Here is a 1,140,912-nt window from a genome sequence, read left to right on the forward strand (position 1 = left end):
CATCCCCTATGCAGAGTGAAGAAGGTGCATGGGGTAGATAAAGAGTACTGGCTCTGGAGCCTGATGGCATGGATTTGAATACGTTTTTTTCATCCTTTCAAGCTATTGGATCTTGGACAGCTATTTTAAAATCTCTCTGAATCCACAGACATACTTCACAACCTGCTCTGACTCTGCCAAGCTCAGAGGACCTACAGGTTTCTAGGGACCTGCAGGTTTCCTGGTGACCTAACCTTCAGCTCAAGCCACCTCTAGAGAGGAAGGTGTGCAAACTGCCAGGGCCCTTCTTGGGGCTAAGGAAATGCATGTGCAGCACCAGTGATTGGAGGGGGAACTCCTAATGCCCAGGAAGAGTCTTGCTGAAGGGATCATCTTTTACCCTCTCATCCTCCTTTCCTAGAGTGCTGCTGCAAAGGCACTGAAACACAAAAGAGGCACACATTTGAGTAACAGCCTATCTGTCAGCCCTCACTCTTAAGCACTATCTACTGGATTGCAGCCTAAATTATACTACCAAACAAAGATAAATTTCTTCACCAAGCAACACCAGTAAAACCCAATGCAGGTAAATAACCAAAACTAAGGAAACCAAACAGAGCCTTGGCCCTCTAAAAGCAGCCAGAAATGAAGCAAATCAACTATACACAATATATACTACAGTCAAACCCCAAGAGTGAAAAAGAACACAGAAACAAAAAGCCCCATCCAAATAACAGCAAATTCAAAAAGATAAAGAAACACCAGCCCCCTAAGATGAGAAGGAATTAGCATGAGAAAAGCCAGAGTGTTTTCTTATCTCTAAAGGTTCCACACTAGCTCCCTAGCAAAGGATCCTAACTAGATTAAAATGTCTGAGATGATGGATATAGAATGACAAGAAAGCTGAATGAGATTCAAGAGGTGTTGGGTGCAGTGGCTCATACCCGTAATCCTAGAACTTTGGGAGGCCAAGGCAGGCAGATTGTTCAGCCGGGGAGAGGCTACAGTGAGCCATGATCATGCCATTGTGTTCCAGCCTGGGTGACAAAGCAACACCCTGTCTCAAAAAAAACAAAAAGAGAGAGAGAAAGAGAGAGAGACTTAAGAGAAAGTAGCAATTCAACCCAAGGAAGTCAGTAAAGCAATTCAAGAGTTGAAAGACAACATAGCCATTTTAAGAAGGAACTAAATTATTCTGGAATTGAAAAATTTACTACAGGAATTTCAAAATATAGTTGAAAGCCTTAATAACAAACTAGACCAAGCTAAAAAAATAATTTCAGAGCTTGAAGACCAGTCCTTCAAATCAACCCAGTCCAACAAAAATAAAAGAATTTAAAAACTGAACAAAGCTTTTGGGAAATATGGGAAATATGGGCTTATGTAAAGAGACCAAACCTACAACTCGTTGGCATTCTTGAGAGAGAAGGAGAGAGAGTAAGTAACTTGGAAAACACATTTGAGGACAGAGTCAATGAAAATTTCCTCAATCTCACTGGAGAAGTCTATGTGCAAGTGCAAGAAATTCAGAGAACCCCTGCAAGATACTGTACAAGACACACAGTCATCAAACTTTCCAAGGTCAATGAGAAAGAGAAAATCTTAAAGGCAGCTAGAGAAGAGTGAGATCACTTACAAAGGGGAAACCCCATCAGGCTAAACAGTAGTCTTCTCACCACAAACCTTACAAGCCAGAAGAGATTAGTGGCCTATTTTCAGCATTTTTAAAGAAAAGAAATTCCAACCAAGATTTTCATATTCCTCGAAACTAAGTTTCATAAGCAATGGAGAAATAAAATATTATCCAGAAAAGCAAGCACTAAGGGAATCTGTTACCACTAGACCAGCCTTATAAGAGATCCTTAAGTGAGTTCTAAACATGGAAATGAGAGAATGATACCAGCTACCACAAAAACAACTTCACTACATCTCCCACAGACACTATAAAACAACTACAGAATCAAGGCTACAAAGTAATCAGCTCACAACATCACAACAGGATCAAAATCTCACCTATCCATATTAACTTTGAATGTGAACAGTCTAAACACCTCGCTGAAAAGGAACAAAGTGGGAAGTTGGATAAAAAATTAAGACTTAAACATCACTGTTTTCAAGAGACCCATTTCACATGTAAGGACACCCATAGGTTCAAAATAAAGAGATGGAGAAAGCTCTATCTCACAAACAGAAAACATAAAAGAGCAAGGATCACTATTCTAATATCAGATAAAACAGACTTAAAACCAACAGCAGTAAAAAAAGGGCAAAGAGGAGAATTGCATAATGATAAAGGGTTCAATTCGAAAAGAAGACTTACTATCCTAAATACATTCACACCCAATATTGGAACACCTGGATTCATAAAACAAGTACTTCCAGAGCTATGAAAACACTTAGCCACACAGTAATAGTGGGAGACTTTAATACCCCACTCAGTGTAAGACAGATCATCAAGGGAGAAGACTAACAAATTCTGGACTTAAATTTGACCCCTGACCAATTGGACCTTATATACATCTACAGAATAATCCACCAAACAACCACAGAATACACAGTCTTCTCATCTGCACATGGCACATACTCTGAGATCAACCACATGCTTGGCCATAAAGCAAGTCTCAATACACTTTAAAAAACAGAAATTATACCAAGCATACTCTTGGGCCACAGTGGAATAAAAATAGAAATCAATACCAAGAAGATATCTCAAAATCACACAATTACATGGAAACTAAGCAACTTGCTCCTAAATGACTTTTGGGTAATATATTAGCCCTTTCTTGCATTTCTATAAAGAAATACCTGAGACTGGGTAATTTATAAGAAAAAAGGTTTTATTGGCTTATGGTTCTTCAGGCTGTACATTGCTTCTCAGGAGGCCTCAGGGAACTTTTACTCATGGCAGAAGACAAAGCTGGAGCAGGCAGGTCACATGGCAAGAGCATGAGCTTGGTGCTGGGAGCAGGGGGAGGTGCCACACACTTTTAAATGACCAGATCTTGCGAGAACTAACTCACTATTGCAAGAATAGTACCAAGAGGATGGTACTAAACCATTCATAAGAAATTTACCCCCATGATTTAATCACCCCCACTAGGCCCCACATTCAACACTGGGGGGGATGACGATTGAACATGAGATTTAAGTGGGGACACAAATCCAAACCATATCAGGTAAACAACAAAATTAAGGCAGAAATCCAAAGATTCTTTGAAATAAATGAAAACAGTGACACAACATACCAACATCTCTGGGGTGCAGCAAAAGCAGTGTTAAGAGGAAAGCTTATAGCACTAAATGCCTACACCAAGAAGATAGAAAGATCTCAAATTAACACTCTAACATTGCACCTAGAGGAACTAGAGAAACAGAAACTAACTCCAAGGCTAGCAGAAGAAAAGAAATAACTAAAATCAGAGCAGAACTAAATGATATTGAGACCACAAAAATCCATACAATGGATCAATGAAACCAAAAGTTGATTTTTTGAAAGGATAAACAAGATTGATAGACCACTAGCAAGATTAATAACGAAAAAGACAGAAGATCCAAATAAGCACAATCAGAAATGATAAAGGTGACATTACAACCAATCCCACAGAAATACATATGATCCTCAGAGACTATTATGAACACCTCTATGTACACAAACTAGAAAATCTAGAGGAAATTAATAAATTCCTAGAAACAAAACACCATCCAAGATTTATTCAGAAGGAAATCGAGACTCTGAACAGACCAATAATGAGTTTCAAAATTGAATCAGCAGTTTAGAAAAACCTACCAACCAACAAAGTGGTTGATTTTATTTTACCCTGGACCAGATAGATTTACAGCCAAATTCTATTAGATGTATAAAGAATAGCTGGTACCAATCCTACTGAAACTATTCCAAAAAATTGATGAGAGACTCCTCCCTAACTCATTCTATATAGCCAGTATCATCCTGATGCTAAAAGCTGACAAAGACACAATGAAAAAAGAAAACTACAGGCCAATATCCCTGATGAACATAGACACAAAAATCCTCAATAAAATACTAGCAAACCAAATACAGCACACATCAATGATTAATTCACCAGGATCAAGTAGACTCTATTTCTGGGATGCAAGGTTGGTTCAACTCACACCAACCAATAAATGTCATTCACCAAATAAATAGAATAGAATTAAACATAAAAACCATATGATCATCTCGATTGATGCAGAAAAGCTTTTGATAAAATCCAACATTGCTTCATAATTAAAAACTTTCAGTAAACTAGGCATCGAAGGAATATGTCTCAAAATAATAAAGCCATCTATGATAAACCCACAGCTGACATCATCCTGAATGGGCAAAAGCTGAAAGCATTTTCCTTAAGAACTGGAACAAGACTAGTATGCCCACTGTCACCACTCCTATTTAACATAGTATTGAAGTCCTAGCCAGAGCAATCAGACAAGAGAAAGAAATAAAAGGCATCCAAATAGAAAAAGAAGTCAAATTATTTCTCTTTGCCAACAATATGATTCTACACATAGAAAATCCTAAAGACTGCCAAAAGGCTCTTAGAAGATTTCAAAATACAAAATCAATGTACAAAAATAAGTTGCATTTCCATACACTGATAATGTTTAAGCTGATAACCAAATCAAGAACACAATTCCATTTACAATAGCCACAAAAAGAATCAAATACCTAGGAATAGATCTAACCAGGGAGGTGAATGGTTTCCACAAGGAGAACTACAAAGAACTAGAGAAGAATGAGATCATTTACAAAGGGGAAACCCCATCAGGCTAACAGTAGTCTTCTCAGCAGAAACCTTACAAGCCAGAAAAGATTAGCAGCCTTTTTTCAGCATTTTTAAAGAAAAGAAATTCCAACCAAGAATTTCTTATTCCGCCAAACTAAGTTTCATAAGCAAAGGAGAAATAAAATATTTTCCAGAAAAGCAAGCACTAAAGGAATTTGTTACCACTAGATCAGAAGAGATCCTTAAGGGAGTTCTTAAAGGAGATTTAAGTGGGGACACAAATCCAAACCATATTAGGTAAACAACAAAATTAAGGCAGAAATCAAAAGATTCTTTGAAATAAATGAAAACAGTGACACAACATACCAACATCTCTGGGGTGCAGCAACTCCTTAAGGGAGTTCTTAAGGAAGTTGATTACAGAATCAATATAATTAAAATGGCCATACTGCCAAAAGCAATATACAGATTCAATGCTATTCCTATAAACTACAAATGTCATTTTTCACAGAATTAGATAAATCTATTCTAAAATTCTTCTGGAACCAAAAAAGAGCCCAAGTAGCCAAAGCAATCCTGAGCAAAAAGAAAAAAGGTGGAGGTATCACATTACCTGACTTCAAACTACACTACAAGGTTACAGTAACAAAAACAGCATGGTATTGGTATAAAAACAGACACATAGATCGATGAAACAGAATAGAAAACCCAGAAATAAAACCCCACATCTACAACCAACAGATCTTTGACAAAGTTGACAAAATTAAGGAATGGGGAAAGGGCTCCCTATTCAATAAATAAATGGTGCTGGGATAACTGGCTAGCCATATGCAGAAGAATAAATCTGGACTCCATACCTACCACTATATACAAAAATTAACTCTAGATGGATTAAAGCTTTAAATGTAAGACCTGAAACTATAAAAATCATAGAAGAAAACCTAGGAAATACCATTCCAGGCATTGGCCTTGACAAATAATTTATGACTAAGCCCTCAAAAGCAATTACGACAAAAACAAAAATTGACAAGTGATACGTAATTAAACTAAAGAGCTTCTGCACAGCCAAATTAACTGTCAACAGGATAAACAAACAACCTACAGAACGGGAGAAAATATTCACAAACAATGCATCCAACAAAGATCTAATATCCATAATGTGTAAGGAACTTGAACAATTCAACAAGCAAAAGAACCAAATAACCCCATTAAAAAGTAGGTAAAAGACACGAACAGACACTTCTCAAAAGAAGACATACAAGTGGCCACCAAACATGAAAAAATGCTCAACATCACTAATCAGAGAAATGTGAATCAAAACCACAAAGAGTTACCATCTCACATGAGTCAGAACGACTATTACAAAAAAGTAAAAAACCAAAACAAAACAAAACAAAACAAAAACAGATATTGGCAAGGCTGTGGAGAAAGGGGGATACTTATATACTGTTGGTAGAAATGTAAATTAGTTCAGTCACTGTGGAAAGCGGTTTGTAGATTACTCAAAAAATTAAAAATAGAACAACCATTCGAGTCAGCAATCTCACTACTGGGTATATACCAGAGGAAAATAAATCATTCTACCAAAAAGATACATGCATGCACATGGTCATCACAGCACTGTTCACAATAGCAAAGACATGAAATCAACCTAGATGTCCATCAATTGTGAATTGGATTTTAAAAAAGTGGTACATATACTCCATGGAATGTTATGCAGTCATAAACAGAATGAAATCATATCCTTGGCAGCAACATGGATGCAGCTGTGGCCATTATACTAAGCAAATGAATGCAAAAACTGAAAACCAAATACTGCATATTCTCACTGATAAGTGGGAGCTAAACACTGGGTACTCACGGACATAAAGATGGAAACAGTAGACACTGGGGACTACTAGACAGGGGAGGAAGGGGAGCAAGGGTTGAAAAACCATCTATTGGGTACTGTGATCATTACCTGGGTTGTGGGATCGCTCATACCCTAAACCTCAGCATCATATAATATACCCATGTAACAAACTTGCACATATACCCCCAAATTTAAAAGTTGTAAATTAAATAAATAAACAAGAACCTCTTTGAGCCTCATTCTCATCTGTAAAATGGGGATTATAATACCTAGGAAGCATGGATGTTGTAACAACTCAAAGAAATAAGGAAGGCAAAATGATTAGCACATTGCCAGGCACAAAGTAAACAATGATTATTATTATTTTGCTTCACGATCCGTTACTATGTGTACGCAAAATATGCTAATATGCTAGAGAAAATATCTGATAGAAAGCTGTGGAATGTTGGGCAAATCTTCTCCTTTCAGTGGGTCTCATTTTATTCATCTGTAAAATGAGAGAACTGAAAATCTCTGTATGACAATCCCTACCAACAAGTCACCCTATTGACACACTATTATTTTCACGTTAAAAATCACTATTTAATTGGGTATGGCCTCATCAGCATATTTGGGTGCTACAGCTATTTTAATCCAGCATGAGAAAAATTACTAAAAGTCAGCACTAAAAGGAGTCTAGCAGTAGTTTTCAAATATTTCTTATCCTCTGAACCTTTCGAATGAAATCACAAAAAGAACAAAGTATTTAAAATAAATCTGGGTTATTCTCACATAGCTCAGAAAAGATACACACATCCCTCAAACATACATGTATGGGGATATAAATATATATGTACATTACGGTGGCTCACGGCTATAATCCCAGCACTTTGAGAGGCCAAGGTGAGCAGATCACCTGAGGTCAGGAGTTCGAGACCAGCCTGAACAACATGGTGAAACCCTGTCTCTACTAAAAATACAAAAATTAGCCAGGTGTGGTGGTACACATCTGTAATCCTATCTACTTAGGAGGCTGAGGCAGGAGAATCGTTTGAACCTGGGAGACAGAGGTTGCAGTGAGCCAAAATCGTACCACTGTACTTCAGCCTGGGTGATAGAGTATGACTGTCGCAAACAAAAACAAAAACAAAAAAAATACATATATATATATTTACACACACACACATATATATACACATTAAAATACACATATGCAGAGCAAGAAGGAGAATATGATAAAGCAAATGTGCTAATCTTTGGGGAACTGGCAAAAAGTATATGGGAATTCTTCATACTACTCTTCCAACATTTCTGTAAGTCTGAAATATTCCAAAATCAGGTGATCATAATTTTATCCTTATTTTGAAGTGGTGCCCACATCCGTGCACAGATAATGAAACCAAGGGCGAGAAGTGACATGGCTGTCCGAGAGCATAAGTTAAATTCCAAAGCCAGGGCTTGCACCCTCACCCACCAGCTCCCAGACCAATTCATTCCCCACTCAAATTCTTCTCTGGTCTTCCCCTGTTGCTCTTTTTAAACAGTTTTCCTTTTAGTTCTCCTTTGACAAGACTGAGTTATTGGGAGCTGATGCTCGCATATTACAGAATCACAGATCATGAACAGCTGGGGCTGGAATAAAGGATGAGCAATTGGAGCTTTTTCTAGACAACTAACTCAAACCACAAATAAGGAAACAGGTTTCTTCAGTCCCGGTTGCAGTACAATATCTACTCCTTTTCCATCCTTTGGTCAGGAGCTGCTATATATTCTGATATATATGATACTTTCTTCTTAACACCCCAAGCAAAAGGAATCCAAAATTTTATTTCAGCCCACACACCTGCGTTACTGCGGGTCACCTTACACCCGAAATGGGGATGGTGCTCCTCCTGGTGGACTGAGCGTACAAACTGAACTCCTGCAAAGACACCAGCTTGTACATTCTAATTGCCATTTTCTGTGACAAAAATTATAATAATGATGGTAGTCCTCAGCCGTGGGACATGAAGCTACTCGGAGGCAGAGGTATAGGGTGATTCCTGTTAACTCAGGGGCAATGGTTGCTGGGTCAGTTAATCCAATGACTGCCCATATATAATTTTTTCTTTTGAGACAGGGTCTCACTCTGTCACCCAGGCTGAAGTGCAGTGGTGCGACTTTGGCTTACTACAGCCTCAACCTCCTGGGCTCAAGCTATCCTCCCACCTCAGCCTCCTGAGTAGCTGGGACTACAGGCACATGCCACCACACCTGGCTAATTCTTGTAATATTTTGTAGGGATGGGGTTTTGCCACATTGCCCAGGCTGTTCTCAAACTCCTGGACTCAAGCAATCCTTCTACCTCGGCCTTCCAAAGCACAGCGATTACAGACATGAGCCACTGTGCCCAGCCACATGTAATAATTTTAGTGAAATCTGGAGGCCACAGTCATTTGACTTGTTTTGTTTTGTTTTGTTTTCTGAGTTGGAGTTTTGCTCTTGTTGCCCAGGCTGGAGTGATCTCAATTCACTGCAACCCCTGCCTCCCAGGTTCAGGCGATTCTCCTGCCTCAGCCTCCCAAGTACCTGGGACTACAGGCATGCACCACCATGCTCGGCTAATTTGGTATTTTTAGTAGAGACGAGGTTTCACCATGTTGGCCCTGGTTTCTAACACCCGCCTTGGCCTCCCAAAATGCTGGGATTACAGGCATGAGCCACTGCGTCCTACCCATTTGATATTCTTTTTTTTTTTTTTTTTTTTTTTTTTTTTTTGAGACAGAGTCTTGCTCTGTCACCCAGGCTGGGGTGCAGTGGCCGGATCTCAGCTCACTGCAAGCTCCGCCTCCCGGGTTTAGACCATTCTCCTGCCTCAGCCTCCCGAGTAGCTGGGACTACAGGCGCCCGCCACCTCGCCCGGCTAGTTTTTTTTTTTTGTATTTTTTAGTAGAGACGGGGTTTCACCGTGTTAGCCAGGATGGTCTCGATCTCCTGACCTCGTGATCCGCCCGTCTCGGCCTCCCAAAGTGCTGGGATTACAGGCTTGAGCCACCGCGCCCGGCCCCATTTGATATTCTTACCACTTCTCAGTAAGTCAGGCAAGATGTGGGAATCATTGAAAAGGGCGGTGAGTGGGATATCACTATAGAGTGGCTAGCAGCTTCTTCTGCCTTTTGCTCACCATCTTGACTTTCCAGAAGCACTCAGGTTCTCAGGCACACAAACCCTTTTCGTTTCGCTCCCCACTTTGTGCTCTTATGTTAACATCCTCACTGGGAATGGGCTCTGTGGGTATGTGTGGGGTGAATACAACAGACAGTGTTTGGACCTTAAAGGCACAGGTGGGAAGTTTTAAATGTGAGCTTCAGCTGAGCTGTTGACGTGGAGCCAGGAGCTGGTATAACGATCATGTGCAGTATCGGGAATGAAAGTGCTTTATAAACTCCACAAATGAGATTGGGTGGTAATTGCTATTAATTTTACCAGGCCCACAGAGAACTCCATGTGGACTCACACTGCTCTGTCCAGAGTGCTTATGGTCCATAAGCACACAATTCGCATCACTAACATCCCAGGGATGGTGGGTCACAGAGAACTCAGATGAAAGGAGAGGTGGCCTAGCTGAGCCCTTACAGAATGCTTAAGAGTGTGACTTCTGAAGTCAGTGAGACTTGGGTCCAAGTTCATGTTCCTCATTTGCTAGCTTCATGAACTTGGGAATATTGCTTAACCTGTCAAAGCCTCAGCTTCCTTATCTGTAAAATGGGATAACAGTGCCTGTTTCATAGGGTTGTAGTCAAACAATATAAATCCAAGTAAAGAGCTTAGCACAGTGCCTGCCACATAGAAGTGAGTCACTAAGTTTCTACCTTCCCCCTGGAAATGCAATCCCATTCATGTCATTCCTCTTTCTTTAAATAAAAAATCTAAACCAACATACTTCTTTTTTCTTGTGTGTGACCCCTAACTAATTATTGGCTACTGTAAGTCAATGGCCCCAAAGAACAGAAATCTACATTCTTGATCTAATTAATAAGGAATAAAGACTTAGAAAAATATAATGAGATAACTTGGATTTTGCTTTCTAGGTAGTTCATACCCATCATTAATAATAATAAGAGGAGGCCGGGCATGGTGGCTCACGCCTGTAATCCCAGCACTTTGGGAGGCCAAGTGGGCGGATCACCTGAGATCAGGAGTTTGAAACCAGCCTGGCCAACATGGTGAAACCCTGTCTTTACTAAAAATACAAAAATTAGCCAGGCATAGTGGCAGGTGCCTGTAATCCCAGCTACTCAGGAGGCTGAGGCAGGAGAATCGCTTGAACCCAGGAGGCAGAGGTTGCAGTGAGCTGAGATCATGCCATTGCACTCCAGCCTGGGGGACAAGAGTGAGACTTTGTCTCAAAAAAGAAGAAGAAGAAGAGTCTGGGCTCAGTGGCTCACGCCTGTAATCCCAGCACTTTGGGAGGCCGAGGCGGGTGGATCACAAGGTCAGGAGTTTGAGACCAGCCTGGCCAATATGATGAAACCCCATCTTTACTAAGGTATGGTGGTGCACGCATGCAGTCCTAGCTACTCGGGAGGCTGAGGCAGAAGAATCACTTGAACCTGGGAGGCGGAGATCACAGTGAGCCAAGATTGTGCCACTGCACTCCAGACTTGGTGACAGAGTGAGACTCTATCTCAAAAAGCATATATATGTATGATAATAGGCCGGGCGCGGTGGCTCAAGCCTGTAATCCCAGCACTTTGGGAGGCCGAGACGGGCGGATCACGAGGCCAGGAGATCGAGAGACGATCCCGGCTAACACGGTGAAACCCCGTCTCTACTAAAAAATACAAAAAAACTAGCCGGGCGAGGTGGCGGGCGCCTGTAGTCCCAGCTACTCGGGAGGCTGAGGCAGGAGAACGGCGTAAACCCGGGAGGCGGAGCTTGCAGTGAGCTGAGATCCGGCCACTGCACTCCAGCCTGGGTGACAGAGCAAGACTCCGTCTCAAAAAAAAAAAGACATGATAACAATGCTGAATCAGTAGTGTTTGGAGTGATACATTTGCCCATCTTTGGCCAGTCCTAGAGTAGTACTCATCACAAGCCGTATGACAAATGTGAACTAATGAGGCTAAAATACTGAAGACCAAATAGAACCATTCTAAAGTCAGTTTCACAATGAAATACTCCACCCCCGGCCTGGAAATAGTGATCTGCTGCAGTTGCTATCCTACTGTGGCACCTATCCCTGCTGCAGTGCTTATTACCAGATCAGGTGTCCTCCAGCCAGCCAGCCTCCAGGACAAGTGGTGCCCAGTGAGTCACAACCCAAGGAGGAACAGCTGCAGGTTATCGATTTGCATTCCTGTACATACTTGACTTGGGTGGCAAGGATTTTCTCATTTAGCTTGAATATATTTACTTCTAAAAAGACTGTAGGTCGGGTGCGCTGGCTCACCCCTGTAATCCCAGCACGTTGGGAGGCCGAGGTGGGCAGATCACGAGGTCAGGAGATCAAGACCATCCAGGCTAACATGGTGAAACCCCGTCTCTGCTAAAAATACAAAAAATTAGCCAGGCGTGGTGGCATATGCCTGTAGTCCCAGCTACTCAGGAGGCTGAGGCAAGAGAATTGCTTGAACCCAAGAGGTGGAGGTTGCAGTGAGCTGAGATTGCGCCACTGCACTCCAGCCTGGGTGACAGAGACAGACTTCATCTCAAAAAATTAAAATTAAAATTAAAAAAATTAAAAGACCGTGTCTGTCTTATTGGGAGGAGAGCAGAGCAATCTTTACTTGCTAGAGAACAGAATACCAAATATCAGCTCTCTGTCCTCATAAACAGAAAGCCCATTGTCTGTGCCATGAGAAGAGAACCACCTTGTCAGGAAGATGTCACTCCTTACCTCTCCAAGAAAAAGGGCCCATATTAAAATCAACCTGTGGCTACCTCCCTTAGAAATGTTGTTTTCAGATATTCCCATTCCTAGTTTGAGAGGCAGCCATGGAATATATAGTCTCCTCTGGCCTTGGGGTCAGGAAGAAAGGGAAATCTATTCATAAAAGGAATTTAGATTCTGGTCTTGGCCTCTCAAACACACTTCAAGTGAACAAAGATGGCTCAACCAACAGGTTCCTCCAAGCAAAATTATTCTGGGACCAATGACTCACTCATGTTGTCACTCACGGCCATAAAAAGAATGGTTAAAGCAACCCAGGTTTTCTAAGAATCAGATTTGGTGCAATGAGTTGGGGTACTATGTGCCACAATTGATTCCTTTAATGCAGGCTCAAGCACATGTGCCCATATGTACACTGTGGCTACACACCAGGGCAGAACCTTCTCAACAAGGGGGTCTCCAGCACATCTTTCCAAGATGCTAAGTTGGTGGAGAAAACACACTTTGCACTCATTTGGCAGATGACCTAAGCAGCGTCTGGGAAAAATGCCTTTAACCCCACCTTTGATTCCTTGCTTCTATGCTAGAAGACTAATACATCTATCCCTACTGAGCCAGGAGCTTGCCTGGGGTCAGGGCATTCTCATCAAAAGGCATCTTTGGTATTTTTGAGCTGGCTTGTGGCCAGATCTACAGGGAGGCTGAACTTGAGGCTGCTGAGGTAACTGTGCAGGTTGAGGGCACTCTCAAAGCCTGTGTGTGCTCCATAGCTCCCAGGCTGGTAGTGAGGCTCAATGAGTGACCCGGATTTGCAGATGAGGTTCACCTAGGACATCAGAGGCCACTCATTCAGTGCCATGCACACCAAGGCCTTCAATTCTCAGTCTGCACTGTGCTTACAAGGGTCGTGCTCTGTCAGCACCATATGGATGACGGTCAGTAGGCTCTCTTTGGGGGTCACAACAGTGCCTCCTGTAACAGAAAGGGCAAAGACTGGGAGAGCTCCTGGTCTGGGCATAAGCACCGCCATTTTTAGCATAGTAGTACTGTAACTCCCCAAGGGATTCACCTTGCTGGCTGCCTACACAGAGCAGATTCATCAAGACAGAATTGCAATAGAGAATGAGTAATTCACACAAAGTCGGCTATGCAGGAGACCGGAGTTTTACTATTACTCAAATCAGTCTCCCCAAGCATTAGGGGAGCAGAGTTTTTAAGGATAACATGGTGGGTGGGGGTAAGCCAGTGAGCCAGGAGTGCCAATTGGTCAGGGATGAAATCATAGGGAGTCAAAGCTGTCTTCTTGCGCTGAGTCAGTTCCTGGGTGGGGGCCACAAGATCAGACGAGCCAGTTTATCAATCTGGGTGGTGCCAGCTGATCCATCAAGTGTGGAGTCTGCAAAATATCTCAAGCACTGATCTTAGGAGCAGTTTCAGGAGGGTCAGAATCTTGCAGCCTCCAGCTGCATGACTCCTAAACCATAATTTCTAATCCTGTGGCTAATGTTAGTCTAGTCCCCAGGTAAGAAGGAAGTCTGCTTTGGGAAAGGGCTGTTACCATCTTTGTTTAAACTATAAACTACAAACTAAGTTTCTCCCGTAGTTAGTTCAGCTTGTGCCCAGGAATGAACAAAGACAGCTCTCAAGTTAGAAGCAAGATGGAGTGAGTTAAGTTAGATCTCTTTCACTGTCTCAGTCATAATTTTGCAAAGGTGGTTTCAGTACTTTACAAAGGGCTCCCAGGGGTGCAAGGGCTCAGGGGCTGGGGAGAAGGTTGGCAGCAAACAAGCAGTAGGAGCCATGACGAGGCTCATTCCTGAGGAGGAGACATATAGTCCACGGGCTAGCAGGTCCCTCACAGCCACCATCAGCCCCTTCCACACAGCCACGTGGCCAGTTCATCCTTGCCTGCCAGAGAGAGGTCCTGGAGGATGGCAGAGGTGGTGACATGGTCGTGTGACTGGTGCCTTAAGGCTAGCTGCTTACTCTGTCCACTGACACCTCCAGCCTCTTCAGCAAGGGAGCCTAATCTGTCAGCCTGGCTCCTCTGTTACAGGGTTGGAGGGATCTGCACTGTGGCACAACCAAATTAGCTAACAGCAAAATCTGGAGCATTGCCAGCACTTGCAGTACCAGGTGCAGCCCTATCTCCTGGACTTTCTTCACCTCCCCTGCCTTTGTTTCGCTGTGTCCTGGAGGCAGTGGGTCTGCTGCTGCCATTTCTGGTGGAGCCATTTCCTGTCTTCCCAAAGGTCTTGCACTCACAGTGTCCACCACCTGTCTTCAAGGGCCTTCCCACTTCATCTTGGATGAGGTTGATGAACATGTAGAAGTCTCCGATCTGAGTTTCCAGTTGCTCAACCAACCAATCTTTGAGTAGGGCTGGGTTGACGATGTGAGCCACTACTGCATCTACACACTGACCAAGCTCTTCCGTGGACAGGGAACGGAACTGATGTCCTCATTCAGATTCATGTCCGGTTTCTTTATTAACTCGTCTAGGATCACCCACTGTCTTTCCAACACCACGAACTGCAGCAGGGCATCATAACTGCTTTTGGATAGGCAAATGTTTCCAGGTCATCTAGCTGGGTCTTGAGCTGCAGTATCCGTTCTTTCTGCTTCTGCCTTTGGGTTTCCAGACACTCTTGTTTGTCCTGCTTATTCTGGTCCTCGCCCCACAACTGTGGCAGCTAATTTGTATATTTTTGGTAGAGAGGGGGTTTCACCATGTTGGCCAGGCTGGTCTCAAACTCCGGACCTCAGGTGATCCACCCGCCTCAGCCTCCCACCTAGGGTTCTTTTTAATATTTCCTTATTATCCTTTTAATGTCAATAGAATCTAGAGTGATGTCCTATTTTTCATTTCTGATATTGGTATTCTGTGTCTTCCGTCTTTTTTTTCTTGAACTGTCTGGTAGATTTTATTGATTTTTTCAAACAAATAACTTTCTGGTTTATTAATTTTCCTCTATTGTTTTTACACCGTTTTCACTTTTGTGCATTTTTCTTCCTTTTCTCCCCTTCACCTTGCTTTGAGTTAATTTTTTTCCTAGTTGCTTGACATCAGAGTTTAGATTATCGATTAGAGACCTATTTTCTTTCTTATATAAGCATTTTATGCTATAATATTTCTTGTATGCCTGCATTAATATAGTAGTTGCTAGCCACATTGAGCACGTGAAATGTGACTAATCTGAATTGAGACGTACCATAGTATAAAATAAATATTAGATTTTAAAACTGTAATACAAAAAATTTAAAATATTTTAATAGTTTTTATATTGTTACACATTGAAATAGTTAATATTTGGGGTATATTGTGTTAAGTTAAATATAATGTTAAAATTAACTTTACCCCAGAGAGGGCAAGCTGGTCCCTGTGGCCACAATTAAAGTGAAGAGAGCCGGGCACGGTGGCTCACGCCTGTAATCCTAGCACTTTGGGAGGCCAAGGTGGGCAGATCACTGAGGTCAGGAGTTCAAGACCAGCTTTACGAACATGGCAAAACCCCATCTCTACTAAAAATACAAAATTAGCTGGGTGTGGTGGCGCATGTCTGTAATCCCACCTACTTGGGAGGCTGAGGCAGGAGAATCGCTTGTACCCGGGAGGTAGAGGTTGCAGCGAGCCGAGATCGTGCCATCGTACTCCAGCCTGGGCAACAAGAGCGAAACTCTGTCTCAAATAAATAACCAAATAAGAAAACCTAAGAAATTCAATTAAAATGGGGGAAAACCATTGCCTGCTGGGCTCATAAAATGGGGGAGACTATGGCATCCAGGCAGTGAGGCAGCAGGAGGGCCAATGTTAGTCTGGCTCATCAAGAGACAATACAAAGATGGAGCCAGAGAATGGTCCGAGTCTGAAAATTCTGCCACCACTGAGGGGACTCTAGGCGTAAGGACATTACCACTGCCAGGCTGGGGGCCTGGGCTTCTCTCCCCATTCTCAGCTTTCCTGCCCCTGTGCAAGCACCTCCCCACCTGGAAGAACCCTCCAGGGCTTGGGCTTTGCCAGCTCTGACCCTATTTTAATTATTTATTGTGTAATTTATTATTGTTCCTGTGAAAAGGCCACACATCTCCTCTGTCCTTCTGAGAGAGACAGCTGTCCGTCCATAGGTTCCACAGTCCAGCCTGCTGGGTGAGTACAGCATTGCCCCCCTCCTCTGGCCCTCAGGCCCAGGTGGCTGTGTGCCAGCCAAGTGGCAGTGGATGCTCATGGCAGTGGCAGGGGGTGAGTAGAAGTGGCAGGTGGCCCAGCAACCTCCTTTTCCTCAACTCCTCCAACCACCACCCATCTCTCACCCTCCCCGGTGTCCAGTGTTTCTATCTGTGGTTGGCGGTGGCAGTAATGGCAGATGGTGGCTGTGGTGCTGGTGGCAGCTGCTACGAGAGATGATGAATTCCTCCTTTATGATAAACCAGGCCAGCCTGCAAGATGGTCACCATGACCTCTTCTGCCTGGCTGACTTGACAGGGATTAAATGGAAAAGATATGTATGGCAAGGCCCAACTTCTGCCCCTAATATGTTTCCCGCGGCTCAAGGTGACCCTAATTTGAACAGCTCTAATTGCTGCCTTAAGACAGATACAGTTGGTGTTTGGTAGCAAGATCAAACACCTAGAAGAAGAGAATTGTCAATATTTTGGTGGGGCAAAGACCCCAATTTTGCTGACCTTGAAAATGGAGTGTGGGAGAAAAGACTTTACTATGAATGCCATACTCTGCTTTTCAAAGCAGTTCACAGTCTGCTGGGATGGTGTTTAATGAACCAGAACTTTGTATATATTGGCAAGTGGTTTGTATAGTCTCACGAAAAAGATAAAAAACCTGTAAATAAAAGTGAATGACTGTCCTGCTCTTTCACCTTTTTCTTGCATGGAGACATCAATGTTTGTACCAGTGTGGAAATTAGCCAGCATCAACCTATATACCTTCTTAGTGAAGATCACATCACCCTTGCTCAACAGCTTCATAGCCCATTTCAAGTTATCTTAAGCCAAGTTGGACTAAATAAAGACCCCAATTAAAAGACATACATTACAGGATTGAGCTTTAAAATGAACCAACTATATGCTACTTAGAAAAACTCACTTTACTGGTAAAGACAATTAGAGACTGAAGATTAAAAGATGGAAAAAGATATTCTACACGAACAGAAACCAAAAGCGAGCAGGAGTAGCTATGCTTGTATCAGATAAAATAGATATTAAATCAAAAATAGTTTAAAAAGAAGAAAATAATTATATAATGGTAAAGAGATCAATTCAAGAAGAGTATATAGCAATTCTAAATATATATGCATCAAATACTGGAGCATCCAGATTTATAAAACAAGTATTACTAGACCTAAAGAAAGAGACAGCAATATAATAATAATGGGGGACTTCACTACCCCACTCATAGCATTAGACAGATCACTGAAACAGAAAATCAACAAAGAAACACTAGACTCAAATTGGACTCTAGGCCAAATGGACCAAATCATATTTACAGAACATTCTAACCAACAATCGCAGAGTATACATTCTACTTATCAGCACATAGAATATTCTCTAAGACATATTGTATGCTAGTCCACAAATCAGTCTCAATAAATTTTTAAAAACTGAAACCATATCAAGTGTCTTCTCAGACTACAGGGAAACAAAACTGGAAATCAATACCATGAGGAACTTTCAAAACTATACAAATACATGAAAATTAAACAATATGTCCCTTAAGGATCTTTGGGTCCATGATGAAATTAAGATGGAAATTTAAAATTTTTTTGGCCGGGTGCAGTGGCTCATGCCTGTAATCCCAACACTTTGGGAAGCCGAGGTGGGTGGATCATCTGAGGTCAGGAGTTCGAGACCAGCCTGACCAATATGATGAAAACCCATCCTTACTAAAATACAAAAATTTGCCGGGTATGGTGGCATGCACCTACAATCCCAGCTACTCAGGAGGCTGAGACCGGAGAATCACATGAACCTGGGAAGCAGAGGTTGCAGTGAGCCAAGATCACACCATTGCACTCCAGCCTGGGCAACAAGACTGAAACTCCATCTCAAAAAAAAAAAAAAAAAAAAATTGAAATGAATGAAAATGGATATATAACATAATTCTGGGATATATAAAAAACAATTAGTGCTAAGAGGGATGCTTACAGAGTTAAGTGCCTACATCAAAACAAAATAGAAAGATCACGAATTAACAACTTACTATCACACCTCCAGGAACTAGAAAAACAAGAACAAACCCAACCCAAAGCTAGCAAATGAAAAGAAATAATAAAGATCAGAGCAGAACTAAATGAAATTGAAAACAAAAAAAATTATAAAAAGGATCAACAAAAGTTGGTACTTTGAAAAGATAAGCAAAATTGACAAACTTCTCCCTAGACTATTTATTGATTTATCTAATCAATAACTGTGATTTATCACATAATTAAGGACAAAAACAATATGATTATCTTAATAGATGAAGAAAAATAATTTTATAAAATCCAGCATTCCCTCATGATAAAAACCCTCAACAGAATAGGCAAAGAAGGAACATACCTCAAAATAACAAGGGCCATATACAGCAAACCCATGGCCAATATCATACTGAAGAGGGAAAAGTTTAAAGCAATCTCCCTAAGACCTGGAATAAGACAAGAATGCCCACTCTCACCACTCCTATTCTACATAGTACTGGAAGTCCTTGTCAGAGCAATCAGGCAAGAAAAAGAAATAAAGGCATACAATTGGAAAAGGGAAGTTAAAGTACCTCTGTTTGATGATGATGTGATCTTATGTCTAGAAAAACCTAAAAATTCCTCCAAAAACAAAAAACTCTCAGGTTTGATGAATGAATTCAGCAAAGTTTTAGGATACAAAATCAATATACAAGAAAGCAATCCCAGACGGGCGGATCACGAGGTCAGGAGTTCGAGACCATCCTGGCTAACACGGTGAAACCCCGTCTCTACTAAAAAATACAAAAAACTAGCCGGGCGAGGTGGCGGGCGCCTATAGTCCCAGCTACTCGGGAGGCTGAGGCAGGAGAATGGCATAAACCCGGGAGGCGGAGCTTGCAGTGAGCTGAGATCCGGCCACCGCACTCCAGCCTGGGCGACACAGCGAGACTCCGTCTCAAAAAAAAAAAAAAAAAAAAAAAAAGAAAGCAATCCCATTTACAGTAGCTACAAAAAATAAAATATCTAGGAATATATTTAACCAAGGAGGTGAAAGATCTCTACAAGGAAAACTAGAAAACACTGATGAAAAGAATGACACAAATGAATGGAAAAACACTACACGCTCATGGATTGAAAGAATTAATATCGTTAAAATGACTATACAGCCCAAAGTGATCTACAGATTCAATGCAATCCCTATTAAAATTCCATGTTCATTCTTCACAGAATCAGAAAAAAAACCTTAAAATTTATATGGAACCCCTCCCCCAAAAGCCCAAATAGCCAAAGCAATCCAAAGCAAAAAGAATAGAGCTGAAGGCACCACATTATCTGACCTCAAATTATATCACAAGGCTATAGTAACCAAAACAGCATGACATTGGTATAGAAATAGACACAAAGATCAATGGAACAGAATAAAGAACCCAGAAACAAAGCCACATGCCTATAGCCAAATGATTTTTGACAAAGTTAACAAAAACATACACTGGAAAAAGGATACCCTTTTCAATACATGATGCTGATAAAATTGGATTGCCATATTCAGAAGAATAAAACTGGACCCCCTATCTCTCACCATATACAAAAATCAGCTCAAGTTGGATTAGAGACTTAAACATAAGACCTGAAAGTATTAAAATGCTAGAAGAAAACCCAGGGAAAACACTTCTGGACATTAGACTAGGTGAAGAATTCATGACTAAGACCTCAAAAGTACAGGCAACAAAAACAAAAATAGGCAAATGGGACTTAAGTAAGCTAAAAAACTGCTGCACAGCAAAATAATAATTAACAAAGTGAACAGACAATCTGCAAAATAGGAGAAAATATTTGCAAACTATGCATCCAACAGGGGACTGATACCTAGAATTTACAAGGAATTCAAACAACTCAAAAAGAAAAAAAAAAACAGTATTAATAACTCCATTAGAAAGTTGCCAAATGACATATGTAGACATTTTTTAATATGAAAAAATGTTCAACATCACTAATCATCAGAGAAATGCAAATTAAAACCACAATGAAATATCATGTTACACCAGTCAGAATGGCTATTATTAAGAAGTCAAAATATAACAGATGTTGGCAAAGAGCAGAACAAAAGGAATGCTAATACGTTGTTGTATTTGCGTTAGAGAATGTAAATTACTATAGCCTCTATGAAAAAGTATGGAGATTTCTCAAAAAAACTAAAAATAGAATAATCATTTGATCTATCCACCACCGGCTATCTACCCAGAAGAAAAGAAATTATTTTATGAAAAATATACTTGCACTAGTATGTTTACTGCAGTGCTATTCACAATAGCAAGTATTCGGAATCAACCTAAGTATCTGTCAATGGATGAATGGATAAACAATATTATACACACACACACATATACACATACACATAGAAAGTTTCTTGTATCGGTTCGAACTCCAAGAGCGCTCCAACAGACAGCACCAGGTGGTATGGAGCAACATGTTTTTGTTTTTTTGTTGTTGTTTTTTTTTTTGAGACGGAGTCTCGCTCTGTCGCCCAGGCTGGAGTGCAGTGGCGTGATCTCCACTCACTGCAAGCTCCGTCTCCCAGGTTCACGCCGTTCTCCTGCTTCAGCCTCCCGTGTAGCTGGGACTGCAGGCACCTGCCACCGCGCCCGGCTAATTTTTGTATTTTTAGTAGAGACGGGGTTTCACCGTGTTAGCCAGGATGGTTTGGATCTCCTGACCTCGTGATCCACCCGTCTCAGCCTCCCAAAGTGCTGGGATTACAGGCGTGAGAACATGCTATTTTAATGAGCTCCTGGGTGCAGGCGGGCTGAGACCTAAAATGGCGTCAACCCCAAGTGAGGACGGGACAGGGGTTCATAGCTCTCTGTAAACAGGAAGTGTCCCAGTCTGACATGACTGCTACATAGTACCTGGAAGCCTCTTTCTAGATCTGGGGGTACACGTCTTCCCGCCAGGGTAGGTGTCTTCCAGCCGGCTCTCTTCCTGCTTCTGCTCTCTTGCTGGCGCACGCTGCTAGCGAAAGTAGCCTCGCGCCTTGGACTGGGCCTGAGAACTGAGGAGTTAGTCATCCCTTAAAGCTTTCAGGCCCCAGGGAGAATCTTTCACACATACATACACACCAGCCCATAGGCCATAGTTTGCTTGTCTCTGCTTTAATCAAATCTCTTTCAGAGCAATTTAAAATAAAGAAGAACAGGCTGAGCACAGTGGCTCATACCTGTAATCCCCGTGCTTTGAGAGGCCCAGGGAGGAGAATTGCTTGAACCCAGGAGTTTGAGGTTGCAGTGAGCTATGACCGTGCCACTACACTCCAGCCTGAGCAACAGAGCAAGACCCTGTCTGTAAAACAGTTTTTTAAAAAATTAAAAATAAGAAAAAACTATCTTTTATACTTTAACCATCTCCAAAGATTGTCATTTCTTTTTATAGATCTAAGTTTCTGTCTGGAATAATATTTCTTCTTCCTGAAGAATTTAACTTTTATAGAACAGATCTGCCGGTAATTAATTACCTTAGTTTTCACTTGTCTAAAAGAAAAACGGCTTTATTTCTCCTTCATTTTTGCAAGATATTTTCTCTGGGTTGACAATGTTTTTGTGTAAACACTGGCAAGCTATCACTTCAATGTCTTCTGATTTGCATAATTTCTAATAAGGGCACTTTAATTCTTATATCTGTTTCTCTGTATCTAAATGTCTTTTTTCCCTGGCTGCTTTCAAGGTTTTCTCTAGTTTTTCTTTACATCAGTTTGAATATGATGTGTCTGGGGGGGGCTGTGTGTGTGTGTTGTGTTGGTCCTTATCCTCTTTATCCTCTTTATTTTGGTATTTTTCTCTGCACTTTTTTTTTTTTTTAGATGAGGTCTCATGATGTTGCCTGTGCTGGCCTCAAACTCCTGAACTCAAACCATCCTCTTGCTTTAGCCACCAAAGTAGCTGGGACTATAGGCACACACCGCTGCACTCAGCCCTGAACTTTTTGATCTATAGTTTTATGTCTTTTACTATTTTTTGAAAATTTTTGGCCATTATTTATTTATTTCTTCAAATATTTATTTTATGTTTTTTAATAGAGATGGGGGTCTCACTATGTTGCCCAGGCTGGTCTTGAACTTCTGAGCTCAAGTGACCCTCTCACCTTGTCCTCTCAAAGTCGAATATTTCTTTTGCCACATTATGTCTTCTTCATCTGGGATTCTAATTAGTCATATGCTAAGCTGTTTGACATTGTCTCACAGCGCTTGGATGTTCTCGTTTTTTTCACTTATTTTTTTCTCTTTATATTTCGGTTAGGATAATTTTTATTGACCTATCACCAGGTTCACAGGTTATTTCCTTGTCTTTATTGAGTCCACTGATAATTTCGTCAAAATAATTCTTAGGCTGGGTGTGGTGGCTCATGCCTGTAATCTCAGCACTTTGGAAGACCAAGGTAGAAGGATTGCTTAAGCCAGGCGTTCAAGATAAGCCTGGGCAACACAGCAAAACCCCATCTCTAAAAACAATAATATAAAAATAGCTGGGTGTGTTGGCATGCACCTGTAGTCCTGGCTACTTAGGAGGCTAAGGCAGTAGGATCAATTGAGTCCAGGAGTTCCAGGATGTGAGTGCACTGTAATTGTGCCACTGTACTCCAGCCTGGGGAACAAAGTGAGACCCTGTTTCTAAAAATATATATATATATTTTTTTTTTTAAAGAAATTATTTTTCTCTGTTACTATTTTTTTTATTAATCACATTTCAATTTGACTCTTGTATAATTTCTCTCTGATGAATTTTCCATTTGTTCACACATGTTGTCCAAATTAATTTCAGACTTGCCATGAAGTATCAAAAATAGTCATGTCCCTGAATTCCCAGCCTACTGGGAAGGTGGGAAGCATTCCTGGGGTTGGTTCTGTCTGTGAGTATAGCCTTTTGTAGAGAAAGACCAGGACAACTGAGAGACTCTGTGCTAGAGTCCCAGAATCTCAGAATTCTAGAAGCTTATAGTTTTGGAATCATGGAAACTAGGGTTCCAAAAAATATTTCTTAAGATTTTACAGTTGAATTTTAGAGGTTGAACATTGCCAAAGATGGGAGTTCACCAAACTCGTAAGGCAGCTAAGGCCAAAGGGAAGCTGCCTTCCTTCGGGTAGAATAATGTTGTTATTGTACTATTAAAAGGAGGCCAGTTCCCACCCAGAGTGTCACAGTCAGAACAAAAGCAGGATCTCCCTCCCCTTTCCCTGTCTCCCACTCCCGTATACATCAGAGTGAGATAGCCCCAAATCTGAAGAATAAAAACCAAGGAAGATCAGTACACATTTATCCTCTTTAACATGTTTGTAATGCTATTAGGTAGAAAGTTTTAGTTTCTTCCAAAACTAAAAAGGTAAATTTTTTTTTTTTAAACTAAAAACTAAAAGAAGAGACATCCCAGCACTTTGGGAGGCCAAGGCAGGCAGATCACAAGGTCAGGAGATCGAGACCATCCTAGCCAATACAGTGAAACCCCGTCTCTACTAAAAATACAAAATATTAGCCGGGCGTGGTGGTGCGCGCCTGTAGTCCCAGCTACTCGGGAGGCTGAGGCAGGAGAATGGCGTGAACCTGGGAGGCAGAGCTTGCAGTGAGCCAAGATCGTGCCACTGCACTCCAGCCTGGGTGACAAAGTGAGACTCTGTCTCAAAAATAAAAAACAAACAAAAAAAAACACAATCCTATTCACTAGCCTTGTTGCACATCCTTTTTCTAAAATTTGCTTTTCCAAATCTCTATTGATAGTGGGAGTTGATAACAGGACAGAATATTAGAAATTCTTTTAACTTCACTAAGCCTCAATGATCTCATCTCTAAAGTAGAATAAATTTCTGTTCTGTTTCCCTATTAAGCTTTAATATATTATAATGTGACATCAAAAAGAGCTAATGATATATCCTTAAGTGAGAAAGGTAGGTAGTAGGACAATATTATAGTGCAAGGTTGTTTGTAAAAATGAATATGTGTGTGTCTAGGGCTAGGGGGATAATAGTTGATCTCTGGCTGTTGGAATTATATATATGTTTGTTTTTCATTTGCTTATGTACATTTTCTCATTTTTTACAATGAATATAGTTTATAGAAAATTAAAGTATATAAGAACTCCAAAGTTCAATACAAATACAAGAAATGATTGTCATTGGTCCATGCAAGGTCTCTAAGTGAATTTATTTATTTATCTTCCCCTTGTGTTTATACTGGTGGTTCTCAGTGTCCTGCATCCACCCTTGGAGGACATTTTTCAATGTCTGGAGACACTTTTTGATTGTTACATAAGGGAGGTGTGCTACTGACATCTAGCAGGTAGAGGCCAGGGATGCTGCTAAATGTTCCACAATGCACAGAATGATAACTCCACTTAGAAGCTATTATTATTATTATTATTATTATTATTTTATTATTTTGAGACAGAGTCTCTGATGCCCAATCTGGAGTGTAGTGCTGCGATCTTGGCTCACTGCAACCTCCATCTCCCAGGTTCAAGTGATTCTCCTGCCTCAGCCTCCCAAGCAGCTGGGATTACAGGTGCCTGCCATCACGCCCAGCTAATTTTTGTATTTTTAGTAGAGATGCGGTTTCACCATGTTGGCCAGGCTGGTCTCAAACTCCTGATCTGAAGTGATCCACCTGCCTCAGCTTCCCAAAGTGCTGGGATTACAGTCGTGAGCCAAAGCGCCCAGCCTAGAAGCAATTTAAATCAGATATTGGTCACAAGCAAGTTGATATTGAGTAAGAAAGTACAGATTTGATATTACAATTTAATGAACAAACCTTGTAAAATACTGAATTTGTTTCCAATATTCTGCTGTTACAAACAATGCTGCAAAGAATATTATTATATACACATTCTTAGGAAATGTGGGAAGGTTTCTTCAAGGTGGATATGAGGAAGTGGAGTATCTGGGCCAAAGGGCATTTCCATCCTTAGTTTTAGTAGTGACTAGAAACCTAGCAACATGAATGGAGTCTAGCAGAAAAAAAAAAAAAGGAAGAAACAAAGTGAAATTCTAATGTGGTATCATTTACATTCGTTAGGCACATACAACAACAGCACAATACTATACAGTGTTACACAAGTACATACAAGACAATATACACTAAATACATCAGAATTGTTATCTGTGGTGGGATGATCACATACTGGCTTGGCCCAGACTCTTGGGGAAAAGCTGTCTGCCTCAGATATAGTCTGCTTCCAATACAGAATGGTTTTTATTTTTAGTTAACTTCAGTTTTAAATTTCCAGTGAGTTCAGAGAACATTTAGGAACAAAGGCCTTTTTAAAATGAGAAATAAGGCCAGGCACAGTGGCTCATGCCTGTAATCCCAACACTGGGAGGCCTAGGTGGTCAGATCACTTGAGGTCAGGAGTTCGAGACCAGCCTGGCCAACATGGCAAAACCCCAACCCCATCTCTACTAAAAATACAAAAAGTAGCTGGGCGCAGTGGTACATGCCTGCAGTCCCTACTACTCCAGAGGCTGAGGCATGAGAATGGCTTGAATCTGGGAGGTGGAGGTTGCAGTGAGCTAAGATCGCACCACTGCACTCCAGCCTGGGTGACAGAGGGAGACTGTGTCTCAAAAAATAAAATAAAATAAAATAAAAATAAAAATGAGAAATACGCCAGGCACAGTGCCTTACGTCTGTAATCCCAACACTTTGGTAGACTGAGGTGAGAGGATGGCTTGAGGCCAGGAGTTCCAGACCAACCTGGGCAATATAGAGAGACCCTATATCTACAAAAATATTTACAAATTAGCCAGGCATAGTGGTGTGTCCCTGCCTGTAGGTCCAGCTATTCAAGAGGCTGAAACAGGAGGATCACTTGAGCCCAAGAGTTTGAAGTTGCAGTGAGCTGTGAATGTACCACTGTGCTCCAGCCTGAGGGAGTTCAGTCTGGGGTGGGAACAGGTTTAATTTTTAATTGTTGCATTTGACAATTCATTACTTGAGCAGCTTGAATTTGAAGATCTAATGCACGAGTTGCTTTCTTCCCAGCTGCCCTTTCAGGGGTGTGTTAGAGAGATTTTTGGACACATTAAGCAAGTCAGAGGTTTTCATAGTAGCCCAATTGAGTTGATTTCACTTTACTATCATGTTCTTCTTCCACTCCACTGATAACAGTTGAATTACAAAAGAAGGTTGTGTAATTTATTTTGCCAAAGCCAGAGTATTGCCTTAAAACTTTCTGTAGTCTATAATGAATTTGTAGACTAGGTCATCTGGTTCTTAGGTGCATTGTTGGATTTTGTTTTTCCAGTCAACAGTTTTTTAGAAAACTTCAGGGATTTGTTTATGAGATCTTTTGCCAATTTTTGAACATCGGTAAGATCAGTCACTCTTCTCTTAGAGAAATCATCTAATGGGTTTTACTAGTCAGCCTTTTCCGTACACGTGTTAGCACGTCCTTCACGAGTAAGCATGTGTATCAGCTGGTAAAGGTTGGAATAGCCAGGCTGGTACATTTTAGTAACCAAGTTGAATTCTTTAGCAAAGGCAGTTAGATTTTCTAAGGAGTCAGGAAAGTCCTTTGTTCTAGCCCTGAGTTCTGCCTTTGTTCAAGGGGACTAAGTTACTGAAGACGTCCTTCAGTCTCCTTCATTACATTTAACCTTAAATGGGGCATGGATGAGGGGGGCAGAGAAATCAGAAATAGGGCCAAGGGGTTCATTAAAGAAGGGGAGTTCAGATAAGTTTGGGTAAATAAGTGAAGAGCAAGGAGGAGGTAGAGGAATGAGGGGACTTGAACTTGGGGGAGGGCAAGGCAGAGGGCAGATATACTAGGGAGCAGTTAGTTCAGTGGTGGTTTCAATTTTACAGGTGTCAGAAGATTTTTCTAATTTAGAAAGTTTATGATCTAGCTTCTTTTAGAGGCAATTTTAGATTCCTGAATTTTTTTAGATGCCTCAAGGTACTGGTTAAAAAAATGAGTCCCACTTAGGCTGAGAAGTTTTTGAGCACAATCCTTCCCATTGTCCCCAGAGAAAAGCCATTTCAGGAAGAACAAAGGAATCTTAAAGAGGGCATTGCAATTCAAGATCATTTTTAGTAAAGTTGGTCCATCAATTCAAAAATTTACAAGACAAAGGATCATAATTTTTATGTATGTAACCAGTAGAAATGCCAGACAGGGACAACTCGTTATTCACACTCTTTGGATGGGAACTCCCCATGATTGCTCGCTCACCAAAACAAAGATTCTTTGCAACCAAGGTCACCGGAACAAAGGAGAAATCCATTGCAAAAACTGGCAACAGAGGACAACCAAAAAAAAGCCTGAACCTCAGCTAGGGTAAGAGGGACACAAGAAAACTCATCAAGTGAAGTTTGGGGTCATTGGGAGTCAATTAAATGCAAGGAGTTCCTGCAGATACTTTTGCTAGGGTCTGTGGTGGCACAGGAAATCAGGAGAGAGTCACTTTGCATCCCACTTCTGACACCATGTGATGTCAACTAGTAAGAAATAAAACCAACACCACAGAATGGTAAACAAAAGAAAACACATTATAATTAGGGTCTTAGGAATTGCAATTCAAGAGACACAGATCTAGCAAAGCAGCTAAATTATGTTCCATCTAGGCAAGGTCAAGCAGGGGCTTATAAGGGCCACAGTAAGTGGAAGGTTTTAGCATAGTTTATGATTGATGATGGCAGGTTAGCAGCTTAGGATGTCTCTAGTCAATGATCAATCCAGTTCAGTGTAGCTGAACTCTCCAGGAGGTTGGTGATCAGGCTCAATATAAATAGTTCAAATCAAATGCAGCTGGTTGTACAATTTGGCCTAGTTGAACAGGTTGAATTCCATCTGGATGTATACATAACTGGGGTCCAACTCCTCCTACCCTACTGGCTCCTTTTTAGAAAGGACACCTTCCTGATATAATCATCTTCATATTGGATTTTTCTTTTAACATCCTGCCAAAATGTTCTGTCCCCATATATTAGCAAGACAAGGAGATCACTTCAGTGCTTCTATGAAATATTTGCAAATGTTCTGCCATGCTAGGATTTTAATTAAGTGTGTTACCCTCTGAGGCAAGTGGAAACCAGGTTATCTTCTTCCCCTGCACGTTCCTTGGCCATCCTCATCCCCTACCTGGACCTGGTCCTTACCCAGATGAGCTTGGTGAGCAGCAGCACCCTGCCCCTCATCATCCTGCACCTCCTGGAGATGACCACATACTACTCAGAGAGCATGAGCTCCCTCATCATCACCAAGGATTCTCTGATCAGCATCCTGGGCTTTGTGGGATTTTTGGTGAGGACCTACCAGGCCCTCGATGAGCTGATTCAGCCTCAAGACCTCTCCTCTTTCCCAGCTCCACTGGCACCTTGAAACAGTGACCAGCTTTCAACTCAACACTTCCCCCTTCACTTCCTAAACTGGCATTCTAGCCTTGTTTGAACAAAGATCCTTCTTTAATTGCTAATGTGTATATTTATATGAGGCCACCATGGTGTTGGATGGAGACCACTGGAATGGGGTCAGAGGATCTGAGTTCTATTCCTGAGCTCTATCATTTATCCCCATCAGATCTGAGTGGGCCACTTCCCCTTGAGAGCCTCAACTTCACAAATCCAGTTAAGTTCTGCCTCACAAATCTCAGAATGTTGTCAGGAATGTGTTAAGAGTATGTGAGCAAACACATGTTTAAAAGATAAGGTGCTCTTCAAATGTCGGTGATTTTCATTATTTTACTATTTTATCCTATGCTGGCCGGAAGAGGCATGAACAGGACCCCCTTTTCTCCAAGCCAGGCTGAACTACCTCTTGTCCCAACGTCTTGGGAGCTGAGAGAATATTGATGTGTGATCCAGGAGACCTGGTTACAATAATAAGAACAGGTACCACCAATGGAAGCACATCATGGGCCAGGCAATGTACAAAATGCATCCCATACGTTATGCCACTAAATCATCTGCAGAACCCTATAAGGTAGATGGTGTTTTCTCCATTTCACAGAAAAGGATACCTAGGTTCCAAGAAGTTAGGGAACTAGTGCTAACTCATACAGTTAGTAAGTGGTGGAGCCAGATTTAAACACTGGCCTATTTAGTACTGAAACTCTTGTTCATAACCACTAAACCCTGTCCCTATCTCAGCTGCCCAATTATAGACAAGTGACTTTTCCTCTCTGAGCCTCCATTTCCCTAGCTGTAAAATGAAAGGGTCGACTAGTGACCTCTGAGGACACTTTCTAAACCATCTTTGCTCTCCCCACTTCAGAAGCTTCTTAGAAAGAGTTTGGTCTCCCTGCTGATTGGTGGGGCCAGTTGTGACTTTGTCTCTAGCCTTCTGTTGCCTCCTGAACTGGCCACTTTCCCTGATCCTGTCAAATAGAACAGGAATGTTGATGTGTTTGCAATTACTGGGCACCTTAATCAGGTGAAGATGCTGTGCGAGTATTAACATTGCATCTATATGACACAGGCAACATCTTGATTCAGTAGGAACAGCACTGAGCAGAGGTTTATACAAAACTAGATTTTAGTTCCAGGACTACTCCTAGCAAGCTGGAGAGAGTGGACCTCCAGTGATGTCCCATCATTGCCTTCTCATCATCTTTCCCTTTCTTCTGGAAATAGTGCCCTGTTTTTGCCTTGGGGAACCACTCACTCCCTAAGTGATTTTAGAGGAGCAGACTCTACCCCAACTCCAGGAAGCAAGCACACGACCTGGGTTTGGCAAATAAGAACATTCAATCCTCCTGTCCATGGTACTTTGTTCTGAGATGGCCATATAATCAAGTGTTCATGAGCCCTTGGACTTTTATCAATGATATCAGGAAGAGGGTAATCTTTTTTTTTTATACTTTAAGTTCTAGGGTACATGTGCACAACATGCAGGTTTGTTACATATGTATACCTGTGCCATGTTGGTGTGCTGCATGCATTAACTCATCATTTACATTAGGTATATTTCCTAATGCTATCCCTCCCCACCCCACAATAGGACCCGGTGTGTGATGTTCCCCTTCCTGTGTCCAAGTGATCTCATTGTTCAATTCCCACCTATGAGTGAGAACATGCGGTATTTGGTTTTCTGTTCTTGCGATAGTTTCCTGAGAATGATGGTTTCCAGCTGCATCCATGTCCCTACAAAGGACACAAACTCATCCTTTTTGATGGCTGCATAGTATTCCATGGTGTATATGTGCCACATTTTCCTAATCCGGTCTGTCACTGATGGACATTTGGGTTGATTCCAAGTCTTTGCTATTGTGAATAGTGCCACAATAAACATACGTGTGCATGTGTCTTTATAGCAGCATGATTTATAATCCTTTGGGTATATACCCAGTAATGGGATGGCTGGGTCAAATGGTATTTCTAGTTCTAGATCCTTGAGGAATCACCACACTGTTTTCCACAATGGTTGAACTAGTTTACAGTCCCACCAACAGTGTAAAAGTATTCCTATTTCTCCACATGCTCTCCAGCACCTGTTGTTTCCTGATTTTTTAATGATTGCCATTCTAACTGGTGTGAGATATCTAATTGTGGTTTTGATTTGCATTTCTCTGATGGCGAGTGATGATGAGCATTTTTTCATGTGTCTGTTGGCTGTATGAATGTCTTCTTTTGAGAAGTGTCTGTTCATATCCTTTGCCCACTTTTTGATGGGGTTGTTTTTTTCTTGTAAATTTGGTTGAGTTCTTTAGAGGTTCTGGATATTAGCCCTCTGTCGGATGAGTAGATTGCAAAACTTTTCTCCCATTTTTAGGTTGCCCGTTCACTCTGATGGTAGGTTCTTTTGCTGTACGGAAGCTCTTTAGTTTAATTAGATCCCATTTGTCAATTTTGGCTTTTGTTGCCGTTGCTTTTGGTGTTTTAGACATGAAGTCCTTGCCCATGCCTATATCCTGAATGGTATTACCTAGGTTTTCTTCTAGGGTTTTTATGGTTTTAGGTCTAACATTTAAGTCTCTAATCCATGTTGAATTAATTTTTGTATAAGGAGTAAGGAAAGGATCCAGTTTCAGCTTTCTACTTATGGCTAGCCAATTTACCCAGCACCATTTATTAAATAGGGAATCCTTTCCCCATTTCTTGTTTTTGTCAGGTTTGTCAAAGATCAGATGACTGTAGATGTGTGGTATTATTTCTCAGGGCTCTGTTCTGTTCCACTGGTCTATATCTCTATTTTGGTACCAGTACTATGCTCTTTTGGTTACTGTAGCCTTGTAGTATAGTTTGAAGTCAGGTAGTGTGATGCCTCCAGCTTTGTTCTTTTGGCTTAGGATTGTCTTGGCAATGCGGAATCTTTTTTGGTTCCATATGAACTTTAAAGCTGTTTTTTCCAATCTGTGAAGAAAGTCATTGGTAGCTTAATGGGGATGGCACTGAATCTATAAATTACCTTGGGCAATATGGCCATTTTCACAATATTGATTCTTCCTATCCATGAGCATGGTATGTTCTTCCATTTGTTTGTGTCCTCTTTGATTTCACTGAGCAGTGGTTTGTAGTTCTCCTTGAAGAGGTCCTTTACATCCCTTGTCAGTTGGATTCCTAGGTATTTTATTCTCTTTGAAGCTATTGTGAATGGGAGTTCATTCATGATTTGGCTCTGTTTATCTGTTATTGGTGTATAAGAATGCTTGTGATTTTTCCACATTGATTTTGTATCCTAAGACTTTGCTGAAGTTGCTTATCAGCTTAAGGAGATTTTGGGCTGAGACAACAGGGTTTTCTAAATATAAAATCATGTCATCTGCAAACAAGGACAATTTGACTTCTTCTTTTCCTAACTGAGTACCCTTGATTTCTTTCTCTTGCCTGATTGCCCTAGCCAGAACTTCCAACACTATGTTGAATAGGAGTGGTGAGAGAGGGCATCCCTGTCTTGTGCCAGTTTTCAAAGGGAATGCTTCCAGTTTCTGCCCATTCAGTATGATATTGGCTGTGGGTTTGTCATGAATAGCTCTTATTATTTTGAGATATGTTCCATCAATGCCAAATTTATTGAGAGTTTTTAGCATGAAGGGCTGTTGAATTTTGTCACAGGCCTTTTCTGCATCTATTGAGATAATCATGTGGTTTTTGTCTTTGGTTCTGTTTGTATGGTGGATTGTATTTATTGATTTGCATATGTTGAACCAGCCTTGCATCCCAGGGATGAAGCCCACTTGATCATGGTGGATAAGCTTTTTGACATGCTGCTGGATTCAGTTTGCCAGTATTTTATTGAGTATTTTTACATCGATGTTCATGAGGGATATTGGTCTAAAATTCTCTTTTTTTGTTGTATCTCTGTCAGGCTTTGGTATCAGGATGATGTTGGCCTCGTAAAATGAGTTAGAGAGGATTCCCTCTTTTTCTATTGATTGGAATAGTTTCAGAAAGAATGGTACCAACTCCTCCTTGTACCTCTGGTAGAATTCGGCTGTGAATCTGTCTGGTCCTAGACCTTTTTTGGTTGGTAGGCTGTTAATTATTGCCTCAATTTCAGAGCCTCCTATGGATCTATTCAAGGATTCAACTTCTTCCTGGTTTAGTCTTGGGAGAGTGTAAGTGTCCAGGAAATTATCCATTCTTCTATGTTTTCTAGTTTATTTGCGTAGAGGTGTTTATAGTATTCTCTGATGGTAGTTTGTATTTCTGTGGGGTCGGTGGTGATATCCCCTTTATCATTTTTTATTGCATCTATTTGATTCTTGTCTCTTTTCTTCTTTATTAGTCTTGCTAGTGGTCTAACAATTTTGTTGATCTTTTCAAAAAACCAGCTCCTGGATTCATTAATTTTTTTGGAGGGCTTTTTGTGTCTCTATCTCCTTCAGTTCTGCTCTGATCATAGTTATTTCTTGCCTTCTGCTAGCTTTTGAATGTGTTTGCTCTTGCTTCTCTAGTTCTTTTAATTGTGATGTTAGGGTGTCAATTTTTAGATCTTTCCTGCTTTCTCTTGTGGGCATTTAGTGCTATAAATTTCCCTCTACACACTGCTTTAAATGTGTCCCAGAGATTCTGGTATGTTGTATCTTTGTTCTCATTGATTTCAAAGAACATCTTTATTTCTGCCTTCATTTCGTTATGTACCCAGTAGTCATTCAGGAGCAGGTTGTTCAGTTTCCATGTAGTTGAGTGGTTTTGAGTGAGTTTCTTAGTCCTGAGTTCTGGTTTGATTGCACTGTGGTCTGAGAGACAGTTTGTTGTAATTTCTGTTCTTTTACATTTCCTGAGGAGTGCTTTACTTCCAATTATGTGGTCAATTTGGAATAAGTGTGATGTGTGGTGCTGAGAAGAATGTATATTCTGTTGATTTGGGGTGGAGAGTTCTGTAGATGTCTATTAGGTCTGCTTGGTGCAGAGTTGAGTTCAATTCCTGGATATTCTTGTTAACTTTCTGTCTTGTTGATCTGTCTAATGTTGACAGTGGGGTGTTAAAGTCTCCCATTATTATTGTATGGGAGTCTAAGTCTCTTTGTAAGTCTCTAAGGACTTGCTTTATGAATCTGGGTGCTCCTGTATAGGGTGCATATATATTTAGGATAGTTAGCTCTTCTTGATGAATTGATCCCTTTACCATTATGTAATGGCCATCTTTGTGTCTTTTGATCTTTGATGGTTTAAAGCCTGTTTTATCAGAGACTAGGATTGCAACTCCTGCTTTTTTGTTTTGTTTTGTTTTCCATTTGCTTGGTAGATCTTCCTCCATCCCTTTATTTTGAGCCTATGTGTGTCTCTGCATGTGAGATGGGTCTCCTGAATACAGCAAACTGATGGGTCTTGACTCTTTATCCAATTTGCCAGTCTGTGTCTTTTAACTGGACCATTTAATCCATTTACATTTAAGATTAATATTATTATGTGTGAACTTGATCCTGTCATTATGATATTAGCTGGTTATTTTGCTCGTTAGTTGATGCAGTTTCTTCCTAGCATCGATGGACTTTACATTTTGACATGTTTTTGCAATGGCTGGTACCTGTTGTTCCTTTCCATGTTTAGTGCTTCCTTCAGGAGCTCTTTTAGGGCAGGCCTGGTGGTGACAAAATCTCTAAGCATTTGCTTGTCTGTAAAGGATTTTATTTCTCCTTCACTTATGAAACTTAGTTTGGCTGGATATGAAATTCTGGGTTGCAAATTCTTTTCTTTAAGAATGTTGAATATTGGCCCCTACTCTCTTCTGGCTTGTAGAGTTTGTGCCAAGAGATCTGCTGTTAGTCTGATGGGCTTCCCTTTGTGGGTAACCCGACCTTTCTCTATGGCTGCCCTTAACATTTTTTCCTTCATTTCCACTTTGGCGAATCTGACAATTATGTGTCTTGGAGTTGCTCTTCTCAAGGAGTATCTTTGTGGTGTTCTCTGTATTCCCTGAATTTGAATGTTGGCCTCCCTTACTAGGTTGGGGAAGTTCTCCTGGATGATATCCTGCAGAGTGTTTTCCAACTTGTTTCCATTTTCCCCATCACTTTCAGGCACACCAATCAGACATAGATTTGGTCTTTTCACATAATCCCATGTTTCTTGGAGGCTTTATTCATTTCTTTTTACTCTTTTTTCTCTGCACTTCTCTTCTTGCTTCATTTCATTCATTTGATCTTCAATCGCTGATACTCTTTCTTTCAGTTGATTGAGTCGGTTACTGAAGCTTGTGCATTTGTCATGTAGTTCTTGTGTTATGGTTTTCATCTCTATCAGTTCTTTTAAGGACTTCTCTACATTGGTTATTCTAGTTAGCCATTCGTCAAATCCTTTTTCAAGGTTTTTAATTTCTTTGCGCTGGTTACGTAGTTCCTCCTTTAGCTCTGAGAAGTTTGATCAACTGAAGCCTTCTTCTCTCAACTCATCAAAGTCATTCTCTGTCCAGCTTTGTTCCATTGCTGGTGATGAGCTGCATTCCCTTGGAGGGGAAGATGCACTCTGATTTTTTGAATTTCCAGCTTTTCTGCACTGCTTTTCCCCATCTTTGTGGTTTTATCTGCCTTTGGTCTTTGATGATGGTGACATACTGATGGGGTTTTGGTGTGGGTATCCTTTCTGTTTGTTAGTTTTCCTTCTAACAGTCAGGACCCTCAGCTGCAGGTCTGTTGGAGTTTGCTTGAGGTCCACTCCAGACCCTGTTTGCCTGGGTGTCAGCAGTGAAGGCTGCAGAAGATAGAATATTGCTGAACAGTGAGTGTTGCTGTCTGATTCTTGCTCTGGAAGCTTCGTGTCAGGGGTGTATGCAGCCATGTGAGGTGTGATGTGTCGGTCTGCACCTAGTGGTGGATGTCTCCCAGTTAGGCTACTCAGGGGTCAGGGACCCACTTGAGCAGGCAGTCTGTCTGTTCTCAGATCTCAACCTCCATGCTGGGAGATCCACTGCTCTCTTCAAAGCTGTCAGATAGGGACATTTACCTCTGCCGAGGTTTCTGTTGCTTTTTGTTTAGCTATGCCCTGTCCCCAGAGGTGCAGTCTACAGAGGCAGGCAGGCCTCCTGGAGCTGTGGTGCGCTCCACCCAATTCAAGCTTCCTGGTGGCTTTGTTTACCTACTTAAGCCTCAGCAATGGCAGGCGCCCATCCCCCAGCCTCACTGCCACCTTGCAGTTAGATCTCAGACTGCTGTGCTAGCAATGAGGGCATGGGACCCTCTGGGCCAGGTGTGGGATATAATCTTCTGGTGTGCCATTTGCTAAGACCCTTAGTAAAGCACAGTATTAGAGTGGGAATTACCCGATTTTCCAGGTGCTGTGTGTCTCAATTTCCTTTGGCTAGGAAAACGAATTCCCTTCCCCCTTGCACTTCCCAGGTGAGGTGATGCCTCACCCTGCTTCAGCTCTCGCTGGTCAGGCTGCACCCACAGACAAGCACCAACTGTCCAACACGCCCCAGTGAGATGAATCTGGTACCTCAGCTGAAAATGCAGAAATCACCTGTCTTCTGTGTCGCTCATGCTGGGAGCTGGAGATTGGAGCTCTTCCTATTTGGCCATCTTGGGCGCGCCCCATACAGGAAAAGGGTAATCTTAATGCTAGTTTGTTAAACGCAGATGAACTAACCTGGAACTGAAGTAAACCTGTTCCCAGACTGCACAGCAGAAGCATATATCAAGCAGGAGAAAATTATACCAAGAGATGGAAGAAAAGCCTGTTGGTGTCCTTGGAGCTCCTGCTTCCACTGGTGCCTGATGCAGGTTTCACCTTGTGCTTTCCAGTTACATGGGTCAGTTTCTTTTTGCTGAAGCCATATTCAGCTGGGTTTCCAACATTTGCAACTGAAAGAACTCTGACTAAATCTCTCAGTGACCTTGAGCAAGTTCCTTTACTCCTTTAGGATTAGTTGCCTAATCTGAAATGAGAGTGTTGAAACTCTAAAATCCATTCCAAGAAAAAGTTGTATTGTTCAATATATACTATAGATTAAGGTCTTCAGCTCTGCTTGCCTGTTATTTCAAGATAAATAAATCCAGTGTAAGGACTATTGTAAAAAAAGAAAATGATAAGCCCTGGGGATGATCTGATTCCAAAATGGTGGTGTTGAAGCAAGCTGGCTTCAGTTTCCCCTACAGAAAACCAAAAACAAATGTAGAGCACCAAGAATATCACCAGCAATATCCCAGAACTCAAATATGAGGATTTAACAACTCCCAGGGCCACAGAGAAGTGAAAAACCATCAAGCAGAGAGTAAGAGAATCAGACTTCCATATTCATGGCAACCCTCCTTCCAATCTGCCCAGAACCAAGTATTTGAAAACTCAGACAAAGATATCAAATCAGAGTGGTTGTTCAGCAGCACCACGCTGTAGGACATACATTCCACAATTCCCCTGGGCATGAACTCCTAGTCAACCTTCCCACACTGCTTGGCTACCCCCTTTGGGACCTCTACTATCTGGGACAGGCAGCCAAGGCAAACCTGGGCTTCATGTGCCATCCACTGCCAAAACACAGGTAGTGACCTAGTAGGAAAAAAATCCAAAGGTAAATAACAAAGAATCTCTAAGCAAACATAACCCATAAAAACCAAAACAAAGACAGAGAATACTGAAATAAATAATCCTTCCATACAAAGACATAGGTGTACATCCACAAGAAATAAACAGTACACAGGGAACCATGATTTCCCCAAACAGACAAAGCAAGGAACCAGTGACTGATCCTAGCAAGAGAGTGACATGTGAACTCTCTGATAAAACATTCAAAAGAGGACTTTTAAGGAAACTCAGTGATCTCCAAAATAATGCAGAAAAGCAATTCAGGAATTTATCAGAGAAATTTAGCAAAGAGATTGAGATATTTAGAAAAAAAGAAAACAACAAATCTTTTAACTGAGAAATACATTTGCAGAACTGAAAAACTCATCAGAGTCTCAACAGCAGAATCAATCAAGCAGGGGCTGGGCTCTGCGGCTCACGCCTGTAATCCCAGCACTTTGGGAGGCTGAGGCAGGGAGATCACCTGAGGTCAGGAATTTGAGACCAGCATGGCCAACATGGTGACACCTCATCTCTACTAAAAATACAAAAATTAGCTGGGCCTGGTGACAGGCACCTATAGTCCCAGCTACTCGGGAGGCTGAGGCGGGAGAATTGCTTGAACTTGGGAGGTGGAGGTTGCAGTGAGCTGAGATTTCCAGCCTGGGAGACAGAGTGAGACTCCATCTTAAAAAAAAAAAAAAAAGTCAGTCAAGCAAAGGAAGAATCAGTAAGCTTGAAGACAAACTAAAGCAAATGATAGAAGAAGTATCAATACTATACAGAAACAGTGAGCTTGAAGACAGGCTATTTGAAAACACACAGAGGGGAAAAAAAGAAAACAGAATGTCTACAAGATATTAAAAAATTATCTCAAAAGACCAAATCTAAGAAGTAATGGTGTTCAAGAGGTAGTTGAGCAAGAGCAAGGGGTAGAAAGTTTATTTTTAAAAAATAACAGAAAACTTTCCCAAAGTTGAAAAAGACAAATATTCACGTATAAGAAGGTCAGAGAACACAAACAGATTCAACCCAAATAAGGCTACCCAGGCTTGTAATAATCAAACTCTCAAAAGTCAAGGACAGAGAGGATTCTAAAAGCAGCAAGAGAAAAGCAAACAATGTATAAAGGAGCTTCCGTTCATCTGGCAACAGACTTCTCAGTGGAAACCATACAGGCCAGGAGGGAATGGGATGACATTTTCAAAGTGCTGAAAGAAAAAAAACTGTCATCCAAGAATACTACTTCCAGCAATGCTATTTTTCAAGTATGAAGGAGAGAAGTCTTTCCCAGATAAGCAGAAGTTGATAGAATTTACTACCACCAGACCCATCTTATAAGAAATACTAAAGAGAGTTCTTCAGCATGAAAGAAAAAAACACTAATATGCAAAAAGAAAACGTTTGAAGCTATAAAACCTACTGATAAAAGTAAGTACCCAGACAAACCCAAAATATTTAAATACTGTAATTGTGGTATGCAATCCACTCGTAACTCTAGTATGAAATTTTAAAGACACCATCTGAAAGCAGAAGGTTTTGTGTTTATCGAGTACTTATGTTAACTATTTGGGCAGTTGCAGAACATGATTACTTCAATTTCTCTCACTATTTTTGACTCTAAAATATCTTATATCTGTGCACTAAAATGTTCTTCTTTAGTAAATATTGGCATAATATAAGAAATATATTATTTTTAAAACAATATAAAATGTTTCAAGTTGTTTGTTCAGCTCAATAAAGAATAGAATGTTGCTAATAAGTTAAATACTAATTACAGTTAGTAACTTTCATCATATTGTCTAATTATATCATTGTGAAAATGAATTCAGCCTCTAGGCCAGGGGTCTCAAGGAACTTTAAGGCTCACTACACATAGTACTCTATGGAAAGTATTGTCAGCACTATGGAAGAGAGTCCTGAGAGAATATCATCAAAGTGTGAAAAGATTACACCATTAAAGATGCCATTGTGGTTATAGAAAAACCCGTAAGAGCCTGAAACAATAAATTTCTGCAGAAGAAAACTGTGCCTAGATGTTGTACATGACATTACTTTAATGGCCAAAACCATGATTACTTTTGCACCAACCTAATATAACAGAGCCAATCAAGGAAATAAAAAAGAGATTGCGGATGTGACAAAAAAGATGGGGAGTGAAGGGTTTCAAGATATGGATCTTGGAGAAATTCAAGAGCAAATAGACACCACGCCAGAGGAATTAACAAAAGATGACTGGATGGAGATGAGTGCTTCTGAACCAGTGTCAGCTGAGGAGGAAGAAGAAGAAGAAGAAGCAGTGCCAGAAAACTAATTGGCATTAAACAATCTGACAGAAGGGTTTTGATGATTGAAGACTGCTTTTGACTTCTGTAATGAAATGAACCTTTCTATGATACATGCACTGAAACTAAAGCAAAAGACAGAAGAAGGAGCAATACTATATAGAAACATTTTAGAGAAATGAAAAAGCAGAAAAAGTCAGACAGAAGTTACAGTGTATTTCTGTAAAGTTACACTGAATGTGTCTGCCAGTCCTGCCTCCCCTTCCACCTTTTTCCGCCCTTGTCACCCCGAGACAGCACCATTAACCCTCCTTTTCCTCATCCTCCTCAGCCTACTCAATATGAAGACAATGAAGATGAAGATTAAATGATGATCCAATTCCATTTACTGAATAGTAAATATATTTTCTCTTCCTTGTGATTTTCTTTGTGTCATTTTCTTTTTTCTAGCTTACTTTATTATAAGAATACAGCATATGTAATACATACAACATACAAAGTATGTGTTAATCGACTGTGTATGTCATTGGTAAGGTTTCCAGTTAATAGTAAACCATTAGTAATTAAGTTTTGGAGAAGTGAAAAGCTATACATGGATTTTCAACTATCCAAGGAGTCTGTGCTCCTAATCCCTGCATTATCTAAGAATTAACTGTTGAGGATCCACCACTTTAAGCAAAAAATTTTTTAAAATCTTTAATAAAAATAAAATAGGGGGCGGAGCAAGATGGCCGAATAGGAACAGCTCCAGTCTCCAACTCCCAGCGCGAGCGACACAGAAGACCGGTGATTTCTGCATTTTCAACTGAGGTACTGGGTTCATCTCACTGGGGAGTGCCGGACGATCAGTGCTGGTCAGCTGCTGCAGCCCGACCAGCGAGAGCTGAAGCAGGGCAAGGCATCGCCTCACCTGGGAAGCGCAAGGGGGAAGGGAATCCCTTTTCCTAGCCAGGGGAACTGAGACACACAACACCTGGAAAATTGGGTAACTCCCACCCCAATACTGCGCTTTAAGCAAACAGGCACACCAGGAGATCATATCCCACACCTGGCCGGGAGGGTCCCACACCCACGGAGCCTCCCTCATTGCTAGCACAGCAGTCTGTGATCTACCGGCAAGGCAGCAGCGAGGCTGGGGGAGGGGCGCCCGCCATTGCTGAGGCTTAAGTAGGTAAACAAAGCTGCTGGGAAGCTGGAACTGGGTGGAGCTCACAGCAGCTCAAGGAAACCTGCCTGTCTCTGTAGACTCCACCTCTGGGGACAGGGCAATAACAAACACAGCCAAAACCTCTGCAGACGCAAAGGACTCTGTCTGACAGCTTTGAAGAGAGCAGTAGATCTCCCAACACGGAGGTTGAGATCTGAGAAGGGACAGACTCCCTGCTCAAGTGGGTCCCTGACCCCTGAGTAGCCTAACTGGGAGACATCCCCCACTAGGGGGAGTCTGACACCCCACACCTCACAGGGTGGAGTACACCCCTGAGAGGAAGCTTCCAAAGCAAGAATCAGACAGGTACACTCGCTGTTCAGCAATATTCTATCTTCTGCAGCCTCTGCTGCTGATACCCAGGCAAACAGGGTCTGGAGTGGACCTCAAGCAAGCTCCAACAGACCTACAGCTGAGGGTCCTGACTGTTAGAAGGAAAACTATCAAACAGGAAGGACACCTACACCAAAACCCCATCAGTACATCACCATCATCAAAGACCAGAGGCAGATAAAACCACAAAGGTGGGGAAAAAGTAGGGCAGAAAAGCTGGAAATTCAAAAAATAAGAGCGCATCTCCCCCGGCAAAGGAGCGCAGCTCATCGCCAGCAACGGATCAAAGCTGGACGGAGAATGACTTTGACGAGATGAGAGAAGAAGGCTTCAGTCCATCAAATTTCTCAGAGCTAAAGGAGGAATTACATACCCAGTGCAAAGAAACTAAAAATCTTGAAAAAAAAGTGGAAGAATTGATGGCTAGAGTAATTAATGCAGAGAAGGTCATAAACGAAATGAAAGAGATGAAAACCATGACACGAGAAATACGTGACACATGCACAAGCTTCAGTAACCGACTCGATCAACTGGAAGAAAGAGTATCAGCGATTGAGGATCAAATGAATGAAATGAAGCGAGAAGAGAAACCAAAAGAAAAAAGAAGAAAAAGAAATGAACAAAGCCTGCAAGAAGTATGGGATTATGTAAAAAGACCAAATCTACGTCTGATTGGGGTGCCTGAAAGTGAGGGGGAAAATGGAACCAAGTTGGAAAACACTCTCTTCAGGATATCATCCAGGAGAACTTCCCCAACCTAGTAGGGCAGGCCAACATTCAAATCCAGAAAATACAGAGAACGCCACAAAGATACTCCTCGAGAAGAGCAACTCCAAGACACATAATTGCCAGATTCACCAAAGTTGAAATCAAGGAAAAAATCTTAAGGGCAGCCAGAGAGAAAGGTCGGGTTACCCACAAAGGGAAGCCCATCAGACTAACAGCAGATCTCTCGGCAGAAACTCTCCAAGCCAGAAGAGAGTGGGGGCCAATATTCAACATTCTTAAAGAAAAGAATTTTAAACCCAGAATTTCATATCCAGCCAAACTAAGTTTCATAAGTGAAGGAGAAATAAAATCCTTTACAGATAAGCAAATGCTTAGAGATTTTGTCACCACTAGGCCTGCCTTACAAGAGACCCTGAAGGAAGCACTAAACATGGAAAGGAACAAACGGTACCAGCCATTGCAAAAACATGCCAAAATGTAAAGACCATTGAGGCTAGGAAGAAACTGCATCAACTAACGAGCAAAATAACCAGTTAATATCATAATGGCAGGATCAAGTTCACACATAACAATCTTAACCTTAAATGTAAATGGACTAAATGCTCCAATTAAAAGACACAGACTGGCAAACTGGATAAAGAGTCAAGACCCATCAGTCTGCTGTATTCAGGAGACCCATCTCACACGCAGAGACATACATAGGCTCAAAATAAAGGGATGGAGGAAGATTTACCAAGCAAATGGAGAACAAAAAAAAGCGGGGGTGGCAATACTAGTCTCTGATAAAACAGACTTTAAACCATCAAAGATCAAAAGAGACAAAGAAGGCCATTACATAATGGTAAAGGGATCAATTCAACAGGAAGAGCTAACTATCCTAAATATATATGCACCCAATACAGGAGCACCCAGATTCATAAAGCAAGTCCTTAGAGACTTACAAAGAGACTTAGACTCCCATACAATAATAATGGGAGACTTCAACACTCCACTGTCAACATTAGACAGATCAATGAGACAGAAAGTTAACAAGGATATCCAGGAATTGAACTCATCTCTGCAGCAAGCAGACCTAATAGACATCTATAGAACTCTCCACCCCGAATCAACAGAATATACATTCTTCTCAGCACCACATCGTACTTACTCCAAAATCGACCACGTAATTGGAAGTAAAGCACTCCTCAGCAAATGTACAAGAACAGAAATTATAACAAACTGTCTCTCAGACCACAGTGCAATCAAACTAGAACTCAGGACTAAGAAACTCAATCAAAACCGCTCAACTACATGGAAACTGAACAACCTGCTCCTGAATGACTACTGGGTACATAACGAAATGAAGGCAGAAATAAAGATGTTCTTTGAAACCAATGAGAACAAAGATACAACATACCAGAATCTCTGGGACACATTTAAAGCAGTGTGTAGAGGGAAATTTATAGCACTAAATGCCCACAAGAGAAAGCAGGAAAGATCTAAAATTGACACTCTAACATCGCAATTAAAAGAACTAGAGAAGCAAGAGCAAACACATTCAAAAGCTAGCAGAAGGCAAGAAATAACTATGATCAGAGCAGAACTGAAGGAGATAGAGACACAAAAAACTCTCCAAAAAATCAATGAATCCAGGAGTTGGTTTTTTGAAAAGATCAACAAAATTGACAGACCACTAGCAAGACTAATAAAGAAGAAAAGAGAGAAGAATCAAATCGACGCAATAAAAAATGATAAAAGGGATATCACCACCGACCCCACAGAAATACAAACTACCATCAGAGAATACTATAAACACCTCTACGCAAATAAACTGGAAAATCTAGAAGAAATGGATAATTTCCTGGACACTTACACTTTTCCAAGACTAAACCAGGAAGAAGTTGAATCCCTGAATAGACCAATAGCAGGCTCTGACATTGAGGCAATAATTAATAGCCTACCAACCAAAAAAAGTCCAGGACCAGATGGATTCACAGCTGAATTCTACCAGAGGTACAAGGAGGAGTTGGTACCATTCCTTCTGAAACTATTCCAATCAATAGAAAAAGAGGGAATCCTCCCTAACTCATTTTATGAGGCCAACATCATCCTGATACCAAAGCCTGGCAGAGACACAACAAAAAAAGAGAATTTTAGACCAATATCCCTGATGAACATCGATGCAAAAATCCTCAATAAAATACTGGCAAACCGGATTCAGCAACACATCAAAAAGCTTATCCACCATGATCAAGTGGGCTTCATCCCTGGGATGCAAGGCTGGTTCAACATTCACAAATCAATAAACATAATCCAGCATATAAACAGAACCAAAGACAAGAACCACATGATTATCTCAATAGATGCAGAAAAGGCTTTTGACAAAATTCAACAGCCCTTCATGCTAAAAACGCTCAATAAATTCAGTATTGATGGAACGTACCTCAAAATAATAAGAGCTATCTATGACAAACCCACAGCCAATATCATACTGAATGGGCAAAAACTGGAAAAATTCCTTTGAAAACTGGCACAAGACAGGGATGCCCTCTCTCACCACTCCTATTCAACATAGTATTGGAAGTTCTGGCTAGGGCAATCAGGCAAGAGAAAGAAATCAAGGGTATTCAGTTAGGAAAAGAAGAAGTCAAATTGTCCCTCTTTGCAGATGACATGATTGTATATTTAGAAAACCCCATTGTCTCAGCCCAAAATCTCCTTAAGCTGATAAGCAACTTCTGCAAAGTCTCAGGATACAAAATTAATGTGCAAAAATCACAAGCATTCTTATACACCAGTAACAGACAAACAGAGAGCCAAATCATGAATGAACTTCCATTCACAGTTGCTTCAAAGAGAATAAAATACCTAGGAATCCAACTGACAAGGGATGTAAAGGACCTCTTCAAGGAGAACTACAAACCACTGCTCAGTGAAATTAAAGAGGACACAAACAAATGGAAGAACATACCATGCTCATGGATAGGAAGAATCAATATCATGAAAATGGCCATACTGCCCAAGGTAATTTATAGATTCAATGCCATCCCCATCAAGCTACCAATGAGTTTCTTCACAGAATTGGAAAAAACAGCTTTAAAGTTCATATGGAACCAAAAAAGAGCCCGCATCTCCAAGACAATCCTAAGTCAAAAGAACAAAGCTGGAGGCATCATGCTACCTGACTTCAAACTATACTACAAGGCTACAGTAACCAAAACAGCATGGTACTGGTACCAAAACAGATATAGACCAATGGAACAGAACAGAGTCCTCAGAAATAATACCACACATCTACAGCCATCTGATCTTTGACAAACCTGAGAGAAACAAGAAATGGGGAAAGGATTCCCTATTTAATAAATGGTGTTGGGAAAATTGGCTAGCCATAAGTAGAAAGCTGAAACTGGATCCTTTCCTTACTCCTTATACGAAAATTAATTCAAGATGGATTAGAGACTTAAATGTTAGACCTAAAACCATAAAAATCCTAGAGGAAAACCTAGGTAGTACCATTCAGGACATAGGCATGGGCAAAGACTTCATGTCTAAAACACCAAAAGCAACGGCAGCAAAAGCCAAAATTGACAAATGGGATCTCATTAAACTAAAGAGCTTCTGCACAGCAAAAGAAACTACCATCAGAGTGAACAGGCAACCTACAGAATGGGAGAAAATTTTTGCAATCTACTCATCTGACAAAGGGCTAATATCCAGAACCTACAAAGAACTCAAACAAATTTACAAGAAAAAAACAAACAACCCCATCAAAAAGTGGGCAAAGGATATGAACAGACATTTCTCAAAAGAAGACATTCATACAGCCAACAGACACATGAAAAAATGCTCATCATCACTGGCCATCAGAGAAATGCAAATCAAAAGCACAATGAGATACCATCTCACACCAGTTAGAATGGCGATCATTAAAAAGTCAGGAAACAACAGGTGCTGGAGAGGATGTGGAGAAATAGGAACACTTTTACACTGTTGGTGGGATTGTAAACTAGTTCAACCATTATGGAAAACAGTATGGCGATTCCTCAAGGATCTAGAACTAGATGTACCATATGACCCAGCCATCCCATTACTGGGTATATACCCAAAGGATTATAAATTATGCTGCTATAAAGACACATGCACTCGTATGTTTATTGCAGCACTATTCACAATAGCAAAGACTTGGAATCAACCCAAATGTCCATCAGTGGCAGATTGGATTAAGAAAATGTGGCACATATACACCATGGAATACTATGCAGCCATAAAAAAGGATGAGTTTGTGTCCTTTGTAGGGTCATGGATGCAGCTGGAAACCATCATTCTTAGCAATCTATCACAAGAACAGAAAACCAAACACCACATGTTCTCACTCATAGGTGGGAACTGAACAATGAGATCACTTGGACTCAGGAAGGGGAACATCACACACAGGGGCCTGTCATGGGGAAGGGGGAGGGGGGAGGGATTGCATTGGGAGTTATACCTGATGTAAATGACAAGTTGATGGGTGCAGCACACCAACATGGCACAAGTATACATATGTAACAAACCTGCACGTTATGCACATGTACCCTACAACTTAAAGTATAATAATAATAAATAAATTTTTTTAAAAAAAGAAAAATAAAAAAATGAAAAAAAATAAAATAAAATAAATTTTAAGAAGAATCGAGTATTTGACATACAACTGAACAATTCTACTTATAGGTATTTATACAAGGCAAATGAGAGCATGAAACATACATCCACAAAAATATGTATGCAAATATTTATGACAACATGGCTCATAATAGGCCAAAACTAAAAACAGTCCAGAGATCCATCAACTGGTAAATGGATAAACAAAATGTAGCATACCCATACAACGGAATATCAATCAGCAATTAAAAGAAACAAACTATTGGTTTGTTTCTACAGCATGGATGAACCTCAAAACATTCTACAGCATGGATGAACCTCAACAACGTTATGCTAAGTGAAAGAAGCCAAATGCAAACAACCACATGTTGTGTGAATCCATTTAGATGACATGTCTAAAAAAGGCAAATTTGTAGATACAAAGAGCACATCAGTTGCTCCCTAGGGCTGGTAGGGTGGCATGACTGGGGATAGCAAATGGGCAGGAAGAGACTATTAGGTGTGATTGAAATTTTCAAAACTGGCTTGTGGTGGTGATTGCGCAATTATGAATTTACGCAAGTCATTTAATTGCACACTTGCAATGGGTGAATTTTATGGCATGTAAATTATAATAATAAGGCTACTTAAATAATGGAATATCCCCTCTTAGCCTCTTATTTGCTAGCTGAAAGCCTTTTAGGAGAATTAGACTAGAAGAGAAAGAGAGAAGAAAAAATATGCCTCCTCCAGAAATTGTTCTGAAAAGTTTCTAACTATAAGCTTATGTTTTTCTTGCAATTCTATATTCTATCAGGAGAGATTCATCAGAGATGAATGGGAGTTGACTGGGGATAGCCAGGAGATTTCTAAAACACTTGTGGATGTTGTGTGAAGGTTAGCTGACTCTGGAAGACATGGATGTATTGGGAGCCAAGGAAATGATGGTTGAAACAGTTTGCTATTTCTCTGTGTAGAAAGATCATTGGGCCAACATGTCTGTTTTATAGCTTTAGGACTCAGTAATTCACCATACATGATCTCTTACATGACATCATTCGAATCACTGAGGCACTTATAAAAATGCAGGTTCCTAAATCAACACTCTGGGGTAGGGATTGAGAATCAACACTTTAACCAACTTCCCAGGTGGTTGTCGTGCCCACTGAAGTTTGAGAACCACTTCTCCAGTCAGTAATGTCAAGTAATTGGTAGAAAAATTTATCAGGAAACATGTACAACAAGCACCAGATGAGAAGTGTTAAATTAAACTAAACTTGTAATTCTAGCATTTGGAAGGCTGAGGTAGGAGGAGGCCAGGAGTTCAAGACCAGCCTGAGCAACATAGCAAGATCCCATCTCTACAAAAATTAGCTGACCACAGTAGTGCATACCTGTAGTTTCAGATACTTGGGATGCTGAAGGAGGGGGATTTCTTGAGCCCAGGAGTTCAAGGCTACAGTGAGTGAGGATCACCACTGCACTACAACCTGGGTGACAGAATAGGACCCTGTCTCAAAAAAAAAAAAAAAAGAAAAGAAAAGAAAAGAAAAAAAAAGTTAAACTAAATCTGGCCTGAGGCTCTCTCCCTACTTGGGTCTTTGCATAAGACACTGCAACCTAACTTAGTATGCAAACTAACTGAAAACCTAATTTAAGTGTATACTTTTTTGTAACAAATAGCTGAGTCTCAGCCAATCACAGTTGCCTAGTCAGTCAATCGCAGGCAGCCAAGTGAGCAGACCATGCTCAGATAGGGCAAATGTTGAGCCTTAACAAATCAAGTTCTCTCTGTCCTTCACTTCTGTTTTGTGTCCATAAAAGTTATCTGACCACAGTGCAGCCTGGAGCTCTCTAAACCTATTCTGGTCTTGGGGCTGCCTAATTCATGAATCATTCTTTGCTCAATTAAACACTCTTAAATCTTATCTGTCTGTAGGTTTTCTTTTAACAGATACCACAAGATTTAGGTTTTAATCTTGTAGAATACCAGTGGATTTCTGGAAGTAAAAGAGCAAGAAGGCACAGAGTTCATGCTCAGAAAAGATATGTTAACTTAAGTCAGAGGTTGGCAAGCTTTTTCTATACAGAGCCAGATAGCAAATATTTTAACCTTTGTGGTCTATATGGTTTCTGTCACAACTACTCAACTTCGCCAATGTAGCATGAAGGCAGACTTAATACGTAAATGAATGGACATCCTGAGTTCCAATAAAACCTTTCTTCTAAAAACAGGTGTCAGGATAGATTTAGCCAATAGGCCATAGTTTACTAACCCCTGCTTTAGGTTATTTCAAAAGAAGAGATAAACCAGATAAGATTTGTATTAATATTTGGCCCAAAAGGCCTATCATTCATCTTGTAAGGAAGTAAAAGTCCACAAAATCTCCCACTCTCCAAAACCAGCAATGGAAGCTCCATCTCTCCCTTGACAGAAAAGCCACCCAAGCTGGCTAGTGCTCCATTTAGTGCCAGGAACAGTGATGAGTTTTGTCGTGCTGATACTGGCAGCCAACCACCTTTCTCTCACTACCTACCTCCTATTATCACACAACCACCGCTGAAGTCCTTAGCTATGTGGGCCTGTGGCTTAAGTGAGGTTCAGGCTGTGATCCAGGGAAAGGGCTTTTGTGGCTTTGTGAATGGGGGTCAGAAATCTAGGAAATGAAGATTTTCCAGTTGTCTACCACTACACATGGGCATCACTAAACCTATGGACTTCGAGTTCCTCAAGGTCCTCATCTGTAACTTGGAGACTATAATTCCTACCCTTCTTCCTCCTAGATTTGCTAACATCAGTGAGATTCTGGATGGGTCAAGTGCTTGGGGACCTGCATAGTCCACTACCCATGGGAGCACCCTGCCTGTATGAATATTATCATCAGCTGCCTGGCTTCATTCCCTCGCCCCCACGTAGCTTCCTATTTCCTTTTTTCTTCCTTATTGATCCATACTTTTGAACAGGGAATCATGAGCAGGTTGAAGGAAAATCTTAGATCTGAAGTTAAATTTGAGAGAGAAAAATGCCCCCAGTTGTGCAGCATGTTCTTCACTGAATTTATGACAGAGAACTATGGCCTAGAAGAGGGGCTGACCACAACTGAATGCCCAGCGGTAAACTTTAATGTGGAGGGATTTTTTTTTTGAACTGCTTCTTTCTTTGTCTTTGAGTAAGTGGATGAGAAGGGGTTACTTGAAACTGGACTTCAATGTCGAATTTCTTCTTGCAAAAATTCAGGAGGAAAGCCAGTGCCTGAGGGGAATTTCAGGGAGAAGATTCAGCACACCAAAGACACCTACTATATGCCCAACACACATAGTTCCTAAGAATGAAAGGGAACACAAAGATGACAGCCCCTCTCCTCCTAGAGTTTATTGGCTCCAGCTCGGGGGATGTGTGAGTAACAGATATACGCCTCATCTCTCTCTTCTATCTCTTCTCTTTTAGCACTCTATCAGGTCTTCATGTGTTCTTCTTTCTTTTTTTTGAGATAGAGCCTTGCTCTGTTGCCCAGGCTGGAGTGCAGTGGCGTGATCTCACCTCACTACAACCTCTACCTCCCATGTTCAAGCGATTCTCCTGCCTCAGCCTCCCAAGTAGCTGGGATTACAGGTGTAAGCTACCACGCCCAGCTAGTTTTTGTATTTTTAGTGGACATGGGGTTTCTCCATGTTGGCCAGACTTGTCTTGAACACCTGACCTCAAGTGATCCACCCACCCCAGCCTCCCAAAGTTCTGGGATCCTCCAGTATTCTTAACATATCCTTTGTAAAATTTTAATTTTGTTACAAAATAGCACATTCATATTAATTTTTAAGTATGCCTTTAAAATAAAAAAAAAAACATTGGAATTAAAATATGAAATTCCCATGTCTGCTTCACCCCTAAGTGTCCACTTATATTCTCACACTGCAGAAGGAATTACTGTGAATCCTTCCAGATCTTTCTCAAGCATATACAACCATGTGTATAAAAGATGTGTATGGGCCGGGCACAGTGGCTCACACCTGTAATCCCAGCACTTTGGGAAGCTAAGGCGGGCGGATCACGAGGTCAGGAGATCAAGACCATCCTGGCTAACACGGTGAAACCCTGTCTCTACTAAAAATACAAATTAGTTGGGCGTGGTGGCGAGCGCCTGTAGTCCCAGCTATTCAGGAGGCTGAGGCAGGAGAATGGCATGAACCCGGGAGGCGGAGCTTGCAGTAAGCCGAGATGGCACCACTGCACTCCAGCCTGGGTGACAGAGCGAGACTCCATTTTGAAAAAAAAAAAAAAAAAAAGATGTGTACACATGTGTATTTTGTATGTTTGGGTTCTTGCAGTTGGAGATGTATGCAGTTTTATGCTTTTCTCAAAAATAAATTGAATCCATTTGTTTTTTGAAAAATGGGTTCATATTGTACTTAGTGTGATGAACATTTCATATTTCACAGTAATAGATCCTAAATCTCCTTCCACGTCAGTATATACAGATGTGCTTGAGTCTTTTTAACAGCCATGGCAATATTTCACTCAATAGAATTAGAATAATTTATAAACAATTATCCTCCTGTGGTACATGCAGGTTGTCTCCATTTTTTGCTATTACAGATAGTGCTGCAGTAAACACCCTGGGGTATATGTGTGTGAGCATTTCTAGGAGAGATTATTAGAAATGAAATTGCAGAATTCTAAAAGGAATGTACTTTTTCAAATTTTTATAGATATTACTAAATTCATTTCCAGTAGTATGTTGTATTGTGGTATTGTAACCGAATAGCCTGGCGTCAACCCTCCATTTAAAGGTATTTTTTCTTCCCCCTTTCCTCTTTTCGCCTGCAGCTTCAAGCAGCCTCAGAATGCTTTCTTTCCTCCATTCTTTTTCTTTTCCCATTCTATGCTCCCCACGCCTTATGCCATTCCAACCCCTCTCTTTAAAAACTCCTGTGGTCCCTCCACAAATTGAAGAATAAACAATTTTGGAAAGAATTCCACCCACTTGCCCCTTGCTCTCATGGATAATAAAATCTCACTTTCTTTTTATCACACCTCACTCATGTTTCTTTCTACAAGCAGCGAGCAGCCAGACCTTTTGCTGGTTACAGTACATTGTTGTCATTTTATTGTGTTTTTCCTTGGTCAGCAGGGAGGACTTACCATGGTCTTCCTTGCGTTATAGCTGCTAATGTTCAAGTTGTACTTCCCCTTTATGGTGAACATCTGCTCTGCTACCCAGCATCTAGCCTCCTTTTTTTCTGGTGATTACTCTCTGATTTTCGTTTGGAAAACCACTTCTGCCACTCCCCATATATATAGTTCTGGTGAGGCTGACTCTGTCTCCAATCGAGGGGTGAACCAGTGACCTAATCCTGACCACTAGGGTCACAACGATTGGTTCAGGTATGTGCATGTGCACGGGTCCCAATCTAGACAACAGGAGTTAGTGCTAAGACTATTCCTGGAGCTACCAGGCAAAAGGGAGAGTGGGCATGAAACTGTCTGTCCTTTCTGTCCCCCTACCAAAGCAGAATCCAATCCAAATGATCCCTAACCCCAGTGAGGGACAGGGCCCCAGGGACAGGGCAGGGTCAAATCTCTGTGTGCTTCAGTTTCTGCATCTGTAAAATGAGGTTGGACTCTGTGACCTCTAAAACCAATTTAGCTCATATGATTGTGCATGCATGAAACCCACAGAATGCACATGATCAAGAATGAACCCCAAAGTAAGCTCTGAGTGATAATGATGTGTCAGTGTAGGTTCACCGATATAAAAAATGTCCCACTCTTTTGCTGGATGTCAATAGTAGGGGATGCTGTAAATGCATAGGGCTGGGGGTATATGGAAACTCTCTGCTCCTTCGGCTCAATTTTGCTGTGAACCTAAGACTGCTCTAAAAGAATAGTCTATCATTTATTTTTAAAAACAACATTAGGTTTTGGTAGACAGTCTCTAAAATAGGAACATTATTTTAGATGCTATGCCTGGTTCTGTCCTAAACATAATGTCTTTGTGTGTGCTCACTTCTCCTCTCTGGGCCTCAGTTTCACAATGCATAGAATGAAGGGACTGTTATGCCTCTAAGTACTATGAGTCTGTGATATCTATATCTATTATATATATATACATATGCACACACACGTACATACATATGTTTTCATTCATGGTTTTCAACACATACGTTTTCATCCATGGTTCCTGGCTCATAATTCCCATAGCCCTTGTAAGAGTAAAGAGAATCTGTTTATCTCTAGCTTTCTCCTGCCCTCCTTTCACCTGCCCACAGCAGGACTCTAACTTGATTGTAGGTCATAAGACCCTTATTCCAGAGGGGGTCTAGCTCCATCCCCTCGAGTAAGGAATGCTGCATAGAGAGGCCAAGAAGAATCTGGACAGGACTTGCTGGGTTTAAATCATACCGTTTTTGTCCAATCACATTCCAGCATGGCTATCCATGCTTCAATCATGCCTGTCCAACGAAGTCTCCATAAAAAACCTAAAGGGATGAGGTTGAAGGAGCTTCTGGATAACCGAACACAAATGGGTTGATAGAAAGATGAACAAAAATTTATCTATGTACCAAGAGGATGGCACATCCCAATTCCCCAGGAACAGAATCTCTTGTGCTCAGGACCCTTCCAGACCTCACCCTATGTATCCCTTCATCTGGCTGTTTATTTGTATCCTTTAAAATGGTCTTTGTAATAAACCAGGAAGCATGAGTGTTTTCCTGAGTTCTGTGGGCCACTCTAGCAAATTAATCAAACCCGAAGAGGGTGTTGTGGGAACTCCACCTTGAAGCTCATGGAGGCCTGAACTTGCAACTGGTGGGAAAGAGGGGGTGGTCTTGTGGGACTGAACCCTCAACCTGTGGTTTCTGAGGCCGTCTCCAGGTAGACAGAGTCAGAATTACGTTGAATTGGAGGACATCCAGCTGGTGTCCACTGCAGAATTCATTGCTTCTTGACGTGTGGGGAGAAACCCACACATTTGGTCACCAAAGTGTTGGTTGTTGTTGAGTGAGAGAAGAGAAAAAAGCATAGTTTGAATTTGTGTTTTTTTCCAGGAAGGAAGGAAGGAAGGAAGGAAGGAAGGAAGGAAGGAAGGAAGGAAGGAAGGAAGGAAGGAAGGAAGGAAGGGAGAGAAGGAAGGAAAAGAAAATCACAAAACCATTAAGTGGTAGCTAAGGGAATTAGAGAAGAAGTCAGACTGAGCCAAAGCCATCAATGGTGTCCTCTTTGGGACAGAACAGTATGCTCTTTGGGAGAAGGAAATGGGTTGGCCCAGGAGCCACATCTTGGTCTTCAGTTCAGATTCAATGAGAAAAGCTCAATGCCCCAAAAAAGAATGTTACATTTATGTGATGAGTACTAAGTGAGCACTAATTGTGTGCACAGACTTATGGAAGGTGCTGTAACCCAACCAGGAAAGTGCATGCGTTTAAATACTACAGCCTAATGGTCAATGGTTTGCTTCTGAAGTCAAATGGGTCTGGGTTTGAATATTGGCTGTATAACTGTGATAGGCTGAGTGATAGCCCCCAAAGATATCCATGTTTTAATGCTCAGAAATTACAAATATTACCTTATATGGGATTTTGTAGATATGAGCAAATTAAGGATCTTGAAATGAGAGGATTATCCAAGTGGACCCTAAATGTAATTCCAAGTATCTTTATAAGAGAGAGGCAGAAGGAGATTTGACTGCCAACAAAAGAGAAGAACACCATGTGATAGAAACAGAGTCAAAGAGAGAAGATACTACGTGAAGGTCAAGGAAGGGTTCATGAGTCAAGGAGTGCAATGAATGTAGTTTGAGAAGCTGGAAAAGAGAAGAAAATAGATTCTCCCCTAGAGTTTCTAGAAGGAGCATGGCTCTGCCAAAACCTTGACTTTAGCCCATTAAAACTAATTTCAGATTTCTGGACTCCAGAACCATAAGAGAAAAAATTTGTGTTGTTTTAAGGCACTGAGTTTGTAGCAATTTGTTACAGCAGCCATGGGAAACTAATACAGATTTTTGCACTGAAAGTGTAGTTCTGCTGTAAGAAATATCTAAAAATGTGGAAGTGGCTTTGGAATTGAGTGACAGGCAGAGGCTGCAAGAACTTTGAGGCATATGATATAAAAAGCCTAGAGTTTTTTGAATAGACGGTTGGTAGACTTACGGGTGTTAAAAACTCAGGCAGTGAGGACTCAGGAGAAGTGAAGAGAATGGTAGAGAAAGAGTATATTAGCTTAGAGAATTCCTATATTGTCATAAGCATATTGTTGGTAGACATATGAACACTAAAGGTGCTGCTTTTGACAGCTAAGAAACAAATAATGAATATGTTTTTAGGAACAGATGGAAAGGGGATCGCTGTGAACTGAAGTGTGTATTCCCAAAATTCATATATTGACTTTAAATCCCAATGAGACTACATTTGAAGATAGGGTTTGGGGGAGGTAATTAAGGTTAAAGGAGGTCATAAGGGTAGGATCCTCATCTGGCAGGATTGGTGACCTTAAGAGAGAAGGTGAAGAGAGAGAGCTCTCTTTCTGTTTTCACATGCACACAACAGGGAAAAGACCATGTGAAGACACAGCAAGGAGGCAGCTGTCTACAAGCCAGGAAGAGAGCTCTGACCAGGAACCAAATCAGCCAACACTCAGATCTTGGATTTCCCAGCCTCTATAACTGTGAGTTAGCAAATATATGTTGTTTAAGCCACCCAGTCTAGGTACTTTCTTCAGTCCAGGCTGACGAAGACAGGAATTCTTACATAGTGACAAAAAGCTTAGCTAAATTGTGTCCTGTAGTTCTGTAGAAAGCAGAACTTGTAAGTGATGAGCTTGGATATTTAAATGAAGTGATTTCTAAGCAAAATGTTAAAGTTGTAGCCTGGTTTCTTCTTGTTGCCTATAGTAAAATGTGAGAGGAAGGAGATAAACTAAGAGTCCTTTTAAAAAGAAACCAGGGCTTGATGATATGGGAAATTCTCAGCCTATCCATATTGCCAAAGACACTAAAATCATGAGGTTTATTGTCAGGAAAGTGTGCTCTGGAGAGAAAGCCAAGGTTGTAGCTGAATTATCTTTTGCTAGTGTGTTGGAAGAAGCAAAAGACCAAACTGTTCACGCAGAGGGCTCTTTGAAGAGATCCAGTATGTGACTCATGGATCCCCTCAACCATCTCAGCAGAATCCAGAAGCAGAGATGGAATTTTCCAGGAAGCATCTGTGTGGGACCCTCTTATCTAATGAAGTGAACCACGTGCTATACATGAGAGGCCCACAGGGTTTTGAGAAATGTTTTACCAGCAGAAACACTTTCGGTTTGGACTGAAAGTGACAGAGAGAGAACAAAATGAATGAAGGTTGTTGGATTCCCCAAAATTCTACAAACACAAACAGGTGGATAAAGCTACTCAGCTCCAAATATGTACTATCCTTCAAGGAAAAAGGAAGATGAATACAAAAGTAGAACCTTGAGCCCAGAGGAAGCCCCAAGACACAAAGGATTATTCCCAGGCCTGGAAACTTAATGAGGTTGCCTGGTTGGGTTTTTAAATTGCTTGAGGCTGATGAATCCTTTCTTCTATTTTTCTCCCTTTTGGAATGAGAACATTTGTAACTATTATCCTATGCCTATGCCTCTATTGTATTTTAGAAACAGATGACTTGTTTTCAAGTTTACAGATCAACAGATGAAGTAGAATTTTTTCTCAAATGAATTGTATTTCTGGTTTCATCCCTACCTGATTTAGGTAATTTAGATGATGCGATCTGGGACTTTTTAGCTGATAGTATTTAGATAAGATTTGGGACTTGAATTGATGATATAATGGATTGAGGCTTTTGGAGATGTTATTATAGCATGAGGTCAATATATTTCACATGTGGGATGGATGAGAATCACTGGGGGTCAGAGAGAAGACTATGAAAGATGAATAATGATTCCCAAAGACATCCACATCTTAATCCCCAGAAACTGCAAATATTACCTTATATGGAACTTTGCAGATGTGATTGAGTTAGGGATCCTGAGACGGGAGCTTTATCCTGGATTATCCTTATGTTTAATCTCAAGTAGCCTTATAGGAGAAAAACAAAGGAAGATTTAACTACAGACAAGAGATAAGAAGACCATGGGATAGAAGCAGAGTCAGAGAGAGAAGACACTATGGGAATATCAGGGAAGGAGACACGAGCCAAGGGATGTACAGAATGCTCTAGAACCTAGGAAGAACAACAACAACAACAAAGAAAACAGATTCTCCTTCACAGCCTTTGGAGGAAGCATAACCCTGCTGGCATCTTTACTTTGGCTCATTGAAACTGATTTAGGGCTTCTGGTCTTCAGAACTATGAGAACAAACTTGTGTGTTGTTTTATGGCACTAAGTTTGTGGCAATTTGTTAGAGCAGCCATAGGAAACCAATACAGGCAAAGGAAAGGACCTCTGAGGCTTACTCCACATCTGTCAAATGGAAGCAATAACACATTCATTCATTGAATATTTTTTGAGAGCCTACCATGAGCCAAGCCTGAGAACTGGGAAGGTGACCAAGTACTTCCCACTTTCATGGAGCTTAAATTCTAGTGGGAGGAGATAAACAACAATGGGGATACACACACATAATCAAGATAATTACAAATTGTGAGAAGCAACATGAAAAAAAGCAGGGGTAAGACTGAGAGTAACTAGTCAAGCAGAGGGGCCTCCTTTAGATAGGGTTGTCAAGGGAAGTCATTGGAGCAGAAAAGTCTTGACCTAAGACCAGCATAACAAAAAGCAGAGGATAAAAAGTGCAGGCACAGAGAGCAGCAAATGCAGTATCCAAGGAGGGAAAGGATAAAGTCTATTGCAGGAAAAAAGGTCCATGTGACTGGAGCATACTGTTTTAGGGAGAAACATGAACAAGGTGAGTTGAAAGACGGATAGCAGCTGGATCCTGCAGAACCGTGTGGGTTGTGGTGAAGAATCCTGATATGTTCTCAGGTCAATTTGGAGTGGGAGGAGGTTTCAGTAAGGGGAGTTGCATCATCATTTGCTATTGTGAGGAAATAGGTTTTAAACAGGGAAGTGGAGAGGCCAGGAAACTAGTTAGGAAGCCAGTTTTCCAAGCAAGGGATGATGCTGGATTGGATGAGAATGGAGGTGGTGAGGATGAAAGATTGCTGTGAATATTGTTTAACATAAAATGCTTAATAAATGTCAACTCTCATTATGGTATGATGATCATGATGATAACTGTCATTATCATTATTAGCTTTTGCTGAAAAAAAAAAGCAGATAAATGAAACTCAGTTGGGTCATAAGAGCAGAGTTAACACCTGCGACAAGTGAGAGACCCCATTCCCGTTCACCAGAAGAAGCCACTTGCTGATGCCACTTACCACTCCTCATCCCCAATTCACTCTCTGCAACAAGTTCAGAAACTTAGAAATGTGTCAGAGTCTATACCTACACACATGAATATGTGATTAGACCACTGAGGGGTTCTGAGGAATAGCTTTTCTTTTTTATTTTTAAGACAGAGTTTCACTCTTTTTGCCCAGGCTGGAGTGCAGTGGCATGATCTCGGCTCACTGTAACAGAGCTTGGAAATCAAAAGATCTGGGCTGGGTTAAAGTCCCTATCTCACCACTGAATCCCTATTCACTCACTGTGTTCCTTCTCCTATCTGGGGCTCAGTTCCCCAATTGGTGAGACAGTATGAGTCAACAAAATGACCTTTCAAGTTCCCTCCAGCAATAAAATGATATAATAAAAATGGCTCTCCTGTCTGGGCACTGACTGTGACTCAGGCACTGTACTTGTTTATTTTCTCATGTCACACCTACCTAAAGACACCCTCATTAGTATTTTACAGTTGAGAAACACCAAAGCACAGTGTGGTGGCCATCAGAAAGGGAGCAACACTGTTAGCATTAAAAACATTGTCCTGTAATCCCAGCACTTTGGGAGGCCGAGGCAGACTCAGGAATTCAAGACCAGCCTGCAAAACCCCATCACTACAAAAACACAAAAATTAGGCATGGTGTCATGCACCTGTAGTCCCGGCTACTTGGGAGGCTGAGTGTTGGGGTCCACGTGTTTCCTAAACAAAGGAATGAACACACAAGACAACACAAGACAAGACAAACATGGCGGCCGCCTCAAATGGCACACTCTGCTTTATTTTATACAGTTGTTTGTGGAATGCTGCCAAGTCACAAGACACATTGTTGTTTTTCTGACCTTTCCCTGACTTTCTGGATTTTCAAGATGTTTACACATAAACAAGCCCCCAGGGTCTGCTGTTAGCACCTGGCTCCTTTGTCCTCCCTGTAAATAGGGAAGGAACGCCCTGCTTCGTTTGCAAGAGCAGGACTTATGGGGAACACCCTGCGTTGTTTGCGAGAGCAGGACTTATCAGGAACACCCTGTTTGTGAGCACATAGTCCTCTACATTTCCCCTTTCCTTATTTACAAGTTTGAATTTCTTTTAAAACCATCATTACATGTTGGGCTCGCTGGGATTCGGTGTTTGCCCTTTGGCACCATCTCCAGCAGACTGTGAAAATGACAAAGGCAAGAACAACAATCAATACATTACTAGAAACAGAAGTCAGCAAAGTTTTTACAGGACTCATAGGGTTCAAAGACGTCAAACGTTGTGCAATACCAGTCATCAAATCTGCACCAGTCAGCAATGGTAACTGATTGCGAAATGTTTCAGAAATGTTCTGTGTTAATTCTTGTATTTCTAGGGAAAGATTATTATGACCAATTAAAAGTCTCTTTATCTCAGTCCAGTTATGTACAGTGCTGTTAAAAGGAACAGGAGTAATACAAAATTGGGTAGTGTTCCAATCACATTTCAACAAAGCTTGGGTATTCAACACTATTAGCTGATCTCCCAACCAAGAAACTACTTGCTCCAGATTATCCACTCGTTCAGTCAAATGAGGATCTAAGTCTCATTGCTGCTGCCACAACAAATGTGATTGTTCATGCCATTGTTGCACAAATTCTGCATTTTGTATACTCTGGTGTAGAGCTAATCCAGCAACAGCGGCGGTGGAAGCAATTGCTACAAGTCCTATCACCACGGTCACGATGATTCCAACCATCCTCTGACTGTGGTGGACAAGATCTTGCATAACCTTGTAAATTTGAGTAACCCCAGCAGATTCACTCCAAGTACGTGTTAAGTTTACAGGTAGCCAGGTTTCTTTTCTGGCTCTTAGTATATATAAATCGGAATGAGACTCATTCCAATTATTATTCCACCAAGTAGTATTTATACAACTTAAGAACGTACAATTGTTTGTACAGTTAACTACCCCTGTATTATTATCCCATTTAAAAATTCCTGTCAACAACAAGTAAGGCTTTCTTACACATGCAATAACATATCTAGAACTATTTCGATGCAAGGATATATGGAAAGGGTTAGCAATATTAGTAAGATTCAAGGACATGTTTCCCATGAAAGTGAACATTGGTTTACCAGCAGCTAGCAACTTCCAAATATGACCTTGTATTTGTGAGGTATTAGCCAAATGTGGCATAGGGGTTGATAGACCACCATCATGCCAAATAATAGTTTCATTGTCATCTGCAGAAATGCTGTGATTACCTTTATGCCAATGCAGGTTGACATGGCTGAATTTAGTCTGAAAATCTCCATGTACACTCCAATCTGTAACAAGGTATTTACAACTCTTCCCTTTTACTTCTAACAACAATCGTGGCCCACTACTTCTACATCTAGTCCACTCTAGTTGGGAAACACCTCCAGACACATCAGGGATAGGGCATAAAGATAATGTACTTGGCAGAGTTTCATTAAGTACTGCAGTATGATTATACTTAAAACTTTGAGCCACAATAATCATAGTAAAGGCAGAGATATGACTATGGTTATAGCAAACAACCCAAGTCTCATGAGAAAGATGCAGACAATGTGGACTACCGCCAAGACATATAGGTAACCCTTCAACCCCAAATTGATATGAACTATTTACTGTGCCAGTGTTTAATTCAGGATCCTGGTTTTTAAAAGGCGATAGCATCCAAGCAGTATCATTAGTAAATACTGGGACTTCTCTGTCTCCCCAGGCCACACCTTGATATAAGGGTGGAAAAGGAATATAAGCCCAGTATGTAAATTCTCCAGCTGTTACCTGACAATTTACTACGGCCAGCATAGCCAGGAATAAAGTCAGTGGGGTTTTGGGCTGCCCAGCTTGTTGAACAACCCCTTCAGCTTCTTAACTGTTTCAGTTGTCCCCATGTCGGGGGCTCCGCACATCGAGTTCTGAAGGTGAATGGTCTCTGAGCACTCAGATTTAGCTCCTGGAATTCCTTCAGGAACTCTTTGGATCGGCTCCTCTTCGCCATGGCACTGTTTCAACCGTCGAGATGGAAACCACTCATCTCTGGCACCTGTACGGACAAGAGCATAGCCTCGGCCCCATTGTAAAACTTTTCCTTTTAAATATTTCCCTTGTAATGAAGGATAATACACCCACAGATTACTGTTTTGTGGCTTTTCTAAAGGCTGTTGAAAATGTTTCACCACTGCAGACTGCTGTGATTGGCGCCAATGGTTGAGAAAATTTAAAGTAAAAAGGGCTTTCAGAATTTGATGTTTTGGGGAATCTCGCCCATCTCCCCCTTTTAGTTTTAAAAGTTGTAATTTTAGGGTAGCATTGGCTCTTTCAATAATTGCTTGACCTTGACTGTTAAATGGAATACCAGTGGAATGATGAATATGGTATAAAGAGAGGAAGGCAGCCAATTTGCGAGAGCAATAAGCAGGGACATTATCAGTTTTTAATTCAGCGGGGACTCCCATAACTGCAAAGCAAGTAAGTAAATGAGTAATAACAGAGTCAGCCTTTTCAGAGGGTAATGGTGTAGCCCACTGGAAATGTGATCACATATCAATAGTATGATGAACATATTTTAAACGACCAAAGGAAGGAACATAGTTACATCCATTTGCCAAATGTGATTTTGTTGAATGCCTTGAGGATTAATACCTGGAGTTTAAAAAGGTGCAATAACAGGAGCACAAGGTGGGCAGGCTCTGACAATAGCTCGGGCTTGACGGCGTGTTATAGAAAATCGCCATTGTAATCCTAAACTATAAGTATGATGTAGTTGGTGCTCATCCTGAGCCCGTTGGACACTGCCAATAAGTAAAGAATCACTACCTATATTACAAGGGGTTTGAGGCCAGTCTTGTAGAACCATAAGATTGGCAAAAAGTTCCCTAGTCCCAGCTACTTGTCCGCCACTGCACTCCAGCCTGGGCGACAGAGCGAGACTCCGTCTCCAAAAAAAAAAAAAAAAAAAAAAAAAAAAAAAAAGATTGGCAAAAAGTTCCCCTTGTTGTACTGATTTAAATGGATAGTGAGAAATTTTTGAATTGTCTGAAGTCCAGTATCCAGCCTTTCCATTGCTTGAAGCAACAGTAAAAAAGGTGGGACTTTTAACTGGAGTGTAAGAGATAGGATTATATGGCAGTAAAGAATATTGTTGCAGAAAAGCAAATAATTTATTACTAGGATAATGCTGAGAAAAAGAACCAGTATACTCAGCGCAAGCCACTTGTCAACCCTTATGAATTTCCAACAGAGATTCAATGTATTGATTAGATAATCGGGTAATAATTTGTATTGGGTCAGCACCAAGCAACTGACGAGCTCGATGTCGTCCTTTAATAATTAATTCAGCCAATTTATCAATATATGGGTGAATTTTCTTAATGGCTTTATTAGCCAAAAAAAAGCCACTCCAGAATATTATTATCTTGGTGTAAAACGGCTGTTGGTGAATGGGGAGTATGAAAAAGACACAACGAAAGTGGAAGATTGGGTGCAATATAATCAAGGTGAGCCACCCCTTTCCAAAAGGCCTGAAGATAACTCAGAGTTCTTCTCACCACCTGGAGAAGAAGGCTAGATCGAAACATAGCAAGCTCCTCAACAATCTTATTTACTGACCTTGCTCGAGCAGGAACACAGAGCTGCACCTGCAACCTTAAATCTGAGATTACAAATTTAAATAGTGGAATCTCAGGCTGTAAATGAGCAGGTCACAGGATGCAGCCTGCTACTTTAAAGACCAGCCATACTGCCATGTAACGGTGCCAGACAAGGGAATAGCGCTTCTCAAATCACAGCAAGTGTTTCAGTTGATTCAAGACAAGAAACTTGCAGGGTGGGGCCAGCATTAAAACAAAGGAGACAGTGCTGTGGTCAAAGCTGCAGGCTTCAGACAAAAAACAAACAAAAACAAAACAAAACAAACAAACAACAACAACAACAACAACGAAAAAAAAATCTGGCTAGCGGGGAGTTCAGATTTACCAAATTCCAGCTGTGACCTCCAGCAAGTTATTCTTTACCTCTCTGAGCCTCAATTTCCACATCTGTAAAAACAAACTAACAAAGCTACACAGAGAAGTAGTCAGGCTTTGTGGAGCTTGAAGCTTATCCCATGGAGAAGGGGAAAGTAGTGGTAAGGAAGACCTCTTTAAGAAAAAAGCAATACAAAATTGTCCATTCAAAATTGCATACAGGACCTTGGAAAGAGCCCCATGTAAGGGAGGGGCCTGACAAATCTGTCTTGGATGCTACCAGTTAGCGGTGACATTAGCTAAGCAAAGCTCGTGGCATGTAATAAGCCCTTAAGAGATGTTAGTTTTGGGGATGAGATGATGGAGGAGAGAGTGGTATGGCTTGAGTCAAAAGTTGTAATTTTGAGGGAGGAGGAAATTTTGGCCCATTCATCTGCACTGAAGCAGAGATAATGACAGAGAGTGGGATACTAGAGAAACGCCCAAGACCGTCTTTAGCTGCAGAGTTCTATCCTGGATGTCATGTGTGACCTTGGACAAATCTCACCACCTCCTGGCGCCAGTGTCTTTCCCAGCAAAATGTGGCCGGGAGTCATACAATCTCAGCCTGTTCCTCGTTTCCAAAAGAACACCCTTTACTCACTCCATGGAGCCTCACAAAAGAATTAATTAGAGATAAGTGAGTGACTGTCCCTTTTTTGTTCCAATTTAGGAATGGGGTGCTCCCAGAAGGCATGTCTTACAGCAGATTGTGGAGCCAGTGAGATAGGGAAACCTCTACCCTGAGATGAATACAAGGAGAGGGATTTGTAGGTATTTTCTTGCAGGCAGAAATAGGTTACTGGTTGAAAACCTTGACAAATTGGGCTAGGTTCCAACTCTGTCACTTTCTGGCTGGCTGACCTCGGGCAGTTTCCTTTACTTCAAGAAACCTCAGTTTTCTCCTTATTTAATTGATAGGGTTAAATGAGAAATTGTAGATAAAACACTTAGAGGATTGCTTATTCCTTAGTAAAGGTCTTAATAGATATTCGTTATTAAAATTATCAGTTCAATAGTTATCATTATGATGATTATTACGTAATACCAATAAGAATGGGTGATGCCTTTTCCAAATCCCTCCTTCCTCTCCTCCTCCTCCCAGCAGTCCTCTTCCACTGGCTTCTCCAGGCAGGAAGAGGTGCCCTCCAGGGAGGTAGGCGGGGCCTCATTCCAGCTTGGCCAGAGCCAGGCCGGGCACACATCACTGTGCTAGGGTGTACATCTATACTAGACACCTTCCTGCTTCTCTCCTTCTAGAGCAGACCTCTTAGTCACCCTGAGCTCCTCATTTCTTCAGCAGTCATGTCTGTGACAAAAAGTACCGAGGGAGCCATTGCTGTCAAACTGGACCTTATGTCGCCTCCTGAAAGTGCCAAGAAGTTGGAGAACAAGGACTCTACATTCTTGGATGAAAGTCCTTCAGAGTCACCAGGCTTGAAGAAGACCAAGGGCATAACGTGAGTGCTGTTTTCTGCCATCCCTATTTCCGCTTTCTAGCCTGAAGCTTGCACTGGCAAAAACCCTGAGGTGGGTGTGTCTGACCCTCAACCCACTGTACAGATGAAAGACCAAGGTTGCAAAAGGTGCAGTCATGGGCTGAGTCAAGCTGAGAGATTAAAGGGGCAGAAGTAAAGGCTGTCAGAAAAGCCCTTAGGGACATAGTGATCCAGCCCCCAACAGGTACAGGTGGGAAAACTGAGGCTCAGTTACCCTGGACCATACACTGAGTCATTGTTAGGATAGAGGCTAGAATTCAGTGCTGGCCCTAAAGCCATATTTTTGTTCCTGGCCAGCGATGTTAATGTTGGGGATAGAGGTAGAATCCCTAACTTCTTGGAGGAGAAGGTGAGTCCTGAGCTTAAAATCACAGTGGCCTCACTGACCACTAAGTGTTGCCTCCTCCCTGCCTCCTTCCTGCAGTAAGGCTGGCCTCTACTCCAACTGAGAAGCACAGATGACACTCAAAAACACACTTTGTGGAAGGTTCTAGTTTTTTCCACTTTCCGGGGGAGGGGAGTGGGGGTTTTTCACTAGACTTTCAAAACACAAAAAAAGAGGGAAGCTGAGTTACAGGGCTGCAGCTCGCTTCCCCACACCTGACCCCACCACCCAAGCACACTTGCTAGTTTACTTAGGAAAAAAAGGTGTGGGGTGTGGTAGTGAAGAGGTTCTGCTGCTTTAAGAAGAAAGTTTTCGCGCCACTAGCATAGTAGAAAGAGCACTGGACAGAGAATCAGAAGGCCTGAGTTCAAGTAGTGACTGCTCCTTCTCTAAGCCCCAGTTTTTTGATATGCAAAACAGGTGGCAGTGTGAACTAAAGGAGAGTGCATGGAAACAAAATCGAAGGATGTGTTTTTTGGGGGTGCACTGCAGGGAGGGACTGTAAGGGGCAAGCAAAGCCCCTCCCCACAACCATCCAGCAGGACAATTTAGGGATGGACACAATGACTGGCCCTGCTCCCGGTGCTGTTGCCCCAGGGCTAGTCCTGCGAGTTGCTAAGTATTAGTGACCCTTAGAGTGAGCTGTCTATAAGTTGGGGCCAGCCACTGCTAAGTAGAGGCATTTCTCAGTCAGAGGCCTTGAGGGAACCACCTATCTCTTGTGTCCTGAACTGATACAAGGTTTGGTGGCAATTTCAGCAACTTAAGGATCAAAGGAATAAAGCAAGTGAGAACTAAAGGGAGACTTGTGGCTTGGGGAGAAGCCAAATACGGGCTGGGTAAGCATGGCAACGATGGGGTTGGCTCACCCGGGCTCGAATTCCCACTTAGCTGCTTACCAGCTAGAGCAAATGCTGGAACTTCTCTGTGCCCAGTTTCTCCTCTGTCAATGATAGTTCTCTCCTCCTGGGAGATTTGAGCATAAATCCCCCAGACTCAGTGTCTGTAAGCGCTGGCTGCTGTGAATAAGGACAGTCCAAGGTGACCGAAGAAAGGAGTTAGAGTTGGAACCCACGTCTCCCAACTCCCAGTTTGGTGCTTTGCATGACTTACCGTGCTATATTTTCAAGTTGATTGAGTGGCCCATAGTTAAATTCTGATTTCCCTAAGTCCCTTAGTTAGAAATTTCCCAAGTAACCCGCTGACCCTTTCCTAGTTGCAAAACAAGCCCATTGCTGGCCTGGCGAGTAGGGTGTAGTGCTCAGTCAGCGATGTGGACACCCACAGGGAGAAAGGCATGCAGGAACTCTCCACCCCCTTTCTCCCTCGATTGTTCTCTTTAACCCTTGATTAATCTATGTACAGAGACTCAGGAAGCTAGAGGGTTTAGAGCTTCAATATGAAGCTTCCTGAGCCTCTGCCCATAGATTCTTTTAAAATAGCATCTTTTAAAAATAGCATCACTCCTGACATTTACAGAGGGTCAACAAAGTTGAACACGTTGCCCAAGATGACACAGCTAGTTAAGTCGTGGCCTTGAGGTTTAATCTCTGGTTTGTCAAATCCCAGAGATCGGGCTCCTTCCAAAGTACCTCTGTGGTTTTACAAAGAATAAGTCTCCTAACCAGAAGGCTCTCATGGGGAATTTCCAAAGTTTCTAAAGTTGCACATGTAAGTCCCATGCTCACCTTGACTTAACCTGGTCCAGGTACAAAAATGTGTAGAAATAGGTTGTTTTGTAATTCCACTAATAGAGAGGGTACCTCCCTGAAACGTTTTTTTCTCCTGATGGTTTAGACATTGTCCTCTGGGCAAACCTTCATATCTGTCTTAAAGGGTCTGAGTTTTTGTCTGGGGGAGGGGAGGCGTGCATTCTCCAGCCCTGATACCCTGGGCTGAGAAAAGAAACCCCTCTGGAGCTCAATCCCTGAATGATTATGTCCCGCCAGATCCCACCTGGGGACCCAGTCATTTGACCTGTTTATTCAGAAGTCGTAATGATTTCTTCTTCTGCCTGCCCTTTCCCCTTTTCTCTGAGTTCAAGCCTGTCTCTACTACTAGTTTTATGACATTGAGCTAGTTTCTGCTCCGCTCTGAGACTCCATTTCCTCAGTTATGAAATGGGGTTGTTTCTTTACTTACGCTGTCTGAGTTTATCTCTGGGAGGCAGCTCAGCAGAAGTAGGGGTGAAGAACAGGGACTCTGAAGCAGGCCTGCATTAAATCTTGGCTCCCCAATATATCGTGGATAAGTCATTAACAAATCTCTGTGCCTCCGTTTCTTCACCTGCAAGATGATAATCGTATCTTTGTCAGAGCCTGGGCAAGAAGATTAAATGAGATAATACTCATTCAAAGCACCTAGCACAGTGTCTCATATAGCAAGTGTTGCAGCATATGTTGAGTGTTAGCTGCTAAAACCAGGACAGTTCTGGGCAAACTGGGATGGTTGGTAACCTTACAGGAGACCCAGATGTGCCAGGCAAGGACACACGGACTGAGAGATGGCTAGGAGCCCGCCTATCAGGTGCTGGCATGCTGCGAGGGAATGACTGCTGGATCTTCTCACCTCCACACACCCATACTTCACATCTCCTTCTTCTCCTTTAGAGTGATCCAGGCCTTGATTCACCTGGTGAAAGGCAACATGGGCACAGGGATCCTGGGACTATCCCTCGCTGTGAAGAATGCGGGCATCCTGGTAAGAGAGGCGCCATATGTGGGGGCTTTATGGTCAGTTGCGGAAGGGAAGTAACGGGAGAGGCTCTAGCGGTTTAGCAACCTGTGGTGAGCAGTCTTTCTGGGAGGCAGCTTGGTGCGGGGTTAGGGTCTAGACATCTAGCCTGGGTTTGAGTTCTGGCTCTGCCACAGACTTTAGCACCCTTGGTAAGTCATTTGCCTGCTCTGCGGGCCTTAGTTTCCTCCCCTGCAGAATGCAAGGATTGGACTATGCCCAGTTTTCCAAGTATGCTCTATAGAGGACGAGGTCTCCTCGGGGATGTTTCAGGGGCCACAAAGTGCACACATGGTCAGGATTCTGTGTCCCCCTACTCCCATCAGTATACCCCATTGTAATTGCTTTATGTGCTTTATTGGAATATTACTTGAGGTCATATTTGAAAGAATAGCTGTTGCTGCTACAAAAGGGCTTTAAACCCAGTTTGCTAGAGAGTTCTTTGAGTCCTGCATGATATCTACGCTACCAATCCCAGCTTGCAGTATTCTTCATAAATGCATTCTCTTCTCTCCTCCCTCACCCCTTGCCTCCCCTTCCTCCAGATGGGCCCACTCAGTCTGCTGGTGATGGGCTTAATCGCCTGCCACTGTATGCACATCCTGGTCAGGTGTGCCCAGCGCTTCTGTAAGAGGTGAGGAAAACAGCCTCCTTGTGTCAATTCCTTTGGTACATGGTTCTCAGGGACAGCCCAGAAACATCCTATGCATAATAGAAGTTTACTTCTTAGTTTTCTCCAATAAGGCCAAGAAAGAGAGAAGAGCATTCAGGAGCAGGGAGCTCAGGTGAGGCTCTTCTGCATGGCTCCTTAGGAGATCTCAGTCAGGCCATTGTGCTTATCTGGTTGGCTCCTCTGGAAACTGGGCACAAACTGTGCAGAGAATGGTCATGAGGAGTCAATGGGATCATGGATATGAAAACTACCATCCCCATGCAAGGTGTGCATTAGATTCTTGCTGTGTAGTCCCCGCCTCATTTAACAGGTAAGGAAAACAAGCCACCGAGGAATAACTGCTGAGTGTCAAAGCCTGAGGTCTCTGCGCCTGTGTTCTTTCTGCTCTTTAGCTGTGTCTTTCCTTGTTCTGTGTCTCCTGACTTTTGACCATGTGATTTTAGGCTAAACTATCTCTTGGAAATTGTCTATGCACTCTCTTCTGCAGGCTTAACAAGCCCTTTATGGACTATGGAGACACGGTGATGCATGGACTAGAAGCCAGCCCCAGCGCCTGGCTCCAGAACCACGCTCACTGGGGAAGGTAACCTGTTCTTGCTGTGCCTGCAGTGGGGTAGGACGCAGGAGGAGAAAATGCTGCTATCAGGGATGACTTCTTCCCTGGAAAGGTGGTTTGTTTGGCACTTCTGTGTTAGATGTTGTCCACAGAAGGGATTCATTGGCAACATCCCTGATCCACCCCCACTTCTTGTATATCTCCAGTGACAGGGTGCTCATTCCTTTGCTATGCAGCTTTAATATTATTTACTCTTTTATTAAACCACATTTATCCAGTTACTCCTATGGCCCTGAAAATGCCATGGGGACCAAGAAAACCAAGGCTTTGCCCTCATCGAACCCATAGTCTAGTGAGAAAGGCAGATATTAAACAGCCTAGAATAGAGTTATTTAATAACCTCCTGGATATGTACGATGAAGGAAAGAAGGACTGGTTGCCACCAGGCAGGTTAAGAGATGTGTGTTGGCTTGGGGGAGAGGAGGGCTTTCTAGGGTGGAACAGGTAAGATGAGTTCTGCAGGAAGGAGTCCAGAAGAATGAGGAATCACCTCAAGGAAGGTGGACAGGGGCCTGGAGGGTGGGGCTGGAAGAAGGAAGAGAGGGTGTGAAGGCCCCTGAAGCAAGAAGGTATAGGTGACAGATTCAAGGTACAACAAGACCACGTAGCTTGAGGGCAGAGAGTCAGGGAGGTGGAACTGAAGAAGGAGCCAGGCGCCCAATCAAGTGGTACATTTTAGACCCTCTGAAACAAAGACTCTATTTGTTCTTTTCTTAAAAGCAACCAGGAAGCCATTGGAGGGTTTTAATCAGGGGTATCATCATATTTGTATTGTTTAAAGATCTGTCTGGCTTCTGTGAGGAGAATAGATTGTAAGGGAGCAAGAGCAGATTTAGGCAGATCCATGAGGGGGCCATTGACAAGTGTCCAGCCAGGTCACAGTGGTGGCCTGGACCAAGCTGGTGGCAGTGGGATGAAGAAAAGTTGACTTGATCATGAACTGGATCCTGGGATTGGCAGACAAGGAAGAGTCAAAGTTGACTCACATTTCTGATGACTTCTATTTTGGACAAGTTGAGTTTGGGGTGCCTGAGAAACATTCAAGTGGAGATGTCTAGTAGGAATGTATGGGTTTAAGCCTATTTTCATGCACCAATCCAGAATTGAAGTCATCAGCCATGAAGCCAGGGACAGAGAGGTCTCTTAGGGAGAGGTTATATAGGGAGAAGAAAAGAGAGGAAAATACCAAGACTTTAAGAACCATTTGTTGAGCTGAACAAAGTCTTCCTCCCTGAAAAATCCCACCTTTTAGCTCTCAGGGGTGACAGAGAACAGGTCAACACCCTTTGTCCTTTGGTACTTGGGACTAAATCTACTCCTTTGTTCTTGTTTCAGACCTGTCCCCACCTGCTTGTCTCCTCTTGTTGAGCACCATCTAGACTGTCAAAGTCTCTTTTGAACTGTGCTTCCCTAAACTGCTGCAGTACTCGCGGTGTGCCCCTGCCTGTGGCAGGTAGTCTGTATGGTATCATGGGCCTGGCACCACCCTTTGCTCAAAGCCCATACTCACAAGAGTAATCCACAAATTCAGTCTGTGGGACAGACAAGGAAGACTACTGGATAATGACCAGAATTTTCCCAATTGTGTGACCCAGGAGGAGACTTGCCTGTCACAGACCCTCAAAGCCTTCTACTTGTTGTTGGGCATATAAAGAAGATTTCCCTGCTCCATTTAGGGATCTTCTTTCATGAATTACTGCCTCTCCTATAACTGGAATTCCTTTAGCATGGGCTCTTCCTCTCAGCATTTAATGTGTTCCTGTGTCTCCAGCAAACCACCATGGCACACGTATAGCTATGTAACAAAAGTGCACGTTCTGCACATGTACCCCAGAATTTAAGATGTAATAATAATAATAATAATAATAAACCAAGTAAATAAAACTTCCTGGACCTTACCATCGTAGCCACCATCCTATCTTACATTCAATATATGTTATTCAACAAATGTCTACTGTGTGTCAGTACCTACAATGTGTCATAAAGTGCTTTAGACAGTGGGTCTACAGTAATGAGCAAATGGGCACCATCAACACTGGACCACCCTCTGACTTTACTGCCTTACATCCCATCCACACCTCTTTCACAGGCCACCTGGCTTTGCTGTCCTTATAATTCTGCTGAAGGTCTTTCAAGCAATGTCCTAAAAGACCTTCTTGTTGCATCTTCCTTGCCCTAGAGAACCTTTTAGCAGTAATGGGTATAATTGACCATTCTCTTCTTTCAACATTCTCTCCCCACTTGGCTACTATTAAACCTCTTTCCCCCTAGTTTTCCTACCTTTCTAGCCACTCCTTTGCATTTGTTGTAGGCTTTTTTGTTTCTATTAAATGTTGATGTTCTCCAGGGTTGAACACTGCCTTCTACTCTCCTCATTCTGCACACTTTCTAACACTGCTCTGCCTTTGCAAGGCTTTATCCACTACTACAACTCAACAGTTCCAGACCCTAATATCTAGTTGTCCTGAATGTCTCCTATAGGAACCTCAAGCTCAAAGATTCAGATTCTGAATGTGTCATTTCTTCCCCTTCTTCTAAAATTGTTCTCGTCCTCCTCCTCCCCCTTCTTGTCCTCTTCTTCTCCTTCTCTTTCTCCTTCTCCTTCTCCTTCTTCTTCCTCTTCTTCTTCCTCTTCCTCTTCTTTCTTAGTTCTTCTTCCTCCCCCTCCTCCTCTCCTCCTCCCCCTCTCCTCCTCCCTTCCTCCCCTCCTCCTCCCCTTCTCCTCCTCCTCTCTTCTCTCCTGCTCCTCCCCTCCTCCTCCTCTCCTCCTCTCCTCCTCTCCTCCTCCTCTCCTCCTCCTCTCTTCCTCTCCTCGTCCTCTTCCTCTCCTCCTCCTCTCTTCCTCTCCTCGTCCTCCTCCTCTCCTCCTCTTCTCTTCCTCTCCTCCTCCTCCTGTCCTCCTCTCCTCCTCCTCTATTTATCCTCTCCTCATCCTTTCCTCCGCCTCCTCTCCTCCTCTCCACCTCCCCCTTCTCCTCCTCCCACTTCTCCTCCTCCCCCTTCTCCTCCTCCCACTTCTCCTCCTCCCCCTTCTCCTCCTCCTCCTCCTTCTTCTTCTTCTTCCTCTTCCTCCTCCATCTCCTCCTCTTCTTTCTCTCCTTCTCCTTCTTCTTCCTCACTCTCTCTTCCTCCCCCCAACTCTCTTTCTTCCCTTTCCCGAGGGGCTGTCTCTTAGGTATTGGGTTTTCTAACAAGGCTAACAAGGCTTTCTGTCTGCTCATAATTTGATAAAATGCCTTTTTCACCATGGCCCTTAATGATATGTCATAAGAATTTTTGTCCGCCTAACCCATTAGTCTATAAACCACAAGAGGAAGGGACTGTATGTTATTTGTCTGTGTATTCTCAGTGCCCAACATAGTTCTGGCACACGGCAGAACAAATTTCAAATGTGAATGGTAGCTAATAAAAACATTGTGCCTGCTGCCCTACATTAATTAGTATCAATGATGAGGAATGCCACCAAGCCAGGTATGGGGGGAGGCTCATGACCAGAAGAATTTTACCACTTGCTGAGCTGAGAGTGTGAGGGTGGTTAAAAATCATCTTTTAAAAAGAACTATTGTTGGCCAGGCATGGTGGCTCATGCTTGTAATCCCAGCACTTTGGGAGGCCAGGGTGGGTGGATCACCTGAAGTCGGGAGTTCGAGACCAGCCTGACCAACATGGAGAAACCCCGTCTCTACTAAAAATACAAAATTAGCCAGGTGTGGTGGCACATGCCTGTAATCCCAGCTACTAGGGAGGCTGAGGCAGGAGAATTGCTTGAACCTGGAAGGTGGAGGTTGCGGTGAGCCGAGATCGCGCCATTGCACTCCAACCTGGGCAACAAAGCAAAACTCCGTCTCAAAAAAAAAAAAAAAAAGAACTGTTGTTACCTCACTTCTTTGCCCCATTATTGATTGTGGTGGAAGGACCAAGTGTGCTGGTGCAGGGCCACCAATCCCTGGGGACAGAAGGCAGAATGGCAAGAAATGGAACTGACAAGTTGACTCATTTTATAACAAGTTTTCTTTTTCCCTCTCTTCTCCCTTCTAGGCATATCGTGAGCTTCTTCCTTATTGTCACCCAACTTGGCTTCTGCTGTGTGTACATTGTGTTTTTGGCTGATAATTTAAAACAGGTAGAGGCTTCTAGAGAAAACGGGAGGGGAAAAGATGGACAAGGACACACCACTGCTAATTGTTTAACAAACTGCTTCTTCTCTTTGGGTCCTCATCAATACAACAAAGGAAGTTAAACTAGGTGTTGTCAAACTTGCCTCCCCTAGTTCACATATCTGCAGATTTCTGTGTGGTTACTTTTGCCACAATACCGTTTGTCCAGTATCTTAGACCTGTCCTCAAAGTTGATCTCTACTGAACTGGAAAGACCCTTGGATTTTGTCAATCTTCCTGCCTTGAAGCTTAATTATACTTAATGCTTCTAAAATCGATATGGGTCTTCTTTTGATGATTCCTAATCTTCTTTGGGTCATTTTTCTTTCTTTCTTTCTTTCTTTTTTTTTTTTTTTTTTTTTTTTTTTTTTGAGATAGGATATTGCTCTGTCACCCAGGCTGGAGGGCAGTGGTGAGATCACAGCTCACTGCAGCCTCAAACTCCCAGGCTCAAGTGATTCTCCTACCTCAGCCACCCAAGTAGATGATGGGACCACGAGTGTGTGCTACCACGTCTGGCTAATTTTTTTATTATTGTTTGTAAAGCCGAGGCCTTGCAATGTTGCTCAGGCTGGCCTCAAACCCCAGGGCTCAAGTGATCCGCCCACCATCTCCCAAAGTGCTGGGATTATAGTTGTGAGCCACCACATCTAGCCTTGGTACTTAATCTATGGCTTAATAGTTGTTTTCCCTAGGAATTGTTTCTGATTTAACCTACAAGTTATCTTACACCAATTTGAGCAAATAATATGGGTAATAGCAGAGGCCATCCTTAATCAGTAAGTTTAAAAAGAAAACTATTCTTTAGAGCTCTTTATCTGCTTATAGTAGTAATACCAGAAATTCAAAAATGTAAACTAGCTAGAAGAAAAATATAGTAAGCTTTCAGAGTTAGCTTCTATTATGTCAGGTACAGTGCTGAGCATTTTACATGCTTTCCTTCATTTAATTATCTCCATGACCTTATTAGAGCAGGTACTGTGGTTATTCCCATTTTGCCGATGAGAAGACTGAGATTATAAACTCTACAATGTAAGGTAGCAGAGCCAGAGTTAAAAACCCAGGCCTTCTGACAACAGTGCTCAAGTTCTTAAACCTATGCTGTATTTCTTCTGTACAGAAAACAAAATAAAATAAAATTACTCTTAATCCAATTATTCATGGTTATAATTTAACGTAACCTTAACTGGTCAGCATTTTGCAATATCATTACATTTTGTCATGTAATTTTTAATAGTTTCATAATATTCCATCACACAGATTGATCATAACCTAATCAATCTTGTGTTGCTGGACATTTCCCTTATTTCCCTTTGTTTCTCTACTATAATCTGTAGGCTGGCACAAAGGTCTTTGTGCACTTCTTTATTTCCTTAATGTTTCTTAAAGTAAAATTACCGAGTCAAAGAGTTTGATTGTTTTGAAGGCTCTTAAAACATTGCCAGATTGCTCTTTAGAAAGCAATCTGACATGTACAGACCTATACTCACCATCTGCAATTACTATTATCTGCATTTATTTATCATCTGCATTTATTATCAAGGCAAACACTGTATCAAGGAGTTTACAGGCCAAGTTGAGTGTGTTCTAAAACCTCATAAGTTAAATATCAATATGATATTTTGGTGCCAGGCCAGGATGCCACTAACAACAACAACATGAGGTCAGGGTGCAAACTACATTGCAGAGATCACTGGAGCAGGGAAAGCGTCCTCCAGGGGGGTGGTGCATCTGAGCTGCGTACTGACAGGTTGGAGAAAAAAAGTGGTGGCAGCCAAGGTGGGAGAAGGAATCAGTGAAAACCAGGAGGCAGAACTTATGAGATTGCCCAGGAGAAGCAAAACAATTGGTTACAGTAGGAAGAGTAGGTCATGGGAGAGGAAGAAACTTTGAAGGTTTGATAGGGACCATTTATGGAGGGCCTTGAGTACCTAGCTAATGTTCCAGTTATTTTTCTGATTGTAGTGAGGAATCAGAAAAAATCAATACCTAAATGATTCATTTATGTATCCACGGTGTATTGTTAAGTGCAAGGGACATTTCAAAAAAAAAAGTGAATGCTATGATTGAAGTCTTGTAAAATAAAAAGAATGTGTATAATATATGTAATTTGTGATATTGTGTAGAAAATATATAGATGAGTATCTTCCAAGATGTTAGCATCTTGGTACTGAGATTATCAATGCATTTACATTTTCCTCCTGCTAAACTCTAGTTCCTAATTGTTCTGCAGTGATTTGTATTGCTTGTCCAATAAGACGGTATCAGTTAGGTCATGCTGACTTTAAATGGAGGGTGGTAGCATCCACCTACCCCTGACTTTACAAGGGGGTGTTTATATTGTGTGGGGGAGTGGGGGATGGCTTCTTGTTTATCACAGTAATTGGGGATGCTCATGGCATTCATTGGGTGGGGTCCAGGGCTACTAAATGTTCTGCAACGAATGGTCCAGTCCACACAAGAAAGAGTTTTTTATTTAAAATGCCAGTATTGTACCAATTAGGAATCAGTAAGTGTATGTGTTAATTAGGAAACAGTAAATGATGGAGCTTTTGGGTTATACGCCAAAAAAAAAAAAAAAAAAAAAAACGATTCTGAGGGAATTTAAGCAGAAAATAAGTTCCATGGAAGGATATTACTTTCCACTAAATTAAAAAGCAGGTCTGAGGGAAGAACAGGAGCCAGGGTAGCGAGGAAGATGTAGATGGTAGAACTAATGAGCAGCCTCCTCAGGAATCCACTATCGGAATTCATCTTTACCCTTTTCTAGTCCGTCCTTAGGTCCCTATGCTTTAGGTTTACATTCAGACTCCTGGAAGAGGGTCTGAATGCCCCAGCTTGAGCCAAAGGCTAATCAATCCCCTAGCTCTGCCACATGACTGTGATTTACAGTCCTCCAACGCTGCATTCAGTGACAAGAGAGAACTCACCAAAATCAAATTGGTATCAGGAGAAATGGACACTAGTTGCTAAAAGCTGACAAATAGCCACTGTGAATCCAGTTATTTATTTGGTATCACACTTATTTTTTAACTATTTGTACAACCTCTTTTTTTTTTTTTTTTTTTTTTGATAAAGGGCCTTACTCTGTTGCCCAGGCTGAAGTGTGGTGGCGCGATCTTGGCTCACTGCAACCTCTGCCTCCCAGGTTCAAGCGATTCTTGTGCCTCAGCCTCCCAAGTAGCTGAGATTACAGGCGTGTGCCACCACACATGGCTAATTTTTGTATTTTAGTAGAGATGGGGTTTTACCATATTGGCCAGGCTGGTCTCGAACTTCTGACCTCAAGTGATCCACCTGCCTCAGCCTCCCAAAGTACTGGGATTACAGGCGTGAGCCACTGCGACCAGCCTGTTCAGCCTCTTCTGAGGTAGTATGGTGCAGAGGGTTCAGAAGAAGTTCTAAATGCACCCTAACTCACTGTGAGATTTGGCACTGTGGGGCGCTCCCATTCATTGTGAGGGAATTTGATTAGGGGCAAGGCACTGAGTCAACCATGAGGTTGGAAGAGTCATCATCTCCCCTTTTTGCTTCTCCCATTCCTTCCTCAGGTAGTGGAAGCTGTTAATAGCACAACCAACAACTGCCATTCCAATGAGACGGTGATGCTGACCCCCACCATGGACTCGCGACTCTACATGCTCTCCTTCCTGCCCTTCCTGGTGCTGCTGGTCCTCATCCGGAACCTCAGGATCTTGACCATCTTCTCCATGCTGGCCAACATCAGCATGCTGGTCAGCTTGGTCATCATCACCCAGTACATTGCCCAGGTGAGTGCACACCTCACACCTACCCACTCCACTGGGCAGGGTTTTTGTGTCAAGGATAGACTGAGCTTTAGATACCTGGAGGCAACCCTGTAGGTGGGTAAGAGTGTTCTGAGGGACATGCACCTCCCTGTAGCATTTCTTCTACAAGGATGTCTCCGTGCAATCCCATTCTTCTGATTGTCTCCTTCTTCATGTTCTTTCTCCAAATACCTATTTTTATGTCAAATTCTGGCTTTTTTAAAAAAAAATGTCCTTGCAAGGAAAATATCTTGGTTGGTGAACTGTAGACCATTCCTATAATGGTTGGCTGACAGCAAAAGGCAGGTGAAAACAGGTTCTTGTACTACAGCTAAAAGTTATTGAGTTATCCATAGGGTACAATTTCAGGTACCCAATATTACCCCTAAGGAAGGCAAGAGAAAAAAAATCTAATATTTAGTCACAGAGGAATACATAGAGAGTCTCAAAAACCATAAGTTTTCAATAAGTGTCTTGTTACTAATTAAAAAAAAAAAAACCTATAAGCAAATCTATTATAATGTTAGTTATGATGTCTTTGATGTTGAATTATGGACATTGATTTTCTCTCAGTTTCCTGATTTGCTATCCTTTCTAGTTTTTCTTTTATTCATTTACTTATTTATTTTATTTATTTGAGACAGAGTCTCGATCTTTCACCCAGGCTGGAGTGCAGTGGTACAATCTCGGCTCATTGCAGCCTCTGCCTCCCAGGTTCAAGTGATTCTCCTGCCTCAGCCTCCCGAATAGCTGGGACTACAGGCACGAGCCACCACTCCCGGCTAATTTTTGTATTTTTAGTACAGATGGGGTTTCACGATGTTGGCCAGGCTGGTCTCGAACTCCTGACCTCAAGTGATCTCCCCGCCTTGGCCCCCCAAAGTGCTGGGATTACAGGCATGAGCCACCATGCCCAGCCTAATTCTTCTTTTGTAATGGACAACACTACATAGAAAGTTAAGTCTCAGAAGCCCCTTGGCATATTTAATAAATTCCAGTTGTTCTTTCCTTTTAAGAAACCACAAGAAAAAAAAAGCTATATTGTCTGTGAAATTAAGTAAAAATAAGTCAACCTTTTTAGAATAACTGCAGATCAGTCTTATATTCCTTAGAAGATACTGAAGAATTCTATAAAATTGAATTTCCTAAAGAGATAGCTACCTTTAATACATTTTTGGACAATTCCAAAGGTTGCCCAGTTAGAAAAATGGCTCTGTCATCATTTTCACATTCTGGGTCACACAATACATAGAATATTTATTTTACACAGTCTTCTCCCCTTCAATTTACAGCTCATTAAAGAAGAAAATGGATCTTTCATATTTCATACTTTGGGCTCCTCAGATTATTGCTATGACTGCAGTCACAGGAATTTCCAGCACCCATGACCACTGTCCATTCAAAGGTGTTCGTGGGCGCGTTCGGTGCTAATCTGTGGTGTGGAAGGTTTTCTTTTGGAGGATTTTTTTGTTTTGTTGTTTTGTTTTTGAGATGGAGTTTTGCTCTTTCGCCCAGGCTAGAGTGCAATAGTGTAATCTCAGCTCACTGCAAGCTCCGCCTCCCAGGTTCACACCATTCTCCTGCCTCAGCCTGCCGAATAGCTGGGACTACAGGCGCCCACCACCATGCCCGGCTAATTTTTGTATTTTTAGTAGAGACGGGGTTTCACCATGTTGGCCAGGCTGGTCTTGAACTCCTGACCTAGTGATCTGCCTGCCTCAGCCTCCCAAAGTGCTGGGATTACAGGTGTGAACCACCGCACCCAGCCTTTTTGGAGGTTTTTGATAAACCAAACTTCCCTCTATGAGATACTATTCCTTCAGTACTTTGACAATACCGTCCTCTGGCTCTTTGGTATTGTGCAGTGTTGAAATCAACTTTGATCGTGGCCTACATCTGTTTGAAGTTCTCTAAACTTCTTGACATTCAATTAAAAAAAATCAGGTCTCATTTCCGATTACCCTTCTCTTAAAGGAGCTCAAATGTGCTTTAAGAGTGACTACCTCATAGCGTTTCTCTCTCCTTTAGGAAATCCCAGACCCCAGCCGGTTGCCACTGGTAGCAAGCTGGAAGACCTACCCTCTCTTCTTCGGAACAGCCATTTTTTCTTTTGAAAGCATTGGTGTGGTAAGGTTTGAATTGAGGTGGCCTTATCCCTAGTGCTTGTGAGTGACCTTCTGGAAAGGAGCTGGGAGCTCTGGGTTTCTGTGTCCCGCTGGCCATTGTTTTGGGCCTGCTAGAAAATGCCCATGGGAGAAAGTAACCTCTGACCTCACTTGGGACAGTTGTCACCAGCAAGAGAAAAGTTGATTACAACAGAGAGTCAGGAGACAGTTTTATTTTTGTCCCCACATGCCTATTAAACATCTATCGACATGAGTTTCCTAATCTTTTAAAATCAAGATGAACCATGGTGTCCAATTTAAAAGATTTGATTAAACATAATGGAGTTTTAACCTGGAAAGTTCTGTGTATTTACAGTCTATAGTCTCTACTTCCACACTTGTGGAAAGTTAGTGTTGTTTATATATTTTTAAAAATACTTTTAGTGTACATACAGTAACATTCACTTTTTTGGTGTACATTCCTGTAAGTTTAGAGAAGCACGTAGAGGAATAAATGCACCAAAATCAGGATACAGAACAATTATCCTTCTGTTCTCTGCCTGTACTGTCTTCTCTTTTCCAAAGTGTCACATATATGAGATCATACAGTATGTATGAGATTGAGACTGGCTTCTTTCACTTAGCCTAATGCATTTTAAATTCATCCATGCTGTTGCACACATCAATAACACCTTGCTTTCTATTGCAGAGCGTCCACTGTCTGGGCAGTACCACAGCTTATCAACGCACCTGTCAAAGAACATTTGGGTTGTTTCTAGTTTTTGACAATCATGAATGATACTGCTGTAAGCATTTGTGTACAAGTTTTTGACATTGAACATCTTTTCATTTGCTTGTTGGCAATTTGTACATCTTCTTTGGAGAAACGTCAAGTCCTTTGCTTATTTTTAATTAGGTTTTTGTTGTTGAATTTTAAGAGTTCTTTGTTTATTCTAGATACTAAATCCTTATCAGAAAAATGATTTGCAAATATTTTTTCTTATTCTTGTCTTCTCCCTTCTTTTTTCGTTTTAAATTTTTTCCTCTTAAAAATGAGATGGGGCCGGGTGCAGTGGTTCACGTCTGTAATCCCAGCACTTTGGGAGGCCGAGGCAGGCGGATCACTTGAGGTCAGGAGGTCGAGACCAGTCTGGCTAACATAGTAAAATCTCATCTCTACTAAAAATACAAAAATTAGCTGGGCATGGTAGCATGCACCTGTAATCCCAGCTACTCAGGAGGCTAAGGCAGGAGAATCGCTTGAACCCAGCAGGTGGAAGTTGCAGTGAGCTAAGATCGCGCCACTGCACTCCAGCCTGGGCAACAGAGCAAGACTCTGTCCCATTTAAAAAAAAAAAAAAAGAGAGAGAGAGAGAGATGGGATCTTGCTATGTTGCTCAAGCTGGTTTTTAATCCCTGGACTCAAGTGATCCACCTGCCTCAGCCTCCCAGGTAATGGGGATTATAGTTGCATGACCATAGTCCATCACACCTGGCTTCTCCCTTTCTTGATAGTGAACTGTGATGCACAAAAGTTTTTAATTTTTATAAAGTCCAATTCATCCTCTTTCTTTCTGGTTGTACTTTGTGTGTTATGTCTAAGAATCTATTGCAAAATCTAAGTTCATGGCTAGATGTAGTGGCTCACACCTTTAATCCAGTACTTTAGGAAGCCGAGGCAGAAGGATCACTTGAGGGCAGGAGTTTGAGACCAGCCTGGGCAACATACAGAGACCCTGTCTCTGCAAAAACAATTTAAGAATTAGCTGGGTGTAATGGCACACACCTGTAGTCCCAGCTACTCAAGAAACCGAGTGGGAGAATCACTTGAGCCCAGGAGTTCAAGGCTGCCGTGAGCTATGATTGCACCACTGCATTCTAGCTGGGGTGACAGAGCAAGACCCTGTCTTTAAAAAAGAAAGAAGGAAAGAACGAAATCATAGGTCATGGAGATTTACCTCAGAGTTTTCTTCTAAGAGTTTTATGGTTTTAGCTCTTACATGTAGGTCTTTGATCCATTTTGAGTTAATTTTGGTATGTGGTATGAGGTAAGGGTCAAACTTCATGTTTTCATATGAAGTTATCCGGTTGTCCCAGCACAATTTGTTGAAAAGACTATTTATTCTTTCCGTGTTGTATAGTTTTGACACCCTTGTCAAAAATCAATTGACCGTCGATGTATAGGTTTATTTCTGTACTCTCAATTCTATTCCATTGGTCTATAAGATCATAAGTCTACCATTATGCCAGAACCACACAGTTTTGATTACTATAATTCTATAGTATTCCACTTTAATTGGCCTATTGACTTTTTGACTATATCTTTTTCTATAGTACTTTTAGTAGTTTATCTAGGTACTATAATATATGTTTTCACAGTTTACTTTGAGATAATTAATATTTTATCACTGCTAGTAAACTGTCAACATTTTACAATCGTATAGGGCACTTTCCCCTTTATGTTGTATTGCCATATGTATCTAAACACACTGAAACACCAACAATGTTATCATTTTTGCTTTCAATAGTCATACATAGTCCTTGTAATAAACTTACTAGGAAAAAATAGGCTATTATATCTACGCAGATATTTACCGTTTCTATTGCTCTTTCTTTATTCTTGAAATCGTATTTCCTTCTGGCATCATTTGCCTTCAGCATGAAGAACCTTCATTAACATTTCTTTTAAAGCAGGTCTGCTAGTGACAAATTATCTTCATTTTCTTGATCTGAGATTGTCTTTATTTTGCCTTTATTCCTAGAGGATATTTTTTCACGATATGGAATTCTAGGTGGACAATTTTTTTCCATCATTTTGAAAATATGATTTCCTTTCTTTTTGCCCTCAGTGGTTTCTGATGAGAAATCTGCAATTGTTTGAATCATTGTTCTCCTATGTGTTTTTCTCTTGCTTTTATAATTTTTAAAAGTCTTTTTTAATCAGCCGTTATACTGTATTATATTTATATTTAATATAGTTTCTTTGAGTTTGCCCTGTACAGGATTTCTTGAATCTGTAAAAGTTTGTCTTTTACCTAATTTACCTAATTTCAGCCATTATTTTTTTCAGATTTTTTTTTTCTTCACCAATCTCTTTTTCTTCTCCATCGGAGATCCCAATAACCTGAATGTTAGACTTTTTGATGTATAGTCATCCCTTAGTATATACAGGAGATAGGTTACAGGGCCCTGCTCCCCCCTCCCCTAAACACACACACCTGGTGTATAACCAATCTGCACCTACTCAAGTCCTGCAGGTGGCCCTGCAGAGCCTGAGTATATGAAAAGTCAGCCCTCCATACATACAGGTTTTGCAGCCCATGAATACTGTAGTTTTAATATGCATTTGGTTGAAAATATCCACTTATTTGAGGACCTGCACAGTTCAAACCCATGTTGTTCAAGAGTCAACTGCATATCCCACAGGTTTCTGAGGCTCTGTTCATTTTTTAAAAAAATCTTTCTGCTCTTTGTTGTTCAGATTCTGTCATTCCTGTTTATCCTCAAATTTACCGACTCTGTTTTCTGTTATCTACATTCTGCTATCAGGCCCCTACGGTGAGGTATTTAAATTTTTATTATTTTATTTTCCAGTTATAATATCTCCATTTGTTTCTTTTACATTGCTTCTACTTTGCTAAGAACTTGTATCTGTGCATTTATTTTAATAGCATTCTCCCTTACTTTTTGAAGTATGGTTATATTACCTGCTTTAAAGTCTTTGCCTAATATTCCCAACGTTTGAGTCATCTTAAGGTTGGCATCTGTTGTCTTTTCTCTTGAAAGTTGGTGAGATTTTTCTTGTTCTTTGTAGGTTGAATAATTTGAAACTGTATCCTATGCATTGTGAATATTATTTTAGGAGACTCAGGATCCTGTTAAAATCCTCTTCAGAATGTTGATTTTTGGTTTTAGCAAACCACCTACCTAGTTAGATTCAGATCATAAGTCCTTGCTCACCTTCTGTGGGCCATGGTTCCAATATCCAATTAGTTTTCAAAGCCCGTAAAGTGATATTTGGCTCTACCCTGCTCATGTGCCACCTAGTGCCAATCGGCAGACAGGACTCTACACAGTAGTTCAGTTCTCAAAGCCTTTGCTTTGATGCCTTCATCAGTTCCACACATGTACAGCTCAGGGCTGGGCCCAGAATATTATTCACAGATTTTAGGAGATTGCTTTTTCCAGTTTTCTCTCCTCTGTGTTTTCCTGAACACTCGCCAGCTCGCAGTGGCTTCTTGTTCCCATCCTCTGGCTAGAAAGCCAGGATTTTAGCCTCCTACACTGTCATGTACTTCCTGTGACCAGGTCTGCCTCTGGGGATGAGCAATGAGTGAAAAGAGAAAGAAAAAGCGTAACAGTGATTCTTTCCAGAGTCAGTTTCATGAGCAGGTGAATCATGCAGCCACATAAGGTCCAACTTTCAGAAGGATCTCGCACTTAGTTTAACGCTCTGCTGGAACCATCTTTCACCAAGGAGCCCTGCATTTTCATTTTGTACTGGGGCCCATAAATTATGTAGCCAGTCCTGATTTCCCACACTCTTCAGACTCTTAAAGCCCATTTTCCTAGTACTACTGTGTAGAGAGGATTTTTATCTCAGATTTTTGGGTGCCTGTGTGACCACTACAGCCACTGATATACCAGAATGCTGCTTAGTGACTGGGACTTGCCTTGAGGTCTCGGCCTGGAGATAAAACAAAGAAACAGAAAAATAGAGTTTCTCTCCATGCTCTTCATCCCACAGGGGACCCTATTCTAAGTCATCTGGCCAAAAAGAAGTTTCTCTTGGCGTTATTTTCTGTCTGTATGCACCACATAGTTCTAAGATTTGGGAGTCCCTTGAGGTTAAACTGGGACATATGGGAAGAAAAAAAATCAGGAAACTCACCACCACGACGGTTGTTTTTTCTTTTTGATTTCCCTCCCCATTCTGCCTTCTACTATTTACTCTTCAGAACCTGTGCACAATTGATTTCGTCCAGGATTTTTAGCCATAATTAGTGAAAGAGATATTGTGAAGTGTGCTTACTTCATCTAGATGGAACTGGAAGCACTTTGTTTTTAGAATTTGGAGTAGTCATGGACAGAAGCAGAGTGCAGTGGTTGAGCAAGTGACTTTGGAGGCAGAATGTGCTGGAATCTTGGTTTAGCCGGGGCTACTCTCTGAACTCTAACACTCCAACTATAAAATGATGACAATGTTTGTTCAGTAAGTATTTCTTGAATAACTACTATGTGCTGGTGATTCTTAGTATTAGTTGAAATTATCTTAAGAAGAACTCTTCTGGCCCAGTCTCCAATTTTACAGAAGAGGGACAGCCCCAGAGAGAGAAAGGGACTTCAGTTAGGTCACCAGCTAGGAACTGTGCAGATGTGATTAAAGCCTAGTACATCTGACTCTCAGTCCAGGGACCTTCCCACTCACTGTCAACAGCCATTTATCTCTTTGATTGATTGATTGTGGAGAGAGAGAGAGAGAGACAGTGAGACAGAGAGAGAGAGAGAGAGAGAGGAAGCCAGCTACCCAGTCTGAGCAGGCCTTGTGGAAAGATCATTTTTGGCCTTGAGAATATATGCAACGAAATTGTGTTGCAGGGTGCAAGAGCTCAGGTTGGATTGTCTGCTCTCCACACAATTATTGTATAATCGTCAAACATCCTCCTGAGCACCTGCTGCAACTAGACCTAATCCAGAAGAAAGTGGAAAGGCACAGGGATGACCCAGCCTGACACTGCCCTCAAGCATCTTCCAAATGCCTGGAATAGAGGGAAGGTTAGGGAGTGTCAGGGCTGGAAGTCTGCATGTACAACAGAAAAGAATTCAACCGTATAAGGGAAAAGATGCTAAATTCCTTAGTAACAAATATACCCATTGCTATAGGAGTAGAAGCAGGTACTTGGACTTTGGATAACAGCGCTGGTCTACAACCTGAATCTGACACTTTCTGGTTCTGCAACTTGGGATAAGTTATCTCACTTTCAGAGCCTTGTTTTCCTCATCTGTAAAACAAGAATTATGGAGGTACCAACTTCATAGAGTTATGGTCTTTACAGTATTAAAAAATAACCACCGCCAATATTTACTAAGCCTTTGACATGCCATTATGGTGCTTGTGTAATTCTCCACAAAATTTGCAAAATTCGGCCAGGTGTGATGTCTCTCGCCTGTAATCCCAGCACTTTGGGAGGCCGATGTGGGAGGATCGCTTGAGCCCAAGAGTTCAAGACCAGTGTGGGCAACATGCAAAAGCCCGTCTCTACAAAAAGATACAAAAATTAGCCAGGCATGGCAGCGTGTGCCTGTAGTTCCAGCTACTCAGGAGGCTGAGATGAGAGGGATCTCTTGAGCTCGGGACGCAGAGGTTGCAGTGAACTGTGATTGTACTACTGCACTCCAGCCTGGGCAACAGAGAGAGACTCTCCAAAAAAGAAAAACAAAACAAAACAAAACAAAACAAAATTCATTGGAACCCGTTTTCAGATAAGAAAACAGATTAGCTAAATAGTGCATGTAGAGAGTGCTTAGCACACAGCCTAAACAAGGAGTAGGAGAAGGTAGCAGTGGTCTCTTGGACAGTAAGAGTCTGAGGAGGAAATTATGGGATGAGAGACAGGAAGATTGGTTTCAAAGACAGAAGAGATCTTCAAATGCCCAACTGGCAAGAGGCAGACTGGCCTCAACTTGGATTCTCTTAGAACCAGGTATGCATTTAGGGGAAGAAGGATTCTGAGAACAGAAAAGTGAGAACCTGGGGTGTGGGGAAATGCATTGCTGGCAGAACCAGGAAGCACTGTCTGGTCCCAGCTGCCACCAGCGCCCTTTGTTCCTGGAGTCTCAGACTCCCCACTGTACAGTGATGGGGTTGGGTGGGGGGAGTCTGCACTGGAATTAGGAGTTTCCAACACAAATGCCTTTGGAAAGCAGGTATAATTCACTGGTGGGTGAGGGTGAGGGGAGGAGGGCCTGGTGAATGGGAAAAGAACATTGTGCCTAAAGGCATTCATATTCAATTATGAAAGACTGTGCTGTCAAAACAAAATGCATCTGCTGGCCAGATCTAGCTGACCCAGTGTTGAGATCTTTGGTCTGGATAAAATCTCAGGGCCCTTCCAGCTCTTAAGGGTCTGGGGCTCATCAGGTGACTCCAGGCCTTTCTTTTTATCGCCTTCCTCCTCCTTACCCTCATCTTCCTACCTTTTTTCCTCCTCTTTTATTTCCTTTTTTTCTTTAACTGTGGTCAAACACACCTAACATAACATTTACTCATCTTAATCATTTTCAAGTATACGTATATGTTAAGTAAATTCAGATTATTGCACAACCATCACTGCCTTTCATCTGCAGAACTCTTCAGCTTGCAAAACTGAAACTCTGTACCCATTAAACAATAACTCCCCATACCCTCCTCACGCCAGTCCTTCCCAACTAGCATTCTGCCTCTTTGGACCTACCTACTCCAGGTACCTCATATAAGTGGAATCAGGCAGTCCTTGTCTTTTTGTGACTGGCTTATTTCACTCAGCATAATGTCCTCAAGATCCATCCGTGGGGTAGCATGAGACAAAACTTCCTTCTTTTTCAGGGCTACATAACATTCCATTGCATTGATACACCACGTTTTGTGTATCCATTTTCTGTTGCTAGACCCTTGGAGTTGCTTCCACCTTTTGGCTATTGTGAATAATGCTACTATGCACATAAATATACAAATATCTCTTTGAGGCCCTGCTTTCAGTTCTTTGGGGTAGACATCCAGAAGTAGGATGCCATTTTTCTTTATGTTCTTATTTCTCTTTTTCCGTCTTTCTCCTTCTTACATTGTGATGTTTCTGTAGGTTCTGCCTCTGGAAAACAAGATGAAAAATGCCCGCCACTTCCCAGCCATCCTGTCTTTGGGAATGTCCATCGTCACTTCCCTGTACATCAGCATCGGGACTCTGGGCTACCTGCGGTTTGGAGATGACATTAAGGCCAGCATAAGCCTTAACCTGCCTAACTGCTGGTATCTTCATGGGCTGTCAGGTGGCGGGGACTCAGGGATGAGTGGAAACTTGTAGGTCACTTCCTCCTCCCTTCCACAGCTGGGAAACCGAGGTCTAGAGAGCCTCCCACAGAAGAGGCAGAATTGTCATTGGAACCATGGTCTCCAGATTCTCTGTCCTGGGAGTTCCTCCTTCAACAACAGTCTCCCAAATTGAGTTAAGCCTTGACATCTTAGTTTGAAGGAGGACGTGACTTAAGAAGAGAGGACAAAAGTGAGAGGCCTTGGTCTCCTAAGGAGAGAAGGGAGGGGCACTGGGAGATGGAAAGAGACAGAGAGAGGAGTCGGGGGTGGCCACACTTCCCATAGTCTTGTTTGCCACAGCCAATGGTTCACATTCCCCAAGTCAGAGTAACCAGATAAAAAAATGGAAAACAAAAACCAACTGGGCCAGCCTGGGCAACATGGTAAGACCCCACTTCTACAAAAAAATTACCATAACTTAGCTGAGCGTGATATCTCATACCTGTAGTCGCAGCTATTTGGGATGCTGAGTTAGGAAGATCACTTGAGCCCAGGAGTTTGAAGTTACAGAAGGCTGTCATCGCACCACTGCACTCCACTCCAGCCTGAGTGACACAGTGAGACCCTATCTCTTAAAAACAAACAGGCCAGGCGTGGTGGCTCACGCCTGTAATCCCAGCATTTTGGGAGGCAGGGTGGGTGGATCACCTGAGGTCAGGAGTTCAACAACTGAGGTCAGGAGTTCAAGACCAGCCTGGTCAACATGGCAAAACCTCATCTCTACTAAAAATACAAAAGTAGCCAGGCATGGTGGTGGGCACCTGTAATCCCAGCTACTCAGGAGGCTGAGCAGGAGAATCGCTTAAACCTGGGAGGCAGAGGTTGCAGTGAACCGAGATGGTGCCATTGAATTCCAGCCTGGGCAACAAGAGCGAAACTCCATCTCAAAAAAAGAAATGAATAAATAAATTAGCTAGACATGGTGGCACACACCTACAGTCCCAGCTACTCAGGAGGCGGAGGCAGGAGAATCACTTGAACCTGGGAGGTGGAGGTTGCAGTGAGCCAAGATGGCACCACAGCACTCCAGCCTGGGTGGCAGAGACTCTGTCTCAAAAAAAACAAGCAAAACAATTTGGGAAGACCACTGGAATCTGTAAAAGTTTTGTGTTCTAACATACCCAATTCATGCAATAGCTAGCAGCCCCACAGACTTCAACAGTGCCATATTGAACAGACACGTGAACCCACATCCCACCGTGCAAGATTTTCTCCCACACCAGGTAATGTCATTAATTAAAGGACATTTGGGTCTTCTCAAGCAGAGTCACAGTCACTTGGAGCCCTAATTTGCCTCAATGGGGCTCCTTTCCCAAGATGATAAAGTCACTCATCAAGCATTTATTGCATGCCAATTATAAGCAGATGCCAAGCGGCACTGCTGTGAGTAGACTATGACCTTGGAGCTTCCCTGTCTTCATCGGCTCCTGATTCGGTGGTAATGGTGGAGGGACAGATAATAGTGTATGCACACAAACTATGACATAGAAAAAGAAGCTCTCCAGAGTAGCAAACAGGCCTTGGGGATTTCCAAGGAAAGAAAACACATTGGAAGGAGACAACAGGGAAACTCATTGTCCAGCAGGTCAACTCTCTCCAAACATGGGCCATTCTGGTACACCTGAGTCCAAGTTCCAGTTGCACCGCCTACTAGCTTGTGGTAGTGGATGATTTACTTCACCTCTCTGAACCTCAGTTGCCTCATTTATAAACCGGAGTTGTCATGAGGATTAAGTTGGGCTGTGTCTAAAAGCATCTGGCTGTGGTACCTGCTCAGAAGAGGGGAATTTCAAAAACTTGGACGGGTTTGAACAGATGGAAATGAAGTAAAGAGGGTGCCCAGGCAGCAGGACTAGCGTGAGCAAGAAACACAGCAATGTGGAAGTTAGCCTTTTTAAGGAATGGGCTAAACACACAAGCACACTTATTTATTTATTTATTTATTTATTTATTTATTTATTTATTTTTGAGACAGAGTCTCACTCTGTCACCCAGGCTGGAGTGCAGTGGCGCAATCTCAGCTCACTGCAACCGCTACCTCCCAGGTTCAAGAGATTCTCCTGCCTCAGCCTCCCGAATAACTGGGATCACAGTTGTGCACCACCACACCTGGGTAATTTTTGTATTTTTGGTAGTGGCAGGGTTTTGCCATGTTGGTCAGACTGGTCTCAAACTCCTGACCTCAGGAGATCCACCCCTCTCGGCCTCCCAAAATGCTGGGATTACAGGCGTGATCCACTATGCCCAGTGTCACACACACATTTATTAAACATGGAAATGCATCTACATTAGTGGACTGAAGGAAAATAGTCACATCTCAATAGATCAAAAAGAAAAAAACTGAGATAGAACTCAGTATCCCTGAAGCCTCACACACTCTCTGCCCCTAGCTTGAGGCCAGCAAGTAAGCCTGTTTCTCCTTGTATTCCACCCTGACTCCCCCTAATTTCCACATAGCCCTATTTATACACTGTCTCTTCCTCCAAGGATTTGGGATTCTGCAGTTCTCTCAACCAACTAGAGACAACTGTTATGTGCCAAGAGCTTTGGGGAATCCAGAGAATTCCTAAGGACTGATAGATCACAAAGGACTAGAGTGTTTTAGATCCAGGGCTTTTGGTCTTAGCCACTTATCCTCTGTGTCTCCCTGGGCAAAGTATCTGGCCTGAGCCTCTCTTTTCTAAAACGTAAGATTGAGCATCAGATGGTAGTGATTTGCGAAGATGCAATATATACTCAAGCTCAAGATGATTTTTATTTCATTTAGAAATGACCCTTTCAATTGTTTCCATGGAATCAGGAAAGCTTCCCTCTATTTTCACTGCATGCCCTGCTGTGACTCCCTCCTGACTCTTAGAAAGTCCCTCTCAGTCATTTTCAGAAAGGAAAACAAAAGCCCAAGTCATTGTCGCAAGGTCAGAGGTTAATGTTCCAAGGAGGCCAGTGTCAGAACACAGTGGCCGTGGAGAGCAGCGCTGTGGTTTGTCTTGCAGGCTGTACCAGTCTGTCAAGCTTCTCTACATTGCCGGCATCCTGTGCACCTATGCCCTGCAGTTCTACGTCCCTGCGGAAATCATCATCCCCTTTGCCATCTCCCGGGTGTCAACACGCTGGGCACTGCCTCTGGATCTGTCCATTCGCCTCGCCATGGTCTGCCTGACATGTGAGTAGAAAGGAGAGTGCAGTGTTCCTGCTCATCTTTTCTGAGGCTATCAAGAATCAGCCAGAATGGGCCGGATGCACTGGCTCACACCTGTAATCCTGGCACTTTGGGAGGCCGAGGCGGGTGGATCACCTGAGGTCAGGAGTTCCAGACCAGCCTGGCCAAAATGGGGAAACCCTGTCTCTACTAAAAATACAACAATTAGCCAGACGTGGTGGCATGTGCCTGTAATCCCAGCTATTCGGGAGACCAAGACAGGAGAATCACTTGAACATGGAGGGGGCAGAGGTTGCAGTGAGCCGAGATCATGCCACTCCAGCCTGGGCAACGAGCAAGATTCATCTTAAAAAAAAAAAAAAGAATTAGCCAGATGGTAGAGGGCAGTCATGACAATCAGCATTTACTGAACACTTACTGTATTCCAGGGACCATTCTAAAGCTTTACAACTATTCACTCATCTAAGCCTCAAGGACAACCCCATTCTTACATGTACCTAATTAGACAGATTTGCTGGTGTTCAGCCGAAGGGATTGACACAGCTTATCAAACAATAATTGTAAGAACTTGCTGTGCACTCTGGCACATGCCTGTGATCCCAGCACTTCGAGAGGCCAAGGCAGGCAGATTGCTTGAGTTCAGGAATTTTGAGACCAGCCTGGGCAACATGGTGAAACCCCATCTCTACAAAAAAAAAAAAAAAGAAAAAAAGAAGCCAGGCATGGTGGCCCATGTCTATAGTCCCAGCTACTTGGGAGGCTGGGGTGGGAGGATTGCTTGAGCCCAGGAGGTCGAGGCTGCAGTGAACTGAGATTGAACTACTGCACTCCAGCCTGGACAACAGAGTCAGAGCCTGTCTCAAATAAATACATTAATCAATAAATCGTAAGAACTGACATGTATTGAACACTTACTGTGTGCCAGGCACTGTGTTCAGCTCTTTCTAGTCTAAATTTCATAATATTTTATTCAGTCCTCACAACAATTCTCATGAGGTAGAACTATGATAAACCCTACTTTATGAAAGAGGAAACTGAGGCAGTGAGTGATTAATAATTGGCCAGAAAGTGTCAGAAGTAGGATTTGAATTCAAGTCATATAAGTCTAGAACCAGTGCCCTTTACCTCCAGGGCAGACATTGAAAATGGGACTCTAATTTGGCAACAGGTGTTGTTTGAACCTCACAATGTTGTATAAATGTGGGCCAACATTTAAAATGTGGGCAATCTTCCATACAAATGCAGATTTTTAAAATTTTTTGGTGGGGCTACTATAAAATGTTTGGGCAAGCCTGGGATCACATTCCCCATCGGCAACAATCAGCTGGGGCTCCTTGGCCCCTGGACGGTCCTGTGCTTGCCTGTTGGCTGAGGTCATTCCCACTCACTGGCTCACAGCAGCCCCCATGACCCGGAGTACCCCAATCTGCAAGTATTCCACCAGAGGCCAAAGGAGATGGCTAGAGATTCCTGTACAGAGTAGAGGTGGCCCAGCTGTCCCTAAGATGCCTTTTGATTGTAATTGCAAAAGTGTGTTCTTTTTTAAGGCCGAATTGTATTCCACTGTATGTACAAACCACATTTTCTGTATCCATTCATCTGTCCATGGACATTTAGGAAATTCTTTTCTTTTTTTTTTTTTTTTTTTTTTTTTTTTTGCATGACAAAGTGTTACTTTTAGATGATTATCAGTACACCGAGTAATAACATGTAACAAGTTCTTGAATTCTACCATCTAATAATTTTAATTAAGAGAAACTAAAAGCAGCCCAAACAGTTATACTAGTATTCATTATTCTAACCATTAGCAGGAATGGACTAATTTAAGGGTAGCTGCTGCTTCACACAGATTACAAATAACTATTTACTACTTTTTCATAGTTAGAATCCTGACATTCAAGAAAACGCTACAGGGAAAAAAATGATTAATCTCTTTCTTTCTTCAAATAACTTTTTTTTACTAGATAAAAGAAAGAAAAAGTCAACATTGATACATTGATATATTTGTTACGCGAGCTAAAAGGCATGGGAAAACAGATGACATATACCCATTAAATTTCTAGGAAATACGATGTAAAAAGAAAATCTATAGATAAGTTCTAAGTCTGTACAAAGAAGCTAGATTTTATATTCTCTGAGAAGTGAAGGGACTTGCTACATAATATGCAGAAATCATGTAATACATTTTCATAAGAATATAACTCGAGCTTCATATTCTTCAAGGGCATCTAAAATGCCAATCCATGGTACAGGCGCTTCTTTCTCCCACTCTTCTTCATTTATGCAGTAGTTTTCATGGATTTCTGTCCAAGTGTCACAGACAAAAGCCAAGAGGCTAGCCAAGGCTTCACCCTCGTTCTGCTGGAAGTAGTTCTGGAGGCTGGTCCTCTTCTTCTGAGCCTCTTGTGCCACTTGAGTGCCACGGCCACTGTGAGATTCCAGGGCTGCAGCTTCCTTGGTCTTGAACTCTTTCTCTCTCTTCAGGCGGTGCTGTTCAGTTTCAGCCTCAGCTGCCCCCTTGGCCTGCTTCAGCCTCTATGTCTTTTGTTCAGACTTGGACACCTTCTCAGTGGCTGTGTCTTGGCCTGCAGCAGCTGCTGGATCCCCTGAGACTGACTGGCTGAGGTGGCTCTTGATTCTTGCTTTTCTAGGCCAGCCCACAGCATTTATTCGACACTGATTTTCTTCTTTTGAAGTGATTCATTCTTAGTTTGACCTTGAAGGCAGGAACCATCCAGTATCTTAGAGATTCCAGATAGATCAAGGAATTTGTCCCACAGTATAAAGATAACAATCCCTTAAGCCTACACTACACTTCATGCATTATCAATTAGCATGTATGAGTAAATAACTTGAAGTAATAGCAAAGATAACTTTTCTGAATGCTTTACATGAAAAATCTCATTGAAGACTTTTATGTCCTATGCAGAATGAATCACAATACCTAAAAGGATAGTAGCCTTCATCTCCATTTTGCAGCTGAGGAAACAAGCTGAGGAAGGGGTGGGACTTAGGCAAGGCCATACAAGAAAGAATCAGACTCCTGCCTTCCAGACCTGTTCTGTTCTACCACAGTCCTCCTCCAAAGGAGGCCTGCTCATGGCTCCTGGGACTTCTTTATGACCAGGAACATTTTTCATCAAATATAATAAAAAATGTAAAAAAAAAAAAAAAAAAAAAAAAAAATCCTGCTAAAAAAACACAATTTCAAAATTTTTAGCTTTTCATGTTTCTTTGTTAGGTGTTTATCTGACATGTGTGCAAAACCTGGAGAAGACACTTCTTTAAAGACACCTTGTGGATTTTCTTCCAACTGAAGATCTCTTTGTACATAAATGATTTCATATTCTAATTGTTTGCAAGTAAGAGGTTTTCATACTCATATTAATTATTAAAATGCTCGGCATTTTAAAAATTATTTATTTATTTATTTTATTTATTTATATTATTTTTTATTCATTAAAATGCTAGGCATTTAAAAAAAGACAAGACTTCTAAAAAAATTTGTACATTGATACAAATTTTCATAGTACAAACCTTGATAGTTTGTACATTGATATATTCCAAACAGTTTGAACGGTTCCCAGCACTGTTATTTAGTGTTATTTATTAAATAAGAGCTTAAGTTTTATTGGATATGTAAGATCCAAAATGCACCTCGGTAGCATAAAGATTATTTTAAGCTAAAAACATCTGAACAAAAAGAAGCTGCAGAAAGAAACTTTATCTAATCTTCTTTCGCTGATGTAAGCAGGACCTCCTGAAAAATACAGCTGCCATAAATCCCTTCTTTGGGAAGTTTAGAGCCAGAAAAGAAACTTAGCATTATCATTGGAATTACTAACTGTTTAACACATTTTATCTGAAACTGTCGTATCTTCCATTTGTTCTTCCATAAAAGCCCCTCCTCCTCCCTCCTTTTCCCCATATTAAGGGGGTATCTTTGGCTGTTCTGGAAGCCAATTCATCTCAAGGCTCTGGAGCTTATAAACACACTTTGTCTTTTCTCTCGTTAATCTTACCTACTGTCAGTTACATTCACAGGCCCCCAACCACTGACTCTATGTTGATAGGGGAAAAGTTTTTGAATGAGTACATTTCCTCCCAACAATATGAATGAAGAATATGAATGAATACAATTAGAGACACTCCAAATTTTGTTGTGGTGGTTGTTATTTTGAGATGGGGTCTCACTATGTTACCAAGTCTGTCCTTGAACTTTCGGATCCTCTTGCCTCAGCCTCTCAAATAGCTGGGGCTATAGGAATGTGCCACTCTGCCTGGCTGAATTTTTAATGCGTAACTTCTAGGGAATATAATTAGGGATATTGGAGGACTTTCAACTTTTCTTTCTGTAATCGAATTTCTGCAAAACAACTGGTTTATTTTTTAAGAAGAGGATTTTTTTTCTTTTTTTTTTCTTCAATGAGACAGAACCTCACTTTGTCACCCAGGCTGGAGCGCAGTGGTGCAATCTTGGCTCACGGCAACCTCTACCTCCCAGGTTCAAGCGATTCTCCTGCCTCAGCCTCCTGAGTAGCTAAGATTATAGGCTCCTACTACCACACCCGGCTAATTTTTATATTTTTAGTAGAGACAGGATTTCAGTATGTGCGACAGACTGGTCTTGAACTCCCAGCCTTCAATGATTGACCCATCTCGGCCTCCCAAAGTGCTGGGATTACAGGTGTGAGCCACTGTGCCCGGCCAAGAAGAGGACTTTAAGAACAAACTTTCAAAGCTTGGCTAAGCCTGGAATTCTCTATCTGTCCCCTATCCCCTCCCTGCAGGCCTCCTGGCTGTCCTCATCCCCCGCCTGGACCTGGTCATCTCCCTGGTGGGCTCCGTGAGCAGCAGCGCCCTGGCCCTCATCATCCCACCACTCCTGGAGGTCAGCACCTTCTACTCAGAGGGCATGAGCCCCCTCACCATCTTCAAGGACGCCCTGATCAGCATCCTGGGCTTCGTGGGCTTTGTGGTGGGGACCTACCAGGCCCTGGACGAGCTGCTCAAGTCAGGAGACTCTCCCCTGTTTTCCAACTCCACCACTTTTCTTCGGTGAGCCTGGCAGTGCTCCTTGCCCACCAGCACCCAATTTTTAGTGATATGGATCTCTGTTTTTTTGTTTTGTTTTGTTTTTTTGAGATGGAGTTTCACTCTTGTTGCCCAGGCTGGAGTGCAATGGCACAATCTCAGCTCACCGCAACTTCCACCTCCTGGGTTCAAGCAATTCTCCTGCCTCAGCCTCCCGAGTAGCTGGGATTACAGGCATGGGCCAGCACGCCTGGCTAATTTTGTATTTTTAGTAGAGATGGGGTTTCTCCATATTGGTCAGGCTGGTCTCGAACTCTTGACCTCAGGTGATCCACCTGCCTTGGCCTCCAAAAATGCTGGAATTACAAGCGTGAGCCTCCTCGCCCAGCCGGATCTCTTTTATATGCATTATCTTTATGTCACTGCTTTGCCTTTTCTCTGGGCAAAGTCATGGTGAAACAAGAAAGCTACAAGCTCTAAATGGTGTTGGTATTTTTTAATTTTGTTTTGTTTATTACTTCTTCTTTTCATATCTCTGGCATTCCACCACATTGTGAGCTTTACCTTGGAAGGCTCTGGACTCTAGCCAAGCTTATGACAATTCGGACAGTGAATTTCATACCTAACCTGGAGCTATGCAAGAAGAAGCCACCAGAGGGCCCCAAGTGGCAGCAACTGGCCGAAGGAGGTGCGGCCAGCTGATACTGTCCACGCTTTGGCAGACAACCAGTGTTCCCTTTTCTGGGTCTGTTCAAAAAGCAAACACTAAGGGTGGGTACATAATCCACAAGTCAGAAAGTTGTGCACGGCTCCAGTGTTGAGATGGGTAGGGCCAAGATGACCAGTGTGAAACTCTCAGATAGAAAGGACCCATGCGTATTAAATCAGGGGCAACAAACATTTCAAACCATTAGATAGCATTTCCTCCCAACTCAAAGATCCCAACAATGAATAGGAGGCATGGAAGTAGATGTGCCAATGGGGAGGGATGAGGGGTGAACATGAAAATTATTTGAATAGACTTTACCTCCTAATTCTTGCAACATGCATTCTTGATTACCTACTGTGTGCCAAACAAGATTTTGTAGAATATTGTAAAAATGACCATAAATTCCTGTTGATAATGTGACTCTGCAGCTGCTCCTATGAAAAGATGAAGTCTATATCTGTATCCCTTAAATTTTTTTGTTTGTTTATCTGTGGGGTTTTTTTGTTTTGTTTTGTTTTTGTTTGTTTGTTTTTCTGAGATGGAGTCTCGCTCTGTTGCCCAGGCTGGAGTGCAGTGGCACAATCTCGGCTCACTGCAGTCTCCATCTCCTGGGTTCAAGCAATTCTTCTGCCTCAGCCTCCCGAGTAGCTGGGATTAAAGGCACCTGCCACTATACCCGGCTAATTTTTGTATTTTTCACAGAGGTGGGGTTTTACCATGTTGGCCAGGCTGGTCTCAAACTCCTGACCTCAGGTGATCCACCCGCCTCAGCCTCCCAAAGTGCTGAGATAACAAGTGTGAGCCACCGTGCCTGGCCTCTCCCCTTTAAATTTGATCTTGGCCTTGTAACTTGCTTTGACCAATAGAACATTAGTAAATGTGATGCAGTCAGAGGTTTGTTAATAACCTATGCATCAGAACTTACATGCATGCTCTGTAGAGTTGAGACCACCAAGTAAAGCATCCTGGGCTAGCCTACCGGAGGATCAGAGACCACGTGGAACATAAATGAATCATCCCAGTTGAGCCCTGTTCGCAGATCAACCAGCCTGCCAACTTCCAGACACATGAGTAAAGCCATCCTAGACTATATCCAACCCCAGTCAGGCTGACACAGACCATAAGAATTGTACAGATAATCCACAGAACTGTGATAAATAATAAAGATGTTTGTAATTTTAATACATAAAGAGTGGGAAGTTTTATGCAGCAAAAGATATCTGATACATCATTCTAAAAAGGATACACTGATTAATGAGAAAAGAATCCCCGCTGTCAAGCAGCCAGTCTACTGTCCATTGGGAAAGAGTAACAGGTAATCAACTAAGTCAATACCATCATACGTCCATCTAAGGGCAAAGGACACTACCTGCTCTGGAGCACAAAGGAAGACTTTCCACAGGTGGTATCACTTGATTGGGCTTTGAGTAGAACTTGAAAGACTGAGTCTGAATCTCCTTCCATTCTGTCCTGCTGCCTGGACATGACAGCACTGATGCTCGTGTCTGACCTTGGCCGGCAGCCAGGGGCAAGCCAACCTGAGACATCGCCTCTATCTTTCTGGTGGTGACTGCTCTCTCCCCTCCCCGCAGAATTACTAACATTGAGAAAATGCACCTAGATAACTAAATAGATGTTGAAGATCTATAGTCCCAAAAGGTGGGGAGAGGAGAGTTTCTCATGAAACTCTCTGTGGTTTATGGGAATGATCTATGCCTGTTTCAGCCTCGGTGTTAAGAGAATATTTGAAAAAGCCCTGTCCTGCTTATTTTCATCCTTCATCTTCCCTGTGCCCCCCAATTCTCAAGTCCTGGTCTGCTCTTTCTGTATGTTACTTTCTATCTGCTGGACTTCCAGAAGATACTTCATGAACACAAGTCCACTCAGATGTAGGAAAGGCTGGTGGTCCACACCCAGATCCCATAGCCTACAGAGTCCCTGTTGGGCAATAGGACACTCATAGCCTGTGCAGGGGTCCACAGTCTACTTTGCCAGAGGATGGGTTGTCATTTCCACCCTGAGCTCTCTGTTTCATCAGCAAGCCAAAGGACTTCCACTGATCCGTTCGAGTGTTGGCAATGTGATCATCCTCTCTGGAAACACTTCTCTCCCACCCTGCTCCGCTATCAATCACCCCATCCATCCTTGAAGTTTAAGGTTATCTTCTCTGTTATTAAGAAAAGTTTACACTCATTCTCTAAAGATAAGCCCCTACTGTGTAAGATGATAGGGTTAATTTTATTACTTAGATCAATCTGGCTAAAGTTAAATCTTGGAAAGAAAAACTAAATTTAGCAACATTGATGTAACCAACAAAACCAAGCTAGGGAGACTCATTAGTAATTATTGGCAACACTAACGACTACTACATGTTAGTTTTAAGTCTGAGTGGTGGTGATATTAAAAAATTTTTAAGTGGTTTGGAACTGATTATTTAATACACACATATGCACACACACACAACTTTCTTCCCCCCATTTAACTGACTGTTTATTTAACTTCTGGGGCTTGCTAATGAGTCAAGGAACATAGAAAATCCTTCCTCCTTTCCTTCATTGAGTGCTTACTAAGGATTTTACATGAGATTATCTCATTTAATCCTTACAATGACCTTGTGATGTTTACACTGTCATTGTCTCCATTTTCAGATAAGGAAACAGGCTCAGAGACATTAAATAACTTGTTAAAGATCAAACGCATAGTAAAGGATGGATCCAGGATGCAAACATTTGCGCATCAAAGCTCTTCACTGCATTGTAGGGCTCAAGAGAGGCTATTGAATGGTGGTTATCAAAATGTAAAATAGGGAGAAGGTAGAGCAAGATGGTAGAAAGCTCCACTGATCTGTCCTGTCCCCTAACCGCCACTCCAAGGACACCAAATTAACAATTATGTACAGAAAAAAAAGCACCTTCATAAGAACCAAAAAACGTGGGCGCTCACAGTACCTGATTTTAACTTCGTATGGCTGAAAGAGGCACCAAAGAAGTAAAAGAAAAAACAGTCTTGAATCACCCACGCCACCCCTCCCTCACCCCCAGCAGGGGCCCATGGTGCCCAGAGTATCTCTGGGCTCTGGGGAAGGGAGAACCCAGTAATTGTGAGGCATTGACTAAGTGCTGCCTTTGTTATAGCAGAAAGGAAAACCAGATCAAACTAAGTTGAAACCTGACCACAGAGGGAGGATTTAAACCAGCCCTAGCCAGAGGGGAATCACGGATCCCAGGGGTCAGAACTCTAGTTCCCACAAGCCTTGCCACCATGGGCTAAAGTGCTCTGGGGCTTTAAATAAACTTGAAAGGCAGTCTAGGCCACAAGGGCTACAACTCCTAGGAGACTCCTAGTACTGAATTGGACCCAGAGACAGTGGACTGGGGGAGCAGGAGACATACTGAGACACCAGGTGGGGTGGCTAAGGCAGTACTTGGCATCACCCCTCTCCTAACCCCAAGATACACAGCTTGTGGCTCCAGAGAGATCCCTTCCTTTTGCTTGAGGTGGGGAGAGGGAATAGTGGGGAGGACTTTGTCTTACATCTTAGATGCCAACTCAGCCACAGAACAGGGCATGAGTCAGAGTTATGATGCTGCCTTTCCAGGCCCTAGCTCCTGGGCATTTCTAGACATACCCTGGGCCAGAAGGGAAACCACTGCCTTGAAGGAAAGGACCCAGTCCTGGCAGCATTCATCACCTGCTCACTGAAGAGCCCTTGGGTCCTGAATAAACACCAGTGATACCCAGATGCTACATCAAGGGCCTTGGGTGAGACTCTGAGACCTGCTGACTTTAGTTACCAGCTCAGCCACAAGGGTAGAGCACCAAGAGCACTCTTGGGGTCCCTGATCCCAGGACTTGGCTCTTGGATGGCATTTCTGGACCTGTCCTGGGCCAAAGGGTAGCCCACTGCCCTGAAGGGTGAGTCCCAAGCCAGGCGGCATGCACCACAAGCTGACTGAAGAGCCCTCAGGACTTAAGGGAACATCGGCAGTAATCTGGCATTACTCCGTGCGGGCCTGAGGTGGCAGTGGCCATAGCGTGAGGCTCCTCTGCCTTTGGAAAGGGGAAGGAAGAGTGAAAAGGACTATGTCTTGTGGTTCGAGTGCCAGCTCAGCTACAGTACAATAGAACACCAGATAGACCTCTTAGGTTTTTTACTCTAGTCCCTGGCTCTCAGACAGATGGCACCTCTGGACCCGCACAGGGCCTGGGGGATCTCTCCACATTAAAGGGAAAAATGTAGACCTGAATGGCTTTGCCACCTGCTGATTACAGAGCCCCAGGGCCTTGAGGGAACACAGGCAGTAGCCAGGGAGTGGTTACAGGAGGCCTCCAGCAAGACCCAGTGCTATGCTGGCTTCAAGTCTGACCCAGTGCAGTCATAGTGATGGTGGCCACAAGCGTGCTTGTATCACTCCACCCCCAGTTTCATGTGGCTCAGAACAGACAAAGAGAGAGACTCTGTTTGGGAGAAAGTAAGGGAAGAGAACAAGAGTCTCTATCTGGTAATCCAGAGAGAATTCTCCCAGATCAATTGTCTCCAAGACAATCAAGGTGGTACCTCTGTCAGTCTGCACCAACCACAGTGTTGCTGGGCTTGGGTTGTGCCCTAAAGCAGATACAGCTTAGATCATAACACCCAAGCCCTTTCAAATATCTGGAAAGCCTTCCCAAGAAGGATGGGTACAAACAAGCCCAGACAGTGAAGACTACAATAAATACCTAACTCTTCAATGCCCAGAAACTGAAGAGCATTTACTAGCATCAACACCATCCGTGAAAACATGGCCTCACCAAATGAACTAAATAAGGCACAGGGACCAATCCTGGAGATACAGAGATATGTGATCTTTCAGTCAGAGAATTGAAAATAGTTGTTTTGAGGAAACTCATAGAAATTCAAGATAACAGAGAGAAGGAATTCATCAGATAAATTTAACAAAGATATTGAAATCATGAAAAAGAATCAGTCAGAAATTCTGGAGCTGAAAAATGCAATTGCCATACTGAAGAATGCATCAGAGTCTTTTAATAATAGAATTGATCAACCAGAAGAAAGAATTAGTGAGCTTAAAGACAGGCTGTTTGAAAATATACAGTCAGAGGAGACTAAAAAAAAAGGAATAAAAAATAATGAAGCACACCTACACGATCTAGAAAATAACCTCAAAAAGGCAAATCTAAGTTATTGATCTTAAAGAGGAAGTAGAGAAAGAGATAGGGGTAGAAAGTTTATTCAAAAGGATAATAGAGAACTTCCTAAACCTAGAGAAAGTTATCAATATCCAAGTACAAGAAGTTTATAGAACACTAAGCAGATTTAACCTAAACAAGACTACCTTAAGGCATTTAATAATCAAACTCCCAAAGATCTAGCATAAAGGATCCTAAAAGCAACAAGAGAGAAAGAAAAAAAAAAAAAAAAAAGCATGATGGAGCTCCAACATGTCAGGCAGCAGACTTTTCAGTGGAAACCTTAAAGGCAAGGAGAGAGTGGCATGAAATATTTAAAGTGCTGAAGGAAAAAAAAAAAAAAACAACTTTTACCCTAGAATAGTATATCTGGTGAAAATATACTTCAAACATGAATGAGAAATAAAGACTTTCCCAGACAAACAAAAGTTGAAGGATTTTATCAACACCAGCATTTCTGTCCTACCAGAATTGCTAAAGGGAGTACTTCAATCAGAAAGAAAAGAACATTAATGAGCAATACATAATCACCAGAAGGTACAAAACTGACTGGTAATAGTAAATACACAGAAAAACACAGACTATTATAACTCTGTAACTGTGGTGTGTGACCTATTTTATCATAAGTAGAAAGACTAAACAATGAACCAATCAAAAATAATAACAACTTTTCAAGACTTAGTACAATAAAATACAAACAGAAACAACAAAAAATTAAAAAGCAGGGGGATGAAGTTAAGGCATAGAGTTTTTATTAGTTTTCTTTCTTTCTTTTTGTTCATTTATTTGTTGATGCAGTGTTAATGTGTTATCAGGTTAAAATAATGGGTTATAAGATAGTATTTGCAAACCTCATGGTAACCTAAAACCAAAAACCATATGATGGATACAAACACACACAAAAGCAAGAAACTAAAGCATATCAAAAGATAAAAATCACTTTCACTAAAGGAAGACAAGAAAAAAAGAAGTAAGAGAAAACCACAACAACCATCAAACAAGTAACAAAATGGCAAGAGTAAATCCTTGCTTATCAATAATAACGTTGAATGTAAATGGTCTAAACTCTTCAATCAAAAGACATAAACTGGCTGAATGAATAAAAAAAGATCCATTGATCTGTTGCCTACAAGAAACCCACTTTACCTATAAAGGCATACATAGGCTGAAAATAAAGGCGTTGCCGGGTGCGGTGGCTCAAGCCTGTAATCCCAGCACTTTGGGAGGCCGAGACGGGTGGATCACGAGGTCAGGAGATCGAGACCATCCTGGCTAACACGGTGAAACCCCGTCTCTACTAAAAAGATACAAAAAATTAGCCGGGCGAGGTGGCGGGCGCCTGTAGTCCCAGCTACTCGGGAGGCTGAGGCAGAAGAATGGCATGAACCCAGGAGGCGGAGCTTGCAGTGAGCTGAGATCCGGCCACTGCACTCCAGCCTGGGTGACAGAGCCAGACCCCGTCTCAAAAAAAAAAAAAAAAAAAAAAAAAAGAAAAAAGAAAATAAAGGCGTGAAAAAATATATTCCATGCCAACGGAAATCAAAAAAGAGCAGGAGTGGCTATACTTATATCAGACAAAATAGATTTTAAGACAAAAACTATAAGAAGAGACAAAGAAGATCACTATATAATGATCAAAAGGTCAATTCAGGATATAAGAGGATATAACAATTGTAATTATATATGCTGCAAACACTGGAGCACCCAGATAAATAAAGCCAATATTATTAGAGCTAAAGAGAGAGAGAGACACCAATAGTTAGAGACTTCAATACCCAACTTTCTGCATTGGACAGATCTTCCAGACAGAAAATTAACAAAGAAACATAGGACTTAATCTGCACTATAGACCAAGTAGATCTAACAGATATTTATGGAATATTTCATCCAATGGCTAAAGAATGCACATCCCTTTTCTCAGCACACAGATCACAGATCATTTTCAAGGATAGACCATATGTTAGGTCACAAAACAAGTCTTAAAACTTCCAAAAAACTGAAATAATACCAAGCATCTTCTCTGACCACAATGGAATGAAACTTGTAATCAGCAAGAAGAAGAAGTTTGGAAACTATACAAACACATGGAAATTAAACAGTATGCTCCTTAATGACCAGTGGGTCGGTGAAGAAATTAAGAAGAAAATTTGAAAATCCTTGAAACAAATGATAATGGAAACACAACATACCACAACCTATGGGATACAGCAAAAGCAGTACTAAAAGGGAAGTTTATAGCTATAAGAGCCTACATCAAAAATAGGGAAACTTCAAATAAACAATCTAATGATGCATCCAGTCATGAATGGTGGTTCATGCCTGTAATTCTAGAACTTTGGGAGGCCAAGGTGGGCGGATCACTTGAGGTCAGAAGTACAAAACCAGCCTGGCCAACATGGTGAAACCCCGTCTCTAGTAAAAGTACAAAAAAAAATTAGCTGAGTGTAGTGGTGGGTGCCTATAATCCCAGCTACTCAGGAGGCTGAGGCACGAGATCACTTGAACTCAAGAGGCAAAGGTTACAGTGAGCCAAGATCATGCCACTGCACTCCAGCTGGGGCAACAAAGCGAGGCTCCATTTCAAAAAACAAACAAACAAAATGTATATTAAAGAACTAGAAAAGCAAGAGCAAACCAAACCCAAAATTAGTAGAAGAAAAGAAATAATAAAGATCAGAGCAGAAATAAATGAAACTGAAATGAAGAAAACAATATAAAAGATCAATAATAAAATGTTGGTTTTTCTGAAAAGTTAAACAAAATTGACAAACCATTAGCCAGACTAACTAAGAAAAAAAGAGAGAAGATCCAAGTAAATAAAATAAGAAATGAAAAAAGAGACATTACAACTGATACTGCAGAAATACAAAAGATCATTAATACCTACAGCCATATGCCACCATGCCCAGCTAATTTTTGTATTTTTTGTAGAGATGGGGTTTTGTGGCCAGGCGTGGTAGCTCACACCTGCAATTCCAGCACTTTGGGAGGCCAAGGCAGGAGGATCGTCTGAGGTCAGGAGATACATATCAGCCTGGCCAACATGGTGAAACTCCATCTCTACTAAAAATACAAAAAATTAGCCGGGCATGGTGGCATGTGCCTCTAATCCCAGCTACTCAGGAGGCTGAGGCAGGAGAATCACTTGAACCCAGGAGGCCGAGGTTGCAGTGAGCCGAGGTCACGCCATTGCACTCCAGCCTGGGTGACAGAGCAAGACTCTGTCTGGAGAAAAAAATAAAAATAAATAAAAATAAAAAGAGATGAGGTTTTGCCATGTCATTTATTCATTGTTTCAATACTTACCTAAAGCATGCCTATTCTATATAACGTGCTGCAAATTTAACAATGTTCCATTTTCAAGGAGTCTGCACTTTAGTAGGAAGACAGATAGTAAACAAGTAAACAAGACAGTGATCGATTATAATAAATGCTATGCTTGTTTTAAAACAAGGCAAAGCGGGGAGGAGGAGCAAGATGGCCGAATAGGAACAGCTCCAGTCTCCAACTCCCAGCACGAGCCACACAGAAGACCGGTGATTTCTGCATTTTCAACTGAGGTACTGGGTTCATCTCACTAGGGAGTGCCGGACAATCGGTGCTAGTCAGCTGCTGCAGCCCGACCTGCGAGAGCTGAAGCAGGGCGAGGCATCGCCTCACCTGGGAAGCGCAAGGGGGAAGGGAATCCCTTTTCCTAGCCAGGGGAACTGAGACACACAACACCTGGAAAATTGGGTAACTCCCACCCCAATACTGCGCTTTAAGCTAACGGGCACACCAGGAGATTATATCCCACACCTGGCCGGGAGGGTCCCACGACCATGGAGCCTCCCTCATTGCTAGCACAGCAGTCTGTGATCTACCGGCAAGGCAGCAGCGAGGCTGGGGGAGGGGCACCCGCCATTGCTGAGGCTTAAGTAGGTAAACAAAGCCGCTGGGAAGCTCGAACTGGGTGAAGTTCACAGCAGCTCAAGGAAACCTGCCTGTCTCTGTAGACTCCACCTCTGGGGACAGGGCACAGTAAACAATAACAAACCCAGCAGAAACCTCTGCAGACGCAAACGACTCTGTCTGACAGCTTTGAAGAGAGCAGTGGATCTCCCAAACGGAGGTTGAGAGCTGAGAAGGGACAGACTGCCTGCTCAAGTGGGTCCCTGACCCCTGAGTAGCCTAACTGGGAGACATCCCCCACTAGGGGCAGTCTGACACCCCACACCTCACAGGGTGGAGTACCCCCCTGAGAGGAAGCTTCCAAAGCAAGAATCAGACAGGTACACTCGCTGTTCAGCAATATTCTATCTTCTGCAGCCTCTGCTGCTGATACCCAGGCAAACAGGGTCTGGAGTGGACCTCAAGCAATCTCCAACAGACCTACAGCTGAGGGTCCTGACTGTTAGAAGGAAAACTATCAAACAGGAAGGACACCTACACCAAATCCCCATCAGTACATCACCATCATCAAAGACCAGAGGCAGATAAAACCACAAAGATGGGGAAAAAGCAGGGCAGAAAAGCTGGAAATTCAAAAAATAAGAGCACATCTCCCCCGGCAAAGGAGCGCAGCTCATTGCCAGCAATGGATCAAAGCTCGACAGAGAATGACTTTGACGAGATGAGAGAAGAAGGGTTCAGTCCATCAAACTTCTCAGAGCTAAAGGAGGAATTACGTACCCAGCGCAAAGAAACTAAAAATCTTGAAAAAAAAGTGGAAGAATTGATGGCTAGAGTAATTAATGCAGAGAAGGTCATAAACGAAATGAAAGAGATGAAAACCATGACACGAGAAATACGTGACACATGCACAAGCTTCAGTAACCGACTCGATCAACTGGAAGAAAGAGTATCAGCGATTGAGGATCAAATGAATGAAATGAAGCGAGAAGAGAAACCAAAAGAAAAAAGAAGAAAAAGAAATGAACAAAGCCTGCAAGAAGTATGGGATTATGTAAAAAGACCAAATCTACGTCTGATTGGGGTGCCTGAAAGTGAGAGGGAAAATGGAACCAAGTTGGAAAACACTCTTCAGGATATCATCCAGGAGAACTTCCCCAACCTAGTAGGGCAGGCCAACATTCAAATCAGGAAATACAGAGAACGCCACAAAGATACTCCTCGAGAAGAGCAACTCCAAGACACATAATTGCCAGATTCACCAAAGTTGAAATGAAGGAAAAAATCTTAAGGGCAGCCAGAGAGAAAGGTTGGGTCACCCACAAAGGGAAGCCCATCAGACTAACAGCAGATCTCTCAGCAGAAACTCTACAAGCCAGAAGAGAGTGGGGGCCAATATTCAACATTCTTAAAGAAAAGAATTTGCAACCCAGAATTTCATATCCAGCCAAACTAAGTTTCATAAGTGAAGGAGAAATAAAATCCTTTACAGATAAGCAAATGCTTAGAGATTTTGTCACCACTAGGCCTGCCTTACAAGAGACCCTGAAGGAAGCACTCAACATGGAAAGGAACAACCGGTACCAGCCATTGCAAAAACATGCCAAAATGTAAAGACCATCGAGGCTAGGAAGAAACTGCATCAACTAACGAGCAAAATAACCAGTTAATATCATAATGGCAGGATCAAGTTCACACATAACAATATTAACCTTAAATGTAAATGGACTAAATGCTCCAACTAAAAGACACAGACTGGCAAACTGGATAAAGAGTCAAGACCCATCAGTCTGCTGTATTCAGGAGACCCATCTCGCATGCAGAGACATACATAGGCTCAAAATAAAGGGATGGAGGAAGATTTACCAAGCAAATGGAGAACAAAAAAAAGCAGGGGTTGCAATACTAGTCTCTGATAAAACAGACTTTAAACCATCAAAGATCAAAAGAGACAAAGAAGGCCATTACATAATGGTAAAGGGATCAATTCAACAGGAAGAGCTAACTATCCTAAATATATATGCACCCAATACAGGAGCACCCAGATTCATCAAGCAAGTCCTTAGAGACTTACAAAGAGACTTAGACTCCCATACAATAATAATGGGAGACTTCAACACTCCACTGTCAACATTAGACAGATCAACGAGACAGAAAGTTAACAAGGATATCCAGGAATTGAACTCATCTCTGCAGCAAGCAGACCTAATAGACATCTATAGAACTCTCCACTCCAAATCAACAGAATATACATTCTTCGCAGCACCACATCGCACTTACTCAAAACTTGACCACATAGTTGGAAGTAAAGCACTCCTCAGCAAATGTACAAGAACAGAAATTTTAACAAACTGTCTCTTAGACCACAGTGCAATCAAACTAGAACTCAGGACTAAGAAACTCAATCAAAACTGCTCAACTACATGGAAACTGAACAACCTGCTCCTGAATGACTACTGGGTACATAACGAAATGAAGGCAGAAATAAAGAAGTTCTTTGAAACCAATGAGAACAAAGATACAACATACCAGAATCTCTGGGACACATTTAAAGCAGTGTGTAGAGGGAAATTTATAGCACTAAATGCCCACAAGAGAAAGCTGGAAAGATCTAAAATTGACACTCTAACATCACAATTAAAAGAACTAGAGAAGCAAGAGCAAACACATTCAAAAGCTAGCAGAAGGCAAGAAATAACTAAGATCAGAGCAGAACTGAAGGAGATAGAGACACAAAAAACTCTCCAAAAAATCAATGAATCCAGGAGTTGGTTTTTTGAAGATCAACAAAATTGACAGACCACTAGCAAGACTAATAAAGAAGAAAAGAGAGAAGAATCAAATCGACGCAATTAAAAATGATAAAGGGGATATCACCACTGACCCCACAGAAATACAAACTACCATCAGAGAATACTATAAACACCTCTATGCAAATAAACTGGAAAATCTAGAAGAAATGGATAATTTCCTGGACACTTACACTCTTCCAAGACTAAACCAGGAAGAAGTTGAATCCCTGAATAGACCAATAGCAGGCTCTGAAATTGAGGCAATAATTAATAGCCTACCAACCAAAAAAAGTCCAGGACCAGATTGATTCACAGTTGAATTCTACCAGAGGTACAAGGAGGAGCTGGTACCATTCCTTCTGAAACTATTCCAATCAATAGAAAAAGAGGGAATCCTCCCTAACTCATTTTAGGAGGCCAACATCATCCTGATACCAAAGCCTGGCAGAGACACAACAAAAAAAGAGAATTTTAGACCAATATCCCTGATGAACATCGATGCAAAAATCCTCAATAAAATACTGGCAAACCGGATTTAGCAACACATCAAAAAGCTTATCCACCATGATCAAGTGGGCTTCATCCCTGGGATGCAAGGCTGGTTCAACATTCGCAAATCAATAAACATAATCCAGCATATAAACAGAACCAAAGACAAGAACCACATGATTATCTCAATAGATGCAGACAAGGCTTTTGACAAAATTCAACAGCCCTTCATGCTAAAACCTCTCAATAAATTCGGTATTGATGGAACATACCTCAAAATAATAAGAGCTATCTATGACAAACCCACAGCCAATATCATACTGAATGGGCAAAAACTGGAAAAATTCCCTTTGAAAACTGGCACAAGACAGGTATGCCCTCTCTCACCACTCCTATTCAACATAGTGTTGGAAGTTCTGGCTAGGGCAATCAGGCAAGAGAAAGAAATCAAGGGTATTCAGTTAGGAAAAGAAGAAGTCAAATTGTCCCTCTTTGCAGATGACATGATTGTATATTTAGAAAACCCCATTGTCTCAGCCCAAAATCTCCTTAAGCTGATAAGCAACTTCAGCAAAGTCTCAGGATACAAAATTAATGTGCAAAAATCACAAGCATTCTTATACACCAGTAACAGACAAACAGAGAGCCAAATCAGGAATGAACTTCCATTCACAATTGCTTCAAAGAGAATAAAATACCTAGGAATCCAACTGACAAGGGATGTAAAGGACCTCTTCAAGGAGAACTACAAACCACTGCTCAGTGAAATAAAAGAGGACACAAACAAATGGAAGAACATACCATGCTCATGGATAGGAAGAATCAATATCGTGAAAATGGCCATACTGCCCAAGGTAATTTATAGATTCAATGCCATCCCCATCAAGCTACCAATGAGTTTCTTCACAGAATTGGAAAAAACTGCTTTAAAGTTCATATGGAACCAAAAAAGAGCCCGCATCTCCAAGACAATCCTAAGTCAAAAGAACAAAGCTGGAGGCATCACGCTACCTGACTTCAAACTATACTACAAGGCTACAGTAACCAAAACAGCATGGTACTGGTACCAAAGCAGAGATATAGACCAATGGAACAGAACAGAGTCCTCAGAAATAATACCACACATCTACAGCCATCTGATCTTTGACAAACCCGAGAGAAACAAGAAATGGGGAAAAGATTCCCTATTTAATAAATGGTGTTGGGAAAATTGGCTAGCCATAAGTAGAAAGCTGAAACTGGATCCTTTCCTTACTCCTTATACGAAAATTAATTCAAGATGGATTAGAGACTTAAATGTTAGACCTAATACCATAAAAATCCTAGAGGAAAACCTAGGTAGTACCATTCAGGACATAGGCATGGGCAAAGACTTCATGTCTAAAACACCAAAAGCAACGGCAGCAAAAGCCAAAATTGACAAATGGGATCTCATTAAACTAAAGAGCTTCTGCACAGCAAAAGAAACTACCATCAGAGTGAACAGGCAACCTACAGAATGGGAGAAAATTTTTGCAATCTACTCATCTGACAAAGGGCTAATATCCAGAACCTACAAAGAACTCAAACAAATTTACGAGAAAAAAACAAACAACCCCATCAGAAAGTGGGCAAAGGATATGAACAGACATTTCTCAAAAGAAGACATTCATACAGCCAACAGGCACATGAAAAAATGCTCATCATCACTGGCCATCAGAGAAATGCAAATCAAAACCACAATGAGATACCATCTCACACCAGTTAGAATGGCGATCATTAAAAAGTCAGGAAACAACAGGTGCTGGAGAGGATGTGGAGAAATAGGAACACTTTTACACTGTTGGTGGGATTGTAAACTAGTTCAACCATTATGGAAAACAGTATGGCGATTCCTCAAGGATCTAGAACTAGATGTACCATATGACCCAGCCATCCCATTACTGGGTATATACCCAAAGGATTATAAATCATGCTGCTATAAAGACACATGCACACGTATGTTTATTGCAGCACTATTCACAATAGCAAAGACTTGGAATCAACCCAAATGTCCATCAGTGACAGACTGGATTAAGAAAATGTGGCACATATACACCATGGAATACTATGCAGCCATAAAAAAGGATGAGTTTGTGTCCTTTGTAGGGACATGGATGCAGCTGGAAACCATCATTCTTAGCAAACTATCACAAGAACACAAAACCAAACACTGCATGTTCTCACTCATAGGTGGGAACTGAACAATGAGATCACTTGGACTCGGGAAGGGGAACATCACACACCGGGGCCTATCATGGGGAGGCGGGAGGGGGGAGGGCTTGCATTGGGAGTTATACCTGATGTAAATGACGAGTTGATGGGTGCTGACGAGTTGATGGTTGCAGCACACCAACATGGCACAAGTATACATATGTAACAAACCTGCACGTTATGCACATGTACCCTAGAACTCAAAGTATAATAATAAAAAAATAAAAAATAAAAAAAATAAATAAATAAAACAAGGCAAAGCAAAACTCACAACTATAAAGCAGAGACTGTGGAAATCACCACCACCCAGAGCAAGCATACAAAAGGATGTTGGCCTGTAGTTTCCTTTTCTTTTCTTTTCTTTTTTTTTTTTTTTTAATGTATCTTTGTCTTGTTTTGGTATCGGAGTAATACTGAACTTCTATAATATTCAATGAATTTGGAAGCATTCCCTCTTCTTCTATGTTTTGAAATAGTTTGAGTTCTTATTAGTTCTTCTTTAAATGTTTAGTAGAAGTCAGCAGTTAAGCCAGAGGGTCCAAGGCTTTCCTTTACCTGGAGACTTTTTATTATGGCTTTGATCTCATTACTTGTTATTGGTCTCTTCAGGTTTTGGATTTCTTTCTGGTTCTATCTTGGTAGATTGTATGTGTCTAGGAATTTGTCCATTTCTTGTAGATTTTCCAATTTATTGGCATATAGTTGCTTACTCGGGAGGCTGAGGTGGGAGGATAGCTTGAGCCCGGGAGGAGGAGGTTTCAGTGAGCTGTGATTGTGCCACTGCACTTCAGCCTGGGCGACAGTGAGACCCTGTCTCAAAAAATAAAAATAAAATAAAATAATAAATGAGTAAGTGCAACAGGGGAGGGGAAGTTATTTTCAACTTGAGAAAAATATTTGGACATCAGAGGAGAGAGGTATTTCATTTGATATTCAGACGAAGAGAGAAGCTCCCAGTGCTGATTTTGCAGCAGCACTAAGAGGTGGTATGGGGAGTACCTTGGCCCCCATGAGCTTCATAAGCAACCTGTGCAGTCGTCCCAAACAAACACGCAATCAAAGTTCAGTGCTGGTGCGTGCTCTGCAAAAGCAGCTTCCGGACACGATTTTGTTAATGCCGGTCCCATTCTGTTACTCACGTCAAAAATATTGGAGTCTTCCTTGATTCCTCTCTCTTTTACACCCCACCTCAAGTTCATCAGCACATCCTCTTGGCTTTATCTTTAAAAGTATCCAGGATTCAGTCACTTCTCACCATCTCTTTCACTACCTCCCTGTTAAGCCATCACAGACTGACATTTGGGTCATTGCAACACCCTCCTGGATTATTGTAATAGCCTCCTGATTGATACCCCCTTGCACCCCTTCAATCTGCTCACAAAAAAAAAAAAAAGGCCAGAGACATCCTGTCAAAACGTTTAAGTAATGTCACTTCTCTGCTCAGAACCCTCCATGATTTCTCATCTCTCCTCTTTAGCTACATCTCTGGTGTGACTATGTAATTTATCATCCAAACCAGGTTATCTCTTTTTATTTTATTTTATTTATTATTTTTTTTTTTGAGATGGAATTTTATTCTTGTCACCCAGGCTGGAGTGCAATGGTGCGATCTCTGCTCACTGCAACCACCGCCTCCCAGGTTCAAGCGATTCTCCTGCCTCAGCCTCCCAAGTAGCTGGGACTATAGGTATATGCCACCAAGCTCAGCTAATTTTTGTATTTTTACTAGAGATAGGATTTCACCATGTTGGCCAGGTTGGTCTCTAACTCCCAACCTCAGGTGATCTGCCCACCTCGGCCTCCCAAAGTGCTGGGATTCCAGGTGTGAGCCACTGCGCCTGGCCTATTTTATTTTATTTTTAGGGTCATTTCCCAGGCTGGCCTCAATCGATTTTCCCATTTCAGCCTCTTGAGTAGTTGGGTCTACAAGTGTGCACCACCTCGCTCAGCTGCAGGATACTTTTAATAAGGAAGGGAGACACCATTAGTAATTATGCCAGGGCAATAGGCACAAACCAGGAGAATCCCTTCTCCTCTGTGCACTCCTAGACAGCCATAAGACCTCACTGTCATTCCTAAAACACCCCAGGCACTCTCCTACCTTAGGACCTTTGCACTTCTTGTCTCTCTGCTCAGAGTTTCTTACCCAAGACCTACATGAGTTGTGCTCCCTCACCTTGTTCAGCCCTTTGCCCAAATGTCACTTTCTAGGTGAGGCCCTCTCTGATCACCCAGTCTAAAATTGCAAACTTCCCCCTAGCTGACACTCTCCATTACCCTTGTCTGGACTTTCTCTATACCACTTTTTACTAACAGATACTTGATATATTTGTTTTGTTTACTGTCTGTCTTCCCCAGCCCCTCCAGATCATAAATTCCATGAGAAGAGAGATTGTAGTAAGTTTTCTACCCTAATATATTCCTAGCATGGAGAACAGTTTCTAGCATATATTAGGTGCTTAATAAATATTTTCTGAACAAATGATTTTTTAAAACATGACCTGCACTCCCTTCCAAATCACTGGCAGGCCGTACATGCCTCCTGTATAGAAATTCTGAGCAGGTGGCATTTGAACTGGGCCTTACAAGCCACTCTTCACCCCACCCAGGGAATATGGTAGCTGGATTATGCTCTGTTGGGCCTCACCTGCATCCCAGGATTCTGCAGCAGCTCATTGGCTGGGCAGCCTCCATTGTGAGGTAGCTCTGGTTTCTTCCTTGCCAAAGACAGACAAGCACTGAGCCTGGCCCCACGTCCAGGCACCAGGACCTCCAATTCAATGGTGCCTTCTTCCTCCCAGTCACACTGTTCACTTTGCCCTACAGCAGCAAGGGCTAAACTAGGAGAGGCCAAAAGCCCAGGCAAGTCCTGGTTGGGCAAGCAATTTCGAGGGGAACTGAGGACCACCCTGACTGAGATGGGTCTTTCATAAGTCCCCCAAGAGCCAGGTGAGGCATCATCAACATCACCTCTCCTGCCACCACCGCCTCCCTGATTCATGCACGTCAGGCTTCAGCCAGCAGCACGCATCCTTGGGGTTAGGAGCCAGCATCTCAGGTCGGCAGCCATGGTTTCTCTGGCGACAGACCCATCAGAGGCTCATTCAGAGCCTTAACCCTGAGCCTCCACCACCTACCCACCGTGTTGAAGATGTCATTGCTTGGAAGGGACTACAACAGTGAGCTGAACTCCTTGGACAATAGATCTCAGTCCCCCTCGGAGAGCAGCAGTAGCATTACTTCAGAGAATGTCCATCCTGCTGGGGAAGCTGGACTATCGTAAGTGGCTGCACCGCCCTTCCAGGCCTGATGTCAAACACTGCTGTTTTTGCAGCTCTGGACTTTGTCTTCCTTCGTCTGTCTCCTTAACACGCTTATTCCATTAACAGGAGATGCGTGGATAAAAAATGAATCAGAATCTAAGGAGGTCAATCACTGTGGCTCTGGCTACTAGCCCTGTTTCCCAGTTTTTACGAAGAACCCAGCTAGAGCAGCCACGTTCAACATGAGCAGCTAGTCTCCAGGAATAGTTTCCTATCTCAGGCTGCCTGCCCTTTCCTTCCTCTCTTTCTTCCACAGTCTCTGGCTGCCTTCTTCTCCTCACACATCTGCCATTATTCTCTCTCCCTCTTCTCCCCAACCCCCCATGCCATCCATCCAGAAAACAAAAGGTGCTAACTCCAGGTCTCCACCTTTACTGCCCCAAACTCAGACACATGGAACTCTTCTCTCTGTTTTTTAAAATTTAATTTAATTTAATTTAATTTTAAGCTTCAGGATACATGTACAGGACGTGCAGGTTTGTTACATAGGTAAACGTGTGCCATGGTGGTTTGCTGCATCTATTAATCCATCACCTAGGTATTAAGCCCCACATGCATTAGCTATTTATCCTGATGCTCTCCCTTCCCCTGGCCCCCATCCCCAACCAGCCCCAGTGTGTGTCTTGTTCTCCTCCCTGTGTCCATGTGTTCTCATTGTTCAGCTCCCACTTACAAGTGAGAACATGCAGTGTTTGATTTTCTGTTCCTTTGTTAGTTTGCGGAGTATACTGGCTTCCAGCTCCATCTATGTCCCTGCAAAGGACATGATCTCGACAGAACTCTTCTTCTAGGACTTACTGTCAATCAGACTGCTATCTGGTAACCATCAGATTGGTAATAACTGTGGACACAGAGAGATTATCAATGACAATCCCCAGTGTTGATAAGGATATCAGGAAATGCCCTCTCTCATCTTTTTGGGAGGAATTAAATTGGTATCTTTCTAGATGGCAATGTTGCATGTCAAATCCTAAAATGTCATTTGTATAAAACATACAAATATTTATTTGGCAAATACTGTCCGAAAGTCCACAACTCGTGCACGCACACAGAAAACTTACAGCAGTGGTTGCCTCTGGGGAAGAGAATTTGGAGGCTGAGAGAAAAGAGATTTATATTCACTTCATAAGGATTTGGATTATTGTGTTTCACCTTTCGAATTTTGTACTGTCTCACAATCTAGGTTTTTAAAGTATAATGAAATATAAATAAATATACCCTTTGATTAATAATACCCCTTCTAGGAATTTTTTCTAATGAAATAATAGCATAAGTGACTGGGCACGGTGGCTCACGCCTGTAATCTCAACACTTTGGGAGGCTGAGGCGGGCAGATCACGAGGTCAGGAAATCGAGACCATCCTGGCTAACACGGTGAAACTCCATCTGTACTAAAAATACAAAAAAATTAGCCGGGCGTGGTGGTGGGCGCCTGTAGTCCCAGCTACTCAGGAGACTGAGGCAGGAGAATGGTGTGAACCCGGGAGGCGGAGCTTGCAGTGAGCCGAGATCGCACCACTGCACTCCAGCCTGGGCCACAGAGTGAGACTCTGTCTCAAAAAAAAAAAGAAAGAAAAAAAGAAATAATAGCACAAGTGTGCATAATTTTTATCAAAGTACTTGTTATAATGTAACCATCCAATGGGTTCACCTCCCCCGCTGCCTAGACAGAGATGATTTATCAAGACAGGAATTGCAGTGGAGAAAGAGTAATTCACACAGAGCCTGCTGTGCAGGAGACAGGAGTTTTATTATCACTCAAATCGGTCTCCCAGAGCATTCGGGGATTAGAGTTTTTAAAGATAATTTGGTGGGTAGGAGCTTGGAAAGTGGGGAGTGCTGATTGATCAGGTTGGAGATAGGGGCTCGAAGTGAGTTTTTCTTGTTGTTTTCTGTTCTTGGGTGGGATGGCAGAACTGGTTGAGCCAGATTACTGGTCTGAGTGGTTTCAGATGATGCATCAGAGTGCAGGGTCTGCAAAATAACTCAAGCACCGATGTTAGGTTTGACAATAGTGATGTTATCCCCAGCAGCAATTTGGGGAGGTTCAGACTCTTGAAGCCAGAGGCTGCATGACCCCTAAACTGTACTTTCCAGTCTTATAGCTAATTTGTTAGTCCTGTAGAGGCAGAATGGCCCCCAGGCAAGACGGGGGTCTTTTTGGGAAAGGGTTGTTATCAAGAGTCAAATAATGAAGTGAATTCCTTCCCAAAGTTAGTTCAGCCTATGTCCAGGAATAAACAAGGACTTCTTAAAGGTTAGAAGCAAGATGGAGTTGGTTAAGTCTGATTTCTTTCGCTGTCATAATTTCCTCAGCTATAATTTTGCAAAGGCAGTTTCAATAATATTGAAAACTTGGAAACGTTAAGAGAAAGGTTAACACATGGAACAAACATACGGTAGAATATGATACAGTCATTACAAGTGATGGAGGAAATCTACTGGACATGAAAATGTGTAGCACATTTATTCATACAGAAAATTAGTTGAGGATCCAGCATGTGTAGTGGTTCTCCTCATGTAAAATTCTGTGCATTTAGCGCAAATAAAGATGCCCAGAGGAATGCTAATTATAGTGTGTGGTTATTTTCAATTGGTGGGATTTTGGAATTTCCTTTTATAATAGCAATTGTGTAGTTTTCAAGAAAAAATATAAACCCAATTTTTTAAGTCCCAGGGGATCTCGCAACATCTATTTATGCTTCAAGGTCCAGATGAGTAATGCTGTCAGCTAAGGCGCAGTGGTTCCTCCAAAACCTTGTCTCACCTTTCCCACAAGATCGGATTCAAGTAGGGGCAAGACATTGGTGCTACCATGCAAAAGAAGTGAGAGATAAAGGAAAAAAGAGCAGAGGGTGGGAAATTGGACCACATCTTTTGGAGAAATTACTACTAAAGAATTGACAAATTACAGTTATCAAGAAATAAAAATTATCTCTCGGAAGTAAAGGGACAATGGGTGCCCCCCCCCCCCATCCTTAGGTGAGTAGACTGCCTTAACAGAACTTAGGTCAATAGACTTCACTCAATAGATTGAAGTCACAGAAGTCCCCAACAGTCTGCCTGTCCTCTCAATCCAACCCTCTCTCAGGTCAGCCTTGAAGTGCAAAGACCTGGTACAGCTTCTTGCAAGCCCCTTGCCATGACTCCCTAAGGGATAAGGCAAAGAGACGTGAGCACTGTCTGTGCTGGACTCACTTGGGCGTTGGTTTTGGCTGTCCTGGCCACCTGCAGACAATTTAAGTGTGGCACAAAGGCATCTCTGTCTTAGCCTGAGACTTCGTCTGTATCTCCCAATGGCATCTTCAAGGTACCCTTTTGTTCTGGATGGAGGGGGCACTTCTACTTGCTTAAGCCAGCCCATGCTTGCCTTTTCCCTATCATCCCAATTCTTCTTCTTCTTGAAGGAGGCCCTTTCTAACAAGTGAGCACCATGAAGGTCAAACCAAAGGTGGCAGTGATGATGAGGATGATGATGATGAGACAATGATATGATGGTGATGCTCATATCTGTGAAGCACTTCATGATTCCAGGATTCATCATGTTGTCACCTCTTTTGAGTCTTACAGCTTCCCTGGGACATAGGCAAGACCAGAATTGTTCTTCCTTTTTTGGCAGTGAAACAGGATCTAAGTAGCTAAGGGCTTCCCAAAGTAGTAACCAAACACAGTAGGTTAGTGGCAGAGCTAGACCTCAGAATTAAGTGCTCCTACCTCTGGGTTCAATGCTTGTGCATGTACTTTTTATTTAAGTTCCTTTTTGATTCTGTTCTCATGATCCTGCTCCCACTTTTCCTACCCAATCCACGTCAGGATTGGAGCTGCCTGGGCAGGAGCTGCCAGCACAGGCGTGAAGAATATTTAGAACCCTAGGCCCTAGCACCCTGCTGGGACCATCATAAGTACTCTATATGCACAGTAACAATTGTTATTAAATTATTAAATTGTACCCAGTGCATAATGTGAATATATTATATAGCAATTCATGGATATATATACACACACACACATATATATATAGAGAGAGAGAGAGACAGAGAGAGAGAGCGCGTACAAGCAGTTCATATTCACAATGAATATTGGTTGAACAAATGGATGAAAGAATAAACTAAAACCAGTAAATATTCCATATATGATAGATTTTTGTTTCTAGTGAGTTAATAAATAACCTGATGCCTCACTGTAGATTGAAGCAACTATTACTAATTTTTTCCATTGTCTATCTAACTGATAGACACGTATTAGGTTGCGATAGATGTTATTTGAGAGAATAACTCATGAAAGAAATCACTGGATGGATTAATGAACCAACCAGTACTAGAGCGTTATCCAGAGTGGTAGCAATTTTTATTTCCTTTAGAGCCTAGTGTGTATTAAATATTCGTTGAGTCACTTGAACTAGCACCATCCCCAGATCAGATGTTCCAGGACAGACCCCTAGAACTGAAAGTTGTCTCCAAGTCCACCTCTTCAGGTTTTGTCCCTCTCCCTATCAGGTGCTCTGGAGATGCCAGAAGGAGGCTGAGCTTCTGGCCATGCTTCCCTTCCACTAACAGTACCCTCTGTCTCCCTACTCTCCCCACCACAGGATGATGCAAACTTTGATCCACTTGTTGAAATGCAACATTGGCACAGGGCTCCTGGGGCTTCCCCTGGCCATAAAGAATGCCGGCTTATTGGTAAGAGGCATCTGTGGGATGGGAACTAGGTTTGCTCATTTGCAGAAGGGGGGTGATAGGTCCTGAAGGCCTTCAAACTGTTATCAATGGGCAATTTGGGGGTATCCTCTGCAATAGAAAATGTGCCTGTTGACATCAATCCCCTGGAGCCAACCTGGGTCCAACCTGAGCATCCCTGGAGGGGGCACACCATTACTTTTAAAGACTCACCATGCTCATCTGACTCTACTTTGCCACAATTCTCCCAACAGTCCTCCCCACTCCCTAGGATCACATGCAGCTCATTTCATCATTTGCATTAACAGCCCAATCCCTGCAGGCATTTGAGTGTGTGACTCTTGTTCCAAACTAAATGATGGCACATGAGAAAGTATCTTGGACACAAGGATAGACGCCTCCAACAATCCCAACAATCCACTCTCCCCACGCCAGCCTACCTCTGTCTCTTTTCCCGTGCTGTTCCTGCCCCCTCGTTTCTGTCTTTTAAATTGCCTGCTCTCTAAAACTACTCTTTCCTACAATCATTAATGCCATCCTCACTTTGTGTTTTTCTACCATTTATATCTACCTTACCTGGGATTCTTAAAGCACGTATGAAGATAAGACATTTATTTATTTGTTTGTTTGTTTGTTTATTTAGACAGAGTCTTGCTCTGTCACCCAGGCTGGAGTGCAATGGCAAGATCTTGGCTCACTGCAACCTCCGCCTCCCAGGTTCAAGTGATTTTTCTGCCTCAGCCTCCCAAGTAGCTGGGATTACAGGTGTGGGCCACCACGCCCAGCTAATTTTTGTATTATTTGTAGAGACAGGTTTTCAACATGTTGGCCAGGCAGGTCTCAAACTCCTGACCTCAGGTGACCCACGCATCTCGGCCTCGCAAGGTGCTGGGATGACAGGTGTGAGCCACCTCGCCCAGCCGACATGTTTATTTTTAATAGGCCCACCTTCCTCATTTAATTGAAAGCTCTGTGGGCAAAAACTGTCTAATTTCCCTTTGCACCTCCCCACAGTAGCCTCTGTAGGGACTGGCACACAGCAAGTTTCCATTAACATCTATTGAATGGAATTGATACCAAATATATAATTTCCATTTCATTGCAGTGAATCTTTTCTTATCTCCAGGCCTGGTAAGTGGCTCCCATGTCTAAAGAAGGCAAGACCCTTGCTTCCTCTGTCATGACTTCTGATCTTCAGTGGTTCCAACCCAGAGATGGGACTGTCCACTTTGGGATCCTCTGGGTTCTAGAGCTTCTGCAAAAACACATGGTCTTCAGCCAAACTATCTTTGCCAGGGTGGTATTTGCTTTTTAAGACAATGCTTTCATTCTTTGATGTTTGCTTCCTCAGAGTCATTAGATGATTTCTTTACCTTTCGTCTCCCACCAGAACCTCTGGCCATGATTCGTCTGAGAAATATTTATTGAGTACCTACCTACCCTGTGCATTTGTAGCCCCTGGGAATATAGAAGCAAACAAGATATGAGAGTCTCTGCTGCGTGAAGCCTGCATTCCAGTGGAGTCGAGTGGTGCTCTTGATCCCTCATTTGTGTCTTTGTGATAGGTCACATCTGTAAAGACACAAGTGTTCAGAACAAAGGATGTGAGAGGGTCCCTCTTTATGCCCTTCTGATCACATCTGGAAGATATGATTAGTAATCAGCTCCACTTTTTAAAAGGAATTTGACAGATTAGACACACTACAGATAACAAATAATTGTCTGCCCCAAAATGTCAATAGGGCATCTGTTAATAAACTCTGCACTAGAGGAAGAGAACTGAGTCATAAGATACCTTGGTCCTCAATTATCTTGGAGAAAGGGAGGGCCAGGGTATCGTATGAAATAAATTTACCACGAGGGACTCTAAACTGGTAGAACTCAAGGAAAATGAGAAAATGCATGGGCTATGTGGGAAGGTAATGAGCTCTCTGTCACTGGAAGGATCCTAGCAGAAGCTGGGCAGCCACTCTACAGGGATGCTAAGAAGAGCATTCAAACTCTAGCATCTGGGAGCATGAGGACATTCAGGCTGGGTCTGTCACCCCAAAGACAGTTTTATTATGCAAGAGGCCCCAGCACCCAGACAGTGAGAGGGCCAGGGAATGGGAGTGATCATTTCTGGCTCACTTCCCCCTCTCTCCTCTCCCCTCCAGGTCGGTCCTGTCAGCCTTCTGGCCATTGGGGTCCTCACCGTGCACTGCATGGTCATCCTGTTGAACTGTGCTCAACACCTCAGTCAGAGGTCAGAGGCCTGCTTCTCTCCCATCCCAGCACTGGGGCCCCTCTGCGGGTGTGTTACACTTCTTTTGAACACTGACCCAATTAATTCGGCCACTGCTCCAGGTCACCTTGCTACCACTCTGGATTCTATGAAGGCAAGGAGAGCGTGACAAAGAGTCCCAATTAGAGACTCTAGGCACAGGTCCGACGCTGCTGCTAACAAGCTGGATGACTATCAAATTCCTGTATCCCTCTGAGCCCAAATCTCCTTACCTGAAAGCATTGAAAGTGATAAAAGATGCAAAAGCACTATATAAATTGCTCTATTTATTTGAGACATAGACTTTCTTCTCTTCCTTTTAGACTCGCCACCCCCAACCTTCTCCCACTCCAATACCCACACCTTGTCAGGGTAATTTGTTTCATGCAATCTCCTTTCAGAACAAGTTAGTAACAGTAAAAAGCATACTTACTAAAAAGAAGCATTCACAATGATTTCAGTCATTATCAAAGCATACATATAATAATCAATGTTTACGTATTTGAAACTTTAATGCAAAAACAATTTCAGACAGAAAAGAGAAATGCAGTAAAAACAAAGAATGCAGAGATCCACAGCGCTCAGCTACTCCCAAGGCATGCAAAACTAAATAGGTCCTCGTAAATGTGAAGAAAGGCCTCAAAAGTCAAAGTAGGGACAGTAAATAAAACTCTCCATAAAGCCTAATTATCATAACCCACAGAGGTGTACCTGGAGTACATATCAGTCACACCTAACTCTCAGAGCACTTTCCTGCTCACAAAACGCTTTTAAGAGCATTTACTCATTCCGCAGTTAAATGTACTGTGCAATTACACTGTGGTTACCATGGCAAGAGCCTTGCAAGCCTTGTTTACTCCTCACAGTAAGCCTCTATGGTAGGCACTATTTTTATTCCCATTTTACAGATGAGTAAACTGAGGTTTAAATGCCTTGCCCAGGGTCATATCGCTGGGAAGTGGCAGAGCCGGTATTCAAAGACCTACTGTGACTCCACTGTTAATCATTTTGCAAATCTTCCCTTCCCTCAAGCCTTCTGGGATCATTATATCACCAGATAAGCTTCTGACATCAGGCCATTTCTGAAAGCCTTTCTCTGATTTTTTTTTTTCTCTGATGACTTGTCTTTTATTTTTTCTAATATAGAGGTTGCAGAGTGATGCCCTAAGAGTTGGCTATGGCCTTCAGTTATGTTTTGGGGGATCTCCACAGTTTTATTCTTTAGTCAACCTTTAAACCCTGGAGATTTTGGCCAGGCATGGTGGCTCACACCTGTAATCCCAGCACTTTGGGAGGCCGAGGCAGGCAGACCACCTGAGGGCGGGAGTTTGAGACCAGCCTGACCAACATGGAGAAACCCCATCTCTACTAAAAATACAAAATTAGCCAGGCGTGGTGGCACATGCCTGTAATCCCAGCTACTTGGAAGGCTGAAGCAGTAGAATCACTTGAACCCGGGAGGCGGAGGTTTTGGTGAGCTGAGATCGCGCCATTGCACTCCAGCCTGGACGACAAGAGTGAAACTCCATTTCAAAAAAAAAAACCTGGAGATTTCACATTCACAAAACAAAAAAAACTCTGCCTTCTTAATCAGTTAGACAACCGACTACCTCTGAGCCTTCATTTTTTAGATGTGCTTCTAGAGGCAAGTCCTGAGCAATCCCTTTTACAATGGGACATGTATTCTGGTTTGCCACAGTCTCCACTGCTCCCTACTGTCTCATACTCAGCCCTGTCACCCACCAAATCACCAATACCTGTCTGATCCCATAGCTTTTGAATTTACAACCCTCAGATTTATATCCTTGCCAGTTCTATGCAAGGTGACCTCATTTGTATTGAAAATGCCTATCACAGTGAGCAGTAGTAAAAATGCCATGTTCCAGCACATCTCCATATCCATCTCTCAGTCTCCTCCCCCAAAATCCAGACTGCACGTGAAGAAAACTGAGGCCCAGAGATCTCAAGAGACTGGCTCTACATGTCTGGCTACCTGAGGGTCGTGTTGGGATTTAAACTCTGGCTTCTGAAGAAGGCTGGAGCCCTTCCTCTCCTCCACCTGTTCCCCTCAGTCCTGCAGTTTATGTCGTGCTTCCAGGATCCGGGCAACCTGCTGCTGTTTCCAATTGCTCCAGCCAAAGCTGTTTCTGCAGCAGGGCTTTCTCCACCCCTAAAAGGGTTGAGGAAGAGGGATGTGGGAAGAGGAATAGGCTGGAACTTAGGCATCACATCCTACAGGGGTGCTGGGCAGGATCCCGAGTATCACCTTTGTGAGGGGTCTGGCCCAGGCCAGGATCTCAAATGTTCTGATACCCTCAGCAATGGGAAGGAGGGAATCACTGGCCTGGACACACCCACACCACCTCTTCCCTCCCTTTCCTGCTTTGCAGACCCACGTCAATGCACAGCTACCGTTTATTCAAGAAGACTAAATCCAATGACAATCAGTTAAACATTTGTATTTAAAGGGATAACTGCAAAAAAAAAAAAAAAAGAAAAAAAAGGCGAACTCCTGAAAGTTGTTAAAGTACATCACTGTGAAAAAATCGATAGAACGCTTCATGCTCACACACAAATACAGAACAATCACTCACTTTGGGAGAAAACGGTACCTTTAACAAAAATGTTTTAAACTATGCATTGTTTGTTCTTTCCCCCTAGACTGCAAAAGACTTTTGTGAACTATGGAGAGGCCACGATGTACAGCCTTGAAACCTGCCCGAACACCTGGCTGAGGACCCATGCAGTGTGGGGAAGGTAGGAGTCACAGATGTCCTAGTAGTAATAACAATCATCATCGTCACCACTTTTCTTTATTTCTACTTATACAGGTTTTAAATGAATATGCTGTTATTGTAAACAATCAAACAATATAGAGAATCACCCCAATAACCCCATCCCCCATCTCACTCTGTACCCATAAGGTAATCGTTGAAATCTAGTTAGTAAATATTCCTTTAGACTTTTTTCTCTACCTGGACATCATTATATGTGTGTGAATGGAAGTACATAATTTACTTTCTATTTTCTTATACATTACTTAGGATAATTTTTGAAAATTTGATTTTTCATCTAACAATATGTCCCTATTTTTTCACGTTGGAACATATAAATGGACCTTATCTTTTGGTGGGGGGTTTGGGGACAGAGTTTCGCTCTTGTTGCCCAGGCTGGAGTGCAGTGGTGCGATCTCAGCTCATGGCAACCTCCCTCTCCTGGGTTCAAGCAATTCTCCTTCCTCAGCCTCCTGCGTAGCTGGGATTACAGGCGCCTGCCACCACATCTGGCTAATTTTTGTATTTTTAGTAGAGACAGAGTTTTCACCATTTTGGCCACGCTGGTCTCAAAGTCCTGACCTCAGATGATCCGCCTGTCTCAGCCTCCCAAAGTGCTGGGATTACAGGTGTGAACCACTGCACCCAGCCAACCTCATTATTTTTTAAGGCTCACAATGTTCCCTAGTGTGGACGTATATCTGCTTCATTTGCTTATTCCCCTAAGGTGAACATTCAGGTTGTTCCCTGCCTTGATAAAAGTTAACGGTGTACAAAATAGTTTTCTACGTCTTAGCTACTCTGTTCATCTCAACAGCCTTGCGAGGTAGGCAGCGTGGGTTTTTATTGTCCTGGAAATATGAGACTTATAAAGATAAAATAACAGGCCGGGCGTAGAGGCTCAAGCCTATAGTCCCAGCACTTTAGGAGGCCGAGACGGGCGGATCACGAGGTCAGGAGAGCGAGACCATCCTGGCTAACACAGTGAAACCCCGTCTCTACTAAAAAATACAAAAAACTAGCCGGGCGAGGTGGCAGGCGCCTGTAGTCCCAGCTACTCGGGAGGCTGAGGCAGGAGAATGGCATAAACCCGGAAGGCGGAGCTTGCAGTGAGCTGAATCCGGCCACTGCACTCCAGCCTGGGCAACAGAGCAAGACTCTGTCTCAAAAAAAAAAAAAAAAGATAAAATAACATATCCAAAGACGTGGACATTGATATGGGTGGAGCAGAGATTTGACCAAGAACCTAACACTGGAACCTTCCCCAGCAAAGTCCCTCAGGAGGTAGTGAATCACACTGTGGCTGCTAAGATTCCTTTGCAGCTCCTCTCTTGAGATTCTCAGTAGGTCATTGATCTCCTGATCAGGAGCCACTCTAATGATTAGATGACGTCATGATTAGGTGAGGTCATGAGAAAGAGTTGGAAACATTTAAAAAATATTTAAAGTAATAATTTGTCATCTTTAATTTACTAAGAGATACGTTAGAAGCTTGATTAAAAACTGCCCATTCTTTGGCCGGGTGTGGTGGCTCACGCCTCTAATCCCAGCACTTTGGGAGGCTGAGGCAGGTGGATCACCTGAGGTCAGGAATTTGAGACCAGCCTGACCAACATGGCGAAACCCCATCTCTACTAAAAATAGGAAAATTAGCCAGGCATGGTGGTGGGTGCCTGTAATCCTAGCTACTCAGGAGGCTGAGGGAGCAGAATCGCTTGAACTCAGGAGGCAGAGTTTGCAGTGAGCCGAGACCACACCATTGCACTCCAGCCTAGGTAACAGAGCGAGACTATGTCTCAAAACAAACAAACAAACAAACAAAAAACTGCCCATTCCATGGAGGTAATGGTCATAAATGGATGCTCAAGCTGTTACAGGAATGGTCACTGGGAAACTTTATAAAGGGAGAATGCACTGATGCCACCTGACCCCATGCACTCATCTTAGCATCTCATATTTATATACATGACAGCTAGATATGGTGTGTCTCATAATAGCACACAGTAGGGAGTACAGAGTAGTACCACCTCTGAGATATTTCAAAAATAAATTTGAAACCTCCATTTAATCAAATTCATTAGATCTAATATCCATTTATAGGAAGCACAGGGGATAGAGGAACAAGATAAATAACATCATGAGGAAGTCACCAACCAAATAGAAAAAATAGGATATACTACAGGACAAATGATCTGGTATCTTCAGCAGCAAACAAAAAATTAAAAGTTGCGAGGAAAAAATAAAAAGGGCAAGGGGAATATAGCAATTTAAAAAACTTAAGAGACTTAACAAAATACAATGTGTAGACTTGTTTGGAAACTAACTGTAAGATAGATATTTTTGAGACAACTGGAGAAATCTGAATATGGACTGATTATTAGATGATATAAAGAAATTATTGGCTGGGCACAATGGCTCACGCCTGTTATCCCAACACTTTGAGAGGTCAAGGTGGGAGGATCTCTTGAGACTAGGAGTCAAGACAGCCCAGGAGGTTGAGGCTGCAGTGAGCTATGATTGCACCACTACACTCTAGCCTGGGAAACAGAGTGAGATTCTGTCTCAAGAAAAAAAAAAAAAAAAAAGAAATTATTGTTAATTTTGTAAGAGATGATGATGGTATAATGATTATACTTTTTAAAGTTATTGTCTATTAGAGCTGCATACTGAATTATTTACAGGTGAAATAATTTGGGATCTCTGATTTGCTCCAAATACACCGACAAATTAAGTATGTGTGTGATGGGGCTGAAGAGATAGGGAACAAGTGGCAAAAAGTTCATTGTTGAAGCTGGGATAAGCACATGCGAATTCATTAAATTATTCTCGTTAAATTATCGTCATATTCATTAAATTATTCATTGCTTTTGTATATGTTTGAAAATCTTCATAAGATAGACAGAAAAAGATATTATTCTGAAGTCACATGTGACACCACCAAGATTCTGACACAATAGGCTGATATGAGAACCAGGAGTCCGTATTTTTAACATATGCCTCAACCAACAAATTGGTTGATACTACAAACCAATTTTGAAAAGCCCTTATCTAAATATTATAATCTAAGTAAAGGAAAATATTTTTGTTCTTTTGAAAAAATGCATCTCCAAATTTGGAATAATTTAAGAACCCAAAAGAGTAATGACAATAACCAAGTACAAGATATTAAATTTAGAAATAATTAATGTGAATTTGTTGTGATGCCAAAAAAAGAGGAGAAAATAATATATCTCTCTGAAAAAACAGCTAATAAATTTAGAAGAAATGATAAATAGAATTAGAAAACCACCACCTTGCAACTACCAATCACATAATTGATTCAAGCAAGGAACATCAGTGAATGGTAAAACCATTGATTTGAGGAACAGGATAATCACTCCATCTGAAAGTTTTACCCCACAGATTACAAAGGGAAAATGTACATTTCCAATGGAAGATCTGGCAGTCACCAACAAAGCAGAACAACAGGATACCATGTGCCTCCCAATATGATGAAATAGAGATACAAAACTATCACCTCTGTAGAATTCTTGCTAAAAGTGCTCACCTGAATTTAATCATGAGGAAGCAACCGTACAAGCCCACAATGTGGGGCATTCTATAAGACAATTGGCCTATACTCTCCAAACAAAGCCAATGTGATGAAAACACAAAAAGGTGAATGTCTATGGAACTGTTCTACATGAAAAAAAAAAGACTAGAGACATAGCCAAATGTAATATACAAACCTTCATTAGATCCCGAATTAAAAAATAAAATGGCCACAAAAGATACTTTAGAGAGAATTGGGGTAATACTAAGTCATTTTTATATAAGAGACTTGAGCATCTGCAGATTTTGAATTCGTTGGGGCTGCTGGATACCAATGAATGACTGTATTTAAAATAGAAACTGTATATATGAAGATATTGAAGTTGATTTTCTGGCTATTACAGTCTTAAGAGAGATACGTTGAAGTATTTAGGGTTTAAGTGTTAGGATACCTGCAATTGACATTTTTCTTTTTCTTTTCTTTTTTAATTTTTTTTTTTTTTTTTTTTTTTTTTTTTTTTGAGATGGAGTTCAGCTGTGTCGCACAGGCTGGAGTGCAGTGGCAAGATCTCAGCTCACTGCAACCCCCACCTTCAGGGTTCAAGCGATTCTCCCGCCCAAGCCTCCTGAGTAGCTGAGATTTACAGGTGCCTGCCACCACACCCAGCTAATTTTTGTATTTTTGGTAGAGACGGGGTTTCACCATGTTGGTCAGGTTGGTCTCGAACTCCTGACCTCAATGATCCACCTGCCTTGGCCTCCCAAAGTGACCTGCAATTGACTTTCAAATGATTCTGAAAAAAATTGCTTGTGTGTGTGTGTGTGTGTGTGTGTGCGCGTGTGGGGGGTGTGTGTGTGTATAGATGAATGAATGCATATATACATATATATATGTAATGCAATTTGGGGCCAAAAATTAACAACTGCTATAATTTAGTTAAAGGGCACATGAATGTTAATTATACTATTCTTTCAACTTTTTGGCTTAAAAATTTTTCAAACTAAAAAAAAGTAGGGAAAATTTTTAAAATATTAAAAATAATTGTTTCAAATAATAAACTATTAAGAAATGATTGTTTGTTTCCTCCCTCTATCGGCCTCTTCCTTTCCTTCCCAGGTACACTGTCAGCTTCTTATTAATCATCACCCAGCTGGGCTTCTGCAGTGTTTATTTTATGTTTATGGCAGACAATTTACAACAGGTAAAGAGGCCTCTTCTGGGCAGAGTGGGAGAAAAGCAGACCTCCTGCTGCTGAGGTTACATTAGCAAACGTATTGTGTTAGGGTCATGGGAGGAGAGAGCTTCATTTTTACTCCTAGATCAGACCACACTTGGGAGCTCTCTCAGTCCTGGGAACCACGTTTTGAAAGGATAGAGGAGCCAAAGTAACTTCTGAAGAGTGTAACCAGGGTAGAAAGAGAGGCCTGCAATCATGTCCAATCAGAAATCAATGATAATTGTTAGCCTGAAAAACACTGGTGACATTTACTTTGAGTATCTCAAGGTTGTCATGTAGAAGATGTCTAAATATACAAGGCCAACAAGCTGCCACCTTCCCCTCATTGCATTCCTATCAGACATTACAAATCAACCACAGCCTTCTTTCTTGGCTTTGCAGATTAGAGGGAGCATCCTTGGTTTTGTGCACCCAAACAACCAGAAATAACTGTGACAAGTATTGTAGATGGAATATTCAAGTAGATAGATACTGACCAATATTTAGAGCTTCCCAGATTTTAGGGCTATCTAAATTTGAAGATGATATTCTTGTGTAATGAATTCCCTTTCTCTGGATGTATGAAAGAAACACATTTTGTAGATAAGAAAAGGTTTGGGTAGATAACAACCTCAAAGCCTTGAGATTTTATGATTCTAAGAGTTTCTGGTGGTCACAATCATGGGCACGACAGTTAGGGTTGCCCAATTTGGCAAATAATAATATATGACACCCAGTTACAATGGAATTTCAGATAAGTAGTGATTTTTTTTTACTATGAGCATGTCTTATGCAATATTTGGGACATATTTATACTAAGTTATGTTAATTACCTGAAATCGACTTGTAATTGGTGTCCTATGTTTTATGTAGCAACCACACTGCCTGTCATTGTGTGCTTTATGTCAGATGGTGGAAGAAGCCCACGTGACCTCTAACATCTGCCAGCCCAGGGAGATTCTGGCGCTGACCCCCATCTTGGACATTCGTTTCTACATGCTGACTATCCTGCCCTTCCTGATCCTGTTGGTGTTTATCCAGAACCTCAAGGTGCTGTCCGTCTTCTCGACATTGGCCAACATCACCACCGTGGGGAGCATGGCTCTGATCTTTGAGTATATCATGCAGGTCTGTGCCACAGGGAAGAAGGGATCAGGGTCCAGGCTCTATGAAGCACTTGGGGAGTAGGGTTTGTTATCATGAAGCTGAGGAAGGTGATCCTCTGCTCTGAGCAGTCCCTGCCAACATGACATCTAGGAACACTTCTGTCCCACAAGTTGTAAAAGCTAATTATTATCATCATCATTGTCATCAACATCCTCATCATCATCATCGTTGTCGCATTGGATAACAATGAGTCATTCAACAAATAATTACTGAATACCTTCTGCAATCCAGGCATTGTGCAAGGGGCCAGGGACTCAGTGGTAAGTAAAAATAAATAGGGTGCCTGGTCTCATGGAGGCTGCATTTACTTGGAGAGATAAACATCAATCAAATAACCAAAAAAAATTGTAAAAGTGGTAGGTGGACAAAGGAAATACAGATGATAAAGGAATTTTATTTACTTGGTGCCAAATTATTTACATACATTAACTTATTGAACCTTCACAATACTATTTTGGAAGTAAAGCCGGCGCTCTGTATCCATGATTTCCACATCCATGGATCTGAACAATCACAAATGGAAATTATTGGGAGAAAAAAACACTAAAAATATACAACAATAAAACATCATACAAATTAAGAAACAATTAGGTCTAACAACTATTGGCCAGGAACAGTGGCTCACACCTGTAATCCCAGTATTTTAGGAGGCTGAGGTGGGAGGATCGCTTGAGTCCAGGAGTTCAAGACCAACTGGACAACATGGCAAAATCCCTTCTCTACAAAAAATTAAAAAATTAGTGGGGCATGATGGCTTGCACCTGTAGTCCTAGTTACTTGGGAAGCTGAGGTGGATGGATCACCTGAGCTCATGAGGTCAAGGCTACAGTAAGCTATGATCACACCACTGCATTCCAGCCTGGGTGACAGAGCAAGACCGTCTCAAAAAAAAAAAAAAAAACACATAGGTTATATGCAAATACTACACCATACACCACTTTATATCAGGGACTTGAGCATCTGCAGATTTTGGTATCCACGGGAGGTCCTGGAACTAATGCCCCATGGAGACCAAGGAGCAACTATACTATCTTTATCCACAGTTTACAGACAAGGAAGTTGATAAAGTAATTTTTTCATGACTTTCAGACTGCCTGCCATGTCCATGCTCCATTATCACAGACCATAAAATCCCGGTATTATACTTTCATTTTCTTGAGTGAAAGTCTCTGGTGTTGTATTCATTTCCTATTGCTGTTGTGACAAATTACCACAAATCTAGTGGCTTGAAACAACACAAATTTATTTTCCAGTGCTTGAGTCTCGCTGGATTGAAATGAAGGTGCAGCAGAGCGGTATTCCTTTCTGGAGGATCCAGGGAAGAATCTGTTCTATTGTCTTCTCCAGCTTCGTAGAGGCTGCCTGTGTGCCTTAGTTTGGGCCCCCTTCCATCTTCAAAGCTGGCAGCCTCAAGCCAAGTCTTTCTCATGCTGCCTTCCCTCTGGTCTTCCCCTTCTGACTCCCTCTTCCACTTTTAAGGATGCTTGTCCCACCCAAATAATCCAGGATCATCTCCTTGTTTTAGGGTCAGCTGATTTGAAACCTTAATCCAATCTAAAAACTTAATTCTCCCTTGCCGTGTAACAAAACATATTCACAAGTTTTGGGGCTTAGGATGTGTACATAGAAATCTATTAACATAATCATTCCCTCTAGATTCATGAGAGCTGCTATACTAACTAGTAGGCTGCACAGCCCTGAAAGAAGTGTGAGAGAGACACGTTAGAGGAACAGGAAACAGGAGACCTGAATTCTTATCTGGGCTGTACCACTAACTTGCAGAGTGGCCTTGGGCAATTCCCCTCTCCTCCATGTTCAGCTTTCTCCACATGTAGAGATGAGCGGGCTACCAGTAGCCAAAGGGTGGGACCACCCAAGTATCCAAGTAAGTGATGAAAGGATGAACACAATTTGGTGTCTATACATACAGCGGAATATTATTCAGCCTTACAAAGTGAGGAGACACTGACACATACCACAATGTGGATGAACCTTGAGGACACTAAAGCTAAGTGAAATAAGCCAGGCACAGAAATGATAACTATTATAGGATTCCAGTTACATGAGGTACCTAGAATAGTCCAATTCATAGAGACAGAGAGTAGAGTAGGGGTTGCCAGGAGGCTGGGTAGTGGGGCATTATTACTTGATAGATAAAGAGTTTCAGTTTGGGGTGATGAAAATGTTCTGGAGATGGATGGGGTGACAGATACACAACAATGTGAACGTTCTTCATGTTACTGAACTGTGCACTTAAAATAGTTAAAACGGTAAATGTTATGTGTATTTTAACACAATATAAATAAATAAATAATCATATTTAAAAGATTAGAAGGCTGACTGAGGTCTAAGTATCTTCTGATTTTCTCTGTTGAGATCAGGTGTGACCCAGCTTTCCACCAGGGTCAGGATGACTCTGACACTGTAACAACACCAATGTGCTTCTCCCACTTTCTTTCAGGGGATTCCATATCCCAGCAACCTACCCTTGATGGCAAACTGGAAGACCTTCTTGCTGTTCTTTGGTACAGCCATCTTCACGTTTGAAGGCGTCGGCATGGTAAGATTGATGGGGTTCACACGAATGGTCCCTAGTGCTCTTTACAGTGGCCAACTGTAGTTCCAGATGTCTAAATAAATAGTAGTTATGGAAAGTGCAGACTCTGATCTTCTCCTGATGAAAGGAAAGTCTGTACCCACATACAGGGTCCCTACTGCTCTAACACACCATGCTAAGACTTGAAGACTGATAATTTACTAATCAACCAAGACTAAGTAGGACATTCCTGCCAATAGAAAGCGTGAGAGAAAACGAAAGGGGTGTGGCCATGTGGAGAGGCCCCTTTCTGATTCTGGGCCCACCTGGGGAAGGACATCTGCACTTGTATGGAAACCGTCTCCTTCACAATGGGCCACATCTCTTTCTACTTTTTCTTTCCCAACTTTTTTTTTTTTCCTCCAGGTTCTGCCTCTCAAAAACCAGATGAAGCATCCACAGCAGTTTTCTTTTGTTCTGTACTTGGGTATGTCCATTGTCATCATCCTCTATATCTTCCTGGGGACACTGGGCTACATGAAGTTTGGGTCAGACACCCAGGCTAGCATCACCCTCAACTTGCCCAATTGCTGGTATGTACTGCCCACCTCAGGTGAGATAGGGAGAGACACGGGATCTGTTCTGGTTGTCATAGCAGAGAGCACAGCGAATCATGCCCTGAGCCATGAAGCTGGTAACGCATCGCTGGAAGTGATATATGTCTCTCCTGCTCACACTGTATCAGTCAACGCAAGCCACATGGCCGCACCTCACTCCAAAGGGGCAGGGAAGTGCAATTCTGCCATGTGCCTGGCAGTATTTGGTGGACAGCACATATAACTGCTGTGCCACCTGATGCAGTGACAGTGGGGATTAATTGGATGAATACACAAATAATGCTTAGAAAAGTGCTTAGCACATGGTAAGCATTCATGAGTGTTAGCTATTATCATTGTTATGCATCCCTATAGCCTTCATTCTTCCAAGGTGAGTAGGATGATGGTGCATTTATTTCCCACAAACCTGGAGCTGTAGAACGAGAAAAATGTAACCATCCCCACCCACCTTGCTGTGTTATGGTGATGACTAGATGAGACACCAAATGTGGAATTTCTTTGAAGTTGTGCCTTATTTTATGCAAGCCATCATCCTAATATGCTGTTCTTGTTCTAGGCAATTTGGGCTGCCACTAGCTACCTTGGACAGGGCACTTTCCTTCCTGGGACCTCAGCTAGAAAATGTGGGCATTGAACTCCATCAGGACTTCACACCTGCTGGTGTGAACCTCACTAGTCATCAGGTTCTCCAGGAAAGCCTTAAACAAATATACCTTCCCAATAAGAAAAAGACCAACAACCCAATGAGAAATGGGCAAAGGGCAGAACAGGTATTTCACAGGCAAATAAAAAAAAAAGGCCAGATGGCCAGATAAAGAGATGCTCAGAAAGATAATAGAAGGCCAGGTGCAGTGGCTCACACCTGTAACCCCAGCACTTTGGGAGGCTGAGGCGGGTGGATCACTTGAGGTCAGGAGTTCGAGACCAGCCTGGCCAACATGGTGAAACTCCATCTCTACTAAAAATATCAAAATTAGCTGGGCATGGTGGCATGAGCCTATAATCCCAGCTACTCAGGAGGCTGAGGCAGGAGAATTGCTTGAGCCTGTGAGGCGGAGGTTACAGTGAGCTGAGATCGTGCCATTGCACTCCAGCCTGGGTGACAAAAGCGAGAATCCATCTTAAAAAAAAAAAAGGAAAGAAGAAAGAAAGAAAGGAAAGAAAGAAAGAAAGAAAGAAAGAAAGAAAGAAAGAAAGAAAAAGAAAGAAAGAAAGAAAGAAAGAAAGAGAGAGAAAGGCAAGTTAAAAAAATAAATACAAGGGCAAAGATGCATGCATCAACACAGTTCAGACAAGGACGTGGGAAAGCAGGTCTTTTAATTCACTAGGATAGCAAATGGGCAATATGTCAATAGCTATCAAAATTTTAAATCACGTAGGCTTTTACCCAGCATTTTGACTTCTAAGCTTGTATATTATATATGCATTAATATATGTACAAGGATAGTCTGTGCAGCATAGTTTACTTGGGAAAAGTCTAAGCACAATCTAAATATTCATTAATTGGTGACTGATTTTTAAAATTATTGCATATCCATGCAATTGGCCTACCAACCAGCTATTAAATAGAAGAGCCAGATCTATGTGTACTGGCAGGGAACAATCTTCAAGACATACTAGATGAGACGGCCAAGAGTGGTGGCTCACGCCTATAATCCTGGCACTTTGGGAGGCTGAGGAGGGTGGATCACCTGAGGTTGGGAGTTCACAATTAGCCAGACCAACATAGAGAAACCCCGTCTCTACTAAAAATATAAAATTAGCTGGGCGTGGTGGTACACACCTGTAGTCCCAGCTTCTCAGGAGGCTGAGGCAGGAGGATTGCTTGAATCCAGGAGGCAGAGATTGTGGTGAGCTGAGATCACACCATTGCATCGATCCTCGGCCTTTTGGCTAAGATCAAGTGAGATCATTCCATTGCACTCCAGCCTGGGCAATAACAGCAAAACTCCATCTCAAAAAAAAAAAAAAAAGAAAAGAAATATTGGGTGAATAAACGAAGAGTCTACATGTGTATATGCATATGTGTGTGCATGTCTGTGTGCATGGATGTGCATGTATGTTCCTACATTCTGTATGAGCATGTACAAACACCAATCATTTCTAGAAGGGCCACAAGAAAACTCTGAGTGGTTGCCTATGGAAAGGGAAACTAGAAGCTAGGAATGCTTTTCACTGTATGACTCTTGTACCATGAGTTTTACTCTATGCATATATTGTCTTGTTTGTTTGTTTGTCTGTTTGAAACAAACTCTGTTGCCCAGGCTGGAGTGAGTGCAGTGGTGCGATTTCAGCTCACTGCAACCTCTGCCTCCTGGGTTCAAGCAATTCTCCTGTCTCAGTCTCCTGAGTAGCTGGGACTACAGGTGCACGCCACCACGCCCAGCTAATTTTTGTATTTTTAGTAGAGATGAGATTTCATCATATTGATCAGCCTGATCTTGAACTCCTGACCTCAGGTGATCCACCTGCCTCAGCCTCTCAAAGTGCTGGGATTACAGGAGTGAGCCCCCACGCCCACCTATTGTCTTTTAAAAAATTAAAAAAGAAGAGGCATAGATTCCTGAGCTGCAAGCCTACTGACTCAGAATCTTCAGCAATATGCATTTTTAACAAGCTTCCCGGATGGCCCTGATGTCCAATCTGGCCTGAGTCATCCAACATTAGTCAGTTCTATAACTCAGTGACAAGTACAGATTGAGTAACCCTTATCCAAAATGCTTGGGACCAGAAGTGTTTTGGATATTGAAGCATTTCAGATTTTGGATTTTTGGATTAGCGATACTCAACCCATACCACCTTCTGAGCAGTAAGTGAGTCCTCAATGGCCCTTCCGGGGAGCCGTGTCACATTCCACATCCTATTCATGTGTCTGCAGGTTGTACCAGTCGGTCAAGCTGATGTACTCTATCGGCATCTTCTTCACCTATGCCCTCCAGTTCCACGTCCCAGCTGAGATCATCATCCCATTTGCCGTTTCCCAAGTGTCAGAGAGCTGGGCACTGTTTGTAGACCTGTCTGTCCGCTCAGGCTTGGTCTGTCTAACCTGTGAGTAGCATAAAAGGGCACTCTTTACCCAAAGCTATGACAGAGAGCCACACTGGTTCCCACCCCACCATCATTGGATCTGCCACTTGCCTTCTTTGTGACCTAGGGCAAGATATTTCACCTCCCTGGACCTCAATTTTTCCATTGAAAAAATAAATGGGCTTAACACAATTACCACACAGTAAATGTTACAGTCATGTCTACTGCCTACACATAGAAAATAGATGCTGGCTGGTTTGCAGAAGAAGTATCATTCATTCAATCCTATATGTCAGGCACCGTACTGACATTATCTAATACTGATGATAATGTAACAATATATTACCATTAGGGGGAACTGTGGCCCAGATAAATTAAGTAACATGCCCAAGTCATTCACACTAAGTGACAAAGCTGGGATTTGAACACAGATTGTGCAGCACCAATGCATCTGTTTTTCATGGTGCCATATTTCTTCTTATCATAAATTATGAACAAGTCCCATATCATAAAGTAGGTTTAACTGAAGGGAAAAATCCCAATGGGACTAATTTTTCAGAGTCTTGGAGATTATTTATTTGTTTATTTATCTGAGACAGAGTCTCGCTCTGTTGCCCAGGCTGGAGTGCAGTGGTGCTATCTCGGCTCACTGCAACCTCTGCCTCCCGGGTTCAAGCAATTCTCCTGCCTCAGCCTCTTGAGTAGCTGAGATTACAGGCACCTGCCAACATGCATGGCTAATTTTTGTATTTTTAGTAGAGATGGGGTTTCATCATGTTTGCCAGGTTGGTCTCGAAATCCTAACCTCAAGTGATCTGCCTACCTCAGCCTCCCAAAGTGCTAGGATTACAGATGTGAACCACCGCACCCGGCCAGAGATCATTTTTGGGGTGTACTCTTCTCTCCTCCCTCCCTTCCTTTCTTCATGTTCCTTTCCATTCATTCATTCACTCATTCATGAGCACTGTTGTAGTGTTTGGGAACCTCATGAAAAGGGCTGGGGAACTCTTTCTTTGGAACATGTCTAGACAGAGGATCACAAATGATGACCCATGAGGAATGAGCAAAACAAAAAGGGATGTTTTGCCTGGAGAAGCAGAGGCTCAGAAAATTTCCACATTTCTCCTTAAACACCTGTGGGATTATTGTAAAAGTGAAGGAAGAAATTTAGTCTTCGAGGCTCCAGGAGTCAGAATTTAAAGTCGTTGAAGGAATCAAGTCTCAGTACGGGGTCAGGAGAAACTATGCAACGCTTGGAGCTGTCTAGAAGAACATACTATCAGATAACAAGCTTTAAATGACTGGCGTTTTATGAGCAGAAACAGCAAAAACCTACTTGGTTTGAGGTGTTAGAGTTCACAATCTGTGCCAAGACATCAAGAGGCTGTAAATAATATTGCTTGCAATCATTCCTACTGGGAAGGGTGTACGTTGACAAGAAAGTCTGAGGAGCCTCTGAGTATCAGGGAATGCATGACTAGAGACAACTGACCTTATAAGGACATGCCCTGCTTTTGATATATGCTGAATGTCCCATTCTTCCTCCATTATTCATCCATCAATTCTATTATCCTTTATTCATTCAACAATCATTTGTTGAGCACCTACTACATGCCTGGCATTGTGCTAGACACAAGGGATACAATGATGAATAAAGAAGAAGATGTAGCTTCTGCCTTCACAGGACCTACAGTTGAGTGGCAAATATATGCAAGGAAATAATTACAGCACATTGCAATGATTGTTAAGATGGGACATCATGATGCTCTATATGATGGTTAAGATCGAAAGTAGAAGACACTCTCTACATGTAAGAGGGTCTTATAACTAAGCCTGGTTGGGTCAGGGAGTCCTCTCCAGTGGAGTGACACTTCAGTGAAGACCTAAATGATAAGTAGGAAATAGATGGAGGAGTGAAGAATGTACCACGGGAAGGGAACAGACTGTGCACAGACCTGAGGCAAGTATTGCCTATGGCCCCTTTGGAGAAGTGGAGAGTGCTGAGAGATGAGGTCAGAGCTTCGTCAGGGCCAAGTCCTAAGGGTCATTGTGTTGAGGAGTTTGGGCCATGGGGAGCCATGGAAAGGCACTGAGCAGAGGATTGACATGACCAGAATGGAGTGTAAGACCTTCCTCCAGTCCACCTTGCATTATAGCTTTTCTTGCATATATCTTCTCTACCCCCTGGTAGTGAACTTTCCTGGAAGACTGATGCTGAGTTTTCTCTGTAAGCAGCTTATTAAGCATCGGATGAAGGAAAGCTGTGGACAGGGACTTTCCATCAGAAGGGTAATGCACTCCTAGCCGTGAGAGTCTGTGAGTCTCTCTCATGCTCAGATTGGATGTGTCAGAGCAATTTCAGAAAGAGGTGATTTTTTTAAAGATCCAGCAAGCTCGTATGGATGCTTTCCAGAACAGGCTTTCTCTATTTTGTTCACAGGAAAATCATATGATTGGAATATTTAACGTAATGGATATCCCAACTACACTGATTTGATCTTTACTAATTATATAAATATATTGAATTATCACACGTACCCCAAAACTATGTACATATATTATACATCAATGTAATAATTGTTTTAAAATAATAAATTTGCATAAAATTAAATCATATAAATTATATATTTACTCATTCAAACATTATTGAAATTGGACTCCCTTGGAAAATCTGTGATACTATATGTTCACCATGTGTATAAGAGATGGAAATTTAGGAGTGTGAAGAGAAGAGAGGGATAGGGGTTGGATAGCTAATGCTCTCTTCGTGTTTTATGGCGTGCTTCATTACTATGATCCTATTAAGAACAGAAAAATAAGTGGTTGAGGTTGGGCGCGGTGGCTCACGCCTGTAATCCCAGCACTTTGGGAGGCCGAGGTGGGTGGATCACGAGGTCAGGTGATGGAGACCATCCTGGCCAACACAGTGAAACCCTGTCTCTACTAAAAATACAAAATAATTAATTGGGCGCCATGGAGGGCGCCGGTAGTCCCAGCTACTCCGGAGGCTGAGGCAGGAGAACGACTTGAGCCCGGGAGGTGGAGCTTGCAGCGAGCCGAGATCGCGCCACTGCACTCCAGCCTGGGCGTCAGAATGAGACTCCATCTCAACAAAAAAAAAAAAAAAGAGAGAGAGAGAAAAAGAAAAAGAAGTGGTTGATATTCGGACAGCAGCAGAAGCATCTCTCATTTTTTTAATCCATCCTTGCTTCTAGACAAAAGCTGTATTACATAGATACTACAAACATTGGTTCTGAGCCTGGGCAAGAGTCAAGCACTTATTGAGCACCTACTGTGTACCAAGTTATTTCTTACACATGAGAGACAGCATAGTAGAGTGAAAAGGACCTTAGATTGGGCATCCCAGTGGATTCTCATCTCAGCTCTGTGTGACCTTGAATAAGTCCTGTTCCTTTTAGAGCTCCAGATTTCCCCATCTCTACAGTAAAGAGGTTATAACAGATGAGTGGTAGAGGAGCCCTTCCAGTAAAGATTATAGGTTAAAAAAAAAAAAATCCAATAGATAAAATATAAAAGGAGAGCATCTGTATTTGTAGTTAAGACAGGGGTGGGAGTTGCCTGACCTTCCAAAACCTGCAGTAGGCTCCCTCTCACCTCTCCAAAGCGGTCGCTTAGGTATCTGTGAAATTCTAGGACTCCAAAGCAATGGCTTGTTTCTGAGCTGCCTTTTTGCAGGCACATTCAGTGATTCTAAATTTCTCCTTTCGTTGCAGGTGTCTCAGCCATCCTCATCCCCCGCCTCGACCTGGTCATCTCCTTGGTGGGCTCCGTGAGCAGCAGCGCCCTGGCCCTCATCATCCCAGCCCTCCTGGAGATCGTCATCTTTTACTCTGAGGACATGAGCTGTGTCACCCTTGCCAAGGACATCATGATTAGCATCCTGGGCCTTTTAGGGTGTATATTTGGGACATACCAAGCCCTCTATGAGTTGACCCAACCCATCAACCATTCCATGGCCAACTCCACAGGTGTCTATGCATAATTATCTGTTTTTAGTCTAATAGCTCTCCCTTCTTCCCATCCCCAGTTTGACTTCCATGTGGATGTTATATACCTTCATCAAATCCCAACATCTCTATATTAATTAGTGTCTTCTTTATCTTTCCAAGAGAAATGCAGATGAGAAAAGTTAGCATTGATGTCTCTCAGGTTACACCTTTTTTGGTTTTATATTTTTTGGATGGCCTTTTGTACCTCTGAACCAAAATTAGATTCAACTATTCGTATTATCAGCCTCATTTTATGGAAAAGGGATGCCACTTACCCCAAGAGCCCTTGAAACAGAGACCAAGCATAAATACAAAAGTAATGTTTTCTCCACACTGCAGTAGCTGCCCTTAAAGCATCAGATTTAGAAAAGTGTGGCTGGGCACCGTGGCTCACGCCTGTAATCCCAACACTTTGGGAGGCTGACGTGGGCGGATCACAATGTCAGGAGATCGAGACCATCCTGGCCAACATGGTGAAACCCCGTCTGTATTAAAAATACAAAAATTGGTTGGGCGTGGTGGCAGGTGCCTGTAATCCCAGCTACTCAGGAGGCTGAGGCAGGAGAAATCATTTGAACCAGGAAGTCGGAGGTTTCCATGAGCCGAGATCGCACCACTGCACTACAGTCTGGTGACAGAGCGAGACTCTGTCTCAAAAAAAAAAAAAAAAGAAAAGTGCATGTTGGGCAAGGGGAATTTTCTATTTACATATTCTAAGTAGAAGAGTCACAGAGAGAACACAAACAGAACTCAGCAGTAATTTTGTCCAACCACTGTCTCCACCACTGATTTCCTACTGGCCCTCAGGCAAGTTCCTCCCCATCTCTCAGTCTATGAAGTGAAGGGTGGACTAATGGATTATTAAGGACTCTATCAAGTCTGATATTCTGAAAATGAATAAAAGAAATTAACTTATCCACCAACCACAAAAAACTGGCCGTGCTAGTGTTGGTGAGCAGGTGGAGTAACTGAAATTCCACACCCTGCTATGTGGATAGAAAGTACTACAATCAGTTTGATAAACATCTTGTAGTCTTTTTAAAACGTAAACATATACCTACCACATGATCCAACTATTCCACTCCAGAAAAAAGAAATATATATCCATAAAAAGACTGGTACAAAAATATTCATGGTAACTTTACTTATAAAAGCAAAGAAGTTGGAAATACTCTAAATGTCTACAAACAGGAGAATGGATAAACAAATTGTGATGTATCCATACAATGGAATATCCCTCAGCAAGGAACAGAAACAAACTGTTGAAATACACAATAAAATGTATGAATCTTAAAATAAGTATGCTGAATGACAAAATCCATACCAAAAAAAGAATACGAACTGGATGATTCTATTCATATAAAAGCCTGGAAAATGAAAACTAATCTGTAGTAACAGAGAGCAGCTCAGTGGTCAGTGGAAGATGAGATGGGTGAGAGGGAGGGATGGATAACATGTTCACTGTCTCGATTTTGAAGATGGTTTCACAGGAGGGTACACGTGTCAAAACTTATCAGTTGGATACTTCAAATATGTGGCATTTATTATATGTCAATTATACCTCAATAAAGCTGTTAAAAATAGAATATGAAACATGATTCCATTTTTTTAAATCAGTTACATGCATACAGTCAAATAATTTTGAATACTCAGCACATTGTCATAGGAATTTTCACCAAGTGGGTTGAATTATGAGTAAAATTTTACACTTTTTCTTTTATGTATTTATATATTTTTAAAAAATAGAGACAGGGTCTCACTATGCTGCCCAGGCTAATCTCAAGCCCCTGGGCTCAAGCGATCCACCTGCCTCAGCCTCCCAAAGTGCTGGGATTACAGGCGTGAGCCACCGTGCCCAGTCAAATTTTTATATTTTTCTTTTGCTTGCCTGTGTTGTTGCATTTTTTAAACAAATAATGTATTGATTTCAGAACTAAAGAAAATTTATTTGAAGGGGGAAAGTATTAATGACGATTTGTTTCACTCTAGTAGAAATGCCACCTTCTAAAAGCTTTTCATTGTAAACTGTAACACCAATGAAAGTATAACTCTACAGTATAATGAATATTTGTAGAGTATCAATTTTCAACTTCACCTTCTATTAGATGATTGATATTATGACCTGCCTAACAGGCATTTCAGCTGGAATTAGCAGCATTCCCCCTTTGTAACATATCGTCCATTCACCAATGGTCAGAGGCCAAACAACAGCCTCTCAGAGGAGATGTGAGGTAGCTGTGTTATCATGAAGGAGAGGCAGCGAAGAATATCCTACCACTAGATAGAAAGCTATCAGCCAAGATAAAGTCTGTGCTCTTTTGGGATCCAGACCATGAACTTGGAGAAGGAAAGGCTTTGAGGAACATATGGAAACCTTACTATAGAATATGGAGCAATTATCCTCCTCATTTTCCAGATCTCAGCTAGCACTTCCTCAGGAAAACCCTTTCTGACCTCAGCCACTAACCCAGATTCTGCATAAATGTTCACCCCCTTCTCCTGTACTGCAGTTACATGACAGCAGGTTTGTGATGGTTAATACTGAGTGTCAACTTGATTGGATACAAAGTATTGATCCTGGGTGTGTCTGTGAGGGGGTTGCCGAAGGAGATTAACGTTTGAGTCAGTGGGCTGGGGAAAGGCAGACCCACTCTCAATCCGGGCAGGCACAATCTAATCAGCTGCCAGTGTGGCCAGAATATAAAGCAGGCAGAAAAATGTGAAAAGAGAGACTGGCCTAGCCTCCCGGTCTACGTCTTTCTCCCGTGCTGAATGCTTCCTGCCCTCAAACGTCAAACTCCAAGCTCTTCAGTTTTAGAACTCGGGCAGGTTCTCCTTGCTCTTCAGCCTGCGGATGGGCTATTGTGGGACCTTGTGATCAAGTGAGTTAATAAACTCCCCTTTATATTTTTGTTAGTTCCACTAGTTCTGTCCCTCTACAGAACCCTGACTAATACAAGGTTCATATCTTCTTTTTCTCAAAATGAAAACTTCAGCAATATATCTTTAAAACTTTTATTTTGAAAAACGTTAGACTTTCAAAGAGTGGCAAAAATAATAGTTTCCATGTATCCTTCACCCAGCTCTTCCTAATGTTAACATCTTACATAACCACAGTACAATGATCAAAACCAAATAACTGACATTGATGAAATCCTATTTCTGGTCCTTTTTCTAATCCAGCATCCAAATCGGGAATCTCACAATGCGTTTAGTTATATTTCTTTATTCTCTTCCAGTTCATGACTGTTCCTCAGTCTTTCCTTATTGTTCACGGCCTTGGCACTTTCAAAACGTACTGGCCAATTATTTGGTAGAGTGTCTCTCAGTTTGGGCTTGTCTGATCTTTTCTCATGATTGCACTGAGACTGCACATTTCTGACAATTCCGCAGAAGTGACATTGCGCCCTTCTCAGTGCATCATACTGGAAGGTACGTGGTATCAGTATGCCTGGAAGGTACGTGGAAGGTACGTGGTATCACCATTAGTGGTGATGTTAACTTGATCACTTGGTTAAGGTGGTTTTCTGTCAGGTTTCTTCACTATAGTGACTGTTTTTCCCTTTGTAATTAGTATCTTGTGAAGAGATCTTAAAATCATGCAAAATCCTGTTTTCCATCATACTTCTATTCACTAATTTGGCATTCATAGGTGTTTGTCTGCAACAACTATTCCTAGGGTGTTTGCCTAATGGTGTTTTTTTTGTTTGTTTTTGAGATGGAGTCTCACTCTGTCGCCCAGGCTAGAGGTCAGCGGCACGGTCTCGGCTCACTGCAACCTCCACCTCCCGAGTTCAAGTGATTCTCCTTCCTCCGGAGTAGCTGGGATTACAGACACGCACCACCACACCTGGCTAATTTTGTGTATTTTTAGTAGAGACAGGGGTTTCGTCATGTTGGCCAGGCTGGTCTTGAACTCTTGACCCCAGACGATCCACCTGGCTTGGCCTCCCAAAGTGCTGGGATTACAGGTGTGAGCCACCGCACCCAGCCATTTCTTCTATTTCTATCGTTCCTTCTACATTTGTGATTCCATTGTGTATGGGATTCTATAGTGTATTTTTAGTCAGTGGACTATAACCCATTATTGTCATTATTTTATTGCTCAAATTGCCCAAGATTTGGCCACTGAGGGAGGTTCAATTTGGTTCCTGTGTCCTTTCAATATGTCCCCCATGTTGTCGTTACCTACCATATATTTATTTTCCCAATTCTAATATACACGTAAAGGACTTCCTGAGTTGCTAATTTTTGCTTCTGTGAAAAATTTGCTAACTAGACGCTGGTATTTGTGTACTGTTTCTTTTCTCTTTCAAGTATCCCATCAAAATGCTATAACTTCTTATTTTCCTTGCCCACCTCCTTCAATGTGGTTGTATTCTGCATTTGAAATACAGTTAAGTTCATCTGTTACTGTTTGTATTTCATTTTGAACTCTCCTCATATCCTGGTTGACTTTAATTACTTTTGGGGGCATGAGAAACATTACTATGGCTCTAAGAGTCACAGTTGAACAAAATATACTCAGATACACTCGGCAGTGTTCCATCCCTACCTCCTTTATACCATTATGATTTCTCCTTTCTTTCTACTCTACACCCACCTACCATCCATAGAGCTCATTACTTTCTGGCCAATCTTTCCTTATTTACTTTGCATAAACAAGCAGATACATGTTCTTACATCTCCTTCTTTCTTACATAAAAAGTACCACATTCTATTTTTTGTACTTTGCTTTTTGCATTTAATGTATCTTGAAAATAACTCTATACCGATTCATAAAGATCTTCATTTTTTTTTTACAGCTCAGTAATATTCCATGTGAGTATGCCATGGTGCCATGGTTTACTCAGCCTTTCTCGTGTATATGAACATGACTTTGCTTCCAATATTTGCAGTCAGAGTGCTGCAATGAGTAATCTTGTGCATCCGTATGTTTGTACTGTTGGAGGTGCATCTTCAAGGGAAATTCCCACAGTGGAAATGGTTGTGTCAAAGGATAAATGCTTCTGCAATTTATTAAGCACTGACAAATTCCCCTCCAGAAAAGTCATACTAGTTTGCATTCCCACCAACAGTGATGACAGTGTGTTTCCCTATAGCCTTGCCTAACAGAATGTGTTGTTCTTTCTTTCATCAGTCTGAGAGATGATAAATGGTATCTCAGTATTATCTCAATTTACATTTCTCTAATGAGTTAGTTCGAATATTTCATTTTAAAGAGCCATTTTATATCTTTACATGAGTATGTGTGTTCATGTCTTTTCCCAGTTTTTCTATCAAGTTTTTGGTCCTTTGTCCCTTAATTTTTAATTCCTTATATAGTAAGAATACTAACTATTCATCTATGATATAGGCTGGATAAATTTAGTCATTTGATTTTATTGTGTTTTTACCAAGCATTTTTTTTCTCTTTATGTAGTCAAATGTGTCAACATTTTGTTGCCACTGGATATTTCCACCACGTTTCCTTCTGTATTTATATGGCTTCATTTTCTTTCATTTGGATCCTGGACCCACTTGGAGTTCATTCTTGCATATGGTGTGAAGTATAGGTCTAACCTCAGCTTTCTCCAAGTGGCTTTCCAGTTGGCTCAGCACCATTTATTAAAAAGTCTGCTTTGACCTGCGCTTGAAGATGCCACCTTTAACTCCTCATACCCCAACCCTAAGAAACCTCAAGGAACATATGACTCAAGAGCAGAGCAGACATAAAAAGATTAACTGAGCTACTGAGATTCGGTGAAGAATGTGAACTAAAAAGCAACTGTTGAGAATAAGGCTGGAAGATCCAACAGAGAGAAACAGCTGTGAAGGTCATTGCCAGGCGAAGTGTCAGAGCCCCAGCATTGAGAAGTGGTCAACTCGTGGGTGGGTAAAAATAATTCACCAACAACAGTATAGGTTTGAAAAAGGAAAGGTATTAGAAAGGAAGAATGCTGCAGAAGACTGCAGTGGGGCGCCCTGGTGAGATGACTGAGCATACCACGGTGGATTTTTCCTTAGGGATATTTATGGACCTTAAAGCAGGACCTTGGGGTTGCACCGTCAGTTTCAGCATCGCATTCCGGAGATGTACAGAAATTTTAGTTACTTTTTTTTTTTTTTTTTTGAGACAGAGTCTCCGTCACCCAGGCTGGAATGCAGTGGCGCGATCTCGGCTCACTGCAAGCTCCACCTCCCAGGTTCACGCCATTCTCCTGCCTCAGCCTCCAGAGTAGCTGGGACTACAGGCACCTGCCACCATGCCCAGCTAATTTTTTTTTTTTTTTTGTATTTTTAGTAGAGACGGGGTTTCACCGTGTTAGCCAGGATGGTCTCGATCTCCCTGACCTCATGATCCACTCGCCTCGGCCTCCCAAAGTGTTGGGATTACAGGCATGAGCCACGGCACCCGGCCAGAAATTTTAGTTACTTGTAAGGTTTTTTTCGGGGAAAAGAAATCTGGAACCAGATGCCTGCTTTAGATAATAGGAAAGTCTAATTACTTCTTATTTTCCCCAGATAAGGAGTTTTGCCTCTGCATGGCCTGTTTGATAGTCACCAGGTGGTCTTTGCTCCCTTTTAAATTCCTCAGATAAAAAGATTTTGTCTCTGGGGCCTGTTCAATGGTCACCAGGTGATTTTCACTCTCCGCAGTCATGATGTGATGGAAAGCAAAATAGCAAACGAGGGAACTGGATGGCGATGAAGCAGAGACAACAAGCAAGCTCCTGCGACATAAGTAGAAGGGTCCGTCCCTGGAATCGCCTCGGCTCACCTGTACCGTTCCAACAAACCCTTCCAACCAAAAGAGCCCCACCCCAAAAACACTTTTGAAATGTGATCAGTGAAATCTGGAACCAAAGCAAGGGAGAAACTGTCAGCAAGTTAAAAAGATTTATTGCTATTCCAGGCTTCAGATGAGCCCAGAACTCAGGGCTGGTGTGTGGTTCAGAAGTTGTTATGGTGTAACAGGGTGGTAGAAAAATCCAGGCAGTTTGATGTCGAGGCCACCCTCTCTTCCTTGGACCCCTGCTCCAAAAGCAGCTGCTGGTGAAGCTAACTCTTGCCCATCTGCCTCATTCACCCGACAGGACTCTGAGACTGAGGCAGCCACAGCTCACAGGTGAGAGGCTGTCCATACCTCTCCTAGCACTGGAAGTGCCTTCTCCTTGGGACCGGACTCTATGGCTTTGGCCCTGTGGAGGGAGAACTGGTGCCACAGGAGTTGTCTTAAGAAGACAAAGCATGCACGGTCTGAGATCAGAGGTTGTGAAGTGGCCACCCATGAGCCAGTCCGTTTGGGATACATCACACCGCACAGCTTTTTAAAAAAATCATTAGCTGCCAATCTTTTAAAATGGTAAGATTTCATATACAAATCTGGATTTTTGGCTTCTCTAGGAGTAAACAATGAAACTTTTTTTTTGAGACAAGAGTCTCACTCTGTCACCAGGCTGGAATATTGCCAGTATCTGGCAATACTGGGCCCACACCATTCTTATGTGGCACTGACTGGTCATAGCTAGGTAGCAGTTGTCTTCACAGACTCGCTATGCACTCTCCAACTTACTCCAGTCCTTGTCACCCTTAATTATATTTCCAACTGGAGACCAGGCCTCAGAGGCCTTGTATCAATGGGCACATGTGCTGTGACTTTCTGTATAAGAAATATTTACATTGTAATAGTATCTTTACTCAAAAAGGAAAAATCAGCTGGGTGTAGTGGCTCACAACTGTAATTCAGCACTTTCCAAGGCCAAGTGAGCAGACCACGAGGTCAAGAGATCGAGACCATCCTGACCAACACGGTGACACCCCATCTCTACTAAAAATACAAAAATTAGCCAGGCGTGATGGTGGGCGCCTGTAGTCCAAGCTACTTGGGAGGCTGAGGCAGGAGAATCGCTTGAACCCAGGAGGCGGAGGTTGCAGTGAGCCGAGATTACACCACTGCACTCCAGCCTGGTGACAAAGTGAGATTCTGTCTCCAAAAAAAAAGGGAAAAGTCGAAATCAAGCCTGGAAGCAACTTGTTTCTCATGGTTCTTGTCACTCATTTAAGTCTCTTGCTAAGCCCTGCGGGAACCTGAGTTTGTAAACAACGGAGCACCCCTAATATCTCCCCCAAGGGATTCCTCCCCCCGACCCTACCTCTCCAGGATACACTGCACCCTAGTATTAATTGGGCAAATCTAGAAAGGAAATTAAAATTAGTCACAGAAGTTAAGGGAGGAATAAACTAAGAGCAAATACTTTCGCCCCTTCATTGTAACAGGGGGTTGGAGGAGAACAAAAACGTTAATACTCTCACTTTGCTTTTAACTTAGTGACAAAAAAAAAAAGAGTGAGAGAGAGAAAGTCATAAAGATTCTTCAGGTCCTAAAACACTCTGGTTCCCATTCCTTAACTGCTTTGGAAATGAACGAGGCTCTTTAGAGAGAAAGAGCGAATGTTAACCGGGATGAGTAACATGGTCAGCCCAGCAGATGCCCCGGGCTATCAAGAACTGCCCAACTCATCCTCCCTTAGGTCAGGGCTGCTTGTCCCAGCCTAAAATGTAAGTGGCACAAAATGATTTTCAGTGAGCGTAGCGGACTCATTGTAGAAAGAGGATTAAAGGGGGGCAGAGAGGGGGAGTTTGGCCTTGGCAAACACAAAACAGAGGAAAAGTGACCTTCCTCACACTGCTCCATTCTGCTGTGGCAGATGCCACGTTATACGCCCTTTAGAGAGGCAGCGATCTTGATGCAGCCCAGACGCTTCCCACGGTTGCTCAGGATGCTCTCTATGCGGTAGTTCCCAGTGGTGAGCCAACTGGGCAGCTCCAGGTGAGGCACAACGAATTCGCTCTTGGGCAGTGAGTAGGTTCCCTGTGGGAAAGCCAGTGGACAGCCAGTCAGTGGGAGCCTACTGATGGGGTCTTTCTCCTAGAGCCACTGCTAGGATTGTAGCCATGAACTACCACCCCTCTTCCCATTCTCGAAACCACCACACAAGATTAGAGACTGCCATAGCACTGTACAGCATGGATTATTATGGGAAAAGGGCCCTGAAGATCATGTCTAAGTTCAAGTCTCCCATTTCATAGATGGATAACTGAGGCTCCCGAAAGATAAGTGATTCCTGATAGGTCACACTGGCTTACAAATCCAGAGACATGCAGATCTGAAGGAGGGGAATGCAAAGACCCTTCTCTCCAAACCCCATCTCTTTAGCCACAGGGGTAACGCTCTCTCCTCCCTAAGTACTTACTTCTTTGAAGGGACAGTGGCAAGGAAGCCCATAGGTACGCAGGGGCTCTGGGCAGGGCTCCCCAGTAGGAATTAACATGTCAAGTACATCACAGAAGTCTTCAAAGGTACAGCTGCCAATGTAGTCTGTGCATGGGATCTTGATCCAGAGGCCAGCCACTTCCTTCTCCAGAACTAACTCCACCTGGTAAAAAAAAAAAAAAAAAAAAAAAAAAAGGTTTGAAAAAGGTTATAAGTATAAATTCCAGGGCAAACATACCAGCTCTTCTGTCTCTTCAAAAAAGCAGCAATATAGTTTAATCAAAGAATTTTTAACTGGATGAGATCTTAGAGACAGTCTGTTCCAGGAATGGCAACACTGTGGCCCATGTGTGAGTATAGTGTATTATTGTGCCCATGGCAGACATTAATAATCAAATGGGAATTTTCCCCCTACACTGAACTATACATAGACTTAGAATTCTTTTTTTTTTTGTATCATGGCTCACTGCACTCACTGCAGCCTCAACCTCCTAGGCTCAGCTGATCCTCCTGCCTCAGCCTCCCATGTAGTTGGGAAACACAGGCAGGCACATGCCACCATACCCAGCTCACTCTGTATTTTTTGTAGAGATGGGGTCTCCCTTTGTTGCCCAGGCTGGTCTGGAACTCCTGGCCTCAAGCAATCCTTCCACCTCGCCTCCCAAAGTGCTGGGATTTAGTCTTAGAATTATTTAGGTGGTCACTACCCATTGATTGACTCTAACACTTGCATTGAAATGCACTTGTCATCTAACTGCTAATTGGTTAACTGTGGCATTGTTTCCTGGGCTTTCCTTCTGAGCCCAGTCTCCGCCCCAGAATCCTTTTCTGCATAGGACTTCAGGTAGTTACTACCAACTGATGAGCTGGTTACCAAAATGAACCCAACTGGCTGCTCCTGGGTCACATTTTCTCTCTACAGCCACAGAAGACAGAATGAAGAACAACAGGAATGTATAGAAAGATCACCTTGGGACTGGTATAAAATCATAGCTAGGTTACAACAGATGGAGCTACCGCAAGGAGTAGGGGGGTCCCTGACTCAGCTGGGAAAGCTACAAAAGACTCTTGTGCCTGGAGTCGAGCTGGGTGAGAAGCTCTAGAGCACACTTCACACCTCCATGCTGTCGTGACTTTGCTCCCGTTTTGGAGGTTGAAGCTGACCAGGAGGAAGTGACCAGAATTTCATGGCGAATGTCCCAGTTGTGCCGGGCACGTGCTGAACAGTCACCATGTATTAGTTGCCTCTAGTGTCAAATGAGTTGTCCTTTAGAACCATGTCCATCACCCACCAAAGGTATCAAGGTAAAATTCTAAGGAAAGAGTACTAGGAAATTAGCTTTCTCAAATATCTGATTCCTTATCGGCGTTATGGCAAGAAATCACATTTTTAGGATCCCTTTCAGCTCTGACATTCTAATATTCTAGGAATCCCAGCCTCTAGGCTCACTTTATTTGGGGCTCTGTTTCTAAGAGATAAATCCTGGATGGGCACTTATATCCTCAGAGGCTGCTGGGCTCAGGCTAGTTCCCAGGCCACAGACTCAAGTCTTCCAGATGCCCCAGATGTCAAGATACTAGCTGCCTTCCTGCCTTCCTCCAGGCCCAGAAAGAACAAAGAAGTCAGCACATCCTGTGTTCTGAGTGGACAAATTCAAATTGCTCCTCTCACTGGCCTCATCTGCTGCTAAGACATACCCATTATCTCCACCACTGGCCACACAGCACCCTCTCAGCCCTCCTCTCTCTCATCAAACCTGCTTCTACCCCGCTGCCTAGGAAAAGTCAGAGGGCCTAGGTTGGAATGCTAGTTCTGCCACTTCCTAGTTTTATTGTCCCCTTGGGTGAGTTGCTTAATCTCTCTCAGTGGCCATCCCCTTACCTTTTTTTTTTTTTTTTGAGACAGAGTTTCACTCTGTCACCCAGGCTGGAGTATAGTGGCACGATTTTGGCTCACTCTAAACTCTGCTTCCTGGGTTCAAGTGATTCTCCTGTCTTAGCCTCCTGAGTAGCTGAGATTACAGGCATGAGCTACCACGCCTAGTTAATGTTTTTGTATTTTTAGTAGAGATGGGGTTTCAACATGTTGGTCAGGCTGGTTGCAAACTCCTGACTTCAAATGATCCACCTGCCTCGGCCTCCCAAGGTGCTGGGATTATAGGCGTGAACCTCAGCCTCACCTCATCTTCAAAAATGGGATATTTTAGAGTGCCCACCTCTCTCACAGGTCCCATTGAGAGGGAAATACAAGCACTTCGCACAGTGCCTGAAATCAAAAGCTTCCTCCTCCGTGATTTCTGCCCTGCCTTTTTCCTTAGCCAATACTCTCTCCTTGTGTCGCCAATACCGTAATGAGAATGTTTGAACCAGTTATGCCCTGAGCGAGAGCATGCAGCAGAGGAGGACAAGTCCTGCCAGCGATCCTCCCACCAGGCTGGAACCTGTAGGGCTGCATCTACCAGAAGGGGTAGTGCCTCCCTCATCTCTACTTCTACCCCCAGCACAGGACCAGCACGACACAAGAAGTGTACTGAACTGAAGTCAACAGAGGGTTCTAAGGCAGCAGCCACGCCTACCATTCGGAAATTACAAATGATGGCTCATTTCTGATTCTCAATCTATTTGCTACTATGACTCAGAAAAGGAAGCGAGGCGGAGTAACGAGCCCAGGCATGTATATGACTTTGGGTGCTGGGGGAGCCAAGTTATCAGGCCTGAAAGGCTGGAATAAGACAAATACAGTGACAATTTACAATTCTCAAGGATGGGAAAACCAGGGTCCCACAGGCTGGAACTTGAGGGAGGGCTGGGCAGTGGCTATGCCGGATCCCATGGAGCAAGTCAAAAGAGAAAAGGGAGCTCCTGAGCAGGCTCCAGTCTTACCCATGGCCATGGAATCTGGGATATCTAACTTTTAAAAATTGCGGCTGGGGTCAAATCCACCCAGGTCGCAGATTTGACTTTTGATTAAAGAAATTTCACTACAGCAAGATCAGAGGAAGAGAGGATGGCAGCTGCTTTCTTGGGTTTGGGCAGTCACTCTCCTCTGGGCCTCAGTGTAACAAGGGGTCGAAGCCCCACGGACCCCAAGAGTGCTCCAGGCTCATCTAGAGCTTAGTTCTGGGCAGCTCTCATAAGCGGGTCTGCTGGGCAAGGGGAGAGTTCTGGAACTGAATCTGCAGCACTCCTCTCCCCTCCCCTGCAAATACACCAAGCACTACATCTACCTCCCTGCCAGTAAAAGCTCAGGAACCAAACCCCAAGATAAACACACCAGCTTTGTCCATGCTAACAACTAGCTTTGTGACCTGGGGCAAGTTGCAACCTTTCCTGAGACCCTTTGTGCCTCATCGTCTCTTCTCCCCAGCAAGTGGTCAGAAGAGCTTTCATCTAATAGTTGATATGCACATATCTGAAAAAAGAACTGAACCATATATATATATATATATATATAGAAGAGAAATATTGGGGGCTGGGCGTGGTGGCTCACTCCTGTAATCCCAGCACTTTGGGACGCCAAGGCAGGCGGATCACCTGAGGTCAGAAGTTCGAGACCAGCCTGGCCAATGTGATGAAACCCCATCTCTACTAAAAATACAAAAATTAGCCAGGCGTGGTAGCGCACACCTATAATCCCAGTTACTCTGGAGGCTGACGCAGGAGAATCCCTTGAACCCAGGAGGTGGAGGTTGCAATGAGCCAAGATTGTGCCACTACACGCCAGTCTAGGCAACAGAGTGAAACTCCATCTCAAATAAAATAAAATAAAATAAATAAAATAAAATAAAATAAATAAATAAATAAATAAATAAATTGGGGAAAGAGAAGGAGCAGAGGGGATCTGAGGCCAATTTTTACTAAGCACAAGTGACAGTAAAGACAGAGGAGGTTATGTAGGCCCAAATTTATGACAGGTAATGAGGCAATGGAAAAGAAGAGTAGCGAGTAAAACCCAGCTTAATGATTTGTGAAGAAGCCAGGAAAAGCAGGCTGAGGGCAGAAGAGGGGGTTTGCCAGCTGCTTGTTTCCAAGTCAGTTGCATAGCCCTGTCCCTGGAAACGCCATTAGTGGTTGCATGGTGATGGCAGCAGAGGGAGCATGGCGGATGGCCTACCAGGAGAGCCCACACTCTAGATTCAGTAGAGGGAGCACACAAATAAATGTGTGTGACCCTGGCAGAGAAATAGTCCAGTGTCCATACATAGGGAATGATTCCATCCTTTGGCCCAGATCCAAGGGTACAGGGCTTGACCCCCTATCGCTTGAGGAACCATAATGGAAATACAATGACTCTGCTAGGAAAAGACTTGGTAGGAGGTGCAGGGGAGCTGAAAGCCGCCACATATCCGGGACTTGTGTCTGGGTCAAGAGGCTGCAGGATAAGACAGATACTAATCGAAATGTTCACAAGATCTAACATGTACTGAGCACGTCCTGGGTGCCAGGCCCTGTGCAAAGCACTCTCTACATTATTTTCTAACTCAGGTATTGCTCAAGGAAAGCCCATAAGGTAGGAGCTGTGATTAAGACAGGTCTAAGGGTAATGACAGAAACACAGATTCCAAATCAGGAATCTTCTAAATAATTAAGACAAAACTGGTACCAGAATAGATCTGGATCAGGAACAGACTGAAGGGCATAGAGGAACAGCATATAAAGGTAGCAATTTTAGCTAGAGAGGAAAGGACCATAATAAATGGTGTTGCAATGGATATATGAAAAGTCTTCATTGTTTTCTAAGAAAATATAAAAACATACACCCCTAAAATAGTCAATGGATGGAAACAAACAGGTTATTCCCAAAGTAAATACAAAAGGCAAATAAACTTATGAATAGACATCTGCGCTCACTAGGAATGATGCAAGTTGGTTCAAACATTGGGAGGCACTTTGGCAATAAGTATCAAAAGACCTAAAAACTGTGTATCTAGATAATCAGAAAATTATAAAAAGATGTACTGTAAGAATAATTTCTACAAAGGTGGTTATTATAGCAAAACAAAAAACAAACAAAAAATACTCTGGCCAGGTACAGTGGCTCAAGCCTATAATCCTAGCACTTTGGGAGGCCGAGGCACGCAGATTGCCTGAGATCAGGAGTTCAAGACCAGCCTAGCCAACATGGTGAAACCCCATCTCTACTAAAAATACAAAATTAGTGGGATGCAATGGCAGGTGCCTGTAATCCTAGCACTTTGGGAGGCTGAGGCAGGAGAATCGCTTGAACCCGGGAAGCAGAGATTGCAGGGAGCTGAGATCGCACTACTACACTCCAGCCTAGGCGACAGAGTAAGACCCTGTCTCAAAACAAACAAAGAAAGAAACAAAACTTACCCTGGAAACAAACTAAATGTTCAACAATAGACTTGTTATACAAATTATGAAAGATCCACATCAGAATATTTCTGCCATTAAAAATGATTGGGTGGACTGAGCGAGGTGGCTCACGCCTATAATCCCAACATTTTGAGAGTCTGAGGCAGAAGGATTGCTTGAGTCCAGGAGTTTGAGACCAGCCTGGGCAACACAGGGAGGCTCTGTCTCCATATAAAAAATTAAAAAATTAGGTAAGCATGGTGACATGCGCCTGTGGTCCCAGCTACTCAGGAGGCTGAGGTGGGAGGATCCCTTAAGCCCAAGGCTGCAGTAAGCCATGATCACACTACTGCACTCCAGCCTGAGCAACAGAGTGAGACATTGTTCTAAAATTACAATAAATTAAAATAATTAAATAATGATTGGGTTATATATAACTCAAAAAATTGACTAAGTAGAGTTACCTAATCCTTGGAAACAGATATGGAACATATAGTATGATGCAAAAAAAAAAAAAAAAAAAAAAGCAAGTATAATAGCACATCTCATATAATCCCATGAGTATAAGTGTATATATATTTACAAACACATAAAAATTCTGACTGGATATTTAAAGAGCAAACACTGACTATCTCTAGGATTTAGATTACTGGAGGACATTTACAATGAGCACCGCCTATTATACACATCCATTAAAAATAAATATGTATGTCATATATGTAATTGTATGGGGGAAAGTTGCAAAGAATATCCTGTAAGATGTTAAAAGTGCTTACCCCTTATCACTAGGTAGTGAGATTTCAAGTGATATTTATTTATTTATTTAGAGACAGAATTTCACTCTGTCACCCAAGTTGGAGTGCAGTGGTGCGATCTTGGCTTACTGCAACCTCTGCCTCTTGGGTTCAAGCAATTCTCCTACCTCAACTTCCTGAGTAGTTGGGATTACAGGCACATGCCACCACGCCCAGCTAATTTTTATATTTTTAGTAGAGATGGGGTTTCACCATGTTGGCCAGGCTGATCTCAAACTCCTGACCTCAAAAGATCCGCCCACCTCAGCCTCCCAAAGTGTTGGGATTACAGGCGTGAGCCACCACACCTGGCCTATTTTATTTTATTTTTTGATGACTTCTGTTTTCTAAAGTGACTACATATTACTGGCTAATTGGTATATCGATTTTATAATTAACAACAAAACCGAATTGGCCAACCAGAGTAGTCAGACAATAACGAGCCATTGGCCATCAGGCCCAGAGAAGGCCAGGACGCTCCTGCCAGGCGCAAGGTATCCATCACTCCTGCCCTCACCAGGAAGTTGCTGGCGCTGACATCAGAGATTCCTTTCAATCCCATGATCCTGAGATTCCATGAACCTGTGAAAGAGTGTCTGAATCTACATGTCCTGTACTATTCTCTGGGAATCCAGGATTCTGAAATTCTTCACCGTTCCCCAAGCATACATGCCACAGTGCCCCTGCTGGCCAGACCTGCACCTCCCCTTCCCTACCCACCCCCAGGCTCACCTTCAGAGGAGAACTCAGAGGAACACTGGTGCTGCCCACGACACTGACAGTCACGTTCCCAGGAATGAGGATGGGGTCAGGCTCCAGAGTCAGGCTTCTGATCACCGCAGGGTCCTTTCCTTCATCACAGTTATCCCAGGAGAAGCTACCAAGCTGGGATGGCCGGGGACAATCAGGCAGCAAGGAAGGAGGAGAAGAAAAAGGTTGAAAAGAAACTATCACAGATCACAGGAAAAACGAGCTCCTGGCAGCGTGACCTTGGGTGAGGCACCCCCGTCCCTGAGCCTCCTCTATGAGGTTCCATACCTATGAACCTGGGATAACACTTGTCCTACTCATTTCATAGGCAGGACTAAACTAAAAGACTTAAAAGACATAATCTCCCAAAAGTATACTGTAAATTATAAGGCAGGATATGACAGACCTGGAACTTCAAAACCGGAGACTGACCTAATCGTCCTTTGGTGGGCACCTTCTCTGACTTCCCTCCTCCCTGCTGCCGGCTCCTCTCCAGCCAGCCTTGGGATCCCAGCAGAGGGCAAGCTCCTGGAGGATTCAGCTCTGCAGCCCACACCCAGGACCTTGTTCATGTCACACCCCACGCCCAACCCAGAGCCAGGAACAATGGGAAACACAAAACACAATGGGAAATCTAACGGCATCTGAAATCCCACTCTCAAGGGGCAGGTGATTAACTCAGGAAGGAATAGGACACTCATGAAAACATCCCCAGTGGATCACTTGCTGATGAATAATCCCCAGTGAATGGACTTCCCCAGTCCTAACCAGTGTCTTCTTCCCATCCCACTTCTCAGGTCATGTGCCCACTAGGGTCACCCGCCACCCCTCTGCTGAGCTGCTCCTCCTGTTCCTCCTCCACATCCCCCAGGTCTCCTGATTCCACCACCACTACATCTGCATGTGACTGCATGTGACCACCACTCTGCACTCCAACAGGACCCTGTGTGATTTTTTTTTTTTTTTTTTTTTGAGACAGAGTCTCACTCTGTCACCCAGGCTGGAGTGCAGTGGTGTGATCTCAGCTCACTGCAACCTCTGCCTCCCGGGTTCACGCCATTCTCCTGCCTCAGCCTCCCAGTAGCTGGGACTACAGGCGCCCACCACCATGCCCGACTATTTTTTTGTATTTTGTTTAGTAGAGACTGAGTTTCACTGTGTTAGCCAGGCCTGTCTCGAACTCCTGACCTCATGATCCCCCCGCCTCGGCCTCCCAAAGTGCTGGGATTACAGGCGTGAGCCACCGCTCCCGGCCTGTCTGATGATCTTGAACACCTCCCACACCGTGAAGACTCTCTGCCCACCCACTCGCACCTCTCCCAGCCCCCTGGAGGCCACCTATGAGAGACTGTTGGCGTTCCCTCCATCCACACCCTGTCTCAGAGAGAAAACCTGCCAGTCCCACACCCCCAAGTTGATGCCCACCTTCAATACTCCCATCACTGACTGGATCAAGATGGATCACTTAACCCCAGCTAGGCTGACAGATTCTCTCTGCCCAATTTTGGAATTAAGGCATAAAAGGCTGGGGATACAGGGTTTTTGTGCTGTCACTGGATCCTAACTTTTGTTTTTTTTTTTTTTTTTTTTTTTTTTTTTTTTTTGAGGCGGAGTCTCGCTCTGTCGCCCAGGCTGGAGTGCAGTGGCGCGATCTCGGCTCACTGCAAGCTCCGCCTCCCGGGTTCCCACCATTCTCCTGCCTCAGCCTCCCGAGTAGCTGGGACTACAGGCACCGCCACCACGCCCGGCTAATTTTTTTGTATTTTTTTAGTGGAGACGGGGTTTCATTGTGTTAGCCAGGATGGTCTCGATCTCCTGACCTCGTGATCCGCCCGTCTCGGCCTCCCAAAGTGCTGGGATTACAGGCTTGAGCCACCGCGCCCGGCCTGGATCCTAACTTTTGGATTGAGGCCAGACCATCTAGATCTGTGATCCATGACCAAGCAGAAGTTAATGAAGGGATAAGAGCTACAGGCTCTGTTGGTCTGTGGAAAACGGAACAGATGAAGTCCCACTTCCCTATCTATAAAAGCAGTATGGAGTAGCAGTGAAGGGCACAGCTTTGGAGAGACATGGGTGAATGACAACTTTAGCCAAACAGCCCGGGGTGGAAATCATATTTCTGCCACACTTACCATGTGATTTTATAGGCCAATTTCACCTTTGGAGTCTAAATTTCCACATCTTTTAACTGGAGGCATTTCTACCTTCCTCTCCAGGATGTTGCAAGGGCTAGAGTATGTATGTAAAGCTCATAACCCAATGCCAGGCACAACGCACACGAGCCGGCTCACTAAATGGGAGCCATTAGCATCCTAGCCTCCGCTTCCTGCCGGCAGCTCCATGAGATGTCTTGTAGCTCTGTAATAAACTTCCCCTTTAGCTGAGCTTTTAGGAATGGGTTCCTACCCCTTGGAATGAAAGGTCATGTCATGACTAAGAAAGGCAGGACAGGATAGTTGCCAATAAATGTTTCCTTCAACAATCATTTCACAAATATTTATGGAGCAATGATGATAGGCCCTGGGCTAAGTACTGTGGCAAGAGTGGTAAACAATCACACCTGGCTCCTGCCCTGCCTTGAGGAGCTTACCGTCTAATGTAAATAAATATCACCCACTGTGATTTGTGAGTGCCACAAAGGAAAAGAGCAGAAGGTAATGCTGACAGCAACAAAGGACTCACTTAGATAGGGTGGTGGGGAAGTGATACTTAAGCTGGACGCTTGGGGGATGAGGAGTCAGACATGTAAGTGCAGGCCAGGCTGAGGGAACTCAGGCAAAGGCCCCGAGGCACAAAGAAGCTTGACTGCTCTAGGAACTGGGAGAAGGCCATGGGCTAAATGTAGTGGATGAGGGACCCAGATGAGGTTGGAGGGGTGGCAGGGTCATTTAATGCAGGACCCCACAAGCCATAATCGGGAGGTTGCTTTTACTATAGGTGCGTGGAACCCCACTGAAGGCCAGTGCTACACTGTGATTTGTGGTTGTGAACAGACTGAAAGTGGTCAAGGGAAAGAATGCCTGGAATTAAGAGTCAGGCTGGAGGGCAACATGGGAGCAGGACTAGTTTTCTGGGTGGGGCTGCTTCACAGATTCTAAGGCAGTCTGATCCACACAGAGGATTGATTCCGGGCTGGGGGTGGGGGTAGGGTATCCAGAGTCCAGAGTACCTATTGGAGAAGAATCCCTTCCCCTCTCCTAAGCTCTCCTTTCCCCAGGTCCTGGGGGAGACGTAACAAGATGGCTTCCTAAGGGTAGTGCCCGGCTAGCTGTCTCTGTAGTGACAAATTCTGCTGCTGAGTCCAGGCTCATAGGGAAAGGGAGGTGTCATGGATTAGCAGTGCCCACCAAGGCCAGGCTGGTCACCAGATATCTGTCATCCCAGCCTAGGCCAACAAGTGGGAAGGGGTGGCACAAGACGGAGGGGAAAGGCACAGCTCTGGAGGCAGAGATATGGGTACTACAGGTATGAGTTAAAACCCAGCTCAGCCAGTCTCACTAGCTGAGACCATGGCTAAGTTAACCCCTTAGAGGTTCAAAATTTCCTCATTTATTACGTGGACATAATGGTATCTTCTCACGGGACTATTGTGAGGGCAAGATGTTTGTATACAGAAAGCACAGGGCACAACTCCTCAAGACTGTCAGGCTCATGAATAAACAAGGAAAGACTAAGAAGCTGTCATAGGCCAGAGAAGAGTGGGGACTACAATGATATGTGTCATGAAATGGCAATGCAGTACCCTGGATTGGATCCTGGCTCAGAAAGAGGGCATTAATGGGAAAACTGGTGAAATCCAAACAAAGTCTAGAATTCAGTTAACAGTAATGTACTAACGTTGGTTTCTTAGTTTTGGAGATATGTACATGTAAGATGCTAACAGGAGAAACTGAGTCAGGATTATATAGAAATTCTATATTATCTCTGTAACTTTTCTTTCTCTCTTTCTTTTTTTCTTGAGACAGGGTCTCACTCTGTTACCCAGGCTAGAGAGCAGCAGCCACAATCTCAGATCACTGCAACCTCTGCCTCCTAGGTTCAAGTGATTCTCCTGCATCAGCCTCCCAAGTAGCTGGGACTACAGGTGTATGCCTGGCTAATTTTTGTATTTTTAGTAGAGACAGGGTTTCACCATGTTGGCCAGGTTGAGGATGGTCTCGATCTCCTGGCCTCAAGTGATTTGCCTGCCTCGGTCTCCCACAGTGCTGGATTATAGAGGTGAACCACCACGCACCGCTGCAACTTTTCCATAAACCTAAAATTATTCCAAATCTTTTTTTTTTAGGAAAAAAGCACATAGCTCAATACATAGCACATAGTATGTGTACAACAAATGACAGCCACTATATAGCACTATAGTCTATTAAGCATCTACTATATGACTAGCATGGGGCTAGATATCCTCCCCTGTTATCTAACACTCATCACAGCCCGTAGTCACAAGATCAGTTATGCTAGAAGAGGAACTGAAATTCAGGTTTCCTGATGTTCACTCACTGTCACCCCCCGCTCCCCCAGTTTTTATCTGGCCCAGGGACTCAAGGTCAGGCCTCTGAATCACATGAGCCCTGAGATGTAGGTGCTGTGTGATTTTGAGTGACCTTTATAATGTCTCAGAGCCTCTTCAAAACTGCCAATCTAAGACCTAGTCTGAGATGGCATCCATACCCACAGCATAAATGAGAACAAGTTTGTAGGGTAAGCTAGCAGCCTCTAGCCAGACTCCACCTCATAGCGGCCAGCCCTGGAGCCAAGAGAAACATTCCCAGCCAATATTCAGGAACAAGGTATAAATTCTCCAGGCAAATGAAAGGAATCAAAAGTTCCACATTCCTTCATTCAACAAGCAAAACAGACTTTCTGCCTCGGGGGCACAGTGAGGCCAAGCCCACAGATTTATATGGCTTTATTTGTTTCTGATTTTAGAACTTTTCCATCAATGAATGCATTTCCCTTCACTGACGAGATTCAGGTTAGCACCATCTCACCCATCGTACAAGATGAGGAGACCAAGACTCAGGGAATCCAGGGATTGAGACAGGGGAGGGATCAGAAGCCAAGCCTCCCTGCTTTCAGTACCACACACTTTCCCCTACACAGCACTGTTCCTCACTCTCAAACACTTCCAAGATGGTAGGAGGGAGGGGATCAGGGGTGGACCTATCCCTTTGCTACCAGAAATGTTTGATGTCTTGGCTAGCAGCCAAGAGGCAATGGAATTGGTTTTTTGTTTTTGGGGTTTTTTTGTGAGATAAGGTCTCACTCTGTCACCCAGGACGGAATGCAGTGGTACAATCTCAGCTGCGGCCACGACCTCCCAGGCTCAGGCGATCCTCTTACCTTAGTCTCCCGAGTAGCTGGGACTACTGGTGCACACCACCACGCCTAGCTAATTTTTGTATGTTTTGCAGAGATGGGGCTTTGCCATGTTGCCCAGGCTGGTCTTGAACTCCTGAGCTCAAGCAATCTGCCCACCTCAGCCTCCCAAAATGCTGGGATTACAGGTGTGCACCACTGCACCTGGTCTTGGGTTTTTTTTTTTTAATTGACAAACCACAGTTGTATACATTTACGGGGTACAATGTGAAATGTATTCTCTTGGTTGTTTTGAAATGCACACAGTTCCTGACTTACTGTGGTTTGACATACCATTTTTCCACTTTACAATCGTGCCTAAGTGACAAATATTCAGCGGAAACTGTACTTTAAGTATCCATACTGTTTTTCACTTTCAGTACAGTCTTCAATAAATCACATGAGACACATTCAACACTTTATTATGAAACGGGCTTTGTGTTAGATGATGTTGCCCAACTGTAGGCTAATGTAAATGTTCTGAGCATGTTTAAGGTAGGCTAGGCTAAGCTATGATGCTCAGGTTAGTTGTATTAAATCCATTTTCAACTTAATGGTATTTTCAACTTACGATGGGTTTATCAGAACGTAACCCCATGGAAAGTTAAGGAGCTTCTGTATGTAATACATTACTAACTATAGTCACCCTGGTGTGCAATAAATCTCAAAGCCTACTGCTTAGCAGAACTCAGTGGCCCCACACCTGTAGTCCCAGCTACTCAGGAGGCTGAGGTGGGAGGACTGTTTGAGCCCAGGAGTTCAAGGCTGCAGTGAGCTATAATCGCCCCACTGCACTCCAGCCTGGGTGACAGAGTGAGACCCCATCTCTACTCTCAACTTCTGTAAGTTCAACTTGGTTAGAATCCGCATATAAGTGAGATAATAAAACAAAACTACCATATGAACCATTATCCCACTTCTGGGCATATACCCAAAGGAACTGAAATTTCTGGGTATGTATCCAAACGAACTGAAATTTCGAAGGGCTATCTGCACTCCCATATTCACTGCAGCATTACTCACAATAGCTAAGATATGGAAATAACCTAAGTGTCCATCAACAGACACTTGATGGATAAAGAAATTATCCATCAAATTGAATGCATAAAGAAAATGTGGCATATATGCACAACAGAATACTATTCAGCCTTTAAAAGGGGGAACATCTTGTCATTTGCAACAACATAGACTGAATCTATGAAGCTAGTTGCAATAAGCCAGGAACTAGGCTTTTTCAGGTCAAGGGATTACAGAACTTCCCTTTCCCAGGGATCTGCAGCACGGTGTGAATGAGAAGTGAAGGAGGAAGCTTGGAGGGTAGGGGGACTGTTGTCTCAGTGGCTCACAACCAAGGGCAGCGGGGTCACAGGCCTGGTCATTTGTCACCAGATGGGCAAATCTGGATCCTCTGGCCTGGAGAAGCTCTCAAGTCCTCCTACGTCTAAGGAAGAGCTCAGGGCATTCGAGCAGGGGAAGAGATGAGGCAACAGGCCTTATCATGGGGACATAAGGAGTGGCAGTCAGGAGTAAGGTGCAGGGTAACAGGACTGAATCTCTGGGGGCAATGCCTTAGTTTTAAGGCTCTCTGCATTTTCACTCCGGCGCTTGGAGAGAGGGCAGCAGAGTGCAGACGTGAGATGAATCTCTCCAAAAAGGGCCTGGAGCACAACAAGTCTTTACAGGCCACCCTCATTGTACAGACCAGAATCCCATAATTAGTTACTTTGGAAGGCTCTAGTGCAGAGAGCCAACTCTAGATAACGCAGTGGCCACCCCCATATCTCAGCCAGACCCGCATACCCGTAGCTGGGCCAGGAGGCTGCAAACAGCCTCTTAAAGGAGGGTGCACTCACCTTTTTCAGGTGGGCTTGCGCAGGGGCCGCGAAAAGCAAGCCCAGGGCGATCAGGACGGGAGCCTGCATCAGGGACTGCATTGAGAAGCGTGGGTCAGGGCGGAGTTAACTGCAAGGTCTGTGGCGGCAGAGGCGCCTTTAAATGCCTTCCTGTATTGGTTACGCAAAGCTGAGTCCAGTCACTGGCAGGTTCGCCCTGCCCCGCCCCGGCCAGAGTTTTCCCGGCCGAGAGTTGGACCGATTCCTCCCGGCTCCGCCCCCTCGCTCTTTTCATTGGAGTCTATGTCTCTAGCGTAGGTGTTAAGGCCTTCCCTCTGTGGGGCGTAGGCGGAGTTGGAGGAGAAAGGGGCGGAGCTGACTGCAAAGGAATGAATGCTTCTGAAACTGAAGGGAGCTTAGCACAAGGTTGGGACGGGATCCCGAGGGCGGGGCGAAGCTGCGCGCACGGGAGGGGCGGGGCCATGGCGCGAGAAGGGGCCGAGCGGAGTCGGGGGCGGGGCGGAGCCGAGCTTCTGGGAAGAGCGGCGCCGGGCCGGGGATGGAGCGGACCTGCGGTTTGTGCACTCGTGCCGGGACCATCACCTCCTTCCTAAAGGAAGGACCTTTGGGAAACCGCGGATTCAGTGTTTTCATCCCCAAATCTTTCTTGACAAAAATGTCAGGCTCTCTGCAGTGTTACGCTTCCCCATATCCGTGTTTTTTTTTTTTTTTTTCTTGCTTTGACACGGAGTCTCGCTCTGTTGCCCGAGCTGGAGTGCAGTAGCGCGATCTCGGCTCACTGCAACCTCCGCCTCCCGGATTCAAACGATTCTTCCGCCTCAGCGCCCCGAGTAGCTGGGACTACAGGCACGCGCCACCACGCCCAGCTAATTTTTCTGTTTTTAGTAGACACAGGGTTTCACCATGTTGTCCAGGATGGTCTTGATCTCTTGACTTCATGAATCCGTGTTTTTTTAATAATTATAGCTGTTTTGCAAACTAACATTTAGTAACTGCTTGAAAGCATGCCAAGGACTCACGAGGGAATGCTTTTTTTCTTCCCCAATTTTAGGACTGAGGAAACTGATACACAGTGAGGTTAGCTCGCCAAGGTCACACAGCTAGGAAGGGATAGAGCAAGACTTCTTTTTAGACACCCCAACAGCCAAGATTTCGTCAGGTTAATACACGAGTTGGAGATTTGCTTTTAGATAAAACAGGGTTACTGGTACCACCAACTTACCACAAGATTGTGAACTCCACACGGGGTGGCATCATGACTGAGGCACTCATACCCAGTGCCTGATGCATAATAGACAATTTGTTGAGTACATGAATGCATGTGTAGAATTTAAAACTCACCTGATCATCTTTTTTAAAGTAAACTTTTTATTTTGGAATTAATTTTAGGTTTACAGAAAAGTTGCAAAAATAGTACAAAGTTCTCTTCGTTTCTTCTGTTGTTGAGTATGACTCCTGTGGCCTGGCCGGGGGTTCAGGCTGCAGACCCAGAGCTTCTGCTTGTGCATAACTGGGACCCCCAGGCGTGGGGGTCCTTTCAACTGCCAGCGACAAGGAGGTGGCAAAAGAATAAAAAATTAAATTTTTTTTAAAAAATCTGAGAGCATGACATTGGTACACTATTATTAACTAAGCTCCACACTTTACCTAATGATCCTCCCATTCTGATCAACTCTTCCCTTTCATCTAGCCCAACTGAGGTAGGAGAATAGAGTCTGGAGGCAGGGAACCTAAGACCATTTCACGCTGACTTCCTAGAACTAAATTGAAAGGAAAACCCTAACTTTCCACAGCTAAGTAACAAGAGGACCAGAGGCTACTCTCTCTTTGCAAACCCCCACCTTTTCTGTGCAGCAGCTGGGAAATTGAAAGCACATTTCAATTGCTATGCTACATTTCAATTTCTATGTTAAAATTGCATAGAAGTGCAACTTTGTAACTTCACTTCAGCCTGATTGGTTGCTTTCCACAACCAATCAGATGTTTGCACAGGAGTGTGACCTTTGTAACTTCACTTCGTCCTCTAGTTAACCAATCAGACTGATTGTGGGCCACCATGTCATTTACATGAGGTGAACACCAAGTGGCCAATGGGAAACCTCTAGGGCGTATTTGGACCCAAGAAGATTCCGTATCTGGGCCCTTGAGCTGCTGCTTGGCCCGCCCCGACACTGTGGAGTGTACTTTCATTTTTAATAAACCCTTGCTTTTGTTCTTTCATCGCTCCATTTTTTCCTTGCTTTTCTGTGTGTTTTCTCCAACTCTTTGTTCAAAAACCCCAAGAACCTAGACAACTTTCAGTCAAAACCCTCTACAGGAAACATATTTTGGCAAGCCAGCCAGGAGAGAAGGTAGGCCCAAAGCTTGGAATTGATTTTTCTCCTTTTCCCTTTTAATGCAGGGGAATCTTTCTCTCCCTCTCTCTCTTCCTTTCCAACTCGGAACCCTCAGTGGGCGGCGCCTAAGCACAGAGGAAATTGCAAGTTTCTGGCCAGGGCCACTGTCTGGTGAAACTGAAAGGCTTCCATGTCGAAGCACTTGACCACCACTGCCTGTTTAGGGTGAGGAGTCTTTTTCCTTGTTTTCATTTGTCTGAGTCCTATTCCTTTTCTTTCTTTTTTCTTTCTTTCTTTCTTTTTTCTTTCTTTCTTTCTTTCTTTCTTTCTTTCTTTCTTTTCGGAGTTCTTTTCCTTTTTTGCTTTTTCAGTCTTTCACTGGTTGTTTCCTAGTAACTCCTTGGTAATTGAGGGGAACTGGTCAGGGCCACTCTCCAGTGTTCTCTGAAGGCCAACGAGGGTACAGGGATGGCTGCCCTGCCCAGAAGGGTGAAAGACTCTTTTCTATCCTTTCTGATTATAGTCCCTGATCCCTACCTGTGTCTCGGTTGGCAGCAGCAGCTCATTCAGGGCAAACTCACACATGTTTCAGGTGACTTAAACTTTCTTATGCTAAATTCTTCCCTTCCCTTCCCTTCCCCTACTCGACTGGCTAAGGACAGAAAACCCACCCAGCTATGCAAAAAGGTTATATGAGTCAGAGGGGCCAGGTATATCATAGGTGGTCTGTGTGGTGCATGGGGAGTGGGGGTAATTCATGAAAGGGAATCTATTGTTGCCTAAATTGAAAGAGTTAAAGGGTTGGTTTAAGTGGCATGGGAAAACCTTAAGGAAAGTTCATAGTAGGAATGTCCCAGGTAAAATTTGGGTCACCTGGTGAGCCTTCCACTTTTCAAAGTCCTCTTCTCTTTTCCAGACCACTATGGGCAATTCTCCACCTATTCCACCTGATTGCCCGCTTGGCTACATCCTCCACCATTGGAATCAATTTGACCCTGACAATCTAAAGAGAAAGCATATAATTTTTTTCTGCAGTACTGTCTGGCTCCATTATGAGCTGCCCAGCCTGGAAAAAATGGGTAGTCAATGGTAGCCTTAATTATGACATCATCCTGCAATTAGACCTATTTTGCAAGAGGCAGGGCAAATGGCCAGAAATCTTGTATGTACAGACTTTCATGACCCTATACCAAAACCTAAGAATCTGTGAAACTCCCAGAACCCACCCCACAAAGGAAAGTTCTAAGGGAGAACTACATATTATAGATGACCCCCGCTTACAAGGGCCACCTGTCTCTCAGAGTGAACAGTGACCACTCCCATACAGCCCAGGAGCAAACACCAGAGACCCTACTAAGTCCCCCTCACATTCGGAGGGGAACCCTGTATTCAACTCTCCTTCCAGCCCTGCTACACCTTAGGGAAGTAGCAGGAGTTGAGGGGCCAGTCCTAGTGCAGGCCCCCTTCTCTACAACTAATATACAACAATGTAAGGAAAGGCTAGGAAGCTGTTCTGAGAATCCTAGGAAATTTGCAGATGGGTTCCAAACTTTGACCTTAGCCTTTCATCTCTCATGGAGAGATAGTCAATTCATCCTAGCAATGAATTGACCTGTTGACACTCCCTCAGAAAAGGAACACATCTTTGAGGCTGCCAGCAAGGAAGTGGATGAATTATCCGCCTGAAACCCTCAGGGCAATTACCGAGGCCCAGACACAGTTCCCACTACTGATCCTAATTGAGACTATAACACCCCCATGGGAATGAACCACTGGGCTAAATTTCTTGAGACTGTCCTTGGAAGAATGAGAAAGGGATTAACTAAGGGAGTAAATTATGATAAAGTATGGGAGGTTACACAAGGCAAGAAGGAAAATCCAGCCATGTTTTATGGTAGGCTGGAGGAAGCCTTTAAATATATACTAATCTGGACCCTTCCTCTCCCAAAGGCAAAATATTAATGGCACAGCATTTCATTAGCCAGTCTGCCCCAGACATTGACGTGAACTCCAAAAGCTACAGATGGGGCCACAAACTAATCAAAATCAACTTCTTGATACTGCCTTTATGGTGTATAACAATCATGACCTGGAGGAAGAAAAAAGAGAACAGAGTAAAGAAAGATGCAAGCCAAAATTATGGCAGCCATCATTGGTGATGCCCTGAACGCCCAAAGAGTGTCTAAGGGAAACCCGGAGGACCGTAAAGATAATGCCAGCAAAGGCAAGTCTTCCTTCAAATGCAAGAAAAGCAGGCATTGGGCAAAGGAATGTACTAAGTACCCCCCCTCCCCGCCCAAGGCCCCTGCTGTCAGTGCAAAGGCACCAGTCATGAACCCTAGCACTGGAGAATTGACTGCCTTTTCTCCCACGGAGGGGCTGGGTTAGGCAAAACTCTAGCAGTGCGAAAGGAGGAATCAGGTGAAGACTGAAGGGGCCCGGGATCTTCCTCACTGCCCCTGTCCAGGAACATTACAATTACCTCTGGGGAGCCCCGAGTAACTCTGGATGTCGTGGGCACCCAAATTCAGTTTCATTTTGATGCAGGGGCAAATTACTCTGTCCTTACTGCTTATGCAGGGAAACTTTCCTCCTGGTCCATGAGTGTTACAGGAATGGAAGGGAAACCACAAACCAGATTTTTTACTCATCCTTTGATTTGTCAATTTAAGAAACAAATCTTCCAACAGGAATGCCTAGTAGTATCAAGCTACCCAACCCCCTGCTGGGAAGAGAGATTATGGTTAAAATAAGGGCACTACTACAATTTAAACATCATCCAGTGAAATTGCTAATAGCCAAAAATACAGACAATGTCCAAGACCACATTAATAAACAGGTTAACCTGCTGGCATTGTATACTAGAAAACCGGGGAAGGCTAAAACAGCAGTGCCAGTCAAAATACAGCTTGAAGACCCCAGCTATTTTCCTAATCAAAAATAATACCCGATTAAGCAGGAAGTGAGAAATGACCCAGCACCCATAGTTGAGGTATTACTTACCCATGGGCTCTTAAAACCCTGTTTAATTCTCCCTGCAATATCCCCATCTTACCTATTCTAAAGCCTTTAGGGGAATACTGGTTAGTAAGAACAGTTAATAAAGAAACAAGGGGAACAAAAAGAAGGATCCTGGTGGTATATGGGGTCAAAAATATATCTCCCTCAGACAGCCCAGTAGAAAGTTATAAAAGCCCTGCATGACTCTTTCCATATTGGGAGGGATGCAACTCTGATTATGGTAAACAAGCTCTTTACTGGGTCTAACTTCAGTGGCTAGGCAGGTCTGCGAAGCCTGCTCACTCTGTGCACTTAACAACCCGGGAAACAAAATGCGCCCTCTAATAGAACCAATCCAGAGGAGAGGAAAGTTTCCAGGGGGAGACTGGCAATTAGACTTCACCTATATGCCAGCTTGCAGAGGATACAAGTTTTTGTTAGTACTAGTAGATACCTTTACTGGTTGGGTTGAAGTTTATCCTACCAGAACACAGAAGGCTAATGAGATTATAAAGGTTGTCTTAAAAGAAATAATCCCCTAGTTTGGGTTACCTCAGAGCCTCCAAAGTGATAATGTCCTGTCCTTTATCTCCAAATAACTTGAGCGGTTGCTAAGGCTCTTGGAATCAAATACCATTTATATTCAGCATGGAGGCCTCAATCCTCCAGGAAAGTAGAAACGGGTAACCAAACTCTAAAACAGGTGTTAGCTAAGCTATGTCAGGAAACATCAGAAACTCGGGTCAGCTTACTGTCCATCGCCCTCTTAAGGATCCATAATACCTCTAGAGCAAAAATTAATATAAGCGAATATAATGAAATGTTATACAGAAGGCCATTCTTAACTAATAATTACTGATCTAGAAATAGCCAGTTTAAAATACCTAGTCAACCTAGGACAATTTCAGCAGGCTTTAGAAAAGTGTGGAATTCAAAGGCTCCCCTTACTGGGAACTAACCAGCAACCCCAAATCAGGCCAGGAGATAAGGTACTTGTTAAAACACAGAAGGAGGGATCAACTGTTCAACAATTACAACCCAAATGGAAGGGACCATGTTCAGTAATACTGGCTATGCCTTCTGCCATCAAAGTACAAGGATTAGATGCAAGGATTAGATTGGGTACACCTTTCAAGGATCAAACCAGCAATACCAGAAGCTCCGGACCAGGAACCTGAAGCTTCCATCAGCCACTACACCTGTGAACTTGTGGAAGCCCTGAAGTACCTGTTTAGAAGACAGCCAAAAGATGAGTAAATGCCTACCAATTTTCCTTGGTGTCTTTGTTGCATAATTGCTGTAGGCTGGATAATAGTAGTCATTGATTTTATTTTTGCAGTTTAATTGCCTTCTTCCAAATGGATGGAATCATTTCCTTTGTAGTAATTAAGCTGAATGTTTTAATTCATTTTTATAACAAACATTCCTGACAGCATAGGTATCCACACCCAAAGTTCCCATTAAGTCTTTTAACTGAATTCATTTTCTCTTGCATAGAGACTATCAAGCCTCAGATGATCACGTAACAAGGTTTCCAGCCAGTTCCAAGTTAAGACACCACCCCTGGCCGTCAAGAAGCCACCCTGTCTCCACCAGACAGAGTAGGGAGAGAGTTCTGTGATCTCCAACAGATAGGGACTACGCCCAAGTCAGCATGAAGCAGTTACAGAAGAAAGTCCATTAGTCCCTCTGCCTTCCATAAAGATTTATGGGGATCACGTCTCTCAGGGATGAGATGAGGCAGCAGAACAGGGTCTGGAGGCAGGGAACCTAAGGTTGTTTCACACTGACTTCCTAGAACTAAATTGAAATGAAAACCCTAACTTTCCACAGTTAAGTAACAAAAGGACCAGAGGCTACTCCCTTTGCAAACCTCACCTTGTCTGTACAGCAGATGGGAAATTGAAAGTACCTCTGATTGGTTGCCTTTTTTTTTTTTTTTTTTTTTTTTTTTTTTTTTCTGAGATGGAGTCTTGCTCTGTTACCTAAGCTGGAGTGCAATGGCACGATCTCAGCTCACTATAGCCTCTGCCTCCCGGTTTCAAGCAATTCTCCTGCCTCAGCCTCCCGAGTGGCTGGAATCACAGGTGCCTGCCACCACACTTGGCTAATTTTAAAAGTATTTTCAGTAGAGAAATGGCCAGGCTGGTCTCGAACTCCTGGCCTCTGGTGATCTGCCTGTCTCCAGCCTCCCAAAGTGCGTTAGTCACTGTGTCCTGCTTTATGCAACCAATCAGATGTTTGCACAGGAGGGCGACCTTTGACATTTCAGCCTCCTATTGGTTGCTTCAGCAACCAATCAGACTGATTGTGGGCCAACACTTTATTTACATGAAGGGAGCACCAAGTAGCCAATGGGAGACCTCTAGAGGGTGTCTGGACCCCAGAAGATTCTGTATTGGGGGGCCCTTGAGCTGCTGCTCAGGCTGCTCCCATACTGTGGAGTGTACTTTCATTTTCAATAAATCCCCACTTTCATGCTTTTTTTTTTTGTGAGATGGAGTCTCTCTCTGTTGCCCAGGCTGGAGTGCAGTGGCGCCATCTCTGCTCACTGCAACCTCCACTTCCTGGGTTCAAGTGATTCTCCTGCCTCAGCTTCCCGAGTCGCTGGGATTATAGGCACTCACCACCACGCCCCACTAATTTTTTGTAAATTTTTTGTAGAGACGGGGTTTCGCCAAGTTGGCCAGGCTGGTCTTGAGTCTTGAACTCATGACTTCAGGTGATCCACCCGCCTCAGCCTCCCAAAGTGCTGGGATTACAGACTTGAGCCACTGCACCCAGCTGCATTCTTTCATTGCTTCTTTCTTTCCTCGCTTTGCTGTGCGTTTTGTTCATTTCTTTGTTCAAAATGCCAAGAATCTGGACAAGTTGCAGTCAAGACCCTCTACCGGTAACACAACCTCTTCATGAGATCCATGAGAAAGAGGACTTGCCCAGTGGTACATAGAAGAAGTGAAACTAGACATCACTTCTCCTAAGGCTGAACCTACAGATTATATGAGAGATGGCCATGTGGCTCTGCTCCAGGTGGATATGGGTGACAGACGCCGCTGTGGCTCTGCTCCTTGGTGGATGTGGGTGAGAGATGCCCATGTAGCTCTGCTCCTTGGTATATGTGTAGATGAGAGATTCCCACGTGGCTCTGGTCCTTGGTGGGCGTGTAGGTGATGGATGCCCCTGTAGCTCCGCTCCTTGGTACATGCGGGTGAGAGACACCCCTGTGGTTCTGCTTCTTGGTGGAGGTTTGGGTGGTTGCTCAGGGTAACCACAATGCCAGCACGGTATGCCCTGCAGAGTCACTGGGAAATAGGAAGGGGCTGCACAGACCCTTCCAGCATCATTCCTTGTCTGTCAAGTCCCCTCAACCCAGTTACCCGCTTCCTCTCAACTCCTAAATACAGACACACTCCACTATCATACAAGAGGTCAACACCCTCAGGCAGTGGAAGGTTAACTCTCCCAGCCACCTCGGTGGCATATTCCTTTCAGATGAGAGTACCTGGCATCTCCACATAAAGGAATTTGGATGAAATTTTGGAAGGTCACAGACACAGTGACTGGAAACCAAGCCATAAACAAGATGGAGGAAGGGAAGGGACATGTTCCCAGTCAGGTAGACCCCAGGTTGCACCCTGGCCCTGCCACCTCCTGCTGAGAGAACTTGGGCAGGGTCTTAACCTCTCCGACCTCAGTTTTCTCATTTGTAAAATGAAGATTCAAGATGATAATAATGAAACTACCTCTCAGTGATAAACTATTCACTCACTGACTCATCGATTCAACTACTGAACAAGATAAAGGCCCTGCCCCTACCCCCACAGGCACACCCCATCCCCCTACGATTAGAATCTTAGTAAAGCGCAATCAGCAAAGAAAGAAAAACAAGATGATAGCATCAAGTAATAATACTAGATAACAAAAAAAATCAGATTAAAGTAACACAAATTGGGGTGGGTTGCCTTTTGGGGTCTGATAAGAGCTCTCCGAGGAGGTGGGCTTTGACTGTCCCTGGGAGAAATGAGAAACACTTGGGAAAAGAGCCAATGGAAAAATTAAACATGGTCAAGACCATCAGGCCATGCTTCCCAGCCAGAGCCTCACATTGCAGTCCTCTGGGAGCTTTTAAAAATTCCAACCCCCAGGCCACACTCTAGACATCTAAATCTCTCGAGATGGCACCTAACCATTGATACTTTAAAAAAAAACAAAAAACAGGTGACTACAATGTGCAGCCAAGGTTGACATACAGTGATGTAAAGTATCTGACATACATATAATAAGTGCACACATACATAGAAGCGGCAATTATTAAAAGCAAGGCCTCTGTCCCTGAAGAACTCACCTTCTAAGAGTGATTGATTAGGAAACTGGAAATTAGGCTGGGTGCAGTGGCTCATGCCTGTGATCCCAGCACTTTAGGAGGCAGAGGTGGGTGCTTGTGTACTTGAGCCCAGGAGTTTGAGACCAGCCTGGGCAACACGGTGAGACCCTGTCTCTACAAAAAATACAAAAAATTATCCGCGCACATCTGTAGTTCAAGTTACTCAGGAGGCTGAGATGAGAGGATTGCCATAGCCCAGGAGGTGGAGGTTGCAGTGAGCTGCGATCGCGCCACTGCACTTCACCCTGGGCAACAGAGCGAGACCCTGTCTCAAAAAAAAAAACATAACATAAAAACTGGAAATTATTGCCAGCTTACTATTCATGGCAAGGATCTGGGCCTTGAAATAATATGGCCCAGTGTACAACCTACAAGCCATGCTTGTGTATGGTGGGTATGGGTGTTGTTGGGGACCAGCCAATATCTAAAGGCTGGGGTGTGTGTGTGTGTGTGTGTGTGTGTGTGTGTGTGCCCTGAGTGCTAAAAGTGCATAGGAGGCAGGAGAAAAGCGCCCCGAGGCAGTGAACCTAAAGACTTCCTAGAACTAAATCAAACTGAAACACTTTAGCTATGACAAGAAATATCCTATTTACATGGAAAATGACTTTGTAACTTTACTTCATCCTCTTCATTTACATAGGGTGTATACCAAGTAAATAACTTTATAACTTCAGTTTAGCCTCTTCATTCTAGCCATACACCACATAACCAATGGAAACCTCTAGAAGGCATTTAAACCCCAGAAAATTCTGTAACCGGGCCCTTGAGCCACTTGCTTGGGCCCCCTCCCACCCTGTGGAGTGTGCTTTCATTTTCAATAAATCTCTGCTTTTGTTGCTTCATTCTTTCCATGCTTTGTTTGTGCATTTTGTCCAATTCTTTGTTCAAAACGCCAAAAACCTGGACACCCTCAATCAGTAACACTTACACCTCAACTATGTGTGTGGCAGTCATGTGGGTCAGATGTAGAGGTCACAGATAGGTGATGCCAGCCTCAAACATGATTTGTTTGTCTGCATGGTGTTTCTTAGAAAATATCACTTAATTGCTAATGTACAATTTTAAAAGATTATTTCGGCTGGCGTGGTGGTTCACGCCTATAATCCCAGCACTTTGGGAGGCCAAGGAGGGTGAATCAGGAGGTCAGGAGTTCGAGACCAGCCTCGCTAATACGGTAAAATCCCGTCTCTACTAAAACATACAAAAATTAGTTGGGCATGGTGGCAGGAACCTGTAATCCCAGCTACTCGGGAGGCTGAAGCAGGAGAATCGTTTGAATCAGGGAGGTGGAGGTTGCGGTGAGCCAAGATTGCACCAGTGCATTCCAGTCCGGGAGACAGAGTGAGACTCCATCTCAAAAAAAAAAAAAAATGATTTCTCATTAAACCGTAGATTTCCAGCTTTTTCTGAAAAATCAGACAATTTAGAAACACCAGCTTTTTTCCCCAGGGCAACGGTTCATTGAAGCTGTGCTGCCACCACCCTCTAGGTGGGGCCAGGCCCTGCAGCCTCCACAGCCCCTACAGCATATGCAGCTCCCATTTTTGGTATCACCTGGTCTCTGTGAGGGTTCGACCCCAAATTTAGTCAGGACATCTTGTTTTAAATCTTGCCTATTCTTGTTATTAAAAGATAATTTTCAAAAAGAAGATATCATAACTCTCACACACATATAAAATGAACAGGTGTTAAAGATTGTATTTAACTCACTAAGGGAGGGAACCTGTAAGACGTTATAAACAGTTCAAGGAAAATCCAAACAACATTCGTTTATAGATCAGGAATAGTGGAATAAATGTGCAAATTGGAGGGAAAATTGGCCTCTGCGAGTCAAACTGGGAACTGCTTAGGGCCAACCTGCCTCCCATTCTATTCAAAGTCACCCTCCGCTCACTGAGATAAATGCATATCTGACTGCCTCCTTTGGAAACTCAGAAGAATGCAACCATTTGTCTGTCACCTGCCTGTGACCTGGAAGTTCCCTCCCCACTTCAGATTGTCCCCACCTTTCTGGATGGAACTAATGTACTTCTTAAATACTTTGATTGATGTCTCATGTCTCCCTAAAATGTATAAAACCAAACTATGCTCTGACCACCTTGGGCAAATGTTGTCAGGACTTCCTGAGGCTATATCATGGGCACTCGTCCACAACCTTGGCAAAATAAACTTTCTAAATTAACTGAGACCTCAGATTTTCAGGGTTCACAGGAATGTAGAAGGGTATGTTCTAGACAATGAATAATTTTTCATTGGTCAAAATTTCTCTCTAAATGGTGATGTTGTTTCTGACTATAGGCAGTCTTTAATCTTATTGTGCCTCAGTTTCCCCATTTGTAAGAAGGTAAGTTCAAACTAGAAAATCCCATTCAACTTTGAGAGTCTCTGTACATATATGTGTATACAAATGAAAGGAACACTAGATGTTATTTTAGTGGAAAAGAAACTGAAGCTTAGTGAGAGACAGAAATTACCTTTGCCCAAGACCACACAGCAGAGCTAGGGTAAGTATTCAGGTTTCCAGTCTCCTAGCTCAGGGCCACACCTCTGGGCAAGAGCTGATAAGAGAACCACCCCCTTCTCACCTCACCAGTCTGAATCTGGAGAGCACTTAGAGGCTGGACAATGGGGAACAGGGATGTCAAGCAGGCTGGGCAGGGCTATGGAAGGCAGGCTTGGGAGCAGCATCCTCACCAGCCTCAATCTGAGGGCCCAAGATGGGTGGCTTTTGTGTAGGCAGGCATCGTTTTGATTCCCAAAGATTTTCATCTCATTAGAGCTTTTTTCTAGAGCTGTGATGATCAATGCTGGCTACACATTGGGGTCATCAAGGTGCTTGAAACCCTCCCCAGGCCTAGGTTGCACACCAGGTTGGGACCTATGTACTAACATTTTTTAAAGTCCCCCAGAGGATTCCAATATGCTGCTGATATTGAGAACCACTGTTCTAAAGGCCTCCCTAACAGTAACATGCATGCAAAATACCTGAGATCTCACTAAAACGCAGATTATGATTCAGCAAGTCTGGAGTGGAGTCTGAGAATTTGCATTTCTAACTAGCTCCCCATGACACCAAAGCAGCTGGTCTGAGTCCCAGGGTTTGAATAGCTAGGGTCTAGATTAGACTGGCTTTCTCCACCATTGGGTGGTAGGAGTGGGATACAAATAGAGTCAACTATTTATCCCTAAGGAAGGTGCCTGGAGAACTTTCCCCGCCCCTTCTCCTGACTGAAACAGGACAGGAAGGACAGAGCCTCTGTTCTTCCTAGATTCTCTTCCCTATGCCCTATCACTCAACACTGTATGTTGAAATCAGTTGATTCTGTGATGTCTGAGGACCAGTCCAAATTCAGTACTCTTTTTTTTTTTGTTGGTTTGAGACAGAGTTTTGCTCTTTTGCCCAGGCTGGAGTGAAGTGGCGTGATCTCAGCTCACTGCAACCTCTGCCCTCGTGCCCCCTCCCCCCATTCAAGTGATTCTCCTGCCTCAGCCTCCCTGGTAGCTGGGATTACAGGTGCCCACCACCATGCCCAGATAATTTTTGTATTTTTAGTGGAGAAGGGAATAACAAGCGTGAGCCACAGTACCCCACCCAAATTCAGTACTCTTTAATTCAGTGAAGTGTTTATCTCAGATGAGTTGCCCAAGAGAAGGTGGGTGAATCCAAGCAGGCTGACCAGAAATCTGTTCTTTAAACAGTTCTGCTCTACTATTCCTACCTCTCCTCCTACCCTCTTCCTTTTGTCCCTCCAAAGTGGCTGTCAAGGATTATTTGAGTTTAGCAGACCCTGGCTGTTTGTGCCAGCAGTTTTCCAATGAAGGATAATCCCACCGATGTCTTGGAAGGCCCAGGCAGTACCCAAAAGAGTCTTAATTGTCTAATGCCTCCCAAGGAGGGATGGGGTTGGGTTTGGGGTGAGGTATGAGGACCTTTTCCCTTAGGGCTTGGGACCTAGATTCCAGTACAGGGAATAGCAGTGCTCCAGCACCAAATCAGGCAGGGGGCACCATCATCATGGGTCCTTTACAGTTTCCAAAGCATTCCATTAGCTGGCTAATTCAGCAAACATTTGCCAGGCAGAGCAATACCAGTGTCCCGGGCTCTGGGATGCAAACAGAATCTGCCTGAACTCAGGATACTCACTGCAATCACTCCCGACGCCTCACACACCATTGACTGCAGGGCTGGAAGAAACGTTAAGAATGCCTCCAGCCACCTGTAGTACATCCATGTCGCCAAGAGGGGGCGGCCGCTATCCAACTCAGGCTCGTTGTTGGTCACACGCTGGCCAAATGTGGCCAGATTTTTCAAGACAAGCTGGAAATCCACTTTCATGTGAACTCTCCAAATATTTAATAGAGGGCAGATAATTCCGATATTTATGAAAACAAAAACAAACAAACAAAAAACTCTGCTTGGAGCTGGGTGTGGTGGCTCACACCTGTAATCCAGCACTTTGGGAGGCCGAGGCGGGTGGATCACTTGAGGTCAGGAGTTTGAGAACAGCCTGGCCAAAATGGCGAAACCCCGTCTCTACCAAAAAGTATAAAAAATCAGCTGGGCGTGGTGGCGGGCACCTGTAGTCCCAGATACTCGGGAGGCTGAAGCAGGAGAATTGCTTGAACCTGGGAGGTGGAGGTTGCAGTGCGCCGAGATCGTGCCACTGCACTCCAGCCTGGGCGACAGAGAGAGACTCCGTCTAAAACAAAAACAAAAACAAAAAACCTCTGCATGGATCTGCCGAACCGACAAAACTCCTGTGGGCAAACTCTGGTGAAATGTGACCCCAGAGTGTGGCATCTTGGCTTCATTCAAAAATGCTAGAGCTTTACGTCACTATTCTAATGCCTTCATTTTACGTGTGGGGAGACTGAGGTCCAGAGAAGAAAAGAGATTTGCCCAGGTTTGTCAATGCAGAGCCAAGTGAGACCCACGCCCCCCGCCTTCTGGTCCAGATGTTCTTGCAGTCGGGGTTCTGGGGAGATGATTCTATAGCTCGGGCGAGGGCTTGCCTCGGGGCCAAGGGGGAGCCGGTCGGGCCCAGGGAGAGCCCCGATTGGGCTGGGGAGGTCGCCAGAGCCCAAGGGCAGGAGGGGAAGCAGAAGTTTATTTTTAGCTGCTGGGAGTGTGCCTCTGCGCCTTATTTAGACATCAGGCGACAGGGTGAGCTGGAGGCAGCAGGGCCCGTGGGAGGAGATTGCACCCTCCCGCTCCCTGGCTCCTCTTACAACGGCTCTTCCCAGTCCGCCCCCTTATCATCCTCTCTGGGGGCTCTGGGGCTACTGTAAATAGCAGCCCTTACTGGCTCGGGCTCTGCCCTCCTGTGCTCCTGCTTACTTGCTTTCTCCTCCATTCCCGACCCTTCCCCCAAAGTCTGTCGGATGATTAGATTCTAGGGCAGTAGGGCATTTTCTCTTCACCCTTCTGGGGTCACAGATCTCTTTGAGAAGCTGAAGTAATTTACCACTGGGCTTTAGAGCTCCGGTGTGGAGTCTGGTAGACCTACGTTCGAATCCCAGAGTAGGACCCTAAGCAAGAGACTTGCCCTCCCCAAACCTGAGCTTCCTCATTAATACAGTGGAAGTGGTAGCCCATCTGGTCTCCCTTCTGGGTTCTGATGATTAAAAGTGATAAGTATATGAAGCCCTTAGCATATCATAGTAATTTCTCAATAAATAATGGTGATGGCAATTCAAGATATAGACATTTACCCCCCCCCAAAAAAAACCAAAATTACTCATACATGCACAATTGTGAATGTAAACTTCATACTCAGTCCAACTAATTCACTCATTCACCCATTTGTTCAACAATTCTTTGCAGTGCTTACTGGAAGCCAGGAATTGAGCAAAGAGTGGGGTGGGGAATGTGAATGGATGTGAATTATTCAGAGTAACAGTGCAAGTCAATAGCAAACCAAGCATCAGAATGGAAGTCTCTGTTTTTTTAAAAAACAGCTTTATTGAGGTATAATCAAAACACAAAAACACTGCACATAGTTAATATGAACAATTTGATGAGTTTGGACATATGCATACACCCATGAAACCATCACCACAATGAAGGTAATAGACATATCCATCACTTCCAAAAGTTTCCTGTGCCCCTTTGTTTTTTTGTTTGTTTTCATTTTGTTTTTTATGGTAAGAACACTTAACATGAGATCTACCATCTTAAATTCTTAAGTGTGTAATAAAGTATTATTAACCACAGGCACTCTCTTGTACAGCAGATGTCTAGCACTTATTCATCTTGCATAACAGAAACTTTATACCCACTGAGCAACAACTCCCCAGTACCCTCCCCAATCAGCTCCTGACAACCACCACCACCATCCGATTCTCTGCTTCTATGAGTTTGATGATTTCAGATATTTCTTATAAATGGCATCATGACTGGCTCATTTCACTTAGCATAATGTCCTCCAGGTTCATCCGTGTTGTCACAAAAGGCAGGATTTCCTTCTTTTTAAGGCTGAATACTCTTTCTTTTTTTTTTAATCTTTTCTTTTTTTCTCTCTCTCTCTCTTTTTTTTTTTTTTTTTTTTGAGACAGAGTCTTGCTCTGTCACCCAGGCTCGAGTGCAGTGGTGTAATCTCAGCTCACTACAGCCTCCACCTCCCAGTTTCCAGCAATTCTCCTGCCTCAGCCTCCTAGGTAGCTGGGATTACAGGCCCATGCCACCACACCCGGTTAATTTTTGTATTTTTAGTAGAGATGAGGTTTCACCATGTTGACCAGGCTGGTCTCAAACTGTTGACCTCAGGTAATCCACCTGCCTCGGCCTCCCAAAATGCTGGAATTACAGGTATGAGCCACTGCGCCTGGCTTGAGGGTATTATATGTGTACACCATATTCTCTTTACCCATTCTTCTGTTGACGGGCATTGTTTCCATATTTTGGCTTTAGTGAATAATGCTGTAATTAACACAGGAGAGCAGACCTCTTTTCATGGGATAACTGGATCATACGGCAATTCTGTTTTTAATTTTTTCAGAAATCTCCATACTGTTTTCCACAGTGGCTGCACCATTTACATTCTCACCAACACTGCACAAGAGTGAAAGTCTCTTGAATCCCTACCTAATCTTGACTCCTTTAAAGAATAACTTTTGGTCAGACACAGTGGCTCACGCCTATAATCCTAGCACTTTGGGAGGCTGAGGCGGGAGGATCATGAGGTCAGGAGATTGAGACCATCCTGGCCAACATGGTGAAACCCTGTTTCTACTAAAAATATAAAAATTAGCCTGGTATGGTGGTGCCCACCTATAGTTCCAGCTACTGGGGAGGCTGAGGCTGGAGAATCGCTTGAACCCAGGGGGCAGAGGCTGCAGTAAGCCGAGATCACACTACTGCACTCCAGCCTGGCAACAGAGCAAGACTCCATCTCAAAAAAAAAAAAGAAAGAAAGAAAGAAAAAGAAAGAAAAGAATAACTTTTGCCTCTGAAAAGGGACTACAACGAAGATCTCTTCCAGTCTCAATCAAATCTGACTCTATTCCCTCCAGACCCCTCCTCCAGCAGACCCTTGTATGCTTTCTCCAACACACTTGACCAATGTTAGCTTCTGCTTGAATACCTCCCGCAATGGGGCACTCACTCCTTGTCAAGCCAGACTCCTGAATCTTTGACCAGTTGAAAGGCCTTCCCTCCCTTCCTTCCCTCCTTCCTTCTTCCTTCTTTCTTTCCTTCCTTCCTTCCTTCCTTCCTTCCTTCCTTCCTTCCTTCCTTCCTTCCTTCCCTCCCTCCCTCCTTCCTTCCTTCCCTTCCTTCCTTCTTTCCTTCCTTCCTTCCTTCTTTTCTTTTCTTTTTCAGACAGAGTCTTGCTCTGTCACGCAGACTAGAGTACAGTGGCACGATCTCAGCTCACTGCAACCTCTGCCACCCAGGTTCAAGCAATTCTCCTGCCTCAACCTCCTGAGTAGCCAGGATTACAGGCGCCTGCCACCGCACCCAGCTAATTTTTGTAGTTTTAGTAGAGACGGGGTTTCACCATCTTGGCTAGGCTGGTCCTGAACTCCTGACATCGTGATCCACCTGCCTCAGCCTCCCAAAGTGCTGGGATTACAGGTGTGAGCCACCACACCCGGCCTGGTCTTCCTTTCTTTCGAGGAGCTGGACTCTATATTCCTGGAAAGCTACCACTCATAGCTTTCCAAGACAGCTTGGAAGACTGTTCATCTTCTCCAAGTGCTCCTGACCCAAAAGCGACTTGAGGAAGAAAGAGGAGGCATGGGGTGAACTGGAGGCTGCGTCCAGCCTTGCCCAGCTTCCAAGCCCTGCCTGAACTTGGGCTCCCCCAGAAATCCAGGTTCCCAAGGTTCCCTCCCTCTCTCTGCAGCTGCTTCTTTAAGAAGCACCATGGGGGCTGGTCCTTGCTACTGTCCTTGGATCCTGTCCAGGGCTCTGATTTAAAAGGTATCACAACGTTTTTAAAAAACAAACATGTGTTGTAACCCAAGGCCCTGGTAACCACAACACTGCCGGCTGACGCTAGCTGCCGCCTCCCAGGCTAAGACTAAAGGAAACTGCTCTCTGCCTACCCAAAGGCGCCCCACACTACTGTGCACCGTAGTTACCTTATTATATCAGTCCGGGAGCTCTGTGAGAACAGGGCCCAAGCTGGACCTCAAGGCTGCAATCATTTTGCACCAAAGTGCCTTTGGGATCCTTACCCACACTTTCATGAACCATTCCAGTAGATGCTCGACTGCTCCAGGACAGCGTTTCCTCTCCATTCTCCACGTGAGCCGCAGAGTGACCTTGGATACCACCAATCTGACCACACCACTCCCACTCCTACAGGATAAAGGAAAAATGTCTTGGCCAGGCCTTCAAGGCCTCTGCCTATCTGTATCTTCCTCACTCCCTGCATTCCCCCAGCATTCCAGCTGCACTGAGCCTCTGAGGCCCCCCCTGAGAGTGCCATACTGGGCATAAAATGTTCTTCCCACTTTGTGGACAAGCAGAACCCCTGCTTAATCTACACAGCTCAGCTCAGACATCACATCCTTGGAGAAGCCTGCCCCGACCTTCACTTTCCCAGACAGAGTTAATCACTGCTTTTGCTTCCATGGTATTTTTCCATAACCCTTGTTGCATTATTTGTCTACCTGGAATACAGGCAATGTAACCTCCTGCAAATATTTTGTTTAGCTTGCATGGTGATTTGTGTGCATGTGTTTGTGTAAAAGAGAAAGACAGATTTTACATTAAAAAGGGGCGCGGTGCTGGACACAGTAGCTCACACGTGTAATTCCAGCACTTTAGGAGGCTAAGACAGGAGGATCGTTTGAGCCCAGGAGTTCGAGACCAGCCTGGCCAACATGGCGAAACCATATCTCTACAAAAAATACAAAAATTATCTGGGCGTGGTAGCATGCACCTGTAGTTCCAGCTACTCAGGAAGCTGAGATGAGAGGATCGCTTGAGCCTAGCAGGTTGAGATTGCAGTGAGCCATGATTGTGCCACTGCACTCCAGCTTGGGCAACAAAGCGAGACCTTGCCAAAAATAAAAATAAAAAGATTGAGCCGGGCATGGTGGTATGTAGTTAGAGTCCCAGCTACTTGAGAGGCTGAGGCAGAAGATCACTTGAGCCCTGGAGTTTGAGGCTGCAGTACACCAAGATCGTGCCTGTGAATAACCACTGCACTCTAGCCTGGGCAACACATCAAAACCCTATCTCTTAAAAAAAAAGAAAAGATTTTCAGTTTCACTTAGAAAATTAGAAGGTCAGGCCAATCAGGGCCTCCATTTCCTTCTAACACCAATCCACTGCAGTGCAGCCCCCTGTGCTCCTTTTGGATGGGTATATGGCCCCCAGTTTGCACCTGTCCCCAACTTATACTAGCCTTTTCTAACTTAGGTACCTACCTAGCCCTATAGACATTTGGGTTTTAACCTGCAGACCTAGGTACATCTCCCATATGTTCTGGGCCACTCCCATTTATAAATATTATTCTATCTCCTTATCCCTCTAAATGTCCCAGAAATTCCAATATTTTGGCAAACAGTAATGCATGAATAGAATCGGATCAATAAAAATATACGTAAGTCACAAAATTTCTTTGCTAACTCAAGTGGTCCAGTTTTCAGTTTGGAAAGCCCAGTTGCTGACCTCACCATCCTCCAACTCTCATTCCCATTGTTTTATGTGGGTAAGACCCTCCCACTAGGGTAGGACAAGGAAGATGCATCAGGACCCAGGACCAGTAAATGCCAGGTTTTCCAGAAGGAGGGGTCAAGGCATAGTTGTCTGTTGGAAAAGGGTTGCTTAAGTTATGATTAAATAGCAGGTTATATAGGTTGAAAAATATTCACTTTTCAAATCAAAGAATGAAGTGGGCTGCTGGAAATGAGGATCCACTGAACAAGCCTATACAGTTAATGTGTTTGCAATTGGATAGAATTGAGAGCATGACGTCAGTGGGAATATGCAGAAGGTGCAGACAGTCCCCTGATGAGATGTATATCGGGGGAGGCAAGGTAGAGGGGTAGGGAGTTTACTGACTGTGCAGCCAGACAAGTGAATACCCAGCTCTGCTATGAGCCTGGAAAGACCCAAGCTAATGTTGGAGTCTTGCTCACTCAATTACATGTAAATCAACATGCTGCTCATCAGAAGACTGTATCTAAAAGGGAGCCTCAGAATCTCCAAAGCAAGGAAGGATTCTCCTATGGTCTCTAGATGTGGGGTGGTTCAGGGCCTGGCTCATGAAACAGTCCACCATGTTTCATACGAAGGATGCAGGTAGGGGTGGTCTAGACACTAGATACCCAGTGTTGCCAAGGATGTCTCAACCCTAGAAAATAGTGCTTACCCCTCAACTCACTGAGCCCTGGACCCTACTTTGCCCCTCATCCCTGTGTGCGTTTTCTTTAAGTCTATCAGACATCTATCAGACATGAGGAGGACATGAAGGTCTAAAGCAGTGGTTCTCAAACATAAGCACACATCACAATTATGGGGAGAAGATGTTAAAACACAGATTGCTGAGGCTCACACCCAGGGTGTCTGATGCTTTTGTAACAATTTCCCGAGAGATGCTGATGCTGTTAAACCCTGGTCCACATTTTGAGAGTCACTGATGTAATGAAATCTTCACTCCTGTTCATTCCTAGTGGCCTCCAGACCCTACAGCTCACTTAAGGAGGGCATGTGCAGTTTCCCCTAGAGAATATTCCCAGGCAGCTGGACATGGTGGCTCACACCTGTAATCCTAGCACTTTGGGAGGCCAAGACGAGAGGATCACTTGAGCCCAGGAATTTGGGACAATCCTGGGCAACATGGCAAAACCCTGTCTCTACAAAAATATACAAAAATTAGCCAAGCATGGTGGCACATGCCCACAGTCCCAGCTACTCAGGAGGCTGAGGTGGGAGGATCACCTGAGCCCCGGAGGTCCAGGCTGCAGTGAACCACGATTGCACCACTGCACTCCAGCCTGGGCAACAGGGCGAGACTTTGTCTCAAAAAAAAAAAAAAAAAAAAAAGAGAGAGAGAGAGAGTATTTCTAGGTAATGTTCTGTGCTCCTCCTACTCTTACCATCCAAGCTCCTTAAGGACCTTTATCTGAACTTCACTGAACAGAGAAAGCACTGGCCGACCATGATTTACATGAATTGACTCTTGGTAAAGAAAGTGGTAAAGTGAATCTTTTGATGCCTCTCCCAAGGCAGCCCAAATCCCAAACCACAGCTCTCCTGGGAAAATAGGCAGGGATGGCTTCTTGCTAAATAGTGTTACTCAGATTCAGTTCTCCTTTCAAAGGACTTGCCCTTTTATTTAATTCAACACAATCCAATCCAATCAATGTAGCAATTCAGTTCCCTGGCAAGGAGACCCACACCAGCACTGGGGCAGTAAAGCTCAACCTTGAGTGTGAAGATTCCTCTGACTCTGTCCTCAGTCCTGATTCAGTGGATGGGGAAGAGAGAGAGAATTCCAGAGAAACTGCACTTTAACCAATCCCTGATGCTTCTGAAGCAAATGAGCTCGCCCATACCTTGAGAAATACTCCAATAGAACTCTAAGGACTCAACAATTTTAGGTGTTCTCATTCTTCAAGTATATTCCAAGAGGAGCCTGCCAAAATCAACCTTTCTTTTTAGGCTGGGGTGCAGTAGTACAATCTTAGTCCCTGCAACCTCCGCCTCCTGGGTTCAAGAGATTCTCATGCCTCAGCCTCCCGAGTAGCTGGGATTACAGGCGCCCGCCACCACGCCCGGCTAATTTTTGTATTTTTGGTAGAGACAGGGTTTTGCCAGGTTGGCCAGGCTGGTCTTGAACTCCTAACCTCTAGTGATCCACTTGCCTCAGCCTCCCAAAGGGCTGGGATTACAAGCATGAGCCACCGTGCCTGGCCAAAACCAACCTTTCTATCCAGAGTCCAGAAAACCCAGGAAACCTTAATCAACACAGCTTTATTTCCCATCTCCAGAACTGAAGCTGGGGCTTTACAGAGTGTCCCAAAGAGTAAATTATTCTAATTAAATTTAATATAACCAACCTTAATTAGTGACCTATGTATTGGTTAAAAATTGCACTCTGCTGCAAGTAACAAAATCTCAACAGCACTGGCTAAAACAAATTTCAAAACATTTTTGTAAGTTGATATATAATAGTTGTACATATCCGGGGTATACATGTGATACATGTGCTATTTCATACATGTACACAATGTGCAGTGATCAAATCAGGGTAAGTGGGATATTCATCCCCTCAAACATCTATCTTTTCTTTGTGTTGGGAACATTACAATTCTCTTCCAGCTATTTTGAAAAATATAATTAATTATTGTTAACTATAATTTCCCTACTGGCTTAAACTAATTTGTTGTTTATTATGTGAAAAGGTTTGGAAGTAGTTGATCAAGGCTGGTATTGGGGCACCATAAGTTAATCAGAGATCAAGACTCCTTCCTTATTTTGGCACTGGGTAATAAGATGGCTGCCAGGATTCAGCCATCCGGTCTGTATTCCAGGCAGGAAAAGGGGGAGCACAAAACAGGGGAGCCCTGCTTCCAGCTGAGTCATCCTCCCATTAAAAGTTTTCCTGGAAGCCTCAACCCATAATTTCCCCTTCCATATCCCCGGCCACCCCTAGATGCAAGGAAAGCTGCGTAAGTAGCCTGTTAGCCCAGTACTTTGCCGGCCCAAAGAATGATCAGGATTCTGTAATTACGGAAGAGAGAAGAATGGAAGTTGAGTAAGGCAACTGGCAATCTCTCAGTGGGATGGGATGGGGTGAGGATGGAGGAGACAGAGCTGTATAGCCCTTCATTCATTAGGGAGTAAACCCAGAGCACAGAAACAAGTACAACTCAGAGGAAAACTGCCACGTGTGCTCATAGAGTCACAGAACAAGTGCTGCCAGGCTCTTGGAAGGAGAGAGCATTGGAGCCACTCCTCGATGTATGGATAGAACTATAACCCACAGAGGTGGATTGTGAAGAAAGTCACTCTGGGCAGAGGATATGTGCTTGGGGAATATTTGGGCCCAATCAGAAGAACCTACACAGAAAAAGCTTTAGAGCTAGAAAGACCTTTAATAATTGTGCATATTTTGGGCATACATGTGATATATCATACATGTACACAATGTGTAATGATCAAATCAGGGTAATTGGGACCACCGAGCCGACCACTCAGTGACCACTGAGCCGAGAGGTTCTTCACCTGGGATCCAAGCACAGCCCCACTGCATGGGCTGCGTGGGTTCCCTGAACTGCCTGAAATTCTATGCAAAATTTTTTACATATGGGTATATTATATTTTTCTCATGAAAGATGCTGAGAATAATCCTCATATTATTTCCAATATGCCCCCCCAAGAGCCCACACCACCAACTTTTTTTCTTTTATACACAACATGAATCCCTCATTGCCTAACTCACCAGCCTCCGTGCCCTAACCCAACTTGACTCATGCTGTTCTTCCCTCTTATAATCACTCCTCCTTCCTTCTCCCCTCCCCCAAGATATGAAAAGATGGGTAGTGATTTCCCCATCACTGAAAGTATTAAGCATAGGCTGCATAAGCACCTAGAAAGGAAATTATAACAAGAGATTTATATTAGTCAGTGTTCTTAATTGCAAGCAGTAGAAGCCAAGCATCAAATTCCAATCCAACCTGATATTCTAGAATTCCTTTTGGTATGAATATCCTTTGGCTGTAGTATTCCCCCATGAAGTCCTCCTTGACTATCCCCACCCACCTTGGTATCTTGTCTCCCTTTAATGCCAATACCTCCTGCACACGACTTGGTATTAGCTTTATAAAACCTATTTCGTATTGTTTCCCATTTTTTCTTATGTATAGATCAAATGTCAAACGAAAGCACCCCAGATTATAACTCATTCAAGAACAAGAACTGAGTCTTCTCTTGCACCTTGACTATGCCTTGGCCATAGGGTGACCAACCATCCCAACATGCCTGGGACTGAAGAGTCTCTGAAGACATGGGACTTCCCGGGCTAAGAGTAGGAAAATCCTAGGCAAATCAGAATGAGTCACCCAACTTGCCCAAGAAGTAGTAACTGCTTGTTAATTGCTAACTATGGTAGACATTATGCTATTTGCCAATATTTCTGATTCTCCTCTCCTTCTGCACACACATTGCACTTTCCCATCCTCTTAAAGTTGGGCATGATTGTGTGACTTGCTTTGGCCAATGAAATGTGAGTGGACCTAATGTGTGTCCCCTCCAAGTGGAAGCAGTTAAGGCCCTATGCACTATTCTCTGTACACTCCCTTTTCTTTGCGCAGCATATCCTAAAGCCATCATGTTGAGAAGACTGTGTTGTACGATGATGTGGAACTTCTCTATGAAGCAGAGCCCTCTGCCTGCCCATTCTGGGCATGTAGTGTGAGCAAAAACTTAGCTTCTCTTGTGCTAAGTCACTGAGATTTTTGACTGGTATGCCAACCATCAAAAATCTCATTGGCAACTTTGTCAGACTCATGCTACTCAAGTTTCTCAGGCATGAACTTCAAAACACATAACCAAAAATCCAGCAGTGGGAAAATGTGAAATCTGAACCTGCTCTCCCAGGAGGCTTAAAGAGGCTGGAGGCAAGACGTCTTGAGAGCAGAGGCTCCAGGGAAAGGACTTGCCTCCTAGTTCCCACCCACCACTCCAAGCTCTTCATTTTATTTTCTTCTACTTTATTTATTTTTAGAGACAGTGTCTTGCTCTGTCACCCAGGCTGGAGTGCAGTGGCATGATCGTAGCTCACTGTAATGACAAACTCCTGGGCTCAAACAATCCTTCTGCCTCTGCCTCCTGAGTAGCTGGGACAACAGGCTCGCGCTACCATGCCCAGCTAATTAAAAAAAAAATTTCTTTTTTACAAGGTCTCATTGTGTTGTCCAGGCTGGTCTCAAACTCCTTGCCTCAAATGTTCCGCCTGCCTAGGCCTCTCAAAATGCTGGGATTACAAGTGTGAGCCACCACGCCTGGCCCCAGGTTACTAATTTCAATTGTTGACATTAAAATTTGGGGTCAATTTTGGAGAGTTCGACTCTTCAACATATGGACGAGAAACTCTCAGAAAGGAAAAATGACTGGTTCAGGATCACTTTACAGGTTTGGATCTCATGCTCACAGTTCAGCCATCTTTGCCCTTTATGTTGCTTTCCTACCCAATTAATCACAGTCATTGTCCATTTCTTTAGGATTTCACGGAACTGCCCATGGCTTGATGATGAAAAACTAATGATAGTTTCATGCATGGGTTTAAAAACATATTAAAAGTGAAGTTTTTCATATTAAAATAGTATTTTTTATTATAACAGTAATAAGTGCATACTCTTTTTTTTTTTTTTTTTTTTTTTTTTGTGAGATGCTCTGTTGCCCAGGCTGGAGTGCAGTGGCGCTATCTTGGCACTGCAAGCTCCGCCTCCCAGGTTCATGCCATTTTCCTGCCTCAGCCTCCCGAGTAGCTGGGACTGCAAGCACTCGGCCACCATGCCCAGGCAAATTTTCTGTATTTTTAGTAGGAAAGGGGTTTCACCGTGTTAACCAGGATGGTCTCCATCTCCTGACCTCATGATCCACCTGCCTCGACCTCCCAAAGTGCTGGGTTTACAGGCGTCCTGAGCCGCTGCGCCTGGCCCTCATTTTTTAATACAAGGAAATGAAGCCAGTCTCAATGGTTCATGCATGTAATCCCAGCACTTTGGGAGGCTGAGGTGGGAGAATTGCTTGAGGCTAGGAGTTCAAGACCAGCCTGGGCAATATAGTGATACCCTCTATAAATTTTGTTTGTTTGTTTGTTTGTTTGTTTGAGACGGAATCTCCCTCTGTTGCCCAGGCTGGAGTACAGTGGCACGATCACAGCTCACTGCAACCTCTGCCTCCCGGGTTCAAGTGATTCTCTTGCCTCAGCCTCCCTAGTAGCTGGGATCCCAGGCATGTACCACCAGGCTTGGCTAATTTTTGTATTTTTAGTAGAGACAGCGTTTCACCATGTTGGCCAGGCTAGTCTTGAACTTCTGACCTCAGGTGATCCACCTGCCTCAGCCTCCCAAGGTGCTGGGATTACAGGCATGAGCCACTGAGCCTGGCCTACAAAAACGTTTTTGGTTTTTTTTGTTTTGTTTTTTTGAGAGGGAGTCTCGTTCTGTTGCCCAGGCTAGAGTGCAATGGCACAATCTAGGCTCACTGCAACCTCCGCCTCCCAGGTTCAAGCAATTATCCTGTCTCAGCCTCCCGAGTAGCTGAAACTACAGGTGCCTGCCACCACACCCGGCTAATTTTTGTATTTTTAGTAGAGACAGGGTTTCACCAGATTGGTCAGGCTGGTCTCGAACTCCTGACCTCAGGTGATCCATCCACCTCGGCCTCCCAAGGTACTGGGATTACAGGCATGAGCCACTGTGCCTGGCCTACACATTTTGTTTTTTTTTTAATTAGCCGGGCTTGGTGGCATGCACTTGTGGTCCCAGCTACTCGGGAGGCTGAGGTGGGATGATCACTTAAGCCTGGAAGATTGAGGCTGCAGTGAGCCATGATCACTCCACTGTGCTCCAGCCTGGGTGATATTGCAAGATTCTGTCTCAAAAAACAAACAAACAAACAAAAAACAGTTTTAAAATTTCAAAATCTCACCAATACAGTGGTAGTCACTCAATACTTCTTTTTAATGAAAATGAATTTGTTACGTTTTGTAACACAAAAAAATTCATCTTCGGTATTTTTGCTGGTTATGTGGCATCCTATTTTTATGGATATAGCATAAGATATTTAACCAAGCTTCTTTTCTTGGCTGTTTAGGTTGTTTTGTGTTCTTTGTTTTTAATCACAAGCACTGCTCCAATAAACATTGTGAATTTAGGTATAATTTAAGTATACCCTGTTTCTTCAGGACCTGTGGAGCACGTCTTATGGCAGGGGTTCTCAAATGTAGCCCGGGCCAGACATGCCTGGAGTGCTCATGAAGCTATAGATTCCTAAGCCCCATCCCCAGACTTTAGGCCAGGGGTGGGGCCTGAGAATTTGCATTTCCAACAAAGGCAGCTGGTAGTGCTGACACTGCTGATTTGGGAATCACACTTTGTGAGCCGCCATTCTCTATTATACCTGCTTTTGAGAACCTAATATCACATTTCCTTAGTTTCCTTTCTCACACACTTTTGCAATTGGTTTTGTACTCTATGGAGGGAGCAATTTTTTTGAGGTCTCATATTCTTTCCCCATTCATGAGTCTAAGCACTTTTCGCAGCACACCTTTCCAAGAGTTTTGGCCCTGACTCTAATATTCCAATATACACACAAATAGGCATACACACTGGTTTTCAAAATTAGTTATCTTTTTCCTGCATTGCCCTTCCAGAAACCTCAGCTAATAACAAAGTGAAGATAAACAAAAGCTCCTTTTCCTAGACACTGACATTTTATGTCTCATAGTCTCACCATACCTGGCCTGCCTCAAGAGGTTGTTGTGATGAATAACATCCATCCAAGATGCATATTACAGATGCTTGTGAGGTGGAAAAAAACTATCAGCCCAGAAGTAAGGAGGCATTAAAATTAAACTTAGTATTATTGGCCTGGCATGGGATCCTAGGACTTTGGGAGGCCAAAGCGGGCGGATTACCTGAGGTCAGGAGTTTGAGATCAGCCTGGTCAAAATGGTGAAACCCTGTCTCTACTAAAAATACAAAAATTAGTTGGGTGTTGTGGTGTTTGCCTGTAATTCCAGCTACTTGGGAGGCTGAGGCAGGAGAATCACTTGAACCTGTGAGGCAGAGGTTGCAGTGAGCCAAGATTGTGTCACTGCACTCTAGCCTGGGCAACAGAGCGAGACTCTGTCTCAAAAAAATAAATAAATAAATAAATAAATAAATAAATAAACTTATTATTATTTATTTGTAGGCCATTGAGTCAAAGCTTAGGTTCTGGAGTTAGAACTGTATTCTGTGCAGTGGCTCAAGCCTGTAATCCCGACGCTTTGGGAGGCCAGGGTGGGAGGATCGCTTGAGGGCAGTCGTTCAAAATCAGACTGGAAAAAAGAAAAGAAATTAGTTGGGTATGATGGTGTGCCTCTGTAGTCCCAGCTACTCAGGAGGCTTAGCTGGGAGGCTCGCTTGAGCCCAGGAGTTTGAGGCTGCGGTGAGCTATGATAGCGCCAGAAAAAAAAAAAAAAAAAAGGAACTGGATTCTCTCTGGGCTGTGGTAACTTACTAGCCATGTGACCTTAGGCAAATCATTTTGCATCTCTGAACACCATTTTCCTCACCTGTAAAATGGAGGAAGTAATACCTTTGTTGCACGGATATGGCAAGAAATATAAATAAAATGTATAAAACAACTGGGACAAAAACAGCCCTCAATAAATGATAGCTGTTAGTTTATCAAATAATTGTTTCAATTATTTTTTCCCATGGCCCTTTCTTAGCTGAGGGTTTGGAAAAGCATCTGTTGCTCCTCAAGGTTTTTGTTTCTGCCCTGACCAGAGCTTCCTATTATTTAGAAAGATTCTGGTCACCTGCCTCTAGGGTGGCCGCGCCGCTGGCCCTGCAGGCTACGCGGAGGCCCCGCTCTTCGGGTATTTACGGCGCGCGGCCGCCCCAGCTCAGGCTCAATACAGCGCTTCCAGGTTCAGTTTCAGGGTCTCGCCGGCAGCCGCAGCCGGCGGGCGCGGAGCGGGCAGCGGGGCCCGGACCGCAGGCTCCTCTGGGGGCCCCGGAGTTGGGAAGCGGCGTCCGGGAGCCCCCGGAGGAGGATGGGCTGCAGACATAGCAGGCTGAGCAGCTGCAAACCCCCGAAAAAGGTAAAGGGCGCCGGCGGAGAAGTTTGCTTTCCGAGGAGAGGGGAGTGCGGAATCGCTCTGCCTAGGGGACTCGGCGCCCGGGGTTCTCTCTGGTCGGCCCGGGGTACCGGACTGAGAACCTGGAGAGGCCGGCTCAGAGACGAGGGAGGCTCTGCTGGGAGGCGCCCTTTACCCCGACCGGAGCCGCACCAAGCAGCCGAGTTTACAAACACGGCACCCGGGCCAGGCAACGGCAGCTGATTCCCGCTGCCTCGGGTGGGGAGATGTCGTGTGTCTGTGGCAGGTGCCCTCTGCTTTCGGTCTGGGGCTGTTCGCTGTGTGGCCATGGACAAGTGACTTGACCTCTCTGGGCCTTCGGCTTCCTTCCCGCGGGGTTAGAGGCTGATAATCTCAGGGCTGCTCGAAGAGTGTGCCACAGACTCGCAGTATCGGCATCACTTGGGACCTGTTACAAATGCAGAATCTCAGGCTCTGGCCCAGTCTTGCCAGGAGAGAAGCTGCGTTTTAACAATATGCCCAGGTGATGACGCTTTAAAGTTTGAGGCGCTGGTCTTAGGACTCTTGCAGGCCCCGGAGCTGGTGAGTGTGGGCTGCCCTTGGGGTAACTGGGAGGGGCCAAAGAGGGAGGAGATCTACTGCCTTCTGTGGCCCTCTCCTCCCTTCCTGTCCTTCCCCCAAGGGGCCTTGGAGCTGGGTTAGGGCCCAGGGGACAATTCTCAGGTTTCTTGTAGTGAGACCAGCTGCCCCTTGGGGTCTGCCGAGCCCAGAAGGTCGGAACCTGGAGCTAGAAGGATAGCCTCCTGGGGGGACACTGTGAAGCAGAGGGGAAGGAGGACCCTCAAATTCTGGCCCCTTTTCCTACCACTGCCTGCCCCCTAGCCGGGTGGGATTAGATAATCCCATAAGCATTATTATCATTCCCCCTTGAGACCCAGAGAGGTCCCAAACTGTGACAATATTTAATAGTTTTGCAGTGAACTTTAGTCCTCCCTCTGCTCCTGCTTTGCTTGTGCCCTGAGTACAGGTTTTTCTGCCTAACAGTACTGTCCTAGCCTGGAGGATTCTACTCCCTGCTCTGTCTGATACCTCCTGGCTTTCCTTGCTCTCCCTTTATTACCAGATCGAAAATCCTCACCAACCCCCGACCTAGAAACCCTCATGTCTTTCCTCACTCCAACAGGGAAACTGAGGCTTGGCTCTATCAGTAGAAGGAAGGGGCTGGCTGACAGGGATAACAGGGTGGAGAGACCTGAGCCTCAGCTGAGACTTGTAACTGAGCAAGTGGTAGGCAGACGTTAGTCCTGGGTGTAAGTCCTAGTGGTGCCACAAACATACTGGGTGACCCCAAGCAAGCCCTTGTGGCTCCCTGGGTCTCAGTTTCTCCTTGTATGGGAAGTGATGAGCAGGATGATCCCTAAGCATCTGAGAGTCTGTGTTCTCTGCACCTGTGTCAACCTTGTACCTTGCAAAGTGGACCAAGGGTGAATTCCGTCTACCCAGAGGTAGAGGAAGCAGGGAAGAGCTTGACCCTTCCACAAGCTGGAAGAGGAGGTCACAGTAAGCACAGCTTCTTTGGCTCCTGCTTCTTCTGAGAGACTTACCAGCTGTTCCTGCCTGTCCCTGGCACAGCCAAAGCTCTGAAGGGCAAGTAAAGCTGGCACAGCCTGTCTGAGTTTGAAAGGGCCTTTAGGTACCACCTGGGCTGATGCATCCGCTATACAGATAGGAGGTTAAGGCCTAGAAAAGGGAAGGGACATGACTGAGGTCACAGAGCAACGCAGAGCAGAACGCAGGTATCTAGTCCCCTGACCCCGTGTTCTTTGTCTCCACCTCATCCCGCTGTGCTTCCAGTGGCTTCTTGATGACTTTAGCATCAAATCTTTTACTTTTGTTGCTTCAGAACAGCCTTGCATGCATTCTTGGCCCCAGCCATGCCAGGCCCCTGCCCCTATATGGCAAGATTTATGGGCTGGTTTTGTTTAAAGTTGCCATCCCTGTAGGCTGTGCTCCTGCCCAGTTTCTCACCCAGGTGCTAACCCCTTGGAAGGCATGAGCTCCCAAGTTCATCCCCAACAGGCTGTCAGGCCCCTGGGAGAGAGGGGGACTCCAGGGATGGGATGGACGAAAATGAGCTCAGGCTACAGAGGAGTTAGGTTCTGATAATCATGACTCACCCTGCATGTTTGCAGAATGCTTTCACATCCTGCCCAGTCTCACAGAAGCCCTGAAAGCTAGGCTGAGCTGCAGAATCTTTCCCACTTTACCGAGGAAACTGAGGCTCAGTGAGGAATGATGGGTCCAAAGTCACACAGCCAGTTGGTGGCAAAGCTGTGCAGTTGAGCCTGGCTTTCTGCACTCCCCATCTGGTGCTCATTGCCTTATGCAGACCGCGGAACAGGTGCTAAGTAGATATTTGAGTGAATGAGGGACAAATAAGAGCCATGCTAGGGGTTGGCCCAGGGAGCAGCAGGAGCATCACATTCAGCCTTGAGAGATGCAGGAAGGGTTCCTGGCTAGGGACAGGAGCTTGACTGTGATGCCTTCTCATGTCCCTCCAGGTTCAAGGATCTGGGGGTCTGCTGAGTTCTGTGGTCTATGGTGCCTGTTGGGCTTGGCTGACTAGATGTTCTAGACCACCCTGAGAGGCCTGGCCTGGGACTAGGTCACTGCCTTATTGGGACAAGTTGAAATGCTGGGAATGAATAAATGGGGTTCCCAGCAGACTGGGAGTGGGTGCTGAGGAACCATCTGGATCATGTGGTCCTGCCTAAACCCTTCTTCTTGGCAAAGACCATGGCTAATGTGGTCACATGCCCCAGGAGGACTCAGGAGAAGGCCAGGCAGAATGGGTAGCGGTCAAGGAAACAAGCCTTCTGGGGGCTCACCGGCCATGGTGGTAAGGAGAGGCCTTCCTATCCCCAACAGGGTACCAGCCTCCCTTGGGCAATAGGGTAGAACGGGGGCGGGGAGGGGCCAGGGGAGCGGTTCAGGAGGCACCTCGCGGCTGACTCCCTTTGTGTGACTCTGCAGAGTACCAGGAATGATGTTTGAACTCTCCAGTCCCAAAGGCTGTGGCTACGGCTCCATAGTTCCAAGCAGGGCCTCTGAGAAGAGGCTCAGCACAGCTGCCAAAGCTGGGCCTCAGGTGACAGGTACTCGGTGGATCAGTCATTCAGCAGCCCTTCATGAGCACGTCCATGTAGCAAGCCAGGTGACAGAAGTGAATGATATGGAAGAGGCTGGTGCAGGCATGGGTAATTCTGAAATCAACCAGTAGACACCAAGGGCCTGGCCTTTAAAATTGAGTTCACCTATTCGTTTACTAACTTGGCAAACATTTGTGGGTCGACCACACTGGGCTCTGGGTTGGATGCTGGTTCAATCGTGACTACATGCATGGAAGATCCATTAAGTGAATTAAGAGTGGCCTGGCTTCTCCATGCCTCAGTTTCCTCATCTGTAAGACAGGCGTGGTATTAGCTCCTGTGCCATAGGGTTGTTCTAAAGGTTAGATGAAAGACTGTATGTGACAGAGTCCCTAATACCCTGACTAGCAGGAAGGATGCCTCTGAAAGAGATAAGGAGGCATAGGCTTAATGTTATGTTTTAAGGACATCACTGCCTAGAGTGTACCCAAGGCAAGTACCTTGGGACGTGGGAGGTAAAGGATATCAGTGTCCTTGGAAGGCTGATGTGGGCAGGGTGGGAGGATGCAGCCTAACGTCTGGCCTCTGCCTTCAAATCTCTGAAGTCTTATCAAGGGGCATGGAAAGCAGCTTTGTTCTTGTTGTTCCAGAAGGCAGCCCTGTGGCCAGTGGGTGAGGCTAAAGCCAGCAGGTTTCTACTCATGAGGAAGAAGTGGCCAAAAAAAGGCCTCAAAGGGTAGTGAGTTCCCATCACTGGAGGGTTCGAGCAGGGGTCAGGTGGCATTTTGGCAAGAATATTAGAGGGGATGCAAGCTTACAACTAGCAAATATTTACGATTCCATTAAAAAATGGAATTGTTCTGATTATTAGGTTTTGAGTCAAAATTTCAAAATTTGGGCAAGTATAAGAAATTTAAAAATCTTTTAATCTCACCATTAAGAGAGAGCCACTGTGTACATTTCAGTGTCATTCTTTGTACTATTTTTTCCTATGTATATTATAGATGTGAGTATGACTATCTGTATAAAGCTAAGAATATGTTTTATATGGTTATATTCCAGTTACTTAATATTCTTCCGGGGGCATTTTCCCATGTTAAGTAGTCCATGGAAACACGGACTTTTTAATGGCTACCTAATGTCCTGTGGCTGTTCCGCGGCTTATTTAACCAGTTTGGACACGTGGTCTGCTCTCCTACCCTGGTAATCGATGAACATCCCTTGTGTTTTCCTCCTACCTGGGGCCAGTGTGGCTTTGGACTCAGAGGGGGTCAAGGAAGGCCCGTTAGAGAGACGGCATCTTGGCTGAGTTTTGAAGATGGGCGGGGGTTAGGCAGTTGTGGGGCAGGTGGGTTATACAGGAAGGCATCCTAGGCAGAAGGAATTTGGGAGCAGCCCTTGACCCCTGGTCAGGAGGAGTGGGCAGATCTGATCTTCTAGCTCGGTTGGTAAGGGCGGGACAGTCGAGGAATGTGCAGGAAGGCTGCCTGTGCAGCACTCAGCGCCCTGCCCCAATCATCATGGAGATATTGGCATGTACATGGCCCCCAAGCCGGTGATTTTGCCCAACCTAGAAACGAACGCCCACCAATCTTCCTAGCTAAAGCCAGTACAGGCCTCCATGCACAAGGCACTCTGGAAGACCTGTGAGATTAAATACCAGATTTTTGTGTTTGGCAACCTAAAACACATTAGAATAATTCCCAATACTCTCTGCCTTTTGAGATACGACCTTTGATGATATATTTTCTGCACATGTACATGTTTTTCATTCTTTTCCTCTATTGAATTCACGGGTGGCTAATATAGGTCCCCTGAGAGCCTGACGAGTTCCTAGACCCCTAAGGACTCCCATTTTTGCTTCAGTTGGCTGTTAGGCTTGGGACCTATGCTTCATGTCAGCACTGTGTTTCTTTTTGTCGTAAAAAGGGCATAAAAGATGAAGTTTTAAATTAATTGCACAGAAGCAGGCTACTATATAAATCAAGACAGGGAAACTCTGGGTAGGAGGGGCTGCCCCTGACATCTCAGGGTGCATGGATCAGCCAGTGAACAAGAGTCTGAGACCTGCCCGGAAAAGCAGCTCTAAGGGGTCTCAGTATGAAATTCATGAATGTTCATATTCAAAAAATAAACGTGAAGAGTGTAAGGACCCTCCCAGTGAAAGGAAGAGCCTCTCAGATGACCCTAGTTCTGGCTCTGACACCTCAGGGTGTGCTTGGGCTTCATCTGCACGGCTGGCACTCTGTTCCCTGCATCCTCCACCCTCAGCAGTGTGAGCTGTCCCCAGTGACCAGGGGAGAGGGCCAGACTGGGAGCCCCACTGCAGCAGGACTGGCAGCGGGGAGGGAGCTCCTGCCACCCCACCTTGGCAGAGAGAAGGAGCAAGAGAAGATCCATCCATCTTCAGCAGATCTAAACCCATCCATTACCTGAAGACAGGCCATCCTATTTGTCTTGCCAGGTGAATCTTAATCCCTAAAAATAGTTTATCTTGTGTCACTTTATTTTCAAATCTGAACCTTCCAGAACATCTAGGCCAAACACTGTACTATACCTAAAACAGCCATCCACGTCCATGCATCCCCCCCAAGACAAGTTACATGCAGTCTGACCTACTTCCAGATTTCCTCCTCTCTCTGCAATGGAGTTTTTTTTCACTGAGTGTACAATGACCTTTGTGGCCTTCATCGCCATTTTCTACTGCTCCATGTGACCCTGCCCCTGTCCCTTCCTAGTGGCCTGGACATCAGAAAAGCTGTTACCTTTACTGGATTCAGCAGTGTCCCCTCCTACTTTTATGTTCACCCAGAACCTGTAAATGTGACATTATTTGAAATAAGGTGTTTGCAGAGGCAATCAAGTTAAAATGAAGTCACACTGGACGGGCCCTAATCCAGTGACTAGTGTCCCAACAGGAAGAGGGAAATTTGGACACAGACACACAGGGAGAAGAGCAGGGAGTGGGGTGACGCATCTTCCAAGCCGGAGAACTGAGGATTGCCAGCACCCACCAGGAGCTGCGAGAGAGGGAGGGAACAGATCCTCCCTCAGAGCCTCCAGAAGAGACAGCTCGGCTGACACCTTGAATTTGGACTTCTAACTTCCAGAACTGTGAGAGAATACATTTCTGTTGTTTTCAGCCACCAAGTGTGTGGTAATTTGTTACAGCAGCTTTAAGAAACTTTCATATCACAAGGTTAACTGCTCCTTACCCACCCTCTCACCCCCTATCCCCATCTTGCCAGCAATCAAAAACGACAGCAAAAACCCAGTGCCTCCCCTTTGGAACCCAGCTTGGCAGCAGAAGAGGCAGCACTGTAAACAAGGAGGTGCTTGGACAGGGCCCATTGCTTTTGGACACCAGCAGCTGCTTCTGTAGAGGAAAGAGCACTGGACTGGGAGTCAAGAATGGGGCCTGCTTCTTTATATTTTTTATTGATATATAGTATTTTACATACTGACAGGTACAAATGATATTTTGTTAGGTGTATAGACTGTGTAAGGATTAAGTCAGGGTGTTTGGAGTTTCATCACCTTGAGTATTTATCATTTCTATGTGTTGGGAACGTTTCAAGTCCTCTCTTCTAGCTATTTTGAAGTATACAGTTCATAGTTGCTATGGAACATTAGAATGTAGTCATTCTTCTGGCTGTATGTTTGTACCCTTTGACCAGCCTTTCTTTATTCCCCGCACCCCACACGCGTCCTTCCCAACCTCTGGTATTCGTCATTCTAAGAATGGGTCCACTTCTGCCTCTTTTGCTAACTGTTCTCTTCCCCAGCCTTGATTTCCCTGTCTGTACCATGACTCTGTTGGAGGCTTTCAGGTTCCAAGAGAGGTATCTTTTTCTTGTTGTTGTTAATTTCTTTGTATACAAGTAATTCTTGAATGCATTATTGCTTTAAAAATCCTAAGAATTGGCCAGGCGTGGTGGCTCACACCTATAATCCCTGCACTTGGGGAGGCTGAGGCGGGCAGATCACCTGAGGTCAGGAGTTCAAGACCAGCCTGGTCAACATGGTAATACCCTGTCTCTACTGAAAATACAAAAATTAGCTGGGCATGGTGGCACGTGCCTATAGTCCCAGTTACTGGGGAGGCTGAGGCAGGAGAATTGCTTGAACCTGGGAGGTGGAGGTTGCAGTGAGCCAAGAATACGCCACTGCACTCCAGCCTGGGTGACAGAAAAGAAATAGTTTAATTTGGATATTAGTATTCTACCAAATGCCTTTCTGTGTTTGTATGTAAAGGTCTACTTCACTCTCTCAAACATATGAATGAAATGACAGAGTATTATGTCCCTGAGTGTATCCAGCCAGTCCCCAGTTTACAGCGTTTCCCTACTGCAAACAGTCCTGCCCTGAGCATCCTGTGCATCCTCTTCGTCCTCACTAATGGGTACTTATTTCTGCTGACAGTGACACTGTAGGCTTGGGAGCATGCTGCATGCAACTTGGGAGGTGGCTGAGCTCTGTCATTCTCTGCTTTCAGGCAATCCTGCCCTCTCTTTTGCAACCACCCTTACACTGGCTGCTGAAGAACAGGGGATGGTGTGGAGGGCTGAGGGCTCCAGGTTCTCACCCAGGCCTCCTGAGCAAGGGCCCCTCCTTTCCTGCTCTCCAGAGAAGCCCCCTCCATGACCAGAGCTAACAGCTGAGTGTGTCAAACTGCCCCTGCCCTGCCCAGAGCAAACAAGCAGGACAGGATCGACAGAAGATGAGATAGCAAGATGGCCTCACTATGCCCCTTCTTCCCCATCCACAGCATGTCGAAACCAGAAGGGCTCTTACATATCCCATTGCACAATTCCATGCCATGCAGGGAAGGGAACAGAAGCACAGAAAAGGAAGGGTGCCCACCTGAGGTCGCACAGCAAGCAGATGGCAAGCTAGGACCTTGGCTCTGGACTCCCAATTTGCCATCGGACTGGGAGACAGGTATCTGGGCCCTTAGCCTGTCTCTTCCCCCACCCCCATCCAGCTACTGACACCATTTTCTGTCCAGCTCCTTCAGGGTCCTGCCTGCCAGGCTGACCCAAATGCTAGAAATAATGTCTAGTGTTTTTGCCAGCTCCAGGCCCTCTGAGGCAACCAGAACTAGCAGACACTCTGGGAAGCTGATACGGAACAAGAAAATGGGAGCTCTAGGGAGGAAGAAAATAAATGAGAGGTGTATTAGAAAGGCTTTCTCTAGGCCTCAGTGTCACTGTCTGCGAAGTGAGGCCTTGCACTCAAGGCCTTTCTGACGCTTGTCTGCTGTGGTCTGGCTCAGCAGGTGCAGGGGTGTTTAAGAAGGAAGTGGTCCTTTCCTCCCCTGAGACACCACATCAATCGGTCAGACAGCAGCAGTGGAGACCACATCCGCCCCTGACTTGTGTGCTCTGGGGGTCCTGCGGGCGTTCAGAGCGTAGACTGTGTCCCTGGTGCAGCTGAGTAGTGCAGCCTGGCACTTCTAACCTTAAGTTGGTTGTACAGTCACATTGGACTGTCCTCCAGCCAGTGAGGAAATGTTGACCACACACTGTATGATATGAAGGGGATGAATTAAATCTTTAATGTCCCTGCCAGTGTTTGATTTTCAATGAAATCAAATTCAGGCATTACTTTGGCAGAATATCTCTGCCCATCTTAGAGATGGGGAGGCTGAGGCCTGTATTTATGGTGTTCTTCCTTCTGAGAGCTTCTGTAATTCGCGTGTGAACACTAACATTTCTCAACAGCCCTGAACATTTAGGCCCCGCCCTTCCTCCCCGAAGGCCCTGGAGTGGGGCCCCTTGGGCCTCCACCCCCACCTCCTTCCTGCCTTTACCCTTGGCCAATGGGCTCTGACTGTGGTTACTTAGATCCCAAAACTAGTGGTACTGGGTCAGATACCGGAAAGGCAGCTCTGATACTGAGGAGGGTGTGACCAGAGCCCCTTAAGACTCAGAATCACCTCTCTCCTACAGGCTTAGCTACTCAGATAAAGCTGGCCCTGGCATCAGGGGGCTGGAAAGGACTCCAGCCTCAGCTGTGAGTCTGGATTCTCCCCAGGGCTCTGCTTCCCTGCTTTGCAGCTTCCGACAAGGCATCTGCCCACTCTCCGCTGGGCCTCAGCTTTTCCATCTGGTAAATGGAGGTGGGGATTGGAGTCAGCTGCCCCCTGGGGCCCTTCCAATCCTGCTCTGGGTCCAAGTAAACCTTCCTCAGCCAGGATAGGTGTGATAGAACTACACGCCAGAGGAAGCCAGGCCTGTGATGTATGGGACAAGGAGGAGCTGGGTGAACGGGTCTTCTTTAATTACTAAATTCTCTAAGTTAAGCAGGAACAATGAGGACACAAAGCACTTAATCCGAAATACACAAGCCTTGAAGGCTGACAAACAGAATGGAGTGATGGTTCCCAAAGAGGGCTAGCTCAAGTGTCTGCAGGACAGGCTGAACCTCCCTTGGGGCTACTCTTGCCTTCTATCCTACTAGGATTCCCAAGGTAGGGAATAGCTGGGCGGCTTCTATCCAAGTTGCTTCTGCCTAATTCACTCTTGCCTGACGAGGCTCAGGATTTGAAGGAAGTTTAGGAGTCTATTCCAAAGGCTTGAGTATGTGACTACAGCCATTTACCCCAAAATACTGCTTCCTGAATAGCATTCAACAGAGCTCCCTGAGGTGCCATTAATGCTGGTGGTCTTTACATACCACCTGTAGTAGATAAATTCTTTATGCTTACCAGAGGCCTTCACCTGCCGAACATCAGTGATGCTTTTTAGAATTACAGACTGTTAGAGTTCAGGGTTCTCAAAGATCACTTAGTCCAATCTCCAGCATGAAGTTGGACTCTCCAACCTCTTCTTGCCTGCTTCTAGTGATGGAGTGCTCACTTCCGCCACCATGCCCCATCCTCTAGTGAGGCAGCCTACCTGTTTGTGATGGTTCTGAAATTTTTCTTCATACTGAACTGAAACTTCTGGAACCTCCTCGTGCCTAACCACAATTCTGTCCTCCAAGGCTGTAGATGACACACCAGCAGTTTCTACCCGTGACAGTCCTGCTGAGATTTGAAGACAGTAGTCAGGTCTTCCTGCCTGTTCTCAAGGCTGACCAACCCTTGTTCTGTTAACAGCCCCTCCAATAATTTGGTTTTGAGTCACCTCCTACATCCTGTCGGTTTCTTTGGGACATCTTCCAATGTATCAGTTTACCCTCTAAAAGGAGAGCATACTCTAGAGCATCTCACGAGTCCCAATCTCAGCTCGTGTGACTCTCCACGGCTCTGGACCCCTGTCTTCTCATTCTACCTTGACTGTGTCTGCTTTGACAGCTGTGTCCTACTATCTCAGGTTTGCTTCAGGTTGAATCTACGGCAGGGCTCTGGTCTGCTTGACAGCAAGGATCTGGGCCCCAGAGTTGTGAGTGTCACCTGGGTATAGGGGCTCTATTTCCAGACTTCTTAGGAGAAGGGCTGCCCTGGAGCTCAGGAGGACTGAAGAGAGCATCTGTTCCAGCCCTGACCCTTCACAGACGGGGCAACTGAGAAGGAACATGACTTACCTAAACTCACACAGTAAAGCTGGAATTGCGTCTCCTGGCCTCAACCCCAGGCCTGGGTTCTCCCTGCATCCTGTACTGCCGGCAGCCTCCGCTGCAGCTTTCTTGCTCCCAAGTTTCCATTGACTCAGGAAGCTGTCATCCCTCTTGCAGAGTATAGTCCGGATACCCCACCCCAGCCCTATGCTCCCCACCCCTCTTTTGGAAGGGAAAATTCTTATGTCCCCCTCCTAACTCCCCCCACAACCACCACCCACGCACACACACTGCAGGTGCCCTTTGCTCCATGACCTCTGAGGAGGAAGTGGTCAGGGCCGCAACCTGGGGATTTTCCACTCAGTAATTGCTTGTTGAGACCTACCCAGCTCAGGGTCACGTGTCCTCAGGCTTCTGTGGGCATTAGGATCACCTGGCTAGAATGCCAAAGATGGAGATTCTGGCCAGGTGCGGTGGCTCATGCCTGTAATCTCAGCACTTTGGAAGGCTGAAGTGGGTGGATCAGTTGAAGTCAGGAGTTTGAGACCTGCCTGGCCAACATGGTGAAACCCCATCTCTACTAAAAATACAAAAATTAGCCTGATGTGGTGGCATGCGCCTGTAATCTCAGCTACTCTGGAGGCTGAGGCAGAAGAATTGCTTGAGCCCCGGAGGCAGAGGTTGCAACTGAGCTAAGATCGTGCCACTGCACTCCAGCCTGGGCAACAGAGCCAGACTCCATCTCAAACAAACGAATGAACAAAAAGATGTAAATTCCCAGCACACATACTGTAGGTCTAGAATGCAGCCTGGACATTTGTGTTAAGCGGGCTTTCCAGGTGATTCTAGTACAGGAGGTCCATAGACCACATGCCTAAGAAATACTGTTCCGGGCATCATAACATACTGGGGCAAGTCCAATATAGATTTCAAAATCCTGTCCTCAAGGAGCCCCCTGGGCTAACAGGAGAGACAGATAGCCAGCCAGATGTGGATACTCTCAGGGGTGCCTGGAACATGGAGGAGACAGGAACTAACTCCGTCCCGGGGCAGGCCAGGAGAGAAGCAGAGAAATGGTGAGTGCACTGAGCCCGGGGGCCCGAGGTAGACCTGACCATGTGTCACAGTAGGATGGTCTTGAGCAGTGCAGGATGTCTCGAACACACAGATGTCTGTGTTGGGGGCAGGCATGTAATAGGTAGCACTAGGTTATTTTGGTTTGGTTTTGACCTAGCAAATTTGCCAACGTTTTTTTAAAAAGTGATAATATTCCACGTTGGCAAGGTTGCAGTGAAACTGGGCTTTCTTCTTCTTCTTCTTCTTGAGACAGAGTCTTGCTCTGTTGCCCAGGCTGGAGTGCAGTGGCCCAATCTCGGTTCACTGTAATCTCCACCTCCCAGGTTCAAACAATTCTCATGCCTCAGCCTCTCAAGTAGCTGGGATTACAGGCATGCGCCACTACACCTGGCTAATTTTGTATTTTTAGTAGAGATGGGGTTTTGCCACATTGGCCAGGCTGGTCTCGAACTCCTGGCTTCAAGTGATCCTCCCGCCTCAGCCTCCTAAAGTGCTGGGATTACAGGTGTGAGCTACCACACCCTGCTGAAACTGGTCTTCTTGTGTGCCATTTGAAGGTGAGTTAATTGGTCGAAACTTCCAATATTAGACATGTGATATTAGATGTATATAAAATTTTATAAAACAATATGTTTATTTTTTAATTTAAATTTAAATTTTTTATTTTTTGAGACAGGGTCTCACTCTGTCGCCCAGACTGGAGTGCAGTGGTGCGATCTTGGCTCACTGCAACCTCTGCCTCCTGGGTTCAAACGATTCTCCTGCCTTAGCTTCCCAAGTAGCTGGGATTACCGGTGCATGCCATTACCACCTGGTTAATTTTTGTATTTTTAGTAGAGACGGGGTTTCAGCAGGTTGGCCAGGCTAGTCTTGAACTCCTGATCTCAAATAATCCACCCACCTCTGCCTCCCAAAGTGCTAGGATTATAGGCGTGAGCCACCACCGCACCTGGCCTAAATTAATATGTTTATTAAAGCATAATCTGCAAATTAAAAAGTGGAAACAATTTAAACACTCAACAGTGAATGACTAAATTCATCCATAGGGATGTTCTGCTCATCATTACAATTAACACATTTGCAGAATAGTTAATGCTGTGTAGTAAATTCTCATAATGTATTTGAAAAAGTAAGATATGAGGCAGTATATGTAATATCATTGAATATGTGTATGTAGATGAACAATATATGCCACCAGGTTATGGGGTTCTCTCTGGGTCGTGAGATTTTCCTTCTGTATATTCATGTATTTTCTGTATTTTCTACAACAAATGCCTACTACTGGTGTAACTGGAAGAAGATGTTTATAAATATTTAAGTATTAAGAAATTGGGGCTGGGTGTCATGGCTCACGCCTGTAATCCCAGTACTTTGGAAGGCTGGCAGACAAATCACTTGAGCCTTGGAGTTCGAGACCATCCTGAGTAGCATGGCAAAATTCCGTCTCTACCAACAATACAAAAATTAGCCAGGTGTGGTAGCACATGCCTGTAGTCCCAGCTACTTGGGAGGCTAAGGCAGGAGAATTGCTTGAGCTTGGGAGGCGGGAGTTGCAGTGAGCCCTGATGACACCACTGCACTCCAGCCTGGGCAACAGAGCAAGACTCCATCTCAAAAAAAAAAAAAAAAAAAGCCAGAAAAAAAAAAAAAAAGAAATTGGAGTGGAGGTAGACTGGGGACAGATGGTGATAGCCTTGACTGCCATTCTGAAGGAGTTATCTTGTTTTGTCAAGAGCTGGGGACTCAAGTACAAGGCCACGTGCTGCCTGTGGTCTGAAAGCTGTTTGTGGAGAAGAGTTCTCCACCATTCTCTGGTGGTGGTTATCTGAAAGAAGGCAGCATTTCATGAGCTTATGACCTTATTTCAGATGATAAAACCTGAGACCCAGGGGCCGCCCAAGAGGTCTGCCAAAGCAGATCATGTGGGATCTTTGTTCTTGCCATGTCTCTGAAACGTGACAATCATCTTATGCAATATTTGAGCTCTTAATATGTGCCAGACACTGCAATTGCGTTATTTCATCTCATCCTAAAAGAGCCTCATGAGAAATCCGAGGCATGGAGAGGTCAAACAGTCACACGGTGTTGGATTTAGTATTTGAACCCAGACCTATGTGATTCTAGAATTCTAGAGTTCTTAACCACTCTGCTCTGCAGTCTCTAATATTCTGACACCTAGTTCTAATGCTGATTTGAACATTAAGGCACAGTGTGACAGTGTCTTAAACCTGCTTGAGCCTCAGTTTCCTCGCCTGCAGTGACCTTTGCCTCACAGTGCTGTTGAGAGGAGCTGAGATGAGAGCTTAGAGTTTGAACACCATGGGATCCTCATCCCCACCTCACAGAGGAGGAAGCAGAAGACAGAGCATGAAGGGATTTGCCCAAGTTTGTAACAGAGCTGGAACTAGAATCTAGGCCTTCTGGCTCCCATATAAACATTGTCTGAGTTCAGCTAATCAGTGGTGGCATCAAGGAAGAGACAACCATTTGTGTTTATCTCCCTCCTTCCCCCAGCCCAGGGTGGGGAGGCTGGCTGCTATCACTTCCCCAGATTCTGGCATTGACAGCTTCTCTGAGTCGTGCCTGGACCAGGCTTCCTCCTCTCCCCTGAAAGGGAGGATTGAGTCTTCACCAGGGTGGTGGGGGAGCTAAATTGTCAGGTCCGCCCAGTTACTCACAGATTTGGGGCACGAGGACCTGGGGGAGGCCCCATGCCTCACTCAGTCTTCCAGGGGCTTACATATGCCAGGCTCTGTGCCCAGCACCATGGGGGAGAAGCAGACTATTCTACAAGACTTCCCTTGATACCCACCCCAGTGAGAAGCATGCTTTCTAGAAGTATTTCAGTGGTTCTTCAGTTTAGGACATTTAAAATAATTTTTGTCGAACATTTTCATAGCATCTTCATAGTTTGACTTGTGTTTTTGTTTGTTTGTTTTTTGAGACAGAGTCTCACTCTATTGCCCAGGCTGGAGTGCGAGATCTCGGCTCACTGCAACCTCCACCTCCTGGGTTCAAGCAATTCTCATGCCTCAGACTCCCAAGTAGTTTGGATTACAAGTGTGCGCCACCACACCCGCCTGATTTTTGTATTTTTATTAGAGAGGAGTTTTTGCCTTGTTGGTGAGGTTGATCTCGAACTACTGACTGCAAATGATCTGCCCACCTCGGCCTCCCAGAGTGCCAAGATTACAGTCATGAGCCACTGCGCCCAGGCCTGACTTGTTTTTCGAAAGTGTTTCTTAAAATTGAGTCTAGAACATCTTCCTTCCTTCCTTTTTTCCTTCCTTTCTGTCCTTTCCCTTCCTTCGTCCCTCTCTCTTTCTTTCTCTTCTTTGTGAGAGCATCTTGAAAAGCATACAAAAGGGCTTACATTTTTTTTACCCAAATCCTGGTCCAGTGACCACCGCCAGACTTCAACCAACTTTTTACCTCTCCAGCATGAAATGAGAAAATGATGGTGTGAGCGAGTGTGTAATGTTCAGTAAGCATGTCAGTTCTCCTTTCCTGGAAGACTGTTCTTAAGCTTTTCCTTACTATATTTTGGAAGATTAAAATGTCCTTTATTTTATAAAATGATGGTAATAATCTACAAATAATCTACAAATCTAAAAAAAATAGATTTTAGATGGTAAAAATCTAAAATGGTAATAATCTACAAATAATCTACAAATACAAAGTTAGGCCAGGTGCAGTGGCTCACACCCGTAATCCCAGCACTTTGGGAGGCCGAGGCAGGCGGATCACGAGGTCAGGAGATCGAGACCATCCTGGCTAACATGGTGAAACCCCGTCTGTACTAAAAATACAAAAAATTAGCTAGGCGTGGTGGCAGGTGCCTGTAGTCCCAGCTACTCAAGAGGCTGAGACCGGAGAATGGTGTAAACCCGGGAGGTGGAGCTTGCAGTGAGCTGAGATCAAGCCACAGCACTCCAGCCTGGGCGACAGAGTGAGACTCTGCCTAAAAATAATAATAATCTACAAATAGGTTTTTTCAGCATCCTCGTTTATCAGCCCATATCAACTCTCCCATTAAAAAATATTACTCATTTGGCCAGGCACAGTGGCTCATGCCTGTAATCCCAGCACTTTGGGATGCTTAGGTGGGCAGACCAGTTGAGGCCAGGATTTCAAGACCAGCCTGGCCAACATGGCGAAACCCCGTCTCTACTAAAAATACAAAACTTAGCCAGGTGTGGTGGCACATGCCTGTAGTCTCAGTCACTCTGGAGGCTGAGGATCACTTGAACCCAGGAGGCGGAGGTTTCAGTGAGCCGAAATCATGCAATTGCACTCCAACTGGGCAACAGAGCAAGACTCTCTCAAAAACAAACAAAAAAAAAGGTTGGGCGCAGTGGTTCACGGCTGTAATCCCAGCACTTTGGGAGGCTGAGGTGGGCAGATCAAAAGGTCAGGAGATCGAGACCATCCTGGCTAACACAGTAAAACCCCATCTCTACTAAAAATACAAGAAATTAGCCAGGCAAGGTGGCAGGTGCCTGTAGTCCCAGCTACTTGGGAGGCTGAGGCAAGAGAATCACTTGAACCCAGGAGATGGAGGTTGCAGTGAGCTGAGATTGCACATCTGCACTCCAGCCTGGGCGACAGAGCAAGACTCAGTCTCAAAATTAATTAATTAATTAATTAAATTTTTTAAAAAATTACTCATTTATGAAATCTGGGAGCCACTGACACTGCTTTGTGATGCAGAAAGCCCTTTTGTATTAGTTATTCCTCTTAGAGGTTTGGGACTTTCAGCCCCACCCGACAACCTCTGGGGAGGGGAGAGGGACTAGAATGTCAAGTTGATCACCAATGGCCAATGGTTCAATCAATCATGCCTACGTAATGAAGCCTCCATGAAAAACGCAAGAGGATTGGGTTTGGAGAGCTTCCGCATAGCTGAACACGTGGAGGTTCCTGGATGGTGGCCCCCAAGGAGGGCATGGAAGCTCCCGCCCTTTCTCCCATACCTTGTCCTATGCATCTCATCATCTGCATCCTTTGTACTATCCTTTATAATAAACCAGTCACTGTAAGTGTCTTCCCAAGTTCTGTGAGCCACTCCAGCAAATTAATCAAACCCAAAGAGGAGGTCAAGGAAACCTCAACTTGAAGCCCATCTGTCAAAAGTTCTGGAGGCCCAGACTTGTGACACTGTCTCTGGGTAGGTAGTGTCAGAACTGATGTCCGCTGCAGAGCTGATTGTTTGTTTGGCGGTGGTGAGAGCCCCTCCCACACACACGGAAGTCTTGCATGTGGATGCTTATTGTGGTGTGAGAGCAGAAGAAAAATGGTGTGAGTTTTCTCCAAACAAAACTCATCTCTGAATTGAGGGTCGGGAGGTTTTTAGGGCACCTCAAGTGCATAGCTGGAATGAGAATAATAGCAGGTCTGGCCAGATCCTGGGAGAAGAAAGAGGTGGTCTGGGAGGCCCCCAGGGATGGCAACAGGAGCCAGACTGCAAGGATCTAGGGACAGGTCAAGCAGTGTCAAACTCCCCCTTGGGTTTCCCTGACAGGGATGAGAAGTCCTGTTCTAGGGCCCCTCCCCTGGTAGAGGGTCTGCTGCCTGGGGCTGCAAGGCAGCCCTAATGCACAGGGCATGGGGCAGGGTCTAGTGTAACTGAAGGTCCTGCCTTGCCTTTGGAAGAATCGCATTGTAGCAGCCCATCCTCGCATTGACCTCCCACCCTCTACCCACACCTCACTGTTATCTCATTTCTTCCAGAAGCGCCAAGAACCAGAACCAGACCAGCCACCCAGACCAGAGCCCCAGGAATTAGGTCCCCTCAATGGGGACACAGGTGAGTAGCCAGCCCCACAAAGGCCCGAAGCGCCATCTATGAGGTTTCCTACCTTATAATCAACACAGATGATATAGCTACTGAAATATCTCATGAGATCTTAGATAGGTTACCTTAATAGGAGTATTGTGTCTAAAATCAGGGAGGTAATAGTCCTGACCTGTGCTTCCCTATTCTGGGCTGTTGATACCACACCTAGAGTGCTATATATGTTTCTAGAAAGTACATTTTTAAAGGGATCTAGAAAAAAATTGGAGGGAGTGCAATGGAGCAAGATCAGACTGGTGAAGAATCTGGAAAACATGTCCTATAAGGAACAGTTAAAGGAACAGAGAATGTTCATCTGGAAAGAAGATGTGGCCATAGGGAAGGAGGGATGGGAACAAGGGTTGAAAAACTGTTGGGTACTATTCTTAGTACCTGGTGACAGGATCATTTGTATCCCAAAACTCAGCATCACCCAATATACCCAGGTAATGAATCTGCATGCGTACCCCTAAATCTAAACAAAAGTTGAAAAAGAAAAAAATATATGTATAAAATAAGTTAAAATCAATTTTAATTTGTAATGGATTGTCTGGGAACCTTCTAATTTAAATATGTAATTTTCTTTTTCAAATGAATACAGCTAAATACAATGAAATAGTATTTATTTTGTTTTGTTTTCTTTTCTTTGAAATTTGCGTGGTGTGAAAATAAAAATTACTACATCCAGAAAAACATATATGTTGCCATAAAACAACAGTTTTCTCCACGTGTCTGAAGTGCCCTAATGGAGAAGAAAGATGAGCCTTGTTTAGTGTGATACAGAGGTCAGTATTAAGGCCTCAGGGTAGCAGCAACATGCAGGCAGAATTCAGCTCATTCTCAAAGAATGTTTTGTGTGGTTGCTGATTTAAAACCGTCAGAACTACCTGGTAATAGGAGGAGCTCCCTATCTCTGAAGGTGTTTAGTTACAGCCTAGAGGCTTTTGGGAATATTGTAGGTGAAGTTCAAGTACCGCGTAAGTAATTGAACCACAAAATCCAATCTGATTGTATATAAGAATTATCCAGGCCAGGTGCAGTGGCTCTTGCCTAAAATCCCAGCACTTTGAGAGGCCAAGGTGGATGGAATGCTTGAGCCCAAGAGTTCAAGACCAGCCTGAGCAACATGGTGAAACCCTGTCTCTACCAAAAATACACACACAAAAAATTAGCTGGGCATGGTGGCGTGCCTGTAGTCCCAGCTACTTGAGAAACTGAGGTGGGAGGATCATCTGAGCCAGGGAGGTTGAGACTGCAGTGAGCTGTGATTGCACCACTGCACTCCAACCTGGACAACAGAGCAAGACCCTGTCTCAAAAAAAGAAAAATTACCTGGAGAACTTCAAAGATGCAGATTCTAGGGACCTACCACAGACCAAATAAATAAAAATCTCAGTGGGGCTGAAGAAGCTGCATTTTTAATAAAATATATATATATGCTATACATATATTCATTTTTAATCTTTATTTTTATATTTTTGAGACAGAGTTTCGCTCTTGTTACTAGGCTGGAGTGCAGTGGCAGGATCTCAGCTCACTGCAACCTCCAACTCCCAGGTTCAAGCAATTCTCCTTCCTCAGCCTCCCAAGTAGCTGGGATTACAGGCACCTGCCACCACGCCCAGTTAAATTTTTTGTATTTTTGGTAGAGATGGGGCTTCACCATGGCCAGTCTAGTCTCGAACTCCTGACCTCAAGTGATTCACTCACCTCGGCTTCCCAAAGAGTTGGGATTACAGGTGTGAGCCACTGCACAAGGCAAAGAAAGAAAGAAAGAAAGATAGATAGATAGATAGATAGATAGATAGATAGATAGATAGATAGATAGATAGATTGATTTCTAATAAGCTTCTCTTCAGTTGGGGTCAATCTGGTACTAATCTTGTGGACCAAAATTTGAGCCAAATGAATTGTGAGAATTCAGGGCTCTCTGATCTTAACTGTTGCCATCACCTGACCTCTGTCTATCTGCTCATGGCCTCTGGGACTCAGTGGCACCAGCTCACTCCTCCTGTCCTGACAGGATTGACCAGCATTGGGGTCGTCCTCATCCTCACATTTCTTCCATATCCATTGCCAGACCTTGCTTATGGAATTTTCTAATAATAATCCTAACATTAATAATAATGCCAACAACACTAGTATTAGGCTCTAATGCTTGTCGTGAGCACTGATAAATATTTAGAGAACATTTCCTGAATAATAAGGAACATTTATTGAGTACTTCCAAAGTGCCTGGGCAACCACCATGTTGCCCAGGCCGGTCTCAAACTCCTAGGCTCAAGCAATGCAGACTCGTTGGCTTCCCAAAGTGCTAGGATTACAGGCGTGAGCCACTGCAACCCGCCTGCACCAAGTATTTTTGTTTTTTGAAACGGAGTCTCTGTGGCCCAGGCTGGAGTGCAGTGGTGCCATCTTGGCTCACTGCAACCTCTGCCTCCCGGGTTCAAGTGATTCTCCTGCCTCGGCCTTCCGAGTAGCTGGGATTTTTTTGTATTTTTAGTAGAGACAGGGTTTCACTATGCTGTCCAGGCTGGTCTTGAACTCCTGGGCTCAAGTGATCCACTCACCTCGGCCTTCCAAAGTGCTGGGATTACAAGTGTGAGCCACTGTGGCTGGCCTACATTTCGTTTTGTGCACAAGCAAGCAGGATAAGGTGGTAGTTAGGAGTATTTGCTGTGGAAACAGATTGTGTAGGTTCATATCCCTGCTTCCTTAATTTTGAACTGGGTGACCTTGAACAAGTAGCATGACTCCTCTGAGCCTCAGCTTCCTCGTCTGTAGGTTGGGGGTAATAACATTACTCACGACTATTGGGTAGCTGTGAGGAGCAGGTGAGTCAGTCATCCCTCTGAGGTACTTGGAACAGTGCTGGCCATGTTGCAGGCATGGTAAGTTCTCAGTCCTCCTACCCTGCTTTTGTTATTTTTATTGCCATTGTTTCCTGATTTAATCATCTCAGCCTCACTCATGTGGTAGGTGCCATAATTATCCTGATCCCATGTATTAGGTAACTGAGGCACAGAGAGGATGGCCACTGCCTTAGGTCCTACCTAGCATCTGATAGACTCGGTGGTGTGGCATTGGCGGAGCCTGTTTTGGAGTTTCCTTAAGCAGGGACTAGACTTCCTGGTTGTGTTTGCTTCCTGCTCTCAAGTAGCACCCTCTACTACCAGCTGAGGAGATGATAAAGGTGAGGGGCCACACGCTCAGATGCTCATGGGCCCCAGCAGGTAAAGCAAATGACACATGGCCCTTTGTATACATTTTTAATAATAGCAGGAGGTGAAGACTGTAGCCAACTGCAGAGCCACATCTTGGCCAGCCAAAGAGGAGGCAGCTGCTTCTGGGTCCAGCCCATGGTTGACATGAAGGCATACATTGCCAGTTCTTCTTTGGATTCTTCAAGAAAAATTGGAAATCAGAATTCTTAAGTAAAAACTCCCCAGTTGTTAATCATCAACAACCAATTTTTAAATTATTATTATTATTTTAGAGAGAGGGTCTTGCTCTGTTGCCCAGACTGGAGTGCAGTGGTGTAGTGATAACTTACTGCAGCCTCGAACTCCTGTGCTCAAGCCATCCTCCTGCTTTTGTCTCCCTAGTAGCTGGGACTGCAGGTGCATGACATCATGCCCAGCGTTTTTTTTTTTGTTTGTTTGTTTGTTTTTTTAAGAGATAGGGTCTCACTATGTTGCCCAGTCTAGTCTCCAACTCTTGGTCTCAAGTGATCCTCCCACCTCAGCCTCCCAAAGTGCTGGGACTACAGATGTGAGCCACCATATCTGGCCAGCAACTGATTTTTTTAAAAATGGGATAGAACATGGAGACCCGGGACAAAATGAGACCATTGGCTTATTCCTTGAAAGAGGATCTCCAAATCCAAAGAGACTTGAGGGGCTGTTTCTGGAGACTGGTCCCACCTGAGATCATTCTTGAGGCAGAGACCAGAGTTCTCATTCCTTAGCCCCATTTCCCACACGCTCTCTGCCAGCTCTGACTGTACTTCCACTCTGTGAGATTTTTTTTTGCTTTTTCATCTCTAGCTGTAACTGTCCAGCTCTGTGCATCAGAGGAGGCTGAGCGGCACCAGAAGGATGTAACCAGAATTCTCCAGCAACATGAGGAGGAAAAGAAGAAATGGGCACAACAGGTAAGTCCAGGTGCCCCCACCCCCTGTCTTTCTCCTGCTCAGCTAACTTTGGTGAATCCCAGAGTGAGTGCCTACCTTAGGTTTTTGTTGCTGTTCTAAGAGTCCCTTACTCATTTTGCCAAGAATGGAGTCCTTTATCTGTTGAACACATACTTTTATCAGGGCACTGTGTGCTGGGCACATTAGTTAAAACAAGCAGAGCTGGCAGCTGCTTTCATGAAGCCAAGAGTTTATTTGGGAAGAGTAAAAGCTGTTGATGCTGCTAGATTAATTGCCTTTCTGGGCCCACCTCATGGTTGGGCAGGACCACGGAACTCATTCTGGCTGATGCGTTGTAGAAAGAATAACCAGTGTCACTTCTAGGGCAAGCATTTAGTTGCCAGTTCAAGACCCTCAAGGTCTTTCCATCTAGCTAAGTGACAGGACTGTTAGAATGGCCGTTCCATCAGCCTCATCTCTGGATGATTATCCCTGGATAATTCCTGGGCAGCAGAGCTCCCTGCCACACAAAATGGGTAGGTAGTGAGGGCAGAATAAACCTTTTGTCTTAAGCCACTGAGACTTTGCCATTGTTTGTTATGGCCGCATGATTTAGCCTATCCTGACTGAGATAGGACATCAGACGCTAAACACAATTACACAGAACTACTTATTGCAATGATAAGTGCTATGAAAAGTTTACAGTGCCATGAAAGGACACAATAGAACCAAGGCTGTGGGATCAGAGAAGCCTTGACCTTAGCCAAGGCTGTGGGATCAGAGAAGGCTTCTCTAAAGGGATGATACTGAGGCTTTAAAATTACTCAGAAATGAAAATTGAGGGACATTCTATAGAATTTCCCGCCTATATTAGTCAAATGTCAAGGCCATGAGACATGAGGAAAGACAGGGGAACAATTCTAGATTGAAGGACACTAAGCGATGGGATGACTGAATGTAACCTGCAGTCCGGGATTTCCTTTTCCTCATTCTAACTTGGTCACTCACCCTTCACCTCTCTTTGCCTCCATTTCTTCCTTTACCAGAGGGAGTGGGTAGAGCAGCAGGAAAGATTTGGTGGTGTACACAAGTTTTCTCTAAATTTTCTTTTTTTTTTTTTTTTTTTTTTTTTTTTTTTTGAGACAGAGTCTCGCTTAGTCGCCCAGGCTGGAGTGCAATGGCGCGATCTCGGCTCACTGCAAGCTCCGCCTCCCAGGTTCACGCCATTCTCCTGCCTCAGCCTCCCAAGTAGCTGGGACTACAGGCGCCCGCCGCCTCGCCCGGCTAATTTTTTGCATTTTTAGTAGAGACGGGGTTTCACCGTGTTAGCCAGGATGGTCTCGATCTCCTGACCTCGTGATCCGCCCGCCTCGGCCTCCCAAAGGGCTGGGATTACAGGCGTGAGCCACCGTGCCCGGCCTAAATTTTCTTTAGTTTAAATTATAAATATGAAATATGTTCAGGTAAATATTCAAAATTCTGAAATTTAAAGTCACTTCTTTCAAATGGATCTGGGCCAGGCACGCCTATAATCCCAGCACTTTGGGAGGCCGAGGCAGGCAGATCACCTGAGGTCAGGAGTTCGAGACCAGCCTGGGCAACATGGTGAGACCGTCTCCACAAAAATACAAACATTAGCCAGGCGTGGTAGCGCGTGCCTGTAATCCCAGCTACTTGGGAGCCTGAGGCAGGAGAATCACTTGAACCCGGGAGGCAGAGGTTGCAGTGAGCTGAGATCACACTACTGCATTCTAGCCTGGGTGGCAGAGCAAGAATCTATCTCAAAAAAAAAAAAAAAAAAAGGCTCTGTAGTTATAAACTAATTGCTCTATTAAATTGCATGGTTATTTATTACTAAAAGATTTTCTGCTAGATTTTATTCACTCAGTCGACTTGCTGGGGGAGATTACTGTGTGCAGGGAGGCTGCGGCCTCGGCACTGCCAGGGGTACAGGGAGAAATCGGGTCCAGACCCTGCCCTCAGGTGTTCGCTGGGTGGAAGACTGCAGGGGGTGCCCCCACACACATTAAAATGGTCTTAGCTTAGACGCGTTTTTCAGAAACACACCTTTTATGAAAGATAGGTTAACTGTATGCATCTGCCAGTCTTTAGTTTGTTTTGGTAGAGTTACCATGGTGATGTCATTTGGCCCTGACCATTACCTGTGGAATCCTTAACCTTGAGACTTGAAGGGCCCTAGGAATTGTCAAGTTGAGTCCCTTCATTATATAGGGGAGGGAGCTCATTACACAGGAACTTAGTGGTATGCCAGGGCTAGAACCCCTTTAAGTCATGCCTTGCCTCTGGACATGCCCCATCAGCTGGACCTTCCAGGTGGCAAAGGGACTGGAAAACATCTCAAGTGCAGGACAGTGAGAATGGCTGGCAGGGTTCAGCCTGGAGAATAGAAACATTGGGAACACGGGCCACTGTGCTCAGATCTCTGAGGGGCTGCCTGGGTTGAGGGAACAGTCTGGCTCTGTGTGACCCCCAGAGGGAAGATCTGGGACCTGATGGTAGAAGTTGGAGGTCACTTGCAACAGTAAGCCTTATGCGAGCAGAGAAACACCATAGAAGGCTTCCTGCCTTGAGTAAGCATCAGGATTAGAATACTCCCAAATCCGGCCGGGCGCAGTGGCTCACACCTGTAATCCCAGCACTCTGGGAGGCCGAGGCGGGTGGACCACGAGGTCAGGAGATCGAGACCATCCTGGTTAACACGGTGAAACCCTGTCTCTACTAAAAATACAAAAAATTAGCCGGGCGTGGTGGCGGGTGCCTGTAGTCCCAGCTACTCGAGAGGCTGAGGCAGGAGAATGGCATGAACCCGGGAGGCGGAGCTTGCAGTGAGCCGAGATCGCGCCACTGCACTCCAGTCTGGGCGACAGAGTGAGACTCCATCTCAAAAAAAAAAAAAAAAAAAAAAAGAATACTCCTAAATCGTTTTCCATGTAGATAATTCTGTGGGAACCCCTTGCTAAACCCTAAAGAAGGCAAATTCTGCCATGCCTGCTGTGTCTTGGAAGTCTCGTGTCCTCTCTGGGCATGGCATTTCCATCCCTCAGAGGAAGGGTTAAGACTCCAGTCACCAAGTTCCACACAGGCCCAGGTGAGTAGATAAGAGATGCTGTGCTGATCCTGCTCAACTTCAGTCCTGCCCGGGACTCTCTGCCCCCAGGTGGAGAAGGAAAGGGAGCTAGAACTTCGAGACAGACTGGATGAGCAGCAAAGGGTCCTGGAAGGAAAGAATGAAGAGTCCCTGCAAGGTAAGGGTAGAGATGTTCCACTGGCCAAGGGGTGGGAGGCGCTTCCTTCTGGCCCCACTTGACGAGTTCACCTGGGCACTCCCACTGGTCCCTCCCTCTCTGTCTGGTCCACAAGCAATTGACTCAAATCAACAGGATCCTTGGCCCGAGAGGGATGATAGACTTTTCCTTTGGGGCATGGCTTTAAGAGGCTGGCATCAAGCTTTCTTTTTCCTTATTTGAGAGGTGTTTTTTCTTTCCATTTAAAAAGCAATGCATATTTATTAAGGGAAATTTGGAAAACTCAGACAAATAGAAGAATTTTTAAATACACATATTCCATCCTCACAATGATGGTAGCTCTATTTATTGTTAGATTGATTATTTTGAAAAATAACTTTCTTTCCTCTTATATCACCAAATGTGATCATTATAGAAAATTTGGAAACTCTAGATTAGACAAAAAGATCTTACAGCACAGTGGTTAAGATCTCATTCTTGGCTGGACATGGTGGCTCACGCCTGTATTCCCAGCACTTTGAGAGTCCAAGGTGGATAGATTGCTTGAGCCCAGGAGTTCAAGGCCAACCTGGGCAACATAGCTGGATAGCAACATGCTGTCACTATGAAAAATAAATAGATGATTGATTGATTGATTGATTGATTGATAGATCTCATTCTCTAGAACTCCAGTCCCTGGGTCTAAACTTCAGCTCCACTGCTAACCAGCTCTGTAAACTTGAAGAAGTTACTTTACCACCCCAATAGGTTCTTTGTAAGAATTAAACAATTTAATGATAGATAGACAGAGATAGAATTTAGAACAGTGCGAGATACTTAGCAATAACTTTTAGCACTGATTTTATTATTGAGAAAATTTAAATCATAATTCCACCCAGAGTTAACCACTGTTATCCCTTTGCTATAGATTCTTTCCGTTTCTTTTTCTGTGTATATACATAGAATATACATCTATACACACACACTTTGGGGAGGGGAGGTAAATTATTTTTTTCACTTTGTGTTGCATTAGCATCTTCTCATTAAGCTCTTCTATACCAAGAGTTTTAGTAACTACATAGCATTCCAATGTGCACCCTTGTTCATTTAACTGAGTCCCTTTGTTAGGCATTTAGGTAATTACAAGATTTTTGTCATTGTTTATAACAGTAATGATACTTACATAATGAACCCCGCTTTGTAAAATCTTTGTCACATTCATTATTTCAGCTTTAGAATAACATCCTAGTAGAATTGGTGTGGCAAAGTTTATGTGTATATATATATTTTTATTTTGGTAAAGTAGGCATAAGATTTACCATTAGTGACATTTAGTACATTCACAGTGCCATCACTCCAAAAGGAAACTCCCACCCACCAAGCAGTCACTTTTTTTTTTTTTTTTTGAGACAGGGTCTCACTCTGTTGTCCAGGCTGGAGTACAGTGGCGCAATCCGACTCACTTCAACCTCCACCTCTTGGGCTCAAGCAATCCTCCCACCTCAGCCTTCTGAGTAGCTACAGGTGCATGCCACTATGCCTGGCTAATTTTTATATCTTTTTGTAGAGATGGGGTTTGCCATGTTTCCCAGGCTGGTCTCAAACTCCTGGGCTTAAATGATCCACCACTTCAGCCTCCCAAAGTGCTGGGATTACAGGCATGAGCCGCAGTGTCTGGCCTAAGCTGTCACTTACCTTACCACTAGCCCCTGGCAACCACCAATTCACTGTATTTCTCTATGGCCTTGTCCATTCTGGACACTCATATAAATGGGATTGTATAAACCATATGATCACCCACATGTGACTTCTTTCACCTTGGAATGTTTCCAAGACTTATCTGTGTTGCAGCATGCATCTATACTTTGTTTCTTTTTATGGCTGGGTAATTTGCTGTTGCACAGACACACCACACTCTACCCATTCATCATTAGTTGATGGACACCTAGGCTGTCTCCACCATTTAGCCACTGTGAATAGTGCCACTGGTACAAGCACCTGCTTGAACAGCTGTTTTCAGTTCCCCCTGGGTGTACAGCCAGGAGAATTGCTGGGTCATACGATCATTCTGTGCTTAACTTTTTGAGCAACTGCCAAACTGTTTTCCACAAGAGCTGTACCACTTGTGTTCCCATCAGCAACCCACAAGAGTTCCAATGGTGGCACATCCTTGTCAACACTTGTTATTTTCTGCAACACTTGTTGCTATCCTAGTGCAAGTAAAGTGGTATGGCATTGTGGTTGTGATTTGCGTTTCCCTAATGCCTAATTCTGTTGAACATCTTTTCATGTGCTTCTTGGTGACTTGTGTATCTTCTTTGGAGAAGGTCATGTATGTTACTGATGTTATTGAAATTGACCTTGAAAATGCTCTACTGATTTTTCCTTTCATCATCAGTATTCGCATGACCTTTCCTCAGAATAATTTATCTACTTAAAACATGGCTGTGGCTGGGTGCAGTGGCTCATGCCTGTAGTGTCAGCACTTTGGGAGGCCGAGGCGGGCGGATCACAAGGTCATGAGTTCGAGATCAGCCTGGCCAACATGATGAAACCCTGTCTCTACTAAAAATAAAAAAAAAATTTAGCCTGGTGTGGTGGTGTGCACCTGTAATCCCAGCTACTCGGGATACTGAGGAGGCTGAGGCAGAATTGCTTGAACCTGGGAGGCAGAGGTTGCAGTGAGCCAAGATCTCACCACTGTACTCCAGCCTGGGGGACAGAGCAAGACTCCATCTAAAAAACAAAACAAAACAAAACAAAACAAAACATGGTTGTGATTATTTTATACATCAAAGTTTATATCCTATTCTTTTCATTTAACATTGTATCAAATATGTTTCCAAGTAATTATGCTACTAAAATTTTTATAAAGGCAAGACCATAAAGTACATGGCTTTCCTTATTTCTTGTGTCTAGACCTCTAGATCTCAAAACAGCTTTTGCATAATGTTGCCCATATTTCACATTGTGTCCTTTGATTTATCCAAATGGAATAACTAGAACAGAGGTCTGAATGATTTTAAGAATCTTGAAACATATTGCAACATTAGCGCACATTATTGCAAACATTGCGAAATGGAATTCAAGTCCTTGCCTGGAAATTGAAGAATTGTGGTTCTGTGTGTGTGTGTGTGTGTGTGTGTGTGTGTGTGTTTGCTTTTGTTGTTTTTGTTTTTGTTTTGAGATGGAGTCTCGCTCTGTCGCCCAGGCTGGAGTGCAGTGGTGTCATCTCGGTTCACAGCAATCTCCGCCTCCCGGATTCAAGTGATTCTTCTGCCTCAGCCTCCCGAGTAGCTGGGATTACAGGCGCCCGCAACCACGCCTGGCTAATTTTTGTATTTTTAGTTGAGACAGGGTTTCACCATGTTGGCCAGGCTGGTCCCGAACTCCTGACCTCATAATCCGCCTGCCTCGGCCTCCTAAAGTGCTGGGATTACAGGGTGAGCCACCTCGCCCAGCCAAAGAATTGTGTTTTAATAATACCATACCCTGTTGAACTGGGGCTATCACTCAACCTCCTTGAATCTCAGTGCAGTTTCTCTCTCTCTAAAATCTACCTTCCGTACCTCACAAGACTTTATGGGAAAACAACTTTATTATCCAAGCATTGCTTTGATATTATTTTTAGTGTTATAAGAAGAATTTCCTACTGTAAAACCCAGGGGAGAAGAGATTGCCTGTCTTGAATTCTTCCCATCTGTCATAATTCTTCTATAGTTATTTTTAAATTGCTTGGCACATATTAAGTGCTACATAAGTCTATAATGAATGAATGAAAGCATAGCATGGTGGAAATATATGAGATTTTATACGTATGGGGAGAGGTACACAGATAAGAGACTAGTGGTGGTTTTCCACATTCGATGACCCTTTGTTGTCTTTTTAAAATTATCACATAGTAAAATTGACTGTTTTTGAGGGGGTGTGCATTTTCATAAATTCTAATGCATGTATCAATTCTTTTTTTTTTTTTTTTTTTTTGAGACAGAGGCTCGCTCTGTCGCCCAGGCTGGAGTGCAGTAGCGCGATCTCGGCTCGCTGCAACCTCTGCCTCTTGGGTTCAAGCAATTCTTTGCCTGAGCCTTCCAAGTAGCTGGGATTACAGGCACGTGCCACTATGCCCGGCTAATTTTTGTATTTTTAGTAGAGACAGTGTTTCACCATCTTGGCCAGGCTGGTCTTCAACTCCTGACCTCGTGATCCACCCACCTCGGCCTCCCAAAGTGCTGGGATTACAGGCGTGAGCCATTGCGCCCAGCCACATGTATAGATTCTTGTAACCATCGCCACAATCAGGATACAAAACAGTTTTATCACCCCCAAAAAGCTATCTCAAACTACCCTTGCATTCACATCCTCCTCCCACCCTAAACCCTGGCAATTATTGATCTGTTCTCCATCTCTGTAGCTTTGTCTTTTCTAGGCTATTACATAAATGAAATAATACGATACGATTTTTTTATATTGGCTTCCTTCACTCGTCACGATGCCTTTGACATTCATTCCAATTGTTGCATATCTCAGTAATTCATACTTTTTCATTGTGGAGTTATATTCCATTGTTTACTCATTCACTGTTCCAGGACATTTGAGGCAATTATGAATGCAGCTGTTGTAACATTCTTGTGCAGGCTTTGTGTGGACATAGGTTTTCATTTATCTTGGGTGAATACACAGGAGTGGGATAGGTCATATGATGAATGTATGTTTAGCTTTATGAGAAACAGCTAAACTGTCTTCCAGAGTGACCACTATTTTGTATTACCATCTGTGATGTATGAGTTATACTGTTCCTACTCCATGCCAATACTTGTTGTCACTGGTTTTTTATTTTAGCTGTTCTAATAAGTGTGCAGTAATCTTCATGATAGGTTTAATTTACATTTCAGTAACGATTCATGTGCTTATTTGCTGTCTACATATCCTCTTTGATCAAATGTGTGTCCAGGTGTCTTTCCCATTTAAATTAACTTGCTTGTCCTTACTGTAGAGTTTTGAGAGATCTTTATATATTTTGGACAAGAGTTCTTTGTATTTGCAAATACTTTCTCTTAGCCAGTGGGGTTATTTTTTCATTCTCTTAATAATGTCTTTCACAAAGCCAAGCTTTTAATTTTGATAAAGTCCAATTTTTTTTTCTTTGATTATACTTCTTATGTCATGTCTATGAACTCTTTGCTAAACCCCAGGTAACAAAGATTTTCTTCAATGTTTTCTTCCAAAGACTTATGGTTTTATATTTAGATCTAAGACGCATATAATCATGTGGTCTTTCTTTCTTTCTTTCTTTCTCTCTTTCTTCTTTCTTCCTCTTTCTTTCCCTCTCCTCTCCTGTCTTCTTTTTTTTTTTTCTTTTCTTTTCTTTCTGATGCCCAGGCTAGAGTGCAGTGGTGCTATCTTGGTTCACTGCAGCCTTGACCTCCGGGGCTCAGGTGATCCTCCCACCACAGCCTCCCAAGTAGTTGGGACTATAGTGCACATCACCATGCCTAGCTAATTTTTTTTTTTTTTTTGTAGAAATGGATTTTTGCCATGTTGCCCAGCCTGGTCTCTAACTCCTGAGCTCAAATGAACCACTGGACTTACCCTCCCAAAGTACTGGGATTGCAGGTGTGAGCCACCACACCTGGCCTGGTTTTTCTTTAAATAGTTAATATAGTGGATCACATTGGTTTGAGTTTTCAAATATAGTTATCCCTAGGTATCCATGGGGAATTGATTCTAGGACCCACTTTGGATACCAAAATCTGCAAATGCTCCAGTCCCTTATATAAAATGGTGTATTATTTGCATATAACCTGTGTACATCCTTCCATACATTTTAAATCATCTCTAGATTCCTTATAATGCCTAATACAATGTAAAAGTAAAGTGAATAGTTGTTAGACTGTTTATTTGTATTTTCTTTTGTTGTTATTTGGCATTTTTTATTTTTATTTTTTCAAATATTTTTTTATCCACGCTTGGTTGAATCTAAGGATGAGAAACCTGCAAATACAGAAGGCTGCCTGCATTGAACTAGCCTTGCATTCCTGGCATAAGCTCCACTTGGTTGTGTTATATTACTCTTTTTATGTATTGATGAATTTGATTTGCTAATGTTTTACTGAGGATGTTTGTGTCTATGTTCATGAGGAATGTTGGCCTGTAGTTTTCTTACACTATCTGGTTTTAGTATCACGATAAAGCTTGTGCCATGTAATAATGTCCTCTCATCTTCTCTTTCTGGGAGAGATTATATAGAATGGGTGTTCTGTCATTTTTAAATGTTTAATAGAATTTTTCAATGAAATAATCTGTGCTTGGGCATATCTTTCAAAGTGTTTAACTACAAATTCAATTTCTTTTTAATAGTTATAGGAATTTCAGGTTATGTACTTCACTTTGGGTGAGTTTTGGTCATTTTTTTTTTTTTTTGAAGAATTGGTACATTCATCTAAGTTGTTGAATCTAGGTGCATAGGATTGTTCAGCATATTTCCTTAATATCATTTCATATATCTGCTGTGTCTGTAGTGATATTTCATTTCTGATATTGGTCATGTGTGTATTCTCCTTTTTCTTTGTCAGTCTTGCTTGAGGTTATCCATTTTATTAATTATTTCAAAGAATGAGCTTTTTGGTTTCATTGATTTCCCCACCCCACCCACCTTATTTTATCATTTTCCATCTCACTGGTTTCTGTTATTTTTATTTCCTTCCTTCTGTGTGCTTGCTTTATGTTTGGTTAGCTCTTCTTTTTTTTCTTTCTTTCTTTTCATTCTTCTTCTTTTTTTTTTTTTTTTTTCCCCCTGAGACAGGGTTTTGCTCTCTCCCAGGCTGGAGTACAGTGTCATGATCATTGCTCAGTGCAGCCTCAAACTCCTCGACTCAAGCAATCTTCCTGCCTCAGCCTCCTGAGTGGTTGAGACTATAGATACCCCACCACACCTAGCCAGCTAATTTTTAAATTTTCAGTAGAGGCAGGTCTCTCTATGTTAACCAGACTGGTCTCAAATTCCCGGCTTTAGCAGTCCTCCTGACTCAGCCTCTCAAAGTGATGGGATTACAGGTGTGAGTCACTGGGCCTGATCCTTTTTCCTGATTTCTTCAGCTTAGAATATTGATTTGAGACCTTTCTCCTTTTCTAATATAAACAGTTAAAACTATAAATTTTTGCCTAAACTCTGCTTTACCTGAATCCCACAAATTGATGTTTTTATTTTCATTTCTTTGAGTTCAAAATATTTTCAATCTTATTTTCCTTGAGACTTCCTCTCTGGCATTGAATATGTAGAAGTGTATTCCTAAGTGTTGGGAGATTTTCTGGTTCTCTTTCTATTATTTGATTTCCAGTTTGATTGCATTACAGTCAGAGAACATAGTTTGTATTTTGCTGCTTTTATAGTTTGTTAAGGTTTGTTTTATGACTCAGGGTATGGTCTATCTTGTTTCATGTATACTTGAAAGGAATGTGTTTTCTGCTATTGTTGGGTTGAGTATTTTAAAAATAAATCAATTAGATAAAGTTTGGTTGATGGTAGTATTGAGTTCTGTATTCTTGCTGATTTTCTCACTGTTTTATGTGGAATGCTGAGGAGTGTTGAAGTCTCTAATTATAATGCATATTTGTCTATTTCTCCTTTCAGTTCTTTATCTGAAAATAATATAGCTACTATGACTTTCTTTTGATTAGTGTTTCTTTTTCCACCCTTTTACTTATGACCTACCTATAGCATATATTTAAACTGAGTTTCTTGTAAATAGCACATAGTTGGTGGGTGTTTTTTTGTTTTTTTTTTTTTAATTTTGACTTTAATTTTAGATTCAGGGCACACATGCAGGTTTGTTACATGGGTATAGTACATGATGCTGAGGTTTGGGGTATGAATGATACCATTAGGTGGGTTTTTAAAAACCCATTCTAACATCCTCTTTTATTTGGTATGTTTAAGCCATTTAATTTACTGTTGTTATTGATAATGCTGATGTTCATAATGCTGGGTTGAGGTCTACCATTTTAGGATGTGTTTTCTGTTTGTTCTCACTGATCTTTATCCTGTTTTCCCTTTCCTGCTTTCTTTCAGAGTATTTAAACATTTTTCAGTATTCCATTTTAACTTATTTATTGTCTTACTGTATCTCTGTATTTTTTTTTAGTGGTTACTCTAAGAATTACGATATACTTAACAATCTACTTAGAGTTGCTTTTTTTTTTTTTTTTTTTTTTTTGAGACAGAGTTTCGCTCAGTCACCCAGGCTGGAGTGCAATGGCATGAGCTGGGCTCATTGCAAACTCCGCCTCCTGGGTTCAAGTGATTCTCCTGCCTCAGCCACCCAAGTAACTAGGATTGCAGCCACCCACCACCAGGCCCAGCTAATTTTTGTATTTTTAGTAGAGACCATGTTTCACCATGTTGGCCATGAACTCCTGACCTCAGATGATCCACCCATCTCGGCCTCCCAGAGTGCTGGGATTACAGGTGTGAGCCACTATGCCCAGCCTAGAATTGCTATTTTATCACATCTAATGGAATGTAGAAAGCTTACCGTCATGTAGGTTCCTCTGTTCTCTCCCGTTTTTGTTACATTTTTCTTATGTATTACATCTACATACATCTAATGCCCCATCAGACAAGGTTATAATTTTTGCATTTAATCATCAATCATATTTTAAAGAGCTCAAGAGAAGAGGAATAGTCTTTTGTATTTACTTAGTTCTTTACCAGTTCTGTTACTCTTCCTACATTCTTGAAGTTTCAAGTTTCCCTCTGGTTTCACTTGAAGAATTTCCTGTAGCAATTCTTTTAGAGCAGGTTTGCTGGTGATGAATTCTAAATTTCCTTCATCTGAGGATATCTCAATTTAATCTTCTTTCCTGAAGGATATTTTCACTGCATATGGGATTCTGGGCTTATTGTTTTGGTTTTGTACTCCAGAAGAAAGCAGGAAAGGGAAAATAGAGGATAAAGGTCAGCAAGAACAAACAGAAAACACATCCTAAAATGGTAGACCTCAACCCAACATTATGAACATCAACATTTTCCAGCAATTTTTAAATTTTTTTCTTCTGGCCTCTAAGGTTTCTGATGAGAAACATACAGTTATTCAAGCTGTTGTTCCCTATATGTAGTGTACCATTTTTGTCTGGTTCCATTCCACACCTTTTCTGTGTCATTCGCTTTTGGAAAAGATGTGTCTGGGTGCGGATTTCTTTGGGCTTACTTTGATGTTCAGTGATCTTTAATTTGTAGGTTTATGTTTTCGAAAATTTGTGGAATATTCAATCATTCTTTCTTCAATTTTTTATTTTTTTGGACTGCACCCTTTTTCCTCCGATTCTTTGACTGTGATGATAGAAATGTTAGATATTTGGGCATTATCTTACAGGTCTCTGAAGCTCTGTTCATTTTTTTTTTCTAATCTTTGTTTCCTCTCTACTGTCCATATTGGATAATTTCTATTGATCTATTTTGAAGTTCACTGGCTCTTTCTTATCTCATCTCCATTCTGCCATTGATTCCACCAAGTGAGTTTTTATTTCACTTATTGTACTTTTTAGTTCTAAAATTTCCTTTTGGTTCTTCTTAATAACTCTATTTATTTCCTAAGACTTTCTATTTTTCTATAATTTCTAAAAGTATGTTCACTCTTACTTTCCTTTTCTCTTTTTCCTTCTTGCCATCAGTGGCAGGACACCCATACTTCTTGGAGTCTTTTTCTACTGGTTACCGTAAAAATTCTGTTAATAATTCCTACCTTATAGGATCTCAGTGTAGGCATCTGTTGAATATCTTTTCTCAAGGGAGTTTTTTCCTGCTTCTTTTTAGGCTGAGTAATTTTTTGTATTGTATGCTGAGAAATTTGGGGTTGTATCCTAGACATTTTAAATGTTTAAATACATGAGATTCTGGGTTTGTTTAAATCTGTCAGGTCAGTGGTATTTCAAATTCTGGTCTTCTTGCTCAGTCTGCTGCTACCATTTACTTTTCAGTCTGCAAATAACTGCAGAATTCATTCTGTCCAGGTTTTGTAGCTAATTCGGTAGGAAAAACTGGATGAAGTGTGCTTCCTTCATCTTACCTAAAACCAGAACCTGTCTTGATAGGCAAATTAACAAATTAGGCCAATGTTTTTTAAAAGTTAAGGCTATAATTTTTATATGACTATTCTTATCAATTTTTTACTACTCTATCACCATTATATTACTGAACATTATTTTTTTCTTTTTTTTCTTTCTTTTTTTTTTTGGAGACAGAGTCTCTGTTGCCCAGGCTGGAGTGCAGTGGTATGATCTCAGCTTGCTGCAACTTCTGCCTCCCAAGTTTAAGCCATTCTCCTGCCTCAGCCTCCTGAGTAGCTGGACTTGTGCCACCACGCCTGGCTAATTTTTGTGTTTTTAGTAGAGACAGAGGTTCGCCATGTCGGCCAGGCTGGTCTCAAACTCCTGACCTCAAGTAATCCTTCCACCTCAGCCTCCCAAAGTGCTGGGATAATAGGCATGAGCCACTGCTCCCGGCCTTGAACATTATTTTTTTCATCACTGCCATACACCTGGCTCTTTGGCTGTATTAAACTTTCCTGTCTCCTCTGTTCTATTTCCCATTCTGCCCATTGATTGCCATTTGCCTATTGTCTTTTTTCAGTTGAGACAAGGTTGGAATTTTCCAAAAGGAACTTTATGAAGGAGGTGGGATGATACATACAACTGTATTGATTTGGGGAATGACGATAATTTCAGCTGTGTACAGCACCGCCCTGTCTGTAAAGCCCTTGCACGTCCTTCTCATGTTATCCTCAAATGACCCCTTTGAGACAGTCCAACCCAGTTTATTGATCCCATTTCACAGTTGAGATAACAGGACTTTTAGATGTCTGATGTGATCTTCTCAAGGTCTCTCAGTTTTGGAAAGGCAGAGCCAGGACCAAGTGGATTTCCTAGCCACAAATCTAATGTACCTACCGCAGTTTTGTGCTTTAGTTTGACAACTAAGGATTTAATGATTTTGTGATTTGGCTAGTCCAGTTTACAAAGCATTGTCCTCTGCATTTTCCATGGCCTGAGGTGGTCTTAGATGAACATGCTTGCTGCAAGATCTTTGGATTTTAGCCTTAGTGAGGTGTGGATGGCACCCGCAATCTGGTAGGCTTCCTCCCAGTCTATAGTTTATTTCAATTTCCATGAGGTTTTATTAAATACCTAGTACATTTCTGGCACAGCCCCCAAGCAAGCCTAGGAGATAGAAGGATAAATAAGACCATTCCCAAACTCCTGGCCTCTATGGGCCCCAGGTAATCATCTGGACCTTTCTGACCATCAAGGGGCCTGCCAGAAGGCTTTGGGGAGAAGTGTCTGAGCTTCTGGAGTTCTCCTTTCCCTACAGTCCTCCGGGCCTCATATGAACAGGAGAAAGAAGCGCTTACCCACTCTTTCCAGGAGGCCAGTGCTGCCCAGCAGGTGAGAGGGGCTGGGTCATGTCAGTCTCGGGTGAGGGTGGGGGAGAACCAGTGGGAAAGCAGCATGGAGCCCCAAGGCAGCCAAAACTGATTATGTATGCCTAGGAGGGAGGGGCTGAGGTGATTGTCTTCTGTGTATCCAGGCCCCTACATGTGGTAACCAGGCTATTAGCTCAAGAAGGCTGGGTTTGAAATTGAGTTGGGCCTATTTTTCCAGGGACTATCAGGAAGATCTTGGAGAGGCATGGGCCAGGTGCCACAGTGTGATAGATTCATGGGTGGATGCACATAGACCTGTGGAAGGATGCAGGGAAGCATCTGACTCAATGTGGCTGTGCAGGAAAGATTTTCTAGAGGGAGTGAGATCTAAGCTGGAGTCTGAAGGATGGGTTGGAATTCTTTGGTAAAGAAGGATAGGAAGGGTGCCCCAGGCAGAAAAAAAGCAATGTGTTCAAAGACATGGAGGAAAAAGGGAAAATGTGGGATACCTGAGGAACTGAAAGATGTCCAGGATGCCTGGGGTATGAGTTTCAGTGGCAGAGGGGACTAAGGCTAAGGAAGTGAGCAAGGGTCAGAGTGGGAGCTGGCTAGCCATCTTAAGGAGTTGTGCTCTATCCTAATGGTAATGGTCACAGTTGGTTCAAGTAGAGGAAGTTCTTGGCAGTGAAACAGTTTGGAGATAAGAATGTACCCTGAAGCTGGGGGAGTATTGTGATGTTTGGCTGCAGTAGAGGATGTATAGGAGGAGCAGTAAGAGGTGAGCCTGGAAAAATTCATTGAGCCTCATTTGGATGGGTTTTGAATGCCAGGCTAACAATGATCTTTTATACCAGGACATTGTGCCCTACAGTATGGGGAGCCATTAAAGGCATTAAAGCAAGAGATGGGGTTGGTGTGTTCCTTTCGTCTCCTCTCCTTCTCCCTCTCCCTCCCCCTCCCTTTATGCATCCCCCTCCCCCTTCCCCTCCCCTCTCCCTCCCTCTCCTTCTCCTCTTCCCCCCCTTCTCCCCTTCCCTCTCCCTCTCCCTCCCCTTCCCTCCCCCACCCCTCCCTTCCCCTCTTCTTTTCTTTCCTCTTTTCTTTTCTCTTCTTTCTTTCTCTTTCCAGCATGCAATTCTGCACTGTAAGGGCTGATAGATCTCAAGCAGTGGTCAAAGTATGTTGATCTTGCATTGTCTTGTAGGGTAGACCAAAGACAGATAGAAGAACCCAAAACTGTTCTCCCTCTGGGATGTGGCGAAGTTCACCTATAGCCTTTATGAGGCAGGCTTTGATTGTCTCCATCCCACTCCCTGCTCCAGGAGACCATAGACAGACTGACCTCACAGCTGGAGGCTTTCCAGGCCAAAATGAAGAGGGTGGAGGAGTCCATTATGAGCCGAAACTATAAGAAGCATATCCAGGTAGGTGGCAGCACCCTGGGGGCTTTTCCTCCTTGAACCTCCAGGGAGGTCAGGGCCAGGCAACAGGAAACACCAGCCCCTCTTCAAGGACAAGATTCAGACCTGACACTCTTACCTACACAAGGGCCTGGAAATAAAAGAGTTCCCATTTCACTGATGGGAAAATTAAGGCCCAGAGAGCAGCGTCTGGAATAGTCAAGTGCTCACGTTCTGGATTCAGAGAGAACTAGGTGCACATAGCAAACCTTCCACTTAGCACAAGTGACTCAACCTATCCAAACCACAGTCTCCTCATCTGTGGGGCTAGTACATGTCTCAAAAGGTGTTATTCGGATCCAGAGAGATAAAGCATATTAAGCACTTAACATAGGCTGAGAGAAGAAGGTGGGTGACTTGTGAAAGTCCAGCTGAGTTGGCCGGGAGCGGTGGCTCAAGCCTGTAATCCCAGCACTTTGGGAGGCCGAGGCGGGTGGATCACGAGGTCAGGAGATCGAGACTATCCTGGCTAACATGGTGAAACCCCGTCTCTACTAAAAATACAAAAAACTAGCCGGGCATGGTGGCGGGCGCCTGTAGTCTCAGCTACTTGGGAGGCTGAGGCAGGAGAATGGCGTGAACCCGGGAGGCAGAGCTTGCAGTGAGCCGAGATCACGCCACTGCACTCCAGCCCGGGAGACACAGCGAGACTCCGTCTCAAAAAAAAAAAAAAAAAAAAAAAAAGAAAGAAAGTCCAGCTGAGTTTCTGGCAGAATGGGGAGGAGGGAGGTAGCCTACTGGCCTAATGAGGTCACTCTCTCCCTGTCTAGGATTATGGGAGCCCCAGCCAGTTCTGGGAGCAGGAGCTGGAGAGCTTACACTTTGTCATTGAGATGAAGAATGAGCGTATTCATGAGCTGGACAAGCGGCTGATCCTCATGGAAACAGTGGTCTGTGGCTGGGAGCGGCTGGGGGATGCAGCCTCAGGCTCCCGCCTTCTGGGTGTTTCCTTTGTAAAGCATGCAGAGGGGCGGTGGTTTAAGGAGGTCCCAGCCTGGTTCACTCCAGCTTTGACCTGCCACCTGTGCTGACCACTGAGCATGGTCTGTGGCCAGGCTGGGTCAAGCAGTGGCTTCTTATCATCTGAGTCCTGTGCCTTTCAAGGCTACTGATGTTGCTGTAGCTTGGGTGACACTAGGGCAGGTGGCATTGAGAACACAGGAGGACAGAAGCCTCAGAAACCCTAGGGTTGAATCTAAGCGGAGATGATATTGCTCTGGAAGAGTCTCCCTGGCCTCCTGTGTGCCATACAACTTATAATTAAAAAAATAAAACTAAGCAATTAACAGAAAGCTGCTGGCTTTTAATTTTGCCACAGAAGAATGTTAAAAAAAAAAAAAAATCTTCCAGGCACTACCATCTCATATCACCATCAGTTCTTTTCTCAGGAAGGAAACAGGGTGGGAGTGAGATGAGCCAGGGTGCGTGCCCAGTGAGCCCTGGGGGCTTGAGTCACATGACATGGAATCACCCACAGGGCTTTATTTTAATCAGATCGTCTCAAACATTCCCTATAGATTTTGTTCATCCATTTTTGTGGAAACACATAACAGACAAACTTAATTTTATTTATATAGATCATATCCTTCTGACTTTTGGAGAATAAAAACTATTCTTTCTTCCATGAACTCATGGTGATATGAGATGGTAGGGCCTGTAATTTTTTTTAACATTCTCCTGTGGCAAAAAGTCAGCAGCCCTTTGTTAACTTTTTAGTTTTATTTTTTTCTAAGTTACCTTATTGCTCCATGAAATGTAACATATAGTCTAGAAGGAATCAGCGCTTTCAGTGACCACAGATAAGAGGGAGGTGTCAGCACACATCGTGCAGCGTGAGTTTGGCAGCTTTCTGAGCTCATTCTGATGTGTTACAGAAAGAGAAAAATCTGATATTGGAGGAAAAAATCACGACCCTGCAGCAGGAGAATGAGGACCTCCACGTCCGAAGCCGCAACCAGGTGGTCCTGTCAAGGTAGCTGTCTTCCTGCCTCCTTTCCTCCCGTCCCCACCCTTTGTGCCAAAATTTCCAGTTGGGAGAGTCTTAGAGGGACCTGAGGAATGGACTGACAGGTGGGCCCAGGGCCTCTTTAGGGAATGTGGCTCCTCTTTCCCTGGGAGTCAGGAAACCCAAGGGGGCAGCTTTGCCCGGAAACCAAAGTTCCAGTGCCTTGATGAGTATCTGTGGGTCTCCGTCCTGGCTGAGTGTACTCCATGGGAAAGCCCGATATAGGGAAGAGGAAACAGGAAATTGATAGTGCACCAGGCCTAAGTGGAATGAATCAGTTCTTAGGACTTAGTAAATAAGAGCTAGTATCATGTGTCAGACATAATTTATTGAATACTGTACATATTTTCTCATCTAATCCTCATAATTACTCTAAAAGCTGGGTCCTATTCTTCTTCTTCTTCCCGTTTTACAAATGAGGAGCCTGAAATTGAAGAAGAATGAATAACTTGTTTAAGATTATATAGCTAAGTGGTGGAGCAGAGATTTGGAGCAGCTCAGAACTGCCTGCCTGTCTGTGAGGCCCACGCTCCTTGGTCAAGAGATTGAATTGCCTCTTGTATACAGGCCAACAAGGAGGGCGGTGGAGACCCTGCAGCAGGCTGCTGGTCCATCTGAGGAAGGCTCCCTGGGGGAATGGGTCGGTCTCTGTGGTACCCGCTCCCAGTAGGCAACCCTGGGCTCTGTGTGCATCCACAGGCAGCTCTCAGAAGACCTGCTTCTCACGCGTGAGGCCCTGGAGAAGGAGGTGCAGCTGCGGCGACAGCTCCAGCAGGAGAAGGAGGAGCTGTTGTACCGGGTCCTCGGGGCCAATGCCTCGCCCGCCTTCCCCCTGGCCCCTGTCACTCCCACTGAGGTCTCCTTCCTCGCCACATAGGGTGCAAGGCCTGGGCCTACCACGACGCCTGAAGTCACAGCTCCTTCCAAGGTTTTTCTGGAGAAGACAGCAGGAGCCTCTCAGTTCTTTTCCAGGAAGGAACGAGGGTGGGAGCGAGATGGGGAGCCAGGGTGTGTGCCCAGTGAGCCCTGGGTTCTTGGGCTACATGGAATCACCCACAGGGCTTTGGAGGCCCCGAGAAGCGTCTTCCCTTGAGTTAGCCTAGGGAATAAGCAAGAGGAGACATTTCCTCCCTCCCCCAGCACTCTGTCCCAATCCGAGAAGTTCCGAGGCTTTCCCAGGGGCAGCCTGTGTCACGTTGGCCATCTGACATAAAGGAGACAGCCCCGGGTCCCAGCTTGTCAGCTCTGCTGCCAACTTGCTGACTTGTCAACTTCCTCTAGGTGTTCCCACTCCACCCTGGCCTGCTCACAGCCTCAGTTTATCCCCTGCACTAAAATGGTGGGGGGACTACTCAAATGACTCTTCTGTCACTGCAGTGTCCCATTCTAGGATTGTCTGAAGGCCAGAGTAGGGGTTGGGGAGGAGTGTGGACAAACACTGCAAATCAGAGTGGGAAAGGTGAGTGGCAGGGTGGGGGTCTCTGAAGGCCCTTGGGGCTGACAGGGCCAGGCAGCCTCCCCAGCTGAGGCTCCGTTCCTGGGCCAGAGTTGGGTCTACTAAGGGACAGTAGCCAGAGCTCCTCTTTCTTTACCAGGCAAGGCACATCCCTTCAGCGCTCCTGGCCCTTCAGTCTTGGTGCCACCTGGCCACAGCGGCCAGCTTGGTGGTTCTGAGTCCATTGATCTGTCAGAGCTGGAACCTCATCCCTGCACAGATGAGGAAACCGAGGCATGGAGCAGTTCCCAGAGTCAAATCTAGATCTCATCTGTCATCCAGGTCTTATCCTTTGCTCTGTTTTTCTGTTCAGGCTTTGGAAGATCAGATCTGTAACTTAATCTTCCTGACTTAATCTTCCTCTCCCTGACCCTCACCCACTTCGTTTCTTTTTCACTCCTGCTCTCTGCCTTAACTCTTCCTCCCACTGCCCCTGATCCCAGGCCCAGGCTTTTACAACCTGGCGCTCAGCTTCCCCATCAGTGACAAGGGGTGGCTAGAGTAACTAACCTCAGCAGGCCGACCAGTCCTGATAGTCTGTGGATTTCAGATCCTTCTCAGGAAGCTTCAGGTCTACTGGAGACTATAATTATAACTCCTGTTCTGCATAGAGCATTTGCATCAAATACTTTCCATACGCCTCCCTCCCCTGGTCCTCATAAGATCCTTGAAGCAGGTTCCTGTTTCTCATTGGCAACAGGGCAAGCAGATCACAGGAGTCAAAGGGTCTTGCTCAAGGTCCCCAGCTTCAGCCCCAGGCCCTAAGCCAGCATCAGAACAGTCAATCTGCATTTTTCATCAGTCATTCTGTAGTGACATTATCCCAGACTGCCTTCTGTATTCCCCTGTGTACAGTCTCCTTCTGTTTCTAGGTTTAGAAGTTCAGAGGTGACTGTGTTTCTCCATTTCCCCAGCCAAATGGGGGAAGAGGTGAGGCTAGGGGAGTGCTGTGCCCATTTTCCAGCCTTGGTCAGACAGGTCACCCGGGAGCCTCGAGGAAAGCTCTGGAGGGAATCACGTGTACTTTTTCATGAAGCTTTTCGCAAAGTACATCTAAGATACACTAGTTTATTGGACTAATGTCCAGGAGTAGACACGATTGGTGGCCAAGTTATCTGGGGACACCTAAACAGGTCGCCGACCTACATGACTTCTCAGAACCTTTAATATGCCAATGTGTGTGACAGACTTACAAGAAGGGAGCTGAGTATCCAAACCTCTTTGAGCAGAGCTTCTGTCCCTCCCACACCTCTCACCTCACAGGCACATCAGGCCGCAGAATGCGCTTTAGAAAGCATTGTTGTAATTGAGAGGGGCAGGGCTGGAGAAGGAGCAGGTAGTGGGGAGCCAGGCTTCCCTCATGCAGCCTGTGGTGGATGTGGGAAGGAGATCAACTTCTCCTCACTCTGGGACAGACAATGTATGGAAACTAAAAAGAACATGCAGCACCTTATTCACGTGGCTTCTGTGTTTTTCTGGGAGAGTGGGGAGGTCGGTCTTCGCTGAGGACTTCTGCCAGGGGCAGGGATCTCTGAAGAAGAAATCCTGGGGCCTGGGTAGCCCACTCATGGTTCTGGGCACCCTCCTCAAGTACCAAAGCCCCACTGGCCCTTGCTTTGCCCTAACTGTGGATCTGGGGCTAGGGTGAAGCCTGGATTAAAGGATGACCTTCAAAATAGACCAAGGCTTGGAGTGAGGCTGAGGTTGAAGTGAGCAGTGAAAACAGAGTGATGGGGTGGGAGAGTGTGAGGAATGAATGAGAAGCCACTTTCTGCACTGCGGGGCCCCTCTTTGGCATCAGAAACACTGAGGTTCCCACAGGTACCTACCCTGATTCTGCCTATTGCTCCACATCCAGATGCCTGTGGCCAGGGAGGGAGCTAGGAAGGGGTAGAGGAGACACCAGGACCTCGAGTCATGTGGATATGGGTGGTGGCCAAACCAGTGCCCTGAAGGTTGGTGGCCCAGCAGGTTTAGACGTCAGCATCCCTGGCCCAGGTCTCCTCCACATACAGGGTGCCCTCTGCCTCCTGCTGCCTCCTGCTGTACCTGGCCCTCCCAGTGTACCACGTGAGCCTGTTCATTGATGTAGAGTGGTCAGCCTGATGGTAGGGGATAAAAATGGACGCACATTAGCTGTCCCTGGTGCATCTCTGACTCACACACCAGTCAGGTAAGAGGCACTATCCCTCTGGGGAAAGGAGAAGTGACTTGCCCAAGGTCACACTTCGGCTTGGTGTCAGAGCATCTTAAAGGCCAGGTTCTTTGTGAAAAACGTTAAGCTTCTCAAGTCTGCAGAGAGAAGCTGGGGTTCCCTCCCCTACTCAAAGAATGTCCAGAGGTAACTGAGTCCAGGGAAGCACTTCCCAATGTGGGTTTTGTGGCCCTCTGCTTCTGTAGGGATGCTACCTCCTCAAAGGGGAGGAAGGGGAAGAATTTTGTTAACACAAGTGTTTGAGAAACATTAAGAAAAGCAAAGTGAAATTGGGTAGACTCCAACCACTGAGTCTGTTACATGTACACATGTATTTTGAATCTCCAAGACAGGTAATCGTTATAAAAGGAAGTGGGGTAGGGTGGGAGGGAACTTTCTGGTATTCCACCCTTCTAAAGAACATGTTGGGGAAATCCTGGTGGAGGCAAGCCAGTGTCTCCCGACCATCTGTGTGCTCCTTTCCCCTTCTTGGGTCTCAGTTTCCTCTTCTGACAAGTAGGAGAATGATCCCTTACCCTTTCCAACTCCTAAGCCTTCTGTGGAGTTCACCTTTGTCACATCTTTGCAGCCACTGCAGGGAATGGAGAGATGAACTCGAGAAGTAGCCATGTGCTAGCTCAGGCTACACAAATGACTGGAGCGAGGTGGAGCCAGAGCATTTTAAGTTCAGGGGGAACAGGGTACCCTCACTGGGTTCTACTGGCCTCCTTTTCAGGGCTGCTGAAAGTGGTGATCCTATCAAGTCACAGCTTGCAGAGCACCTTGTTTCTCTATCCTATACTTTTCTTAAATGGCCTCCAGCTAGGTGATAGCCCCTCATGGGTCTTTCTGACCACTCTTTCCCTGGGACCCATACAAGATCAGCTCACTGCTTAGGCGTCATTGATGGCTCCCGGGAGTCTCAAGAATGATGCTTGAGTTCCTGGGCCCACATGCTCCCTGCATTCTCCACAGGTGGCAGTGGTGGGACAGATGAGTCTCTGGGTCTCACGTGGGTGTGACCTGTTTGCCCTTATTCTTTCTCCTGGTATCACAGGTCTGGATCTTCCCCCTCTGCCTCCACAAGGCTCCTATCAAATTCCAGCGCTTCCGGGAAGTCCTTTTACAAATTCCTCAGGTCCTGGATGTTGGTAACATACCTTTTAGCACAGCTGTTCTCCAGATGTTTGAATTTCATGGGAGTAAGTTCTTTGAGAAGAAAGAACCACTACCTCTCCAAAACCACTTGGGAAGGTCTGATCTCACAGCAGATGCCAAGGAAACAGTTGCTAACGTTCATCTCCTGGTACACGTACACACCCAGCCACAGAACCTGAGCATTTGCTCCAGCCCCATGTTGGTGTGACTGAGGCCAGTCTGGTCTCGGCTTGAATGTCACCTCGGAGATGACTCCCTAACCACCATATCTTAGGTAGACCCTAACACATTGCCCTGTTTTATGCTCATTGTAGCATTTGGCATTGTCTACATGGTCACTTTTGTCCATATTTCACTTCCTCCTTCCTGCTTAGATGATAAGCTTGCAGATAGCAGAAGCCATCTCTTTTAGACTCATCCTCGTAACCTTAGTATCTAATCCAGTGTCTGGCATGTGGCAAGTGCTCATCTTTGGTTAAATTAAGAAAGGAACAAATTGCCGGGCGCGGTGGCTCAAGCCTGTAATCCCAGCACTTTGGGAGGCCGAGATGGGCGGATCACAAGGTCAGGAGATCGAGAGACGATCCCGGCTAACACGGTGAAACCCCGTCTCTACTAAAAAAATACAAAAAACTAGCCAGGCAAGGTGGCGGGCGCCTGTAGTCCCAGCTACTCAGGAGGCTGAGGCAGGAGAATGGCGTGAACCCGGGAGGCGGAGCTTGCAGTGAGCTGAGATCATGCCACTGCACTCCAGCCTGGGCGACAGAGCGAGACTACGTCTCAAAAAAAAAAAAAAAAAAAAAAAAAAAGAAAGGAACAAATTATGCATTCTTACACAGTAACCTGAGAAGTTACTACTTGACAGATGAGGAAACTGGGGCCCAGAGAAGGGAAATGATTTACCCCAGGTCACTCAGAGAAGCAGCATCAGAGCTGGGACCAGAATCCAGGTTCATCAGATTCCCAGTCAAGCAGTAGCTCCATCCCACCATGATTGCTCTTGGTCCTAACTAATCCTTCACTCATACCTCCCTGCCCCAACACTCCGCCACCATGTACACACATACACATAGCCTCCATTACCCGCTGCTTACCTTCTGCCCTGGATATCACCAGCTAAAGTTCACAGCAATTTCTGGCTCGCTTAGAACCATGCAGGTCACACTGAAGTTTTCTCCTAATTATACTGATGTTGCTGAAGTTTGGATGGTGGGTTTGAGGGAGGAGGATGTGTCTGCCACGGTTAAGAGGGTAGAGAAGTTAGAGACAAACATGTTGACTTGATTGTTAAAATTGTTGAACTGATGGTTCCCTTAGTATTTATTGATAATTATCTTTATCATCTTAAAGATAAGGGAGTGGCTGGACAATAGGATCATTGTAGGGAGGAAATCAGCAGTAAGACATATGAACAAAAATCTCTGTGACACGAATAAGTTTAAAGGAAAATGCTGTGCCTTGAGATGCATATGCAAACATCTCCATAAACCTTTTAGCAGCATTGTTTCAGCCTATCACATGGGGAGAAACCTTGGACAATACCTAGCTTTCCTAGGCAGAGGTCCCTGCGACCTTTGGCCGTGTACCTGTCCCTGGGTAGTTGAAATTAAGAGAATGGTGATGACTTTTAACCAGCAAGCTGCCTTCAGGCACTTGTTTAACAAAGACACATCCTGCACAGCCCAAAATCCATTAAACCTTGAGTCACCACAGCACATGTCTCTTGCAAGAACAAGGTTGGGGGTAGGGTCACAGATTAACAGCATCTCAAATACAGAACAAAATGGAGTCTCATGTCTACTTCTTTCTATATAGACACAGTAACAGGCTGATCTCTTTCTTTTCCCCACAGATGGTAGATAGGGGGATGGAGAGACGGATGAATAGAATGAATGGGCAGAATGGCTAAATGGGTAGAGGGTGAATGATGGAGGTGGTTGAATTGATAGAGGGTGTGTAGATGTATGAATGGGTAAAATGAATTAAGGGAGTATGGGTAGGTGATGGAATGATTGAGTGACGGAGGATTCATGCATGGAACAGTTTGACTTGATAGTGAATAGGTCAATGGATAGAAAGGCTGAGCTGATACCAGCTGGTTCCATGGCTGACCAGCTGGCTGGACAAAATGACTGACTACATGGAGCATTATTGAAAGCTGATGTTATTTAGGGCTCCATGATCCACAGAGCCGACATCAGAGGTTCCTGAAGAAGGTATATCTCCCCATATCCTCCCCTTCCCTGCCCACCCAGAGCCCCAGACCCATGTGCAATTGATACAGACCAGCATGTACTTGGTAGAGATTTGTCTCATGCCGCCTAGGCTGGCCAAGCCGAAGAGGGAGCCAGCCAAGGAAGCCTGGGCCTGGTGGATAGTGAAGCCCTTCTTCACATCAAAGGAGATGCCTGTCCCCCACTGGGACCTCCTGGGGGGAACTCCCTGTATAGTGTCATCTGGGCCAGGGGATTTTTAACTTGGAAGGGAAGCAGGGCTGGATGATGCGTGCGCAGCTGTACCACCTCATAGTAGTTATCTGTAGGGACAAAGAGCTCCCCAGGGTCTGGGAATGTGGGGGAAAGATGTGTTGCTTCCCAGTGACTCTACCACCACCCAGGAACATGAGGTCTTTCTTGGGGACCTGAAACCTCCCTTTCTCTTCCCATCCCCATTCTCTGTGCTCTTTTCTATCTCATAAGGAAGGGGTCCTGGACTGAGGATGCTGAAGACAAGCCTCCTAGTTCTAGCTCTGTCATTAGTTTGCTGTGTGTATTAAAGAAATCTTTCCCTCTCTGCACATGCAATCATGCACAATTCAAGGATTCAGACTGCTTGATCTTTAAGGGCCCTGCAATGTAAAAAATGCAAAATGATTATAGGACGGTCGGGCACAGTGGCTCATGCCTGTAATCCTAGCACTTTCGGAGGCCGAAGCAGGCGGATCACAAGGTCAGGAGTTCAAGACTAGCCTGGACAACATAGTGAAACCCTGTTCCTACTAAAAATACAAAAATTTTCCAGGCATGGTGGCGTGCGCCTGTAGTCCCAGCTACTTGGGAGGCTGAAGCAGGAGAATCGCTTGAACCCAGGAGGCAGAAGTTGTGGTGAACTGAGATCACGCCACTGCACTCCAGTCTGGGCAACAGAGTGAGACTCCATCTGAAAAAAAACGATTCCAGGAAATACTGAACTTCTTGAAGTCAAGGTTTGATTCCCAATCCTACCACTTGCTAGCTGTAGGACCTTGGTTCTCAATGTCAGTTGGGAGCAAGAATCCCATCCCAGCCTACTTTGTAGAACTGATAAGAAGCAAATGAGATACTGGCTATGAGCATGAGGTCCATGGGACAAAAACATTCATTAAACTCTATCAAGAGACTTTTTATTTTATTTTTTTGAGAAAGAGTCTCACTCTGTCACACAGGCTGGAATGCAGTGGTGCCATCTCGGCTCACTGCAACCTCTGCCTCCCAGGTTCAAGTGATTCTTGTGCTTCAGCCACCCGAGCAGATGGGATTATAGGCGAAAGCCACCACGCCTAGCTACTTTTGTATTTTTGGTAGAGATGGGGCTTCACCATGTTGGACAGCCTGGTCTCGAACTCTTGACCTCAGGTGGTCCGCCCACCTTGGCCTCCCAGAGTGCTGGGATTACAGGCATAAGCCACCACACCCGGCCTTCAAGGTACTTTTTAACAACACAATCTCAGGTCAGATTCTTGGGTACACTATGATATAATGAGCAGGATTGGTCTGGGGACCAGCTTTTTAGAGTGGAGCTATCCAATGGAACTTTTTGTGTTGATGAAAATGTCCTGTATTTATGTTGCCCAATATGTAACTACTCAGCATATGTGGCTCCTGGGCACTTGACATACAGTTAGTGCAGCTGGGGAACTGAACAATTAATTTTCTTTAACTCTAATTAACTTAAATAGCCACATCTGTTTAGTGGCTTCTGTATTGTGTGAAGTTGGAATCACCTGACGTGCTTTTAAAATGACCAGTTTGTGACCCCCAGACCAAGTGAATTAGAACTTGCCTTGGAGGAAAGGGGATTGGTGTCTGTGCTTTTAAAGTTCTACACATGACCCTAATGTGCAGCCAGCGTTGAGAAGCACTGACCACGGGTTCCCACAGCTGTCTGAAGATTAGAATCACCTGTAGGGTTTTTTTGACATGACAGGTGCCCAGACTCCACACAGTCTTAATGGGAGTGAGGTCCAGGAATCTGTGTTTTCAACAGGCTCCCAGGTGATGCTTGGTCGTAGGGGATCATGAACCTCTAGATAGGGCCAGGCACAGTGGCTCATGCCTGTAATCCTAGCACTTTGGGAGGCCAAGGCAGGAAGACAGCTTGAGCCCAGGAGTTCAAGACAAACCTGGGCAACATAGTGAAATGCCATCTCTACAAAAAATACAAAAATTAACTAGGTATAGTGGTATATACCTGTAGTCCCACTTACTTGGGAGGCTGAAGTGGGAGAATTACCTGTTCTCAGGAGGTCAAGGCTGCAGTGAGCTGTGATCATGCCACTGCACTCCAGCCTGGGCAGCAGAGTAAGACCCAGTCTCAAAAAAAAAACAAAAGCAACAGCATCTAGATTGGATAATTATTACCGTTTTGGTTGCATTTGAGTAAGAGACATTGCTGACTGTGAAAAGTGCTGTGTTTTCTCTGTTGGACAAAGCTGGACTCTGTGACTACTCGGTTCTCCATGGAACTAGCCATAGAATCTTAGAATGTCCACGAAGGATCTTGGAGGACTACTACACTCCCCTCATTTTACAGGTGAGTCTAAAGAGAAAGCCTGAAGAAGGTTATGTTTGGAGGACTTTCCTGGACGCAGGTTCTTGGAGACCCTGACTCCAGGGCACCTGTAAAGAAGATGAAGGTCTTTCCCTGGTGGGCCTGGCACTCAGCACATGCGCCATCCTGGCAGTGCGGAGTCCAGCAGCTGTATTCCCCAGTGTCCACGCCAGTGGAGTTCACCAGCAGCAGCTGGCTGCACTGGCTGAAGTGCTTGATTCTGAAGACAGATGGTAGGGGCGGGCTGGGCAGGCGATGGGGATGGCCCGAGACTCCTAGTGGGCAGCATTTGGTCTACTGATAGTCCTCCCTCCCATCACTGACTCTCATCACCCACCCACCCAATCTTTCCCCCTTTCTCAATGGATCTGTTAGGATTTGCATTGGCTCCACCCCTAGTTTCTGGTTGGCTCACCTAACCTGCTGGCCTCATGCACAACTTTTAATTGGTCCACCTACTCCTTCCCTTTGACTTTGCACTTCCCGAATGGAATGCCACAAGCGCCATTGTGCTCCTCGGCACCTTCCTTATGTCTCTTAGTGCAAGCCAGCAAATGCTTTCCATGCACCTCCACCCACAAAGGAGGCAGAGTTCCAGGAGATCCCATCTTAAGAGGCTGGAGTGAGAGAAGATAGGCGAATATTTGGAACCCAGTTTTCTACCCCAGCCTCTGCCTGGTTTCCTTCTGGATTGGCAGAGGGAAATGCTGGTGGGGTCAACTTTGCTTTCATTTTTGGCCCCCCTGTTATGGTGTCCTTGGCAGAAGAGTGGTATCCAACCTGCCATCTACCACAGATACGTCAGATAGACAGGCAACCTCTTGCCTTTCCATTGGCACCTCTCTGCCTAGGGGCACTATTTGTGGCCCACCCCCTACCCCAATTTAAGTAGCCCAGGATTGTGGGAAGGTTGCTTGTTTCCTACTCTGTTCAATCACTATGCATCTGATGGGGCTCGCGGGCCCATCTTACTGTTTCTTTTAGGTGCCTAGGGTTGTACATAACAGGATGGCCAGCGTGGGTCCTGAGCCATCTTAATCCCTGTAAACTGTTGTCACTGTGCTTGTGAACTGCTGCCCAGCATTCTCTGACACACTTCTGGACCCATTAAAATTTTGCCAGAGTTCTTCCACCCCATACCTCAGGCGTCCCTCACCCTCCTCCTCCAGATACACAGGCACCCTCCAGCAGACCACCTTCCCCCTGCAGTGCAGTTCCAGGGGCTCGCAGGCCCGCAGGCTCACAGAGTCCCCCATCTTTGGGAAAGGGCCCTTCCCTAACACCTGGGTCAGGATGGAGGGGCGTTGGGGGCTTGGGATTGCAGAGGCCATAGCCTCCATGGGGGTCTTCATCTGCATGGACTTCTGGCTCCCGTCTGCTTTGTGTTTTCTCTGGCGGGTGGCTCCTGAAAGCTTCACCTCACTGGGGCCAGCTGCTTTGGAGCCCCTCATTTTCTGAGCCTTTGGAGTTCTGCCATGCTCCGGGATTTCACCTGCAGAGAAGACAGGGTGGGTCTGGGATCACCAGCCTTCACTTACCTCAGTGGAACCTCGGAGTTCTGTCATCTTTTACATTTATTACTACCACAAATAATTCTTACTCAGAGAAAAAATTATACAGTCAACCGGCGCGGTGGCTCACGCCTGTATCCCAGCACTTTGGGAAGCCGAGGCGGATGGATCATGAGGTCAGGAGTTCGAGACCAGCCTGGCCAACATGGTGAAACCCCGTTTCTACTAAAAATACAAAAATTAACCGGGTGTGTTGGCTCATGCCTGTAATCCCAGCTACTCGGGAGGCTGAGGCAGTTGAATCACTTGAACCCAGGAGGCAGAGGTTGCAGTGAGCTGAGATCGTGCCACTGCATGATCTAGCCTGACAGAGAAAGACTCCATCTCAGAAAAAATAATAAATAAATAAATAACAAATTATACAGCCAAACCAAGACAAAGGATTAAATTTCCTCGGAAGCTTACCATCTAGAGATAACCACTGTTAATATTTTGAAGCATATTTTTCCAAGGCTTTCAAATGCAAATATTTTAAATATTTGCCCCACCCCTAGTTTCTGATTGGCTCACCTAACCTGCTGGCCTCATGCACAACTTTTAATTGGTCCACCTACTCCTTTGACTTTGCACTTCCTGAGTGGAATGCCACAAGCGCCTTTTGACCTAAACAAAAAATATTTTGTTAAAAAATAAAATGGAAAAATGTAAGACATATTGTTAATCTGCATTTTCACTTAGGAATATGTTATGATTGTCATTCTATGTCAGGAAATACACGTGCACCAAATTTTTATTTTATTTTATTTATTTTATTTTTTGAGACAGAATCTCACTCTGTTGCCTAGGCTGGAGTGCAGTGGCACTATCTCGGCTCACTGCAACCTCTGCCTCATGGGTTCAAGTGAGTCTCATGCCTCAGCCTCCCAAGCAGCTGGAATTACAGGCTCATGCCACCACACCCTGCTAATTTTTGTATTTTTTATAGAGATGGGATTTCACCAGGCTGGTCTCGAACTCCTGACCTTAAGTGATCCGCCCACCTCAGCCTTCGAAAGTGCTGGGATTACAGGTGTGAGCCACCGCACCCTGCCTACACCAACTTTTTTTTTTTTTTTTTTTTTTTTTTTTTTTGAGACAGAGTTTCACTCTGTCACCCAGGTTGGAGTGCAGTGGTACGATCTTGGCTCACTGCAACCCCTGCCCTTCAGGTTCAAACAATTTTCATGCCTCAACCTCCCAAGTAGCTGGGACTACGGGTGTGCACCACCACGCCCAGCTAATTTTTGTATTTTTAGTAGAAACGGGGTTTTGCCATGTTGGTCAGGCTGGTCTCAAACTCCTGACCTCAGGTGATCCGCCCACCTCAGCCTCCCAAAGTGCTGGGATTACAGGCATGAGCCACCACGCCTGGCCCTGCACCAACATTTTAAATGACCTGCATGGTATTTTATGGTAGGGATGTATCATGTTTTATTTCTTCATTGTTGAGTATTTAGGTTATTTCATATTCTAACTGAAATAAACAATTATGGAATAAACATCTTGTGCATGCACCTTTGAACAGATCAATTCCTTAGAATGAATTCCTTAGAAGGAGAACTACTGGTGGGTCCTGGAAGGGATTTTACACATTGTTTTTTCCAAGTTTCTACCAAGATTTCAAAACCTTCTAGAACATGCTACAAAAGAGGTCATTCAACATGAGGTTAAATATGTCTAATGATAGGGAACTCAGCACTTAACAATATCAAGACCTATCACTGGCAAAGCCTACAGTATTTCTGGAACAGTACTAGCCCCTTTTTTTTTTTTTTTGAGATGGAGTCTCACGCTGTTGCCCAGGCTGGAGTGCAGTGGCGCGATCTCGGCTCACTGCAAGCTCCGCCTCCCGGGTTCCCGCCATTCTCCTGCCTCAGCCTCCTGAGTAGCTGGGACTACAGGCGCCCGCCACCGCGCCCGGCTAATTTTTTTTTGTATTTTTAGTAGAGACGGGGTTTCACTGTGGTCTCGATCTCCTGACCTTGTGATCCGCCCGCCTCGGCCTCCCAAAGTGCTGGGATTACAGGCTTGAGCCACCGCGCCCAGCCTACTAGCCCCTTAAAATACATTTTCTTATTCCACTCTCTTAATGACTGCAAAGAAGGTATTATTCTGATTTTACAGGTGAGGCACCTGAGGCTTGTAGAGACTAACTTTTCCAGAGTCTCTTGTACTGTGCCAAGAAGGAGACCCAGAACTCAAACCCAGGCCAGCCTAACTCCAGAGCCCATGGCAGTCCCATCTGTGGCCTTAGTGCAGAATGGGTCCAACTGCTGGGAAGCCCTTTTAGATATTGACCTAGTGATCTCATTTTTCTTCCTTGTGGAAGAGGAAGAAAAATTGTCCTTAACTTTTACCCACTGATCTCATTTTTCTTCCTCATGGAGGAGGAAGCAATACTGTTCCATATGCCTCTCTGCCACCCCAGCCCCAAATCATCTCTGCATGCAGAAAAGGTTGCACAATTTGTGCCAAGTCCTGAGGCTCTTTCTTGTCCTTCCTAATAGTTCACAGAGGCATCCTTTTCTCTCCATCATTACTGCTAACACCATCTGTGCAAGCCCTGGTCAGATTGCATCTGGACTATTACATTAGCCCCCTATTTGTCACCTGGCCTCTAATCTGCCTTACACACAATATCACATACATCTTCTTCTTTTTTTTTTGTTTTTGAGACGGGGTTTCACTCTTGTCGCCCAGGCTGGAGTGCAATGGTACGATCTCAGCTCACTGCAACCTCCCCATCCCTGGTTCAAGCATTTCTCCTGCCTCAGCCTCCTGAGTACCTGGGGTTACAGGCACCCGCCATCTTGCCTGGCTAATTCTTGTATTTTTAGTAGAGACAGGGTTTCACCACATTGGCCAGGCTGGTCTCAAACTCCTGACCTCAGACGATCCGCCGGTCTTGGCCTCCCGAAATGTGTTGGGATTACAGGTGTGAGCTACTGTGCCCAGCGTTTTTTTTGTTTGTTTGTTTGTTTGTTTTAAATAGAGACAGGGCCCTGCTCTTTTGTCTAGGCTGGTCTCAACCTCCTGGCCTCAAATGATCCTCCCGCCTTGGCCTCCCAAAGCACTAGGATTACAGGCATGAGCCACCATACCCAGCCCTCATCTTTGAAAAAAAGAGATGAACAAACCAGTCAAGAGGTTGATTATAGATAGCAGAACAATTCCTTGAAATAGTGAATGGTCAATGTTAAAAGAGAAATAATAGGGTTATTCTGATTGGAGAGGGTGGGAGCTGGCGACCTACCCATCAGCTTCTCGGTCACCACCCACCCTTACCCTAAGGCAGGCAGTAGGGCAGCCGAATTCCTCAGAACATAGTTTTAAATCCTTGGACTACATGAACTCTCAGGGCTCCTTCTCACTACTCATGACCTATCTGTCTAAGATCACCTCACTCCCAGCACCCCCATTCTCCAGTTCCTTCTCCTTCCAACAAACCCACCAACCCCAACCATCAGCCCTTTGCTAAACTACTTTCTTACCATGAAGGTGCCTGCCCCTTTCCTTCCGTATGAGGCTCCCTGAGGAGCATCTGACAGCCAGGCAATATCTGGAAGAGGAAATCTGGGATGACGACATCTCTCTAACTCCTGTTCTGAGCACAGCCACGCTTTTGCAGAGATTGGTGTGGCCCCAACCTCTTCCTAGAGTGTCTGGAAACTGAGAGACAGAGGTGATAGCTCTCTGGGGCCTCAGCCTCTCGTGGAGATCTATCTGCTATCAAGTTCTGGGCTACAGATTCTTCAGGCCCTGCCCCTGATAAAGCCCTACAACTGTTGATTTTTGTGAACAAAATTATAGATGCTTAGATTCAAAGAAGCTAGGAGTAAACACTTAGGATCGTAAGATTATATAATCTCAGTATGATGAACTCAGGGTGTTTTTTGTTTTTTGTTTCACTTGTTTGCTTGTTTTGTTTTGTTTTTTTAGCGACAGGGTCTCTCTCTGTCACCCAAGCTGGAGTGCAGTAGCACAACCATAGCTCACTGCAGCCTCGAACCTCTGGGCTCAAGTGATCTTCCTGCCTCAACCTCCTGAGTAGCTAGGACCGCAGGTGCATAGCACTGTGCCTGGCTAGACTCAGGGTATTTAAAATTAAAATAATATTGCTATTATTTATTGAGTGTTTATGTACTAGGCTGTAGGCTAAGCATTTATATACACCATTTAAAACCACCCTATAATTTTGAGGTTGTTGTTATTCCCATTATATTCCTAAGTAAACTGAGTCTTAAGACTTGGTCTCATTAAATCTTGCCAGTTAGTGGAGGAGCCAGAATTAGTTCCATCAGATTCCAGAGTTCCATGCTCTCCAAACCATGACATGAGTCCCAGATTGCTAGACTAAAAATGATCTTTCAGATCAGAGGGGACATTTAGGTCTGGAAAAGATCTGCAAGAGCACCCAGTGCAACCTTGTCATTGCACAGATGAAGAAGCTGAGCTCAGAGAGGTGATTTGGCCAAAGCAGCACAATGAGCAAAGAGGTGAGCTGGGAACTCAGCCTCCTGACACCAGCTTCCAGTGCTCATCGCCCTTCTGCTCCTGCAGGGAAACGTGATCACACCAGGAGTGCTCCTGGGAAATGAAGAGATGGGGGCCTTGGGACACTGCAGGGGAGTAAAAAGATTTGCTGAGATGGAAGATGTCCATACCTGAAATGGCACAGATGAGCAGGCAATAGGCCAAGAAGCAAAGAACTCTGGGGTCCTTGGCGGAGCAACCAGGAGCCAAGACACAGATGTTGGTAGCAGGGAATGTAGGAGAGAGACTATTGGGGCGTGGGCAGGGAAGTGGGCAGGGACCCTTGCACATGGGAGGGGAGGGGACCTGATTTCAAAAGCAAATCAAAGTCCTGAGTCCTGGTTTCTCCAGGACTCCAAACAAAATTCCTTTCTCTGGATTCCCCCTGCCAAGGCAAATGGAGCTATTATGAGTCCTGCTCATGAAAAAACAGTCCTGCAGCCAGGAGAAGAGGGTCCCCAAGGGCAGACAGACAGGGCTGGGCAGCAGCTGGAGGGGCCACTGAAGGTCATAGGAAGGTCATGGGGGTGCTGTAGGACAGGAAGATCAGAGGACAAAATAGGTCAGTGGGGCTAGGAAGGTGGTGAGGCTTAAACTGGCCTTGAAGCCGTGGGCCAAATCTGGCTGGTGGTCTGCTTTTGCATAGCCTGTGAGCTAAGAATGGTTTTAACATTTTTAAATGGTTGAAAAAAAAATTTAGTAACAAGTGAAAATTGTAAGAAATTCAGATTTCAATGTGTGTCAATAAAGTTTTATTGGAACACAGCCACACTCATTCCTGCACATCCTGTCTATGGCTGCTTTTGCACTACAACAGCAGAATGGAAGAGTTGGGACAGAGACTCTGTGGCCCACCAAGTCTAATTTATTGTCTACATTTTTACAGAAAATGTTTGTTGACACTTGTGCAGACGTATGGTATTTCTAGAAAACAATTTCATTTAAATAACAGAAACAAAATTCACTCTAAAAAAAAATAAAATACAGATAAAGCTTAAGTTCCAATTGACCAACCCATCAGCCCCCTCCCAACACACATGGCCATCCCCACCTTTCCTCAGAGGTTAGCACCTTGGTGTGTTTCCTTTCAGACCTTTTTTCTGCATTTATATACGTATGCGTGTATCTACAGAAAAATACAGTATTTTCTTTTCTTTTTTTTTTTTTTTTTGAGACGGAGTCTTGCTCTGTCGCCCAGGCTGGAGTGCAGTGGCCGGATCTCAGCTCACTGCAAGCTCCGCCTCCCGGGTTCACGCCATTCTCCTGCCTCAGCCTCCCGAGGAGCTGGGACTACAGGCGCCCGCCACCTCGCCCGGCTAGTTTTTTGTACTTTTTTTAGTAGAGACGGGGTTTCACCATGTTAGCCAGGATGGTCTCGATCTCCTGACCTCGTGATCCGCCCGTCTTGGCCTCCCAAAGTGCTGGGATTACAGGCTTGAGCCACCACGCCTGGCCAAAATACAGTATTTTCATGAGTTCTTTTTTCTGTAAATGGTTTTACACTGTATATGTTTTTTTTAAAATTTGCATTTTTTTTACTCAACAATGTGCTTTAGTTCCCTATACAGACCTACCTTTGTTCCCCCCCATCCCCTGCCTTTTTTTTTTTTTTGGAACAGGGTACCACCATGCTACCCAGGCTGGAGTGCAGTGGTGTGATCACAGCTCACTGCAGCCTCAATCTCCTGAGCTCAAGCAATCCTCCCACTTCAGCCTCCTGAGTATTGGGACCATAAGTGCACACCACCAGGCCTGGCTTTTTATTTTTTTGTAGCAACTGAGTCTCACTATGTTGCTCAGGCTGTTGCCCAGGCTGGTTTCAAACTCCTGGTCTCAACTTTCATTATTTTTTAAATGCTGCGTTATACTCTGAGGCTGGGCTTTACCACAGTTTATCCATTCCTTTGCGAAAGGAAATTTATATTGTTTCAGTTTTTTGCTACTGGAAACAACACTGCAAAATGCAAGAACTAGCATTTCAAGGCTCAAATAGCTACATTTTCCTTGAAGAAAATGTTTATTAAATGAAAGAATGCTATTCAACCCAAACATGTCACCTGATGTATTTTCCCTCATGTGTGTTTGTGTCCTAAGTAACCACTAGAGGGCAAACCCCTCCAAATGTAGCTGTAAGATTCTTGCCCTCCTGCTGCAGAATGTTTATGTCCTAACTATTGCTTGTAGCCAGTGGAAAACCTTCCAGGTTCTGGTCGAAACGGTATTCCCTCTATAAAATCAATGACCATTCTTGGAACAAGGGAGGTAGGGTAGAAAGCAGCAGATAATGGGGCGCTGGGGAGCTTGTGTTCTCGTTATCGCTTTGCCCTTTGCTGTGTGACCTTGCACAGCCTCTTCTCATTAGGCCCCAGTTTCCTGGCCTGTTCAAGGAGAGTGTCAGACAACTAGAGTTCTGGCCTTCCAGGGCTTTACCATTCTCTTTTCAGTGACCAAGTCCACTGAAAAGGAGGGGAAGGGATTTGAGAGGTGATTGCTTAGCTTCCAGCCTCACAGGATTACAAATCTCAAGGACAGTGCTGGGAGCGTGGCAGGCCACCACCTTGAACCCAAGTTCTAGCTGATGGTTTCCCAGGGCAGAGATTCCACAAGAAAAGTATCCACGTGTCTCAGATAATGCTCATGTAGGACCCGCCCAAGGCCCCGTTGTGCCCTTGAGCCCAAGGTCCTGGATCTAGACTGTGAACTGTTGTATGCTCTCAGAGCAGCCTGTTCCTCTCCATCCCACAGCACTTACCATGGTTTGTAATTTTATGAGAATTCGTGAGATTGAGTCATGAATGTCTGCCTCTGGGCTTCTAGGCTCTGAGCTCTCCAGAAGCTGGGACTGGGTCTGCTTTGCTCATGCTTTGTCCCCAGTACCTTAGCACAGTGCCTGGCACTTTGTGGGCACTAGACAAATATATGCTGTGAATGAATAGCTGCTGCAGGCTGGTTTCAATAGCAGAGACATGGCTCAGCCTTCTCTTCTAATCCAAGGCATCCCAAAGAGGCCAATAACGGAGGGGTGGGAAACCAGGCGGGCAGGGCACACATGGTCCAGGCAACATTATGAAACTGGAAAGGTCACTCCCTTCCCAGGTGTCAACCTTGAGGTGGGGCAGGTGGTGTGGAGTGTTTGAAATGGAAGACCGTGGCAATAAACACTCATGGAATCTTTGAATTGAAGAATTCATTCATATTCATTTTCATTCAGCTAATAGTTATTATCTACTTTACCTAGTAATGGAAACATAAAGAAGACAGGCATTAACCAAAATCACATAAATAAAAATATAATTACCAATTAAGATCTGTACGATCACGGAAAAAAACAGAATTTTACTAGAGACGATGGGAAGGGGTGCGTAAAGGACCATTGAGAGGCCGAGCGCAGTGGCTCACACCTGTAATCCTAACACTTTAGGAGGACGAGGCAGGCAGGTGGCTTGAGCTCAGGAGTTCAAGACCAGCCTGGGCAACATGGCAAAACCCCATCTCTACCAATAAATAAATAAACAGAAATTAAATAAATAAAAAAGGACAGTGGAGGGCTGGGCACAGTGGCTTATACCTATAATCCCAGCACTTTGCGAGGCCGAGGCAGGCAGATTATTTGAGCCCCTGAGGTCAAGACCATCCTGGGCAACATGGCAAAACCTCATCTCTACAAAAAATACAAAAATTAGTTGGGTGTGGTGGCACATGCCTATAGTCCCAGCTCCTCAGGAGGCTGAGGTAGGAGGATCGTTTGAGCCCAGGTGATGGAGGTTGATCATGCCACTGCTCTCCAGACTGGGCAACAGGATGAGACTCTGTCTCATAAAAAATGAAACAGAATAAAATAAAAATAAAAGACATTGGAGGATGAATTAGGAAGGAATTTCTGAGAAGGGCTGTTTAAGGCAAAATGTGCAGTAAGAGCTAGTGAGGCAAGCTCTTCCAGGCTTGGAAGAACTTTCATTCCATGCAGAGGGAATACCTTGTGCAAATGGAACCTTTCAGTAGAATTTTGAGTGAGTTATAGAACCCTGGAATTCCAGAAAGAGGATCTCAGAGTCATAGAGTCTTGAAACAGGCTCTTCAACCAGGAAATGGACCCTTAGATGGTTAGAGACTCAGAATCATCATGTCTGAACACAAAAAGAATCTTAAGACATAATTCATTCTCATTCCCCTCTCTGTACATATAGAAACAAAACTCAAGAGCAAGGTAATAGAATCCAGTTAGAACTAGCTCTCACCTCTTATGATGAATAGGCCAGGACTTCATCCATTAAATTAATAGTAATAGTAACGCTTATATTTATTCTCATTATTATGTGCTAGTTGCTGCTAAATGATTTGTTGTCATATCAGTGCATTCCATAACAATCTTACAAGGTGGATACTTTTATAGTACTCATTATTATAACTGAGCTAACAGAAACTCAGACAAAAAAAAAAAAAATGGTTCACAGTCACTGAGCTAGGACGTCGTGGAAACAGAAGCCCAGGGCTTTTTCGTTCATTTTCTTTTAAATGTAAAGGCTGTACTGTAAAGCATTGTACTACCCTGCTTTTTCTAACTACAGCTGTTTTCAGGCCTATCCTTCTCCCAGGGGCTCCTGCCATCCTACAGCTTGGCCTCCTGTTGCTGAGACCTCATAGTAGAAAATAATGTTTCATGCCAAGTGGTTAGAAACTTCTTATTTCCTCTCTTATAAAAACAAACAATCCTCAACCCTTATGGAGGAATTCCAGACACCGAGAAGGTCTTAAGGGGACTTTTTGTGGAGGAAGTGGGTGTTCCAGGTCATCATTTGAGCAGTATCCCCTGGGGCCCCTTCCTCTAGTGAGCTTCAAGTGAGACCCATCTCTGGGAACATACGTCTTCTGACGGAAGTCAGGCCGAGCTGGAACTTGCCAGCAGGTGGCAATATTTGATCATTTCCAGCTTCCTCAGTGGGCAACTGGGAGATCTTGAACTTTCTTGTCCTATAATCAGAGAAACTATAGCCCTGACGAGGGAAGTGAGAAAATCTGGAATCTCAGTCCATTGTTCCAGCCCAAATCACAGCATCATGCCATCTCCCTTACAGACACCTGTAGACGGGCCACTCCACAGAGGAAGGGGCCTGGGAAGTGCCAAAAAGATGATGTCATCTTCACGTGTTTCCAATCCACATATGCTTCCTTCCAGGGTTTGTTTCCAGCTGGAAGCAAGGCTGCGTGACCCCGGCTTGTTGCAATTCCACAGCTCCTGGATGTGTAGGCTGTTTCCTTTTTGCACTTCAAAAATATAGTGTTGCTGCCGGTGAGGGAAGGTAAACTAGTACAACCACTATGGAAAACAGTATGGAGATGCCTTAAAGAACTGAAAATAGAACTACCATTTGATCCAGCAATCCCACTACGAGTATCTACTTAGAGAAAAACAAGTCATTATATGTAAAAGACACTTGCACACACATTTATAGCAGCACAATTTACGATTGCAAAAATATGGAACCAGCCTAAATGTTCATCGACCAATGAGTAAATAAAGAAAATGTGGGCTGAGCGCGGTGGCTCACGCCTGTAATCCCAGCACTTTGGGAGGCCGAGGTGGGCGGAACACCTGAGGTCAGGAGTTCGAGAACAGACTGGCCAACAAGGTGAAACCCCGCCTCTAATAAAAAAAAAAAAATACAAAAATTAGCTGGGAGTGGTGGCAGGTGCCTGTAATCCCAGCTACTCAGGAGGCTGAGGCAGGAGAATCACTTGAACCCGGGAGGCAGAGGTTGCAGTGAGCCAAGATTGCACCACTGCACTCCAGCCTGGGCGACAGAGCAAGACTCCATCTTAAAAAACAAACAAAAAAAGAATATGTAGTATATATACACCATGGAGTACTACTCAGCCATAAAAAATGAACAAAATAATGGCATTCATGACAACCTGCATTGGAGTTGGAGGCAATTATTCTAAGTGAAGCAACTCAGGAATGGAAAACCAAATATCATGTGTCTCACTTACAAGTGGGAGATAAGCTATAAGGACACAAATACATAAGAATGATATATAATGGACTTTGGGGACTCTGGGGTGACGGGGGAGAAATAAAAAACTACACATTAGGTACAGTGTACACTGCTTGGGTGACAGGTACACTAATGTCTCAGAAATTACCACTAAAGAACTTATCCATGTAACAAAAAACTACCTGTTCCCCAAAAACTATTGAAATAAAAACCAATTTTAAAAATACAGTGTTGGATAGTGAAACCTCATCTCTACAAAAAAAATGAAAAAAATTAGCTGGGTGTGGTGGTGCACACCTGTAGTTCCAGCTACTCCATAGGCTGAAGTGGCAGGATAGCTTGAGCCCAGGACGTTGAGGCTGAAGTGAGCCGAGATCATGCTACTGCTCCAGCCTGGGGGACAGAAGGAGACCCTGTTTCAGAAAAAAAAAAAAAAAAAAAGTTGGGCATGGTGGCTCACATTATACCAATGCTGGTGTAATCCCAGTATTTTGGGAGGCTGAGGCAGGAGGACGGCTTGAGCACAGGAGACCAGCCTAGGCAAGACGGTGACACACCATCTCTACAAAAAATATAAAAATTAGCCTGGCATGGTGGCACACACCTGTAGTCTCAGCTACTTGGGAGGCTGAGGTGAGGGGATCACCTGAGCCTGGGGAGGTAGGCCAAGGCTGCAGTTGAGCCATGATCACACCACTGCAGTCCAGCCTGAGTGACAGAGCGAGACCCCGTCTCCAAAAACAACAATAAAACGGTGTTGGGCCTACAGCTTCCTCTGTATTTTAGGTTATTCTCTTAGGATTGATTCTAGTAAGTGATGATTAGCTCAAAGAGAATGAGCAGTATATTAGCATTTAGTCCTAACTGCTGCTGCAGCTCAGGAAGTAAGGCCCTGGGCTCTGCAGTCAAGGGAATCTGGCTTTCAATCCTGCCTCAGTCACGTGGGCTGAATTTGGGCAAAGACCAAAAATTTCAGTTACTTTTATTGCAAATTAAGAATAGCCCTAACTTTGCACACTACAGCCCATTCTGTCTCCAAACATTGCTGCAGGAATTCTCCCTTCTCTCTCCTCCATCGATTTTTTTTACTTTCTATCGGATAATTCCCACCAGCATACAAATATGCTGTTATGTCTTCAGTCTTTAAAAAAATCAAATAAAAGCCCTTCTCTTGACACCAATTCCCTTGCCAGACACTGCCTCATTCCCTTGCTGGCCTTCACAGCAAAACTCCTGGAATAAGTAGTTTATGCTTATTATCTTACACCAGTTCCTATCAGGCCTTTACCCCCAACATTCTGCAATTCACAGCAAGAGATATGTTGGCTTTCACACTGTTACAAATGATAGATTTGTAGACCTTGTCCTACTTTACCTAAAAGCAGCATTTGACACACCTGATCACTCCTTTATTTTTCACTTTGCTACCACATTCTCCTGGAGTAGTTTCCTCCCATCTTACTACAATCGCCTTCCCAGTCACCTTTGCTGAATTCTTTTCTTCTCCCCAACTCTTTTTTTTTTTTTTAACTTATTTTATTTTATTTTATTTGAGAGTCTCACTCTGTCCCTCAGGCTGGAGTGCAATGGTGCCATCTCAGCTCACTGCAATCTTCACCTCCTGGGAGTGATTCTCCTGCCTCAGCCTCCCAAGTAGCTGGGATTACAGCATGCGCCACCACACCCAGCTAATTTTTTGTATTTTTAGTAGAGATGGGGTTTAGCTATGTTGGTCAGGCTGGTCTCGAACTCCTGGCCTCAAGTGATCCACCCACCTCAGCCTCCCAAAGCGCTGGAATTTCAGGCATGAGTCACCAGGCCCAGCCTCTCCCCAACTGGTAACATGAGCGTGTCTCAGACTTGGTCTTTGGTGTCACAGGTGATCAGCAACCACTTGGGGCTGGTGGTACAGGCAGGTACCAAGGCAGTTGTAGGTAAAGAAAGGCAGATTTATTAGAGAAGGTATGAAAATATGTTGGTGCCAGGCATGGTGGCTTATGCCTATAATCCCACCACTTTGGGAGGCCGAGGTGGATCACGAGGTCAGGAGTTTGAGACCAGCCTGACCAACATGGTGAAACCCCATCTCTACTAAAAACACAACAATTAGCCAGGTGTGGTGGCACGCACCTGTAATCCCATCTACTCAGGAGGCTAAGGCAGAAGAATCGCTTGAATCCGGGAGGCGGAAGTTGTGGTGAGCTGAGATTGCGCCACTGCACTACAGCCTGGGTGACAGAGTGAGACTTCATCTTAAAAAAAATAAATAAAGAAAAGAAAAGAAAATACGTTGCAAGGGTGCAATGGGCAAGTTAGCAAAACAGAAGCTAACCGCAAGAAAACAAAGTCTGGTTAAGGATTTTATAGGATGGTGCTTGTGCTGTGTGCTGGAGGGCTTTGTGCAGTACCGATAACATCAAGGGTGCAGGGAGCTTGCGTGCATTTTTCTATCAGCTGAGGGTCTGGTGATAGCTGGGCGTAGATAAGATTGTGAGTTATTGGCACAGGAGGGCTATGCATCCTGGTCCATGAAGAAAGGCAGACTTACAGCTTATCTGCTTTCTCTTTTTGCTTTCCCTTGGTCCCACCAGCCTGATTGCTTTTCCCAAATTAGGACTCCATTTTTAGTTCTCTTCTGCCTTAAGGATCTCATCTCTTGAACTCCAGACTTGACTAGCCAGCTGCCTACTTGACATCTCCTGTCAGTATCTAATAGAAATGTTCTAACAGAAATGTCTAATAGAAATGTTCTAATAGAAATGTTGTCTAATAGAAATGTTCAACAAACTGGTCAAAAACCAAACTCCTGATCTTTTCCCCACTTCTAACTCCCAAAATTGCTTTCCCTGCAGCCTTGCTCATTTCAGTTGATAACAACTCCATCCTTCCAGTGGCTCAGGCCAGGATCCCTGAAGCCATTCTTGACTCTTTCTCCCCTCCCAACCGATCCTTCGGAAATCATGTTCAACCTTCAAATACATCCCATCTCCAACCACTTCCCCCACCTGCCTTTATACCAGGCTGGCTGAGCCACCATCATCTCTTGCCTGGATTACTGCAAAATCTCCTAGCAGATCCCTTCTTCTACTCTTCCCCCTAAGAGTATTCGGTATTCTCAACACAGGAGACTTCAGTGACGCTTTAAAAAATACGTCTTGGCCAGCGCGGTGGCTCACACCTGTAATCCCAGCACTTTGGGAGACCAAGGTGGGTGGATCACCTGAGGTCAGGAGTTCAAGACCAACCTGGCCAATATGGTGAAACCCCGTCTCTACTAAAAAAAAATACAAAAATTAACTGGGCATGGTGGCTGGTGCCTGTAATCCCAGCTATTTGGGAGGCTGAGGCAGAAATAATTGCTTGAACCCATGAAGCGAAGGTTGCAGTGAGCCGACGTGGCACCACTGCACTCCAGCCTGGGCAACAGAACGAGACTCTGTCTCAAACAAACAAAAAAACGCCAAAGTCTTATCCAGAATATATAAAAAACTCATATAACTTAACAACAAAAAAGACAAACAACCCAATTTAAAAATGAGCAAAAGGCATGAATAGATATTTTTCCAAAGAAGATGTACAAATAGCGGCCAATGAGCACACAAAAAAGATGCTCCATATCATTAGTCAGAAGGGAAATGAAAATCAAAAACGCAATTATAGGTGCCATTTCAAAATGACTAGAGCACAAGTTTTTTGTATTTTTGTTTTTTTGAGACACAGTCTCACTCTGTCACCCAGGCTGGAGTGTAGTGGTGCGATCATGGCTCACTGCAGCCTCTACCTCCCAGCTTCAAGGGATCCTCCCACCTCAGCCTCTCCAGTAGCTGGGATTGCAGGCGTGCGCCACTACACCTGGCTAATTTTTTGTAGAGATGAAGTTTCGCTACTTTATCCAAGCTAGTCTCAAACTCCTGGGCTCAAGCAATTCACCCACCTCGGCCCTCCCGAAGTACTGGCATTACAGGCATGAGCCACTGTGCCTGGCCGGATACAAATTTTTAAAAAATAAAATATAAGTGTTGGCAAGGACATGGAGAAATTAAAAGCCTCATACATGACATGGCTGATTGGAATATAAAATGTTGCAGCCACTCTGAAAAAAATGTTTGGCAGTTCCTCAAAAAGTTAAATGTAGAATTACTATATGACCCAGCAATTTCATTCCTAGGTAAATACACAAAGACAACTGAAAACAGGTACTCAAATAAGTATTTGTATACAAATGTTCATTAGCAGCACTATTCACAATGAGCAAAAGGGGGAAACAATGCACTATCCATCAACAGATGGATGGATAAACAAACTACGGTGTACTTATACAATGGAAAAATATTCAGCCATTAAAAGGAATGGAGTGCTGGGCCTGGCGCCTGTAATCCCAACACTTTGGGAGGCAAAGGCAGGTAGATCACCTGAGGTCAGGAGTTCGAGACCAGCCTAACTAACATGGCGAAACCCCATCTCTACTAAATACAAAAATAAACTAGCTACGCGCGGTGGCGCATGCCTGTAATTGCAGCTACTCCGGAGGCTGAGGCAGGAGAATTCCTTGAATCGGAGAGCGCAGGTTGTAGTGAGCCGAGATCACGCCACTGCACTCCAGCCTTGGCAACGAGAGCGAAACTCCAACTGAAAAAAAAAAAGTAATGGAGTGCTGATACATGCTACAGTGTGGATGAACTTCAAAAACATGCCACATGAGGCCAGGCGCGCCTGTAATCCCAGCACTTTGGGAGGCCGAGGCAGGTGGATCACCTGAGGTCGGGAGTTCAAGACTAGCCTGACCAATATGGAGAAATCCCATCTCTACTAAAAATATAAAATTAGCTGGGTGCGGTGGCGCATGCCTGTAATCCCACCTACTCGGGAGGCTGAGGCAGGAGAATCGCTTGAACCCAGGAGGCGGAGGTTGTGGTGAGCCGAGATCACACCACTGCACTCCAGTCTGGGCGACAAGAGTGAAATTCTGTCTCAAAACAACAACAAAAACAAACAAAAAACAAAACAAATAAATGCCACATGAAAGAAGTCAGACAAGAAAGGTTGCATATCACGTGATTCCATTTGTATGAAATATCCAGAAGAGGCACATCCATAGCAGAAAGCAAATTGGTGGCTGCCAGAGACTAGGGGTAAGGGGAAGTCAGGAGTGGCTGCTTAATGGGTATAGGGTTTTCTTTTTCCGTGATGAGAATGTTTTGGAACTAGATAGAAGTGGTGGGTGCACAACATTGTGTCTGTGCAAAATGCCACTGAATTACTGACTTTAAAATGGTTAATTTTATGTTATGTGGATTTCATCTACCCAAAAATAACGGGTAGGTGGATTTCATCTGCCCAAAAATAATGTCCTTCCTTTGCTAACCTGCAATGGCTCCCCAGTTGACTCAAAGTAAAAGACAGAGTGCCTTCAAGGGCCCGGGAGGTCCCACCTGATTGGGTCCCTCTTATCTCTCCTCTCCCTCCCACTCACTCCATTCCAGCCACACTGGCCCCCTGCTGATCCTCGGAGGCGCCAGGTCGCCCCCTGCTAGGAGCATTTGCTCCAGCAGTTTCCTCTGCCTGGAACACTCTTTCCACAGGTATCTGTCCAATTCTTCTAACTCCCTCATCGCCTTGCCAATACCCTGGGGACAATAATTCTGTTTCCTCTGTATTCTATTTATCAATTTTTCCTGTTCTAGCGCTGAATTACAACTGCTGGTCTCCCTGCCTGCCTTCCCCTGCTTCCCAGAGCACGAAGGAGCGTGCCTCCGCAACTCACTATTTGTGTGACCTTGGTCCAGGAACTGGACTGGGCTCTCCTCCTGAAAGTGGGTAAATAATGCCACCGACCTGATAAAGCTGTTGAGGCAGGGAATCTGATCTGGCAGATAAAGTGCCCCTGGGAAACCTCAATTTTCTGTTTCTCAACAAAGCTTTGGCGAGTTGTAAGGATTTGCGGGGAAGTGTCCAGAATCGGGAGTCAGGAGCCCTGACTTCTTAGCCCTGAAGGGCCGCGTGACCTTGGCCGAAGCCCCTACTCCTTCTCGGTCTCAGGTCCGGGGGCCGGGAACTGAGGAGGTTCTCCCGGCGAGCCCCTCGGGTTAGTGACATTCTAAGATTCCAAGAGCAAAGGAGCTGGAGGGGTGGGGTGGAGGAGGGAGGCGGGCGCTCTGGATTGGCCTCTGCGCGCCACGTGTCCGGCTCGGAGCCCACGGCTGTCCTCCCGGCCCGCCCCGCGCTGCGGCTGCTGCTGGGCTAACGGGCTCCCATCCAGCGAGCGCTGCGTCCTCGAGTCCCTGCGCCCGTGCGTCCGTCCGCGACCCGAGGCCTCCGCTGCGCGGTGAGTGAGCTGAGGCTGTAGAGGGGAGTCGCTCTGGGAACCCCTTCCCGAGGGCTGCAGGGACACAAGCAATAAGCGCCCAGTCATCGGCTGATCCGTGCCCCGCGCCTGGAGCGGGGACGGGAGGGCGCGGTAACCTGAGAGTGTCGCGGACTGGGTGTGTCTGGGGGCCTCAGCGAAGCAAATCTGGGGCCGGGGCGGAGAGGCGTGGGCGGAGGGCGCCCTGGCTAGGGGAGGGGAGGGGAGGGGAAGGGAGGGAGTCCTGGCGCCGCAGAGGGTCTGGTTGAGGGTGGGGGCGCCGGGGCTAAGCCAGGGGCTGGTCCTGCCGGCCTTAACTTGGGGGGCTCAAGGGACTTTGAAGGTCCGGGGTTGGGTCAGCTGGACGCCAGTCAAAGGACCCGCAGAGAAGGGTGTGGCTGAGGCCCAAGGCTGAGAGCTGGAGCGTTGGACCCTCCAGCTGCTTATGAAATGGCTTGTGTGTGGTGTCGGGGGAGGGCTGTCTGCGTGCAGACAGCTGAACGTCTGGCCGTACATACCTCAAGGCCTCATGGACCCCATCCCCTTTGGGCCACTGCTCGTCTATGAATGCAGTCCCCCAGCGGGGCTCCGAGGCTTCCTATGGTGAGGCAGGGGCATTACCCTTCTTTCTGCTTCCCCTGAGAGGTGTAGGCCTTCCCAGAGTTTGGGGGCTTCAGATGATTCCCCATATACCAGCATGGGAGCGAAATACTCTGAATCGGAATCCCAGCCCCTCTTGCAGTGTGACCTTGGGCGGTGGCTTTCCCTCTCTGAGCCTGGATTTCCTTATCCAAGTCCATAGTTGAGAAACCTAGTCTCTTTCAAAGGAAACAATGGCTTTGCAAATTGATTTGTTTGTCAGCTGTATGGAATGATTGCAGGTTTGGGAGTCTTGATTATAGGTTTGGGAAGCCTGGCACAACCCTTGTAGGCCCTACAAGGGGAAGGGGCAGGAGGTCCTTTGGGACAATTAATCTGGCCATGGCTTCCTGCCTCCTCCTTCTTTTCCCTAGATTCTAGTGGGTCTTCTCTGACAATTCCAAATTTGGACATATGGCTCCCGGGTTTGTGAAAGGACTCTGGTTTCCCCCCAAGAGTCCGCCCTTTTCTCTCCATCATTCCTTCCCCTTGCCCAAAACATGCTTGGAATTGCTCCCACTGACCCAGACAGGATATCCTGACCTGCTTAACCCTTCATTGTGAAGTGAACAGCTGCCCCAGTTTCAGCCCCTGTGGACCCTGACCTTCTAGCAGCAGGCCCTGAGCCATGCAGAGGGCACTGGCCTGGGGTCAGAGGAAAGCCGGGTTACAGTCCAGGTGTGCTGGGGATTCTTGAGCAAGCCCTTTCTCTAAGCCTTTGTGCCCCATCTGGAGCAAAGTCTGCTGAACTGCCTGCTACTTCCAGTGCAGACATTCTAGGATTCAACTGCTTGAATTTAGGATTCTGGGAGTTGGGTGGAGCCGGGGAGGGCAGGAGGCAGAGGCTTTCATCCCCCTCTGCAGCTGTGACAATCATTCATCCATCCTTCTTTGCCTTATCTACCCTTTGTTCCTAAGGCGGCATCTGCTGAGATACAGAAAATATTTGCAGTTTCTGGATAAGGGCCCCAGCTGTTGCTGGGGCAAAATGTAGACGTGAGTGTGCAGAGGAGGGGCCAGGGAAGCCCAAGGCCTGGCCTCTTGAGACTGACTCCTGGGATGAGGCGGGGGAGACTGCAGTGTTGGGTAGCTGCCAGTGACTGGCAAATCTGCACTGCAGCACCCAGAGGGAGCCCTGGGCCGCCAGGATCCAGCCTCAGACCCAGCCCCTGCCCTGCCACTAACCAGCTAGGCGCCCTGGGCACACCTACTACCCCTCTGGGGCTTAGCCCCTTCCTCTGTACAGGGATAGGACATATACGCAGGACACCTCACTGGTATTAATAAAATGGGTTGGGTCTGAATGGTTCTTGCTCTACCATTCTAGGATTTTCTGGGGAGGCCCAGTGGAGTCACCAGCCTCACCCCACCCAGCCCCTCCGACATACTTCCTGGGTGGCGACAAAGCACAGGATGTGGTCTCTACCATGATTCCTGAGCTTGCATGTCCCCCTTCTCCTGCCAGTAGAGGAGAGGAAGTCGGAGGGGTGTCTTGATGCCTATAAACTTGCCTTGGAATCCAGCCTCATTCCCTTTTCTCCTGGAGCTGAGAAGCCCCCACAGAGACTGGCTATGGAGGAGTGACTGTCCATAGGTTCCTTGGACGTCCCGCCTATCTGCAAAATGAGAATGAGATTGATACCTTCAGGAGGCTGTAAGATGGCAGATATGAAAGTGCTGTGTTATCTCAAAAGGGTGTGATGCTTGAGAAGGCAGGTGACCTGATCGGGTTCCTCTTCTGAAAAACCCATGTCCTGGAGGTCCTTAAATAATAGCAATAAAATGGTAACCACTGGGGAACATCACACACTGGGGTCTGTCGTGGGTTGGGGGGAGAGGGGAGGGATAGCATTAGGAGATATACCTAATGTAAATGATAAGTTAATGGGTGCAGCACACCAACATGGCACATGTGTACATATGTAACAATCTTGCACGTTGTGCACATGTACCCTAGAACTTAAAGTATAATAAAAAAAAAAGAGAAAAAAATATAAACAGAGAGGAATGAGATATAAAGGTGCAATTTTCTTGAACTGTATTAAATACCTGTTAATTAACAAGAACAAAAAAATGCTAACCACTATTATCTCTCAAACCCTTAAACTTGCCAGGCCCCGGCTGAAGCCTTGATATGTTAGATGCTGTTATTAATGCCCATTTTGCAGACGTGGAAACTCCAGCCCTTAAAAGTTTAAGGAAGAAATAATAATGACAAATGCTTATAAAATATAGTGCTTCCTGTGTGCCAGGTCCTCTTCTAAGCTCTAGACTTGTCTTAATTTTTTTATCCTCATCATAACTCCTATGAGGGAGGTGCTATTTTTATCCCATCATTTTTTTTTTTTTAAGTGTGAAACAGGCACAGAGAGGCTCAATACTTGCACAAGACTACACAGCTACTAAATATCGCCCTCAGGCTTCAGTCTCAGGCAGTCTGGCTCCAGCCTCTACACTGTGAGACACTACTTTGCTGCCTCTCACAAAAGTGACCTGAGCTGGAGTTCAAACCTAGGCTAGACTAGTTCCAATCCTGAAGCAGACAGATGATCTCCTAAGGCCTTGTCCAGCCCTAGGATCAATGGTTCTGGGTCAGGAGAGGAAAAGACATTGCTCTCTAAGAAAGCCGAGTGCGTCAAGCTGGGGGGTGTGCGCATGCACAGAGCCGGGGGATGGCATTTACCCCAGCTTCATCAGAATCAAGGCTCCTGGAGGGTTATGGAGCGGGTCCTGAGTGTCTTCCTGCAGACTGGGGGAGAAGCCAGCAAGAAGGGGGAAAGAGGGAAGGATCTAGATTTTATAGGCCAGGGGCCTTCTAAGTGGGATGGATATACCCCAGGAGTCACTGAAGATGATCTTTTGGGGGTACAGGAAGAAACTATTGGACTCTTTATTAAATGTACTTTCAATGTCATATTTTAAAAGTATATTTCTGTTTATCATGGTACATACTCAATTTTTCCTTGGTTATGGGTTGTGTATAGGATCTATATATATATACTGCAAACTGCTGTATAACATCACCACGTCACCAGCTTTGTGGGGCCAGGAGCCTTGTCTGTCTCATTTTCTGTTCAACCCCCAACTGCTACCAGTGGGCCTAGTCTGCAGGAGGTGCTCAAATAAATGTTTATGGAAAAACATGCCCCCGCTTAGTGACTGATTTTCTTCTGATGTTGGGTAAGTGACTTAACCGCTCTAGTTTATCTCCTGGCTATAGAAAGAGGAGTAAAGCACAGTTCGAAAACCAATAGTAGATGGTTCCATTTGCTGAGGTCACTAAAGAAAGCATGAAAGTCATTTAGTGCATTTTACCCCCAACCATCCTAGGAGCCACGCCCTGTGGGAGGGGGTGCAGGAAAGAGGCATATGCAGTAATTTTCTAAAAACGGTAAAATTATGACTCATACAGATACAAAAATGATCATGTGCTGTTCTACTTATTAATCAATGACCGCACCAGGCAGATGTTATAACCAACTCAAAAGACACCTTTGTATTGAAAGCAATGTACAATTAGAGACAAAACTGGTTTTTCTACCTGAGGGGGTGGGAAATCAATTGGACCTTTACCAGAGAGGGCAAGGAGTATATATTAGAATTACTTTGTGTTACCATCAATTATCTGCAACTTACTGACCTGTAAAATAGCTCAAAAACAATGAAAGTCTAGAGTCAGACAACCTGGAGGGTTTTCCTTTGAAGTACAGATTTTTTCCCATGATACCTTGGAGGCTAGCAGCCCTTATCTAATGGAGAAATGATAAATCCACAGTGGTTGACCAAAGCCAGTCAAATCAAGGTGGTTTCAGAGCACCCAAGGAGGAATACCTTCTGGCTTGTTAGAAAAGGTAGTATTTGAATCCAACAGATAACAGTGGTTCTCAGGCTCCTTGGTTGCCATGAAAATCACCTAGGAAAGTTTTTAGAAATTACCAAAGCCCAGACCTCACCCCAGCAGTTGAGTCAGAATCTCTAAGGTCTGACCTTAAATCTTTGGTAATTTTGAAAAATTCCCCAGGTTCTATTAGTGAAGCTAGAATTGAGAAGCACTGGTATAGATTCTGGAAAGCTGGATTAAAAATGTTGGTGGAAGGCGTTCCTGGTTTAGCAGGGGAGAGAGGGCGAAGAGGAAGGTGGTGATGCCAAAGAAGTCAGGAAGGAGAACCAAGGGCCTTGACTGCTGAGCTTAGAAGCCCAATGTTAAGGGGCACCATTGGAGACTTGTGAGCAGAGGAGTACTGTGGCTCAGGCTGTAGCCCCTCAGGCACTCCCCTGAGGCAGAGGTCTGGGTGGGTTTTTTGTTTGTTTGTTTGCATGATTTTCCATACTATTTCTTTTTTCTTAAATCACCCTCCTACCACACCTGATTTCACCCCCTTACGCTCAACATCTCCTTTCCCTCAAAAGTGCACTCTGTTCCTCCACAGCCCAAGCTACCTTTCAAGGACAGAAATGCTTTTTCTTAGCCTGGTGTTACTATTCTTCCTGGCATGCCCCACCCCAATTCCATTGAATCCAAATTTTGACTGTGCACCTCTATCAGCCTGCACCCCTAATATTTTCTTTAACTTTATACATGTATAACAAATGAAAATGGAACATAAAAGGGCAAGATTAAAACATTTGGAAAGTGGTGATATTCTTGTTCTGCACCCCAGTGGATTGTCATACCCATTACCCCACTTTGGAGACTGCTGCTGTAATAATGATGATTGTGACAACGGAAGTCACCGTTTATTAAACACTTAATCTGTACCTGGCTATGCTTAGTATTTCACCTGCCTTATTTCATTGAATCTTCGCAGAAACCTTAACGAAAGTGTCATTTCAGAGATGAAGAAACTGAGGCAGAGAAATTCCATAACTTGCCCAAGTTACTGAGCTCGGAATTTGCATGGTCAGGATTTGAACTTGGGCATTGACCACAAAGCCTGCATTGATTCTAATGCCACATTGCCTCCATTGTAAATGTTTGGGCTTATCATAATAAAAGCCACCGTTTCTTGAGCCTTTACTGTGTGCCAGGCGCTGTGCTACGTGTTTTCCATGTGTTATTTCATTTATTTCTCAGTATCTGTGGGTATTTCTGTCTGCATTTTGCAGGCATGGAAATTGAGATTCAGTTTAAGTAACTTACTTAAATAAAAAACTGCTTTGCAACATCTGTGCCTCAAAGCCCATGCCTTCACATGACTTGGACAAAACCCTTCCCCTATCCACATCTCTGTGGTTGAGCCTTTCCTTCTAGAGTCAGCCTGGAGCTCTCAAAGGGGAAGGAAGAAACATGATTGATTGCAGGCAAAAGGATGAGGCAAGGGGTGGCCAGAGCAGCACAAAGCCACCCAGACCATTCTTTCTGCTCTTGTGTGGGTTTCAGGAATGATCAGTCATGATAAGTCGTCACAATGAATCTCATCTAGATCTGAGAGAATCAGGGTTCCTGGGAGGAAAGAGGCACAGGTCTGGAATAACCCTGTTTACTAGTCTTGAACAGCTCTTTCAACCAAGATGATGAACGTTGCATATTGGCAGGTGGAGATGGGGAGCAATCCTGTGGCCTGGGAGATAACCCTCCTAGGACTGATATTCTGCTGTGAAAATCCTGGGTTGAAATCTCTAAAAGCCTCTAACTATAGATCCTACCAGAGAGGGAGTGATGTATTGTTCCCACTTTAGAGATAAGAAACTAAGGTTCAGAGAGGGATCTGGCTTGCCTGAAGTTACATGGGGCAGACTGGGAACCAGAACCGGGGTCTTGTTCTTTGGACTCTTCCTGGTGTCCCATTGCAGCCAAGACCCACAGTTGTGTGGCGGCTTGTTATGATCCAGGGCTGCTAGGCAGAGATGTTGGCTGCTTCCTGGGCCCTGGCAAGTCACTTTCCCTTTCTGAGATGCCTTTACCCCGTCTAGAAAATGAGGGACTTGGAGTCGTGGATTTTTTTTTTTTTTTTTTTTTTTGAGACGGAGTCTCGCTCTGTCGCCTGGGCTGGAGTGCAGTGGCCGGATCTCAGCTCACTGCAAGCTCCGCCTCCCGGGTTCACGCCATTCTCCGGCCTCAGCCTCCCGAGTAGCTGGGACTACAGGCGCCCGCCACCTCGCCCGGCCAGTTTTTTGTAGTTTTTAGTAGAGACGGGGTTTCACCGGATTAGCCAGGATGGTCTCGATCTCCTGACCTCGTGATCCGCCCGCCTCGGCCTCCCAAAGTGCCGGGATAACAGGCGTGAGCCACTGCGCCCGGCCTAGGAGTCGTGGATTATTAAGGGCCTTTCTGGGATTCTGAAATGCTGGATGTAAAATATTCAGCCAATTTGAGCAGTATGGTCTGGGTTGCTCTGGAAGGGATCAGAAGCCATCTTAAAGCCAGAGTAAATGGTGTATTTATGATTAGCTCAGGAGCTTCCCAGAGCCCTCAGAGGAGGGGCTGTGGAATCAGCAGGGGAACTGGCTCTCAGAACTGCAGTCTGAACATCTAGTTCTGAAAGGAGCTTGCTTTTTACATATGAACCGTGCACTCACACAAGGCACATAGAAACTGCTCTCAGAGCTGAGAATATCTTCCCAAGAAGTAGGAAGCACCTCCTTGGAGCCATCTCTCCTTGGAAAGGGGTGTTCCTCTAGATGGGCCTGGGCTGCAGCCAGCAGCTGAAATTTCCAGCAACAAGCCCAGAGGAAAGTGCTTCAAGGCTGGAGGTGCAGGTGACAGGCCTCAGGCCTCCCTCTGCCTGTGTCAACTAACTTCCTGGGTCTCATTCAGTCCCTGGTTCTCTGCTAGCCTTGGGCTTCCTTCACTGTCTCTCCCTACCATCCCCCAGGTCAGAGGAAACCCAGAGCTGGCCTCCAGCCATATCCTGGGGTAGATGTGGGCCCCCTCCTCCCCCCAACACACACTGGAAAGGGGGTACAGTTTCCATTTCCTGGTGAGAGCTGCACAGTTGTACCAACGGGCCGCCGGTTGCCAGGGAAACCGCAGGGTTTCCTCAAGCTGAGCTGAGCTGAGCTGCATTTATTTGCAGGCAGATCCGTCCTCTGCCTTTCACTTCCAACCCCATCTGATGACTGTCCTCTACTGACTGCAGCTTGGGGGACTCATAATCAGCCAGTGGGGACGCAGAGGCAACACAACAGAGCCCCTGTCCTCAACTTCCCACCAGCACAGTGAATATCACCATTTACTAAGAGGGGGTCTCGCGCCTGGGCCTCTTATGTGCTGCCTTTGACATAACTTAGGTCTTATCCTCCAACAACCCTACAAAGCAGGAAAGAGAAAGCTTCAGTTTTGTGCTTGAGATCACCTTGAACTCAAAAATGAGCAATAAGCCCATGGTCACATGGCTAAGATTTTCCCTAAGTCTTGGGGGAACAGGGACTATGTGGAGAACTGGAAGGCATTGAGCTGAAATGTCTCCATGATTTCTACTCTCCTAGTTCTGTTCCTTTTAGGTCTTACTGGGTAAATCTGATTGACTTTGTTATGTTTACCTTTTTTTCTTTTTCTTTTTTTTTTTTATTTTTGAGAGGGAGTCTGGCTCTGTCGCCCAGGCTGGAGTGCAGTGGCCGGATCTCAGCTCACTGCAAGCTCCGCCTCCCGGGTTTACGCCATTCTCCTGCCTCAGCCTCCCGAGTAGCTGGGACTATAGGCGCCCGCCACCTCGCCCGGCTAGTTTTTTTTGTATTTTTTAGTAGAGATGGGGTTTCACCGTGTTAGCCAGGATGGTCTTGATCTCCTGACCTCGTGATCCGCCCGTCTCGGCCTCCCTTCTTTTTCTTTTTTTGAGTCAGAGTCTCACTCAGTCGCCTAGCCTGGAGTGCAGTGGTGCCATCTCTGCTCACTGCAACCTCTGCCTCCCCAGCTCAAGCGATTCACCTGCCTCAGCCTCCTGACTAGCTTGACTACAGGCACACACCATCACACCTGGCTAATTTTTGTATATTTTAATAGAAACGGGGTTTCGCATGTTGGCCAGGCTGGTCTCAAACTTCTGGTCCCAGGTGGTCCTCCCTGCTTGGCCTCCCAAAGCGCTGGGATTACAGGCACAAGCCACTGCTTGTGGACTCTGTTATGTTTACTTTTAAAAAGCAATGCATAGGCATTGTTAAAAGAGAACAGGCTGAGCTTGGTGGCTCACACCTATAATCCCAGCACTTGGGAGGCTGAGACAGGCAGATCACAAGGTCAGGAGTTCGAGACCAGCCTGGCCAACATGGTGAAAACCGTCTCTACTAAAAATACAAAAATTAGCCAGGCATGGTGCCATACGCCTGTAATCCCAGCTACTCAGAAGGCTGAGGCAGGAGAATTGCTTGAACCTGGGAGGTGGAGGTTACAGGGAGCTGAGATTGCGCCACTGCACTCCAGCCTGGGTAACAGAGCGAGACTCCATCTCAAAAAAGGAAGAGATCAAATTGCCCAGAACTGCTTAAAGTGGAAAGTAGTGGTCCTTTGTTTCTCTTCTCCTTGTCTTAAGACGATTGTTAAACTTTCATCTGTTGCCCTCCTGAGTGCTCATTAGCCAGCTCCCCACCCCCTTCTCTTCTTCCCAAATCAGTTACATCTCTTTTTGCATTTATTTTTACATATCATATCTTTGTTCCTTCACTGTAGACCCCGTCTCCTGATACCTCCACCCCCATTCCTTATCCATTTTCAATGAGATATGTGTCCTGTTTTCCTGTGTGTTCCAGTCTTTTTTTTTTGAGACAGGGTCTTGCCCTGTTGCTCAGGCTGGAGTGCAGTGGTGCAATCTTGGCTCACTGCAGCCTCCACCTCCTGAGTTCAAGCAATTCTCCCGCCTCAGCCTCCCAAGTAGCTGGGACTATAGGAATGTGTCACCACGTCCAGCTATTTAAAAAAAAAATTTTTTAATAGAGATCAGGTCTCAGTATGTTACCTAGGCTGGTCTCGAACTCCTGGGCTCAAATTATTCTCCCACCTCAGCTTCCCAAAGAGCCAGGATTACAGGCATGGGCTACCATGACCAGCCTGAAAAATCCAGTCTTTACGGTGGCCGCAGGCACTGGTCCCAGACTCTACATCCTACCACACCACTCCCTGCTACCACATCAGCCACACTGAGCTCCTGGTGGTTCCTCACTTGCACTGCCCCCTGGTGTGCCCCTAGTTGCATTCGTGAGATCCTCTGACCCCCTCCACCTGGGACTACACCCCTTGTCACTCTCCTCACCAACTCTTGTCTTTTCTCTGTAGTTCTTATCTCAGCCTGATGAGTGCATTTGTTATTCATTCCCATTACAGCATAAGCTCCAGAGAAACCGAGTTTAAAAAATCTCTCATAATTTCTGTATGCACAGTGCCCAGAGCAATGCCTGACTCGGAGTAGGTGCTAAATGAGTGCATATCGACTTGTTCAGGAATGACAGTCCTTCAGATACTGCAGCAGGTGGTTGGAAGCCCTTTGAGTCCTATCTGCAGGCAGTCAAGCTCTGGGTTCTGAAGCCATCCTTGTTGACTTGAAAAGAGGGCATGCATGGTGCAGATAGTATAGACTCTGGGATCTAGAAATTGTTGAATTCAGTTCTAAGCTGTGTGATCTTGGCTCATTTATTGTGATGCTCCAGCCTCAGTTTCCTCTCTATAAAAAAGGAGAATCTGATGTGTGGAAGGATTTCTGTGAGTGTTAACTGAGACGGTGGTGAGACAGGTACCCTGCCTAGTCTGGAGGAGTCAAGGGGTCAGTGGTGGGTCAGTGCCATGCCCGCCCTCCCTCGGGGATGCACGTCCCTTTCCCATACTGCTATGAATGTCTGGACACCATCTAGTCTGTCCATTGTCTTCTGAAAAAAATGCGATCGGTCCTGAGCTGGGTCATTGGGTCTGATTTAACCTGAAGGGCTGGGGGCAGCTGGAAAACAGCAGAGGGAGGAAATGTAAGGGAAAGAAAGGGGCTGATTAGATCTGGGGGGAGTCTCATACGCTCTCTTTCTTTTCCACAGTGGATTCTGCTGCAGAACCGGAGACCATGGCCAAACCAGCACAGGTGAGGGGCCTCTCTTTCCTGAAGGTGATACTCTGCTTTCTCTGGGCCTGGGATCCTCCTGGAGTCACTAGGCCTGCTGCAGAGACCCCTGGTACCTTCAGCTTGAAAGAAGGAGGAAAGGTTCTTAGGCTTTGCTTGCTCCTGTTACAAGTCTCGGCTCTTCAGATGCAGCTCACCATAATGCAATATCACCCACAATATCCTAAGCAGAAAAGGATGTATATTGGCTTACCTGACAGAGAGGCCCAGGGCTTCAGGTCTGGTTGAATCCAGGGGTTCAAATGATAGTGTCAAGATTCTGCCTGTGTGAGCTGGGCTTCTTCTCGTGGCTTCATTCTTGGGTAGGTTCTTCCTCGCATTGACGTGGTAGTCATCAGCAGCTCCAGGCTTCCACTCTGCTGTCTTGGCAGCCCAGGGAGAAAACAACGTAACTCACGCCCAGTGATTCCAGGGGAAGGCCCAGGCCTGGTTCTCATTGGCTGGGCCTGGGTAACCTGTTCTTTCTTGGAGCGAGGAAGTGGAGTTGGTCCCACCTGAACTATTTGGCCTGAGGAAGGGAAATAGAAACTTGACAGGCAAAAAGGCAATAGAGGGGTTTCTCTCCTCTGGATATGCAAATGTTCTCTGTCACACCCATTTGGGATTGAATTTCCTTGGCTTGGGAGACTCTAACCTCAGTCTTTCATGTCTGACCACTCTGCCGGGCAATAGAATTGGAGGCACATGAGAACTTTTACTCCCATGTGGCTGAGACTGGGTTCCGGCCATGGTCAGAGGTAGGACTCTGACCTCGACTCTACTCTGTTGAGGCTGGGCACGGTGTCTCTCACCTATAATCCCAGCACTTTGGGAAGCTGAAGTGGGCAGATCACTTGAGCTCAGGATTTCGACACCAGCCTGGACAATATGGCGGAACCCCATCTCTAGAAAAAATACGAAGGTGGCATGTACTTGTAGTCCTAGCTGCTTAGGAGGCTAAGGTGGGAAAATCACCTGAGCCCAGGAGATTGAGGCTGTGATGAGCCGAGATCATGCCACTGCACTCCAGCCTGGGTTACAGAGCAAGTCTCAAAAAACAAAAAACCCCGCTGCCCTCTGTTGGGGTTTGCCTGAGGGTGCTGTCTGTTGGCTGGCCTTGGAGAAAGTGACGCAGTCAGTGTGATGATGGGATTGGCAGGGAGAAAAAACTCAGGGATCTTGAAGAAAATCATGGGACTTGGCCCCGTTGTCCCTTACTCCAACCAACCCAGAACTACTGGCCACAGAATGCACAGACAGAAGCTGTCTGTGAGGTCCCTGGGCCTCATGTTCCCCTTATGGAATGGTTGAATTCAGTAATACCAAAACTCCATCCATCCTTGACATCATGACTGCCCCCAGTGAACCTGGGCTTATAGGATATTCACAGTTTCTGAAGAGCACAGGATGTTACAGGATCAGTACCTTCAGAGAAGTCCTAGCTGTGGCCTTCATCTCAGCCACTGAGGAGTGCACTGTGTGTACAAGTGGCCTCTCTGCCTAGAGGGAAAGACTGTTACTGATTATGGGCAAAAATCCAAGGTGAAACTTTCACTGTTCCCCATTTCCTATGTGGAGTCATACTAGAGCTACTTCCTGAAGGGCATTTGAACTGCAGGATTCTAGATGATCGAAGTGGACAGGACAGGCCCTGGGAGATCAGAGAGGCCACGACCTAGGGTGCAGATCTTTGGACCTTGGTCCGGTGCTCTTGGGCCATGCATTCTGCCCGGCTGATCTATGGTTTCTTGTTGCCATGGACCGGGGGCCAGCAGACCTCCTGCAAGCAAGTCCCAGGGTGGCAGGGCCTTAGGGAACCCTCCTCCTTTGGGGTGAGTTGGCACCCTCCATGTACAGTGTTCTGGTGGAGCAGTAAAGGAGCTCTGGGGCACGCAGGAGGGCACCCCACCTAGGTTGAGGAGAGAGGGGAAGTTGCCTAGGGAGAGCTACTCAGGGGAAGAACAAGGGGGCTGAGAGTGGTCTAGGTAGGGACAACTGGGACAGGCTAGAGGGAGAGCAAATGCAGCATGCTCAGGGGAGTAAAAGTAATTTGGTGTGCTTGGGGTGCAGTGGTTTGGGGGAGAGGAGGGTTGCAGAAGACAATAACAGAGAAATGTGAGAAAAGCCTCCCTGCCGTTGAGCTGAAGTTGTTGCTTCCAGTTTTTAGCTGGGTTTGTAATTATTAGCTTGAATCTGGTGTCTTCCAAAACCCCAACACACGCACACATGCATGCATGCATGCATACACACATGTGCATGCACACAGCAAACTGCTCCCTCTTCTCTGGCCTAGTCACACCCCCCAGTTCCTTCCACTGTGGTTATTGTGCTGTTCTCCCTATCTCTCTTTTCGGAAGAGGAGAACTTGAGGCCCGAAGACATGAAGAAATAGGGTGGTGTCATGGAAGACCCAGGAGGCATGGCGCTGGGGCCTCCATTTCACAGGGACGTTCTGGGTTTGAATGCAATAATGAACGTAAAAACACCTTGAGGACAGGGCAGGATAGGCAGGTGCTTGTGCCTGGGACTTCTGGGCTGTGGAGGTGAGGCCTGGGTCAGGACCGGCCAAGGCAGCTCTCAGCTGGAGTCCTGGCCATGTACCTGTCTCTCTGGGGACATTGCCTCTGCTCCCAAGAGGCCACCAAGACTCCTGCTCCAGCAGCAGCCTGGGTAGGGCCCAGCCCCGCAGAGCCCCAGGGCCCGGCTGCTCACCATCTGGCACCAGGACCTGCTGAATATTTCAGGGTGGAAAGTCCCTTCTCTGCTGTCCCCTGCCTTGATCATGGGTTCCTGCGCCAGGTGCGACAGGCAGTCGGGGTGGGGTGGGTGAGAAGCCTGTGCAGCTGCGCAGGTGGCGCTTAGAGATGAAGAATTCACGAAGCTGGTGTGAGAATGACACGGTGGGAAGCCTGGGCCTGGATGATTTGAGGGGCTGTCTCTGTGTCTCCAAATGTGACCAGTGCTAAGCCCCCTACCTTTGCTTCTAGTGGCTATGATCCTGGGGGGTCCCAGGACGACTAATCTAGTAGGTCCTCACTTGGAAGATCTTACTAGTCCTGTGCAAAGAACTCTGCAGGAGCCCAAGCTTGCTTCTTGAGAAGCTTGTCTCTAAGTGAGCGTTTTGATCAAGGCTTGTATAGGTCATTAGGCGCCCTTCCCTCAGCGTAGCACTTCAGCCCCTTCCCCAGACACTGCTGTGACCACCCACATTGTATGAGGGGGAGAACAGTGGAGGGGGAGGAGCGGCAATAGGAAAGGGGGTCTGCGTGCTGCCTCATCCCCTGCCCTTCCTCCTGGGGACATGCTTCCCTCTTCTCCTTATCCCTTCCCGGCAGCTTACAATCCCATGACCTTAGCGACTCTGGGCATCTGGCTGTGAGCTCTGAAGAATCTGGACTCACACTCTATCTTGGTGCTGGTCACCACCAACACACCTCCACCCCAGCAGACAGGTTAAAATAGTTTCTAGATGCTACATATCAACCAGACAGGTATTGATTTGAACCATTTGAAATCTGCTGCTATTTGACTGTTTTTAATCTACCTACAAGGCAAGTTACATGGCTCAACCTAGTAAAGAATGCCAAATACTAGGGACAGGGTTTTGAGTGGCCAGCTTTGTGTAATACATAAGGAAAACAATGCCAGGGTGCCAGAGCCTTGCCTTACCCAGATCCTGGCTTAGGTGTTGCGCCCAGGCTAGCCCAGCAGGGCTAGAGCTGCCCTTGCCAGCATTACAAGAGTCTGAATTGTTTATCCCCATCATCTTCTCCAGCCTCATCCCTTTGCCTTCCCCACTTCTAGTGGATGATCTTAGTGACACCCAGCGTCTGCTCTGAGCACTGGAGACTCTGGGCTGGCTTTCCCAAGTGCCTCTTGCTTCCCTCCAGGCCTTTGCCATGTGTCTCCTCTGTGTGATACCTTCTTCCTCTTCACCTTTCCCCTCCCTCCTCTACTCCTTGGGGCTAGCCTGTTGCTCATCCCTCAGGACTCAGCTTAGACATCACCTCCAGAAAACCTTCTCTGATCTGCTTGCAATATATGCACAGTCATTCATCCATCCATTCATGAAACAAATATTCAGTGAGTGCTTGATTGCTCCAGGCCCTGTACTTGGTGCTAGAAATGCATCAGTGAGCAAGAGAGACACAGTCCCTGTCCTCCCAGAGCTTCTAAGGGAAATATCTCCTAGCTCCCATGCTGCCCTTAGCCTCGTATCCACCACACTGTCTTGTAGTTGAAGTTGTCATGTATCTCTCTACCAGATTCTGAGCTCTTAGTGGTCCTTGGTCCTAAGCATCTACTTAGTAGACTCTCAGTAAATGTCACTTGCTTGCTTGATTGATTGATTGAATGAATGGTAGGGTAGCCCTAGCTGCCCTGGAAGTGTGAGTATGTGAGTGTGAGAAGCACTTAGGATGCTGTGGATTGGACAGCATTACTGCCTTTTTATAGCCTTGAATATAGGGTCAAAATGGCATAGAGGCAAACAGCACAGGGCAATAACTCAGATGTTTCAGTATTCAAGGAGAGGGGCAGGTTGGTGTGGTTGACCAGGAGGAAGCACTGGGCTGTGTGGTGGTTGCCCCTTCTTATCTCCAGCTCTGGTTGATATGTGGGATCCATCTCCCACCCAGATGGAATCTGAGGGGAAGGGAGAGATTGGTCTGTTAGAAAGAGCCTTGGATTCCCTTCCTAGCTGGGCCTCTGACTTGCTGTGTGGTCTTGACATGTCACCTGCCCTCTCTGTTCTGGGTCTTCTGGGCCACAGGTGGTAATATTGAGACCAACTTTCCTCATTTAGTTCTCAGCTTGTGGTTCTCAAAGTCCTTTCCCTCTCTTTTTCCAAGTGAACCGTGGGAGGGACATCCTACTACTGAGGTGGATTACAGGCTGGTGCTACTGTGGATTAGGACAGGTTGATCCAGACAGGTGGAAGGAAAAACAGCCATGAATCATGGCAACAGGCCAGTCTGCAGAGGGCCCGGACAGACCCTGGAGAACCTGCCCCTGGTGGCATCTTTCAAAGCTTAATATTTCCACACTGGTCCCAGGAGGCCCTGGCATTGGGGACAGCATTGCTAGGGATCCAGTGCCAGCGAGGTCTCCCTTCACCGTCTTCCCCTTCAGCGTCCTCCATCTCAGGGCTTGGGCCGTCATGGGTGTCTCCATCCATTCATTCAGCCCAGTCACAGTTCCTTCCAGCCTCTGTGCCAAGCCCGTGCTAGAGCTGGGGCTCCACGGTTCTTCTTAGGCAGAATGATTTGTCTTATTCTCAACAGTCTCCGTTCTCCATGGACTCAATAACTGAGTGGGAAGCTGAACTAAAAGGTCTTTAAGGATCCTTGCAAAGAAATAATTTTGATCTTCTGAGCCTTCTTGTTTCTCTCTCTCTCTCATTTTTTTTTTTTTTTTTGAGACAGTCAGTCTCATTCTGTCGCCCAGGTTGGAGTGCAGTGATGCAATCTTAGCTCGCTACAACCTCTGCCTCCCAGGTTCAAGTGATTCTCCTGCTCCAGCCTCCCGAGTAGCTGGGATTACAGGTGCCTGCCACCATGACTGGCTCATTTTTGTATTTTTAGCTGAGACAGGGTTTCATTACGTTGGCCAGGCTGGTCTCTAACTCCCGACCTCAAGTGGTCTCCCGCCTAGCCTCCCAAAGTGCTGGGATTACAGGCGTGAGCCACTGCGCCCAGCCACCTCTTGTTTCCCCATCCATCTGAGAAGCTAATCTTGTCTGCTGTACCTTTTTGATGTTGCTGGGCTGGAGGTGTCCAGAAAGAAAGAGAAAAGAATTTAGAAGTGAAATTCCTAGAGGACCCCAGTTGTTCCATGTTCTTGTTCATTTATTCATGTGGCAAATACTTGAGTGCCCCCTTTGGTCAGTCTCTGTGCAGTGGGCAGAATGGATCTGGTGTCTGCTCTCAGAGGTTTCTGGATCAAACTGCCTGCTGGGGTGGAGGAGGCAGCAGGAATGTCTCAGGCTCCAGTTGTGAGGTCTGAAGTAAGGCCAAGGGGAGCGCTGGCAGTAAAGCCCCCATCCTGCACTCACCCAGCTCTTTGCAAGGCGCCCTGCTCTGGGCGCCCTGCTCTGGGTATGTGTTACGCTTTACATCTCTACCCAGGGGCGTGATCAGGTTGCAGGGGATTCCCAGGTGGCAGGAAGACAGCTGTGTTCCTTTCTGGTCAGAACTTTAAATAGTAACTCCACGCCCACGCATGCATACCTCAGAGGAGCCAGCCTCTGCAGACAGAGACCAGAGAGCAAGCAGAGGCCTGGCCCGGGTCCTGCAGTGCAGACACTGGGAGGCACGGAGACCGGGAGACCGGGAGGCGGGGAGGCGGGGAGGTGGTCCAGTCCAGGTCCAAGTCCAGGGCTTGTTCTGCTCCACCTCTGCCTCCCTGAAGGCAAGGTCTATGTGAACCACCCTCAATTCCCTCTTTTTTGGATTCTTTCCTGATTTCCTGCAGCTGGATCAGCCTCTGCTGTTTTCCCACATTACCTTATTTTTGTCTTAGTGTATTTACTACAAGCTTTATAGTAATTGATGTGCTTGTCTGTCTCTGCCACTGGGCCAGGAGCTCGTGAAAGACAGGAATTGGGTCCCCTTTATCCCCAGTTCCTCAGCCATTAGCGTAGGGCCTAGCACAGATGAAGTGCCTTGTCACTGTGCTGTGTGCTCAGTGACAGGCTCTGGCATCCTCCACTCTGCCAGCTCTCGGCTGCTCTCCCAGACCCCCCACTTCTCAGTGCCGTGTAACTGACCCACATCTGACTTCTCTGTGAACCAGTCCCATTGTGCATTCAGGTTCAGGTTCGATATCTAAGATCCCCTGGCTCTCTGCCGCTTCTCTCCTTCCCCTCAAAGACCAAGCCAGCTTGTCCTCAGATGCCGGTTCACAGCGCAGTTTACTGGGCCCAGAGGGGCAGCACCTCATCTTGGCATTGAACTGAGAGTGTCTCTGGACCCCCTGTGCCCAGGACCCCACCCTCAGTAGCTGACATCTGCAAGTTTCCTGGAGCTGGAGAGCAGGGGGAAAAGGTCTGGGTTCTGTGTGACCTCCCACTAGTGGCTCTTCTTTGGGCTTGGCTTCCGCAATAGAAATAAAATTAAGAGCATCTACAAATGGCTACACTAATCACATTCACAGAGGTGAAAGTGTAAACATAAAATGCTGTACAAATATGAGGGGCTGGCTGCGTGCACTGGCTCATGCCTGTAATCCCAGCACTTTGGGAGGCCAAGGTGGGAGGAATGTTTGAGGCCAGGCATTCAAAACTAGCCAGGGCAATAGAGTGAGACCCCATCTCTTTAAAAAAAAATTTATATATATATATGACTCTTGCTATTTTTGCAGGGATCATTTTCATCTCCTACACTCAGCCAGGCTTTTTTACCCTCTCCTGGATGCTTTGGAAGATGGTACAGGGCTGCAGGCCTTGGCCAAGCCCCTCTCCCTTGGGGAAATGGCACTGTCCTTTGGGTGGGTTGCAGCAGGTGGTATGAGAGAGTCATCCACACCGCTACCCGGGGTGTATGTGGCCAGCACTCGATTTTGCAGGGAAAGGAGCTCAGCCTGGACTGGGGTAGGCATCTGACCCGAGGTTGGGGGACTGGGTGCTTGGGCTCAGTCCGGGGTTGGCAGCTCACCCTCTACTTTTCTCTCCACAGGGTGCCAAATACCGGGGCTCCATCCATGACTTCCCAGGCTTTGACCCCAACCAGGATGCTGAGGCTCTGTACACTGCCATGAAGGGCTTTGGTGGGTGTCAGGCTTCACGGGAGCTTGGGGGGTATCCCCCAAATGTAGACACAGCCCAGAGCCTTTCTGGTGGTGGTGGTAGGATCTGTGAAATGGTGAAGTGCACTTATTCATTGTTTTTGGTCTCCTCTTTTTATTAATTTTCATGATGTTATAATAAAATGTTTCAGAAAAAAAGGTATAAAGAGTAATAGAAATTTCACCCATAGATTTACCACCCAACTTAAGAGCTAGTGCTTCATTCGTGTAGCTGAAATTTCCTTGGTAGATCCCCCTCCTGGTAATGCCGCCTGCTGCCTTTGCTCAGAGATAGCCACAGTCTGAAGGTGGTGCTTATATTCTTCTTTGTCTTGTGGTGGAAAGAACCCTGTACTGGGTGTTAGGACTCCTGGGTTTTCTAAGCCAGGTTCATTGTGAGACCTTGGACAAGTTCTTTCCCCTCTCTGGGCCTTAATTCCCTGACTTGTACAGTGAGGAGCTGGATGGGGGTCTTCTGAGCGCAGATAGTGTGTGTGCTGTGTCCGCTTTCAATCGTGACTTAATAAGTCCCCACTGACCCTCTCCCCTGACACCAGCACCTGATGAGTGGAAGGCTCATGCTGAGGCCTGCAGGGAGCTACTAGGCCTGTGTCCAGGGAAGGAAGCGGCCCTGGTGGGCTTCCTGGAGGCAGGGTGGGTAGGATGATGATTGCTGTCTCCTATTCCAGGCAGTGACAAGGAGGCCATACTGGACATAATCACCTCCCGGAGCAACAGGCAGAGGCAGGAGATCTGTCAGAGCTACAAGTCCCTCTACGGCAAGGTAACCACGGCAACCGGAGGGCCCATGGGGTGTGGGGGGGTGGAAGAATGATTTCATTCACCTGTGTGCTCATTCAGGTTATTTCCTGGATATGGCACTGCAGGTCAGCCTGTGGGCTGACACCTTACCCTGCTCTTTTTCTTCTCATCAGCTGGGGTCTTTCAGCCCTTCATACACCCACAGCACCTGCTGTATGCTGGGCTCATGCTAGGGGTTAGGGCTGCAGTAGTGAATAAGATGGTTGAGGTATCAACTCTGGACTGCCAGATAGTGAGAGAGATACACAGTAAATGAGGAAGCAGACAGCGGTGGGGAAGTGGCACAGGGCTGTGGACTTGGCCCTGCACTGCCGTTTGCTAGCAGCATGACTTGGAGTAAGACCCCTGTTGTCTCTGAGCCTGTCTCTTAGGGTTGGTAACAATACATACCTCCGAGGGTGACGATTTAATGAGATTACTTAGCCCAGCACCTGCCAGAGTAGGTGCTCATTAAGTGTAACTCTTACCATTGTAACTACTCTTCCTGTTTCCTCTTCTCTCTCCTCTTCCTCCCCACCCGCCAGGACCTCATTGCTGATTTAAAGTATGAATTGACGGGCAAGTTTGAACGGCTGATTGTGGGCCTGATGAGACCACCTGCCTATTGTGATGCCAAAGAAATTAAAGATGCCATCTCGGTAAGAAGTGGGGGGTGTATGTGTGTGCTGGGGTGGGGATGTGGTTAATGGGAAGATTGTGGGCTCTTCCAAAAGCAACTGGTGAGCCCCATAGCCGCCCAGCAGATGTGAGATGTGTCCTGCTTCACAGACACATCTCAGTTTATTCCAGAGGAGCATCCCGGTCTTCACACAGACAGATGCAGACCGATGTCAGCGTGATGCACACCCCATGAAAGGGGCCCTTGGCGCAGACCCCCTTACCAGGAGCTTGTAGTCCAAGGATGCAGGTTATAGGGACATGAAGACAAATTGTGTCTAACACTCCTGAGGCCAAGGGCACACTAAAGGTAATCAACACCACCCTGGGCCAAGGGTTGTTTAAGAGGGCATCTTAAAGGATAATAGGATCAAGTTAAGCCCCAAATCCCAGAGAGGATTTGGTGGATAGGAGTGTCAAGGTCATTGCAGGGGGTAAAAATGGCGGGAGAAGTTGTGGTCCTGTGTTTAGGGTACGAGGAGTAGCTCAGCCTGGTTGAAGTAGAGGTAGAGAATTGCCCCCTAGAAAGAAGAGAGACAAAGCCCTTCAGGTGTATCTAGCACTTTACAGTCTATAAAGTGCTATGATCTTTGTCTTCTATGAGCTATTAAGCATGAGTTCATTTTATAAACTGATGAACTTAGCAATGTGAGATTATTATCTTCTCCTCCTCCCTGTGAGTTTGGCAGAGCAACTAGTATCATCTACATTTTACAGATGAGAAAACTGAGGCCCAAAAAGATAGTTTCTGAAGAGAATTCACAAAGCTGGAAGAGGCAGAACTAGAACCTATGTGTTTTAGTCCATTCTCATAGTCCATTCTTACTCATAAGTCCATTCTTGTTGCTATAAAGAAACACCTGAGATTGGGTAATTTATAAAGAAAAGAGGTTGAATTGGCTCATGGTTCTGCAGGCTGAACAGGAAGCATTGTGGCTTCTGCTTCTGGGGAAGCCTCAAGAAGCTTCCAATCTTGGTAGAAGGCAAAGAGGGAGCAGGCATCTCACACGGTGGGAGCAGGAGCAAGTGGGGAGGTGGGGAAGTGCTACATACTTTTAAACAACCAGATCTCACAAGAACTTATGATCGTGAGAACAGCACCAAGGGGATGGTGCTAACTCTTCATGAGAAAGCGCCCCCATGGTCCAATCACCTCCCACCAGGCCCCACTTCCAACATTCAGGTCTACATTTCGACATGAGATTTGGTGAGGATACTCATCCAAATCATATAACCGTGTCTTAGGAGTCTCAGGGCAGCAGTTCCCAATCGGTGCCTAAGAGCTTGAGAGGAGCCTCCTGAGTGCTGGGGTGTCATAGCCCTGGCTATGACCTGATCTCAGCCTGTGTCCAGTGGCCTCCCATCCCTGCCCTTAACTCATGCGCTCCTTTTCTTCTCCCAGGGCATTGGCACTGATGAAAAGTGCCTCATTGAGATCTTGGCTTCCCGGACCAATGAGCAGATGCACCAGCTGGTGGCAGCATACAAAGATGGTGAGATGGGCAGGAGGGGCCACTTAGGATCTTCAGATATGAAATGAAGATGATTGCAAGGGTGGAGACACTAAGATTCTAGCCATCTACCTTCTCTCCTCCTTTCTTCTGATCCATTTGTCCACCCATTCATCTATCCAATAAGTACTTGCTTTGTGCTGGGTGATGTGCTAGATTCTCAGGATATGGTGGTGGATAAAACCAAAGGGGTCCCTCTCTCTTAGACCAATGAGATAATGAGATAATGGAGGAGACAGACAATAAACAGGTAAACAGATAAACAGATAAACACAATGATGATGTATTTTAGCTAAGTGTTACGAAGGAAACAAGGTAACAAGAATCAAACTTTTACCAGTGAGGTCTTGGGAGGAAATGAGGAACCAATTATATACAGAATAGAGAGAAGATCTTTCCAACAAAGGGCATGGCAAGTGCCAAGGCCCTGAAATAGAAATGAGCCTGGTAGCTGGTACGAGGCTAGACGGGTAGAAGACAGGGCAGGATCACACAGGGCCTGCAGGCCAGGAGACAGATGGTGTTTTATTCTGAGTCTAATGAGAAGTTGAGGAGTATCATGATCAGTTATGGGTTTTAAGACAGCCACCCTTGTTGCCATGAATTGTAAAGGCATTGAGAATAGGGGAGGAGAGAACCATCAGAAAACTATAGCCACTGTCCAGGTGGGCCATCATGGTACAGGTGGGGTAGAGAGAGTGGACAGATTCCATTTCATCACACCATGGTCAGTACGAAGAGCTGTGAAAATACACCCTGGGTCTTGCCATGATGGTCGCGTAGACTGGGTTTGGGAATTTTTTAAAAATATCTGATCATTTTGGGGGCATCAGGGGCCTTTATCCTGGATCCCTGAGGTCTCTGGGGATGAGACTAGAGCTTGCGTTCTTTTCTGCAGCCTACGAGCGGGACCTGGAGGCTGACATCATCGGCGACACCTCTGGCCACTTCCAGAAGATGCTTGTGGTCCTGCTCCAGGTTGGTTCACAGCCTGTTTTTTTCCTCTGGAGTTTGGGATGGCTTCTGTCTGGCTCACCTGGGTGTAGATCTGAATGTCCAGGGGTCTGGTCAGCTTCCCCTGGTTTGTGCAGGCAGGTGTATTTGGCTAACGCGCTTTCCCTCTGGCACACAGTCCTCTCCTGCCCAGGAGCGTCTTCTGCTGTGACTTTCTTCCTCTCTCCACACTCACTCCTCCCGCTCCTCTCTGGGCCTCCTTCTTGCCGTGGCTTCTGCAGCTGTACATGTCGCATTTCTGGACCCCAGCATTCCTGGGGCTGCTGTGTGGAGTCTCCCACGTCTGAGCTTTATTGTCTCCTCACAGCCCGCCCAAAGTATATCACAAAGAGACTATTAGGAGGCTACAAATTGGTGTCTGTGGCTGAATTCAACCTGCCAAGTTGGATTTTTTTTCCCCATGCAATGTGTTTTAAGAAGCAAAGCAAAACAAGTTTGAGTTAGTTGCTAACATTTGGAAATTGTGAGATTTTGCTTAAAAACCAAATTTCTGTATCATTTTGATATATTGAAAGTTGGGGTAGCAGCAGACCTGCATTCTGCATGACTGCAGTGGGCTGGAGATCATATGCCTCCTGCCCGCTTCACCACAAATGTTGTCTACCTGGCCCTCTAGGTATCTCTGTGACCACAGGCACGGTGGGAACAGGCATTGAGATGTCTCAAGCTCAGCTCCAAGGACCAGATGGTTATGAAACTTTGTGTATAAATTAAGCCACCACTATGTTTCCTCTCTCCCCCATTTCCCATTTTATACCAGCTCCTCCCACCTCTGTTCCTCTCATTGCCGTAACAATACCATATTAACCAGCTGGCGGGTGATCAGGAGAAACCTCAGGAGTGAGATAGTGTGACCTGTGCCCCATTTTCAAAGTTGCTTCTTCTGGAGAGGAGCGTTGTATCCCTGTATCTTGGAGTCAAGCATTTTGTGTCCTCAAGGTCTGACAGTAAGCAGCAGCGTGGCACACGTTGTAAGCTTGCCAGCCCTGTCTTCTGCTCAGTCCCAAAGAGAACCCAGGGGATTTGAGATCCTAGAATGCACAATCCAGGGCGAAGAAGGGGTGGCTGTAGACCTCTCCAGGCCACCTGCAGACCTCTGCCCATGTAAGAAGGAGTTGAGTACTGCTCTCCCCTGTTTCCTTTCTGCATCCTCCTCTATTTGTAAGCCTCCTTATCAGGTGGGGCAAAGGGCTTGGGCAGAACGACAGAAGCACCGTTAGGATTTGGTGACTTTGTAGCTTGTGAGCTCAGATCTTGGGCCCAAATCCTTATTGGTGAATTCTTTAAGTTAGGCATAAGAGCTCCTAATAGAATGCAAATGTTCAGATCCTTTGCCCCTGTGGAATCATTGCTGGAGGAGTGTCATGGGCCATGCCAGGATCTGTGGCAGGGACCCTCGAGAACCTGGGGCCCTGTCCTCAGAGATGTCCTCAGGACAAGGCTCTGCCTACCTCTGGGCTGGGGACACCTGGAAGAACCTCGGTTGTTCTTGGGACCCTCCTGTGTGGACCCAGCCCTGACGATGAAGGGAAAGGCCAGAGGGAGGGACCCTTTCATTGCCTCACAAAATAGATACTGTGGTCTTCATGCAATAGCAGTCACTGCTTCTGGACACACCTGGGCCACCAGGTTTCCCTGCTTTCCCTGTCTCCACCACTGGCATTCAGGCCTCCCTCCTGGCTTGGCTTTGCAGTGTTTGAAACACATATTCTTTGTCTCTCTGCCCAGGGAACCAGGGAGAAGGATGATGTAGTGAGCGAGGATCTGGTACAACAGGATGTCCAGGTAAACAAGCACCGTTGAAAGTCCCTGAGGCAGAGCAGAAGAGCCTCGGGAGGGGAGAGGTTGGGGCCCTGGGAAGGGCTGGAGGTGAAGTCCTTTGCATCAAATACCAGAAATAACCCAGCCACAGCTATCATGTATACTGGTGCTTTGTTGAAGAAAAGATATGTTATCTTTCAAAGGTATATTCCGTATGTAATATTGGTGAGATGTACTTTGGAGCTTTCTTTATTCATTCAGTTATTTAATATTATTGAAGTTAAATACGTAGTATGTGCTAGGCACTCTGCCAAGCGTTGGGAAATCACTAACGAACAAAATCAAGTGGTACCGGGAGAGACAGGTATGCATTAATCACACTAACACCTTCTCTATCAATATATTGTACATTGCAGGCATTTTGAGTACCCAGTACATGCCAGCAGCACTACAGGGGCAGATACAGAGAATGCTATGACAGAGTCCCTGTTGTTAAGGAGCTCATACAATAGTGTGGAGATAGACATGTGAAGAAGTCATTATCATATACGGTAGATCAAAGTGATAAAGAAGCAGAAAGCTATGGGAGCCTAGGAGAGGGAGGAAAGGAGGGAAACAGAACTCTGCCTGGGAGCATCGGGAAGTACTTTGAGAAAAAATGGAATACTTAATCTGGGCCTTGAAGGTTGAGTAGGAGTTTCTCCAGAAAGAAAGGAAGAAAGGCATATAGGTATAGTCATATACCACGTAATGACGTTTTGGTTAATGATGGACCACATATATGATGCTAGTCCCAATAGATTATGGACCACATATATGATGCTAGTCCTATAAGATTATAATCCCATGTTTTTACTGTGCCTTTTCTATGATTATGTGTGTCTAGGTACACAAATTCTTGCCATTGTGTTGCAGTTGCCTATGGTATTCGGTAAGGTAACATGCCAAACAAGTGTGCTGACTAGGAGCGATAGGCTATACCATGAATTCTGGGTGTGTAGTAGACTATGCCATCTAGGTGTGTGTACGTGCTCTACGATCCTCACACAATGGCAAAGTCGCCTAACAATGGCAGTTCTCAGAGTGTATCCCTATCATTAAAAGATGCATGACTGTTTTATACGCAGAGGTCCTCAGGCTACCAATTACTGGTGTGTTCAGGGATCAGGCAGCAGTTCTGAGTGGCCTGGTCAGCGTGTCCTGTCTCCTGAGGTTTCCTCTTTCAGTCAAGTGCCACCTCTTCCCCTTTAGGACCTATACGAGGCAGGGGAACTGAAATGGGGAACAGATGAAGCCCAGTTCATTTACATCTTGGGAAATCGCAGCAAGCAGCATCTTCGGTTGGGTAAGCTCCAGAGAAGACCTAAAGCTGCTCCCTTGGGTTTATGCCAAGAATTCCTTTCTTTATCTCGTTTCTTTACCACTGATGGAACATGACAGCTACTTCAGTCCCAATTCAAACTCTAGTCCTGAGTTTATTAGGTTGTTGCGAAAGTAATTGTGGTTTTTACCATTACTTTAAAAAAAAAAATGGCAAAAACCGCAATTACTTTTGCACCAACCTAATATTAGACAGTGGTTTGTACAGTCCCTCAGCAAAGTCATTAACAGGATGCTTGGCCTTCCATCTCCAGTGCCAGTCCTGCCTCCGTGTTAGGGGATGAGGTGCAGTCCCTCACCAGCTGTGAAGCTCATCTGCACGACGCTGGTGATGTGCGTGATCTCCCAGGTGCCTCCATCAGAGCACCAGCCCTAGCTTCATGGTGGACAGTCAGGTCCTGGCCGCTGCGCCCCCCTGCTCTTGAAGTCCTCATTTCTTCTCAGGGTTACAGAGGCATTCTCAAACCTCCCTGTCTCTCTGTCTGACGCAGTGTTCGATGAGTATCTGAAGACCACAGGGAAGCCGATCGAAGCCAGCATCCGAGGGGAGCTGTCTGGGGACTTTGAGAAGCTGATGCTGGCCGTAGGTATGTCCTGACATTGGATTCCTGCGGGTTTTAGGGGATTCTGGAACACTGGCCTAGGAACAAGGAGCTGAGAATGGAAAGGGGAATTACATGGTATAGAATTGGGAAGGAGAAAACCAGGTGGGCCGTGAATTCTAAAAGTTTCTCTAGGGCAGCGTGGCTGAGGCTGGGCAAGGGAAAGGGGTTTGAGCCTCAGGTACTGACTTCCTCCAGCTCCCTTCTCCACCATGGCAGGTGACAAAGAGCTCTGAACTTGGGCTGAGGATAATGATGATCATAATAGTTGACTTGTGGAGCGTCTGCTGCGTGCCAGGCACTGTGCTGAGTGTGTAATCTTTAAAAAAGACCCAGGAGTGGCCACTGCCATGATCTCTATTTCACAGATGAGGAAACTGAGTCTCACCAAGGCTCATCATTTGCTGAGGGGTAGTTTTGTAATGAGTTGAGGGTACTGAGAATGTGAGGATGTGAGGAGCTGGCTAGTCAGTGGTGGAGCCAAGATTCAAACCAGGGCTTCTCCCAAATTGGCTTGGAGCAAGTCACTTCTGCTTACTGGGCTCAGTTTCCTCGTCTGTTAAGTGGGGTGGGGGGTGGGCAGGAAGGATGGACTGCCTTAATTGCCTCCCCAGAAGCCCTTGCAATTCCAGCATTCCAGCAGTTAGCATGTCTGAGTCAGGAATATGTTGTGTGTTTGTATTTCTTGGGGGAAACCTGCAGCTCCTTTATTGTCCCTCCCAGAGCCATCCCCTGCCCTCCATGTTTGAAGTAGTCAGCCAGTGGGACTCACAGTGATTCAGTGGGATTCACAATGACTCAGCTGCCAGTACCTTTCTGGTGTAGCAGGTCTAAACAAATGCCTTTTCCTCCTTCACCCCAGACCCTTCCCCCACCCCAGCTCAATTCCCTGTGAAAACCAAAAGGACTAGAAAGATAAAGGGGGTCTGTCTTTGTGATGGACTTCAACAGGATTATTTCAACAAGATTATTTCCTGTTTATTCCCTGGGTTTGCGGTGAAAGTGGAGTGGTCTGGGGTGCTCTGGGACTGTGAGCTATCAGGAACCACGGTTCTTCCTGTATTGAGCTAGGTGGTCCTCAAGGAACAGAAACAAAGAGGGAGTCAGGCCATCCCATCCCCCCTCAGAGGAAGCCGGAATAACTCTACCTCTTCCTCCCTCTTCACAGTGAAATGTATCCGGAGCACCCCGGAATATTTTGCTGAAAGGCTCTTCAAGGCTATGAAGGTGCGTGGCAGGGCTCATGTGAATGAGGTTTGGGGAGAGGACTATTGGCCTCTTTGACAAGTCCTTGGGATCCAGTGGCCAAAGAGAGCCCTTCAGGGATGGCCACAGGGCTGACCCTGGTGAAGGTGCTGCATCCCAGGCGAGCTCTAGGGCCAGGAATGCTGCTGGTCACATGTCCTTCCATCTGCATACCTGGCTGATGTCATGAGTCAACAGATGGACTTAGGGTGGCAGCCTGCACCTGATCCCTCCAGCCAAATGGGTTGGCGGTTCCGACTTTGAAAAAGTATTAACCAGAATGTTCATATACAGCGTATGTAGGCAAGACCACTTTGGCCTTGCCTGCTAAGACTCATCATGTTCACCCCATGACAGTTCCACTCTGGGTGTGTTTCTGAGAAAGCTTCCCAGGCTTTTACACATATGACACACAGAGAAACTGGTATTTTTGTGATGCACTGGAGGAAATGAATATAGTCATTTGCTGCCAGAGGCCAGAGGCCCGAGACCCAGAAGCTTGGGCTTTCCTGGCCCTGGTTGGCCATTCCAAAAGTGCAAAGTAGACTGTCAGCCATTCTCTGCCCACCAGTGTGCCATAATGAGGTGAGGCAGCTCAGCCCTAGAGAGATGTTTGCCTATATGCATGAATTCATAAGAATGCCCATCACAGGCTGCGTGCATGCAGTGGCTCACACCTGTAATCTCAGCACTCTGGGAGACCAAAGTCGGAGGATCCCTTGAGGCCCAAAGTTCAAGAGCAGCCTGGGCAACATAGTAAGACCTTTGTCTCTACAAAAATGAAAACTAGAACTAGCCAGGGGCTGTGGCACATACCTGTAGTCCTAACTACTCGAGAGGCTGAGGCAGAAGGATTTCTGGAGCACAGGGCCCCTAGGTTTGAGGCTTCAGTGGACGCAGTGTGCTATGTGATCGCACCACTGTACTCCAGCCTGGAAAACAGAGTGAGGCCCTGTCTCTTCAAAAAAAAAAAAAAAAAAAAAGAATACTTATAACAGTATTGCCTATATTAGGAAAAAGCTAGAAACAACCCGGTGAGTGACCATCAAGAATAGCATGGCAAAAAAAATAAATGCACAGCGGTATATTTGCAAAGTTCCAAAATGTGTAAATCTAAGTGTATTGCTTAGAGTTACAAAGCTATGGTAAAATTATAAGGAAAATCAAGTGTGAAAATTATGCATGAAGAGAGAAGAAGAGGTTTATAACAGTGAGAGGGCTGGGCACGGTGGCTCACGTGTGTAATCGTAGCATTTTGGGAGGCTAAGGCAGCCCTTGAGGCCAGGAGTTCAAGACCAGCCTGGCCAACATGGCAAGACCCCATCTTTACTAAAAGTACAAAAATTACCTGGGCATAGTGGCAGGTACCTGTACTCCCAGCTGCTCGGGAAGCTGAGGCAGGAGAATTGCTTGAGCCTGGAAGGCAGAGGCTGTAGTGAGCTGAGATCATACCACTGCACTCCAGCCTGGGCAACAGAGTGAGACCCTATCTCAGAAAAAAAAAAAAAAACAACAACAACAGTAAGAGGAGCATAGATAGAGCTTCAATGGGAGTGGCAATGTCTGCTTCTTTTGCTCTAATTTTTAACTTTTTATTATGAAAGTAAGATTTTCAACTAAGCTGGGAGCTATCAGCACTCTAGCCTCCTCTCAAGTCCATGTTCCCCAAACCCACTTGTCTTGCAGGGCCTGGGGACTCGGGACAACACCCTCATCCGCATCATGGTCTCCCGTAGTGAGCTGGACATGCTCGACATTCGGGAGATCTTCCGGACCAAGTATGAAAAGTCCCTCTACAGCATGATCAAGGTCAGCAGAGCTCATGGGGGCAGAGAAGGGAGCATAGAGCTTTTCGCCAAGACAGAGGGCTTAGGGACTATTCCCAGGAAAAGGAAATGTCCCAGGAAGTGGGAGTCTCTTGGACATTCCAGGAGCCCCTGTCTTGTGGGTCATTCAGGCAATTTAAGGATATTCAACAGAAAAGCAACTGTTAGGGGTGTTTGTGAGTGCTAAGGCTACAGACGGAGGCAGGGGCTGGGTCATGAAGGACACACAAGCTGAATTAAGGGCGAGGACTCTGCCCCAAGGGCAGTGAGAGTTCACAGTCTCCTGGAGGAAGGCTGGGAAACGCTGAAGAACACAAATGAGGGTTAATGGGGAAGGGTTAATGGGGAACCTTTGGCCTGAGCCGGGTGATTGGTGATGACCCTGGGACATCCGGCCCCTGAGGCTTTATCAGGAGACATATGTAAAGTTAGGGAAGTTTTCCCTTTTTTTTTGGATGACTGAAATAAAGCTTTATGGGGTGACAGAGAAAGAGATCCAAGTTGTGTTCTCCAAAGTATGTTTCCAAAGGGTAATTTTTTTAGGTGTTATGTGCAAAATGTTCTATGGGAAAATAAGTTCGTAATAAACCAGAATAAGCAAAGATAAATAAGCCAGTTTCTTTACCTCAGAGCTTCTCATAGCCTTTCATATTTTGAAGTCCATTATGAAGCCCCAAGAGGGATATGGAATATGCATCTATATGGATATGTGCATCTGTGTAATATACATATTTGTTTAATTTTTTGCATTTCCCAATGTTTTTGCTCATGGAACCCCATTCCCATGCATATTTCACGTGGCAGGGCTGGGCTGGGGACTGTCTGGTGGCACTGCTGTGCTGGGGCACTGGCTTGAAAGGGCAGCTAGCGTCTCCTCTCAACTCCGCATATTGGTAGTGAAGTCATATTGGTAACTTGAAATTGTCCATTGCTAGAAGTATTTACACCACAGAAATTGGCAAATGCTATAAATTAGGGCTTCCCCCAACCTCCCGCTAAGAACCGGTTATTCAATATTAACCAGCACAGGAGGGCCAGGGCTGCTATGAATAAGTGTTCATTCAGCCTTCCCCTCTTTTAGGCTGTGCAGAACCTTCACCTCCTTGCCTGAGAGGAGCCCAGGGCTGGGTGAGAGGTAACCTTTCTTTCTCTCTCTCCAGAATGACACCTCTGGCGAGTACAAGAAGTCTCTACTGAAGCTGTGTGGGGGAGATGATGAGTAAGTGGCTTCTTGGCCCCCGGCTGGAGGGCATGGCCTTGGGGTGGCAGGCAGGGACTCTCCTGGCTCGCATCCTGATGGGTGAATTGGATGAGCTGGGGATTCCCTTGAGCCAGGAGCGTCGCAAAAGTGAAAGGCAGCCTTTGCTGGTACCTTTTGTGCTTGTGGATCTGTGTGTCTGAGCGTGTGGTGGTCTGAACGTGAGCGTGGTCTCCTGTATATGGAGATGTCTGCTCTTGTGAACCTGGAAAGTCAGTCTGGGGTTGTGGACCAGGAACCAGATAATGAGCGTCCAAGCCCTGCTATTTCATAGCCGTTTTTCGGTTTCATCACCTGTTAAATGGGAAAAGGAAACATTCCTGCTCTGCATATTCATTTATGCAGCATATGTGTGTTAAGTGCCTTCTGGGTGCAGACCCTGTGAGGAAGCCCCTGATGAAGGCCATAGCCCAGAAGGGGATACAGACCAGTTTCCAGAAGGGAGCAGTCCTGTGCTGGGGAGAACTGGCGGTGCCATGTAGAAAGCGTATATAAAAGCACACAGAGATGCCCTAGCCCAGACCAAGGGGAGGCTCTTTGGAGATACACGGTGACACCCAAGGAGGAAGGGGAAGAGCCAGGTGAAGAGAGGGTCTGGGGACAGTGTTTGGGTGGAGGACATCACCTATAGAAAAGCCTAGGAGTGAGAACGAGCAGCCTGATTCTTTCATATGTCCCAGGTCACGCATTTATGGAGTACTAGGGAGAGAAATAAGGCAGAGAAGTGGGAGGACCTGGGGGCCTCTTCCCAGAGTATTAAATTGGGGCATTACTTGACCAAATTTGTGTGCTGGAAAGGGAACAGGAGGCACTCTGATTTCCTTTCTCTGGGACTTAAAAAGATCCAATTACGGAAGGGATGCAAGAATTTCCTGTGAACCTTTGGTAAGGACCATAGAGATTGATGCAGTTCAGCAGATATTACTGAGTTGATACATCCAGGCACTTTGCAGGAGGAGATGTAGGGCTTGCATGGCCATAGCTGCTCATTGGCCTGTTTGAGAGGGGAGAGTTGGATAGAAGACACTCAAATTCTAAGGAAGAAAGGGGAGGCTGAAAGATTGGAAAAATCCTATCCTGCTTGGACCCTGCAGCAAGAAAGGCTGCCCTTAAAAGCCAGCATTGGTCGGGCGCAGTGGCACACGCCTGTAATCCCAACACTTTGAGAGGCTGAGGCGGGAGGATCACCTGAGGTCAGGAGTTCAAGACCAGCCTCGCCAACATGGTGAAACCCCGTCTCTACTAAAAATACAAGAATTAGCCAGGCGTGTGGCCTGTAATCCCAGCTACTCAGGAGGCTGAGGCAGGAGAATCGCTTGAACCCGGGGGGCAGAGGTCTCAGTGAGCTGAGATCGCGCCACTGCACTCCAGCCTGGGTGACAAGAGCGAAACTCCATCTCAAAAAAAGAGGCAGCATTGCAGGGGGTGTCGAGAGATGGAAGGTTCTCAGAAATAGAGGGAGGACCCTGGTGAATGGAGGAGGCATAGGCTGGAGAGAAAGAAAGCTTAATGTGTGTGTGGTGCGTGCACGTGTGTGTATGTGTTGGGGTGTGTGTGTGTGTGTGTGTGTGTGTGTGTGTTGTGTGGAGCGTTGCCCGTGATGACATTCCTTCCTGTCCTCTCCCTAAACCCTCCATTCCAGTGCTGCTGGCCAGTTCTTCCCGGAGGCAGCGCAGGTGGCCTATCAGATGTGGGAACTTAGTGCAGTGGCCCGAGTAGAGGTCAGACCTTCCCCTCCTCCTGCTTGACCTCTTGACCACAGCTTTTCTGCTTGCGCCTTCCTGCTGCTCTGGTTGGCACCCAGCTGCCCCCTGGCGGCCAACCTGACACGTTAATTCTCACATCTGAAGCTTCCTTTTCTCCCTTGGAGGGATGAATCGGTGGAGGGGTGCACCTGGTTTCTGCATTAGCTTCTGACACGCTGGAAAGGGTTCTGGCCCACTTACTAACAAGGCTTGCTGGAATGGAGACCTGGCTGGTTCCATGGAGGGGCCTGTCCTGCCCAGGGTCCAAAGAGTTGGCCTCAGAGACACGAAAGCTGAGAACAGATGGGCGTCCCTGGGTGCACTGGAGGATTTCAGGTTGTCCTCCTGAGCATCCTCAGACTGGGGGTCCACAAAGGACAGGAATGGGAGGTTTCACTAAAGTACTTTAGGCAAACCATTCCAGAGACTGCAACGCTTGGCCCACACAAAAATGTACAGGACCTTGGAGCTCTCTGTTACTTACTCACTATGCGACCTTTGGAAGATGCCCCCTCCCTCTGGGCCTCTATGTCTCCATCTTTAAAGTGAGGGGTTAACATGGCAATCTCGGTGATCTCTTAGGGCTCTTGGGCTCTGATGTTCTAGGACAGCGTTCCCCAAATAAGTCAAGAGATCTTTGCAGATGATCATAGGTGATGTGAGAAGTGAATTTAGTTTGGCAGGGTTGAATAACGCAGAACTCCACATAGTGAATGAGAAAGGCACTCCTTTTCAATTTCATCAGCGTTTCTGATTATGTCAAAGAGGAAGTCTTGGTTTGGTGCCACCATCTCTGCAACACTTGCTGATTTTCCCATTTCACAAAGAGAAAGCTGAGAGAGCTCGCTTTAAGTTTCGGAGCTTCTAGCAAGCAGAGGCATCATGTTCAATTTCATGGTATTTCACCTCTTTTGTTTTTATTACATTGATTTTTGTGGTAAATTTCAGTTTATGATACATGGTATCAACTTCCTAATTCATGGTAGTAATATGAAAGTAATTTCATCCTTTTTTTTTTTTTTTTTTTTGAGATACAGTCTCACTCTGTTACCCAGGCTGGAGTACAGGGGCACGATCATGGCTCACTGCAGCCTCCCCAGGCTCAGGTGATCGTTCCACCTTAGCCTCCCAAGTAGCTGGGACCTCAGGTGGACACCACCACACCTGGCTAATTTTTGTAGAGACAGGGTTTCACCATGTTGCCCAGGCTGGTCTTGAAGTCATGGGCTCAAGCAATTCTCCTGCCTTGGCCTCCCAAAGTGCTGAGATTACAGGCATGGGCCATTGTGCCAAGCCTCATTAATTCACTTAACAATTATTTTTTAAGTGTGCCTATTATATGTCAGACACTGTTGTAGGCACCTGGGATATATAACAGGATAAAACGGATACAATTCCTTGCCCTTTGGGAGTAATTTTAAATGCACTTCAAAAATGGATGTATTTAAGTGAGAAAAGAAGTTGAATTACATAAAACCATTAAGAGATGGCATAGTGTGTGTGCTGATTTGGAAAAGTGAAAGTCCTTCAGGAGTGACTGAAATTTGGGAAACTCTGTTCTGGTATTTCAGAACATTTCTGCTGCCTTTTCAGGGGGAATGACTCTTTAAGGGGCAGAGGGGGTCTCGGGGGCAGGGTAGGATTCAGAAGAACTGGGGAGGCTCCGGTGGAATAAGTAGCCAAGGGCCACTAGAACCAAGGCAGATCCTGTGGCAGGCAGGAGCCTAGCCAATTTCCCTTGACCAGGACTTGCCCTGCTCCCAGCCCTGAGTCCCTCTCCCCCTCTCTCTATCTTTCTGTCTCTTTCTCTCTCTCTCTCTGTCTCTCAGCTCTTGTGCAGGGTCTGTCTGCTGTGGCTTCACCTCCGCCTCTTTCCCCACCCACGCCGCTTGGTTTGGGCTCGTGAGGAGAGCTTCCCACCCTTGCATGCTGCCTCTCAGCCTGGCCCCCAGGGGGGCCTTCAGACACCTGCTGAGTCTCTTTCTGCTTCTCACAGCTGAAGGGAACTGTGCGCCCAGCCAATGACTTCAACCCTGATGCAGATGCCAAAGCGCTGCGGAAAGCCATGAAGGGACTCGGTACGGGGGATGGGAAGGGAGCAGGGTTGGTCTTGGGTCAGCAGGTTTGGTGGGTTCGGCCATGGGCTGGCAGAGGACAGAGTGAGGTTTCAAATTAGAGTCTGCAGGATGAGGAAGACTTGATCTCAAGTTTCCACCCTCCTGGCTTCTGGAGTATAAGGAGGAGGGGCAGGAGAGGGTTCATAAGGAACTTGACAGAAGCCCTTCCCAGGGACCAAGGTGTCCCCAACCTCCTGGGAGCAGTATTCTGGCACTGAAGAAAGTACCAGGTCATAGAATTGATGCGGTGCCCCGGCTCTGCTGCCGACTCACCATGTGACTCTGGGTGAGCCTCTCAGCCACTCTGGGTCTGAATTTCCCCACGTGTAAAATAGGACTGTGGACCCTGGAACCCTAGAGCCCCAGTTCTATGGTGGGAGTGTGCCCTGCTGGGCAGGTCTTTCAGACCTACATTTGGCACCAGTGGGAGGAGTACTGCACCCACAGGTTCAGATCAGCTGGGCCTGTGCTCAGAAAGTCCAGCCTGGGACTGGCCATGTAGGGTTTGGCTTTCTTTGCCTTTTCTGCCCTGTCTGTCTGACAGCAACTCCCAGGAGGCTTTAGGTTAAGTCCATCACCTCCTGGGCTTCCTTTCCACGTGTCTCATGGGAATGAAGATATCTGCCAAGCTCGCCTGGGACTGTAGGATGATAGAAGTAAAAATGCCGTGAAGGACCCCCATGCTGGGTCTGCGGTTGATGGCATTAATCTGAGAAGCAGGAAGTGGTATCCTAATGCCTTCCAGAGTCAACCTGCTGTGGTTAGAGGGACTCAGGGTCCAGCTCCCAGAGAGTTGAAGAGAAAGGACATAGAGTCGCTAACAGGACTTGGACTGTCAGGGTTGGAAGGATCCGTTGGTAACGACTCCAGCCTCTTCAGGTTACAGATGTGGAAACCAAGTCCCATCAAGGGAAGGGGACTTGCCCAGGGTGGGTAGCCATTGCCAGAGCCAGAACTAGAACTCAGAGGCCCTGACTCCCAACCCAGTACTCTCTACCTCCCAGCTGTCCTTGTTCCTTAGCGTGTCAACAGGAAAGGGAGGGAGGAGCCCAGCAGAAATCAGTGACCTGAGCCATAGGCAAGCAGACTGCAGGGACTCAGAAGCACATGGCCGCCTAGCCAGGCTTCTCTACCCTGACAAAGATTGACGAGGGACCATCAGCGGGCAGTGTATGGGGAAAGCCGAGAGCCACGGGCCTTCTTCTGAGGCATGTGGCTTTGGTGACTCAGGGACTGACGAAGATACAATCATCGATATCATCACACACCGCAGCAATGCCCAGCGGCAGCAGATCCGGCAGACCTTCAAGTCTCACTTTGGCCGGGTAAGGACCTCCTTCTGGGCTCTGGGTGCGACATGCATGCACCTTGCCTGACTGAGCTCAGCCTGTCCCCATCAGTTCTGCACAGTTGGGCACCAGGGTCTTCATGGCAGTGGGACCCTGTGTGGTCACGTGATCTCAGAGTGTCTCCAGCACTGGGTTTGGGCAGACGTATCTTTCCATTCCCCCAGTTCCTTGTGATGGGCAACACGTGTGTGAGACGCTCAGTGGTCTCAGAGGTGCAGCATAGGGCCAAGATCAGGGCTATGAGTTGTTTTCAGTGTGCTTTGGGCGTCTTGCAGTTCCTCTGCACAGAGAGAGCTGGCTTCAAGGCCCCAACTGAGTGTCAGTGATTATTGCACATTGGTGGCATCTGGCTTAGGTGGGTGCGTTTCCCCCTGGATGGAAACAGTGTCCTTCAGCACTGCTCCCTTCCTGTTCCTGTCTCCTGTGTCAAGGAGAGTGGGTCTTCCTCCTGGTTGTTTTTTCCCTACCCTCTTTGGCTTCATCTAAATAATAAGTGCAACATCAGCAAAGACAGACACAAGCCTCCACGATCCCTCATGTGGAACCCCTGTTTTCTCTCTCCATCTCCCCCATCCTGGGTCATGTGTGGGCAAGTGTTGATGTTGGCATGACTGGGGCTCTGCCCTTTGCAGGACTTAATGAGTGACCTGAAGTCTGAGATCTCTGGAGACCTGGCAAGGCTGATTCTGGGGCTCATGATGCCACCGGCCCATTACGATGCCAAGCAGTTGAAGAAGGCCATGGAGGTACAGTTGGCACCGGAGGGTCTAGTGTCTGCGGGTGCCGGTGGGGATACAGGTGGTCCTCAGAAGCCCAGGTGGATTAGCCATAACTTCTTGGTAGAACTCCTCCCACACTCAGTTCAAACTGGCATAAACACAGAAGGAGATGTTGGCTACTATAACTGAAAACTACAGGACTAGATCTGAGTCCAGAGACTCAAATGATGTTCTGTGGACCCTTGGCTCACCCCTGTCTCGGATCTGCTGTCCTCTCTTACGGCTTCACTCTCAGGCAGCCTTTCTCCCCATGGTGGCAGGGTGGCTTATGTCCGTCCTGCCAGCTAGCAGCTCCAGCAGAAAGAGTTCCTTCTTCCTAGGAGTTCCAACAACAGTCTTGGCATTCACTCCAAGTTGATTCAACTTGAGTCACACGCCCACTGGTGTCAGAAGAGTCTCGTGGAGCCGCTGGAGGAAGTGGGGTGGGTCTCAAAGGAAAGCAGCAGCAGTTGGAGTCTGTACTCCAGCCCAGCCCTGCCACTCATTCATTGTGTGACTGGGCCATTCCTTACATTTCCCAATCCTCTGTGCCTTCATCTGGGAAATGGAAATGGTCACCTCTGCCCTTCAAACTAGGACAGGTCAATCAAAGTCACAGGTATGAAGGGCATTGTTAACTCTGAAGACCTGACCCTACATTAAACAAGAAAGCATTATGTCCTGGCCCAGAAGTTGCTAGAACTGCTTTGCTTCCCAAGGTACCAGCTGTACTAGTGGATACTGTTTATAAGGAGCATATGGTAAGTATCCCAGGCTCAGTACATTAGTTCAATTAGTTGCCTCCTCGAGCCACAAGGCAAGGCTCTTATTTTGTCCCCATTTTACAGATGAGGAAACTGAGACTTGGAGGTTAGGTTGCTTGGTCACGGTCATAGAGCTATGAAGTAGCAAAGCTGAGGTTCAGACCAGTCTGTCTGACTCTAGAGCCTGTCTTGACAACCACATAAAACCAGTAGTGCTTTTGGCCCCTTGAGCATTAAGAGGAAGGCAGCAATGGGGAGCTAGAGGACTTTATAAAAACGTTGCCTAGGCTGAGCAGATTAAGGTGATTGTTTTTTAAAATACCTAAGCCAAAAAGCAAATGATCTAAAGACATGGGGTTCAGAAATAGAAGAGATCAATGAGCTAACCCAACTCAATCCTTTCCATTTTCAAAGTTTCCAAGTGGGAAACAGAGGCTCAGAGAGTCAGTGAGTTAGGGGGAGACCAGGGCTAGACCCTAGTCTCAGGACTTTCTTGATTGCCTCACTACACACCTGCTTCTAACAAAGAAATGATTGAAGATCTCAATCAGGATGAGTCTCCTAGGATCTGAGAAGGCAGGACCATTAGTAACCTCTTTGAGGACAGAGAACATGTCTTGCCTCTTGCCCTTTTTTTTTTTTTTTTTTTTTTTGAGATGGAGTCTCGCTCTTTCACCCAGGCTGGAGTGTAATGGTGTGATCTCGGCTCACTGCAACCTCTGCCTCCCAGGTTCAAGTGATTCTCCTGCCCTCAGCCTCCTGAGTAGTTGTGATTACAGGCGCCTGCCACCATGCCCAGCTAATTTTTTTGTCTTTCTAGTAGAGAAGGGGTTTCACCATGTTTGCCAGGATGGTCTTGAACTCCTGACCTCAGGTGATCTACCCGCCTCAGCTTCCCAAAGCGCTGGGATTACAGGCGTTAGCCACCATGCCTGGACTTTTTTTTTTTTTCCTTTTTGGTAGCTGTAGCCCCAGCACCTTGCACAGTGGCTAACACATAATAGGTGCCTTAACAGGTATTTGAATGAGTGAATTAGTCATTGACTCAATCAATCAATCAATCTTGCCTGCCTTCTCTCCCTGATAGTTTTCCCCACTTCCCTGTATGCAGATATTTGCATAACAGGTCCCCAGCCTGCCGTAGTCCAGGGCGTGTAGTGTCTCAATTCACAAATCACTCCTCAAATACAAGAATAAACACGTAAGCCAGCCATGGTGGCTCACGCCTGTATTCTTAAAACTTTGGGCTTGAGTCCAGAAGTTCCAGACCAGCCTGGGCAATATGGTGAAGCCCTGTCTCTGCAAAAAATATAAAAATGAGCCAAGCATGGTGGCATGCTTCTGTGGCCCCAGCTACTTGGGAGGCTGAAGTAGGAGGATCACCTGAGTCTGGGAGGTTGAGGCTGCAGTAATCATGCCACTGCACTCCAGCCTGGGCAACAGAGCAAGACTCTGTCTCAAAAGAAAAAATAATGTAGCATTTTATCTTAAGCACAAAACTTTTTTTCTTCTAACAAAATAATACATGTCCACTGTGAAGACTTGAAGAAATATAGAGTAAAAAAGAAGAAAATAGCAATCGTCTGTGATCCTTCACTCAAGCAGAGAGCACACCACTAGTTAACACCGTGAGCATGTGCGTGTCCTTCTGTTCTCTTCAGATACTAACATGTGGATATTTCCATTCAGATGTTCATGTGTGTATGTGGTGTTATACACACACGGCTATATACCTTTTCTTTTTGGGGGGCTGGAAGGCAAAGCAGTTCCCTTGGGAGGTTCTGGGAATCTTGAGAGGCTGGCACAGTCAGCCTTGGTTGTGCCACGGTCTTGGGCCTGGGGGCCATGTCTGGAGATGAGGAGAAAATCCAGGAAGGCCTGGCCTGAGCTTTAGCCATCCGGGCCCCATGGACCTCTGCACAGGTGGTCAGAACTATGGCTGAGATCATCTTTGTCTTGACATTCCAGGGAGCCGGCACAGATGAAAAGGCTCTTATTGAAATCCTGGCCACTCGGACCAATGCCGAAATTCGGGCCATCAACGAGGCCTATAAGGAGGGTGAGTTTGGGAGGCCTGGCCCAGATGCTGGGAGAAGAGCCAGGCCCCCCAGCTTCCAACCCCAGCTCTGCCCAGGACTCTGGCCTGTCTCCTTTCCTTCAGTCCTTGAGGATTTGATAAGCCCCTTGGGTGTGCCCATTCCTGTGTCTAGGGAAAGACAGGTGTCCTGGAAGGACAAAGGCCTGGAGGTATAAGAAGGCTTGGCTGGAAGTGGGAGGAGAGAACGTTCCAGAGAGGGAGGGCAACTTTAGGGGTGTGTAGTCCATGCAGTTCTACATGGCCCCACAGCCAGAAGGGCCCCACACTTGGTTGCATGCTATGCTCTCACTGTCCAGAAATTCTTAATTTTTAAGCAAGTGGCCCCATATTTTCATTCTGAAGAATCTTGAGTACCGGTCAAAAATGTTTAAATTGGCTAGGTGCAGTGGCTTACACCTGTAATCCCAGCACTTTGGGAGTCTGAGGCAGGTGGATAGCTTGAGCCCAGGAGTTCGAGACCAGCCTGGGCAACATGGCAAAACCCCATCTCTACAAAAAATATAAAAATTGGCTGGGTGCAGTGGCTCACTCCGTTAATCCCAGCACTTTGGGAGGCCAGGGTGGGTGTATCACTTGAGGTCAGGAGTTCGAGACCAACTTGGCTAACATGGTGAGACCCAATCTCTACTAAAAATGCAAAAATTAGCCAGGCGTGGTGGCATGCGCCTGTAGCCCCAGCTACTCAGGAGGCTGAGGCAGGAGGATCACTTGAACTTGGGAAGCAGAGGTTGCAGTGAGCCAAGATCACGCCACTGCACTCCAACCTGGGTGACAGAACGAGACTCGGCCTCAAAAAAAAAAAAAGCTAGCTAAGTGTGGCGGCACGTGCCTATAGTCCCAGCTACTCAGCAGACTGAGGTGGGAGGATCACCTGAGCCCAAGGAGGTCGAGGCTGTAGTGAGCCTTGATCATACCAACCACACTCCAGCCTGGGTGACAGAGTGAGACCCTGTCTCAAAAAAAAAAAAAAAAAGTTTAAATTTTTTATCTTATAAGCAGCTTTAAAATGGTAGAATTTTTGAGTACATGAGTGACATAGTCAGAGCTCTGCTTTTGGGTTTAGCAACTGCCATGCAGGAGGGAAGATGGAAGAGAGAATGACAACAGGGAGGTGACTTAAGAGGCTGTTAAATATTAAAGGCGAGATGCAATGGGACCTCAAGTGGCACAGCGCCGAGGGGATAGAGGGGAGGTGATGGGTTGATGAGAATGCCCATTGTCTTACAAAATCAGCAGGAGGATGGCTGGATGCCCCCCTGAGCCAGTTACAAACCCTTTCATTCCCACCTCCCCCTGCCAATACTGCCCTGGGTCAAGCCTGAGTTTCCTGGACCTCCCTCCCCACAACGAAATCCTTCTTGGCCAGCAGCTACCCACACCTCCTTTCTCTGTCTCAGACTATCACAAGTCCCTGGAGGATGCTCTGAGCTCAGACACATCCGGCCACTTCAGGAGGATCCTCATTTCTCTGGCCACGGTGAGTGAATTCATGGGCCTCAGGTCTGCTTGCCCATCTGGAGGCCTGGGAGGAAGGGAAGGTTCACTGAGTGGAGGGTACAGGGGAGTTAGAAGGAGTTGATGGAGAGGGAGTGTCTCCCCACTTGCCTCCTTAGAGTCCCACCACCTACCCCTGGTGTTGACTTGTCAGAGCTGGCGTGGTGCCACCTTCTCCAGACAGTCCTCCCTGGTGGCCCTTGGCCTGGGTTTTTGGGCCCCCAGCTCACACAACAAAGCCATGTGGGTGACCCTCTCCTGTGTTGTTACCTGGGAGCTTCTGTCACCATCTCTTGAATTCCCATAACAAAAATGGCAGGCCCTCATTGATGGTTACTGAGAGCTTCCTGTGTGTCGGGCATTGGTGCTGAGCGCCTTGCACACATTCTCAGTTAATGACCACAACAGCCTACTTATGGAGGCAGGATTTTCATCCCTGTGTAACTGATGAGGAAGAGCATTCAGAGAGGTGAAAATGAGCAGGGTGTGTGGTGGTGCAGAGATGGAGATGGGTCGATGCTTGGGGACTGACCTTTCTTGCTGCTTCTGCTGCAGGGGAATCGTGAGGAGGGAGGAGAAAACCTGGACCAGGCACGGGAAGATGCCCAGGTAAGACCCCCAGCCCACCCCAGTCACCTCTGCTGGGTGTCCCTGAGAAGTAGGTACAGCTTACGCGTGTCTACGCCAGGCCCTGTCTGCAAGCGAAGGCTCCTGGCAGGGGCGTGGTTGGTTTGATTGGCTGATACTTAGACTGCAGAAATGAGGTTTAGGAGTGTGGTGCTGGTATTACTGACATTTCCTAGGGGAATAGCAGGACCTTCAGAGCTGGCAGGGACCTGCAGATCACCCAGGTCAAAGCCCTGATGTTACAGTGGGAAAATGGAGGTCCAGAAAGGACAAATGACTTCTGAAAGTCACACAACAAGTCAGTGGCCCCAGTAGAATTGACCCCTAGAGAGCTGGTCTGGGAACTTGCTGAGAAGGGGGCTAACGGTCTTAGTTTATTATCTGTAAAATGGGACTGAGATTGGAGGGAGTGTCCTGGGACAAGCCTAGAAAGTAAGTTCCTCAAGGGCTGGACTCTTCATTTTGTTCACTAATATATCCAAAGTAACACATGATCAGTACTCAATAAATATTTGTTGAATGAATAGCAGGGAAAAGGGTTCTCTAGGAGTCTCTTGCCTAGTGAGCTTGAGGTTGGAAATGGCTTCTTACGGAAGTTGGACAACCCCAAATTCATTTTCCCTGAGGGTTCCTGTGGCTGGGCAGTCCCTACTGAGGCCAGTGCATTGTCCCCCACTGACCTGCACCTTGATCCCAGCACCCAGTAGCTTGACCCAGGTCCATGTCTCCATCTCTTCTGCCTGCCTCATCCTCCCACCCCCAAAAGCTGTGTCCAGAGATGTGGGGGAACAGATACCACAGACTGTGAATCCAGCCCCCATATTTTATAGTTGGTGAGTTAAAAAGAGCACTGATGGATTGAGAGGGAACCAACTTTTCTGTTCCCAGGTCCCATAACAGAAATGTGGTATATTACAACAGCATCTGAGCTGGAACCTGACAGTTACAGAACTGTAATTATAATTATTAGAATGCATACTACGATGCCAAGATTATTCTATATGTTTTTATGTTCCCCCTTTTTACTAGAGGAAAATGAAGCTCCTTAACCTATTGAAGGATACAGTTTCTAAGTGGTGGTGGTTTGATCTGAACTCAGGCTTGCCTGACTCCAGAGTCTATGCTTAATTCCATTTACAGTAATATCCTCCAAGACCCAGTACAGTTAAGGTCTCCTGCAGCTTCCACATCAAGTAGCTGTTGTTGTCCAGTTGTCCAACCCTTGCTTTGGAATATGGTTGTCAAAAGCTGCAGGGTTACATTTAAATGTATGGTATTTCAGCTACATTGTGGGCACATGGATGGGGGCTAGGCTGAGAACCCAGCCAGATACTAGGGGGGCTTGCTGAGACCACATTTCATTCACTCATTCAACGGATGTTTATTAAGTATTACTGTGAACAGCCTTGTGTGCTGCTGAGAGGTTTTTTTTTTAAATCTCAGCTCTCACCCCAAATCTGTCCTCCAACCCTAAATTGATCTTCCGGGGAATGTTTCTGCCTGTGCCTGGTTTGCCAATGAGGCTGTGCTTCCAATTGCCGCTAGCAGGGGGCAGTGGTGGGCCTTGCTGATAGCTGCTTCGCAAAAGGAGAGAAGTGGAGAGAGAGAACCCGGGTGGAAATAGCTAAGGGACCCTTGAGCCAGATCCCTGCCCAACTCGGCTATTTCTCCAGATTTAGGATGCTAGACCCCAGCTCATTTTCTTGTAACTAGCAGTACATTCTTTTATAGAAACTAGAAAATAAAGAGAAGCCAAAAAAGACTCCATAACCTAATAGTAATAACCATTGTCAGTATTGTAGTATACATTATTGTAGTTGTTTCTCTATGTATATATAAAAGTGGATTCTTGGCCGGGCGCGGTGGCTCAAGCCTGTAATCCCAGCACTTTGGGAGGCCGAGGCAGGCGGATCACGAGGTCAGGAGATCGAGACCATCCTGGCTAACACAGTGAAACCCCGTCTCTACTAAAAAATACAAAAAACTAGCCAGGCGAGGTGGCAGGCACCTGTAGTCCCAGCTACTCCGGAGGCTGAGGCAGGAGAATGGCGTGAACCCGGGAGGTGGAGCTTGCAGTGAGCTGAGATCCGGCCACTGCACTCCAGCCCTGGCCACAGAGCGAGACTCCGTCTCAAAAAAAAAAAAAAAGTGGATTCTTTATTTCTGACAGTTAAAAATTAATACTATGTGAATATTGTTGCACTTTTTAATCAACAATATCATTTAATGGCTGTATACTGTTCGTATCTGAATCTATCATGTTATTTAACCAGGCTTCTTCCTAGTAGCAAACTCTTTTATCACATTCATGAATTATTCCTTAGAATGAATTTCCAGAGATGAAATGGAAACGCGGGAGCAAAATGTGTATAAAAATTAAGGGCATTTGATAGAGCTGAGTCAAGCTCCTCCTTAGATAATGCACATGAGTACTTGGCAGTTTGTATTTGCCTGTTTTATACTCCCTGGCGGTCTCTCACTCTGGATGTCTAGAACACCCTCAAGCTCTTAGAAGTCTGGGTCTGTTATTAACCAGTTGAACATATGTCCAGTTTCCACCTGTGGCCCCACAGTAATTGTTAATAGCTTCCCCTTTCACTCTGTCATCCAATTTGAGCAATAAATTATAGATAACTAATTATTATAGACCCACCATGAAATGAAGGATTGTGGTCATTTTTAGATAATCAATACTCAGACCTTTTTTTTTATTCTTTCTTTTTTCTTTTCATTTTCATTTTTTTTAGATGGAGTCTTGCTCTGTCACCCAGGCTGGAGTGCAGTGGTGCAATCTCAGCTCACTGCAACCTCTGCCTCCTGGGTTCAAGCAATTCTCCTGCCTCAGCCTCCTGAGTAGCTGGGATTATAGGCGCCCACCACCATGCCCAGCTAATTTTTTTGTATTTTTAGTAAAGACGGGGTTTCACCATATTGGCCAGGCTGGTCTCGAACTCCTGACTTCAAGTGATCCGTCCGCCTCAGCCTCCCAAAGTGCTAGGATTACAGGTGTGAGCCACCATGCTCGGACCAGACTTTTAAAAATATAACAGCTTTCTTGAAATAGAATTAATCTACCATATTATTGACCAGCTTTATTGAAATAGAATTCACCTACCATATTATTGACCAGCTTTATTGAAATAGAATTCATCTACCATACTATTGACCAGCTTTACTGAAATAGAATTCATCTACCGTACTATTGACCCATTTAAAATATTGAAATAGAATTCATCTACAATACTATTGACCCATTTAAAGTGTACAATTCAGTGGTTTTTAGTATCTTCACAGACTTAATGCAACCATCACCACAATCAATTTTAGAACATTTCATCACCCCCAAAAGAAACTCCATACACATTAGCTGTCACTCCTTATGTCCTCCTAACCCCCCAGCCCTAAGCAACTGCTAATCTACTTTCTGTGTCTCCAGATGTGCCTCTTCTGAACATCTCATGTAAATACAGTGATATAATACGTGGCCTTTTGGACTGGCTTCTTCACTTAAGAAAACACTAATTTAAACACTGTGTTAAACACTTAACAGTGTTTTCAAGGGTCACCCATGTTGTAGCATGTTGGGACTCCCTTTTCATTGCCAAATAATATTCCATTATCCATTCATCAGCTGTTGGACATTTGGGTTATTTCCACCTTTTGGCTACTATGACTAATGCTGCTCTAAACATTTGTGTACAAGTTTGTGTACCAGTTTTTGTGTGCACATATGTTTTCATTTCTCTTAGATAGAATTTCTGGGTCATATGAGAACTCTAAGTTTAACCATTTGAAGAACTGTCCAGATTAATTTTTGCATGAAGTAGCTAGGCTAATAAGAACAAGCTTTTGTGGTGAATATTAATTTAGTGCCCCATCACTTTTTTTTTTTTTTTTTACATTACAGATATTATTATCTTAAAGATGCTTTGAAAAACCTAATATGTCTAGGGTTCTCTGACCTGTGTAAATGAGAAGGATTGGGACTTTTGAGTCTTTTCTGTTAAATCTTTAAAACATGTCCCTCTCCCTCTCTTCTTAAAAATGATACAGTTTTATTTAGCATAAGTTTTTACAAATTTTTGATAAAATACATATAAACTTTACCATATTAATCATTTTATTTATTTATTTTTGGAGATGGAGTTTTCCTCTTGTTGCCCAGGCTGGAGTGCAATGTTGCAATTTGGCTCACTACAACCTCCACCTCCCGGGTTCAAGTGATTCTCCTGCCTCACCCTCCTGAGTAGCTGGGATTACAGGCACCCACGACCACGCCCAGCTAATTTTTTTGTAGTTTTAGTAGAGACAGGGTTTCACCATGTTGGCCAGACTGGTCTCAAACTCCTGACCTCAGGTGATCCACCTGCCTCAGCCTCCCAAAGTGCTGGGATTACAGGCATGAGTCATCATGCCTGGCCAATCATTTTGAAGTATACAGTTCAGTGGCATTAAGTACATTCACATGTTGGGCAGCCATCACCACCAGCCATCTCGAAAACTGTTTTCATCGTGCAAAACCAAAACTCTGGACCCATTCAACAGTCACTTCCCATTCTCCCTTCCCCCAGCCCCTGGCAACCACCATTCTTCCTATGTCTGTGAATTTGACTACTCTAGGGACTTCATGTAAGTGGAATTATACAGTATTTATGCTTTTATGACTGGCTTCCTTTACCTAGTATGATGTCCTTGGGGTTCAACTAGGTTTTTGTTTTGTGACGTTTGAGACATAACGGGGTGACAGGTTCTCACACTGTCACACAGGTTGGAGTGCAGAGGTGCAATCTTGGCTCACTGCAACCTCCGCCTTCTAGGCTCAAGCAATCCTCCCACCTCAGCGCCCCAAGTAGCTGGGATTACAGGCGTGCGCCACCATGCTCAGCGAATTTTTTGGTAGAGCAGGGTTTCTCCATGTTGTCCAGGCTGGTCTCAAACTCATAGGCTCAAGTGATCCTCCCACCTGGGCCTCCCAAAGTCCTGGGATAACAGGTGTGAGCTACTGCACCTGGTGTAGGTTGTTTTTAATACAGAAAAATATTTAAAAAACCAGAAACAGCCTATAATCCTAGTAGCCTTGATAACTCTTATTTAAGATTTAAAATGAAATAATATTTTTGCATATTTAAGAAATAAAACTTCAGGAAGAATAAAAAGAAATGCAAAAGCTTTCCTGCATAGTACCTCTCCTCGAAGGTGTCTTGACAGTTTCTTAAGTACTTCCCAGGAAGTATGAGAAAGTGAGTGTTTATTTATTTATTTATTTTTGAATCTAGATGAAAGAAACACTATTTTACACAAAAATATGCTATACTTTACTTCTTCACTTAATTTAAATGGAAACTCTCGTTATCAGCATTGTAGATTAATCTCATCCTTTGTAAGAATTGCATGGATTGTTACCATTGATTGGATAATCCATAGCCTGTTTAACAAGTCAATCTCAGGATGGTTTACAGTTTTTCTCTGTTACGAAAAATGCTGACCGGGCGTGGTGGCTCAAGCCTGTAATCCCAGCACTTTGGGAGGCCGAGGCGGGTGGACCACCTAAGGTCAGGAGTTGGAGATCATCCTGGTCAGCATTGTGAAACCCCATCTCTACTAAAAATACAAAAAAAAATTAACTGGACGTGGTGGCACATGCCTGTAATCCCAGCTACAGGCTGAGGCAGGAGAATCGCTTGAATCTGGGAGGTGGAGGTTGCAGCGAGCCGAGATCGTGCCACTGCACTCCAGTCTGGGCAACAGAGTGAGACGAAAGAGAGAGAGAGAGAGAGAGAAAGGGAAAGAATGGAAGGAAGGAGAAGGAAGGAAAGAAAGATGCTGCCATGGGAAGGAAGGAAGGGAGGGAGGGAGGGAGAAAGGGAGGAAGGGGAGAGAAGAGAAGAGAAAGATGCTGCTATGGGCCAGGTGCGGTGTCTCATGCCTATGATCTCCACTTTGGGGGACCAACGCAGGAGGATCGCTTGAGGCTAGACTGGACAACAAAGTGAGACCCCTTCTCTACAAAAAATTAAAAAATTAGCTGGGTGTGGTGGCACACACCTGTAGTCCCAGCTACTCACGAGGCTGAGGCAGGAGAATCACTTGAGCCTAGGAGGTCAAGGTTGCAGTGAGCTGTGATTATGCCACCGTACTCCAGCCTGGGCAATAGAGCAAGCAAGACCCTGTCTCCAAAAAGAAGAAAGAATGCTGCAGTGAATAGTCTTGTATTCTATCGTGGAAGACTTTTGCCAGAATATCTGTAGGGCAAATTCCTAGCAATATAATTGCTTGATCAAATGTCATAGGCCTTTTAACTTTTAATGGACATTGCCAATTATGCAATGAAAAGAAGAGGAAGGTTTCCAGAGCATAGGCTGTAGTGAAGTTTATAAAGAGTTCAGTCTATCCAATAGAATAAAGTCAGCAGAGTTTCTGGGGGAAAGGCGAAAGCAATACGCAGCTTGGGTACACGAGCCTGGGTATTTTGTTCCCAGGCTCCCCAAGTCACAGCTATTTGCCTAACAAAATTGTGTCCTAACCACAGAATTCTGCGCTCTGCATAGTGCAGTGATTAAAAGTAACCCTTGTAAAATGACTTTCCCATCAGTGTTTGCTGTGTGCCCCCAGGCAGGTCAGCTCCCCTCAAGGCCTCAGCTGTCTGGTCTTTCCTGTCTTTAACACGAAAGCTAAAATGACATGTCTCTTGCCTTGGAACTCTGAATATGCTAAAGGGTGCGGAGAACTTTGCACTGCTCACATTTACATCTCAGTGGTTCTGTAAGGAAGTGGCAGCGATTATTTCTTTCCACTTTCAGACAAAGAAACCGAGGCCTGGAATCTGCTCTAGGTTTTGGGGGCGAAGAGCAGAGTGTTCCCCGTTTCTGTGTCTTTCTCTTATCCCTCAGGTGAACACGTTTTTAGTTATTGCCAGGCCTTTCCCCATTCTGAGCTCCAGCCCAAAAGGTCATAGGAAGGTATTTTTCTGTTGTCCCTGCCCCACTTCCCATCGCATCCCGGGTTCTCTCCAGTCTCTTGGGACATCTCCCACTCCCAGCCAGGCCCCTCACCCTGCACCCCAGGGCCCCAGCACCAGCTTCCCCGGCCTCCTCTGACTCTTGCCTCCCTTCTCTCCCTCCTCTCTCCCCTCCCTGCTCTCAGGTGGCTGCTGAGATCTTGGTGAGTGTCCTGTTCTTCATTTGGGTTTTAACGGCCTCTGAGTAAAGTCCGCCTTTACTGGGCCAAGCGGGGCAATATCAAGCAGTGATTTGGGAGCTTGCTGTGCGGCTTCTCTCTCTCCCCTTCAGGGCGCCTTAAGGACCCTGCTTGGTAAAAGATAGGCCAGGCAAGTGTTTCCCAAACTTCAGCTAATCATCTCTGGCATGATTTGTGCTGTGTAACCACCAACTGTTAATACTGATCTTTAAATCGACTCACTTTTAAACCCAAAATGAGTTAAGGGGAATTTAGTATCAGTATAAATAGAACTAGTAGCTGGCTAGAAGACAACCGTGGAAACACTAATATGCAGTGTGATCGGGTATGTTTGCCCTTGACGCCGCTTGGGGAAACACTGGCCAGGCCATCTTCCCTGCATATGACCCCATACACACTTCCCAGAGGGCCTTGCGGAAAGGTTGAGGGATGGAAGGGGAACTCCCAGTTGCTACGCTCAGGGCCTGTGCGGGTCCTCCCAGGAGCCCCGGTCCCATGGCCCCGAGGCTAGGATGGAAGTTCCCAGTGCTAAGCCCATCTGTGTCAGATCACAGGGTCCTTGTGAACTGGAGAGGGGAATGTAGAAGCCATTGTGCTTGAGGAAGGAAGAGGGGACCAGTCTCAGCCCCCTTGGATGGCTGTGTGAGCCCAGCTTCTGATTGCCCTCAGCCCAGGCAAAGACATGAAAGTGAATAATAACCAAGGCTTTCTCATGTCTCCCCTCCCAAATCCTTGCTCCAACCGGGGCTCTGCAGGAAATAGCAGACACACCCAGCGGAGACAAAACTTCCTTGGAGACACGGTTCATGACGATCCTGTGTACCCGGAGCTATCCGCACCTCCGGAGAGGTGAGGCCTGACCTCCTCCCTTCCCAGCTCAGCAGGAAGAGCCCGGAATCTGATGAGAGCCTCTCATCTCTCTGTGGCAAGAGGAGCCAGTTGCCCACCCACCCCCTCCTTAACCCAGCAGTAGTGTATCATGGGTGACGGTGACTCTGGAGCCCTGGATTCTAGTCCTGGCTCTACCGCTTATACCTCACCTTCCTTCTCCTCCTTAAGGAAGCAGGTGGGATGGCGGGGATTAGGGATAGCAACTGGATTTCACCTCAAAGGCCAACTCTGAAAGAGTGGTAGCAGCTGCCTAGAATGCTGGGTTGAGAAGGATTCTGGGACCCCGCGTCGTGATTCACTGGCGATGCCTGCCAGGAGCAAGGCAGTGAGAGGTGGTGGCCGCACAAGACCCACATAGATGTCTTTGAACCACAGACTGCCACATGCACAGGGCACACCTGTATGCAGTGACCCTGGTGCTCAGTGATCATGAAGTGTCCTGCACTGAGACATTTACATTTTAATATGCATTTGTCTAGCACTTCGCAGTATTTAAGGTGCTTTAGCATAGTGGCTAAAAGAATGGACTTGGGCACTGGACCGCCTTGATTTGAATACCCACTTAACAGCCATGTGACCTTAGGCAAGTTACCAAATCTCTGCGCCTGAGCTCCCTTACGTAGGAATCAGGGTTTTAGTTCCACCTCACATGACAGTTGTGAAGATACAAAAAACACAACACACATAAAGCACTGGCACAATGCCTGACTCAGTGAGTGTTTCCTGAGTATTATCGTTGTGTCTTTATCCCAACCGGACATGGGAGGAAGAGGAGGCCCAGAAAGGAGAGGATTCACCCAAGGTCCCTCAGTGAGCTGGGGCAGAACCATGACTAGGACCCATGCTCCTTTTACTACCCCAGCCTGGGTTGCCAGAACTTGGCTGAGGTTCTGAGGCCATTGGCCAGGCACGGGGACTGACTTGGGACAGATTTGGCTCTGAGCTCACAGCAGCCTTGATGTCAGAGCTTCTCTATCAGGATGATCTTGCCCAGTGCATTTAGGCCTGGGCTGTGGCCATATCTGCTGCCCTTCCACTTTCTCAGGCACAGCCTGTGGGAGGCACTGGGTGGGGCTGAGTAGGGGTCCTCCCCCTCCTGCACTGAAGCTCACCCCCACCTCTGGGGCTTCTCTTGTGGCCAGTCTTCCAGGAGTTCATCAAGATGACCAACTATGACGTGGAGCACACCATCAAGAAGGAGATGTCTGGGGATGTCAGGGACGCATTCGTGGCCATTGGTAACTGGCAGGGACTAAGGGAAGGGCTGGGGGCACTGGCAACTCGCCCAGATTCTCTGGAAGAATAGAACCTTGGCAGCCTCCGAAGCTAGTACTGGAAAGTAAACACTGCCACAGTTCACCTCCAGGGGTGCTGCCAAATGTGTGATTGTGCAGGAGTGTCTTGAGGTCTGTTCCAGGCTGCAGGAGAAGGTGAGAAAATAGCTGTCGCTGGGGAAGGACCAGGAAGACTGGGGCAGGCAGGGGAGGGGCACGCTGTCCTGCACAACTAGGGTGTGTACACACACACACCATACACACACTTGACACACACACTTAACATGTACAAGACACATACTGTACATACACACATTCTCACATGTGACTTATACATAAAACACGTTACATATGCATGTGACAGGTGCATACCACACATACACACATCACATACACACATACTTCACACACAGAACACATTATACATACACATACATGCTACGCCCCCACAAGACACTACACCTGCACACACACACCACTCACACACTATGCACACATGACCCATGCACACCACATATACACACCACACATGCACACGCATACAAGACACATACACGTTAGATGCAGACGACACACACACACACCCTCGTCTCCTCTCAGTACCTGGCTTTTTGGTTACACTTATATAATTTGAGCTCTTGACTTTGAAAAGGTTTTTTCCTTTTGGATCTTAATTTCACCGTGTATAAATATGGATGAGTGGATATGGGTTGGGGCTGAAGTTATTCTCATTAGTATTCATCATTAGTGGTATCTTGTTTCATTTACTGTAAAACGCATTGCATCAATGCACTTTTTTAAAATCTTACCAAGAGGTGTCGGGGGAAGATTTTCACATAATTGCCATCAATTATAAAACACATCTTGATTTCAGAGACACTAAAATGTGGGGGAAAGGTGTGTTAGATTGGGTGAAGTAGAGATGGTGGTAGGGGGTTGTTTAGCATGTGATGGGCCTTTACCACCCAGGACCAATATCTAGGAGGCGGGATAGCCCAGTGGGTAAAAGCATGGACTCCAGGTTGAATCTCTGCTCTGCCACTTCCACACTGTGTATCCTTGGGCAGGTCACGAAACCTCTGTGTCTCAATTTCCTCCTTTGTAAAGTGGAGATAACAATAGTGCCCAGCCCATAGGGTGGATTTTGTAAGGCTGAAATTAGCTAATTATACGTAAGGCACTTGGAACGGTGCCTCTTGGCATGTAATACTCACTGGGCAAGGGTTAGTTTTTATTGTTGTTTCACGCCAAGCCCTGTGCAAAGTTAGTTGCACACAGGTTTAGTTGCATTCTCACCAGGTGCTCTTACCAGCTTATCTTACAAAGAGGACACTGCATTCAGAGAGGTTTGTAGTAGTAGAACCAGGCCTCAAACCACAGGCTGCCTACATCCAAAGCTCATGTTCTGTAGCCTTTGGAGACACTTTGAGATTCCTACCCTCCTCGTGTATTTCCCTCTTTCCTTTCTCCTCCCACCTTGAACAGGTCTACACATGCAAACACACACCACAACACCATTTCACACCCCTCCATCTAGTGTCAGGCATCAGGGTCCCCTGTGACAGATGGACAGGCTCAGTTCTTAGGATGGCTTGTGGGGTTGGTTACAAAGGAGAGAAGTTTCTGCCCAGCGTGCTTCTTAGCCAGACTGATAAAGCCCTAGGTCTGAAGTCAGGGGAGGCTTCCTGGAGGTGGTGTCATGACTGGGGACGTGGACATCAAGTACAGCCTTGCAGGATGGGACTTGATTTAGAGAGAGAGTGTAGTGAAGGGCAGATAGGAAATGCATCTATCCAGGAAGGACAGAGGGACACAGGAATTTGCAGTTCTGGGAATGGAGGAGCAAGGGCCATGAGGTTGCAAAGGAGGCCAGGAGCTTTGACGTTCAAGCCAAGGAGCTTGGGATTTGTTTGGGAGGTAGTAGGGAGATATGTAAGGAGCTGGAGATGGAAGATGTGTGATGTGATCTTTCCCACGGGATTCCTGAGCCTGTGGCAGAGGAGTCTCTTGCTTGACTCTGCCACTGGACTACACAACTCCAGCCTCTTGCCATCTCTTCTCGTTATATCCAGAGTCATTCCAGCTATAGTACTGGTGTCTGGTTTCTCCTTTCTAAGCTGTCTGAGACACGCGTGCGTGGGCTCTGGAGCCTTGCAGTCAAGCAGCTGTGAAGGGCTAGAGAACCCTAGGCCTTGAGAAAGGGCGGGGTTGGTGAAACCAGGCAGGCATTATCTGGGGTCAGGGTAGGGAGCAGCAGCTGCCAATACTGCAAGATTGTTCAGGCCGGGCGCGGTGGCTCAAGCCTGTAATCCCAGCACTTTGGGAGGCCGAGACGGGCGGATCACGAGGTCAGCAGATCGAGACCATCCTGGCTGACACGGTGAAACCCCGTCGCTACTAAAAAATACAAAAAACTAGCCGGGCGAGGTGGCGGGCGCCTGTAATCCCAGCTACTCGGGAGGCTGAGGCAGGAGAATGACGTGAACCTGGGAGGCGGAGCTTGCAGTGAGCTGAGATCCGGCCATTGCACTCCAGCCTGGGCGGCAGAGCGAGACTCCGTCTCAAAAAAAAAAAAAAAAAAAAAAAGATTGTTCAGGCCCTGGGGCAACACTCAGCACCAGGGATTTACATGGTCCCTTAAGTTTTACCAGCGGACAGCCATTCTTTGGAGCAGTATGTCTCTACATCAGTAACTCTCAAGCATTAGGCTGCACCAACGCAGGTTGGCCAGCCATCCTGATTCGCACAAGGCTTTCAGTGCTATTAGGGTGGTGCAAAAGTCATTGCAGTTTTGCCATTGAAAGTGATGGCAAAAATTGGAATTACTTTGGCACCAACCTAACAAAACCTGGAATGTCCCAGGCAAACTAGGACAAGCTAGTCACTCACCTCCAGAGTTTCATATTCAGCATATCTGGGGTGACGCGTGAGAATCTGCCTTCCTTCCAAGTTTTCAAGCGATGCTAATGTTGTTGGTCCGGAAACCACACTTTGAGAACCACTGCTCAAGATCTTTCTAAAATCTGAGTCTTCAGGGTGGAGCCTAAACCCTGAGTTTTAAACAAGCTTCTTGGGTGATTCCGACGCATTTAAAAGTTTTGAGGCCCTATGCTTTGGGTTCGTGAGGAGTTAATTACCTTTGAATCCTCTCCTAACCTTGGTTAGCTGTAAGCACCTTAGAAGGAAGAGAGTTGCGACCAAGTGAGAGCCAGGCCTAGGGATGAGCCAGAGGAGGAAGCATGGGGAAGGGGAGCGAAGGTGTTGCCTGAGCATGACCCTGGGGTTGATAATGATCTGCAGACCCATGAAAGGATAGACGAGGTGGGGAGATGGGGGAGGCCAGTCCAGAGTCTGGGTTCACAGCCTCTGACCACATTCCCCGCATCTCTCTGCTCTTCCTACCAGTTCAAAGTGTCAAGAACAAACCTCTCTTCTTTGCCGACAAACTTTACAAATCCATGAAGGTAAGAAAACGTGCTGGCGTTCCTTTCCCTTCAAGCACTGACTTATGTACACACACACAGATGTGCACCGTCCCCCAGATCAGGATTCCTGGCAGCTGTTTCTTCCCATTTGACATTTATCAGCATCTGCCCTTTTCTGGCTGTAGGATGGTATTTCCCCGTTGGGGGTGATTTCCCCCGCCTTCTCCCCAGGAGGATATTTGGCAATATCCAGACACATTTTTGGTCATCACAACTTGGAGGGTGTTGCTACCGGCATCTGGTGGGGAGAGAACAGGGATGCTGGCGGGGAGAGAACAGGGATGCTGGCGGGGAGAGAACAGGGATGCTGGCGGGGAGAGAACAGGGATGCTGGCGGGGAGAGAACAGGGATGCTGGCGGGGAGAGAACAGGGATGCTGGCGGGGAGAGAACAGGGATGCTGGCGGGGAGAGAACAGGGATGCTGTTAAACAGCCTCAGCGCACAGGATTAGCTTGCGCAACAAAGAATGATCCAGCCCCAAATGCCAAAGTTGAGAAATGTGCTCTGGTTGCACAGGGCTGGGTAGGACACAGTCTCTGCCCTCTCAGAGCTCACAGCCTATCAGGTGACACAGGATCTCCTATGACAAATAGTCATCAGAGGTCACAGGCGCTCCCCTCTGAGTCTAGGCCTGCCCTTCCGGGAGAGCCCAAGCCACACTGACCACCCTCTCCACCACTGGAGTCTCAACTGCTGACAGCCTGGGCAGGCAGGAGGGTAGGAAGGAGCCTGAGACTCTCAGCCTACTGTCTCCAAATGTGACAACCATTCATTGAGCACTCACTGTGCGTCAAGCCTGTGCTAAGGGCTTCATCTCTCTGACCACAGTTGACCCTTATGGCAGTCCTGTGAAGTTGTGGTAGCATCCTCATTTGATAGAGGAGGAAACTCAGGCCTAGGTAGGGTAAAACGTAGCCCACATTTACGCAGCTCCTAAGAGGCAGAGCTGGGACTCGAACCTAGCTCTGACTCCTAGGCTGGTGCTTGTAGCTCCCTGGGGGCAGAGGCAGCTCTGGCTGCCTACACATTCCATGCCCTGTGCCTACTCTTTGGGCTCGGTGGTAATTTCCTAGGGCTGGTATAACAAATTCCACAAATCGGGTGACAACAGAAATTTATTCTCTCATAGTTCTGGAGGCCAAAAGTCCAAAATCAAGGTGTTGCCTGGGTTGGGTCGTCCTGGAGGCTCTGGGGGAGAAACTCTCCCCTGCCTCTCCTAGCTTCTGGTGGTTGCCAGAAGTCCCTGGTGTTTCCTGGCTGTGAATGCATCACTCCAGTCTCTGCCTCTGTCCTCACCTCGTCTCTTTGCTGTTTGTATGTCTGTGCTCTCCCTCTTATAAAGATATTGGTTATTGGTTTAGGCTTCAATCTAATTCAGTATGCCTTCATCTTAACTAATTACATGTGCAAAGACCTTATTTCTAAATTACATCATATTCTGAGGTTCCAGGTGGACATGAATTTTGGAGGGGACACTATTCAACCCATACACGTCTTTTTTGCATGTCAGTCTGGCCAGTCCTGGGCACGGGGGGATTTTGGTCAGGACTATTTGCAGAAGGCAGAGGGAGAACATACACCCTGTTGTTGGAAGGAACAAGGGAGAGAGGCAGATGGGATACCACTGTTTCTTGCCTGACTGGGCTCTGTCTCTCCTTCTGCCTGTGTGTCCCTCCTGCCTGGCTCCACCAGGGTGCTGGCACAGATGAGAAGACTCTCACCAGGATCATGGTCTCCCGCAGTGAGATTGACCTGCTCAACATCCGGCGGGAATTCATTGAGAAATACGACAAGTCTCTCCACCAAGCCATTGAGGTAAGCGGAGGGGCTAGAGGTTAGCGAGAAGGGGATGACTGTCAGATCCCTAATGTAAGATTAGGAGTCTTCATTCCCATGGACTTTCTCCCAGTGGGTTACTGCTTAGAACAGCCAGGATATCGAAATGAAGGGGGTCTGTATTGCATTGTTTATACCAAAATCAATTCCAGAAGAATCAAAGGTTTATAATTAAAGATTTCCAAATAAAACAGGAGCCCATTTTTTGCTTTTTTTAAAACAATGTTATGGAAGTGTAACTTACATATCATGGGTAGGTGCGGTGGCTCACACCTGTAATCACAGCACGTTGGGAGGCCAAGGCGGGTGGATCACTTGAGGTCAAAAGTTCAAGACCAGCCTGGCCAACATAGTGAAAACCCCGTCTCTACTAAAGATACAAAAATTAACTGGGTGTGTTGGCTAATGCCTGTAGTCCCAGCTACTCGGGAGGCTGAGGCAGGAGAATCGCTTGAACCCAGGAGGCGGAGGTTGCAGTGAGCTGAGATCATGCCACTGCACTCCGGCCTGGGCAACAGAGCAAGACTCCGTCTCAAAAACAGACAAACAAAAAACTTACAAATCATAAAATTCACCAATTTTAAGGGTACAATTCAACAGTTTTTAGTACATTTACTGAGTTATACAACCATCCCCATAATGCAGCCAGTTTCCAAACACTTCTCTCATCCCACTAAGCTCTCTCATACCTGTTTATCTAGTTCCATCCCCAGCCATAGGCAAACACCAAGCTACTTTGTGTCTCTGTAGATTTGCCTTTTCTGAATATTTCATATAAATGGAATCACCTAATATGTGACCTTTTGTGTCTGACTTTTGTTTTGTTTTGTTTTGTTTGTTTATTTGTTTTGAGATGGAGTCTTGCTCTGTCGCCCAGGCTGGAGTGCAGCAGTGCCATCTCATCTCACTGCAACCTCTGCCTCCTGGGTTCAAGTGATTCTCCTGCCTCAGCCTCCTGAGTAGCTGGGACTGCAGGCATATGTCACTATGCCCGGCTAATTTTTGTATTTTTAGTAGAGACGGTTTCACTGTGTTGGCCAGGCTGGTTGCTAGCTCCTGAACTCAAGTGATCCACCTGCCTCGGCCTCCCGAAGTGCTGGGATTACAGGTGTGAGCCACCACACCTGGCCGTGTCTGACTTTTTTGACATATGGAGCTTATATTTTTGTTCTTTGAGATCAGCCAAGATCTTAAAGTTTGATGCTTGGTTCTACTTGGCTAACAAGACTACGGGCATCTCACAGGCAGTCTCTTACAGACTTAGTAGGAATGTCAGCAAATTGTTAGCACATTTTGATACTATATTATGTTTTAAAATCATACATCAAAAAATACCAGAACAAACAAAATCCCCAAAACTCAAAAAGTACCAGAACAAACAAAATCCCAAAAACCATGTCTCATAGCAACGATAGGAGTCCCTCAGAAAGGAGATCCATACCATATGGGTCAGGAAGTTTGGCCTCCCCAGTCTGAACGTATGGCAGACCATTGTGATGTGTGGTGAGCGTGATGGTGTTCGCACCCATTCCCAGCAATGGCCTGGCAGTTAGTGCTCAATAGTGTTTGTTCAAATAAGGAATCACCTAACACGATATGCCAAGGTGGAGGGTATCAGCAGAGTGCCAGAGGAACCACGGGAGGCAGGAGTTCACTCTGCCTCCCAAGGCAAGAGAGTGGTCAGGGTGCTTCTCAGAGGAGAGGGCCCCGCTGGCAGACAGTATTGGGGGTGCACAGGGGCGTGCTGGACAGGGGAGTGGCAGGTGGAGAGAGGACTGAGATGCTCCTGGGGGAAAGGAACAGGTGAAGCCACAGAGCTCTGCACAGGTCAGATCCCAAAGGCCCTTGAAGCCAGGCCGAGAGCTTGCACATCTTCCTGGGGATAAACAAAAGGGATGTGGTCACATTTATGTGTCAGGGAGATCCCTCTGGCCTACATGTGGCAGTTATGCTGGCCATGGAGAGAAGCCGAGGGAGATGTCCAGACAGATGGGCAGCCGGGAGGAGGGGGCACTGAGGCTGGAAGGACTGTTTTCACTCACTCTGCTCTCTGCCTCTGCCAGGGTGACACCTCCGGAGACTTCCTGAAGGCCTTGCTGGCTCTCTGTGGTGGCGAGGACTAGGGCCACAGCTTTGGTGGGCACCTCTGCCAAGAAATGGTCATCAGCACCAGCCGCCACGGCCAAGCCTGATTGTTCCAGCTCCAGAGACTAAGGAAGGAGCAGGGGTGGGGGGAGGGGTTGGGGTTGGGCTCTTATCTTCAGTGGAGCTTAGGAGAGGCTCCCACTCCCACGGGCCATCGAGGGCCCAGCACGACTGAGCGACTGAAAAACCGTAGCCATAGATCCTGTCCACCTCCACTCCCCTCTGACTCCTCAGCCTTTCCCAGCTTCCTCCCCTTGCTACAGCCTCTGCCCTGGTTTGGGCTATGTCAGATCCAAAAACATCCTGAACCTCTGTCTGTAAAATGAGTTGTGTCCGTACTTTGATGCGGGTGGTGGCAGAGGCCAGTTGAATGTGCTAAGCGGGGTGGTGGAAAGGGTAGTAAATGTGCTGGGGCAAACTGACAAATCTTCCCATCCATTTCACCACCCATCCCCTTCCAGGCCGCGCTAGAGTACTGGACCAGGCATTGGGATGCCTGGGTTCAAATCTGCATCTGCCATGCACTTGCTTTCTGACCTTAGGCCAGCCCCTTTCCCTCCCTGAGTCTCTGTTTTCTTATCTACAATGAGAGAGTTGGACAAAAAAATCTTGGCTTCCTTTCTAACATTAACATCCTAAAGTATGCCTCCAGTTCATTCCCTTGACGCTTTTTATTTCTAAGGAAGAAATAAAAAGAGATGCACAAACACATAAACACATTTCCAGGAGGGCCTCTGTCTTCTGCCTAGAGCCTCATTAGGGCTTGAGGTTGTAAAGTCTGTCCGGGAGACAGGATTTTCCTCATTAGAGCTTGAGGTTGTAAAGTCTGTCTAGGAGCGAGTCATGTCTTTCAGTTCTTGCAAGGTGTTTCCCGGGAAGCGCACAGGAGAATCTGAGTTTGCAGCAAGCCTGGGAAGGCTGGCCCAGCTGTGCTCTGGGCCTCAGGTCCCCCCTCATCCCCTCTCGCTGCCTGGACATTTCTGTATGCTCTTCATCCATTTCAACCAAGCCCAAACTTCCTGTTTTGAACTGTGCAAGGGCACCCGATGCGATCTTGATCTGGAGAGATGCATGGAAAGTTTCCTTCATGCAGGTCGCTGATAAGCAAGTAGGCGCAACTGCAGTTCTTCTGCCTTCCTGCCCCCAGCCCTACTTCTGGTCTGTGGCTTCGGTCTCAGATTGTCCAATGACCATGGCATGGGGCTGGCTGCTGTCCAAAGGGCGCAATTCCCTACCCTGGCTGACCAGACTAGTTTATTGAAGGTTAGTGTGTGTGTTTTTTTTTTTTTTTTGAGACAGAGTTTCGCTCTTGTTGCCCAGGCTGGAGTGCAATGGCGCGAATTTGGCTCACTGCAAACTCCGCCTCCCGGCTTCAAGCAATTCTCCTGCCTTAGCCCCCCGAGTAGCTGGGATTACAGACATGCGCTACCACGCCTGGCTAATTTTGTATTTTTAATAGAGATGGAGTTTCTCCATGTTGGTCAGGCTGGTCTCAAACTCCCGACCTCAGGTGATCTGCCTGCCTCAGCTTCCCAAAGTGCTGGGATTACAGGCGTGAGCCACTGTGCCTGGCGCGTGTGTTTGTTTTCTTTTCTTTTTTTTTTTTTTTTTGAGACAGAGTCTTGCTCTGTCACCCAGGCTGGAGTGCAGCGGTGCGATCTCAGCTCACTGCAAGCTCCGTCTCCTGGGTTCACGCCATTCTCCTGCCTCAGCCTCCCGAGTAGCTGGGACTACAGGCGCCCGCCACCTCGCCTGGCTAGTTTTTTGTATTTTTTAGTAGAGACGGGGTTTCACCATGTTAGCCAGGATGGTCTCGATCTCCTGACCTCGTGATCCGCCCGTCTCGGCCTCCCAAAGTGCTGGAATTACAGGCTTGAGCCATCACCCCCGGCCAACGTGTGTTTGTTTTCATAGCTGTGAAGACAGCAACAGGCAGGTGAGAGAATCTGGTCTTGTCCCTCCCTCACTTGTGACCTCAGACCAGCCGTTGCCCTCACTGGGCCGCAGTTACTCCATCTTTATAGTTGGGGGTTGGATCCAACGATTTTGAAGAGCTCTTTCTTAATCTCTGACATAATGAGTCTGAAACAAAGAAAACTTACCTTACCGTGTCTTCACTTCCTTTCTTCTGGGCTATGAACTCAAGTGCCTTGAGGGCCAGCTAAGAGCTTTTTGGGATATTTGTCTAACTTCATTGAACTGTTACTGAAAGATAAATTAACAAAATGGTTCAGAGTTTTGGATTAAGACCTTTGGAACGAACTGACGGTGAGCACAGCAGCATCAGTTTCCTTCTCTGTAAAACAGGGTTCCTCATTCCAATTCCACCTGTGCTGTAGCCTCGTGGGAGTAAAAGGAGGTACCACTTGGAGGTGCTTGGCAGGGTGCCTGCCTGGCTCGGAGTCAGTCTCACTACCTGCCCTGAACCAGGCTCAGTTGTAGGGGCTGAAAGGTGGAGGCCATGATGCTTTATGGCTTTGATTTCATGAAATCAGTCAGCTGCAGATCACAAAGACATTTGAACCTAGAAAGAAAAGTGCCTTAAAATATATACTGAGGGAAATGGGCTTGGGGCAGAAAGGAAAGAAGAGTGGAATCAGGGAATAGAAGTGAGGAGAGCCCATGGGGCTGAGGGGAACACGGAAGAGGAGGCCTAGAAAGCAGGACTGAGGACAGCTAAAATCGGGCACTCGCTGTGTATCAGATGCCGCCCTAATACCTCAACATGCATTTTCCACATAATTTTCAGTTAAGGTAGTTGTGTTCTGGGACCGGTCGGTAGCAGGAAGGAAACCCCTAAGAGTTTGCGAGGTGAGGTAGACAAGATGAGAAGTGACAGTGTGTCTCCAATCAAGGAGGACTTTAAATGTCAGGATTTTCTCTGATAACCTAGGGGAAGCCTTTGGAGTTCTTGAGTGGGGAAGGTGTGCGTCTAGCTATGCTCTCAGGACAAATGTAGGAAGGCAGGGTGCCCGTTGGGAGCCTTTTGCAACAGTCCTACTAAAAGCCAGGTGCCTGCTGAACAAACCACATTTTTTTCTCGGAGAGTTGTAGCAGAGGAGGAGAGAAGCCACTGCTCTGAACCAGAGCACCCCATTCGTGCATGCATGCAGTTTACACTTAAGGAGTGGCTCCTCTGTTCCCTGTCACGTGCTAGGTGCAAAAGATACGAACCAATGTGTTCTGGTGCTTAAGGAGCTTCTGCTGAGTGTCCCTCCTGCTCAGCTCTCTCCAAAATGACACTGGAGAGTGCTTCTGTGGCCAAAGTTTAATCGGGACAAGTGATGGGGGCTAATTTAAAACTAAAAGGAAAGAGAAAGCAGAAGCCCAAACCATTGCTGTCTCAAAGTGGGAGAAAGGGAGGATGGCTGTGATGTTCTAAGGGTGGAAGGGGCCCTCAGAAATTCTCACCTCCCTCTCTAACTTGCCTATGAAACAACTGTCACTTCCAGAGAGAGGAAGCAACCGGCCCGGGGTACGTAGCAAGATAGCAGCAGACAGAACTGGAACTGCCATCCCGGCCAGGGCCGGTGCTTTTAGAAGCAGCCTGTGTTTTCTCCTTGTGTTGTCACCCGTGGAGGTGGGCTTCAATACTCCCTAGCGCCTCACTGCTCCCCAGCCTGCCTTGAGCCTTGCATTTTCCCTTTAGGGCAAACTGTTCCCAAGCTCTGGACTGGGATAGGCCGATCTTGGTCTTTGGGGCCACTAGGAAACATCCGAAGGAAGTTGCCCATTGGGAGGGGGGTGCCCTTTTAACCTGAGCAGCGAGCAGTTATTTGGGAATTGCCGCTCAGCCTCCTGCCCGTGGCGGTGGTGTGGAACCACTGGCCGTTTAAAATTTCCCTATGGCCAGGTGCAGTGGCTCATGCCTGTAACCACAGCACTTTGGAAGGCCAATGTGGGCAGATCGCTTGAACCCAGTTCAAGACCAGCCTGTGTGTAGCAAAACCCCGTCTCTACAAAAAAAGAATAGGAAAAAAAGAAAATGCTGGAAGTAGAGGTGCATGCCTGCAGTCTCGAGAGGCTGAGGTGGGAGGATCGCTTGAGCCCAGGATGCCGAGGTTGCAGTGAGCCATGATCGTGACACTGCACTCCAGCCTGGACTACCAAGGGACACCGTGTCTCAAAAAAAAAAAAAAAAACCCTATATTCATGGTGCCCCAGCACAGCTGCAAGCAATAAGTCGCCACCAGAATAATCCCGCTTGAGAAACTTTGCTCCCATGGCCATTACTTCCTTTGCTGTAGTAAAGGGGTGATCACCTCATTTTACCAATGAGGAAACTTGGGCTCCAAGCAGTGAAACAAATTGCCTGAAGACATAGGCAGTGCATCGGGGATTGGCCTGCTGGAAATGGTCTTAGAGATGGTCCCAACCAACCCTCTCATTTCACAGGTTTGGTAACTGAGGCCAGAGACAGGACTGTGGCCATGGTGGTAGTAAGGGCCAGATCTGAGGCTGGAATGCAGCTGTGCTGATTCCAGCTCTGCTCTCTCTGCTGACACTTCCTCCTTTACCTATTGATGAGGAAGCCAGACTGAGCTGAGCATGGGAGGGAGAAGTGTTGTCGGGTTGCTCAACCTGAAATTTGGAACCCAGAAACGGTAAACCAGCGCTCTAACATGCCTCCTCATTCCCCACCAGAACTTGGGTTTCCTACAGATTTCCCCACTTTAGCGTTGGTATGAGGCAAGTGGGAAATTGTAGTTACATAACTGAGCCCTCTGCTCAGTGGTTAAGTCTGGAGGTAGGCAGGCCTGGGTTCAAATCCCATCCACCACTATTAATAGATGTAAATAAGTAACTTGACCTGTCTGTACTGGCAATACACATTTATTTCTGAGCACACTGTCTAGAACATACGAAGGACTCAGTAAGTATATCAGCTCTTTATTATCAATAATAGGCAGGATTCTATTTTAGAGAAGAGTAGTCAGGGTCAGAGTGGGGAGTCTGATGCTCTACACTATGCCTGCTACATGGAGAGCTAAGTGGGGAAAGATTATTAGAAAAATCTCAACCAGACCAGGCTCAGTGGCTACGCCTGTAATCCCAGCACTTTGGGAGGCTGAGGCGGGTGGATCACCTGAGGTCAAGAGCTCCAGACCAGCCTGGCAAACATGGTGAAACCCCGTCTCTACTAAAAACACAAAAAAATTTTGCCGAGTGTGGTGGCAGGCACCTGTAATCCCAGCTACTTGAGATGCTGAGGCAGGAGAATCGCTTGAACCCGGGAAGCGGCGATTACAGTGAGCCAAGCTTACACCACTGTGGCCTGGGCGACAAGAGCAAAACTGTCTTAAAACAAAAAAAAAGAAAAATCTCAACCAAGCAAGGGACACTGAGTGCACAGGCAATGAGTTAACCACAGGGAGGACTAACAAAGGCTCCTTGGAGAAGGGGACATTTGAGAGCCCCTCAACAGATGGTTAGAGAAGCTCTCACATTAGAAACTACTGAAGGAGGGAGGTGGGGTCCAGGCAGAGGCAACGGCTGAAGCAAAGGTGCAGAGCTGGGAAAGGAGAGGTGCATGGGAGTGTGCGAGCCCATCACCAGCTGTGCGAGGACGCCCTCTGGGAAGGTCACTGAGTCCAGGCTGGAGTGTGGACTTTATCCTCCAGGCACTGGCTAGCCCCTGAATATGCTAGGGAGGAAGAGTATATGATCAGAGATGTCCATTAGAAAAGACGTCCCCAGGGACCAGTGTGGAGGAGACAGGACCAGTAGCTGGGGTCCCTAGGTGTGAGAAGGATGAGGACACAAGCCAGCACAGAGGAAGCAGAGATGGAGAAAAGAGAGGGACACTGGGGAGCGAGAAAACAGGGAAAAGGGCCCTAAAGTGCTATGGGGAGTGAGCGGGGAGGAAGCAGATGTGAAACCAGGTTCCATTCCCTAAGAACCCAGAGAAGGACATGAGAACAGAGGTCCCTGATGTAGGCTGTCCCACTGCCCTCCTCTCATCTAGGTAAGGACTGACAAAACCCTAAACGAGAGCCATCTGGGAATGTCCCCCCACCACACACACAGGCCCAGCTGTTAAAGTTTCCAGAACATGCATTTCCCTCTGTGGGATGGCCCCGCCCCTTCCTCCCAACTACCACCATCTGGCTATTGCGCTGCCAGCTGCATACAGAGCCCCTCCCTGGCCCTCTTGAAGGCCATGGACCTTGACCTGGCGGGGTCTGAAAGGAAAGCAGGGAGGGTGGGGAACTGACATTTCTTTCCCCCACTTTCCCATGTGCCTGCTATCCACTCAAGGCCCATAAATACTGCTTGTCACACACAGAATTACAGTCACTGCCAGCCATACCCGCAGAGCACACAGTAGAATGAGAAACACATTGTCGGTAATACAAAGGAATGTAAGGTATTCTGCTGGTAACACATACAGAGACACACATTGTTGACCATATAGAGAAAATAACTTTTTAAATTTGCTGATAACATCCAAAAATACAGACATTGTGTGTGTGTGTGTGTGTGTGTGTGTGTGTGTGTGTGTGTGTGAGATTGCTGTCCGCATGGGAAACACCTCGCGTATATATCCTAACTTGTTCTTCACACACACTGAGGCATGTGCACACTCACACTTTTCTTAGTGCACAGCCTTAGTGTGCCCCACACACCTCCAGAAATCAGGAGTCTGCCTGTTGTTGTGTAGGCCCATTGGAGGAGAACAATCAACCAGGCTGTGTGGAGGGCAGACTTTGAGCCCAACAGCCCTGACTTGAGCTCTGATCCTACTTGGCATCCTGTTCTGGGAGACAAGATTAGCTCCCTGGAGAACCAGGCAGTAAATGGAGATCAAGCCTTGGGAAAGGAGCGAAGTCCCCAGGGAAGGCTTTGTGGATATGGTGAGGCACAGAGTGAGTGAAATTTAAAGAGGTAGCAGAGAAAGACTGATTCTCCTTCAAAAGCATGGATCCCATTCCGTTCACTTTTCCAGGAGCATTCTAGAAACTGGTGGTGAAGGGGTTAACTGTGACAGCTACCACATCCTTTGCCCCCATAAGGCTATGAAAAACCAGAGTGCTGGGATTTGCCCAAGGTGAGTCAGGGTCACTACCTTCCTGCTGCCTTTGGCTGTTCCCAGGATAAAACTCCCCTGGTGAGTGAGATGGAAACCTAAAATGAAACCTTGCTAGACTCCCGGACTCAAGCCTCATTACCGTCACCTTTGTCAGCAGCAGCAGCACCAAATCTATCATCACCATCATCACTTCTCCCTGAGGCCTGGTCTCCCACTGGGGTAGGAATGTGCTGATTTTGCTTGGGCAACACACCCTCTCATTGGGCCTCAGACTCAATTTTCCTGCATTGGAGGATACTTTAGAGGCAAAATGAGATTAATTTCATGAGGAGCCTTGCACAGTGCCTGGTACCCTGGAGATGTTCAGGTCCTATTACCTGCCCTTCTGTCTTTCCCAGTGTCCTCTCTCCTCTTTTCTCTCTGCCATCCCAGGGTCCAGGTTAATTGCAGTGCCATATTTGCATAGACATGAGACCTCACCCAGGGAAATTCCCCCTGGTGACCAACCAGGCTTCCTTTCTGAGGTCAGGCCACATCATCAGACACTGCTCCTTCCTCTCCGGCTTGCCACTGTCACCGCTGGCTTTCGCCCCTGACATCTGGCAGGGTTAGATCCCAGCACACAGATTTAGGCTCATCCTTTGACCTTGGGTGCTGTCCAGAGGGTGGGGATGTGGCGGCTGGGCTAGGGACCCAGAGTAAAACAGTGAGGGGATAGATACTCAGGGAGAAGAGGAAAGGGCAGCAGGTAGGTGGTGGATAGGAAGCCTGGATTGCAATTTGAACTCATCAGTAACTCCCTGGCTGCCCCTGGGCATGAGCCTTCCCTTCTCTGAACCTTAGTTTCCCCTTCTATCCAGTGAGAAGATTGGTCGAGATAATCTCTAAGCTTTGTTCCTGATCTGATAGACTAAGAAGCCACTTCCTTTGCTTCCACTTCCTTTGGCTGCACAGTGTTGCAACATTTGTACTTGGATCCTCTTCCTCTGACAAGAATCTTGCAACATACCACCCTGTATCAATTTCCTTGGGAAGCACAATTGTGCAAAATGCCTCCCTGAATCCCATTTTTCAAATGCTGATAGAATTACACAAACCTCCTCTCCACTTAGTGGCTTAGCTTGCGTTTTAACTTTTCCTTTCACACTCATCATATGTTCTGTGACTCCCCAAAAGAGGGATTCTCTCTACATTCTGAAATGTGTTGTCCCTATCCTGGTATTGAGAAGTCACCTTCCTGATACAAAAAGAGGGAACAAGTTGGGAGACCACAGTGACTCAAGGACAGTAAGGTCTTGGGATCACCTGCATCAGAACCAGCTGTTAAAAGGGCAGCTTTGTCTCAAAAAAAAAAAAAAAAAAAAGGCAACTTCTAGGTCAGTGGTCACAACTTGACACCTTAAAATCACCTGAGGAGCTTTATCAATAAATGCCCAGGCCACACCCCCGGAAGATTCTGATTTAATTAATCTGGGGTGGGGCCTGGAGGGGCTGTGTGTTTAGAAAGCTCCCCAGGTGATTTAAATGTGCAGTCAGGACTGAGAACCCCTCGTAAAAGGACACTAAAGTTAACAAACCCCTGGCCTATACTGTTCTCTATGAAATTATCCTAATGGATGCCCTTGTGTGCACACAGCTGTGCTCAGTGTTATAAATGGCGAAGAGAATGTACTCCCTTTTACAGATGAGGAAGGTGAGGGATGGAGAGAGGAAGTACTGATGAGGCCACAAGGTGAGTCAGTAACAGCGGCTGGCCTGGCACCAAGCAGATGCCTGTGGCCTCAAAGTTTGAGACCTGTCCATTTACTCATAGTCTGAAAAAGGGTGCTGCCAGCTCTCCAGACAGCTGTTTGCAATCAGGGTTACCCCATGTGCACCAGTAAAATAAGGAGGGATATTTGTGGATTTAAGACCTGCCTCTGTCACTAACAATTCAAATCCCCTTTCGCAAGACATACTTCTCACTGTCTCCAGATCTCTTCCTGAGGTGCCAGTTTGATCAGATCATTTTTGGCCACAAAAATATTTTGTTAATATTAGTGGAAAGAAAGACTCCTATGGCCTCCCCATTGCTTATTGAATGGAGGTGACAATTTTTTTTTTTTTTCGAGATAGAGTCTTGCTCTGTTGCTCCGGCTGGAGTGCAGTGGCATGATCTTGGCTCACTGTAAGCTCTGCCTCCTGGGTTCACGCTATTCTCCCTCAGCCTCCCAAGTAGCTGGGACTACAGGTGCCCACCACCACGTCCAGCTAATTTTTTGTATTTTTAGTAGAAACGGGGTTTCACCATGTTAGCCAGGATGGTCTCGATCTCCTGACCTTGTGATTCGCCCACCTCAGCCTCCCAAAGTGCTGGGATTACAGGCGTGAGCCACCACGCTCGGCCAGAGGCAACATTCTTTAACCCAGTGTTCAAGGCTCCCGAGGTCTGTCTGCCCAGTCTCAGCTCACTTTACATGTGTCTCCCCAGTCCTCTACTCTCCCCAACCTCAGGGACATTGTACGCATCAGCCTCACTCGATGGGATTCTAGCAGTTCATTCTATGACCCACTTCCTTCTTCTCTCCTTCCCTCCACAAGCATTCATGGATTGTCTGCTGTTTGCTAGGCACTGGTGAAATTGTGACAATCAAAGAAGAAATAGTCCCTGACTACATTGGGCTTGTACTCCAGCACAAGTTTTCTCTATGGACATGTTGAGAACACCAGTGATGTGTTAGGTTGGATCATTTTTTGTTATGGGGATCTGTCCTGTGCATGGTAAGCTGCTTGGCAACATCCCTGACTTCTGTCCACTAAATGCCAGTAGTATACTCCCTCCTCAGTTGTGACAATGAAAAATATCTCCAGATATTGCCAGTTGTCCTGTGGGGGCCAAAATCATCCCTGGTTGAAAACCATTTCTCTCATCAGATGCTAAATTAACTGCACCAATAATCATTTTATTACAACTAGTTGCAGAGAGAGAGAAAGGGAGGGCCTGAAAATGCAGAACGAGGGGCCTGCTGTGGTCTGGAGGGGAGTGCAGGAATGGGGAAGGTCAGGGAAACTTCCTAGAAGAGGCACACTTAAGTCAGACAGAGAAAATAAGCAGGCATTGGCCAGGTGAAGGGCACAGTGCGGGGAGGTGCTACAGCCAGCGGCCAAGGCACATGCAAGGAAGCCAAAAGAAGCAGAAAGGAAGACCAGGCATGGTGGCTCACGCCTGTAACCCCAGCACTTTGTGAGGCTGAGGTGGGTGGATCATGAGGTCAGGAGTTCGAGACCAGCCCGGCCAACGTGGTGAAACCCCGTCTCTACTAAAGATACAAAACATTAGCCGGGCGTGTTGGTGCGTGCCTGTAATCCCAGCTACTCAGAAGGCTGAGGTAGGAGAATCACTTGAACCTGGGAGGCGGAGGTTGCAGTGAGCCAAGATTGCACCATTGCACATTTGAGGAACCCTTAGGGGTGGTTAGAGTGGAAAGGGATGGTAAGTAGAGGCTAGATCATGAACGGCCTTGGAAGAATTTGTCAGCCATTGATAGGCACTCATCCAAAGGAGAAAAAGGCAGACCTGAGCTTTAAATAAGAGCCGACTGACAATGCAATGGACTACCTGTAAGGTAGTGAGCTCTCCGTCATTGAAGTATGGTGGCAAAACTTGACTGACCACTTGCCAATGGTGGGGGAGGATGTGCTGGCTCTGGGTAGGCTATTGAGCCAGCAGACATCTGAAAAACTGTGATTCTCTGACCTCTTCTAGCTGCCTGTCCTCAAAGTTCAGATAAGAAGGTAACTTCATTGGCTTGAGTGGGACTTTGAAAAAATCATAGATTTCATGCTTGGGTGACTCAGAGAAGTGAACGCATCCTCAGGTTCCTGACAGTAAGTTCGACCTGGCTGCCTATATGTGAGCAGATAATTCTCGCTTTGGAGTTGGAAGATCCAGCTCAGAGAGTTTTGGCTTCTCAAACTCTGTGGGGAGTATCAGGGAGTTTAATTAAACTGCTGCCTTTCGGGATCCCCTCGTTAGAGAGTCTGATTTCTTAGCTCTATGATGGGGTCCAGAAATCTGCCAAACCTTGGGCTAACGGCATGAAGAGTTTCTATCCTTGGGGAACTTTCAACAGAATTGGTGAACCAGGAAACTCAGAGTCAAATTCATTCATTCCCTAAATAAGTATCAAATAGCTTTTGAGAGACTGGCCCAATCCTGTCCCTACAACATCAGCAGCAAGACCAAAGATGTCAAAATGGGTGAGGTAGGGCTGGATAAAAAGTATCAAAAGAGTGGTCCTGTGAGAGTTTCCTTGCGTATATCCAAATTTTGCCCTCTTTTAAGATCCAGTATAGGTCTCATCTCCTCCACATTCGCGCTGGAGACATTACTTGGGTTTGAACTCTACTTGTGCCATTTATTAGCAGTTGACTTAACTCACTAGAAGCCTCATTTCTTCTTTTGCAGAATAGTAGTACCAGTCTTATACAGTTCTTAAGAGAGCTGCATGAAATAATTCACTTAAGAGCACTGAGTACTGTGCCTGGCACATGATAAGCTTAAATATTAACTATTAGTGTTTTTATTTCCTAACTACCTATTGGCAATCTACCTTTATTCCTCCTGATTTCTCCTTCCTCTGAACTTTTGGACTTCCTTAAAGTGTCAGAATGGAAGGTCCCTTAGTGGTCATCTAGCCTGATTTTTTACATTATAGAAGGAGGAGTTGGGGACCAAAGACTTGCCTAGGGCCATATGGCAGAGCCAGGACTCAAAGTCAGCTCTACTGATTCCCAGTCTGAGGGCCTCTTCTTCCTTGGTGTCTATCCCCTGGCCTGAACAGAGAAGGCAACTTCAGGGAATCCATGGCTGGAAGGGGTAAGAGAGAGAAACTGATTGCTGTCAGCATTTCAGCAGGGAGAGCTCAGAGCCATTCTCCTCACAGGATGTGCCAGTCAAGTATTCTAACTGGAAATCCCAGCTCATATTCACTCCAGCTCCTTGAAACTCCTTAGTCCTTCAAGGTCCCTTAGCCATCTAAGATTCCATGGGCAGGAACTGGTCTAAGCCAGGCTCTGCGAATTTACAGAGAATATGTGATTACAGTGGACTCCAAAGTGAAAATATTGTATATGGGGGGGAAATTGCAATCCAGGAGCATTAGGGCTGAGCTACACACATTTTCACCCCCTGCAGAGAAAAGGGTCTATGTACAGGCAAACATATCATCTTTTTGCCCCTGGTCTAGCTCAAGGGTCGGTGTCATTCATCCAACTGCACTTTCTGTGATGATGGAAATATCTGTGCAGTCTGGTATGGTAGCTGCTTGCCACGTGTGGCAATCGAGCTTGAAAAGTAGCAGTGCCACTGAGGGGCTGAGTGTGGTATGGGAAAGAGCACTGGACTAGGAGTCAGGAAGTCCGTCTGTTTACTCACATGGAAATGTATTTCCCCTGTCTGGCCTCCACTTCCTTACCTGTAAAGTGAGGCAATTGGGCTAGATTTAGCATCCCCGTATAATCCTGATCTGAAGGGCACAGATGCAGTTGGATGGGATTCAATGGACCCTTCTCCACCCCCACCTCTTATCGTCCCTCTCCTCCCGCAGAGGCTGCATGTGGCCCCTTGCGACCTGGACCTGTTTATTTCTCCAGGTCTACCTCTGTCACTTCCCCCAATCTGCCTCAAACCCCTTGGTCTACTCAGAGTGAACAGTTCATGGAATATTCTCTCCTCTTTCTGTTCTCGGAACATGTTCTCTCTTCTCTTTGTATATTCTATTCCCTTTGTGGAGAACACTCTTCCTTATATTCGTTCTTGGCTACTTTCAGGTCTCAGTTTAGATGTCACTTCCTCCAGGAAGACTTCCCAGATCCCTATATCCTGACCAGATACTCTTTTGTCCAGGCTCCCAAAGACCCCTGCATTTCTCCTGCCAAAACACATCTTTCCTATACTTTATTGTAATCGCCTGTTCATTTACCTATGGCCCCCAGAGCAGTGCCATCCAATAGAACTTTCTGTAATAATGGAAATGTCATATATGCATGTAATCTAATGTAGTAGGTACATGTGGTGGTTGAGCACTTGAAATGCAGCTTGTGCTGCTGAGGAATTGAACTGTTAATTCTATTTAATTTTAGTTTAATTCTACTTGATTTATATTTAAAGAGCCCCATATGGCTCCTGAGAGTCTGTGAGCTCTGAGAAGGCAGGAAGCGGGTCTCATTAGTCCACTCTTGTATACTCAGTGGTCCATAAATGTTACCATAAGAATGAGGAAACTCTGGAACCAGGATGATGAAGAAAGGCCACAGCTCATCCAAACAGCCCTCTTCATCCCCTCCCCAGGCATCTTTTCAGGGGATAAGGAACAAAGACATTATGTTTGTAAAGCAGTCAGTAGTTTACAAAGGATGTCTACAAATCATGATTTTTATTTCTAAAGCTATTATTATTTTTGAGACAGGGTTTCACGCTGTTGCCCAGGCTAGAGTGTAGTGGCACCATCATGGTTCACTGCAGCCTCAATCTCCTGGGCTCAAGCGATTCTCCCACCTCAGCCTCCCAAGTAGCTGGGACTACAGGCAAGCGCCACCACGCCCAGCTAATTTTTGTATTTTTTGTAGAGACAGTGTTTTTGCCATGTTGCACAGGCTGGTCTCAAACTCCTGGGCTCAAGTCTGCCTCGGGCCTCACATAGTGCTGAGATTAATAGGCATGAGCCACTGTGCCGGCCCATCATTTTAATTACCATTAAATGGCAGGAGTCAGGCAAAGCAGGACTCATTAAGCAAGGAATTACTGGGGCTTAGGATGACGAGGTGACTTGTTCAGGATCTCCAGCTGGTCAGTGCAGAATTCCTTGGGCTGCAGTTTCTAAGGCCTTACCTGACATCCAAATGTGACTCGGCATGCACCAAGAAAGGAGTGGGCCCCTCCTTCACTATGGATGGAGAAGCCTCAGAGAGTAAGTGGAAACAGGTGGGATAGGAACGGGGTGGGAGGATGTGGGCTGGGCATCTGGCAGCTTCCTCAGGGCCCTGAACACTGGAATCCCCCACCTTAGGCGAAGGAGGAAATGGAGGTCTTCAGGAGAACCCAGGGAGGCCAGGCCAGGTTGCCCCAGCCCACCCTCGGGTGCCTCTTCCCAGCCCAGCTGAGGAAGCATCAGGCTTCCAGCTCTTCCCCCCATATTCCCCCCACTCCCCTGCCAACTCTCTGTAATTCACAGCACGGGACAGCCAGTCTGGGAAGTGACAGGTGGAGGCTGACAAATAAGGGCCCTCTGCTCTGCCAGGGGGCAGGATGGGGCCTCAGCTGGGCCTTGCGGGGCTGCCTGGTGGCGGCTCCTCCATCTCGGGGAATTCCCCTCCTGCCTAAAAGTCAGCTCAGCCCAGCCCTCCTTCCTGCAGAAGCACAGTGAGCTGAGGAGCCTTCGCAGGGACAGCCGCCCCCGGTGCACACACCCTGGTATTCTCCTGCCCTTCCCCAGGTGAGTGACCAGATGGGGGTGGGTGGCCAGGACAGGGGAAAGGACCCACCGCACAAGGGTGCTGGGGTCAGCAGACACCCCCAGCTCCATGCCAAGAGCCACCTGGCCTCCCATGTCCTGCCAGTCAGGGTCTGCTGCTCCCAGCCCAGCTTGCTCTTCCCACCCAAGTCCTGGGTTCCCAGCCCCTGCTCCTCACCCAGCCTCCTTCTCCGCTGTCTTCTCTCCTCCATCTCGTTTCTTCTTCCTGCCCCTCTTCTTCTGGCCTTGCTTTCTTGGCCAGGCTCTTTCTCTCTAGTTGTTACTAGCTTTTCCAAAGGAAAAAGAAAAGCCTATTTTTGTCTTCTTCCCTCAAGAAAAGGGAGGTGTGCGAGTGTGAACATGGATGTGGGTGTTTGTGTGTGTGAGAATGCCTGTGTTGTGTCAGATCCCTGAGGTGTGTGTCTGTGTGGGCGTAAGTTGGTGACTGTATTTGTTTGTGTATCTGTGTGTACGGTCTGTGTGTGTGTGTGTGTGTGAATTTTTGATGGGGAGTGTACAGGTGTGTATTGGGCACGTTAGAAGTCTGCAGCTAGATAGGAAGAGACCAAGAATCGATGCTGCCTCCGAGGGGAACACAATGGAGGCTGAGGCCCTCCTTAACACTGGAGCGAAAGGATCTCTTGCTTCTCTCCTGCCTGCTCTGCTTCTAGGGCCGCTGGACTCTTTTGTGGTGGAACCTTTAACAGAGAGCCCAGGGCACAGGGAGTGGGCCAAGGGCAGGCAGATACAGCTGATGCAGCTTCCTCTTTGATTACTTAGAAAATCTGGACTAAAATTCTATTTAATTTTAGTTTAATTCTACTTATTTAGATAGCCCCATATGGCTCCTGAGAGTCTGTTAGCTCTGAGAGAGAAGGAAGCGGGTCTGATTGGTCCACTCCTGTATCCTGAGTGGTCCATAAAAATTACCGTAAGAATGAGGAAACTCTGGAACCAGGAATGATGAAGAAAAGGCCAGCTCATCCAAATGGCCCTCTTCATCTCCTCCCCAGGCATGTTTTCACAGTCCAGGGAAGTCCCTGGCTAGAAGAGGCAAGGAACAGAGGCCAAGTCTGATGGTGGCTTCTAGGCTACAGAGGAATGGAGGGAGAGCGGGGAGGGGCCATAGAAGAAGAGGCTGTGGGAGAGGACAGGGAGGAAGGTGGGTGGGACTGAAAGAGGGTTGCTCTCAGGGCCCTGTTAGGGCTTCCCAGGATTAGGAAATGCTCCGGTTTTGTGGGTCTAACTTCCTGAGAGGCTGGGCCGGGCTGAGCCTGGCTGACCTGTTCCCACTTCCAGGAGGATGACGAGGGGCAACCCTGGATGCAAGCCCAGATCCAGCTTGACACCCTGACCTGGAGACGGAGAGGCCAGGGGGAGAGAAGCTGGAGTCGGAGGACCCAGGGTTCCTAGGAACTGTGGGAGGGGCTTGGCTAGGCCGCGTATGTGACTATGTGACGAGGCTGGGAATTTCCCCCAGTGTCACTTTGCCTTTCCTCTCCTCCAGTGGTGCCCTAGAAACTGAAGTGTAACAGGCAGGCCCAGGGACACAGGGAACATAGTTGGGATGGAGAAGGGGGAAGAGGGGAAAGAGCCTGGAGAGTAGTCAGAGCAATGCCTTCTAGGCCCAGTTCCTCAGAGGACAGTGTGATGTCCAGGGCAAGCTGCTCCCCAGCTCCAGGCCTTGGGGTCCTCCTGGGGAAAGGAGAGAAGCAATCCCTGCTGCCTCACAGGATGGATGATCATAATGATCATCGCCACCTTTCACTGAGGCCAAGTCCTGTGGCATTTGATTGTCACCATCCTGTGAATTGGGCACAGTTATAACCTTCATGTCATTGATAAAGAAACCAAGGCACAGAGTTATAAGTGGCAGGGCTGTGATTTAAGCCCAGAGGCCAGAGCCCACACCTTATCCTCTGCATGACAGTCTCTTAGGAGACGGGCAAGTTGTGGATATGAAATGGTTTCATTCACCTTAAGGTGCTGAATGAATGTGAAAACTTCTGAAGACACAACTACCTCCTCATGCAGGTATTTGGGAGGTGGATAGAGAGAATTAAAAATGTGTTCTTAGGCAGAGGAGAGAAGCTGGGACCATGGACTCTGCTCATTTATTTACTTTTTACCAAAAACTGCCACAATTGCCTAGAACAATTTTAGTCAGTATCATGTGCTTGACGTGCATTATCTCATTTAACTATCATCAAAATCTCTCTCTAATATACACTTACACCCAGCACCAAAAAGTACCTAGAATCCACTGGAGGGTTTTACACTCCTGAGATTGCCTCAGGCTATGGATCTAAGGAAGGGCTGCTCTTTTCCTAGTTCATTAGCTGCTCCCCCTGAGTTCCATTCTCCCCTAGCCAAGGCCCTGATTCACTCATTCTCCTAATGGAATGAGGCATGTGCTTGTTTGATTTAGATGCTCCATTTCCAATCAGTGGGGTATGTGGAAACAGCACTGCACTGGGAGCAGGATACTTGGGTTCTGTCCTGTGTATGAATCATAAACTCAACGTAAGACCTCCCGCAAATCCCTGCCCTTCTCTGGCCCTTGGTGTGGTTCCAGCCCTACAATGAAAAGACTGAGTTGATCATTTTTCTTTTTTTTTTTTTTTTTTTTGAGACGAAGTCTTGTTCTTGTCCCCAAGCTGGAGTGCAATGGTGTGATCTTGGCTCATTGCAAACTCCGCCTCCCAGGTTCAAGTGATTCTCCTGCCTCAGCCTCTCGAGTAGTTGGGATTACAGGTGCCCGCCACCACGCCTGGCTAATTTTTGTATTTTTAGTAGAGACGGGGTTTCACCATGTTGGCCAGGCTGGTCTTGAACTCCAGATCTCAGGAGATCCGCCTGGCTCAGCCTCCCAAAGTGTTGGGACTACAGGCATGAGCCACCGCATGCCCCGCCTGGGTTGCCCATTTCAAAAGACCCTTCAAGCCTGGCATTCTGAGTTCTATGTCTTGCTAGCTGGCAGGACTTTGGAGCATGATGCTTAAGAGTGTTAAGCATTTAAGAGCCTGGATCTTCAAGCTCTGGTTACTTGCTGCGCTGTAAGACCTTGGGCAAGTCATCTAATACCTCAAAGCTTCAGTTTCATCTGTGAAATGTGGATGATAATGGTACCAACCTCATAAGCTGGTTGGGAGACAAATTATGAATAAAAGCGCAGAGCTAGCACACAGCAAATACTCCATATGTTACCTTTTAATGCTTTCATTATGCAGCCTCCACCCCTCTTCTGGCACTTGGTCTAGAGTTAAGTTGGTTATAGATGGATTTTTTGTATGTTTTTTATTTCCTTCAAATGTGTATCTGGGTCTGACTCTGTAGCTACCTCAGTAGAGGTGGTGGAGAAGGGAGTAGCAGAAAGGAGACTGAGAAGTTGTGCGCTTTAAAACAAAACCAAATAAAACAAAACAAAACAAAGGCAGTTTGATCTTCCTTCTGGGTGTGGCTTTGTGCGAGTGCTTGTCATTACTCTGGAAGAACAAGAGGTTGCACCTGCCTGAGTCACTCAGCTCCCAGCGTCAGGCCCAGCTTCTTGACTTGGAAATCCCCTTCCAGACCACAAGGTAGCAGGCAGTGCCAGGCTAGGGGGCCTGTCTCCCATTCCTGCCACGCCCCCAGAGGCTAGGGTCTCAGAGAGGATGTGTATGGTGGGATGGAGCCTGGTGAGGTTGCACTGCAGAGTTTAACAGCAAAGTTCTACCCAATGCATGCAGCCCACAGCTAGACACCACTATCATTTCTTGAATGCCTACTGTGTGCTGAGCCTTGGGCTTTATTTGCATTATCCAATTTATCCTCATGATCACATGAGGAATAGGTATATTATCCCCCATTTTCCAGACAGAAGCCTCAGGCTTAGAGGGGCCACCCAGGTAGTAAGTGGCTGAGCAGGGATTGGAATCCCATTAGTTTGATTCATAGCCTGTGTTTATGACAGTGGTGAGTTTCTGCAAGACAGTGAGAAAAATCATGTCATTGTGAAGACAACCTGGTACAGCGGACCAAGCACACAGGACTGGGAGCCAAGGCCCTGGATTCCAATCCCGGTTGTGTCACTGAGTGTGTGTGGCCTAGAGCAAGTCCTTTTCTAGACAGAGGACTGAATTTACCTATCTGTCAAATAGGGGTTTGTTATCAATGGGCTCCAGGGCCTCTATCAGGGTGGAATACCCTGAAGACAAACCAAGACTTAAAAGAATGGAAGGGGTGGGGTTAGTCACGACTTATAAATAAACAAGTTTTCTCACAAATTGTAACTGTTAAGAAAAAGGATCCAGAACTAGGAAATCAGACAAAGAGATGACTGAATGCCATTTTTACGTCAAGCTTGAGAATTCCTAGCGGGCACTTTGAGAAATGAAACTGCCCAGCTAAGGCCAGACATGCTACAAAAACAGCTGAAATAGTGTGGAAACAAAATGCAAGTAATTAGAGACCAGTCATTTTTAGGTGAATTTTAGTTTTCAGTGGATAGAGGGTGGGGGTGGAGAAGATGTGGGTTGGGAATAGGAACACAGCATTGCAGGAAGAGAATTGGGAAGTACAGGCAAAGAGCAGGAAGAAAACTGGCAGGTGGGGACCTGATGGGTGGAGATGATGCCTGGGAGATGATACCAGGGCCAGGATTCCCAATTTCTCTGTAGGATCCCCCCAGTGGTGACACTCAGTGGTGCTTTGGTGTTTGCATCGCTTCCTCCCTCCCTTCCTCCCTTTTGAATCGAGCCATAAGTGTAATTCTTCTCATAATTAAACTAGAATGAATATAGTTTTGAAGATCTGATAACACCATTGAAGTAACTGAAGGAACCCTAGGACGTTACAAAACCTTAGAGAATCCCCAGATTAGGTATCTAATTTGGTCAAGCGTCTGCCTGTGTATTATCGCGAAGTCACAGTTGATTGATGAGTCTCTCTTCTGTAAAATGAGGGTGTGTATTAAACAGTTCCCCAAATCCTTTCCCCTAATTCTTTTCGAGGATGAGGGCCTGTCAATGACTAAGTTTTCAACAGTACCAGTGAAATGAATCTTTTGCAATAGGTTTTTCATAAAGCTATATTTAGTTTAAAGAGCCCCGTTCTTTATTCCAAGGTTAGGCCTTCTACTTTTTGGAATTAAAATTTACCTTTCTCTCTTTTTAAAAATAAAAGGATAAACTTTTAAAAAGCTTTCCTACCCTTAAAGCAAGTTTCTGTTCCTTACCAGTCTAGGAAATTCCAGTCTGTTGGGATTATCTAGCCCACATATAGGTAGGTAGGGTGGAAGGCGGCTTCCGGATTTGCCCACCTGGGTTTGAATCTTGGTTCAGCCCTTTACTAAGGTCATCTAAGCTTTTTGTGACTCAAATATTATTTATTTTAAGAAAAGGCAGTAAAACCCACCTCACTAGGGTGATTGTGCAAAGAAAATAATGCACGCAAAGCATTTACAATGCCAGGAGCAAAGCGTTTACAATGTCTGGGAATCCTTTACGATGTCTGGAGCAAAAAATGTTAGTGGTAAGTGTCTTTACGGGTCCTTTCAGCTCGGAATTTCTATAGTTTCGTTAAGAAGAGTCCTGGAGCTCCCTGGACGGAACTCGGGCCCTGAGCTCCAGCTCTGGCTTAGTGCCAAATGCTTACGTGCCTTTTGGCAGGTCCCCTCCCCGCTCTCGCCACTCGGCACAAGGAAGGGGCTGGGTGGTCTCTGTGGCTCGCCTCCGCTCTGAAACTCCGACTTTCAAGGTGGCCCCAGGCCTCCGCCAGGGGCTTCCGGGGCTGGGAGTGCGGCAAGGGGCCGCGCGGGCCCGGGACGGTGGCGCCAGCGAGGTCGCTCCTAGAGGGGGAGGCCGCCGAGGGGACGTGATAACACCGCGGGCCCCCGGAACCGCGGGCAGCCTGTGTTTACCTCGCTCGGTTCCACCCCTGGCGGCCGTGGGCCCGCCCGGAGCGCGCGGCACGATTGGGCGAGCGGTCTGCCAGTCTCCGGGGACTTTCCCAGGGGTGGGGCGGCCCGGCTAGGCCCCCGGCACTTCCTAGTCCTCGGCCGGGTCCCCCTGCCCCCGCCCAGGAGCCGGAGGAGTGCTACGGGGGGCCGGAGCCTGTCCCTGGCCGCTGCTCAGTCCCTGGATTCGGGGCTGGACGCAGCAAGCGGGGCGCTGTGTCCCAAAGTTCCCGGTCCTCGGGTAAGCTGGTCGGGCCGGAGCGGGGATGGAGGGGAAGAAGGGAGGCCGGGCCCAAATCGTCCAGAGCATCGGTGGTGGCGGGGCGCGAGCTGGGAAGATGGTTTGTGCACCCGGGCCCCGCGCGCGAGGTCCCGGGGCCTCTCCGCCAGCTGCCAGGCAGGGCAGCGAGGGGACTACCTGCTTGGCGCTGGGGCTGGTGGGGGGCGCGCGTGCGCACTGCGCGGGGCAGCGCGCCTGAGAACGGCGTGGGGCGGCTGTACAGCGCGCAGACCCTCCGGGTGCGGGCGGCGCTGCGGCCGTTTGGGTGTCTACCCTGTGGAGACGAGTTTCCTACGCGGCGTCAGGAGTTTCGTATAAAGTTGTGGAAGCAGTGTACATATGTCACGAGGAGGAAAATAATAATTCTTATTGGGTGCTTTCCAAGTGCTGATCTTAACGCTGTACGTGTATTAGACTCATTTAATTGTCACTTCCATCCTAAACATTGTTTTTATCTCCATTTTATGCTTTAGGAAACCGAGGTACTTGGAGCTTGAGGTCACACAGCTGTGAGTTGCAAAGTCAGATCTGAACTCAGGCATTTGACTCCAGAGTTCCTATTATACGATTTCTGCTGAACATGTTTTGCGTGCACATTGTTGGAGACATTTGTGTACATGTGCAGGATAGATGAGTGTCCAGGAGTGCTTCTGGGGATGGAGTTTGAAGGCTGAGCTTTCCACTGTAGGACATTTGTGTGCACGTGTGCGTTGTACATTCATTGTGTGTACAGGAGCAGATGGGAATTTTGTGCGACTGGGTGAGAGATTGTGTTTTGTTAGGGGGAGGGAGGGACTTTTGTGGATGATGCAGAAGAATCAGCAAAGTCCTTCCCCACCCCCTTGCAGAATGACAGTGCAGGGAAATGTGTAGATTCCTAATGCATCATTTTTTTTTTTCACAGTGCCGTCAAAATGGGATTTAATCAGCACTTACTCATTTTCCAAACAATGGGGTGTGATAGAGGGGAATTTGGCATCTGATGAGAGGTCAGAAAAGGAGACTCAGAATTTTTAAGAAAAATCCTTGACAAAGGAGGGTAGAATTGTATTAGGAGGGTAGAATATTAATTAGTACAAACTCAGCATCCCCGTGGTGTTCTCTGTTTTGCAACAGAAGAAACTGAGACAGTGAAAAAACTGCTAATGCTAATGCTAATAGCTTACTATGTGCCAGGCACAGTGCTTACATTCTGTATCTCATTTAATCTTCTTTTTTTTTTTTGAAACAGAGTCTCACTTTGTTACCCAGGCTGGAGTACAGTGGCGCAATCTCGGCTCACTACAACTTGCCTCTCAGGTTCAAACTATTCTGCTACCTCAGCCTCCCAAGTAGCTGGGATTACAGGTACCCGCCAGCATGCCCGGCTAATTTTTTGATTTTTTAGAGACGGGGTTTCACCATGTTGGCCAGGCTGGTCTCAAACTCCTGACCTCAAGTGATCTGCCCTCCTCAGCCTCCCAAAGTGCTGGGATTACAAGTGTGAGCTGCCGCGCCCAGCCTCTCTTAATCTTTCTAACAACTCTTAATTTTCAGATGAGGAAACTGAGGCCTAGAGAAGGTTAAGACTCCCAAGACTAGCAACCCTTGAATCCTGGAGTGTGTTCCCTTTCCCCTGACCAAGGCTGCTGTCCTGCTGTGTCCCGGGAAAATAATGTGATCAAGGACTGGCACTTCATGGAAGCAATTGATCATGCCTCTCTGGAAGCTGCCACTGGGAGTGTGCAGTGTTCTACACGCTTATGTAACCATGTTTGTCTCCCAGTCTTGGGTGTTCCATGGGTATGGCATGGCACTCATGCTGAGGGTTGATGCCTACCCCTGGATACCCCCACCAGGTTTTTCGGGGCCCCAGGAAGCTGTGGGGTCTGAGTCATACCCTTACCCCCAGTGCTGCCTGTGACTTGGGGCCCGGATGTCCCGGTTGGGTCAGGCCGACCTGATTTGAGTGAGGCAGCGTTGTAGGTGGTTGTTTGTCTGCCTCTCTCTCCAACCCACTGGTTACTGTTTTACCCGCTGTGATTTGGCCACACCATGCTGGCCTGCTTTTCCCCCTCCAGCAAGCCAAGCTTGTTCTCATCCTTAGGCTTTCAAACGTGCTGCTCCCTCTGCCCAGAACATCTTTCCCCAGCTTTTCCCATGACTGGTTTTTCCTTATCGATCAAGTCTCAGCTCAAATGTCAGCTCCTCAGAGGGGCCTTCCCTGATCTTTTTATGCAAAGCAGCCCCTTTTTTCACTTTCTGTCATTACTATTTTACTTTTCTCATGCATGTATCATGCTATGAAAGAATCTCGTTTATTTGCTGATGTGAAAGCATATGCATAGAACTTAGTGTCTGGCAAATTATTTTTAGTGTTTATTGTCTTTCTCTTTTCCTAGAATAGAAGGGGGTGAGTGTAGTCCTCTCGAGTGTATTTCTGTAGCGGGAGAAGAGTGCCTGGTGGATGGCTTTTCTGAGTTTGTTCAATGAATGAGTAGAATAATGGCACATTTCACAAATGAGGAAACTAAGGCCTAGAGATGAGAAGGCAGGAGTAGAACCAGAGTCTGCTCTCCCAGCGCTCTCCCAAGCATCATTTCCTGATGGCTCCTGCGCCCAGTACCATGCAGTGTCCTTGATGCACAGGTGCATAAAGAGCTGGCTTTGCCTTCCAGGAACTTTTGGTCAAATGGGAAGATGTGCTATGAGTGAGACCTGAAAGGCATTGTGTGCCAGTAAGTGCCAAATGAGTCGGATTGGCATAGGTATAACTGGAGTGCAGAGTAATTTGGGGGCACCAGATGGTTGGGGGGGGTCTTCTGGAGGGAAGTGACTTCAAGGTCGGACCCTAAAAAAATGACGAAGTGCAGAGTGGAACCTGGGTCTGTTCTGGGACTTAGTAGACTAGTCAGAATATCTGGAATCGGCCTCTCCTAGGTTGAGAGAATTGACAAGTTGGCCTGGGAAATACCCTAGAAGATTTTGATACCAGACACAGAAATACTGATTTTTCTCCTTAGCAGCATGGGGAAATGGTCAGAGCAGTTGGTACACAAACTTGAGCATGCATCAGAATCCTGGGGGTGGAGGTGGAGGGTGGTTGTTAAACACAGATTGCTGGGCTGCAACTCCAGAGCATCTGATCCAGTGGATGGTGGCGGTGCCAGTGCCGCTGGTCCAGGCTGCTCCTTGAGCACCCCTGGTGAAGAGCACATGATTCAGTACTTGGCAGACCTGGGTAGCTGTGTCTGTCACTCTGGGCCTCTGCATCCTCACCTGTCAGCTCTGTATGACATCAGTGCTACCTCCTAGAATGGTGGGAATTAATGGGACAGTATGTGGCAAGCACTCAGCACGGGCCAACAGTGTGGTAAGCGCTCAGTAAATGGTCGTTGCTATTATCGTTAATGATGCTAATCATGAACAGGATTCCAGTAGGAGATGATGAGACTGGTTTGATGTTCTGTGCTCTGGATAACTTGCTGCTAAGGTTTGACTGTGTCCCCCAAAAGTTCATGTGTTGGAAACATAATCCCTATGCTTCATGAATGGATTGTCAGCTCTGCCCTCATAAATAGATTACTGTCACTATCACGGGGTGGGGGGAGGGGGAGGTTAGTTATAAAAGGGGCCAGTTTGGTCAGTACTCTCTCTATTTCAATCACTGATTTTCTTCTTTTGTCTTCCACCTTGGCATGACCCTTGCCAGATGGTGGTGTCATGCACTTGGATTTCTCATCATCCAGAACCGTGAGCCAAATAAACTCGTTCTTTATAAATTACCAGTCTGTGATATTCAACAGAATAGTAGCAGAAAGGAGACTAAGACACTTGCTTTCAACCCTCTGCCACCTGTGGACCATGCCGTGTCCCCTCTGGATGAGTTGTCTTTGGCTTTGTCTCAAGCATCCGTCCCTGTTTGGAGTGGTAGAAACTCAGATGTGGGTGGGGCTTTGAAGACACCTGGCCTGAATTCCCTCAACAGCCCTGGTGCCGCTCTGCGTGGCCCTGACTCCTGGGATCAGGGCACTCTCCACCTTGTAGGCAGCCCCTTCCAGTGCTGTTCCAGACTTCTTTCTTTTGTGGGCCCACATCAGCGCGGGTTCTTCCTTTCTCACCTCCATCATTCTCCCTCATTGCTTACCTGACCACTGTGAGGGACGGAGAGAGGCTGAGCAGTAGCATGGTGTGGTAAGAGAGTGCACAGTGGCCACCAGAGGACGGGGTATGCATCTCTTCTGTGCTACTGCTGTCCCATGCAGCTGTGGGCATGTCTGTTCCCCTTTGTCGGCTTTGGTTTCCCAGCTGCAGAATGAAAATGTTTCACTGTCTGGCATCTCAGGGCATTCTCTTCCAAGTCTTAAAACCTCTGTAACAACCAACAACCAATGATTGGGTCACCCTCTCTTTGGCTCTGGCAGCTCCTGGTTTCCCCCTGGGCCAGGCCTTGCTGTGCCTGCCCTCCTAGATTCTTGCTGCTATGTCCCCACATGCCCGCAGTGCCTGCCCCTCCTATCCCTGGCCATCTGTAGGGAGGGTATCCGGGCATCCTCCAGAGAGTTGCCACAGGAAGGCACAGGGTAGCTGCGTCCCCTTGTTCTGTGCTCTGGAAAGACCTTGGCAGCCACCATGACCGTTGTGGGAAGTTCTTGATGATTTTCCATGACTGGCCCAGGACAGTCACTCTTCAGATTGGAACGGATGACTGGTGAGCAGCAGCTGGCTCTTTGTCTGAGGGCTGCTCTGTGCAGAGCTGAACTCTTCTCTCCCAAGGACCTCACCCTGAGGCTGTTCTTTGAGAGGCAGGAGCTCTGTGTCCTTGAGCACCTACACAGTGGACAAACCGGGCAGCCCAGGCAGGGGTATGTGTGGGGGGGAAGTGGGTGTAGGTGTGTGGGTACTGTGGGAGTTGTGTCACCAAGGAGTCACGCTGAGAGGCCAGGGCAGGTATGGGACTGCCCTATGAGTCAAGGGCCTTTGGCTCGGTCTCCACCTACTCGGCAGAGCACTGGCCAGGCCCTCTGTTGGCCTTCAGGCCGCTCATCCCCTGCCTTCATTACAGTCAGCTTCAGCAGCAGTCTCAGGAGCCTTGGTCCCTCTCCACCCATTTCTGTCTCTGCAGGTGCAACTCCTGCCTGATCCGGTCCCCAGGAAACTGTCAACATAGACTTTTAGAAAATATTGTCCTAAGCACATTAACACAGGAACAGAAAACCAAATGCTGCATTTTCTCACTTATAAGTGGAACTAAATACAGGCACTCATGGACATAAAGATGGCAACAGTAGACACTGGGGACTACTAGAGTGGGGAGGGAGGGAGGCAGGGTTGAAAAACTGTTGGGAACTGTTTTCAGTACCCAGGTGATGGGATCGTCCCTGCCCTAATCACGCAGTACACCCAGGTAGCAAACCTGCACATGTACCCCCTGAATCTAAAATAAAAGTTGAAGCAGAAAAAAAGCAAAAAATACAGTAAAAAGAAAAGAGAAAAAATGAAGGAGTCTGTCAGATATAGAGGGTACCATGCAGGCACCTGCACGCTCACTCATCTGGTTTAAGAAATAACACATTTTCCAGGCCGGGCGCGGTGGCTCAAGCCTGTAATCCCAGCACTTTGGGAGGCCGAGACGGGTGGATCACGAGGTCAGGAGATCGCGACCATCCTGGCTAACACGGTGAAACCCCGTCTCTACTAAAAATACAAAAAAAAAACTAGCCGGGCGAGGTGGCGGGCGCCTGTAGTCCCAGCTACTTGGGAGGCTGAGGCAGGAGAATGGCGTAAACCCGGGAGGCGGAGCTTGCAGTGAGCTGAGATCCGGCCACTGCACTCCAGCCTGGGCGACAGAGCAAGACTCCGTCTCAAAAAAAAAAAAAAAAAAAAAAAAAAAAAAAAAACTAGCCGGGCGAGGTGGCGGGCGCCTGTAGTCCCAGCTACTTGGGAGGCTGAGGCAGGAGAATGGCGTAAACCCGGGAGGCGGAGCTTGCAGTGAGCTGAGATCCGGCCACTGCACTCCAGCCTGGGCGACAGAGCAAGACTCCGTCTCAAAAAAAAAAAAAAAAAAAAAAAAAAAAAAAAAAAACTAGCCGGGCGAGGTGGCGGGCGCCTGTAGTCCCAGCTACTCAGGAGGCTGAGCAGGAGAATGGCGTGAACCCGGGAGGCAGAGCTTGCAGTGAGCTGAGATCCGGCCACTACACTCCAGCCTGGGCGACAGAGCGAGACTCCGTCTCAAAAAAAAAAAAAAAAAAAGAAATAACACATTTTCCAATCACCTCGAATTTCTCCTTCATCAGCCACCAACAAGAAACAAGTGTTCTGAATTTAGTGGCTTTTTTTTTTCTTGCATTTCTTTAAAGTTTTTTTTTTTTTTTAATAAATGTGTGCATCCCTAAATAATACATAGGTTTTTTTATATTTGAAAACGTTATTTAGGCTGAGCGCTGTGGCTCATGCCTGTAATCCTGGCACTTTGGGAGGCAGAGCAGGCAGGTGGATCTCTTGACCCCAGAGTTTGAGACCAGCCTGGGAAACATGGCGAAATCCCATCTCTGCAAAGAATACAAAAATTAGCTGGGTGTGGTGACGCATGCCTGTAGTCCCAGCTACTTGAGAAGGAAGGTGGGAGGATGACTTGAGCCGGGAGGTTTAAGTTGCACTGAACTGAGATCATGCCACTGCATTCCAGCCTGGGCGACAGAGCGAGACCCAGATTATTCCATTCGTATCTCCAGCTGTGGCTCATCTTTTTTCACTGCTGTATAGTATTCCCTGATAGGAAATTGCCACAGTGTATTTATTCATTTTCCTCTTCATTTTAGGTAGCTTTCAGCTTTTTGTTGTTAACACAAGGCATCTTTGGCTTTTATCTGAGTACCTCAGCCCCTATCCAGCCTTTTCCTTTCTAGCTCCTTGACAGCCATTATTGCTCCTGTCTGGTAGCATTTTAAGGTTTACAGAGAACTCTATGGTTCCTACTTGGTCCTCACAACATTTCCATAGGGAAAAACAAGGAAAGTGAGGCCTGCCGAGAGTCATTCGGGAAGGGATCATAGCCTGGATTTGAATCTGTGAAACCCTCTTTCCACCGTATTTTGTGTAAGGGGAATCCCCAAAATTGGCATCTTACCTCTTGGAGGCAGGGGTGTTACAGGGTTAAACTCTGGTTTCAAGCTATCCTCCTGCCTCTGTCTCTGGAGTAGCTGGGACTACAGGCATGCACCACTGCACCCAGCTCACTTAAATTTTTTTAAAAAAATATTTTAAAGTTTCCCTTTAAAAAAATTACCAAATAACACATGATTATTGGGGAAAAACCCCCCAAAACTCAAGCAGTGCAAAAGATATAAAGTAAAAAAGTGACAGTTGTCTTCTCTCTCCTTCCTTTCCCCTTCCTCTGTCCCCACTGTGTTTAAAAATTAATTTTGTAATTGTATAAGAACAGGACTAGTTTTCCCATGTAAAAAGTTAAAATAGCATAGGTAAAGCAAAAGTTTCTTTTGGTTTTAGTTCCTTACCCAGGTCCTTCTGTAGAGCAGTGTACTAGTAGCAGTTTGGTATGTATCCTTTGAGACTTTTTTCTTTTCTTCTTTTCTTTCTTTCTTTCTTTTTTTTTTTTTTAAGAGACAAGAGTATCACTCAGGCTGGAGTTCAGTGGCATGATCATAGCTCACTGTAGCCTGAACTCCTGGGCTCAAGTGATCCTCCCACCTCAGCTTTCCAAGTAGCTGGGACTCCAGGCATGGGCTACCATGCTCCACTAATGTAAAAAAAATTTTTTAATAGAGTCCGGATCTTGCTTTTTGCCCAGGCTGGTCTTGAACTCCTGGCCTCAGGCAATCCTCCCACCTTGTCCTCCCAAAGCACTGGACTTCCAGGCCTTTTTCTATGCACATTTAAGATTCCGTACACATACATACACACACACACACACACACACACACACACACACACACAGTTACGTGTTTTTGAAAAAAATAGCGTCCTGTTACACATATAAATCTGCACTTTGGTTTGTATTTTATGGGCATTTTCCTGTATCACTGCCAAGCAATCTACCCTGTTCTTTTTGATGGCTGTATAGTATTCCATGAAATGAATGGTAGTTTGTTTAACCAGTCCCTTCTTGATGGACATTCAAGAATAGCAAAAATGTCTATTACAAAGCATGTGGCAGTGCACATTTTTGTCCAGCTTCTGTGTGTACTGATGCAAAGATCTCTGGATTCCTACATAGGGCATTACTGAATCAATCAGACTTCTGCCCTGTTAGGTAAGTCACACCTCCTCAAGCACACTTTTTTTTTTTTTTGAGATGGAGTCTCACTCTGTCTTCCAGGCTGGAGTGCTGTGGCATGATCTCAGCTTACTGCAATCTCCGCCTCCCGAGTTCAAGCAATTCTTCTACCTCAGCCTCCCCAGTAGCTGGGACTACAGGAGTGTGCCACCACACCTGGCTAATTTTTGTATTTTTAGTAGAGACTGGGTTTCGCCACGTTGACCAGGCTGGTCTCGAACTCCTGACCTCAGGTGATCCGCCCGCCTCAGCCTCCCAAAGTGTGGGATTACAGGCATGAACCACCGCACCCAGCCCTCAAGCACACTTTGCTACACGAGAACTTTGTTCTCACCAGTTAGGCATACATGCAGGTTGTTGTCATTGAGAAAGGACATTCTTCAGTGGGTGACTCAGCTGTAAGAAAAGCAAATGTATACTCAGGCTACCTCAGTAGGAATATACTACCTAAAAGGGTGGAGGTGAAAGTCACTGCATTTGGTCAGGCAAGCCATACCTGGAGTGTTGGGTCCAGTGCTAGAACCAGCTAGAGCTAGTGTGGGGTAGAGGGTTGGTGGGGGGCTGGAGAGGGGGCAGCCCCTATGTGGAACAGTACAGGGGAAAGGGCTGATCAACCTCAAGAGAAGGCTGCAGGTTCCACATGTCTTCAGGGTTGTCCTGCTGAAGATGGGCATCTTGTTCCTTATTCCAGGGGACCACAGAGGGGAGAGAAGGGCCAGTAGAAACAGAACTGGGAGCAGCCTAACTATAGCCAGTGCTGGCTGCCCCAGGAATTGTTTTGGGGAGGAAGTTGGTGAGATCTGGATTGCTGAAGTTGGCCAGCTGGAGTCCCTGGGCTCCTCAGAGGACTGGGTAAGCACAGGATGGAATGTCCTCTGAGCTCCCTTCCAGCCTGAGATTCTAAACCCTGTTGACTGCAGGTGATGAGGGGCAGATTGCCACCTGGTTGCATATAAAGCTAGAGACATACAAAGGCAGGGGCTAGGAACTTGGGGCATGTTCTGGAGAACTGGAAAGCAGGTCTGGTTTCCTACCTCTGAGCGTCAGCCTGCCGCCTCTCCAGGCAGTGCAGAGCAGTGGAAAGGGCACCGGTTTTGGAATCTGACAGATTGAGGCTGCATTATTTGTTCTACCACTAACCAGCTGTGTATTCTCAGGCAAATGACTTAACTTCTCTGAGTCTGCTTCCTCATCCATGTACCGCGTCTGTTGGTTTCCTTGCTGGAATGTGTGGATGATAATTTCCATCTCTGTGGCAAGAAGAAAATGAGGTCATGTGCATAATGGTGCAGCCCAGCCCCTGGCATAGGGTAGCACCTAACGAACTGTCACCCTCTCTCTGGCTTAGTTAGGTGCTCTCCCGTCCTCTTTTGCAGTGTGAATTCTGGCTCAGGTGTTCAGCAGGTGGTGTGTAACCTGGGCCTCGGAGGCTGAGTGGAGACAGTGGGGCCTCCTTTGTGGGTGACTCAGGGGAGGGGAGAATGAAGGACATGGGAAGATATGTGCCATGTTGAGGAACACAGAGCAAGCTCGGCCGGAGCCTGGTACAAGTTAGGCAGGAGGGGAGGACCTGGCACAGGGCTGTGGATGTCAGCTGAGGGTCTCTGACTGCACTCGGGGAGGGGATAGCACCCATGAAAGCTCTTATGGGAGGACTGCTGGGTTAGGGAAATCCACCTGGGCCTTAGAAGGGATTGGAGCTGGGAACTGGAGCCGTCTTAAGGTTAAAAGGTTAAAGAAAGTAGTGCTAATAAATTTCAGATCCTGAAATGTTAGAATTAGAAGGGGCCTTAAAGATTGTCTGTGCAACCCCCCATGTTATTACTATTTTTGCAGCTCCCTCTTTTTAGGTAACTGAGGCCTAGTGAGGGTTAAGATGTTTACCCTAGTGTACGTTGGCTTGATCCCACAGTTCTGGAGCCCCAGCTGTTTATATGAGACTCTGTGCCTGCAGCCTCATTATTGCTCAGTTGATTGCAAGGACGGAGGAGTTAAGTCTGGGCTCCTTATTGGTGAGGATGCCAGGGTGGAGCCCTTGAATACACACTGTCTCAAGTAGGTGCAGTGTCCTCACTGATGTGTGAACCTGACAGCCATCAGGAGAGCGCAGCCTGGTCCTTTTCTCTTTTAAATTAAAGACCGTATTTTTTATAGAGCAGTTTTGGTTCACAGCAAAATTGAGATGAAGGTACAGAGATTTTCCATATACTGCGCCCCGCCCCCCACCCCCAACATGCATAGCTTCCCCCATTATCAATATCCTCTACCAGAGTGGTAGATTTGTTACAGCTGATGAATCTACATGGACACCACTGTCACCTGGAGTCCATGGTTTACATCCGGGTTCCCTCTTGGTGGTGCATGTTCTGTGGGTTTGGGCAAATGTGGAATGGCAGGTGTCCACCATTACAGTATTGAACAGAGTGGTTTCACTGCCCGAAAAATCCAACCTGGCCTTTGATGGATGGGCCTGAGGCTGCAGTCTCCCCAGCCTGGAAATTGGTGGGGGAGGACTGGAGGTCATCATAACACAAATATGTGGACAGTTTTTTGTCTATGTGTGCAATGTGATATCATGGCGTCTCACTTCCTTTCATCCTTGGGTGGAATTGCAGGATATTCCCGTTTACAACAGAGGAAATGAGGCTCAGATTCTCAGTCGTTGGTGAGTGTGGCATCGTGGTTCAAGGGCATCTTATAGCTACATCTTCACTAGCTGTGGTGTGCCCGGGCACCCTGCTGAACCACAGTTAAATGGTGATTTGAGATCACTAGAGAATAAGTGGAGGCCAGAACCTAGCTTACTGAGCTGAACGAAGAGCCTAAAATCCCCTGTTAAAGGAGGGAACATATGGGAAAAGCCTTGGCCCTTAGATCAGCTGGGCACGGTTGTGGGGTTGCCTCAGCCTTTTGTTAAGCATCTGCTGTGTGCCAAGTACTGAGCTAGTTACTGTATATGCTTATTATTTTGGAAATCTTATTATAAAACAAGGATGTGTTTCTTGTTAAATCAGATAATCAGGGAGTATTGCATAAAGTAGAAAGTGAGAATTCCCGTCCAACTATACACATTGTTTCATTTGATTTGTTTGATCTTCTATCAGGTAGGTTCTATTATTACTCCTGTTTTACAGATGAGGCAACTGAGGCTCAGGAAAGGTGAGTGGCTGGTCCAGGGTCTCACAGCCCACAGGGTGTACGGAGCTGAGGCTAGTACAGGTGAGGCCCCCTCTCAGGCCTTGTGTTTGCAAGGTTGGCCTTGAGCACGTTCCCTGTGTGGACCTTTCTTCCTGCCTCCAGGGCAGCGATGTTTCCATGGTGCTGGCTCCCTCTCTTTCTGCAGCTTGCTGCTAGCTCCTGAGGCTTGGGTCTTCTTGATCCTGAGGCCAGCTTTAGCCATCACCCGGGTTCTCTGTGGCCCATGCTGCTCCCCTTGCATGTGAGGGAATGAGCCCCTGGTTCCATACACAGCGGAGTAGACACTAGGACAGACCTCTCTGACATTCTGTTCTGTGCCGTCTTTCCTGGAGACCCTTCCCTATGCCCCCTCTGCCAGCCCACCTGCCAGCGTCCCTGGCAGCCTTTGCCTCTGCTGGGGAGGTAGATGTTGGCCTCCATGACCTTCCACCTCCCTGTACCAGAGATTTGCTTCCACTTTTCCCTCTGGGCCAGGGAGGGCATCGCCTGCTCCAGGGTTGCAGGGATAGCTGACCCCAGGATGCTGCCAGTGACCAGAGGCATTCAGTTGGGCTGATTAAGTCCCCAAGCTGGACTTCAGTTTCCTTATCCATCATGCAGGTATCAGCCCTGCCTTCTTCCCAGGGCTCTTGTGATAATCAGATGGAAAAACAATGCTTGGGACACGATGAAGTATTTTGCAAATGTTAGTGGCTATGCAAGTGAATATCATTTGGGGGGTCTGGGGCCACCCCACTACGCAGCCACCAGAACATGGCTAATGGCAAGATAATCTGACAGACCAAAGCATTTCAGTGCAAAAGCTGGAATGTAAATTTAATTCTGAATGTAGTCTCTATCACACCCCTCTCTTTCTGGGGTAGGGCTGAGAGTTGAGTCCTGGAGACTACTGCCTCCCTGCCACCCACAAGTGCTTGCCTGCTAGTGGGTGGCTCCTTCGGTTTCAGCAGCATCACTTCCATCTTCACGCTCTGTGGTCGTTGCCTGACCTGCAGTCTGTCTGGGCCCCTTTCTGCCCCCAAACTGGGCCTTTCTGGTTCCGGTGGGCAGCCCCAGGGCCCCTCTGGGGCGGGCTGTGGAGGCCCCCCTGGCTGAGGTCTTGTTTTGGAAGAAAGTCTGCGCTGGCTGCTTCTATACCACCAGCTGTTTCTGGTTTGGGCAAGGCGGGCTGGAGTCCCACTGCTGGTGGAGCACCTGCTGATTTGTAGTTTGTGGAACCAGGCCAGGTGGATAGAGACTCCGCGAGAAGATGTGGCGGGGGCCTGTGGTGTGTCATTGGATTGCTGGGCAGGAAGGGAAATGGAGGATGGGCTGTGGGCACCCTGGAGGGAGAGCAGGGATCTTCTGGTCCCAGCTCCATCCTGACTCCTTTGTGACCTTGGCCTTCCCTGCTCAGGGCCTTGCCTTGCTGCACTGCCTGTGCCATGAGTGAGAATCAGATGAGCTCATGCCCAAGGACTCCTGGGCTCTGAACTCCAGATACTGCTGTATGGAGGGGAGTGGTCAGTGGTTCCTTTTCGCCTTTGAAAACACACTCGTGGTTTGAGGACAGCAGAGGGGAGTACATGCCGTCATCATGTTCTCATGCAGCCCCTCATCCACTGAGTGTTTCTGGGCGCATTTCTCTCCACCTGATAATGCAGGATTCGCCTCATTGCCCTTGGAGAGTCCCCTCCAGCTGTGTCATCCTGAGAATGAGTCCTCTCTCTAGAAGTTATAAAAACCTCACTGATCAGAGGGAGAGTTCCTGTCTGCCCAGTGGTCATCCAGGGACTGCCGCTGACCATCTGGGCATGAAGTCAGCAGGACCTGGAAATTCCCTGTTTCTCTCTTTGTCTTTCTTTCCTCCAGAAGTCCAGGCCCTCCGGGGCGGCTCCTCTGATCTCCAGAGAGGGTTTTCCCACAATAGGATATTTCTCCTGCGTGTCCTCTGCCCGCTGCCTTTCTTTCTCCCCAAGCTGTGCCCCCTGAGGCTAAAGTAGGGGAGCATAGCTCTGTCTGCCCCCTTTTTGCTTCTCATGAACCCCTTTCCCTGTTGACTCCCCAGTGCCAAGAGAAACCGAGTGTTGCGTGTTTCAGAGGACATGGGGTGGGTTTCAGTTCCCACATCCTGCATCCTGCTTTGTCCCTTGACCTTACATCTGGGCCTCTCTGAGGGAGCATGGCTGGCCCAGCCCCGATTCTAGAAGTGTCTGGGTATCCAAGTGCATCTGGTCAGTGGGTCAGGGTTAGGCTCTCTCTGGGATGCTGGACATGGCCTTGCAGGAGGCGGGCTCAGGGTCAAGGGCTCGTTCCCTTCAGTCTGACTTCTCTGAATTCAAGGTTTGCCGAGGCCCTACTCTGGGCCACTCTGAAGATACCCTGGCACACAGAATGGACTTGCTCTCTGTCCTGATGCAGCCTCTAATCTACAGGACAAGGCAGACATTGAGTAAGAAATTCCCCACGCCTTCTTGTGGTGTTGACTGTGAGTTCCACGTGGGGTGCATGCATAGTGGTGGACAGGAACTAGGACACTGCTGTCCTTTTCATGCAAGGTGGCTCCAGGCCCCTTCTAGTCCTCTGTTTCACTGTTCTTGAACTCCAAGCAGTTCTCAAGGAAGGCCCACCTTCCTGTGCTCCCGACAGGATATAAAAATGTGCAGAGTATGCTCCTGCCTCAGGAAGTTCCCAGCCGGATGGCCAATGCCCGCACCAGTCAGACACATGCTGTACCGGGTGGCAAGGCTCGTGAGGACAGAGGCGAGCAGAGGGGAAGGACCCCCAACATCTGTCAACGTTTTTGAGTACTTTACTTTGTGCCAGTTACAGTGCTAAGTGCTGCCCCCACACTGTTTCTTAGTTCAGTGGAAACATCTGTGCTTTGTGCTTTGCTGTAGAACATTGACCTTTCAGGTTAAAAACAAGTGGCCCCTAAGCCGGGTGATGACTTGTGATGGGGGTGTGGGTAGCCGTCCTTTGCCTCTCGGGCTCAGCAGGGTGTGGGTGCCTCCCACATGGTGTATTCATCTTGTGTCTGTCAGTCTTTGGGAGCGGGGGTCCTGCTCATCAGAGCTTCGTTTTTCTTTCTGGTCTGGCCCAATCCATCCTATGGATGCTCTTGGAAAAGTCCTTATTGGTTCTCATGCTGCAGGGCAAGGGAAACTGCCCAGAGGTGACCCGATAGCGTGGTGCTGCCCTACAAACAGGCTTGAACTCCCTGTCTGCCCCTCTGGCTCTGTATCCTGGCTGTGTGAGTGTGGTGGGGGTTAGAGTCACAGCAGGCAGCGCTGACTTTGCATCTTGGCTCTTATTGCTGGCCGGGTCATCGTGGCTGAGTTACTTAACCTCTCTGAACCTCAGCTTCTTCTTTGTAAAATGCAGATAGATTAGTATGCATGTTAGATACTGTGCAGCTCCACCAAGATTGTATATCTGAAGGGTTTAATGCAGTGCCTGGCAAGGAGATGACTCAAGGATGGTGGTGTTGCCATTAATCCTTTCTCACTCTGATCTTTCATTTCCATTCCGGGAACAGGGTGGTACGGTCGTAGTCGCCTGGCAGAGCCAAGGACCCGCGGAGCATGGTGTGGACTTGGGAGGGTCTTTGAGGATTCCTGATGAAACAGTTTTTGTCTTGGGGGTGGTGACCTTGGGAGGAAGATGCCGAGCCCCCAAACCCTTCTGAGGTCCCCAGTGGAGGCCTTGGGGGCCCTTTCATGCTGGAGAGCTGTTTGGAGGGCTGGAGGCTGGCTCGGTGTTTCAGCCTTAGGGCCTCTGCCCTTACTGTTCTCTCTGCCAAGAGTGTTCTTCCTTCAGATATCTTCATGGCTAGTTCCCTCACCCCTTTCAGGTCTTTGCTAAAATAGCTCCTTCTCCATGGGGCCTTTCGTGCCAGCTGCATTTAACATGAAATTCCTTGCCTCACCCTTCCCTGCCAAATTTTTGTCCATAGACTTTTTGATCACCTGAAATAATGTGTTCCCCACCACCCTCCTCTGCTTTCACCACTAGACTATAAACTCCATGAAGCAGTTTTGTCTGTTTTGTTTGCTGATAATTCCTCAGCACCCAGACGGGTGCCTAGCACAGAGTCGATGCTCAGTAAGTAATTGTTGAATGGATGAGTGGATGGACAGAGAGCTGCTCTGCCAAGTCACGGAGCTAGGATTCTAAAATCACCTTTCCAACTGGTTTCAATGACATAAAGCAGATGAAACTGAACAGATTACTAAAAAAACCTTGGTGCGCAAATAGACAGTGGTTTGATGAAAAATTCTCTGTTCCTTAGAACTGCAAGGGACAGACCATACATGATATGAGACTCACGGAGGAGGGTGACGGTGTATTAAATATTAGTCAGGGTGTTTTTTCTTTTCTTTTTTTGAAGAAGATGATACACATAAAAATGGAACTTTGGACTGGGTTGACTTGCTTATCCCTTAGGGTACAAGCATTTCACTTTAAAGATTACTGAATTAACTTAAGACTTTCATTTCCCTCCCTCAGAGAGGGGAAGGGACTGCCCACAATCCCGTAGTAAATTAATGGCTAGGCCTTTAATTGAGTTAGTGTTTATTGGGCAAAATTCATAGCTAATACTGTGGTAGGCTCTGAGGATGCAATGATGGGTAAAACATATGGGATTCCTGTTCTTCTGGACCTCACAGACAGGACGTGAACTCAGATTTGGTTTTTTTTTTCCCCAAGTCCAGGTTCTTTCTTGTATCCCACATTGCACCCTACTGTTTATTTGGACTCCTGTTCCAAACAAGTCAACAATGCATTGAGGCTGCTAAGAGAAACTAATGCCATTCTAAGGTTGTATTAATAGACGCAAAGTGTCCAGATAAAAGGAGGTGACTGTCCTGCTTTGCTGTAATATGGTCAGACCAGCCTAAAGCGGGGGACTGCCTTCTGGGGCATTGACACAGTAGAGCTTCTCTGCAAAGAATGCCCCCATGGCCTGGCCAGCCTGCTGATATGCTGCTGTTGTCCTTACAGCCAGGCGGGCACCACGGCAGGGGCTGAGCTACCCTCATGGAAGGGAGAGGACCGTACCGGATCTACGACCCTGGGGGCAGCGTGCCCTCAGGAGAGGCATCCACAGCTTTTGAGCGCCTAGTGAAGGAGAATTCCCGGCTGAAGGAAAAAATGCAAGGGATAAAGATGTTAGGTAAAGCAGACCCTGTCCCCTCCCTGCGAGCGCCCCTCCCTGCAGAGTGTGATGCCAGTCCGTCTACCAGCAGCGGAGAATGAAGCTGGCATATGCCTCTGCCCAAGTCATCCCCGTCCCTCCTGGCCCAGCACTGGCTCCTGCCTCACAGTTGTCTCTATGCACCGTGTAGCATGGTGACAGTATTCCCAACCCCGATTCCTCAGCACCCTGAAACCAGGATGACAGGACTCAGGTCCAAGAGGGAGGTGTGGGCTCAGGGAGAGGGGGCTGGAAGGCCCAGTTTGTGGCCATGGAACTAGAATGGCCTCCTCTTTCTGGGGCATGAGAGATGGGGAGAGCTGGCATCACCAGGGCAACTGGGGCACGTGTTCCCAGGTGTTGGAGCAGGGAACAGAGTTTGGCTTGAAGCAAGGAGGTGGTAGATCCCCCAGTTCTCTTCTCCTGGCTCTTGCTCAAGCCGTCCCCACTTTAGAACAACCCCACCTCCCTCCACATGACCGACAGTCCCTGTGCCTCAGCACCCAGTTGCTGTATCCCCTTCTCCTCCAGGCAAGGCTTTCATCGATTTTCCCATCCAGAGGGGGCTCTTTCTTCCACACTCCTGAAACTCTTCCTTTGCCTTGCTGCTCCCTTTTCTAGTCTCAAGTTTTAGAGGGGAGCACGGCTCCCTGATTTTTAAAATGCTTTCTCCTTGCTTGCAGATCCTTGCTTGGGATAGCCGACTGGGGAGGGAGGAGTCAAGTTTCCCCATCTCCGCTTGTAGGAGAAGGCAAATGGAGGCCTAGAGGGCTGGTTGGAATTATCCAAGGTCTCCACCCTGCAGGCAGCCCTTTGCCCTGGAGGCTCAGGCTGTGGGTAGCCCCGGCTGCTATGGTGGTAGGGTGGGGGGCCCCTGGCTGGGTGTGAAGGGAGTGGGGCAGAAAGAGAATGCTGGTGGGGGGGCGGGGCGAGGAGTTTCTCATAGATTCCTTCCGCTCCTGTGTCCCCTGATTGCTGGGCCCTCTTCCTTGCTCTAGCCTGTTTCTTGTGGTGGGCCAGCATGGAGTTTGTCCCATTTGGCCCACAGAGCAATGGTGGGAGTGAAGTCCAGGGCCTGGAGCCTCGGAAGCCAGGCAGCAGCAGGGTTAGGGGCCTGGGACAGGGAGAAGCAGCACAGTGAACTGAATAAATGCTTTTGCTTCCTCTTCCCCAATACCTCTAGGGGAGCTTTTGGAAGAGTCCCAGATGGAAGCGACCAGGCTCCGGCAGAAGGCAGAGGAGCTAGTGAAGGACAATGAGCTGCTCCCACCACCTTCTCCCTCCTTGGGCTCCTTCGATCCCCTGGCTGAGCTCACAGGTATGAGGAGTCTGGGTACCTCTGACTGTCCCTGAAACTAAACTGCCCAAATCCTTCACAGTGAACTCCCTTCTTATGCCAAAACCCACATCCCCTGGTGTATCCTTAGGTCACAGGCTACCCTTCCATTCGTGTTTTGGCTGCCACATCCCCCCAGAAGGTCAGATTTGGAAGGGACTTCAAAACAATCTTGTTAAAAATAGCCAGTGACTCAGCACTCCTGAGGCCCCAGCAGACATGAGTAATAGATCACAACAGTTGACTGCATTGCAGACCTGTGGCCTGGGGGCTTTATCAACATATTTAGTGAACAAATATTTAATGAGCAGCTACTATGCGCCAGGCATAGCGCTCTAAGCAGTTACTCCCTGTCACTTGGAGCTGGCATATGAGTTGAAAGCTCCCTGGTCATGGCCTGCGCTTCCATTTTACAATTAGGGAAGCTAAGGCCCGGGAAGAAGCTGGACTTGCCTGTTAGCCTGCTGCAGCGTATTTCAGATGTAAGGTTACGTGTGCTGCCTGTTAAAGGAAAGGGTGACTGTGACTCGGGTTTGAAGTCCTATGTATGGTAGAGGCATTACCATGCATACAGAGTGTGCATTACTCTGGCATGTCTCCAAGTCCAGGGCAAGGTCTGGGACCAGGATGGAAATGATCCCCACCCCAGCTGGACTCAGATGCCTCCTGCTGCAGCTCTACTGCATGGTGTCTGGCCCAGGCCAATGTGACAGCCTTCTATTGGCTGGTGGTTGCATTTGCTGAATGGACAAATGGAGGAAACTGATGGTCTCAGAGTCCACTGTGCTTCAGTCAGTGGGCATTTCCACCCTCTGCTTGTCTATTTGGCAGTGTTCCTGAGTTCCTGATTGGTGCCAGGTCCACTCCCAGAGTGAGAAGTGAAGGTACCTTCAAGGAGCTCCCTGCAGCAAGAACCGCAGGAAGTCAGGGAGGGAGGTCCAAGGCTCAGTCCTGAGTTTGCAATTGCTGGCCATATGGCTGTGGGCAAGTTGATGACCTTCCCAAGCCTCAGTGTCCTGACCTTTAAAATGGGCACATGGGGCTTTTATGAGAATGGCTGGGATAATAGATGCATAAAGACTTTTAAAATTGTAAATCATTGTCTTTATCATTGAGGCCTGTCTGGGGCAGCAAGGAGCAGCAGCCAACTTGGGATTTTCCCAGTAAGCCCAGGGAGCATGGTCTCTCTGCTGAGGCTCTGCTCTGTCACTCCACGGCAGGCCATTTTCCCAGACTACCTGGCCCTGATGAGACCACCTCCCATTCTCCTAGACTCAAGTGGGGAATCCTGTCTGAGAACTCTTTTGTCAAGGGCTGTCCTTGTGAGGGTGGTACCTGGGCTTTTCCCCTTCCCAGTCAGTTCATCTGTGCTCTCTTCATTCCTCCAGGAAAGGACTCAAATGTCACAGCACCTCCCACAGCCCCTGCGTGCCCCAGTGACAAGCCAGCACCAGTCCAGAAGCCTCCATCCAGTGTAAGTTTTATTTGGAGTCATGGGTGGAGGTTGTCTGGATGGACCTCAAGGTCCTACTGACAGATACAAGAACATAAAGAAAGAGGGTCGAGGTCAAGAAACTGTGTTCCGACTCACTGGGTGATATTGGGCAAGTCCATCGCAAGCCCTCTGGGGCCTCAGCCTCCCCATTTTGAAATGAAGGTCATAGTTAAAACTTACCAGGAAGACCCTGATATGTACAAGGAATTCTTCTCACTTACTAAGTTGTATACTGTTAAGTATCACTGAGTGTGCACAGTGCTAGGAAAACAGACAGATGTGACATGGAGCTCACATTCTCAAAGAGGGCTCAGAAACTATCTTCTACAGGCTGGGCACAGTGGCTCATGCCTATAATCCCAGGATTTGGGGAGGCTGGGGCAGGAGGATTGCTTGAACCCAGGAGTTTGAGACCAGCCTGGGCAGGATAGAGAGACTCCATCTCTCTAAGAAAAAAAAGTAGTCGAGTGTGGTGGTATGTGCCTGTGGTTCCAGCTACTTGGGAGGCTGACTGAGGCAGAAGGGTCACTTGAGCCCAGGAAGTCAAAGCTGCAGTGAGCCATGTTGATGCCACAACTCCAGCCTCGGTGACAGAGTGAGACCCTCTCATAAAAAAAAAAAAAAGAAAGAAAGAAAGAAACCATCTACAGCTCTGGCTGGAGAAGTTTTGCTTGGTATCCTACAAGGGATTGTATAGTTCAGCATCCTTATCCTACAGGTCAGGTGCAGGGAAAGAAGGACCTGTTTTGAGGTTACGTGGGTAATGGGAAAATGTAGATGGAGGAGAGAGACTTTCTAGGGCAGGGCCAAGAGCCAGAGGTGAGTTCTTGGTGGCCCTGAGGGTCAGCCGGAAGCTGAGCACTGACTCCTCTCATCTATCCTGCCCCTTTCTGGGATGAAGGGAGGCTGCAGACCGGTTTTAAGGGGGACATGGAAATCCCGGATCCCAGAGCTAACGGCTGGTTCAGGTGGGCCATTGGCATCTTGGTTGGTTGAATGACGGAAAGATGTGAAAAAAATCTGGGATTCCTTGGCCACCCTGGATTTGGTTGAATCCTGAAAGAGTCTCCAGATTTGTTGAATCGTCTCTGGGACTTCTCTCAGATGAGTTCACTCCTCTGGGATCTCCAGGACGGAGTTGGGAAGGCCAGCACAGGGCCGTGCTTGGTGGTGGCTGTAACAGCTGCCATCTGTGTTCTGGGAAACCGATCAGAGACATCTGGGCCTAAGAGACAACTCTGGGGCTGTGGCAGGAATGCTGGATCTGCAGTCTTGGGTTCGGTCCCTGCTTTTGCATTAACCAACTGTATACTGTAGTTTCCTCATCTTTCCAAAGAGGATATAACCTTCTGAGCCACTCCATGGGTCACTGTGAGAAATAATAGAGCTCATGAAAGCATTTAAAAAGTACATGGCCTTAAAAAATGCAATCCTACAGTGCTGCTGGCTCAAGGTCAGCTAATCCCACATCTCCCTTCTACAGAAGAGGATTGGCCATCGAGGGGATATGACCTCACATTACGTAAAGGGCTATGACAGGCTTGTCGAGAATCCTGCTTTGTGATCTCATGTGAGATGATATGTAACGGTCCCTGTGAACTCAAAGTGGGAAGAGATTCTGTCCCCCTTGCTGCTCTCAGCCGCAGGGCCGCAGAGGAGGGCTGAGCTGTTTTTCTCTCGGTCAGCACCTGACTTCCTTTCTGCACAGGGCACCTCCTCTGAATTTGAAGTGGTCACTCCTGAGGAGCAGAGTTCTCCACCAGAGAACAGCAGCCATGCCAATGAAACGGTGAGTGGACGGGCAGGCCCCCGGCCTTGACCTGCTGCCCCCTTTCTGTCTTGTCACTTGCTACCATGTGATAGACACAGAACCTGTTCAGATCTCTTAGGTACCCTGGAGTCACTTGGGGATGCACGAGGGGCAGGAGCAGAGGGTACTTCTCGCTCACATATGCAAATTCCTGGGCTAGTGACTTCCCCGACTTGGGGCACACAGGCACCCGACCGTTGTGAAAGCCTGGGCTCTTTGCCAGCCCTGTTGCCTTCTACCAGGGGCCAGGCACCTCCGCACACTATGACTCAGCCCTTTGGGTCTGTGGGCTTCCAACCCTGGGGGAGAAAGAAGGGTCAGGAAGGCCCGGGGCCCTGTAAGACAGGTGATTTACCCTTTGTGCAGACTCTTGGAGTACACAGTTAGGAGGTTCAGCTTTCCACTTACACGCATGCATGCACACACACGCACACTCTCTCTCTCTTTCTCGTACAGCTCTGGAGCGTCTGCCCAGCATCCTCTTTCCACAGCTTACAATGCTGGCTGCCTTTATCCTAACTCTATCCCTTCTGTTCTCTCTTAAAATGACAGACTTATTGAAGAACCATTGTGAAAAGTCTGGAAGATTCTTTTTTTTTTTTTTTTTTTTTTTGAGACAGAGTCTCGCTCTGCCGCCCAGGCTGGAGTGCAATGGCCGGATCTCAGCTCACTGCAAGCTCCGCCTCCCGGGTTCACGGCATTCTCCTGCCTCAGCCTCCCGAGTAGTTGGGACTACAGGCGCCCGCCACCTCGCCCGGCTAATTTTTTTTTTTGTATTTTTAGTAGAGACGGGGTTTCACCGTGTTAGCCAGGATGGTCTCGATCTCCTGACCTCGTGATCCGCCCGTCTCGGCCTCCCAAAGTGCTGGGATTACAGGCTTGAGCCACCGCGCCCGGCCTGGAAGATTCTTTAAACGTCCTAAATTCCTACCTTCTCCCTTCTCTCTTCCTTCCCACTTTTAAGTTTTTTCTTTCTTTCTTTCTTTTTTTTTTTTTTTTGAGAAGGAGTCTCCCTCTGTCGCCCAGGCTGGAGTGCAGTGGCATGATCTCGGCTCACTGGAAGCTCCGCCTCCCAGGTTCACGCCATTCTCCTGGCTCCGCCTCCCGAGTAGCTGGGACTACAGGCGCCCGCCAGCACGCCCAGCTAATTTTTTGTATTTTTTTAGTAGAGACAGGGTTTCACCATGTTAGCCAGGATGGTCTCGATCTCCTGACCTCGTGATCCGCCTGTCTCGGCCTCCCAAAGTGCTGGGATTACAGGCTTGAGCCACCGCACCCGGCCAAGTTTTTTTCTTTAATTGTTGTTATGCAAGCAGTAAGTGCTCTAGCCCTTCACTGATATGTTGATCCCTGCTGCCTCCCTTCACAAAGGTTTGGCTGACAAATGTGCTTGTGTTCACTGGTTGCCCCGTGTACCTGTCAGTGCCCAGTGCAAGGCCCCCTCAGGTGGTTGTCTAGCTAACTAGCACGTCTTCAGTGTTGAGAGGTTCACCACGGCCTCAGGCAGCTCTGAGTATTAGAAAGGCTCTTTATGTTCTGTCTGCTGGAACCTTCTGTCCCCTTGTCCTGTTCTGTCCCTGAGGGCTCTGAGATGCTGGCCATGGAGGCAGGATCCCCTGCTCAGAAAGCGTTTCGCTCTGACTTTGGACCGATAACTTTAACTCACTTAGTAAGTTCCTCATTAGCTCTACGGTGTGCCCTGTCTTTGCTGAGCCACTGAGCCAAGACAACACAGCCCCCCCGTGCTCTGAAGCTTGTAGTCTGGAGAAGTCGCTGGCATGGGAAGCATTGCATGAGCCCTAAATAGAGCAGCATCTGCCACCTCAGCTCCTTTATGGAAAGAGGCAGTGGGGGAATGGATGCAGAGTTGAAACAGCAGCATTTCCTCTTGTTAGAATGTGGCACTGACGCCGTTACACAGGTGTTCAGGGAATGCCTGAAGTTGTGGTTATAGTCATTGCCATTCCTCCAGAGTTCAGAGAAATGCGAGGTCAGTGCAGCAGAGCACTGGATAGCGAGTCAGGAAACCTCAGTTCTCATTATACCTCTGCCTCTGACTTACTGGGCGACTTTGGGCAAGTTCCTCCTCCCCGTAGCTTGGTTTCCCAGTCTGATTTCTGAGGCTCCCTGTAGCTCTGATGTCCTGTGATTCGCATAACTGTTTCTGGGAGGCTGCTGGAGGAGCTGAGCCATGGGCAGGGTGGGAAGGATGAGCAGAACTTGCAGAGGCAGAGAGGACACTTGGGGTGAAGCCTGCAGAGGCACCGGACCTGGTGTGTGTGGGTTCAGGCAGGGTAAAGTGGGGAGCCCAACAGGATGCTGCTGCAGATGGTACCTGCGGCTGTAGGGCCTTAGATGCCCATCAGGGGAGCTGGGCCCAGTGCCGTCTGCGGTAGGGTAACACTGTAGGTCCTAGGGTATGGAATTGGTGTAACAAAGGCAATTGTCTTTAGTAGGAGTATTCCAGATAGACTAGAGAGGGAATGGACTATCTTGCCCACCGTGTGCTTTATTTCTTATATACTGTACTAGTTGGGATTTTCTGAAATATCTGAAGCTGTGGTTCTTAAACGGTTTTGAGTCTTCGGTCCTCAGAAGCTGATGAATGCTTGGACTATTCCCCAGAAGACACACATGTAGGCCAGGCACGGTGGCTTACGCCTGTAATCTCAGTACTTTGTGACGCTGAGGTGGGTGGATCACCTGAGGTCAGGAGTTCAAGACCAGCCTGGCCGTTGCGGTGAAACCCCATCTCTACTTAAAATACAAAAGTTAGCCCGGTGTAGTGGTGCACACCTGTGATCCCAGCTTCTCAGGAGGCTGAGGCAGGAGAATCGCTTGAACCCAGGAGGCGGAGGTTGCAGGATGTATATGCAGATGTCCCTTGGTATCCATGGGAGAGTGGTTCCAGAACTCCCTGAGGATACCAAAATCCATGGATGCTCAAGTCCCTTATGTCAAATGGTGTAGTAGTTCCCTATAACTTATGCACATCCTCCTGTATACTTTAAATCATCTCTAGGTTACTTATGATATCTAATACAATGTAAATGCTAAATTTTGTTATACTATATTGTTTAGGGAATAATGACAAGAAAAAAATTCTGTACATGTTCAATACAGTTTTTTTTGTTGTTGTTTGTTTGTTTGTTTTGTTTTGTTTTGTTTTGAGACAGAGTCTTACTCTGTTGCCAAGGCTGGAGTGCTGTGGTGCGATCTCTGCTCACTGCAACCTCCGACTCCCTGGTTCAAACAATTCTCCTTCCTCAGCCTCCCGAGTAGCTGGGATTATAGGCACGTGCTACCATGCCCAGCTAATTTTTGTATTTTCAGTAGAGACAGGGTTTCACCACTCAGGCCATCTTGATCTCCTGACCTTGTGATCTGCCCGCCTCAGCCTCCCAAAGTGGTGGAATTACAGGCGTGAGCCACCACGCCCGGCCTGTTTGTTTTTTTACAACGTTTTTGATCTGTGGTTGGTTGAATCCATGGATGCGGAACCCATGGATATGGAGGGCTGACTGTACAGTGATGTCCATTCTCTGGGCTTGCTGCTCCCAGGGGTCAATTCATGGTCCTAAGAACCCTGTGAGGTTGAAGGGAGAGAAGGGTTGTGCGGACATTTGGTAGATGAGGATGCTGAGGTCCGGCAGACAAGTGACTTACTGTCAGGCACTCTGCAAGGCCCAGTGTGTGGGAGGATGGTGGCCCCGCTGCTGTGGAGCCACCAGTGGCCTGTGGGTCCTGGGTCCTGCCCTGTGAGTCAGCCCCAGACAGGGAACCTGCATAACTGGAGAATTTCCCTGGGCTGAGCTGGGGTTACAGGGGGAAACTGAGTCATGAGAAATGAGGAAGCAGAGGGAGAATGGACTGGTGGCGCCTACTCAGGCCTTGGTGAAGAGTGGGCCATGTGCCCTTTCCCTCTCCAGGTGCTGGGCCCCCTGCCCCATGAGGACGGCAACCTGATGCTGCACCTGCAGCGCCTGGAGACCACACTGAGTGTGTGTGCTGAGGAGCCGGACCACGGCCAGCTCTTCACCCACCTGGGCCGCATGGCCCTGGAGTTCAACCGACTGGCATCCAAGGTGCACAAGAATGAGCAGCGCACCTCCATCCTGCAGGTGAGGCACACGGGGAGGGCGGCCCGAGACAGGCAGCCGTGCTTCCCCCCGAGCTCTTCCCGCCTTCCCGCTCCTGGGAATCCACGGGTACTGTGGGGACTTCTGAAGGCTGTGTTGTGGGCAGACTTTGGGCTTTTTGTTCAGGGTGATGAACAGGATAAGGAAGTTGTGGGGAGGGATGAGGAAGAGGAAGGAAATGGGGAAATATGGGATGGGCAATGTGAGTGTCATGGTTGGGGATACCCCCAGCAGTCCTGCCTTTCTTTCTCATGTGCAGGGTGGAGGGATGGGAAGGGAGGGAACAAAGGTCAGCTCCTTTTGTTATGCCCCTTTCCCCCCAGGGTAGGCACCCTCATTATCACCACTTCACAGGTGGGGAAGCATCCCTTTTTTTGCCCAAGGTCACCTAGCTGATAAATGGTGAAGTTGGGATTGGAATCTCGATCTCTTGCATTCCAAAGCCCATACTCTTGACCACCATCCCAACCTGACTCCCCTATTGACTTCCTTTTAAAAGCTTCCCTGGGCTGTGGGGAATGGCCAGATTTCCTTGCTAGGCCAGACCAGACCTTGGAGTTATATGGTCCTTGGTTCCAGTATGACCCTTTATTGCTACATGACCTTGGACAAGTCACTCATCCTCTCTGTCCCCCAATGTTCCTATCAGTAACATGAGCTAGGAGTGCCTCCATGGTTAGATTGCTGCATTAAATGAGGCCATGTACAGGATGCCCCCAGTGTGGTCCAGAACCTAGTCCATGCTGGAAGAGAGGTCCCCATTCAGAATTCATGACGGGCATCCACACTGGGCAGAGGGTCTTAGCCTTGCAGGCTTTGGCAGCAAGAAAGTGTTCAGTTATAATTGGTGACCATTCTAAAGATGGCAATACAGAGGCTTCTGAGGGACTGCTTGTGATCTGAGCGCCCGCCACCTTAGTGACAGAGCCGTGACTTGAAGCCTCCTTACTCCCTGCAGGCCCTCTGGTCTATGGTCTATGGTCTACCTCTGGTCTATGGTCTCATTCATGTCAGCAGGCACTCAAGTGCCCCACTGATGGCAGAAGGGGGAGTCCCCCTTGCGTGACCTTGGGTTGCCAAAAGCAGGAAGGGCAACCAGGTTGGAGACGCAGTGTGAGGAGAAGTGTGGGGGCAGAGGAGCACGCAGGACGCTTATCCTACCTGGAGGGGAGGGGTGTTTTGGGAGGTGAGGCTGAACGAGAGGCAGAGGCCTGGAGGGCCAGGCTGAGAGAAAGGAACCCCTTTAAGATGTCAGTGAGGCTTCAAGGTATCCAGGCCGAACCCTGGCAAGGTGAGCCTGGCACAGTGCCTGGGCTGTGGGCAGGGTGGGAAGGTGTCTGGGGTGAGAGCACTTTGTGCATCCACTTTTCAGCTTTGAGATGGGGATAGATCCCAGGTCCCCTAAAAGGGGTCCTGCCACCCTCTGTTATTCTTTATTTCAGGCCCCTCCCTATTTATTTCCTTCTTAGCTCTTATCATAGTTTGTAATAATTTTATTTAATAAATTTTTTCTTATACTCTTTTTTTTTCTTATACTCTCTGCTAGAAGGTAAGCTTGAGGGGGGCAGGCACCATGTCTGTTATATTCACTGTTGCATCCCAGTTCCTGCTACTTCATACACATTTGGTGAATGAATGAATGAACAAAAGAATAAATGATCAAATGAACTCAGAGGTTAGCTCTTGTAGCGCCTTGGATGGAAGGTGATGATCTTTATGACCTCTGATGATTCTATGCATTGGCCGGTTTGCACCCAGGGCATTGACCCAGAGACTCCAAGGAAACAGCCCTCTAGACTGCAATGGTAGAACAGTAAGTGAGGCCTTGTCCTGGCCTTCCCTTAGGAACCAGGAGCAGGCCATTCTGTTCCCTGGAGGCCTCACCCAGAGACATGGCATCTCGGGTATTTTTACTGCCTGGGTGGAGGTATATTAATCCAGTTCTTCCTCATTCATTCACTGATTTGTTTCTTGGTTCACTAAACATGTTCAAGGTCAGGTATAGCATAAGGCTCTCTGCTAGGCATTGAATGGACTCAACAATAATTTTTCAATTTCTTTTTTTTTGAGGGGTGGTGGGGGACAGGGTCTTGCTCTGCCACCCAGGCTAGAGTGCAGTGGTGCGACCACAGCTCACTGCAGCCTTGATCTCCTGGGCTCAGTCCTCCCACCTCAGTTCCCTGAATAGCTGAGACTACATGCATACGCCATTATGCCTGGCCAATTTTTTGGTATTTTTAGTAGAGACAGGGTTTTGCCACGTTGCCCAGGCTGGTATTGAACTCCTGGGCTCAAGTGATCCTCCTGCCTCAGCCTCCCAAAGTGCTGGGATTACTGGTGTGAGCCACCATGCCCAGCCAGTTTTCTGTTTTCTGAGCCTCATCTCCCTCATTGTCCAACCACCTCCAGTTTAAGGCTGTGTCCTCCGTTCAGCCTTCCCAAGAGTCTCCTGTGTGGGTCAGAAATGAAACAACTCTGAAATCTCCCTGGATTACACAACAAAAGTTTTCGCTCCTATTCCGTGTGGCAGGGGTTTGTTTCTGCTCTACACAGTTCCTCAGAATCCCAGGGAGAAAGGGGCCCCACCTTCCAGTGTCCTTTAGAGAACGAGGCATCCACATCAGCCCCTGCTACCAGGAAAAAGAGACTGGGGAATTGTGCATAGGACAACCCAGGAGTGATGCTTGTCCCTTCCGCACCTCTTCTGTTGGCCAGAACTAGTCACATGATTGCATCTACCTGCAACGGGCCTGGGAGATGGAAGGCAGCAGATGGCTGTTTAGTGAATGGCCCTGGTGCTGGCCCAGCTCAAAGACTGTCCCCTCCTTTGGGCACCATCTCTCTCCCTTCTCTGATCTTTCATCACAGGGGAAAGAGACACCAGTGTAGGGTCTGCCAGATGGAGTTTTACTCCCAGGGATGAGTCTTAGCAGCTGTGCACCTGTTAGACTGTATCATTTTACCTGGTTTCCCCACCTTTAACATAGAGATGAGTTACTTAGCTTTGGGGAAGTCGTGAGGCACCAGTGAGGTAGTCTATGAAGAAGCACCCAGCCATGTACCTGGCACAGGTCAGGTGTTCAGTGAGGATTTGTGGAAAGATTGAACAACTCTGTGCATGTTAGCGTTGCTAGTCAGCACCTTTCCTTCCCTGCAGCCTGTGAGGTCCTGAGTCTGGTGACCCCTCTTTCATCCCCAGTTCACAGAGCTTCCAACATGAGTCCCCACACATAAGCAAGTGGCTGATGGTTCATGGACACTTCCACTCTCACTGTCTCATCTGTCCGGACACTCTCAGCAGCCCTATAGAGGAGGCAGAGAAGAAACAGTTGTCCCTGGGCTGGGTGTGGTGGCTCACGCCTGTAATCCCAGCACTTTGGGAGACTGAGGCAGGATCACTTGAGGTCAGGAGTTTGATACCAGCCTGGCCAACATGGTGAAACCCGTCTCTACTAAAAATACAAAAATTAGCCAGGCGTGGTGGCACATGCCCGTAGTCCCAGCTACTCAGGAGGCTGAGGCAGGAGAATCTCTTGAACCTGGGAGGTGGAGGTTGCAGTGAGCTGAGATCATGCTACTGCAGTCCAGCCTGGGCAACAGAGCGAGACTCTGTCTCCAAAAAAAAAAAAAAAAAAAAAAAAGAAACAGTTGTCTTTCTTTTGTAGAGGAGGGAACCAAGTGTTACAGCCACATTGTGAGGGCGTGAGGGCATAGTGAGGTCCTGACTGAATGCCCCGTCTTCTGACTTTCCCCTTGGCAACACTGGGTACCTCTCACACCTGCAAACTGATGTGTCTTCCAGGCCCCCCACGACTCGCCTGTTCATTTGTCCATTCGGCTGTTCAGTCACGTTGTTCCTTCCACAGACTTTGAGCTGGGGGCTGGGGATCTGACCGTGAACAAGAGAATGGTTAGGGGTCCCAGCCCTCCAGGAGCTCAGGAATTCATTGGGAGTAAGGGGGGTAGATATTAAGAAAATAGCAGCACAAACAGTTCTTTAGCTGTATCTGTCACAGGTGCTGAGAAGCATAAAAGCAGGGGGCTGTGAGCAAGGATAACAGAGTTGGCCTAATGTAGCTGGATGGGGGAGTCAGGGAGGACTTCTCTGAGGAGACAGATTTAAACTAAGACTTCAAAGGAAGAGTAGAAGTCAGCCAGGGGAGGCTGGTGGGGAACAGGGGTCTCGGCAGTGGGAGCAGGGACGAAGGAGAAGGGATGGAGCTGTCTGTCTTGGAGGAGCAGAAGGCCCCACCGCTGATTCTTGGTCAGGCTTCTCTGTAGTTGGCTCCCAGGGGAGAGGACACGTGGGTGGCCAAGTGGCTTAGCTCCTTAGACAGGGATTGGGTGAGGCCAGGCAAAGGGAATAAGGAGCTGGGCCCTGGAGTGGCTGCAGCCCGTCCCTGTCCTCTAGTTCCGCCTGCACCTGGGAGGTGTCCCCTCCTTCCCCTCACCCTGCCTGTTCCCTTGCCGGCAGACCCTGTGTGAGCAGCTTCGGAAGGAGAACGAGGCTCTGAAGGCCAAGTTGGACAAGGGCCTGGAACAGCGGGATCAGGCTGCTGAGAGGCTGCGGTAAGTTCAGGCCCCTCAGAGAAGGGGTGAGGAGTGGGGGCTGCAGGAGGAGGGGCTGGTGTGCAGCACTGATTCCTGGGTTGAGGACCGTGGCTCCGGGGCCCTGTGCCCAGAGCCCTGTTTGGAGGTTATGTCTCTTGATCCTTCTCCTTGGCTCCTTTGGTATTTTTCTCTCTGGCCCTTTTGCCACCTTGGGAAGTATATAGAGTGCTTTGAGAGCTTCAGAAGAAAATCAGCATAGATTGCACTTACTTCCTCCTCCAACACTCGCCTCTCTCCCCTGTTAACGGTGAACTGGCTGTGCCAGAGGACTCAGGACTTTGCTGCCTCCTGCTGGTCACCATCCTGACCTGCTCTGTCTTCCTGAGAACATCAGAGGTCCGCCTCTGGACTAGCGGGCTTAGACTTAACTGAGGGTTGAGGGTCAGGGAAAGGCATTACAAGTTTATATGCCTTCCCTTCCTTCCTTTGCAAGATTCTGAATTGACAGGTCTTAGGCAAGACCTAGGAGCCTGCATTTCACCAGGAGTCTCTGTGATTATGACGGAGGTAGGCCCAGGATCATGCCTTGGGAAACACTGATCTTGACTGTCAGGGCTTGACAAGCCCTTGGAGATCATGCAGGCCAGACCCCTCACTGTGCAGAGGGGAAACTGAGGCCCAGGGAGAGGCAGGGACTTGATTGGAGTCTTACAACATGAACTTGGGCCTCCTTGCTCTCCATCCTCTGAGTGGCCACAATTCCTGCCTGCACTGTGGCCCTGGACAATTTGGGGGATGAGTCATCTGTTGGGTGCCAGTTGGGCTCAGGCACATATAGGAAAGGCCTTTGTTATAGACAAGACTTGCCACTGTTTTTTCCTCCTCCTCTTTTTCTTATTAGAATCAACAGAAAAAGAAGGAATATAAACTTCTTAAGTATGGCCACAGAAGTAATGTTTAACTACTGAGCCATTGGTTATTTTGAATCAGTGTGTAATTTATTTGCTTTTGGATGGCCAAGGATGCAGTTTTGGGGTTTTTATAGCCCTACTGACCCCATCCATGGATTCAAAAACCGAAGCTGGGGAAAAGACTCACGGATTAGAAGGCAAGAATGCAAGTCTTTCCTGTATGACTTTGGGAAAGTCACTTTACTTATTGGCTTTTCAAGTGGAAACTCAGCTGGCAAATAGAACATAAAGAAATGGTGACCGGGCATGGTGGCTCACACCAGTAATCCCAGTACTTTGGGAGGCTAAGGTGGGAGGATTGCTTTGAGTCCATGAGTTTGAGACCAGCCTGGTGAAATGCATCACCACCCCTCCCTCAGCCCCAACAAAAAGTAGCAAAAAAATTAGCCAGGTATGGTGGTGTGCCTATAGTCCTAGCTACTCAAGAGGGTGGGGGTGTGTGGTGGGGGAGGTGGGGAGTGGCTGAGGTGGGAGGATTACTTGAGTAGGAGCAGTCGAGGCTGTGGTGAGCTGAGATTGGGCCACTGTACTCCAGCCTGGGTGACAGAATGAGACCCTATCTAAAAAAAAAAAAAAAAAGAAAGAAACATTTTAGTCAGACCTGACTAAAATCACTAATTTTACAATATCCTCTATCACCTGCCTTATTAGTTACTTAGAATTTTACTTTAATTTGATTCATATTTTTACTTAAAATTATAAAAAAAACTTTAAGTGGAAAACAGCGTTATCTATGATAAATAGAAGATAACTCTAAATACAAGGAAAATGAAAGGACGTTAATAAATTCAGGCTAAGTATCATTGCACATTGAAGGCTCTGAGCCTGCAGCCTGCACTTCTGTGTTAACAAGGGAGACTGGCGAGTAACTAGAGAAGTGCCCAGGGTCTGTTAGCACCAAGTTCGCACTGTCTCCATGGGCTACACAGGAAATGTGAAGATAATTGGAAAGGGTGTCACTTTCTCACTAGAATGTGATCCAGGGTTATTTAATTTATCCTGAAGGTCTTATGTGCATAGAAATTCCACAGCTGGGGAAACCCTGCCGTTGACAATCAGAGGCCTCCAGGGAAGCCCACAGATTGAGAGCAAGGTGGCTGAAGATGCCCTTTTTGGTTTTCCCTGAGGGCAGGTTTCAGGATCCTGCAGTACTCCCTGGGGCTCAGCTGCAACTCATGCGACAGTGAGCATTAAGGAACCCTGTAGGTTTCTTAACTCAGGGCCAGCGTTGTGACTTCTCTGTTTACCTCCATCCCAGGGAGGAAAATTTGGAGCTCAAGAAGTTATTGATGAGCAATGGCAACAAAGAGGGTGCGTCTGGGCAGCCAGGCTCACCGAAGATGGAAGGGGCAGGCAAGAAGGCGGTGGCTGGACAGCAGCAGGTATGTGGTCAGAAATTCCTTCTGTAGCATCCTTGGTTGCTGGTACTCAGCCTCTGCTTACCACCTCCAGTGACAGTGAGCCTACTTCCTCCTGCAGCCAGTGCCACTGGTAGAAGGTTGTAGCTGTTACATGTTTTTTTCTTTACTTGGCCTGACCTCCATGCTTAGAGGCTGCTGGTAGTCACTGTGGCTCTGTGGGCCTCATAAGCCTTCTCTTCTCCTGGCTAAATAACTCCAGTTCCTTCAGCCATTGCTCATAGAAGGCAGTGTTGAGTTATTTGCTCAGTCTGGGTGCATTCCCTAAACACATTCCAGTTTGTCAAAGTCTGTCTTAGAGAGTGGTTCCCAAAAGTCAATTTAACATCTTTGATATTCCTGGCAGAATTAGGTTGTTTGGTTGAGCAAGCTCCCTTGGATTCTGCTAAGCTCCTGGGATTGTGTCTCTGGAGCCTCTAAAGTGGACAGGGGAGGGTGCTGGCCAGTTTTGGTGTGGTCTGGTGATGCTGCAGGGCTGGCCCACTCCCCCATCCTCCTCTAGTCCCAGCACTGGCCACATCCAGGTCCCAAGCAGGAGCAGACTCTGCACCGCTTGCCCAGTTGTTACCATTCGCCTTGCTGCAGAGCTGAGTCCCAACTCTTTACCAACATGTTTTAATTTCACCCTTTAATGGGGTTTAATAGCTGAACAGTAGGGCTCAGTGTCTTTAACCCACCCTACACCTATGCAATAGTAGTAATTACCGTAATGGCTTAATTTCTTATTACTGTGTGGCAATGTAGAGTTTATCCAGGACTTGCAAATCTATTATCTTACTTGGGCCTCATCTCTACATATAGAGTAGGCAAGGCTGGGACTATTATTCCATTCTGTAGCGATGGCCGTAGGTTTGGGGAGGTCATGTAACATCATATAATTAGGATTTCTGCGTGACCTGCTGTCAGGCAGATGTAGGGTACGGCCAGGGAAACATGCTGATAAATGGCAAAAGTCTGCTCTTCCCTGGTCTTCTGAATCCCAGCCCATGGAGATCCTCTTTTCTTCCCTTTATTCCCCACATCAGATCCTGCCTTGTCTGCCATCTTGTGGAAGGGACTTGTGGACTCAGTTGTTCTGCCCTGGGTTCTCTGAGCTGCCTCAGGTGTGGAATTCCCTGGGCAGGTCTCTTTACTTTTCCTGTGCCCTTTAATCTCCACTCATCTTCCTTGAAAGCCCCGAGCCAGATGCTCTTCCTGCCCTATCTGAGAGTGGGAGCAACTTGCCCTTCTGCCCCAGGGTCTCCTGTCCCATAAGAGGCGTGTGTTACAGAGGGGCAACAAGTGTGCCTTGGAATTGCATGCAGGTAGAATACTAGCTCCACCTTTTACCAGCACTGCAGCCTTGGATAGGTCATATAAGACTCCTAGGCCTCAGTTTCCTCTGTAAAATGAAGATAGTAACACCTGCCTCAAGGGGTGGTTGTGAGGATTCAGTGATGCAATGCTTGTAAAGTAGGTTTAGTGTCATAAACAGTGAACATTAGCTGTTGCTCTTTAGGGGAGATTTGGTGCCAGCAGCCAGCTCTGCTGACTCCACGTGGACTCCTCTCTCCCTCGTGGAGGTTCAGGGTGCTCCACCCTAGAACCTGGAGTCCACCCGCTTCCTCCTTCCCCAGTAACTTGTTGACCTTTTTGCCAAGCACAGCTCCCATCCAAGATGCCGCAGATTTCAAGTGGGCAGGCCTGTCTGTCCCCTTTCTCAAAGGGGGTGACCTTCCATGGAGGGCTCCCCCTCACCTTGTTCCTTGGTGCTATGGTGTGCTTACAGGCCTGAGCCTGTAGGGGGCAAGCTCTGCCCCCAGCCCTCCCCGAAGCCTCTAGGGGGTGCAGTGTGGAGGGAAAGAGAACGCTGAGAATAGAGAGAGTCTGATTCCAGGATGATGGCGGACAATGTCAGAAGTCCAGGACAATGTCAGAAACTTCTTCTGTTTGAGCTTCTCATTGTATGAAGCCCAGAGAAGACGAGGGTCTTGGTGTCCATCACAGAGGGACTTGGAGATAGAGTCGACACACACCCTTTGGACTACTGGCCTTGTCTGCTGTTTCACTCCAGCACTTGCCATTTTTTTTAACCTTTAAACCTTTTTATTTTGATATAACTAGACTTACAGAAGAGTTGCAAAAATAGTCCAGAGAGTTCCCCTATCCCCTTCCTCTACTTCCCCTAATGGCAACATCTTATAGAACCCTGGTTGAATGATCAAAACTAGGAATTAACGGCATGTACTACTTAGTAAACTACAGACTTTATTCAGATTTCACCAGATTTGCACTCACGTCCTGTCGCGTGCCGGCTTGGAGTCTGGGATCTCACATTGCATTCAGTTATCTCATCTCTCTCGTTTCCTCTAGTCTGTGACAGTTCCTAGTTGTTCCTTGCTTTTCATGACCTTGACACTTTTGAGTTGTACTGGCAAGTTACTCCGTAGAATGTTCTTCAGTTTGGGCTTATTTGCTGTCAAGATTGATGCCTCACAAGTGATTGGATCTCATGATGAGATTGAGGTTATGTGTTTTGGCAAGAATTTCACGGAGGTCGCGTTCTATTTACATCAGAGTGTGCAGAACATTTCTCAATCCAGCAGACCAGGGGTACATGACGTCAATGTTTTACTACTGTTAACCTTCATCACTTGCTCAAGTGCTGCCTTTCAAGTTTCTCTGCAAACAAGGGACCAATTTTCTCTTTGTAATTAATAAATGTTTATTTTTGAGAAGCAACTTTTGAGACTATGCAAGTACTCTATTTTTCCTTAAACTTTCACTCACTGATTTTAGTGTCCATTGGTGGATCTCCACCTGCAACAGTTATTCCTGTAGTAATGGAATGGTGATTTTGTACTTTACTCATTCTTCCTATTATTAATCGGAATTCTTTTGTAAGGAAGAGCTGTCCCTTCTCCCCATTTATTTATGTATTCAGCTATTTTGTTCTATCGGTATGAACTCAAGAATATTTATTTCATACTGTGACTTACAATCTAATACTATTGTGATGTATTTTGCTGTTCAAAGTGTTCCCGTTTTGGCCATAGAAGTTTTTTTCAGGTTGTCTCCTGTGCCCTTTTGACATGCCCTTTTATTATTATTGTTATTAGTATTATTCATGTGAGCACTTCCTTACTTTCTGGCACTGTAAGATGTACCAAACTCACCTTATATTTTATCTGCTCCACCTTATATTTTATCTGCTCCAGCCCCTCAAAGCAGCCCTATTTCTTTTTAATAAAAAGAAAATGATATTTAGAAACCAACCGAGCACTAGGTGTACTCAGTGCTGCTGGATGTCTCTGCTTTAGCCCCTTACAGAGGACAGAGCTGGGAAACATCTATGTGTACTACACAGATCTTTATTTCTGCATCTTTCTAAAAGTGTTTTTAAATAAACATTTTATGTAACTTTTATGAAAGTTTTATAAAACATATATGTTTTATAGAATGAATATAGCTATATCTGTCTATATCTATATCTCAAATGTCTTACCTTCCAGGCCACAGAGTTTTTTGGCCAATGTGTGTAGGGGGTGAGGAGAGTGGCTGGTAGTACCTTAGAGGTTGTACCTAAGCAGGGAGAGTGGCTATGGGGAGGGCAGAAGGGAAGGGGAGAGGGCCTGGCAGCCACCCTGAGTCAGGGAGGGGGAATCATCACCTTGTAGACTTCTAGAAGGGGACGTAGTCATGACTGGGACGGTTAGTGCTGTCCTGGTGGGTGGGAGGAGTAGGGAGATAGGAGACAGAGAACTGGGGCCACAGGGGTGAGGGGCCTTAGAGGAGCACTGAGTGGGTGAGATCATTTGTATTGAGATTTTGGTGAAGGCCCCTCTGTGCTTCTCCCCAGGCTAGTGTGACGGCAGGTAAGGTCCCAGAGGTGGCGGCCTTGGGCGCAGCTGAGAAGAAGGTGAAGATGCTGGAGCAGCAGCGCAGTGAGGTAGGTGGCCGGGGTGGCCGTAGTGGGAGGATCCCTCTTCCCTCCCAGGACCAGCAGCACAAAGGCTTGCCCTGGCCTCCTGGCTCTGGCAGGTCCCAGGTCACCATGAGGAGTTGGCATGGTGACCACTGACCCACCTGCCCATGGATGAGGTCTGCCTCCTTGCCCTGGACTGCCCTCTCTTGATCAGTCCGTTTGCCTACAGCAGTCACTCTGAGGAGGCGGCATGTGGGGCATGGCCTAACATTGTTGGGGGTAGAGTTTAGGCAGGCTCCCATGGTAGACCTTGGATGGTGGAAAGAGGTTGTGATAAGTTAGGCAAGTTTTAGCATCACTGATGAGGAGTGGAGGGACCCTCGAGAGGTGGTTTAGGGAGGGCCCATCATGGAAGGAGGGAATTAAGGCCTCTTCCCACTAGTCTGGAGGCTCCATAAATTTACTGTCAAAATTTTTAACGTTAAAAGCTACCTCGGCTGAGTGTGGTGGCTCATGCCTGCAATCCCAGCACTTTGGGAGGCTGAGGCAGGCGGATCACCTGAGGTCAAGGGTTTGGGACCAGCCTGGCCAACATGGCAAAACCCTGTCCCTACTAAAAATACAAAAAATTAGTGGGCGTGGTAGCACATGCCTATTAATCCCAGCTACCCAGGCTGAGGCAGGGAGAATTACTTGAACCCGGGAGGCCAAGGTTGCAATGAGCTGAGACCATGCCATCGCATGCCAGCCTGGGAAACAGAACAAGACCCTGTCTCAAAAAAAAAAAAAAAAAAAAAAAAAAGCTACCTACCTCTATTGGTGTAGCTACTTTGCAGGTATTTTGAGACTCCCATTTCAAGAATTTTCATAGGCAAGAATGAAAAAGACCAGCCAGCAGCTGAAGCCTGCCACAGAATACTGAGTGGATTCCTAAACTCCATTAGGGCGATGGCCAGGTCTTTAGGTAGTTTAAATGTCCCCCAGTACCACTAAGGTGCAGGAGCCGGTTCGTAAGAGGCTCTTAGTTTCCCTCTGCTGCCAAGAGAGAAGCCACACCGCAGAGTCCCTGTGCTGCAGTCCATTCCGCCTTTTCCCGTGGATCCCACATGTGTTCCTCCTCCTCCTCCTCCTCACACCCCTAGTCTAGTCCAGTCTTTCCAGACTCGAGGTCGAAGTGCAGCTCCTTTTTGGTAGACACTTGTTCTGTGTGTTCCAGCTAGCCCCTTTCCACACTGCCTAGGTGCTTCTCTAGAACCCCGAGCCTGCCTGTCCTCGTCCTCCCGCACATTTGAAAGCTTCTTGATGTGCATGTTAGTTTTAGATTTCTTTTTGTATTGTTATAAGCGTTTTTTTTTTCTGATTTCAAAAGTGATATAATGCTCATTACAAAAAGATCAAGAACACCACCTCCTAGAGAAGACCACAACTGATTACAGTTTGTTGCATATCCCTCAGTTTTTTTCAAAGTAGAATAAAATTACACATATACATGTGTGTATATGTATATGTATATACACACACTGCTTTACAGATTATTTTTTCTTTTCTTTTTTATAAAATTAACTGGGTCAGGCCTGGTGGCTCACACCTGTAATCCCAGCACTTTGGGAGGCTGATGCAGGAAGATTACTTGCATCCAGAAGTTTGAGACCAGCCTGGGCAACATACCAAGACCCTGTCTCTACAAAAAAATAAATTAGCTGGGTGTGGTAGTAGACACCTGTAGTCTCAGCTACTCGGGGGGCTGAGGTGGGAGGATCACTTGAGCTCAGGAGGCTGCAGTGAGCCATGATCACACCCCTGCACTCCAGCCTGGACCTGCCTCCAAAAAAAAATTAACTGCCTTTGAGAGTGTCTATTCATATCTATAACATATACTATATTCCTTCAATTCTTAGTAATTTTTTATCATATGCAGTGTTTTTGAAATTGGTGTGGATCCTTATGACGCATCTTAAGGGTCAGGGCCAATACTCCTTTTGTTTTATTTAGTTGATGATGTAGATTTGTTTTTCTTCCCTGAGGCATTGTTATATCAAGAGTATGGTGGATAATTAGTGTCATCTTCTAACTGAGGAAGTGTGGTAGATGCCTTATTTTCTGTTTTCTTTTTTTAAAACAGGGTCTCACTTTGGTTGCCCAGGCGGGAGTGCAGTGGCATGATCTCAGCTTACTGCCACCTCCGCCTCCTAAGTTTAGGTGATCCTCCCATCTCAGCCTCCCGAATAGTTGGGACTGTAGATGCGTGCCACCATGCCTGGCTAATTTTTGTGTTTTTTGTAGAGATGGGGTTTTGCCATATTCTCCAGGCTGGTCTTGAACTCCTGAACTCAAGCAATTGGCCCACCTTGGCCTCCCAGAGTGCTGGAATTATAGGCATGAGCCACTGCACCTGGCCGCCTGTTTTCTTATTTTCTTAACAGCTGCACATTGTCTGTTTAAACTATCATTTACTTAACCTATCTTCTGTGGTTAGACTGGCCTCTGGATTTTTTTGTAATAGAGATATTGCTGAGATGATTAGCCTTGTGTATATATTTTTGCACACTTGTGTAAGTGTTTCTATTGGTTAAATTATTCAGAGTGGAATTATTGGGTTAAAGTTGATGAAAATGTGAAATTTCAATACATCACCCCAGACTGCCCTCCAAAGAGGTGTGTGTGTGTTCCACAACTATTCACCAGAATGATGTGGTTTCCATGTCTTAGTGTTAATCTTGCTTTCCTGGCAAGGTAAAATGCAGCAGTGGATAAAGGTAAATGACTTTGAGTAACATTGAGTTTTTGAGAGGTGAGGGCTGGAGACGTAGCCACTATTCACACACACTGAGCGCACCTTGGGACGCTGGTGTACATGGGGCAGGAGTTGGCTCTCCTTATTCCTTCTCTGCTCATCTCCTGCTAACTCCAGTCTCTCCCCACAGCTGCTGGAAGTGAACAAGCAGTGGGACCAGCATTTCCGGTCCATGAAGCAGCAGTATGAGCAGAAGGTAATGTGGGGTTCCTGGCCACGCCCACAGGGCATGCCTGGTCTTCATCTCACTGCCTCTTTAGCAGCTTTGAACCTTGGGGAGTGGCCACGCTGAGCCCCAGTATGGCCCAGAGGAGAAGGTGGGGGCAGTGTTGGAGGGCCCAGGGGCAGCCAGGCCCTGCCCACATCCTGGAAGTGCTCTACATCCTTGCCTTATACACTCCTTCTCTCTGCCTCTGAACCCAGATCACTGAGCTGCGTCAGAAGCTGGCTGATTTGCAGAAGCAGGTGACTGACCTGGAGGCCGAGCGGGAGCAGAAGCAGCGTGACTTTGACCGCAAGCTTCTCCTGGCCAAGTCCAAGATTGAAATGGAGGAGGCAAGTGTGACTGTTGGTCCCTGCAGAGTCAGCTCCCCTCCACATTAGCAGAGAGTTCACTGGAGCAAACAAGCCAGGAGCAGGAGTCAGGAGACCTGGGGGTCTAGTGCCAAAGAGCTCTGTGACCAAAAACACAGGCACGTTCCTTCCCTGCACTGCAGTTTCCCATCTGAAAATTGAGAAGGTTGCATTAACTGCAGCTTTGCACATTTTCTTGTTTTTATTCAGAACTTTTTGTTCCATTAAAATCGTAGGGACTGGGGAACTGTACAGGGAAGCACACTGTATAAAAGATCCAAGCAGGCGGCCAGGCATGATGACTCACACCTGTAATCCCAGCACTTGGGGAGGCCTAGGCAGATGGATTACCTGAGGTCAGGAGTTCAAGATCAGTGTGGCCAACACGATGAAACCCCGTCTCTACTAAAAAAAACAAAACTTAGCTGGGTGTGGCGGCAGGCACCTGCAATCCCAGCTACTCAGGTAGCTGAGGCAGGAGAATCGCTTGAACCTGGGAGGCGGAGGTTGCAGTGAGTCAAGATTGCACCATCACACTCCAGCCTAGGCAACAACAGTGAAATTCTTTCTCAAAAAAAAAAAAAAAAAAAAGATCCAAGCAGGCCTGCTCTGTGGCACTTGGTGGGGTGGGATGCTGCTAAGTGTTCAGCGTAGTGATGGTGATATGCCAGGGATGGGCTACAACATGAGACAGAGCTTCACTTATCCATTCATGCAGGCATTTGTCCTCAGAGCCTGTCTCAGGCATTATGCTTGGGCATAGAGTCCACAGGAACAGCTCAACCCTGCCCTGGCTGGGAAAGAGGTGCCAGACAACTAATTACAGAAGCAAATCAAGTAAAAGTGTGTTAAGTATTGCAAAGAAGACCAGGTTGGGTGGCTTGTACCTGTGATCCTGGCACTTTGGGATGTCGAGGTGGGAGGATTGCTTGAGGCCAGGAGTTTGAGACCAACCTCGGTGACACAGCCACACCTTGTCTCTACAAAAATTAAAAATTAGCTGGGTGTGGTAGCGTGCACCTGTAGACCTCGCTACTCAGGCTAAGGTAGGAGGATTGCTTGAGCCCAGGAGTTGGAAGCTGCAGTGAGCTGCGATCGTGCCGCTGCACTCCAGACTGGACAACAGAGTGAAACCCTGTTTCTTTAAAAGAAAAATGTATGGCCGGGCATGGTGGCTCATGCCTGTAATCCCAGCATTTTGGGAGGCCAAGGTGGGCAGATCACTTGAGGTCAGGAGCTCGAGACCAGCCTGGCCAACATGGTGAAACCCCATCTCTAATAAAAATACAAAAATGAACCGGGTGTGGTGGCGCATGTCTGTAGTCCCAGCTACTCGGGAGACTGAGGCACGAGAATCTCTTGAACCCGGAAGGTGGAGGTTGCGGTGAACTGAGATTGCGTCACTGCACTCTAGCCTGGGCAACAGAATGAGACCCTGTCTCAGAAAAAAAGTACGACGAGGAAGAAGTTACAGAGATCTGAGAGTGGGCATAAGTGGGACCAGATTCTTTCTTAGGGGGGAAACAACAGGTCCCCTAAGTAGCAGTATCTGCCCAGTCATATGTATGACTGAGACCAGCCGAGGCCCATCAGGACCTTGGAGCAGCTTAAAGAGGAAAGGCCACTTGACTGCCAGACTCTCGGGAGATTTTATTTATGTCACCATGTTTCCCCCTTCATGGGAACTGGACATGGTCTTTTGCCTAGCTTCAAAATGGACGTTTTCAACATGGATTGCCTTTCAGAGTTCCTCCCATCAGCATGGGACACCAGGGGCCTTATTTGAGCAGTCAGCCTGCGTCTGTGACACCCCCTCACCTTGGAGGTGTGGTAGGGAGAACACTTCTGTCTTTCCTCACGAGTGCACAGTCACATCTGGTGACTCACAGCGAGACATCCTGGATCTTTGGCCTCTCTGCCTTGTTAACAGTGATAGGTGAGAGAAATCCCTGGAATCTGAGGGCTCTTCCCTATCAGCTGCAAGGAAGGTAGGGCATTTCGTGACAAGGTGTGGCCCTGTAGATAAGTACGCATTTTGGTAAAAGCCATGCCCGTCTGGGAGCCTCTTGATGGGGAGTCCAGAACGATTCCCACGGAGTTCTGACCAAGGCTGCCCTCCGCAGTCCATACTGACTAAAGGTCACACAGGGCTGGGTGAAAACTAACCCCTGCGACTGGTCTCCTAATCACATGCTGTGAATACACAGTTAGGAAATGTCCACACACTACAAAGTGAAAGTTTCCCTGGACTACCTCCCCCTGCCACGATCCCAGGCCCTCCCCAGAGGGAACCACTGTTACCGTTTTGGTGCATCCGTTTCCAGACCTTTCTCGCATATATGTACACATAGGAATGTATAGTTTATTTTGGGATGTGCCTTGTCTTTCCACTGCACTGTGCTACCATCCCCTCGTTTAAACACCTCCTTTGACATGGAAGGGGAGAGTGCAAGGGAATAGGAAACCTGGGCTCTAGCCCCAGCTCACTATGTGGCCTTGGGTTTGTCACTTCCCCTCTCTGGACATTTGTTTTCCATCGTATTACAGGGCTGGGACTTGATGCTGTCTAAAGGCCATCCCAGTCTTGACTGTCTGTGGCGAAGCCCTGCTGGTTCCATAGAGGGTATGGAACCGCCTCCTGGAAGCCTTCCCTCAGCTGTGGTGATCTTTCTTTTAGCCCCTTAGTACTTCGTTTCTTTCTGGAGGAGCACGCTCTGCCTTATGCCACAGTGCTCTCTGGGCGTGTCATCTCCCCTCTAGGCTCCAAGGCTATACGAGCTGAAGTGTCTGTTAGGGATTATCAGTAGTTTATCACTTTCTGTGGATCACGGAAGACCCCCATGTGAATATGGTCAGAACTATGGCTTTTCTTTCTAGCAGATTACACACAGACAAAATTCTGCTTTCAGTTTTGGGGCTCACAGCCCTCCTGAGGCCTCTGTGTGACTCACGTTAGGAACCCCGTACCTGTGACGGGTAGGTAAGTTTAGACAAGAGAGGGCTGTGGCAGTGCCGGGGGTCTCAACTGCTTAGTGAATGAACTGGTGTCAGAATCCAGGGTCTTCTACTCAACTGAGCTGCTGCTTTTTCTTTTTTTAAATTATTATTTTAAATTGACACACAATAATTGAGGGCAGGACCAGATGGACATTACTGCACCGACCCCAGGTGCCTTGCATGTGAGCATTGTGGAGTGATGGCCAGGGGAGAAGGTAGGAGCTGGGCCAGGCAGGACGGAGTCCGAGGCCTCCTGGAGAGGCCATCCCTAGCCAGCTTACCAATCCTGTGTTCCCTGCAGACCGACAAGGAGCAGCTGACAGCAGAGGCCAAGGAGCTGCGCCAAAAGGTCAAGTACCTGCAGGATCAGCTGAGCCCGCTCACCCGGCAGCGTGAGTACCAGGAAAAGGAGATCCAGCGGCTCAACAAGGTGGGTGTCTTGGCCCGGGTCCCTTGGCTGGGCAGGGGTCCCTTGAATCCAGCTGCAATGCCTACCCCATCACTGGCACCCCCAACCATTCAGCTCAGGAAGGGTAACCCCCAGTCAGTGAACTGGCATCCTGTTTCCCGCCTGCTCTGCCATTGCCTCCCACACTCAGAGTGACTCAGCCCTTGGATGAGCCTGTGTCACCCATCCCTCTGGAGGTACACTCTTCCTCTTATGCCTCACCTGCCCACCCTGCTTGTCAGGGTTCGCTTTACCTTCACTTGCTCAGCAAAGCCTTCCCTGAACCTCCTTCAGGTTGCCCTGGTCTGTGCTCCTGAGGTCCCAGCAACTTCTCTGACACTCCGTCTCATGGCTCGTCATCACTTATTTAATTCTGTCTTCCCATCTGGCGGTGGGAGGTGCACACCTTCACCAAGGTGTACACCCTGGGTGCCTTGCACAGCTCCTGCCATTGAGCACGTGTTCAGCAAACACTGAAGGGAGTGGAGGAGCACGGGCTGAGGGGCCCGCCCTTGTGCAGTGGGATCCAGGGAGACGGGGCCCCCAGGGTGGAGGCTGGGGAAACCAGAAACCGTGTGGTCTGAGCCAAGCGGAGTGGTCTAGTCCCAGCTTAGCCTCTCCAGCCTCTCCAGTTGTTTTGCCATCTGAGCCCTGGTGGGAATGGCTCTGGCTCTGCCTACCTTCCAGCAGGGTTTCAAAGATACAAGCTGACGGGAGGGAGCTTTGAAAGGAAACGTTCTCTGAGGGCCTGGAGGAGTTAAGTTCATGGCTCAGCTTTTCCTTTCGTGCTAATTGTTTTTCTTTCCCTCTGCCTCCTGACCCTGGTCACAGTGGACTCTGGCATGAGTTGAGCATTCCTAGGCCTGCTGGGGAGACCCTTTCTTTTTGGTTTTGGTGTTTTGTAAACACTGATTATGCCAAGTCTGGGGCCCTTGACCTGTTTCCAGAGAAAGAAAAGCCATCTGTCCTGAGCTGGGGGACTTGGGGCTCTAAATAGAGGCAGAGAATTGTCCGTGCTGCTGATCATAAAGATGACCTTGGAGGTTTTCTTGGCAGAGCTGGGGACAGACACCATGTGGATGAGTAATGCAGGGCATGTGGCCTTCTTTGCTCATGACCTCAGGCATCTCCCTGTCCCTGGACCTCAGTCTTTTCATCTAAAAAGTAGGGTGGAGTAGGAAGATAAAGTGGAGCCATAACTTGCCCTCGGAGCATCCTGAATTTAATCTCGGTCCTGCAGTTTCTTTGCATGTCTAGGGGAGCTGAGGAGACCAAGTGGAAGCCTGAGTCCAAGTTGGGCCAGGTCTCTATCTCCCCATGGTCCAGGGAGGCCCATGGGCGATGCTAAGGCATGTGAGGGGTGGCCCTGCTGTCCTGGGGCTGAAGTCCAGGGTGACCAGTCTTGAGACATGTTCCAGAGTTCTGAGTAACATGTTAACAGAGTTCAAGGGGAAACACGGTTAACTGAAACCTTTAAGGAGATGTGAGCACACTGTTTATATAAAGAAAAGTATTTTGTGAACCTGATAGATTAAGAGTACTTTTTTTTATTTTCAAAATGTTATCTGGTGATATTTCAGCCCACTTTCAGGGTTAGAAAGGGAAAATATTAACTAAGTAGAAATTAAATCCAGTCTTCTCTACATACGGAAGTGTTGGGGATGGAAGGGGTGGTTTGGATGGGAATGGGTTGCTGAAGCTGAAGAATCTCAGGGCAGGCCAGCTGTTGGGGAGACTCAAGCTTCCCCCGGAGGACTTAATCTTCCTTCTAGGTCTGGATGCTAAGAATTGAGCCACACCTGTTCAGGGAAGGGGAGATTTCCCCTTCTACATGACAACCAGTTTAGCCTGCTGGGTAAGAGCATGTGCTGAGCTTGAGTCTGTGCTCTGCCGCTTACTAACTGTGTGACCTTGGACAAGTCCCTTCAGGTCTCTGAGCCTCGGTTTTCACATCTGTAAAATGAGGATGATGATCATAGACTTTTTTTCTTCGTGGCACCGTGCAGAAGATCCAGTGCTACCCTATTGTTTAGCATTCTACACATATTTCATTGGATCTTCTGCACAGTGCCATTAATGGTGGTGGCTATTATTAGTATCATTATTATTAGGAAGGAGGTCCCTGAGGATGACCCCTCCAAAGGGCCCTGATTTCCAGGGGTTCCTGCTGATGGTCCTGTCTTTTCTTTCCCTGATTCCAGGCCCTGGAGGAAGCACTGAGCATCCAAACCCCACCATCCTCTCCACCAACAGCATTTGGTAGCCCAGAAGGAGCAGGGGCCCTCCTAAGGAAACAGGAGCTGGTCACGCAGAATGAGTTGCTGAAACAGCAGGTGAGGCTTCCGGGAGGAAATCAGGTGGGAGGTGCTCAGTGGGAGCTGGAGCTTTCCTGAGGGCCCAGACGGCTTGGAATCGCGTGGAACTTGTAATTAGTAATCCACTTTCTGGCCATTGGCCAGGGCCCCCGTCTGGCTCTACGTTTATCCTTTCCAGCACCATAGCCCTAGCTTAAGTCATTCCTCTACCACCTTTATGATTTAGCCATCTCTGCGCCCCACACATGCTATCATTTACCTAGTATTGAAAAAATACATTCTAAATAAATGAATTTAAAAGGGAGCTGTATATCACTACTGTAAATGGAAAAACACATTTATTATTTGTCACAAGTAGAAAGTAACTGTAAGCGATAAACACAATAAAAACAATGTTATTAAACTCTAGCCAGATACTCTTGCCAGATGAAGACTCTGAACTAGAGTTCTTTTCCCCTTTTTTTAAAGGAGATTGGCAGGTACTAGAATGGTATTAAAGACTTACTAGCCCTGAGGGACACAGAAGGATTGGGGTGAAAGGAAATGAAAAGGTTGTGGCTCTCCCATTGTCTCCCTGCTATTTAATCCTATGCTTTTGATCCTCCTAAACCGCCTTGAACCTAGCCAGTGTCTCAGCTGATCTGCACTAAGCATGTGAAACTACAGGCTAAGAGACAGAGGCAGGCCCCACCCAACCTACCTCTGCCGGGGCACCCCGGAGCCCGAGCAGAGTTTGTAGGGTCTCTACCCTCAGAGCCAGCAGACCCAAACTCCGGTCTCCACCAAACTCTGGTTCTGTGGTCACTGCCCCTGTGGTTCTCAGCAGAGTGAAAGGATTGTACTGGTTGATGGCTTTCAACCTTGCTTTTAAAGCCGTATATCCTTTGTTCAAATAAAGTCCTACCTTGGGGCCCAGAATGTAAAATAGAGGGACACAGAACTACTCTGTTTGAAGTTAAGGTGGGGGCTGGAGGCGCACCTGTCCCACTCTCCACGGCGACCCCCAGCTCTGCCATCTGTGACCCCAGTAGGACGCATGGGAGTCTGGGCCTGAGGAGAAATCCCCACTCAGGCCATCCCACTCCCTCTCTTCATCCTCCCTCCACACCAGGTGAAGATCTTCGAGGAGGACTTCCAGAGAGAGCGCAGTGATCGTGAGCGCATGAATGAGGAGAAGGAAGAGCTGAAGAAGCAAGTGGAGAAGCTGCAGGCCCAGGTCACCCTGTCGAATGCCCAGGTGAGAGTGACTGGACCCAGGAAGGGCGACTGGCCTGTCCTCATTGGGAGAGGGGTATGGATTGGAGGGCCCTGGTGAGGCTGGATGTCGGGACACTCACTGCTTCTCTCCAGCTCTGCAATCATATTTGACCTCGGCAAGGCCCTTCCCCTCTCTGACTCTTGCCTTGTACAATGACGAGGTTTACTCTAAGATACCTGTACCTCTGACTTTCCACAGTCAGTTCTAGGGCTTTACTCTCCCAGAATGGAACTAAAAGATGTTAGCACAGAAGCAGCGAGGTTCACGTGAACCCTCTTGACCTGCGCACAGACCACTGTGACGAGCAGGTGGCCTGCAGCAACAGCCTGGGCTGCGCTCGGCCCTCAGGGCCCTTTCCCAGGCCTGGCCCATGCATGGTGGCCTGGCGGGAAGCGTCAGCCGGGCAGTGCTCTCCACTGGTTAGGCCCTGGATCCGGGCCTGGCCAGAAACCACCTTGCTGACAGTCTTTTCTCTCTCCCTTCTCTCAGCTAAAAGCATTCAAAGATGAGGAGAAGGCAAGAGAAGCCAACAGACAGCAGAAGAGGAAAGCAAAGGTGAGGAGGCCTGAGGGAGGTGGCAGCACTGACATCATCTCACCTTCCTCAGGGAACTAGCCTGATGGACGCACAGTGTGTGCTCGGGTGTGGGGACATTCTCTACTAACTAACTGATGAGTAATACAGGAAGAGCCTTAGAGCGGTATTGGTACAGAGACAGTGCTTACGATGCGTTAGCTGTCATCAATGTTGACATTCTGTGTCCAGGTGGCACCCTTCTGTGCCCATGTGACTAGCCTTCTTTGGCTTTGTATGAGCCTTCCGTGTCCATGTACCCACCTTCTGTGCCCAAGTGTGAGCCTTCCATGCCCATGTATCTAACTTTCTGTGCCCATGTACCAGCTCTCCGTGCCATGTACCAGCCTTTTGTGCCCATGCCCAGCCTTCCGTGTCCATGTACAAGCCTTCCATTTGCATGTACCAGCCTTCCGTGCCCATGTGCCCAGCCTTCTGTGTCCATTTACCAGCCTTCCATGCCCGTGTATGAGCCTTCTGTGCCCATGTGCCCAGCCCCCCATGCTCATGTGCCCAGCCTTCCATGCCCATGTACCCAGACATCCGTGTCCATGTACCAGCCTTCCCTGCCCATGTACCAGCCTTCTGCGCCCATGTACCAGCCTTCCGTGCCCATGTACCAGCCTTTCGTGCCCATGTACCAGCCTTCTGTGCCCATGTCACAACCTTCCATGCATATGTACCCAGCCTTCCATGCCCATGCAGCCTTCCATGCTCATATATCCAGCCTTCTATACCCATGTATCCAGATTTCTGTACCCATGTAGCAGCCTTTCATGACCACGTACCAGCCTTTGGTACCTAGCCTGCTGGCCTTCAGAGAGCTAACGTTCTAATTAGAGAGACGGTGATGAGGTGGGTGTCCCGTACAGCCTGTTGCAGGCCAAAGCCAGATGTGAGCCTTTCTTGCAGGCCTCGGGAGAGCGCTACCACGTGGAGCCCCACCCGGAACATCTCTGCGGGGCCTACCCCTACGCCTACCCGCCCATGCCAGCCATGGTGCCACACCATGGCTTTGAGGACTGGTCCCAGATCCGCTACCCACCTCCCCCCATGGCCATGGAGCACCCGCCCCCACTCCCCAACTCCCGCCTCTTCCATCTGGTGAGTCTGTGTCCCTCCCTTGCTCCAGGGCACACACAGAGGCTGCCCCAGACACCTTGCAGAGAGGAAGGTTAAGTGAGGGGGTCAGAAACTGCATCCTTCTGAGCTAAACAGCACCATGGTGGCAGGTGGGTGTCCAGGGCCTGGCTCTGGCCTGCTACCCAGGGGCAGGGGTCTGGCCACCATCCCGCAGGCTGCCCCACAGCTGTTCAGGGTCACTGGTGTAGGACAGAGAAGGCTGAGTAACAGTGCAGGGTAGGAAGGAGGACTCCCTCCAGGCCCCAGGCCAGGGGTATCAGAGTTTGGATTTGCTTTTTCTTATAACTTTCGCATGTAACCAGGTTCCAGAGCCTCACCATGTTTCTCTCTCTTTCCTTCCCTTTTCTCTCCACTCCCCTCCTTCCCCTCATCTCCCCTCCTCTCCCCTCCTGTCCCCTCCTGTCTCCTCCTGTCCCCTCCTCTTCCCTCCCCTCCCTTCCCCTCCCCTCCTTTCCTCCTCTCTCTCTTTTTTTATTTTCTTTTCCCTTTTTCTTTTCTTTTTTTTTTTTTTCGAGATGGAGTTTCACTCTTCTTTGCCCATGCTGGAGTGCAGTGACGTGATCTCAGCTCATTGCAACCTCTGCCTCCCAGGTTCAAGCTGTTCTGCCTCAGCCTCCCAAGTAGCTGGGATTACAGGCATGCACCACCACGCTTGGCTAATTTTTTGTATTTTTGGTAGAGACAGGGTTTCTCCATGTTGGCCAGGCTGGTCTCGAACTCCTGACATCAGGTGATCCACCTGCCTCAGCCTCCCAAAGTGCTAGGATTACAGGCGTGCACCACTGCGCCTGGCCTCTTTTCCCTTCTTACCATTCTTCCTCCAAAGATCTGCTATTACTTTTCCCCAGTCCTCTGCCACAGCCCCACCTTAGGCGTCCCAGCTCTCCCCTGGACCATTACGGAAACCTCCTGGCTGGCCTCCTTTTCAGCTTCTCCCATATGAACATTCTTGGTACACATCTTTAAACACCAGAGTATAGTACGGCGCTTAAGAGGTTGGCTCTGGATTTAGAAAGATCTGGATTCAAATCCAAGCTTAGCCATTCTCCTTGCTGGATGACCTTCAGCAAGTTATCCCCTCTGAGCCTCAGATTCCTTACCTGTGAAATGGGAGTGCCAGCCTGAGTTGTTATAAAGATTCACTTATACTTGACTAATATAGATTTAGTATTGTCCTGGCACAGTAGGTACTATTGTAATTTTCGGGTGTGGTTATTGATTATTAAGCACCAGTTTTGTCGCAGCCGGAATACACCTGGCGTCTACCCTGTGGAGGGGTTCGAAATCCAAATCAGAGCTCCCAAATGATGGACTCTCCCACAGCCAGGCCTACAGAACCAGGTGAGCCCCGAGTCCTGAGTCTTGGTCCTCCCTGGGGGAGATAACGTCTCATCTGCCAGCATTGCCTAAGTCTGGGGTGATATTGTTACTTTCTAATCTTGGTGGAGGAGAGGCCCAGCTTTTCAAAACAGTGTTGAATGGAGAGCGATGGCAGCCACAGAGTGAGGGGGGCTGAAACCATTCATTCTAGTGCATTATCTAAATGCCAGGCATTGTGCTAGGTGCTATGGATGCCAAGAGAACAGAAGCAGATACGGTCCTTGCCCTTATACAGCATAATGTCTAATGAGGGAGGCAGAAATGGCTAAACAGACACCACACAGACAGGCTGCACTCGAGTGCCCTAAAGGAAGAAGAGCAGGTTTCTGTGGGAGAAAATAGCAGAGGAAGCCGACCTAGACTGGGGGCTTAGGAGAGCTTCCCATAGGCGGCAGCATTTGAGTTGAGACTCTCAGAATGAGTGGCACTAGTTAGGTGGAGAGGTAGGAGTGTCATGCTTTTGCAGAGAACACGACAAATGCAGAGGCCTTGGTGGGAGGAGGGGAAGTAGGGAAGCCGATTTGAGGATCAGAGGGAAGACCAGTGTGGCTGGAGCCAAGAACAAGGTGGGGAAAGAGAGGGGCAATGCAAGGTTCAGGATATAGCCAGGCCCTGACCGTGCAGGCCTGCAGAGCTTGGTGGGAGGCCTGGGTCTTATCCTCAGCGTAATGTGTAGTCACTGGACATTTTTAAGGCAGAGTGGTATGACCATATTTCTGTTTGAAAAGCTCCCCTGACCATGGTGTCCACCATGAAAGGCTGAAGAGCTGGGAGTTGTGTCCACTCGTCAAAAGACTGGGACCTTAGCAACTGCCATTGCTCCCTGCAGAGCTCTCATGGGACACAAGGCAGTGCCTCGCCTGTGGGACTTCTGGGAACACAATTATAACTAGTGGGTGGGAATGACAGGGAGGTCAGGTCCATCACAGCATGAAGAGGAACTTTCTAAGGGACACAGTTGTGCAGAAATGGAACCAGCTCTGGGAGGTAGCGAGTGTCCCTTTGCAGAAGGTGTGTGAGTAAAGGCCATGGGATGGATACCTTGGAGGGGTTGTGATTTGGAGGATTTGGTGTTTGGAAGAAAGGATTGGACTGCTCGGTCATTTTCTGTTTTTCCCTGAAGAGCCCCACGAGTTCAGTGGAACCCCTTAGAGGCTGCTTTGATGAGTGGTAGAGGTTGGTTTAAGGGGAGGGGCTCCCTCCCCAGAACTGCTCCACTTCCGGGGTCTGGAGCCAGATTGGGTTCAAATCCTAGCCCCACTACTTCCTGGACCTGGAGCTATGAGCAAGTCATTCAAAACCTCTTAGTGTCCCAGTTCCCTCTTCTACAATGGGGTAATAACCTGCCTTCTTCATAGGGCTGGGGGAAGATTACATGACCAGCGTACCTAAGGTACTTAGCCCTGGCGCTTGGTAGCACCCCGTAACCCTAGCTGTTATTTTCACTGTTCCCGTATTGCATTCCATAAGAGACTTTGAAACTCACTCGACCACATAATCATGAAGTCCTCAAAATTTTTGTTTATTTAGAGTCTCCAAAAAATGACCGTGAGAGGCCTCAGTGAGACCAGATTGTGTCATTTGGCTCCACCTTCATCTTGCAGAGCCAGCTGACCTCAGATTGCCGAAAAACTAGAAGCCACTTGCACGGTGTGGCCAGAGCCTCAGCTGGATGAGAGGCTGAGATGGGTGGCCAGCTTGTACACCAGTCCCTGAACCGAGCTGTTTACAAGACTGGGGAGGCTCCACCCAGAAGGCTTTCATTTGTACTCTGATGGGAGTGACTGGGAAAAACTCACTTCCCTGCTGCTGAGTGGAGAGAGGCCTCGTCCAGCTTTGACCTGCCATCTGTTGCAGAAGCCTCCAGGAGCAGCAATCCTAAGAGTGGGGTGCAGTGAAGATCCCCTTCCTTCAAAATCTCCTGGAAATGGTTTCAGGCCCTCTGGTGCCATGACCAATTTGTGTGTGTGTTTAATTTTTGCTTCAAGCTCTAGCAGGACCTGCCCCACGCACACCCCTACCCCTCTGTGAGGAGCTGTGGGAAGTGTGGGTTTGTTTCCGGAACAGAAGAGAATGATGGATGTTCTGGCTCTGGGGCCTTCTCCACCTCCACTCACAGTAGCCTTGCTGAAGCCATTGCAGATGGGAGAAGGTCATGCCAGCCAGGTCCGATGAGGGGCCCCAGCCTGAAGCTGCCAGGCCCTGAGGTTCAGACCCTGGACCCTGCAGCTGGAGGCCTGTGGTGCCAGAAGCCCAGATTAGGGTGGCTGTCCATCCCTGGATAGCTATTTGCACGAATCATGGACATAAATCCAAGTTGAAGATCAACATTCTGACTCATGTTCATTTATGCACTAATGTTCCCCTATCAACCCCCTGCTTTCCTGGGTCCCTCCTTCTGTTCCCCTTTTCTTCCTTTCCCTTTCTTACTTTCTCTTGAGTAATGGTGACATATCAGGGCCTCCCTGAGGGTAGGGCAACCAGGGACAGTCGAAGGAGCCTAGGCCAGGAATCAGGGGACTTGGGTTTAAATTCCAGTCCTGCCCCTCACTCATCAGGAGACCTGGGGCAAGGCGCGGCCCTTCTGTGAGCCTCAGTTTCCTCATCTGTCAAACGGAACACCTCATCTTAACTGACTTGAAGAACTGTGGGAGGGAATGAGAGTAGATCAGAACTGGTTTTATAAATTCCCAATGCTGAGTGACAGAAGCAGAGTGGGCCAAGGTAGGAGCCAAAAGCAGAGACCCAAATTCTCTAATTTCTCTCTCTCTCTTTTTTTAAGAGACAGTCTCACTATGTTGCCCAGGTTGGAGTGCAGTGGCTATTCACAGACTCAGTCACGGCGCACTATAGCCTCAAAATCCCACATCAGCCTCCCAAGTAGCTGGGGCTATAGGAGTGCGCCACTGCACCCAGCTATTAGGTTGTTGCAAAAGTAATTGTGATTTTTGCCCCTTTTTTGTGGCGGAGGGGGCCTCCCTCATGAAGATGCCACCCCTGACAAGGTTATGTGGCCCTTGCACTCTGCTTTGGCTGATCTCGGAGAATTGTGGGGTGGGGAGGTAGCCTTGGATTTTGCCATATGGCGAAAACCACAGTTACCTTTGCACCCACTGTAAAAAGTTTTTGTTGTTGTATTTGTTCTTTTCTCATCCTCCCCACTTTACCCTGCCCCACCTTCTCCTCCTCACTCCCCACCCAGGCGGGGGCAGCCACCATTGGAAAAGCACCACACACAGTAGGCTCAGCTGCTGCAGAAAGGCTTTTACTGGGCAGACAGGGGGTGAGTCTCATGCCAATGGACCAGTGAGGGGAGAGGGCACATCCTCTGAAGCAGCAGGGGTGGCATCCCTGCCCAGGGGCCTTAGCCTGAATGCACTAAGAGCTGGCCCCTCAGACAGGCTCAGGGGAGGTCCGCCCACAAGGGCTTTGGGCCCCTCCCTCATGAAGACGCCACCCCTGACATGGGGTACGTGGCCCTTGCTCTCACATCTGTCTTGGCTGATCTCAGGGAGGTTGATCTCTCTCAGGGAGAACTGTGGGCTGGGGATGTAGCCTTGGGAGGGCCCTTCAGGAAGGAGGAGTTGGGGATTGGGCAGTGTGGTAGACCCAGAAACTTCTGGGGACGTCAGTGGTAGTTACTAATATTTGGAGGCAGTGGGAGATGCTGGCCCCAAGGTTGAGGTATCGATTACAGCAGAACAATTGGACCTCGAGCTGGTTTTTCCTTTGGGTTTAGGTGTAAGTGAACTATCATCATTGGAATGGAGAACTGGAGAGAAAGGTGGTTATTCTCCAGCATTACACAGCTGCAGGCACACAGATGGCACACATTCCCAGAAAGACACATAGGTAGACACGTGGCTGTACACCCATACACACACACAGTCACGCACACCTGTAGGCCTGTGTGTAAACACCCACATGCACCCACACTCACATGCCTGGCAGTACAGACACAGAACTGTATGCATCCATTTGTACCAGGCTGGGGCCTTGAGTGATAGGAAAGGGGTCTGTGGTGGGTAGATAGTGTGGTTGGAGACACGGATTCCTTCCTGAACAAAGTCCCTCCCCTACATGGTGGACATGGGATGAGACAGCCTTCAGTTACTTCCTCTTGACCCCCAGGGCTGCCTGCCGCCTCATGTAGGACAGGATGTCCATCTTGACGTTGCTGATCGTGGTCCGGTGGTGCCAGCGCATGACAGGTATACCATCTGGCCCCACCAGGAACTTCTCAAAGTTCCAGCGGATGTCGTGGACCTTCATGGGTTCCCAGAAGAGGCGGTCAGATGTACCCAGGAGCTCCGAGGTGGGAGGACAGGAGTTCTAGAGCAGGGATGAGAGGAGTGTCAACCTTGCTTGAGGCCACCCGACCCTCTTCCTTCCTAGACCTTCCTGGGGTGGGAGAACAGCCTGGCCCTGAGAAAAGAGCCCCAGTTTGGGAGTTAGAAGACTGACTGCCAGTGCCAGCTGTGGCTCTAGAAGATTGTGAAACCCTTAGTATGTTCACTCTGGGTCCTCCTTCTGGGCCTTTCCTGTAAAATGGGCCAATAGTCAGGGTCTGCAGAGCCCTCTAGCTGGAACAATAGATACCAAGAAATTCCCTAAGAGCCCAGGAGCAGGGGAGGTGGCATGGCCTTCATGGTGTGGACTGGAGCCAAGAGGGGCTGCAGTCCCAGCCAACACAGGTGGGAGCTCACTCACCTTTAGGAAAGTGTAGAATTTCTGCTCTTTCTCTCCATTCACATCCCCTTTCTCAAAGAGCTGGAAATTAGGGACAAAGCCTCCACCTGGTCGGACATACCTGTTGAGGAATGTTCTTAGGTGGGTTCCAAGGAGGTGGGCACAGGGCTCAGAAATGAGAGGAAGGGACAGAACAGGGGAGGGGGGTGTTGGGGGTCTGGATTTATTCCGCAGTGGGAAGCAGGAGCCAGTGAATGTGCAGTGGGTGTAGGCATAATGTGAGTCCGCGGTCTTCCTTTCCAGCCTGGTCCCTTTTCAGTGTCCCCCCACCTCGGTGCTCCCCGCAGATGCACATCACAACTAGTCATGTCTGTCCTTTTCCCTCTTTTGTCCCTTCCCTTCCATTCCCTCATTTCACTGGGGATCCTAGAAGAGGAGAGTGGTTCTTGGTGGCTGATAAATGTTCACCATGAATTGGGGTTGATACAAGACACATGGGCCATGTGAGAGGTGCTTTCTTAGGATGCTGAGTGAGCACTCACTTGAGGCTGGGAAGGATCTCTGAGTTCTCGCCTGGTTCCTGTTTTCCAAATTGGTTGCAGGGAAAGCCGAGAAGGACCAGACCAAATGGTGCAAGCTCTTCTTGTAGTGCATTCAGTTCTGGGCCAAAGAGAAAGAGCAGACATGGGAGTATCCTGGCAAGGAGCCCTGTCTCATCCACACCACTCCCCCAGCTCACCTGCTGTGCCACTGGAACTACTGAGGCCCGAGAAAGGGAGGGACTTGCCCAAGATCACCAGTGAGTTCACAGCAATGCTGGGACTCAGGTCCTATCCTCTTGACTCTAAATCAGGATGGATTGGAGGTTTGGGGGAAAAGAATACCCTTCCTCAAATCAGCTGTCAGTCACCTGCCCATTGCCAAGGCCCTCCACCTGGGCCAATTGGAGCACTCATTCAGGGCCCTCAGGATTGAGTTTCCTGGAGCAAGAACTATCCATCCCTGGATACAAGGCAGAGACCTTTGGGGTGAGGTTACAACCCTCCCATAATCTTTGGCAAATCAGGAACACAGATGAGGCCCTGGCCCAGCTCCCCAGTTTCCTCAGTGTCCCCTGGTCTCTTTTGCAGCAGCACCCAGCCCATCTCTTGCCCAAACGCACTGTGCTCTGTTCCAAGGCTAGAGAGAAGCATCCCAGACAGAGCACTCACAGCCACTGGACCACGCGACCACCGTCCTTCCGCTTACGGGAATTCGCCTGATTGCCAGGCAGAGCATAGAGGGTCAAATTGTCCTTGCCTCCCTGACCCCCTGCCAGCAGACTGCTCAGCCCCAGAGCGTTTTCCCCTGGGTGCTGTCGCTTGCCTTTGGTTGCCTGTTCCCCTAGCCTCTGTATTCTACCCCAGCTAGGGAGAAAGGAGTAAGCATATCAGGAGATCATGAAACCTGGGCCAAATGCCCCATTCCGCCACTAATAGCTTTGTGACTCTGCTTAAGTTGTGTTTCACTCTGAGTCTTGGTCTCCTATCTGTAAATTGAGAAGGGGGGAAGGCTAAACTAGATCATCTTCAAAGTTTATTTTAGAATGGGCATTAGAAATGTAGCCTGCCCCTTCATCCCACTACACCATGCATACACTCTGGGGCCTCAAGGCAATTTGCCAGAGGCCAGAGTTCCAGAGAGCTGCCAAGAGAAGCACCAAAGCAGATGGGGCTGAGGGAAAATGAGACATTCTCAGCAAGATGGAGCTCCAGTTACCATCTCATGCTCCAGCCAAAGGGAGCTCTAATCACAAACCGAATCTCCATCCCTCTGCCTTTAGGGTGGTTGAGGTGCCCAGAGATGAAGACAGATAACTGGGAATCTCCTAGAACATGTCCAGAGGCAATCAGACCTCAGGCTTATATAATCATCTTCACAAAACCACAGAACACGGTGGAGCTGGGAAAAGGGGCTTGGACTCTCATGATTGCCATCACCCTTCCCCCTGTGCACCAGAAAAGATCCTGTGATTGAAATATGCCATACAGCCCCAAATAAAGCAGGGAGGAAGGGTGGGCTCTTACCAATGTATTGGCCCGTCAGGCCTCAGTAGCTGGCCACGTTGACAAAGAGGACGTATTTGCCAATGTACTGCTTGAAGGGGATGTACTCCTCCCCATCAATGGTGAGGGCTCCGTACTCGTAAATGGTGCCGCTCACGCCACCATGGCAGTCCATCTGGAACACAGAAAGGCCATAAAAGGAGCAGTTAGAGCTGGAAGGGAACTTGGACATCTCCATTTTCAAAAGAATGAAAGATCCCAACAGGGAAAGTGACTTTCTCAAAATCATCCCCGAGAATTGGAACTGGACTAGCACTGAGGTCTCCTAATTCCTTGTGTAAGATAATGATTTTGAAAGCACTTAATAAGTGCTTATTAGGTGCTTACTATTAAGTGCTTAATACGTGAGTGCTTAAGTGCTTAATAAGCACTTAATAAGTGAGTGCTATGGAACCCTAGAGAATGACTTATTTTGCTAATTACTTCCACATCACATGTCAACTTCAGAATATTTACTGAAGTTATTTAGGGAGACTGCCCTAAAGCTGATGGCTGGGTTCCTGGACGGGCTGATGGAGACTGGTTGGGTGGCTGTTGGGATACTCCAGGCCATTGAGGATGAGAGCCTGAACTAGGCCAGTGTGAAGGAAAAAGTGAACAGAAAGGAGGCAGAGGCAGTATGGACATGGTCATTCAGAGGCTCCCAATCTGGAGGACAGGAAAGATGAGGCTGTTGTTACCAAATAGGGAAGCAGGACTGAGAGCCAGGCATGGGGGAAAGGGCTGGGCAAGGTAGGGAAAAGCAACAATACCTGCAGGTGTTAATGTTCCGGGCCTGAGCAGGCTGGTGATGACCCTTATGCCTTCCTCCCTCCCCAGCTGCTGCTCACAGTCAGCCTCCAGGACAAGGAGGGACAGAGTACAGTGGACTGTGGGCTGGGAGACCTGGGCTCCACGTCCGTCTGCCATTAACTCCCTGTGTGGTCTTGGACTGACCCTTTCTTTTCTTCGGACCTGAGTTTCCTCGTTTATAAAATGAGAACCTTGAACCGAACCAACTCTTCAACCAGGTCAACCATGATGGCTTGATAGGATCATGATCAGTGGGAAAGGGGGGACTGGGCTCACTGCTGGCTAGTAGGATGTGGCTTATGAGCCTACTCTGCCTCTACCTCATCCCTGACACAGACAACAAAACTCTGAGACTACCCTTGAAAGGATGTCTGTCATTGCATCATTGACATAATTTGGCAGGTGGGCTGGTCGTGATGGGAAAGGAAAAACCTTGAAACCATTGTATAAGGTGATCTTTAAGGTCCTTTGTGGCCTTGATATCCTTTGAAAGGTGGGCAGACAATAAACAAATGGAATGCAAAGCAGCATTATAGACCAGGAGAGGGCAGAGACAGGTGGCTGGAGTTAGAACAGCAAATTCACTCCCTCTCTTCCCCTCAGTTCTGGAGAACTTGCTGTTGAGGCAAGGAACCTGGGCCTGACCAGGTGAAGGGAGTGATCCATGCTGGCAGGGTGTGGCCCCTGCACAGGATGCAGAAGAGATACCTCTGTCATGAAGCAGGCCTGCTGAGCCGGGCGAGGCTGCGCTTCCTCCGCCAGGCCATTCCCTGGCAGCTGCAAGCTCTCTTCTTGGCACTGGTGCAAACTTCTTGCTTTACATGAGTCTAATATTCCACACCCTGTGACTTTTGGTGGGTGCTGGAGGCAGGCCCAAGACCTAAGATCAACATTCCTCCTGCTCCTGGAGCTCCTCGTTCCAGCTGGGGCCATTTCCACCTTAAAATGCAGACAGACTGGGGCACAACACATATACCCTAGACCGCCACAAAGGTCTAGTGGCCAGAAAGCCGGGCATCTCTATAGCCTGTTCACTTTTTTAACTCTGCCATGACCCAAAAATGAACTCCGAGACATGGAAGAAAAAGAGATGACAGGTTGTCCTAATAATGGGAGCTTGTAAACAGAAGGACCAGCTTCTGGGCACAGTTTCAGTTTGGGGGTGTGGCAAGGAGAACCCTATTTCATTCGCTTCTGGTTTTTGCTGGCTGTGTGGCTCTGAGCAAGTCACTTTCACTGTCCGGGCATATAATGTCCAGGGAGATAAGCATGCTGCTGCCCAGAACAGTTGGGAGAATCTATTGGCAGAACAAAACAGGCATAGAATCTCTTGGAACAAAATCCCATGTCAAGGGATAGTGGGGGTCAGAAGGTGGCCCACGGGTGGAGAAGCCACAGCTGTGCTCCCCACTGACCACTGCAACTCAGTCCTCTATGAGTCCCCTTCCCTTCTCTGGGCACATGGAATCCCAGAGCACTGCATCTGAAACAGTGGCTGAAGGAGATAACGGGGAGAGGCCATGACAGTGCCTCAATCCTCCCATAGCTGGGCAAGAGAGGAGGGTTCTGGTGGCTTGAAAGTTGGATGATGGGACTCAGCCAGGACTCTGGCTGGCTGGGGCTGCTGGTCTTGTGTCTTTCTCCTCTCCTGTCTTACCACTGCTATCAATATGACCTGTGAGAAGTGGTCTGGGAGGCTGGAGACCTGAGTGCTGGGCTTTGCTGTGTCTCTGATGCCATGTGACCCCCTTTCCTGGGGCTCCGGCTCCTCCATTGTAAGATGGAGTCAGGTTCAGGGCTGTCTTAAAGGCCCTTTAACTCTGTCAGCCTGTGGTTCCATGATTCTCTCTGTCAGGTTTAGTCACCTAGAAACCAGCGGTTACTAGGATCCCATGCACGTCAGCAGTTGTCACTCTTTCCGGGTTCTGCAGTCCTTTTGTAGAGACAAGGAGCCTGGGCAGCCTGAAGTTGGACTGGGGAGGGGATGCAGCAAGAAGAGGAGGACCCCATCTGTTCCCTAGCCTCTTCCTTTGAATTGGTAGGAGGCAAACACCTCTCTGGGGCTGAGTCCCCTTTCATCCATTCCATTCTCCACATGCCCCATAACCCTATCCCTTTACCCTGGGGTTGGGGGTGAGATGAGTGGTTGGGTCCTAACCCAGAGCTAAGACATCTCAACTGTAAGAACTTGGGAGCAGAGATGGGCATGTCCAGGCTTTCATTAGCCAGCAAGTCCTGACTAGTTGTATGTGATATGATTATACCTCACCCTAAAACTTTTCTAGACCATCCCCATCCTATTCTCTTTGAGTCCATTTATCCCTCCCCAGAGTTCTGCAGAGAAGACATAGCTATGATGAGTTATTCATAGAGTCCAGGTTCTCCCCGCTAGCCTTCTTGAGGCAGGGCCCAATTCGTACCTTCTTTGACCCTCCCCAGTCTGAGAGGTTGGGACTCACTCCATGGTGCTGGCCTGTCTATGGCCCACCCCCAACATCAATGTTGAAAATCGACCCCATTCCTGACCTGGAAAATGCCTTCTGAGTTGGGGATTATGAACAGGGATGGATAAAAAAGGAGGGGGCTTGGACAAAGTGGCTTCACATCCATTTAGACTGACTCCAAGGAGAGGCTGATTAATGGGATTTAGGCTGAGGACAGAAAGGGGGTGAGTAACATGGAAGGAAGCCTGTGCTTGCAATGGGCTTCCTGAGAAGTGGATAGAATTTTGGAAACGGACTCCTAGACTCGTAAGATATTAATTAAAGTGAAGGCCCAGAGGATTTTAGAAACACAAGCTCAGAGCTTGCAAAAATGTGAGTTATGCGTGTTGGGAGGTTGGAGACAGAAATTGCTCTCTTTGAGTCTATCCCTACACCTGGTTTCTGCCTCCTTCCCCACCCACTCCCACTCAGTGGGTAGAGGAGAGGTCTACAGAGCCCACCCCGGCACACACTGTCCAAGGAGATCAGCATGCTGGCTCTTCCCGCTCTTGGCCTCAATATCCCCACTCCAGGTATGGGCCACACACCTGCTGGAAATAGACCGAGGCTCCAGAGAATTCTACCTCTCCTTCTGAATTAGCAGTCCCCAGCTTTCTCCAACTACCAGGTTTCCTCAGGCTAATGACAGTGGGTCCTGGGTAGTGAGGCTGCCCCAGAGGAGGAAATTGCAGAGAACAGCTTGTGGATTTTTCAGCTTCTCCAAGCATCCCCTCTGAGGCCCTCAGCTTCATTGTGCCCCATGCACTCCCACCCCCAAACTCCCCCCTGCAGATGGAGAAACGGGGGTCCAGGAACAGGTAAGGACTCAGGGTCCTGAATGTTCGGCACTGCCACTCCAGAGCTCTTTCTAGCACTGATCTCTGCCTCTTCTACCAATGCCCTGAATCCAAGTGGCCATTTCTACCCGCCTGTATCATTCCTGGACTAGAAGAGCCCCCACAGCAGTTCTTCAGGACCAGGCTCACCCAGCTGCCTCTCCCCTTTCTCGTTGTCTGTCTCCCTTGGAACTTGCACAGCCCACCCAGACGCCAGGCATTTTTTCTGTGACGCCCTCCCTCTCAGGTCCTACTGAAGGGGAGCAGCTCAGGCACGGAGGTGACATAGATGTAGCAAGGCGATCCCCAAGGTGGCAGTGGGGAGAAAGTGCGAGCTCGGGGGAAAGAGACCTTCCTCCCTTAGTCATTCTGCCCGCCTGAAGCACCAGGTTTCAGCTCTCCAACAGATGGGACTACAAGACGACGACGGTCGGGGGCGGGGTCGCGGCGGCAAAAGGGGTTCAGGGGGTCCCTCGCACCTGGGGATCGCCCATCTGGCGGGGAGCCTGGGAAAAGGGGTGCATTGCACTAAGCGCTGGACACCGAGGGGCTAGGTTTGTTCTCCTGGCCCCCCGCCCGGAGGCTCACTCACCTTCGACTTATCTTGTCCCCGGCTCTGCGGGAGGAAGCCGGCCAGGAGCAGGGAGAGCAGGCAGGACGCCTGCAGCAGCCGGGCCATGGCGGGCTGGGGGCACACTCAGGGTCGCCTGAGTCGCTGCCTGATCCCTGGCCACCGTCCGTCTGAGGTGTCCGGCGCTCCCAGCCACCTTTCAAGCCCTCGGGTGTGACCAATCCGCGGCCAAGCCGGGGCCCTTGCAGCCAATCGCTAGGCGGCTGGGATTTCAGGGGCGGGCGCGACTTGCCCTCAGTTCCCCCTTCCCCGGCCCGGGGCGACAGTGACATAAGCAAATCTGGGCAGAGAGGTGGAAGTCAGGTCCCTGTGGACGTGGGAGGCAGTCCCTTCCTCTTTTGTCTCCAAAGTGCGAATGGAGGCAGGCACAGCGGTCTCCGTTACAGCGAAGGCAAGGGGGCTAATAGCACCCAAGAACTGCTGGAAGTCTCCATTCTGGGAAGCATTCCTTATTCCTATCCAGGCTTTAAAAACACCTTGCGATGGTCCTCTGGAAATTGAGGGTTTAAAATTTCAGCAAGATCTGAAGTTAAACTTCCAGAAACATTTACTATATATAGGTTTAGTGCTTAAGAAACAAAGAGTGGGTGTCCCGGGATTTTGAAAACCCCAGTCTGGTTAGGGCACTGGGACTGTAGGGACAGAGAAGGTGGGGTGCCTTTCCTCCCCATCATAAGGGTCACAGCTGACACACCTGTAGCAAAAGACAGGTTAGCAAGAAAAAAGCATAACAGATTTATTTAATTAAAGGTTTCTGTGACATGAGAGTCTTCAGAAATGAAGACCCAAAAACTCAAGGAAAACTGTTTATTTTTAGGCTTAAATTCTATGAAGACCATGGAAATGCGCAGAAATGTGAGTGGAGAAAAAGGGAATGGTCTAATAGTAATCAACTGAGTGGGAAACCCAGCAAGGCTTGTCTGTTTGTATTCTTGGCCTATCTGTGGCTAAACCACCTGGTTTAGAAGCAGAAAATAAATTTGCTCCCTGTGTAGTCTTTAACATGTGGCAGTTCCTCTCTGGGCCTCAGTTTCCTCAGCTGTGTAATGATAGGATAGATTTGTGATCTCCAGTGCCCTTCTGACTCTGACTAGATGACTTGTTTCTAAAGTAAGTGACAGACCGAGACCGGGAGTCCTTTGAGAATAGAGCCCATAATCACTACCTGGCACAGGACCTAGCACACAACAGATGTAAAATATTTGCTGACTTAATCATTCATTACATTAAAAAACAAAATCTCCATGGAACACTTATGATCAGGCCAGGCAGTTCTAGGGCTGGGCTGTCTAGGTATGATCCTGTCCACAGATGGGGAATGTGTTTGGAATCAGTCTCAAATCTGACCACCAGAGTCAACTGGGAAGCCTTTAATACAGATTCCTGGACCCCACTTTGGAGTCATTGCATTAGAATCTCTAGGGGCAGAAGCTGAGAATCTGCCTTCAGACATGTTCTAAAGGTTATTGTGAGGCAGTTGGCCTGGCTGTAGCCTTGATAGTGTGAGTCCTAGGATTAAGTGCCTTCTAGAACTTTCTTCTGACCAAGAAATGCCTTGAGAAACCATGCCTTTACTATGATTAAAGGTATTAACATCCCCATTGGAATTTGGAAGATGTCTCTCAAGTTTTGCCTTCTCTGTGAAGTCTTCCCACCTCGAACCACAGCCTGTTGAAGTGGAAGGAACCTCAGAGGCCAGGAAGTCTTTAGCTGAGTTACAGCCTGGGAGCATATGAACAATGGCTGACACACAGTAAGTGCTCAATACGTTTTATTTATTTTTTATTTTTATTTTTATTATTATTATTTTTTGAGACGGAGTCTTGCTCTGTCGCCCAGGCTGGAGTGCAGTGGCCGGATCTCAGCTCACTGCAAGCTCCGCCTCCTGGGTTTACGCCATTCTCCTGCCTCAGCCTCCCGAATAGCCGGGACTACAGGCGCCCACCACCTCGCCCGGCTAGTTTTTTGTATTTTTTAGTAGAGACGGGGTTTCACTGTGTTAGCCAGGATAGTCTCGAGCTCCTGACCTCGTGATCCGCCCGTCTCGGCCTCCCAAAGTGCTGGGATTACAGGCTTGAGCCACCGCGCCCGGCCAATACGTTTTATTTAACCACCTCACTTCACTGAATCCTAGAGACGGGGAGCAATTTACCCAAGTTCCCATAACCAACTGATGGCAGGGAGGGAATCAGAATCCAGGTCTCTAGACTCAGTCTCAGGCCCTCTCCATGTTGTTCTGTTGTCTTTTGAGGTTTGTATTTACCCAAAATTATAAACATCTGTGTACACATCAGTTTGTCAGAAATCCATTGTTCATTAGCATCAGTTGGCATCTAGTGACCCTCAACATGTCACCTAGCAACATGTTAACACCATGAGAGATGCTAAAGAGTTGTCTAGAAGCCAAAGTCCCTGCCCTTAAAGGTGTTTCCAGCAGAGACCAGCAGGGTGAGGGAAGGGAAGGTACCTAGGGTCACACAAGCGCAGGCTGGCACCTGGCAGCGGTCATCTCTCTACATTTTGCACCTTCTGTGTCTCACTTGTCTCACCTTAATCCCAGCCCTGGTGGTCTCTTTCTTTGGGGGAGACAAGAAGGAGCCAGATACCTGAGACGCTACCCCTGGATTGCTACGGAAAGTAATAAAGTTACTTTCCTTCTCTGATCTCAGTTGTCCACCTATTTATCAAGGATCTTTGACAGTCTCTCAGCGGTGGTGTCTGTGGCTCTTCATTCCTAAGGGTATAAGGATAGCCTGAGCCATACAAAACAGGAGTACAAAACTGATGACATGGACAGTGGGGTGGGGAGGGTGGGGGAGCCTGCCCTGGCATTAAGAAGGGCCTTTATGCTGCAGTCAGCTTTTAAAGGAGGTCTAACCATTGGCACAAAGAGCATGACAATGAAAACAATGAGAATGAAAACAATACTTCCCAGTATTTTCATCAGCAGCCTTTTAAATACATTTGGTTGACTTGTTCTCAAGGACCCTATGTTTTGAAATACATCGTTCTCCACCAGGCTGCTTCCGACTGCCCTCAGGTTAAAGTCTAAATTCCTTAGCACTTCAGACAGTACCCTCAAAATCCATCTGCTTCTTCATCTTTTGCCACACTCTCCATATTCTCTCTGCCTCCGCTATACTGGACATTTTTCAGTTCTTGCAGTCTGCCATTCTCCCTCACTTCCAGGTTTCATCTCTGCTGTTCCCTCTGCTCGGAACAGAGGTTATCTCCCTTCACCTGGTTCTATCCTACCCATTTTTCATGTCTCCACTAATGTCACGTCTTAAGAAAGGAGTTTCGTGGTGGTCCCCTTGTCTTCCTATAGTTCCTAGAGTATGTGACACTTTCTACATCAACCCTTTGTTGTACTTTATCATCATGTCTTGTTTGTCTGTTTTCTGCACTAAATTATAAGATCCAAAAAGGCACCAGCACCAGCACAGAGCCTAATACATAGTAGTTGCTTGATACATATCTATCAAATAAATTAATGTCAGATAAAACAATATTTGGCATACAGAATAAGGAGAGCTTCAAGTCAGCAAGTTCTAACCATGTAGAGCCCGCAAGACTGGTCTGATTTCATCTTCTAGGAAGAGTCAAGACGTGTGGATTATGCTGAGTAGGCTTGTCAGAGGAGAGTGGATGATTTGCATTGGGCAAAATGAGAAGGGAGGGATAGAAAGAGAAGCTGTAGAAGAATCGTAAGCTAGTTTTGCTTCCATTCTGAGAACACGTCTTCCACAACCCAGACAAGTGAGCACTCGGAACCTCTTCATCCTATTTGTTAGAGACCTCTACAGGGAGCTCACTACTTACCTACTTGGTAGGTGAACAGAGACTGAAGATGACTTAAAAGGAGGTTTCACAAAAAGTGCTGATGCACTGTGTCTTCGAGGAAGATAGAACACAAGTTAATAAACTCAAAGGATTGTAAAAAGTTAAAACAATGAAAGCCAGCCTTATTATTGCTTAGTAAACACTTCAGGTTCTGGACTTAAAGATGGGATCAGCCACTCTAACTGATGAGCCTAGGTGGAAGCAGAAATGAGGCCCAGCCTGCGTCAATTCAGTGCCAACTTCCAACAGTAGCCCTTGTTTTGCAGTCAAGAAGAAATTGCAGAACTGAGCTGGGGCCCTGGAGCTGCCAGTTTCCTAAACAATTAGCAAATTTGATCTGAGGGCCAGCCAGAAGACAGGGAGTTCATCAAGAGGAGAGATGGGCGGCTGTAGTCTTTGCTTGTGAAACTAGTGCCTTCCAAACTCTGGGCTGCAGTTTTCTCATTTATGGGACAAGGTGTTAGACAAGTTGGTCTCAAAGGGCCAGGCTTTAGCATAAAGAGAGTAGCAGCCAGCATTCACTCAATATCCTATCCATACCAGGTACTGCCTTAATTAATCTCTGCAACCTCATGAGGTAGCCAACATTATTATCCCCATTTTGCAAATGAGGAAACTAATACATAGAGAGATTAAGCAACTTTGCTTAGGGTTATGCAGTTGGTAAGTCACAGAACCAGGCTTCTGACCCACACATACTATTCTGCTGTGAGCAGGTCTCTGTAAACCTACCCTACCCCTGGCCCCCGCCAAAGTCAGAGGAGGCTGAGAAGCTGAAGAAAGAAGCTGACATACCCAGTTCCTCAGAAAGAAACATTTATTAGGCACTTACAGACAGAAGCCACAGAAGTCTTAGGTGACTGTGAAGTGAGATAGTGGATCCCCGAGCTATTTACCCCTTCCCAGCCCAGGGCTTATATAGCATAGGGAAGGGGTGATCTCCCTATCGAAGGGATGTGCAGGCCAACCAAAGTGTGATAATATTAAGGTTGTTTTCACCTAAGGAGAATATTTTTGATAAGGACATGCTCTTACACAAGGAACAGTAGATAAACTGACAATCTTAGAGGCTTTTCTGGAACTGGAGTTAGTCAGAAATCAACATGGTTGAATCGGCATCCCAGACAGATGTCTTTAGTCTCCGCATATACTGTCTCCAGAGCCCTTGCCATTAACCTCTGAGCCAATATAGCAGGCAGGCCGTAGCGGTGTGTGGCTATTGCGTGCTGGGAGCGGGGCTAGTACAAACTGATCTGTGCTGTGAGTATAAAACACACAGTGTTCTCTGAAGACTTAGTTTGATAAAAGAATATAAAATATCTCAATAATTTTAATAAAATTACATATGGAAATATTTAAAACATATTTTTAATATAATGGATTAGCTGAGCACAGTGGCTCATGCCTATAATCTCAACGCTTTGGGAGGCCGAAGTGAGAGGATACCTTGAGCCCAGGGGTTTGAGACCAGCCTGGGCAACATAGTGAGACCACATCTCTACAAAAATTTTAAAAATTAGCGAATCACTGGAGCCCAAGAAATTGAGGTTGCAGTGAGTGGTGATTGTACCACTGTACTCCAGCCTGGGTGACAGAGTGAGACTCTGTCTCAAAAATAAAAATAAAAAAATAATAATGCATTGGGTTAAAGAAAACATATGCTTAAAATTATTTTTGCCTGTTTCTTTTTGTTTTGAAAATATAGCCACCAGAAAATTTAAAATTACATGTGACTCACATTATATCTCTGTTGGATAGCGCTGGCTTAAGCTGTATACTCTTAAGGGATTGGCACAGGATTATGATTGACTCTGTGAAATCTAGGCTTATCTCCTGTTGGGGGTCCCCAGATCACCTCTAGGTTCAGTGATTTGCGAGGAGGACTCACAGCACTCAGCATATAATTATACTGACACTATGATTTATTATAGCACAAGGTTACAAAATCAGCAAAGGGAAAAGGTGCATGGGACAAAGTCTGGAGGAAAATAGCCACGAGATTCCAAGAATCATCCCCCAGCTGAATTAAGCACACAGGATGTGCTTAATTCCTTTGTCAATGAACTGTAACAGCATGTGTAAAAATGTTGTTTACCAAGGAAGTTCACTGGAGACTCAATGCCAGGGTTTTTATTAGGGGCTGGTCACATAGGCATCCTTGGCTAAGCACATACCAGAATTCCAAACTCCCAGAAGAAACGTAGGCAGTCAACAGAAACTGCATTGTTTGTACAGTTTAGGCATAATGAGCTACTCTTATTAGTTTGGGGAATGGTGGAAATCCTTCTGAAATAGAAGTTCCCAAGTGCTGACCCCAGGCCAAGCGTAGTGGTCTTTCTAAGGATCACAGTCTCGGGCCTGTACTACCAACAATTTGCTACAGATTTCCCAATGAGGCCTCAACAGGACCTGGCCTGGCAAATACTAGGTTTGTTGGGCTTACCTGAGATGGAGTTGTCCTAATCCGTTTGGGCTGCTATAATACAATTCTATAAACTGGGTGGCATGTAAATAACACATTTATTTCTGCTAGCCCTACTCCACCTACTCTCCATACTTTTTTTTTTGGGGGGGGGCAACGGAGTCTCGCACTGTCTCCCACACTGGAGTGCAATGGTGTGATCTCAGCTCCCTGCAACCTGTGCCTCCCAGGTTCAAGCAATTCTCCTGCCCAAGCCCTTTGAGTAGCTGGGATTATAGGTGCCCCCCACCATGCCCAGCTAATTTTTTTGTATTTTTAGTAGAGATGGGGTTTCACCATGTTGGCCAGGCTGGTCTCAAACTCCTGACTTTGTGATTCACCCGCCTCGGCCTCCCAAAGTGCTGGGATTACAGGCGTGAGCCGCCGCGCCTGGCCACTCTCCATACTTTCTAGGTTATTGTTCAGCTGGGAGACTATACTGCTATAGTAGCAATAATAATCTTCATAAACAGTCACTAAGTAGTAAGCGACCCACATCCTACTTCCCGTGGGCTACCTACCAATGCACAAACCATTGAGGAGTAGAGGGAACTAATGAGTTCTAGAGTAAACTACCAGAGGAGCTGCCTCTCTTCGCCCAGCCTGACTACAGCTAACAAATGGTTAGGTCATGTCCACATCATTCTTAGCCCTTTCCCAACTTAGAAGGTTCATGTCAAGGGCACTTGTGAGACTTACTTCAGAAAGTTCTGACGCTGGAGTTCTGAGCCTATCTCAGTATGTGCCATAGACTAGTTCCTTCTGTCTAAACTTTGGATTGCCCCCAACTGTGAAATAAGGAAATTAGAAGTCTAGGATTTTGTCTGTCCCAGTCAATCTATGGGTGGAGAGTTTCTCATGAGTTGCCCCCGGGTGGGCAGTCCTTGAGGACGAATGGGGTGGTACTCTGCACAGTCTGCCCAGGAGCAGTTGGGCTAGAGGGGGAAGAAGGTGGACGATGGGCAAATCATGTGTCTACTTTTTTTGTGGCAATAGCTACTATTTACCTCAAATGGTTATTTTGAGTTTGAAATGAGCTAGAGCACTTAGTTCAGAGTCTGCTGGTGACCACCCCCACCCCATCCCCTACAAGAGGGAGGAGTTGGATCTGATGTCTCTGGTCCCTAACTTTCTTCGGACATGCTTTGCCACCACCTGGCTGGGTAACTTCAGCTGAAGTAGGTTCACCTCTCTGAGGCATGACCTTCCCCAGCTGTTGAATGGAGGTCAATAATTTCTCCCCAGTCTGCCTGCTAAGCCTTGTAGGAGGCCCAATACAGTGTAGAGCTGAAAGTCACTAGAATGTGGACTCCAGAAAGGACTGAGGAATTGTTATATTCTTTTCCTTCCAATTTATCAATTTATTCTTTGTCTCCAAAGCCATGTCTTGTAGATGCCTTTGTCTTATATTACTGAGCATTTTTTTTTTTTTTTTTTTTTTTTTTTTTGAGATGGAGTTTTGCTCTTGTAGCCCAGGCTGGAGTGCAGTGGTGCTATCTCAGCTCACTGCAACCTCTGCTTCCTGGGTTTAAGCGATTCTCCTGCCTCAGCCTCCCGAGTAGCTGGGATTACAGGTACCTGCCACCACACCAAGCTAATTTTTTGTATTTTTAATAGAGACGGGGTTTCACCATGTTAACCAGGCTGGTCTTGAACTCCTGACCTCAGGTGATCTGCCTGCCTTGGCCTCCCAAAGTGCTGTGATTACAAGCATGAGCCACCATACCCAGCCCATTACTGAGCTCTTAAATGTACTAAACTTAGTGTCAGTTAATTCAACAGGTATTCCTTAAGCACCTGCTCTGTGCTATGCATTGCAGCAACTGCTGAGGATTCAGGATTCAGAGTGAATAAGACAGGACTCCTGCCCTTGAGGAGCTTACAGTCTGGTAGGGGAAACACAGCCAACTAACATGACTTCACAGGTGATGGATGCTGTCATAGGGGAAGGTGGCACAGAGGGATTCCTAGCCCAGATCAGTGGCAGCAGGGCCAGCTTCCAGTGGGAGTGGCGAATAAGCTGGGAAAGAGCAGGAGGGGTTAGTTGGGTGAGAAAGAGGGAAACAGAGGAGGAGGTAGGGACAAAGAGAAAGAGTGATAGGGGCTGAGAGAACCACTGCATCAAAGGCTGTTTGGCCTCTTCCAGCCTTGATACTCCCTGTCCTGTGTGGCTGGAATGGAAAGTTCAAGGTAAAAAGTGACAGGAGATAAGGCTGGAGAAGCAAACAAGGGCAAGTGGAGATGAGCTTTTCCAGCCTTGGACTTTGTCCTGAGAACAATAGACAGAGGAAGCCCCCCTACCCCACCACTTTGTTTCATTATTCTTTTATTGCTTTTTGTGATTTTAGATGATCTCATTCATTTTTAAAATCTACCTATTTATGTATGACCTGTCCCATTTTCCTCCCAATTAGAATGTAAGCAACATGAGGTTAGAGACCCCATCTGTCTTATTTTCTCTGCTGTAACCTCAGCCCCTAGGAGAATACCAGACACACAGAGAGTACTCAGTAAATAGTTGAATCATGACTAATGAATGAATGAGTGAGAGAAAGGAAGGACAGAAAAAGATTCTCAAGTGTCTCTTAAGCCTTGTTCTTTGTCTTGATTAGGAACAAGCTTCTCCCTCCCCAGCCCTGATAGGCTAGGGAAGTGGCTTAGAAAATTTTGTCTCTTCCGTTTCAGGAGGGGAAGTGCAGGTGAGGGTGGGAGATGGGCTGGGAAGAAGAGTCCAGGGAGCTGGCTCTGCGGCTGAATGCCTGACTGAGTTGTGCACATCAAGCTCCTTTTTAAAGGGATCTGTGGTTCATGGGAAATAGCCTGGCCCTCACACTGGACCCCCAAATACTGTGGGACACCTGGGGCAGAATTTGTTTTGCTCTACTTCTCAGTCTTTGGTTGTATCGCGCTCATAGGCATTATCATTACCAGAAATGTCCTTCGAGCTGATCTAGTTCCTTGCTCCTCAGAGAGTGATCCTTAGCTCTGCGGACTGGCATGGCCTGGGAGCTTGTCAGACATTCAGAATCTCAGGCTCTTTCCCAGACCTACTGAGAATCAGAATCTCCATTCGAACAAGATCATCAGGTGACTCAGAGCCTCATTCAAGTTTGAGAAGCATTAATCTTGTTCAACCTTTCATATACAGCTGGGGAAACTGAGGCCCAGAGAGGAGAAGCAATTAGCCTAGTGAATAAATAACTCAGATGATGGTGGAACACAGGGTCCCCTCTTCTCTTTCCAGAGCTTATTTTTCTCAGCTCCTTAAATCAAAGATGAAACAAGGTTTGTTCTGACTGAGCTGCAGACTGATTGGAGTTTAAAATTGGAAATGTCTCTGCAGCTACCAGAACTCTGGCTTTGTGGCTGCATTACTGTCTGGACTCCACAGATAGACATTTCCACTGCTGCCTGCCCTACTCACTAATTCTGATCTTTGCCTGCTTGGTCTGACAGTCAGGGCATCTGGGTTCTAGTTGGTTTTGCTGTCTACTAATTAGCTATTGATTTGGGTAAGCAATTCTCTTTAGGTCTTGGTTTCCCCATCTGCAATATGAGACTAATAATAATCCTACCTCATAGGATTATTGTGAAGATTACATGAGAAAATTCCTTAAACCCAACTAGTGATAGTAACTAACAGTATGTTGCAGGCTTTGTATGTGTCAAGGACTGTGCTAAAGGCTGCAGAAGCATTATATTTGATTCCCACCACATCCATTTTACAGATGAGGATCCAAAGTCATAGAAAGGCTAAGTGGGGCCAGGCGCAGTGGCTCATGCCTGTAATCCCAGCACTCTGGGAGGCTGAGGGAGGTGGATCACCTGAGGTCAGGAGTTCGAGACCAGCCTGGCCAACATGGTGAAACCCCGTCTTTACTAAAAATACAAAAATTACTCAGGTGTGGTGGCATGCGCTTGTAATCCCAGCTACTCAAGGGGCTGAGGCAGGAGAATTGCTTGAACCCAGGAGGCGGAGGTTGCAGTGAGCCGAAATGACACCATTGCAGCCAGCCTGGATGACAAGAGCAAAACTCCATCTCAAAAAGAAAAAAAAGAAAAAAAAAAAAAGAAAGGCTAAGTGATGGTCTACCTCACACGCTTGCTTGTGACCACTTTGCCATGTTGCCCATTTGCAGAGCACTTTCGAGAGGATACAACCTCCCTCCACTTCCCTTTCCTAACCTGGTCCCCAGGATAGGTCTATGGGGTAGGCACTATTGCCTCATGCTTCACATGAAAATTTGAGGATCAGAGAGAGGATTTGCCCGAGGTCACAGAGCTTATACATGGCAGGGCTGGGTAATGAAATGGGCTTTCTGATGCCGCATCAGTAACTCTCCACCACAGTACCTCACAACATGCAATAAGCTATTACACATGATATAGTTGGAAACATAATCCACATAGATGGAAGACATTATTTTTAACCATTTCCCCCTCTTGTTCCTCCTTCTTTAACAAGATATCTCCTATTTTGAAACCCCTTTGAAGCTGTTGCTACATGGAGGCATTCATTCCTTGGTCCAATCTGTTTCTCTTCAAATTCCCCCTCACACCACCCCACCTCCTTTGATGGTGGCGTGGGAGGAGTAGCATTGAGCTGGGAATTAGAATATCTGGGTCTTTGTCTCTCAGCCTTTAACCCCTCAGTGTGTACTAGATAATCTGTAACATCTTCTGATTTAAGCCCATCTGTGCTCCCGCTGATACTAATGACACCTTGCATGGGCAGGGCTGTAGACTCTCCAGGGCAGAGAGTATCTGTGATGCCTGCCTGGTCCACTGTACCCTCCTAATGCTGTGGTTCTCCAAGCAGATTTATAGTCTCTCTCATTTTTTTTTTTTTTTTTTTTTTTTTTTTTGAGACGGAGTCTCGCTCTGTCGCCCAGGCTGGAGTGCAGTGGCGCGATCTCGGCTCACTGCAAGCTCCGCCTCCCGGGTTCACGCCATTCTCCTGCCTCAGCCTCCCGAGTAGCTGGGACTACAGGCGCCCACAACCGCGCCCGGCTAATTTTTTGTATTTTTAGTAGAGACGGGGTTTCACCGTGGTCTCGATCTCCTGACCTTGTGATCCGCCCGCCTCGGCCTTCCAAAGTGCTGGGATTACAGGCGTGAGCCACCGCGCCCGGCCTATAGTCTCTCTCATTAATCCTCATTCTTAGAACCATACCTCTGGCCTTCCCCTGGCCCTGGTTCAGCAAGACCCCTTGCATAGATTGCTAAAGCCAGCCTCACTCTGAAGAAATAGAATTTTCAACTTGACATTCAGGGTTTATGGAACATGACTCCTATGGAAGTCTGATTTCAAAGCCCTGTGCGGTAGGAATTGCCATGGTATCTATTTTACACATGTGGAAACCAAGGTTTACAGAGCCAAAGTGACTTGTCCAAGGGTTGCAGTGAGCCATGAAGCTAAAAACTGTAATGCAGGTTTTCTGACCCATGTTTCAGTGCTTTTCCTTATGTCCTTCCATTTCTTTTCGTTCATTTTCCATGTATTTATTTATTGAGCACTGACTCTAGTCAGGCCTTGGGTGGAGCACTAAGCATGTGGTAGTGAATACAACAGATGTGGTTCCTGCAGTCTTGGGGAAGAAGACTGTATTAAACCCTATGCTTCTTACACTATATTAAGTTGACAAATTCACGTCAACTATAAACTTCATATTTGGGGAGGGGAAAAGTTCTTTTTCACCTTACCTGGTTTCTTGCTTCTCCTACCACTTTCTGTTTGTTCCTGCTCCTCCCATTCAAGTCAGGGCCCTGGCTGAAGTCTGGGGGGGGTCAGGCCCAGCAGCCAGAAGCGTCACCCCAGGCTCTAAGCCCTCCTCCCCTGCCTGTTCTGAAAGCAGCCACTGCTTCTCCCATTGACAGTGGGGACAGATAACACAGAGGCAGGGCCCCTGGAAGAAAGATCTCCTACACAGGGTCTGGTCTCTCATCGTGGCTTGTGGGCCAGGGTGGAAAGGGCTGGAAAGGTGACTAGGACCCAGGCTGATTCATTAGTGTTATCTGCTTGGCCAGCCCAGTCAGACAAATACAAGATCCTTATTTATTGAGGCTCAAACCTCAAACTAGGCTCTGGGAAACATGAAAAGAGTGTTGCATGAGAACCCTGGTTTTGGCATCAGAGAAACCTGGATTCAAAGCCCAGCTCTGCTCCCTTCTAATTGTTGCAGCTTGGGCAAGGTATGGTTCCTCATTTGTCAAGGGGATTTTGTATGGACTAAGTAATGCATGTGAAAGCGTCTGGTGCAGTGCTTGGGATATAGTCCCTTCTCATTACAGGGTTATAATTATTAAAGATGCCAGTGGTGACATCAGTGCTTTAGTCATGGGGAAGTGCCTGAATTAAGAATCCTGGAGGTCATGGAGCCTGGGAATCTGACCTCCAGCATCCCACCAGCCCTCTGGCAGCCCATCTCACTGTCCCCTTAAAGTGCCTCCCTTCCCTGCAATGCACCACTTGCAGTTCTATAACTCGTCAAAAGCTCTATGGTCCCAGATAAATCCGAATCTCTCTGGTCTGCCCTGTTCTTACTGTAGCATGACAAGTTGGACCAGATGACCTCTAAGGGGTCCATCTGGCTTTGAAAGCCTTTGACAAGTTTCCTGTGGTCTCCCTGGGAGAAGTACTTTGTGTTCAAGATTCTGTCTTGTTCTTATCCAAAAAGGAGGAATGTGGGTTTTCAGGACTTTAGAATACCTTCAGAGAAGGTCCAGCTCTCCTCTCATGCACGCATACCCCTGTTCTACCTCTCCATTTGCATATCATAGCTGAGATTAATTTAGTACCAACTATGAGCTAGGCACTATTCTAAGTACTTTTAAAAGTGCTTTTATAAATTAGGTATGCTATTTATAAAAGTGCTTTTATAAATTAGATATACTATAAATTCCATTTTATGGTTGAGGAAACTGAGGCACAGAGGAGTTATGTAATCCAAGCTAGTAAGTGGTGGAGATGGTCTGGTTCCAGGACCTGCACTTCTACCCAACTTCTGCTCTTCGTTTCCTTCCCACACTTCACTGAAGCCCAGAGAGTGAAGGGGACTTGCCCGAAGTCACACAGCAATTTACACAGTGATCTCTGACCATTAAGCCATTGGAAGAGCCAGATTAAGGGCAAATATAAGCCAAAGGTTAAAATATCTTGGCCTCACCCATTCTACATCCTCCTTCCACTCCCAGTTCCCATGGGCTATTTACTAAAAGCAGAGAGGCCTAGGGTGTGGTCTTGTGGGGAAGTGCCAAGGACAGGCGGGCCCCGAGGTGGTCAGCCCTCCTCTGAATAAAGGCTGGCTTCTTCGTTCACCCTCCCAGGCAGCAGCACCGCAGTCAGTGGGGTGGAAGTGTCCAGGGTAGAGATGGGAGCAGGGCTGGAGCAGGAAAATAGAACGAAAACAGGGCAGTAGCCGGGATTAGGGCAAAAGGATAGGGTGGAGGGGGAAAGGGATGACCAATATGTTTTAAATGTCCACTGTGTGTGCCTAACACAGTGCTAGGCACTTTCCTGTATATCCTGAGATGATGGCCCCACTGTTACCCCATTTTACAAAGAAGGAAACTGAGACTCAGAAGGATGAGTGATCCTGTGTGTCTACTGTGAAACGTATCCTCTTGCCACTGAAGAAAGGGAAGGAATGACAGCAGAGCAGGAGAGGAAGGAGGAAAGAGGAAGAGAGCCAGATTCAGGAGAAAGGAGAAGAAAGTGAGTATGGGGCCTTGGCGCTCTGCCCCAGCAAGGGCAATGGACCCAGAGTCATCCTCATCTCCCAGAAGGCTTACTGGGGAAATGTTTATGAGAAACCTCAACATTCAGAAGGAGCATGACCTTCCAGCTGGCTGTCCCGTGACTGCTGCTGGCTATAAACAGCCTGCTTATTAACCCCAGGAACCTGGCTCCTCTGCCACTTAAGGGATTGCCTGGAATGGGTGGGTTTGGAGAGCAGGAGGGTGCCTTGCCAAGAATTTGCAGACCAGGAGGAGTGGCTGCTAGGAACTCGATGATCTGTAGAGAGTAGGGCCAAAGGGGGCCCCTCTGCTCCTACCCCTTGCAGAGTTGCTCAAGACCACATAGTGAGTTAATGCGCCCTAAAAGCCCTTAACCCAGACTTGACCACTTTAAGGGAATTACAAAGCTTGATTCATCTCATTATTTTCCCTAATGACCCATGTCATTAAAGCACTGTGGTGACATCAAATGAATTAATGGTCATAAAGGCATTTGGTAAACTGAACCCCCTTGTATACCTGAGACCTTGTTCCTAGTCCAGTCCCCACCCCTGTTGATCACTTAGGACAGACTCACATAGTGAGACAAACACAGAGTCACCCACCACAAGCTTACCGCCACTTACTACCTTAGGTCACTCAGCCACACTAAGTCCCAGCTGTGAAATGAAGGTTATAATAGTAGTGACCTACTGGGGTTGCTGAAAGGATTAACCGAGTTACTTCCTATGAAGTTAGCACAGTGCCTGGCACCTTTGTGTGCTCAGTCAGTGTTTGCCACATCTATGCTGTGGGTCCCATGAGAAATTCTGTAAACTCCACCACCACCACCACCACCACCACAGTTAATGCTCTTAAAAATGACCTCAAATTGGAAGTTTTTTGAATGGAGAACAGGAGAGGAGGCAGGTATTTGCAGGATCTGGACTGGGAAGAAGTAGATTTCATACACAGCTTGAAGGACTGGAAAGAGAACACTGAGAATATCGCTGTGGAATTTCTGGGAAAGGAAGGGAATGTCTAAATACAAGAAATTGACAAAATACTTTATGATGTTTACAACTCAAAAAAGAACAGAAAATCTCCATCTCATTCAAGGGCAGTGGTGGGACATGGCGATCTTTCAAGGACACAGGAACTAGCGGCTGTAAGCAAAAGGTGTTGACAACCAGTCAAGCTCACAGGACTCATCCTGCTGGCTGCTGTCTCCGCAGCATTGCTGAGTGCAGTGGATCCTTCATCTTGCATTCCAGAAACTTCTCCCAGTGTTCCCAGTAACAGTGTCCTACCTAGAGTCTCGGAATATATTCCTGTCTATTCAATTGCTTCCTCTTCCCATTGAATCTTTCTTTTTAAAAAAAGTTTGAGAATTTTTATTCACGTAAGTTATAGATGATTACATTTTTCTTACATACCTGACAACTATGCTAAAACCCCATTTAATCCCTTCTGCTCTCCATGTTTGTCCCAACTCCTCCCTTTTATCACAATTAGCATGGGTTTAGCCTTCTAGAATTTTCTCTATGCCTACACATACATCATTTAAAATATATATGTGACAGCATTGTTTGGCTTTTCTTCTTTTTTCATAAGTATTGTTATACATTATTATTACAAGTTGTTTTTCTTTTCTTTCTTTCTTTTTTTTTTTTTTTTTTGAGATGGCGTCTCGCTCTGTCACCCAGGATGGAGTGCAATGGCGCGATCTCGGCTCACTGTAACCTCTGCCTCCTGAGTTCAAGCGATTCTCCTGCCTCAGCCTCCCATGTAGCTGGGATTACAGGCACCTGCCACCGTGCCCAGCTAATTTTTGTATTTTTAGTAGAGACGGGGTTTCACCATATTTGGCAGGTTGGTCTCGAACTCCTGCCCTCTGGTGATCCGCCCACCTCAGCCCCCCAAAGTGCTGGGATTACAGGCGTAAGCCACCGCGCCTGGCTACAAGTTGTTTTTCTCATCCACTGTATATTCTGCAGATCTGTCATGTCAATACCTTTGATCTACTTAATTTGTAACTATTGCACAATGTGGATGTTTAATGGTTTATTTGCCTGCTCCTCCCCGACCCAGCCTTTCACCAAGACAGACAATGCTGCTGTGAACACCCTTCATACGCTTTCTTGTGCACGTGTGATTTTGTTTCTCTGGGATAGAAACCTGGCTGTGGAATTGCTGGTTATCAGGATCTAACATGCCTTGCTGAATCTTAAGTATAGGTTTTTCCCTGGCCGGCTCCCTTGGTCATTTCTTCTTCTTTTTTTTTTTTTTTATTTTTTTGAGACAGAGTCTCGTTCTGTCACCCAGGCTGGAATGCAATGGCGCAATCTTGGCTCACTGTCTCCTGGGTTCAAGTGATTCTCCTGCCTCAGCCTCCCGAGTAGCTGGGATTACAGACACCGCAACTACACCCCACTAATTTTTGTATTTTAGTAGAGACGGGGTTTCACCACGTTGGTCAGGCTGGTCTTGAACTCCTGACCTCAGGTGATCCATCTGCCTCGACCTCCTAAAGTGTTGGGATTACAGATGTGAGCCACTGCACCCAGCCTTCTTCTTTTTTTAAATTTTATTTTATTCTATAGAGAGAGGGTCTTACTATGTTGACCAGGCTGGTCTTGAACTCCTGGCCTCAAGCAACCCTCCCATCTTAGCCTCCCAAAGTGCTAGGATTACAGGCGTGAGACACCATACCCTGGGTCGTTTCTTCTGATTCTCAGGTACCATGTCTAAATCACCAGCTTCCTGTTTCTAACTCTCCACTAAACATCTCCAATCAAAGGTCCCTGAGGTCCCTCCAGCTCATAAAAGTGAACTCGCCTGTCCCTTCTGTCCAGTCCCTCTCCTCGTGTACACACTCACATTCTCCTCGTTGCCCAAACATGAAAATCTTAATCACGATTCTTTCCTCTTTTTCCCCAGCATCTAATAAGATCTCGTGGATTTTATCTCTGTAATGTCTTCTGGTTCTCATTCCTTCGCTAGTTATCTTTGGTCAGGACTATTTTAACAAGCCCCTAACTAGTCTCCTTGTTCTCTTATGCAGTGCACCAAATTAATCCTCATAAAGCACACATGATGTCATTCTCTTCAGTTGGTTTCCCCTGAATACAAAATACAGTAGGATCTCCTTCACTTGCTACTCGCGGTCTTCACCACTCTCAGTTTTATTTCTCTAGTTTTGTTCTCTTCAGATTCCTCCTTTTTCACACACCAGGCACGCTGATCCCCTTGCCATTCCCAGATGTGCCTGTATTTCTTGCCTCTAAGGCTTCGTTTCTGTGTTTCCTCTCTTAGAAGTCTCTCTCCCAGCCCTGCCTGTTGAAAGTCTACCAACCCTTCTAGGGCCCCCTGAATTCACATTAAGGACGTGCGTTCCAGTGTTGTGCCACAGTAGTCGGTTTCTTTACCTCTCTGACCATCGGTTTTCTTCTCTGTAAAAATGGGTATGAAACCTTTCAGGTCTATGGGGATTTTTTTGTTTGTTTGTTTTTTAAGAGACAGGGCCTTGCTATGTTGCCCATGCTGGTTGCAAACTCTTGGGCTTAAGCGATCCTCTTGTTAAACAAGAGGCCTTTGATCCTCTTGTTTTGGTTTTAATGAGATTATGCAGGTAAAGCACTTAGCACAGTGGCATGCACAGAGTAAAGGCTAAATACACCTTACCTCTTATTGTTAGCATATCTCTTCCATAAAGCTGTGCCCAGCCTCACTGTCGAAGTGAATTTCCTGCCTTTCTGGGCTCTCCTCTCTGTTACGGTGGGCACTTGGTTATTTAGGTGTGTCTGTCCTCACACCTGATAATGACCCCCCCGAGGGGCAGGGATTGTCTTCTTTATTTCTGCATGCCTCATAGTGTCCCCAGCACAGCGCCTGGACTTGAATGTAGGCAGAATGTTGCACTGCTGTCAGTTTATTCAGAAATACTGTGAAGAGAAGAGCGCCTGATAATGAAATCAGAAGACGGCTTCACATCCAAAAAACGGGGCTAATACTAATGCTACTACCTGCTCACAAGGTTGGGGTGAGCTTATGTATGTGAGATATGGGAACTTTCTAAATAGGTTTTTTGTTTTTGTTTTTATTTTTGAGAGAGGGCTTTGCTCTGTCACCCAGGCTGGAGTGCAGTGGCGTGATTATAGCTCTGTGTAACCTCAAACTCCTAGGCTTGAGCTGTCCTCCTGCCTCAGCCTCCCAAAGTGCTGGGATTATAGGCGTGAGCCACTGCACCCAGCCTCTTTTTCTTTTTTCTAAATCTTAGCCTGTCTTCCCATGGTTGCCTGCTTCCCCCTTGTGGTTAACATTCCAATCATGTATTAAAATCAGTCACTAGAAATCATCGAGCTGATAGCCAGAGGTTTATCTCAGCATTGTTTATATTACTGAGAAATCAAAAACAAACCAGGCCCCCACTAGGAGTTTGGCTGGATGATGGCACAGTTACACAGGGGAATATTATTGAGCCATTTGGATATAATGAAATAGATGTCTGTGATGTACTGCTAAGCCAAAATGTATAAACGTATAAACTACATCCCATTGTTCTAAATATCTATACAAACATGAAAGGATAATAAGCTAAATGTTAATAGTGTTCAAGGGAAATGCAGTTGATCTGAGTTTTTAACAATGAGCATGTATTGCTATTAAAGAAATTTAACTCCTTTAGTTTTGGCAGAACCTATCAATAAAACAAGAAACCCATTAGTTAACTGTTATGCCAGACCCATCTGAATTGAGAGGCAGCATCGACCATCATTTATCTGCTCTCTGTGCCTGCTCTCTGCAGAGGGTCTTGTGTGGGGAGAAGGTGGAGTGTACAGAGAATAAAGGATCCCGGGCTGGAGTTCTAGGAGCATCTGAGAAGTGGGATGATGGGGGCTATATATCCACTGCTCTTGGCCAGGCTGATTTTCGTCCTGAATTTGACCCTTTGTCCTAGCCCCCAATCAGACTCGCAGCCTAGACAAAACCCTAGAACCATCACAGGCCTAACTGGAGACCTGAAGGGTAAAAACCGGCCTCTGCCATTCATGGCTCACAGTTGAGACTGGGGAAGGACAAGTGTGTGAAGAGCACAGATGCGGTAGCTGTTGAAGACTAGGAGCACTGCTGGAGCTCACAGAAAGCACGTCTTGGGTCAGGGGGTGGGGAATATTCTTGGAGGAGTTGACAAGTAAGTTGGATATACATTCGTTCAGTGTCTACTCAGCCTTTCTCAAAGATTTGGCAACCAAGGGTCACCTTATGGACATCCAATGCATATAAAGACTATACATTTTAAGTTTTTAATTAATCACACCTTAAAATTTAAATGATAAAAAGGTACTTACATATCAGCGAAAGAGGTGATATTGTTTTCAAGCTTCAATCAGGGTGGGTATATTTGGCTTAATGAAGGACAAATTACTTCCACTTCTATTTGTTTTCTTTTCATTTATTTCCTGCTATTTTAGAAAGTCTGAGCTCAAAACTGTAGGTCATCAGACACTGTGGAGAACAGTATGATGGTTCCTGAAAAAATTAGAATGATGTTATGATCCAGCAATCCCACTTCTAGGTATATATCCAAAATAATGAAAAGCAAGGATCCAGGCATGGTGGCTCACGCCTGTAATCCTAGCACCTTAGGAGGCCAAGGTGGGTGAATTGCCTGACCTCAGGAGTTTGAGACCAGCCTAGGCAACATGACGAATCCCATCTCTATTAAAAATACAAAAAATTAGCCAGGCGTGGTGGCACGCCCCTGTAATCCCACCTACTGGGGAGGCTGAGGCACGAGAATCACTTGAACCCGGGAGGCGGAGGTTGCTGTGAGCCGAAAATCGCACCACTTCACTCCAGCCTGGGCGACAGAGCCAGTCTGTGTCCAAAAAAAAAAAAAAGCAAGGACTCAGATATTTGTACACCCATGTTCACAGCAACATTCTTCATAATAGCCAAGATCTGGGAACAACATGTTTATCAATGGATGAATGGATAAACAAAATAAGAATTAATAAACAAAACATTATACATACAAAGTATGTATAATACAATGGAATATCATTCAGCCTCAAAAAGGAATTAAATTTGGATATGTGCTACAACATGAATAAACCTTGAAAACATTATGCTAATGAAATAAGCCAGTCACAAAAGGACAACATTACATGATTCCACTTATATGAGGTACTGAGAATAGTCAAATTTATAGAGACAGAAAGTAGGATAGTTACCAGGGGTTGAGGGAGTAGAGGAGTTATTGGAATGCAGGAAAATAAATCTGTATTAATCAGGGTTCTCCAGAGAAACAGAATTAATAGGATATATAAAAAAAATTTTCTGTAACAAATTGGTTCATGTGATTTGGAAGCTGAGAAGTCTAGACCTAGGAGAGCAATCTGAGTCTGAAGAACTAGGCAGAGTCAATGATATCAATTCCAGTCATAGTCTGAGTCCGAAGGCAGAAGAAGACAAATGTTCCAGCTAGAAGAGTGCCAGGCAGAGAGAAGGATGAGGACCACCCACACTGGGGAGGGCAGTCTGCCTTACTGAGTCCACTGATTCAAACTCAAATATTAGTCTCATCCAGAGACATCCTCACAGATGCACCTAGAAATCGTGTTTAACCAAATATTTGGGTATGCTGTGACCCAGTCAAGTTGACACATAAAACACAAAAGGCTTCTCGTTTCTGTCTTAAAGCCAGCCAAATGCTGATGCCAAGGTCTACAATGCATGCAAAAACACAGGGAAAAGCAAATACTAGAGTTAGTGGCACAACACATTCATGTTTTCAGTCTTCATCCCTTGGGGCCTGACCTGATTGGAGCTGGCTCCTTGCCTGGATTGAGGCTGCAGCTTGTACCAGCTGTGCTTCTGGGCAGTGGTTATACCCTGGAGCATCGCATCCAGGCTTCGAAGCTGAGGTAGTGTCCTGGCCTTGGGGTTTAGACAGAATCCATTGCCTGTCCCTCTTCTGAGTCTTCAGGATCTCCCGGAGTGGAAGGACTGTAGTGGGTAACATCAAGCACATTTTCTGCTTGTGTCTTGTGTCCTTGCTGTGCCTTGTTCTGTAAGCAGACCCTGTGGGGTTAGGGAGCACAGGGGAACAGGTGAGCAGATGACCCGCTGACCATTTGGTGTCAAATTCTCCCTCTTCTTACACCACAACCTGACACAGCTTTTCTGCCTAGGATATCTGTTAACAACCTCCTCCAGTCCAAGAGGCTTTGAACCTTAGGGGTGGCAAAGTGTCCTCACCATACCCCAACCCTGAGACCCTATGACCTTAAAGCCTATTAACTGCCTCCATTCCTACATCATCAGTAGAGGCTCAGGGCCCAGCTATTTCTGTGGACAGGTATTCACAATCCTAAAATTCTGACTGATAATGTTATCTTCAGCCTCGGACTTCATTCTTTTCTACCTATTTGAACCACATACAGACCCTATTGGGACATCAGTAGAAGCAATAAAAATCTCTCATTTTCAGACAGTTACCCTGAACCTCCCTCAATGTGTCAATCTCTCCTACTAATCCCCCAAAAAGACACCCAAGCCCCTGGGTGTTGGATCTAAAAATCACCACCACAGGATATCTCTCTTCCTTGTTCCCAAGACTTCCAAGTGCATCCCCATATCCAAGGACTTCATTACCAATTTTCTCACACACTACATTATCCCACAGGAGTCCAGGGCCCTGTCTGGATTCTAGAAGAGGCTATTTCCTTGTTGATCTAGGAAGGTTTTTTGCTTTCTCTTCAATCCAGGGCTCCACTTCTCCCTCCTCATTCTCGCCTGATATTCATCAACAGATACTGTTTGGTCTGGAAGCTTATCTGGTCTTAAACGTAAATCTGGAAGGAAGGAATACTGGCATTTGAGGCCTCAGCTCTCTCTCCATCCCTCCACAGCTAGCCTAATGGCAGAGTCCCTTGGATAACAGTGAGGCAGGAGAATAGGGTCTGGAGGCAGGAAACCTAAGGCTATTTCACGCTGACTTCGTAGAGCTAAATGGAAAGGAAAACCCTAACTTTCCATGCCTAAGTAAAAAAAGGACCAGAGGCTACTCCCTTTGCAAACTCCCACCTTTTCTGCGTGGCAGTTGGTTAATTGAAAGTACCTCTGATTGGTTGCTTTTGGCAACCAGACGTTTACATAAGAGTGTAACTTTGTAACTTCACTTCAGCCTCTGATTGGTTGCCATCTGCAAACAATCAGACTGATTGGGGGCTACCACTTTATTTACGTGGGGTGAACACCAAGTGGCCAATGGGAAACCTCTAGCCGGTATTTGGACCCAAGAAGATCCTGTATCCCAGCTCTGTAGTGGCTGCTTGGGCCTGCTCCCACTGTGGAGTGTACTCAGTAAATCTCTGCTTTTGTTACTTTATTCTTTCCTTACTTTGTTTGTGCATTTTGTCCAATTCTTTGTTCAAAATGCCAAGAACCTGGACACCCTCCACCGGTAACATATTTTGGTGAGCCAGCCAGGAGAAGGTAGGCCCAGAGTTTGGGGTTTATTTTTCTCCTTTCCCCTTTTACATACAGGGAAATCTGTCTCTCTCTCACTTTTCCTTTCCAACTCGGGACCCTTGGTAGGCAGTGTGTAAACATGGAGGTAACTGCAGGTTTCTGGCTGTGGCTGATGAATACTAAGGGGTTTTCATGTGAGGAAGCCTAACCGCCACCACCTGGTTTCCCTAAAGGACCTGGGTCTTTTTCATTTTTTCCCCCTTTCTTCTTTATTAGTCTTTCAGCAGCTGTTTCCTAGTAGCTCGTTGGAAGTTGAGGGCAATTGGCTGGGGTCAAACCCCAGTATTGGCTGAAGACCACAGAGTGAATGGGGATAATTGCCTTGCCCAGAGGGGGCAAGGACTCTTTTTTTAATCTTTTCTGGGTGTGGTCCCTGATCCCTATGTGTGGCACAGCTCAGAGCAAATTTGCCTGTGTTTCAGGCAACTTACACCTTCTTTTCTGATGCTAAATTCTTCTATTTCCCTACTCAATTGGCTCGGGACCAAAGAAACACATCCAGCCTCCAGTTATTAAGTTCATGGAATGGGAAGCTTGGGAAAGTGTGGCCTTATCAAATTATAAGGATGCTAAAAGTCAAAGCCTTCATCCAGGGACAAAATGAAAGCTCATAGTAGGCCATTGCCTCTGGAGGGAAAACATGCAAACGTCACCGGTGCCCGCCTAAGGTCGGAGACACCTGACATTCTAAGATTGGACCCCACTAGGGGAAGCCCCAGAGGGGAATCCTCCAGACCTCAACCTCTCCAAAGAGGATGCCCTTGGCAGAGGTTCTGAGGTCTAGTACAAAACCGTCCTTAGAATTTTATCTCGCAGTTGCAATGCTGTTTGGCCCCAATATTGTTTGGAACGTGGAGTTTACTGTTGAATGGAAAACTGGGATGGCATTGCATATATCCAGGCTTTGGTGCTGCTGTTCTAAGCAGAGGGCCTGGTTAAAGAGTGATGCTCTCCTTTGGTACTGTTTGGTCCCAGTGTTCTTTGGAGTCTGGGGAGGTTTGATCTTTATAAATCAAACTGGCCAGGCCGGGCATGGTGGCCCATACCTATAATCCCAGCACTTTGGGAGGCCGAGGTGGGCGGATCACTAGGTCAGGAGATTGAGACCATCCTGGCCAACATGGTGAAATCCCATCTCTACTAAAAATACAAAGAATTAGCCGGGCATGGTGGCACGTGCCTATAGTCCCAGCTACTCAGGAGGCTGAGGCAGGAGAATCGCTTGAACCTGGGAGGCGGAGACTGCAGTGAGCTGAGATCACACCACTGCACTCCAGCCTGGGCAACAGAGCGAAACTCTGTCTCAAAAACAAAAACAATCAAACTGCCATCTGGGCAAGGTGGCTCACGTCTGTAATCCCTGCACTTTGGGAGGCTGAGGCAGGCGGATCACGAGGTCAGGAGTTCAAGCCCAGCTTGGCCAACATGGTAAAACCCCATCTCTGCTAAAAATACAAAAATTAGCTGGGCGTGGTGGTGTGTGCCTGTAATCCCAGCTTCTTGGGTGGCTGAGGCAGGAGAATTGCTTGAACCGGGACCTGGGAGGCAGAGGTTGCAGAGAGCCGAGATTGCACCACTGCACTCCAGCCTGGGCTACAGAGCAAGACTCCGTCTCAAAAGGAAAAAAAAAAAAAGAAAAAAAGAAAAAAAAATCAAACTGCCATGGAAATTGCTTTGCCCAAAATTTTGGTTCACAGCCTTCATTGGATTACCTATTGGGGCAAACAAAGTAAAATGGGTAAGCTTGTGTTGCTATCTCATGGCCAGGGTTTCAAGCTATTAGATCTTCATTTGTGTGTGTGTATACATGTCTAGATGTGTTTATTTGTATGTACACTTATTGTTGTATGTTATGTTTGCCAAATTGGCTTATAAGTCACAGAGCGCTCATAAATTAATAAGTCTAAGCAATTTTCAAGTTCAAGTGACTTAAGTATAACTTTATACTAAACAAGCTGGCTTTAAAATTATTGGTAGACTAAAAATAGAAATGCCTTCAGAATTGTCATCGTACATTTTGTCTGAATTTTATGTTTGTCTTTGCTAGATATTTTGGATGTCACTGTTTGGCATAGAAGGTTATAAAACTACAAACCCAGCCAAAACAAAATGATCTTGGTTTGTGTGCCTTTTTTTTTTTGAAAAATAAGAGTAATTTAATGTTAGCTACGTCTTCTGAGTTATTGGCAAAATACTTATGTATTTAACTCTGAGACTCTTAGGTTTAGGTGAGCACTTGATGTTCACTGGCTATTAAAAACATGGTTAGCAAGAAAATAACTAACTTTAAATGATAGTGTCTAATATCTCAGTTTACAGAAGTAATCTAGATAAACTGTTAAAAATGAAATAATTGAGTACAGTAAATGGGATGAATGTTTTAGGTAAACTTTTTGTGTGAATTAAAAGCTTAAAATTAATTTTGATGCTCATTGAATATTTGGGTCATTTCCAATTAAGGAAGGGTTGTGATATGAGGAAATATGTTTCTAAAAATTGTGGAATTTTTCTTATCTATAAATGCCCATATCTGATAGTTCAGGATTTCTTTTTAGGGTTTCACTAAAATTTTAGGTTACTAAGAATAATACTTCTAGTTAACACAGAGTTCTGTATACAAAATGTGCCAAAAAGGTTGTGTTATTAGTGAGAAAAAGAATAATTTTATCTAATTAATAAGTTATCTAAAAGTTAGTTCAAATTACAGATTTGAAAAAATTATTTATGAACCAATGTAGTAAGGAACCAGTGATTAGGGGAGAAAGATGTGGAAAAAGTTTAGGTAATAAAATATTCTTTAAAACATGATAAAGAACTGGAGACATTTGGCTAGTTAACATTTTCATAGTTAAAGCTCTTAGTCTTGATTAAAGTAAAATAATAAGTATTGTAAAGAAATGCATTGGCAGTTTGGCAATTCTTTCTTTTATATAGTAAAGCTTGAAGCTGGATTTAGTGTGGAGCCAAATTTCACATACATGCTTGTATTGCTTCACACTATGTTTACTGTTTTGTGTGGATAGTGCTGGCACTGGAGTGCTTATTGGTCTTGTGCCTAAAATGAACTTCTTGATTGCACAGGATGTATCATGATGATATTGGTGAACTTAAGGATATTGAATTGTGTATCAGGAATAAAATATTTATTATGTGGCTCTTTTGGGGCTCTGAGCAACACTTTAGCCTCCAGGGTAAATTGAGTAAGAAAAAATTAGGGTTGGTTTCCTGTTTATTTGTTTTTGCTTCTAGAAAGCTTTTATTTGGTTTTGTGGATAGTTATTTAGTTTCCTGTGCATTTCTAGCAAGTCATCATTTGTTCCATTTATCTGGAATTCCTAGCCTTCCATTTGTTGGACCCACAGGAATTAATGGAACACACCAGCTTTTTAAACTTTAACTTCTTGAAGTTTAGGCTTCTTGATACTTTAAGTATGTTGAGTATACTTTTGTAAACAGAATTTAAGTCATATTTCTCTCTGTGCCTAATTTCTCCAAAATTTGTAAGCTATTTGTAAATGTTCTTAATTCATGGTAGTGTGTTTGTTTGCATACAGTTGAGCAGGGTCGCTAGGGCTGCTCAGGGAGAGAGAACCCAGAAACCTGGCCTACTGGCAAAAGGGTAAGAACTTCCTACCAGTCAGACTCTGGCCTCTTTCTCTCTGTGCAAACTTGTTAAATGAGACGTAAAAGTCACTGTTTATCTCCTCCTGTGAAAACTAAAGTTTTCACAAATGTCTTCAAAATATAAACATGTGGTCTAAATTATGTTCAAATATTAGGTTTGCTAAATGCCTTAAGGTCATAAACTGCTGCTTTGGCTTTTGAAAATTGACTTGCCTGCTTTACAGCTAGGTAAGGCCTGGGGACATGTGGAGGTGGCCACACCCCTAGCTATGCTGGAATAGTAAGACTTTATCAGCACCTAGTACATAATTAACATAACTTACCAGGTTTACATTATAAGTAAGATTGCTAAGAGTCATCATTATAACATGTAATTGATACTACTAAAAGTATTTTTACATGCAAGGTGTATTAGGAAAAATGTCTGTGTGTGTGTGTTTTACTAAAAGGTTATAAGAAGGCATGGAAATGTAAATTTTTGCGTAGGGTTAAAAGATTGTTTTGAATTTAATAGGGTAAAGCTGAAGGTTCAAACAAGTGGTGGAAGGAGTGTAGAAATTAATCTAGCAGAAGTGGTTCTCTGTGTGAGAAACATTGGCCTGACCACCTGACTTTCTGATCACATTCTGCTAGGAAAAAGTCCAAGGAACATCACTGTCACACTCTGCTGGAACAAGGACCAAGTCACCTAATCATGGGAACATCTTATCAATAGCCTGTTGGGCAGCAAGCCATACTGCCCAGACCCCTCCCTCCCATACCTGTAAGTACACCAGCCTGTAAGTGGCAGTGGGCTCGGGCATTAACCTGGTCCCCCATCTCCACAGGTCTTCAGCTAGACATAAAACTTGCATTTGCTGTAGAGCATCCAGCTCTCTTTCTTTAACCCTCACCTTCCCTTCAAAACCTAACAACTTCCACTGTATCCTCTCAAATTCCTGATGATGAAAAAAAACTCCACTACATTTTGGCACAGAAACCCAGGACATAGATTGGGTTCTAAACAGGTAAGTCTTCTCTTGCAACCTGGAAAGCAGCAAGCAGCAAAAATTAGAGACCGAGGCCTGCTTCCAGATCCTGAGTGAACTCCCTGTTCGCAGCCCTGTTTCTATTATTCTCTCTTCTTTGGCCCTGGGCTGACCTCCAGATCCTACTCAAACTCTCTATCCTCTTTTTTCTTTCTCCCCCTTTCTGGGTGGCTTGGGCAAGGATCCCCCATTGCAGAACATCACATCCAACACCAGTCTCCAATTAGTGGGTGAGTCTCCCTTTTCCTCCTCTCCAGATTCCTCTCATGCTTCTACTGGTTCACCAGAAAATCCCAGTGCTGGGTGAGAGGTCTCCCTGGTCACCAGGTAACCATGGTCTGCCTTCTCAGGGGACGCCCTCAGAATGCTCGCCACTCCAGTCACTCTGATCTCCAGGGGACCACGAAGAGCTGCAGGGATGCCCTGGCTTTCTTATGTCCCTCCTCTCAAGAGAAATCAGGGTACTTAACTCCCCTCCAGGGTACTCATACCCCTCCTCTATATTTCTCACCCTTCCAGCCACCAGTATGGGGCAAGGCTCCTCAAAACTTCCTCCAGACACCACTCTTAGATGTCTAATCTGGAACCTCCAAGCCCAAAAATGCCCCTTCCTTCAGACAAGCCTTCCTCTTCTAATTTCAACCTGGCCAACAAAACCCCTCCTTCAGTCCCTCTCCCACCACTATCCCCTCCTCCCCCTTCGGCTCCGGCTCCTTCACTCCCTTATTGTTGCCCTCTGTTCCCTCTTTCTTCTCCACCACTTACCCAGTCTCACACTTAACCCCCTTCCGCTGAAAACCAGGCATACGCCCAAAGGCCTTCCAAAGTCCTCCCCTTGCGGGGAGTTGTAGGGGCTGAAGGTATAATCTGAGTTTGTTTCCTTCTCCCTAGCTGGCCTCTTCCAGCTTGAAAAAAGACTTGGCTTCTTTTCCATGGATCCCACCTCCTTCCACAAGAAATTTCTGTATGTCACTCAATCTTATAAATTACCTGGCATGACACTTATGTCATCCTCTCCTCCTCCCTCACCCTGGAGGAGAGGGAGCACATCTCAGACTGTGCTCAGCAAAACCCTTTATCCCACTTCACCACCTCTACCTGAAGACTGATAGGGCCCAGAATCCACCACTCCCACTACCATCACCACCTTGGAACCAAGAGTAACGCTGTCAGTCTCTGCTAAGCCCATGTCTTTCCCATTAAATATGGGGCTAGTTATTCAATTTTACCAGAATATTCTGAGCCCCTCCTCAGTTCTTCTATCTCTATTGTGGGAGTCGATAGAATCCCCTCTAGGCACAAACAGACTGGTTCTCTATTATGCAACCTATTCATCACCCTCTTCACCCACTCTTTCCTGGTTATCCATCAGTGCCCTACCCCTATCTTGGGGTGGGACACCCAAGGCTCAGGTTAGCCCAAATGCAGGTCACTTACCTTGGGCTTGTCCTAACTCCTAATTCTCAGGCCATTCCAACCCAATGAAAGGAGCTAATTTGGGACATCCCTCTTCCCCACACCAAAAAGAGCCTCCTCTGCTTCTCGGGCTCCAAGGGATACTTCCATCTGCGGATTCCCAATTTTGGCTTGCTGGCCAAGCTGTTCTATATGGCCTCACATGGGCTCATTCTAAAACCCCTCAACCCAGCTTGCCCCATCAACTCCCATTTTAAAAAACTAAAAAATGCCCTTTTTAATGGCCCCAGCACTGGGCCTGCCCAACTCCACCAAGCCTTTCACTCTATATTGTAGGGAAAAGAGAGATCAGACTGTTACTGTGTCTATGTAGAAAGGGAAGACATAAGAAACTCCATTTTGACCTGTACCCTGAACAATTGCTTTGCCCTGAGATGCTATTAATCTGTAACTTTGCCCCAACCTTGAGCTCACAAAAACATGTGTTGTATGGAATCAAGGTTTAAGGGATCTAGGGCTGTGCAAAATGTGCCTTGTTAACAAAATGCTTACAGACAGCATGCTTGGTAAAAGTCATCGCCATTCTCCAGTCTCCATAAACCAGGGGCACAATGCACTGTGGAGAGCCACAGGGACCTCTGCCCTGGAAAGCCGGGTATTGTCTAAAGTTTCTCCCCATGTGATAGTCTGAAATATGGCCTTGTGGGATGGGAAAGACCTGACCGTTCCCCAGCCCGACACCTGTGAAGGGTCTGTGCTGAGGAGGATTAGTAAAAGAGGACGGCCTCTTGCAGTTGAGATAGAGGAAGGCCACTGTCTCCTGCCTGCCCCTGGGAACTGAATGTCTAGGGATAAAACCCGATTGTACATTTGTTCAGTTCTGAGATAGGAGAAAAGCCGCCCTGTGGTGGGAGGCGAGACATGTTGGCAGCAATGCTGCTCTGTTACTCTTTACTCCACTGAGATGTTTGGGTGGAGAAAAGCATAAATCTGGCCTACGTGCACATCCAGGCATAGTACCTTCCCTTGAACTTATTTGTGACACAGATTCCTTTGCTCACATGTTTTCTTGCTGACCTTCTCCCCACTATCACCCTGCTCTCCTGCCGCATTCCTCTTGCTGAGATAGTGAAAACAGTAATTAATAAATACTGAGGGAACTCAGAGACCGGGCCGGTGCGGGTCCTCCGTATGCTGAGTGCTCGTCCCCTGGGCCCACTTTTCTTTCTTTATATTTTGTCTCTATGTCTTGTTGCTTTTCTCAGTCTCTTGTCCCACCTGACAAGAAATACCCACAGGTGTGGAGGGGCTGGCCCCCTTCACTGTATGTACATTCTGACCAAGCCTTGCTCTTGGACTACTCTGCCAAACATATGGCAGTGCTCCACCAGCCATTGCATACCTTTCAAAACAAGTGGACTGTCATCCAAGGCTGGCCACCCTGCCCAAAAATCTTGGGTGCAGCCACATTGCTGGCCTCAGAGGCACAGAAACTCACTCTCTACCAACACATTACTACTGCATCTTCCCATAACCTATAGGATCTCATGAGCCATTGATCTCTTCTATCCCTCCCACCGTCCTGCTTACAGGATGCCTTATTCATAGGTAACCCTCTAATCACCTTCTAAAAATGTAAAGCTCTCAACCCGGCCACCCTCTTCCCTTTAAACATCTCTGACTCTAAGCTCTCTCACTCCTGCCTGGACCTCTTAAACTCCCTCTTCTCCCTCTTCCAACACATTTCAAAAGCCCCTTTGCAGGGAACAGCCACATGATTCATTAATGGAAGATCTTTTTAGCTCTTTTAGGGAGCCATGTCCAGCAGCTGGCTCTGCTATCATTGCTGAAAATACACTCCTAGAATCCAGCACTCCTCCCACTCCATGCTACCTCTCAACAGGTGGAGCTAGTTGTCTTAACCAGGGCCCTCACCCTAAAAAAGGGAAAGAGGGTTAACATTTCCACCGATTCCAAACATGCATACCACATCCTACACTCTCATGCCTTAATCTGGCAGGAAAGGGGTATTCTAACTACAAAAGGAACCCCCATAGTAAATGGCAAACTCATACACAAACTGCTGAAGGCAGCTAAACTACCACTAAAGGCCACCTTTATCCATTGTAAGGGACATCAAAAGGCTACAGATGCCATAACCAAGGACAACCTCTCAGCAAACTCAGCAGCCCAGCAGGCAGCTCTTAAAACTTCACCACTATTGCCCATCTTTCCCAGCATACACCCTGTGTATACCCAGGAGGAACAAACCTCACTCACCCGGGCTGGTGCTATTTGGGGAGGAGGATGGTTCTACCTCAATAATAAAATTGTCTTGCCCAAGTCCCAGGAACTTTCTGTGCTTTCATACATGCACAACCATTCCTATGCCGGTTACTGCCCCCTACTCTAGCTCTTAAAAGCTAAATATAAATATATTTTCCCACCATGGCTGCCAATCTCATAGGTATTACTAAGGCATATTCCATTTGTACTCAAACAACTTCCCCTCAGGAAGCTATCAAACCACCTCCTTTCTCCACACACTAGCCCAAGGACACCTGCCAAGGCAGGACTGGCAGATCAACTTCTCCCTCATGTTCCCCATAAAATGGGCCTGGTACCTTCTGACAATTGTAGATACATTCTCTGGATGGATAGAAGATTTTCCTACCACCACCGAAAAGGCACACACTGTCACTTCTATTCTCCTCACCCATATTATCCCCTGGTTTGGACTCCCCTCCTCTATCCAGTTAGACAATGGGCCAGCATTTGTTTCACAGGTTAACCAACAGCTGGTGGAGGCTCTAAACATTAAATGGGTCTTTCATGTTCCTTACTGCCCCCAGTCTTCAGGTAAAATTAAATGGGTCAATGCCTTTTTAAAACAACAACTAACCAAACTTCCTAGAGGTTAAAATGGCCCGAATTTCACGTCTTCCAATGGCACTCATGCATTCACAAGCTGTTGCTCACAAGCCCCTCAGCCTAAGCCCATTTGAATTCATGTACCAATGCCCCTTTATCCTCCAGAATCTCCCTGTATCTGCCCCCATCCTGCCCCTCCGCCGCTTCTATGCAGGATACTTGGCTGGCATTATACCTCACTCAACATCTAATAAGACAGTATGCAAACACTTACTTGCCCCAGCCTAAAAGTCCATCCTCCTAACACTCCTCCCTGCCTCTACAACGAGGGAACTGGGTCTAAATCACCAATTCCTTCTCCCCTCTCCAACCTAAGTGGACGGGTCCTCACCAGGTTATCCTAACTACTCCTGTGGCAACAAAACTAACATCCTTTCCACACTAAATCCGCCATTCCAAACTGAAAACACCACCAGACTTACATCCAGAAATTTTCTCACCCCCAAAATATTCTTCCTCCATCATAGGACCAACCTCACTATGCTGAACAGGAATTCCAGAAGTTGCCAATCCAGAAGGCCCTGGTCCATTACACTCTCTGCCTCCAGTTTCAAATCTGTTATCTCACACTTTGTTTCAGATCTTTCCTGGTATTCCCTCCCCACGTCCCTGGATAGTCCAGTCCAATTCCTCACATTAACCCAGGGGCTATGGCTACAGGGCACCTTCCAAAATTTCACTCTTACTCAAATCTCCTTTTTCCCCTTTTGTCTTCTTTGCTGTGGGATACTCCCACAACCTAAGTCCCACAACCTCTGGCAGTTGGGCTTCCTTTGTTAACCTCACATATTACCTCTTAAATCAGTCACACTCTCCTCTTGCTTCCAATTGTTAAATTTGTTTGTCCACACAAATCCAGCAGTTCACAGCCCTTCCTGTTAACCTAACCACAGAAACTTGATCCAAAGTAAACCTGCATCTTACCTACTCAACCAGTCCCTTCCCAAAACCTGTTTATAATCTTGCTTGGTGAAACACCTTTCCCTGCAATCCATCAAATCCACCTGCACCATCACATGCAGGGCTGGCGCCCTCCTTCACCTCATAGCCTGTAAACTAAACATGTTTCAAACCGAATTCCGTAAAACATCCCTTCCCAACCCCTCCCCTCTCTGCCGGCACTGCTCTCCATGTATCCAACTTAAGGGAACTCCCTATAACAATGCACAGACAATTCCCTCAACTGCAACCTTTATCCTTCTTCCCTATCAGGACCACAATGGCTGTTAGTTAACAAAAACCCATTTCTCTTTCTCTCTCCAAAACCAAACAGCCTTCACCACCAACATCCTTATCAGGCCCTAACAAAGACTACCCTTATTCAACCTGGAAAAACAAAAAAGTTGGGACAAAAGTTGGTTCAGGATTCAACCCCCACCTTCTCACAGCTCACTACCTTTACCTACAACTTTGCCTGTCAACCCCTGGTCTTTTCTTTCTGTGTAGAACAAACTCTCTTCTTTGCCTACCTGCAAGTTGGTCAGGAACATGCACCCTGGTGTTTCAATCTCCGAATGTTAACATTTTGCCTAACAATCAAACCATTCAGGTTCCTTTAGTGATCCCTATTTCCTCCTCCATACACACCAAGTGGCATGGGGAAATCCTGTTGCCCTTTTCTTAGGGCCCCTAATCTTCCTCCTAATACTAACAATTGGCCCATGTATACTTCCCTTCATATCCCGCTTTATCTCCCAAAGGCAGAACTCCCTTGTCCAGGCAGCCACCCAGAAACACAGTGATACCATCCTTCTCCTCCACCAAGTCCGGTATCAGCACCTCCAGGAAAACAGCTCTGAAGTTGGACACCCACTGCTTCAAAACCCAAGCCCTGATTACAGTGCCCCTATTCAGCAGGGGAATCAACAATGCCCCTCTTCCTTTTAGACAAAAGTAGAAGGCAAGAATGTTAATCCAAACTGTACCACTTTGTAAGCCCCCCATCATTTCGCAGACGTTGGTCAAAGTGAAACATTGCATGGGGGTTTGGGCCATGAGAAACATTTTGCCCAACCACCTGAATTTCTTACCATATTCTGCTGGGAAAAAGTCCAAGGAACATCACTGTCACATTCTGCCAGGACAAAGACCAAACCATCTCATCATGGGAACATTTTATTAACATCCTGCCAGGCAGCAAGCCATACTGCCCAGACCCCTCCCAACCTGTACGCGGCAGTGGGTTCTGGCATTAAGCTGGTCCCCAACCTCCACAGGTCTCGTGCTAGACATAAAATTTGTGTTTGCTGTAGAGCTGCCAACTCTCTCTCCCTGTCTTTCTTTAACCCTTGCCTTCCCGTCAAAACCTAACAACTTCCATTATACCCTCTCAAACTCCTGATTATGAAAAAAAACTCCACTACGTTTTTTTTACCTCTTCTTTGAAAAATCTTTCTGTGTCATTGCCTTAACCAAAATCTGGCCCAGCCCGTCTCTGAATCTAGAATTTCTTCAGAAATCCATATTAGTCAAAGGATCACAAAATTAATTTTATGCCTTGCAAGGAATTCCTAAATTCATCTAAAGCAGATGGAATAAATTCTGCTTCAGCATTTCTCTTTCTTACCCAGAATGAGAAATGCTTAAAGTGTTCAGAAGTTAAAATGAGTTATTTAGTTTCAGCAGAGTCAGTGTTTACTTATGAACTTAAGTTACTTGGTTGCCCAGTCAAGCTGTCACTAGCCTGGGGATTATAAGAATTTGATTTCAGAAATACCAGCATTCATACTTCTGTGTTAAAATTCATATTTTATATTTTAACTCCAAAGGCAGAAGAATGAAAGTCTTAATAATGAAGCCATTTCAAGAGAAGGGATAAATAAAGGAAGCAGCTTTCTTGACCTACCGTTCCCCATCCCATTCACCTTTGCATTAGTGCAAACTGCACCATTTTGTAAGTCCCCTGCTATTTTGCAGACCTTGGTCAAAGTGAAACATTCCACGGGGGTTTGGGCCATAAGAAACATCCTATCTGGCCACCTGACCACAAGGAAGACAAAGGCCCAATAAAAAAAATTCTTATTATACCTTACTGGGCCAAGGCCCAACTAAAGAAACCTCCCTATCATGTCTTACTGGGCAAAGACTCAAGGAACACCATGATGACATCACACCAGTAAAAGGGCCAGACTGCCTTCTCATGGGCACATCTTATCGATATCCTGCTGGGCAGCAAGCCATACTATTCAGACTTCTCCCAGCCATACCTGTAAGTACCCCTGCTTGTAAGTGGTGGTGGGCTCTGGCATTAGGCAGGTCTCCCGCTTCCACAGGTGTCTGCAATATACCTGTGTTTGCTGTTAAGTCGCTGTCTTTCTCTGTCTTTCTTTAACCCTTGCCTTCCCTCCAAAACCTAACACTTTGATTCTCTACTTTCAGCGTCTCTAGACCCTGATCCAGTAAATGCTTCTGAGTCTCATGATCAAATAATTTTCCTTTTGTCCCATAGATTCTGGTATGTTAGGGTTTCAGATTCCTTGTATGTTTTCGTTAAGTAACTGAAGAAAATATTCCCATTCTCTCTCCTTGAGAATAGTATATACATAGTTACGCTACCTGGTTAAAAACTTCTAATTAGTAAATGAGAATTTTCTGTTAAGGTGTTGAATTATGTGAGCTCTCCAGTGTTACCCAAATCCAAAATTCTGTGTTTCCATGGTGCTATAACTTTAAGAGTCTAATCCACTGGTGGCTCAGTTGCTAAGGCAGTTACAGACAGCTTCGCCTTTTTCTTAGGGGTCTCCTGTGTCTGGGATGTCATATATGGCTGCTGATATTCCCAAGGTAAGTGACACCTCCTTTTTAAGAAAAGTATACACAGCCTACTTGTGGGTCTATGTGACCTATCTTGTAAAGAGAAGACAACCACAAACACATCCTTGTGTTCCATAAGGCTGGTAAGTTCCAGTGAGAAGAAAGAACATGAAACAGTGCCCTGGGTAAGTTTTAAAAAATAAGGTGAGATAGTTCATTGGCTCCTAGACTCAGCTGCCTTTGTGGAGAAAGCTGTAAGTATGGATGGAGTGGTTTGTATGGCCTTACAACGGATCCACGTTAGAACACAAGATGGTGACTCTTTCTGGGAGCAAAAGCTGTGTGGTGGTATAACTCCTCAGAAGAGGAGAGCACCCAGCAGAATTCTGCCCTCCTGAAGACAACTTCATCATTCGCCAGCACCAGAAGGAAAACTGGCCATCTGGGAGAGAAAGAGACGGTGGTCTGGGTTTTTCATCAGGGTTTGCCTGATCCAAGGGATTTTACTGTTCTCTGAGGTGAATAGAGGGTAAGACCCTGCGTTTCAATTTTTTCTAAAGACTCCCTAAACCCACACTTATGTACCCACTCTGCCACATGCTTCCTGCACCCCTCACAGGTGCATTCTACCTGCTAAACTAACAGAAGCACCGTAGAAAATCTTTCTGCCTTATGTCTCTCATCCAGGCACATCATCCCACCTTTTGAACTTCCCTCCTTCTTCAGAATGTTATTCAGATGCCATTATCATTCTTTACACCATCACCTTCTCCATGTGTGTCATGCTTAATGCTTCATACACTTGTCTTTTCAACGCTGCCAATTATTTTTCCACCATACCCTGTGTATAAGGAGGTATCATGATGCTTCTCAAGTAATTTCAATGGAAGAACAAAGGGAGAGGACCAGTCACCTCCAACCTTGTCTCCTTGGCTCTAGGTCTTTTCCCACTCAACAGGGACTTCTCAGGAACTTCTGGGGGTTGATTCCATTTGTGGAGAACACCATTTGTTGATTCTCCCACATGTAAATGGATAGCCAAGATTTCATATACAGTTGATTCCATTATTCACAATACTTATGTTATATAAATCCACCACAAACACTGTGTTAGTAAATACTGAGTAACTGCTCCAAGAAGAATACAGGGTTAGGTTCATGTAAGCCTCTGGTCACAACATTTTCATCAACTAGAATGCTGGCACCTTTATTGCTAGTCTCTAGCAATTCATCAATTATAGTTTAAGTGTTCATAGTTTTTGAAATAACATATTATAGCAACTCTGGGTTCTGAGACATCCCCTTTAGGGATTATTGATGTGGCTCTGTTTTGTTAGTTTAGTGGCTTACCTGCACCAACTTTGTAAACTCTATTCCTCCCCACGGCCCGCCACACACACACAGTGTGTAGCCTTTACCCCAAGCCTGACTTCCTAGAAGTCACTGTTGGGTCAAAATATCTTAACATTTAGCCAGTGTTTGGTTAGAGGTTGTGCTTATACTCCTTGAGCTAGTAAGACTTCCACCCTTTGCTAATATGTCAGTGTGTGGCTTGGGAAATTCTTTCAATTCCTCTCAAGTTCACCTAGTACCTGTTATGGTTGGTACTGAATGTGTGAAACAGACATAGACACAGCCTTACAGATAGAGATTATTATAATCTTAGCACTTTTTAGCTCTTTCTCTTGTTCACTCTGTTATGCTGGGTGACTTGCTGTTTCATTTGTTGCTACTTTGTTTTATGAAACTATTAGAATTCTCTTAAGTGCTTGCCACTGAGATCTCTATTTTCAACAATGCCTTAATTCATACATCCCTTCATGTTATGCATCAAATACAGTCAGCCCCCTAGCTGAGTTGAGGAGCTTCTGGCCCTCCCATCTTGCTTCTTTCCCTGGGTATAACATCCACACTGTTGCACAGAAGCTGAGGACAAAGGAGGAAAGCCTGATTTTCCTGAAGTGACATCTCTGCCCTACCAGTGGGATCTGGGGAAGCTTCTTAGCAGGGATACTCCTTCCTACAAGTGAGATCTTGGTAGGAAGATGAAGGCCTGAGGTCTTTTTAATGTACTCCTGCCAGCCTGGAACCTCTGTCCTATTAGTGGGAGCTGGGAGAATGATCTTTTTTTTTGGCTTTCCTTTCTTGGCATGAAACATCTACTCTATAGAGAAAAGCTGAGGAGGAGAACAATTGAGGTCCCAATATTCTTAGCCTCTCTTACCTTGGCAAGAGCCTCTGCTCTACAAGTGGGAGGTAGGTTGGGCATGGGAACCCCAGTCTTCTTGGCTGTAGCTGCCTAAAATTGAACTTCTCTATCATGGAGCGAGGATAGGTGAATAACAGACTACTGTAAGGTTATCAAGCCTGAATGAGAAGGTTTTAGCTTCTTAATACAATCTTTCTTCTGAGTCACTTTATTTCACTAGAAAATGTTTATTAGGTCTTTAATACACTCAAAGCCATTTAAATTATTCTCCTACCATTTGAAGTCTAGAAATCAAATTTTTAAAACTTCATGAGGCCTCAAATTTCAGGACTCTATTTTCTTTCATTTTTGCTTATAAACCACTAATTTTCTCTGAGTTTATCTTTTTCTTACAATGGCTTCCAAATATAGCCAATAAAACAGCAAATATTACTAATATTCTGTTTTCTAATTATCTTCTGCAGCTGTCAACAAAGTAAGCATGTGTAGAGGAGAAAATCAAACCAAATGTTTTGTTTTGTTTTTTTTGAGACGGTCTTGCTCTGTTACCTAGGCTGGAGTATAGCGACAAAATCACAGCTCACTGTAGCCTTGAACTCCTGGGCTCAAGAAATCCTCCCGCCTCAGACTCTTGAGTAACTGGGACTATGGGTGTGCACGACCACATCTGGCTAATTTTTTATTTTTTATAGAGACAGGGTTTCATTATGTTGCCTAGGCTGGTCTTGAACTCCTGGGCTCAAGCAATCCACCTACCTTGGCCACCCAAAGTGCTGGAATTACAGGCATGAGCCACCACGCCTGGCCCAAACCAAATGTTTGGCTAGTACAAAACATAGATAAACATCTTTCCACTTCTGACATCAGTTTTCTCACTGCTCAACTACTGGGCCTATGCCATATTTTAGGTTTTTATTATATTAGCAGGATACTTCCAGGATCAATTTCTTTGTACTAGAAAATGATTGCTATTTGCTATTAATAATCAATCCCTAAATCTCAATGGCTTAATACAATGAAGATACACTTTTTTTTCACCCACAAAGTTAATAAGGTGTTTTGTGAATGGCTTTCCATGTAACTACCCTCCAAGCAATGGGTCTCATCAGTAGATGAGATAAAGACAAGGAGTTTGGAGTGTCAGCAAATGGTATTGCTTCTGAACAAGCAATTATAGGATAGATGTAGAGGGGCAGTGCAGGGCAGTGGTTCCAGGCCCACACCTGAGTCTGAAAGATTGACATCATTGTGAGAATGAAACAGAATGATGCACACGACTCCCTACAGTTCTAATATAATACTAATTAGAGTTGTTTCCTTGTCTGTCTTCGTAACTATAATGGGAATTATATCTTTAAATAATATAAAATAGCTAACATCTTATGAGCACCATACATACATGATATTGTATAATCCTTGCAATGACCCAACAGACTAGGTGCTATTGAGGCTCAGAGCAGATCCAGAATCTACATCTGTCTAAATCCAGAATGAGAGCTCTTAACACTTCTTGTATGTTTCTTCCTTGTAATCTTAACTCCCTATCAACATTTGCTTTAGAAGAGCCCCACTTTCAATTTATAAATAAGGAACAGGTTGATTTTTAATGGCATGGATACTCACATGGAAATTTACAGAATACCTACCCCCACTGTTAAATGGAATTTTTAAAATGAACAATTCTCTCTGCAAAAGTCTTTATAATATTGGCGAATTGTAAAATCCTTATGAAAATATCTCTTTTACTAATCTGTCACGTGAATTAGAAAATGCCAAATAGAGATGGCGTGAAGTGTAGCAAGCACTCTATCATATTACTGGCTTATGTAGTACTTATAATTTGTATACTCAAGCTTACAAAGTACTCCAGGGAAAAACAGCAGTAGTGTTTGTATTTGTTTCCTAGGGCTGCCTTACAAAATATTAGACTGGGTGGCTTAAATGACAGAAATTTATTTTCTCACAATTCTGGAGGCTGGAAGCCTGAGATTAATGTGCAGCAGGGTTGGTTTCCTTGGGGGCCTCTCTTCTTGTCTAGCAGATGGCAACCCTCTTGCTGCCTCTTCACATGGTCATTTCTCTATGTACACCTGCCCCTGATGTCTCCTCGTGTGTCCTACTCTCTAGGTCTTACAAGAACACCAGTCGCATTAGATTAGGACACATCCTAATGGTTTTATTTCAATTAGTCTTTAGAGGCACTATGTCCAAATACAGTCATATTCTGAGGTACTGGCAATTAGGGCTTCAACATATGAATTTGGTGGGAGGGTACAATTCAGTCCATAACAGTATGTAAAAAGGGTAATTGTACCCATCAAGAACTCCTTTTTAAATTGCAGTGAGTCTTGTAAGAGGCCATGACTATTTTCTTTTGCTACTGAGACTTACATGATATCTAGCTTATATTTATATATTTTATGTAATTAATACCTTTATATACTACTCATTGATCAAGAAGCAGCAGAAGTCATATATACCAGCAAGCAACAGAAAAAAGTTTATTTTACCCTTTAGAACTCTTACTAAACACTGTATTTTTGGTTACAATTTATATTTTCTTTAGGGGAAAAATGGTAATATTTAATGTAGAAAATCTTAGTAAATGGCATTCTATATATAGTACTTATTTTACATTTACAAATTTTTAGATTCACATATGCAGTTCTAACACATACAACTTATTTTATGTGATGCATAACAAAATGTAGTGCAGCCAGGACTTATAGCAATAAGGAGTGGCACATATAGTAACATTCATACTTTGTGGATTGTCCACATATAGTTTTCTAAGTTTCTTCTGACTCGTTCACTTATTAATATTTTAAAAGCTTTTGTGGTCCACCGTGAACAATTATTCTCTAATAAAAAGCGTATTTTCTGTAATATCATCTAGAAATATTTAGGAATCACATCTGGAATTTGATTTCCATAGAGACATAGCTATACACTTTTATAAATATATTAAATAGGCTTATCCTCAGTAAGATTTCTTCATACATAATAAATAACTACATAATTTCTTGATACATTTGCTTTTGACTGAAGGCTGTCACTACAAGTTCTAGTTGAAGATATTCCCATATTAATTTCTTGTTCAGGGATTTTTTTCTTTATGAGTCCTCTTATGTTGACAGAGGGCTGAGCTATGTCTGAAGGCTTTTACACATTGACTGCATTTACATGATTTTTTTTCCCTGTGTGAGTTCTGTAATGTATGAGGTCAGGCTTTTGAGAAAATACTTTTTAACACTCATTACATTTATATGGTTTCTCTCTAGTGTAAATTTTCTGATGTCTAATAAGGCATGACACTGAAAACTCTCTCACACTTAGTTCACACAGAAGATTTCTCTCTTGTGTGTATTCTCTGATGTACAAAGAGGTGTGACTTCAGGCTGAAGGCTCTCCCACATTCATCACACACATAGGGCTTTTCTCCAGTATGAGTTCTCCTGTAAATGCTGAGGTATAAGTCTTGGAAAAAGGCTTTCCCACACTCATCACACTCATAGGGTTTCTCCCTGGTGTGAATTCTCTAATGTTCGATGGATGTGACTTATGGGAGAAAGCTTTTCTACATTCAACACATTCAGGTTTTCTCTTGAGTATGGATTCTCAGGTGTATAATGAGATTTGATTTCCTGCTGAAGGCTTTCCCACACTCAGTACGTATTAAGGGCTTTTCTCTCGTATGAATTCTCTTTTGCATAATGAGGTCTGACTTCTGGAAGGAGGCTTTTTCACATTCACTACACTCTTTTTTTACATATCTTCTATTGCTGCTAAATAAATCCAAATAGTTCAAATTACTACCATAACAGCCACATTTTTGGGATTTTTGTTTTGAAGAAATAAAGTCTGGGCTCAGATGAAATGTATTTTCAAGAGCATTACAGTTGTCACCCCTTTCCTCGGTCTCAGTTCCCTGGTCCATTAATGAAGCATGCCTCAAAAGTGTTTATTGGTTCTCCTGGTGCCTCTGCATGTGGTTGGAAGTCTTGCCAGACTTCTAGAAAGAAGCACAATTAACTATATACTGGTAAATATATCTGCTAATGTATTATGACTTATAACTTTTTGTCATATTATGAGATTGAATCTTTACTTTCATGCATAATATACATATGGCCCACAAGAAATGGAGTGTATCTCCCTGAGCACTGCAAGAAAGAAAGCCACATTTTTAAAAAATTGCAGTAGTAGAAACAGAAACATAATATGACAATGAACACAAGTATATGTGGCTATATACAAATAGGATTTTGCAAACTGGGCAGAAACACTAAATAATCTTGAGGAATAGTAAAAAGGAACAAAGAAGGACAATTGCAACAGGGTCAGTGGGGAGAGCTTATTTAGCAGAATTAAAAGTGAGCAGGGTGATAAAGGTGATTAGAGAAATAAAGTAAGGACTGGATGAGGAACAGAAATATCTGAGCTGCAGCCTTATTAACTAGCTGCTGGATTGCTATAATTTAATCTTCATTTTCTGTTTGCTTCTAGTCTCTTTTGGCTCTTGTCTATTCCACCATCAACATTAAACTAATTTTACAAAACCATAAATTATCTTTGCAAAAAGAAACACCTAACCAATACTTCAATAAGCACTAATTTTAATCAAACTGTAAAAATTAAAATACTAATTTGTTCTTTTATGGCTGTGAAGGCCCATGAATTTAGATGTTTAATAAGAGGAAAATTGGCCACAGGATAAGTCAAATCCTACTTATCTCAGGATTTCACTACTGAATTCTAATTGCTGAGTTTATCATCTATCTCATTCTATAATAGTTCAGGAATACTGCATCAATCCTGACTATTAAATTCTGCCATCACCTTGTTCCCTACCTAGCACATATGGAAGAGGCATTGCAATTAAGTACAAAGGCTCTGAATCCAGAATACCATGGTCTGAGTCCTAGCTCCATTGCTAATTAGGGACAGGGTAAGTTATTTGATCTCTTCGGGCCTCACTTTCCTCTTCTATAAAAAAGAATAGTAACAGTGACTACTTGTAGTATTGTGAGGATAGAATGAGTCAATAGATTTAAAGCACTCAAAATAGTACCTGGCACATAGTATGTTTTCAATGGAAGTCAGGTGTTATTATTACATGTATTATTACTGATCCTCAGACAAGTATTTGCCCCTTCCTTCCTCCTCCCTCCCTCCCTCCCTCCCTCGCTTCCTTCCTCCCTCCCTCCCTCCCTCCCTCCTTCCTTCCTTCCTTCCTTCCTCTTTTTTTTGAGACACGGCCTCACCCTATCACCCAGGCTGGAGTGCATTGGGGTAATCTTGGCTCACTGAAACCTCTGCCTCCTGGGTTCAAGCGATTCTTCCACCTATGCCTCTTGTGTACCACCACCCCTGGCTAATTTTTGTATATTTTTGTAGAGACAGGGTTTCACCATGTTGGCCAGGCTGGTCTCAAACTCCTGATCTCAAGTGATCTGCCTGCTTCGGCCTCCCACAATGCTGGGATTACAGACATGAGCCATTGTGGCCAGCCCTTCTCACTTTTTAAATTCTGCTTTATATCATGATTTCCCAACTTCTGGATATCATCAATGTGGGCCCTTAAGTAGCAGATTTCTCAGTGTAGATCTAAATTCTTATCAACCTTCATTTTCACCTGTTTTATAAACTTCTGACTGTACCTGACTACTGTTACACTTGTGCTATCTACATCCAGAGCAATAAAGTCACTCCTTGGCTCAGCATTCTACAATTCTACTGAGCTTCCTGGTCCAGTTACCAACATGTAAGTCATTAGCTTATATGAATAGATTTACACTCTGTATCCAGTGTTGGTTCCTCAGAGGCCTCAACACAACTTTTGTCCCTTTTAGGCCATTAGTTGTATTTTCAAAAGGAGTAAGGCTAAGTTTGGGGGAGATGGAGAAGTAACATTAAAGAGGCTAGTTAGTTGAAGGACTTAAGAATAATTTAAAAACCGTATGTTAGATAGGCCGGGCACGGTGGCTAACGCCTGTAATCCCAGCACTTTGGGAGGCTGAGGCAGGCAGATCACTTGAGGTCGGGAGTTCAAGACCAGCCTGACCAACATGGAGAAACTCCGTCTCTGCTAAAAATACAAAATTAGCCAGGCATGGTGGCGCATGCCTGTAATCCCAGCTACTCAGAAGGCTGAGGCAGGAGAATTCCTTGAACTCGAGACGCGGAGGTTGTGGTGAGCAGAGATTGTATCATTGCACTCCAGACTGGGCAACAGAGCGAAACTCCATCTCAAAACAAAACAAAACAAAACAAAAATATGTTAGATAATGGAGAACAATTGCAGATTTATTTTATCAAGGTCTTGATAGGATAAATAGAATGCTTTAGGTAAAAATATCTGGCAGAAACATTTAAGAAGATCTACAGAATCAAATCAATAAATCCAACTGGAACAATAGAAGAAGAGAGAACGTTGGCCTCATTTTGGCTAACGTCAGTGGGAACAGAGAAAAATAAATATAAAAACATTTTTCAAATGTTAAGGAAAAACAAACTAGGGAGAAATAAGCTACTGGAATATTTTATTTAGGGAAATGACATAAGTTAACTTGAAAATTAACAGGATTCCTCTAGATGTTATGTGGGAAATGGGCTTTTGGAGAACATATTTGAAAAGCAGGGAGACTAGTTAGTAATCTGTTGCACTCATTCATTCAAGAGCTGATGATGGCTTAGAATAGGTGGAATCTGTAGAGGAAGTGAATGGTGATCATATCTGGAGTGTATTATTGAGACTTCCATGGTAAGAAGCTTGATGAACCTGCTGAGTTACCCAACACAGAGAAAGTCAGAAAGCAGAATACCCTCAAAGGAAAATGAGACAATCCAGTGAAATTAGAAAAGTGACGAGGAAACGGAAATGAGACCATGTGAGTGTGGGGTTGCCCAAGTTCAAGTAGGGGCAAATTTTAGGACAGATGACAATAAATATAATAATTATTGCTAATCTTTTTATGGTGTTAATTATGTGCTAGGCACATAAATGTTTTACATATAAATTCTTTTAAATCTCATTGGAACCTTATGAGTTAGATACTACTTTTATTCTTGTTTTATAGATGAGGAACTGAGGTATAAATGTTAGTAACCTACCAAAATTCATACATCTATTGTGTGAATAGTGCTGGAGCTGATATTTAAACCAGGCAGTCTGATTTGAGTCTGTGCTCTTAACTACTATGTAATACACTAGTATAGTTACCAGAAAGTACATCAGGATGTAGGTAATTACTTAGAAGTATGAGTGGAGGCTTGGTTTTGGTCAATATCGGTAGGAACAGAGGGCAAGGTAGAATACTGTCTGCAGGAATTAAGGAGAGAATGGGAAGTGTGATTGTTGAGTAGAAATTAATTATCTGAAGCACTTTACAAGAAATAAAATAGAGGATAATAAATTAGAATAAAATGATGGCTCCAACAAATATAGGGTCTAAGATTTGGAGATATATTTACCAAATACTTGAGGATATTAAATAATGATGTTAAATTGTTTTGGGGGTGACAAGGACCCTATTTAAAAGATACCATTACCTATTAGAGATTTATACTAATATTTATTGATGGAATAAGATCTCAGGAATTTGCTTCAAAATGATGTGAAAAGAAAGGAGAGTAAGTGAGTGGAGAACAGATGAAATATTGGCCTTAGGTTGATAGTTGTTGAAGCAGAGTGACGGGCACACAGAGGTTTATCCTACTCCTTTGTAGGCTTAGGTATATGTTTGAAATTGGCTTTGTTTGTAGTGGATTGAATAGCCTCCCCCAAATATTCAGGTTTATTCAAAACCTCAGAATATGACCTTGTTTGAAAATAGGGTCTTTGCAGATGTTATTCATTAAGGATCTTGAGATGAAATCATCCTGGGTTTAGGGTGGGACCTAAAAACAATTATTTGTGTCCTTATAAAAAGGGGGAGAGGATGCAGAGGCTCAGAGAAAATGGCCATATATAAACTGAAGCAGAGATTGAAATTATGCAGCTACAAGCTAAGACATGCCTGGGGCCACCAGAAGCTGGAAGAGGACGAGTATTCTTTCTTAGAGCTTTCAGGGGGAGCATGGCCTTGATGACTCCTCTCAATGTCCTAAATGAAACTGATAGGCATCATGGACAGAATACACCTAAAGAGGCCAGTTTCACTCTCTAAAAGCCATGCAAGGAAGAGCATTCATGTGGGAAGCCAATTCAGGGCAATGGTGCTCAAGTAGATAAGGAGTTATGTCAAATATTGACAATTATTCCCAAAGGTCCAAGGCCTTTAAAAAAGTCCTGTAGAATATTTCTCAAAGATGCTGATATGGTTTGGATCTATGTGTCCAGCCAAATGTCATGTCCAGTTGTAATCCTCAATGTTGGAGGTGGGGCCTGGTGGGAGGTGATTGGATCAGAGGGGCAGTTTCTCATAGTTTAACACCACCACACTTGGTCCTATCATCATGATAGTGAGTTCTCATGAAAGCTGTAGATGTCTATTAGGCCCGCTTGGTCCAGAGCTGAGTTCAAGTCCTGAATATCCTTGTTAATTTTCTGTCTTGATGGTCTGTCTAATATTGACAGTGGGGTGTTAAAAGTCTCCCACTGTCTTTGGTCTGTGGCTCAAGCCTGTAATCCCAGCACTTTGGGAGGCCGAGACGGGCGGACAGTCAGGAGATCGAGTGGCTAACACGGTAAAACTAAAAAATCTAGCCGGGCGAGGTGGCACGCCTTATTACTCGGGAGGTGAGGGGAGTGGCGTAAGCTTGCAGTGTGAGATTGTGGGCGACACAGCGAGTCCGTCTTAAGAATTTGCTTTATGAATCTGGGTGCTCCTGTATTGGGTGCATATATATTTAGGATAGTTAGCTCTTCTTGTTGCATTGATCCCTTTACCATTATGTAATGCCTTTCTTTGTCTCTTTTGATCTTTGTTGGTTTAAAGTCTGTTTTATCAGAGACTAGGATTGCAACCCCTGCTTTTTTTTTGCTTTCCATTTGCTTGGTAAATATTCTTCCATCCCTTTATTTTGAGCCTATGTTTTTATTAGAGACGGGGTTTCACCGTGTTAGCCAGGATGGTCTCGATCTGCTGACCTCGTGATCCACCCACCTTGGCCTCCCAAAGTGCTGGGATTACAGGGGTGAGCCACTGTGCCCGGCCCATTTTTAAAAATAATTTCTATTTCTTTGTTGATATTCTCTATTTAATGTCACATTGTCATCAGACTTTTTTTGTTGGGTTCCTTCACTTGTTTGTTTAATCATGATTTTATTGAATTATCTGAATATATTTATACTAGCTGAATTATTATTATTATTAATCAGTAGAGATGAGGTCTCACTATGTTGTCCAAGCTGGACTCAAACTCCTGGGCTCAAGCAATCATCCCATCTTACCCTTCCAAGTAGCTGGAACTAAAGGTGCATGCTACTGCTCCTGTATATAACAGCTGCTTTGAAGTGTTTGTCTGCTGTGTTCAAAATATAGACTCTTTCAAAGGCATTTTCTGTTGTCTCCTTTTTCTCCTGTATAGGAATCACACTTTTCTGTCTCTTCACATATTTCATGTTTATTTTTGTTGAAAACCAGACATTTTAGATAATGTGTTGTAGCAGTCTGGATACTGATTCTCTCCCCTAGGAGCTTGGTGTTTTTATTTTTTACTTGTATATGTGTTTAGTGGCTTGGCTGGACTATTTTAATAATGTTTGTTTCCCTGTAGTATACAGCATCTTTTATACTTCTGTTACTTTTCCGATAGTGCAGCCTTGGGCATTGACAGAGTTATCCTGTGAATGATAGCAACTTTTAATAGAGCTCTCTCTATTTCTTTCCCTGATCTCCCTGTTAAGCTATCTGCATCTCTTGGTATCACACCTAGCTTTTGGCTTCCACTAATTGTTTGATCATTGCCTCATTGTTTTTGTCAGTGCCCTAAGGCACAAAGTGTTCCACAGTTTGATATAATTAAATTCAGGTTCTTACAAGAGTAGTCTTTGAGGCCCCTCCTTGAGATTTGTTCTGATTCCAGGAGGGCTTAGATGTTTCCCTTACCCCCTCAATCTGTCTGGTAAACTTCTATCTGGGCTTTAGCTTGCTCTCATAACACTATCAGCTTCCTCTTAATTGCTTATAATTAAAATACCTATTATATTTGAAAGTACCCTCATGCTTGAACTTCCCCACTCAACTGTTCCAAATACAATCAGTTCCTTGGGGAAAGCTTCAAAGTTCCTCTCTGTTCTTATAGTCTTCCTCTCTCTGTCTGGGCAAACCTACATGCCAGTTCTCTGGAGATGGAGTCAGGGACAGTGGCCCCCTTCTCTTGGCATGATACCTCTGCTTTACTAGCAGAGCACTGGGTGGGGGCAATAGCCTCTGGTCTTCTTGACTTGCTTCTCCTGGCATGAAAACTCTGCCCTAACAGTGAGCTAAGGCAAGTAGGTCTCCAGTATTCTTGGCTTGTAACACGTGGGGTAAAGCCTCTGCTTTAGGAGTGGAGGCTGGGAGGAGAAACAGCCCCATTGTTTTTTTATTTCTGAGACAGGGTCTCATTCTGTTGCCCAAGCTGGAGTGTAGTGGCATCATCTCAACTCACTGCAGCCTTGACCTCCTGGGCTCAAGCAGTCCTCCCTCCTCAGCCTCACAAGTAGCTGGGACTATAGGTGTACACCTCCATACCTGGATAATTTTTTTTTTTTTTTTTTTTTTTTTTTTTTTTTACTTTTGTAGAGACAAAGTCTGGCTATGTTACCAGAGCTGGTCTTGAACTCCTGTGCTCAAGCAATCCTTCACCTTGGCCTTCCAAAGTGCTGGGATTATAGGTGTAAGACATTGTGCTTTGTGAGAGCCCTATTCTTGCCTACAATAAAGCTTCTGTAACACAGAGCTAAGAGAATGAGAAAAGTTGGAGGCCTGCCCATCATGGAGAGATGCCACAGTTCTAGACTGGAAAATGAGAAAGAAGAAGCCCTGTTTCTTGGCCACATCTCCTTGGAATGAAGCTTTCATCTTGCTGAGCTATGGGTAGGGGAAGAGGAGATTGTGGCTTAAATGCCACAGAATCTCAAAGTTCTTACCAAGATTTATTGGATTTTCTTAAATTTTTTTTTTTTTCATTTTCAGTGATCCTTAGGACAATTTACAGAGCTTTGAAATGTTTTTTGGTTGTTGTTTGTTTTTTATATTTTTTTCTACTTACCATTTATGGTAGTTTTTTGGAAAGAGAAGGTCTGTGGAGTTCCTTAAACCCCCATGTCCCCTGTGTTTCACAGATGAAACAAACAAAAGAATACTCCAAAAGGTAAAGAGAAGGCACACTAGTTAGGGACTTTGGGATTCAACGTGCTGAGTTTCCTAGGTTTTCTTTTTGGCTTATATATCCCAGGCCTGGAGTTGAAAAATATGGTAACCTAGAAACATCAATTAACGCAGACTAAAAAGTCCTACCCCCAACTCACCTCTCAAAAGCCTTGTTGCTTTAGCTAGAGAAAACTTTAAAAAATTCATAAAAAATAACTGCTGTACTGCAGTGAAACACCATGGAAAAATCTGTAGCTTCATCCTGACTTCTATGGATTAAATTGTACTCTCCCCAACAAAATTCGTATGTTAAAGTCTTAACCCTGTGAACCATAAATATCTGAGACAGATCTCAGTCAATTTGTAAAGTTCATTTTGCCAAAGTTAAAGACACGTGCCCATAACACAGCCTTAGGAGGTCCTGATGACACGTGCCCAAGGTTGTCCAAGCACAGCTTGAATTTATACATTTTAGGGAGACATGAAACATCAATCAATATATATAAGATGAACATTGTCTTGGTCTGAAAAGGCAGGACAATTAGAAGCAAACACAGGACAACTCAAAGTGGGGAGGGGGTTTCCAGGTCATAGGTAGGTAAGAGACAAATGGTTTGCATTCTTCTGAATTTCTGATTAGCCTCTCCAAAGAAGGCAATCAGATATGCATTTATCTCAGTGAACAAAGGGATGACTTTGAATAGAATGGGAGGCAGGTTTGCCCTAAGCAGTTCCAAGCTTGATTTTTCCCTTTAGCATAGAGATTTGGGGGCCCCAAAATTTATTTTCCTTTCACGTTCCCCACTTTTCTTTTGAAAATCTTTTGGAAAAAGCATTTTAGAAGAAAACAAGTCTCTGGTTTCAGGTTTTGTCTCATCTCTTATAGCTAGGATGGTTTATTCCTAGATGAGTAGGTCCCACATTATTAGGAAAGCTCATTTTTAGCAGGTTGTGAAGTCTCATGCTCTATGAAGATAAAAAAAAATAGGAGAGGAAGGGAGAAAAATAACAACAAAAAAAGAACACTTCTGGAAAATCAATATAGGTAATATTACTCTTAGGTCCATACATCAGTAGGCAGGTATAAAAGTGGCTTATGTATGTAAATAGGTTGCTGTTATTTTCTTCTGACATATAAGTTGTCTAGTTTCAGTTCACAGGTCTTTAAGAAAACACAGCTTAGTTTTCAGTGATTTCAAATTAGAAAAAATATAAGAAGAAAAGAAGGAAAAAAATTGAAAACATTATTTTGGAGACTTACGGCCAGGAAAAGTTAGAATTCAGTCCAAACTGTAGAAAATAATAAAAACAGAAAAACATTAGGCAAGACCAGAATCTAACAACAGGTATACTGTAGTTTTTGAAACATAATTTTTCTCTCTCCAGTTTCCCATTTTTTCTAAAGACAAATCATGGTAGGACGAACTTGCTTTATTATACTTGGCCAGAATATTTGTATAAGGTGTAGCAAGAATAATTATTTTTCATATAGGTTTTTTAAATTGCCTTTGATGGAACTTTGTTCCATAGAAGGAATCTCAGATAAGACTTTTTTTAAAGCTGAGCCCAGCCATGGATTTATACCATCAAATACCTATGAGTTGGGTAAATTCCTCTCCTTTTGAGGTCCTATGATAACTTGGGGCTCCTTAGCCTGTCAGAAAGTGACATTCTTTACTTACCACAAATCAGGAACCCTGTAGAGGAACTGTATAGGTAAGGTATGAGGCTAGTTTTCCCAAGGGGCTTTTATTGGCTCTATAAATCAAGTTTGAGTCCTTAAATGAAAGCAAACCATTCCAGTCAAAGCCTTGGTAAAATAAAGTTTCTCCAATAGTGTCCTGTTGCAAAAGAAAGCATTCTTACTGTGCTTGTGCAAATAACTAAATTGTTATAAGTTAGGAATACTGACAAATAGTTTCCAAATTCTGGAGAAATCAGGTAAAGAGAAATATGCTCCACATTTTGTTCTTAGGAGTATATTAAGTTGTTAAAAGCTATCAATAGCTTAAAAAAAGTTTCCTCAACTCTGAAAAAACAAAACAAAGGATCAGCAACATTTTAGGCAAAAAGTAAAAAAGATTACTTCGGTCTTCTATTAGTTCAGTCTATGCAGTTAATTCCTGTTCTGCTTGATAGTCATGAACATTTCAGCTCCCCATGAGTCCTGAAAGGTTTTCCTCTATTCTCATGTCACAATCTCCAAAGTTATCAGAACCCTGCATTCAAGAACACCTGTTAGAATTTTATAGGTGATTATAAAACCACCTTCTAAAGAGGACCAAAACAAGACAACAATTGTTCATGAATGACAAAAAGTTTTAGGCAACCATAGTCAAAGAAACGATTGACAAGGAAATCTGTTACCTCTGTGGCAAACAATAATTTAACATGACAATTATATCTGATAACATACACTAAAAGTCATATCAGAATTATAGGAGTTTCCTATAATTGTATAGAAATTATATAAATGTATAATGTATGTATACAAATACAGCCCAAAGAAAGCCAAATACCATTTCATATGTGGCAATGCTTCCTGTATGATTTTGATACTAAATAAGCCAAACATGTAATTTTTGGACTTTATAGAACCTAATATCTTACAGGATTAATTACGTCAGAAATAGACATGATTTGGGAAGTTTGTCAAATATCAAATGTTTAAAACACTTGATATCACAAAATGGGATCACAGGTCATTGTAAAATAAGTCATTTATTTAACCAAAGTGATAACTCAAGGATTTCAAAAAAGGCAAAAAGCCTTCATTGTTTGAGAGAGGAGACTTAATTTTCCAAAAAATAAGCCCTAATTAAGACAGCATGAAGCCAATTAAATTTGTTTTTCAAAATTTTATAAATGATCTATAGAATTTTAATCATCTTGGCCATAAGATGTAATTTCCATAAGCCTTTTAAACCTTTATAACCTTTATTAAGGAGTTGGTTAATACTTCAAGAAAACCTTGTTAATCTGACACAGGGGCCAATATTCCAGTGTTGCATCAGTGTGCCTTTGATATTAATGGTTAATTTATATAGAAACTGAAGTTACTTTATCTCTCAAAATCAGCCCTTACAATCTCATCTGCCCACCTCTTCTGTGATAGTCTCTGGGCCTTGGAGGAGTTGAATAGCTTTAATTTCTGGCTCTGTGTCTCATGAACACAGTGTACTTTGATTGGCATCGTCTATGGGGTCTGAAGATGAGGCTTTAACTGCTGTCAGTATTAAGATTTAGCAGGACTTGGTGTGCTTTTAGACCCAGGTTGTCAAAGCCCTTTAACTTAATGGCACAGGACTTTAAATGGACATGTAGAAAGTTATAGGAATATAATAACTTTAATTAAAAAATTTTTTATCTCAGTTTTTTCTAAGCAAACCCAACTTAGTAGCAGTGATACAGAAATTATTTAGATAAAGATTAAGATCTGTTTATTAGGCCAGTCACTCAAGGCAAGAGAAAAGACCTTCTGCAGGGTGACTGCTGTTTCTTATGGGGAATATTATGTTAGAAGGAAACATTTCCTTTAGAGCTTTAATATAAAAATTTTTTTAAAGTGTCAGACCCAAATTAGAACCTGAAGAAAAAAACTTACAGGATCTGAAAATGAGTTGCAGGACAGAGTTATTATTTCAGGCCTTTTAAGAGGGGAGAGAAAGCTGAAAACAGTGAGATGCAGCAAAAGTTGAACTTTGCATAAAATAAATTATAATGTCTTGCAACTTATTAAGAGTAAAGCAATACCTTAAGAAATTTTCATAGTTTGAACCAATTACTTAGTGTATGCTTTTCTACTCAAAACCCAATTTCTAGAAAGACCATTATAATCTCCATTTAATTATAGACAACTTGATCACATAAAATATTTTAAAAATAAATCCTCTTATTATGACTTACACAGACCATTTATGACATGCTTGGACTTTCTGGTTGGCCCTGAACATCTCTCTTTCTTAAACAACCAGTCATTGTATCCTAGGTCAGAATTTCCCATACAAGATTCTTTCTAATATAAAATTATTTTTCTTTAAACTTTCTTACCAAAAAATACTTTTTTATTTCTACACCTTTCTTTACATCTCTCTTATTTCCTGCTTCCTTTTGCCTTGTTTTACATATAACCTTTAAAAAAACGTTGAATTAGACAAAAATTCACCTTTTAAAAAATGACATATTTTTAAAAAATGTTTCCCTACAATATATTTTTATTGAAAATACTCAATAATGAAATATCTATTACTTAATTTAATATAACTTTAGATTCTAAATTATGACAAGTTTATCTACAAGTATTTATCCCATTACATTTACCTATTTTGTTTACCTATATTATTTATGAAAACTGCTATAGTCATCATTTAAGTCATCATCATTTTGAAACCACCATTGCAAAATCATAACTGAGACAGTGAAAAAGCTCTGACCTAACTGACTCCATCTTGCTTCTAACCTCCAAGGTGTCATTGTTCATTCCTGGGTGTACGCCATACTAACTTTGAGAGGAACGTAGTTTATAGTTTAGCTTTGAAACAAAGATGATAACAGTCCTTTCCCAAAATAAACCCCCTTCCTGCCTGTGGACTACACTGCCTAAAGCCTCAGGATTAGAAGTTATGGTTATTTTACTAAATAATTCAAGATTTAACTACATTCATTAAACCAATATCAATGTCTTATTTATTAAAAATTACACAAGCAAATATTCTGTTTTGAGCTAGGTGTATAGTTTTGTAACCCCTATGCCAAATTTTGATACTTTATAGTATTTGGCAAGGATAAGTATAAAATTGCTTGATCAATGAATGCAAACAAAAAAATTTATACAGGCAATTATTAAGACATTTCTCATATTACTTTACCAATAATTTTAAAGCTAGCTTATTAATTAAAGATTTTTCTTAAGGTACATTAACTTGAAAAAGCATTTGACTAGTCTTTCCTTCTTCTGATAAAGTATTTGATTTAAGCATTTTTATTTTTCTTTAAGCTAACTGGAACTCTTTTATATATTTTTAATAGTGAAACTATATATACAACACATAAATACATAGACGTATTAGGCATACTGATAGAAGTACAACTTATAGATTCATAAGACCTACTTTTTTTTCTCCATAGACTTGCAAACTCTTGATAACCTGTTTCATTACCCTGGAAGTTGTCAGATAAATAGCCCTAAATCTGCATATTGAAGGAAACTACCTTCAGGTGAACAATCAGATAGCAAAATCTGCATCTCAAGGTACAGAGAGAAAGTCTCGTGGTGCTAGAGGGAGATTAAAGATGTATGCCAAATCAAACATAAAATTATAGAAATCAATCACAGGATTCTATAAGGAGACCAATCTTATTTAGATAGGGACTACCTATCTTTTAACTGAGATCTCTAATCTTTGGGCAGAGCCCACACTGAATCCTGGGTTTTCAAAAAGGGAGAAGTAGTATGAAGCTAGACCATGTGATGCTTTTACAGTGCACTTAAATTTTTTTTAAAACAAAAACATTTCTAAGTGTCTAAACTACACTCTTCCTTAAAAACCCAAGAGTAGCCTCTGTGCAATAACTATTTTAGTAAAAAAATTAGGTAACAGAATACAAAAGCAACCAGTTTAAGAGCTGAGACAGGCCAGGCATGGTGGCTCATGCCCATAATTCCAGCACTTTGGGAGGCCAAGGGGGGTGGATTGCCAGATGTCAGGAGTTCAACACCAGCCTGGCCAACACGGTAAAACCCTGTCTCTACTAAAAATACAAAAATTAGCCAGACTTGGTGGCAGGCGCCTGTAATCCCAGCTACTCGGGAGGCTGAGGCAGGAGAATTACTTGAACCTGGGAGGCAGAGGTTGTAGTGAGCCGAGATCACGCCATTGCACTCCAGCCTGGGTGACAAAAGTGAGACTTCCTCTAAACAAAAACAAAAACAAACAAAACCGAGATGAACTTGTCTGTTTACACTCTTGGGGTTCCATAAGGAAAAACAAAGATTTCTCCCCAAAAGTAAGTCTGGTGCCTTCTCCATTTTCTTTTTTTTTTTTTTTTTTTTTTTTTTATAGAGTTGAAATTATTTTATTTCATGAAATAATGCTTATGGTAGATATGCTTGGTACATATTAGACATTGAATACTCCTATCTTGAAATTATTCAGTCTTTGATGCAATGCACTTTTGCTGAGTATCTACTAGACCCCAGTTGTTCAGCTAAGTGCCTGGGGTACAGTTGGAATAAATCTGGCACAATTCCTCTCCCTGTGGTGTTCATAGCCTAACTCACATTTTAGCACACGCACAAGAAAACAGGTCATGACACTTCCACGTGCTGTGCTTGATATGGGAAGAAAAGGAGGCCGGGGAGCACAACAAAGAGATGCCTAGCCTGATCCTTCTAGTCAAATATTGACAGAGGAAGAGGATGTCATCCTTGGCTAAAGGGTAAAAGATTTTAGGCCAGGTGTGGTGGCTCACGTCTGTAATCCCAACACTTTGGGAGGCTGAGGCGGGAGGACTGCTTGAGCCCAGGAGTTCAAGACGAGGCTAGGCAACAGAGGGAGATCCCCTCTTACAAAAATATTTTTTAAAATTAGCTGGGTGTGGTGATGCACACGTGTGGTCCTGGCTACTCAGATGATGTAGGGGTATTGCTTTGGCCTGGGAGGTCAAGGCTGCGGTGAGCCGTGATCATACCATTGCACTCCAGCTGGGGCAACAGAGCAAGACCTTGACCCATCTGGGATGAGCCGCTTCTCAGCCACCATGTCTTCAAATTCATTGGCATTGAACTTGGTGAAGCCCCACTTCTTTGAGATGTGGATCTTCTAAGCTGGGGACCTTGAACTTGGCCCTGCACAGGGCCTCAATCACATGCTCCTTGTTCTGCAGCTTGGTGCGGATGGACATAACTTGGCCAATGTGAACCCTGGTCACAGTGCCCTGGGGCTTTCCAATGGCACCTCACATGCCTGTTTGGAGCCTACACTGGGGTAGTGCAAGGTCAGAAACATGAACATCCATCTGAAAGGACTGTCTCCAAGATCGTTTAGAGCAACCCATACAACAAACAGGCTGCATCACTACCAGGGAAGCTGCTGTTTGCAGCCATTGCACACTGGGCCCCCATGAGGAAAGGAACTCAGTCGGCTTAATTGGCTGCAGGTCCATTTTCTTTAAGGAATCCCAGGCTATTATAAACTATTTTAGGTTCCTCATGCAGCAGAGGGTGCAAGAGAAAGGAGAGACAGCAGAAGTAAACAAAGAAAACATAATTCAGTCAAATGAGAAGAAAAAAGTTTTGCTCAACAAAGACAAGATCCTAGGAGAGGAAAAACAACAAAAATATGAAGGCCTTTTAAATACAAATACGCACACACACACTTACACATACACATACATATCTTGGATGTTAGCTTTTAATTAAGCTGACTTTTAACCACTGAGCTCCTTTAAAAAATATTTTTAAATCTCATTACCATATTTCAGCTAGGACAAATTGATGCCATTTCAGAAGTACCAAGTATCAAACCAGAGCTTGACTTAGGAACCAAACCCAGGCTGGTGAAAAAAAACAAGGCATAATCTTAGCTATGGAACTGTAGCCTGGGAGACAGCCATTGCTTTTTTGGTTTCAGCTGGCTAGCAAAAAAGTGGCCTTGTTATGTAAATAAAGCCTTTTTTGTGGGAATTTAGCCACTTTACAAGCTTTGTTCCCCATAATTTGGAACTTTCCTTTGGATTTGATCAAGTTGGATACAGTTGGTCAAACTCAATGGGAAAAAGATTGAAACAACAACAACAAAAACAGAAACAAACAACAAAAAAAGCTAAGCAAAACAATCACACAACTTAAAATGATTATTGAGTGCTCTAATGGTAAGAAGAAATTAAGATCAGCTGGTTGTTAATTTTAACTTCAGCCAAGATAAACCCCAATTCATTTAGTTACCTAGGGATGGGTCTCAGACCAAAGACTGCTTTCTACCATCCTGGGAGCAGAAAAGAAACAAAACTTGTCTTCCCTGTTAGAAGTTAGCTTAAACTCCATAAAGGAGTTACCTGCCTTCCAAAATCATGGAAGTGGGAAAACTTGCCTTCCTTGTGTTGGAAGCAAGTAAAATTTCAAAAAAAGAAGTTGTACAGCAAAATTAACTTTGGATCTTGATGAAATTTTGGGATATCAGGGATTATGCATTATCAGAGATAAATACAGTCAGATAGCCATTTATCTCGGTGATCAGAGGGATGACTTTGAATAGAATGGGAGGCAGGTTTGCCCTAAGCAGTGTCTAGCATGACTTTTCCTTTTAGCTTGGTGATTTTTGGGCCCCAAGATTAATTTCCCTTTCACACCCTCAATGTGACTGTATTTGGAGACAGGGTCTTTAGGAGGTAATTGACAATAAATGAGGTAATAAGAAGAGAAACCAGTGAGCTCACTCTCTCTGTCAAGTGAAGACACAAATAAACCAACACTGCTGGCACATCATTGATCTTGAACTTCCTGTCTGCAGTACTGAGAGAAAATTAATTTCTGTTGTTTAAGCTGCCCAGTCTGTCATATTTTGTTATAGTAGCCTGAGCAGACAAAAACAATCACCTATGTCTAAAAGACCGAGTGGGGGCCTGGTGTGGTGGCTCACACCTGTAATCCTATCACTTTGGGAGGCCGAGGCGGATGCATTGCCTGAACTCAGGAGCTCGAGACCAGCCTGGGCAACATGGTGAAACCCTGTCTCTATTAAAATACAAAAGAAATTAGTCGGTTGTGGTAGCATGCGCCTGTAGTCCCAGCTACTCAGGAGGCTGAGGCAGAAGAATTGCTTGAACCCTTGAACCCGGGAGGCGGAGGTTGCAGTGAGCTGAGATCGTGCCACTGCACTCCAGCCTGGGCGACAGAGCAAGACTCCATCTCTACAAAAAAAAAAAAAAAAAAAAAAACAAAAAAAGACTGAGTGGGGCGCCTAGCCTCCCAGCCTTGCCAAGTTGTAATGGAGAAGGTTGTGTATGGAGTCAGGAGTTTCATCCCTATTAGGGGTAAAGAGTCCTTCTTCATCCATGATGTCACTGACCATCCTGTAGTAATGCCCCCCTCTTTTCCCATTGGAGTAGTGTCAGAGAATCCCAGGGTAATGGAGAGAAAGGACTTTCACCACTGCCTAACAGTAATGAGGCTCCTCCCCTGACAACACCAGCACAGGCCACATGGAGTGGAGGCAGTAACACAGTACTCCTACCCCTCCCAGCCAGTGGAGAACTAGTGGGGAGCTGAAACTCCCATTCCCCGAGAAGTAATGAGGAGGGCTCCTCACCTTGGGCATCAATGGAGGCTGAGTGGTAAACTGGACTCCTACCTATACCTGAAAGTAACAATGTGGTGTCACCCCCACTTCCTCTGCTGGAGTGCTGTCACAGGAAGCCAGCAACCACAGAAGGATTAATTAAGATCAGGTCTCATAACATAATACACAAAATGTCCACGTTTCAATTTAAAAAACATTCATAAAAAGCCAGGAAGATCTTACACTGAAGGAAAAAAGACAATCACTAGATGCCAATCAAGATGACAGAGATATTAAAATTATCTGACAAAGATTGTTAAGCACCCATTGTAAAAATGCCTCAGTGAACAATTACAAGCATGCTTGGAACAAATGAAAAACAGAATATCTCAGGAAATAAACAGAAGATATAAAGAAAAACAAAATGGAAATTTTAGAATGGGAACATAAAATAACTAAAAATTTAAAACTCAGTGAATGGACTCAATAGCAGAATGGCAGGAGAGGGGACAGAATAATATCAGTAAGTGAAAGAACAGTAGAAATTATGCAATCTGAACAACAGAGAGAAAATAGAAGAAAAGAAAATAGAACAGTGCCTCATGGAAATGTGGAACTATATCAAAAGATCTTACATTCATGTCTTTGGCATTCATGAAGGAGAGGAGGATGAGGCTAAAGAAGTATTCAAAATAGGCCGGGCGCGGTGGCTCAAGCCTGTAATCCCAGCACTTTGGGAGGCCGAGACGGGCGGATCACGAGGTCAGGAGATCGAGACCATCCTGGCTAACACAGTGAAACCCCGTCTCTACTAAAAAATTCAAAAAAATAGCCGGGCGAGGTGGCGGGTGCCTGTAGTCCCAACTACTTGGGAGGCTGAGGCAGGAGAATGGCGTGAACCCGGGAGGCGGAGCTTGCAGTGAGCTGAGATCCGGCCACTGCACTCCAGCCCGGGCGGCAGAGACTCCGTCTCAAAAAAAAAAAAAAAAAAAAAAAAAAAAAGTATTCAAAATAATAATGGCTGAAAATTTCCCAAATTTGGCCAACCCCCACCCCAAACTTAGAAATTCAAGAAGCTAAGTGAATCCCAAACAAGATAAAATGAAAAGAAATCCATGCCAAGAAACATTGTAGTCACATTTCTAAAAACCAAAGGCAAAGTAAAAATCATGAAAGCTGCCAGAGAGAAACAATGCATTCCATATAGGAGAAATAGAATTCGAATGAGAGTTGATATCTCCTCAGAAACCATGGAGGCCAACAGGAAGTAGCACAACATTTTTCAAGTGCCAAAAGAAAAGAACTGTCATGCTAGGTGTGATGTTAGCAAGATGGTGGTGTAGGATTTTCCAGAGCTTGTCCCCTTGCAGAAACATCAATTTGAACAACTTTTTATTCATGAAAATGCCTTCACAAGAGCTAAGGATGACAGCACCTGGGTGTAGCACAGAATAAGAAAAGATGCCTTGAAGAGTGTAGGTTGGAGAGTTTTACATTACTCAAGTCACCCCTCCCACAAAGCAAGGCAGTGAGGAGAGAGATACCCTCTCTGTGGGGGAAGGAGAGTGAAGTGAGCACCCAACTTTGCCATGGACCCCAGCATCAGGCCTGTCCCAGTAAATCCTGCTGCCAGGCCAGCTCTAGGCTCCAGGCTGGCCCTTTGGCCCCAGACGCTAAGCGGGCTCCCCTGGTCCCAGGCTTGAAGCTCACCCCAGAACCAAGACAGGCCCTGCAGCCCCAGGCTCTACGCTGCCCCCTGCAGACTCAAGTTCCAGGTCTGCCCAGCACCAGGTTGGCTAGAAATCTACAGTAAATGTTAGACTAAATGAAGAATTATTAGAACCATGTTCATTGGTCCTTTAAAGGCAGGAACAAGACAAATATTGTCATTGTCATTGCTACAATTCAGCATACGCTGAAATTATAACCAAAGAAAAAAAAAGAAGAAAAAAACCCAAGAAAATGAAATAATAGATACAATTATTGGAAAGAATGAGAAAAAAACATTTGTTCATTCTCACATTTATACCAAAAATGTGAGAAAAATTCATTTAAATAGAAAGGACCAAAACTTAATACAGGTTTTAGTACAGTGGGAGTTCAGTAGTTTTACCACAGTAGTAGGTAAATTATTTTCATTTTTTTTCTGTTACAGCAAAAAGTAGAAACTCTTTGATCAAATAATTTCATTGTTAGAAATTTTTTCTATGAATATACTTATTAAAATACTCCAAAATACATGTTTTTTTTCACATCAGTTTATTTAAAAAAAGAAATAATCTCAAATTGTTAGGAGACTTGTTAGATACATCTATATCATAGGATGCTATGAGGCCATTAAAAATGACGTGAATCCATAAATGGTGCCATGCAATGCTCTTTGAGATACAAGAAATAGTAAGCTACAGAACAGAATTATAGAATGGTCCATTCTATAAAGGATATGTTTTCTGGAAAATTATATAGAAAAATGTGGAAACAATGTTAATTTGAGGGGAATCTTGGGCTTGAGAGTGAAGATAAAGAAATGCTTTCTAATTTTCACTTTTTAAAAAAATTTCACCACTGATCAGGTGTTTATTTTTATTTATTTAATTTTTTGAGACAGGATCTCACTCTGTCGCCCAGGCTGGATTGCAGTGGCACCATCAAGGCTCACTGTGACCCTCCTGCCTCAGTCTCCCGAGTATCTGGGACTACAGGCATGTGACAACATGCCTGGCTAATTTAAAAAAAAATTTTTAGAGATGGGATCTCCTTATGCTGCCCAGGCTGGTCTCAAACTCCTGGGCTCAAGCAATCCTCTAGTCTCAGCCTCCCAAGGTACTGGGATTATAGGCATAAGCCACCATGCCTGGCCTACTTTTATTTCTGATTGTATACCTTTTTGTACAGGTCAGAAGTTTTAAAATGTATTTAAAAATCAATACCTTTGCTTCATGCCAGCAGTAACTTATTAGAAAATATTAATAATTAAAATTACTTATTTCACAGCAGTTAACATAAACCACAAAAGACGTAGGAATAAACCTTACCAGAAATGTCCAAAACTGGGATGAAGAAAAGGTCAAAATTCTACCAAAGAACATAAAATAAGACATGAATAAAAGGAAAGATGCTTCATATTACTGAAAGGAAAGTCTCTGGGCTATGGATTCAGGAATAAATTGATAGAGAGTGTTTTCTTTCTACAGCTGAAAGAAAATCCCCAGCAAATGTCCCAAGCTGTGAGCTTCACCCTGTAGTATGCACAGGAGAGTTAGTCTGGGGGAAGGAGACAGGTTTGTTGCTTTGAGGTGAGGGAAAGTGATGCCACCTGCATAGAAATGTCAGTTTTTTCCTGTTTTATTTTAGACTTGCCCCTCCCAATGGCCTTTCAGTTCCCTGAGCTCCTGCAGCCCAACCGCCAGATTCAGAGTATTAAAATTCACCTTGCTTCTATTTACTCATTGATACACCCCTCTTCCCCCACCTATGCTCCCTCCCCACTACATGTCACCCACTCTGCACCCACTCTGTACTCCCTCTGCACCCACTCGGCTTCTAGACCCTAGAAACATTTTCCGAGGACCCTACTAAGAGCCTCCTCCCCCAGGAAGCTCTCCAGGAGTTAGCTTTCATTGCCCTCCCTGCTTCTGACCAGATAGTTTGGCTCTTCAGGTCAACTGGGGGACTGCTGCCCTACTGCACAGCATTGGTGTATTCCAATACACAGTGGCCTCCAGCCAGGCACCATGGGGTGGCCATCTTTAAAGCACATGGCCACCCTACACACTGCAATGAATCAAGATGTTAAAATAGAGATCATGAGACTGACAGAATAGACTCTTTGTATCAATAAGATACTAAATTATAAAAAAAGACCTAAGGCCATGCCAGATGAGGGTTAAATCATGTACCCCTACAGTTAAAGAATAAACTATGTTCTAACTGTCACAAGGTTTTTTATTTAGCAACTAAACAAACACTGGCATCAAGATAAGCAAAACAACTGCAGCTCAACAATGGCCAGATCCTGACCAGCTGACCCTCCTGTTCCACAAACCATAACTAGTTTTGATTCGCCAACATATTTGATAAATTATACTAGTAGATTTCCTAATACTGAGTTATCATGCTGTTCCTGAAAAGAACATCTCAGTTTACTTTGGACTAGTATATTCTTACTTTATGTATAGCAGGTTCTTCTTACTAATGTTTTACATAGGAATTTTTGTAGAATATTAATGACTTACCTCTGATTTGTATTGTTCATGTAGGTGTTATGTGTGGTTTTGTAACAAAATCATACTGGATTACCATCCTTTACTGCCTGATGTCTAATATCTTAAAACTATTGTTTCATATAGTTGTCTGTTTTTAAAATCATTTCAGGTGTAAGTATTGATATGGTTTGGCTGTGTCTCCACCCAAATCTCATCTTGAATTGTAGCTCCCATAATTCCCATGTGTTGTAGGAAGGACCCAGTGGGAGAAAAATGAATCATGGGGGCAGTTTCCCCCATACTGTTCTTGTGGTAGTGAATAAGTCTCATGAGATCTAATGGTTTTATAAGGGGAAACCCCTTTTGCTTGGCTCTCACTTCTCTTGTCTGCCACCATGTAAGATGTGCCTTTCACCTTCCACCATGATTATGAGGCCTCCCCAGCCATGTGGAACTGTGAGTCAATTAAACCTCTTTTTCTTTATTAACCCTCTTGGTAATTTCTTTATAAATTACCAAGTCTCAGGTATGTCTTTATCAGCAATGTGAAAATGGACCAATACACGTCTGCATTCATTCCCTGTTATTTCATCTTGGCCAGAAGCAATAGTTTGGAATTATTTTCTAAAATTTAATTTTGTTTTATAATTATGTAAATTTTTTGTGGTTCTAAAGTAAAATAAACAGAACATGGTACATTCAAAGGACAGTGGGTACTATTTCTGTCCCTTCTGTCTTATTACCTTCTTAGGAAGTGTCTAAGATGACCACCAATGATCCCCACTTCCTGGTATTCATGACCTTGTGTAGTCACTTCCATATAAGTAAGTAGCTTCTAACCAATAGAATATGGCAACATTGAGGGGATATCCTCTCATGATTAGATTATAAAAGACTGTGACTACCATCTCCCTTATAGACTCTTTCTCTTGCCTCCTTAAATCAGCAAGTTTCCACGTTAGAGCGTTCTGCATGGCAAGGCACTGTGAGTGGCTTCTAGCCAGCAGCTATCAAAGAAGTGAATACCCTCAGTTCAATAATTCTTGAGGCACTGAATCCTCCCAAAATCATATGATTGAGCTTGGAAGTGGATCTTTCTCCAGTTGAGCCTTCAAATGAAAGCCTATCCTTGGATGATAACTTTATTATAGATTTGTGAGAGACCTTAAAGCAGAGAAACTAGATAATTTGTCAACTTCCTGACCCACAGAAACTGTGAGACAACAAATGTGCATTTTTATGCCACTACATTTTGGGGTTATTTGCTACATTTTCATAGATAATACCACCCTTTATAGATAATGTTTTATTTGACGATTTATTTTTCCATTATTCATTTTTAATTTTTAAGGTAAGTATATATTTAGTTGATCTTCATTATTCACAAATTCTGCATCTGCAAATTCACCTACTTGCTAAAATCCATTTATAACCCCAAAATCAATACTCACAGCACTTTTGCAATTATTTGCAGACACACACAGAGTAGCAAAAATGTGTCACCTCATGTGCACCTTCCCAGTTGAGTTAGAACTCTGGCTTGAGGTATTGAGACGACCAGAGGATAGAGACAGAAGGGGCAGCATGGTAATGTACAAGAAGCTGCAGCTGTTAATGGAGTGACATTAGGCAAGTTAATTAACACTTCTAAACCTCATTTTCTCTTTTGTAAAATAAAATAAAATCTGCCCAGGATAAGTTGTTTTTAGGGTTATTTTATATATACATATATATTCTCAGCTGGGATTTCATTTTACAAAATAATATTTTATATATATATATAATTTTATTCTTCCCCTGGAAGCAATGGTTCAGTACTTGCTAATCCAGGGCTTATGATGACTTTATAGAACATAACTGGTGTAAATAAAAAGGACTGGGGAAAGGGGTCACTTCATTTGTTTCTCACTGCAACTGTTTATATATATGCTATGCACATATATAATAAATACATACATATTCATTCACTTTTATGTTAAAAATGGTAATAGCAAATATTTTCATTTTTCCACTTCATGTTTTTTACATATTGTATCCTTAATATAATTAATGTCAGGATACATATTATATCCTGAAATTCACTTCATGTTAGTACAGAAAGATAGTTCTCCCTCCCTCTCTCCTCCAATTCCTCTCACATACACATACACAGCTAAGTAGTACTGTTTTAAATGTTTGTGTTATCTGCTGTCTTTTGGTATTAAAAACAGTTTTGCAATAAATAATCTTTTGGCTATTTTTTTCCTGCTGGTATATCTTTGGGATATATTCTTCAAGTGGGGTTTCTGAATCATAGGGTAAAAATTACATAGTGCTGTGGTTTTAGAGATACGTCCATACATTCTTTGATAATCCTCCCCTTAAGAGGTGGAGATCAATTCCCATTCATTTGATTATGGGCTGGCGAGTGCCTCACTTCTAGCCAATAGAATACAGAAAAAGTAATCAGATGCCACTTCCAATTTAGGTTATAAAAAGCCTGTGGCTTCTGTTTTGTGTGTGTTCTCTCTCCCTTGACTCACTTGGTCTGTACAGAAGTCAGCTATCATATCATGAAGCAGTCTTAGAGAGAGGGAAGTCACCTGCCATATCATGAAAACAGTAAGATAGCCTAAGGAAGGGCCCACATAGTGAGGAACTGAGGCCTGTAAGCAGCCACGTGAGCAAACTTGGAAACTGATACTCCAAGGCTTGCCCACAGCTATTTGATTGAGTTTGGAAGCATATCCTCCTACACTTGAGCCTTGAAATAATTGCAGCCCTGGCCGATGGCTTGATTACAACTTCACAGAGACTAAACCTGAACCACCCAGCCCAGCTGTTCCCATTCTTGACTCACAGAAACTATGAGACAATAAATATTTATAATTTCAAGTTGCTAAGTTTTGGGTAATTTGTTACACAGCAATAGATAACCAATACATGTAGTTTTGCTAGATATTGCCAACACCTCTAAATAGGGGCCATAAGTTTGCCGTCCCAATAGTAATACATGATGTTTCCCATGGCCTAACCAACAGTGTTGCCAAACTTAGAATAATATTTTACAAGCAAATAGATGAGAAATGGTATCATACTATGGCTTTAATTTTCTTCCTTTCATCATGAGGGAGGCTTCCTGTTCCTTCAACATCTTCTTTTTAAATTAGGTACTACATAAGGACAGCTTTCCATCAGTCTTAAGATGAAGAACTAAAGTTTTTACAATTCCTACAAGGCTCTCCACATAGGAACAGTAGTCGAGTCTGGCCTTTTCCTGAGTCTACAACTTCCACTGGCATCACTCTTTGAGGCTGAGGATTCTGAATTAATCATTACTATATACCCTTACCACTAAATTCAGTGTCTACACTGTCTTAAGCTCAAAGCAAGAAACAAATATTGATATAACTGTGGAAGCCTAAATAGATATGAGAAGTTAAGTGCTCACAACCAACCATTTCTTACCCTCTTTGCCTTGACCAAACTTTAGTCAGATTTCTCTCCTTCCCACAGCCCCATTTTGCCTTCCCCTGAGTTGAAACACCGCACTAATGCACTATATTCAGAACATCTCCCCTTAACCGCTTATTCTGAATTCCATGACAATAGAAACAATTTCTGTAGAAATGCCCCGGTTTTGCCACCTGCACACCCCTACCTCATATCCTCCTCCCTACAAAGTTCCTGCTAACCCTTCTTATTCCTCCCTATAAAAAAAAGTCATTTTGTTTGATATTGTGATTCTTGCAGATTTGAGATTGGAGCATTCTTCCTAATGCAACAGTGTTCTTTCTGCATACATTGTCTTCTTATCTAAGTCTGCCTTTGTTTTGACATGAGAAATAAAATTGCTAAATGTAAAATTGCTGCCTGTTTCCTAATATATCAAAAAGCATCACTCGTGTGAAACTTATGATTCAAAATTGTATTCATTCATACAAATGAAACATTGGTCTGTGAACATGCATTTTGCTTTTTTAAAGCTTGATGTAAGGTCTAAGTGTTAAGATAACAATTTTAATATTCTCTTTGGCTGGTTCATTTTTTAAAAATCATGTTGTTGTTGTTGTTTCTGAAATCTAACCTTCTCAGTCTCTCCCTTATTTCCGTTCCGGTTTTCAAGTCTCTTTTCTGTCTCAATCTCTCTGTCTACCACACTCTACCCCTTAGCTTCCCACTTCTATTCCCATGTCTGTTTTTTTTCTCTTCAGTGTCCCGTCTCTCCTCCTTTCTAGGCTTGCTCCTTTGTCCCCATTTCCCCCATTTTCTCTCTGATTCTCTGCTTCTCACTGTCCCTCTCTTTGTGCCTCGGTCTCTTCTTCCCTGCCTCTTAATTTCCCTTTTTCCTTCAGTCGACCTGTTATTACTTATTACTGCAATATCAATTTCCCTTATAAGGATTCCTTACCGTTGTTATTGGCATAATTACAGTTCACAATGATTGTTCAGCCCCCAGATTTTGTCCCTCTCTCTCACAGTGGAATCTCCCTGGAGAGGACCGCACCATTCCACGCTTCCCCTCTCAGCAAATCGAATCTCCCGGCATGGGGCTGTACCATGCACAAACACGTCCATGGTACCATTTAAAATTCCTCCCCTTTCGTCAGAAACATGCTTCCAGTAGAGGAAGGTTCACTCCAACTTCCTCTTCAATCCTTCTTGTAAAATCTGTCTGCAAAAGTGTGCACCTTACTGCTCCTTTCATAGGCCGCCTTTCCGTCGTCTTCCCCCTCCTTCGCTGCCCCGTTGGTACAGCCCACTCTCGGGCTCAGCACCGGGCGAATCCTCCGCTAGTACGGAGACGACCGGGCTCTCAAGATGGCGGCCCCATGCGGAAACAGCCCCAGGGAGCAGCCATGTTGCTTCCTGAACAAAGCCTCTGAAGATGCGGAACGGGCAAAACCGCCCCGTACGGAACAACGCAGCCTACGGAGCCTGGTGTTGTGCTCCCGGACAGGAAGCAGGAGAGTTTGCCAATATGGATGTGACAGCGGTTCCCATTAAGCCGTGATGGGGGTTTTGGGACCTGATAATCCAGCTGGGAGTCAGAGGCGGGATGTGTGCGGTGAAGGGTGAGTCTGTGGGATTGGTAATGGGAGGAGAGGAGCCCGTGAGGGTCAGTGGTAGGTTTATAAAGTCACTGGTGGGGGAAGTAGGTGGGATTAGTGTTGGATTTATGTGGGAATCCAAGATGTGATTAGTAACTGGGAAGTGAGAAGTGAGGGGGTGTCTATGGGGTCAGGAATGGCGTGCAGGTGGACTGACTGGTGGGTTTAACTGGGTTCAGTGTTTTACGAGGCTCTGAGGAATCCGTGATGGGAGGCTATGGACTAAATGATGGGGGCGTCCATGTGTTCAGTGATGTGATGGACATGGGGGAGTTCAAGAGGGTACATAATTGCTAGGCTTGAGAATTCCGAGATTTAGATGGGGACAGTAATGGGGCCACGGTGTTGTGGTGGTCAGCCACATTTTACTGGGGAAGGCCTTTACTTACGTTAAATTTCCACAGGTCATAGGCTGCTGAGTTCTTAAAGGTCAACCCCTTTTCACATCTTTTCGTAGTCTACCATTGCCCCCTAAGCATTTCTGATGGTACCCCCAACAAGACCAAACAAATAAAAACTGATAGAATCATAATAAAAAGTTTGATTTCAGTCCTCCACTTTCTCAGTTTGTTGAAATCATTTTATATTTTATTCAAGAGACATTTATTGAGCATCTGCTGAGTGTCCAGAGATGAGTATGACTGTTTCTTTTGTGTCCTTCTAGATCTGTTTTGATACAGCCTGGGATACCCCCTATAAAATAATCTCTCTATCATGGGAGCCCCCACTTCCTCTGGGCTAGTTCAAGCTCTGTCTGCATGACTTGTCCTGGGACTGAGGAAAGTTTACTAGGTATGTACCTTCCTGCATTGTGGTATATTCTCTTTTTTTCAGTGGTTCCAACCTATCACCATTTTTGTATGCAGACAATAGCGCTGTTGAAAAAGAGCAATACAAATTTAAACAGAAAACATATTAAAATTAACCTTTGAGTCCATGCACATTGATTTAGCAAGAGTTTTCTGAGTTGGGGGAAAATATAAGAGAGTTCTTGGAAAATTGTTGGAATTCAGCTGCTGGTTCTTTTCAGGAATAGGGAATGCATGCCTCAGTTTTCCATTTGGTCATTCCCATTCTTATTGCCAAGGAGCTCCATCTTCACTTACATCTTTATATAGCTATCCATGATTATTGCCTCATGAAAATCTTATATAAATAGAATTGCTGATTCCCGGGGGGAACAATAAGTTGTTAGTAAATCAGCTGGAAACATCTTCACATCTATCCAATTATAAACCTTGGTCAACTTCTTTGTGATCATATTATAAGTACAAGAGGAGTAAAGAATGATCCCTCCTCCACATGGTGCTTGCTGATCCTTCTGTTAGGCTCAAACAACCTTATCCCACAGGGTAGCCCATTAGCTACCTGACTTCTGGTGTTAGTTGTTGCTAGACTGGTGAATGTGAAAGCTGCAGTCTGGGTTTGGTCTATGAAAAACATTCTGATCACCAGTTTTGCTTTTTCAGTCATCTGGCCTTTTGGAAAAGAGCAAAAAATGATGAAGTCCCAGGTGAGTTGCTTTTTTTAAAAAAAATTTCTTCTTTGGTTTTTCATACAATCAAATGGAAAGTAAAGATATCTAAAATCTGGATTAAGGAAAAGGTGGTAACAATAAAGATCAAGACCTCAAAAGCATTGCTAGGTAATATGTGAAAAACCTGGCTGGAAACCATTTTTATAAATTAATGTACTAATTGTTCTGATCTTTCTTGCAGACATCATGAGTTACACGATTTGCATTTCCCTAAAGAGAAAGATAAATTTCCCATGGTAAGAAAATATTTCTTGCCATATAAGACTAAAAAAAAAATTCCTTTTTGGCTTTTACTCTAGGAGGTGGAGTGCACAGTGTCCTCACCAACACTCCTTTGGTAAATGCCACAGTAGATTTCTTGTAGTGGTGTCTTAAAATGATCTTTTTAGAGGGGATGTATCATAATGTCTAGCCAAACTCCTTGAACCTTATTCTTGAGTGGGGGATGGCAAATTATTATCCATGGGCCAAATCCCATTCTCCAACTGTTTTTATAAACAAAGCTTTATTGGAGCACAGCCATGCTGTTTGTTTACATGTTGTCCATAGCTTTTTTCTAACTACAATGGCAGAGATGAGTAGTTACAACAGAAACCATATGGCCTGGAATGCCAAAAATATAAACTTTACTGAAAAAATTTGTTGACCTCTGCTTTCGAGGAACAAACTAATTACAGATGCTTCCTATTGTCCAGCTTTATCCACAGGTAAATTCATTAATGTAAGATAGGCACATTTTGAATGTTTTTCTAAACTATATATTTCTCTCAAAAAAAGCCATTCTTTTTTTTTTATTTTTTAAATTTTTTTTTATACTTTAAGTTCTAGGGTACATGTGCAAAACCATTCTTAAATTTTATTTTATCTGGCAAATCTTTGGAGGGCAAAGGTCCCTGATGCTCCGTATCTTTTGCTCTGCTTTCAGAATTTGTAGGATTACTGTCAAGTTCAAGGCTGTTCCTTCTTTGCTCTCTCAATTTTAAAAGTTTGTATTATTTTTTCTTTCTGCCAGCATTGGCATATAAACATTTAAAATTATATAAAAGATAAAAATTTAAAACAAAGAGACCTTTAACTTAAACTCACTTGCTCCCAGGATAATCAGTGTTAACCATTGCTTCTAACCTTCCAAACCTTTTTTGATATGAATATAACTGTGATTAACTGTTTACGTGTAAAAGTACAAATGTGTGAGAATGTCTCTTATTTTCATACACTTTTCTTTTGGAAAAAGAATGTTACGGTAAACATTTTGTTCTGCAACTTGATTTTTAACTTACTGTCCAATATAAAGCTCTTTTGTATACATTTAGAATATCTTTCCATATCAGTACATAGAATCCTCCTTTATTATTTTATCAGATGCATAATATTTCTTTGTGGCCTGGTTGTCTGGGATTGTTTCTTCATCTTACAGATAGAGATTATAATCCTCATAGGGTTGTTGTGAGAACTGAGTAAAAACCATGCTTGAAACTGTAACCGGGGCATGGTTTATACTGTATTTAAGTATCAGCTGTTATTACATCATCAGTATCATTATCATTGTCAAATCTTGAAGTCAGCTTTTGCATTAGGAGTCCTTATGTATATTTTACAGTAGAGTTTAGAGTTCTGTTGCAAAAAGACTTTTTTGTTGTTTTTGTTTTTGGATTTCAGTAGCTTTGCTTGAGGGCTGTGCTGTCTAATATAGCAGCCATCAGTCAAATGTGGTTACTGAACACTTGCAATTGGCTAGTTTGAATTGAGACATGTTGTGTTAAGTCCATACCAGATTTCAAAGTTATATTTCCAAAAAACTCACTAGGAGTTTTTAAGGATTGATTACATGTTGAAACAATATCTTGAGTAATATATTGGAATAAATATATATTATTGAAAATAATTTTTTGAATGTGGTTCCTAGAAAATGTAAACTTACTATCTGGTTAGCTTTATATTTCTGTTACACAACACTGCTTTGAAGGAGAATGGATTTTTTAATTAGCCCAATACATCCAACTGCTGTGGCTAATTAGTTGATTAATTGCTTCTTCCTTCAGGAAGAGGGCTGTGTATTAGTTCCCTACCATCCAGAAGTGAAGTCGTTTTTACACATATCCTCCTTTTCAGCCTGTAACACCTACTTCCCTTTCATTTCTTCCATCTCTTAATTGTACTTCCATTTCCACAGGGACCCGAACTGTAAAAATGGTTTCTAGTTGACAAAAGTATAATTTTCCACTGATTATGTACTATATTTTTCTCAAAATTAAGAAATTTATACCTACTTATTATATTGAAGCATTTGGGTATCATTAATAAAGCAAAATCAGAATGTTAGAATGATAACATCTATGAATTTACCTCTCAGAATGGATTTCCTCTGTATTCCAGATTTATTATCTTTCTTATGTTACTTTTCTTCAGATTAAAAAAATGTAGACTAATACACAAAACAGTTTTTAACTAAACATGAGTTTTTGTTTTTTCTTTATAATCATTATTCATTTCTTTTTAACAAACATTTCTTAAGTACCCAGTTTATGTCATATGCACTGGCTAGCTGTTGAATATCCTGAGCAGATTTAGGTATAGTTTTCTTCTGGGAGGACTGCAGAGAAAAGAGAGATGTGGAAACCAACATTAACACATTGGCAGAGATGTAAAGAGATGTAGAAACTAACATTAACACATAAAAGTTCTGTAGCAGACATGGAGCAGGTACTGTTATAGCAGAGAGTGGGGAACAACCAGATTTCTAAGGAAGTAGGTAATAGGCTTAAATGATTATTGAACTTTGGCTCATGAGGGAAGTAGGCTGAGAACAGGAAGCAGCGTTTGTAAAAGTAGGGCAGAGTGATTTTAGGAAGGCTGAGAATTTTAAAACTAAAATGGAGAGTGCTTCATGGAAAGGTCGACTAAGGTTGGTATTGAAGTGATAAAGTATAAAAGATCATGTTTACAGTATCAAGGAGGCAGTTTGGACTGCAGTAGTCAAGAACTAGACTATTGAGTGAGAATAAATCTTGCAGATATGAGAGTTCATCAATCATATATTTAGTATGTAATCTTTGGCAAGTATTTACTTAACCACTGTAATCCTCAGTTTTCTTATATGTAAAATAGGAAAATTAATAGGATTGTCACAGACAACTATGTGTTTGGCAGCTTGACAGAGTGAATATGGAATTGGTGTGGGATGAGAGAAAACTTGAGATTTGAGATGAGAGAGATGAGACTGTGTTAGCAAGGAAGAAAACAAAGGAGGCTTTTAAGCAGGCAGTGTTGACATTTGAAATAATCATTTTCATTCTGAAAGTGGTGTTTGGTAATAATGGAATATTTAGGAAAAAGTCTGAACAATTTATTTAAAATAATACAGATCACTGTTAGATTAGTTTCTGCTATTAGTTAACAACTATTGTGAGGATAATGGGGACATAATTAAAATAGTCAATTTTCCCTCCAGAAACATTTTATAACTCTACTTTTACCCAAATTCTTTTTTTGATGTTATGTCACTAATTTGTTGTGGTTTCTTCGTTAATGTTTTCTGCACATTTTTGTTGAGTTTATCATTTGGGATTCCTTATTTTTTGTTGCTCCTGTAATTGGTATATTCATTCTATTACTAGCTATTATGTGTATATAAGACAGCTATTAAATTTGGGGGAAGCTAAGATCATTTTCCTATGAAATAAAGAGATTAGATTAATGATCTTCTAGAGCTCTGACATTCTGTGATTCTCTAAATGTAGCTTTTCTTTTTTTTTTTTAAAAAAAAAAAATGTACTTGCAAAGGGCATTTCTGCTCTATAATCATTAATTAAAATTCTCCCATGTCTTATTTTGTTACTTTTATGGTCTTTAGTACTTTTTAGAGTTAAAATTTTTATTCCGTCAGAATTTATTCTTTTTTCCCAGGTATTGTATAGTGTATTGGTTTGCTAGGACTGCTATGACAAAGTACCATAAACTGGGTGGCTTAAACAATAGAAATTTAGTCTCATAGTTCTGGAGACTAGAAGTCCAAAATCAAGGTTGTTGTTCTTCAGGACTGTGAGGGATATATTTGTTTCATGCCTCTCTCCTTAGCTTCTTTATAACTATCTTATTTTTATTCTTTGCATTATCTTCCCTCTATGCATGTCTTTGTGTTCAAATTTCCCCCTTTGGATAAGGACACAGATCATATTAGATTTAGTTTCACCCTAAATACCTCATATAGCTAGGTATATCTGCAATGACCCAGTTTCCAAGTCATATCACATTTTGAGGTACTGGGGGTTAGGACTTCAACATATAAATATTCAGAAGATACAACTCAACTCATAATATTTCTTCAACATTATTCCTTTCCTGTTTACTATTCATTGTTTCAATACTATTCATCCAATAATCCATCTTCCTCCCGGTTATTTGGGTGCTGCCTTTAAAACATATGAAATTACTGTATGTATTAGGTAGGCATTTTATGGTTTACCTCTTTTTTTCTCTTTATATGCCTGGCTCTGCTTGCTAAAAACAGGATTTTATTTTGTTTTTCCCAAAAACTATGATACAAAACTAGGTGTGGGTGTAGTTGTGCACATTACAGTAGAAATTATGAGAATGATCACTTCAGATTGAACAGGAATTTGCTATTACAGGGGTTAGTATCATTCAAGGATGTGGCTGTGGATTTCACCCAGGAGGAGTGGCAGCAACTTGACCCTGCTCAGAGGACCCTGTACAGGGATGTGATGCTGGAGAACTACAGCCACCTGGTCTCAATGGGTAAGGATGGCTTCCCCGAATAACTCAAGAGTTGTCCAATCAAGTGCCTTTCCTTACCAGTTGCTGTGATTAGGTTGTTCCTGACATATGTCATGACTTTTATGACCTTCATACCTTTGCAAATGGAGGTTATGCCTTTGTTGAGGGCTAACTGGACAGCTTCATTGTAGACCATCTGAAACTGCACCTTTTCTTTTTCCTTAGGTAAAGTCAATTTCAATCCTCTGTGATTTCTGTTTAATAGGGTATCCAGTTTCCAAACCAGATGTCATCTCCAAGTTGGAACAAGGAGAAGAGCCATGGATCATAAAGAGAGACATATCAAATTGGATCTATCCAGATGAATATCAGGCAGATGGGAGACAAGGGAAGTGAAATACCAATTTATGTGTATTTTTTTAATTGATTGGTGCCTGAGGTTTATATTTCTATCCTTATTGAAATCTCCTATTCTTTGCTTCTATGCTGAGAATTTAGTAGTCACTCAACAAGTAATTGTGGAGCCTTTCAGAGGAGTCCTATTTTTTGTTGATCCTGTCTCATGTGTGTATATATATATTTATATTTACTGTCTTTTCTGAAAGAGTTTTAAAGGCAATAAAAGGCAAATTCCTTTCAAGAACATAAACTGTACTTTAAAAGGCAAGATTCCCAGGTAAATGACTATACTAAATTAAATGTCAAATGCAGTTACTGTTTTAAAAGTTCAGAGGAAATTAGAGTCCAAAGAGATGTGGGAGTATTTGAGAGACATTTTTCAGAGCATGCAACTGTACCTGCTCTGAATGACATAAATGCTTCTGAGGCTGAAGGAGGAGGGTGAAGGCAAGCAAAGAGTGTTGGAGAGAGTATATGAACAAAACTAGGGTCAGGAAGACATAGCTTTTCTGGGAGAACTTTACTAGTTTTACTTGACATGTATAGAAAGTAGTTTATTGGGAGTAGTGGAATTTAGATCTGTATTCTCCGTTTGACTCTGATGCTGAATCTGCAGCAGGATATTGAATTTTTCCATTATTTGTGTTAGTTGTTAGGAAAATAGGTGGAGGAGAGTTAAAGTATTTTGCATACAGAAGATACCTTTTTCTTTAGAGTGATGGTAGGATAATAAAAATGTGTAGCACATGGTTTATAATACAAATGAAATTAAAAGGTGAAAAGGGGTTTCTATTTAGAAAGCAGAAGTGAAAGATTCTAGAAGAATAATAAAAAAAGTAGTGATGAGACCCTTGACACTTTTTCATTGCTTTTAAGTTTAGTTTTTACATGAATATTTCTGTTTAACATTCTTGTCTATCTCTTCACCTGATAACACTATGTGCTGTACTGTCTTCTGAGATGACCTGTTTCCATCCTTTTTTTGTGAGTTCATCTACTATGTTGGATCATCCATTTGTTCTACTTCTTTACCCTCTGTTAATTGACTCTTGTGATGACTCTTAAATTGTGTGTTTTCTTCTTTTAGACAGGAAGAGTAACCTTCACAACTCCCAGTCATGTATTTTGGGGACAGTTTCCTTCCATCATAAGATACTGAAGGGAGTCACAAAGGATGGTTCATTGTGCTCCATTTTAAAAGTCTGTCAAGGTGATGGTCAGCTGCAGAGAATTCTAGAGAATCAAGACAAACTCTTCAGGCAGGTCACATTTGTTAACAGTAAAACAGTGACTGAGGCGTCAGGGCATAAATATAATCCATTGGGGAAAATATTTCAAGAGTGCATAGAAACAGGTACATCAATACAGAGATTCCATAAATATGATGCTTTGAAAAAGAACTTAAAACCAAATATTGACCTACCGAGTTGTTATAAGAGCAATTCAAGAAAAAAAATTGATCAGAGTTTTGGAGGTGGAAAATCATCTAGCCAGAGTGAGCCCAATTCTACTCTTGAGAAGATTCACAATGGAGTAATACCTTTTGATGATAATCAGTATGGAACTGTTTTTAGAAATACACAATCCCTTATTCAGTATCAGAATGTAGAAACTAAAGAGAAAACCTGTGTATGTGTTACATGTGGAAAAGCCTTTGCTAAGAAGTCACAGCTCATTGTACATCAAAGAATTCATACTGGAAAGAAACCATATGATTGTGGTGCATGCGGAAAAGCCTTCAGTGAGAAGTTTCATCTTGTTGTACATCAGAGAACTCATACTGGGGAGAAACCTTATGATTGTTCTGAATGTGGAAAAGCCTTCTCTCAGAAATCATCCCTTATTATACATCAGAGAGTTCACACTGGGGAAAAACCCTATGAATGTAGTGAATGCGGGAAAGCCTTCTCCCAGAAATCACCCCTCATTATACATCAGAGAATACATACTGGGGAAAAACCCTATGAATGTAGAGAGTGTGGGAAGGCCTTTTCCCAGAAGTCACAGCTGATTATACACCATAGAGCTCATACTGGAGAGAAACCATATGAGTGTACTGAATGTGGGAAAGCCTTCTGTGAGAAGTCCCACCTCATTATACATAAAAGAATTCACACTGGTGAGAAACCCTACAAATGTGCTCAATGTGAGGAAGCCTTCAGCAGGAAAACGGAACTCATTACACATCAGTTAGTTCATACTGGGGAAAAACCTTATGAATGTACTGAATGTGGGAAGACATTCTCCCGCAAGTCACAGCTCATCATACATCAGAGAACACATACTGGAGAAAAACCCTATAAATGTAGTGAATGTGGCAAAGCCTTCTGCCAGAAGTCACATCTCATTGGACATCAGAGAATTCACACAGGAGAAAAACCTTATATATGTACTGAATGTGGGAAAGCCTTCTCTCAGAAGTCTCACCTTCCGGGACACCAGCGAATTCATACAGGAGAGAAACCTTACATATGTGCTGAATGTGGAAAGGCCTTTTCTCAGAAGTCAGACCTTGTTTTACATCAGAGGATTCATACTGGGGAAAGACCCTATCAATGTGCTATATGTGGGAAGGCCTTTATCCAGAAGTCACAACTAACTGTACACCAGAGAATTCATACAGTGGTAAAATCATAATTAACTGGCCACAGAAAAGCCTTAGAATTAGCTCAAGCCTTAATAATTACTAGAAACCCAATTAATTTGATAAGCTTGGGGACAATATCCCAATAGATAAAAATTTTTAAGGGAATCTGTTTCTAGTTTGGTGATGCCTAACTTTTCCAGCAAAGATGATGGAAAATAGTTATATAAATGAAGAACATTTTTAATATGGCATGTAAAGATTTTAAAGTTATGAACTCAGTGATCAGTGCAGCAAGTTAAGCATACAGAATATTGTCAAGTTGCATATTCCTTATACTACATAATGATAATCAGCCATTGTGAAACTGCTAATATTAACTTGGCATAATTATGGCCATAAAGTAATTTTCTATAAAAGACATGGAAGAAAATGAGTAAACAACAAAATAAAACCTATACACTATTTTAAGAAGGGGCTTGAGCATGACCCCTAAAGCTACATGTAAAGGTCTTGTACAAAAAATTGAACGATAGGTTGATCAGATTCAGTAAAGTTGATCTGTGTGCATTTTCCCATCTCAAGCATATAAGTTGACCTGCATCTCTGGAAGGACCTTGAGATTGATGCATTTTGGGCAGGTGTCCCTTTTATTCTTCCCAACTGGGAACTTGGAGCTGAAAAACATTGGCACTGAGGCCAGATGGTCTTGGGTTTAATCCTGGCTCAGTGACTCACAGATTGTGTGACTTGAGGCAAACATACTTCCCCTGAGTATTTTTTATCCGTAAGTACAAATACAATGCAGAGCTCATTTTCAGTTAATATTAGTACTTTTTAAATCTTTACTCTCTATCTTGAAGCATTAGATGCTAAGACTAACATGTAAAAACCACATCTGAACTTGCTTTTCCCTCTGGACACTCTGCTTTTGATTGTCCATCCCTATAAGTGGCTCATTTTACTGTCTTCTGATCCTGGTGGCCTTATTTTTTGCTATGTTAAGGTTATGTTTTTTAATACTTGCATTTATTTTCATATACTTATATAAACCATAGTGATTGCACATAAAGACCCTGCCTAATGTCTCTTCACTTCTTTGTGATCCTTTTCCTGAAGCCCCAACTGTTTTCCCTGAAAACTTACAGGGGAAGACTCTTGCGGGGAGAAGTAATGCCCGCATAGCCTTGAGAACTGGAGGTCTCTAAGATATCTCCTACTATACTTTCCGTCATTCCATCCATTCCCCAATAAGCATTTTTAGATGAGCACCCTTGCTGGAAGTGACCTGCAGGAGAGCATAGTTGGCAAGTATGAGAATGCCTGTGTGATAAACACAGCATCTGCACATATTTCCTGCTTGATTTCCTATCCACTTGATCCCCTTCCTGCTTGGCTGAACTGTCTATTGTGAAAACATGGGGCTCCTCTAGTTGAGAATGACTGTAGAGTAGAGGGCACGCTGGACAGGGATGTGGGAACTGAGTATTAAAGATGCCATTCACTGGACAGGGATGTGGGAACTCAATATTAAAGATATCATTCCTCCCACATCCCAGGTGATTTATATATTGTTGGAGTGGGAAAAGAGAAATCCAAAAGAGCAAGCCCATTCATAAAATGGATCTGCTAATTTTATTGTTGAATAACTGAAATAAAAATACTATGTAGCATGTGGGTAGCTAGCACATGGCTATAAAACTCTAGTGGATTTTTAGCTCTATTTATATGGAACTAAAGCTACAGTTGTGTGGAACTAAGCTTCCCCCCTGTTGGTAAATGGCAGATACCTAGTTTTCATCAATAGTTACATTGAGCTTACTCTGATGTCTTGTTTTGCATAATTCTTTTATCAGGCTTTCTCTGACGGTCTGTTCTTTATATTTTTTTTATCTGTGCATCCTATGGTTGCCCCAACAGTGTATCTAATATGTGTGATTAGTCATATTCTTCACTCCTCAACACAATTACATCAGTTTTTCACAATAGTCAATGAACCTTATATCAAAACCTCAAAAACCTTGTTTTAAAAGATCTTATAATTTGGTTCTAAAATTATATACAGAAATGCTCCAAGGCAAGAGTAGCTAAGACACTTTTGAAGAACAAATTTGGATAACTTATTAGACTTCTTATAAAACAGTGGTAATTAAGACAATGTGGTATTACATGAGTAGTCATGTAGATCAATGGTAAATGAGAATCTGAAAACTGATAATTACCTGCAGACACTTGAATTATGACAAAGTTGGCATTCTAGAACAATGGGAGGAAACTCACCGTTTCAATAATGCCTCTGACTCAGTTATCCAAATGGGTAAAACAAAGAAAAAACAAATTTACTGCATACTATTCACAAAATTTATTCTGCCTAAACCTATAATAGAGGAAAATGTGTAGCAGTAAGTATATATCAGGCAAAAAGAAAGCCTGAAAATACCTAAGCAACAGTCTCAATAGGTTAGAATAAAAAAATGCTGTGATCTAACTCCAAAAAAGTAAAAAGGACATTATAAAGGTAAGAGAGGATAAAGAAATAGGAAAACACACAAAATAGGAACAACAAAACAAGAAAATTATGGCTCACTTTTGTAATCCCCATACTTTAGGAAGACAAGGTGGGAGGACACCTTGAGCCCACGAGCTCAAGGCTACAGTGGTTGCACCACTGCACTCCAGCCTGGGTGACAGAATGAGACCCTGTCTCAAAAAAAATGTAGATTGAAAAAAATAATAAACCTTTAAGTAAACTGGGAATAAAGGGCAGCCTCCTCAAATAGTTAAAGGGTGTAGATAGAAAACCTACAGTAAACATCATATTTAATGGCTGGAAAAAAGGCAAGAATATTTACTTGACTCTTTCTGGTTAACATACTGGCGAATTTAGCCAGTACAATAAGCAAAGCAAAGTAGGGAGTGGGCCTGCAACCTGGAAAGGAAGAAATAAAAGTGTTGTTATTTGTAGACAACATATCCTTCTATGTGGAAGATCTCAAAAACTGCACAAAATATTTACTAGACCTAATAAGCAGGTTTTGCAAAATATCTAAATAATTTGGAGAGATTAATTAAAACTCAGGTATTCTGATTCTAGAGTCTACACACTTAACAATTATGTTATGCTGCCTCTCCTGCCTCCCTTTCCCTTCTGTAATTCACACAATTATCTTCCACACTGTTTTCTGAATTGGTTCCATGATACATGATGCTTGCATGCAGATGCTCCTATTATTTAGCCAAACTTTAATATTGAAAAAAAAAAACTCCATAAAAACATTTAAGTCACCATTTAATAAAAAATTTAATCTTAATTTTTATGTTTTAGTGTTCAAAAATGACCTCTCATACGTCCTGGCAGTGAGATAGTTTATTGGGAATACAGACCTATGATAATCATGTTGGATCTTTAAATTAGTTAAGAGGATTCTTATCTGCAGAACACTGGGGATGTGATTGATGCTAAATATTCAGTGAATGCCCTGAGCTTTGACCCTCTAGGATTAGAAAGTATAGAAATTTTGTCCCTTGGGAGTTGTGTTCTGGTTGATGATACTCTTTTTTTGCTAGTTTGCCGAAAAAATTAAAAGATCCTGGCCCTGGATTTTGTTGTTGAGAAGACCAACAGGAAGCTTGATTTAATGTCTAACACTGCTTTGAAATTACACATCTATGGAAAATCTCAGCGTGTTCATGGATATGGCTGCCTGAAAAGTGTCATACCATACACAATTGCAGCTGCCAGAGAAAGGCCAAATCAGTGCCTGTCAAACAAAAAACAAATAGAAAACAAAATGATAGTCTTAATCTAATGATATAAATACTCAGATTAAACAGATGATCTAAAGACACCAATTAGGGGAAGAGATTGTCATATTAGATAAAAACACAGAGACTATATGCTGCCTACAAGAAACATACTAAATGTAAAGACACAAATGAGTTTAAAGTAAAAGAATGGAAAAAAGATATACCATGATAACACAAATCAAAAGAAATGTGGTGGGCCTATATTAATATCAGATAAAAATATATTTCAGGATAAATAATAACAGATTTTTTAAAGACCAGTTCATAGTGATAAAGGAATCAGTTTATCATGAGAACGTAATCCTAAATATGCACTTAATAGCAGAGCTTCACCATACATGAAGCAATAACTAATAAAACTTCAAAGGAAAAATAGGTAAATCCACAATTACAGAAATTTCAATACATTCTCACTAATTGAGAGAATGAGAAGATAGACAATTAGTAAAGTTATAGTAGGTAGACTTGAACAGCAAAATCAACCAATTTGACCTAGTTGACATTTGTAGAACATCCCACCCCAAAATGGTACAATACACATTTTTAAGACCATGTAAAACATTTACCAAGACAGAGCAATAAATTTAAAAGTTAAGGTGATTCGTTCTCATGTGATTCTAATGTAATTCATTAGAAATCAATTACATTAGAAATAACATAAAAGTATCTGGAAAATACCAAATATATGGAAACTAAATAACACACTTCTAAATAACCCATTGGTCAAAGAATGAATCAAAAAGGAAATGAAGTATTTTGAACTCAATGAAAATAAAAACACAACATATCAACATTTGTGAAATGCCTCTAAAGTAGTACTTAAAGAGAAATTTAAAGTGCTAAAGGAATGCATTAGAAAAGTCTCAAACCAATGAATCAGTTTCCACCTTAAGAAGATAGGAGCAGGAAAAAATGAAATGCATTATAAACAGCAGAATGATCTGTTCAAAGCATAAATTAAACAGAAAAAAGAAAATACATCAAAAGCTGGCTTTTTGAGAAGATATGTCAGACTCAGGAAAAAAGAGAGAGAGGACACAATTATTCAAATCAGAAATGAGAGAAGTGACATTACTACAGACTTTACAGACATCCAAAAAATAATAAGGGAAGATTATGAGCATCTTAATACCAATAAACTTGATAACAGATGAAGTGGATAAATCCTTTGAAAGATACAAGCTACCACAGCTCACTTGAGAAGAAATAGATATTAACATAGTCCTGTATCAATTTTTAAAATTCAATTTGTAGTGTAAAACCTTATCAAATTCAGGATCATAGACCTTCACTGGTGAACTGTCTCAAACCAAACAATATTTAAAGAGGCAGCAATTCAAACTCTATACAAGCTTTTCCACAAAATTGAAAAGGAAGGGATAGTTCCCAATTCATTATATTAGGTCAGCATCACCATGATACAAAACCAGAAGATGTTATAAGAAAATAAAACTACAGACCAATATCCCTTATAAATATTGATGCAAAATTCTAAACAAAATTTTAGCAAATTGAATGTCACATTATATAAAAAGGATAATATATCAAGACCAAGTGGGTTTTCTCTCAGAAATGCAAGGTTAGATTAACATTTGAAAATCAGTCAATGTAAGTCACCACATTAGCAAACAAAAAGGGAAACCATATTATTATCTCAAAAGATGAAAAAAAGTATTTGACAAAAATCATCTAAAAAGGAACTAACTTCTTCAATAGATCAAAAGGAAGTTAATATCATACAATGAAAGACTGAGTGTTGTTTTTTTTTTAATAAAGAGCAAAGCAAGGATGTCTGCTCTGTCATTTCTATTGATCCATATACTGGAGGTTCAAGGCAGTACAATAGCCAAAAAAATGGCATTTGGTATGGAAAAAAAGAAGTAAAACTCTATTTGCAGATGATATGCTCATTGATATGGTTTGACTGTGTCCCCACCCAAATCTCATCTTGAGTTGTAGCTCCCACAATTCCCACATGTTGTGGGAGGGACCTAGTGAGAGGTAATTGAATCATGGGAGCAGGTCATTCCTGTGCTATTCTTGTGATAGTAAATAAGTCTCATGAGCTCTGATGGTTTTATAGAGGGGGAGTTTCCCTGCACAAGTTCTCTTCTTTTGTCTAGCACCATGTGAAATGTGCTTTTCACCTTCTGCTATGATTGTGAGGCCTCCCCAGCCATGTGGAATTGTGAGTCCATTAAACCTTTTCCTTTTGTAAATAGCACAATCTTGGGTATGTCTTTGTCAGCAGCATGAAAACGAACTAATACAGTCATGTATGTAAAAAATTTTAAATCTTGAAAAAAATATACTAACAACTAATATTTGAGATTAGTAAGATCTTAGCATACAAGGTCAATAGTCAAAACTCCACAATAAACAATCAGAAATTGAAATTTAAAAACGATACTACTTGCAGGCCACGGGCGGTGGCTCACATCTGTAATCCCAGCACTTTCGGAGGCCAAGACAGATGGATCACAAGGTCAGGAGATCAAGACCATCCTGGCTAACATGGTGAAACCCCGTCTCTACTAAAAATACAAAAAAAATTAGCTGGGCGTAGTGGCAGGCACCTGTAGTCCCAGCTAGTCGGGAGGCTGAGGCAAGAGAATGGCATGAACACAGGAGGTGGAGCTTGCAGTAAGCCGAGATCACACCACTGCACTCCAGCCTGGGTGACTGAGTGAGACTCCAGCTCAAAAAAAACAACAACAACAACAACAACAACAAAAAACTACTTGCAATAACATTTAAATATTAAATATAAATAGACATAATAAAATATGTGACAATTATAGAACATTGCTGAAAGAAATTTAGAAGGACCAAAATAGAGAAATAGATCTAGTTTATTGGTTGGAAGGCTCAATGTTGTTAAGATATTAATTCTCCCCAAATTGGTCCATAGATTTAACACAATCTCTTTCAAAATATCAGCCAGTATTTTTTGTGTAAAATTCAACAAACTGCCTTAGCTGTGTCCCAGAGATTCTGGTATGTTGTGTCTTTGTTTTCATTAGTTTCAAAGAACTCCTTGGTTTCTGCCATAATTTCATTATTTATCCCATAGTCATTCAGAACCATGTTGATTTTCATGATTTTGAGTGATTTTCTTAGTCTTGACTCCTATTTTTATTACGCTGTGGTCTGAGAGTGTGTTTGGTATAATTTTGATTCTTTTGCATTTGCCAAGGATTGTTTTATGTCAAATTATGTGGTCGATTTTAGAATGTGTGCCATGTGGCAATGAGAAGAATGTATATTCTGTTGTTTTTGGGTGGAGAGTTTTGTAGAGGTTTATCAGATCCATTTGGTCCAATGTTGAGTTTGAGTCCTAAATATCTTTGTTAATTTTCTGCCTCAATATCTATCTAACAATGTCAGTGGAGTGTTAAAGTCTCCCACTTTTATTATGTGGGAGTCTATGTCTCTTTGTAGGTCTCTAAGAACTTGCTTTCTTTGTGTTGGCTGCATTTATATTTAGGATAGTTAGGCCTTCTTGTTGAATTGAACCCTTTACCATTATGTAATGCCCTTCTTTGTCTGGTTAAATCTTTGCTGGTTTAAAGTCTGCCTTGTTTTTTTTAGTTTGTCTGAAATTAGAATTGCAATCCCTGCTTTTTTCTGTTTTTCATTTGCTTGGTGAATTCCCTCCATCCCTTTGTTTTGAGACTATGGATGTCATTATGTGTGATATGCTCTTGAAGACAGCATACCATTGGGTCTTTCTTTTTTATCCAGCTTGCCACTCTGTGCCTTTTAAGTGGGGGCACTTGGCCCATTTACATTCAAGGTTATTATTGATGTGGGTCATTGTGCTCTTAGCTGGTTATTATGTGGCTTGTTTGTGTGGTTTGTTTATACTGTTACTGGTCTGTGTATTTAAGTGTGCTTTTGTATTTGCTGGTGGAAGTCTTTCCTCTCTATAGTTAGTGCTCCTTTCAAGATCTCTTGTGAGGCAGGTCCAAATCTTTCCTGGCTTGTGAGGTTTCAGCTGAGAGTTCCACTGTTAGCCTGATGAAGTTTTCTTTGTAGGCAACCTGTCATTTCTCTCTAGCTACTTTTAACATTTTTTTTTTCATTTTGACCTTGAAAAACCTGACTATTATGGGTCTTGGTGATGATCTTCTTCTGTAGAATCTTGCAGGAGTTCTCTGTAGTTCCTGAATTTAATTATTGGCCTCTCTAGCAAGGTTGGGGAAGTTTTCATGGATGATAGCCTGAAATACATTTTCCAAGTTGTTTGCTTCCTCCCTTTCAGGAATGCCAATGATTCATAGAGTTAGACTCTTTACGCAGTTTCATACTTCTTGGAGGTTTTGTTCATTCCTTTTAATTCTTTCCTATTTATTGTTGTCTGACTGTCTCATTTCAGAGAGCCAGAATTCAAGTTCTGAGATTCTTTCCTCTGCTTGGTCTATTCTGTTGTTAATACTTGTGATTGCATTGTGAAATTCTTGTATTGTGTTATTCAGCTCTGTCAGATCCATTACATTCTGTTTTATACCAGCCATTTCATCCTTCCACTCCTGTGTTGTTTTATTTTGATTCTTAGTTTTCTTGGATTGGGTTTTGTTGTTCTCCTGAATCTTTATGATCTTTGTTCCTGTCCATATTCTAAATTGCGTTTCTGTCATTTCAGCCAGCTCAACCTAATTCAGAACTCTCGTGCAGTGTTAAGAGGGGAATTCATAGCACTAAATGCCCACATCAAAACATTAGAAAGATCTCAAATTAACAACCTAATATCGTAACTGAAAAAATTAGAGAAACAAGAACAAATCCACTCCAAAGCTATCAAAAGACAAGAAATAACCAAAATCAGAGCTGAACTGAAGGAAACCAAGACACAAAAATATCATTCATACGATCAATAAATCCAGGAGTTGGTTTTCTTGAAAAAATTGATAAGAAAGATAGGTCACTAGCTAGGCTAATAAAGAAAAAAAGAGGAAACGTCAAAATAAACACAATTAACAATGATAAGGAGAATGTTACCTCTAACCCCATAGGAATAAGAGTAACCATCAGAAACTACTGTGATCATCTCTATGCACACAAACTAAAAAATCCTAGAAGAGATGGGTAAATTCCTAGACATATACATGCTCCGAAAATTGAACCAGGAAAAAATTGATTTCCTGAACAGACCAATAATGAGCTCTGAAATTGAATCAGTAATAAGTAGCCTACCAATCAAAAAAAGCCTAGGACCTCATGGATTCACAGGTGAATTCTACCATATGTACAACGAAGAGCTGGTACCATTCCTACTGAAACTATTCCAAAAAATTGAGGATGAGGGACTCCTCCCCAATTCATTCTATAAAATCAGCATCATTCTGATACCAAAACTTGGCAGATACACAACAAAAAAAGAAAATTTTAGGCCAATATTGATAAATATTGATGCAAAAATCCTAAACAAAATACTTGCAAACCAAATCCAGCAGCACATCAAAAAGCTAATACACCACAGTCAAGTAGGCTTCATTCCTGGGATGTGAGTTTGCTTCAACATAAGCAAATAAATAAATGTGATTCATCACATAAATGGAACTAAAGACAAAAGCCACATGATTATCTCAGTAGATGAAGAAAATGCTTTCAATGACATTCAATACCCTTTCATGTTAAAAACTCTCCATAAAATAGATATTGAGGAAACATACCTCAAAATACTAAGAACCATCTATGACAAACACACAGCCCGCATCATACTGCATGGGTAAAAGCTGGAGGCATTTTTCTTGAAAACTGGCACAAGACAAGGATGCCCTCTCTCACCACTATTCAACAGTATTGGAAGCCCTAGCCAGAGCAATCAGGTAACAGAAATAAAGAGCATCCAAAGAGGAAGGGAAGAAGTAAAAGTATCTCTGTTTGCAGATAGCATGGTTCTATATCTAAGAAACCCCATAGTCTCAGCTCAAAAGCTTCTTTAGCTAATAAACAACTTTAGCAAAGTTTCAGGATGCAAAATCAATTTACAAAAATCACCAGCATTCCTATGCACCAACAACAGCCAAGCCAAGAGCCAAATCAGGAAGGTAATCCCTTTCACAATGCCATAAAAATAATAAAATACCTAGGAATACAGCTAACCAGAGAGGTGAATGATCTCTACAATGAGAATTACAAAACATTGCTCAAAGAAATCAGAGAAGACACAAGCAAATGGAAAAACATCCCATGCTCATGGATAAAAATAATATCATTAAAGTGGGCATACTTCCCAAACCAAATAACAGATTCAATGCTCTTCCTACCTAACTACCAAGGATATTCTTCACAGAACTATTTTTAAAAAACAATTTTAAAATTCCTATGGAAGCCAAAAAGATCTCAAGTAGCCAAGGCAATCCTACACAAAAAGAACGAAGCTGGAGGCATTATGTTACCCGACTTCAAGCTATACTACAGTGCTACAGTAACCAAAACGGCATGGTACTAGTACAAAAACAGGCACATAGACCAATGGAACAGGATAGAGAGCCCAAAAATAAGGCTGCACACCTGGGACCATCTGATCTTCAACAAAGCTGATGAAAGCAATAGGGGAAAGACTCCCTATTCAATAAATGGTGCTGGGTTAGTAATTGGCTATCCATATAAAGAAGATTGAAGCCAGACCCCTTTCTTACACCATATACAAAAATCAACTCAGGATGGATTAAAGACTTAAACATTAAAACTATAAAAGTTCTGGAAGACAACCTAGGCAATACCATCCTGGATATAGGAACAGGCAAAGATTTAATGACAAAGACACCAAAAGCAATCGTGATGAACATGAAAGTTGACAAATGGGACCTAATTAAACTAAAGAGTTTCTGCACAGCAAAAGAAACCATCAACAGAGTAAACAGATAACCTACAAGATGGGAGAAAATATTTGCAAACTATGAGCCTGACAAAGGTCTAACAGCCAACATCTATAAAGAACTTAAATTTACAAGAGAAAAATAAACAATGCCATTTAAAAAGTGGACAAAGGACATGAATGGACACTTCAAAATAAGGCATACATGTGGCCAACAATCATATTTTAAAAAGCTAAATATCACTGATCATTAGAGAAGTGCAAATCAAAACCACAATGAGATAACATACCAGTTAAAATGGCTATTACTAAAAAGCCAAAAAATTACAAATGCTGGCAAGGTTGTGGAGAAAAAAGAACATTTATACACTGTTGGTGAAAGTGTAAATTAGTTTGACTGTTGTGGGGAGCAGTATGGTGATTCTTCAAAGAGCTAAAAGCAAAACTACTATTCAAACCAGCAATCCCATTACTGGGTATATACCCAGAGGAATATAAATCATTCTATTGTAAAGACATATGCATTCAAATGTTCATTGCAACTCTGTTCACAATAACAAAGACATGGAATCAACCTAAATGCCCATCGATGACAGACTGGATAAAGAAAATGTGATATATATAAACCATAGAAAATATATAAGTGGAATGGTGATACTATGTCACCATAAAAAAAGAATGAGATCATGTCTTTTGCAGGGACATGGATGGAGCTGGAGGTCATTGTCCTTAGCAAACTAACTGCAGGAACAGAAATCCAAATACCACTTGTTCTCACTTATAAGTGGGAGCTAAATAATGATAACTCATGAACACTAAGAATAGAACAACAGACACTGGAGTCTACTTGAGGGTGGAGGTTGAGAGAAGGGAGAGAAACAGAAAAAATAACTATTGGTACTAGGCTTAATACCTGGGTGATGAAATAATCTGTACAACAAACCCTCATGATACGAGTTTACCTATATAAGAAACCTTTACATGTACTACCAAACCTAAAATAAAAGTTAAAAAAATGAGTTTGACAAACTGATTCTAAAATTCATATGGATATACAAAGGACTTAAAGTAGTGAAAACAATCTTAAAAAGGAAGAATAAATTGGAGAACTTACTACCTAATTTCAGTACATTCCATAAAGCTATCATTTCAAGATTGTGTGGAACTGGCCTAAAATTGATAAACAATGCATGTGACCTCATTTATTCTAAGTTCTGAAATAGGCAAAATTAGTCTGTGTTGCAAAAATAATTGGAATGGTTTCTGCCTCAGTGGGTGGGTTATCTACAAAGGGACATGAAAGAAATTTATCATGTGCTAGAAATGTTGTATATTTTGATATGGTCACACATTTCTTAAAACTCATCAAGCAATACACTTAAAATGTTTGCACTTCACTATGTGTTCATTATACCACAATGAAAGAAAGGAGAACATTAAATTTACTTTGCAAATAGAGCAAAAATTAACAATGTACCATCAGAAATGAAAATTACTTTATTGAAAGAATTGAATATGAAAAATGCAACCTACTTTATATTTTAAAATAATAGTTCAAATTATTCCCATGAGAACTTTGTCTCTTGGAAAAGGATCTTCATATTATTTAAAGTTATAAAGCAGTAGCATAATTTGGGAAACCTTTTTAAATATCTGTACTTGTTTAACATTTTCACTTTTCGTTTGTAGCATTTCCACTTACATATTTCAAGCTACAGTCTCTCTTCTATTGCTTTCTATCAGAGATTTCTTGTCCAGGGCTCTCGGATCATATATGATTATTTACAAAAAGGCAATGATTATGTCTTATCTGCAGAATTTCAGACCATGGCACTCATCTATATAACATGTCATTGCAAAGGTACCCATATCAAGCAGCAGATGAATTTTCCAACCTCTTTGAAATACTTCCCAAGGGCTGTTTTATTCTTATTTTTATGTTTTGAGACAGAGTCTTGCTATACTGCCCAAGCTGGTCTACAACTACTGGGATAAGGTGATCCTCCTACCTCAGCCTCCCAAGATGGTAGGACTACAGGCATGCATCACCAAGCCCCTTAATTTTTTTTTTAGAAAAGTGGTCTCACTCTGTCGCTCAGGCTGTTCTTGAACTCCTGCATCAGCTTCTCAAAGTGCTGGGATTATAGGCACAAGCCAGTGTGCCCAGCAAGAGCTGTTTAAATCCTGCCTAAAATCAGAGTATGCCAGTGCTATGGAATAATCGAATACGCTGTTTTGTCTTCCTCTTCTCCCTACATGTAGTTACTGTCGCACCCTGCAGGTGTGCTGTCTGCTACTTTTAAGGTATTCCTTGTGTTTGTCACGGCCCTCAACAGCATGGTCAAAATACCTGCTACAGGAATTCCCAGGCAGGACAGTGAAAATGACATGATCTTTCTCAGAAACTGAACTGACTTGGACTGGAATCAGCAACTCAAAAGAACCATGGAGACTCAGAATCACAGAATCATGGAATCTTGGTGCTTAGTGTGGAAGGGAGTCACAATATGATTTCTTTCTTTTACCTGAAGTTAAAAAGACATCCTTCTCTGGTGATGGAGAAAATGTTACCTCATATATACCCTTAATTTAGAAATGCAGTACATTTCAAATAGAGGACAAACGTCAATACATGTTGGTTGCTGATATTTAAATAAAAATAATTATTATATATTCCTGGTGAATTTTCCTCCTTTATTACCAGTAAGCTTTTCCTTGTCACGAAGTCTACTTTGTCCAACGGTACTAACCCTCTTCTAATAAGTGTATGAGTGATGTATTTTTTTCATCCTTTTATGTACAAAATTTCTAAATTCTTATAGTTAAAATGTATGTCTAATATAAGCATACGATTTTTTTTCATGTCACTAATCTTTGCCATTTGTGTAGTAGTTTGTCTATTAACATTTAATGACAGTATGGTGAATTTGGGCTTCAGTCTACTATCTTAGTATCTTTTATTGACTTTTTCTGCTTGTTTTATGTTCCTTCTAGTCTTGCTTTGAAGTGTACTGAATATTTTTTAGTATTCCATTTTTCTCTTAGCTTGTTAGTTATGCATTCTATTTATTCTCTTATGCCTACCTTAGAAATACAACGTGTAATTTATGCCTTTTCAGCTGTAATAAAAATCAATATTTTTACCTCTTCCTGGTCAGATATAGAATCTTATCTCCATTTCCGTTCTCCAAGTTTATATTTTACTGTTGTGTATTTTAGTTATTATTTTGATTTGCATACACATATATGCATATAAACATATATAATGCACTTATATATATGTAGACATTAAGTCCCATGTTATTCTCATTTCATTAAAAACATATTATTGTAGCTTTACTAACATATTTGGCTTTTCTGTTGCCTTTATTTTCCCTGAATCTGAGTGTCCTTGTGGGATCATTTTGCTTCTGCCTTAAGAACACTCTGTAGTATTTGCTTTAGTGTAGGTCTGCTGGTGATGAATTCTTCAGTTTCCAGCTGTCTCTAAGTATCTTCACATCCCTTTCACATTTGAAGAATTTTGTTTTTATGAATTTAAAATTTTAGGTTTGAAGTGATTTTGTCTCCACAGTTTGAATGTATCATTCTATTGTCTCCTGGATCTCTTTAAGTTCAGTGAGTTTTTAAGTTCTTATTTTCTCTTGGAGTGAATGTGGCTTTTCTTTTCCTCTGGTTCCTGTTAAGATTTGAGGCTGATCTGTTTCTTGTCCTCTCTACTTCTAGGGCATCCGTTCATCCAACGCCTGGGGTCTTTACCACAGCCTGTCCTCCTCAGAAGGCTCTGAACTCGAGGGTTTGTCCCCTCTGTTCTGTGAGTCTGTTGCTAGCTCTGCTCGGATTTTCAGGCTCTCAACCATTGCTTGCAAAATTGGAAATCCTCACAGGTAAAAAGTAGCTTCAAAGATGAGACTCAGTTATCTTGGCTTATAACTCCTCTCCACCTGTAAACATTTCTTTTTTCTTTAATCGACTTTTCTTAGTGGGAGGGTTAATTTCAAATAACAGCCCATCAGGCCAGACTTGGTGGCTCATGCCTGCAATACCAGAACTTTGGGAGGCCGAGCTAGGTGGATCAGCTGAGGCAGGAGTTCAAGAGCAGCCTGGCCAACATGGTGAAACCCCATCTCTACTAAAAATACAAAAATTAGTCGGGCATGCTGGTGGGTGCCTGTAATCCCAGCTACTTGGGAGGTTGAGGCAGGAGAATTGCTTGAACCTGGGAGGGGCAGGTTGCAGGGAGCCGAGATTGAATCATTGCACTCCAGCCTGGGTGACAAGAGTGGGACTCCACCTCAAAAACTAACTAACTAACTAACTAACTAACTAAATAAATAAATAAATAACAGCCCATCACTGAAGCAGATTAAAGTCCCAGTGTCCTTAAAGCTGAAATACAGTCTGAATTGGAGGCATCTGTGGGGCCAAAATGTGAATTGCTTATTTAGGAAAGAGAGCTAGAGTTAGGCCTAGTAATGAAACAGTTTGAAGTATTGAGTATTGTGGGCAGAAGTAATGAAGAGAAAACAACACAGCAAGATCAACTCTGCTCTTGACTTTTAAAATCTTGTTCCTTACTCATGTACTTCTTTTATTTTTTTTAAATCAAGACAATCATTCATCCAGATTTATGGCTACAATATAGTATCATAATTTTACTCTTTATGACTGAGAAGCAGATTCTAATAGGAAAATAAACATTAATCCCTTGAGTCAAGACTTGTACAATTCCTGGTTTCACGATATAGATCTCTATGGTAGTGGGTGACATAACAAATATACTTTCCTTGATTACATTGCTCATTATAAGTTAATGAGAACTCTTTTCCTGTCATAAATATCTTGTATCAACAAAGACTTTGTTCTACTTAGTATGTGATGAAGTAGTTAGCAGCTCAATAATACCCTCACTAAGAATAACTTGAAAACCATATATTTTACAAAGTCATATTATACATTAAAAGATTAAGACCCTTAGAAGTAGTGAGGACTAAAAGGAGCACAATTTCAAGGAGAGAGAAATTTTCATAAATAAGCTCAAGATCTACAGCTTACTCTGAATGTATTTAGTGATTTGGGGATAGGGCAAGAAGCTGAAACTCAAGCTGGGCTCAGGAAGAGGGTACTGTAGGGGACAGAGAAACCAGAATTATCAGCAGTTGCTTGGGTCTCAGGTGATAAAACAATGACCCGAGGCATCTGAGAAAGAGAACCAGACTTCCACTCAAGATATTTACCAAATTCTGGGGCTGGGTAGAGGCAAGTTTAAGAGTAAAGTTGAAAAACTTATAGCAAGTAAAGTAGAAATGATGAATTCTCCTGGAGCTAAGGAGACATACCACCAAGCTATGGAGGGAATGCTCTGGAGGACCACATTCTAGGAATACGTGTGATGAGAGGTAAAGTGATGATGCCTGATGAATAAATAAATTAAGTTCAAGAGCATGGATGAGTTAGGGAGAGCTAGCAGTGTGTGAAAAACCTGGGAAGCAGGATTTTATTAGGTTGGTGCCAAAGTAATCGCGATTTTTGCCATTTAAAAGTAATTAAGCCGGGTAGAGAAAGACAAATACTGTATGATTTCACTTACATGTGGAATCTAAAAACATTGAACTCATAGAAGCAGAGAGTAGAATGGTAGTTTCCAGGGACTGTGAGGGGAAAGATGGGGGAGATGTTGGTCTAAGGATACAAAAATCTAAGGATGTCAAGGGACACACCATCACTTTACCTCTCATCACACATATTCCTAGAATGTGGTCCTCCAGAGCTTTCCCTCCATAGCTTGGTGGTATGTCTCCTTAGCTCCAGCAGAATTCATCATTTCGACTTTACTTGCTATAAGTTTTCAACTTAACTCTTTGCCATTTAAAAGTAATGGCAAAAACCGCGATTACTTTGGCACCAACCTACAGAACTGCAAGCATCTTAGAATCATTTTTTTTTTTAATTTTGCTAGACAGAGAGTGATGGGATTTGAAGAGGTTAGCAGAGAGCTGACCACAAGGGATGTTGAATGGCATAATAATGTAGTGATTTTCAATAATAAAATACATTAGCTATAGATCTCTTGAACTTTTTCTCCTGACATTTTGTATACTTAGACCAACATCTCCCCCATCTTTCCCCTCACAGTCCCTGGAAACTAACATTCTACTCTCTGCTTCCATGAGTTCAGTGTTTTTAGATTCCACATATATGTGAAATCATACAGTATTTGTCTTTCTCTGCCTGGTTTAATTTATTTAACATTATATCCTCCAGATTCCTCCATGTTGTTGTAAAAGACAAGATTTCCTTCTCTTTAAAGGCTGAATAATATTCCATTACGTACATACATACCACATTTCTGTTATCCATTTAACTGCTGACTGACACTTAGCTTGATTCCATATCTTGGTTATTGTGAATAATGCTGCAATGAACATGGGGGCAGATATCTCTTTGATATACCAATTTTATTTTCTTTGGACGTATGCCCAATTGTTGGATTGCTGGATCATTTGGTACTTCTATTTTTTTTTTTTTTTTTTAGGAACCCCATACGTTTTCCATAATGGCTGGACTAGTTTACGTCACCACCGACAGTTCCTTTTTCTTAACATCCTTGCCAACACTTGTTATCTTTTGTCCTTTTCGTAATAGCCATTATAACAGGTGTGAGGTGACATCTCATTGTGGTTTTAATCTGAATTTCTCTGATTAGTGATGGTTGGCATTTTTTTCACATACGTGCTTGCCATTCGTGTATCTTCTTTTTAGAAGTGTTATTCAGGTCCTTTGTCCTTTGTTCTCTAGCACCCTGTGTTCCTGGACAGCTACATAAGTCTTGACAGGTCAGGTGGCCACAGCACCCCAGAATGTTATTCTGGCAGAAGGAAAAAGCACCCATCTTGGGTTGCAGTCAGGTTCCAAGTGAGTCTGCAATTTGTCTATTTTTAATTTGGGTTATTTGTTTTCTTACTATCGAGCCATTTTACTTCCCTATATATTTTATATATTAAGTCTTTATCAGATGTATGGCTTGAAAATATTTTCCCCATTCTATAGGTTGTTTTCTTTGCTGTGCAGAAGCTTTTTACTTTGATGTAATTACATGAGCCTATTATTGCTCTTGTTGCCTGTGATTTTGGGGGTCATATTCCAAAAATCTTTGCCCAGACCAATGTCATGGAGCTTTTCCCTGTTTTTTAAATAATTTTACAGTTTTAGGTCTTACATTTAAGTCTTTAATCCATTTTGAGTTAATTTTTTAATATAATGTGAGATAAAGATCTAATATTAGTCTTCTGCATGTGAGAGCCAGTTTTCCCAACACCATTTATTGAAGAGACTGTCCTTTTCCCATGTGTGTTCTTGGAAACTCTGCCAAAAATCAATTGACTGTAAATGTGTAGATTTATTTGAGGGCTCTTTATTTCATTTCATTGGTCTATGTGTTTGTTTCATGCCAGTTCCATGCTGTTTTGATTACTATAGCTTTGGAGTAGATTTTGAAATCAGGTAGTTTGATACCTCTAGGTTTTTTTGTTTGTTTTGGTTTTTGGTCAAGATTTCCTTGGGTATTTGGGGTCTTTTGATGCTCCATAGAATTTTAGGATTGTTTTCTCTATTTCTGTGACCAATGTCATGGAATTTTGATGGGGATTGTATTGAATCTATAGATCACTTTTGGTAGTATGAACATTTTAACATTAATTCTTCCAATTCATGAACATGGCATATTCTCTACTTATTTGTGTCGTCCTCAATTTCTTTCATCAGTGCTTTGTAATTTTCAGTGTTCAGGTCTTTTATCTCCTTTGTAGCTATTGTAAACATAATTTTTTTAATTTTTTTTTTTAGCTAGCCACTATTAGTGTGCAGAAATGCTACTGATTTTTGTACAATTTTTGATTGTGTATCCTGCAATTTTATTGACTTTATTTTTCTAACAGTTTTTTGTTGGAGTCTTTTAATATTTTCTACATATAATATCATGTGTCTGTAAACAGGCACACTTTAACTTATTTCTTTTCAATTTAGATGCCTTTTTTTTCTTTTGCCTAATTACTGTCTAGGATTTCCAGTACATGAATAGAGGTGGAAAATTTGGGCATCCTTGTCTTTTTCCTGATCTTAAAGGGAAAGATTTCCAGTTTTCACCATTGAGTGTGAAGTCAGCTGTGGATCTGTTATCTATGGCATTTATTTTGCTGAGGTGTTCCATCCATACCTAATTTTTTGAGTTTTCCTTATGAAAAATATTTAATTTTATCAAATGCTTTTTCTGAATCTACCAATATGATTATATGACTTTTGTCCTTCATTCCATTAATGTGATATATCACATTATAGATTTATAGATTTGTGTATATTGAACCATCTTTGTATTCCTGGGATAAACTCCACTTGATGGTGGTGAGCAATCCACTTAATATACTGTTACATTTGATTTCATGGTATTTTGTTGAGGATTTTTGCATCTATGTTCATCAGGGATATTAGCTTACAGTTTTCTTTTCTTGTAGGGTCTTTATCTGGATTTGGTTTCACAGTAACACTGACCCTTTAAAATCAGTTTGGAAGTATTCCTTCTTCTTTAATTTCTTTTGAAGAGTTTGAGAAGAATTGGTACTATTTCTTTACATACGTTGTAGAATTTAGTAATGAAGCCATCAGGTCCTGGGCTTTTCTTTGGCGGGAGACTTTTTCTTCTTTTACTTTCATCTCCTTACTTATTATTGATCTTTTCAGATTTTATATTTCTGCATGATTCAATCTTGGTAGGTTGTGTGTGTCTAGGAATTTATTCACTTCTGGTGGGTTATTAAATTTGATGGCCTATAATTGTTCATAGTAGTCTCATAATCCTTTGCATTTCAATTGTAATGTAATGTATTTCAGATATTACAGCTCATTTCTGATTTTGTCTTCTTGCTTTTTTTCTTAGTCTGGCTAAGGGTTTGTCAATTTGTTTATCTTTTCAAAAAACGTGTAGTTTATTTGATCTTTCTATTGTTTGTCTTGTTTCTATTTTATTTATTTCAGCTCTTATCTTTATTATTTCCTTCTTTCTACTAACTCTGGGCTTAGTTTTTCTTATTTTTTTAGTTCCTTGAGTTATAACATTACATTGTTTAGTTGAGATCTTTATCTGTGGTGTAGGCATTTATTGCTATAAACTTTTCTTTCAGAACTGCTTTTTCATAAGTGCACAATAGAGTATTATTTAGAAAAAGAACTGCATTTCTTATATTTTGATATATTTTGTTTCCACTTTAATTTGTCTCAAGATATTTTTTAGTTTTCCTTTAAATTTATTCATTGATTCATTGGTTGTTAGCATGCTGTTTAATTTCCATGAAATATATAGAAATTCCCAAAATTCCTTCTGTTACTGATTTCTAGTTTCATAGCATTGTGGTTGGAAAAGATACTTGATATAATTTTAATCCTTTTGTATTTGTTTTTTCTTGTTTTGCGAACTAACACACGATCTATATTGGAGAATATTCTATGTGCACTTGAAAAGAATGTTTATTCTGCTGCTTTTGGATGAAATTTTCTGTGTATGTCTGTTAGGTCCATTTGGTCTAAAGTGTAGTTTAAGTCTGATGTTTCCTTATTGATTTTCTATCTGGATAATCTGTCCATTGTTGAAGCTGTGGTAGAGAAGTCCCTTACTATTTTTGTATTGCAATCTATATCTTCCTTCAGATCTATTCTTATTTGCTCCATTCATCTAAGTGTTCAGATGTTAGTTGCATATGTATTCACAATTGTTATAGCTTCTTGATGAACTGATTCCCTGATGGTTACATAGCAACTTTCTTTGTCTCTTTTTGAAGTTTTGACTCAAATTTTATTTTATCTGAAGTAAGTGTAGGTACTCCTGCTCTCTTGGTTTTTATTTACATGGTTTATCTTTTTTCATCCTTTCACTTTCTTTCCATATGACTTTCAGTTATAAAGTTGAAGTGAGTCTCTTTTACCAGCATATAGTTGGGTCACTTAAAGAAATCATTTATTCACTCTCTCTTTTTATTGAAGAGTTTAATCTCTTTACATTCAAGATAATTATTGATAAGTAAGAAGTTAGTATTATCATTTTGTTAATTATTTTCTGGTTGTTCTGTAGATTCTTTTTTCCTTTCTTCCTCTCTTGCTATCTTTTTTAGTGGTTAGGTGATTTTCTCTACAGCATACATTGATTCTTTTTCTTTTTTCTTTTACTTTCTTTTCTTTTCTTTTTTTTCCTGAGATAGGGCCTCATTCTGTCACCCAAGCTGGAGCTCAATGTCATGATCATGGCTCACTGCAGCCTCGACTTCACAGATTCAGGTGAGTCTCCCACCTCAGCCTCCTGAGTAGCTGGGACTACAGGTGGGTACCACCACACCTGCGTAATTTTTGTATTTTTTGCAGGGACAGTCTTTCGTTATGTTTCTCAGGCAGTCAGTAACTCCTGGGCTAAAGTGATCCAGGCCACTTCGGCCTCCCAAAGTGCTGGGATTACAAGGTGAGCCACTGTGCCTGGCTGATTCCTTACTTTTTATCTTTCATATAAGTAATATAGGTTTTCGCTTTGTGGTTTTCCTAAGGCTTATATAAAACATCTTACACTGATTACACTATTTTAACTGGATAACAACTTATCTTTGATCACATTAAAAAACTAATCTTTTACTGCCCCCTCCCACATGTTGTTCTCGATATCACTATTTACATCTTTTTGTATTATATAGTCCTTAAATTATTGCAGTGATGATATTGCTATTATTATTTTTAATAATTTTATCTTTTAACTTTTATACTAAAGATATAGGTGATTTACACACCACCATGACAATATTAGGGCATTTTGAATTCTATTGTGTTCTCACTTTCACTAGTTTTTTTATACTTTCATATGTTTTCATGTTACTAATTAGTGTCCTTTTCCTTTAGCTTGAATAATTCCCTTTAGCGTTTTTTTGTAACATGGGTCTGGTGATGGTAAACTCCCTCAGCTTTTGTTTGTCTGGGAAAGCCATTATGTCTTCTTTGTTTCTGAAGGACAGTTTTCCAGTTAAAGTATTCTTGTTTGGCAAAGATTTTCACCTTCAGCACTTTAAATATATCATCCCACTCTTTCCTGGCCTGTAATTAGAACTCCTTTATCTGTTACTTGCTTCTTTTCTCTTGCTCTCAAAATTCTCTTTAATTTTTGACAGTTTGATTATAATATATATTGGTGTCATCTTGTTTCAATTGAATCTGGGGAGACCTTTGGCCTTCCCATACTTGGATATTTAAAAAACCAAAGCCATTTTTTTTTTTTTTTTTTTTGATATGGAGTTTTGCTTTTGTCACCCAGGCCAGAGTGCAATGGCATGATCTTAGCTCACTGCAACCTCCACCTCCCAGGTTCAAGCAATTCTCCTGCCTCAGCCTCCAGAGTAGCTGGGATTACAGGTATGTGCCACCATGCCTGGCTAATTTTTGTATTTTTAGTAGAGACAGGGTTTTACCACATTGGCCAGGCTGGTCTCAAACTCCTGACCGCAGGTGATCTGCCCACATCAGCCTCCCAAAGTGCTGGGATTACAGGCATGAGCCACTGCGCCCAGCCCAATTATTTTTAATAACTGAAGAAGTTTGAAATCAAGGACAACACAAAGCAAAGGCATAGTTGTTTTGTTTCAATGATGATTAACTTCCATGAGGTACTCTCTATGAAAATATGAAACATTTTCTCACATGAAAAGTGAAAATCATATAACATGTTGAACGATACAGTTGAATATGAGAGCAAGAAGGTGTACTCTGGACAACTAAAAAGCAGGTTCCCATTGGGAGGGCTTTCCTGGCCTGGATGAGTGATCTGACCTAGATACGTGACCTGGGGGTGTCAGGAGGCTGCAGATTGGACTTACAGATGGACCTCTGCAGTAGAGCAAACTATCACATGCAACACTCAGTGGGAGTGTGTGGTTCCTGAGAAGGTTAGGTCTGTATAAAGGATGTATATCTTTAGGATGTTTCTAGAAAACTGGAGAGAAAGATTTACTAAAATAAACCCAGGTTCTTAATTTTGGTTTAAGCACAGATTTCTATAGTTTTTCAGGTGCCTTATGAGTTTTTGCAGATATACCCACAGACACTTAAATGAACTAAACAAGGAACAACAAACAGGACACTTGCTACACATGCTGGGGACCTTCACTTTAGGAATATGTAGAAAACAATTTGGCATTTTCAAGTGGATAAAAAGCTGTTCATATCTCCCACCACAATTGACTGACTGTTCTAAGCTTAAATAAACAATTATACAAATAATGACAATGGAGTCATACAAAACTATTTAATTAATGTATATTCAATTATAAATCCAAAGAGGGGAATTTTAATGGTTCAGATAACTCCAGTTTGCCCACCCATCCACTAGCAAGCACATACCTTACATAGGGAAGAAAGTAGGAGACTAGAGCCTGCTGATCCCTCAACAAGTCTTAGGTCTTGCCTGCTGCTCTCATTATGAGCAGCTCTTCGTTCTGAGGGTAATTCCTGAGTTTAAGACACACCTTAGTCTTACAATATACTGCTTCAACACAAGCTATCTTTTCATCTGGTACTCAGCTGGAGAAGCCACCCTAAGAAGTAAGTGTACCCTTGAATTTTACCTTGGGCTCTTTCTCTGCAATCTCATGCCTTGGCCTGCCTCATCACAATGAGCCGTGACCCACACTGTACAGTTTATAAAAAGTGATCTTAGCTGTTGCTTCTATCCTCTGTTCATTGTGTATTTTCACTGTAGAAAGTTCCTCAATGCCTACATATTTCTGGGCCTTGTGGAATTCTCTGGAGTACTCTTGAGGTATGTCTCACGGCAGGCCAGCTGCAAGAGAGTGGGTAGGGAATGTGAGCCTTGTGGAAGTTATGCCCCCATTGCCTAGCCAGCACAGTGCCTGGTCAGACTAAGTACTTGGCAAGCATTACTTTTTAAATGGATGAATGAATACATTGCTTTCATTCAAAGAGGTTAATGATGACATATTCTTAACACATGAATAATTCTTTAGTGCTTAAATTACCAATAAATGCAAAGAGAATCTGAAAACAAAGATTTTTCTAATTTTTCTGTGCACATTTATGTAACACAGACCTCATCTACATTTCTTACTCCTGATGGAAGCAAGTAAGCCAGTTTAACAAAAATAAACACTGACATGCAATTAAATTTTTGGATAATCTGCACATCCTTGGAAGCTTCATTTACCTTTCCCTTTTTACTCATTACCTTTTCTTATGCATCTAACACTGGCATCCATCTCAGCTACCATCAGCATTTTGGATTTTTCTTACTGATATGAACATTTTTATGCAGTTGTTTTTAGAATTTCAAGAGTCAAGAGTGACCTAAGTAATTACTAGGCTTTTGACCCCTAGTTTGTATTTTTTTGCATAATTTAGAGATTCCAAGTCATTGAATTTTGTTTGCTAGTATTTTTTTGTTTGCTTCATTAAATCAATTATGCCTCTTGTAAAAAGTAAATTTTGTTTTCCTCAGAGCCCTGGAAATCAACAGGTATACCCACATCACAGCCACTTATTTCTTTGTTGCTGAAAGAACCCTAAGAGACAATAATAATTATTCTCATAACAAATTTTCAATAATAATAATGTAACAACAGTAATTACATGTTTATCTTTTTCAATAATAATAATTACACAATAATAATAATAATAATGTAGACCTTATAACAGTAATAAATATACATATTTAGATGCACAATTGGGAATACCCTTCAGTTTTATTACAGTTCTACAAATTACCTATATCTAAATGGATAAAGATAAATTCTAAATAAATTTCATAATGATGAGCTCAAAAAGTAAACCCTTTTTATGCTTTGATTTTAAGTGGAAAGTAAAATGGCCAAAAAAAAGGTGGGAAGATGAGGAGAGAGGAGGAGGAGCTGGAAGAGAGGAAGAGAGGAAGGAAGAGGTAGAGGAAGGAAGAGAGAAGAAGGGGAGTCATTTATTCCTGAAGATAATAATGATGGTGAAAATTTATAGCAATGGCAGCAAACACGTGGAGCCCTGTCCTAAGTACTTCACATCTGTTGATTTGCATATCTTTCACCACAATCCCATGAGGTAGAGAGGATTATTACTCCCATTTTACAGATCAGGAAGCTGAGTCAGGAAGTTGGGATCACTGTTTGTACTCTCTAGCCTCACCAAGTTAGGAAGCATTAACAAGAAAAAAAAGTTTACTATTTCCAAACTTTAAACTTACTAAAATTAGCAAAGATTTTTTTTCTTACCTGAGCTGGGCCTTACTATTTCTAGGGCTTGCAGAGCTCATCTGTATTTCTTTGTCTTGCATTTCTCTCAGGATCCTTTCAGCAAGCAAGAGGTACATGGCTGTGGTTTGGGTACACTTGTTGGTTTCTAGAGCTCTGAGGAAAATGAGGTTTGCTTTGTACAAGAAGCAAAATGTTCCAAAGACTGTTTTAATTCCGTCTGGAATTAGAGTATGCCAGTGCCACGGAGGAAGCAGTTTTTTGTCTTTCTCTTCTCCCACACCCTAAGGTGAGCTACTTGCCGTTGGCAGGCATCATTCTTTCCTTTGCCATGGCTCATGTCAGGACAGCCAAAATACCGGCCACAGGAATTCCTAGCCAGGATACCGGAAATGACTTTATCAGAATCTGGGCTGCCTTAGATTGGAATCAATGGCTCACAAAACCATGGAAACTCAGAATGACAGAACAATAGAACCTGGGAGCAGAGTGTACAGGGAGTTAACAATGTAATTTCTTGAAGTTGAAAAGACATCCTTGGCCGAGCTCAGTGGCACAAGCCTGTAATCCCAGCACTTTGGGAGGCGGAGGCGGGTGGATCACTTGAGGTCAGGAGTTCAAGCTCAGCCTGGTCAACATGGTGAAACCCCGTCTCTACCAAAATACAAAAATTAACCGGGTGTGGTGGCGTGTGCCTACGGTCCCAGCTACCCGGGAGGCTGAGGCAAGAGAATCGCTGGAACCTGGGAGGCAGAGTCTGCAGTGAGCCAAGCTCGCACCACTGCACTCCAGCCTGGGCAACAGAGTGAGACTCTGTCTCAAACAAACAAAGACATCCTTTCTGATAATGAAGAATATTTTCCTTCTTATATACCTTCGTTTAGAAATGTGGAGGGGTGTGTTTCCACATAAAGAATAAACCTGTTTATGTTTGTTGGTTGCTGATTATTAGTCCTGGTGAATTTTCCCTCTTCATTGCTAGTAAGTTTTCCCCAATGAAGTCTATTTTAGCCAGTGTAAGTAGAGCAATAACATCTTTCTTTTGAATAGTGTTTGAATAATGTATATGTATTTTCATCCTTTTTCTTTCAAGATTTCTGTATCCTAATATTTAAAATCTGTATCTGCTATAAGCATATAGTTCTTAAAATTTCACTCTACTAATCTTTGCCTTTTACATAATATTTAGTCTATTAACATTTAATGAAATTTTGATATATTTGAGTTTATATGTAACATCTTCCAAATTATTGTCCATTTCTCCTGCCTGTTTTAGTTCTTTTTCTAATATACTTCTGAATTGGCTGAATATTCTTTAATATTCTATTTTTCCTTTTCCTTTCTCTTAGCTTGTGAGTTATGCATTCCTCCTCCACTAATCCTTTTGTGCTTGTATATGTGTTTGTATTCTGTTATGAGGTTTCTGGATCTTATTTCTTGCACTGCAAAATGGGGACCATAACACCAACCCCATACCTTGTTGTGAATATTAAATATGAATGAGAATGTCCTTTGTAAATTCCAAACTGATGCATTTATGTATTATGAAGAGTTATAATTGTTCATTTAAAATTCTTAGTTATGCAGATGTTTAAAAAATTATGACCTCATATATTTACATCTATCAGGAGCCTTGAAATTGGGATTTACTGTCCCTTGCATGAGAATGCTTTCTGTTTCTCCTCTTCCAATCACCCTAACTCTTGATCCCAACATTAGAATTTCTTCTTGGAAGGCATGGCTGGAGAGCTGCAACCTCCTCTTTTTCTGGATTACTCCAAATTTCTTTCCCATCCTAATATAGCCACTCTTTTCACAGACAATTGTGTCACTGAAATCTTTCTGGACTAGACACACAATCAAGGATATCTGATGTGATAATATTCTTCTCCTCCAAATATTTTTACCCAAATTAGTATCCTGGGGTAGGTTGGCAAGAGGAGAAGGAACAATGGCATGGTGCCCTTTTGAAAATGTGGCTCACCTTTTCACAAACTCATCTTCTCTCTCCTTAATGTCCAGCATGTCCCTTGAATGTCCAATTGGTCTATTCCAGTGTTATGCACTGAATAGTGTCACCCCAAATTTATATGTTAAAATTCTGACGCCAATATCTCATAATGTGACTGCATTTGGAGATTGGGTCTTTAAAAAGGTAATTAAGGTTGAAAGAGGTCACTAAGATGGGCCCTAATCAAACATGCCCTGTGTTCTTATAAGAAGAGGAGATGAGGACAAATATGCTCAGAAGAAAAACCACATGAAGACATAGAAGATGGCCAACTACAAGCCAAGGACAGGGGTGCAAGAAAAAAATCAACCTTGCCAGTAACTTGATTTTGGATATCTATCCTCCAGACTGTGTTTAAGCTACCGAGTCTGTGGTACTTTGTTATGGAAGCCCTAGCAAACTAATACATCCAGTGTGACTGGGCAGCCCATTGCCCTTGCCTCTGGTGATATGGGCTCTTGACTTGGATATTACTTACTGGATGTTGTTGCCTACATTTCTAGGTCCCCTCCACTCTTAGCCCTATGGGACTCCTCTTTGCAGCAGTCTATTAAAGTTCTACAATCTCAGACATTGAACATAGACTTCCTTTCAATGAGCCAAAACTTACCATTTTCAGAGAAACGTTGGCTTTCCTTCCCTTCATATCTCTGATTTGGAACCGATTCTGATCCAGTCTCCTGAAACCCAACACTGTGTTCTCTTTTATGAGATGTAACTCTCTGCTGCCAGTCTCCCATTCTCTTATTTCAATTTTCTTCCTTTTCTAGGGTGTGACCACTCTGTTTTGTTTTCTCCCTCCTGTCAGTATCTCCTGTCTATCGCAATAGCTTAGTCAAGCTGGTCTCTCCCCCAGATGACTTCATTTATTCCTAGATCTGTGAATATTTCACCTTACTCATTCATCAGTGTTCTATACCCTGGGGACTGCAGAAATGGAAAGAAGTGGGGTTATTACTTTTTGTCTTGTGTTTAGTCTACTCCTAAGTTTATTTTAATGTTCGTTGTTAAGAAAGGTTTACTAATAGATGTTCAATGTGTATTGAGATTATAAGACTGGTTTTCCTTTCTCTTTATACTAATTTGTGTATTAATTTAAAAACCTAAGAGTACTTAAAAAAGAAATCAACAGAAACATTAAACTCACTTAAGAGGAAAGGAAATAATCAAGACCACCATTTCCCAAGGAAATAATCTTGCAACATTAATCACCTCCATTTCCTTGTCTCCACTTCTCATCTGATTGCCAAATCAAGTCTTATTCCTCTTCTCGATATACTTACAATGCCTTATTTCAGTCACTTATTACATCATACCAATTTACTGCAAAACACTTTCCTTGGGTTAGACTTTCTGTCATCTCACCTCTATTCAGTGGAATTCATGCATGTTGCCAGAATGATCCTTCAAAATCAGAGATCTGGCCATTTCACAACCCAATTAAAAAATCTCATTGGCCTCCAATTATCTTCTTAGCTCCTGTCTTGTATTCAGTCTTATCTGTAATCTCCATCCAACCTTTTAACCATCCTGATATTTCATTCCTTTCTTTCAAAGGACTTACCCTACCCCTACCAAATAATCTGCAGCCTCTCCCTTCTACTTTTTCTTATATTTTATTAACATCTTTCAGACATATCCACCTGATCAAATATTATGCATTCTTTGGTGCCACCTCAAACACCCCCTGCTTCATGATGCCTTATCCCATCTTGGCAATTGGATGTGATCTGACTTTCTATGTCCCAGCAGTTCTTTATCTGAAATCCAATTATAACATGCTATTTTGGATTATACTTATTCTTTATCTGATCTCTCTCTTTTCCGCAATCCCAATAAATAAAACAGCATTGGAAAGCAGGGTCATTTTTCATCAATGTATTCTTTAAAAATTTTTTTATTATTATACTTTATGTTCTAGAGTACATGTGCACAACATGCAGGTTTGTTACATATGTATACGTGTGCCATGTTGGTGTGCTGCACCCATTAACTCGTCATTTACATTAGGTATATCTCCTAATGCTATCCCTCCCCCTTCTCCCCTCCCCACAACAGGCCCTGGTGTGTGATGTTCCCTTTCCTGTGTCCAAGTGTTCTCACTGTTCAATTCCCACCTATGAGTGAACATGCAGTTTGGTTTCTGTTCTTGCGATAGTTTGCTGAGAATGATGGTTTCCAGCTGCATCCATGTCCCTATAAAGGACACGAACTCATCCTTTTTTATGGCTATATAGTATTCCATGGTGTATATGTGCTACCTTTTCTTAATCCAGTCTGTCATTGTTGGACATTTGGGTTGGTTCCAAGTCTTTGCTATTGTGAATAGTGCTGCAGTAAACATACGTGTGCATGTGTCTTTATAGCAGCATGATTTATAATCCCCAGTAATGGGATGGCTGGGTCAAATGGTATTTCTAGTTCTAGATCCTTGAGAAATCGCCACACTGCCTTCCACAATGGTTGAACTAGTTTACAGTCCCACCAACAGTGTAAAAGTGTTCCTGTTTCTCCACATCCTCTCCAGCACCTATTGTTTCCTGACTTTTTAACGATCGCCATTGTAACTGGTGTGAGATGGTATCTCATTGTGGTTTTGATTTGCATTTCTCTGATAGCTAGTGATGATGAGCATTTTTTCATGTGTCTGTTGGCTGCATGAATGTCTTCTTTTGAGAAGTGTCTTTTCATATCCTTTGCCCACTTTTTGATGGGGTTGTTTGTTTTTTGCTTGTAAATTTGTTTGTGTTCTTTGTAGGTTCTGGATATTAGCCCTTTGTCAGATGAGTAGATTGCAAAACTTTTCTCCCATTCTGTAGGTTGCCTGTTCACTCTGATGGTAGTTTCTTTTGCTGTGCAGAGCTCTTTAGTTTAATTAGATCCCATTTGTCAATTTTGGCTTTTGTTGCCATTGCTTTTGGTGTTTTAGACATGAAGTCCTTGCCCAATGCCTATGTCCTGAATGGTATTGCCTAGGTTTTCTTCTAGGGTTTTTATGGTTTTAAGTCTAACATTTAAGTCTCTAATCCATCTTGAATTAATTTTTGTATAAGGTGTAAGGAAGGGATCCGGTTTCAGCTTTCTACTTATGGCTGGCTAGTTTTCCCAGCACCATTTATTAAATAGGGAATCCTTTTCCTATTTCTTGTTTTTGTCAGGTTTATCAAAGATCAGACGGTTGTAGATGTGTGGTATTATTTCTGAGGGCTCTGTTCTGTTCCATTGGCCTATATCTCTGTTTTGGTACCAGTACCATGCTGTTTTGGTTACTGTAGCCTTGTACCGTAGTTTGAAGTCAGGTAGCATGATGCCTCCAGCTTTGTCCTTTTGGCTTAGGACTGTCTTGGCAATGCAGGCTCTTTTTTGTTTCCATATGAACTTTAAAGTAGTTTTTTCCAATTCTGTGAAGAAAGTCATTGGTAGCTTAATGGGGATGACATTGAATCTATAAATTACCTTGGGTAGTATGGTCATTTTCACGATATTGATTCTTCCTATCCATGAGCATGGAATGTTCTTCCATTTGTTTGTGTCCTCTTTTATTTCATTAAGCAGTGGTTTGTAGTTCTCCTTGAAGAGGTCCTTCACATCCCTTGTAAGTTGGATTCCTAGGTATTTTATTCTCTTTGAAGGAATTGTGAATGGGAGTTCACTCATGATTTGGCTCTGTTTGTCTGTTATTGGTGTATAAGAATGCTAGTGACTTTTGCACATTGATTTTGTATACTGAGACTTTGCTGAAGTTGCTTTTCAGCTTAAGGAGATTTTGGGCTGAGATGATGGAGTTTTCTAAATATACAATCATGTCATCTACAAACAGGGACAATTTGACTTCTTCTTTTCCTAATTGAATACCCTTTATTTCTTTCTCCTGCCTGATTGCCCTGGCCAGAACCTCAAACACTATGTTGAATAGGAGTGGTGAGAGAGGGCATCCCTGTCTTGTGCCAGTTTTCAAGGGGAATGCTTCCAGTTTTGCCCATTCAGTATGATATTGGCTGTGGGTTTGTCATAAATAGCTCTTATTATTTTGAGATATGTTCCATCAATGCCGAATTTATTGAGAGTTTTTAGCATTAAGGGCTGTTGAATTTTGTCAAAGGCCTTTTCTGCATCTATTGAGATAAGCATGTGGTTTTTGTCTTTGGTTCTGTTTATATGCTGGATTATGTTTATTGATTTACATATGTTGAACCAGCCTTGCATCCCAGGGATGAAGCCCACTTGATCATGGTGGATAAGCTTTTTGATGTGCTGCTGGATTCGGTTTACCAGTATTTTATTGAGTATATTTGCATCGATGTTCATCAGGGATATTGGTCTAAAATTCTCTTTTTTTGTTATGTCTCTGCCAGGCTTTGGTATCAGGATGATGTTGGCCTCATAAAATGAGTTAGGGAGGAGTCCCTCTTATTCTATTGATTGGAATAATTTCAGAAGGAATGGTACCAGCTCCTCCTTGTACCTCTTGTAGAATTCGGCTATGAATCCGTCTGGTCCTTGACTTTTTTTGGTTGGTAGGCTATTAATTATTGCCTCAATTTCAGAGCCTGTTATTGGTCTATTCAGGGACTCAACTTCTTCCTGGTTTAGTCTTGGGAGAGTGTATGTGTCCAGGAATTTATCCATTTCTTCTAGGTTTTCTAGTTTATTTGCATAGAGGTGTTTATAGTATTCTCTAACGGTAGTTTGTATTTCTGTGGGGTTGGTGGTGATATCCCCTTTATCATTTTTTATTGCATCTATTTGATTCTTCTCTCTTTTCTTCTTTATTAGTCTTGCTAGTGGTGTATCAATTTTGTTGATCTTTTCAAAAAACCAGCTCCTGGATTCATTGATTTTTTGAAGGGTTTTTTGTGTCTCTGTCTCCTTCAGTTCTGCTCTGATCTTAGTTATTTTTTGCCTTCTGCTAGCTTTTGAATGTGTTTACTCTTGTTTCTCTAGTTCTTTTAATTGTGATGTTAGGGTGTCAATTTTAGATCTTTCCTGCTTTCTCTTGTGGGCATTTAGTGCTATAAATTTCCCTCTACACACTGCTTTAAATGTGTCCCAGAGATTCTGGTATGTTGTATCTTTGTTCTCATTTGTTTCAAAGAACATCTTTATTTCTGCCTTCATTTCCTTATGTACCCAGTAGTCATTCAAGAGCAGGTTGTTCAGTTTCCATGTAGTTGAGTGATTTTGAGTGAGTTTCTTAATCCTGAGTTCTAGTTTGATTGCACTGTGGCCTGAGAGACAGTTTGCTATAATTTCTGTTCTTCTACATTTGCTGAGGAGTCCTTTACTTCCAATTATGTGGTCAATTTTGGAATAAGTGCGATGTGGTGCTGAGAAGAATGTATATTCTGTTGATTTGGGGTGGAGAGTTCTGTAGATGTCTATTAGGTCCACTTGGTGCAGAGTTGTGTTCAATTCCTGGGTATCTTTGTTAACTTTCTGTCTCGTTGATCTGTCTAATGTTGACAGTGGGGTGTTAAAGTCTCCCATTATTATTGTGTGGGAGTCTAAGTCTCTTTGTAAGTCTCTAAGGACTTGCTTTATGGATCTGGGTGCTCCTGTATTGGATGCATATATATTTAGGATAGTTAGCTCTTCTTGTTGAATTGATCCCTTTACCATTATGTAATGGCCTTTTTTGTCTCTTTTGATCTTTGTTAGTTTAAAGTCTGTTTTATCAGAGACTAGCATTGCAACCCCTGCCCTTTTTTGTTTTCCATTTGCTTAATAGATCTTCCTCCATCCCTTTATTTTGAGCTTATGTGTGTCTCTGCACATGAGATGGGTCTCCTGAATACAGCAAACTGATAGGTCTTGACTCTATCCAATTGGCCAGTCTGTGTCTTTTAATTGGAGCATTTAGCCCATTTACATTTAAGGTTAATATTGTTATGTGTGCACTTGATCCTGTCATTATGATGTTAACTGGTTATTTTGCTCATTAGTTGATGCAGTTTCTTCCTAGCATCGATGGTCTTTACATTTTGGCATGTTTTTGCAGTGGCTGGTACCGGTTGTTCCTTTCCATGTTTAGTACTTCCTTCAGGAGCTCTTGTAGGGCAGGCCTGGTGGTGACAAAATCTCTCAGCATTTGCTTGTCTGTAAAGGATTTTATTTCTCCTTCACTTATGAAACTTAGTTGGGCTGGATATGAAATTCTGGGTTGAAAATTCTTTTCTTTAAGAATGTTGAATATTGGTCCCCACTCTCTTCTGGTTTGTAGAGTTTCTGCTGAGAGATCTGCTGTTAGTCTGACGGGCTTCCCTTTGTGGGTAACCCGACCTTTCTCTCTGGCTGCCCTTAACATTTTTTCCTTCATTTCAACTTTGGTGAATCTGACAATTATGTGTCTTGGAGTTGCTCTTCTCGAGGAGTCTCTTTGTAGCGTTCTCTGTATTTCCTGAATTTGAATGTTGGCCCGGCTTACTAGGTTGGGGAAGTTCTCCTGGATAATATCCTGCAGAGTGTTTTCCAACTTGATTCCATTTTCCCCGTCACTTTCAAGTACACCAATCAGATGTAGATTTGGTCTTTTCACATAGTCCCATATTTCTTGGAGGCTTTGTTCATTTCTTTTTACTCTTTTTTCTCTAAACTTGTCTTCTCACTTCATTTCATTCATTTGATCTTCAATCACTGATACTCTTTCTTCCAGCTGATGAGTCAGTTACTGAAGCTTGTGCATTTGTCACGTAGTTCTCGTGTCATGGTTTTCACCTCTATCAGGTTGTTTAAGGACTTTTCTACATTGGTTATTCTAGTTATCCATTTGTCAAATATTTTTTCAAGGCTTTTAGTTTATTTGCACTGGGTTCATAACTCCTCCTCTAGCTCGGAGAAGTTTGATTGTCTGAAGTCTTCTTCTCTCAACTCATCAAAGTCATTCTCCGTCCAGCTTTGTTCCATTGCTGGCAAGGAGCTGCATTCCTTTGGAGGGGGAGAGGCACTCTAATTTTCAGAATTTCCAGCTTTTCTGCACTGCTTTTTCCCCATCTTTGTGGTTTTATCTACCTTTGGTCTTTGATGATGGTGACGTACAGATGGGATTTTGGTGTGGATGTCCTTTCTGTTTGTTATTTTTCCTTCTAACAGTCAGGACCCTCAGCTGCAGGTCCGCTGGAGTTTGCTTGAGGTCAACTCCAGACCCTGTTTGCCGGGGTATCAGCAGCAGAGGCTGCAGAAGAGTGATATTGCTGAACAGCAAATGTTGCTGTCTGATTGTTCCTCTGGAAGCTTTGTCTTAGGGGTATACCCGGCCATGTGAGGTGTGAGGTGTCAATCTGCCCCTAGTGGGGAATGTCTCCCAGTTAGGCTACTTGGGGGTCAGGGACCCACTTGAGCAGACAGTCTGTCCATTCTCAGATCTCAAACTCCATGCTGGGAGAACCACTACTCTCTTCAAAGCTGTCAGACAGGGACATTTACATCTGCAGAGGTTTCTGCTGCCTTTGTTTGGCTATGCCCTGTCCCCAGACGTGGAGTCTACAGAGGCAGGCAGGCCTCCTTGTGCTGCAGTGGGTTCTACCCAATTCGAGCTTCCCGGCTGCTTTGTTTACCTACTTAAGCCTCAGCAATGGTGGGCACCCCTACCCCAGCCTCGCTACTGCCTTGCAGTTAGATCTCAGACTGCTGTGCTAGCAATGAGGGAGGCTCCGTGGGCGTGGGACCCTCCGAGCCAGGTGCGGGATATAATCTCCTGTTGTGCTGTTTGCTAAGACCCTTGGTGAAGCGCAATATTAGGGTGGGAGTGACCCAATTTTCCAGGTGTTGTGTGTCACGGTTTCCCTTGGCTAGGAAAGGGAATTCCCTTCCCCTTTGTGCTTCCTAGGTGAGGTGATGCCTCGCCTTGCTTCGGCTCTCGCTTGTTGGGCTGCACCCACTGTCCTGCACCCACTGTCCAATACGCCCCAGTGAGATGAACCTGGTACCTCAGTTGGAAATGCAGAAATCACCTGTCTTCTGTGTTGCTCACACTGGGAGTTGGAGGCTGGAGCTGTTCCTATTTGGCCATCTTGGCGCCACCTCCCAATGTATTCTTTAAAGCACTCATGATAATGTTTTGCATTTTTCAAGTGTTTGTGTGATATTGAGTCCAGGTGACAGTTTAGTATGGCATATAGCAACTAGATAAAGTTTTTCTCTAGTAATTCCATGAAAGAAAAGCTTATTAAATGTCTTCTATATGCCAGATATATGAAGGCAGGGGAAGATGATACATATTAAAGATTCAAGAAATGTTTGTTGAATTAATAAACCATATAAATGAAGCACTATAATAGGTCTTTGTTGGATTAAGGATAATAATTCACAAGTGAACTAGACTTAATTCCTGCCTCAAGGTACATACACCATGGTGGGGAGACAGGTGTTTACACATGCCAAATGGGAGGGAGGAGGGGAAATGATGGAGATGAAAAATTGTGATTAAATGTGTGTATCTTAAGGATGGTATAATGTGCCATCAAGATTCCCAGGTCAGTGTCTGTCATCAAAGTCTGAGGGAGCCCCTCTGAAGGACAAACTTGCTGAGGATTGGAGTATATGTAATATTTATAAGATAATAATTAGGTACTTTAAAATATTTATCAACAAAAAGTATACATTATAACCATTATGATATGTTAATTACATATCATGAGTGAGTGAGTCAGTTGTGACATCACTGCATTGTCTATTACATTCTGACCTACAAAAGTCAGTACCTTGCTTATTGTGTTTCTGGGATATCACTGACTGCTCCTTCACTCCACAGATGATCACAGCATTAACATATGTAGCCCACTATCACAATCCAATCCTCAAAGAGTGTCATAGTTTTAAAGAGGATAATTATCCAATAATCCATCTAGAATGCATCTACTGTCTGCATGGTAACAAGGATTAGTTACCAGAAGAACAGTTTCCTACTGTCAGAGATAAAGAGATTCAGATTAGATCTCACCAGGACCAAAAGGAACCGAGGTTTTTACCACCCTACAATTACACCCTAGGACTGAACATTGCAGAGAAAGGAAAACAACTCTTCACTAAGATTCATCTTGGAACAGAGAAGCCAAAGGAAGCCCATACATTTGAGTTGATACCTTGGGCTTCTGCCGGATTTAGGGCAGAAATTCTGAGGTTGGAAAACATTGACTTCTTACTTGACCTTAAACCTAGGTTTTCCTACAGGACACACCATTTCTTGTGGCTTCCCCTCAAAATGGACACTGGTATTGTGTGTGTCTTCCATGTACCAGAAAGAAGGGGAGAGAAAGGTCTGCATTCTCCTCTCTCCATCAACTCTTTCCAGGATAGGCATCTTCCAGCCTCATGAAAAACACTCTTCCTGCCCCAGCTCATGCAACCTAGCTCTGTATCTTAGGTTTCATTTTGTCAGCCATCTACCAACCTTCCAATGATATCATCACATTACTGGGCGAGTTTGTCAACTAGCCCAGTAGGCCCAACATCACCCAAGGAAAATCAAATGCCAGTGTTGGAAAGAAGGATGGTTTGGCACTTAAAGGCTTAGCTCTTGAGTCAGAGAGATCTGTCTTCAAATCTGGTTGCTCTAATTCCTATCTTCATGACTTTGGGTAAATTATGCCATGTATTTGAATCTCTATTTGTTCATTTGTAAAAGGGGATAATATTCTATGGACATTAAGAAGCCAAAATTAAATAATGAATGTTCATCTCTTTCCACAGTACCTGGCAGCAGTGTCAGTACTCAATAATGTTAGATATTATTAATGCTACTAGCATGACTAATATTGATGTTGAAAGCTTTTCTGAAACCATGTCATTCTTCTCAATATCAATGATCTTTGTCTCAACTCACCTTCAGCAGCCCACTCTCAGGCCAACCCTTCAAGGTATTGTTTTTTCCTCATCCAGCAGATGGCCTAATTTTTCTTCATGAAGCAGATACAGGTATCCAGGCAAGAAATCCATCAACTTCCTGACTTCCAACATACAAAATTATCTGTGTGCAAATCTCATCATTTTATTTTGCCCTCCAGTCCCAAAATTATCCATAGGTAATCATATTTTATCCTATATTGTTATGGACCTTATTTTATATACAAATCTATTTTTTCTCCTACATCATCAGCCTCGAATAGAACATTTCCATTGAACTTGCAAAATTTGCAACACTGTTATTCGTTAAAACGGGCACCTTTTTGAGCTCCCTTCTTTTAGATACTTCCTTTTTACTCTTCTTCAGAAGCAAGCTTCTTTAAGCAGTGGTCTAAAACTTCTTTCTGCAACTTTACTTCATATTCACTAGTCATTTCATTGTATTATAGTCGCATGCTCTGTTCTTTGCCAATTTCACAGATGTCTCTCTTTCTAAAGCACATATGAAATTCTGTTTTCTAAATTTGATAAGCACAAACCCTAAATTAGTACACCTCTAAGAAAGATCTCTCAGTGTGGTCACTTCTTCATTTTATTATCATTCTATTCCATGTCTCTACTGTTTTGTTTTTCTTTTCCCACTATTTCTTCTCAACTCCCCCATAAATTCTTCTTTCTTTCTTCATCTGCCCCTGAAAGGTTACCATTTTTTTTTTTTTTTTTTTTTTTTTTTTTAAATTTATTTATTATTATTATACTTTAAGTTGTAGGGTACATGTGCATAACGTGCAGTTTTGTTACATATGTATACTTGTGCCATGTTGCTGTGCTGCACCCATCAACTCGTCATTTACATCAGGTATAACTCCCAATGCAATCCCTCCCCCCTCCCCCCTCCCCATGATAGGCCCCCGGTGTGTGATGTCCCCTTCCTGAGTCCGAGTGATCTCATTGTTCAGTTCCCACCTATGAGTGAGAACATGCGGTGTTTGGTTTTCTGTTCTTGTGATAGTTTGCTAAGAATGATGGATTCCAGCTGCATCCAAGTCCCTACAAAGGACTCAAACTCATCCTTTTTTATGGCTGCATAGTATTCCATGGTGTATATGTGCCACATTTTCTTAATCCAACCTGTCACTGATGGACATTTGGGTTGATTCCAAGTCTTTGCTATTGTGAATAGTGCTGCAATAAACATACGTGTGCATGTGTCTTTATAGCAGCATAATTTATAATCCTTTGGGTATATACCCAGTAATGGGATGGCTGGGTCATATGGTACATCTAGTTCTAGATCCTTGAGGAATCGCCATACTGTTTTCCATAATGGTTGAACTAGCTTACAATCCCACCAACAGTGTAAAAGTGTTCCTATTTCTCCACATCCTCTCCAGCACCTGTTGTTTCCTGACTTTTTAATGATTGCCATTCTAACTGGTGTGAGATGGTATCTCATTGTGGTTTTGATTTGCATTTCTCTGATGGCCAGTGATGATGAGCATTTTTTCATGTGTCTGTTGGCTGTATGAATGTCTTCTTTTGAGAAATGTCTGTTCATGTCCTTTGCCCACTTTGTGATGGGGTTGTTTGTTTTTTTCTTGTAAATTTGTTTGAGTTCTTTGTAGGTTCTGGATATTAGCCCTTTGTCAGATGAGTAGATTGCAAAAATTTTCTCCCATTCTGTAGGTTGCCTGTTCACTCTGATGGTAGTGTCTTTTGCTGTGCAGAAGCTCTTTAGTTTAATGAGATCCCATTTGTCAATTTTGGCTTTTGCTGCCGTTGCTTTTGGTGTTTTAGACATGAAATCTTTGCCCATGCCTATGTCCTGAATGGTACTACCTAGGTTTTCCTCTAGGATTTTTATGGTATTAGGTCTAACATTTAAGTCTCTAATCCATCTTGAATTAATTTTCGTATAAGGAGTAAGGAAAGGATCCAGTTTCAGCTTTCTACTTATGGCTAGCCAATTTTCCCAGCACCATTTATTAAATAGGGAATCCTTTCCCCATTTCTTGTTTCTCTCAGGTTTGTCAAAGATCAAATGGCTGTAGATGTGTGGTATTATTTCTGAGGACTCTGTTCTGTTCCATTGGTCTATATCTCTGTTTTGGTACCAGTACCATGCTGTTTTGGTTACTGTAGCCTTGTAGTATAGTTTGAAGTCAGGTAGCGTGATGCCTCCAGCTTTGTTCTTTTGACTTAGGATTGTCTTGGAGATGCGGGCTCTTTTTTGGTTCCATATGAACTTTAAAGCAGTTTTTTCCAATTCTGTGAAGAAACTCATTGGTAGCTTGATGGGGATGGCATTGAATCTATAAATTACCTTGGGCAGTATGGCCATTTTCACGATATTGATTCTTCCTATCCATGAGCATGGTATGTTCTTCCATTTGTTTGTGTCCTCTTTGATTTCACTGAGCAGTGGTTTGTAGTTCTCCTTGAAGAGGTCCTTTACATCCCTTGTAAGTTGGATTCCTAGGTATTTGATTCTCTTTGAAGCAATTGTGAATGGAAGTTCATTCCTGATTTGGCTCTCTGTTTGTCTGTTCCTGGTGTATAAGAATGCTTGTGATTTTTGCACATTAATTTTGTATCCTGAGACTTTGCTGAAGTTGCTTATCAGCTTAAGGAGATTTTGGGCTGAGACAATGGGGTTTTCTAAATATACAATCATGTCATCTGCAAACAGGGACAGTTTGACTTCTTCTTTTCCTAACTGAATACCCTTGATTTCTTTCTCTTGCCTGATTGCCCTAGCCAGAACTTCCAACACTATGTTGAATAGGAGTGGTGAGAGAGGGCATCCCTGTCTTGTGCCAGTTTTCAAAGGGAATTTTTCCAGTTTTTGCCCATTCAGTATGATATTGGCTGTGGGTTTGTCATAAATAGCTCTTATTATTTTGATGTACGTTCCATCAATACCAAGGTTACCATTTTCTAAGATCTTATTTTTAGCCTTCTTCTTCTCCCTGCCGATGGGCAGCAGTAGTGCCAGATGGAAAGTGAGGCTGGTGTGTTCATTCCTTACATCCCTCTTTGCAAGATCTAATTTCCCATGTCCTTCCTGGTCTAGGGATGTAGCTGTTCTCCGGTGTCGCTAGCCCCAGGATGCTTCTTGCATTTCTTAGTTTAGCAGGGCCAGTCAACTTTAGATAAATTATACTGCTGTTGAAAACCTTTCTATAATCTCAGTGACAGTCAATAGACTTAATTTCTTACCTCTTTTACATACCTAGAGTAGGTCAGCTCAAAAACTCAGGCTGATGAATATCTAAGAAATTTCTTGGGGAGAGAATAAAATAGAAGGTGGCAGATCAGATGGCAACTCTTAAATCTCCTCAAAAGCAGCACATATCACTTCCACCACAATCCATTGGCTGAAGTAAGACATATGATCAGGTCTGAAATGTATGATATAAAAAGTCTAATTGTCCCTCAGTGAGGAGGCTGGTGTGGCAGACAGATTCTAAAATAGTTCCCAATTATTCTATCCTTTGATATTCACCCCTTGTACAATCTCCTTGAATGTGGAGAGGAACTGTGGCCTGCTTCTAACCAACAGACTATAGCAAAGGTGATAGGGTGTCACTCTGTGACTACATAAGATAAGATTATATCCTGTGTCTTACTAGGCCTTCCTCTTCCTTGCTAATTTTGATGACATATTCTATTATGCTGAGAGCTACACTATGGAAAATAAGTGCCACATGGCAAGGAACTGAGGGTGGCTTCAACTCATAGACAACAAGGAAAAAGCTCTCAAGAAAATGAATTCTGCCAATAACATGAGTGAGCTTGGAAGCAGATCGTTTTCCACTTGAACATTCAGATGAGACCACATCCCTGGCTGGGAACTTCATCATAGCCCATGAGAGACATTGAATCAAAAGACTCAGCCCAATTGTACCTGGGCTTCTCATCCACATAATCTGTAAGATAATAAACATGTATTTTATTAAGTCTCTAGTTTGTGGTAGTTTTTATGCAGCAATAGTTAATAACCCATATTTGAGGATTCTGGTAGGAAAGAGTATGAAATTTTTTAAAAATAATTCAAGCTGCACGGTCCACTTTTCTGGATATTTGCAAATATTCACTTCTTTCCTTTAGCATGCAAAACATCCCCACCCCCTCCTTAAGGGATGTATCCAAAATTTCCATCATCTTGGCCTAAGACTCAAAGTCCAGAATGCCATCATTATTTGTACATAAGTTTCACATTACTTAGAGACCTGCGACTAAAAATCACAAGTTATCTGCCTCCACTCCCAACATTCAATGAACAGAGACAGGCTAACCAGAACAAACATGCCATTTTGAAAGAGAAAAAAATGAGAGCTGGTGGTAATCTCTTACACTGATGATACTCCTAAACAACTCCTTCTGGTATTCCCCTCATTTAGTCCCCGCCTCTTGAATCTGACCCTGCCCTGTGAGTTGTTTGAATATAGAATGCTGTAGAAGTAATTTTGTGCTACTTCCTGTCCTAAGCCTTAAAAATACCTGATAGCTTCTAATTTTGCACTCCCAGAATCCAGCCCCAAAAGAAGAGGCATGATTGTCCTGAAACTATGATACTTTGAAGGAACTCTGAGAGAGCCACTTGGAGAGGCTACATGAGGGAGAACAAAAGGGCTCTAAATGACCATCCCACGTAAAATCCCAGTCTATAGCAAGGACCAACTACCACCATTGCAGACATTCCAAATCAGTTGAACCTCCAGTGAGCCATCTTGGACATTTCAAACCACTTGAGCCTTCAGGTGACTGAGGTCGTAGCTCCCACCACATAGAGAATTATCTAGGACTCATGAACGACAATAAATACTTGTTACTGATGGAAGTCATTCAGTTATGGGTGTCTGATACCATCCAGTGAGCAATCTTAAAATCTTGACAGATGTTAGATTGCACATGATAAGACAAAATTTAAAGTATACAATACCATCATGTAATATACTCTGAAAAAAAAATTAGTTTCCTAGGTCTCACAATTAGTTCACAGGAGATACAGAGAGGGAGAACTAAGTTAACATAAAAAGTCCAGTGAGCAAGGCAGGTAGCACAGACCCCAAGCAATCAGCCTAGTAGCTGTGTCTGTATGATGCAGAGGCACTAAGGTGGGGGTCCCAAGGCAGCAGCAGAAGCAATAGTGGTGGCAACAGTGGCCACAGCCACAGCCTGGGGAGCAGCGCAGGGATCTGGGTGGAAGGCTGGCTGGTCTATACATCTTGGACCTTGTTCCTGTGGTGCCTGCATAATTATTAACTCTTTGGCATGAGCTCCAGGACAGGGACTGTAGTTGCTCAGGAAGTAAAGTTTCTTAGTAAACTATTACAAGATAACAGCATACACATGGGCATTGCAATTAAGTATATTGGAGTTATTAGGATTTAGGATTCTCCCAAGAGTTCAGAATGTCCAGTTTTGAACACTGTGGCATCAGTGCCAAGAAAATACCCACAGGTTTAGAAAGAGAAGTTAAACTCAAAGATTATTCAATTTAACAGACTATTTTTATATGCGGCTTTTGATAAACCACTTATTCATAAAACAATTTGAGCATTAATTTTCCATGTAATGGAGGATCCAGTAATGAAATGCATAAACATGTATTTTACATTGTATCATAAAGGCACTTTGTGTTTCTTGTATGAACTTTATAAGGTAAAAAATGTTATAGGATACATTAAATTGCCATTGTATAAATTTACATTTAAATTGTGACATTGCATCACAATTTTCTCCTGTTAGTATTCCAAAATATTTGGTAGTAGTGCATTATTTAGCTATTATCGGGCAATGAAATCTATAAAGCTTCTCCCAGTGGGAGGTGCCAGGGCCAAGCTATCCTCCCCTGGGTGACTGTCAAGATGACCTCACCCATTTCTTAGTTGTCACCCTGGACAATCAAGTCAGTAGTTGAAAATGGATGGATCCACAGCAGGTGTATGTATATGGAGGAGGAAGAGGGATTAAGAAACTGCAGCAGGCCTGGTGCGGTGGCTCACACCTGTAATCCTAGCACTTTGGGAGGCCGAGGCAGGTGGATTGCTTGAGCCCAGGAGTTCGAGACCAGTCTGGGAAACATAGCAATACCCTGTCTCTGAAAAAAAAAAAATCAAAAAACTGCAGCAGCGTTTTCAAGGTTGGTGCATGGAAGTCATGGAAGGAATACTACCCCAACTGGTAGATGTTGGAAAAAAATATTACCAACTTCACAGTTAACATAGAGAATACACAAATATAAATATAATTTTTAAAAATCTCCCTTAGAGAGAATGGAATTTTGAAACATTTTATTTTATAATTTTTATTTATTTATTTATTTATTTTTGAGACAAAGTCTCGCTGTGTCGCCCAGGCTGGAGTGCAGTGGTGTGATCTCAGCTCACTGCAGCCTCTGCCTCCCGGGTTCAAGCGACTCTCTTGCCTCAGCCTCCTGAATAGCTGGGACTACAGGCACATGTCACAACTCCTGGCTAATTTTTGTACTTTTAATAGAGTTTCACCATGTTGGCCAAGATGATCTCCATCTCCTGATTTTGTGATTCACTCGCCTTGGCCTCCCAAAGTGCTGGGATTGCAGGCATGAGCCACCATGCCTGCCCTTGATACATTTTCTTTTCTTTTTTTTTTTTTTTTTTTTTTGAGACGGAGTCTCGCTCTGTCCCCCAGGCTGGAGTGCAGTGACCGGATCTCGGCTCACTGCAAGCTCCGCCTCCCGGGTTTACGCCATTCTCCTGCCTCAGCCTCCCGAGTAGCTGGGACTACAGGCGCCCGCCACCTCACCCGGCTAGTTTTTTTGTACTTTTTAGTAGAGACGGGGTTTCACCGTGTTCGCCAGGATGGTCTCGATCTCCTGACCTCGTGATCCGCCCGTCTCGGCCTCCCAAAGTGCTGGGATTACAGGCTTGAGCCACCGCGCCCGGCCGATACATTTTATTTTCTAAATCACAGATTTAACTTATAAAATTTGGATATATATACTTTTAAAATATTATTTTCTGAAATATTCCCCCATGATAGTCAATGCTGTTAGAGATTTATAATTTATTGTTATAATTTTAAGATCTCTTGAGTTTTGAAGTTGAAACATGTTTTAACTTTTAAAAAATGAGTGTCTCCTAATTAACATCTGGAGAAACTGTTCTTTAAGAGAATGTTTCAGAAAGTCTAAATTAATTGATATCAAATTTTCCCCTTTTACAAAACATTGTTCCTGTGTTTTTGCCTTCTCCCTAATAGTCTTATTTGGTGTTTGGCTAGTTTATTTTTCTTTTGCTGCAGTGAACATACTAGTGTTTTACATTTCACTGGTACTCATTTTTTTCTGCTCCACTCTGGTAACCAGGTTACTCAGGTCAATAGAACCTGAAGAAAGAACCCCTACATCATTCCTAAGTGAACTCAAACTAAAGGTGGGGAAAAGATGAAGGTGCCTTAAAGAATCTACTATGTTGGAAAATCAGACCTAATACACTGACCTCAAGGCTACCTTACCATTCCTCCTTGTCACTTTTTTGATAAGTTTGCATTCTTCCTAATCTGATCACTTCCCATATGCCTACTAAATGTCTAAATCAGCAAACCATTTCAGTCACTTCTCTGGTGGCCAACAGAAAAACTAATCATTTCAATGATTTTAATAAAATTCAACTACTTACTAAGTCATCACATAATTATAATGAATAAAACAAACTCTTCCTTAAAGATAAAGAAAAAATGATAAAATTTCACTCTGCTTCTATTCATTTTTAAGCTGCCAATTATTGCATTTATTTTTAATTAGAAAATAAATCTAAGTTTGAGAAAAATTACTGTGCATGTTGAATTTCATTTACCTCATCAACAAAGATACACTAGGAGCTACGCCAAGTAGGAGAATTTTGAAAAGTATAACTCAAAGCAATGCTGGCTAGGAGCCAGGCTATGGGCCTTGGTCATACTTGTGTTCACAGTACTGAGTGATATCAGCAGAATGGTAAACTAAGAATCTCCAAACCTTTGTTCATTCACAGAAAAAATACTATGGATGGTTTAAATAACTTTATAGAGACTCTGAAAAACAGAAAAAAAGAGCAACCAAGTAAATTCCCATCAAGAAAAAGTCATATTCAAAATTATTGTGTTTTTACTCATTTAAAACATTATGGGACTTCCAGAAAGAGAAGAAAGGGACGGATAATTTATTTGAAAAAGTAATAGCCAAAAGCTTCCCAAGTTTGAGGAAAGACATACAAAGAAGCTCTATGAACCACAAGATAAAGCCAAAAAGACCCGTACTGAGGCAAATTGTAATCAAACTCTTAAAAACCAAATACAATCTTAAAAGCAGCAAGAGAAAAGAGACTCATCATATACAAGCTATCCTCAATAAGATTATCAGTAAGTTTCTCAGCAGAAAGGCGGCAGGCCAGAAGGCACAGAGATGATATATTTAAGGTGCTAAAAGAAAAAGAAAAATACTTGTCAACTGAGACTTCTGTATTTGGCAAAACTGTCCTACTAAGATTAGGCAAAAATAAATGCACCCCCAGGTAAATAAGCTAAGAGGCTACATTACTACTAGCCCTGCACTACAATCAGTGTTAAGGCAGCCCTTCAAAGTTGAAATAAAATGACAGTAGACAGTAACTTGAACACATAGGAAAATATAAAGATCTCTGGTAAAAGCAAATACATGGACATTATAAAAACTAATGTTTTTATATAATTTTGGCTTGTAACTACATTTTATTTTTTATAGAATTTAAAAGGCAAATTCATAAAAATAATTATAAATCCATGCTAATAGGTATACAACATACATAAAGATTGTTTTTTGACATAAATAACATAACAAAGAGGGGGAAGGAAAGTTGTAAAAAAGCAAAGTGTTGTGTGCAACTGAAGTTTAAGTTGGTATTAATTCAAAACAGATTGTTATAACTTTGTACTGTTACATGTAACCTCCATGGTAACCACAAAGAAAATATCTACAAAAGGTACACAAAAGGAAATGAAAAGGAAATCAAAATGTGTCACTATGAAAAATGAACTAAAAACAAAGGAAAGAAATAATTGAGGAAATGAGAGACAAAAAATACTGTAAGACAAAGAGAAAACGTCAAAATGGCAGAAGTTCCACTTCATCAGTAATTGCTTTAAATGTAAATGGATGTTTCTGTCTGATCAAAAAGCAGATATTGGTAGAACAGGGTTGGGGAGATGTGATACAATTATATGCTGTCTTTATAGATACTTTACAGATTCACTGTAGATCTCAGGATACCATAGTTTGAAAGTGGAAGGGTAGAAAGAGATATTCCACACAAATAGTAACTGAAAGAGAGCAGGGGTGGCTATACTAATATCAGACAAAATAGACTCTAGGTTAAATTTAAGTTAAAAACTGTTACAAGAGGCAAAGCAAGACACTACATGTAAATAAAAGAATCAGTTCTACTAAGATATAATAATTATAAACATATGTGCCAAATATCATATCTCCAAAATATATTAAGCAAGCATTGATAAAATTGGAGAGAACAAATAGACAGCTCTACAGTAATAGTAGGAAATGTCAATACCCCTTTCTCAATACTGGATAGAACCACCTGTCTTCAACAATACTGCAGACCAGTTGGACCTAGCAGACACATACAGAACACTTCACCCAACAAGATTCCATTAGAATATATGATTTTTTTCTTAAGTGAATATGGAACATTCTTCAGGAGAGACCATACGTTAGGCCACAAAACAAGTGTTAATAAATTTTAAAAGATTGAAATTATGCAGCGTCATTCCTAATTACTATGAAATAAACTAAAAATATCAGAAGAAGAACTGGAAAATTCACAAATGTGTGGACATTAAATAACACACTTTTAAACAACCAATGGGTAAAATAAGAAAAATTAGAAAATACCTTAGGACAAATGAAAACACAATTTGCAAAAACTAATGGGATGCTGTAAAAGCAGTACTAAGAGGGAAATTTATAGCTTTAAATACTTACATTTTAAAAGGATAAAATATTTCACTTCAACAATACAACTTTATGTTTTAAGGAAGTAGAAGAAGAATAATGATCTAAACCCAAAGCTAGCAGAAAAAATAAAATAATAAAAGATATGAGCAAAGATTACCATAATTCATTTGAGAATGTTGCCTAAAAATACAGTAAAGAAACTCAATATTATTTTCTTTTCTATTAGAAATTCAATGATATGCACTCTTAAAACACTTCTCCAGGAAATGATATATTATTATAGACAAATTAACCTGAAATAGAAACAGTCGTTTGATTCTTCTACTTGTTCCTAGAGTTGAGAATGAAAAAGGGTACATTCTTGTTGAGATTAGTTTCCAGAACTGAAGCCTCAATGGAGACTTGGTCTTTTCCATTCTCTGCAGAATATGGCTTTAAATTATGTCCTTAGAGTTCTCTCTAGCTTATCCCATGCTCTGGGTACCAGCCTTCATACTTACACCACACTGCATCACTGGCATCACTGCTCTTAATGAGAATGTGTGAACAATTTCCTAATTTCATGAAATAAGAAGTGGACAAACAGCTCAATTAAGAAATGAATATCTAAAATTAGTTTTGATTATAGTTTTAGTATTTTGAATAAGGTGAGCCAGATGGAAAGAACGTCCATCCCCTGTGCAACTTAGGTAGAAAAAATAATTCCGTTAATAATTTAATCAGAACAAATGATTGCTCTAAGGAATCAAATGTAGCAGGAAAAGATAAATCTTTAAGAACTAAGGCTCTTAAAATATAAGAATATAAGATAATAATGAGAAGCTGAGTCTAAGAATTTATAGTAATATCAGAAGTACACCAAAAGCTGATTGAATGGCACAGTTCTGATTTAAAGTCATCACGCTACCACGGAGCTCAAACTGTCAAAGTGGATTTATGAAAATTATACAGCTTACTTAATACCGAGTTTTACTAATTGATGAAGAGTATGAGCAAAAGGTAAGCAGAGAAACAGCAACACCCATCTCTGAAAAGGCCCAAAAGATCTGACATACTTCCAAAAAAATCTATTTTTGCACTGTAATGTACTTTGTGTCTGAGTAGGAGATTAATGTTACTGTATGTACCACGTACATGCCGTACATGTTAGCCCTACGAGGCCATTTAAGTTTAGAGCTTCTTAGGTTTTACATTCCTTTAGTTGCACAGGTAGGAAACCTACATGACTAACTTTAGCTCTCCAAGTTGTGCCCTGTACTTCACAAATTCCAGATTCATCTACAATAAGCAATGCAAAAAGCCTACTAAAAACATTCTTAGATGAGAACTTCTTGGGTTATCTTCCTGCTTGTAAATACCATCAGAGTGTTTACAAGGAGGGAAGAGTAATGAAGCTGTTGCTAGTTCTTTCTCTTTTGTGAAGACACAGATGAAGTGCAGTGCTGGGAGTGGCAAGGGATTGAATCAAGCAAGATTCAGAAATATACAAGTGATTCAATGGCCCTTTATATTCAAATCTCCAAACTTGAGTTTTATATACCATCTTCTCAAAGGAATAAAACAAAAAATTCAATCATATACAACAATTTTGTCTATTATAAAGTTGAATGTTTGCCCCACACCTGGCCTGCCATCGTGCATTAGGGGACCATGGATGATCAAAAGAATCGCTGTCCTGATGAGGTCACTGCTGATGCTCTTACTTATGCTAAATTGTGAACATTTGATGCACATGGGTCCATGATTCTTTACCAACCATACCAATCACGTCTAGGACAGATAAGGGGGAGGAAGATGGAGTACATGCAACACCCTACCAAATTCTCTGCCATCATCTGACTCTGCACCTACTCCATCTTCCCTTCAAGACCAATGGAAGGAGGGTGCTGCTTATGGTAATCAGATCACCAGGTTGCTGTTCCAGGGCCATATGCAGGGAGTACAACCAAAAGCACAGGCTTCCCTTTATCTTTTTGTTCCTGCCCAGCTACGATGTCAATTCTTGCCCCGAAATTTGACCTATCCCTCTTTTCCAGTCCAAGTAACATGGTTTTTCTTACCTGCATGGCTTCATTGAAACCAAAACTAACATTTCCAAACACCTGTCTGTTAAAAGTAGAGATGAATTTTGTTTTTCAAATTTGAAAATGCTCATTAAAATAGAAAACTAATGTGTGCCAGCTGAGTAATACTCAGATGTCTCTGTACAAGAACCCTTCATCCATCTCTGCTTCGCAGTCCTCCTGGGTCTGGGAGCTGACCTCAGGCACAGCCAGGCAGGGAACTCATGGCTCACTCTCATTACAGGGGGTGGAAACCAGAATAATCAAGACCAGTCTGGCAACATAGCAAGACCTTGTCTCTACAAAAAAATTTAAAAATCAGCCAGGCATAATAAGTGTGTGCTTGTGGTCCTAGCTACTCAGGAGGCTGAGGCAGGAAGATACCATGAGTTCGAGGCTCAAGTAAGCTATTAAATAATGGTACCACTGCGCTCCAGCCTGGACAAAATAGCAAGACCCTGTCTCAAAAAAGGGGGGATACATAATAATATATCTTCCCATTCCATATTTATCCACCCCTTACCCCCGAGAAATGACCATAATATCCTTGCAGAACTATTGTATGTATACATGAGCAAGTATGCACAAGCTATTTCTCTGTTTTACAGACATGGAAGCATTTCTTAAATAGTATAACAACCTATTTTTTCTTAAACATGTTGGTAATTGTTCTATATCACTATATGAAGACCTCCTTTGAAGAATTTTTTTACAATTTCTTATTATTAGGAAATAGAATTTACATAATAGTGCATAATTATGTACTGTTTAAATTATAAGTACACATCTTTTACTGCCATACAGATTTTTTTACATTACATATGTGAATAGCATCTCAATAAAGCAGACATTTAAAAAAAAAATGAATGAAAGGAAGGAAAAGAAATAGGACCCTTCCGCAGCACAGAAAACTCTCTCGTTCCCTACAAAAGCTAGAGTTTAAAACCAGCCTGACTACTGGGTATATTTTTGGTTTCTCTCTGTCACCCAGGCTGGAGTGCAGTGGTGCCATCTCGGCTCACTGCAAGCTTCGCCTCCCAGGTTCATGCCATTCTCCTGCCTCAGCCTCCCGAGTAGCTGGGACTACAGGTGTGCACCACTATGCCTGGCTAATTTTTTAAATATATTTTTAGTAGACACAGGGTTTCACCATGTTAGCCACGATGGTCTTGATCTCCTGACCTCGTGATCCGCCTGCCTCGGCCTCCCAAAGTACTGGGATTACAGGCATGAGCCACCGTGCCCAGCCTATTTTTGGGTTTTTAATGAATGCTTTTCCCATCTATACAGGCATCTCTCTGAAACATTATTTACTATATATTTGGCTTGCAATTGCTTTATCTGACTTGGGACTTGAGGGGTAGGTTTTCTGGCATAGTTTCTGTATCCTGATCTAGTATGTCACTTATAAAATATATATGGTGGCCAGGCGCGGTGGCTCATGCCTGTAATCCCAGTACTTTGGGAGGCCAAGGCGGGCGGATCACAAGGTCAAGAAATCGAGATCATCCTGGCCAACATGGTGAAACCCCGTCTCTACTAAAAATACAAAAATTAGCTGGGCATGGTGGTGGGCACCTGTAGTCCCAGCTACTTGGAAGGCTGAGGCAAGAGAATTGCTTGAATCCAGGAGGCGGAGGTTGCAGTGAGTTGAGATCGCACCACTGCACTCCAGCCTGGCGACAGAGCAAGACTCCGTCTCTAAAAAAAAGAAAAAATATATGTATACATATACACACATATATATGGTTAGAATTTTAAAATCCAGCCTGATGATCATTTTGCTTTTAACTAAAACATTTAGTCCAATTACACTGAATACAATTATTGATATTTTCAGTTTATATGTAACATTTTATTTTGTGCTATATATTTTTTTTGTCTTCCTTTGGATTGAGTGTATCTTTGTTATACTATTGTTTTTCTTGTCACTTGCAAGTTATTTGCACAGTTTATTTTCCTTCGTTAGTTATTTAAAGATATTAGGCATTACTTATAAACCATAAGATATTAGGCATCACTTATAAACCATAGTTTAAACTTAATCAATGTCTTTACTCATGCTCTGGATAAAACAAGAACTTAGAACCCTTTAACATGGTTACTCTTTTTTCTGTTTTAGAGATTTTGTTGTAGATTGCAATTGTATGTTTGCAAGCCCAGAAGTCTTTATTATTACTGATAAACTCCATCTTGAGATTCAAGCAACCTGCCTCTCCATTTGCCTGTTCAAACCTGGAGAGGGCTCCTCCCGACCGTTGCTTGCCTTGAAGTTATACCTTCGGGTTAACATTTTGTCTTGGTGGTCTCCCTGCACCCTGTCCACACCTTTGAATATACCCTTATTATTAAAGTGTTCTTAAACGACTCAGTTTGAGAGTGCTAGGACCCTGATGATATAATCTTATACCCATTTTAAGACATTGATCGTTTTTAGCACCTAGTGGAGAGTTCTGTGAAGGGAAAGGACCTTTGAAGCAAGCAGCCTTGCCTGGGAATCTTGGCCCCAACTCCTAAAAGGTCTCAAAGAACAACACAACCACTCTCTCTACATGCCCCCTAAAATTGTAAGATACCCTTCTGCACCAGGTGTGTTTCATTGAGTCCGGTGAAATAAAGGAGAAAAGGAAGCAATAGGAGGAGATGGAAAATGTTTAATAAGGACAGGAATTAGTGTTCACAAACCTGTTCCTTCTGGAGATTTTCCAGGACATTTTCTCTGATCCGCAGTAGCTGCACTTCTGGGAGGGCACCTGTGCTGAGGTCCATGTCCAGCTTGGTCCAGACAATGTAGAACTTCTTTCCCATGTCCTCAGTGGTTTTGGCAAGCATCACATGATTCATGCTGAATTGTGCAGATGCAACCATGATGAAGTCATACTGGTTGAACTGCATTTCCATGAGGTAGTTCTCCAGGGTTTTGGTGGCAGACCCTGTGCCAGGCAGGTCCCACAGCACCATATTTGGAAAGTGGGAAGATAAATAAGGGGCACATCTTTGGGTAGCTTTTACCAGCCCAGTAGGAGGTGAGGGCTTCCCCTCATGTCCTGTGTTTCAAAGGGCACTGATGAAGGTGTTCATCCCACTGCCAGAGTCCCTGCCATAGCAATGTTGACTGGTGTCCTGGACACTATCTTCAGAGTCTCGTTGATGGCAGAGGCCACCTCTGGCAAGTTCCCACCTACTAAGGCTTTCTCAACATTCGTGGCCTCCGTCTTTGATAAAATACCCCAATGCTGGCCGGGTGCGGTGGCTCCTGCCTATAATCCCAGCACTTTGGGAGGCTGAGGTGAGCGGACCACGAGGTCAGGAGATTGAGACCATCCTGGCCAACATGGTGAAACCCTGTCTCTACTAAAATACAAAAAATTAGCCGGGCCTGGTGGTGTGCGCCTGTAGTCCCAGCTAATCAGGAGGCTGAGGCAGGGGAATCACTCGAACCTCGGAGGCAGAGGTAGCAGTGAGCCGGGATCACGCCACTGCACTCCAGCCAGAACGAGACTCCGTCTCAAAAAAACAAACAAAAAAACCCAATGCTTATGGTGTGGCAAAAAGGGTTTAGGATGCAGCTAATGGAGTGTGAGGGGCACGTGGGAACTCTGTCGTATCGGTGGGCACTGGAGTAAGCTGCAGAAGTAGAAGAGCAGGTGAGTTAGGATGGACAGGGTGCACATGAATCATCTGACTTTTAGCATCCCCAGCCCTCAACAAAGACTGCAGCAAAGACATCTGGATTAAAAACAATCAAAAAACACTCATTCAAGCAATGTGCACATTCCTTCAGGGAGCAAGAACGGTAGGGCCCCTGAGGAACCCTCTGAGGCCAGTTGTGCCTCCAATAGTCAGCCTCCAAAGCAGGACTGTGGTCATGAGACGGCTTGAATAGCAGGGAATGAACCAAGTCTCCTGAAAAGCCCGAGAATTTTCTGTCTTTTCCTCTTTTACTCTATCCTAACATAGGTCTACTCCTTCGCAAGTTTCAGTCCACAACCAAGGCCAAACAAGTAAAAGAGACCTATAGATTTCTCTGCTGAAGATGGCGCCAGAGGACATAAAACATCCAATTCCCATTGCTTACTTGAAGCTGTGGTTGGTCTCTGTTTAACACTTGCCTCATCCGGCAGGGGAGCACACGTGCAGAGCAGTACTGAAATGCTGCAATATATACAAAGTAAGCCACCAGCCTTTGACCCCCCGAGCTTCCCTTAGGATTCTCACGTTGGGCCCAACTGAAGTGAGGGAGAGGAGAGAGTATACTCAAATGCTCTGCTCTTCTTCGAGGCAGTGATTAAACAATTGATTATCACTGTGTTTGCCAAACCCGGCTCTTGCAGGTTCCCCACGGGGCCAGGTATTTGAGACTGATTAAAAGAAGGTGATGTGATTCTCTACTCCTAGCATGGCCTGGCAGGTCTGTTTCACATACTCACTGTGAACACACACAACACTCTACACAGAGCCTCTCACACCTGGTGTGCACACTCACCCATGCCCAGCCATGTTCACTTACCCCACACACTCACGTTCACACTGTCTCACTCACCATCAGCATGCACACATACACTCGCTCGCACTCTGTGCACAGGCCCACACATATTCACACTGACACATGTTCACACACCCTAACATACTTAAGCTGACATGTGTAAACATGAATACACACATTCATCCCTGTTGCACACACACTTGCTCACTCAGGCTGCAACATGTTCACTTACCCCACACACAAACACACATTCACTCGTGGTGCCAGGTTCACACAAACTTACGTTTGGTGCACACACGCTCACACACTCTGTGCATGTATATATACACTCATGTAGGCTGACACATGTTCGCTCACCTACCCTCACTCATGCTTGATGTGCCCAGTGCCCACACATTCTCTCACATGACACATGTTTGTACACTCATGCACACACAGAATCTTGCCTCCTGAGTGCCCAGGACAATGGATTTGTCCAAGTCTGTGGCCCTTTTAGAGGGCCCAGGAAACAGAGAACTGGCTCCAGCTGTCCATCTATGAACTATGAGGAAAGGCCCTAATGGAGGAGATGGATGAGAGAGGCCCTGTTCTCTGGAATGTATGTGAGTCTTCAACTTCTCGGTGCCTCACTTGCCTTGGGAAGATTTTATAACCCACCATGTGGCGAGAGCAGCCACTGATCATTGACTTCTTCATGCCAGACTTCATCTGTGGCTGCTATGTAAAGTTTCTCCACTGTAACATTAATTATTTTGGTTTATGTAAATAACTAGTTTCTTCTCATCAAATGCTACTTAGATATGGTTGCTTTTAGTTAGTCCACAAAGAGGAAGAGGTAACCTATGGAATCTGGAGGGAAGGAGGCAGGGCAGTTACCAGGTTCAAATGTAGTCCCTCAGCAGTCTAGCAGGAAAATGGAGTGGGGAGGTCTGGCCTTCGGAGTTTTGCCCACATGTCTCTGCATGGATAGCCGGCAGGCTGGTTAAGGTGAGGAATCGAGCACTCCCCTTCCCCACAACGTTATACTTGATAGATGCACAAGGGAGTGGAACAGGAGCACATGCAGGGCTGGGGATGGGCTTGGGCCTGTGGCAGGGCCATTTTCTAACCCAAGTAGTCCCAGAAAGTATTGCTTCATCAGGTATTAAATGATTGGCATCATATTAATACATACACAGGTCTTGGCATTAACCATTAAACATTTCCACTAGAATCTTTACCATTGTACTCTTTGTGCCCAGCCGGTGTTTAACATATTTTTGTTTGATTAATAAAACACAGTACACTTTGTGTGTTATTAACTTACTAACGGACAGATAAATTAACTTCCCTTTCTAAACTGTCCCTGCTGAGCACAGGGCCTACTAATATACATCTGATTTTCAAGCACACTCTGCTTGGGTACGACACAGGCCAGTGCAGGGTACTGACTGTCCATGGTGAGTGTGGGAGGTCAGCAGAAAACCCTATAGTTTTCCAGGCTTTTTCTGTGACCGTGTCTGTGAACACAGCCAGCAGCTTCAAACCTGTCTGCTTACCTGTCCACCAGTGCTGAGCCCCATGGAAAAGAGCCTTAGCCCCTGCAGCCCCAGCTCAACTGTCCCACCCCCAGGCCTCGATCATATGATCCACTTCTCCTGGGCCCATGTGAAGCCTCACCAGCTGCACACTGGACACCACTGAGCCCAAAATAATTATTTGTACAATTGAGATACTTTATCTCAGTTACACCAGGACTCTGCTGTGTTGTGTCTGCCCAGGCCCCTGTGCCACTGCCAGGCCAGTGAGGGCATGGTTTCCTCTGCATGAGGTTGCAGTGTCTTCCAGGTGTTTTAGTGGGTCTATGTGTTTGTGTACATGAGCCTCCAGGAGCACTGACCTGGAAGTTTAGAAGAGGTCATCAGAATTCAGCCTGGGTTGCAATTGCTCCAAGCTCGGCTCTTTGACTATCTTGCCCAGATATATTGCCAGATACCTTCCTCCAGACAGGAGAAGAGGAGTCCTTTTGGAAGAGGAGGAAGAGGCCCTTCGAAAGGGAGTCACGGGACCAGGTTCAATTACAGAGTGGCAGCCATACAAAAAAAAAAAAAAAAAAAAAAAAAAAAAAAAGAACCAGACCCTAGAAGGAGCATATTCCTAAATTTACTAAGTGAGCACATAGGAACCAGTACACATGCACACAAATACATGCACACAGGCAAATGCAAGGTATTACAGAACAATTTGCCTTAAATACACTCTATAACTCCTATTCCATTCTATGAATGTTTCTTCATCTGTTTGTTTTTTAATGCTGGTCATAATCTGATGAATTAATTTCACGAGTAAAATATGCAGAATGAAGAACACAGATTAATAGATTTCCCATGTAAGGTTATATATAGTTAATTCCACACCAATTATCTTGATCCCCAAACAAAGGTACTTAAAGCAAAGTAAGACCTGGCCTTAGCACAGATGTGGAGGCTGGTACATCAGAGAACTCCATGAACCCGGAAACCAATGTGCATCAAATCCCAGGCTTTTGCTCTGTTTGATCACTATCAGAAAAGGCTGACGGAAAAATCAATGTGATGATTCATATAGAATAATGAAACTGGATCCCCAGCTCTCACCTTACACAAAAAATAAACTCAGCTGGGTGTGGTGGCTCATGCCTGTAATCCCAGCACTTTGGGAGGCTGAGGCGGGTGGGTCACGAAGCCAAGAGATCGAGACCATCTTGGCCAACATGGTGAAACCCCGTCTCCACTAAAACTACAAAAATTATACATATGTGACAAACCTGCACATTGTGCACATGTACCCTAGAACTTAAAGTATAATAATAAAAAATAATTAAAATTAGCTGGGCGTGGTGGTGTGCACCTGTAGTCCCAGCTACTCGGGAGGCTGAGGCAGGAGAATTGCTTGAACCCGGGAGGCAAAGGTTGCAGTGAGCCGAGATCGTGCCACTGCACTCCAGCCTGGTGACACAGCCAGACTCCGTCTCAAAAATAAAAATAATAATAATAATAATTTAAAAATAAACTCAAGATGGATCAAAGACTGAACTCTAACTTGAAACCATAAAAATTCTAGAAGATAACATTGGAAAAATTCTTCTAGACATTAACATAGGCAAAGAATTCATGGCTAAGATCCCAAAGCAAATGCAGCAAAAACAAAAATAAATAAATGGAACCTATTAAACTAAAAGGCTTCTGCACAGCAAAAGAATTAATCAGCAGAGTAAACAGACAATCCACAGAGTGGGAGAAAATCTTTGCAAACTATGCATCTGACAAAGGACCAATACCAGAATCTACAAGGAACTCATACAAATCAGCAAGAAAACAAATGAATAATCCCATCAAAAAGTGGGGCAGAGAACATGAATAGACAATTCTCAAAAGAAGATAGACAAATGGTCAACAAACATGAAAAAACATGCTCAACATCCCTAATAATCGGGGAAATGCAAAGTAAAAACACAGTGAGATATCACCTTACTCCTGTCAGAATGGCCATAATTTAAAAATTAAAAAATGACAGATGTTGGCATGCAAGTGGTGAAAAGGAACACTTTTATACTGCTGGCGGTAATGTAAACTAGTACAATCATTATGGAAAACAGTATGGAGATGACTCAAAGAACTAAAAGTAGATCTACCATTTGACCCAGCAATCCCACTACTGGGTGTCTACCCAGAGGAAAAGAAGTCATTATACGAAAAAGACACTTGTACATGCATGTTTATACTAGCAGAGACCTTGGGCATCTGCTTCACCTCTCAGAGAATCTCATTTCCTTCTGTTTTAAATGGGGACCATAATAAAAGCCCCCAGGGTGTTTAAAGTAAGTGAAGCGATGCCCCAGTACAAGGGCTCTGTAAGACTGGTAAGATGATAGTGTGTCTGCTTTCTGGAGATTTACAGAACTAAGAAGTTGCAAAACCACTTATGCAGCTATGAGATTGTGAGGTTGGCTTTGTCCCCCCTTACTCCTTGCCCGGGTCAGAACAGGACAACTGTCAGATTGAGGAGGCAGAAAGGGCATGTGGATGTGCCTTCACCAAAGGCCAACAGTAAGGGCCAGAGGGAAGAGCCCAGTGTGCAGAACACAGTCAACAGGACCTCAGTTGAAAGATAATGGGGCCCACCTGTTGCAGAGACCGAGGAGGTGAGAGGAAAACCTGCGGATTAGGGCTTTTCCTATCTCAAAGATCCAAAAAGGAGTATCAGAGAGGGTCCCTCATGGTCCCTCATACTAGAGGATAGGAAGTAACATTCACTACCCCCCAGAGACCATTAAGGCCAGATTGCAACCATATCACAAGCGAGACTTGTCCTGACTTTTACCACTGCCTCTCCTCTCCCCACCTCTCTACCCTTCAGCACCCTCCCCACTCCCACACAGACACCTTGTAAGGGTCCCAAACATCAGACACTCATAGCATAGGAGGTAGGAGAAAGAAAAGACCAGAAGCTGACTCTTTTCTTGTCCCTCCTGCTGATTTCTCATTCCAAGGTGGGACTGAGCTGGGGCGAGGGAGATTTAAGTTCAACAAGGGTCTAGGGCTTGTTTATTAGAATGTCTGGACTTCCGATTACCTGAGTGTGACCGGGAGAGAGTATATTCCCTGAGCATGGCCAGAGAATTAATGAACCTGTATGGTATTCCAGCCAATCCTTGGGGACTATCATGGGTCCCTTTTGGAGCTGTGATGCGGGGGGCAGTGATGTGAAAGCATCAAGACGCTTTCAGTGATTCCAGAGCAGATTCCTTAATTCTATCTCACTCTGCCCCTAGGACCCAAAGGCCAGGTCTCCCTCAGTGGAGCATGGGCAGAGAAGAGATTTCAGACTCATCAGTACTCGTTGTGGGGGAAGAAGACCCCAGGGGCTGAGCAGGGAGGGGAAGGAGGAGGCTCTCACTGGCCTTTGCACTGCCCCCAGAAATCCTAGTCTGTCATCCCAAATCCAGCTCTGCTGACTGAAGACTTGTCGGCTCCTCTCAGTCACTGAGAGCCCGAATTTTGGCCCCAGTGGCTTCTCACCCTCCCCTCTCTCACTGAGCCATCCACACCGGGCAGCCTGAGGACTGGACAGAGAGCCTTTCACTCTCCTATCCTTGGAAATACTGGCTTTGTTGGGAAGAGGAAAAAGCATAATCTGATTTCACTTTTCTTTTTCATATATGGAGCTTTCAAGAAAAAGTCAGAGTCTTACATTTCAGCCAGAGCATAAATATCAGCACTCTCTTACTTTTTAACAGGCAAATTAGGCATTTCTGTTCCAAATACTCTGGCTGGTTTGAAAAAAAAAATCAGATGGGAATCTCAGTCTTAAAATGAGAGATTTGGAGCTCACTATCTCTGCTTCGGGCCTCAGGTTCTTTGGATGTTAATCATCAGTGATACCCCTCGGGGCTGTGGGTGCCACACTAGGAAAGCTTCTGGTGCCCTAGTATGCAAAGAGCCCCATGCAGCTTTCACCCACAATGGGGGCTCCTATATCTCTTGCCATCACAGCCCAGCCCCACTCAGCCACAGCAAGGTAGGTGCCAAAGGATTTTGCCAGCACGTCTTACCTCCTTGTTGTGGCAACAGTTAACAGTTTCCAAAACTGAAAAAATGTACATCCATCAGATGTGACTTTCTTGGAAAGACAGTAGGAGCAGAGGGGGCTGAGCCAAGTGCAGCCAGTTAAGTAAAAGGCGGCAAGAAGAGATGCGTTTAGTGAGGAATTTGCGAGTGAGGGAAGAGATAGTAGGTGTTTTTCTGATGGTTAGTCGCTGGGTGTGGGAGCTGCAGATGGAGGGGATCATGGGTGTCTGATAGAAGAGAAAGTGTCCTGCAAACGGGCTGAGGTCCCAGGTCTTCCTCGGTCAGTATCTGGAGCTTTTCCTCCATTGTGTCTGAGATTCATTATCTTAAAGTTATTTTCATTTCATTCAGGCTTTATGAAGTTGAAGTAGATAATGTATGTGTAAGCACTCAAGAAATCCTGAAGAATTTAGTTATTTAAATTCCCATTACTATTCCGTTGTTTTAGCTGATGTTCATCCAAGAATGTGGAATAAAGTATTCCTTATCCAACTCACATAGAGACTAGGTAGTAGGCAGGGGTACAGGGGCATGCCTGCTGTGTATCTAGGTCCCTGAGAGAAGGGGCACGGAGGGAGGAATGACCAGGAACAAGGGTTACTTCCCATCTGTTGTAGGCTGGTTCTCTTTCATCCTAGCTCTTCTCAGTCTTTGCCTCTTTTGAACTCTTCATCTCTGCATGCTGTTGACTTTAGCTGGGTATCCATGGTTAATGTTCAATATATTTATCCATCAGAGATGTGGACCTGAGCGCATAATGACCTCCCCATCATTGACACCAGGAGCTTGCTGGCACCTAGTGGAGGATGCTCAGTGAGGATGTACTCTGTTATCAATAGAGCCTGGCAATAGACCCCCGTTACCCAGATCTGCCTTTGCAAGAATTTTGAATCAATTGCCCAAATTCTTAAGTTGACAAGGGAGGGAAAGAGACAGAAGGAGAGAGAGAGAGTCTCTGTAAACTGGCCAGCCAACTCTATTAACTTGAATTAGGTGTCCTCCCAACATGTCTCTCTGCTTTTCTGCTTTAGAGCAGTCTTCAGATCCAAGAGAGCCCATTTGCCCAGTGTGCATGTTCAGCCTAGAAGTAGAGAGGAGGAAATATTTGGGGGGTACATTTACCAATGTGGGTTGGGAGCCAGGTCCAAGCTGCCCACATTGTCCCAGTTGGACAGTTTAGGGGCATATGCGTGTTGGATTGAGCCCCAGTTAAGTAAGGCAGGATCACCCACAGGATAATCTATCTGCAGCCAAGTCCTTGTTTTGGGGGCATTGCTTTTGTGGAACCTAAATTAAAATAGCTTGGCCAAATGCCTCTAAGATTAAATGAGATGAAAGTAAGAATTATATTGTCTTTACATCTTAAACCATCAACACCCTATTGCTGAATCTTGGAAGAACCAAGAATTGTAGGAAACAAAGATTGCTGTCATCTCTAGGAGGGACTCCAATGATTCTGGTAGGTCCAGGCCCAAGTCATCCATTAGAAATGTCCATGAAATTTATCTTCAATCTCTTGAATTGTAATCTACTATTTCTATCGATCGCTTTATGATACCGAAGCAGTTTCTTCTACAGCCCATCTCCTCCCCCTTACTGTTGTTTTAAACCATTTAAATTCACCAACTAGGTGGACTTAAAGTAAATTTGCCTCCATGGCACAGTGTAGAGTGGAATTCATGCATTTATCTCTCTTATTTTCCTGAATCCCTCTGAAATAATAGTAAATAAAGAACAAAAAGATGGGGTGGGTGATCAAATGGGAAGAAGAGTTCTACAATTATGCAAATTTCTGAAAGTATGCGTGTGTGGCAGTAAATTTCAGGATTTTTCCACTTTCTCCATGAGGATTGTCACTTTCTCTAAAGAACAATTCTCTTTTCTGTAACTGGTTCATACAGTTGTGAAAAGCAAAGCAGAGGTTCCTCTTCAAAGATTTTCCTCCCCATCTAATTAGGAATAAATAATAACTTCTCTTAGAAGGAAAATTTATTCAAAGACCTGTGCTAACATTCTTAAATATCTGCTACCTGTAATAAAGAAATCAATGTACTTTATGTTCTTAGCTCCCACAATTTAGCCTAAATATTTGCCCTGGCACGCTTATACTGGTCCAAGCAAGCATTAGGTCATTGCCTGTTCCTCTACCTTATTTGAAGGTGTTTTTACCTTTCTCAGCATTCCACAAGTTACTTCCTCCTTCCTTTGTTCTCCTCTGCCTTTTCCTCTTTTAAAAACGATCTAGATTGCTAGCCAATCAAGACAAATACAGAATGTGAAACCCTGTTCCCCAATAGAAACTAGACACAGTAGTAAGGTGGATGCATCAAGTTATAAATGACCTTGTCTCCTTGGTTTGGTGTACTCTCGTGGCAAAACTGCTGGCGAGTGTAACATTTCTGCAGAAAGTATAAAAATGGCCTTGCTGAGAAAATTAAATTTATGTTCAAGTGCTATTTCTTTATGGCACCAAAGAACAAGCATTTCAAACAACTTGGTGGCTGGTACGGGGATACATTCTCCTCTGGGGGTAGTCTCCAGTCCTCTCTCATGAAGGAGCCTGCTCCTCTGCCTCATTGCAGTGGCCTCAGGGATAAGGACTCAGGACCCACCCGGAGTGACAAATAAACCCGGACTCTCAGCAACGCAAAAAAAAAAAAGAAAAAGAAAAAAAAACACTGACTGGTGACCTGGAGTAAAAGATCCTCACATATCACGTGAACCAGGAAACTCTGCACACAGATCGAGGAAAAAAACACCAGGAGAGCCAGTAAAGTACTTCCTTGGTAGTCAAGACTAAAGAAAAAGCCGCAGGGCAGTAAAGCATTCCTTGGTTAGGACATACCAAGGAGAGAGAAACTGCAGGGGTGGTAAAACATTCCCTAGTCAGGACTAAGGAAAGAAAGCCACAGGGGGCAGTGAAGTATTCCTTAGTCAGGATGTCTTGCAGGTCAAAAAAGAGGTGAGAAATCCCCATTGAAGGAGAAGCTGAACCTCAAAAAGAGGTGAGAAATCCCCATTGAGGGGGTTGAACCTCAAAAAGAGGTGAGAAATCCCCATTGAGAGGGGGTTGAACCTCACACAAACCTCTGGTAGTAAAAAAATATGTGTATATATATTCAAAACTCCCCTTCCCCCTCTTCTCGAGGAAAGAAAAAGGCTAAGCTCCTCTCTCACTCATTGCTCCCCTAGTGGAAGAGGAAGGAGAGGGAGGAAAACAGCCGCAGAGGGAAAGGAAAAGACCAGCAGAGAGGAAAAAGAAACTAGGAGAGGAAGTCAGAGAGAAAGAGAGCAAAAACAGCAAGTGTGGTGCCAAACAGCCAGGCACGCCAAAAGTTAAGTTCCTCTCCCCAGTCAGGCTGTATGTGAAAAAGAGGGTGAGGACCGGTGCCAAGAGGAGAGCAGAAGAGGTGAAAAGGCATAATTCTTGCAAGTTGTGGCAGGCATCTGCCAAGCCTCAAGGCCGGTGAAGGCCCGGGACCTGGACTGCAGCCGTGCAAATCCCACGAAGCCCAAGAAACTACGTGTAGGAAAAAAGGGGGAAAAAAAAGTAAAAAGTGAAATCAGATAAAAATAAAAACAGGAGAAACAGACAGCAGCGCATACGTGGGGGCGAGGCCCATGCCTTTGCCCAGCCCTGCCGGCTGCAAGACCAGAAGAACTCGGAAAGGAAAAAAGAAACAGAAGATGACAGAGAGAGAAAGAAAAATAGAGTGCAAATGAGAGAGAGAGAGAAATAGAAAGAAAGAGTAAGAGAGAAACTGGAAGAGACAGAAATCAAACAAAGACCCAGAAGGTGAAACTAAGAAAAGAAACAGTGTAAAGGAAGGCAGAAAGTTAAAACATGTTGAAGATTGTCTGTGAAAGTCATAAGAAAAGTTATAAAAAGGAATTTATGCAAGAAATATTGTATAATTTAAAAGTAATTAGGCCTCCTGAATATAAAACTATTTTAAAAACAGTTTATGTGCAAAGTTTTAATAACAGGATTATAAGGAGGCATAAGAATATGGATTTTTACTTACATTAAAAGGTTAAAAAAATTTGTTTTAAATAAGCAAGTTTTAAAATGTTAATTGTAAAGGAAATTCTGTGTGTAAATATATTAGCTAAAGTTAAAGAGGTATCATCCAGTTTTTCTGTGAGCTGGACATTAAAATAAAAGCACAATAGATTTTTCTTAAAGCACTAACCTGCTCTTTAACAAAAATTATAAAAGGTTAAAAAGAGTCTATAAAAATCTTACCTTATAGTCAGACATTAAAATTGGATAAATAACGTCTACAAGATTTTATTAAAATTAAGTTTAACATTAATAGCACATTAAAGGTAAAATTTAACTTATCTGGTATAAAATCATACAAAAAGCATTGTCAAATATAAAATGGTATTTAGTTTTCTTAAGGCCTGAAGGTGGCCAGGTAAGTCACAGAGCCCCTCATCCCCAAGGTTACAACACACAGGGGCGGTGAAAGCCACGAGAAGGCCAAGACCTTAAGACGGCTCAAGGCCGCTGCGTCCCCTGGGCAGCGCTGAGCAGGAATGGAGCGGGAGGCATCACCATGAGGCCTCAAGCCCCAAGATATGCAGCAGAAATTATATACGTAATTTATCTTCCATTTTCCCTTCCCTCAGAACGAAAAGTCTTTTAGCACAGGTACCACCCCTAGAATTTCCAGTACACCAGCACCAGCCCAAAAATCACGTTCTCATCAAAAGAAAGAAAAAAACTCGAGTCAGCCTAGGAAGGACCCTATTTTATGCTGTTAACCACTGAGACTGCCGTGGCACAGCCAAGAAAGAATGGACCCACCATACTCGAGTCAAGAAAACATCTTAGGTTACTGTACTAAGATCAAGCCCTACTAAGTTAAAGAAAGCTTAATTTTCATATACCTTCTATATTGCTTCCTTTTCTTTCCTTATTCTGTTACTAGCTCCTTTGTTATTAATGTAACTATTGATAACTCACCTCAGAACATTGCCTTTAATGCTTGCTCTATCATACCTTGTAGAAATGTAAAAGATCAACGACAGCTAGCCTTTTCACACAAATATTTATATCCTGGCGCTCTAATTGACACAGTTACCCCTAGCACTCATCATTGTGATCACCTGCAGCCAAGATGCTGATTTTCTGATCCTACAGCCTGGGAACCTTGTAGTAAATAGGACTGTGTCCTTTAAACTACTTAGGAGCAAAGTTAGACTTCCACAAAAAAGGTTTGTGCAGATCTAAAACCTTTCATCTATTTCACTAAAAACACTGCCCCTTCTAACTGTCAGCTTTATCAATGTAACCCTGTCCTTCTCTCTGTCACCACCTCCACCTTAACTAACTCTAGAAAATATGCATTATTACCCCATCTTCTCCTTCTTCAGTGGCCTCAGTTCTAGATCTCACACAGGTTGCTCCTACATCTAATAAAACTAGAGTGTCTCTTGTAAAGACACTGGCAGACCTTAACCATCAAGACAAAATATCAAGATGCAAATGCCAAGCTGGAATGGATTAAATATTCCGTTCGCCTTTAAATAAAGGCAATTATTACGCTTGTATGCATGGTAGGCCAGAGGCCCAGATTATCGCCTTTCCACTCGGACGGTCTCCTTGTAGACCAGATATGAACTGTATGGTGGGTCTTTTTCAGAATCCCACTGCTTAGGATAATCCATCATGCCGAGCTTTCTCTGCTATTTCCTGAAATTCAACACCCTGCTAGTCAGCCCCTGAAGGCAATCCAGCTTCCACCTCTAAATGCCAAGTTTACTTTGGGCCTCTCACGGCAAGAGGAAAATTTGGTTTCCTTGGAAGCATGAAAAGGTGCAAGGAGCTCAAGCCTTTCCAAGAGCTTGTCCATCAGTCCATGCTTAGCCATCCCCAAGCAAATGTATGGTAGTACTGTGAAGGACCTTTACTGGATGCTCTGCCAAATAATTAGAGCAGGACTTGTGCTCTAATCCAATTGTCTATCCCCTTCACCCTGGCATTTCATCAATCTAAAAAAGTAAAAACAAAACACCGCAGGCCAAGAGAAACTCCTTATGAGTCCTTTAATCCTATAAATGCATAAATGCATAGGATAATGGCCTCCAGTTACATCCATGTGGCTGCAAAGGATGTGATTCATTTTTTCATGGCTGCGTAGTATTCCATGATATATATGTACCACATTTTCTTTATCCAGTCCACTGTTGATGGACATCTAGGTTGATTCCATGTCTTTACTATTGTGAATAGTACTGTGATGAACATATGAGTGCATATGTCTTTTCAATAAAATAATGTATTTTCTTTTAGATATATACCCAGTAAGGGATTACTGGATCAAATGGTAGTTCTATTTTGAGTTCTTTGAGAAATCTCCAGCCTGCTTTCCACAGTGGCTGGGATAATTTACATTCCCACCAATAGTGTATAAACATTCTCTTTTCTCTGCAGCCTCACCAGCATCTGTTATTTTTTGACTTTTTAATAATAGCCATTCTGACTGATGTGGGATGGTATCTCACTGTGGTTTTGATGTGCATTTCTCTAATGATTAGTAATGCTGAGCATTTTTCCATATATTTGTTGGCCACTTAGAGGTCTTCTTTGGAGAAGTGTCTGTTCATGTCTTTGCCCACTTTTTAATAGGGTTGTTTGGTTTTTGCTTGTTGGTTTATGTTTCCTACAGGTTCTGGATATTAGACCTTTCTCAGATGGATTGTTCGTGAACATTTTCTCCCACTCTGTATGTTTTCTCATTACGCTATTGATAGTTTATTTTGCTGTGCAGAAACTCTTTAGTTTAAATAGGTCTCACTTGTCAATTTTTGTTTTCGTTGCAGTTGTTTTTGAGGACTTAGTCACAAATTCTTCCCCAAAGCAAATTGCCCAGAATGGTGTTTCCTAGGTTTTCTTTTAGGATTCTTATAGTTTGAAGTCTTATATTTATATCTTTAATCCTTCTTGAGCTAATTTTTGTATATGGTGAAATGTAGGGGTCTAGTTTTATTCCTTTGTGTGTGGCTAGCCAGCTATCTCAACACCATTTATTGAACAGAGAGTTCTTTTCCCATTGCTTATTTTTGTCAACTTTGTCGAAGATTAGATAGCAGTAGGTATATGGCTTTATTTCTGGGTCCTCTATTCTGTTGCATTGGTCTATGTGTCTGTTTTTGTATCAGTACTGTGCTGTTTTTGTTACAGTAGCCTTATAGTGCAGTTTGAAGACAGGTAATGTGATGCCTCTGGCTGTGTTCTTTTTGCTAGGTATTGCTTTGGCTTACCAGGCTCTTTTTTGGTTCCACATGAATTTTAGAATAGTTTTTTCTACTGGTGTGAAAAATGACATTAGTAGTTTGATAGGAATAGCACTGAATCTGTAGATTGCCTTGGGGAGTATGGCTATTATAACAATATTGATTCTGCTCATCTGTGAGCATGGAATATTTCTCCATTTGTTTGTGTAATCTATTATTTCTTTTAGCAGTGTTTTGTAGTTCTCCTTGTACAGATCTTTCATCTCTTGGTTAGATGTATTCCTAGGTATTTTAATTTTTGTAGCTATTGTAAATAGGATTGCATTCTTGATTTGGCTCTCAGCTTGAATATTACTGGTGTATCAAAATGCTACTAATTTTTGTACACTGATTATCAGGGGAACCAGCCCCCAATAATTCAACGTTATTTTGCATAGGTTATTTTCTATTTCCCTAAGTGTCAGCTGGTCTGAGAAATAAAGGGAAAGAGTACAAAAGAGAGATATTTTAAAGCTGGGTATCCTGGGGAGACATCACATGTCAGCAGGTTCCGTGATGCCCCCTAAGCTGCAAAACCAGCAAGTTTTTTTTAGTGATTTTCAAAGGGGAGGGAGTGTATGAATAGGGTGTGAGTCACAGAGATCACATGCTTCACAAGGCAATAAAATATTACAAGGCAAATGGAGGCAGGGTGAGATCAGAGGATAGGGGCAAAATTAAAATTGCTAATGAAGTTTTGGGCACACACTGTCACTGATAACATCTTATCAGGAGACAGGGTTTGAGAGCAGACAACCAGTCTGACTAAAATTTACTTAAGTAGGTATTTCCTCATCCTAATAGGCCCGGGAGCACCACAGGAGACCGGGGCTTATTTCATCCCTTATCTGCAATCGTGAAAGACAGACATTCCCTGAGTGACCATTTTAGAGACCTACCCCTGGGAATGCATTCTCTTTCTCAGGGCTGTTCCTTGCTGAGAAAAAGAATTCAGTGATATTTCTCCTACTTGCTTTTGAAAGAGGAGAAATATAGCTCTGTTCTGCCTGGCTCTCAGGCAGCCAGACCTAATGGTTATCTCCTTTGTTCCCTGAACATTGCTGTTATCCTGTTCTTTTTTCAAGGTGCCCAGATTTCATATTGTTTAAACAATTTGTGCAGTTAATGCAACCATCACAGAGTCCTGAGGTGACATACATCCTCAGCTTGAGAAGATGACGGGATTAAGAGATTAAAGTAAAGACAGGCATAGGAAATCACAAGAGTATTGATTGGGGAAGTGATAAACGTCCATGAAATCTTCACAATTTATGTTCAGAGACTGCAGTAAAGACAGGTGTAAGAAATTATAAAAGTATTAATTTGGGGAACCAATAAATGTCCATGAAATCTTCACAATTTATATTTTTCTGCCATGTCTTCAGCTGGTCCCTCCGTTCGGGGTCCCTGACTTCCCACAACAAACTGCATTGAAGGAACATACCTCAAAATAATAAGGCCACCTATGACAAATCCACAGCCAATGTCATACTGAATGAGCAGCAGCTGGAAGCATTCCCATTGAAAGCTGGAACAAGACAAGGATGCTCATTCTCACCATTCCTATTCAGCATCGTACTGGAAGTCTAATCACAGCAATCAGACAAGAGAAAACAAACTAAAAGGCATAAAAAAGGAAGAAATCAAATTATCTGTCTCCTCTGACAATATGATTCTATACTAGAAAACCCTGAAGACTCTGCCCAAATGCTCCTAGAACTGATAAACGACTTTAGTTGATTTTTTTTTAGTGTACCATTTCAAGTCCCTTCCCAAAAATAAATGAAAAAAGAAAAGACAGCAAAAAAATAAATAAATAAAATAAAAACAAAACTATCTCAGTCACTGCAGGTTAGCATGGTTCTGGGACACTCCTGCAATGCTTAACAGGCTGTTTATAATTCTGCCTTAGCCTTCTCTTAGAGCTTGCACTGACCAAGCTGTTAGCCAGAGGTGAAAGCTGAGGGTCTTCTCAGGTTTGTTCTTTCTTCTTATTTTCTTTTATTATATGCATTTTATTTATTTATTTATTTATTTATTTAATTCATTTACATAGACAAGTAAAATTGTATATATTTATTTTTTATAACTTATTTTTAGATATGTATACACTGTGGAATGATAATGTAATTAACATATACATTACCTCACATATTTATCACTTTTGTGTGTGGTAAGACCACAAAAATCTACTCCCTTAGGAATTTTCAAGAAAAAAATGCATTATTATTAACTATAGTCATGATGTTGTACAACAGATATCTTGAACGTATTCTTCCTACCCAGCTGAAATTTTATAGCCTTTGACCAACATCTCCCCAACTCTCACCCCACTACTGAGTCCCAGGAAACCACCATTCTACTCTCTTCTTCCACAAGATCAACTTTTTTAGATTCTGCATATAAGTGAGATCATGCAGTATGTGTCTTTGTGTGCCTGGCTTATTTCAGTTAACATAATGCCCTTCAGGCTTATCCATGGTGTCACAAATGACAGGATTTCCTTCCTTGTTAAGGCTGGATAGTAGTTCATTGTATATACAGGACACTTTTTTAAAATAGCCATACCACACTTAGGTTGCTTCCATGTCTTCATTATTGTAAATAATGCTGCAGTAAACATGATAGTACAGATATTTCTTTGATATACTGATTTCATTTCCTTTGGATGTATACCAAGTAGTGGGATTGCTGGATTACATAATAGTTTTATTTCTAATGTTTTTGGAAACCTCCATATTGTTTTTCCTCAGGTTTTTTCTAAATGTATGTCCTGCCCTGGGCATGCACTTGACTTTCTAAATTCCTAGTACACATAAGTGCTTTTGAATGCCCCAATTTTCTAAAGAAACTCTGTTCCCTGCTTTTCCTTTTATGCTTTTGATTATCTATTACTTTATTCAGTTCTAATATTTTGCACCAAGTGAATTTGGATTGTTTGGTTGTGTTACAATGTTTTTGAGGAATGCTTACTAATTTCTACCTTTTATGCTGTTTTTTGCTCCATTCAGCCTTTGCTTGGTTGTTATTCAACTATGACTGTTTTGCAGAGTTCTGATAATTTTGGTTCTGATTTTTTATGTAATTTTTTTCCTTTCAAATGTATTTAGAGCTTCACATTTCTACTAAGCACAACTTTAGCTGCATTCCACAAATTTAACATATTATATTTTAATCATCTTTAAATATGAACTATTTTTAAATATTCATTGTAATTTCCTCTGGAACTATTTTGCAGTATTGCATAATTTCTGAACTTAGAAGCTTTTTTCCCAATATCATTATAATGGCCCAGTTTATGATCTTTTCAGATATCTGTTGCATGTAAACTTGAAAGAAATATGTGTTTTTTAGGCTGAGAGTGTAGTGTTACATATGTTAATTAAAATAAGTTCATTAATCATTACATATGAGTTTATTAAGTCCATTATTCATGTTGTTCATAAATAAATATGTTAAATGTTTTTAACTCTTCTATCTTCTACTTATTGTTGAGAGAATTGTGTTAAGATTTACAACTATGTACCTGCATTTCTTTTGTTTTTTAATTATACTTCTGTCATCTTATCCCATTATATATACATTTGAAGCCATGAAATTAATTTTACATAAAATTAGAATTTCTGGCCACTACTTTTAATTGATAATTTTATTAAAGTAATTTATTCATTACTAGTAGTGCTTCCTCAAAGACTAATTTAGTATTATTATAGCTATGAACGCTTTCACTTGATTAATTCTTAATTGTTAATGTTTCCATCCCTTTACTTTCAATTCTTTTTTCTTTTTAATATAACGTTTATTTTGTACATCATGAAATATTCCTCTAAAACCTAATTTTTAGTAGCTACAATTAAACATTTAGGTTATATTCAACTTTTCATTGTGTATAAAAATATTAAGGTGAGCATTATTGCATATTAATCTTTACATACATCTATGATTATTTCTCTAGGCCAGAAATGATAAGTGGAATTTTTCTAGGTTAAAGGTATGCACGTGCCTTTTTTAACATGACATTTTTTTTTGTTTTTTTTTTTTTTTTTTTTTTTTTGAGACGGAGTCTCACTGTGTCTCCCAGGCTGGAGTGCAGTGGCGTGATCTCGGCTCACTGCAAGCTCCGCCTCTTCACGCCATTCTCCCGCCTCAGCCTCCCAAGTAGCTGAGACTACAGGCGCCCGCCACCACGCCCGGCTAGTTTTTTGTATTTTTAGTAGAGACGGGGTTTCACCACGAGGCGGGTGGATCACGAGGTCAGGAGAACATGACAAGTTTTTAAATTAATACTTGATAAAAAATAATGGTATATATTTATGACATACAAAGTGATGTTTTGATATGTGTATACATTATGGAACAATTAAATCAAGTTAAATTAACATATTCATCACATATTTATCATATTGGTGGTATGAGCACATAAAATCTACTCTCTTAGCAATTTTGAAATATACATTACATTATTAGCTATAGTCACTGTGCTGTGCAATAGATCTTCAAAACTTGTTCTTCCTGTCTAACTGAAACTTTGTACCCTTTGATGAACATCTCCATATTTCCCCTCATCCTCTGGGAACTGCTATTCTACTCTTTACTTTCATGAGTTTTACTTTTTTATATTCCATATATAGGTGAGGTCATGCAATATTTGTCTTTGTGAGTCTGGCTTATATCATGTTAATGATAACCCTCAGTTCCATCCATGTTGCTGCAAATGACTTGATTTCATTATTTCTTCTGGCCAAATAGTATTTCATTGGGTATGCATACCATGGTTTCTTTATATGTTCATCTATTGATGGACACTTGGGTTGCTTCCATAGCTTGGCTATTGTGAATAATGCTGAAATGAACATGGGAGTGCAGATATTTCTTTGATACTGATTTCAGTTCCTTTGGATATGCCAAGAAGTGGGATTGCTGGATCATATGATAGTTCTACTTACAGTTTTTTGAGGAACCTCCATGGTGTCTTCCATAATGGCTGTACTAATTTACATTCCCACCAGTAGCGTACAAGGGGTCTTTTTGTTCACATCCTCACCAACACTTGTTACCTCTTGTCTTTTTTATAATAACCACCCTAACAGATTTGAGATGACGTCTCATTTTGGTTTTAATTTGCATTTTGCTGATAATTATTGATGTTGAACATTTTTTCATATACCTGTTGCCATTTGTATGTCTTCTGTCTTCTTTTGAGAAACATCTATGCAGGCCCTTTTAAAATTGGATTACTTATTTTCTTATTATTGAACTTTGAGTACTTTATATATTTTGGATATTAACCTCTTTTCAGATGTATGGTTGCAAATATTTTCTTCCATTCTGTAGGTTCTCTCTTCACTGCACCTATGCTGTGCAGAAACTTTTTAGTTTGATGCAGTCCCGTTTGTGTATTTTTGTTTCTGTTGCCTGTGCTTTAGGGGTTATATCTAAAAAATCATTGCCCAGAACAATGTCATGGAGCATTTCCCCTATGTTTTCTTCTGGGACTATTACAGTTTCGGGTCTTATGTTTAAGTATTTAATCAATTTCAGTTGATTTTTGTACAGGGTGTGAGATAAATGTCCTATTTCATTATTCTGCATGTGGCTATCCAGTTTTTCCAACACCATTTATTGAAGAGTGTCTTATCCCCATTGTATTTTCTTGATACCTTTGTCAAAAATCAAGAGACGATAAGTGCATGGGTTTAATTCTGTTATTTATTCTGTTCCATTGGTTTGTGTGTCTGCCTGTATGCTGATACTATGCTGTTTTAATTACTATAGCTTTGTAATATATTTTGAAGTCAGGTAGCATAATGCCTTAAATGTTGTTCTTTCTGTTCAAGATTTCTTTGGCTATTCAGGCAGTGTCTTTGGTAGTTTCATATAAATTTTTGGATCATTTCTACCTCTAATATGAAAAATAACATTGAAATTTTGTAGAGATTGCATTGACTCTGTAGATCACTTTGGGTAGTATAGACATTTTAACAATATTAATTCTTCCAACCCATGAACTGGTATATGTTTCCATTTATTTGTCTTTTCAATTTCTTTCATCAATGTTTCATAATTTCCAGTGTACAGATATTTCACCCTTTTAATTAATTTCCAAGTTTTATCTTCTATTTTATTATTAAATTATTAAATTTATTCCTAAATTTTAAAAAATTTACTTCTAAATTTTTAATAAAATTGTTTTTATTATTTTGATACTACTGTAAATTGAATTTTTTAAATTTCCTTTTCAGATAGGTCACTGTTAGCATATAGAAATGCTCCTAATTTTTCTATGTTGATTTTCTATCCTACAACTTTACTGAATTTGTTTACTAATTCTACTAGTTTTTTCATGGAGTCTTTAGGGTTTTGTATATAGAAGATCATGCCATCAGCAAACAGAGACAATTTCACTTCTTACTTTTCTATTTACATGACTTTTTTTTCCTAATTGGTCTGGCTAGGAACTTGCAGAAATATGTTGAATAGAAGAGATGAGAGTGGGCATCTTTGTCTTGTTTCTGATATTGAGAAAAAACTTTCAGCTTTTCACCATTGAGTACGATGTTAGCTGTAGGTTTGTCATATATGGACTGTATTTCCTTGAGTTACATTCTTTGTATACTTAATTTGTTGGCTTTTTTACTTGTAAAAGGAGGTTGAATTTTATCAAATGTTTTTTCTGCATATATCAAGATGATTATATGGTTTTTGTTTTTCATTCTGTTAATGTGATGCACCGTTGTCACCGTTTTCCCTCCCTTATCCACAGCTTCACTTTCTGCAGTTTCGGTTATCCACAACCAACTGCAATCTGAAAATATTAAATGGAAAATTCCAGAAATAAACAATTCATAAATTTTAAGTTGCACATCATTCTGAATTGGGTGATGAAATCTTGCACCACTTCATCCCACTCAGGACATAAATCATTCCTTTGTTCCGGGTATCCACACTATAGACAGTACCTGCCTGTTAGTCACTTAGTAGCTGTTTTCATTATCAGATGTATCATAATATCACATGCTATATTCAAAATAACTCTTACTTTACTTAATAATGGCCCCAAAGTGCAAGAATAGTGATGCTGGCAATTAAGATACACCAAAGAGAAGTTGTAAAGTGCTTCCTTTAAGTGAAAAGGTGAAAATTCTTGACTTAATAAGGGGAAAATCATATACTAGGTTGCTAATATCTACAGTAAGAATGAATCTTCTATCCATGAAATGCTGAAGGAAAAAAAAATATGCTAGTTTTGCTCACACCTCAAACTGTAAAAGTTACAGCCACAGTGTGTGATAAGTGCTTAGTTAAGATGGAAAAGGTGTTAAATTTGTGGGTGGAAGACATGGACAGAAAATGTTCCAATTCACAATGATTGAGTTCAGTACTATCCAAAGTTTGAAGCATCCACTGGAGGTCTTGCAACATATTCCCTGTGGATAAGAAAGGACTACTAGATATCCTTCTTCATGTTAAATATATGTCCAGCATGGACAACAAAGAGCGATTATGAAAAAGAAGCAAAAGAGAAGTTGAGCTCTCCCCATATCATTGCTTACTCATAAGATCAAATGACTTCGTTTATTAGTTGGCTACTCCTATTATAATTTTAAGTGAGTCTCCCAGATGGTAAGAAATTTGCCCGTTTCAACAGCAAATTCTGTCAGATTCCAAACTTTACGGGTTGCATAGTGTTATTCAGTAAGACCCCAACTGACAATGTTTTTAGTCTTTTGCCCTTGGAAATTATACTTCAATGACAGTTCTTGAACACACATTATTTCACTACTTTGCGAGTCTTAATCTGTGGTAGATGCCAAGAATTTGGATTCCTGTGAAGTTAAATGCACAAGTAATTTTACAAACTAGTGTCGCATTTTTCTCCATAAGATTTATAGAATTTTTCGTTCTCAATATCAATGTATGCATTTTCCCCCAGAAACTTGCCAATTGGTATGTCATTAGTCATTTTTTGGATTTATGCCATTTTGATAAATGGGACATTATCTCAGTGTAATTACATTCACATTTGTCTTATAAGAAAAATGCTATACTTTTTAATGCATAAAATCAATTTTATATTTTTTGTGAACAACCTTTTGCCCATTTTTCTATTCAGTTGTTCTTTTTCATTTAAAGTCTTTCTTAATATATTAAGAAGATTTACATATTTATGTGATTAAATGTAAATATTTTTCCAGTTGATAAAATCACATAAAATTCAACATTTTAACCATTTTAAGGTATACAATTTAGTGGAATTTAGTACATTCATGGTGTGGTACAGCCACCACCACTACCAAATTCTAGGACATTTCATTACCCCAAAAGGAAACCTATGCCCTTTAAGCAGTCACTCCCATTATCTCCTCCCCCAAGTCCCCAAAACCACTTGTTTCCTGTCACTATAGACTTACCTATTCTGAATATTTCACATAAATGGAATCATACAATAGGTGACCCTTAGTGTCTGGCTTCTTTCACTTAGCATATGTTTTCAATATTCATTTATGTTATAGTATACATAAGCATTTCTTTTTTATGGCAGAATAATATTCCATTGTAGGAATTTGCCACATTTTGTTTAACCATTCCTCAGTACTGCAACTTGGTTATGGTGAATAGTACTACTATAAATATTCATGTAAAAGTTTTTATTTGAAAATCAATTTTTAATTTTTTTGGGTATATACTTGAATTTGCAAACTTACTATTCTATTTTTAACTTTCTGAGGAACCACCAAAGTATTTTCTATAGCAGCTGCACCATTTTATATTCCTATCAACAATGTGTGAGGGTCTCAATTTCTCTGCATCCTTGCCAATACTTGAGAGTTGCATTATTATTATTATTATTATTATTATTATTACTACTACCATCCTAGTGGGTGTGAAATGGTCACTCAGTGTGGTTTTGATTTGCATTTCCCTAAAGAGTAATGACATTGAGCATGTTTTCATATGTTAGGTGACCATTTGTATATCTTCTTTGGAAAATGTCTATTCTTGAAGCTCTTGGTCTATTTTTTAATTGGGTTGCTTGTCTTTTGTTACTGAATTTTTATGTATATACTAAATACAAATCCCTTATCAGATAAATAATTTGCCAATATAGTCTCACACTCTATGGATTGACTTTTCACTTTCTTCATAGCATTGTTTGATGCGCAATTTTTAAAAAATGTGATAAAGTTCAATTTATCCAATTTTATCTTTTGTTGTTTGTGCTTTTGGTGTCATATCTAAGAAATCATTACCACACTCAAGGTTACGAAGACGTATTCCTATGTTTTTATCCAAGAAGTTTATACTTTTAACTCCTATGTTATTTTTATGGTAAATTTTGTTAATTTTTGTATATACTATGAGGTAAGTGTACAACTTCATTCTTCTGAATGTGTATATCCAGTTGTCCCAAAAGCATTTGGTGTATACTTTCTCCCTTGTCAAAATTTGATTGACCATAGATGTATAGGTTTATTTCTGGACAATTATATTCCATTTGTTTATAGACTAATCCTTATGCCAGTAATATGCTATAATGATTGTTGTAGCTTTGTAGTAAGTTTTGAAATTGGAAGTGCGAGTCCTCCAAATTTGTTCTTTTTCACAAATTGTTTTGACTATTTGGTGCCACTTCAATTTCATATAATTTTGAGAATTGGCTTTGTGTGTGTGTGTGTGGGCGGGGGGGAGAATGGGGTCTTGCTATATTGCCCAGGCAGGTCTCGAACTTCTAGGCTCAAGCTATCTTCCCACCTCTGCCTCCCTAAGAGCTGGGATTACAGGCGTGAGCCCCCACACCCAGCCTCTCCACATCTGCAAAGAAGGACACTGGGGTTTTAATAGAGATTGCATTGAATCTATAGATCACTTGAGGTATAGTGTCTTCCAATTATTAATTCTTCCAGTCCGGGAACACAGGATGACTTTCAATCTATTTAGATCTTTAATTTCAGTAACATTTTATAGTTTTCAGTATATACATTTTGTATCTTTTTGGTTAAATATGTAAGTATTTTATTCTTTTTGATGCTATTGTAGATGAGATTGTTTTCTTTTTAAATTTTCTGTAATTTTTAAAAAAATGTTGTTGGTACATAGTAGGTGTATGTACGGCATACATGATATATTTTGATACAGGCATACAATGTGAAATAAGCACTTCATGGAGAATGGGGTATCCATGCTGAGCATTTATCCATTGAGTTACATATAATCCAATCACATTCTTTAAGTTATTTAAAAATATACAATTAAGTTATTATTAACTATAGTCACCCTACTGTGCTATCAAATCGTAGGTCTTATTCATTCTTTCTAATTTTTTTGTACCCATCAACCATCCCCACCTCCCATGAACCTTCCACTACCCTTTCCAGCCTCTGGTAACAATCATTTTACTCTCTATGTCCATGAATTCAATTGATTTGATTTTTAGATCTCACAAATAAGTGAGAACATGTGATGTTTGTCTTTCTGTGTCTGGCTTATTTCACTTAACATTATGATCTCCAGTTGCATTCATGTTGTTGCAAATGACTGGATCTCATTCTTTTTATGTCTGAATAGTACTCCATTGTGTATATGTAGGACATTTTCTTTATCCAGTCATTTGTTGATGGACACTTAGGTTGCTTCCATATCTTAGTTACTATAAACAGTGCTACAACAAATATAGGAGTGCAAACACCTCTTTGGTATGCTAATTACCTTTCTTTTGGGAAATTTCAGTGGGATTATTGGATCATATAGTAGCTCAATTTTTAGTTTTTCGTGGAAGCTCCAAACTCTTCTCCATAGTGGTTGTACTAATTTTCATTCCTACCAGCAGCGTTTACAAGGGTTCCCTTTTCTCCACATCCTCGCCAGCATTTGTTATTGCCTGTCTTTTGGATATAAGCCATTTTAAGTGGGGTTAGATCTCCATGTAGTTTTCATTTGCATTTATCTGATGATTAGCGATGTTGAGTACCTTTTCATATGCCCATTTGCCATTTATACATCTTCTTTTGAGAAAGGTCTGTTCAAATCTTTTCCCCATTTTTGATTAGATTATTATATTTTTTCCTATACAGTTGAATTGGTATCTCCCAGAATTCCCACGTGTTGTGGGAGAGACCCATGGGGAGGTAATTGAATTATGGGGGCTGGTCTTTCCCGTGCTATTCTCATGATACTGGATAAGTCTCACGAGATCTGATGGATTTATCAGGGGTTTCTGTTTTTGCTTCTTCCTCATTTTTCTCTTGCTGCCACCATGTAAGAAGTGCCTTTTGCCTCCTGCCATGATTCGGAGGCCTCTTGGCCATGTGGAACTGTAAATCCAATTAAACCTCTTTTTCTTCCCAATCTCAGGTATGTCTTTATTAGCAGCATGAAAACAGACTAATACACCCCTTTATCGTTACATAGTAACCTTCTTTGTCTCTTCTTATAGTTTTTTATTAAAATCTATTTCATCTGATATAAATATAGTGACTCCTGCTCTTTTGTGGTTTCCATTGGCATGGAATATCTTTTTCTGTCCCTTTATTTTTAGCCTATGTGTGTCTTTAGAGGTTAAGTGTGTTTCTTGTAGGCAGCAGATCAATAGATCTTTTTTTTTTTTATTCATTCGGCCAGTCTGTCTTTTGATTGGAGAGTTTAGTCCATTTACATTCAATGTTGTCATTAAGAAGTAAATAGTTACTCCTGCTATTTTGTTATTTGTTTTCTAGTTGTTTTGTGGTCATCTCTTCCTTCTTTCTTTCCTTCCTGTCTTCCTCTAGTGAAGGTGATTTTCTCTGGTGATAGGACTTAGTTTCTTGCTTTTTATTTTTTGTTTATCTATTGCATGTTTTTTGGTTTGAGGTTGCCGCGAGGGTCACAAACACTATTTTTGTTTGTTTGTTTTGTTTTTTGTGTTTTGTGGGGTTTGTTTGTTTGTTTGTTTTGAGATGGCATCTCACTCTGTCACCCAGGCTGGAGTGCAGTGGCTCGATCTCGGCTCACTGCAACCTCTGCCTCCCAGGTTCAAGCAATTCTCCTGCCTCAGCCTCCTGAGTAGCTGGAACTACAGGCATGTGTCACCACACCTGGCTAACTTTTTGTATTTTTAGTAGAGATGAGGTTTCACCATGTTTGCCAGGATGGTCTTAATCTCCTGACCTTGTGATCTGCCTGCCTTGGCCTCCAAAAGTGCTGGGATTACAGGCATGAGCCACCATGCCTGGCCAACAAATACCATCTTATAACCCATTATTTTAACACGATAACAACTTAACACTATTTGTATACACAAACAAGCAAAAAGAAAACTAATACAAACTCTACCCACCTGCTTTTTAACAGTTTTTTGTCTCTATTTATATATTGTATTGACTATGTCTTGAAGAGTTATTGCAGTTGTTTTTGATTGATTTCTTTAGTCTTTAGTTCATCATTTAGTCTTTCTATTTAGGATAAGGGTAGCTTACACACCACAGTTACAGTGTTATAACATTCTGTGTTTCTGTGTACTTACTATTTTATCCGTGAGTTTTGTACCTTCAGGTGATTACTTATTGCTTTTTAACGTCCTTTTCTTTCAGATTGAAGTACTCCCTTTAGCATTTCTTGTAGGAAAGGTCTGGTATTGATGAAATTCCTCACCTTTTGTTTGTCTGGGAAAGTCTTTTTTCTTCATGTTTGAAGGACATTTTCACTGGATAATACTATTCTAGAGTGAAAGTTTTCTTCCTTCATCACATTAAATATGCCATGCCTCTTTCTCCTGGCCTCTAAGGTTTCCACTGAAAAGCCTGCTGCCATATGTATTGGAGCTCCATTGTATGTTATTCATTTCTTTTTTCCTGCTGCTTTTAGAATCTTCTTTTGTTTCCTCTCTGTATTTTCAGTTAGCCTGTCTTTAAGCTCACTAATTCTTTCTTCTGTTTGTTCAATTCTGCTATTAAAAGACTTTAATGTATTCTTTAGTAGTTTGCATTTTTCAACTCCAGAATTTCTGCTTTGTTCTTTTTAATTATTTCAATCTCTTTGTTAAATTTATCTGATAGAATTCTGAATTCCTTCTTGGTGTTATCTTGACTTTCTTTGAGTTTCTTCAACATAGCTATTTTGAATTCTCTGTCTGAAAGGTCACATATATGTTTCTCCAGGATTCATCCTGGTGCCTTATTTGGTTAGGTCACATTTTCCTGGATGGCATTGATGCTAGTAGATGTTCTTCAAAGTCTGGCATTGAAGGGTTAAGTATTTATTGTAGTCTTCACTGTCTGAGCTTATTTGTAGCCATCCTTCTTATGAATGCTTTTCAGATATTTGAAAGGACTTGGGGTTTTGTGATCTAAGCTGTATCTGCTTTAGGGGGAAACCCAAACCCAGTAATGCTGTGGTTCTTGCAGTCTTATAGAGGTACCACCTTGCTAATCTTGAACAAGATCTAGGAGAATTCTCTCAATTACCAGGCAGAGACCCTTGATCCCTTCCCTTACTTTATCTCAAACATACAGAGTCTCTCTCTGTTCTGAATCACCTAAAGCTGTGGATGGAGTGACAAAAGCACCCCTGTGGCCACCACCACTATGACTGCACTGGGTCAAACTAAAGCCAGAACAGAGCTGGGTCTTGCCCAAGACCCACTGTAGCTTCTCCCTGGCTACTTCTTATGTTTACTCAAGGCCCTGGGGCTCTACAATCAGCAGGTGGTAAAGCCAGTCAGGCCTGTGTCCTTCCCTTCAGAGCAGCAAGGTCCCCCAAGCCTCAGGTGGGTTCAGAAGTACCACCTAGGAATCAGGGACTAGAGTCAAAAACCTTAGAAGTTTACATGGTGTTCTGTTGTATGCAGCTAGGCTGGCACTCAAACCACACAGTGCATTTCTTCCGACTCTTCCCTCCCCTTTCCAAAGGAAGAGGAGCCTCATCATAGCTACTGCCACCCAAGGCCATGAAGAGTACTGCCAGACTACCACGGTGTTCTGTTAAGGCCCAAAGTCTTTTAAGTGAGCTTGTGGTGAATGCTGCCTGACCTGGGACTCATCCTTCAGGGCAATGAGTACCATTCTGGCCCAGGACAGGTCCAGAAATGTCCTCCAACAGTCAAGTCCTGGAATTGAGGACCCCAAAAGCCTACTTGGTGCTCTACACAACTGTGACCATATTGGTATCTAAGATGTAAGACAAAGTCTTCTTTACTTTTCCTTCTGCTTTTCTCAAGCAGAAGGAGTTTTGTCCCATAGCCACCATAGCCATAGCTGGTTATGTCCTGAGTCTCACCTAAAGTCATCAAATCTCAGAAGTTCACCAAGGCCCTCAATGTAGTACCTGAATATTGCTGCTGGCTTTTTAGGGCCCGAGGGCTCTTCAGTTAGCAAGTGATGAATGGTAGCAGTACTGGGTCCTTTCCTTCAAGGCAGCCAGTTCTCTTCTGGCCCAGAGTGTGTCTAGAAAAGTTGTCTGGGAGCCAGGGCCTGGAATAGGGGCCTCACAATTCTGACCAGTGCCCTATCCTACTGTGGCTGGGCTGGGATCCTAGATGCAAGACAAAGTTCTCCCTACTCTTCCCTCTGCTCTCCTCAAACAGAAGACAAGGGTTCTCTTTGAAGCCACAAGCTGTGTAGCCTGGGCTTAGGAGAGGCGTGATGCCAGCACTCCCTTAGCTGACCTGGCCGGTGTCTCAGTATGTCACGTGTCCCCCTAGTCCACTGCCTCTGGGCCTAATTCAACACCAGGACTCACCTACAAGTTGCAGTCCTTATGGCCTAGACTGCCTTTCAAGTTTACTTGCAGACAGAGTGCTGTAGCCCATGGTGGTGAGGTTTGCAGGAACTCAAGTTTAGATCACTGGGTCCCTCCCTATGTGGGCAGGTCAGCTGAGTTTGGTCTGTGTTTCCTTTCTGCTCTAATAGAACAGCACTTTCAATAACTCACAGTTGGTGTGTTCTCCCTCCCCCAGTGCCCAGAGATGCCCACTGCTGCTGCCAGGGGTAAGGGAGGGGTGGTGTCTGCGATTCAGGATTCTTTTTTTCTTTTTTAATCTCTTCAGTGCTTCTTTCAATGATATGAATTTAAAACCAGGTACTTATGAGTGGTCACTTGATTTTTCATTCGTATGAAGGTGTTTTGTCTGTATAGATAGCTTGGTGTCCTTGCATTGAGGGATAATCAGTGGAATTTTCTATTCTGCCATCTTGCTCCACCCTCCTGAAATTATTTTCTTAATTTAGTTTTGGATTATTCATTGCTATGAGTAGAAACAAAACTAATCTTTTTTTAACATAGTGAACAGCATGTTGACAAAACTAAGTTTTAAGTGCTAGTTATATAGTCAATACTTTCATGAATGTATTAGCTATAATAGTTTGTGTGTGTATATCTTTTAAGATTTCCTATCTATAAGATCACATGATCTGCAAATAGTTTTACTCCTTCCTTTATAATTTGGATCCCTTTTGTTTGTTTGTTTGTTTCTTGCATAATTGTTCTACCCAGAACTTTCAATACTATGCTGAATAGAAGGGACAAAAGCAGGCATCATGTATTTTTCCTATACTTAGGGGAAAGCTTTCATTCATTCTTCATGGAGTATGATGTAGCTATGTGTTTTCTCTAAATGCTGTTTATCATGTGTTGTAGGTGAGCGATGACTATCTGGGTTGGTGGTATAGAGATAAAAGAATTTACCAAGATAATTGTAGGTAAAGAAAGGTAGATTCATTAAAGAAAGTATGAAAAATATGTTGTGAGGAGGCAATGTGCAGGCCAGCAGTAGAGGAGGTGACTACAAAGAAACAAAAGCTTGCTGGAGATTTTATAAGATGGAACTTGGAAACTTGCATTCTTCTGTCAGCCAGGATGTTTGATAAATTGAGGCATTTTATGGTAAGCAGAAAGTTTGTAGGTTATGTATGTTATTTGTTCAGGAGGACTATATGTCTTGGGTCATAAAGAAAAACAGACCTATAATTCATTTACTTCCTCTTTTGTTTATATAACTATGAAGAAAGACATATTTATAGTTTATTTGCTCTATCTTTTTGCTTTCCCTTGGTCCCACCAGCCTGACTCCTTTTCTCTAATTAGGTCTCTACATCATGTTAAGTAATTTCCATTCTATTTCTAATTTGTTGAGTATTCTTGTCATTGTCAAATACTTTGCATAAATCAAGATGGTCATTCATTTTCCCCTTCATCTTGTTACTGTGGTGTATTACATTGAATAATGTTCATAAGTTGAGCCACCCTTGTATTCCTGTGATATATTCAACTTGATCATAGCGTATAGCCTTTTTAGTATGTTACTTGATTTGGTTTACTAGTATACATTGACTAATTTTCATATGTTTTCATTGGGAATGTTGGTTTGTGGTTTTCTTGTCTTGAGGCGTCTTTGTCTGGCTTTCATATCAGGGTAATGCTGGCCTCAAAAAATGAGTTAGAAAGTATTTTCTCCCCTTCTATTTTTTGAAGAGTTTGAAAGGGATTGGTGTTCATTCTTCAGCAAATGTTAGGCAGAATTCACCACTGAGACCAACTGTCTTGGGCTTTTCTTTGTTGGGAGGCTTCTGATTATTGATTCTATCTTTTTAGAAGAAGTAAAGTGTTTAGAAGGTGTAAACATATCTACTGTTATAGACATGTTCAGATTTTCTATTTCTTCTTGAGTCAGATTTCAGGGTTTGTGTGTTTCTTGCCCGTTTCATCCAGGTTTTCTAATTTGTTGGTATACATTTGTCCCCAGTATTCTCTTTTAATCCATTTTCTTTTTGTGTGTCCAGGAGAACACCTTCATTTAACTTCTTATTTTAGTAACTTGAGTCTTCTCTCTTTTCTTACTGATTTGTTTGAATTCATCGTAGATTCTGGATATTAGTCCTTTGTCTGATGTGTAGATTGTGAAGATTTTCTTCCACTCTGTGGGTTGTCTGTTTACCCTGCTGCCTGTTCCTTTTGCCATGCAAAAGCTCTTTAGTTTAAGTCCCAACCATTTATCTTATTTTAAAAAGTCAACTGTAAAACAGCCTCAGGTAGGTCCTTTAGAAGGAATTGCAGAAGAAGCCATTGTTATCCTAGAGATGTGATTTCGGTCAAGTTACTTTACCCCACTGAGTTTCAGTTTTTTCAACTATAAAATTGGAATAACAATAGAACTACAAAATAAGAATGTAGTTCTGAAATTTAGATGAGACAACTTGCAAAAAGCAAATGGCGGAATGCCTGGCATGGGCATTACATAAGCTGGCTGATAGTGTAGGAAGGTAAGGCCTCAGTGCAAGTTTGTAAAGACATGAAAAATACAATGCGAGGAACAGGGTAGGTTTTTTAGTACAATTTAGAGTAGTTAGATTAAGCAGGAAACTTACCAAGTTACTGTAAAACTGACAATTAAATAATAATAGCTGTTAGCTAAGTTTAGAAAGCCAGTCTCTTCTAAGTAATTACTCAGGTTTTCCTTTCAGAAACTGTTTCATACAATGCGTCACCATTATTTAACAAAAGGCAAACAATGTAAGAAATCTTCCTTCTTATACGTCTTTTTCTAAATTATGGAAAGGCATATTGAAAGTGATTCACAGGCCGGATGTGGTGGCTCATGCCTGTAATCCCAGCACTTTGGGAGGCCAAGGTGGGTGGATCATGAGGTCAGGAGTTCGAGACCAGCCTGACCAACATTGTGAAACCCTGTCTGTACTAAAAATACAAAAATTAGCCATGTGTAGTGGCACGCGTCTGTAATTCCAGCTACTCAGGAGGCTGAGACAAGAGAATCACTTGAACCTGGGAGGCGGAGGTTGCAGTGAGCCAAGATTGTGCCAATGCACTCCAGCCTGGGAGATAGACTGAGTCTCCATCTCAAAAAAAATAAGTAAAATAAAATAAAGTGATTCACTGTGTAGTTTAAAGTTTAAAAGTTTAACCCTTAGAATATGCTTTAAAACAGAGAGAAAAGAAAGTAAAATTATGAAATGAAATGGTATAAATTATAAAGTACCTTTTGAAATCCTTAATGCCATAATTAAAGAGAAAACATTTTCTTTAAGTACAATCTTTTCAAAATATGTAATTAGCAAATTATTACTGCATTATCTATCTTGGGCTTGTAATTGAGACTTCTGACAATTACATCCCCAAAAGATTTATGCAGTACCAATTCTATGATTACTGACTATGAAAATTAACTGTTTTTTCTATGCATCACATGTACACAGCTTCCAAGTGGAACACTGGTTTATAGTCAGTGAGATAAGTTCCAGTCCTGGATCATCCATTTACTGGCTGTGGACTCTGGCAAGTGACAATTTCTTTCATCTTGACTGCTTCAATTAGTAAAATGTAATCAAGGTTATTATGTAACTAAAATGAGATAATATAGAGCTTGATAAATAGTACTCAGCAAATATTAACTTGAAAATAAAATGATAACTTCTCTTTTATCCTTTCCTTGTTCAGATCAATCCAAAGGACACTAAGTGGTAAGAGAAATGAATATGGCAAGGATAGGGGGAATCCTGTGGTTACCCAAATCAGAATGCTAAAGCCCAAGCAAGGTGAGGATGCTGGACTAGTTAGGGGTAATGGAGCCCAAGTAGACCAAGAAGAACATCAGTGAGAGGAGAAGCCTGGTGTGGGATGTTGGAGCCCAAGCAGGTGGGGAAAGCATTGCACAGGGAGTGTGGGATGCAGCAGCAATGACAGACTGGTGACATACAGAAGGCTTGATCAAAAATATATCAAGGCTTCTCACTATTGGAGAAGGAAGTTTCAAATATGGAAGGAGAGAAAACATGAATGAACCCTGTGCTGTTAGATTGGAATTGGAGATATCAAAGTGAACCCATGGTTTTCAATAGGGATATAGAAATATAGACATAAAAATGTGCTTATGTATGTATACAAGTATATACATATATTAACTAGCTCTGTCCATTGAAAACAGGAAGTAACAAACCCCCAGTAACAATGAGCACACCTGGCTCTGACATCTTTTCTGAAGACCATACTCTGAAACAGGATCCAAGGCTCCTTGGAGAAATGGCTGATCCCAAGTCTAGGACAGGGAAACGATAAGATGAGCCTGGGACATCTTTGCCAGGAAGGAAAGAAGTGCTAAAAGACTTATGAGAACATGTCAAAAAGACTCTTGAAGGAGTTCTAACTTGCAGGGGTCTGACCCGCAGACCCTGAGCCAGTGACGGATGAATGAAGTACACTGACACACAGATAATCTGCTTTGCTTGTCCAGCTGGGTGTCCGAGCCGCTTGCAGACTCCCTGGAGAGTACTGTAAACAGTTGTGACTGTGGCCCTGACCAGCTAGTGAGACTCGCATTTATTTGGTAAAGATTAATTGACAAAGGCTTGAGTCAACAGCACTAGAGGGTAATTGACATTGTGGACTTCCCAAGTAGAAAGACTTGGGGGAGTGAGACTCGCATTTATTTGGTAAAGATTAATTGACAAAGGCTTGAGTCAACAGCACTAGAGGGTAATTGACATTGTGGACTTCCCAAGTAGAAAGACTTGGGGGAGTGAGACTCACATTTATTTGGTAAAGATTAATTGACAAAGGCTTGAGTCAACAGCACTAGAGGGTAATTGACATTGTGGACTTCCCAAGTAGAAAGCAATTAAGTACCTGTGGTACATGAAAGGTTAGTCTTAAGACCACATGAGTAAATAAGCTAGCTAGATAACTTCCCCATATTCCTTAGTTACTAATTTAACTTGTTTAACTAAAGGTAAAGGGAACAGGCCATCTTCAGCCAGATCTATTACTGAAGTTATACAAACTCTCAGGCCTTACAAGAGAGTTTGTTGCTATTATTATTATATTTTTCCCACCAGACTAATTGAACCCCCACACTCACTGACCAAATCTGGAATAATCTGAGCATCAAACTAAGTAATGAAAGCAACTGGTTTTAACCTATTGAATAAGATAGGAACCCATGAGTCCACACTGAAATAAATAAATGAATGGACAAATTGAAAGTCTGATGAGGAACAGGATATTTGCATAGTCTCAAAGTGCCTCCTTACAAAGTATTTATTAATTACAAAGGGAAGAAAGAGTAACTTTACCATGGAGAAATCTAGCAGACACCAATCAGTGACCAAAGTTAATATCACCAGTAATGAGGTGAATCAAAATTGTCACCATTGCTATGATATTCCTATCAAAGATGCAATCCTAAATCTATTCATAAGAAAACATTAGGTGAACTCAAATTGAGAGTTATTCTACAAAATAATTGGCCTGTAATCTTCAAAAGTGTTAATGTCATAAAAGCCAAGAAAGACTAGGGAACTGTTCCACACTGAAGAAAACCAAACAGATATGACAACAAAATGAAACACATGATGCTGAACTGGACCCCTTTGCTATGAAGGACATCATTGAGAAAATTGAGGAAACTTGACAGAATTTGAGGATTATTTGGTAGTAGCCTATCACTGTTAATTTGCTGACTTTGATGGTAATATGGTTATGTAGAAGAATGTTTATAGGGAATACATAGAAGTAGTCATGTAAGTTGAGTGATCATGTTAGCAACTACACTCAAAAAATTTCAAAAAAGTTCTTTTACTGTACTTACAACATTTTACAACTTCGAGATTGTCTTTAAATACAAAGTAAATGGAAAGCATACAAATGAAAGAGAAAAAATACCAAATCCACTCTGAAAGAAGGAAAAGCCACATGAGATTGTTCACATAGGAAAAGGATGATACAATGAAATGAAAGAATAAATTTTGCAAATCTCAATATTCTCCTAGAAGATAATCATAACAAACATTGTTTTAGAAATGTATGCCTCCTGAGATTCAAATAATCAGTTTCACTGTTAGTATGAATCATAACTTCATTTAATGCAGGAGTGCTTTACATTTCTTTCCACTATCAGTCAAAATTTCTCCTAAATAAAGGACATGTTGGGGTTATTGTAGAAAAATAGTCTAGCATATCTCTGGCTACCCTGCTTTAGTTCATGATGACTAAATAATTGAAAACTGTTCTGTATCACAGAGGGGAAAAAATGTCTTTTCTACCATGAAAATTAAGAGTCCTTTGGTTAAAAGAAAGGCTCTAGACATTAGAGCAGGAGCATCCCGATGATTTGTTTTTAATGAATGAGTAAGGAGTTGTGAGCTCCTGGGCAATTGAACCTCATACATATGCCTGACATTTTCAAATTAAACAAGTGCTGATCATTATTAGAGTGGCATGGGCCTTTGAGAAAATTAAGAAGTTTATAAGAATTACATTACAAATATCTAACAGAGTAAGGAATTACCATTATCACTTGAAGCGAAGAGACATTATCACCATCAAGCATTTTTTTAAAAAAGAATAAGAATAGAGAAGAATAAAGAAAAAAAGAAATCAGAGTCAAGTAGATTCAATAGAGTAAATGGAGAAACATATCAGAATAATCAGAAAATTAAGACAAAACTTACCTGGTCTGAGGCAACATAAAATAACAAAGGCCTCATAAGTTTATTTTATACTAATCCGACCAATATGCTTGGGAAATGTATGTGTTCCTGTAAATACCTGGAAGACATGCAATGATTCCTGGCTGTAAACCAAGGAGAAGAAAAATTCATCAAAGTTACAGTCTCCATCAATAAGTTTGAATTGTTTACTAATAATCAGAGGCACTAAAGAGTTAGGAAAGGTCTGGGATGTGTCTTAGAGGGGAAAAAAGTTGTACCGCTCTACATCTTCTCCTTAAAATGGAAAGAGTAGAACACTGTGGGAGCTCCTGTAGATGGGAACAAAAATCAGAAAATGAGGCAATATTTTCATTTCTACAACCCTCTTGACACTGCCAGTCCCAGTTCACTGGTCCAATTGTACAGAAACATAGTTGACGGAGATTCTTAATTAGAACATTTTTCTTGAAAAATTTTTGATAGAGAACATTTTGAAATTTATTTTTATTGCTTTCCCCCACTTGATCTTGACTGATTAGATCAAACATACATTAGCTCTGTCAGTGTCCAGGTTTTAGCCCGAACTGGAGAGAGAGAATGCAGGGAACTTTCTTCATTTAACTAAGTAAACACTGCCACAAGAAAAAGCGTTTGCTGAAGAAAGAGATGAACAAAATTGCTTTTACAAGGTAGACTTGTTAAGGGCTGCATGGCTGTGTGTTTCTTTGGTGCTTTTCCTGGCCTTTTCACCAAGCTTTGGGGATCTGGCTCTGAAGTTTGTGCTTCCCACCATCCATGGTCCACCTGCCCGCCCCTTCTGGAATGTTTTCAATTGGACACCTAAGAATTTGTGTAAGGAGAATTGTTTCTCCTGCTCTTTCTCCTGACAGAAATTACTGACCTTGCTGGTTTTCTATCAAAAGAAAAAAAAAAATCTTTCACATGAATCTAGTAGTTAGGTAACATTTTTGTAAGATTACATAAACAAAATAATGGTTTTGCAGGTACTAAGAATTCTTAGAAGCAATGAGAAGATTTCTCATACACCTCAACATATTCCAAGAACAAGACGTTTTTCCATGATTTGATGGCCAAGAAATCATGTTTTCTTAAGTTCAAAGTAGAAGTTTTAAAATATATTTTGAGGCATTTTCACTTTTCACTTGTAATGTTAATCTATTTTAACCTTATGTATTAAGATTCACTAGAGAAATAGAACCAGTGGTATATCCTGTTGGTTCTTTAATAAATCTCCATATTTATTAAGCAAGAGAAAAAGAGAGAGACAGAGACAGAGATTAATTATGGGAATTAGCTCATGGGGTTATAGAGGCTGAGAAGCTCTGCAACCTGCCATCTGCAAGTTGGAGAATTTGGAAAGCCAGTGGGTAATTTAGCCCAAGTGTGAAGATCAGAGAACCGGAAATTCTGATGTCCAAGGGCAGGAGAAGATGGATGTGCCAGCTCAAGAAAAGAGAACAAATTTGCCTTTCCTTCACCATTTTGTTCTATTGGGGTCCTCATTGGGTTGGTTGATGGACTCTCCAACCACCACATTGGTGAGAGTGATCTACTTTACTCAGCCTACCAATTCAATTACTAATCTCTTCTGGAAACATCTTCACAGATACACCCAGAAATAATGTTTTACCAGCTATCTGGGCGTCCTTCAGCCCAGTTAAGTCAACACATAAATTAATCAGCACATTCCACCTCTTCTGTTCAAATTTTCATTACCCAGTTTTAGGGATAAAATTGCTCTGGTACCTAGCTAAACTCTGAGTTAATAGAAATATTTCAGCCAGGTGCAGTGGTTGAGTCTCCCATTTCGTTTGCTATTGTGTTAATTCTTGTCTGTTTTCTTAGGTGTCCTAAGCTTCTATTTTATATGTAGCTTTGGATACCTCAGCTCTGTCTGATCATTAAAGCTGCCTTTGTCACATTCAGCCTTTCAGAATAAAATAGAGCCTCTCAGAGGGCAGAGCTACTTTCTACCCTCTCCCTAAGTTTAGAGATCCCTTTAGATTGGCAGGAATCCATAGCCGTAGCCAAAAAGAAATATTTTTTTCAGACATAGCCTATTTTCTCCAAACAATTGCTTTCTTTGTGCTGCAGCACTCTAAGTGAGAGTCCCATTTTCAGAATTTAAAAAGCTCGACTAAAGTTAAAAGGATGCATTCCTCCCTTATTTCATACAGCTAAGCTTTGATAAGCATCAGTGAAAAACTCCTGACTCTTAGTTTTCTAGGGCTCTTTTCTGGGTGACTTTTTCTTCTTTTCCAGTATCTCATTTTCTTCCCAATGTGATGACTGAGTTATATGTGTCTCCATACTTAAGCTACTGGTTTTTATTGAGGTTTTTCCATCACCATAACATCCTAACTTAATGTTTCTGAAGAGAATATTACTAAAACATTGCATTTTCTCCAAAAACTTTCTCTGAGAGGTTGTTTCTGAGGTAAGATATTTACTTAAAATATGTACTTCATCACACACACACACACACACAAAGCAATCTGAATAAAATATGAGAAGACAAAGTAGCTCCCTGAAATTAAAACATATTTAGGGATATCATTTATTTTTCTCCTCAGTCCGTACTCTGCTTGGGTACGATGTCCTCCCTATTCCATCTCCTTAGCTCACATTCTGGTTATTCACCTTCCTGGTGTCTGTTTTTCACTTTTTTTCCTCACTCCCCCAACTCCTTTCTAATGGCTATCATGTCATCTCCCCTTACCCAATAATGTTTATTCTTTAGAATAACTTTTTTTTTTTTTTTGGCAGAGTCGCCCTCTGTCGCCCAGGCTAGAGTGCAGTGGCGCCATCTTGGCTCACTGCAACCTCTGCCTCTTGGGTTCAAGTGATTCTGCTGCCTCTCAGCCTCCCGAGTAGCTGGGATTACAAGCACCCACCACCACACCCGGCTAATTATTCTTTAGAATTCTTAACCCATTCAAGCAATTATGAAAAAACTCTCTTATTCCTCCATCAGCTTACCCTGTGTATTAGTTTCCTGTGGCTGCCGTAGCATATGATCACAAACTTGGTGGCTTAAAACAACAGAAATTTATACTCATGCAGTTGGTTGCCAGGAGTCCAAAATCAGAGTGTTAGCAGGGCCACACTCCTCTGGAGGCCAGGGGATGATGTACTTCTTACCTCTTCCATCTTCTGGTGGCTACAAACTTGCCTTGATTTGTTGCCACGTCACTTCAGTCTCTGTCTCCATGGTCATATTGCCTCTTCTCTGTGTGTCAGTCCTTCATGTATGTTTTATAAGGACTCTTGTCACTGGATTAGAACCCACTCAGATAATCCAGGATCACCTCCCCATCTGGAGATCCTTAACTTAATGACATCTACAAAGACCCCCTTTTTTTTCAAAGTAACTTTCACAGGTTCTGGATTTAGGAAGTAGACATAATTTTGGGCGGGGCCACTATTCAACCCATTACTCCGAGACAATATGTTTATCCCTCACAAAGTTCTCATAATCTCCTCTATGCTCCTTCCCATCGTGTTTAGATGTGGATGCATATGTATTCTAAATATTATATCTAGTCGCAGCACCCTCAAATTCTTTTGTATGGGCATTGACCTTTTCTCCATCTTACATAAAGAGCTATGAAAAACTATAGCAGTTCATGTTGCATTTTTCAACTAGTCATCACCCTTAGCCCATAATATGAAAATTCTGGAGGTGTTGCTGAGAAGGTGCAATTTTGTATTTTGCTTTTTGTTGACTACCAATAGACAGTGCTTAGTTGCCATGTTTTATTTCATTGTTTGTACAATATTTACCAGACCATTCCTTTATGTCTGTATAAATACTATAATTGTTTCTCTTTTTTTCTTCTAGTAATTATCAAACAAGTTGATTATTTCTGGAGTCGGAATTGGGAAGGGGGAAGTTTGGAAGAAATGTTATTAATGATCTTTAGTTATTACAGGAATACTGTTCTGATTTACCAAACATCCTTTTCTTCCAAAATGTTACTTCTGCTACCTTCAGTAGGTATTAAATGTGGAAACATGAACTGACATGTATTGGGAGCTGATGGAAAATAGGTTCATGTATTGTTCTTACCTATAAGCACATATATATTCTTTACATTTTTAAATGTAAATCATCTCACACAACTAAATAATTTAAGCACTAATTTCAATGGATACAATTTTTAAACTCTGATATATGTTATCAGACCCCTTATTTTTCCAAGAGGCCAACAAGTTTGGATTCGGAATTTGTATTTTCATTCTCTTTTCAAAAAACACTATACATTTTCTAACTAAACTATCTCACTATTCTTTTTTTTTTTTTTTTTTTTTTTAGTAGAGACAGTGTTTCATCATGTTGACCAGGCTGATCTCGAACTCCTGACCTCAAGTGATCCGCCCGTGCTGGCCTCCTAGAATGCTCATTATTCTTTTAGTATTATTACAGCAATACTATAAGCAAAGTTCTCATTCTGTCGCCACCAATAGACCTCTCTGAGCTCTCCTTGAGGCCACCAATTCATTACCATCTCTATTTCTAGGAGACCATCTGCCTCCCATTAACAGAGTTTTTCCCCCATAATGCTGGATCACATGATGGACTTAGAAGTGGAATTGCTAGGATACTAATTGATAGGAATTAATAGATTTTTCTTCCATCTGGATCAATTAAGGTATACTCTAGCAAATGGAAATTAGACATGCTTTATTTATTTATTTTTTTTTTTTTTAGATGGAGTCTCACTGTCGCCCAGGCTGGAGTGCAGTGGCACGATCTCAGCTCACTGCAACCTCCGCCTCCGGGGAACAAGTGATTCTCCTGCCTCAGCCTCCTGAGTAACTGGGATTATAGGCGCACACCATCACACCCGGTTAATTTTTGTATTTTTAGTAGAGAGGGGGTTTCACCATGTTGCCAAGGCTGGTCTCGAACTCCTGACCTCTCGGCCTCCCAAAGCGCTGGGATTACAGGTGTGAGCCACCACGCCCAGCCTAAATATGCTTTAATATAGGGAATTATGTGCTTAAAATCATTAAAAGGACTGGGGGAGCACAGAGGGCAGGGGTTACTAGAATTCCTTCCAGATCAACACTGCAAAACCAGCCATCTTGGGGAGCTACTACTTCTGTAACAAGTGGGAAGCTAGGGAACAAGAAAGCCACAGCCTTGGCTGTGGGCTGCAGGACTGTCCCATCTCAGCTGAGATCCAGGCATGAGAAAGCGGCTTAGCTCCAGAGTGTGCTGCAGCTTTGGGATTCACACCAGTGTTGTGATTGTCTCACACCCTGTCCTGGCTCTCCCAGCTGAACTGGATTCCAAACTAAAACATGGCATGCCTGCATCTGAACAGCAAAGCTTAAATCACGTTTGAATCTCTATCAAGTGTAGTTACAGAAATACAGGTTTTTACTTTCACTGTAGTTTTATTTGTTTTGTTTTACTTTCCAGGCTCTGCCATCCAGGAAGCCATGCCAGAAAAACAGTTGGAAGAGATGCTGAGCAAACCAATCAGAATCTTATGACATATAACTAACCCCTTGCTATGGTCTGAACGTTTGTGTCCCTGCAAAATTTTTATGTTGAAACCCAACCCCCATGGTGATGGTAACAAGGCGGTGAAGCCTTTGGGAGGTGATGAGGTCATGAGGACTCTGCTCTCATGAATGGGATTAGTTTCCATGTAAAAGAGGCCTGAGGGAGCTTGTTTGTCTCTTCCACCACTAGGACACATAGAAAGTACAATCTATAGGCCAGGTACGGTGGCTCATGCCTGTAATCCCAACACTTTGGGAGGCCGAGGCGGGCGGACCACCTGAGGTCGAGAGATCGAGACCAGCCTGACCAACATGGAGAAACCCCATCTCTACTAAAAATACAAAATTAGCCAGGCATGGTGGCACATGCCAGTAATCCCAGCTACTTCGGAGGCTGAGATAGGAGAATCGCTTGAACCCAGGAGGCAGAGGTTGTGGTGAGCCGAGATTGCACCATTGCACCGCAGCCTGGGCAACAAGAGCAAAACTCTGTCTCAAAAAAAAAAAGTACCATCTATGAGGGACAGGCTCTCACCAGACACAAAATCAGCATGTGCCTTGAACCTCTGTGTCTCTAGAACTGTGAGCAGTAAATTTCTGTTGTTTCTGAATTACCAGTCTCAAGTATTTTGTTAGAGCCACCCAACTGTACTAAGACAGAAACCCCCTTCACCATTTTCCCCTGACGCCCTCCTCTAACTCTTACCTCTGTATTACAGTGCTACTCCTGGAAAGGTTTCTGTTCTCACTGTCTCAACTTCCTAACCTCCTACTCATTTCTTAACCTACAAAATACTATTAGGGCCAGGCGTGGTGCCTCATACCTGTAATCCCAGCACTTTGGGAGGTGGAGGTAGATGGATCACTTGAGGTCAGGAGTTCAAGACCAGCCTGGCCAATATGGTGAAACCCCATCTCTACTAAAAAACAAACAAACAAACATATATATATATGTGTGTGTGTGTGTGTGTGTGTGTGTGTGTGTATTATTCCACCTCTGTTAAAACACCTCATATTATAGGACCTATCCAATCTCTCTTTTTTCCCCTTCTATTCTCCTTCCCCTCCTATTTAGTGTCTTCCAAGTTCTGCATTTAGCATCTCACTCTCCTAAGTCTGTATATTCTGATCCTATCTGCTTGTACAGCATTATTTACCATAGGGGTTAATCCCCCGTACCCTAATACCAGACATAACATCTTTCCCAAGAATAGACTCAGATCTCCAACCGCATCCTGAATGTGTCCACCTGAATATCACAAGCACCTCAAATGCAACACGTCCAATACTAAATTCATGGTCTTATTTGTCATTCTTTGAATGTGATATTCAAAATCTGTTCTTCCCCTCTGGACTATCTGTGTGTAACCTGCACAACTGCACCCATGTGCTGAAGCTAGAGCCCTGGAAGTAAATTTGATTCTCCTCTTCCCTTTTCTGTTACTATATTCAAACTGTCTCGAAGGCCCATACCTTCAGTGTAAGGCTTTTACTTGAGTTCTGAGTTTAACAATTGCTCTTTAAAGAAAGACCTCAGACATGCACATTCTAGCACTTTATTGGAAATCGGTTGTGTACACCAATGAGATCACATCAAAGTAAAAGCAGCATTTTCACACAATAATATCCCGATATCTGTGCTATCTTCTTACATAATTTAATAAATCCCAAGATGCTCCTGATTGTGGTACTGAAGAGCTTGAGTGGTCCAGAAACAGCTCTACATAGATATAAATCATCACATCTAAAATAACCATCATTGTTTCAGTAGGTCCCAAAAGCCTGGGAACACCTCTTAAAATATAATTGCTGTAGGCTGGCTGCAGGGCTGGCGCGAGGGAGTGAAGGGGGCACACGTGGAGCTAATTACAGCAGGAGCTGGGCAGAGGGACACACACACACACAAGAGGATGGGGGCCAGAGATCCCGAAAGCTGGGCAGGGAACTCAGTCACTCTGCATTTTCCAACACTGCTTGAGTGTCAACACTAACAGGTGTGAGACTCCAGTGCAGAAAGAAGCCCATCACCCCAACTCCCTTGGCAGTGCCCAAAGATGGCACAGCCTTCCTTCAGATTATACAAGGGCAGAAATTCTGGAATAGAGAAGGTTCTGGAAAGCTCTACCCATCACCTTCCAAACTGAGAAAACATGAAGGAACATGAAGGAATGGCACCTTAAAGAAAATAACTTTGAGCCATAGTGCTGCTGGCCCCTTGGAATGGGGACAGGGTGCTCTTGGCTTGCTTTGACCTGAGGGGCACTGGCAAAGTCTGCTCTGCCCCCAATATCTCCCTCACCACCTTTAACGCCATCATCAGCAATCAGGTTCTCTGATTCTTCAAAGCTTCTCAGCACTCAGCATAACACCTTTATATCTGTGGCAGCTTTACTGCTCACAAACAGCTTTCACATCCACTAAGGCAGGTGGTTCTCACACCCCTATGAGGTAGGAAGGGCAGGGATCACCATCCCCATTTGAAAGATAAGGAACCTGGAACTCAGAGAGTTAGGTCCCTTGAACAAATTCACACAGCTGGCTCATGGCAGAATCAAAACCAGAACTCAGGTCCACGTCCCAAAGTCCCTCCTGCTGCTTTTCTGAAGACAGGAAGAGGCTGGGGACAGGATGCCTGTCATCATCCCTCACCCGGCCCTCTTGGGAGGCTCTCAAACAGCCCCACTGAGGATTGGATGAGTCCGCATGCGATAGATGATGACTGCAGTGGCTGGGCACAGCAACAACGAGGTCATGATGACAATGGTGGCCAGGATGATGAGGACAATAACCCAGATATCCAGGATGTGCTTGGGAAGCACGACTTCCATGGGGACTTGGCTGACTGCATCCATGTTGCTTCACTCTGCAATAGACAAGAAAGGAAGATCACTGTTGTGTACTCTCTCCCTGCCTCCCTGCTTAGAAGGAAATCCTCAGGAGTCAGAAGCCTGGGTCACTTACTGGATATATAAACTTTAAAGTTTCCTGATTAGTAATTACAATGGCTTCATTTACTGAGGGCTTCCTATTGCCAGACCTGTGCTAGACACTTTATGTCTATTAACACATTCAGTCCTTACTTGAACCACTGATCCTATAAGGCAGGGACTATAATTGTTGTTTTCTGTTTATTGGCCTTTACCTTCCATTACACCCATTTTACAGATGAGGACTCTAAAGTCTTAAAAGACAAGATGTCATTAATTTGACCAAGAACGTGAACCCAGATGGGTGGGACTCCAAAGCCTTCCTGCTTAACTATTAAGCTACCATACTACCAGTCTGTTCTCTCATCTGTAAAATGAGAGATGCACTGTTTTTGGTCCTATACCCCTTCTCCCATTCTCCCCTTTCTGGGGAGAACCTACCTATTCTGTGTGGTTTAGTTGGGACACTGACCTGAGCACAGGGATGGATATGTGACCCAGAGTTGACCGTTATAAATCTCCATAACCACAAATCAGAGTTAGGAAAGTGACCAAGGCTAGGTCAACCAAAGTCTTCCCCACAGAGCTTTTATGCACAAGCTCTTGGGAAAGATGATCCCTTCTCCTGGGATTGCTAAATTGAAAGGATGTGAGTCTGGAGAAAATTGGCCTGAGGCTGTCTCTCCCAAAAGTGGTGAGCCTGTCCTAAAGCTGGAAAGACAGATGGAGCCTCAGTGACCTCATATGAGCACCTAAATCCAGCCAAGATTGATGCCATCTGCAACTCTAGACATCCCAGATATACAAGCCAATAATTCCCTGTTTTTGCTTAAGCGTTGTCCATTTGGTGTCTTTCATTTGCAGCTAAAAGAGTTCAGATGGATAAGGATGTAAATCAGCTGTTCCCAGTCATTTTCAATTCACGGAATCCTTAGTGTCTTAGTCATTTTTTAATTGCACCCTAGGTCAAAATAAATACCGAGCAGTTCAATTTATTAAGTAGTTAGGCTCAAACAATTTATTTATTTATTCCTTTAAATTTTTATTTTTCCATAAGTTATTGGGGTACAGGTGGTATTTGGTTACATAAGTTCTTTGGTGATGATTTGTGAGATGTTGGTGCACCCATCTCCCATGTATACACTGTACCATATTTGTAGTCTTTTATCTCTCACCCTCCTCTCACTCTTCCCGCCAAGTCACAAAGTCCATATTATCATTCTTATGCCTTTGCGTCCTCACAGCTTAGCTCACACATATCAGTGAGAACATATGATGTTTGGCTTTCCATTCCTGAGTTACATCACTTAGAATAATAGACTCTAACCTCATCCAGGTCACTGCAAATGCTGTTAATTCATTCCTTTTTATGGCTGCGTAGTATTCCATCCTACGTATATATCACAGTTTCTTTATCCACTTATTGATTGATGGGCATTTGGGTTTGTTCCATGATTCTGCAATTGTGAATTGTGCTGCTATAAACATGCGTGTGCAAGTATCTTTTTCGAATAATGACTTCTTTTTCTCTGTGTAGATACCCAGTAGTGGGACTGCTGGATCAAAAAGTAGTCCTACTTTTAGTTCTTTAAGAAATCTCCACACTGTTTTCTATAGTGGCTGTACTAGTTTACACTACCACCAGCAGTGTAAAAGTGTTCCCTGTTCACTACATCCACACCAACATCTAGTGTTTTCTGATTTTTTAGTTATTATTATGGCCATCCTTGCAGGATTAAGGTGGTATCACACTGTGGTTTTGATTTGCATTTCCCTGATCATTAGTGATGTTGAGCATTTTTTCATATGTTTTTGAACATTTGTACATCTTTTGATAATTGTCGTTCATGTCCTTAGCCCACTTTTTGATGGGATTGTTTGGTTTTTTCTTACTGATTTGTTTGAGTTCGTTGTAGATTCTGGATATTAGTCCTTTGTTAGAGGTATAGATTGTGAAGATTTCTCCACTCTGTGTGTCTGTTTACTCTGCTGACTGTTCCTTTTGCTGTGTAAAAGCTCTTTAGTTTAATTAGGTTCCAGCTATTTATCTTTGTTTTTATTGTATTTGCTCGTGGGTTCTTGGTCATGAAATCCTTGCCTAAGCCAATGTCTAGAAGGGTTTTTCCAAAGTTATCTTCTAGAATTTTTATAGTTTCAGGTCACAGATTTAAGCCCTTAATCCATCTTGAGTTGATTTTTGTATGAGGTGAGAGATGAGGATCCAGTTTCATTCTCCTGCATGTGGCTAGCCAATTATCCCAGCACCATTTGCTGAAAAGGGTGTCATTTCCCTATTGTATGTTTTTGTTTGCTTTGTTGAAGAGCAGTTTGCTGTAAGTATTCGGGTTTACTTCCCAGTTCTCTATTCTGTTCCATTAGTCTATGTGCCTATGTTTATAACAGTACCATGCTATTTTGGTGACTATGGCCTTATAGTGTAGTTTGAAATCAGGTAGTGTGATGCCTCCAGATTTGTTCTTTTTGCTTAGTCTTGCTTTGGCTATGCAGGCTCTTTTTTGGTTCCATATGAATTTTGGAATTGTTTTTTCTAATTCTGTGAAGAATGATGGTAGTATTCTGATGGGGATTGCTTTGAATTTGTAGATTGCTTTTGGCAGTATGGGTTATTTTCACAATATTTATTCTACCCATCCATGAGCATGGGATGTGTTTCCATTTGTTTGTATCATCTATGATTTCTTTTTAGCAGTGTTTTGTACAAGAAAAACTACAAAACACTGCTGAAAGAAATCACAGACGACACAATCAAACAATTCAATACGTATTTATGGCCTAACAACTTAGTAGCTGTTTGAAAAAAAAATACACACAAATTGAAAAAAACAGTTTTTATTTCATTCTTAACTAGTTACTAATGGAATATATGCACCTGCTGGACACTGTGTAACTTTTCAAACTTTGGAATAATATTGGACAATGCTATCCTCACTTATTATTCCACATTAATTTTTGCCCAGTACTTGCCATACCATGCAACCACCAAAAAATCAACTTCAGGCTGGGTGCATTGGCTCACACCTAAAACCCCAACACTTTGGGAATCCAAGGTGGGAGGATTGCTTGAGCCTAGGAGTTCAAGACCAGCCTAAGCAACATAGTGAGATACCATCTCTATATTTTTTTTTAAGTTAGATTGGCATGGTGGCTTGTACCTGTGGTCCCAGCTACTTGGGAGGCTGAGGTGGAAGGATTGCTTTGGCCCAGTAGGTCCAGGCTACAGTGAGCCATGATCACACCACTGTACTCCAGCCTGGGTGACAGAGCAAGACACCATCTCAAAAAAAATTTTTTTAAATCAACTTCACAAATGATAACATTAACAAAAGGAATGCAGTAAGATTAGTGTTAAACTGTGAACTATCTTAAGCTAGTCATTTGCAAAGTGTCTGAGAGATGTCAAATATCACTATTTTTGTCAAAAATCTTAAAAATCCTGCAGCACTTCCCTCCTTCTAGTGAGTTCACTGGGGCTCCCAGGACACTTCAGTGCACAGCTTGGGAACCATCGATGTAATACATTCCCTGCCCAGAGGGCGCAAGGCTAGAATTATCTCCTGCAGTTCCTTTCAAATGTAAGATCGATAATTCTGTGATTCTAGGTTCCAAGCAAAATTCCTAATTGCAATCCTACTTCCTATTCTTATCTAATCACTAACTTTTCCTTTCTAATGCCTTTGACTCCATGTCCACTGTTGCCACCCTAAGTAAGGTATTGATCACCATACCCCAAGGAGAGTACCCAAGAAATACATACAAGGACGTTACTTTCTGCATTATTTGTTAAGGCAATAGACACAGCAAGCATCCACTAATAGTAAAATAAAGAAGGGTATTATCTATATAATGGGATGCCGTGCAGCAATTTTCATGTATTTATTCACTCACCCTTCATTCATTCATTTAACAAGTATATAGTGCTTACTCCACATCAATCATTGTTCCAAATGCATTACAAATATTAATTTACTTAATTAATACAGCTACTTTGAAAAACAGAATGGAGGTTCCTCAAATAACTGAAAATCGAGTCACTATATGATCTCAGTAATCTCACTTCCGGGCATATAACCAAAGGATTTGAAATCAGTATGTCAGGCCGGGCGCGGTGGCTCAAGCCTGTAATCCCAGCACTTTGGGAGGCCGAGGCGGGCGGATCACAAGGTCAGGAGATCGAGACCACAGTGAAACCCCATCTCTACTAAAAATACAAAAAATTAGCCGGGCACGGTGGCGGGCGCCTGTAGTCCTAGCTACTCAGGAGGCTGAGGCAGGAGAATGGCGTGAACCCAGGAGGCGGAGCTTGCAGTGAGCCGAGATCGCGCCACTGCACTCCAGCCTGGGCAACAGCGTGAGACTCCGTCTCAAAAAAAAAAAAAAAAAAAAGAAATCAGTATGTCAAAGGGATTTCTGCACTCCCATGTTTATTTCAGCATTACTCACAATTGCCAAGTTATGAATGGATAGAGATAATGTGGCATATACTCAGTGGAATACTATTTAGCCTTAGAAAAGAAGGAAATTAGTGCCATTTGCAACAACATAGATGAACATGAGGACATTATGCTACAGGATATAAGCCGGGCACAGAAAGACAAATACCTCAAGTTCTCACTTATATATGGAAGCTAAAAATATCAGACCCATAGAAGCAGAAAGCAAAGCCTCTGGTGGTAGATTTAAGAGGAATCTGATCTGTAGTGAGCTCCAAAAGTTTTAAGTGGAAAAAATAAAAATAAAGTGTAGAACAGTGTATATAGGATGATTCCTTTGGTTCAGATTTTATAGAATTAAGTAGGTAAATAGGTGAGGATATATATAGGAAAATGACTTTCTGAGTGTACTCTCAAGAAAGTGTTAATAGTGGTTACCTTTTCGGGAGCTGGACTAGGAATAAGAGGTTTTGCTTTTCATTCTTCATTCATAAAACATGATTTTATGCCATTTGAATTTTCTCAACATGAGCATTTATTACTTCTAATTTTTTATGCCAACTGGGTTAAGGGGACAAAGAGGCTTTTTTTGTTTTTGTCTTAATCATTCTCTGTCTTAAAAAGTAAAAACACATATATACAATTTTAAAATCAAATAAAATTAAGAGATGAGACTAGATCAGTAGTCACCAGATGCCATATACCATGGTGAGTGACCTTAAGACAGTATAAAAGAACACTGATTTCTGGGTCTCAATCCATACATACTGAATTAGACTCAAAGGGGATGAGGAGGACCCCTTTTTCCCATTGTACAGGTGATTCCAACATGCAGTCAAATGTGGGAACCTCTGGACTCAACAAATCTTTAAGACCTCTAAGGCCTTTTCTGGAATTAAGATTTGGGAATTGATTTCCAGGTGCTCTGCAGCCAGGCTGGGCAGATCTGGGCAAGTTCCCAGATGAAGGAGAAGCCTCTGACAAAGCTCCCCAGGGCCACAGGATTATCTGCCAAGGCTTGCAGAGGAGACAGAAGCACAGGCTGGCCCTGTCTCAGCCTAGGAAATGGAGTAACTTTCTCCAAGGTCTAAGACACAGAAGCATGAGTCACAGGAGATTGAAACTGTCAGAGGACCGGGGGTGGGATAAATCATTCTTTGCGGTCTCCTGACTACATCAACAGCTAGCTGCCTTAGACTAAAGGAACCCCACAACAGCCCTTTCCTGTAAACCCATTCACATCAAATGGTCTTCGTGACTTCAAATGCCAGGAATACATAATCACCCTGGTGACTTTCATAAGCAAAGCCTGTCAGATACAGGAACTCAGGCTTCAGGGCTCATCCACAATCAAGAATCCTGGAACATTAAAGACAGAATCAGTGCCATTTCACAGATGGTGAAACTGAGGTCCAGGGGGTCTTCTCCCTCCTGCCATCTTACTCCTTAAGGGAATAATCATTCAAATACATAGATCTGATCATGTCGCTGCCCCTAACTAAAACAAAACAGAACAAGTAGATGAATAAATGAAATTATTCTGTAACCTGTATCCTAGACTGTACCAATATTACTCTTTTGCAAATGAAATTGTCTTTCTGGCCGGGCGCGGTGGCTCACGCCTGTAATCCCAGCACTTTGGGAGGCCGAGGCGGGTGGATCACAAGGTCAGGAGATGGAGACCATCCTGGCTAACATGATGAAACCCCGTCTCTACTAAAAATACAAAAAATTAGCCGGGTGTGGTGGCGGGCGCCTGTAGTCCCAGCTACTCAGGAGGCTGAGGCAGGAGAATGGCGTGAACCCGGGAGGCGCAGCTTGCAGTGAGCCAAGATTGCACTGCTGCACTCCAGCCTGGGAGAGAGAGCGAGACTCCGTCTCAAAAAAAAAAAAAAAAGAAATGGTCTTTCTAACCCCAATACCCAACAGCTAACATAAGGCTGCTCTAGTAGAGCCTGGAAAGTGGGGGGGCTGGCGGGGGAAGCATGCAGTCCTACCTACCCAGCAGGGCTGAATACATATCCTCAGAGACCCTAAGCACTAGAGATGAGGGTGCCCACTCCCTTCACATACGCAACTCAAACTAAAAACAGTACTACACCAGAACACACAAACTTTACATGTTATGAAATTAAAGTCATTTTTTTCTTCTAACTGAAAAAAATTGGAAGAAACGTTTCCCAGCTGTCTTTTGGCATGCCTGCTCAGTGCAGTGGGCTTATATCGGCAGGGCAGCAGCACTGTTCAGTGTCCCCTCGACTCCCTGGGCTCCTCAGAACACAGTTTGAAAGCCACAAGTTGCAGTGTTCTCCAAGGGCCCTTCCAGAGCTACTGTTCCAGGATTCTAAGGCTGGCCATAGATGTAGTCAGGTGTCAGAGGGCACAGGGAGCTCTATCTCCGTTTCACTCTTCTCCATACTCAAACATGTCCTTCACTGCGCTCTTCTTCCCCATGTAACACGGGTTCCAGTCGCTTCCACCTCTCCCTACTATGAAAGAAAAATCTTGTCTACCAAGTGAAAGCTAAGGAAACCATATGTTCAGCATCTTTAATTGCACACTAGAAATATTTGCTTGAGAAAAAGCAGGACTCTAAGCTTCTCCTAGGTGACTTCTATTTGACCTCTCTGGCATGAATGCGTAAAACCTTGTTTATTGGTATGTCTAACATAATAGTCATAGATTAACTTATCATTTGCCTCACAGACATATTGCTTGATATTTCTGATTAATGGTTCACGTGGGATATGGCCCAAACCATTTATGTCACAAATTTATGCCTATCACTGATAAGAATATGATGCTTTTATGACCATAGGAAGTAAAACATCAGCCTTTTGAACCAGCATACTTTATCTGCTATTTGCCTCCTTAACAAATAATAAACTTTGACATATGTTCAGTATAAGTTTGTTTAAGAAACTGCACTGAAACAACCCTGAGCTCACCAGCAGAAAAGCCACTAGTACCAAACATGCCATCCTATCAGGTCACAGGCCCTATACCACCAGCGCTGTGAACTGGACACACCATTGCTCCTCCTCAGTCCATAGTAGTTAAGTAACTTAGCCAATTTAATGGAAAAGTCAATAATCCCAAAATGACTATTTTGTATCCACTAACAAAACTGAATGTGGGGGGTGGGGGGGAATGTAGTTTCTACAAAAGAGGAAAAAAACTTTTTTTTTTTTTTTTTTTTTTTGAGACAGAGTCTTGCTCAGTTGCCCAGGCTGGAGTGCAGTGGCACAATCTCAGCTCAGTGCATCCTCTGCCTCCTGGGTTCAAGCAAACCCGTGCCTCACCCTCGTGAGTAGCTGGGACTACAGGCGTGCACCACCACGCCTGGCTAATTTTTGTATTTTTTTGTAGAGATGAGGTTTTGCCATGTTGGCCAGTCTGGTCTCAAACTCCTGGCCTCAAGTGATCCACCCACCTCAGTCTCCCAAAGGATGAGCGACCGCACCTGGTCAAATTTTACTTTTCCAAAGGTAGAAAATTCATCCCCTCTATCAAATATTCCACTTGATCCAATTTAGGCAGGCAAGGGGAAGCCCTGCTGCCTGATTAGAAAACACCAAGTTTTACTTCTGGGACCACTTTTCTTAAGTAACAAAAAGTTCTTTTACAAAAGAAAGAATCCTTGTTCCAGCCAATTCCACCATTTGGCAAGTTTTCTAGTTATATAAAAATTATATAAATTTCATAAATTAAAATTTCCCACAAGTTTATAGTTTTAGGGTAACTGGATTCAAGGCAACAAGCCCATGTTATCTACTCGCCAGACTCACTAGCAAGCAACTTTTTCCTCTCTGACAGGACAATATTGTTTTTGGTTTTGGTTCAGTGCTATCATGACAAGTAACTCAGTCCAGGATATTCATTCATTTATTCATATGTCAAGCACTTGGTATTTGCAAGGTACTCTCTCAGGACTTACTATTACTTACTCCTTATGACTCTGTGCTTCAAGAAGCACAGAGAAGTGAAATACCACTTCCCGTATTTCCTCAAACACAGGATCATACGAGCCAGCATTTGTTTAACAAATTATATTTGTTTAAATTTGTAAAAACAAAAATAAATTGTTTTATTTCCCAAATTTGTATTACTTGTATTTGCTTAAAAAATCCCATTCATTAACATATTAAAACTTCAAAAAAATCCTATGTATCCTATGTGGGGATTTTACAGCTATGAAAACTAAAACTGAGAGAGGTTAGCCAGACATTGATCATAAAGCTAAGCGAACAGGATTCAAACTCAGGAATCCTGATTTGGCACTTACCACTACGCTACAGCTACCTTCAAAGAGTCCACACAGACCCAGTGTATAAGCACGGAGTATACCAGACCCACAGCTTTCTTCTAAGTCCAGGTCAAACACTGTTTCTAGCTGAAGGCCATTCCATATTTACAGAATTAAGAAGAGATATGCAATCTACAAAGATCAGGACTTCTGATTCTGGTAATGGTAAACTAGACAATTTGGACCAGTTCTTTTACTGAAGACAGCTAGAAAAGTGGGACCAAAAAAACCTGCTTGAAGGCACTAAGAGCCAACGAAATAATGAAGAATTTCCATTCTTCATTGCTTGAGAAAAAGCAGGACTCTAAGCTTCATGCAGGTTTTTGTGGTCCCACTTTTCTGGGAGAAGGCAAAAATCTAGGGAGGAAAGCCTGTGATTTTCCCCTACTGGAGAATGGAGACTAAGCAGTTCTGACAGACTCAGGAGACTAAGAGGACAAAAGCTGGAGTCCAAGACTGCCAAGAGAGGGAGAGTAAAACTTCTGCACTTTGAGCTTGGACCTTAAAAAGCACCCTTAGTGCTAAAGACGAACTGGAAGTACACCAGTCCTCCCAGAGACTACAACTCAGCTTTGCATTATCATAGCTCCTGAAATTAAATTAAGGAATCTCCAGGTGCTTGGCAGAGGCAAATATACATCCTCTCTGGAGGCAATAACATCATGATAGGTCTCAAATTATGTTTTGTTTACAAATATAAGGTCCAACACATAACCAAAATTAATCAAGAATGAAAAAGAGCCAGGCGTGGTGGCTCACGCCTGTAATCCCAGCACTTTGGGAGGCCGAGGCGGGCGGATCACGAGGTCAGGAGATCGAGACCATCCTGGCTAACACGGTGAAACCCCGTCTCTACTAAAAATACAAAAAATTAGCCGGGCGTGGTGGTGCGCGCCTGTAGTCCCAGCTACTCAGAGGCTGAGGCAGGAGAATGGCGTGAACCCAGGAGGCGGAGCTTGCAGTGAGCCGAGATGGTGCCACTGCACTCCAGCCTGGGCGACAAAGTGAGACTCCGTCTCAAAAAAAAAAAAAAAAAAAAAAAAAGAATGAAAAAGACAGGATGATACAAACAAAATAATCAGAAACAACAGACAATAGGAAAAAAAGTCTACTGGGGCTCCAGATATTGGAGTCATCAGACAGACACATAGTTCAAATAACTTTGCTTACTATGTTCAAGGAGGAAAAAACTCCAAGTTTGAGAATTTTGATAGAGAATTTGAAATTATAAGAAAGAATAAACAGATGTTTTTTAAAGAATCGAATAGAGGTTACAAGTAGTGGCTCACACCTGTGATCCCAGCACTTTGGGAGGGAAAGGCAGGTGGATCACTTGAGCTCAGGAATTCAAGATTAGCCTAAGCAACATGGCAAAATCCCATTTCCACAAAAAAGTTTTAAAAATTAGCCGGGCGTGGTGTGCACCTGTAGTCCCAGCTACTCAGGAGGCTGAGGTGGGAGGATCACTTGAGCCCAGGAGGCTAAGGCTGCAGTGAGCCATGACTGGGCCACTGCATTCCAGTCTGGGTGACAGAGTGAGACCCTGTCTCAAAAAACAACAACAACAAAGAGAACCAAATAGAAATTCTAGAATTGAAAAATATAATAGAAATTAAAAACTCAGTAGATGGGCTTAAAATTCAGTAGATTAGCCATAGTTAAAGAGAGAATTAGTAAACTGGAATCAGGGGAAAGATCAGGGGAAAATACTTAGAATGAAGTAGGGAGAAATGAAAGGATGGAAAATACAGAAAAAAATAGGTAAGAGAGATAGAGGAAACAGTGACAAGGTACAACATAAATATATTGGAGTATCAGAAGGAGAAAAGAGAGAATGAAGTAGAACAATATTGGAATAAATAATAACAGAATTTTCCAAAACTGATGAAAGACACCAATTTGCATACTAAAGAAGTCCCATGAACTCCTAGCAGAATACATAAATTGGAATCCATGATTAGAAATACAGTAAATGCCAGGTGCGGTGACTCATGCCTGTAATCCCAGCACTTTGGGAGGCTGAGGTGGGCGGACCATTTGAGGTCAGGAGTTTGAGACCAGCCTGGTCAACACGGTGAAACCCTGTCTCTACTAAAAATACAAAAATTAGTACGTTGTGGCACACGTCTGTAGTCCCAGCTACTTGGGAAGCTGAGGCAGGAGAATCATTTCAACCCAGGAGGTGGGGGTTATAGTGTGCCAAGATGGCACCACTGCACTCCAGCCTGAGCAACAGAGTGAGACTCCATTAAAAAAAAAAAAAAATAGTAAATATGCTGAGACCCAAAGATAAAAGAGAAATAAGACAGAATATCTTTAAATGAGAAACAATTAGATTGACAACCAACTTCTCAACAGAAACAATGGAATTTAAAAACAGCAGAATGATCTCTTCAAAGAGGTGAACAGAAATAACTGCCAAGAATAATGGTGCAATAAGACATTTTCAGGCTGGGTGCGGTGACTCACGCCTGTAATCCCAGCACTTTGAGAGGCCAAGGCAGGTGGATCATTTGAGGTCAAAAGTTCAAGACCAGTCTGGCCAACATGGTGAAACCCGTCTCTACTAAAAATACAAAAATTAGCCAGATGTCGTGGCACACGCCTGTAATCTCAGCTACTCGGGAGGCTGAGGCAGGAGAATCGCTTGAACCCGGGAGGCAGAGGTTGCAGTGAGCCAAGATCGCGCCACTGCACTCCAGCCTGGGCGACAACGCGAGACTCCACCTCAAAAAAAAAAAAAAAAAAAAAAAAAAGACATTTTCAGAAAAAAAAAATACAGAATTAAAGTATTCAAAAACAATAACAAACAAATTGTGGAAGAAATAAAATTAAAGTATTTTGATTTTCTTGTATTGCCTAAGAAAGGGCAGAAGAACCAAATCATATTAGACTTTGTTAAATCAAGGATGCATATTGTAATCTCTATGGCAGCCACTAAAAATATCAAAGAGTGCATAATTTCCAGGGGAAAACAGCAGAGGCGAAAAACAACAACAAATACTTACAATAGAGGGGACAAATAGAAAGCATAGAGAAAGATGGTAGATTTAAACCCAAACTAAGAAGGACCATTAGGGTATATACAAATAAAAATAAAATATACACATACATATATATTTTTTAGAAGAGACACATGGGGTTTAGAAAGATTGAAAGTCAAAGGATACAAATGAAACACTGTGTAAGCATGAATCACCTACACTGGTAGCCCCATACTAGTATAAGGCCAAGTAGACTTTTAGGCAAAAAGTATTACTAGAGATACCAGAAAGGTAAAGTGATTTTCTATTTTTATGTACCTAATCTCAGAATTATAAGGAGAAATAGACGAGTCTACAATTATAGTGGGAGATTTCAAGACATCTCTCTCAGATACTGATAAAACAAAAAGCTTGTGGGGAAAGGCAGGATGAGCAGAATAGATGTTATCAACAAAGCCCAGAGTTGATGAGATACATGATGTGTTGTAAGCATATCGAGTCCTGGTGGCTTTGGCAAGAGGTTTAACCTCTTTGAGCTTTAGTTTCCTCATTTGTAAAACGGAAATAATAACTAATAATTGTAACCACTTCATAGGGATGCTCTGGAGGTTAAATGAGCTAATGCACATAAAGCACTTAGGACAACACCTGGTACACAGTAAGGGCTTCACAAAGTTAAGCTGAGCTAGTGAACCCAGCATTGTTCCTAAATCACAAGGTCAAGAGATCGAGACCATCCTGGCCACCATGGTGAAACCCTGTCTCTACTAAAAGTACAAAAATTAGCTGGGTGTGGTGGGGCATGCCTGTAGTCCCAGCTACTCGGGAAGCTGAGGCAGGAGAATTGCTTGAACCCAGAGGTTGCAGTTAGCCAAGATCGCACCACTGCACTCCAGCCTGGCGACAGAGTGAGACTCTGTCTCAAAAAAAAAAAAAAAAAAAAGAGTTCAGAGCCTCTGCCATTAGTTAGGGTGTTGTGACTGCTTCGTGACTGATCTGGGACCAATGTAGGAAACCACAGTGAAAAGTTTTTTTAAGTAAAAAAATTTTAAGTTGTCCCCAGCTTGAACCTCCCACCGGAAACTTACACCCTCCACATTTGAGCTGCAGCTAACAGTCAACTTTTGAGAGCTTGCCAATGGTTATCCAACAGGTTTTACTGCCAGAGAGTTCACTGAGGAAGAAGGCAATAAAAGGAGTGACTTCCTGCTGGCAGGCAAGCTTAATTATCTCAAAGTGGGAGACAAGGCAGATAGAGGCAGGCGGCTTCCTGCAGGTGTGGCCTTAGCCCAGCACTGCCAGCGCTCTGTGCAGACCATGCTGCTGCTGTTTTGTGTCCACCAGCCACGGTGGCCAGAGAGCAGACAGCTATAACCAGCTCCGAGTTACTGATGCTGGGGCGTCCAAAGATGCATAACTCTTCAAGTATTTTGCAGAATTTGAACAAGGCTGATGGTTCCCAGGGCACAAGACTAGAGGGTTTGCCAGCGTTGTCCACCTTATAGGACCCCTTCCAAAAAGGCTCCACCCTCAGAAGATGCTGCTGAGGTTGTCAGGAAAGAATGGAACATTTAAGCCAGAGATGGCAATTCAGGTTCCTAGATGGAGCCACACTAGTCACTTTGTAGCCTGGGGAACCCTAACAACTGTGTCCTGGCGGCCGATCCCACTTGAAGACCTTTGTGCTTGCTGTTTCTTCTCAGAATGCTCTTTTCCTCCCCTGTCCACTGCCTCAATGTCCATGACCTCAATCTAAATGTTACGTTTTAGTAAAGTCTTTCCAGACCCACTCTGTAAACTACCACTCTTATCTTGTTTTATTCTCTGCAGACGCTTTTCACAATCTAAAATTAGCTTGTTTGTTGCTTGTTTGTTTTTATTGGCTTTTTCCCTATCAGGCTAAAGATTTGTTCATTTGGTCCCTCAAATGCAAGCACAAGGATAGCAGAAGCCTCAGCTCTTGTGTATTGCTGTGTCCTCAGCACCTATCACAGGGCCTGGCATATCATAAGTGCCAAAAAATATAAAATCAATGAAGAAATGAGTATGGGAAGGACTATTTCAGATGTGAGCTCACTCGTGGCTCACTCGTGGAACTGAAGAGGTCCAGAAAGAATCCTCAGCCCTGCAAAAGTCCCAGTGATCCTAAAAGTCAGAATCCTATCTCCAAAATAACATGACATCCTCTGATTTTATCATTTTCTGGGCTCTTTGTACATTCAGGAAGGATTATGGGGGCCCCTTTCCTTCCCAGACCACCCTGTACATACCAGGCAGAAGAGAACTGGCCTTTCAGAATGAAGTCCTCTAGGGTTCCCACTTGTTGATTTGCTTGGACTGATAAGTTCAAATTCGAGTTCTGACACCATGTGCTCAGGAGCTGGGCACTGAGGTGGGGAGGGGGGACAGGGGTGAGGGGAGCAGCGTTGTTGCCCAAGATGTGAATCTTTCTGTTCTCAGAAGAGGACAGGGAGGCTGATAAAAGGGGGGGCAGGTTTCCCATGCCAAGTCCATTATGAGAAGGCCATACCAGCTTCACATTTACTCTTAGCAGTATTATTTCTCCTCCCATTGTGTAACAGCCTCAAACATTTACCAACCCAGCACAGTCATTTCACCAGGGACCTTTGGTCCAAATAAAGGGGCCAGACGAAGGAATGGACAGGACATACAACTACCAAAACTGTGAAATGAATCAAATAACAGGCTTTTCTCCACTGTCCCAAAGTCCCTAAGGAGCACTGTGTTCTCATTTCACCCCAACTGGCCCCTGTCTCTCCAAACTTCCTAACAGGCTACAGACCTGCCTGAGTTTCCATCTGCTCCTCTGTGGCTGCAAAAATGGAAAAACACCAGGATATTTCAAAGAGATCGGAACACAGCCAGAGCTGTGTAAGACCGCACGTACCATCTGACCCAGCCAATCACAGAGTCTTAGAAACCAACAGAGAGCTAGCAGAGGAGAAAGCCCAGGCCAAATCCCCAGCATCCTGTTTAAGGCACTACCATCCATCATTGCTATTTGCCAGTGACTAAGTGCCTGCTGTGTGTCAGGCTAACAAAGGAGACTGTCCATGAGAGGGGCTGGTAGGGTGCTCCGGGACAGAGCTGCAAGAGCACCGGGTGGTGGTAGTGCCTTGCCTCAATGTGTGAGCCTCAACAGGTCTCTCTCCCAAAGTGGGCCTCATGTGTATAGAAGGCAGAATAATGCCCACCACCACCACCAAAGACATCTATGTCCTGGTCCCCAGAATCTTGAATATGATCCTATATAGTGGGTCACTAGCAAGAAACATCCAATCAGCCAATCAGAGTGCATATCAATAAAATCAGGAAGCTCTTTGTATCCACAACTAGCAATTTAAAGTATACGGTTTAGACATGGAATCTGGCTTGCTGTTGTTTAATGTGCTAGGCAATTATACTTCTGAGCAGTTCCCCTTCCTAACTACCTAACTCGAAGCCTTTACTGCTAGATGTCTCCATTATCTCTTGAGGTTCACCTTCTGCTTCCCTAGTAAGTTGGAAGGGTACTAGGTCTCCAGGGATCCACTAGAACAGTGACTATCAAATTCTCACTTCACTTCTCCCAGGTCACCCTGAAAGTAAGTGACAGAGGCAAGATCTGAAACTGGTTCCCCCCAATTCCAATGAAGTTCAGAGGATAGGTCCTGGAGCCAGGGTGCCTGCATTCAAATTACAGCTCTGCCACTTACTTTCTGTGTGATCATGGGTGAGTCACTCTCTCTGGACCTCAGTTTCCTCATCCACAAAATGGAGGTGATGACAGTCCCTCCCTAATAGGATTGTGGTAAAGCCTAAATGAGTTAATACAAGTAAAATGCTTAGAGTCATGCCTAGCTTATAGTAAGTACTCAGTAAATGGCAAGTATGATCATTATAACATCATTCCGCTTACTGGGCCAGTCAGAGTTGGGGAGGACAAGGCAGGGTGTGGCAATGCTAACATTTACTCCTATACTCCAATAAACTGTGTTTGTGAGTACCCGTGCCCATTTTTTATACCACTGTCACGCTCAACCAAGATATCCTCTTTCCTTGGAGGTATTTCCTCTGTTTGCATGTTTCAATCCATAGAGGAGAAACAGAGGCACAATGTTTAAAGGATTGGCATATGGCTGGGAAAGCATCTGAGGCTGTGACCGGCCCTTATTCCCTTGGTCTGTCACCCCCAAGGGCCTGGGATCTGACCTGACCACAGGTCCCCAGAGTCTCTCATTTGTTTGGCATCTCTAACACCTCACTGCAGCTCAGTGGTTCTCTGGCTGTTCTCTGGGACTCCCCAGATCTTTTGTGTCATGGAGCCACAGTTCTGAGGTTTGGAGAGGTCAGTTGTGGGAGACCTCATGAAGCATGACTTGTAACCCCCATAGCATGATTCACAGTCCCAGGACGGCTGGGAACAGGAGGGCCCGGTTGGAGCAGGAAAACACTTTTTGTTTTTTTCGGTTGTCACTGCAGAAGCACATGATGTCCTAAAGCTCAGCTGTGCTGCCTTGCGTGTGTCTAGATGGCTGCTGTGCGGCCTGCATAAACCAAAGAGCATGTCATGCTCAACCACAGACAAACAAACATCTGTTCCACTCCCGCGTCTTCACTTTACAGATGGGGAAGGCAAGGGCCAGAGAGGGGAAATGCCTCCATTAGGGTAACTGAGAGGGTCTCCTAACCTGCAGAGAACCGTTCTTTCCACTCCCACCTCCACCTCATTCAGGCATCCCCAATTCTTCCAAACTATGTGCCCACTGCAGTAGCAGCACGCATCATAGCAGATGTTCAAGGAATCTCTGATACTTGTGTGATTGTGCAGCCTTCACCACCACACCCTGGAGCTTTGAGGACCTTAGTATTCACTACAGACGAACTAGAGATTCCTCAGCCCCCAGGTGCAGCAGGATTCCAGCTGGTCCAGAAGAAACAAGTGCAGCTGCATGAGTAAGAGCCCAGCCTAGCCCTCAATCAGAATAACAGCCCCTGAGGTTTGTTTCAATTTGGGGGGGGGTTACCCCTTTCATCCTTTCACTCAGTACCTATGTATGGAGCACTTACTGTTAGCCAGGCCCTATGCCAAGAGCTGAGGATGCCTCAAAGATGACGATGGACAGGCAGTCCCTACCCTCAAGAAACTGGCATGGGGGAGAGTAGGGAGCAAAAGAACCGGCAGCTGGAACAACTACGTCCTCAGGAAAGGGAGAGATAACCAGCAGGAGGAAGCCTGAAGAAAGGCTTCTCTGCAAGAGACTTTGCTCACGTCCTTTCTCGCTTGCTTTCTGCACGCAAAAAATGTTTTCCTCGTTTCACTGATGGAAAAACAAGGATGGTGAAGCAGCTAGTGATAGAACCAGGGCTGGAACTCGCCACTCCCGACTCCAAACTCCTGGCGCCTTCCACACGGGGCCTCGAGAAAAGGGGGACAGATAAGTGCAAAGACCAAAACCGAGCACAGCGCCCAAGCAGGTGCGCAGGCCCGGGCACTGAATCCTGACGCTGGGCCTGGAGAGCCAGGAGGTGGCAGTCCGCCCGAGGAGAAGGCTTCCCGAGAAGGCAAGGGCAGGGGACCCGGAGAGAAGCCAGTCTCCGAGTGGGGCTGGGGCTCGCCCACCCAAGCTCCGCCTCCCCCAGGCCCAAAATTCTGTGCACGAGTGGGCTCGAACTTACGGGCTGACAGCGGGAGAAAAAGGAGGAGGGGGTAAGGGCAAGAAATACAAAAGTGATGAAAAGGGAGAATGGGGGAGGAGAGAACGGACTTAAGAAGAACGTTGGGAGCCCTGGGAAAGGGGCCGCACTAGAGGTAGGTCGCAAGTCCGAAGAGCTCCGCTCTGCCAGAGTCCCCACAAACAACCCCCCGGTGGCTCCACTCACTCCAGATGGCGGCGAGTCTGCGGAAAGTTCCTGGGGCAGGGATGGCTCGGTGCTTCTCAGGGTCCCCAGGACTGCATGGGATCTGGCGGATGGAAGCGACCCCCAGGCGAGGAACCTCAGCCCCAGGCAGCGCCCGGAACGTGCCCCGGCTGCCCCGGGAGGCGGGAGCGCGCAACAGCGTCCGGGACGCGCGACTGGCTCTGGAATGCGCGGCCGCTGGGGACCGCCCCCGGAACGCCCCGGCCCGGGGCCACGGCAACTCCGGCTCAGCTCCTCCTCCAGCGTCTCCTGCGGGCTGTGCACCGGGAAAAAGGAACCTGCGAGAGAAAGGAGAGACCAGGGCGTCTCGGTCTCCCCTCCTACCTTGCCACACACTCGCCGCGTAGCCTCGGACAAGTCACTTGGCTTCTCGGGGGTCTCCGCTCTCTGGATTGTAAACGGAGAGGGTTGGCCTAAAATGTGTCCTCCAGGACCTTTCCAGCTATAGTCTAGACATAGGAAAGAAAGTCTAGTTGGACGGAGGAGCCGGGACTCAGATCCTGCTTTGCAATGTCCGAAGTGTAGGGTCCTTCGAAGGCTTTGCCTCTCTGTTTCATTCTCTGTAAAGTGGAAAGGTAACACCTGTCTCCCAGCCCTGTTGTGAGTATTGGTTTAGAGGACCAGTGTGAAGCTGGTTGGTTCTCTGCCATAACATTACTTTGAGCGTCCTGTTTATTTTGTGATAACAATGAAATAGCCCAATCCAAGGTGATCAAGAGCCCATTAGAATCCAGCATCTGAGAGGCTTCCCACGCCACTGTGGGTGGCCCAGCTTCCATGCAGGACAATGCCAATTCTGCAATCTTCTGCCCCCTCCATGTCATCCACAGAGAGGGGACTCCCGTCCCATCTTGGTACCCACACTTTTTAATTCACAGTAGTTTTCTTTAATCTTACTCTTCTGAAAAAGGGAGCACAAGCCTTGACTATCAGTGAGACTTTGAGCAGTCTTGGAGCCCAGTAGTGTTTTGGAGGGTTTGGAAAGAGCCATACTGCCTTCCCCAGGCCTAAATTTGATATGGTGTGGGCCCCAAACTTAGAACTTACTCCTTGCTGTTCCCTCTGATTCAGGGATGAGGTCAGCAGAAATGACCTCTAAATCATCATTATCAGATGCTAGTTTCTTAAGTGAAGGACAGTGAGGATGAAGGGGATTCACAGGAGAAATGATTTGACAAAAACCCTAAGGGCTGTCCCAACAACATGTTTTATTCAAAAGAGATAGTGTGGGAACCTAAAAACAAGGACAACCAAATTCTGACTAGTTTAATACAAAACTCTCATTTAATAGTAAAAAAAGAGTTGAAGGAGGACAATCTTTTTTTTTCTTTCTGCCCGCAGAGGAGTCTCGCTCTGTCACCCAGGCTAGAGTGCGGTGGCACAATCTCAGCTCACTGCAACAGGAGGACAATCTTAATACAACATTTTCCCTGGTTAGTGAAGGGGATGAGAGTTCCCTTGGGTGGACAACTGGTAACTCCATGTACCCTGCTGTGAACATTGGCTACCCTCTGGGACAAGGCAGAAGCTCAGGACTGGAGCCAGCTGAGGCCTAGTCTCGCTTTCCATTTAGCAGTTTATTAGTATCTCTTTAATATCGACTTGCCCTGGGACCCTAAAAGCAAGCCAGAAATAAAGTTTGAATCCCCACGGGAGCATACCATGTTAAGTCTGCTGCCTCAGCTGGACTGATTTTGCTAAGAGAGCACTGAAGGGAAGAATAATGGATGCTGTGCTGGATGTATGAGGAGGGGAAATAGCCAATTTCAACAAGCTTTTGTTACAGCAAAAGCCAGAAAACAACTCACAACTTCTTTGGCCCTCTGTTACAACCACTCCAAAGAGAAAACCATCAGGACCTGAAAGAAATAAGTAATACTCTGTTAGAGAGCCCCTGATACTGGGGGGGAACTTGTACATTAGAAGCTGTAGTCTAATGACATTGGCTGCCATCAAAACACGGCCTTGGCCAGGGGTGGTGGCTCATGCCTGTAATCTCAGTACTCTGGGAGGCTGAGGCGGGTGGATCACCTGAGGTCAGCAGTTCGAGACCAGCCTGGCCAACATGGTGAAACCCTGTATCTAATAAAAATACAGTAATTAGCCAGGTGTGGTGGTGGGCCCCTGTAATCCCAGCTACTGGAGAGGCTGAGGCAGGAGAATCGCTTGAACCCTGGAAGCAGAGGCGGCAGTGAGCCGAATTGCCCCACTGCACTCCAGCCTGGGCAACAGAGTGAGATTCTGTCTCCAGAAAAAAAAAAAAAACAACAACACTGCCTTTTGAGGCCCCCATTAGGATGCAATCCATAGCAAATACCCTCTCTAGGAATTATATCTACACAAGACTTTTTCTTTTCATTTTTGACTTGTACAGATGTATTTATTTTGTTGTGGGGAATAATATGATCTATTGTATTAGAAATCAGAAAACCAAAATTTTGAGTCTGACACCCAGTAGCCCACCCAAGCTCCACAAAATAATAAAATGAGACCTATTCCTCACATCTGGTACAATTATGATGAGTAAAGATTTTATTCGTGTACAGCAGACCCCTGAATAACATCCTTCTGTTATAACGTTGATGAGGAAAAAAAATTGTTTCCCTGCTAACTGTGTGGAGTTTGCATGTCCTCCTCATGTCTTCGTGGATTTTCCCCAGGTACCCCGGTCGGTTTCCTCCCACGTCCCGCAGATGTGCATGTTAGGAAAACTGGTGTGTAGCCCCAGCGTGAATGACTGTGGGTGTGTGTGAGTGTGCTCTGCGATGGGATGGCATCCAGGACTGGTTACTGCCTTGAGCCCTGAACTGCTGGGATAGGCTCTGGCCATCCGAACTCTAAACTGGAATAAGCGGGTAAATAATTCTCTTCCTTGTTTTTACTAATCTTTACTAAACATATGTATGACTCACAATTATTTCAGTGTTCCATATTGAAAGTGTGTTAGTCTTTATTTAGAAGTTTGGTGGTATTTTTGTTATCAGAAGTATGCTGTAGGAACTTAACTCTTCTTTCTGTCCATTTGTCTATGGTAAAATTGATTTCCTTATATATAATTTCACTTAAAATCAAAGTGTCCAAGCCTATTGAGGAGGCTGAGTGAGGACTTACTGTATTCCTTCATTCAAAGCTATTTATTGAATATCTCCTACATGTTCTAGGCACTAAGGAAGACAAATTATCTTTATTTATTGTGCTTACATCTACTGGGAAAATATTCACAAAAAATAAATAGGCAAATAAATAAGCAAGATGATACCAGTTTGTGAAACCATGAAGAACATAAAGCAAGATGATGAGAGAGTGATGGAGAGTGTTTTATCGTGGAGATTGTAGCTAATCTGAATTTCCTAAATAGTTTATATCATTAATGATTATGTTACTCTGTAATATATCAACTTAAACGTAATTTCCATGGTCTTTAATTAACTGAGAATTTAGATTGATACTAAATTAAGTAAACTGGTGAATAATCTTAGCTGCTTGGATAAGTTCTAAGCAAGATAGAATACAAAAACATTGGTCACCAAGCATGGTATTGTACACCGTTTGCACACCTTTGCCTCTTATTTTTATATGTTTGAGAGTTGATAAACCTTTGGAATATATTAATGTACATGTTTTATTTTACCACTTAAAGAAATGCAAAAGGGGTCAGCACCGTGGCTCACACCTGTAATCCCAGCACTTTGGGAGGCTGAAGCCAGCAGATCATTTGAGGCCAGGAGTTCAAGACCAGCAGGGCCAACATAGTGAAACCCTGACTCTATTTAAAAATACAAAAAATTAGCCGGGAGTGGTGAAGTGAAATCATTACTGTGAAAAAGCATGTGCCTAGTAAATATTACCTATTTGAATAGATAGTATATATGCATGGCATGATCATATATCAGACTTTTCCCTAGGCCCTAGAGTAGAGCCTTCACACTACATACAATTCTTTCCTTCCTGAATTTTCACTAAAGTGAAACACTGCATGTCCAAAACTAAAGGGAAAATTTAAAACAATGTAATCCAAATTCTCCCTTTTACAGATGCGGAAACTGAGGCTCAGGGAGATTGAGTGACTTGCCAAGGCCACCAACTGACAATTGTTAGAGCCAGACTATGAACCCAGGACAGCTTGACTACTGAGCCTAAACTCTTTGCCACTCTGCACTAATAATTTTGAGTGGGTTCTGGTTTTATCAAAGTCCTCCCTAAGTTCAAATTTCTGGTTACAATATTTTCCTTTCAATCATCTGCACCTAGGTGCAGAATAAGCGCTCTACTAGTTGAATGAATGAATAAATGAATGATAGGATGACAAGAGGTCAACCTAGACTTCTCTTTCCAGTTCTGAAATTGTGCCGAAGGCAAAGTTGTATGCTTGAAAAACTATTGTATTAACTCACAGAGTTCTCCAGAGAAACAGAACCAATTGTGTGTGTGTGTGTGTGTGTGTGTGTGTGTGTGTGTGTGTGTAGAGAGAGAGAGAGGGAGAGAACAAGAAAGAGAGATTGATTCTTAAGGAAGTGGCTTACATGATTGTAAAGGCTAGCAAGTCTAAAATCTGCAGGGTAGCCCAGCAGGTTAGAAACCTAGGGAAGACTTGATGTTGCCTCCTGAGTCGGAAAGCAGTTTGCTGGCAGAATTCCCTTTTCCTAGGGAAGGTCTATCTTTTTCTTAAGGCTTTCAATTGATTGCATGAGGTCCACTGACATTATGGAGGATAATCTGCTTTGCTCAAAGTTCACTGATTTGTTTTTTAAGAGGCAAGGTCTTGCTCTGTTACCCAGGCTTGAGTGCAGTGGCACAATCATAGATCACTGCAGCCAAAAACAGAATAGAATTGTAAGACAATAGGATGTTTAGTCTAGAGATGGGAGGACTCATATAGGCAGTGCGGAATCAGAGCAAACCTCTGAAGTATGCCTGGGGCAGAGGGAGCCGACCTAGAATCAGAGAGTGTCAGCTGAGGAGAAGCAAATCTCAGCTCACTCAAAGAAAGAATTTTTTAAAGAGCTGTCTGAAAATGGACAGAATAGGCCTTCTTGGGATGTCATGCGTTCCCTAACACGAGAGGCATGGGAGCAGAGAGAGATCGCAGAAGGTTTTCATTGACAGAGTGGAAGACTGGGGGATGGGGGCAGGGAGTGTGTCACTGGCACAAGGTAAAGGTACTAAACTGGCACTAAACAGTACTAAACCATGACTTCTAGTCCTGGCTGTGTCACTAGTTTGCTATGTGATCCTGAGGAAGTCCCTTCTCCTTTCTCTATCTTCAGGTTCCAGAAGTGAAAAGAAGATAGTTGAGTTAAATGTTCTCTGAAGTCACTTGCACCTCCAAAATTTTTTAAAACTAAGGCTCAAGGATCTTAAGATTACTACAGTTTTTAATTAAAAGCATACCTGTGTGGGGGTGATCTATTTTGTTTCACTGATGAATCTGTGCTGGCTCCGACATTAGATCCTCACTTACAGGCCCATAAACAGCTCGGGTCTTCCCAAAAGTCAGGCAATAAGCACCAGGACTCCTGATATTACTAGTCTCCCTCTCTTCCCCTTTCTTCCTGAAAAAATTTCCAAAGTTCTTTCAAAATGCCTTCTTATTCTTTGGGAGAAGCTCCACTTGCTTGCTAACTCAAAAAAAATAACTTTCTAGCCTCAAAATAAGAGGCAGGAATTTTTATTTTAATTTGTATTGTGGCTGAAAGACTTCATTGAATTAATGACAAGGAAGGATGGTGAAATGATGAAATTTCTCGAACATGTGGAATTTGAGATAAAACAAAGTGCTAAGCAGACAGGGAGAAGGAAGAGGAAATGGAAGCATTCCGTTTTATAGCTTTGAAGTGGAGTGATAGTCATATGGTCTCATTAGTGTGGTTATAATTATTTGAATCAATTCTCATGGCTTAATTCCAAAGTGTTCAGTTATTACACAGTCATGTAGCTAGAGATAATAGAATGTCTATTACCAGAAGATATCTCTGTTCAGTCAGTCTAATTTTTGAAGTAAACTTTGGTCTTAAATATTTATATGCATTTGCCTATATTTTTCAAAAAAGAGTATTTACTTGAATGAAACACTTATTTAGCACTTATTGTATAGCAAAGATTTTATATGCATTATATTACTTAGTCCTTAAAACAGTTCTAGGGTGAAAATGTTATCAATCCCTATTTTACACATCAGAAAACAGAAGCCCAAAGAGGATATGTTAACTTTTCTAAGATTACCCAACAGCAAGTAAAAGAACTGATTCTAAATATCTTGCATCTTATTGAGTTAGGGCCTCTCTGTGCCTCTTTTTCTGCTCATTGAGTAATTCCAACTCCTGACCTAGGTAAGGCACAGTGAAATGCACAGGCACAATCAGAATTGCAGTGCACACTGCATAATGCACAAGCAGAATCAGACAATTAGCTACATGGTTACAAGAGAGGGTAGAGTAATTGTGAGAATAAAAGGGAAAAATTATTGTTTTGAAACCTATACAGTGCATCTATATTTAAGAGTATTAATAAGTTTTACTTATTAACTTTAAGCATGCACTTAAGTTTCATTTTTGCTTCCAGATTCACCCTCTGCACAGTTCTCCATCCTGCCTTGTGAATGGGAGGTTCATCTGAATGTATCCCATCAGTGGGCCTGGTAGCAGACACTGCCAATCCCTGCACAAATCTCTTAGGCCTTCTCTACCTCAACGTTTCACAGACTTCCAGTTGCCAGTATCTGTATCTTTGTGTCTGAGGGCTTTTCCCAGAAACACAGAAGGTTGGTCTGTCAGTCCAAAAGTATCCAGGAATTAACCCTTTTCTCCAGGAGCAGCCCTCAACCAAGACTTTAGGGGTACAAATACCCCAACTCCCTCATCCGTTGGTGAAATAATTCTGAGAGGTGTGTTTTCATTGTTTCCAAAGTTTCTCTGTGGGACTAGGCTCCAGTCACCCACTATGATAGCTGGCATAATAACACAATGATAACAGCTGTCTTCTCTTCTTTATTTCACTTCCTCAATTCCCTACTGGTATACCCTGAACCTCTGAACCTCTCAAATAAATGACTTGCACTTAAACCCTTATCCCACAATCTGCTTCTGAGGGAAATTAAGATAGATTTCCTTGATGTCTAGCTTTCTGGTGGGCTCATCTAAGAGGGAAGCACCAGCAGGAGCTGAGGTGTTTTGCATTCTACCCCCACCCCCACCCCAGGGGCTGCAAGGCTGGCTCTGTGGCCCAATTCCTGTCAGCGGACCCTCTTCACACAGCTCTGTCTGTCTCCAGAGTACAGTAACTGCTCCCACCCTTGCTTGCCTCTTCAGGCCTCAGGCCATAAACAGCACCCACCTTTACTAACCCTGTGAACTGCAGTATTCCTTCCTTTTCATTGCTCTCCACCCCACCCACAATTTCGCAAATAGTTTAATTTCTATATTAACCTTTTATATGTTAAACTTTTTAGAAATTAAAAGTTTAATTTCTATATTAAACTTTCTTCAGATTATCCATTTTAGCCCACCATCTGTTTCCTGTTGGTACTGTGACTGATTCAGCTGGTTTGATGATTTCTGGGTTTGACCTCAGAGAAGACAGTTGGTTATGGGGACATGTGGGGAGGGCATGAGGCCATGACTAGGACAGTGGAGCGGGCAGAGATGGAAAGAGAAGTATACAGTGTGGCAGAGGTTAACTGTTATGGTGGTGGTAAGGAAAGAACAAAGTATCCCCACACTTAGCAGCTTAAAATAAACATTTATTATCTTACAGTTTCTGAGGGTCAGAGTCCAGGAGTTGCTAACCTGGGTGGTTCTAGCTCAGGGTCTCTCACAGGTTTGCAGTCAGGCTGTCATCTGGGTCTGTAATCATCTCTATACTCAAGTGGAGCTGGAGAATCCACCTCTGAGCTCACTCGCTGGTTGCTGGCGGGCCTCAGTCCTCACCAGCTGTGGGCCAGAGGCTTCAGTTTCCTGCCACACAGGCCATGCTATGGGGTTGCTCACAAAATGGAAGCTTGCTTCTCCCAAACAAATGATACAAGAGAAAGGGTGTGTGTGTGTGTGTGTGTGTCAGAGAGAGAGAACTCCAGCAAGAGAGGGTCCAACACAGAAGACACAGTCTTTGATAATCTAGTCTCGGAAGTGTCATCCCATCACTTCTGTCATATGCTGTCGGTCACACAGACCAACCCTGGTAGACAAGGGTAGAAACACCAGAGGGAATTAGCCGCTGATGGCCAACTTGGAGGCTCACTTCCACCAGTGCTCAAGAGTAACAAAATATCCCATTAAACTTCCCTGTGAGGACAGGAAGGCTCTCAGATGAGACAGCTGAAAGTCTAAAAGAACTTCCCAGGAATAAATTGTAAGAGGGGCAACACTGGAAATTCCAATTGTTCAAAACAATTTTTTTAAGAAGCCAACTTAGTGCTGCTCAGAAGTAAAGCTGGAAAGCCCATGTAACTTTAGACAAATGAATTCCTCTCTCCAAACCTGTTTTCTCACTTGTTAATGAGGGGATTGGGCCATACTCCATGGCCTAATAACCAATACTTACATAGCACTGATAGCACTGACAGCACTGATAGTGTGCTGCCCTCTACCCACTTTACTTGTATTAACGCATTTTACCTTCACAGCAAGGGGAGAAGCTACTGTGGAGAGCCTTTGGTCCCATTCCAAACAGGCTGGGCTCTCCCACACCAGCGTCACCTCAGCATGAGCTGGAATACTGAAGGTCTGATTAATGTGTTTAGCAACTGACTGACTGGCTATTTCTCTGGCCTCTTGTGAAATATGCCTTCCTGTGTTGTCATCACTATGCTTTGTGGGTTGAAACAAAATAAGAGACTGAACAAGTTAGCTTCATTTCCTTTTCTTAAATATAAAAGTGTCTAGTCCTTTCCTGGATGTTTTTATCTTGACCTCAGGGAGAAGAAATAGTCTTGGTAATTTCTGAGGAAATAAACCCCCAGTGGCTGAATTTGGTCAAACTGAGAAACAAACTGTCCCCTGGCCCAACCAGGGCCTCCCCATTGCCTAACTTCAAGCCGTCCCCTCCCATATGGCAGTCTATGGGCATGAGGAAATCCCATAGGCTCTATCTTCAAAATACAGCCAGAATCCCTGGTCCATGGCACTATCTTCTTTTGCTTGGATCACTATTGCAGTTTGCTAACTGAGCCCTGATTCTATCCTTGTCTCTCTACAGTCCATTTCCAAAATGATGTCAGAAATGACCCCTGTAAAGTGTAGATTAGATCACATCACTGCTGTGCTCGAAATCCTGCAATGGTTCCACATTCCCTTCAGAGAAAAATTCAACATCCTTTAAACGCCCTTTGAGATCCTACATGAGTGCACCCCCAGCCCCCGTTAACTCTGGGACATCATCCCCTAAACCCCTCCCCCTTGCTCACTCTCTAACAGTGACACAGGTCTTGCTGCTCCTCACACACACCTTAGAGACCTTAGAGAAGGCTCTTTCCCCAGATAGCCACTGGGCTCTCGCTGTACCTCCTTCAAATCTTTGCTCAAACCTTACCTTTTCAAGAGGGTTACCCTGACCACACAATTCAAAATTGCAATCTTCCTTTCTCCCCCCAGTTCTTGTTCTGCCTTCTGAAAGAAGGAACTGCTTAAAGGTGAAAAAGAAAAAAAATTTTTTTTTTAGTTGCCAGCTTCCATATGGCAGCAAGTTCCAGACGGTTTAAAATAGTATTCATCCACTCAACAAATACTAACTGAGAGTTTGCTTTGTGCCAGGCACTGAGTTAGGCAGGAATTCAGTCTTCAGTTCTATTTTGCTCAATTCAGTGAGCAATACACTGGTGCTCTCCTAGAAGCAAGCCTTGGGGTTGGGTGGTGAATTGTGCAAGAGGGAGGGTGAGAAACATTCTTTGCTTGGCCAAATTTTAGTCAGGCTTCGGAATCTTCTGTAGGCCCATCTGTGCACTTCCTCATAAAAAGTGGTTTTAGTGGGCCAGGCATGGTGGCTTATGCCTATAATCCCAGCACTTTGCGGGGGCCAAGGTGGGCGGATCACGAGGTCAGGAGATCGAGACCATCTTGGCTAACACGGTAAAACTCCATCTCTACTAAAAATAAAAAAAGTTAGCCGGCTGTGGTGGCGGGCACCTGTAGTCCCAGCTACTCAGGAGGCTGAGGCAGGAGAATAGCGTGAACCTGGGAGGCGGAGCTTGCAGTGAGCTGGGATTGTGCCATGGCACTCCAGCCTGGGTGACAGAGCGAGACTCCGTCTCAAAAAAAAAAAAGTGGTTTTAGTGAAGAACTCTGCTAAGTCAGTTTACTGAGAACCCCCCTATGACTAGGTTCCTCATCCTCTACCATCCCCCACGTGCTGTCTGATGACCCTGGCCTGTCCTCAGCAAGAATCCCGTTAGGTGAGTTTAGCCAGAATCCCCCTTACTCCTGATGTTTGCTCTTAGCAATTTTCCTTCCAGCAACCCCCACCCTGCTCCTTGGCTATACATTCCCACTGGGCCATGCTGTATTGGGAGTTGAACCCAATCTCTCTCCCCTACTGCCAGACCCCATTGCAGTAGTCCCTATACCGATCACGATGGTCCTGAATAAAGTCTTTCTTCTTGTGCTTTGACAACTATCTTTGAATAATTTTTTCTTTACCAAGCGCCAGCCAAGTGTAGTAAAAGCAGGAAACTTGGAACCAAGCCCTGAGTTCAAACCCTAGCTTCACCTCCTTTGATCTTAAAATAAGGGGACTGGATTACTCTCTAAGGTCACCTCTGGCTTTACTGTTTCATGATTTCACCCTCATTTCACCGAGAGCTGTAGCCCTTTGTTCGGTGTGAGTGCTCAGAGGTGAGTCAGGACAAACATGCAGAAGAGATGAGTGGAATAGAGAGGCATGTGTTAGAGATACTCGGGTGGTAAAATCAAAGGAAGGAGCCACCAAGGAAGCTCTCAGGTTTTTGGCTGGGGCAGCTAGGTGTGGGTAAGGGTATAGCTACTGTAGGAGTGCCAGGTATATGAGAAAAAATGAGCCCTGTAAAAAAAAAAAAAAAAAAAATCGTAGACCGAACTTGGCCAAACACAATGGCTCACACCTGTAATCCCAACACTCTGGGATGCCAAAGTGCGGAGGATCCCTTGAGCCCAGGAGTTAGAGGCCAGCCTGGGCAACATAGCAAGACTTCCACCTCTACAAAACATTTAAAAATAAGCTAAGCATGGTGGCATGTGCCTGTAGTCCTAGCTACTCAGGAGGCTAAGGTGGAGGATCACTTGATCCCAGGAGGTCCAGGTTGCAGTAAGCTCTTATAGCCACTGCACTCCAGCCTGGGCAACAGAGCAAGACTCTGTCTCTTAAAAAAAAAAAAAGAAAAACAAAAAGAAAAGACTGAACAATTTTGCACTTGAAAAAACAAAAGACAAAAACAATTTACAGTTCAGTTCAATTCAAAAGCAAAAACGATTCAAAAGATTTCCCAGAATAAAGGCAGGCCAGCAGCCTTTTGCCATGTTTACACTTGGGAAATTAGCTTTAGCCCTGCCGCCACCACATTTCCTGGGCAGGGCCCCCACAGGCGCTAGCATGGATAGTTATGAAACAGGGACTTCTTTTTTCTTCCCCCTCTGTTCACTTACTATGACTTTTAGATTAGCCTGCAGATAGATTCAACACAGGAAACCCTGTAATTAATACAGTTTTCAAGTAGGAAACCAAGTGGGGAAGGCAGCCAGGGCAGGTGGCCAGCATTGGTTAAAGCAGTTCCCCGGGATTCCTAAGCTATAGAAAACCCTGAGTCTTCGAGGTCAGAGCCCAGATTCGGTCCCCTTCACAAGACCTCATTTGACCAAATTCTGACTAACTCCCAGTTTTTTCCATTATTATTGTGGATTTACTCTGAAGGACTCTATAAAAATGAAAACCACTTTCAGTTTTTTATATTTGGGACATTAAGGGAGCATTTCTTCCATGTGCTTAGTACTTCAAAGCTTACAAAATGCTTTCACAGCCTGGATGATTTTTTATTTTCACCAAGGCAGGGATTATTGTTCTCAATCTATGTGTCTTGAAACAAGACTCTGAGGTGTTAATGGCTTTTAAAAGATCACATAGCTAGAAAGTGCCAAAACTATCCACTGGAAATTTGATAATATTCCAGGTAAGCAAAACAGTGGGAAATCGATATCTCATACACTTACAGTGACAGTGTAAATTGGCCTAGCATTTCACAAGGGCTCATTGCCAGTATTTACTAAATGCGGTTATCCTTTGACCTGCCAGTTCAACTTTAGGGTCTCTGTATTAGCCTGAGCTCCCCCTAGAAAGCAGAGCTCAAAATGAGAGCCTGCAGGCAGGAAGCCAGCATTGAGAAGTGAATGAGCGTGAGTCCAGGGCTGGGAAGAGTGAAAAAGCAACACAAGGCTACATTATCAAGCTGGTCACCATTGTGCACAACTAGGACTCGATCCTGCTAGAACCCTTTAAGGAACCATGGAGAGTGGGCCTGAAAAAAAGAAGACGCAGACATTTATTCACAGGCTCACACCCTACACTGGTGAAAGGTTACTCCATAGACTGTTAACTCTTCCGCACTTCCATGTTTGACAGAGGAATCCCAAGAATGTATTCATGTATTAATTATATAGTTATTAATAAAAAGATTAGGGGAGAGCCTGGGCCTGGAAACTGGAGTTGGCACTGGAACACGGATCTCCAAAGTCAAGTCTAATTTTCAGAGTCTGGCAGATAGGGTTCTGTGGAACTGGAGTTATAAAGAATAGAATCCAGTTCCCTTGAAGGTAGAGAGAGAGGCATAGCAAGAGATAGGTAGGGTGTTTCACTTTTCTGCCACAAGCGACTCCATATTCCACAGCACACTGGGCACAGAACATCTGATATCCTGCCAGGCAGTGTTATCAATAGTCAAAAGGCATCAGAGATAAGGCCCACCATGCCCAGTCCCAAGGCCAAAAACAGACAATTTGTGGGGAAAAGAAAGAAAGATCAGACTGTTACTGTCTCTATATAGAAAGAAGTAGACATAAGAGACTCCATTTTGTTCTGTATTTGAGATGCTGTTAATCTGTGACCCTACCCCCAACCCTGTCCTTGCAAGAGACATGTGCTGTGGTGACTCAAGGTTTAAAGGATTTTGGGCTGTGCAGGGTGTGCTTTGTTAAACAAGTAACTGAAGGCAGCTTGCTGGTTAAAAGTCATCACCATTCTCTTAATCTCAAGTACCCAGGGACAGGTACACTGCCAAAGGTCGCAGGGACCTCTGCCTAGGAAAGCTAGGTATTGTCCAAGGTTTCTCCCCATGTGATAGTCTGAAATATGGCCTCGTGGGATGGGAAAAACCTGATCGTCCCCTAGCCTGACACCCGTGAAGGATCTGTGCTGAGGAGGACTAGTACAAGAGGAAAGAAGGCCTCTTGGCGGTTGTTGGCAGTTGAGATAGAGAAAAGCATCTGTCTCCTGCCGGTCCCTGAGCAATGAAACATCTCGGTGTAAAACCCGATTGTATGTTCTGTTTACTGAGAAAGGAGAAAACCACCTTAGGGCGAAAGGTGGCGCTTGCTAGTGCAATGCTGCTCTTTATGCACTAAAAGGTTTATGAAGATGTTTGCATATGCACATCAAGGCACAGCACTTTTCCTTAAACTTATTTATGTCACAGAGATCTTTATTCATATGTCTTACTGCTGACCTTCTCCCTACGATGATCCTATTATCCTGCCACTTCCCTTTTTTTATAAGATGGTAAGAGAATTATCAATAAATACTAAGGGAACTCAGAGACCGGTGCTGGTGTGGGTCCTCTGTATGCTGAGCGCCGGTCCCCCGGGCCTACTTTTTCTATCTCTATACTTTGTCTCTGTGTCTCATTTCTTTTCTCAAGTCTCTCGTTCCACCTAATGAGAAACGCCCACAGGTGTGGAGGGGCAGGCCACCCCTTCAAAATTAAGTGATTATCAAAAAGCAGTACTTTTCCAATTTAGTAAGCATGAGATTCACCTGGGAGCTTGTTAGAAATTTAGATTCCTGGACCCCACCCCAGAAATTCCAATTTGGGTCTTGGGCAGAGCCCTGAATCTACATTTATAAATCCCTCAAGTAATTCTCATGTAGGTGATCCAGGACCACACTTGAGAAACACTGCCCTAGGACCTAGACTCTGAGCCTTCGAGGACAGAAAGTATCTCATTTATCGCTAGTTCCCTCCCCAGCACCGGGCATGTAGCATGGACAAGATAATTGGCCACTGAATTATTCAAAAATCAGTGCTCTATAAAAAGTGTCTGTTTTATGTGGATTCAGCTCAAGTCTGCAACCTTTCTGTACCTGCAGCCTCTTGGACTTCATTTTAACAGCATAGTCCAGAAAAGGGAATTTAATCTCAGTAGAGACTAGTTTATAAGCCAGAAAGCCAACGAATTCATTAACCTAAAGAAGTAACTGCAAGTCAGTTGGCTAGTAATATATTTTCTCCTAGGAGCAGAAGCTACCTATGAAACTAAATTAGTACCAGGCTATTGCTTGGTGAACACATAATGACTTTTAGGCTTAATTGGTAAAGCGTGACATAAATTGTGAGATTAGCACTGCATAAGTCAAAAAGGTCTATATGAATGTAAGGTATTATTTGTTTGGGTGAGGGAGAAGGGACAAGATGGAGGAAGGTGAACAAGATGGAGCAGTCCCTGTTGTTTCCGGGTTCTTCATCACAGATTTTCCCGTGCCTGGGAAAAATTCCCATGCCCGGGAAAAGAACCAAATCAACTGAGCATGAGCAGAGTGACGTCAAGCTGGGGACACCGAAATTCAAGAAACCACTCCTACACACACACCCCAAACTCCTCCCCTTCTTGCTCCCAGGCATAAAAGTCCACCGCCGGTAAGCGCCGGTGTGACTTCTTCAGCCCCCGCATTTGTGGACCGGAGAACATCACCCAAGAGCGCCGGCGCGACTTCCCTGGCCCCCCACACCTGAGGACCAGAGAACCTCGCCCGAGAGTGTGTGCATATTTGCAATAAAAGACTGCCACTTTCTTACGTACTTTGGCCTCATGTTTAATTACTTAGCTCTCCTAAATTAAGTTACATTAAATTAAATTAAAACATTATTAACATCACTATATTAGAAAATATGCTGCAGAGAGTATACATAGGGGTTATGCCTGGAAGCACTAGAATCAGACAGAAAAGGGTTCTACCTCTATGAAACCTTACAGATGAGTCACTGCACTTCCCTGTGCCTCAGTTTCCTGCTCTGTAAAATAGAAATAATGATAGCCACAAGCCTTTTGGAGTTGTTGTAAGAATTAGACAATATATGTAAAGTTTTGGCACAGTGTGCTGCATTTAATAAGTGCTCAATAAATGTTTGCTAATAGTATTCAGTTCCCTTTCTCCTAAATCACCAACTCTAACGTCAGACAGGTAAATAATACAACACTACTACAATTATAAAAACGCAGACCTGGTAACAGGCAACAGAGGCTCCAGTTTCTGCTAGGCAATTCTAGGTGGTCATTTTACATACTGTGGAGTCCCAATGAGAGAAAGGGAGTCAGGCTAGTAGGACCAAGGGAAAGCAAAAAGAGCAGATGCGCTCTAAGTCTGCCTTTCTTCATGGTGCAGGACACATAGCCCTCCTGTGCAAATAACTCACAATCTTCCTGCACTCAGCTATCACGAGACACATGCAAGTTAGCTCCCTGTAACCTTGGAGTTATGGGTATTGCACAGCACTCTGCAGGCCAAGAACCATCCGATAAAAATCTCCAGCAAGTCTTTGTTTCCTTGAAGTCAGCTCCTCTCTGGCTGGTCGGCCCACTGCAACTTTTCAACGTATTTCCATACCTTTTCTAATACATCTGCATTTCTTTTAGGTTGAATGTATCAACCTAAAACTGTTGATATATTCTTTTCCCACCCACGTAATACCAGTCTCACATAGTCGCTGCTCACCCAAGACGCAGACCTGAGCCTTAGTTTACACATGAGAAAAACGTAGATGCCTACCAACATTGTTCATTCATTGATTTCATTCCCTCCTTTCATACTTATTGAAGGTCCACAATACACACTTAGACCTAATGCTAACTCTGTACTCAAAACCTGCGTGGAGGAACTCACAGCCTGAGTTTCAAGCGAGATAATGTATGTGAAAGTTCCCAAAGGCCATTGGCAAGACTCAGAAGACAGTGCTGGTGTGACTCTTGTCTTTCAGTCCCCACGGAGCCCTGTCCCTTTGAGACCTTCCATTTGTCTCCTGGATGCTCACCTGTTAAGTGGGGCAGGGGAGGCCGTAGTAAATAAGACAAAAGAGCTGCCTTCCATTCTGGAAGAAAAGAATAAAAGGAGCTCACTGAGTCCAGACCTAATGACAGGAAGAGCAGTGGACGCTCACACAACCGCTGGGGCACAGGCCCAGGGTTGGGGAGAAAACTGGGATCCCAGCTGCGCACGCGCGCTCTGGTTTTCGACGGGCGCAGAGCAGGAAGAGGTGGGAAGCCTAACGTCAAAGTCTACGTAGGAAGACGTAGGGAAGGCAGCTAGGAAGACGCCGGCTCTCGGGTCACGTGATGCGGCGGGAGGGTCGTCGGCTCCTCCCTCCCCAAGATGGCGTCGTTGCTGCAGTCGGACCGGGTTCTCTATCTAGTCCAGGGAGAAAAGAAGGTTCGGGCCCCGCTCTCGCAGCTCTACTTCTGCCGCTATTGTAGCGAACTGCGGTCGCTGGAATGTGTGTCTCACGAGGTAAGGGAGTCGCCCCATAGCGAGTGTGGGGGGTGGGGGGCGCGGCGTTCCTCCTAGTCACTGCCACCGGCGGGCTGGAGCTATTTTCCTTCCTTACTGATTGGTTATGTCTTCCGTCACTCGGCTTTGCCTGCGATTTGATTTGCTTATAATCTGTCACTTGGAAAGGAGGAGCAGCCTCGGGTGGGGCTGAGAGGATCTTCTGGTTCTAGAGCGGCCTCTGATTGGACAAACTTGACTTAGGGACCGTGTCTGTCTCCGATGGGGCTTTGTAATTGGGTGGACTACAGAGAAAGGTCTGGGGGTGCTTAGTTCAGTTCATTTGAGGGGCGAAAAACTGCCTTTCCAGCTTTTATTGCGAGGATGGAGGAAGGCGCAGGCGTTCTCAGTCATGGTTCTCCCATCGTGGAAGTTCTGCTCCTCTTTTGTCCAGAAATTGGGCCCTCGTCAGACTGCCTTGCCCTGTTCCTGACTCAGGCCAAGGCCCGCAGCCGGGGAGAGGTTGGGGCGGCGTGAGTTATGTGCAAAGCCCTCAGGATAGAGTATGTCATGTAAGAAGCTGAAAGTGTATTCATGGAGCTAGAGAACGATCTGTCCTTCCCTGGCATGAGCGGGCGTCCGAAGTTGGATTTTTCAAAAAGAAGACGACCCCGGCCAGTAAAAAGTCACCAAATAACAAAACCCCAAAACTTCTGCAGCGCTTGGCACATCTTGTTTATTCAGTAGGCTTAAGGGATTAAAAGGCGAGTAAGACATAACATGCGCTGTGTAATAAGCCATAGTCTAGTGAAGAAAAAGCTGATAGTAATAATAGTTGCTGCTTGTTCGATACTTGCTATATGTCATGTGATTTATGTAATCTTCTGTCCAAACCAATGAAGTGGATACCTTTAAGAAAATTTTTTTTTACAGGTAGAGAAACAGATACAGAGTGTTTGCTGTAAGTCACACAGCCAGTAATTTGGGGGTGGGAGGGAGGGCCTGGATTTGAATCTAAACAGCCTAACTCAGAGTGTTTTTTACTGAAGATCCCGGGACTGTTAAAATAAGTGCACATGAAAACACATACTATAAGCTATTTAATGTGTTATTAATAACTTATTTTATTGAAGATACTTTTCATAATAGAAATAGTCAAGAAAAGCAATAAAATAATACGAGAAAAATCGTAAAAATATGGCATTGATTTTTCTTCTTATCTCCATTAGCACTTTCCTTGTGTGTATCTCCTTGATGATTCCCTATTCCAGCTCCACCTCCAGAATTTATTGGATCATATTCTTCTGTGGTGAACAGAGTGCTCAGTCTCCATGATCTGTCTCTAAGGGTCTCTTCAATTAGGACATCCAGTCTGTGACAGCATCTTTTACAGCCTGATGTGTACCTGTGATGTGGAGGCCATTAGAGTTTAGGGAAAGATGAAGCTCTGAGGGCTGGGGCAGGCCGTGACGTTCTAATGGAGAATCTGGGTCTGGAGCTGCACATGAACAGACAAGCAGAATATGGAAAGGGGGCAAAAAGGAATGATTTGTATTTTGCCTTTTTTGATGAGTCAGTGCAGGTACTAGCAATACTGTATTTTGTGTTCCTGGAGATTATTTGAGCAACAACTTTATTAATCTTGTCAAATTGACCTGTTTATAGCAAATGATGAAAAAAGTCAGTTTCTGTCATAGTATTTATGTTCCAGTGATTGTCTCTTCATTTGCAGGTGACTAGAGTTCTGTAATTGTCAAATAGGACCTACATTAAAGAAAATAATTATTCAGACTTTGAAAAAGTAAAATGAACTTAATTTTTTGACTCCCAGTTTTTTTAAGTACAATAAGACTGTCCCATTAATAGATTAATTAAGAATCTCTAATTGGTTGGCTGTAGCTGACTATGTAAATATTTATGCTTTCCTTGAGTCAACCTGTATTACTTCAATAATGAGAAATCTTTAAAAAAATTTCCTTCAACAATTAAAGTATGGTCAAGTTTTTATAGTCATATAAAGCTAGCCTAGACAGGAGGATATTTTATCACAACTTTACAAATTGAATTGTTTTATTAAACTCTTCATTAGATTATCATAGAATTCTATGGAGTTCAATTGGAAACTGTAGATTGTTAAATAAACAACTTTCAACACATAAAATCTCAATGATGGAATAGGAGAGATGAGAAAAATAGAAGGGTTTTTTAAATCCAGAAGGAAAAAAAAACACACAAAAACAAAAAACAGGTGACTGAAGAATAAACCCTAAGCTGAGAACAGTCTGCCTTCTGCTACAGTATAACATATTTTAAAATTCACTATTTGACAACACATATACACAAGTTAAACTGAGTTCTCCTCTTTCTTTTTTCTTGTTTCCTCCTAGGTGGACTCCCATTATTGTCCCAGTTGTTTAGAAAATATGCCGTCGGCTGAAGCCAAACTAAAAAAGAATAGGTAAGACCTGGATATATATATTTCTTTCCCTGTTTTCCTTGACTGTTCTCTAAAATAGCTGGTTAAAAAGACACATGGGCCAGGCATGGTGGCTCACACCTGTAAACCCAGCACTTTGGGAGGCCGAGGCGGGGATCACGAGGTCAGTAGATCGATACCATCCTGACTAACAGGGTGAAACCCTATCTCTACTAAAAATACAAAAAATTAGCTGGGCGTGGTGGCACGCACCTGTAGTCCCAGCTACTTGGGAGGCTGAGGCAGGAGAATTGCTTGAACCTGGGAGGCAGACGTTGCGGTGAGCCACGATCACACCACTGCACTCCAGCCTGGGCAACACAGCAAGTCTTTGTCTCAAAAAAACGACACATGAAATTAACTTTTTTAACCAGCTCTTTATCATTTTTAAGCATCACCATTGGCAAAGATTAAATGTCTTTTGATTTTTGAAATAGATTTTCTACTTTAGAACAGTTTTATACTTCAGAATTATGGTGAAGATAGTACGGAGAGTCCCCATTTACCTCACATCCAGTCTCCCCTATTGTTAACATTTTACATTCGTGTGGTATATTTGTTACAATTAATGAACCAATAAACTACATTTTATTCAGATTTCCTTAGTTTTTCCCTAGTCTCCTTTTTTCCCAGGATTCTTTTCAGGATATCACATTATATTTAATAGTCATATCTCCCTAGGCTCTGCTTGGGTGTGGTAGTTTCTTAAAATTTCCTTGGTTTTGATGACCTCAAAAGTATTGAGGACTACTCGTGAGGCATTTGATAGAGTGTCATTCCATTAGGATTTGCATGATGTTTTTTTCTCATCAGACTAGGGGAATGTATTTTGGGGAGGAGAGCCACAGAGATAAAGTGCCGTCTTCCATTACATCGTGTCAAGGGTAAATACTTAAGACTTGTCACTGTTGGTGTTAACCTTGATTATCTGGCTTGAGCTAGTGTTTGTCAGGTTTCTGCACTGTAAAGTTACTGCTCTTCCTTCTTTTTTGTACTCTCCTCTTTGGAAGGAAAATCACTGTCACAGCCTATACTTAAAGACTAGGGAATTATGCTCCCCTGTCCTTAAGGACTATCTGCATAAATTATTGGGATTTGTAATTCTTTTGCATGGAAGATCTATCTGTGTCTTCTCCCCCCATTTATTTTTTAAATCACTTACTTATAGGACAGTGGGATCATGAATATTTATTTTACACTTTGGGGTGTAATCCAATACTACTTTATTTATTTATTTATTTATTTTGTTCAAATTATTTCAGCTTTCGCCATTGGGAGCTCTTTCAGTTGACTCCTAGATCCCTTTGACATACCCCCATCATTAGGGGCAGGAGAGAGTTCTCTGTTCATTACTTCGATCATTTTCTTACCAGTACTACAAGATACTCCAGACTCATCTTGTGTGTATGTTTTTTTTTTTTTTTGTGTGTGTGTGTGTGTGTGTGTGTGTGTTTTTGAGACTGAGTCTCACTTTGGCGCCTAGGCTGAAGTGCAGTGGTGCAGTCTTGGCTCACTGCAGCCTCAACCTCCCAGGCTCAAGTAGTGCTTCCACCTCAGCCTCCTGAGTAGCTGAGACTACAGGCACGTGCTACCACACCTGGATAATTTTTGTATTTTTTGGAGAGACAGGCTTTTGCCATGTTGCCCAGGCTGGTCTCCAACTCCTGGGCTCAAGCACTTCACCTGTCTTGGTTTCCCAAAGTGCTAGGATTACAAGTGTGAGCTGCTGTGCCTGACTTCATTTTGTATATTTTCTGTGTCAGTCTTAACAGTTGTTTCTCTAAGGAGCCTTAGTTCACTTTATTGGAGAATAGTCTTAGGAACCAAGGTATGGCTGCTAGGCGTGCTCATTGCTTCAGGATGGTGTTTAGTTTTTAGCTTGAAGTGAAAGTCCTTTTGCTATTAGTCACACCCCCATACCCTGATGGATGTGAACCACTATTGTTTGTCTTTCCTGCCCTGAGAAGTAACCCCTGATAACCAGATACTGTTTTATGTGCTTTCCACAAATTAATTTTTATCATTTGATCCTAACGCTTTCTTGTAAGATGAGTACTATTACTATCTTCTTTTAATAGTATCCAGATGGCAGACTATAACAGATAATGCAAGTTATATTATAGAACAGAACTTCAAGGCAAGTACAGAACTACAGGTGAAATCTCGATAATCTGTGGTGGTAGGAGAGTTAAAAGCAAGAAGACATAGGGACCTCCTAAAGGAGAAATGTTGGCTGAGCACTAGGAAGAGTAGCATTTAAGGAGAGAACAGAAAGCCCTGAAAATGTGCTGCTTCTGAACCATTCCAGTTTGACAGCATTGTTTGCTTTCTGTTTCAGCTCTCTGGCACAGCAGTCAGTTATTTTCCAAATCCAGTTTCACAGCTTCTTGTATTGTTGACTCTAAATTTTCTATGGCACAATTGGTCTGTCATCTCTAAAGTTACAAGCTGTGACATTTCTCCTTTCCTCAGAAATTTTTGTGATCAATATAAGCATAAAAAGAGTCTGGAATCGTAAACTCCATCTGTTAACAATGATTCTCTCTGTGGAGTAGGATTAGGTTGGGCTCCATTTCTTACTTTGGCAATAACTGCATATTTTTTAAAAGTGATGAACATGTAGTACTTTTGAACTATTAAAACAAAGTTGGTAAGAGACCTGCAGAGTGTTACTGTTTTTTCTTGAGAGGTACTTGTCCTTATATTTATTCTCTCTTGAATTCCTAACACCTGGAACAATGTCTGGCACATAGTAGGTGCTTGATAAATATTGGTTAAATGAATGAATGGTTGTGTTTGTCATGTCACAGATGTGCCAATTGCTTTGACTGTCCTGGCTGCATGCACACCCTCTCTACCCGGGCCACAAGCATCTCCACACAGCTTCCAGATGACCCAGCCAAGACCACCATGAAGAAAGCCTATTACCTGGCATGCGGATTTTGTCGCTGGACGTCTAGAGATGTGGGCATGGCAGACAAATCTGTAGGTGAGTGAGGTGGACTTCAACATGAAATTTTGTGCAATTGACAGTGCTATAATTGCCCATAGATTATTATTTCTGTAACCTGTTGGGGCGATAGGAGCTAATAACTCTTCTGTGTTCCCATATTTTCACATTTATAGACCTTGGTGTTTTATCGGAGATTGGATAATATTTAGTTTTCTTGGACTTAATAAAATAGCTTTTTTAAATCTGGTACTTTCTTGGAATCAAAATATTAATGCTCTTCATGAAAAACAAACATTCATGTTAAGAAATCGTGGATAAAACTAAAAGATAAAAATGACAAACTAAGAAAAATAGTTGGGTCTTATATAACAGGCTAAGGATGAATACTTAAAAATGAGGAACACTTGTAAGTCAATAAGAAAAAGACTTACTAGGAAAACAGGCAAAGGATATGAACAGCAGTTCTCATAGTAGAAATAAAAATGGTCAATGAATATGCAAAAATATATATTCCACTTCCTTAGTAATCATGTAAATGCAGATTAGACCTTCCGTCTATTTGGTACAACATGTTTAATCTGGTTGTATCAAGTGTTGGCTAGAACATGGGAGAATAGTTCCCTCATACACTACGGTAGTCTATCTTGGAGACCAATTTTAAAACACTTATTAAAATTTTAAATTGCTTATATCTTTCTGCCCAGTAATTCCATGTCCAGGTGTCTGTCCTGGAGCATTCACACGTGTGCTCAAAAACTTTTATATATATGTATATATAATGTTTATCAGTGAAAGAGAAAAATTGTGTATGTTTGGATTTAAGACCACCTAAGGCATTATATATCTCCATCATTTGAGTGTTTGAGTGTTTTAGAACAGAGATTGCACTTAATTTTATCAGGAAACTTTATTTTTACAAATTCTGTATTTTGTGGTTAACATCAGAGAGTGGAAACATTCTCTGAACATCTGAACAGTCAGTTCAAAATCTTGAGTTGCTTTTGATTGAAGTGATCCAAAGTTTAAAAAAAATTAATAAAATCTTGAGTTGCTATTTATGCTTTATATAAGTAGTAGCATCACTAACTCTCTATTTTTTTTCTGAAAGTTTCATTGTTTAATTTTTTTTTTTTTTTTTTTTTTTTTGAGACAGAGTCTCGCTCTGTCACCCAGGCTGGAGTGCAGTGGCCGGATCTCAGCTCACTGCAAGCTCTGCCTCCCGGGTTTATGCCGTTCTCCTGCCTCAGCCTCCCGAGTAGCTGGGACTACAGGCACCCACCACCTCGCCCAGCTAGTTTTTTGTATTTTTTAGTAGAGACGGGGTTTCACCGTGTTAGCCAGGATGGTCTCGATCTCCTGACCTCGTGATCCCCCCGTCTCGACCTCCCAAAGTGCTGGGATTACAGGCTTGAGCCACCGCGCCTGGCCTCATTGTTTAATTTTCTAAAAACATTTTAAATTTGTAAAAATTCTCATTTTGGGATTTTCATAAAAAGTATAGCTTATTGACTAATAATTGGGGAAGCTCATAACAAACTCATTATATGTCATTTGACATAACTAAAACGAAGCAGACTGGCTAAAACCTTTCCATATATTCTCACACAATTTGGAAGTAATTATGGGTGAAGTTCTTTAGATTCAACTATGTTCTTAAAAAGTTAATCCTTGATTCTGTTGAATTTACTCTTTGGTTTAGAATGCTTTGAGCTGTTGATGGTTTTTCTGACTTTGTACATTGAGTTGATAAAATACATACTCTTTTCAAAAACAGAAAGTTAAATAAGTGTATCTTAGTTCCTTAAAAAGCTCATTGATGGGTAGCTGTTTACCTGAAGTGTGACTGAAACTAGAAAGATTCTGTAACATCTTTTAAAATTGCCAGTAAGTGTTTATGTGTATATGTTTTAGTGTCAGTATAGGAGATGTTAGAATTTATCAAAGAAAGTAAGTTAAATGTTAAAAAGCAACCTCAAAGTGGCATAAGGTAGGCCTCAGTGAATTAAAGTATTGTTTTTTCATGTTTGTGTTTTGTGTCTTTTTATCAAGTGAAAGAAACAGCCCAGAAATCCAAGTAGATTTCTCAGTTTGTTACTCTGTTAGTGAATGTTTTATGCTTTTTGGATTATGAGTCATGAAGATTGGAGAATTTATATTTCAGAACTATAAACTTACACTGGCTTCTAGAACTCCATCTCCTCTGGGGTATCTCAACAGTGATAATTGAATACCAGGAGTTCTTAAAGAGTACAGATAATTTCATTTCCTCCATGATGTCATTGGTATCTTAGAAGCCCTGAAACCACTTAAGTTAGAACTATTTGTTTATTTATAAGTACTTGTCTGTAATGTACAGAGAAAAACTTACAATGAGATTATTATGTCTCCCAAATTGCTATTTAGAATAAATTACCAGTTCAAAAGAAGCAATTAGATAAAATATTCATACATTTAAAAATATTACAACTGAAACATTTCTTTTGCATAATTATTTTTGATGATTGCCTTAAGTGAGGCAACTTCTAAAATATTATACTAAAATGCTATTTCTGCCATTTCTTGCAAGAGGATACAATGTCACCTTCAGCAAGGTAATTGAGTCCTTTTTGTTTTGAAAAAAGTGATTTTATATGAAATATGTATATTCATGTACTTACCACCCAATTTAAGAAATGAAACAGCCAAAACAGTTTAAGCCCTTCCCCCTACTTTATCTGTCTTCCTCTCTGCCCGCTAAAGATAATAATCACAATCCTGAATTCAGTGTTTATTAGAGTCCATGCATGTCTTTATACTTCTCCACATGTGTATGTAGCCACAGACAAATAACATTTTTCAGTTTTAAGCAAATGGAAACATAATGTATATATCCCGCTACAACTTTATTCTATCAACATTATGTTTTTGATACACAGTTGACTGCTGTGTGACTTACCACAGTTTACTTATTCCATCTTCTCTTGATGAACATTTAGGCTGTTTTCATTTTCTTTGCTTTTGAAAAAACAGAACTGCTGGAATCAATCTCGTATGTGTTTTCTAAGGCACAAGTATAAGGGCTTTTCTATATAACGAAGTAAAATTGCCAGTCATAAGTTGTGTACATCCTTAGCACTCCAAAATGGTTTAGCAGTCTTTGCTCCCATTAGTAATATATAAGAGTAAACTACCTGTTCCTCCAGTTCTTTGTCAGCTTATAGTATTTTTGGACTCTAAAATGTTTCCAGACTGATGGTTGTGAAATGGTATCTCATTATACTTTTATTTTTGCCTGTATTTGGTTAGCTTTATCGAGATATAATTTATGTATAATCAAGCTTACCAATTTTAAGTGTGGAATTCTGTGATGTTTGACAAATGTGTAATCACATAGCCACCACCATAATCATGATATACAACATTTCTGTCCCGCTAGAGAATCCTCATGCCTCATTGCAGTCAGTTTCTTCCCCCGACCTCCTTGCCCCGATTAGACTGATACGCTTTCTATCACTAGAATTTTGCCTTTTCTAGAAGTGTATATAATTGGAGTCTTATATTATAGACTTTCCTGTCTGTCTTCTTTTATTTAGCATAATGCTATTGAGGTTCATCTGTGTTTCTTCTTTGTATTATTTCTTCTTACTGTTGAGTAGTATTCTGTTGTATGGACATACTATAGTTTGTTTATTCATTCTCTGCTTGATGAACATTTGGGTTTTGGGTTTTGGCTTATATGAATAAATGTGCTATGAACATTTGCCTATAAGTCTTTGTGTGAATATATGTTTTCATTTTTCTTAAGTGCCAAGGAGTGAAATTATTAGGTCATAGGGTCAATGTATGTTTAATTTGTCTAGAAGCTGCCAAACTATTTTTTTTTTTTTTAAAGTAGAGATGGGGTTTCTCCATGTTACCCAGGCTGGTCTCCAACTCCTTGACTCTAGCAATTCTCCTGCCTCAGCCTTCCAAAGTGCTGGGATTAAAAGCATGACCCACTGCACCCGGCCAATGCCAAACTGTTTTCCAAAGTGACTGAACAATTTTGGATCCTCACCAGCAAATTAGGAGAGTTCCAATCCCTTGACAATGCTTGCCATATTGTCAGTCTTCCCCATTTTAGCCATTCTAGCACATGTACAGCAGTACTTCACTGTGGTTTTAATTTGCATTTTCTCATTGTGTTTATTTACCAGCCATGTATCTTTCGTGAAGTGTCTGTACAAATCTTTTCCCCACTTTTTAACTGGGTTTTGTTGTTGTTGGTTTGTTTTGCTTTGGGTTTTTTTTTTTTTTTTTTTTTTTTTGAGACTTTGAGACAGAGTCTCGCTTTGTCGCCCAGGCTGGAGTGCAGTGGCACGATCTCGGCTTACTGCAAGCTCCGCCTCCCGGGTTCACGCCATTTTCCTGCCTCAGCCTCCAAGTAGCTGGGACTACAGGCGCACACCACCACGCCCGGCTAATTTTTTGTAATTTTAGTAGAGACGGGGTTTCACCGTGTTAACCAGGATGGTCTCAATCTCCTGACCTCGTGACCCGCCTACCTCGGCCTCCCAAAGTGCTGGGATTACAGGCGTAAGCCACCGCGCCCGGCCTGCTTTGGTTTTTTAAACTAAGTTATAAGAGTTCTGTATTCTGGATACACGTGCATTGTTGAATATATGTTTTGCAAATATTTACTCCCAGTCTGTGGCTTGCCTTTTCCTTTTCTCAGCAGTGTGTGTTGAAAAACTCAAGTTTCTAATTTCAGTGAAGTCTAATTTATCAATTTTTTTGTTGTATAAAGTTTGTGCTTTTTGTGTCCTATTAAAAAAACTTTAGCCTAAACGCGGTGTCACTAAGATCTACCTGTGTTTTCTTCTAAAAGTGCTGTAGTTTTAACACTTACATTTAAGTCTTACTCATCTCAAGGTAAATTTTGTAAATGTTGTGAAGTAAGGGTCCTTTCGGTTTTTGTTTTTTGAAGTTTTTGTTTAGTTTTGTTTTTGATATGTGGATATTCCATTGTTGCAGCACCATTTGTTAAAAGTATTCATTATAGTCTTACTTTCAGTACTTTCAGTTTTCTTGAATAATCTTTTCCTTTGTGATTTATGCTGTGTGCTGCTTACATAAGAAATTCTTCTCTAAGCCAAGGTCATAGAACGTAGAAAATGCATGGTGTTACAGATGAGAGCAAAGTCTCCAGAGTCAGACTGAGTTTGAATCAACCAAAACGGTTTAAGCCCTTCCCCCTACTTTGTCTGTCTTCCTCTCTGCCTGCTAGAGATAATAATCACAATCCTGAATTCAGTGTTTATTAGCATCCATGCGTGTCTTTGTACTTCTCCACATATGTATGTAGCCATAGACAAATAACATTTTTTTACCAGTTACTCTCCGTGTGACTTTGAGCAAGTTATTTAACATCTCTGAGCCTCAGTTTCCTCATATATGAAATGAAACTAATAATAAGAGTCCGTAGCTCAGAGGGTTGTTATGAGAATAAAAGGAAATGTAATACATTTCAAGTGCCTGGCACAGTGGCTGTGCATTAGTCATGGTGGTGGTGGTGATTGTTATCACCATCATTAGATGTTTTCTTTTTTTTGAGACGGAGTCTCGCTCTGTCACCCAGGCTTGAGTGCAGTGGCCGGATCTCAGCTCACTGCAAGCTCCGCCTCCCGGGTTTACGCCATTCTCCTGCCTCAGCCTCCCGGGTAGCTGGGACTACAGGCGCCCGCCACCTCGCCCGGCTAGTTTTTTGTATTTTTTAGTAGAGACGGCGTTTCACCGTGTTAGCCAGGATGGTCTCGATCTCCTGACCTCGTGATCCGCCCGTCTCGGCCTCCCAAAGTGCTGGGATTACAGGCTTGAGCCACCGCGCCCGGCCCATCATTAGATGTTTTTTAAAAGTTTTGTTCTGACCATTATAGTCTATATAGTTATATAGACCATTCTGGTCTGTATAACGTATGTTTTAAGTTTCATTTTATGGCCTACAGAAGACTCGTTTTATGAAAATAAAATTATCACATTATGAAAGTCTTGTTTAATATTCTTTTATTTTGTAGCTAGTGGCGGTTGGCAGGAACCTGAAAATCCTCACACACAACGGGTAAGTAAAGGGTGATCAGAGAGAGGGGATGAAATCAGAAAAAAATTGAGTAAAAGACTGAAGATCTTGGATTTTATCAGTGGATATGACCTGTGTTTAGAAGTCCATACAGTGCTCCTCATTGTAAGACATTGAAATTACACTGTCACTTTTTTCCAGGTGACTTAAGATAATGGAGAATCCTAGGTGTAGCTTTAGTTCTGTATTTGAATTGTGCATCAGGAAAAGGAACCAAGTTTTTGTTTTTTCTTCACACACCCACTAGTGAGTTAAGGTTCCATTTGTTCTCAGATACTCTTAGAAATGTCATAAACAGCCAGGTGTGGTGGCTCATGCCTGTAATCCCAATACTTTGGGAGGCTGAGGCAGGAGGATTGCTTGAGCCCAGGAGTTCAAGACCAGCCTGAGCAATATAGTGAAACCCCATCTCTACAAACAAATTAAAAATTTAGCTGAGCATGGTGGTGCATGCCTATAGTCCTAGCAACTCAGGAGGCTGAGGTGGGAGGATTGCTTGAGCCTAGGTTTTCAAGTCTGCATTGAGCTATGATCATACCACCACACTCCCATCCTAGGCAGCAGAGCAAGGCCATGTCTCAAAAAAAGAGAAAGAATGAGGTAGAGACAAATGCAGTAGCTTATGCCTATAATCCCCATTACTCAGGAAGCTAAGGCAGGAGGATTGCCTGAGGCTAGGAATAAGTATTTATTTTTATACACATCAAAGCTATACATCTACACACAAGTATTTTAAAATATATGCAAAATATAATATATTTTTTCTCCGAGTAAGAAAGATATCTAAACTAGTAATAGTTGATGCCTGTGATGAGTAGAAAAGTCAACTTGGGCACAAGGGATAAAAGAGAAGCTTTGCTTTTTATTCTTTTCATTTGTATGGTGTTTGAACTTTTTTCTTTTTTTGTTTTTTTGAGACAAGATCTTACTCTGTCACCCAGGCTGGCATGCAATTGCATGATCACAGCTCACTGCAGCCTCAACCTCCCAGGCTCAAGCAATCCTCCCACTTCAGCCTTTAAAAAAAAATAGGTTTTTGAGGAACACATGGTGTTTGCTTACATGGATAAATTCTTCAGTGGTGATTTCTGAGATTTTGGCATACCTATCACCTGAGCAGGGCACACTGCACCTAATGTATAGTATTTTATCCTCACCCCCCTCCCAGCTTTTCCCGAGTCCCCAGAGTCCATCGTATCATTCATGTGCCTTTGTGTCCTCATAGCTTAGCTCCCTCTTATGAGTGAGAATGTATGATGTTTGGTTTTCCATTCCTGAGTTACTTAGAATAATGGTCTCCAACTCCAGGTTGCTGCAAATGCCATTATTTCATTACTTTTTATGGCTGAGTAGTATTCCATGGTGTATATATACCACATATTCTTTATCCACTCGTTGATCGATGGGCATTTGGACTGGTTTCCTATTTTTGCAGTTGTGAATTGTGCTGCTATAAACGTGCGGGCTAGTGTGTTTTTCATGCAGTGACTTCTTTTCCTCTGAGTAGATACCAGTAGTAGGATTATTGGATCAAGTGGTAGATCTACTTTTAGTTCTTTAAGGACTCTCCATACTGTTTTCCATAGTGGTGTAGTAGTGTACATTTTCACCAACAGTGTAAAAGTGTCCCCTTTTCACCAGATCCATGCCAGCATCTATTTTTTTTTTTTTAATTAAGGCCATTCTTGCAGGAGTGGTTTAGATCTTCATTTCCTTGATCATTAGTGATGTTGACCTTTTCTTTATATGTTTGTTGGCCATTTGTATATTTTCCTTTGAGAAATGTCTATGCATGTCCTCTGCCTACTTTTTGATGGGATTATTTGTTTTTTTCTTGCTGATTTGTTTGAGTGTCTTGTAGATTTGGGATATTAGTCCTTTGTTGGATGCATAGTTTGCAAAGATTTTCTCCCACCCTGTGGGTTGTCTTTTTACTCTGCTGATTATTTCATTTGCTGTGCAGAAGCTTTTTAGTTTAAGTTCCATTTGTTTTTGGTTTTGTTGCATTTGCTTTTGGGTTCTTAGTAATGGAGTTTTTGCCTAAGCCAATGTCTAGAAGGATTTTTCTCATGTTATCTTCTAGAATTTTTATGGTTTCAGGTCTTAGATTTAAGTCTTTGATACATCTTGAGTTGATTTTTGTATAAGGTGAGAGATGAGGATCCAGTTTCATTCTTCTACATGTAGCTTGCCAATTATCCCAGCACCATTTGTTGAAGAGGATGTCCTTTCCCCACTTTATGTTTTTGTTTGCTTTGTCAAAGATCAGTTGTCTGTAAGTATTTAGTTTATTTCTGGGTTCTCTATTCTGTTTCATTGATCTGTGTACCTATTTTTATTCCAGTACCATGCTGCGTTGGTGACTATAGTCTTATATTTGAAGTTGAGTAATGTGATGCCTCCAGAGTTTTTCTTTTTGCTTAATCTTGCTTTGGCTATTTAGGCTCTTTTTTGGTTCCATGTGAATTTTAGGATTGTTTTTACTAGTTCTGTGAAGAAGGATGATGGTATTTTGGTGGGAATTGCATTGAATTTGCAGACTGCTTTGGCAGTATGGTCATTTTCACAGTATTAATTGTACCCATCCATGAGCATGGGATGTGTTTCCATTTGTTTGTGTTATCTATGGTTTCTTTCAACAGTGTTTTGTAGTTTTTCTTGTAGAGGTCTTTTACCTCCTTGGCTAGGTATATTCCTAAGTGTTTTGTTTTTGTTTTTTGAGTGGGGTTTTTGCGGCTGTTGTAAACAGGGTTGAGTTCTTGATTTGATTCTCAGCTTGGTCTCTGTTGTTGTATAGCAGTGCTACTGATTTCTGTACATTGCTTTTATATCCTGAAACTTTACTGAATTCAATACTTTTTTTTCTTTTTTTGTGATGAAGTCTCGCTCTGTCAGCCAGACTGGAGTGCAAACTCCAGAGTGGTGCAAACTCGGCTCACTGCAACTTCTGCCTCTCAAGTTCCAGTGATTTCTCCTACCTCAGCCTCCCGAGTAGCTGGGATTACAGGCGCCTGCTACCACGCATATTTTTACTGCAGATGGGGTTTTACCATGTTGGCCAGGCTGGTCTCGAACTCCTGACCTCAAGTTATCTGCCCACCTTGGCCTCCCAAAATGTTGGGATTACAGGCATGAGCCACTGCACCCAACCTTTTATTGAATTCATTTATCAGATTTAGGAGCTTTTTGGATAAGTCTCTAGGGTTTTCTAGGCATATGAGCATATCATCGGCAAACAGCAACAGTTTGACTTCCTCTTTACTGATTTGGATGCCCTTTATTTCTTTCCTCGTCTGATTGCTCTGGCTAGGACTTCCAGTGCTGTGTTGAATAGAAGTGGTAAAAGTGGGCATCCTTGTCTTGTTCCAGTTCTCAGTGGGAATGTTTTCAACTTTTCCCTGTTCAGTATAATGTTGGCTGTGTGTTTGTCATAGATGGCTTTTATTTAAGGTATATTCCTTCTATGCTGATTTTGCTGAAGGTTTTGCTCATAAAGGATGCTGGATTTTGTCAAATGCTTTTTCTGTGTCTATTGAGATGATCCTGCAATTTTTGTTTTTAATTCTGTTTACGTGGTGTATTACATTTATTGACTTGGGTATGTGAAACCATCCCTGTATCCCTGGTATTAAACCTACTTGATCATGGTGTATTATCTTTTTGATATGCTGTTGGATCCAGTTAACTAGTATTTTGTTAAGGATTTTTGCATCTATGTTCATCAGGGATATCTGTCTGTAGTTTTCTTGTTTTGTTATGTCCTTTCCTGGTTTTGGTACAAGGGTGATGCTGAATTCATAGAATGATTTAGGAAGGATTCCCTCTTTATCTTTTGGAATAGTTTCAATAGGATTCGTACAAATTATTCTTTGAATGTCTGATCGAATTCACTTGTGAATCCATCTGGTCCTAGATGTTTTTTTGTTGGCAATTTTTTAAAATTAGCATTTCAATCTCACTGCTTGTTACTGGTCTGTTCAGAGTTCCTGTTTCTTTCTGGGTTAATCTAGGAGGGCTATATATTTCCAGGAATTTATCCATCTCCTTTAGGTTTTCCAGTTTGTGTGCATAAAGTTGTTCATACTAGCCCTGAATGATCTTTTCTATTTCTGTGGTATCAGTTGTAATATCTCCCATTTCATTTCTAATTGAGCTTATTTGGATCTTCTCTCATCTTTTCTTAGTTAATCTCACTAACATTCTATCAATTTGGTTTATCTTTTCAAAGAACCAGCTTTTTGTTTCATTTTTCTTTTGTATTGTTTCTTTTGTTTCAATTTCATTTAGTTCTGCTCTCATCTTTGTTATTTCTTTTCTTCTGCTGGGTTTGGGTTTGGTTTGTTCTTGTTTCTCTAGTTCCTTGAGGTATCATCCTAGATTTTCTGTTTGTGCTCTTTTAGACTTTTTGATGTAGGTATTTAATGCTATGAACTTTCCTGTTAGCACTGCTTTTACTGTATCCCAGAGCTTTTGATAGCTTGTGTCTCGCTATTATTCAGATCAGAGAGTTTTTAAATTTCCATCCTGATTTCATTGTTGACCCAGTGAGCATTCAGAAGATTATTTAATTTCCATGTATTTGCATCATTTCGAGGGTTCCTTTTGGAGGTGATTTTCCATTTTATTCCACTGCTGTCTGAGAGAATACTTGATATAATTTCAGTTTTCTTGAATGTATTGAAACGTGTTTTGTGGCCTATCGTATTTTCTATCTTAGAGAATATTCTATGTGCTAATGAATAGAATGTATCTTCTGCAGTTGTTGGGTAGAATGATCTGTAAATATCTGTTAAGTCCGTTTGTTCTAGGGTATAGTGTAAGTCCATTGTTTCCTTATTGACCATCTACCTTGATGACCTGTCTAGTGCTGTTGGTGGAGTGCTGAAGTCCCCCACTATTATTGTGTTGCTTTCTATCTCATTTCTTAGGTGTAGTAGTAATTGTTTTATAGATTTTGGAGCTCCAGTGTTAGGTGCATATATATTTAGGATTGTGATATTGCATATATATTTAGGATGTGCATTTATATTTAGATTGTGATTGTGTATATTTAGGATTGTGATACTAGTCCTGTTGGACTAGTCCTTTTATGATTATATAATGTCCCGCTTTGTCTTTTTTAACTGTTGTTGCTTTAAAGTCTGTTTTGTTTGACATAAGAATAGCTATTCCTGCTCACTTTTGGTGTCCATTTGCAAGGAATATCTTTTTTTTATCCCTTTACCTTAAGTTTATATGAGTCCTTAGGTGTTAGGTGACTCTCTTGAAGACAGCAGATACTTGGTTGGTAAATTGTTCTCCATTCTGCTGTTCTGTATTTTTTAAGTGGAGCCTTTAGGCCATTTACATTTAACATTAGTATTGAGTATTCTATTAATTGTGCTAGTTGTTGCCTGAATACTTAGTTTTTTTTTCATTGTGTTATTGTTTTATAGGCCCTGTGAGACTTATGCTTTAAGGAGGTTCTATTTTGGTGTGTTTCAAGGTTTTGTTTCAAGATTTAGAACTCCTTTTTAGCAGCTCTTGTAGTGCTGGCTTGGTACTGGCAAATTCTCTCAGCATTTGTGCATCTGAAAAAGACTTTATCTTTCATTCATTTACGAAGCTTAGTTTCACTGGATACAGAACTCTTGGTTGATAATTGTTTTGTTTAAGGAGGCTAAAGATAGGACCCCAGTCCCTTCTAGCTTGTAGGGTTTCTCTAAGAAATCTGCTGTTAACCTGATAGGTTTTCCTTTGTAGGTTACCTGATGCTTTTGCCTCATAGCTCTTAAGGTTCTTTCCTTTGTCTTGACTTTAGATAACCTGATGACTATGTGCCTAGGTGATGATCTTTTTGTGATGAATTCCTCGGGGGTTCTTTGAGTTTCTTGTATTTGGATGTCTAGATCTCTAACAAGGCCAGGGAAGTTTTCCTCTGTTCTTTCCTCAAGTAAGTTTTCCAAACCTTTAGATTTCTCTTCTTCCTCAGGAACACCAATTCTTAGTTTTGGTAGCTTAATCCCAGACTTCTTAGAGGCTTTATTTATTATTATTATTATTCTTTTTTCTTTGTCAGATTTGGTTAATTCAAAAGCCTTGTCTAAGTGTGTCTTTCATTTCTAAAATTGTGATTGTTTATTATTTATGCTGTCTGTTTCTCTGGAGATTTTTTTCATCCATAACCTTTATTTTTTTTTTATTTCCTTAAGTTGGTTTTCACCTTTCTCTGGTGCCCTTTTGAGTAGCTTTTTGAGTAGCTTAATAGTTGGCCTTCTAAATTCTTTTTCTGACAATTGAGAGATTTCTTCTTGGTTTGGATCCATTGCTGGTGAGCTAGTGTAATCTTTTTGGGTTGTTAAAGAACTTTGTTTTGTCATATTACCAGAATTGTTTTTCTGGTTCCTTCTCATTTGGGTAGACTATGTCAGAGGAAAGATCTGAGGCTTGAGGGCTACTGTTCAGATTCTTTTGTCCCGTGGCATGGGTCCTTGATGTGGTGCTCTCCCCCTTCCCCTAGGAAGGTGGTTTCCTGAGAACTGGACTGCAATTATTGTTACTGCTGCTCTGGGTCTAGCCACCCAGCAGAGCCACCAGTCTCCGAGCTGGTACTAGGGAGTGTCTGCAAAGAATCCTGTGATGCAGTGCATCTTCAGGTCTCTCCATTGTGGATACCAGCACCTGCTCTGGTGGAGGTAGCAGGGGAGTGAAGTGGACTCTGTGAGGGTCCTTGGTTGTAGTTAGGTTTCGTGTGCTAGTTTTCTTTAATGCTTGGTTGTGCTAGCAGTGAATTATCACGTGGACAGACTCAGGACCTCTGGTTAGCCAGGATGTTGCAGGTGGTGGAATTAGCTGCTATTTTCTCCTTTTGAGGGCAGGGTTGTTCTTTTATGAGTTGCTGTAATGGCTTGAGTTGGTTGGCCTTCAGCCAGGAGGTGGCGCTTTCAAGAAAGTATCAGCTGCAGTAGTGTGGTGGGGATACAAGCTTGCCCTAAGGTTGCCTGGATAAATATTTCGGTTTCTCAGGTGATTGGTGGGGCCATAAGACTCCCAAGAGTTTATAGTCTTTTGTCTTGGGCTACCAGGGCAGGTAGAGAAAGACCATCAGATGGGGGCATGTCTGAGCTCAGACTCTACTTGGGCAGGGTTTGCTGTGGCTGCCGTGGAGGATAGTTGTGTGGTTCTCAGGCCAATGAAGTTATGTTCCCAGGGGCGTTATGGCTGCCTCTGCTGTGTCATATAGGTGGCCAGGGAAGTAGGAGAAAGCCAGCAGTGACAGGCCTCACCCAGCTCCCATGCAGCCAGCAAGGCCAGTCTCACTCCCACCATGCCCCACCAACAGCATGGAGTTTGCAGGGCCAAGATCTTGCCTTCACAAGCCTACCTGCTGAGAAAGCAAGCCAGCCTTTTGGACCCCACGCCTTCTCAGCTGCTGTGGCTTATGTGCTCATATCTGTGCTTCCCCTTCGCACCCTCCCCATCTTGATTCTGCCCAGGAAAATTTGCTCTGGGTCAAAATTATTACAAAATTCACCTGGAAGTTTCTGTCTCCGTGTGGTCCTTCCTCAATTCCACTGGCAGCTTTCCCCTAGGACCCCTGTGAGATTAAAGTCAGAAATGGCTTCCCTGGGCTTCCCTGGGAACCGTGAGTGCCTACAGGCCTCTTCCCGCTGTTGCTTCTTCTACTTTTATATTTCACTCGGCTCTCTAAATTTGTTTCAGCACTAGGTAAGGTTAAATTTTTCTCCTATGATCTGAATTTGTAGGTTCTCCAGTGAGGATGTATGTTTGAAGGTGGATTTTCCCCCTCTCACACTTTGGGCCCTCACAGTTTTTCTGCTGTCTCATGGATTTTGCAGCAGCAAGCCACTTCTTTCAAAGGGTCTGTGAATTCTTTCAGTTTTCCTAGTATGTTCCTGCAGTAGTTCTTGGAGTAAAAGTTCACAGTGTGAGTCTCCACAAGTTGTTCTGTCTATCTGAGGAGAAGCTGCAAGTTAGTTCTGCCTCCTATCCGCCATTTCTTTTTCGCCACCTCATCCTCTTGAGTAGCTGGGACTGTAGGCATATGCCGCCATGCCCAGCTAATTTTTGCATTTTTTTATAGAGACAAGGTCTCACTCTATTGTCCAGGCTGGTTTTGAACTCCTGGCCCCAAGTGATCTACCCACCTCAACCTCCCAAAGAGCTGGAATTATAGGCGTGAGCCACCATGCCCAGCCTTGTTTGAACTTTTTATGATTAATATATATTGCTTTTATAATTAAAATGTGTTTAAAGAATTTTTTAAGTGTGATGGAGTTGGGGAATAAAATACAGTATAAAATGTCATGTTTTTAGAAATAAATGTCCTGTGGCCATGCAGAAAAAAAATCAGAGCAGTTGTGAGGGGAAATAAGTAATGAAATAAGAGAGCAAGAAATTTCCGAGCCTTTTCATTGCCCATTTCATCCTGTCCGTGAACTTCAGTTTTCCATTTCACTTCGGAAAACAAATCACATAACAAAGAAAAATTCTCTTTGAAGAAAAAGGGCAAACTTGCCCATCTTAATTTGTCTTCTGTATTCATTATGTGTCTAATCAGTGTAGTTGATTAATTTGGTATGTTTTCTGTTAGCTTTTTTGTGTACCGAGTCTGTGATTTTTTTACAGATGAACAAATTGATTGAATATTACCAGCAGCTTGCTCAGAAAGAGAAGGTTGAGCGAGATCGCAAGAAACTGGCACGACGTAGAAACTATATGCCTCTGGCTTTTTCGGTGAGAATTTGGTACTAAAATGATTTGCAAGACCTGTAGGGCCTAAGAACAGTGATCATTTCAGAAAATGGCCATTGTCCTAGAGTCTTGAATGGTGGGTAGCAGAGAGGGGGATTCTTCAAATGATAGACGTTTAAGTCCGATAGTTAAATTATAGACGTTTAAGTCCGATTTGCTATATCAATAGTTCTGTTTGAGTTATTTGTGTTTTAAGGACATTTGTGTTTCTTTCTCCATCACTCCTCTTTATCTTCTGATTATTTCCCCAGAAAGACTGTTAATTTTGTAGGCACTGCAGAGCTCTACATACAGCTTTTTTATTACAGAAAGTCTGAGAAAAAGGAGGTGGGCAAATGGTAGATTTTAGTCGTATTACTCCCGTAGCCCACCTTTGACATCCTGGCAGTAGTGGTTTCTCAGCTTTAGTTATAATAACTTGTTTAACATCCTCACCTGTTTCTCCAAGATGAAAAACACTGACTTTTTAACATAGTGCACTTGTGTGGGTAAATAGTAACATATGCAAGTAGAATTTTTGGTAAGAATTATTTATGAGAGTCATTCTCTGCCAGTTTATGTACTGCTAGTAAGAAGAAAGAAATTAGGATTTGGAGTTTTTGTTATTTTCCCCTGAGTTTTATTTGCTCTCATAGTACAGTTTGTTTTCTGTGTGCTTGCTTGGGGCCCAGCAGATTGACATTCAATAAATAACATTTATTGAATGGCAATGATGTGTCAAGCTCTGTGCTAAACACTTTACATGTATTACTTTATTTAATCCTCACAAAAATCCTGTGGAGTATCATATCCCCATTTTACACTTGAGGAAATGAGACCTAGTTAAGCAACTTGTCATACTGCATCCACATGAAAATTAGTTAAGTCATTGAAACCCTAAGAGTTGGTAAAGTCCATATAAAAATATCTAGATTGAGCCAGGTGCAGTGGCTCACGTCTGTAATACCAGCACCTTGGGAGGCTGAGGCAGGAGGATCACTTGAGGTCAGGATTTCAAGACCAGTCTGGCCAACATGATGAAACCCTGTCTCTACTAAAAATACAAAAAATTAGCTGGGCATGGTGGCGCATGCCTGTAATCCCAGCTACTTGGGAGGCTGAGGCATGAGAATCGCTTGAACCAGGAGGCAGAGGTTGCAGTGAGCCAAGATAGTGCCACTGCACTCCTGCCTGCGTGACAGAGTGAGACTCGGTCTCAAAAAAAAATCTAGATTAGAATTTAAAAACGTTAACACTTGTAAAGCACCCTCATTTGCAAAAAGAAGTGAATTTTTCTGAATGTCCAGTGGTACAGTCCTCATATGCACCAATGTATGTTATATTTAGAGGTAGAATTTTAATTAAATGAATTATTTTTCCAATTTTCCCATATAACCTGCCTGCTATATGCGTTTGCTTCTATCTTATGCTGCATTTTTTGTCTCTGTTGCAACCTGCTGCTATTTTGGGGCTCTACAGCAACATACTATTCATGTAGTGGTAAGTTCTACTTTATGATTCTTGCTGACCCTGAAGAAGTTAGCAGATGACCACTGGTGTTCCAGGAAGACGTCTGTTGTGTATCTTAGACACGCCACATAGCTCTTGCCTAGGCCGTAGCTTAGATATTTTTAGATTGCTAATAGAAGCTCACATTTGGTTCATTTTTACTGTATTAATGTAGTTTCAATCTCCATGTTTAGTGCTGTTACTATTTTAAGAATAGAATCATGATGTGGGGCTACAAATTGCTTTCTTTAAAAGAAGCCTTTAAATTAGCTTTTTTTTTTTTTTTTTTTTTTGGCTTATTTCCCTGAGCTTCTCATGCTATCCTACCCAAAATTCTTTCTTTTGATAAATAGGGTGTGTAACTGTGGGCTTTCTAATAGGACTTTCTGAACTTTGTTTAGGACAAATATGGTCTTGGAACCAGGCTTCAGCGACCACGAGCTGGTGCATCCATCAGTACCCTTGCTGGACTTTCGTAAGTTTAGACATGAAATGACTTTGAGGAGAACAGCAGGTATCAAAATGAATAGCAAAGAAATGAGATTAAACACACACACACACACACACACACACACACACACACACAGTTGCCAATGGAAAAGAAGATTCTCGTACTTAGAAAAGACCTACACTGAACAGGTATTCTATGACACAGGAATACTTCCATTCAATTATTGATATCATAGACTGAGGATAATCAGGCGGATCCTTGAGAAATTAACTGATTTTTTTGTCTTATTTTGTTTTGTTTTGTTTTATCTTTTAGCCTTAAAGAAGGAGAGGACCAGAAAGAGATAAAGATTGAGCCAGCTCAGGCTGTGGATGAAGTGGAACCTCTACCTGAAGACTATTATACAAGACCAGTAAATTTAACAGAGGGTAATTTTCTTTGTTTTTCTACTTTGTTTCTAGTCTCCATCTAATTCTGTTTTTGTTATTTATATATCTAGTGATTTGAGATTTTTAATGGAATAGTTGTTAGTAGTAAAGTGATATGTATGTAGAAAATAAAACAGCTGTAATAGAAGTAATTGTTTGAAATCTAAAATGCCTGTCAAATTTCTATATTTTCATTTTTTATGAACAACACTGTTCATTACATAAAAGTAATGCTTTGTGTAATTACTACTACATAAAAGTCTGATTTTGAAAGTCACTGTAAACTAAGCCTGTTTTCTGCCTTTCTTTCTAGTAACCACCCTTCAGCAGCGTCTGTTACAGCCTGACTTCCAGCCAGTCTGTGCTTCACAGCTATATCCTCGCCACAAACATCTTCTGATCAAACGGTCCCTGCGCTGCCGTGTAAGTATTCCATTCTGTAGAATGGCCATTTGTACAAGAGGAAAGCAAAAACAAATGTGGTTGGTGTCTGACCAATGTCAAAACCTTTGGAATGTAGTAAATACAGAAAATACTTGTAGAGAACATACTAATTGCCCAGGCACTGTTTTAAATGCTTTCAATGTAAACAACTCTTACAACTCTGTGAGGTAGGTACTACTGTTAAACCTGTTTTACAGATGTAGAAATGAAATATCTGAAGGTTAGGTACATAGGGTTAACCCCTAAAAGAATAGTGAAAGAGTGTATAACTTTTAGGCTAGTGTTCAGGCTCAGGGAGGACCAATAAAAAAACAATCAATTTAAAAGAAAGCAAGAAAAAAGAAAAATCAGCAAAATCCAGGCTCTGGTAATCTACAGAACAAATGACAGAGTTTCTTCAATAAATAAATTGTAAAAACAAGATGGAAAGGAAACCTTTTAGATGAGTACTATCCAACAGAACTTTCTCTGGTAATGAAAGTATTGTGTGTCTGTACAGTCCCGCCTGATAGCCACTAGGCACGTGTGGCTATTGAGCACATGAAATGTGATAGTGCGGCTGAGGTACTGAGTCAGTCTTTAATTTCATTTAAATAACCACATGTCACTGGTGGCTAATGTTATGTAATCATTCTCTAGATTAGAAGACACTTAAAAGTTTACCAGCCAAACACAACATGTAGATTTTATGTAGATTCAGATTCAAACAAAACAGAAAGAAAGGGCCCAGGGGAGGAGGGAAGAAGGGAAAGAGGAAAGAAGGAAAGAAAAATTTGTGAAATCTTTGAGAAAATGTAAACACTGGTAGGATTTTTGATGCTATTAAAGAACTATTGGGCAGGGCACAGTGACACGCACTTGTAGTCCCAGCTACTCTGGAAGCTGAGGCAGGAGAATCCCTTGAGCCTGAGGAGTTTGAGACTGTAGTGTGTGATGATCATGCCTGTGAGTAGCCACTGCACTCCAGCCTGGGCAACACAGTAAGACCCTGACTCTTTAAAAAAAAAAAAAAAATTATTTTTTCTTTTTAGGAATAATGATAGTATTATTTTTTGTTGTTTTGTTTTTTGTTTTGTTTTTAAATGTCTTTATCTTTTGGAGAATACAGAAATATTTATGGAGGAAATGACATGATCTCTGATATTTGTTGCAAAATAATGAGGGATGAGGAGTGGGTAAGAGTATAAATGAAGCAAGATTGGCCATTGTTGCTAATTTTTGATAACAAGTTGCTGATTCTTTTTGTTTGTTTAACCTGGGAGCATAGATTCAAGTCCTGCATATATATTCCCACGTTGATAATTGTTGAAGTTGGGTGATGGGTACCTAGAGATTTGTAATACCATTCTATATTTTTGTACATGTTAGAAAATTTTTGTAATGAAAACCCTTTATATAAAGAAAGAAAAAGAACGGGCAAAGGAACATCGAATTGGTGGTTCAAATAGAAGACCTGGGCTCCTGCCTGTAATCACAACACTTTGAGAGGCCAAGGCAGGAAGATCTCTTGAGCTCAGGAGTTTGAGATCAGCCTAGGCAACATAGTGAGACCCTGTCTCTACCAAAAAAAAAACAAACAAAAAAAGCCAGTGTGGTGGTTCACACCTGTAGTCCCAGCAAGTCGGGAGGCTGAGGCAGGAGAATTGCTTGAGCCTAGGAGGTTGAGGCTGCTGTGAGCAGTAATCACACCACTGCACTCCAGCCTGGGTGACAAAGCAAGACCCTGTCTGTTAAATAAAATAAAAATAAAAAAAGAATGTGTGTAGTAAGATAGTAGATTAAAATCCAGATGTATCAGTATTTACATTAAATACAATGAACTAAATGCTTCCATTAAAAGACAAACATTGTCAGTCTAAATAATAAAGCAAATTGCAGTGACCCATCTATATGTTTATTACAAGAAGTGCAAACAGGAGAACTCAGAAAGGTTGAAAGTAGAGAGAAGTGGGAAAAATATTGGACAAACACTAATTTTTTTAGAAGAGGGATAATTTGTTTTAAAAAAAGATTCAATTTACAAAGAAGATATAACCATCTAAAGTCATACGCACCGAAAAACAGACTCAAAATATATAAAGCAACATTTGAGAAAATTACATAAATGGACAAATCGTTTTGGGAAATTTTGACATCTCTCAGTAACCTAGAGAACAAATAGATGAAAATCAATAAGAATCTAGAACATTTGGAGAATTTAACTAGCAAACTTGACCAAATGAGCATATATAGACCCCTGTATGCAATATCTGCAGAGTATTTGCACTCTTTCCAAGTACATACAGAACACTTATAAAGGTTGACTATATACTGGGTTATTAGAAAGTAAGTATGAACATTTTTCAGAAGATGAATTTTTTTTTCAGTTAAAAGAAAGTTTTTATTAACAAGAAAAGATTTCTTTAAATCATATTTATACTTTAATAATAATACATAGACTAAGATGCTCGATAACACAGGGTTTCTCTTTTGAACACTTTATTTCCATTTAGTACTCTTAAATATGTTTGCTTGTTGTGTGTTTATATTTTAACAGGTAAAAGTTATGAATTACCAGGTATTTTGCTACCTAACTGCACTGGAAAATGAAAATTTATAGAATTTTATCATTAGATCAGAGTTTTAAAAATCAAAGGATAAGGATTTAAAATCTTTTAACATTAGGGCATTATACCTTTTTCGGAACAAATATAAATTGCAGAAATTATACAAGGCAATTTTTTATCAGATATCAATATTTAACAATACTTTAACTGAAATGTTATTTCAGTTGAAAAAACTATCTCCAGTTACAAAAAAAAAATCAGGAACTTTATTGGATTTAATCTGCTTTAGAAATGTCCTAAGAAGCCTTAAATATTTTAAGTAGAAAAAAAAATTTTTAAATAGTATGTTATACTATTACTGTGGTTTATATACATGTATTAAATGATCTCTTTTATAGGAAACATGACTGGAAGTTTATCACATTAAACACTGTAAAATTAAAAGCAAGAGCTAATTAACTTTTAGCAAAAGTACTCTGTATGCAACAGTTGCAAATATCAAAGCTATTATTTAGCAGTTAATAATTGCCTTGTATAAAATATAAACAAGGTACATTTACTGGATTGTTTTCAGTTTGCAGCTGCCCTCAAATATCCCAGATAAGGATTTCTCATAAATTAAAGCTGCAGTACAATTCACTTAGTGGTTAGTTAGGCCGATCCTCCCCGCCATTATCCTTGTTCTTCCCCACCACCCCCAATCCCTGCAGTGGCACCATATTATTAAAAACATAAGTACCTGGGGTTTGTGCTTTAGATCAAGACATCATTTGCATAATTTCAAATGATAGACAACTTTTCATGTAAAAATGATGTTTTGTGGTCACAGTTACTTCAAAAAGTAATTGTTTTCAAATAACCTGACGTATCATACCTTAGCAATTACAAAACCATGATTTGGACACATGGCATTTGTAAGGTAGACAAACGTGCACTGCTAAAAGATGTGAACAGCTGTTCTTCTGCTTACGCTTAGAGTACTGTGAAACTTGGGTAATGACTTTATTTTTTCAATTAGCATAACCAGCCCATGGTACAGCATACTAAATCACAAAGTACAAATCCAAGGAAGGTAATACCTTTGCTAAGTTGCAGGATTTTGGCAAATCAATACAGGTCTCTTTAATATGATAAAACCATATTTTTATGGGAGTCATATATAACTTTAGTGATCATTTTCACTCCAAAAATATTTAAGTGCCAGCTGATATTATTAAAAACATTATAATGGTTTTTAATGGTTTTTAATAGCAGAGCAAGTTATTTTATACAAATTAATGTATTTTAAACTACACAATATCTCCTTTTAAGTGAACTCCCTTATGCAAGCTGTTAAGAGTATCCAGCTGCAGAGCAGTGCATGTCTCAAGGAGGTGGCTTCGCTCAATTGTGGGGTTGGTACAAAGCCAGGGAGAGTTCCAGTGTGTTGAAAAGCTTTAAAAGTCCATTTTAAGGAGATTCATTGTCAGTACCAATTTCCAAGGACTTCTTTAAAAATTGTTAAATTTTCACGTAAATACTGGAACCCTCAAAATTAGACAATGAATATTCAAACAACGTTCATTTCAGATGATCCCTTATATTTAGAAGCCCTGCATCTTGTTGTTTTGATCAAAAGTCATATAGCCTTACACCAGCTTATTTTTTAAAAAATTCTACTTAAAATGTAGATTTGTCGGGAGACTGAGACAGGAGCATTGGTTGAACCCAGGAGGCGGAGGTTGCAGTGAGCCAAGATTACGCCATTGTACTCCAGCCTGGGCAACAAGAGCAAAACTTGTCAAAAAAAATAAATAAATATAGGTTTGTTTTAAATAACAAAATATATAGTCAGCTTGGAGAGACCTGGGGCACCCACCCAGTATTGTCTGCCAAGTTTCATGATAGTTTCTTTGCACATGCTGCTGCCGCCATTGGAGTCCCTATGCTTTCTCTTGCTGAGGCTGTCAGCTGGAAGATGAAATGATTAAAGTATATTATTTGATCACAATGTAGTTAAGTTAGAAATCATCTAATTTCTTTATAGCAAAACTTACAGGATACAACTAAGGCCATGCTTAGCTATGCAGTATATATTAGAAAAGAAGAAATATTAGAAGATTAGTGACGTCAGAATCCATTTCAAGAAGTTAGGAAAAAAAACAGCGAAGTCCAGAGAGCAGGTGTTAATAAATTAAGAAACCAACATAAAACACAATAAATTAAGATAAAATACAACAAATTAAGAAACCAATGTAGCCGGGCGCGGTGGCTCACGCCTGTAATCCCAGCACTTTGGGAGGCCGAGACGGGCGGATCACAAGGTCAGGAGATCGAGACCATCCTGGCTAACACGGTGAAACCCCGTCTCTACTAAAAAAAAATACAAAAAACTAGCTGGGCGTGGTGGCAGGTGCCTGTAGTCCCAGCTACTCGGGAGGCTGAGGCAGGAGAATGGCGTGAACCCGAGAGGAGGAGCTTGCAGTGAGCTGAGATCCGGCCACTGCACTCCAGCCTGGGTGACAGAGCGAGGCTCCGTCTCAAAAAAAAAAAAAAAAAAAAAAAAAGAAAGAAACCAATGTAAAATACAAAAGAGCAACAGAATCAGAAGTTGATTTCTTTAAAAAGATTAGTAATAGAAATAGTTATATATAAATTAAATTTATATAAATATGGTTATATAATGCACCATTAATATAGTAATATCTACCAAAAGTAAAGTTACCTTTTGTCTCATCAACTTCACTTTTAGGAATCTACCTTGCACTTCCACAAATACAAACCAAAATATGCAGAGATTATGGTATATCCACACAATGAGTACTATAAATTTATTTAAAAGAATACGTTAATATGGGATACATTTTTAAATGCAAAAAGCAAAGTGCATGGTAGGTATGCAACTTTTGTATAAAAAAGGAGGGAAAGTACAAACGTACGTATAAACAAAAGTGTGTCTATATATATGCAGACATAGACCCATGCATGTGAGAAAATTTGTTATATGCTAAATATGGCATTGTAGATCACTGGGGAAGGAATAGGCTATTACATTTTGCTAGGTCAAGTGATTATATGGAAGAAAATAAAATTGGGTTGCTACCTCACCCTACACAAAAGTTAATTTCAGGAATGATGGAAATTTGAAGAGCCAAACTTCTAGAAGAAAATACAGGAGAATACCTTCATGACTTCTGGGTAGGGGAATGTTTCATAAGTAAGACAGAAAAGCACAAATTGTAATGTAAAGTTATATATTTTACTTCATTAAAAGTAAAACTTGTACCCTTATGCCAAAGAAAACCCATAAAGAAATGAAAAGATAAGCTGCAGACTGAGAAAAGTAATTTGCAAGGTATATTATTAACAATAGATTAATATCTAGAATATGAAGAACTTCAGCGAATCAGCAAGGAAATAAAAGTAACCAGCAGATCCTCACATTCAAGTTATGGCAGAGGAAATCCCAATAGCCAATAAATATGAAGTATATTCAGATTTATACACTAATCAGGGAAATGTACGTTAAGACTGCAATGAGAAAACGAAAAATTAAAATAACTGCAATGGAATATCATTTCATAATCATATTAGTTATATTGCAGTATCCTTTAAAATAGCAAATGCATACACCCTTTGATCTGCTCTTAGGAAACTGTCTTACAGATACTTAGACACTTAGGAAATAGATTAATGTACTAGAACACTCATTGCTGCATTACTTACAGTAGCAAAATAATGGAAACATCCTGAATGTCCATCATTTTCTATCTTATGTAAGTTATAGAAATTGTTACAGTGGGACACAGAGGCTCCTCTATATGTACTGAAATGGAATTAATTCCAAGATAAGAGTAAATGAAAAAAGCAAGAGAATAAATATAAAATGTTCCCTTTTGTGTTATTGTGAAAAAAGCAACAGGATGTATGCTTGTACTTTTATGTGCATAGGCTATCTGGGGAGAGGAACAAGGGGACAGACAGATTATGGGTAATCTTTACACTGGACACCTGTTTTGTACTGCTAAAAAAAATTTAACCAGATGTATGTAGTACATATTTAAGAAAGTAGTAAATAATTATTACTGTCCCAGTGCAGTGGCTCATGCCTGTAATCCCAGCACTTTGGGAGGCCAAAGCAGGAAGATTACTTGAGCCCAGGAGTTGGAGGCTGTTGTGAGCTTTGATTGTGCCACTGCACTCCAGCCTGGGTGGCAGAGTGATACCCTATCTCAAAAATAATCATTGTTACTGTACTTTAAAGCATGGGATCTGGAATTTTACTACCTGGATTTAAATCACAGTGTCCATTATTATTGGCTCTATGAAGTTGCGCAGGTTACTTACCCTTCCTGTATACCATTTTCATCATCTATAATATGGCAACCTTAATACCTAGCTCATAAAGTTGATGTGATACTTAAATCCAGTTAAACCAGTGAGCACGTTGTTTTGCACATACAGTAAGTACTCAGTATGTGTTAGTTATTTTAGTAGTTTTTAAGTACCACAGAGGTATAATAATATTGGATAGTGTGGTTGCACATATCAGGAAGTGCAAACATCTTTTATAAACTTCGGTTGCTATACGCTATTTCAAAAACTTATGGTCTTATATCAGAATAAAACAAAACAAAATTCTCGTAAATGCTATCCTTCTGAATTTAGCAGCTCTATGGATCAACAAAGTGTGTTGTTGTCTTCTGATACATACTGTATTTGTTTTCTTTTTAGAAATGTGAACATAATTTGAGCAAGCCAGAATTTAACCCAACATCAATCAAATTCAAAATCCAACTGGTTGCTGTGTGAGTATTTTGGGATTGGTGTTTTCAGTTACTGTTTTGAGTTATTTTGGTTTATTCTTCTTCCCCAGTGTGAAGTGTGTTTACTCTTGGCCCTCCAAAAAAATAATAATAATTACATCAAAATCATCTTGACATTCTGTTCCGGTTTAGGTTTTGAATTTAGTTACATGCCACGAAAAACGTTTAAGATAAATAGATTCAGGGGTATTGGGATCAGGGACACAGTGGCCCAGTATGATCTGGAGCAACAAGGTATGTTAATTATTTGGTGGAAAGTTACTAGTCATCGTTACAAATTACAAAGTGTCTGCGTTTGGGAATAATCCTTCAAAAACTTAAAAAATAATAAAGTATAGCTGATTGAAGAGTATCCCTGTAACAATGTTCATTTTACTTACCTGTGTTATAACACTTCATTGGCTGGGATGAAAGTGATTAAGTTAGTGTTAACTCTCTGGGACTTGTGAGTAGGAGAGAATTTTGTGCATAAAAACTACCTATCAGGCTATCTGAATGGTCCTAATTAGAGACAAATACTGCCACTTAAAACTTACCCAGTGTTCATCTAATTAAATGTAAACTTTTCATATCTCATCATACTTTTCTAATACATACATTTTTTAAATTACGTGGCAAACAAAAATATTTTCAAAAATTAGGAAAGTATTGTCTAGCTTTGGAGTAAGACAGCCCTTCTTTAGCAAGACAGGAAACCCAGAAGCCATTAAAGGAAAGAAACACCTTTGACCTTAGCAAAAAGAAATAGTGGTTATAAAAGATGAAATTAAAGCCAGGGGCAGTGGCTCACACTTGTGATCCCAGCACTTTGGAAGCCTGTCAGGAGGATCACTTGAGCCCATGAGTTGAAGACCAGCCTGGACAACGTAGTAAGACCTCATCTCTACAAAAAAATTTTAAAATGAGCCAGGTGCAGTGGCATGCACCTGTAGTCCTAGCTACTTGGGAGGCTGAGGTGAGAGGACCCCTTGAGTCCAGGAAGTCGAGGCTGCAGTGAGCTATGATTGTGCCACAGCACTGCAGCCTAGACAATGGAGCAGGACTCTCTCTCTTAAGGAAAACAATTTTAAAAAGACAAAATTAGCAACAAAGTCCTGAGACAAATAGTAAAGCAAGAAAGAATATTTGGCAGTCGTGACAAACTAAAGTTTAATATCCCAGGCATAGAGAATTCCCAGAAATTGAAAAGATAAAAATAGGCAGTAAAGAGGAATGTGGAACAAGGGATTTGGACAGGTAGCTTATGGAAGAGGAATTTCAAATGGCTAGAAGATACACTGTATATGGAAAGAAACCAAGACTCAATAGGAAAAGTTTTAAAAAGTAATTAGCATCTAGTACTTATGAGAATGTGGGTAAACATATATTTGCACACATTGTTGGTAGAATCTTGAATTGCTAGTCTTTTTGGAGAGTGGTCTGGAAATACCAAAACAAATTACATAGACCTTTTAACCCAACAGTACTATTTCAGGAATGTATTCTGTAGAAACAAAAGCACCAATATATAAAGATACATTTCCAAAGATGAGTATTAGAATATTTTAATGGCAAAAAACTGCAAACAGTTTAACCAACAGTTAAATCAGTGTCAAACTGATTAACCATTAACAAGGAAATAGTTGGTTAAATTGAGATAACTTGTACTGTAGAATATTATGCAGCAATTAAAAATAAGTATTAGGAAACAAAAATGTTGGGAAGTGCATGTCTGGTGAGTTAAGAGGAGCTAGGAGGGCCAGGTGGAGGGTCTGTCACTTACTGTTTTTGTCTAAACTTGTTTTCCTCCTCTCTGAAATAGGAATAATGCCTTCTTCTTGGGGTTCTTAAAAAGAATCAAATAAGTAATTATGTTTGCAAATGCCTTGTAACTCAACATAAAACATGTTCACTTTCCTAACTATTCTTATTTAATACATGATTGGTTAGGAATAGAGAAACCTACAGAAATGGCACATGTGAAGTCTGGGATGAACTGCTTTCTTACTTAAGAATTATACTCATTACAGAAACCCTGAATGGCAGCCTGTGCTTAGTATCAGTTTCTTAAGCTTGCTTTGAGAAAAAGTGGTTTTTTTCTGACATCATTTTAGAATTGCCTGGCTCTCTTACTACACATTCTCTGAGGCCAGGTGTTTGCCTCATGCCTGTAATCTCAACACTTGGGGAGGCCAAGGCAGGAGGATTGCTTGAGTCTTAGGAGTTCAAGCCCAGCCTGGCAACGTAGTGAGTCCTCATTTGTACAAAAAATCAAAAATTAGCTGAGCATGGTGGCACACACATGTACTCCCAGCTACTTGGGAGGCTGAGGTGGGACTATCACTTGAGCCTGGGAGGTTGAGGCTATAGTGAATCATGATTGTGCCATTACACTCCCGCCTGGGTGACAGCAAGACCCTGTCTCAAAAAAAAAAAAAAAAAAAAAAATATATATATATATATATATATATACACACACACACACACACACACACACAGATGCTCTGGTATCAAACCTCAGACCTACTGAATTCAAATTCTTAGAAGTGGGGTCCTTACATTTCTTTTTATTGTTGTTGCTTTTGTGTGTGTATGTATTTGTTTTTTGTTTTTTTTTTTTTTGAGATTCAGGAAGACAAAAGTTTCTTAAATTCCTGTTAATTTGCTCAGATAATCCTGCTGGTCACCATGAAAAATAGCTCGTTTAAAGTTTAAATATCTGATTCTAAGATGTACTTTTTCCCCCACTTGTAGTGTTTCTGCAATAGATTTTGTATTACGTTAATGTATGCACAATAATTAACATTTATGTGAGCTTTGTTCCTAGCACTTTTCAAAGCATTTTTGCATGTATTCTTCACAATAACCTCAAGTGATAGATACCATTATTTTCCTCATTTTAGAATTGGGAAAACCAAGGCACAAGGAGATAAATATCTTGTCTTAGTCATTACAAAGCAGTATCTTGATATATACATGCTAATCTGGGGCCTGGGCAGTTTAAAATAGAAATATACATAAGATTTCAGAAAGAAGTCATACCAGTTTGGTCTTATGTCTTTTCTTAAGTTCTTACTGTGATGATATGGTTCATTAAAATTATTTTTCTCTGATATGTTCTGATTAACATGAAATCCTTTGTGTACTGCACAGCTTTAAAAAATAATAATTTTAAGAGACTCCAGTGAACATTAATGCATTTTTTAATTTATGCATAGCAATTATATTCCAGAAGTGAGAATCATGTCCATTCCCAACCTTCGCTACATGAAGGTTAGTACCTTGCTCATTAACAGGAAGAAAAAGTATTGATCAATGATGTGTGTGTATGTGTATGTGGGTGGCTGTGTGTGTATGTGTATGTGGGTGGCTGTGTGCGTATTTGGCACAGGATCCAGAGAGCAAGGGATAGAAAAGAAGACAGTTTGGGATAATAAAGACTTTAAATTTATTGACACTGAGATCCTTGACAACAACATCTTTGATGAAAAGTAGGGAGAAGGAGCAGAGTGCACATTATGTCAAGGTGAAATTCTGGGTGGGGAGAATGATGGATCCCACAGGCATCTTTTGTTCTTCTCCAGCCTAGAGATTCTCCTCGATCTCCTGTATGTTGTTTCGGGTACTAGGAATCAGTTAGATTTCCAGATTTCCATACCACAGCCCTTCTCTTCCTTGGAGTCCGCATCTACTCCCCTTTTCCAGACACATGCCCAGTGAATTGTAGAATATTCTGCAGCAACCTCTTTAACTCTTTCCTTTCACGCTGCTCGTGAAAACACAAATGTTTATCATATGGCCCTTCATTTGAAAGATTGGTTTTGCTTATCTAGAGAGAGTACCAAGCAAGGACAAATTATCACAGTTCAAGAAGTCGTAAAAAGTTTTTATAAGGTTGGGCATGGTGGCTTATACCTGTAATCCCAGCACTTTGGGAGGCCAAGATAAGTAGATTGCTTGGGCCCAGGAGGTCAAGACCAGCCTGGTCAACATGGGGAAACCTCATCTCTGCAAAAAATACAAAAAATTTGCCAGGTGTGGTGGCACACACCTGTGGTCCCAGCTACTCAGGAGGCTGAGATGGAAGGATCACCTGAGCCCAGGAGGTCGAGGCTGCAGTGAGCCATGATCACCCACTGCACTCCAGCCTGGGCAACAGAGTGAGACCTTGTCTCAAAAGTAAAAATTTTAAAAAGTTTTTGTAGTCTTGGTGTGCCATTTTTGCTCTGTTAATGCATCTGACTGGCCTGTGACTCCCATGTTTTATTTATGAGGGCCTCCTTTTCAGTCCTTAAATGGCAGCCTGAGTGAGACAAGAGTTAAACAATCACTTAGATAATAAGCATTCCTCAGAATTTCTGGATCTAGTAACTGGCCCTTTCAGTGGAATCTGTCCCATTTCCTTAGTGAAATAGCAACTCCAGAGAGTATTTGGTCTAACGTAGATAATAGAACAGGGATCAGTAAGCACGTAGAGAATACAGTGATGTAGAGGTATAAGTGGGCATCATTGCTCAGGAGTAATGGGGGGGAATGGTAATTTTGCGAAATACTTGGTATAGCAGCTAAGAAAGTGGTAAATGTCTGAGAGGTGTGTTTCCTATTCTCCAGGAGAGCCAGGTCCTCCTGACTCTTACGAATCCAGTTGAGAACCTCACCCATGTGACTCTGTTGGAGTGTGAGGAGGGGGACGCTGATGATATCAACAGCACTGCTAAGGTAGGAGCATTTTGCCTCAGCCTGACTGACCCTCACTTTCCCTGGAGTGTCCTCATTTGACCTGGCTTAAAAGACTCCACACACTCTCCTTTCCACATCTAGTCAGCATGTTCTTTTGATTCCACCTCCTGAATTTTTTTACTTTATCCTGAAATACACTGCCCTATTTGAAGGCCTCATCGTTTCTTACCTGGACTGTGACAATAACTTCCTAACTGACCTTGCTGTTTTTATACCACCACCTTCATTTCAACCCATTTCTTCTCTATTGCCACCAGGGTGATACTTCTAAAATCTAACTCTCGCATGCTGGTCATTTAGCATTGCTCTTGACTGAGATGAAGTCCAGATTTTTGGCATAGCATAAGAGCTCCTTAATGACTACTTCTCTCTGTTCATCCAGTGTGATCTTCCTTCAGATCCTCAAATTTAGCATTCCCTGAATCATACATATTAGTGGTTGTGATCCAGACAGATGCAATGGGTTATAAACTTTGATGCTAGAGAATTGTGTATGCTTTTCGTTTTACCTAGAATGCCTCCTTCCTATCCTGACTCCTCTAACATACATGCGCCTTCAGTCTCTCAGTCTCATACATTCATTCTTCAACACTTGTGAAGTATCATTTCCTTTTAGAAATGATACGTTTAAAATCATTTAGAAGCTGGTATGCCTCCTCTAGATTCCTCTACCTTACAAAGAGTATACATAACATAGCACTAACTAGGCTTGGCATGGTGGCTCACGCCTGTAATCCTAGCACTTTGGGAGGCCGAGGTGAGTGGAGCACCTGAGGTTAGGAGTTCAAGACCAGCCTGGCCAACATGGTGAAACCTGTCTCTACTAAAATACAAAAATTAGCTGGGCGTGATGGCAGGTGCCTGCAATCCCAGCTACTGGGGAGGCTGAGACGGGAGAATTGCTTGAACCCAGGAGACAGTGGTTGCAGTGAGCCGAGATCGTGTCACTCCACTCCAGCCTGGGCAGCTGAGCGAGACTCCATCTCAGAAAAAAACAACAACAACAACAAAAAAACACTAACTAAATACTGAAGTGGGTGATTTTGACTCTCAGTCTGAGTTGAATGGATGTAATATGGCCTCTTTATATTTTGCTACTTCTAGTACTTGAAATTTTAGAACAAGAGCCTTTCTCTCTAAATCGTCGATTACTGATTCATAATTCAGCTTGATATTTATAATAAAAATGGTTTAAAAGGATGCCTATATCTTTAGTTGTTATTCAAATATTATTAGAGAATTTCTGTCCTCTTTTTCTTTTTTTTTTTTTTTCCTGCTTTTTAATGATTTCACTTACAAGCATCACCTCCAAAGACTTTTTTTTTTTTTTTGAGACGGAGTCTTGCTCTGTCGCCCAAGCTGGAGTGCAGTGGCGCGGTCTCGGCTGACTGCAATCTCCGCTTCCCAGGTTCAAGCGATTCTCCTACCTCAGCCTCCCAAGTAGCTGGGATTACAGGTGCCTGCCACCATGCCTGGCTGATTTTTTGTATTTTAGTAGAGACAGGGTTTCACCATGTTGGCCAGGATGGTCTCAATCGCCTGACCTGGTGATCCACCTTCCTTAGCCTCCAAAGGTGCTGCAATTACAGGCCTGAGCCACCTCACCTGGCTGCTGCTTTTTTTTAATTAACACTAATAAGCAGCTCCAGTTAAGACAGAGGCAGAAATAAGTACCTGATTCATAAGCACAGCTTGTCTTTCTCTCTCTTTATCCCTCCCTTCCCACATTTGTATCTATCATTAGAAATTTGATCGACATTGTTAACTGTTAACCTCTGATAGAGCAAAGTTGAGGCCTAATTACAACATAAGTCTGAAGAATGCTAATTGTTTTCCATGACCATAAACACCCAGTATCTCGTGTGAGTTTATGTATCAGGTACCAGGAATCAGCTGGCACCATGTCAAAAAACATTGTGTTGGAGCCAGTGTTTCTCCTTTGTGTTGTTCTTAATGATGGACTGTTTCAGATGTATCAAAAAAAAAAAAAAAAAAAGAATATGGCAAATACCCATTTCTCCCCATCCTCTTAAGAAATAAAACATTAGGGTCAGGTGCAGTGGCTCATGCCTGTAATCCCAGCACTTTGGGAGGCCAAGGCAGGTGGATCACGAGGTCAGGAGTTCAAAACCAGCCTGGACAATGTGGTGAAACCCCATCTCTACTAAGAATGCAAAAAATCAGCCAGGCGTGGTGATGGGCACCTGTAATCCCAGCTACTTGGGAGGCTGAGGCAGGAGAATCGCTTGAACCCAGGAGGCAGAGGTTGCAGTGAGCTGAGATTACGCCATCGCACTCTAGCTGGAGCGACAGTGCAAGACTCTGTCTCTAAAAAATAATTAAATAAAACATTAAAGACACAATTGAAGCCCCCATGTTCTCCCCAGTTCCTCTTTGCAGACCCCATGAAGTAAGCACTGACTTTCTCTTAAAACCTTTGTTCTTATAAACTCCATATAAGTAGTCTATATGTTTCCTGAAACTTGCTGTATGTTTCCATTTGTCTAAATCAGTGTCATACTTTGCTATATTCTGTCACACTGGTCCCTTCTCAGGCAGGCCTTTCTGTGTTGCTCTCCAGGTGGTGGTGCCCCCCAAAGAGCTCATTTTAGCTGGCAAGGATGCAGCAGCAGAGTACGACGAGTTGGCAGAACCTCAAGACTTTCAGGACGATCCTGAGTGAGTGAGCTTTTTGTGATCCCCATACCACAATTGGCTGATACAGAATGCCCACTTATATATCTGATTTTCTTGTCTGGATGTTTTTAAATTACTTTTTTCTTCCTGTTTCTAAAAATAATTATTGTAGAAAATTGGGGAAATATATATAAGACCATGAAGAAGAAAATAAAATTATCCCACCACCAGAGATAAACAGCATTAACATTTTGGCATTTGTCCTTCCAAATATTTCTCCCCTCATTGGGATCATTCTATAGATACAGTTTTTTAGCCTTTTTCACTTGAATATATTTTCCCATGTTAATTAAAAAAAAAATTTAAGTATATGATTTTAATGGTTGTGGACAGGATACAATATTCTGTCCCTATAGATTTATCATTGGGTTTGTTCCACACCCCCACCCCCTTGGAGTAATTAATAGATTTTACTCTCTCATACCTAATAACTGAAAAGAACCAAACCTTCCACTAACTGGGAACTGTGACCATCAGAGAATTCAGTCTATAGACTGACTGATTTCAGTGATTTGAACAGAGAATTTAATATAAAGAATTATTCACTTGTGTAACATAAAAAGTGGAAAAGAACACTAAAGTAGCAATTTGATGCTACTTCATGGGCATAAAATTTCAAAGATAGCTATTTTATGAGCCAGCTACCACCCCTCGGGTGGAGGGAACAAAGGGAAATAGTTAGAATTATTAAAATTTAGAACTTAAAGAAGGAGCTCCATGTAGCTGAAACTCGGGCCTCCAGTGAGCTGAAGGGGAACACTGCTTGCCTGGTCCTGGCATCTCATGATGGCAAAGGAGGGGTGGCGTGATTATACAAGAACTGGAAACTTCAGCTGCTTACCGCCACTTCCTCCTGGGTAAAGAAGCATTGCTGGGCTGGGCATGGTGGCTCACCCCTATAATCTCAACACTTTGGGAGGCTGAGGCAAGAGGATTGCTTTAGCCCAGGAGTTTGAAACCAGCCTAGGAATATAGTAAGACCCCGTCTCTACAAAAAAATTTTAAAAATAGCCAGGTGTAGCAGCGCATGCTTGTAGTCCCAGCTACTCAGGATACCAGGGCGGGAGAATCAGCTGAGCCCGGGAGGCAGAGGTTGTAGTGAGCCGTGATTGTGCCACTGCACTCCAGCCTGGGCAACAGAGTGATACCCTGTCTCAAAAAAAAAAAAAAAAGGCCTTTTTGGAGTGTTGGCCACAGGGAACAGGGACCACAAGCAAACAGGAATCTCTAAAGGAAGAGCCAGAAAGACCCTTCCTCCTCTAGACTTCTAGTCTCCCTTTAGAGCCCGCTACTGACAGAACCTGACAAAGAGCCAGCCAACCCAGCAGATACGGTCTGAGCAGAATCCTGTGTCACACAGCAAAACAGAGAGAGGTGCGATTGGAACTGAAAAACAATAGCTTAATAAACTGGCACAGGGAACATTTACGGTCTTTGTTTTGTTTTTTGAGATGGAGTCTCACTCTGTCCCCCAGGCTGAAATGCAATGACGTGATCTCCTGCTCACTACAACCTCCACCTCCCGAGTTCAAGCAATTCTTCTGCCTCAGCCTACTGAGGAGCTTGGATTACAGGCGAGCGCCTCCATGCCTGGCCAATTTTTGTATTTTTAGTAGAGATGGAGTTTTGCCATGTTGCCCAGGCTGGTCTCGATCTCCTGACCTGAAGTGATCCACCCGCCTTGGTCTCCCAAAATGCCAGGATTACAGGCATGAGCCAACATGCCTGGCCCATTTGTGGTTTTTTGACTGAATGATCAAAAGCTTTCTCAACAAGATATTAGAAGAGATAACATAAGGTGGGTTAGAAAAATAAAGTGAAGCCAAGTGCTGTGTCTCACGCCTGTAATCCCAGCACTTTGGGAGGCTGAGGCGGGCAGATCACTTGAGGTTAGGAGTTCGAGACCAGCCTGGCCAACATGGCGAAATCCTGTCTCTACTGAAAATAACGAAAATTAGCCAGGTGTGGTGGCACGCGCCTGTAATTCCAGCTACCCGGGAGGCTGAGATGGGAGAATTGCTTGAACCCTGGAGGCGGGGCTTGCAGAGAGCTGAGATCGCACCACTGCACTCCAGCCTGAACAGCAGAGCCAGACTCCATCTCAAAAAAAAAAAAAGAAAAGAAAAAGAAAAAGAAAGTGAAGGCAAAGATGAGATTAGTGATTACCAAACGTGGGTTAACTCCAAAAAGCACCAGGTCAAGTGTTGTTTTGTTTTGCTGTTCGATAGCATTCCAGACCCCAACCCCAGAGGATTTTTTTTTAGCAGGTCTAGCTAGAGACCAGAAATCCAAATTTGTTTTGGAAAAGCTTCCCAGGTATCAGTGGTTGCCTGGGAAATTAAGGATAAAAAGAAAGACTGACGTTTTCCTTTTTACCACTTTAAACTGTTTGAATTTTTTTTTATGTGACTCATACAAATCAAAGGTTTGGTTAGTTACTATAATACAAAATATACTGAGTTGTACAATACAAAATGTGTTCTCTGAAATCCTTGCTTTATGTGGGTCCTTAAATTAATTAGGTACAGAAATTTGTTAAGCCAAGATATATTTCTGGAATGATTGTCTGAGATATCAGATTTTCGCCTGATTACATGATAGAGTAATTAAAAACTGAATTAATTATATTTTACATTAGAATTAATAGAACTTTCAGATTTTATAAATATGTAATCCCAGTAACCTTTCTTAGAGTGACTGAATATCATTTGGATAGTAGACAAATTCTGTTTATTTCATTGCCCTTTTACTTTCAGAAACTACGTTATTAAAGCACAAACTTTATGCACAAATGAGGGGAAATTGAAATGGAAACCTCAATGAAGAGACATTTTTATGCTAAATTTCCTAATTACATAAGTTATTTACAAAAACACTCTTGATTTATGGTGTTCCAAATTTCCCTTAAAGCATTGAGTTACTAAAACTTTCCACAGTATGGCCAGGCATGGTGGCTCATGCCTATAATCACAGCACTTTGGGAGGCTGAGGCAGAAGGATCGTTTGAGCTTAGGAGGTCCAGGCTACCATGAACTATAATTGTGCCACTGCTCTCCAGCCTGGGTGACAGAACAAAACCTTGTCTCTAAAATATAAAAATAAGGCCAGGCAGGGTGGCTCACGCCTGTGATAAAGCAGCATTTTGGGAGGCCAAGGCGGGTGGATCACCTGAGGTCAGGAGTTTGAGACCACCCTGACCAATATGGTGAAACCCCATCTGTACTGAAATTACAAAAATTAGGCAGGCATGGTGGTGTGCGCCTGTGGTCCCAGCTACTCAGGAGGCTGAGGCAGGAGAATCGCTGGAACCGAGGAGGTGGAGGTTGCGGTGAGCTGAGATCACGCCACTGCACTCCAGCCTGGTTGACAGAGCGAGACTCCATCTTGAAAATATAAAATATAAAATAAAAAATAAAAAAATAACTTTCCATGGTATGAGTCTATGTTCTTTAGAAATATTACCACATTTGCACAGAGGTGAATGTAAAGGGATGTTTGCATTGTTTATAATAGAGAACAATTGGCAGCAACCTCAGTATGTGCCAGTTATGGATAAAAACATAATTGAATAGTATGCAACCATTACATAGAATGTAGACGATCTGTATATACCAGCATCAAAAGATGTTTGTGATAAACAGAGTAAAACAAGCAGTTATGGAATAGTGTGTACCATCTGCATTGGTTAGAAAAGCAGAAAAGTATAAGCTCATAGAAAAATATATGGCCGACGTGTTGGCTCATGCCCGTGATCCCAGCACTTTGGGAAGCCAAGGCAAACAGATCACTTGAGCCCTGGTGTTCGAGACCAGCCTGGGCAACATGACAAAACCCCATCTCCACCAAAAATACATATTAATATATAAAGCTAGCCAGGTGTGGTGGTGCATGCCTGTAGTCCCAGCTACTCGGGAGGCTGAGATGGGAGAATTACTTGAGCCCGTGAAACAGGTTGCAGTGACCCAAGATGGAGCCATTGCACTCCAGCCTGGGTGACAGAGCGAGACTGTGTCTCAAAAAAAAAAAAACAAAAAAACTTGGTAGGTTAAGAACAAAGTGTTTATAGGTCTTCTATGTGTGCTGAAGGAAAGAATAAGGTGAAAGACTTCTACTGTAAGTCTTAGTGGTTTGGCTGATTTTTTATCTACCTAATACTTGCTTTTTTTTCTTTCCATAGCATTATAGCCTTCAGAAAGGCCAACAAAGTGGGTATTTTCATCAAAGTTACACCACAGCGTGAGGAGGGTGAAGTGACCGTATGCTTCAAGATGAAGCACGATTTTAAAAACCTGGCAGCCCCCATTCGCCCCATTGAAGAAAGTGACCAGGGAACAGAAGTCATCTGGCTCACCCAGCATGTGGAACTTAGCTTGGGCCCGCTTCTTCCGTAAAAGGTTCCATTGGAGGGCAGATCCCAAAGGACAGTATCACCATAAACCTGCGTTAAAATGCGGAAGCTGCTGCTTCATTAGGCCTTGTTTATAACGATGTACCCATGCACTACGGAATTCTATTGCTAAGAAAGTGGGAGCATAGGCAAGACATTGGGAACACAGGGTAGCTGCTATTGCTCTTGCTCTCACCTCTGTTGACACCAGTAGGTCTGTGTCTCCCTCACTGAGCCCTGCACATTGAGTAACAGCAGCATAATTCCATCTAGGAAAGGGGATAGGGGTTCCTTGGAGTGGCATTGTATTTACCACCTGAGAAACTGACTGTACTGTCTCTTGATCTGATCTCACTAAGGATCACAATGTCACAGATGAAACTTAATAACCCAAAGGTGGACCTGCTGTTAATGATGCAGCATTGGTCACAGTGTACCAACTGCTTTCTGCATTCCATTAAATATCATCTAACAGTCTAAAACATATCCCTTCACTTGCCATAGTGGCTGCCATTTTGCTATAGATTTCCATATAACCAAAAAATTGAATTGTCACATTATCTTTAGTATTGTGATGATTGGAAAAACCTATGAAGTTGTTAAGGCACTATCGTTTGCCCCCTTTTTCTAAGTGAATATGGGACACTTATTAGTTGTTCTTAATTTTTTTTTCCCAATAAAATATGGATCTTTTAAGAAGAATTTGAGAAGCAAGCAATTACATGTCATGTCAAGGGGGTAGCAAATTCCATTCGTTTTCAATATTGCCACAATACCCAGGGATTAATGCTGCCACAGGGGGGCAATCTCTATTTGTCTTACTTCCCACCCCTTCCCTGTTCTGCCTCTGTAACTCAATTAAGTTGTTCTGTTTGGGACCTGGAAAAGAACCCAAAGAAAACCTGAGTGGACAGGTTCATTTCTGGAATGCAGAAAACATTTTAAAGGTTAGATTTTTAGCATATTCTCAACTAGCATTCTTTCCAGTGAGTTGAGGGGGAAATTAACTAGTATAATCTCTTGAATCCAAAACTGGATATTAAGAACTTTCCCCCTTACTAAGTTTAAGACTTTTGTCATATGGTGAGTCAAATAAGACCATTTTGATTGTAAACCATAAAATAGTTCAGCAAGTAGCCCACAATTCTGGCCTAACAGCAGACATGCTGTTTTCACTTGGTATCCTGGAGTTGGGTTGCCAACCTTAATTTCTATGATGTTTTCTAAACTGAAACTTGACAAAGTAGACCACCAGCTGCACCGTGTTTTCTGTAAAAGTATTGTTAGTAAGTGGCCAAGAGACTTGAGGAAAATACAGATTTTTTGTTTACCTTGGTCTTGTTTCAAGTCTTAAAAAATTAAAGTTACATTACAATGTAGAATACAGATGGGACATAGTCCTTGTAAGCTCCCCTTGAAAATGTTTTAAATGTTTAGGAAGCTTTTAAAAGACACTAAATTGTACTCTAAAAGACACTAAATTGTACTAGTTGTACAAAAATCAAGCCAATTTTATGAAACAGTCCCACAGAGTAATAATATATGTGATGCAGTGTGAGAAAGAAAATACTCATCTCTAACATGATGGTAATAATAAGGTTTAGCCTCTTAGGAGTTGGAGCAGGGGGATGGGTAATTACAAATTTGCAAACTATAGAAAGAGTTTCATTTTTTTTGTGACCCCACAGAGTCTCAAATTTTTACTTCACTACCTGCTAGAGACTACTGTGAAATCACTGCTCCATATTTGCCAGTGGAGGAAATGGGCATCAGAGTAAAGAATACTTCGTATGTTTACACATTTGCATAGACTACACACACATCATGCGTTTATGGCAGGCAGCTGGCATTTGTTCCCAAAAATAATAATGTTGAAGTATGGGTGGCATCATTCACATATGCAGAAACACAAAACACTTCGATCGTAAACTTGTTTCTTCAGAAGCCAAACTAATTTGCAGAATAGTACAGCCACTGGTTTAATGTTTCCTCAAGATAGGTTTTAGTGCAAGCTAGTATTCTGTGTGTCCGTAGAAATGGTTCAACACCTGCAGCTGGTGAATTAGGAATTGTATTTGTTGCCTTTTTTATATTAGATGAGGTGCAAACATTTTAATGCTAGTCAGTATGCACCATCACAGGAAAGTTAGATCCCATTAGCACTTGAAACTACACTTTGGGAAACTTAGGCTAAGTTAATTTGGATTTGTTATTTGATTCACCTACTGACCTTTTCTTTTGTTTGAAATGCTTATCAGCATAATGAGCTAGGTGTCGTGCGTATTTGTGAAGAAACATCCTTTTTGGTCCCTTTTGGGACAGAGAGGTACTCCTTGATCTTTATGAATGACAGGTTACTGTTTTGCCTTATTGCTTAACTTAATGTAGTGAAATAAAGCAGACAAAGCTTGAGCGTGTCTTTTGTTTGCTCTCATGTATATACTATGTAGCATGGCTCAGAACCAAAAGACAGGCGTGGAGTTAAGAGAGTTGGCTAAGAGAGTTGGTGGGGCATGTTTCCTTCCATTCCTTTAAATGAAGTAATCTAAAGTCTCTTAGCAGGTTAGTTCACCATAATATATAAGTAGATGTTGCTTTGAGCTTCTTATATACATATTCGCAGAACCATTATATAAATGTGCTTAGACCTCTACCAGTTTTTATCTTGGGTCATTGCTTCTAAAGATATCCTTTGCAATATACACAGTGGTCTGCCTCCACCAGTGGCCACTCATCCGCCTTCATCTGTACCTTCATAACTCTTCCTTCCCTCCTCTTACTTAGATGAGTTATTCATACTCTTCCTGTCTGAACCCAGCCCCACCTCTTAACACTCAAGCTCATCCTCTTACCTATTCACAGACAGCATCGGCAGCTCTCCCCTTCCCTTTTCCATCAGCATGTGATTTCTCTCATCTTAAAAAAGAAATTGGCCTCACTCTCCTCTTCAGCTGCCACTCCATTTCCCTACTCCCTTTACAGCAAAACTCTAACTCTGGCTGGGCACGATTGCTCACACCTGTAATCCCAGCGCTTTAGGAGGCTGAAGCGAGAGGATCATTTGAGGCCAGGAGTTTGAGACAAGATTGAGACCTTGTCTCTGTTTAAGTAAAAGTTTTTTTAAAAAAAACAAAAACACCCTAATTCGACCTTCCAGTTCTGTCGTTCTCACCTGAACCCATTCCAGTTAGACTGTCACCGCCACCACTTGGTCAAAACTGCTCTTGTCAAGGTCACTAGCAATCGCCACACTTAAATACGGGGTCAGTTCTCAGTCCTTAACTATGCAATTTTTCAGTAGATCTGACAGTTTCTCTCTCCCTTCTTGAAAGGCTTTACTTGGTTTCCAGAACACAACACTCCTGGTTTTAAGGCAGAGCAGAGACCCCCTCTTAGGAGGCTTGTGGGCCCCCCCACGCATGGAAATAAAAGAAAATCTTGAGTTCCTTCAAGGGGATTCTAGGCACTTAGCTAGCCCAGAGAAGTTAATGAGCAACTTGATAAGTAAGAAAGTAATAGTAGCTGAAAACAATAGCCAAGGAAGTCAGAGATGTTTTGTTCCCTATAGAAACTAAGGGTAACATCAGATATGTCCCCAACTTTTCAGAAACCTGCACTCTCACCAAACAGATTTAAACCTCAGATAAGGGGAAACAGAACTGAACTCTAACCACTGTTCATTGTTCTGAGTTGCTTCCTGAGGGGCCTGGAGGAAGTCATGCCCACCTGCCAGAGCTAACATTATTTTCTGTGGATCCCAAGTTTAGACAGCTTCACTGCCTCAACCAATCATAAATCAAAAAGTCTTTGAATCCACCTAAGACCTTTGAGCCCACCCCCCATCCCAGCTTTGAGATGTCCCACCGTTTTAGATCAAACCAATGTATAGTCTCTATGTATTGATTTATGACTTTGCCTGTAACCTCTCTCTTTCCCTGCCTTTAAAAGCCCATACCTTTAAGCCATCTGAGAGTTCGGGTCTTAAGCATGGTCTGTGCAATTCTCCTTGCATGGTGCCCTGCAATAAAATGCCTCACTTTTCTCTTGCTACTAGCCTGATGTCAGTGACTTTGCGGCACTGGGTGAGCAGACCCCAGTTTCGTTCAGTAACAGTTTTCTGTCTGCCCTGCTAGAAAGTTTTCTTCCGTATTCTTTGCTAGTTCTTTCCCATCTTCCCAACCTTGCAGTATACCAAATCTCATTTCTCACACTTCTTTCCTCTTTACACTCATTTAATGATCTTGCCCAGTTTTGGGGGGCAAGAATGCTGAGAAAAGGTGTATTCCCAAGGCCAACACATAGGGCCTGCTGAAGACTGAGGCTGAATTGAATTAGAGCAACAGAGAATCCCTTTACTTCTCCCCGACTACCAGCCTACCAAGTGTCTAGTAACAAGCATCCATTTCTAGGGGATGGGCAAAGGCCTAGAAAGTTAGCCACCACTGTGCAGGTAGGCAGGACAGCTGTAAGCTGAGGATGAAGCATGAACACTTGAGTTCTTCAGCCCCAACCTACAATATAGAATAATGCTAGAGTAGGTGAAATCTGTGGTACACTGAAAGCAACCATAGCAATAAAACCCAAGCCCAGGCCAAGTGCGGTGGCTCATGCCTGTAATCACAACACTTTGGGAGGCTGAGGCAGGCGGATCACCTGAGGCCAGGAGTTTGAGACCAGCCTGACCAACATGGAGAAACCCCATCTCCACTAAAAATACAAAATTAGTCAGGTGTGGTGGCACATGCCTGTAATCCCAGCTACTCAGAAGGCTGAGGCAGGAGAATCACTTGAACCCGGGAGGTGGAGGTTGCGGTGAGCCAAGATCGCACCATTGCACTCCAGTGTGGGCAACAAAAGCAAAACTCCGTCTCAAAAAAAACCAAAAAAACCCAAGCCCAGCTCGATTCCTGACCAGATTGACCAAACCCCATGCAGACGGTCTAACAGAACACACTTGCCCATTACCGAGCATTAATATGATTTACCTCATTCTCTTCTGTTATATAAGCAATGACTCGGCCGGGTACGGTGCCTCACGCCTGTAATCCCAGCATGTTGGGAGGCTGAGGCAGGGAGATCACTTGAGGCCAAGAGTTCAAGACCAGCCTGGCCGACATGGTGAAACCCCATCTCTACTAAAAGTACAAAAATTAGCCAGGTGTAGTGGTGCAGGCCTGTAGTCCCAGCTACTCATGAGGCTGAAGCATGAGAATCGCTTGAACCCAGGAGGCAGAGGTTGCAGTGAGTTGAGACTGCACCACTAACTCCAGCCTGGGCGAGAGAGTGAGACCCTGTCTCAAAAAAAAAAAAAAAAAAGAAAAGAAAATATGTAAGCAATGACTGGCATTCAATAAAGAATCGAGACACACAAAAAAGCAAAAATAAACACATTCCTCACAAAGCAATCTATAGGACTGTATGTGGAAATGACCCAGATGTTTGAACTAATGGACAGAGACTTTAACATGTTGGGGCTCAGAAAATGATACCCCAAGTTAAGGCTCTGAAGCAGCCTCAGAAGCAAAAGTTTCTCTGACCTTCTGCCTTCCTGTCTCTGGCCCTTCATTCTTCCCCAAGCCTAGCCACAGACACTGAATCCCTTTTCCTCAAGGTGGGTCATAGAGAGAACCCCTTTTCCCCAAAGCCAGCCATAAAATGTAAAAATACTACTCTAGGCTGGGTGCAGTGACTCACGCCTGTAATCCCAGCACTTTGGGAGGCAAAGGCAGGTGGATCACAAAGTCAGGAGTTCAAGACCAGCCTGACCAACATGGTGAAACCCTGTCTCTACTAAAAATACAAAAATTAGCCAGGCGTGGTGGCGCGCACCTGTAATCCTAGCTACTCGGGAGGCTGAGGCAGGAGAATCACTTGAACCCGGGAGGCGGAGGTTGCAGTGAACCGAGATGGCGCCATTGTACTCCAGCCTGGGTGACACAGTGACACTCTGTCTCAAAAAAAAATAAAAATAAAAAATAACTTCCCCCTTGCTTTTCTGTGTAAAAACTGGCTCTAAAGAAATTATCTGAGCTACCTTGTTTTAGATCATAGGTCATAAGACACCCATTCCAAAGAGGGTCCTGTCCATACCCAGAAGGAAGGAATGCTGCCGAGACCAAGAATCTAGACAGACAGGCCTCACTGGGTTTCCCCACTCAGTCTGTTAGCACTAAATCAGTACCCTTTTTATCCAATCCTATTTCTACATAACTGTCCATACTTTGTTGAACCTAAGCATATAAATGGACAATTTCCCATTTGGGTCTTCATTCTGAAGGCTCCTGTGTCATGTAAAACTATGATCAAATAAATTTGTATGCCTTTTCTCCTATTAATCTGTCTTTTGCTAGTTAATTTTCAGTGAATCTTAAGAGGGGAAAGGGGAACTTTTCTGTTGGCCCCTACAATGTTAAAACTAGTGGAAAATATGGAGCCAGGTGCCATGGCTCACACTTGTAATCCCAGCACTTTGGGAGGCCAAGGCTGGAGAATCACTTGAGCCCAGGAGTTCCGAGACCAGCTTGGGCTACATGGTGAGACCCGTCTCTACAAAAAAGTTACAAATTAGCTGGGCACCGTGGCCTGCTTCTATGGTCCCAGCTACTTGGGAGGCTAAGGCTGGAGGATCCCTTGAACCCAGGAATTCTAGGTAACAGTGAGCTATGATCATGCCTGGGTGACAAAGTGAAACCCCCATCTCGAACAAAAGAGAAAGAAAATATGGACAATATATATTGTGAAAGGAAATTAAATCTTGGGACCCCAAACTCATTAAGCCAAAGGGAAAAGTTGAGCTGGGAACTGGGTAACACAAACCTGTCTTCTGCTTTTGGTTCCTAAATAGCTACAAGATGAAAAGCTACGTGCCTCCCCCATATGTTGCCCAGTAATTCAGACCCTTCCAGAACCAGCAAACCCTTTTCATTTACAATCTCACTGGACACGTTCAGTATTCCAGTGGTATGATCACTTAGCTTCAATCTTTGTACCACAGATAGGTATTGAAGATGTTATATGGCATATAGAGGCTTTATCGAATTACACCCAAAGGCCCTAAATGGTAGCTGCATGAGTACCTCTTTGCTAAGCAATGAGGTCATGCTTATGAGGAAAGCTGTGCTGCAGAACTATATGGCTTTAGGTATACTCACGGCAGCACAAGGGAACCTGTGCCATCATAAAAACAACGTTGTGTGTATATTCCAGATGAATCGAAGAACATACCTGACTTATGACTGATACAAAAACCCAGATAACCAACTGTCAGATACAAAACCCTCACTAATCCATTGCTTGAGTGGTTGGTTTGGATTCTGGGGAATTTAGTAGCAGAAGCTATTGCTTATAATAGGAGGGATAATAATTTATGTTCTGTCCTGTTTCTGCTTACAATGTTGTTATAGTATGTGTCTGCAAATAAGTCAATGTGCAACCAAAAGGGCTAAGGTAATGATTGCCCAGAGAATTGCTTTAATTGAGGAGGCAGTAATATAGCCTGACCCAGCTTCCAGGTTTGCTTTCCTTTTATTGCTATAAATCTGGCCTAGTCCCTATATATATTTTTTCTTCTCTTTTCTTTGTTCCTTTCCAGGAAAGTAAAATTCCTCACTAGGAATTTCCTTGTGGGCAAAATATGGGGGAGGCATGTAGCTTTCCATCTTGTAGCCATCTTATTTAGGAACCAAAAGCGGGAGGCAGGTTTGCGTGACCCACTTCCCAGCTGGACTTTTCCCTTTGGCTTAATGAGTACGGGGTCCCAAGATTTAATTTCCTTTCACATTTCCTCCTTTTTTTCTTTAAAATCTTTTGGAGAAAGCATTTTAAAAGGAGTGTGTGTTCCTGGCCTCAGGTTGCTTTTTCCTCCTTTTTTGAGCTGGTTTCTTGTCGCTAGGATGGTTTATTCCAGGAAATTCAGGTCCCACGTTGCTAGGAAGGCTCATTCCTAGGAAGTCATGTCCCATGTTGCTAGGAAGGCTAATTCCTAGAAGTCATGTCCCACAAAGATTTAAAAAAAAAAATTGGGGGAGGAAAGAAGGAAAAAGGGAGGCAACGAGATGATTTTGAGAGCTCCAAACTTAAAGGAGAAAGGGCTCCTATCCCTTTTCTCTTAATGTTAAATGTTATTTTGTTTGTGGAATGTTCACTCTGTAATATTTATATGAGGAATAAGTATACTATTATGCATGCTTTGCAATATTTATTGACCTAAGGAGTGCCTTGAGCCTGTGTGTCCAAGGCTCTGAGTGCTCAGTGAGTGGCAAGTACTAAGGAGAATTGTTTTCTTGGAAACTCAACATAGTTCGTGGCTTTTTTGATTGAAATAGCATCAGTAAAAGTCTGACATTGTGGAAAAACACAAATGTATGTGGACTCTGTTATTTCTGACCTTGCATTCCTCACAAGACACGTGAAATTGGAGTCACAGATGTAGAAACCAGGCAGAAGACTGAAGAGATGATACTTGAGAATTTTCCAAATATAATAAAAGACAACAAATCACAGATCCAAGAAGCTCAGATAAACGCAAGGACTTTCTTATAAAGGCAAAGATATACTTACCATATGAACAAATAATCTCACTCTAAGGTATTTACACAAGCAAAATGAAAACCGATGTCCATACAACGATCTGTATGTCAATGTTTATAATGGTTTTATTTATATTCACTAAAATCTGGGAACAACCCAAATGTCCAGCAACTGACAAGTGAATTGTATGATATATCCATACAATGGAATTCTACTCAGTAATACAAAAGAAGAAATTATTGATACATGTAACAATATGGATGAAATCTCAACTCAAAATACTAAGTGAAAAAAATCAGATCCAAAAGGCTATGTAGGATTCCATTTATATGACATTCTGGAAAAGGCAAAACTAGGGACAGAACACAAATTAGTGATTGCCATGGTTTGAGTATGGGAATAAGTGGATTAACTACAGAAACAAGGGAACTTTGGGGATGATAGACAATTCCATATTTGACTGTAGTGAATGTATGTAAAAAATTCAAAACTAAAAAGGATAAAAATTTATGTGAAGTTATACTTTAAATCAACCTTTTTTTCCTGAGGTGATTTAAATAAATATGTTAGGTAGTTTGATGACCCGTTAAGTATGAAAGTGGTACCAGAATGGCTTGAAACTCATAAAATATTGGCGGAGTGGTTACAAGTTATTCCAAAAATCAAATAATGCATATGTTTATTCATAAGGCCCTTGTCATTTCAGAAGCTGGAAATGAAACAGTACTAATGTCTTTGAATTTGTGGCTTCACCACTTTTTAGCTCCACAACTAGGAGCTAAATCAGGAGAGATTAATCGCTCTAAACCTGTTTTCTTTTCTATAAAAGAAGGATCATCATACTTGCCTACAGGGTAGAGTTACCAGATAAAATACAGGAAGATTGGTTAAGTGATGCGACTTTCAGACCAACCACGAATCCTACTTTAGTACAAGTAGGTACCAAATATATTTATAATTAAAAAGCGATTCGCTGTTAATCTGAAACTCAACTTTAGACGTTCTGTAATGAGAGAGAGAGAGAAAGAGAGAGAGAGAGAGAGAGAGAGAGAGAATGAATAAGAATCTGACAGCCCTACAGAGAAGTTATGAGAACAAATGAGACACTGGAACCACAAGACGTTCGCCCAGCATTTGGCATAATAAGCGCCTCAATGGTAGGGAACGCTGTTTTAATCCCAGCCTCTTATGCATTACGTCTTACTTTATTCTTTCGCCCAATTTTTAAATAAATCAGCTGCACGTGTGGCCCTTCTTTCCAAGCAGGTAAAAACTCAAAGGAAGCATCCAGGTACAATATAACAGGACCCGGATTGTTAAGCTTAGAAATTCCAAGAGCGGGCAACGTCATGACGCAAGGCTCCGCCCCGGAAGAGGCACTGGACGCGTAATTAAGACGCCGACTAGCCCGGCGCTAGCCTCGGGGCTTGACGGGATTGTGGCGGTCCTCTCTCCCAACTCGGAAGCTACAGCTGCCTCCGGACGCTCTCAAGATGGCGACCTCTCTGGGTTCCAACACCTACAACAGGCAGAACTGGGAGGATGCGGTGAGTGTTCCTGCCGGAGGAGGATGGAAGGAGGAGGCGAAGCCGCGCACCTTGCAAGCTCGCAGGACAAGGCCTGCGGCGCGGCCGAAGGAATTCCGGGGAGGAGCCAAGGCGGTGGCCTAGCTTTGGCCGGAGCAGGAGGCCGGAGGGCGATCCTCTTGCGGGCTTGAAGGGCGGGGGCTTAGCCAGGGTCCCGGGACCAGCGCCCTTTCCATCCCTGCCCCCTCCAGCCTATTCGAGCTGGTTTTCTTTTCTCCCGCCGCCTGCCGGAAGTGCAGACAGCGCCCCCTCCCGCGATCGGGTCGTGATGGACTTCGGGTTCCTGCGGTACCTTGTTCCCCACCCTGGCTTCCCGCCCCCTCGCCGCCCCAAGTGTCACTGAGGTGTCAGGGTCTTCGGAAGGTGGTCCTCAACCAGATTTCCCATTTTCACCAGGACTTCCCCATTCTGTGCCAGACATGTCTTGGAGAAAACCCATATATCCGAATGGTGAGTGATCGCGTGTGAAACGAGTTATTCATGTCCTGTCAGTGTTGTGGTACTTGCACACTGTGAAGTGTTTCTCTTAGACAAGCAGAAAAAATGATGCTGTTTTACTAACCCAAAGTGCTGGACGACTTGCAAAGAACTGTCATGTGTATTCTCTTACTTACGAATCCGGTAACACTCCTGTGATGTAGGGGTAATCATGATAGCTAGTATTTGTTGAGCATTTACCCAGGAAATAGGTCTGTTGACCAGAAGGTGAGAGCGTTTGTGTCTTTTCATACAATAGTAATGAATGGAGCTGGGATTCAAGTTCAGATATTCTGGCTGTAGGAATGTCAGCATGATAGGAGGAGAACCAGAACTAAAAACTAGGTTTCCTGACTCCTGGTCAAATGCCTTTTGGCCAGTGTACTTTATCTCTTTAAGCATTCCCCGTTTCTTATAAACAAGGGTAAAATTAGAACCAGTTAACAATAATTAGGTTAGGGCTGTATTATTGTGTAGTCGTAGAGATGTTGATATATTAGTATGTTCAAGATGTTTGAATGGTTCAAGATGCTTGAATAGTTCTGTTTAAACAGAACATTTACTATATTCCGGGCATTGGCACAGGTCAAGTCTACAGTAGCTACCTTTTGACTAAACTTTGTAAAGTGGGCGGGCCATAGCTGTATCCTCTCTGATTTAGGGATTGTGGAAACCATTAGGAATGTTAGTTCTTGGGAGTGAACTTGGGAGCCAAAAATGAACCTAGGAGTTGTGGCTGTGGAAAGACACTCAGTTACCTAGTATTAGATGCATATACTCTATTTTTTTTTTTTCCTGTGGAGACAGCGTCTTGCTATGTTGCCCAGGCTGGTCTGGAACTCCTGGGCTCAAGCGATCCTTCCACCTTGGCCTCTCAAAGTGTTGGGATTACAGGCGTGAGCCGCTGCCACCTGGCCCAGATCCGTATACTCTTGAGATGTTATAACTTACAATATGTTGTTATAGTATGTTTCCTACCCTCTTCCCAAAAAAGTTTGGGTTTTGGTTTTTGTTGTTGTTGTTGTTGTTTTTCTCTCTCTCTAGGATGCCAGGGATTTCCAGACACATTTCTTGGGTTATGTTTAAGGAAATAGTAGACACCTGGCTTTTTTCTTTCTGTAACTCCAGTTCTTTTCTTTTTTTTTTCTATTATAGACCAAAGAAAAGTATGGGAAGGAATGCAAAGTAAGTATGTCTGTTAAAGAGTAATGATTTCTGTTTCATTTTTCTTTTCTCTACCAAATTAGCCTTCAGCTTACTAAGTTTTGAGGTCTTCCAGTAAAAATCAGTGCCATACAACTTTTTATGTATTACTGATATATTCATTGGCTGGCAACTATTTATGTGGGAGGTAAGAAAATGAACCCTCTGATGTAGAGATTCTAATGTCAGTGGATGGGCATTGAAGGAGTTTGTATACCAGGTGGTATATGACTGTCCACATGAGCATTTTAGCTGAGGAGGAAGGTCATCCCTGTCAGAAGATTCTCAAAAAATTTTATGACACTCCCCACTCCCCCTAAAAAAGATTAAGGTTCAGATTATTATTGGTGCTTACCTCTAGGATGGGAAGAACTTTGACCTTTTGGCTATTTCATTTCTGTACTCTGAATTTTTGCTGGAGAAGGATGCTGAAAATTGTATTGAAACATCAAATCAACTAGATGGTTGCTAAGGTCTCTTCTAAACCCTACATTCAGGGATCCTTTTTTGAATGCCTCATTGTTATCAGAGCTCCAGATTGCCCAGATCAGGGCCATTAACATTCTGTGGCTCTTGTTTTGTGTTCCAGATCTGTGCCAGGCCATTCACCGTGTTTCGCTGGTGCCCTGGAGTCCGCATGCGTTTCAAGAAGACTGAAGTGTGCCAAACCTGCAGTAAATTGAAGAATGTCTGTCAGACCTGCCTCTTAGACCTAGAGTATGGTATGCTTGACCTGTCCAATAGATCTGAAAGTGTGCAGGTGCCTAAAACTACAAGCCAGTCTTTTGTCTCCCACTTCTCACCCTAGCTCTGGTTCTGATTTCACTTTGGAATGTCTGCTGTGGTCTGCTTTTCCCAGGAAAAGAACCATAATTAGTCTGTTCTAGAGTCCTGAACAATAGTAGGAACTTAAGGAAAATTTGGGAATTAATCAAAAGTGGCCTAGGCTGGGCGCGGTGGCTCAAGCCTGTAATCCCAGCACTTTGGGAGGCCGAGACGGGCGGATCGCGAGGTCAGGAGATCGAAACCATCCTGGCTAACACGGTGAAGCCCCATCTCTACTAAAAAATACAAAAAACTAGCAGGGCGAGCTGGCGGGCGCCCGTAGTCCCAGCTACTCGGGAGGCTAAGGCAGGAGAATGGCGTAAACCTGGGAGGCGGAGCTTGCAGTAAGCTGAGATCCGGCCACTGCACCCCAGCCTGGGCGACAGAGCAAGACTCCGTCTCAAAAAAAAAAAAAGTGGCCTAAACCTTTATCTCTGCAGCCCAAGTGAGGTAAAAGGCATTGATCCTATGACAGATAATTTATTTGCCTTAGGCTTCTTTCTTGATCCAGAGCTTTTTTCCACCATGCCAACCAGAAGCTCACAGGGTAATTGTGCTTTATTTTATTTTATTTTTTGAGTTGGGGTCTCACTTTGTCACCCAGGCTAGAGTACAGTGGTGTGATCACAGCTCACTACAACTTTGAACTCCTGGGCTCACGCCTTCTGCCTCCTGGTATGCCTCTGCCTCTGCCTCCTGGTATACCACCACACCCAGTGCACGTGTGTGTGTGTGTGTGTGTGTGTGTGTGTGTCACTATTTTGCCCAGGCTGGTTTTGAACTCCTGGCCTCAAGCAGTCCTCCCACCTTGGCCTCCCAGAGCCACCACAGCCAGCCTAATTGTGCTTTAGACTTTTGTCTCAATTGTGTTGTGAGAACTGATACATTGCTACTGTTTCAGAGTAACTGCTTTTGGGAGTATTTTTTTTTTCTAAACAGTAGGTGACTGTTTTTCAGAAAGATAATTTTTCAACAAGAGTTTCTACTATTAAAGGAAAGGGAAAATATATATGAGTTTATGTATGTTAAGTTCATTAGAGTTACTCTTCTCGTCAGAGTTCTGGCCACATTTTATGTAATATTATTTATATGTTTGTTAAGGAGGTGTCTGGTCCTGGAGTACAGTGACCCTTACATGACTGTGACTATCCAGATGATCTGTAGGACTAACCAAAGAAACCACTTTTACATTTACTTTAGGTAAATCATGTTGTAATAAAAAGTAGGTGTGTTACTAATTTACAAGTTGAATATGACCATGGGCACAGTTTGTTCATCTAAAAATTTTCTTTTATAATTTTTTTGTTTTTGTTTTTGAGACAGGGTCTCACTGTTGCCCAGGCTGGAGTGCAGTGGCATGATCACAGCTCACTGCAGTCTTAACCTTTCCAAGTTCAGGTGATCCACCTCAGCCTCCTGAGTAGCTAGGACTACAGGTGCACACCACCACACCCAGCTAATTTTTGTATTTTTTGTAGAAATGGGGCTTCACTATGTTGACCAGACTGGTCTTGAACTCCTGGATTCAAGCTGTTCGTCAGCCCCAGCCTTCCAGAGTGCTAGTATTACAGGCCTGAGCCACCACACCCAGCCTAAAAGGTTTTCTAAAACATTGATTTCATCAAATTTCCTGACAGCTCAGGAATTTGGACAATTTCTTAGCATGCTGTGTAGCAGAAGTAACCTGATGGTGCTAAAGAGTTTGAATAGAAACATAGTAAGGTCTCTGGTACTAAATAGGAAGGAGGGGAAGGGAAAGGTGATGTATTCTGTGTGCATGGTTAGTATGGATATGTTTTAAAATACATCTGAGGTCTCTCTCCTCTTTTTTTGTACCAGGTCTGCCCATCCAGGTTCGTGACGCAGGATTATCTTTTAAAGATGACATGCCAAAGTCAGATGTCAACAAAGAGTACTATACACAGAATATGGAGAGAGAGGTATGCTGCTACTTTTTGGGTAAAAATCCTAATGAATTGACACAGTCTGCATAATTTATCTTTTGAATTTGTCATCCTCACTTAGATTTCTAACTCTGATGGAACACGGCCAGTTGGCATGCTGGGGAAAGCCACATCTACCAGTGACATGCTGCTCAAACTGGCCCGGACCACACCCTACTACAAAAGGAATCGACCCCACATTTGCTCCTTCTGGGTGAAAGGAGAGTGTAAGAGAGGAGAGGAATGTCCATACAGGCAAGAGCCGAGCCTCATTTTCAGTATTTGCTTTCAGATGATTTCTCATCTAAGAAATGGGAGGTGCTAGCTTAAACTGTTTCTGCTTTAAAATCTAAAGGTCATACAACCAATGTGGTGTATCTGATGTCTTAGAACTATGAAATTTAGAAGAGCATGAATAAATTGTAGTTTTTACTTACAACTGAGCCTTGGAAACTAAATTGCTATGCCATACAATATGGATGCTGGCCTTAAACATTTCTACCTGAGAAGTACATCTTCACTGCCATGATTTAAACACTTGATTCTCAATGTATAGTTGAAGTCAAAGTAAGGTCAGACTACTAAAGGGTGTGTATGTTTTGGTTAAGACTGCCAAGCATCTGTATTAGGAGTTCTTAAATTTGGGATTAGTTAACCCTACCCCCTAAAAAATAATATATGTGCTTTCTCTGGAGCTAGGTCCATAGCTTTAATCAGATTCTCAGTGGAATACAATACCCCAAATGTGTTAAGAATCATTGACCTAGAGAGGGGTAATCATGTGTCCCTTTCTAGGGGGCAGGAGGGGGCGGATCATGTCAAGAGTTTTTATTTATAAGGAAAGTTTGGCATCCTAGATGGCCTAATGGCTTTTAGGAGGCTAGGAATTCCTTTTGTCATACAGTAAATCTCTTGGTATTAGGTCTATTTTGGTAATTGTATTTTGGTAGAAACCATAGTTTCTAGTTCAAAAGGCACTTCAGAATGTGTATCTAGGACTTTAATATGTAGCTATTCTTGGAAGATACCATTTTTTCACCTTTGTTTCACCTTTATGCCTTGTTTTTTTCTTGAATCATAGACATGAGAAGCCTACAGATCCAGATGACCCCCTTGCTGATCAGAATATTAAAGATCGATATTACGGAATCAATGATCCTGTAGCTGACAAGCTTCTAAAGCGGGCTTCAACAATGCCTCGGCTGGACCCACCAGAGGATAAAACTATCACTACACTATATGTTGGTGGTCTAGGTGATACCATTACTGAGACAGATTTAAGGTTTGTGGGTATAAGTTAAAGAGTTATTTTTGCCTTTAACTGCCCTGGGATAATTTATTTGCAAAAACTGCAAGGATGATCATTCTGTACAAAATCCATTTTTCTTTAGTCTCTCTACTGTTAGTATCATGCTGACTGGAATTTTTGTAAAATTGTCCTTTATGGTGCCACAGTAATAATGTGCTTATCTGGCTGGGCACAGTGCCTCATGCCTGTAATCTCAACACTTTGGGAGGATCTCTTGAGCTGAGGAGTTTGAGACCAACCTGAGCAACATAGTGAGACCCCATCCCTCTTAACAAATCAAAAAAATTAGCCGGGTGTGGTGGCTTGTGCCTGTAGTCCCAGCTGTTTGGGAGACTGAGGCAGGAGGATGGCTTGAGCTTGGGAGATCAAGGTTACAGTGAGCTGTGATTGCGCCACTGCACTCTAGCTTAAGCAACAGAGTGAGACCCTATCTCAAAACCAAAGCACAAAAAGTGCTTATCCATCCTGGCGTATGGTAATAATGACACAGAATTCTATTTGACCTAACAGCCAGGTTTTAAAGGATGGCACGCATCCAAGTATGATTAATTATGTAGAGGAGGGAGAGCTTTGTGATGATAAAACTCTTATGGTTTAAATTGTTGGCTTTTTAAAGAGACTGGCATTTGATACATTTGTATTATTTTTGGCTTGTATTATGCTTGGCTAGATGAGACATCTGGGCAGATAGTAATGGAAATTACCTCTTCCAAAGAGATAAAGTGGAGAAGAAACTCCTGTAAGTTTATAACCTGCCCTTGGTAGCCTGTCTCCGTTAAACCCTATCTGAGTGAGCTAGACAACCCCCAGGGGTTGGCAGACTTTTGCTGTAAGAGGCTGGATAGTGAATATTTTAGGCATTGTGGGCCACATGCAGTCTCTATCACATATTCTTGTTTTAAACACTCTTGGCTCATGGGCCTTGAGAGCTGTAGTTTGCCAACCCCTTATCTAGGATTTAGGAACTTTAAGGAACCTATTAGAACTCCCTTTCCTCCATGGGGAAAAAACCCTGAGATGTTTGAGAACCTTTATTTACTCATTTTTCTTTCCTTCTCTCAATAAGCAGCACCCACATTAGGACAAGATATGGGAGGGAAGACCTGAGGGTAGTTAGGTAGATAACCTTGGGGCCCACCTGCCTAGTGGTGTGTCACTGAAAGTTAATCCATTTTCAGTCTCTTGGGAACATCTTTGTTCACTCCCATTTTCATTTTTTTCCTGCCTGTATCCCTTCAGAAATCATTTCTACCAGTTTGGAGAGATCCGGACGATCACTGTTGTGCAGAGACAGCAGTGTGCTTTCATCCAGTTTGCCACAAGGCAAGCTGCAGAAGTGGCTGCTGAGAAGTCCTTTAATAAGTTGATTGTAAATGGGCGCAGACTGAATGTGAAATGGGGAAGGTGAGAATTAAACTATTTTTAAGTGACATTTTGCTCACATTTTTAAGAAACTATGTCATTGTCTGGAGACTAGGAGGCTATTGGTTAACAGGCTTAAATGAACAGGATCTTTAAAGAGATCTTTCAAAAGTCACTCTCTGTTTGATACTTGATTCCTGTGGATGTTGGGAGAACCCTGCTTTGGAAATGTATTCAGGGGTTTGTTGTATAATCTGCTCCTTTGAAGGTTCATGTTTTTGTGACTAGCTATTATAGGCCAGGTATAATAGCCAGGGCATGAAAGGTGAGTTTCAGGGTTTATAAATGAATTAGACCTAGATTCTGCCTTTGGAGGCTGATTGTCCAATGGAGAAGATAAAACAAGAATCGCTATTTTAAGTTTAAAAGTGATGATTGCATAAGAGAGACACAGGTGAAAGACTCAGTTCAAAGGGGGAACATGTCTCCGACTTGGAACCAGGGAAGAGATGGCTAATAGCAGCATCTGCCTTTGTGGAGAGCTCCCTATGTGGTAAGCACAGTGCTAAACATGTATGTGTTGCCTCTTCTGGTCCTTATGATAGTTCTAGCAGGTTTTGAACCCAGGTCTTTTCTGGTGTCAAAACCTTTGCTCTTATTCACTGTGCACAGTGGCATTTATGGGAAAAGTGTGTGCTGAGGAGGAGGTAGGGCAAAGGAACTCCATTGGACTGAGGAATTTAGGAAGCAGACGTGTGAGATAAGGTGGGCCAAAGTGCCGACTGTATGCATGTGTGTTTCCCAGATCCCAAGCAGCCAGAGGAAAAGAAAAAGAGAAAGACGGAACTACAGACTCTGGGATCAAACTAGAACCTGTTCCAGGATTGCCAGGAGGTGAGTGCAGACTTCCTGCTGACTTCAGAAGCTCCGTCTGCCCTGATGTTCCTATTTTGGAAGACGGGACCCAGGTCTTGTTCTCGTTGCCACTCTGCTCTCCCAGTAGGACCTCTGAGAATGTAAAGGTGGTAAAAACTGTTGCACAATTGTTCTCCCCTCTATGTGTTGACTATGTTCTCTCCTCCAGCTCTTCCTCCTCCTCCTGCGGCAGAAGAAGAAGCCTCTGCCAACTACTTCAACTTGCCCCCAAGTGGTCCTCCAGCTGTGGTGAACATTGCTCTGCCACCGCCCCCTGGTATTGCTCCACCTCCTCCCCCAGGTAACTTCCATCTTCCTTCTTAGCCCAGAGAAATCCTTGTGAAAGTTCTGTCTCATAAACGTCACCATCACGTTCAACACGTCCAAATCCTGTGAGTTTGCTCTGTAGAAGTCTATAAGTAAAGTTGATCTGTTGGGATTTCTGATATTTTTTTTTCTCCTGCTCTGCCAAGGAGAAGAAAGGGGCCAGTTTTCTAAAGATCCGAGTATATGTGTCATCAGAGTAAGATTATTAGATTACAAAGATCTATCACCAATTTGTTCCCTTTTCTAAACTGAATGCTAATGGATGCCCTAGAGCACTATTGCTCAGTGTGGGCTGTGAGTGGGTGTCATTTTACAAAGTGTTTATCATCTGTCTGCCACCAGATCAGGAGCTTGTGCCGAAATGTAAATCAGTGAACCCCTTCCTTCATTGAGAAAGTCTTGTTACCAAAAAAACTGTCAGATGAACTAAACTCTGCCTGATCATATGATTTACATTCTGACTCAAGCTCTTTGTCTTTTCAGTGGCCAGAAATAGGTGGAAGACTGGCACTTTGTATAGCACTGCTCTAGACAGCGTTAACAGTGGAAGGAAATCACAGGTAGCCAGTTCTCCTGTGGCAGAGAGCCCATACTCTGAAGTGAATCTGGTTTCTGAACCCCCTCCATTCTGGTGTCAGGCATTAAGGTTAATGATGACACAGTCTTGCCATCAGCCTGATTTCTTCCTTATCTCCCAAATCCTGACTGACTCCTGTCTGGTAGGATTTGGCGTGTTGGATACATAGCAGAGACTCAGACGACATACTAGGCGATACCTTGTGTGCTCTGGAGTTTTTTGGACTTGGCGGGGAAAGGTTTCTAAAACCAAGGAAATAACAGGTGGAAGCAAGTTTTGTGAACTGACATTTGCTTAAGCCCCGTGTCAACCTTGATTTATGTGTAGATGGTTTTAACCTTAGCAAGATTGAGAGGTTTGAAAGGTTATCAAGGAAACTGCAAGCCTAACACATTTGTTCTCTCGTATCTGCAGGTTTTGGGCCACACATGTTTCACCCAATGGGACCACCCCCTCCTTTCATGAGGGCTCCAGGACCAATCCACTATCCTTCTCAGGACCCTCAGAGGATGGGAGCTCACGCTGGGAAACACAGCAGCCCCTAGCACCTTGTCACCACTCTGGGGCTCTGTGGAAGAAAGGGCACTTAAAACTCCCAGTAAATCTTGGAATAAATATATTTGTCCTTCCCTTGTAGTTTCCATGGTAGCTGAATGTGCTCAGATGTGGGCATTCGGAGACTGACAGCCATGCTTTCCTACACATGTTCAAAGGATCGATGGACCGTAAATAAGCTGCCGTTAACACATCTGGTTACTGCTATAACACGACTAATAAAGCCTAATGCCTGTTCCCCTTACCTGTGTGGGGGACAAGCAGATGAGTGAATTGGAATGTCCAGCAGAGTTACCATCCCAATTATATGTTCATTTTGTATATTTTTTGGGCGGGGGAATAATTGACCTGCGGTAAAAAAACCTTTGACCATTTTTATGTCCATTGAGTATTTTCCTTTTCATCCTGTTAAAAAAAAAGATAACTAGTACTAATCATTGGAGTGGCCTAAGTGTGATTTAACTCTTTGGAAGTCACACCCTCAGAAAGATGAGTAGAAACCAGCACCAGCACAGCCCAGATCTTTTCTTTCCTCTCCTTTTCCTCGTTTATTCCTAAAGGAATCTGACCATTTTAAGTCTCTACGGCCCAAAAAAAAGACAAAACTAAAAATTCCTTTTTATTCCTGTCAACTGGATGGAAACAAATTTAATGGAGCTGTGTACCATTGAAGAAACCTGGTGTCTGGCATGAAATTACTGTAAAGAACTTCCTGTAAAACACGTTCTTTAACAAATGAAAAGCATTGGAGCGTGTGAATGAAAGACTTGTGACCTCCTGCTGGGACTCTGATAGTCGTCAGCATTCACCTTCGTGTGTCTTCAGTGTCTCATTGTCATCCCTGCTTCTGTTTGGTCTTAGAGTGTTTGGATATAACTGAATTGTAGATGGTAAAGGAAATTTGATGTGTTTTTGTTTTTAAATAATTAAAACGGGTCAATTTTTGAAATGTTGTCATGGGTTTATTTCTAGATTCCTCTTTATCCTTTGGTAGCTGAACTCGAGGTCAGTGGAAGTTATTTAATAGAAATGAGTTATATATTGTAAATTTTTTAAATGTTGCTTTAGACTTTTGATTATATCCATTCCATGATGATTTACTTATTTTATTATTTTTTTACCTCAGCCTATTCCTGGGTTAGATTTAAAAGGCCCAGACCTTTTTAGTACTTACTTCAAAGGGTGATTGTGAGGTTGAAATAAGATAGTGCACAGAAACACTTAGCATAGATCCTGGTGTATGGTGGTTGATAAAGGGTAACTTTAAGAAGTCACCCAGCTGGGTGCATGCTGATAGTGCCAGCTACTTAAGAGGCTGAGGTGGGAGGATTGCTTGAGGCCAGCAGTTCAAGGCCAACCTGGGCAACATGGTGAGATCCTGTCTCTAAAAAATAAAATTTAAAAGGTCATCCTTAGGCAAGTCATTTTAAAAGGAAACATTTATTATAAATTCATTTTTGCTAAGGCAACTTTTTTTTTTTGAGATGGAGTCCTGCTCTGTCACTAGGCTGGAGTGCAGTGGTGTGATCTCAGCTCACTGCAACCTCTACCTCCTGGGTGCCTCCTGGGTTTAAGCGATTCTCCTGCCTCAGCCTCCTGAGTAGCTGGAATTACAGGCATGCGCCACCACACCTAGCTAATTTTTATATATTCAGTAGAGATGCGGTTTCACCATGTTGGCCAGGATGGTCTCCATCTCCTGACCTCGTGATCCACCTCAACCTCCCAAAGTGCTGGGATAACAGGCGTGAGCCACTGTGCCTGGCCATTTCCTTAAGCCAATTTTATGCTACTTTTATCTAAAATGTTTACTTCCAAGAAGGACATGCCCCATATGGCACCCTGTTTTAGATTTGCAGAATTTTTGTTTTTCTCTAGAGAACTTAAATTGCCTTTTTTTTTTTAAGATTTAAAAATCTATACTTAGAAATTTTCATTTTATTGCTAGTAATGTCAAATGTGAAGCAATGTAGGATACTTCCAAGTATTTTTGTACCCTTTTGGGTCTTTTTTGATTGCCTGCTTTTGAGCATGTAAAGGATTTTTAGCCAATTTGTAAATGAGATGTGAATCTTATGGATAGCATTTTAATAACTGCTAGATTCAATGATTTACATCTCCACATATACATGCATACATACATACATGCCTGTCCAATTGTGTATTCTAACGTTGCTTTCTTGGGGAGGAGGAGATTCTAATTTTTGTGCAGTCTGGTTATGGATCTTTTTTAAAAAAAATTAAGTATAGAATAGCTATTCATCATAAATAAATCAGAATTATGAGCAATTAGATCTTGGCAAAAATTCTTGTTTGCCAAATTCCATTGCCTGGGACACACAGCTGGGTACACTTGGTGAAAATCAACTTTTGCCATTCCTAGGCTTGGCCTGTAAAACCCTCACCCAGTCCTGTGTGCTTTCTCCATCTCGCTGAATGCACAGAATGGTCTCTAGAAGACAGCAGAGTCACAGAGTGGAGCCTGGGTTCCTCCATCACCACTTAGAAGACAATATTGCTATATGAGAAATTTTTGTTGTATTAAGGCATTGAGACTTGGGGATTTATCTGTTATAGCTGCTAGTGTTACTCTAATAGAAATATAGATGTCCTCAAATCTAATAATAAAAAGGCACTTGTTTATCTAGTAGGTTTATACTGAGTGATGGTGTTTTCCTCTTTTTTTGAAAAATAGGGGTCTCACTACATTGCCCACGCTGGTCTCAAACTTCTGGGCTCAAGTGATCCTCCCGCCTTGGCCTTCCCTTTGTTGGGATTGCAGGCATGAGCCACCGCGTCCAGGCAAGTAATGGTGTTTTAAACAGACTCTGGAGCCAGACTACCTGAGTTCAAATCTCAACTTCAGCTCCTCCCAGCTGTATAACCGGGTATGTACTTAATCTCTGTCTAGTTGTCACAAGGCCTCATCTCTTAACCCTTTTTGCTGCCTGTAATATTTTGAGCTCCTCCCACAGAAAAGGCTCAGAAGGTAAAGCATTATGACAACCAGACTAAGGCAGTGACAGCCCATAGGGCAAACAGTGAGATGTAACAGATGTTCTGGAAGCCAAATCAGTGAGCCACTGTGACCTGAAATAAATGGAGGTGAAAAGAGAGGAGTCTAGGGTAACCCCTAACCTCCCACCTCAGGTCTCTGGGTTGGTCAACTGAGTAGAAGGGTGTCTTTTCCTGAAACAGAGAATGCCGGAAGAAGAAAGTGAGATTGGGAAGTAGGGGTGGGAAAATATGAATCCCCTATGGGATCTGGTGAGTTTAAGATATTGTTAGGCCAATAGAAATTCACAACCCAAGGGGAATGGAGCTTCAGGGAGATTAAGATTTGGATGGGCAGTGAAGTGGTGACAGCTGAAGCCCTGGCTGTGCAGTGGAATTCTCCAGGGTCGGCAGGTAGAGCAATTTTTAAACTTCAGTGAGTCTTAAGTTCTTGGATTTTTATGAGGCAAAGACCACCCTTTGAGAAATACTAGTATAGGATGAGATCACTTTTTTTTTTTGAGACAAAGTCTTGCTCTGTTGCCCAGGCTGGAGTGCAGTGGTGCAATCTCCGCTCACCACACCCTCTACCTCCCGGGTTCAAGCAATTCTCCTGCCTCAGCTCCCGAGCACACACCACCATGCCCAGCTAATTTTTGTATTTTTTTTTTAGTAGAGACAGGGTTTCACTTGCTGGCCAGGCTGGTCTTGAATGCCTGACCTTGTGATCCACCTATCTCAGCCTCCCAAAGTGCTTGGATTACAGGTGTGAGCCACCACACCTGGCCGAGATCACTTCTAAGATCTGAAAATGTTACTCTTCTCAGATTCTGTAGTCTTTTTTTTTCTCTGAGAGTCTCACTCTGTCACCCAGGCTGGAGTGCAGTGGTGCCATCTTGGCTCACTGCAACCTCCGCCTCCCGGGTTCAAGCAATTCTCCTGCCTCTGCCTCCTGCGTAGCTGGAATTACAGGCGTGTGCTACCACACCCGGCTAATTTTTGTGTTTTTTTTAGTGGAGACGGGGTTTCACTATGTTGGCCAGGCTGGTCTTGAATGCCTGACCTTGTGATCCACCCATCTCAGCCTCCCAAAGTGCTGGGATTACAGGTGTGAGCCATCACACCCGGCCGAGATCACTTCTGAGATTAGAAAATATTACTCTTCTCAGAGATTCTGTAGTTGTTTTTTTTGTTTTTGTTTTTGTTTTTTGCCCCTAACATTTTACTGTACTGTATAGAAAAGTTAGAATAATTTTACTGTGAACCACTGTATACCCACCAACTGATTCTACAATTAACATTTTGCCATATTGGCTTTATCACGTATCTATCCATTTCTTTATGCATCCATCAATCTATTTTTTTTTTTTTTTTTTTTTTTTTTTTGAGATAGAGTCTCACTCTGTCGCCCAGGCTGGAGTGCAGTGGTGCTGTCTTGGCTCACTGCAACCTCCGCCTCCCAGGTTCAAGCAATTCTCCTGCCTCTGCCTCCTGAGTAGCTAGAATTACAGGCGTGTGCTACCATACCCAGCTAATTTTTGTATTTTTTTAGTAGAGACGGGGTTTCACCATATTGATCAGGCTGATCTCAAACCCCTGACCTCAAAAGATCTGCCTGCCTCAGATCTTCAAGAGATCTCCCTCAACTTCTCACAGTGCTGAGATTATAGGCATGAGCCACCGTGCCCAGCCCCATCAGTCTATTTTTATGCATTTCAGAGTAAATCGAAGACATCAATAGACTTCACCTTTAAACATTTCAGCATTTATATACAGATGCTCCTCAGCTTATGGTAGAGTTACATCCTGATAAGTTGGAAATATCATTAAGTGAAAAATGTATTTAATACACCTACTGAACATAACAGCTTATCCTAGCCTATTGAGCAAAATCACCTAATACAAAGCCTATTTTGTAATAAAGTGTCGAATATCTCATGTAATTTATTGACTACTCTCCTGAAAGTGAAAAACAGAATGGTTGTATTGCTTTCACAACATCATAAAGTTGAAAAATCATAAATTGAACCATCCTAAGTCAGGGGCCATGTTTAATTAACTAGAGTTCAATTCTTTTTTTCCAGAGTTCTATCTGAGTAGCTGGGACTACAGGCGCCCGCCACCGCGCCCGGCTAATGTTTTTAGTAAGACGGGGTTTCAGTTCAAGTGCTTTTTTTTGTGGATTTTTAAGGTCAAAGTTACATAGACTAAGATGCATGAGTATGTCATTCAAGAGTTTTGACAAATGTATCCATCCATGTGACTCAAACCCCTGTCAAGATATAGGACATTATCATCACTCCAGAAAGTTTCCTCCTGCTCTTCCTAGCCAATACCCACTCCTACCAATCTCCAGAGGCAACTACTGTTCTGATTTTTATTACCATAGATTAGTTTTGCTTCCTTTAGAACTTCATATAAATAGAATCATGCAGTGTGAACTGTTTTATATTTGGCTTCTTTCTAGCAGCATGTGTTTGAGAATCATCCATAATGTTGTATATAGTTCCTTCTTCTTGCAGGACAGAATTCTACTGTATGACTATGCCATCACTAATCCATCCTCCCATTGATGGACACCAAGGCTGTTTCCAATTTGTTTGGGGTTTTTTTTGCTACTGAAAATAAAAGCTACTATGAATATTCATGTACAAATTGTTTGTGAATATATGTTTTCTTTTCTCTTGAATAAATACTTAGGGTTGGGCGCAGTGACTCATGCCTGTAATCCTAGCACTTAGGGAGGCCGAAGTGGGTGGATCACCTGAGGTCAGGAGTTCGAGACCAGCCTGGGCAACATGGTGAAACTCCATCTCTACTAAAAATACAAAAATTAGCCAAGTATGGTGGCAGGTGCCTGTAATTCCAGCTACTCGAGAGGCTGAGGGAGGAGAATCGCTTGAACCTGGGAGGCGGAGGTTGCAGTGAGCCGAGATGGCACCACTGCACTCCAGCCTTGGTGACAGATCAAAGCTGTGTCTCAAAAAAGTAAAAAATACATAAACTTAGGAGCAGAATTACTAAACATGTCTGGTTTTAAAAAGAACTGTCAGACTTTTTCCCTTTATGTTCCTACCACAATGTAGGAGAGTTCCAGTTGCTCCACAATGTTGCCACCATTTGATGTAAATGGTCTTCTGAATTTAGCCATTCTAGTGGGTGTGTAATGGTAATTAATTGTGGTTTTATTTTGCATTCCCATTGTGACAAATAAGTTGGACACCTTTTCAATTACTTATGGCCATTTACATATCTTCTTTTTTTAAAAAAAAAAAAATTGAGAAACTTAAGGATGAAAAATCTGTTTTTATTTTTATTTTTAGAAATGGGGTCTTACTTTGTCAGCCAGGCCACAGTGCAGTGATGTGATCATAGCTCACTCCTGGCCTCAAGTGATCCTCCTACCGCAGCCTCCCAAAATGCTGGGGTTACAGGTGTGAGCCACTGCACCCAGCCTATATGTCTTCTTTTGTGACATATCTGTCCAAATATTTTGGTCATTTCTATTGGGTATCTTTTTTTGTATTAACTAGTTATAGAAGGTATACATCTTAGGTATTAGTCCTTTTTCAGAGACGTGTTTGCAAATACTCTCTCCCAGTCTGTGGCTTGCCTATTCACTTTCTCTTTTTTTTTTTTTGAGACAGAGTCTTGCTCTGTCGTCCAGGCTGGAATGCAGTGGTGTGATCTTGGCTCACTGCAACCTCCATCTACCGGGTTAAGTGATTCTCCTGCCTCAGTCTGCTAAGTAGCTGGGACTACAGGCATGCACCACCACACCCAGCTAATTTTTGTGTTTTTAGTAGAGATGGGGTTTCACCATGTTAGCCAGGCTGGTCTCGAACTCCTAACCTCAGGTGATCCGCCCACTTTAGCCTCCCAAAGTGCTGGGATTACAGGTGTGAGCCACCGTGCTCAGCTTTATTCACTTTCCTAGTGATGTTTTTTGATAAGCATAAGCTTTTTGTTTTAATCAAATCTAACTTAGTATCTCATATACCAAATCTGTATTAGTTTGCTAGGGCTGCCATAACAAAGTACTAAAAACTGGCTTAAACAACAGGAATTTATTGTCTTACAGTTCTGGAGACTAGGCCTCCAGGATTAATATGTTAGCAGGTTGATTCCTTCTGAGGCTGTGAGAGAATCTGGTCCATGCCTGTCTCCTAGGTTCTAGTGGTTTGCTGGTAATCTTTAGCATGCCTTGACTTGTAGGCACATCACTCTGGTCTCTGCCTTCATCTTTCCTTGGTGTTCTCCTAATGTGCATGCCTCTGTGTCCAAATTTCCTCTAGTTATAAGGACACCAGTCATACTGGATAGGTCCCACCCTAATGATGTCATTTATTGTTTGTTAAAAACATTTTCCTTTTCTAGGGCCCTTGCATTTCCATATAAATTTTTAAATCAGCCTGCCAATTTCTTCAAAAACATAAGCCTGTGTTTGGGATTGTGTTGAAAATAGGTCAATTTGAGAAGAACTGACATCTTACAAATATTGAGTTTTCCAATCTGTGAGCACAATATATGTCTCCATTTAACTATCTTCTTTAATTTCAGCAATGTTTTAAGGTTTTGGTGTACAAGTCTTACACAACCTTTCTTACATTTATTACTAAGAATTGTGTGATTTGTTGCTATTTTTAAAAAAGTGTCTTTTCCAATTGTTGCAGTTAATATAGAAATACAGTTGGGTTTTGTGTCTTAACCCTGTATCCTGTGACCTTGCTAAATTCACTCAGTACTTCTAGTAATTATTTTGTAGATTTCTGCAATGATCTATGTAAACAATAATTTCACCTGTGAACAGAGACCATTTCATTTATTTATTTCCAATCTTTATGCCTATTTCTTTTTCTTGCCTAACTGAACTGGCGAGGACCATGAGTACTACATTAAATAGAAGTGGTAAGAGAAGACACTTTTGTCTTATTCTCAAGCTGGTGGGAAATGCATGCAGTATTTCCCCATTAGGGTTATTAGCTGGAGATTTTTTGGAGCTAACTTTGATCAGACTGAGGGAGTTGCCTTCTAAATTTTTAAAGAATTTTCACCATAAATTGGGGTTGAATTTCATCAATGCTTTTCCTGCACCATACAGTTTTCTCATTTACTATGTTAATGTGAATTCATTGATTGATTTTCAAATAAACCAAGATTTCATTCTTGGGGTAAACCTAACTTAGTCATGATATATTACATATAGTTATTTATAAATTATATATACAGATATATTTATAAATATGTGTGTGTATATACATATATGAACGCACATGTATATCTTGGGTTTTGTGTCTGTATTTTTGAGGAATAGTGGCCTTTTCTGTAACATTTTTGTCGGGTTTCTTCTGGCATTATAAAATTTGTTTGGAAAATGTTATCTCTTCCTCTATATTTTGAAAGCATTTGTGTAACAATGCTTTTTTTTTCCCCCTTAAATGTTTGATACAATTCTCTGGTGAAGTGATCAGGTCCTGGTGTTTTCTCTATGGGATTTGTTTGTCTTTAGTTTCACAGCTTGTTATTTTGGAATAACTTCAGATAGACAGAAAAGTTCCAAAGACAGTTCTTATATACTTTTCACCCAGCTTCGCCTCATCATGTTAACACCTTACATAGCCATAGTATGTTTCTTTTTTTTTGAGACAAAGTCTTGCTCTGTTGACCAGGCTGGAGTGCAGTGGCACAAACTCGGCTCACTGCAACCTCTGTCTCCTGGGTTCAAGCAATTCTCTGCCTCAGCTTCCTGAGTATCTGGGATTACAGGTGCACGCCACCATGCCCAGCTAGTCAGCTAATGTTTGTATATTTTTAGTAGAGACAGAGTTTCACCATGTTGGCCAGGCTGGTCTCGAACTCTAGACCTTGTGATCCATCCACTTGGCCTCCCAAAGTTCTGGGATTGTAGGCCTGAGCCAGCACACCCGGCCTCTTTTTTTTTTTTTTTTTTTTAGATAGAATCTGGCTCTGTCACCCAGGCTAGAAAGCAGTGGCATGATCTCAGCTCCCTGCAACCTCCACCTCCTGGGTTCAAGCGATTCTCCTGCCCCAGCCTCCTGAGTAGCTGGGATTACAGGTGCCCACCACCACACCTGGCTAATTTTTGTATTTTCGCAGAGACAGAGTTTCATCATGTTGGCCAGGCTGGTCTTGAACTCCTGACTTCAGGTTGATCTGCCTGCCTTAGCTTCCCAAAGGGTGGAATTACAGGTGTGAGCCGCCATGCCCGGCCTAGTATGTTTTTCAAAACTAAAAAATTGGCCAGGCGTGGTGGCTCATGCCTATAATCCCGGCACTTTGGGAAGCCAAGGTAGATGGATTGCTTGAGCTCAGGAGTCCAAGACCAGCCTGAGTAACATGGTGAAACCCCAGTTCTACAAAAAATACAAAAATTAGCCAGGTGTGGTGGCATACACCTGTAGTTCCAGCAACTCAGAAGGCTGAAGTGGGAGAATCGCTTGAGCCTAGGAGCTGGAGGTTGCAGTGAGCTGAGATTGAGCCACCGCACTCCAGCGTGGGTGACAGAGTAGTAAGACGCTGTCTCAAAACAAAAAATGAGAAAAACAAAACAAACAAAAAAAACTTAAGAAATTAACATAGGTACCATACTATTAATTCAATTAAGTCTTTATTTGGATTTCACCTTTTTTTTCTGTCCTTTTTTCTGTTTCAGATTTCAGTCTAGGCTTCCACATGACACTTAGTTGTAATGTCTCCCAGTCTCCTCCAATCTGTGACAGTTGATTGGTCTTGCCTTGTTTTTCATGCTGTGGTAGGTTTTAAAAGTACCAGTCAGGTGTTTTCATAGAATGTTGCTCAACTGGGTTTTTCTGATGTTATCACATGAAGACTGGGGTTAAGGATTTGAGGAACAATATCACAAGAGGAAGTGCCCTTCTCATCACTTCATATCAGAAATCTGAGTATCACTGATGATGTTAACCTTGATTACTTCATTAAGGGAGTGTCTTCCAGGTTTCTCCTTTGGGAAGTCATAATTTTTCTCTTCCTATGCTCTGTTCTTTGGAAGCAAGTTGATAAGTTCAGTCTATAATCAATAGGATGGGAATTAACCTCCACCTCTTAAAGGGGCAAGTATCTACATACATTATGTGAAAGTCTTCTACAAGGAAAAAGGAAGTTTTATCCCTTCCTTCTCACTAGTTTGATTTTTATTTATTAAATTATTAATTTATATCCCTACAGTTTCATTGATATTTATTCTTTGAGCTATAATCTCCTATTTTGTGGGTTCTCTTTTCACTCTCTTGATAGTATTCTTTGATGCACAAAAGTTTTGAATTTTGTATATTTGGTTTTTTAAAGCGTATGTAGTTAGAATGAGTATTCTCTAATCTGGTGGTGCAGGATGCTGCTTTTTCATTTTATTGTTCATATCTTCTATATCCTTACTAATTATTTGTCTGATAACCCATCGATAATTGAAAGAAATGTGTTAAATCTTCCACTGTGACTATGGGTTTATTCTTACGTGAAGATCTGCTTTATCACAATAATGCTTTTTGCCATCAAGTCTACTTTGTTTGATGTTAATGCGGCTAAAACACATTTCTTTTTTTTTTTTTTTTTGAGACGGAGTCTCGCTCCGTCACCCAGGCTGGTGTGCAGTGGCACGATCTCGGCTCACTGCAACTTCCGCCTCCTAAGCGATTCTCCTGCCTCAGCCTCCCAAGTAGCTGGGACTACAGGCGCCCCCCCACCACGCCCGGCTAATTTTTTTGTATTTTTAGTAGAGACGGGGTTTCACCGTGTTAGCCAGGATGGTCTCGATCTCCTGACCTCGTGATCCGCCCGCCTCGGGCTCACAAAGTGCTGGGATTACAGGCGTGAGCCACCACGCCCGTCTAAAACACATTTCTTTTGGATAGTATTTCTTTCTCTCTTTCTCTTTTTCTTTCTTTTTTTGAGACAGGGTCTCTTTTGCTCAGTCTGGAGTGCAATGGCATGATCATAGCTCACTGCAACCTCAAACTTCTGACCTCAAGGGATCCTCCCGCCTCTGGGATTATAGGCATGAGCCACCGTGTCAGACAATTTCTTAATTTTATTTCTGTGCCACATATTTTAGGGGCGCTGCTTATGAACAGCACAGAACTGAAATTATTTTCGTCCAATCCACAAGTCTTTTTTTTTTTAGACAGAGTCTTGCTCTTTTGCCCAGGCTGGAGTGAAGTGGCTGGATCTCAGCTTACTGCAGGCTCCGCCTCCCGGATTCATGCTGTTCTCCTGCCTCAGCCTCCCGAGTAGCTGGGACTACAGGTGCCCGCCACCACGCCCGGCTAATTTTTTGTATTTTTAGTAGAGACGGGGGTTTCACCGTGTTAGCCAGGATGTCTCAATCTCCTGACCTCGTGATCTGCCCACCTCGGCCTCCCAAAGTGCTGGGATTACAGGCGTGAGCCACCGCGCCCGGCCCAATCCACAAGTCTTTATCTTTAAACTGGTGAGTCCTGTCTAAATGTAAATATTAGTTACTGTGATAACTGATATGTTTGAAAGTAATTATACCACTTTATTTTATGTGCTTGTGTTTCTTTTTCATCCTTGCTGTCATCTAGTGGATTGATCGTGTTTTAGGACTTAGTCACATGCTTACCATTTCTCTGCTCACTAGTGCTGCTTAGATTCTATAATTTCTTTCTGGGTCCTTCCTGAAGTACGTTCTTTGTCATTTTTTCAGGGGTCAGTAGAAAACTCTCTTAATATTTGTTTGTCTGAAAATCAATGTATTGTGCTCTCACTCCTTGAAGACATTTTTCCATTATTGCCGGAAGGTGTTGACATTAGTAGTGTTGGGCATTGTCATTTTATTCTCCATATCTTTTAACTTCTCTCTCATATTTTCCATCTCTTTAACTCTCTGAGATGCATTATGGGCACTTTTAGCTCACTAATCTTCTCTTCAGGTATGTCTCATGTCCTATTAACCTGTTCATTCCGATTTTAAAAGGAGGGATTATTTTGATAAAATATGTACATGTGCAGAAAAGTGTGAAACACACAGGTGTACAACTAACTTAAATATTGTAAAGTGAACATCGATGTAACAATCACCCAGGTCTAGAAACAGAATTTTTCCAGCTACCCTAGAAGCATTTGATGGGGCCCTTCACATTCACAAACGCCTCCCCACTCCCAAAGTTACCACTATTCTGACTTTTATATTAAATCTTTTCTTCCATCAGGAAACATTTGCCTTCCTTTGCTTACCATTATGTTTCTGAGATGCATTCACATCGTTGCATGAAACTATAGTTCATTGTTGCTATGTCTAATGCCACGTTTCTCTGCGTTTTGGCTATTCTTAGTCCTTTTCATTTCCATATCACTGTATGATTTAATTTATGGAAAGAACAAAAACAGGCAAAAATATAGAATTTTATATGAAAGATTTCGTTTTTTTTTTTTTTTTTTTTTTTTTTTGAGATGGAGTCCTGCTCTGTCGCTCAGGCTGAGTGCAGTGGTACAATCTCAGCTTACTGCAACCTCCGCCTCCTGGGTTCAAGTGATTCTCATGCCTTAGCCTCCCAAGTAGCTGGGATTACAGGCACATACCACCATGCCTGGCTAATTTTTGTATTTTTAGTAGAGATGGGGTTTCACCATGTTGGCCAGGATGGTCTCAAACTCCTGACCTCAAGTGATCTGCCCACCTCGGCCTCTCAGACTGCTGGGATTACAGGTGTGAGCCACTACGCCCAGCCTATGTGAAGAATTTCTTATAATTTATTTCATGTAATCTCAAATTACATGAAAGGTGAGTGATTTGCTTTTTCAGGATCCAAATTTTACTTCTTAAATAAAGCAGCATGATACAGAACAATCCATATAGTATGATTCCATTAAAACAAAGACATGCCTATGTGTGTGTGCATCTATATACACATGCACATATTTATCCATTCAAATAATTCCACAATTCTAGAAGAACCAAACTGTCATCAGTGGTTACCTCTGGTCTGTAGGAATAGCAGAGACAGGAAGGTAGGAAGGTGTACATATGTGCATGGGCGGGCTATATGGGCAGACACTGTCACATTTTACTCCTTATTATTATTTTATTTTTACAATGAGCATTCTTTTTTTTTTTTTCTTTTTTACAACACCAGAAAAAGTCACACTCTCAGAAGAAGAAAGAATTTGTTTTGGGTGCAGTGGTCTCCCCACCAGGCTCCTTTTCGTACCTGGTGGCTACAGTTACCTTCCAGAGCACAGCAGAACCAACCCAAGGCAATCGGAGTCCTTTTGTCTACTTTTCAGACTCTTGAATGGCTGCTCTTCAGCACATGGAAACCTGGCTTTCAATGGCAGCCCCCAAATTCAAGAGAAAACACCAATTGCAAGCAATTCTAAAAGTCAGGCCATTGGGCCCTTGGGACCCAGAAGGGGAGTGAAACTCCAGAGCAAAAGGAAAATGCAATCATTATCCCATGCACCCTGGGAATGGGCTGGACTCCTGACCTTCCACATCGCTCCCAGAGAGAGAGGCAGGGAGAGCTCTACAGCAATGAGAGGCTTTCCTTCAGCCTTCAGCTTTACTGACCCCCAGTGACATCTTAGCAGCCAGCTTCTCATGCTGCATCTAGTGCACAGACAACTTTTCCAGCCTAGAGCAGCAGTTGCATGAAACCTACCATTGACTGAGCTCTTATTATAAATGTGTCCTGCACTGTGTTCACAACAAACCCATAAAGGAGATTCTATACTTGTCCTCATCTTACTGATGGAGAAATAGAGGCTCGGGGATGTGAAATGACTTGCTCAAGTTCACCCGGCTAGCAGTGGCAGAGTTAGAACCCAGTCCAGCCAGTCTGACTCCCAAGCCTGCACTCAACTTCTAAACTCCAAGGCAGGGCACCACAATCAGATGATTTCAGAGCGAGTGGGCATTGACCACCCAGTGTAGAGAAAACACATCCACTGGAATCAGATTCCCATTTGGTCTCTGCCCCTGGACAAGTCACTTCCTCCTTTTGAGCCTAAATATCCACATCTGTAAAATGGGGACAACAATATCTTTCTCTCAGGGTTGTTGTGAGAATTAGAAATAAGATATGTAGAGAACCTACCAACAGCCCAAGCACTGAGGCACTCAATATAAAGCTGCCATCATCATCATCATCATCACCACCACCACCTTAAACAGCCTGCTCAAAATGGACGGTGGAAAGAAGGAATCTTAATAAGCACCCCACTTTGCACTTGTCCTGCAAGGTGCCCAGCAGGCGGCCCCTTCTCTCCATTCCCATGGCCTCATCCCTTGCAGGCATCCTGGCTTCTGGCATTACCCTTCTCCAATGTACGCCCCACACAGCACCCAGCAAGACCCATCACTAAAACCTTCCGCATTTCCTTAGTGAGGTGCACCCCACGCTGGCCCTCACCGGCTCCTCTAGCACAGCCTTCTCCCTTCTGCAGAACACCCTGCACCCGTGCTCAGTTCCACATTTTTGCACATGCTGGTCTACTTTCCAGGAATCCCCTCCCCCTCACACCCCCTTCTCTTCATGGACTCTCACACCTCCTCCAAGGTCCCACTCAAATCCTCCAGGAAGCTTCTGGAATCCCATCCCACACCTAGGGTGAGGGACTCCTTCCTCTGCCCCACGACACACTGTTCCTCAATTGTCAATAAGCATGCTTTAGGGAAAATTATGATGATTTCACGCTCTATAAATCTGTCTTCCCTACTGTCTTTTCCTCCTCGAGGCCCGGGCCTGGCACAGTGTCTAGCACACAGTCAGTGCTTAGGAAGTGTTTAGAGCATGAATAGATGAAGACCAACTGCCTCTCAGTAAAGGAACATTTTCTAAGTATTTGAGTTATTCACAGGAAGATGGGGTGCCAGTGAGCAGCACCCTGTCACCGGGGGAGTGTACACTGCAGGAACAGGGAAGAGCAGAGGTGTGGATGTGGACTCCTAATGACACAAACCATGGAAAATTTATGCTGGAATCACCTGGAGTACTGGTTGCTATTTATTTTATTTATTTATTTATTTTAGAAGGAGTCTCACTCTGTTGTCCAGGCTGGGGTGCAGTGGCGCAATCTCGGCTCACTGTAACCTCTGCCTCCCAGTTCAAGTGATTCTCCTGTTTCAGCCTCCTGAGTAGCTGGGATTACAGGCATGCACCACCATGTCTGGCTAATTTTTGTATTTTTAGTAAAGACGGGGTTCCACTATTTTGGCTAGGCTGGTCTCAAACTCCTGACCTCAGGTGATCCTCCCACCTTGGCCTCCCAAAGTGCTGGGATTACAGGCATGAGCCACCACACCCGGCCCTGGTTGCTATTAGTAATACAGATTCCTCGACTTAGGAGACTCTGATGCTGCAAGTCTGGGACAGTCCAGTCATCTGTATTCAGAACAACATCCCCAGGTAATTTTGAAGCACACCCATGTTTTGGGACTACTGAACTTTGTGACCTCTGAGGCCATTTGCGATCAGGTTTTGTGTGTGAAGGCCCTTCTTAAACTGTGAAGTGAAGTCTCGGTTCCGGATGTTACCAGGCCCCCAAGACTGGGGAACTGAAGATGCAGGCTTGGGCTACAGCTCCTCGGACTCTGGGAGGTTACGGACCCAGCCCTGGGCCACTCTGTTGAAGCTGGGTCTGAGGCGGAGGAGTTCCAAGCCACTGAGGGGCTCCGGGATGAAGGGGGTGCCTGGCCTGGGAAAAGTGCCCCCGACGAGGGGTCCTCCAAATGGCATTGGGGTCCTGGAGAAAGAGAGCAGCAGGAGAGGTGGGCTGTGTGGAACAGGGACAGCAGTATACTGACATGTGGGTCACATGTATGGGCCCCTCCCTGCTGCTCTCTGAGCCTCAGTTTTCCCTTCTATAAGCAAGATTCTGTACATCTTTTTTTTTTTTTTGTCACCCAGGTTGGAGTGCAGTAGGGTGATCTTGGCTCACTGCAACCTCTGCCTCCCAGGTTCAAGCAATTCTCCTGCCTCAGCCTCCTGAGTAGCTGGGATTACAGGTTTGTGCCACCACACCCGGCTAATTTTTATATTTTTAGTAGAGATGGGGTTTCACCATGTTGGCCAGGCTAGTCTCGAACTCCTGACCTCGTGATCCGCCCACCTCAGCCTCCCAAAGTGCTGGGATTACAGGCATAAGCCACCGCGCCCAGCGATTCTGTACCTCTTAAGAGGTTTTTTCAACTTTGCCCATTTCGAAGTCTGCGCCTATGTGGGTGGCTCGTTGCTTAGCAATAGAAATGAAGCTGACAGAGTCAGAATTGACTTGTCCTAAGCAAGACTCTAGACTCCCCTTCAGTAAGCTTCCCTTAGGACAAAAGGCCCAAAACTAGAGAGAGAAGAGAACATTAGAAAGAGCACTGAAAATCAGGGGGAAAATGCAGATTACAACACACATGACATTTCTCCTCCAGGACACTGGCACAATGAAATCATTTGATAACGGGGCAAAGTTGGTGAGGTGGCGGGGGAAAAGTTTCACAGCGTGCTGCTGGTTAGAGGGTAAGCCAGTGCTGTTACCACAGAAGACAATGTGGCAGGACCTTTGTAACCTGAAATGTGTGAGCTATGTCACCCCGCACCTCCACCTCCGAGCATATGGCTTAGGGAAGCACAGGCGCGTAGGCACTGGGATGCAGACCTCAGCAGCACATTAGTGACAAATCAGAAACCACCCATATGTCCACTAGCAGAGAAATGGGCAAGACAGATAGAGCATGTTCATACGATAGAAAACTGCCTGTAATCCCAACAGTTTGGGATGTCAAGGCGGGCCGATCACCTGAGGTCAGGAGTTCAAGACCAGGCTGGCCCACATGGTGAAACCCCATCTCTAGTAAAAACACAAAAATTAGCTGGGCATGATGGTGGATGACTGTAATCCCAGCTACTTTGGAGGCTGAGGCAGGAGAATTGCTTGAACCTGAGAGGCAGAGGTTGCAGTGAGCTGACATTGTGCCATTGCACTCCAGCCTGGGCCACAAAAGTGAAACTCTGCCCCACCCCGCCAAAAAAAAAAGAAAAAGAAAACTATACAGCAGCTTAAAAGGAACTAGAGCTCTACGTACTAGTATGGTAGATTTTGAAAGCATAATGTTGAGTAAAAAAAGCAAGTTAACAGAATGAAACGCAAAATATTAAAACACACACACACACACACACACACACACACACACAAACATCATTCCCCCTACAGGCATGCAGTTGCCCACACAAAATGTTCTGAGCCCATACAGGCCAGCCTGACAACCATGTTACCTTTGGGAAGGCAACTGGGATTGAAGGATGGTGAGCAAAGGGGCTCTACATTTATTTGCCTAACATTTTTTAAAAGAGAACCTATGTATGTGATTTTAATAATACTGTTTTGTTTTGTTTTGTTTTGCTTTGAGACAGGGTCTTGCTCTGTCACTCGGGCTAGAGTGTAGTAGAATGATCTCGGCACACTGCAACCTCCACCTCCCAGGTTCAAGCGATTCTCCCACGTCAGCCTCCTGAGTAGCTGGGATTATCAGTGTGCGCCAACAAGCCCAGCTAATTTTTGTATTTTTAGTAGAAACGAGGTTTCACCATGTTGGCCAGGCTGGTCTTGAACTTCTGACCTCAAGTGATCTGCCTGCCTTGGCCTCCCAAAGTGGGATTACAGGCATGAGCCACCACACCTGGCCTTAATACTGTTTGTTAATTTTAAGAAAAATAAAAATCATTGCTTGTGTTGTTTTTCCAGCAGCCTGGGACCAGTGGGAAGAGGATAGTGCTTGCCTCTGGGGTGGAAAGACAAACCTCGGGCCAGGGCCTGGGTCCCAGCCAGGAAAGCATTTCTGCCTGGACCACCCCAGTTTTGGTGGCAACAGCCAGGCCTCACAGGAACAGGCTGGGTGGTGTCCAAGCCATGCAAGGCCCACAGTCAGGCCCTTGACCGGGAGCCCAGGGCCCTGGAAGCTGAGCACATCTTGGCCACCCAAACTGCTGTTTCTCTTCTCTATGCCTCAGTTGCCCTTTCTCCCTCAGAAGAGGTCTGGGTGCAGGGCTCCCTAAGACCCTCTTTCTGCTGGTGGGAATGTGCCTTGCTGTCATACTTGAGGCATGAGATCAGTGGGAGATGCAACCTGAGTGGCCCAGCCTGGAAGCCGCCTGTCAGGACTGAATGTCTGCTGTAGGTTTCAAATGGCTGGGCAGGCAGGGTCTGAGGGCCCAGGAGGAGATAGGGCAGTCCTGCCTGGCGGGGAACTCCAGAATGTCTGTTAATGGCTTGTGACTCACACAGCGCCTGCTAGGCCCAATTCTTCCCATCAGGACCCTCTCTGCCTATTCAGATATTTGAGGGCAGTCACATCCCTCCGGAGCTGTCTCTTCTCAAGGTGGATCACCACCAGTTCCTTCAGCCTTTCCTCCTAAGTTCTGATTTTCCAGGCCTAGCTAGGCTCCGGCGCCCACCCGTCTGTCTTAGACAGACACAGTCTCCACGTGTGGTCTGAGCAAATGCCAGAGGAGCAGGACCGTGGCGTCCTCTCTGTGGACTCCCCTTTTCCTCACTAAATGCAGTCCAGACCAGAGGAGCATATTCAGAAATAGCACCCGACCGAGGAAGCCAATGCAGTTAACATGCACCCCTCAGCCCAAGGCCTTCCTCCAGTGCCAAACTTCTGTCTTGATTCCTATGGTTTGTTTTCAGGCCTCCAGTGCAGAATGGTAAATGTATCCCTTTTAAGCTCTCCCCTGTCCAAACCTCATCTCAGCTGTAAATAATAATCATAATAGGCCGGGGGCAGTGGCTCATGCCTGTAATCCCAGCACTTTGGGAGGCTGAGGCGGGTGAATCACAAGTTCAGGAGTTTCAGACCAGCCTGGCCAACATAGTGAAACCCCTGTCTCTACTAAAAATACAAAAAATTGGCCGGGCACAGTGGCTCACACCTGTAATCCCAGCACTTTGGGAGGCTGAGGTGGGAGGATCACGAGGTCAGGAGATTGAGACCATCCTGGCTAACACAGTGAAACCCTGTCTCTATTAAAAATACAAAAAAATTAGCCAGGTGTGGTGGTGGGCACCTGTAGTCCCAGCTACTTAGGAGGCTGAGGCAGGAGAATGGCGCGAACCTGGGAGGCGGAGCTTACAGTGAGCTGAGATCACGCCACTGCACTCCAGCCTGGGCGACAGAGCGAGACTCTGTCTCAAAAAAAAAAAAAAAGCCGGGTGTGGTGGTGGGTGCCTGTAATCCCAGCTACTCACGAGGCTGAGGCAGGAGAATCCCTTGAACCCAGAAGGAGGAGGTTGCAGTGAGCCGATTGTGCCATTGCACTCCAGCCCAGCCAACAGTGCGAGACTCCGTCTCAAATAATAATAATAATAACAACAACAACAACAACAAGTTATTGTTTGTTGAAAGTTTCTTACTTGCCAGAAACTTTACCTATGGCTTCTCATGTCATCCCCACAGCAACCTTATGAAGTAGGTACTATAAACCCCTCATTTTACAGGTGGGGCAATGGAGGCTCAGAGAGGTTAAGTCACTCGCCCAAGGTCACACGAGCAGGCCTGGGGTCTGCATTTAAGTCCACGTGGAGGCCCCATGCTCTAAACCAATACAGGCCACTGCTGTGTGGCCCTCACTCTGGCGTCCAATGTTTCACTGCCACTCTCCACTTCGCGCCATCCTCAGAGCTACCTTGTTGGCCTCTTCTAGGCCATTGGTGAAAGGAAAAGCTGAGCTGGCCTCAAACTGCTGAAATCTGGGGACTCCTCAGAGAAAGACACAAACCTAGATGTTCATCAAAGAGGTAGCACACAGCAGCCATGGGGAATAAGGCACTGGTCTCTGGAGTCAGACAAACCCAGACCAGAACTCCAGCCCTGCCGGTGCTTCCCTGTTTTGTGACTTTGGCCGTGTTGTTCATATTCCTGAGCCGCAGCCTCTTCATCTGCAGAACAGGAAAACTCATAGCGCCCGCCCACCATGTCCCGGAGAGGATCCAACATGTGCGGCACCTTCACTCTTCATTTCTCCCACGTTTACTGAGCACCTACTAGGTGCGGAGGCGCTGTTCCAGCCAGAGCTCAGTCAAAGAGTAGAAAGCGCTGGGGACAGAGCCTGGCCTGCAGAAAGTGCTCAGGAAACGCAGGCTCCCGCTGTGGCTCTGACTGGCTTCCCGCCCCTCCCGGTCTGTCCCCGGGCTGCCCGCCCCGCCTTACTTGTTGAAATTTCGGTAGTCGTTGGGGCTGGGGGTGTGACTTCGGCCATCGCTCTGGTAGTCCCGGTAGCTGACGAACTCCTGCCAGGGGCAGCGGTAGCCCTTGGGGATGGCGGTGTGGTTGAACTTCTCTGGCGGGACGCCCTTCAGCGGCTCCGCATAGCCTAGGGGCGGAGGGGAAGGGGGCGCCTCGGTTCTTCCACCTTCAGCCCCCACCCCCACCTCGCCCCATCCCCATTCCGCGGAGGCGGTTGGAGGAGGGAAGATCCGAGTTAGGGGAGAGGAGTGGGGGAACAGGATGTCACAGTTGCTCCAGCACAGGAGACCCCTTCCCGTCCCAGGAAACACGGAGGACTGCAGTGAGGAAGCCACGAGTTCGCAGCGCGGGTTGCAGTCTTGGCCTTGGCTGACTCGCTGTCTGACCTGGGGCGCGGCGGCGTGTGTGTTGGGGAAGGGGGCGGACTAGCTTTCTGGGTGCTCTTCCTGCCCCATGGGAAGCACACCCATGCTTCAGGCCCCCAAGCCCTGGTCCAGGGACCCGAGGAGGCCACTCACCTGGCGCCAAGGCGCTGGGGCTGGGGACGCACCCAGCTGGGGCGGCTGCAGAGTGGGCGCCCTCGGGACCCCCGAGTGAGGCCCCGGGTGAGGCCCGGAAGATGTGGAGCTCCGAGCGGTAGTTCTGCCCCTCGGGGCCATTGGCATTGGCAACCTGGGCACAGGGGCGGGCTCTCAGAGGCCACCGACGACCTCCCGCCCCCAGCCGCCTTCCCCTTCCCCCAGCTTCCCTTCCAGGGAGCTCCCCTCCACGCTCACCGTCCCCGACTCCGCTGTTCCAGTCACCTTCCTCTTGGCGCTTCCGGCCAGCATCTGGGAGCGAGGGGGTAGAATAAACCGCGGAGAGGCTCAGCGGGGCAGGGACCAGGGTTTTCCCTCCACCAAAAAAAAAAAAAAAAAAAAAAAAAAAAAAGGGAAAGGCAAGAATCCTAACGCCCATCATCGGGGAACAGGGATGAGTTACTAGTTTACAGCGCTAAACCCAGTGCCTGGGACCGAGAAATACTCGATATATGTTAATTGCTATTGTAATGCTGAGTCTGGGCAAGATACTTAATTTCCCTGAGCCTCAATGTCCTTCTCTAAAGAAGGAGGATGATGGTGATGAAGGTCTCTTCCTCAGAAGAATCTATGAGCATTAAATGAGACACCTGCAAAGTGCTTAGCTAGCACTGACTTAGGCACATAGCAAGGGCGGGTGTTTTGTCATCTTTATTTTTCTGCCACATCACTCCCTCTCAGTTGCCTCCTGTCTGGCCCGGAAATTAAGTGGAGGGTGGATGGAATAGCCCTGGCTTCCTTAGAAGTACCTGGAACTGCCTGCTGCCTTTCTGAAGCCAAGGGAAGAACCCTTCTTGCCTTTCTTCTCCACCAGCAGGTTATTCCATGGCCTTTCCTTTCTCCAGTGGGAAGAAGAAAAAAAGGCATTCTACATTTTCCATCTTAGATCAGGCCCAAGTCTAAACTAGATCCTGCCTGCTGCAAATTTAGCCTGGAATGCATGCCTGTCTTCGCATTTTTTTTTTTTTTTTTTTTTTTTTTGTCGGAGGCAGACTACCTTCACTCAACGGCTTATCCTCAACCCCCCAATCTACTTTGTTCACTTTGTTCTGTAGCCAGGGTGAGATGCCTAGAAAGATAACACTTTTCAAGGATCACACAGAAAGGCAGGAGCTTCATCTGATGGGAACATCACAGTCTTCAGCCTGGCTTACCGTTTGGCTTTAGGCTAACCACTGGCTCTCTATCGTCCTCAGTTTCCCCATGAGCACAATGGTGGCTTACTCACCGCCCGCTGGCTGGCTGCTAACTCGAAAGTGAACTTCTGCACGCGGCGCTGCCTCTTCTGGAAGAGGAGGGACCCTCTGTTGTTGCGTAGTGACAGCTCCTCCATCATCAGGTCCTGGGGCACGCTCAACTTCTTGCCCAGGTCCAGCGTAGGGACTGCCAGGAAAGGCCAGAGCGGGCTCTCACCACCCCATCCCCTATACACTCCAGACCCCACCTCTCAAGGCACCTCCTCAGCATGGCATGCTGTGTGTAAGAATGCCCGTTTCTCCCCAAGCTTGCTGACACCAGGTGTCATGATTCTTTGGAATCTTTGCCCACCTGATGGGCAAAAATGGCACCTTAGAGTTTAATTTGCATGTGTTTGTTGCTCAGTGAAGTTTAGCACTGTTTCAGAAGTTCTTTGGCCATTTGTATTTATTGCATGAATTCCCTGCGCAGGTCTTTGCCCATAATGGTGGAGGTAGTGAGAAATGGTCAGATTCTAGCTGTGTTTTAAAGGTAAGCCATGGGTATGGTCAATAATCGAGAGAGGGGTTGAGGATGACCGCAAGGCTTCTGGCCTGAGCCACTAGAAGGATAGAGCAGCAGCTCATTGAGATGGGGAAGGCAAAGGGAGGAGAAAGTTCTGGGAAAGATCAGGAGTTCAGTTTTAGACATGTGTTCTTTTAACTTTAAAATAACCTTTTATTATTATAAAAAAGCATATATGGGCCGGGTACGGTGGCTCATGCCTGTAATCCCAGCACTTTGGGAAGCTGAGGCAGGTGCATCACCTGAGGTCAAGGATTCGAGACCAGCCTGGCCAACATGGCGAAACCCCACCTCCACTAAAAGTAGAAAAATTAGCTGGGCATGGGTGGCACGTGCCTGTAATCCCAGCCACTCCAGAGGCTGAGGCAGGAGAATCACTTGAACCCAGGAGATGGAGGTTGCAGTGAGCTGAGATTGCATTGCTGCACTCCAGCCTGGGTAACAGAGTGATTCTCCATCAACAACAACAACAACAACAACAACAACAAGACTATATGGGCCCTGAGGAACGTTGGAAAATACAGATATCAGACAAAAAAGAGAAAAATACCATTATCTATCGCCCAGAGACTGCCACTATTAACACCTTAGTGTATGTCCTTTCATATCTTTTTCAATCACTATATTCGTACGAGGTTTTAACCAAAACAAAATCATAGCATACATGTTTTGTAACTTTTTTTTGTTTTGTTTTTTGAGATGGAGTCTCGCTCTGTTGCCCAGGCTAGAGTGCAATGGCACAATCTCGACTCACTGCAACCTCTGCCTCCTGGGTTCAAGCAGTTCTCCTGCCTTAGCCTCCTGAAGTAGCTGGATTACAGGCACACACCACCACTCCTGGCTAACTTTTGTATTTTTAGTAGAGATGGGGTTTCACCATGTTGACCAGGCTGGTCTCGAACTCCTGACCTCGTGATCCGCCCACCTCAGCCTCCCTAAGTGCTGGGATTACAGGCGTGAGCCACCGCGCCCAGCCTGTAACTAGTTTTTATCACTTAAAGATCTCCAGCTTTCCAAGTGAACAAATTTTTGTTTTACCTAATATCTAGTCCATATCCAAACTCTGCTAATTATCTCCAAAACTGGGCATCTTAAATTTGAGGAGACTTGTAGGCATCTAAGTGGTGGTGCTGAGGAGGGAGACAGACGTGTGAATCTGGAGAAAACTGACCTGAAGGTGAAATTTTGAGCATCATGAGCTTTTACTGGTATTTACTGGTATTTGTTGTTGTTTTTCAATGAAGAACATTACATTTATTTCTTTTCTCATAGTTGGAACTACTCTTTATAGCTATTTAGAGGATTTTCAGGGTGATGACTGTTCTTAGCAGTTTGTGCTTTTCCCACTAGCCAAATGCAAACTTTCACATTTGGCCAACAAAGGAAGCCTTTTGCAGGACAGAGGGGAGAGAATGGTGAGGACCTTGGCAGGTGAGAGCCCTGCGTGGGCAGCATGGCCTGCCTGGTCCATCTCTAAAATCGGATACACATATGTTCATATTCCAGCTCCATAAATGGTACTTTAAGCTGGGAGGCTGGATGAGATCACAAAGAAATGAGAATAGGTAAAGAGGACCAGAGACGGAGCCTGGGGCCTCCAACATTTACAGTGAGGCGGTGAGGATGAACTAAGCCAGGAGCCTGGGCAGGAGCAGCCCACAACATAGGACGAAACTAAAGAGGATAGCATCTTGGAAATAAATGATGAAAGCATTTCAGGTATGATAGAGAGACTAACAGAGCCAAATGCTGCTGATGTGTCAAGGAAGATGAGAGCTGAAAATCGACTATTATATTTAGTAACACAAGGTCATTGGTAATTTTCACCAAAGCAGTTTCTGTGGAGTGTTTGGGTGTGAAAGCCTAACTGGAGAGGGTTCAAGAGAAAATGGACAGAGGAACAAGTTTAACCACACCATGAGGAAACGATAAGCCAAATCCAGGATGCAGGACATTCTACAGGACAACTGGCCTGGTTTTTCACACAAGTGAGTGGCATGGATAAAAGGGGCAGAGGGCTTGCTTCAGATTAAAGGAGATTTAGAAGCCATAGCAACCAAATAAAAACTGTGGCCCTTGTTTGGATGCTGATGAAAACAAACCAGGAAACTGAAGAAGGTTGAATACAGACCGCTTATTAAATGGTATTAAATCATTAGTGCTGATTTTGTTCAGTGTGCTAATATCTTTGTGGCATGTAAGGAAACATCCTTTTATTATTTTGATGCATTCTGAAGTATATGCATTCTGAAGACATGCTTTTTGGCATTAGCTTTGAAATTTAGGAATGAAGGAGGGACCATGTACTTACTCTGTACTTGTATGTGTGTTTGGAAATTGACTAATAAAATGTCAAAAAGAGAGAAAGAGAGGATTGGTAAGAAAAATATAGGCAACTGCTTGGAAGAGTTGGGCTTTAAAGGATCCTGGCTACAGACAGCTATGGGATCAAGAGGGGTTTGTTTGTTTGTTTGTAAAGATGGAGAATAACAGCATGTGCGTTAACTGATGGGAACTTTTGAACAATGCAGTAGAGAGAGGGGAGAATTGCTGCAGGAATGTCCTTGAGCAGGAGTGACAGGAGAGCTGCGTTTCCAGAGCCCAGCCAGAGGAGTTGGCACCAGGCAGGTGTGAGGAAAGTTCATCCACCATATCAGAAAGGAAAACCACAAACATGGGCGCAGATGCAAGCAAGTAGAGAGATGTGGCAGAGGATGCTTGCAGATGTTCTCTTCTGGTTACTCTATTTTTCTTAGTGGAATAAGAAACAAGGTCTTTAGCTGATAATGAAGTTGTGCAAGGAGGTATTGAAGGTTTGAGGAGAAGTGGTGCCAAAGTCATTAAGAGAGTAGCATGGGAGAGTGAATGAACTAGGGAGATGGACACGGCTACCGGGCAGCACTGGGGGTCACTCGGGTGCTGTGATTCATGCCAGTCAATGGAATCCTGAATAGCTGTCTAAAAAGGACACTGATTTTTTTTTCATTCTTTCAACACACACATAAAGGGCACTTTCTATATGCTAAGAACAGAAAGAAACCCACTTATAGGCTGGGCGTGGTGGCTCACACCTGTAATCCCAGCACTTTGGGAGGGCCAGGCAGGTGGATCACTTGAGGTCAGGAGTTCGAGACCAACCTGGCCAACATGGCAAAACCCCATCTCTACGAAAAATACAGAAATTAGCTGGGCATGGTGGCGTGTGCCTGTAATTCAGCTACTTGGGAGGCTGAGGCACAAGAATCGCTTGAAGCTGGAGGTGAAGTTTGCAATGAGCTGAGATCATGTCACTGTGCTCCAGTCTGGGTGACAGAGCAAGACTCTGTCTCAAAAAAAAATAAAAAAAGAAATCCAGTATAAATTAAATTAATTCCCCTCCAATTGCAGGGAAAGTAAGAATCAGAAGAATAGGTATTTGAAGATCCCATTTGTATTATATATTATATAAATATTATATGTGTGTGTGTATATATATATTTTATATATTATATATATATATATATTTTTTTTTTTGAGACAGAATCTTGCTCTGTTGCCCAGGCTGGAGTGCAGTGGTGCAATCTCGGCTCACTGCAACCTCTGCCTCCTGGGTTCTGGTGATTCTCCTGCCTCAAACTCCCAAGTAACTGGGACTATGGGTATGAGCCACCATGCCTCGCTAATTTTTGTATTTTTAGTAGAGATGGGGTTTCACCATGTTGGCTAGGCTGGTCCCAAACTCCTGACCTTAAGTGATCTGCCCGCCTCGGCCTCCCAAAGTGTTGGGATTACAGGTGTGAGCCACCACGCCCAGCCCCCATTTATATATTAAAAAATAAGTATGTGTTTTTGCATGCATTGAAAAATCTGCAAGGATACATGCCAAGGAGACATGTCGCCATAGCAAACATCTACAAGGAGACATGTCACCATAGCAGTGACCATGGGACATATAAAGGAGGAGGGTTAGAAATTGTTTACACTGTTTTGTTGTTACTGTTTTTATTAAGTGTACTGCCTACTTAAAATTACGAAAGAATAGTTATACCTAAATACATAATAAAGCACCCTCAGCATCATATTCTCAAACACTGTACAGATGAGCTGAGCTCAATATTGTTCTTTTTTTTTTTTTTAGATGGAGTTTCGTTCTTGTTGCCCAGGTTGGCGTGCAATGGCGCGATCTCGGCTCACTGCAACCCCCGCCCCCCAGGTTCAAGTGATTCTCCTGTCTCAGCCTCCTGAGTAGCTGGGATTACAGGCATGTGCCATCACACCTGGCTAATTTTGTATTTTTAATAGAGATAGGGTTTCTCCACGTTGGTCAGGCTGGTCTCAAGCTCCCAGCCTCAGGTGATCTGCTTGCCTCCATCTCCCAAAGTGCTGGGATTACAGGTGTGAGCCACCTCCCCTAGCCGAACTCAATTAAAAAAAAAAAAAAAAAAAAAAAAAAAAAAAAAAAAGAGCAGCTGCAGTGGCTCACAACTATAATCCCAGCACTTGCAGAGGCCAAGGTGGGTGGATTGCTTGGGCCCAGGAGTTCGAGACCAGCCTGGGCAATATAGCAAGACCTTGTCTCTATTAAAAAATAAAAAAAGATAAAACCTATTTGACTGAGTAATTCTATTTCTAGGAATTTATTCTCAGGGGGAAAGTTGAATAAATATGTCCAAAGATATATGTAGAAGAACGTTTATTGCAGTGGGGTTTAAAATTGTGAAAACTGGGACTCAGTCTTCTGGTGGATGCTGCCCAGATGCCCCTTATTAGCAGCTAATAGTTCTTTTTTTTTTTTTTTTTTTTTTTTTGAGACGGAGTCTTGCTCTGTCGCCCAGGCTGGAGTGCAGTGGCTGGATCTCACCTCACTGCAAGCTCCGCCTCCCGGGTTTATGCCATTCTCCTGCCTCAGCCTCCCGAGTAGCTGGGACTACAGGCGCCCGCCACCTCGCCCGGCTAGTTTTTTGTATTTTTTTTTTAGTAGAGACGGGGTTTCACTGTGTTAGCCAGGATGGTCTCGATCTCCCGACCTCGTGATTCGCCCGTCTCGGCCTCCCAAAGTGCTGGGATTACAGGCTTGAGCCACCGCGCCCGGCCAACAGCTAATAGTTCAAACTGCCACCTTCTACAAAGAACTGCCAGTGGAATGGATGCTGCCGCAGCCCCTTTGCCTCAGGTGGGATGAATTTTGCGGAGGAATTCATGCTCGAGAGCTCCCCACAGGCTCACACTGAACCTGGAGAGCCGCTGAGCCCACACCCTCGCTCAGCAATACCCCACCCTAGGCTGCATTCCTCCTTCTCTCCCGAGAGCACTCTCTCAATAGGTCACTTGCACAAGCCTCCTCTGGTTCTGCCCTGAAGGATCTCACCCCAGACAACCCTCATGACCACCATCAGGGGATGTTTAAATACACGTGGCGTGTGCAAACAGCGGAATGATGGTAAGCACGGGGAAGGAAGGCTTGAGATAAATCATACTAGGATGGAATGCTGCTAAATGAAAAAAAAAAAAAGCCAAAGAACATAGCATATAGTATTTAGCCCATGTGTATGTATGTTTATATAAAGACATTCATATATGAACAGAAGAATTTACATAAATATGTTAACAGTGGTTATCTCCAGATGGTTCCATTATGATGAACTTTCACTTTCAAAGCTGTTCATGTCTGTTTTGTCTGAATTAAACAAATTTTTCTAATGTATGCCAGTCAATGGCAAATGGATATTTTTTTTAAAAGTGATGTATTATCGGCCGGGCACGGTGGCTCAAGCCTGTAATCCCAGCACTTTGGGAGGCCGAGACGGGTGGATCACAAGGTCAGGAGATCGGGACCATCCTGGCTAATGCAGTGAAACCCCATCTCTACTAAAAATAACAAAAAATTAGCCGGGCGAGGTGGCAGACGCCTGTAGTCCCAGCTACTTGGGAGGCTGAGGCAGGAGAATGGCGTGAACCCGGGAGGCAGAGCCTGCAGTGAGGTGAGATCCAGCCACTGCACTCCAGCCTGGGCGACAGAGCAAGACTCCGTCTCAAAAAAAAAAAAAAAAAAAAAAAAGTGATGTATTATCCTCTGGAGACAAAGAGACCTGGAGTCAAATTGCAGCTTTACCACCTACCAGATGTGACCACCTGCTCTTCCGAGCCTCAATATTCTCATTCCCAAAATGAGGATAATATCTAACTTACAGAGTTGTGGTGGGGATGAAATGACACAAAGCATAAAGGATACTTTTCTCTTAGCAAAGTGTCTGCCACATAGTAAACATGCAATGATGGTAAACATTTTTATAATTTTTACTTTACAGTGGCTGTCTTTAGGTGGTGAGATTATAAGATTTATTTTTTCTTCCTACTTTTCTTTTGTTTCAAAATTGTCTTTAGTCAGTACCTTAGCAATAATCAACAAGTTATATATTTCAAATCTTGCATCAATGATGTGTCTCCATATTTGGGGGTCTGTAATTAACTCCCCAAGAGAAAAGAGAATGCATTGCCTGACCCTTCTATTTAGAGCGTCAATACGCATAGAATGTGCATATTTTAGCTACAAAATCAGGGTGGGAGAAGAAACTGGAAGAGGAAGCAAGAACACACAAAATAGGTTAAAAGGATGCCACATATAAAGTCACGAAATATGATTGACTCCTTAGCACGCTGAAGGCAAATGCACAGGTCCTACCTCAGGTCCCCTGAGTCAGAATCCTCAGGAGTAGATGCTGGGCATCTGTATGCCTAACCAACATCAAATCATTATGATTCACAATAAAGCTGGAGAGCTCTGACTTAGTTGATTTTTTTTTTTTTTTTAAGAGACAGAGTCTCACTCTGTCACCCAGGCTGGAGTGCAGTGGCACAACCATAGCTCATTATAGCCTCCAACTCCTAGGCTCAAACGATCCTTCTGTGTCAGCCTCCTAAGCAGCTGGGACCACAGGCATGTGCCACCATGCCTGGCTAATTTTTTTTTTTTTTTTTGTGGGATAGAGTCTCACCATGTTGCCCAGGCTGGTCTCAAACTCCTGGGCTCAAGCAATCCTTCCACCTCAGCCTCCCAAAGTGCTGGGATTACAGGCATCAGCCTCTGTGTCCAGCCCCTAAATTAATTTTTAAAATACCTGAAATCCTGTAAAGTAGACCAAATACACAGATTCCAAAATTATATCAAGAGTTCCTGAAGAGGTCTTATAAAATTGATAAAAATGAATTTAAACTTTTTAAATGAAATGATAAAAATGATTTACTCATTGGATAAATCAGCTTTTAAGTAAAAAGTTTTGTATCTAAATGGGCGGCCTGCTCTTCCCACCCTGCTCCATTCTCTCCACTCCCCTGTCTGAGCCATGGGGCCCAGCCATCCTGGGCCATCCAGAGGCCTCGGTGAATCCCAAGGAGCAATAGGCAAGGGCAAGTATGTGCAAAGCTTGCAGCCACAGGTAGAGCTGGAACTGGGACCGGAGTCTTCAGAGCTTAATTTGGGGCTGAGGTGAGGCCTTAGATAAAGCCAGGGCCAGGGTCATTTTAGAGCCAACGCCCAGCCTGGGACACTCAGCCTCAGCTCCTGGGTCTGTGGAGAGATGGGCAAGACCCCTCCGGGTGCCTCAGGAAGCTTCCCAGCGGAGGCGGCAGATTCCACGGGCACTCCCTCAGGGCTGGCCTGGAGCTCACACCTGTCTGCCCAGGCCTGGGGCCAGCAGGCCAGGGTGAGTGCAGCCTGGGAGCGAGGAAAAGATGGAGTCTGAGGAAGGCATGAGGCTAGAATCACCTTACCTGGTTCAGTGAAGTTCCCCATGGCAGCCATCACTGGCCCCTTCTGCTCCTTGGGGATCATCCTGTGGAGGAGAGACCCCCATAAATGGACCAGCCTGCCTCCATTTCTCCCCAGACCTCCTTCCAGTCCCTGGTTCACCCTGCCCCGGTCCTGAACAGCTTTAGACCAGCCCAAAATCACAAGCAAGGGATATCTGAGCTGGAAGAGCCTTCAGGGTCTCTGTGCAGAGGAGATTGGGGCCCAGGGAATGAGAGGGAGGTGCTCAAGTTTGCACAGATCTATTTTCGTGTTGCTAGGGAAGCACTGTCTCTTCAAGGGTGGTTTCTAGGGGCTTTTCCCAGCTCAGGCATCCTGATCAGAGGGAGAGTAGGTGCCAGGGGCATCCGGGTGGGGCAGGCAAAGGTCTCAGACTACTGTCATCTGTTGACCCAGGAGAGTCCTATTCCACGACTGAAAGAGGTTGGAGGTTTAAGTTAGGGGAGAGGAAGCATGGGCTAGGCTGGGGCTGCAATGGGGTCTGTGAGGCTGGTGTGCCCCTCTCATCCCTGGCACTTGGCCCTGAGGCTTGAGGGCACAGGCTGGTCCAACCAAGCAGAGAGAACCATCCCCCATCTTCCCCATCTCCCCATTACTGGGCTAACTTCTGTGGTGTTCTTTTCTCCCTCTTCCCTTCTCTCCCTCCTGTTCCATCCCGTGATTTGTATCTCATGGCACTTTCAAGGAATCTTGGAAGAGATCTGCAAATAAAATGAGGTCCAAAGCCCTTAACTTGCTCTCTGGAGAAGAGGCAGAGCCCTTGAGCTCCTTGACTGACCACCCAGCCTGGTACCCTTCTCCTTTGCCTCCGGATTTTTCTATACTCCTTCCTTTAGAAAACAATCTGCCTTCATCTGTATCCCCAACACCCACAAGGGGCCCTCGGTCTGTGGGCACTCATTGTGCAACTGGAGTCTAGTGGGTGTCCCTGACTTTCTCTGTAACTGCAAACAAGTAGCTCTGCAGCTCTGCACCTCAGTTCCCCCTTCTGTAACATTAGGGGGCTAGGCTAAATCACGGAGATACATGGATGGGCTTTAGGGTGTTCACAATCCCCCTAAAACCGTAGGTAAACATGAGTGTGTCTACATGCATTTGGGGATGAGGGTCATGGGATGACTGAGAATGCCTCGATCATGACTGTTTAGGATTCCACAGTCCACAGATCTGTTTCTTGATAAACACTCCCTTTACAGAAATTCACAGACGCTGGGAAGGGTCTCTCATTTTACAGACAGAGAAGCTGCTTCCCTCTACTGCGTAAAAATCCCAAAGTCCTGAGCAGAGCCATTACCTATTCCCCACCTTTAATCCTAGCCACACCCTCCCCATTTAATGCAGGGTAACCTAGAGCTTAGAGTTCCTCTCTTCCCAAACCAGAATCTAGGCTTTCATGGGGTTCCAAACTCCCTAGACCTACTGCAGGGCCCTTCCTCTCCTGGAGAAGGAGCTCTGGGGATTGGATCATTTTCTCTGCCCACTCCCCCGAGTTCCCCAAGCTCCCCTAGGATGCTGGTACCTGAGAGAGTGGGACCACAGTGGGCAGGAGGGAATCTTAGACCCCCAAGATTAACACCTCTGTCGGGAAGCTGAGAGTTGCGTGGTGTCCCTGTAGGCAGTCGGCGGTCAGCAGTCAGTAGGCAGCGAGCAGGGTGTCCCCTGCAGCCAGCTCTGGCTTCAGCTGATGAGAATCATTCCTGCCTTGCCATGGGTCACAGCCTTATTTCGGGCTGCAATAGGAGCTGGAGCCAGATGCTAAAAGCACCAGACCCTAGGGAAGACAGGTGCCCTGGCAACAGGCCTTTGCCGACAGAGGGCTTGCACCCACGTGTACACACACGCTCACATATGCATGCACCAAAGTCACCTGGAAATGTTGAGGGTCAGCTGCTGGTAGCTTCCGCTTGTTAACTGTTAAATCCTTAGTGCCAAGAATGGTGCCTGACAGGAACTCAGTAGATATTTGCCAGGTGAATGAATGGATGGATAGATAGATGGATGGATGAATGAATTGCTCCTCAATATCTTTGCTTGACTTATCCTTTTCTTCCTTCCTTTTTTCTCTCCTGCCTTTCTTCTTCTGTCTCCTTCCTGCCTGCCTTCTTTTCTCCCTTCCTCCCTCCCTCCCTCTACCTTCTCACATTCCCTGAGCCTCTCTCTAAGGACTGAAAATAAATAAGGCAGGGCTCTGTCTTCAAGGAGCTCAGCCAGGTCAGATTCAGATGGGTAAACAAGCTTTGGGGAAGGCTCTAAGAGAGCCCAGGGGAGGGAGTTACCAGCTCAGTCTGGGGTAGGGGGTGAGAAGGCTTCCCAGAGGAGGACACACTGGAGTTGGGCCTTGAAGGATGAGTGGGAGTTCACTGGGCAGAGAAGGGGCATGGCAGGTAGTGGACATGTCACTTATAAAGATGGTAGGGGGTTGGCAAGTAGAGCCATTGCTGAGGGCAGTGCTGAGAGATTAGCCCAGACAGTGGGGGCAGGGGCCAGATCCCAGCAGGCTTTCAAAAGGAAACTGTGTTTATAAAGGGTTGCTGACGAGATCAAAGTGGTGAAATGGAGTGATCAGATTCGCATTTTCCAAAGGTATCTTTGCTGCCATGTGGGAAATGGGTTGGAGGGCGCCAGACTGGAGGCACGAGGATCTGTCACCAGGGGTGGCTGGATCAGAGCAGTGACAAGGGGATGGAGAGGAGAGGGAGTTGAAGGGTATTTGAAGAACTCTCAGGTCTTGGTGAGGAATTGGATGTGGGAGGTGAGGAAAGAGAGTCCCACTCCCCTGTTTCATGCTTGGGTGACTGGAAGAGGAGGAGCAGGTGGGGTAGGGGTAGACACTGAGGTCAGTTTTGGATGAACTTTGTTTGAGGTGTCAGGGGACTGGGATGAGATCACCAGTAGGCAGTGGGACACCGTGCTGTGGTGGGGCCCCAGCCGAAGATAAAGATTGGGTCCAAGGCACACACCACTCCTGGGGAATGGTGGGTCTAGCAAGGATGGGCTGGGCACAGGGTGGGCAGCACCTGTGTCTGTATGCTGGCAGACTATCCTGGGGCGTATTTCTGACACCCTCTCAAATCAGAAGCCTGGGTTCTGCTGTCCACCGCCCTGACCTTAGCTTCCCAGCCCTCGGTGGGCCTGAGCTTCTAGAGAGGAAGAGTGAGATGTGTTCCTAGGGCAAGCTTAGCCTCACCTGGGAACAGGACCACAATCCCCTTCTCTGGCCAAAGGACACTCCTGTCAGGAGAGGATGCCTCATGGCCCGAGTCCTTGCTTAACTGGGGCTTCCTGGCTCAGATGGGACCTCTTACAGTGGCTCCTTTCCTGCCCTGGCACCCCCACCTGCCGTGAGGAAACAGCCCCAGAGCACAGAGCCCTGACCCAGCTTGGCCCTGCCCACTCTGGTGATAGTGCTCTGTGGTCAGAGCCTGGACAGTACCGCCTGAGACATTACCTAGACCAACTCTCCCCTTTATATGGATGGGGAAACTGAGGCCTGGAGAAGGAGTGGGCTCACCCAGGGTTACCTTGCTCATCCATGACAGGACCAGGACTTCAACCCAGGAACTTCTATGGCCTCAAGTTGTCCGTTGTTGCCATCTCTCCCCATGGCTGCTTCTTCCCAAGCTCCCATCCCATGTATCTCAAATATTCCCAGCCACCCAGAGTCCCATGGACTGCTCCATGCTTGGGGAGAAGGGAAGGGCATCAGACACAGCTGAAAATGACACAGGAGGCAGAAGAATGCAGGAAGCATTTATTGAGGGCCAGAGCTGAATTCTACAAGAGGCAAGAGGCAGGACACAGGCAAGCTTTAGTGGGTTAGAGGAGAGGTTGGGGAGAAGGCAGTGACAATGAGAGAACAGCCAGGGGCTGGCTTGGGAACTGCGGGTTTCTCAAGGCTGCCTCCTGCTAGTCCTTTGGGAAATGCAGGTAGAAGTGGATCCTCTATGCAACTGCCTCAGCCAGAGGCCTGATGGTGTCCCTTCTCTGGGAGGGGCCCTTAGCCCCAATCTCCTGCACTACAAGGGACCCAGCAGCAGGTGGGGGCTTTGGTAAATATAGTCACTCATCATTAACTGAGTAAGAGCCCCTTCTCATCTTCACACCAGCAGGACCTGTGTCCTCATTCCTGAGGTCCAAGGAGCACTCTAAGGTCACACTTTCATTCCAAAGCACCCCGTCCCAACCCTATCTTTCATACTGACTTTAACTCTCTCCAGCCTCACTTGGGGGTTCTAGATCTACCACCACCCTGACGGGTGAGTAAGTCCTAAACCCATACTCTCCATCACCTTTAGCAACATCCTGCTATCCTTTCACCTACATACATTTGATCCTCAGCCAATTCCATCCCCTCAGCTGATCCTGAAGCTAATATTCTGAACCTCTAGAAGGCTCTACCAGCCAACTCTGGAAACTACAGAACTCAGCCATATTCCTCCCTGAGTCCCACCTGGGGACTGGAATCAGAGCCACCAAGGTTTAGGGAATCAGTGAGGGCCTACAGCCAGGCTCCCTCAGCTCACTGGACACCAGGCACCAGCTAGGTCAGAGTGCACTGGGGAAGGGATGCGGCAGGATAATGTCTACTTTTCTGGGCACGATACGGACACTGGGACTGAGGTCTGACACTGAAGAAGGGGACATTTCCAAGGGGGCCAGAAATACAGGCAGACCCTAACCTAGCAGCCTGCTCATGTACCCAAGCTCATCGGCCCCTAAATTCAAGCCCAACTAGCCCACCACCAGCACCCACCCCCCACTTCCTAATACCATGGAATGCATTTCAAGACTGGAAGAGACCTCAGGGGTCATCTGAGCCAATCCTGTCCCCTGCTAGAATCTCCTCTATGCATCCTGGCCATGCTTTTCCTATTTCCCGTAACAAGTAACTCTTTGCCTCTCTCTTTCCCAATAAGCAACCCCAAACTGAGGGCAATCAGGTAAAGTCACATGGTAGCTCTGTACCTCTTCTCTCCCCAGTTCAGCTTTGAGCCCAGAACCTGCCATGAATGGGCCCAGAAGGAACAGATGAGCTGGAGGCCCAAGTCCTGGGCCTAAGGGAAATCACTGCCTTATTGTTCTCTTGTGGCTGCAGGTAAGATGTCCTGGACAGTCTGAACCAGGGTGGAGAAAGTAGCATGACAGGGACCCAGGGAGAATTTTCCTGCCTCTTCTCTCCAGAGGGTATAGTGGGACACCTTGAGCTGGCCTGGGAGACCTCTCTAAAGGTCATTGTGATAAAAATAGTGCTTGTCTGGGAAGGGATGGAAAACAGCTGCTCCTGCCTAGGACTTGGTGCCAGGGAGCCGGATGGTCAGGCCAGTGCCTGGACATGGGACATAGGCCTAGGATCTTCCCAACACACTGCACTTGCCAGACTCCAGAGAGCAGAGCCAGGAGGGGAGGGAGGAGTATGGAACCCCGAAGGCAGCAAGTCCAGGGGTCCATATACACACTGCCCTGCTTCATCCAAGGCACTAACGTGTATGTGTGTGTGTGTGTGTGTGAGAGAGAGAGAGAGAGTGTGTGTGTGTATTGATGGGAAGGGGAATTTTGACGTTTGTGGATTGTCTTGGCCAAAGCCACCATTAAACAGATAGGAAAGCTGAGGGTCAAACAAGGAAGAGTCTTACCCAGGGTCACACAACAGCTGAATGACAGCAAGGGCTAGAACTCAAGCTTGCGTCCCTAACCCATCCCCAAGCCCAGAGCTCTCCTCTGCTGACCCCTCAGCTCTGGGGCTGCCCAAAGAGGCCAGACCCTTTGGGTCCCCCAGGTCTGATGAGCCTTCTTCTGGCTCTGTCCTCCCGGGGTGGGGCCGGGGGTGGGGCTCTAGGTGGTGCAGGAGGCCTCGGCGGGGAGGCTGCCACGCTTCAGCCGAAGGCTGCCGTTCCACCCGCGGGGACAGATATTGTAGCCGAGGATGCCGGGAGACTTAGCTCCGGAGTCCTCGGAGTCGAGGGACACGTCGGAGTCCGTGGGCGAGCGGCGGTAGAGGAAGGGCCTGGGAGGCGCGGGCAGCGGGCTCCGGGGACTGGTGCAGGACGACGGCCCGGCGGGAAGCGGGCTCCGCGGGATGGGCGCGAAGGCTGCCCCCAGCATAGCAGCCGAGCCGGGGCGAGCGGGCTGTGGCGAGCGCATGCGCGGGGGCGGCGGCGGCGGTGCCCTTGGCGGGGAGAAGGGCCGCAGGTTCTCGGCGCCCGCCGACCGCGGGGAGGCGCTCTTGCGCCGGGCCGCGTTGATGATGTTTCGCGCCAGAAGCGCCTGCAGCTGGCGGCTGGGGGGCCGCGCCTCGGTCTCCGGTCGCAGCGGGGACACTGAGCGCTCGCTCCACGAGGGAGACATGGGCGGCGGTGGCGGCAGCGGCGGGGGGCTGCTCATGCTGCTCCCGCGGCTTGGCTCCCACGGCCCCGGGCTTACCCAGCCGTCTAGGCTGCTGGGGGGCCGGGACGCGCCGGGCGTCCAGGGAGGGGAGGTGGGCAGGCTCTCCCGGCGGTCCTGGGGAGAGAGCAGAGAGGGTGGGGCAATCATTAGTGCTGGGTTCCTCCACACCGGGCTTTAGGAAGGGACGGAGTCCGATTTGTCTATTACACCGAGAAGGGAAGCCACCGATCCAAGTCAGGTAGTACCTGCAATAAAACACAGGCGCCCAAACTCAGCCCAGAACGCTTGAAGAGCCCCCGCTGTCTTGTGTCTGCTCCCGTGTTAAGACTCGCTTTGGAGAGAGACGCCTTAACTTACTAACTGAGCTTGGGCAAGTTCCTTCACCCCTCTGGGCTTCAGTTTCTGCTTCTGTAAAATGGGGTGTAACAACAGTACTTAATCCTATAGGGTTGTTGTGAGGGTTAAATGAGATAACTGATGGAAAAGAACATTACATATATCGGCACATTCCTTGGAAGAAAGTGCTCAATAGATGTTGATTACCATAAAGAAATACTAGAAGGGCCTGGCGCTGTGGCCCGCGCCTGTAATCTCAGCACTTTGGGAGGCCGAGGTGGGCGGATCACCTGAGGTCAGGAGTTCGAGACCAGCCTGGCCAACATGGAGAAACCCTGTTTCTACTAAAAATACGAAAATTAGCGGGCATGGTGGCATGTGCCAGCTACTGCGGGAGCTGAGGCAGGAGAATCGCTTGAACCTGAGAGACGGAGGTTGCAGTGAGCCGAGATCGTACCACTGCACTGCAGCCTGGGCAACGCAGCGAGACTCTGTCTCAATTAAAAAAATAATACTAGAAGGATATAGAAAGATACATGCGAACTAACCAAAGTGGTCACCTGTTAGGAAATGGGGTGAGAACAGGATCAGGGCATGCAGCCTGAGGCACTGGGAGTTGCTCTGTTTGTGGCACATCCCAGGAAGCTTTCAGTCAGGCTAGCTGAGGGAGGCTTCGGTTTCCCCATGATTTAGGGAGAGGAGCTGGGAGGGAGGTCCTGGACCCAGGGCCACATGGGAAGAACTAGATAGAGGCTGAGGCTAGTGTCTCAGGGCCAAATGCCAAGTCAGGGTGGGCTCTGTATGTCCTCCCGTCTGACCACAGTGTCACCTGAGCAGGGAGGTGGGGCCTAGAGCTCATGACCCAAGCCAGTCAACAACTACTGAGGCAGGGGAACCCGGCTCTTCAACCAGAAGAGTAGGCTGGGGCAGGGAGATGGGAATAAGACTTTTTAATATATTACTTTTTATATAAGTTTAGATTTCCGAACCGTATGAATGTATTACCTATTCAAAATTAAAATGTAAAAATATTGACCATTATTATTATTTTTTTAAGATGGAGTTTTGCTCTTGTTGCCCAGGCTGGAGTGCAATGGCACAATCTCAGCTCACCGCAACCTCCGCCTCCTGGGTTCAAGTGATTCTCCTGCCTCAACCTCCGGAGTAGCTGGGATTACAGGCATGTGCCACCACACCCGGCTAATTTTGTATTTTTAGTGGAGACGGGGTTTCTCCATTTTGGTCAGACTGGTCTCCAACTCCTGACCTCAGGTAATCCACACATCTCAGCCTCCCAAAGTGCTGGAATTACGGGCGTGAGCCACTGAGCCCAGCTGACTATTATTAAAGTTGGACTTAGGGAAAGACCCTCTCAGCCCCAAACCCCTTGCCATGTCGCCATGGTCACTTCCTCATCTTTCCTTGGATACCCAAGCAGAGAGGAAGATCCTCCTGACAGATGGAAATTCAAAAGGAAGTCGGGTCATGCACATGCCCGACAGCAGCACATGCCCCTCACTGAGCTTTTTCACAGCATGGGGAGGGGAGTGTGGTTTTGGAGAGGCCAAGATGGTGAACAGCTTGGAGGCTATGAAGCACTGGTTGGCAATGCACGGCCATACCTGTTTCCTATGTACTTAAGGACTTTCAGTCTACAAACTTCGTTCTCATCCTTTATCTCATTAGGTTTTCACAACAGACTAGTGAGGTAACTAGCATTATCACACCCATTTTACAAATGATGAAAATGAAGCTCAGAGGTATAAATAACAATCTAGTGTGTTCTGCCCCACCGGGAAGTGTGTGTGTGTGTGTGTGTGTGTGTATGTGTGTGTGTGTGCAGCTCAAAGCCATGTCGCCATGGTCACTTCCTCATCTTTCCTTGGATACCCAAGCAGAGAGGAAGATCCTCCTGACAGATGGAAATTCAAAAGGAAGTCGGGTTTGAACTGGTTTGAAAGTGGAGGGCTTGGGAATCCCTGCCTAACATGTATCTCCTGAACTTTCCAACTGTTCACCCAATCAGATTCCAGCAATAACCAGTCCACCTTGCCATTCAATCCAATCCAAATTCACTAGCAGTCATCCACCACAGTTCAGAGCTAGCCAGGCCATTCCATGCTTCCTACCCAATCAAAATCTAGAACCATCCAAAGATTTATTCTTTCATCCAATCAGTGATCAGCCATAACCAAGCCAGTCATCCTCTCATCCAACTGAGGGTCTTCTAATTCCTTCCAATCCAAAGGAAATAGACACTAATTGTATGTTTTATCCAAACAGAATGTAGCAGCTGCTAGATGAGCCCAGACTCTAAATTGGAGCCCTTTAAACTAAAGGGGAATGTTATACAACAGCCTGAGCAGGACATTTTTCATGGAATGCTAATGCTGGAGTGACCCTTAGAGACTCCCTAGGGACATCCAAGCTCCCAGTCATCAAGCTGAAAGTTAAGGCTCAGCCTGGGATCACACTCTTTTCCTCCCAGGGTCAGAATTGTGTATACATGAGCCAGAGACACTGGGAGCTTCTCTGTGTCTATGAAACATCCCAGTCAGCCTGGTCATAGAGGGCAGACTCCACAGTTTAGGGAGAGGAGCTGGGAGGGAGGTCCCAGCTCTAGGGCCAAATGCCAAATCAGGGTGGGCTGTGGCATGACCCAACACCTGACCACAGTGCCACCCTGAGCAGGGAGGTGGGGCCTAGAGTTCATGACCCAAGCCAGTCAGTAACCACCCAAGGCAGAGGAACCTGGGGTCTTCAGCCAGGAGAGTAGGCTGTGCAGGAGAGCTATGATAACCACCTAAAAATCTCTAAAGCATTGTTTCTCCCTTTGGTGACCACAAGGGGAATGCTGGGGCCAATAAGTGGAAGGAACAACGATTCAGCCAAGACTACAAAACAGAAAGGCTCAAATGGGGTTGAACGTTGGGGGCAGTGGTAAGCAGCTCCTCATATCTGGAGATGGGCCAGAACCTGACCTCACTCTAACAGCCATGCCTGGGCACTGACTCTGTGTGTATGTTTGGAGTGGGGGGTGTGCACAATAGGAAAAGGCTGCAGGAAATCAGAGCTCTTCACTTTCTGACAGACCGTTCAATGCACCATGCACACCAGAGCTCCTTGGGAATGCGGTGGGTGAAAATTCAAAAAGTAGCATCCGCTCAACCCAACCCCAGACCCAAAGCAGGGCACGTGTGTGAGGTGAATGCGTAAGTAGAACACAGTCAAACCTGGACTGTCAGAGACCAAACGGGGCTCCCATACCACCTTCTGTAATCCTTTCACTGCACAGAAGGGGAAACTGAGGCCCAGAGATTGGAAGAGGTTGTCTGAGGTCACACACGAATCAGATGCAGACCTGGGGTTAGAATCCAGTTCTCCTGACCCTCTATGGCAGTTCTTTCCTCCCCACCAGGGGCAAAAACTCCATGCTTTCAGGATCCAGACAGTGAAAACAATGGCAAAAGTGGGAAATGGCCAAGTGTAGATAATAGGAGGGAGGGACTGAGGGAACTGGAGAACGAATGCTGGCTAGAGGCATTTCTATTCCACTTGTAAAGAACCCAAACAAACCTGAACCAGAAGAGGTAGTGCATTTTCCCCAAAAATCCTCTACAGTGTTTTTGGCCAAACTCTGAGGGAAGGAAAGAACAAAAGGTTGCTATTTGCACAGGATTCTGGCTCCCTGAGTGCTGTAGAGAGGAAGGCCTCACTTCCAAGCCAGCACACGTCTGTACCCGTGCAGAACCAGACATACAGCAGATGCAGGCAGCACGCAGGACGCAGCCACACTTTCACGCACAGTAATTGAGCAGGCCCACTCCACTTCCCAGGCTAGAATCAGGGAGGAGGAAGGGAACCCTGACCCCTAGCAGCACGGAAGAAAGAAAGAAGCAAGACGGATTTGAGGCAGAGTGTATTGAGAATATGAGAGAAAACAAAGTTGGGGGCAGAGCTCAGCCTGGCCGCAGGAGCTGCAGAATGAAGGGTGGGCTCTTCTATTGATGGCCCTCAAGGGTCGAAGGGAGCAGGGGTCCAGGGCAGGGGCTTCACTCTGTTCTGGGAGGGGCCAGGCCTGAAGGAGCTGAGCTCACTCACAACTCCCCCATGCATATCCCCTTGATTTGTGTGAAATGAGCTCACTAAGAAGGCACCCCTGTTTCCATGGAGACAAGCCCAGAGCTCACAAAAACTGCAGGCTCAGCCCAGCACGGGCACCGCCTCCACCACCCCTTGCCCCACTGGGGAGCCCAGAAATAGGACTGGGAAAGAGAAGTGGGTGGTCCTCGGCCCCCAGCCTTGCGAAGCTTCCATCTGAATCCTGCCACTTATGTCTATATTCTCTCACCCCCCACAAAGCCTGGTTTGGTTGGGGGCTGTATCATATCACCTCTAAAAGTGTCAGAGGTGACAGGGAGTCTCCAGCTACCTGACTTAACACTCTCACTGTATGAATGTGGAAACTGAGACCTACAGACACACATGCAGTTGGTCTGTTAGAATCCAGGTTTCAAGTCCCAGATTTTCCTCAAAACTCTAAGATCTCCTCTGTCCCTTCCCACTGCACTGCTATGCCTTGCCCTAGGTCCTGCTGGTGCTCCCACTGTCCCCAGGCAATCTTGAGCCTGAGCCAGCCCAGCCCAGCCCAGGCATCCCTTGGCCTCTTGCAGCAGCTCATTCCAACCCTTCCCTCACCAGGTCACCCTCACAGCCATCTAACGCCACCTGTCCTTTGGCAATAGCCCATTTCCTTTCTCTTTCTTCCCAGGGGACTGTCTTGTCACTTACAAGGTCTTCCTTCAAAGAACCAGCCTATCCTCTCAATCCTCACAGATTGTTACAGCTAGAAAAGCCCTCTTTGTATAAATGATAAAACTGAGGCCCAAAGAGAGAACGTGAGTGGGCCAAAGTCACACAGCAAATGGGAGGGTGACATGGGACCAGAACCCTCCTCTCCTGCCTCCCCCTGGGCCCCGTTCCAGTGCACTGAGGTGGCTTCTTTTAGTCAGGCAGATCTTGGTTGAATCTGAAGCCAAAACAGCCAATGGATACATGGCTAGGGGCCACCCTCCCTGTGGCACACCCACATCTGCACAGCCTCCTACAGGGCTCTCCTCCTGGGGATCCCCTGGGACGTCCCCCACCCCTACAGCAGTGACAGCAAGCCAGGAAGAACTGGGGCTGAGGCTTGGGACCAGTGGTCTCCCTAAAACAGAGCCAGGCCTCGGAGGGGGGCAGGAAGAAAAGCGTCAGACAGCAGTGGTGGGCTGAGTCCGCAGCCAGCAGAAGGACCCCGGAGAGGAGCGCAGGCGGAGGCGAGGCAAAGCTCTCTGAAGCAGCGGAGAGGAAACGGTGTCCAGAAGGCAGAGGCAGAAGAGACAGGCCCGTGGAGGTGAGAATCCAGCGATAGGAAGAAAGATGCCAGGAGCTTGAGCCTCAGGAGGGAGGCCCCCACTGGGGCAGCTGAGGAGGCAGACCCTTGGCTGGCTGACTCCACAGGCACTGGCAGGCTCTGTCTGCTCCAGAAGTCCCTGTTAGGATCCCCTTCTAGGCCACTCCTCCAGCAAGACGCTGGCATCAGACGCTGCATCCCTACAGCTCACAAAGGCCAGTGGATGCCCCTCTACCGCATCAGGGCTGCCAGACAGTTCTCTCTCCATGACCCTCCTCCCCACTCAGACACGGAGTCCGACCCCTGTTGTAGTAGGGGAGGGGCAGCTTCAGCTCAGAGAGGGGAGGCGACTCGCCCAAGGTCACAAAGCCAGCTGGTGGCCGCATCTGACCTTGAACCATGGACTCCCCATTCTCCTCACTCAGCTCTGTGCCATTTCCTGCCACGTCTGCTCTCCATCTGGCCCTCAAGGAGGGGAACTTGACCGGCAGTGGGACCCCAGTGGGGTTCGTTACTTGAAGCAGAAGGAAGGCTTCCACACCTGAGCCTCAATCCCGGCGTTCCGGGTAGAGAAGGAGGGCCTGGGGGCCTGCTTGGCTCGGGGAGACCATGCCCTGGAGGGAGACACAGGGGAGATGTCACCGCCATAGGGAGGGCTCACAGCAGTGGGCTGCAGGCTGTCCTGGCCGGGGGAGGTGTAGAGGCCCGGTGAGGAGCGGGAGGGCCGAGGCAGGGCAGGAGACGGAGGGAGAGCCCCCTTGGGCAGGTTGGGCACCAGGTCCAAGGAGCTGGGCTTGGCAGGCGAGGCAGCTCTTGGCGAGACCTTGGCAGGCTCCTTGATAGGAGAGAGGACAAAGAGCGAGGGCCGCAGCTGGTACGGCGGCTGCTTGGTGGGCTCTGGGCGCAGGACCCCGTTCTCAGGCAGGTAGCCATGGTAGAGGGAGGCAGGCGGGGTCCGGGCTGGGCTTCGGGATGCCACTCGGAAGGCCCCGGGGGCGTTAGTGGGGTATTTCCAGGAGGAAGGCAGGGACATGGTAGGTGATGGGCAGCGGGCCAGCTCCGGTGTATGACTTGAAGACTCGATGACATATTTCTCCATCCGTGACTGGCGGCGGGCATAGAGCTCAGCCCCCTTCCCAGAGGCCTCGGAGAGGTTCTGGTTGGGTTTGGGCTTCGGCTTGGCCTGGATGCGGGGTGACTTGAGGCAGGAGGCCCACTCCGGGACCGCCTCCTCTACCGCCGCGGGGCTGGCCCTGTCGCGAGGTGCTGGCTCCTGCTGGAAGTTGGAGGCCTCGGCCCCCAGTGCGAAGGGCTCCTCCTCCACGCCTACCTCCCCCTGGTCCCTCTGCCGCCGCTTCTCATCCGCTGTCTGTACCAGATCCAGCAGGTCTGGATTCGGGGTCACCTTGGGCTTCTCCACGAAGGTAAACATGGATTTGCGGCTGCCCCGGCGGGCCATCGACTCCTCCAGAATGCCTGTCTTGCTGGCAGGAACAGCCTGACCCTTCAGATGAGAAGACTTGGGGTCGGAGCTGGGGTACAGGGCAGAATATGAGGGAGGAGACCTCACCCAGGAAGCCAGAGGGGCTGTGGACAAGGTCTCAGTGTAGGTGGGGGGTGCAGTGAAGTTCCCCAAGGGGCGTCTCTCTGAGGCCGGGCTTCGCTGCCCCATCAGCCTCCTTTCCACCATGGGGCTGTGGGACATTATGTGTCTCTGTGGCCGGGGACTCCTGTCTGGGATACTGGGGAGCTGGGGAGCCGGAGCCTTCTCTCCAAAATGTCGTCTCTCTAGCATGGGGCTCCTCTCCATCTGGCTGGTGCCCCCTGGCGCCTGGATCCCAAAAGGCCTGGCCGTCCTGTTGACCACTGATGGGGGCTTGGCCAGTGTGAAGTGGACCTCACTGTAGACCTTGGTGGGTGTGGTGGCAGCTGCTCGCCCAGACATCTCTTGATCTGCTGACACCACCAGGGTGTTGGGCTGGATGTCAATGAGCAGGGAACTGGACATGAAATCTGAGGCTGGGGGCCTGGAGCTGGGGATGAGCGTAGCTTCTCTGGAGAAGGTGCTGGTGGTGGTAGCTGGAGTTGATACCTTGTCAATTAGGAGTGTGCTGCACCTCACTTCCTCAGCTGGTGCCTGGGGTTGCCCGTCAGCACACAGGGTGCTGGGTTTGGAAGCAGGCACTGTGCCATTGGATGGGAGTTGGGCCTCTGAGGAATTCTGTTGGATGCTAGAGAGTGGCAGGCTCTGTGGAGCGACAGTTGCCGGTGGGTTCTGATTGACATCGGTGGCTGGCGGGTTGTGGCTGCTGTTAGAAACTGGTGTGGTGAGCGTGGCACTGGGCGAGGCAAGGTTTTGGTTGACATCTGCAGCTGGGCTGTGGTCCTCAGCTGGAGGTGGGGCCGGTGAGGACTGCTGGGCCTCTCGGTTTTGGGACAGGTGGAGCCCATTGGCTGTCAGCAGTGCTGCGTTCTCTTTTAGATAAACCACCAGTGGCACCTCTTCCTCCTCACTGGCCACCCTCTCCAGGTGCCGCAGCAAGCTAGCCTCCTCTGAGTACCCCTCCATGCTGTGGCCAGGGACCCCGCTGTCGGGGCTCTGGGGATTGGGGTGCCGTGGAGGGCCTGGCTCCGGCAGCGAGGTGGAACTCAGGCTGAGCCCCGGGGCATGGCCTGGGGGACTTTCAGGGAGCACTTTGAGGGACTCCTGGCTGGGCTTCTGTCCCCTCTGGCCGTGGCTCTCCAAGGTGAACTCGTTCACCCTCTGCCGGCGCCTGTTGAAGAGTTGGACGCCACGGGAATTGGAGCTGGGAGGGGTGGTCAGCTGGGCTGCAATCTGCTGGCTCCGCGCCTTGGCCTCTTTCAGATCCTTCTCCGTGAGGCTAGTGCTCTGGCCCAATGCTGCAGGGAGGGAGAGAAGCCCAGTTAGCAAACAGGAATGCAGTGACACAGGGGTGCACAGACAGACAGGCAGACCGAGATGGTCGCCTCAGCCCTTCCTACACAGGATCTCTTCTTCTGGAATTTAATTGTCACTCACTGTTTCTTAGAATTAGCTCACTTCGTAATCAGCCCTGACCTACCTTTCATGGCCCAACTCAAATGCCACCGCCTCTACGCCACTCTGATTATCCTCTCAGGATTAACTGGTCCCTGATTTGGATTCCCCCTGACAGTTGCTGATACAGCACTTTACCAAACTGAGTACGAACACCTCACCCTAGAAGTCCCTCCGTGTCCCTGGCTTCTCCCCACCGCCTTCTCCTCTCTCACTAGGCTCTGCCACACTGGCTTGCTTTCTCTTCCTTGAAAACGCCAAGTATGTTCCTTCCCCAGGGCCTTTGGACTTGCTGCTCCCTCTGCTTGGAATAATCTTTTCCCAGGTAGCAGTCCATGCTGGTTCCTTCTGGCCACTCAAGTCTCAGCTGGAATGTCCCCTCTCTGGAGGCACGTTTCCTTCTCCTATCCCAATCTGTTTTGTTTCCTCCATAGCATTCACCAAGTTGAAATGATCTTTATGTTTCCCTCTCTATTATCCATCTCCTCGCCTACAGCATAGCTCCAAGGGGCGATGACCTTGCCTGACATGTTTTTTTGTTTTTTTGTTTTTTGTTTTTTTTGAGAAGGAGTTTCGCTCTTGTCACCCAGGCTAGAGTGCAGTGGCGCAATCTCGGCTCACTGCAACCTCCGCCTCCTGGGTTCAAGTGATTCTCCTGCCTCAGCCTCCCAAGTAGCTGGGATTACAGGCATGCGCCACTATGCCCAGCTACTTTTTGTATTTTTAGTAGAAACGGAGGTTCACCATGTTGGCCAGGTTGGTCTCAAACTCCTGACCTCAGATGATCCACCTGCCTTGGCCTCCCAAAGTGCTGGAATTACAGGCGTGAGCCACCGCACCCAGCCACCTGACTTGTTTATCACTGTAACAGCAGCTCCTAGAACAGCACCTGTCATACAGTGGCACTCAGTAGATATTGCTGAATGCACAAATGAACCCCCAGAATATTTTCTGTGTGCCCTCCTTAGGGCCCTTTATACTTTCAGACTTATAGTATAGGAATGTGCTCTAATTTTTTTAAACAAAAATATTTTAATAAACCACTGTCTGGTTTAATTTTTTAAATTTGTATTTATTTATTTTTTTGAGACAGTGTCTCACTCCGTCACCCAGGCTGGAGTGCAGTGATGAGATCTCAGCTCATTGCAGCCTCCACGTCCTGGGATCAAGTGATTCTCCTGCCTCAGCTCCCCAAGTAACTGGGACTACAGATGTGTGCCACCATACTCGGCTAATGTTTTTTTTGTAGAGACAGGGTTTCACCATGTTGCTTAGGCTGGTCTCAAACTCAGGTGGGCTCAAGTGATCCGCCCACCTCAGTACCTCGAAGTGCTGGGATTACAGGCATGTGCTTTGATTTTATAAAGAGATGTCACTAATATTTCCCCTTTTTAGAGTAGGTAATACATTCACATGGTCTAAAAATTTATTTATTCATTCATTTTTATTTTATTTTTACTTTTCTGAGACAGGGTCTTGCTCTGTTGCCCAGGCTGGCATGCAGTGGCACCATCATAGCTCACTGCAGCCTCAACCTCCTGGGCTCAAGCCATCCTCCCACCTCGGCCTCCCAAATGGCTGGACTATCATCAGTGTGCACCACCACGCTTAGCCAATTTTGTTTTTGTATTTTTTGTAGAGAAGGGGTCTCGCTATGCTGCCCAGGCTGGTCTCAAACTCCTGGGCCCAAGTGATACTCTGGCCTTGGCTTCCTAAAATGCTGAGATTATAGGCATGAGCCACCATATCTGGCCCTAAAAATTAAAACATAAAAAGATATACAGTAAAAAGTGTCACCCCATCCTCGATTACTCCATATCACAATCAGGTAACCACTGTTTGTGTCATTATTCTATCTCCTCCCAGGATTTCTTCCCATTTTTACTTAAATAATCATTTTAAAATTCACATCCTTTAACACTACAAAAGTAACAAATTGAGCTAGTTTCACCAACGACTACTCTAGAACATTGCATTCTTTTATTTTATCTGCACAAAACCATAATGAGACAAGCACTGCTTGCCTGTGTTTTTCAGAAGAAGAAACGGAGGTTCAGAGATATATAAGGAAATGCCCCAAGGCTGCAAAGCCAAGGGTGACAAAGCTGGAGCCAGAACTGTTCTTTCTGGGGTCTCCAGCCCATGCTCAAGCTGTCTGCTCATCCCAAAAGGTCTCTTTGGGACATAAGGAGCAGGAACAAGGTCATCAGGGGTCAGGGGTCAGTCTGGGACTTGAGGTCCTGAGATCAGGCTGAATTCAGTCCCCTATTAATCTATAAGATCACTATAGGCAACCATTTCTCTTTCTATCCCCAGTGCCCAGCTGGCACACAGTTGGTGCTCAATTTATAATTATTGAATAATTAATGAACAAAGGATGCATGAACAAACGCCTTGACAGACAGGTGGATGGATCAGCCCGTGACCAGGGTCAGAAGCAACATCAGTGGCTAAGAAAATTCCTCCCTCCATCACCCCTCTCCTCCCTACTGTGGGAAGCTAATTAGTTCTTGAGGAATCTGACCCTGCCCTCCCCTCTCTTGCCCTCATTAGCACTGGCCATGGCATGCTGAGTCTGTCTCCAGGGACAGTCTTTCTAGGCATCTTGCCAGTGAGGCTCTGAATTCATGGACTCTCAGAGCTGGAAGAATTCTTACAGAGGAGGTATTGCATCACCACCCTGTTTTATAGGTGGGAAACAGAGGTCCAGAGAGTAGCCCAGGGTAGAGCTGGCTGACCCCACATGGGAGCCACAGGGAGGTCCACACAGAGCAGAGAAGCTGTGACCAGCAGCGTCACAGCAACTCCACTGGGGCCAGGCCAAGCAGCCACAGGTTTTCTGGCCGCAACCTCCTTCTTTCCTCCTCCATCGAACCTGGCTTTCCCCTAACCTATTAGAAACAGTGAAAGCACATAGCCTATCCCACCCACCCATGATACTACTCCCCTCAATAGGACTCCTCTCCTGCCTGGATCACCCTATCTATTAAAGATGTCTATTAGCCAGGCTGTTCCCCTGGGAGGTGCCTAAGGGATGGGGTGCCAGCCACACGGGAGGGCTCTGAGAGGTTGCTCAGCTCATGCAGCATCTGTCTCCCCTGCTCTGCTTAGAAACCAGGCATCCTGGCCTGAATCCAGGCTCTGCCATTTGCTAGCCATGTGACCTTGGCAAGTTACTGTACCTCTCAGAGCCACAGTCTCCTTAACTCAACATGAGTGTTGGGAGGCCACAATGAGATCATGAATGCCAAGGCCTGACTGCCATGAAGCCCAGGTGGGCAGAGGGCTCATGCTCTCATAAGCTGGCAATCGGTCACCCCATTCCACTGCCTGGAAAGGGTCAGATACTCTTCTAGCATAGGAGATTCGCTGAAGGTCAAATAGCAGGGGATTCCAGAGCTGCGGGGAAGCAGAGCTTACTGCCCCCAAACACGGAACCTCGGAATCTCAGAGGCGGCTGTCACCAAGTCCAATCCCCACACAATTCTTGCATCTTCAAAACCACACCCTTGAGTGTGCAAGTCTCTGCTGATGTACTCAGGTGGCATGAGCTCACTCCCCCAGGAGGTGCCTTCCACTAATTAACATTCCTCAGTTAGAAAGTTCCTCCTTACATTAACTTCCATCCACTTTTTTTTTTTTTTTTTTTTTCTGAGATAGGATCTTGCTCTGTCGCTCAGGCTGGAGGGCAGTGGCGCCATCATGGTTCACTGTAGCCTCAAACTTCCAGGATCAAGCATTCCTCCCACCTCAGCCTCCTGAGTAACTGGGACTACAGGCATATGCTACCATGCGTGGCTAATTGTTATATTTTTTGTAGAGACAGTGTTTCACTATGTTGCCCAGGCTGATCTTGAACTCCTGCGCTCAAGTGATCCACCCACCTCAACCTCCCAAAGTGCTGGGATTACAGGTGTGAGCCACCATGTCCAGCCTTCATCCACTTTGTTGATGTGGGTCTGCCTCCCCAGGCTGCACAGAAAAAAAATCTTCTCAGCCGGGCGCGGTGGTTCACATCTGTAATCCCAGCATTTTGGGGGGCCAAGGCAGATGGATAATGAGGTCAGGAGTTCAAGACCAGCCTGGCCAATATGGTGAAGTCCCATTTCTACCAAAAATACAAAAATTAGCTGGGTGTGGTGGCAGGGGCCTGTAATCCCAGCTACTTGGGAGGTGAGACAGAAGAATCACTTGAACCAGAGAGGCAGAGATTGCGGTGAGCCGAGATCACACCACTGCGCTCCAGCCTGGGCGACAGAGCAACATTCCGTCTCAAAAAAAAAAAAAAAAAAAAAAAGTTTTCTCATTCATTCCAGCCTGACAGCCCTGCAGAGATTTGCAGATACATCAGATCCCCTTGGGACAGGGTCAGGATAAACATCTGTGGTCCTACCAGTGTTTCTTATGACATAGTTGCAGCAACAGTAGCTAACATTGATTGGTCACTTACTGTATACCTATACACATACTTTACTCATATTATTTAATTTTCAAAACAACCCTACAAGGCACAAACTATTATTATTTATTGATGAGAAATCTACGGCTCAGAGAGGTAAAGTGAGCTGCCCAAGATCACAGAGCCAGAAGGAGTAGAGCTGTGTTCACACCTGGCTCTACATTACTGCAGAGAGCACTAGGCTCCTGGCTGGCCGGTTCCCACCGTGCGAGGCTCATAGAAAGCACTTCAGTGTTTGATTACTCCAGACCTCTCAATGCCCTTGCATTTTTCTGCTTTTCTCTTTACTGGCTCTAGAAGGCCATGGGTTTAGAAAATCCTCAAATGTCAGAGTGTGCAGGGCCTTTAGAAATAAGCTGGCCTGGGAGGCCCAGCCAAGGAAGGGGTCAGAGAGGAGGATGTGAGTCCAAGACCAGGTCAGCTGACTCCCAGTGAGGCTCCATTCACAGCCTGGGCTGCTGCTAAGATCCCATCACCGCCACCTCTCTGAGCTTAGAACTGCTCCCAAGCTACTGTTCTGGAACAAGAGGAATGGCAGAAAAGGCCAGGAGGTAAGAGAGCCCTGCCCTCCAAGGCAAGCTCCTGCAGCCCGCACTCCAGCCCACAGTGACTCCATGGAAAAGGAATTCAGCAGGAGGTTTGGACCAGATCCAGCCAGCCATCCAGATGATTTTTGCCACCCTTCACAAACAAAGCTGGGGAGGGAGGGGGCACCCCAGAGTCCCTTGTAGCAGGGCACCAGGGGGCAAGTCCATCTAAAATTCCTCAGACTACGGAGCTGCCCTCTCTGGCAATATCCCAGGCAGCTGCTCCAAGATCTTGCTCCTGGTGTCAAAGGTGGGGGTGGGGAAGTAGCCAAAGGCTACAGGGGACAGGTACCTCATTGAACCCTCAATTGGCCTGGCTGTGGCCTGCACTTGTGCAAGTCATGATGTCCCCACCGCCTCCCCACCTAAACTGATGCAGAGCCAGGTTGGGGGGTTAGCCCTTTAAAGACCCACCCTGGACATTGGATCAGGAGCCCTGAAGACAGGCCTCCAAGAGAGGAAGGGGTGGAGCGCGGACACAATGAAAAGCTGCCTGGGATCAGGAGACTTGGGTCCAACAGGGTAAATCCTGGAGTGGGGGAGTAGGCGAGAAGCACCAGCACAGTCATTAGAAGGGGTTTGCCATGACCGCGGTCACTACCGAGCCCCCGCTGCAGCCCAGGTGCAGTGCTGTGCACTTTATGCTCACCACCTTGTTCAGTTCTCACAGCACCTCCAAGAGGTAAGTCCTGTGATTCTTCTCATTCTGCAGGTGAAACTGGGGCTCAGAGAGACCTGCCCAGGGTCACACAACTTAAGAGTGGCAGAGCTGGAATTCAAAACTCAGAAAAGTCTGGCTCTGAGTCTAATCTCTTAACTATTCTCCTTCCAGACTAGGACTCTGGAAAGACGAAAAACAAGAGAGGCTCCAGTGCTCCTGGATGATGGTCTGCAAAGCCCTCTGCTTCCTCATCTCGTGATCAATGCCCCTCAGCAGTGTCTTCTCCCCTGAAAACCCAGCTGCCTAGAACAACTCCTTCTTTCTCCCACTCCTTCCTCTCAGAAGAAGAGTTGATGAACTCATTCTTACTAAGGTAGAAAGGACTGCTAGGGCATGAAAGATTAGTAGAGTGGGAAGATCACAATGTTGGGAGTCAGGAGACCCCAGTTCTCGTTTGGCGTAGGAAGGGACAAACCCTTTCCCCCACCCCTACCACCCACTGTGGACAGCTGCCTGTTCTGCCCACCACTTGGGGCCCGTGTGGACGGAGGATCCGCAGGAGGGAGGTGGGGCCGGGGAGGGGAGGCCAGAGCACAAGGTCAGGACAGGGAGAATTCAAGGAAATGCTTCTTCACACGATGCCGTCAATGGGAGTGTCCAGCCAGGGTCGGGTGGGGTGGGGTGGGACAGGGAGCCAGGGGTAGGAATAGAGATTGGCTCAAGGCAGCCCATTGTGGTTGTCCAGGGGTCTTGGCAACAGGAAGGGTAAACAGGCTGGGTAAACTGCCCCCCTGGTGAGGTCAGGAAGGAACCAATGACTGGCCACTGCACAACCTCTGGCTCAGCTGGAGGCAGGAAAATGGAGAGGCCTGAGTAATGGCCTGGCTACCTTGCCAGCCCCTTCCCCACTCCTCCCACTGAGAGGAGGAAACGGCACAGGCTCCATGCCCTGGGGAGTTCTCCATCCCCACAGTCATGGCGAGTGCGACCTGACTGGGTCGGCAGACTGCCAGACCTCCTCTTGGGAGGAGAATAATCTAGGCTTTGGTGGGAAGGACTGCCGCGCATGGGAGAAGACACAGAAGTGGGGTGGGGAGCCCCAGGCCCAGCCCCCGCCTCACCACTCACAGGCTGGCAGAAATCACCACATGCCTCTCCCTTGATGCCCAGAGGAGAGACTAAGATCAGAGGGGGATCCACATGCCCTAAGTCACATACCCCAAGCCGCAAAGGCACCTCCGGGCGCTCATCTTACTCACTCTGCTGGGTCCTCCCTGAAGCCAAGCTTCTCCCTGGATGCTCCTGCCGGCCTTCGGGCCTCGGTTCTCAAAGCCTCCGGCAAAGGCAGCCAATTGCCTGGCTGACGAAGCCAGGAAAATCCCACATCGACAGCAACACGAAGGAGCTGGATATGACTTTTCTCCTCCACAGATGACTCAGCCCGGCTCTTTATCAGGAAAACCGATTTTGCAACAGCCTTTTAAATGGCCTCTCCACCCCCAGTCTCTCCCCCGCCAATCTACCCGCCCCACGCTGCCAGATTCATCTTCCTCCCTCTGGGCTCCACTCATGCCTCTCTCCTGCTCCAGACCCTCTGCTGCCTCCCCAGGACATGGAGGATCAAGAGGAGAGGCTTCATCCTGGCATTCAAAGCCCCTCCACTGGGGCCTGCCCAAGAGCTCACTCACCTTCTCTCTGTGCCCTCGGCAACAGTGGAGGGAGTTCGGTGGCCTGCAGTTCCCACAGTTGCCCAGTGAATTCCTGCCTGCGGAGCAGCGTTTGCACAGACCCCCTCTACCGGGAACCCTCCTCTGTCTCACATCCTTTCTACATGCCCTAATCCCTCAGATTTCCGGCCTACCTAGAATGCTACCACCCCCTCCAAAAAGCCTTCCCTGATCCACCAACGTTCTACCTGCACCACTTCATAACCATCACCTTGTGTATTATTCATTCTAGTAAAAGTTCTCTTTCAGGGTGTGCTCACCACATGCCAGGTACCAGGGCAGGGCCTTACTTCACTTACTTCCACAGCAACCCAGGAGGCCAGCACTATCCTCATCTCCACGTTAGAGAAGACGCTGGCTCAGAGGGGTGCAGTGACTTGCTCAAGGTCGCACAGCCAACCAGAGGAAGAGCTGAAATTCAAGCCCAGGTTGGCCCAATGCCCAGTTCAGGGCCAGTCACATGGGCCATGCCGCCCCCTCCCAGTGTTTTGCTTTGTAGCAATCAGGCTCTGGGCCCTATTTTCCCCCAGAGACTGCAGCGGCCTCGAGGGCAGGGGCCTTTACGGCTTCACCTCTGTATTCCTCCCTGGTCCCCTCCACATCTTCCACTGGCACTTGCAGAATAAACACGAAATCTGTGAGAATGACAAGAGCCAACATTTTGGAAGCACCAGATGCTGCCAAGCCAGGGGTTTAATGTGCCTTTTCTCATTTAATCCTCACAACAGCTCATAGAGGAGGTTCCCTTATCCCCATTTCGTAGATGAGGAAGATGAGGCACACAGAAGCAGCTAACTCACTCCAGGTCTCACAGCTTAGCAAGGGCCCCTCGTGGTCTGACTGATCGCAAGCCTGGACGCCTTCCTTCGGAAGAGCTCCCCACAAAGCAAACTCACCCTCCTACTCACCCACCCAGGCCCAGCCCAACAGCCATTTCTTGGCAGAAGCCCTCATCAGTCCATTCAGACTCCTAGATCAGTGCTCCTCCCCTGTTCAACCTGGCCCAGAGGCCCCAAACAGAAACAGGGCTCAGAGGAAACAGCAGGTTGCAAAAACTCAGAAACCCAGGGGAAGGAGGCTGGGCCTGGCCAAACTTCTGGTTTCTCTCTGCTGGCACTGGGTCGGGATCAGGGAGGGCAGAGATGGAGGGGTTAGGGGAAGCTAAGATGAGAGCTCCTCAGTCGGCGCAGGCCCGGCCCATCCTCTATCCTTGCAGATCACAAGCCCTGCTCCCTGCTGGCTGACCAGGGCCCTGCCAAAGGCCAGGAGCCGCAGCCTCTCTCTTGCCCACTCTACTGGGGTAATCATTAATCTATAATCAGTCGATTTTTAGAAACTTTGAGATGGTAACCCAGAGAGAGGCAGGCTGAGCCCCAAGTATACAGCAAACTGAAAAGGGAGGGCTCACAGACAGGATCACAGGATCACAGCCCAGCCTTCCACCTCTGCAGTCCAACCCTGGTGAGCTAGGCCTGTGCTCACGAAGCCCCTCCTGCTATTTCACTCTCCGCACCCCCAGCTCCCTGGAGGCCTTAGGGACACAGAAAGGGCCGTCACACCCTACCTTTCCAGAGAAAACACATAAGCTAAAGGACAAAAAGGTGGCAAGTCCGGGCAGGGGGAAGAGGTGGTTTCCCCTAAACTGCCTCCGCCAGGGTCAGGGCAGGGCCTAGGTCATCTGTGGATTCCCTACTCCTCCCAGGGCCTGGCACACTCTGGGCCCACCACAAAGATGTGGTCCTTCTCCTTAGCCCTAGGGTCAGGACTGGTCTCCGTCCTCTGTAAATGTCCCCAGACTCAGCAGAAGTCATCAGCCAGGAGGGGCTGAAACCATCACTGTGTTGACTAAATAAACTACTAAAGGATGAGCGCTTCCACAATCCAAAGCCTCCCCCTTCATACTTTGCTTCACTATTCATCCCTGGAGGTGAATTTTAGATTTGTCTAAATCCAAGACTCATCTAGATTCTAGATCAAAGATCTAGAGGGTGGTTCCTGGGAGTGGGAGGAAGGAAGGAGAGAGCAACACGCTTGTGAGAGAAGAGGGAGATGAAGTCTCAAATCACTATGTTAGATCTAAGAGGAAGAATGTTTCATGAAGTGAGGGGAGAACATAGAACCTAAGAGAAAGATGAACTAGGACGAAGCAATCCAGGAAGGCTTCCTGGAGGAGGTGACCTATGTCCTAGATCTTGAAAGATGGAGATAAGGAAGCATTCTAAGCAATGAGGATAGCTCAGCAGAGACTAGGAGGTTCAAGATAACCCCCACCCCACTCTCCTACCCACTCCCATATCCCAAACCTAGACCAGCTGAATAGAAAGGAAACTTTGATAGAAGAACACACCCACTGGGCTTGCCCACAGGCCAGGGGTGAATGGGAAGGGCCAGGAACAGTTCCACAGGAGCTATGTACATTACCAGGCTCAAGACCAGAGACCAGAACCTGGGCCTCCGGGTGAGTTACATAACCGCCCCCCACTCCTTGGGCCACAGAGCCAGCTAGGACCCTCCGCCTCCACCTCTCCTGCCATCTGTCTCAGCAGCTTCCTTCTTATAGGAAAGGACGCCCTGCAGCCCAGCTGAACGTGAAGGCCAGCGCCCTGTGGTAAATTCCCCACATTCCTTCCTCACAGAAAAATAAATAACTCAGAGAAAAAACGCAGGAGGAATGATAATGACAAAGTCACCGCACATGGGGTAAACAACAGAGAGACGAGGTTTACCCCCAGGAGGCGTCATCACCAGCCTGGGGCTCTGGGACAGACAAACCTGCCCCCAACCCTTGCGGGTCCCCCAGACGGGGTCTCAGGCTCACTCACAGCTGCCAAAGAAGGCACTGGAAATCCCTCAGTCGTGGCAAGTGGTCACTGTGCGCAAACTCGTCAGGGGCCGGGTGCACTCATGTTCGTCACTCAAGTTGCTGCTTCCCGAGCACATCAAATGTGCGAGGCATTCGGTTTCAGTGTTATCATTTTTCATCATGTTGTTTTATCCTCACAAGCTGTGAGTTAGGGAGTGCCATTATTCTCATTTTACAGATGAGGGAACTGAGCCTCAAAAAGAAAGGCTTTGCGATTTGTCAAGGTTATTTGGCCAGTGAGTGGACTGTGGGTTTCCAGCCGGCCCCTCGCTCCCGAATCCATTCAGCCTGCCTGCTCCTCCCACAGACAGCCCTCCTTTACCAAATCCAGTCAGAGGTGCAGCCAGTTCTTCCCCCATCTATGGCTCAGCAAGGCATCCAATTCAAATTGCTGGGCTACCTTCAGTAAATCATTTCACCTCTCTGAGTCTCAACTTCATCAGTAAAACAGGGATGATAATATCTGCTTTGCAGAGTAGCTGCTGAGTAAATGAGATGCAGCAATGATTTCTAAAGTATAAAGCACTGTGCACACCTTGGGGGGTGGTTAACTGTAGGCTTTTGCACACACCCACCTCTGCATAACTCGACCAGGCTGGGGCTGTATCTGTCTCTCTCTCTGTCTTCACCACCCCTCTCTGGGTCTGGTCTCACTCTTCTGCTCATAATCAGGCACGGCCCAACGCCATCCCCCTTCCCAACACCCCCTAGCATCCTCTCTGCACAGGGATCCCCATGTCATTTCTAGCCAGAATCAGTTTTGAACCCCAGGGCCCCTCAGAGGAGGACACCATGGCTCTGGGGTGCTGGAGGCGGCTGACCCTGCCATGGCCCTCTCCTCTGCTGCCATTCACCAATTACCAGGCAGGTCTGGCCCCACTCCAACAGGAGGAGTCTCCTGCCAGGGAAAGGCTGAATCATGCAGTCCTGCCCTCCATGTTTCCCTCAGACTACAAAAGAAAAGAAGACTAGAAGTCAGGAGATTTGGTGCCGGGGTCTGTCCTGTCACAATTCGGGCGAGACGCTGGGCTGATCCCTGACCCTCTTGGGGCCTCAGTGCATCCAATTTGTCCAAAGGAGGGATTGGACTGGACTGGTGGTTCCTAGAGTATAGTGCCCTCACCACTAATGGAAGCAAAAAGGATTTTAGGTGGTACCCTGATATTTAAAATCTTAATAGTTACGTACATTTCAAATGTGAATTGGAAAAGAGGTATAATAAACACACTTGTGATCTCAGGTATATTACAGCTTAAGGAGAGGCTAAAGTGGACATTTCACTGGCAAAATTTGAAGAAAATACGTATAGGTGGTGCATGGATTCATTCATTCCATGAGTATTTATTGTACACCAACTAAGGGCCAGGCACTGTTCACAGGCGTGAAGGGAAACAGAATAAAACCTCTGCTTGCATTCCAGTAAGGGAACAAGATAATAAATACACAAGTAAGTCAGATGGTAAATGCTCTAAAAAATAAAGCAGGGACTGGGGGTATATGGACTGTAAGGGGTGAGGAGTGATTTGCAAAGGTAGACATGATAACCAAAGGTAGATATGATAACCAAAGCCATCCTCACTGAGAGGGCACATCTGAGCAAAGAACGTAAGAAGGTGAGAGAGTGAGGCATATGCTTGTCTAGGGCAACAATGCAAGCAGAGGGAACAGCGAGTGCTAAGGTCCTGAGGCAGGCTCATACCTGGCAGGTTTAAGAATGATACACATAATATGGAGGTAAGACATGAATAAGAAAAGCATGGGCCGGGCGCAGTGGCTCACGTCTATAATCCCAGCACTTTTGGAAGGCTGAGGCGGGCAGATCACTTGAGGTCAGGAGTTCAAGACCCGCCTGTCCAACATAGTGAAACTCCGTCTCTACTAAAAATATTCTCCAGGCATGGTAGCGCATGCATGTAATCCCAGTTACTTGAGGGGCTGAGGCAAGAGAATCACTTCAACCCAGGAGGCGCAGGTCGCAGTGAGCCAAGATTGCACCACTGCACTCCAGCCTGGGTGACAGAGCAAGACTCTGTCTAAAACCAACCAACCAATCAACAAACAAACAAATGTGTTCTCTAATGGCCCTTCTCCTTCTGAGCTCTGCGTTGCAACCCTTTCCATACACACACATACACCTGCAACATACACGCATTCTCAGTAGCCTCTTAACGCTGGAGAGGCTCCAGCCGGCAGCAGCACATCCTCCTCTGCACGTATGCCCACACACAGAGGTGCTGCTTGCTTCAAGCCTGTGCTACACACAGCAGAGCGTGCCCAGGCACACATGCACACCCACAGAGGGGGCAGGACATACACACAAATATGTGCACACTGAGCACCCATAGGTACACGGGACTCATGTGGAAGGCTGGTATGGATGGACGGGCATCAGGTACACACCTTGTGGGACATACGTGTTTCCTTCCTGCCAGCCTGCCCTGTCTTCAAGTAACCGGGTTAGCAGACAACTCTTGCCTTGAGGGCACATGCTCCTGGAGAACGGACAATGCACCGATGGTATGGTTTCAAATTCACTTCTCCAGTATCTCTGCGCCTCACTCATGGTCTCCCTTTTCCAAGGGTACATTAAAATCTGCCACTTGATGCTCAAATGAGCCAGGGGATCATGTGGCTGTGGAGAGTGTCCGTGTGTGTGTGTGTGTGTTTTAAGACAGAGTCTCACTCTGTCACCCAGGCTGGCAGGCGGGAGTGCAGCAATGCATTTACAGCTCATGGCAGTGACCTTCCAGGGACAAGGGATCCTCCTGCCTCAGCCTCCCAAGTAGCTGGGACTACAGGCATGCGCCATCACACCTGGCTAATTTTAAAAAATTTTGTGTACAGACGAGGTCTCACTTTGTTGCCCAGGCTGGTCTCAGACTTCTGGGCTTAAGCAATTCTCCCACCTTGGTCTCTCAAAGTGTTGGGATTACAAGCATAAGCCACTGTGCCCAGTCGAATGTCCCTTTTTCTATCCTTATTGCCATTAAATGGGATAAGCCATGTCAAATGCCTACCACAGCACCGTACACCTTAGCACCACCACCAGCATCCTCACGTGTCACCGAAGTCATCTCCACCTTCATTTCTCTAGGGTACTTGGGGGCAACTGAAGAGTAGAGGGAAAGGATCAGGCCAGGAGCTGGAGATCTGGGTTTTAGCCTCAACCTGGTCTCCAATTCAATGTGAGGCCTCTGGCAAGTTCCTTCCCTTCTCTGGTCCGGATCAGAAACTTGTAGGTGCTTCAGAATCCCTCAGGGAATGTGGTCAAGATGCAGATTCCTGGGCTCTACCTTAGACCTGTGAGACCACAGAATATGCACCTTAACAGGCTCCCGAAGGGGTTCTGTGCACAGCCAGGCTGGGGACCCACTGGGCTTTAGAGTCCATGATCTTATAACTAAGTGTGTAAGTTAGTTAACACAAGAAAATGTCTGGAATACAGACTTGCACACAGTAAGGCTCCATAATGTTAATAAAAAATTTAATAAAATATATTTTTATAATTGTCTTTTTAAAAAATTCTTATTTTAATAGAGGTGTGTTTTCACTATGTTTCCCAGGCTGGTCTTGAACTCCTGAGCTCAAGCAATCCTCCTACCTTGGCCTCCTAGAGTGCTGAGATTATAGGAATAAGCCACTGCACACAGCCTATGATAATTATATATGGTAATTTTATAGCATTCCTTGAATATGCACAACACTTTTATAGTTTTCCTAGAGACAGAGCAAGGATTATTACACCATTTTACAGACTAGAAAACTGAGGCACAGAAAGGGCAAGGGATCTGCCCAGGATCTCATGGTTCGTTGGCTCCCAGCCAGAGCCGCTGGCACAGCCTCAGGTGCACCACTTCCGGGTCTTATCCTCTCATCCCATGTGATTTTGACTCCCAGTCCCCAATATAACTGTCCTTCCACTCCAGGTTTGTAAAAACTCTGAGTACACATGACTTCTCCATGACTCTGGAGAACAGGACAACCTCAACCAGTTAATTTCCTTCCAGCCACAAGATCCTTCTCACTGGTAGTGCAGAGAGTCCCCAGAGCCCTAATGCTACACACTACCATCTGATCTACAATAGTTGTTTTATTCTAACTAACACGAGTTCAACCTGATCGCTAGCTATGGTGACCTTTACCAAGCCTTATATGTGCTGAGCCTCAGTTTCCTCTAAAAGATTCTTAATTCCTCCTCTGCTATGTTATTGCTCAGATCAGCTCTCACTTAGGCAAAGGCCTGAAACCTACACTACTGCACATTAACTCTGGCTAAAGTGTGAGCTCTTGGAAGATAGGAACCCTGTTTCCTCCACCCATGCACCCACACCTATGGCATGTAATATGTGCTCAATAAATACATGCTGAATGCACGATGAAAGGAAATGATATGGCCAAAGCAGCTCTGTCCTAGCCCTAACTGACCATGGTATTTCCTGAGTCATTTCCCAGGTCGAGGGGTAGGGACTCTGAGCAGGGATGAGCAGGGCCAGAAGGAATGGTTTCTGGGTCCTGGGAAATTGCCCTCCATCTGCGTAGAGTGGACCGCCTGCCATGGCTGTGATGAAGGCCAAGCTGGGAGGGCGGTGTTCTGGGAGTCCTGGATGTAATCCTGTTGACTCACAGACATAAATAATGCACTAGTATGTTCTCTCCTCACCACCCTGTCACACTAAGAATAGCACCGGCTACTCTTTCAGCGATTCCAAGGGGAAGAGGGCAGGACAGCAAGATAGGGACAAGCAGGGAAAGACGTCACTGGACTATGGACTATCAAGCACTCCCTCTCCAAACCCATAAAGCAGAGGAGCCTGGAGGGCAGAGCTGAAAGGGCCCTGAGAGGCCAACTGTCAGGAGTGCTCCAGGGGTGAGCAGATGGCAGCCGCCCCTCCACCAGCCTGCTTTATCTTTTCCTCCTCCTTTCTGACGTCCATCCTAATAAAGTTTGTGCCTCCAACTTACCCCTCCACACTCCTCCCCCTCCTTGTTCATGGGATGAATAAATAGAGAGTGGGTGGGTGCCCTCTTATGTGTTTATATGTAAAGCTTTAGAGAAGGAAAAATATGCTATAGATTTTCATTTGTCTTAAGTTTAAAAATAACTGACCTAGAACAGTGCTTCTCATAATTTAAAGTACATGGAAATCACTCAGGAATGTTGTCAAAATGCAGATTGTAATTCAGGAAGTCTGGGATGGGGCCTGGGACTCTGCACTTCTAACAAGCTTCTGGGTGATGCTGATACTGAATCCATGGGCCGCACATTGAGTGCAGAAAAAGTAGAGTATTTATCTATCATAGAGATGGGGAAACTGATGCCCGGGGGGGAAAGGGGTGTGCCCTAGAGCGTCCAGCAGAGCTGGGCTCAGAACGCAAGCCTCCCGCCTGCCAGCCCAGGGCTTTGGCTCCAGGGTTGGGGCAGGGTTGGTGCCTGGAATGGAACTGGGGACAGGCAGCTGTTACAGGCAGTGGAAGTAAGTCCAGGGGCGGCCTTCATTCAAACACAAGCTGACCCTCCTTTGTCCACAGACTCCCACAGGGAATAAAAGGAAGTAAGAACTCACCTGAACAGGGGCACTCAGCTTGAGTGACCGCAGCCTCCTGCCCAGGAACGCACTCTCACCAGCTTACATCTGAGGCCTGCTGGGCCTCCATAACCCTCCTTGAAGAAAGAAGGGAGAGATGGCCCCAGACTCTGCATTCAGCCACCTCATGAAGTGGCTGGGGGGCATGGATGGGGTCTGTCGATAGCACTATCAGGGTGGACATCCAAGGGAAAGACGAAAGGAAAAGAGGAAAGACCCGCCTCCCAGATCAGCACCAGCATGCTCCTCCTTCCTATGATCCGCCTCAAGCCCCTTCGCAGACTCCAGGCCCTGTACCACCAGCCCCAATGCCCCCACCCCCACGCTGCAGCTCCCGTCCTGGTGTCCTGGTGCTTCACCTCCCAGCCAGCGAGGCTCCAGCCGTGCTGACCCTCTTCCTAGTGCTCGGCCAGCCCAGCACTTTCTCCCCTCAGGGCCTCTGTACTGGCTGCTCCTTTTCCTAGAGCCCTTTCTTCCCTTGCCCCCTCGGCTGCCCCTTTCTGACCATACTTCTCATCCTTCAGGTCTGTTCACAGATCCCAAGGCCCTCAGAGGTCACATTCTCCTGTCACAACACCCTCTGCCTCTCCCCTAAACGCTCATCAGCTTTGTAATTCCATCAGGATTTGTTTTCATGTCAGTCTGCCTGTCCCTGCCGGGCAGGGACCTTGGCTATGTTCATGCCCCTGTGCCTCGGCCATAGCTGGGGCTCAATAAACAGTTGTTGACTAAGTAAAAGAGCAAATGCATGAAACACTGCTCACATCACAACTGCAAAGCCTCCTGCCTCCATGCTTCCATGTGACCTCACTCACCCGGAGTTGTACAGGATTGGGATTTGCACGATTATCTGGGCATCCGCCCCTGCTGTGCTGCACCCTAGCTGAGTGGCCACGGCAGGACACATTACCTCTCTGAGTGGGGTCTCCTGCACTGTCTGTCAGGTCTAAATGAGAGAAGAAATCTGGAAAAGAACTTTGATTGACAGCATTACTCTGTCAATGTCTGAGGCCCAGAGAGGGAAAGGGCTCATTCAAGGCCACATAGCCAGTGTGTGGGGATGCCAGACGCCCCTGGCACAGCTTAAACTCCACAGCTGAGCTTCAGGCCCACCCAAGCTCAGTAAGTGCACCATCTGCCTGGAGGCTGGGCAGGGATGGAGGAGGGAGAGGAGAGGGTGGATGGGAGCATTCAGCCTCAGGCCCAGAGCCAGGGTGTGGTGGGCGGGGCCCCCAGCAGGAGACCTGAGTGGGGCCTGGCAGCCCGGCACGGGGGAGCCAACTGGCTCGGGCTGGGTGGTGGCATGCTTGTTCTCTGTGCGCGTGACAGTCTATTTTTTAATCAGTACTCTCCCCATCCCCCAACTCCATGTGCCCTCCCAAAGGACCCCATATTGGGAATAATGTCCCGGCTGTGGAGGCTAGGACCACCTTAGGGATCCGTGGGAGGGTCCCCAACATCTCATCTTCCTATGGAGCCCACAAGAACTAAGCGGCCCAGAAGGCAGGACAGGAGGCTCAGGGATGAAGCGTGTCCTCTGCCTGTGTGACCCTGGGCTGGTCCCTAAACACTCTGACCTCAGTTTCCCCTACCTGTACAACGGTGGCGGTGTGCCAGACTGCATGGGAGTTTATTACAACTCAAGCACTTATGAGCCACTCAAGCTCCAAGGCACTAACCATGCCCACTCATCAGGCCCTGGCAAAGCCTTCCACGCCCACAGTGACAGCAGGGCACCCTTGATCCTCTCCGACCTACTCCCAGGGGAATAGAAAGGTTGAGCTGGTTCAAGGGCCAATCTCAGAGCCCTGGACCCTAGACCCAGTGAGGCTCCTCCTTCCAGGACCTCAGCTTCAGGGATAATGAGGATCAAAGATGAATGCTGTCTGTTCTGGGACAGGTAGCTTGTTTTTCTGAGCCCCTGGCACTCCATCTAGCGTGGGAGAGACCATGTTGTGAAGAAGTTAAGCACATAGTTTTTGGGGCCAGACTGCCTGCATTTGAATCTAGCCACTTACCAGATGTGTGATCTTGGAAGCTCACTTAACCAACCTATCTGTGCCTCAGTTTCCCACCTGCAAATGCTAATAATAACAGTACTCACCTCATGGAGTTGTTGATGCATGAAGAACTTAAAGCACCCATGGTACATAGTAAATAACAGTAAACAATCATTTTTCAAGAACTGTGGCTTTTATCTTTCAAGCACTCTTAGACTCCAAGAGATTTTATTCTGGAGGATTACACACAAGGGTCTCAGGTTAGCCCACTCTCCTGTCCCAGGGGCTCACCCAGCCTGCCCTTCCTTGACCCTTGACACCATGATGTCAGCCCCTCCTGCTAGCCCCATGTTTTTGGTGACAAGCCAGTAAGGATCTTTGTCACACCCATGATCCCCTCAGATCCTTACTAGCCCATATCTCAGCAGTCAGAAGTGAAGCCTGTGGCCCAGAGGAAGCAAATGATTTGCCCAAGAACACCAGCCAGTCAGCTAAGAGCACAGGTTCAAGCATCCATTCCTGAAGCTCAGTCCAGGCATTTTCCGCTGTGCTTGTGCCAATTCTCCCACCATCAAAACCTGTTCCTAGGCCAGTCATGGTAACTCATGCCTGTAAGGCTGAGGCAGATGGATCACTTGAGCCCAGGAGTTCAAGACCAGCCTGGGCAACATAGTGAGACACTGTCTCTACTAAGAATACAAAAATTAGCTGAGCATGGTGGCGCATCTCTGCAGTCCCAGCTACTTGGAAGGTGGGAGGATCACTTGAGCCCAGGAGGTCAAGGCTGCAGTGAGCCATAATCATGCCACTGTACCCCAGCCTGGGCAGCAGAGCAAGACTCTGTCTCAAACAAACAATCCAACCAACCAAACAAAAATACCTGTTCCTGGCCAAACATCAAAAAGTAACTTATAGTGAGATACAACTAGTCTTGAGCAAGAGCCCATCTCCTTAAGAAATTGCTATTCCTATTTTTTTTGGTGGAGTCTCACTCTGTTGCCCAGGCTGGAGTGTAATGGCATGATCTCAGCTCACTGCAACCTCTGCCTCCTGGGTTCAGGCGATTCTCCTGCCTTAGCCTCCCGAGCAGCTGAGATTACAGGCGCGTGCCACCATTCCTGGTTAATTTTGTATTTTTAGTAGAGATGGGGTTTCACCATGCTGGCCAGGCTGGTCTCAAACGCCTGACCTCAGGTGATCCACCTGCCTTGGCCTCCCAAAGTGCTGGATTACAGGCGTGAGCCACCACATCTGACCGCTATTTTAACATGACAATACTTAAGTGGTAGCTCTTTTTTTTTTTTTTTTTTTTTTTTTTTAGCATTTATCATCATCTCATTTAATTTTCAGAACAACAGTATACAATAGGGTCTATTATTGTTTGTATTTTATAGACAAGGAAACAAAAGCCCAGAGAGGTTACATAACATAGTTAAGATCTCCCAGCTAGCCAGGAAGGGAACCCAGAGGTCCAACCACAGAATCTGTGTATTAGTCACACATGAAGCATTCAGGAGTAGACTGAATTTTGTCCCACCCACAGCAACCCTAGGAGGCTGGACAGGGTAGGCTAGGGCAGGGTCTGCATAGTACTATACGACCCTGCCTCAGCGAGTGGAAAAGCTGAAGCTAGGCTGGTGGAATTTCAGGCAGCAGCAGCCAGTTGGTAGATTTCATTCCAGACAGAAGGCTTGTGTAAGCCTTTGGAATTACAGGGCCTGGAGGCGGCTTCCATGTTGACTCCTCCTCTAGCCACACTGGGTAGCAATTGAGCCCCAATATCCAGGGACAGTTCACAAAAGACTTTGGCCACACACACACACGCGCGTGTGCACGTGCACACACACAGAAACACACACACACACAGATACACACGCACACACACACGCCTAATTTAGCAGAGCCACTTTGCAGGCAGCCGCCCCTCTGACCAGATCTCAGGCGAAGCTCCTTTGGATCTGCAGTCTGAAGCCCCTGGGGATGCAACCAGCGCCTACCCTCCAGTCCCAGCCCCTGGTCCCAGCCCCTAGCCCCAGACCGTGACCATCTTCTGGGAAACCTTTCCTCCCAACCAAATTCTCCCCCGCCCCCGCTGCCCCATTCTTCCAGACTCCAGTTGCAGATACACCTCCCCCAGGAAGCCTTGAGCATTGCTTCAAATAAGATTCAGGTCTCTGTTCCGAAGTCACCTCTGAGAGAGGACTTTCCTAACCACCAACCCACGGTAGCCCCCTAACTGCTCTCCATCTTAACAGCATGACTTATTTTTTTATGCCACTTTTGCCCATCTGAAATTACCTTGATGATTTATTTGCTCCCTTTCTTCTTTTCTATCTTCCCAATTAAAATGCAAGTGCCTTGAGGGCAGGGGCCTGTCTGTCTTATTCACTACTGCAACCCCAGTGTCTAAGCACCCATCCCACCCCATTGCTAGCCAGGGACAGCGAGGCCCACAGAGAGAAAGGGATTTACCTAAGGTCACGCAGTAAGTGAGTGGGTAGCAGAGGTTGGCCTAGCACTACAGCCCAGGGCACTTGGCCTGTCTCCACCCCTCCTCAGTTGACCCTTAGCGGATCTATCCTGCCACTGCCTCTTCACTACAATGGGGACCAGAGCCTGCAGGGCCTCACCAATAGCACCCCCCTGTACTTCCCTGGGCCCACGGTGCCCTGATCTGGGCAGCCCTGCCTGCTTCCCCTCAGTCCCTCCCTTCCTGGCACCAGTAGCTCTGATGAGCTCATGTCTGGAAGCCTGGGAGCTGCCCTGAAGGAAAAGGTGCCTCCCAGGCCAGGCTGGGGGCCTGGAGGTGTGCTCAGCCTTGTGGGAGGGCAGCCCTGGCAGGTGGAAGGAGTGTGTTGACCCCTGCCCTGCCCACCTCCCAGAGCTGTGACGTGGGCTCAGGGAGACATATGTCAACCCTGGAAATAGGCTGTGACTAGCGGTGGAAAGAAGATGGAAGAAGGTTCCTCCCATGCTTCTCCTCTCTCTCCAGGTGCTCCATGGACACTCATGTCCCCAGCCACTTACCAAGGAAATGCTCTTTCCCAAGGAGAGGGAGCTCTGTTGCCTTCTACCCACAGAATCACTCTGTGCAAACCTCTTCCCCTCCTTGGCCTCAGTCTCCCCAATTCTAAAATCCGAGACTGGATAAAATGCCATGGAAGAACCTAGGGATGCACCAGGAACCAGGCGCCTGAATGCCACAGGTTTGGTTTGGTCGGTTTTTTTCCTACCTTAAGGGATGGGGAGTAGATAAGGGCAACAGCTGACTAGGGAGGAAGGAGTTAAAGTTCTCATTTAGCCATGTAAATGCTGGTTCCAACCACAGCTTAGTTTAGGTGTCAGTTGTGGGGTTGAGGGGAGCTGGCCCATGGCTTGCAAAGATGGGGCAGGCCTGGAAAGTGGGGGCTGCAAGCCAGAGTGGTAAACAACATTCCTGGGGGAAGTTTGAATATCAAGCTAGAGTGATCCTAGTCCATCCCCTTCGTACTGATGGAAAAACTGAGGATCAGAGAAGGGGAGGAACCAGCCCAAGATCTCCTAAGGAGACAGAGGAAGGGGATGCCCCACCTAGCAAACAGGGTTTTTCAACCCGTCGGAGGGGTTTTCAACTCCCATGAGAGATCTCATCTGACTGCCTGAGACAATATGGCAAGTAGTGGGGGAGCACATCAGTTTCAGTTTGTGGCTGTGCCCCCCAACATGGAATGGGCCAGGCCTGGGCTTGGTGACAAGGCAGGCTGGCGCCAGCAAGGCTTCCAACCCCTTGCCCCAGAGTACCCTAGACCCCCATCAGCAGTTTCACTTCCACTTTCTAATGGACAGGGGGTAGGGCACCCTCTGACTAGCCCTACAGCTACCACCAGCACTGCTGTCCACAATGCGATTTCCCCCTCAGGGGCCACCCTGCCACCCCTCTCACTGGAGGCTAAGAGAGCAAGGGTCTTGCTCCATGATCACATAACAAGTTGGTTTATTCCAGTGTCACCTGCCATTCAGGACAGGGTGGGGGATGGGGGATGGGGCACCTGCTGCTTCCCACTCAGCTCTTGTCCCTTCCAGACAACCTGGACCCCATGGATGGAGTTTCCTGGCCCCTTCCGGAATAAGCCCATAACTTGAGGTGATGGGGGGAGGAAAGGAGACCTTTTCCCAAGTCCTCAAAGAGGTGTTGCCAGGGCTCTGGACAGTGCCCCTGATTCCACAGCGCAGTGGTTAGAAAGGTGCTGGGCCCTCCACTCGCTTCACCTCTGGGGCCTCTCTCTCACCTTGGCAAGGAGGGCAATTGCAGAGGTGCTGTGAGGCGGGCACAGGACAGTTTCCCCTCTCTCTGAAGGCGCTGGGGAGAGGCCTCGATTTCCCCAGGTAGGGCTTGGGAGGGGTGGTCCCCAGGATGTGACTGCTCTGGCATCCTGTGTGCCCCACCGCCAGAGCCAGACCCCAGAGTCCGGTCGCCCCGCCCGCAGGGAGGAGTGAGGAGGCCCAGCACTGGCCGTTCCCGCTGCCCCCACGGCGCCCATGTTGGTCAACCCTGGGCAGAGCCCAACCCGCCGCTGTCCTGGGTCAAGTCGGTCCGACTTTTCCCTGAACGGGCTTGGGGACACAGACTCCGGGCTGTTGCCCACCTGTGAGCCTGGGGCTGCCTCGCCCTGATCCGCTTGCGGGGAGGGGCGCAAGGGCTAGAGCCCCCACGCAGCCCGGGAGGGTAGCTTCCCGGCGTCAGGGCGTCCTCCCCCTCCTTAGCTGCTCGAAAGCCTCGAGACCCCTCCAGCCCCCCACCTACAGATGGGGAAACTGAGGCCCAAAGTGTAGAAGCGACTTGGCCAAGGTCACCCCGCGTGCGAGTACTGGAGCCCAGATGTGCCACCTCCTCCTGGGCGGCGCCGGGAATAGCGCAGGTGGGAAGGGGCGAGGCTCGTGCGGTGCCCGCACCCCCGCCAGGCCAGCGCCCCTCACTCACCTCCAGCCGCTGCGCACGGTCCCCGAGCTCCCGGGCGCCGCCGCCTCGGCACACCTGGCCGCGTCCGTCAGCGCGCCCCGCCCCGAGGTCCCCGCCACCCCCGCCCCGCGCCAGGCCCAGGCTCCGCGCCCGACGCCCCCTCCTCGCCGCCGCCGCCGCCACCGCCTAGCGGGCTGCTCCGGGACCCCGGGCTGGGAGCCGGGAGCGCTGGGCGGGCGGGCGGGCGGGTGAGCCGTGCTCCTGCTGCCTGCTCCCCGGGGCCCTAGCGCCGCCCCGCCCGCCCCGCCCCGCCCAGCCCCGGGGGTGCGACTCACTCCCCCACCCGCTCAGCCTCCCGTCTCCAGGCGCGGCCCCCTCTCTTTCCTCTCGCTGTGCCTCACTCTCTGCTGCCTGGTTGTCTGTCTTTCCGTTTCCTTATCATTTTCTGTATCTGTAAGTCCGTGGGTCTGTCCTAAAATCCTATCTCCTTTGGATAGGAGGGAGACAGATTCTTTGTGTCCCCTTTTCTTTTCTGTAACCCACCCACTACCCACTTTGAAATCTGCCTTTGTGATTCTGTCCCCATAACTGGTACCACCTCCCACCCCACCTCTTCCTGGCTTTCCTTTCAGACCTGGGTGCTCAGGCCCGTCTTCCCCGCTATGTCTCAGCCCCGGTAATTAGAATAACTGTTTCCCTTGGTACGACTTAGGCAAACGGGCACGGAGAATGGAGAATGGTGATGTCCCCACCCACCTGCTGCCATCCCCTGACTTAACCAGTGGGTCGGCAACAAGGCAGGGGTGCTGTATGGCAGCTCTAGGGCTCAGCTCCCCACCTTTCACTGCTCAAAATGCCATTCAGATTGAGCGTGTGAAGCCTCATGGCAGTGGCCATGTACATCAGAGTCACGTGGGGATGCTGTTAAAAGTCCAGATACCCACATTCTAGCACCCCTCCCACTGAGGCCACGAGCCGGTTGGCTTGGCACAGGACTGATGGCAAGTACCCTCCACAACCCCAGCAATTTTGAAGCAGAACCACAATTGGAAAAATGCTGGTCTAGGTTTTCACCGAAGTTTCCCTGGGTTCCCCACCCCCTTGACCAGGGTGGTTCCACTTTCATCTGTCTTCTGCATCAAGAGTTCTGTGTTTAGATTTCTGCTAAAGGAAGTTAGGAATGTGCTAGTGTAAGCCCACCCCACCCAAGGGCCTGTGAAACACAGACCTGCAGGTGGCCCGGGTTTGGGATGTCCCCTGTTCACACTGGGGAGACTCAGAATGCAGGAAGTCAGGTGACAAGGGGCAAACCCTCCCTGGTAGTTCCCATTTCTCCTCCTGGCCTCGTGGGCTTCAGAGAATTACTCTGATCGTGTGGCTGCTCTGCTCTCATCCTCTTGTATCCAGGGTAGGGGGTGGGTTGGGAGAGTGAGGGGTGGAGGGGGGATCCTGGGACCCCCACCAGGTTGGGGTATCGCTAACCCTGAGAGTGCCTGTTCTAGGGAAGTGGCTGCAGCCCAGCCTGTGGGAAACCAGGAAGCTGTGTGTGGGTGAGAGGAAAAGAGAGAGAGAGGCTAGGATTGCTGTGTGGGTGGTATGAAAGAGAAAGAGATGTGGAAAAGAAAGGAAAGAAAGTGGTTCGGTCTGTGCGTAGGTGTGTGACAGTGGGTGTGCAAGTGTGGCTAGGTCTGTAGGAGAGAATGTGTGAAAGATTTCAAAGTGTAGGTGTGTAGCAAAAGGAAACGGAGAAAAGAACATGCTTTTCACCTGTATCTATGAGAGGGAATATGTGTGTTTGTGTGAGAAAGTGTGCCTATGTCTGCTTATGTTTTCAGATGCGACTGCAGCTCTGTAAGCAAATCTGAGACATGTGTTCGCATGTGGCAACGGTGCATGGGTGAGGGGGCCTTCAGGAAGGTGTGTGCCAGTGTGTACTGCATGCATGGATGTGTGTCTGAGGGCCTCCATGTGTGTGCAGATGTGTGAGTGCATATGTGTGATGGTTTGCATGAGAACACGGCATCTATACATCATGTGTGAATACATGTGTGTATGGATGGATGTGAAAGCATGTATGTGTGAGTGCATGGTGAGGTAGCTGTGACCTGGGAGCTGTGCTCCTCACCATCACCCTCCTGTCACCATCTCTGTGGAGGAGGGGAGTGGAGGGAGAGTGGGCAGCTTCCTGCCCAGGCTCCTGCTCCATCTGCCCTCTCTGTCACAGCCTGAGGAGCAGGAGCCTTGTTCTGGGCCCAGTGACCACTGTCAGCTGTTAACACGGACACAGGTTCCTCTGCCTGAACAAAACAGACATGTCCGGTGGCAGGACTCATCTGACAACACAGAGCCACACCCCTCCCCACCCCAGAGGCTCAGAACAGTGTCCACTAGAGTTGGAAATGGCTCTAAATCTGCTACACACCTCGAGCCTCCAATAACAAGTGGCCACCAGCAAAGGCGGGGAGGGATCATCAGCGAGTACCCAGGTTTCCCCCAGAGCATCTGAGTGGGAGGGAATGTGGCTTGGCAGAATCTTCCAACAACTCCCAGAGCCTGAACAACCTTTTCCCAGCCCCAGGTGGGTGGAAGAACACAGCCTGCTGCCTCATCACCATGGAGACAGGCAGCAGAGAGGGTGGTTAAAAGCATGGCCCCAGACCTCCTGGGGTTCAAATCTCAGCTCCTCCACCCACAGGCTGTGAGACTTTGACAATTCACTTAAACTCCTTATGCCTTAGTTTCCTCATCTGTAAAACAGAGATAAGAAAAGTATGAACTTCACAGGATTGTTTAGGGGATTAAATACTCCATATGACGCATTTAGCGCAGTGCCGGGCAGCTGAACTGGGAGGCATAAACCCTGGGTTCCAGCCCCTAGCTTTGCCACCAACTTACTGTGTGACTTTGGACAAGTCACTTGCCGTCTCTGGCCCTCAGAGTCTCCATCTGCACAACAATCTCAAGAAACCCTACCAGTTATGACCAGCTGAGACTTTGGGGAGGGCAGCTATAGCATGGGGCTGTCTTGGTGAGCTGGGGACCCTAGTGTTGGCTGAGGCCTGATCATGAGCTCTACACTACCCCTTCCTCCCCAGATCTATTTTCCCAAATTGGCAGCAGCTGATGGCATCTCTCTGTACCTTCCATCCCTCTAGCCTGCCAAGGGCCCTACATTGCCCTGCTCAGCTGGTACTCAGGCCTTGGAGAAATGGCACTGGTACCCACTGACCTCAAACAAAGGTATCTGCAGGACCCAAAGCAGAAGATATTGTGGCTCATACTTAAACCTGCCTGTGAGCCCTCTAGAGAGGCAGGTATAATTGCGGAAGGATGGATGTAATTGTCTGAAGATGCTTATAATCCTTTGGCGGTAATGGGAGGAAGCTTTAAAAGGAAGCCCTAATCCACTAATAACCTGGCAGCCCCACAGCCTTCTTCCCTCCCGATCTCTGGGCAGAGAGAAGGAACTCTAGCCACTCCCTTCCTCAAGGCGTCAGAACGGCAAGTGTGGGCTCCGACCCAAGACCACCAGATTTTGACTCTCCTGCAAGACTTCCTTCGTGCCTCCATCTCCAAGAAGTCTTCCCTGCCCATTTCATCCTTCTGAAGTCTTTTCTGCCCCCTCTGTCTCTAGAAATATTCTAGGACAGAACTGGATGACAGACTGACTGGACAGTAAAGAAAGGAATAAGGCCTGGTGTGGTGGCTCATGCCTATAATCCCAACATTTTGGGAAGCCGAGGCGGCAGACCACCTGAGGTTAGGAGTTCGAGACCAGCCTGGCCAACATGGTGAAACCCCATCTCTACTAAAAATACAAAAATTAGCTGGGCATGGTAGCGGGCACCTGTAATCCCAGCTACTTGGGAGGCTGAGGCAGGAGAATTGCTTGAACCCTGGAGGCAGAGGTTGCAATGAGCCGAGATTGTGCCACCGCACTCCAGCCTGGGCGACAGAGCAAAACACCATCTCCAAAAAGAAAAAAAAAAAAGAAAAAGAAAAAGAAAGGAATGAACCACACTGTTCCAGGCAAGAAGAACACAATCAGAGTCTCAGCTCTGGCACTAGCTGTGTGACGTTGGGTAGGGGACTTAAATCTCTGAGCCTCAGCTGCCTCACCTGTAAAATGGGGAGAATAACACCTGCCTGCCTTGAGAGGCTATAGTACAATAACAAGAATGAGACGCTATCAAATGAACTGGCTTAGTATGACTTGCCAACAGAGTTCATTAAAGGTAGTGCCCTCTCCATCCATGGTCTCTTCCATTCCAGGATATCTGCAGACAACACTTTACTCTTCTAATTCCAGAAGAGAATGGTGGCCAAGAGCACACGCCCCTTTTCAAAAAACCGTAACTGGATCATGCCTTAGCAGCTTGCTAACCATGCATCTTGGATAAGTCACATATATTTCCTGAACCTCTATCTTCTCATCTGTATAATGAAGATTAAAAAAGTATGTCTCTCATGAGGATTGCTACGAGGTTAAATTAAATGAAAAGGGTAAAGCTCTTGGTACAGTGGGCTTAGCACATAAAGGCTTCTAACAAATAATAGCAGCCCTATTGTTGAGCTGATGATGGTCATTTCAATTAAGAATAAACATTTCTTACATACCTATCTAGATTACTCTAAAATTTCCAAAACACTGCCACAACTAAGATCACTGCAACCTCCCAACAGCTCTTTGAGGTAGATAAGATTCATATTTTTATTTTATTTTCACAGAGGAGGAAAGTAGAGCTCACCAAGGGGAAGGGATTTGCCAGGGCTTGGCTAGTCAGCAACATCCGGTCTAGAAAGCATCTATGTCTCCTGACCCCCAGTCTGGGCCTGTGAGAGGGACGGGAGCAGGTCCTGGGAACTTCAGGCTCTAGGAGATCAAATTTGGGCTGACTCTGGTGTGAGGGCCCACCTCCAAGTTCAAGACTGCAATGCCTCCCTGGGGTCCTCCTTCTTCCTGCCCTAGAGGGATTAAAAGTCCTTTCTTGCTCCTGCCCAGCCCCCTGTATGACCCCAGCCTGGTAGACAATGGTGGCCATGGGGGGCGATCCGAGCCTGGAGAGAATTATTTCAGAGAGAAGAGTGGGCGGGCAGGCTGGTGATATGCCAGCCGGGCGTCAACGACGCCTGCAGAGAAATGAAGCGTTCCTTCAGTTTCCTGACGCACAAGCCCTCCCAGGACTGTGTCCCCCGCATGCCCTGCACCCCCAGGATCTACTGGCTGTGCTCCTGCTTAAGCTGAGCATGGCCCTGCTCACGTCCTCCCCATCTGGACCCACTTCAGCGTTTCCATGGGCCGGCTGCGGAGGTGATTCAGTGTGGGCTTCCCTGTCCCGCCCTGCTCTGCAGACAGCAGCCGCTGCAGGAAAATTATCCTCATTCCTGCCCTTCCTTCCTTCCGCGCGGCGCACACTGTGCGCTCCCCACACGCTGTCATGGGATCTCACTGCAGCCTAGGTGGTGTTCCATCTGCCCCTGTCATCTCTAACAAATGAAAAACCGAGGCCTAGACGAGGAACACGGGCCTAGCTCAGCCACTACTAACGTGCTGAGTGACTCCAGCTGTCTTTTCCTCACTCTGAGTCTCAGTTTCCCCACCTGTAAGATTGGGAGGTCAAATTCTATCCAAGGCTTCAGTCTCTACCTCCCAAGCTCCATGAGGTCAGCAGCCACATCTGTTTTGTCCAGTGCCACGTCCCCAGCACCCCCATGTAGCCAGCACTCAATACATTTAATGAGAGGGTCCTGCCCCATCGGTTGCTTGGGACACCACAGTGATTTGTTGCCGCTAATGATTAAAAGGCAGACGAGAGTGGGAAATGGGCTTTTTTTTTTGACCAAGCAAGATAATGTGGCTTTCTCTCACTGCCTTCTCACGTGCCCTCTTTGGCAGAGATAGGAATGGGGTTAGCTGTGGTGCAGCTGGAGCTGCACGGAGCTCCCAGTCGCTCCTATCTCTCCACAGCTGTTCATCTGGGCATGCCCATGGGGCTGTGATGAATTATTATGAATCATGGAAAAATATGGTCAGGAGCCCTTGTACTAAGGACCTGAGGGGTCTCCAGTGACTCCAGTAGTCCAAGGGAAAAGGAACACAAGCTTACCTGGTGTCTGGGCCACTCTGGACCCAGGGCCCGGGCTGGGGCTGGCTGTCATCACCTGCCGGGCCTTCACTACATCCCGGTCCTGGCTGGCCCTGCCGTCGTGCTGGGACGCCCCTTGTTCCTCTCTGGAGCAGCTGGGTGGTTGGATGCCCAGGGCTTTGGGCAGCTGCGGTGTACCCTTGGTGACTCTGCAGGCAGAGTTGTCCCCACTCCTGCTGACCCCCTCATCCTCTTCCAGGTCGGTAGGCCCCGCCTCTCCCTGCAGGCCCTCCTCACCGCTGCTCTCGTCGGCTTCCAGAGCCAGACACCTGTAGCTTCCATCAGGGATCTGGAAGGCGCAGGGGGTAGGCCTCCCTTCGCTGGGCGCAAGGGGCGGAGATGGGAGGTGAGGACCCAGCATGGTGCTGTTCCTCCTCAGCGATGCAGGGAAGCAGGCTCCTGGGCCTGGGTGAGGGCCTGGGCTGGGGCCACCTGTGTGAGCCCTGGTCTCTGCTCCTTGCACAGCCTCCTCTGACTCTGCAGTTTTGCCGTCCTCCGCTGATTCACAGAATTGGGGTGAGGTCTGGCTGAGGCGAAAGATAAGTCCTTCCTGGGTTAGTGAAGTGATGGACCTCCAATCCCTCTTCTTAACCGGTCTCTGGTGCGAGGCCCCTTCAGTGCAATCTATCTGCACAGGGAAGAAAGAAACAGCACATGAGACAGCTCACTGGGGGTTCCAGGCTGAATTTCTGAGGCCTGTTCATCTTCAGGTGACCCTGAGAACTGGCCAGCAGCATTTGGGGTGCAGATTCCACACTTCCATAGGGAAGTGTTTCGAAAGCTCCAGTCATTTAACATCCTGGATTTTCACCACATCCCCATGCTACCTGAAACTTTATTTAATATTTTTCCTTTAATCAACTTGAAATCACTTACTTCTGTTACTTTAGAATTACCTTAAGTAGCATTTGCAGAGAAACCACAAGTATATTGTGCTCAGTCCTTTTCCCCCAGTGCACATTAAATAAATATCTAGTTATTTAACAACATGTATCTAGACACCACCTAGAAAGAATTCGCTCATGTCCCAGCAAAGGTACCTACGCCACAGGAATCACAGGAGTGGTGTGACCTCAGATGCAAACTGGGGATAGGAGCCCTTGAAGGAGGTTGTGCAACAAGAAACACGGTGCAGGCCGGGGGTGGTGGCTCATGTCTGTGATCCCAGCACTTTGGGAGGCTGAGGCGGGTGGATCACCTGAGGTCAAGAGTTCAAGACCAGCCTGGCCAGCATGATGAAACCCTATCTCTACTAAAAATACAAAAATTAGCTGGGCATGATGGTAGGCACCTGTAATCCCAGCTGCTTGGGAGGCTGAGGCAGGAGAATTGCTTGAACCCAGGAGGTGGAGGTTGCAGTGAACCGAGATCGCCCCATTGTACTCCAGCCTGGGCAACAGAGCAAAAAACTCTGTTTAAAAAAAAAAAAAAAAAAAGATGGTGCAATGGCATGCTTTCAGTTTCTGTGCCCAGGCGTTTCAGTTAGAATCCTAGCTCTGCCATCTGTGTGACAATCAGCAAGCCAGTCACAGAACTGCTCTAAACCTCCACTTTTCCATCTGTAAAATGGGTATTGTAATATTTCTAACTTCACGTTGCATTGAGGATTACATGAGAAAATGCATGCAGAGGACTTAGCGCAGTTTCTAAGCCATAACTCAATACATGTTGGCTGTTCTTTCATTCCACAAAATTTTTTATGATCCTATTATTTTTCAGACGTCATGAAAAGTACTGGGGATATAGCAGAGGGATAAAGAAGTCTTAAAATGTGGTGAGGAGAGCTGTGAATGATAGCAGGAACAACAATAATCATTGTATGATTATTTATATAAATGTTAAGAATGATGATAATCCAGGCAAGAGGGAATGGAGGCTTTCTATAAGGGATGACGAGGAGGGGGTAGATGGGAAAGATACTTGGGTGGAAGAACTGGCTGGGCTTGGAGGCAGATGGAGAGTGGGTGTGGAGAAGAGGGAGGAGCCTAGGATGCAGCCCAGGTTCCTAGCTCTGGTGACAGCGATTTTGTTAATAGAGATCAGGAATAAATGAGAAGGAGCAGCTGTTTAGTGGAGCAGGGAGATGAGTTAGGTTTCGGATTTCCAGGGGAGATGAGCAGTGGGCGGTTCCACACAGGGGTCTAGAGAACAGGGGAGAATTCCAGGCTGGGGACAAATATCTAGAAATCATTTGTGGAGGCAAAGGGTGGAGGTGGGTGAGATGCCCCAGGATGGGCAGGTAGTGCGTAAGACAGAGCAGATGGCCAATTACACTTGAGAGGAAACCCTGGAAACAAGGGATCTTGCTTAAAGACGGGAGTCTGCTGCTACTTAGCTGTGTGAACTCAGGCAAGTGTGAACGATCTTACTCTCACTTATCCTATTGCAAAATGGGGAGCAGTGAGAATCCTGAAAATTGTGAAAGTCTGTGGACATGGGTGATCTGAGGACCTGGACTGACCTCAGCTGCTGTGGTCATGCCTCCGCCCCCAAGCAGGGGTCAGGCACCTCCCACCGCAACAGGCTGGGTCAAGGTCTTGGTTTCTGGCTGGGACTGTGCCAGGACAGTCTGGCAGGCAGGCAGACAGATAAGCGCATTTCCAAGCCCCAGGGCGAATCAGAGCCGGCCAGGGGAAAGGCAAACGACTGTCCGGATCAGAAAGATAACCAGGCACCTGTTACAGCAGCCTCAGTGGCAGGGAAATGAGGAGAAAGAAGCCCACCTTCTGCCCCGGGGGAAGAACAGAAGCACCTCTTCCATCCTGGGTCATTCACTTAGGTTACTGCAGTACTTTCTCACATCAACCCTGCGAGAGAATTACGTTATTATTATCCCATTTCAGAGGCGAGGAAATTGAGGCTCAGATAGGTGAAGTGACTTCTTGCCTAAGGCACACAGCTCATAAGTGGCCAGGCTGGGATTCTAACCTCGCTCTGACACCTTGACCATGATGGTGGATTCAGAGACCTGGAGGAGAGGCTCCAGGCCCTCATTCATCTCCAGGTACTTTTTCACTCACCAGCTGCTGCCAGATTTCTGCCATTTGGGTTTCAAAGAATCTTAGAATCTCACAAAGGCCAGCAACACTGAGAAGAGCCAGGACTGGCTGTGTGAACTGTGGTAGGTGCCTTCTGCACTCTGGAGTCAGATTCCCGGAGGACACCATGGTGAGACTGAGCCAGATGATGCTGGAGGATCCGTCCAACTCTGACATTGCAGGATCCCCTGATTCTAAGCACTTGGATAGCCCCTCTGTCATCCCCTCAGCGTAGAGCCAGATGGCTGGAGGCAGAAGGAGTGGGTGTGGGGAGGGGGCAGGGCTCCTCTGACTCCCCACAGGGGCCTCGCCTCACTCTATCCCTGCTTCTGTTTTGATGTATTTGACGGTGGCCACGGTTTCCAGGAAAGAAGAGAGAGGCGGAAAAGTTAACTTTCCGCCACCCACACAAATATTTTTGGCCGGCGTTGTCTTCACGCTGCCAAGCCAGGAGGGAGGAGTTGGCAGGAGCACTCCAATTCAAGGTTCCCTCCTAAGGAGGAAGGAGGACTCCCAACCCAGTCGGGTAACTTGGGCAGGCCCTGTGCAGGCCTAAGCCCTGCAGCACCCACCTCTGTGCAGGAGCTGTGGGGGTCGGGGCCCAAAACAATAATAGCGGCTGCCACTAAAAGCACCTGCTAGGCGCTGAACCCAGCCCTTTACCTGACACTCCTGCTGTGTGAGTGCTGTCTACAGAGGAGGAAACTGAGGCACGGAGAGGTAAGTATTGTGTTCAGAGTCACACGGGTGGGGAATGGCAAAGCAGGATGTGAATGGAGGCAGCTGAGGTCTGTGCTTATACTCACTGCTCTCAGCAACTGCAGACTCCAGGGACCCCCACAGCCCCTGGGGTTGCTGGACTCAGCCACGGCAACCCATCCATGAGGGTGGATCTCCTCTGTGGGTAGGACAGCACCTGCCGCAGTCTCCACAAACATGGGAGGGAGTCCTACCAACTTCTAATTCCATTTCCCCCAGATTCATGACCCTCATCTGGACACAGGCTCTAAAATACTTGAGCCTTGGCAGAAAGGGCTGATAGAGTCCACAGAACATGCTGTCCTCATCTCAGAGAGGTGAACTCTGAACCCAGAGGGGAAGGATTTACCTGCAGTTGTATGGCAAGCCAGAGGTAGGCGTGGCACTGGAACCCAGGTACCCAGACCCTCCAACTCTAGCTCCTTACATAAGCCCTGCTCCCTCTGAGGGTCAGCCTCCCCTTCTCCCTCCCTTTCACCTTTGCACAAGTCCAAGCAGGGGATCCCAGGACCAGAGGACTGGCTGAGCATCAGGTGCTCCACAGTCTGAGGGCTGGCCAAGACGCCCCAGGGCTCCAACTGTTGGCTTCTGCAATGGCCTTGGGGACGCTCGCATCCCTTCCGCTGCTGTGTGTGTGTTGGGGGAAGGGCACTGGCTTTGGCATCAGGTCTGGGTTGGAATTCTCACCCAGTGGCTGCCTGACCCTGGACCTGTCTCTTGTCTTTCTGAGCTTCACTTTTACTGCCTGCAAGACAAGGCTTAAAACACGATCTACTTCCCAGGGTGGTTGTAGGGATTAATAGAGAAAATATGGGCTTATTCCTTCACCCAGTGGGGAATGAGGAAGCACTGCTGTGTGCTGCTCACCGGCTGGGCTCTACAGAGGCTTGGTGAGCCTGGCATTCGGGGCCCCAAGTGCTTGGTGTGCACAGACTGCAGTGATTATAAGGCACAGTCCAGCCTCCTTCTGATTCCCCATCATCTGCAGGGTCCCCATAGGTCAAAAGAGCCTCCCTGGTGCTGTAGAAGAAGGGAAAGGGAGTGAGGGGTGCTGAGCATCAGGGCTTAAGTAGGTGCATTGCAGAGGTCAGGGCATGGGGTCCTTGTTTCGACTCTGCCGTTGACTCACTGAGTCATGCTGGGGAAAATCACAAGATCTAATTGTATAGGTGGAAGACTATAGGGCGGAGAAGGGAGAAGCAGCCCAGGAAGACTAGACCCTCATTCCTCCAAAAGCCCTACTGCCCATGGCTCCCTACCTGACCTCCCCACCTGCTGTCTCTTCCTGTTTCCATCCTATACAAAGTCTGATCCATTGTCCTAGAGTGTGGCTCTGAATGTGTTGCTCACCTGCTCAAGAGCATTCCATGGCTCCCAATTGCTCACAGATAAAGCAACACTGCAAATGCAGACTCAAAGCCAAATCTTATGATTCTTGGCTGAGGGGAATGAGGAAGGGCTTCCTAGGGTAAAGATCATCCATCGAGGCCCAGTGAAGGCAAGAAGGCAGCACCACTGGGGATGACTCTGAAGAACCAGGCGGGCTTGGATAGGCTGAGATTAGGGCATGTATGGAAGGGCTGAGAAGGTGACTAGTTTGTGACAGGCTTTGGTTGCCTAGGCTCTCTCCTGCTTGCTGGAGAGATAAAGTAGGGGCGTGGGCAGCCCTACAGGGTTGGGGAAACCACTGCAAGGCCCAGCTCTGTGGGTTTGGGTTGGAGGCAGCATGGCCAGAACAGAAGGCAGGGGACTGAAAAAAGGGCTGGCAGGCAGAGGTCCCAGCAAGAGGAGAATTTTGGAGTAATTTCTTCAGCAGCTGGCACAGGGCCAGGCACATAAAGCAACAGGCCAGGACCAGTGGCTCATGCCTGTAATCTGAGCACTTTGGGAGGCCAAGGTGAGATGATCACCTGAGCCCAAGAGTTTGAGACCAGCCTGGGCAATATAGTGAGACCCCTGTCTCTACAAAAAAATTAAATATTAGCCAGGCATTGTGGCACACACCTGTAGTCCCAGCTACTTGAAAGGCTGAGCCAGAGGAGTGTTCGAGCCCAGGAGGTCAAGGCTGCAGTGAGCCATGATTGTGCCACTGCACTCCAGCCTGGGCAGCAGAGTAAGACCCAGTCTCAGAAAAAAAAAAAAAAAAAGAAAGAAAGAAAGAAAGAAAAGAAGAACAAAACACAAAACCAGTAACAATGATAATATGTGGAGTGTTTACTCTGTCAGGTGCTATTCAGACACTTCATTTGCAGCAGCTCATTTGATCCTCATCACACCCTATAAGGAAGGTGCTATTATTATCCCCATTGTGCAGATAAGGAAATGGAGCTTCGATGACTTGCCAAGTTCACACAGCTAGTGAGTGATTGAGTCAAGGTTCACGTCCTGATGGTCTAGTTCCAAATGTCACTCTTATCCATAAGGCTGTACTATTTTAATGGTATAAGTAGTTGCTGAGTGAAAGAATGAAAGGATGAATGAATGAAAGAGAGGAATGGGAAATGGAGGGATGGGAGGGAGAAAGGAGCTTCTCTCCGATGTCTGGTACATTGCCTGGCATATTGTAGATGCGTAATATTTATCAAATGAAACAATACATGTGGGGTGGCCAAGAGATTAACTGCAGGTGTAACCTAGGAGCAAAACTGAGGCACCCTGGGAAAAAAGGTGACTCTGAACAGGTTCAGATGGCTCAGGTGCACCTGCCCACCGGACTCCTGTCTGGAAGCACCCTCGGCACCAGTCTGGGGTAGGGGAACTGTCTGGCCTGTCCACAGCTGAGTTCTTGCTGACAACAGGAAGAAAGCTTTTGTTGTCCTTGAGAATTTGACCTATGTTCCTGCCTTAGTGTTTCTCTCCCAAGGAGGGGATGAGAGCCAAGGTGGGGGGTTTCTTCCTCATGGCTTCAAAGGCGGGGAATCCCAAGCCTTTCCAACCTCCAGAGCTAGTAAGCGTGAGAAACCCCAGCATTTTCCATTACCTTGCTCTGCATTCTTAGAAGAATCGCTTTCTTTTACCAGGCCTCAGTTTCTCCAGCTGAGAAAGGCCTTGGGCAAAGTGGTTAGTGGGAGTGGTAGCAGCAAGGTTGCTGCTACACTTGAATTCTCCTTGGCCTTGCCCATTTTGTGTTTTCCTGTTGGGGTAGTCAGTCCCAGAGGGATGTCCACTAGGATCCCATGGTCCCAATCCTTTCCTCTAGTCCTTTAGGACAGACTGACCAATCTCGGCATCCTTCCTCCCTTCCTCAGCGGCCATCAGCATCAACCATCCCGGCTGCCCAGCCTGCTCTGACCTCTTCTCCTTCCCCCCTAGTCCTCTCCTGCCCTCCATTTCTGCCCACCTCCTGGGGCAGAAGGGACCAGTGTTAGATGGGCATGAGGTGGAGCTGGGGGGACCCCCAGGAGCCATAGGAAACCAGCCCTTGGTACTAGGTAGTGGTGAGAGGTTGGGAAGAACTTCCAGCTGGGCACACTGGGTGGTCTCAGGAGAGATAAGGTTTCAGTTCAGCCTCAGAATAGTGGGTAACTTCAGATGAGTCTCTGCATCTTACTGAATTTCAGGTGCCCTCTTGGTAGAATGGAGACTCAGCCATTCATTTACTCATTTGTTCACTCAACGCATATTCACAGAATGCCTGCTAAGTGCCATCACTATTTTAAGTGCTGGCAGTACACAGTGAACAAAAGAGAAAGAAACTCTGCCCACGTGAAGCTCACATGTTAGCTGGGGTGGGCAGATAAATAAATAAGAAAGTATGTCAAATGGTGTTAAATGCAATGGAAAAATAAGCCAGAAAAGTGACCTGGGAGTGCTGTGTGTCATTAAGATAAAGAAACTGTGGTATGAGCATAACAAACCTTAACAGATGTCATTCCATGTTTTGTATAGCATATGCATTTCAAGTTCACTATTATGCTAAATTCTCATATGCAATTATAAAAAAAACATAAACCAACATTAGGTGGCAAACTTAGAAACATAAGCCCTGGCCGGGCGCGGTGGCTCAAGCCTGTAATCCCAGCACTTTGGGAGGCCGAGACGGGCGGATCACGAGGTCAGGAGATCGAGACCATCCTGGCTAATATGGTGAAACCCCGTCTCTACTAAAAATACAAAAAACTAGCCGGGCGAGGTGGCGGCGCCTGTAGTCCCAGCTACTCGGGAGGCTGAGGCAGGAGAATGGCGTAAACCCGGGAGGCGGAGCTTGCAGTGAGCTGAGATCCGGCCACTGCACTCCAGCCTGGGCGACAAAGCGAGACTCCGTCTCAAAAAAAAAAAAAAAAAAAAAAAAAAAAAAAAAAAAGAAACATAAGCCCTGCAAACCCCTGGGAGACATATTTCTCATGCTAATATTTTGATTATTCAATTGTTCACCATTTTAGAACCTTCCTATTCCATTCTGAATATGTCTACTATTTAGAAATGAGTATTTTTTGTAATCCTGTGTATAAAAAATAAGATTTCATATGTTAGCATTCTTTTTTTAGAACATTCTTTTCCAAGTTCATTATTGGTAGAGCATCTCCTCACTGTAAAACACATGATATGCAATGAGTTTGAGGACAATAATAATGATATCATATTGCTGTGAGGATTAAATAAGGCAACCTGTGAACATGCTCAATAGAGACAGCTGTTGTTATTATAATTATTGGTTTTTGTGAAGTGGTGACTGAGGGCATTACAAGAGCTAGCATTTATTGAATATTGAGCATGTGCTGGGCACTGTGTCAATCTTGTTTCTTGTTTCTTCCTCACAATAACACAGCGAGGCAGGCACTACTGTTACCCCCCAGTTAACAGATTGAGGAAGCGGAGGTTCACAGAGGGTGAGTCTGCGCCCATGATCCCAGAGCAGGAAAACGACCAAGCTGGAACCTCACAGGTGTCTGGGGCCTGGCGTGGTCACTGGAGGTTTTCTGAGGGTCTGGGGAGGGGCCGTTTCACACAGCACAGAGTCCGTCGTTCTAGCTCTGGCTCTGCCATGCCCACTGTGACCGTGGCCACATGCCTCCACTCTTGGGCTTTGGTGACCCCCACTGCACAATGACAGGGCTGGGCCTGGGGTCTCAAAATGCTCTTCCAGCTTTAGACTGCCTGTGGAACCCGGCACCCAGGATGCTGGGGGACTCAAGCCTGTTCCAAGTGGACTCACTGAAGCCAGCCTGCTCACAGAATCAGCCAAGTCCCCAGTACGTCACATCTATTTCTGCCCTGCTGGGTTTATAAATACATGGGCCAGGGAATCAGCTTCAGAGGAACTAGGGAGACTGAAGTCATGGCTATAAATACGGGGCTGAGACTGGCTGGGTCAGGCAGGGGTGTGGCAGGGCAGAGGCCACTCTGCACACAGTCCAGTCTCCCTTGGCCACACCAGAAAATGGGGGCTCAGATGGAGAAGGACTTGCCCAATGCCATGCAGTCAGCGTAGGGGGAGAGGGCTAGCACACAGGGCCCAGGTTCTGAGACTGCTTCTCACTGCCACCCCCTGCCACATTCACAGTGCCCCCTCACCCTGTCCCCCAGTTTAAACAAGAGACTGAGACTGATACTACGATTTCAGTTTCTATAATAAACTTATGCTGATAACATACTGCTTTTTATCTGTTGCATACACTGGGGCTCCCAAATATTGCACTGCAGAAAGGGTTCAAGGACTAAAAATTCAGAAAATGCCTAACCAGCCAGGCATGGTGGCTCACGCCGGTAATCCCAGGATTTTGGGAGGCTGAGAGGGGCGGATCACTTGAGGTCAGGAGTTCGAGACCAGCCTGGCCAAAAGAGTGAAACCCCATTTTTACTAAAAATACAAAAATTAGCTGGGCATGGTGGTGCATGCCTGTAATCCCAGCTACTCTGGAGGCTGAGGCAGGAGAATTGCTTGAACCCAGCAGGTGGAGGTTGCAGTGAGCCGAAATAGAGCCATTGCACTCCAGCCTGGGAGACAAAAGTGAAACTCCATCTCAAAAAATTAAAAAAATTAAAAATAAAAATAGAAAATGCTTAACCATGCCTACCAAATGGGATCCCTTCTTCTCCATGCCAAGTGGCCCAGCTGTGTGCTGAAGCCAGCCACACTGTCTCAGCAGCCAATGTACCCTTTCCCAGCTCTGCATTCAGGGACATTGTCAATGGCTTAAAATGGGCCACAGTGGGAGTAGCTACACCACGGAAATTGGCAGGTGCTACAAATCATAGCTCTTTTTCTCCAGAGAGCAAGTTGTTAGACATTTATCCACACACCGCTGGTTAAAACCATGGCCAGTGAATCCCTACCATACCCATTTCCTGACTGGCTGAACTTGCTCCAGTTACCTTTCTTCTGGGAGCCTCCAATCTTTCATCTGTGGAGTGGGAACACTAACCACGCCTGCATCATAGTGACTGTGAGGGCTACCGGAGCTGGTGCCCCTGAGGGTTAGCATGGCAATTCCCAAACTTGTCCAACTCATCAGAATCACCTGAGGATCTTTTACACATTCCAAAGCTCTGGCCGCACCCCAGACAAATTAAATCACAACCTCTGGGGGTAGGACCTGTGTTCAGTGTATTTTGAAGCTTCCCAGATGGTTCCTATGCGCAGGTAGGTTTGGGAACCCTCACTCTTTACAAGCACTATGTAGCTGCCCAGAGATCATACAGGGATGGGGAAAGTGCAGACCCCACATCACTGTTCCATTGTTTAACTCCTGGGGTTTCAGGGGAAAAAAAGCTGTATTAAGAATAGTGGGTTTTCAAAGGATTATAAGCCATACTGCTATAAAGACACACACACACGTATGTTTATTGCAGCACTATTCACAATAGCAAAGACTTGGAACCAACCCAAATGTCCATCAATGACAGACTGGATTAAGACAATGTGGCACATATACACCATGAAATACTATGCAGCCATTAAAAAGGATGCATAGTTCATGTCCTTTGTAGGGACATGGATGCAGCTGGAAACCATCATTCTCAGCAAACTATCGCAAGAACAGAAAACCAAATACCGCATGTTCTCACTCATAGGTAGGAATTGAACAATGAGAACACTTGGACACAGGAAGGGGAACATCACACACCCGGGCCTATTGTGGGGCGGGGGAGGGGGGAAGGGGGAGGGATGGCATTAGGAGATATACCTAATGTAAATGACGAGTTAATGGGTGCAGCACACCAACATGGCACGTGTATACGTATGTAACAAACCTGCACGTTGTGCACATGTACCCTAGAACTTAAAGTATAATAATAATAAAAAAAAAGAATAGTGGGTTTTATTCATTTGTTTTTTCTGTTTAAAAGCCTAACCAATCTAAAGGAACCATGGGAGGAGAGGCCTTTACCCTCTCCTTTGCAGATGTGGGCCTGGCTGCCCCAGACTCCAGAACAGATGGGCCACAGGCTTATAGGCCCCGAGGAAGCTTCACTTCATGGGGTACCCAGCTGGCCAGCCAGGGAGACGGAGGGGCTTCGGGCTGGCCTCTCTTCCTCCGCTGGAGAGTCATGCTGGCCCTTTTGGGTCCACGGGCCAAAGGTTCATGAAGTTGGCTCTGCCTGCGAGACATCGAGCTCCTGGCTTGAAGGACTTGGATTAAGAAGGGTGACATCAGTGCACAGTTTATGCCAAGGGCTTAGGGCCTCAGTCCAGTTTCTCCCTGGACCACCACCAACAACAACCAGTGATAAAAATAATCATACTAGTGACTGACATTTATGGATTCTTCCTATACACTAGGCTATACCACAGCGAGCGCCTCGAAAGGCAATACGGTATAGCACTGTGCCATCCAACATAGTGGCCACGAGCCACATGCGCTACCAAGCGCTTGAAATGTGGCTAGCCCACATTGAGATGTGCTGTAAATGAAGAATACACACCACATTTCCAAGACTCAGTACCAAAAAAAGAATGTAAAATGTCTCATTAACAAGTTTTTTTTATTTTTTTATTTTTATTATTATTTTTTTGAGACAGAGTCTTGCTCTGTTGCCCAGGCTGGAGTGCAGTGGCTCGATCTCGGCTCACTGCAAGCTCCGCCTCCCGGGTTCACACCATTCTCCTGCCTCATCCTCCCCAGTAGCTGGGACTACAGGCGCCTGCCACCACGCCTGGCTAATTTTTTGTATTTTTAGTAGAGACAGGGTTTCACCGTATTAGTCAGGATGGTCTCGATCTCCTGACCTCGTGATCCACCCGCCTCGGCCTCCCAAAGTGCTGGGATTACAGGTGTGAACCACCACGCCCGGCAACAAGTTTTTTTCTTACATTTATTACATGCTAACATGATGCTATTCGGAGTTTAAATAAATGCATTATTATAATTGATTTCACGGGCTTCTTTTTTCCACCTTTTTAAAAACCTTTTAGTGTACCTGCTAGATAATGTAATATTACATATGTGTTCACCTTATGTTTCAGGGGACAGCACTGGCATTGCAGTCAGGAGGGCTGGTCTCCACTGCCACACTCCAGCACTGCATTGTGCCACATACCAGCTGTGACACCTGGAACAAGTTATATCACCCTCTGTACCTCAGTTTCTTCATCTGTAAAACTAGAATAATAATAGTACCTACTTCTCATTTAAATGTGCCTGGCAAAGAAAGTCCTCAATAAAGATCAGCTCTCCCGGCAGCCCTTGGCATTGGCCTAAGTGATCCCTTGGGTTATTATGTGCCTCAATAGGTACTGAGCTCCCTGTCACTTGTGGTAAACAAGCAGAGAATGAGAAACTCTTCAGCAGAAATGAACTGACCCCAATATTACAAGAAACCCAGACCAGCACAGAGCATGGTAAGACCATAACCACCTTCACTCTGGACATTCTACCTTTATTAATGCAGCCTAACATCAGATTCGCTTTTTTTTTCTTTCATCAGCTATGTCCCTATTATGCTTATGGTCCACAAAGAAGTCACTAAACAACTGCTACTTTTATGCCATATCTCCCACATCCTGTACCTGGGCAGTTGGCATTTTGAGCTCAGTGGAGGACCTGACACGTATTTAAGTTAGTTTGGCATCATGCTGACAAGGACTCTCAGTAAGGACTGGAGCCCAGACTCAAGTTTATCAAAAGATTATAACCCCTCCCCCTACTCCTAACATTGGATGAAATAAAATAATGGAAGGGAAATACGTTTTGTCAACAGTTATCCAAGGTTACTATTAAGTCCATTCAGGACTCACTTGTTGAGTCTGGCAAGTGTGAGGGCGTCAGATACTGGTCAGGGAAGGGCTGGAGGATAGTATAGGCTCAAGAGTTGGGAGCAGGTCAAGGAAAGGATGACACCAAAAGAGGAGGCTGAAGGGCGCTGAGTCTAACTGTAGATTTGCTCGGTTGGCCAGCTCCTGTCACCTGCCTCTCCTCGTCACTGAAGCTTTGGCTCAGCACACACTCAGAAGTTCAGCCCTGCTCCTTCTAACCCCTGTGACCGTGGGCAGGTCACTTTCTCTCCCTGGACCTGAGAAAGGGCAAAATCATGTTGCTGCTCCACAGGGCATGGCAATACTGGAGGTGAAAGAGCTGGTCCCCACACCTGGTGCAGAGCAAGAGCCCAGTGCTCTGAGACAGTGTGGGGGCGCGGTCCGCCAGCCGGCCCAGTGCTCTGAGACAGTGTGGGGGCGCGGTCCGCCAGCCGGCCCAGTGCTCTGAGACAGTGTGGGGGCGCGGTCCGCCAGCCGACCCAGTGCTCTGAGACAGTGTGGGGGCGCGGTCCGCCAGCCGACCCAGTGCTCTGAGACAGTGTGGGGGCGCGGTCCACCAGCCGGCTCTGCGCGCTGGCAGCTTGCCTTGGAGAAGCCATAAAGGAATGGTGTGGCTTTGGGCAAGTGACTTCCCCTCTTCTCCATGTACAAATCAGGACTAATCACAGTGCCCACCTCATAGAGTGGTTGTTGTGAGGATTAAACAAGTTAATATAAGAGCCTAGAACAGAGCCTGACACGTGGCGATGCCCAGTATACAGTAGGTGTTATTATTGCAGTGAGGGAGTTGAGCCTGACTAAGTTGTTGGGGCAGAGGGGAGCAGGTTGAACGAGAAGTAGCTACAGAAATACACCATCCCAGCATCTGTCCTCCAGCTTGGAGCTTCTCTGCTGTGTGTCTGTGCGCGCATGCGTGTCTACCTCTGTCTGTGTGTTTATGTATTCACTGTGTATATTTGTATGTGAATCTTGTGTTTATGTGGATATCTGCATGATATCTGCATGATATCCACGTGCGTGTATGTTTGTGTGCATGTGTATATGTCTGGGCGTGTATCTGTGTCTGTGTGTCTATACTTGTTTCTATGTGACATTTTGTATATATGTGTCTGTGTGTAATCTGTGTAATTGTTTCTTTGTGTGTATCTATGTAACTGTGTGTAAGGGTGATGTATATGTGTCTCTGGGTATGTATGTATGAATCTGTGTGTCTCTGTGTGTGTGTGTCTATGTATATCTATCTGTGTGTATTTGTGTGTCTGTGTGACTGTTTAGTCATGTGTTTGTGCCTGTATTTATGTGTGTGTCTGCATGTGTCTCTGTGTATCAGTGTGTGCTTATCTGTCAGTGTGTGCATGTTTGTGTGTGTGTGTGTGTGTGTGTGCATGTGGTGGGGGTGGTTGGAGTCTGTCTGCAGAGCTGCTGGGAGTGGCCCAGGAGGTGGTTCAGCCAGACCAAACAACCCCAGCGAGCTTGCAGCTCCAGGCTTTTCTCCTGACTCTGTTTGCTTTCTTCCTCTGCTTTCCGGTCCCCTTTAACCCATTCCTGCTCCAGTGGAGCTGGGAAGGAGGCCCTGTCTGGGTAGGTACCAAGGGCCTCCCCTTCCCCTCTCCCCATAAGGTTTTCTACCTTCTTGCCTCCACCCCTCCATCCCTGCCTTGTTGCCACGTTGATCCCACAGAGGCCCCTTCCCTGTCTGAGCCTCAGTTTTCTGAGTTTCCTCATCTCTTTAAATATCCTTCAGGCATGAACCATCACACCATTCCTGCTGTCAGTGACAAGGAAAAGCGCTAGTCCTGACCACCTGCCAACCTGGGAGACTCGGGCAAAACATTCCAAGAAGTGCTTTTGGTAGTGTTTATGGCAAGATTTGAGACCAGCCTCAGGGAGAGCCAGGGCCTCTGGCCATCTAACCTCACTACTCACAAAGGCTGTGGCCCCAACTTGGGACTATCAGAGGGGAGCAATTTGAGGAGCAAAGGCCTCTGGGTTTCCATTCAGCTAGAAGAGTGTTCATTGAGCACCTACCATGTGCCAGGAGCTTAGGGTTGGCTCATTTAATCCGCATAACTGCCTTGTGAGGTAGGTGTTATTCCTGCCCACTTTACAGATGCGGAACCTAAGACTTGGTGGGATTAGTAACCTGCTGGAAGTTATAGAGCCAGTGGGGGCGGGGATGGGACTGGAACCCAGGCCTGGGAAAGAGTTGGTGCTCTTCCCTCATCTTAGCGCACACCACTTGCGGCTGTGTTCCCCCCTCTGTAAAATGTCAATCATACCCCCTCCTTAAGCCAGCAGAGTTATCAGCAGGCTTGATGCCTTTGAGCTACAATTTGTTCAGTGCCAGCTGCAGTGTGTGCCAGGGCTTCTGTGCCGCCACCCCGTGAATTTGCACAACAACCCATTTTGCAGGTCAGGAAGGTGGAGTTGAGACGTAGTCGCCTGGCAAGCTCCCACAGCTGCTACAGGAGCAGAACACGGGGTCACCTAGCTTCTCTTTTTCTTTTTGCCTCACCCAGCAGCTAACTTCAGTTTTCCCTTGCCTAAAGTTAACATTGCCACAAATAGATCTGGATGTGACTCTGTAGATAAACTGCTTTGTTGCCACTTCCACACACTGCCCCTACCAAACCTAGGAAAAAGAAATCAAAGTAAAATCTAAGGAAGTCAAGAGCCCAGAGCATCACTGTCAGTGAAGAAGTTCTAGAATCTTCAGCCTCCATCTGCACCCCATTCCTTAGCCCACCGGGGTGGCTTACTTAACCAGACCACAGTTATGGGAACAGTTTTGCTTTTAAATGAGAATGTTTCTTGGGGACGGAGTTGCTCTTTAAGCACTCATCCTCCCCACATAGCAGTGCCACCTCCCACTCCCTGGTCAGGCAGATCTCTCTGTAACGATGCCCATGCCAGGACAGCATGAAGCAGATCTCTGTTTGCCCTTGGCCTTGGGTATAGCTGCTAGTGGTTCAGCAGGACACACAAGGCCACTGAAGGCCAGTTAGAATGTGGCATGTTCTGCAGGCAGAGGCTATGCCCCTGACCACAGCCAGCAGCTTCCCCAGGGTTTGAAACAGGATTCAAGGGAATCCAGGCCCAAGGACTCTGAATGACTCCATATGCCCATCTCCAGGAAGCCCAACTCCAAAACTCACAGAGTTCTTCCCCCTAGGAAAGGCACCCTTCCATGAGAACAGGAGTCCCTGGAAATAGGATTTTGTTTCATCCTAGGGCAGCACTAGAGAATCACTTCAGCCTCATCAAGGACAATGCCTCCTGGGGCCAGAGGAGAGGCGGACCAGAGAGGGCAAGGAGCTTGCCTAGGGTCACACTGCATGTTAGTGTCAGGGATCAGGTGGACCCAGCCCTGTGCTCCTTCCTCTGCATCTCTACCTCACCAAGAAAGGACTGTGAATTCATCCCCACCCAAGGATGCTGTCCACATCCTGGAGTCAAAGCTTGGTACCCTTTGCCTGTTGCAGGACAAGACAAGAAAGAATGGTCCTGAGAGTTGCGTTTCCTGCAGCAGAGCAGGGTCAGGCTTCCCTAAAGAGCTGGTGATGAGACAAATCACCAGTGAATATCCACATATAAGCAACTGTGGTCACAACTAACACTAACAGCAACAGCAAACCTAGCAGAAAGGGAGGAGGGAGAGGGAGTATGTCCTGAAAGATGCCAGCTCTGACCAGTTTCGCCTGGAGAACTGACGGGGGAGCTTTGCCAAGGCCCCCCCGCAAAAAACCCTTGCATCCTCCCAGTGCACCTCTCCCTGGCCTGTCCTGGACTGGCAGATAAAACACAGCCAAGTGGCCTGGGAGCCAGAGCTGAATGGCAGGAAAGGCCAAGGCCAGGGTGGCCTCTCGCCTACCCACCCATCCTGGTGATTCAAAGCAAGGCTGAGTCCGGACAAAGCACTTGAAAACGTCAGTCAGGGGACAATCTCTTTCCCAAACTCCTTGCCTGTGACCTTGGGCATTCAGCTTTTACTCGGGACAGCTGATCTTTTCCCCAGCTCTGCGCATTCCATCCCCTGCCCCTTCCCACATAGCACTCACAGCATACACCACACACACACACACACACACACACACACCCCCTAAGGTGGCAACTGGGCTTTCCACTCTGTAATCACAGAATTACAGGGCGGTTGCTAGTTCGTGGGGGCCAAAAGATGGTCTACATAGCAGATCACACCTTCAGGCCCTAGACAGTCAAAACCAGTGCTCTTAGGAGCATTTAAAATGATGAAAGCGGCTACGCATGGTGCCTCATGCCTGTAATCCCAGTGCGTTGGGAAGCCATGAGGGAAGGATCGCCTGTGGCCAGGAGTTTGAGATCAGCCTGAGCAACATAGTGAGACCCTGTCTCTACAAAAAATAAAAGAAAAAACAGCTGGAAGAGTTATGATCATGCTACTGGACTCCAGCCTGGGTGACAGAGTGAGACTCCGTCTCTAAAAAAAATAAAATAAACAAATAAAAATAAATAAATAAATAAAGTGCTGGAAGCATAACGAGAGCCCATTGCCAAAATGGACAGAACACAAGAATTTTCTCCTGATCCCCGGCTTTTATTCCTTTGGGTCAATTATTCCTTTATTTCCATCTACCCGCTGACTTGACATGCTATTTAGACACCTTTCCCTAACGGGTAAAAACAACACCCACTCCTTGTTACAGTGAAAACTGGCAATCCACGTGGCACCATCTCATGGACTGCCAGAGGTGCACACACCAGACTTTGGAAAACACTATCCTGGCCCAACTCTGCCATTGTGGGGATAGGGAAACAGGCCCGGAGACAGGATGAGACCTGTCCAACATCCATAGCAAGGCAGTGGCAGGGCCACCACCAGAACCCAGAGCCTGGCACCCAGTAAGGCTCATTCCTTAAGGAGAGATGATCCAGGACTCAGGTCACCTAGGCCCTCGGGGAATCCCATTTGCCACAGAACCTAAGAATGCGGACTCCAGACTTGCACCAAGGCAGAGCCCACATCCCAGTGTCCTCTGTGCCCCCGATGAGTCTGGATGGCCCACCATGTCCCTCACTGAGTAAGGCTGTCCCTCACTCAGGCTAGGTTTTCTCACCTGCCAGGGCTACAGTGGCGATGCTGAGCTCCTGGAGGTGACTGATCTGAAAAAGATGAAAACAGACGTGGGAGCAGAGGTTGTTATCACCTCCTTGCTCTACTTCTCAGCTCTTCCCCCCGGGGAAATGGGCAGGGGTTGCACAGGTGCCAGAAGACTGAGCTTGGCTGGAAGAAAAGGAACGAAGGAGGATGGTGGTCACGAGGGAGTCTCCGCACAGTGAGAACCACCCCCTACTCAGGTGAGAATCCCCTCACCCCAGAGGGCCCTCCTAGGGGGCAGCCAGCAGGCTCCCAAGCTCTGGGTGACAGGTAGGAGTGTGCCCAGGACTCAGGCCGCAGGAGGCCACTTCAGCCCTGCAAGCAGGAACAGCCCACCGACCTGCAGACGGGCTCTCGCGTGTGCACACACGCTCATTCATGCAATAAGCACATGCACAGAACTCATTCACTCACACACTGACACACTCTCACTTGTACGGATGCAAATGACCCCGAGCCCTCCTGCACAGCCCCTCACCCACCCTGGGGCACATGGTGGGGCCAGCTGCATCTTTTCTCCCCCAGCCCCAAGCACCAGGCTTGGCGGCATCTCTGCCCCACTGCCTGGGAGACACATGTGGTTTCAGTTAACAGGAGAGCGGGCATTTCCGTCCCAGACAGCCAGGCCCTGCCAGGGCCCTGGCCCCACAGGCGCCTGCAAGAAGGGCCACCTCCACCCCCACTCCGCCACTGACCATCCCAGGGACCCCGAGGCCCCCTCTCCCCTGGAAGGCTCTGTTCTCCTTCCCTTTGGTCGCCCCCTCACCTGTAGCCGGACACCACACCCTCCGGCGCAGCAACTGGCTGTGCCCGGTCCTCTGTCCACGGCTGCCCGGCTGCCCGCTGCCTGCCCGCCTGCTCCTCACTCGCGCTCTGTCTTGAGCAGGCTGAGCGGGATGGGAGGAGGGCAGGGTGTCAGGGGGGCGGGCGGGAGGGAGGGGAGGGGGCGTGTGGAAATGAAACTTTAATAACAGAGCCCCTTTTGTTTCCGAGCATATGGGATATTTCATACATACTGAAGACATTAGCCGTCTATATTTTTAAGGGCTTGGGGTAAAGGATGAATAAATACAGCCCATATTCTGCTTGACAAACACACACATCAGAGTACTAACTTCTGTAGCATTTCAAAACCCGAAGAAAAAGACCCCAGCGACACAGGACACTTAAAAATAAATACGTTTCCAAAACCTCAGGCTGGCTTTGCCCCTTCATGGAGCCACTTGGAGGACTCGGGGCTCCCTTTATCCCACGGCACTTCCCACCACCCCCTACACCTTCTGTGCTATTGTGGGAAGCAAGCCCCTGGAATCCAGCCCCCTTCCCCGTTTCCCTTTCCCGGATCCCCTAACGCCCAGCCAGATCCCTGAGTGTTAAGAGTTCCAGAAGAGCTTGGAATCTCTGCTCTCCTCATTGCAGAGACGGGGAACCAAGGCCCAGAAAGGAGCAGGGACTTGCCTGAGGTCACACAGCAAATCCAGATTTGGGCCAAGGGGCTGTGCCTTCTTCTTTCAACAGGAGGGATCCCCACTTCCCCACCTGGGGGATGGGACTGGGGAGACCCCAGAGCCCCAGAGGGAGGGCCGGTGTGTGGGCTGGGAGAGTGCCCGCCTTCCTTTCCCAGTGGAGCACTGCTCTGGGTATCCCCTCCAACTCTGGGCACCCATCCAGGGGTGACGTCAGCAGGGCTGGGAATGGGGCTGGCCCCAGGAAATCCCCTTCAGGCCGGCAGATCCCAACAGGCCCGGAGGCCTCAGGTGCAGGAGCCTCCCTCCTTTACAGTTCAGCTCCCAAGTCCCCTCGCACCCTCCATCTTTTCTCCAGGAACAAAAGGAGAGGCCCAGAGAGGTCTGAGGTTTGGCCAAAGTCATGCAGCAAAATGATGGCAGGACAGAGAATCGACCCCGGCTCTTCTGAACCTGTGTTTGCTGGCAAGGCTTTGCCGGCAAGCTGTCCCCAGCTCCCTCCGGGCAAGGCCCCTTGCTCGGGGTCTGTGCAGTTTCCCCACTGGTGTCTACTCAGTCTCTGGAGATGGCCTCAGTTCCCCTCTCCTGTTAGAATTCAATCCCTTCTCATCAACTGCCTAACCATCCATTTAGTTAAGCAGTTAGCACAGTGCTTGACACTTAGTAAGTGTCCATGATAAATGCAAACACTTTATTTTATTTTATTTTTATTTTTTTTGAGACAGAATCTTGCTCTGTTGCCCAGGCTGGGGTGCAGTGGTTGGATCTCAGCTCACTGCAAGCTCCGCCTCCTGGGTTCCCGCCATTCTCCTGCCTCAGCCTCCCGAGTAGCTGGGACTACAGGCGCCCACCACCTCACCCGACTAGGGTTTTTTTTTTTTGTATTTTTTAGTAGAGACGGGGTTTCACCGTGTTAGCCAGGATGGTCTCGATCTCCTGACCTCGTGATCCGCCCATCTCGGCCTCCCAAAGTGCTGGGATTACAGGCTTGAGCCACCGCGCCCGGCCGCAAAGACTTTATTATGATGATATTGATCGAGTCCCTGCTACAACCAAGCCTGTGCCCAGCACTGGCACTGCAGTAGTTACTGTAAGACAAGCCCGCCCCCCGACCCCCATGCTCACAGTACAGAAAGAGCCTCCGTCTTTGCAGATGTCTTCTCAGGGATTCTTCCCTGATACACTTTGCAGTAGGTACCACAGTCATCATCACTTTAGGGCAACTGAGGCTCAGAGAGGTTTACATGTCTCCCCAGGCCACACTGGTGGTGACGGGGCTGGGCCTCCTAGCAAGATTCCCTGACTCCAGAGCCGGTGCGGGTCACCCTCCTGGGGCTCACTCAGTCCTTGACCCCAGCATCGGTCCCAAGACTGCCCAGCACTGCATACCATTGGGTGACAGCCAGTAACAGTCACTTTCCTGGCCCCTGCCAGGAAGAGCACTCCCAAACCATCCACGAAAAAGGGGGCACTGATGCAGAAGCTTGCGTCCTGGGTTCTTGGCCTCACCATGCCACTAGCAAGAGTGTGGGGTCCCTTCTCTAAGGACATGGTTCTTTACCTGTGAAGTAGAGATCGCCGTTTCACTCAACTGTGAGGATCACATGATATTAAAGGATGTGAGAGGGTATATACCCCGGAATACTATGCAGCCATAAAAAGGGATGAGTTCATGTCCTTTGTAGGGACATGGATGAAGCTGGAAACCATCATTCTGAGCAAACTATCGCAAGGACAGGAAACCAAACACTGCATGTTCTCACTCATAGGTGGGAATTGAACAATGAGAACACTTGGACGCAGGATGGGGAACATCACACACCGGGGCCTGTTGTAGGGTGAGGGGGGGGAGGGATAGCATTAGGAGATATACCTAATGTAAATGACGAGTTAATGGGTGCAGCACACCAACATGGCACATGTATACATACGTAACAAACCTGCGCGTTGTGTACATGTTCCCTGGAACTTAAAGTATTAAAAAAAAAAAAAAGGATGTGAGAGGGGCTTCGCCCGGTACATGGTGATTTCCCTGTCTGGAATTTTGTGTCGAGAATGGATCCTGGTATTAAATCCTGTCTGGGTTCCAACAGGCCCTGACAGGCCTCCTTGCCAATGGGTGGCCCTCAGTGTAACCTGCATCCGGCCCCAGAATCAACTTCCTGAACAAGTCCTTCCATGTCGACAGCCCTGCAATACCGACAGCAGGTCCCCCGGCCATATGAGGGGCTAGAGGGGATTGGTTCAAGGTCCCTGTGAACCTGGCCCCGACCTCAACTTCCCCCTCCTTCCCAACCCAAACCCCCCACCATGTCAGCCTGCACCTTCAGGCCTCTGGGGACCCCTCCCTCCCCACCACCGTCAGCAGCCTCTGCCTTCCACTGCCGCCATCAGCTTGCTGATGTGGGAAGTCCATGAGCTGTATTGTCTGCACACGGAACTTGCTGTTGGTAACAGTTCAGAGGCCTTTTTAGAAAGGGGCTTTCATAGGAGTTCTGGGCTGGGCTCTGCATTAGGTAGTTTTCCAGGTAGGTGGAAGGTTATTATCTGGATACTAATCATCTCATAAAATAATAAGAAAACCGCCATTGATGGAGCGCTTCCTCTGTGCTGGGCACGGTGCTAAGCATTTCACATGCACTGTACATGCATTCCTGACAGCCCCAGAAAGCTGGTAGGGAGGCCAAACGGTTTGCTGAAAGCGCCCCAGCCTGTCCATGGCAGGGCGGGTATTTAAGTGTGTCCTACGAGTATGGCCTGCTACCTCCAGCCTATGCCCTTCACAGCAGCACAGACTGGCTCCGAGGGCAGCATTTTCTGTGCCTGCTGACAGGATGAGCCCCTGGAGGAGTGAGACAGCCTCAGTCTTGTCTTTCCCCTTGCAGCAGTGCTGAGTGCCGTGCTCGTTCTGAACTGGCATTCGTGAACATTTGCTGCACCGAACGCCAGAGAGGTCCTGGTTAGACTCTCAGATGGAAGGAGGTAGTGTGTGTTTCTCTGTGGGCGGGGAACACCGCTTCCTTGGCCTGGCGAGCCCTGCCCAACCTACGTGGAGCCCATGACCACGGTGTGTTGCGAGGGCAGTGAGTGTTCACAGGCAAGACCCCACTACTGAGAAGCGTGAGGGTTTTGACCCACGCTGTTTCTGATCCAGGGAAGTTTTCCCCTCCTTCCCACCCCCAGGAAGTCCCTATATTCATGCCAAATTTAGTGTGGTCCGGGTGTGGTGGCTCACGCCTGTAATCCCAGCATTTTGGGAGGCTGAGGTGGGCAGATCACTTGAGGTCAGGAGTTCAAGACCAGCCTGGGCAAGATGGTGAAACTCTGTCTCTACTAAAAATACAAAAATTAACCAGGCATGGTGGCGTGCGCCTGGAGTCCCAACTACTCAGGAGGCTGAGGCAGGAGAATCACTTGAACTCAGGAAGCGGAGGTTGCAGTAAGCAAAGATTGTGCCACTATACTCCAGCCTGGGTGACAGAGCGAGACTCTGTCTCAAAAAAAAAAAAAAAAAAAAAAGCTGGCCGGGCACAGTGGTTCATGCCTGTAATCCCAGCACTTTGGGAGGCTGAACTGGGTGGATCACCTGAGGTCAGGAGTTCCAGACCAGCCTGACCAACATGGAGAAACCCCGTCTCTACTAAAAATACAAAAAATTAGCCGGGCGTGGTGGCGCATGCCTGTAATCCCAGCTACTCCAGAGGCTGAGGCAGGAGAATCACTGGAACCTGGGAGGCGGAGGTTGCGGTGAGCCAAGATTGCACCATTGCACTCCAGCCTGGGCAACAAGAGCAAAACTCCGTCTCAAAAACAAAACAAAACAAAACAACAAAACCAAATTTAGTGTGGACACTCCATCAGCACAGCACACTATGTCCCAGAACTCTTGGGCTCACTGAGCCTCCTATGTATGTTGATGGTGAGGGATGGGAGACAGCCGAGAGGTGCAATGTCTAAGAAAACAGTCCTTGAGCAATGGGCTCAGAGTAAGAGGCGTTAAATGGAGACTTGAAGAAACAGGAAGCTCCAAAGCCCACTGTCTGCCACTAGCCAACTTAGCAGAAGCCACAGGAAGACAGCGGGATTGTATTGATTTCCCAAGGAAGGCAGATTGAGACACAGCACTAGGTCCCCAACCCTCACTATCAAGCAGGTGCCAGCCCTACAGCCAGGTTCCCCTTCTAGAGTTCAGAATGTGGACAGAAGTCATGAGGTTTTCCAGCTCTTGCAAATGGCTGGGCACATGACGGGGCCCCGTGGGTGTGAAATGCGTACACTATCTTCCCTTACCTTCCAGCTTCCTTGCCCTGCCTTGGGTCTTTGCATGGGGGATCTGAGCCCGTGCAGGAGGTGGCAGCCTCTTCTGGGTCCCCTACCCTTGCTCAGCAGGAGACACTGCTCACCAGACACATTCTGGGACCCAGGGACCTCAAGAAGGTACCGTGGGCTGTGGGAGGGGTGGATCACTGGCCCAGGAACCTTCATCTCTGGCAGAGCAACCTTCACCAGGGCCCCTTCTGACACATGAGCCGTCCTGATCAGATCACTGGTAATTGAGTTGCCTTGGGGGGTAAATTCCATCCAGATGTGGAGGGCGGGGTGGACTTCCTGAGCAGAGCAGGGGCGGGGCACTGATACATGGGGCCAGTCTGTCAACTCACCAAGTACCTAGGAGGCCTGGGATGGAACATCATCTTCTGAAAAAGCCAGATGTAGAATTTCAAGGCCAGGATATCTGAGTCCAGCCTTCTTAGTGAGCAGATAAGGAAACTGAGGCCTAGAGAGCCTAGAGAACAAAAAGGACTAGTCCCACAGTGACTGCTGGATTTGTGGGATCAGAATTCCAGATCTCCTATCTGGCCAGATCTCTTCTCTGGGGGTGTTAAGGGGAAAGTCGGCAGGGTGGCCCCCTCCCCCAGGAATCTCCATCAAACCCTGGATTCGGAGGTCAGGAGTAGGGGTCAGGAGCAGAGAATCTGTGGTTGGGGGAGGCTCTAATCACCTCCAGCTTAAACCCCCAAACCATAGAGAGCTGTGTTTTATTTGCAGAGATTGTGGGGACGGAGGAGAAAAGAGTCTAGGGGCAAGCCTGTGAACAAGACTTCCCCCCAACCCACCTGCCCTTGCAGGGTCATGGGAGAGCCTGTGGCCCGGGCCTCTTTTCCCAGGGGAGGCCCCTCCATGCTTCTCTCCTTTGAGAAGAGCCGCTGGGCCACATACCTTCCTGGCTCCTTTGGGCCGACTTACGGGAAGGCAGGAAGGGGCCAGCCAGCTAGGGGGGTGGGGGGCATGAGAACTTGGAGAGAATGAGAGGAAATGAGGGGGGAGTGGGCTGGGGTGGGGGCAGATTAAGAAGGGAATTTTTTTCCTCCTGCCTCATGTTTTGGCTGCCTTAGTGTGAACATGTCTAGGCGCCTTATCGCGAAGGCCAGCACAGTCTGCATGAGAAAGAAAATAGTGTCTGCAGCGGAGAAAATTACATCTTGATAAAATAGCCCTTTGGAATGACATTGTGGGTCTCTTATCAGCGAGTGGCTAGGCCTTACATACCTCTTGTCTGCCTGTCCCCAGGCCCCCAGATCCCTCCTTTTCTTCTCTCTCCCCTGTCTCCTGACTCCCAAAGCCTACCCAGAAAGTGGCCTATGCCGAAACTGTCAGCGAAGTGTGGAGACCCAAGTTCTAGTCCTGTCGCTCCTGATGCTGTGAGACCTGAGCCAAGTTCTTCTCCTCACTGGGCCTCTGTTTCCCTTCAGTGAAGAACAGGGAAAGGTGGAGGAGCAAGATGGTTTCTGAAGATCCTTCCAGCATTAGCATCTCACAGTGCTGACATTTTCATACTTGGTGATTCTGTGTGTTTTGAACTTTTCCAACCTCTTCCCAAATGCCATCGCATGCTAAATGTCTACAATCTAAAATGTGCAAATCCCCTTCATTTCCATTAGACACATGAAGTTCTCGCTTCATCTCAAGGTAAAGCTACCCAACCCAGAGTCTCTGCAGCTCAGAAGAGGGTCTGCCTTAAGCTTCCGCCTGAGAAGTCTTGCAACAGCACGAGGTCTTCCAACTTTTTAGGCATAAGTATTTTTTGCCTCAAAATATTTCCTCCATGGAAACCCATATAAAATAACAGACAAGTGAAGCCATCATGCCTGCTTCATCCCATCCCCCCCATCCTCCACGTCTGCTCCCCTCAGGCCTCTGACCTCCTTCCACAGCATCCGAGGTCCCACTGAAGCCCCTTGCAAACTTCTGGGGCAGCGGATGGAGGTCTGGACATAGCAGCAAGAGTCCCGCTCAGCCATTACGTTGCTGTGCAAACTTGGAAGAGACTTTCCCCCTCTCTGAGCCTCAGTTTTTATCATCTGAAAAAAACTGAGAAGAGTGTTCACCACGCGCACCTCCCCAGGTTGTTCAGGGATAAACTAAGTGGTAAATAGGAAAGTGCTCTGTGAACTGAAAGACTTGATGATGATGAGAGAACTTGTAGTCTGCAAATGTGAGGCCCGGGAAAACTTGTAGTGACCATCTGTGCAATTCCTTCTTCTTACAGTTGGGGAGACTGAGGCCCAGGGAGAGGGGGAAGGAATTTGACAAAGGCCACACAGTGAGATGGCAGCAGATCCAGGGGCAGGTGGAGGGACCCATGCCATCTATCAGGAAGGCCTGTTGGTAGGTTGGGGGGGAAACTGGTTGCTTTTTAGGGATCCTGCCCAGCTTGAGGATTTGCTCTGACCTCTCTGAGCTACTCAGAGTCTGGGTTTTCCCCACTTCCAGCCTCCTGGCTTTGCAAGGCAGGGATGGGGAGAAAGCCCCTTTGTGTAGCAGCCAAGCCCCAGCTCTGACCCAAGTTTCTGTTCCCTAAAGATCTTCCCCCGGCAGAGAAGCCTCAATCTGCACTGCCCCAGCCCCACTTGGCCAGGCTTCCCTGCCACCTTCCACACCACCCTCAAGCCGCAAGTCTTGGCCCACACACAGGATTCCACAGAGCGCCTCTGTCCTCTGGCCATCTGGATGGCAGGGCGGGAGCTAACACACATCTGCAGGCTGAAGAAGGATAGCACCAGGGCCAGCATGGCCATGCAGGGTACCCCCCTTCGCCCAGCAGGGACACCCACTGCCCCAGGTCTGACTTCATTATCACCTCACTTTGTGAAGCTTTATTATTCCAGAACCAAGCACTGCCAGAGCTGGCAGCCCCCTAAGTCTTCCATGACTTGTACCTACATAGCTCTGAAACCGCCATTCCACTGACCACACACTGCCCATTTACCCACCAAACCCAGACACTGCCTCTGAATTCTTCTTATCACAGTTCCAGCAGCACTGGCCGACCAGAACAGACACAAATGTTTTTATTGTCAGAAACAGGCCACACCCTGGGCGTGCTGGCTCATGCCTGTAATCCCAGAACTTTGGGAGGCCCAACTGTGGGGACTACTTGAGCCCAGGAGTTCGAGACCAGCCTGGGCAGTGAGGCAAAACCCCATCTCTACAAAAACACGAAAATTAGCCAGTGTGGTGGTGAATGCCTGTAGCCACAGCTACTTGGGAGGCGGAGGTGGGAGGATGGTTTGAACACGGGAGGCAGAGGTTGCAGTGAACCGAGATCATACCACTGCACTCCAGCCTGGAAGACAGAGCAAGACTCTGTCTCAAAAAACTAAAAAGAAATAGGCCAAGTCACTCTGGAATATATAAAACAGAGCCAAAGCTCAGAAGGGAAAGGAGTGTTGCCTGAAGCTGCACAACACATAAGCGACTGAGTAGGGAACAGAACCCAGGTCTCCGGGGCTCCGCCTGCAACTCCTGCAGACTCAGCATCCAAAAGCTCAGAAAGGAGCTTCCCTCTCTGTCCTGGCTCTGCCCTGGCCCCAGCTCCCAGGACAAACCTCATTCTTACTCCCTGCCTGAAGATAGCACACAAGTCAGGGCCGCCAGGCATGCCCTGGTCTGGGGGTCTAAGGCCATTTCTCTTCAAATGAGAAAGCCAGAGACCAGGCCATAAGAGGGAGAATTCAAAGAAGTGGGTCTATTCAGACTCCAGTGGGCTACCAATACAACTCTAAAGGACTGTCCCGGGACTGAGGGGAGCACTTTGTTCAGAAGGCAGCGGTAAATCTACAGAGACATAACAGGAAGGCAGGTTTCTGTTCAGCCTAAGGAAGAGCTTCCTAAGCTGCCCAGTGATGGAAAGACTTATCTTGGTAGGTGGTGAGCACCCTACCACTGGACACAAGGTTCAGATGCCCACATGGGGTGGGCAGGACTTGTAGGTGGTATTAGAGGAGATGCCCTTAAAAGCCCTTCTCCATCCTGAGAGGGTGTGATTTGGGCAAACACACTCAGTTACTCAAGCTCACAAACCACAGTCCCTTAAACACAAGATCCCCTGTCTTCTGAAAGAAGGCTCAAGACTTAACACCTGAGGAGTGTCCTCTGTCCTTCAGGCCACGGCTCAATGGGAGGAAGCGTGCTTGGACTCCAAGATTGCTGTCTTACACTAGCTGGCCTATGGGTCCAGCCCCAATGCCTCCTTCTCCTACATGGAGCCTTCAGAATTTCCCCCATTTGGAATGTTCTTAACCTACTTGCAGATTCCCACACTAGCATGTTTTGTTGGTTTAATTCCATCTTGAATCAGAACAGTGTTTCTCAAGATTTTTTTTTTTTCTTGGTGGCATAGGGACATGGAAATATCCAATATCACTTAGCAGTGAGAAAGCTGTTCCTTTAAAAACACTTTCATTCATCGAGGGTGGGGTTGCCAGATTCAGCAAGTACAAATACAGGAGACCAGTTAATTTGAATTTCAGATAAACAACAAATAACTTTTTTCAGGGTAAGTAGGGCCTCCACAATATTTAGGATATATACTAAAAAATTATTCATTGTTTATCTGAAATTCAAACCTAATGGGCATCTTGCATTTTTTCTTCTTCTTCTTCTTCTTTTTTTTTTTTTTTTTTTTTTGACGATTTTGTTGTTTTGTTTTGTTTTGTTTTTGAGATGGAGTTTTGCTCTTGTTGCCCAGGCTGGAGTGCAATAGTGCAATCTCAGCTCACTGCAACCTCCACCTCCTGGGTTCAAGCAATTGTCCCACCTCAGCCTCCCGAGTAGCTGGGATTACAGGCATGCACCACCACGCCCATCTAATTTTGTATTTTTAAGTAGAGATGGGGTTTCTCCATGTTGGTCAGGCTGGTCTCGAACTCCAGACCTCAGGTGATTCACCCACCTCGGCCTCCCAAAGTGCTGGGATTACAGGAGTGAGTCAGGGCCTCTTGTATTTTATCTGGCAGATCTAATCAAGAAGAAAGTCTTAGTTGGGTGCTAGCCTGTCCTTAACACAGTTCTGACACTTGTTAATCTTTTTATCAGAGAGAGAGAGAGAGAGAGAGAACAAGTCTTAGGCTTTAGGTAAAATTTAACAACATTTTTTTGTTTTTATTGTATTTTATTTACATGGTTACTATGTATGGTGAGTGTTACCATCTTCCCTTTACAGTAGCAATATCAAATTCCCTTTGAAATAAATGTATTCAGGTTTTAAAAAGTGAATCAATTTAAAGAAAACTGTTATGTAAGTAACATCACAGGCTCAATGCAGTTGTGACAAAAAACAGGAAGGTGAAGGCCAAGAGACCAAGGCTTGGGGCTATCTGAGAAGGTGCTTCTGCCCTTTCCCATCTGTGAACTCCAGGGTCCCTTCCTCCCCTGCCCCGTCCCTGGTCCCACACAGGCTTGATGGCTGGAATTCTGCAGCCCCCGGGGCAGGCCTGCAGGAAGTGCTGGGGGCTCGGCTGTGCATGCTGCAATTCTGGGGGAGAGGTTTCAGTCCATTCTCCATCACCAGAGCCCCTTTATACAAAACAGCCTCCCCGTCCCGGGCTCGACTTCAGAGGGGCTGTTTCTGAGGAGGCAGCCGCCAGGGACTTCTCAATGTGTTTCCAAGTCAAATCCCAGCCTTTTCAGCTTTGCCAAGACCCACCCCCCTTCCACTCTGGCTGCCTCCAGGAGCCAGGGCTGCAGGCCATGTCCTCCAGACACCCCTCCCCCACCTACCAGACCTTCCGGCCCAGACACCATTCGTGCCCCCAACCCAGGCCTGGCACCTTTGCCTCATCTGTTCCCCACCCCCTCTAACCCTGAGGCTCAGAAAAGAGCCTTGGAATTAGAGGTAGGGGCTTGGAGGGGGGCAGAAAAGGAGCTAATTCCCTGGATTGCAGAGGAGGCCCCAGTCCCTTCTTAGACTAGGACTGGGGTCGGGATGGGGAGGTATAGCAGCAAGTCTATGCTTAGACCTTAGAAGCCCCCTTCCCACTTCTTTATTGTCACCACCAGCAACAACGATAAGAGCCCTTCCTTTTCGAGGCTCTTCACGTGTCAGGCACTGTGCTAAGTATTTTCTGTGAATCTTCTTATTGCACCCACACAGGGACCCTCTGAACTGAGAATTGCCATTATCTTATTTTAGAGAGGAAAAAGCTGAGGCTCGGTTGTGTTAAGTAACTTGCTCAAGGTCACATAGCTAAAAGGGACACAGCCCAGGATTTGAACCTATGCAGGGTGACTGCAGACACCCACACAAGCGCCACCCTCAGATGCACAGTATCAGCCCCAAAAGACTTCTAGGACGTGAGGTGGGGAAACTGAGAAACCAAGAGGCAGAGGCTGCCTACCAGGCTGGGTTTGACTCTGGTAGAAATCCCCTCTGCCGTCTCGCCCAGTGTCTGATCACCACCAGAGCTGAAGTGCCCTACCAATTTGCTGTGTGGCCTAGAGCAGCCCCTTGGCCCTCTCTGGGCCTCCGCAGCCCCTTCTGAGCTCTATCTTAGAGGCTTTTCAGCTTGGCTGGCTGTGGTGGTCCCTCTGCCCCACTCCAGGGGCCTACGGTCCCAGCCAGGAGATGAGCCAGGGGAGCACGTAGGGGAGAGGCATGGGGACCATCTCAGGCCTCATTCCCCTCTTGATCCTCAGCAAAGATGCTTCTCCCCAAGGCAGAGGCAGGCTCCAGCTCAGACATCAAAGAGCCTGTGCGGCTGGCGCTTTGATGGGAGCCTTGTAAAATAATAGGAAACATGAGGATGACACTGTGCCCCAGCCCAAAGCGCAAGGCTTGGAAAAATGAAAAGAGGAAACTCTTGGCAGCCCTCCGTGTGGGCTTTGGCTGAACTTCGCTCCTTGCAGCTGTCGGCAGCCTGTCCTCTCCCCACCAGGTTGTTTGCAGCCACCCCCGGGGGGGATGTGGGTCCTTGCCTGACTGGTGAACTGGGGACCTCTCCCCACAGCAAAGGAACTTGTCTACTGGAATCCCTTTCTCCCAGGCTCCAGAGCGCTACAGAGAGCACAGAGCTGGGGGCTTTGAAAGGGCTCCCAGGGGCTCTGAATAAACCCTCATTTGAAGATACTTTAGTCCATCTCAGACCTGGAGCCTGTGTGGCTTATAATCTAATAATTTGCTCTTTCTACCCCCTGCCAAATGCATTAGCAGCAACTGACCAGACCACGGAGGCCTGTCATTCCCCTGCTCAAAACCTTCTAGGTAACAATGTGGTGACACATACTGAATTAAACGCATGTATCCTTTGACCAGCAATACCACTTTCTAGGAAGTTATCCAGCTGGCGCACCAGCCCACATGCTCAAAGGTGAATGCGTGAGGATATGTTCGTCACAGGATTGTTTGTGGAAGCAAATGGCTAGAAATGATGTCAAGGTCCATTCGTAGGGATGGGTAATGAAGTGCAGAGTGTCCATATGGCAGGACAGTAAGTGGGGGTAAAACCAATGAGATAGACCTACATGTGCTGCTCAGAAATGATCTATAAGGCTGGGTGTGGTGGTTCACGCTTGTAATCCTAGGACTTTGGGAGGCTGATGTGGGTGGATCACTTGAGGTCAGGAGTTCAAGACCAGCCTGGCCAACATGGCCAAACCCCATCTCTACTGAAAATACAAAAAAAAAATAGCTGGGTGTGGTGGCACACACCTGTAGTACCAGCTACCCGGGAGGCTGAGGCAGGAGAATTGCTTGAACCCAGGAGGCGGAGGTTGCAGTTAGCCAAGATGGCTCCACTGTACTCCAGCCTAGGCAACAGAGTGAGACTCCGTTTCCAGAAAAAAAAAAATCTATAAAGCATACACTGGAACAGAGAATGGTGTGTATAGTACATTACCACTTACAAAAAGGAAGCAATGGAATACATTGAATCAATATAGCCTCGAATATCGCTCCATCTTAGACATACAAGACCTGTCAAAAGGGTTTGCTTCTCCAGGAGGAATTGGGAGAGGGGGAAGAAAAATTTATTTTTTACTAAACATTCAGTTGTATTGTTTGCTGCCTTTTTTTTGGTAAATAAGTGACAGTGCAATACAAACTTTTTAATGTCAAAAAGTGTGAACACCTTTAAAAAAAAACGGTTCCATATTCCACAGAGGATAAAGTCCAAAGCCCTCATTAGACTGACTTTATGGTCCCTGGGAGCTCCTGGGAGCACCGCCCCAGACTTCTCTTCTCTCCCCTGTCCCCTTCCTCCACCCCACCCCTAACCTTTGTCATATGGCAAGGTTTTTCTCCCCCACTCTCCTAGACAGACTGAGATCCCCTTCTCTCTGACGCCCACAATCCTGTGTCTGGGGGTCTGAGATGCTCAAGATCTACTTTCTTCCATGGCTGCTGCAGAGGTCCTTCCCTTCCTGACTTGTGGAGCCCCTTTTCCTCTGGGTGGGGACAGGCAGTCGAGGCTCGCTCCGGAGAAGGGGAATTTCCACCTGGCAGACACACCCCCAGCTTCAGAGGCTGGCGTTGCAGAAGTCCAGGGTAGGGAGAAAGTTCCAGGCAGGTTATGTGGTGCCAGAAACTCACTAAGGGCTCTTTTATAACACGCAGATTCCCCCGACCCCCGGGGCACACCAGAGAGCGGAAAGTCATGCATGGAGATATGGCCGGTGGCCAGACTGGCTTAAGATGGAGTTGGAGGCTGGTCCTCAGACCAGGATGGGAGGTCCCAGAAGCTCCCAGGGTCCATAAAGTCAGGCTGAGGCCTTTGGACTTTATTCTCTATGGAATATGGAACCATGTTTTCACACTTTTATGAAACTAAAAAAATTCATACTGTACAGTGACTCATTGTAAAATCACTTCACTTTACTCCCAGGGGCCTGGCATCTACCCTGACAACTCTATTGGGCTTTGAGAAAGGTATGGGGAGGGATATCTGACACAGCTCAGCAAGGCTGACCTTCCCAAAAATGCAACAGAACAGCTAGATTTTGCCCCTGGGAGAGACCCAATCTTTTCTTCTAAAGAGAAAATGGAGTCCCAATAACTTGTTCCAAGTCACACAGAAACCTCAGAAGAGACAGGACTGGAATGAAGCTTTCTGACCCCTTTCCCAGAGGCTGTTTCACACAGCAGTGCGAAAACAGATTTGTGGACACCTAATTTGCTGTGTGGCCTTGGACACATCGATTTCACTTCTCAGAGCCTATCTGCTCATCTCCTGTAAGAGGGAATTGAGCTCTTACTTGTCCCTTCTAATTATAATGCTATGTTTTATTTTAACAATATAATAAATGAAAGGTACCTGTCTTTAGCATTCTAGAGTTTCATGATTATGAACATTCTAACAGTCTAACATTCTAAAGTTCTGCCCAGACATCCATTCATCCATCCTTCCATCCACCCATCCATGTATCCATCTGCCTATTTATCCACCTATCTACCCAGCATCCATTCTTCTATATATTCTTCCACTCATTCATCCTGCCACTCACCCATCCACATATCATCCACATATCCATCCATGAATCCACATCTTCATCCCTGCATCCACATATACCTACATGCAGCATTCACATACACATACATGCATCCACCCACATGTTCATCTGTGAGTCCACGTATCTATCCATGCATCCATATATCCATCCATCCAACCACATATCCATCTATGCATGCCAATATCCATCCATCCATCCATCCACATATCCATCCATATATCCACCCATGTACCCATATATCCATCCATACATCCAAATATTCATCCATGCATCCATATATCCATGAATCCACATATACATACATGAATCCACATACACATCCATGCATCCACATATCCATCCCTGCATCCATGTATACATCTACCCATCCACATCCACTCAAGCATCCACTTGTTCAACTAATATTTATCAGGTTTTTACTACATTCCAGGGCCTGAGGATAGTCCGGTGAACATGATAGACACAACTGCTACCCTTTCAGGGCTTGCAGTTAGAAGGGGCACAATATCAATCAAATAATTCCACAAATAAATATATAATAACAAACTAAAGTTCCGCCCAGACATCATCCATCCATCCATCCATCCATCCATCCATCCATCCATCCATCCTTCCATCCACCCATCCATGTATCTGTCCATCTATTTATCCACCTACCTAACCAGCATAGGAGAAGCCTCAGTTTTAGAAGTGCTATTCTGGAGTTTGACCATATCTCCAGTTTATAGTGGGAGTTGGGGGTTAGGTATCAGGGCGAGCTTCCCTAAGGAAGAGTAGCTGGAGCCAAGACCCGAAAGATGAGAAGGCATTTGACAACGAGAGGGAGATTGAGGAGGCAGGTGAGCCCACGGGCTGCGCTTTTGGTAGCTCCACTGCAGCGTGATTGATTCCAACCTCTGTGATTTGTGGTTTAACTGAGCTTATCACAGCAGTGGCCTCAGCTGCCTCACCCTAGAGACAGCCATCAAGCATGGGCTTTCCCTTCTCCCTTCCCGATTTTCCAGCCCCACCAGATCTGCCAAGGCCGAGGGCAGCCTCTGCCTGGCACTCACCTCTGCCAGTCCTGCATGCGGGCCTGCAGCTGCGCCATACAGCAGGGAACCTGATGCCAGTGCATCCTGAGGACCTTCAGAGCCTGGTACTTGTGCCGGACCCTGGCAGCGTCCCTTGCTGGGGATGGCACAGTCACTAGGAGCCTCTTGGCTCCTCCTTCCATGGGGCCTGGTTTATGACGCCAAGGAGAACTTTGCCCAGCTCAGGGCCTCCCAAGTTCCTCTGGGGCCAACCCTGGCAGAGCCTTCAAGAGCTCCCCAGACGGGTTCCTGGGCCAGGCTCACCTGTCAGCCCTTCCTCCAAGGAAGAAGCTGCAGGACGCCAAGAGCTCAAATGGCTTCTTTAGCCAAAAGCCTCCCTCTGATCAGGCTGTCACCTTGCTGGTCCCAGGGCTCAATGGGTATGTTTGGGCACCTTGGCTCAAACAGTGCCCACTTTCCAGGCTGTCCCCCTCTTTCCTCCCATCCTTTTCAAGGTCTGCTGAAACCCCAACTCCTTGTCAAAGCCTTTATCCGTTGGGTGCCCCAGTCCCTTCCTCATCCAAGGCAGGTCAGCCTGCTGGGATAGCTGAGGTTTTAGAGAAAACAGACCTAAGTTTGAATCTTGACGATTGTGAGCCTTGGTTTCTTTGTCTGTAGAATGGGGGAAAGATGATAATCATAGTATCTACTTGTTGGGAAGGCTAGATAAGAGAATGTATATAAAGGGCCTGGTGCACACAAGCACCCAGCACATGGAAGATACCACTCACTTCAGGGCCACTCTGAACTCCCTTAGGATTCCACGTCTGAGCCATGTATCTGGAGTGCAGCACATGCCACCCTAGACCATTAGTGCTCCCAGTGGCCTGTGCTGTTTCCCCAAATAAAAGCCCTGGCCTGGGCACAGGGAGCCTCAACTATGAAGCCTGGCTCTATGCTCCCTCCTCATGTGACCTGACAAGTCCCCTCCTTCTAGGCCTCACATGATGGGATGAGCTCTCAGTTTCCCAAAAGATTGGAACCTGGGCTACCCACCCCACCACAGCCCCAGTGGCGACCTCAGTGCCAGGCACACAGTAGGTAGGTCCTCAAGTGGCTTGAGAGAGCAGAAGAGGAGAGAGCAGGGAGAGGCAGACAGGGAAAAAGAGGGAAAGAAAAAGGATTCAGGGAGAGGGGCAAGGGGCTGCGCCCATCCAGTTCAGAAGCGCAGACCTGGGGAAAACTCTGCACCTATACAAGCCAAGAAAGTGGTTTACAGCCTGTGTTTATTATACTTACTGTGTCTCCAGCTGCCTGAATCTGGACAAGCCAGGTCTGTTCTACTGTGTACCAAGGGCTGGGTGAAGTGCTGGGGGTTCATGTGGTGAACACTCGGCTACTGCAGCCCGGGCAGGAAGGCAGCGTGCAGGGAGTTGGGGGGCCAGGTTGTGTCCGACTGGTGGGAGGGCAGTGTGTGCTGAAGGTGGGGCTCCTCTGCTCAGCATCTCTGTGACCTTAGGCAAGTGACTTTCCCTCATGCTTACAATGAAGCTAACGAAAGGAGGCTTACGCAATGCCTGGGAAGGGCCTGGCATGTAGTAAATGCTCAATAGGTGTTATTAAAATTATTATTACATTATTATTATTGTGTGTCTGAATGTGATCTGCATGTGTGAAGCAATGAAGGTGCAGTCTTTAGAGAGAGGGAGACAGAGTGTGTGTGTGTGTGTGTGTGTGTGTGTGTGTATAGGGTAGAGAATGCTCCTGGTAGTAGTTGACTTTATGTGCAAAGTTAACTGAGCGTCTGCGTGCAAATGTCAAGAAAGCTGCTAGTTCCATGCAGTTGGGATTCTCGGGTTCCAGGAAGCCTTGAGAAATCACCCCCAAGTCCATTCTACTCCTCCAGCCTCCTCTGAGCAGCCACAGCTCATGCCGCTTTGTCACACATCCCTGTCCTCAAAGAGAAGCAACCAAGTCTTCTTTAGCTGCTCACTGCAGGGCTGAGCTGCTCTTGCCCTGACCAGGGTTTCCAGTCTGTTGGTAGGAAGCTGGGCTGTCACTGCACAGGCCCCTGCCTGGAGCAGTGCCCGTGACATGAACATCCTGCCCTTGTGCCTCTCACAGTCCCCACGTGAGTCGCAGAAGTCCCTGCAGTGGGCATATCGTAGAGGACCTGCTGTCATTTACAGACTGTATAAACTGAAGGAAGCTGTGGTACTGCCCCCACCCCGTCACTCCCAATGGGTAAAGTGTGGACCAGACAGGACCCAGCCAAGGTCCTCTCTGTTCCATTCCAGGACTTCCCCACCATGAGATGCCCTCTAGAGAGAGATCAATGGGGCGAGATATTTCTGGGCTCCCAGGCCAACCTTGTCTGGCCAGAGTGCCACCCCAGCCACAGGTGAAGGTGAAGGGCCTTGCAGTACCACTAACCACCTTCCAAGGTGGGGTGGGGGCATGGTGGACATCGCGGGCAGCTCTGAGGGAAGGACATAAGCAGAGGGAAGAATGAGGGCCGGCGTGTGCAAGTTCAGTTGGTTCATAGGTTTACCCTTTGAGCAGTTTTATCTCTAGCCATTTCTCCCAAGGAAATAATTCACATGTGTACGAAGGTACAGGTACCAAGATATTCAATGCTGCATTGTCCATTCAAGGGAAATTTTGAAAATCCCCTGAAAGCTCGACAACATCGGGCAGCTATACGATGGAACGGCCCTAAAAAGGTTGAAGTGGATCTGCATGTCCTAGCGTGGCCAGGTGTGCACCACTGGTGTTGAGTAAAAGAAGGAATGTGACAAAGCTAGATGGGTATGATAAGCTCACCTTCCTGAAGAGCAAACATACATAAATACTACATAGACCCAGGATAGAAATAATAGGAGAAATGACACCAACATATTGGCAGTTAGTCATTTAACATGGTAATTTTGGGGTGATATTTAGTTCTCTTTTTTGTTATATTCTCTTCTAGTTATTATGTGTTTAATAATAAAATCATTGGCTGTGTGCAGGGTTCATGCCTGTAATCCCAGCACTTTGGGAGGTTGAGGTGGGAGGATTTCTTGAGGCCAGGAGTTTGAAACCCTGTCTCTTAAAAAAAAATGATGAAAGGAAGCTTACACAATGCCTGGGAAGGGCCTGGCACGTAGTAATAATAAAAATAAAATAAAATAAATAATAATAAAATAATAACAATAATAATAAAACCATTGAAAGGGCTAGAGTTGGTGGCCTGCAGCTCTCTGCTATAATCACTGTACTTGAGAGGAGCTCATGAGGAAATGTGCCTTGGGTTCATCTTAGCGCCTGCTGGAGGGATTTTCTCTGAGAAGTCCAGAATCTGCTTTCAGACTCTCTCCCCAGACCACTCACCCAGGGGCCTCAACCTGGATTTTCCTCCTCTGTGGATGGTTCAGGTGCCAGTCACACCTCTCCCTGTGCCTCTGGCCAGGGTAAGACAAGCACCTTGGGCAGGTGGGACATTTTCCTTTTTGGAGCCGAAGCCCTTTCCTGGGCAGCTGTGTGTCTCTCCCAGCAGGACAGGGTGGGTGAACCCCACCCCCAATCCTGAACAGAGCCAAAGTCCAGGAGACACAGTCATCAGCCAAAGGTCAGCAGTACAGCCAACGCCACCTGGGTCCAGCTGCTGAGGAGGAGGTAGAGAGGTTCGCCGTCTGGGCAGCTGCCCTCTGGCCCGCTGCTGGCCTCCCCTGCCCCCACCCCAGCTCCCCAAAGGCCAGGAACATCTGGCTGCTGGCCTAGCTCCAGGAAGGGTGAGCGAAGGGGCCTCTTTCCACCAGGCCCGCCGCTGCCGCGGTGCAAGGCACATCAATCAAGACCGCAGAGCTGGCTGGTGCTGGGAGAGGAGCCGGCTCCTTCCCCACCCCCTCCCCAGACATTCCTGCGTAATGGAATCTCCTTTCCTGTTCATTTATTACCAACCCGCAGAACCCCGCCAAGCCCTGTCTGCACACTCAATCCCCACCGACCCTGCTTGTTCCTGGCAAAAGGGGTTCCTGGGGGGACCTGGAAGGAGTGACCCTAATGGCCACTAGCAGATTCGCACAGTACTCCTCTGCCTTCGTGCACTTGCCCAAGGGGTCTGCTCTGCTAAGCACTCACATAGGAGATCTCAAGTGTCTATGCCCGTGATATGAGCACTCTTATCCTCGTGTTAACAGATGAGAAAACTTCAGCTCAGAAATGTTAAGCCACTTGCTCAGAGTCACACAGCAAGGCAATGGCAGAATCTGCCAGATTCCCAAGCCCAAGCTCTTTCTTTTCTTCTGTTGAAAAGACTATTCTTTCCCCCACTGAATGGTCTTTTTTCGAACCCTTGTCAGTTGACCATAGATGTATGGATTTATTTCTAGACTCTAGACTTGATAAATACATATCCTTGTGCCACACTGTCATGATTACTGTCGCTCTGCAGTTGCTTTAAAATCTCAATGTGTGAGTCCTCCTGCTGTATTCTTTTTCAGTATTGTTTTGGCTATTCTGGATCCCTTGAAATTCTGTATGAATCTTAGAAATAGAATGTCAATTTATACAATTTATATCAGCTAGGATTTTGATAAGGGTTGTGTTGAATCTGTAGATCAATTTTGGGAGTACTGCCATCTTAACAATGTTAATTGAGTCATCTAGTCCAGGAATATATAGTGGTTTCCATTTGTTTAAATCTTTACTTTCTTTCAACAGTTTTGTAGTTTTCAGAGTATAAAATTTGCATTTATTTTGTTAAGTTTATTTATATGTATTTTTTTTTGATGATACTGTGAGTGGAATTGTTAATTTAGTTTCTGGATTGTTCATTGTGAATGTGTAGAAATACAATTGATGTTTGTATATCAATCTTATATCCTGCAACCTTGCTGAACTCATTTATGAGTTCTAATAGTTTTTTAGTGAATTTCTTAGGATTTTCTATGCACAAGATAATATCATCTGTGACTAGAGATAGCTTTGCTGCTTCCTTTCTTTTTTTCTTTTACTTTTACTTATTTATATTTTTATAGAGACAGGGTCTTGCTCTGTCACCCAGGCTAGAGTGCCGTGGTGTGATCACAGCTCACCACAGCCTTGAACTCCTGGGCTTACACAATCCTCCAGCGTCAGCCTTCTGAGAAGCTGGGATGACAGGTACATACCACCACACCCGGCTAATTTTTTTTTTTATTTTGTTGAAGTGAGGTCTTGCTTTGTTGCCCAGGCTGGTTTCAAACTCCAGGCCTAAAGCAATCTTCTCACCTTGGTGGCCTCCCAAAGCACTGGGATTATAGGCACGGGCCACCATGTCCAGCCTATGTCTTCCTTTCCAATCTGGATGACTTTTTATTTTCCTTGACTAATTACCTTGACTAGAACACCCAGAACATGTGGAGTAGAAGAAGCAGGCCTCCTCATCTTAGCCCCTTTCTTCTCTATATCCCTTCCTTTCTTACAGTTCCTTTTCGTCTCCTTCCACCCAATGTGGGGTGGGAATGGTATTAGCAGAGAAGAGAGTCTATACAAGGGAAGTGGCGAGAATAAAGAAAGAAAGAAAAAAACAATTTATCAGACACCTACAAGTCTCAAGACTGTATCAGGATCGCCACTGTATAATTGAGAAAACGGAGGCCTAGATAAAAAGATGTGACAATTAACATTTATTGGACACCTACTCCACGCCAAGTACGCAAAATACAAAGATGAATCAGAAACTCAAGGTCGAAAGCTGGAATTTAAACTGGGATGAAAGTAGACCCACACTACCATCTTGGAAAGGAGGGAAGCATAAAAGAAACCTGTCACTATTGCTCCTAAACCTCTTTAGAAGTGGCGGCTCGGGAGAGCAGACGACAGTAGGCAGCTCCTTCCCGAAGACAGGTCATCCTGACAAGTGTCCGGGTCTCAGCGGAGAGCAGACCCACAGTGGGTAACTCCTTCCCGCAGACAGGTCATCCTGACAAGTGTCCCTCTCGCAGTGGAGAGGAGATCCGCAGCTGGTAGTCCAGACTGTGTGGTCTGGCTGGGTCTGGGTTTCTATGGGCTTAGAAGGGAGAAAGTGCTGCTGATTCATCCATGGGCAGCCATAGGTGGCCTGGAAAAAGCACCAGAAGCTATTCTTGGCTGGGCTGTGGACTTCACCCAGAACAGGCAGCCCAGCACCCAGGCTTCAGGCCATCCCTGGCTTGAAGGTGGGGTTTCACCAGGGACCTGCCCCTTTCTGCCCAGGGACTGTCTGCCTCTGCCATCAACATGCTGTCCATGGTGTCCAGGCTGTTCATGGCAAGGAGTGCCGGCGGGCCAGTGCCGAGCTGCCCTCAGTCATCCCTGGCCTTCCTCCCATGCTCGTCGGTGCCCAGAGGAGGTCAAGGCGGTGGGGGTGCTGGTGTGTCAGTGCTGCCTTGAGTGCGTGCACACCTGGCTGGATTGTGACCAGCACCTGGGCTCAGCCACAACTTTGCTCCAAAATTGGAGCAGTGCCAGGAGCAGGCAGAGGCCTGGGAGCAGGAGCAGATACATCGGAGCCTGTCGGGGGATGGGGACTTCCCAGGCCCCTGAGCGCACAGGTCCAGAGTCGCGGCTGTGCCTGGGAGCATGGGGATCCCACCCTGCTGACTTGGTAGGGGGCAGGGCTCCCACCCGTTCTTGGCCCCCTCTGGCTCTGCAGAACGCGCAGCCCTGGCGGTGGCTCCCCCATTGCAGCTGATGTCCCTGCAGCGGCTGCTCCAGACGGGCTGCCGACGCCATCAGTAGCCACCTTGGTGCTCTATTGTGAGGATTAGATGACTGGTTAATAGATGAAGCTTGTGGCAAAGGGCCTGGCATGCAATGGAGCTATGCGAGTAGGTCCCTCTTCTGCATGCTTGGCACCCTGAGAAGCCAGCCTTGTCGTGCTATGGAGTGTAGGTGGGGCCGTGAGGCTGTCTGTGCTGGGGACTTCGGATGGGACTTGTCCTGGCTGCCTGGAGCCCTTTGGAGTCATGCAAGAAACTGCTGTGACTTCTGTTCCGCTTATAAAATGGGACTCCTTGGCACTTGCCAAAGGCCTACAACATGCAGACCTACTGCTGGGGACTTCCCAGAAAAGGCGATAATTGCGATTGTTATTCTTATCACAGCTCACTATGTGTGTCAGTCAGGGTTCAGCCAGGGAAACACAACTAGTAAGAGATGTATAGTAAGATATTTATTGCAAAGACTTGGCTTACATGATTGTAGGGGCTGGCTAGGTGAGTCTGAAATGCGTAAGTGTGACAGTGAATTTTATGTGTCAACTTGACTAGGCCATGTGGTGCCCAGAAATTTGGTCAAACATTATTCTGGGTTTTCCTATGAGGATGTTTCTGGGTGAGATTGACATGGGAATCACTAAAGGCAGATGGCCCTCGCTAATGTGGGTGGGCCTCATCCTGTCAGTTGAAGAGAACAAAAAGACTGACCTTCCCTCCCATAAGAGAGAATTATTTTTGCCTGCTGGCCTTGGAACTGAGACATTAGCTTTTTCTACCTTTGGATTTGAACCGAAATAGCTCTTGCCTCTCAGGCCTTCAGACTCAGACAAGAATTACATCCTCAGCTCTCCTGGGGCTCCAGCTTGCCAACTGCTGTTCTTGGGATGGGTCAGCCTCCATAATCTGGGGAGCCAATTCCTTATAACAAATCTGTCTATATAAAAACATGTGTGCACACACACAGGTATACACACACATATACACATACACATGCACATGCATACACATGCATGCACACATGTGCACATATGTACATGCACAAGCATGCACACACAAATGCAATGCACATATGCACACACCCACGAACCCACATGCACGCAACACACATGCACATGCACACACGTGTGCACTCATAAGTACACATGTGCACACATGCACACACACACACATGCATACACCCTCTATTGGTTCTGTTTCTCAGGAGAACCCTGACTAACACAGCAGGGCAGGTTGTCCAGAAGGGCAGGCTGGAACCCTCAGGCACAGCAGGCACTGAAGCTGGTGTCCACAACTTTTCTTCAGGGACACTTCAGCTCTGCTTTTAAGGCCTCAAACCACTCAAATCAGGTTCATCCAGATCATCTCAGATAGTCTCCCTTACTTAAGAGTCAACTGATTATGGACTTTAATCACATCTCTGAGATACCTTCACAGAACACCTAGATCAGTGTCCCACTTCAGCTCTGCTTTTAAGGCCTCAAACCACTCAAATCAGGTTCATCCAGATCATCTCAGATAGTCTCCCTTACTTAAGAGTCAACTGGGCCGGGCGCGGTGGCTCAAGCCTGTAATCCCAGCACTTTGGGAGGCCGAGACGGGCGGATCACGAGGTCAGGAGATCAAGACCATCCTGGCTAACACAGTGAAACCCCGTCTCTACTAAAAAAATACAAAAAACTAGCCGGGCGAGGTAGCGGGCGCCTGTAGTCCCAGCTACACGGGAGGCTGAGGCAGGAGAATGGCGTAAACCCGGGAGGCGGAGCTTGCAGTGAGCCAAGATCCAGCCACTGCACTCCAGCCTGGGCGACAGAGCGAGACTCCGTCTCAAAAAAAAAAAAAAAAAAAAAAAAGAGTCAACTGATTATGGACTTTAATCACATCTCTGAGATACCTTCACAGAACACCTAGATCAGTGTCCGACTGAGTATCTGGTGACCATAGCCTGGCCATTGATGACCACAACACCTGCCGAGTGTGATGGCGAGCACATGACTGCATAGCAGCTGATTTATCTCCCCAAAAATCCCATGAGGAAGATGTTTTTAGAAGAACATGTCTTGCCCAAGGTGACACAGCTGGCCAGGGGGAGCACTGGGGTTAGAAGCCAGGTTGCCTTCCGAGCACAGCCTGAGCCACTCTGAGGCTCTGAACCCCTAACCCACCTTCCCAGCCCTCATAGAGGCCCCTGTGGTGGGACTCTTTTCTCTGCTTCTGGAGGACACAGAGGCTCCGAGAGGGCAGGTGGATGCCCCAGTCACAACACTGGGAGGTGGAGGCTGTTCCACTTCAGCTCTAGGCCCCTCCTCACAACAGCCGCCTGCTCGCTCTCTTCCCTAAGCGGTCCACCCCAAAGGACAATGCTGAGCTTCTGCCCAGGAGCTCTCTGTGTGATACAGGCACCCCTCCCTCCGGGCCTGAGCATCACCCCGTGTAAAGAGGGACGTGGCCCTTCCAGGTTTGAGGTCAGGGGCCCTGGCCTTGGAGCACAGGGTAGAATCTCAGGACTCCTGGCTCCAGGGAGCTCCTATTTTGGGACTAGCCCTACCCTTGGGAGAAGGGGCTGAGGGTATCTCATGGGGGCTACTCAGTTAGGACCAATACCCTCAGATGGCCTCCCTCCCAGAGGGAGGGTCAGTTAGCGGGGGTGAGCAGGGGATAGGAGAGGTGATCAGGGGTGAGCAGGGGATAGGAGAGGTGATCAGGGGTGAGCAGGGGATAGGAGAGGTGATCGGGGGTGAGCAGAGGATAGGAGAGGTGATCGGGGGTGAGCAGGGGAGAGCAGGGGTGAGCAGGGGTGAGCAGGGGAGAGCAGGGGTGAGCAGGGGAGAGCCAGGGAGAGCATTGCCCAGTAGAACATGTGTTCCTGGGGAAACCAGGGTGCCTCCTGAGAGACAGGCCCCCGAAGGGTCCCAACACAGCCGAGCCTGTGGTCAGTCCCGGCCATGGCCCAGCCCACCTGCCCGCCCTTTCCTGTGACAGCCTCCGTGCCCGGGCAAGCGGCCCCTGAACAATGCTTCACTCTGTTCTTGGCCTCGGCAGGGGCAGCTAATTCAGCCACACCTCACACGGGATGCAGATCCCACACTCCCCTGCTCTCCCTGGCTCTCCCCTGCTTTCCCTGGCTCTCCCCTGCTCACCCCTGCTCTCCCCTGATCACCTCTCCTATCCCCTGTTCACCCCCTCTAACTGGCCTCAGGAAACCCAGACACTCCACACTTAGCACCCTCCCAGCTCCCTGACAAGCCACAACTCAGAGGTCAGGAGCGACAGCCAAATGACTTAGGGGCCCTGGGCTGGGGGTTGGGGATGGCACACCCTCAAGGCCAGCCATGAGCAAAAAGCCTACCCAGCCAATGTAGCCCCACCTTTGCTCAATCGCATTGACCAGGACTCCATCATCATTTGGTGAATGAGGAGAGGGGCTCAGAGAGGCTGGGCAGCTTGCCTCTGGTCACACAGCCCAGGAGCAGCAGAAGTGGAACTCAAACCCAGGTCTTGTGCCTCCAGAGCCCATGGTCTTAACCACTGCACAAAACTGCCTTTAGGAAACCCCAAAGCGATCATGAGTCCAAGGACTCAGAGGCACCTTGCATGGATTTCAGCACATATGCATGGTTGCGCACACACACGCGCACACGCACACACGCACACATGTGCACACATGTGCACACACATGCACGCACACACATGCACACACACACACATACACACGCCTTCCTAGGTAACCAAGCCCCATAGACAGGGCCTGCCCTTCCCAGGCAGCCTTGAAAAGGGCCTTGCAAGGGTCTGAGACATTCCAAGCCCGGTTCCCACCTTCACCTGGAGGGGGCCTCTCTGCCTCCCACATCCCCAGACTGGACCTAAGAGTCAGAATCACAGCTCAGAGTCCCCTTGGTGTGTGTACATGGCTTGGGGAGGTCAGTCCCGCCCCAGAGCACCCCCAGCCTGCCAGGCCTCTGGGTCAGCCAGATCCCTCCCCCAACCTTCTCAAGGCCCACAAGCCCCAGGCCAGGCCTGGCTTCCGGAGCTGCCGCCACCTTGGCTGGCCACACCACACATGGTTTTAATCAGCAGCCTGCCTGGATGAATGGTGCCTTGTGAGAGCGCCGCAGGGCTCACCTCCACAGCAGGGCCAGGACGGGCCAGGTGGGGCAGCCTCAAGGAGGGAGGAGTGTGAGGGGGACCCCATGTGGGGGTCAGGCTGGGGGTGAGGAGGACAGGGGGGACAGCCCAGCACAGCAGTCATGAGCCAGGGTCTGTGGCCAGATAGAGAGCGGGGGTCCTGGCTCTGCCACCCCACAGTCTGCGTCCAGGCAACCCACGGAACCTCTCTAAGCCCGGGCCCCACCCTGCGTATAAATGGAGTCCCTTACAGGGGGCTGTAAGGATTTCATTTGAGGGTGCTTGGTGCATAGTGTGGGCCTGACATATAGTATGCACTTTGTACCTAGAGGCCAACTCAGGGCCAGGGGCAGGGGACTCACACTTTGATTTAATGGAAGAGTGGAGAGAACTCACCTTGGAGCAAGGTGGCTGACCTCCAAAGAAGCTAGGGGTGGCATCTACGGTTGACTCTGGTTTCCTCAGTTCCGGGACCTCGGCCTCCGCTGCTCCCTCCACCTTTCAAAGGGCCTCACAAAGAGAGGTAGGGGGGCAGACCTCAGCTCCTTGAAGGGCCCACTTGGCCTCCCTCCATGGCAGGCAAAGCTTCAGACAGTACTAATTAATGTTTATTGAGCACTTACTAGGTGCTGCACCTGGGCATTTCATGCATAAGCTCATCTAATCCTCCTCTTATGATTGTTTTCATTTATGTATAACAAAACTATGACTCAGAAAGGGGAGGCAACCAGGCCACGACCACACAGCCAGGGAGAGGCAGAGCTGGGATATGACGCTGCAGAGCCCTGTCCCTGCTCTTGCCTCAACTCCACCCACCCTATGTCCTGTGGAGGGAGCAGCATTTCCCACAGGGGTGGCCTGCACTGGGCAGCCTGTCTGGGGGAGCGGAGAGTGCCTTCTCCTTGGGCCTCCAGTGGACGGAGCTGTCTCCCTCACTGGCAACCCTACTCAGCCTCCCTTCCTTCCCTCCCACAGAGCCCCCGAAGGCCCCGTTCCCAGTGCGCAGGCCGTGTCCTCCTCCCTGCCTCTCTCCCAGCACCCACCCAGCCTGGCTCCTGGGTGTCTGAGAAATTATGGGAGGGAGGGAGAAAACGTCAAAAGAGGGCCCAAACCTTGTCACGCGTCTCCTCACTGAGCCATCATGGCAGTCCTGTCATGTGGGGTAAAGTGCAGACTCCCGTCACCCCTGCTGCACCCCTGCCCCTAACCTCTACCCTGCGGACTAAGGCTTTCCTCTGCAGCACTGGCTCTGCCTCTCATCTCCAGGCCGTGCTCATCTTTCCCCCTGCCTGGTATCCTCTCCTTTTCCACTCTGGCTAACTTGTGGTCCAAGACTCCACCAAGCCCCACATACTAGGAAGACTGTGTGAAGCCCCTCCATTCCCCACTCACCCACTAGAACAGCCCCTGGAGCACTTCTGGGAGTAGAGCTCTGGGACCTCTGGGAGTTGCTCCAATTTCAGAGTCCATTTCTGCAGAGGAAGGATTTTATCCTCTTTCCCCTGTTGGAGATGGGGACATCACCTTTGCAGACTGGTTTTGTCTCGTTCCTCTTCAAATTCAATTATCTGCAGAGCCACGGGGGCTGCACTCACATGCCCACATGGGTATCACTTGCCAAGCTAAGCTCCCAGCCTTTCAGTGGTTCTCTGAACTCAGCTGAGACCATTTCTAGAGCACTGTTTAAAGAATAAGGCATCCTGCTGTCTTCTACATAGATTAGGATGTCTCCCTCAAGCTGACTTGACCCAGCTAAGAACTGGGTGGGCACACCTTATTGGGTGCTCCCCTCACCCAGAGTCTCCCTGACCTCCCTGCCCTTTGGTAAGACAGGTCAGCAAGGGCCATTAGGGAAACAGTCCTGTGGAAATAACTAGAAACATGCTCAAGGGTTAAGCCACAAAAATGTTTTGCATAGCTTTGTTTATGACACTAAAAAAATACCTAGAATAACCCACATATTCAACAATTAAATAAAGTGTGATACATCCATAAAATGGAATTCCATAAAGAGGGTTATTTAACACCACCAAGAGATGGTCACAATTTATCTGTAAGTGAAAAAAGCAGATGATAACATCTTACAACATCTTACGCTGGAAGAGAAAAACCTCCAGGCAGTTCAGTGAGCGAAACTGAGGGGTGTAGAGTGAGGGGTGCTTCAGGGTGCAGACTTGGAAGCTGGAGGCCTGGGTCCTCTGGCAGCCTCTGCCCCCTTGCAGCCAAAAGACTTTGGGCCATTCACCAAACCTAAAAAGCCAGAGGTGGCCATCTGTACAAGTGGGATAGTATTGTACCTACAGACATATACTAGCCACTTAGCACACTGTGTGTGGCCAGCAACAGACATACAGACTGAGGCAACAGACATTATAAACATCACGCATGGGCTTATTTCCATATTATGGGTGATTTTCATTTTCTTACATTTGCCTATTTGTATTTTTAAATTTTTCTGCAATGAATGTTATTACTTTTATTAACTTAAAAGTAAAAGCAAACATGACCTTACAAGGAAACAGCCCAGTGGAACTCATTCCTGTGTTAATGGCCGGCATGTTGTTAAGGACATTGCTTATTATGCTGCCCTAGTGAGATTTTCTGGGAGAAACTATGATCTGCTCTCAGAACCAGGAGGCTTCCCTGGTCACACTGGCTGCCTGTGGGCTTCAAACAGCTGTGTACCTAACCTCAATGCCCAATGTGAAAGAATCATCTAAATAAACTATGACACAGCTCTACCATGTACACCAGTTTGTCATGTACACAGGAGAATGTCTGACAGATTTCCACCGAAGAGTTAGAAGTATTACTGGGGGACAGGAAAAAGGGGGACACTTGAGCCTTAAATTTTGTGCACTTCACTAACGATTGCAATTTCCACAAAATAGAAATAACACAATTTGATGTAGTAGAAAAATATTTAATAACACATAAAGATGTTGACAATTTATTATGATTTAAAAGAGTTTTGTAGGCTGGGCGCGGTGGCTCACGCCTGTAATCCCAGCACTTTGGGAGGCCGAGGTGGGTGGAACATTTGAGGCCAGGAGTTCAAGATCAGCCTGGTCCACATGGTGAAACTCCCCTCTTTTTTTTTTTTTTTTTTTTTTTTGAGATGGAGTCTCGCACTGTCGCCCGAGTTGGCGTGCAATGGTGCTATCTTGGCTCACTGCAACCTCCACCTTTCAGGTTCAAGCAATTCTCCTGCCTCAGCCTCCTGAGTAGCTGGGATTACAGGCGCCCACCACCACACCCAGCTAATTTTTTGATATTTTTAGTAGAGAAGAGGTTTCACTGTGTTGGCCAGGCTGGTCTCAAACTCCTGACCTCGTGATCTGTCCACCTCAGCCTCCCAAAGCGCTGGGATTACAGGCATGTGCCATTGCGCCCAGCTGTGAAACCCCCTCTTTACTAAAAAAAAAATTAGCCAGGCATGGTGCCACACACCTATAGTCCCAGCTACGTGGGAGGCTGAGGCATGAGAATCTAATCACTTGAACTCAGGAGGCGGAGGCTGCAGTGAGCCAAGATCGCAACGCTGCGCTCCAGCCTGGGTGACAGAGCAAGACTCTGTCTCAAAAAATAAGAATAAAAATAAAGGGGGTTTGTAAAATACAGTGTATGCATATTATCCTTTCTGCAAAAACAACTTTATATATCAGACAGAAAGGAAACGTCCTAAAACATGAACCGTGGTTACCAGGTTGGTGGGATACAGACATTTAAATTTTCTTCTTATGTGTCTGTATGTTCTAAAGTTTCCACGATGGAGATTTATAACTCTTGCAATGAAAGAAAAAAATGCATTTTGTTAAAAGGAAAGATTTGGCCCCAGCTCTCCCCTGCCCTGAGTGCCTAAGTCACGGCAGACTCGTTCTTAGCCTTCTCGCCTCCTCACTCCTCACCTGGGCGTGTCTGTTTCCCACCCGTTTTCATATGGGCCACCTTGCTGTTCTTCCTGTGTCCTTGTAAAGGGACTGAAATCCTTGTTAGAACCAGGCAAGGCAGAAGCCAGGACACAGGCCCAGCCCACCGCTCCCCATCCAGTGGTCCCCCAGTCACCCGCCGCCGCCTCCTGGGGCATTGTTCTCATTAGTGGGGATGCAAAGCAGACCCAAAGGCGGAACTATAAACACCAGAGGCAGAGACCCATAAACAGCTGGGTAACCAACTCCAGCTGTGCAGATGGGCCCTGGCCACACTGGGGGGCAGATGGGGGCTGGGCTGGCCACTGAGGAATTGCCCTTTGCCTGTCCTCCTTAGGCCATGAGCTGCCAGGATCCGGGTGGGCATCACTAGTTAGAGAACTGGAGGATGGAGGGTCTGCACAAGCCTAAGTGAGATTACATGCAAGTGAGCAGAGGTCTGGGGGCCAAGGATTCTCAGGCACCTGAGCCCCATTACCTATGCACCTGGGCCTCGATTTACCTATCTGAAAATGGGGAAGAAAAGAAGTAACAGACTAGATGGTCTTTCTCAGCTCTACTACATCATGACCCATCCATAAATCAATGCACTAGGCCTAAATGCCTGTAATGTATCTGTCTGTAATATAACAAAACTATATCCTATGCGAGAACATAAACAAATGTTTATCTGTACTATAACCCCATACATATTACATGTTTTATGTCAGCCTCTTTAATGTTATGTTTCTAAATGTTTAATGACCATCTCTGGATATCTGTGATCAGAGAGTATATGGAGGCAAGCCAGGAAGACCTCCTGGGAGAAGGGAGACTTAAAGCCTATGAATTCAACAGGCAAGAGGAATGAGCCTCCAAAAAGGTTATAATGGAGGAGAAGGGAGGGATTTGAGTGTGAGGGGATTTATAGGGCTGTTGAGGGTCATCCAGGGAAGGGATCCATGTCCATCTTCCACCCTAGAAACAAAGCTTCTGGCACGGGAGAGGGCAGGGAGAAAGCACACTGGACTGAAGTGACTAAGATTTGCCAGCCCCAGAAGCTCCCAAACCTGGTTACATAACAGGACTACTGGGGAACTTGGTAAACCACAGACTCTTGGGCCCTTCCCGGGGCTCCTGAATCAGAATCTAGGACAGCAGTGTCTGAATATTTGAATTTTTATTAATTCCCTGGTGAATTCTGAGGCTAGAAGTCTGTTACAGGTGGGTGTTTGGGAACCTCTGGCCCAGAGTTCTCAGTGTTTGTGGATTGGATGTAGGGCAGAAGGGTCACCCATGATTTTCACATCCTGTCCTGTGTCCGGTCAACCAACACAGGGTACAGTCATTGCCAGGCAGCTGGTGCCATGCTATGCTTGGGGCCTGATGGGACTGGAGACCCCTGAGAAGCTCATCACCTAGTGAGGGGTCCAGACCCCCATATCAGCCATCCGAACTCAGTGCTGGATGTTGGAATCTTCTCAGGTGGCACAGCCCAAAGGGTGGATGCTGGAGGAGCCCAGAGGAGTGAAAGCAAACCCCTGAAAGCAGGACTAGGAAAGGGACCACAGAAGGCTTTCTAGAGAAGATACCCTGAATGACGGAGAGGATTTGGGTGATAGAACAGGAAAGGAACAAACAGGCTAGGTGGAGGGGATGATGGAATCAAAAGCGAGAAGTGCAGATGCAGTAGAGGTAAAAAACATGTGGGGACCATTTTATGGTCATATGGTTTGTCAGGGGCTCTCTCTGTTGGGCACTGTGAAAAGGCAATGTGCTGAACAGCCTGGGCCAGGGGACCAGAGAGCACAACTCCCATGTCATAGGCAGCTGGCCCAAGGTCCCAAAGAAAAAGCCCAAGCCTGGGACTCCCCCACGTACCTGGGGGAGACTCTCCCCCTCCACCAGGCCCAGCCATGTGACTTTCCCAGTTCCCCCATCTGGGATCACATGAGGCAGGCATGGGCAGGGGAGAGTGGCAAGTTCCAACTCTGACCCCAAGACCAGAATCTCCTTTTCCAGAGGGGCCTCTGAGGCCAAGTCAACTCTGATCAAGGTCACATCTCCCCAAGCCAACTCAGTCCCAGTTGCCATTTCTACCCATACCCCTTCTTCACACTCTAAACATTTTCTATGTGATTATAAAAATAGTGAGTCACCTGGGCATGGTGGCTCACACCTGTAATCTCACACTTTGGGAGGCTGAGGTGGATGGATCACCTGAGGTCAGGAGTTCCAGACCAGCCTGGTCAACATGGCAAAACCCCACCTCTACAAAAAATACAAAAATTAGCCAGGCGTGGTGGCACATGCCTGTAGTCCCAGCTACTCGGAGAGGCTGAGGCAGGATAATTGCTTAAACCTGGGATGTGGAGGTTGCAGTCAGCTGAGATCGTGCCACTGCACTCCAGCCTGGGAGACAGAGTGAGACTCCATCTCAAAAACAAACAAACAACAACAACAACAACAACAACAAAAACAGTAGAGTCAAACTGGAGACAAAAAAATACAAAACACAAAACCTCACTGAAAACAATTAAGGACAATATAAATAAATGGAAAAAACATCCCATGTTCACAGAGTGGAAGATTTCATACTGTTAAGATCATAATACTCCTCAAATTGATCAACAGGTTTAACTCATCCCTATCAAAATCCCAGGTACATTTTTTGCAGAAATTGACAAGTCGATACAAAAATTCACATAGAAATGCAAAGAACTCGAAACAGCCAAAAATCACCTTGAAAAGGAAGAACAAATCTAGAAGACTCATGCTTCTTGATTTCAATAATTACTACAAATTTACAGTAGTCAAGACTGCATGAAAGTTGCTTGAGGATAGACAAACAGATCAATAAAATAGAATTGAGCATATGTGTACATACTTACATTTATGGTCAACTGATTTTTGACAAGGGTGCCATAACAATTCAATGGGGGAGAGAATAGTTTTTTAAATAAATGATGTTGGGACTACTAGATATCCACACACAAAAGAATGAAGTTGGACCCCTACCTCACGCCATATACAAAAATTAACTCAAAATGGATCAAAGACCTAATGAACAGTCTGATTAGAGTCTAGTATCCAGAACACATAAAAAGCTCTTACAACTCAACAACAAAAAGAGAAATGATCCAATTCAAAAATGGGCAAAAGACTTGAACAAACATTTCTCCAAAGAGACATACAAATGTCCATCAAATACATAAAAAGATAATCAACATCAGTAGTCATTAGGGAAATGCAAATCATAACCACAATGTGGTAACACTTCACATCCATTAGGATGGCTATAAATTTTTTTTAAATGGAAAATAAGACCAGGCTCACGCCTGTAATCTCAGCACTTTGAGAGGCCGAGAGGGGAGGATCACTTGAGCCCAGGAGTTAGAGGCTGCAGTGAGCAATGATCATACCATTTCACTCCAGCCTGTGCAAGAGAGTAAAACACTATCTCTTTAATAGTAATAATAATAAGGCCAGGCCCGTTGGCTCATGCCTGTAATCCCAGCACTTTGGGAGGCTGAGGTGGGCAGATCTCTTGAGCCCAGGAGTTTGAGACCAGCCTGGGCAACATGGCAAAACTCTATCTCTACAAAAAATACAAATTTTCCGGGTATGGTGGTGCACAACTGTAGTCCCAGCTACTCAGGAGGCCAAGGTAGGAGGATCCCTTCAGCCTGAGGGGAGGAGGTTGCAGTGAGCCATAATCCCGTCACTGCACTCTTGCCTGGGCAACAGAACGAGACTCTGTCTCAAAAATAAATAAAATAAAGTGGAAAAAAAAAAAAACAAGTTTTGGTGAGGATGTGGAGAAACTGGAACCCTTGTATACTGCTGGTGGAAATGCAAAATGATTCAACTGCTGTGGCAAAAAGTTTGGTGACTCCTGAAAAAGTTAAACATAGAATTACCTTATGACCCAGCATTTCCCTCCTACATCTATACCTAAAGGAATTTCAAACAGATACTTGTACATGAGTATTCACTGCAGTACTATTCACAATAGCCAAAAAGTGGAAACAACCCAATGTCCATCAACTAATGAATGGATAAACAAATATACCAATAATGGAATCGTAGTCAGTCATTAAAAATGAAGTATTAACACAAGCTACAACATAGATGAACCCTGAAAGCACACTGAGTGAAAGAAACCAGGCACAAAAGGCCACATATGGAAGGATTCCATTTATGGGAAATGTTCAGAATATGCAATTCATTGAAACAGAAAGTGGTTCAGTGTCTGCCAGGGCCTGAGAGAAGGGAAGAATGAGGAATGACCACTTACTGCTATGAGGTTTCTTCTTGAGGTGATGAAATGTTCTGGAATTAGATAGTGGTGATGGTTGCACAATTTGCTAAAAACCACTGAATTATACACTTTAAAGTATTATTTTGTGTATGTAAATTATATTTCAATTTAAGAAAACAGAGCTGCCTTGAATGCCGTATATGTATTTTTATTGTGGCGAAATACATATAACATAAAATTTGCCATTTTAACCATTTTAAAGTGCACAATTTAGTGGCATTAGTACATTCACAACGTTACACAACCATCGCTACTATCTATTGTCAACATTCTCCATCACCCAAGGAGAAACTCTGTGCTCCTTAAGCAATAACTCCCCATCCTCCCTCTCCCCTCAGCCATGGTAACCTCTAACCTACTTCTTATCTCTATGAATTTGCCTATTCTAGATATTTAGTATAAAGGAAATCAGACAATATTCGTCTTTTTGTACGTCTGGCTTATTTTATTTCACATAATGTTTTCAAGGCTAATTTATGTTGTACCATATATCAGAATTTCTTCCTCCCTTTTTTGTGGTGGAATAATATTCCACTGTATTATATACCACATTTTATTTGCTCATTCATCTATTGATGGACATCTGTGTTCTTTCCAGCTTTTGGTTATTGTGAATACTGTTTAACCTTTTGATGAAACACTAAACTATTTTCCACAGTAGCTGTATCATTTCACATTCCCACCAGCAATGTATAAGGGTTCCAATTTCTCCACATCCTCATCAAAACTTATTTTCCTTTAAAAAAAAAAATTATAGCTGGCCAGGTGTGGTGGCTCACGCCTATAATCCTAGCACTTTGGGAAGCCCAGGTGGGCAGATCACCTGAGGTCAGGAGTTCCAGACCAACCTGGCCAACATGGTGAAACCCCATCTCTACTAAAAATACAAAAATTAGCCGGGTCTGGTGGTGGATGCCTGTAATCCCAGCTGCTCAGGAGACTGAGGCAGGAGAATCGCTTGAACTTGGGAGGCAGAGGTTGCAGTGAGCTAAGATCACACCACTGCACTCTAGCCTGGGTGACAGAGCAAGACTCCACCTCAAAAAAAAAAAAAAAAAAAAAAACAGCCATTCTAGTAGATTAGAACTGGTTTTCATTTGCATTTCAGTAATGACCAAAGTTTTCAGCACCTTTTCACGAGTGTGTTGGCCATTGTCTGTCTTCTTTGGAGAAACATCCATTCAAGTCATTTTCCCATTTTTTAATTGGGTTGTTTGTCTTTTTGTTGTTGAGTTGTTCTTTATATTTTTTGGATATGAGGCCCTTATAAGACATATGATTTGCAAATATTTTCTCCTGTTATGTGGATTGTCTCTTAACTCTCTTTATAGTATTCTTTTTTCTTTCTTTCTTTTTTTGAGACAGGGTCTCACTCTGTCACCCAGGCTGAAGTGCAATGACGCAATCTTGGTTCACTGCAACCTCCTCTTCCCGGGCTGAAGGGGTCATCCCACCTCAGCCTCCCCAATAGCTGGGACCACAGGCACACCACCATGCCCAGCTAATTTTTGTAGTTTTTGTAGAGATGGGGTTTCACCATGATGCCCAGGCTGGTCTTGAACTTCTGGTCTCAGGTGATACACCCACCTAGGTCTCCCAAAGTGCCAGGATTACAGGTGTGAGACACGCTGCCTGGCCTTAATGGTGTCCTTTGACATACAAAAGTCTTTTAAATTTTAATGAAAATTTATCTTTTTTTCCTTGTTGCCTGTGCTTTCCGTGTCATATTTAAGAAACAATTACCAAATTCAAGGTCATAGATATTTGCACCTATGTTTCTAATAATTCTAAGTTTAGCTCTTAAATTTACATCTCTGATCAATTTTCACTTAGTCTTGGCCTACGGTGTGTGGTAAGGGTTCAGCTTCATTCTTTTGCATGTGATATCAGGTCGTGGAGCACTATTCTTTCTCCAGTGAAAGTTCTTAGTACTCTTGTCAAAAATCAATTGGCAATAGACGTGAGGGCTTATTTCTGGGTTCTCAATTCTACCCCAGGGTCTACATGTCTATCCTATGCCAGTAGCACACTGTTATAATTACTGTAGATTTGCAGTAAGTTTTTTTGTTTTGTTTTGTTTTGTTTTTGAGACAGAGTCTCGTTCTGTTGCCCAGGCTGGAGTGCAGTGGCACGATCTCAGCTCACTGCAACCTCTGCCTCCTGGGTTCAAGTGATTCTCCAGCCTCAGCCTCCCGAGTAGCTGGGACTACAGGTGCGTGCCACCATGCCAGCTGATTTTTGCATTTTTAGTAGAGACAGGGTTTCACCATGTTGGCCAGGCTGGTCTCAAACTCCCAATCTCAGATGATCCGCCCACCTCAGCCTCCCAAAGTGCTGGGATTACAGGTGTGAGCCACCATGCCTGGCCTGCAGTAAGTTCTGAAATCAGAAAGCATGAGTCCTGCAACTGTGTCATTTTTTTTTCAAGATTGTTTTTGCTATTCTGGGTCTCTTGAAATTCCATGTGAATATTAGGAATTTTCATATTAGGAATTTTTTTTTCATTTCTGGAAAAAAACTTGTTGGAATTTTGATAGGAATTGCAAAAAAAAAATACTGTATATTCCTTGACAATATTGAGCCTTCTAATCAAACATGAGATGTCTTTCCATTCATTTAGATCTTTAATTTCTTCAAGCAACGTTTTACAGTTTTCTGTATTCAAATCTCTCACCTCCTTGATTAAATTATTCCTATATATTTTATTTTTATTTATTATTATTATTATTATTATTTTGAGAAGGAGTTTACCTCTTGTTGCCTAGGCTGGAGTGCAGCGGACGATCTCGGCTCACCACAACCTCCACCTACAGGGTTCAAGTGATTCTCCTGCCTCAGCCTCCCAAGTAGCTGGGATTACAGGCACACGCCACCACACTTGGCTCATTTTGCACTGTTAGTGGAGATGGGGTTTCACCGTGTTGGCCAGGCTGATCTCAAACTCCTGACCTTGGGTAATCTGCCCACCTCGGCCTCCCAAAGTTCTGGGATTACAGGCGTGAGCCACCACACCTGGCCTATATTTTATTCTTTTTGATGCTATCATAAGTAGAATTGTTTTCTTAACTTCCTTTTTGGATTGTTAATTATAGTGTATAGAAATTCAACGGATTTTGTGTATTGATTTTGTATTCTGAAATTTTACGAAATTCACTTATTAACTCTAATAGTTTGTGTATGCGTATGAATTCTTTTGGGTTTTCTAGGCATTAAGATCATGTTATCTATAAGTAGAGATAGTATTACTTCTTCCTTTCCAATCTGGATGCGTTTTGTTTTTTTCCTGCCTAACTGCTTTGGCTAGAACTTCCAGTATTGTGTTGAGTAGAAGTTTCTAATCTTAACTAGAAGTTATGAAAACAGACATCCTTGTCTTGTTCCTCATCCTAGGGGAAATGCTTTCAGTTTTTCACCATTAAGAATGATGTCACTTGAGCCCAGGAGTTCTAGACCAGTCTGGGCAACATGGTGAGACCCTGTCTCTACAACAAAAATAAAAAATTAGCCAGGCATGGCACGTGCCTGTAGTCCCAGCAATTTGGGAGGCTGAGGTGGGAGGATCGCTTGAGCCTGGGAGCTCAAGGCTGCAGTAAGCCACAACTGTGCCACTGCACTCCAGCCTGGGCAACGGAGCGAGACCCTGTCTCCAAAAAAAAAAAAATTATGTTAGCTGTGAGTTTTTCACATATGGCATTTATCATGTTGAAAGAGTTCTTTTCTAGTACTAGTTTGTTAAGTATTTATATCATGAAAGGGTGTTGAATTTTGTCAGACGCTTTTTCTGCATCAATTGAGATGATCATGTGGTTTTTTTTTTCCCCTTCATTCTTATAAGGTGGTATATTACTTTGATTTTCATATGTTGAACCACCCTTGCATTCCTGAAATAAAACCCACTTGATCATGGCATATAATTTTTTTGTTTGTTTTGTTTTGTTTTTTGACATAGAGTCTCACTTTATCGCTCAGGCTGGAGTGCATTGTCGCAATCTTGGCTCATGGCAACCTCCGCCTACTGGGTTCAAGCGATTCTCCTGGCTCAGCCTCCTGAGCAGCTGGGATTACAGGTGCATGCTGCCATGCCTGGCTAATTTTCGTATTTTTAGTAGAGACAGGGTTTTGCCAAGTTGGCCAGGCTGGTCTTGAACTCCTGACCTCAGGTGATCCACCTGCCTCAGCCTCCCAAAGTGCTGGGATTACAGGCGTGAGCCACTGCACCTGGCCTGCAATTTTCTTTTCTTGTAGAGTCTTAGTTTCAGTATCAAGGTAATGCTTGGCCTCACAGAATGAGTTGGGAAACGTTCTCTCCTCTTTAGATTTTTGGTAAGAGTTTAAGAGAAGGATTGATGTTAATTCTCCTTTAAATGTTTTGTAGAATTCACCGATGATGCCATCTGGTGGTGGGCTTTTCTTTGCTGGAAGTTTTTTGATTACCGATTTAATCTCCTGACTTGTTATAGGTCTATTCAGATTTTCTATTTCCTCTTGAGTCAGTTTTGGTAGTTTGTGTGCCTCTAGGAATTTGTCCATTGCAGCTAGAGCATCTGATTTGTTAACGTGCAGCTGCTTATAGCAGTCTCTCGTGTTCCTTGTTTTCCTGTGAAGTTGGTGTTGTGTGTGTGTGTTCTGAAGAGTCATTCTCAGTGCCCCAGATCACCCACCATTTCCATTTCAAGGTCCCAGGAAGAACAATCAAATGTAATGAGTTTCCACATTGACTGGGCCGCTTGACTCCTCAGCCCAACCTCATCAGCCTCAGGACAAAGGTGGCAGTGCCACCCCCAGGCTCAGGCTCAGAAATGGGGTCTGTATATGTGTGATACCAGGAACTGGCAAAGACTTTACTGAGCACTCACTGTGTAGAAGGCTCCTGCTGAGGGCTTTCCAGACACTGTCTCTTCACTCCTCACAACATCTCTGTCACCTCAGTCCTGTAACTATCCCCACTTCACGAAAGCAGAGACTGAGGCCCAGAGACATGAAGTACTTGACCAAGGTCACACAGCCAATACTGAGCCTGTATTTGAAACCAGATCTATCCAGCTGTGCATATTTTGACTACTGTGCTGTGCAGTCTATTCCTTCCCAAGGGAGAACACCCCAGAATGTGGCAAAGGTCAAAGAATTCAAGCTCCAGTTTCTACCCCCACTCCCTGAAAGGTGTAATAGAGCAGAGCTTCTCCAAGTACCCATGCAGAGGAGCCCTCCATCTGCTGCCATGCAGAGCAACAAATACCCTCCACCCAAGTACCCACGCAGAGGAGCCCTGTGCTGCCATGCAGAGCAGTAAATACCTTCCACCCACTGACCAGAGGCACCCATGGAAAAGCCCAGTGCAGAACAGCCTGAGGGTACACACCAGCAGGGCATGCACGTGCACTCAACTGTTTGTATATGTAAAACAATTTCTGGAAAGATCCACAGAAACTGCTAATGGTGGTTTCCTCTGAAGAAGCGAGTTGGAGGACAAAGCTCAGGGAGTGGAAGGAGACTTGCTTCTCACACCATCCCGTTTGTACTTCTGTTTTAGATTTGTAGGTATATATACTTTTAGGCACCTTTAACAGCTTCCCAGGACCACCCAGTCCCCAGCCCTGAAAAGGGCAGGGCCAGGCTCAGTGAATTGTCCCCACTCAGCCTCATGGGCACTTCTCTATGCCAGGACACATTCTCAGCCTCAGGCCCAGGGGGCAGGACAGTCTAGTGGACTCCAAGCTGTGGAGTCTCATGGGCCAATGACTACCAGCTCTGTGATCCTGGTAGAGTTACTTAACCTCTCTGAACTGAAATTACTCAAATATACAATGGGAATGATAATACCTACCTCAGAGGATTGTTATGAGGATTAAAAGAGGCCGGGCAAGGTGGCTGATGCCTGTAATCCCTGCACTTTGGGAGGCTGAGGCAGGAGGATCACTTCAGGCCAGGAGTTCAAGACCAGCCTGGGCCACATGGCAAAACCCCATCTTTACAAAAAATACAAAAATTAGCCAGGCGTGGTGGTGCATGCCTGTAATACCAGCTACTCAGAAGGTGAGGTGGGAGAATGGCTTGAGCCCAGGAGCTTCGGGCTGCAGTGAGCTGAGATCACTGCATTCCAACCTGGCTGACAGAGTGAGACACTGTCTCAAAAATAAATAAAAAATTTTAAAGATAGCACTTGATAAGCAGAGGGTCTGCCTGATACAGGATAAGAAATACTTTTTATTTATATTATTTAATTTATTGATATTAATATTGATAATATTACTGCCACACCACCATTACACCAGCCCAGTCTTCCCGGGAGGCATTCACGCTGACTACACTGTGAGAGGCTGTGATAATAGTGCCCCCTAGTGGACACTTTTTGGACTGCATCTGATGAGTACCTATCATCTAGTACCATTAGAGAAAGAACAGGAGTCAAAATTCAGTTCCATTTCTTCCTTTTTACCCCTAAATACTAGGTTGGTGCAAAAGTAATTGCGGCAATTACTTGTAATTGCAAAAAACTAATAGCTCACATGTACTTCATTAGATACTCTTTCATAACAGTAAAATAATCAAAACCAGAAAATTGAACATCAGTTGAATAGTATTATCTAATCCACACGGTCCATCTTGACGTTCTGCTAGGTGTCCCTGTGGTATCCTTTATAGCAAATTGTTTTATGGTCTGGGACCCTCCAGGGTCACACATGGCATTTGATTACCACATCTCTTTAGTATCCTTTAATCCTGAACCATTTCTCAGCTTTTCTGTATCTTTCATCACCTTGACATTGTTGGAGTTCAGGCCAGTTATTTTGCAAAATGTCCCCAATACGGATGTGTCTGTCTGTTCCCCTTGGCTGGATTCGTGTCCCATGTTTTTGTTAGGAATCTCCCAGGTGTTGGACTGGGTCCTTCCCATTGCATCATATTGGGAGACACATGGTGTCAGTTTGTTCCAGCAATGGTGATACTAACCCTAGTTCCCCCGTCTGTCAGCTCAGGCAAGCCAAGCTCCCAGGACCAGAGAGGAGTTAAGACTGGCCTACAGTCACAGGAAGGTCAGGCTCCTCACTTCAGGGTCTTCACGAATGCTTAGGACAAATGCAGCAAGGCAAGAAATTCATCACCGGCACCCTAGGCCTTCTCCAGACCTTAACTCCATAGGAGCTTAAGGGCTGGGTAAAGCCGTGTTGGCCTTCATCGCATGGTCGTGGAATTCTAGCTGCTTGGAGTCCCCCTTTCCGCTTTGTCCATTTCTGTTTTTCATTAAGACGTTTTCATTCCACAAATGATATGCAAATACATTATCCTTGTCTTATATATATTTCAGCCAAGGCTGACGTCCCCTTTGAAAGTCCCCCTTCTCAGTCTTTCCTCCCCTACTAGCAGTTTGATGTGAGATACATATATCTACAACCCCAGGAAAAATACAAACTGTAGTGTTCTCTTTCCATGACGGTCACATTGTATAGGTCTGTCATAGAAATTTCCCCGGCAGGCCTTGGAGACTGAGCTCATTACTTTCAACTGAATCATCGTTACAGTGAATGGATACAACGGAGGTTACCTAGCTGATCCCCTGTGGATGGACATCTAGGTTGTTCCCAGCATTTTGCTATTATGAAACACACTGCCCTACACACAAAATCCAGGCTTCTCCAAGGGAACTGCCCACCTCTAGAAGCCCGAACCACTCCTGGGGCACCAGATTTCCTGGGTGGACATCCCCTTGGGGGGTGAGGAGGGGTTGATGGGCTGCTATTCATTCAGCCTGTTAGAACTGCAGGAATTTTGGGACCTCTGGAAGCAACTGGGTTGGGTTTTCACAATGTTTTTCAAAAAATCCTAAGGTTCCAAGATAGGCTGAGAGACAGGGAGGAGGTGAGCTGGGAAGAGTCCAGAGCTTCACTCCCACTCCAACCAGAGAGCACCCCCACCTTTACCTGGTTTTCAATTAAGTGATTCTTTCAAAACAGAATCTCAGCTGTATTTAAATTCAAAAATCCCCGTTGCAGGCTGACCCCTCAGCTGGCACAGTCACCCTTCTGCACCATGCCTCTTGATCTGCTCTTGCCCATGCAGCCTCCAGCTGTGTTCTTGCTGGTGAGGGCCACCCAACCCAAACCAAGCTCCCAGCTGACGAACTCCAAAGAGGGCTCTGCAGGTGCTGCCCTTGTGCCATTGTGGTACATTCACTTTGAACATACTGGGTTCTGGGAAGCAGGACTGCCCAGCTGCGTCTCCGGCATGCCCCTCCTCTGCCCCTCAGAACCTGTGCACATTTCTGGGTACCGTCTCTGACATACATGGTGGCCTGATTCGGTGTTCCCAAACTTCCCTGAACACCAAGGAGTCTGTTAAAGTACACCGTGCTGGGTCCCACCCCAGAGGTTCTGAGTGAGCAGATATTGGGGGAGCCCAGGAATGTATATTGTTTTAATATTCCCAAGGGGATTCTGAAGGAGCAGGTCTGATCACCTGCACTGCAGACACTGGCCTGGGCCCCTACCTGTGATAACTCTCCTTCTCCAGGCAAATCTCGAGTCTGGCCCTCAATGAGGCTGTGAGGGCTTCGAAGTCATCTGTTTTACCCTACGTTTTCCTGAACAGTGGGGCTCTCCACATTAACCAGAACCCACAGGAACCATGGATCTGAGCCAGAGTTTCCCACTCTGAGCCAGAGTTACACTGGGCTGCCTCAGTGTACTGGAGGGCTCGTTAAAAACTCCTCAGTGCACTGGAGGGCTCCTTAAAGATGTTGGGCCCCATCCCACATCTGCTGCAGTTAAATCTCTGAAAGTGGACCTGGGAATCTGTATTTTTTAGGCAAGTTCTTCAAGAGAGGCCACAGAGTCCAACTCCCTCCATGCATCTAAAAGGTAAGGGAAATGGGATAAAACAGTAAAAGTGGCTTGCCCCCCAGCTACCATATACATTAGTAGCAGAAATGGTTCCACCTCCCAAATCTCCCCTCGGTCCAGTGCCCGACCCCCAGGGCTTCTGAGCAATCCAGCTTGTCTGAGGGCTCATGATCTGAGATGCCCCCTGTGGCTGCCCCAGGATAGGCCTCTGCTCTATCTGGGAAATCTTCCATTCATAACCCAGTGGAAATGATCTGCGTTGACCAAGTCACCATGTGCATATGTGAGTGCACACGTGTGGGCACGTGTGCATGCCTGAGGTGGCGGGGACAAGTGGGCTTTGGCCATGCATGCAAACACCCCTACTCACCCTCCCCTGCAGGCCTTGCAAAAAGGTCAGACAGACAGGACCAAGGTGTACAAACAGAACCCCACTTTATTAGCAGTTAGTTCGAGATTGTACATTAATGGAGGAAGGTCTCACCTTTAACACAACCCAAAACGGCTGGTTCGAGAGCCCTCATCAGGCGAACTGGGTAGCACCCCCTCTCCCCTACTCTCCCCACCCCCCTACAAGGGAAGGAAACCTCTGCCTGCTTCCCCAGTGTGCCCCCCACCCTCTCCAGTTGGCCCTCTCCTCTCCCAGGAAATGACATGAATTTCATGCACAAATTACAAAAGGAGCCCTCTTGCTAATAATAAAAGCTAACACAGTCATAGAAAAGCCTCTCCTCCCTCATTCTCCTCCAGGGCCAGAAAGAGGAAGAAGAGCAGGAGGGATGAACTTCTTAGGATAAAATGCAGCCAGTTTCCCCCAGGTTCTTGGCATTGACCCCACACAAACCCTATGCCCGTTCCTTGGGGGAGCTGAAAACTCTCCAGCCGGCTGAGCTGGCAAGGGCAGCCAGCCCAGAGCTGTCAAGCCAGGAACCCAGTGTTGCCTCAAGGGCCTGGGCAGCAGGGGGTCTAGGCCCCCCTCATCCTCACATCAAGTAGAGCAGAGCTGCCTCCTTGGATGTGTGAAAACCCCTGCCGTGGCCCCTATCTGCTCATTCTACAGATGAAGAAATTGAGGGCCTGGGAGGAAGATGGTCAGGCAGTCACTAAATGCACCCGGCTGGGATGAAATTTCACAGCTCCTGCTGCCAGCCAGGGCTCTTCTCACACCACAGCTTGTGGGAGGCAGTTCCCCATGTAGGCTTTTCCCTGCTGCGTCCCAGAGCCTGGCTCTGCTCCAGTGCACACAGACCATGGGTCTCCAGGAAATAAGAACCCTGGGACCCCAAAACAGAAAGAGAGAGACATATGATGTGTTTGGTGCCCTGCGGCCCATCCCCAGGGTCGAAGGCCCAGCCTTCAGGCATGCAGCCTCCTCCTTCCAGAGCCCTGAGTCCTTCCTTCCGAGGCCCAGATATTGCGGCCTTCTCCAGGGAGCCTTTCCGGGCCCTCCCCAGAGCTCTTGCTCTAACTGGCCCCTCTGCTGTTTTGGCACTTGGTACAGGTGACAGTGGAGGCGCACCTTAGGCAGAAGTGAAGCTGTCAATCCAGCACAAAAGGCAAAGTCTCATATAGCCTAAATTATCCTTGAAAGTACAGGAGATAGAAGAAGTGGTTATGTGACACCATGAGCAAACAAGCTGACAAATTCAGAATGTGGGGCTTCAACAGGACAGCAGGCCGAGGGCCTCAAAAACAATATCATTTAAAACCTCAAAGTGAGCTGAGGGAAGACCTTTCAGCATTCAAAGGGGTTTTTAAAACATAGTTAGAAAATGCAGTGTGCACCGCAACTGGACGCTGACTCCACAACCAGACATAAGTTACCTGGGAGACAACCAGGGGGATTTGAACACAGATTGGATAGCAGATGTCGTTGGGAAATGACTTCTTGTCTGGGCTGTGATACTGGGCCAATGTGTAGGAGAATGCCCTAATGCTTAGGAGATGCAGGCTGAAGCTTTCAGGTCTCAAGTTTCATGGTGTTTGCAATGTACTTTTAAATTAGGACAGAGAAAATATATATGTACACAGACAGAGAAAAACAAATGTGGCAAAATGTTAATTTTAGATATAGATGCTGGGGAGTGGGCAATCATAATTAAATGTTTGGTAAAACATTTTTGTACTTGCTCCTGCCACTAACAAGCCAGTGGGCACAGCTCTGTGCTGGGACCACCAACCTCTGCAGGTCAGCGCAGCAGTTCTCTTTTGCTGGGAACAGATGGCTTCCTTAGCTGGGCCCAGAAGCACTGATTGCTCATCAGGGGGACTCAGAAAAGGCCCATTTTTAAACTTCAGACTCATCCTCCAAGCAGCAGGACGCTCCACCACAGAAGGCTCCGGAACCCTGAATGACAGGCAACTGCAGGTGACACTCGCACCTGCACCCACCCTGGGGCAAAGGCTCATGGAGGGGACCACAGAATAGATGGTGGAGCCACCTGAACAATTAATTTCAGCTATTTCTCTCCCTTTTTTTGGCCAAATGCTTAGAGTGAATTGGTGGACACTGAAGACCGGTCTCGCTTCCCCCACTCATCTGTGGCTTTCTCTTCTCGGGAGGGGGTGTCCGTGTACCCATTAGCTGACAGCCCCTCAGGCAGCTTATCTGCCTCTCCTTCTACCCCCCCCCCATACCTGCAAGTCCTGGCAGTGTCTGGGCCTAGTGGGTCTTCAAGAAAGGTCTGTTAGTGGGAGGGGAGGTGGCAGCAGCGACCCAGGCAGACAGACTTAGAACACATGGCAGGTCCAGTCCCCAGGCTCACAGAAGGGCCCAGGCAAAAATCCAGATCTCTGTTGTCACAGGATTTCCAACTGCCTGCTCCTTCCCACAGCCAGAGGCAGAGATAAGTGGAGCTCCTGCCCCAGGCCAGCCCACCTCTCCTGCCTTCCAGGCTCTGCGACAGAGGCCTCCAGGCCCAGAGGGTAGATTTCAGAACCTGGGAGCTGTAAGATCCTCACCCATCCCGCAGCCCGGTCCTCTCACTGATGGATGGGACTCTGGAAGTCACTGCCCCTCTCTAGGAGCCCCTGGCTCCATGGCATGGGCAAGTCTTCACGAGTGTACAAGCAGACACGCCACCCTGTCCTCAGACCCTTTGCTGCTCATCCCTGCTGGCCCAACGATGCCCAAGGTTCCCAGGCTTGCAGGCCCCATTGAGAGGCATGATGGAGACACTGCTCTGTACACCATGAAACCACCTGCAGCTGGTCCCACTGAGTGTCCAACTTCTTCATCCCAGCAGTGAACTGGAGAAAAGGGAATCAGCTCAGAACAGACCCAGGCCCCCACAGGCTGGGGAAGGACCCCTCGCGGGAGAACACGACAGGGATGCAAACGCAGACCTCGGAATGAGAAGGCTCAAAGGCACCCTGGCTGGGAAGGAGTGGTTTGTCCCCATATCCTGGAATGACCATGGTGTGACGGAGGAAGGGACAGGAACCTGGCACAGAGTAGGGTCCCAAGGATGGGCTCAGAGGCAGTGTGGCATTGGAAGAGCACGACGGGACTTGGAACCGGGAGCCTTGGGTTCAATGCCCAGCCCTGCTCCCAGCTGGCTCCATGACATCGGCCAAGCAGGCCACCTCCGCTTTCTGGACCTGTTTCATACCCGTCAAAAGACCTTCCAGCCCCAAGATGCTAGAGTCTTCTGAATAAGACAAGGCTCTCTAGAAAGTATTTCCTGGGGTTCAGAGGGAAGCAGAATTTGGCAGTTGGAGGGGGCCAGGGAGAGGCACCTCAGCCTCAGTCACTTCACATTGTTATACGGGGTGGGGTAGGAGCAGACCCCAACCAGAAATCAGCCCAGAGATCCCACTGTCTCCAAGGAGCCTGGAGACAGTTCTGTGGGCCCTGGTGGGCATTCCAGCTCTCAGGGCAGCTCCCAGCCTAGCACCATGTGAGGGAGAGGGGGTGGGCCAGTTTTTGACCCCAGCTCTCCTAGCCCAGCACTGGCTGTTTCCTTTGGCCAAAATCCCCTCAGGGTCACCGGACTTCACACAGCCCGATGTCCTGGAGAGAGCTGGTCTTCCCTGCGCATCTCACCACCTCTGTTCACCTGGGGTAGCCCCAGAGCAGCCATGGCACTGGGGAGGGCCCCTTCCTACTGTCTCCTCAGGCCCCAGGCCACTGAGGACACAGCCTCCCTCCCTGCCACCTTATTTCTAGCTCTAAGACAGAACGCCCCCTGAGACTGGGGCTTACCACCACTTTGTATGACTGAATTAAAAACAAACCCAACCAAAAAAAATAGAATATATATATATATATACACATTATATATATATATAACACAGTGCGACCCCAGCACCCAGGGTATAAACTCTGGCACCAAGAAAAAAAAAACCAAAATATTAAAATACTTTAGCTTCTTAGTATTTGGGAGGTTAAGGGGGTCTCTGGGAGCCCTCCGCCACAGGTGGTTGAGCAAAGCCATGGCTGGCAGTCTCGCCAGCTCGTCCACGTCTGCCTGGGCCTGAGGCTGGGAGGGTGTGGGGACCGCGTCTGTACATGGGAACATGTTACTGGCAGAACCCTGGCCTGCCTCAGTCTTTTACCACAGGAAACACCACACATGTCATATCCCAGGGGGAAGAAAGGGGTGCAGGTGGGGCCCAGAGAACCGGGCCCCATGGCAAGGCAGTGCCCCAAGGCCCCATGGGAAGCCTTGAGGATGGGGTGGATACTGTAGGAACCAGAGATTCTTTCCCCAGAACGGGAGGGTGAGATATGAAGGTAGGAACCAGATGTGGAGGCTGGGAGTCCTCTTGAGGTGGCCACCCTCCCATCCAGCCTAGGACTGACTCTGGGGACCCAGCTGGCCACTTGGAAGAGCTTGGCTCGAAACAGTAAGAGAAACGTCCAGTCTGTCTCCCCCCGCCAGGCTCTCCTCCCCTACAGCCTGGAGGACAGGGACATATGGCAGCGAATACTGAGGGGCGCCCTGCGGAAGCAGGGAGTGATGGGTGACGAGAGGGGACGGTCGGCGGAACACAGTGAGGGACAGAAAAGAGCCTCGTGGACTCCCTCCTACCAGGAAGCGGCCTCCCCAGGAGCGGCTGGGAACGGAATGGACCTCTGCTGGCGAGGGAGGTCCCGTAGGCCACAGACCCAGCGGTGGGTGCTCCGAGGCGCTTGCAGACCCGCCTGGGTGCTCCCCCGGCCCCACCAGGCCTCCACAGAGTATTGCTCGTAAGTACGTGGCCGCCCGGGCCCAGCTTCGCACTCTGCAGGTCAGTCTGGCTCAGCGCGTGGCGGGACGTCCCGGCTGTCACAAACTTTCAGTCTGGCTGTGGTGGCCGCGGCTACCTGGTGTTCTGGAGGTCCTCTCGCAGCCAAGTGGGAAGCGTCTGGCCCATCTTGTACAGCAGCTTGGAGAGCTCGATGTTGTGGTCCCGGTAATAGTCCTTCAGGAAGGCTCGGGACTGTAACGGGAAGGAAAGCTCAGACCTTGCGTGCTGACTTAAGAGTGACCTCCTCTTTAAAATCACCATGCTCGGCCGGGCACGGTGGCTCATGCCTGTGATCCCAGCACTTAGGGAGGCTGAGGTGGGTGGATCACCTGAGGTCAGGAGTTCAAGACCAGCCTGGCCAACATGGTGAAACCCCGTTTCTACTAAAAATACAAAAATTAGCCGGGTGAGGTGGTGGGCACCTGTAATCCCAGCTACTCGGGAGGCTGAGGCAGGAGAATCTTTTGAACCCGGGAAGTGGAGGCTGCAGTGAGCCAAGATCACGCCATTGCACTCCAGCCTCAGTGACAAGAGCAAAACTCTGTCTCAAAAGAAAAAAAAAAACTCCATGCCTCTGGCACCACCCTCTATGCACCTCTTATTTATCCACAATATCCTTCTAAATGGTAGCCTCCAATCGGGAACTCCCAGTTGGCAGGAGCATCAAAATATATCTCACCAGGTCAAAATTCTTCTGATAGGGAGAGGAGACAGAATTAATAATCAAAACCCGAGGCAGGGCAGGGCCAGGCATAGTGGTTCACGCCTATAATACCAGCACCATGGGAGGCTGAGGCGGGAAGATCGATTGAGCCCAGGGGATCGAGGCTACAGTGAGCCGTGATCACGCCACTGCACTACAGCCTAGGCAACAGAACAAGACTCTGTCTCAAAAAAAAAAAAAAAAAAAAAAAAACAGAAGGAGGAAATAACAAGACCCACAGTCTGTGACCTTTTTCCTATATATTTTTTAAAATTTCCCCTATGTTTTTACACATGCTGTTCTTACCCAGCCTCCCATTCCGTAAGTCCAAATCCTATAAAATGGATCTCATCCTTCTAGGTGCAACTCCGGAGACCCCCATCCCTCCTTTAAGGAGCCTTTCTACCCCTCTCAGCTTTAAGTGACATTCCCCTGTTCTGAATTCCCATAGCACTCGTGTGCCCTCTCTGACTGCGCGCAGCACTCTCTGCCTGTATTCTAGTTACTGGTGTTGCGACTCATCCCCCTCCAAGGCCAGGAATTCCTTGAAAGCAGAGAACATCTGTGGCTCATTGTCAAAACCCCACAGCACTCAGCCCTTAGTAGAAGGTAACCAACACTTGTTTGATGAAATCAGTTCTGACCCACCATGTCTCAGCCCCCGTTTCCTCCTCTTACAAATACTGTCCAAGAAATGCTAAGGCCATGAATGTGCTGAGTGCATGGTAAAGGGAAGAGAACCCCCCTCAACCCCATACAGGGATCCCTTACGCTTATGCAGGTGCCACAGGTAGTGTGTCCACCACTTACATCCAAGTCCATCTCGGGATACTTTCGGCCCTTGCTTTTGCCCAGACACTTGGTTTTTCCTCCTTCGAGCAGTTGGCACCAAAATCCTTTCTTTGGATCAAACCTGCGGAGGTGGGAAAGTCTCTGGATGGGAGCTGGCTCAGCCCACCCACTTCCCACCTTAAAGCTATGTTCATGGACCCCAGGAATGGCCGAGTCCAGGGAATCTACTGCTCCTGAACCCACAAGGACTGTCAGCGGCTGTGTGCCATCGGTGGGACCAAATGTGTCCTAGGCTACACTAACTGTGCCTGCCCTACTTCCCGGCGAAGGGCAGCTCACACACGCTGAGTCTTCTCTTCTCCAGCCCAAGCAGCCACAGTCCCTTCAGCAATCTACTACGTGAACAGTTTCCCATCCTTCAATGTTCTGGGAAATCTTTTCTGAGCATTCTCAATGCTGAGTAACTTTTTTTTTTTTTTTTTTTTTTTTTTTTTTAACCCAAGAAGCCTTCTTTACCCCTCCCAGCGTCCATGGGGGAGGGGGGCGTTTAATGGAGGTTCTTTTGCTTTTTAATAAATTTCGTCTTTATCAAAACATGCAGTATCCACAGCTGCACTTAAGCATGCCTATCGCTGGAGAGTTTCATTTTTTGCAGTAAACTTCAGAAATGACACAGCAAGACTGCCAACACCATCCTGTCTTCAAAGGCATTTTTGGGATATGAGATCCGAAGCTGTTATGAGAAGGGAGGAATACTGACATCAGAATTTAGCCCCGGATCAGGAACTATGAGGAGATCCTTGAGCATGAGGTCATCAAGAAAACAGAATTCCCATGAAGAGCGGAGGAGAACAGAGACCTCTGAATGGGTCACAGGATAGATACAGACGATGACGATGATGATGGTGACGATATTGATGATGATGACAACAACAGCAGCAGCTACCATTTACTTAGCACTTAGTGTGTGCCAAGCACTCAGCTAAGAGCATGCCAAGCATGTACTAAGAGCCCCACATGAAGCTTTCATTCAATTCAGTGACCTTCAGGAGGCCGGGATTATCTTTATCCCCAACTTACAGATGAGGAAAGTGAGGCTTGAAAGGCTGAGGAAATGGATGTGGGGCCCTAACCCAGGCATCTCTGACACCATGGCCCACAGCCTCAGCAGGTGGCCCTTCCTCCCTCAAGGTGAAGGACTGACTTCCCTTCTCCACCTTCAACTCCCACGACAGTGAAGAGGGAATATTCTCGTTGCAAGACTTTCCCAAGAATGGAGCCAGGGAGTGTGACTTGATTCCTCCTCTTGCGGGTCCCCTCATTCAGCTGAGTGTGTCACTTATCTGTGACACAGCACAGGAAAGCAGCCTCTCCCAGCCCTGAGCCCATGCAATGCGGGCAGGCACTTACTCACAGCGGGAGGGCATTCTCAACGCACTTGCACCACGTTCTGAGTGAGTAAGGTTATTAACCGTCAACAACATTTGTTTCCTTTTCCTGAAATTATAAGTCAAAATCTAATGCTGGCCGGGGGCGGTGCCTCATGCCTATAATCCCAGCACTTTGGGAGGCTGAAGCAGGCAGATCATTCAAGACCAGGCTGAGCAACACGGTGAAACCCCTTCTCTACAAAACATACAAAAATTAGCCAGGCATGGTGGCACATGTCTGGGGTCCCAAGCTACTTGGGAAGCTGAGGCGAGAGGATCACTTGAGCCTCAGAAGTTGAGGTTGCAGTGAGCCAAAATCATGCCACTGCATTCCAGCCTGGGCAACAGAGTGACCATGTCTCAAAAAAAAAAGAAAAAAAAACCTAATGCTAAGAAAACCTTGTGGGAACTGGGGCTGCTTCATTACTGATCTAATTTACTTACATAAAACACTCTGAAAATGTTCAGCCCAGACCAAAGAGAATACCCCAGGATGGTCTGACCAGAGTAGAACAGATCCATCACCTCCCTTTTTCTTAAGGTGATACCTTTATTAATATGACTTAAGTCATATTAATAACTTTTCATACTTGCTGACTCTAATTAACCTCTCTCATAATTATTCAAGCCTTCGGCTTTTTTGGCCCAGGTGCCTAATCAGGGAAATAACCTGCAAAAATGCAAACGCAACACTCACGCCAAGGTTTTGTGGTAGTCAATGGTGTTGGTCACCCCAAGGAACTTCTGCACCATGTCCATCACTTTGGCAGGTTCTGTTCGTAGCAGTTTGCCATCCAAGACCAGAATCTGGAAAGGAGGAAAGGGAGAAAGGGGATCGGGACCTGCTCTGACTTCGGTGGCAAACAAGGGCAACAGCCACAGCAGCAGGAACGGGCCTGCTTATAAATACGGGACCCTGCACCCTCTAGAATCGGGCTCCTCCTCCCCCATTGAAGGGGAGGTATCCCCAGGCTCAGGCCTCTTGTGGTCTCATGCCTGCTTTCCACCAGCTTCTGCTGCCCAATGCCATTTCTCCTAGAGTTTAAGCTCTCACCAAAACTCTGCCTGCCCCTCAGGTCCCTACAAACATCCCTCTCTGGCCTCTCTCTGAGCTTCCAGTCCACGTCACTCTCCTGCTCAAACACTCCACAAGTTTGCCTAAAAGGCCTGGTATGGCCGGGGATGGTGGCTCACACCTGTAATCTCAGCACTTTGGGATGCTGAGGCGGGCAGATCACTTGAGGTCAGGAGTTCAAGACCAGCCTGGCCAACATGGTGAAATCCCGTCTCTACTAAAAATACAAAAATTATCTGGGCGTGGTGGCGCATGCCTGTAATCCCAGCTACTTGGGAGGCTGAGGTGGAAGAAACACTTGAACCCGGGAGGCAGAGGTTGCAGTGAGCCGAGATCATGCCACTGCACTCCAGGCTGAGAGACAGAGCGGGACTCCGTCTCTAAATAAATAAATAAATAAATACGTAGCTGGTATGATTGGGTTCCTGTCCACCCCTCCAATCAGCCTCTCCCTACTTCACCACGCCCAGGCTCCTCACTCCCACCTGCCTGCCTCAGGGCTTTCTGGGTCCCTTTAGGGCTACAGGGTCTGTGGTGACGGGACACAGGCTTGGGGAGTTCAACCTTGGGGTAAACAGGTCTACCATCTTTTTAGGCCAGATACAGTGGCTCACGTCTGTAATCCCAGCACTTTGGAAGACCGAGGGAGGATTGCTTGAGCCCAGAAGTTTGAGACCAGTCTGGGCAACATAGTAAGACCTTGTTTCTTAAAAGAAAAAAAAAAAAGTAGCTGGGTACAGTGGCTCACACCTGTAGTCCCAGCTACTCAGGAGGCTGAGGTGGAAGGATTGCATGAGCTCGGGACATCGAGGCTACAGTGAGCTAAGATCACACCACTGCACTCCAGCCTGGGCAACAGAGTGAGACCCTGTCTCAAAATAATAATAATAATAATAAAATATTTTTATAGACCCAAGGGTCTAGCTCTCCAAGGAGGGCATATCTGTCCCCGTGGCTGGTGAGAAAGAGTTGGAGGCTCTCCGCTAACCACAGCAAGCCAGTACTGCAACTGCCCTCACAAGGGTCAGGGACAGGCAGCTACCTGGTTGGCGTGATAGGCACTGAGCCAGCGCTCGATGTGGGTGGCGTACCAGCCGGGGACCAGGCAGCGGTTCTGGAGGGCACGCAGCTTCGAGGATGCGTCGGAGCCGGCCGTAATCACCTCATGGAAGGTGTACTTTAGGGCCACTGGGTCGTCATGGGCTCGCTGGTGCTGCAGGCAAGGAAAGAGGGTCAGCATGCCACATGGAGGGCACAAAGGAAGTGGCCTCAGAGGGACAGCAGCCTGCAAGGTGACCAGAAGATCCTCAGCTGGACCCAGAAGCTCTGGGTCTGAGTCCTGGCTCTGCCTCTCACCGTGTCCTATGTCAGGGGAAGCCACTGCTCCCAGAGCCCCAATTTCTCCATCTTCGAAATATGGGAGCTGGACTAAATCAGGGTTTCCTGAGGCTGGGCATGGTGGCTCACGCCTGTAATCCCAGAAATTTGGGAGGCTGAGGTAGGTGGATCACTTGAGGTCAGGAGTTCGAGATCAGCCTGGCCAATGTGGCAAAACCCCATCTCTACTAAAAATACAGAAATTAGCCAGCATGGTGGTGCACGCCTGTGGTCCCAGCTACTCGGGAGGCTGAGGCACGAGAATCGCTTGAACCCGGGAGGCTGAGGTTGCAGTGAGCCGAGATCATGCCGCTGCACTGTTGTCATATATAGAAGGCAACCACTCATAAATGCAATAAAAACAAAGCAATGTTCTCAAACTCCAGCTAGATACAAATGTCTGCAACAGGCCCTGAACTTGCTTTCTTTGTTGAAAGCAGAGGTTGGCAGTATTAGAAAGGACAAAAGACCACTTGCACTAAAGTGAGCATTTCTCCTTTATGGAAATCAGAAGGATTGGGAAAGAACTATAAAAGGGAGACTGGCTGGTCTGAACCACCTAAAATAATGCCATGGGAGGTCAGAATCTGCAGAATTCACTAAGTCCAGAAGTCCAGAGCTCGGGCACCTGTGCAACAGGCACTACCCCCCAGCTGCCAATCCCCTCCCCTGAGGATCACACACAGCCCAGGGCCAAGACAATATGGTGCACAGCAGCCTCCTCCTCATCCCAACGTCCTTCTGAGATAGGCCACTGCCGTTCCTCTCCTCCAGCACCTTCCCAGGTCCTCCTGGGGACAATGAGTCTCCCTTCTCCTTCTCTCCCTTACCCCTCTTGACCATGGACAGAAAAAGGAATAGGGTCTTAGATTTAGAAGACTTGGATTCAAATGCCACCACATGAAACTTGCTGAAACTTGGTTTTCTCATCTTTGAGAAGGGGACACAAACATGAAACCCCTCCTCTGCGTCTCCAGAGGTGGCAGATGTACAGCAGTGTCAGTGCAGAACAGGGACTGAGCCAACCTGTGGCGGCTCCCTCTCCACCCTACATTCCCCCCTGAAAGCAGACTGCTCGTTCCCTGCACAGCACCAGGAGGCGAGGGCACGGCACGGCAGAAAACAGAAACACTCGACGAGGGTTTCTCGGTTTTCTTCTCCTAAAGAAAAAGCCACAGGAAAGCAGACATCAGGGCATAAACAGAAGCCCTAGAGAACAAGAGTAAGAAGGGGCTTCCCCATCAGCCTCAGCGAGTGGCAGGAGGAGAGACTTCCATGGGAGCAAAGAGGAGGCAGGTGCCAGCCTCGTGGACGAGACCACGAGGTCCCAGGCGGGAGGCAGCCACTGTCACAGCTGAGAAAAGAGCCTCAAAGTGGTGGGTCAGGCCAGGCCTGAAGAGGCTGTCCCAGCCAGGACAGGGGACACTTCTCTGGCAACCATGGGCTATAAGACCCAGGGCCCCACCCCCTCCCCAACACCAAGCACAGGCCTAGTCTGCTGGGTTAATGAGGATGCTCGGGACCTTGGCCTGGACAACAGGGTGGCTTTCTGCTGGGGCACTACTTCTGAATCACAGTTCTTGGCTGTGTGGCATAATCACAGGAATGCTGGCAGCCAGGGGAGGGACTCCCCCTACCCCACCAGGGAAGGCCTGAAAGCATTCCTGCAGGCTCAGTGGGCTGGCATGCAGGAAATTAAGTCAGGCCACAGGCATTAAAGAGAGCTCTGGTTCAGCCATGCGTGGTGGCTCACTCTGTAATCCCAGCACTTTGAGAGGCCTAGGTGGGCAGATCACGAGGTCAGGAGTTTGAGACCAGCCTGGCCAACATGGTAAAACCCTGTCTCTACTAAAAATACAAAAATAAGCCTGGTGTGCTGGTGCACACCTGTAAATTCCAGCTACTCAGGAGGCTGAGGCAGGAGAATCACTTCAAACCGGAAGGCGGATGTTGCAGTGAGTTGAGATCGCGCCACTGCACTCCAGCCTGGGCGACAGAGCAAGACTCTGTCTCAAAAAAAAAAAAAAGACAGCTCTGGTTCATACATGTCCCAGATAGAGGCTCGGATCCACACCCTCTTCATCTATCACAGTCCAGGTAACTGCCTCACCTGGTCAGGTGCCCGCCTTCTCCACTGTGAATGGCAGTCTTGTGTCTTGTCCTTCCTTGAGCTCCCACTCCCACCCGTGTCCAGCGAGGAAGCTACAGTCAGTATGATCCTGCATCGCTGTTCACCAAATCTAAGCTTCCTCAAGGTGTAACCAGCCTCCACCTCTCGTCAGTGTCAGAATCAGAGGCAGGACGCCGCATGATGCTAGGAGGGTGGACAGTTAACTGGTGGCTGGCTTTCCATTTCTGCCTGTCTCCTCCACCAGGGACTCTATTCTCAGCCACCACCATGCTCCAGGTACCTGGCTCAGGGCTAGCACACAGTAGGTGCTTACTAACATCTGTTGAGTGAGTAACTGAGTGTCAGATGTAGCCCTGCGTCCCCCACACAGGGATTCCACCCCAGTCCCACTCACCTGGTACCAGGAATAGGCCCGGTCCGCGGGGTTGATGAGGATGGTCAGGACCTTGGCTTTGGGCAAGAGGGCTGCTGCCCGCCGGGGCGCCACTTCTGAATCAAAGTAGTTGGCGCTTTTCTCAAAGTAGAAGTCAGAGGTGGTGTTGGAGGGGATGGGGAAGAACTCCATGTACCTGTAGGAAGCCCAGAGAGGGGGCTCACAGACAAAACTCATGAGGAGTGGGCTAGGGGAACGCAGCACAAGGGCGAGGCACTGGGGTCGAATGTCCTCAGAGAGCAAGCAGGACACTTTGCTCCCAACCAAACAAGGACTTGCCTCCAGTAGGGATTCTGGAGGGGAATGGCCTCTCCGCAGCCTCCCTGTTTCAAATTTGTTCCTTTTCCAGAAGATTCTGGAGTTGGCAGGATCTGAAGACTTGTGGGTGCACCGTCAGTTGCAGGTCATGGGGAGGGGGTAATGCCCCTAAACTCTAGGATCCCGCCTTCTCAGCGGCTCCAGGCTAAACTCCCAGGGCTGTCACTCTCTCTGCCTCTAGGGGGCGAGCTGGGGCTCAGAACAGCTCCAGGGCTGCCCCAGGAAGGGTGGCACAGAGCAGAGGAGGCCTCCAGAGGGCGGGCTTTCTTTCCTGACCTGGGGGAACACCTTCTAGGCCATCACTGTGGACCGGGACCTCCTGCTACCCACAACCCCTCCCCAGTCTGCTGTGGGTGAGCATGGCTTTCCAGACTAATGCCCATATCCCACCAGAGCAATGGCCATCTCTGGATGAAGGAACCTCTGGAAACCAAATGAACACTCCAGACCCTCGCAGGGGAACCTACCTATGCAAAATCAGAGTCCAACTTCTGGGGCGTGTGGGAAGCAAAGTCCACTCTCATGAAGGGTACAGGGTCCCTATCCTATCCTGTGAGGTAGGGTTGCTCTAGGGTGGTCCCAAGGATGCACTTCATCAGAGCGTTCTGGGGGCCTGCTAGATTCCTGCACCCCACTTTAGACCTACCTACAAAATCCAGCTCTTGGGAATCAGGCCAAGGAATCACGCTTTTTCTCATCTTTCTGAATTTTCTTTGCATGTCCACAGTCCTTTGTTTACAATATCTCAATTGAGAAAGCTCTGAAAACACAGCTTTGTTTCCTAGGTTTGTAGCAAAGCCGTGTAGCAACAAAACCTGACTTATTCCTCTTACTTAGTGTAAATATTCACATACTTTGCTACATAGTAATGAATTTGCTACCGGGTACTGCCCCAGGCATCGCTGAAGATGTTACTAAATATATGGTTTCGCACATTACCTTTCTAAAATCTGAAAAATGTTGACTTCAAATAATCCATCTGGCCACAATAGATTTTAGATAAGAGACTGTGGACATGTTAGAAATGCAGGGAGATGGGCCGGGCACGGTGGCTCACACCTGTAATCCCAGCACTTTGGGAGGCAAAGGCAGGCGGATCACGAGGTCAAGAGTTCAAGACCAGCCTGACCAACATGGTAAAACCTCATCTCTACTAAAAATACAAAAATTAGCCAGGCATGGTAGTGGGCGCCTGTAATCCCAGCTACTTGGGAGGCTGAAGCAGGAGAATCACTTGAACCCAGGAAGCGGAGGTTGCAGTGAGCCGAGATCATGCCACTGCACTCCAGCCTGGGTGACAGAGCGAGATTCCAGCTCAAAAAAAAAAAAAAGAAAGAAATGTATATGTAGGTGGATGGACAGATGGACAGATGAATAGACACAAAGGCAGACAGACAAAACGATGATACACAGATAAAAAAGAGAAATATGCACAGAAAAATACTAAAAAACAGATAGAAGGCCCATAACATCTCCACCCAGGGAACCCACTGACATAAAAATAATCAATAATGGTAATACATGGACAAGGTTTAAAAAGGCAAACTTTGCAGTCCATGCACGTGATGACTGGGTGTTCACACACGTGTGAGGTGTACCCACCTCGAACCTTGTTATGATGTTGGCACATTACCTGCCTGACATGAAAATTTTTAAAAAAAGAAAAAAAAAGTCAAATAGAGAAAGATGCCAACTGAAAAGGTGGAGAGTAAAACCATCTCTGCTCTGATCCCCACACCCTTAAGAGAACCTCTACTAGGACCCTCTGCTGGGAACCTCTAAAAGGTAACCTCTGCAGGCTCTGGTGGGAAGCGGCAATCTTAATGACTTCCCCAGGTGATACCTGAAGACCAGGGACCTGTCCCTGAAGGGCGCGCAAGAACACCTCTGCTTCACAGTCAGCCACACGCAGTGAGGAGAGCCAGAACATTTGGATTTCAGACCTTAAGACCCTGGGCAAACCCTTCTCCTCCCCAAGACTCAGGATGTTTCTCTGCGAGCAAGGGAGGGGTGGACTTCAACTTCAGCGTATGACTGCAGGCAGTAGAGCAAAGGGGCAAAGGGCCTCCTCATCGAGTGTCCTCTCTATGACAACGCTTTCACACCATGATTCAAGGGTCACCGCACTTTGTCCCTGTTTACAGGAACTACAGCTGTGTGTGAGCAAGCTCCAGCTGCTTCCTGCTGTGGCCATAGCAGACTCCCGGGAGGCCCCAGGATGGCCTTCCCATCCTGCTGTGGACAGAAAGGCCAACTCACCAGTCGATGCCTTTGTGATAGTTGTGGCCGTTAAAAAACTGGATCTCCTCAAAGGTCTCAGAGCTGGGGTAGTTGCTGCTTAGGTCAGGGTGCATGCCCAGGAACAGGTAGAGGGCAGTGGTGCCTGTGGGGAGGGTAGACACCTCAGACCCAGGGCCCAGTCCTCAGCCAAAGATAAGAGTCTGGGTTCTGGGCCTAGCTCCCCATGACCCACTGAGGGATCCTGGGAAGGTCTCTGCCTTTCTCTGGGTCTTAGCTTCTTCATCAGTGCAATGAAGGAATTACTAAATCCAGGGTGGTAAATATATGGCATGCATGTGGACACCGCAACTCCTGTACCTACTGCAGACATCACTAATCTATCGCAGCATTCTTCACTAAACAAGGACTTGGCCTCAGAATCCTCCTCACCACTGCACTCTGGTAGCCATGTTTAACTGACTGCTGTCCCCTCAGCATCCCAGAAGAGCTGGCCCTTTCCAGCTCTGGTCCTCTGTCCTCTGGCACTTGGTAGGAGCTCAGGGAAAAGGGAGTTTGTGACTCTCCAGTTCTGTTAATGTGAAATTCTTAAAGAACTAACAAATCTTGTTTCCATGTCTCCTCTTCCCAATACCCTCTCCTCACTCACGCACCCTGCCCTACCTCCTCCTCCGCAAGTTTGTTCACTTTCTGTGGTATGAATCTATAGTTTACATGCTATAATGAGAGAGCCCAGAAGAGAAGGAAGCTACAGAGTTTGGCGATTAAGAGTATATGTTTCAGGGTCACAGAGACCAGAGTTCAGGACCAGGAATTGCCATTATTACCTAACTGAATGTGTTAAGGGAAGTCACGACTTCTCTGAATCTTGAGTTTCTGTCCATAAAATGGGAGTGCCTATTTGTGCCTTGCAGGGTTGTATGAATGACAAATGCTTAGCCATCATGTCACTGCTTCTCCCTACTGCACCTCTGGCAGACATGGTTAATTGATCACAGTCGTCTTTATACCAGTTTTGCTTGGCACTACTCAAACTTACAGAGCAACTGATCTGGGCTTCTCTGACTAGACTTGGAGACTTCCCAGGATGATGCAGAGAGAGCTCCCTGAGGCTATGGTTCAGGATAAATAGGAGAACTCCAGGCCCCTCCTCCACCTCTTTCCCCTCCATACTGACAGGCAATTTGTGTTCACCCCAACTTCACTCTTACTTCCTGGGAAAGAGGGAGCAAATTATCCGGGAGTGGGGCCAGGGCGAGGCAGTCCTCAGAATTCTGTGGCTGAGACAGCAGGCAGTTGGGGAAGCTGGGTCAAGAGCAGAGAAACCTGCCTGTTTTCTGGGGGCCAATGATGAGGAGCTTTGGGAAGCGGTCACACGTCTTCTCCTTGGACCAGATGTCTTTGTGACGTTTGTCCTCGCAGGGGTCCTAAAACAACAGTGGAAGGGACGTGTGGGGCGCCCCAGAACCCAGTCAGTGGACTCTCACTGCGCATGGATATGTGGCCCTTACAGCCCAACAGGCATAATACCTACATGCTACATGTGTCCTTGTCACATCCCCACTCCCAGACACTGAGCCGCTGACAGGCAGGCTCCACTTCTGGTCAGTTTCACGTCCCCCAAAGAGCCTGGCAAAATGCCCCTTAGCACGTAACAGGAACTCACAAGCACTTGTTGAATTTAACTGGACAAGCTGGGTCTGAACCAGGGGGTCAATAAACGCTTCCTATAAAGTTTAGTAAATCTTTGGTAAGTGTTTAGTAAATATTTTAGGTTTGGGGTATGGAAGTTTCCATTGCAACTACTCGACTCTGCCGTCATAGCATGAAAGCAGCTATAGACAGTACATACAAGAATGAGCGTGGCTGTCTGCCAATAAAACTTTCTTTACAAAAACAGGTCTCAGGCTGGATTTGGCCCATGAGTCATTGTTTGTGGACTCCTGGTCTGAACTATGAGACTGTCACCAATTCCAGCTTCTGCTTCCACTTTTTAACAACCCATAGGAGCAGATTTTACCCAAAACTGGCCCCCAAACCCTCCCTTCAGTCCCTTTTCCCACTCAGAGCCTGCTGGAGTTAGAAGAGATACAAGACATTATCTAAGAGTCTGACCAAGACAGGGCAGTCACTTTCTATACTTTGTCCGCACTGTGTTCACTTGGAGTTGTTTTTTATTTTTGAAACAGGGTGTCACTCTGTTGCCCAGGCTGGAGTGCAGTGGTATGATCACAGCTCACTGCAGCCTCAACCTCTAGGCTCGATTGATCCTCCCACCTCTGCCTCCCGAGTAGCTGGGACTACAGACACGCACCATCATGCCCGGTTAATTTTTGTATTTTTTGTAGAGACACGGTTTCACCATATTGCCCAGGCTGATCTTGAACTCCTGGGTTCAAGCAATCCGCCCACCTTGGCCTCCCAAAGTAATGGGATTACAGGCATGAGCCACTGCGCCCAGCCCACTCGTTTTTTTTTTAACACTGTTTTTTCCAAGGCTATGTATGACTGCATGCATGTAGGTCTGCATGGGGAGGTATGTACATGTATGAACATGCATGTGGGCACAGGAGTGAATGCACTCATACTGGTGAGTAGATGGAGACCTGAGTTTACATTCGAGCGAGAGTGTGAGGGCATGATGGCTGAGCCTTGAGTCCATATCTGGAGTGTATGCCTGTGCGTGGTGGCATTCCATCCCTGCAGCAAGGTGCCCAGGCTGCCCAGCCCCCCACCTGCCACAGTGGGTCCTTCTCCTCAGAGAAGATCTGGAAGTACTTCTGGGCCAACTGCACAGGGGGCAGCGTCTGCAGCCGGAGGTTGGTCCAGGAGTGCAGGAAGCGCACCAGGTGCTTGAAGGTGTACAGGCCCAGGCGGTCATTCCCATAGTTGGACAGGTGCGTCATGAAGATGCTGATCTGCTCCAGGGGAAGGGAGGAGAGAGGCAAGGCCCATCAGTGTCTGAGCCACCCTCACCGCCAACTCTGATCCTTCTGACCCTGCCTCAGCTTGCAAGGCCCCTGATGACCAGCGGAAGTTACGCTGGGGCTATCAACAAACCTGCTGCGAGTATTTAGATGAGGCAACAGACAAACCAGGTCTGACTGACCCCAAATATTACAGTCCTGAAATGGAAAGCAGACCCAAATGTGGGAGCTATTTGGGTTTTGTTTTGTAAATGTTAGGGGTGGGTGCATGGAGGATGAAGAGTACTCAGCCCACAGAGCTGAATAACAACCACCACTTGAAGTTTATTTCATATTATTAAAGTAGAGGTAATTGTTTGCATTTTGCAAATAAGGAAAGCGAGACCTAGAAAACTCAAATGCCATTTACATATGTGTGTGTATCTGTGTATGTGTGTGTGTATGTGTGTATACACACATGAGCAAAGACTGAAAGGGAACATGCATAAAAATGCCAACACTTCCGTATTAAAGTACATGATTAGGAAAGGAAAAAAAAAGCATGCTCGGATACTTTAGCCAAGGTCACACAGCCGAGGCAGGACAGGGCCAGCACTGGTGAGTGGATCTCCCAACTGCCAGGCACTCACTCACGCCTCTCCGCCCTTTCCTGGCTCCAGGAAGACTGCGCCAGCTGCAGGCGGGCTGTGCAGCAGCCCCTTCTCACCAGCAGTCATAGGCTGTGGGGCACTCACAGGATTGAGGAGCACGGTGAGGAAGAGCTCGCCCCCGTTGATGATCTTGTCCAGCTCGCTGGAGCCGCCAGGGTACTCGTTGTAGAAGATGGTGTGTGTGAAGAGGCCACAGGTCTGCCGCGGGAGAACCTGAGGAGGGGGTGGGGGAGAGGAGCTATGGTGCCTTCTGGCATGATGGTGGTGGGAGGACTTTTCCTCAGAAGAAGGCCTAGCTGCTTCTCAGAAAGGCCATCTCCATGTGGCTGCACAGCCCCGACCCTTGGGTGCAGCCTACAGCACAGCGTTCCCCCCGGTGAACTACAGGCCCCTGCCATTTTACAAACTTCACTGCTATTCTCTGCACAAAATGAGCAGACCTCAAAGTAACAGAGTGGGAATGATTCTGGAAACTTGGACTGCTGCAGCCACGGTCCTTGCCTGGCCCTCTCTGAAGCAGCTCTCCCGGACACACTCTGCAAGCCCCCTTGCAATATTAGAACCTCACCTGGTAACACTCGTTGTCACACACTGGGTTAGCCATTTGTCATCTGTCTCCCCTCACGAAACTGTGAGCTCCAAGGGAGCAGGGAATGTGCCTGCCTTGTCACCACCTCATCCCTGAAGTTCAGGGTTGAGGACCTGAAGGAGTGCCTAGAGTTTAGCACAAAGGCCTGGTGCTGAGGTCAGTGGGTGGATGGATGGATGGACTGATGGACAAATGCACAAACCTTGCCTACCCACTGCTGCCCCAGCTCAACTGATGACAACTCATCCTTCTAGCACCTTAGGCTAAAAACCCTGCAGTCATCTTGGAGTCCTCTCTTCCTCCCACACCCTACATCCAACTCATCTAACCACGGGCCTAACTATTCTAAGCCCAGAGTATGGCCAAGTCCCAACACCGGGCCTTGGTTCAAGCTGCTGCCCGCTCTGGTCTGGAAGACCGCAGTGCCTCCTAACTGGTCTCCCTGCTGCCACTTTTGACCCCTACAGTCTCTGCTCCACACAACAGCCAGAATGATAGAAATCCCTTTCAAAGATGAGTCAGATCATGCTCCATTCAAAACCTTCCCACCTCAGCCTAAAAGTCCATGGCCATCCAATGGCTGGCCTTACATAGCCCTATCGATCTGGTCCGTCACCCACCCCTGACCTCATTTACCACCATCCCTCACTCCCCTGCAGTCATCCTGGCCTCCTATTTGGCCCTCAAACACAGTCAGCACAGCCTGCTTCAGGGCCTTTGCACTTGCTGTTCTCTGTCTTGAGTGCTCTTCCTCATGAGGCAGCGTGGCTTATTCCAGGAAGACCCACCTAGCCACCTTATTTAAACCAGCTTCTCCTCTTGCCAGCATTCCTTCCTTCCATTCCCTGCTTAACTCTGTCCGTGGCACTCATCACCATCTGACCACTGTATACTTTACACACGCATGAGCATATGGTCTGTCTCCTGCCACTAGAATGTCAGGTCTACAAGGGCAGGAACTTTCCTCTGTTTTGTGCATTTCTGTGCCCCCAGTGCCAAGGGATAGATGCAAGGCTGGGCACAGTGGCTCACGCCTGTAATTCCCAGAACTTTGGGAGGCCAAGGTGGGTGGATCCCCTGAGGTCAGGAGTTCGAGACCAGCCTGACCAACATGGAGAAACCCTGTCTCAACTAAAAATACAAAATTAGCCAGGCGTGGTGGTGCATGCCTGTCATCCCAGCTACTCGGGAGGCTGAAGCAGGAGAATTGCTTGAACCCAGGAGGAGGAGGTTGTGGTAAGCTGAGATCACACCATTGCACTCCAGCCTGGACAACAAGAGCAAAACTCTGTCTCAAAAAAAAAAAAAAAAGAAAAAGAAAAAAGAAAGAACAAAAAAAAAAGGGATAGATGCATGGTAGAAGCCCCAGGGGGAGGAATTTTTTTTTTTTTTTTTTTAGACAGTCTCACTTTGTCACTTAGGCTGGAGCGCACTGGCACAATCTTGGCTCACTGCAGCCTCGATCTCCCAGGTTCAAGTGATCCTCCTGCCTGAGCCCTGCAAGTAGCTGGGACTACAGGCATGCACCACCACACCTGGCTAATCATCAGGTATTTTTTTTTTTTTAGTATTTTTTTTAGTAGAGATGGGGTTTCACGATGTTGCCCAGGCTGCTGTGAAACTCCTGAGCTCAAGCAATCTGCCTCTTTAGCCTCCCAAAGTGCTAGGATTACAGGTGTGAGCTGCCACGCCCAGTCAAGAAAAAAATTTTTAATCAGCAAAAAGACTGTAACAGAGCCCTGTCCCATGTCCTCATCAGAAACCTCTTTCGAGAATGCTCACTATTGCTTGATCCTCTGTCACAAAAGCTAAGAGCGAGCTCATGAAAGGGGCCCGAGTGGCAGCCCACCTTCCCTGGGACAGAGAGCCTCGGGTGCCAGAGGAGGCAGCAGAAGCTGATCTGCAACCCCTAAGCCAGCAAACCGGAGCCGCGCTTCCCAGGACAGCGTGTGCTCTCCATTCTGCCACCTCCCGGGCTTCAGGGGCCCACTCACCATGATGCCATTGTGGATGAAGCCACGGCGGTAGCGGGCTGGCTTCAGATGGGGGTACTCCTCCGTGCTGGTCACGCGGATGCTCCACACCTGCTTCCAAGCCTCGTACAGCTGCACGTGCACGGGGTACACGCCCGAGTGGTGGGGCGCCACTGCATACCCCATGTCTGTGGGAATGCCATGCTCCTAGGGAGAGGATGACCAGGCCAGGATGAGCATAGGGGTCCTTCCCCTTTGGGCCTTATTCCCCCTTTGTAGAATGGGAGAGAGAAATCAGAGGCTAGGTCAGCAGGGCCGCTGGTCTGAGCCTTCATGGTACAGATGGAGAAGCTGAGGACTGGGAGGGCAAGGAATGTGCCCAGAACCTCAGTGTGGGCAACTGGCAGAGCTGGGATTAGAACCCAGGTCTCCTGACTCTCGGTCCGGTGCACACGCCTCTAGCACAAAGGACTCAAGTACCCTGTAGTAAGGGACAAGGATGAGGGCCTTTCCTGCCTTCTCTTCATTCTACCTAGCACCCAGGGCTCGTTCCCTCCTCATTGAGCACCTCTTCCAGCTTTCCAGAGCCTCCCATTCTAATAAGAGCTTAGGCGCAGGAAACAAATGGCCTGAGTTTAAGTCCCAGCTGGACCTCTTAGTAGCTGATGTGACCTCCCTGAGTCTTGGTTTCTTGTCTGTGAAGGGGTTATTCTCCTGAGGCTTCAAGGAGACAGTGGTTATAAAGGCAGCTCTCCCTGGGCCCTGGCCCAGAGGTGTTAGTAAAAATCCATCACAGCAGACTGCAAAAGCAGCAAGAGGCCAGCAGTCTGGACCTCCAGCCCAACCCTTAACCCACCCCGCTCTGCCCTGTAGGGAATCTTACTCACGACAGCGAACTTCTTGTTCAAGGCCATCTGCTCGGCCAACACGGACTGGTTGTGGAAAAGGTGGGGCTGCATGTGGCTCCACATGTGAGGGAACCACCAGAACTCCTTGACATACGACAGCAGCAGATCATCCCCAGCGTCCTCAGCATCGGTACCTGCAGCAGCACAGGCAGCTCAGCCCCGCCCATTGGGCCATGAGGCCCTCTAACCTGGGCCTGTGCCTGGGGATGGGAGCACATGGCCACAGTCCACTCAGGAGCTGCCTGGAAGAGTTATCTGGGCTACAGCACAGAAGCAGACAGAGCCCCAGCCCAGAGCCCTGAGTTCTAGTCTAAAGTGTGCCCTTGACTCAATGGGGGACCTACGCCAAAACTACCTCCTCTCTAGATCCTTGGGCCCATCTGCACAATTCGGGGTCTGGAGTCAATGATCTCAAGGGTTTCTTCTACCTCTGACATACCTGCTCTGATTCTATTCCAATGATCCAAATCAGGTCACTTGTCTTTTATCTAATGATCTATGGAAGCTCTTTGTATATATCCAGGATGTTTGACCCTCTGTCTCAGATGTATTACTACAACCACCTGTGATATGCTAAGGGTTACGAACATAAAAAACAACCAAGCACAGTGGCTCACACTTGTAACTCCAGCACTTTGGAAGGCCAAGGTGGGAGGATCGTTTGAGCCTAGGAGTTTGAGACCAGCCTAGGCAACATAGTGCAAGGCCCCATCTCTACAAAAATTTTTAAAATATTAGTAGCTAGGCATAGTGGCATGCACCTGTAGTACCATCTACTCAGGAGGCTAAGACAGGAGGACTGCTTGATCCCAGGAGTTCAAGGCCGCAGTGAGCTATGATTGCACCACTGTACTCCTGCCTAGGTGACAGAGGGAGGTCCTGTCTCTAAAAATAAATAATTTCTTTTTTTTTCAGACAGAGTCTTACTCTGTCACCTAGGCAGGAGTACAGTGGTGCGATCATAGCTCAATGCAGCCTTGCATTCCTGGGATCAAGCAATCCTCCTGCTTTAGCCTCCCAAGTAGCTGGTGCTACAGGTGCATGCCACCACGCCTGGCTAATTTTCATATTTTTAGTAGAGATGGGGTTTCGCCATGTTGACCAGGGTAGTCTTGAACTCCTGACCTCAAATAATATGCCCACCTCAGCCTCCCAAAGTGCTGGGATTACAGGCTAAGCCACCACGCCTGGCCAAAAATAAATAAAAAATTTTAAAAAGAATATAAAAAATGCAGACAACCCAGGATCACTCCTATTTGGCTTTGGGGCTATGTTGCATATACCCCTCCATCTGCTGAATTACTGACTAAAATGGTTTTCTTAGAATTCAAGAGAGGCTGTCTCACTGAGGCCTGGGCAGAAGGCAGCTAGGGGAAACGGTCACTGCAGGTGACCAGCTCAGGGGCTGTTCCTTCCTGCCCAGTCCCTGAAGGACAGCAGATGAGGAGAGAACAGTAAGTGAGAGAGCCCCAAAGAGGAAGGAAAGTGTGCACCAAGCAACCTATAGCCCTCACCCTCAACCCTTAGGACTCTAAAATAAATCCAGGACACTGGTCATCTAAGGTGGGTACAATTACAGGGCATCTTCACTTTCTATGCTACATGTTTCTGTAATGTTCTTAAAATTCAACCAGCTTCTTTCATAAGCAGAAATAATACACATAATTTTAAAAGATAGGAGGGAGAGGTAAGAGGGAGAAGATACCCCACCCAGGCCAGCACAGCCCGAAAGGCCAGGGAGGGACAAGCAGCTGCTGTTGCTGCCGCTGCTGTTGTCCCCAGATGGCCTCTGCCTGGGTTGTGACTGCTCTTGTAGGCTGTTGGCTCCAGGGGGGGCAAAGGGGTCACATTTGCCCCTAATGTGGGCCAGTAAGCCCACCTGCTGCCCTCATGGATGGATTCTTTGAGGGTTTGGGTGCTGAGGATACTGGTAGTTGCTAGTGAGGGCAGAGGCAGGCCCACTTACCTGTGTGGAAGAATTTCCCTGAGTAGCCCAGGTTGAAGGTGAAGTTCGGGATGTGTGCGCGTAGTTCGTTCTGTGTGTCAAACAGGGCCTAGGACAGGCAGGGGAGAAAGGAAGAAGTGAGGGAAAGCCAGGACCTCCCTGCTCCTCCCACTGAAGGTAGTGAAAAAATGTGGAAGCCCCTTGTTCAAAAATTATAAAGAATGTCAGGCCGGGCGCGGTGGCTCAAGCCTGTAATCCCAGCACTTTGGGAGGCCGAGACGGGCGGATCACGAGGTCAGGAGATCGAGACCATCCTGGCTAACATGGTGAAACCCCATCTCTACTAAAATATACAAAAAACTAGCCGGGCGCGGTGGCGGGCGCCTGTAGTCCCAGCTACTCGGGAGGCTGAGGCAGGAGAATGGCGGGAACCCGGGAGGCGGAGCTTGCAGTGAGCTGAGATCCGGCCACTGCACTCCAGCCTGGGCGGCAGAGCGAGACTCCGTCTCAAAAAAAAAAAAAAAAAAAAAAAAAAAGAATGTCAAGGACGGCGTGGTGGCTCATGCCTGTAATTCCAGCAGTTTGGGAGGCCAAGGCGGGTGGATCACTTGAGGTCAGGAGTTCAAGACCAGCCTGGCCAACATGGTAAAACCCAGTCTCTACTAGAAATACAAAAATTAGCCGGGCATGGTGGCACGAGCCTGTAATCCCAGCTATTTGGGAAGCTGAGGTAGGAGAATCACTTGAACCCAGGAGGCGGAGGTTGCAGTGAGCCGAGATCACACTACTGCACTCCAGCCTGGGTGACAGAGCGAGATTCCGCCTCAACAAAAAAAAAGAATGTCAAGAAGGCAACAGCAGGCATTAAACCTCGTAATGGGCTCCCTCTGAGCATGGGGCTCTGTGTGGCTGCACAGATCACACATACCCTTGAAGCCAGCCCTACGCTGCCTTCCCCCAGGCCTCTGACAAGGGAAAACCTAGACTCCCACCCAGCTCTGCTATGCGTCCTTGAAAAGGTTTCACACTCCTCTAGGTCTCGGTTTCGTCAAATATGAAACAGGGATGATAATATCTCCCTCATAAGGTTCTTGGAAGAATCAAGTAAGATAACCGCATGTATCCCAGCTATTCGGGAGGCTAAGGTAGGAGGATCGCTTGAGCCCAGGAATTAGAATCCAACATGGGTCCAACTGTAAGACCCTGCTCTAAAAAGATTAAACAATTATAAAAAAGATACTGTACGTAAAACTACCTGACATCTGGTAAGTGACGAAAAATGGTGGCCAATGCTATGTCTGTGGTCACCGCCGCTGTGAGCCTGTATCTTCATCTATCAAATGTGGAGGATTTCTCCTTGCTGATGGAATGCAAGGCTGACATTAAAAGGGCCATGATCTTTCCAAGGATGGGACACTGTGCGCCCAGCAATGCAGTCCTCCCATGCGCCACGTACCGAGTACTTTGCAAGTCAATGAAGGGACACTAACACTTATAAAACAAACATACAGGTGTACTCTGGGGTTAAGACACATGAGCCACAAAGCGGCTCAGAAACCTGTAAGAGCTGCCGGGCGCAGTGGCTCATGCCTGTAATCCCAGCGCTCTGGGAGGCCGAGGCGGGCAGATCACCTGAGGTCAGGAGTTCAAAACCAGCCTGACCAACATGGTGAAACCCCGTCTCTACTAAAAATACAAAATTAGCCAGGCGCAGTGGCAGGCGCCTGTAATCCCAGCTACTCGGGAGGCTGAGGCAGAAGAATTGCTTGAACCCAGGAGGCAGAGTTTGCAGTGAGCGAAGATCGCGCCACTGCACTCCAGCCTGGGCAACAAGAGAGAAATTCCGCCTCAAAAAAAAAAAAAAAGAAAGAAAAGGAAAAGAAAAAAGAAACCTGTAAGAGCCAGCTATCAGAGCACTTTACAAACTAAAAGTCCTGGCCCTCCCCAGGCAATGCAGTCACCACCAGCATCTTGCCAGGGCCGTGCACTGCCTGGTGGACACGCATGCTCCAGCTGTGTGGCCTTAGGCAAGTTACCTCAGCTCCCTGAGCCTCAGTGCCCACCTCTGTAAAATGGGACTCAGAACAATACCCACTTCACAGGGCTGCTATAAGGACCCAACGAAGCAATGCCCAGAAAGGGCTAAGCACAGGGACTCACCAAACCCTGAATAGGCAGCTGCTATTGGTATTATTTAAATTGTGCTATACAAGCTAATGAGGCAACATTCATGTCTCTGAAAGAAGGGCTCTGTTGTAGGCTGTGCTTGGAATTTAAAAAAAAAAAAAAAAAAAACTCTGCCCTTTCTGACTCACAAAAATGTTTAAGGCAAGTAGGATTATGGCTGGAGAAGCACTTTGCAATCTGAACTGAGCTGAGTGCATGAAAGACGGTGCCTCTATTTGTATTTTTGGTTTGTATTCTATTTTTCTATTTCTATTGTTCTATAGAAATGGCTTAGACTGCTATCATTCCTCTCACTTTAAAAATACAAAAAATAGAGCCAGGTGCGATGGCTCATGCTTATAAACCCAGCACTTTGGGAGGCCGAGGTGGGCGCAGCACTTGACTCTGGGAGTTCCAGATCGGCCTGGGCAACATGGCGAAACCTGCCCTCTACAAAAAACTAGCTGGGTATGGTGGCATGTGCCTGTAATCCCAGCTACTCAGGAGGCTGAGGTGGGAGGATTGCTTGTGCTCAGATCGCTCGAGTGAGCTGTGATCCTGACACTGCACTCCAGCCTGGGTGGCAGAGTGAGACTCTATCTCAAAAAAAAAAAAAAAAAAAAAAATTAGAATAGGGAAAATAAATGAGAGAGAGCTATTCAGGGCTTATAGGAAGACAGTGAGCCCAGGAGCCTGATCTCCTCAGGCTCAACCTGACCCTGGACCACAGTCTCTCCAGAACCCACTGGACAGGCAGCAAGAACCCAGGTTCCTGCAGGAGAAAACGAGCTTGGGCCACTGGAAGAACACCTCAAGTAGAACGCAGAGCAATCTACCTTGCCAGAGGCAGGTGGTGGCACTGCATGAAGACTTAGACGGGAAGGCTAAAATGGTCTTTAAACAGGACAGCCTTTAAAAGAATAGAATCTCAGGAGGAAACACAATGCGTAAAAGCAGCCCAAAGCAGCACTGCTGGTGCCACTGAGGCAAAGCCTGGAGGGCTGAACCTGGCACTGAAACATCCCCTTATCCAGGCACCTATGGGAGACCCCTGGGGTACCAGGAAACAGCCTGAAAACCTCCCATCCACCCCATCTCATCATTTTACTGCTGAGGCTCAGGCATGGGAGGGGACCTGCCCAAGTCACCTAGTCCATTAGGGTCAAATTAGGACTCGACTCAAATTAGGTCTTAACTCCCCAGACAGTGCCTGCTCCCGAATGCCATCCATTCTGCTCTTCTCTAGAGGTGTAAGGAGAAGCAGAGTTCACTCCTGACCAAGGCAGGGGGATGAATGTCACCAGGAACTTCCTTCCAGGCCCCAGGGCCAACCCCTACCAGAGATTTTGGAATTACTCAGAAAAGTATTCCTCTTACAAGTCTCTTTTTAAAGCCTCCTGCTAACATCAAAGTCAAGCCTGGGTTTGGTGTTAATAGGTTTCTAACACTTGCTAATCTCCTATAAGAGAGGACAGGCTATCAGCAGACAGCAGAATGTCTCTAGAATTTAATCCCCCTGTTTTGTTTTCACTGGATTTATTGTTATGGTTGCCCTCTATTTATGGCAACTGATCCGGATTTCCTATTTACACTAGGATGCCATCTCCTTTGCAAATAACTTTAAGTAAAATAGTGAGTAGATGAAAACTATATTTTATTTTTTTTTTTTTTTTTTTTTTTTTTTTTTGAGACGGAGTCTCGCTCTGTCGCCCAGGCTAGAGTGCAGTGGCCGGATCTCAGCTCACTGCAAGCTCCGCCTCCCGGGTTTATGCCATTCTCCTGCCTCAGCCTCCCGAGTAGCTGGGACTACAGGCGCCCGCCACCGCGCCCGGCTAGTTTTTTGTATTTTTTTAGTAGAGACGGGGTTTCACCATGTTAGCCAGGATGGTCTCGATCTCCTGACCTCGTGATCCGCCCGTCTCGGCCTCCCAAAGTGCTGGGATTACAGGCTTGAGCCACCGCGCCCGGCCTGAAAACTATATTTTAAAGATTGTTTAATGGTCTTAATTTGTAGGCTCTTTGTCACAATGACTGTTCACATGTGTGTAAAATCTTGTGGTCTGCAAAGTGCTTTTACATAGTTTTGCTTAGTAAACACTTTTTTTTTTTTTTTTTTTTTGAGACAGGGTCTTGCTCTATGACCCAGGCTGGAATGCCACACACAATCATGGTTCACTGCAGCGTCAACCTCCCAAGTACAACCAATCCTCCTGCCTCAGCCTCCCAGATAGCTAGGGCTACAGGACTACTACCACCACACCCAGCTAATGTTTTCTTTTGGTAGAGACAAGGTCTCCCTGTGTTGTTCAAGCTGGTCTCAAACTCCTGGGCTCAAGCAATCCTCCTGCCTGGGCCTCTCAAAGTGCTGGGATTACAAGCACAAGCCACCACACCCGGCCAGCAAACCTTTTTTGAATTAAACACATGCGTTCTACTGTCTACTTACATCTCAGTTAAAATCTGCCTCATGCATGATTCAAGCTCTCATCCTTATTTTAAGAGTTTTGTAGGCGCTCTGACATTAACATAAACATTTTTAAGAGTTAAAAATCATATTTAAATTAAAGGCGGATAAACAGCACTGTATAGCTCCCATCTTTGTCTGGACGTCTTCTTCCATAGATATTATACAAACTTAAACTCCACACTCCAGATGCAAAATTCCTCTATATTCAGTACTCCAATACAATAAAGGTTTATTTTTTTTAATTTTTTTGATACAGTCTCGCTCTGTCACCCAAGCTGGAGTGCAGTGGCACAGTCTCGTCTCACTGCAACCTCCACCTCCCGGGTTCAAGCAATTCTCCTGCCTCAGCCTCCTAAGTAGCCAGGATGATAGGCATACGCCACCACACCTGGCTACTTCTTTTTGTATTTTTAGTAGAGATGGGGTTTCGCCATGTTGGCCAGGCTGGTCTCAAACTCCTGACCTCAAGTGATCCGCCCACCTCAGGCTCCCAAAGTGCTGGGATTACAGGTGTGAGCCACCACGCCTGGCCAATGCTTCAATCAAGTTTTAAATGATACTTGCTTCGAATAAGACAATTGATAAAAACCAACTGGCAGGATAGGAAGCAGGGTGGGACTGTCTTTTAAGTAACTCTCAGCACAGGGGAGATACAGACAGGGCACATCCACCACGGGGCACCTGAAGGCTGAAGCTTGCCAGGCCCTGCCTGCCTTGCCCAGTCTGGCATCCCCGGTCATACCTTCACGTCCTCCACCTTCATGCGTGTGCCCTCTTTGCCCACAAAGATATCATCAATGTCCACCAGGATGTAGCGGTCCAATGGCAGGGAGAGGCGCTTCCCCGTGAGGAAGGCCACGGCATCCACGAAGACAAGCTTGTGCAGCCAGAAGTTCAGGTTGTTGCCAAACAGCACACGCTGGATGCCGTCGTGCAGGCCCAGGTCCTGGACCACAGTGGCGTGCAGTGCGGCGTGCAGGCCGGCGTCCGCGCCCAGGTGTGGAATGGATTCGGATGAGCGCGTCTTGGCCAGCAGCACCGGCTCATAGGTGGAGTGGTTCGACTGGAACACCGTCCAGTCCTCGCCGGGGAGCACACCCTTCTCCACCTCGCTAGGTCGCGTCACGTAGAGCAGCGGGGACTTGGGGTTGATGCTGCAGTCCTTCAGGCCCAGGTTTGAGTGCAGGAACAGGGGGAAGCCCTTGAGCTGCGCGCTCAGCAGGCTGTTCTCATTGGCCTGCAGTCAACGGGGGGCAGGAGGGGGAACAGAACTGTCATATCCAGAACCTAAAGGACACAGACTCTCACATGTGGACCATAACAGTGGTATCAGTATTCACCAACATTCATGGAAGGCTCACCACCCTGGCCCTGCACTCCACCCTGCACAATAATATACTCACAAACACACATGACTCACTTACCAAAGTCAGGCACTCGGTGCTGTGCACTTTGCAGATAGGAATGCTGTTAATCCTCCAATGACCCCATGATAGAGACACTGCTCTCATACCCATTTTACACCCAGGAGATGGGGCCTAGAGAGGCTAAACCACACAGAAGAAAATCTAGCAGTTGAGAACATGAATCCTGCTAGACTGCCTGACTTTGGGCAAGTTATATCACCTCTCTGTGCCTCAGTTTCTGCTGTAAAATGTGGCTAAGAACAGAAAATAACTCCAGGGATGGTAGAGGATGATCAGTATCAATACCAGCAGAGTGCTCAGAATAGGGCCTGTGGCATGATCAGAAACTGCTCATTCAGTCCTCATATCAGCCTGCGTATCCCACTTCACAGGTGTGGAAACCGAGACTTGGAGGGGCACGCTGCCCTCAGTAGCACAGTGGTTGGCAGGAGCTATGAATCACTGCCAAGAGGTGAGCCCTAGCACTCACACACCTAACCACCAGGTGTGGTTGCCTGCGATTTCCAAACCGGCTCTGGCCACGCAACCTTTTCTTCAGGAGACATCTTCACGTGGATGCCAATGCGGACGCTCAAAGAGGAGGCTTCTGCTGGGGGTGCCCCATATGCTCCTAGCACTCCAGAGGCCACTCCCCCACCATGGTGCCTGCCTGGTCATTGCCATCGGTGGTGAAGTCTCTGCCTCCCTTCTCTCAAGGCATGCGGCTGCCCAGCTCCCTGGAAGTCTGAAGTCAGTGTGCCCCAGTCCCATCTTCCCTAGGCTCACAGCCCCTGTTCCTTCCTCACCCTCTCAGCTACCTGCCCCTGAATATGGTACAATTTGTCCTTGTTCCTGTGCCAATTCCATTCTGTCTTCTTGGCCTGACAAACCCTTGCTCATACTTCAAACCCAATGCATATATCCTCTTCTCTGCACTGGCCTCCCTGAGACCATGTTAAAGCCTCAGCTGCAGCATTTCTCACCTCAGCGGCAATATTACATTTTCAGCATTCTATCTCCCACCAGCCTGCAACCCCTTAAGTTCAGGGGCTATGATGTTTCACCTTTGGATCCCTGGTGCCCAGCTTGATACCCAGCAGGAACACACACAATTTAATGCAGAACTGGATTTTTAAAAGGAATAAAAGAGGAACAGCCAGCTCTCCAGTACCTGGCATATGATAGATGCTCAATACAGGTTTCATCTGTTCATTCTACAACCATTCACTGTGTCAGGCACTGTTTTAAGTGCCAGTGATACAGTGAGAAAAACAAAGACTTGGCCCTGCTCTCATGAACCTTAAAATCAAGGAGGGAAGAGAGACATTCACCAAAATCACAGGAATAAATATAAAACTTCAGTGTGGCACATGCTACACAGAGGAGGTTCATATTTGTGGAACAGTAGACCACTGGGCACAGTTAGTGGGCTCAGGAGGTCTCCTGAAGAAAGGGACTTTTGAGCTAACATTTAAAGAACAAATGAGCACAAACAAAGGGAAAGGTAGAGGCCAAGAATAGCAAGTGCAAAGGCCCTGAGGTAGGACAGGACTTAACGTGGCCAAGGAATAGCAAGAAGGCAGCAGAGTGAACAAGAGGGAACGGAGGAGCTGAGGCAGTTAGGTCAGCTGGAGCCAGACCTGCAGGGTGCTGGAGGCTTGAAGCAGCAGCAGGAAGCCCTCAAAGACTCCATCAAAGGATGATAGGTTTCAATTTGCATTTTAAAAAGATCCATGTGGTTGCTGCGTGGAGAGTGAGTGGCGCAGGGCAAAGCAAAATGACTTTGGAGGGGGAGATGGGGTCACGTGTGGGCCCCCGAGGAGAGCTGCTCAGGGGGCACTCACAGGGGCGTGCAGGTCAGTGGTGGGCATGGGGTAAAGTCTCGGCTGAGCCTGTGCCCGTTGCAGAGCTGCACTTGTCCAGAAGAGTGCCTTTCACTCATCTCCTCTAATTCCCAAAAAGGCTCTGCAGGGCCCTGGCCTCATAAACCACATTAAGAAGCCTGCATGTGATTCTCCAAACATCAAGAGTACCTCCCCACCCTGTCTTGAGCCAGCCTCAGGTGCTGAGGCCCAGCACACAGCCCAATCCTCAGCTACCTCCCCAGCTCCAGGCTGCTCACGACTCCTAAGACAGCCCCGACCAAGGATGGGAACTACTTGGGCTGCGTGGGGACAAAAGCGGTAGGGCCCTGAGACATTTCAGGCCTTGTCCGTTGCCTGCTGAGGCCTGGGATGCCACACAGGACCGCGGGTACTGAGGGATCCCATTTCAAAGTCCCGACCCTGAGCTGACTGCCAGGTGCTGGCGGCTCAGTCAGCTGCCCAGCCATCCGGGAAGGCAGAAAGCCAAGTCACTGATGGCCTATCCGCTGGCAATGAAACGAACCAGCCAAGAAGGGAATGGAGGGCCTCAGCACCGAGAGGCTGGCCTCACTGCAGGCCTCACCCCACAGCACTGGAAATCCCTCTTGCTCCTCACCACTGAGGACCCACTCCGGAGACACCAAATCTTCCAATGGGGTCCGCCAGGCAGAGGGAGGAGGAGCCCTGATTCGGGAATGCCGAGGTGGAGGCCAAGCACAGACCTCACCATTACCTGGGGGACCTTGGGAATCCCACATCTCCTCTCTGAGCCTCAGGCTCCCTGTCAGTCCACTTGCTCTTATATTATCTCCTGTGGCTGGGTTAGAAACAACAAGCTTGACTATCAGATCTTGGTTCTATGACTTACCACAGGTTGAGCATCCCTAATCTGAAAATCCAAAATGCTCCAAAATCCAAAACTTTTTGAGCACCAGTGTGACCCCCAAATGTCATGCTCAAAGGAAATGCTTATTGCAGCATTCTGGATTTCAGATTGTCAGATTAGGGACGCTCAACTGGTAAGTAGAATGCAAGCATTCCAAAATCTGAGACCCTTCTGGTCTCCAGTATTTCAGACAAGAGACACTCAACCTGTAGCTATGTCATTCTGCACAAACCATTTAACTTTTTGAACCTCAGGTCCTTATCTGAAAATAAAATGCCTACTTCACAGAATAGCTATGAGAATTAGCCATGAAATGCCTGCAAAGCACTGAGCTCAGTGACTGGGACACAACAGTGAAAAGGTGAGGTAGTCCTTGCCAGACCCCTGCCAGGGTGTGTTTAGCTCCAGGTCACCTGGAATTTCAAGGATGAGGCATGACAGTGCCAGGAAGTAGGGATCCAGATGAGGGTGACCCTATTCCCACCCTCCAAGATCTCACAGGGGCACACATTGGTCAGGACCACAAGACAGACACAGCGCTACCACCGCTGTATGCGGAACCTGGAGATGACAAAGCATGAGAGCTGCCATCTATTGAGTGGCTCCGGTACCAGACAATGGGCTCAGTGCTCCCCACCCACCATCTTGTTTTCAACACAGACCAGTGAGGCAGGAGCTGTAATTGGCCCCGCTTTGCAGATGAGTTGAGCATTTTTACCCAAAGTCACTCTGTTTCTAAGTGACAGAGAGATCTGAACCTGTCTGGACTTTTAAGTCCCTGCTCTCACACTGCCCTGGGAATCCAGCATCAGTGGGAACTGGAAAATGAGTCTCCAGATCCCTGGAGCCCACAAACACTCCCCACTTGGCAAGTTCAGCACACAGCGGGGAAGCTGGTCTTGAGGAAAGAGTGGAGAGATGTACCTTGACCACCAGGGGGCATGCATTTGAGCAGAAAATCACAGGCCTCTGCTCAAAACCAAGGATAGTCTTGTCCCAGGCAACAGGGTAGGAAGAGCACCAAGTCCTGGAATTACCACTGGCCCCACAGGGAGACTCTGAATGTGTCCCCACCCCTCCCTGGGTCTCCTGTTCACCTTCTGCAGAGCAAGGAATTGGGGCCAGACAGCACCCAGCTCCACTGTACCAATTATGCCCAATGACCATAGCCCACTGCCTGGTCCCCAGAAACAGTGGGAGCTCTGTGCAATGGGTGTGACCTCTGATGCCACTTCTCCTGAATAAATGGCATGTGAGGCTCCTGGACTCGTCACATCGTGGTTAAGACTAAGGCCTCTGGGGCCAGACTGCTTGAGTTCAAATACCAGACCTATACTCATCAGAGGCGTAAGCCTGGACACACTGCTTATCCTCTCTTTGCCTCAGTTTCCTCCTATCTTAAATCAGGCTGCTAGCCACCTGCCTTGGTGTGAAGTGTGTGAATCTGCATGACGCATGTAGATGGTGCATGGCACTGAGTGAGCACTCAATAAACGCCAGCAGTCCTGACGCTTTTCAGGCCTGGGGCTCTGAATAGAACTTAATGAAGTTCATGGCAGGAAAGGGTACAGAGTCCAAGAGAAAAGAGAAAAACAGACAATGAAGATAGTCTGACTTGATGTCATTGTAAAGCCATAAATCAGGCCAGCGTTCCCCTGAGGGCACTCTGTAAAAGAAAGGGTTTTGTGATCAAGCCAGTTGAGAACAAATCTCACTGGTTGCTCTACTGCAGGACTTCTAAGGGCCTTCAAATTCTTGGCTCACAACACCTTTCAGTGGTAGAGCTTCCTGCTGTATTAGTGTGTAAAAGAACATGCCATGAGAAACCCTGCAGGAGACAAGGCCCAGTGCACAAGCACACCAGGAAGGCCTGGCACAAACGGGCACCCAGCAGCAGACACAGGCCACTTCTGACCCATCTCCCGCTCCTCCTCTCCCGCTTCTCCTCTCCTGGCTCACACCAAGCAAGAGGCTGCTTTAGGACTTGTGCACTTACTGTCCCTTCTTCCTGGAAGGCTCTTTGTGCAGAAAGCCACACAGCTCCTCCCTTCACTTATTTCAGGTCACTTTATCAAAGACGACTTTCCCAAAATAACGTCAAGCTCCCACCCCCGCTGCCCTCTGTGTCCTTTCCCTGCTTTGTTGCTTTTTGTACTGATCACACCTGCCCCATCCTGTGTTTATTTGCTCACTGCCTGTCACCCACCCACTCCCACAGCACTGAAATGCCAGCTGCATGACAGCAGGGACTTTGACTACTTCGATCACCGCTAGCACAGGACCACAAACACTGTGAGTGCTCAGTAAATATTTGTTGAATGAAGGAACAAATTCCCTGCCACCTCCAAAGCATTCAACTAGAGTCCCAGCTAGTGTCTGTTTTCATCTTGCAGGTCAGACTTCTCTGACCACAGCCTCTGGATCCCCCGCCATTCCCAACCTCGCCGCCCCAAGGACAGATTCTCTGTGACACCCTTTCTACAAGGACCCCAATCCCAGCGGTCATTCTGGGAGCCCCATAAAGCCCAGAGCAGCTCCCCATCTGCCCAGCGGGATTTCATTCTTCTCTTTCTCCTCATGCAAAATGGCTCTGGGTCAGGAGGTACATTAACGCCGTACTCCACCACCACCAAGAGGAAAGAGCATGGGATAGAGAGCCCAAACTATCCATGTCTAGGTTCAAATCTTGGCTTCCCACTTACAGGCTGCATAACCTTACATAAGTAACTTAACCCCCAGAGCCTTGGTTCGCTCATCTGAAATATGGGTGCACACGCCCTCCCTAGGGGAGGTTGCCTTGACAGGTTTTGGGGCACCTAGCAGAGCATGCCCCTCTGACTTCACACTTATCCCTGTGGCCTCCTTTACACAAGCACCTGCTGTGTGCTGGACCCCATGCACAGCAGGCGATCCCCCTGGCACGCTCCCCTAATACTTACAAAGCACTTGCCAGGCAGTGGGCACCACAGGCTCCCAGTGCTTTACCTATACTCACTCATTTAACCCTCCCAACAACCCCGGGAGGCGGGTGCTACCATTACACCCACTTCACAGATGAGAAGTCAGGCACTGAGCTGTCAGTCTGGAGAGGGGGCTCCGAACTGCTCAAGGACCCTGCTTCTTGTGTACCTTGAAGAAGCCAATGATGCCCACGCCGTAGGCCACACAGTACTTGTCCAGCAGCTCCCGGTTCCAGGCGTCCAGGTTGACATACTTGAGGATGTTCTCATAGATGATGAGGGCGAAGCGGCCACGGCCCTTGTCAGTGAGCGTGGGCATGTCACCCTTGCCCGGCGCAATCTCTGTGCGGTATTTGAAGCGGCTGGACTCCAGGATGGCCACCACCTCCTGGCCCAGTTGCGAGTAGAGGCTCTCCACAAAGACCAGCACCAACGGGTCCGTGCGGGAAGGGGTGGCTGCCTGCACAGGCTTGAGCGGCAGCAGGCGACTGGGGGCCACGGGCGGCGGGTCCCCGCAGTCAGGCTCGGGGGCATCCGCCGAGGGCTCCAGGCCTCGCTTCCAGCCATATAGGTAGTAGGCCGAGATGAAAACGCTAAACAGGCAGAAGACGAACAGCAGGAAAAGGACAGCCTGCGGGGACACGTGCCGACACAGCCTCCGGAGGCATGCCAGGGCAGGCATCCTGGCCTCCGAGACCTTGGCCACCGGAGGCCCGGCCTGCCCTGGCTACCCCAAGGCCCCACACAGGAGGAGACACGAGAATCGTCCACTGACCAACAAATTCACAGAGACTTAGGAAGCAAGGCCCTTGTGGGGCACTGGGAGTGGAGGATCTGGGCCCCCGGTCCTTCCTCCCAGCCAGGGGCGCAGTCCACAGGCTGGTCACGCTCCTTCCTTCCTCTGCGCCCCTTTATGTCACCATGGCAAACCCCCGCGTGGTCCTGTGCAGAGCAGAAGTGCCCCAGGGCGTCAGGGCCTTCTGGGGGTGCAGGGCAGCAGGCCAGAGGACACTGGGCAGGCCTGGGGGTGCCGCATGCCGCTCACTCCGTGAGGACCACGGGACTAAGGCTGTGGAGAGTGGAGAGAACAGGAGCGTCAGAGTGTGGGCTTCAGGGTTCAGCTAACTGTGGACACGTGGGAGCTGACCTAACAGTGCCCAAGTGCAAGTACGGCTGCTAAACCAAGGTTACATGATTTGCAGCAAGCTCTTTAATATCTCTGAGCCCCCGTTTCCCCACTTGTAAAATGGGGCAGACAATAAATAATATGAACCCATCTCACGAGGGGTTGGAGGATTAAGTCCAACAACGTTTGTAAATGACTTAGAGCAGTACCTAGCATATGGTATCCACAAATGGGAGTTGCTATTTTTGATCATTATCAGAGTCCAAGACTAGGCCAAGGAAAATCCAAAGGCAGGAAGGATGGGGAGAGATAATAAACATTTGCACAGCCTGGGAACTAGAGGTAGAATTCTAAATCATGACTGAATACCACATCCTCGCCATATTCCATTCCCTTCCTAACCTGTTGCTCTCTTTGAATGAGCCCAGCAGCCCCATCTGATAGATGGAAAGACTGAGTCTCCATCCGAGGAATGAAGGCTCAGAACGAAGCCAAGCCAGGATTCATTAGCGGGCTGCGGGGCATGTGTGACTTATCAGTGTGAGAAGGCCCCAGGTGACCATCACACCGTCGGAGCATCAGTGAGCTCATCTGTAACACCAGCACCCCCGCAGCTCATGGCTATAGCTGAGCGTTAAGCAAATGTGTCTGAGGAGCTTGACACAAGAAACATGACAGCTGTCATATTTGCCCCTCATGTAACCAGGCATCTCTCATCCTCGGGGTACATGCCCACAGGTGCACACAACAGCCTAGGACAACAGGTGACCAAACAGCCTTCCTGAGGATCGCTATACTGCCACAGGATGCAGAGGGGAGGCCTCCCCTGCCCTGGACCTTCTGTCCACCCAGGCAGCCAAAACTCTCAGTTCCAGCCTCCCCCTCAGCCTGAATCCCCCGCACCCAGGCCATGCCTCCTGGACTCATCTCACTGGAAAGAGTTAATGAAGACCCACATACACGACACAAAGGCCCCAATTCTCTCATCCCAAACAGCAACCCCAAGCACAGCCTTCCAGTCTCCCTTAAATAGTAATGAAGTCACAAAAAGTGAGATTTCCCAGAAACCTAAGGAGCAACTTTCTTTTCTTTTTTTTTTTTTTTTTTTTTTTAGGCAGAGTTCACTCTTGTTGCCCAGACTGGACAATGGTGTGATCTCGGCTTGCCACAACCTCCACCTCCTGGGTTCAAGTGATTCTCCTGCCACAGCCTCCTGAGTAGCTGGGATTACAAGCATGCACCACCTCGCTCAGCTAATGTTTTATTTTTAGTAGAGATGGGGTTTCTCCATGTTGATCAGGCTGGTCTCGAACTCCTGACCTCAGGTGATTCGCCCGCCTTGGCCTACCAAACTGCTGGGATTATAGGCATGAGTCACCACACCTGGTCCCCAAGGAGCAACTTTCTATCAGTCACAACGGCTCAAAGCTAGCAGGAGAGTTGCCCGGGTCTAGATGGAAGGTGTAAGAGCCAGGGCTAAAGAGGCCAGGGGGACTTCAAGGTTTGAGCCCAGCCTAGGGGGTAAAGATCTTTGAAATCCCTTCCAGCCCCAAGACCACACGATGTGCTCGGCATGGGTACAGCATGCCTCAGACCCAACAGCTCCACTTCCAGAAATTTATCCTAGAGGTATTACTGCACAAGTGTGTAAAGATGTCTGCACAAGAACACAAATCCTAGTGCTGCTTATAACAGCAAATCCCAAACAATGGGAGATTGTAACACAAGGGTCGGGCGTGGTGGCTCATGCCTGTAATCCCAGAATTTTGGGAGGCCGAGGAAGGCGGATCACTTGAGGTCAGGAGTTCAAGACCAGCCTGGGCAAATGGTGAAACCTCATCTCTACTAAAAATACAAAAATTAGTCAGGCATGGTGACAGACACCTGTAGTCCCAGCTACTCAGGAGGCTGAGGCAGGGGAATCACTTGAACCTGGGAGGCGGAGGGTGCAGTGAGCCGAGATTACATCACTGCACTCCAGCCTGGGCGACAGAGCGAGACCCCATCTAAAAAAACAAGAGGGAAATTATAATACAAGCATCACGATGAAATCCTAGGCAGCCATTTACAATATGTTGAAGAAGGACATGTACTGACATAGAAATATAATTACCATATATATTGTCAAAGTCAAAAACATTCATAGGCCGGGCACAGTGGCTCAAGCCTGTAATCCCAGCACTTTGGGAGGCCGAGATGGGCGGATCACGAGGTCAGGAGATCAAGACCATCCTGACTAACACGGTGAAACCTCGTCTCTACTAAAAAATACAAAAAATTAGCTGGGTGAGGTGGCGGGCGCCTGTAGTCCCACCTACTCAGGAGGCTGAGGCAGGAGAATGGCGTGAACCCGGGAGGCGGAGCTTGCAGTGAGCTGAGATCTGGCCACTGCACTCCAGCCTGGGCGACAGAGCAAGGCTCCGTCTCAAAAAAAAAAAAAAAAAAAAAAAAAAAAATTTATAAAACAGTTTGTACGTGTGGTCACAATTTTGTTAAACATTTTTGTGCATAGGCTAGAAACCGGTGCTAAATGCAAAAAAAAAAAAAAAAAGAAAAAGAAACATTAACAGTGATTATCTCTGGGTGATTTTTATTTCCGTTTTTTGTTTGTGAAATGAGGAGGTGACTAGGATAACAGGTCTGGTCTCAGCTCTGCCATGATGTACTGTGTGACCCCCTCTGGGCTTCCTGCATGTTAGAAGGGGGTTGGGACAGGTGATCTCTGGGGGCTCCTTCACCTCTGATATTCTACATTTCAGTGCCAGTACCCTGAGGAACCAGAGGCAGCCAAGAAAATGGGCACCTGCAATGCAGTGGGATAAGTGTGACAGGCGGGGATGGAAGGGGTATTCGGAAGAACTCAGGGGTCCTTAACTCTTCTGGCAGGGAGAAGGAGGGGACAGGGAAGGCTTCCTGGAGGAAGGATACCTAAGCTGACCAGAATAAGTAAGGGTTGGGCAGGGGTGGATAGAGGAAATGGCACATACCACAGCTTGGAGATAAGAGCATGTGTGGCGCTTTCCAGGGACTCCCTGCAATTCTAGCTGAGAGCAGGGCAAGAAGGAGCAGGTGTCCTGGGCAGAGCCAGGAAGGCTGGGGTGACTGGTCCTGTTTATACTCAGGGTACCCAGGTGTCCCATTTACCACTGATAAGGACAGCCTGTGGCAGCAGCCCAGCCCCACCTCTTGGCCTAGGGCCAGGACAGAAGCACAGTGGGGAGGAGGCGGGGATGCCCTGATGGTGCCCCGCCCACGTTGGCCACCCAACCCCACGGAAGCGGGGGAGAGCAGCCACCAGCCACTCCTCGCAGGCCTGAGTGCGGTGGTCAGTGACCCTCTATCAGATTAACAACCTTCCAGAGTGTGAATTATGCAGCTCAGAGTCTCAGGAATGTGGGAGCCACGAACCCCTGTGGGAATCTGACATTTTTCAGACATAAAAAATATGCACATTAAAAAATGCACATGGTTGCCAGAGGTTGGGCGTTGAGAGTATGAATCAGCGGAGCAAAGAGAATTTTTTTGGCAGTGAAACTATGTGTATGAGACGATGATGGTGGATACATGTCATTATACATTTGTCCAAACCCACAGAATGCATACCACCAGGGCTGAACCTGAAAGTAAACTATGGACTCTGGGTGATAATGATGTGTCAATGCAGGGTCATCTGTTGTAACAAATTTACCACTCTGGGTTGGACACAGTGGCTCACACCTGTAGTCCCCTGACCCTGGGAGGTGGAGGCAGGAGGATCACTTGAGGCTAGGAGTTTAAGACCAGTCTGGGCAATATAGCAAGACCCCCATCTCTACAAAGAAAAAAAAAAAAAATGAGCCAGGTGTCAGAGAATGTGCCTGTAGACCCAGCTACTCAGGAGGCTGAGGCAGGAGGATCACTTGGGCCCATGAGGTCAAGACTACAGTGGCCATAATTGTGCCACTGCATTCCAGCCTGAGCGACACAGCAAGACACCATCTCAAAAAAAAAAAAAAAAAAAAAAAAAAAAAGTACCACTTTAGTGGAGGATGTTGATAATAGGGGAAGCTGTGTGTGTGTACAGGGGAAGAGGGCATATGGGAACTCTCTGTACCTTACTTTCAATTTTGCTGTGAATGTAAAACTAAAAATCTAAACAATAAAGTCATACACACACACACATATGCTAGAAAATGTCATAATGGTGTGGTGGCTCTCACCTGTCATCCCAGCACTTTGGGAGGCTAAGGTGGGCGGATCACTTCAGGTTAGGAGTTCAAGACCAGCCTGACCAACATGGTGAAACCCCATCTCCACTAAAAATATAAAAATTAGCTAGGCATGGTGGCAGGCATCTGTAATCCCAGCTACTCGGGAGGCTGAGGCAAGAGAATCACTTGAACCCGGGAGGCAGAGCTTGCAGTGAGCTGAGATCCGGCCACTGTACTCCAGCCTGTGCAATAGAGCAAGACTCCGTCTCAAAAAAATATATATCATAATAATTTCAAGGAGTTCAGAGCCTCCCTGTCACCCATCCACAGACCTAAAGTCCTAGACTAATGGACCCTACTGGTCACACATGCAGACTGGAGCCAAGTGGCTTCGGTTCAAAACTAAGCTCCACCACCTAGTAGCTGTGTAATCTTGGGCGGGTTATTTAACTTCTCAGTGCCTCAGTTTCCTAGCATGTAAAGTGGAAATTCTACCTACTTCCCACGGTTGTGAACATTAAATGAGTTGATACAGAAGATGCTCAGAACCATGCCCGGCACACAGCTGCTGTTATCACGCACCCCTGTTGCTTATTTAACATACTTATGACAATCCCTCACGATGCGGATCACAGCTTAGCTCACGAAGTGCTTTCAAGCTCATCCCTCTCTTGAGAGTCTGACAGCCCTAGGACTCAGGCAGGGGAGGGCAACTCATTTCACAGAGGGAGAGCAAGGGCTGAGGCAGGCAGGCACCAAACACACTTATTACACAGAGGGCCAGGCAGCCAGGGCTGCTGTCCTCCTCTCACAGCATGCCTGAAAAGCAGCCCTATCTTTGGGGGCTGTGGCCCTTACTGGGAGCTGGCTGGCTGCCTGGATAGAAGCCAGGAAGCTAAAGATAAGGCCATGGCAAAACACAGGGCAGAGGGAGAGCAAGGTAGCCCCTGTTCTCAGAGAAGGCCAAATACCCTGGGGTGGGGGTGGGCGGAGGGAAGTCAGTTGCTTTGTAGCAAAGTGCTGGCCACTCAGCCTGCTGGCAAAGAGGACTTCCAGCACAGCCCCTCTGCAACCCACTCAGAGGCTGCCACCCTCCACCCAAGGCCCTCCTCACCCGCCTGCACTCCAGAGCTCCCAAGGCTCAAGGGACAAATAACTGAGGGGCTCCTAATCCCCCCGGAGCCACCAAGGCCTCAAGGACAGCTGGGGCTGAGGCCTCAATGACCCCCACCACCCTGGGCCTGCTGGGCCTCACAGACATCACCAGCAGTTTCCCCTAAATTCCAGCCTCACCCAGACAGTCACCAATCTCGGGCAAGCATCGAGGCTTTTGCTGATGAAATTCCCATTGCCTGGAATGCCTCCCCCGACCCCTTGGGACACTTACTCATCTTTTAAGATCCCAGTTCCAAAGTCATGACCCCTCTGAAGTCATCTCCAACCACTGCCCCCTCTCCCACTCCTAAGTCTCATTCCTCAGGCTCCCGCCTCATCCCTGCTCCACAGTGCAGAGGCTGAAAACCAGGACCGTGGAGCCCAAACAAAATGCAGACTGTGCTCTTTGGCATGCACAGTATTTTTCTTTAATTTGGGATTTGTTAGCAACATTGTTAAATCAGGAGATTTTACATAAAAGTCAGAACTTCCAACTTTTCTCTAAAGAGGGCAAGTTCTGGTGACACTGGGCACACATCCTCACCCGCCACCATCAGCTGAGGCACTTAAGAGTGCCAGCCTCAAATGGGCCGTGTATCTGGCAGTTAACACCATCAGCATCTCTATGCACAGTCTCACAGCCAACCTCTTCCCTTCATTTGGCTTCCTGCCCAGGCCCTGGGTGTACCTGAGCATGTGGTCTGTGCAGAGTAAACTGGGGGCATTCCTACACATGGCTCTACCTGTAGCCTGCAGATCTCTGCGGCAAGACCAGGGCTTACTGACCTCTGCACAGGCCCTCACCGGCACCCGGCACAGAGCCCTCAGCACAAAACATGTCCTTTCTTCTTCCTCCCCCCATGCCCGGGTGCCACTCAAGGGCAGGAACCAAGTCTGATTCATCGTGGAAGCTCCCACTTTTCCCAGGGTCAGGTCCTTATTGAATGCTCAGGATATGAATGAATGAGCAGCTGTTATTATTTCCAATTTACAGATAAGAAGACAAAGACTTCAAGGTGAAGTGACTGGCCACAGTCACATGGAAACCACCAAATCTTGACTCAAATGGGTTTCCTTTCTGACTTTGAGTTTGGTCTTTCATTCCTCCATGAAACCCAAGGGTTTCTACAATAAAAGTAACACCAACAACGTTATAATTATCATCATTATGAATACTGCCGCCATACCTTCAGCACATACTATGAGCCTGGCACTGTGCTAAGCACTTATTTTTTTTTTTTTTTTTTGAGACAGAGTCTCACTCTGTCACCCAGGCTGGAGTGCAATGGCATGATCTTGGCTCACTGCAACCTCTACCTCCCAGGTTCAAGCAATTCTCCCACCTCAGCCTCCCGAGTAGCTGCGATTACAGGCACCCACCATCATGCCCGGCTAATTTTTGTATTTTTGTAGATATGGGGTTTTGCCATGTTGGCCAGGCTGGTCTTGAACTCCTGACCTCAGATGATCCACCCATGTCGGCTTCCCAAAGTGCTAGGATTACAGGCGTGAGCCACCACTCCAGCCAGCCCTTTTTATACCTCATTTCATGTAATCCTTACAACTAATATTGTTATCCACATTTACAGTTGAGTAAAATAAGGCTCAGAGAGGTTAAGTCACTTGCCCCACATCTAGTCAGTGGCAGAGCTGAAATGTGAACCCAGACCCCATGGGTGGGGGAGATAACTCCACAGCCTTCAGAGGAACCTTGGCTTGGGGTAGGCAGGGGCATGAGGGGAACCTCAGCCACAAAGGCCAGTGGCCCACAATCCTCAGCCAGGCTCCCACTGCACTCCCCTAGCCCTAGCCCCAGCTTTCCCTGCCAAGGTGCTGAGGATAATGAATGAGATGCTCTGGTTGTCATGGAGATGCCATGGCAACGCTGCACTTTCGGGAAATACCACGGTAACCGTGGCCACTGCTCTGGAGTTGAAGTCACTCTATCTAACATCCCCACCTGAAAACGCTCCCCTGGACCCATAAGAGAAAAGGGGCAGAGGTACAAGGGCCTTCTTACGGGAGCAAGCTGTCCAGAGACTGGGACCAGGGAAGGGGGTCCAGCTTGGGCCTGTGATGAATGCGTGGGCTCCAGGAATGAGCCCAAGAGCTCCGTAAGAGCAGGTATGGAGACAGAGCAAGCCATGCCTTTCACGGTGAATTGTGCCCAGTAACCCAACTCACATGTACACAGTACCTACTGTGCACCAGCAGGCCTCCTGAGAACTGCTGTGCACACCCTTCTATTTCACTCTAGTGGCGACAGCTAGCATAACAGTTAAAGGCCCAGACTGGGGCTAGCCTGCCTGAGCTTGAATCTTTGAATCTTCTCTTTCTTTTTTTAAGAGATTTGCTCTGTTGCCCAGACTCCTTCCAGCCTCCTCCTACTGGGTTCAAGCTTCGAGCGACTTTTGAACCACAGCCTCCTGAGTAGCTGGGATTACAGCCGTCCGCCACCACGCCCAGCTAATTTTTGTATTTTTAGCAGAGACGGGGTTTTGCCAAGTTGCCCAGGCTGGTCTCGAACTCCTGACCTCAAGTGATCCACCTGCCTCGGCCTCCCAAAGTGCTGGGATTATAGACATGAGCCACTGTGCCCAGCATATTTTCATTTTTTGAGACAGTGTCTTTCTCTGTTGCCCAGGCTGGAGTGCAGGGGCACATCACACTTAATGCAGCCTTGACTTCTCATGCTCGAGTGATCCTCCTACCTCAGCCTCCCAAGCAGCTAGGACTACAGGCTTGCGCCACCATGCCCAGCTAATTTTTTAATACAGACAAGGTATCCCTATGTTGCCTAGGCTGGTCTTGAACTCCTGGGCTCAAGCAATCCTCCTGCCCTGGCTTCCCAAAGTGCTGGGATTACAGGTACGAGTCATTGCACCCAGCTGGGGCTTGAATGTTGGCTCCATTGTTTACCAGCCTCATGACCTTTGAGCAAATCTCTCAACCTCTCTGAACCTCAGTTTCACTAACTCTAAAATGGGGTTTATACTACTTATCTATCTTGCAGGGCGGCTGCCAAGACAAAGAGAGATGAGGCATGTAAAACACTGAGCTCAGTGCCTGGCACACGGTAATATAAGCTAATAAAATGATTACTCAGTAACAGATTTGGAAAGTGAAGCTCAGGAAGGAACTGGCCCAAGGCCACATATCAAATTAGTAGTCAATTGAGAAAGAGAGAGGAAGGGAGGCCAGGCTGACGCCAGAGGGAAGGAGCAAGAGAATGGGATCCAGGAAGGAGGTCTGAGATCTCTCTGGGAGTGCGGAACAAGCAAAGGACCTGTTTCCTCATCCTGTATTTATTGAGCACCACTAGGTGCCAAGCATGCCACTAGGCACTGAAAATGCAGTGGCGACCATGACCTTACCTCAAGGGTTTCTAGAGGTATCTGGAACCCAAGGTTTCATGTCTCTGGTATGACATGGCTGTAGTGAATGGGGGAAGATGCCCACAGCCCTGAATGCTCACCCAGCCCACATTTTATTTCCAGCCTAGGTCACTCTTGACAATGCCCTCTGTGGACCACACACCTCTCCCCACTCCCTCAACACACACACCACACTCACATGCACACGACAGGCTCAAACGGCATCATCATAGACATCTGCGCCACATGCACAGGGGGTGGGGGCTGAGAGGAGGTCAGTGTAGAAAGAGCTCTGCCAGCAGCCTCAGAAGGATGTGAATGGGTACCTGGGCTTGGGCAGGGACTTAAGCAGGGGAGAGCATAGCAGTGGCTGCAGGCCTGGGAACAGGTAGCCCCACATGCACCCAGGGCCACTGCCCATAGGTGATCCAGCCCCTCCTAGCCGGTCACAGCCCCAGCACAGTCACATCATCACCCCCCACCCAGCCACACCCCACAGCTTCCTAGCTCCACCAGCCACCCTACCACAGCCTGCCCCACCCACCACATCCAGCCCAGCAAGGAAAATCCTCCACATTTGCTTCCCAGCTGTGCGGGAGTTTCTCCGCGTGATTACACCCCCGGGAGGCCGAGACCAGAAGCAAATCTCTTCCTCTGCTGGAATTTGCTGCATGCCCCATCCCCCATCACTCCCACAGTGCTGCCTGGCTGGGGGCCAAGCTGCCGCCTGTCACCCCAGAGTCCAGGACCACCACTACCAGGAAAGAGGCTGTTGGAGGTCTGGCTCAGAGTCGCAGGGCCACAGAGAGCACAGTCTGCCCTGCAGTAAGCCCCTGGGGACACTGAGACCCAGAGAGAGGAAAGGACCTCCTGGCCTTGTGCCATCTGGTGTGCCCCACTCTCATTTACCTTGGTCCATTTTCTTGCCCAGGAAAACCCTGTCCCTCCTCCTCCAATGCTAGCCTCAGCAGGGAAGTGAACAAGCCTGCTCTGGATTTCTAAAGTCCTGGTTGAGCTCCCCTGCTCCACATCCCACCATGTAACACCAGGTATCAGTTGTCCTTGCAACTAGAATGCGGGGCTCCCAACTTCACTGAAAGCTTTGCAAGGCACAAGCCGTCTCCTACCCACAGCAGGTGCTCAAGAGCCTTGTGCCCTTGCCAATTACCTTCCCCTCTGCGAATCTGCTACACAGCATCTCCAAGCTAAATGCATTAATAACATTAACTTCCATTTATGAGACATGCCATGTCTGTGTTACGTGCCATTATTTCAACCTTACCACAGCACCATGACCTAGATTCCCCCCATTATACGGATGAGAAACTGAGGCCCAGAGAGGCCAGTCACTTGCTACAGCCCCCAGAGCTAATAAGAGGGCGAATGGGAACTTCAGCACACAGCTGCTGGGCTTCAGAGCCTGGGCCCCTCATCCCCCATCTCCGCAGCCCCTTTGTCATCACCTAAGACAGCTAACACTTGCCTGATGCCCTGCACATCCCATTCTCCATTCCCTTTGAATAGTTTTCTGTGTTTGTTTTCATCCATTTTATATGTGTTTTAGTATCACAAGCAGCCTCTAGTGATCTTTCTTGGAAGTAGCCCACAGATACCCATCAATCAACAAGGAAACAAAGCATTAAGCACTACTGTTTCACTCCCTGGTTCTCAACTTGTGAATCTGTTCTGGGTTACCTGGCAGGGAAGGCCCAACAGAAAACCTCAGGAACTTAGACCTCACTTGTTGAGAATGTGTCCTTCTTCCAACAGGGCTTGAGTTGCAAGTTTACCTTTGTACCAGCTCTGAAAAAAAGGGCTTACCGAGCAAACATACCAGACAGCCCGGGGGCGGGGCCATGTGGGAAACACAGCAGGTCACCTGCCACCCTCCCCTCCCAAGGACAGGACAGTCCTGACAGTCCTACTGAGGCTCTTCACGCACACCAAGGTTGTCAGGTCCCTCACACAGAATGTTATGCAATAGCCACAAAGCTTCTCAAAACGGGGCTCTCTGCCCACCCTATCCCCAAATCTGCCTATGACAGAGTCAAATCCATCCAGAACTATTTTTTTCTTAGGCTCAGATCACAGACACTCAAAAGGAACAAAGCAGCATATCCAAACACATATCATAACCTCCCTCACTGGTGGCCAACATTAAGCTCCTGTGAACATCTGGGGCTGTGCCAGGAGCCTTCCCTGCTCCAGCACGCTCAATCCTAACACCCTGAAAGAGGTGTCACTGCTATGAGCACTTTACAGACAAGGAAATGGAGGTTCAGAGAGGGTAAGTAACTGCTCGAAGTCACACAGCTGGGCAGAGGTGGAGCTAGGATGCCCCTCCCAGCCCACCCCAGACCTACTCTGCAGTCCTACTTTCCACACCATTCCCAAGTCAGGTCTGCAGCCCAGGAGAAAGGCTTCCTGCAGGCGACCGGCCCCAGGGCTGCTGACCCCACTTCTCTAGCTGAGCTTCAGCCTCCTGGGAAAGCCTGCACTGCAGAGAGGTGCACCATGGGACCCAGCAAGGCAGGACTTCAGCCACAGGGTCCTCACGCCCCCATCAGGTACCCCAATACAAGAAAGGGGGAGGGTGGCTGGGCGCGGTGGCCCCTGCCTGTAATCCCAGCACTTTGGGAGGCTGAGGAGGGCGGATCACAAGGTCCGGAGATTGAGACCATCCTGGCTAACACCGTGAAACCCCGTCTCTACTAAAAATACAAAATTAGCCAGATGTGTGGCACATGCCTGTAATCCCAGCAACTCCAGAGGCTGAGGCAGGAAATCGCTTGAACCCAGGAGGTGGAGATTGCAGCGAGCCGAGATGGCGCCATTGCACTCTAGCCTGAGCGAAACTCCATTTCAAAAAAAAAAAAAGGCGGGGGGGGGCACCTCCTGCCCCAGGCAGAGGCCTCATGCTAAGGAAGAGACAAGAGCAAGGGTCAGAAGCAGGAGATCTCAGCTAGCAGGGCACCGCAAAGGACAATGGCGAGCACCTCACCTCACGGCCTGGCACATGCCAGGCGCTTTACCAAGCACTCTCAACCCTCACTTCACTTATTTGTCATTTATGCCCAGTGAAGTGAAAACAATTTTATCACACCCTGAGCTTCTCCCCTATCTGCCTCCCCTGCAGAGGAGCTGGGAAATGTGGGTCACCACCAGCCCCCACCCTCCTCATGCCCAACTCCAGGCCTCAAATACACCCTGAGAGATTCCAAGGCACAGGCAGACTCAGGGGCCTCCATCTCATGGATGCAGAAGCCAAAATCCATGCGGGCCTGGAAACCACAACAGCCTCCTAGCCCTTCCTGAGGCCGTGAACACTCAGGGGATGAGAGGTCATTGTCCCCTGAATGAGCCAAGCTCCCCCAGCCTGTGAGGTCAGGCAGAATGTGGCCAGGAAGACAGAGGCGGGGGGTGCCACAGCCTCCATTGCTGCCTGTGAGTCTCTGGGCAAGTCCCTTCCCTTCTCTGAGCCTCAGTTTCGGCAACTGCAGTGAGGGGTATGGACTAGAGGAGACGTCTGTGACTTTCTGGGGGTTACAGAACCCTTTGAGAATCTAATGATGGCTATCAGCAGATTCTCTCCCCAGACACACAAATTCAGAGTGGTTGTGACTGGCCCCCATCAAAAGCCAAGTTAAGAACATGGAAATTCTCTAGGGGCCCCTCTGGCTTTGACAAGCCATGGCTCTCACAGTCTAGACAGGACCAAAGCCACAAACACATCAGAGAGCCCCGGGATCTCACCATTCCAGCTTCCCCCGTGGCCCTGAAGTAAATCTTTAACTCTTGGGCCTGCTGGCTTCAGGTGGATTTGTGGACGTGCCCAGCTGTCTAGAGAAGCCACAAGAGAAACTGAGCCCTTCCTTCCCATCCCTCAGCCTCCTCCTCCTTCTCCTCCATCAGGAATCTGCCAGGTCAGCCTGGACCTCTCCCTGGGGCAGTTCCGGGAGCTGCTTCTGATCTGGAATGAAGGTAGGACCCAGTGCCAGGCTCAAGGGCCAACCTGTACCCCAGGCCCCTCCTGGGGGACACACACACATACCACACACATAACACACACACACAAACACACACACACACACACACACTCAGGTGGACCTGGAAGGACGGGACAGGGCAGGGGGCCAGGGACAGTGGTCAGAGGCGACAGGAGCCAGGGAGAGAACCAGACCCAGACCCACCAGAGTTCCAGGCAGTGGCATGCGGTTCCTCTTCACTTCGCCACGTCCTCTCGAACGTCCTCTCCTTAACACGGCCGCACCTAATCCCAGGGCCAGGAAAAATGGCATTACTGTTGGCCCAGTCCCCTCCCCAGGAGAAAGGGAAGGCAGAAGGGAGGGAGGTGGCCCTAGAGCACCCTGCGCCACCAACCACGTTCCTAGAAACCTCCACGCCCCTTCATGCCACCTCCCTTGTCAAGGCCTCCAGCCCCTATCTCCTTAACCTCAGAAAGAGGATGTCCTCCTCCGATTCTGCCCCATGCCCAGGGGACCACCGGCACCTTGCTTGTCTCACCCAAGCCCTGCCTGGAGGAGCCTTCCATGGGAAAGGAAAAAGTATGTCCCTGACCCTCATGTCAGTGGGTCTTCTGACCCTCTCAAGAGAGGTAGCAGCCAACAGCAGGAGGAGCGCTCACTGGCAATAAGGATAACTGGGTCCCAGTTCCAGCCCTGGCCCTTCCCTCTCAGACCTCAGTTTCCCCACCTGTCCTGAGAAGAAAAGGAAGGACTGGTATGCCCAGCTGGTGGGAAAAGTGTCTATGATGCTGGCTTTTGGCCCCTGGCCCCACCCAGCTCAGCTCCCAGGCCCTTCCCTGTGCCCCACCCTGCAGAGGAGGAAGAAAGGTGACTGGCAACGGTGTGGAGGGTGTGAGAATCCATGCTGGAGCCCCAAAGTGCTAGAGCTGAAAAGGGTCTTACAAAGACAAGACCCAGAGAGGAGAAGCAACTTGGCCACGGTCACACAGAACACTGGAAAAGGGCCAGGCTGGCCAGGGCTTGCTTCTTGACAGCAAATGCTTAAACGCACCCAGCTGAAAAGGTATTTGCCTTCTTAGAGGATGCCAAGGAGAGCACAAGGCAACGTGACAATGGTAGAATTGCAGGCTCTGAGAGCTGCAGTTTAAAAAAAAAACATGGCATGTTTATATGTGGGGCTTAAGAATGGAGATTGGGCTGGCTTTCCAGGCTCCTCATGTCACACCACATGGGTGGCCAAGGGTCCTGCCAGCCACAGGGAAATCCTAGGAGCCCCTTCCAGGGATTAGCAGCTTTGGCCACCTCTCAAGAAGTCACCTAAGGCCCAGCAGGCAGGTCCAGCAGTGGTGACAGGGAGAAAGGCTCAGATGGACACCCCACGACTAGTCCACTCTGGAAGATGCCAGAGCCTTGGAGAGAGTGAAAATCCCCCAACCCCGTGGCCAGTGAGGACGGAAGCCAGGTGGGCTAGGGATAACACAGAGGAAGGGAAAAGCTTTGAGCCATCTGGAGCCACAGAAGCCCCCTAATCTCCTAGAGGCCTGGTGGGCACAACACAGGGCCTGCTGAGACCAAGGAGGCTTCACTGAGGGCCCACATGAAAGCAGCCAGTCCCTGTAGACTTGCTGGGGCTTGTCATCAAGACAAAAGCTGGCCACCAACACGCCTTGGGGTGTTAAGGGGCTCAAAGTACTTACATGGAGGCGCAGCTGGCAGGGGGAGGGGGCAGGAGGTGGGGAGAGGTGGGGGTAAGTGGGCCTGGCTTTCTCCAGGACACAGACAACAGCTAGAGAGCAGAAACACGGAGCAAAAAGCGCTGGGTGACCTACTTCACAGAGGCTCCTTTTAAAGGGGAATAGGGGGCCTCTGTGAGACTCTAGAAAGTATCTCGCAGGGGTCCAGAACAGTTCACAAGGCCAGGAGACCAGGGTTCCAGTTCTAGATCTGGGACTCAGCCAGGACTAGGATCAGGTGAGGCCAGCAAGGAGCCCTTAAGAAGGCACTCACTGCCAGGTGTGGTAGCTCACGCCTGTCATCCCAACACTTCGGGAGGTCAAGGCAGGTTGACCCAGGAGTTTGAGACCAGGAGTTCAACACCAGCCTAGGCAACATGGCAAAACCCCTTCTCTACAAAAAACAATTACAAAAATTAGCCAGGCGTAGTGGCGTGTGCCTGTAGTCAGTTATATGGGAGGGTTGAGGTGGGAGGATCACCTGAGCCAGCAGGTTGAGGCTGCAGTAAGCCCAGATCGCGCCACTGCCCTCCAACCTGTGCAACACAGCTGACCCGCTCTCAAAAACAAAGCCTCTTATTCTCCACAATGTGCAAGCACACAGCGGGCACCTCCTGAGACACTACACTTAGATGCCTCACTTGCCTCATCCTAGGCCCAGCCTTACACAACCTGCCTGTGACCTCAGGCAAGTACCGCTCCTTTCTCGGCCTCAGTTTGGTCACATAAAACAGAATCATGAAGCCAGGCATGGTGGCATGTGCCTGTAGTCCCAGCTACTCAGGAGGCTGAGGTAGAAGGACTGCTGGAAACCCGGGCATTCAAGGCCACAGTGAGCTACAACTGTACTACGGCACTCCAGCCTGGGAGAAACAGCAAGACCCCATCTCTAAAAAACATAACATTTTAAAAAACAAATTAATTTAAAAAATTGAATCATACCATATGATTCCATAGACCCTCCTAAATCTAAGCTGGGTTATTCTGTAGGGAGCATAACCGAACTCTGCAGCAAATCCCCAGAAATGGGCACAGTGGCCCCAGCTCCCTGCCATCAATAACCTGTCAGTCACCACGTTGTCAGTCACCATGTCCCAGGCAGAATACACATTATACAACCACCTGATGCCACTATGTTCCAGACTCTTTGTTAAATGCTTGGCCTCTACTTGATCATGGCCTCATTTTACAAATATGGAGCCTGAGGTCCATAGAAATTAGGCAACTTGCTTAAGGCCCCCGTTGGGAAGTGCTTAGCTGAGATTCGAACCACCGTCTGTCTGGTTCTTAATCCCCACATTCCATGGCATCAGCCACAAATACTACAAAACCCACCAGGGCTGGGGAAATGCCATCAGCTCTTTGCACCTCCCACATTTTCTAGCATATAATGCCGGGGCTAATGTGAAGGCAGGCTGGTGGACAGCCGGGAGCAGGTAGGCAGGGACGGGGAAGTCTGTGTGGGCACTGAGCATTCCACAGATGAACCAGCCTCCAGCCCGGTCAGCTGCCCACCACTCTGGTTACAATGCCCTCATCACCATCAGCATACCACAGCCACTGCTGTGCCATTTTTAAATCATTACACAGATGCAAAGCTTTTTCACAGGCATTGCTGTGGCATCACATGCCAACTTTATAAAAGTATAGCAGGGATTGGCCGGGCGCGGTGGCTCAAGCCTGTAATCCCAGCACTTTGGGAGGCCGAGACGGGCGGATCACGAGGTCAGGAGTTCGAGACCATCCTGGCTAACACGGTGAAACCCCGTCTCTACTAAAAAATACAAAAAACTAGCCGGGCGAGGTGGTGGGCGCCTGTAGTCCCGGCTACTCGGGAGGCTGAGGCAGGAGAATGGCGTAAAAACCCGGGAGGCGGAGCTTGCAGTGAGCTGAGATCCGGCCACTGCACTCCACCCTGGGCGACGTACCGAGACTCCGTCTCAAAAAAAAAAAAAAAGTATAACAGGGATTTCTTCCCCCTTTCTCAGAAAAGGAAAGTGGGGTTTCCAGAGGATAAGTGGCTTCCCAACACGCACACAGGAATGCAATGTTGGAGGTGAACCTGGAGACCACATCCTCTGCCTTCCAGTCCAAGCTTGGGTCTACTCCTCCATGCTCACGACTTTCTGTTCAACCAGTTGATGGGCCTTTGGGACAATGATGACCATTTCTGAGAGTTTACTTGGTACCAGGTGTTGTACTCTGTATTTCACGCGTTATTCCACTTAACTGTCCTGACATTCCTGTAAACTAAGTATTGCTACTATTTTCATTTCACAGAGACAGCGGCTCAGGAAAGTAGGGTATCATGCCCAAGGTCACCAGGCCAGGAAGGGGCAGAGCTGGCATCCAGAGTTCAGACTGGCTCCAGAGCCTGGGGCCTAAACCTCATGCTGCACAGCTCGTCGGGGAGACTCTGTCACGGGCTGTCAGTGCAGGGGACGGGAGGTAGACACATCAAATAGTGTGCGCATGTGGCAGATTATGGCAAGATTATGATAATGGAGGACAAACAAAGCTCTCAGGGAGCCCACAGGAGGGAGGTTGTTACAAACGTCCAGGCAGAAGGCCAGGAGTCTGTGCAGAGGACATGGGAACAGAGGGGAGTGACAGATATGAGGGAGGCGGCCTTGTGAGACCTTGGTCAAGTGCCTTGCTTTCTCCAGACCTCAATTTACCAAGCTGTTAAGAAAAGTGCTTGGAATATCTCCAGAACCCCCTCCATCCCTGAAGACTCTTGGGCCCTGGGAAAATAAGCAATGCTCGGTGACAGCCTGGCTATGAGCCCTGGGGACTCTGAAATGTTCTTGGCTGTCCTGGCACAGCTCAACTGCTGGGAAACAGGCTTGCAGAAGCACAGGGCTTGGCTGGCATGCCTGGGCACCAGTGAAGTGTGGGTTCTGAAGGGGCCACATTCCGCCCATTGTCGACCTCTCCACAGCTCTGCTGGAGCAAGCACCACCCCGTCTGGATGCAGATCAGAAACTGAGGTCACTCCCAGTGCCCAGTGGGCTGCCACTCCAGGCCCCGCCTGACCCACCAGCCCTGTCCAGAGCCCTACCTACATGTAAATTAAGTCCCTTTGATGTCACTCACCTGCAAAGCCCTTCCCTCACATTTCCCCAAGTCTGGCCACTGGGATATAGAGACAAGGGGTCCTATAGGATGCCTTAAGGAAAATGACTACCTCACCCCAAGGGACCCGTGCAAAACAGAGGCTGCCTATGCCAAGCCAATGAAGACCCTTGCCTAGGGAAAGGAAGATGGTCCATTAGGGCCGGCCCGCAGCTCTCACTCTGGAAAATGGAAGGGGCTCTTGGACTTGCTAAGAAAACTCAGCCCAAGTCTCCACACTCACAACTGCCCCATCAAACCACATGCCTGGCATGCTCCTGTTCAATAACCTCCCACGGTTCCTCCCACTCACTAGGCCAAGCTCCTTACCTGCCTGCCTGCATGGGTCACTGTGAGCAGAGGCCTTTGTTAACTAGGTGTGCTATATGCCAGGGCCTTGCTAAGTGCTTTACTTTTTTTGTTTGTTTTGTTTATTTTTTTGAGACAGAATTTCGCTCTTGTTGCCCAGGCTGGAGTGCAATGGCGCGATCTCGGCTCACCACAAGCAACCTCCGCCTCCCAGGTTCAAGCGATTCTCCTGCCTCAGCCTCCTGAGTAGCCAGGATTATAGGCATGCGCCACCATGCCTGGCTAATTTGTATTTTTAGTAGAAACAGGGTTTCTCCATATTGGTCAGGTTGGTCTTGAACTCCCGACCTCAGGTGATCCGCCCACCTCAGCCTCCCAAAGTGCTGGGATTACAGGCATGAGCCACCATACCCGGCACTTAGTGCTTTATGGACATTTCCTCATTCAACCTCACAGTAACCCTGTGAGGCAGGTACTATCATTGGCCCCTTTCTACAGATGAGAAAATTGAGGCTCAGAGAGGTTATGTTACTTGTCCAGAGTCTCACAGCCAAGCAGCAGGCAAGGATTCATGCCCACGCCTGCCTGACCCCAAGCCCAGATTTTTAACCACTGTGCCATGTGGCCTCCTCAAATACTCCCTGCCACCCTCAGAACCCTGGGGCCACCTCAACCCTTCTCCATACAGGAGGGGAAACCAAGGTAAAGAGCTCTGTTGGTAGCAAAGCCAGGATAAGGCCTGAACCTCTACCCCACCTTCCGCCCCCAACCTCGCCTACCCAGGAAGGAATTCCCTGCCAGAAGGCGTGCCAGGCAGAAAGGCTAGGACCATCACAGTGACAACGAGGCTTCAGAATCTGCCTTTTTCCTCTGTCCAAAAGGAAGAGAAAAGCAGAGCGAGGTTTGCAGAGACAGAAAAGGACGTGAAGGGACCACGAAACATTTGTTCTTAGAGAACAGACTCCTAGCGTTGGGGTCCCCTCACACAACCCCTGTTGCTATTCCTGACAGCAACAGGAACATGCACGTCCCAGGACCCATGTGCACCATGCCCCACCCCCACCAGCATAGGCCCCAACCCAGCACAGCTGACCCCAAATCTTAATTGCTCTCCCCAAACCTGCTTGTCCCGCAGCCTTCTCTGTCTTGGTAAATAGCAATACTGTCCAACTGTCCTTCCAGTTCCTCAAGCCAGAAACCTTGTGGTCAACACTCTCTTCTCACACCCCACATCTAATCCATCAGCAAATCCCATCAGCTCATCCTGCAAAATAAATCCAGAGCCAACCCCTGGTTGCTCCCACACCGTCCCCACCCACCACTGACCTGGCCGACCTCTCTCGTGGCAAGATGCAGCAGCCTCCCAGCCCAGCCAGTCATCCTGTGTCCACCCCTCACCCCTAGCAGTCTCTCTAAAATGTGTACCCAAACCAGTCAGTCCTCACACCGGGCTGCCAGCAGCTTCTCCTCCACTCAGACTCAAACAACAAAGTCCTCCCCATGGCCAAGAGGCCCTACCTGTCTCCACACGCCCTCTGGCCCCTCTCCTCCACCATCCTCTCATTCTTCCAGCCTTGCCTCTGGTCACCTGTGCCCTCCAGTTCCAGAGCCTTTGCCCTGCAGCTCCCTCCGCCTGGAAAGTTCTTCCCTCAATTTCCCGTGGGCTGCCCTCCCGGAGTCCACTGCCCCTCACCAAGGGACCATCCTGACCACCTAACATGGCAAGTCACTCCCTCAAGTCACACTCTTGACCTACAAGCCAGCTTTATTTTTCTTCCAGGCACATCCCACCACCTGGCAGTGAGCTTGCTAGGCTGTTCACTTCATCCCACCACTTCAATGTCAGCCCCACGTCCAAAACAGGGTCTCCATGTGTTTGGTTCACCGCTGCATCTGAGTTCCACAAAAGAGCCTGGACCAAAGCAGATGTTTAATACAAATAATGCTGAATGAGGGACTATTGTCTCCCTCATCTGAACACACCTTTAGGCTTACACAGCCCCTATAGACCAGGGGCTAGAGGCCGATACGAGACTCTACCTGGGCCGGCTAAAACCCTGAGCAATTTGGCCCGTTCCCAGCCAAATCCCCAGTCCTGTTCTAGTTCAACTGACTGCTTGGACCAACGGACGACAAGACTTTACGTCTGTCCCTGTTCAGTGCCTTGGCCTCTCTTTTTGGCCATGAGGGAGAACTTCTGAGTCCTGAGAGTTGGGCTGCCAGAGGGAATGTGGACTGGACTGCCGCCACCCACCTTCAGGACCCTTCCAGCATCCACCCAAGGCTGCCTACCTCATGCTCCCAGCAAGAGGAGGCAGAGGAGGGAGGCTGGTGCTACGCCTGCCCTTTTCCTGTGGTCAGCAGGAGGACGGTCAGAAGGAAGCTTTGTTCTCAGAATGAAGAGCATGAAGCCCAGTGCCAGGCGGAAGCGGGCACAGAGGCAGCTGGCCCATCAGACAGTTTAAGGAAAGACAAAACAACAACAACAAAAAAATGGGATGGAGGATGTTTGAGGGGTAATTTGCACACTCAACCGGTTTCATGCCTCCGGGGTGGCTGTGACGATGGTTCATTTTTCCAGGCTCTAACTAGGTCGTCATAGACAATCAGATGATTGTCCCAGCTAGGTGATCTGCCACTGGCCCTGCAGAGGGAGGTGGAGATGGAAGAGTGTGGCCTTGCCTGGCATTGGAAGACCTGGGGTCCCAGCCCAGCTTTCCACCCACTCATGTGACATTAGGAGAGTGTCTTCCCGCTATGTACCTCAGTTTACCCAGCTGTATATGGCTTGTTCATGCCTGCACTTGATGTTTCAGCCTGCCTGCCACAGGACCACATAGCAGGAGAGCCCCTCAGCCTGTGGCCAGGTCACTGGGCCACCCAGGGCAGGCTTTCCCTGTGGGGCCTGATACCAGGGGCACAGCACTTGCCCACTTTCAGCCAGGCTTCCAGCCTGCCTCCTCTCCTGATCTGTTCCCTAATGTGAATGTGAAACTCCTCTGGGCTTGGCTAGGGTGGGGCCAGGACTGGGAGCCCTCACCACACCCAGACACTGGCACCTGCCCCGATCCACTCTGTGTTATCCTCTCCAAGGATAGCTCACATTGCACTTAGCCACGACAACTGGGGAAGCCCAGAACATTGGCACAGGGGGCAAAAGAGTAGCCCAGAGAGAGAAAGGGGCATGATTGACGTCGCCCAGCACAACAGTCACCCAGGGCTCCTTCCTACCTGCCCTGGGCTCCATGCACTAAGACAGAGTCCTTGAAGAGTGGTCTATAGACCCCCTGGTCTGAATGTTCTCAGGAGGGGAAGGATACACCCTAGAATGAAAGAATCAGAGCAGGAGGCAGGGGGTGGGGGCAGCAATCTGCATTCATTTCTACAAGCTTCCCAGGTTTTTCTTGTAGCCAGAACAATTGCAACCTCTCAGCTAAGACCTCTTCCAGGAGAAGTCATCTTAGCAGGCCCTAGGGAATACTTAAGCTTTCAATTGAAAGAGTCAAATAAACTTTGACTGGACAGACAGTTGGACAAGGGAGCTGTCAGATAAAATAACATACTCTAGGAGGAGAAAGCACAGAGAGGTCCAGTGGAGAGGAAGCCCAGGCCAGTAAACATCTGAACTGGTCCACACCCCTCTTCACCCTGCCGGCCTCAGCACACAGAGGTCTGGACCTGGTACCCTCTGAAGGCTGCTGAGCGCAGTCCTCCCTTCCCTAAACTCCTCCAAGCCCACCATGAGAGTGAGACCTGGGGACAGCTGCAGGTGGATGCTCCTCTCCTTGGTTACACTGCAGGTTGGGGCCCGCCCTTTCAGGGACTGTTATGCGAAGCTTAAGAAGCCACCTGGGTCAGTGGCTAAGCAGGCAGAGCTTATCTTGGGGGAGGGTTCGAGGGCCACAGAGCAGGCTGACCCAGAGGCCTCTAGCAAATGGAACCTTCACAGCTGGCAGGGACAGACCATGGCCACACCTGCTTTCACACAGGAAGCACTTGTTACGCTCCTACTGGGGACACCGTCCTGAGCCTAAGCATGATGCTCCAATGCTTCATGCTTCAAGGGACACAAAAGTGATTCACCCCCTGCCTTAGAAGAGCCCACAAAGGAACAATGTAGGAGACAAAGTGGCTCATGGCTTAAGGACAGGGTTGCAAACTCAGATGCCTCCGGTGACCAGAAAGATCATGTAAGTATATGAAATGGCTGGCTGGGGATGGGGTGAAGTGTACACGCCTCACCTCCAGCAATGACCCCTGGAGAATATAGGCTCAAGGTTTTCCTATCTTCCAATTTTTGAAATAAAGCCAGAAGTCTGAGTTTTTATGTAAAACCTCTGGTTGGCAACCAGCTCAATATTTGGCATGGGCCAAACAAAGTCTGCCCATAGGGCAAATGTGGCCTGCCAGTTTGTGACCCCTGTTTTCTTAAAATGGACAGAGAACACACTGTGGAGCTCAGTAGAGGCCAACTTCCCTGCAGCTGAGGTACCTGGGAAGGCCTCCTGGAACAGGAGGCATTGGTGCTGGGCTGCAAGGATGGAGAAGGCTCTTCTGGAGAAGGAATTCTGGGTAGGGTGTGGGGCGTACCTCTAGAACTGCAGAGGCCATGGGCAGGAACATCCTGGCCCTACAACCCGGCAAGCTGGACCAAGAGCCCAAGCCATCTAGACTCCTGCGTTTCCTCCCCAAAAAGGAGGCATGAAGCAGGCATAGAGGCATCAGTTTAGTTCTGTCTCCAGGTAGCGGGAGGAGGGGGCTGCCAGCCCAGCAAACCTCTGGACTCAACTAAATCAATCGGTGGCAGAATAGCAAGGGTCCAATTTCATCCTCGGAGCTTGAGGAACAGGTCAGCTAACAACAGCTCCGTGGGGGGAAGGGAGAGGAAGACACAATGGAGGGACAAAAGCAGGCTGAGAATCACACCCTGCCTGGCCAGACCTGGCTGGTTACATAAGCCTACCTCAGGGCAAAGCCAGGAAGGGCCTGGGCTAGGGAGTCCCCGAATGCAGAAACGGTTTCCCCTGCCTCCCCTGCCCACTCCTGCTCTGCAAGCTGGTCCTGCAGCTCCTAGAAAGCCCAACACAGAGTGCGGAGCCAAGGGTGGAGACTAAGACCCCAGGATCAGGTACTTACAAGATCACTCAGCAAATTCATAGCAGAGCTAGAACTACCAACAGCAAACTTTTACCATATGATTACTTTGTACCAAGCACGAGGTAAGTCCTTTACACACATTATCTTATCTAAAAGTCTCATTATAACATCAGGAGATAAATACTGTTATTGCCATTTTACAGAGGAAGCACAGACAAAGTAACTTACCCAATGTCACACAGCTCCTAAGTGGAGGAGCCAGCTCAGAAGCCAACAGCCTGTCTCCAAGACCACACCCTGAGCCACGATGCCACACTCCACCAGGCTACTTTCTCCTTGCACCACGCTGCCTGCCACCGCTTCTCAAGCCTGCAGTGCGCACAGCCCCCTGTCAGCACTCCACAGGGACACCCAGCCTTCTGATGATCTGATGAAACCAACAAACTCTTTCTTTAGAAAAAGAAAGCACAGAAATGCCTACAACACACTGCACCTTTGGGGGCTCACGGACCCCTGAACTGGTGGGAATAGACAGGTCACAATCACAGGATACTCAAGAGACAGGAGGTAGCAGAGGGAGCCGACCCCCTCAGGTCCCCTGGGCCTCCCCATATCAACTTTCATCCACAGGCGTGGGCATGGATCGGTGCTCAGGGCCTCGTCATCCCTTCGGGGCTGGGAGAACAGAATGAATCACGGCACACAATGGCCTGCGCCTCTGTATACACTGGGTGTGACTCACAGCTCCCAGCTGCTGGGCAGACGGTGCACAGCTGGGCCTGGCATCTGGACGGGGGTGGCATTACCAGGCGCACCATCTCAGTCTTCTCCCCACCAGTGGGCTCATCTCACCCAAGACTAGACCTGGCCTTACCCCGTCCCCAGCAGCAATGAGCCTTTCAAAGGGAACCCCTCATCAGCGACTGCTCAGCCCCCACGCCAGCCTCGTCCCAGGAGGTGGTAAGTCAAGATGGACAGCCTCTTGCAACACATGAGAAGATCCAAGACCTTGGCTACCTCACTGTGTGACCTAAAGCAGGCCCCCCACCTCTTAGCCTCCATTTCACCAACTATAAAGTGAGCAGACTACTTGATTGAGTCCTTCCCAGCTCCAAAGTCCTGAATCTATAAAAACAGCACCTGATGGCTGGGCATGGTGGCTCATGCCTGTAATCCCAACACTTTGGGATCTCAAAGCAGGCGGATCACCTGAGGTCAGGAGTTTGAGACCAGCCTGGTCAACATGGTGAAACCCCATCTCTACTAAAAATACAAAAAAAAAAAAAAAAAAAAAAAAAAGTAAGGCCGGGCGCAGTGGCTCACACCTATAATCCCAGCACTTTGGGAGGCTGAGGCGAGCAAATCACATGAGGTCGGGAGTTTGAGACCAGCCTGACCAACATGGTGAAACCCTATCTCTACTAAAAATACAAAATCAGCCGGGCATGGTAGTGCTTGCCTGTAATCCCAGCTACTTCGGAGGCTGAGGCAGGAGAATGGCTTGAACCCAGGAGGCGGAGGTTGCGGTGAGCCGAGATCGCGCCATTGCACTCCAGCCTGGGCAACAAGAGTGAAACTCCATCTCAGAAAAAAAAAAAAAAATGCAGCTGGGTGTGGTGGCACACGCCTATAATCCCAGTTATTCGAGAGGCCGAGGCAGGAGAATCACCTGAACCCGGGAGATGGAGGTTGCAGTGAGCCAAGATCGCACTGCTGCACTCCAGCCTGGGCGACAGAATGAGACTCCGTCTCAAAAAACAAATTAAAATTAAAAAAAAAAGAAAAAAAAGGCTGGGCACGGTGGCTCACGCCTGTAATCCCAGCACTTTGGGAAGCCGAGGCAGGAGGATCACGAGGTCAGGAGATCGAGACCATCCTGGCTAACACGGTGAATCCCCGTCTACTAAAAATACAAAAAATTAGCTGGGTATGGTGGCGGGCGCCCGTAGTCCCAGCTACTCGGGAGGCTGAGGCAGGAGAATGGCATGAACCTGGGAGGTGGAGCTTGCAGTGAGCCGAGACTGCACCACTGCACTCCAGCCTGGGCGACAGAGCGAGACTCCATCTCAAAAAAAAAAAAAAAAAAAAAAAAACTAGTACCTGACAAGCCTCACAGAGTGCTGGGATCCTGCCTTCAGAAAGTTACACAAACATCCTTCAGAGAAACAAAAGTCAAACCTAAAGCCTCTATATTTTTTTTTTCTAAGGATATCAAGAAGCCCTTTTTAACTTCCCTCATCCCACCTCCATTGTTCCAAATATCCTCTTAGGGCCCAGAAAATACATTTGGTTTCCGTCTGGGGTTTGGGCTTCTTAGTGCTCTTCCTCTTGGAAGCTGCCCCACCCCTTCTTGGCAGCCTCTTCACAAGGCACCTTCATCTCTACCCCCAGCACTGCTCTGGGCCACCCTGAGGGCAACGGCTACTCAGCCTGCCAAAGAAGGGGTGGGGAAGGGACAGGTTTTGGGAAACAAAACTCTTCCTGGTTTTAACCGAGACAATCCTGGGTTCTGGCCTCAACAGTAATTCTGACCCCCTGTGTGGCCATGGGTGAGTCCCTGCTCCACTAGGCTTCAATCCCCTAAATGTGAAGTGAAGGGGTTCCTGTGTTAGAGAAAGACTGCCCACCCTTGGGCTACTGGGCAGCAGCTTGGGGACACTGAGGCAGGAAAAGACAGCAGAGTGGACAGTGGGCTCTGATCTTGAATCTCACACCCCCTCTTGTTAGAACCAAAGGAGATCCACTCTTTTTGCTGTTTGAGATGGAGTCTCACTATTTTGTCCAGGCTGGTCTTGAACTCCTGGGCTTAAGCGAACCTCCTACCTCAGCCTCCTGAGTAGCTAGGATTTCTGGCATGTGCCACCATGCCCAGCTAGAGATCTACTTTTATCTCTCTGATTTGTTCTTTTGCCCTAGAAGCGGAACCTTGAACTCACCACTGAATCTCTTTGGGCCTCAGATAGCCTATCCACAAAACAGGAGAACAACATCAGCAGTGGAAGCCCCAGCTTGGAGGCTGGAGCCCTAACCACCCAACACAATCCCATCCACCTTCCTCCAAAGGCTGACTCACTCATTTGACAACACACACATTTGGAGACATCTTTAGAAAACCGCCATAAGTTGTGCCTGCGATACAAACACTCCATGACAATCCCCTACTGCTCTCCTTCCAATGAGATCATGCCTTTAAGCACCTCTATATATCTCCATAGAATTCTTAGATCTACCCTCTTGTGTGGCCTCAGTATTTTCATCTATTAAGCGGGGACAATAATGGTGATAATAGAGCCTACCTATAGGATTATCCTGGGGATTACTTCTGATAAGGTGACATGGAAGTGTCTAGCAAGCATTTATAAGTTGTCAATAAATGTGAGCAGCAATTATGATCATCATGATTAAAATTATTAGGCTGGGCGTGGTGGCTCACGCCTGTAATCCCAACACTTTGGGAGGCCGAGGCGGGTGGATCATGAGGTCAGGAGTTCGAGACCAGCCTGGTCAATACGATGAAACGCTGTCTATAGTAAACATACAAAAATTAGCTGGGCGTGGTGGCATGTGCCTATAATCCCAGCTACTCGGGAGGCTGAGACAGAAGAATCACTTGAACCCAGTAGGCAGAGATTGCAGTGAGCTGAGATCACGCCACTGCACTCTACAGAGACAGAGCAAGACTCCATCTCAAAAAAAAAAAAAATTATTGAGGCCAGGTGCAGTAGCTCACGTCTATAATCCCAGCACTTTGGGAGGCCAAAGCAGGTGGATCACTTGAGATCAGGAGTTTGAGACCAGCCTGGCCAACATGGTGAAACTCCATCTCTACTAAAAATACAAAAATTAGCCAGGTGTGGTGGCACACATCTGTAATATCAGCTACTCGTGAGGCCGAGGCAGGAGAATCGCCTGAACCAGAGAGGCAGAGGTTGTAGTGAGCCAAGATCATACCACTGCACTCCAGCCTGGGCAACAGAGTGAGACTGTCAAAAAAGAAGGGGAGGGGAGGGGAGGGGAGGGGAGGGGAGGGAAGGGGAGGGGCGGGGAGGAAAGAAAGAAAGAAATTATTGAGATGCTGACCGGATATGGTGGCTCATGCCTGTAATCCCAACACTTTGGGAGGCCCAGGTGGGAGGATCACTCGAGCTCAGGAGTTGGAGACCAGCCTGCACATGGTAAAACCCCATCTCTACAAAAAATGCACGCAAATAAATAGCTGAGCCTGGTGGTGCACACCTATAATCCCAGCTACTCAGTAGGCTGAAGTGGGAGGATCCCTTGAACCTGGGAGGCAGAGGTTGCAGCAAGCCAAGATCGCGCCACTGCATTCCAGCCTCAGTGACAGAGTGAAACCCTGTCTCGAAAAAAAAAGGAAAAAAATTATTGAGATGCTTAAAACCAATGGATTGATAGCAGCTAAGTCCCCTCAGCCCTCTCAGACCACATATGACCATTGTAATCGCACATGTGTGCATCCCACACACACACGTTTGCATATATACACCTAAGCACACTATTTTTTTTTTTTTTAGATGGAGTCTTGCTCTGTTGCCCAGGCTGGAGTGCAGTGGCACAATCACGGCTCACTGCAACCTCCGCCTTGTGGGTTCAAGCGATTCTCCTGCCTCAGCTTCCCAAGTAGCTGGGATAACAGGCACCCATCACCACGCCCAGCTAATTTTTGTATTTTAGTAGAGATGGGGTTTCACCATGTCGGCCAGGCTGGTCTCAAACTCCTGACCTCAGGTGATCCACCCATCTCAGCCTCCCAAAGTGCTGGGATTACAGGCATGAGCCATCACGCCTGGCTCTAAGCACACTATTCTTTAAGGCAGAGCCCATGCTCTCTGCCCAACCCCTGCCCTGGCCCCAGCCCCAGAAAACAGCTGCCCTGGCACCCATGCTTGCCACCCACAAAATCTCCCCTGCTCTTCCAGCTCCCCAATCCTGCCTTCCTCATGTTGCCCCAGCACTGGCTCCCGTAATCATGCTGGGGTTCTGTTGTATCCCATCATTGTGTCACGAGATTGTTTCCTGGGGGATAGGGAGCTGTTACAAGATGGGGGCTCCTTGAAGACAGGGTGGTGAGAAGCTGGGCTTTACTCTGGGTCCCCCACATCCGCTGGGTGACTGAATATGCTGAAAACAAGAGAGCCCAAGGAAACAGGCATCAGTTTTTTTTTTAATGACCTATCCTAGTGTTTCTCGAAATTCAGCATGCAGCAAGGCGCGGTGGCTCACACCTATAATCCCAGCACTTTGGGAGGCTGAGGTGGGCGGATCACCTGAGGTTAGGAGTTCAAAACCAGCCTGGCCAACATGGTGGAACCCTGTCTCAACTAAAAATTCAAAAATTAGACGGGCATGTGGCAGGCACCTGTAATCCCAGTTACTTGGGAGGCTGAGACGGGAGAATCACTTGAACCCGGGAGGTGGAGGTTGCAGTGAGCTGAGATCGCACCACTGCACCCCAGCCTGGGTAACAAGAACGAAACTCTGCCTAAAAAAAAAAAAAAAAAAAAAAAAAAAAAAAAAAAAAAAAACCACACAGCATGCATTAGAATCACTGGGAGGGTTCCTAAAACAGATTGCTGAATCCCACCCTCCAGGGTATCTAATTCAGTAGGTCCAGTATAGAGCTAGATAATTCGCACTTCTAACAAGTTCCCAGGTAATGCTGATGCTACTGGTCCAGAAACAAACTTTCAGAACCACTGACTTAGCCTGCAGGTGGATCAGGGAGAGCTTCCGTGAATAGATGGTGCTTACACTCATAGAAGCATGAACAGGAGCTGCCCAGGCATAAGGAGAGGGGGAGGGAATGAATGCAGGCAGAGCATGCAGCATGAGTAAAGGCCCTGCTATGACAACACTCACTTCTCCTCATCTGGCCTCTGCCTGGGCAGGTCATATTTGCAAGGCTGGTAGTATAAACCAGAGGTGGCTGCCGTGCAGCAATGACTATAGCAAACCTCCGCCTAATGCCACCCTGGGACCTGCCCAGACAGGCCAATCCCTTGGACAGACTGGGATGATAAGAATCCAAGTCCTCCCTCGTGAAGCCAGACCTCAGGTCTGAACGAGGCCAGAATCCTCACCACATCTTAATCACATGAGCTCCAGGATTCTGCTCCCACCTCCAGAAACAGGGAGCTCGCTCCCTGCAGACACAATCCCTTCCATCTTGGCTTGCTCTAATTTTTTTTTTTTTTTTTTTAAGTCTTCTCATTACACTGAGTTGAAGTCAGCCTCTCCTGGCCCATCTACCCACTGGATACGCCTTCCAGCACCTCATACAACAAGTCTACTTCTTCTGGCCAGAGCAACCCCAGCAGCGGGCCCTGACTGTCATCCCCTGGGACTAAACTGCTCCAGGCTAGCCACCTACCTCTCTTAGCCTTGGTTGTTACATCTGCTAAAAGGGAATAATAATAGTGCCTATCTCTTACTGCTGTCGTGAGGATTAAATGAGCTCTTTAGTCAATAACATCAACTACAATAATAATGATAACTCACATAGATTGGGCTCACAGTGTGTTATCTTTCTAAATGCTGTCAGATGGGGACAATTATCATCCCCTTTGTACAGAGGAAGAGCTAAACAGCTTGCCCACGTTCTCACACATAGGAAGCAGCCCAGCAGGGACCTGAACAGAGGCCACCTGGCTCCAGAGCCTGGCTCTCAACCTTTGCTCTGTCTGGATCTCCTAGTCACCTGCCCCAAGACCAAGCCCATGTCACCTGTCTCTGCCACCATCCTCTTCCCCTTCCCAAGCAAAGTGAGACTGGGTGGGAGGCCTCAAAAAGCTCCAGCCCATGCAGTCTGGGGCACGGTTCCCTGGTTACAAGGACAGCCACAGGGCTGCCAGCCCCGTGGCACCTTCCCAGCCAGACCAATTTATCTGGTGTAAGCTTTAGACATCCTTCAACATGGTCACCAGGGAGGAGATTGAGCCCGTGGAATTTGAGCACCTTAGGCTTGATGACAGGAAGGAAGAGGAAAAACAGAGGCATAACAAAAAAATCCTGTCCAGCTTCCTAGACAAGACCAGATGTTCCCACATGCCATGCAAATTGCTCTCTCTCTCCAGGCCTCAGTTTCTTCATCTGCACATGCCATCTCGGGCCATTAGGCAGAAAGTTCAGAAACTCAAATTTCAGGGATTCTTTCTCTCACCTCTAAAAGGACAGATCCCCTCTAGCTACAAACGATGATCACAACAACTGTTATCTTTGAACAGCTTCTACTTACTGCACACTTACTATGTCAAAGCACTGATTTCCGTAACCTCCCTAACAAAACAGAACTATTATTACCCCCATTGTGAAGTTAAGGAAACTGATGTCCATGGAGATTTAGGTAATTTACCCCAGATCATGCAGTTAATAGTGACAGAATGGGGATTTGAACCCAGGACTTTTGATTCCACTCTACAACAATGCCCGCCCCCATTGGAAATCAGTCACGTGTCGCCCCTGCCTCCAGAGCACAGAGCCCAGAGGAGAGGAGACTGTCTTTAGGAAGCTAGAGTTCAAAGCTAGGAGCCGAAGGGCCCATGAGAGGTCCAGGTAACAGGTTCTGCACATGTAAAGGAGGGAGCAGGCAATGCCGGCTCTGGAGAATTAGGGATGGCTGCATGGAAGAGGTAACCCTGGAGCTGGGTACTGGTAGGGAGGGTTTTGGGGTGAGCAAGGGGAAGTGACTGGAGTGCAGCATGTTCACCATGAGCAGATGTGTAGAGGCAGGAGGGGCCAGGAGCATAGCCAGGGAGAGGGAAAGAGGCCAGTTCTGCTTGAGGGTTGAGGGGGAGTGGGAGAGGGGGCACTGCAGTCACACAGCAGGCACTTCCCATACATTGCCCTCAAATAAACAAATGCTCATTCACCATGCACATTTTAAAATTAGATTAATCCAATCTGTATTAAAGAAGTAAGGTGAGTAGAAATAAAAAGGGCCAGGAGGCAACTTAGCACAAACTCTCCTCCATCTAGATAAGGATTTTGACGGCAAATTGGCTTTAGCCCTGAGGCCACAGGGTCCAGGACCTCTGCGCCCCAAACATCCACCCCTTCCACTGAGCTCCACATCTCCAAGACAGAAGCTGCTAGGCAGAGCTTTGTAAGAGCCCCACAGACACAGAAAGCAGCTTTGCTGGTGACCCCCAGAAACCAAGAGAGCCTCCTTTAACCTTCACTGCAGGGAAGGAGGGGAACAACCCCTCCCCTCCGCCCCGTCTTCACTTTCAAATCCACAAACTCACCAGCCCTTTTGCCCTAAGCCCTACTGATTCAGCCTGATTCATGACGTAGCCTTATTTCTTCACAGGTGAGGAAAGAGAGACTGACCCCATTTCACAGATGAGAAATGGAAGCAGAGGGTTCAAATCCTCTGTGAAAGCACAGTCCTTAGCCTAGCTCCGGCCACTGCTCCAGACATCCCCAAGGGGCCCCTTGACAGTCAGCTGGACTGAGTGTATTCCAAAGGGCAAGGACTCTCCCAGTGGAGCTCTGCAGGCCAGGCCAAATGGAACTCCCCAGGACGTGCAGGAAGGGCAGCTCCAAAGCTATGAGAAAAGCAGGGGGTGGAAGTGGGCCGGGCACCACTCAAATGCTGAGATTCTTGGGTGAAAAGTGAGAGTAGCCACCCAGGCCTGCCCCTGCTGGTGCATCCTGCTGCTACCTCTGCAGCTCTCCAGGCTCTTTGCATACCTTCAGCCATGCTGTTCTCGCCTTCTTTCTGGGCAGCTTACTTCCTGGCTAACTTCCTTGGAGCTGTCACCCTTGTTGCTTTCTCCATCCTCAGGAACCCTGAAGGACAAGACTATGGCCCCTACCTGTAGAGGGCCTTTCAGGGATTTGAAAGCAGTAATACTGCCCCTTAAGGGTTATTCACCAAACCTTAAGACGACCTGTGACGACCCCAAACGCCAAGACAGCTACAAAGTCCTGCGGCTTCCCCCTCCTTTCCTCTCAGTCCACTGCCTGAGTCAGCCTGTGGTCAGCTTTCTGCAGGACCATGATGAGTGCCATCTCTGGCCTGGTCTTAACCCTGCCAGTCTTGCTACCATCTTGGGTCAAAAGACCCCTGAGAAGCAACACAGCAAGGCAGAAATAATTCAGGCCTGGGTTCAAATTCCAGCTCTACAAGTGACTCTACCCGTCTGAGCCTCTATTTCCCCATCTGAAAATGGGACAGGGGTAGGGGTTACCAGCAGCAGCAGGAGCAGCAGCAGCTACTTTGCAGGGTATTGTGAGATTTCAATGGGGTGTCTGTAAAGAGCCTGGCATGGTGCCTGACACAAGGCACAGGAACAGGCATCGAGTCAATGAGCTACTTACAACCCTCTGTCCTCTCTATAGGCTCCAGAGTAAAACCCAAACTCCTGAGCAGGGCACTGCAGGCTCCCCATGACCTAATCTTGTCTCCTATTGTCCCATTTCCCACAGTCTGCACCCTCGAAAATACTTCCTCCTCCAGGAAGCCTTGCTGACATGAATAAGCAGAGAGCGTTTCCTTCCACTCGCCTTCCAAAACCCATCTATAACTGATCAGATCCTGCCCCATAGCCATCATTTGAATCCTTGTCTTCTGTCCCCCATCAGAACAGCCTCTCCAGAATCCAGCAGGACTGTACCCCAGTTCATGTCCCCTGTCACCCTCAGCCACAGACATTTTCCATACACATTTCACAAATTACCCTAATGTTCCATTTCAAGTAAAGAATGTCCAAGTCCTCCAAACAGTCCAGATATTTCAAGCCATATTCAAATCCAAATTCCAGGCCAGTAGAAGTCTGCCCAGCCTCTAGAGACTTGCAGGCCTGGCTTTGGTCCCGAAGCATGGAAGGGTGGAAAAAGCCCAGCCAAGCAGGTCCAAAGCCCAGGGCAGAGAGAGCTCTGGGCTGCCTAGACCAGAGCCCATTTGTGAGTTTCTCAGATGCCAACCCCCAGTCTATGATCTTAAATTCTTGACCACATCCTCAACTTGTGATTACAAAACTGTTCCTCACATACCTCCTTGTGACAGGAGGCTCACTATCCATTTTCTCTTGCTTGCCGGGGTCCTCCCTTTACTTATTGGTTCCCCCAGAGGCCTTTCTTCTTGCTCTGACCACTATGAAAGGGACAGTCTGACCATATGACAAGTCAGCCTTCCAACTCCTCCATTCAATGCCCTGCTTTTCTGAGTCCCCTCAATGTCCAGCAAAGCAACGGAATTTCCACATTTATTCCTACAAGCTATCGGCCCAGCAGGGTTCCCTATTCCCAGGGCCCTCAAAAAGCCTACAAACCCTGCAAAACCAGACACAGTGCCGGAACACCGCTCGGAGCAGGCTGAAATGCACAAACTTCCCTTCCCCAAGAACTTCTCTCATTATCTACCCCCACCCACCACACTGTCTCTCAGCCCTAGATTTAAGATGTTGTTAATTAAATTGCAATTTGTTTTCCATTTTTAAAGTAATTACTCAAGGACCTCAATCAGAGCCTGATCAGTACTCATAAGATGTCACCCTCACCAAATGATTGGGCCAGCCCAGGGTGTGAAAGCCAGCAGAAGTCTAAGCCACCTCATACATTCACTTGTGGGATATTTACTGAGGGCCTGCAGGGTGCCCAGTACTGAGCTAGCTAGGCTCAGGAACCTGTACACACATGCATTCTCCATTAGGGTTCTGCAATCCTGACACTATTACTACCCTCAAGGACTTTGGGGCTGGGGCATTAGTTAGCAGTGAGGACCCCTGCCATGGCCAAGTTACACAGGAACACCCTTGCCCCACCTCTGCCCCCCGCTGATCTGAAAGTAACCTGGTCTGAATGAAAAGTAAAGATTCGGCTGTCCCTGGGTGCTAGGGAGAGAGGCCTGTTGACAAAGCCACCAGCTGTCTCCAGTCAGAGCCAGGGAGACCGGCTTCTCCCTGCACCACTGGCACTACCATAGACCCAGTAGCCAGCAACAGCACTTGGACCATTACGGAGCTCCAGGCCCAGTCTCCAACTGACCTCCCTCCTGCTCCAGCTGCCTATGCTAACAAGAGCCAGGGCATAAGACCTCACTTGGAACAAGTACCAGGCAGAAGGGAGCATTACCTGCGGGTGGGGGAAATGGTGAAGAGGACAGATGTCCCCATAATTTCAACTGAAAATGAAACTGTACAAGGTCAAAGTCAAAAAAAAAAAAAAGGGAGAAATAAACTGTGAGCTGTCACAGCAAGACATTGTAGGGATCTGTGGTTGAGACACAGGCTGAGAGACGGAGGTAAAATCCTAGCTCCACCACTTTCTATCTGTGTGACCTTTACAACCCTGTGCCTCAGTTTCCCCCTCCATAAAATGTGGTTAACAGTAATGTGGGAGAATTAAATGCGAATGTACGTAAAGCAATGAATTCGTCCAGCGCCTAACACACGGTAAACGTGAAATGTACTTGTTGAATATAAGCATGCCACCATTTGCTGAGGTACCACACACTCCTCTCATCCTTACTCTAGCAAATACTATTCTCCCCATTTTACAGGTGAAGAAACTGAGGCTAGGGGAAGGTAGGGAACCCACTCAAGGTCACACCGCTGGAAACTTGACAAACAGCCAGGTTGCTCTGAACAGACCAGGGGGCAAAACCGCCTGCAGGCCATTCTGAAAGCTCTCCAGGTGGGGAGGGCGACAATGGGGCGTTCAGGGGGTGGGGCTCTGTATTCCCTGAGCCTCACAGGACACACTGGGGTGCTCGAGTCTGCAAAGAGCCAAGTGGCCAGTCCCCGGATTCCCGGCCGGTCCCAGAGCCCACCCGTCCCACGGGTGCCCCCTCCTCACCCCTGTCCCAGGGCGTTAAAGAGCTGCGTGCAAAGGGAGAACTTCTTGCTCCCGAGACCCTGAGGAAGGAGGGGAGTTAGAGACCAGGCCGCTCAGAGACCGCAGAAAACCGGTCCGGCTGCCTTAGCCTTCGCGAAGCAGGACCCGGCCTCTAACCCCCTCCCTCGCTAGACAAAAGTTTCCCCTGTTCGGGAGCAGGGGAGGGGGAGGGGGCATTCCTCGTGAGTGACATTATCCGTGACCTACAGCTGCCGCGCTGCCCTCGCCCGCACCCCAGCCTGCCCTCGGCCCCGCGCGGCCCCCCACCCCTTTGTCCTCCCACCCCCGCGCGCGGGGCCCGGCCGACTCCACCCGCCCGCCCGGTGCCCGCCCGGCGCCCGCCCGCACCAAACTTGCGCCGGCGGCCGCTGGGGCCCCGCGCGGCCTGCACGCCGGGCTCGGGCCCCGCCGGCTCGGCGACAGGGGCTGGCAGGCCCGGGCCCTCCTGGCCTCTTACCTGCCACGGCTGGGGCGCCACTCGGGGGAAGGGGCGCTCCCGGAGAAGAGCGGGACGCCTGGTTCCCCTGGGCCGTGCGTGCGCCTCCGGGCTCCGGCCCAGGCCAGGGTTAACCCCTTCGCGGCCGCCTCCTGCCGCTCCCACCCCCGCTCCACGCTGCCGCCGCCGCCTCCTCCTCCCGCCCGCTCTCCTCCCCCTCCCGCTCCCGCTCCCGCTCCCTCCCGGTGCCCAGCCCCCAGTCCCGGCCCGGCGCTGCGCCGGGGCAGCTCGCAGCCTCCCCCTCGTCCCGCGGCGGGGAGGGGTCTCCCTGGAGACTGGAGGTTGGGGCGCGCTGCCTCGCCCCCTAGCCCAGAGGGGCGTACCCGTGCGCCGAGAGCCCCCCCAGCCCGTCTCCCCTTACCTCCTCGGCCCAGCGCCTACCTCCCCGAATCGCGGCCTCTGAGAGCGGGGTTCGATTCCGTGATGCCGCGTGGGTGCCGGCCAGAGAAGGGTTCCGGGGGCCGGGACGGCCGGCGGGCGTGCGGTGAGCGCCCCGGGGCGGGGGCTGGGGCGGGACCGGGCGCTGCTATCGGGGCTGGATTTCTCGACTTCCACCCGGATTCTCCCTCGGCCCTCCCGGCCGATTCGGTGCTGCTCGGCGACCACGTGACGCGGGCTGCCTTTGACCCCTATCTCCGAGCGGGTAGGGGGCGGGGGCCGGAGGGGGTGTCAGATGAAGGACCCACGAGGGCCGGGGCGGCTGCCCGGCGTCCCCGAGGTGGTGACCCCGGGAAACAAAGCCCGGGGGAAACCAACAAGTTATTCGGGGTCAGAGACGAAACAGCGCTGGGGGTCGGGAGAGGCGGCAGAGAGAATGTGGGAGACAAAGACCCGCGCCCGCCGCGGCTCCGAGGGCCCTGGGAGCGCTCTGGCTAGGCTCGAGAGGGCCTCCAGGCTCTTCCACCGCTGGGCTTGTGACAGCTCTCCAGGACCTCCTGGGACAGCTCCCGGACCACCAGTGCTCTGCCAGAGTGACCCCTCTTGGGCAGACCCTCCCTCCCTCAACACATACCTTTGCCCTGACTCTCGAAAACCCCTTTATCGTGATTATCTGGTTCATTTACTGGTTTCATTGTTTACTAGAATGTCATCTCTCCCAACAAGTTGTTCCCAGCAGAATCCCCTCTCCTGGCACAAAACAAGCAGATGAAGAGGTAAATGACCTTGTGCTAATCTCTTCTCCCGCCGAGCCTGTCTCCCACCCCCCCTGTTATTCTAACCATCCCAAGGACTCTGCAAATTAGGCAGGATGACAGTGGTTGTCTCCATTAAACAGATGGGAACAATGAGGCTCAGAGAGATGAGATGGCTTGGCAGGTTAATGAGAGCCTAGGCTGGCACTCGGATCGGCCTGCTCCCAGTGGATGGCTTTCTGCCATCCCATGAGCCAGCCTGTAAAATGAGCAGGGTGGGGTTGGATGAGTGAATCCCTTAAGGAGCTTGCTAAGGATGCAGATCACCAGGCCCCTGGAGATCCTGATCTGGGAAACAATGGATTGGTGGATTCCTAAGGACCTTTAGAGGCTCAAGATTATCCAACTGGGCCAGGTGCGGTGGCTCACGCCTGTAATCCCAGCACTTTGGGAGGCTGACTTGGGCAGATCACAAGGTCAGGAGTTCAAGACCAGCCTGACCAACATGGTGAAACCTCCTCTCTACTAAAAATACAAAAATTAGCTGGGGGTGGTGGCGCACGTCCATAATCCCAGGTACTCAGGAGGCTGAGGCAGGAGAAAATCGCTTGAACCCTGGAGGTGGAGGTTGCAGTGAGCTGAGATCGTGCCACTGCACCCCAGCCTGGGTGACAGAGCAAGAAAAAAAAAAAATTTTAGATCATCCAACTGTAGGAACAAAGCTCAAAAAATATACAAGGCCGGGTGTGGTGGCTCATGCCTGTAACCCCAACACTTCGGGAGGTTGAGGTGGGCGGATCACTTGAGGTCAGGAATTGGAGACCAACCTGGCCAACATGGTGAAACCTGTCTCTACTAAAAATACAAAAAAAAAAAAGGCCGGGCGTGGTGGCTCAAGCCTGTAATCCCAGCACTTTGGGAGGCCGAGACAGGCGGATCACGAGGTCAGGAGATCGAGACCATCCTGGCTAACACGGTGAAACCCCATCTCTACTAATACAAAAAACTAGCCGGGCGAGGTGGCAGGCGTCTGTAGTTCCAGCTACTGGGGAGACTGAGGCAGGAGAATGGCATAAACCCAGGAGGCGGAGCTTGCAGTGAGCTGAGATCCGGCCACTGCACTCCAGCCTGGGCGACAGAGCGAGACTCCGTCTCAAAAAAAAAAAAAAAAAAAATTAGCTGGGCATGGTGGCAGGTGCCTGTAATCCCAGCTACTCTGGAGGCTGAAGCAAGAGAATCGCTTGAACCCAGGAGGTGTAGGTTGCAGTGAGCCGTGCCACAGCACTCCATCCTGGGTGACAGAGCAAGACTCTGTCTCAAAAAAAAAAAAAAAAAAGTCTGGGTGTGGTGGCTCACGCCTGTAATCCCAGCACTTTGGGAGGCCAAGGTGGGTGGATCACGAGGTCAGGAGTTCGAGACTAGCCTGGCCAACATGGTGAAACTCTGTTTCTACTAAAAATACAAACATTAGCCAGGTGTGGTGATACATACCTGTAATCCCAGCCACTCAGGAGCCTGAGGCAGGAGAATCACTTGAACCTGGGAGGCAGAGGTCGCAGTGGGCAGAAGTTGCAGTGGGCAGAGATCACGCCATTGCACTCCAGCCTGGGCAACAGAGTGAGACTCCATCTCAAAAAAAAAAAAAGGCCGGGCACGGTGGCCCACACCTGTAATCCCAGCACTTTGGGAGGCCGAGGCGGGCGGATCACGAGGTCAGGAGATTGAGAGCATCCTGGCTAACACAGTGAAACCTCGTCTCTACTAAAAATACAAAAAATTAGCCGGGTGTGGTGGCGGGCGCCTGTAGTCCCAGCTGCTCGGGAGGCTGAGACAGGAGAATGGTGTGAAACCAGGAGGCGAGCTTGCAGTTGCAGTGAGCTGAGATCACACTACTGCACTCCAGCCTGTGTGACAGAGTGAGACTCCGTCTCAAAAAAAAGACTGGGTGGGGTTGGATGAGTGGATCCCTTAAGGGGCTGGCTAAGGATGCAGATCGCCAGGTCCCTGGAGTCCCTGAGTCTCTGGGTCTGAGGTAAGGCTGGGGCAAATTTGGAAAACAGTGTATCGGTGGAATCCTAAGGACCTTCAGAGGCTCAAGATTATCTAATTATGGCCGGGCGCGGTGGCTCAAGCCTGTAATCCCAGCACTTTGGGAGGCCGAGACGGGCGGATCACGAGGTCAGGAGATCGAGACCATCCTGGCTAACACGGTGAAACCCCGTCTCTGCTAAAAAATACAAAAAACTAGCCGGGCAAGGCGGCGGGCGCCTGTAGTCCCAGCTACTCGGGAGGCTGAGGCAGGAGAATGGCGTAAACCCGGGAGGCGGAGCTTGCAGTGAGCTGAGATCCAGCCACTGCACTCCTGCCTGGGCGACAGAGTGAGACTCTGTCAAAAAAAAAAAAAAAAAGATTATCTAATTGTAGGAACAAAGCTGAAAAAATATACAAGCCACCAGAGCAAAGCAGAGGAGGACAGAGAAGCCACGTCAGACACGTGAAGGTGGGACAGACTCCTGTTTCCTCCAAAAGCCAACCTCCTTGTGTTGAGGAAAAGGGCTTTCTGTCAGCCTACTCATATCTCAGAGAGGGAAAGAAGTGGAGGCCTTAACAAAGTGAGATGCTGGGGGATGGGACCAAGCTTCTGACTTCCATATGTGACCATGTGACACCTTTGGACTGGGTATAGTCAGATAGGACTGGACCTGATGGTGATGGCCATGAACCCAAACTGCAGGCCACATACAGAGATATGCTTGTGACTTCCTAGAACGTGGTCCTGTCACTCTACCAGTTTGGTGAGGGAAATTAGCATAGACCAGCAAATTCTCCTTGGTGATCTGTGTTCCTGTGCTCAGCAGTCTAAAATCCTTGAAGATGGTCTGGGTCTTTCTCATGCTAATTTCTGCCTTAGAGGGCCCCTTCCAGCTGCTTGAGGCCCTCTGAGCATCTTCTCTGTGCCAGGCACTGTGATCCTGGTAAGGCGGATGCAGAGTTGAAAGAGACAGGAGCTTGCACTCTCAATAACTGTCCATATTTGTTTGGAGATGACCTGCATGTCCCTCCTTATGTCCAGAGGCTGGGGGAGCTGAGTGCCTGCTGGTGAGATACAGTGCAATGCTGTGGCTTAGGGAAAAGAGGGGAGCCCTGTTTTTTGTTTTTTGTTTTTTGAGACAGAGTCTCACTTGGTCACCCAGGTTGGAGTGCAATGATGAGATCTCAGCTTACTGCAACATCTGCCTCCCAGGTTCAAGTGATTCTCCTGCCTCAGCCTCCAGAGTAGGTGGGATCACAGATGCCTGCCACCAGGCCTGGCTAATTTTTGTATTTTTATTAGAGATGGGGTTTCACCATGTTGGTCAGGCTGGTCTTGAACTCTTGACCTCAAGCAATCCACCTGCCTCAGCCTCCCAAAGTGCTGGGATTACAGGCATGAGCCACCGCACCTGGCCTTCCTTTTTTTTTTTAAATGGAGTTTTGCTCTTGTCCCCCAGGCTGGAGTGCAATGGCATGATCTCAGCTCACTGCAACCTCTGCCTCCTGAGTTCAAGCAATTCTCCTGCCTCAGCCTCCTAAGTGGCTGGAATTATAGGCATGTACCTCCACACCTGGCTAATTTTTGTTTTTTTGTTTGTTTGTTTTTCAGTAGAGACAGGGTTTCACCATGTTGGTCAGGCTGGTCTCAAACTCCTGACCTCAAGTGATCCACCCACCTCGGCCTCCCAAAGTGCTGGGATTACAAGCAGGAGCCACTGTGCCTGGCCAAAGGGGAGCATATTGAGGGAGATTTTTACGGGAGGCAGCTTCTGAGCAGGGTCAGCAAGAATGGATGGGATCAGGGTGGGGAGATGGACATTCCCAGCACAAGGAACAATTTGTACAAAGGCCACGTGGAAGGCTCAGGAAAAGCAGAGTGTTGCATGGGGGAAGGGGATGGAGGAAACAGGAAGGAAAAAAATGAGCAAGAAAACTGGAGAGGTGGTCAGGAGCAGATGATGGGTGACCTTGTGTGTGACAAGGTCCACGGACTGGACCTTATCCTGAGGGCCTGGCAGAATGAGCAGACTGTGGGCAGGTGAAAGAGGTGATAAGAGTAACCTGTGGGAATGTAGAGGGGAAGGGAAGGGCTGGAAGCCAACAGGTCAGTCAGGTCAGGGAGCCGAGCTCCCTGGCTCACTAGGGGAGGGGCAGATCCACAGCTTTTGGAGGCAGCCTGTGAGTTGGGGTGACTTCATGTCTCTGGCAGCCCTTGCTCCTCTTCTCAGGACTTCTGAGTTGCTCATCACTGAGCTGGGCCCAAATCCTTCCAACTCGCTGTCACCCGGAGAGCCTATAAGGAGGCGAGGCCCAGGCCCCACCCAGGGAGCTGGTTGCCACGGGTCCAGGTGAAGCGTGGGACGTACATTTCTAGCCACATCCTGGGAGGTTCTGAGGAAGACTGCTCTTGAGGGCCTGGCTCCTCCCTCTCCATAGGACCATCCCCTGCCTAGACTCCATCCTCGACCCCAGGTGGCTCCCACTACCCACTTACACCCCCGCTGGGGCTGTCCCAAAGTCAGCTCCAACCCAATAAGTCAAAGGCTGAACTCACCAACCTGCTTCTCCTCTTCCCCAGTGTGTCCAATTCACATGTTCAGTCCTAAAACCTGACACACCACTCGTCCCCACATCCCATCCATGAGCCAGTCCCATAGGTCCTGTGTCCAGTTTTTTTCTCTAACCCAACCCCATCTTTTCTTTTCTTTTGAGATGAAGTCTTGCTCTGTTGCCCAGGCTGGAGTGCAGTGCTGTGATCTCAATTCACTGCAACCTCCGCCTCCTGAGTTCAAGCAATTCTCTGCTTCAGCCTCCCGAGTAGCTGGGACTATAGGCGCCTGCCATCACGCCCAGCTAATTTGTTTATATTTTTAGTAGAGATGGGGTTTCACCATCTTAGCCAGGCTGGTCTTGAACTCCTTACCTCGTGATCCATCCGCCTCGGCCTCCCAAAGTGCTGGGATTACAGGTGTGAGTCACCACACCCGGCCCTTTTGTTTATCACTACCACCCTAGTCCAAGCTGCACAGGTGTCTGCCCTGACCATATTTACAGCCTCCTCACTGTGTCTGTCCCTCTCTCTGACTCTATTGCAACCTCATCATGACCATTTCCTAATTAAAACCACAAGAATGGCCCATAGTTCCCAGGATAAATTATCTGCCTTGTCCTGCCTTATTGGCTCCACCACTCTCAGCAATATACTCCACCTTCCCCTTTACCTAATTTCCCATGTAGAGTATGGATGCCATAATATGCCATAAGATTAGAGTTTAAAATAAAAATAAATAAATAAAATAGAGTATGGACTCAAGCTAGTCTTCCTGGGTTTGAATCCCGACTCTGCCACATATAAACTATGTGACCTTGGGTCAGTTTTTCAAGCTTTCTGTGCTCAGTCCTCCTCTCTAAAGTGTGGATAGTAATAGTACAACATACCTCCCAGGGCTGTTATGAGAATTAAATGAGTTAAATATGTAAAGCCCTCAGTGTGTTATCTGTTACAGGACAAGCACTGTACAGTTACAGTTATCCCTCAGTATCCATGGGGGAATGATTCCAGGACCTTTCATGGATATCAAAATGCATGGATATCCCTGATATAAAATGGCTTAGTATTTTCATATAACCTATGCATATCCTCCCATATACTATAGATCATCTCTAAATTACTTATAATACCTAATACAATGTAAATTGTATGCAAAGAGTTGCTATATTGTTTAGAGAATAATGACCCAAAAAAAGTCTGTACATGTTCAATACAATTTTTTAAAATAGATTTTCGATCCATGGTCGGTTGAATCCACAGATGCAGAATCTGTGGGTACAGAGGGTTGACTGTTTAAATGTTAGATGAATGATTCATTGTGATCCTTTAGGTCTGATATCTTTTTTTCTTTTTTTCCTGCAGGCTGGAGTGCAGTGGTATGATCACGGCTCCCTGCAGCCTTACCTTCCAGGCTCAAGCAATCCTCCCACCTCAGCCTCCCAAGTAGCTGGGACTTCAGGCATATGCCACCAAGCCCAGCTAATTTTTAAATTTTGTATAGAGACAGAGTTTCACCATATCACCCAGGCTGGTCTTGAACTCCTGGGCTCAAGCAATCTGCCTGTCTCTGCCTGCCTCAGCCTCCCGAAGTGCTGGGATTACCAGCCTTTTTTTTTTCTTTTTAATGTGTCGAGGTCTCGCTGTGTCATCCGGACTGAAGTACAGTGAGCAAGATCACAGCTTGCTGCAGCCTCGAACTCTTGCATTCAAGCATTCCTCCCATCTCAACATCCCTAGTAGCTGGGACTACAGGTGCATGCCACCATACCCAGCTGTAGGTCTCAGAGTAAACTTAATTTCCTCCTGGGCTTTCCCTCAGACCCTAATCCAAACCAGGCTTCCTGTATACACTTCACATTTTCCTCTTTATCACCCTCATAGTTACCTGTCAGCTGCCACTCTCTCCCTCTAGATTGTGAGCTCCATGTGGGCAGAACTGTGTTTCTCTCAGACGCCCTGAGCCCCAGTGCCCCAAACAGCCCCAGTGCCCCAAACAGCACCAGGCACATTGTAGGCAACCAGCACATACTTGCTGAATAAACAGATGAAGTGAAAGTTCACAGGTTCATCATGAAACAGAGGACACTGTCTACCTAACAAAATGCCCATCAATGGTACTTCACTCATTCATTCAACAATTATTAGTGCCTCTTCTATAGTCTTCCTCACACCATCCTGGTGGCAGAAGGGAAATAGGGAAACACAGAGATGAATAAGACAGATGTGGTTCCTGTCCTCAAAGACGCTACCGTCCACTGTGAGAAGGTGCTGTAATACATAGGAAGATACAGTGCAGTGCAGCCACATTGTTTTAGTCTATAACAATTTTGTTTCCTAGGAGGCTGGGGCTGGTCTTTGGAACAGTGAAAGTGAAAAGTAACCGAAAACAAATACTGTTTCCTGCTTTAGCCAGCACCACCAGTTCCCAGCAAGCTACTTTTCTGTCTCTCTCCCTCCTTCCCTCCCTCCCTCCCTTCTTCCTTTTTTTTTTTTTTTGTGTTTTTTTGTTTTTTTGAGATGGAGTCCCACTCTGTTGCCCAGGCTGGAGTGCAATGGGGCCATCTCCATTCCTGCAACCTCCACCTCCCAGGTTCAAGCGATTCTCCTGTCTCAGCCTCCCAAGTAGCTGGGATTACAGGTGTGCCACCAGGCCTGGCTAATTTTTGTATTTTTAGTAGAAACGGGGTTTCACCATGTTGGTCAGGCTGGTCTCGAACTCCTGACCTCATGATCCATCCATCTTGGCCTCCCAAAGTGCTGGAATTACAGGCATGAGCCACCATGCCCGGTCCCTTTCTTTCTTTTTTAACAGGGTCTTATTCTGTGGCCAAGGTTGGAGTACAGTGGAGTGATCATGGCCCACCGCAGCCTTGACATCCCAGGCTCAAGCAATCCTCCCAATTCAGCCTTCTGAGTAGCTGGAACTACAGGCACATGCCACCTAATTTAAAAAGAAAAATTTTGCAGAGGCTGAGCACAGTGGCTCATGTGAGGCGAGAGGATCACTTGAGTCCAGGAGTTCAAGACCAGCCTGGGTAACATAGGGAGATCCTGTCTCTTCATAAATACATACTCTAAGCATAGTGTTGTGTACCTGTAGTCCCACATACTTGAGATGCTGAGGTAGGAGGATCACCTGAGCCTGGGAGATCGAGGCTAAAGTGAGCCATGATGACACCACTGCACTCTAGCCTGGGTAACAGGGTGAGATCTTGTCTTTTAAAAAAAAAAAAAAATTGCCAGGCACAGTGACTCATGCCTGTAATCCCAGAACTTTGGGAGGACAAGGCGGGTGGATGACATGAAATCAGGAGGTCAGGACCAGCCTGGTCAACATGGTGAAACCTGTTCTCTATTAAAAATACAAAAATTAGCCGATGGTGGTGATGCACGTATGTAATCCCAGCTACTCGGGAGGCTGAGGCAAGAGGATCGCTTGAACCTAGGAAGAGGAGGTTGTGGTGAGCTGAGATTACGCCACTGCACTCTAGCCTGGGTGACAGAGCAAGACTCCGTCCATCTCCAAAAAAAAAAAAAAAAAAAAAAAAAACCCAGGTGCGGTGGCTCACGCCCATAATCCCAGCTCTTTGGGAGGCTGAGGTGGGCAGATCATGAGGTCAGGAGTTCAAGACCAGCCTGGCCAACATGGTGAAACCCTGTCTCTACTAAAAACACACAAAAAAATCAGCCAGGCATGGTGGTGGGTGCCTGTAATCCCAGCTACTTTGGAGGTTGAGGCAGCAGAATCGCTTGAACCCGGGAGGCGGAGGTTGCAGTGAGCCAAATTCACGCTGCTGCACTCCAGCCTGGACAACAAGAGCAAAACTCTGTCTCAAAAAAAAAAAAAAAGAAAAGAATTATAGATACAGGGTCTCCCTATGTTGCCCAGGCTGGTCTTGAGCTCCCGAGCTCAAGTGATCCTCCTACCTCAGCCTCCCAAAGTGCTGGGATTATAGGTGTGAGCCACCACACCTGGCCAGGGCTGTCTTTAGAGCAGGAAGAGTAAGTCCTGTCCCAAGGGCATCCAGGCCACCACCTTTTTCTCTGCCTGGAAACCTATTCAGCCTTCAAGGTGCTACTTAAGTAGCACTTGGTCCAGGAAACCTTCTTGCTCCTGCTAGAGGTCTGTATGGGCCCCGGTCACAGCTCTAGTGATTTTCTGGGAATATAGCAGGATTTGTCAAGGACAATCCAAATTTCATGTCATTTGCTTCTTTAAAAAAAGAAAAGGTGATTCAATGAATGTGTAACTACATGTGATTTCATGTTTGGACTTCAGCGGAGGCAGAAAATAGCCTCTGTCAGACCACGTGACCTGATCTGTGGTTTGGAGAACATGGTCACCATAATTACAGCATTGACCACATGCTGTAACAGTTTCCTCTCTCTTTCCCTCCGCCCCCCACTGTGCCCGCCCTTCCCCCAACACACACATACAGTGAACTTTTCAAGTGCTAGGACTATTTGCTTCCTGGCAGACCTTGATATCTGTTAAACAGCAGAGAAAATCTGTAAAATGGGCAGGCCATGCTTCAGCCACACAATGGATATAAAATGTGGAAACCGAAGACTATCTGATATAGGGGATGTGGGTAATTCACAGCAATTAATTACTGACTCTGATGCATGCCACCTGCTTTCTTGTATCTGTTACTTCAGCAACCCAGAGAGGTACAGCAACTTCTCCCAGGACACACAGGCAGGGGTGGCAGAAGACATTTCAAATCTGGGTCCATCCAACTAAAAGATGAAGTTCTTGTCACTACTTATGCTACCTCCCAGTACCCAGGGGCCATAAGCCCCCAAACTGGCCGAGACTACCTGGTCTCTGTGCCTCCTCCCTCACTTCCACGAGATTCCCTCATGCCCTTTCCTTCTACACACCACTTTCATCAGTGCCGCTCCTGTTTGAAGAGCACTTCCAGTGGGTTCCCAAAGCAGTGCTGTCTTGGGGTCCAGGTTTCCTGTTTCAGGCAGAGCCTAAAGATGCATGTCATGCCTTCCCCAGACCTACATCCCTCACTCCTGGGAGCTGCTAGCACAATCCATTTCACATGAGCACTTTCTTCCTGGTTTTTCTGTTGTTTTTTGTGACGAAGTTTCACTCTCGTTGCCCAGGCTGGAGTACAGTGGTGCAATCTCAGCTCACTGCAACCTCAGCCTCCCGGGTTGAAGCAGTTATCCTGCCTTCGCCTCCTGAGTAGCTGGTATTGCAGGCACGCACTACCACGCCCAGCTAGTTTGTTTGTGTTTTTTGCCGGGGGGTAGACACAGGTTTCACCACGTTGGCCAGGCTGGTCTCGAACTCCTGACCTCAGGTGATCTGCCAGCCTTGGCCTCCCAAAGTGCTAGGATTACAGGCGTGAGCCACAGTGCCTGGACAGAAAGTGGTTTTTCTAAAAACCAGGAAGAAGCCAGGCACAGTGGCTCATGCCTGTAATCCCAGCACTTTGGGAGGCCGAGGTGGGTGGATGATGAGGTCAGGAGTTCAAGACCAGCCTGACCAATATGGTGAAACCCCATCTCTACTAAAAATACAAAAATTAGCTGGGCATGGTGGCGGGCACCTTTAGTCTCAGCTACTTGGGAGGATGAGGCAGGAGAATAGCCTGAACCCGGGAGGCGGAGGTTGCAGTGAGCCAAGATTATGCCACTGCACTCTAGCCTGGGCAAGAGAGCGAGACAAGAAAGAAAGAAAAGAAAGAAGGAAAGAAGGAAAGGAAGGAAGGAAGGAAGGAAGGAAAGAAAGAAAAGAGGAAAGAGAAGGAAAGGAAGGACTTTCTCATTCTGCACATCAATTCCTCAGTGCCCCACAGCAGCCCTGAGAGGTAGACACAGCTGAGATTTTTTTCACCCACATTGTGCAGAAGAGAAAATGAAGCTTTGGCCTACCCACAGGAGATCCCCTTACCTTGCAAAAGAACCAAGTTGTGGCTAAACTGGCATCTTCAGTCCCTGGACCATTTAGCTTGACTAAGAGAACAGGAATGGAGGCCAAAAGATCTACAAAATCCTCACATAGAGAAGATGACAGCTTCTACAAATAAATGTCAATTAGTTCATTTTCCCTTTGACTGTGTTCATTGTAATGCACCAATTACAACCTGACAAAAGTAAAACACTCCCAAGCACAAGCGGTCTTTAAACGACCTTATCATCTAGAGGTTCAAAGTCTCTTGAGGATAAGGCCTAGTCCAGGGCCCAGGGCTGAGTCCAGGCCTGGCGAGCAGAGTGCTAGGCTCAGGTGCCGTCAGGGCGGTAGGTGTGAAGGGCTGTCCAGTGATTGTTCTTACCCATCCTCTCAGCCGCTGGTCAGAGGGGCTCTGCCCTGGACTTGCCCTCACCACAGGCTATTTCTCATCCACTCCTCCACCATCTGACCTCCTCATTCTGCGATTCTGATTCTCTTCACTTTAGAACTAACACTTTTGACATCATTCAAATCAAAACATTAGGTTAACCCCCAAAAGAGGGGAAGGGTTCAAACGGACACTGAAAGGTTAAGTGGCTGGCTCAGGATCCCAGTGTCTCCACAGCAGAATTCAAAAATGCTTCCAACGAGTGAAGCAGGAAGGGGTGAAGTTGCCTGGCCTGGAGGTTGTCTGCAGTTCTCCATGCCCATCACTCCATATACACACACAGCTCACTTTGTTTCTCTGCATTATTCTCCTGTCCCCAAACACATCCAATTCTCCTTACAGAAATGGAGAAACTGAGACCCAGGGAGTCAGAGGGGCCTGCCTAGACCAGCGGTGGCCAGCAGGTGAGCTGGGATTAGACCTGGAAGTGTGTCTATCAGCATTTCCCTCTGCCTATCCTGTACATCTCGGAAGCCGGTAAGGACCCCCAGGGTTGAGCCCAGATGCCATTTCTAGGTGCTTATAGACATAGCCAGCAGGGGGTGGGGGAGCAGTGCTGACCCTATGGGAAGTCAGCTCTGGGACCCGTGTGGTGGCCAGCCCTTGTCTGGGGCTCTCTGCTCCAACAGGCATGGACATTCTTATCATTCCAAGGCCCTCTTTTCACTCCAACCTGTCTGGACTGTGTCTGGGGTGAGATGGAGCTGGGGCTGGGGGTGGGAAGAGTGAGGGGAATGGCAGGGATACGCCCCATAGCATACAAAGCATGCGGTCACACTCACTCACACTCAGACTCTGCACGCACCACGCAAATCCCACCTCCCTTCTCCTGCAACTCGCCCTCCATCCAGTGCTTGGGCTCTGACGTCAGACTGTCTTGTGTTAGAATCAATGATCAGCCCTCACTTACTGTCATTTAACCATTTAACTTGGCTTCGATTGTTTATTTGCAGAAGGAGGATAATAGTATTTACCTTGTAAGGTTGTTGAGAGGATTAAATGAGATATTAGGAAATTGCTTAGCACTATGCCTGGCATAGCTAAAGCTTTTGTTGTTGTTGTTTTGTTTTTTGTTTTTTTGAGATGAGTTTCATTTTTGTCACCCAGGCTGGAGTACAATGGCACAATCTTGGCTCATTACAACCTCCACCTCCCGGGTTCAAGCGATTCTCCCACCTCAGCCTCCTGAGTAGCTGGGATTACAGGCACACACCACCACGCCTGGCTAATTCTTTTTTGTATTTTTAGTAGAGATGGAGTTTTGGCATGTTGGCCAGGCTGGTCTGGAACTCCTGACCTCAGGTGATCCACCCACCTTGGCCTCCCAAAGTGCTGGGATTACAGGTGTGAGCCACCACATCCGGCCAAACTATAGTCGTTACTGTTACTTTTACCTAATGCTCCCCTATAGCTCACTGGGATATTCTCATCCTGTCTGTCTGTCTCTGTCTCTGTCTCTGTCTCTGTCTCTCTCTCTCTCTCTCTCTCTCACACACACACACACACACACACACACACACACACACACACACACCCCTGAGGCTAACTCCCAGGCTGCTCTCAGTCACTGACCTATGTGGCCGTCCTGTCACCCTCTGACCCCCTCTATCCAGGCAGGCTGGGACTGGGTCATGTGTCCAGCATTCCTTCTGCCCAGAATGCCCTCCCTACCACCTCATCACAGTCCCAGCACCCCTTTCCTTCAAGTCCCAACTCTAGTTTTACTCTGCCAGGACCCCGCCTGACTGATTCCAGCCTTTCTGCTCTGTGTGGAGACCGCTGGGTGAGTCACTGCCCCTCAGCGCTGCCTTGGAATTCCTGACTCTGTCAGTGAGAAAGCCTCTTCATTCTTCCTCCTCAGTCTCTTACAGTTAGAAAAAAAAAAAAAAGAAAAAGAAAAAAAAGAAAGCATTTTTTAGGCAGTCATGGGGCTCCTGAAATCAACCTGAGATTCCTGTGCCACCCCTCACCCCAGCACCTGTAGTCACTCATCCCACATCTCCCCAGGGCTGGGAACAGGCAGGACTGAGAGACCAGGAGGTAAGGGCCAGTCACCCAGATGGAAAGAAAGGGTAATCTACCAATCAGAAGAGGCTGGCAGGATCTCTGCGCTACTGGGGTCCCAGGAACAGCTTTGCTGAGGGATGGGGAAGCAGAGAGGCCCGCCAGGAGCTGAGAGTCCTGGAGTGGGTCCCTGAAGCCCACCTGCAGAGACTGGTGTCAAGGGAGGCCTTGCAGCCTGTAGGGCAGTGACCCGGCGAAGGGGAGAGGCAGGACCCACCACTCCTGCCTTTGCTGGGAAGGAAGATGCAGGCTTGTCCTATGAGCCCCCACAGGTGGTGTGGGAACCCACCGAGAGCATGGGAGAAGCTGAGGGAAGCAGGCACCACCCGGCATTGGGAAACTCTCCCTAACCATTCAAAACACCCAGTGGCCTTGTCAGGGGGGAGTTCTCTACCCAGCAAAGGAGAGGAGTAGGCAGAGGCTGGATTGCCGCTGCTTAGGGTGGGCTAGGAGGATCCCTGCCTTGGGTGGGCAAGGGACCAGGATTCTTCTCAAGTTCTTCCAGGCTCTGAGAGTCAGTGCTAAAATTCACAGTCAGCGATGTCATGATCTAGAAATCTGGTTCTAAAATTCTGTCACATTAAAGTTCTGAAATGCCACAATTTTTTCATGATTCTGAGATTTTAAATATGATTCTAATTTTCTAGAACTGCTTAGTTCATTAGAAATGTCAGCCGGGCGCAGTGGCTCATGCCTGTAATCTCAGCAGTTTGGGAGGCTGAGGCGGGTGGATCACGAGGTCAGGAGTTCAAGACCAGCCTGGCCAACATGGCAAAACCCTGTCTCTACTAAAAATACAAAAATTAGCCGGTGTTGTGGCGGGCACCTATAATCCCAGCTACTTGGAAGGCTGAGGCAGAAGAATCGCTTGAACCCCTGAGGTGGAGGTTGCAGTGAGCCAAGATCGCACCACTGAACTCCAGCCTGGGCGACAGAGCAAGACTCCGTCTCGAGAAAAAAAAGAAATATAATGCAAGCCATGTATGAACAGTCACATTTTCTAGTAGCCACATTTTAAAAAGTAAAAAGAAACAAGTGAAATTAAATTTAGAAACATATTTTGGCTGGGCAAGGTGGCCTACATTTGTAAATCCCAGCACTTTGGGAGAAGTTTGCTTGAGCCCAGAAGTTTGAGACCAACCTGGACAACATAGTAAGACACTGTCTCTACAAAAAATTAATTTAAAAAAATTAGCCCAGCATGGTGGTCAACATTTGTAGTTCCAGCTATTCGGAGGCTGAGGCAGGAGGATCGCATGAGCCCAGGAGTTTGAGGCTGCAGTGAGCTGTGATTGTGTCACTGCATTCCAACCTCGCTGACAGATCAAAATCCTGTCTCTAAAAAAATAAATAAATACGGGCTGGGTACCATGGCCCATGCCTGTAAGTTCAGCCCTTTGGGAGGCCGAGGCAGAAGGATCACTTGAGCCCAGGAGTTTGAAACCAATCTGGGCAACATAGTGAGGTTATATGTTGATATATAGCCTCATTATTTTAAATAATGATTACTTTCATTATTTAAAAAAGTAAAGGCCAGGTGCAGTGGTTCATGCCTGTAATCCCAGCACTTTGGGAGGCCGAGGCAGGAGGACCACTTGAGCCCAGGAGTTTGAGACCAGCCTGGGCAATATAGTGAGACATTGTCTCCACAATAAATAAATAAAATTAGTGGTGTGTGGTGGTGTGTGGTGGTGTGTGCTTGTGGTCTCAGCTACTTAGGAGACTGAGGTGGGAGGATTGCTGGAGAACCAGAGGTCAAGGCTGCAATAAGCCAAGATTGTGCCACAGCATTCCTGGGTGACAGAGCGAGACCCCATCTCAACAGATAAATACATAAATAAAATTTTAAAAATAAGAAATATATTGTATTAAACCAACATACCCAAAATATCATTTTGACACGTAATTGATATAACAAAATGATTAATGAGATGTTTACATTCTTTTGTTTGTACTGAGTCTTCCAAATCCACTGTGTATTCTACTTAAAGCACGTCTCAATTTGGACTAGTCACATTCTCAGTGCTCTGTGGCCACATGTGGCTAGCGGCTACAGTGCTGGACAGCATAGTTTAGAAACCTTAAATCCTATGACTCACTTTTGTAAAATTCTAGGATGCTATGCCTTTGAGATTCTCGAATTCTGCAGCATACTGAGGTTCTGAAATGCTACAGCTGTGCTTCCACCGGATTAAAATGTTTCATGAACTGGCCGGGTGCGATGGCTCATGCCTGTAATCCCAGGACTTTGGGAGGCCGAGGCCGGCAGATCACAAGGTCAGGAGTTTGAGACCAGCCTGACCAACATGGAGAAGCCCTGTCTCTACTAAAAATACAAAATTAGCTGGGCGTGGTGGCACATGCCTGTAATCCCAGCTACTAGGGAGGCAGAAGCAGGAGAATCGCTTGAACCTGGGAGGTGGAGGTTGCTGTGAGCCGAGATCGCATCCCTGCACTCCAGCCTGGGCAACAAGAGTGAAACTCTGTCTCAAAAAAAAAAAAAAGTTTCATGAACCACATCTTCTTTATCCAGTCTATCGGTGATGGGCATTTGGGTTGATTCCATGTCTTTGTTATTGTGAATAGTGCTGCAATAAACATATGTGTGCGTGGATCTTTAAAATAGAATGATTTAAAAAAAAATTTTTTTTTTTTGAGATGGAGTCTTGCTCTGTCACCCAGGCTGGAATGCAATGGTGCAGTCTCAGCTCACTGCAACCTCTACCTCCTGGGTTCAAGTGATTCTTCTGCGTTAGTCTCCCAAGTAGGTGGGATTACAGACGCACACCACGAGGCCTGGCTAATTTTTGTATTTTTATTAGAGATGGGGTTTCACCATGTTGACCAGGCCAGTCTTGAACTCCTGACCTCAGGTGATCCGCCTGCCTAGGCCTCCCAAAGTGTTGGGATTACAGGCATGAGCCATCGTGCCTGGCCTATAATAGAATCATTTATATTCCTTTGGGTATATACCCAGTAATGGGATTGCTGGCTCAAATGGTATTTCTGGTTCTAGATCCTTGAGGATGATTCCTGTCTTCCACAATGGTTGAACTAATTTACATTCCCACCAGCAGTGTAAAAGCATTATGAGATCATGTCCTTTGCAGGGACATGGATGGAGCTGGAAGCCATCATCCTCAGCAAACTAATACAGGAACAGAAAACCAAACACCACATGTTCTCATAAGTGGGAGTTGAACGATGAGAACACATGAACACAAGGAGGGGAAAAACACACACTGGGACCTGTAGTTGGGGGTTGGGAGGTGGGGAGTAGGGGGAGGGAGAGCATCAGGACAAATTGCTAATGCATATGGAGCTTAAAACCTAGGTGACAGGTTGATAGGTGCAGCAAACCACCATGGCACACGTATACCTATGTAACAAACCAGGTTACACAGGTATACATGTTCTACACATGTATCCCAGAACTTAAAGTAAAAATAAACAAAAAAAAATTAGAAATAATAAAATGTTTCATGAGCCCCAAATCTGCATTTAAAGGCTTCTACCCACACATGTTTTATATGGAAAGAAATCCAGATCCCTATAGAGCCCGTGGGGTGGGGCGGGAGTAAGGAGCCCTCCTTGGCTGCCCCCACCATCTGGCCAGCCTGTGGGAGAGGGGATGGGCATGATCCTTGCAGAACTACCTCTCCCGCCATCCCTCCAGCATGGCACCTCTCCATCCATGTGTGCCTGGAAGTGAGGCTCCTGCCTTCCAGTCCTCCTGGGGAGGGGTTGTGCCCTTGCCTCCTTCCCTTGGTTTCTGTCCACTCTGGGGCATCTGGGGGCAGCAGTAGCAGATGGTGCAGGGGAGTTGAAACCCCAGATGGAATCTCCTGAGGTTGGAACTGATCTCCATTTGCTTAAGGCTGGATCCCTCAGGAGCCTGGGGAGGGCAGAAGTCAGAGGCCCGCGGCCTGAAGCTTGGAGAGCCAGAAGGGCTCTGTGAGGACATGTGATGGCTCCTTTCACAGTGCACATGGGGAAACTGAGACCCAAGAACAGAAGGGGTTTCCTGAGTTAGGCACAAGGTGAGTGTCGTGCTCTGCCAGAAGGAATGTCCTCCAGGTAGCCGCAGGCTTCTCTTCCTACTCCCAAGCTCCCTCTCCCATCCCCACTTGTGAGGAAGTCAAGGCACAAACCCAGCATGGTGGACGTCAGGGAGGCTGCAGGAAGGCCCCCCATAGCTGTTGTGTCCAGGTGGGTGACTTCTCGGCTTTGGGATATGTCTTCGTGTCTTATGGTTTGGGCTGCTGTAACAAAATAGACTGGGTCGTTTTCAAACAACAGACATTGTTTCTCACTATTCTTTTTTCTTTTCTTCTGCTTTTGAGACAGAGTATTGCTCTGTCACCCAGGCTGGAGTGCAGTGGAGCAATCTCAGCTCGCTACAACCTCCGCCTCCTGGGTTCAAGCAATTCTTGTGCCTCAGCCTTCCGAGCAGCTGGGATTACAGGTATGCACCACCACACCTAAATTTTTTTTTGCATTTTTAGTGGAGACAGGTTTTTGCCATGTTGGTCAGGCTGGTCTCAACTCCTGACCTCAAGTGATCCGCCCACCTCGGCCTCCCAGAGTGCTGGGATTACAAGTGTAAGCCACTGCACCCAGCCTATTTCTCACCTTTCTAAAGGCTGGGAAGTCCGAGATGAAGGCTGTGGCAGATTTGGTGTCTGGTGAGGGCTGGCTTCCCCATTTGTAGACGGCACCCTCTCACTGCATCCTCACATGGTGGAAGGGGTGAATGAGTTCTCCCAGGCCTATTCTATAAGGGCACTAATCCCACTTATGAGGGCTCTGCCCTTGTGACCTAATCACCTCCCAAAGACCCCACCTTTTAACATCATCACCTTGGGAGTTAGGATTTCAACATGGATTTGGGAAGCACACAAAGATTCATACCTTAGCAGGATGCTCATGCCAGGCTCAGAAACCTCCTGGTTAGAACCTTGCCCCAGGCTCTCCCTTGGCCCGGAACCATGGGTCCTGTAGACGGTCTGGGGAATGGGTGCTGGGCCACAGGCAGCAGCCTGGGTGAGGTGTGATGAAGCTGGAGCTGAGTGCTGAGGGTCTCAGTCAACAATCATCAGCTTCCTTCTACATCTGCTCTGCTCTCCAGCTCTGGATTCCATTCCAAAACCCTTTTGTAGCCACAGTCCCATTTTAACTTCACAAGCACCCAAGAGGAAAAGAAGGCAGGGGAACTTGACATCAGCACATAAACTCCCAGCCAGAGGGCAGAGGGCAAGTGTGAGAACTTCGCTACTGCTCAACTCCATGCCATCCCTCTTCTTCTTTTTTTTTTTTAGACAGGGTCTCACTCTGTCACCCAGACTGAAATACAGTGGTGCCATCACAGCTCACTGCAGCCTCGACCTCCTGGGCTCAAGCGATCCTCCCACCTCAGCCTCCCAAGTAATTTGGACTATAGGTGTAAGCCATCACACCCAGCTAATTTTGAAAATTTTTGTAGAGACAGGGTCTCACTATGTTGCCCAGGCTGGTCTTGAACTCCTGGGCTTCAGCAATGCTCCTGTCTCAGCCTCCCAAAGTGTTGGGATTATAGGCATGAACCACCATGCCTGGCCTAGTCCCCTTTTTACAGGTGGGGAAACTGAGGCCCAGAGAGGGGCTATGACCTGTTCCAGGCTACAGAGCCAGAGGGAGGCCGAGTCTAAGCTCCTGAGAGTCGTGGGCATTGCCCATTGAGGAAGCCCTCCACCTTGCTGTGCTCCCAGGCACCCAGACCCTTGGCGGCCGAAGAGACAAACATCAGAGGTCAGTGACAGCCACATTTTCCATGGGATGCTTCCAGGCTGGGTTTCCCCTCAGAGGAAAGCCCCAAGGTTGTTCCACGTGGTCAGGAGAACTGGGAAGGAAATGACAGAGATCCTGCCACAGAGGGCAACAGAAAACAGCCTGGCCTTTGGCCTCTAGGGATCTAGCTCAGCCAAAGTCTGGTTTGGGAAGGGAGATGGGGGGCACAGCAGGAAGACAGGCCTGGAATCTAGATTTGAAAAAGCACAAGCTTTGGAGTGAGACGGCCTGGACTCAAGTCCCCAGGGTTGCTACTAAGTGGCTATGTGGCCCCGTGTCTGTGGCTCCACCTGGGCTCCCCCCTCTACATGGGCAATGCCCATTTCTGGTGAGAATCTCAGTGCATATAAGCTAAGCCTATAGTTGCTGAATAAATGCTAGTTCTCACTCAAATGCCCCTCTGGGAACCAATCAGGTCCTAGGGCCCCCCACCTGCCACTCTTTGCTGTCATAAATATGCTCCATAAATGATTATTGAATAAACAAATGAACGAATGAATGCTGCCAGCCCAAAATATAAGGAAAGGCTTTGAACCCATCTATCAGGAGACCCAGCAGACTGACACAACTTGTTGGGTGGCCCTTTTTTTTTTTTGAGATGGAGTCTCGCTCTGTCGCCCAGGCTGGAGTGCAGTGGTGCTATCTCAGCTCACTGCAAGCTCTGCCTCCCGGGTTCATGCCATTCTCCTGCCTCAGCCTCCCGAGTATCTGGGACTACAGGCGCCCGCCACCACGCCCGGCTAGTTTTTTGTATATTTAGTAGAGATGGGGTTTCACCATGTTATCCAGGATAGTCTTGATCTCCTGACCTCATGATCCGCCCGCCTCAGCCTCCCAAAGGGCTGGGATTACAGGTGTGAGCCACTGCGCCCGGTGCTCCATAATTAACCTCTCTAAAGCACTCACTACGCATCAGGCTTTGCTGGGAACTGCAGAGCACTCGGTTTTCCCAGCAGCACTCTGAGGAGCTATGACTATTATCCCCGGACTCCAGATGAGGAACACTAAGGCATGGAGAGGCCACAGAGCCCTGAGGTCACACTGCTAGTTGTGGCAGAGCCTAGACTTGGACCCAAGCAGCCTGACCCCAGAGTCCCTGTTCCTTGCTCTGGGATGGCTCTTGGGGCTTTTATTTTTATTTAAGATGAAGTCTTGCCTTCTTGCTGAGGCTTGAGTGCAGAGGCACGATCTTAGCTCACTGCAACCTCCGCCTCCTGGGTTCAAGCAATTCTCCTGCCTCAGCCCCCCCTAGCTGAGATTACAGGCGCCCATTACCATGCCTGGCTAATTTTTGTAATTTTTAGTAGAGACGAGGTTTTACCATGTTGGCCAGGCTGGTCTTGAACTCTGACCTCAAGAGATCCACCAGCCTCGGCCTCCCAAAGTGCTGGGATTACAGGCATGAGCCACCACCCCCCAGCTCTGGGGGCTTTTAGCCTCCCCTTCCTGGCTTCCCTGTTTCTCCGCCAAGGACTCCTGTGGGGTGAGACTCCCTTTCTCAAGTTGGTGCTGCTTAGGGCTTCCCAATGGTCTTAGAGGCTCCTGCAAATCAGCCTTGGGGAGTATATGTGGCAGATGAAGTGGAGGCTCTGCCCAGCCTGAGACTGTTGCTCAGGTCCTTTGTCAGAGACTAATTCTCTGCAGCTTTCTGGTTGCTTCCTGCCTCATTCTGAGGCAGGAAGCAAGGCCAACAGGGATTTTGGCTCCAGCTCCTTTGTCCTCACTCAGCTCATCCTCCCCCTCCCCTACTCCAACTTCTGGACCAGCCTCTTTTTTGCCTAACCAGGGACCTTGAACTTAATTTCACTTCCAGGCTGACTTCCCAGTGTGACAGCAGCAACTCAGGGCTGGGAATCCAGAGACTGCCAAGAACTGAAGGGTGCTTTTCTTTCCAGGTGGGTAGATTCGGAGAAAGCCTGCCCTAAGATGGGAGAGATATGGGTGGGTCTGGAATGTGTAAGCAGCCCACACCTGCACATCAATTTACAAAGAAGCTCCACAGTGATACAGTTGGTTCATCCCCAACCATGCCTGTTAGAGAGGGGTTAGCTTGTTATCATCCCAATTGAACAGAAGAGGAAACAGGCTCAGGAGCATTTAGTGACCTGTTCATGACTATGTAGACATTTAGGGGCAAAAGCAAATGTTTATCCAATTCTGCAAAGATTGTATAAGAATACTTTTTTTTTTTTTTTTTTTTTTTTGCAGAGTCTTGCACTATTGCCCAGGCTGGAGTGTAGTGGCACAATCTCAGCTAATCCTGCCACCACACCTGGCTAATTTTTGTATTTTTAGTAGAGATGGGGTTTCACCATGTTGGCCAGGCTGGTCTTGAACTCCTGACCTCAGGTGATCCGCCCGCCTCGACCTTCCAAAGTGCTGGGATTACAGGCGTGAGCCACCATAATACTATTATTATTGCAAATATTTTCTAAGTTCTGACTATGCCAAAAGCTTTCCTCTTATTACCTCATTTAATCCTCTCAACAACTCTAAGAAGTAGTGATCTCTATTTTACAGATGAGGAAACTGAGGCTCAGAGAAGCAAATTACCTGCACAAAGTACACTTGTCACATCCACTAATCAGAATGTGAAAGCCAGATTTGAACTCAAGTTTGTCTGGCTCTAAAGTCTGAGGCTTCACAGGCAAGATTCCACCTCAGGTGGAGGAGTTACTGTTTCCCAGTGCAGGGGGTGGGGTAAGCCTGACTTCACCCACCTGTTCGTGGTGCTGCTTTAGGCCTGGTGCACACAGCCCTGGGAACCCTGCAGGCAGTGGGCCCTGGAGAATCTAACAGCTACTGCAGGATTTGGGGGGCACTCTGGGGCATGTCTGAGTGTGACCCCTCTCTGCACAGCAGCAGCCCCTGGTCTAGGCAAAGGTGGCCCTCTGCCAGCCTCACAGATGAACTCTGCAAAAGCAGATTCATTCATTCACTCAATACCAGCCAAGCAGCCTTCACATCTCCACACACAGACACCCAGTTATTTTGCCAACCTCCCAACCATGGCAAGCTACATAATTTGCAGGGTCCAAGTGCAAAATAAAAATGTAGAAGCCTTTGTTCCATCATTATTAAGAATTTCAAGGCCTGGTGCAGTGGCTCACACCTGTAATCCCAGCACTTTGGGAAGCCAAGGCAGGCAGATCACCTGAGGTCTGGAGTTTAAGACCAGCCTGGCCAACATACTAAAACCCCATCTCTACAAAAAATACAAAACTGGACATGGTGGCATGCGCCTGTAGTCCCAGCTACTCAGAAGGCTGAAGCAGGAGAATCACTCAAACCTGTGAGGCGGAGGTTGCAGTGAGCAGAGATCACGCCACCGCACTCACCAGCCTGGGCGACACAGCGAGACTCCGTCTCAAAAAAAAAAAAAAAAAAAGAATTTCAGGACAGCAACTACAGTGCATTCAACCAAGCATGGGCCCTGTGCAACTGTAAAGGTCACAGGCCTGTGGTGCCAGCCCTGTCCCCAGCTCATCTCACTCTTTCTCCCCCTGGTTCTCCCCCTTACCCCCAGCCACTTTCTCCTCCTTTCACATCCTCATGCTAAGCTCAGGGCTTTTGCGAAGACTGTTCTTCCTGTCAGGAACCCTTTCCCAATCTTCCCTCATAACTGAGTCCTTATGATTCAGGTCTCTGCTGAAATGTCACCTTCCTGGTGCCCCAGCCTAAAGTAGCCACCCACACAGCTCTCCATCCTGTCTGCAATTTATTCCCTTTATAGTTTGCACCACAATCTGTGACCTTATGTCTATTTGTCAGCTTACTGTTTACTGTCCAACTTCCCTGCTATCTGTCCTATTCAGCACCGAATCCTCAGCACCCAACCCAGTGCTTGGCTCACAGTATATATTCAATAATTATTTGTGGCCAGGCGCGGTGGCTCACACCTGCAGTCCTAGCACTTTGGGAGGCCGAGGTGGGTGGATCATTTGAGGTCAGGAGTTCGAGACCAGCCTGGCCAACATGGTGAAACCCCACCTCTAATAAAATACAAAAATTAGCCAGTAGTGGCAGGCACCTGCAGTCCCAGCTACTCGGGAGGCTGAAGCAGAAGAATCGCTTGAACCTGGAAGTTGGAGGTTGCAGTGAGCCAAGATTGCATCACTGGACTCCAGCCTGGGGGATAGAGACTCTGTCTCAAAAAATAAATAAAATAATAATTATTATTTATAAAACAGTGAATGAGTAAATGAATGAATGAATGGACACCAACATCCTAACAATATTCTCTCACCCTTATGTCTCTCCCTTGGCAACCCAGACGAGCACAGGTGTTCCCCGAATGTCCTGGTACCTACGACACCCCAACAGACAGCAAGGGAACCGAGAGGGGCAGGCCTTGAAACAAGGACAGATGGAAGTGGCAAGGCCTAGAGAAGAGGAGAAAAAGAAAGAAAAGAAAGAAGGGTTGGGCCCAGTGGCTCATGCCTGTAATCCCAGCACTTTGGGAAGCTGAGGCAGGATTGCTTGAGCCCAGGAGTTCAAGATCAGCCTGGGCAACATGGCGAAACCACATCTCTACAAATTAAAAAAGAGAAAAATAAAAAAGGAGGAGGAAGAGAGGAAAGAAAAAAGGAGCCCACAGGAAGGAGAGAAGAGGTAGACAAAGAGGGGAGAACTTGTTGAGCGTGGTGATAATCCCATTTCTTATTAGTGAAACTAATAATTACCATTAATACTTTACTGGCCCCTCCCTGGCCCTTTCATCCAGGCTGGTGGGGAGGTTTTGAAGATGAAAGTCTGGGGGGCCTCTCTAGATGCAGGTTTCGGGGATTCACAACTACTAATTAAGCTTGGCAGCCCCTCCAGTTCCCTCCCCCACCCCCAGGGATGCTGGGCCACCTGACTCAATGCCTTTCCAGGTGGGACACAGCAGGGAGCTGCTCCCTGGGCTGGGCCTCCTCCTGAGAGGTACTGAGTAGCTGCAGTTGTGGGGGGTGGGGCTGTCAGCCGAGACAGTCACGGGGAGGGGCCGGAAAGAGGAACCTCACACCAGGTGGCTGAGACTCAGGAGCCCTGCCCCCAGCTGAAATTACAGCCCCATCCCTGAGGCTGCCCCTCACCCCACCCCAGGGTCTGTGTGTCTCTGGGCCCTGCCAGATGGTAGTGGGGGAAGGGTGCCAAAGGGAGAGGAGGCTTCAATCAGACAAAGAGACAGAGCCAGCATGTCCAGCTCCTCCGTGTGGCCCCAGGGGCACCGAGTCCTGGTCTCTGGCATCCTCAGGGTCTATTTTGTTCCACCTCCCCTCACAGAGGCCTCCTCTCTCTAGTGGCCATGACTGGCATCAGCCAACCTGTCCCGCATACCTCCAGTGATGGGGCCTTCACTACCTCCCAGACTGTGGGCTGCGTGAAGGGATCTCATCCAATCCCTGGACATGAAATGCAACCTAGAGGCTTCTGAAGTTGCATCAGCAGTCCTGAGCTTTCCAATGAGCTCCAACTGCTTGCCCCATCCTTCTACTAAGATATCACACAGAAGCCTCCAAAAATAGCAGGGCCTGAGCCTGATTCCAGCCTCCACCCAAGTTGTGACCTCCCCTGGCCCTCCCCACCTTGGTTAATAGCCCCATCATCCACCCGTTGCTCAAACCTAGAACCTACAATCATCCTCACCCCTGCATCCAATTCATCTGAAAATTCTACAGATTCTGCTTCCAAAGTATCTCTCAGATCTGACCATTGTTCTCCATCTGCACAGCTGCCATCCCAGTATGAGCCCCCCGGTCACCTCTCACCAGCATGACCATCTCCACCTCCTCCTCCGGCTCCCTCTTGCTCACCTTCAGCCGATTCTCTAAAGCTAGAGTAGACTTTCATTTATTTTATTTTTATTTTTTGTAAAGACAAGGTCTTGCTTGCTATGTTGCCCAGTCTGGACTCAAACCCTTGGGCTCAAGCGATCCTCCCACCTCAGCCTCCCAAAGTGCTGGGATTACAGGTGCAAGCCATTATGTCTGGCCCAGAGTGGACTTCTAAAGACAAATCAGAACATGTGGCTCCCTGCTTAAAGCTCTTCACTGCCTTCCCGTGCAATTAGAATATAATCTACACTGGGCGGGGCACAGTAGCTCACACCTGTAATCCCAACATTTTGGGAGGCCAGGGAGGGTGGATCCTTTGAGGTCAGGAGTTTGAGACCAGCCTGGCCAACATGGTGAAACCCTGTCTCTACTAAAAATGCAAAAATTAGCCGGGTGTGGTGGCACGTGCCTGCAATCCTAACTACCCGGGAGGCAGAGGTTGCAGTGAGCCGAGGGCGCACCACTGCACTCCAGCCTGGGCGACAGAGCAGACCTGTCTCAAAATAAGAACAACAACAACAATAATAATAAATCTACACTCCTTGACAAGGCAGGCCTTAGCAGTCCTAGAGGATCTGGCCCCTACCCTCAGGGACAGCCCTACCACCTCCTCGCTCCTGGCCCCAGCCCTGCCTCCTTGCAGTTCCTCAGGCTCCTCCCAATCTTGGCAGCCTGTGCACGGCTGTCCTCTCTGCCCCAAAGGCTGCTCCCCCAGCCCTCCTCTCAAGCTTCCGGTCTCAGCTTCTATATCTATTCTTGAGCCCTCCCTGCGGCTGAGCCCTGCCCACCTCGATAGTGAGCCTACCTTGGAACCTTCTCAGGTGTGCATATTTCCTTCATAGCCCTTACCACAATCTCTAATAATAAAGTTGTTGGCGGGCTTATTTGTACAATGCCCGGCTGTCTCCCCATTAGCTTGTCCCTTCCATGGGGAAGGAGACCCATGTCTGTGTTATCCATTGCTTTATCGCTCACTAATGCCTTGCACACAGTAGGTGCTCCATAAACCCACTGAATGAATAAATGACTCGGGATCCATGCCCTGGCACTGCCAGCCCATCGGGTCCTGCCCTTCCCTTTGGATGGACTAAGTGCAGGTCTTCTGCGAGCTGGCCTGCGGCAGGCAGGGCGCACGGAGGCCGGGTGCCATCTTTGTCCACTTACTGCACCCTGAACCAGCTGAGTGACCTGGGCGCAGCCCTGACCTCCTCCCACTTAAAGCTTCTCGCTTAGTAAAATGTGAATAACAATCTGAGCTCCCGGGGTGTAATGGGACACAAAGGGAGAATGTACATCAAGCCCGTCGCCACATCACAACCACATCCTAGGACGTTCCAACCATCTGGGCTTCGAAACCCAGACGCCTCACCCTGCGCCTTCCGCCCACCCTCCATCCTCCACGTGTACCTGCCCCGGCCGAGGCGGGTCCTTCCCCTGCAGCACGGAGATCCGGCGCCATCTAGAGGGCACTTCGGGAAGACCGGGCGTTCCCCGCCCGTGTGTTCCACGCACTGTGGGTGGGGCCGCACCCCGGGACCCCGCCCGGACCTTCCTCACCGGGCAGGGTTGGGCCCAGGATCAAACCGAGGATCTGCCTCCCTTGGGTCAGAGGGATGGAGACCTCTCACCCACCGCCCCCAAGGCCCAGGCCCAACCTTTGATCTTACCTCCCACCCACCCTCTCCCCTCAGCACATGGACTTCTCCCGAATCCTGGAATGATCCCAGTTCCCCTTTGATTCAAGACCTTACCACGGGCTGTTTTGTGAGCTGGGAGTTCTCTCCCACCCTCTTCTTCCTGACCCAGCTGGCTCCTACTCCCATTTTGGGCCCTCCAGCGCGGCCCCTGAGCAAGCCAGAGCCCTCTGTTTCCCCCGTTCCTTACTTTGTCCTTGTTTCTTGCCCATATTCCCTGCTAGACAAAGCCCCTTGGCAGCAGGCCCTGACGCAGTCACTGTATGCTGAGGGCTGAGATGACAGGTCCTGGGGCACACAGGGGCTCCCATCAGTTGCTTGCAGACAGCGTGTGAGTCCTGTGAGCACGGGAGCAGGTGAATTACAGCCCTGGAGGACGGAGCCTGCAGGTCTCTAGAGGGGCACTGCTTCAGAGGGAGCCATCTCCAGGCCTTTTGTAGCCCCTCCTTCCCTGCAGGGTGTGCACCTGGCCTAATCCCCAACACACACAGCACCGCTCTCCCTTGTGTGCCGCACTTACACATGCAGACCAGAGCTCATGTGTGTTCTGGGGCTCAGACCAGCAATAGACCCATGACTCCAAGACAGCTTCATGGCAGCCAACACTTTTGAGAAGGTCCCCCCTCCAAGTCCCAGGACCACCTGGGCCACAGTTGGTGTCTGATTCCTGGCTGTGTTTCTTGGTGAGCAAACTCACCCTGTCTGAGCCACAGCTTCTTCCCACCCTTCCTCTGTTCCATTTGCAAACTACCCTCCAAGGGGAGGAGGGGATAGAGCTCCTGGACAAATGAAAGCATGAGCTGCTGCCGAGAATGGGGAGCACGGGGGCTTCCAGGTTGAGCTTGAGGATCCAGGAAAGGGCTTGGCTTCTGCTTGCTCCAGGATAATTCCCTGCTCTTCCTTCATCCAATCAACAGATACTTACAAAACGCCTGCACCTGAGGTTACAAGAATTGGGGCTCTGGAGTCAGACTGCTTGGGCCCAGATCCTGGTGCCCCACTTAGAGCTGTTGATCTTTTACTTGTGTCCTCAGTTATAACACGGGGGGATTAAACATTTTCTACCTCCTATGGTTGTTGAGAGGAAGCTGCTTGCTTTCCAATTCCCAGATGAGAACTTTCTCCAGCTCCTGCTGCCACATTTGCCCCCACCATCTGCCTTCCTCATTAGCACCTGAGGTGAGCTGTCCACACTCCTGCCTAAAGCCGATGCTTCCACATGTGCAGCAGAGGCCCTTACCTATTGCCTGCTCAATGTCAGGGCTCCGGCATGTTTTTCCTTCGCTTTCAGACTATTCCCAGCAGTGTTAAAATATCTGTTATTGATGCAACCTTGAAAAAAAAAGAACCTCTTGATCCCACATCCCCATTCTCCATCTGCCCCCTGGCACATCTCTGCAGAAAAACTCAAGAGCTGTCTATGAAGGAACTGTGCATGGTGGATCACTCCTGTAATCCCAGCATTTTGGAAGGCCGAGGTGGGAGGACCACTTGAGCCCAGGAGTTCAAGACCAACCTGGGTAACACAGGGAGACTCAGTATTTAAAGAAAAATGAGGGCCAGGCACGGTGGCTCACGCCTGTGATCCCAGCCTTTGGGAGGCCGAGGAGGGCGGATCACTTGAGGTCAGGAATTCGAGACCAGCCTGGCCAATGTGGTGAAACTTCATCTCTACTAAAAATACAAAAATTAGCCAGGTGCAGTGGTACAAACCTCTAATCCCAGCTACATGGAGGCTGAGGCAGAGAATTGCTTGAACCTGGGAGGCAGAGGTTGCAGTGAGCCAAGATTGCACCACTGCACTCCAGCCTGGGCAACACAGTGAGACTCCATCTCAAAAATAACAAAATTAAATTTTTTTTTTTTTGAGACGGAGTCTTGCTCTGTCGCCCAGGCTGGAGTGCAGTGGCCAGATCTCAGCTCACTGCAAGCTCCGCCTCCCGGGTTCACGCCATTCTCCTGCCTCAGCCTCCCGTGTAGCTGGGACTACAGGCGCCCGCCACCTCGCCCAGCTAGTTTTTTGTATTTTTTAGTAGAGACGGGGTTTCACCGTGTTAGCCAGGATGGTCTCGATCTGCTGACCTCGTGATCCGCCCGTCTCGGCCTCCCAAAGTGCTGGGATTACAGGCTTGAGCCACCGCGCCCGGCCTAAAATTTTTTTTAAAAATAATTGGGCCAGGTGTGCTGGCTCATGCCTGTAATCCCAACAGTTTGGGAGGCAGAGGTGGGCGGATCACGAGGTCAGGAAATTGAGACCATCCTGGCCAGCATTCTCTACTAAAAATACAAAAAATACCTGGGTGTGGTGGCGTGTGCCTGTAATCCCAGCTACTCAGGAGGCTGAGGCACGAGAATTGCTTGAACCCAGGAGATGGAGGTTGTAGTGAGTCTAGATCGCACCACTGCACTCCAGCCTGGCGACCGAGAGGGACTCCGTCTTTAAATAAATACATACAAAAAAAATTGGAAAAAGCTGTCCACACCTCCCTCTCTTACTCCATTCACATTTTTGCACTCCCCCACCCAGCCCCCCAATCAAGCTGCTCTTGTCAAAGTCCCCAGTATTTCATGTTGCTACATCCAACAGTCATCCTCAGCCCTTGTTATCCTTGACCTCTAAGTGCGATGGCACAGGTGCACACGCCCTTCTCCTTGATTGCATTTCTCCAGTTGGCTTCTGGATGTGCCCTCTCCTGGTCTCCTCCCATTTCTGTTCACGGCTTATTTTCCTGGCTCTCTCCTTCTCTTATCCCCATGTTCTCGACGCTCAGTCCTTAGCCTCTTCTTTATCTACACGCAGCCCCTTGGTGGGACTCGTGATTAAAATCAGTCTTGTGATTTTAAATACCATCTGTATGCTGGAGACTCCCAAATTTACACCTCCAGCCCTGATCCACTTCTCAGTTCCAGATTCATCTATCCCAGCTGTCATTCTGACAGCTCCACTTGGATATGTAATAAACAGCTCAAACTCAGGCCTACGAGTGGGCATCTGATCTTCCCCTAAAAACCTCCTCCTCCACCCTCTGCCTTCCCTACCCCAGCTGAGGGCAACTCCATTCTTCTGGTTCCTCCAGCTATAAATGCTAGAATCATCTTTGATAACACTCTTTTCCCGTGCCCCATGTCTAGTCTAATCTATCAGTAAATCCTGTTGGATCCATTTTCTCTTTCTTTTCTTTTTTCTTTTTTTTTTTTTTTTTTTTTGAGACGGAGTCTCACTCTGTCCCCCAGGCTGGAGTGCAGTGGTACGATCTCAATCTCTGCCTCCTGAGTTCCAGCGATGCTCATGCCTCAGCCTCCCGAATAGCTGGGATTATACGTGTGCGCTACCACGCCCAGCTAACTTTCGTATTTTTAGTAGAGATGGGGTTTCGCCATATTAGCTAGGCTGATCTCAAACTCCTGACCTCAATTGATCCACCCACTTTGACCTCCCAAAGTGCTGGGATTACAGGCGTGAGCCACTGCACTCACCCACCATTTTCACTCAATCTTAGCCAAAAGATTGAGAAGTGATCGGCCCCCATTTTCAAAATAAAACCAAATCTTAACGATTTCTTTCTCCCTCTACCGATGCCTCCTCCATCTCAGCTACCAATATCTTTCACTTGCTTTATTGCAAAAACCTCCTCCTTTTGCCCCTCATCCCTGCTTCTACTTTTGCTCCTCATCCCCACCCCACTGGGAGTCTGTTCCCCCACAGAGCACCCAGAGTGTACCTATTAATACAGAAGTCAGTTCTGTCACTCTGCTTAAAACCTTCCAGTGGCTCCACTCAGTAAAAGCCAATGAACTCTAAGGCCTACAAGGTCTACACAATCTCTCCCCACCCTCAATGACCTCTCGTCACATCTCCTCACCTGCCCACCCTGGCTCACGCCATACCAGCCACCCTGGCCTCCTTGCTGTCCCTAGAACATGCCAGTCATACTTCCGCCCCTGCGCTTTGCACATGCTGTTCCCTCTGCCCATAACCATCTTCCCTTAAATACCAGCAAGGCTGGCTCCCTCTTCCACCTCACAGCTCTGCTCAAATCTCTCCTCAGCAAGGCTGCCTGGTCCTCTCTGTTTAATTCAGCCACCCACCCCGCCCCTTTCCTCAGACCTTCAGTACCCTTCGCCTTGCCTGACTTTTTCTTTCTTCTTTTTTTTTCTTTGAGACAGAGTTTCACTCTTGTCGCCCAGGCTGGAGTGCGACGGCACAATCTCAGCTCACTGCAACCTCCGCCTCCTAGGTTCAAGCTATTCTTGTGCTTCAGCCTCCCAAGTAGCTGGGATTACAGGCACCTGCCACCACCCCCAGCTAATTTTTGTATGTTTAGTAGCGACGGGGTTTCACCATGTTGGCCAGGTTGGTCTCAAACTCCTGACCTCAGGTGATCTGCCCACCTCAGCCTCGCAAAGTGCTGGGATTACAGGCATGAGCCACTATGCCTAGCCAACTTTTTCTTCTTTCCATGGGACTGACCACCTTCTAACATAATAGAAAACTTACTTAGACATTATGTCTGCCCTTCCTTCCAGAATGTAGACTTTGAGAGGGTAGGGACCATTGTTTTCGTCACTGATGTATCCCAAGTATTTACGACATCAGACACATCCTAGGTGCTCTGTGAGTGCTCCCTGAGTGTGTGAGCTCTGAGAGGGGAGGGTAAGCACACCCCTGTGCTGGCAGTGTTGACAGTGCAGGGGTGCGGTGGGGTGGGGAACACAGACAGGGCAACAGGGAGGTGAGGCCCCACAGAAAGTGGCTGGGCCGCCTCTCTAGCCCCAGCCCCCATTCCTCTTCCCTTATTCACAACACCCCAGTACTACTGGCCATTTTTTAATTCCTTGAGCTCTCCAAACACTTACCCACCTCAGGGCCTTTGCATATTCTATTCTCCCTGCCCAGACCATTCTTCACACCTTCACATAGCTAATTCCTACTTTACTTTCAAGTCTCAGTTCAAATGCCATGATTGTATCTCAGTGCCTGACAAAGAGTAAGCACCCAATAAAGGTACAGGTTTTCAGCTGGGTGTGGTGGCTCATGCCTGTAATCCTAGCACTTTGGGAGGCCAAGGTGGGTGGATCACCTGAGGTCAGGAGTTCAAGACCAGCCTGGACAACATGGTGAAACCCCATCTCTACTAAAAGTACAAAAAATTATCTGGGTGTGGTGGAGGGCACTTGTAATCTCAGCTACTTGGGAGGCTGAGGCAGGAGAATTGCTTGAACCCAGGAGGCGGAGGTTGTGGTGAGCCGAGATCGTGCCACTGCACTCCAGCCTGGGCAACGGAGTAAGACTCCGTCTCAAAAAACAAAAGATATAGGTTTTCAGTATACATTTTAAAAATATATATACTGGGTCTCACTATCGCCCAGGCTGGAGTGCAGTGGTGTGATCACAGCTCACTGCAGCCTTGACCTCCCAGGCTCAGGTGATCCTCCCAAGTAGCTGGGATTATAGGCGCAGGTCACCATGCTTGGTTAATTTTCCTATTTGTTGTAGAGAAGGTGTTTCACCATGTTGCCCAGACTGGTCTCCAACTCCTGAGCTCAAGTGATCCTCCTGCCTCAGTCTCCTACAGTGTTGGAATTACAGGTGTGAGCCACTGAGCCCCGCAGTTTTCAATATACATTTAAAAATGTACTATTATTGGCTGGGTGCGGTGGTTCACGTCTGTAATCTCAGCACTTTGGAAGACTGCAGGGGGGCGGTGAATCACCTGAGGTCAGTTCAAAATCAGCCTGGCCAACATGGTGAAACCCTGTCTCTACTAAAAATACCAAAAAAACTAGCCAGGCGTGGTGGTGTGTGCCTGTAGACCCAGCTACTAGGGAGGCTGAGGCAGGAGAAGGCAACAGAGCGAGACTCTGTCTCAAAAAATAAAAAAATAAATATACTATTATCATCCCTATTTCACAGATGAGAAAACTGAAGCCCAGAGAGGTTACAATGTTGCCCAAAGACTCACAGCTAATAACTGCAGAAACAATAAATATGTTGATTAAATAAAGTGGAGTTTGAAAGCAGTGACTTTGATGGTTTCTGGGATAAAGATAAGGCTTCCCTGTGGAAACATTTGTCCTGAGGTGATTGTGTGGGCTGCCTTCAGCCATAAGATCAAGGCCTGGCCGGGCGCGATGGCTCAAGCCTGTAATCCCAGCACTTTGGGAGGCCGAGACGGGCGGATCACGAGGTCAGGAGATCGAGACCATCCTGGCTAACACGGTGAAACCCCGTCTCTACTAAAAAAAAACCAAAAAACTAGCCGGGCGAGGTGGCGGGCGCCTGTAGTCCCAGCTACTCGGGAGGCTGAGGCAGGAGAATGGCGTGAACCCAGGAGGCGGAGCTTGCAGTGAGCTGAGATCCGGCCACTGCACTCCAGCCTGGGCGACAAAGCGAGACTCCGTCTCAAAAAAAAAAAAAAACAAAAAAAACAAACAAACAAACAAACAAAAAAACAAAAAAAAAGATCAAGGCCTGCTCCCTCCATGAAACCATGTGAGGTTTGGAGGTCTGTTTAATACAACTCTTAACCAAAGCGGAACTCACTCCACAATACTCCAGTCTCTGCTAACATATTGGGAAGCTCATTACTTAAAACAAAAAAGTCCTCTCCTTCAAAAAATACAGACATTTCACAGAACAGATGCAAATGGTTAAAACAATCGGTAAAGAGATGTCTGACGTCACTCATCATGGAAGAAACGCAATGCAACAAGAAGGTATGTTGAGGCCGGGTGCAATGGCTCATGCCTGTAATCCCAGCCCTTTGGGAGCCTGAGGCGGGTGGATCACCTGAGGTCAGGAGTTCGAGACCAGCCTGGACAACATGGTGGAACCCCCGTCTCGACTAAAAATACAAAAATTAGCCGGGTGACGTGGTGCACACCTGTAATCCCAGCTACTCGGGAGACTGAGGCAGGAGAATCACTTGAACGCAGGAGGCAGAGGGTGCAGTAAGCCGAGATGGCATCACTGCACTCCAGCCTCGGCAACAAGAGCCAGACTCTCTCAAAAAAAAAGAAGGTATGATGAGTTTTTCAGTTTAGCAGAGTGAGACAGGGTCTCGCTGTGTCACCCAGGCTGCAGCCACAGGATATATTAATATATAAAAAATATATCTATAATATTTATATAGTATGTAATCCAAAAATACTGTATATAGTCCATATAAATATTACATATAGTATATAGCTAAAATGTATCTACTGCTTGCCTAGCTCTGTGAGGTACACTTCTTGGCCCTTCCCCACAGCTCCAACATATTCTCCCAAACCTTCAAGGTCCTTCAATGTTGTTATTAGAGGATGGGCACCATGGCTCACGCCTGTAATCCCAGCACTTTGGGAGGCCGAGGAGGGTGGATCACGAGGTCAGAAAATCGAGACCACCCTAGTCAACACGGTAAAACCCCGTCTCTACTAAAAATAAAAAAAAAAAATTTTGCCGGGAGTGGTGGCACGCGCCTGTAGTCCCAGCTACTCGGGAGGCTGAGGCAGGAGAATCGCTTGCACCTGGGAGGCGGAGGTCGCAGTCAGCCGAGATTGTGCCACTGCACTCCAGCCTCGGCCACAGAGCAAGGTTCCGTCTCAATATACATATATATTTAATAGCTACTTCCACATAGCCCTCTAATAACTATATATATACACATATATAAAAATATATATAAATACATAAATATATAAATATTTAAAATATATATAGTTATTAAAGGGCTATGTGGAAGTAGCTATTAAACACATGGGCTTTGAAGCTAGAATTCCAAACCGTCTGCAAAGGTGTGCTCTCAGTTAACATCCTTTATCTGTAAGAAGGAAATCAAAACTATTTGACAATGTGACAATGTCTTGAGGAGTAAATGAAGCAATGCATATAAACTGTTTAGCCCAGACCGGTCTGTAAATACATATTGAATAATTTATTCTTATTTTTCCCATTATATAGTATGACAAAGTACGTGATCACGGTGGTTTTCCCCGTCTATGTTGCCTAGGCTGGCCTCGAACTACTCGGCTCAAGCGATCCTCAGCCTCCTAAGTACCTGGGACTAGACGCAGGCACCACCCTGGCTTTAATTAATGCCGTTTTGTTGTTGTTATTCCCCTGCTCCACACAAGGGGCGCTGCCGCTCCCAGGCTGCCAGGGCGGGAGTCAGGAGGGCGGAAGTCTGTCTAGCCAGGCCACCGCCGTCATGGAATACAGGCCCACCTCACCCCGCGGGTGTAGCCGTTTCGTACTGTCGCATAGGCAGACCCGCTCGCAGCGACAACCAGCCACTCTGCCTCTTTTCGCTCTCCCTTAAGTAATAAACCGTCTTTCCCTATGACGAGTCTTAAACTCTTTGGAAGCAATAATGGCGGCGTCTTCCGGGAGCCGACTTCGCCCTGTGACCTCAGAGGTATACTTCCGGGACACGGAAGTGACCCGTCGCTCCTCCCTCTCCCACTCTCTCTTTCCGGTCTGGAGTCTGGAGACGACGTGCAGGTAGGAGGCCCGGGCGCGACAATCGGGGGGCATCCTGTAGCAAGGGGACCCTGTGGGGCTTGGAACGAAAGACTGGGGTCTTTCCGTGGGAACTGAGCTAGCTGCCGGGCAAGAGACGCGTGGCTGGCCCACTTGGATCGTGGCCAACTCGGGATTGAGTTCGCGCCTGGTCTCGGAAGGCCGATTTTGCTTCAGGGAGGAGTTTGCGAAGTAAGGGTGAGTGCGGGTCCAACCTTTTAAGGCCTCGGCCCCGCAATACGGCCACGGCCTCGTTTCAGGGGCACAGCGTAGTTGAGCGAACCCGGGACAGACGTGGGTTCCCACCCCTATCTCGCCAACTTTTTTCTTGATTATCGCAGGCCCGCGCCTAATCTCGTTCATTTCCTCATCTGCAGTATAGGAATAACAGTAGCACCGATCCCATGGATTTGTAGTGATCATTCGAAGAAGGAAAGCAGGGAAAATTCTCGCCCTGTATTGGATGCTTCTAAATCTGGGCAATTCTTTCCGTTGCTGAGTCGGGCACGTTGCAAGTTCTAGGCGCTCAGGGCCCAGCACCAATGTTTGCTGTGTGCTTGCCCTGCATTTATATACCCCCGATGACCACTCTGCTCATTACTATAGGGGATGTTAGGGACGGAGAAACGGCAAATGGGCATTTACTGAATGGCCACCATGCCGAAACATACTCATACTTACATAGTTGAGATCTGCTGGAGCCTTTCTATGCTTCTCCAGGTAGAACCTTAGTCTTCTCTTCTGTGGCGCGTTCCTTACGATAGTTAACGCACTTAGTTAACGCACTTCGTCGTGTTCATTAGCCTGATTTGAAGATAGGAACAGCTAACTTTGTACACCCAAGACTTACACTTGAAGTACTTACTGTGGTCACACACTAAAGTTTATATAGGGAAGGCACAGGAGAGGTCTAGGAACACCTGAGACAGACTGGGGTAGTTATTTGTGGTGTAGAGGCACCTTGGCAGGAGGCAGAGAGTGCTGGGCTGGGAGTCAGGACACGTTGTTTCTAGGTTTGGTTTTGCCACTGTCTTTACTGTGATCATAGGCTGAGACACTCTGTCTTCACCATCTGCAGGATACCGATTGGCGTTAGTGTCTTCTGAATATGTTAAATTGTGTTGAACACCAGGAGGTTCAGAAGGCCTGGGTCTTTAGGCAAGAATCAGTCTTCTCCTAGTCTTCCACTTTCTCATTCATTCTCACCTGCCTTCCTCCTGTCAGTTTCTCCCTCCCTTAGATCCTGTGACAGTATGATTGCACTTATGAGGCCATAATAGGTTAGAGTTGTTTGGTCTCAGAGACCCATCAGATTTCTGGGATGAGTCTTTCCCATTTCCCTGCCTTTTGGATGTATTTTAGTGCCTTTGATGTTGGTGAAAGATTTAGTTCTAAATAGTTGTGGGTGTCAAATCAATTGCATTTTGGGCTTTTGAAGGGATCAGGTGGAGCACAGGAAAACAGGAGATGAGAGGCTTGAGGGCTGTGTTGGTAAGGGACCCTTGAATTCTAAGCTGAGGAGTTCATGTAGGAGTCAGGCAGCTCCCTCGCCCCATAAAGGGTGTTTGGAATGGTGTTACCAGTACATGGGTAGGTATTGGTCTTGGGTTTCTTCTTGCCTTTTGGGATGCAGCCTTCAGGCATCTGCTGCTAGATCCCTAGGCTTCTATCCTGTAGGTGCTGTGAGCTTCGCTGTTGATAGTTTCTGGGGAAAGAATACTTCTCATGGTACTTTGCTATATGGCCACAGTTGACACCCCTCCGAGTGCAAGGAGAAAGAACTTTTAGTAAGGCAGAGATGAGAGAATATAGCAGAGTCCTGGATGGAAGAAGACAGGGACATGAAGCAAGACTTAGGGTTTTCTTTAATAGCCGGGGGAAAGGGATTCTGGAAATGTTTTGTCTGTTAACCTTGAGTTTCTTTTCCTTCCACTCAGAAATGGCACCTCGAAAGGGGAAGGAAAAGAAGGAAGAACAGGTCATCAGCCTCGGACCTCAGGTGGCTGAAGGAGAGAATGTATTTGGTGTCTGCCATATCTTTGCATCCTTCAATGACACTTTTGTCCATGTCACTGACCTTTCTGGCAAGTGAGTACCTGGGTGGAGAGGCACCCAGCTGGCAAAAGGCTGAGGAAAGCAATGGCTGGGATGGGCTAGCAGTGGAGGGGGTTCTCTCTAAAGAAATGCTGTTTTATCCAGGTAAGAGAATATGCTTGTCCATTTAGCCCACAAATATTGTGATTTCCCAGGGGTTACAAGAGAGGAGACACATTCTTTGTCCTTATAGTGTGATGGTTATTGAATCCTTGGTTTCTTGGGAATTTCTTTCCTTAGTTCCCTTTGTAGGAGCAGCAGTGGACTGCAAGTGAGCTCTGGATGTGGGTTCGACTGCCATTTAGCAAGTTGTTGTGACTTGTGTGAAATCACTCAAATTCTGAGTTTCGGTTTCCTCATATGTAAAATGAGGACAGTAGTGTCTACCTCATGGAGTGATTGTAAGGATTAAATGCAGAAGTAGATATATAAAGTGTTAATGCTGAGTTTAGCTATATTGGGCCATTCAACCCCATTGGACTGAACTCCATGAGGGCAGAGCCCATGACCATCATCCTCCAACATGACTGAGCTGTGATGCTCTTCACTCATTAGGATATCGTAAGCACTCCTTTTTGGACAAGGAAGAAATGACCCTGTGCTTTTGTCCCCAGAGAAACCATCTGCCGTGTGACTGGTGGGATGAAGGTGAAGGCAGACCGAGATGAATCCTCGCCATATGCTGCTATGTTGGCTGCCCAGGATGTGGCCCAGAGGTGCAAGGAGCTGGGTATCACCGCCCTACACATCAAACTCCGGGCCACAGGAGGAAATAGGTACGAGACGTGGAGGGGATGACTAGGTGGTCAAAAACCTGCTGGGCTTGGGTGCTGGAGCACCTGGATTTGAGGTTTGGGTTTTTCGTTGTGACCTTGAACAAGATATTTTAGTCATATACATATTTAATAATTGGCTCCTCTGTACACCCCCAGCAGCTCAGTGTGGAGCACCCACTGTATACCAGGAGCTGTGTTTCAGGTACTAGAAGAGAGTGATGGGTGAAACATAGGAAACATAGACATGGTCTCTACCCTCCTTGTGTGGGACCTAGGCTGGTAGGAGAGTCAGACTTTAAACAACAGAGCGCCAGGGAGTATGTGCTTTTCATTTGTGACAAATGCCGGGAAGTACAAGTAAGGAGTTGGTGATAAAGTGTAATTTAAACTAAGGTCTCGATGAGTCCAGAGTTCTTCCAGTGAAGGAAGGACAAAAGGAGGGGATTCCAGCTAGAGACAACTGCAAAGAAAGGTCTTGATGTTGAGGGTGAACCTGGGCACCTGTGAAGGAAAGGGTGGCATGAGGTACAGTCAGGGGAAGAGGTGGAGTCCTGTAGGAGAGGGGAAGGACCTGGCCTTGAGTGGTGGTGGGGGGAGGGGCATGAAACTAGATGACTATTAGGTGAACAGGCCAGACAGTGGTCAGAACATACAACAAAACCATAGTGGCCCCTCAGCCTAAAATACTTACCATCTGACTTTTTTTTTTTTTTTTTTTTTTTTTTAAGACAGGGTCTCACTCTCCCCCAGGCTGGAGTGCAGCAGTGCTGTCTCAGCTTATTGCAGTCTCTGCCTTTCAGGCTCAAGCAGTCCTCCCACCTCAGCCTCCCGAGTAGTCGGGACTGCTAGTAGTAGCGCCACCACGCTGGCTAAATTGTGTATTTTTGTGGAGATGGGGTTTCACCATGTTGCTCAGGCTGGTCTTAAACACCGGAGCTGAAGCAGTCCGCCCTGCCTTGGCCTCCCAAGGTGCTGGAATTACAGATGTGAACCACTGTCCCCAGCCCTGTCTCTTTAAAGAAAGTTTGCAGACCTCTGAACTAGCGGGGTGTTGGAATCTTAGAAAGGAGATCTTTCATTGACTGGGCCGCAGGCTTTTCTTAACTTAAACCTCCATTTTCTAGGACCAAGACCCCTGGACCTGGGGCCCAGTCGGCCCTCAGAGCCCTTGCCCGCTCGGGTATGAAGATCGGGCGGATTGGTAGGTGCCCTCCTCTAGCTAATGCTTGGATCTGTTTTGAAGCATCAGCCCCGAAAAGCACATGCTGTGCCCAGTGGATGCGCAGCGGCTGGTCTGGTCGCTTTTGGCAGTTAAGTTTGTTAAGGGAGGCTACAAGTCACCTTCTGACTTAAAAATCTCTCCCTGAATACCTCTGTCACCTTGATGTGAATGTCCTGTTTCATTTGTGAATCTCCGTCCTCCACTGCCTGGTGCCGGTAAAACTGACAAGAGATGAATTGTCCTTTCCTCCGTTCTTGACGGCATTGCAATGAGCATTTTGTGTGTGCCATCTCCTGCATTGTAGGATGTTCAGCATTTTTGGTATCTGCCCACTAAATATCAGTAGGGCATGCCAGCCGTGTGACAACCATAAATGAAGTCGGGGGGTGCCAGCCTCCATTATTAATACTCATGCCTGTGATTTCCTGGCTCCTTACAGCTCCTAGGAAGGGGGCATTAGTTCTTGCCTGCACGTTGTTTCTGTGCAGTTAGTAGAGATGTACGCTGACGCCCCAGGCCAAAGTTCCTACCGTGTCCTACTTGAAGGATAATTTTGTTTTCTTGAGATGGGGTCTGACTCTGTTGTGTGGGCTGGAGTTCATGGCACAATCTCAGCTCACTGTAAATTTTGCTTCTTGGGCAGATCTGTCCAAGGAATCCTCCCACCACCCCACCTCAACCTCCCGAATAGCTGGGACTACAGGTGTGTGCCACCACACCTGGCTTTTTTTTTTTTTTTTTTTTTTTTTTTGGTAGAGGGGTTTCACCATGTTGCCCAGGCTGGCCTCGAACTCCTGGCCTCAGGCGCTCCACCGGCCTCAGTCTCCCGAAGCCCAAAGTGCTGGGATTACAGGCATGAGCCACTGCACCCAACCTTGAAAGATTTTTTCAGTATCGTTTTACTTAATGCAAAGGAGACAGTTGCAGTTACCTTGTCCAAAGGGTTTTTCCTCTAGAGAAGATGGTGGGCTAAATGTCAGAAGCTGGATTTCTCCTGTGCCTCTGACATCTTGCATACCTCTCAGCCTGTTTCCCTTTCTGGAAAGTGAGTTAAGACCACGTCAGGAAATTCGAGGAACTGGCAGATGGGGCCGCTTCACGTTCACATCCATCTGTTATGTACTGGGGAGTCATTTGGGGAGCAGCAGGATCTGTTGCTGATTGGTTAGGCCATTGGTCTAGGGAGGCCTGGGGGCCCTTCCCATCCAGCTCCAGGCAATGACGCTTTCTCTTCCTCCACACAGAGGACGTCACCCCCATCCCCTCTGACAGCACTCGCAGGAAGGGGGGTCGCCGTGGTCGCCGTCTGTGAACAAGACTCCTCAAAATATTTTCTGTTAATAAATTGCCTTCGTGTAAACTGTTTGAACTCCAGTCTTTTCTCCTTCATCAGGGGCTACTCGGGCATTTGATTTCTTCCTCCTATTTGGCTTCTTGGGAGAAGGAGCCTGAGGAGAGCTGAGATCCTCGTGCTACATTTGGGGTCTTTTCCATGCTACTTGCAGCATTAAGTTGCCTTGGTCATCTAAAGCAGACCAAGGCTTTGGAGACCTCGTTTTGAGTGGAGATGCTGGTTCTAAAAATGGACCAATTCTTAAAGAGTCAGAGTGGGAACTGTGGATCCAAGTGTAGCCTGAAGCGAAGAGGAGCCTTCCAGACCCATGCCATATATAAACACACGTGGGTGTGCATTCTCCCCCCACACCTTCTGTGCAGAGCTGGGAGCTCACTCTACTGTGTCTTGCTTTTTTTCACTTGGCAGATCTTAGAGATTGTTCCACATCAGTACATAAAGTACATAAAGATTGTCACCCCACAAATACACACCAAGTCCTATTTTCATCAGCGATAAAAAAGAAAAGTTCTTGCTTTCCGGAAACTTGCATGCGGCTCTGAGTACCCAGTGACACCAGATGGTACTCAGTGTTTTGCAAGGGATTACCACAAGGCCCCGTGATGGTGCCTGCCATGGTTAGGACAGGCTGGTGGCTGGGTAGGATTAGTGAGGCCCAGTGGAGAGGATGCTGTGTGTCACAGGCTGGAGACATGAGACCATTGAGGTAGTCAGTTGTAGAGGAAAGAAACCAACAAGAGGGGAAAACTTTTGGGGATGCTGCTTTCAGTCTTTGATGGCGTGTTCTAGGCAGAGGGAATAAGCGAATAAATGGGTTCTGAGACAAGGGGTTACTGATGAGTGTTTGTTACATGCCAAACCTTGCTAGAGATGTTAATCTCATTGAATCAATCTGATGAAAAAGATAAACTATGCCCATCATACAGCCAAGAAAACCAGCGTGGGAAGTCACTTGGCAAAGGTCACAGCTTACAAGAGGATAAGAGTTCTGACTCAAGCTGCACACATTGTAGGTAACAGCCTTATTGAGGTAATTTACATACAATTCACCTATAAAATGATTTCTAGTACTGTAGATTATGAAACAAAATGAGCTTTAGGGCATTTCACACCCTGTCCTGCTACCCCCCCCCCACACACACCAAAACAAACCCATTAGCAATGCTCCTTACCCTGCCTTGAACAATCATTAATCCATCTATAAATTTGCCTGTTGGCATTTCATATACAATTGTGCATTGCTTAATGATGGGGATACATTCTGAGAAAGGTCAGGTGATTTTGTGCAAACTAAACCTAGATAATACAGCCTGTTGATTCTACGCTTGGAGTTGGTATAGCATGTTACTGTATTGAATACTGTAGCCAATTATAACAATACTATTTGTGTATCCTAACTTAGAAAAGGTAGAGTTAAAATACAGTATAATCATGGGACCGCTGGTGAATGTATGGTCTTTTGTTGACTGAAACATTATTTGGTGCATGACTAAGTGGAATCTACTTTGTGTGCTCTCATGTAAGTTCCTTTTTTATTGCCAAATGATAATCCGTTGTCTGGATGTACAGACTGTGCTCCACAAGTCTTTTTCAACTTTGGACAACCTTTTTCAATCTTGCTTGAGAGAAGGTCTGGCTCTTGCCCAGGCTGGAGTGCAGTGGTGTGATCATGGCTCACTGCGGCTTCAACCTCCTGGGCTCAAGCAATCCTGCCACCTCAGCCTCCTGAGTAGCTGGGACTACAGGCGTGTGTTACCACACCTGGCTAATTTTTTTTTTTCTTTTGAGACACGGTCTCACTGTGTTACCCAGGCTGGTTTTGAACTAGGCTCAAGTGATCCTCCTGCCTGTCTCCCAAAGTGCTGAGATTACAGGCATGAGCCACTGTGTCCCACTGAATCCCTTCATCTTTTTTTTTTTTTTTTTCTCTGAGATGTTTCGCTCTTGTCGCCCAGGCTGGAGTGCAATGGCATGATCTCGGCTCAGCATCCTCCACCTCCCAGGTTCAAGCGATTCTCCTGCCTCGGCCTCCCAAGTAGCTGGAATTACAGGCATGTGCCACCATGCTTGGCTAATTTTGTATTTTGAGTAGGGACAGGGTTTCTCCATGTTGGTCATGCTGGTCTCGAACTCCCAACCTAATGTGATCCGCCCACTTCAGCCTCCCAAAGTGCTGAGATTACAGGCATGAGCCACCGCGCCCGGCCAAATCCCTTCATCTTAAAGGGTGTGGGCCAAGCACAGTAGCTCACATCTGTAATCCCAGCACTTTGGGAGACTGAGGTGGGAGGATGGCTTGAGACAGAAACAACCTGGGTAACATATCGAGACGCCCATCTCTAAAAAAAAAAAAAAAAAAAAAATTGGTATGCTGGTGCACGTTTGCAGTCGCAGCTTCTCTGGAGACTGAGCCCGGGAGGTCGAAGCTGCAGTGAGCTGTGATTGTGCCACTGTACTCCACTCCAGCCTGGGCAACAGAGTGAGACCCAATCTCACTAAAAAAAAAAAAATGTTTTTTAAAAAAGGGTATGATTAAGCCAAAAGCATAAGATAAATGAGGGTGTTGATACTGATTAGTTTAACAAATGGGGAAGAAGGTACAAATCTTAGAATTCTATTTTTTGTTGTTGTTGTTGTTTTTTGAGACGGAGTCTCGCTTTGTCGCCCAGGCTGGAGTGCAGTGGCCGGATCTCAGCTCACTGCAAGCTCTGCCTCCCGGGTTTTTACGCCATTCTCCTGCCTCAGCCTCCCGAGTAGCCGGGACTACAGGCGCCCACCACCTCGCCCGGCTAGTTTTTTGTATTTTTTAGTAGAGACGGGGTTTCACCGTGTTAGCCAGGATGGTCTCGAACTCCTGACCTCGTGATCCGCCCGTCTCGGCCTCCCAAAGTGCTGGGATTACAGGCTTGAGCCACTGCGCCCAGCCTTAGAATTCTAAATAATATAAGTAGATACTCCCCTCTTCAGTAAGTGGAACTCCCCACCCCTTAGGGTGTAGGTTGAACTTAGTGATTTGCTTTCCTAAGAACAGAATATGGAGGAGGGAAATAGTAACTTTACTGTGGAGAAACTTGGCACACGCTAACTTAACCAAATTGAGGTTGATATCACTTGTGAAAAATCCATTGATACATACTCTAGTTTGACATAAGAAGAGCAGTTCACCTCTGATATTCTCCTAAAAACCCATAACCCAGTTAGAGGACATCTACAAAATAACAGTACTCCTTAAACTGTTAAAAGTCATGAAAGTCAAGGACAGACCGGGCGCGGTGGCTCACACCTGTAATCCCAGCACTTTGGGAGGCCAAGGCGGGCAGATCACGAGGTCAGGAGATGGAGATCATCCTGGCTAACACGGTGAAACCCCCTCTCTACTAAAAATACAAAAAATTAGCCGGGCGAGGTGGCGGGCGCCTGTAGTCCCAGCTACTCAGGAGGCTGAGGCAGGAGAATGGCGTGAACCCGGGAGGCGGAGCTTGCAGTGAGCCAAGATCGAGCCACTGCACTCCAGCCTGGGCGACAGAGACTCTTATCTCAAAAAAAAAAAAAAAAAAAAAAAAAGTCAAGGACAGGAGATTAAGGAGGCATGAAAACTAAATGCATTGTGGTATCCTGGATTGGATTCTGGAACCAGAATACGGTATTAACATAAAAACTAGTGAAATAGGATAAAGGCAGGGCACAGTGGCTCACGCCTATAATCCCAACACTTTGGGAAGCTGAGGCAGGAGGAAGGATTGAGCCCACGAGTTTGAGACCAGCCTGGGCAACATAGGGAGATGCCATCTCTACAAAAAATAAAAAATTAGCTGGGCATGGTGGCACACGTCTGTACTGCCAGCTACTTGGGAGGCTGAGGTGGGAGAATTGCTTGAGCCTGGAAAGTGGAGGCTGCAGTGAGCTGTGATTGCATCACTACATTCAGCCTGGGCCACAGAGCAAGACCCTATCTCAAAAACTAAATAAGTAAATAATAAATTTAAAAATATGAATAAAGTCTGGAGTTAAAGTCTGGAATAAAGCTAGTAGTAATGTACCAGTGGTTTCCTCCTTTTGGCAAATATATCATGGCGATGTAAGATGGTAACAGGTGAAACTGGGTGAGCGGCCCACAGAAACTCTATCTTTGCAACTTTTTGGTTAACTTAAAATTATTCCAAAGTCAAATTATTGGGAAAAAAAATGAGGGGTGCTTTTGTGCTGTCAGTCTGGTTTCCAAGGCAGGATGTGGTGCACAGACCCTCAGGAGGTAGACACGCCTGGATGAAAATCCTGTTCCACAGCTTCAGACCGTTCAACCTTAGGCGAAACACTTAACCTCTCAGCCGTTTAGTGGAAACTCCTGTGATGATGGTTGCCTCAGATGGAATCACACAAGATCAAAGTGTTTAGCGCTGTGCCTGGCACTGAAGAAGCTGCTGCTATTCTTACACTGGTGCAGTTCTTGTGCCAAGCAGCATAAAGGACAGCTGGCTGGAATCATGGTGGAAAAATGCTGCCAGTTGCTGGAGCATTCTTTTTATTTCCTGTGGTGAGACTGTAACTTGTCCTGCTCTTTCCTGGTAACCAGGGATGCAATCAGCCGGGTATTTGAAAGCAGTTCCTTTAGGGGGTTTTGCCTGAAAGGAGAGCCAAGCTGTGGTGCGGCTCAGGTGGGAACGTAGCAGCCTATTGACCGCAGAGGCGGCTGCCCACCTGAGACTGCAACCTGCAGCAGAGGTGCCTGCAGCCCCAACCAGGCCTCTAGAAACAGTCCCTGCCCCTCTCCCCTGCTCCCCTCCCTGGCTGCTTTCTTATGCCATGGTTTCCTTCCTAGCATTTCCCGGTCTTCCCTCTGGCCCCTGCCTATCTCTGGACCATATTGCAACTTGCCATCTAAAACTAACTGGATTCTGTCACTCCCCTGCTGTTTTTGGGGGGACGGAGTTTCGCTCTGTCACTCAGGCTGGAGTGCCCTCTCGGGCTCACTGCAACCTCCACCTCCCGAGTTCAAGCAATTCTCCTGCCTCAGCCTCCCAAGTAGCTGGGATTACAGGTGCCCGCCACCACACCTGGCTAATTTTTGTAGTTTTTAGTAGAGGGTTTCACTACGTAGGTTTCACCATATTGGCCAGCCAGTTCTCGAACTTCTGACCTCAGGTTATCCGCCCGCCTTGGCCTCCCAAAGTGTTGGGATTACAGGCATGAGCCACCGCGCCTGGTCCTCCCTTGCTGTTTTATCACTGCCCTCCCTGTTTTCTTTAGAACAGATCCAATCTCCTCAGTGAATCTCCTGTGTTTTAGCTAGCCCCACCCCATCCTCCGCCCATCTCTCACTCTGCCCAAGCCAAGCCTGGTTCCCTCAGTCCTCCCCTCCTCCATGCCTTCTCATGTTTTCCGCCTCTCCTCTGTGTCTTCCCTCCCAGTTTGGCTCATGGAGTATCTACTCTCCCCAACTTGGCCTCACTATCATCTGCTTACCTGTTGGAATCTGAAGAAGAACGGTGGAGAATCCCTGAGAGCGGCTGGGAGGTAGACCTAGGCTCTATCACTCCCCATCCCCAACCCCAAACAAAGTGAGGGGGCTGAACTTGACACTCACATTAAGCCCTAAATACTCTGATTTCTGGGCTAACATGAGCCCAGGTAGGAGTGTCCTTGAGCTCTTGGCAGAAGCAAAAGCACATCCTCTCTGAGGAAAGCCCTCTACAACGGAAGCCCTCCAGTTTCCCACACATTAGGTAAAACCAAATATGGGCCCATTCCCTGCCCTCTCAGAGCTCATAGAAAAAAATCATCACACATGCAGATAAACCACCAGAATGAGAGGCAGCACAAACAACAAACAGATTTAGATACCCAAAAGACTTCTGATGATACTAGAATATAACTACATATGAAATGTTGAAAGAAATATGCAATGGAACAAAAAGAGTGGACAAAACCTATTTTAAAAATCAGGTATATTCAAAATGGAACCAGAGAAAACCCTCTGAAAGAAAAATACATATGATCAATGAAATGAAATGCTTAGTGGATAGGTTAAATGGCAGATTAGAACCAGCCGCAAGAAGAGTTACTGGCCGGGCGAAGTGGCTCACGCCCAGTAATCTCAGCACTTTGGGAGGCCGACGGGGGCAGATCATGAGGTCAGGAGTTTGAGAGCAGCCTGACCAACATGGTGAAACCCCATCTCTACTAAAAATACAAAAATTAGCTGGGCGTGGTGGCGCGTGCCTGTAGTCCCAGCTACTCAGGAGGCTGAGGCACGAGAATCACTCAAACCCGGGAGGCGGAGGTTGCAATGAACCAAGATCGCGCCATTGCATTCCAGCCTGGGTGACAGAGCAAGACTGTATCTCAAAAAAAAAAAAAGAAAAAAAAAGAAAAAGAAAAGAAAAGAAAAAGAAAAGAAAAAAAAGAGTTACTGAACTGCAAAATAAATCTGAAGAAATTACAAAACAGAGAAGATTCCAAGAGGATTTGGAACTGAAGACAATTCTGCCTGAGGGAGCACTGGCCTTGCCAGCCACTCTGGGGCCCGGTGAGCCTCCATTCACCTGGGGGACCTGGCAGTGGCCCCCTGTTGTCCAGAGAGGGCACTAGCAAGGCCACCCTCAAGCTCTTGGTGCAGGATCAGGAAAACCTTTCCCAAGAGGTGGCTGCAGAGGAGGGTTATTTACTTTAAATGGGCCAAAAAGGAAAACGTATAAGAGATTTCAAACAGGTAAAGTTCTGTCTCAGGGAAGAGGCAGCAGTGGTGTTATACGTGGTCCTAAGGTGGTAGAAGTTGGCTAGGGAAGGAGTTGTACAGAGGTAGACTTGACATCAAATAAAGAGGGGTTCCCTTCCTTCCTTCCTTCCTTCCTTCCTTCCTTCCTTCCTTCCTTCCTTCCTTCCCTTCCCTCCCTCCCTCCCTCCCTCCCTCCCTCCCTCCCTCCTTCCTTCCTTCCTTCCTTCCTTCCTTCCTTCCTTCCTTCCTTCCTTCTCCTTTCTTTCCTTCTTTTTTATTTTTTTGAAGACAAGACATCTGCCCAGACTGGAGTGCAATGGTGCGATCGTAACTCACTGCAGCTTCGACCTCCCAGGGTCAAGCAGTCCTCCCACCTCAGCCTCCTGAGTAGCTGGGACTACAGGTGTGCACCACCATTCCCAACTAATATTTTTCCCCACTTTTTGTAGAGATAGGGTTTCACATTGTTGCCCAGGCTGGTCTCGAACTCCTGGGGTCAAGCAATTATCCCACCTTGGCTTCCCAAAGTACTGGAATTACAAGTGTGAGCCACCATCCCTGGCCTAAAGAGGAGTTTTTTATTTTTTATTTTTTTGAGACAGAGCCTTGCTCTTGTTGCCCAGGTTGGAGTGCAATGGCGCGATCTCTGCTCATGGCAACCTCCGCCTCCCAAGTTCAAGCAATTCTCCTGCCTCAGCCTCCTAAGTAGCTGGGATTACATGCGCCCACCACCACGCCCGAATAATTTTTGTATTTTTAGTAGAGATGAGGTTTCACCATATTGGCTAGGCTGGTCTCGAACTCCTGACCTCAGGTGATCTGCCCGCCTCGGCCTCCCGAAGTGCTGGGATTACAGGCATGAGCCACTGCACCCGGCCTAAAGAGTTTTCTAAAAGAGCTGCTCAAAGAGGGATTTAAACTGCTTCATGAGATAGTGATCTCTCCATCACTGGAGGCATACAAGTGTAAAAGACTTCCAAAGGCTAGTTATATCAGAAACACATAAAAGAGAAAGGTGCAGTCAGTGAAATTCAAATGCTCCCAAACCAAACATACCATCTCTCTTCTCCCCTACTGAAAACAACAGTAAAACCCACTAGAATTAGCACCAAAGAAATACAATGCAAGCCACAAAAGTGAGCCACATATGTAATTTCAAATTTTCTAGTAGCCATATTAATAAAGTACCAAAAAGTGACATTAATTTTAATATGTTTCATTTAACCCAATATGTCCAAAATATTTTCACTTCAACATATAATCAATATAAAAATAATTAATGTTTTACTGTTTTTTTTGTGTGTGGTAAGTTTGAGATCTGTTGTACATTTAGACTTATAGCACACTTCCATTTGGACTTGCCACATTTCAAGGGCTCAACTACCATGTGGCAGATATAATTGTGTCCCAGTATGCTTTCTCTTCATCTTCTATTGGAAATAGGAATCTCAATTTTTAGCTGCGTGTATGGCTGATCAGAATGAAGACTACATTTTTATGGAGGATGGTCTGAGCAATATTAAAATAGAAAAAAAAGAAGAAGAAGAAGAAACATAGAATTCAGAGAAACAAGGAAAAAAGACTACAGTTTCCAGCCTCCCCAGGCAGCTAAGTGTGACTCACACAACTAAGTTGTGGCCAGTGAGAGGTAAGCAGAGTCACATATGCACTCTACAGTCTACAGGGAGAGTCTTGAAGAGGAGAAGGCATGACCTTCTTCTCTTTCCTCTAGATATTCACTTTTAGATCTTTGCTGGAACCTGTCGCCTTATCAGACAAACTTCCCTGACGTCACAGATCCATTAGCATCCCTCACCTCTGCCCATCATTCTCAAGCTATTTATCCATGTATGCTGCTAAATGTGTGTATCTTAGCTCCACTTGCTATTAACATCTATATCACCAAGTTCGTGGTTTTCAAACAGAAGTATGCATCAGATTCAGATTGCTGGGCTCCCACCCTGAGTTTCTGATTCAGTAGATCTGGGATGGAGGCCTGAAGATTTGCCTTCCTTTTTGCCTGCCTGCCTGCCTGCCTGCCTGCCTGCCTGCCTTCCTTCCTTCCTTCCTTCCTTCCTTCCTTCCTTCCTTCCTTCCTTCCTTCCTTCCTTCCTTCTTCTTCCTCTCTCTCTCTCTCTCTCTTTCTTTCTCTTTCTCTCTCTCTCTCTTTCTTTTTTTTAATTTAGAGACAGGGTCTTGCTATGTTGCCCTCACTGGTCTTGAACTCCAGGGCTCAATTGATCCACCCACCCTAGCTTCCAAAATGCCGGGATTATAGGCATGAGCCACCGCACCTGGTCTGAAGATTTGTATTTCTAAGTTCCCACGTAGTGCTGATGTTGATGGTCCAGAGACCACATTTTGAGAACCACTAGGCTTGGTGACTACTGGACTTTTCTGTTCAGGTCACTGCTGTCCCAGCACCTGAGACCATGTATACCTGGTATCCTATAAATATATTTATGACTCGAATTACAAGTATTACCTCATTCAGTCGCTTTGAGGTAAGTACTGTTATTATCTAAATTTAACATGTGAGGAAACTGAGGGTCAGAGAGGTTAAGTGACTTGTCCAGGGGCACACAGCTGGAAAGGGGCAGGAGCAAGGATTCAAACATACATATGCTTGTCTATAGCCACAGACTGTACCCTTAGTCGCCACACTCTTTCACTTCTAGCAGGCTGGGGCTCAGTGCAATCAGGCTACCAAGGAAGTTGAGGAGGAGGAGGACCCGCCCTGTCCTAGCATCTCAGCAGAGTGCCGGAAGTACAGGGTGGCAGAGTCCTGTCCCTGAAGGGAGCCCCGCTGCCACGAGAGCTTGCATCAGTCATATATAGGTGGCCACCAGGTGGCAGCATTGTTCTGACAGGAAGCTGCCTGCTGCCTTGGTGCCTTAGTTCTGATCTGGCTTTTGCCACCCCTGGTTCAGTGACTCTTAGCATATCCATTTCTTATGTGCCTCTGTTTCCTCATCTTTACAAAAAGGAGGTTGCATCTCTGTGATCTGAGCCCTTGCAGCTGAGATACCGTGTAAAGGAGAAAGGTGCAGCCAGTGAAATTCAAATGTTCCCAAACCAAACCATATCTCTTCTCTCCTACTGAAAACAACAACAAAACCCACCAGAATTAGCACCAAAGAAATATGATGCAAGCCACAAAAGTGAGCCACAGTGTAATTTCAAATTTTCTAGTAGCCATACTAATAAAGTATCACAAAGTGACATTAATTTTAATATTTCATTTAATCTAACATGTTCGAAATATTTTCATTTCAACATATAATCAGTATAAAAATTATTAAGATGTTTTACTTTTTTGTGTTAAGTTTGAGATCCATTGTACTTTTTTTTTTTTTTTTTTTTTGAGAAGGAGTCTGTCTGTCACTCAGGCTGGAATGCAGTGGCATGATCTTGTCTCACTGCAACCTCTACCTCCCCGGTTCAAGCAATTCTCCTACCTCAGCCTCCCAAGTAGCTGGGATTTACAGGCGCCCACCATCACGCCAGGGTAATTTTTGTATTTTTAGTAGAGACGGGGTTTCACCATGTTGGCCAGGCTGGTCCCGAACTCCTGACCTCAGGTGATCCACCCGCCTCAGCCTCCCAAAGTGCTGGGATTACAGGCCACTGAGCCCGGCCTGTCCATTATATATTTACACTTATAGCACACTTCCATTTGGACTAGACACATTTCAAGGGCTCAACTACCATGTGTAGCTAGTGGCTGCCATGTTAGACAGCACAGCCTTAGATACAATGCCAAACATTTATTGAGGTAGGTACTATGCTGAGTGTTTTACATGCATTCTTTTTTTTTTTTTTTTTTTGAGACAGAGTCTTGCTCTGTCACCAAAGCAGGAGTGCAATGGCATGATCTCGGTTCACTGCAACCTTCGCTTCCCGGCTTCAAGCGAGATTCTCTCTCTTCAACCTCCCGAGTAGCCAGAAGTACAGGCACCTGCCATCGCGCTGGCTAGTTTTTTGTGTTTTTAGTAGAGATGGGGTTTCACCATATCGGCCAGACTGGTCTCGAACTCCCGACCGACCTCGTGATCTGCCTGCCTCAACCTCCCAAAGTGCTGGGATTACAGGTGTGAGCCACCGCACCTGGCCGCATTCTCTTAATCAATCTTCACAACATGCTATGAAGCAGGCAAGATTATTATTAGTAGTAGTCCTGTCTGACAGATGAGAAAACTGAGGCTTACTTAGGGAGACTAAGTGCCTCAGTCAAGATCACACAGCAAGTAAGTGGAAGAGTCTAGATTTGAACTTAGCTCTGTCTGGCTCCAGAGTCTGGGCCCTTCATCATGACATCATCCTGCCCTGATGGCAGATGCTTAGGGTGTAGAGTCAGAGAGGGCCACTGACAGGGATTCCAAATCCATGTAATGCAAATTCCTGGGAGCAAACAATCAGGCCTGTCAGGGCAGGAGGTGAGGCCTTGAAGCTACATTCTCCCACCCCCCGCAGTTGTGTGTCTGGCAAAGTTGAGCTTGCCTGGCAAACAACCAGTGACTCTGACAAGAAGAAAAACCATGATCTTGGGGAAATTATGTTTGCATGATGAAAAATGGAACTTGCAAAAAGAAAATCTGGCATCAAGTGGCCGGGTGCAGTGGCTCACGCCTGTAATTCCAGCACTTTGGGTGACCAAGGCAGGCGGATCACTTAAGGTCAGGAGTTCAAGACCAGCCTGGCCAACTTGGTGAAACCCTGTCTCTACTAAACACAGACACACACACACACACACACACACAATTAGTCGAACGTGGTGGCAGTCACCTGTAATCCCAGCTACGTGGGAGGCTGAGGCAGGAGAATTGCTCAAACCCAGGAGGCGGAGATTGCAGTGAGCTGAGATGGAGTCACTGCACTCCAGCCTGGATGATGGAGCAAGACTCTGTCTCAAAAAAGAAAAAGAAAAATTGAGAAATGCAGAATAATAGGAATAACGTGCAGGTGAGTGCGAAAGAGGGTGGAATTCCAAGGGACAGGGCTAGACCTAAAGTATGGAAATTATAGGGAGGCAAGTTGTGGTGCGACTTCAGGGAAAATAGCACTAACTATACTGACAATGTTATACAGTGGAAATTTATTAAGCACTTATTAAGCAACTCAAATGTAGCAGCTTATTGACCGGGTGAGGTGGCTCACGCCTGTAATCCCAGCACATTGGGAGGCCAAGGCGGGTGGATCACCTTAAGTCAGGAGTTCAGACTAGCCTGGCCAACATGGTGAATCCCAGTCTCTACTAAAAATACGAAAGTTAGCCAGGCATGGTGGTGCACGCCTGTAGTCCTAGCTACTTGGGAGGCTGAGGCAGGAGAATCACTAGAACCCAGGAGGCGGAGGTTGCAGTGAGCCAAGATCATGCCACTGCACTCCAGCCTGGGTGACAGAGTGAGACTGTCTCAAAAAAAATTTTAAAAAGTAGCAGCTTATTTAATTCTCATACAGTAGGAAGGAGCATGCAAGTAGACCATCAGAGATGTAATGAAGTAGATGCTGCTATTATTGCCCGTTTTGTTTTTGTTTTTTTAGAGACAGGGTCTTGCTCTGTTGCCCAGGCAAGACCTGCAGTGGTATGATCATGGCTCACTGCAGCCTCAAACTCCTGAGACCATCAGAGATGTGAGGAAGTAGGTATTGCTATTATTACTTTTTTTCTTTTTTTTTTGAGACGGAGTTTTTCTCTTGTTGCCCAAGCTGGAGTGCATTGGCACCATCTCAACTCACTGTAACCTCCACCTCTCGGGTTCAAGCAATTCTCCTGCCTCAGCCTCCCAAGGAGCTGGGATTTATAGGCATCTGCCACCTTGCTCAGCTAATTTTTGTACTTTTAGTAGAGACAGGGTTTCACCATGTTGGCCAGGCTGGTCTCGAACTCTTGACCTCAAGTGATCCACCCACCCCAGCCTCCCAAAGTGCTGGGATTACAAGCGTGAGCCACCGCACTTGGCCTGCCTCTTTTGGTTTTTTTTTTTTTTTTAGAGATAGGGTCTTGTTCTGTTGCCCAGGCTGGAGTGCAGTGGTGCGATCATGGCTCACTGCAGCCTCACACTCCGAGGTTCAAGTGATCCTCCTGCCTTAGCTTTCCGAGTAGCTAGAACTACAGGCACACACCACCATGCCCGGCTAATTAAATATTTTTTTTGTTTTGTTTTTAAGAGATGGGCGTCACCCGATGTTGCCCAGGCTAGTCTTGAACTCCTGGGCTCAAGGCAATCCTCCTTCCTTGGCCTCCCAAATTATTGGGATAAGAGGGATGGACAACTGTACCAGGCTGTTATTACCATTTTACAGGTGAGGAAACTGAAGCACAGGATGCTAGTAGGCAGCAGAATTGAGATGCAGCCAAAGCAACTTGGATCAGAGTCTGTGCTGTGAGTTGTCATGCAAGCCTACTGCCTAAATGGGTTGCTCATGGAGATAGTGAGCTTTCTATCTCTAGAGGCAGGTAAGTAGACCATCAGGCATGTGAGGAAACGCTCAAAAAGCATCATTCCTGGGTAGGACGGAAGCCTGGAGGACTGATACTAAGTTTGTCTCAAAAGTACCAGAGGTAGGAATTGCCCATAGGAAGCAATGATTGGGAAGGAATCCCATCTGCCTGCCTAATCCATCCCCTTGAGAACAGGGATTGCAAGTGACCTGACCCTATTACTGCGTGAAGTAAGAAGCCTGTGGGAAGCAGTATGATGTGGGGATTGAGAGGATGTGCTCTGGAGACAGCTCAGACCTGGCTTCAAATCCTGGCTTTGCCACTTATTAGCACTCAGCTGGTGCTTATGCAGCTCATTTAATCCCCTGAAACTCGCAGGGCTTGTTGTGACAATAAAATGAGAAGCCACATGGGAATAATTTACACTCAATCAAAGAGGTCAGGCTCAGGAGCCAGGGCCTTTGTGGGATTTGAAAGTTTCACTTACCCTTCACACCCAGCGGATGGGAACTGTGGTGGCAGCATTAATCAGAGAGCCTGGGCTGTGCAGGACCACTCACTGATGGACTGATTGACACAGGATTTCCCTACGTTTCCTAGGCTGCTCTCGAACTCCTGGGCTCCAGTGATTCTCCTGCCTCGGCCTCCCATGGTGCTGGGATTATAGGCGTGAGCCACTGCACCCGGCCTGGATCCCTCCTTTGTTGCCTCCCCTCGTCAGCATCATTGGCTTTCCCTCCCCATGGAGTCACTCCCTCTGCAGACAAGCATGCTCGCACCCAGGGCCGCATCTTGTCCAGCCACTGCCTCACCTCCTGCCCCTGCTCCCAGTGCTGCTCCACCCACCCTCAAGCAGTTCACAAGCCTGCTCTTGTCAGCGTCGCCGGTGACCTCACATGCCCAAGTCCACAGGGCTTTCGTCTGCGCTTGTCTGACTCGTCCTCTCAGCGGGATTCAACACAGCTGTCCACACCGTCCTTCAAGTCTTTCCTGGGACTATGGTGGCCCCTCTCCTAGGTTTTCTTCCACCTCTCTGCCCTTCCTCCTTACTGATCAGAGCTGCTCCTCCATCCACACTCTTAAGTATTGGGGCACATTGATAACCCACAAATGTACATGTTCATTTCTCTCTTTAGGAAGTTTCAGTCTGCATCCTCAGCCACTTACTTGGTGTCTACAGATGAGTGCCACAGCAGAAGACAGCCAGAAGAAAACTGATTTCTACCTGCTCCAGAAGGTGTTCTGCCATCTCCCCATCTCAGTGGAGGCCACCACCATGCCTTGTGCAGCCCCAAGCCTGGGCACTACCTTCACCTCCTTCTCCCTTCCTCCCCCAGCAAATCCTGACACTTCTACCTTCAAGACAGCTGTGGATCTGCCCCCTTCTTCTTCTCCACCACCACTCCAAGTCACCACTATCTCTAAACCACTTGGGCCCCTCTCTAGTCTCCCGGTACCATTCCTGTCCCCCCCCACCCCCCCTCCCTTTTATTTCTTTTGAGACGGAGTCTTGCTCTTGTCGCCCAGCCTGGAGTGCAATGGTGTGGTCTCTGCTCACTGCAACCTCCGCCTCCTGTGTTCAAGCAATTCTGCTGCTTCAGCCTCCCGAGTAGCTGGGATTACAGATGTGCACCACCATGACGGGCTAATTTTTGTATTTTTAGTAGAGATGGGGTTTCACCATGTTGGCCAGGCTGGTCTCGAACTCCCAACTTCATGATCTGCCCTCCTCCGCCTCCCAAAGTGCTGGGATTACAGATGTGAGCCACCGTGCCTGGCCTCTTGCCTCCTTAAATCTGTGTGCTACGCATAATTTTCAAATATAAACCAGACCCAGCACCTCCCGCCTGGCCCTCTGAGGGCTTCCCATTGTTCTCGGAATATTCCCCAGAGACTACTACCAGAGTACACGACCTGGTCCCAGCCCGGCTCTTCAGCTGAAACGCCTCTCCCTGCTCATCAGACGCACTGTGCTCTTTCTGTTCCTCAAACGAGCGAATGCCTTCCTGCTTGTATGAATGACATCATCTTCTTTACCACCTAAACGTGAAAGCTCAGTGAAACCTTGGTCCCACCCTTCCCATACACAGTCTGGCCTGGGGTGTGCCGCCTTCTCCTGACCTCCACAGCTCCCAGCAGGCCTTGCCTCTCCAGCTTGACTTTCCACAGCCTCTTGACTGGGCTGCTTGACTCCAGCTGTGACCTGATCCCAGTCCCAGATGGACTCTTGACCCTAAGTCCAACACCAGTCCTCAGTAGTGTGGCCTCTAACACTTAAATCCTGCACAGACCGACTGAGCCCCAACCCCACCAGAGACCAACCCCCACCAGAGACCAACCCCACCAGAGACCAACCCCACCAGAGACCAAACTCCACCAGAGACCAACCCCATCAGAGACCAAACCCCACCAGAGACCAAACCCCACCACAGACCAACCCCACCAGAGACCAAACTCCACCAGAGACCAACCCCCACCAGAGACCAACCCCCACCAGAGACCAACCCCACCAGAGACCAACCCCCACCAGAGACCAACCCCACCAGAGACCAAACCCCACCAGAGACCAAACCCCACCAGAGACCAACCCCCACCAGAGACCAACCCCACCAGAGACCAAACCCCACCAGAGACCAAACTCCACCACAGACCAATCCCCACCAGAGACCAACTCCCACCAGAGAACAACCCCCACCAGAGACCAACCCCCACCAGAGACCAAATCCCACCAGAGACCAACCTCCACCAGAGACCAACCTCCACCAGAGACCAAATCCCACCAGAGACCAACCCCCACCAGAGACCAAATCCCACCAGAGACCAACCCCCACCAGAGACCAAACCCCACCAGAGACCAACCCCCACCAGAGACCAAACCCCACCAGAGACCAACCCCCACCAGAGACCAAACCCCACCAGAGACCAACCCCCATCAGAGACCAAACCCCACCAGAGACCAACCCCCACCAGAGACCAAACCCCACCAGAGACCAACCTCCACCAGAGACCAAACCCCACCAGAGACCAACCCCACCAGAGACCAAACCCCACCAGAGACTAACCCCCACCAGAGACCAAACTCCACTAGAGACCAACCCCCACCAGAGACCAAACCCCCACCAGAGACCAAACCCCACCAGAGACTAACCCCCACCAGAGACCAACCCCCACCAGAGACCAAACCCCACCAGAGACCAACCCCCACCAGAGACCAAACCCCACCAGAGACCAACCCCCACCAGAGACCCAAACTCCACTAGAGACCAAACCCCACCAGACACCAGACCCACCAGAGACCAGGACTTAGCCCTTGCCAGGTGTCTCCCAATGCCTCTAGGTCCCAGCTCCTTGTCCAGATCAGTGCCTGGCCCATAACTGGCACTTAACAAATATTTGTGCAGTGAATGGATCTTCATGGGAGGACTCGTCTCCGTCAGCCGCACTACAGCCATCACAGGTCCAAAGGCTGCGCTACTTAGCCACCTGCCAGATGGTATTTGCCCTGGGAGAAGAGTGGGAAGTCCCCGATCCTGAATCGGTGGTAGAACATACGACCCTGGGCAAATCATAACCCTCTCTTGAGCTCCACTGACCCTTCAATAAGATGGGTGTGAGCAGAGTCACTCAGGTCCTTCTCCTGGAAGCCCTGTAACCACACTCAGGGCCTTTTGTTTCCAAGCATTTCCTCACCCAGTGTCCCCACCGACCTTCGCAGCAGCCCACCAGGCATGGGGATGATCTGCCCATCCTGTACAGATCCCCCGAGCAGCAGCCCAAGCCGCCCTTTCACAGCACGAGTCAGGAGGTGACACTCCTCTGCTCAGAGCCTTCCCATGGCTCCCGGCTTCACTCGGTGTAAAGCCAAAGTTCAGTGGGTGTCTGCAGGATCTGGCTGCACACTCATGACCTCCCGTCCCTCCCTCTCCCTCTCCGTCTCAGTCACTCCACCCCAGCAATGCTGGCCTCCTTGCGGTTCGTCAGCCAGGCCAGGCACATTCCCACCATGGGATCTCTGCTCTGGCTGTGATTTCTGCTCGGCCGTGGGCTTGGTGAACTTCCTCCCCTCCTTCAGGCCTGTGCTCAAATCTCACCTTGTCAATGAGGCCCATCCCAACGCCCTATCAAAGACTACAACCTGCCCCCAGCCCTGCGTCCCCAGAAACAACTTTCCTTTCCTCCACAGCACTTACCACTCTCTAACAAAACTAAAATGTACTGACCTGTCTCCTGCCCCGGAACGTAAACTCCACACGGATGGGGAAATGTGTCTGCCTTGTTCATCCATGTGTCCCAAGCTCCTAGAACAGCGCCTGGCATAAAATATTCAATACATTACTGCGGAACAAGTGAGAGAAGAGATGATGTATACTTGCCTGGGACACATATGGAAGGTATAGGACTAGAGCCCAGGCCTGCTGCCTCCCCACAAAGAGTCCCCTTTCCAGCCCCTTATTCATGGCCAAGGTGTATTGGAGTCCAAGAGGCCCCACACAAGATGGGTGGACTGGGCCGTGTGGGCTGGTGGGCAGGGCTGTGTGCACACCACCTGCCTGCTTCTTGAGGCAGTTCATCAGGGACTCGGGGACCAAGAAGGAGAATGGGGAAGGGGAGGTCTCAGGAGACTCCACACGCCGGGTTCACCCAGGGTGAACTGGTAGGAACTCACACCTCTGGGGCCTGGAATGTCCAGACCAAGAGAGGGCAGGCATCTTAGGCAGTGACTCAGACTAGCTCAAGGGTGACACCAGGGATGAGATCCACAAGATGAGACCCCCAGAAAAGTCCAGAGAGGGAGGATGAGGCTCCCTCTGGCTCTGCTGAGCAGCTCCAAATCTCTGAACATGCACAGGGTCCCAGATTCAGATTGAACACGCTTACGGAAAAGAAAATATCGCTGAGCTCTCTGACATGTATTGCATGCTGTCTCGATGTCAGCCATGTGTGTATTACTTCACTCAATCCTTTTGCAACCCAATGAGATGGGTTCTATTAGCATGCCCATTTTACAGGCGAGGAAACTGAGGCACAAAGGATTTAAGTAACTTGCTCAAAATCATGCATCTGGTAAGTAGTGGACTTGGATTTTTTTTCCTATGAAAATAGAAAACTGGCAGTGGCTCCTGTCTGTAATCCTAGCATTTTGGGAGGCTGAGGTAGGCAGATAACTTGAGGTCAGGAGTTCAAGACCAGCCTGGCCAACATGGTGAAACTCCATCTCTATGAAAAAAAAAAACAAATTATCCAGGCGTGGTGGTGGGCACCTATAATCCCAGCTACTTGGGAGGCTGAGGCAATAGAATCACTTGAACCCGGGAGGCGGAGGTTGCAGCGAGCCAAGATCACGCCACTGTACTCCAGCCTGGGCCACAGAGCAAGACTCCGTAAAAAAACCAAAAAAACAAAAAAACAAAAAAACCCCACAAAACTGAAAAACAAAATGGAAAACTTTTGATAAAGTACTGAGACATTTTCATGAGGATTAAAACACACATTATGGGCTGGGCGTGGGGGACCATAATGTAATCCCAGCACGTTGGGAGGCCGAGATGGGTGGATCACCTGAGGTCAGGAGTTCGAGACCAACCTGACCAACATGGAGAAACCCGTCTCTACTAAAAATACAAAATTAGCCGGGCGTGGGGTGGCGCGTGCCTGTAATTCCAGCTACTCAGGAGGCGGAGGCAGGAGAATCGCTTGAACCCGGGAGGCAGAGGTTGTGGTGAGCCGAGATCACACCATTGCACTCCAGCCTGAGCAACAAGAATGAAACTCCGTCTCAAAAAAAAAAAAAAAAGACAAAAAACAACAAAAAAACCACACACACATTATGTGTGTATGCTGTAAAAGAGCCCATTGTCCCCCAGTTGTCAATAGAACCACAATGGGAATGAACAATGCCTTCTTGGCAGTGAGGACAATTCCTGTACAAAGGAAATTGAGTTTGTACATAATTGACTTAAAATTTTTTCTAACCATTTAATATGAAAAAATTTAACATACAGAAAAGTTGATCAGATACCCACCACTCAGCTTCAACTACTATTAATTTCACTTCTCTCTCCATGTTTTAATTTATGATTATTATTTTGTTTTGTCATTTTGGAGACAGGGTCTTCTCCTGTCACCAAGGCTGAATGAAATGCAGTGGCACAACACAGCTCATTGCAGCCTCAACCTCCTGGGCTAAGCCTCAACCTCCCACCTCAGCCTCCCGAGTAGCTGGGACCACAGATACATACCACCATGCCTGGTGAATTTTTTTTTTTTTTTTTTTTTTAACATTTTTTGATAGAGATGGGTCTTTCCATGTTGCCCAGGCTGGTCTTGAACTCCTAGGCTCAAGCAATCCTTCTGCCTTGGCCTCCCCATGTGCTGGGATTACAAATGTGAGCCACTGCATCTGGCCTTTATTTTTATCTTTGAGAGAGTTTTGCTCTGTCACCCAGGCTGGAGTGCCGTGGCATGAACCCAGCTCACTGCAACCTCGAACTCCTGGGCTCCAGCGATCCTCCTGCTTCAGCCTCCTGAGTAGCTAGGATTACTACTATGCCTGGCTAATTAAAAAAAAAAATAACAGACAAGGTCTCTCTATACTGCCCAGACTAGTCTTAAACTCCTGGCCTCAAGCTGACTTCCCAAGCAATCCTCCCACCTCAACTTCCCAAAGTGTCGAAATTACAGGCGTGAGCCACACCCTTCCACTCTCTCTCTTTTCCTAACAACGTGAAAATAAGTTCAAACATCATGTCATGTTACCTCCAAGTACTTCAGCCTTCATCTCCTAAAAAAATTCTCCCACCAGACTAAAACTTCATTATCATACTTAAGAAGAGCAATAACAATTTCCAAATGTCATCTGATATTCAAATTTCCCCAGCTTCTAAACAAATCTTTTATACATCTTTTTTCCAAATTGTACATCTTGCAAATATTTACAAATTGCATTTGGTTTGTTGTTTTTTACATCTTTTAAAATACAAATCACCGTGTATCTACACACATACACCTTTTTTTGTGACATTGATTATTTGGAGAAGGCAGGTGTTATCTTTTTTTTTTTTTTTTGAGATGGAGTCTTGCTTTGTCACCCAGGCTGGAGTGCAGTGGCGCGATCTCAGCTCACTGCAACCTCTGCCTCTCGGGTTCAAGCAATTCTCCTGCCTCAGCCTCCTGAGTAGCTGGGACTACAGGTGCACGCTGCCACGGCCGGCTAGTTTTTTGTATTTTAGTAGGGACGGGGTTTCACTGTGTTTCCCAGGCTGGTCTCAAACTCCTGGCTCAGGCAATCCACCCACCTCAGCCTCCCAAGATCAGCCTGGTCAACATGGTGAAACCCCATCGCTATTATAAACACAAAAAGATTAGCTGAGCATGGGCACGAGCCTGTAGTCCCAGCTACTCAGGAGACTGAGACAGGAGAATCGCTTCAACCCAGGAGGCAGAGGCTGCAGTGAGCCAAGATTGCTCCACTGCACTCCAGCCTGGGCTACAGAGTGGACTCCGTCTCAAACAAACAAAAAAATAAAAATAAAAAAGAATCAAATAGTTCTACAAGATTTGCTGTAAAAAAGAGTAGCAGATCTTCACCATCCTCTTTACACCACTTTCAAACAAAAAAAATTTTTTCCATCTCCGTCCCCAATGCAACTTAAAACTTTTCCAGCTGGGCACGGTGGCTCACGTCTGTAATCCCAGCACTTTGGGAGGCCGAGGCAGATGGATCACCCGAGGTCAGGAGTTCGAGACCAGCCTGGCCAACATCGTGAAACCCCATCTCTACTAAAAAAAAAATAAAACACACAAAAATTAGCCAGTGGTGGTGGCAGGCGCCTGTAATCCCACCTACTTGGGAGGTGGAGGCAGGAGAATCGCCTGAACATGAGGCAGAGGTTGCAGTGAGCCAAGATCACACCACTTCGCTCCAGCCAGAGCAAGCCTCCATCTAAAAAAAAAAAAAAAAAAAAGAAAGAAATCTAAAGTCATTCTGATTCCTAATCTTCTGATTCCTAATTCTTTGTATTTGTCTTGATTTTTCCTTTCTAGAAAATTGCAGAATCTTCTCTTTGTTCTTATTTTGCTGAAACTTCACAACAGCATGTCTTGCTGTGAAACTGCTTTCACACCTTGTCCTCAGCACTCACTGGGCCTTTTCGGTTTGGAAATTCATGTCCTTGAGTTCTGGAAAATGTATTGACTTATTTCACTGATGATTTCTTCCCCTCTATATTTTCTGTTCTCTATTTCTGGAACTTGGTATTTGGCTGTTGGGCCTCCTGGACTGGTGTTTAATTCTCTTATCTTTTCTGTCTGATTTTTAAATTTATCTTTGTAGTCTACATTTTGGGAGATTTTATAAAAACACTTTATTTTCCATCTATTGATCGTTTAATATCTGCCCTCATATTTTAAATCTTCAAGAGCTGTGTTTTGTTCTTCTGTACTACTTAAACTTTTATAGCATCCTATTCTTGTTTCATGGGCACAGTGTCGTCCTTCTTCTCCCTAGGGCTATTAATGACAGTTCATTTCCTCCATAGTGCTTTTTTTTTTTTTTTCTGTGTGATTGTTTTGTTCACTCTCTTTTATGTTAAAGGCTTTCTTTACATGTCCCATGATTCTGGGTTATCTAAAAAACCTGATTGTCTAAGACAGCTGTGACCCATAAGTAGGGTTTATCCGCTATTCTGGCTGGGCTGTTTCATCAGGAAACTCCCAGTGTCACAGTCCTGAGGTCTTTTGTTCCTGGGATGGTCATGCTCCACAGAGAAGTAACCTCCAGGCTGTGGCTTGGGTGAAGGCCTGGCCTTCACATTGTGGGTAGGGGAGAACACTGGGCCTCTCAGCTTCAGTACCAGGCTCACGTTCTCTACTGTGTCTGGGAAAGACACTTGCAGTTTTCCTTCAAGGAAGGGGATGGATGGCACTCAGGGAGGGGAGAGGGCGTGGGTATCTCACTACCTTAGAAACAGATTTCCAAACTACCCTCCTCTTTTTAGCCCCACCTCTACTCACCACCCAGGTACCCGACATACCAGTTCCTGAGTCTGTTCTGCCACGTAACTAGGTGGCTTCTCAGCTTTTCTAGTTGCAGGTTTAGGATGCAGTTTTTGGGGGGTCCACTAAGGGACTTAACACTTGCTCACCTGCTTTCCTGCTTCTAAAATTCTATTGTTTTCTCATCTCCTGTTCTCTTTGTTCTTGTAGATTTACACTTAAAACAACCTGTGGTCATTTTAGTGACAAAAGCAAAGTGAGAGAGGAAGCAAAAGTAAATGTGTGCTCTATCCATCATTAAAATCTTCAAAAAAGGAAATCTGATTCATGGACCATAACTTTCACCCTTTAAAAATTGTGTAATTCAATGACTTTTTGTATATCCACAAAGTTGTGCAACCATCGTCACTATCTATTCTAGAATATTTTCATCACCCAAAAGGAAGCCCCATACCTGTTAGCAACCACTGCCCCTCCTTTCTTCCCCACAGCCCCCAGCAATCCCTAATCTGTATTTTGTTTCTATGGATTTGCCTATTTTGGGCATTTCTCATAAATGGAATCATACAATGTATGGCCTTTTGTGTCTGGCTTTATTCACTTGGCATAATGTTTTCAAGGTTCCTCCAGGTTGTTGTATGAATCAGTACTTCGTTATTTTTTAAAGTAACGGTTTTATTGCGTATTCATTCCTCTTTATGGCAGAATACTATTTCTTGGTATGGATACACCACATTTTGTTTACCCATTCATCAATTGAATATTTGGGTTGTTTCTACTTTTTTGATATTATGAATAATGGCTCTATTGCCCTATGAACATTCATTTGTGGGCAAATTTTTGTGTGGATATAAGACATCATTTGTCTGACTATGCAGAAAATAGCTTAATAAATATTTGAGCCAGGCACGGTGGCTCAAGCCTGTAATCTCAGCACTTTGGGAGTCCAAGGCGGGTGGATCACGAGGTCAGGAGATCGAGACCATGGTGAAACCCCGTCTCTACTAAAAAAAAAAAAAAAAAAAAAAAAAAAATTAGCCGGGTGCAGTGGTGGTCATCTGTAGTCCCAGCTACTCGGGAGGCTGAGGCTGGAGAATGGCGTGAACCCGGGAGGTGGAGCTTGCAGTGAGCCAAGATCGCGCCACTGCACTCCAGCCTGGGGTGACAGAGCGAGACTCCGCCTCAAAAAAAAAAAAAAAAAGAAAAAGAAAAAAAAGGTGGGACATCTTGAAGTGGGGGTCCACAGGTCATGGGTGGATTTAAAGATTTTCTCATTTGTCATTGGTTAAGGATATGAACCTTTGTCTAAACATTTGGGGTCAGAAAAAATGAATGTTAGCTCTGGCTTGTGTGCATGACCTCTTCCAGGCCCCTCAGAAAGAAATGTATTTATTTTTAATTTTTAAAATTTATTATTTGTTGAGACAGGGGCTCACTTTGTCACCCAGACTGGAGTTTAGTGGAGCAATCAGTGCTCACTGCAGCCTCAAACTCCTGGGCTCAAGTGATCCTTCTGCCTCAGTCTCCCATCTAGCTGGGACTACAGATGTGTGCTGCCACACCTGGCTAATTAAATTTTGTTTTGTTTTGTTTTTGTAGAAATGAATGTCGTGCTTTGTTGCCCAGGCTGGTCTTGAACTTTCTGGCCTCAAGCAATCCTTCCACCTTGGCCTCCCAAAGTGCTAAGATTACAGGTGTGAGAGGAAGAAATTTAGTGCAAAGACTGGTGGTTAGAGTTTATTCCTCTGCTCCCCCTTGTCTGAGATCTATGTGCCAGTGGATCTGTTTGGTGGCGGTCTGGGTTTATGAAAAGCAATGCAGGGACATAAGTTAAGATGTTATCTTTAGTTTTTATAGGGAGCCAAATACCCCGTGTTTCTAACTGTTTTGGCTACTGTCTTAAGTTAGTATTACATTTTTGTTTATCAGCTTGCTCATTTACTTCTTGAGGCTAGCTAGGTGCCTGAAATACTTTTGAAGAAACTTAAGTTTCTTTTTCTTTTCTGTTCTTTTTTCTTTTCTCTTTAGAGGTGGTCTTACTCTGTCACCCAAGCTGCAGTACAGTGGCATCACCGCACCTCACTGCAGCCTGGACACTCAAGCCTCCAGGGATCCTCCTGCCTCAGCCTCCTGAGTAGCTGGGACTACAGGCACATGCTACCACGCCTGGCTAATTTTAGAAAAATTTTTGTGGAGACGGGGTCTCACTATGTTGCCCAGGCTGGTCTTGAACTCTGGCCTCAAGCGATCCTCCCACCCTGGACCTGCTAAGGTGTTGGTATTACAGGTGTGAGCCACCATTTCTGGCCTATGTTTTTCTCTATTTTTATGTTGGTGGGGTGCTTGGCCAGCCCCTAAGAAGGTCCCCTGCTCTGTCTCACAGCTATTTGAAACTGTATATTATTGTTAACTATAGCCATCCCACAGGGGTATAGAACAAACTTAGCCCTTCTATTTAGGTGCAATTTTGTATCCTTTTGCATCCCCATCCCTCCCTTCCCCCTACCCTTCGCAGCCTCTAGTATCCTCTGTTCTACTTTTCACTTCTATAAGTTGAACTTATTTTAGCTTCCACATATGAGTTAGAACATTCTGTGTTTAACTTTCTGTTCCTGGCTTATTTCACTTACAAAATGTCTCCCGTTCCATCCAGTTTCATATCTTCAGCATCTTCTATGGTGCGAGGCTCTGGCTAAATGCTTATTTAGTCTAACAGCTCTGCAAGGCTAGTATTACCATCCCTACATTACAAAGCAGAAAGCAAAATCAGAAAGGTTGAGGGGCCAGGCATGGTGGCTCATGCCTGTAATCCCAGCACTTTGGGAGGCTGAGGCGGGTGGATCACGAGGTCAGGAGATCAAGACCATCCTGGCTAACACAGTGAAACACCGTCTCTACTAAAAATACAAAAAATTAGCCGGGGTGGTGCGGGCACCCGTAGTCCCAGCTACTCAGGAGGCTGAGGCAGGAGGATGGTGTGAATCCGGGAGGTGGAGCTTGCAGTGAGCCGAGATTGCGTCACTGTACTCCAGCCTGGGCAACAGAGCAAGACTCCGTCTTTTAAAAAAAAAAAAAGAAAGAAAGAAAGGTTGAGGGACTGGCTCAGGGACTCACATGCCTAGGATGTTTCTGACTTGGGATTTGAACTCAGGTCTGGCCACGTCAAAGGCCATGTCTACTCTTCTCTCTCCTCCCAAAATACATATACTATCTCCTTTGACTCTTGAAATCCAAGTTTCATTGAACCTTCAAACCACAAAGTCTTAATTTACAAAAAAAATCTATTAATGCAAATTGTAAAGCACACGCAATACATAAAGATTAATAAAACAAATACGGCATATGAAAGGAAACTTGTTTTGTTACACTCACAGCACTTCTGACACCAAATGTGTGGATTTTTTCTACACCAAAAACCAATGTTCTAACTCTCTGGACACTAGCTGGGCATCCTACAATTCAATTCCATTCAGACACTATGTACCTGGAGTTAGCATCTGAATCCATAGGTTGAGGGCTCAGTCAGACAAGACTCATCCACTCTAGATGCCAGTCCTAAGTCCCGGGCCTCCAGTACTTCTGATGACTTGGCTACAAATTGGGAGTTCCCACAACTCCCTCTTCGTACTTGACAAATGGCTATAATGGCTCACAGAACCGAGAAGCACTTTACTTACTATTACCAGTTTATTATAAAGGATACAGATGAGCAGCTGATGAAGAGGTCCATAGCGCACGGCGTGCGGGAGGGGTCCCGAACACAGGGGCCTCTCTGTCCCTGTCCTTGTGGAGTTGGGGTGCACCACCCTCCTGGCATATGGATGTGTTCGTCTACTTGAAAGCTCTCCAAACCTAGTTGTTTGGGATTTTATGCAAGTTCCATTATGTAGACATGGTTGCTTACATCACGGATTGAGCTCAACCTCCAACCTCTCTCTCCTCTCTGGAAGTCGGGGTGGGGTGGGTGGGGGTGAGGTCTGAAAGTCCCAACCCTCTCCTCACATGGCACCCAGCCCCCATCTGAAGCAATCTAGGGCCTTTCAGTCACCAGCATTTCCTGAATATATAAAAAAAGACATTGTTCTCACTCTGGGGATACTTTATTTTTGAGACGGAGTCTCGCTCTGTTGCCCAGGCTGAAGTGCAGTGGCGCCATCTCACACCTCCGCCTCCAGGGTTCAAGCGATTCTCCTGCCTCAATTTCTTGAGTAGCTGCAACTACAGGCACACACCAACATGTCCGGCTAATTTTTGTGTTTTTAGTAGCGGGCTTTCACTATGTTGGCCAGGCTGGTCTCGAGCTCCTGACCTTGTGATACACCCGCCTCGACCTCCCAAAGTGCTGGGATTACAGGCGTAAGCCACCATGTCTGGACTTTTTTTTGTTTGTTTGCTTGTTTCTGTTTTTGAGACAGAGTCTTGCTCTGTCACCCAGGCTGGAGTGCAGTCGTGCGTTCTGGGCTCACTGCAGCCTCCGCATCCCAGGTTCAAGCAATTCCCCTGCCTCAGCCTCCCAAGTAGCTGGGATTACAGGCATGTGCCACCACACCTGGCTAATTTTTATATTTTTTGTAGAGACAGGGTTTCACCACGTTGACCAGGCAAGTCTCGAACTCCTGATCTCAAGTGATCTTCCCCCCTCAGCCTCCTAAAGTGCTGGGATTACAGGTGTGAGCCACCACACCCAGCCTTATTCTGGAGATTCTATGGTTCTTAGTGGTCCTTGCGTCAGGAACCAGGGACAGAGACCAGAGACGTTTTTCACTATGTCACAGAGCAGGAGCCTTGTCAACACAGTCCCATCCCCCCAGGCACCCTTTCCCAGGCCCTCTTGCCTCCCAGCACAGGCCCCCATTCTCCTGGATCTGAACCACACAAGGAGGCAGAAGGGTAGAGTGGTTAAAAATGCAGGCTCCACCACTTTCTGGAGATGCGATCCTGGACAACAGCCCCCGTGTCCCTATCTGTAAATGGAGATGATGAAACCCTCCTCAAAGCGCCTCCGTAAAGATCACAGGAAACAAAGCATGGACAACGCGCCTGGCACGAAGGAAGCCTTAGTAAGTGGAGGCAAGTCTGAGTGCCGGAGCCTTAAAACCATGGACTGTCAGGTTTGAAGGAAACCCAAATATTCCTCTTTAAAGCCCTGCGGATTTTAGTTAAAGGTAAAAGGTTAAAACCCAGGAGTACCCTCTGCCCCTCCTCTCTGCCTTGATCAGTTCAGAAGCAGAGCTCACAGGATCCTGGATCAGACTTGACTCTTTCCACACATTTATCTTCCTACACTTCCAGCCCTTTGGAACCCTGAAGATACCCTCTTCTCTGTCCTGTCACTCTATGGGACTTATGGCTCTTTGTTAAAATACTATTTAAGCAAGGCCCCTAAACCACTGCCTTGAGAGAGAAATACTTCTCAACTGAGGCCGCTACTGCATAATGGGTTCAGAACGTGTTAATAAACTTTGGCTGATTTTTCTTTTGTTAACTTGACTTTTGTTTTCAGGGGAGTATCTCAACTTAAGAACCTAAACAGGGAAAGAAAAGAAATGTTTTCACCCCTGCAGGTAGTCCAAACTTCCTCCCGCATGTTTGAGACGACATAACGACATAACGGAGGCCAGAGAAGAGGACTTGTCTGAGCTCACTGAAGGTGCACAGCCCCTTTCGGCACCCACTCATCTGTGGGAGAGAAGGGGAGACAAACAAAGGTGTCTTCTGATTCAAAGTGCTTTCCTGTCTAGGGAGTGGACATATGCCTGTTTCTTCAAACATTCAAAGAGCCTTATGAATCCAAAGGCCTGCCCAGAAACAAGTGATGAGGGCCCTGGGCAGCCAATGGGATCGTGCTGGCCTTTCTACCTGCCTGGGGAGCCCCCCCGCCCCACATCCTGCCCCTCAAAAGGCAGCTTCACCAAAGTGGGGTATTTCCAGCCTTTGTAGCTTTCACTTCCACATCTACCAAGTGGGCGGAGTGGCCTCCTGTGGACGAATCAGATTCCTCTCCAGCACCAACTTTAAGAGGTGAGCCAGGGGTTCAGGGTCCCAGATGTACAGGAGCAGCAGGAGGAGCTGTCAGGAAGATCAGAAGCCAGTCATGGATGACCAGCGCGACCTGATCTCCAACAATGAGCAACTGCCCATGCTGGGCCGGCGCCCTGGAACCCCGGAGAGGTACGTGTGAGCACCAGGAAAGGGCACACAAATCCTGGACTGCAGAGCTGTGCGCATGTGCTGGGAAGAAGCACTGGCCGGGAGTCACAGGAAAGAGGGATTCAGGCTCTGACTCTAACATTGACTTTTTGGGTGATTTTGAGCAAGTCTTTGGCCTGCTTTGGGCTCCGGCTCCCTCTCTTGTCAAATGAAGGGGTTCCTTTAAGAGCAGGAGTTTGTAACTTTCCTTGCATCAGACCCCCTCCTTCTGAAAAGCAGAAGAGAGCCTGGGTTCTCTCCCTAGAGTTTCACATGCTATCCAGGGGCTTTGAGACCCCACTGAAGCTGGGCCGTGAATGCTAGGTTAAAGGTCTTGGACCAGGCTGCACGTGGCGGCTCTCGCCTGTAATCCCAGCACTTTGGGAGGTTAAGGCAGGCAGATTAGCTGAGGCCAGGAGTTCGAGACCAGCCTGGCCAACATGTTGAAACCCCGTCTCTACTAAAAATACAAAAATTAGCCAGGCATGGTGGTATACACCTGTAGTCCCAGCTACTTGGGACGTTGAGGCATGAGAATTACTTGAACCCGGGAGGCAGAGGTTGCAGTGAGCCAAGATCGTGCCACTGTACCCCACCCTGGGCAACAGAGTGACACTCTGTCTCAAAAAAATAAATAAATAAAATAAAATAAAATAAAATAAAAATAAAGACCTTGGACCAGATTTTGAAAATGTTCAAGATCCCAGTGGAGAAACAGAGTTTCTAAAAGAGGATGGTAGAAGCAGTTCTTCACAGAGGATTTCCCTCCTAATTACCACAGATCAGGGGAATGATAGTTGCAGGTGTCTACAGAGTAGATGGAGACGTTCTGCCATCACAGGAGGGATTGTGAGATGTTGGGGGCAGGCAAGAAAGGAGGGATAGGCTTTGGTCAAATTTCTGGAGGGGGCTCAGGGTTGATCAGGGTCATATCCTTGCCTGTGCCCCTCTCCCTTGCAGCCAGAGGCCAGCACAGCCATCCAGAGGACCCCAGGCCCCACTTCCCAGCCCCAAAATAGCCTCACCCATGTGTTTCCCTCAAAAAGAGCTAGAAGGCTGTTACCCCAATGGCCCTGCTACTCCAATCTTCAAAAAGTAATTTGCAATCTACAGGGACTTACAGCTAGGTGTGATGTCAGCTGTTGCCAGGCAGAAAGGGATTTGGGAGAGCCCTGCAGAGATGTTATGACAAGCTATGTTCTGGGGAACAAGGTCACCCACTGCAGACCATTAGAGCTGTGGCCTGTGAAAACCCCAGGGAATCCCATGGCAAGGAGAGCAGACTCTTTTGTGAGGAATGGATTCTGGTCTAGGCCACGCGTGACCTTGGATAAATCACTGCCTCTCCCTGAGTCTCAGTAATAATATAATAGCCACAATAGTTCTCATCCACTGTGTACCTGTCACCAGGCCTCAGCCACTGTTAGTTAGTACTATGATTATTTGCGGGACACATATGTAAGGGCTAAACTCAATTTTAATTCTTACAGTCACCCTATGAATCAGGTACTTTTGTTGTCCCTTTTTACAGAAGAGGAAATTGAGGCTCACATTGGTAAGTGACTTACCCGAGAAATCATAGCTAGTGAGTGGTTGGAGGCAGAATTTGAACCGGGACTAGTCTGACATCAAAGTGTGAGCTCACTCCTCCATCTGGCCCCCTTTCAGAGGTGCATTTTGTGGGGAGGGGAGGTGGGACCCCTCTGAGCTCCAACCACTCAGTGATTTACAGACCCAGTTGGGCTCAGTGTTCAGAGTGCATGTCCCCTTGTCTAATCCTTGCCTAGTTTTCCCTTTATTCAGTTACTGCTTCTAAAGCTGGCCATGTGTGCTTAGGCCATTCCAGACTGGAGCCTGTTTTGGAGGCTTTTCTGAATGCTTCTGCCTGGCAACATCTGTGTCATGATTCCTGCTAGCTCTGGTTGGCTCCTGACTTTGGCTTTTATTTTTATTTTATTTTTTTTTTAAATTGCAGAAGAAGGTAGTATAAATGAGGAAATAAAGAGGGGGGTGACAAGAGTTGGCACTCTACCAGAACCAGGGGACAGGCGTTCAAGATGCATAAAGAGGAAGAAAAGCAGATGCTAAACTTAACTACAAACTCCCTGAGAATCGCACTGAGTGTAATTTATTTATAGAGTGCTAACAATGTGCTAGGTGTGGAGCCAAAAGCTTTACCCTCATCATCTTATTGAACGTAACAGCCTTGGAGCAGATGTTTTACCCGATTTTACTCACACAGAGGGTAAAGCAACTTAGATGGTCCCAGAACTAATGGACTCCAGAGCCAGGATTCCAATCCAGGTTATGTGGTCTCGTCTTCAGGGTGAATCTCTAGATTCTTAGGCCTCCTGAGGAACTGTGGGGCAGACAGGGGAAGGTACTTTCCCATGTCGCGTGTGGGAGGTAGAGCTGGGGCTAGAATTGGGTGTGGGGTTGCAGAAGCACTAAGCAGGTGGAGGATCAGGCTGGAGAGCCTGAACCCAGGCCAGGCTACCCCTGTTCCTTGGTAAGGCCAAGAAGTAGAATTTGTTTTCCCTTCCTGTCTGGTTTCCCCACTTTCCCCCCGTGTCGGGTTTTTGCTATTTCCTTCTAGAATAACTCTCCCTTGGGCGGGGCCTTACCCCAGAAAGCACAGACTGACACGCAGCAAGCCAATGAGAATGAGCCAGTCTGTGATGTCATCAGTTACTAGGCAGAAGGGACTCCTGGAGCTTCCTAAACCATCCTTGCTGGTTGCTGGAGTAGGCAGGGTGCAGCCTCATCCTGGCAGTCCGCAATGGGTCTGTCTTAGTCCATTTTGTGCCGCTTTAACAGAATACAACAGACTGTGTAATTTACAAAAAAAAAAAACACCCAGAAATTTATTTCTCACAGTTCTGGAGCGGCTTTCTTTTTTTTGTTTTTGTTTTGTTATGTTTTTTGAGACAGAGTCTCACTCTATCCCCCAGGATGGAGTGCACTGGCACAATCTCAGCTCACTTTATATACACACACACACACACACACACACACACACACACACACACACACACACATATATATATTTATTTTTCTTTTTTGAGATGGAATCTCACTCTGTTGCCCAGGCTGGAGTGCAATGACATGATCTCAGCTCACTGCAACCTCCACCTTCCAGGTTCAAGTGATTCTCCTGCCTCAGCCTCCCGAGTAGCTGGGATTACAGGTGCTCACCACCATGCCCGGCTAATTTTTGTATTTTTGGTAGAGACGGGGTTTCACCAATGTTGGTCAGGCTGGCCTGGAACTCCTGTCCTCAGGTGATCCACCCGCCTTGGCCTCCCAAAGTGCTGAGATTACAGGTGTGAGCCACCGCACCTGGCCCACGCCCAGCTAACTTTTGTATTTTTAGTAGAGTCAGGGTTTCACCACGTTGGCCAGGCTGGTCTCGAACTCCTGACCTCTGGTGATCTGCTTGTCTCTGCCTCCTAAAGTGGGATTACAGGTGTGAGCCACCGCACCCGGCCTAGCTTGCTTGCCTTCTTTCCTTCCCTTCCTCCCTCCCTCTTTCTTTTCTTTTTTTTCTTTTCTTTTCTTTGAGGCAGAGTCTCCTTCTGTCACCCAGGCTGGAGTGCAGTGGCGCGATCTCAGCTCACTGCAACCTCCGCCTCCCGGGTTCAAGTAATTCTGCCACCTCAGCCTCCCGACTAGCTGGGACTAGAGGTGCACACCACCATGCCTGGCTAAGTTTTTTGTATTTTTTGTAGACAGGATTTCGCCATGTTGGCCAGACTGGTCTTGAACTCCTGGCCTCAAGTGATCCACCCACCTCGGCCTCCCAAAGTGCTGGAATTACAGGCATGAGTCACCACGCCCAGCCTGGTGAGGGGCTTCCTTGATGTGTCCTCACATGGTGGAAGGCAGAAGGGCAAGAGAGAACCAACTCCTTCTGTCAAGCCCTCTTACAGGGCACCTAATCCCATTCATGAGGGAGAAGACCTTGTGGCCGGATCACCTCCCAACACCTTCATGTTGGCAACACCTAGACTAGGGTCCTAGTAGTCCCAGCCCTGGGGTCGTCAAAGAACAGATCAGAAACTCCCAGGGTGCAGGGGCAGGATCCTTACATCCCCTGTAGGGTAACATATGCATGCACCCCCAAAATCGCATCCAAGGCCCACAGATACAAGGGCTCGCTGAGGTCTGAGGGTCTGGATGGTGAGTCTAGGGAGCATGAGAAATTCATCCAGGCCACACAGGCTTAGGCACCTATACTCCTGCCCATTCCCTGCAGGGTGGATATTACCATTTGAAATACTTTGGCCCTTGTATTGAGTTCTTGCTTAAAAGAAGAAACCCGCCAAATTCTAGAATCGCAGAGGTGGGGGCACCTATGTGACAAATGAGGGAACAGAGGCACAGAGACTGGCAGGGACATGCTCAAAGACATGGAGAGCCTGGGCAGAGGATGGTCCGAGAGTGGGTGGTGCCTGGCCCTGCTTCAGCCTGACATTGTCCAAGGCTCCCCGAACCCACTCCTAAAATGGCCAGGCCCCACTTCTTCTCAGGTGGGCCACATTTTCTGCTGTCCTGGTCCCACTTCCTTTCCTTTTCTCCTTAAATCTGATTTCACTGTGAGGGTGGGAGGTTGGGCAGAGGGGTGAAAACTCCCTTGCCTTTACTTGGTAAGCACATACAATCTTTTTTGTTGTTGTTGATTAAAACAAATAACATACTTGGTTGATCCTGCCAGCAGAAAAAAAAAAACCAAAACAAAAACCAAACCCATTCCCCTTGAGGGCAGCCCTGATCCTCGGGAGATCTGCATGGCAAAGGGACCCTGGGGAGAACCCCCCACCTCAACCTGTCATCGCACAGGCAGGACACCAAGGTCCAGAGAGGACAAGGAGCATGCCTCTTTGCTCTTCTTTGTTCAAGTCAGGCCCGTGGCAGCTGCAGGGTCTCTGCCAGGGAGGACTTCAGGCACATCGATGGTTGGAAGGAGGGGCAGGGCGAGGTCTTCAAGCTGCATTTCCATAGCCAGCTTATTGTTTGTGCTTCAAGTGCATGGTTTGTTAGGGGTTGCTTAGGGGGCTGATGGAGATGGGGGTATACATTTCCCCATTCCTAGCCAGCCCTTGGGGAGAACCACTGTGGATCCTCCTCTGACCTATCCTCCCCACCTCCCACAGCAAGTGCAGCCGCGGAGCCCTGTACACAGGCTTTTCCATCCTGGTGACTCTGCTTCTGGCTGGCCAGGCCACCACTGCCTACTTCCTGTACCAGCAGCAGGGCCGGCTGGACAAACTGACAGTCACCACCCAGAGCCTGCAGCTGGAGAACCTGCGCATGAAGCTTCCCAAGCGTGCGTGCACCCCTACGTCCTGACACCCCCCACCTCCCACTGTCGCTCACCTCAGAGACCCCCATCCCTGCACCCAGCTGGGTCCACTGTCCTCTCCCTCTGGTTTGGAATTCCAGCCCTTCCTCATCTGGGTCTGATACCCTCCTCCCTGGGCACCAGGGCCACACTTATCCTCGTTCCTGTCCCCACAGCTCCCAAGCCTGTGAGCAAGATGCGCATGGCAACCCCGCTGCTGATGCAGGCGCTACCCATGGGAGCCCAGGGGGTAAGGACAGCCCCAGGGTGGTGGGAGGGGCAAGGTTATCCTACCTGGATGGAGGACAGTGCCAAGGGAAGGGGCAGGGAGGAGAGCCCAGCTGGGGAGGGGTCCTGACTGCTGCGGGAGGCACAGTGCCTGTCTCAGGAAGAATAGGGCTCCCAGGTGTGGAGGGCACAGGTGAAGAGTCTCTTGGCGCCATCCCTGGGAGGAAGGCTCAGCCCTCTACAGTTTACAAAGTGCTTCTCATTTCCTATAGCATCTTACTGTCCTCTCCCATTCTCAAAGACCTTGCTATCATGCATTGACAGTATTTATATTCACAATACTGTGCTGTGGACAAAACCCTAGGCAGGAAAGCTTATGCCAGTTTGACCAATGAGGACATTGAGGCAGAAAGCTAAAGTGAGTTGCTAGAGCTCTCATGTTTGGAGGTGGCAGAGATGGAACCATTGACCAAGTGCCTGGGATTCCAGTCTCTTATCTAGATCCCAGCAACTGGCTCCTGCTCCACACCCCCTGCTCCAGGGACCAGCGCTGGTAACTTTCTGTTCCTTCCTCCCACAGCCCATGCAGAATGCCACCAAGTATGGCAACATGACGGAGGACCATGTGATGCACCTGCTCCAGGTGAGTGCAGGGAGCTAGCCGGGTGGCCTTGCCTGCCCACCCAGGACCCTGGCCAGGTCGAGCTCCAAGGCCTGTATACCTGGTTCATGGCAGATTTTCAACATGTACTCTCCGGATTACTGAATACAAGGGTGACCCTTAAATGTTATATGTAGTCCGGCCTCTCCGCATTTTTGAGATAAACAGGCTCGGCTGGGCGCAGTGGCTCATAACTGTAATCCCAGCACTTTGGGAGGCCGAGGCGGGTGGATCACCTGAGGTCAGGAGTTCGAGACCAGCCTGGCCAACATAGTGAAAGTCTATACTAAAAATACAAAAATTAGCCGGGCGTGGTGGCAGGCACCTGTAATCCCAGTTACTTGTAATCCCAGCTACTCAGGAGGTTAAGGCAGGAGAATCACTTTAATCCGGGAAGTGCAGTGAGTCGAGATCATCACACCATTGCACTCTAGCCTGGGTGACAGAGTGAGACTCCATCTCAAAAAAATAAAAATAAAAATAAAAAAGGAAACTGAGGCTCAAAGCTTGGAAGTGACTTGCTCAAGATACCCGTAGTTTTGGTTTTTCCTCCCCAAATTTGTACTGCGTGTCTATTCTGTGCCAGCACTGTGCAAGGCTCTGGGCCCACAGCGGGGAGCAATTGGACCAAGCTCCTGAAGCCGTGGGGATCCCAGGCTAGTGTGGGAGACAGACAAGTGACCAGGTGATGACAGAAGTGCAGGGGGCTTTGTGAAGAAAGAGGCAGAGGACTTGGCCTAGCTGGGGGCAGTCAAGGTTGGGTCCTCACCTTCTGGAGCAGGTGAGACCTGAAAGCTGAGCAGCCATCCACAGGGAGGACACTGGGGCTTGTTGGTAGAGCTTGCCTGGAGTCTGGAACTGGACTCGCAACCCTGCAGTCTTGTAGCTGAACAGCTGGATTGCCCTTACCCCTTCCCTCCCCTCCCAGCATGGCTGAAGTCCAGGGTTTAGGCTTGGTGCGGCTCTGGTCCATTCCTCAGAATGGAAGACCAAGGGAACATGGGCTACACATTTCACACTGCCTGCCAGGGAGCCCTTTTTGAACCATCCTTCCTGCTCTGCCACCCTGTAGAATGCTGACCCCCTGAAGGTGTACCCGCCGCTGATGGGGAGCTTCCCAGAGAACCTGAGACACCTTAAGAGCACCATGGAGACCTTGGACTGGAAGGTCAGCAGGTTTCCCTGCTTGGGAACTCTTTCCTCCAATGTCTAGGGCGGGGCTGGGAGAGGTGGGGTGAGGGTGGGCGGGGGAGGCCATTCTCAGGAAGCTGAAGGGGTTTCCCAGCACTTCCAAAACCTGGAGGCTGCAGTGCGTGGGGCTCAGCCCCATGGGCCTTTAAGAGGCTGCCGCTGGACCCGGGTGTCGGGGCCCTATTTGGCCCTGCATGTTTCTGTCCCCAGGGGCAAAGCCAGGCAGTGTAGGGGCTTGGTGGTGGCTATTGAACCTGACCTCCACCTCTATCCCTATTAGGTCTTTGAGAGCTGGATGCACCATTGGCTCTTGTTTGAAATGAGCAAGCACTCCTTGGAGCAAAAGCCCACTGAGGCTCCACCAAAAGGTACAGGGAGTCGGAGCTTTAGGGTGCGAGGGCTTCTCGACCCTCGGGGCTCTCCTGGAGCTGCTGAGGCCGGGGCCTCCAGCACTCCCTGGTCCCAGCGCCACGGAATCTCCCATCCTCTCAGCTCTCACTTCTCTCTCCTGTCTGTTCCTTCTTGGTTTGGCTGTCCCCCGCCCCCGACTCACCCCCATCTTGTGTAAGGGTTCCTAAGAGCCCACAGAGGCCTGTCACCACAGGGTACAGGTGACCTTTCTCATGGAGGATGGTACAGCACAGGGGGCCTGGGGCAGAACCCGCCTGAAACACCGCAGGAAGGAATCCTTGTAATGACCTTGCCCCAGCGCTGCCCACAACCCAATGAGGGCGCCAAGGTCACAGCTGCTGCCAAGAGAGCTCTGGGCATTTCCCATCTCATGGACAACGCAGACTAGGATGTTTTTAGCCCCAAAGCCAGAGTGCTGTTTCTATCCTGGTGCTGTCTCTAATTTGCTATGTAACTCTGGACAAGTTTTCTTCCCTCTGGGATTCAGGGTCTTGAAGTAGAAGGTCAAAGGGCCACCCTGGCCGGGGCCTCAGTTTCTGCATCAGATTCATAGAAGGCACCTTCCATGCTACCTCCAACAACTCCTAGCTGATGCTTAAACCCCTCTAAGACATCTCCAACACACGGTAACCCCCATTTCTCTGCTTGGGAACTCTCAGCAACAGGAAGCTTAGACTTACCAAGGAGCCCATCGCTTTTCTCTAGAATCAGAATCGAAGTGCAATTCCAAACTATAATGGTCTTTTTTTTTTTTTGAGATGGAGTCTGGCTCTGTCGCCCAGGCTGGAGTGCAGCGGTGCGATCTCAGCTCACTGCAACCTCAGCCTCCTGGGTTCGAGCAATTCTTCTGCCTCAGCCTCCCGAGTAGCTGGGATTACAGGCATGCACCACCACGCCCAGCTAATTTTTGTATTTTTAGTAGAGACGGGGTTTCACCATGTTGGCCAGGCTGGTCTCGAACTCCTGACCTCAAGTGACCCGCCCACCTCGCCTCCCAAAGTGCTGGGATTATAGGCATGAGCCACTGTGCCTGGCCCAAAACTGTAATGGGCTTTGAGTGTCAGAAGAAACCATCAACTTCTGAGGTGAATTGGACACATGGCCATTCACTTCCTTTTTGCTCTCAGACCTTGTTGGTCTAGGCCTCAGTTTTCCCATCCGTGTGATGGCTGGAGTGAGTAAAGCCACTTGGGAAGAAGGCATTAGGCCCACAGCAGTGGTGTGTGGGTCTCTAGCTCTGCTCAGACCCTGGTTCAGAGCTCACTCACTCACTGTGTCCTCATCATGCCTGTCGCTTCAGTACTGACCAAGTGCCAGGAAGAGGTCAGCCGCATCCCTGCTGTCCACCCGGGTTCATTCAGGCCCAAGTGCGACGAGAACGGCAACTATCTGCCGCTCCAGTGCTATGGGAGCACCGGCTATTGCTGGTGTGTCTTCCCCAACGGCACGGAGGTCCCCAACACCAGAAGCCGCGGGCACCAGAACTGCAGTGGTAAGCAGTCGCACTGTGCCAGTGTCAGAGGACCAGGAAGGACTAGGAAGGTTGAGGGGCAAGAGGTCCCCTCTGAAGCTCACGGGACCAGGACACCCGGGATGGCAGTTCCTGGGGGCAGTGACGTAGTCATGCATCCAGCCCCTTATCCATCCACCCATCTGTGTGTTCCTATTTGTCCATTTGTCATCTCTCCTCTTACATCCACTCATCTATTTGTTCACTTATCCGTCAGTCCTTTCATCTGTGAATTTCATGCATCCACGCACCATCCTTTAGCAAGGAGGAGTCCTACAGGCCCACCCATCTCATTTCATCACCCTCTTCTCACTCAAGCCCCCATTATACCTCTTCGTTGCTGCTTGCAGCTGTCCTTCCCTGGGCACCTGCTTTCCCAGGCACTAAGCCTGCGGCTAGGTGGGAAGCACTGCCCTCAGGTATCTTGGGTCAGGTAGGCTGCACTTCAAGTGACAAATGGACTTGCTGCTCCTTTGCAGAGTCACTGGAACTGGAGGACCCGTCTTCTGGGCTGGGTGTGACCAAGCAGGATCTGGGCCCAGGTAAAGGCCTTGCAGAGGGGCATCTGGTCACCAGCAGCTCATCCCCGGCGGGGTCAGCTCTTTTGTGGGCAGGTGAAGGAGTGTGATGCTGGGCCACTCTCCAACATCCCTGGGATGTCCATTTCACAGATGGAGGAACAGGGTTGGGGGGCTGTGGGGAATTATACAAATCCATGATGGTCATTACTTGGACCCAAGCAGGGGGCAGGGGAGGGTGGGCAGTCCTCAACGGCTCTGCAGGTCCAGGATGTTAGGAAGGGGCAGGGACAACAAATGCGTGACCCCAACCTCAACCTGCTGCTTCTTTCTCCAGTCCCCATGTGAGAGCAGCAGAGGCGGTCTTCCACATCCTGCCGGCCCCGCACAGCTACAGCTTTCTTGCTCCCTTCGGCCCCCAGCCCCTCCCCAATCTCCCACCCTGTACCTCATCCCATGAGACCCTGGTGCCTGGTTCTTCGTCACCCTTGGAAACGAAAAACCAAGTCGGAACAGCAGATAACAACACAGCAAGGCCCCGCTGCCCAACTCCATCTGTCAACAGGGGCGTGAGGTCCCAGGAGGTGGCCAAAAGCTAGACGGAACCCCATTCCTGACATCACGGCAGCCTCCAACACAAGGCTCTGAGATCTGGGCTTATGGACAAGGTGGGAAGGCACAGGAAGAAGGGATAACCCTACCCCCAGGCTGGACAGGCTGACTGTCCTTTCCCCTCTGGCCTTTGGCCTTGGCTTTTCTAGCCTATTTACCTGCACGCTGAGCCACTCTCTTCCCTTTCCCCAGCATCACTCCCCAAGGAAGAGCCAAGATTTTCCACCCATAATCCTTTCTGCTGACCCCTAGTTCCCTCTGCTCAGCCAAGCTTGTATCAGCTCTCAGGGCCATGGTTAAATAAAAGGTAGTAAGTAGAACACTCTGGCTCCTGGCTCTTCTGTTGGGATCTAGTTCATTTATCCTGAAGAGGTAACTAAAGATGCTAAATCCAGTCACTTAGGTGAGAGAATGCAGCCCAAGGAACCCAGAGATGCCTGGGGGGCCTGCAGTCTTTGGACACAGACATACTTGATAACATGTTTAACACACACGAACACTCTTTACTTCCAAAAAGAAATAGGCTCTTGCCTAGTTTAAGCACAAGCTCTTCTTGGTACAGCTTTCATTTTCCTATGTCCCCAATTTCATTTCTATACTAAGAACAGTGCGAATGTGATGACAGATGGCAACCGAAACAGGGCCTCCGTGTCAGGATGGACAGGAAGTAGGGGACTGTGGAAGACTGGGCGCCCATGCCCTACCTAAGGGGCTGACTGCTACTCAGCTCTATCTGGTTGCTGCCAGGAGGGAGCACAGCCCCCATTGCCAGATGTTGTCTTTTTAAGAGGAGCCAGAAATCAAGAACTGCCATGCAATCACCCCGTGTTTAATTTTGAAGTCTTGCTGTGGGTCAAACAAGACCCAATGAGGACACTACTCTGTAGTTCTGTTCTAGAGCAACATGCTTCAGAGGAGAGGCCAGATGGGGGAGGGTCTGGCCCCAGGCCCCGAGTCAAGGGTGCAGCTGAATGCCAACCTGGGTCTCTGACACCTCCAGCCGCGCATTCCTTTCCTGCACTGCCTCTGGCGGTTTCCAGCATGAGGCTAAAAGCTTTGGAGACATCTCCAGGACCCCTGGTGTTCCATAAGGCTCTGGGCCCAGGGAAGTGGGCTTCCGCATTTCCAGCCTGGAGCAGCAGATCACCTCCCTTGCTACCCCTCCCCTCCCTCAGTCCACACCCAAGACATCATCCTGTCTTTCATGTTCATCCACTTCTTGCCCTTACCACCACAGAATCATGGTGAGCTCGATGTGAGGGGCAACTCACTTCTGACTTTCCTAGACCTGCTGTGCCTGCCACAGCTGTTCACCATGCACCTCCAGGGAGCCTGCCCCTAGCTTGAGGCCTAACTCAAGGATTCTCAGCCCCTTCCATTTCTTGTCTTTGGGTATTTGCATGACTTACTCTGGCAACAGGAAATCAACCATGACCATCCTTTAGTTTAGATGCCACCTCATCCAGGAAGCCTTCCCCACCAATTCGGCACCCAGGCACTTCACTGCGTCTCTTAAGCTCACCGCCTGACCCACTAACCACAGTCACCCACAGCCTCAACACGCAGGCAAGAAGGAATCCCGAGTGTCGGCAAGACAGTCCCGAGAAATGTGTGCCCCAGATGCACTGGGAGCTTGCACCCTTCCTCCAAGTCTTTTATTTTTTTGAGTTATTTAAAAAAACAAAACAAAACAGAAAACACAACCAAAAGAACTGATGAGAGGAAGACAAAGCCTCGGGATCAGCCCGAGACCGAGTGGCATGGGATGAGGCACAGGTCAGGCCTAGCTGGATCTGTGGAGCAAGGTGGTGGGAAGTCCCAAAGCCTTTGGGCCTGTGGGGTCTGCGGAAGGAGAGGAGGTCACTTACAAAAATACATATACTGTACACATCTATACGAAGCGTCCTGTATTGGGGGAGTGGGGTGAGGTCATGGGAGCTGGTCCACTTTCTCCTCGGACCAGCCTCCCTGCAGGCTCACTGGCTTGGCCAACACAGGGACCCCTGCAGCTGGCTGTCTTCTTCTGTGGAGCGAGGGAAGGTAACAGTTTAGTTCCAGCCCATGGTGGGCAGAGGTCAGCGGAGGTCAGAGGCATGGGGATGGCCACTGCTTGGCTAGGAAATCCCTGGGGGAAGGAAACACATGCAGACGTCAAATTTCCTGACCCTTTTCCCTGGCAAGGAAAATGAAACCTGGTATCTCCAATGCAGGGGAGAGGCATTAACCACAGCGGACATTTTTTTAGCACTTGGAATGTTCTGGGAACTGGACTGAGTCCTTTAGTGTTTAGCTGAGCTTCACATAAGCCTCACCATCGGCCCAGGAGGCGGGCTCTGCATCACTCCCCTTTACAGGAGGCTGGGTGACCTCAGGGCCAGCACAGCCAGGTGGAGCAGCTAACTGTCACCACCACTTGGCAGGACCTGTCCTCCATAGGGAAGCATAGATCCGTGGTGATAGCTCATCTTGAGCAAACCATCTTCCTTCCCAAAAGGAAATGCCCCCAAGTTACAGGATCACGAGGAAAAGGAACTGGACCCAAGTGAAGGAGAAACCAAACTGGACCCAAGTGTAGGAGAAACCAGGCTCCATCCCAGGGCGCACTCCCTAAAGCATGCACAACGCCTGCACCCAGGGTGCACTCAGTGTCAGCCACTGCCATTACTGTTCTGGATCCTTCTGATGCTGCAGTGCCAGCTCCTGATGTCACCCCACCGGCCCCACGGACCCTTGGCAATAGAACCTCTTTCCCCAGCCTCCTTCCCCTTAGAGCCCACCTATCAGGTCTGCCTGGCTCTCTGGGACAACAGTGGATGCCAGAGCTGTCCTCCCGCCCTGAATGCTCAGGAATGATTGGGAAGCATACCTGTGCCTGGTGCTGGTGCTGGTGCCCGTCACACAGTCTGCTCTGCTGTCTTCTTCTGTGAGGAGGGAAGTACGAGAGGCTCTCAGACCTGCAGCTTTTCCCCACCCACTGCTGCCCCCAACTCCTGAGGACTAGTGAATTCTTCTAGAACAGATACTGGCTCTGCAGGAACCTCCAAGGGCAGAGGCAAACATTCAGCTCTCCTAAATACAGCTGAGGCCCTGCTGGCCAAGGTGAGAACTTCATCTGTGTCTGAGGTGCTGAGGCCCCAGGCCGTAAGGACAGCTGTTGTTCAGGGCTAGCCTGCCAGCTGGGGCACACGCAGCCCAGGCAACGTTTCCTCTCACCTGGAAACCTGCCAGTCTACCTGGTTTCCCTGTGCTGGGCGGGGGGAGTCTCTCCTTCCTTCCCCAACACCCTTCTAGCTCAGGCAGCCCACTTCTGCAGCTTCCACATGCTCAGGGAACACGCGCTGCCAGCCTCTTCCCTGGTGTGTCACAACTTATGACGCCCCCACTGGGCCCTGAAAATGGGAAGGGGGCAGGAACCAGGTCTGGGTGTGTAGGAGGGGGCTTGGGTTTGGGTCCATTTTCTGGCCTGAGACCCCTCAGGAACTCTCTACCTTTTTCTTCTTTTTCTTCTGGGACGGTGACTCAGAATCTTTGGTTGAGGACTTTTTTGCTTTCTTCTTCTTTTCTTTTTTTTCCTTGTCTTTTTTTCCTAAGAGAAGAAACTAAAGTTCTTGAACAACAGATGGTAATCCTAAGTGCTGGGGTCAATGTTGGGAGGCGCACAGGGCAGGGCTCCCAGTTCTCCCCACACCACCGGGAGCCATCACAACAGGCCGGCAGGGCTGGGCGCAGTGGCTCATGCCTGCAATCCCAGCACTTTGGGAGGCTGAGGCAGATGGATCGCTCAAGCCCAGGAGTACAAAACCAGCTTGGGCAACATAGTGAGACCTGTCTCTACAAAAAATACAAAAAATTAGCTGGGCATGGTGGTGCACGCCTGTGGTCCCAGCTATTTGGGGGGCTGAGGCAAGAGGATCGCTTGAGCTTGGGAGGCTGAGGCTGCAGTGAACTGCGTTCCTGACACTGCACTCCAGCCTGGGTGACAGAGCAGGACCCTGTCTCAAAAATAAAAATAAAACGGGCTGGCAGTTGTGATGACCACCCAGTGGGGCCAGCTCATGATTTCTGTCCCATCCATGGACCACCTGGATGACTACCATTTTTCTTTAGGTCAACTCACTTTTTAAAACTCCCGCAAATTTATTTTAAATGGACACTATCTATCCGTACTGTAAATGGAAGTCTAGCACAGTTCTGAGCACCAAGGAGCTGCATATCCTGCTGAGGGTGCCTGACTTTTGTTCTAGAACAAGCTGGCTCTTTGGGCATCACTGGCATCCCACCATCCAGGGTGATGCTCAAGAGTGCTGCCTAGGTTTGACTCTGGCTCCACCTAGTAAAACTCTGTGGCCCTGAACAGGGTCTCTACTTCTGAGCCTCAGTTTTCTACCTGCTGAGCCTCATTTCTACCTAAATGAGGTCCTGCTGTAAGCTGAGTCTCTAGAGCAGCACTCAGTAAAGGGCCAGTGTTACTACGGAGGGGAAACTGAGGTCTAGAGAGAAGATGGGGTTTGGGATGAGGATTTTGACAGTCTGGTTCCTGGTCCATTCTGCACCCAGGAGCTGGCTGGAGCAGCAGGTTCCTCCAAGATCTGCTGCACTGGGCTTGGGGAAAGAGGACATGACTCCTCGTCCTTCTGGAGCATTCCTGGCAGTGCTGGCCCAAGTGCTCTGGAATCGAGTTCTGGCTTTGCCACAAGCTGTCCCCATGACTCTGGACAAATCACTTCTCAGCCTTTTTTTTTTTTTTTTTTTTTTTTGACAGTCTCGCTCTGTCTTTCAGGCTGGAGTACATATGCGTGATCTTGGCTCACTGCAACCTCTGCCTCCCGGGTTCAAGCAATTCTCCTGCCTCAGCCTCCCATGTAGCTGGGATTACAGGTGCCTGTCACCACGTTCAGCTAATTTTTTGTATTTTTAGTAGAGACAGGGTTTCGCCATGTTGGCCAGGCTGGTCTCAGCCTCTCCTTTCTACATGGGAGGAATTAGACCAGGTGCTGGCTGAAAGTCCCTCCCGCCCCCGTGGGGTGCCCAGCAGCCCTCGGGGTGGGCCGGGAGAAGAGGTCACTCACTCTTGTCGGATTTCTTCTTCTCTTTCTTGCTCTTTGGGTTGCTTTGATCTCCACCTTCAACCTTCCCTATCCCCTTCTGAAGCTCCTTTTCTGGCTCGTCCTTGGCCCCTTGGGAGCCAAGAGACCCCTTCCCTTTTTTCTCCTTGACATCATCACTTGCTTTGTCTCTCTTTGCTTTCCCCTTGGAAGTCGTGGAGGTCTTTTCTGGGGAAACAAAGGCCTCCCCACCTTCCCCGGCCCCTAGTTTCTTCTTCTTGCTCCTGGGGGTCCTGGCAGCCGGCTGGTCTCCCGATAGCTTCCGCTTGCGGCTCTCCCAGCCCTTCCTGCTGCTCTCCTTGGTGGCGTCCACCACCTTCTTTCTTTCCTGTTCCAGCAGCTCGGTCAGGACCTTCACCACTGAGGCCTGCACCTGGGCCTCGTTCAGGGGCCAGGGTTGGCCCAGGAGGCACTGGGTGATGTTGCTTTGCAGCGCCAGCGTTGAGGCTTGGGGGTTCCCAGCCCCTTTCTTGGGCTTCCGGGACTTCTGAGGTGTGGTGCCTGAAACAGCCTCTTTTCCACCTATGGAGAGAGAATGTGGGGTCTCAGATCTGGGAGAGTTCGGGACAGATCTTAATGGTACCCAAGAGCGAAGAGGGTACAGAGAGTGACTCCATCTTTTCTTACAATGGCACAGAGGGGGAGAGCAAGGCTTGGCGGTCACTCTGCCCCAGCCGGTCTCCTAAGCTCACATCTTTCCACCAATTTCACACTCTGACTTCATTTCTAACTTACAGCTTTTCCCTGTCTCTTTACACTAAAAACTCCAGTTAGGGTAGGAGACAGAAAATGACTCCAGAATGTGAATGAAAGGGCCTGAAATCTATCAATGAAATGAAAAGTCAGACGGGAGGGAGATGGAGTGTGGAGCTGCGAGGAAGGACACCTGGGTTCTAGGTCTGACTTTCCCACCAACTTTCAGTGTGATTCTGGCTGGACCCCTATCCTCCCAGGGCCTGGTTTCCCGTCTATAACCTGAGGGGTAGATGAACAGTAAGGCTACCTATGATACATTGTAGACTTATAATAAAAGTGGGGGCCAGGCAGACATTCAAATGATGATTACCCACACTCGGCCCCTCCTGGTCAGGGTGTCCAGGCAAGGTGGGGAGTGCTGGGTGCAGTGTCTACACACGTGGTGGCTGACTAAGCAGGTTACTGCCTGCCGGAGAGACTTCTGGTGCAGCCTTTGTTTAGAATTTTCCACGCCTCTGCTTGCCTTTGATAATTGTGTGCTGACTACACGTGTAAAAAAAAAACCTTCCACAGCCCCCTCTAAAATGTCTCCTTGTTGCACCGCCTCTCACAAAGAATGTTGGGGAAGAAAGTGAGCAGCAATTCTCTTCCGACCCAGCCGGGGCAAGCTGCAGCTGAAAGCCCCATGACTGGGTCCCCTCGCCATCTCTAACTTTCCAGGTGACTTGGAGGTCTCTGCCCCATTCTGGGTCTCATGGGCACAACACTCCTGCACGCTGGGATCTGAAAGGTGGCTTGGTGGTTTGGCCCTGGAGATGTTTGCCTGGAGGAAGGCCCAGGTGGATACTCCATGTCACACTCTATGTGACACTCATGTCACACTGAGGCTAGGGCTGCCCCCTGCAGCATGCAGTGAACCTGGCCCCTCAGCCCCACCCGGGATCTCTGGCAACTTTTGGCTCTAGAGCTGCAGTGGGCTGGGCAGGGCAGGCCAGGTTAAGCAGAGGGAGCCCCGGGACGGCTAGAGGCCCAATTCCATCCTTTGGGGATTCTTCAAGATGGCAGGAGCCAATAGAGAGGGAAGCTGGGGAGGGCACAGTTAGCTCCGGCCACCTCTCTCCCCAGAGCCCACTTTTCTGCTGCTGCTTTTTTTGAGACAGAGTTTTGCTCTGTTGCCCAGGCTGGAGTATGGTGGTACAATCTCGGCTCACTGCAACCTGTACCTCCCAGGTTCAAGCAATTCTCCTGCCTTAGCCTCCTGAGTTGCTGGGAATACAGGCACCTGCCATCATGCTGGTTAGTTTTTTGTATTTTTAGTAGAGACAAGGTTTCACCACGTTGGCCAGGCTGGTCTTGAACTCCTGACGTCAAGTGAGCTGCCTGCTCTGGCCTCCCAAAGTGCTGGGATTACAGGCGCGAGTCACTGCGCCCGGCCCACTTTTCTGCTGCTTATCTGCAAATACGCAGAACAGCAAGGCTGGGGAGGCCCTGGAGCTGTCCCAGGTGTGCCCAGCTGGTACATATTTGACCTCAGCTCCAGTAGGGTCAGGGACAGTGGATGCCCCAGAGGTCGCGTGACTGGAATACTCCATTCTGCCCTCCAAACACCATGTGACTATTTTCTACACGTGCCATGCCTTGACACAGATGGGATACATCAACTCCTGCTTTGTATGGTTAAGACACAGAGGCTCAGAGTGGCCAGGGGATTTCCAAGGCTTTACAGTGAGTGGGAACAGCCTGGGGCCAGTCTATTGCCTGGGGTCTCCTGCATGTGCTGAGTGTCCTCCGGACACGACTGTCAGCCTACTGTCTAAGCTATCCTCTGGGGCCCATGGCCCACAACCCACACCGTGAGCCTATTTATGGAGAAGAAAAGTTGATGGGGATGGTTGGAGAGAGCCAACGCTTGCTGCACAAGCCAAAAGATGCGGCTTCCTCTGAGGCAGGGGTTATCCTACCAGGTGCATCAGCACCAACCCGGGCCTGGATACACCCCTACTTCCAGGCTGTCCAGGGCCATGGCAGCCAGACACCTGGGCGTGGGGCCCACCTGTACTTTTTTTTTTTTTGAGATAGGGCCTCACTCTAGCACCCAGGCTGGAGTATAGTGGCATGATCATGGCTCACTATAGGCTCAACCTCCTGGCCTCAAGTGATTCTCCTGCCTCGGCCTCTCAAGTAGTTGGGACTACAAGCGTGCACCATCACACCAGCTAATTCAAATACATTTTAGAGATGAGATCTCCCTCTGTTGCCCAGGCTGGCCTTGAACTCCTGGGCTCGAGCAATCTGCCCACCTCGGCCTCCCAAAGTGCTGGGATTATAGACGTGAGCCACTGCACCCGGCCCCACCTGCACTTTGATGAGCATGTCCAGATCCAGTGCAGGGCCATAAGGTCTCACTTGGCAAGGCTCTGGGGGCAGACAGGACCACATTGGGAGGACTGTTGCTGCAGGAGAGCAGGAAGGGGCCCACTGCCCTGTCCCTCTGTGTCCTGCTATAATTCCTCCTGCAGACCTTAACTTACCTGTTTTAGGGGACAACATGCCTGCTGCCTGTTGGGGCTTTGCCTCCTGCTTGCCATCTGGGTCATCTTTGGCTGCCAGAGTAGAGGAAACTGAGGGGCTGGAATATGGCTTGGGAGTGGCTTTTGAGGCCTGGGAATTGGCTGGGGTTAGTCCAGGGGTCACATAACCTGAGAGGAGAGACTGAAGAAGTCCATTGTGAAACAGGCTGCCACCACCCCGACCCCCGCCATAACCCAGCCCGAGTGACGGCCTGCTGCGAGGAAAGCAGCCTGCGGCCTCTAGGATCGCCCTGCCCTGACGGTGCAGAGTGGGCAGACAGCAAGGCACAGAGCAGCACTTCAGCCCTTGGTGTGTGCCTCCTGAACCCTCCTAATACACTTTCTAGACAGGCACATTTAAAAAGGAAATTTCTTATTAATGCGAATGGAAAATTACTAGTTTTTGCCACATACAGATAGTAAGTAACCTTAAAAGAAATTGGCTAAAGAATGTTTTTGTCTGGACATCACCCAGAATCAAGGTCAATCCCTTCTACAGACCCTAAGGGTTAGCTACTCAGGGCTCTACGAGGGGAGGGAGGCAGCCTGGCCGTGGTCTGCTGGCTGGGCCACATGCAGTGCCTTGCAGACAGGACCTTGCCCAAGGCCTCTGAAGAGAGGGGACCCAGACTCCTGACCTGAGTGATGGAGTAGACAGGAGCCTGGCCTGGGGCTCCATCCTAAGGCCCCTGGGCTGCCAGCCCTCTCCCTTGCAGTTACCTGGGATGGCGCCACAACATCATCCTCGCTGGACTCTGCTGCAGTCTCCTCCACCAGGGTCTCCGTCCTGGAGGGGGTGGGACCTACTGGAGAAGCACAGTATCTCCAGTTACTGTTGGTAGCCCCAGGTGGCCCCTTCCAGCCGGGAGGGGCAGAGCCCTTGAGGAAGGCCCTGGTCTCTCTGCAGGTCCCTTACCCCAATCCCCGCCCCACCCCAAATCTTCCTACTGCTTCAACACTCCTTGCACACTCATCGCTAGTCACAGCATGCTAGGCACGACATCTGAATGCCAAAGCCTTATTTCTAACTCCTGAGGCCCCATTTCTAGTTCCCTGCTTTCCACTGTTCCAGAAACATGGCCCTGGAGTTTTGGGGAGCCAATGAAGGGAGTCTGATACCAAAATGCTGAGAGTGGTCAAACAGCAAAGTCAGGTCTCTGAAATCATTTGGATTGACTTTCTCATGAAGTTGTACAGGTGGGGAAACTGAGGCCCAGGCTCAGCCACAGGCACAGAACAAGTCTGAGATATGGAGCTGAGGCCAGAGCTATGGCTCCACCAGGCCACACTCCACCCTCTTCCTGGCCCACCCTTCCTTTTCCCCGGCACCCTCACCCAGCGTGTGGGCCGACTTGGCCACCTGGGGCCCTTCAGCATCTTGCTCGCTCCCTGAAGAGCTGTTGCTGCTGTCCTCACTGTCATCTGAGCTCCCAGGGGCTTTGGTGGCCTGCTGGCCCTCAGGAAGCTTAGGTTTTCTGAGCTTGTTGGTCCCTTTGGCCTGGACGGGGGTGCTCTGGGGACTCGTTGCAGGGAGCGTTCCCACAGCACTGTCAGCCTAATTCGGTGAAAGGAGAAGGAATGGAAGTAAAAATTAGGGCAAGTAAGACCTGGTCCTTCCTGAACACTTCAATAGGGCCAGGCACTGTGTTAGACAGGGCACACATGCAGCCTCTTTTGATCCTCCCAACTACAAAAGGTACTGTAATTCCTTCTTACAGATTAGGCCACTGAGGCCCAGGGAGGCAAACCAAGTGCAGAGGTCACAGAACAGGTAAGTGCTGGTGCCAGGACGCAGGGCCACGCCTGCACCTTCTATGCTCCGCGGGCTTGCTTCCCCTGCTCCCCAGGCTCACCCCACGTGAACGCTGGGTCCTGGCAATAGGAGGCTGAGCCTCACTGGCTTTCTGGGCGAGGACCTTCAGGGCAGCCTGGGTCAGTGGGAGGGAAGCTGGGTTCTTCTTTGACACCTGTGGGTGGCAAGAGGTAGCCCTGAGACTCACGAGTCCTCGGGATGCCAGCTGTGCCACACCCTGGTCAGATGCCATCTAGCTGGGCTGAGGGCTGGAGTGCGGACTGAGGGGCAGTCACAGGGGCAAAATTGGTGGCAGGCTTCAGGTTATGAGCTAATCACATTGTCCTCAAGGAGCAAGGGACAGTTCCCAGCCCAGGGCAGGGAAGCAGCTTAGGCCCCACCACTCAATCAGCACCTTCACTGGGGACAATCCCCAACCTGGTGGTCCCCCATCTCTACTTCTTACACCCACCAGCAGTCAGGGAGAGAGAACTTAGGAAATTGGGTATGACCCCTTGCTGAGAGCCCTCAGATGTGGCGTGGCCCTTGCCACGGCCTGGCTCCTCTCCTCTCCCCCAGCTCCTGATCCAGCTGTCCCCGGCTCCTCATGTAGCTGTCTGCACCTCTCAGTTTCCCTCATCCCCAAGTGCTTCCCCAGAAGGCCCTGGTACCTGCAGTTTCCCTGCCTGGAGGGTGGCCCAGCGGGTTCTGGCCTTGCTGAATGCTGGTCACGTCACAGCCCTTGGGGTGGGGATGTGTGCTAAGTTTTATGATTTAAACAATGCACCAGCCATTAACCCTAAAATGCCCAGCTTTTAGATTCAGGCAAGGACCAAATAAAAATGCACCGAAGATGGTGAGAAGGCTGGGAAGAATGCTGACGTCACTATTACAAACACCAAAAAAGGGCAACTTTTGTTCATGGCATTCCAAAACTGGAAGAAAAAAAAAATCAAAAGCCCCACCACGTTGGAAAGTCTCATGAGGGACTCGAGGTGCAGGGGCTTGCTTGGCGGGGAGGCTGTGTCCCCAGATTACTCTTCCTCATAACTCAAAGGAGAAGCCAACACGGGGGTTGTAGCCAGGAGGCCAAAAAGCCTCTGGCTGTGAGGCTACCACCTCTGGAGTGTGGGGGTGACAGCCAGCAACTGCAGGCCATCCCATCAGCACATGTGGTAAGTGTGGAAGTAGGGCCCCACCCCACTGGCCTGCACTGCCCTCCCTTGCCCACTAGGTACCTGAGTGGCTGGTCCCTCCTGTTTCTTGCCATCTGATATCCGACTGGACTCCTTGCTGCTGCTGGCCCCAGTCATGCTGGCTTTGGGGGCTATTCTTGGGTGGGCAGTGGGCACAGTCACCACGTTGGTTCTGATGCCTGAAATGGAGTGAGACGGGGGCACATCAGGGCATACAAGCCCCATAGCCTCCTCAGCAGTGACAATAACCCAGTTTACCGGCCTGAGCTGGTGATCTAGAGCTGTGCTCAGTGCTTACAGAGGCATAAGATTGTTTACTTCCCTCTCCAAGCCTCCCAGGCAGATGTCATTATGTCATTTGACAAGGTTCAGGGAGCTCAAATGGCTGCTCTGGGGGTGACCCCAGGCTTCCTCACCCCATCCCATCCCCTCCTAGCTGCTCGGGCTGCCACTCCTGAGCAATGGGCCAGAGCACAGGTACCGTCTCTCCTAAGAGTCCCCGTGGTTATCTGCAGAGGCCTGGTTACATGCATATTCTTTAAAGCAATGTTTATAACAGCCAACTTCCTCACCCCTCCACCCTGAAACAAAACCCTCTGCTTCCTCCAACATGGTGCTGGCTACACATACTGTAGTATGTCCACCCAAGGGATTTCTTTGTAGTTATTAGGAATTGTGCTGCAAATATGTAAAGATGAAAAAAACCTGATGTCATAAAATATCCAGTAAAGGTTACTGAGAGTTAGCTACAGTATGGTCTTGCTTTAAAACACATGTATATCTTAGGTTTTTATAAAGTTAGCATTTGTCAAATGTTAACAGTATTTGGGGCAGAATTACAGGTGATATAGTTTCTTATGTGCTAATCTGCACTTTTATTAAAAAAATATACACACACACAAATATACCTACTCACACACACACATATATATATATACACACACATATAAATGTATATATGTAGGATAGAACTCTCACTATGTTGCCCAGGCTGGTCTTGAACTCCTGGCCTCAAGTGATCTTCCTACCATGGCCTTCCAAAGTGCTGGGATTACAGGTGTGAACCACCGTGTCCAGCAGTAATCTGCATTTTGTCTGCTTTCTGTTTTTTTGAGACAGTCTCGCTGTTGCCCAGGCTGGAGTGCAGTGGCACATCTCAGTTCACTGTAACTTCTGCCTCCTGGGTTCAAGCAATTCTCGTGGCTTACCCTCTCAAGTAGCTGGGATTACAGGCGACTGCCAGGCTAATTATTTTGTATTTTTAGTAGAGATGGGGTTTCGCCATGTGACCCAGGCTGGTCTTGAACTCCTGAGCTCAGGTGATCTGCCTGCCTCAGCCTCCCACAGTGCTAGGATTATAGGCATGAGCCACTGCACCCGGCCTGTATTTTTAAATTATCCTATCAGGATCAGGCATTATTTCCTTGTAAAAATGTTATAATAACTGTAATAGTAACATTAGCCTGTTTCCTGTTGTCATTGGTAGAATCACAGATTCTCAGAAGTTAAAGAAACCTCAGATTGGTCCTGCCTCTCGTTGATAGATGAAATCTCTCCCTGTAACGTCTCTGGCTTACGGATTGCCTAACCCACTTTACATGCTACCAAGGATGGGAAACTCACTACCACCCTGACCACTCGTTCCACAGGCAGTCAACTGATACAGAATTATTCCTTAGACTATGGAGGAACCTGGTCCCTGAAGCTTCTAGCCACTGTTCTGGGTTCCATGCCTGGGGCTGGCACAAAAAAGCCGTGGCAACTATTCCCCCAGAACTGCAGGTCTGAGCCAGACCATAATCAGAATGGCTAATGCAGGGCCCAGAGACCTGCTCCCAAGCCCTTCCTGACCAACACCTTGCTATGTGACTCAGCCAGTGTCCTGTCCCTTCTGGGCCTCAATGTGGACAGTGCTGGCAGCCCCTCCCACCACTGCATAGGGACTGCGCTCACCAGGAGTCAAGCACTGTGTAGCGGGGATCACGTCCTCATCCTCGCTCTCGGAGGAGGAGCTCCTGGCTGTGCTCTCCGAGGCTCGGGACTTCCTCGGGGTGCTCGCAGCCTGGGCTTGTACGGGGGTAGCAGCTGGGCCAGCTGGACTACGATTAGGGTCGACAAAAATCAGAGGGGGTTTAATCACCTTGAAAAACAAAAACAAAACACCCCCCCAGTGATTAAAGGCTTGGCCAGGGAAAGGAGGTGATGGGGTTAGGGAGTGTTTTACAAGGCAAGGGGTCCACAGAGCTCAGGGGCAGCTGGGCACAGAAGCCATTCCAGCTGCCCAGGGTGCCCCCTCCCACCCTACACATCTGCTAAGACCCAGCGCGGCACTTCACAACTCACAGGAGCCCACGTGACCCTCAGGGTGAAGCCCTGCGTTCAGCAGGATCAGCTCCCTTGTACAAGTGGGAAAACTGCAAGCCCAGAGGGGAAGGGAGTGACCCAAGGCCACCGTGCCTACTGGAAGCAAAGCCAAGGCCAGAATGTCCAATTCTGCCTTCTTTCCCCTGGCTGGCTTCAGAGACAGTTACCTGCTGAATGCAGGGGCTGGTCTGAGCAGTTTTCCAAGGCTGCCTGGTTGGAATATACAATGCACCTGGGGAGGTATTTAGTCTAGTTGCCCCCACCCCAGAGGTTCTGAATCAGCCCTCCTGATACGTGGCCCAGGATGAAACTCCCCAGCTATACACCGATTCAGTTTCTTCAACAAAAAAACGTAGAAGAGAAACAAGGGTTAGGTGAGTGGGTGAGAACCAACAGATTAAGACTTAGAGGATTAATAACTCAATGCAGTATGTGGCCTTTAACTGAACTCCATGAGACAATCAGGGAAGCAGGGACACTGACTGGATAGATCAACTTATTAGGTGTGACATTGTATTGTAGTTGTGCTTAAAAAAGTCCTTATAACTGAGAGCTGCATACTGAAATCCTGGTGGATGAGCTGACACGTCTGAGACTGGCTGCAAAGTAATCCAGGGGCGTTGGGGAACTGAGTGGAGAGTTTGCATGAAACGAGCCTGCTCAGGAGTTCCTAACTGTTGAGGCTGGGGATGGTACTTGGGGGTTCTTTATCTCACTCTATCTTTGGGTATGCTTTAAATTTTCCAATAAAACAGTAAAAGAAAAAGCAAACAAGCAACAGCAGCTCCCTGGTATTCTGCAGGCCAGTCTGGTTGTGAACTGCACCATCCCTGAACATGTTCACCGCACGCAAGGGCACCTCCAGGCCCATTTCCTTCCCAAACCCCCAGTTAATGAGAACACACATGGCTGTGAGCCAGGGAGCTGCTTAGGTCTACTTTCCATTCCCCAAATGTCAGACCTGGTGTGAGCTCTGCTCCCTCTCTGGCCAGTAAAGGGCTGGAGGACAGGAAGAGGGAGCTGCCTGAGCTAAGGGAGGAGTGGAGTCAGGTCCAGACTGGTCTCTGCTGCACCATGCTGTCTACCCTCTGAGCCCGACTTAGCACATCTGGCTCCTCAGGGTGCTAAGGTGCTGCAGAGAGGCATAAAGTAAAAAGTAAAACAGAAAGGTACCTGCCTGAGGGTGGAAGCTTCCCTGGGCTTAGGCCTTTCCTACCCCTGCCAAATAGCCTCCCCCACGGCTGCTCTGATCTGCCACTTCCAGAGCCTTCCTTCCTACGATATAAAAAAGAGAAGGATGGAAAGTGGGAGAAAGCTTACAGTTGAGGGAGGGGGGATCTATATATATGTGAGAAGACAGGAACAGATTGTCGGGGACGAAGAGAAGCAACGAACCCACTGAGGCAAACAATAGCGTCTTGGGATGTTAAAAGCAGCTCAGCAGCAAAAGCCTCCTCTTAGTTCCACCCGCCCACGCCACCCCACTGGGCCTCTGGGCTGTAGGAGGGAGGTGGTGCAAGGGGCTTGGCTGTGGGGGGTCGGGGCGGGGCATTAGTGCATTAGTCTGTAGAGTTCACAAAGGTGGGCAGTGAAGTTTGCCCAGGATGTAGCGGGAGACCTGCTTCTCATCCCACCTCTCATGACTTCACTGTGTGGTCAAGCCCTTCCACTTTCTGCTCCTCAGTTTCCTGTTTAATGAAAGGGCTAGTAGTTATCCTAGCCTGGGCTCATTCACTGCAAGGGTTCTAATGCACTGTGGAAACTGCAAAGCACAGTACACACCGGAAGGTAGTTCTGGGGTCAGCTAGGAAAAAACTGATGGGAGTGAAGCAGCAAACCAGCACAGTCTGAACATGTGGTTGTACCTCCCTATAGGTGCTGGGCAGTAAGCACCCAGAGGGAACCCAGGGATACCCCTCCTACCTGCAGGTCTGATGCCTGCAGAACCAAACGTAGGGGATTTCAGGACAGTGCTCACTCCCTCCTGTCAAAGCTGAGCTCATTCTAACTGTGCCTTCATTCCAACAAGCCTGCGGCACAGAGTGGGGAGAGGGGGCTGATGGCCTAGGCTGCGGACCCTGGCAAGGCACATAACCACAAAGGCAACACTCCTCTAAGAAGCTCTCTCAGAACTGCCTGGGGCTGGTTAACAGATCTAGGCCAGCCCCACTCCGGGAGACTGAAAAATTCTCTCTGGGGACGTGGCCTGGAGCCTCAAGGTCCACCCCACCCACCCAGGAAGTCTCATCTCAGAGACTGAGATGAATGAGGCTCAGAGAAGGCAAGTGGCATCACCCAGGGTGACCAGCAAACTGGTGCCAGAGCCAGGATTAGTAGTTCGTTCTCCAGGCACCAGACTGGAGCTCCTTCTAGAACCAATTACGCTAGGCCTCAATTTAATACCCAAATTAATTTCTTACAGGTTTCCTTTTTCTTCGATTCAACCTAAAACTTCGAGAGCAGGGCCTACCTCTTTGACAAACTAGTAGAAGTTGGCCTTACAAAAATATTACCGACAAGTGAAACTGCATATATTTGTGGTATATTACATGATGTTTTGATACACATATACATTGTGGAATAGCTCAATTAAGTTATTTAACATATGCATCACCTCACATACTTGTTTTCAAATCTGGAAGCTATCCCAGACCCCAGCAGACTCTGGCCTGAGGTCTGCTCTGCACAACGGGGCGGAGGCACAGTGAAGGGTCTAGGAATGGAGCCCAAGTGTCTATCCCTGCCTCCTAGCCTGGGGCTCTGCCCACCACCCTGGCCTCAATCCCTTTCCCCACTGATGGGCTAATAAAATCAGACTGAAACTTGTCAATAGAGAGGTGCTCAATAAATGTACAATAATGAAAATAATCATAATTAATTAGTGAGCTGGGGATTAGGAACTAAAAATCTCTCAATCAGGAAGAGGCTGCAGCTTCCTGGGGCTATGCCTGTCTTCCCCAAAGCCTCCTGGGGGAAGGTACAAACTGCTGACTTTTCTTTCTGCTTTTTAAATAGGGACTCCAGAATCTTCAGGACTAACATACCAATTAAACGGTTCAGTTTAAGCAGGATGTTCATTTTAATTGTGTTAGTCCACCCCCACAGAGAAAGGTGGAGCGGTCCCCTCCCTCCCAGCTGTTGAGATCCCTCAGAGAGGCAGGTGGCCTCGTAAAGGCTCCACCCAGAGCCTGAGGGCAATGCCCACGCCTGGGAGAGGGGAGTGTTGGGGCAGCCCCGGGCAACGGGTCAGAATGTGAATGGCCTGGGCTTCAACACCAGGTCTGTCCACTTGCCATCAGCCATGTGATGCTGGGACAGGTCCCTCAACTTCTCTGAGCCTCATTCCCAGTTCCTTAAAATGCAAACCACAAAGGGAGCCATCCTCATAGGGCTGTTGTGGGGATTAAACAGAAAAATGCAAATACAGGGAGTTACCGATGTTGGTGGTGGTTGTTCTTTACTTTTGTAATCTGTGCTATTGGAAAGTGAGAGGCAGTGAGCACCCTATTGCTGGAAGTGTGCAAACAGCATCTGACCTTACTGATGAATTGGTAAGAACGTGGTATGTGATATTCAAGGGGAGGTGGTTCATGAGACCACTCTGGTCTGGAGGTTGCAGAACTCCAGGATCTGTCGTTAGGCCCTGGGAGGGGAGCTGGTGCTCTGAGGTGCCTGGCAGAAGCTTCTGGGAGCTTGGGGCTAGAGGAGGACAAAGGGTAATGCTGTCTGATGGAAGGGCCAGGGTTCACACAGAAGCTTGAACCACACCAGCATGGCTGACTTAGGCCTCTGGAGTACAGGGAGATAAGGTGGACCTGGTCTCATCCTTGGGGGTGTAGCCTGGGCAGGACTGTGGCTTAAGCTCTGGGTGCAGTGGAGCATGTGAAGGTATGCCACAGGCGCTTGAGAAAGAGTCCTGGGCAAAGCTCATGGGATTTGAGAAGACTCCCGGTCCTAAACAGGCAACAGAGATATAGGGAGCCAGGGGACCAGTGCTTGCACCTTTCCTCAGCCTCTTATGAATCATGAGAATTTCGGGAAACTGCTTCAACTCTAAGGCTTGATTCCCGATCTGTCAAACGGGGCAACACTCCCTGGCCTTCTCACAGTTACCAGGCACCCTTTCTTAGGCAGGGGACTGTGGCAAGTACTTCGTGTGCTGGCTCCAGTGCAGAGGCAGGAGGGAGGCACTAGTACTAACCCCATTTTATGGTTGAAACATTGAGCCTCACATAGGAGAAAGGCGTCTGCCCAGGACCACGGAGCTGTTAGGTGGTAGAGCCGGGCTTCGCCCCAACACTCTGAAGCCTGTATGTTTAACTGTGCACTGCTGCCTGCCTCACAGGGCTCAGATGAATGTCACAATAGAGGAAAGAGCTCTGGAAGCTGTGAGATGCTGTTTAAATATGACGAGATTTTTCCCTATGGGAAAGACCTGCCCTCTCCCGCAAGGCCTGCCAGCTCAGCTCTGACCCTGCAGCGACTGCAAAGAGAAGGCATGGCGTACCTGGGTCAGTGGCAGCTCTTCCTCACTGCTCTCCGAGGACCCCTCCGTGTTCCCCTCTGGAGGTGCTGGGGCCAGGGTCTTGCTTCTGGCAGGTTTGGAGTTACTGTCCTTCTGAGGGGACAAGACCTGGATAAGCACGTGGTCGGGGAGAGGGGCATTTGCTGAGGGGGAAAGAGCCAGCAGGCAATGATCCTCAGGCACTCTGGTTTCCAGGGGAGGCACTGTGGCCCCTTCCTGCACATGCACAGGAATAGCTGCTGCTCTGACCTGCCCCACAGCCACCGGAAACATGCTTCTACCCTGCTAGCTCCTTCCAGAGCTAACTTCGAACGTGAAAGGGATTTATGACTCCGATACAGCTAAAACCTGAGGGCTGCAGGGCTGTTGGCCCAGGGTCTGGACAAGAGGTGACAGCAGCCTGGGACAAGGTTGCAGGCACAAGCCAGTGGTCCCAGCACAGTTCACTTCTGGTTGTAACATCCCCAGCCAAAAGCAGGAGCTGCCTAGAAGTGTTCCACTGGCTACCATACCCTCCTGCTGGGGCAGGCATGATAATGGGGGCTGGACTGGTGAACACTGCAGTCAGAGGACGACTCAGAGATCCGGGTGGAAATGCTGGTGGTGATGGCAGCTCAGTGGTCCCTACTGGAATGGGGGACCCCTTTTCCCTACTCAGCCTAGCCAAGAAAGTAGGACCCAGGCTGCCTGAGCTTCCAATTTCTCAAGAGAAGCTGGAAGATCTATACATGTCATTTCCAATTTTTAAATGGGGCAACTACAATGCACACTGCTGGCTGCCTCCTAACAGCCATGCCCCCATCTGTTCCTTGCTAACAGAACCCTCACTGTTCAGTGGCTCCTACCACATGCTTCAGGGAGGGTGGTCCCTCCTCCCAGCCAGTCATGGGAACTACTGGCTTCTTGTCTATGGCTAAGAGGGTAGCTAGCACGTCCAGCCTGAGGTCTGAGTAGCCTTAAGTCCACTCCTCAGTCTTTTTTGAGATGGACTCTTGCTCTGCTCACTCTGTCGCCCAGGCTGGAGTACAGTGGCACAATCTTACTCACTGCAACACCTCCTCCTCCCCGGGTTCAAGTGATTCTCTTGCCTCAGCTGGGATTACAGGCCAGTGCCACCAGGCCCAGCTAATTTTTGTTATTTTTAGTAGAGACAGGTTTCGCCATGTTGGCCAGGCTGGTCTTGAACTCCTGACCTCCAGTGATCCGCCTGTCTCAGCCTCCCAAAGTGCTGGGATTACAGGTGTGAGCCACTGCACCTGGCCTGCCCCCAGCACTTTAGGAGATGCTGCAGCCCTGCTATGACCATAAAGCTGATGGAGCACAGAGATGGAAATCTGGTCACCACTGATGCTTAGCTGAAGGAACCAGCTTTTCAGCAGCTGGAACCTGGGACTCTGTGCACTGTAAGAGTCAATCCCCTTAGTGAAGCTCTTTTGAATGGGGCTTTCTCCTGCAACTTAGGCCATTCTGATGGAGAGAGGAACTCGTTGAAAACTTAAAAACAAAAATACTACACAGGCCAAAATATGGCTGAGGCCTATGCTTTAGTCTGTCATTTAGGTCCTCCATAAATCTACCAGTAACAAGCACCTGGGAGGGCCTACGGCTTGTAGGACAGCAGCCTTCAGTGACTATGCACGTTCATGCCCAGCCCGTCTGCACCCACTGAGGGGCCCTGTCCACTTTTGTGCCTGGTCATCCTTCAGCTCCATCACCCGCTCCTCTTCTGGCCTCTCAGAGACCTGCTCTTTCAGCTGTCAGCACCACCAGCATACTCTGCGATAATCTGGCCACCTGTCTTGCCCCACAGACTGTGAGCTCCTTGAGGGCAGGGCCAAATGTCTTTCACCCCCAGTAATGGTTTGTTATATCAAAGGCAGAGGTTAGGGATAGGGAGCATTCATCTCAGTGCTTGTTTTACTCATGAAGAAAACAAATCTAAGAGAGGTTATGCAGCTTGGCCTGGCACAGGGACTTCCAGCTTCCCTTAAGAAATGGAAGATCTGGCCACAAAGAAGGTCCATTTCCACAGTCATGACTGGCTGAAGCTGATAGGAACTGTCCTTATGGATGGGGCAAGGGCTCCCCGGTCTGTCCTACTTGCTACCATTATCTACCATCTCTCCTGACATCTATTTTTTTTTTTTTTTTGAGACAGAGTCTCACTCTGTTGCCCAGACTGGAGTGCAATGGCACGATCTTGGCTCACTGCAACCTCCGCTTTCCAGGTTCAAGCAATTCTCCTGCCTCGGCCTCCCGAGTACCTGGAACTACAGGCACCCGCCATCATGCCTGGCTAATTTTTGTATTTTTTTTTTTTTTTTAGTAGAGACAGGGTTTCACCATGTTGGCCAGGCTGGTCTTGGACTCCTGACCTCATGATCTGCCCGCCTTGGCCTCCCAAGCTACTGGGATTACAGGCTTGAGCCACTGCGCCCGGCTGACATCTATCATTTCTGCCAGGCCTGCATCAGTCACGTCCATCACACACCTGTGCCCTGGCAGTGCTGGAGTCTGTCATCCCACACTTCTGTAGGATGTAGCAAGCCCTGCTGTCTCCTGCAAGCCGACCGAGGGAATTGTCCAGATTTTCTTTCTCCCTAGTCTTCAGGGCCCAGGCTTGGCACTAAGCTAGACAAGCCCTGCCTGAGAAGATGCACCTGCCTATGTGAGGCCCCAGGCCAAGGTGAGGGACGAGACTTCCTCCATCTCTTCAGGGCCTCGGGGGACCTGTGCCACACTCCAAGTTTCCTTGGGACTCTGATAGGGAGAGTCATTTTGTATTACGTCAACGTATGCACAATAACCAACATGTAAGACTCTTGGTCTCACATGACTTGGTGGGAGATACTGGCCTAGCCTATAGGGCTGGTGGAAACCTCAACCTAGACATAGACCCGGGACCCTTTTAGCGAGGGAAGTCTTGGTTTGGGAAGTTTTAGTAGCAGGTTTTACCTAAGGAGATGTGGATGACAGCAGAGGGAAGAGGGCATGGTGGAGCCAGAGCCTTAAGCCTTAACCTGACCTTCCTTCCTTTTCCTTACCTGGCCCTAAACCCTGGTTTTTCATTTTTCTTTTTTTTTGAGAGAGTCTCACTCTCATCACCCAGGCAGGAGTACAGTGGCATGATCTCAGCTCACTGCAACCTCTGCCTCCCAGGTTCTAGGGATTCTCCTGCCTCAGCCTCCCGAGTGGCTGGGATTACAGGCACCTGCCACCATGCCCAGCTAATTTTTATATTTTTAGTAGAGATGGGGTTTCACCATGTTGGCCAGGCTGGTCTCGAACCCCTGACCTCAAGTGATATGTCCGCCTTGGCCTCCCAAAGTGCTAGAATTACAGGTGTGAGCCACCGTGCCCGGCCCTATACCCCAGTTCTGAGGAGTGGGTGTTGGTGGCTCAGAGGCCTGGCAAGTCTCACCTGGGCAGAGGTTGCAGCTGCCGGTGCCTCCCCATCACTGTTTGACTCCTCGCTGCTGCTCCCTGAGCCATCCTGCTTCCCCGCCTGGGTGGCCGAAGGCCCTGTCTTCCCAGGAGGTGCTGGGGCAGCCCCTTTCCTGGGGGACTCCTTGGCAGGAGCCAAGGCAGCTCTGACCTGGGGGGTCTTCCCTGAAGGCTTCGCCTGGAGTGAGAAACAGGATGAGGGGAGAGAGCCTGGAGGGTGGACGTGTGAGGAGACAAGAACTGGATGCGGCAAAAGTGTTACATCCCATGTAGGAGATGTTCTCCATTCCCTCCCCCTCACCTGAGCCGGCGTCTCCGTCTCCTCCTCACTGTCTGACTCCTCCTCACTGCTCCCCGAGTCCTCCTCTGGCCCTGTCTGGACTTGAGCTGCTGCAGCCACGGCCTTCCCCACAGGTGGCACAGATGCTGGGCCCCTCACCAAGACAGTACTGTTCTGGAGGTTTCTCACCGGTGGCTTCGCCTGAATTGCAGGGGGATAACAGGATTGGAGGCGGAAGTGATTCCTTTCAGGTCCCACTTTCTACCATGGCACAACTCTGGGTGGGTGGCCTGCCCAAGCAGGAGCCTTCTCCAGGCTGGGCTCAGTGAGTGGTCCTCCTCTCTGCTCCAACCCTCCACACCTCCTGTGGCTTCTGGCTCCACTTGCCTTGGCTGGAGACCTCTGTTTGGCTTGAGCAGCTGCAGTGACAACTTTTCCAGGAGCTGAAATTGTCCCTTTTGCTGGAGATGCTCTGACGGCAGCTGGGTTGGCTTTGGCCTGGGTTTTTTTTACTGAGGTTTTCACCTGAGTGGAGAAAAGGAAATTAAGGAGGGAGAAAGTGAGAGAGAGTAAAGCAGCTAGCCAAGAATACAGATTCTGGAGCCGGAGCCTGAGTCTGGATTCTGGCTCCTCCACGCAATAGCTGTGTGAACCTGAGCACATCGCTTGATCTCACTGGGCCTCAGTTCAGTCTTCTAACAAATGGAGATAATAATAAGGCCCACCTATGGGTTATAATGAAGACTAAATAGGAGATTCAGAGTTTAACATGTCTGGAACATAAACACTCAAACTCATTGTGCGTGCCTTCCTTAGCATTAGCTAAGCAGAAGACTACCTAAAACGAAGATGTTTTCCAGGCTCCCTTTCAGCTAGGTGGCCATGTCATTCAATTCCGGTTCCTAGAAAGTTGAGTACCATAAAAAGTCAGAAACATGTCCTTCCTCCTCCAGGCTAGATGGAATGCTGAGGTAAGAGCTGGAGCTCAAGCAGCCACGGCAGAACAAGATACTTGTTGTTCAAGGTTTTCTTCAGCTTAATCTAGTCTTAACCGATATCCAGAGAACCCCCAAAAGGCCTGTCAGGGACTCCAACAAATAGAAGGACAGCAAGAAAGAGGGAAATTCCCAGAGTGAGATCCTTGACAGGAGTGACAGCAAGCCTGATGTGAAACAGAACGAGGAATCTGGCAGCATCTCAAGACCCCTGCCTCACTCAGGGAGGGCATCTGGTCAGTGTCAGAAAACATCCCCATCCCCCAGTATTCCTCAAACACATGAGGTCAAGTGAGGTGAAGAATCAGGACTTCAAAAAGAAAGATTCCCTACAGTGTGGACCAAGTATGACTCAGGCCGAGGTACTCATCAGCATAGCACGTAAGTCCTCCAAAGGGAAGCCATGTTTTCCACAAGAAATAAGACACCAAGACTGACTTGACCTAACAAGTCTCAATACACAAAAAAGGATTGAAATCATACCAAATATGTTCTCCAACCACAATGTGATTAAATTAGAAATCAGCAACAAAAAGAAACCTGGGTAATCCCAGATATTTGGAAATTAAACAGCTTACTTCAAAACAGCTCATGGTTCAAAAAATAAAAGCAAAACACCCACCTCATGGTACAGGTGGGAGGCTCAGAAGGGAAGACAAATATTTAAGTGATCTGCACAAGGAAACTCTGTAAGGCACTGGGTCTGGAATGTGCCTGCAGCTTGAGAAAGAGGAGAGGAGGCTCTGGAAGGGGCCCCTGAAGAGCTTAAAAGCCTCAATGGAGGAATCCTAGGACCCTCGGGTCCCACGAGTCAACAATGAGAGGGGGACAAAAAAAATCAGTAGAAATGTGTGCTCTGGTACAGAGAAAAAAGAAATGACTAATTTCTGAGTGGTTACAGAAAAAAATAGAGCGACAATTAAAAATAATAAACAGTGGGTGGGTGAGTGCAGGGAGTGAGCCATCTTCTCTCAGCTCTTCCAGGCAGGGAGACCTCACTCTTGATCTGTTCCACATTAGCCTGGCCCATCGTCAGGGTGACACGAGACAACTTGCTGTGTGTGGCAGGTGAGATCTCACCTCAATTCTTACCCAAACTTGTGAGGGCTGATTTTGTGTTTACAGAAGAGTAAGGGCTCTGAGGACTTCAGCACTTGCCAGGATGTGGGGCTGGGGCTGAAACTTTAACCCAGGCGGTCTGACTCTAAACCCCTGCCAGCCATCCCACCACAATGTGCCGCCTGTGGCAAGGCACCCAAGCCGGGCACTCTCCCATTCCCTGGCCTCGCATAGACTGCTTCCTCTGCTGGAACACTCTCCCTGCCCATCTCTTTCAGCCCATGGTTCAGATGCCGCCACCTCCTGTAAAAGGCCTAGATACTCTCACCTGTCATGCTGTGCAGCCCAGGCTTACACCCTCTAACTCAACCCCATCACTCCACACTGGAGGAGCACGTCCATGCTCCAGAGACAGGACTTCCCCGAGGAACAGGGCCTCAGCAGCCCCAGACAAGGGCAGCACCTGGCAGGGTGGGAACTCCAGAGCTTGTAGAAACCACAGGGAATACATCAGGGGGAGCTCAAAAGGCCAACAAGACAAGAGACCCTGGAGCTCTGATGGGCAGAGGAGACATGGAGTGAAAGACAGGGAAGGACGCGGTGTTGAGGCTACCGCTGAGGCTTCTGCACACCTGCAGGCAAGACTAGCCCCCAATCAAGCCCATCCTCAGCCCTGGCTCAGGAACAGCTGTGGGTGGGATGGGCCTGCTCCTTCTAGGCCTCACCTGTGCTGAAGGTGCAGCTGCCTCTTCACTGTCTGATTCCTCCTCACTGCTCTCAGAGTCTTCCTGCATCTCAGCTTTCACCTGGGTGACCGTAGGCCCCGTCTTCCCAGGAAGTACTGGAGCGGTCCCTTGCCCCAAGGATCCCTTGACAGGCACTGAGGCCGCTTTCACCTGGAGGCCTTTCCCCACAGACTTTGCCTGGGATGACAAGTGGAAGAGAGGTGTCTCTAGGAGTCCAAAGGACCACGTAGGGGCGGCCCTGAGGTCCCCCCATTAAACACAGGCCTCACCTGTCCCATGGTTACTGCAGGACCTGTCTTCTCTTCCTCACTATCTGATTCCTCACTGCTTGAAGAATCCTCTGCTGGTCTCTGGGTGCCCCCAGCCACAGCTGGGGATGAGCCTACTGGAGAAGTCACAGTTCCTGCTTTCCGGGGGGCTTGGGTGCCCACTCGCACAGGGGTGACCTTGGCAGATGCAGTATTGGTTTTCTTTGGGCAGGCCTTGGTCTGAGGAATTTTCAGAGCTGGTTTTGCCTAAGGGGACACCAAAGAAAGGCTGGAGAAGATTCCTGAACTCGGAGTCCCCCATCTGTTCTGAGGTGGATCCCCACTACTGTTCTGCCCCACCAGTCAGAACCCATGATCTGCCTGAGGGAAGCACAGCTCCCCGGGGGGCTGACTGTGGTGTGGTAGATCAGGCCATGTGGCAGCCTCCTTCCCCAGGCCTCACCTGAGCTGCAGTCATGGCTGCTGGTGTCTCCTCACTGTCCGCACTGTCCGACGACTCCTCGCTGCTCTCTGAGTCTTCCATGGGCTTTTCAGCCTTGACCTGGATGGCTACAGGCCCTGCCTTCTGAGGCGGTCCCTTGGCAGGACCAGAGGCGGGTTTGGCCTGGAGGACTTTCCCCAAGGATTTTTCCTGGAGTGAGATACACAGGATCAGGAGAGGGAGCCCAGAGTAGGTGTGTACAGACATTAAGAGACCAAGACGGTAGACAGAGTCCCAGTGGGAGGCCATGGGTGGCTCCACTCTGAGGGGAAGAAAAGAGCCTACAGGAAGGGGCCTCACCTGAGCCGGGGCCACAGCTGTGGGCACCTCTCCATCATCGCTGTCTGATGACTCCTCACTGCTGCTGTCTGAGTCCTCCCACTTCCCCACCTGGGCCGAGGGTGTTGTAGGCCCCGCCTTCCCAGGTAGCACTGGGCCGGGGCCTTTCCCCAAGGGCCCCGTGCCCATGGTGGAGGCAGGTTTCACCTGGGGGTTTTTCCCCAAGGGCTTCACCTGGGAGACACAATGGACAAGATCAGGGAGTCCAGAAGGAGAATATGAGTGAACACATAGGTGGGGAGGAGAGCAAACGAAGCCAGCCGCACAGGGCTCTAGGTTCAGAGAGGAAAAGTCAAGCCCACAGGAGGTCTTCTGAGGCAAGGCACAGGCCATGCAGGGCGGCTTCCAGCCTCACCTGAGCTGCGTTCATGGCTGCCGGTGCCTCCCTGTCACTGTCTGACTCCTCACTGCTGCTCCCCGAGTCGTCCTCCTGCTTCCCTGCCTGGGCCTGGGTGGCTGCAGGCCCTGTTTTCCTAGGAGGTGCTGGGGCAGCCCCTTTCCTGGGGGACTCCTTGGCAGAGGCCGAGGCAGCTCTGACCTGGGAGGTCTTCCCTGAAGGCTTCGTCTGGAGTGAGAAACAGGATGAGAGGGGAGAGCCCGGAAGGTGTGAGGAGACAGGAGCTGGAGGCGGCAAAGGTGGCCATACCCATGCAGGTGCTGGGGTTTAGGCATGGGGCTACTCTCCACCCCTCCCCTCTGCCTCACCTGAACAGGCGCCTCCTCCTCACTGTCCGATTCCTCGCTGCTGCTCTGCGAGTCCTCCTCCTGCTTCCCGGTCTGGGCCTTGGCAACTGCAGGCCCTGTCTTCCCAGGGGGTGCTGGGGCAGCTCCTTTCCTGGGGGACTCCTTGGCAGGGGCTGAGGCAGCTCCGACCTGAGGGGTTTTTCCTGAGGCCTTTGCCTGGAGAAACAAGATAAGGGGAGACAGCCCAGGGGATGGATGTGTGAGGAGACACAGGACACCAGGTAAAGAAGACCAGATAGGGCAAATGACACCACACAGTGAGAGGGGAGTAAGGGGCTGGGGTCTGAGGCACGCCCCGGGCTCTGACACAGAGTGGGAGAATAAGTCCTGAGAAGCCTTCTGGGGAGGGCCTGACTGCATGGGGTCTCCCTCCTCAGGCTTCACCTGAAGCAGGGCCTTGGTAGCTGGCGTCTCTTCCTCACTGTCAGACGATTCCTCGCTGCTGCTCTCCGAGTCCTCCTCTGGCTTCCCTGCCTTGGTCTGGAAGGCTACAGCCCCTGCCTTCCCAGGGGGTGCTGGGGTAGCCCCTTTCCCAGGGGTCCCCTTGGCAGCGGTCGAGGCAGCTCTGACCTGGAGGATTTTTTCAGAGGTCTTTACCTAGTAAAAAAGAAAGGGCAGTTTGCTCTCCTGCTTGTGAGAACTCTCTGATGATGCCTTTAAGATAAAGTCCAGAGGCCTTAATGAGGCTCCTAAGACCCCCTCTGCTTCCCTTCCCAGGTAGCACTGGGCCAGCGCCTTTCCCCAAGGGCCCCGTGCCCATGGTGGAGGCAGGTTTCACCTGGGGGTTTTCCCCCAAGGGCTTCACCTGGGAGACACAATGGGCAAGATCAGGGAGGGAGTCCTACTTCCACCTCAAGGCCTTGACAGTTGCTGAGCCCCTGCCTGGAATGACCTTCCTAAGAGTGCTTCCTCCTTCTGGTCTTTGCTGAGACGCCTTCTCCCAAGGCCAGCCCAGATCACTCCGTTTCAAGTTGCCATTCCTACATCCCCCACCCAACTTTCCCCTTTACCATTTACCAGCAGCTAACACAGGGGATCTGCTTACCTACTGCATGCCTCCACCTTGTCCTTCCCTAGGCCTGGGGCTGGGTGGGTGACCCTCACTCTTCCTCCTTCCTGCTCTGACTTCCATTGCTTTCCAGCCCCCCGTCTTGCCCTTGGGATGCACCCAGAGCCTTGGGGCTGCAGCCCTGCCCACTCCCAGCAGATGGGGAAGGGAACTGGATTCCCTTTAGCTAACATGGTGTTTCCCTGCTCAGGGTCTGGTTTGTCCTGAGACGTCAGAGGACCAGGCAATCAAAACTTCTCAAGTACCTCACAGCATGACTGGCTGGGAAGGACAGCGGCCCATTTACTAGGCAGAGAAACTGAAGCAAAGTTGGTCACAGACAAAGTAGAGTGCAGGACTCCCCTGTGGGAAGCAGGCTGTTCTTGCTCTTCAATTTCACACCGTACTCCTCCCTCTCCCCAACTCCAGTGGCAGAGGTGCTCATGGGATAGTGCTCAGGCTGCTGGGGGACCCGCAGGGTCCTCCAAGGGGCAGCCCTCCTCCAGGCCTCACCTGGCTTGGTGTCCCTGCAGGGGCCTCCTCCTCACTTTCAGACCCCTCCTCACTACTCTCTGACTCCTCTTCTGGCTTCTTGGCCCTCTTGGCTGGGGGCAGGGCCCCTCCTCTGACCTGGGGTGTCACATCCCCCACCTTCCCAGGGGCTGGGGCCGCCTTTCTTGCTGGAGACTCCTTAGTAGAAACCGATGAGGCTTTGACCTGGGCTGGTTTTACTGAGGGTTTCCCCTGGAACAAGAGGATGGAATTAGAAAATTAATAATAATTACTGTTTCCCCTAAGGTTCTGTATTAGGTGCTTCAACAGTTGATAAAGCTCTTTCCTAATGCCATTGGATTTTTAAGCAACTCCCTGAGACAGTTAGTAGCTTTAGACCCATTTTCCAGAAAAATACAAGAGGCTTAAAGAGGTAAAATTACTCATGATCAATATGAAGGGGCAGAGCCCCACTGGAACCCTGGACTGTCTGACTTTGGCACAGATCTCAAAACCATTACGCTCATCTCCCACCTGGCACACGCAGGGCTCGGCCTGAGAGACGGGCCGCATCTCTCAATCAGGAGAGCTCATCCTGTCTGCCCCTTAAACTCAAGTATCTGATCACAGCAGCCATCCCGAGGGCCAGGAGTTCAGGATGTGAACACCACCCCTGCCACTGGTTTGCTGGACACCTTGGGCAAATTCCTTCCTTTTGTGAGCTCTTTCCTGCACTTCTACAATTCAGACATTTCCCAGGCGGTCAGTGCCCTACTTCCACCTCTGAGATCCATCACACCCTTGCAGCCCTGGGTTTCTGGGGCGTCTGCTACTGGAGCTCTGCACAGCCTCAGCCCATTGAGTTTGTGTGTTTATGGAGGGCTGGGAGCGGTCCCCTTCCCTTTGGCAAGGCCTGGGGTGATAGAAGCCAGGGGTGTCCTTATGGCTGGTGGTATCTAGGGCCCAAAGGTGAGGATGGAAGGTGGAGGGCAGCCCTTGGTCAGGCCTGGGGTAGATGGGTGAGCTTTCAACCTTCACAGGGTTACCACGCTACAGTAAAGTCAGAAGTTCCCTGGGCACCAGATCAGTTCATCCCTGATTTGTGCTGGTTTTCCATCGAAAACATCTTTCCAACTGTGGACACCTTGTTCTTCTAGCCCCCAGCCTCTTATACCAGTATTACTCCAAGAGTCTCCTACATGGCCTCACTGCTTTTATTCTGCACTGCCCTCCAACCCAGGCTGTAGCCAGCAATCTTTTTGAAACACAAATCAGGCCATCTCGCTGTGCTGGGATGGCTTCTCACAGCCCCTAGAATAAAACTCAAATTCCTTATGGTGGTCCTCAAGGTCAGACAGAAGATCTGGCCCCTGTCTACCTAGGACTTCATCTTGTGTCACTTTCCCCACAATTTATTTGTTTTTTTTAAAAATAACATCTTGTAGAGACAGGGTCTCACTATGTTGCTCAGGCTGGGTTCAAACTGCTGGACTCAAATGATCCTCCTGCCTTGGCCTCCCAAAGTGCTGCACTTACAGGTGTGAGCCACCGTGCCTGGTTTCTCCCTCTCATTTAAAGATCAATGTTTTGGCCAGGTGCAGCAGCTCATGCCTGTAATCCCAGCACTTTGGGAGGCCAAGGCAAGTGGACCACTTGAGGTCAAGAGTTCAAGACCAGCCTGGCCAACAAGGTGAAACCCCGTCTCTACAAAAAAAAAAAAAAAATCAGCCAGGCGTGGTGGCATGCACGTGTAATCCCAGCTACTCGGGAGGCTGAGGCACGAGAATCGCTTGAACCCAGGAGGTGGAAGTTGCAGTTAGCCAAGATCACGCCACTGTACTCCAGCCTGGGTGACAGAGTGAGAACTGTCTTAAAAAAAAAAAAAAAGATCAATGTTCTTTAAAAGCACCAAATTCTCTTTGCCTCCTTCTCTGCACATGCCATTCCTTCTGCTTACGCCTACTCATCAATGCCAGGTTCCTGCCCCACATGGTTCTCTACATTTCCCCTTCATAGCAGCCATCACCACAGTTAAATATTTGAGGGACGCTCCCTTGCCCCATGGCACCAGGAACTCTGCCTGTCCTGCTCATCACTATATATTCCCCAGGCCTGCCACTTAGTAGGTACACAATAAAAAGTAACCTGTCAGGACCTTTTCCAGGTCAAAGTTCACAAACCCAAGAGTCCAGCCCAACTCTAGCCAAGTGTCTAGGTCTGGCATTCACCACTGGGCCCAGAACCCTCTCAGCAGCCGCAGCCCTAGCCACACCACAAGATAGCCACACTGTTGCCCCGGGGCCCTGCTCTTGCCCCATTTCTTGTCTGGAATGCCCTGACTCCTCCACACCCCTTCCCAGTGAAGCCCACTGTGCTTTGAGGCCTTGCTCCAGGCCACCTCTCCCAGGAAGCCTTGTCTAGTCTCACAGGCAGGAGGGGGTCCCCCTCCCACCCCCGGGACTGATCTTACACTCAGAGTGCAGCAAGCAGCACCAGGCTTTTCTCCCTGCCCCTCCCCGGCTGCAGCCTTTCCAGTTCCCGGTCACCCTGCCACAGGTGCTGAACTGATCTGGGCCCACTGGTGTCTGAAGCCCCAGACAGGCTCCTGGGAGGGTTAGAGGCTGGGAGAGGGCAACTCCTAGGGATGGGTGGCAATTACCTCCACATCTGTCTCATCGCTGGAGCTGGAGGTGTCCTCGCTGGAGCTGTCGGCCTGGCCTGCTGACACCATCCCTGAGGGTCGGACACAGAGGGGATTGAGGGACTTCCTTTCCAGCCTCACCTGCCCCTTCCCAGCACCTCCCAACAAACCAGCTGCTCATCAATGCCAGGTGCTGAGCGCTCACCCTTCACATGCACTGAGCTGTGAAGCCCCCTTCTGAGGTGAGTACCATCATCATCCCTATGCTCCCACACATCTCTGAGGCCCTGGGAAAGGCTGTGAGGGGACCCAACAAGCACGCACCAGCAACAGTCTACAGAACCTCCATCCACCATCATATCCACTGATGCAGGCTGGACAGATGTCTACTCTACATAGGAAACAGGCAAACTCAGGCCTTTCAGTTTAGTCTCTGAGCTACCAGTGGTCCCTGTAACTCACCAGGGAGTCATAAAGCAGAAAATGCTCCAACCACTAGATGGGCTGTTCAGCCCGAGGCCAGGTCCCTGTAACTGACCCTCCCTCATCCAGGGGATGGGAAAATGGCCTAAGGTGCAGGAACCTGGCTGTCATGGAGACAAAACTTTGGTTCCAGAAATGTCCCAGAACTTAACAAAGCAATGCCTAGGCTGCCTCACCAGCCCAAGTTCTGGGGACTTGATTCCTACAGGTGGGGGCTTCTCACCAGGCTTGGCAGCAGCTCCAAAGGCCGGGACACTCCCCTCCTCCTCAGTTTCTGAGACCAACGTAGTATTTGCTGATGGTTCTGCTGATTTCCTGGGAGACTTCCCAGAAAGAAGGTTGGTCACTGTCTTCCCAGTGGCAGGGTGTGGCATGGAGTTCCCAGTCTTGCCGACTTTCTCTGTCTCTGCCTACAGAGAACAAGAGTGACAGACACATCTGGTATGGCATGGTGAAGTAAGAGCACAGGCCACTTGCATCTGAACCCAATCTTACCACTTCCTAGCTGTGTGGGTTTGGGTAAACTACCCCTTCAATCGGTTTCCTAATCTTTAAAGTGAGGTTAAAAACAGTACCTCCTCTCACCAGACATGTTGAGAGAACAGAATCCCAGTTCTTGGGACACGGTAGTTATTTACTAAGTGGTAAGTAGCAGTTTGTTGATCTTATCATTATTTCATGATTACTTTGAGACATTGTTGCTAATGCTCCAGGCAATTGCAGAGGCACAATTCTTTATACATGTATGTATCTGACTCTGCTTTCTGGATTATCAGAAAATGACACCCTGTTTTCTGAGCAGTTTCCAGTTTGGAAAATGCTTTTAGAGTTTCAGAACCACAGGTGTCTTGATCACTACGGTGCCTCCACACCTAGCACAGTGCCTGGAACATAACAGGTATTAGTCAAGATCTGTTGAGTGACAGGTGAATGCAGGGATTAAAGAGGAAAGAAATCGCCTATCTCAGGTGTAGAATGTGCCCAGTGGCCCATTGCAGCAGGCATCATCCTCATCTTATAGAAAAGTAAACTGAGGCCCAGAGAGGTGAAGGGAGTAAGATCCCACAACTGGTGACACAGGTTCAGCTCTGAATCCAGGTGGGGCAATTACAACCCTATCCTTCTCTGACAGGAGACTGTCCCCTACCAGGTAAATCCCATAGGCAACAGCTTGGAAAGCAGTCCCACTCACCTTGGCTTTTTCTTTCAGACTTGATGGCAAGTCCGCCCCCAGGACTGAGGAGTTGGTAGATGCTAGTCTTGGGGCTGCAAGAAACAAACATCTGCTAAAGGAGCCAGATGAGTTTTTCTCATCTGTGAATGGCAAACAGGTTTCATCTCACCTAACACTGCTATTGGTATTGGCTGCCTGGTGCTGGCATGAGGATCTGAGGTTGAGCCCAGACTTGCGGGAATGAGCTCTGTGATACATCAGCCAGGTCCACCAGGAGCAAGAGAGAAGAGGATGTACGTGTCTGCATCCCTGATGGATTCCCAACTCCCCTGCAGCATGAGGCGTTGAGGCCCTTGGAGGGAAAAGGACTGGCCCACGTTCTCGCTGCCTACTGGGCACTTCACACTGCAATGGGCAATGGGCACCATTCACATAGACCACCACACTGTAGCCCTGAAAGCTGCTTGGCAAAAAGCGGCAGTGGTCAGGCAGGCAGCCAGCCAGCCCCAGGTCCATAGAGAAAGTTGCCTGGAATTCAAATGGCTTCTTAGTGGACAGGTAGCTGAACCATGCCACCTGAGTCCTGTTAGATATTGATATTCACTGATTCTCAGTGCTTTTTTATTACTTAATTAATTTTTTGAGACAGAGTACCACTCTGTCGCTCAGACTAGAGAGCAGTGGCATGATCTCGGCTCACTGCAAGCTCCGCCTCCCGGGTTCACACCATTCTCCTGCCTCAGCCTCCCGAGTAGCTGGGACTACAGGCGCCCGCCACCATGCCCGACTAATTTTTTGTATTTTTAGAGAGACGGGGTTTCACCATGTTAGCTAGGATGGTCTCGATCTCCTGACCTTGTGATCTGCCCACCTTGGCCTCCCAAAGTGCTAGGATTACAGGTGTGAGCCACTGCGCCCGGCTTCTCAGTGCTTTTATACCAGGGTATTGTCTCCTTAAATCTTAGATTTCCATTGTTAAGGAGAATGTTGCTGAGATGAATGGCATGATCTAATTCTTTTCCTGGCACTTCATCTCTCTCTTTCTATAATTATGGAAAATTTTAAGTAGTAAGTAGGAAGAACCAGGCAGCTCCAACCATTAGCAACTTGTGACCAATCTTCTCATCTCATCTAATACCTCACTCACCCTTCCCCATCAAACATTACTTTGAAGAAAATACCAGATATCCTATCATGTTGCCCACAAATACTTCAGCATGATTCTCTCTCAATGAGGACCCTTTTAAAAATTTTTTTGAGACAGGATCTTGCTCTGCTGCCCAGGCTGGAGTACGGCGGCACATTCATAGCTCACTGCAACTTCCAATGCCTGGGCTCACGTGATCCTCCTACCTCAGCCTCCTGAGTAGCTGGGACCACCAGTGCATGCCGGCATGCCCAGCTAATTTTCTTATTTTTCGCAGAGATGGGGTCTCACTATGTTGCTCAGGATGCCAAAGAGGACTCCTTCCTTTTTTTTTTTTTTTTTTTTTGAAACAGTCTTGCTTTGTTGCCCAGGCTGGAGTGCAATGGCACGGTCATGGCTCACTGCAGCCTTGACCTCCTGGGCTCAAGTAATCCTCCCACCTCAGGCCTCCCAGGCAGCTGAAACTATAGGCACATGCCACCATGCCCAGCTAAATTTTAAATTTTTTGTAGAGACAGGGTTTTGCCATGTTGCCCAGGCTGGTCTGCAACCCCTGGGCTCAAGTGATCCTTCTACCTAGACCTCCCAAAGTGCTGGATAGCTCCCAGGCCCCGTACACCAAACGAGACTGGAAGGATCCATCTGGTTGTTTTGGTTTGGCCTTGCATCCCCAGAGCCTGGAGATACAATGTCTGGCACAGAGGAAGGGCTCAAATACCGCCAAAGATAGGTGGTGCCCTCCCAATTTTCTCCCCAGGGTCTTTTAGGTCTTCCAGTGATAAGAGAAGAAGCTGGAGGTAGACTCTACCCTAGAACAATCAATATTCCACAGCCTGTTCCCAAAGCTGCAAGGCTCTTACTGGCTTTGGCGGTTTCAGCTTCTGCTTCCTCCTCCTCTTCCGAGCTCTCTGAGGTGCTAATGGGGTCTGACACACGGGTCTTCTTAGCTTGCAGTGCCGCATCTTCCTCTGCCTTCCGCTTCCGACCAAGCTCTGAGGTTCTGCAGGACAAGGGTGACGGTCTATACCAACTGGGTGACAGAACAACTCCACAAGATTTGACTAGACCTTCCCACATCCTTCCAGCTCTTCAAGGCAATATGCATAGAATCTAAACAGTGGTGAAAACACAGTATAGATACAATTTTGTATTCTGCATTTTCACTCACTTCATAAAGTGCTTTTACAATTCTTGATTAGTCTTTAAAATAATCAGGAATGCAGGATAATGTTATATAACAGCTGCAGCAGCTACCAGTCTTTAAGTGATAGGGGCTGACCCATGCAGGCACCTGACAGAACCGCCCAGGCTCTTCCTCCTGCAGAACGTGCTGTGTGGACCGTGCCTTCTTGGAAGACTCTGCCCAGGTCCTTGTCCTTCATGTCTCAACTTTAATGTTGCCTCCCCAGAGAGGCCCTCGATGATTGCGCCCCTCCCCCAAGCCATGCTCTGCCCTGTGATCCTGTTTCATTTTCTTTAGAGCTTTTCTCTATCTCCTGTTATTTTACTTACTTCCTAGATTCCTCCCCTACACAGAAAGGCCCAGGGAGGGGGGCAGCTGGCAGCTCACTACAGTAGCCTCAGTGCCTCGTACATGTCTCAAAAACTGAACAGCTAAGTGACTTGCTCATGGCAAAGTGAGTCTGGGGCATGGGTAGGATAAGCACCTAGGTGGCTGGGCCCCTGGACTTTCAAGTCTCACGCCCGTTGACCCCCATTCCAGGGAGTCACTGTCCAGGCCCCAGGTTTCCCAGCCGCGATGGACTCTGTTCTATTATGGTTTGGGATGTGACACTTGGGTCTCTTGTTCCCACGAAAACCACTTGTCAGGATTCTCCTTTAAAAACAGGTTTCGTTTTTACATGTACCAATTTATTCTGCCTCTTTTCCCCCAACAAAAATGCTGAGCAGGGATTTTTCTCTGGTTTGTTCCCAGTTATATCAAGAATATTGCCTGGGTTGTTGTAGGTGCTCAATAAATACTCGGGGGTGGGGGTGGGGGCTGCGGTGTAGGAAGTGGGGAGCCTCCAACCAGTAGTTTTAGCACTTTATATGGACCACTGTGTCTAACCCTCACAATGCAATGAGATAATTGCCATCATTATTTTCATTTTATAGGTGAAGACACAGACTCAGGGAGGCCAAGAAATCCACTCAAGGTCATACATACAGCTAGTTGCTGGGTTTGAACTCTGCAGGGAATTGCTAGGCTACGCTGCCTTCGGTGGGTTTGAGGTCCTTGTACCACACTCAGCACCCCTCACCCATAGAAGGGGCCGGTGGCAGGGAAAAGTGTGCAGAGCAGCTCACTGAAGCAGTTTTCTGGGGGAAGGAAGTACTACGAATAACACCCACACATCTGGGCAAGTCAGGGTGAGGAAGTGTGGGCTATAACCTGTACTCTAAGCTCTCCTTAGCAGCAGAGGACAGCCAAGAACTGAGGTCTGGCAGGGTTTTCAATGATCTCAGCTCTCCACCAGAGGCTGTAATCCCTTCCACACCATTTCTGCCTTTGTTCACACACCTCCAATGACAGGGAGCTCACCACTTCCACCGTAGCCTACCTCATTTTTAGATAGCTCTGATGTCGTTATACTCAGAAGCTGAAACCTGTCTTCCTGAAGCAGGTATATTTGGGGCCCACTTCTGTCTCCAGGGCCTCAGAGAACGCACTATTCTTGGTCCTCAAAGATGTGCAGTGGTCCCTCACATCCCTCTCCTGCCTCCTTTCCACCCAAGGCAATTCAATACTCTCTACCATGCCTCATGGGATGTGTCTGCACATCCTTCACTCCCTTAGTCAGCTGTGGTCAGGCCAGTGCATGAAGATGACATAATTACTCTCTCCATTTTCTAACCATTCCTCTGTTGATACATCCTTGGATGATTCCCCCTTCCTTGAAGAGTACTTAAATTTTATATGTTTAAAAGGCATCTCACACTCAACATGTCATTGAAGTCTTTCCCCTCCAAACTGGGTTCCCTTCAAGCTCTATGCATGGGTACACAAGCCAGACATGGAGTCAATCAGATACTTCCTCTCCCACCCATCCACAGGCCCTGGTTTCATCCCTAGGATTCTTGGGAATCCACTGTGTACCCCGTTCTCCCTGTGTCAAGCCCCATCAGCTCTTGCCTGGATGATGGTGTCCATGGCCCGACCAGTCTCACCACGGTGCAGAGTGATCTCCTCACTTTTTCACCCTACCATGGCCCCGCTGCTCTTGGATAAAGACAAAATTCCTCACCATGGATAACCAGCCCACGTGTGGCTATCCATGCGATAACCTAGCCCCATCTGTACTGTCCGCCAGCCACAGGACTTAGCATGAGCAATTTCCACTGGCAGGTACGTTCCACCTGCCGCTCTCTACCTACTGCATAGTTCACTCCTCCAATTCCTGCAGCTCTCAAGTCAAAGATCACCTCAGGGAAGCTTCCCCTGGACCCCCAAATGAAGCCAGGCTTACCCATTTATGTGGCTGTGACAACAGGTTCCTCTCTTTTGTAATCCTTACTACCACTGTAATTTAACATTCATTTGCTTCATTCTTTGACTCATGCCTACCTCCTTGGCTATGATGTCAGCTGCTGGAAAGAAGGAACCATGTCTGTCTCACTCGTGACAATATTTGCATACTAAGAATAGGACTTGGCTTTCAGGAGGTGATCAATAAACATTTGTTGGTCAACTGAATAACAAGCCAGTGAGAAGCTCTTGTTCTTAAGAGATCACAGCTCTCAGTGTGCCCTCCCACTACCAGATATCCACACAGAAATACCCATCCATGTGATGTGAGCTAGCTTTCTGGAGGCAACAGTGGTGCCCAGAGTGGGCTACGGGGACAGATCTCAGACCAGACAGGTATCCCAGCTTATTCCAAGCTGAGTTGCTTGGGGTGTCCCTACTCCACCCTGTTGGCCCCACCACTTACTGTTGCCAGTGTGTATAGATGTCCAGAAGGGTTACGGGTTGAGCCAGGAAACACTTCTGCAGAGAGGTAAAGAGAAAGCCACAATTAACCCCCAGCATAGTAAGGATCCTCCTTGGGCCCAACTCTCCCCAAACTCATGACTTGCACAGACAGGTGGTTCAGAAGAGGGTCTTTTTGGCTAGGCACGGTGGCTCATACCTGTAATCTCAGCACTTTCGGAGGCTGAGGCAGGAAGATCACTTGAGCCCAGGAATTCAAGACCAGTCTGGGCAACATAGTGAGACTGTCTCTACAAAAAAATTTTAAAATTAGCTGAGAATGGTGGCATGCACTGGTGGTCCCACCTACTCAGAAGGCTGAGGTGGGAGGATCACTTGAGCCCAGGATATCGAGGCCGTGGTGAGCCATGCTCGCGCCACTGTACTTCAGCCTGGGCAACAGAGCAAGACCCTTTCTTTAAAAAAAGGGTGATGGGCCCTAAGACGTTATCTATGCTTTTCCCATTCTCTCTGAACCTGACATGCTCAGGAAAGTATGTCTGTTTGGCCCTGCCATTTCTGTCCAAAACCTTCCAGAGACAAGATGGACAACTAATCCCAGCTAAAACCTTTTAAGACAACATGGTGAGAGGCTCCTTTGAAAGGCCAGAGTTGGAATGTTCCAAGCTAGCATCTATCCAGCTCCCAGTCTCTCTGGCACTATCCATGCCTAGAGGCTATGAGACAGGTTTTTTCCCAAATTTAACTTTTAAAAAAGCTTTCAAAGACCTGGCCAGCCAATCTTCCAAAAGCTCGAACCACAGCCCAGACACCTGAGGCATCCAGGTGGCATGACCACAGTCCACTACTCTGCAAGGAAAAGACTGGGCCCAAATGGTACCGGTACCTTGGTGGAAGCAGACAGAACCAGGTGGAATCCAGGCCTTTGGAGCAGAGGCCAGAGGGCCCACCACTGTCTCTGTAAATGTCAAGAAGCCAGGATATCAAGTACTCCAATGAGGCTAAGCAATGTGGGGCATGGGTGGACTGAACTAATCTCGTCACCTCTTCAAACTTCAGGTTTCTTCTTCTTAACATGGGGCAACAGCGATACCCACCTTGCAGGCTGCTATCTGGTTTGAACAAGACCATCTGTCAGTGCCCAGCAGTGAGCCGGTAACACTAAGACTTCAAAGTCAGTTTCCCTCTGCTCCACCTCAGGCAAAGTGTCCTCCTTGCTGTCCTCAAATGTGTCAGGCCACCCTGCCTCTAACAGGGCCTTGCTATTCTTGTTGTCTGGAATGTTCTCTCTCCTGTTAACTACATAGCTCACTCCCTCATTTCCTTCAGGTCTCTGCCCAAATGACACCTTCGCAATGAGACTTCCCTGACTGCCCTACTTATAACTGAACTCAGACATCCCTTATCCCCCTTGCCTGCCTTATTTTACAGTAAGCACCAACCATCACTGTATACACTATATCACTAACTTATTAAACTTTTTCTATTTGTTACCTGTCTGCTCCTACTAGAATGTGTGCTCCACAAGGGCAGGATATTTCTGCTCCAATGAAGATGGGTACTAGCTCTTGCTCCCCTTATCTGTGAAGTACTATAACTGCAGTAGGAAGAGCAAGTGAAGTTCAGAGAGAGTGGGAAAAGCATAGATAACGTCTTAGGGCCCATCACCCTTTAGTCCCTCCAGGAGGTTCTGAGAGTAAGCATTAGGAACAGAGCCTACACCATAGGGCAAAGGGATCTGACTACTCAGGATACCCTCTCACCAGCTCAAAACTCTCCATTGGTTTACCACTGCTTTTCCAAGGAAGATCAAACTGCCCACCAGACCACTCCAGTCAGCCCCTGCCTCCATCTCCCCAGGGGCATCTGGCCGTTGTACTCCACACTTCAGCTGCTATGGACACATTTTTTTTTTCTTTTCAGATGGAGTCTCGCTTTGTCGCCCAGGATGAAGTGCAGTGGCTCAACCTCAGCTCACTGCAACCTCTGCCTCCTGGGTTCAAGTGATTCTCCTGCCTCAGCCTCCCGAGTAACTGGGACTACAGGTGAACGCCACCATGTCTGGCTAATTTTTGCATTTTTAGTAGAGACAGGGTTTCACCACATTGGTCAGGCTGGTTTTGAACTCCTGGCCTCAAGTGATCCGCCTGCCTCGGCCTCCCAAAGTGCTGAGATTACAGGAGTGAGCTATGTCATCTGGCCTGCTATGGACTTAAAAAAATTTTTTTTTGAGACAGTGTCTTGCTCTGTTGCCCAGGATGGAGTATGGTGGCATGATCATGGCTCATACTGTATCCTCAAACTCCTGGGCTCCAGAGAGTGGACTTTCTTGAGGCCAGTGTGTACACAAGTTCCCTCCCACCAGAAGGCATTTACAATTTACACCTCAGCTATTCCTGACCAGGGCAATCTGCCATCCGTCTCTTCTTTTTTTTTTTTTTTTTTTTTTTGAGATGGAGTCTGGCTTTATCACCCAGGCGGGAGTGCAGTGGCAGAGTCTTGGCTCATTGCAACCTCTGCCTCCGGGGTTCAAGCAATTCTAGTGCCTCAGTCACATGAGTAGCCAGGATTACAGGCGTGCACCACCACGCTCGGCTAATTTTTGTATTTTTAGTAGAGACGGGGTTTCACCATGTTGGCCAGGCTGGTCTCGAACTCCTGACCTCAAGTGATCCACCCACCTCAGCCTCCCTAAGTGCTGGGATTACAGGCGTGAGCTACCGTGCCCGGCCCATCCCTCTCATTCTTAACACTTATTGTAGTGCTAAGTATATAGTTGCTTTTGTGATTCTTTGATTTGTCTACCTTACTAGAGTGTAAGCTCCAGGAGAGCTGGGAGACGGTGCTCACCATCACTTCGTACTGCTCGTTTATCCATTTCACACGGTTTTTGGTGCCCATGAACCAGACACCATTCGAACACCAGGAAGCGCCCCGAGTACCGGATTAATCAACCAAGTAAGAAATGACTGTACCACGAGTTCGACTCCCAAAGCTGTTCGTCTCAGTACAGGCAATCGCTAAAGGCCTCAGTTCCAGCTCAACTAAGGGGCTGTGGGGTCCCTTCTCCAGGCGCTCCCCCGAGGGGCTGGTTGCAATCCACTCCCGAGACTCGCAGCAACCTCCTCGTCCCGGGGGGGCCGCGCTGCGCCTAGCCACGTGGCGAGAGACTTAGGAAACTTAAAACACCCGCTACCAGGAAGGGGGTGGAGGTAAGGGACGCGGGAATTACAAAGTTCGGCCCCTGCGAGCACACTTTCTGGCCCAACCCACTGCACAGATGAGGAAAGTGAGGCCCAGGGGAACTGAAGTCGCAGTGGGGAGGCAGAGATTGCGGCTCCTCTGGAACCCCTGGCCCGCGCAGTCGAGCACTGCGGGACCCGGCTCCGGGCGCCCGCCGGGTCGCCTGGGGACGGGGCGCGGGCCTCTGATCTCCACATCTTGCACGCGGCCCTCGCACACGGCCCACGAACGTTTACCTGGCCGCTCTGCTCCTTCACTTCCCGCGCCGCACGCACATAGCCAGCCCGCAGCAGATGGTGGTAGATCAGGGGAAGTAGCTCCCGCCGCTTCCTGGCCTCGGCCATGCCCGCGACCCCCGGACGGCCGGCTACCTGCACGCCCCGCCTTAGTCCCCGCCTGCCACTTCCCTCGCGCCCTAAGACCTCGCGCGCCCCACTTCCGGCTCCTCTTTGGCTCCGGCCGCGCGGCGCGCCGGGAAACGTAGTCTCCTCTCCAGGAGTGGCCGGCCCCGCCCCTCAAAGCGAAAGGGGCGGAGACTCGTGGGCAACAAGACCGCCCATTGGCGCTGAGCAGGCGGGGCTAGACAGGGACCCGCCCCCGGGCCCGGCCGTGACATGAATGACTCTTTTAATCTTTCCGGCTGGCTCCTTGAAGAGATTTGTCTTCCTTGTTAATTCTCTGATGGCTGGGTCTGTGTTTTACTCGTCTCTGAACTCCCTAATCTGGATCTTTCTCTAGATCCGAACTTCGTACTGCCATTATCTGCTCGTTTATCCATTTCACACGGTTTTTGGTGCCCATGAACCAGACACGAGTTGTCAGGTTATTCATTCATTCATTCGCTAATTAAACAAATCTGTAGTAAGCACTGTAACTTGGGCTAGCACCGGGCTAGGCTAGGGGGATTCAGAAGATGCATAATACATGGCGGTTGCCCTCAAAGCTCACAGAGACTACTGTCCGTAACCAAGCAACTATAGTTCAATATCTGGTGTGCATTGTCAGCGACAGACGCGGCCTATGGGCGCCCCAAGGAGGGGCACCAAACCCCAAAGAGATATCTAAGCTGAGGCATAAAGACACCTGAAATTGCTGGGTGCAAAGGAGAGGACTGGCAGAGGGCACTGCTTGAGTCTAGGCATGAGAAAACACCCTGCTATTGCCTGGGAACCCTAAACCCAGAACTCCCAGTCTGCGCTGCTGGGCTGTCGAGGTGGGGTGGGGTGGGGTGGGGAAGAGGGAACAAATGAGGGCCCAAGAGGATGAAGAAGTAGACAAGGTCTGCCACACCACCACCCCGAACGGAGTCTGGACTTTGCTCTGAGGGCATTAGATAGTCTCTGACTGGCTTTTCAAAGGAGGTTGCCCTTGTTTTGTGTTTTTAAAAGATTGCTAAAACCAAAGCACATACTATTAATACTAAATGTGAGGCTGTTGTAGTTGTTAAGGGAAGGTTGGCAGGGAGAAGGTGAGGTAGGCTGGAGAATGTTAGAGTCAGTTGTTCTTAACTTCATGGACCCATTGAGAATCTGATGGCAGCATGTTTCTTACCAGTGCAGGAGTCCCTAACCCTAGGAGGTCCAGGTATGTGCTTATGTTTGTCTTGAACTTGAATGGAAAATGTTATGTGTCTGTACACATTCAACATTTCCGATTTTCTTGAGCAAATATTTATTGAGCACCTACCATCGGGGATGGAATAGTCTCTACTCCTATAGAGCTTACAGTCTAATGGAGGAGACTAATAGTCATACAATACAGTGTTACAAACAGCGGGTAAGTGCCGGAAGGAAAAAGATAGTGTTTTCTTATGTAATAATATAGTGTTTAAAAGCTGCACTGGAGTCACACTGCCTGGGTTCAAATTCTGGCTTTGCCTCATTAGGTGACTTTGGGCAAGTTACATAACTTCGCTGTGACTCAGTTTCTTTATCTGTACAATGGAGATAATTATAATTTCTACCTCATTGGGTTGTCATAAGGAGTAAATGAATTCTCAGCAGAAATGCTTGGAGGAGCTCTGAACAATAGCGCTCTGTGTGTGCGTGTGTGCTATTATTGTGAAAGCATATAACAGGAAGGAAGGATCTATTTTTTTCTTGGGAGTTAGGGAAGGATTCCCTGAGAAATTGATGGTTATGAGGAAACCAGAACTATGTGTAAGGGAGAGTCGGGGAGAAGAAACCTGAGCAGAGGGAAGAACCTGTGCAAAGGGCCTAGGGCAGAAGGTACAGCTGAGAGAATAGACAAGAAAAGGCCTTTGTAGCATGGCCCAGAGGGAGAGCAGGGGAACTGGGGAGTGTAGAAGGTGGGCAGAGGGCAGACTCCATGTGAAGGACTGGGCACATCAGGTTTTTTTTCTCCATCCTAAGAGCCATTGGAAGCCACTGACGGTGTAAGCCCAAGAGGTACAGGATGAAATCTGAATTTTACTGTGACCTGTGTGCCTGCCCAGTGGAGAGTGGAGTGTGTCTGGTGGGTATGAGTAGATGTGGGAAGACAAGCCAGGGTTAGGAGTGCAGGCAGGCATCCAGGGAGAAGACAGTATGTGTGTCGGGGGCGGGGGAGGGGGTGAAGTGGTAGGGGAGGGGGTGGGGGGGCAGGGCGGGGGGGTGCTGGTGGCAGTGGAGTTGGAGAGCAGTGGAAGGTTCCCAGAGTTAATCAGGAACTAAAGTTGTCACAGAGGTGTGTTGGAATGTGAGGGGAAGGAAGAGGCAATGTCAGAATGGACCTTGAGGTTTCTGTGCAAACAAGTAGGCAGTATCTTTCACTGAGATAGAAAAAACTGGAAGAGGATTGAGACGGGGGTGGTTTGATTGAGGAGAGGAGGATGTGGACAGAGAGGTGAAAGTATATATTCTACATTAGACATCTTGAGCTTGAAATGCCTTACAGTCACCATGTGCAGATGTTGAGAAGGTTCTTGGAAACCTGGGTTTGGACGTGGCGTGGAGGTCTGGGCTAGAGATGAAGATGAGAAGTTGTCGATAGAGAGATGATAACTGCGGCTGTGGATGAGGAGAAGCTTGCCCAGGGCGAAGAATGTGGAGAGAGAAGAGAGATGACCCAGGACGAAGGTTTGAGGTACATCTACAGATTAGGGCTGTGTACACAAGGATCTCCTGCAAAGGCTGATCAGGAGTGGTTGGACAGGCTGGAGAAAGCCCAGGAGAGTGGGCTTATGGAAGGAGGCCAAGGGAGACATTTTAGGAAGCTGTGAAGACTTGATGGAGGGAAATGCTCTGAGGGGTCAGATAGGAGGAGGGTGCAGCCCTGGGCTTTGGTTTATGGACAGGTGTAGAGACTGTTGGAGCCTTAGGGAGGGCTATTTATGTGTGGCATGATGGAGGGGGTCAGATGGCAGTGGTCTGATGAGTGCAGGAGGGATGAGGGAGGCAGTGGGTCTTTCGAGATGATTTTGTGTAAAAAGGACGAGAAAGATAAAGTGATAGGTCCAATATGTATGTTAGGGGAGGTGTGTTTTAAAGTAGAAGAAACCTGAGATTTGTTTAAAAGTGAATGGCAGATCCAGGAGAGAGAGGTTAATCAAGAGTGTAAGAAATAGGGGAGATAATCAGTGAGTACAGTTCTCTCAGGCATGTGCGAGGGGCTGGGATCAGGCATGTGGGTGGGGGGGTTGGTCTTGGGGAGGAGGAGGGATGAGTTCTCTAGAACCCAAAAGCAGGAACAAAGAGAGGATGGGTGCAGATGTAGATGTAGGTTTATAGTGGGATGTTAAGGGAGATTTCATTTTGAGCTTCTATTTTTTCTGCAAAGTGGGAGGCAAGGTCTTCTGCTGAGAGTGAAGAAGAGGTGGTGAGGAGTTTGAAAGAAGGAGAATGATCATTCAGAGTGTTGAGAAGCAACTTGCCCACAAAATCCCCAATTGCCTGACAGTCTTGGCTCCCCAGTTGAGGTTGGTGGTCCTTAGTGTATGTGTGTCTTGTCCTGTCCTGCTGAGTGAAATCCTTCATCAGGGCTCACCTACCCAGCTGTAGGCTGGGAGGATGTATGTACACAGTGGGATTTATCCAGGCCTAGGGCTTTGCCAGATGGGTAGGGAAAAAACGGCACAGGGGTCTAAAGTGTTGGCAAAGAGATGCTAAAATTCTGGGTCCTGGGATCTAGGCTGGGTAGTGAGGGAAGCAAGGCAGATGGGGTGTTTGCAGGGAGAGAGTGGAACCCTTTATGGGCCAGGCCTTATGAAGTTGGGAGCCCTGAGATCAGAGAGGGCTGGGAGCTGGAACTGGTGGTGACACCCAGGTTTCCACTTGGGTGGCTGGATGGGTGATGAATATACATGATGAGCATACAAACCATTGTGAGATCTAAGATTTTTTTCCACCAACACCTCCAGGAACCAGTTTTCATTTCCTTGAGGGCATCAAGGCCCCACTTGAGAATGCATGCCTTAGTAGAATGTAAACTCCCTGAAGGCAGACTTACCTTTGCCTTGTTGGTTGCATTATTTCCAACATTTTGCACAGTGCCTGCACACAGCAGGCACTTAATAAGTATTGGCAAGGGCAGGAATGGTTACAGACCTCTCCTGAAGAAGAAGGGAGGGCAGGGCAGGCAAGGAGCTCACTGAGTCTAGGCCTGGAGGCAGCAGTGTGGAAGGCTGTGGAAGGCAGTGGGGAAGGAACTGGACTGTGCATCCTTGGCTGACCCTGGAAGAAATGCAGAACTGGAATTAAATTAAAGAAGGAAAACAAAGCCGCACCAGGATGGTCTAATACCTTCTGTCTGGCAACAGGTTGTTTGTTTTCGTTTTGCTCCTAATAAAATTCATTGTCGGCACTTATGCTTTGTCCTCGGCTCCTGGGAGGCTGCCTCTTCTGTGGACAATTTCTTTATTTCCCTCATTTTCCAAATCATACCCTTCACTGAATTGCTTCAGGGCCCAAGCACAAAATTAGAACATTACACTGATAAAATATAACATGGCAACAATTAAGACAGCAGCAAACAAAACAGTACATTAAAAAAAAAAAAAAAAAAAAAAAAAGCCTCAGAGCATTTCTCTACCAGTAAGAGAAAATGCCTTTGTTAGTGGTAGAAGCCAGATGCTCCCAGACCACTGCACTGCGAGTGCCTCTCGGGGAATCAACATGCTTTAGTCACCTTGGATTCCCAAGCAGGGCACGGCGAGGTCACTCAGGAAATAAATGAAGGAAGAATGAACAACAGAAGAGAAGGAAGCTCAACAGATGGGACACTCTACCTGCCTCACCCAGCAGGAATGGCTCTGACACAGAGGTGGGAGGTAGCAGGGATACAGGGGAAAGGCTACTGGGCCTCTCCCCTGTGTTACTGTCAGGAGTCAGGCCCTTTTTGCCTGGCTCAGCTGTGTGACCTTGGGCCAGTCTCTTGCCCTCTCTGGTCCTCAGCATTACCTTCTGTTAAATGAAGCTGTTGAACAAAGATCCTTCCAGTAGTGGGACTCTCAAGGGAAGGGCTCATCTGGGAAGGGTGTCCTTCCCCATGGCTCCCTTCATCCATTGTAACAACAGATTTTCCCTGGACCAAGTCATTTTGGCCAGGAGATTTCCCAAGGCTTCCTTCTCTTTCCTGAGATGACAATTTGTCTCTTTCTTTAATCTCCAAGTAGCTTTTAAAGGTTTACAAGTTGTTACTGAAGTAACAAGTTAAACAATTCAGAGATATATTTAGATAAAGTCAATCATTTTCCCCTCCCTCTTAGCCATTCCCAGCCCACTTCTCCACACTCTAGCTTCTTCCTTTCCCAGACAGAAAGGAGCCTGGTATTCGATCCCTTTACATCCTTTCTCTGCCCAGACAAACACAGACATCCTTCATATGGTTTAGTCCCCCTTCTCCTTTTCCTTTTTTCATTTCTCTTTACCTCTTTTTTCTTTTTCTTTTCTTTTCTTTTTGTTTTGAAATGGAGTCTCGCTCTATTGCCCAGGCTGGAGTGCAATGACATGATCTCGGCTCACTGCAACCTCTGCCTTCTGGGTTCAAACGATTCTCCTGCCTCAGCCTCCCAAGCAGCTGGGACTGCAGGCATGCAGCACCACGCCCAGCTAATTTTTGTATTTTTAGTAGAGATGGGTTTCACCATGTTAGCCAGGCTGGTCTCAAACTCCTGGCCTCAAATGATCCGTCCGCCTCAGCCCCCCAAAGTGCTGGGATTACAGGCGTGAGCCACCGTGCCTGGCTTCTTTGCTTCTTTTCTTACAAAAGGGAATCATACTAAACACTCAACTCTGCAACTCTCTTTTTTCACCTAATAACAATACAGCAGAGCTATTTCTCCAGATGCTGGGATCTGCCACACTCTTTTGAGTAATAGTAACAGCTATCATTTGTTGAGAGTGTGCAATGAGCTGGAGTGGTGCTTCCAGGCTCCAACACTAACCAACCAAAACCTCACAGCATCCTATAAAGCATGTCAAATGGTTGTAGATGAGGAAACTGAGGCTCAAGACAGGCTCCAGCTTCCAGAGGGCTCATAACCAGTCCCCCGGTAGGGCTATCAACAGACAGAGATGGTAGATTATATGATGTAGGTTATTCGCCTCTAGTTTTTTGGCTAATACAGTAGTGTTGCTCTAAACATTCCTAGTAAATACATCCTTGCAGACTGGAGCTTTAATTCTGTGTGATGTAATTGAAAGTGGACCAGAGGGGATGCATGTGTTTCATTTTAATAGCTAAAGCCCAATTAACTGCCAAAAGGGTTGTAACAATTCATAGCTTCATCAGCATAATTTCTTATTTTTGTGGTTTTATTTCTCAGAGCTAGAAGGGTCCTTGGAGAGCATCTAGCCCAGCTCGCTCCTCTTGCTGATAAGGAAACAGGCCCAGTGACAGGAAGTGACTCAACAAGGACCCCAGCAGGTTAGAGGCAAAGGGAAGTACCTGTCTACCTTTCCCTGGGTCATTGCCACATCCTCTTCCCTCCCCGCTGCCCCTGCCTTGGCTCTCTCTCCTTTCCTGTCCACTCTCCACACTGCTCTCGGCATCACACCACTTGCCTGCTCATTAAACCTCCCCTAGCTTAACCACTGACTGCAGGCTCAAGTCACAGCTTCTTCTTAGGCATTCAAAGCCCATCCCAGTCTATTCCCTGGTGTGTCTCTTATCCAAACCAGCAGCTAAATCTTGAGTACTCTCTGTCCTCAGAACATCTCCCTCCCTTCACACCATTTGGACAGAACTGCCTTTTTGCTCTTTGAAGTTTGACTGTTTCCTATTTATCTTTCAAAGCCAAGTGCAAAGGCCGCCTCTGCAATGGTGCCTTCCCTGACTGCCCAGCCTTCCAACCCTGGACAGTCAGTCATCTCTGTTCTGCGACAAGGCGCCCCTGCCTCCACCCTTCCTGGCTGCTTCCTCCCGGAGGTCATGTGTTGCAGAAGAACCAGCCAGGAGGGGGCAGTGCACAACCGAAGAAAGGTCTCTCAAAAGGTCAAGGTCACCAGGGTGCCTGGGGCCTGCCCAGTGGGGCCACCTGTGGATATCAGGTTCCATCCCAGTGGCAGGAACTTTGGCGAGCTCCACCCCTCTGTGGGCCTCAGTTTGCATCTCTGGGGTTTGCATTTGCAGGGTTGGACTAGCTCAGTGTTTCTGAAAGTGTGGTGATGCACAAAGTGACTTCAAGAGAAAAAAAGATGGACATTTTAAAATGGAAATCATTATGTATTTATTTTAATGTGTATTAGACAAAAAATAACTAGCACATCGAACCTGTTATTTCGTAGATATTATTGCTTAGAATGGGGCTAAAGTAGGCATTCAAGTAAAAAACAGTGAGTCAATGTAAGAGAAAGTACCAATTAAATAATATACAAGTGGTAAGACAGCAGTGAATGGCTGCAATCGGGAAAACATTAGTCTGCTTTTGATGTTCTAGAATGCTGTGATTTGCAGACTCCTGCCTTTGGTAGGGGTGGAGACAGGGAGAAAGAGCTGCCCCAGGGCTGGGAGGCTGGGCCTTGGGCAGAGGGTCAGGAACGCAGCAAATGGGCCATGTGCCCCTGCCCCCCAGACCCTCCTCCACCTGTGGAGGGTACGAGGGCTGGCTCCCCCTCCCACCTTCTTTCTCAGCTTCTCTGTGGTTACTAAGGAGTGGGAGGCTGAAAGGGGCCTCATTCTGGAAGCTCATCTGCTCCCTCATTCTCACCCAGCACCCTGCTTGGCATAAACTATTCAGGGTGATGATGATAAACAAGGATGCAGGAAGGCACTGGGGGTGGGAGGAGAAAATAGGCGATGTGGACAGAGTTTGCTCACATACCTGAATGTCCAACCTGCCACGATTGTCTAATGATTCCTAAGCTTAGCTGTGCAGTGGAATCACCCGGCTAGTCAAGGAAAATACAATTCCAAGGCCTCACCTCAAGCAACTCCCATTTTGGGACCCCTGCATCTGGACTTTTAAAATCTCTCTAGTGTATTCTGAGGCTTTCAAGCTTTCAAACTGCACACCTCCCTCAGTGTACCTGTGGAGATTCAGAGAGGTTGTGTCACTTACTTAAAGTCACCCAGCAAGTCAAGAGCAGTTGTCCTGACTCCCAGCTCAGTTCTTCCCACTGAGTGTCCCTTGTTGAGCCTAGTCCATGGTTAGCAAAGATAACCCCACTGAAAAAGTGGTGGGGTTTCTTTGGGCCTCCCTTTGGGCTTGTCAAGGACTTTCTACAGAAGAAAACAAGCTGTATGAGCTACCATCTGCTGAGAAGTCCAGAGGGGTTGCAAGGGATGGTGGTGGGAGAGAGTGGAGGGAGATGCCAGTGGAGGGGGTGGTTGGGAGATGTGGCCTCCTCTTGGAGTTGCCAGCCTGCACAGTCAGCCTGCTGAGGGCAGGAGGAGCTAGTTCGCATGTATGCCACTAGCCATTGGATTTTCACATGGGATCCTTAAGGAAGAGAATTAGGGCCAATGGATGGGAAGTTAATTCCAGATGAAACTCTCAAACAGTGGTTAGTGACCTGGAAGACAACTGACCTTAGGGCAACTGTCCAGCTCCCTGATTTTTAATATCTAAGATATTTGGCATGTGAAAAATGCAGGGACACATATATACAGTTCCCTGTTCCCATGATCTAGATTTCTTATCTTTCTTTTTTGAGACAGAGTCTTTTGCTCTGTTGCCCAGGCTGGAGCACGATCTCGGCTTGCTGCAACCTCTGCCTCCCAGATTCAAGAGATTCTCCTGCCTCAGCCTCTCAAGTAGCTGGGATTAAAAGCATGAGCCACCACATCCAGCTAATTTTGTATTTTTAGTAGAGATGGGATTTCACCATGTCAGCCAGGCCAGTCTCGAACTCCTGACCTCAGGTGATCCAAATGCCTCAGGCTCCCAAAGTGCTGTGATTAAAGGGATGAGCCACTACGCCCGGCCTAGATTTCTTGTCTTTACTTTTTTTTTTTTTAGAGACAAGTGTCTTGCTCTGTCACCCAGGTTGGAGTGAGACGGTGATCATAGCTCACTGCAGCTTGAAATTCCTGGGCTCAAGCGATCCTCTTGTTTCTTCCTCCAGAGTAACTGGGACTAGAGGCACACACCACTATGCCCAGCTAATTTTTAGAAACTTTTTGTAGAGACAGGATCTTGCTTTGTTGCCCAAGCTGGTCTCAATCTTCTGGCTTCCAGTGATCCTCCTTCTGCCTTGGCCTCCTAAAGTGCTGGGATAAGAGGTGTGAGCCACAGCAGCTGGCCTAGATTGTGAAAAAAGACATTTCAAATATATAAGAGCATCTCAGTTCATTTCCCTTCCCTTTACCCAGAGATAGTCACCAGCCCATCCCTGAAGTTGGCATGAGTTGTTCTTGCACATGTTTATGTATACATGCTATACATGTATTCATTCACAAAGCGGAGAAAGTGTTGCTTTGTAGCTTTAAACTTTTTGTAAATGACATAATATTGTGCATAGCCTTCTGCGACTTGCTTGTTTTCATTCAACATTGTGTTTGAAATTTATCCACAGTTGATGTGCAGAGCACCAGTATACACATATCCACTATTCAATCAATTTCATTGTAGGCATGTACTACAGTTTATCAATCCATTCTCCTGTTGATGGGCGTTTGAGTGATGTCCAGTTTTCCATAATAAAACCCACACTGCTGCGACCATCCTCATGCGTGTCTTGCATGTGCCTGGGGAAGAATGGCCGGGTGTGTGAGCATCTTGGGGCTCCCTGCCATTGCCCGGCTGTATCTGAAAGAGTGAGTTTCTGCGGCTCCACATCCAAACTTGACCTGGCAATAGTCAGACTTTGGAATGTTTGTCACTCTGATGGGGGCCAAATGTCTCTCGTTCTTGTTTTTAAGTTTTATTTCTCTGATGAGTAGAGTTAAACCGTTTTCATAATTGTGCTGGTGGTTTGGATTTCCTCTTCTGTGGATCGCCTCTTGTACCCTCTGTCCGTGTTTCCATGGTGCTGTTTGTGTCTTTCTTATTGATTTGCAGGAGCTCTAATCCTGTGCTCTGCTGCGACTATCTTTTGTTAGTCTGTGAATTCTTTTTTCACTTTATGCAGCCTTGTGATGCACAAAGGCTTTAGGTTTGAATATAATGAACTGCACCAATGTCTTCCTCTACGGTCTGGGGTTCTACAATCCGCAGCAAACTGAGGCCATTTCTTGGCCTGGCACCCTCCTCAGGAGGCCTTGACTTCAGGTGGAATGTTCGGAGCATGGGCTTTAGAGCAGGGCCCACTTGGGTTGAAATTCAGGCTGAGTGGTTTACAGGCTGGTGAACTTGGGGGTAAGTCGTTTTACCTCTGGGTTTCAGGTTCTTTACTTGTAAAACAGAGAAGAGAACTGTCTTGAGCTCTCCGGGGTGCTATGAGGCTGGAGGAAGCAGGCCTAGGCACAGTGGGAAGTCTTGAAATCCCCCAGAGAGAGGGGATTCACAGAGAAAAGCCTCAGAAGACACTGCTGCCTGAGAGCCATCCAGTGTGAATGTCCTAAACTTGCCTGGCCCCAAGGGCTTAACACAGTCTCTTCAAATCTAACTTTGCATCTGCAAGTTGAGCTGAGTCTCTGGAGGAGCCGGGACATGCGAGACATGAGACACCAGTCTCCCTCCTTTTCCATCCCACCCATGGCCCTGTGTTCTGAGCTGTTCCTGGGACCATGCTTGGTGACTCCGGAGGCAGGAACTTATGGAAGTGGCATTTGTGATGTCTCAAGAAAACCGGAAGAGGACGGAGGAGGTATCCCATGGCCTCCATATACCACGGCCACTCAAAACTGCCCAGTCACCCTGGCAGCAGGGTGGGGAGGGCATCTGAGGACTCCAAGAAAATATTTGTCTGGGGCAAGAAAAGGATACATGTGCCTGGTCACTTTCACTCATCTGTGACCACATGCCAGCCCACACAAGCGGTCTCTTGAGGCCATGGCAGGGGGTTACACCATCACCTCTGAGCAGTTCAATCCTGGGCACAGCATACACAGGAGCAGGTTTGGAGGGGAGGTGGGCAGAGGCCTCTGGGGCCAGCAGCCTCTTGGACAAGGCCACAGAACCCATGGCCAATAGGTCTGGACGATGCCTCCTTCTTCATCCCACTTACTGACCATGAGTTACTCCACCATCACCACCTCTGAAGGGTCAGCCTGCTTACATGGCCAGAGCACTGGATTCCAGTGGAAAATAAAGTTCAAAAACTGAAGCCTATTTTTGGAGTAGACGATGCATACGCATGATGCAAACATGTAAAGGTATGCAAAGGGTACCGAGAAAAGTAAATCTTCCAGGCTCCCACCCTCTGTTTCCCAGCTTCTCGTTTCTCTTCCCAGGAGGAAGCAATATTACCAGAGCTTAGATATGACTGCATACACACACACACACACAGGCACACAATATTGATAGTAGTACATTATATACACAAAGGCAAACCTTGCTTATTTTTTCACCCCATCTTCTCTCCCCCAAATTTAGGACCTGGAATGTAACAGGCGAGAGTGAATGCAGAACGGATGGATTAGTGGACCAGGTGGTGGAAGGATGAACAATGTCGGTCCAGGTGCAGGCTTTTTCTACTCTGTGTTTTGAGACTCATCTTGTCCCTGGGAGGATCCCTCTCCTTTGGCAGATTGCTGCAGGTGGGTAAATTCAGGCCTTCTTGACCCTGGCACAGAGCCATAATGGGGGAACTAAGTGAACCAGGCAGCTGAACAGCTTAATTGTCATTTCCACCAGCAGATGGTTACCAGGGAAACTCAAAGAATGTTAGAACGGGAAGGGGTTTTCAGGCAACGTGGAGGCAGCCTGACAGAATCTCAGAATGGGAAGGGGACGGTTCCGACAAGTTCTTCAAGGGTTTAATTTTTAATTTTAATTTCAATGATAATCTAAAATAATTAAACATTTTAACTGGGTGCGGTGGCTCACGCCTGTAATCCTAGCACTCTGGGAGGCCGAGACAGGCGGATTGCCTGAGCTCAGGAGTTTGAGACCAGCCTGGGCAACACGGTAAAACCCTGTCTCTACTAAAATACAAAAAATTAGCCGGGTGTGGCAGCATGCGCCTGTAATCCCAGTTGCTCAGGAGGCTGAGGCAGGAGAATTGCTTGAACCCAGGAGGCGGAGGTTGCAGTGAGCCAAGATTGCACCACTGCACTTCAACCTGGGAGACAGAGTGAGACTCGGTCTCTAAAAAAAAAAAGAGAAAGAAAAATTTTAGGCCAGGTACAATGGCTCACGCCTATAATCCCAGAACTTTGGGAGGCTGAGGCGGGTGGATCACCTGAGGTCAGGAGTCGGACACCAGCCTGACCAACATGGTGAAACCCGCCTCTACTAAAAAATACAAAATTAGGCCGGGCGCGGTGGCTCAAGCCTGTAATTCCAGCACGTTGGGAGGCCGATCTGGGCGGATCACGAGATCAGGAGATAGAGACCATCCTGGCTAACACGGTGAAACCCCGTCTCTACTAAAAAATACAAAAAACTAGCCGGGCGAGGTGGTGGGCGCCTGTAGTCCCAGCTACTCGGGAGGCTGAGGCAGGAGAATGGCGTAAACCCGGGAGGCGGAGCTTGCAGTGAGCCGAGATCCGGCCACTGCACCCCAGCCTGGGCGACAGAGCGAGACTCCGTCTCAAAAAACAAAACGAAACAAAACAAAACAAAAAAACAAAATAAGCTGGGTGTGGTGGCCGCGCCTGTAATCCCAACTACCTGGGAGGCTGAGGCAGGAGAATCGCTAGAACCTGGGAGGCGGAGTTTACAGTGAGCCGAGATCGCGCCATTGCACTCTAGCCTAAGCAATGAGAACGAAACTCCGTCTCAAAAGAAAAAAAAAAATTATATTTTTGGATCATTTGAACATCTGCCTTATAACATTGTATGGACATGTGATTTCAATGCTGTGTTGATGTTTGCCTTTGTGATCACATTGGCGCTGGGATAATCAATGACTTCACCTGAATAAACCAAGATTTTGCTGTAAATCAAACTGAGAAGGTTCTTAAATTTCGGAGTCTCGCTTTGTCGCCCATGCTGGGGTGCAGTGGCCGGATCTCAGCTCACTGCAAGCTCCGCCTCCCGGGTTTACGCCATTCTCCTGCCTCAGCCTCCGGAGTAGCTGGGACTACAGGCGCCCGCCATCTCGCCCGGCTAGTTTTTTGTATTTTTTTAGTAGAGACGGGGTTTCACCGGGTTAGCCAGGATGGTCTCTATCTCCTGACCTCGTGATCCGCCCGTCTCGGCCTCGAAAGTGCTGGGATTACAGGCTTGAGCCGCCGGGCCCGGCCGGTATCTGTATGTTAATCAAGTATGAGAAACCCTGGTGAGGACGCCAGGACCTCAAGCAAGAATTGGAAGTCTGGATTCCGCTTCTGTCTCTGCCTCTTCTTATCAGTTGGGTCATTCGAACTTGTCTGTCTCTTCTGCTTTAGTTTCTCCACCAGTAAAATAGGATCAAAATGACTTCTTCACAGCATATTAAGAACAAAAAATGAGATAGTGAATGTGAAAGTTCTGACTTTGGAAGCACCAAGCATTTCATCTTATAAAGGAGGCAAACAAGAATTGAAGAAGTGAAACGACTTTTCTGATATCAAACCATCATTGGCAGAGCTGGGCTGGGAGCTTGGGCTTCTAACCCTCAGTTGCCCTGGGCACGTTGGCCACTAGCAGTAATGGTGTGACTAATTCTGGAAAGCGTAATAACATCTCAGGTAGGGCCTTTTGCTCTTTGGGCAAACATGCTATCTTTATTTTTATTTGTTGAGAAGATTAAATTAGGGAAGCCAAACAAATAAATAAGCACATTGAATTTCCCACAGCTATACCTCTCTTCCTGGAGCAAAAACAAACTCTTTCCTCAGGCAGAAGGTCAGACAGGAGGCATGTGGGGACAAAACACCCAGATACTTCAGTGCCAGCCTCCTGCATTTGCCGTTTTACTGGAATGAAGGGCCACTGAGCCAGGCGTGTGGGCTTCATGTCAGCACCCAGCTGCTCTGAGGAATGTGTTTCAAGGTTGGGGGCACCCAGGGCAGGCTGACAGTTCCAGAAAGCAAGGACTCTGTCTGGCTATTGCTGTTTCTCCCAAGCTCAGCTCGGTGCCTTGCACATATGGGTGTGCAATCAATAGTTAAAGAATAAAGCTGGATGTGGTGGCTCATGCCTGTAATCTTAGCACTTTGGGAAGCCCAGGTGAGTGGATTGCCTGAGCTCAGGAGTTCGAGACAAGCCTGGGCAACATGGCAAAACCCAGTCTCTACTAAAAATATAAAAATTGCCAGATGCGGTGGCACATACCTGTAGTCTCAGCTATTCGAGAGGTTGAGGCAGGCGAAACCCTTGAACCCGGGAGGCGGAGGTTGCAGTGAGCCGAGACCTCGCCATTGCGCTCTGGCCTGGGCGGCAGAGCAAGACTCCGTCTCAGAAAAAAATAAAATAAAGAAAGAAAAGAAAATGAGCCCATCTCTTCTGTCTGCCCTGAACCCTGCGGGAGAGCTTCTCTGAGCTGACAGAAGGAAGCAGGTTGCAGGTTGGATGGGCATTTCCCTTCCATGGACCTGAGGTTATTTATAGTTGTTTGGTTATTGTGGTTGTTGTGGTTATTGTTGTTTCTATTAAGATTGATTCTATGAATAACCTTGTGCATTTCTCTTGTTGCATGGAGTAAGGGTTTCTATAGGGTGGACACAATAACAATGAACAATTGGAGAGGTGAGGGCACTGAGCAATCAGAATGGATACTGTGGGGCTGGAATGTGGTCCTGGGGGTAGTCTATGGGGTGTTAACCTTTTAGTTGTTGGATCATGGGGAATTTGGGTGGGTACCTAAAGGAAAGGCTAGGGGCAGCTGAATCACAGGGGGTCACAGGTAAATGGGTGGGAGAGACTTGGAATAGTAGCTATTTACCAACTGGCATGGAAGTATTTCAAGATTCTAACAACCAGTGTGTTCACAATGGTAAGCACGGGTGTGTATGTGCCTGGGAGTATATGTTGCCTAGCAGTGGAACTGTGAGGCTGCAGGGAAAGTTATCGATCAGCTTTACAAGATCATACTGGAATGATTTTCCCAGTCACTTATTCCCATAGACATTCCTCCCAGCAGTGTATAAGCATCTGGTTGGTCCACATTCTTGCCAACACTTGGTATTGTCAGGCTCCTTAATTTCTTGCCAATCCAGTGGGTGTAAAAGGGTTTCATAATGGTCTCAATTTGCATCTCTCTGAATTCTAATAAGGTTGAACATCTTTTCATATGTTTATGGGCCTAGAACTGTTTGCTTAAAAGTCCTGGGTCCTGTATATATTAAATACGTGCAGTTTTTGTTTATCAACTACACCTTAATAAGGCCATTAAAACACACACACACACACACACACCACAAAGGCCTGTAATTTTATCCCTAATACAATGGCTAACAGTTAGTAGGTGCTCAATAATATTGAGTTAAAAAGAAAAGGGGAGCCTGGTTCCCTCACACCACAGTGAACATTCCACTAACTGCCTTGGACAGCAGCCAGGTAGAGCGGTGAGAGCGCTGGACAGGGAGCCAGGATACCTGGGTTCCTGTCTCAGGATGGCCACACCGTAAATCTGTGGCCTTAGGCAAGGCACATTGTGTTTTCTGACCTTCACATTTATAATTGGCCAAGTTGAGGAGAGGCTTAGTCTGCTCACAGGGAGGAAAGTTAAGGGATCAAGTGAGATCATGAAAATCGATGTGTTTTGGGGACTGAAAAGTCCTGCACCAGTCAGGGATTACTGTTCCCTTTTTGAAGACAATTTAAGAAGGCTCTGGAGCCCAAGGGAGCAGGAGCAGCTAGCAGCTAGCCACCCTCCAGCAGGCAGAGAGCATCAGCACCAAGGCTTAAATGCACATCTTCTTCCTTTACACAGCCCTCACCTCCAGGCACCCATCAAGCAGAGAAGGAACAAAACTCCATTAACTCCTCACCTAAGCGTGCCTTAGGCTACTCTGAGGGTCCATGGGAACCAAAACTTGTGCCAGCCTGCTCTAATGTGAAGAGAGTGGCCCCTTGGTACCTGGTCCTTTCCTGGGAGACCTGACACTGCAGGCTGTTGGATCCATAGACAGCCACAAGTTTAGCTCCTTAGGCCAAGATGTGGCCAAGCCATCAGGTCTCATATGTAGGCTCATGGCTCTGTACTCTAATCCTTCTGGCCCTACGGGCCTTACCTGTTCAATGGCATGAGTGTTAGCTACACAGGCATTTCTGAAAGCTTGTGCTGTGGGACATTCGCCACTGTGGATGATGATTAAATGGGGGTGGAGGAGACAAGGATAGGGGAAGTTTCTGTGGCCAGGTTGAAACATTGAGTAAAATTATGCAGCTAACATTTACTGATTGTGTCAGATGCTGGGCTAGGCATTTTATAAGCATTGCCTCTTGACTTTTTTTTTTTTTGTGAGATGGAGTCTTGCTCTGTTGCCCAGGCTGGAGTGCAGTGATGCAACCTCAGCTCATTGCAACCTCTGCCTCCTGGGTTCAAGGAATTCTGCTTCAGTCTCCTAAGCAGCTGGGATTACAGGAGCATGTCACCACACCCAGCCAATTTTTTTATTTTTAGTAAAGATGAGGTTTCATCATATTGGCCAGACTGGTCTTGAGCTCCTGACTTCAAGTGATCCACCCTCCTCAGCCTCCCAAAGTGCTGGGATTACAGGCATGAGGCACTGTGCCCGGCCACCCCTTGACTTCTTACAATAATCTCAGGAAGCAGGAACTATGACTGGCTCCATTTTACAGGTAAGGAAACAGGCTTTGCAAGGTTAATGACTTACCTAAGGGTCCCTCAACTGGTAAGTGGCAGAGCCATGTTTCAAACCCAGGCAACCTATTTCCAGATCTCTCGTTCTTCCCCAGGTTGAATGAACAGGACTTGCTGACTGGTCAGAGTGTGGGGGCTTGGGGAAGGAGATGGAAGCATTCACGTATCTTTCTTTGATTCAGCTCAGAGTCAGTGTCCTGGCAGCTGGTAGAGGAAAGTAAGGGAAGAAAAAAGCCCCACCTCTACCCTCCCAGAAAGAACTTCAGGTAAGGAAGTAAGTTCAGCAGAGCATGGAGGCGCACCGAGGTAGGTTTTGGGAGACAAGTCTTCCTAGTGTGATCTCTTCCAAGCCATGACTTAAGGGGCTATCAATCACATGAAGATCTGGGGAAAGGGAGCATCAGGCAGAGAAAATGACATGTGCAAAGGCCAGGAGCTAAGGGAGAGCATGTCAAGTCTCATACTCAGCTGATTGAGGGGCTGGGGCATGGGAGGAGAGGCCAGATGTCAGAAGGGGCCTTAAATTTTTTTTTTTTTTGAGACACAGTCTTGCTCTGTTGCCCAGGCAGGAGTGCAGTGGCAGGATCATGGCTCGCTGCAGCCTCAAACTCCCAGGCTCAGGTGATTCTCCTACCTCAGCCTCCCAAGTAGCTGGAACTACAGGCGCACCCACCACATCCAGCTAACTTTTGTATTTTTGTAGAGATGGCGTCTTGTCATGTTGCCCAGGCTGGTCTCAAATTCCTGGGCTCAAGTGATCCACCCGCCTTGGCCTTCCAAAGTGCTGAACTTACGTGCATGAGCCACTGCGCTGGCCCAAGGCCTCAACTTTGAGGCTTCTAGATTGGGGTGGAACAAGGGAGGGATGAGAATGTTGTGAAAGTACCAAGGAACAGTGGAGCTGCTGGCTGAAACTAGGAACATGAGCAAAGGAGCGAGTGAGGGGCAGGGGAGGTGGTGAGAATGAGCTTGGCATTGGCCTTGATTTTCAGGGGGTCTCTGCTGAGGTCTGTCCCAGTGCTGATCTTCTCAATGTCCCTGGAAGGAAGGAACATCTCACTGTGGCCCCTCCACCCCCACATATTCTGGGCAGGAAGGAGCAGGATCTGTTTTGTCAACGCAGCTTGCAATAAAGACTCTCATTCAGAGAGGCAAACAGCTGCTTGACTATTAATAGGCAGGGCGGCAGCCACAGCCTGCTGGGAGGGCCTCTGCATGCAGTTCTGGAAAGGTGAATCGGTTCCTTCTGCCTGTCTGGGTTTTGCACCCCGTGGTGGGACAATTGGCCAGGTGCATATTCCTCAGAAGGTCAGTCACCCCCAGTTGTTTCCTGGGGCAGCTTGGGAGCTGTGTGGCCTGGCCCTGCTGGGATGCTGACCCTCCCCCAGGCAGAGGGAGCGGGGGCCCAGATGCCCCAGAGCTGACCAGAGCAGTAGGCATCCAGGGTGACTGGGGTTGGGGGTGATGTTTGGGTGGGATCTCATGGCTGCTTCTGTGGAAGATCAGGCACCCACCCTTAAGGGGATCATGAAGAGATCAGGGTTGGGTGGCTGGAAGGGAAGGGAGTCAGTCTAGAAACAAGAGGACTGATGAGAGGAGCTGGGGATAGAGAGGGTAGAAGTAGAGCCTGGGATCAGGGAGAACCATGAAGCATCCCTGATCAGGAGCCAGACCAGGCCAAGGGGAGCCTGGGAGTCCAGACATGAGAGGGTGAGGCCTAAAGAAGGCCACAGTCTGCTTCCGGCCACCGCCATCATGACGCATGACCTCATTGTGGCCTGGCCAGCCAGATCGCCCATCTGAATGGGCCTGCAGAGAGGGTGGCTGGGAGTGAGCTAACAGCAACCCGACAGGCGTCCTGGGCTCCACCAAGGCCAAGTCTTGCTGTGTTAGAGGCCCCGTGGCTGCAGCCCAAGCGGGCGCAGGGCTCACAGGCCCTCGTTGTTACCCGCCATTCAGGTGGTTGCTTCAGGTGGTGGCCACTTCAAAGAAGCCCCATTTAAAGCAGGGCCTTGCCTCAAGTTTCCTAAGGGCCCTGTCCAGGCTAATGAGATCATTAAGAGGCTCCTTGTTAAATGACTTTAAATAGAGTTTGCCTGCAAGGCCTCTGACTGAGCCCTGTGCCGCGGCTGTATTTTTTTTTTTAATGTGTGTGTGTTTGTACCTTTGTGTGCACTTAACTACGTGCTAGAGGGTATAGGCTCTGGCCTCGGACGGCAGGGAATCCTGGCCCTAGCACTTTTTGATAGTGTGACCTCTGGCCAGTTACCTAACCACTCCATGGTGCCTCAGTTTCCCATCTGTAAAAGCAGACTAATAACTGGTGCTGAATTGTACTGCAGAACCTTCGGTGGCTCACCATTGCCCTTGGGGAGGTATCCAAGTTGGACACTTGGAATGGTTAGACTTGTGCGGCTTGCCCTTGGCCCCCTCAACAGGTCCATGTCTCACACCTGTCTCTGGGACCACATAGAGCAGTCCTTTCGGTCCAGCCTTCTGAGTGCTGTTTATTCATCTTGGAATGCTCCTTCCCTTCACCACCCTTGGCCTCACTCCTCTTCTCCTTCAGGTCTCAGCTGAAGTGCTTTTCCTGGGAAGCCTCTGTTGATGGGCTGCACTAGTTCCAGTGTGTCCGCCATGATGGTGCCCACCACGCTGTGCTGTCATGCCCTGTCATTGTTGGTTTTCAGTGCTTGATGGTAAACTCCATGAGGGCAGGGACTATGCCCCAGTCCTTACTTCATCCCTAGGCCCCAGTGCTGCTCGTGACAATTTCAATAAGTCTCTGTGATTTGCTTCAGTTGATTTTAAGATTAAGGCTCTGAGTCTCCTTCCATTAGCTGTTCCTTGAAGTTGCTGCCTGCTCCTTCTCACCTTCTCATTGGCCTTGACTTAGAGCCTCACTGTAGCGAAGCCTGTACCAGGAATGGGCCACAGGAAGGCCCAGACCTAGATGTCTACGACCAGGCCGCCTGGAAGCACACTATCATTTCCTTATCAACACCATCCATGATCTCCAACCTCCTGATACTCAGCGTATTGAGAATTCCAATGGAACGCAGAGCATTCCAAGTCTTTGTGATTTTCTTCCAGAGCTCCATAGCAGATGCCTAGATTGATCCTGGTGGGCAGGAAGGTAGGGAGGCCTAGAGGGTGATACATAGCTTTAGTGGGAAGTCTACAGGCTATCTAGCTAGCAGGCGTTGGGTTATAGTCATTACTGAGGGGATAAAGCATTTTTCAAGTCAACATGTAGGAAAAGGGTAAAAAATGGGAGGCAGAGTCAAAAAACAAAGGTTGGGGGCAGGGCAACCAAGAGAGAAGGAGGGTCAGCTCTGAGAAGCATGTGGAAGCCAGTAGTTCTGGATCAAGCCTGTGAACAGAGTGAACTCTGCATCTAACTTGTGCTATACCTGGGCTAAATACACATTTCTCCACGAAACCAGGAGCTCCTCAAGGGGCAGGACCATGTACCCTTCATCTCAGTGTCCCATTTATTACAGAATGAATCACAATCCTTTCAGGAACTCGGTACTTACCGGAAGAGTTCTCTCCCCGGGGTGCTTGAAATTGATGATACTATACTACTACTAATAAAAATACATATCATTTGTTGAGCTCTTACCAGGTACCAGGCACTGTGCTAAATACTTTACATCCATCATCTCAAAGACCATCAGATTGCCGAGAGCAGGAACCGAGTCTGCTTTGTCTCACCATTGCATCCCCAGGGCCCAGCACAAGCCTGACACATAGAAGATGTTAATAGATATTTATTGAATAAACAAATAATCATGCCTGTTATTCCTATTTTACAGATAAAGAGCCAAATCTCAAACAGGCTAAGTAACTAATATTATTCAGTCAGTGGGGTAAGGAAGCCAAGATTTGAACTCAGGCCTATCTGACCCCAGAGTCCATGAATTTAGCTGTGCTCTGCTGTCACTGCCATTATCTTGGCCTGGGAACCAGCATCATGACATCACCTGGGCACTTGTTAATGCAGAATCTCAGCTGCCTCCCAGTCCTACTGAATCAGAATCCACCTAGTAACAGGATGCTGGGTGACTCAGATATACATTAAAGTGGGAGAAGCTCTGACTCGGGAGTCATTCCGCGCCCACAGTCACTCAGGGGGTCCATGTCCTTGGCTCAATCAAACTACATTTTGCTATTGCGTCCTTTGTCCTTTGCCGTGAGACTGCTGAGTGTAATTGTAATGCTTGTGGTGTTGGCCATGGCCTTTAAAATTATTACCACTTCAGGATCGAAAGCATATTTTCAGCTTTTAAATCTTGTTGTATGTCCATCAGGTTTCTACCACCCCAAGGAACTCACTCATGAGAACAGAGGCAGGGTTTTCTAGCCAGTGGCCTTGCCTCTGAATGGGACCATCTCAGATGAGGTCTCATCCCCACAGGGGTCCTTCTTGATTCCTTGCCTGTCTACATCTAATCATAGAGGTTGTGGATCCTCAGCCTGGTCTCTGTTTGTTATGAAGAGATGATTTAATTCATAAACAATTCCCCAGTGATTTAAGAGGCTGTGCTTGTTTATGTTTTGAAGCTTATGAGTTTGGCCTTCCGAAACAGCATAAAAAATTGCTTCGTCTAGCAGAAGAGACAGAGAAAGTGGCTCATGGCTTATCTCACCCAAGCTTCCCCATGCCCCTTTCTCTCTGATCAAGACCTCTCAGGCCCTGGGGCCAATGATCCCAAAGTGTCTCTAGCCTCTCCTACAAGCTCGTATGGTGCCCTTGTTCAAGAACTCAAGTTAGGAATTTGCTCCAGACTTGCCTGACTTCTGCTTATGGGTTTATCTAAATCAATAGTTCTTAACCTTGATTAAGAACTGTGATGAGTTCTGTGAGATGAACTTGAAGGCCTGTGATCACCTGGCAATTGTATGTAAAATTTGGTGCATTTTGTATGGTGGGGGTTGGGGGGGGCCAATAGTTCTCCCAATTTCTCAGTGGGGTCTATAACTTCTAAGAGAACTTTCTTCCTTTTTACTGGTCTCTCCTGCCTCTGAACTTTCAGGACCCGCATCTGTTTCTCTCATTGTATTCAAGTTGCTTGGGTTATATCTTTGCTAGACTGTAAGCTCTGTGCAAGTCAGGATGATAGCCAGTGCCATTCACACCAGAGCTTCTGCCCTTTCAAGTGTGAGGCCCTTATGCAAAGTGCATTAGCCTCCTCTCTCCAACACACACAAAAGGAAATGTAATTTTGTGTGTTATTTACAGATAATGCTTGATGCATAGACTACTTCCCAGACCTCTTAAAAAAAATTCTAGTCCCTCTGCTCTGGGAATCTGTAGCTTACAGGTTAAGATGTTGATTATAGATAATAAGAAGGGAAACAGCCTTAGATATTAACAAGTCCAACACTCCATTTTACGGATGAGGACACTAAAGCCTAGAGGAGAGAAGTGATTTGCCCAAGATCACACAGAGAGTTCCTATCAGAGCTGGGGCTGGAAACCAAGTATTCAGATTCCTCAGATTCCATGCCTGTCCTTCACACTCTCTTTGTAGCCCCAGCTACACAGATATTCTCAAGTAGAAAAGTTAACTATTGGGTACTGGGCTTAATACTTGGGTGATGAAATAATCTCTACAACAAACTCCCGTGACACAAGTTTACCCATGTAACAAACAGTCACATGTACCCCCGAAACTAAAATAAAAGTTAAAAAAAAAGAAGTGTTTGTGGAATCAATGATTGAATACTATGCAGGGTGAAAAGCTATTAAAAAGCCTGAATATGCCCCTAGATTTGAAGTTTTTGGCTGGGCACGATGGCTCATGCCTGTAATCACAGCAGTTTTGGAGGCCAAGGCGGGCAGATCACTTGAGGTCAGGAATTCGAGAACAGCCTGGGCAAAATGGCAAAACCTCATCTCTACTAAAAACACAAAAATTAGCCAGGTGTGGTGGTGTGTGCTTGTAACCCCAGCTACTTGGGAGGCTAAGGCATGAGAATTGCTTGAACCTGGGAGATGAAGGTTGCAGTGAGCTGAGATTGCACCACTGCCCGCCAGCCTGGGCAATAGACACTCTGTCTCAAAAAAAAAAAAAAAAAAAAAGTGAGTTTTCTCTAGATAACTAAAATAAGTTAATAGGGCTTTGTTCTCCTCTCTGCCTCCTGCCCTAAGCTCAGGCTAATGCTGCAGTTTGAGCCTGGAGGAAAAGAAAGAGGGGGCTTCTCTCCTTGGAGCTTAAAATCAAGGAGAGTTAACTTGATTGCATTTGACTTCAACTTCAGTTTTCTAATAAGAATGCTTACGATACAGTTCAAGCATACACATATTTATTTGATCATTATTTATTGAGCAACTTTTATGCATTGAACACTCTGCAGATGTGAGGGTTAGTAAATCACGTGTGACCCCTGTCCTCTGGTTGCCTACAGTTTATGGGATAAAGGCTATACACATAGGCCATGGAGCCAATCGTCCCCATTCTCCTGATTCCAAGTTTGACACGGTCTTAATTGAGCAACCAGGGTCATTTCCTTTTCGTGTTGGGCACTACTGCATCTGTCATTCCCAATGCCAGGACTGGAAGGAGCTTGGAGGTCATGCAGTTCAATCCCTTTATTTTGCATGGGGAAACTGAGGCCCAGAGCAGCCAATCAGAGAATCCGGGGCTGAGCCAGGACTATTACCTGGGTTTTGGAGGTTGGTTCTGAGGGCTGGATCAAGCCATGGGGAGAGAGGAGGACGTTGTAGGGGAAGGCAAGAGCAAGAGCAAAGGCCTGGAGGTGGGACTCTGTGTGGGGTGAAGGGAACAGGGGAAAGGCAGCCCTGGTTTTTCATATATTGTTCTGGGTTCTGGAGTCAGACAAAGAAAGGTTGCGTTCGATGTGAGGCCGATGTCACTATCACAGAGAAGTCATCAGGCCAGCTTCAGAAACTGAGCCTAGGCCAAGGACTGATGTTACCCTCAGGCACCAGGGTGCATTGTTATCAAATATATGGAGTACTTCTGTGTATCAAAACATTTCTATATGTTGCCCCTGTCAATGAGAAAATTGTTACTCATCTCACCCTTTCTCAAAGATCATGAAGACCAAGTGATAATTATTGTTATAATGATAATAGCAGCAGCCATTTATTTGAGTGCAAACATGTGCTGAAGATAGAGTTGTGAGCCAGCAAGCATTCTTATACCCCTAGTTCTCACAGAGATAGTCAGAGCCAGTGTGTGCACCAATTGTACAGACAGGACGTTGACCTGCAGAGGAAAAGGGCCTTGCTCAAGGTCACACAGTAGGCCTGCTCAAGGTCACACAGTAGGGCCAGCAGCAGGCGGGATTAGAACCTGGGTCCTTCTACCCACAGGTCAAGGCCTGGCCTGATACAACCCTGGCTCTGCAGCCAGCCCCAGAGAGGATGAGTCCAGCCTTGAATCTCCAGGGGTATGCTGAGCTCTTCCAACAGGCTCTTCCTGTAGGACCCCCACTCCCGGCTCTGGGGGCCAGCACCCCCAGAGCTGTGTCTGCTCTCTCTGTCCTACAAGCAAAGGCATCACTTGCAGGCCCAGCTGTCACCAGACCTACGCTAAAGAAAGTGTATTTCTGTTCAGCTGAGTCCTGTTGGCAGCTCCAGAACCACCGATGTCTCTAACAATCTCCAGCTGATAGGCTTCGGGGGTTTCTAGTCTGCCTCTTCTTATCCGGGGAAGACCATGAGAGGGAAGCCCCAGGCCTGAATCTGAGGCACTGTTTTTGCAATAATGCAAAGCTCTTCCAAGCCCAGAAGAGAAGAAACCAGATGGACTCTCTGGACAATGTTCATGTGGCTTGAGAGGTGAGAGTTTATGTTCCTTTACCACGTAGCAGAACAAGGAGTTTTACACTAGGTAAACCTGGTGAAGGGACATGCGCCACATGGAACCTAGGTGATGCCCAGGTACAGCACCGAACAACATGGAACCGCTTCATGAGAAAGAGATGAAAAGTCCAGCTATATTTTCAGTCCTTCTCATTATATTTCAATTTGATGCTAATGTGTCTTTAATAACTCTCTAAACCTTGCTAATATATATACACGTATGTATATTAAAACATTTTTTAAAGAGCAAGCCTTGGGCTTGGAGCCTTTGGCAAGCAACAATATCTAGTTAGAATTTAATAGCATTGTTTTTATTGTATTTATTTTTACTTTTAGCTCCTATTTATGGCAGGTGAGACCAGTTTTCCATTTGCAACAGTGATATAAAGTTTCCATTTTAAAGACATTTAAGTTAAAAAAGTGTCTACTTAAAGAAAAAATACCAAATGAATAATAATACAGGTGGTATGCAGACACAGTCTATGTGCTAAAGGTGGTACAGGAACGAGTGAAATCTGGGAGACTCTGACATATGCAATCATGGAACGAAAAAGTCATATACTCTGAGAATCAAAGACCATTGAATTTTAGAAGCTGATGCTTCTAGGATCCCAGAACACAGCACCTTAGCACCATAAATCCTAAAACGAACGATATAATCTATGAGATGCCATAAAACATAGTCTCTCACAAAATATTAGCATGTGGGAGAGAAAGCCTTGAAGCCATCTGTCAGTTCAATTCCCTCATTTTGATATGAAGAAACTGAGGCCCCAAGAGATTCAGGACAGAATGAAATAACATATGTGAAAGAGCCTTGTGAAACATAATGTGTTCTTCAAATATTAGGATATTTGTAAAGGGGCCCCCCAAAGTCACAAGGCTTTCCAGCAGATATCTGGGACTGAAATCAGTGTTCTCGATGCCTTTCCCTGCAGATGATACTTTCTTGGGCCCCCTCAGCTATGGCGAGGCTCTTGAGGCTCAGGCCTGGCCTCTGCTGGAGCTGGGAGCAGATCCGTTGGGGGATGGCCTGCTGTGCCCCCTCCAGAGATGAGAGCAGAGGAAGGGGAGGCCATGTTCAGGGGTCCTGGGGAGAGGGAATGGTACAATGCTGCGTGGAGGAGGCTGGGGACATATTTAGTCTCCTCTATCCTCAGAGCTGTACAGTTCTCACCTGCAAAACCAGTGTGTTGCCAGATGGCCTCCAAGGGAAAATCTGTTCTATGACTTGAACTCAGCTTTTTTTCTGAAGTCTCAGTTTCTCCTTCTGTCTAATAGTCAGGGACCTAAGCACTCTTTTCTGTCCCACAGGGCTGCAAGTGGATTTCTGGGGTCTTATCTGTTAAGAGAGTAGGGCCTCATTCCATGGGAGTCTTGGAGAGTCTCAATGGGGACCATGACATTAAGTAAGGCAAGGTCTTGAGAGCTGTTGATGTGATGAAGGGAAAAGAAATCCATCACCCAGCTGGGAAAGAACCCTATCTCCCTGCTTCTACAAGCATGGACTTCATTTCTTTATGTACCTGGAGTTTATGGGCCTTCTTTGGCCTGGGGGCAGCTGCCCTGGAAATTGGGGCTCCAGGGTGTGGTTCTAAGCTGGGCCATGTGGTTAGGTCAGAGATGCTGTTCTGACTTGGTATTTCCGGGTATCCAGCTTTTAGAAATGCCCACCTAGCCACAGGTACAAAGTGTGGTCCCATCGGGATCCAGGCCTTCATCACACCACAAAGAGGGGATAGGGTTGTGGGGCTGCAGGGGGGCCACAATTTCCTCCAACCTCACAGCCAAGGGGCCCTTCCTCCTGACGATCAGATTGAAGGGAATTCCTTCAATGAAGTCTCCAGGATGTACAAGACCACGGAATTGCCCCTTTCTTGTGGATAGCACTTGTCTGCCAGGTCCAAATTTTCACAGCCACCTCTGAAGTGTGTACTCTCTCCCTGTCCCCCAAGAACTGTTTCATGTGGCTGCTGGGAGGGGAAATGCCAGGGGTAGTTGCTTCTCTATAGCTGCCTGGCTGGGACTGCGGCAGCCCCCTCTTTCTGAGGTCACCCGCAGCCCACCTTCAAGGTGCCAGAGGCCCTGGGTGTTCAGTGATGTGGATTCCTGTGCAAGTTCCAGGTGGCCCTGCAGCCATCCCTACCAACACAACTGACCCTTCCCTGCCTCCATTCTCCAGACAGGCGCCTGGAGAGGAGGAAAAAAAGGACCACTTCTCTTCGCCGGCCCTCAACAGCGTCTAAGCCATTCTCTCCACATTAATCATGGAAAAGATAGCATGCCCCAGCCTGGGAGGGACAAAGTGCCTTTTTCATCTGTCTGGCTACATGGGTCTCAACATAAAGTTCAGTCCTGGCTAGGTTCTCACTCCTGACAGCTGTCCCACTGTCTCTGACCCATCTCACCTTCTTCCACCCACACCTTCAAAGGGTAACAGGATAAAGTCAATTTAATTTTTCTGAGAAGCCGATCGATAGCCTGTCTTGTCCACTGTGCCCAGCGGAGGCCAGCTCATGGCTCCTTGGCACCCGTCTGTGGGCTCCCTGCCCTCCCTGGCCGTCACCCTGGGCTGGGCCTGTTAAGTATTTCCTCATTAAAGCTCTGGCAGCTCAGTTCAGGTCTGCAAGCCAACACCAATAGTTACAACCGCCCCGGAATGTTTGGACAGATTTCTGCAGTTACGACTTTATGAAGTTGAACGGTTTTATAGATGGGGGGACCATGTTGGTGTTAAGGGAGACCATTTCTCCAGAGGCCTGAATCTGCTGTCTTAAGATTCTAGCAGCAGGAAGAGGAGAGGAGAGGGCCAGAAGGAAAACGGGGTTGGGGGGGCCAACCAAGGAGCAAGAATAATAGAGCCAGGTCCCTCCAGCCGAGCGGGTCTGCTGAGTTAGAGACAGGAGTGTGGGAGGGGGCACCAAGACATACTTTTGGCTCCAAATGAGGAAATATAAACTCCACAAAGACAGAGCACCAAGTCCTGAGCACCTTTTACAATCAAAGGAACACCCATTTGATCTTTGTCGTCTTCTGTTCCCAGATCTGAAAACCTCAGAGCATGATCAGGGATTCTGGGGCAGGCTTCAAAGGGAGTGGGAACCTCACTGGATGCACAATGTTATGTCTGGGCTTTCCTGAGCAGAGGATCCCTAAATTTCATTATGTTTTAAAAGACATCTGTGACCAGAACGATTGAATTCTCCTTACCCTCTAATTGTATTGCTAGGCACATTGAGGCCCATTCAATCATTCATTCATCAAATATTTATTAACTGTCTAAGCACTGAGGACAAAGTGGGGAACCAGACAGTAGGTCACTGGCATGGTGTTCAGTGTCTTGGGACTGGAAAGGTGGGGGATATGCAAAGATAATGAACATGAGAACATTGAAGTAGGAAACGTTAGATGACAATGTGTGCTGTGAAGATGCTGACGTGGGCTCATGGGATAAAGAGCTGTGTAGCTAGGGAAACCTCTCTGAGACTGACATTTTGGCTAGGGCTCAAAATCCAAAGAGGCAGTCAGGGGAAGATCTGGGGAAGAGAGTTCCAGGCAGAGGGAACAGCCCGTGCAAAGGTCCTGTTAGGGGAACGAGCTTCACACAAAAGCAGGTAGGTCAGTGTGGCAGGCGGGGCGTGAGCAAGAATCAGGAATGGGAGCAGACAAGGCTGGCAGAATGGATTGTGGAGGACCATGGTAAGGAGTTTGGGGTTTATTCTGGAGGCAATTGGAACCATGGAGAGTTTGAAGCAGAGAGGACAGGGGTCTCAAGAGGGACAGAGACTGCTCACTGAGTATCTCCAACTTAGAGTTCCTCTTCCCACTATACCACACTGCCCTGGTCCAGATCATCCTGCTTCACTCCCTCTCTGCTGTTTGTGGAAAAGGGGGAAACTCAAGAAAAGGTCTTGGTGGCTGGAATTGCTTCCTTGACTGTTGCAGTCATTGAGCTGTAGGCCACACTGTGTTCAAGGACCCCACTGTAACATCAGGCTCAGAGGGGGAAAGGCACTTGCTCAAGGCCACACAGCACATGCCTGACAGAGCAGGGACTAGGCTCAATTTCTCTCCCATGGCCATGGTCTTTCCACTGGCCAACATGCTTTGGTTGATCACAACACACTCTCGTCCTGATCATCAGCCATTGATTAGAGCCAGGCTGGGGCCCCGAAGTGGAGTGGGCAGGGGTCCAGAGTCAGAGAGATGATAGGCAGAGAGGAGCCAAGGGGTCCTGGAAGGGAAGCTGGGGGAATGGCCAGGAAATCCCATAATTCTTTCCTGTCCTACAGGTAAAATTACTAAAACACAGCAAACACCCACTTCGTTTCTATTGTAAAGAAATTCATACTTACATTAAAAAGTAGCTATACAGAAAAGTAGAAAAATTCACCCATGGTCTCACCCTCCAAACATAGCCATTGATGAATAATTTGGTATATTGTATATTATACCTGTCTCAATAGAGGTATTGTAGATTTTTACTGAATGGATAATATTAGGTTTTGCTTCATCTGTTTAAGTCCACCATCTAATGGAAAGCAGTGGTGAACAATGGCAAGAGCTGGACTCTCAGGCCCAGAAGCAGGGTTGCTCTCATGGGTGTGTGACCTGAGCAGCTGCACAGGCCTGCACTTAGAAGGGCCCCATGCTTGGTTGAACAGTCCACTGTTCCCGTGAAATTCTTAATAATTTATGAATAAGGAGCTCCACATTTTCGTTTTGCACTGACCTTGCAAATTATGTAGCCAGTCTTGCAGAGTGGCCTGGGTGAGAACCCCAGCTCTGCCCTTGATTGCTGCATGACCTAGAGCGTGACTTTAACCTTACCATGCCTCAATTTCCTTGGATGTCCACTGGGGATAAGCGGAGTACACTCATTGCAGGATTGTGAGGAGAAGTAGATGCGATCAGCATCTGAGGGAGCCCTTAGACACTCAGGTGTCCTTAGAACATGTTCTGCTGCTGCTTCCTTCCCTCTCCCCGGAGTTCCCCTTGGCTGTGGAGGTGAGGTGGTACCTGCCTTCCACGGCCCAGGGATGCATTGCCCTCTGAGAAGCCTTCCCCAGGGTTTGCGTCTGCAGCGACTGCCCCTGAACCGTACTCTGCACTTTGGCAGTGTCTTATGAAGCCCCAGTTTCTACTTCAGGGTGAGATAATGTGTGTCCATCTCTTTCTTCCTCCTCAACTGAGATTTCCCTAACCAGGCACATTCCAAAAGATTAAGAACTGGGAGACTGAGGTAGGATTGCCAACTATTTTCTTTTGCTGAAGACATTTTTAAATAACTTTGTTTACCATAGTCACAAATTCCTTAAAGAAAGGACTTTTGACATCAAATAAAGCAGGAAGGGCATAACCCTCATAAAAGACGATCCTTTCAACGGAGGGAATGGAGTTTTGGGGAAATCTCCCTTTTCTTACTGCCGCTTTGCCACAGAGCTATGAACACGCCCCCTGGACCAGAATTTCAGGCTGTTCCTCATCACATTCGGCTGAAGCAGGCCCTCGGCATGGCTCTGGGTGATTTCTTCCTCCAGACCCCAGCGGCTGTGATATTCAAGGGGTTATTTTTTTCACCTTGAAAGAGCAGCGGGGTCCATGGGTTCTAAAAACTGTTATTAATCCTTAAAAACTTCCAGATTCCAACCAAAACGTGGATATGCTTTTAAATGTTTGTAGTGCCTCCCTCTCCCTCTCAGTTTTCAAGAAGCGAGGACTTCAAAGGCCATTTCTTTGCTGAAATAAACACTGGGGCTGGAGGGAGGGGAGAGAAACATGGGCTTGTTGAGTGGAAAAGAAAATTGTATTTTTCTTCTGCAAGGGATCCAGACCTATCACGTGTAAATGGCCTCTAGACTGGAGGACAAACGTTCAGAAGGTTGAGGACAGGGGCTTGGGGCATCTGTGGGATGTGATGACCCATCCCTTTGTCCCTGTGTGTCCCAAGGCTTGGGTTGGAGGTAGCCTGGACAAAGTGCTATGTTAGTGACTGCCTGAGAAATGCTTCAAAGGGAAGAGCTTGACTCTAGAGCCTGCTGGGTTCACTTGCAGCTCCAGCACTTAGTAGCTGTGTGGACGAGTTTCCATGCCTCAATTTCCTCATCTGTAAAGTGGGGAGGATAGTTTTTGTGAGCATCAATCCAGTTAGCACACATGCAATTGCTTAGAACAGTGCCTGGCACAGAGTGAGCCCCAGGTGAATGTCAGCTCCTGTGATTATTAATATTTATGAGAACATCCGGAGGACAGGATCCCTATCTAATTCCGTTCTCCTAGGTCTTGCTCAAGCTTGGAAAGTTCTATGATTTGAGTTCCCTCCCAATCTATCCCACTCCCTCACTAGAGGAAACAACTGGAGTCTCTGGAAAAGGAGCAGGCCCTGGGCAAGCCCCCCACAGTGTCTCGGAGTAGATGGGCTCTGAGGCCACTGCTCTTCCGGAGAGGCGTGGAGTGGAGGGGTTGCACAGAAGCACAGAACCCTCTGGGTTGGAGCCCCTGATCAACTACTTACTGTGGTGAATGTCACAGGCTTTCATCTGTAAAATGGGGCTAATGAGAGTTCTCATGAGGATGCATGAGATGACACATGTGACACAGGGAAGCATTTTATTAAGTGGAGTCTGCCAGAAATTGGCTACCTTGGATGTCCTGCAATGTCACCTGAGGTTCACGTGGGGAAGAAATGTGAGGGTGCACCTGAGCCCCAGGGAAAGGTAAAAGGTGAGTAAGGCAGGAAAAAAGTGGAAGGATTCAGTGAGACGATGTCCTAGGGGTAAGGCTGCAGAGAAAGGAACCCAGTCTGGAATGTGGAGCCCAGCAGAGACCAGGGAGGGTCTCCAGAGACCGACCCCACCATGCATCAAGAGGGAGGGGAGAGGGCTGCTCCTAGGAGGTCCAGGCAGCTGGAAGTCCATGGCAAGGGAGGGGCAACTCAGAGGGAAAGGATCTGGCCACCTTGGTGTACAGAGGGTGGAGGGAGGTCCCTGCCTTAGCTGGGGCAGGGAGGCCCTAGGGTGGGTAGCTAAGGAGAAAGCATTCCCACAGGAAATGATAGCAAAGGCCACAGCTGGGAGGCTGAGCCCTGTCCCTGCACTGCCATGGTCCACACCAGGAGCCAATCCCACCAGCCCCATCAGCCTCCTCCCCAAACCCTAAGTGACCACTCAGGGCCTACATCACCTCCACTGAGAAGCCCTCCTCTGACCCCTCCCTGCCTCCTGTCCTCTGTCTCCTAATCACATAGAGCCCTGTTCTCCTTCTCCCCTCACAGACCACAGTCCTGGTTTACTATGTAGGTTAAATGCTAACTTGCATCTCCTTAGAAGATGTAAGATCAAAAAGAAGGCTGGGGTATCAGGTTCACCTTCAGATCACCTGGGTTTAGCACCATACCTGGGCAGAGCTGGCCAACCATACATATTGGTTGGCATTTTACATTATCTTAGGCTAAATTCATACAGCTAGGTAAAACCCTCCTCCCTTTCTCCCTCCTTCCCCACTCCTTCTTTCCTTCTTCCCTCCTTCCCTCTTTTCCTTCCAAAATACATCAAGTAGCTACTAGGTGCCCAGCTCTATGTTAGGCACTGGGGTGCCATGTTGAACAGGTTGGAGAAGATCCCTGCCATTATAGGGCTTATATTCTATTGGTGGCGGGGGCTGGCATAAAGACAAGATACTAATAAACGTGCAGTATGAGATCAGGTAATGATCAATGTTTAGGGAAAAAGAGTATCAGGGCTGTGTATATGCATGTGACTTTAGGTTGGGTGGAAAGGAGAGGCTCTGCTGAGTAGTGAAGACCCGAATGAAGAAATGCACCATGTGAACACAGTGGGGAACAGTGGTCCTGGTGGAGGGCATAGCAGATGTTAAGGCCAGGTGGTGAGGGTGACCATGGCATGTTCCAAAGGTGTTGGCTGTTGGACTCCAAAAAAGCCAAACTGGAAGGGCTTTCATCCAGGCCAGCCTCTTTTGTGATGGCAGGGGAAAAAAGCCCTAAAGAAGGGAAGGAATGGGCTGGGCTCTGTGGCTCATGCCTGTAATCCCAGAACTTTGAGAGGCTGAGGCAGGGGGATCACCTGAGGTCGAAACCAGCCTGACCAACATGGAGAAACTCCATCTCTACGAAAAACACAAAATTAGTCGGGCGTGGTGGCGCATGCCTGTAATCCCAACTACTTAGGAGGCTGAGGCAGGAGAATTGCTTGAACCTGGGAGGCGGAGGTTGTGGTGAGCTGAGATCTCGCCATTGTACTCCAGCCTGGGCAACAAGAGCCGAATTTTGTCTCAAAAAAAAAAAAAAAAAAAAAAAAAAAAAAAAAAAAAAAAAAAAAAGAAGGGAAGGAATTGCCCAAGCATGTCAGTGGCAGAGCAGGAGATAGGACTGGGCATCCTGACCTTTGTCTGAACTCCTGCCACCGTGCCTGTCCTCAGGTCAGGACCCAAAAGTGTCCTACAGGACCACCCCAAGCTAAAATCACACAAAAAGAAAGGTGTCAGGGTGTCAGGGCCTCTCAGATCACCTGAAGCCCTCAGTGTACAGACTGCAGACCAGAAGACTAAGGACCAGAGAGAGGGGCCAGTCTCCAAGCCACACAACAAACCACTGGGGTTTCCAAACGAGCAGGGCCCATCCTCTCTGAAGCCTGGCAAGGAGCTGTGTATGGCTGAAGCAAAGCCTGCTAGAGGGGTGCCTGAGTGAAGGCCTGGGGACTTAGTAGAGAGGCAATGGCCTGGATGCCCCGCTTTTCTGTATGTCAAATGTGGTATTTCTCTGTGGCGATGATGCTTGCTTCAATATAAAATCAAACTAATGAGGGCTGGGGGAACAGCAGCAGAAGTGCCTAATTAGTGAGGTGGTGTAGAAAAACTACCCTTGCAGGAACTCTCTGCCAAAACTCATGGGTGAAGCGTAAGAGTACAATTAGGGCCTAGGAGATGTTCTTCTCATCTGTGCACGGTGTTTGGGCTGCAAAGCAATTTTCCTACCTTCACACTCCCTACCTTATTTGGGTTTCACAAGAACCTATCTGGTGAGCGTGGGGGACACTTTTCCTCATCTTACCATGAAGAAGAATGAGCTGAAGGCAGAGCTCCCCCACTCACCCCTTCTCTCCTAGTTTCTATGGCCCCCATGGGGGAAGCCCGAAGGTCCTAGTCTCCTGAATCCTGGTGTTACGGATTGAATTGTGTTTCCCCGAAAGGTATGTTGAATGCCTAATTCCAGTACTTGTGAATGTGAGATTACAGTTGAGAATTGCATAATGACGCTTTGATCAAGAACAGATTGCATATGCAATAGTGGTCCCGTAAGATTACAATGAAGCTGAAAGATTCCCGTCGTCTAGTGATGTCATAGCACAATGCATTATTTACGTGTTTGTGGTGATGCTGGTAGAAACAAACCTGTTATGCTGCCAGTTGTACAAGAGTATAACACCTACAATCATGGGCAGTTCATAATACTTGATAATGACGATAAACAGCTGGTATATTTCTGGTTTATCTATTTACTATACATTATTATTATTTTATTTTTAGTTATTATTATTGTTATCAACATCATTATTTTAAAGTACTCCTTCCACTTGTACATAAAAAAAATGTTGGGTTGGTGCAGTGGCTCACGCCTATAATCCCAGCACTTTGGGAGGCTGAGGCAGGTGGATTGCTTGAGCCTAGGAGTTTGAGACCAGCCTGGGAAACATGGCCAAATTCCATCTCTACAAAAGATACAAAAATTAGCTGAACCTGATGGCACATGCCTGTAGTCCCAGCTACTCAGGAGGCTGAGGTGGGACGATTGCTTGAGCCTAGGAGTTTGAGACCAGCCTGGGAAACATGGCCAAATTCCATCTCTACAAAAGATATAAAAATTAGCTGAACATGATGGCACATGCCTGTAGTCCCAGCTACTCAGGAGGCTGAGGTGGGACGATTGCTTGAGCCTAGGAGTTCAAGACCAGCCTGGGCAACACAGTGAGATCCTATCTCTAAAATAAATAAATAAATAAATAAATAAATAAATAAATAAATAAATAAAAAATAACCAGATGTGGTGGCACACATCTGTAGTCCTAGCTATCCTGGAGGCTGAGGCGGAAGGATTAATTGAGTTCAGGTGTTCAAAACTGTAGTGAGCTATGACTGAGCCACTGCATTCCAGCCTGGGCAACAGAGTGAGACCCAGTTTCAAAAAAAAGTTAGTGTAGCCTAAGCGTCCAGTGTGTATAAAGTTTACCGTAATGTACAGCAATGCCCTAGGCCTTCACATTCCCTCACCATTGACTCACTGACTCACCAGAGTAATTTCCAGTCCTGCGGGTTCCATTTACGGTAAATGCCCTATACAGGTGTAATGTTTTCTTCCTTTTTCATCTATTTTTGTCTTTTTTTAGAGATAGGGTGTTGCTGTGTTACTATGTTGCCCAGGCTGATCTTGAACTCTTAGAGTAAAGGCTGAGTCCCAGCCTCAACCTCCTGTAGCTGGAATTACAGGTGTGTGCCATTCTACCTAGCTTGTTTTTTTTTTTTTGTTTTTGTTTTTATCTTTTACATGGTGTTTTACTGTGCCTTTTCTGTTTGGATATGTGTAGTTACACAATTACTTACCGTTGTGTTCCAATTGCCCACAGTATTCAGTACAGGAACGTGCTGGACAGGTTTGTAGCCAGGAGCAATGGGCCTTCTCATATAGCCTACGTGTGTAATGGGCTATCCCATCTAGGTCTGTGTAAGTGCACTCTATGATGTTCACACATGAAGAAATTACCTAACAACATATTTCTCAGAACATACATCAGCCGTTAACTCACACATAACAATATTTGGAAATAGAGGCTTACAGATTAACTGAAATTAAGATGAGTTGTACTGGATTTGTGGGGAAGGCTAATCCAATGTGATTGGTGTCCTTATAAGAAGTGAGGAGACACACCCACGGAGTTCCATGTGAAAACACAGACACACAGGGACAATGCCATGTGACAACAGAGGCAGAGATTGGAGCGATGTATCTACAAGCCAAGGATTGATGGCCACTACCAGGAAGGAACTACAGATATCAACAGACGTGGTTCCTGCCGTGGAAGAGGCAAGGACAAATTCCACCTAGAGTTTCAGAGGAGCATGGCCCTACTGACATCTTGATTTTGGACTTCTAGCTTCCAGGACTGAGAGAATACATTTCTGTTGTTTAAGCCACCCGTTGTGTGGTTCTTTGTTATGGCAGCCACAGGAAGCAAATCCACCTGTATTCGGTCTTTCCACCTGAAAGTGAGCGAGAAGCCCCAGGCTCTTGATGCACTGACTTGATAAGACCAGCTCCTCCCAAGAGGCAAGGCCAAGACCCAGAGCCTTCTTGTCCCTGCATGAACCTCAATGATGCCCAAGGTACCTCTCCCTACCCTGGACTATTCTGTTCGATGTAACCCCCATTCCTTGGTCCTACGGTGTGCCAGGCCACTGTGGAGGGAGGTGGGGATATCCAGATGATGAAGATGTGACTCTGCCCAAGGAGCTTACAGCCTAGGGAGTTTGAAAGCACCAGGCAATTTGGCCTGAGAGTGGGCAAAGAGTGCTTCCATTTGGGGGACTGTAGAAGGCTTCATGGAAATAGTGAAATGTGAGCTAGTCCTCAAAAGGTAGGCAGGATTTCAACAAGCAGGATTGCTAATGATAGCTTAATGCTTATAAATATCTTACTATGTGTGAGGCATTGTTCTACGTGGTTTCCATATGTTAACACACTAAATCTTCACAACAGCTCTGTGAATAACAGAGTCACGATTATCCCATTTTACAGATTAGGAAACCAAGGCCCAGGGAAGTTAACTGAGGAGCCCAGATCACACAGCTGGCAAGTAGCAGAGTCCACATCCAAACACAGGCAGCCTATCTCTTTACCATGTCTCCAACTGGGGCAGAGATGGAGGTATATATCATTCCTGGCAGAGAGAAAAACATAAGGAACGCTCTGACGTGTGGGGAGAGTCAAGGGCACTTTGGGGAAATGGGTAGTTTTCCAAGGTAGTGGACTTGGGGAAGGAGGCAACAGTAAAGGTAAGAGCATTCCACAAGGAACATGAAGGCTTTGCTCCAGTCTTGGCTTGGTCAATGTCTAGCACAACACAGCAATTAAGACTGTGGGCTTTAAAGACGGGGGCTGCATCTTTAATGTGATTTTAGATGACATGCTATATGAGTCAGAATAGCTTAGGTTATGCTGCAGTAAATAAACAACCTGAAAGTCTTAATGACTTATAACACCAAGCTTATTTCTTGCTTGTGTTACATAATCACTGTGGCTTAGCTGGGGGCGGTCTCTCCTCTTCACTGACCTCACTCTGGGAACCAGGGTCTGGACAAGAGAGGGCTGGCTGGCCTCACACCAGGAATTAAAATGTTCTAGCCCAGAAGTAATGTGCCATTTAGAAAGGGCCAGAACTGGTCACATGGCCCCACCCAATCACAAAGGAATCAGGAGGTGTCAACCCTCCATGTGCCTGGGAGGCAGAAAGCCAGAAATGTTTGCTGAACAGCACTACTGATGACTACATAGCTAAACCGTATTAAATAACAGTGAAGCACGCAGTGAAAAACTGATTCTCTTTTCAATCTCATTTTAGCTTGCAGATTATTTCAAGAGAAATCCTGATTCGGTTCAGTGCTTGTGTATCATCAACACCTTTCTAATGTTTGTTAATCTCTCTTGTTCATCAGCTGAATAAAGGTTTCAGATTCAGCTCTTTGAACGGCAACAATATCTAGCTGGAATTTACTAACATCATTTGCTTTTTTTTGCTTTTATTTTTACTTTTGCCTAATATGTGTTTCCATTACTAGTAGTATTATAGTAAGTTCCCTTTGAGAAAAAAGTAATATAAGGAAATCAAACTCAATGAAAACCAGAATGAGCTCTAGAGTCAGAAGGCTGGGGTTCAAATCTTGAGTCCTCTACTTAGTAGTTGCTTGATCTTGGGCTTGTCATTAAACCTCTGAAGCCTTAATTTCTCCATCTGTAAAATGGCAGTAACACGAGTAACCACATCAAAGGTTTGTTAGATGTTGCTCAAGCTCTGACCATACTGCCCGACCCATAGTAACTTCTTGATGTTAGCAATTGTCATTATCTCGCTAGCTGGGTGGCCCCGTCTGGCTTCAGGGAACGATCTGTGGCAGGCTGTCTTCCCTGCTTAGGATAGTCAAGGTAGATACAGGTCCTTGAATGCCAGTGTGACTGAACTTTGCAGGCAGGGAGAGGACCCCAGCAAACCTGGGCAGCCCCCTCCCCTGCCAGTCTGGTACCTCCCTGCAGGTGTTGTGCTGAGCCTCTGGCTGACAGCTGTGTTTTCTCTGCTCAGCAAAGGCCTTAATCATAAACAGCAGAAATCGGGTGACCCCCAGCCCCTGGAACTCCTCACCTTAGGAGCCTGGGTGAGAAAGGGCTCCTTCTGTCTGAGGTAGGGGTGGGCTCTGCATTCCTCAGGTTCAGCCATTTGGTCAGATTTCCTCCTGGAATGCAGCTGGAGGGCCCGGTCCCCCCGCCAGAAATAGCACAGTGCAGGGTGGCTTTGCTGTGGTCTCCCTGCCTGCTTTGGGGAGGGGCTCACTTCCAAGGTCCCTGCTGGTGCTGAGAGGGCTGATGTTCACAGCTGTCTGGATGGGACGTGGATGCACCTCAGAAAGATGGTTAAGCTCTTCTCTGCTTAGTTCTCATTCAGGTATTCAAGAGTCTTACTCTGAACTCCAGCCTACAGAGGCATGGACTTGCATTTAACAAGAAATGAACACGTTTTAACATGGCCCACAAGGTCTGGCCACTCCCTGCCCTCATCTCACCCTGCACTGCTCCCTTCTCCCTGCAGTTCCGCTGCCTCCTTGCTGTGTCTTCCACAGCAAAGCCTTCTCCTGACACTGGTGCCTGCCTTGACCTCACCCTGCCTGAGACAATCCTCCTGCCTCTTCACAAGCCCAGGCTCCCCTCATGGCTCAGCCCTCCTCGCTCAGGAAATGTCACCTTTTCAGAGACATTGCCCCTGGCCACTCCATCTAAAGTGGCCTCTTCCCATCACTCTCCACTGTATCTGTCATTTTCTTGTTTATTATCCATTTGTCTGTTTATTGTCTCATTTTCCCCCACTAGAATGTAAGTTCCATGATGGCAGGAACCATGTCTATTGATACCTGTATTTTTTTTTGCTCAATGAAGGGGTTAACCATGAACGTCAGTGATATGACTAGGCTTTGTGTCCCCAACCAAGTCTCCTCTTGAATTGTAATCCCTATAATCCCCACATGTCAAGGGAGAGACCAGCTGGAGGTAACTGGATCATAGTGGGTGGGTCGTGATAGAGTTCTCATGGGATCTGATGGTTTTATAAGGGGCTTTTCCTTTTTTGCTTGGTGCTTCTCCCTGCTGCCTTGTAAAGGTGCTTTGCTTCCCCTTCATCTTCCGCCATTATTGTAAGTTTCTTGAGGCCTTCCCCAGCCATGCTGAACTGATGAGTCCATTAAACCTCTTTCCTTTATAAATTAGCCAGTCTCAGGCAGTTCTTTATAGCAGTATGAAAACAGAATAATACGATTAGCAATTGGGTGACTGTCAGTCCCCAGAAAGCCTGTTCTGAGCTCTGTTCCCCCACTCCCATAGGTACTCAATACATAAATACTCATCAAATGAATGGATGAGGGAATAAATGAAAGGAGAATGTGAGAAGAGACCCTGGATAATGTGTACTATAATATTATCTAAGTAATAACTACCAATTTCCAAGAATTTTATCAGTGTCCTACACTGTGCTAAGTGCATTTCATCCATTATCTCATTTAGTTTTGCAGTAGCAGGCACTGGTTTTCCCAGTTTCCCTTTTTCAGAGGCCCAGAGAGGTTAAGTGACTTGCCAAGGTCACACTGTAAGAGGCAGACTTAGGACTCCAACCCCAAACTAGGTTTGCCTTGTGGCAAAACCCGTGCTCTTAACCATCCCCCGCCAGCCACCCAGAGATGGGGGGTGACTTGTTGTCAAAGGGGTAAGGGGGGTTATCAGGGAAACTTCTCACTGTCTCCCACCATCCCTTCCCAGCCCAGACAGTTGCCAGCACTTTCTGCCCAGTGCTACTTCACAAGGTCAGTGTCCAGCTTCCGAACAGCATGGAGGCAGCTCTGAGTCATCCGAATCCCAGTGGCCTCCACAGGTCAGCTCTCAGGCCATGACCTGAGGCCACTCATCCGCTGACTCTTTTACTCCTAGCCTAGCTGGAGGATGTGCCAGGCTCACCAAGGTACATGGGAAGGGCCCTGAGGCTGAGCTGCGCTGCTGTCAGCCACAAAGAATGCTGCTGACTCACAGCAGTGAGGTAGGCAGACGGTGACTCAGGGGTCACACAGGCACAGCCCCTAGGGAGGAGAGGAGAGGGTCTTGTGGTAGGATGTGGACCAGGCCCCAGCTCATGGCCTGACATGCAGTGAGGGCTCTCTCCATGCCAGTGATTATCATCTTGCTTAATGACTCAGACTGCCTTCCCCTCAGTGGGCCTTGACCTCCCTGCCTGTGCATGGAGCAGATGCAGAGGATGTCCTATGATGGGATGTCATCTGTGATTAAGGTAATCAAAGCGGGGGAGAACCAGGTGATGCAAAACCATGAATGCCAATGTGAAGAATCGAGACTGGACTTTCTGGAGGCCAAAACCCAGACCTGAGAGTTGGGAGTCCTGGGTTCAAGCCCTGCCCTTTACAAGGATGCACTGAATGACCTTGGTAAACATTACCTCGCCTCTCTCAGCCCTGATTCTTGCGTCTGTCAAAAGCCAGCTTCTAATGAACAGAGTGTCCCATCACCAACTTGACTTTGTCTACACTCTGCCTTCTGCCGAGAACGCCCTGGCCACCATCTCAGCCTCCTGATTCTTCAAGGGCCTGTTTTCAAATGCCACTTCCTCAAAAAAGTCTTGCAGAATCTCCTGTTCAAAATTAATCTCTCACAGATATTAAAATGATGGCACGAATCTACATTTGATGACATAAAAAAATGTCCAAAATATATTAAGTGAGAAAAAAGCAGGAGACCAGAATAAAATGCATTTTAATCTATATATATGAATGGAAATGCATAGAAAAAAAAAAGGCCTAGAAGGATATATATAAATGTTAACTATGACAATCTCTGAGTCATGGAAATTATGTCGGTCTTTATTTTTCTTAATATTTTTTGAGTGTTTCTAAAATGCATGCAACAAGCATGTTCCTTTTATAAACAAGAGACAGTAGAGCTTCTTCCCAATTAAAAACATCATCTCCACTTTTCCTAAACTAAGCCCTGAGTGTTGGTTATGGATGTGGCCCTAAATTGTTGTGTGCGCTTATGTAAGTCGCTTCGTCTCTCTAGGCCTCATTTTTCTCACCTATAAAATGAAGAAGTCGGCTGGGCACAGTGTGGCTCAGGCCTGTAATCTTGGCACTTTGGGAGGCTGAGGCTGGTGAATCATCTGAGGTCAGGAGTTCAAGAGTGGCCTGGCCAACATGGCAAAACCATGTCTCTACTAAAAATACAAAAATTAGCTGGGCATGGTGGTGGGCGTCTGTAATCCTAGCTACTTGGGAGGCTGAGGCAGGAGAATCGCTTGAACCTGAGAAGTGGAGGTTTCAGCGAGCCAAGATCATGCCATTGTACTCCATCCTGAGTGACAGAGACTCCATCCCCCAAAAAAAAAAAAAAAGTCATACTCTGTAGTCTCTAAATTATTGTTCTCCAATAGAACTTTCTGTAATGATAGAAAATGTCTACATCTCTGCTACCCAGTTTGGTACCACTAGCTTTTGAAAGGTGGCTGTCGTTATTTAGGAACTGAATTAATTTAAATCTAACTAGCCGCAGGCAGCTAGTGGCCACCATATTGATGGAGTAGTTCTAAATTTTCTCCTATCTCCAATGTTTGATTGTGTCACATCTTGTTTATTAAACTATAGTTTAATAAATAAATACTCTTTTCCAAAAGAGTACTCTGTCTTCCACCCTGCAAGAATGTGACTGCCCTCAACTGCAGCCACCTGACTCCAGTGGGAGCTGCCCTTCCTTTTGTAAGTGCCACCCTAGAACCTGTTGATTGGTCATCATTCCAAAAGGAAACCCTCTCCATTCTCCTTTCCCCTAGACCCTGGCAACCACCAATCCACCTTCTGTCTCTATGAATTTACCTATTCCAGATATTTCACACAAATGGAATTACACAATATATGAACGTTTGCATGTGACTTCTTTCACTTAGTGTAATGTTTCAGAAGTTCATCTGGGTTGTAGGACTTCATTTCTTTTTTATGGCTGAATAATCTTCCATTGTGTGTATTTACTACAATTTATTCATTCCTCCATTGAAAGAACATTTGGGCTGTTTCCACCTTTTGGCTATTATAAATAATGCCATTAGGAACATATATTTGAGTCCCTGTTGTCAACTTTTTCCGGTATATACCTAGAAGTGGAATTGCTGGGTCATATGGCAATTCTGTGTCTAACTTTGTGAAGAACCATCAAACTATTTACCACAGTGGCATTTTACTTTCCCACCAGCCATGTCTAAATTATCTTATACATTTTAACTTGGACCTAGAGAGTGGCTCTTAGTTCCTTCCTGGTCATGGTGAGGGCTACTTGTCTGGAAGGATGACAATGACGCCCAAAGAAATGTAAAGGTGAAAGGTGGAAAGAGTTCAAGTCACCTCTGAAGCCTGATTCCATCCCGTCTCCTTCTTTGTGTTACATGAGTCAGGAAATTCCTCCTTCTTGCCTAAGCTGGCAAGTTGGGTTTCTGTCACCCAAAGGGTTCGCACTGATGCCGGCTTGGTGCTGGGTACAGAGTTTTGTATTTGAGAGTGCTCTAGGTAGAACCATCTACAATGTCAGCCACCAAATGCCAGCCTGGAGCCTGCAACGGAATCATTTTTTCGTTCCCTCTGCTGTTCCCCAGGTGCTGAGCCAAGAGCCCCAGACAGAACCCTGAGGAAAACTTGACCCCTGGCAGGTCACCTGATTAAGATAGTAAGCCAGAGAGGCTGGTGGCAGAGGCAGGCAGGAGGTGGGTTGGAGGAGGAAAAGAGGGCCGGGGTTCCCCTGAGGACACTGTGGAGCAGGGAAGGGAGCCTGGAGGCCTGGCTGGGGGGAGGAGGAGGAGGAAAAGGTGGAAAGAAAAACCCAGCGGAATCACCAATGTTTAGATGGCCTTTCCCAGGGTGATTGAGACAGCTTGTCTGTCCATGGTCAAACATGAAGGCAACGTTTTTTCAGGTCCTGAAAGGAAATAACTCCAATTTCGTTTTCTGACTGGGGGAAAGGAATGAAAAATGATGAAGAAGGGCAGTTTTGGAGACAGAGTCCAGGCCACTCTGACCCCTTAATTCTCTAGAACCTCAAATCTGAGATCTGGGCCCATGGGAGCAGAGCCCAGCCAGTTGTTTCTCTCAATAGGATCTGGAGCGCACACTCGGGCACCGGGGAAGTCCTCGGTGCAGACGGCAGAAGAAAGGCCCAGACGCAGGAGCAGTGTAGTGTTGGGAGGATGAGCACCGGCCACAGGTATCACCGTAGTCTTGACAGGAAAACGGTTTTGTAACCATTTTCTAAACATAGAATGGAAAGATAATCCACTCTTCCCTCTTGCATGGTTAATTGAACTTGTCTTTTTAAGTTTTGATGATTGGAATGCATAAAACATGAGATGTAGTCACTGTGTGTAATGCTGCTGCGGGTTGGTGGGCCACAGACATGGGATTTCTGATAAATTCTCCTTCACGTGCTATTGGCTTGCTAGGGCTGCCATAACAAACTACCACGAACTTAGCAAGAGATTTAATTTCTCAGTTCTGGAGGCTGAAAGTTGAAGATCAAGGTGTTGGCAGGGTTGATTCCTTCTAAGGCCATGAGGGAATCTGTTCCAGGCCTCTCCCCTAGTCTCTGGTGGTTTGGAGGCAATCTCTGGTGTTCCCTGGCTTGGAGACATGTCACGCTAATCTCTCCTCCACCATAGCTTGGTGTTCTCCTTTTGCACGTCTGCTTGTGTCCAAATTTCCCCTTTTTATAAGGATACCAGTCATATTCGATTAAGGGCCTATGCTAATGATCTCATTTTAACTTGATTGTCTCTGTAAAAATCCTATTTCCAGATAAGGTCCACATTCTGAGGTAGGTGGGGTTAGGGCTTCAACATTTCTTTTTTTTTTTTTCTGAGGGGTGGGGACATAATTCAACTCATAACATGATATCCATCAAAAAAAGAAAAAGAAAACAAAAGAAGTCCAGGCGCGGTGGCTCACGCCTGTAATCCCAGCACTTTGGGAGGCTGAGGCAGGTGGATCACTTGAGACCAGGAGTTTGGACCAGCCTGGCCAACATGGTGAAAACCCGTCTCTACGAAAAATACAAAAATTAGCCAAGCGTGGCGGTGGGGGCCTCTAGTCCCAGCTACTTGGGAGGCTGAGGCAGGAGAATCGCTTGAACCCGGGAGGCAGAGGTTACAGTGAGCAGAGATCATGCCATTGCACTCCAGCCTGGGAGACACAGTGAGACTTTGTCTTAAAAAAAAAAGAAAAGTCCTAGCCAGGGCTAGGGGAAAAAAAAGAAAAAAAACGTTTTGCTATGTGTATTTATAATTATATGTACGGTATTGCAGAATATTCCTGACAGGAAATAATTTCCATTTTGTTTAAGCATCTTTGAGCACTGAGTCTTTTACTTAGAATTTTACAGGTCTGATAACTGGAAGAATTTTCCACAGCCTAGCTCTTGGCTCCTTAGATTTCAAAATTGTCCCTCTTCTCTGACACATATACCTCTAGTGCCAGGGACTAGAAGACACCTTCGCACTGCCATCCAAGATTGGGGCCTGCACCTCTGTGTCATAATATGTCAGGTGAGTCAGCTCAGCAGACAGCAAGAGCCCTGGAAGACATTTCTATACCAAGACAGCCGACTTAACTGTGAATGTATCCCCAGTTCAACTTCCTGTGAGCCAGACCCCCAAAATGCCTTCTAAAGCCGTCTGTCCTGAGGAAAAATGACAGTGAGGAGGTCAGAGGGAAGAGTCATTGATCACAACTGACTGCTGTTAAGATGACGGGCTCAACTTTCACAGATACATGATGATGTGAACACAGTGTTAGAGCCCCCTTCGGGGCTTGGAGAGGACCCTGTGCCAGGGAGCGGTCCGGAAGCGTAAGCTGTGCTAATTTCATGGTCAATCTGTCTCAGAATGGGTGCCTTTCCTCATCTTAAAAAATATCCTACGAACAGGCTGGGCTTGGTGGCTCACGCCTGTAATTCCAGCACTTTGGGAGGCTGAGGCAGGTGGATTACCTGATTGTTAGGAGTTCGAGACCAGCCTGACCAACATGGTGAAATCCTGTCTCTACCAAAAATACAAAAACACACACACACACACACACACACACACAATTAGCCAGGCATGCTGACAGGTGCCTGTAATCCCAACTACTTGGGAGGCTGAGGCAGGAGAATCGCTTAAACCCCAGAGGCAGAGGTTGCGGTGAGCTGAGATGACACAATTGCGCTCCAGTCTGGGTGACAGAGCAAGATTCCGTATCAAAAAAAAAAAATCCTACGAACATTCATGAGATACAGACTTACTCATCTACTATAAGCCAGGGTCTGTGCTAGGAACTGAGGAGGCAGAGACAAACTAAGCCAGCTGAGTGCAAATCTGATTTCTAGGTATCACAACCTCCGTAACAGGCCTGGCCCTGAGAGACTGGGTTTGCCCAAGAGACTAAGTTCTCCCAAGGGTGGGTCATAGGATAAAGGAAAAAGCTAGGCTCAGGTTAGGCTATAAGATGGGGCTTTTCCCTTTGATAAGCACATTGAAAACTGCTGTGAGAAGAAGCCTCCCTCCAGGGTAATCTTGAAGCTGAAAGGCCCCTTCACAATCAGAATTCCAGACCAAAGCAAGTCCACCCATAAAGCCAGGAGCTTGAGAATTGACACCCTCAAACGAGACCTTGGGGCCATGCTGCTTGCAGGAAACTATCCCCTGCCTGGAGTCCTGGATCCAGGGGACTAGGGCTCAGCCTTCAGGTCCAACCGCCAGCCTTGGTCTGGAAGCTTCCTGCTGAGCAGAAACTCACTAATCCCTAAACCAGCCCTTCCTGCCAGTGACCAACCAATCCCCGCTGCCTGCCTCAGCCCAGCTTCGTTCAGAACCGAGGCACTCTTAATCATGTGAAGGACACATATTTTGGGGCATTCTCTTCTCTGAGCCTCAGTGTCTTCACAAGTCTAAGGGACTGACAATGGACCATCAACTCCACGAGGGCCAGGTGGTCCATCTTGTTCATATCTGTAGTCTTAGTCCCGGTGAGTGAAAGGCACATAATAGTTGCTCAGTAAGTGCTTGTTGAGTGAATGATTTGGATAAAGAGATCCTTGATTTCTGTGTGGATAAGACAGCATTCTTGTAGTAGTTGGTACTCATCCAGTAGCAAATGACAGACGTCAGCACAAATTGGTATAAGAAAGAAGGAACGTGTTTTTCCCATAACTGAAGTCCAGGGGAGTACTTCTAGCTTTAGAAAGGATCCATGTACTCAAATGGTGTTATTGGGAATCTGTCTTTACCTCTCACTTTGCTTTTTTCTCTTCATTACAGTTAGCTCCAGGGGGGTCCAGGCTTCTAATCGTCTTGCTCCAAGTCTAGCAACAAAGAGACAATGCACAATCTTGTTTTCAAAAATCCAAACAAAATTCTCAGAATTGAGTCTCACTAGACAGTCTTAGGTCACTTGTGCATTCCTGAACTAATCACTTTGACCAGGGACATTTGATGCTCTAATTGTCCAAGCCTGCTCCTGGAGTTAACCCACCAGTGGAAACCCACCAAGGAAAATCTAGGTTCTGTTTCCAAGAAAGGGGAGCAGCTGCAAGGCAGACAATAGGTGCCCACCACAGTATTTGACTGAAATCTGAATATTTGGTCAACTCTCACCTTCTCTAAGCCTCAGTCTCTTCATATGTCATTGATAACAATGACGACACTAACAAAATTCGTGACCCCTTTACATCCTAGAGCTTTCGTGAGGTCCAAACAAGATCATGAGTTATGATAATAACATTTATTGAGGCATCACTGGACGTCTGTCCCTGTGCTAAGTAAACCCTTTATACATTTAGTTTTATTTTTACCACAACCCATGTTACTGATGAGAAGCAGGTTGAGAGAGGCTACAAGGCTTGTATACTGGTCGCACAGCTAGGAAGGGTGGAGCTGGGGTTTAAAGCAGAGCCCTCAAGCATGAAGCTATATATAAACTGTAAATAATTTTACAAGTGTAAGGGATTATTAGTAACAGCTTATACAATTAATAATAGAAAATTTTTTAAAACCCTGAAAGGAAATTCAAATAAATTCAAACAAATGTTTGTTTAGCACCTACTATGGGCTGATCATTCACCAGGGGCTCAGAAAGAGACACATAAATAACTGTGAAACAGGCAGACTGTGATCTAATAGAACCATAAACATGCCCCAGGGGACTGTGGAGAGCAAGAGATTGACTCTGAATGGGGAAGGAAGGGAGGAGGAAGTCTGGAAAGGTCTCTTGGAAGCAGTGGGATTTGAGCTGGGCTTTAAAGATTAAAGGACTTTAACAAAGGAAGGGAAAGGGAAAATCAACTTTTAAGAGACCCGGAAGGATCTAAAGATTCAGAGCAGAGTTCTTGGATAAGGGTTCAGCACTTCTATGCAAAATAACTTTCGCACCAGCAGGAACTTCAAAAGTGATTGACTTAGCAGAGCACAGTAGTTGCCATGGGAACAGAGGCAAGCTTCATCCCTGTTATTAGTGAGCATCTCTGGCTTTGAGCAGTCTAGCCAAGGCCAGGAGGCAGCGGGGGCTGGGTTGCACTATCCCTTAGAAGAAAAACCCAGCAAGATTGCTGCCCTAAGAAACTGACTCTCATTTCAGAGGGAGGCAGAGCTGACAGGTGACACCTGGGTCTGAGAAGATAGAAAGCCAGAGGAAGCCTCTGCCTTGAGGGGCTTTGGGACATCTTGAAGCTATTGGAGCAGGCAAGGGAGCCTCAAGGAGGGAATGGGAAGGGCAGGGGACAAGCCTGAGAGCGGCTTCCAAGATGAATCAATTCCCACTCAGTCCCGGAGGAGGGGAGCAGTGCTGGAGGCAGCTCCACCCAGGATCCAAGTGTGGCAGGGGGTGGAGAGCGTCTCCCAGACCATGCATTCATGTCACTCCTAGACCCTCTCAGGCCTCTGGGGGCTGCCAGGGCATTCCAGTGCATTGGGACTGTTGGCATCTAACCACTCAAGTGCAGAAGGGACCCCATTCACAGGCTTGGTGACAGGACAACATATGGTGGGGACTTCAATGCAGTAGGCAATAGGTTTGACACCTAGATTCAAATCATGGCATTGACACTTTCTAGCTGTGTGACTTTGGGCAAGTTACTTACCTTTTCTGTGTTTCTCGGTTGACATGGGCAAGATGCAGATAATGATAATAATTTTACCTACCTTATAGGTAGGTAAGAATTTAGTGAGATAGTGGATATAAAGAGTTGTGCATGGTACCTGGCACAGTAGATCTTCAATAAATGTAAGCTATTATATTATTATTATCACTTCCGAATTTCAATTGGGTATCGAGTCAGGTGTTTTTTTTTTTCTTTCTTTCAGGCAGAGTCTCTTATCATTAGTGCTAAAAGCCAGTTTCTCTAAGTATAGTAGATGAAGACAATGACAACAGTAATAGTAGTGACGGGACCCATTTACCTTCCACATATCCAGTGACATTATCATGAAAAGGAAGGCAAATTTCTAGTGCCGAATGCCAGGCTAAACGCTTGAACTATTTATTTCAGGCAGCTAGTGGCTATTGAAATTTTGGAGGAGAATAACTTGATCAGGGGAATGTAGATTTTTGCCCTGAGGCTATACATTTGTAGAAATAGAATCTAAGTATAACAACAACAAAGCTTAGTAACAAAAACAATAATAGCTACCATTTTCAGAGAGCTAATTGTATACCAGGCACTGTGCTAAGAGCTTCAGAAGCCTTGTCTGTTGTAATCCTCACAACAATCTTATGAGGTTATATATTTTCTCCTTCTCCTTCTCCTTCTCCTTTTTTTCTCCTCCTCCTACTCCTCCTCTTCCTCCTCCTCTTCCTCTTCCCCCTCCTCCTTCTTCCTCTTCCCCCCATTTTACAGATAAGAAAACTGGGCACGGAGAGGTTAAGTCACGCAGCTAGCAAATGGCAGAGCTGGGCTGAAACACAGGCAATCTAGTTCTAGGAGTCTCACATTTAACCAGAACACGCTTTTTCCTTCCCTGAACCTTGGAAGGCTGTCGTGGTGGGGTTGGGGGGCAGACTGCCACCCTCAGTTTTGGGAGCCCCTCTGTTTGTCTGCATCTGAGCACTGCCACTCTGTTTGATTCTCTGGGACTTCACCTCTTTCTTTGAAAGTATGTGTGTGTTTGTGTGTATGTGTGTGGGGGGTGTTTGTATAAGAGAGAAACTGCAGCTGACCAGTGATGACAGAAGCCTCTGGACATCAAAGTGGGCAGAGCCCTGGATGGATGGGCTGGAGGCAGGCCTGGGTCCCATTAGGCTAATTCCTCTCAAGGTTGGAAGAGGCCAGGGCGGGAACTTCTGAGAACATGGAGAACAAGTCCTTTCATACGACCTCCCTTTGAGCTGGCCTCGGGGTGGGACCGGGGTCGGGTGGGTGGAGGGTGGGGAGTGTGCGGAGAGGTGAGGCCGCAGTCAGGCTGGGCAAACAGATTGGGCAGCGGCATTGAGCACAGAGCGCCCATTGTGTACCCAGAGCTCTGCTTTCAATAATCTTCTCGGAAGAATGTTTCATTGAACGCCAGAGAAAGGAGCCATTGAAATGCCAGGGCTGGGCCGTATAAAGGGTTAAAGACAAGGAGGCCATGGGTACCTGGGCTTTTGCCACTCCTGGTTCAAAGACCTGATATGGGGATCCTGACCACTAAGACAAGGGGACTCAGGCCACCCAGAGGTCCGGAAGCGAGGGTCAGAGGGGGGACGCATGTCTGTCCCAGAAAGGCTAAAGTGGGTGCCCCAGTATCAAGGAGGAAAACCCCATTCTTCCCAGAACCATTTTGCCCAAGTAATATCCAAGAAGATGTTAGATACCTCCTCAGATACCCCCTCAGCCTGCCTACCGTGGGGAGCAACCCATCGGGCAGACGCGTCTTTGCGTGGACTTCCTGCGTGGACCCATACCAGGGGCCCTGCAATCCACTCTCCACAATGCAGCCAGTATGGCTTCCTTAAACACCTCTGGCCTTTCTGTTAATCAATAATTAATTATAATGAGTGATGCTCTAGCAGAGAGTGTGGGAGTTATGGTAAGAACCAGCGGTTACTAAACTAGGTGACCAAGGGAACAGGTAGAGTTTTCTCTTCCAAATAGAAAGAACTGCTCATTAGAGGGATATGGCTGGGCTGTCAGAGAGGGCACCAGAGTGGGATTCTCTGCTCACACTGAGTGCCACACATCTTTGCCAGCTACAGAAGCTTGTGGGGCTCTAAGTGTGGGTAACACCATGCTGGCCTCTGTGGGCTGCACAGAGGAGGCAGAAGGTGGATGAGAGGGGCCTGCCACTGGGGAGGGAGGGCACTCTTGTTGGGCAGCTGAGAATAACCTCCAGCATCCCCATGGAACCCTCTGAAGATGTTGCTGCCTCACTGAGCCTGTGTCTGCAGAGAGGATGTTCTGTAACTGAAGCACACCTTACGCTATGAACTGTTCCTATTAACCCATTTTGGATGGAAACTTTAAAAATCAGATGATGCCTTTCTGGCTTTCTTAAAAAGAGATCCTCAACAGGATCTAAACTCTGGAGGATGTGCTATCATTCACTTCTGTGCTGGACGGTGATTTGGTGATGTTGCTTGGTCTGTTCAGGTGAATATAGTTCTTGGCTCCTGCCCCCATAAACCCCAAACTCCCAGGCTTTTGGAATTCATCAGTTTGACATTTTTGTTTATTCTTTTGTTTCTCCTTAATTTTTTCACTGTGATACATATAAGCATATTTTGCTGTAAAATAGGCAAATTTCTCACCTTCTTATACATTCCATCGGAGCTGCTTCTAATGTTCTCAGACTGCGAAAGGAGATGATTGGCCTTGTCAGATTGTGAATGAAGTAAGAGTCAGTAGACTTAGAGTGAGGAAGGCCTGAGGAGCTCTCCTCTGAGTTAAGTGATTGAACTCTGTGATATTTTGAGTGTTCAGAGGCCTTCTATGTTTTCTTTTGGTCTTTGATTTGATCCAGCCTAGACAAATTGCCCCCTAGAGAGAGGACGACAGCATGCATAATTTATGTGTAAGGTCTTTGCCAAGGGCAATAAATCAGAAGGAAATAATATTGGTACTTAGATAATTTTAGTTCAAAGATGGCCAAACATACACGTATACCTACCCACTAACATGAACACACACACACACACACACGAATAGCAATGAGAGACAAAGCCACAAAACCAACTAACCCAGTCTTTCACTTTTATATCTCCGCTCCCTAAAAAGTTATCTGGGAACAAATAATTAAAATCATAACATTTTCAAATGGGAAAGAGCTTTCAAAGTTCTTTCGTTTTGCTCCGCCTTTTTTAGTTCAGGAATCTCTTCTATTATCTCCTGGACAGACAGGCCCTTAACCCCCTTCTTGCATGGATCCAGTAATGGGAAGCTCAGTCCTTTCTGAAGTCTGATTTCATCAATGGAAATCTGTGACAGGAAGTAACAAAACTACATCCCTGCCACATCTGATCTGCATTTTGTATGCAGATATTAGGCTTTCTGTAATGTTTTAATGTGGATGTCCTTTGGGGGTTAAGGGACGAGAGCACATCTGTGAGAATCGGGGGACAGATCTTTCCTGTGTGGGGTGGACGTTCCTGCTGTCAATTGTCTTGGAAACAGCTGAGTTCTGAGACAGAGACTGAAAAGGCTAGTTTAGCTTGCTGGAGAGGGAACTTAGCTTGTTAAGTCTTAATTCTTGGGCCTGAACTTGAGACATCTTGGAGTTTTCAGAGTCTGTGTGGGTTGGGGTAGGGCTGATGGTCATTGTCTCAGGGAAGAAGGCAGGGAAGCACCTTGTCTTGTAGAGAACACAAAGGGAAGATAAGTGAGCCAATCTTGAAAGCTATATGACCACGATTCACATTATACTTTGTGTTTATTCCCTCCTTGTCATCCTTGAGCCTTTGGAAATATCTGGTTTAAGTGTTTCAGCCTGATCTAGCTGTGTAATGGCATCATTGGAAGTGCTGAGGGTCAGTGTTTATTTCCCTAGAATGTTAGACGGAGGATAGTGCTCTCTGAGGCCTCTGTGGGTTTTGGTAATTATGGAGACTCTTAAGAAAAAAGTGAGTATTGGGGAACAAGAGTTGGGCCGGAGGTCCACCCACTCCCCTCCACATGGTGATTCACCAATCACTGCCATCCTTTTACTAAGCAGGTGGTCAGACTTCCTGCAAAAGTAATCCCTTAAGTTGGTATGAAATCTGTCTTCCTGTAACTTTCACCCACAGGACTTAGTCCTTCCTCTCAAAAGCACAGAGAACAATCATCATAACCATTCACATTCACCGAGTGCTTACTATGTGCTGGGCACTTTACTGAGCATTGTGCTAGATCTTACATATACTATTATCCCATTTTACAGATGAAGAAATTGAGGCTAAGGGAGGTCAAATAACTTGTGCAAGGCCAGACCCCAAATTAGTGGCAGGATTTGAACTCAAAGAGTCTGATATCAGAGCCCACTGTCTTGAATTCTGAAGTACTCCTTGTTTCAATGATAGCCCCATAGAGATCTCCTGCCTGTGATCTTGCCTCTCTGGGCCTTTTTTGGTCCAGGTGGAATCCCCACCCCATCCCCTTGTTGCTTCTCTTTGTGCTTGGAGTAGAAGGAAGGCAGCCCTGCCCGGTTCCTCTTGCCCTGGGGTAATGGAAAGAATGCAAAACCCTAGTCCACCTGACCTCTGGTGACTTGTCCCACTTCGACCCCCTAGGACAGCCTCGTGGAAGCCTGTGGAAGCACTGTTTTAGCAGCCTTCCCCTCAGGAGGCTGTATTTTTCCTGTCTGTCCTCAACATGTCTTCTGCCAGAACAACAAGCTCAGTTTTCCCTTCTGATAAATCTGGTCACCCTAAATATGGGGCTTTGAGCAAATGGGAGCGGCTGGCCCCACGCAGCCCTCATTTCGAAATGCAGATTCACACGGGCTGCTATTTTGGAGGTCTGGTTTCTTTCCCCACACACAGTGGTTTTAAGTAAGAGCGAAGGGATCATGACAGAATCTTGGCAGGGGGAAGATGCTAGGAGAGAAGATGCACCTGGGCAGTCTTTGCTTCCCAAAGTCCCCAAACACTGGCCCTTCAAGAAGTTGGTTGGGGGGTGGGGGAGCGGGAAAGGGGGTCCATGGTAACATAACACTGGGAAATACAGCTTAACCAGCCCCTCCTGCAGATCAGCAGTGTGCATGTTAAACATTTGAAGTCCTAGCAGTAAAGAAGCCTAACTGGTTTTGTTTAGCCCAGTTTTTCCATTTAAAAATGTAGCCTAGTAAAATTTTGCAAAACAATGATGCAGAGCAGAGCTTGCAAACCAGCACCGATGGTCTGATATATTTCTGGGAGAGGTTTAATTTGGCCTACAAAGTGCTTAAATTTTGCTTTCAATTAGTCACTAACATTTCACAATTGGAATATTCTCCTAATAGATAAAGAGGGTATTCTTCTTGAAAAATCAGAAGATCTGGAAACACTGGTCCATATTCTTGCCTGACTATGGTCAGCTGGAAGTCAGGCTGTGGTTTTTAACGTGCTGCAGCCCCTGTATCTCCTTAGGGCAAGACAGCTATCTCCTGCTCTACTCATTTAGGATGTTCCTCGGGTTCCAGAGTCCCCCCAAGCTTGCCATCTCTGGTGTGGAGGTTTCTTTGGGTAGGCGTTGGCCTAGGTGACCACTGGGGCCAATTCATCCATTCATTCATGCAACATATACTGATTGAGCTTATACTGTGTGCTACACCCTGTGGATACAAGATGGATAAAACAGCCCCTGCCCTCTGGATTCCAGCGCTGGCATTCTAAGATTCTAGTTGGGAATTGCAGAACGGGGAGGAGGGAGGGGTTGAGGAGAGTGGAGCTGGTAAGGCTACAACCAAGCTTCCTGACTTCCAGCCCTGGGTGCTTGCCAAAGTGCTTGCCATTCTCCATCCCTTTCTCTACCGGCTCACCGAAGGGAGCTGCCTCCAACAGCCACGGTGAGCCTTAGAGAAATAGCTACTGACTTGCTCTGTGACTTAGACGCGTTGCGGCTCATCTCCGGGCCTCAGTTTCTCCATCTGTAGAATGCCCCGGTTGGACTAGAAAATGATGGGCTTTCCTTCCAGGGCTGGCACTCAGAGAGGCTAAGACTCCATGATCGAGGAATGTCTGACCCGGCCATTCCGGAGCTGTTCCATCGAATTCCAAGCAGCCCCACTCCCTCCTTACCCCATCCCGGTCAGGGGCGGGCGCTGGAGCCAGCAGGCCGGGAGGGCCTGGGCTTCCCGCCCGGGAGGTGGAGCCGCTGCTCGGCGTCCCGCCCCTCCACCTGGGGCTCGGCCCCGGCAGATGTTACAACTTTTTCGAATTCTCTCCCGCGGTGTCCCCTCGACCCGCCCAACTCCCTCCCCTTCCCCGCTGGGGTCCTGCCCACCTCCCTGCAGGGAGCTGGGTTGTTGTAAGGACTCCGGGTGGGGCGAGAGGCCGGGAAAGCAGAGGCGAGAGAAATTAGGAGGCGGGAGAAATCCAGGGCAAGAAGGAAGAGGGGAGTCTGAGGATGGTAGAGAGCACTTTCTGGAAGCCGCCACGCCGCGTCTCAGGCTGGCCGGGCTGAGCTGGGGAAGAGGGAGCAAAGAGGGAGCAGGGCCGGCGCTCAGGCAGCGGGAGGCAGCTCGGCGCGGGCCTGACCTCCCCAGAGCGCCCCGCTGCGGCAGAGCAGATCTGGCCCAGCTGTCCGGCAGCCTGTCCCGGACCAGACACTGGGCCATCCTCGGGGGCGCTGAACGCCCTCGCAGCATCCGAGCCGGCGGGCCGGTGGTGCGCCCTGGGCGCGCGAGGTGGTGAGGCCCCAGGAGCCCTGCGCGCCGGGACGCACGGGCCGGCTTGGCGATGCACGCCCTCACTGGCTTCTCCCTGGTCAGCCTGCTCAGCTTCGGCTACCTGTCCTGGGACTGGGCCAAGCCGAGCCTCGTGGCCGACTGGCCCGGGGAGGCCGGTGAGCAGCGCTCGGCCGCTCCGCCCCAGCCTCCCCACATCATTTTCATTCTCACGGACGACCAAGGCTACCACGACGTGGGCTACCATGGTTCAGATATCGAGACCCCCACGCTGGACAGGCTGGCGGCCAAGGGGGTCAAGTTGGAGAATTATTACATCCAGCCCATCTGCACGCCTTCGCGGAGCCAGCTCCTCACTGGCAGGTAGGCGTGGCGCAAGGCCCCGGGGCTGAGCATCTAAGCCCCAAATCAACCCAGTTTGTAGATTTCTCCTGCCAGTACCTCCCCGTGCTGGGGTCTGGGAAATCTCCTATTGGCTGTGTAATCATTAGTAAGTCCCTTACCCTCTCTGGACCTCAATTACCCTTGCCTTACACTGAATGGGCTTCATCATCTTTGAGGTCTTCTTGCTTTGATGTTCCAGGACACTCACATTCCACACAACGTGGAGACATCTGGTCATCCCTTTGTTAGAGGAACATGGCAGCCTCTGACATTTATTGCTGCTTCTATTTATGGACACTGAGACCCTGAGCAAGTCATTTAATTTCTCTAAGCCTCAGTTTTCTTGTCCATAAAATGGAGCAAAGAACAGTTTTCACCTTGAAAAAGAGTGGCAGCGGTGGAATGATTTGTGTGTAACCTGCTTGGCTGTCAATGTGTGGTAGCCTCTATGTGTCCTGAGGGATTCAGGTCCCCATACTGTTTGATGAATACATTGGGAGAAGACCAAGGAATTGATAGGTGGAAGAGAAAGACACATAGGATACCACGACCTGTGTAGCCTTAGTGTGGTTACTTCATTTCTCTGAGCCTCTGTTTTTTCATCTGCAAAATCCTCCCAAGTTGGCTGGGAGCCCCAAGCAGACATGCTGCTTCCTCCATAAGGAAATGTCCACAGGCGAGGCATCAGGATTACAGGATTAAAAGAGCAGGGAAACAGGAGGTGGGGGTATGGAAGGCAAACTCTGGCCACTTAGGGGAAAATCCTTTGGCAGGGCTGAAGTTAATTCTCCTTGGATGGGGTCCAAGGCATGCTTTCTCCCAGGTTCCACCCAAGAGCCACTAGTGTGATCTCAGGAACCAGAAGCCTTAGTCTCCCTGTTTCTTAGTCTCACTATTTCTTGGATGGGAGAAATTGAGACAAGGACTCAGGGAGGGCCCAGCTTGGTTCCCCTTGGCCTACTTCAGGGTCTGTGGGAGATAGAATTGAGAGGCCAGATGTTTGGCAGGGGTCCTGGAGCTGGGAATCAAATGGTGCCCTTTCTTCCTTCGATCTGGCACCCAGTGTTTAGATCCAGGAGCCGAAAGGAGAACAGAAGAAAGAAGGAGGGGCATGGGGTGTGTTTGTGTTGGAGTGGTGGTACAGGATGGTGGTGTAGTGGTGAAGACGAATGCTGACCTGCAGAAGAGGGAGGAGGAATCTGCATTCCCAAGACTTGTACACAACTTAGTGTTTCTGTCCTAAGAGGTGACTTTTGGTTTAAGTAGCGAAATGAGCAGACAGCAGCAGGGCAGTGCTTCAGTCCCCTGATCTGCGAAGGTAACTGAACGTGGCTGGTCAGTGCCTGCCCTCCACCCCCTGCAGCTGGCTCCATCTCATTGATGCTCACAACCCTCGTTAGTATTTGTTAACACATCCAGTTGTGTTTTGTGACGCTGGAGAGAGGCAAAGTTTCTCATGTGACTCACTTGCAGATGGGCTTTGGTGACTCTTAGCTGGCCCATTCACTTTACAAACCAGCATTCCACAGCACCCCACCTCTATGAAGACAGGCCCAGTTGGGACTTAAGACCCTAGGGTACTTCTCATATCAAGTCCTATAATTTATTAGCTTGATTGAGGCCTGGAGAGGCCGTTATCACCAAAATATTTTGAGCATGAGTTGAGTAGACCCAGGTTCAAAGTTTAGCTCCACTGCTTGCCGGCTGTCTGAACTTGGGTCATTGCTGCTCTTTTGGGGGCCTTGGTTTTATCATCTGTAGAATGGGGCTGGTAATAGACTTCCCTATAGGTTTTTAAAATGAGAATTAAGTGAGATAATGTATGTATGTGGTGCCTAGTGTTAAAAATGGCAGTAGTAGCTAATTATAGGTAACAACAATAACAGTTTTAAGATAAGGAAACCAAAACAGAGAAACTCACTTCTGTGCTCTGATTAAAGATGTCAAGAGTTCAGGGCTTGTCTTAATTTGGATGCCTCGGGGTGAGAAAAAGGTGTGGGATTCTAACATACTTGTGAAGTTTCAGGCTTCTTATTTCCTCTGGGACTTTCAAGACTTGAGTAAAGGCAAGACACCATAAGCAGATCACATGGGAGCCTTGACCACAGAAGGGGGAAGATGGGATATGAATGGATAAATGAAGAATTCAGGATTCGCCTAACCATTTACTCCTGCCTCAGGATGACAGCCTGGATCAAGGGGTCATATGAGCTCACAGGCAGGCACATGGGAGCTGGTCTTAAAAAACTGGGAAGCTAGACGAGTCTTGGAGATTTCCCATTTCAACCAACTCCTCTACAGGAGCAAACTGAGGCCCCCATGTGTGAAGAGATACGGCAGCCCAGTTTGCTGAAAAAGAGTCACTGCTTAGACTCTGCTTGGAACGAGGACTTGGTTCAAGTCCTGGCTCTGTTCCTGACCACTGGGTGACCTTGGGTAAGGCCCTTCCCCTTCCCTTAAAAAGACCTTAGGTTCTTTTTAAGATGAGGTGAGTAAACTAGAGAATGAATTGGGTCCCTTCTGGCTCTAAAACCGTTTCAGTGTCTTTCATTCATTCATTTCATAAATAATTGAGTGCTCTTTGAACATCACTTGGATGCTAGGAATAGAAGGTTGAATAAAGGACAGCCCCATCACATGTCCCTGGGCAGAAGAGCATGTGCAAACGAGTATAATCCCACGGCCAAGTAAGAAAACGATGATGTGTGCTAAATGCTAGGGGGACCCAGAAGCAAAAGTGACTAATTCTTTGGGAGAGTTACGAAAGACTTTATAGCATGGATAACATTTGGGCTGAGCTTTGAAGAGTGAGTAAGAGTTTGCCTGGGAGAGCAGGGCTTGCTCTAGGCCCCAGAACAAGTTAATAGCTTAGAGCTTAGGGACTCTGAAGCCTGGAGCCAGACTGCCTGGGTTACAAATCCCACTCCGACTACTAGCCATGTGAGTCACCCGGCAAGTAATTTAATTTACCAAGCCTCAGTTCCCTTATTTGGAAAATGGGAACAATAATATGTACCTCCGAATTTGTGGTGAGGATTTAGTAAGATAGTTCACATAAGAGGCTAAGTGTAATGCCAAGCTCACAGCGAGTGCTCGATATTAGCTATTATTATTGTCATTATGACCCTGGGTTCAACTTTTAACTCTCCAACTTCCTAGCTGTGTGATCTTAGGTGAGTGGCTTAGCCATTCTGAGCTTCAATCTCCTCATCTGTAAAATGACAATATGACCTACTCCCAGTGATTTTGAGGATTCGATGAGATAATGCATTTGAGGTGCTTAGCACATTTGATAATACCTGGTGGTTGCTGCTATTATTTTTGCTGGTAGTGCTGGGACCACAGCCCACCTCACAGTGGTATTGGGGACTGGATGGCCAGAGCAATGGTCTGTAGCTTACCTGTGCCTTCTGTGCCTTCCCCTCCTCCCCACCAGGTACCAGATCCACACAGGACTCCAGCATTCCATCATCCGCCCACGGCAGCCCAACTGCCTGCCCTTGGACCAGGTGACACTGCCCCAGAAGCTGCAGGAGGCAGGTTATTCCACCCATATGGTGGGCAAGTGGCACCTGGGCTTCTACCGGAAGGAGTGTCTGCCCACCCGTCGGGGCTTCGACACCTTCCTGGGCTCGCTCACGGGCAATGTGGACTATTACACCTATGACAACTGTGATGGCCCAGGCGTGTGCGGCTTCGACCTGCACGAGGGTGAGAATGTGGCCTGGGGGCTCAGCGGCCAGTACTCCACTATGCTTTACGCCCAGCGTGCCAGCCATATCCTGGCCAGCCACAGCCCTCAGCGGCCCCTCTTCCTCTATGTGGCCTTCCAGGCAGTACACACACCCCTGCAGTCCCCTCGTGAGTACCTGTACCGCTACCGCACCATGGGTAATGTGGCCCGGCGGAAGTATGCGGCCATGGTGACCTGCATGGATGAGGCTGTGCGCAACATCACCTGGGCCCTGAAGCGCTATGGTTTCTACAACAACAGTGTCATCATCTTCTCCAGTGACAATGGTGGTCAGACTTTCTCGGGGGGCAGCAACTGGCCGCTCCGAGGACGCAAGGGCACTTATTGGGAAGGTGGCGTGCGGGGCCTAGGCTTTGTCCATAGTCCCCTGCTCAAGCGAAAGCAACGGACAAGCCGGGCACTGATGCACATCACTGACTGGTACCCGACCCTGGTGGGTCTGGCAGGTGGCACCACCTCAGCAGCTGACGGGCTAGATGGCTACGATGTATGGCCGGCCATCAGCGAGGGCCGGGCCTCACCACGCACGGAGATCCTGCACAACATTGACCCACTCTACAACCATGCCCAGCATGGCTCCCTGGAGGGCGGCTTTGGCATCTGGAACACCGCTGTGCAGGCTGCCATCCGCGTGGGTGAGTGGAAGCTGCTGACAGGAGACCCTGGCTATGGCGATTGGATCCCGCCACAGACACTGGCCACCTTCCCGGGTAGCTGGTGGAACCTGGAACGAATGGCCAGTGTCCGTCAGGCTGTATGGCTCTTCAACATCAGTGCTGACCCTTATGAACGGGAGGACCTGGCTGGCCAGCGGCCTGATGTGGTCCGCACCCTGCTGGCTCGCCTGGCCGAATATAACCGCACAGCCATCCCGGTGCGCTACCCGGCTGAGAACCCCCGGGCTCATCCTGACTTTAATGGGGGTGCGTGGGGGCCTTGGGCCAGTGATGAGGAAGAGGAGGAAGAGGAAGGGAGGGCTCGAAGCTTCTTCCGGGGTCGTCGCAAGAAAAAATGCAAGATTTGCAAGCTTCGATCCTTTTTCCGTAAACTCAACACTAGGCTGATGTCTCAACGGATCTGATGGTGGGGAGGGAGAAAACTGTCCTCTAGATGTTCTTCCCCTCTCCGGCTTGGCCCTGCTCTTTCTCAGAGATAAGCCTGTCATGTCTCCATCTACAGGGAGTTGGAGGGTGTAGAGTCCCTTGGTTGAACAGGGTGGGGAACCTGGTTGGGGGTGGGTGGGAATAAACCAGACTGGGATGCCTGTGTCTCAGTCCTGCCTCCTCACCGACTTGCTCTGTGACCTCAGGTGACCAACACGAGCTTTTGGCCTCAGTTTCCTCATCTGTAAAATGAGCTGTAATGACTTTGTGACTTTTCGGTGTGGCCCTGGAGCCTGGGGCCACGGTGGAGTTCCTCGGCCTTGCCACTTGACAACCCTTAAAGGGCTTCCTCCTTAACACAGGATCTCTATGGTGGTGTTTGGGTGAGGGCCGCCTGGAGTCAACCCCCAGCTAAAGCATGGCAGTCTGACTGCTCTCTACAGGGACCTCCTGAGCACTGTGGGTGGAGGCGCAGGGGTCGGCGGGTTGACCTTTGTGGCTCTTCACATGGCCTTGGCCAGTCCTTGGGTCAGACTGGTGTCAGGCACTGTAGTGCGAAGTTCCTCTTCTGGCCCCTCCAGTACCCAGAGAAACTGGCTGGGCCATTAATGGCTGCAGCACCAAGGGTGGTGGAAACAGCTGTGAAGAGCCCCCAAACCAGTACCGGGACACTTGGGTTCTCCCGTGACCTTGGGCACAGTTCTTCCCCTCTAGGCCTTGATTTCCCCACCTGCAAGTGGGGATGCTAGCCCTGGCTCTGCCTCCTTCATGAGGCTCTGGAAGACTGGCCAAAGCCAGATTGTAGAGGAGCTTGTGAACTTGATTAAAGTGTCATAACTTGGAAGTGAGGGATGCAGTGCTGTCCGACTATGAGCAGGTGTGGGTGTGTGCTTGTGTGTCCTGGGGGCAGGTATGAGCTCACTGTTGGCCAAGTGAACAGGAGAGGAGGTGGACAGCCTGGCTAGGAGGTGGGGGGATGGGAGTCCTGCTGCAGACCCACTCTGTGACCTCAGGTACATCCCTGACCCTCTCTGGGCCTCAACATCACACTATGTTCAGTGATGATCTAAGAGCACTTCCCATTTGGCCATTCTGGGCTAGTGTGCGTGTGTGTGTGTGTGTGTGTGTGTGTGTGTGTGTTGGGGTAGGGGGCAGGCTGAGTGGTGGGGAGTGGGCCACGGGGGTTGCCGAGCCCGCCTGCTGCTTAGTGCGCCTCCATCCGTACACTGCGTTCTGCATATCTCCCTTCAGGTTCCAGTCGGCGCAGTGTGTGTAGGCGAAAGCCCTGCTGTGAATTTTGAAAATAGTTATTTTTGTCACTGGCAAAGGAGGCCTGTTAGGACTCATCAGCTTGTGGATGAGCAGGATGGGTGGGGTGGGGTGGGTGCGGTACGTGTGGGGGTTCAGGTATTAGTTACAGAGCTCCATCCCCACTGCAGAGGTGGCTGAGTCCAGGAGTGAGGGTCTGGCCTGAGGCTGCTGGGTGGAGGTGACCATTCATGCTCTAGGCCCCTTCCTTCTGGTCCTGTTCTTTTTACCCCTTATCACCTCCCCCAACTAGAATCTTTCCCTGCCTCTATGATGTTGATGCCCAGCTGTGTGGTGGGGCGGGAGCCAGGACAGGCAGAGGCCTCTGGATTCCAGTGACCTCCAGCATTTCAGTCTGCCTGGGAGGGAGGCTCTGAAGAAGTAAGTCACCTGTTAGGGCGGTGGCCCAGGCCTGACACACCCTAGGAGATGAGCTGTCCATAGTTCGCCCACTCCTCAGGGTACTCTAGCTCTGCTGGGTGCTTGTCCCAGCTGTGTGGGCGGGGCCTTTCCAGGGTGGCATGGAGCCAAGGCTTCCCTGCCGCTCCAGGCTTGCACGAGTTGTATGGAGGCCTCTCCCGTGCCTGCTGAGTCAGCCCTGCCTGGGCCTACCCTCCAGCTCCAGCCCCCACTTCTCTCCCGGTGCCCCTGCCCTTTGGCACCACAAGTGCAGAACCATGAATGGCCCTTTCTGCTGTCCCCTAATCACTGAGGCTTACTCTCTGTGACCAACCTAAACCAAGAAAGACCAGCTGGGGTCGGGGCTGGCACCTGTTCCTGGTGCCCTGAGAAGGAGACTTGGCCTCAGGTCTCGGTCCAGTCTCAAATCCAGCCCAGAGCTTGCCTAGCTGAGTCCTACCCAACCCAGCATCCAGCAAACAGCCTGGTGGCCCCATGAAAGCTTGAGCCTGCAACTTGGTCTAGAGAAGCTCATGGCTGGCCTAGGCCTGAGATTAGTGGAGGGTCTTTGGTGCCGCAGAGCACTCAAGCCCAATGACAGGCTCAGCCTGTGGTGATTTCTGCTCTTTCCAGCAATCGGCATGGCTCCCGCCAGCCCCCTCCCATCTCCTGTGGCCCAAGTTTCCTCCAGCCAGGGCACCTGGGTCTAGACTCTGTGACAGGCTGCCAACTGGCACTGCCAGGCAGGTGCTTGTACCATTTGAGCACCTGTGCTGGTGTGGAGGGAAGGGAGGGCAGATCAGAGGCAGCTCCGGCCCCTCAGGCCACAGATCTGGGGAAGTCGAGCCCAGAGATGCCTGGTGAGACCCCCTGTTTCTCCCTTGGCTGCATCAGATGGCAGCTGATCTGCCAGCTACAGGGGCCAGAGCCAGGGGGCAGCCTGTCCAAGCTGGGCCCTGCCAGTGGAGTCCTGGGCTCTGGTAACCCATTTCCCAAGGGCCAAGAGATAGCCCACACCTGGATGGAGGGCCAGTGCTCTGGACTCCATCTTTCTCAGGAGGAAGTAGAGGTTCCACTGGGGAGACCTCCTGCAAGCTCTTCCAGGACTCGAACTCAGGTCCTCTAACTGCAGGGAGTGCTGTGCAGCCCTTGGCCCAGTAGCCATTGTCCTCTGTCCCATGGCTCTCTGCTTCACTCTCCCCTGCAAGGAGTGCCTCCTGTGTGGGAGAACTCATTGACAGTGCTGCTCCCTGATCCCTGACGTCCCCACTTCTTCATGTAGGCCCAGCCTTACTTACTGCAATGAATAAACCCAGTCCCCCTCCACCCAGACCCTCAGCAGAACCATTTCTTTCTTGGTCCACTTTCCACCAATTCTGGCCCCCACGCTCACTGCCCTTAGTGGGACAGGCCCCGTGGGGATCCTTTGGATGGCACGCTTTCTGTGGTACCTGCCCAGGCCCTGCAGGACCTTGAGGCACTTGGGTATATGTGTGTGAGCACGTGTGAGGGCTGTGGAAGGTGGGATTTGAGTTGGCTGTCACAATGCCACTGGGGCTACAATCACCCATGCAGGAACCCAGCCCTGGTCACTTTTCATCCCTTCTGTCTCCGTGGGGCACTGCCTGTGTTCACATGCCAATCCCTATTCTGGCATGTCAAGGCTGCGTTCAGCAACCTCCAGGGCTCCGATCCCTGGCCACCAGCCCATAGCATGCAGGCCTGCTCTCGAATGCCACATGCGTGTTGCAGATGGGGGCACACGTGCTGCCTCTCGTGTCTGCCTTGGCCCTGGGGAGTGGGGAGTTTGGCAGGAACAATCCCCCTGATGCAATCATCGGCTCATTCTCTCAGCACCACAGAGGCATGGCTTGCTCCTCAGTGCCCGCCACCACCGGGCACAGCTGCTAGCCTGGCGGGCTCAGGGGAGGTGGTGAATTAGCAGTCATGCCTTCTCAGCAGAGTGGCTATTACCCTCAGGAAGGTGGGGGGTGCCTGTCCGAGGCAGTGCCCACACTGCTGAGTTAGGCTCCAGAAGGCTCAGAGGGGTATGTGTGTGCTCATGTGTAAGACTTTCAGAGGGAGCTTCTTCCTCTTCTCCCTCCTCTTCCTCTCTCTTCCACCTCTCCAGCCATCTCTCCACTATTGGGATCCTGCAGCCCTTGACTTGCCTATCCCCCAGGACTGCATGCACAGTGCAGGACAGCAGGGGAGGGAGAGAAGAGTGACAGAAAGAGAGGGAGATGGAAACCAGAAAGGAAGTAAAAAGGATGAGAAAGATGGAGAACTGAGAAGGAAGGATGCAAAGGAGGGAAGAGGAGAAATGAGGGAGAGGGGAAGGCAAGAGGAGAGAAGAAAGAGGAGTTGAAAGGAGCGATGGAAGTAGGGAAGAAAGACACAGGTGACAGGAGCAGGGCTGTGCTGGCCCTGCTCCCAGCAGCCGCAGAGGCTGCCCCCATGGTCCACATCACAGACAGGGAGAGAGGTGGCCATCTTCCTGCCTCCATTCCTTCACACCTTCCTCTGAGGGACCCGATGCCAGGGCCTTCCCCACGTGCTCTGCTCACTTCTAAGCCTGCTCCATTTCATCAGTGGGAATGGGGAGAGGAAACGGGTCAGGCCAGCACCCAGCCACACAGGACTGCCCCAGTTCAGAACATTAGATTTCCATTAATACAGCCTCATAGTCTCACAGCATAGTTGCTTTTTGTTTTACTGTGAACTTTTAAAACAGTATCATCATTCCTTTGGCACCCGATGAGCTGGAGAGCCTTGTGGTTCCTCTCCTTCCAGCTCTAGTTCTTTGTTCTACAGAAATTGCTGCAAACTAGGCTCAGACAAGGTGATTTCCAAACCACGAGCTAAACTCTAGTGCAGGCTAAGGGAACAGTGCCCTGAAGTGCCGGGACTCAAGATGATGGTGTGTGCTTCTGTGATTCAGGGAGAGGTGTGTGAGGGGAGAGGACTTTTGAGTTTCTCAATAGTAATTTCCCATTTATTGAGCATTTATAGCGTCAGCCGCTGTGCTTGTCTCATTTAATGTACAGAGCAGCCTGGAGGTAGGGAATATTATTGACCCAATTATGCAGATGAAGACACAGAGGCACAGAGAAGTTAGTATATTCATCCTAAATTACATAGCCTGTACGTCGTGGAGTCACCCTAACTACGAAGCCACACTGCTTCTCCTGTCCCTGTGCAATGGCAGGTGGCCTCAGTGGTCACTAAGGGCTCTTGCAGCACTTTCTTGTGTGGAAGCCATCCCCTCCTGGGGGACAGGCTAGAGGGTCTGGGGCAGGAGGGTGGCAGTGCAGCCCTCCCCCACCTCACCACATAGTCCTGTAGCTTGGCCACCGTGTTCTGTGCCCTGCCTGCTGCCCACCGGCTGTGCGGCCCCCGGGCCCAGGCCTCTCTTCTCTGCCTCTGAATTGCGACGTTGGCGGCTGAAGCGGGAAGCATATTGTGCGCAGAAACAAAACTGAGTGGTTTTCCCTTTTTCCGAAGGTGGTAATGGTGCAATTAGTGGCTAAGCCATTACCCCCCTCCTCCCTTGCTCGCTTCCCCTCTTGCCTCTGCCGCCCTCCCTTTCCTCTGCTGGGAATGGTGGCTGAACGGGAGAGCTCACCCTTCGTTCTCCCCTAAACCCCACTCCCAGGAAGAGGGGCAGAATTGGGGGCGTCATCCGGATGTCTCCAGGGGGCCCCTGGAAGTAGGGTAGTGAGTCAGGGACTTCGTGGGATTGGAGAATACCAATAAGCAGATAACATGTCCTACAAGTGAGAGGACTAGCAAGGTGATGTGGAGGTTCAGAAGGGGTGGGCTAGAATCCCTGAGGGTCTGGAGGCCTGGATCCTTTTAGCCAACCCATGCTCACTGGGGGCAGGTGCTGGCATGAAACCTCTGCCCATCAAGCTGCAAAATGGGCCAAGGACCCTTTCTCCTGAGTGGACAGGGGAAGGGGTATGTAGGGTCTGAGATTCCAAGTCCAAGATAGAGTGATGGGATGGTCATGGGCCTGCTTTAAACCTTCATTTTCCTCCTCTGGAGCCTAGAAAGAGGCCTCCTGTTTACATGGTTCCCAAAGGCCTTCACAGCCCTTAGCCCACTCCATCTCCACAGCCTTCCTCTGCAGGGCATCTTCGTTCCCCTGTTGTGTAGAAAAGGAGCTGGAGGCTCAGAGAGGGTGAGTGACTTGTCCATGATCACTCAGCTAATAAATGTCCAAAGTCCGGGCACGGTGCCTCACACCTGTAATCCTAGCACTCTGAGAGGCTGAGGCGGGTGGATTGCCTGAGCTCAGGAGTTTGAGACCAGCCTGGGCAACATGGTGAAACCCCATCTGTACTAAAATACAAAAAATTAGCCAGGCGTGATGGTGTGCACCTGTTGTCCCAGCTACTCGGGAGGCTGAGGCAGGAGAATTGCTTGAACCCAGGAAATGGAGGTTTCAGTGAGCCGAGATTGTGCCACTGCACTCCAGCCTGGGTGACAGAGCAAAACTCTGTCTCCAAAATAAATAAATAAATAAAATAAAATAAAATAAAAATAAATGTCCAAGAATCAGAGCTCAAACTTACATCCTTAGTCTTAAACTCCAGTCCCTTTTCTTCTTAACTCCAAGACCTTGGAGTAAGATCTTGTGACTGTAGGTGTGACTGATGCCCTGAAGAGTTGAAGTTGGCAGGGAAGGTGCCCACAAAATTTTGGAATGAAGATTTCATGGCAGGTCTCTGGCCAGTGGCCTATCCCGGGTAAGCCATGCCATGCTCACCTCCACACAGTCCCCTCTCGCCTTTTTTTTTTTTTTTTTTTTTTTTTTTTTTTTTTTTTTTTTTTACCTTGACTGGAAGCACAAGCAGAAACTGGGACATGAGCCCCAGGAGACCAGATTACCATGGTCCCCTTGGGGGCATGGGGTTGGGGAGAGGTTGCAGAGGAGGGCTCTGGAGGGGAGCAACTGTCACAGCTGTGAGAGGTGGGGATGAGCAGGCAGTCAGGGCTGTTCCTTCCAGAATCCTGGGGTGTCCTCTGCACTTCTCCGCCAAACTAGAGCGCTAGTGTGATGGACAAGGTGGTAAAAGAGCTGAAAGAGCAGAGGCAGAAGCAAGAAAGACAGAGGCAGAAGCAAAAAAAAAAAAAAAAAATACAGAGGGCAACAGAGAGACTGTTGCAGAGACTACAGTGATCCACAGAGGGAGAGCCATCCCTGTGAATTAGCCATCGTTTCCCTGTAAACCTTAGAACCCAGCTGTTGCCAGGGCAACCGGGCAATACCTGTCTCTCTAGAGATGAAGTTGCCAGGGTAACTGCATCCTGTCATTCTTTCCTGGGGACCATCCGGAATGCGGCACCCACTGGCTGTTACCATGGCAACTGCCTTTTTGCCCCACTTAATCCCATCCCGTCTGCTACAAGGGCCCCACAGTTGGAGGTGGGGGAGGTGGGAAGAGAAAATATCACTTGTGGACAAAGTTTGTTCTATTCTACCTCCTCCAGCCCCTCCTTGGGTCCATCACCCCAGGGGGCCTGGGTCCATCCCACCCCCAAGCCCACACAGGCTTGCAGTATTGTGTACGGTATGGTCAGGGCGTCCGAGAGCAGGTTTCGCAGTGGAAGGCAGGCAGGTGTTGGGGAGGCAGTTACCGGGGCAACGGGAACAGGGCGTTTCGGAGGTGGTTGCCATGGGGACCTGGATGCTGACGAAGGCTCGCGAGGCTGTGAGCAGCCACAGTGCCCTGCTCAGAAGCCCCGGGCTCGTCAGTCAAGCCAGTTCTCTGTTTGCACTCGGCAGCACGGGCAGGCAAGTGGCCCCTAGGTTCGGGAGCAGAGCCGCAGCGCCCCAGTCCTGGTCCCCCAGTCCCAAGCCTCACCTGCCTGCCCAGCACCAGGATGGCCACCATCACCTGCACCCGCTTCACGGAAGAGTACCAGCTCTTCGAGGAATTGGGCAAGTGAGTTGTGCCTCAGGGAGTCCTGGAGGGCATGGGGGGGGCGGCGGGGAGATCAGGGTCTCGAGCCGTGTGTGTGCCTGCAGTGCTTGGGAAGCATTCCTGTGTACACAGATGAAGGCAGGCTGTATGGGTTTGGGGGCACCTGCCTGTGCACACAGCATCCAGAGTCGGGCGTGGGCATGTTTGTGGGTGCACAGACGTGCCAAGCTAGCCAGGCGAGTGTGTATGTAGGGATGAAGGGTTAACAGTGTATGCCAATGTACATGCATACACAAACACACACACATGCACACAAGTACACACAACCTGGATACACACAGATTCTTAGAGACTTAGGGTTAAAAAGGAATTTTCCTAGTCAGCTGGGTCCAAAACTGGAATTCCTTCTCTAGTTTTGCTTGAGGTGACCATCTGCCCTCCACTTAGATACCTCCAGTGACAGAGAATTCACCAGCTCCCGGTAGTTCTTCCTGACTTTAGACACCTACAGCGACTATACAGAGTGGCCAACTTCTCCCTCCCCACCTTCCCCTTCTCAGCTCCTGCCAGGAGTGAGGGCATCAGTACAGTAGGGGTTAATATCTGAGCATGGCAGGCTTCCTGGGTGTTGGGAGGTGGGGAGGGGCAACCAGGAAAGCTGCAGCGGGGGCACTGCTGTTTCAGGGGCTGGGGTATGAAGGGCGCAGTGGCTCTGCACAAGCAAAGTTGCCCAGCCCAGAGCTCATTTTCTGCCCTGATGACTGCTGTGTAGAGAAGGATGGGAGGGTGAGGAAAGAGGGGAGCCCCTTGTGGGGGACCCAGTAGGGTGTGGAGTGTCAGGGAGGGATTCCTGGATGTCCCCAGCTGGGTTTCTGGAGGATCCTGGGATGGGTCAAGGGTTGGGTGTATTTTGGAGGCAGAGTTTGCCTTGTGGGCAAAGGAGCACTGATGCCCTGGTTGGTTTCTGCTGTGGCAGCAGGAGCACGGGGCAGGGGCCCTGGAGTCAGGTGTGTGCTGGTGTGAGTTCTGAGTGTGTGTGTACTAGTGTGCATTTTGAGGAGGAGTAATGTGTGTGGCTGTAAAAGGGCTTTTGAGGGGAATTGATTGTGACACTGGAGTACGCTGGTGTGCCCTGCAAGGGCGTGCAAGCATTCATGCATGTGCACTAGGAAGAGGTGCTTCATGTGTAAGGCCTGAAAATGCAAGTGTGCCTGGCAAGGGTGCATGTGTGTGAGTATCACAGGAGTGCTATTGGCTGGGTTGAATGAGAACAAGGGTGTGGACATGACTCATTATATGTGCACATGTATGGCAGGTTAGAGCTGTGTACACATAGGGAGGCGCATGTGTGTGAGGTCTAGGGGTATGTGAGGAGGCTCATGTGAGATGTGGACACAATGGTGTTCCTGGGAAGTCTTGATATGCACATCTATGTGAAGGCTGGGGTCATGCACACAGGATCATGTACGTGTGTGTGCACACGCACGTGTGTGCATGTGTGAGGCCTGGGCTCACAGGCCTATGTGGGAGTATGGGTGTTATAGGCATGTGTGAGCTCATGCTGGTGTCTGCATATGTGTGGGAGGTGGCCCTGTGACTGTATACAGGAAGGCTGCTTGCACACACACACACACACACACACACACACACACACAGACAAACATGCTATCCTACAGGCATGCACCGCCTCCCTTGAGCACACATACCCCCATGTGTACGTGTGTTCACTCTTATCTGCAGACTTTCGGCTTTTCTGAATGTGTTTTGTTGCGGGTAGGGGCAGGAACATAATGTTTGGGGCTGCTCTGGAGGACTGAGGCTGTCTACAAACTTGTGCAGAGACCCCTCTCCAGGTGTTTTCCAGTGCTCGCCTAGAACCCAAGAATTCCCTGATTAGCCGTGAAGCTGCCTTTCAGGGAGTGACCAAGACTGGATTCTGGCAGGACTGCGTCATGAGTACAGTGAGATGGAGTTGAGATGTGACTCAAGTGCTCAAAGTGAAAATAAAAGTGATGTTTTGCCCCAAGAGGAGATGGATATCGTTAAGACTGGGTTTTGTGGGGGCGACTTGGCAGAGAGACCCTTCGTGAGCCTTCACAGAAAATTTCAGGGACAAGGGAGCCGTGGTGTGGCCATAGCAGGAAAACCGAGGGTAGCAGGCATGGCTAGGCCTTGTTTAATCAATTTTAGACTTCTTCCTTCCAGAGCCATCAGACTGCTCTTAACCTTTTTTAGGTCACATATTCCTCCAGGAATCTGATGAAAGTCTAAATCTACATTCCCCGGAAAAACGCACAAACCTACGAAATGTTGCATGCAATGTCAGGAGCTTGCAGGACATCGGGAAGACTATGTATGAGCCTAAGTTTGCAGAAGCTTGTATCAGAGACAAGGGGATAAAGCGGACTGATTCCGCACCCATGATGTCTGTGTTAAAAAGGCCAGAGCACATCACTGAGGAGCCTGGGGCTCCTGCTCTGCACGGCAGCGTCAGTCTGAGCGTCCAGTGGTGCAGGGAGGGGCAGTGCCCTGCATGGCCATTAGGGACACAGGCTCTGTCCCTCACCACCCATAGCTCTGTGACACCAGGCAGGCTACACTACCTCTTTACCCCCACCTGTAGTCTGGAGATAAAAAGGGCTGCGAGGATTCAGTAAGATGGTGCATGTAGAGATGCAGCCTTGAGCCTGGTGCACGACGGGCCCCCAGTGCCAATTGCTACCGGGGAGATTGTTGTTCTGAAAGGCTGGGCAAGGCTGAAAGTGAGGAACGGGATCTGCTTGTACCTTTTGTCTGGAGTTGGTCCATCCGGGGCTGGGAGGAGGTTGACCAAACCGTGCTTCCCCTGTGGCTGGCCTCTTCTGTGGGAGGAAGCCATGAGGGTATCTGCAGGGCCCATCCTTCAACTGATGACCCACGGTTCCTGCCAGCTGGGCCACTGCAGTCACCACCCAAAAGCTGAGCCCCCGTTCCAGAACCCACTTCAGATCACTAGCAGGGTGGCTGGAAGAGGCAGCCAGGTTGGCCCTAAAAGGGCACATGGGAGCCTTTGGGTCTCCTTCTTCAAGGCGTTGGGCTGCCCAACTGGAGAGGAGGGCAAGTCCCTCCAGAGAGCTGCTGGCATCCTGCCCAGTGAGGTCTGGCTCAGGACTGCAGGCCTTTGAGGAGCCCGGGTAGGGCTGGCCATGGATGTGAGAGGAGCTGCTCTTCTCCAGCCCTGGTGGGCAGCCCTCTGGGAACCCGTGACCGGGGCCGGGACCCTGGGCAGGGCTTCTGGAGCCTCTTGATGCTACTCGACTGCAGGTTCCACTGAAGCATATGAATTCAGATGAGTCAAGAACTTGATTCCGGTCTCCTAGAAGGTTGGGGTGGGGCTGTCTCTTGGGATCCAGAGATGAGCTCATCCCTCTTCCTTTGACCCAATCCTCTTCTCTTCTGAGGATGAGAGAAATAAAAGCCCAGACCCTAGCAGCACCGAAGCTTGCAGGAGGCAGGCTGCACCAGCTCCAGGGTTCAGTGTGGACTGAAGTGGGCAGGCCGGAGCTCCCAGCATACACAGCCTTCTCCAAAGACCTCTCTGAGAAAGGGAAGAATGCTGGTTATTGGGCAAAGGGGTTGCCACGGATGCACCAGAGGGCCCAGGGAAGGGGTCACGTTCAAGGAAGTGGAAAACGAGCCTTTTCCAGCCATTGGCATTCTGCAGGCTTCTGATCCCACCCCCAGGAGAGGTTAGAAAGGCAGAAAGTTGCCCTGCAGCCTGTGTTATCACTGGGCTGTATAGGAAGAGTCTCCAAAGGAGATTTCACTTGAGAGAGGGAGAGAGAGGGAGGAAGAGAGACTGGAGAGAGAGCTCAGCCTACTCTTTTCTCCCTAGAAACAGAGATCTGAAATTGACCCAAGGCAGAGCTGGGATCAGAGAAGGGGTTGCAAAGGCTGCAGTTGGCCAGCATGGTTGACAGGGAGGAGAGGGCAGCTTCCTCGACCTAAGCTCCTTCTCACCTGGGTTGATCCACGGGTGGCAGTGTGGCCCAGAGGCAACTCCCTACACTGAGGTCCTGGGGCCCGGGTGCTCAAGTCCTCTCATGGGACTCAGGCTCTAACATCTGTAGAATGTGCTTAGCAATCCTGCCTTTCCCAGGCAGAGCTGTTGGATGGACAATGTCACGTTGGAGAGAGGACACTGGGCATCCATGCACCCAAAGACTGGGGGCCGTGCTTTTCTTCCACCTTTTAAACCCTCTCCTATCCACAGCACTTCGGGGCCAGCGAGGCTCTTTATCCATGAGCTCATCTCTGAAGGAGGCAGGCAGGGCTTACTCATCCAACTTACAGATGAGGAGACCGCAGCTTGAGGAGGTGGAGAGACTGGCTCAGGGGATTGTGTCCAGGTCTCCAGCACCCAGCATATTGGGGGAAGACTGCTGAGAGGGATCATGACTGGTGCCGTATCTGGGGATCATCCTCCCTCTTGTCCACTAACAAGGGAAGAGAAGTGGCCATGTGGGCAGGGGAACTCTGATGTTGCTGATTTTCCAGTCATGATTCTGCCTCTAATTTACTGGGCCATCCTGGGTGAATCACTTGCCGTTTGTGTGCCTCGGCTTTACCATCTGTAAAATGGGGATCATAATACCTCTGGAGATGCCTGCAATGCCCCGTTAGAGATGCCACCTTCTGTAACCTCCCTCTGTGGAGGGCACACATGGGAAATCGCAGACCTCCAGAACATCAGAATTGTAAGGACCATGGAGATGCTCTGCTCATTGCATAGATGGTGCTTGGCTTGGTCTCTGGGAGTCAACATTCAGAAAGAAGTGGTTTGTCCAAGGTCACAGGAGAGACAGGGCCCAGGGCTAGGGGACTAGATGATGTGCAGGGACCAGAGGCCAAAGGACAGGAAATGGAGGGGCAAGACCTCAAGGAAAGGGTGGCAGGAACAGGGAAGGGACGAGCCTTCCTCCCTGTCCTCCAAGCCATCAGAGCCGCAGGCACGCACATGTTCTGGTGCACGCTGCAGCCCTCCGCCCCCGCGCAGCCGCCCCCACACAGGCTGAGACACACTGACACTCTGCTGAGCCTCCCTCCCTCCCTCCCTTCCTCCCCACCTCCCTCCACAAGCACACAGTGACACCACTGCCAGCATACCCTGCAGTCTGGGCCGTGGCCCTCTCTGTGGGGTGAGGGCAGAGCTTTGGAGTGCAACACTCGCATCCTGTTGCCGATGCATGCGTGCTCACACACACATGTGCGTCTTCACACAGCTCACGGGAGCACACACATGCACATGGACACACACACACACACACACACACACTGGCTGTGATAGGGCATAGAGCACGAGTCCGTCTCCCAGTGCAGGGATAGCAAGATGGTGCTAGCTGGGCTTCTGGGCTTTCTCTGACTTTGTCTGTCTGCTTGTCTTTTTCTGTGCTCTTCTCTCCATCTCTCTGGTTTCGCTGTGTCTCTGTCTCTCTGTCTCTGCCCCTGTCTCTGCTCTCTTTGCTGCAGTCCCCTTTCTGCATGTGAACCGCCTGTGGCACTCTCTTGGAGCTTCTCTCTGGCGCTGTAGGAAGCCTCCCACCCCAGGCAACCTGCTGAGTGCAGGTATAGCCCAAGCCGCTGAGACCAAGCCCAGGTCCTCCGGGTCCTCGTGCGGCATGGCTGTCTACCACGGTGTCAGGTGGGACTGTAAGGCCAGTGAGACTTTTTGTGCTGGAGAAGGTTGAGGGCCTTGGTGTCTTGGGGTCATATAAAAAGAGGAACACATCTGGGATCCTTACATCCTTTCAACAGGTATTTCCTGAGCACGTACTCTGTTCCCAGTCCTAGGTTGAGCCCAGCATGCACCACATGCAAGACTTAAGTAGTCTCTGCCCTCGCGGGGCTCACAATCCAGTGCAAAGCCAACATTAATTAAATCACTTCAGAAATCATTATTTAAATGCAACTGGATAAGGGCTTTGGCCACATACACGGAATTGTGAGCTGCAAAGAGACCTCAATTAGTTGGGGTGAGGGAGGTATCAGGGAAAGTTCCCTGAAGCGATGACATTAGGGAGCTAGAGGCTAAATAAGAGTTACCCAGAGGTTAGCTGGGTGCAGTGGTGCATGCCTGTAGTTCCAGCTACTCAGGAGGCTGAGGTGGGAGGATTGCTTGAGCCCAGGAGTCTGAGGATGCAATGAGCTATGATCATGCCACTGCACTCCAGCCTGGGTGATACAGACCTTGTCTCTATCTTAAAAAGAGAGCGAAAGTAAGAGAGAGGAAGAAGAGTTCACCAGAGGGAAGGGGGTGAAAGAGTGTTCCTAAGAGTGGGAACAACTCAGACAAAAGCTCTGAGGTGTGTATTTCAGTGGAGCATGTCAGCCCTAGGGGGATCTGGGGTCCCACTCTTCTCTGGCCCGTTCAGCCTGACCCCAATTTCCAGATGTTGGGTCCTAGCAGGACTATTAAAAACCTGTAGATTGTCTGGAAGAGGGGGCCAGGCAGGGTGGTGAAGGTCTGGAAGCTGAATCAAGTGAGAGAACACCAAGGAACTGAGGGGCTTTAGCAGACAGAAGAGACCCCTCAGGGACTATGTGTCTCCCTTCCCCAACCCCTGTGTCTGCAGAGATGTCCTGGGGCCTGAGAGGCCCTAGAGGCAGAGCTGCCGACTATGTAGAGTAAGGGAGGTAGCTTTTAGCTCCACAGAAGGAAGACATTCCAATGGTCAGAACCGCTCCTGCATCCCACAACTGGCTGTGGCCTCAGGAGCTAGTGCTCTGGCAGTAGAGATGTGCAAATTCCCACTCTCATCCACGGCCTTACCTTCCTTGCAGGCCTCCTGCCCTAGGTCCCTGCCCTCATCTGGGGAGATGCTTTGCTAAAAGAATGAAGTGGGAGATGATTTAGAGCCAGGGTACCCTCAATTCAATTCAGTATATCGGAGGGAAGAGGGCTCCATTGTCTTACAGATGGCGAGCTAAGGCCCAGAGAGGGCGAGGCCCTAGCCCATGGTCACACAAGCTAGTGACACATGAGAACTGGACACTCCAGTGTCTGTCCACTCCAGTGCTTGGCTGTCCTATCCCTGGAGGCCTCTCTCTCTCTGACGCTTGGAACTCTGAAAGCCTTCATGGTATATACTCTGGACAGGGCCAGGCCATCAAAGACTGAGGAGAAAGTCACCCCTTGGCATGTCCCCTGCCTTGCTGGGCTCTGGCCCTGCCTTTAAACACTGTAAAGAGAAAATAGAATATTTTTCTATTTTTCTTTTTGTGACCCATTCGAAAAAACTCTTGTGCAGCCAAAACAAGGAATATGTTGGAACTTCTGTTGGTTCAATGTTCCCTGCAGCAAACAGATTCTTCCGGATCCCAGCCCTTCTGTGTCCCCCACGAGACTTCTGCTGGATTGGTGTTTGGGGGCGGGGGGCAGTGCGGGACAGCTCAAGCACACTGCGTCCCTGCAGCATCTTTTAGAGTCTGGGAGTGGGTGGCTGCAGCCGCAGGCGGTTGAGAGGATGGGAGAGGTGTGGTTTCAGTAATAGGTCCTAGGATTTTCTGGCTGTATAATGCTTTGTTCTGTGGAGTTCTGCTCACAGAGCTGGGAAGAAGTGGGGAGAGTCAAGCAAAGGGGATGGTGAGCCCCCAGCGCCATCTCCTCTGATCTAGTCACCATTTGAGAAGCTGCATAGCTGTGTTTTGTTTGTTTATTATTAAGAAAAGGTACTAATGCCTAAATGGGAAAGAAAGAAAAAGAAAGAGAAGGCTTAAAAATTACTTATCAACAGTTGATTTCACAGATGGGTAAGCTGAGGCCTAAAAGCTTCTCATTGTTTCTGAATGAAACTGACCCCAGCTTTTTAACTGTTTTGGGAATCCGGAGTCCTCAGAGAATCTCAAATAAGCTGTGGGTACTCTCCCCCTCCCAAAATGCCCACTCACCGCGACACGCAGAATGCTGTTATTTTCCACAGTTCCTCCTACTCCAAAGTCCGACTGTGGACCTCAAGGTCAGACCCCCTCTAATCTGAGAGTACTGGGTATTGGAAAAAGCAATGGACTATGAATCAGCAGTCCTGGGTTCAAGGTCTTGGCCCCAGTCTCTTCAGCTTTGGAATAGGAGGGGGTGGACTTCAAAAGTAAGACATTGTGGGCTATACAAAGTTCTGATGCAGCCACATGTGGCCCACACTCTAGCCCAGTGCATGGTGCTGCCTCTGTGGCCCACCCCAGCTCTTTCCCTTCCCCCAGGCATTCTAACCTGTCTATTCTGGGTTCCACATCCTGGGTGATCAAATCAGCCAGCCTGGGCTATGTGTTACCACCAAAGGGTTTTAGATGCAGATTCTCTCACAGATAACAGATCTATCTGCATTTGACCAGGACCTTTCTGAAATCACCCCCAGCTCATCTCAGAGAAGTGAAATGCTTAAGTATCTTAACCAAGAGTGGGGAAATTTTGGGGAAGAGGCTGGGCTTTGATTATGAGGTGCCTGCCACGTAGCATCTAGGCAAGATAATGAGTAGCTAAAAATACGGAGCTAGAGTTCCGAAGACAGGAGGGGACTCTGGATGTGGATTTCAGTTTTGGGTGATGGTCAATGACTTTAACTATTTGGGAAGTCATGGACTCCTTTGCAGAGCTGATGACTATGCATCCTTTGCCCAGAACAATGCACAGACACAGAATCATTTTAATACAGTTTTAAGTGGGTTCACAAATGTCCGGAGCCTCCCCAGAGATCACAGCTAATGGCCCCTGGTAGAAGGGATGGGCGGGAGTGGTAAGAGGGTGGGTGGAAAGAGGCCGGGAGCAGCAATACTGAGGGAAGGTGGGGCAGCGAAGGCATTTTCAGTGATGGGGGAGACCAGGAGAGCATGGCGACCCAGAAACAAAAGGAAAGGTGAGCTCAAAGCTATGTTCAGTGAGGCCAAATGCTACCTGGGGTGGGGTAGGCAAGGTGCATTAGGCTCCAGCGGGGACTGCAAGGGGTAGTGGTGAGGGTGGGAGGAGGCATGGGTGGGCGAACCTGGTGCAGGCATTTCTTTCACGGAGCCCCGGGGGCGGCAGCCAGATTGTGGTGGGTTCATGGAGTGTGGGAGGTGGGAAGAGGAGGCGGCGGATGTCGGACATTTGTTCTGGAAGCTTGGCAGCAAAGAAGAAGGGAGGAAGGAAACAGCCCAGGCTGCTGGGTCGAGAGAAAGGTTCCTGGTTGTTTTGCTTTATTTGAGGAGGTTGTTTTATTTTTCTGGAAGGAGGGAGACCTCAGCATGTTTGAGGAAACAGTCAATGAAGAGCAGACACTAAAGACTACCGTAAGGGGCCCAGACAATCAGACCCCCACGGAGCCCAGAGTGGAGGGAAGTGTTTGGTGAGTGCTGTCCCCAGAAGGCCGCAATAGATCATAAGTGTTCCTGTTTGCTGAGACTCACAGGTGTAACGTGGCTCTGAGTGGTCTGGGGTGAAGGTGAAGAGGCTTCCTTTAGAGAAAGTGGCAGCAACCAGTCTTGGGCAGCAGAGACCCCTCACAAACATCCCCAGGAGGGAGCGGGGCTGGTCCCATCTTTTGAATGAGGAAACTGAGGCCCAGAAGAGTAAGCAAGCTGGTAGCCAAGCTGAGTGAGGGCTCAGGTCTTCTGACTCCCCATCTAGTGCTCCTGGAGCTGCACTTGACTGCCATGTCAACTCTTCCTGCTGTTTCAGGCCAGAGAGGGCGGTGGGCCCCTGTGGGCTGGCAGCCAGCTACACCCAGGACACCTTGCCTGCCAGGCAGCTAGAAAGCAATTTCCCAGCGTGAATCTTGCTTTTCACAGCCCATTAGCACGTTCCCACATTCTCAGCCACGCGCACCGGACTCACTGTCACTGTGCCCTCTCTGTCTGTCTGCCAGAGGGGGGCCTCCCTGCCTGCCCACACTCCTGCTCGTCCACTCTCAGGGGCAGGCTATTCAGCCCTGGTGAGCTGCCCCTTCCCCACCTCGCTATGGCTCCCACACACCTCCACCTTGGCTTACTTCTTCCCCGAGTTTGGCAAACAATGTCCATTTTGTTTCTGATGATGCCAGCTGTCCTCCTCCCTTCGTGGATAATGATGCCTACACAAGGCATTGTTCCTTGAGCATTTACTATACCCCAGGGACTCTGCCAAACTCATTGCCTGCCTAATTATCTCATTGAATCCTTGAAACAACTGCATAGGCTTGGTACTATTGTTGTCCATATTTTGCAGTAGGGGGGAAACAGGCTTACTGAGGTGAAGTAGCTTGCTAGGAAAGAGCTGACCCACTATGTGAACTCTGCTTGGTCTGACTCAGGAGTGCCTGCTCTTCTCTATGTAGAACCATGCTCTCCAATGTGGCAGTCATTAGCCACATATAGTTATTTAGATTAAATAAAATAAGAAATTTGGTGCTCAGTTCCACTGGTCCCATTTCAAGTGCTCTGTAGCATCTGTGGCTGGTGGCTGCTGCAGTGGACAGCTCAGTGTGTGTGCATCATCACAGGAAGTTCTGTTGGACGGCACTGGTATGAAACACTAGAGCTGAAAAGCTACTGCGTTCCTGAGCCTCATCCCTACCCTAGCCTCCACATTGCAGATGAAGAGACTGTGGCCCTCACTGGGGCCGATTCTTGCCTAAGTCCTCCCAGCAGGGCTGAGGGCTGAGACTTGGTTCCTCCAGTGTCTGCCTGTCTGTCTCTCCCCAACACACCCTTCCCTGCCTACATTCTGTGACCCTCTGGCTCACATGGATACACGCTTCATACCTAGGGTGACATACATGTGCTTTGTCACACCTACAGCCTCACAGCATCACACTCTTAGGGGCTAGACCAGGTAGCCAATACATGCCTATGGCCAGACACCCACCCCTTGCACCCAGGAACACTTCCCCCACCCCTCCTCCTTTGCACCCAGGGGCATTCCCCTACACCTCTCAAGGAATTCAGAAATACTTTCACAGGCACTTCCAGGACTGCCCATGGCCATCTGCCCCAGCCCTCACACCCAGGCCTCATCCCTTCCTCTTGGGACTCTTGGCCATCGCCTCCCACCCCTGCCCTCCCAACCTTGGCCTCCTTGCCTCTCCTGCCCTGTCCTGTTCCCAAGTTCCTGCCCACTTGCCCATCTGCTGGCTGCCTGCTCAGCTCAGGGCCACAAGAGGAGCGGGCTGGCTCTTCTGTTTGCCAGGGTTTCTGGGCTGTGGCCACTTGTTCGTGCAGGACAAGAATACAGAAACATTTTTTTTTTCTTTTTTAAACAGAAGATAAAAAAGGGAAGAGGTTAGGGCTGCCGACTCACTGCCCTCATTCTCATTTTGGCTATGACTTTCCTCTGATCCCTACCGCCATGGCAGGTAGGGTTGGAGCCTGGGGCTGCCTAGGTAGCAGCCCAGCCCCTTTTCTCACCTCATTTGCCCCCCTTCTCCCCAAACTATGTCCCTTGTGCTTAGTACTGTATCAAGTGTTTTGCACCAGTTACCTCACTTAATCTCCCCGACAGACCCAGGAAGTGGAGGCTGTTATTACCCTCTAACAGGAAGACGCAGGAAGGTGATGTGTCAAGTTCAGCATCACACAGTTGGGGGTGAGCTAGGATTGGACTGCGGGTCTTTGTGACCCCAGAGCCTCTGCTCTTGAGGACCACATTCTCCTGTCATGGTTGAGTCAGAAGAAAAAGTGCAAGGGACCTGGATTCTCTTCACAACCTCAATTAGGAATATGCCTGCTCACTTGAGGCCTCGGTTTCCCGATCTATTAAATGGGAGAGCAGAATTCCAACTCCACAGGATTGCTGTGAGGGTCAAAAGTGTGCTTAGTGGTGAATGTACATTTGAAGGGAAGAAGACTTCTGGGCTTGTAAGGGGCTGGTGCCCTCCGCATCACCAGCTCTAAGCTTGTTTTGAGAAACTCCTCCCTCTGAGCATCTGATAAAAGCTATGCACCCTTACCTCCCTCCAAAAAATGCACTTGCTTACACTTGGATGTACAGGTGTCCTTCAAGGGGCTCAGGGTCCCCGCACTACCCCATCTATGGCATGGACTCCTGGTGAGGAGCCTCTAATTTATACAAAAGCTTGGTGCTGTTCGGAAGAGGAACTTCAGCAAGTATGGCTTCTCTTGTTTTATAGACATAGCTCTTATGGCCTTGGCTCCCTGAGCCAGAGCCCAGTCTCATGGGGCCTGTCAGGCCTCCCTGAGCAGAGCCCTCGCTGACCCCCATCAGTGTGGATTTCCAAGGGAGACAGGATACGCAGCAGGACTTCCCCAGAAGGCGCTGGGCAGTGCTGGGCTGCCTGAGAAAGAATCACCTACAGACAGAGTTAAAATGAAATTACAAATTCCCTGGGCCTACACCCAGAGGTGCTGATTTAAGAGGTCTGGGTGGGACCTTGGAATCTGCTTATTTTTTCTTTTGAGACAGAGTCTTGCTGTGTCACCCAGGCTGGAGTGCAGCGATGCTATCTCAGCTCACTACAGTCTCCAACTCCGGCACTTAAGTGATCCTCCTACATCAGCCTCCTGAGTATCTGGGAACACAGACGTGCACCACCATGCCCAGCAGTAGAGACGGAGTTTCGCCATGTTGCCCAGGCTGGTCTCAAACTCCTGGGCTCAAGCGATTCTCCCACCTTGGCCTCCCAAAGTGCCGGGATTGCAGGCGTGAGCCACCACGCCCGGCCAGAATCTGTTTTTTCAAAGATCTTTCAGGGGATTCTCAGGCAGCCAGTTTGATAATCATTGATCTAAGGTCTTTACCTAGAATGAAATTTTGCCTCTCTAATGGAGAAATTACACTCATCCCTCCCTCCTGCTGTCCAACCATCCCTTCTTCAATCCCTCCATCCACCCACACATATTAATTGAGCTGTAGCTCTGGACCAAGTTTTGTCAGGTGCTGATGAGCAGGACGAGACCCAGCTCCTGCACCCTGGAGCTCACAACCTTCCCCGCTTCCTGCCCTTCTCTTCCTGGAGTTCTCAGAACCTTGCCCAGATGTGGCCACTTTAAACTTTTTTCTCATAGGGCTTTTGAGAATCATGGCCCCCAGCTAGAGGGGGACCTAAAGGTCTTTGGGGTCCATCCCCATCCCTGGGTAGGGCGGGCACGTTTGAGAGACCAGTTGTCCCCCATCTTCCTTAGATGCCTGTTCCTATTCCTAACACCCCATCTGAAAATTTCCTCTCCTGTCTCACTCCATTTTCTCTCACTCTTGCTGAAATCCACCTCCTTCTCCTGCAAGTCACACTCATGGAGGCTCTATTGGCATTAGACACTGGGTATTCAAGCACTGGGGACAGAGGAAAAATGTGAAAGTCCTGGCCCTCAGGAACTCACTGTCAGGGTGGGAGAAATAAGCCGGTGGAGGAGCCACCACCAGTCTGAGTTAGATGGGGGTGTAGGGTTGTGATATTATGATATCATAAGAAATCTAGAAATATGTAGTTGGTCATTGTCCCTGGTTCTTGGCACAGAGCTCCCCAAACCCTTGTAATTTTCTAAGTGATGGAGGTACTAACAGCATCTTTTGTTCTAGTATTTGGTCTTAGAACCCAGTTCCTGACTCAAAGCTCCCAGCTGCCTTGGAATTTCCTGGGTGATGAGAGCATCTTTTGTTCTAATGAGGCAGCTTTGGGTGGGTGCCTGTGTGGGAGCCGGTCACAGAAAGATCAAACCATGGCCAGAAGCTTAGAACTTTCAGCCCCTCCCTGCATTCTCAGGGAGGGGAGAGGGGCTGGGGATTGCATTAATAAACAATCATGCCTAGTGATGAGACCTCCATAAAGGTCTCTTAAGTACAGAGCTTGGAGACCTTCCGGGTTGGTGAACACATCCACATGCCCTGAGGGTGACACACCCCAACTCCATGGGGACAAAAGTTCCTGTGTTCAAGATCCTTCCAGACCTTGCTCTGTGCCCCTCTTCATCTAGCTGTTCATCTGTACCCTTTATCATAACCTCTGTTGTAAACACACACACATGCACAACTGGTAAATGTAAGTAAGCGTTTTCCTGAGTTTTGTGAGCCATCATAGAAAATTCTAAAAGGAGGAGGCTGTGGGATCCCCCAGTCACCAGCCAGGTTGGACAGAATTGTGAGTAACCTGAGGACCCACTATTTGTGACTGGTATCTGAAGCAAGGGGATCGTCTTGTAGGTTTTAGCCCTTAACCTGTGGGGTCTGCACTAACTCTAGGTAGTTAGTTTCATAACTGAATTATAGGATACCCAACTGATGTCCAGAGAATAAGTTGCTATGGAAAAAAAAAAAACAAACCCTTTATAGCTGGTGGCCAGAAGTGTTGTGGGAATGATGGAAGAAAAATGAATTTTTTCTAAGCAGGGGTGCTCTGGAAGCACGGAAGAGGGGCCGCGTAGCAGGGGAGAGTCTCAGGGAGGGGACTGGGGTCTTGCTGCTTTCTTCCTGGTAGCATATGGACAGGCTGCATGCCCCAAGGAGGAGCCACAGCTGTGCGAGGCCCTCTGCGTGCCCATGAATTCTGGCCCCCTCTAGCTTTCCTACAAGGTTATATTTCTTGGTCTGTAGTCTGTATCCTGGCTCCTTCCTCCTCATCCTTCTTTACAGTTTCCCAGCCGCTCATTTCCTGCTGCCCAGACATGAAGCCAGTGATACCATGCTCAGGGCTGTGTGCAGAGCAGGCATCTGTGCTAGCCTGCAGGCTTCTTCAGTGCCTGCCAGCATCCTCCTCTGCCTTGTCAGCCTCATCTTTTTGTGGGCTTGGAGCTGCCCATGAGCTTGAGATGGGGCATCCAAGTTTGGAGGATGTGATGTGTGCAGCCATGTCAAAAACCTGGGCATGGCCCAGCCTGCCAGGAACTGGAAGGCTTACTTGGTGTGGAAGTCACACACCCAAGAGTGCTAACATCTGAGTTCTAGACACAGCTCTGCCTGTTATGAACCATTTGACCTTGAGCAATCTACACTGGAACTCAAAGTCTTGAGGAATCATAATCTGCATTTTAACAAGGTACCTAGGTGACTTCCCTGGACATTTAGATTTGGGAAACCTGCCCAGGAGACTCTCTTCTTCCATTAGCACGGGGTTAGGGTGCTATAGTGGTGACTACGGTCAGTATTGGGCCCTTTAGGAGTCTCCTGTGTATATGAAGGGATTGGAGTGCATGGCCTTTGTGGCAAAGAGAGCAAAATGGCATCTAGACTCCAGATCTAGCCCTTAGACAAGTTTTGTTTGGCCTAATACCATCCTCAAATTCTTTTGGAATAGGTGCCAGTGTTTAAAAATTGGAAAATTTCTCATCAATATCTAGTTTTGTAGCTTTTCCTGAAAAATCAAATGAGGTAGGAAATGGGCCACATTCTACGTGGTGACAATGTTTTCCCCTGTGAGGTGGAAAACTCACAGACCTTGCCCCAAGTTCTCTTATAATTACTAATAGTTTGAGGATAAAATCCCAAGAGTCTCTTAAAACGTGAAAAGATGCTCAGCTTCACTCGTAATATGACAATTACAAATTGAATTACAGCAAATTGCCATTTTCCACCTGTCTCTTTAGCAGATATAAAAAGTTTGATAATACACTGTGTTGACAAGGGCAAAGGAAACTGGCACCCTTGCATTCCAGTGGGAAGGTGAGTTGGTACAATCTTTAATACGGACAATCTCTCATTATCCATTGAAATCAGCAAACAACAGCTACCCCTTGACCGGATAACATAAGTTCTGGAAATGTATCCCACACAGACACGTGCATACATAGGATATATAATTCTAATGCACACATACACGGCTAGTCATTGTAGCATTGTTTGTAATGGCTATAGATTGAAACTAATCTGAGTGCCCATCGGTAGGGGACTGGCTGAATCAGACAGCCATACAATTACATACTAAGTAACAAGGAACTCTTATGTTATGATACGGAAGGAGGATCTCTAAAAATATATTATTCACTGAAAAAAGGAAGGTGGAGAACAGTATACAGTGTCCAGTACCATTAGTGTGTGGGACACCGTCTGTGGAAAGAGACTCAAGGACATGGTGACAGTGGTAATCTCTGGGAAGGGGACCTCAGAGGCTGTAGTACAGTGGCGAGAGGGAGTCATTTTACTACCTATACCTTTATATCTTTTGAACTTTGAACCATGTCCATGTTTACCTACTGAAAGAATAAAAAACTAAAAACTTTTAGAGACCTGATTTCTGCGGTTCTAACACTACATGATTCTAATGTTTTACAGCATGGTGAGCCCAACTTTGATGACGTTGGCAGGCTCCTCTCACTTGAGGCCAAGCTTCTAATCTTCTGCTTCTGGGTCCATCTTCTGGGTCCCTCTGGCCTCGCTCTGTCCCTGAGTTGGGCCACAGAAGCCCCTGTGAGCTTGAGCAGCACTGATGAAGGGCTTCCTTCTAGCGTAGGGCAGCGACGTGAACTCCAACATCTCCTAGGGACACAGCCCTTGGGCGTTCCCTCACCCTTTCCACCTTCTCTGTCCTCCTAGGGGAGCCTTCTCGGTGGTGCGAAGGTGTGTGAAGGTGCTGGCCGGCCAGGAGTATGCTGCCAAGATCATCAACACCAAGAAGCTGTCAGCCAGAGGTAGGTGCCTGATCTCTACCCTGCCCACCCTCCAGGGCTCTCCTCTCTCCCCTTACCTGTACTGCTTGGTTTAGACCAGGACCCAGGGCCGAGCCCATGGGTGATACTTATGGCAGGGGTGGGGGCTGCTCTTCCTGGGGGTGCCTTGAGAATAGACCTTCCCTTTTTCCTTCTTTTCATTTTTTCGAGGCTGGAGACCACAGCCTCACCCAGACAGGCCAAGCTCTGTGCCTCACAGGTGAGGACTGAGACACCAGATGGGCCCACCTTTCCCTGCTCTTCTGCCACTCGCTGTCACTTCTCCCCTCCAGACCTCTACCCCTGCCATTCCCTCTGTCTGAACGCCATCTCCTGGCTCCTTTCATGAATGGCTGTTTCTCAGCCTTCAGGTCTCAGCTTAAGGTCACATCCTTTGAGAGGTTTTCCTGACCCCATAATCTGACGAGGCCTCCTCCATTCTCTCTCTCTCTCTCTCTCTCTCTCTCTCTCTTTTTTTTTTTTCTGAGATGGAGTTTCACTCTTGTCGCCCAGGCTGGAGTGCAATGGTGCGATCTTGGCTCACTGCAACCTCCTCCTCCTGGGTTCAAGCGATTCTCCTGCCTCAGCCTCCCGAGTAGCTGGGATTACAAGTGCCCAGCACCACGCCCGGCTAATTTTTTTTCTTTGTATTTTTAGTAGTGATGGGGTTTCACCATGTTGGCCAGGCTGGTCTCGAACTCTTACCTCAGATGATCTGTCCGCCTTGGCCTCCCAAAGTGCTGGGATTACATGCGTGAGCCATCACGCCCGAACTATTTTCTCTCTTATTACTGTTTATTTCCTTTATGGCTTTCCCTGACCTAGACTCATCCTGTTTACTGATAAGGCCCCTTGTTTAATACCCACCTCCCTTTTTGGGCCGTAGACTTCAAGAGTATGGGCTACTCTGCACCCAGCACCTAGGACAGCACCTGCCACACAGAGAGGGGCCAGTGAACTCCAAGTGCGCTTGGCTTCAGCTACTCCACTCTTGGGTCTTCCAGAGAGTGGGTCTGGGATATGATCTGGGTTTTGGAGAAGATGCCCAGATAACTCTAATTTGCAGATGAGTTTGAGAACCATGGCCCTAAGACCTTAGAAGCGGTCCTGGGCCAGTGACGTTAGCATCCCCAGCAGCTTGTTAGAAAAGCAAAGCCTAGAGCCCCACACCAGACTTGAAGAATCTGAATCTGCATTTTAACAAGATACCTGGGTGATTGTGGACATTAAAATCTGGGAAGCCTGCCCAGGAGATGAGCTTCTTGCCATGACTGTGTGTTTGAGACAGTGATGGTGGTAACCACAGTCAGTGTGTTGGGAAGCGTTATCTTCAAAGATGCCAGTCCCCACCCTGAATGAAATGGTGTATAAGCTTTCCTTGGGACCGCCTGGTGGCAGAGAGAATTCTGTTGGGTGAGGTGGGGGCAGGTGTGGGCTGTACAATCCATGGTTTGTGCAGTGCGGGAGATGTTGTGTGAGAGGCTGGCAGAGTGTCCAGGTGTTTGATAGGCACAGCTGTGTGGGGCCAGGGGCCAGCAGGGGCAGGTTCGTGGCTGGCCTCACAGTGGCTGGTACAGGAGGCTCATGCTGCTCCCAGCAGGCCTCCCAGCAGGCCTCATGTTGGACTGTGTGTTGCTGCCTTTCTTCTCTGGCTCAGTGTTGCTGGGAGCTCAGCACTTTCTTCCAGTTACCGACCTCCCCCCATGTCTTGCAGGTCAAAGTGGATCAGCAGAGGGGGTGGCTGGGGGTAGGGTGAGGGTCTCTGAAGGGCCAGAAGCCCCACGTGGTACACAGTCAGTGTGAAAAGTCCAAGCTTGTGGAAGGCTGGGAGCTAGAGACAGGGCAGGCAGGAATGCTGGCAGGAGTGTTGCCTCATGGCCAGATGCCTGGATTGGCCTTGTCATTGCTGTGTGACTAGCAGCAGTCTGGTGCCCTCTCTGTGCATTGGGTGTTGAGGAACCAAGGGAGATGTCCCAATCCCTGAGATACAACAGGGACAGGGGGCGACGGGTTGAGGTTGCCCCAACGGGAGAGAGGGTCAGGCCCCAAGGTCGTCCCTGGATGCTGGGATCTCAGGTTAGTTCACCACACTCTCGGGGCACATCCACACACACACTTGCATGTTGACCAAAAGAGACAGATGTGTATGGAAGAGTGGAAGGGTCATGGCTCCTGTTTTGGAAAGTGACTAAGCACTCCTGGGACAGTGCAGACCCTGGGCTATGCCAGACAGCCACTTCCCAAGCCTCCTCTCTTTGGCAACTTGTTGAGTCCTTGACCTCTTGGAAGGAAGGTGGCTGGGCCTAGGTGAGTGTGGAGGGTGGGGGTGGGGAGGTTATCAGGGAACCTTCCGGAAAAGTCTGCCAACTGCCAGCTGCTTTTCTTCCCAGCGGGAGAGGAGGAGCAGAGCTTCTTTTAGCATGGTTCTTTGTTTGCCACTCCTGGTGCCTCGGGGGCGGGGAGGGGGGGGTTAATGCTGAATATTTGGCAACAGACTCTAAGCATCTCCTGCTGGTGCTCCTGGGTGACTTCCGGCAGCGCCCAGCAGGGGCTGTGCCCACCCTCCCGGGAGCTGTGGCTTTCTTTTTGCCCACCCTGCCCAGCCTCTTCTAGCAAGTGGTTCCCAAACCCACGATATATTTGTGTATGTATTTTTAATCTAGTCGTTTAAAAAATGTTCATAGTATAAACAAACCAAAGAAACCATGAAGAAATGAAGTGAAAAGTGAAAATTTTGCCTGTTCCAATCCCTGCCAAATACCTTTGGTAGCTTTTTTAAAAACACAGCTGCCTGAGTTCCACCCATGAGGGTTGGATTCAGTAGGTGGGGCCCAAGCCCCCGCATTAAAAAAATCCTGTCATCAGTAACAGTAGCTATTAACACCGACCTAATACGATAACATAGGCTCAGCGCTAACCCCCACTGGGTGCTGTATAGCCTCCTAGCGCATCCTCCCCACAGCACACACAGAGGTAGCATTCTAAGGGCACATTGGGCACACGCATGAGGCTGGTGCAGCCGGAGGTGACTGGCCTGGGCACTGTGACTTCCACAGGCCCCACTCCTAGCTCGAGCATGAGGGGGTCACTTCCTCGGCTCCTCAGTGACCAGTCTCGGAGCACCAGGTGGGGAGCATGATGAGCTCATCCAGCCTGCTCTACAGTGTCATTCAGGTCCCTGCAAGGAAGCCTCTGAGGGGACGGCAAGACGTGCTTCCCATCTCTCCTGTCCTCCTCCCCACCCCTTGCCCGGCACTCTTGTTCCTTGGGATGATTGCTCTAGCTCCCAGGATCGGGCTGTCCTATGCAGGGAGCAGGTACTTGCTCCCAGACTTGAGGTCTCTTTTCTCTCCTGGCTTGTGTGCCTCTTGCTGGAATCTCGGGCTGCCTGCCTGCTGGAGTCCACTCCCCTCTGGAGGCAGAGCCCTGCCCATTTGTATGATTGCAGGTCCTTCCAGGCCTGCTCTGTCCTGCCTCACCCTGCTGGGACTGTCTGGCCCCAGGGACCTCACCCCAGAATGTCCATCCACCTCTGCCTGCTGCGCTCTGCTGAGCCTTGCTGTGCTCTTAGCCCCCACACCCTGGAGGTGACCCAACCATCTGGGGAGGAAGCGAAAAGGTTCCCAAGATATTATCATGGGCATTGGGGAAGCTCCCCAGGTCCGCAGGCAGGAGGCTGAAGACTTCTAGCTTCCCTCAGAGCTCTCACCATCATGGGACTCTGCTGAGATGATGGATCGATTCATCAATTAATTAATTATTAGAATGGGGCTGGGTTCAGTGGCTCACATCTTTAATCCCAGCACTTTGGGAGGCCGAGGTGGGAGGATCACTTGAGGCCGGGAGTTCAAGACTAGCCTGGGCCATATGGTGAGACCTCTGTCTCTTAAAAATATAAAAAATTAGCCGGGCGTGGTGGTGGGCGCCTGTAGTCCCAGCTACTCAAGAGGGAGGCTGAGGAGTGAGAATCATCTGAGCCCAGAAGTGGAGGCTGCAGTGAGCCGTGATCCCGCCACTGCGCTCTAACCTGGGTGATGAGAGTCAAACTGTGTCTCAAAAAAAATTATTAGAATGGGAAGCAATATAGTATAAGTAGCTATGTACACGGATTGAAATCTCAGCTCTGCCGCTTGTTTGCTATGGGATCTTGGACAAGCTGCTTAGCAGCTCTACCCCACGCCCTGGGAATGTGGCAGTGACCAACAGAAAAGGTCTTGCTCTCATTGTGCCCGTTTTCTAGGGAGTGAGACTGAAAATAACATTAAACACATATGTCAGCTGGGTAGCTTCAGGTAGTGACAAGTGTTAACCAAGAAGATAAGACAGGGTATGGGGAGGTGATGCAGCAGGAGGGACACGCTTAGAAAAGGCAGCCAGGGAATCTCTCCAAGGAGGTGACATTGTGCCGGGGCCTGCCTGATGAGAAGACCCAGGGAAGAGCTTTCCAGGCAGAAGGCACAGCAGGTGCAGAGGCCCTGAGGTGGGAAGGAGCTTGGTGTGTCAGGGCAGAGAGGAGGCCAGTGTGGCTGGAGCTTCCTGGCCAAGGTGAGGCCAGACCCAGCGAGGAGTTTGGATTGTGCTCTAAGTACATTGGGAAGCTGTTGGAGAGTTGGAAGCCAAGGAGTGACAGGATTTAATGGATATTTTAAAAAGAGTTCCTTGGCGGGGCCGGGTGTGGTAATCCCAGCACTTTGGGAGGGTGAGGCGGGCGGATCACAAGGTCAGGAGTTCGAGACCAGCTTGGCCAGGCCAGCACGGTGAAACCCCGTCTCTACTAAAAATACAAAAAATTAGCCTGACGTGGTGGCGTGCGCCTGTAGTCCCAGCTACTTGGCAGGCAGAGATTGCAGTGAGCCAAGATCAAGCCACTGCACTCCAGTCTGGGCGACAGAGTGAGACCCTGTCCCCCCCCGAAAAAAAAAAACTCCTTGGCTGAGGGGAGGAGTGGTGGGGGAAAGGTGCAGGGGTAGAGGCCTCAGAGCTCTGAGTTTTCAGGTGATTTTGGTGAGCCATTTTGATAAAGGGACTGTTCCTTTGTCAACAGGCCTCAGTTTCTCCATCTATATAACAAAGCACGGCCTCGGAGGTCAAAAGAAGCATGGTCCCCACATGTCACATGTCCTGAGGTTCTCTGTATATTAGAAAATGAAAACACTGCAAACAGAGTTACCAGAAATATTGTATAATGTATATGTTTACACTCAGTAGGATGAATACTTTCAACAGTGACAATGCAGGTTAATTGTACTATGCATATGATGATGATAAGACTTATAAAATTAGTTCCTAGCATTTCCAGCAGTGAGGTCTGGTAACCAGATACAAGTTTAAGGTTGCATGGCCAGCGTTTTCTTCTTTCAATCTTGTCAATGTTCTCTGCTCCTGGGTAACCTCACAGGGAGAAACAGCAAAATTCCAGATTTGGGGCTTCCGCTTCCTGAATGTATAGCCTAGGCCAGAAGCCTCCTTCCCCCTCTGACAGGCCTGATCTTGACCTGCCTGAGTTCTGGTTCTGCTGCCGGTAGGATATGGGGGTAGGGCATGGGATGTGGAGCAGGGGGAGGGCCCTGCCTGGTCAGCTCTGGATGGGCATCCCCTCCTGTGCCCAGGAGTCAGCCTCCCCTCCCCTGGAGGATATGAAAGGAGCCCATGGAGGGAGGGGGAATCAAGGGATGCCCCCCAACCTGGCCCCACCTCCTCATCCCTAGCTTGCAGCCAGCTTTCAGCTGGGGAATTGAGCCATGGAAACTGAATTGGACTTAATTGCTTTGCTGGTGGAAAAGCCACCTTTCAGTATTGATTTTGGCTTCTGCAGCCCTTGGAGGACAGCCAGTGATTGCTCTAGTGAAGGGGGCAGGGGAAAGGGGAGCTGGATTCCTGGGGACAAGGGCTGGAACTTTCTCCATTCTCACCACCCCCCATCCACATACCTGCCCATTCTGAGAGGGCCATTCAGGGCCAGGGTTCTAGTGTTGGCTTGGCATCTGAGTGTTGGCATGAGTTTCTTTCTGTGGGTCTTCATTTTTCTATTTGAGAATTGGGGGCAAGTGGAGGTAGTGGTTATGAGCTGGGGCATGGAGAATAGTATAGCCCAGGATTGAAAGCCCAGCTCTGGAGTCTGACTGTCTGGGTACAAATCATGGCTCCACCGCTCAGTGCAGGATTGACTTTGGGCAGGTACTTAACCTCTCTGAAGCTCTGTCTCCTCCTCTGGAAAGGCAGAAAAATGATAGTAACTTCCTCAAAGGATTGTATGAGGGCTTGAAAGGCATATAAAGCCCTCTGCACAGTGCTTGGCACAGAGTTTTTAAAAAGCGGTTTCTTTTTACGGTTTTGTTTGTTAAATTAAGGCGTTAACTACCAAATTGTGAAAAAAGCACCAAAATGGAAAACAGGAAATGCATTTTCAGTTCTAGCTCTGCCGCCACGGAGGCTCCAGCTTGTTCAGGCTGCAGTTTCCTTATCTATAAAATGGGGAGAGTGGTGTCTCCAGCCCAGGATTGTTTAGGGGCACGGAGTTGGGTCATGTGTCCCACTGTTCCCAGCAGCTGGAGACTCAGAAGCCACAGTGACAGATCCCGAGCAAGGCCTTTCTCCCGGGTGTGTGGAGAGGCCCAGGAGACTCGCACAGCAGTCCAGAAGGCAGGTGGGAGAGCTCTGGGTGGGCCCCCGCAGATTATTTGGGACTCTTTGTGTCCCTGGTCCCAGAGTCTCCTGAAAGGGAGGTGGCTTCTGGGAATTAACACAGCCCTCTGGAAGAATAGTCAGTCACTCCCTTAGAAAGGCACATTCATTCCATCATTTATTCTTTCATTTGGTTATTTCTTTTCTTTTCTTTTCTTTTTTTTTGAGACGAAGTCTCGCTCTGTCACCTAGGCTGGAGTACAGTGGCATGATCTCAGCTCACTCCAACCTCCACCTTCAAGCAATTCTCCTGTCTCAGCTTCCTGAGCAGCTGGGATTACAGGCACCTGCCATCACACCCAGCTAATTTTTGTATTTTTAGTAGAGATGGGGTTTCACCATGTTGCCCAGGCTGGTCTCGAACTCCTGAGCTCAGGTGAGCCACCTGCCTCGGCCTCTCAACGTGTTGGGATTATAGGCGTGAGCCACCGCGCCCAGCTTCATTCAGTTATTTCTTGAGCACCTAGTATGTGCCAGGTATTTGGGTAGATGTCAGGGGTACAACAGAGACCAAGTCCCTGCCCTCAAGGAACTAGATATCCATGAGACTGAGTGGGTCATGCTGTTCAGGGGCTCTGAAAGCACAGAGGATGGGCCCCTGCCTGCTGCCAGGGGCCTGAGACTAAGGATTGGTAGGAGTGGGTGATGGCCAGTGAACGGCAGGTGGGAGGTAGAGGAAGTGTTTCAAGCTGAGAGAACTGCATGTGCAATTCTCTCCTGAAGTGAGAGGGCCCAGCAGGGCCTGCTTGTAGAGGTGAAGTCAGCCATTTAGTCTGGCCAGAGTGTAGGGCCTGAGGAACAGGCCTGGAGGAGTCTTGGAGAAGCCGCACATTTAAGAGCCGTGGAAAGGGAGGCCAGAGAGGGTGAGGGATGTGCTTGAGTCACTGCAACCCAGGCCTCTTCCTCTTTCCACTGCACCCCACGGTCTTCCTGGAGAACTCAGAGGCCCTGGCCAGAAGGTGAGCTTTCCCGGCCCCCAGGGGCTGCCCTGGGAGGTGGAGATAGTACGAGGCTTTGAGGAGCGGGAGATGGAGGGTGGTGGTTCCTCCTTCACCCGGGACTCACCTGAGCCTCTGTGTTTCAGACCATCAGAAGCTGGAGCGTGAAGCCCGCATCTGCCGCCTGCTGAAGCACCCCAACATTGGTGAGCCTTGCGGGATGCGAGGGGCGCGGGGGGCCAGGCCCTGCTCCCCTGCCCACTCTGGCACGTGGGTGTTTGCGGGCTGGGTGGAGAGCAGCTGCTCTCTTCTCTGGGGATGGAGGCAGCAGAGATGGGAAAGGGGGCGTCTTTAATGGTTTCCACATTCCTCAGAGCCAGCTTGTTTCGGGGGAAGGTGAAGAAAGGCCCTTCCTCCCATCCCACACTGCCGGCAGCCTCCTTCGGAAAAGCTGTTTCAGGAAAACTTCTACAGCTCTGGGAGAGATGAAAATAGGCCAGGGGGAAACGCTTGGCCTTGACCGCTGCGGCCCGTTCCCCAAACCCACCCCCATGCTGATTCAGCCTGGCACAGTGGCCCTGCCCTCCTCCCTCAACCTGGCACCTGCCTGCCTACAGGGGCAAGCTCCAACTCAGGCCCTGGCCCGCAGGCCGGGCACAGGCTGCGTGGAGAGGCTGGGCCATGGCGGGCTGGGACAGTGCCAGGGCAGCAGAACCCCTGGGGATGGGCTCTGAAACAACACCTCACTGCCTGGCCCCCTTCTCCAGCCCTTGTGCAATTGGGGGCTGATCCCTGCCTATCAGGGTCCTGAGTCATGAGGGCAGGAAGTGTGGCTTTGAGAGCTAATTCTGTCAGGGAATTGCTGTGGGACCTCGGGCAGGAGCACTGCCCTCTCTGAATCACTTTCCCCCATCCTCATGAAGGAAGGGCTGTCTGGACCAGCGTCTTGGGCACCTTGTGAAAAGGTAGACTCAGATTCACTGGGCCTGGGGTAGGGCCGGGATTTTGCAGTTCTAACACGCTCTGAGGAGGTGCCAAGCCTGCTGACTCATAGACCGCACTGAGGAGCAGGGCCTAGGTGATCGCTAAGGACTCTTCCGACTCTGACAGCCACCACGCCTTCTCACAAGGCAGGGAAGCCTCTCTCTGTGCCCAGGGCCCCAAGGGTTAACTCTCCCGCCAGAGAGAAGCATCTCCATCTGCTATTTATACCCGGAAGGCACCTCCCCTTCCCTGAACAAACAGCAGCCAGAGGCTCCAGGACCAGCATCAGAAAGACAGCCTGCGGCTGGCAGGGAGCAGCCCTGGTTCAACCCTGGTCCCTGACCCACTAATGTCCTGTGGCCGCCCCTGCCCATTCCAGGCCCCCAGCCCCCCAGCCCCCAGTGTGATGGAGCGGGTTGGGAGTGATCTCTGACTGTAAGATCTTATGATCCTTACAGAGGCTACTGGCTCCTGTGGAAGGAGGGGAGTGTGTGTAAGTGTGTGACAGTGTGTGGAGTGTGTGAGTGAATGTGTGTGTGCATATGAGTGTGTGTGAATGTGTGCATGTGAGTGTGTGTATGTGACTGTGTGTGTGTGTGTATGTGACAATGTTGGAGTGTGTGTGAATGTGTGTGAAGGCGTGTGAGTGTGTTTATGTGACAGTGTTGGATTGTGTGTGAATGTGTGTGAAGGCGTGTTAGTGTGTGTATGTGACAGTGTTGGATTGTGTGTGAATGCTGTGTACATGAGTGTGTGTGAATGTAAGTGTGTGAAGGTGTGTATGTGAGTGTGAGTGTATGTGAATGTGTGGAGTGTGTGAATGCACGTGGGTGTGTGTGTGAATGTGTGTGTGTGAATGTGTGTATGTCTGTGTAAATGTGTGTGTGTGAATGCATGTGTGTGAATTCATGTATGTGAGTGTATGTGAATGTGTGTGTGAGTGTGTGAGTGTGTGTGAGTGTGTTGCTGCACAACTGCAGCTATCTCAGGTCAACACTGCCTCCTCATGTTTGCACCTCCCTCTCCCTCTCATTCCCAGCTATAAAATGGGGAGCAGTAGGTTATGGCTTTGGAGAGTGCGTGTGAATGTGTGCATGTGAGTGTATGTGTGTATGTGACTGCGTGTGACTGTGAGCAGTAGGTTATGGCTTTGGAGATGACGGACTACAGTTGAAACCCTGGGTTTGCTGCTTCATTGCTGTGTGACCCTGGACATGTTGCTCAACCACTTTGAAGCTCAGTTTTGTCTGGAAAATGGAACTGATACCCATCTCATAGGATTGTGATGATTAAATAGACCATAGCATGATAACAGTCATTATCATTAAGCTGCCCCCCTTTTCCCCAATCAACACCTTCCCTCAGAACAACCTTGCCTGAAGACATCCTCTTGCCTGAAACTCCATATGATTGTCTTTCCTCGGGGCCATCAGGATTTTTAGTCACTGGAGGCACTATATATAACGTGGTGGTTAGGAGAACGGGGTTTGCAGTCAGACACCAAGTTTCAGTCTCAGCTCTGCGGTTAACTAAGTGTTTGAGCTTGGGCAGACTGTGAAGCTCTTAGCCTCAGTATCCTCCTCTGTGAAGTGGGGATAATCACAGCACCCACCTTATAGGACTATTGGGAGGGTAAAATGAGAGTGCAAGTGAAACACTTGGCACAAAACCTAGCATGTGGTAAAAGCTCAGAAATGGTAGCTATCATCATCATCATCATTACTGAGTCATTTACTCCTTCCTTCATTCACCTGATGTCAGGTGCATCATAGACCCACCCCATGCCAAGGTCTCTGCTAGGCATTGAGAATGTGCAGGAGAAGTGAGGATGGGGGATGGGAGTGGGGGTGGTGGCCGATGCACAGGCGGGGCTGGAAAGCAGAGCTGAGCAGCCAGCACAGGAAGACCCCAGAGGAGCTTTGAGCTGCTATCAGGGCTGGAAGGTTCTTTGGCGGGTGCACTTTCCCGATCCTCCAAGCATCTTCCTTCAAAATTGTAATCTTCCCAAAGACGTGCAAAGGGGTACAGATGTGGGCTCAAAACCCGAAAGGTGAGTTTGTCCCTAGAGAAGCTGGACTGAGTCCTGTTCAGCCTGCTTGGCCAATCTAGACAAGGTTACTACTGGTCGCTGCTTCTGTGTGGCCACTGCCCAGTCCCCAGGGGACCAAGTCAGTGAGGTCCCTGGCTCAGCACAAGTCAGTCCAACTGTGTTGCACACAAAGTGTTTGCCTCCCAGATCCTTCTTGGGAGAGGTCAGTAACCTGCTGCCTCATCAGTAACCTGCAGATGAGGGAGACGCCAGAAGGCCACCCCAAGGCACAGGGGACTTGGACTGTGCTAGGGACAACCTGAAAGTTTAGTAGGTGATTTGTGGTGGGGAAGGGAAGCATGGTAGGTCAGTGACGAAGATGACAATATCTCCATTTATCGAACTCTTCCTAGTGCCAGGTACTGTGCTAAGTGGTTTACAGGAATCATCACATTAATGACCACAGCAGTCCAATGGTGTTAGCACTACTGTTTGGAAGGGAGGCTCAGAGAGGTTAAGTCATTTGCCCATAGCTACATAGCTTGTAAGAAGTGGATCTGGGAGACGAACTCAGCAAGTCTGACTCCAGAGCCCTTGTTCCTAGTCCTTCTATTTAGCTTCCCAAGTGGATATCACAAATGTGGTGTCAGGGGGACACAAAAATAAGGGAACAAGTACTGCTCTTCAACCTCCAAGAAAAAAATGCATGGTTGGAAAATCACAGGCATGCCAGAAGTGCATGAATCAAGCTTCATAAATAAAAAGTTAGGTTACAGATTTGTTTGTTCTATGACAATATTTTAAACAGTCAAAAGTGACAGAATGACTCAATGGGTGCAGACACGTCAGTCACTCCACCGGGAGACAGGACTGTGATGATAGCCTATGGCCCTTGAATTCTGGGTTCTGGCTGAGTCGATCCTCAGGCAGCCTCCACTGATGGGAGGGGAGGCTTTGTGTGTGAAAACAGCCCTGAAACAAGAAATTCTGTCTCCTGGGCTCTGAGGTGTGCCTCAACCTCAGGGACTGAAGCCAACTCTAGTATCATCACGCGTGTGGTGCACAGCAAAAGTAGGGGCTGAATTCCAACCAGTGTGCCCCTTACCATCAACACCATCTGAGTGAGAGTCAGGTCTGGAGAAAACCTCCCTCAATTCTGTCAATTTCCCTGAGACCCGAGGACGTTCTCTAAAGGGGCTGAGGCCCCGGGTCAGAGGGTAGATCTGGGACCCCAGCCTTCTTGGGCTCCTTCCAAAGCCTGTTGCCGTGGTTCTAAAAGCCCTTTCTGAGATGATTCTAGCTGTAGCTTGGCTTCTCAGAGCTTCTTACACTCAGGAAAGGGAAGTTAGAGACCATGGCCCACCAGAAAGAATAGGAGGGAGTTCACTTCCCAGAGAACATGTGGAGGAAGACAGGGAGAGGGAAGAGTCTTTTGCAAAACTTTACCTTGATACACTAACAATACAAGTTTTTTGCAGATAAATGAGAAGACAAATACTTTTTAAAGTATCTCCAATAACCTCACATCTAGAATTAACATTTAATGATATGTGCTACCATATGATATATGATATATGTGCCTTCTCAAATACTGTATACTTACATATATCATCTTAGGTCAGGTTCCCTGGAAGCAGAGCCTGAGTCAGGGATTCAGGTGCTGTTAGCATCCCACACTCCAGCACGTAGGGTTTGGATGCACCAACTTACCAAAGGGGCTCTGGGCAGGGCCCGGGTATAGAATTGCCAGATTCTACACACCAAAAATACAGTTAAATACACATTTATGCTTTTTTTTTGGTTTTGTTTTGAGATGGAGTCTCACCCTGTCACCTAGGCTGGAGTGCAGTGGCATGATCCCGACTCACTGCAAACTCCACCTCCTGGGTTCATGCCATTCTCCTGCCTCAGCCTCCTGAGTAGCTGGGACTACAGGTGCCCGCCACCATGCCCAGCTAATTTTGTTTTGTATTTTTAGTAGAGACAGAGTTTCACTGTGTTAGCCAGGATAGTCTCGATCTCCTGATCTCATGATCCGCCCGCCTCAGCCTCCCAAAGTGCTGGGATTACAGTCGTGAACCACCACGTCCAGCCAATACACATGTACACTTTAAAAATTAAGCCTGTGTTTACTTTGAAATGTACTAAAAATTAAATAAATCAATGGACAGAGGAATGGATAGAAACGTAGTAATGCAAGTATAGGAAAACATTAATGATAGAACCTAGGTAGTGGGCATCTGGGTGTTCACTTAACTGTATGTTTGAATTTTATTTATTTATTTATTTATTTATTTATTTATTTATTTTTTGAGATGGTGCCTTGCTCTGACACCCAGGCTGGAGTTCAGTGGCGTGATCTCGGCTTACTGCAACCTCCATCTCCCAGGTTCAAGCAATTCTCCTGCCTCAGCTTCCCGAGTAGCTGGGACTACAGGCGTCTGCCACCACACCCAGCTAATTTTTGTTTTTTAATAGAGTTTTGCCAATGTTTTGCCATGTTGGCCATGCTGGTCTCAAACTCCTGACCTCAGGTGATCTGCCTGCCTTGGCCTCCCAAAGTGCTGGGATTACAGGCGTGAGCCACCGCGCCCGGCCTGAATTTTTTATAATAAAATGTTGAAAGGAATTAAAGCAGAATTACATGTGCCTTTAAGATTTAAAATTTTGCTTTAGAATATATCTAAAACATCTTTTAGTTATTATTTATAAATATGTGTCATCATTAAAGAATGTTTTAAATTTTCATTTTATTATTATTATATTATTATTATTGTTGTTATTATTATTATTATTATTTTGAGACATTCTCACTCTATTACCCAGGCTGGAATGCAGTGGGGCAATCTTGGCTCACTGCAACCTCTGCCTCCTGGGCTCAAACAACCCTCCCACCTTAGCTCCCCAAGTAGTTGGGACGACAAGTGCCTGCCACCATGCCCAACTAATTTTTGTATTGTTTGTAGAGATGTTTCTAGAGGTGTTTCGTCATGTTGCCCAGGTTGGTCTTGAACTCCTGAGCTCAAGTTATCCACCCGCCTCGGCCTCCCATAGTGCTGGGATTACAGGGTGAGCCACTGCACCTGGCCTAAATTTTTTTTTTTTTTTAATTTTATCTTATTTTATTTTAGTTTTTGTGTTTTTGAGATGGAGTCTTGCTTTGTCGCTCAGGCTGGAGTGCAGTGGCACGATCTTGGCTCACTGCAACCTCTGCCTCCTGGGCTCAAACAATTCTTCTGCCTCAGCCTCTGGAGTAGCTGGGATTATAAGTGTGCGCCACCACGCCCAGCTAATTTTTGTATTGTATTTTTAGTAGAGACGGGGTTTCACCATGTTGGCCAGGCTGGTCTCGAACTCCTGACCTCAGGTGATCCACCTGCTTCAGCCTCCCAAAGTGCTGGGATTACAGGTGTGAGCCACTGCTCCCAGCCTAAATTTTCATTTTAATCTGTGCGCCTTCCCTCTCCATCTCTGGAGCCCATCCACCTCTCCCTACAGGCACCAGCTCTGGGGTATCTGATGCCTGCCTGTCTCTAAACTTCATGTACAATTATGAGAGCCATAAACAATTCAGGGGACTCAATGTTGAGTCAGAAATATATGCACCTGGCAAACATTCAGATGGCACTAGGATTCATAGTGAAAAGTGAGTCTCCTCTCGTGACCCAACTCCCCCAATTCCCCTCCCCAGAGGCGCCCCCAGTGCCTGCTTCTCTGTATTCTTCCAGAGAGATGTATGCCATATATAAACTTAAATACATCCTTTAAAAAAGTACTACGCATACTGTTTTGCACTTGGCTTTTTCACCAAGCAACATAATTTGGAGATGACTCTGAACGAGTAGATACATAACTGCCGCATTATTTTAGCAGCTGTGCCATTTTCCATTGTGCGGATGAATCGTCATTCACCAAGCCAGCACGCCCCTGCATGGACATTTTTAGGCTGTGGTGCGGGGAAGGATGTGAGCCCTGTCTTGTGAGAACTTGCGTTTGACTGACAGGATGTGGTCCCAGAGTCAGCTCGAGGACTCAGGCCCTTCCTTCTAATAGCTCAGGGGTGCATGCTGGGAGCCCTGGGCTCCTGGGAGCTTTGCCTCTGTTCTGGGTAAATGGGGTGTGAAGAGATGACAGCTCCTCAGCAAGCCAGAACACAGGGACCCTGTCACTCCTGCCTCTGGCCTCCATGCTCCATGATCTCAGACTTGGGAGCAGAGCAGGATATTAGCTCAGGCAGCACTGAGTGAGCACCAACTGCATGCCTCCTGGAACTCTCATAACAAGCCTGCAAGTTCAGGGGTTTCATTTTCATTGTCCAGGCAAGGAAAGAGAGGCTCAGAAAGTCCTAGCAACTTGCCAGAAGTCACACGGCTAGTAAGTGGCAGAGATTGGAGCCACAGGCTTTCCATGACTTAGGCCTGCCCAGCAACCAAACAGGGTTTCGGAGAGGGGAGGGCACTAAACTCTGAACTAAACAGGCATCTTTCGTGTTTAAGCCCAGCCCCGTTTCAGTAATGCCTGAAGTCTATTTGGACTCAATGCAGTGAGCCCTTGTTCACCGGCACTTGTCAAAGCACCTGGCACCTGGTGTGTACCCAGTGACTGTCTGGGAGCGTGGGGTGTTGGATATACAGGGGAAGGGAGAGAGGGAGGGCGGGCCTGGGCAGCAGTGTGTCCCGCTGTAACCAACTGCCTTGCACCGCCCACAGTCCGACTCCATGACAGCATCTCAGAGGAGGGACACCACTACCTGATCTTCGACCTGTGAGTTTGGCCCCGCCCTGGGATGTGCCAAGGATGTCGGGGCAGCCTAATCAGGGATGGCCTCACTGGACCTCTTGGGCTGAATTCCCTCTTGTGGTCCAGAGTTTCCCCAAATGTGGTGGGCCTGCCACCCAAGCAGTGCAAGCTGACTTTCCTAAAACACCAACAAACACTTTTAGCTTTCATCCCATATTTATTTTTGCTTCTCTTCTATTTGTGGCCAGTGATGCTGGTTTTCCATTTTCAGTGGCAATATAAAGTTTCCTTCTGGAATATGTTTAATATTTTTTTGAAGAGTGTTGATTCAAAGAGAAGCAATAATGAAATGTTAGGCCACAGTAGTTCCTGGTATGGCAATGAAAATTAGTGATGGGGCCAGTCTCATCGATAAAAAATAGCCCTTGAGATATTAACCATGGGGGAGGCCATAGGCTTCCTAATGAGCCTAGTGATGTGCTCTGAGTGTCCCTAACCTCCGGACTCCAGCCTGGGTTAGGTGGGGAAGAAGGGCCAGGGATGGAGAAGGAGAGGGGACTAGAGTCAATGGAAGGGTGCTCTGGAAGATGAAGGGGATTGCAGCAGGGGACACCCCAGTGACCCTGGGGCCCCCCCTTTTGTGGCTGAGGTCCTGAGGTCCCTGGTCCCCATCCTTAGCTTCTTGGAGACTCCTCCAGATGAGGCAGCACCTGTTGCCTCTATCGGAGGGTGATTCCGTGCCTGTCTCCCCAGGGTCACTGGTGGGGAACTGTTTGAAGATATCGTGGCCCGGGAGTATTACAGTGAGGCGGATGCCAGGTGAGTGTCAGCTGCTGCCTGGCAATGGCACGTGGGGACAGGGCACTCTTGCCTGCTGTCAGCTTCCCAGGGGAGGCCTGTGCTCACACCACCGTGACCCCTTCCTCTCTCTCTCCCTAGTCACTGTATCCAGCAGATCCTGGAGGCTGTGCTGCACTGCCACCAGATGGGGGTGGTGCACCGGGACCTGAAGGTGAGCAACCCACCGTGGGTGTGGCTCACCCTGGGAGCCCCTCTCTCCTCTGCACGTCCCTACTCCTGCAGAGCCGGACATGATCAGAATCCCTTTAATTTCTCTGTGTTAGGCTGGCAGGTGGGGTGAGTGAGATTATTTTTGTCACTGTTCAGATGAGGAAACTGAGCTCAGGAAGGTAGAGCATCTGTGTTTGGCCCCCTGCTCTTCCAACTCCCAGCCCACGTGCTTTGTGCCAGGATGGGTGAGCTGCAGTTACACTGTCATGATTGGCTACAGTGGGTGGGGAAGAAGGCAGGCTGGGTCCAAATCTCAACCAGGCCACCTTCTAGCCATGCAGCCTTTAGTAGCATGACCTTCCTGAACCTCGGATTCTTTACAATGGGGGTTGCCATAGCAACCTCTGCAAAGGGTTGGTGAGGATGTGAAATGAGATAGCACAGGGCCTGGTATACAGATGCATTATTAGTCTTGTTCCTGCATCTGTGGCAGGCCAGGGGAGAAGAAAACCCAGACTCTAGTCCCGTGCAGTTCTCCTTCCTTTTACCTGAAGGAGATTGCAGAGTCTAGGACTGGCACCAGCTGCACGGCCTTGCCCCTTCAGCAGGGACTTCATGGATCTCCGCTACTGAGCCTCATGGTATCAGTGGCTGGTAGTTCATATTGTCTCCATTTTGCAGAGCAGGAAACTAAGGCCTAAAGAGTTCAAGCAGTTTGCCCAAGAACATGCAGTTCAATTGTCCTGAGCTAGGGTGGGGGAACTCTGGCCTTCTAACCCCAGATCCTGTGACCTTGGGAGTCTGGTGCCAAAAGGCCACTCTATACAGCTCCTATTTCCTCAGCAAACCCTTCTAGGGTGACTCTGCCAGAGGTCCATCAAACCTCTGCTTTTTGTTCTTCAGTGACGGCAAACTCACTTCCCACGGGGTAGCCCCTTGCACCACTGGGGGACGCTGTTCCCTGCTGCAGAGGCTTTGCCCTGAACCTCAGTTCTGCGGTTTAGAACCACACAGAGACCAAACCTCCAGCTTGGAAGAGCCCTAGAGGGACTCCAGCAGCTTTGTTGTAGCTGCTAAGTCCTCTGCAGGGTGTACCCACCCCTGCCACAGTCCCCCTGGAATGTGATTTCCAGGCCATCCTCATCCTGGGCACCCTCCCTGGGAATGCTTCCACTGGTCTGGGTCCCTCTTTGGGGCACAGTGCTCTGAAGAGAGCCCCTGCCCCTCTCTGACTGTCTTGGGCAGGCCATGGCTTCTCTCCCGAGCCCTAGGCAAGCTCCCTGTGGCTCAGTCTAGATGAGACGAGTGTGCATTCGAAGAGGGTCTCCAGCCAGACTGCAGGGCGGCTCTCCCAGAGCGCCTGTTCCCATTATAGCTGCAGCCCCTGCACTGGAGGAGGAAGGAGGAGAGGCAGCCCAAATTTAGGCCACTCTGGATACAATAATTAGTGACACATTCATCAAATCAGGGCAGGACAGCTACTGAGACCCAGGACATGTTAGGAACATTGTCCCCAGAGGACAAAGGAGGCCTTTGAGCCAGGCGGAGGGAGCTATATTTGTTTGGGTCCAGCCTAGCTTTAGACAGGGAAAGGTCAGAGGTGGGGCCCTTCAGAAGTCCCACTGGGAAGGGGATCAGAGGAGGACTTAAAACCAACAGTCTTCAGAGACTCTGAGCCCCTCTGCAAGCAGAAAATAGGAGTACTAACATTTACCAAACACTTACTGCAGGCCACAGCGAAGTGCTTACACAGATTATCTCAGTTAATCCATGCACCACCTCATAAGGTAGGCATTTTTCTCAGAGGAAACTAAAGCTCAGAGAAGTGAAATAATTTGCCCACATGTCATGGCATAGAGGTGGGCAGCACTGGGATAAGAAACTGGGACTATCTAAATCAGCCCACACTGTTAGCGCCCCCTCCATCCTGAGTCCCACAGGGAAGGGACCAGCAGGAAGTGGAGGAATTCTGGAGGCTGAGCCAGTGCAAAGTGGCAGCCTCAATGCCCCAGAGGCCAGGTGTGGGAACTTCCCGAGTCAGCCGCTGCCCCCATGTATCAGCCTTATCATCTTTCAGCCTAGAGCAGTTAAGATAGAGTCAGACTTTGCCTCGATTCTGGCTCTATCCCTTCCCAGCTGCGTGATCTTGGCCAAGTCACGTAACCTCTCTGAGCGTCAGTTTTCTCATCTTCGTATACATGACAAATACTGATTAAGTGCCTGCTGTGTGGCCCCCCAACCTAGGTGCTGGTGATACAGTGGTGAACAGGACAGATAAGTAACTCACATCCCCTGACAGATAATGAACAAGCACATAGACAGATGGGGAAAATCACTGCAAATAGTGATGAGATCTATGAAGGTAACAACAGGAGCAAAGACAGAGGATGCCTGAGGGCTTCCCCTCTAGACAGAGTAACTGTGGAGGGTCTCCTCCATGGGGTGACATGAGACTGAGGGCTGGGCAAAGCAGAAGGGCCAGCCTTGTGAAGCTTGGGGAAAAAAATTAGAGGAGGAAAACGAAGCGAAAAGGCCCTGAGGTGGAAACAAGATGGACTGTTTCAAGGGGCGTAAGAAGGCCTCTGTGGAAAATGTAGGTAATAATACCTACCCGAAAGGGTCATTGAGATGATACATAAGATGTTGCACACAGAACATTTAACCAGAGGCTGGCATATAGTAGGGGCACAATCAATGCTGCTGCTGCTGCTACTGCTTCCTTATTGTGGTGGTGACAGTACTACCCCGCTCTCACCTCAGCCCGGCCCCAGACCCTGAAGTGGGGAGGGAGGAGTGGCCGATGGAGAAAGGGCCTTTCTGTTGTAGCGGATGGAGGTCTTGCCACTCAGGAACCTGAGGTGGGGCTGGAGATGAGAGCAGGGGCCCCGGAGGGCCGGGCTGTTCTTCCTGTGAGCCCAGGCCCCCAGAGGTGAGGCTCTGAATCTGCTGACTCTCTCTTGGCGCTTTCCTCCCCTTCCTCCCTCTTCTCTGGTCCTGACAAGCCTGAGAATCTGTTGCTGGCCTCCAAGCTCAAGGGTGCCGCAGTGAAGCTGGCAGACTTTGGCCTGGCCATAGAGGTGGAGGGGGAGCAGCAGGCATGGTTTGGTAAGTGGGGTGGGCTGGCAGGAGTGTTGGGGGTCAGCACCCATTTGTGTTGACACACCAGCCTCTGGGAACCCCCTGCCTGAGTGGGTATGGCTGGAGATGCTGTTGGGCCAGCCGGGGCTGGTAGAGCAGAGGCCCTGCCTCTGAGCCAGTGGGCAGCACCCATCTGTGTCCCCAGGGCCCAGGCATGGGAACCTACAGGCTTCCACAGGACTCCCTGGGGCCCCCTCTCTCCTTTCCTGTCATTCCCCTCTGCCATCTCTCCTCCCCGAAGGGCTCCCTGTGGTTGAAGACCTTAGGGAAGTTTCCACAGAGCTGCCCTAATAGTTTAGGTGCTTGAGATTATTATCCTGATTTTAAAGATGACGAAAAAAACGGCAGGAAACTTGCAGAAGGTCAAGAAAGTTTAAAAGGGATAGACCAGGACTTAAACTCAGATGATCCAGGCTGCTTTGTGATTTTGGTATAACTGGGCCTCTTTCAGCTACCTGGGAGTACTTTTTAGTGGGCAATATTGAGACATGGTTAAGAACCAGAGTTCTGGGTTCAAATCCAGACTCTGCTACTTATAAGGTATGTGACTTTGGCTAAGTCACTTCACCTCTCTGTGCCTTCATTCCTCATCTGTAAAATGGGGATAATAATTGTATGTTCCTCAGGAGTCGTGTCAGGATTAAATGTGACCAGGCATATGACGAGCTCAGCCCAATGCTTAGCATATACACTCAGTAACTTGTAACTATTCTTAAAATTACTTGTTAGAATACCTTGGGTGTCCATTATTTCAACTGACCCTCTCAACAACACTGGGAGGCACTTAAGATAGAAATCCCTAATCCTTCATTTGACAGATGAGGAAATAAGGACTAGAAGATAAAGAGACTTACCCAAGGGGCAAAGTCCATTAGGACAGGCCTCCCGACGTCCCATGACCAACTTCAACAAGGGGGTGCAGAGTGGGCCAGGGTTTAGCTCTCAGCCTGGGGCTGACATGGCAGGTGCATTTCATCTTGAAGCCACCAGCAATGGATTGCTAGTGGCTCCTGGAAGAGTGGCGCTGAGAAGCTTATGATCCTGAGTCAGGACCCAGTAGGAAGAAGCTCTGTGACTGATTACTACTGGCTCTGAAGTGGGAAGTGGTGACAGGTGTGCTAGGTAGTTGTGGGTCTGATCTAGAGGCTTTGCTGGCTCATCAGGCTTATGTCTTGGGCCGACTGGGGTTGCACAATACAAGCCCAAGTGCACCTGAGGGGCAGGGGCTGTTTTCCCCAGCTCCAGAGCAACCCTCATCCCCTCTTCCAGCAGGATCTTGCTCCAGGTTACTTACGAGACAACCTCTGTGTATGTGTCTGCCTGTCTGTGTGTCTGGGAGCAGGGTTTGCAGGGACTCCTGGATACCTCTCCCCAGAAGTGCTGCGGAAGGACCCATACGGGAAGCCTGTGGACCTGTGGGCTTGTGGTGAGTTCATCCTAAGGCCCTTTAATGTCCCTGGCTGCACCCTGGTCTCTGGGGCCCCCTCTCTCCTTTCCCATCACTCCCCTCCCCCCATGTCTCCTCCCCACCGCGGGTTGAAGGTTCTCTGATCCTCTCTCCAGGGGTCATCCTGTACATCCTGCTGGTTGGGTACCCCCCATTCTGGGATGAGGACCAGCACCGCCTGTACCAGCAGATCAAAGCCGGCGCCTATGATGTGAGTGTCGCTCCTCTCTTTAGCCCCCATCATCCTCTGGTGCCCTTCCAATGAAAGCCAGCGCCAAGCCACTCTCTAGTTCTGGTGCAGGGGTGAACCCCAGGGGAGCATGAAGACTGACCAGGGCCAGGTGGTTACCATGCTGTGCCTAATGGTTGGAGATTTATCCTGTGGGGCCCCAGAAGGTAAGAAGCAGCACCAAAATGGAGTGAGGAGTGGGGGAGAGGCAGCCTCCCAAGCCAGGGTTTCTCTCTTTTTCTCTCATATATACAAATAATAGCTAACAATTCTATAGCACTCTTCTGAATGTTTTACACATATTATTACATTTAATCCTCACACCAATCTATGCCATAGGTACTGTTACTATTCCCATTTTACATATAGAGAAGCTGAGCTACAGAGAGGTCAAGTAACTGCCCAAATCACATAGCTAAGAAATGGTAGAGGTGGGATTTGAACCTAGGCAGTCTGGCTCTACCATCCATGCTTCTAACTACCAAGCTATATTGATTTTATGCATATAGCTATTAAGCTCTGTGCTATATGTTTTATATTGTATTTAGTTCTCATAACATCTCTACAGATAGCTCAAGGGGTCATGTGACTTACCCAGGTGACACAACCCAGTAGGCAGAGCCAGGACTTGAACCCAGGCCTTTTGATTCTGAAGTCTGGGCTAAAGCCACTGGCCAGCTGCTCTCCAAATAAGGCACAGTCTCAGAATGATGGATGGAGGGAGGACTCCTTTCCCTCCGCTGTGTTCTGATATTTACGGGGCCAGGGGGCCCTGCCCCTCCCCTGTAGTGAGGAGCCCCAACTCCTCCTGGTGTGGATGTCCGAGTGGATGGGCAGTAGGACCCCTGCCTGCTCCCCTGCCAGTCAGGGGCTGGGGGATCGCAGGGGTGGCCTGGGGCAGGCTGGGCAAACCTGGCCTCTCTGCCCCTTCCAGTTCCCATCACCAGAATGGGACACCGTCACCCCGGAAGCCAAGGATCTGATCAATAAGATGCTGACCATTAACCCATCCAAACGCATCACAGCTGCTGAAGCCCTTAAGCACCCCTGGATCTCGGTGAGTCTCCCTCAGCAGGACCTCTCCCAGTAGCCCCTCCAGACCTCATGGTCCAGGCCCCTACAGAGTACTGGCCCTGTCCCTGGCCCATGGGGCTGAGAGGGCTTAATCCAAGAGACTGCCCCTGCTATGGTTCTCAGGGGTAATGTGGAAACGAGGAGTAAGTATTCTGGGTTGGCATACAACTGACTGTGCTACTGGCATTGAATGTCTGGTGCCAGGATGCTAAACACCCTGAAACATCCCCTAGAGCAATGGATTGTTCTCCCCAAGATGTCAACCACACCTCCATTAAGACGCCCTGCTGAGTGGTACCCTTGGGTGGGCCTGTCTTCCAGCCTGCCTTCCACTCACAGCCCTCTCCCCTACTTCCTCCAGCACCGCTCCACCGTGGCATCCTGCATGCACAGACAGGAGACCGTGGACTGCCTGAAGAAGTTCAATGCCAGGAGGAAACTGAAGGTAACAGGTCCTCACCCTCCACAGTCCTGGCCATGGGACTAACTCTGCCTGGGTCTCCACAGAGGCCAGGAGACTCGCTCACTAGTTCTTTCTTTCACTGATTCAATAAGCATTTATTGAACACCTGCTGCATGCTGGACAGCAGGCTGGGCTTGGGGAGTGAGCGGTAAGTGACTGAGCCCTTGCTCTAGTGGAGAGGACAGACAAGCTCCAGGGGTGTTACGGGGCAGTGGTGAGTGCTGTGCCTGGGCAAGCCTCAAGGTGGTGGGAGAACACAGCAGGACAATGGTATTCTGGGTCTGGAGCTAGGGGCGTTTAAGCTGAGACCTTGGAGGAAAAGCAGGTATTAACCAAGTTAAAGTCAGAATGGGAACGTGTGGCAGGTGCGGTGGCTCACGCCTGTAATCCCAACACTTTGTGAGGCTGAGGTGGGCAGATCACCTGAGGTCAGGAGTTCGAGACCAGCCTGGCCAATGTGGTGAAACTCCATCTCTACTAAAAATACAAAAATTAGCCAGGCATTGTGGTGCATGCCTGTAATCCCAGCTACTCAGGAGGCTGAGGCAGGAGAATCACTTGAACCTGGGAGGTGGAGGTTGCAGTGAGGGAGATCGTGCCACTGCACTCCAGCCTGGGCAACAGAGCGAGGCTCCATCTCAAAAAAAAAAAAAAGAAAACAAGAATGGGAACGTGTTCCAGACAGAGGGAACAGCCTGTGCAGAAATTTGCAAGTGCGCCTGACCCCTTAGGGGCACCACAAGTGGTTCAGAGTGGCTGGGGAGAGCTTTGGGGATGAGACGTGACTGAACATGAGACCTTCATGGGGGAGGGGCCCCAGCTGCCAAGTATTGTGGAGGAATGGCTGAGGCACTCAGATAGTGATCGTGGCCCCGATGAAGCTCAGTGGGACCCAGGTGGGCCCAGAGCTTCACATTCTTGCAGGTTCTGTGTGCTCTCAGGGTGGTGACAGCTCCTGGCCTGGCCTTTGCCAGGCACTAAGGGGACCCTGGCCAGTGGAACAGAGGAGTCATCAGCACACTGGGGATGATGAGGGAAAAGGCGGAGGCCACAGCTCTTGTGGAACATCCTTACCTGCCGCTCCCAGGCCTGGAGTGGAGGCTCAGGATGGGGACCCAGACTAAGGGGTGGTGGCCAGCATGATGCCAGGAGAACTGAGTCCCATCCCCATCCTGCAGTGGAAGCTGTGTCACAGAGGAACTCTCAAAATATCAGAATCAGGGATTCTTTTTTTTTTTTTTTTTTTTTTTTGAGACGGAGTCTCGCTCTGTCGCCCAGGCTGGAGTGCAGTGGCGCGATCTCGGCTCACTGCAAGCTCCGCCTCCCGGGTTCCCGCCATTCTCCTGCCTCAGCCTCCTGAGTAGCTGGGACTACAGGCGCCCGCCACCGCGCCCGGCTAATTTTTTGTATTTTTAGTAGAGACGGGGTTTCACTGTGGTCTCGATCTCCTGACCTTGTGATCCGCCCGCCTCGGCCTCCCAAAGTGCTGGGATTACAGGCTTGAGCCACCGCGCCCGGCCTTAGAATCAGGGATTCTTAACATCATAAGCAGTGGGATTCAGACGGTGTCAAGTCAGGTCTGAATCAGATGGCTCTGGAACCAAAGGGGCCATTGACCGCCAGCCTGCTTGTTGATGGAAGAGGCTTTCTCCACACTGAGGGTCCTCCTGGATTCTCTGAGCTCAGGGGACATGGAGGGATGAGCTAGTCCTGGAGCAAGATGCTCTCAGCATGGGGCAGAGGGCTAAGAGGTGGGGACACAGGTCTACTATTGTTGCCCAAGCAAGAAAAGTCCATCGTCTTTAGGAGCCTCTGCTGGTAGGTGTCCCTCAAGTTAAGTTCATCAGCTTGGGCCAGGCCAAGGGGTCCATTAATATCTGCCCCTAGGGTGGCCTTGTCCTAGGAGCTGTACTGGCTAAAGCCTAGCTCACCCCGACTTCTCCAGGGGGCGAGGGATGGGCTCTGGGCCGGGTTTGGGGTTGGGACAAATGGAGGGGCTGGGCAGAGGCTTTGGCTTCCTCTCTGAATGCAGTACCTGCCTCTCCTTCCCCATGGCCCTCCCGTCTCTCTGTCCCTCCTATGTCCCTTCGCTCCGGCCTCCTCTCCTACTGCCCTCTTCTTATCTCTTGCAGGGAGCCATTCTCACCACGATGCTGGCCACCAGGAACTTCTCCGGTAGGTGGCAGGACCTTGGGGTCCCCAGTAAGCCCTGCACCAGTTCACTGGGGGCACTGTCCTGTCAGATATTTGGATGCTCCCAGGTCACTGGGCCTGGGGAGAGGGAGTTGCAGAGGACTCTGTGACTAAGGGTTTAGCTCACCTGCCCTGGCCTGTGCCCAGAAGTGAAGAGGGGTCAAACATTAGCAAGCCCAGGGCCCACCAGGACTGGTTAGAGATTTAGTCTGGCTCCCCACTCCTACAGCAGTGCTGGGGTTCTCAGGCCGGACTGCCTAGAGGGGAAGGCTTCCGATTGCAGGGGGCTGAGGTCTAGGTGGGATGGAGCCAGGTCCAGGGAGTAACAATATTGCCCACCATGATTGGAGCCCTGTGCTACGCAGTCCCGTGCTTCCACTCAGGTGGCCTGCATGACAAGGTAGCAGAGGGGATGCTGGGGGTGCTGCCATCCCTATTTTTGGGATGAGGAAGCAGAAGCTCAGGAAGGTGAGCTCTGACTTGTCCCAGGTCGCATGGCTAGAGAGGCAGAGCCTGCATTCAGCACAGGTTTGACCAACCCCAGAGCAAGTGCCCTTAACTGGGCTGGGTCACCAGGGAGTCGAGGGCAGGAGCGTCCCAGGCCCTTGGCCAAACGGGGCTGGTTAAGGCAGGGAGTGCCCAATCACCTGAGGCATGTGGCTTCGCAGAGAGAAGGGGAAGGGATTATTGTCAGGGTTTAGCAAGAAGCTCCTCTTGGCACATCAGAGAGAGCTGGGGCCAGTGCCCGCCAGAGGCTTCCTTCTGGGGGAGCGCAGGCCGCTGGCAGGCAGCAGAGCAGATATAGATAGCAGATAGAGTAAAGCTCACCCGAGGGGCCCTCTGACTGGGGCTGGGGCCAGCCGAGAAAGCTGCTGCAGATTTGTGGCCAGCACCACAGCAAGAGGGCAGCTCTGAGAAGGGGCAACCGACTGCATTGAGTGGGTCCACCTGCCCATGTAACCGGTTGGGAAGAGTGAGACCCAGAGGTGGGCAGATACTAGAACTTCTGACTGGGCTTTTCCCACCTCATTAAACTGCCTTCCCACCCTCTCCCTGGACAAGGATCGTGCCATTCCGTCAACTGAAAGATGAGCTACCTACACAGTCAGAGTCTTTTTTTAACAACTGAAGCACCCTAGAGAACTCTAGTCCTGAGCTCACAAAATGGCGGCCTGTGAGCTGGATTGAATCTGTTAATATGCTTTGTGGAAGTAGAGGTGTTTTAAAAAATTTTTCAAATGAGTTTCTAACACTTAAAAATTAGGAAATTTCATAGAAAACTCCAGATTGCTCTCGTCTCTTGAAAAGTAGATGCTGTGGCCTCACTGGACCCACAGTCCTGTGACAGTAGGCTGGAGCTGAGAGGGGCGTCCACCTTGAGGCTCAAGGAGAAAGCACTCCCCCTGCCCCACCGCACATCCTAGTCCAACCCCCCAAAGCCTGTGGCGAATGGACAGCCATTCCTGTCAGCTTCTGGATCCAGAGGTGGCACCTGCCTTGGTTTGCAAGTAGGGAGCTTGGAATGAGAACCTTGAAGGGATCATAGGTGGAAATGTGGGGGTAACTGGGAAGGTAACCTGCCATGAGCCCCATGCCTCAGAGCCCCTGAGGCATCAGTGGCTCATGTGACTCTCCTCCTAATTCCCCGTCTCAAGGCCACCAGGAGAAGTCTTATCATGGCTACCATTTCCTGAGCATGTGCGGCATATGTGCCAAGTGCTGTGCTAAGTACTTCGCAGATACCTTGTTGCATTTAAGGCATTTGCTTAAGTCTGAAGCAGCCGGATGCCAGTGGGCAGGGCTGGACATTCAGGCCATTTCCTGGCTGATGCCTACTTCCAGGGCTCTGGCCAGGAAGTGAGGAGGGAGGTAAGGGGAAATGACAGCAGGGGAGGCTCCCAGAGAGCTGTTGCTCTGCTTGTCCCGGCCACCCGGGCCATAGCCAGAGCCAGCATGGGCCTCTGGAGTCTAAGGTTGGGGAGGTCTATATGGCCTGAGGAGAGAGGCAGGGGATAGGTGCTTTGGCAGGGTGGGCCCCAGTGGGGGCATCTGCTTCTTGTCACCCGTCAGACGCAGCCTGCAGCTGTCCAGAGTGAGTAGGCAGGGCTGACACATGACCTCCGCAGCAGCGTGGGGCTAAAATTAGAGAGGGCCAGGGCCGGGAGGGCGTGTCCAGCCTGAGGCCAGGCAGCCAGGCCTAGGGTTGGCCACCGCCAGCACGGTGGTGACGGGAATTGAGAGGGAATCCCCGGGCTGAAACAGCAGCCCACAGTCCTGGGACGTGTTGGACACCTCCCTCAACCCATGAAGCCAGAGGGTTACGCTTGAGATTGCTGAGAAGGCGGGGAACCCAGGCCCACCCAGCGGGCGACTGGCAGTCCCTGGGCTGCCAAGGAGGAAGGAGGAGGAAAAGGAGGAGGCCTCCCCCAGGATCGCTGGGCCGGCTCTGCTCCCTGCGGTCTGCCCTCCGGCTGCCTGTGGATGCTGCTCTTCCTCGCCCTGTGGGCCCTGGTGCCCTGCCTGGTGTTGTTAACCCTCTACTTTTTCTCCTCCACAGGAGGGAAGAGTGGGGGAAACAAGAAGAGCGATGGTGTGAAGGTAAGCCCCTCCAGGAGCCTGGCAGGCTTGGCTCTGGCAGCGTTTCTGCCAACAGAGACCGGCTTTCAGGCCTGGAGCAAGACCTGGGCCTTGCTGATGGTGTCCTGGGCAGACGTGGGCCACATTCATGGCCAGGCTGTCTCCAGACCCAAAAGCTGGGCTTTGGTGCCCACCGTCACGCCGTGACTGTTGGGGGCAGTTGGGAGAAGGGGGACTGGAGGAGGGCGGAAGTGACAGTTGTGCTGGGGCTGGGGCAGACGCAAGGAAAGGGGCAGGTCAGAAGGAGATTTCTGTGGTTCTCCAGGGCTGGAGAGCTGGTGTGCAAGAGAGGGTGCAAGGAGATGACAGAAATGGTCATGAGGGGTGACCTCCGTCCTGCCTATGTATGGGCTGGATGGGGCCCCTGCCCCCCTGTACAGCTTAGTCCCACCCAGAAAGCTCGTGGAGGATGGACAGCCATTCCTCTAGGCTTTGGGTTCCAAGGTGCCCCCTCCCGCCAAGGCCTACTGGTGCTGGTTCAGTGCCAGAATCCCCTCCTGGCTCCAAGGGCCTGCCCTGTCCCACCCCTAGAGCCCGAGTTACCCTGCAGTCCCTCCACAACCTGCGGTCTTCCTTCCGTCTCTTCTCTCTTCTCCCTCTGCTCTCTGGGGCCTGGTCCCCTGCTCTCTGCAGTTCCCTCCTCCTCTGCCACTCAATCTTATCCTCTCTTGAGACCCTGCCTTTTTCTGGGCTTAGAGCCCTGCCTGGCCAGGGCCCCAGGGCTGGGGTGTGCCCGGGACATTGGAAGGTGTGGGATGCTGTATGAATACAGCCAGGTGTGCTGGTGGCTTGATGGCTTTGTTTAAAGAAGCATTTATGGTCTCTGGCCGCTGGTTTTGGTCTGTCAAGGTTGCATGGGAGGGAATCTGGGCTAGATGTCCAAAGCCAGGATTGGGTCTCCCCTCTGCCCTTAGCCTTCTCCTCCCAGCTTGAGTTTTCCCATAAGTACAATGAGTGGGGTGTGAATTTGATGATCATTTCCAAGATTGCAGCTTTAAAAACAAACAAAAAAGGCAAGAAAATCCTATCTAATTATTCTCCCTTCTCATCTTGGGTGCTAGAGAAATGCATAATTATTTGGTTACTAGTCCAAGACAGTGGTTTTCAAATTGAACTCAGATCCCAAAGGTACTGACTGGGGAGGCACCTCTGGCAGTACATGGAGTGCAGTGGGATGTGGAAGGTGCCAGGTTTACATGGTTCTGGGCTTCTCATACCCACTTCAACCAGAACATGACCATGGTGAAGACAGCCCTTGGGCTTGCCTGCAGCTAGACCTTGACTGGGTATTTACATTCCCTGAGCCTGTGCTTCTTCATTCATGCAATGAGGTTAAAAGAGGTCTCCACCTCCTAAGGCTATTGGTGAGGATTAACTAATACAATGTGCGTTGAGAGCTTAGCATGGTGCTGGTATAGAGCTTAGCATGGTGCTGGTATGCAATACACACTCGTGAGATGCTAGGCACTATTATCTTTCCTCTATTTTATGTATTAGACTTTTGGGTAAGATTTCTCTTGAAAACAAAGTTTTCTCAAGAATATTTGAAAACCACAGATCTAAAGTCAACTTAATTTATAAAGTTAATAGGTACTCATTTCAAATCCTGTAATGGAATCTGGCATTGAATTTTGGCTTGCCTGCTGTTTTGGGTTAACCCTGAGCCAACTCCCCACCCCTCTGTGTGTAGGGGTAACGGAGGGATGTGCAGTGTGGAGCTGCCAGCTTTGGAACAGCTGGGGCCCTCTCTGACCCCTGTGTGGAGATACTGAGCTAGGGGTGCTGGGCCTCCTGGGGAAAGCAGACTCCCTAGCCCCGATTTGGGGGATGTGGGGACAGAGACCACAGACACTGGTGGGTTAAGGAGGTAGAGCGAGAAGCTGCCCTGGTCTGCTTGGCTCTTGGATGTGGCCTTGGTAGAGGCTGGGCAAGGGGTCAGGAGAGGCCTCCATCAGGCTGGTTCTTGGGAAGAAGTGCTAATTAGCTCTTTTAGGGCAAGGCCAGGAAGCGGAAGCTGTCAGATGGCAAGGACAGCTCACAGCATGGTGGGGCTCTGCTGGCCTCTGCAGGCTTTCCAGTGGGCACAGCTGGACAAAGCGTCACTGCTTCCTGCAGTGCAGGACACACTTCTCAGGGTGGCCTGGGTGTGGAAGAAGAGGAGTTCGAAGGCCACTCCTGGCCCAACCATCTCTTTGTAGCTCAGCCTCCTTCACTCCCTTGGATGGAGGAGGGAAGAAGTCCTATTGGAAGATGAGAATAACCTGGGGGCCTGGCCCAGGATTTGGGGAACCTGGCCTGCCATGTCTTGCTCCTGGAAGGACTGTGGGGAGAACAGCAGAGCTGGGGGTCCAGGTGCATTTTCAGTATGATTGAAACTGGATGGCAAGTCAAGAAGCCATGGGTTTGAGTCTGGGCCCTACCGTTCTCCCCCTGGGGGACCCAGGCCAGCGATTCTGTTGCCTGTTCCAGGGGAGCACAGCAGTTCTTTGCAGGGGGCTGGTGAGAGGGTCACAGCAGAAGGGCCTGGTGGAGCCACATCACAGGCTCCTTTAACTATCTCACCTTCAGCCCAGCGGGGAGGCACACGTTCCTCCTACCGCTGTGTGGCTGGAGACAAACCCCATTTCATCCGGGGCTTAACTGAAGAGGTAGTGATTGGCTCCAGCACTGCAGGAATGGCAGAGATATGATGCTATATTGTACTTTATGGGCCTTGAAGGGCTTTTCAAGGCGAATTTTGACTGTACTGTTTCTATCATCCTTGCTAACCTTGGAACCATGCTTCCACATGTGGTTCTAAGAGATGTGATTTCTACTTTTGCTGAAAGAGGGAGATTTCTACTTTCAGTGAAAGTCCCTTTAAATTGAACTAAAGTGCTGATCAACGCGAGATTATTAGCATCATCGTTTGTGATTCAGGGAAGTAAAGCCTTTCAACGTCCCCCTCCTGGCCACCCCTAGGCCTGGACTTCTAGGAGGAGGGCCGACTGCTCACTCCCCTCAGCCCCACTCACTGCCCCTGTTGGTGTCCCATTGTGCATCGTGACTTCTCTCCCCATGTCCCATCCTGTCACTGTGCGTCCGATTCTGATGCAGTCTCTGCTCTGTGTTTCCTCCTCGTGTCCCGCCTGGAAAATCCTGGCCCCTGCGCGGCTCCTCAGGTTTCTGCTGACAGCTGAGCTGTGTGGGACCTGGCCTCTTCCCCATTCTGTGCCTGGCCTGGCTCCAGCCAGGGAAGGAGGACAACCAGGAGAGAGGGGAGGGGAGTGGAGGAAAGAGGGAAAGAAGGAAGAGAGAGAGGAGGAGGAGAGGAGAGGGAAGAGGAAGGGAGAGGAGAAGACAGGAAGAAAAGAGAGGGGAAGGGAAGGGAAGAGAGGAGAGGAGAGAAAAGAGGAAAAGAAGGAAGAGAGGAAGGAGGAGGAGTTGAGGAGAGGGAAGAGGAAGGGAGAGGAGAAGAGAGGAAGAAAAGAGGAAGGAGGAGAGGGGAGGGGAGGAGAGGAGAGGACAGGAGAAGAGAGGAGAGGAAGAGGAGAAGAAGGAAGAGAGGAAGGAGGTGGAGGAGAGGCAAGGGAAGAGGAGAGGAAAGAAGAGAGGAGAAAAGAGGGAGGAGGAGAGGAGATGAGAGGAGAGGAAGGAAGAGAAGAAGGAGGAGAGGGGAGGGTCAGGGAGCAGAGTAAAAGAGAGAGGAGTGGAGAAGAAGAGAAGAGAGGAAGAAAAGAGGAAGGAGGAGAGGAAGGAGAGGAGAGAGGAGAGGGGAAGGGAGGGGAGGAGATGAGGGGCTGACTGCAGGCTGCTGACTGTGGAAACCACACCATCCAGCCCAGCTGGGGAAAATGCAGGGTCTGTGAGCATTTATGCCCCTCTGAGCACATGGGCATTGGAAGTGCCCAGCGAGCCACCCTGTCCCCTCTGTGGAGGCCCCGGATGGAAGGCACAGGGCCTTGAGTTCCTGGCAGGCAGAGGCTCACTGGATCTTAGAGTCAGAAACCCAGAATTAGACCTGAGACCCTCAAGGCATATCCAGCGCCTCCCATGGCAAAGGCCTACCCTGGGGGCTCCTCGAGTCCCTTCTTTGCAGCAGGCAGAGGGGCCTCCTGGCCTCTCCGGTGTAGGGGCATCTAGGATAGGATGAGCCTTTGGAGAGGGGTCTGACTATGGGTGCCTGGAGATCTGGACAGAGGAAAGAGTCTGAATGCAGGGCCTGGGTTCTAGCCTCAGCTCTGCTAGCAGGTTGCCGTGAGGCCTTGGGCAGGCCACTGCACCTCTCTGGGCCTCAGTGTCTCATCTGTGCAATGCAAGGGTCAGTCTTCACCTACCACCTTCTGTGAATGGGAGTCTTTAAGACTCCTGGCTTGAAGAGCTGAGGGAAGGAGAAGGTAATTTACATTTGTCCCCCTCTCCCTCTCTTGGTTCCACAGCCAATAGAGGGGGTGCTACAAATCCTCCAAAATGCTAGTGTAGGCTGCATGGCAGGGCCAAAAGACTCAAGTGCTAGACCCAGCTCCACTTCAGGCTGAGCCTCAGTTTCTCCATCAGCATAAAGGGGTGGAATAGGCCAGCCACCGGGAGGTTGTGAATGCAAGCTGGATTTCAAAGGCTACTTAGAGGACTGGCTCCCACGCTTGGCCCTGCTTTGGCATCACCTGCAGATATTGTTTCAACTGGAGATGCTCAGGCCGCACCCCAGACGTAGTTATCAAACTCCTCAGAGGGGACCTGGTTCTGTTTATTGTAACAAGTTTCTCAAGTGACTGTGACAGTCAATTGGGAATGAGGTCCTCCTAGCCGAGATGCACAGGGAGCCTAGGAGAAGACATTGGGCCTCACCTCCAGGCCTGAGCACCCTTTGTCCTTCAAGAGCACTGGAATCTGGAGGCCTCCAGTGACTAGCATCCAGAGCCAGGATTGGCTTTTGCCATCAGAGTTAGGCAGGGTGGGTAGCCCTGGTCCCAGGGAGGCTTGGCCATGAGCTTGGCTGTTAGATTGCTAGACCCAGACAGTGTGCATGAGGACCCAGAGCTTCAGGCCGAGGACTGGCCCTGCCAGGTCAACTCTTGCTGGTGGCCTTGACTCCTTGACTCCTTGTCCCGATGCCAAGCCGACAAAGGACTACAGAGGATGACCCCGAGGCCCATCCTCCTCCCAAACCTCCCCTGTCGTTCCTCTGCTCCCTGCCGTTTTCACGCTGTGTCTTTTCCTGTCCCATCTCTTCTCCTTGTTTTTCCAGAAAAGAAAGTCCAGTTCCAGCGTTCAGTTAATGGTGAGTGTCTGCCGTCTCCTAACGCCGGTAAATGCTGGGCCTCGAACCCTTTGCTCCTGCCTCCCTCCTGCAGGCTGCACTGGGAACCTGGGGCGGGGAGAGGGTGCTCAGGGCGTGCTTGGTACGTGTGCCTTGTGTGACAATATGTGTGTTGTGTGTGTGTGTTGTTTGCGTGTTTCTGTTGACACCTCCAACTCCACGGCCCAGACCAGCAGGCTGACAGCAGACCTGAGACCCTCCTCGGGTAGGAAGGTGGATCTGAACCCAATCCTATGTCCAGCCCTTGGCTTCTCGCTTCTCCCTGCCCCTCTGCTCTAGACTCATCTCAGGCTTGGTTTGTGCCAATCGCGGCGAGGGTGGGGCTTGGTTTGGCCAAAGTAGTAGGTGCCACGGAGGCCCCTCTTGAGCTGGTGTAAGGCTACCAGGCCCGCCGGTGGTAGGGGAGCCACCAGCCCTGCCTCTGTCTAGGGTCCAGTGGTGGCATGGTGGCCCACCTCCCTCTTCTGGTTCCATTGCTGTCTCACTCAGTCGTGTGGTTTTTCTCCCCTCTGAAGAGCCCACTCTCTCTCACACTGGGCCTCCCTCTCTCTCTCTTCCTCCCCTGCCAGTGTGTGTTCCTCCCTACTCTGCGGCCGCCATGGTGTCTCTCTGCTCCTCCACACCCCTTCTTCACCCCCTCGAGCAGAAAGGACCCAGCACCTCCCTCAGCTCTTCCAGGAAGGCCAGGGTTCTCCTTGCAGCCATCCCTTTCCCCCACCCCAGCCCCCGGCCACCTGCTCAGCTGGGCCCTCCCCGTATTGAGGCTTGAGAATCTGACAGGGTTTTCAGGACAGCATCCGGAAGGCAGAGCCTGTGAGGCTCACAGAAACCAGCCGCGTCACCAGGCAGCCAGGGCCTGGCCATGCCTCGTCCCGCTCCCAGGCAGGCCTCACCATCTCCTGTATTCTCTTTGGCAGGAATCCTCAGAAAGCACCAACACCACCATCGAGGATGAAGACACCAAAGGTAGGGAGGGGCCTTCAGTGTGGGGACCCCTTAGACTTCCTGGAACCAGCTGGACAGACCCCCTTTTCCTGACAGCTCCCATGTGCCAACCTCGTTTCTTGCTCGTCTACAGAGAGCTTCACTCTGGTGCCTTATAAACTGGGCACACCGGGAGGCACCATTCCCATGGGGTGTACTAGAACTACTGCTGGTGCGTAGATAGGTTTTCTTATTTTATCTATTTATTTTTTTATTTTTTGAGATGGCGTCTCGCTCTGTCGCCCAGGCTGGAGTGCAGTGGCGCGATCTCGGCTCACTGCAACCTCTGCCTCCTGGGTTCAAGTGATCCTCCTGCCTCAGTTTTCCAAGTAGCTGGATGACAGATGCCCACCACCACACCTGGCTAATTTTTTGTATTTTTAGTACAGATGGGGGTTTCACCATGTTGGCCAGGCTGGTCTCAAACTCCTGACCCCAGGTGATCTGCCCGCCTTGACCTCCCAAAGTGCTAGGATTACAGGCATGAGCCACTGCGCCCGGCGGGTTTTCTTATTTTAGAGGATATATATTATATGTGTATTAGAGAAAAATTTAACATATTCAAGTCATAAGTGTTTGGTAATGGTATACATGTTCCTTTTGCAATAAGTGTTTTTGAGTTTCCTTTACTATTATTACTTCATTATTATTACTATTATTACTTCATTATTGTATATTACCATTATTATTACTATTATTACTTCATTATTAATATTAATAACAATAAAATTATTTATTATTTTTTTAAACATGAAGTAATAATAGTAAAGGAAAGGAGAGCAAAAATCCAGAAAGCTCCAGTGGCTGGAGTATGGGAAACACTGCACAAGACCCACCAAAGATGCCGGCGCCACTGAAGCTAGTGGTCAGCGGTCCTCAAAAGCTCTCAGGTGGGGGAAGTAAAGTGTCAGGTAACTGACGGGATTGTGAGCAAGAACAAAACAAAAATAGTAATAAGTGCGGCCATTTATGGAATGCTTGCCATGCGCTAACCCCGGTCTCAGCACCTTATCTGGACTGACTTCCTGGAGCGTCACAATAGCCCATGAAGTAGGTGTTGCCATGAACCTCATTCTACAGCTGAGGAAACAGAGGACAGAGAGGCCGGGTACGTTGGCCTGTACTCTGTTGTCCTGTGGCTCGCAAGGATGGGGCCAGGATTTGAACTCAGGCAGTTGGATTCTAGAGCTTGGCTGCCCACTCTGAAGGCCTTGGTGCTGGAAAGTGCCCTTGGAGCTTGGAGGAAGAGGCAGGGATTGCTGACTTCTGCTCTGGGGACACCAGATCCTCCAAGTGTTAGCAGCCAGCCCTCCTCCTTCCCCAGGACAGGGAGCTCAGTGGTTCACACACTCAGGTGTGTAGCAGAGATGCCTGGTGGTGTTGGTAGTGGGGGAGTCTCTGAAATATGAAAAAAGGCCGTTGACCTGGAGGGAACTCAGCAGTACCAGTTTAGATATTTTGCCTTAGAATTCAGAGATGGGAAAAAGAGCACTGTATTATGTAGGAAACATTTTTGTATAATTGTGATTCAGGCTTTAAGGCAATTTTGACACACCACATACCACGGCTGCCTCCTGACGCTGCCAGGATGCCTGGAAGATGAGCCCCGCCCTGCGTGTGTCCCTTCCTGGTCATTCCCAACTTGGGGGGTTGTGGATACTCTGTCACCACAACCTGGCCCTAGAGCAAATCCATCTTCTGTGATGGCACCAGGGACAACTTGTAAAAATACACTATCTTGAACTACTCAGGAGGCTGAGGCAGGAGGATCACTTGAGGCCAGGAGTTTAAGGCTATAGTGACCTATGATGGTATCTGTGAATAACCACTACACTGCAGCCTGAGCAACATAGCAAGACCCTGTCTCTTTAAAAAAAAAAATGAATGAATGAATGAGAAAATACACTATCTTGAAGAATTCCCTGGTAGGGTCAAGTCAGCCTTCTAGTTTCACAAAAGTCTGGTGTTCTAACCACATTCCCAGCCCTGCCCCTGTGAATTTTGACTCCAGGGGTGTGTGGCAGGCCAAGAAATGGTGCTTCTAAGCTGTTCCCCTTATTTAAGGCTAGCTGTCCAATGATAAGAGTTGGGCCCTGGGATGTTGAGGAGACTGGATAGATATAGCCACATAATCCTGGCCTCAGCAATAGGCAGGGACCATGGAGGTAGTCTGGCTCTGTCTTCTCCACTGGAGTCCATTCGCTGAATGACCTCAGACAACTTGCTCAACCTCTCTGAGCTTCAGTTTCCTTAACAGTAAAGAGGTGATGAAAATAATACCAACCTTCATTGCTGTGCAGATGAAATGAGAAGATGCATATGAAGTGCACATATGTGTCTGGTCCAGAGAAACTGTTTAATAAATCTCAATTTCTTTTTTCAAACTGTAGTTCGTGGTTGAGTGATAGGAAGCCAGGTGACATTTTCTTGGAGCACCAATTTTACTCAAAGATTATTTTAAGACAAATTTACATGTTAAACAGACAGAGAAATATTTGGAATAGAATACAACATTTGTATGTAATAGTAATGTAAATTAGGAGCCATCAAAGACGTTTTTCTCTTGGGGTAATGGCTTTGGGCTGCATCCCTGAGGTCTCACATTTGCAGTCATTATCCTCTGCTTTGGAGGATCAGGATGGGGCAATTTGCAAATCTGAATTTTGGCTCACTTTCCAGATTTCCCCCCTTTCCAGAGCGAAATCTGAGGCCTAGCGAGGAGAAAGGGCACATATGGCTTATTAATGGTAGGACTGGGACCCTGTTTCCTGCCTCAGTTTCCCCACATGTAAAAAACCCCAGAAGCCATGTCTGATGGAAGAAACGGTCAGCCAGGAGCTTCTCCCCATGTTTGGCAGGAAAGAGGAGTCCGTGTGCCTCCCCCAGCCTCTCCCGGCCTCAGAGAAAGTTTCCAGAGAACCGTTTTCTGGTGTTAATTTGTTAAGTCTTCTTACTAAGTGAGAATAACAGCTGGTGGGGTGGACTCTGACCTGACATTAAAGTTAATTAGAAATGTCATCCTCCAGGGAACATAGTCCCCTGAGGAGAGAAAGAGACATTAATATTTCAAAGCCCCTCTGGCTCACTGCACAGGCCTTTTGCCCTCTGAGCTGCATGGGGCTCTGCTTCCTCCCCACTCCCCCATCCCTCCAGATTCGCTTCATGAAAAATTAATTTCCTCTCCAACTAAAGAGCTACCTCTGCCTCGGGCAGAGGCATTCTGGGAAATATCAGTCAGGAATACTGATCCCATCTCAGTCTTAGCATGCTGTGTGGTCTTGAGAGAGTGTCTTAACCTATCTGGGGTCTGAGCTTTCCCATCTGTAGGGGAGCGTTCCCAGATTGTCTGGGTGAACAGCTGGCAGAGGAGAAAGGCCAGTGGTTGCTACTAAGTAGCTGCTGAATGAACACAGCAGTGGGGCTGCTGAGGGCATGGTAGAGGCCCAGAATCAGAGTGGACTTCTCCAGATGTAAGAAGCACCAGGCCCCCAGATCTTCTGTCCCACAGAACAAAGCTAGGGAGATTCCTGCCCACTAGGCTTTATTGTTGGTAACTTGGTGTCCTGAGTAGCTGGAGACACAGCCAAGTCAGGTACTGTCTCAGGCTACATTAATAGAGGTATCATATCCAGAACGGGGGAGGGGATAGAGAGTGCTACCCCAGACCTGAGATTCTGCATTATTTAGGCCACACCTGAGATTGTGTGAGCATACTCAGAGAGGTATCTAGACAGCTCCAGGACTCTCAAGGATTAAATGGCCAGCTTGAGTCAGTACCACATCCTGGAGGCCTTCCGCTCTGAGAAGACTGGGCATAGAGGCTGGGGAAGCATGTGTTCACTTCAGGGCCGCAGAAGGCGGAAAGAAGACAAGAACTGTATCTAGGGGGTTTCGGAAGGACAGATTTCAACTTGAAAGGAGAAGGAAGTGAAAATAGCCAGAGCCGTCCAACAGTGTGGCCAGCTTCCCGGCAGGCCACAAGCCCTGGGTTCCAACCAGAGCCACACCCTCTCATGCCAGGCTGCTGGGAAACATCCCTGCCCCAGCTAGAGACTCCAGGATGTCCTCAGGAGGAAGTTCCAATTCAGAGATTCCCAGATGATAATAACCACACTCCATTTCCCAAGGGCCGGGCACTGCGCTAACTTCTTTATATAATGCAGCATCCTTTACATAAGTGCTTGATCTAAAGGACTCGGAGCAGCAGCTGGCTCTCTGTGAGGACCAGGTACATGTTAGCTATTTCTATTGACATATTCTTAACTCAATCCTTAGAACAAATCTACAAGGTAAGTACTATTAGTATCTTCATTATACATATAGGGAAACTGAGGCACTGGACATTCCCTTGCCCAAGGGAACAGCTATTAAGTAAGTGGCAGAGCCAGAATCCAAACCCAGGGAGTCTGGCTCCAGAATCCATGCCCTCAGCCACTGTGCTAGATTCTCTGAGATGGCAGTGAGAAGCAACCCTCAGGAAACTGGCATTGAGTACAAGCTTATGGAACGGTGAGCCAAAAGGGTCTTAAAGTCCATGCAGAGAAGGCAAGGAGAGTGACTCAGGTCCCATGTTGGGAGCACATGGGTTTGCTCTGGTTGTCACCCCTGATTCCATGTGGGAATGGCAAGAAAGAGGTAGCTCTGGACCACGTGCAGTGGCTCACATCTGTAATCCCAGCACTTCGAGGGCAAGGCAAGCGGATCACCTGAGGTCAGGAGTTCGTGACCAGGCTGGCCAACATGGTGAAACCTCATCTCCACTACAAATACAAAAATTAGCTGGGCGTGGTGGTGCATGCCTGTAATCCCAGCTACTTGGGAGGCTGAGGCAGGAGAATCGCTTGAACCCACAAGGGGGAGGTTGCAGTGAGCTGTGACTGCACTACTGCACTCCTGCCTGGGCAATGCAGAGAGACCCTGTCTCAAAAAAAAAAAAAAAAAAAAAAATAGAAAAAAGAAAAAAAAGAGGTGGCTCTGGCTGGGCTAGGCTTCTTCCCATCCTCAATCTCCAGCTTCTGGGAAGGAGGGCACAGGTGATCAGGAAGCCAGGTTCTGGATGTCCTAGGGACAGTGGCTACCAGGCAACTTGGGCAAGTCCAAGGGGCAGGATGAAGATAGCAGTCCAGACTCTGGTTTGGTCCCATTCACTCCATTCATTCACTCATTCATTCATTCACTCAACACGTATGTATTGAGTGCTGCCTCTGCCCCGGCCCCAGGCAAGTCCCCAGAGAGAGAGGTGCAGCAACACCTGTGTGACCCAGTGGCATTCATGGTCTAAAAATGGACTCACTCCCAGCCCAGGTGATTCTGACTGGAGCCAGGAGAGAAAAGGGAATTAGCTGTTCACAGTGGTGCTGACATTGAATGATCACTGCTACATCTACCATGTGCCAAGGACGGTGCTGGGTGTGGTGTGGGAGAATGTGATGGGCTTTGGAGCTGCAAACTCTAATTAGGGTCCCAGTCCCACCGAAGCTAATTATTTAGCTTCTTTCACCTTCAGATTGCTCATCTGTGACATGGAAGTGAAGCTGTGCTGTGAGGCTCTGGAACGTGGTAGACTAAGCACATAGCACATGGCCTGGTACACTCATTCATTCATTCAGTGATAAAGACCTGTGGAGGCCAAGCCTGTTCCAGGCTCCAGGACGCAGTGAGCAAGGGATGTCACAGCCCAGCTCCCATGAGCTCATCTATGAGTTGGGGCATAGATAAGCATTGGAGCAAAACAATTGCGTGAGGTTAGTGTTATGACAGGCAGTGAGCTGAGGCCTCAGGGGCCTATGGAAAAGGCCCTGGGCCAGGAGCCAGGCTCTCCACCTGGTATGTGCTATGTCCTTGAGCAAATTACACCCCCCTCACTGGGCTTCAGTTTCCCTAAAGTTTGATAAGGAGGCTCTGGCCTCCAAGGGTTCTTCTAGCCTGGATGTTCTATGATTCGGTGTCCTCTGGGCCTGAGGTGAGCTCCTGTGTGGGGTGGCGTGGCATGAGCAACTGGTGAGGACAGGGCTGGTGAGGGCCTCTGCTAGGCTTGGGCTCCCTCCCAGGCTCCCAGAGTGAGAAATGCTGAGGCCAGACCTGAGCTTGCAATCCAGGCAATGTGTTCATCTATTCACCTGAGACAGCTCCAGTGGTCCAATGAGCTGGCCAGGTTTAAAGCCACGCTTAAGCCTATGGAAGGAGGGAAAGGGGCCTGCCTCTGGGAGACTGAGCAAGGCTTCTGTTAGGCTCTGCCGGGAGCCAGGACATCTGGCTTCAAATTCCTCTATCACTGAGGCTCAGTTACCTCGTATGTGAAGTGGGGGGAAGCTGACCTTGCCTACCTCCCAGGGTATTAGTGAAGAGCAGAGAGGCAACCCCTGGCAGGGGCCTAGGGAGGCAGGACATGGTCGCACTTGTGAGGTGCACCCACTGTGTGCCAGGCTTTGGCCAATGCTTCATGTACATCACATCACCCCACCCTCATAACAACCCTCGGAGAAGACTATCATCTCCATTTGACAGACCAGCAAACCACCTTGTGGCCCGCAGTTGCACAGCTTGAGGACCTGGACAGTCATTTAGATGAACATCTGTCTAAGCTGAAGCCTGCATTCTGTCCACTATGTATTTGGCTCTGAATGAATGAGAGGTGGTGGCATCCTCATTTTACAGACGGGAAAACTGAGGCTCAGAAAATCACACATCTAATAAGACTGCCATCTAACTCCACCAGAAAGACCAGCTGTTTGTGGTGTTTCAGTGGCAGACAGGGGAGGGCCAGGTCTCAGCAAATGGGATTCATTATGCCTAGAAAGTTCTGGGTAGCTCAGTGCCTAACTCCTGTCGGCACCCAAATACAGCAAGAAGCTCATCTAGGCTCGAGAGATGCGTATACCCTAAGATTTTTCTTAGAGGTCCTGGTTTTGGCCATAAGAAAGCCCCTGGCTCATGGCTATCAGTGACAGTGCCACAGTTGATACTGTTTTGATTTACATGGCAAAGCAAAGGGGGTAGGAATAAGTATTTGGGAGCCAAGACCTGGATCTACATCAGGCGTAGAGTCAGAATGTCCACCATGTATTAGAGGCAAAGACCACCAACAGAGACACTGGCTCTGGCCTTTGTAGTCGAGGAACTTTCACACTTTTTTTTTTTTGCCTTTCTGGGCCTCAGTTTCTTCTGTGGAATGGGGGTGATGATGCCTATCCCCCAGCAGCAATGTGAGGATAAATGAGATCATCTGCATGAGGTCTTCAGGTCCCAGCACAGGGTCTGGCACATGATAAGGACTCAAGAAATGGTAGTTGGTGCTTCATTACCATCACTATTATTATTACTATTTCTGTGTCCCCTTCTGCCTTACAGTGCGGAAACAGGAAATTATAAAAGTGACAGAGCAGCTGATTGAAGCCATAAGCAATGGAGATTTTGAGTCCTACACGTGAGTCAGCTGGGCTCATTCTGCATGTCCTGCCTGGATCGTTGTTCAGGGGGTACCAATGGCTAACTTTGGGGGTCCTTGTCTCCGATCCTCATCCACTCACTTTGCATGTGCTGTGAATCGGGCTGAACTCATATTTCTATTTTGCATCTGGACTTGATGCTTATACTGAGCTTTCTGTTCACAACACTTCCCTATATGTCAGTCCTCCTCCTCCTCCTATCCTTCCTCCTCCTCACATCTTGTTCCCTGGGAGGAACTCCAACAAAACTCCTTTGCTTCCCCAAGGAAAGAGGGGGTGGACAGCATCACAGCATGGGCTTCCTCAGGAGATGAGCTGGGAAAGTGGAAAGGGAGGCACATTCCCCTCATTCCTGCCCAGTAGATCTGAGTGCTCACCCGAGACTCCCTTGGACCTCTGACCTCAGATGGGCAGGAGCAGGCAGGATCTACAGGGCGTGTTCCTTCAGTGAGCAGGCATGAGCAGAAGTAATTCTAAGCAGAATCTGAACTCCTCTGAGGAAGTGAGGCAGCTTGCACAAAAATAACATAAAATGAGACATCCCAAACACACCTGGACTCGTCTTTGGAAGGGCAGCTGTGTGTGCAGGGGCTGAGCTGGAGCACCCTGTGCTGCTCACTCACACCTTTCCTGGCCTGGCCCAGAAACAAACTTCACTTGGGCCCTCAGCTGGCCCCAGGGAGAGTAAATATTTTGGGCTTAGTCCTTAATATTTTGACCAATGCTGACAAGGCCTGGGCCTGGAGACCAGACATACGCTTTTTGGAGGACAGAGACTGCCAACCAAGGCAGAGTTATTTTTGCCTGTTGGGTTAAAGTGAGTTGGGCATAACCTGGCTGGGGTTTGCTCTTTGGGTAGCCTGTTCCTGATTTCCAGCGTGCCCAGAGCTGAAGTTTGCCTCTCAAAGGCTTGGCAGACCAGGTGCATTCTTTTTTTTTTTTTTTTTGAGATGGAGTCTCGCTCTGTCACCCAGGCTATAGTGCAGTGGTGTGATGTCAACTCACTGCAACCTCTGTCTCCCGGGTTCAAGCGATTCTCCTGCCGCAGCCTCCTGAGTAGCTGGGATTACAGGTGCACACCACCACGCCCAGCTAATTTTTGTATTTTTAGTAGAGACGGGGTTTCACCATGTTGGTCAGGATGGTCTCAAACTCCTGACCTCATGATCCACCCACCTCAGCCTCCCAAAGTGCTGGGATTACAGGTGTGAGCCACCACAGCGGCCTGCCGGGTGCATTCTAACTGTGGGAGAGTTTTCAGCGGCAGCAGGTGGCAAAGCCCCTTAGAAGGTCGCTGGCTCCCTCTGGAAGAACAAGGGGCTTAGAAGATGCATGTGTGGAACTGAGGGTGATGTGTACATATGTGTATGCATGCACTGGTACACATGTGTACACGTTTGAGGCTGTGCACAAGGAGGGTGCGCAGGTACGTGTGCATGTATATACCTGAGTGTTGCATAAAAGCATGGAAATAGGCTGTGAAGCTGGTCTTGCAGCCAGTTCTAGAAAGAATGGACTTGGAATGTATCATGCCAGTGGCTCTGAAAGCACACAGCCAGGGAGTGAAGGAAAGAGAGGTGGCCCCTGTGGTCCCCACGCTCCTCAGTGGCACTTCTGGGGATCCTGGGGAACCCCTTCCCACCTATGTGATGTCACTTCCTCTGACATCTGCAGCCTGCTCTAGGTTCTGACCCCTTGCCATGACCTCTGGGGTCCAGGATGCCCTGCGTAACCTTGAACATGTTCCTTCATCTCTCTGAGCCTCAGTTTCCCCATATGTACAATGGAGTTGGGGTGGATGACCTCCAAGTCTTCACTCTAGGAGGCAGGAACACCCAGGTGCCTCCAGGGTTGGGGCTTCTTCAGTGGGGGCGCTCAGTCTCCCACATGTCCAGACCCCCACTCTTGGGGGATTCTGGAGCTGAAAGGGTCCTAAGCATCCTGTTTGGTCCAAGCACAGTCCCCCAGGCCCTGGCTTAAGCCATCTAGAGAATTTGGGGTAATGAGTAGAGAAGCAAGTTGTCTGGGGTCACCCAAACAGACAGGACAGAGCAGGGACAGTGCACCCTGCAAATTCTCCAGCTCAGACGGTGCTGGGCCTGACACCTTCTCCTGGGTGTCTCCAATTCTACCCTGGGTTGGGAGCTTTGCTTGTCCTGGGACATTTCCTGTCCCTGGCTTCATTGCTATTGTCACAGGGGTCCGTGTTACACCACAAAAGATCCCACAGACCTGGAGATGGGAAAGACAGGTTGTTCCCTTCCCCTGCCTAGCTGTCAGGGTCTCCCAGAAGACTAGGACCTGGAAGGGAACAACAGCTGAAAATACACAGCCTCTGTCATGTCCTGTGCTTCTCTTCCCAAATAGTACCTCATCTAATGCTATTTTTCTCATCTTACAGAAGAGGAAACTGAGGCTCACAGCCAAGGCTGCTGTTAACAATAGGGTACCTTTGTTCAAATTAGCAAAACTCACCCCTTCCGGGTATACACCTGGCTTGATGAGCAGAAGTCACCTTTATGGGAAGGAAAAGGCAGTGTCCCCCATCCTGACCCCACAGGAAGACAAATTAGAAAAAGCCCCCTCTGGATCCACTGTCCTGAACGAGGGAGTGCAATCTGGAGAGTAGAGAGCAAGCTGAATTTCCTCCCCACCAGCACCTTTAGTGCACCGCACAGCCCTGCACACCATCCATGGTGCTCTTGCTTAAAGGGGCTAAGCCACTTGCTTGGGGTCGCATAGCCATTGGCAGAGCCAGGGCCTGAACCCAGGCTTCTGGGATCTAGGTGGCACCAACCTGTCAGTGATATCACATACTTTATAGCTTGCAAGCCCCTTCCCATCCACTAACTTCAATGATCCTGTGAGGTGGGTGCAATCATTCCTATTTCACAGGCTCACCCTCCAAGGGTCCAGTGAGAAGCCGCCCCAGCCCCTCTTTCCTCTGGCTTCTTTCCCCCAGGAAGATGTGCGACCCTGGCATGACAGCCTTCGAACCTGAGGCCCTGGGGAACCTGGTTGAGGGCCTGGACTTCCATCGATTCTATTTTGAAAACCGTGAGCAATTCCTTCTCTCTGTGGTGCCTGTTGTCTGCTCTCGTTCCATGTCCTGCCGGATGGCACAGCAGGGTGACGGGCAGGGCCCCAGGGGCGGCTCAGGAGCCAGCGAAGAGGAAGCTCCCGTGTGGACTGGGGTTGGTACCCTCTTGGTTCCCTCTCCTAACCCCGGCCCATTGACTACCAGCTACCCCTCCTGTGGTTGAAGATGGGGCAGGCGAGGTCCCAGAGACCAGGGACATACAGGACAAGCCCTCCCAGACCTCTCCTGCCCATGACCCTGGGAGGAGCCTGGGGAGGGCCTTGATTCCTGCATTATAGATAAGGGAGCCTTCCCACTGGCACACACACCCGAGTTCGTTATCTTGATGCCTGGGGCCATCCCAGCTGCCCAGCTGGTCACAAGCTGGCTGGTGGGTTGTTATACAAGTGCCCTCTGTGGGTGGGCAGTTTGGGAAAGAGGTGAGGACAGAGAGCTCACACTGCTGTGCCCCTGCCTGTTTGTCTAGGTCTCTGTCCTGCATGTCTGTCCTTCCTGGGCCTCTCCTTTGCAGGAGAGACCTTGGCAGCTTTGCAACCAGGAGCGTCAGAGGGTTGAGGCTGGGCCTGACCCAGGGTGCTTTCTGCCTGTGTCTGTGTTTCCCTAGGCCAGGGGTCAGAAATCAAAATGCACACAGGTTAGAATCATGCAGCTTAGGGAGGAAGGACCTAAGAAGTGGTATATCCAGGGTGCCCCAAAGTCAAGGGCGTGTATCACTGAGGCTACACAGTGATTTCAGGTATATGTGGGCACCACTTAAAACAGCATTAGTTTACACAGTGAGAGAACTCTTTCCTTCTTAATTCTCTTTCAATACTCTGGCTCCATCGGGGGAAAGGCTCTGCTGGGTGCTAGCCTGTCTTCAACACCTCTCTGCCACTTTGTAATTTCCCTCTTTATCAAAGAGAAAGCAAATCTCAGGCTCAGATCTCTTTCAGGCAGGAGAATGGTACAAGGATTATGTAACTTTCTTTCATTTTCACAGGCCTTATTATTAGAACTTTATTCATTGTACTGATTGTTCATTAATGATTATGTCAATAAGTTTTATTTTAAAATAAATCTATAGCTGGGCGCGATGGCTCATGCATGTAATCCCAGCACGGTGGGAGGCTGAGGCGGGCAGATCACTTGAGGTCAGGAGTTCGAGACCAGCCTGGACAATATGATGAAACCCCGTCTCTACTAAAATTACAAAAATTAGTTGACCGTGGTGGTGGGTGCCTGTAATCCCTGCTGCTAGGGAGGCTGAGGCTGCAGTGAGCCAATATTGCACCACTGCACTCCAGCCTGGGCGACAGAACAAGATTCAGTCTCCACAAAAAAACAAAAACCAAAAAACCTATAGAAATTAGTAAAGTGAATCCATTCAGGAAAATCCTTTTTTTTTTTTTTTTTTTTTTTGACTGAGTCTCACTCTATTGCCCAGGCTGAAGTGCAGTGGCACGATCTTGGCTCACTGCAATCTCCACCTCCCAGGTTCAAGCAATTCTCCTGCCTCAGCCTCCTGAGTAGCTGGGATCACAGGTGCCCACCACCACACCCAGCTAATTTTTGTATTTTTAGTAGAGACGGGGTTTCACCACGTTGGCCAGGCTGGTCTCAAGCTCCTGACCTCAGGTGATCTGCCTGCCTCAGCCTCCCAAAGTGCTGGGATTACAGGCGTGAGCCACCAAGCCCGCCCCAGGAAATACTTTAATGAAGTGTGTACAGTGGCACTCGTGAATGGTAAAAATAACAAAGAAGCTACTTCAGTGACTGAAGTAGGATCTGGTCCAGCTCTTCATCATACAGAGGGGAAACTGAGGCTCAGAGGGAAGTGACTTGTCTAAAGGAATCCAGGAAGCCGGTGGCAGAACCTAGACCTGACTCACCCCAGTGGCCTTTCCCATCCCTGTAGCACCTGCTGCATCTGCACGTTAGCAAACCCCCACTGGAACTGACACTCCTTTCCTGGCTTGCACCCTCTCTCACTGAACTTTATAGAGTATAGAGGCAAAGGACACCCTCCAAAAAGCTGTGAAGAAGAAAGCAACATCTTCCTTTAATAAATCAAATAAATTCTCCAAGGCTAGCAAGGAAGATTGAATTCTTGGCTGGGTGTAGTGGCTCATGTCTGTAATCCCAGCACTTTGGGAGGTCGAGGTGGGAGGATCACCTGAGGTCAGGAGTTCAAGACCAAGTCTGGCCAACATGGTGAAACCCCATCTCTACCAAAAATACAAAAATCAGCCAGGTGTGGTTGTACACACCTGTAATCTCAGCTACTTGGGAGGCTGAGGCACAAGAATCACTTGAACCTGGGAGGCAGAGGTTTCAGTGAGCCAAGATCATGCCACTGCACTCCAGTCTGGGAGACAGAACAAGATTCCATCTAAAAAAAAAAAAAAAAAAAAAATTGAATTTTCATGCAAGGAGAGGTGGCTGGACCCCATATGTCCCTGTCACCCTGGAGCTCCCTCACTGATCATGGTAGCTATCACCCTACAGTCTGTCCTCTGGGGGCACGGATCCCCCAGTGTGAACTTACAATCCCCACAAAGCAGGGACCAGGTTAAGGCCCAACTGTAAAGGCTCAGGGATGGCAAAATGGAAATAATCACAGAGAGGAAGCCATGCAGCCCTTGGCCTGCCTCTATGCAGCGGGCCCCATCTTAGTGCTGGCCCCCAGACTCCAGGCTTAAACATCTGCTCACCTCCAAGGCAGAACCCATAAGGGCAGACCCAGAGTAACTGCTCACTCCTGGCCTCCAAGGCAGAACCCACAAGGGCAGACCCAGAGTAACTGTTCACTCCCGGCCAAGTTCCACCTCCCAGAGCCCTATTTTTTCCTGTTGAGGACTTGATTCTCTCTCCCACCCTATGCACAAGGGTAGATATTGGAAGCTGCCTATCTTTTCAAAAGACACCACATCAAGTGGCATTTCTTTACAAATACCTTCTAGGACTCCAGTCCTTGCTGACTGCAGCAAGGCCCAGTGCCCCCAGCAATGCTAAGCTCTGTTTGTCCCTCCTGGGATTGTTCTAGATTGTTCTAACCCAGTCTCACTTGGAAACTGACTTCTTTTTTTTTTTTTCAATTTTATCTATTATCTATCTATCTGTCTGTCTGTCTATCTATCTATCTATCTATCTATCTATCTATCTATCTATCTATCTACCTACCAGGTTATGAGACTGGCTATTTTTCATATTTTTTGTAGAGACAGGGTTTCACTTTGTTGCCCAGGCTGGTCTCAAACTCCTGGGCTCACGCAATCCACTTGCCTTGGTCTCCTAAACTGTTGGAATTACAGGAGTGAGCCACGGCTCCCAGCCGAAACTGACTTCTTTTAGATTCCACTGCATTTTTTCAGGAATTAGCCCAGCTTGGGACAAGTCAGATTGCTTCTCTGGACCTGAGTTTGTGTATCTGTGGAATGGATACATTGGTCTTGTATGCCTTCAGCCCTGAATGCTGTCAGGGACACTTACAGAGCCCTCCTCAGATTCTACAGTTGGGCTGCTGGGTTACCTCTGACCTCTGAGGTCACTCCCAAGTCTATGATGCTGAAACTCTACATTCTGTATGTCTGAGAGCCCAAATTCTAAGTCTGTTATTCTACGGTGCCTAAGACTTGGTGATTTTAAGTCCTTTATCCAAAGCCTGGGTGTAGCGTGCTTCTGATATTAGGGGATGGGTGCTATTGGATATTTTCTGCAATCCTGAAAAATAAAAAATACATTTTACATTTTTCAGGAAATAAGGGGCTCACAAACCTGGCTTGGTACCAGGATCAAGGGGTAGGGAAGGAGAAGGGATACTTTTAATATTAGAGGTTCTTGAACTGGGCTCTCTAAGGGTGGGGTTGGGGAAGCTGTGTTTTAAGTCAGCACCTCCCATGATTCAGACCTATATTCAGGCTACACAAAGGGAAGGGCTCCTCTCAGGCCTGAGATATAGATCACCACTGTCCGACCCCTCCCTGGGTCATTGTCTTTCTATGCTTTCATTTCCTACCTTGAGGAAAACATTGAGTTTCTAGAATTAATATAGTAATATTAATGGTGATGCCCCATGTTTCGAGCGGTGGAAGCTGGTGTCAGGGACTTTGTCGGCCCTATCATGATTCCAAGAGCTATACATCTCTCCCTAACATTGGAAAGCCCCATGACCTCACCCCATGACTTCACCCCAAGAACGGTATCAATACTGTTCTTATCATTTCAAGGTTCTAAGATTCTACAGTTCTCATATTCCCCCAAGTTTCCACAATTCTGTATATCTATAGTAGAAGGGGCTAACAGGCCCACGGGCCGTGTCTGAACTGTAGATACGTTTCACTTGGCTTGCACGATGTTTTAAATTTGAATTAGATGCCAATAATAAAAAATGAAGAGTTTTCATATAAAAATTCAGATTTCCAGATTCTCTTGAATGTCAACACTGGTCTCACTCACATAGCAACCACCAGGGAAGCTGTGTGCAGGATACCCGCTTTAGGTGGGACAAGACATTCTATTCGCCACAGTCCCCATCACTCCCTATCGCCTCCCTGACCCAGAGGCAAAGGGTCAGTTGTCATTTAGCATCTTATACCCAGCTCAGCCCCCGTTGTTTATGTGCCTGCCTGGTACCTGGGGAGATCCGGATTTGAGACTCTGCTCAGAGCTTATCTGGTTCTATAATCCTCTAGGCTTATTCCATGTGGCTAATAGTCATGATTCTAACATTCCATTTTCCCTTGTTTGATGAATTCTGCATGTCTGAACTCCACTGTATCTAAGCTGGGATGTGATGTCCCCATCATCTAGAAGTTCTACCTTGATGCCAGGTAGCTGAGCCCTGCCACAGAGGCCCCCTCCCTACAAATGGGGCAGACAGTGTGCTTCCATTGAGAGGGCTGCTGGGAGTGGAGGAAGTGAAGAAAGTGAGACAGGAGGCCCCCGGTTGCATCTCCTCTGCCCCTCCCATCCCCGTCTCCAGTGTGGTCCCGGAACAGCAAGCCCGTGCACACCACCATCCTGAATCCCCACATCCACCTGATGGGCGACGAGTCAGCCTGCATCGCCTACATCCGCATCACGCAGTACCTGGACGCCGGCGGCATCCCACGCACCGCCCAGTCGGAGGAGACCCGTGTCTGGCACCGCCGGGACGGCAAATGGCAGATCGTCCACTTCCACAGATCTGGGGCGCCCTCCGTCCTGCCCCAGTAAGAATCCCTCCTTCCCACCTCCCAGGGTAATGTAAAGGATGGGAGTGTTGCCCTGGAGGGGGTTACGTCAGGGAAGCTGCTGCCTTCAGCTCTGAAAGGCTGCAGAGTGTAGTGGGAAGACCCCAAGAAGAGGGGGCAAGGCCTGCAGGTCTGAGGGAAGAGCTGGGCAGGAGCCACCGGGGACCGCTTGGACTCCATCTAAAGCGGCAGGGTGGGTGGGTTGCCCAAGCAGGAAACACCATGCCCTGAGAAGCACCCCGTGTGTGTCTTACAGCTGAGGGACCAGGCCAGGGTCACTGCGTTGCTGTGCCGCAGAGATCCACTCTGTCCGTGCAATGGAGCTGCTGGTTCTCCCAGGTGGATTTTGCTGGAATTCTCCCATCTCATCACCCCACCACCGTCACTTCTGTACCTGCATCAAGAAAACTTGCTTGTTCACAAAAGTCATCGCAACTTCAGAGCGAATGGCCACATCTCCCCACCTCTCACCCCCACCCTCTCTCCTGCCAGGCTGGGGCTTCCTCAGGCATGGGTGCCCACGGCACTGGCCCCCTCTCCCCAGCCTCGGCTGCTGTCCGCCTGGCCTGTCTTGGGCTGTAGGCTAGAATGCCCGGGCTGTGTGCCCACTAGTGGCTGGGGAGAAGGAGGGGTGGCATGGTGAGGAAGGCAGCATCTGCCCATCCCTCTCCCAGACCTTTCCTATTCCAGTGTCCCCAGGGAAGGGCAGATGACACTCCCTTCCCTCAAGCCAACCGCCCTGAAGGAGGGGGGAGAAGAGCATATGCCAGGAGCCTCCTGCCTCAAAGTGCTCCCCTAAGTCTTCTCTTTCCTGTGCTGACCTCAGGGTGGTCTGACCCTTCCCTCAGTGTGGGGGACGTGGCCCTCTCAGGTGCCCCTACTTGCTTTCTGCTTCCTTCTGGTGAAGTCCACCTCCAACATTAACCCGCCCACCCCGCTCCACCGTTAACCCTGGAGAATTCCAGCTTCGTCATATCTCAGAGAGGGAATCTAATTGTTTTTGGGGGGCAAACGAAAGCAACGTTTAGGTATCACTTCTACTTGGACCGCATGCCTTTTTATAGCCAAATTTCTGTGTATTTCGTAAATGGATTTCGCGTTAATGGATATTTATGTAATAACTAAACTTCTCAGATTATCGTGAGAAGGGTCAGGTTGGAAGGGGTGTAGGAAGGGGGTGAGGGGTAGTTTTTTTCTGTTCTAGTTTTTTTTTTTTTTCTTTGTCATCTCTGAGGTGGACCTTGTCACCTGTGGTTATTGGGGCCGAGGCAGACTCAGCTCCGGGGAGAAGGGCCTCTCTGCCATTTTGGTCCCAAGGTGTACTGACACAGGCGTTCCTTTTGGGACTGTGGAAGCGTCAGATGCCAGCACTGACTCAGGAACAGCAAGTCAGGGCAGAGAGGAGGAGGGAGGCTGTCAGGATGGAAATATCTGGACTTTTCTTTGCTTCCCTCCCAAACTGGGGTCTTCACTGCTGAACTTCCCGGGATTTCATTTCACCATATCAGTGTGCCACCCCCAGTGCCCCCCACCCACCTCTGGGGGCCCGTGAGCATGTGTCTCCATTGCCTCTCTCCCCTTGACGTCTGATGACCACAGCAGAGCACTGGGAATTTCTACTCTTCACGCCTCATCCTGCAGCCTCGGGTTCGCATTCTCCCTTTCTTTTCCTCTTTCCCTCTTTCCCTGGGATTGACTCTGAGTGGAATACCTTGGCACATCCACTAGGATCTACTGTCTGCACTGTTTTCTTTGCATGACTTTATATGCAGTAAGTATGTTGAAAACAAACGAAAAGAAGAAAACACTCAACAAAACCAATCTACATGTTTTGGACTTAAAAAAAAATAGAGGTTGTATTCTCAGTGTCCGACTCGGAATTATGTTGCTGCCTCTCTGTGCTTTTGGCCTCTGTGTGGCCGTGTTTTGCCAGCATGAGATATCGTCCCCTCTGGAGGATTTTAGGGGAGGAAGAGCCACGTCCCCAGGGATTGGAGGAGGCTCCGGTACCCTCGACCCTCCTGGGTGTTGGTTGGAGCAGAACTGGTGAGGATGTTTGATCTAATACTTTCTGAGCTCTCCCCGATCACCAGCTGTCTGCTGGATTCTTTTCTCAAGTCCTGCTGCCCAGGTCCAGGTGAGACAGGCAGCGCCAGGTCTGCAGGCCAGGAGAGATGCTGCCCAGGCCTCCTGGTTTCCAAGCTGGCCCATCACTGGCCTCTGTCCTTGGCAGAGACCTTGCTGCCCAGGCCCAGGTCGGGCTGTTGGCCTGCCCCAGGCCCAGAGGGCTTCCCAGTAAGGCCCAGTGATCCTATTATCCCAGGGGCAAACCCACCTGTCCCCCTTGTGAGCTGCCGGTTCCCTACAGCCACCCCCAGTCAAGAGTGAGGGTGTGGCCTTCACCAGGGGCTGCTGCAATTACAGAGCAAGGTCTGAGCTCTTCTTCAGCCTCAGTTTCCTCATTGGTTAAAAGGGTTCTTTGTTCCCATTCCAACCGATGAAGGAGCAAACGTCTAGTGATGTGAAGCCTAATTTACCCGCAGGAACTGGCAGGGATAGTCACTGGCTGGACTCCTGTTTACTTCTAGACCTGGTCAGGCTCCATCCCCTCCCCCACCTGCCCCTGATTCCCCTCTTCAGTGCCTGTCAACTGCTTTTCAGCAGTGGACTGCAGGGGAAAGAGCAGTTATTTGGGGTGAGTAGGCTTCAATTCCCAGCTCTGACCAGACTTGCTGTGTGACCTTGGGCAAGTTCCTTCCCCTCTCTGGAGCTTGGTTTCCCCACCAGAGGAAACTGAGCTGGAGGAGCCCGAGGTCCTGCCTTTTATTGGCTGACACACCTCCTGTCCACTGTGTCCCTCTCCAAGTGCCAGAGAAGTGGAGGCACGTCGCTACCCCAGGCTGAGATGGCCCCACTGTGAAGGCCACACCTGTGGGTGGGTAGCCACCTGGTGCCACCACAGGGCACCAGGGATGATCCTGATGCGGCAGGCAGGGGAGACTCCCAGAAAAATCTGCGCAGAGCCCACCCTCACCAGATAAACTCTGTGCTCCTCCAAAACTTCCTTTAGATGCAAAAAAAAAAAAAAAAAAAATCCAAACCCAAGTCAAAACCTTGGCTCCAGCATGCAAACACGTTTACAGGAAGGTATTCTCCTGGGTTTGTGCCCACCATGGTGCGAATCCTGACCCAGGGCCTCCTGTCTCCCTTCAAAGGGAGACCCTTTTGGGGGATGAGTTTGCCAGACTCCCCGTGCTGGTTTCTTTGTTACTATTTGTTTGGGGTTTTGTTTTAGTTCTTTTTTTTTTTTTTCTTTTCTTTTCTTTTTTAAAAATATGTGGCTGTGAACTTGAATGACCACTGCTCAAACTTTCTGCTATTGGCGGGGGTGGGATGGGAAGAAGGGGCGTCTGTTTTATTCTTGGTGTTTTCAGTGCAATAAATAGCTACAAAATTCTGTGCACTCTGTGTGTCCCTGTCTTGGTCAAGCCCCTGAGCTGGGAGGTTTTTGTTGGTTTCCAGTTCTAGATCTGCCCCATGGCAAAATAAAAGTCCTGGTCTTCATTCTGATTGGACCAACTCTGGTCACATGCTCAAGGCTGAACCAGTCACTGTGGGATTATGCCTGGACCATGTGCCTCACCTGTAGAGCCAGGGATGGAATTAGCTTTCTCCCAGGTACAGGGGGTACCCCCAACAAGAGCAAAGGGGTGGCTATGGGTTGCTGAGCAGCCAAGAGTTAAAGTCTCCCTCGGGCCTTGGGGCAAGGTTCTGCTCCTCTGGGCCTCAGTTTCCCTGTACAATGTGGAGGTTATTCCACGAGTCCCCCACCCATTCTCCTCCCTCAGCCCAGCCTCACAGACAAGTGCCCAGGACTCACCATGCCAGAGAGTGCTTTAAAGAATGGGGAAGGGGAGGAAGGATTTTTTTTTTTTTTTTCTGAGACAGAGTCTCGCTCTTGCTCTGTTGCTCAGGCTGGAGTGCAATGGCGTGATCTCAGCTCACCGCAACCTCCGTCTCCCGGCTCCAAGCAATTCTCCTGCCTCAGCCTCTTGAGTAGCTGGGATTAAAGGCGTGCACCACCACACCTGGCTAATTTTTGTATTTTTAGTAAAGACGGGGTTTCATCACATTGGTTAGGCTGGTCTTCAACTCCTGACCTCGTGATCCACCCACCTCAGCCTCCCAAAGTGCTGGGATTACAGGCGTGAGCCACCGCGCCTGGCAGAGGAAGGGTCTCTTTACCCATAAACATATGTCTAGACCTAGTGCCTGGGACACTTTGGTCCTTGGAGCCTGAGCTGCTGGCCTCTGGCAGGGCAGAGCCAAAGTGGATGCAGAGGCTTTGGCCACCTTCAGGCCACGGAAGAGTGACCAACCTTCCCAGCTACCTATGTGAGATTTTCAGTGCTCAAACCAGGACAGCACCAGGCCAACCAGACAAGCTGGTCACTCATCCATTGCCCAGAGACCCGGATGCCACAGAGCCAAGGAAAGGTGCCCATCGGAGCCCACAGTTCCCTCTAGACCATACCCCAGGTGCCTGGGACTTCAGAATCCCTGCACCAGCTGCTTTCCAGGTCTATTCTCACTGCTGGTGTGTGGAATGGCCAGGGGCAGTGTCTGTGTGGAGTGTGCATCTTGCACACAGGGGAGGACCTTCACAGTGACAGCACAGGCCAAGGCTGAGAAAAGCAAGAGAGGCTTGGGGGCTTCCATTTGCCACCTTTGGCTCGGTGTCCTCAAGGGTTAGTGCCAGTCGTCCTCCCAGCCCTGCCTTCACTTGCCCCAGTGGCTCCTGGGCCCTGCAGAAAGCCTTAAGGGCTTGGGTGGCCATTGTGTCCCTTCACCAGCAGATGGCAGCACAGGAGCAGGTTTCAGGCGGTCCTTGGCCCCCAGTATGTCTATCGTGCCCTGTGCGATATCCTTTACCTCTCAAAAAGTACTGACTCCACTTAAAACACTATTATTATCTCACAGGAGAATGATGCTCTACAGTTCACAAAGTGCTTTCACAACACCTCTTGTCCTAGTTACAACAGTCCTATTTTGAAGATGCAAATAATGAGACTCAAAGGCAAAGAGATTTCTTGCAAGACTCTGACCAGTACTCACCCCAGCCTTCGAACTCAGAGCACGGCACTCTGTTCCCTGCCCCTGCCCTGGTCTGTGCTGCCTGTCCCTGGTCTCTGGACAGCCAGCAAGGAGTGACTGGAATTCTTAGGACCTCCTCCCCTTTTGACACTCTGTCCCCTTCCAGCTACTGCCTTCTCTCTCAGTTGTCTACACCCACAGTCTTCATACTCCAAAAGGCACTGCAGAGGGCCGTTTCCCCCGCATTTTCCCCCTGAGTGCACTGCAACACCTTCTCACCCTTCAGGACATGGTTCCAGCATCTTCTCTGGGAAGTTCCCCCACCCTCCCCAGCCTCCCTCATACCATGGGCTAGGTCCCTCCATGGACTTCCACAATCTGCTCCACTTTCCTCACCACAGATCTCTGGTTTGAAGTCACCTAAGCAAGTTTCTGCAGAACTGTGTGCTCCTTGGAGGCAGGACAGCATCTTGTCCGTGCTCCGGATGCACACGGCAGATACTGTCATTCTTGCATAGAGGAGACCCTCGGCAGATGTGCCCCTGGAATGCAGGAGTGGAGGCTGTGCGGGCATGAGTATTCTACCCAGCCAGAAGTAACAACGGTTAACACTGGGAACTGACCGAGTGCCAGGCATGCCCACCTCTTTTATAGGTACTCTCTCAATCCTTAGCACACCCCTCCACTGAGGGCACTACTATTCTCTTTATTCCATGAATAAGAAGACTGTGTGCCCAGAGGGAAGGAACCCGCCCAAGATGGCCCAGGGCACGAGGGAGGGAGGTGAGATTGAGGCTCTCCGCCGAGGTGAACACCTGCCTTCCACACCTGCTTCCCTGGGGCATGCCATGGCTGGGCTGGGCTCCAAGGAGGGCTCAGAGATGAGCTAGACCTGTCTCATGACTCCTGTCCCCCAGGAATCTCTGATGCCATTCCAGACAGCAAGAGACATGCAGAGAGCAAGAACTCAAGGAAGGCTGGGATGGGGCCTGGATCTGGAGGTGCAAAGTGTGCAGAGCCCAGAGGAAGGAGAAAGAGAGATGGTGACCGGGCTGGAGAAAGCTTCATGGGGTGCTTGATGGGATGGAGGCAGGGAGAGTGTGGAGGCCAGAGCAAAGGCTGGGAGCCCAGAACTGTGGCGGCAGGGTGAGCAGAACAGACTTGGGAGGAGGCCGTGGGGGCCAGAGGTGTCTAAGGGCCGAGTAAGTCCCAAATCTGCCATGATGTGGTGCCTTCTCAGGGCATGGGTAGGCCCCAGCGGTGGAAATGGCCTTCCCCAGGCCTGGGTTGTGGTAAATCTTTCAGGAAACATTCCCTAGCAGGTGCTGGGGGGTGTGCATAAGGCAAGGTGGGGCAGGTCCAGTCCTGTGGAAATGCCCTCTGCTTGTCCTTCCTCCTGGGACCAGCCTCGCCCTCCCTTCTCCACCCAGGGCTACCAACGTCTCACAGGCCGCTTCCCTCAGTACACGCTGGCCCAGCCATTCCTTCCCAGACCCAGGGCCTCAACTGGAGGTGGAGGGAGCTAGGGCGGGGGACGATTCCTTCCTTCCAAGAGAAAAGGGAGGACTGTCAGCATCCTCTCCCAAAGTGACCTTGGAGGAGTCACATCCCCTCTCTGGGCCTCAGTTTCCTCATATTGCAATGACAGTGAACCTGTGGATTCCATATGTGAGAACTGAGCTGG

The 1,140,912-nt window shown here is 46.6% G+C and overlaps 20 protein-coding genes, 4 long non-coding RNA genes, 4 other non-coding genes and 1 pseudogene across 69 annotated transcripts; 15 read left to right on the forward strand and 14 right to left on the reverse strand.

Annotated features, from left to right (window-relative positions):
- Window positions 1–3,099: 3,099 nt before the first annotated feature.
- CCDC69 (coiled-coil domain containing 69) lies at window positions 3,100–234,784 on the forward strand. Its single transcript, XM_050793689.1, has 10 exons — window positions 3,100–3,103; window positions 191,851–192,014; window positions 209,471–209,546; window positions 213,620–213,726; window positions 216,884–216,971; window positions 228,316–228,389; window positions 229,690–229,791; window positions 230,598–230,717; window positions 231,702–231,799; window positions 232,532–234,784. The coding sequence occupies exons 2-10, from the start codon at window positions 191,967–191,969 to the stop codon at window positions 232,707–232,709; spliced, it is 891 nt and encodes a 296-aa protein (XP_050649646.1). The 5' UTR covers window positions 3,100–3,103; window positions 191,851–191,966; the 3' UTR covers window positions 232,710–234,784.
- Window positions 13,071–22,768, reverse strand: LOC126956092 (RUN domain-containing protein 1-like; annotated as a pseudogene).
- On the forward strand, window positions 64,194–97,136 carry SLC36A2 (solute carrier family 36 member 2). 3 transcript variants are annotated; one of them, XM_050793667.1, is made up of 10 exons: window positions 64,194–64,485; window positions 67,519–67,609; window positions 68,188–68,276; window positions 68,803–68,898; window positions 72,970–73,054; window positions 76,640–76,858; window positions 78,905–79,003; window positions 86,820–86,986; window positions 90,043–90,212; window positions 95,000–97,136. In XM_050793667.1, the coding sequence occupies exons 1-10, from the start codon at window positions 64,331–64,333 to the stop codon at window positions 95,269–95,271; spliced, it is 1,443 nt and encodes a 480-aa protein (XP_050649624.1). In that variant the 5' UTR covers window positions 64,194–64,330; the 3' UTR covers window positions 95,272–97,136. The 3 variants fall into 3 exon arrangements, with proteins under 3 accessions (XP_050649624.1, XP_050649626.1, XP_050649625.1); XM_050793669.1 differs by lacking the exon at window positions 78,905–79,003 and having other exon boundaries at window positions 64,206–64,485; window positions 95,000–95,957; XM_050793668.1 differs by lacking the exon at window positions 68,803–68,898 and having other exon boundaries at window positions 64,236–64,485; window positions 95,000–95,957.
- SLC36A3 (solute carrier family 36 member 3) lies at window positions 113,250–140,362 on the forward strand. Its single transcript, XM_050793675.1, has 10 exons — window positions 113,250–113,825; window positions 118,458–118,548; window positions 120,702–120,790; window positions 123,470–123,565; window positions 128,231–128,315; window positions 129,240–129,458; window positions 131,959–132,057; window positions 132,460–132,626; window positions 135,529–135,698; window positions 139,412–140,362. Exons 1-10 carry the CDS (start codon window positions 113,698–113,700, stop codon window positions 139,678–139,680), a joined length of 1,413 nt encoding a protein of 470 aa, XP_050649632.1. The 5' UTR covers window positions 113,250–113,697; the 3' UTR covers window positions 139,681–140,362.
- GM2A (ganglioside GM2 activator) lies at window positions 146,553–163,183 on the reverse strand. The gene is made up of 4 exons (XM_050793697.1): window positions 163,015–163,183; window positions 155,786–155,938; window positions 148,924–149,106; window positions 146,553–148,541 (listed from the first exon to the last, which is right to left on the reverse strand). The coding sequence occupies exons 1-4, from the start codon at window positions 163,093–163,095 to the stop codon at window positions 148,386–148,388; spliced, it is 573 nt and encodes a 190-aa protein (XP_050649654.1). The 5' UTR covers window positions 163,096–163,183; the 3' UTR covers window positions 146,553–148,385.
- On the forward strand, window positions 164,448–164,570 carry LOC126957790 (small nucleolar RNA SNORA76). Its single transcript, XR_007726955.1, has one exon. It is a non-coding gene; the product is annotated as a small nucleolar RNA SNORA76 (small nucleolar RNA).
- Window positions 234,785–251,754: 16,970 nt separating the features above from the next.
- On the reverse strand, window positions 251,755–259,745 carry LOC126956624 (uncharacterized). 2 transcript variants are annotated; one of them, XR_007726429.1, is made up of 3 exons: window positions 259,403–259,745; window positions 253,865–253,980; window positions 251,755–252,888 (listed from the first exon to the last, which is right to left on the reverse strand). It is a non-coding gene; the product is annotated as an uncharacterized LOC126956624 (long non-coding RNA). The 2 variants fall into 2 exon arrangements; XR_007726430.1 differs by lacking the exon at window positions 259,403–259,745 and adding an exon at window positions 255,698–255,880.
- Window positions 258,907–259,465, forward strand: LOC126956628 (uncharacterized). Its single transcript, XR_007726434.1, has 2 exons — window positions 258,907–259,149; window positions 259,252–259,465. It is a non-coding gene; the product is annotated as an uncharacterized LOC126956628 (long non-coding RNA).
- A 14-nt stretch (window positions 259,746–259,759) lies between the features above and the next one.
- ANXA6 (annexin A6) lies at window positions 259,760–318,527 on the forward strand. Its single transcript, XM_050793651.1, has 26 exons — window positions 259,760–259,892; window positions 270,504–270,547; window positions 278,239–278,329; window positions 279,037–279,131; window positions 279,694–279,807; window positions 281,229–281,319; window positions 282,236–282,315; window positions 284,080–284,136; window positions 285,364–285,457; window positions 285,984–286,079; window positions 287,263–287,321; window positions 289,026–289,148; window positions 290,326–290,384; window positions 292,066–292,144; window positions 294,165–294,246; window positions 295,516–295,610; window positions 296,267–296,380; window positions 299,125–299,215; window positions 300,652–300,731; window positions 301,304–301,357; window positions 308,519–308,536; window positions 309,328–309,421; window positions 310,606–310,701; window positions 314,143–314,201; window positions 315,916–316,038; window positions 318,123–318,527. The coding sequence occupies exons 2-26, from the start codon at window positions 270,530–270,532 to the stop codon at window positions 318,180–318,182; spliced, it is 2,022 nt and encodes a 673-aa protein (XP_050649608.1). The 5' UTR covers window positions 259,760–259,892; window positions 270,504–270,529; the 3' UTR covers window positions 318,183–318,527.
- A 19,655-nt stretch (window positions 318,528–338,182) lies between these two features.
- Window positions 338,183–391,020, forward strand: TNIP1 (TNFAIP3 interacting protein 1). Of its 7 annotated transcripts, none has more exons than XM_050793655.1 (18): window positions 338,183–338,903; window positions 355,399–355,570; window positions 356,775–356,909; window positions 358,316–358,401; window positions 360,131–360,211; window positions 364,162–364,353; window positions 368,846–368,940; window positions 371,152–371,275; window positions 375,150–375,239; window positions 378,140–378,205; window positions 378,433–378,564; window positions 381,881–382,009; window positions 384,229–384,360; window positions 385,454–385,579; window positions 386,090–386,155; window positions 387,086–387,277; window positions 388,544–388,657; window positions 390,301–391,020. In XM_050793655.1, the coding sequence occupies exons 2-17, from the start codon at window positions 355,435–355,437 to the stop codon at window positions 388,622–388,624; spliced, it is 1,863 nt and encodes a 620-aa protein (XP_050649612.1). In that variant the 5' UTR covers window positions 338,183–338,903; window positions 355,399–355,434; the 3' UTR covers window positions 388,625–388,657; window positions 390,301–391,020. The 7 variants fall into 7 exon arrangements, with proteins under 7 accessions (XP_050649612.1, XP_050649610.1, XP_050649611.1 ...); XM_050793653.1 differs by having other exon boundaries at window positions 388,561–388,657; window positions 390,227–391,020; XM_050793654.1 differs by having other exon boundaries at window positions 388,561–388,657.
- Window positions 391,021–391,940: 920 nt separating this feature from the next.
- GPX3 (glutathione peroxidase 3) lies at window positions 391,941–400,517 on the reverse strand. The gene is made up of 5 exons (XM_050793696.1): window positions 400,194–400,517; window positions 395,452–395,605; window positions 393,928–394,045; window positions 393,407–393,506; window positions 391,941–393,028 (listed from the first exon to the last, which is right to left on the reverse strand). Exons 1-5 carry the CDS (start codon window positions 400,278–400,280, stop codon window positions 392,807–392,809), a joined length of 681 nt encoding a protein of 226 aa, XP_050649653.1. The 5' UTR covers window positions 400,281–400,517; the 3' UTR covers window positions 391,941–392,806.
- Window positions 399,569–920,253, forward strand: RPS14 (ribosomal protein S14). 7 transcript variants are annotated; one of them, XM_050793699.1, is made up of 6 exons: window positions 399,569–399,572; window positions 914,762–914,783; window positions 916,739–916,889; window positions 917,510–917,671; window positions 918,796–918,872; window positions 920,138–920,253. In XM_050793699.1, exons 3-6 carry the CDS (start codon window positions 916,741–916,743, stop codon window positions 920,203–920,205), a joined length of 456 nt encoding a protein of 151 aa, XP_050649656.1. In that variant the 5' UTR covers window positions 399,569–399,572; window positions 914,762–914,783; window positions 916,739–916,740; the 3' UTR covers window positions 920,206–920,253. The 7 variants fall into 7 exon arrangements, with proteins under 7 accessions (XP_050649656.1, XP_050649658.1, XP_050649659.1 ...); XM_050793701.1 differs by lacking the exon at window positions 399,569–399,572 and adding an exon at window positions 720,931–720,934 and having other exon boundaries at window positions 914,769–914,783; XM_050793702.1 differs by lacking the exon at window positions 399,569–399,572 and adding an exon at window positions 765,056–765,059 and having other exon boundaries at window positions 914,769–914,783.
- Window positions 416,887–434,007, reverse strand: LOC126956623 (uncharacterized). Of its 3 annotated transcripts, none has more exons than XR_007726428.1 (4): window positions 433,820–434,007; window positions 421,075–421,338; window positions 419,604–419,784; window positions 416,887–418,196 (listed from the first exon to the last, which is right to left on the reverse strand). It is a non-coding gene; the product is annotated as an uncharacterized LOC126956623 (long non-coding RNA). The 3 variants fall into 3 exon arrangements; XR_007726426.1 differs by lacking the exon at window positions 433,820–434,007 and adding an exon at window positions 433,259–433,422; XR_007726427.1 differs by lacking the exon at window positions 433,820–434,007 and adding an exon at window positions 421,912–422,316.
- LOC126957770 (small nucleolar RNA SNORA70) lies at window positions 456,076–456,209 on the reverse strand. Its single transcript, XR_007726938.1, has one exon. It is a non-coding gene; the product is annotated as a small nucleolar RNA SNORA70 (small nucleolar RNA).
- Window positions 466,498–477,953, forward strand: ZNF300 (zinc finger protein 300). The gene is made up of 6 exons (XM_050793662.1): window positions 466,498–467,588; window positions 468,289–468,416; window positions 469,094–469,137; window positions 473,793–473,919; window positions 474,164–474,290; window positions 475,389–477,953. The coding sequence occupies exons 2-6, from the start codon at window positions 468,383–468,385 to the stop codon at window positions 476,932–476,934; spliced, it is 1,878 nt and encodes a 625-aa protein (XP_050649619.1). The 5' UTR covers window positions 466,498–467,588; window positions 468,289–468,382; the 3' UTR covers window positions 476,935–477,953.
- LOC126957792 (small nucleolar RNA SNORA77) lies at window positions 494,315–494,439 on the reverse strand. Its single transcript, XR_007726957.1, has one exon. It is a non-coding gene; the product is annotated as a small nucleolar RNA SNORA77 (small nucleolar RNA).
- IRGM (immunity related GTPase M) lies at window positions 500,281–531,598 on the reverse strand. Its single transcript, XM_050792963.1, is given in 5 exon segments — window positions 500,281–500,373; window positions 528,360–528,772; window positions 528,775–528,889; window positions 530,218–530,249; window positions 531,526–531,598. Coding segments are annotated over 5 exon segments (699 nt in total). The 3' UTR covers window positions 500,281–500,307.
- Window positions 571,520–590,744, reverse strand: SMIM3 (small integral membrane protein 3). Of its 2 annotated transcripts, none has more exons than XM_050793709.1 (2): window positions 590,529–590,744; window positions 571,520–572,840 (listed from the first exon to the last, which is right to left on the reverse strand). In XM_050793709.1, the coding sequence occupies exon 2, from the start codon at window positions 572,827–572,829 to the stop codon at window positions 572,647–572,649; it is 183 nt and encodes a 60-aa protein (XP_050649666.1). In that variant the 5' UTR covers window positions 572,830–572,840; window positions 590,529–590,744; the 3' UTR covers window positions 571,520–572,646. The 2 variants fall into 2 exon arrangements, with proteins under 2 accessions (XP_050649666.1, XP_050649667.1); XM_050793710.1 differs by lacking the exon at window positions 590,529–590,744 and adding an exon at window positions 589,918–590,040.
- On the reverse strand, window positions 591,799–607,147 carry LOC126956621 (uncharacterized). Its single transcript, XR_007726424.1, has 3 exons — window positions 606,826–607,147; window positions 592,376–592,426; window positions 591,799–591,961 (listed from the first exon to the last, which is right to left on the reverse strand). It is a non-coding gene; the product is annotated as an uncharacterized LOC126956621 (long non-coding RNA).
- Window positions 607,053–651,931, forward strand: DCTN4 (dynactin subunit 4). 2 transcript variants are annotated; one of them, XM_050793676.1, is made up of 14 exons: window positions 607,053–607,298; window positions 609,665–609,735; window positions 612,564–612,742; window positions 618,739–618,782; window positions 627,429–627,536; window positions 629,013–629,033; window positions 629,444–629,517; window positions 629,809–629,921; window positions 630,235–630,344; window positions 637,625–637,698; window positions 640,914–640,968; window positions 642,307–642,414; window positions 645,017–645,114; window positions 649,310–651,931. In XM_050793676.1, exons 1-14 carry the CDS (start codon window positions 607,164–607,166, stop codon window positions 649,521–649,523), a joined length of 1,404 nt encoding a protein of 467 aa, XP_050649633.1. In that variant the 5' UTR covers window positions 607,053–607,163; the 3' UTR covers window positions 649,524–651,931. The 2 variants fall into 2 exon arrangements, with proteins under 2 accessions (XP_050649633.1, XP_050649634.1); XM_050793677.1 differs by lacking the exon at window positions 629,013–629,033.
- Window positions 659,424–670,072, forward strand: RBM22 (RNA binding motif protein 22). The gene is made up of 11 exons (XM_050793684.1): window positions 659,424–659,595; window positions 660,031–660,084; window positions 661,267–661,296; window positions 661,904–662,036; window positions 663,979–664,079; window positions 664,165–664,337; window positions 665,164–665,364; window positions 666,631–666,795; window positions 667,559–667,647; window positions 667,838–667,969; window positions 668,987–670,072. The coding sequence occupies exons 1-11, from the start codon at window positions 659,542–659,544 to the stop codon at window positions 669,115–669,117; spliced, it is 1,263 nt and encodes a 420-aa protein (XP_050649641.1). The 5' UTR covers window positions 659,424–659,541; the 3' UTR covers window positions 669,118–670,072.
- Window positions 682,190–701,577, reverse strand: MYOZ3 (myozenin 3). 3 transcript variants are annotated; one of them, XM_050793693.1, is made up of 7 exons: window positions 701,344–701,577; window positions 699,440–699,501; window positions 691,158–691,312; window positions 690,128–690,181; window positions 689,870–690,023; window positions 689,316–689,478; window positions 682,190–684,859 (listed from the first exon to the last, which is right to left on the reverse strand). In XM_050793693.1, exons 2-7 carry the CDS (start codon window positions 699,498–699,500, stop codon window positions 684,691–684,693), a joined length of 756 nt encoding a protein of 251 aa, XP_050649650.1. In that variant the 5' UTR covers window position 699,501; window positions 701,344–701,577; the 3' UTR covers window positions 682,190–684,690. The 3 variants fall into 3 exon arrangements, with proteins under 3 accessions (XP_050649650.1, XP_050649651.1, XP_050649649.1); XM_050793694.1 differs by lacking the exon at window positions 701,344–701,577 and adding an exon at window positions 700,996–701,315; XM_050793692.1 differs by lacking the exon at window positions 701,344–701,577 and adding an exon at window positions 700,082–700,258.
- SYNPO (synaptopodin) lies at window positions 703,214–744,236 on the reverse strand. Of its 3 annotated transcripts, none has more exons than XM_050793635.1 (3): window positions 737,492–737,691; window positions 712,133–714,492; window positions 703,214–705,974 (listed from the first exon to the last, which is right to left on the reverse strand). In XM_050793635.1, exons 2-3 carry the CDS (start codon window positions 714,158–714,160, stop codon window positions 705,309–705,311), a joined length of 2,694 nt encoding a protein of 897 aa, XP_050649592.1. In that variant the 5' UTR covers window positions 714,161–714,492; window positions 737,492–737,691; the 3' UTR covers window positions 703,214–705,308. The 3 variants fall into 3 exon arrangements, with proteins under 3 accessions (XP_050649592.1, XP_050649591.1, XP_050649593.1); XM_050793634.1 differs by lacking the exon at window positions 737,492–737,691 and adding an exon at window positions 721,616–721,829; XM_050793636.1 differs by lacking the exons at window positions 703,214–705,974; window positions 737,492–737,691 and adding an exon at window positions 743,578–744,236 and having other exon boundaries at window positions 710,103–714,492.
- On the reverse strand, window positions 806,336–879,386 carry NDST1 (N-deacetylase and N-sulfotransferase 1). 9 transcript variants are annotated; one of them, XM_050793640.1, is made up of 15 exons: window positions 879,206–879,386; window positions 842,558–843,457; window positions 836,014–836,508; window positions 830,660–830,747; window positions 828,673–828,827; window positions 827,807–827,992; window positions 825,308–825,436; window positions 824,382–824,564; window positions 822,977–823,073; window positions 821,668–821,791; window positions 819,052–819,226; window positions 816,192–816,362; window positions 814,772–814,881; window positions 812,663–812,765; window positions 806,336–811,341 (listed from the first exon to the last, which is right to left on the reverse strand). In XM_050793640.1, exons 2-15 carry the CDS (start codon window positions 843,068–843,070, stop codon window positions 811,222–811,224), a joined length of 2,649 nt encoding a protein of 882 aa, XP_050649597.1. In that variant the 5' UTR covers window positions 843,071–843,457; window positions 879,206–879,386; the 3' UTR covers window positions 806,336–811,221. The 9 variants fall into 9 exon arrangements, with proteins under 9 accessions (XP_050649597.1, XP_050649596.1, XP_050649601.1 ...); XM_050793639.1 differs by having other exon boundaries at window positions 879,186–879,322; XM_050793644.1 differs by lacking the exon at window positions 842,558–843,457 and adding an exon at window positions 856,424–856,503 and having other exon boundaries at window positions 879,206–879,317.
- Window positions 820,952–821,051, forward strand: LOC126957811 (small nucleolar RNA U13). Its single transcript, XR_007726972.1, has one exon. It is a non-coding gene; the product is annotated as a small nucleolar RNA U13 (small nucleolar RNA).
- Window positions 920,254–948,260: 28,007 nt separating the features above from the next.
- Window positions 948,261–959,382, forward strand: CD74 (CD74 molecule). 2 transcript variants are annotated; one of them, XM_050793690.1, is made up of 9 exons: window positions 948,261–948,572; window positions 953,744–953,916; window positions 954,108–954,181; window positions 954,740–954,802; window positions 955,893–955,988; window positions 956,292–956,379; window positions 957,723–957,914; window positions 958,412–958,474; window positions 958,788–959,382. In XM_050793690.1, the coding sequence occupies exons 1-9, from the start codon at window positions 948,448–948,450 to the stop codon at window positions 958,796–958,798; spliced, it is 885 nt and encodes a 294-aa protein (XP_050649647.1). In that variant the 5' UTR covers window positions 948,261–948,447; the 3' UTR covers window positions 958,799–959,382. The 2 variants fall into 2 exon arrangements, with proteins under 2 accessions (XP_050649647.1, XP_050649648.1); XM_050793691.1 differs by lacking the exon at window positions 957,723–957,914.
- A 1,301-nt stretch (window positions 959,383–960,683) lies between these two features.
- TCOF1 (treacle ribosome biogenesis factor 1) lies at window positions 960,684–1,000,253 on the reverse strand. 9 transcript variants are annotated; one of them, XM_050793615.1, is made up of 28 exons: window positions 1,000,066–1,000,253; window positions 996,588–996,643; window positions 993,513–993,652; window positions 991,524–991,597; window positions 990,555–990,741; window positions 989,867–989,940; window positions 987,229–987,459; window positions 986,052–986,264; window positions 985,629–985,823; window positions 985,279–985,488; window positions 984,885–985,097; window positions 984,546–984,734; window positions 984,104–984,349; window positions 983,814–984,011; window positions 981,422–981,559; window positions 981,056–981,235; window positions 980,732–980,932; window positions 977,293–977,403; window positions 972,375–972,561; window positions 970,464–970,600; window positions 969,287–969,400; window positions 968,769–968,988; window positions 968,154–968,236; window positions 967,395–967,575; window positions 964,132–964,689; window positions 962,551–962,648; window positions 961,929–961,983; window positions 960,684–961,187 (listed from the first exon to the last, which is right to left on the reverse strand). In XM_050793615.1, exons 1-27 carry the CDS (start codon window positions 1,000,171–1,000,173, stop codon window positions 961,957–961,959), a joined length of 4,569 nt encoding a protein of 1,522 aa, XP_050649572.1. In that variant the 5' UTR covers window positions 1,000,174–1,000,253; the 3' UTR covers window positions 960,684–961,187; window positions 961,929–961,956. The 9 variants fall into 9 exon arrangements, with proteins under 9 accessions (XP_050649572.1, XP_050649571.1, XP_050649570.1 ...); XM_050793614.1 differs by having other exon boundaries at window positions 968,154–968,239; XM_050793613.1 differs by lacking the exon at window positions 961,929–961,983 and having other exon boundaries at window positions 960,684–961,085; window positions 968,154–968,239; window positions 977,293–977,400.
- A 54,295-nt stretch (window positions 1,000,254–1,054,548) lies between these two features.
- Window positions 1,054,549–1,061,156, forward strand: ARSI (arylsulfatase family member I). Its single transcript, XM_050793663.1, has 2 exons — window positions 1,054,549–1,055,430; window positions 1,058,888–1,061,156. The coding sequence occupies exons 1-2, from the start codon at window positions 1,055,120–1,055,122 to the stop codon at window positions 1,060,284–1,060,286; spliced, it is 1,710 nt and encodes a 569-aa protein (XP_050649620.1). The 5' UTR covers window positions 1,054,549–1,055,119; the 3' UTR covers window positions 1,060,287–1,061,156.
- A 6,533-nt stretch (window positions 1,061,157–1,067,689) lies between these two features.
- On the forward strand, window positions 1,067,690–1,137,597 carry CAMK2A (calcium/calmodulin dependent protein kinase II alpha). 2 transcript variants are annotated; one of them, XM_050793665.1, is made up of 19 exons: window positions 1,067,690–1,067,966; window positions 1,084,411–1,084,505; window positions 1,092,292–1,092,351; window positions 1,099,868–1,099,922; window positions 1,100,652–1,100,717; window positions 1,100,838–1,100,910; window positions 1,103,912–1,104,014; window positions 1,105,390–1,105,473; window positions 1,105,611–1,105,705; window positions 1,106,658–1,106,780; window positions 1,107,159–1,107,242; window positions 1,109,393–1,109,435; window positions 1,112,011–1,112,051; window positions 1,117,318–1,117,350; window positions 1,118,307–1,118,355; window positions 1,125,724–1,125,799; window positions 1,128,784–1,128,878; window positions 1,133,885–1,134,113; window positions 1,134,391–1,137,597. In XM_050793665.1, exons 1-19 carry the CDS (start codon window positions 1,067,905–1,067,907, stop codon window positions 1,134,392–1,134,394), a joined length of 1,470 nt encoding a protein of 489 aa, XP_050649622.1. In that variant the 5' UTR covers window positions 1,067,690–1,067,904; the 3' UTR covers window positions 1,134,395–1,137,597. The 2 variants fall into 2 exon arrangements, with proteins under 2 accessions (XP_050649622.1, XP_050649623.1); XM_050793666.1 differs by lacking the exon at window positions 1,117,318–1,117,350.
- Window positions 1,137,598–1,140,912: the final 3,315 nt, after the last annotated feature.

The sequence above is a fragment of the Macaca thibetana genome, chromosome 6 (assembly GCF_024542745.1).
Source record: "Macaca thibetana thibetana isolate TM-01 chromosome 6, ASM2454274v1, whole genome shotgun sequence".
NCBI lineage: Eukaryota > Metazoa > Chordata > Mammalia > Primates > Cercopithecidae > Macaca > Macaca thibetana.

What these genes read in the sequence shown, in the direction of transcription:
- SLC36A2 (XM_050793667.1), top strand. Translation starts at nt 64,331, where the DNA reads ATGTCTGTGACAAAAAGTACCGAGGGAGCCATTGCTGTCAAACTGGAC. An exon ending in TGGCTGATAATTTAAAACAG is followed by an intron (nt 73,055 to 76,639) that starts GTAGAGGCTTCT and finishes TTCCTTCCTCAG; the next exon opens with GTAGTGGAAGCTGTTAATAG. An exon ending in CGCCATGGTCTGCCTGACAT is followed by an intron (nt 90,213 to 94,999) that starts GTGAGTAGAAAG and finishes CCCTCCCTGCAG; the next exon opens with GCCTCCTGGCTGTCCTCATC.
- SLC36A3 (XM_050793675.1), top strand. Translation starts at nt 113,698, where the DNA reads ATGTCATTGCTTGGAAGGGACTACAACAGTGAGCTGAACTCCTTGGAC. An exon ending in TGGCAGACAATTTACAACAG is followed by an intron (nt 128,316 to 129,239) that starts GTAAAGAGGCCT and finishes GCTTTATGTCAG; the next exon opens with ATGGTGGAAGAAGCCCACGT. An exon ending in CTCAACTTGCCCAATTGCTG is followed by an intron (nt 132,627 to 135,528) that starts GTATGTACTGCC and finishes ATGTGTCTGCAG; the next exon opens with GTTGTACCAGTCGGTCAAGC.
- GM2A (XM_050793697.1), bottom strand. Translation starts at nt 163,095, where the DNA reads ATGCAGTCCCTGATGCAGGCTCCCGTCCTGATCGCCCTGGGCTTGCTT. An exon ending in CGCAAGCCCACCTGAAAAAG is followed by an intron (nt 155,939 to 163,014) that starts GTGAGTGCACCC and finishes CGGCCATCCCAG; the next exon opens with CTTGGTAGCTTCTCCTGGGA. An exon ending in GCCACTGTCCCTTCAAAGAA is followed by an intron (nt 148,542 to 148,923) that starts GTAAGTACTTAG and finishes GCTTTCCCACAG; the next exon opens with GGAACCTACTCACTGCCCAA.
- CCDC69 (XM_050793689.1), top strand. Translation starts at nt 191,967, where the DNA reads ATGGGCTGCAGACATAGCAGGCTGAGCAGCTGCAAACCCCCGAAAAAG. An exon ending in AGAAGAAATGGGCACAACAG is followed by an intron (nt 213,727 to 216,883) that starts GTAAGTCCAGGT and finishes CTCTGCCCCCAG; the next exon opens with GTGGAGAAGGAAAGGGAGCT. An exon ending in AACCAGGTGGTCCTGTCAAG is followed by an intron (nt 231,800 to 232,531) that starts GTAGCTGTCTTC and finishes GTGCATCCACAG; the next exon opens with GCAGCTCTCAGAAGACCTGC.
- ANXA6 (XM_050793651.1), top strand. An exon ending in CAAGCAGCATCTTCGGTTGG is followed by an intron (nt 285,458 to 285,983) that starts GTAAGCTCCAGA and finishes TGTCTGACGCAG; the next exon opens with TGTTCGATGAGTATCTGAAG. An exon ending in AACTTTACAAATCCATGAAG is followed by an intron (nt 314,202 to 315,915) that starts GTAAGAAAACGT and finishes TGGCTCCACCAG; the next exon opens with GGTGCTGGCACAGATGAGAA.
- TNIP1 (XM_050793652.1), top strand. Translation starts at nt 355,435, where the DNA reads ATGGAAGGGAGAGGACCGTACCGGATCTACGACCCTGGGGGCAGCGTG. An exon ending in GCAGCCATGCCAATGAAACG is followed by an intron (nt 360,212 to 364,161) that starts GTGAGTGGACGG and finishes TTCCCTCTCCAG; the next exon opens with GTGCTGGGCCCCCTGCCCCA. An exon ending in TGGAGCAGCAGCGCAGTGAG is followed by an intron (nt 375,240 to 378,139) that starts GTAGGTGGCCGG and finishes CTCTCCCCACAG; the next exon opens with CTGCTGGAAGTGAACAAGCA.
- ZNF300 (XM_050793662.1), top strand. Translation starts at nt 468,383, where the DNA reads ATGACTTGTCCTGGGACTGAGGAAAGTTTACTAG. An exon ending in GACTGAGGAAAGTTTACTAG is followed by an intron (nt 468,417 to 469,093) that starts GTATGTACCTTC and finishes TTGCTTTTTCAG; the next exon opens with TCATCTGGCCTTTTGGAAAA. An exon ending in AAAAAATGATGAAGTCCCAG is followed by an intron (nt 469,138 to 473,792) that starts GTGAGTTGCTTT and finishes TTGCTATTACAG; the next exon opens with GGGTTAGTATCATTCAAGGA.
- SMIM3 (XM_050793709.1), bottom strand. Translation starts at nt 572,829, where the DNA reads ATGGATGCAGTCAGCCAAGTCCCCATGGAAGTCGTGCTTCCCAAGCAC.
- DCTN4 (XM_050793676.1), top strand. Translation starts at nt 607,164, where the DNA reads ATGGCGTCGTTGCTGCAGTCGGACCGGGTTCTCTATCTAGTCCAGGGA. An exon ending in AACGGTCCCTGCGCTGCCGT is followed by an intron (nt 630,345 to 637,624) that starts GTAAGTATTCCA and finishes TTTTCTTTTTAG; the next exon opens with AAATGTGAACATAATTTGAG. An exon ending in ATATCAACAGCACTGCTAAG is followed by an intron (nt 642,415 to 645,016) that starts GTAGGAGCATTT and finishes GTTGCTCTCCAG; the next exon opens with GTGGTGGTGCCCCCCAAAGA.
- RBM22 (XM_050793684.1), top strand. Translation starts at nt 659,542, where the DNA reads ATGGCGACCTCTCTGGGTTCCAACACCTACAACAGGCAGAACTGGGAG. An exon ending in GGAGAGGAATGTCCATACAG is followed by an intron (nt 664,338 to 665,163) that starts GCAAGAGCCGAG and finishes CTTGAATCATAG; the next exon opens with ACATGAGAAGCCTACAGATC. An exon ending in CTGAATGTGAAATGGGGAAG is followed by an intron (nt 666,796 to 667,558) that starts GTGAGAATTAAA and finishes TGTGTTTCCCAG; the next exon opens with ATCCCAAGCAGCCAGAGGAA.
- MYOZ3 (XM_050793692.1), bottom strand. Translation starts at nt 700,149, where the DNA reads ATGAGATACAAATCACGGGATGGAACAGGAGGGAGAGAAGGGAAGAGG. An exon ending in TAGCAGCCAGCCAGCGGGCG is followed by an intron (nt 690,182 to 691,157) that starts GTGAGTAAGCCA and finishes CCTCGCTCCCAG; the next exon opens with ATGCTGGCCGGAAGCGCCAA. An exon ending in GAACAGCGGAGTCGGGGACG is followed by an intron (nt 690,024 to 690,127) that starts GTGAGCGTGGAG and finishes CCCTGTGCCCAG; the next exon opens with GTTGCCAATGCCAATGGCCC.
- SYNPO (XM_050793636.1), bottom strand. Translation starts at nt 743,977, where the DNA reads ATGCTGGGTCCTCACCTCCCATCTCCGCCCCTTGCGCCCAGCGAAGGG. An exon ending in CAGAGTGGCCCAGACACCAG is followed by an intron (nt 714,493 to 743,577) that starts GTAAGCTTGTGT and finishes CCCTCCCTGCAG; the next exon opens with CATTGGGCCAGAGCACTAGC.
- NDST1 (XM_050793640.1), bottom strand. Translation starts at nt 843,070, where the DNA reads ATGCCTGCCCTGGCATGCCTCCGGAGGCTGTGTCGGCACGTGTCCCCG. An exon ending in AGGGAAATTCTTCCACACAG is followed by an intron (nt 828,828 to 830,659) that starts GTAAGTGGGCCT and finishes GTGCTGCTGCAG; the next exon opens with GTACCGATGCTGAGGACGCT. An exon ending in GACTACCACAAAACCTTGGC is followed by an intron (nt 812,766 to 814,771) that starts GTGAGTGTTGCG and finishes CCACCTCCGCAG; the next exon opens with GTTTGATCCAAAGAAAGGAT.
- RPS14 (XM_050793699.1), top strand. Translation starts at nt 916,741, where the DNA reads ATGGCACCTCGAAAGGGGAAGGAAAAGAAGGAAGAACAGGTCATCAGC. An exon ending in CGGGCCACAGGAGGAAATAG is followed by an intron (nt 917,672 to 918,795) that starts GTACGAGACGTG and finishes TCCATTTTCTAG; the next exon opens with GACCAAGACCCCTGGACCTG. An exon ending in TATGAAGATCGGGCGGATTG is followed by an intron (nt 918,873 to 920,137) that starts GTAGGTGCCCTC and finishes TCCTCCACACAG; the next exon opens with AGGACGTCACCCCCATCCCC.
- CD74 (XM_050793690.1), top strand. Translation starts at nt 948,448, where the DNA reads ATGTACAGGAGCAGCAGGAGGAGCTGTCAGGAAGATCAGAAGCCAGTC. An exon ending in ATGTGATGCACCTGCTCCAG is followed by an intron (nt 954,803 to 955,892) that starts GTGAGTGCAGGG and finishes GCCACCCTGTAG; the next exon opens with AATGCTGACCCCCTGAAGGT. An exon ending in TGGAGACCTTGGACTGGAAG is followed by an intron (nt 955,989 to 956,291) that starts GTCAGCAGGTTT and finishes TATCCCTATTAG; the next exon opens with GTCTTTGAGAGCTGGATGCA.
- TCOF1 (XM_050793613.1), bottom strand. Translation starts at nt 1,000,173, where the DNA reads ATGGCCGAGGCCAGGAAGCGGCGGGAGCTACTTCCCCTGATCTACCAC. An exon ending in CAGCTGCACCTTCAGCACAG is followed by an intron (nt 981,560 to 983,813) that starts GTGAGGCCTAGA and finishes TTCTCCACTCAG; the next exon opens with GTGAAAACCTCAGTAAAAAA. An exon ending in TACACAGTGCTTGACTCCTG is followed by an intron (nt 970,601 to 972,374) that starts GTGAGCGCAGTC and finishes ACTCCATTTCAG; the next exon opens with GCATCAGAACCAACGTGGTG.
- ARSI (XM_050793663.1), top strand. Translation starts at nt 1,055,120, where the DNA reads ATGCACGCCCTCACTGGCTTCTCCCTGGTCAGCCTGCTCAGCTTCGGC. An exon ending in AGCCAGCTCCTCACTGGCAG is followed by an intron (nt 1,055,431 to 1,058,887) that starts GTAGGCGTGGCG and finishes CCTCCCCACCAG; the next exon opens with GTACCAGATCCACACAGGAC.
- CAMK2A (XM_050793665.1), top strand. Translation starts at nt 1,067,905, where the DNA reads ATGGCCACCATCACCTGCACCCGCTTCACGGAAGAGTACCAGCTCTTC. An exon ending in GGCCACCAGGAACTTCTCCG is followed by an intron (nt 1,109,436 to 1,112,010) that starts GTAGGTGGCAGG and finishes TCTCCTCCACAG; the next exon opens with GAGGGAAGAGTGGGGGAAAC. An exon ending in GTTCCAGCGTTCAGTTAATG is followed by an intron (nt 1,117,351 to 1,118,306) that starts GTGAGTGTCTGC and finishes TCTCTTTGGCAG; the next exon opens with GAATCCTCAGAAAGCACCAA.